The following is a 1122985-nucleotide window of genomic DNA, read 5'->3' as shown; positions in this document are numbered from 1 at the left end:
CCTGCAGTTCCCCAGGTCTTCCTTTTTTCCATTTTAAAAAATGGGGGTTATGTTTCCCTTCTTCCAGTCAGTGGAACTTCACTGGACTACCATGACTTCTCAAATATGATGGACAGTGGCTTAGCAACTACATCTGCCAGTTCCTTCAGGACCAATGGATATATCTCATCAGGTCCCATGGACTTCTTTGCCTTCAGGTTCATTAGTTGGTCTCAAACCTGATCTTCTCCTACATTGGGCATTATTCTTCCAGTCCCTGCTTTTGCCTTCTGGGGCATGGACTATGTGGCTGGAGCTCTTGCAGGTGAAGACTGAGGCCAAAAAAGTCATTGAGCACCTCAGCCTTCTTCACATTCCAGGTGACCGGGTCATCTGGGGGCGTTCAAGGAAAGGTTGGACCTGGTGCCTTTTCCATCCTTAATGGCTCTATGACCTGTTTCCTTTTGAAGAGGGCCCACAATTTCCATAGTCTTCCTTTTATCACCAATGTACCTATAGAACCCTTTCTTGTTGCCTTTGATGTCCCTGGACAAATATAAATCTAACAGGGCTTTGGCTTTCCTAACCTGATCTCTGTCTCCTCGGACAATGTCTCTGTATTCCTCCCAGGCTATCTTTCCTTGCTTCCACTCTCTGTAGTCCTTCCTTTTCTGTTTAAGTTTGGCCAGTTCATCCATGCAGACCTCCTGGCATTTTTCATGGAATCACAGAATGGCTTGGGTTGGAAGGGAGCTTAAAGATCGCCTAGTTCCAACCCCCCTGCCATGGGCAGTGAGGCCCATGACCTCACTGAGGAATGGGGCATCCACAACCTCTCTGGGCAAATTGTTCCAGTGCGTCATCACTTCGAGTGAAAAATTTCCTGCTAACGTCTAGTCTAAATCTCTTCTCTTGTATTTTAAACCATCCCCCCCTTGTCCTGTCATTATCTGACTGAGCAAAATGTTGCTCCCCATCTTTTTTATAAGCCCCAATTAAGTATTGAAAAGTTGCAGCGAGGTCTCCCCAGAGTCTTCTCCGGGCTGAACATCTGCACTCTCTCAGCCTTTTCCTCATAGGAGAGGTGCTCCAGCCCCCTGATAATGTTGTGGCCCTCCTCCAGACCCACCTCCTTCTTGTGCTGGGTGTCCCAGACCTGGACGCAGTACTCCAAGTGAGGCCTCACAAGGGCAGACTAGATGGGGACAATCACTTCCTTTGACCTGCTGGCCATTCCTCTGTTGATGCAGCCCAAGATGCAGTTGGCCTTTTGGGCTGTAAGCGCATGATGCTGGCTCATGTCAGGCTTTTTGTCCTTCAGAACCCCCAGTTTTTGGCCCAACTAATTCTCTGTTGGAATGCATCACTCCTGAGCTTTGAGGGGGTGATCCTTGAATATTAACCAGCTTTCTTGGGCCCTTCTTCCCTCCAGGGCCTTGTCACATGGTACCCTACCAAGCAGATTCCTGGAGAGGCCAAAATCTGCTCTCCTGAAGTCCAGGGTAGTGAGCTTGCTGTGCTCCCTCCTTACTACCTCTTAATCCAAAACTGCACCATTTCATGGTCATTGCATCTAAAGCTGCCCTTGAGCTTCATATTCCCCACCACTTCCTCCTTGTTGGTGAGAATGAGATCCAGCATAGCACCTCTGCCTATTGGCTCCTCTATCGCTTGGAGAAGGAAGTTATCACCAGTGCATTGCAGGAACCTGCTGGATTGCCTATGCCCTACTGTGTTGTCCCTCCAACAGATATCGAGGTGTTTAAAGACCCCCATGAGAACCAGGGCTTGTGAATGTGGGGCTGCTTCTATCTGTCTATAAAGGACCTCATCTGGCTTGGTCTTCTTGATCATGTGATCTGTAGCACACTCCCACTACAATGTCTTCCATTCCTGCTTGCCCTGTAATCCTTACCCATAAACTGTCAGCTCCTCATTTGCCCCCAGGTGGAGCTCCATACACTCCAGCTGCTGATTGACATAGAGGGCTGCACCTCCTCCTCACCTCCCCTGCCTGTCCTTCCTAAACAGTCTGTATCTTTCTATTCCAGCATTCCAGTCACAGGAGCCATCTCACCACTTCTCCATAATGCCAGTGAGATTATAGCTCTGCAGGCATGTATACATCTCTATTTTGTCATGCTTATTCCCCATGCTGCGTGTGTTAATGTAGAGATACTTAAGTTTACTCAGTAGCTGGCCTCTGCATCTTGGTCTTCTCAGTACATGAACACACCATTTCCTGAAGCCCACAGAGCCACTCCAGTTGCTGGTGTAGACCTCCTTACAGACAGGATCAGATTCTACTGTCTGCCAGTTGTCTGGGATTTCCCTCGTCCCTCTGGTAGCCTATTTCCACTGTGATCTTGCACTTCTGCCCTGCCACACACGCTCACAAACTCTCACCAACTCTCTCTCCAGTTGGTGCCACCACAGACACACTGGCCCCTGTGACCTGTGGTGTCACTTTAGTTGCTGCCATGTAGACCTCTCTGCAGACACTTAGGAACACATGCATACAGAATACAGAGTCCCTCAGAGTCTAGCACCCAGAAACTGCTCATTCACTGCAAGGCATGGACAGATTTATATGCTGACCAACCGCATGTTTACAAGCAGGTGCCCCTTTTTAACCTCTTATTCCTGTTTTCCCACATTATTCCCTCCCTTTCCCTGTCTTTGATAATGCCCCTAAACATCCTTCGATGTCATGTGTAATACTTACATGGTCTTCCTTTGCATTCCATGTGTCCCATAATCCTAGGCATTAAAACCACACTCACCACCACCCCAGTCTACCTCATCTTGGTAGTTTTCATACCTCAGCAGTGGGGCTGGTGGATCTCCTGGGATAAACCTGGGAGGAAGTTGTCTGTTTCTCTGAATCCCCAGTTTGGTTTCCCCTGCTTGCCATTGTGCTTTTGTACTTACCTGTGCTCAGGGAGAGATGTGGGACTCTGTATTCTGTGTGCATAGGGAGGTCTGAGTGACGCCAATGTTTCAGGTATTCGGTAGCCTAGGAAATAGTGAGGGTAGACAGGACATTATTCACATTTCCCCACTCACTATTGTCTCTCCGTTCACCTTTTTATAAGTGTAGTTAAGCTTTTTATGATATAACCTAGCACCTTCTGTTTCTCTCTTCCTGAGGAGTACAATTTCCCCAAACCATGCTATGGCACCATTTCTTCCATGTCCTCTGTATTGGAGGATTGCAGGTCATGCAGTACCTAACGTTCTTCAGTTGGAAGGCTATATCTAGCTCACTGATGTCCAAGTGCCTCACAAAAACTATTTTTTTCTTCAGAAGTATTGAATATGAGGAGAAACTAAGGCAACAGACAGACACAAAACTGTTATCCAGGCTGAGTCTTAATAAGACTGAAGCATTTCTATTCTTGCTTGTTAGCAGGAGAAGTACTTTTGAAAGGCAAGAGGAAATCTGAGCAAGGGGAAGGTGAAGATCTTAAAGACTCTCCTAAGAAGAAGCAGAAGATTTCTGGTAATATAAATAACTGTAATTCTTAGTAACAGACATTCAGGTACTTCAGACTACCTTTCTGCCCAAATGCTATCCTCTGATATCCTCCAACTCTATTTCTGGTTCTGTGTATATTGTAGGATACTGATGAGTAGTGTCTGTTTTACGATGGTTGATGATTATTCTGATTTCAGTCTCTTAAAGTCCATCAGAGGGTGGAAAAAAGTAGGAAGTAGGGGAAGAACAGTCTAGGGATGTTAATCAGTGGTTAATTGCAAAAGGAAGTGTACAAGAGGTGGAAGTAGGAGTATGTAACACAAGATAAGTATAGGGTTACTGTCTAATCTTTCAGGGATGATATTGTGAAAGCCAAGGCCAACCTTGAATGTGGGAAAGGATGTGAAAGGAAAAAAAATAGTTTCTACAAGTAAAGTAGGTAAAACGTGGGTGTGCTGCTGAATATATCTGGTTATATGTACAGAATGGGGGGTGAGAGTCTGGAGAGTAGCCCCATGGAAAGGGATCTGGGAGTTCTGATCAATGGCAAATTGTCAACAGTGTGCCCTGTAGCCAAAAGGGCCAACTGGATCCTGGGGTGCATCAAGCACAGCACTGCAAGCCAGTCAAGGGAAGTGATAGTCCCCCTCTAGTCTGTGCTGATGTAGTCTCACCTCGAGTACTGTCTGTAGTTTTTGGCACTATAATATAAAGATATCTAGCTATTAGAGCATGTCCAAATGAGGGCAACAGAGATGGTGAAAGGTCTAGAGAAGACACATGAGGAGCAGCTGAAATCACTTGATGTGTTCAGCCTACAGAAGAGACTGAGGAGAGAACTCAGCATGGTCTATAGCTTCCTCAAGGGTGGGGGGAGTAGTGGTGTAGGTGCTGGGCAGCAGCAATAGGACCCAAAGGAACAACACAAAGCTGTGTCAGGGGAGGTTCAGGTTGGTTATCAGGAAAAGATTCTTCACTGAGAGGGTGGTTGGGCTCTGGAACAGGCTCCCCAGGGAAGTGGTCGTAGCATCAAGGCTGATGGAATTCAAGAAGAATTTGAACAACACGCAAACATATGATTTGATTTTGAGGTGGTCCTTTCTGGAGCCGGAGTTGGACTTGATGGTCCTTCCAACTTGGGTATTATTTGAATAGAGCCATAGAACTGGTGGCAAATGACATGAAAGAGGCATAGGTACTCAGTGACTCCTCTGCTTCAGGCTTTATCTGTTAAACTATACTTCAGGAATCCCCGGCAACTGAGACCAGATGCAAAGTCTGGAGCTAGGAACCCTTGTCCTCATGGTGGAGGAAGATGAGGTTAGAACACTTAAACTGGATGTACCTAAGTCCCATGGGGCCTGATTGGTTGTGCTGAGAGATGGCTGATGTCATGCATAGAATTGTAAAGGTTGGAAAAGACCTCCAAGATCATCTGGTCCAACCATCACCCTACCACCAATATTACCCACTAAACCATGTCCCTAAACACCACGTCCAACCTTTCCTTAAACACCCCCAGGATGGTGACTCCACCACCTCCTTGTGCAACCTGTTCCAATGCCTAACTAGTCTTTCTGAGAAGAAATGTCTCCTATTTTCCATCCTAAACCTCCCCTGGCGCAACTTGAGGCCATTCCCTCTAGTTCTATCACTAGTTATCTGTGAGAAGAGATGCTGACACCCAGTTCCCCACAGCTTCCTTTCAGGAAGTTGGAGAGAGCAATAAGGTCTTCCCTGAGCCTCCTCCAGACTAAACAACCCCAGTTTCCTCAGCCACTCCTCATAGGACTTGGGTTCCAGGCCCTTCTCTGGACATGCTTCAGGGCCTTGATGTCCTTCTTAAAGTGAGGGGCCCAAAACTGAACACAGTATTCGAGGTATGGCCTCCCCTGAGCTGAGTGTAGGGGGACCTCCCTGGTCCTGCTGGCTACACTATTCCCAATACAAGGCAAGATGCTATAGGCCTTCTTGGCCACCTGGGCACACTGCAGGCTCATGTTCAGGCAAGCATTGACCAGCGTCCCCAGATCCTTTTCCTCTATGCAGCTTTGTGAGGCCACTCTTGATTGTCTTTGTAAAGTCATGGTGACTGTAAAAGGTTCCTCAAGACTGGAAGAGAGCAAGTATCATTCCTGTCATCAAGGTCAGAAAGAAGGAAGATCTGGAGAATTGCAGGCCAGTCAGGCTCATCTCAGTTACTGGGAATGTTAAGGAGAGAATCCTTTGGGAAAGCATTGCTAATTGCTTGAAGGATGAGATTGTGATTGGGAGTTATCAGCATGGATTTACAAATTGGAAATCACGATTGATCAATTTGGTAGCCTTCTGTGATGAGAGCACTAAATTAGTGGATGAAGGGAGAGCAGAGGATCTTGTTTACCTTGACTTTAGTAAGACTTTTGTTGCTGTTTCCTACAGCATTCTCATAGGCAAACTAACAAAGCACAGGTTAGGTAAGTGAATAGTGAAGTGGACAGAAAAACAGCTCAAAATCTGGGCCCAAAGAATTGTGATCAGTTACTACTGTTGTACCACAGGATAAATACTGGGGCCAGTGCTGTTTAACACTTCAGTTAATTAACTGGACAATGGCACATTTTGCACCCTCTGTGAGTTTGCCACTGATACAAAACTGGGAGGAGTGGCTCATATGCCATCATTCACAGTGACCTGGACATACCGGAGAATTAAGTAGAGGGGAATCTCATGAGGTTCCACAAGAGGAAGTGCATAGTCCTGCACCTGGGGCGGGAATAAGGTTGTGTATGAGCACGTGCCAGGGGCTAAGTGGCTGGAAAGCAGCTCTTTTGAGAGGCACCTTGACATCTTGGTGGACAGTAAACTTGTCTGTGAGCCAGCATATGAGGAGACGCTTAGAGAGCTGGGATTCTGGAGAAGAGAAGGGTCGGTGGTATCTTATCAGTGTGTATAAATACCTGATGGGAGGGAATGAAGAAAAGGGAACCAGACTCTTTTCAGTAGTGCTCACTGAGAGGGCAAGAGTTAATGGACACAAATTAAAACAAAATTTTATTTGAACACACTGAATGTACTTTTTTTACTATGAGGCTGTTCAAATCCTTGTACAGGTTGCCCATAGAGGTTGTAAGGACTTCACCTGTGAAGATACTGAAAATCTGACTGAACATAGTTTTGGGCAACCTATTCTAGCTGAGCCTGCTTGAACATGGGGGTTGGACTGGATGGTCTCATGAGGTCCCTTTCAACTTGAACAATCCTGTATTCTGTAAAATAGAAGAATTGAATGATGGGACACAATGTGTTCTAGGTTCAATTCTATTGATTTTGTCACCAGTATAAAGAATGTGAAATATGTAGACAACAAAAAACGGAGAGAAGATTAAAATTGAAAGTGGTCGTGACATTACAGAAACGTTTTAAAAGTGAATCAAATGTAGTGTGTAAAAGATACTATAGTTAGAAATATTAGCACAGATGACAGGCAAAGAAAAATCTAGATATTGGTTCTTCAGAAAAGAATTCGGGATTTATAAGAGATCAAAAAATGAATAGGGACCAACAGTGTCATACTTTTGAAAAATACAAGTGTTATATTGCAGTGTTTGAGCAGGAATTTTGACTTTCAGAAAAATGAAGTAATTCTTTTGCTGTACTGCAGGGTCTCACTTGGGGTGTACTGTTTCCAGCACTGGACACTTCAGTTCAGGAAATGTGTGGACCAAATGAAGAGAACATAGAAGAGAGCAAAAAAACATAACCTATGAAAAAATACAGAAACAATAAGTTATTTAGTTTAAAGAAAACAATGAATAGAGGAATGGGACTGTATGTTTTGTTGCCAACAACTCAGTAGATTGGCTTAGCCGTACTCCAGACAGAGGGTATGCTTCAGTCTGAAGAGTTCCCATCCTGTAAACTTTGGATATCAACAGCCACAGATCCCAAATATCTGGATTAGACTAATGCCTGCAGATGTAAATAGCTATGGGTTTTGTGAGGGAGAAGAGTTTATAATATTTAAATTCCTTTATGGATTTTCAAAAAAAAAAAAAAAGCATTGAACATGTCTGAGTTGTCTGAACATGTAAGTTTGAGACAGCAGACTGAATAGCAAACTCCTAGTCAAGCTCTCCTTTTTTGAAACATGGCTCATAGAATTTAAGTCTCTTGGTCTTGTTTGTTATAGCAGGAAAAAAACAGCAAGCTGGAGCACAACAAAACTCCAAGACAAAAGGCCACTGTGTTCAGAAAGAACCAGAAGCCTATGGCACAGGTAAGAAGGAGTGGTTGCTCGGAATTGTTTATAAAGTGGGTAAGAGATAAGTGTAATTCTATCAGTTGAGTCTGTGTAACATCTGTGTTTCTGATGTTTCCATTTTGGTGTTCAATGTGCTGTTGACATGAAAGAAGTTGCTGCTATCTTGCTGAAATATTGCACAGTGGTATTGGAGGGACTGCCTGCGGCCTGATAAAATAGTTTTATATGGCTTAACCCTTAAAAACATGGGATAATGGGATAGTAATGGAGGAATCATTTTTGAACTAAGAATTTTTTTTAAATAATTTCAGTGCAAAACTCATAAAAAATATTTGCACTTTTTTATTCAGCAGAATGTGTTTGCAGGAAAAACTTCAGCTGTTGCTGCCATATCACTTCTTCTGGTAGCCAGAGACAGAAGAAGTCTGTCCTAGAAAAATAACACTAACATTTACTCATCAAGTGTATGTGTAGCTCACAGCACTCATTAACTACGCAGTTTTCTGTCAAGTACTGTTTGACTTGCAGACTTTTCTGCTAACCACTGAGGAGAGACAAACCCTTCCTGTTTATTCCTGGGCAAACAGAAAAGCTTTTAGATATTTTTATGGTAAGAATTCAAGTAAGTGTCTTATAGGGCACTTTTTTCCCAGAACACATTTCAGTAATTTGTAATCCCTTTGGCTGAAATGAGTGCTTGACATTTCAAAAAGAGAGCAGGAACTGAAAGCCATATCTCACAGGGTACTTTCCCCTGGCCATTGAGTGTGGTGGTGCTTGGTGTGGTGGTGCAGCTCTGTTCACTTTTAGTGCCAAAACCATAATCTAATGCAAGTGAAGTTCTAAACATTTATTTAGTGGAATTGAACCATGGATTTTGTCCCAGAATGGTTCAGTCACATCTGTGCCTACTTTTGTCAAAAGCCTTTTGCCAAAGGAAGAGTTTACCATGCATGTGAAAGTAATTGTGTAATAAAAATAAATGAAGGAAAAATCTCTGCTGAACAAACAAGTCTCTTCATAAGTGGGTGATAGCATTAGGAGTTTTTATCAATTGATATTCCAAAAAGAGAGATGTATGCCTTGTCACATGACACGTTTAAAGCTGTAAATGAGCTAAAACTATTGAAGTGTAGGACGCAAGTTTGGTAGCATGTGATTCATTTCGTTCTAGGATACATTGTGCATACTGACGAAAAAGTGATTTTGCATTTGCTGTTTTATTGTAAATCCTTTGTTTTGACAGGTAGTATGGAAGAGCAGTGGTCCTTGGAAATTCAGGACAAAGGTCGAGTTACCTGTCCAACATGCCGGGCTGTGGTTAGAAAGACTGTAGAAGGACTGAAGAAGCATATGTTAAATTGCAGGCAGGTGAGGACAAGAGAAATGTTTTCTGTATTCTCTTCATATTACTGGTAGAAATGCCTGTGCATTGTTTTGTGTTGCATTTAAAACCAGTTTAATCCTAAGCAAGAGCCTTTTATACATCTCTAAGAAGCTGCAGGTGGTGCTTCTTGCTCACCATGTTGGAGTTTTATGGTAGTGAACAGAGGCATACCTATTTCGTTGTTCCCCTAAATTTTAGTTTCTGTAAAATCTGTTCTATTCATAATGGGCAATTACCAGGCCCGAATAAAATGTTCCGCTCTTGTGCGCCTTTCTCTCAGAGACTTTCCCACTGCTTTGGTTAATTTGCAGTTACACGTACCATGTCCTTGTTTATTTGTAGGAAATGTTCACGTGTCATCACTGTGGGAAGCAGCTGAAGTCTTTAGGAGGGATGAAATACCATGTCATGGCAGACCATAATAATCAGGTAACGCAACTGCTGTGCATATGAAGGTCTTACAGGCAAGATAGTCTTTTATTCCTTCCCTGCTGCACACAGAAATAGAATATTTTGTGTTTTTGCAAATGTTGTGGGTGCTCAATTCTCATTTACCTGTTACCATTCTTTTAAGATTGGAGATCTGGAAAAACTGTAGTGTTACCAGAAAAGATAAGATAGTAATGCTGCATCTTAGAAAGAAGAGATTAATTTCCGTCTAGGCTGGTTATATGTCACACACAAAAGGTATTCTAAATCAGAAAAAGTTCATTGCTCATTAGACTGCACTTTTCAGTCTTTTGCTAGAAAGTGACAGTTTTTCTGCATCCAGAGCAGACCAGACCAGATTTTAGTTCTTTTCCAAGTTCAAAGGTAAAAAAAGCAGAAAAAGCTACTTAGTTCTTGCCTATTTGCTGTGAAGTTACAAATGCTGCAGTCTGGTTTTCTTCTTTGCTCTTACTTTAAAGAAACATTGTAACTTTTGGAAAAGTTATTCAGAAGTTTGGGTAAGATTTAGAAAATTCATTACAGTTATATTTACATAGTTACGAGTACTGTGGTTTCTGAAGCTACAGCTGTACTAGTAAATGAAAGACGCCAAGTATCGTGTTCTGGTCCTGAGGAATAGGTCTGTCACCAGTTTTAACTTTTTTAGTTTTTAACTTTTTTAGTCAATCTAGATGTAATATTTAGTATAAGGTAAAATAGGAACTAATATGTAATAACCACTGAAGAAAGAATAGAGAAGAACTTTAGCTGTAGTTTATCATAGATGAATTACTATTACAGCAGGTAGTCTGCTTAGCTATAACCTAAGTGGAAATGGTAGAATGAGTAAACATTAAAGATGCAGGCTAGAGATGAGTAAATATTTTCCACAGGCAGAAGGGGAGAAAAGTAATTATAGAAATACAAGACCGTGTCCTTACCAGCAACTCTAGTTTGAGACCATGTCTTTTCAAGGCTTTGTTCATACATAGCTATCTGCAAAGTGGTTTTCAGACAGTTTACTCCTCTTAAAGATAATTCACACTTTCTGGGTTATAGACAGGGATCATGGTATTAAATACACTTTTGTAAAATCACAAGTTGCAGGGATTTAAGTATTTTAAAAGCTTTCCTTCAGTATAAATGCTGAGCATCCTGTATTTTTCGTTCATCCTTCTGCTGTGCTTTAGCCAGTTGTGAAGGAGGGAGGAGAACTGGATGAACAGCTTGAACGAGACCGTCTTCGGAAGGTTTTGAAGCGTATGGGAAAACTAAAGTGTACAAGGGAGGTAAGCTGCATTGTCAAAATATCTTAAGTTGGACAGCATCAGATGCGTGAACATACAATATTATGAAAGTTCTGCTGGATAAGATTTTGATGATGGTAAAAGATGTCTTTGTTTCAAGATCCTAGTTAATGTTTTTAAGACACAAGAGACTTTGGAGGGATGATGCATTACCAGGAAAGCAACAGGAAGGAATTTGCTCCATGTGTTTCTCCTTCTACGTTGACAGGGCTGCACAGGCAGCTTCACAAGCATAATGGGATACCTATATCATGTTAAAAAATGTGGGAAGGCTGCTTCTGAGCTGGAGAAAATGGCGATGAAGTGCCATCATTGTGGGAAAGCATACAAATCAAAGGCAGGTCTTGTCTACCATCTCCGATCTAAGCATGGGCCGGTAAGTACAAATTACCATAGCTATGAGGATAGCATTGTGGTAATTCTGACCATTCATACTTCAGACTCATGTAGGCTTCTGTCTGCTTCTTGGGTGGATAATTAGAGATAGCAAATCTACACATTTTCCTGCATCTCCGTAGTATTCTGTCCTTGTTCCCTTGTAACTGGGATGAAGTTTTTAATAGTAAGTCTCTATGTCAGCAGTAAACTTGGCAGCCTGACTTTTGCTCCATGGAAGAACGATGCTAACGTGTTGTTGTGGGTTAACCCATATAGCTGCTCACTCACCCACCCCTGCCGGGTTGGGGAAGAAAATCAGAACAGTAAAAGTGAGAAAACTCATGGATTGAGATAAAGACAATTTAATAGGTAATGTGCACATAGGTTATGTCATATAATGCGCACATATATATATTATATATATATAATGTCATATAATGTGCACATAGGTTATGTCAATGCCATAGCTCTAAACGTTCCCCCCACCCACCCTTTCTTCCTTCTCTCCCCAGCTTTTTTTGCTGAGCATGACATCACATGGTACAGAATATCTCTTTGTTCAGTTGGGGTCAGCTGCCCTGGCTGTTTCCCCCCCATGCTGCTTGTGTGCCCCCAGCCTACTCACTGGTGGGGTAGTGTGAGAAACAAAATATCTTAATGCTGTGTAAGTACAGTTTAGCAATATCTAAAACATTAGTGTGTTATCAACACACTAATGCTTTAGTCACAAATCCAAAATAGAGTACCATATAAGCTACTCTGAATATAATTATATCTATCCCAACCAAAACCAATGCACATGTAACTTTTGATAGCTTCCTATTATGCTGTTCTTTGCTCTTAGAAGACCCATTACTGAAGCAGAACAGGCAATACCATGCTTATCCATACAAATTTTACAGTGAAAGATGTGTTACCCTTTCAAGACCACTGGCTGCATGAAACTTTCTACTTCAACCTTACTGCTGTGTCCCTGTGTAGATCTTGGGGTCTGTCTTGGCAGTGGGATGCACTCCTGTCAATGAACCACAGCTGCTTCAGCATAGTTTTTGTTTTTTGTTTTTTGTTTTTTTTTTTTTTTTTTTTTTTTTTTGTTTTTTTTTTTTGTTTTTTGTTTTTTTTTGAGGGATTTGGCAGAGTAATTCACAATACTTACTGAAGTTGAAATAGGAACTGGTGAATGAGGCTCACCTTTTTTGGCCCTCATTGCAGGTCACTTTCTTCCATGAGGAGAGAAGAACAGAAAGCCTGAAGGAAATAAAACGGGAGCCAAATAATACAGGGAGAGTTCAGAGGAGATCTGCAAAGGTGGCGATCTACTATCTCCACGAGCTAGCTGGAGAAGAGCTGGCCAAAGAGTGGCCCAAGAGAAAAGTGCTGCAGGACTTGATTCCAGATGATCGGAAGGTACAGGGCCTTAAAAACACTGCAGCGTTTGAGTCTTTCTGCCTATCAGATGAGTCTTGCACTGGTATCTACCCAGAGTTGCCAGTGTTTAATGGCCCATAGAAATTAACATTGAAGAAGTAATTTCTTGTGGAAGAGGTCAGGTTTTGCCCTCTCTGATCTTAGGTTATGGTATTGCTACTTCAGCAATTGTGGTGTAGGTATTTTATCCAGGTAGGTTATAATGACTTTAAAGTTCTATTGCTATAGGAGCTGTAATTTGCAATGGGCACAAGCAGTGAAAGCAGTTGTAGGCAGCATGTTGCTCACAAATCAGAGGCTGCAAATTGCTGCCACCATGCAGTGGCATTTCATAGCTTGTCAGGCTTCACGCAGTCTCCAGGAGCAACCCTTAGGCTGTAAGGGGAAACCCAAGTGGAAAGGATGATTCATAATTTTAATGGGGTAAGTACATTTGGAGGAATTGTAGTCAAAGGTGTGGGAAGTTTTGCGTTCTGGTATCATAGGGGATTTCCAGATTCATTTATGCTTTTAGAAGCAGTAGGATGGGAAAAGATTGGTTATTGAGAACTTGTTAGAATAGGAAAAGAAATAGCACTCCTGTCGGAAAAACTGGGAGAAAAAGGAATGTGCTTGTCACAATGCGTAACAAGCGTTGCTTCCAGCTTTTGATTCCATTTCTTCATCTCAGCTGAAATATACTCGTCCTGGACTGCCCACATTTAGTCAAGATGTGCTGTGCAAATGGAAAACAGAGATAAAGATGTACCGAAGAGTCCACTGTCCAAATCAGGTAATCCTTAAGGCTTTCTGAAGTCTCAAAGAGGGCAGATGTCAGGTCTGTATGAGCCAGCAGCTTTCCACAGCAGTTTGTCTCTCTGTGGGAGACAACTTCTGCTTCATCTCAGTATGGTCAGTTAGTGTTTATACTATTGCCCTAGGGATGAACCCTTTGGGGATGTTTGTCCCCTTCAGACCTGGTACCTTTGTGTCAGACTGATGCAGCTTGCACATCCAGCTAGGTGCTGGTCCATTTGAAGGTGTGACTAAGCAGTGGAAAAATGACAAGCTCCTGCTGTCGAGTAGATGTGCTAAATCTTAATTATAAAGGAATGGATGGAGAAGTAGAGAGAAAAATTTGAGAATAAAGGAACTTTGGCACAGCACTTTAGTTTTACTTTAAAAGCTTGAAATGGGCTATGAAGGACTCATGCATGGCATCCTGGTCTAGGGTTGCTTATGCATGTGCACATAGTTTCTTACAATCCTGTGCAGCAGTCACCAGTCAGATTCAGTGAGAAGAAATGGCCACATTGGTAGAAACTAGTAGTGCACATGATGCATACTGCTAGATAGTCAAGGGTCAGTAATGGCTTTCATCTGGGTTTGATATAGAGACAAGGACTTATCCCGTCCTTATCCCACTCTCAGATCTCCCTCCCCAGTTTTCAGGCTTGTGCCATTTCCAAGTATAAGAATTGCAGCATGATGTTTTATATGGAGCTGACACCAGAAAGCAGCTGTTCTAGTTTACTGACCAGTAACCCAGAAGCATGTCTTGCACCTAACCTTCTGTTTCAGATTGTGTGCTGCTGGCTGCGCAAGTTCTAGTACCCTGAGACCGGTACCTAACCCACATGGGTTAGGCCCTTAAAGTTGCCCTTTAACTGGGACTATTGATGTTAGATACAGTACTTCTGTTTTATGCCACTAGATACAAGATCAGGGCAGGAGAGATTGTAGAGTCTTGCACTTGCCCCTGTACTTTGTTCAAATGAATCTTTGCTGCCTTTTAGGCAAAATGCAAACTCTATGATTTTACTCAGGCATTAGATAGAGAGTGATTTTAACTGGTACAGAAGTCAGTTTATTATGTCTGAACGTGCTCAAACTGGAAACATTTAACTTACTGAAATCTCAAGTCCCTTTTGAAGATCTTATTTACGAGAAGCTTTCTTCTCTTTACGACTTGTCTTCCTTCCTCAACTTCTCTCAGCTCTTTGGGAATTTTGTTCCAGAGAGTCTTTTTTTTTTTTTTTTTTTTTTTAAAACAGGAAAAAGTGATTTCTAAATAGAGTTTTGCTGATGCTGATACAGGCATCTAATTTTTTTTTTTTTTCCGTTTCAGGGTTGTGAATCTGTATACGGCAGTGTCTCAGGACTCAAATCTCATCTTGGCACATGTACCTTGGTTGGTAGCATTCCTGTACTTGTCTTTTTTTAACATCCTGACTGTCTCTGTCCATCAGATAATCTCCTTGTTCGAGCTGTTGTCCTGCCATCTAATCTGAATTCCTTACAATTTCAGTGCTTCCATATGTGCTAATAGGGTTGCCATTGCAAACACTGTTTGAAGGAAGGAGGGAGCATCTTAATGGCATGCATTTTAGTGAAGTTGCAGCCCTACCTGTGCTTTCATAGCTATAAGAGCATTTTTCCAAATACAGTGCTTGAGACCTTATAATATCTCACAGGGCAGTTCTATGTTTTGTGAGTATAACTGGTCAATAATGTCAGTACTCCTGTAGATAAAGCATAGTCTAGTACGAATAAGAGACTTTACTTCTTACTGCTGAGCAAAACTGAAGCACAATATATAGGTGTATCAGCCTCCTAAGCAGCAATTGGTGATGTATTCTTTTGTTGTTGTTTTGTTGCCAGGGAGATTTTGTGGCTGGCAAATACAAGTGTCTCCTGTGTGAGAAAGAATTCGTTTCAGAGAGTGGGGTCAAGTATCACATCAACTCTGTGCATGCTGAGGTAAGGCAGGCAGAATTGAAGTCCTCAAACCTGTTTGTTGAAGGTGAAGAGGGTGTCTTGGGAAGGAAATGCTAGGTGCCTGCTCTATTACATTCTTTCCTTGTTTACTGTTGGAAACAGGGTCTTGGGTTCAAGTGTCATTTAATATGCTTAAACATAGCTGTTATGCACTGGTCTGGGGAGCAAATGCGGTGTCATATCACAGGTCTCGTCCCAAGCTGCTGCTTTCAATTCAGCCTTTCAGCATTTTCCCTGCCTTTAGTCAGCCAATTGCTAAATCAAATCTGACACCTCAGGAAGAACTTAAAAGAACAGAGACTTGTCTTAGTTGTTTGCTTTTCCAGATCTCACATTTCAACAAACCCTTGTCCCACAGAGGCACCTTTATTACAAACTCTGATAGTCTTGGTATGTTGTTTCCACCATCAGTACCAACTTGTTGCCTTCTAACCCTCCAGGATTGGTTTGATGTGAACACAAGTACCACCAAAAGCTTTGAGAAGCTAATGAAAATCCGCCAAAGAGAAGAGCAGAGGAAGCAACGGAAAAAACATCCTTTGACCCGGGGCAAAAAGAAGAGAACTGGGTCCCTGGCTGCCAAGAAGCTCTCCAGCGCTGGAGCTGAGAAAACGAGGAGAAGTAAGAGAGGTCGTCCACAGCGGGTAGACAACGAGAGCGAGAGTAGCGAGGAGGGGGAGCCCCAAGTTGCACAGAGATCCAAATTTCCGAAATCCAGCCACAAGCGAGGCCGGAAATAAATCCCTGGAAGAAGGGAAGGAGTAATCCTAAAGCTTTTCAGTTACAAGCCCCACTTCTGTCAGTCTCATAACCCACAGCACTAATATAAGCAACTGAATGCCTTTGGAACTGTGATTTCATTCCACTCTGTGACCTAGATTTTGAAACTGTTGAATCTGGTCAGTTGTGAGAAACTATGAACCAAAGCTGTGGTACAGAGGCAACCTCTCCTGGTGTAGTTCCCGTAAACAGTGGGACTAGCAGTGTACCCAGTGTGGATTTTGCTCTGGTTGCAGTCTCAGTTTGGGTCACATTAGTTAATTGTTTAATGGTTTCCAGCACAGCAGCTCTGTTTTTTCTTCTTCCTGATTGGTGAGACCAGGGTTCTTTCTAAGCAATTCTCCCTATAAGAGTCTGACTAGCACAGTGTTTAGGTCCCTTTAAGGGAGGAACCTTTCTTGCACAGTATGCACAAAAAACTAAGCAGCACCATGCAGAACACAAAGGCTTCAGTTTGCCCTTTAGCTGTCCTATCTGTTGTCAGCAAGGATACCACAGAAGAGCAAATACCTTACTGCTCCAGTCTGTCGCGCACAGCACTGTCTGTAATTCATACACAGATGTCTAGGCTTGGCACCAAACAGTAGCATATGAGCTTTGATCTGCTTGGAAGTGATGGGACATCATTATCTCCCTTGTCAGGAACCTGATATTCCCCTGGTATCTGTCTTCTTTAGTACTGTACATTGAATGTATAAGGAAGGTCTTCCCACCCAGTGCAGAATAAATACTCTCCAGCCTTTTGGAGATTCACTGGCCTTCTGGAGACCACCTGACAGTGTAAAATGATGGCCTATGTGGGTCTTCTGAAGACAGCTTGTTTCAGGCTCAACTGGGAAACAAACTTGCTGCAAGATGGTGCATATCTACAGTTGCAGTGTCGGTAATGCTGCAGCCTGGAATCCACTTGAACTGCCTTGCCCCAGTGTGTTGTTCTTTGTCATGCCCACACTCCCATAGCATCCTTTTCTCTGCAAGTGAGCACTGTAGATGTCTTCTTTATCTTACATCACCTGTTTCTTTTCAATACTGCTTCCTTTATATGGATAAGGTATATTAGCAGTGTCTTTCCAGTGCGGAAAAGGTCAAAAGAGGGTTCATTTTTTGTAAAGTCACATGATGGTATGATCTCTGAGTCATAGGGAATATCTTCCTGTGCTCCAGAGATGAAACAGGTGTTACAGAAATAGTAAGAAGCAGCACAAGCAATGCTACTCCATCTTTTGACAGAATATGTTCTCCAGAATCTGTTATCCAAAGATCCACTATCCCAGAAAGCTGTAAAACCTTTTCCTTGTAGTTTTGCAGGCAAGAAAATAGGCTACATGTTGTCTCCCTTTGAATTTTTCCTGTTTACCAAAATCTGACACTGAAATTCACAGGGAAGCTGTTGCAGTGCCTGGTGAACAGGCAGGTTTATATGTATGTGTTATTACCAGAATCATATCAGCCCTGATGATGGGAAACACTGTAATGCCAGGGTGTTTTAAAGAGCTGCCTCTTCCATGTAATAAGCAAAGCGGTCAGGAAGTAGTAAGACAGCATGCAGTGCTCTACTGTGATTTACATACAGTAGTTACACACTGCCTTTTGGAAACAGTTATCAGTCACCATGTGTGCAGTGCTGCACTCAAAAGTATAAATATGTGGACTTCTGTACAGGGTGTACAAGGCTTGGAGCAAGAGGGGCAAGATCAGAAGATGACGAAATAAAACATTACCAGTGTGAGAAAGTGTTTTCTTGTTTGGTTTGTGGTGTTCTTGGCACCATCCCTACTTACACAACACACCCCAGCCTGCCCACTTGGTTGTCATGCATGCTCACTGGTGCTGTTCAGTTCTGTACCCCATTTCTCCTCTGTACTCCATTCTATAGAACTGTACTTTGGCCACAGGTTTACTACATTACTGCCCAATAAATGGGCAACAAGATATACCCATGAATTAAAGGAGGTTTTTCTTAGTGGCTGTCAGTCTAGAGTCCTGTTTACTGTCACTGATGAGTTACTAACCAGCCCTACTTTCTAGATGTGTATACTTCTCCACAAGCTTATGGATTTTGTAGAGTTGCCTCAACAATGCATTCCCTCACATAACATAGCATGTGGGGAAAAAAATAATTCTCCAACAGCCCATACATGATCTATCCATACTCAGCTCCATCAGTGCTACAGCCCTTCATTTGCTGGATTGGCTCAAGCTGGTAATAGTTGGTGGCTCTCTGCACCAGCATAATTCCCTATTTCTGAGGAGTGTGATATGTGTAGGAGCACTTGCTTCCTACTGCATGTGGACTAAAGCAGGCTACCCTATATGAGTACAACAGTGCCCTACAGCCTACTATGCTAACATTTACTGCTTAAGCACTCATGAATCTACTGTTCACTCCTTTGTTAACAGTTCAGTTAGCCTAGCTTTCTGCAAATCCAGGTCAAAAATTCTACACTAGCAAACTTGGCTTTCCTTTTACAAATTCTATTTGAGCAAGTACGTGTTTAGAAAGAGATCTAGTTTTAAAGGTACAAAAAAAGTGATAAAAGAGACCAGCTAGTCATTAGATAGTTGTTGCTGTGATTCATTACTCTAAAAATTGTGTGCCTTACTTTATTTGGAATTATTTTTAATTTCAGCCTCTGCATCTCACATTGCTTAATCGTTGTAACTCAAATAGCCTTGCAGTATTGGAATTACCTCCACAAAATTTTCTATATGAGCTGAAGAGATTTCTAGTTTCATTTAAAATAGGTTTTTTTCTCTTTTTTGTTGGTCTTGTCTGTTCTTTGCTGACATTTTATGTATTGAACAGTGTATTTTGGGCTTTTGAAGTTCACAAACAGGAAAGAGAAACCAAGAGATGTAAGTAGTCTGTTTTAAATAGAATACAATAACATTGCTCTGTTCTTAGCTACTTCCTCCCCCCCCCAACTTCTTCATTACACTGTTTACATTCAGTTGCAATCTGCTCTGCTAAGCATATTTTCAGTTCTAAAATTGGGTTTGATTGTTTGTAGAAATATAGGTTAGCAGGGTTTGTGTTCAAGCAGCACATGGTGAACTCATCTGTCTTCTGTAAAACACTGATGTGTCTCACTGAATTACTCTAACAGAGACTGTCTTTTTGGTTGAGCCACTCTTGCAGAAAACTTTGTTTTATAATTTATCTTTTCATTGCTTTCATTTGCGATCAGCTTTTTTAACCCGCATATTTTATTTGTAATTGTTTTATATTTTCACTAGCATTGTCAATAAAGCTACAACCCCATGCAGCACTACAGGCTTGGGGCAGAGTGGCTCGAAAGCTGTGCGGAGGAAAAGGATCTGGGGGTGTTGGTCATTGCTTGCCTGAACATAAACCAGCGGTGCGCCCAGGTGGCCAAGAAGGCCAATAGCGTTCTCTCTAACAGGATGGCTTGTATGAGGAATACTGCAGCCAGCAGGACAAGGGAGGTGATCATCCCCCTATACTCTGCTCTGGGGAGGCTGCACCTCAAGTACTGTGTTCAGTTTTGGGCCCCTCGCTTCAAGAAAGACATCCAAGCCCTGGAGTGTGTCCAGAGAAGGGCTATGAAGCTGGTGAAGGGCCTGGAACCCAAATCCTATGAGGAGTGGCTGAGGGAACTGTGGTTGTTTAGTCTGGAGAAGAGGAGGCTCAGGGGAGACCTTATTGCTCTCTCCAACTCCCTGAACAGAAGGTATGGGGAGCTGGGGGTCAGATTCTTCTCACAGGTAACTAGTGATAGGACAAGAAGGAGTGGCCTCAAGTTGTGCCAGGGAAGCTTTAGGTTGAAAATTAGTAGTCAGGCATTGGAATGGGTTGCCTGGGGGCTGGGGGGGGGGCGGGGGGTCACTGTCGCTGGGGATGTTTAAGGAAAGGTTGGAGGTGGTGCTTAGGGACATGGTTTACTGGGTGATATTGGTGGTAGGGTGATGGTTGGACCAGATGATCTTGGAGGTCTTGTCCAGCCTTTATGATGCTATGAAATAGCTGCAGACTCTGGCAATCAGTAGAACAAATCTATATTTACAATTATTTAGTAACTAACATTTAATATGCTCATCTGATACTTGTGGGGAATACGGGGCCAAAACAATGCCTTGCAGAAATTTAACATGTCAGTAGCTACTTTTACCAACCCAGACTTGTAATTTAATTTAAAAATAATGTTTACAGTAAGCTATCCTATGTGAAACTTTTATCAGTTGGTTTTACTTATGATCTCCTTTAATGTCAACTATTCTGTTGGTTTGCCTCAGAGATTTCAAACTGATAAGCTGTACTTACACCGACCCCTTGGCTTGCCATTTTTTAAATATTGGCATAATACTGGAATTCTGTTTCATTACTTTTCCAGAAAAGGGAGAGAATATCTTGTCGTGTGTTTTTGTGTGTTTTTTGTTTGTTTGTTTTGTGTGGTTTTTTTTTGTGTGTGTGTGTTATTTTTTGTTGTTGTTGTTTGATTGGTTTGGTTGTTGTTTTATTTCATTTGTTTTCCTTAATCCTAAAGTATTTCTTCAGTCTTCCCAGGATTATTAACAGCTATTAATAACAAATCAAAGAACTTTTCAGGAGATTTTTTTTATTATTCTCCTTCATCAGTTTTCTAATGCCATCTATTTAGACGTTTTTTAAGCTGTTTTAATGATGCCAGAATGTCCAAAAAACAAGGATGCACCATTCACAGAGATGACAGGAGCAATTTGTCATTCTTGTCTGCTTGGAACAGCCCAGCTTTGGTGTGTGGCAAATGAGAGTGAAATCACTGTAGCACATATTATACACTCAATTATATGGAACATCTTTAAGGAATAACTACAACTTGTGTGCTTTATTTTTACTCTCCAGTGGTGAGGACCAGTTGACCAGGTCAGCTCTTACACTGCTTCACATTCCTTGCAGTAGCATTGTGTCATAGAATCATAGAATGGCTTGGATTGGAAGGAACCTTAAAGATCATCTAGTTCCAAGCCCCCTACCATGGTCAGGGATGGCACCCACCTGATCAGGTTGCTCAGGGCCTCATCCAATCTGATCTTGAACACCTCCAGGGATGTGGCATCCACAGCTTTTCTGGGCAACCTGTCAGCGCCTCACCATCCTCCAAGTAAAAATTTCCTCCTAACCTCTAATCTAAATCTCCCCTCTTGTATTTTACACCATTCCCCCTTGTACCTGTCATCTGACTGAGCAAAAGCTTGCTCTCCATCTTTTTTATAAGCCCCCATTAAATATTAAAAGTTGCAGTGAGGTCTCCCCAGAATCTTCTCCAGATTGAACATCCCCAACTCTCTCAGCCTTTCTTCATAGGACAGGTGCTCCAGCTCTCTGATAACTTTGTGGCCCTCCTTCAGACCCACTCTAACAGACCCACCTCCTTCTTGTGCCGGGTGTCCCAGACCTGGACGCAGTACTCCAAGTGAGGCCTCACAAGGGCAGACTAGAGGGGGACAATCACTTCCTTTGACCTGCTGGCCATTCCTCTGTTGATGCAGCCCAAGATGCAGTTGGCCTTTTGGGCTGTAAGCGCATGATGCTGGCTCATGTCAAGCTTTTTGTCAACCAGAACCCCCAAGTCCCTCTCAACAGGGCTGCTCTCACTTAGTTCCCCTCAGTCTGTACTCATGTCTGGGATTGACCCAAACCCAGGTGCAGAACCTTCCACTTAGACTTGTTGAAGCTTAAGCTTCAGCCTACTTTTGCATACAGCCACTTAAGCCCACTTTTTTTAGCCTGTCCAGGTCCCTTTGGATGTCTAACCATACAGCTGCATTGTTGTTGGGAACAGAATCAGGGCCTGGGATCAGATCCTGAAGCAATTTGGACCGCAGTGATTGCAGTGACCTGCATAGTAATTATATGTCTCTAAGGCTGATGTCAGCCTAGGATAGTGCTTGGTTGTGATCATAGGAATGAAACTGGCACTAAGCGTGATACTGTCTATTTCTCAGTGTTGCTTGATCCTGAAGGCCAGCTTTCTTCAAAATTAAGTAGGTCAATTTCATAATTCAAATACAGCAGGATTAAGAGAGATTCCGGGTGGAGAGTATACTCAGCAGCTCTGCTTAGACATTAATTAGTACAGTGTCTCTTTTTTTGCATGTTGTATTAGTTCCAAGAACCCATCTGAATTATGCTCAAAAGTTTCCTTAGTCAGAGGCTTTTATTTTTAAAAAGTCATCACACCTCAGAAGCGAGCCCCTTTGCCTTTCTTCAGATGCAGATAAAAACCAGTTAGTTGTTCAGATAAAGGCTTTATTTAACAATGGACTAACCATAAACAGAAAGCCAAGCCTCCTGATTGAGGTGAGACAGGAACAAAAGATTGCAAAATTATGGGCAATGCTGTCAAGTGTCTTTCCAGCCCCTGCTTGTCATAACCAGGCAGGGCTTTTGGCCCCCTTACACCCCTTTTGGTTCCCCTAAGTACCAACATGTGATGGATTTTTAAGAGAGAGTTAAATTGTCTTTTTGTGACATTTTTCTGGACTGCAGGGGCTTCTGGCATGAAGTGACTGGGGGGGGGGGCGGGGGGGGGTAGATATGAACAAGCACTTTGCCAACATCCTGCACTGGCACTGTCTGGAGACATACAGCACTGGGAGGTGTCTAAGTGCCTAGGCATGGCCCTGCCTGCAGATCAGAGCAGGAGCAGATGTTGGGCAGTTCAGGGCAGAGACGACAGATGGTGCACCATGTCATGCAGCCAGCCCAATTCCTACAATTCCTGCATGCACTCCTCCAGTTTGTGTTTGGGCAACCTGCAGCACGTGTCCAGGAGCTGCCCCGATTCCTGCTGCAGTGCTGCATTCACCCCATGCACAAGGCCAAGATGCTCCTGTGTGCACTGTAGCTGCCACAGGGGCTTCTTCCATCAGGCATGCCTGATGCTCCCACACCTGCTGCATCAGGGCTGTGGCCTCCTGCCACATGTACCCCAACTGCTGGGCATGCTGTCCCTGGGTGGCCACCAGTGCCTGATGCAGTGTTCCAAAGCAGGCAGCCTATTCCTTCCACAGCACCAGCACCCCCACAGCCTCTATACTGCAGTGGTTGAGCTTGTCCTACCTGTGTGGGAGCTGTTCCCACAGGATGGCCTTTCCTGCATAAACCATACAAGTAGTTCCTGACACTATGCCTGCAGCCATGACAGTACCTCCTAGTTTGGTTACTGAGTCAGCCCAAGGTGGTTTTGGAAACAGCAGGATGAAGTAGCCCATGAAGGTTGGTCTGGCTCTTGGCCTGGAGGTGAAAGACCTCCTTAAAAAGGCAAGTGTTTTCCTCCTGCATTCAAGCCTGTGTGTCCTGCTTGCCTTTCAGCTCCAGGAAACAGTAGCCAAGCCCTCTAGGTAGTAATGCTTCTCTGCAACCTGCACAACACCTGCTGCCGTGCTGCCCTGTGACTGTTGTCTCATGGCATCTTCTGCCTGCCTTGTCCTACTCATTGGTCATGAGGGCCTCAGTTGCCCAGGTACAGGGGGAAGAGTCACCTTAGGGCTAGGCAGGGTTGCACCCACCTGCTGTGCTGTATTCCTAGCAGTGCAACACTAGGACTGCTGTGGCAAGTGGCAAATATCATTTCTGTGTCAGTCGGGCTGTGTCACCACAGAGCTGTCACACAGACTCCCTGTAGTGACCTGTGCTTAACACATTGCTAAGGTGCTAGGTCTGCCCTAGAGGCACTGTCTACTTCCCACAGCCACCACCTGTTGAACTTCTTCATCCTTTCTCTCCCCTTGCTGCCGTGTTGCTCACAATTTTTCTGTCTCTACTTGTCCTTCCTGTCCAGCTGGCCTTGGTGCACAACGCTTCCTGGGCCTGCCACAATCCCCCTCCTGACCTGAGGGCATCAGGGGGCATCTGAGAGCAGGGAACACACCCTGCAGCGGATGAACTCCAAGGCTGGCTACCACTGTGGGAGAGGCTCAAACCACCCCATGGCTGTATCACAGCAGTGGTGGGCCTTTTGATAGGGTCTGCAGCCCATGCAGGTCACTGGCCAGGCCCTGGGCTCTCTCTCAAATGCACAGGAAAGGAATGGTGCTTGGGCACAAGGTGCCCAGTTGTTATAGCAGCACCCAAGGCCAACATTAATGACTATCCCTTTCTGTGATTTCTGGGCTATCTCCCCACAAAACTGCTCCAGAGCTTCCTGCCACTGACTGAGCTGGCTCTGTTTAGATGGCACATGAATTGTTACAAAGATGGTGAAGGATCTAAAGGGGAAGATGTATAAGGAGCAGCTGAAGTAATTTGGCTTGTTCAGCCTAGAGAAGGGGAAAATGAGTGGGATAGATACACTGAGGAAGACAAGCTAAGTGGGATTGTAGGAACAGGACATCATGTGCTCCACCACAGCACAAATGTGAATGACATACTAATATCGTGCAGGGGGCAGAGAACATACCATCATTAAGCCACTTTTGTCCTCCATGAGAACCCAAGCCAAAATGGGCAGAGCAGCCACAAAGATATGGTACCTGGGACCAGAATCTCTTTCTGCCTCTCACTTCAAGGCAATGTCGATATAAAAGCATCTATCCAGACATGGTACTTGGGCAACATCCTCCAGCTGACCCTCCCTAAGCAGGGGATCTGGATTAGATGATCTCAAGAGGTCCCTTCCAACTTCAATGATTCTGTGATCTTGCACAACCCTCGCTCCAGCATAAGCTTTAGACAGCTCCCACCAAGGGGAAAAAAAAAAAAAACAAAAAACAACAGGTAGTTGCCATAGGACACTCCCTTCTGAAGGGAACATAAGACCCAATATGCAGACTGAACCCACTTCATAGGGAAGTCTGCTGCCTCCCTGGGGCCCAGGTTAGAGGTGTGAAGAGACAGCTTCCTTCCCTGGTGCAGCCCTCAGATTATCACCCATTATTGATTTTCAGGTAAGCAGCAAAGAAGTTTCAACAGGAAGTCTGAGGGCAATGAAGAGAGTCTTCGGGGTCTTTTGTGATTCCTTGTGTTGCTCTGGGGTACAAGGGATCATTCCTGATGATAGTGGGTCTGACTTCCTTGTGCATTAGCATTCCCACACAACATTTCCTTCCAAGTCTCTGCTTAGAAAGCCCACCACCCTTGTTAAAGCTAGTTGAGTCCAACCATGAAACACATTTACTGTGGCTACAATTTACCATTGGGATCACTGGTGGGGCATAGGGATGTTCTGTCTCTGGCTTTTTTTTTTTTTTTAATGGCAAGATTAAACAGACATTTTCTCTGAACTACAAGACTGTTCTTATGTTCTTAAGAACTCAGGGCAATGACCTCAGCTAATAGTCACAACTGCTGGACATGATAATGTCTTTGGGGCTGTGCCCTACGCATTGCTCAGACACTGAGACACAGGGAAGGCACATCCTGGCAATACCTGCAGCTGCTCAGAAGTGTCTGTCCTCCTGCAGCTCATTTTTCCCATTTGCCTCAGGTAGAAATGGAGCTTGAGGGTGGCAATGCCAGAAGAAGAGTAGCTGGCAAGTTCAGCTTGGTATGGAGCTGCAATAAATGGCAAAATTCACCTGGATGGTCCTGGCACCAGCTCCTGGCATTGCACATTCTGAGTATTGCTCCTGAGTACACCGGTAGGAAGGCGATATTTTGTACAAAGAAGGTGCGTGCTGTGGAGAAATGCCTTTGGCAAGGCCTATCACAGGGTTGGGCTGGAAAATGCAAATGAGAGCTGGTGGTTGGGGTACACCCCAAAGCTAGAGGTGCATCTTGTGTCATCGCACCCAGACTAGAACTCTGGAATTCAGATTAGAACTCTGGAGTTCTCCTAGCCTCTCTGTTACCCATCTCAGTGCCAGAAATCCTCAGTGAAGACAAACATAACAAATGGAAGAAATATGGCTACCTGCAGTTTTGCTTTGAGCGGTTTGGTATGATGCCGCAGTTCTCCTTGCATGGGCACAAGCCTTCCATGCGGGAATGAAAGTTCAGGGAGGGCTGCAACCATAAAAGAAAAGCATAAAGAAATAAAAGACAAACTCAAAATATATCCAAGCTTGAGCTCTTTGAGCTGCCATTAGATTTTTCCAGACAATTGTCATTCATGCCAGGAAAGGCCTAGGCACCAAGAGCTCTACTGCCAAAACTGTTCTGAAAACACAAAAGTGTTGAGAAAATTCATTCTAAGATACAGGGAGATCTAATGTTTTCATAAAAGCTTCCCCAGGCATGCACCCACACTGCATTTACTAATTTGGTATACATTATTCTTCATGCAGATAATTTGTATCCTTAACAGTTTTTGTCAGATTCATTTTTCCAGTGATATATATGATCTCTTATCAAGTGAATATTTTTTCTTCAGATCAGTTGCCTGAATCTGGATTTTTTTCTCTGCTTTGCCATTGTACTTTCAAATAAATATTGCAATAAAAGATATTTTTATTTATTCTCTGTTGCGGTTTTGCTTTTGATGAAGGCATTACATCATACATTTTGGTACATATGTGATTTTCTTTTTTTAAATTTTAAAATGCAATTATAAAAAAATTGCATATCTTAAAAGGGACTTGGTAGCCATTAAAAGCGTTTGGACATCTCCGTCTTTGTAGTTTTCAAGCACTTAAAAGTGCAGTGGAATAATCCTCCTATTTTATAAAATTACTTTCTAGTATCAGGGAAACACTTTAAAATGCATTTGACTGAAGATATAATTTGCATGTAAGCGCTTACATTTGCATTTGCAGGAGATGTCTTCTATAATTCTGAAACTTAGTAGATGTCAGAGATGAAGTCATGCACTTCACTCAGAGAAGCAGTACTATTTTACTGTTAAAATGTAGAGATGTAACAAAGCTTAATCATAAATAAGATAGTGACTTTACAAAAATTGATATGGCAAGGTACACTTAATTATTTACTGCATAGATGACAGGGTAAATCAGATGCATGAGGGAGATCCTCCCATTGAGTCACAAGGTTCAGAATGGACCCCCCTGCTTTCAAAACTCTTTGAACCAAAGAGGTAATGAGCCTAGTTGCAGCTAAATCCATTCCTAGTCCCAGACTCTGTGAATGGTTTATGTCTAAGGATTATATATGCACAATCAATCTAAGATATAACCTTAGTAAAATGTACAAAGTTTAGCAAGATATTAATCACTTACCAAGAATCTTCATGGCACAGAAGCTCACCTCACAAATATTAAGGGATCTCTGTAGCAGGCATGACCTTGAAATGGAGGGAAAGGGAGATTTTATCATACAGTCAGAGGAAACTCCAAAGGCTTTTGCCCTGATCTCTATTTATAGAAGATGGACCAATAGAATTTTTATTTATTTATTTATTTATTTATTTATTTGGTGCATGCTCAATTGGCCCTCAGCCACTGAGCAAGACATCTGTCTGTCAGTTTCTCCAGTACCCAATTTGAACCAATATAGTGGTCACTATCTGCATGAGCAAGGCCTTGGGTGTAACCAGCACACTGATCACTACCTGCCCAAGTAGGGCCTCAGGTGTAGCCAATAATGTAGTCACTATGCACCTGAGCAAGGCCTTAGGTGCAACAGCCAGTGTTTGAGCAAGGCAACTGGCCAGACTGAAGATGAGGAGAGAGGCCAGTACCAGGGGTTCCCAGCCTTCAGGCCCAGTCTTCTTGTACATGACACAATTGTGTTTTTTTTTAGTAAAAACATGGTGGTTTTTTGTTTTGTTTTGTTTTGTTTTCCCAAGGTTAATTTGAGTTAAAAATCCGACAAGAAGTAACAAGTAACATTCAATGACTTGACAGGAGGGGCTCTGGTACATGTCACCTGCAGGACATTATTCTGCATCCATGCCCAGGAGTAGGCACAAACCACATTCCTTGTGCAGTGCCACAATCCCAGCCTTGCTGCAACATCCATCCACAGTTTGGGGTGGGGATGCAGGTGTGTAGATGGTCTCAGCTGTGGCTTGAATCTGGCAATGTGCATCTCTGAGCACACCATGTCCCATGATGACCCCAGCCAGCACATCTCACACTGCTCTGAATGACTGTGGAGCAATGGGGAGAAGAGATACTAGCATGACCCTGCATTTGGCACTGTTTCCCAGGTCTTACTCTGGCTTGATGCAGGCTGGCTCTGATAGCTGCCCTGCAGTGGAGCAGTGTCTGGCCTTGTAAAAGCATTGCAAAGGGCAGACAGGGATGGTGGCTGAGATTGATGATCCTTATGGGTCCCTTCCAACTTGGGATATTCTATGATTCTGTGAGTAGGGAAAGGTGTGGCAGCCAGCCATGGTGCTCAATTCAAGCTAGCAAAGTCTGAGATGGGATGGAACACACCAGGAGGAGAAAGAGAATGACCCAGGCATGAAAATAGGTATTTCCTGCCCACCAAAACTGTGCCTGAGCATCACTGCCTCTAACATAGAGACTCACATAGAGACTGGGGGCTGAGAAGTAATGGTTGTCAAAGGCAATCAGATGATGCATTTTGTGGATGGAAAAGGTGGATGTGCAGGAATCCCCACGCCTTTGTTTCGGCTGACAAGGATATTCACACCGTGTGTCTGGGTCTAGTGCAATGCAACGGCTCTGTGCTGCTCCAAGGCATAGAATCATAGAATCATTAAGGTTGGAAAAGACCTCCAAGATCATCTGGTCCAACCATCACCCTACTATCAGTATTACCCACTAAACTATGTCCCTAAGCACCATATCCAACCTTTCCTTGAACACCTCCAGGGATGGTGATTCCACCACCTCCCTGGGCAACCCGTTCCAATGCCTGACTGCTCTTTCTGAGAAGAAATGTGTTCTCATTTCCAACATGAACCTCCCCTGGCAGAACTTGAGGCTACTCCCTCTAGTTCTATCACAGTTACCCACGAGAAGAGGCTGACCCCCAGCTCCCCATGCCTTCCTTTCAGGGAGTTGGAGAGAGCAATAAGGTCTCCCCTGAGCCTCCTCTTCTCCAGACTAAACAACCACAGTTCCCTCAGCTGCTCTTCATAGGACTTGGGTTCCAGACCCTTCACCAGCTTCGTAGCCCTTCTCTGGACACACTCCAGGGCCTCGATGTCCTTGAAGTGAAGGGCCCAAAACTGAACACAGTATTGGGGTGCAACCTCCCCAGAGCAGCATATAGGGGGATGATCACCTTCCTGGTCCTGCTGGCTACACTACTCCTGATACAAGGCAGGATACTGACCAGGATCCCCAGTCTCTGCTGTCACTGGCCACCCCGGTCCCAAGCCACTTCAGTGCAAGGGGTCATCCCAGGACAATCCCTGTGCAAGGAAGGGAGGTCCCACGCCACCATGCGACTGCCATTCCTGGTGCATGTAACTGGCCCAGTCACATGAAGCTCTCCTTTGCATGGGCTGTCCACTCAGTACTCTGTCTCTTTGTCCCATGTCCCTTACAGCTGCATGCCCCCATGCTAATGATGTGAAGACTTCGTGCAGGTTTGTCCTCCTTCACATGCCACCCTGCCTCTTCACCTGGCCTTGCAGAGCGCTGCTTATCTAGTGCAGGTTGATATACCACCTCAAAATGGAGGCATGTGGAGAAGCCAGGCTGGCTGGCAAGCACATTGTCTCTTCTTCATCTGTGCAATTTCAGCTTTGCTCCCAAATAATGAGAACAATTGCACAGTCAGCACAAGCAAACACAATGAGCAGATGCTAGTCAGTTTTGCAGATGACAAATTACTGTGGCCCTGCCAGAAGCAACATCACAGAGGAGGTACCAGAGGAAAGGCAGCAAGACAGCAGTCTTGTTGGGAGGGCTGGAACCAGATTGGCATCCCTCAGTCTCATGCTGAGAGAAGCAACTGGCACAAGTTCCTGTGCAGGCCAGACCATCATGGTTGAGTCCTACCTATACATAACAGGCCATTCCTATCTCTGTAGCAGTCTTGTATATACTTGGAAGCTACCAAGCTAAAGAGAAGCTGTTAGAACATCCCTCTCATTTTCATACCTTCTAGGCTAAACAACCCAGGCTAACTCAGGCTTTCACCATAAGCTGATTTGCCTAAACCTCGCTCTCAGCACTCTCCTGAAGATCAAATTCCTGACTGGACACCAAACCCCAGAAGAGGAACCAGCACTACCCAGCAGCAGATCAGGCATCTGAACTAGATCAGGCATCTTGAAGACTTTGTGCCCATTTACACATCAGTGCATGACACTTGCTTTTATATGGCAGCTGGTCACTGCAGAGCAGTGTTCTGTTTTGGATGCAGCATTTGCCCAGTGCTCCTCATACTGTTCTCACTAGGATTAGCTTTCCTGCCCCAGGTTCCACGCCTTGTACATTTTTCTTAAACAAAGAGGGTCAATAACTTCCAGCATTCATGGGCTTGATGCCCATTGTACTACTGGATTCTTTTGCTATCAATACACTTGTCAAATCCTTTTTTCACTTTACCAGGCTCTTAGCTTCAATGCCTTCACATGTTATACATGATCTAAAAAACAAAATAAAACCACAAAACCTATACACAGAAAGGTGTGAGCAGTAACTTTATTAATCAGGGATTGTCATACTGTATCAATACACAGGACACCCACATCTCAAACACCATATACTGGTTATTCCATCTTAAAGTAGTATAAAAAAACTGAGCAGCTGCAAAAGATAATAAGGATTTACAGTGACACAAATGATGCAGTGCATATGCATAGCAGCAAACAATTATTAACTGTCTCTTACAATAGAAAGTGGGAAGGACCAAAAGAAATAATTGGGCAGCTGGTCTAAAACCAACAGAATAAATTACTTTTCACATTGCACATAATTATATAACTAAACTCTTAACTTCACAATACCCTGTGATAATCAGAAGTATTAATGTCTTTTCTTGGACATCAGTGAACTACCCCCAGACCAATTATGGTAAAAAATACCATCACCAAATGAACAAAAAAGAAAAAGGAGGATCAGGAGTTATTAGTGACTAGCTTAGGAACTTTCCATATTTCATAAAGATTATAGTCTCAAAGAGTTAGCACCTACAACCTGGTGAAGAATCTAGGCCAATTCCTTGGCTGAAGACAAGGGGGGACATAGAGGGCTACACCTCTTCCTCGCCTCCCCTGCCTGTCCTTCCTAAACAGTCTGTATCCTTCCATTCCAACATTCCAGTCACAGGAGCCATCCCACCACTTCTCCATAACGCCAGTGAGGCCATAGCCCTGCAGGCATGCATATATCTCTAACTCTTGTTTGTTCCCCATGCTATGTGCATTAGCATTGAGACATGTTGGGCCCCTGATGAGGCTGACTTACTGGCTGGGCTGGTTTCAATTCCTTTGTGCTGATCTTCAGGTGCTCTCCTGCTGGCCCATGACCCTTCTTCAGGCTCTGGGCATCTGTGACTGACACTGGGATCAAACTGGTAGAAGTGGGATGGATTGAGGTTCCCCGCCTGCCCCAGCAACTTTAGTTTAAAGCCCTCTTCACCAGCTTGTCAAGTCTATGATCAAAGATGCTCTTCCCCTTCCTTCTCTAACAGGTGGACCCCATCAGACCCTCATCAGATAGGTCAGTGATTCAGAGTACGCAAGGAAGGACCTGACTTAAGTTTTTTGGGTTAGAGCTGCAGTATGACCTGAAGCGGTTTGATACCAATACATTGATTTGTGCTTGCTGCCTACTGGGCTGCCTGAACAGACTAACCTGTACCAAAGTACAGTCAGTGGTAAAGAGCCTAAATCCTTGGCTGGTGGCAAAGACAAGAAGTGGAGCAGTTAATATTAATGCCAACCATCAGGTTAACAGTCAGCTTTGCAATAACCAAGTGTGGATCAGACCTCAGTTACAGTGACCAAGAAGGAACGTGTCTTGCAAGATAAGAGACAACTAGGAATCTGTTTGTTCCTCTAAATCCTCTTGCATTCACATTCTGCAGTTGCCAGCTTTATCCTTTACTTTCCTTGTCAGTTCCCTCTCTAGCATGCAGATAGAGGGAGGGGTAGCTTTCCAGCATGACTCTTCTGGGAAAGCAAGATCAGACTCTCCATCCTTCTAACCACTGATGATTGCAGCTACAAGAAAGCTCAGCATAGGAAGGACATACTCCACGAATCCACCAAGAGCGTCTAAAAAGTAGCACTGAACAGCCTAGACAGGACCGAAAGACCATCATACCTGCCTTACACCTGCAAAGTTTTTTTTATCCTTCTCCTTTATCCTTTACTTCTCTGGGCAACCTGTTCCAGTGTCTCACCACCCTTTACTCAGAGAGTGGTGAGGCACTGGAACAGGTTTCCCAGAGAAGTTGTGGATGCCCCACCCCCAGAGGTGTTCAAGGCCAGGCTGGATGGGGTCCTGGCAAACCTGATCTAGTAGGTGGCATCCCTGCCTATGGCAGGAGGGTTGGAACTAGATGATCTTTAAGGTTCTGTAATAAATGGCTAAGTCCCAAATAAGATTACAATCAAAGTTTACAATTTATTAAACAAATAGAGGTAAGCAAACAGCGCTGGGTGCGCCGGGAGTCTCCGCTCCACGAAGACGCACACGAGTTACATCAGGTGGCTGGTTTTTATGCTCCTAGGCTAATACATATTTATCACCACTTTTGGAAAAGGCAGGGTTATTATAATTAGTTTCCCAGGACCCGAACCATCCCATGGACACACGTGTATCACTCTCCGGTGGTCCCTCTGGGGGTCGCTTGTACTGAAGGCTCGTAGTCTTCCTCCCAAGCTTTGTCCTTTGGTCATTCTTCAGCTTCCCCCCTCTCCTTATTTAGTAGTCTCTGGGCCACATGTCAGAAAGTTGTGTCTCGTGCAATAGTCAGCAGTTATCTCAAAAAACTCCCCCCTATTCTCTTATCTCCCAGACCTCTATCGACATGAACTGCTAGACCATTCTTTTGCAAGATACAAGAACTATATACACTAACCACTCTGTATCTCTTGGACTTGTGGTTATTTATACATCATATTTCACAGTTCTTTTCAACCCAAGCCATTCGGTGATTCTATGATTCTAAAATTCACCTAGGTTCTGTGAGACTTCCTTTTTCACCTGGCTGGAACTTGTCCCTTGCACAGACACTGCAGATTACATCCCTCCCATAGCAACAGCACTACCCTGGTCTTCCACAGCTCTCCTCCAAAGCACAAACCAGTTCTCCTGTAACTCAAAAAGGCCTCCTGAAGTGACCATAGGAGAATTTGAGGAGCCCTAGTGCACTGAACTATGCATGCATGTGTCCACACTTGCATGTGTGCACACACTAATGTATTGTTGCTGCAGCTCGACCACAACCAGGGCATGGTCTAGCCGCTATTTAGCTCTTGATGTGCTACATGGTCAGGACAACACAGGATGCAGAAAAGGACATCATCTAGACAGCCAGGAGCCTCAGGAGCCCCTGAGTCTGCCCTAAGTTGTAGGTAAGCTGAACCACTTCAGCAGTCCCTTAGAGCCAAAGGAACTCACAGGCTTCTGCTTGGTTTCACTCCTGCTTCCAGTTTCCCTGGCTCCACTCAGGTCTTTACAAAAATTCAGACTGAGAGTATAGTCCAAATGTTTCTTAAACTCCAATAGGCTTGGTGCCGTGACTATGTTGCTGGGGAGTCCGTTCCAGCATGTGACAACCCTCTCGGTGTAGAACCTTTTCTTGATATCCAGCCTGAACCTCCCCTGTCTCAGCTTGACACCATTCCCTGGGGTCCTATCACTGGTCACCAGAAAGAATAGATCAGCACCTACCCTTCCACTCCCCCTCATGAGGAAGCTGTAGGCTGTGATGAGGTCTCCCCTCTGCTTCCTCTTTTCCAGGCTGAACAGGCCAAGTAACCTCAGCCGCTCATATATGCACCTGAGGCCCTCTAGGCCCTTCACCATCTTTATAGCCCTTCTCTGGACACTTCAACAGTTTCATGTCCTTTTTTGCATTGAGGTACCCAAAACTGCACACAGTACTCAAGGTGAAGCCGCACCAGCGCAGAGTAGAGCGGGACAATCACTTTCCTCGACTGACTAGCAATGCCGTGCTTGATGCACCCCAGGATATGGTTGGCCCTCCTGGCTACCAGGGCACACTGCTGGCTCATATTCAACTTGCTATGAACCAAAACCCCCAGATCCCTCTCTGCAGGGCTGTTCTCCAGCATCTCACCCCCAAGTCTGTACATAAGACATATTAGACTGGTGCTGCCTCCCCTGGGGGTAGGACACAATCCATGGCCATTGCCATGCCCTCAAGCTCATGTGGAACAGCACCTCAGAGGGGCAAGAGCATTCCCAGCTCCAGAGGAGCCAGTGAGACTGTGCTGGGGGCACCAGCCTGGATGCCTGCAATCTGCCAGTGACCTAACAACTGTGACCCCAATGGGTGATGCTATGATGGTATTCACAAGTGTAGTGGCTCTGCAGCTGGGCATAGCCATGGCCTCACTACCCAGTATGCATGCCTATATGTGGAGCCTCTCTACACTGACCTCCACACACACACACACACACACACACCTTGGATGCAGGCCCCTCACAGCATCCGTATGCTCATGGATGAACCCTCCAGACCAGCTACAGCCAGTGCTCAGTAGCCGTAGAGGCTGTACCATTGTGGTACACAGGGCTGTGCCACTGGGGAATGGAAGCAATGGTAGTCACAGGGAAGAGGAGGACACAGCACCATGGGCCACAGCACATGGTAAGAGGGCAGCACGTATACCAGGAGATAGGCCTAGGCTGGGAGGCAGCCTGGAAAAGGGGATGCTAGCAATGGGTCCATGTGACAACACTTGAAAACAGTGGTGTGTAATAGGGGCAGCCACAGAGCACCCCTGCAAGAAAGGCATGTGTGTACCAGAGTGCCCATGCATTATGGGCACGTTAGAGGGTGGTGCAGACTGGTAACACATATGAATTTAGTATGTGCACATGTGTGAGAGCACCAGTGCAATGCAACACACATGCAAGACAGCCCAGGCCACACAGACATGCATGTGCTCACGGAAGAGGTGCCTGGTCTCTGGGGCACTGCCAGCAGTGCCAGGAGGGCAGGGTGAAGATGCTATGGAGAGGGTGCACCAGTGCCAGTTACCGGTGGGTGTCGTACTGGGGAGGGTTGGCACTGGGTATTACTGGGGGGACAGCACAGGGAGGGCTGGAAGTGGTGATTACTAGGGGTATGGCATGAGGGGCCGGCACTGGTGGCTGCCGGGGAACGACGCAGGCGGCGCCGCCGGTGGTTATGAGGGAGGCGGCACTGGCGGGTATGGGGACACAGCGCAGGGGCGCGCGGCCGTTTCGGGGGCGGTGCCGGCGGTTTCGGGGTACGGCTCGGGGCGGCGCCGGCGGTCGCTGCGGTGCCGCGCGGGGGCGGGGGCGCTGGGCGGAGCCGGGCCGGGGGAGGACCGGGCGGCCGTCCCGCCCCCCCGCGCTGCGGCCGGGGCTCGGCCCCGCTCGGTCCCCCGGCGCAGGGAGCCGGGCCGGTGCCAGGGCTGGTGCCCGGGCCAGGGCCGCAGACCCGGGTGCTCCTGCGTCGGCCCCGCCGCCATGGCCCATTTCTCGGCGTACCTGAACCCCGTCCTCGTGCTCTTTAGCTGCGACCTCTGCTTGGTGCGAGCCAGTAAGTGCCGCCGGGGCGCACGGACGGGCGGCGGGGGACGGGTCGGGCCGGGCCGCGCAGAACAGCGCTCGCTGCCGCGGTGCCCGGGCGGCGGGCGGGGGCTGGCGCTCGCCAGTGCCGGGCGCCGTCCCGTGTGTCCGCCCTGCCCCTCTCCCGGCCCCGGCCCGGGACGCCGGGCGCCAGCCCCCTCCCGCCGGCCTCCCCCCCTCGGGACTGGCGTTCCCTGTCCAGCCCGGCACGGGGCGCGCGTGGCGGGGCGGCCCCGCATGGCCTTGGCCGCGGCCCGAGGGGCCTGGCCCGGGCAGCCCGTGCTCCCCGGGACAGCCCCGCAGCGGCTGCGCCCTGCCCCGGGGTGTCGTGGTCTCTAAGCCATCCGTGCCTTCAGTCGTGTTGCATCCCCGTGGGACCGGGATGAGCTTGTGTGGCGGTGCTGCCCTCCCTTAATGTGACACTAGGCTCTGCCGTACCCCAGGCGCCTGGAGTTGCCGGCTGTGGCTTCGGCTTGTGAAGCCTGCCACTTCTGGGCTGGGCTGTCGGGGAACGCAGCCCCTCCTTGTTCCCCAGTAGAGGAGAGCGTCCATGTTTCCCATCTGTGCTGCTCACCAATGAGCTCTGGGTCCTGAGAGAATGAATGCACAAGGGCAGAGATGCTCCAGTACTGTAAAATGGTCCACAAGCTGGCCTCTGATTGACAGACATCCCGGTGTTTCACGTTGCAGCATGCCTTCATGCCTTGCTGACTTGCTTTCTCTAGGCTGGTGTTTGCTCAGAGGCCGAGGTATGTCTGTACCCCAGGTACCTCTGTCCTTTCTTCCCTTGACTCATCTGAATAACCTGTGCCAGTGGCAGCCTTCTGATATCTATTCACCTCTTGTCACATTAGTGATGCAGTAAATTGCCAGTATCAGGCGTGTTCTGATAACCTGCCATGGCAGAACTGGACTGCTTTATTATGTGCTTGGCCTTGTGTCCCTTGGCAGTCTCCTTGCACAATATGAACTACGTGGCCTGCTGGATTCAGGTAGAAATGCAGTCAGGGTTGTTTAGAAGGGAGCACTTATTTTTAGTTGTGCAGTCTGATGCTTACTTCCCTGCTGCACAGATAAGTTCGACAAACATCTGTGTGCCCTTGAGCAGCAGTCCCAAGGGCAGTGGCCCAGGTGCATGTGAGTTCCTCCTCTCTGGAGTCAGAGCAAGATGGGAAAATGCCAGTGGGCCTGTGCCCCATCCCTGTGCAGAGCCACATCTGTTAATGCCACTCTTACAGGGCATCTGTCCAACCCTTTCTCTGACCTACAGAGGCAAGCTGTGTGGCAGAGCTAGTTGAGTGCCCAGCTGTCTACAGGTCATCCCTCACTGCTTCCCAACCTCAGTCTTCAGTGCTGCCAACTCCAGTGCACAGGAGCAATTCTTCCCACCTCTTCAGCAGGCCTGAAAGGAATGCACTGCTGTACTGTCAGTAGAAAAGAGTGCACCAGGCCATAAGGTAGTGATTATTCTTTCTGTGGTGGTGCCCGATTCTGAATATGACTTTAATCAAAAGTGAAGCTGAATAACTTATAAATGATGCAGAATCATTAGCAATTAATGTATTGTTCAGGGTTTAACTGTGGCATGCTTGTTCCTAAAGAACCCAGCAGAGAGCTGGAGGATCATGGCTTTACAGAAATGTTTTTAATAGTTGGTATCAGAATATATATATTTTTAGAGCCCTTGTACTCGCAGATCTTTATGGCAGCAGCTCTGGTATGAGACTGCTCTAACCTCAGCTGTAGAGCAGACAGGAGAACATAGGCTTCATGTGGGGATCGCATGCAAACTTCTTGTGGTGCAGGCTGTCCTTTGGAGGTCTTGTCCTAATGACTGTCATTGAGTTATCTTGTATCTCCTTGGGGTTAATCATTGTCCTCTATTTCCAGGGTGACTTTCTGTAGTTTCAGCTTCTGAAACTTCTTGTCCTCTCTCTTTCTGCTAGATGTACAAATCCCACATGCTTATAATGTCTTCTCTGCAGTTTGCTGAACTGTGAAATGACTAAGTGACGTGGATTTTTCCAATGAAGAACTGAAGCCTGGATGCCTTCAGATCTCATTGTCACACAGGTTCTCAGGTCCACTTGCCTGGAGCCTGCACTAACTGTGTTTGCAATGCACGAGGTCTGAAGCACTGACTAGCCATGTGCACTGTGGCTCTTCCATGCCTGTATGTCCTCTTGCTATCCCCTCTCACCCTTTTGGCCATATGGGGACTGGTTCTGGGAATTACAGCAGGACGTTCTGGCTTCGGGTGTACTCCCTTTGTAGTTTGACACAAGGGTGGTATCCCCCCGGGACACTCTGCTGCTACCAGTAAGAGTCCCAACAAAGGGCCTGTTTAAGCTCTGTCTAGGTAGAACTTCATAGAATCATAGAATGTCCTGAGCTGGAAGGTACCCAGAAGGATCATTGAGTTCAACTCCTGGATCTACATAAGTCTGAGTAATAATTAAACCATATGTCTGAGAGCTTCCAAATGCTTCTTGAACTTCAACAGGTTTGGCTCCATGGCCACTTCCCTGGGGGATCTGTTCCAGTGCCCAACCACCCTGTCATTGAAGAACCATTTCCTGATCTGTACCTCCCTTGACACAGCTTCATGCTGTTCTGTCAGTGGTCACTAGAAAGAAGAGATTGGCACCTGTCCCTCCACTCCCCCTCATGAGCCTTGCTGGCTGACAGGGTGCTATCTGCAATTTAGCTGTTTGTTGTATGACACTTGCACAGTGGTCATGGCTGGACCAGAAAACAGAGCCCATCTGTGGTGAGCTCAGCCCTTGTGTGCACAGGATACACATTCCTCAGTCAGTGGGCTATGTATGTCTCAGGACTGCAGCTCTATTCAGCCTGTTTTGCTTTTGGCTTCTGGGAGATCAGAGTGTGCAGACAAAGACATGGCTCAGTGATTCCCTCTCACAGGGTGGAGTGATGAACAGGATCCCCACTGACAAAACTCTAAGGAGACACACTTTCATGGGATAAAGGATATTCAAGGGAGTCTTTAAAGCCTTTCCTGTTTGTCAGCCTTCTGTTCTGATGAGATGACACGGAATACTATGATGTCCTCATTTGCATTGTCTCCTGTGATTATACCTCCTGGTATAATGCAGCAGGCTTTTGCTAGGGAGGCACTTGCTCCCAGTGTCTCTCTGGGAAATTGTTTTCTGGGATCTGTGTGTGACTGTCCTGGCTGTCTTAGTTGTCCTTGACAGACCATAATCCTGCATGTTTCAGAGTGGTAATCGCAATTTTCCTGGTTTGATCTGCCCAGGAGCCAGATATATTCAAATGTGAATGAATGCATTTCAGTGGTTGAACTATAAAAAATGACCTTTCCTAGTCACTCCTACGTTTTTTTGTTGGTGTTGTTATGGTGGTCTTTTTCTCCTGTTTCCAAATCCCCCCTGCGGCTCTTTGTTTACCTGTGTAAGTCACAGCATTGAACCTGTACTACACAAGCAGCTTGTAGAAGGACACTGTCGTGTTTACAGGGAGAGAAGACACAGGAACAGCAACTTCACTGTCTTCCTTACACACTCATGTATTTAATTTCTAGACAGAATTTGTCTATGTGTGCAAGTCTGCCGACCTTTGAAGAATTCTGCCATGTTCTTCTTAGTGCTATGAAATCTCAAATTAGCAATGGTGCAGGCCATGGGTCAATCAGACCACCTTTCTGAAGAACAGCAATAGTTAAGTGTTGTTATCGGCTTTACAGCTGATGGCATTGCATTGCTGGGAAAGTTAGCTCTGCCCTCTATGCTGGGCTCTCCTCCCCAGCTTAGAGCAGGGGGTAATACCAGGCAGATGAGATGGCCAGATTGAGTTCCATAGTGTGTTTATTCCAAGCTGTCCCATTTTTCTGTCACAGTTGATATATAAATACTGTGTCTGTGCTGCTTCCTACGCAGTTCTGGATGGTGTGCCAGGCATTGGCGATGTGCACATCCACAGAGCAGCCCCAGAGCTTGGAGAAACCTCATTTCACTATTACAGTCTTGGTTCAGGAATTGCATTAATGTAAGATTTGTTTGAACTCTGAACCCTACAAAAACATGAGACTTAACTGCCAAGAAACTACTCTGTCTGGGCTGAGCAGCAGCATGTTGTGTCAGGCAGCCCTGCTGTTTGCTGCTGCTGAAGCTGAATGCAGTAAGCTTTCTAACAGATGAAAAATTGAGCAGCAGTGTCCTGCTCAGCCCTGAAGGTACCTCAGATCTGCAAGCAGCTGCCCTCATGAAAAGCTGATGTGAATGCCATTGTTCCCTCTGATGGCAGGATGTCTGCAGTGCTCTGCGACAGCCTACAGAGGCTTTTCCTTTCATTTAATTTTGAGCTGCGGGATCTGGTTAAATTGCAATAAGAGTCTCCTAACCTATTCTGTAATAATTTTTTGCTCAGGACAGGCCTTCATGCATTTCCCATCATGATGTCTGCAAGGTGGAAGGAGCCTACCAGAGTCCCTTCGTGTCCTGTGCTGAGTCTGGCAGCACAAGCATGTGGTCAGCACTGCTAATTTCTTTTACATGGAACATGTAATACAAGCAATGGGCTGTGTCTGCCACTGCAAGAAAGCCCTTTATAGAAGAGCCAGTCAAATGCCTCATGAGCTTGTCCTCTTTTCCCACTGTAGTGCAGTGCAGAGGGTGGGGTGAGCACATTTCTCACCAACAGCCAGGTAGAGAGGAGACCTGGACAGTGAGCAATGACTAACAAAGCCAGTAGGTGCCATACAGGGGTAGCTGCACAGGAGTGGCTCTGTGCTGCACCCGCTGCACAGCGGGCAGCTGCCCGCTAACCCAGGGAGCACTGTGCAGTGTGTGTGTTGTGGGACTCAGTCTTGTTGACCTGACATGACCCTCCTGTCCTGGGGAAAGATTCAAGGGAGGAACTGCTCCCTGTAGCCCCGGTCAGCATGCTGCAATGGGCAGCTGTTGAATAAGACCCCCATGATGGTGTGCGGGGGTAGGTGCCTTTTCTGAGAGATCTTCTTTTGCCTCTTTCATGTGCTTTGCCTCGGTCCCTCCCTGGCTCACCCAGACAGGCCACCGTCCCCTGTCAACGTGACTGTGACGCAGCTGAAGGCAAACTCTGCCACAGTCTCCTGGGATGTTCCAGAAGGAGATGTGGTCATCGGCTACGCCATCTTACAGCAGGTATCCAGGCTTTGTTCCCAGTAGTCTGGGGACTATTCTCACTGATTTACCAACATGCTCCTGTCAGCCCTTTTGCTGCAGCTTGGAGCTCCTTTGGCACATGCCTGAGGACACCTCCACTGTTGAGCAACCTTTGCTGGGGTTCCCTGTCTAAGCCATCTATGCTGAGGGTGGTGGGGAGGGGCGCAGCAGACTGTGGGCTGTATTGTGGAGTGGCTATCCCTCCAGTGGCTTCTCTGCGATTTCTTTGGATGAGGACAGTGCTCCAGCCACAAGATAACCCTTCCTTGCTTGCCTTGCTCCACCTCCACATCCCCAGGTAGTGGTGAGTTCTCCAGGGAGGCACTTGGCTCTTTGGCCATGCAGGGATGCTGTGTAGCAAGGTGCTAGCCAGTCTGGCCCATCCCAGGGGTGTATGATTGGAAGGAAGGAGCAAGAGCACTGTGCCCAGCACAGCCTTGCAGATGGGGGCCTGTGTGTGGTGCAGCTGGGAACAGCCTCCTGGGGATGACAGCTCTTCACTCTGGCAGCGGCAAGATGGACAGATGCAGCGCTTCATCCGGGAGGTGAACACCACCAACCGGGCCTGCGTGCTGTGGGACTTGGCAGAAGATGCTGATTACATCATCCAAGTGCAGAGTATCGGCCTGTATGGGGAAAGTCAGGCCAGTAAGCGTGTCCACTTCCGGACCCTGAAGGAGACCGACCGCCTCCCCTCCAACAGCTCCAACCAAGGTGAGGCAGCTCCTTCCAGTTTGCCCAAGTGCCACTGGTGGGGGCAGACCTGGAGGACTCCACAGCACACAGGCAGGGATTCAGCAACCAGTGAGCGAAGTTCTGACCTCGGTAGCCAGCTGCCTGGGATGCACAGGGTCATACGGGCTGCTGTTGTGTTTACCATGACCATGGTGAAAGCCCAAACAGTGCTTTATAGCCCTCCTGTCCTAGATCTTGGCAACCTGTTCAGCTGAGCAAGCTAGTACATCCAAACTGCTGCCCATAGGAAGTAAATATTGAATTGTCTCTCAGATCTACCAGCCTGCAAGCTACCAAAGGACAAATATGAGAACCCCATAGTCTTCTTTCCTCTTCATACCCATGTTGTGCCTTTTGCCTTGGGATTGCCTAAATGTTGGCCATTAATCCGAGAGAGATGACGCACAGGGTGGGTCCATCAGGCCTGGACTCTCTCCAGCGCTAGCAATGAGTGGATAACAGGGCAAGCAGATGAGATGCTTTCCTCAGGACTTTTTTTCAGCTCAGGGCCTTCCTAAGCAGCCCTGGTCCCTACATAGAGAGTAACCTTAGTGGGCTTCTCTCACATGCATTTTGTAGTCCCTGTTTGAACCCACACAAGCTTTTAGACTCCCTGACCGTATTTGGCAGCAAGAATGGTTTGTCTGACACAGGAAAACCACAGGTTGCATGTCTTCTCCCCAGTCAAGATATCATCCCATGCCTGTTTGTGAGGGGGATGTGGGCCTTTCTTTGTTGCTCCTTCTCAGATCCTTAACTGTTGATGGTCCTGAGATAGGGTCTGGTAGGAGGGTGACTGCTGCCTGCTGCCTGGGTGCTCTTCTCCACAGGTGACATCACCATGGAAGGGCTGGACAAAGACAGGCAACTGCAGACAGGCGAAATTATCATCATCGTGGCTGTGCTTCTCATGTGGGCAGGTGAGTGCTGCAAGCAATGTTCTGGCAGGCTGTAACAGAGGCATAGTCTAGGGTGTACAGAGAGGATGGGGATTGGAGAGTGCAGAGGAATAATGGCAATGTTTCAGGCATCCTCCTTCCTAACAAGTCCATTGAACCTCTGTAGGAGCTTGAGCCAATGAGGTGAAAGAAGGAACAACAGCCACTGCTGACCAGTGATGGCCTGAAGCATGTGTGCAGGCTAGCCTGCCTGCTGTCCTGCAAGAGCAGGAGACGATGTGGGATCCAAGCAATACATAATTATGGTGTAGGAGCATCACAGTTGACATTAACTATTGTGTAACTTGGGTCTTATCTATCTTGTTTGATATCGTGATAATATTGCTCCATTGGCTGGTAGTAGCTGTGCCTCAGTCTACTAAAACTGTAACATTTGTGAGCTATTTCTGTACAGCAACCAATTAAAGCCAGTGCCCCAGGAAAGAGCAGGCTGCCCTGGGAGCAAGGAAGCCTCAGATGAAACAGGAGGCTCCTGACACACTACATGGAGCTGTTGTGAATGGGAAATCATTTGTCCCCTACCTTCTTCCCAGTAAGTGAGGATTTTCAACTGGCATCTTGCAGAAATCTCTCCTCATCCTGGCCTTGAACACTCTTCTAGTGCACTGGAAGAAAATACAAGATGGCTGCTGCTAACTGCACACCTCATGCAGATTGTTGTATCAGAGCACCAACAGTGAGAAATCAGATCCAGGTGGCTGTGATAACACCCTGTAGTTTGAATGGGTCCAACACATTTAATGATTACAGTTTAAAGCATTGCTCCAAAGTCCTGTGCTGATGGTCATAAGATGTGAGGCATGCAGTGCATAAGGTGCTGTAGAATCCTGACAGAGTGATCCACAGTTTGCAGGACAAGAAAAAAACAAGGGTTGGCTTTTGTGAGGACTGCAAGCATCAGGCCAGTAACATCAGTGCCTTGCTGGAGGCACTCAGCACACTCAGCTGCTCACTGACCTAAGGGGCTGTCCCTCTCAGAGTGCCTCAACATCTGCTTTTGGCCACAGAGCACTGAGTCATGCTTATGGTTGAGCACTGAACACCTCACATACCTCATGTGTGCCCTGATAGCTTCAGCTGCATCTTTGCCTTGTCTGCCCAAGGAGATTGGCCTGGCCACACTTGCTGAGTTTTCTGGAATAGCAGTCCAAGCTGGAACAGGTGGAGGTTGTGGGTGACCAGCACCCTGGGTGCCTTGGTCCTGACTGCTCTCTAGCTGTAATGTCATGGGGAGGGGAGGCAGAGGGCAGCCAATGTGAGGGAGTCTTTCATCCCTCCTCTTTCTGCAGCGGTGATCGCCCTCTTCTGCAGACAGTATGACATCATCAAGGACAATGATTCCAACAACAACAAGGAGAAGACAAAGCCATCCTCAGAGCATAGCACGCCAGAGAGACCAACTGGAGGGCTGCTGCGGAGCAAGGTGAGTGGGGAGGGCTGGCATTTGACATCTGCTGTGTCTTAGTGCCTGGACAGGTTCTCACTCTCTCCAGGAATAGAAAGACCCCAACTTATGCTCTCACCCTAAAAACTGAGGACTGCATTGAGCCCTGGCCTCTCTGGGACAGTCTGTATGCCCCCTGGGTGACTGCAGGAGAAACACCAGTAGAGATGGCAGGATATATCCGTTGGGATGGCTCCCATATGGCAGAATGTTATCTGTCCTCTTGCTGTAACAGCCAATGCCTTGGCCCATCACCATGCCTCTCTGAAGCTACACCTCTTCTGCATCCCATAGAGAGGTCCAGGTCCTGCCTATTCAAGCAAAAGGCAGCTGAATTGATCAGCGTTCTTAAGATTCCAACATTAGTCTCTCTCTGCTAGCTTTCAGCCTTCTCCAGGGCCTGCTGCAGGCCATCACCACACAGGTCATTCATGAGAAAGACTCCAGAGCTCCTTCCTCACCCTGATGGAGGTACTGTGCCAGGCTGTGGATGGGGATGGACCAGTACTTTCATGTGGCTGTTCCCTTAGCACCTGACACTTCTTTGTTACTCAACGAAGACTGATTTATAACCCTGATACTTGTGTTCTAATGGGACCTTGCATTAGGTTTTTCCTATGGGTCTCATTTGCATTCTCTGTCCATGGTGTGAACTCCATTCAACATGGTGCCTACCGGCCCCTCTGCTTTTATATATCATTGGTTTCCAGGTGATGCCAGGGCAGAAACTTCCTGTTTGGATTTCAAGGGCCCAGTTTTCTCTCCTCCTTCAGGTTTACCAGCTTCCTGATTACTCCTTGCCAAAAATACCCTTCCTCTTGGATTCTCCTGCTCCAGACTCACCCTACTTCAAAAGTGGGTGCACAAGCCCATTCTTGTTTGCTAATTTCATCACCTATACAGGGCTGAAGCACCTCATGGTGTCTTTTTGAATTCACTAGATTCTTGGGATGCTTGCAAGTGATAACACTGCAAGTTTATCCTCACAATCCTTAATTACAAAGCTGGGAACAATACACAGGAAAGAAAAAGCAGTGACATCATTATGCTCTGCATTTGCTTCCACTCCTGGCTTCATGGTCAAGCTGCCGTAAAGTAGCAGACAGTCACAGAATTGTAGGGGTTAGAAGGGACCTCAAGAGATCATTGGGTCCAACCCCCCTGCCAAAGCAGGTTCCCTAGAGCGGATTGCCCAGGTAGGTATCCAGACGGACCTTGAATATCTCCAGAGAAGGAGACTCCACAACCTCCCTGGGCAGCCTGTCCCAGTGCTCCATCACCCTCACCGTGAAGAAGTTCCTTCGCATGTTGGTGTGGAACTGCCTGGGCTTCATTTTGTGGCCATTACCCCTTGTCCCGTCCCCGCAAGCCACTGAAAAGAGGTTGGCCACATCCCCCTGTCTCCCACACCTCACGTATTTATACACATTGATGAGATCCCCTCTCGGTCTTCTCTTCTCCAGGCTGAACAGACCCAGGTCTCTCAGCCTTTCCTCACAGGGAAGATGCTCCAGGCCCTGTATCATCTTTGTGGCCCTCTGCTGGACTCTTTCCAGGAGATCCCTGTCTGTTTTGTACCGGGGAGCCCAGAACTGGACACAGTACTCCAGGTGAGGCCTGACCAGGGCAGAATAGAGGGGGAGGATCACCTCCCTTGACCTGCTGGCCACACTCCTTTTTATGCATGCCAGGATCCCCTTGGCCTTCTTGGCCACCAGGACACACTGCTGGCTCATGGTCAACTTGTCATCCACCAGGACCCCCAGGTCTTTCCCACAGAGCTCCTCTCCAGCAGGTCATCCCCCAGCCTGTACCGGTACATGTGGTTGTTCCTTCCCAGTTGCAGGACTCTACACTTGCTCTTGTTAAACCTCATTTGGTTTCTTCCTGCCCAGGTCTCCGGCTTGTCCAGGTCTCGCTGAATGGCAGCACAGCCTTCTGGTGTGTCGGCCACTCCTTCCAGCTTTGTGTCATCGGCATACTTGCTGAGGGTTAACATTATTCCCTCATCAAGGTTGTCGATGAAGATGTTGAACAGGACTGGACCCAGCATCGACCCCTGGGGAACACTGCTAGTCACAGGTCTGCACAACAATGCAGTTCTTGATGTCCCTGTTACAAAGTATAGTGATGGGGACATTCACCTTCTTCCCCTTAATTCGGTGGGTAAGGGCTGCCCTACAAATCACATACAAGTATGACTCCATCCCTTCCCAGTGGTTTCTCTCAATGCACATATCTGCTGTGCTATTCAGTGAGCACGGTCCTTTCAGTGTAAAGAACTGTTCATGCTTGCAACAGTTTTTGAAAAAAATCCACCTCACTACAGGTAGCCTTTAGTTCCTTTGTCACTCTCCAGAGCTGTTGCAGGGCATAACAGTGAGACAGCTTGACATAAGCTGGCCGTATCTGTTCCTCCATTCATCATGCCATGCTTTGTGGATTCTCTGCCCATGGCAGGTGTCCTCCCACACCCTCATGTACCTTTTCTCCTCTGAGCCCTGTATCTACCTTCTCTCCAAGGGCCACAGTTGTAGCATGGGGTGGTGGTTCAACAGTGACCTGCTAAGAACCTTTACACCATATTGGATTGGATGTACTGAAATTTACATGGCAAGGTTTTGGTAGTGGGGGTGGCTTCTTGTGAGAAGTGTCCAGAGGCTGCCTCATGTTAGGTAAGAGCCAGTTCTAGTCAGCTCAAAATGGGACCTGCTGCTGGCCAAAGGTGAGACCAGGTAAATCTAATACACATGACTAGGAGCCAGACAGAAGTCACCAAATATCTGCAAGCCCTGGAGGCTGAGGAGTGTGAGGCTGGGTCCCTGGTTCTCCTAGGGGTACTAGGGCACAGCAGTGATCAGAAAGGCTTCCTGGGGAGGCAAGTGTGGTGTGGCTGATGAGACTTACTTGGAGTGAGGCAGCAGCTAATGCAGCTGAGCTACCTGATCCTTCTGTCAGGAGAGATTAATGCAAATAGGTGGGGCTTAAGGGTTAGTTCCATTGGTCTCCTTAGGGAGACACTGAAAGCAGGGCTTTGCTGCAGCACACCCACACCTCAGCCCACATCAGACAGCTCAGCTGCAGCTGGCACCCCTTTTGCAGAAGAGGTGTGCCTGCCGTGGGAGGGTGGGGGCTCTGCCATAGGGTCTGCATCTCAGGTTCTTAGCAAAGCATTTTTTTCTCCCATAGAAGTCTCCCTCTGTCAATATAATCGAGGTATAAGTGCAGCACCAGCTCTGCGTCGGGGGTCCTGGGCATCCTGCCAGAGCCGATACAGGCCTTGGAAGAAGAGGCAGCACCAGGCACCCAGCCTGGAACTCTGCATGCGAAGATCTGCGTATCCGAACTTACGCTTTCCCGAGGGCACCTGTCCAGGGACATGCATGGAGCTGGCTCCCAGCTGTGCATGCAGCACACGGCCCTGCCCGTCCCGCATGCCAGGCCCCACTTCCCTGCCACTGTGGAGTGCGGAGCTGAGCAATGGAGTGGGGGGGCACACCTTTACCCCAGGGGGGGCAAGCCTGGGAGAGTAGAGGGGCTGGTGTCCCCTCCTGCTTACAGCCCTGAGGAGAGGCAGCACCCCTGTACTTTGGCTTGGCCAATGGCCTGGGTGCAGCCAGGTGGCACCAGACTCCTGCTCAGGAGATATCCTGGGGCAGACCTTGCTCTCAGCCACTGTGTCAGCCTGGGGGTGGGGTGGGGGGGGTGCAGGAGCTACTCCCCCTTTGGCCCCAAGACAGGGGATGGGGCAGTGCAGGTGGCCCCAGTGCTGCCAGGGAAGTCATAGAGAGGTGGAAGCAGGGTTTGGGAAGTCATGGAGAGGTGGCGGGAGGGTCTGTCTGTGGGGCTGGGCACACCTAGTACAGCTGACGAGGGGATCCCTGATGGAAGACAGGCTTCACTGCACCCCATCGCTGCAGTGCAGGGGCTTCCTATGCCTCTCCCTGCTGCAGTGCATGAAAACTCAATTGAGAGCATGAGGAGCTAGTGCTGCCACAGTGTCCGATTGGGCTGCAGAATGTGCAGCCAGGGCAGTGCCAGTTGGAGCAATCCTGTGGGGTGCAGTGAGCCTCACAAACCTGTGGGAGCAGGCAGGGCCAGTGCACAGCTGTGGCTTTGCCATTTCCCTAGTAGGGCTCACTGTGAGCAATGCCGTGTGCACTCCATGGATAACGTGGAGAGCCCTAGCCTGGTCGCAGCTGTTTTGGCAGGCTGTGTGCTGCAGAGCTCATCACCACTCTGGGGACAACCTTAGCTTCAACAGTGTCATGTCCCGCTCCTGGCTTCTGTCCTGCAAGTGTGTGGTCACTGCTGATACTCCCTCTTCTGGAGCTAGCCCCATGGCCTGCACCAGACTGGCTGATGCCACACAGACCTGTTGGGAAGGTTTGGCCATGAATACCCACAGCTGTTAGATCTCTCATTCAACTGAAGATGGTGTGAGTTGTTAACCATCTTAGGGCTGGTTAACAGTATCTGGATTATTTGTTTCCTGGTGCCTGCAAGCAGAAGTCTGTTACTGGGTATCTATATTACTTTGTGTCCGAGGGTGAGGCCTGGCCCAGCTATGCCCTCTTGCCAGAAGCAGGGGAAACAGAGTGACACGATGAGCCACACTGCTACATGGGTAGCTGGTGCCCTGGCTGCTGCACTTCCCTCCATGCTCTGTTCTGTGGCTGGTCACTGAGCTGGGGTGCTGGCTCTGCAGCCCTGGACTCAAGCATCACAGGATCCAGCGTCTTCCAGGAATAAACCTTCCAACAAAGCACTTTCAGGACTCTTCCTTCCAGGTGCTGCTCAGCTCCTGCTGCAGGACTAGACTGGGAAGGGACAGGGTAAGCAACTTCCTGTGGCAGGGTCTTTTCAATAAAAGCATCCTGGCTCAAACGTTGCAGCATTGTCCCTGCAGCATTTCAGGTCTATGCATGTGTGTATGTGCATACATGTACCATTACTTGCACTTATGTATGTGGCCTTTAGGAGACCTGTTCTTGCCAGCTGCATAGAGGGGTTATCATATGTTCTGCAGCAGGTCCTCATCTTGCACTTCTCTCTGGCCTTTGAGGGAGTGCCAATGTTGTAGGCTGGCTCTTGTCATGCTTCTGGACAAGTTGCAGGTAGGTGCAGGGCAGTTACGCATTTTCTGACTGAGGATAGCACCACAGCTACTTCCTCTTCACAAAATGGGCTGCAGAATGCAGGCATCCTGGAAGAAGGGCCAGGAAAAGGAAGATGATGCCAGATCCCAGCAGGCTACTGGCAGGAGAGGACTGTGCTGTTCCCCAGGCAGGTGAGGAGAGGGATACCTGAAGAGCAAAAGCACCATAGTCGTGAGGGCCAAGTGCTGCTGTGCTGGACAAGCCATACTGCTTTGCCAACTACCTTTTCATTAGAGAAATACATTAAAAAAAAAAAAAAAGTACATTAGGAAAACACAAATGTTTTTTAAATCTCTGATGCACTGGAAAATGTTTATGCAATTCTGGAGGCTCAGAACGGACACACACCTACTAACTTGAGTTCTTTAAACAGATGAGGTGCACAGAAAGAAACAAAGCAGCATGACTGCAGCAGAGTCAAGGAGGTGGGGGGATCCTCTTCCCACTCCCCCCAAAAAAAAAAAAAAAATTACCTGACAGCAGGGTAGAGCCTGCTACCCCCCCCAGGTGGCAGGAGATGGTGAAGAAAAATTATTCACAGGGTGAGCAGAGGGTCACTGAAACAATCAGCATGTTCTAGCATTAGCTGCGGCACTCCAGTACAGGATTGTGTAGATGCCAAGCAAAGGTTCAGTACAGGGCAGGAAGCTACTTCAAGGGCTGTTAAATCCACAATACCAACAGGTCAGCCATCCCTCGGTGCAGAAAGGACCTGACAACAACTCACCCTAATGACCCCAATAATAGCTACAAATTGCCCTGTAGTCTCAGCTGTGGGAAGAAAGGCATGAGACTAGGACTCAAACATGCAAGACTAGAAGTGGGGAAAAAAAATGTGCATGGACTCAATCCTCCCCAGTGCACCACTATAAACCTTCCCCACAGCACCTGCTTAAAGCACATGCTGGGAAAACAGCTCTGCCACCTCAGGCTGCAGGCAGTAAGTCCCTGCTCAGTCTGCCAGTGTCACCAGCCTTAGAAGGGGACATGCACTGTGATGTGACAGTAGCCCAGCAGCAAAGTCCTCAGCTGGGAAGCAGCTGCAAACCTGGTGCTTGCCAGAGAAACCAGGCATCCTGCTGGCTGCAGCCTCCCCTACTCTATCTGGGGAAGGAAACAAGAGTGTGTGACTTGCCCATTTCTCCAGACCATAGACAAGTGTGCAGCAGGGCAAGAGCACCCCGAAACAGAGCAAGCACAGAGGTGGGAGAGGTTGAGACCTGCTAGCACACATGGAGCTTGTATCCTCCTTGGCCTCAGGCAGGATCAGCTGTGAACTCCTGTTGTGCAGATGACATTCACTGGTGTCCAAGATTCTCCAATCCAGCGCAGCCTGGACCAGATTCTTCCCAGATAGCAAGGTTAAGGCCGCCCCAGGCCCTTGAAGCCCTTGGCACAGGGGAGATAGCTCCCTCAGGGCAAGCAGCTAAGAAAATAGGAAACCCAGTGCAGCTGCAGGCTCCCAGACAGATAGCACAGGCCCTTGCCACCAGACAAGAAGCTTCGCTGTAGGTAGCATAGGGGACATGGTACTTCACGTGCTTGCACAAAGCCTCCATCCAGCACTCAAACCCAAATGACAACAGTTTAAAAACAAAAAACACCACACCTCAGTTTATTTCCCTACAAATGCAGAGCTTTCCTTTAAAAGCCAGCCAGTTTCACTTATGGGATGGTGTAGGGCTGAACTGCAGGGAAGAGCTCTTCTGGCCAAGAGCTATAGCTTCCTGAGGTTCATATACAAGTTCAATTTGCTGAGTAAGAACCCCCCCCTCCACAGACAGAGCAGGCTGCTCAGCCTCAACTGGTCCCCAGTTGTTACTATGAGGAGCAGTTGGATACACAGCTCTGGGTGCATTGGCTACATTCTACAGGCCCAGGGCAGGTGGGGAGTGGGCAGAGTGGGGAACACTGGTCCAACAGCCTTAAAGGGGAACAAGGAGCAACTGCAGTTCAAGGTGGTTCATGCAGGTGGACAGCACAACAAGGAGCGGGTGTTGCAGTCTGCGCACCACATGGCAGTTGTGTCAGTAGCCCCTGTGCCTGGGGACAGTGCAGGGAGCAGGGGCAGGCACTGGCTTGCCTGGGTGCAGGCACAGGGTGAATCCTGAGTGGCTGGTCCATTGCTGCAGAGACTTGGCTTAGCCCAGGGTAGCCTTGGGGCCATCAGTCCCAAGGCCAGCTGTGGGTGGGACTCCAACCCCTCCCAGCCCCTTCCAGCAGCCTGGGGGTTGCCCCAAACAGGGCCAGCTCAGCGGTAGCTGCACAGTAGGCAAGTTCGGTCTGGGCACAAGAGGTGTCAACTCTGAAAAGCAAGAAGGAGGGAGACCTGGTCCATGAGGTTTGCAGTTGGGAACCCAGCCAGGGAGGGGAAGCAGACTTACCCAGGTGAATTGTTATCCCCCTCCCTCTGCAGAGGACGTGCTGGGGAATGTGGCAAAGCAACACAGAGGGAAGGAGCTTACCTGCTGGGCTGTGGACTCCCCTCCCCAGCTCCTCCATGCAGCTTTGGAAGAGAACAGAACACCCATCACCGCCAAGCACCTGCTGAGAGACCCATGCTCATGACCTTCAGCAGAATAGGCATGGCATGGAACAGCAGTTACCAGGTACTCAGACTGCAGAAGGCCCTAGGCTCCTTGCTACCAAACCCTTTCTGCAGGCTAGCCCATCCTGAGACTGCACAGCTGTATCTCCTTCCTATCAAGAATCCCCCCCAGACAACAGGTGGCAATATCACAGGAACACATAAAGAGGTTCAGCCTGTGCACGTGCTGTTTCCAAGATGACACCTGCTCAGCACAGTTCCAGCCTGACAGTACTGCCAGACCTATCAGGCACTGGTTTGACAGCTGCGTGAGAACAGCCGTAACAGGAAAGGCTGATCAAACCCACCACCACAAGCACCTCTGCAAAAGACCACTGGGTTAATCCTCTGTTTATGTACCATCAGCTATTCTCAAGCTCAGTCACAGGCCCTAGTCCACGGAGTCCACATAACCAGGCCTCCATCTTGGTCCAAGCCCCAGGGAAATCAGTGGAAGGAGAGAGACAACTCTGAGTCCCACCTGAGAAGTATATCTGAATAGGATGGCCTTAGCAGAGTGGCAGAAACAGAACAGAAGACATGTCTGGGTACATCCTGAGGGTATGCATCTAACTCCCACTGCAAGAGCTGTACTGCCAGATCTGTCCCTTCACAGCTCAGCCCCCTGTACATTCAACATCTCAGCTGATAGAGGCAGAGAAAGCAGCAGATAACTCCCCCTTGCTCCCATGCAGATCTCCTCCAAGCTCCCACAGTGCTCATGGCTTCAGCAGCTCCCCTTGCATGGGACACAGAGAAGGAAATAAGACAGGGTTCATCAGTGTGCTCCCTGTGCAGTAGCAGCAGCTCACCACCTACCCAGATAAAGTTTCATCAAGGTTTTCATCTTCCTCCTCCTCTTCCTCCTCCTTGCAAACAAAGAAACAAACAGGTAGGTCTCTACCAGGAGCCAGGCTGGGCTGCCCACAGCCTGTTCCAGAGCAGCAGGACTTTCCCCATTACCTTCTTCATAAGACACAGTCACCCACCAGGCATGACATGGATAAGATGTGTCTATAAGCAGTAGGGGGGCGGAATGGTGCCTGCAGTGCTGGGCTGCTGCAATCTTTGGGGCTCATACACACAGCCACACAAAGGGGAGAGACAGACCAAGGTTCTTCTCATGTTCCCCCAGCCAACAGGGCACCAAACACAGGCTGTGAGTTGGGAATGAACCACCAAACTAAGACAGCTGCATCACACAGCTCGCCTTTACCCAGAGACAAGAGCAGGGTTAGCACATCTCCCAGCCGGAGGGCCAGGAGCAAGCCGCAAGCAAGGATGACCCCAACCACTACCAGGCTGTGCCAATGCTGGAAGCATGAGGTAAAGGAGCAAGCATCCAGAGGCTCCTGGACAAGGCCACAATGAGAGAGACTTACAACACTGGGAATGCTTTGGCTGGCTCTGGACATGTAGTGGGTGCTTTGCAGATCAGCAGGGCTGAGCCTTATCCCAGACTGGCAAGATAATGACCAGAAAAAGGCTCCTCATCTCCTTGAGAGAGGTTGTGTCACCCCAAGCTATAGCACCAAGAGTACAGAGCAGGTTACAGCTCCCTGTTTGACAGGGCCAGCAGAGCAGGGCTGAGGGTTGCTGCAAAGCTGGACCTGATAGGGGAGTTCCTGGAGCAAAGACCAGCCGAGGTTCCTGCCTTGTGAGCCAGACAGAGTACAGAGTGCCCCTTGTCATGTCAGGCCCCCATGTGCAAGGGAGGCTGTGCAAATAACAACAGGGTCCTGAAAGCCCAGGAGGAGCGAGTTGTGTAAGGGTTACTCTTTTTCTTGCCCTAATGCAAGACAGGCCTGGGCACAGGCCAGACTTGCACATACTGTACCCCGAATTGGTGTCTGAAGGGAGGGCTCCCCGGGGGGGCTGGCTCACTTGCTCTGCCGGGTTCACTGTGCTCCAAGACACATGGAAGGTGAAGGGGCTGTTCCTGCCTAGAGCCTGGGACAGGGCAAAAGCAGCAGTTAGTGCCTGGAACCTGAAGAGGGTCTAGCAGGGAATGCAAAGACAGGACTGTGGACAAGGGACAGATAACCCTGCTGTGCTTATGGGACGATGCAGAGAAAAGTGGGGGAACACCACTCAAGGCAATTCCCACAGGGCCCTAAGATGTGCTATAGCTCAGCAATGCAGAGTTCAGCATGGACAGCAAGGATATCCCCAGCCAGAGATAGGGCAGGCTCCCCACACAAGACAGTGGCAGAGAGCACAACAGCATGGATAATGATCTTCCTGGCTGGTGCATTTCACCAGCCAGGCAGCGAGCCATCTCTCCCCCACACAGCACAAGACAGGGTCCCACACTAAAGACCCCAATCCCAAGGCTAGGCCGAGGGAAGTGTCTGAGAAATTCCTTCCTACCTGCATTTGCTGCTTCCCAGAGATCCAGTGCCATCTGGAAGGCCTGGGCCACCGTCAGAGTCACAGCCTGGGCCTGTGTACAAGAAAGAAGGAAAACATCTACTTCCATCTCTGCCGTCAAACAAAGACAACACTGCTGCCCAAGATCTGAGAGCCTCAAGCTCTTCCTTGCTGCTTTTCCCTATGGAGCACGTATTTGGAAGGCCAGAGTTCAATGCTTTGTGGGCCAGCCATTCCCAAGAGGAACTGGGACTGAAGAACTTTCTATTGCTCACCACCCACTTCTGCAGAATGTGAGGAAACATGCATTCCCTGTCTATTTCCAGCTAAGATGCACAGAGATAAGGGTCTCCTCCCTCTGAAGGGGAAGAAGAAAGGGCCTTTTACCTCAAAGAACCAAGGGCAGAGGAGAAGTGCTTACAATCTTCTTCTTGGGTGAGAGGAAGGCATGGCACTCCAGTGCCCCACTCTCCTGGCTCTGTGCAACGTAAGCAAAGATTTTGTTCTGCAGCTTGTCTGTTGTGCAGTAGGAGATCCTGTGGACAGAGAGTAGCTGCTCAGAGTAACAGGGGAACACGGCACAAGTCTTCTGCTCTTCTCCCAGAACACAAACAAGCATTGCTGACAGCCTGAGACTTCCACCTGTCCTGGATAACAGGCAGCCCAGCACCCCAGCAAGGATCAAAGGCTGCCTGGCACCTAGAACTCATAAGAGATCACTGCATCCACAGGTATTCCTCTCTCGTGTTGCCCCAGTGTGCTCTTTGGTCCTCTGATGCCCAATTCAAGTTGAGGTGCAAACTCAAACACTAAGACAAAAAGAAAAACAGGTGATCACCTCCAAAAACACAACTGAAGGCCAGGCAGCATCTGCCTTAGCACATCAGCTCCTGTGCCGAGACCCAAATTTTGCACCAAGAATTTGTCCTGACCCTGCTTCACTTCTTGCCACCAGCCTTCAGACATCCTCTCCTCACACACAGCACCCACCAACACCCAGTCCAGCTAAAGCACAATAGGCAGCAGTTAAAAATAATAATAATAATAATAAAAACAACCAGCTCTCCCAGAAACTGCCTTTAGCCAACCCACGTGAGCTGCAGGCCAAGGCACCCTCATTCCACTGCAGCCAGAAGGGCAGTCCTCTGGTCCTGTGTCAACAAAAAAAGGTAGACATGCAGTCCTGCCCTTGTGGTGGTGGCTTCCCAGCCACCAGCCCTGATCTGACATCCTGTTGAATGCAGGATGCAGAAGAGACAAGCAGGGCCTGCAGAAAAGGCCAGACAGACTGACCCAGAACACAAAGCAATCCAGGCCCCTGCCTGCATTTAGACCCAAGCAGTGCTGTGGGGTGCAGCAGGGAGAGGGAGCTGGTCTCAGAGAGCCAAAAGAAGACCTAAGGCACACAGTATTACTAACAGAAGGCCCATCCCACCCTAGCTCCTCAGGATCCCATCAGTCTCCTTCTGGCTGCTAGGGAACATCCAGGCCCTCCTACACACTATGCCCACCTGTAGATGGAGATGTTTTCAACAATCTCCTTTGTGTCTGCGTCTTGCAGCGAGATGCCCCTCGGAGACACTGTCAGAATCACCTTCTGGAACTTGCGAGCTCCCACCTGTGCCTGGCAGTGGGGAAACACCAGACACCTCTGCAAACCCAGTGAGGGCCTTCACCCCACCTTGTTGAGTCCCCCAGACTCTGTACAGAAAGCCACCCACTTGGACCCTCACTATAAAAGCAGGATCCTGCCTTTGGGGTAAGAAAGGAAAAAAATGGAGAGCAGGCACAATCTTGTGTAGAACACCCCTGGAGTCCCTTCATGCTATTGCCATGCACATGGGATAGGACAGATCCCACCTCCCCCAGCCCTCATCCTCCTCTCCATGCAGAGAGGGGCACAGCCCTGCTCCCAGCTGTATTCCCAGTGTGGAAGGAGGTAACAGCAGCTGTCCTGCAGGAAGACAGCTTCCTTCGCAGCACAGAGATGGGGGACAGACAGCCTTGCACACCACCCTCCCTTGGGAACAGTGCAGTCCCTAGCTGGAGTTCAGTGCTGAGACATGGATGCTTTTTTTTTTTTTTTTTGGGGGGTGGGGGGGAGGGAAGGGCTGGGGGCTCCAAATGGGCTCTTCTCTACCCCAGCACAGCAGGGCCCAGGGCTGGCTCTCACCATGGCAATGATCCGGCGGATGGCAGCAGCTGCCATGTCTTCTCCTTTGGGTTTCTCTACCAGTGTCATGCCCAGATACTTCAGTGTGAAGCACATCCCCTCCAGCAGTGGCTCCTGCATATCAGCCCAGCTCTCAGGAAGCTCTGTAAAGAAAAAAATGACTCAGCAGTAGAAGCCATGTACCATCAGCCACATGGCTAGTCCCAGAAGAGCCACCCCACCTCACTGCAGCTTCAGTGCTCTGGGCAGCAGTGCTTCTACCTGCACTCACCAGGGTACTCTCCTCCTGGCTCTGTGACATTCTTGGAATAAGAACAGAATGAAAGGAGAGTTCACCCCTGAAGCTTTTAGTCCCCATTCCTGGAGGTACAAGCTCTGCCAGCAAAATAGTAAGCTCCTGCATATCTACATAGAGCCTCAGATGCTGCAGTGTTAAATGCTATCTGCCAAAACCTATCATTCACAGGTCTCTCTCGCTACAAGCAGCATGTGCTCTGTACTGTATTCATCTCATCATCTAGGCTTCATGCACACCTCAGAAACAGCAACATTTGCTGCCCTACTTAATCAGATCAAAATCCCCAAATAGTCCTAGTGTAACCAAAGCCAAACTTCTGGTAGCTATTATCTACAGCAGCAGGCTGTCAGGAGAGGAGTAGTTTGTCCAGCACTCACAGTTGAAGCAGAGCTGGTTGGGAAACAATCACCCTATAAAGGCTCTGTGTTAAGGAAGAACTTAGACTGGCATTTCAAGGGTGCAAACTAGCTTCCCAAAAACATGTTTTATGGATGAAGTCCAAGACACTGAGGGAAGAGATCTCCCACGTGCATTTCTGTGGAGGTCACAGAATGGAAGGGGCACTCGTCTCTGTTTTCTGTGCTCTTTGTTTTGAAATCTTATTGCTGCAGTCAGAAATAAATAAAATAAAAAATAATAATTTAAAAATACTCCGACAGGTCCATGTCTTTCTTATGCTAGGGGCCTCAGAGATGAACACAACATTCCAGGTGGGATCTCACGAGAGTGGAGTAGAGGGGGAGAATCGCCTCCCTCGACTTCCCTAGATTCCCTCTAGACAATCCTCAGCATGTCCAGTTTCCCTCAGAAACCAGTCTATTTCACAAGACAGGTAGTAGAAAGAGCCCTGACCTACAGTCAGTCCTGATAACACTATTACTGGTAGAAGACACACAAAATAAGTGCTGTTTTCAAGCTCTGAACCCATAAGACAAAGCCATTGTCTTCAACAGAAAGTTCACTCTCAAAGTAAGAGTCAAAGGCAAAAGCTGTATTTATCATGCTAGTACCATACACAAAGGAATGCTTCTCTCATACCGAGTACTTCCTTGTGATGCTTTCAAAGACAGCTGAAGCAGAAATCAGTTCATATTTACCTCCTCAAATCCTAAACAGCACAAGTATGGTAAGAGAAGAGACAAGAAGGACTAAGATGCAGGGAGCCATAGACTCCATCTTGTTCTCAGGGATTCATCCCACGAGGAGCAGGCAGCGAGCCTGGAACAGGACCAGAGAAGTTATGTGCACGTTAGAAAAACTGGATTTGAATGCTGCCCTGGGAATTGCCTAGGTATCTACTGTTCACGCTAAGATAATACTTTTCAGGTTATTTTTCACCTCTTTCTTGGGATTAGCTCCCAGAAGATTACTGACATGCTTGAAAAAGCTCTGACTCATAATTGGAATAACCTGAGCCCACAGGGAAATCACGAGACCTTATTTTTGCAGCACTCCTAAAATTACCAGGGAACCCACCTCGATACCATACAAGTGTCAGGGACCTCTCTCTCCCCTGGGTAAAAATCACTCTGTCTCACTGCAAGCTTTGAGAACAGCTCAAACATGCTGCCAGAGCAAGCACTGCTGCCCCACTAAAGTGGCTGGGTAGCCGTGAAGGAGGAAGCCCACGCACTGCCCTCCTGCTGGGCCTGTGGGGTCAGCCTACCCAGCGGGCAGTCACCCCATGGCGAGCTACGTACAGACCTGTCCCTCACTGGGCATTTCCACACCTGCACAGGACCAGATGCAGCGGTTCAGGAAGACCAAACCTCACCCAGGCAGGAAACGGTGCCTGCAGATGGGGCACACCATGCCCCGGCAGCACCGGTGCCACTGTCCGGGACAGCCACCCGGGGCCTTCCAACCCACCGGCACGCACGATCTCAATGACACCACGGGGCAGGAGCCTGCCCGACGGGGACAGCGCTGCCAGGTCACGCGAACAGCCCGGCCCGGCCCGGCTGCAGCCCCACAGCCCCCGCGAACCCCACAGCCTGGCTCCCGGCTCCCCGGCCTCCGCCCCGCCCGGCGGCCGCGTCCCGGGCCCGGCCGGACCGAGAACAGCGCTCAGCGCTCCCCGCCCGCGCACCGGCACCGAGGAGGGCCCGGACCCAGGCGCCGCAGCCCAGCCCGATGCCCGGACCCCGCCCGGACCCCGCCCGCTCCCGGCACCCGTGGCCCGCACTCACTGCGCCGCCGGCAGAGCCCCAGGCCGTGCCGGGCGAGGCGCGGACTCCGCAGCACGGCGCGCCCCGCCGCCCGCAGCGCCTCCATGGCGGTGCCGAGGCCGAGCCCTGCCGGTACCGAGACGGCGGGGGCCGGGCCGGGCGGGGCGGGGCGGGCCGGTAGCGGGGGGGCGCCGTCCGCCGCCGGGCTCGGCGCGTTGACGTCAGCAGCGGCGGAGGCCCTGGGGTTGCCGGGGCAACGGGGGCGAGTTCGGGGGGGCCCGGCGGCGGCGCGGTCCCGTCCCGGCCCGTCCCGGTCCCGCTCTCGGCGCGATGCAGCTGCGGCACGTGCGGACGCTGCTAGCCCCGCAGGTCGGGCCGGGCCGGGTTGGGCCGGGGGAGGCCAGGGGGGTCGGGGTGCGGCGGCGCCTGAGGCTGTGTGTGTCCCGCAGGACGGCTCTGCGCGGGTGACCTGCATGGCCTGGTCGGCCAACAGCGGCCGCTTCGCCGTGTGCACCGCAGACCGGGTGGTGCTGCTGTACGACGAGCACGGCGAGCGGCGTGACAAGTTCTCCACCAAGCCCGCCGACGCCAAGGTGAGGGCCCCGGGTCCGGGCTGCTGCCAGCAGGGCCTGCCGTAGCTGGGCTGCGGTCGTGGGCTGGGGGCTGGTTGGTGCACGTGCAGCCGGGGCGTGCCAGCCTTCCCCCGTGTCTCAAGCTGCCTTCCTCCACAGTATGGGAGGAAGAGCTACGTGGTCAAAGGCATGGCATTCTCCCCCGACTCCACCAAAATCGCCATTGGCCAAACGGACAACATTGTCTATGTCTACAGGATCGGAGAGGAGTGGTGAGTCTGGTGGCAGAGTGACCATTGCTGCGCCTGTGAGAAGGAAGCGGTGCTCTCCCTCCTTTCCACGTAGTACGCTTTCTGGGTGCTGGTGTGGGTGTGCATCCAGGCCTGGTCCTCAGTGTAGTATGTGCCATGGTGCATATCATCTAGCCTGCAATTAATCGCTCAGATAGCAACAGATAGGGTTTCCTTGAACAGTCTTTGTGGACCGAGGTGGGAGCATGTGCCAGCTTCTGTGGGGCTATGGCTGCAAAATGAAAGTGCTGTTTCACAGATGTGGATATGAGGCACATGGCTGCGTCACTTCAGCGTCATTTGCTTGTATATGTTGTTCTTAAGCTGCTCAGAAAGGTATGTCACCAAAATTTTGTAAGCTCAGATAATTCCCATATTTTCCAATATCGTTAGTCTTGGAAAATGTAGAACTTTTTTTTTTTTTTTTTTTTTTTAATATTCTGCCTAAAGTTGGCTTGTGGTAGACCACCAGCATATAAAACTTAACTCACTTGTGTTTGACAATATTAATATGAACCGAATACAAACAGTAGGGTATCTAGAATGGGCAGTTTTACCAGGTTCACCAATAGTCATTTTTGTCTGCTTTTGTCTGCCTTTTTCTGCAGGGGTGACAAGAAGGTGATATGCAACAAGTTCATCCAAATGGTGAGACTTAGACTCCTGTTTAACTCCATTTTCTGAAGTAGCTGTAGGATAAAAATAATTGTATGTCACTTTGCGCATACTCAGAGACATGCTCATAGGAGGGCCATCCACCATCTCTGGTGGATGGCCATCCACCATCTCAGTGCTGGCTGCAGAAGGGGAATGAATATAATTCTATTGCACTGACAGTAAGGGAAGAAAGCTGTTGGTCAGCCTTTGTTTCTCTGTGGTTGACCTGCTGCACTGAGTGATCATGACACTGGAAGAGTGTTAAGAATGAGGAAAACAGAGCAAGAAGGGCTTGGTATCCACTTGTCCCTTTCTTGAACATTACAGTTATACCAGATATTAGTAGTCTCACTGGAGAGTCCTTTCATTGTTCATTACTTGCTGCTTCAGTATGCTGGCAATGACTAGCGCTGCTTCCTGTCCCTCTGACTCTCCTTTGCTGCAGCACCTAGCTAGCAGCCTGATGGGAGGCTGCTTGTCTCTTGCAAGGCTTAGATGTTGCACACAGCATATGTACAGTTTTTGTATTTTAATTTAGTTGTTCATTTCTATTTTCTCTCTCTCTCTCATTTATCCTATGCCTTTTTTTACCATTTCTATCATAATGAATCTTTTATTTTTCTAGTGCTATCTGTGTGGTTTCTTATAATTCTTTCCTTGATGGGGGTAGATTTTCCACTGTAGATGAATTCTCCACTGTAGATTCTCCACTGTAGCTGAATATTTCTATTTACATTTTTTTGGTACATTCAGTCAATATGGGAGATCATCTATTTGGCCCTTTCCCTCACCTGCAATTTGCAAAACCTACTGGGCATTCTTGTGCATATTGTGAATACAGTGACACTGTTCTGCTTTGCTGACAAGCAAGGCATCCTGCTAGAGGGTCAGGATCTCAAGAGTACCTGCAAGTTTGACTTCCTTACACTAGTAGCTGAGCTTGTTACCACTTTGTAAGGCTTGTTTCTAAGTTTCAACTAGGCTGCTTGTGACTGTGTTAGACTGAAAATAATGGTTGGGAAATGATGAGGGAAATAAGTGGATGTCTGGGAAACAGGAAGAGTAAAAGATGCATCTTGTTGATTGGTTGGACATGTAAGCTATGAGCAGCTTGGGCATCCAGGGACATTTAGGTATCTGATAGTTGTTGTGTTTGCTGACATGAATGGTAAGAGTGGGGAAGAGTAAGTGAGATGAATAAGTGAGAGTGTATATATATATCTAAAGCAGGCTCGGATTCTTAAAATGGAACAGATACGCCTATGAAGCTGGTGCTAGTGGCACAATGCCAAACTTTGACTGAAATTTTTCAATTTAAATGTAAAATGGCTTCATTAACTCTTTTGGCTCTCTCTTACAGTTAGGTTTCATGCTGACCCCCATACCTCCGATTTTAAAATTCCCTTTGATATAGATTTAATGAATCTTTCTGCCTGACCTATGTGGTAGCATTGGATAGTCATCTTGCTTGTAAATGAAAAGATATACGTAAGCACTACTTGTGATTCAGCAAATGAAGGTCCAAAGTACAGATATTCTCATATCTGTTATGAAATTAGCAGAGTAAAATTATTTTTCTGATTTATATTTGTTGTTGCAAAAAAGTATTTTAAAATAGCTGTGATTTTATACATTCGAACATAACATCTGGAAAACCACACATAATCAAAGAGCAGTCCCCTCAGAAGAGCACTGATACTGAACAACATCAAGTATAAATTTGATGCCCTGTTTAAGCTCTTCTCAGCCTCTTACTCTACCCTAGCTCACTGTTACCTAGTTCAAGTTTCAGTATGGAGGGCCTTAATCCCACTTTAAAGTCCATCACAGTGCTCCCATCTCTTCTCTTTCTTGGACTTGAGAGGTCTCATTCCTGAGCTGTCTTATGTAGCAAGCAATGGGGCAAGAAGCTTTGTAAGTATAGTGGAGCTCTTATCTCTCTTTTTAATTTCTCCTTGGCAGAGTGCTGTGACCTGCTTATTGTGGCCAGCGGAGAATATCATTGTCTTTGGTCTTGCTGAAGGAAAGGTAGAGAAACTTATTTTCCTGATACTCTTTTCCATGTAGGGGCTATGAGAGCCTGCCTGCACCTAGGGTGCAGGGGAAGAAACATAATTCTGTGGTCTTAGGGCACCCCTAAGCAACAGGGGGATTACTCCAGAGGCTCAAATTTTCTGGTTTTGGTTCCCAGTTCTTGGAGGTTCTATTGGATCCTTTGGTCCTTTTCCTGAGCCTTCCTAAAAATGTGGAAGTCTGACACCTTCCACTCCCTTCTAGTTGAAGGTGTTCCTGCCAATGTCAGGGTGGTTGGAATTAGATGATCTTTAAGGTCCCTTTCAACCCAAACCATTCTATGATTCTATGACTGCAGCTCCAAGTTTCCCATTTGCTCTCCAACCTACCAGAAAGCAATGAGCTTTCTATTTCTGTTGCTGGTTATAGACTGGAAAACATACGGGGACATTACACTGCAGGATATCCGCGATTCTGTTTGGGAACAGAAGCAATATTGATCAGATTCTCTTTCTCAGGTTCGTTTAGCAAATACAAAGAACAACAAGTCTTCCACCATTTATGGGACAGATTCCTATGTGGTCTCTCTAACTTCCAAGTGAGTATGGCATTGCTTTAGGCTACACTGCTTTACCTCAGCCTCCTACCTAGCCATTGGCCCTGGCAGAACTTGTGGCAGTATGGGAGGTTGTTAGAATGTCTTTCTGCTGTCAGTTCTTGTCAAGATGATAACATTCAGTGCTTTCCAAAAGTAATTTCTTCCTAAAATCTGACACCTGGCCACTCCACACTAGCCCATCCAGTTTGACTGTCCCCAAACACATTTCAGGATGTAAGTGCCTGTAAGATACGTATGTTGATTTATTTGAATTCATGACTTGATAAAGATTAAAGTTGTCAACTTCATTAGCTAATTACTAATAGCAGTCAGGTTTAAGAACTAAAAAATAGAAAATGTTCTGTCAGATTAAATTGTGACAAGTCTATAATTAGAAAAATAATCATAAAGTACCGTTCTGAATTATTTTGATTAATTTTCATTTTAAGTACTGTAGTATCATTTACCTAAAATATTTAAGATATGTCATCATCCTAGCAGTAGGATTTTTGATAAATGGTGTTATTCTGTTTTCTGAGTGCTGAACAATAAAGCTAGTCTCTGACTTCCCACTGCTGACAGATCCTTCCAGAACCTGTCTTGCATCCATTTCAAAGGCTTTCTGTTTTTTTGTTCTCTCTCCTTTGCTCTCGTTTCTCCTCCCTTTCTTTCTTTACCCCTCTCCCCTTCCCTCACATCTCTTCCCCCTCTTTCCTCCTCCCCTTTTCTCGCTCTCCTCAGTCTCCCTCCACTATCTCTCTTTTCCTGTTATTTCTAAACACAGCACATGCTATTATTGATATGATGTTAATGACGAATCTGGGATTGCAATAGACAGAAGGCAGCATCATAGAAAATGTATTCTTTATATGAATTATCATTAAAAGTGTTCATTCTGTGTGCCTTACATTAAGCCTGCTTCTTCTTCCTTTCTCTCTTCTCCCTGCTTGTGTAGAGAAGTACACAAGATATTAATGCTACAGATAATGGACTTAGTCCCGGAGTGTTTGTCTAGATGTCTTATGTTTTTTTCTTCAACTTTTGTTGCTTTTATTGATTACTGGTGTCACAATATTCAGCCTCACTTCTGGAGGAGTTCAAAATGAAAGGATTGTTTGAAACACCTTGCTATAAGAAATTGTGTACATAGTCTTTATTCCAGTTCCTTATCCTCTCTGTGTTTTAGTAGTATAGTAAGTTGTTTATTGTGATTTTACATGATGAAAATATTTAAGTGGCTGCTCTTGTCTCTCCATACGTTTGTCTGCTGTAGCTTTTATGGACACTTATACAGGTACTCGATCCTCTTCTGTTCACCATCCAACTTATCTTTGGTGAAGGTTCCTTTGATGAGCAACATCAACAATGTCCCTGGAACTGGCTCTTCTGGTCAGGGATAGAAAAATAAAGGTACAAATCTTATTGCAACTTTGCTCTGTTTATTTGCAGTGTGTCGGGGAAAGGAATCCTGTCTGGCCATGCGGATGGAACCATAGTACGCTTCTTCTTTGATGATGAGGGCTCAGGTGAATCACAGGTATCAAAGATCTTTCTTCAGTGAGCGAAATTCCTGTTTGCACGGTGAACTTACTGGCTCAAGAGCTCTGTAAAGTGATGAGGTTGTGAAGAGAGTGCAGATCTGGAGAGGATCTGCAGTCTGTTCTTGCTAGCAGAGGTTTTATGAAATGTTGAAGACAATGGAGCAGTGACTGGATGCTTTGAATTACACTGAGTGTGGTAATAAGAAAGGACGTTACCGTTTTGTGTATGAGACATGAGGCTTTTCAGATGTCTGGAAAGATCTGATGTTAGAATGTCCAGGAGAATGATACTCAAATGGGTAGGGTTCCAGAGAACAAGTATTATCTTCTTCTCATTAAGCGAGGTATAGTTACTCCAGTTAACCCTGAATCCCAAGTTCACATTGTGTCTGTGGATAGGGCACCCAACATTTCTCTTGAGCCTCCTGCTGCTCCCCAAAAGGAGTAATCTCTGTGCTTTAAAATGTGATGAAGAAATGTTATTCCCACTCAGATCTGTTCTCTCTCACTGAAGCAATTTGAGCATGTCTGCCATCTAGCATAAGCTGAAGGCTGCATCTATACTTTGCTAGTTTAAGAATGCATTCTGGTCTAGTTAATGGTACTGGTACTGACATTCTCTCTTAACTAAATGAATGGAATAATTCTTACATCTTTCAGTTCTGGTTTCTGTCTGCCTTCCTACAGCCTAAGGCATGCAGACAAAGCAACACCCATGAAAAGGACTTTACAGAAAGGGCTTCATACTGGTCTCATTGTGGTAGAATACAGAGGCCAGTTGAGGGCTAAAGCCAATGATGTTTTCAAGATGTTCTCTCATGTCTAATGTAGGGTAAGTTGGTGACGCATCCCTGTCCTCCTTATGCCCTTGCCTGGGCTTTGAACAGCATTGTGGCTGCAGGATGTGATAAGAAGATTGTAGCTTATAGCAAGGAGGGAAATGTGATTCAAACCTTTGACTATAGTCGGGACTCCTCAGAGAAGGAATTCACCACAGCAGCTGCCAGTCCCGGTGGCCAGGCTGTTGTCATTGGAAGCTATGATAGGTATGGTGCCTGTTGGAAGTCTCCCTTTTATAGAGCTTTCTTCTTCAACCATGCACATTTCTTCATGTTTTTCATCTGTTCTCACAGGCTAAGGGTTTTGAACTGGACCCCACGCCGTGGTGTCTGGGAAGAAGCCAAACCCAAAGAAATAGCTCACCTCTACACCATCACAGCTCTAGCATGGAAGAGGGATGGTTCAAGGATCTGTGTGGTTTGTATAATCAGTTAGCAGCCCATGAGTCACACACCAGGCATAGTCTCATGCATTCTCCTGAGAATGAAATGATGTGGTACAGAGAGGGCACATGAGAGAAGGCGTACTGTCACCTAGGAATGTGATGCAAGATGCCTAGGCTGAGACGTTGTGCAAGGGACACTGCTGAATTCAGATGTGCAGTGTACCCAGTGCCAGGACAAGAGTCAGTGGGCACAAAACAAAACACAAAGAGTTTTCATCTGAACATCAGGAAACACTGAGCAATGGAATAGGTTGCCCAGAGGGGCTGTGGAATCTTCCTCCTTGGAGATCTTCAACAGCCATCTGGACATGATCCTGGGAAACCTGCTCTAGATGTTCCTTGCTTGAGCAGGGGGGTTGGACCAGATGACCTCAGAGGTTCCTTCCAGCCTTAACCATTCTGTGATTCTGATACGTACAGTACACCTGGAAAACATCATCAATGTTTGTGTAATGGCTCATTGGCTGCAACAGTCCCCGTTTTTTGACAGAAGCATAATAAGGTCAGCATAGCTTCTCTAGAGCAGTCTCATGAGCATCCTTTCCATCCAGAAAAACTGAACTGTTTCTTATACTTTATGTGCTACATTTTCTGTTTAGAGTTGTCTTTTTTTCTACTTCCAGCCTATGGACCTTGGTCTGTCTTTCTCTATTAAGTTAATTAAATCTTTAAAGCTCTTTAAATTAATCTTTCTTTAAATGTTTCTGTATTAAGCGAAATAGCTCCCTACATAATTTAAAGAGTTTTAAAGAGATTGCTATTTACAACTTTTTTTTGATAGTTTTTGCATCTTTTTATGTTCAACAAAATCAAGAATTCTTAAAATATTTTCAGAGAATTAATTGAACAGGAACAAATACTTGCAGAGAAGGGGAAGAGGGTAAGGGATAGATGAGTAGTGAAAGGAGTGTGGATGTTTTAAAGTGAGAAATTGAGAGGGATAATGGGGAAGATGAGGACAGAGGTGATTTTTAACCCCTCCTCTTCCTCTACCATGTATTTGCCAGGATTTGTTAAGCTCACTTTCTCTAAGAACTTTTAAGTTTTCCTAGTCTCTCAAGAAAGTCAAGATAGGGCTGGTCCTTATGTACCTGGGGGCTTGAACCACATTCTTCAGAGGGTCCAGGACCTGTGGGTTTCTGTCACACCTCTGATCCTGTTCATGTGAGTAGGGTCTGGAATACCTCTCCTTAAACGAATTCACTGACTGTGTACAGTGTGTTTGTTTCCCCAGGGTACTCTGTGTGGAGGAGTTGAACAATTTGACTGCTGTCTTCGCAGAAGCATTTACAAAAATAAATTTGAAATGACGTATGTGGGACCAAGCCAGGTAAGAGGATATACAATAAGGTTATGTCTTTTGGTGAAAATGAGATGTTCACTAAAACTAGACGTGTTTGGGGTTCTTGGTTCCATCATCTTCTTTCCTGTTCATAATCTGTGTCCAGTCCTTGTTCCAGCCATTCAGATTTTCTCAGCCAATCAGCTAAGAATATACACTGTATATTCTGTAGTAGTGAGCTTCAGCCTCGATACAACTTGATGTATTGTACTTGAGAGAGTTAAGAGCGATGGTGAATTTCTCTAAGTCTGTTTACCTCATTGCCTCCCTCCTTCAAAACAGTTATACACTTCCTTGAAAAATATGCACCAAAATCAGCACAGCAAGTTACAAAAGTATTTTATGTACACATTTGCACCTATGGTTTGTCTGTAGGAATTTGTTGGGAGGGTCTTAGGGACAGGGTCAAGGTCCAGGGACAGGGTCAAGTCTGGATGGTAATTTGATAGAATGAAAGACAATTGAGTTTATTTCCTAGTTTGTGAATTTGTGTGGGGTACAGTGTGAAATACAGACTCCCTAAGTGGTTTAATTTCAGTCAGCTTTACCTGGTTCAAGTCAGGTAGTAAGGGTGCACTAGTGGTCTGGGTGCCCCTCTGTAGTCAGTGGCAAGAGAGCAGAACTCCTAAATGATGAGTCATCCTTGGGAGCCTGAGGAGACCTATAGTTAGGCTAGAAACTTCTAAATGGTAGAAGTGAGTCCCACACTTCTACTACAGTGGTTGTCCACTACAAAAGTAACGGTAAGGTTTCTTTAAAAAACAGAGTGAAATGATGTGAAGGAATATCTAAATACCCAAATATCATCTGTTACATAATCTTTCATAGGACAATAAGTCTGTGTTCTTCCTCTGTGCGTGGAAAGAGGGCCTCATATTTTTCTCACATTCTGCAGGTCATTGTGAAGAACCTCTCAACAGGAACTCGTGTTGTGTTAAAATCCCACTATGGTTATGAGATTGATGAGGTGAAGATCTTAGGGAAAGACAGATATCTGGTGGCCCATACCTCAGACACATTACTGCTGGGTGACATCAGCTCCAACAAGCTCAGTGAGGTAATGGAAAATCTATGACATTTCAAGAGTATCAAATGCTTAGCTTTGCAACTCACAGAATATGTTTTCTGCATAGGAACAATACATTTTTTTTCAAAGAATCATAGAATAATTCAGATTGGAAGGGACCTTGGGATGTCTTTTATCAAAACCTCTTACCCAAAAGAGGGTCAACATTAAATTCAGGTGTGATGTCTCAGGCTTTATCCAGGCAGGTATTGAAAACCTTCAAGGATGGAGATACCACGGTTTCTCTGGTCAATGCTTTACTGTCCTTGGGGGGGAAAAGCTTTTTTTCCTTTTTATTTTTATTTTTTATTTATTCTATGTTATGCTGGAATCTCATCTGTTGTAATTTATGACCATTCTTCACCTTTCCATTGTGTATCTGCAAAAACAAACAAACAAACAAACAAAAATGTCTCCTAAGGTCTGCCTTCTCTAAGCTGAGGAAGCACAATTCCTTCAGCCTCAGAGTGCAAGTGCTCCAGCCCCCAACACCTCGATGGGCCTCCACTGAGTTTCCTCCAGTTTATCAACATCTTCAGTGTTTTGTACTGAGGATGGGGTGAGAGGAGGGTAGAGGGGTGGAGGACAAAACTGTATGATGTACACCTGCACATTTGCAAATTCCAGATGTGAATGTGTGGATTCACACAAGGATTCAAAAGAGAACGATTTCAGCCACATGTGGTGTGGAGATTCTATCCCCACAAATGGTAGCACTGATTCTGTGCAGAAGATTTACTGAGGCAAAGTTGTTTTGGGGATACTTTTTATATTAAAGTTAGTCTGGAGGAAGGTGAAGAGATGCTGTGAAAAAATAGGCTAGAGGTTCATGTACATTGGTCATACATATAGCTTTTGTTTAGAGGCCAAACAAATGCTACACAAAGAGAAGAGCACTCTGAAGTAGAGGTAGTCAAAAAAAGGAGAGATAAGTTGGGAACTTGCAGGCTGGTAATGATAGTGTTGATAGCTGGGCTGCTGGTATATGATCCCCTGTGCGGTGTAGTTCTTGCTATCTGTCCTGGGAGTTGAGAGCTGAACCACAGACCACAATGCCTACAACCTAGTCCCCTGCAAAAGCTGTCAACCTTGACTGCTCACTCCATGCTATTGCATCTTAGGTAGCCTGGCAAGGGTCTGGAGGGAATGAGAAGTTCTTCTTCGACAATGAAAATGTAAGTTGGATGGGATAGAATGCTACTCATGAATGGTGAGTAAAGCAGTGTGTGCACTGGCAGAAAAAGTATCAACCACATTTCTGGAAAGTCCTGTTTTTCATTTGTTTCCTGCACTTAACTTCTCAATATACATCCTGATTTGCTTCCTCCCCATACTTGCCTTTTCCATATGCCAAGGTAAAAAGCAAATCCAATGTGAGCACTGTGTAAGTCAAAACCATGCAGGGGAGAGGAGCAATAAAAGAGCAACAGCCAGAGAAGATGTTGGAGGTACAGAAAACAGGATGTGTTAACTACCTGGAATACTTCACTTTCTGGCAAGGCAGGGAGATTTGGAGAAGCCTATGTGTCGGCTATGAGAACTATATATGTCGGCAATGAGAACTATATAGCTCTCCAGGTGACAGCTTGGCTCTTCCTGCAAGATTGATACAGCCAGGACTAAAATTCCCAGTCATCAGGAAAAGCTGGCAGTCAAAACAGGAAGACAAGAACAGATCCTTGCTCATCCCATTAGGCTTAAATTTAGACTTGTGTGCAGTAGAGTCCTTTCTGCTCACCTCAGTGGTAGATATTCATGCTTTTCTGTAAGAGTGCGTTCCCCTTTCTCCTACAGGTCTGCATGATCTTTAATGCAGGGGAGTTGACACTGGTGGAATATGGAAATAATGACATCTTGGGGTCTGTCCGCACAGAGTTCATGAGCCCTCATCTTGTCAGGTGAGTGTCACACCCACATGGGTGGCCAGTACAGGCATTTTGTGGAACTGATCTCAGATACGTATACTTGGAAGCATACCACTCTGTAAAACACGGCTCCCAGACTCTTGGACCTGATGGCACATTGCTGAATGTTTCCTGAGTTATCTTATTCTGGCAGTAACCAATGATGGGGTTTAATTGATCAGTTATAATCGATGGTTCTAAAATTTTAGAAGCACAAGAGCCCATTTTCCTCTGATATGTGCTTATTGAAGCCTGACTTGACTATTGCCTGAAGAAGAACCTATTTATCTGCTCAGGCATCTCTGTATCCAGCTGATCCTATTCCAGCATTACTGGCAACTCCAGATGTGAGTGGGACCTCCTCTGTCTTTCTGAAAAACCATACTCCCTTTTCTAATTGAAGAGGAGAGAAGGGAAGATAATGGGCTGCTCAAGGGTGGAATTATCGTAACTAATTTGTTATTGGAAACCCTGATTCCAAAGGGGCAGCTTCTGGAATGAAGCCATGAATCAGAAGCTTTGTTCCCATCTGAAGCAGCCATAGGTATTGTGCAAGGGTCACAGGCCAGAAAACTACAAGAGGTTCCATGTGCTTAGGGAAATTGCACGTAAGTCTGGCAAGGGGAAGATGTTATTCAGTCCTGTGAATTTAGAGAGCATTAAAGGTAACAGTAATCATTCCTTTCAAATTACAGCGTCCGTATCAATGAGAGGCGGCAGAGGGGCGTGGAGGAGAACAAGAGACTGGCTTATTTGATAGACATCAAGACCATAGCAACAGGTGAATGTAAACACCCCTCCCCTGTATTTCGTAGCTTGACTGATCCCTTTGCACTTACTGTGCCAAGCACATCCATGAAGGCCTTCTTTGTATTCACTCTACTAGGTAGCAGATTGCTGGAGGCCCCCTTCACATTCATTCTGTCTGTCAGCAGATTACTAGACACCAGGCTGCCCTGCTTTTGGCAGGTTAGCTGCCTTGTGTGGGCACAGCTGTGGGGCAGCTTTGACTGCATCCCAAATCCAATGTTCTGTGCAGTTCAGCATGATGATATTGCTGCTTGCATTGTCTGTCATCTGTACATACTCACAGGAGGGTGGAGAGAGTTACTGCTGTTGATAAGGCACCAAGATAAAATTTCACTGCAGTCTGCTTTTCATGTCACAGTGTGTTTGCCTGTGGGTCCTGCTCTATTTAGGTCCCAAGTACCTGATCCCCATGGGAGAGCATTGAATGTTCAGCACCTTTAAGTACTGTTTCTTCTTTTTCCTTCCCAAGTGGACCTTGTAGGTAGCTACAATGCTGGCACTGTTAGCCATGACAGCAAGATTGATTGGCTGGAGCTGAATGAAACAGGCCACAAACTACTCTTCAGGGACAAGAAGATGAGGGTAAGGCCAGGCACATCTTGGGGGGGAGGGTGGCAATGTGGGAGAAGTAAAGACAAATATTTATGAGTGCAGGGATGGAGATGAGAAACACATGTGAATTACTCGTGATATTTTGACTATTCCTTTAAGAAAGACGGACCATGTACAAATTGCATGAGTTGGCAGCATTTCCTGCTTGGTTTTCAGTCATAGCTAACTCTGAAGTTACTTGACATCTTCCTCCTTGTCATGAATCCTTAAAATACAGGTCATAGTGTGCAAAAACACTTTCTATTGCAAAAACATAACTTTGTTTTTCACAATAGACTGTTAGACTATAAACTGTTATAGAATAGCATGTCAATTTAAAAAAGGTGTTCTCTGCAACAGCTTGGCTTATGTCTGTAAGATGAACTCTAATTCTCTAAAACAGTCTGGTCACAACCAAATGGCATGTCCAGTGTGGCCCTTGGCTTGTGATTGAATGTTGTCTGGGAGAGTATTAGTAAATCCAGGACAAAACTATGCCCAAAATCATAACAGTTTCACACTACAGATTCTAATGTGCAGATACTCACATAATGTTCTAGGTGTGTTTAGTTTAGTTGTACAGATACAGATGAAAAAGCTCACCACAGCAGGCAAGAAGATGTATTTATCAATTGTGTTACAGTTCTACCCAGCTCACAGTGAAGCCTTCTTCATTGTTACAAATGTAAGGCTTTCTGACTGCTTCACGTCATTTGTTCGTCTTGTAACAAGTGTCCTGAGAAGAACACATGACCTTATTGACAATTATGTAATTCATGTCTAGAATTTCTATGCAGATATCCCAGATGCTGTGGCAGGCCCCAGCCAGAGCACTGCAGCTCATCCCAAGATGATTTTGATTTCTTCAGAGTTCATGTTCACATCCCTGGAGACTGTCAGTCTGCAGTAGAATATTTCCAGGTTGGCTGTACCTCTCTCCTTAGTCCGAGGATGGATGAGGTACTATGTTCATACATGAATAGGTGTTGTAATCCTTCATCCCAGATGAAACTCTTGAATTCACCCCTCGTTTCAGACAGGAGCCCCTGGCTTCTTCACTGAGCTGCTCCTGCTTTGTTATTTTTGGCACCCTAAGACTGCATCATAGATTTTAGGGGGTGCAAATATACTTTCTTGCCTGGGAACCACAGATCTCCACTTAATTACCTGTCTGCTTGTTATCGCTCACATACAGTCTGATTCATTGCTGCCAAGCTTATCAGACCAGAGTGCTCAACTTTGTAGCCAAAGTTTCCAGTGCATACATCTGGCACTTCACAATCTGAAAGATCATCTAGTTTCAACCCCCCTGCTCTGGGCAGGGTTGCCAACCACTAGAGCAGGCTGCCCAGAGCCACATCCAGCCTTGCCTTGAACACCTCCAGGGATGGGGCCTCCCACAACCTCTCTGGGCTCTCTCAACAGGCTACATACTGCCACCAGCCTAAATCAGACAGTACCATGATTCTCCTAAACTATATCCCTGTATATCTCTCCAATCAGTTTAGTACAGACTGAAAAAGCTTCTTTCTTGTTCTCTTCTACTGGTATGTCATAAGGCTCAACACAATTCTCTTTTCTTTTTTGCATCTTTACCATGTGAAGCCAATTATGAGAAAGAGCAAACACAGCCCAAGACTTCTAAGTTACAAGGGCATTATACACCTTTGTTATGCCATGTGTCAGGTTATACCTTCCAAATTGCCAAGTTTGTTTCAGGGCAATATTCTTTCAGCTTATTGGCAACAGTTCTTAGAATAAGACTTCACCTAGGATGGACAGTTCAGCTCAGAGCTGCAGAGGAAGGCCCTTCTTGGTCCTTCGGTCTGGTTGCATGAAGGACTTAAGAGACCAATCTCCTATTGCAACTGTACAATCAAGAGGGTGCTGAAGTAGCACAGAACATATTCTGTTTTATATATCTATGAACTTAGCAATAAGGAGGTCAGGATCTGAGCATGCTGCCTAAAATATAGCAAGAGTTAAAAAAGATCTTAAGTCTTCGATAGTAACATATGTAAATAATAACAGTGTGGAAGTTTGAGCTACATATCTTGGAAAATGTTTGATTCGAGGTTGGTAATACCTGTTTACAAGATGCTTGCTCAAATGTTCCTACCATGCTCATATGAGCTAGTAGCCCAGACATGAGCCATGCTGAGCCTTTTTCTCCTCTTTCTTCATGTAGTTGCAGCTCTATGATGTTGAAAGCAGCACCAAGACTACCATTTTGAACTATTGCTCCTATGTGCAGTGGGTTCCAGGCAGTGATGTGGTGGTGGCACAGAGCAGAAACAATCTCTGCATTTGGTATAACATTGATGCTCCAGAGCGAGTCACCATGTTTCCTCTGAAGGTAAAACTCTGAAGACTTTGATTTCCTCCATGAATTTCTATACTAATTGTTCACATATGTGGGAATATGCAGAATGGCAGATTTCAGAAGAGGAAACAGAAGGGAACTGCCAGTTTCTCCTGGACAAAATATGAGCTCACCTGTTTCATATTGCACTGCTGGAAATGCTCTGTGGCAGGCATTTCTGGCAGAATCTGGAGATAGGAGGAGCTGCTCAGTGGCTTTTCCATTCTCTCTAGTGTGATAGTGACAGTGTCTGCTACGTGTGAGCTCATCCACCAGAACTTTAGTCATGCAGAGTTGCCACAGTGCTGTCTTCACATCTGTACTACCCCTACATACTGTAGAAGAACATGGGAGTGTTGATAACTGGTACTCTTTTTAGGGAGATATTGTAGACTTGGAACGGAACGATGGAAAGACTGAAGTGATCGTATCCGAAGGGGTGAACACTGTGTCCTACACCCTAGATGAAGGTCTCATAGAGTTTGGAACTGCCATTGATGATGGGGATTATCACAGGTAAGTGCTAGGTAAGCTATATGGTTATGGCAGGTGCCCCAGTTGACTTAGCATGCACCTGAGGGTCAGCAGTCTATGACTTAACACCAGCATGACTTTCTGTGCTGAGCTGAAGCTTAAGCACTGAGCATCAATGTTGGTGCCAGGTATTCAGGAATTAGTACTCCCCTTTGTCATCCTCACAGCTCTGCAGTTTCAGACTGCGTGGCAGAAAATGCTGGCCAGTCTGGTGCCATTGACACCCATGAATTCAGTGAATGGAGTTTGCATTTAACTGCAGTAAATGTCTTCCATAGGAGCCAGATGTGAAGTAGTAATTCAGAGCTCTTGCTGCTGCCCCTCCAGTGACAGTGACACTGTTTCATGGAAACTTTCAGGAGCTATGCGGAGTAAAAACTGACTGTCCAAAGCAGTCATGATGGCCACCTGGGCAGGGCTGATATTGTTACCTGTATTTAAAATTGACAAGGGAAGAAAATTTCACAAACTGATCCCACTTGAGAATTTTTCTCTGATATGTCAGGCCTTGTTTTTATACAGTCTTCAAAACTTGTCACAACTATGTGTTTTCAGTGCAACCCTTGGGAACTCTTAGGAAACTCTGGTCTCAGACTAGGATTTTCATCAGAGAGCTCTTCTGTTCTGTTACTGAAAGTCTGCATATCTCTTTGCCTCAAGGGCCACTGCATTTTTGGAGACACTAGAAATGTCAACAGAGACGGAAGCCATGTGGAAGACCCTAAGCAGACTGGCTTTGGAAGCCAGACAGCTGCACATTGCAGAGAGGTACAGAAAAAAGCTATAACGTCTTTCTGGCCTAAACACTCTCTTTGCTGGATCCCTCACAGAAACCAGAATTTAACTGAAGATGTGACTTTTTGTGTGGCCTGGAAAATTCACTGCATTGGAGAATGAAGTGTTCTCTATTCCAGGCAATGACTTTAGGGTAATAATAATCTTTAATGTTCCTTCCAAACTGAGCCATTCTATGGTTCTGTGTCTATCAGATCATAGAATTACAGAATGGCTCAGTTTGGAAGGGACCTTAAAGATCATCTAGTTCCAACCCCCCTACCATGGTCAGGGATGGCACCCACCAGATCAGGTTACTCAGGGCTTCATCCATCCTAGCCTTGAACACCTCCAGGGATGTGGTATCCACAGCCTCTCTGAGCAACCTGTTCCAGTGCCTCACCACAATCTGAGTGAAGAATTTCCTCCTAACATCTAATCTAAATCTCCCTTACTGTAGTTTAAAACCATTCCCCCTTGGCCTGTCATTCTCTGATTGAGCAAAAAGTTGCTCTCTTTTTTTATAAGCCCCCTTTAAGTACTGAAAAGCTGCAATGAGGTCAGCCCAGAGCCTTCCCTTTAGGCTGAACATCCCCAGCTCTCTCAGGCTTTCTTCATAGGAGAGGTGCTTAAGCCCTCTGATAATCTTTGTGGCCCTCCTCTGGACCTGTTCTAAAAGATCAACATCCATCTCGTGCTGGAAGCCCCAGACCTGGATGCAGTACTCCAAGTGGGGGCTCAGAAATGCAGAGTAGAGGGGGACAATCAGCTTCCTAGACCTGCTGCCCACTTCTCTGTTGATGCAGCCCCGGATGCAGTTGGCCTTCTGGGCTGCCAGCACACACTGCTGGCTTTTCATCCACCAGAACCCTGAAGACCTTCTCAACAAGGCTGATCTCAATGAGCTCTTCCCCCCTGGACTCATGTCCAGGATTGCTCTGACCCAGGTGGAGCACCTTGCACTTAGACTTATTGAACCTCATTAGGTTCACATGGGCCCACTTTTCTAGCCTGTCCAGGTCCCTTTGGATGGCATCCCTTCCTTCTATTGTATCAACTGCTCCACTCACCTTGGTGTTGTCTGCAAACTTGCTGAGGGTGCACTCAATCCCACTGTCTATGTCATTGATAAAGATATTAAACTTTACTGACAAACTCAGAGGATCTGTGAAGTGTAGGGAAGTGAAGCGTGGACTATGGTCATGCCTATGGCTTTTTCCATGGAGCTGGACTAGAGGGCACATCTGAACATGGGTCTTAACAAAATCCTTCTCTTGCAGCAGGGCTACCCACCTTTCCAGTTTGCACTGCGTGGTCTGCTGCCCAGGTTCTGATTTTATTGTCTTGAACCAAAGGTGCCAACAAACCCGTTAGTGACTAATTGCTTTGTTCTTCCCATCTTCCCAGGTGCTTTGCAGCTCTGGGCAATATGGCAAAGGCTCGATTTCTGCATGAAACCAATGCTATTGCTGACCAGGCAGCTCAAGAGCATGTGAGTTAAACCTTTTCTGCTGTTCAGGGCAGTCACTTCCCTGTAAACACTTGCATACACATTATCTTCTGTGTCCATGCCCCCCATTATGCTGCTACAGACTAGGACATGATCATGTAGAATCTGCTGACCTAATCCTTCATCCAGGCCTGTCAGATCCCTCTTCTGGCTAAACATTGTATACTGTACTACTCCCTTCTTCTCACTTCTGTCTTCTTAGTTTCTGTAACGACAAAGACCCCCACCTGCAATCACCTCCCTTATACCATATCCAGAGCCTGTTCTTTCACCCAAGAAACCAACTGAGCTAACTATGACTGTCTGCAGGGTGGGGATGGTACAGACCATTACCTGGTGCGTGCCCGCTTGGCCATGCTAGACAAGAACTACAAGCTGGCAGAGATGATCTTCCTGGAACAGGTGAGTACAGGAACCAGGAGCAGAAAAGGTTTCACTTATTTCTGAGCAGGGAGATTTGTGCCCTGGTATGAAAGAGAGTAGGAAGATATTTTTTTTCCTGGGAGAAAAGTTTTTACCCTGGAATAGAGGGAGATACTCCTCATTCCAAAGTGTAGGATTTATCAGGAAATATAGTGATAGGACAGGGAGTAATGCCTTTAAACAAAAAGAGGGTAGATTTAGATTAGATATAAGGACGAAATTCTTAATTCTGAGGGTGGTGAGGCACTGGAACAGGTAGCCCAGAAAAGCTGTGTATGCCTGTTGTGGTTTAACCCGGTCAGCAGCTAAACACCACACAGCCATTCGCTCACCCTCCCCTCTCCCTCTCTGGAATAGGAGAGAGAAATGGGAAAGTGAACCCTGTGAGTTGAGATAAAGACAGTTTATTAAGACAGGAAAATAATAATAACAATAATAATAATAATAATGATAATAGTACTACTACTAATAATGTGTACAAACAAGTGATGCACAATGCAGTTGCTCACCACCTGCTGACCGATGCCCAGCCTATCCCCGAGCAGCTGGCCCCCCACCCCAGCTAGCCACCCCTATATATTGTTTAGCGTGACGTCAGATGGGATGGAATACCCCTTTGGCCAGATTGGGTCAGCTGTCCTGGGTCTGTCCCCTTCCAGCTCCTGCTGCACCCCCAGCCTGCCCGCTGGCAGGACAGAGCAAGAAGCTGAAAAGTCCTTGGCTTGGTGTAAGCACTGCTCTGCAACAATTAAAACATCAGCACGTTATTAGCACTCTTCTCATCCTAATCCAAAACATAGCACCCTACCCCCTACTAGGAGGAAAATTAACTCTGTCCTAACTGAAACCAGGACAATGCCCCATCCCTGGAAGTGTACAAGGTCAGGTTAGATGGGGCTGTGAGCAAGCTGGTCTAGTAGAATGTGTTCCTGCCCATGGCAAGGGGGTTGGAATTAGATGATTTTTAAGGTCCCTTCCAACCCAAACCATTCTATGATTCTGTGATTGCCCTGAGGTGCAGAAAGAGGATGAGGGAAGTTCAATATTCCTGTAAAAGGGATGGTTCACTTGTGCACATGGTTTCTGCACATGGTTTCTGCATCTGTTGTGAGACCTCAATGGCAATATGTCTGCTAATAGACCCTTCAGGTTCACACTTTGCTCTTTAACACAGAATGCTACAGAGGAGGCCATGGACATGTACCAGGAGCTGCACATGTGGGATGAGTGCATTGTAGTCGCGGAGGCCAAGGTATAGAACATAGCTTCACCAAACTGTGGTTTGGGCTTGCTTGGTAAGTCTCCTGGTTTGGAATCCAATGATGATCTAGGTGCTCTTCACCTGGCTAATCAGGACTTAATATCTTCTTGGAGAGGCTCCCAAAGAGACTCTGAGCCTGCCCTGAAGGTCCACCATCTGATTCGTTTCACTAAAAAGGGGAAGGTGCATGCCATCAGAGAGTCTAGAGCACATCATAGAATCAGGAGGACAAGGCACAAGAATGGAGTTTTGGGTGTGGAGAGACTTAATTGCAGTGCTAAATAAGAAGGGATGCCCCTAAGAAATAGCAAGTTCAGAGATCACCAAGGCAGTTGTTAAAAATGGCAGAAAACATGGTTTGGGGGTAAGTAGATCTTTGGTCCAACACCAAATAGGTGCTTTTATTTTCTAGAGTACAGCGTAATACGGCTAGAGGACCAGTGTGCATCAGAGATGCAGTTCAGGAAGGATTATGGTAGCCCGACTTGCCCACAAGACAAGGCACAGGAATAAAACTAGTGTGTTCTTCATGATCATGCAACTGACAGTCAAGGAATAAAATAGCAGGGAATGTCTTAAGATGATAAAAGAGAAATGTAAAGGGAGGTTGCAGTGATGGAATTACAGACCTCAGTGAATAGTAAGGGAGAAAAGCTACTTCAGTTTAGGAACAGCCAGGGCTTCAGAAAAGAATGATTGATGCAGAGGTATACAGGACTCATATTGTGGTTCCTGCTAACTGCAGTTGCGTAGTATAACTGAGCAGGGAGAAGTCTGGTGTCATAAGCTGTTCAGAACCTACAGGAGGAATAGAACAATATTTTGCCTTCGCCCAGGTCAACCAGTGATCTCAACCAGTGATCAATTTCTCAACAGGGACACCCAATGCTGGATAAGCTACGTCGGGGTTACTATCAATGGCTGCTGGACACCCAGCAAGAAGAGAAGGCTGGGGAGGTCCAAGAGGGACAGGGAGACTACCTGGCAGCCATCAGCTTATACCTGCGGGCAGGGCTGCCAGCTAAGGCAGCACGGCTGGCCATGAGCAGGGATGAGCTCATGACCAATGGGGATGTCATCAATAGGATCTCAACAGCACTGATCAGAGGGGAACTGTATGAACAGGTGAGTGGTCCACCCCATCAGGCCTTCTTCCTTAGTAGCGTCAAAGCTCTTATCCTCTCCTTTGCTTCTCTGAGATACACGAGCATTGAGCAGGAATGTAGCAGGTATAATTCTTTGTCTCTATATCTAGTAACACAAGAAATTGGTAACTACTTACCATTAGGTGACTCTTTTAGAACAGTTTTCCATATAACACATAACTATACTAATACAAGAAAGCAATGCTGACTCTGAGATCAGTATACAGTATGGTATCATGGCCAACAGTCGCCCCTGCAGATGCTTGAGAAAGACGTATAAAGAACAAAGAAGGCAAATATAGGCTGATACTTCCCACAGTGTACTTTCATGGCTACTAGCAGTTTGCAGACTATACTTTACCTGAACTCAGATTTTTATTTTTATGTTTAATCGTGGTGGATTTTGCTTCCATGAGCTTGTCAAATTATTATTTTAACTATCTGTACTTTTGGATCTACAGTGTCGACTATGAGTTATCCAGTTCCACCTATGTGTTGTGTGAAAAAAGCACTTATTTTGATTGCCTATTTTATGTGCTTTGCTTCAATTACATTTCTTCAGTCTTATTTAACCTTGGGCGTTTTCTGACCGTTTCATTTTTACCCTAGAGAAATTTGTGCTTTTCCAAACCTGTTACCTTTTCTTAAGCCTTCAGGTGAAAACGTAACTGTGAAACTCAGCTGCAAGGTGTTTTTTGTTATTTTTTGTTTGTTTGTTTGTTTTACCAGAAGTACGAATGGTCCAAAAGTGATTAGACAATTGATGAAGGTAGAATCTGTAAAAAGCCATTAAATATGATGATATGGTGGCGTCATGACCTGAACTCAGGAAGCCTCTGAAATGCAAGTCTTCTTCAAGACTTGCTCCAATATGGGTCATAGAAAAAGCTGTTGTTGCATCAGCTGCCTTGCAGAGAGGAGAAGCTGTCTCAAAAATAGATCTTGTTAGTAGGTGGTACCCCAGATAAACCCTTAGAGTGTGGGGTTCAGCAGTGAGAACAATGATCTCAGCACATGCACTCTCCTGGATGTCCCCTTTATTCCCATGGTCTTGGTTAGTGGGGAGGGCATAGCTGATGTAGAAATCTGTGTGGCAAGGTCTGTTCTGGCAAGACTGATAGTTCTGTACATGGGAGTGGTAGAGAGGATGCTGTGGGGAGACAGTGGCTCTGGAAACTGGCAGCTTGTGTTTGTTGTTAGGCTGGAGACCTGTTCGAGAAGGTTGGGAACCCACGGAAGGCTCTGGAGTGCTACTGCAAGGGCAGTGCCTTTCTGAAAGGTACTGTGCTAAATATGTTTCCAACACACATACCTTTTTCCCAGCAAAAGCCTCGGTATTCTGGCCTGGTGGCAGAACAAGCTATTGCCCTGGAGCTCAGAGTTGCACATACCACCTCATTCAATGTATGTATTGTCACATAGTTGCATCTGCACACACAGCCCCACAACAGGATCCTCTTCCCCAAGGCATTGATCATGCATGGGTTCCCCAAGGCATTGTACCAGCATGGGTTTGATCCATATTGCTGGGTAGCCCATTGAAGCTGAAGCAGATTAGATGGGTCGCCACCCCCCTCCTCCACACATTCCCCCATCCAAGGCCCATGTTGAACACAGTTCTGCTTTCTTGATGGATGCAGCATAACAGCCATCATGTCCCCTTACAGCAGTGGAGTTGGCTCGCCTGGCATTTCCCGCAGAAGTTGTGAAGCTGGAGGAGGCATGGGGAGACCATCTGGTGCAGCAGAAACAGCTGGATGCTGCCATTAACCATTATATCGAAGCCAGGTGGGGGCATGTGGTGGCTGTATAACCAGCAGCAGTATAACCTGGCGGGCTATGAAGTTAATACTGTTTGCTTAAGTCATCAGGGTAAAAAGCCTGATTAAGCCCCTTTGACCCCATTTTGCCACTGCCCCTGGTGCTTATATGCAGTCTCTGCTGGCTCAGCCATGGATTTCTCACCATATTTCTCCCAGGGTCTGTCAGCCCTGATTACTCTTCCCCACTGTCCTAGTTCTTCACTCTTTCCCCTAGCTTTGCTGGTGTTCCAGACCTTTGCTCTCATGCATCCTGTGGGCTGCTTTTCTCTCTGCTGTGAAGCTATTCAGGTCCTTCTTGCTCTACCCTGGCAAGAAGAATCAAGCAGCAGACCACTTTGGTCTCCTTGGCTTAGCTCAGCTGGAGGAGATGACTGATGGCTGTCTGTAAAGAGTTATATTTCTGATGCTAGGTGCTCCATTAAGGCCATTGAGGCAGCCTTGGGAGCCCGTCAGTGGAAGAAGGCCATTTACATTTTGGACTTGCAGGACAAACAAACAGCAGCCAAATATTATCCCAAGATTGCCCAGCACTATGCAGCGCTACAGGAGTATCAGGTGAGGCCACATCGTGCAGTCATTGCTGCTCTATATCCCTTGGGACTGCTGACCATGGTCATCACTCCCACAGGTTGCAGAGGAATTGTACATCAAAGGAGACCAAACCAAGGATGCCATTGACATGTACACACAGGCTGGGCTCTGGGAACAAGCTCATAAGGTAAAGTCAGAAGCCAAAGCTTCTGGGGACCTCACCCTACTTTGTGAATTGTAATTTGTCAGGAAGTGGCCTTGTGTGCCAACACTTGATCAACAAGCACTCATCCTAAATGATCAGTGTAGGGGCACCTGGCAGCTATTAGGAAATGAGTCCCTGGTATTCACAACCTATGTGTGTGCCCCACTTTACATCAGCAGTCCTATATGATTCCATCTGTGACACAAATAGTACTCTCCAAAAGGCTTGGTCCTGTGTACTTTGATCACAGTGACAAATGACAACCAATTCTCTACAGAGTATATAGCATATACACCTGTTCATAGTGGGAATAAGGTTCATTTTCTCCTTATCTACTCTGTGTCAAGAAATTACTATGCAGTGTGCTGTAGGTCATCCAATGTGTGTTTCTTTTGGCAGCTGGCAATCAAGTGTATGAGCCAGGAAGATGTATCTGTTCTCTACATAACCCAGGCCCAAGAGATGGAGAAGCAGGGCAAGTTCAAAGAAGCAGAGAGGTGAGCATCAGCTCCCAGATCCCTTTCTATAGAGCTGCTCTCCAGCCTTTAGTTTCCCGTTTTGTACATATATCCAGGGTTGTCCTGTCCCAGGTGCAGAATCCAGCACTTGCTCTTGTTAAACTTCATGAAGTTGGTGATTGCTCAGCCCTCTAATTTGTCAAGATCTCTCTGCAAGGCCTCTCAACCCTCACAGGAGAAAACAGCTCCTCCCAATGTAGGGAAATATGCAAACATACTTAGTATACATTTGAGTCCTGCATCCAAGTCATTAAAAAGAACTGGCCTAAAATGGAGCTAGTGACAGGCTGCCAGCCTGATGTAACATTTGAGCCTGACCAGTCAGCCAATTGTTCACTCATCATATTATGTAGTTGTCTTGCTGTATGCTGGACATTTTGTCCAGAAGGAAACTGTGAGAGACAGTATCAAAATCTATGCTGAAATCCAGAAAGTTTACATCAGCTGGCTTCCCTTGGTCAACTAGGCGAATAACATTGTCATAAAAGGAAATTAAAGTTTTGTTGAATAGTACTTTCCACTCCTGAACCCATGTTGGCCATGACCAGTTACTGCATTTCATTTCAAGTGTTTTCAGTAACTCCCAGAATAATCTTCTCCAGAATTTCACAAGGCACTGAATTGAGACTGACAGACTTGTGATTACCAAGTTCTTCTTTCTTGCCCTTCTTGAAAACTGGGACATTTGCCGTCTTTCAAACAAATAGGACCTCTCAGATTCCCAAGACCATTGAAAAATAGTTATCTTGTGATGACATCAGCCAGCTCTTTGAGTAGCCTGGGCTGAATTCCATCAGGCCCCCCATAGTGCACAAGTTTAGAGTTGTCTGGGAGTTTATCATTCCCGCATTCACAGTCCTCCAATCATACCTTCTGATATTGTGCCTAGGATGTAGTCCTAACTGGGAAAGATGCAAAGAGAATGTAGACAGTGGTCATGCCATCAGCTGAGTCATTTGAATGTGCTTGCATTTCCAGGCTGTATATCACTGTGGATGAACCTGATTTGGCCATCACTATGTACAAGAAGTGTAAGATGTATGATGAGATGGTTTGCTTGGTAGCCAAGTACCACAAGGACTTACTCAGTGATACACACCTACATCTGGGCAAGGTGAGTGTATCTCATGGCAGAGGATCAGCTAGGCCAAGTAGAAACAAGAGCGTCACTAATTTATTTCCTCAATTTGCAGGAGCTGGAGGCGGAGGGACGTTTACAGGAGGCTGAGTACCATTACCTAGAAGCTAAGGACTGGAAGGCCACAGTAAACATGTACAGAGTGAATGACATGTGGGAGGAAGCCTACAGGGTAATAAACACTTCACAGCTATCCCACCACAAAGAGATCAGACTTTGCCCGCAGGGTCCCCGTAGGAACTGCCCTGTCTATATTCATCACAAAATGTGAAGAATTGGCATACACTATCTAGCTTCATAATGTAGCGCAATGCTGGATGCCCTTGTGCCACTGCTCTGCCTTTAACTGCTCTGCAGCATTGCACCCCAAAAGCAGGCCTTGACCAGAAGCCTCTTCTTCCTTTCTTACCACGTAAGCTTTTGTCTCACTCTCTCCAGTCCAGTGGGGCTACAAAAGGGAGGGAGCAATTGGTTTTGGTGCTCCCTCAAGAGAACAGGCTTCATGTAAAAGGGGAGTCCTGGCTCAGCCTGCTGAAACAGAAATGGATGCATTGGGTTTTTCCACTTTCTTTGCTTTTGATAGGTGGCCAAGGCACATGGTGGGACAAACTCCTATAAGCATGTGGCCTATATGTGGGCAAAGAGCCTGGGTGGAGAGGCAGCTGTGAAACTCCTCAGTAAATTTGGACTTCTGGAGATGGCCATTGACCATGCAGCGGACAGCGGGTAAGCAGGTCTATCAACCCAGTGTTTCTCTCCCACCTGCTTAAGCCAAGAAAGATGGAATGGCCCAAAATAAATAATGTTATGCATGTGATAGCTGCAGGTCCAGGATATGGCATGTCTTCCCCCTGCTCTCCTCCTTGCCCCTGCCCTGCAAGTCCTCACACTCTGTCCTTGGCACAGAAGAGTTAACAGAGAAGTCTTGTCCACCTGTTAGTCTCATGAATGTCAGGTCTGAGCAGGACAGGCAAAAGCAGTTTTCCTTTTAACTTGAGCAGAGATTTCTTGTTAGAGCTTCTGAACGCAGGTGGAGATATTCTTCATGTCACCATAACTAACTGCTTGTCAGAATTGATTTGGACCCACTCTGCATCTGCCCAGCCATCTGTCTGCACTGCCATTCATGCTGCTGCTCTCCCCCAGCTCTCCCACTTTACTGGGCTACTGGGAACCTCGTGACCACCCTTTAGAGTTGAACCAAAGGGCTCTGGCACTAGTAGCAAGTGTGAAGGAGCTGAATTTCCGTAATGGGGGATGTAAAAGCTCCTAGTCTCTGGTCAGGAACAGGAATAATGGGTAGTGCCTATTCACTTGGGACCCTCCATCTTCACCTTTCTGCTCTCCTGATGTCTTGTGCTCTACTTGATATCTTGCTCTTGATGAAGGCATGCCCTCATAGCACACAGTCCTGCTATCACTCCATTTTCTCTTTCATTTTAGCGTCTTTGATTTTGCTTTTGAACTGGCCCGTCTCTCCATGAAGCAGAAGATGCCAGAGATACACTTAAAGTATGCCATGTTCCTAGAAGATGAGGTAATTTTACCCCTTGGAATAGGTGGAAATTCCTTGGTCACTCAGATAATTGAACGGTTCTCCTTAAGGACTGCTGCAAAAGACACTTGTGGCTGCAGTCACTGCCTGCCTCCACAATTACAGCCCCAAGCTTCCACACATCTCTCTGTTTCATAAATTCACTCTGCCTCATGGTAAGTAGAGGAGCTCATGCGCTGGTATCAGGGGAGGCTAGCATGCAAGCAAACTCCTTTCTCTCTCCTAGGGCAAATTTGAGGAGGCTGAAGCAGAATTCATTAAAGCTGGAAAACCCAAAGAGGCAGTGCTGATGTATGTAGCCTTCTCCATTCTGGACTGCTGCATTTGCGCTCCCTATATGGTGCTAGTAAGGTTGCTTCTCTAGCACTAGTCTGCTCCTTGCTGTCTCTTATTACATCTCATGTTGATTCACCTAGGTTTGTGCATAACCAGAACTGGGATGCTGCACAACGTGTGGCTGAAGCTCATGACCCAGACAGTGTGGCTGATGTGCTTGTGGGACAGGCACGATTTGCCTTTGAGCAGAGAGAATTCCAGAAAGCAGAGGCCTTCCTCCTGCGAGCACAGAAACCTGAGCTGGCAATAAAGTACTACAAGGTGAGTGTTGACTGTGGTAATATCCCTGTCTTCCTCACTGGTTGAGAGCCCAATTTGTATGGAGGAGGAGTAAAATCCAGCTCCCAGTTCTCACTATCAGCTTAGTAGCCAAAGAGGAACATTTACTCAAGTAGTTACTAGTAAAAAATAAATCTGACCTGCTCTTATAAGACTAAACTGGTAAGAATTTCACAGCATAACTTAACTCTCAGAGGAAGTATCCTGCCAGAAGGCCATGAGCAGGCTTCAAGGATCATAGAATCATAGAATGGCTTGGGTTGGAAGGGATATTAAAGATCATCCAGTTCCAACCTTCCTTCCATAGGGAGTAATGCCACCCACCATATCAGGTTACTCAGGGCTTCATCCATCCTAGCCTTGAACACTTCCAGGAGTGGGACATCTGCAGTCACTACATCACATAAGGCCACCAGATTGGTTGGGCATAAATAATATAGCATGAGAGAGCATTTTTGGGAACTGTAAGTGTCCATTCCATAGAGGTAGCTAGAATGAATGCAAACTTTCCCCTGAGGTTGCCTGGGTGCATGAAAAGACATAGGTACCATTTTGGCTGAGAATTTGGCTGAGATGGTTCTGCTGTAGTTGTTTCCCCTAGTGGATCCTCTGGCAAGATGATGTGAGAGGCCAGATGTGTGGTGACGCTAGAAGTGTGATGTGAACTGGTGAAAGTTTCTTCTCTATGGCGTGCTTCTGCAGGAGGCTGACATGTGGAGTGAAGCCCTGCGGATCTGCAAGGAATATGTGCCTAGTCGACTAGAGGAGTTACAAGAAGAGTGTGGCAGGGAGGCTGCCAAGAAGGGCTCCGGGTAAGTAATGTTGTGCTCAGGCTGCACATAACAGATGGGTTGCTCTTTCGCTAAGCCATTGATTTGATGCCTTACAGAGATAGCCTGACTGCATCCCTGTCATACAGCTTTTACCTTCTTGAGGACCCTAGGCTTCTTCCTCCATTGGTTTGCTAACATCTTTCTTCCCTGTTCTGAGAGACTTCAGGGTTATTCTTATCATGCAAGGTCTCTTGGGTGTCTTCTTGCCATTTACAGATCTCACAGGTGTTCTGTGCTGCCAGTTCATCTCCCCATGATCCTTATTCAACTCTCTCCTCAGCATTAAGCTGTGTGCATTCCTTGGCACAGCCCCCTCTCCTCTCTGAGGTCTCTGACTCAGCTCTGCTCTGCAGCTTCCTGCCCATGCATTACACACTCTTTACAGGATGTGCATGGCAGTATCACAGTCTTGCTCACAGCCTGCATTCCTCCTTACAGAGGAACAGAAGGACTGCTGGAGCAAGCACGGGAGTGGGAGCAGGCTGGGGAATATGCCAGGGCAGTGGACTGCTACCTGAAAGTGCGGATTTCCAACAACAGCATCCTGATGGAGAAGTGTTTGCTGAAGGTATGGTTTCCTTCATCAGATCTACTATCTGGGAGGACTCCCACAACCTGCAGGGCTCAAGAGACGATCTGCATGCCCCAGTGACTGTAGGGACTGAAAGCATTTAATGACCATTCTCTTAAGCCTGTAATGGACTGTCCACTTTTCCTGTGCTGTGCTGACATCCTTGCTCTGGCACCACTTCCAGCAGCATGCCAATATCTTTATGCCCATATCTCCCTGCACTGAAAAACTAGACTTCATGACTTAGATATTGGCTAGACAAGTGCCCTATCTTCTCATGGACCATGTCCATCAACCTTTGAGTTGTGTTCTTGCTCATACTTTTCATTATTAACTTGTCCTTTTACCAACCTCAGTAATGATTATGTTCTTGTCTAATCATCTCCCATGTGTAAAAGTAGCTGGACTTTGCTTCTCCGAGTTGCTGAAGCAGACTGTCTTTTTTCCTTCTCTTCCCCACATAGTTCAAGTGTTCCTAACAGTCAGTCTTTTAGCTGGAAATGAGCTCTTTCCAGATCCATCCCTCTCTCAAATTGCTCTTATCATTCATGTTCTTGACAATTTCTCTTCACAGGCTGCTGAGTTGGCCATTAAGTTCTTGAGTCAGTCACAGAGCATGGAGGTCACACGGACTGTGGCTCCTCAGCTGGTGGCCATGAAGAAATACAGTTCGGTGAGAGCTGGCACTTGCTCCTAAGGAAGAAATAGGAAGGGAGAGCTGTATCCAAGGGGAGGAGGCCTAGTCACATCCTGGGGTGATGGGTGGGTGGCCTGATCCATCATTAGGCAGTGCTGAGTCCTCAGAGAATAGGAAGCAGGGGAAGGGATCAAGTCCTGGAATGGTGTGAGAGACCTGGGCCTTGGAAGGAGGCAGGAAAAAGAAGGGGAGTATCTTTTCACAGAATCACAGAATTGTGGGGTTGGAAGGGACCTCAGGAGATCATCGGGTCCAACCCCTCTGCCAAAGCAGGTTCCCTAGAGCAGGTTGCCTAGGTAGGCGTCCAGACAGACCTTGAATATCTCCAGAGAAGGAGACCCCACAATCTCCCTGGGCAGTCTGTTCAAAAAGGCTTTTGGGAAGAGACTTTCAGTTGCTGCTATGTGCTGAGAATTTCCAACAGCTACAGCTCCAGCCTGGGCTACAAGGTGCCTTTGGGGTTTTGTTCCACATGGGACTGTCTCTGGCCTTGCAGGCAGCCGAGCTCTACCTCAACTTGGACCTCATCCGAGAGGCTATTGATGCCTTCATTGAAGGAGAAGAATGGAGTAAAGCCAAGCGCGTGGCCAAGGAGTTGGACCCCAGGTATGCGCTGAACTCCTCGAATGAGACTCTTCCATCTCCCTCTCTCATCCCAAGATAATCCCTTGTCCTGTCTTGTCCTGCTTTCCCCAGGTTTTCTGGATTTTCCCCACAGTGATCTTCCCAGACTTGATAGGGGACATTCACCACAGCTGCCCTTCCCAATATCCCCCATCTGGTGTACCCATGACACTCTTCTATTGCCCCATTGCCATTCATCCCATGTATATCTTAATCCCCTTTTGTTGTACCCCTATCTCTCATTTCCTTGTTACATTCCTTTGCATACACTTCTTCATGAAAAGGCCTGTGATACCTTTCTCTCCTCACACGTATTTCTGCCCAGACTCTTTCTTCACCCTTCTACCTAAGCACCCAGCAGTAAGACATGAAAAATGTGGCACAGCTGTAAGTCCTCTTTAGCCCAAAGAAGACAAAGTTGAATCTGCACTTCTGCACTGATGCAGGGAACTATTAATCTGCTGTGTATTAAGATTATTTCTGCCCAGTAGGTCAGAGGAGTATGTGGACCAGCGTTACAAGGAGTATTTAAAGAACCAAGGAAAGGTAGATTCGGTATGTATTTGGGATGTTCCACAGGTTATGGAGTCATGTCAGGATGCTGGGACATAGGTCCTTGGGGCCTTCCTCATGGGGCTTTTACCTGAAAATGTCCATAGGTGAGGATTCTATATATGCCTGAGTCGAGGTTTCTGCATACCAGATGGGTCACATTGGATCTTTGAGAGTGGTGAGGCACTGGAACAGGTTGCCCACAGAAGCTGTGGATGCCCCATCCCTGGAAGTGTCTAAGACTGGGTTGGGTGGGGCTTTGAGCAACCTGGTCAAGATGAAGGTGTCCCTGCCCGGGGGGGGGGGGGGGGGGGGCGTTGAGGGGTTGGAATTAGATTATCTGTAAGATCCCTTCCAATCCAAACCATTCTATGATTTTATGATTCTGTGATTCTATGATCTTTGCTTCCAAAGAGAGGGAGGGACTGTGGGTATTTGAAGAAAAGATGTAGGTGGTTAGGAAGCCTTGCCTGCACAGTGAGTTTATAGTTGTTTCCATCCTCAGCTGGTGGGAATAGATGTCATGGCTGCTTTGGATATGTATGCAGAGCAGGAGCAATGGGAGAAGTGTCTGGAGGTTGCAGCTAAGCAGGTGAGTACCTGTGCAAGCCCTCAGTAGATGGACTTGGGGCCCTGGTTCTCTGAAGCAGGGTCATCAGGAATGGGTGAGCAGGGGCAAAGCAGCCTGTTTTGTGAGGACCATGGGGAGACACCGCAGCAGCTGAAAGAACACCTCTCTGCTGTCTCCATCATAGCCAAGCACACCTATTAATGAAGCATTAGAAATCAGAAGCACATTGTGTTTCAATTTTGTGATTGATAGAACATTGAAAAAAAGCTAAGCAAGTTGTTCAGGCTCAAAGTAATAGGTATTAAGGAAACAGAGATATGTAAAAGATAGCCTTTTTTCTACATATTCTTTAGAGGCCTGGCGTCAGTTGAAATTAAATTTATTTATCATGAAAGCAAATTTGACATTTTTGCATTTTTACTGACAGAAAGCCAAAAAATGACCCCAGCAGATTGATAAAAACAGAAAACCAAAATGAAGCTGTTCTACATTGCTATTTCAATACAGTACCAGGATCTAATTTGTCTGGCAAACACTGATAACTTGGGCAAGCACTGATAATGCATTGTGCTGTATTTTTATGTTCCTAATGCAATGAGCAGTAAGCTGAGTTTAGGTCCTTGATGAAATCAAGTTCATTCAACAATGAACTTGATTTATTTTTGACTCAGACTTCTCTGATGATGTGAATGTTTTTTGTTGTAGTTATTATCTATGATGTTCTAATTATTCGGGAGATACCAGTGTTGACCTTCAAACTCAGTTTTATAGTATAAGGCTTAATCAGCTTTATTGTCAACAAAGCACAACGAATACTAGTATACTTACTCCAGGAACATGTTAGCCTGTATGTGTCTTTAAGGAAGTGTTAGCACAACCTTGTTCCACAGCAAGTGCAAAACTTAATGACTTTTGACTCAGCTGTTATACAACAATTATATGCGGGGGGGAAAGTTAGGTTTATCAAAACAGGTTACATACCAGACTTAATATGCATCCCTAACACCTAGCGTTTCATGAGCATCCAGATCTGGGTGTTCAAGTTGTAGACATGTCATAGTGGCACTGTCCTCTCTTGTGTTTAATAAACTTGTTTCCATTGCTCATTTTTTTTACAAGATTGCACATCTTGTGCCATCTTCCTCATTAGTATATTTTAAGCCTGTGCAAAACAGGTACTATCTCACTTAAAGTTTCTGTAGGCCTACTACAGTCAGTCCTTAGCAAAGTAGGATCAGCATATGTATGAACAGTTCTCCAAGAAGGCCTATAGCCTCAGCAATCTGAGTAATTTGAGTAATGGACTAGAGCAGCCTTGCATATTACGAACGTCTTCAGTCCACAAAAGTGCTTGGATTCATTCTTTCATTAGACTAAGGACCAGTTTACAACTAGTATCTGTGGTGCCGCATTGTAGAGATACCGCTTCTGTTAGATATTTGGGAGAATTCATTTGGCAAGTGGTGGACAGCAGAAAGACAACTTTATTTTTCAGGTATGAAGGATCAGCACAGCATCAGCTAGCCAGGATTAGAGGCGTCACATGGGGCCCGAGTCAAAGACATGCAGTCTGTATCTGTCATTAGCTGCCCTTACCCTTTGGGACTCAGGTGCACGGATGTGTGCACACAAATCTGAAACTGTCACTACCAACTGACAAACATTCATCTCATGACTCTCATGCTACTGTTTTCTGTGTGCCTTCTCCAGAACTATAAGGTCTTGCACAAGTATGTAGCTCTCTTTGCAACCCACCTCATCCGGGAGGGCAGCTGGGACAAAGCCCTGAGCCTATATGTACACCATGGAGCACCTGCCAACCCACAGGTAATGAAGACAGCATTACATCCCAGAGTGAGCTTCCAGAGAGTGCTATGATCTGCTAAATGAGTCAGGCTTCCAGTCCAGAGCTGGGGCTGCCAGGTGTTGTCCAAGCCACGTCAACACCGTTGTAGATTCTTTAATAGGTTCCTAAGGCAGCCCCCTAGCATATCACACATAGGGACAGAGGAGAGGGGTGTTGAGTATTTATGTTGATTTTGAACACCTTAGCTACCAAGTCCAGAATAAAAGCAACCATGTTTGCCTCTTTGAGAGAGCTGGCTGGAGGAAACATTCTTTCCCATTTCCCTGTCTTGTCCTGTTGCATTCCTTGCAACCAGCATTCTGCAGTAGCACTGCTTTGTGAGCCTGTGAGCAGAGCTGCCATTCCCTTAAGCCTGTGCTAAACAGTAGAAGGACTCAAAACTTCTGACTCACCAGCTGTGTCCCTCAAGATTTCTCTCATTTTTGTTGCAGAACTTCAACATTTACAAGCGTCTCTTTGTGGAAATGGTGAATGCATCTGGCATGAACTGTGCTGAGGCCTACTCCAGCTGGGCTGACCTACGTGATGTTCTCTTCAGTCTGGTGAGTATGGGCCATGGCCACCATTGCCTGTTAAAGTCCAACATTCTGGTGGCTCCTAGCAGGGAAAAAGAACTAGGCTCTGGACAGATGACACAGGAAATAGAACACAAACCAAGGGGAGAGAGGTGACAGTGGAGACAGTAGAACAACAGGATCCTGTGAGGTGGACATGGCTGGGCAAGAGAAGTCAGGGAAAAAGATGACCCTGCACTTAAGACCAAATTCTAGAAGCACATCTGAATGTTGGCTCTTGCAGAGTTCCCCGTGTCACTGCTACATGGGAGCCTATCACAACAGTCCCACTTTTCATCTTATATTTGACAACATAAGTGGGGCAAGAACCTGGGAAAAGCAAAGGACTACTGAGACTGCAAAATAATAGGCCTCCCCATCTCCCCAGAGATTCTTACAGCCCTGTGCTCCTTTTTACCTGCCCCCAAATTCCTCAGCCCATGATTGCCTTTGCTCTGTTTCTGTTCCACAAATACCCACCTCTGACACAAACTATATCCAGAAATCCCCTTGTTGATCCAATCTCCACTGCTTCCAGTGTTGTCAGTTGCTGCAGTATTACTGGCTCTCCCCTTCTCTCACAAACTCCTCACTTCAGCACTTTGCAGGACCCAGAGCACTCAAGATACAGCCCTTTTCCAATCCCTCAAGGTGCCTGGGTATTTTAGATATTCGTCTTTCTCCCAGCTTCTTCCCAGACTCAAGTGGGTGAAGAGTGCCCCTCTGCTCACATGCTCCTTTATTATTTATTATTCTCTCTTTATCTTTTTTAGTGTGAAAATTTAGTAAAGTCAAGTGAGGCAAACACTCCAGCACATGAAGAGTTTGAGACTATGCTGCTGATATCTCACTACTATGCAACCCGCTCCGCTGCTCAGGGTGTGAAGCAACTGGTAAGGTTCTTGAAGTTCCTTTGTCAAATCAACACCATGAGTGCAGAGCCCTGCGGGATCATGCAGGTTTAGGGCTCTTCATAGTTCACTCTTCCACTTCATGGATCACTTTCACATCATGGATGGATGAGAATTAGACTATAGTGATCTGTAAGCCCACCACTAGTACGTGGAACTAGAGACAGTCTTCTCTGACTGACTCCTTATATTGGGAGCTGTCCCCAGCCACTGAGGCTGAGATATAAACCAGGGGAAAGGGGATCCATATGGTCAGAGTGACCTGTGAGAGCAGAGGCACCTATAGAAATACAGGAATCATACAAAAACCTGGTCTTCCCAGGAGAGACATTGCTTCCTCTTCAGTTGTCCTAGGCCATTACAGCCACTGGGTTTCACACATAGTCTTGAGAACAGATTGGCCTTGCACAAAGTTTTAGAAGCTCATGGGCCTGTGTACTGGGCCTCACAAGGTGCTGTATTGTTGAGTCTTTTGTGCACTGGGATTTGTTTTGGACCATGATATAAAGCAGAGTTCCTGCTGAAGTCTGGATCCACGTGGATTATGGATGGAACTGTGATAGAGACCTATATGAATGTGGGACTGGAGCTGTGACAGTACAGGCTGAACAAGAGAAAAGTTCCCAGAGTTAGGATTCTAGTGAAAATCATAGAGCAGACTGGTGGTTTCCCATAGCTGAGTGTGTTGGGGATCCAGACAGAGGTCTATCAGATAGAAAGAGATAAGCCTGACATCTTGAAGACCTATACAGACACACAATTGTGGAATGTTGAGGTGTTGGGTAGTCTAATTGGAACCATGAAGGAGGGGTGGCCTTCCCAGTTCTAGCAAGATGAGAACCTATCTAGCAAGCAGAAAAGTGAAATTCATCTTGTATTCCTTCTTACCCCTCACTGTCCCAAAAGTCTTATGTTATGAAGAAAAAGAATATTTACTGTGAGTGTAGCTGAGCACTGGAACCAGTTGCTTAGAGAGGCTGGAGAGTTTCCATTCCTTGCACTATTCAAAACCTGACTAGACATGGACTTGAACAACCTACTGTAGCTGAACCTGCTTTAAGCAGGATAGGGCGCTGTGCTGGTCTAGATGATCACCAGAGAGACCTTCCAACCTCAGCTATTCCATGATTCTATGACTTAGATGATGGGAGGGGAGTTTGGGCATGGCTTCTAGTAAAAATAAAAAGATTTATAAGGCAGAACATAAGACTGAAGGAAGAGATGATAACAGAAAATAACTACTGAAACAGGAAAGAAATAATCTGTTTTCAAGCTCTTTGTATGTCTTGGATAAGTAAGGAATCTAGTTACCACAAGGGAGATGAATGTTAAAAGAAAAAACTTTCTAGCAGGAGACCTCCAACCTGGAATGGCCATGAACAAAGTTTCTAAAAGCTCTTTCAGTGAAGTCTCTTAAGTTAGATAAACACATCAGGAATATGTGGCTGCAGGGTCTCTGCTCTAAGGTAGTGGTTTTATGATCTCGTGAGATCCCTTCCAACCTATTTTTTTCTGAGATGACTGTTATGGCTTTACTGTCCCCTTTGTCTGCAGGACACTGTGGCTGCTAAGCTGTCCATTTCCCTGCTGCGCCACACTGAACTCATCCCTGCAGACAAGGCTTTCTATGAAGCTGGTATAGCTGCCAAGGTGAGAACTATCTGCCACCAGAGCAGCTCAGGAGGTGGAGGACCTTGGGCTCAGGGCTTCTCAACTTTATCTTCCACAGTCTTCCCCGAGCTGCATTGGTACAACAGCAGCCAGACACTGTCTTACGGAGTTCTTTCCTCAAACATCTTGACAGCCTCTGTATTTTGTCACGGATTGGCAGTAGGTAGTGGGAGGGCAAATCTCAACTAGCAAAAGTACATGAACTGTGGACCTATGTGGTAGACCAGAGGCCACATTATATTGTATGGCTCTGTAGATGCAGGACTTCAACTGGTTCACCTTGCTCTGGGTCATCTGTTATCTACTGACAATCCTGATGCTACAGACTGACCACCTACCCAGACATAATGACATATGGCAAGCATAGCAGCTTGTTCTTACTGTCTGATGCTCGCTTTCTAGCCCATCACTAAAGTGGGAGAGTTGTGGCTGTGGAGATAAGCTATCAGCTGTGTGATCTCACTTGGGGTTTCTCTCTACACTAGGCAGTCAACTGGGAGAACATGGCATTCATCTTCCTGAACCGTTTCCTGGACCTCTCAGATGTGCGTATGGTCTGCTGGGGGAGAAGACTATCACACTTAAAAATGATAGTGGTCTGTAGGGCCCACACAGACCCTTAGCCTGGCCATGAGACTCCTGAGGTTTCAATGTGGCAGCACATTTGTGAGCTGGTATTGATGGAGAATGCAGGGGCCCTGCACTTTGCTCTCTCTGCATGTGTGCACCAAGTGCTGGGTACCCCAGCATTAGCTGTGGAAGGACTTGCCATGCAGAGCACTTGAACAACCCTGACCATGTCACCATGCATGTGCCAGAGTCACCATGCATGTGTGTTGCAGCAAAGAGCAAGTTGGCCTAACAGTTTAGGCCTGTAGTCTTCATGGCTGCAGGTGCTCTTGCAGCCTTCAGGATGATCTCACCTGAGCTGTTCAAACAGAAAGAAAATTATTGGGGGGGAGGGGGAGAGAAGGGGAATGGCAGTTGGCAGTGGAAGAAGACATGGCTTGATGCTGTAGCAACGGTGATGCAAGAATCAGGCACTGAGTCCCCATGCTCAATTCCTTCCTTGAATAGCCGGTTGGTTACCATAAAACACCAAAAATCCTTGGAAGCTGACAGACCCTACTATACCAGTCTTCCACATGCAGTCAGCAGCTGCTGGAAAAAAATGCTCCCTATTTCATCTTTCCTTCCTTTGAGGCTAACTGGCAAGCTTGAGTAGTACAGCGTTTAAGAAGCATACATCCTCTGGCACTGCTGAGGATGGCTATAAATTGCCACCTCCCAGGAGGGCCAAGTCATCACACTGATAGATAGGGGCATAGGTAATGCCACCATTAGAATACAGATTGTAATGCGAATGCCAAGGATAGTATTGCCTATTGTTCCATCACTTCTCCTTTCACAGGCCATTGAAGAAGGGAACCTGGATTCTCTGGACCACTCAGATTTCCAGAACACAGACATTCCCTTTGAAGTGCCTCTTCCAGCCCATCAACATGTGCCTGTGAGTATCATCTACCTTCTTCAGCTCCCTTGAACAGTGATTATACCTTAGGTCCCTTCTGAACAGGGACTGGAGCAAGGGTGACAGTACAGAAGATGGAAATGCAGTTAGCTCTCTCCCCCATCCTCCCCACCACAAACACACGTGCAGCACCAGTATACACACACACATGCTTTCTCATGCTCCCTCTGCAATATACACTTACTTCTGCACACATCCATGCACTCATTCCCCACCATCAACCCTCATACACACAAGAGTGTGTATGTGCATACACACATCCTGCATGCATGCTCATGTCCTGCTCTCCCCAGTGTGCTCCCTAGTGTTGAGGAGCAGCAGCTAGGCAGTGGCACAGCATGCAGTATCAGGAGTTGCCCAGGCCTCTGTCCTGCAGGAAGAGAACCGGGAGGAAGCCAGGGACTGGGTGCTTACCATGTCCATGGACCAGCGTCTGGAGCAGGCGCTGCCACTGGATGACCGTGACACATATGAAGCTTCATTGGTGGCAGCAAATACAGGGGTGCGCTCCCTGCCCTGTGTGCTTACAGGTATGTATGCTCCAGGCCACCTCACACATATGTAGGGAGTGGGGACCATCGTGCAGGTAGGTCTGAGAGAGAGTCAGGCAATGATGTAAAAGGAGTTGGGAGGTTGTGTGGCTATAGGGAACGGTTCAGCTGGATGAGATAGATTGGCCCGTTTTTTAACTGTGAGGATAACTGAGCACTGGAACAGGTTGCTCAGAAGTTGTGGCATTTCCATGCCTGGAGATTTTCAAAAGCCATTTGGATATCATACTGGGCAACCAGCTCTACGTGGCCCTGCTTGAGCAGGGAGGTTGGACCAGATGACTCTTTCAAACATAACTATTATTTTTCTATGACTGCTCAGCCTTGCACAGCACTGCCTAGGACATGCTGCCCAAGCTGGCCAGAGCGGGCACACACATGCACATGTAGCACCTGTCCCCATTTTGCTGCCTTCTACAAAAGCTATCTGCACTGGCAAGGACTGTCCCCCACACAGTGCACACCTCACAGTGGGGACAGTGTTGGAGGAGTGGGTTGGAGAAGGAGGTGGCACAGGGATGGGCCTTCAGGAACAGGGTTCTGGCTCCAAAGCTCAGGAGGGAAGGAGGGAGGTGCTGTCATTTTATATTCACTGGATTGCCTTGCTGAGAGCAGATCAGCCTTCATCTTCCTTTGATGCCACCATTGTGGGCACTTCGTTCCTTGTTCTAATCTGCCAGAGGCAGCATTATTCCTCTACAGTGCCTATTGGGAGTTGCCCTAGCCAGGTGGCCATAGCAAGGAAGGATGGAGTGCACAGGGGAGGGGTCCATTGTGGGTCTCACCTTGTTTGTGAGGTTGTTACTGTATGGCCAGGGTATCCTGTGCTAAGGAACAAGATAGAGTTCAAGCGTCCAGGCCGAGAAGCCAGCAAAGACACATGGAACAAGTTCCTGATGGCTGTCAAGGTGAGCCAGGCATTCCGTGGGGCAGGGAGACAAGCTGCAGGGTGTTTAATGCTGTCATTCTTGCTGATTATAAAACATTGTCCCACTTGGTGGAGCTACACCAAACCAGGGCCATTTTAGTGCACCACCCTCTCTGCATGCTGCTGGGCTGGAATGGTGCTGGGGCATACCTGTGCAGCTCTGTCAGTTCCCTGGGGTGCCCTTGGGCAGAGGGTGTCTGCAGTGCCACACTGCCAATACCAAGGACATCTCTTTTATTTTGCAGACATCTCACAACCCTGCATGCCAAGATGTGCTCAAGTTCCTCAGCCAGTGGTGTGGGGGACTCCCGAGCACCGGCTTCTCTTTCCAGTGAGTGGGACAGGGAGGAACAATTGCAGCTTTCTATCCTGTTTTTCAGCTCCCTCCACTTCTGTCCCCAATAAACATGTGTCTCAGCACTGCTGTGCTTCTCTTTGTCAGGGGCTGCAGAGTCCTGGAGCGCACACAGCTCTCAGGCTGTGCTTCCTTGGCCTCAACCTGATTACTAAACATGCAGACTCCACCATGATGGATGACTGTCACAATGAAGCCTTGTGTCAAGAGGGGAGTGCATACCAGGCAGGAAGATAGGCTAACACACCAGCTGCACTGTCCTTCGATCAGTGGACCCAGCTCCCAGCCACCCTGGGGAAACACTGCAGCCAATGTGAAAATTAAAACTTTATTTACTCAGAGAAACAACAGTTGTTCACAACAAAGAGGTTCTTCACCTGCTGCTTGGCCTGCTTCTGAGCAGAAGCACAGCAAGCTGGCCTTGCCTGCTCTGCAGATGGACCAGGCCAACCTTTACTGTTGCCAGGCCATAGCCCCCCCCCAACCCCTCTACTCTGGTTGAGCATGTGAGAGACTGACGGAGCTTTTAGTGCACCAGGAAGGGGCTCATGGCCTGGGGGGGCATGGAGAGCATGTTCAGGGAACATGGCACCTGCGAGGCAAAGGGTGCCTGATGGCTATGGGCACCTTGTGTTTGGGACCTTCAGGGTTTGTCCCAGTTGGAGGGGAGGGAGGGGGGCAGAAGGGACACAGGTGAGCATATCTCTCCACCCCCCCCCGCAGCCCACCCTATCCATGCCTACACCTGTGGCAGGTGCAGGGTACAGCTTCACCCCCACTGTATGAGAGCACTCATGCAGCACCACCTGCAGGGAAAGAGTGGGTATCAGTCCAGAGCTGTGCTGCAGGGCCAGGGACTATGCAGACACCTCTGGCCAATATTTGTAGTAGTGCTTGGAAAGAGAAGTCTTAGGAAGCTGATGAGAGAAGGCTCTTTTGACGGCACAGCCCTCCCCCGTGCCCCCCCCCGACCTCCCCAGCCCCTTTACAGCCCACACTGCAACACTGCACTCACCTCCCACTAGGCACAAGTCTCAGCCACCCCAAACAGGTGTTGCCCCTCCTTCAGCGTACCTGGCTTGACCAGCTATAAAAAAAGAGAGGTAGAGGTTTGCAGGGCCCTACAAAAGATGTGAGAAGGGTTGGGGAAGGAGAGTCCTCAGGCCAGCCAGGACAGAACAGGCTTGGCTATCAGCAGGACTGGTTCCACCTGCAGCAACCCAAGATGAAAGGGTAGCAGTCCATCACCAGTGTTGGCTAGTAGTCCAAATTTATTTCACACACTGTACTTATTGCCTGTTTGGATGAAAACAAAACCCAGCACTTTCAAAATGCAGGGACAGGCACAGAAACCTGTCTGTACTGATGGGGGGGGGGCATACCTGGTCTTTACGATAGGTGTGTCCACAGGGGCCAATGCCCTGTAGGATCAGGGCCACCAAACAGCACCTGCCAGATAGCACAGCTTCTGCAGCCACCAGCACCATGGAGGGGAACCAGAGCGCCAGAGCTGTGTCCTGCAGAAGGTCAGAGGTCTCTCAGGGACTGTGGATCCACTGCACCCAGCGTACTTGCATACAGCTGAGAGGAGAGCCCATGCAGGCAAAGGGGTTGGGAGGGGGAGGGGCAGGAAAGGGCTGGGAAAAAAAGGAAGCAGGAAAGAGAACCAGGAAAGAGAAATGAAACAAAAGGAAACCGCGGGGGGGTTGGGGGGGGAGGAGGGAACACAACAGACAGGTACAAGGGGCACTGGCCCCACATACTCACATAGATGCGCGTGGTGTTGAAGGGACAGTCGTTGGTCGCTATGGCTGCACGGGCATCAGCTGGCAGTGCAGAGCTGTTGCAGCCGGTAACAAGGCGCATGCCACGGCTGTGAACTGTGAGGGCGATGGCTAGCGCCAGGCCCACGCTGCATGCTGTGGACAGCAGGCAGTTCAACAGGGACACACTCAGTAAGGTCCAATGCTGCTGGCAGCAAGGAAAGCATGTGAGTGGTGCTGGCCAGAGCCAGGGGAAACACCAGGGCTAGACACTGCCACTGCATGGGCCAAGCACACACCTCTGTGTGGTTCCTGTGCAGGGTAATGAAGACACTGGTAACCCTGCAGAAGTTTGTGCCAAATACATACAATCCCTTGCTTCTTCTCATGTGGCTCAGTCCTCTACTTTGACAAAACTTTTGTACTGCTCACATCCTTCATCTTGCTCATGAACCAAGAGCCTGCTCCCACAGTCTCCTGCAGCCCGAAGCCCATTTTGCCCCATCTCCACAAACAGCTGAGGCTATCAGCAGCAGCCCTGCCTCATGCAGACCCACACTGTGTGAGCCCACAGTGAGATGCCTGACTCCAGCTGCAGCTTTTATGCTTTAGCTGAAACTTTTCTATCCCAAGATGATGCCTGGTGCCCAGCCTGCTGCCCATCCTCCCAGTGCTGCCAAGAAGGTGGAGGCAGCAGCACAGCAGGCAACACCTGCAACTCTGCAAGCTATCAAGGCACCCGCAGCAGAAGCGGAAGGAACTGCTGAGGACAAGGTCCAGAGGAGTGGCTGGTGGCAGGGCCCAGGCTGCATGGAGGCCCCCAACCTGCCCTTTCCCTGGGTGGCTTAGCTCTCGGTCTCGCAGCCCCACACTCACCAGGACTGCCCGGGACAGGTTGTGTGACACCAGGATGGCAACGATGCCCGCAGTGATGCTCTGCAGGGAGAGATCCTCATTCAGCAGGCGCCTCGGATGGGGCCAGGTTCCCCCCCCCCCCCCCGCCCCCGAGGCCCAACCTTCGTCCCAGCCCCACCGCTCTCACCAGCAACCCGGAGACCACGGACACGACGTTGGCCACCGCGTACTCAGGGGTGACAGCGCGGCTGGCGCGGGCCACGTGCCGCAGGACGGAGCCGTGCACGATGGCACCGAGCACCAGGCTGCCGTGGCCAAGCACGATGAGCCCCAGCCCCGCGCGCATCAGCCGCCGCGGCTCCGCCAGCGCCGCCAGCCCCCGCCGCGCCGCGCGCCCGCCCGCCATGGCCGCCGCTGCCCCGAGAGGCCGCCCCCAGGCGGGGCCGCCCCCGGGCCCAGCCCCGCCCCGCCCCGCCCCGCCCCAGCCCGGAAAGAGGCAGCACTCAGGTATTTACAAAACAGTTTATTAAAAATAGGAAATGATAGAAATGAGATGCGGGGGCAGCGCTGCGCCCAGCCCTGGAGAGGCATGTGGGACTATAGGTTCAGCCCCTTCAAGCACCCCGAGGCAGAAGGGGGGCCCTACGGGAGCCTAGGCAGAATTGCTGCCCCAGCAGCCCCCATGCCAGCACCACTGGGCTCCACGCTGCCTGCGGAGGTCCAAAGTGCACACAGGACCCGTGGCAGCATAGAGCAGGGCAGGTAGGGCTAAGCTAGGCTCCAGGATGCTGCTGTAGGGGACACAGCCCAGGTCAGCATACACCACAGCCTTGCACCTACGGTGCACGCTGAAGTGCAGGACAGAGGCTGTGCAAAACAAGTAAACAAAGTGCAGCCAAAGGGGAGCAGAAGAGGCAGGCAAAGCGCCAGGCTGGTGCTATGGGAACCTGGCCACCCCTGGCTCCCTCTGCCCAGGAAGGAGGGTAGTGACTATTGCCAGAGGCAGTTGCAGAGGGGTACAAAGTGGGAGCAGGACTTAAGGGCTCGCCCCTGCTTACCTTTAAATTAAAAAAAAAAAAAAAAAAAAAAAAAAGGAAAGAAAGAAAGAAGAAAAAACCGTTTCTGTGCTGTGCAAAAGACACTTTGTACAATTCAAACAGAACAAACTCCATGCACATGAATGGGGCTATAGAACACCCCAAGCCAGGACCCGGCTCCCCGGCACCACCTGGCAAAATCCCAACAAAATCAGGGCTGGAAATAATACTGATGCACAAAGTCCCCTTTAATAGGCGGGCAGGGAGGATTGTCACTGGGCCCAGCCACGGCACATGCAGGACGAGCTTCCAAGCACTGCAGCTGGGGTCTTGCTGATGCCCTACGGTGATGGACAGACACAGAAGGGGTCGGTCACAGGCAACAAAGCCGCACTGGCCGCCTGGGAGTCAAGGGGTGCTAAGATGACACAGTCACTGCCGTCAGGGCTCCGTTCCGGGTGTAGTAGAACTTGCTAAATGCCTCTTCAAGTAAACAGGTAAGTCTGCTCTGGTCAGCCTGGGAAGAACAAGCTACAGTGAAGCATGGGCCCAGGGGTGGACACAAACACAAAAGCTTGGCCAAAGACTGCCACAGAATGTGGGCAGGGACATATTCTTTTTCTCCTACCTCCCCAGGAAGACAAGGACATTTAAGTCTGAGAAAGGCAATGCAGAGCTACATCTCTGCCTGAAAGTCAAGCCTGCTCACCTCACTGATGAATCCAAGCTGGACCAGTTCGGCTGCCAGTTCCTGGATATTGTCATCTGCAAGACAGGGAAGGGCTTACATCCCAGGTCTAGACTACACTGTTGATCCCAGTGCACAGGAGTACAGGAAGAAAGGTACTTACTGGGCTGCAGGTCACAGCTCAAGTGTCGATTCAACTTGTCTTCCAGTTTCAGCAGCAGTGTTAACTGCATGGTAGAGAAGTTCTTATGAGGAGCTGCAGTTTTACAGGCTGTCACTGGCAGTAGTCACCAGAGCCAGGAATATCCCCCCAAAAAAACATTGAGATAGGAATCACCCCCCTGCAGAACCCCACAGGAGTCTAACAGAAAAAACACATCCAGTGCCATTCCCAAAACACTGATAGCAGCACCATCCTCTGGGGGAAGTGCCTCGAGGCTGCACCAGAAGGGTAACCTCTAAGTGTTAGCTGACTGGAATGTTGTCTACAAGCATATCTGATCTGACTTTGGGCTCCACAAACTGCAACTCTGGTAGCAGAAGGTCACACTAGGCACCAGCAGCAAATCAGCATACTTAGTACCAGATACTCTGCACAGTTGCCTCACTATACCCCCACACAGCATGGTCAGTGAGAAGATGGGAACGTACATGGTGTTTCACTCCCTCCTCTACTGACTCAATGTTGCACTGCATCAGCACCACCTGAAACAGAAGCAGAGATACACCATGACTTACTGCTTCTGCAGAGCACACCTGCCTGGGGAAGAACAGAGTTCCCATTTCTCACCTTGCGGGTTTCTACCTCAGCTGGCTCTGGAGTTGGAGTTTTCACTGATGGTGGAGCAATGGGAGACTTCACCACCACCTGCTGGGGCTGCTGGGGTCGTGGCATCCCAAAAGCTGTAAGTGGGTAGATACCATTCCTGCAAGAAAGGATCAGGGCCTGAGGTTATGGCTCTCCTAAATGACTCCAGTCTCTCACACAATTAAAGATGCACTTAAAAAAAAAAAAAAAACATAGAGAAAAAAAAAAAAAACACCTCTTACCTTACATCCTCCAGGAATTTGTCCAGCTCCAATGCTGGAGATTGTGAAAAGCTGGAGGGAAAGAAGTACTGAAGTGAGAAGTCATCTAACACTCAAGTCTCTTTAGATGCAGTTTCAAATCCCCATATCCTAGACTACACCTGTGTAAGGAGGCAGAATGAGTACAGCCAGTCAAAGGCAAGATGTACTCACCTCTGCCAGTACATCTTTCTGTGCCAGAAGCAACTGTTTACTTGATTAGGCGACCTGTAGTAGACCCAACCACAAGGTGACCTTTATTGGCCCCATCCTTAATTTTTACTCACAAGCTCTCAACTTGTCCATTGCTGTTCCTCAGCAGCATCTCTTCGCAATCAAAATGAGCTGCTCCGTTATGAAAACACTGAGGAACCATTTCTCCAACACATTGGACTCCATTCAACAAGTCTGTGAGGAGTCTGAGTCACTTCCCCAAACTATTCTGCCAGGTTTATCTGGTGGATAGTCGGCTGAATATGAGCCAGCAGTGTGCTCAGGTGGCCAAGAAGGCCAACGGCATCCTGGCTTGTATCAGGAACAGCGTGACCAGCAGGGCTAGGGAGGTGATCGTCCCCCTGTACTCAGCTCTGGTGAGGCCGCACCTCGAGTACTGTGTTCAGTTTTGGGCCCCTCGCTACAAGAAGGACATGGAGGTGCTTGAGCGGGTGCAGAGAAGGGCGACGAAGCTGGTGAGGGGCCTGGAGAACAAGTCCTACGAGGAGCGGCTGAGGGAGCTGGGCTTGTTCAGCCTGGAGAAGAGGAGGCTCAGGGGCGACCTTATCGCTCTCTACAGGTACCTCAAGGGAGGCTGTAGCGAGGTGGGGGTTGGTCTGTTCTCCCACGTGCCTGGTGACAGGACGAGGGGGAATGGGTTTAAGTTGAGCCAGGGGACTTTTAGGTTAGATGTTAGGAAGAACTTCTTCACTGAAAGGGTTGTGAGGCACTGGAACAGGCTGCCCAGGGAAGTGGTGGAGTCACCATCCCTGGAAGTCTTCAAAAGACGTTTAGATGTAGAGCTTAGGGATATGGTTTAGTGGGGACTGTTAGCGTTAGGTTGGAGGTTGGACTCGATGACCTTGAGGTCTCTTCCAACCTAGAAAATTCTGTGATTCTGTTTAGCTAAAGATTGCTTCAACTACAGTGTGCTAATTTCCTTCTCCTCAGTCTGGGGCACAAGTCACATCTCACACCAGTGTTGCATGAACATATTCTACACAGCTAAATTCTTCCACTCAGCAGCTACCCTCCACCACATGTTCATGTTTAGATAAAGTGCACACTTCATCAACAGCTCCCTTTTGTTTACCAGTTATTGATGAAATGACAATGCTAACTTGAAGGCAAGAGTCCCAGGCAGTTCATTCATTGCCCAGCCTAGTGCCATGGAGCATGTTCCACGTACACTTGAGCAGAACCCCTCCAAACACAGCAATGGGTACTCACATCATCTTGACTCCTTCCCTATCTGCATGATTAATTTCTGCCAACACTGCACTCATGTCAAGGTTTTTGGTCATTTCTTCTAAAGCATTTTCAGGAATCATATCTATTAAAAGAGAACAAAGTTAGACCTGAACAAGTGCAATTCCCTTCCACCCTAAGAACAACAATAAAAACAGGCTTTGTGATGAAAAACTCTTGTGCTACTCAGAGCAGGCAGAGCACCATATTTCTTCAGGCTCTGCAGCAACTACAGTTCTGTTTCACAAGGCCCTGGTCCCTGCCTGTTAAGATCAGCACAAAGGTCTTGCTTTCCAGAATATCAGCTGCAGTGACAACTTAGTAAAGCTTTTCATAACACAAGATGCAGCAGCCTGGGACTCCATACTCACGTTGATGCCCAACGATACAGTGAGCAGCTAGTAGCTTTAGTGATGGCACCTCAAACAATGCCTGATGAAAAAGGAGCTCCCGAGCAGTAGGACGCTTGCTAGGGTCCTGTTCTAGACACTTCTGAATGAACTCCTGAAAGACAAAAATTGCATGAGATGATGATGTGCAATGCCAAGAGGTCTACATGGGTGCTGAACCTCCTTCACTCACCCTCTGCAAGGGGTCCTCCAGCAGCTGGATGGCACTGTTAATGGCCTCCTGGGGCACATACGATGACTCTCCATTACCCTGTATTTCCAGTACTGCCATCTGCAAACACAAAGTAGCATATTAGACTTCACCAAGAAATGCTTACTATACATTGAACAGATCTCATGACCACCACTGCCAAGTGTGAGATCTTAACAGCCAAGGGTTTTTTTTTGTGCTATTTAAGGTCACAGTTTGTAGAGGCAGAGAGAGAATAACTGCTTCATTATGATAGCTTGTTTCTAGCACCTTAACAGATTGCCAGAGAGGCCTGAAAACTATGCCAGCATCACCTTAGACAACCAGTATTCTATTTTGAATCTCATGATCCATTGGCCTACACTTGTTTGATAATTACCAACCTCTAATGAAGCAGTAGCTGGATCACTGACAGAATCTGACAGTGTCCCTCTTAGCTGTATGAATTGCTCTATATTACAGGCAGAAAAGCAAGCACATGATGCCACCCAGAACCAGCTGCAACCAACACATACACAAGTTCCCAGCCAGGAAAGGCTGGCAGAAGATCCCAGAGAATGTCCGAAGATTCAGCTCCAGTTTACTTTCCTAAAAGTTGTGTGTTTTCACAGGTCTTTTCTTGCTTCACTTATGGGATGTACAGCATAGGTTCAGAATTGTGTGTGCTGGCTCTTGCTGACAATTGTCCCCAGATAACTTATAGTAACTTGTATTTGCTAGTCTTGGCCCTACTGATTGCAGGGACAGAAAGTTCTACAATTCTGTGAACCAATAAGCTGCTACGACCAGGTAAGTCAGACTCACACTTGACAATAACTAAAATCTGTATCAGGTGTGGCCACAAAGTAATGTCCTCTCCTCCAGATACTACAAGAGAACAAATACTCCAAAGAAGGGGAGTTTTCTTCCCCCCTCTGTACATATTAAGTACATTTTGTAGTAGTGACTGTTCCCACAGCAGGTGGGTCGGTCTCCAGAACTGTCCAGTTATTCACTACCCAGAGTAATAAATTACATGCCAGAAATTCCAGAAAGAACCACACATTACCAAGTTCTTTACTGCTTAGTAAAGCATTTGGGAGAACTTTGATAGACATCCCTACAAGGCAAACTGCGTTTGGCTCAGAGAACAAAATGCACCTGCTACGAAAACCACCCATGCCCACAGCAACTCCATAGAGTCATCTCCTTCCCTTGCTTTTATTTTCTGTCCCATAACCACAGTGTTCCACACTCACCTCCAGGGCACACATCCCAAAGGAATAAATGTCCACAGCAGTGGTAACATTGGCAACTTCTGTAACACAGAAACAATGCTCTGTTATCAGTCTCTCCCTGCACTCAGCAACAGGACCACCTCTGTATCAGGCTATGATAATCCTACAGCCTTCTCTCCCTCCTCTGTTATCAAAAGACAAAGGAGTTGAAGCAATAAAACAGGCAAATAAACAAAACTGATAATGTGACATCTCTCATGAGACTATAGCTGAAAACAATATGCACAATAGCGTGGAAGCGTTAGTGAGACAGGCCAACAAAACTCAGGCTTGAAGCTGTTGCCACAACATACCTCCATATTCTGGGGCAAAGAAGTGCAGGTTCTTCTGCTCCTCCCGACATGTCTTCACATGGTTATTAATTGTGTCTGGCGCCACTAGAAGAAAGTCATGAATGCTTAGTATACAGGAAACCTTAGCCCATCCCCAACTAGATCCTACAGAATACATGCAACTCCAGGGCCAATTGGCTGCCCAAATGGGCACCACAGTGCAGTTCAGTTGGCCCATCATCACTCCCTTCATCTCAGGTCACTTGCCCTAGAACATTTCACCATTGCTTCCTTGGCTGCATATTGACTGAGGCAACTTAGCATTAGCTCTCTAAGAAAACCCTGGAGTCCACACCTCACAGCTTCTTCTGAATGACAAGATGAATTGGAAAGAATTTCCCTGTTAAAGTGCAAGTCCTAAAAACACCACACTTAGATCAGATTTATAGCATTTGTCACAAGCAACCCGAATATAACAGAATCCCTAGGAACAGCTAGAAATGCCAAGATCACTGCAGTTACAGTCACCACCTTAGGGCTCCAGGAGAAGAACAAGTCTACCAGGTAATTTTCCCTAACAAGATTCTTCCACATGTCAACAGGACACTGGTGCCAAACTGACTCAATACAAAAGTCAAGCAAAGCTGCCAAATGAGACCTGACAGCACAGGCTTTCCAGCAGCCAGCACCTGCATGGTCCCAACTACAAACCAGTCAGAGCTGCTGGAAGAGAATGACTCCCAGCCACAAGCACAATGAGCAGGATACACAAGAATGGGTAAGTCCTAAAAGATAAGCCCCTCAAGACAACCACCTTTGAAAAGACTGCAAAAAGTATGACAGGGAGAAACACTGAGGTAGGCATGGAACACAGTCATCATCCCATCTGAAGTTCTACATCTACTTTAGAACATGCCTAGTCCCACAGACTCAGGACCATCTCCCACTTAGTCAACCTCCTTGACAATTGCAATTAGTTCTGGTCTGCACTGCTACAATGTGGACTTGCCCAGCACACGCCAAACAACAAAGACCCCATGCTGAATGAGACTGAACTTGCACCCAGCCTCAGAGACGAACTGAGACAAGAAGGATCCCCCTTAACTCCATCCAACCTTTGCTGTGTAGCACATACTGAATCACATCTCTTTCAAGCACTGGAAACAGAGCTTGCTCCAATGGCCAACTTCCCCAACAAACTGTTCATGGAGAGTTCATTGCTTTTTGTTCTTGTGCTATCTCTGTCTTGGAAGTCCAAGAAGACTACTTCATTCCTAGTGCTTATCTATTTACAGATACTACCAGGTCCTCTCAGCCTCACATCATTAAGGGGAGTAAGCTAAATTCTCTGTCTTCCTCTTAAAACCCCACTCAGCATTTTCCCAATGGCACTGACTGCTAAGATAAGCTCTGCCCAGGACCATGCAAAATCATACAAATTCTCTCTCTACTGGGGAATCTTCTCCAACATATTTTAACATTACTTGTCAGTGACATGACTGTAAGAAAAGGTAAGGGGGTCAAATTTCCCCCTTGAACAGCCAGGGGAGGCCAGATACTCTTCAATTCCCAAATGATGAGCTCTGGGCTTTTGTGAAGCTTTGTATTTTATACTACCAAATTACCTGCCACTGCAATTAGTCCAGTCATCCAATGTATTCTTGTGTTTCTGGAAGATGTCCTGACCTACCTCAACATCACACGTTCCCCTTATTTCTATTAACAGCCTCAACATTAATGAGATCAGTGACTGTGGAACACCAGCACCCCCCACACACACACCTCAGTGGGACACTCCTTTTTCAACTTCTACCCTGTCATCATGCCTCTCGAGCCTGTACCTTATGCTGCATATAGTGCACATCATCCAAGTTTTGTCTAGCATAACAGATTATTCTATCAGGCCTTCTAAACAGGTTCTCAAACATCCAAAATGGAAAAGACTTGTTAACTTGCTTTTGTCGATTCAGTTAAGGGCAGTATCTGTCTTAAGTAACCAATTGCTATACAGTAAGAGAAGTACAGCAACCAACACTAAGATCTTGCATGTTGCTGAGCTGCTGCCAGGGCAGCAGTAGTGTCTGGTTGAAGCCAGACCACCTAAGAAAGGACAGACATCAAGGCCTACCCTAAGAGCGACACGCTATGTCAACAGTGGCAATGTTGCTGGAATTCAGCACAGAGAATCACAGGATCATTTAGATGTTCTTGAGAGTCTTACCAACCAAGTCCAACCACCAACCTGATCTACTGAGTCCCCTCACTAAGCCACACCCCGCAGTGCCACATCCACATCTCTTACGTACCTCCAGGGATGAGGACTCCATCACTACCCTGGGCAGCCTGTGCCAATGCTTGACCACCCTTTCTGTGAAGAAATTCTTCCTGATAACCAATCTAAACCTCTCCTGGCACAAGCTGAGACTGTTTCCTCACATCTTATCACTTGTTGCCTGAGAAAAGAGACCAACACCACCCTCACCGTCACCTCCTTCAGGTAGCTGTAGAGAATGGTGAGGTGTCCCCTCAGCCCCCTCTTCTCCAAACTAAACCACCTCAGGTCCCTCAGCTGCTCCTCCTAAGTCCTGTTTTCCAGTCCCTTCACCAGCTTTATTGCTCTTCTCTGTGCTCAGCCAAGCACCTCAATGTGCTCAACTACCTTCTTGTAGTGAGGGGCCCAAAACTAAACACAGTATTTGAGGTGCAGTCTCACCAGTGCCAAGTACAGGGGACTTTCACTTCCTTAGTCCTGCTGGCCACACTATTTCTGATACAAGCAAGGATACCACTGGCCTTCTTGGCCACCTGCACATACTGCTGACTCTTGTTTAGCCAGCAGTCAACCACCACCCCAGATCCTTTTCTGCTGGGAAAACTTTCCAGCCACTCTTCCTCAAGCTTATACCACTGCATGGGGTTGTTATAGCACAAGTGCAGGACCCGGCATTTACCTTTGTTAAATGTCACGCAATTGGATATGGCCCGTTGAGCTAGCCTATAGAGGTCCCTTTGCAAAGCCTTCCCACCCTCAAGCAGATAAGCCATCAAGCGTTGGACCAAAGTTCTCAAAAAGGAAATCTGGGGCAATACGATCCCAGACAACAGTTTTCTGCCAAAAACAGAGCAGTATAAAGCCATTTATTGCAAAACATTGCAAACAATGTTTTGATTAAGTTCATTTTCCAATATGTCTTGCCTAGATGGAAAGAGCCAGTTCACTATCCAGCCATTCTGTCCTTTGCTCCTGGACCCTATTTAAGAACAAGGAAGAGGCAGGAATCAGTCACAAAAAGGCATTAGTAACAGAAACCTTAGCCAGTGATGTAACATAGGCACTCCCATACTACAAAAGCAAGTTTCAACAAAATCCTAGTACAACCTGCATTGATAATCATAGAATCACTTAGATTGGAAGAGACCTTCAAGATCATCAAGTCCAACCACCCACCTAACACTACAAGTCCACTGCTAAGACATGTCCCTAAGCACCACAATAGAAGAGGCATTCCTGGGAACCTGGTTCCACAGCCCAATATAGTAATGTTTGGAAATTAAGAAAAATACAATAAAAAATAATTGCTGTCTACACCTCATTTGATGACTGTCTGCATCAGGGACATATGGACATTCTGCAATGGCACCAGCGTTTCTGGAAAAAGCTGTGTCTACACTGTATGTGAGAACTTTTAACTTAGACACACAGAAAAGTAGCTCTAAATTTGCTGTTGGAGGTTATCCAGGTACCTTTCCCCTCTGATGTTTTATCCACTGTGCCTCCAAATTTGCAGAGCTGCACCAGAAGTCCTCAATATGTTTTTCTATCACTGTTGGAGAGACTTGCTCTGGAGCAGGGTTTGATTAGCCACACTGCCTTTTTCCTGTTGTAGCAGTTTATATCACAACTCTTGTGTGACTTGGCTGAAAGGCACATGCACCACCTTGCACTCTTATTGCAAAGCTGAAACAATGCAGTAGCAGAACAATGGCATAAGACTACCAGATTCTTCACAGCATGCCTTAAAATAAGCAGAGATGGGATTGTCACAATTGCATCTGTTCCATTCATCACTGTGACAGCAACAACCCACCAGGAAGTCAACCCGGAACAACTCACACAATCACGTTAAAGGACCAGCTGTTCTTTAAGTGCTGCTATGCACTGTGATTTGGGAAGCTGGACCAACAAACTTTGATTTGATCTAGTCTAGTTGTAATTGTATGTCTATCAGCTTGGTACATAAATCACTTAGCAAAGGTGCAGGCTTGAGAGGAGCTCCAGCTGAGCAGACAGTTTAAAACAAGATTCATAATTATAAAAGGTAAGAATATACACTTTAGGGTACCTTTGGTACAAGCTCTTCTGACTGATTTCCACATTTCTACCTGCCAGACATTACTATACACAGCAATGACTCTTTAATTCTGTGAAGAATCAGATACACGAAGGCTAGGGACAATTATGTTAAGGAAGACAAACAATAAAGTTCAAAAAGGAAAGTCAGATCATAACATTAACAACAAGCATGCCTTTCTCGGCCACAGAGAAGGGGAAGACAGCAAAGGGCAGAATACAAGTACCACACAAGTGATCAGTCTGGTAGGGAATTAGTGAAGCAAAAATGGATTTTAAGAGAAGGATTCAGCCAAATATGGTGTCTGTGCAGGGTAGATGATTAGAAGAGACATGAAGTGCAGTAGAAAGTAGGACAAGCAACTTGCCTTTGGCAAGCTGAGCTCAATTCAACAAGAATAAGCATAAAGAAGAAGAAACATTGCTATAGGAACACAGAGCTTGCTCGACTTCTCAAACCCTCAAGGACATGCTAATGCAAAGAGGTCACCAGGGTAAATAGACAACTCATCAGAAAGAGAGTCATTAGGAGTGTCAGCCAAGAACTCACTCGGTGCTACTATTTCCCAGCTGTCACCAACAGCAAGTTTTAGCAAAGATGCTCAATCTTACAGTGACTTGCCTTTGCAAACACTTCATACTGCAGAAGACATTTTCTTCTTGTCATGCATGCAATTCACTCACCTTTGTTTTGCATTCACCACTTCCTCCTTGCAAATAGGAAAGAATCTGCTCACTAGACTTTCCTTTCCTCTCAAAAAATTCAAGGGTTGAAGTAGCCACTGACCCACTCAACTGTCTCTTGGAAATGCCTAAGCATTCCTTGAAGCAGGAATATATTATTCCACTCTTACAGTAAAGTGCTCAACTACACTATATACTCCAGATTTTTCACAGGCTTAGACAGCAGAGGAAAACAAGTTGACGTCCAGAAGGGTCAACAACTAACCTTTAAGATTAGTCAGAGAAGCTTGCTATGCAATCCAACAACAGGGGATGATTAGCCACCTTACTTTTACTGCACTGCACCAGCATCACAGGGACCCAAAATGTTCAACTGAATGCAAGACCATCTGTTTGCAACTATATAGCAATAGCCAGAGGGCCAGGATAGGTATTACGAGACTGCACAATAACAGGATACTTCACAGTTCACTTCAGTGGAACAGCAAGATGACAAATGCACTTATTAGGGAGGGCACAACCTAGAAAATAAGCAACTGGGAAGATATTGAAAATAAAAAGCAGCATACAGCTATTGAATCTAATAAGAAAAGCAGTGACGAATTTAAGTTGATCACAGAATACAAGCACCTTATAGCCCTTGCAGATCTACATCAGGGATTGTAAGGAGTGTTTACAAACTTTTTTGCTACACTAAATCATCAACAGCAGGAGGGGTTTGTTTTTTAGAACAGCTGAATATCTATTGAGATGAAGGGGAGAAGATATTTAGTACATGAAAAGTTCACTACATATAGTTACCAGTACCACAGAACAGCCCCACAACTGCCCACATCTACATTCATTCTTATCATATCTATGGTTCTGAATAGAGTAACCATCTCTGCCTGAAAGATGTCCCGTACTATTACTTCAGAGAAATTACTGCTGAAGTAAAAACAGTGGTACACACAAGAAAGAGTCCCCACCATACAGAAGTGCACGTATTTTGAGAGAGGTATCCTTCTTCACAGAAATTAATATAAAATCATAGAATCATGGATTGTTTGAGGTTGGGAGGGACCTCTGAAGATCATTTGATCCAATCCCCTGCTCAAGCAGGGCCACACAGAGCAGGGTGTCCAGGACCTTGCCCAGGCAGAATACCTCCAAGAAGACTCCGCAACTTCTCTGGGCAGTCTGTGCCAGTGGCTCTGCCACCTGCACATCAAAGAAGTGCTTCCTGATGTTCAGAGGGAACATCCTGTGTTCTCTTTTGTGCCCAGTGCCTCTTCTGCCACTGAGTTCCACTCATGCTTTCTGCATCCTCCCTCCAGGTATTATACACATTGATGAGATCAATGTAAGACAAAGCCTTTAAAAAAATAATAATGTAAACCGCATACCACTCTGAACCTTCTGGGTAATAAAAAAATTAATTCAAAACTATTTATATCCCAGATCTCATCCCCAGAAGTACATGTAATCAGAGACAAACCTTTTCCCCTACTTATGAAAGTCCAGCTTAGTTTAGCTAAGTTTCTACGTAATTGGAAATGTTTGGCTTGGTAGAGGATGAGCTTGACCCTACACATAAAGCTGCATGGCTAGAAGCTAGCACTACATAAAGTCAAGTTAAATCTTCCTAAGAGGATGCAGTCATTGGTGAAAAAATTCCTGCTGATTCTTATTATAGATTTTCCTGTGTCTACTCTTCTTTAAATCATGCCTGCTTTAGTTCAAAAAAAAAAAAAGTCAGATCCAAGATATCCAACTAAACTCTATTTGATTTCTGCATAGCCTCTTAAGTACCTCAGGTATCTGTTAAGGATGTGAATAACAAGTCTTTAAACATCAGGTAACAAAATCCAAAAGATTAAAGTAATGGCTAAAATTATCTTATTTATGAAAACATATCACACTCAACCTCATTAATTCAATGCTCAAGAGAAACAGCAACCCTATACCCTATATTTAGGAGTGTTTTCAAACCCAAATCACTGTTCAAAATCCAAGGATTAAGCAATCTCCAGCTTTCATATGAACAGTACATAATGGTAGTATAATACAGTTAAAACTAAATCTTGAGAAACCAGACAAGAAAGCTCTGTAAGTTATCTGATGCTGTTTCAGCACAAATGAGATACCACACCATTCCCTTACACCTGAAGATCACTGACTGAGGCTCTTTCCTTACCTTGCTAGCATGAGGGTATTTTGCCCTGCTCATGGTGGTGACTTGTTTTAGAGAAACTGCTTGGCAGTTTTATGCCACGTTGCCATCTGCATGGTTGAACCCATGCTGAAGTTCTGGCTCAACCACATTCTCACTCTTTGGGTGTGTTCCAGAATCAGTCTACTGCTTGTGTGCCACCTCACCTCACCAAGGTGGCCTGCTGCATAGCATAAAACTGCCACAGACCGATTTGCCTAGCTGACAACGCTGGTAAGCAATTGATCCTCAAAGAAGTCTGCTCTCTGAAGGCTCCAGGCCCAGGTTACATGAACTTCCCCCTCAACTGTTTAAAATTGCAAATTTCATTTTCTGAGAGCATCTACTCTTCTGATAATGCAGAGCAACGCACCACATCTTCCTCCTGCAAACACTAAGAAGGCAGAAAGGCCATTTTTGACAGGTCCTTCCCTTTCAGCACTGCCAACTGACAGTTGGTAGGCACCCAAACCTTCAGTAGAAAAAAGCTCTAACTATTGAGAACAACCATAACGCCTTTTTTTTTTTTTAATTAAATGCAGAGTTGTATTTAACAGAATTAAAAATTGCAGTACTCAAATCCTTCTCTAGCCTCCACAGCCCAACAAAGATAAACCCAACACCCTCCTCATATGCCCAAGTTTCCCCCCAAAAAAGAGTTTTGTTTGGGGAGCCATAAGTAGTCAATCTCACATTGCAATCAGGGGCTCATTTGGGTGGGAGATCTCTCTGGCCATCAGAAGCCAGATGTATTTCACTGAAACATTCATCTTAAAAACAAATCATCTAAGAAGTTAAAACTACAAGCAAGCAATTAAATGTCCAAGCACAAAGCAAAGTCTAGTCCAGGTTTGGTGCTCAGCCAAGCCTAGCAAAGTTGTAGCAGGAAAGAGCCTAATGTTCATGACAAGTTCAACTGGGAAGAGATCAGAAGAAAGCATCTGATTGGCTTGACATGCAGGAGCCAGCATGCACTAGGGTCCATTGACTAGCACACTCTAAGAACAAGGAGAGGAAGAGAACTAACAACCAGGGGGCTTCACAAAGGGCAGTGCTCCCTCTCTGTAAGGCTTTGGATGAGAAGAATGGCTTTCATTCCAGCACAGAACAAAAGGTCTCAAAGCAGGATACACCTAGGCTGAACAGTTTTACATACCAGCCTTATAGCAAGGGAACACTGTAAAAATAAATTGTGTGTGTGTGTGTGTATGCACGCATGTGTATTACAAATATATATATATACATATATATACACACATACATATAAATATGTATATATATATATACACACACACACAAAAAAAATAATGTACATTACATATATAGTGGTAGTCACATCACAGGAGCGGAGAAGTTTGCTCACCATTAGCAAATATCCTATGAAAGACTGTTGGTAACAGAGCAGCCCGTAAGCGGGAAGTAAAACAAGATAGAAGTCAATGAGTTGATGAAACAGCAAGCACGTAACATTCATACAGACAGCTAGGTCAGAATCATTGCAAAACACAGACAAGACTGAGAATCTGGCCCAGCCACCAGCCATCTTTTAAAATAAATTTAACTAAGGAATGTTAGCGTTTCAAATTGAGACCCAGACCAGGCAAGGGAGAAGACACCTCTGATCAAGTAGAAAATTAGAGTTGAGTAAGGCAAAGAAATTGGAAGTTCTACTGTTTCTTTGAGTGATTCACAGTCCCTCAGAACCTCTTTCAGCAGACATCTACCTCTCTCTAACACTATCAGCTTCTCCTCTGCACAGATCTTTGCAGCTGAACCTATACTTACATACCTGACCACATAATTTAATAGCAGAGTTAATACCAAGTAAAACCCAGTCTCCTGGCACCTTGGACTGGAACTGAAGGGAGGCTGTGGAGTGACTGCAATTAAATATGTACATGTAGTGAATCCTAGAAGGTCAGGTAGGCTGAAGACAGGAAAGTATTTGCACCAGCCAAATACCTGGGGGCACTATTTGGAAATACACTAGCATAACACAAAACCACAAAACTTCCCCGTGTTCTACTGGAAATCTCATTCTGCACATGCTAACATGGCATGCACGTGCCTCATGTCCACGTCTCAGGGAAACAAGAAGCCATTACAAAACTCTCCAGTTTGCAGTCTCAGTTCTGTTGAAGTACTCCAAGAATTGCTTAAAAGGACTTTTAATTAAAACCCATCACACCTCTTTCCACCTGTTACTGATTCTTAAACTCCCAACAATAATTATAAGAAACATTGCCCAACATTGGCTAAACATAGCAAATAGCAGCAAACATCCCATCTAAACACATTGTTGTTCCTTTGCACTCAGAATGCCTTTGACCTGCCACAACAAATCATCTTGCAACATGCTCCTTTCACAAGTCTAACTGCTAGACAATGCGGATATGCACAGATGCAATATGGTCTTGCATGTAGATCTTGTGGAAGGGTACATAGAAAACAACACATCTCTCACATGGAATATTTTCATCTGATTGCAACTCCAGAAAGCATTCCTATCTCCAAGAACACCAGTGCAAGTCTAAGAGTTTTAAGTCTTCCCTATCCTCACCAGAAGTTCTCCAAGGCACCCTGCTCATTTGACACTTTCTCCTCAAATCTACTAGCCCTGCACTTCAGGCCACTAATAAATAAATAAATAATAATAATAATAATAAAAAAGTTAACAAACAAATGGATGGGCTTTTGTATTGTTAAGCAGTATGAGACATCCCTCCTCTTTCCCACTCCCTTTTTCTTCCACAGATGACCCCCACCATATAAAGATTTCAGTCCTGTCCCCAAAACTCAATGGAATAGCAACACCTTACTACTAAATTAATCGTTTTGCAACACACAAGTGGCCCTAGAAAAATGGCTAATACAGAATTGCATGCAGAACAAGAAACACATAGTGGTCAGTCCTGCTAGTACATGTGCTTCTGCAACCTAAAGTACCAGCAAGAAGTGGCAAGCAAAAGGGCTGCTCTAGCACCTAAAGAGGTGCTACAGGAACAAATAAGTACAAGCCATTTCTAATGCAACACAACTAACAGACACTACTCTTCTAGTACCTCTTCACCTAGCAGAAGGAAGAATATTTTGTGGGATACGCTACCAGCTTCCTTTCACCAGATTTCTGACCCAAATTCAGCAAGTATACTGTCTTGCTTAAAGCAGAGGGAAGGAAAGTTTTCGAAGAACACAGTGCTGAACAGTGCTAAGAAGGGAGACGGTATTAAAGTGAAGATCATGATATACTGAATCATTGTTACCCTTAAATCCATGAGAATGATTCCCCCACTTTTTAAATACACACAGGAAATTGTTCAAGTATCAGCCAGCTCTGAGAAGTAATTACATGAAGCAATAAATATGGGCCTAACGTTGTTACTGATCTCAAAGCAACTAAGACCTGAGCATGAAAACAGCCTGTCTGGCTACTGCACAGTCAGCAGTGCTAGAGAATTGCAAGAATCTGATGACACAGTTGAACAGTTTTGACTTGCCTAGCTGGGTGGGTAATACAGGAATAAGAATGCATTCCGCAATATTGGCAACTATAATTACAGCCTGTGCTGGAATCACAGATGTTATGTTTTGAGGATTCTTTTTCTGATCAAAAGTCCACTTGTGCTCGCTTCTTTTAAAAAAAAAAAAAAAAAAAATCAGAAAGGATAAGAATCTCCTAGATAAATCACTTCACTTCTGAACACAAGTAGTGCAAGGCAGTCCACAACTGTGGAGTTGTACCAGTTTGGGCTGGGACAGAGTTAATTTTCATCATAAAAATTTCTGCAGTGCTATGGTTTTGATTTGTGACCAAACCAGAGTTGATAACACACCAGTGTTCTAGCTATTGCTGAACAGCACTAACATAGTAAAAAGGCATTTTCTGTTCCTCACACACACTACCCCACCAGTGAGTAGGCTGGGGGTACATAAGAAGTTGGGGTGGGCACAGCTGGGACAGCTGACCCAGCTGACAAAAGGGATATTCCATATCCTATGACACCATTCTGAGCAATAAAAGCTAGGGGGAGAAAGAGGAGTAGCGGGATGTCCAGATCTACAGCATTTGTCTTCCCAAGCAACTGTTACGTGTGATGAAGCCTTGCTTTTCTGCAAACAGCTAAACATCTGCCTGCCAACAGATAGTAAGTAAATTCCTTATTTTGCTTTGCTGATGTGTGCAGCTTTTGCTTTATTTAAACTGTTTATCTCAACCAATGAGTTTTCTCAATTTCACCCTTCCAATTCTCTTCTGCATCCCACTTAGGGTGAGCAAGTGAACGGCTGCATGGGGCTCAGCTGCCCACAGGGTTTAACTCACAACAGGAGTAAAAGAGCAACTGGAATTGAGCACTGCTCCTGCACAGTCACACACATAGAATTTCCCTTCCTCAGGGCTACCAAATATTCTCGCTGAGGATACAGCTGTTAAAATGTACGGACACCTACTGCTCCTTGAAAGAGGCACATCAGTCCAATTGCCTCTGTTCCTTCCACCATGCCTACTAGAAGCAAAGATCTATGAGATCAGAGGGAGTAGGCAAACATGTAACTGCTGAGGCAACTATCTGTGATCCACACTCAGTGAACCACCTTTCTAGACAGTCTCTTAACGGCACCACTGAGAGTCTAAATGCTCATGAGAATGCCATGTTTGCTGATCTGCAGAACTACTCTCTGGTAAAAAGCCACAGCCCTAGATACCAGCTTGAAGTGGTTTACTTTTATAAAGCGTTGGCTATCAGTCAGAAAGATTCCAGCTGTATAATACTTTTAAACTCAACTAGAAAGGGAAGAATCTCTTACGTACTTCTTGAGTAAAGCCTACAACAGACTTCCCATAAACGACCTGAATTGGATGCCAGGGAGCCAGCTATGTTTACCAGCGGACAGGTATCAGATATGTGCAACTCCTGAACCCCCCCCCCCCACCTGGACAACTTCAGAAAAAAACTGATCAAGTGAACCCTGTGATATCATCAGCCTGCATGAAGAACAAGATGTCATCAAGTTTACAGGTGGATGATTAATCCTTCTGCCACGACCCACACTCCCTGGATACAAGCATATATCAGAAGGTTGTTATAGAGAACAAAGACCCCAAATCCGGAACAAGACAGAGTAAGCGTCCTTTGATTGAAAGAAAAACTACAGAGTTGTGCAGTTTATGAAGAGAAACTACTTTTAAATGACAGGTGAAGCAGAGCATTCTTTCCTGTACACTATCTACATTAAAACCAAGAATTCACACAGATGAAATCCTACAGGATGGCCAGTGCACACTCCTCAGCTTTGAGAATATTTGCAGTAGAGCTGGACAACTGGTAGCTGTCATTTGAAAGGGTACATCAAGGTACCAGAGAATGCATCCAGAACTGCAAACATTCCTAAAGATACAAGAGCAACAGATGAGGAAAAAGAAATAAAAACAGACTAAGCAAGGAGGCACTGCATCTCTAGAGAAAAATACTTCCTACTTCTGAAATAAAGCATTTCAGCATGAGCAGCTGCCCGAACAGGGCATGTCTTTGCTAAACAGGCACAACACAAGCTAGCATCCTGAAGTCCAAGCTAAAGTGAATGATGCTAGATGAAATGCCAAGACTAGAGTCTATAACCTTCATACACTTTTTGGTAAAAGAAACATTCATGTGACCTCAGTGGACACAGCTCTCCAGACAGCTCTCAAAGCTTCACAACACTGACAGGCAAACTCCATGTGTATTAACACTGGGGGGAGGGAGGGGAGGTAACAAAATAAAAAAGGGCAGAGCATATATGAATCCAAGGATAAGAAGGATAACGTGCATGCAAAATTTGGAAGTTCCTCTGAGATCAAAAAGGTATGGGTTGACATGGAAAACAGCATTCAGTAACAGTCTTTCGTGTGCCTAAAGGCGGTCCAGGAGTGTATTCTATTGCCAATCTCTGGCCCAAATGACGCAGAGGTGGAGGAGCATATGCATACATGCCTATTATGCCAGATAGCCTCAAATGGATTAGATGTCCTGTTCTAGTTTAGCAGTTTGCCTCAAAGAGGAAGGGACACCTCCAGTAAGCCTTACCTGACCCAATTTTGATCAATCCGTTGTGCTGAATAAAGATGGTATCGCAGGTCAGATTGCCATGGATGATTGGGGGATCACAGGAGTGGAGGTAGCTAGAGATTCAGAACAAAGCACTGGTCAGGGGACTACCCCAGGCTGAAGCAGGAATCCCTCCCTTCATCCCTTCCCTGAGATACATCAGAACATCATCATGAGAAGACAACAAGAGGGCAAAGGGTGCATGCTAGGGATTTACAATAGCAGGGAGGTACAAATTCAGTGACTGTACATCAACCTCTAGCCTAGTATAGAATAATTAAAATTAAGCAATTCTCTCTTACTAACAACCTCCAGAACTGGCAGAGGGAAAGTAAAGAAAGCTTCTTCTGACCATTCTGACCAGTTCTTACAAAACCCAGGGTACCAGATCTGCATCATACACCTCAATACTGCTAGATGGGAGTTAAACAGGTTAATAAATAAATTTAATAATAAAAAATAACTTTATTATAACAGGTATTAAAATACCAAAAGAACAGAACCTTATTCTGCCCCTAATCATAGGATATCAAAAACGGTGTTCAGTGGTGCACAAACACGATCGGTCATGTTTTCTAGCATGCACAATTAAAACTTCTCAGTGCTGGGGCCCCAGGTACAGTTTGAGGTTAGTTTTGCATTTCACTCTGCCTTGTTTTATTTTAGCAGCCAGCACAAATAAAGACCGTCAGCTCTCAAAAGCTTATTAGAACACCAGATATCCCTCAGCAGCTATACTTGGCTAAATGGCAACAGAATTTTCTCTATGGAGTGCAAGCCTTGCTCTGACATCTGGGTTATTGTTTTTCCAAGGCTGTTATTAGCCACACCATCTCTGGCTCAGGTAGGGAAGTGTCTTTAAGACAAAAACAAAAGAACTCCAGATTCTGTTCAACCAGATTGTGCTAGGAAGGCTGCAGATGATATGCATCATCAAGAAATGTACAGATTCATATATACTCCTATTAATATCACACCACAATGATTATGAATACATCACATGCTACACAGCTGCAGCCTACCAAGATTAAGAAACTTTTCCGTGCTCCAGTCATATGGAATTGATTTCTTTAAGACTTCTTTGCAACATTCTCTTGGCCATGGTTAGAGCCATGTTATAAAGCTGCATCTGCATACACGGGAAGGCTCCCTGATGCTTATCTTGTACAGTCACTATCATACCGGTCACAACCATTGGGATCCAAACCCTACTGCACCAGTTTCTTCATTGTAGAAGCTTCAGTATTATCTAACTGAAGAGTCTGGAATTGTTGTATAAAGTGCAGCTGACACTCTACAGACTACAACTGGGATAAGATTCAGGCTGGATGATTGAAAGTGCTCTCCAAGCTCTATTCCATGAAGTTTGCTAACATTTAGCAGCATGTATATAGACTACTTTTACTATTCTAGCACAAGAAATGCTATGCTTAAACAAATGGCTAGATCTCAAGATCAGTAACTTACGTACCTGAGAGCAGAGAGGATCTGGGTACACCATCGCTTCCAGGCCTATAAACACAGGCACAAAAAGGATAAAAATCATTCAAGGAAGGGGAACTAATCCATACTTATGTGATTCAAAGCTCATTCAAATGAAGGAATATACCCTCCAATCAGTGGTATCTTAGCTTATATCCAGTAAAGGTGTGCAAGAAGTAAAAACTTTATGAATCAGTATTCTTGTGCTCTGTTTAGCTTTTACATTTTTGACAGGAGTTACAAATCATGCCTCCTCCCTTCTAACTCCTCTCATGCATAGAACCCTTCCCTCTTTCCTGCATGCATACGCAGAACAGGAGAAGCTATCACAATATACATATGAAGCTGCAGAACTACAGGAAACAAAGAAAGCAATACAGATCAGGTATCTTAGAAAACCTGCAACTAAACTGGCTTACAGTAACAAGAAAAAATTTCAGACATTATCACCAGCTTTTCTTCTCATTAGGATCCTCTGCTGAGAGACCTTCCTAGAGGCCGAAGACACCAAGTGAAAATAGGCACATAGGAAAAAAGAGTTACCTTTTCATTCATAGTTTTGTGGTTTTTCTTTGTCTTCTTCAGGAACTGTTTCAAGCTCCCTGAGGACATATATTCAGTGATGAAGATCACCTGTGGGACAATAGGAAATATTACCTTCTGCCTCACTAATTACCCACAGGATATACAGCAAGAAAACCCAACAGACTGCTTGCTTTACTTACCCTGGCCTTATTCTCCTTCACATCAGCCCAGTATTTGTGAAACTTTACAATGTTCAGATGTTCCAGTTGAATTAAGTTGTCAAACACTGCTTTAACTTTCTCCTACAACATCAGAAAATCAAAGTCATGTTACATCAAAGACCACATCAGCCCACACCTTACTTGCTTCTCAGGTCTGGGTCCCCTTAAACAACACAATACACAAAACAACACATCAAGCTCCTATGCCAACAAGAATCAGCATCTGATTTCATCTTATACTGCATTGTTTGATCACCAAGACTCAACCAACACAAAAGCCTCTAGATGTAGTGCAGCAACAGTTTCAGTCATGTTTTCTTCAGAAATCAGGCTTCATTTTTGCTATGTTTAAGGAAGTAGAGAAGAGTTACAGACACAGCCAATAACCCACATGAATCAGTATCTATAATTACACCCTAATGCAAGGCCTGTCACCCTGGTGCAATGTGTTTTTACTGTAGAGGTGACAGAGCACTGCAATAGGTTGACAAGAAAGGTAGTTGAGTTTCCCTCCTTGGAAATCTTCAAAAGCCATATGGACATGGCCCTGGGCATCCTGCTCTAAGCACCCCTGTTTGAACAGGGGAGATTATACCAGATGAACTCCAGAGGTTGCTTCCAACCTTAACGATTCTGTGGTGTTTCACACATTTTGTTGGGAAACATGTCAACATACCTCCTGAAGCTTAAAGTTCTTCCGCTCAGAAAACTGAACCTCATTCCAAACCACTTCCACACCTTCCTCTGTATCCATGGCCAGGTAGGCACTATCAATCCCTGGGACATTGCGTTGATTCACCTGTATGGAAAGGATGGAAACAGGTATGAGATCTAAGCTAGCAAGACTAGATCATTACTATGCACCCTTCATTTCAGTATTACGAACGTTGTTCATCAGCTTTTAACTAAATGAGCATTCCAGGACAGGATTGTCCACAGGCACTTCAGGAACGGGACATACCCAAAGATAAGCACGATCTAGGCCTCATACGCAGCTGGTCTAGTGAAAGCCTCCTTTTGGCTATAATGCGTTAATTTATGTTTTATATCTGTATTTTATTTTACCACACACACAAAAAATCTTCAGTTCACCATCAGCTGGCCACATACCTAGAATAGCTTCACTTCCAACTGATCCAATTCTCCCGTTGAAGTAAAAGTCAATACAGAGATTTGCCTAGCATTCCAGACTCACCTTCTACATATATTACCTCCTTGAAGCTTTGGCCATCTCACAGCTTTTCCTATTAAAATTGTCTCACCTTTTCTTCCTTCACCCCATCAGCATCCCACATTCGCTGGGAAATTCTCAACATACACAAGGGCTTCCTCAAAAATTCTTTTCCTCTTGGCAGCTGCTTTTACGCAACCAAAGGTACTCAGTTTCAGCTACAGTATTACATTAATGATGCATTGATGCAAGTGTTCTGCCACCCACAAAACTTACATGAATAAAGCACTATACTATAGGAAATGACTACTGATAACACAACACTAATATAAAAAGGAAACAAATTTCCAATGAACAGTACTTTCAACTTCAGTAGACTGGGTACAGACTCAGTGCACCCAGCTGATCACACTGATACACAAAAATCTAAGGCTTTTTTTTTTTTTTTTAAATGAAGAAATTTTGATGGAGGACGGGGGTACCAAAGAACTTGTTGGTCATGCTAATAATAACCGAAACTTGAGCTCCGAAGACAAGTGTGATCAGAAGGACTAACACACCAACAAAACATGTACACTTAAGAATTGTGCATGAAAAAAAAAAAAAAAAAGAGTCCATTAAGGTATTAATTTCACTAGTGTACAACACCAACTTTAAAAGTTTGCATTACACACATCTGCTCACTGGATACTTCATCAGTAGCTTGATAATTTAGACAGACCGACAATCAATTTAGGTTGTTTTTTTTTGGAGATTTTTTGGAGATCTTCCAAAAGAATCATAACAGGCCTCCTGATATTTAATTTTCTCAAGCTGCAGATGACTTACTGTTGTGATAAATGACTACAATAACGGTGTAGTTGGAGTGACACAGATTGCTCAGTAAACTGAGCTGTAAATTATTGTGATAAAGACCAGATGCACTTGCATGACACAGATAGGAATAAAGAACACAGACCATAATTACATAAAGACAACCTGAGCTACAGAAAGTAACTGTTAAAAACAATCACAGGAGACAAGCAGCTTATGACCCTATTCCCCTCCTACCCTTTGCCTCCTGTATAACTGAGGGGTGAAAGTTCTAACATTTTATTCAAGGAGATACTCATGATATTTATCATAAGAAAGTGATTTTCCCTATATACACACTGATACTGACATCAGAATAGTAGGTCAGGCCTGTTATGTTCCATTGTTAAAGGCTGAAAGACTATTTAACGACAACATTCATTCCTTCAATTTTCAGTATGAGAAATCTCTCAGGCATGACATAGTACAAGAACTCCCAGTACAATTAATAAAGTTGAGTGATGAAAGGCTTTAACTTCAGAAAAGTTTAAATAAGACCCCAGCCAACAGAAAGCATTTAAGTGTTAGTATTGTAGGGACAAGATACAGCCATGACTACCCACACTCAATGCCCATGCATTCCTCTATATTCTCTTCTTTCATCATACTTGCTGTCTATTCAAAGAGCTTCTCACTTTACTGGGTTACTGAAGCCCTCAAGTATTGACAAGTACTTGAAATCTGCCTTGATAGTACAGCCAGCAGATACAGATTTATTATTTATCATAACTTCTTCTATTTCTGGGCAAGCTTACCAAATATGAATAATTTCCATGACTCATAGGCATATTCTAGAGTATCAAACATGACTCAAGACACCAAATCCATAGCACAACACTGAGCGTAATTCTCAATTCAAGAGGAGATTCAACGGTAGAGTAAGGAGGACAGAAGAGTAAGAGGGGAAAAAATGCAGACAGACAACTGGAAAGGCTAAAGCAAATTCATCCTTCACTCTGGTTGCCAAATCACTGCTACACATCCCTCTCCATGCTCAGCAAAATAGAATCTTAAGTCCTCACAAAGCATGTTCTGGCATTTGTCCTGTACTTTCCTGACAGTTACGGACAGCTATTGCCTCCAAGCAGCTATCAGTGATTGATGGAAAGCTACAAGCTTAACATGTCACAATTAGAAGCAATGTTACAGTTAGTCCTTGCTTTACCAAAACTTCCTGGATGACTTTTGAGTAACTTGGGACTATTTTAACTTGTTTAATTTTCAGTGATCTTCTGATCTATTATCTTTGAAAGGTCCTGGAGAACAGGAGAGGTGCCTGAGGACTGGAGGATAGCCAGTGTCACTCCGGTCTTCAAGAAGGATCTGGGCAACTACAGGCCAGTCAGTCTCACCTCCGTCCCTGGAAAGGTGTTGCAACAGCTTGTTCTGGAGGCCATCTCCAAGCATTTGGAAGAGAAGAAGGTTATGGGGAGTAGTCAGCATGGATTCACCAAGGGGAAGTCGTGCTCGACCAAACTCATTGCCTTCTATGATGGCATCACCAGCTGGGGAGATGGGGCGAGAGCGGTGGATATCATCTACCTTGACTTTAGCAAGGCTTTTGATGCTGTCTCCCATGATATCCTGCTGGCAAAGCTGAGAAAGTGTGGGGTGGATGAGTGGGCAGTAAGCTGGGTTGAGAATTGGCTGACTGTCTGAGCTCAGAGGGTGGTGCTTGGCGCAGAATCCGGCTGGAGGCCTGTGACTAGCTGTTTTCCCCAGGGGTCAGTGCTGTGTCTAATCTTGTTGAACATCTTCATCGACAACCTTGATGAGGGAATAGTGTCTGCCCTCAGCAAGTATGCTGATGACACAAAGCTGGAAGGAGTGGCCGACACACCAGAAGGCTGTGCTGCCATTCAGCGAAACCTGGACAAGCCGGAGACCTGGGCAGGAAGAAACCAAATGAGGTTTAACAAGAGCAAGTGTAGAGTCCTGCAACTGGGAAGGAACAACCACATGTACCGGTACAGGCTGGGGGATGACCTGCTGGAGAGGAGCTCTGTGGGAAAGACCTGGGGGTCCTGGTGGATGACAGGTTGGCCATGAGCCAGCTGGTGGCACACAGACAATACTACACCATGAGGTGCTGTTGACTCACAAGGGAAGAGAGGCCTTGCAGGGGGATCTAGGTAAATTGGAGCAACAGCATGAAATTAACAAGAACAAACACTGAATTCTGCACTTGGGATGGAATAACACTGGAGGTAAGTACAGACTGGGAGATGAGCAGCTGGAAAGCAGTGCTGGTTGATAGCAGGCTCAATATGAGCCAGGAGTGCACCCTGGCAGCCAAAAGGGGAAACCGTATTCTGGGGTGCACTAAGCACACAGCAGCCAGATGGTCCAAAGAGGTGATTCTCCCAGTGTATTCAGCATTAGTGAGGTCTCACCTTGAATACTGTGTGCAGCTCTGGGCACACAATGTAAAAAGGATATTAAGATACTTTAATGTGTCCAGAGGAGGGCTACAAAGCTGGTAAAAGGGCTGAAACGCGTGTCCTATAAGGAGAGCCTGAGAACACTCGGTTTGTTAGGCTTAGAGAAAGGGAGGTTGGTCTCTCATTGCTCTCTACAACTTCCTGAGGAGCAGGAGGTGCTCATCTTTTCTCCCTGGTATCTAATGACGGGACACATGGGAATGGCTCAAGGCTGCATCAGGGGAGGTTCAGAGCAGGCATTACAAACACTTCTTTACCAAGGGAGCAGTTAGACACCGGAACAAGCTTCCCAGAAAGGTGGTTGTGCCCCATGCCTGTCCATGTTTAAGGGGCATTTGGATATTCCTCTTAATGGTATGTTTTAACTTTGGGTCAGCCCTGAAGTAATCTGACAGTTGAACTTGATGATCTTTGTAAGCCCCTTCCAACTGAAACTATTTTAATTCTTACTTGCATAGTCCACTCTTCTGCAGCAGAACATCCAGTCTAAAAAGAAGGGACTGCTGCCTCACAGTTCACTGCTGTTTACGCGGCTGTACAACATCCAGTCAGCCCACACGACTGTACTCTAACCAAGGAAGGAGGGAAGGAAGGAAAGAAGGCATTCATGCTAATGATACAGGTACCAACACATATCTGGTCGCTCTAAGCCCTGAGCAGAATTCAGAACTACAACCACAGAGAACAGCGTTGTCAGACAAACTGTGTGATTTCACCCTAAGATTGTGCAACAGAGATGTAATTACAAGCTACAATTATCATTTTAAAAGCATAACAGAAGGGCCTATAGCAACACCCTGGAGAACACAACTTGGCAACTACAAATTCAAAATTTGGGAGGTATAAACTCCAAGTTTCAGCAAACTGCTTGGGAAAAGTATCTGGGTAAGGGCTATTCAAAGGAGAAGTAAGAACCACATCAATAATCTGAAGACCCACAACAAAGTGGGGAAATCAGGTAGCCTAATCAATGATGGATTGAACACTGAACCCAAGGACTCCCAAAGCCACAAAGGTGAGTGATTAAGTCGTCATCCCACTAAGGAAAATCCATCTAAGCAATTCAACAGGAGAAGCAGCTTCAGCAATATTATGTAAACCAAGTGGAGATGCTGTGTAGAGGAACGCAGTACTTGGAATGTCAGGGATGGGCAATTTGGGATCTAACAGGAGGAATTTGGTACAGTACTCAGGATACCATAGAATATCCGAGTTGGAGAGGACCCACAGGGATCATCAAGTCCAACTCCTGGGACCCCACAAAAATAAATAAATAAATAAAATAAATAGATAGATAGATAGATAGATAGATAGATAGATAGATAGATAAGGTCATGTGTCAGAGTGTTGTCCAAAGGTTTCTTTAACTCTGGCAGGCTCTGTGCTGTGACCACATCGCTGGGGAGCCTGTTCCAGTGCCTGATCACCCTCTTGGTGAAAAACCTTTTTCTGATATCCAGCTTGAACCTGAGATGTTGAGGGTAGGGCCAAAAATGTGGAGAGAGAGGGTTCAAGATTAATCACTAGCCAAGTCCTGTGCCTGATCACCACCACTTGTGTTCTTTTTATTAATCTTTTAATACTACTTTCTGTGCAAGCGTGCTCCTTTTTCTCTATGTGCCAGCACAAAGAATTGTCAACAGGAAAGCTTTGGTGCTGCCAGTAAACTACATGGAACACATTTTTTTTTCCTCTAAAGAACTGCTCTCTAAGAACGCAAAGCAAACCCTATACCTTAGTCACAGACAGCTGGACTGTAAATTGCACTTCTAACCACCCAGGAAAGTTAGAAAAGCAGACAGCTGCTGTAGCTGTGCCTGCTCTCCACTGAGGCAGCATAAAGACTGAGAAGTGATGCTGGCTGATGAGGCACTAAGAAAGCTACCAGCCGTCTGTTGCAGTTAGTAAGCAAGAACACAATGGGTCTGTAGACAACAGGCCCAAGACAAAGGCTCAATTCCCTCCACACTCTGCAGTGCCCCTCATCTCATTCAAGCACATATCAAGTGTTTGTTCCTCCCATGAAGTCCCAAATGAGCCAACAAAAAAGTTAAAAGGGTGCACATACTCCTGAGTATGTTCCCAACAGTGAAGTAAAATCCTAAGAACTATATCCTGGCATTAGTCTTCTCCATCAGCTAAAAATACAGAAACATTGCCAAAGCCTGTCAAGAAGTTGGCAGCCCTCCTCGTACTAGTTTAGTTTGCTTTAAGTCTCTGCTACCCTTCCACTCTCCAGTAGCAGAGCCCAAAGCTCAGAGCATCTAAAATGCTACCTTTCCAGAGAATGGCACTTCGTTTTCCCACATAAAGAAACTCAGAGGTATGATAGAAAAAGAAAGACTGATGCTTATATTTTACTACCTCAGTGAGCTTCTTTTCTGTCACAACAGCAGCTGAGAAATCAGACTCAAGCATCACAGAATACAAACACCCAGTCTGTCGGCATTTCCTCTCCAAGAATCCCACATTCTGGCTCCTTAAAGAAATGTAAATCCAAATGGAAAAGTCACCAACTGGCTCCATATTAAATATAGAAAAGTAGACTCCCACTAGGACTGAAAAGACAAAGGAGATAAAATAAAGATGTACTAGACTCAGCATCTCATTTCGTGTCTTGCTGGGTTCAACTCCTCACAGATCACCACTTCATTGTTCCATAGAGCTAGCACGGACCAGGAGAGCATGCTTGCAGAAGCATTACAATCCAGCTGTAACACTCAGCCACCAAACTGGGAACTCTCTGTCCAAACGCCAACGAGGACTGTAATTAGGAGAAGCACAGTAACAGCAGTGTAGTGAAGACACTGGTGCTACCTGTATTAACTCTGAGCTTTCAGCAACAGGATATAATGAACAGCAAGAACGAAGCACTAAACTCACATATACCCACGGGAACAACGTACGCTGCCTCAAATACTGGCACACAAGTTTTGCACATGACCTGATATCCAGGTCCACATTGAACTTCTTCATCCTACCTTAGCCTGCACACCACAGTAAAAGAAGTTATGAAGGACTGCACAGTTCATCTAGCTTACCTGACAGTAGGAAATACCAGAGACAGGAAAACAAGAACCAATCAACATAGCAACCAGTGCATGCACAGACACTTATATACAGGAGATTTTCCTCAGGGATGAGGCAAAAAAGAATCTATGGATCTCGGAAGTCACTGAAATGGTGGCATAATACAAAACGTGGTCCAGCAGCCGAGTTTGCAGAAAAGTCAGTAATACATCAAGCACAGGACAACAATTAGACAAGCACAAGGCCATTTCTTTCTCAATTGAGGTCACTGATGGTTAGCAGAGCTCAAACATCACCTTTCAGACACCCCAGAAATTATCACTGGATTTTAGAATCTGCAGGAAAGAAGTACAATCTTTGAGGAAAAGGGCACATGCAATATCCAAGCAGAGACCAGCCCCCTTTCTTCTGTTTTCTCTTTCTTCCTTTCAATACCAGGCATCACTCAAAGTCTTCTGTATGAAGAAATGAAGCAACATTCAGCAAAAGCTGTACCACAATTAAATATACCTCACAAGGGGCCTGCAGAAGTGGAAGACTGAGCAGATGTGGATACGCTAGACACCTTCTCTCATAACTATTACAGACACACTCGTATACATACCTTAAAAGGGAACCTGCTTGCTCCCACATTCAAAATATGATACAGATCCATTCAACAGCATTAAATAGGTTACTTACTGTTACAAGGAATTGCCTCATTACTATATGCATTTCTCATCACCTTGAAGCTGTACAGCAACAAGCACCCTTGTAAAATATCACATGGCTTTTAAATGCAACCATTTAAATGCTGAAGGGGAAATTAATGCAACTTGATTAATCCCTCTCAGTTTCACAATAACAGCCACAAGTTCTTAGCCTTAGCAGACAAGTCTGACAAAAGTGTCTTTTTTAGGAAAAAAAAAAAAAACACAAAAAAACTGACCTTTGATGTCAACAAAGTATTAAAATGTCTTGGCTTGTACCAAGACACAGTCAATCACATAGTGATTTCCTACCCAGAAAACAGATAGAAAGAAGCCTATCAATAGATCTGTCAAAATCTAAATCTTAAATCTATTTAAATCTATCAATCAATCTGTCAGTATATATCTATTAAGTGACAAACTGTAGAATCATTCACAGACTTGGATGGTCAAGTCCCTCCCCATAAGATGGGCTTGCCAAGTTCCACACCAACACCAAGCTGAAAATTCTGAAAAGTAAGATTCTGCTGCAGCAGAGCACAAGTCTTCCTGCAGGTATACCTGGGGAACTTTTCTGTTTGATCTGGGTAATTCTCAGGGATGGTAAGCACCAAGTCTAAGCTCCTACCAACGTCTCAAGTTTAATACCTACCAGTATCAGAAGTCTAAAAATGTACTTCAAGTACATTGCTACAATCCATCTCTATAATACTATTCCCAAGAGGCATAGTCTAAATGCAGCAGATAATTCTGAAAATACTTGGACAACCTAAGAGAAATAAATTATTTATGCATGCTGACTGAAAGAGAAAAATGTAGTGTCACACAGGGACAGCAGAAAAAGATGGCTTTGTCAGGCTGAAAAGGCAAAAGGAACCAAGGCAAGCACAAGCTTGGAGAGCCAGGGCCTGAAGAATCTCTCGGTCTCGGTCTCCCCCTCCTGTGATTCCACTAACTCCAAGTTGTGGGTACTTTGTCTCTCTTCCAGGAGACAGTAATCGCCTGTTAAAAGTTCATCTTCAATTACTTGCAAAGGCTAAAGCTTCACCTTTGGATGTGTTTGGAGAGCAACCACAAGCATGGTTACAATTGCAGAAAGGGATTCAACTCAGATAGGAGAGCAATTAAATTTGCAACACACCTGAAGACCAACATGTGCAATGTATACACACAGCAGCAGCATGAGAAAGCAGATTGTCATTTGTCCCTGCAGCACTTAAGGACAGTAGAAATACCTAAAAATGCTGAGATTGGTCATAGCTCTTCTCTTGTATCTTCCTGTATTTCCAACAGAAGAATAAGTACCCTATGGGAGGAGCCGTATCACCACACACTCCCTCCCCACCAACCATCTCTAACAGCAATTTCACCCTTCAGGTATGGGTGACGAACCGACTCAACAGTAGAGCTCAAAGGGCTGTAGTGAGCAGGGCTATGTCTGACTGGCAGCAGATGCTCACCAGCAGCACTCCCCCAGGCTCAGTTCCAGGGTTGGTTCTGTTCAACGTTTTTATCAATGGTCTGGATGCAGGAGTGGAGCACATCCTCAGCACGTTTGCTGATGACACTACACTGGGAGGTGCAGCTGACTCCCTGGAGGGACAAGAGGCCTTGCAAAGGGATCTAGACAAACTAGAGCATTGGGCAATCAGCAACCACATGAAGTTCAACAATGGTAAATGCCAGGTGCTGCAGCTGGGACGGAGTAATGCTGGACATAGGTACAGACTGGGGGACAAGTAGCTGGAGAGCAGCTCAGCAGAAAGGGATTTGGGGATGCTGGTGACAGCAGGCTAAACATGAGCTAGCAGTGCACCCTGGCAGCCAAGAGGACAAACACATTCTGGGGTGCATTAAACAAACCATAGCTAGCCAGTCCAAAGAGGTGATTCTCCCACTGTATTTAGTATCGGCACAGCCTCACCTCAAGTATTGTATGCAATTCTGGGCTCCACAATATAAAAAGTATGTTAAAGTACTGAGGGCAACAAAGCTGGTTTTACCAGCCAGGCTGGAAGGCATGTTCTAAAAGGAGAGGCTGAGGACACTTGGGTTGTCTGGTCTGAAGGAGAGAATGCTGAGAGGCAACCTCACTGCTCTCTGCAACTGCCTGAGGAGGGGAAGCACAGAGGGACGTGCCAGTCTCTGCTCCCTGAGAAGTGATGACAGGACAAGAGGGAATGGCACAAAGCTGGGCCATGTGAAGTTCAGAGTGGACATTAGGAAAGAATTCTTTACCACGAGGATGGTCAAACACTGGAACAGGCTTACAAGTGAGGAGGTCGATGCCCCACACCTGTTAGCGTTCAAGAGGCATTTGGATAATGTCCTTATTAATATGGTTTAACTTTTGGTTAGCCTTGAAGTGGTCAGGAAGTTGGACTGGATGACCTTTGAAGATCCCTTCCAATTGAACTAGTCTTTCTATTTTAAGGAATGACGAAGCTTAACCACATCACTATTCATTACATTTTCCTGAAGAAAGAGAACTTAGGGGAAGATAAGCATTCTCTATCTAGTTAAAATAGCATCTTAGATAATACACAGTGATGTTTAATTTTAAAAGACTACTCCAAACTTTCACATCTATTACACATTTCATGCTACAGAAGTTCCCTGTCTCTAGGAAAAATTACAATCAATTAACAGAACCACTTTCTACAATTGACATTTAAGCAGATTTGAAGTTATACTAGTTGACACAGTTCAGACTAGGTTACTGTACCTAAAATATGAGTGAACAACCACACGATCCTGCTAACCTGACTGCACCAACAACAAACACTTTCCTACACCACCGACTTGCTGATTTGCTCAGGACACGCAGTAAGCTTGGTGTGCCAGCTAAGACACAGAGTACTCGGAAACCTGGGCACGGGGTAAGGCTGCTGCCTCCCATGGGATTAGATCATTGTAGTGACACAAAGACACAATGAATAACGAGAGGCCTGGGAAGACGTCCAGTGCAGAAGAGGGAGTGCTCTGGTAACTTATGTTCCACTGCTCTGTCAGAGGGATGCTCCTGCCGGGACTGCACTCACCCAACCCTAACCCTGGCCCTAACCCTGACCCTGACCCCTGACCCTGACCCCTGACCCCGACCCCTGCTCGCCGCAGGGCGGCGCAGCCCCGAGGCAAACCCCCGGGAAGCCGCCAGGCAGCGGCGCTGCAGCCGGGGCCGGGAGCAGCCAATGGGAGCACGCGGCGGTGATGTAATGCCCTCTCTCCGCGCGCCATTGGCTGCGGGAGGTGTCAGTCCGGGCAGGGCCGCGCGGCTCCGGCAGGGCCCGGCCCGCCCGCTGCGCTCCCCTCAGGCCGCCGGGGCCGCCCGCGCCGCGGGAGCTGGTCCCGAAAGCCCCGGCTGGTGGAGGGACGGGGCTGCATGAGGAGAGCTCCCTCCGAGCGGAGAAACCTTCCTAAGGCAGTTTAGGAGCGTAACAGAAGTGAAACGAGAACAGAAATACTCGGCCACGAAGACCTGTTCTGTTGGCCTGCGACTAGATGGCGTTTGGAAGCCTCTCCGGGAGCACACACAAGGTGCAAAAGCGATCAGGAAAAAATTGATTCTACCGGAATCTGCTAACGTGAAATGAATAGCCTGAGCACTCACACCCTTACGTTCACACCAGACTCCAGTGACAGTCGGCTCCCTCAGACTCGCAGTGCTCCCGCCCATACAGCCCCTATACTCCGTGTCATCTGTGCTCCAGGAAGATGATCACAGAGCATGTGTTTATTAAAACAAAATAAACAAACAAGGTTAACATTTCCAAATATGCAACTCAAACTGAGGAGGAAAGAACTTAAAATCTGGAAAATACCAGACCACACGTTGTGCACAAAATCTGTCTCTGCAGTCACATGTGCTGTTTTCTCTCCCTATTACCACATTACGTTGCTTCAAAAGTGGCTGCTTAATTCAGCATCTAAAGAAGATACTGGCGATATACTGAATCAGGATTGCATCACTGGTGGGAGGGGAGGTGACAACATTCCTTTTTCATGGAGTAACTCCTCCTCACTGCCAAAGAGACGGTAAGAGCTTGTCTGCATGGGTACACTGACCGGAATAACCAGTGCTGACTGAGCGATCACGTTATCAGAGCTTTACAAGGACGCTACTTTGGTACACGAGATGTTTTACTCTGGTATACCAGGATGCTCAGAAAGCAAAGGTATTATTCCAGAATAAGTTTCATGCTGGAACATCTGCAGTCGAAGTTTACTCCAGGGCACGGCTCAGTCCAAAAGCTGAAGACAGCAGGGGGGATGTCATGCATTTAAAGTAAACAAATCACACTCTACAAGCTCAGATCTAATCAAGCCACAAATTTACATGTAAAATTAAGAGACAAAACATAACTTAATTGCATGATCACTAGCAGAATATGTTTTTCATGCACACATTTGAGACATAAGGCCCACCTGAAGGCAACCACAGAGTGCAACAAACACACTCATAAATGTTTAGCATTTCCTGCAGGAAGACAGTACACCCTGACAGATAAAAAGCTGAGAAGAGACCCTGAGTTTACCCCAGATCTGTCATCAATTCATTTTGTGGCCTTCAACAGTTAATCTGTTGCCCTTTCTTTATCCGTGAGGTGGAGCAAAGCTCATACATCTAACACAAGAATGGTCTGCATTCAAACCAACCAGTCACCTTCATTCCCAAGACAGAAGTCAGTAATTTACTCATGGCAAAATTTTAAGGAACTTCTTGAGTGTGAGCTTTTATTTGTCTGTAGATGGGAAAACTGAAATCCAAAGAAAATACTAAACCTACCAAAACTTTCTTTTTATGTAGGACAGTATGGAAAATACTAGAAGGAAACTAATCTTTCTACATCAATCTGTTTTAAAATATACTGAAAAGACCACATAAACTGAACATTAGCTTTATAAGAGCTAGGGTACCTCTCCTGTGAAGAGAAGCTGAGGGTGTAGGGGTTGTTCAGGCTACAGAAGAGAAGGCTCGAGAGAGACCTTATAATGACTTTCCAATACCTAAAGGGGACCTACAGGAAAAATGGGCAGGAACTCTTTGTCATGGAGTATAGCGATAAGAAAAGGGGTAATGGTTTTAAACTAAAACAGGGAAGATTTAGAGCAGAAAACAGAAAGAGGTTTTTTTACTACGGAGGTGGTGAGACACTGGAATAGGCTGCCCAGAGAAGCTGTGGATGCCCAATTCCTGGAAGCGTTCAAGTCCAGTGTGGACAGGGCTTTGGACAACCTGCTATAATGAAAGTTGTCCCTGGCCATGTCAGGTAGGATTGGAACTGGATGATCTTTAAGGTCCCTTCCAACCTAAACTATAATAGGATTCTGCAATTCATTCCCCAAGCCTTCCCTGTGCATTGATTCAGCACAGATTGTTAAAAAAAAAAAAAAAAATCTAGCCGTAGTTTCAGGTTATTGTAAGGAATATATTCCAGAGAACAGAATTAAAGCCTTACACAAACATCCCTCCCCCCATCCAAGTTTCACAGCTTCACCAAAAAACAGCACATTGTTATTACACCTTGCTAGCAATTAGCTTATGTTAACAAGACCAGAACAGCTTTTGAGAAAAAAAAAAAAAAAAAAAGTACAGAAATTGATGGAATACTTGACCTTATTTTGACCTCCAAATTTACATCAAAACAAATGACTCTTTCACCACCGCCAAAGTTCGTACTGCCCTGCATTTTTATCTGTTAACGTCGACACTTCTATACTCATCCTGACTTGTTTAAGACTACGTCAGCACTTGAATTAAGACTTTCTCAGCTACAGAGCTTGCTTCACTGAAGCAACACAAAGCAGAAACCAACTTCTGAAGACAGCCTTCAATAAGACAAACAGAACAGAGCAAGGAATGGGAAAAAAAAGACCAGGAAGATCCAATCTACTCATGTCATTGTACAGGACAATTCCAACACATGCACCAAGAAGTAAACGCAAATTGGACAAGCCAAGATACAAGTCTGCATGAACTGGTTGTGCTTTATCTTAACTGAAGACTCTAAAGCAAACCAAAGCTAACGTGTAACTCAAAAGCAGACGAGATCTTACAGCTAGAAGCACGTACCACTCACTTCATACTCCCTACTGAACGCCAAGTACTGTCCAGGCATTGGTCCTCATTATCCCCAGAACAAAAGATCTGGGAAACAAGACACATGTATAAACGCTAGAAATAACCCTCTCTCGACGCAGCAGCAACAGCTGGCCCCGACACCACCTGTTCAGAAGAGCTTTCAACGCTACAAACACACAGGGAGAAAAGCAGGCAGCGCTCAACGAGGGCCGTGACAGACCGTCGTCGCCCGGGCTCGGGCTAGCCCGGGAGCAGCCGGCAGGGCGGGCCCGGGCCCCGCGCTGATGCCGTGTCCGCAGCTCCCAGGCCTCCCCCCGCACACCCCGAGGCCCAGCCCCGAGAACCGGCCTCCGGCACTGACCTCCTCGCGTCGCTTCTGCCAGCGGCCGCACGGGGACTCCTCGAGGATCTCGGACTCGTCCTCGCTTTCCTCCTCCTCCTCCTCCTCCGGGGGCGCCGCGGAAGCCACCGGCGCAGACACCGAGGTCATTCCCGGGCCGGACGACGCGGGCTCCGGCTTTGAGTCGGAGCCGCCGCTCGGCACCTGCTTGGACTCGCCCTCCGACATGCCGCAGCCGCACACCCTGCGGGCAGGACGCGCCGTCAGCCGGGCCGGGTCGCGCTAGGCCGGGCCGGGCTGGGCCGGGTGAGTCGGACCGAGCCGCGCCCGCCGGCCCTGTCAGCCGGGGCCGCGCCCCGAGCCTGCCGGAAGCGCCGGGCCCGAGACGGCTGCGGCCCGAGGGGGGCGCGGCGCGGGCGGGCGGGCGCGGGGCGCTCACTTACCGGGCTCGCCCGGCGCCTCCCGGTCCCCAGGCGTCACTCCGCCGCCGACGGGCCGCCGCCAACCGCCGCGCTGCGTAACGCGCCGTCGGGGGCGGGGCCGCTTTCCCGCCGGCCAATGAGAACCCGGACGTGCGCCCCCCGCCTCCGCGGATTGGTCGGTGGGCGGGGCTCGGAGTACCACAGCGCGATAGGGGGCGCCCGCGCGCGCACCGCAGGAGAGGCCGGGAGCGAGCTGCGGTGCGCGGGGAGGGGGCGGTTCGGCCCGCCCCGCGGCCAATGAGAGCCCGGGAGCTGGCTGCCAGCCCGCGCGGATTGGCCGGTGGGCGGGGCTCCGGGCTATATAAGGGACGGGAGGGGCGGCCGAGCTCAGTGTATGGGGGCTGCTCCTGTCACGGTCCCCGTGGGCTCGCTCGGAGCCTGCCCGCGTCTCGGGCGGTGCCGGTGCCGTCCCGCCTCGGTGCCGTCGGTTTCCAGCGCCCTGCCCCTCGTTCCCTCACCGTGAAGAGCGCGCACGAGGCGCGGCGGGCAGGGGAGCGCTTCCCCTGTGACCACTCCCCGCGGCGCGGCCCGCGGCTGGGCCCAGGTCCCGGCGGGAGGTCCCGGGGACGGCTCCGCACGCCGGTGTCGAGCAGCGGCCGCGCGCCGGGGGGCGGGTCCTAAGGCCGCCGAGGCTCGACTCTATGGTGCGCGCTTCCGGCCGCCGTGGCTCGGCCGCGCGGGCTGAGCGCCGCTCCCCCCCCCCGCGGCGACTCTATCGCCCGCGCTTCCGGCCGCGCTACTTCCGCCCGGCGGCCCGTTGGGGGGAGGTTCTGCCGCCCGCGCTGCCTCGCCGCCCGCGCTGGGCCGCCCCCGCCGCCGCCCGGCCCGGCCCGCACCGCCCCGGCCGCCTCCGCGCCCCTCGCCGCAGCCCCTCCGCGCTCGGCCGCCGCGCCGGGGGCCGGGTCCGCTGGCGGAGGCCGCCGCGGCGCCATGGGCGCCTACCTGTCGCAGCCCAACACGGTGAAGAGCTCCGGGGACGGGGCCGGGCTCGGGCCGCGCCCGCTGCACTTCGGGTTCAGCGCCATGCAAGGCTGGCGCGTCTCCATGGAGGTGAGCGCGGGGGCCCGGGGCCGGGGCTGCTGCGGTGGGGCCGTGGCCGCCGCCTGCCCGAGTCCCCGCGGTTCGCTTGTGCCGCCTCGCGCGGGGATCGCTGCGGAAACCGCCCCGCTTTGTGGGAGCGTCTGCGAGTTGTTGCGGGGGCCTCCCCGCGCTGGGAGGTGGGACGTGGAGCCAGCCAAACCCCGGCAGGGAATAAGGAACTGGGGCTGGAAAGTGGAGGGAAAGGATGGCGGGATGCTTGGGATGAGTCAGGAAATGAAAGCAAACATCCTCAGGCAAAGATGTCTGCTCTTCTTCCCAAGCAGAAACAAAGTTTCATTCTCTCTGTTGTTTTTTTTTTTATTATTATTTTTAATTTTTTTATTATTATTATTTTATAGGCAAAGCGATTGAAGGAGTTCTCGTTGCTGCTGTAATTTAGCAGTAGCTGCTCCTGGCTTTGCCAGCCTATCACTGGTACTTGCTATAGGACAAATGAATTATCACAAGACAAACATCTGGCAGTAGGAGCCAGGTGCTTGTCCATAGTCCTCCCAACGATGGAGTCTATTGGAATTACTTAGTAAAGCTGCTTGTACAAGAGTAATGCAGATCTGTTGGGATTACTTCTCTGCCTCGCCTGCAGTGACTAGTTCTTTGAATTTGACACCCTCTGAATACCATTAACGTGCTGGTTTATTTTCCCTTCCAGGTAGCTAGCAAACAAGGGAAATAAGACAAGGACCAATACTGGTTCCTGCAGCCCTAAGGGTATATCTCCTCCAAATACAGTAAAGCAACCTTCTTGTTGAATACGTTTTAATGAGTCTTGCTTTCAGATAATTCACTGCTTGTGAAACGTTACAACAGTCTTACTTGTGCAAAATAATGACCATTTTTTTCTTCTTTTTGTGTGCAGCAGAGCTTTAAGAAAGTGAGCTATAGTTTCTAGGGTAGAAGAGGCAGGAAAATTGTTGTTCGTGCTTTTAAGATAAACTCAGAGGATATTTGTGCTCCATTAAATGTGACTAATAGTGTTGCAGTTGCTCCACTCTGGTGACCTCTGCATGGCTGACATGGTGGCACAGAGACATTATTGGAACACTGAGATGTGTGCAGTGTAATCTCCGCAAGGCGATTAGTTCATGGGTAAGAAGCTGAATGCAGGCAGCGTTCTGGCATGCCTGGTGCACAGAGGTTTGGATGAGGGGAACTCAGAGCTAATTACAGCACTGGTGGTAGGCTGCAGTGGTCCTTCCACAGGAGGGAAGTGGGCTCATAATCTCACTTATTTGAGGCCTGTTCTTGCTGTCACTGACCTTTATGGAAATTGGATGAGGCCCAGAGCTTGCAGCTGTGTTTTTTGTTTTTTTTTTTTGCACTAACCAACATCTTTGGCATATCTCCATGCTGACAAAAGCAATGCTGAGGACATTGGTGTAGACATGGTTTAGCTGCGTTTAAACAAGGGACGAGGAGATGATAGGAGTGCTTGTGTTACAAGCTGAACCTGCTGCAAACTGCTTCTGAGTCTGTGGTGGGATGAAAAACTCATTGTGTTTACATACAGCTGAGCAGAATTGGACAGTTCTTTTGTGTTTTCTTGTATTCCAGTACTGTGAGTTTTTTGTCTCTTGTCTTGGTTTGTGTTTTCTATTACTCTTTTTCCATGTTTAATTTTACTTTTACTCTTACAAAGCTCTGAGCAAATGTGTATTTTGTTGATTAACATTTAAGATTTTAGGTATAATTTTTGTTAGTGAAGCTAGATAGAGCATGCAGAAGTGGTAGGAGGAACCAGACATAGTGAAAAATGATGTAAACGTTGTCTGTTGCCTTTAACTTACATTTTAGGAGCCTCTAAGTGAGACAGGTAGACAGGGCTCTGACGAAATTTGTAGTAAGAATCCATTCTTAGCCCAGAGAGTTTGCTTTGTGAATAAGGAAATGGTTTTGGCTGGTGAGAAACACAAAGGATACTTTTTGCACTTTTTAGGCAGATGGACTGGGTTCCTCTAAGCTCTTTGGTGTTCTAACTCTTAAAGTTGGATAGCAGAAGGCTGATATTGAAGGGGTTGCTTGCACCTAGGCTTTGTGAGCTCTCTTGCTCATTCTGAAGAGTATGAGATCATAGTTACTTGGAGGACAGTCAGCTGCAGATAGCTTAACAGGCCTTGAAAGGGAGGTAGAGACTCAGCTGACAGCTGCTTCTTGTGCTGGCGGCACACAATGGTCTTTGTGGTCAATTGGATGCTCTCTGAACTGGTCTTAGTGTTGAAAATGCCAGAAACTTGTGTGCAGTCAGGCGTTCAGAGCCGTTAGCAGCTCATGGCAGTGTTCAACGTAGTGTAGAGACAGTTCCGTGTGCAGTATGGGAACTGAACTGTCTCCTGCTGACATGTGCTGGCCTTGTCTGCCTCCTTGCCAGTAGTGCCCTGGTTCAGGATTGGGACGTGTCTCAGTGAGTGTCATACAGATGGAGCAGGAAGACCATCTTTGCCAGTATTGGGTTTCCTCCCCAGCAGCACTTGTGCTTCTCGCTTTAATTAAGCTGTTTAGTCACTAGGGACTTATCCCAGTTAATTTGTTGTGGTTTTGCTATCTCTCTAGCTTCTGTAAATGCTGTGAAAAGTGAGCATAAAAATGCTGGGGTTTTATTATTTTCATTCACTGTGTCCAGTGAACTCTGGTTAAATTTCCTACATTATAATTCAGAGTCTTTTTGTTGTTGTTGTTTTGAACTGAGATTATAACTTGCCTGTTTCATTGCACCAAGTGCTGCATAAACTCTTTTTACATTTTTATTGCCACTTAGTAGAAACTGCAATGGAATGGAGTTCTCTTTCAAGACTGTGGGATCCTAGAGGCCAAAGACTTCATAGAACCCATTTATCTAAGAAGTCTATGATAAAGTAGATAAGTTCATCAGCTGCTTGACTGCAGCAATCGTGTGGCTGTGTGTGCATGTATAGAACTACTTGGTTATGGCTGACGGTGTGGACACACCCAAGCCTTAGAGCCAGCTGACTCAAAGTACAGTGTTTTGTTTTGGGGCAGCCTGCAGCACACTGAACTTTAAGGTGATGAACCACAGCAAGGAGACTAAATGGCATTGTTTAAACAATTGCATGATTGTTCTTGAACAAAAGCACTTGGTGTGCAGTCAGGCTGTAAGTTGATAGATTAGGGCTTGAACCTTAGAAAATTAGAAAGCATTAGGAAATCAGTTGGGAGGGCAAGTTTGAGAGAGGTTCAGTCCGTTCATCAGTTCTAGGCTTTGCACCGGAATTACCAATTTTGTTTTGCTTACTTGGGATGAAAGAGGCCAGGTGCCTAGCTGTAAAATCTGGGGCAGCACCTCCTTCGAAGTCCACTGTTCCTGGTGAGAGTTTGTGGGGAGAGAGGCCAGTCTCTGCATATACCTTGTGCACTGTTGTGCATCTTTGTAGTTTGGGAGCATGTACAGAGAAAGGCTGGTTAGAGTTTGGTATTTGTGCCTCCAGAACTCCTGGGACACACCTTTCTTTCAGTTTTCCCACAGACAGTCTCATGGTTTCTGGACAGCTGGCAGAACAGAGATGGCTGCCTTACTTTAGGGAGTGATACCTGGCTTGGTACTTTGGTTTGAGTGCTGTTGGTTGATCAGGTGTGCGTCGTTTGCTGCACTACTTGAAAGATGCTTGACAGAGTTCTGGCTCTTCATCTCACTCCTCAGGTAACTGTGCCTGAGGCCAGCAGTACCTTTCTGGAGCATCCCACATGACAAGAGCAATAGAAAGGATCCTTTGTCCCCAAGAGGAGGTTTTCTAGTCCAGTTGTTTGTTCTCGCTGGATGCAGTAATCCTATGCACAGCAAGGCTGCCTTTCGTTGCCCTGCTGGGATAGACAACTGTTACCAGTCGTGGCTGTATTCACCAGGACAAGCAAAGGCAAAGCTGATGGTTGTGTTGAAGACATGAGGTCAGGAGGTTCTGTATGTGACATTCTGGCTTCACCAATGTATCAGAGTGCCTTCCTAGTTTGCAAGGAACTTGTTTGGCAAAAGCAGGAGAAGACAAAATGTGGGAATGTTAGATGCTGTAGGTGACACAGAGTCAACATTTGCCTGCATGGGGGAAGTTGTCAAACTATAGGTACTAGTGTTAGTTATGCTACTAGACAGCCCTTGGTCTAGATACCAATTTATATAATGGAGCATACGTTCTTTAAGGACTGTGAGCTGCTACGTTAACGCAGGCCTTCCAGGTACCATAAGCAGAGGGATTTGATTCTGGCTTGAGCCTGGGAATATCTAGAGTTGTATCAAGGAACTAAAGCAGTTTATGGTACGATCTCATGGTGAAAAGGCTGGGCTACTGCTTTAGCACAGAGAGCAACGTGATATTAAAAATCTGTGCTCCTTTGAAGATAAGTGCTCACCAGGTAAGTCTTTGAGAATATGAGAGGAGGCTTTCTTCCTGTTCTTGTTCTCCCTCCAGTGCTCATAGCCTTCGTGCGCCTTTCTCCCACTTCTGTATGAGGGTCTATTGCAATCCTTGTCATTCCTGACTTTTGCTCTCTCTTTCAGGATGCACACAACTGCATACCTGAGCTGGACAGTGAAACAGCCATGTTCTCAGTCTACGATGGACACGGAGGTAACTGTTCCCTGTTCTCCCCAGAGTTCTTTGCCGTGCCTCTTCTAGGCTGTTCAGTAAAAGTGGCTGTCAGGACAGCTGGAGCAAGCATCTATTTATCATTAGAAATCCAGCTCCTTCTTGGAAAGCATTTTCTTTGGTAGATAGGTATCGTTGACTAACGGTCTGAAAGTTTCTTAGGATTTTCTAGACAGAAGGTCATGGGTTGGTACGAAATTGCAATGAGATTTGCATTCCATCTTCTAAAACTCTAGAATGCCTATTTATTTTCTTGATAGGTAAATTAGTATAATCACCGAAGAGTGGCCTTAAGAAAGACTATTTCAGAGTGGACCAGAGGTCTGACAATAGTCAGTATGCTCTGATGGCTGTCAGTACTGGCTGCTCAAGGAAAGAGAAAAAAACGGTAGGCAGATCCATTCCCTAGTATACGCAGTTTCTATTCCTCACTTAGGGGTTCCCTGAGCTAGGGATTGTAGCCATTATTACAAGTATTACAATTTTACAATGTATTTACAATTACAATTTTACAATGTATTATTACAAGTATTACAATTTCTGCTGTTTGCAGGGCTTGGATACCAGATGTGCTGGTCTGTAGTCTTGCAAACCCAGTTTTTTCCACTCACCGAAGCTTTTTAATTTATTTTTTGGTATCATATGTATGCCTTTCATTTCTCTGATAGTGGAGTAAAATTAAGCAAAAGGTTACCTACCCCAGTTCTTGACTTCTTACTTTCATATCCAATTTCCTTTAGAAACAAGTTATCTAATTATGCCAATTTGTAAATAAGAATTTAAGACTTATTTGTAGTACTAATCCTTATTAGAAAGATTGGTCTGAGTAGGTAGCTGACAAAACTAATAGTTCTTCAAAAGGTACAGTCTCACTCTGACGTATTTAGATTGAATGTTTTGAAATTATTTTCTTCTTGAACTTCATCTTAGAGTATGCAGAGAACTGTGTGGAGTACCTGCTAATGTCCCCAGGATTATCCTCCAGAGCATGTGAATGATGGATTGGTTCTGAAAGGCAGAGAAGGACGAAGGAGAGAGAATATAGGGACTTAGCAACTGTTAAATGTGTTATTTCTTACAGAAATTCAGAAATTGTTTGTAAGCATCTAACAGATAAGTAACAGCTAGCAAAAACTGGTGAAGAACAAATAATACCAAGCAATGTATTTTTGCGTAAGATCAGTGCGTTAGACCTTCCTGTTATCTTAGAAAATCTATTTCAGTTGTTGGGTATTAAAAAGACTTTTAATGCTCTTGTGACATTCCTGTTAGTGTACAATATGAAGTAATGTGTTCTCGTTTTTCTTAATACAATAGAAAATATTTGAGGTAGATGTTAGGGAAAGCCATTAATCAGGATGGCAAAGCACTGACATAGATTTCTAACTTGTTTTAGATTTCTGGTGATTGAATTTCTACATCTCTACATTTTTCCTAGGAAAAATGTGTCAGGAGGGATGCAGATATAGTATCCTATACTAAACTTGACTTCGAAGATCAATATTTGCCTGTTCCTACTTTTGTATGATTTGATTGATGCATTCTTTAGTTTGAAACCATTCCTCAGGTTTGCCCCACATAAAAGAAGGTTTTAGGGTGGAATAAATTTAATTTTGCTTTTATACCTTGTTTTCCTGTTATGGACAAGACTTAACACTGTTTGAAAGTTGAAAGGCTTTCACATTGTAATAGGCTGTTTCACTTTCCTTTTTAGTTACCTTGGCCTCTTCCCTCCCAAACCCTGGAAAATGATATATAGGTACTCTGCACCACAAGCATGGTGTTCATGATCAGTCTCTCTACCTACCTACACATGCTTTATCCTTTTAGCTGTTTAATTTCCTTTTAATAAGCATTTTCATTTACATGTAGCTCCCTACTTTGGAGCTCAACACTATCGTAGTGAGATTTCCTTATTTATTGCCCCAACAGGGTGTTTAAATAGAATACAGCAAGCCCCATTGTAAATGTCTTCAAGTTAGTATGCAGTGTGATGGAACCCTCTTACAGAATCACGGAATTGTAGGGATTGGAAGGGACCTTGTGAGATCATTGGGTCCAACCCTCCTGCCAAAGCAGGTTTCCTAGAGCAAGTTGCACAAGTAGGCATCCAGATGGGTCTTGAATATCTCCAGAGAAGGAGACTCCACAGCCTCCTTACCAATTTGTTCTTTTGTTTTGTTTTGTTTTTTGTCATCTTGCCTTCTGATCTAAGACAGAAGCATTCTCTATGCACTGTCATTGTCTCAGGATGGGAGTTAATACTCTGGTCTTACATTTTTCTTTTCCTGTTGTTGTGGTTTAACCCGGCTGGCAGCTAAACACCTCAGCCATTTGCTCACCCTCCCCCCTCCCTCTCTGGGATGGGGGAGAGAAACAGGAAAGTGAGGCCTGGGAGTTGAGATAAAGACAGTTTATTAAGACAGGAAAATAATAATGATGATAATAGTACTACTACTAATAATGTGTACAAACAAGTGATGCACAATGCAGTTGCTCACCACCCACTGACCGATGCCCAGCCTAACCCCGAGCAGCTGGCCCCCCACCCCAGCTAGCCACCCCTATATATTGTTTAGCGTGACGTCAGATGGTATGGAATACCCCTTTGGCCAGATTGGGTCACCTGTCCTGGGTCTGTCCCCCTCCAGCTCCTGTTGCACCCCCAGCCTGCCTGCTGGCAGGACAGAGCAAGAAGCTGAAAAGTCCTTGGCTTGGTGTAAGCGCTGCTCTGCAACAATTAAAACATCGGGGTGTTATCAGCACTCTTCTCATCCTAATCCAAAACATAGCACCCTACTACCTACTAGGAGGAAAATTAACTCTGTCCTAACTGAAACCAGGACACCTGTTTTGGCAGGGTATTCCAATTCATAGGGATTCCGTGGTATTTGTTGGTAGCTAGTTTACTTGTTATTTGACTCTAAGCTTTATTTTATATTCAAATTGATTGTATGCGCCTAAATACAGATCAGATCTTAGATGGAGATCTACTTTAAGCCTTGTGAGGGTGAGATAAGATGGGTTTATTCATGTACATGCACTGAGAAAGATTTCATCTAGGAACCTTTATCTCTGGAGGTCTTTGTCTTGCCTAGGTTTCTAGGTGTTGGCCTCAAGGTTGCTGCCTGTTTTTGTCTTTACGTGTCCTATTCAAGCCTGTGTTTCCAGGGGTGGAGAAATTATACTGCAGAAAGATTCCAGCTGGGTCTTAGGTACTCTGGAACCACCTTTTCCTGAAATGCCAAGATAAATGGATTTTGTTCCATACTTCATCTGAATGAGACTCCTGCTTTTAAAACTGCATCAGAAGTAGTTTTTGGCAGTGGCATCTATCTGTGCAGAAATATACTCTGAGACCTGAACTCTCTAATGTATGTGTTCACCTTTCTGCTTGATCTTTCAGACAGCCTGAAAACTCCATATGCTCTCTGGCAATCAAAAGCACTCTCTAATTCTTTACAAACATAAAAGTATGCTCTCTGGAGAGCCCTCTAAATATTTTGTTTTTGATTAATTTCAGTTCTACAGATTCTGTAGTTTACTTGATATTCCTGAAGACTTGCCTGCTGCATCTGTATCATATTAAGCAGGAAACGCAGCTGATGCTTTGGCATTACTTAGCTGGATGCTTCTCTGCTAGAAAACATTAATAACATGATTCATGGAGGCTTTAAGATTTTTACAGTGGGTTTAATACTGGAGACATGGAAGATGTGAACCTGAAATCATTGGTGGTTTATACATGAATAATATTCTCTAAGGATTCAGCCCCTGAAGGCTTTTGAAGTCCATGCCAGGTGAATGCACTCCACATGAGCGAACATCAAGCTGTGCTTTTGTACCTCTGCTTCTCCTCTGTTCTGTTTCTTGAAAATTATATTTGGTGAGATTTTCTTTTCCTTGCTATCTGAAAACCATTAGTGCCGGGACTCCTATGCAGTTTAAAATGCACCTTGGAGTATGTAGAATTTTTCCTGCAAGTTGCAAGCAATAGGTTCCATTCCCTCCTCTGGGCTGATAGCCCTGTGGTCTTGCCTAACATGGCAACCCAACACACCAACACAACCAATGAACTGAAAGGAGCCGTTATTATCCAGCAGGGTAATCATACTGACTGCACCTCAGCAAAACTGTAGAAAGGTTCCCCTTTTGCCACTGCTGGCCCTGGTACTTAGTGCCCACTCAGTGTGCCAGTTGGAATCAGGCTTCTCCCTTGTACTCTCACAAAGCCTTTTTCAGTGAGAAAAACCTGGTGGGTTTCTTGCTGAGACAGAATATTTTAGTACATCCGTCTGCATGTAGAAGATGAATTCCTTGAGCCAGTTCTGTTTCTCTGGCAATGCTGGCATCACTGTGTGTTGAGGTAGTTACTGATGCATCTTAAAAAAACCATCAGACCCCACTGGGACTGCTGTGCAAGCAAGTAGATCTCTGGTCTGTGTGCTTGGCTGGTAGCTGCCTCCTGTGCACCAGAGGGACACAGAGCTACTAGATTTGAGGACTCATTGTGATGAATCATCTTCTGTAGCCAGAGGACTCCAAAGGAGAATCTTGTTTTTTTAGAAACTTTGCTTAAAACAGTGTGAGCACTTTTGTGTCATTTGTATAAGGGAGATGGGTACCACCACGACCAGCTCTGCTCACAGCAGGTGGCCTGGTTTGTAGGCAAACTGCAATCAATGAAGAGAGAAGACATACTTGCAAAGGTTCCTGTGCAAAGCCTTATTAGTTTGCAGGAAAATGTTGTGACATCCTGTGCTGGAGCTAGAGGGGAAGCACCAAAAGTTTATAATTTTCAGTGGCATCTACAAGTTCTCCCAACGGTAACCTGTTTTTTGGTGGGCAGACATATTAGAGACTTTCAGATCGCTGTTTAGTCTGTGTCCCTATTTCAAATAAATGGCTTGCTTATATGTCAAAGCTTTTTTGTATTGGGACTGGATTCCTGCTTCTGTGGTGACAGAGCAAGATATTTCTCTATTATATTATTTTTATAGTGCTGCCAAGCTTGTGAAGACCATTTTCCTATAGGCTGTCCACCAGTCCATGCCTTACTTGCTTACAGAGACAGTGTGAAAGTACTAAATCCAAGACTGTAAAGCTGTTGATGTCTTTCTCAGATCAAGCTACCTGTTGCTGTGAAGAACATCCCTTGCCCCTTCCTTTGACATGAAGATTACAGTGCTCAGTCATCTTTTCCATCTGATGAGTGATCAGGTGTCTGTGCTTGTATTATTAGATCTATCAGCTGCTTCCAGTAGCACAGACTGCAGGGTGCAGTAGCCTCATCTGCAGACCCTACTGGGCAGAGACGGAGCTGCTTTTCAGTCACTCTCTTCTCTATTTCTCATCTAAGCAGGTGGCTTTGGCAATGCTTTTCTGTCAGAACAGTTGTCTGGTACAAGTAATGCAGGCTTTTACCCACACCGTTCCTGTTTAGCATTTGCATAATGCCATCAGGAAAACCTCTGAAGACCTTCAGAGAGTGGCATGGTGACTACATCAGCCAGTTCCCTCGGGACCCTGGGATGCATGTCATCAGGGCACGTAGACATGTTAAGTTATATCAGGAGGTCCTGGACCTGCTCTTTGCTTACAACAGGGGGGACTCTGTTCCCTCAGCCCCCACCTAGAGGTCTGGGGACTCAAGATATGTGGGAAGCTTGACCACTAGCAAAGACCGAGGCAAAGAAGTTAAGTACCTTTGCCTTCTCCTCATCTGTTGTTACCAGTTCTGTGTTCATTTTAAGGAGGGCATATTGCCTCTGACAGCTTTCTTCTGTGGTCAATGTACTTGTAGAATCCCTTGTTATTCTTTGCATCCATCGCCAAGTTTAGCTCTGTCAGTGCCTTGGCTTTCCTGATCCCATCCCTGCACATCCAGACAGCATTCCTGTACTCTTCCCAGGGCACATGGCCCTGTTCCCACTGTCTGTGTGTTTTCTTCTTTTGCCTAGGTTTGACTTTTTGACTTTGACTTTTGCCTAGGTCCTTGTTCACCCATGATGGTTTCCTACCTTTCCTGCTTGATTTATTATGTATGGGAATAGAGAGCTCTTGCATTACAAGGAAAATTTCCTTAAAGAGCTGCCAGCTCTGATCAGATCCTGTGTCCCTAAGGACCTTGTCCCATAGGATCTCATTCACTAATTCTTCGAATGGCTGGAAGTTGGCTCTTAGCCAGGCACGTATCCCTTGATATCACAAACTCAACCAGGGCATGGTTGCTGCAACCTGGGCTTCCTCTAATCTTAACTTTAATGAGTTCTTCCACATTGCTGATCAACAAGTCCAATAACACTTCTCCTCTGGTTGGTTTCTCTTATACCTGGACCAGGAAGTTGTCCTCAGTGGACTCCAGAAGTCTCCTGGATTGCTTACTGCTTGCCACGTGGCTTTCCCAGCAAACATCCAGGTTGAAATCCCCCTGGAGGATGAGAGCCTATGAGTGTGATGCTTCTTGTAGTTGGCCATCATGCAGATCAAGTTGGAAGTGAAACAAATCTTACAAGGAGTGGTTGAAGGAACTGGGGTTATTTAGCATAGAGAGGAGGCTCAGGGGAGGCCTTATTGCTCTCTACAACTACCTTAAAGGAGTTTGTAGCAGGATGGGGGTCTCTCCTCCCAAGCAGCAAGTGATAGGACAAGAGGAAATGGCCTGAAGTTGCAGCGGGGGATGTTTAGGTTGGATATTAAGGGGGGGGGGGGAAAAATTAAATTCATTGAAAGGTTTGTGAGGTGTTGGAGCAGACTGCCCAGGGAAATAGTTGAGTCACCATCCCTGGAGGTATTCAAAAGGTGTGTAGATGGGGTGCTTAGGTTCATAGGTTTAGTGGTAGACTTGGCAGTGCTAGGGGGACTTGATGATACTAGAAGTCTTTTCCAACCTAAATTGTTCTAAGATTCTATGGAGGAAATTGTAGCTGCCCCTTGTGATGACTGGCAATCGTGTCAGTAGCCCACTTGGCTGGAGCTTCTAATTTTTGACAAGTTATTCATGTAGTTTTCATGGGTTTTCTTCTCAGTCTGCTGAGGTATGCACAATGCCTCACCGTGCTTACTGGTCAAACCTCTTCACAGGATTGCATATGTATAATTTCTAGGTCTAGGCCAAGGTGCCAGCCAAGTCCTGGAACTCACTTGCCCATGGCACGAGCCCTGCATTCTCACAGCTGTCTTCAGGCCAGGCTTTTCAGCTCACTCCCTATAGTATGATGAAGAAGCTGTTGGTGTTCTCTGCAAGTGCTTTACAGAATGGTTGAGGCTGGAAGGGAGCTCTGGAGGTCATCTGGTTCAGTCCCCCCGATCAGGCTGGGCCCGGGGCCTCTGGGCCTGGCCCTGGGCAGCGTTGAGCAGAGCCCGGCTCCGGCCTCTCCGCACCTCCCTGCGGGTACTGACGGCCATGGGGGAGCTCCCCCGGAGCCTCCTCTGCTCTAGGCCCAGCAGCCCCAGCTCTCGCAGCCTCTCCTCACAGCACGGGGGCTCTGGGCCTGGCAGCACACCATGGCCTGGGCCTGGGCTCTCCCTTCTGGGCCCATGTCTCTCTGTGCTAAGGGGGCTCAGGACTGGGCGCAGTACTCAAAGCGCAGCCTCACCAATGCTGAGTAGAGGGGAAGGATCCCCTCTCTTGACCTACAGGCGATATTTTGCATAATGCAACCAAGAATGATGTTAGCCTTCTTAGCTGTGAGAACACATTGTCTCACAGTCAATTTAGGTATCCACCAGGACTCCTACCAAAGTCCTTTTCTGCAGAGTTGCTTTCCATCTGGGTGGCCCCCAGCATGTTCTGGTGCCTGAGGTTGATCCTTCCCAGGTGCAGGACTTTGCACTTCTCCATGTTGAACTTCATGATGTTTTTTGTCAGCCTAACTCTCCAGCCTGTCAGGGTCCCTCTGGATGGCAGCACAGCTCTCTGGTGATCCATCCATTCCCCTCACTTTTGTGTCATCTACAAATTTACTAAAGGTGCACTCTGCCCTGTGGTCCAGGTCGTTAATGAAGATGTTAAGCAGGACTGGACCCAGTGCTGACCTCTGGGATAGTCTGCTCATTACTGTCCTCCAAATTTGGGCCTACAGTTTTATGATCTGCTAGATGAGCTGGTTTACACTCTAAATAAAAGCAGCCTTAATATAAGGATGCATGGAGCATGTCCCTGACCTGTTGTTTCTGGACCATCTCATAGAGCATTCAGATCATCTGGGTGGCTGTCTGCCATTAACCAACACTATGCAAATGTTTTCCTCAATGGCCATATTACCTCTCTGGGAAGCCTCTGCTCAATCCCTGCAGCTTATCACATAATATGGAAGACTGTCACTGCAATTACTCATTACTGCCTCCATCACTCTGTCACAGAAACGGTTTCATTTTGTCTCTTAAATAAAAATGCTGTAGTATCATCTGTAGCAGTCATTCATGATTACATGTAAACATGGTACAGTGTGATTCTTTGTTCAGTTTGTCTCATGGCCAGTAGTTTTCAGTTTACCTATTGAGCATGTGGTGCATTGAAAGTTTAACTTTTTAAGCGAAGGGCTGTCTTATATACCTATACGCAAGTTATGTACCTTACCTAAGTCATGCTTAGTTCTATCAACCAAAATCATAGTATCTTTATGAGCAGATGTTGAGTTGGATTGATGACATCTGCTTTCAATAAGTCTGTGTCAGTGGACATTGGTTGGCAATGGACTGACAATCTTTATTTCTCTGCCAGATCTGTTGTCAGGTCACCTTGTTTTTTCCTTTTAAGTTCTTATTAAAAAGGTCTTATTAAAAGTGCTAGGGTCACTTGTATTTCTCTTACATCATTTATTTATCTGTGATCATCCAGGCTTTTTTGTCAAAAAAAAAAAAAAAAAAAAAGCTTCTTCCACGGCATTTTGGAGAGTATGGTCGGAATAGAGCTCTGTTTCTTTGTTGTGTAGATCCATAGCATTGAACTTTCTGCAGCGCTATTTAACCAGTAACAGTTTTACAAGGCTTCTGTTTGTTGTCAATGGCCACTTAATCCCTTCTCTGTGGGCACGTTTGAGAAGTCTGTGTCTGCTGTTCCTTTTTATTTTTCCTCAAACTCACCATCTCTTTACTTCCAACTATGTTCCCTTTCTATCTCCCTTCATTTCTTGTCTCTATCCTTTGCTGAGCTGATGGCTAGCTACTTGTCACTCCCTCAATTCCACGACTGCCCTTTGCTTCACAGAGCTTTCCTCTTCATGGCCAGCTGTCTGAACAGATGGTATTTGTCTGGAAGAAGGAGAGGACAGGGAAGGAAAAAGCAAAGAGTTTACTGGCTCTTAAAGTTATGTCATAAAAACCTTCCTTTTGTAGCCAGGAGGGAAAGAGCATGTGTGTCCTTTACCTATAGCTATAGGAAGGCCTGCAGTATACTTCCTCAGGCTGAACAGTCCCAGCTCTCTGTCTTCGTGGGAGAAGTGCTCCAGCCCTCTGATCAACTTCACATCCCTCCTCCAGACCCACCTCCTCCTTGTGCTGAGGGCCCTAGACCTGGATTCAGCCCTGCAGGTAGGGCCTCGTAAGGGCAGAGCAGAGATGGGACAGTCACCTCCCTTGCCCTCTGGCTGCTCCTCTGGTGGTGCAGCCCAGGATGCAGTCAGCCTTCTGGGATGCAAGTGTGCTGCTGGCCCATGCCAGGTTTTTCATCCACCAGAATCCCCAAGTCCTTCTCTGCAGGGCTGCTATTAAGGAGTTTTTCTCCAAGTCTGTACTCATGTCTGGGATTTCACCAAACCCAGCTGCAGCGTCTTGCACCTAAGAACTTGTTGAACCTCATTAGGTTCACAGGGCCCACTTTTTTCTCCTGTCCAGGTCCCTTTCGATGGCAACCCTTCTGTTCTATCAACTGCACTATTAAACTGTTGTATTAAACTTGCTGAGGGTGCATTCAATTGCATTGACTATGTCATTAATAAAGATATTAGACAGTACCAATCCCAGGACAGAACCCTGAGGAACACTGCTTGTCACCAGTTTCCACCTGGACATGGAGCCGATGGCCACCACTCTCTGGGTGCAGCCTTCAAGCCAATTCTTTATCCACTGAATGGACCACCCTTCAAATTCATCTCTGCTATTTAGAGATCAGGATGTTGTATGGCACTGTGTCAAAGGCCTTACAGAAGTCCAGTTAGATGGCATCCATTGGTCTGCCCTTGTCAGTTGATGCAGTTGTTCCATCATAGAAGTCCGGAAGATCGGTCAGGCACAATTTGCCCTTGGTGAGGCTGTGGTGGCTGCCTCAGATCACTTCCTTGTCTTGCATGTGCATTAACATTGCTTCCAGGAGGATCTGTTCCATGATCTTCCCAGGCAAAGAGGTGAGGCTCACCTGTAGTTCACTACATCTTCCTTTCAACCCTTTTAAAGAGACCGGAGTGTCACTGGCTATCCTCCAGTCCTCAGGCACCTCTCCTGTTCTCCAGGACCTTTCAAAGATGATAGAGAGTGGTTTGGCGATCACCTCTGCCAGCTCCCTCAGCACATGTGGATGCATCCCATCAGAACCCATGGACTTGTGTGCATTGAGCCCACTGAGACGCTCCCGAACCACCCCCTCATCAATGAGGGGGGAGATCTACACTTCCCAGACCCTTTCTCCTCCTTCCAGGGTCCAGGGGTCCCGGGGGGGAGTCTTTGAAGCAAAGACCATAGCAAAGAAGGCATTCAGCATCCCCTGTTACCAGGACACCCCCCCTCATTCAGCAAACAGAGGTGAGGCTCATCGGTCTCTAGTTCCCCAGGTCTTCCTTTCAACCCTTTTTAAAAGTGGGAGTGATGTTTCCTTTTTTCCAGTCACCAGGAACTTCACCTGACTGCCAGGACTTTTCAAACAGGCTAGAAAGAGGCTCGGCAACTCTAATCAGCCAGTTCCTTCAGGACCCTGGGACCCATGGCATCAGGCCCCATAGACTTGTACTCGTTCAGCTTCATCAGGTGGTCTCCAACCTGCTCTTTGCTTACAGTGGGAGGGACTCAGCTCCTCAAGCCCTCATCTTCAGGTTCAGGGAAACAGAGACGTGTGAGGCCTGACTGGTGGTGAAGGGGGAGGCAAAGAAGTTGAGTACCTCAGCCTTCTTCATGTCCCTTGTTACCAGTTCTCTCCTCTGCCGTTTATCAGCAGGGGGTATGTTCTCCTTGGCCATTCTTTGCTGGCCAATGTACCTAGAGGATCCCTTTTTTTTTTTTTTTGTGTGTGTGTGTGTGTCCGTCCCTTGCCACGCTCAGTTCCATCCATGCTTTGACCTTCCTGATTCCATCCCTGCGCATCTGGACAGCTTCCCTGTACTCATCCCTGGCCACATGTCCCTGCTTCCACTGCCTGTGCATTTCCTTCTCACATCTCAGTTTGACCAGGAGGTCCTTGCACAGCCATCCCAGTTTTCTGCCTTCGCCATGTAAGAAAGCGAGCAGGGGGATGGAGAGTTCTTGTGCTCTAAGAAAAGCATCGTTGAAAGAATTGCCAGCTGTGCTCAGCTCCTTTTTCCTTAAGGTCAGTGTTCCAGGGGATCCTGTCTGCTAGGTCTTAAATAGCCAGAAATTTGGTCTTCAAAAGTTCAGGTTCTTTGCATCTTACACGTATATTCAAGCCTAAATTACTAGGTTGTTCATTCACAACTTGCAGTATTCTTTTTGGTCCCCATTGCTGATCCAAACCACAGAAATTCAGGATCCCTTATGCCATTTAATGTTCTTCCTTATTAGCACCTTCATGATCACAAAAAATGTCTACTGTGCTCTGTTGCATACTTGGTAGTAAATGGCTTGAAGCTGCAACAGGGGTGGTTCAGGAAAAGGTTCTTCACCGAGAGCAGTCGGTTACTGGAAAAGGCTCCCCAGGAAAGTGGTCGTGACACCAAACCTGCTGGAATTCGTGAAGCTTTTGGACAATACTCTCAGACACGTGGTCTGATTTTTTTGGTGGTCCTTTGGAGAACCCAGGAGTTGGACTCAATGATCCTTGTGGGCCCCTTCCAACCTGGGATATTTTATGACAGCATTAATTACTAAGCTGCTGAAGTGTTTTCAGCTTCCAATTTTTTTTCAGCTGCTCTAGGAGTGAATGCTTGATTTATGTTGTTGACTTTTGATCTGAGTTATCCTCTGTGCTCTCAGCAACCTGGTGTTCTGGCCACCTTTTACTCAAGTCATGCATGCGCACGCCTTCCTGTACTAAGGTGACTGTTCTGCTGATCAGGACCCCCGTCTTTCTGAAAGGCTCATCTCAAGGCTGTGACATTGTTTTTTTGTTGGTCTAGAACATACACTAGAATACATAATGCTCACTTTTTGTGTGGCTCATCGTGTGTCAGTAATTCTCTGAGAGCTTGTTTATACTTGCGTTTTCATGCGAAAATTGAGCTTTCTAAGCAGAACGGGTCTAAACAGTTGGCCTAATGGCCAAAATTGGCCTTTCAGGAAGTTTATAGCATTGGCTAAACCTGATGGGTGAGAACTCATTGAGGTTTCCCAGGGGTCATCAGCAAATCCTGCTGTTCTGGAGGTGCAGCCTTCTGGGAAGCATGCGTGAGATCCACAGCAGTCTGCTGCTGCATGATTTCTCCATGTCTGGATTAGTCCTGGTTTGTGTCCCAAGATTTGCCTCAGGAATTCAGTTGCTTAAGAATACATGTTGCTTCTGGGAGGACCACCCTCTTTAAATGATTTGTGCTCTCTTTCAGGAGAAGAAGTTGCCCTGTACTGTGCCAAGTATCTCCCTGAGATAATCAAAGACCAGAAGGCCTATAAGGAAGGCAAACTGCAAAAGGTAAGAATACAGCGCTGCCCTGGAACCAATTGTAAGCACCAGTGCAGAAAAGAGCCCTTGTTAGGTACCTAGTACTTAAATACTTCCCTGTTCTTCCAAGATCTGTCTGTCCCACCTTCCAAGGGTACCTTCATTTATCTTTCCCTTCCTTGTTTCTAGTTTATACCAGCCGTGGATTGTATTTTCAAAGATAAACCTTCTGTTTTCCATCTTTCTCTTTTTCTTTCTAATTTGCAGATTCATTCCAGTCAAAGTTGTGAATTGTTTTTTTGAGTGTAGTTTTCTGCATGGTGGTGGTTGTTTGGGGACAGGGGTAGTTTTTGGCAGAGGTGGAAGGTTAGAACAAATTAGGGTGTTTGTGTCTTGCTTCTGCCAAATGATCTCTCTCTATATTGTTATTCTCCCTCATAGCAGTAACACCTAGTCTTACATCAGGTATCCCCAGAGTTGGTGCTGGATTGTCAGCAGTGTGGGTGAGGGGAAGGCAGTTGCTCTAGAACTTTCTTCTAAATCTAGTCTGAGGATAGCCTACAAAGCAAACTCAAATCAATTTGTGGCTTTTACTCTATGGCCAAGACATCTAAGCATCATGCTTTGCTGATTCCACGCTGGGTGTGTTCACTGACTGCAGTAAGCCTGTCTGCTAAGCAGGGGAGCCTGCTTGCTGAACCATTCCTTACAGTGGCATTGAAAGCTGTCCTGTCCTCAGGACTCCTGTAGACTTCAAGAAGGCCTTTAACACTGTCTCCCATATGATCCTTATAGACAAGCTGTTGATCTGTGGGCTGCATGTGCAGACATTAAGGTGGACTGAAAATTGGCTGAACAGCAAGAGCTGTGGTCCCTGGGCACTGGTTCTGAATTGGCCCTGATTGACTTGGGGGCGGGAGCGGGGGGTGGGGGGGAATGACATCAGATGGACTCCAGAGGTGCCACCAGCCTTGACAAATTTGGCCTCCAATTCTGTATGGTGAGTTTTAGAAGAGTCTTGATCACAGCAGGTGTAGAATCATAGAATATTCGAAGTTGAAAGGATCCAAAAAGAATCATCAAGTCTAACTACTGGTTCCATACAGGACCACCCAAAAATCAAACCATGTTTCTGAGAGGATTTTCCAAAAGCTTTCTGAACTCCAGTAGGCAGAAGATGAAATTATGCACGCTCTTATGTCTGTGTTCGTATCTAGGCCCTGGAAGATGCTTTCTTAGCCATAGATGCCAAGCTCACCACTGAGGAGGTGATTAAAGAGCTCTCCCAGATGGCTGGGCGACCCCAAGATGATGAAGATGAGAAGGAGAAAGTTGCTGATGAAGATGATGGTAAGTCAGATGCTACTGAATAGGTAAGACTGCAGCTCTAGGCCAGGGACTGACAGAAATTGGACCAGGTCTTTATTAACAGAAGGTTCGATTCTCCAAATTAGCCAGTTCAATTTCAGCTGGAGCTGCCACCTGTCAGTACTGTCTCTTGCTTTGAACCGTTGTTAGGGGTATTTTGATTCATTTAGTAGCTTAATCGTATGGATAGCAAAGCAGCCTGTCAGAGCTTTCCATAGGATGTATTTTATGGGGTGCAAGCTTCTAGATGTGTCAGAAATCCTTGAGCTGAGAAGTGGGCTAAGTTATAAAAATTAAATGGTATGTGTCTGATGCTAAGCTCTGTCAGACTGGTAGCAGACAAACTACAGACAGGATTGAATTAGATTATTGTATCTTTTCAGTACTTCTTTCTCGCAAAGAAGCAAATATGCTTTTTCCATGAGCAAGTAGTTGCCAGATCATGAAGCCACATAGAAAGTGAATCCCAGGGTAGGATCCTGTGCTGCTCTTGGCTGAATAGCTTGTGACTAATCTTGAAGGAGATATAAAGTTGTAAATCACTGTGAACAGTGTGTTGATCTGAAAATGCTGAGTTTGTTGGTTCTTGTTTCCCATCTGACAGGGGCAAAGGGTTTTTTTTGTTTGGTTGTGTTTTTTTCCCTTTTTGTCCTATACTTTAAGGACTGTCTGGGATATTTCTGTTTATTTTCCTTTTGACATTAATCAGCAAAGAAGAGGATAACCAGGGGGATGTCAACAACTAAATGATGGAAGTTACCTGATACCAGTGGAGTTTCTGGTCCTTGGCTCATAGTTTAGGGAGTCATCCGATTTTCTGTCTAGTGTACTGCATACCTAAAGCTATTTTATTATCTGATTGCAAGTGTCTAGATTGCAAAGGGATCGCAGGCAATGCATGAGGCCTGTGGAGCAAATGCTTTAATGAAAATTTCTTGTTCATGTTGCAGTGTTAATGAACAAATCTGCACATGAAAGTGGTCTGTCTGCTTCCCCAACAGCTTCACTTGAGCCTGCCTGGTGAAATAGGACTCTTTACCGTCCAACTTCACATCTAATTTAAATGCTTCTGTGCTGCCTACAAGTCAGCAAGATAGCATCAGTGGCCTGAGGCACTGGGGTAACTTGTAGGCTGCTTGCCTTGGCAGTGGATGGAAGACCTTCCTCTGCCATTTGCATATTGTTCATCTGCAGCGCCTGGGAGCTGTGGGACAGTGCAGGCCTGGCTATGTTTGTCCATGCCTGGTACTGAACAGCAGGTTGAGCATTGCTGAAACATGTCTGCAAATAGCAACCTCCAGTCAGGGCGACTCACCGCTGAACCCAGTGTGTGTTGCACAGCAGCTGCTATGGTGATGTGTCTTGCTTTCTGATCCTCTTTGTCCTCACCCCACTCCCCCTTTCCATTTTTAGTGGATAATGAGGAAGCTGCTCTTCTGCATGAAGAAGCCACAATGACCATTGAAGAGCTTCTCACACGTTATGGACAAAACTGCACCAAGAACCTCAAACAAAAGTCCTTAGCTCCAGCTGGGGAGAACGCTACAGAGGGGACAGGCAAGCAGCATGATGGGGAGTCAAATATGAATGGAGAGGCTGACCCAGGGGAGCTTATCGACCACAAGGAGAGGAAGAATGGAAAGCCAGATGAAGAAATCACGGGTATTTCCTCCACCTCAGACAAAGCCAACACTGGAGGCAACAGCCCTGCTCTGCAGAAGCCTGAAGTAGGCAAAGGTGACGAGGCCGTCACCTCTTCTACTGGGGAGGCCGGGCCCTCCTGCTCCTCTACGGGAAAGCCCCAGCGCACAACCAAATCCAAATTTTTTGAGGACAGTGAGGATGAGTCAGATGAGGTTGAGGAAGAGGAGGAAGACAGTGAGGTAGGAAACAGCACTGGGACAGAGTGGCCTTCTGGCTGGGCAGAATGCATTGCTTGCTGTGGTACTTAAGCTACAAGTCTCTGGCTCATCCTAGGTGTGTCCTAGGAGTAGGTTTTTCAGAATGATACTTTGAGACCATCTCATGGGAATATTGGGGATTGTTTAGACTTTTAAATTCTGAGGGAAACATACACTCATCTGTACAGCAGCCACAGTGGATACCCATTGGTCTTTCTGCATGCACCATCCCTCCATTCACTGTGGTAGTTGGAAACTAGCTGCTCTGTTCATAGACATCAGGACTGGGGAAAACTTACCAGGTCATTTCAGTCCTCTGGGGCAAACCAGTCTCATGTCATTACACTGGAGGGACCAGCTGGCTGGGGAGGGCTCTAAGAGTGTCCTGTGTGACTCCTGGTGGTATCTCTTGTTTCTTGTAGGAATGCAGTGAAGATGAGGATGGTTACAGTAGTGAAGAGGCAGAGAATGAAGATGATGAAGATGACACTGAAGAAGCAGAGGAGGATGAGGATGAAGAGGAGGAAATGTTGTTACCAGGCATGGAGGGGAAAGAGGAGGTGCACACCTTGTTCCTGTGTTCTGCAGCATAGTGTGGAGCCAAGGGCACATGGGGAGGGGGGAGGAGGGAGTGTGTAGCAGGGGGTTATTTCCATTCAGCTGGGGATAAACATCCTTTCTGTTTTCCTGAGGCCGAACACAGCTGCTGACAGACTGACTTTGTGAGAGACTGAGGGATAGGGCATGGATCTGGGCAGCAGGTTGAGATTAGAAGAGGCTGACCCCACTGCAGGGTTTGCTGTGCTTAGAAACTGCTGGGGATGGTTTAGCATGGAAGGGAGTGTATGACAGCAGGACTGCTACAGCTTCTAAGGTGCCAGCCTTCTCTAATTGAAGAGATGTCCTGGCTTGCAGTGAGGTGTCTACTTGAGCTGGTGGTGTGGTTTAACCTAGCTGGCAGCTAAGCACCACACAGCTGTTTGCTCACCCTCCTCCCCACCCCCACCCCTCCCGGTGCGACAAGGCAGAAAATAGGAAAAAAAAAAAAAAAAAAGTGAATGCTTGTGGATTGAGCTAAATACAGTTTATTGGGATAGAAAATAAATGGAAATAATAACGATAATAGTACTATTAATAATAATGTGCACAAAACAAGTGATGCACAATGCAATTGCTCACCACCCGCTGACCAATGCCCAGCCTGTCCGTGAGCAGCAGTACCCTCCCTGGCCAGCCACCCCATATTAATTGTTCAGCATGACATCAGGTGGTATGGAATACCCCTTTGGCCAGCTGGGGTCTGCTGTCCCCTCCCAGCTCCAGGACAACGTGAGAAACCAAAAAGTCCTTGGCTTAGTGTAAGCACTGCTCTGCAACAATTAAAACATCAGCATGTTATCAACATTATTTTCATCCTAAATTCAAAACACAGCGTCCTACCAGCTACTAGGAGGAAAATTAACTCTATCCTAGTTGAAACAAGGACAGTTGGGCTGGGGCTGGAACTGCTGCATTAGAGCTGAGGATATAGCAAGGTGTGTTGAACACTGGTGTATCCTGAGCCCTTTGATGCTTTGTGAGGCTCGAACAAAGGTATGGCTTGACCCTGTCTCTCAGTGAACATGCTACTGCTATGTTTCATGCTTCCCTCAGGCTTTTCTCCATTGTTCTGTGTGTGCTTATGGAAAGAAGGGTTGAAATGCAACACCTCAGGGTTTGGGACACTGCTGGGCATGTGGTGGGTAGTACTAATTCCTTTATGACCTCTGATAGAGCAATAGGAAGGAGTCTAAGCAAAAATGTTTTTCTTGCAGCCTGGCTCTGACAGTGGGACAACTGCTGTCGTGGCCCTTATCCGGGGCAAGCAGCTGATTGTGGCTAATGCGGGAGATTCTCGCTGCGTGGTGTCAGAAGGTGGCAAAGCTGTCGACATGTCCTATGACCACAAACCAGAGGATGAGATAGAATTGGCCAGGATAAAGAACGCTGGCGGCAAGGTCACCATGGATGGGAGAGTGAATGGTGGTCTCAACCTTTCCAGGGCAATTGGTGAGCAAGTCCAAGTGTGAATGCTGGCATGCCTGGCCTCAGGGTGCTGTGCTCAAGACATATGTGCTTCCAGCACTTGCCAGCCACTGAGTGTCATAGAGTCATAGAATGGGTTGGGTTGGAAGGGACCTTAAAGATCATCTAAATCCAACCCCCCTGCCATGGGCAGGGACACCTCCCACTAGATCAGGTTGCTCAAAGTCCCATCCAACCAGGCCTTGAAGACTTCTCAGGGCAACCTGTTCCAGTGCCTCACTACCCCCAGAGTAAAGAATGTCTTCCTTATATCTGCACTAATCTGTCTTGTTTTAGTTTAAAGCCATTACTCTTTGTCCTATCATTTACACTCCCTGAAAAAGTTTAAGGAACAATTTTCAATTCGTTGATGTCTAGAACGTATTCAGTATTGCACATGGTGACATTTCAGTCTAATTAGAGAAAATAGCCATGGAAATGGCAGATATCAGTAGAGAGAGACACCCAACACCTGCCAGGCTTCAGTACAGGATGTGGTCTCCAAGGCTGTTGTGCCCACAATTGGATTGTCAGAAGCCATGCCACATAAACTGTCACCAGAAAAACAACTTGACTTTCAAATAGAGAGAATGTTTTCCTCTCTCTACTTATATTGTTAGGAGCCTGGTGAAGGACCTTGGTGTGTTGCTTACCGAGTACCTAACTTCATACCAGTTTGAGCCCACTTGTTCTGGAGTCAGACTTGTCTTTTAATTGCACAAGTTCTATTCCCCTTGCTACAATGCTTCATGCAGCACCTAAGCACTGTTTGTACCCTGACATATTTGGCCCTGGACAGCCCAAGCTTCTTAAAAATGAGCATCTATCATTATTGTAGCAGAGCCAAGCATTCAGGTGAGCTCCAAATCCTGCTCTAGGTCATGGGTTAGCTCACATGAGTGCTGCTGCCAGTTTTCAGCTGGTTTTGTTAGACATCACGTGCTGTTGGTCTGATCTTGCCCCAGGAAGTGGGGAAGTGTCAACTGGTTTGGGGTGAGGAGATGCTGAACTGAGGAAGGATCCTGTTTGCCTTTGTATGGGAACAGTGTGGTGGGCTCACCTAAACTGATGCCTTGGATGTGCAGCAGATTTCTCTCAAGCAGGTCTCAATCACAGCCAGGTCTGCACTGTGCGAGCTCTGGTGCAAATTCTGTTAGGGCTGCCTTTCATCAGGGTACTGTTTCTCACTGTTTGGAGTAGGCAGCATTGCCTAAGCCCAGTAACAGCACAAAGTGATCCTCCTCTCCACTACAGGTGATCACTTCTACAAGCGGAACAGGAATCTGCCTCCAGAAGAACAGATGATCTCTGCCTTGCCCGACATCAAAGTGCTGACAATAAACGATGACCATGACTTCATGGTCATTGCCTGTGATGGAATCTGGTATGTAATGAGGGAGCGGTTGTGCCTCTTCGGCCATCACTACCCTGGTTGTTCTCTTGAGCTGGGTCTCAGGAAGTTCCAAGGGGCATGGCTTCAGCCCTTATTTTCTCAAAGAGTTAATTCTTTCTCTGAGGAGCTGTTCTCAGATGGAGGAACATCGCAGTGTGCTGAGCTTTGAAACCTCCTGTTCCTCAATATGCAGTCTTGTTACCATCAGCTCCTTGCTACAGTAAAGCTCTCTCAGGACAGTGTGGTATGACTGCTCCCTTTTCTAGCACTTCTGACTTTTCCGCTCTACAGGAATGTGATGAGCAGCCAGGAAGTGGTGGATTTCATCCAGTCCAAGATCACCCAAAAGGATGAGAATGGAGTCCTGAGGCCGCTCTCCTCCATTGTGGAAGAGGTAAGGTCCATAACACCCCTTCAGATGCTTCACCATCCCTTTCAGCATGCAGTGTTTCTGCATCCCAGCTTGGTGCCTGACTTCATTCCTGCTCCATCAGACTGGTTTGTTCAGTGCTTGGGGTATCTGGCAGCACTTGGGCCACAATACTGGCTGGTACAGGATCAGAGAACCACCTCTGAGTTAGAATTTGGTTCCTTTGTCACCCTGGCTAGTGTCTCTGACCTCTAGGTTATTGTCAAGCTGAAGGAGTTTGTCTGCTTTGGGAAAACAGAGTTGCTGAGGCTGGTTCTCTGTAAACGATGTAAACATCGTTTGAGCCCAGCCCTTGCCATTCTGTCCTGGCAGCCCCTAACTAAGCTGTTGTCAGTTGATAGAATGGATCCAATGGCATAGGTGTGTCTGTGCACTCTGCTAACCTGTCCTGTCCCTCCTCAGCTGCTGGATCAGTGTTTGGCTCCAGACACCTCAGGGGATGGCACTGGCTGCGATAACATGACCTGCATCATTATCAGTTTTAAACCCCGTAACACGCACCCACCGGCCGAAAGTGGGAAACGGAAACTGGAGGACATGGCAGCACCGGCAACACCAGCAGAGGAGAATGGCAGTGATAACAAGAAGAAGGCCAAGCTGGAATAGCAAGCCTCGCACAAGGACTTTGTTGTGCGCTCACCAGACTCTTGTTTCTTAAACATGCTGAACTCAAGACTCCAAAGTCTTGTCCTTTTTTTAGCCTTAGCAGAGGCCTTGTTTGTCAGTGTCCCGGTTGGGGGGTGGGGGGCGGGTCTGGTTAGCAAGGGCATGTCACACTGTTCATCTGTAACCATTCCAAAGAATGAGCCAAGGGCAGAACTGCACACAGGAGCAGCCACCAACCACGGCGCAGGAGCCCGCCATAGGTGGCAGCCGCTTAGCACAGAGCCCTGTGGTTAGAAGAAGGATGTTCCCTCCCCCCATCGTCTCCATGTGGTTGTTGCCATTTCTGTGCCTGTGACTTTCTGTTCAGAGGGAAGAACTTTTTCACTGTTGAGGTTTTTTAATCTGCACCCGATTATTTAAGGCCCTTTCTGTTTTTATTTGTGAAACAATCTGGCTGTGGTGCTGCTGCCACACCTCATTCTGTTGTACACTTTCAATCAATACTTTTTTCAAACTAAAAGCCCAGAAAACATAGTTGTACTTCTGGTCCTTGGTTCTTTCCTGGATGTGGGGAGGGGGTAAGGAAGATGCAGTGAGGAGGAGGACGTTTCTATTCCCTCGTGTCGCAGGGCACTGGGGGGGTCATGTTTGCAGCTCACAAGAAGAAGCTGGCTTCTACTGTGTGGTTGCAGAGCCCAAGCGCCTGCTGCCTATCCACTTAGCCTGAGATGGCTCAACTGAGGACAGTCTGTTGCGCACAGGACAGGAGACAAGTTTCTGGAGATGGTTTCTGTCTGCTGAATAGTGCCTACCAGTCACCTTCCTGAACTAACTAACCTACATGCAGAGTGCTGCACCCCATCTAGCTACATGTTCTCTTCAAGGTATGACAAGGCAACTCCTGCCTGCTGGTGTGCTGGGTGATACAAAGCTTGTATGGCTTGTGTCAGTACCACAACTGCTCCTGCAGAGGTGAAGTCCCTTGGCTGTAAACCACTGATGGAAAGGTCAGCTGTTGTTCCCTGCTGCTGTACCCTTCACCTTCCACCTGATATGGTGGGAGCACAGATGGAGTTTACAGGCTAGGTCACCTGCCATAACATCATCCAGATGCACCAGGGTTCCAGTGTCATAGGGACGTGCCCTTTGCAATGCCTTTGTAAGCCTTCCCTCTTGAAGGTGAACTTTACCCTCCTGGTCCTGGCCTGTTGTCTCAGACTTGTGTTCTACAATTCAGTCAGCCTATGCTTCACCAGCCCGTACAGGTATATCTTACACCATCTTTTGTGACAATGTGAGCCCCTTCCCAGGTGGTCCTGAGCTTAAGACCCTCTGTTAAGTATCTCTCCAGTCATGATGTGCCCAGAGCTGAACAGTTTTGGTCCCTATATCATCAAAGCTGGGCTCCTGCAGCCCTTCTCAGGATTGTGAATTCAGTGCCACAAGTGCACAGGCTCTGCAGTTAGACTTGCTGCTTAACCTCACTGTGCGCTCAGAAATAAACTTTCTGGATGAAGTGGTATGGTCCCCAAGAATGTTGCTGTGCAAGCAAAGCACCAAAGGAGAGGATATTCTTCCTGTGCAATGGTGGCTTCTTTTCAGGGCATCTTTCATTTGCTGCTAGATAGGATTTCTGTGGTTAAGGGGCAACCAGTACTTGGTGCTTCCTCTGTGCTATGAATGTGCAGCTTGCCAAGCTACCTCCAAATTTTGAATTGTCACAGGTTGAATAGTAACAGAAACAATTTCTACAGTCCCAACAGCATTTCTTGTTTTCTGATGTCCCTCTAGTTTCCACACATTCTTTTTAGGATGGTGACAGTAGTGATGCTGTAGAGCCTCATGCGGAAGGGTAAATACCTGCTGGGAGGCTGAGCCCAGAGGCGCAGGTTTGCTCAGTGGAGTAAAAACCACTTTGACTGGTTGGTGGTAGACTGTCTTGTTCTTGCTGAGAGGAATCTCTCTGGAGGGCTTGGTACTCAGTGTTCTCCCAGGTCATTAAAGAGTTTTTAATATAAGACATAGGGGACCCACAGAGACTGGTTCTAAAATGACTCTGATTAGCAATGATCTCACATTAGTAATTTGTACTGAGATGTAACTAGTTTTAGACCATTTGCTGTGTGCTCTGTTGATGTTTTGTCTTGCAAACTTTTAATCAAAATGCTTTGTGGTATGTCGTGCCATGTCAAAGGCCTTTGTATACACAGTTATTTTTATTAACCTGGTGACTCCGTTAAAAGGGTAAAATCAGGAGTTTTGCTAAGACTGACCATTATGTTATGTGGTAATAGCTCATCTCCATGAATGCAAACAAGACAAGAAGCAGTGCTGAGGGGTCCTGGTCACCTCAGCAGAGTCAAGGTCCACAGGGGTTGAGAGGCAGCTCTCCCCAGCATCAACAGGAGGGTTGCTGCCTACAGGGCATGGGATGCTGGAGATGGGGGTATGTGGGGCAGGCAGGACTGCTACAGCATGTTTGGGAGACGGAAGAGGGTTAGGGTGTAACAAGTGTGGGAAAAGGGCATAAAAGGGGACAGTTGTTGTTTACACACACAACACAAAGTGATCTTTTCTAGCTATTTTACTGAGTGGTCTCTTTCTTGTGGGTGGGTCTGAGTGCCAGCAAAAAGGGAGAGGTCAGAGCGCATGAATACTGAGCAGGGATGCGTGTGGCAATGTGTGATGGCTCATGAACATCAAGCTGCGTTTGCTGGTGGGCAGGCTAAGGGTTTTGAGAGCCAGGTTTTGATGTGGGCTGGGCCAGATCCTGGAAAGGTCTGACTCAATTACTGAAGAGACCGGGAAGCCTAGGATACTAGGTTAGGTAAGAAGCTCATCTGCGTGGACAAAGGCACACAGAAACGATGGCAGGAGTAACTTGATTAATAACCTAACCCACCTACCCCAGGTCTATCAGAAGAGAAATACCAGCCCATCAGAGGCCCATCTCCAAAAATCCAGGACATAGAAGTACAATAGCAGATGGGGGAAAACACAGCCCTTGCCCAGGCCCTTCCCAGGGCTGTCCCAGGAGAATCATCAGCCTGGTCCAGGCATGAAATCCATCACCATGAATTGTGAAGTGCTCTTGGGATCATCTTGAGAGCACAGGGGAGGGGTTGCCTTGTTGTAGGGGATACATGCAGGGAAAGAGAAGATGGGGAGTGCACAGGATTTATTATAGGATGTGTTGGGAAGTTGGTGCAGGACATGAAAAATCATAACTGTGCTGGGGACCAGAAAGGACCCTGAGCAGGAGCGTGGGGCTGTGTGGAGCTCTAGGATAGCATCATGAGAGTGGGACCCTGTATCCTATGCCACCAGCAATCAGAAAAAAAGCAGGAGCCCAGGTGTTGGGGTTGACCTCCCTGCTGGCACCTCCTGCAGCTGGGAGAAGCCACACCACTGGCAACACAGTTTTTTTTGCTTCTGCTTTGGAAAAGGTGCCTATCACAAGGATCTAGGTAGGTTCCCCATCCTGCAGCACTCCACATGATAAAGCACCACCCACTGCTAGCCTCACCTGCAGCCTTGGGACCACCCTACCCCTCACCCCACACACACAGACACAGGGCAGCATAGGGCAGGCAGGCAGGGATGCAACATGAATCATTGTAAGGAGCCTCAGCACCGTGCGTGGCCTTCCACTGTTTGGGCGGCTCTGGGCCCCAGCAGCAGCTGCCCTGCACCACACTCAAAGGCACTGAAGCCCCCGGGGTATGTTGCTGGGAGCACTCAGGACCTATGGTTGCTGTACATGATGTACTAGGGGTTGGCCCAGCTGGGGCAGGGCTCAGCCCCTACCTGTTATTCAGTTTGCTGTCACAGTGCTGGCTGAGGCTCTGCAACAACATCTGAGCTTCCAGCCCTGTCCTCTACTGGTCCAGCGCTTGCAAGATGCAGCTTGCTGAGGTGTCTGTACAAGGGACAAGCCACATTCTTGCCCTGCCCCCTGGCCTGCTACTTGTGCCCCATGCCTGGCTTGAAGCTTCCACTACCTGCACCTGTGCAGGGCCTGGTCTATCCTGAACCCCTACCTGGCCTCATGCAGTACCAGTCTGGACACAGACACAGCTCAGAGCCTATGATGTTTGGAGAGTAGTTTTATTTCAGCAGCGATGGTGCTTTAGCCTGCCTTCAGGGTAGAGGTGCAATGGGGTGGGTACAAGGAGCAGGCAGGGCTGAGTGCACGGTGAGTGCCTGCCCAGCCTGGGGATGGAGAGGACCCAGTTCATGGGGTTGGTGATGCAATGCAGAGGGCACAGAAGTCTGCCACAGGGTATGGGATCTTTGTGTCAATGGGAGCTGAGGTGGGTGCTCTGTCTTAAGAATCTTCCAGCTCACTGCTGCACGGTCACCTTCACTCTGCTGGGATGCCTGTGACACTGTACCTGTCGCTAGTTCCTCCCAGGGAGTCTCCAGAGAGACTCTGGCCTGACAGTGCACTGCACAGGCTCTGCTCTCGGGCAGGATGTGGCACCGTTTCAATCGCCACCTCTACCTCGATGTTGATGCCTTCCCTGCAGACAAACACAGATTAGGGTAGCAGCCCAGCGGGGGAACATTGCAGAGTCCCTGTCCAGTACAGTAAGAACGGGGAAGGCTGTTAGCAAAGGACTTGTCAGTATTCCCCCCCACACACACAGTCCCCTTCAGCATAGCAACTGCTCACCTGTAGGACACGTCCTGGCCCTCACTTAGCATGCTCCCTGCGAGGGCCACTGTGCTGGCTGACTGGCTGTCCTGCTCCTTCCATATGGCCCTGTGGTGTGGGCTATGTCTGCTGCTGGGAAAGGAGGTGGTTGTGTCTGGGACGCCATCCTCGACCCCCTTGGGGCTGGGCAGCACCGACCACAGCTCATTCACTAGCAGAGGGAGAGATGGGGCTAAACGCTGTGTCCACAAGGACCATTCACCATCAGGAGCAGGCTCCTGGCAGACAGGCACATGAACTGATCCCAAAATGCTTTGGACAGCACTCACTGTCCCCCACGAAACCAGTCTGCAGCCTCCCAGCCACTCAGGGCAGAACAGACACAAGTCCCCAGGGAGCCCTGGCCCTGGAGCTGTCACAGCTGCAGAGCCACAAGACAGGACTACGGCCTGTGTGCCACACCACCACCACCACCCCACGCACACACACACCCCACCATGGAGGGCACAGGCCAGGGGGACAGCTGGCAGTGCAGGACTCACACTTGGTCAGGTTCTCCAGTTCCACCACACCAAGGTCCCCAGGCTGGCCACGGCCACCCCCACACCCGCTGCGGCTCCGACACAGTGACAGCACCACCACCCCGTAGACGTAGGTGAGCATCAGGGGCACGCCAATGCCTGCGGGCAGACACGTAGCTACTGCCTAGCCCTCAGCAGCAGCCCTAGCTGTCCTTCCCCCCAAGGGAAGCCCAAGGAGCCCTGTGCATCAGACACCCCCCCGAGATGCTCCACTGCAATGGCCCTATGCACTGGCCCCAAGCTCTCCAGCACGTGGGCAGTGCTCCCAGCGCTGTCCTGGTACACTTACCCACTGTGACAGCTGTGATGATGGGGGACACAAACAGAGAGAGGAGGACACTGCTGGTGACAGAGAAGCACTGCTGGCACCCTGACAAGCTGCTCCTCCGGCTCTGGCCCAGCACCTTGAGGAGAAGCGAGGCAGCTGAAGGGGCTCTGCAGAGACACACAGTCCCCAGGCCCTGTCCCTGCTCTTCCTCACCCCAGCAGAGCTCCAGCCACCACTGCCCAGACCACCACTCCCTCTCCCCGGGGAGGGACAGCCATGACAGCACTGCCAGCACAGCTCAGGTGTCCTCGGACAACACCCTGGCCCACACAGACCCACTGCCTCTGTTCATGCCCCCACCTCCCCACGTAGAGAACACCCTCCCTCGCAAGGGGTGTTGGGGTGGACAGCAGATAGGTTCCCCACAGTGAGGGGCTGTGGGGAAAAAATGGTGGCATGGGGACACACAGTGCTGAGCACTGTGAATCTGTCCAGGCCTCTGGCCATGGGCTGCCAGGCTCAGCAGAGAGCAGGACCATGGGAACCCCAGGGCCAGTACCTTCCTACCCATGTAGATGGGGAGCCCGATGGTAATAACAGGCACAGCAATGCCCGCGACGATGGAGATCACCATCGGTGCCCCCAGCACCATGCCCAGCTGCCACAGGATCTTCCGGGTTCGTGACCACGGCCTTTTTCCCCAGAAGGTGCATCCAGAGGGGCTGTGAGGACAGAGTGGGATTGGGCCAATGGTTCCTGCACAGAGGCACAGACGCCAGCACTGCCCGGCCCTAGACCTGTGACCCTCCAGGGCAGCAGAAAGCCACGTTCCCACACCCTACTCCTGCTGCCACCAGGAACACCTGCCTGTGGGGTGCTGACAGCCAGCCCCCGGCCCACAGCTCTGCCAGACCCAGCAGCATGGACACATTGGACATGGACAGCATTGGGGATTGGACCCGATGATGTCTTGAGCTCCCTTCCAACCCCTACAATTCCGTGACACTGCTGCTCCCCCCATCAGTGCTACAACCCACCAGCCCCACACCCGGCAGCACATGGCCGTGGCTCTCTGCAGAACCTCACTGCCCCCCCATGCTCTCCAGCCCAGCCCCACAGCTCCTGGCAGGGCCCCCAGCCTGACATCATAGCACCCCCATGAGCCTGGCAGCAGACCCCCCAGCTCAGCCCACTGCCGTCTCCTCAGGCCACCCCTCAGCTCCTGGCAGCACCCTCACACCAGTCCCCCAGCACTTCCCACGGCTCCCAGTGCACCACAGCCCTGCACTGACCTCAAGAAGTGCACGTCAGAGATCTCCTGCAGGCAGAGCCAGCAGAAGAGGCAGCCACACACCGTGCAGTTCATGCGGTTGCAGCTCCCATCATTGATCTTCATGATGAAAGCACTGCAGCGGGGACAGACTTTGATGTCCTCAGCCTCAACTGGCAGGGGGAAGGGAGATGGGCTGGAATGCGGCGGGAGCAGGACAGTGCCGCTCTCCCCCACCCCCTGTCCTAGGACTGCAGCCCGTCCCATGGGTGTCTGGGGGAGCCAGGCACCGCCAGCATAGCTGGGTCTTTCCCATCCCCAGCTCCAGCAGCTGGCACAGAGGCTGCACACCTCCATGCAGAGGCAGCTGGTGGGAAACACTGGGTCACAGCTCCAGGATCCCCAGGGGCAGGAAGGCAGCAGAGCACCCAGTTACACTGCTCAGGTGTGCCATATCCCTGCACTGCCTGCTCCCATCCCAGACCAGGGTCTCACCGTTGGCCGACTCCTCTGGGTGAACAAGCTGTGCCGAGGGGCTGGCCAGGCTGGAGGTCAGCGGTGCTGGTGCACAGGGCCCATCAGGGTGCCAGGGCTGACGGCAGTGGTAGCAGAACTCGGTGCCACATCCCTCACGCCCACAGGTGAGGCGAGGACACTCGGCACAGCCATAGGCGATGACAGCGTAGCTGTAGGGAGAAGACAGTCAGCGTGGGGGGACCAGCAGTGCCCACAGGCCCCCTGCCACATCCCAGCACGGCACACGGTCATTCCCCTCCCCAGAACTGACAGGCTGTGCGCTGGCAGGTCCCAGATCTGCGTTGTGTCAGAGCAGCAGCCCGCATTCGAGAGCCATGTGCCACTCTCATCAGCAAAATGACCGCAGCAAAGCCTTCCCCGCCTCGCATCCACAGAATTCTCCTAGGGCCTCGCAGACAGGCCCAACATGGCCAAGCACTCCAGTCCTAACAAGCAGCTACACAGGCTACACGGCCACAGTCAGGACCAGAACATCTCTCAGAACAGGCCCAACACTGCACAGAATCATGTCACAACGGGACAGAGCCCGTGAAAGGTTCACAGAACACAGGCACAATGTGCTGCACGCCAACTCCCATCGCCTCCACCAGCGTGGGAACGGGGGATCCACACCGTGCCCTGCTCCCAGCTCCACGCGAGGGGCCAGCAGTCACCTGCAGTCTGGCGCAGGACACCAGCGGGTGCCAGGGTCGGCCACCAGCAGCCGCCGCAGGAGGAACTCCTCGTACTTGTCACGCAGGGCGGGCTCGGCCAGCAGGCGGTGGACATCGGCAGGCTGCAGTGCGGCGGGGCAGTGCGGGCAGGCCACCTGCACGCGGCTCTCACTGACAGCGATGCGCAGGTACTGCTCCAGGCACGCCTGGCACGAGCGGTGGGCACAGGAGGCGAGGGTGGGAAAGGCCTCAGGAGGCTGGGGCAGCAGGCAGAGGGGGCACTCCACCAGCTCCCCATCCTCGCCCAGGGGCAGCGCGACGTGCGTCTCCTCAGGGTCCCCTGATTCTTGCTCTGGGTCTGGTGACATCTCCCCGCTGACCTCCGGCTTCTGCCCACAGAAGTCCAGGACGTGGGGGGGCTGGGGCACCCACGCAGGTCGCTCCATGGTGGCACGTCAGGCTGCCGTCAGGCTAGCGGGGCGGTGGCAACCCCGGCACAGCCCCCATGGCAGGCCAAGCTGTGTCCTACCCAGGCCTTGGAGCCAGCATCCCCACAGGCAACGGCCTAACCATCTCCAGCTGCAGCCCGTGCCCATCAGCCTGCAAAGGAACTGCACGTGAGAGTGAACACAGGGTCCCTGGATGCAGGAATGAACCCTCAGCACCCAGCAGATCCCGATACCCTTCAGGCACAGAAACCAAGCTGTGGCTTCACCCTCCCCACTGTGCCAGCCCTAGGGCTGTCCACACGGCTGCACCATGTAAAAAAAAAAAAAAATAGCAACAGCTCCAGGAAAAGCTGAGGGATCTGCAGCATTTGTCAGGCTCCAGGCTGGCCCACAACCAGCCACTTGTCCCTCGTGGGCCCAGGGCATTGCCCTGGCACAAGCCCTGCAGCAGAGACCTCAGCCTCCCCTTCTGTTTGTAAAATGGGCAGCTGAGCCAAGGGACCCAAGAGCCAGTTCATTCAGTGACCAGCAAGGAGATGATGACAGGAGAAACGAGGTAAATCTGTCACAGTTTTCCCTTACTTAGAGTTCACATTAGTCTGGAGCCACAACATAACCCCTCTACACACCAGGACCAGTCAATCCACTGCTCTCCTTGCTCTCTACACTCCAGGAATTTGCACCCTATATTTTACAACCCCATGGCACTGCTGAATCCTTCCTCCTCGAGCAGCTTCTGCCTTTTTTTTTTTTTTTTTTCTTTTTTCCCTTTGAGCACAGCCAGATCAGCAAAAACACTGCCACTGGGAGAGGCAGGTGTCAGTGATGACCCAGGTAAGAGCAAGGAGTCTGTTTACCTCTGCTCTGCTGGGGACATGCATGGCACCGCACTGCGGCACCCCAAGTAACAAAGTGTTTTCTAGGCAGCTGTTAACTGGAGACCCAGTGGAAACTTGACTTCAGTTTGATTTTTAAAGTTGTTAGAGAGTGAGAGGTACTGCAGGAAGAGAGCAGGGAGGGATGTGCTCAGCCAGCAGGGAGGGCAGCATCTCGGACGACTGCTGCCATCACCACGGGCTTTGCCCATCAGAGCAGCCAGAGCTGGCACCAGAGCAGCAGCAGCTGCAGCCACCCGTGGCCTGACCACGAGGGGACAGCCCGTGCCTGCCGTTCCCACAACAGCACCTGAACATCCTGACTGAACCTCTGGGGCTGCACAAGACAAACAAAGCACCATCAGGGCTCTAACCAGCCCTGCCTCTGGCCCTGAGGTACCTGTCAGTGGGGACTCATCGCTGACATGGCACGACCACAGCTTCACTGAGACGACCACAAAGTCCAACACACGCAACTCCCTCCAGGACCTGCAGATAAATAAAAGTTGTCCGTGACCAGTCTCAGCTACTGTTGAGTACAGTCTACTACTGCTGGAGCTACTGCCGCAGCAGCAGCTTACACACCAAGGATCACTCAGATGTGTCACAGCTCTATTAACTGAACCATGGAGAAAGCAGAACAAGTCCTGCAACTGGGGACTGGGCCTGCTGCAGAGACCTGGACGTCAGAAGGACGAGTACGTAAGTACAGGTTCGTCCAAGTCCAGAGCAGGGACACCGTTCCCAACCACAGCAGAGAGAAATGTGACAGCATGAGAGGGGCTGAGCCCTGCTGGAGGCAGAGGTGCCACAGGGCTGCACAAAGAGCTGTGGCAGCAGGACCCAGCAGGCTCCCATGGCTCACTGGCCACGTCCTCAGCCAGCAGGCGCAGAGCACGTCCAAGCAGACCTTCAGTGGGATTTGAGCCACACAAACAGGAGTTTTTCTGGGAAGGGCGGCTGCGAACCAAGGGATGCGCCAGCAGGAATAGCGAGCTGTCAGAGGGAGCACCGCCCGCGGCCCCCCCCGGGCACAGCAGGCAAGGGGGCTCTGCTGCGGCCGTGGGGGTGAGACCGGGAGGGCAACGGCCACGGGGGAGCCACGGCACCGCCACGGTGCCCCACCGCCAGGGCCGCTCCGGGGCTCGCTACGAGCGGCAGCCGCGGGGCAACTCGGGGCAAGGCAGCCAAGGGGCCCCGGCACAGCTCCCACCCGCTCGACGGGCACCGAGGAGCTCCGGCCCCGGCCCTGTCCCGGCCGGGCGGGTCCCGGCGCCGGGAGCAGCGGGAGCCCCCCGGAGCCCCCCGGTCCCTGCGGTGCCCCCCCCCCAGCCCCCCCCCGGCTCTGGAGCTCCCGGCCCCGCCGCCCCCCGCTCCCCGGCCCCCGCCGGCCCCCACCTGGCTCCGCCGCCGCCCGGCCCGTGCCCGGCCGGGCCCCCCCCGCCTCATGCCGGAGGCGCGGCCCCCGCCCCCCCCCTCGTCCCCCCGCTCCCTCCCGGCGCCGGCAGCGGGGCGGCGGAGCAGCGGCGGACCGGGGGGGGGCGGCGGACCGGGCGCACGCTTCCGGGAGCGCCGCGCGCTTCCGGGGCACCGCGCCGCTTCCGGCGCCGGCCCTGCCCCGCGGCGGCCGGAAGCGGAAGTGGCCGGTCGAGGCGGGGCGGCGGCGGCCGCCCCGGGCTGGCGGGGGCGGCTGGCGGGCCGCGGGCGGGCGGGCGGCGGGGCCGGGCCGGGGCCGGGGCCGGCCACGATGCCCCGGCGCAAGCAGAGCCACCCGCAGCCGGTGAAGGGTGAGTGCGCGGCGGGGCCGGGGGGCGGCGGCGGCCGGGCCCCGGCGGTGACCCGCGGCGCTCGGTGTGTTGCAGCGGACGCCGAGGACGGCCCCGAGGAGACGGCGGGAGCGGCGCTGGTGCTGCCCGGCGACCTGCTGCTGGGCCGCGGCCTGGCCTGCGAGAAGGGACCGCCAGGTGCGTGCCGCCGCCCCGACCGGGCCCGCTGACGGCCGCCGCCGCCGCCGCCCCTCCCCCGCCGCCCCCGGTGCTCCCCCGCCGCGGCGCTGCCGGCGGCGTCCCCGGGGCGGGGCGGGGCGGGCGGCGCCGCGCCCCGGCCGCCGTCGCTCGTGGCAACGGCCCCCGACGGCGTCCCCCCGACGGCGGCCGCCATCCGGCGGCGGCGCTCCCCGGGCGCGCTCCCGAGCGGCCGCCGCTCCGCTCCCCGCGGCCCTCCGGGAACCTCCGGGAGCGCCGCCCGCGGCGCGGGGGGGCTGGGCCCCGCGGGGACGCTCCGTCCCGTTACCGCTCCCGGTCCCGCCCCACGGCTGGCTGTAGGGCCCTGGGGACGCCGGGCCCGGGCAGCTGCCCCACTGCGGCCGTGCTCTGCTGCCGCCGCCGGGGGTCCCCAGGGGCAGCGCCGCCCAGCCCCGGGAGCCCCGGTTCACCTCGGGGGCACACGTGGGGCCCGCGGCTGCTGCGTGAAGGGGGGAGGCTCCCCCTGACTGCTCCCCTGGGGCTCTGCTACCGGGGCTGTGGCGTCCCTGGGCTGGGGGCTGCTGCCTGCCTGGGTCCTGCCCGAGATGTGGCCGTGGGGCAACACCACCGCCCCCCACAGCTGCTCGGGGTGGGGAGCGGGGCGCGGGGCGCGGGCTGTCCTTCCTCCAGCTTCTGCTCCCCGCAGCGCCGCAGCCCTGCCGCTGCCCCCTGCTTTGCCCCTGTCTCCTTTGCAGCTGCTCAGCATCAGCCCAGCCTCTGCACCCAGGTCGGGGTCGGCTGCGATGCAGCTGGGCAGAGGAGGTGACACTGATCCAGCCCCGCTGTGGTGCCTCATGGGGAGCAGGGAGAGCAGCTCGCTGCCCTCGGATGATGAGCAGTGAATATTGTGGGGACACGCTCAGTGGAGAGCAGCATGACCTGCCTGCTTCCTGTACCCCTGCCTGCCTGCCTGTTCCCCTGAGGGCTGCGCTCTGGGTGTGGGACGCTGTGCTCTGCGCGCTGGGAGCTGTGCTGGGCCGCACCGGCAGCTCCGGCTCTCGTGCTGAGGCTTGGTCCCAGCTGCCTGGCAGATGGGTTCTGCTCCGAGGGCTGCACCTCCCCGCAGCGCATGCTCACGGCCCCATGCTGGGACAAAGCCGTCTCAGCGGTGCCGGACACTGCCTGTGCTGCTGGTTGTAAAGCTGCGGCAGTTTTGCAACCAGGAAAGCACCCCTCCTGCTCCAGCCCCGGCTGGGGAGCGGTGCCAGGCAGCCAGAGGCCTGCTGGGGGTGCCAGAAGAGCCATCGTTGGCCTTCCTCAGCCCTGTGGGTACGTTGTGGCAGCAGGGCAGCGCTGGCACAGCCTCGCCCGGGGAACGGTGCTCCAGGGACGGCGAGGCACAGCAGGGCTGCACGCACTGAGCTTGCAGGGAGCCCCTCAGCACGGAGCTGCAGGCCGGCCCATGGTATTCCCCTGACATTAGTAAGGCAGTTGCAGAACGCTCTGGTCTGGCATCAGCTCTTGCAGTGCTTGTGAAATGGGGACTGGGAAATACCGGGGAGCCTGCAGCGCACCCTTTCCTGTGGCCTGGGAGCAGCCTCACACCTTGCCTAGGGGCCCTGGGAGTTGGACCCTGATGGGTGGGTGGCAGAGGGCAGATGCTGGGTCCTGCAGTGTCTCACAGTGACCGTGGGTCAGGCACAGCACAGGGACAGCTGGAGATGGCTTGAGGTTGATGGTGGCAAGGCTTTGCCACGTATCCGTGCCCTTCTGCCTTGGGTACCAGCCTGTGGACACATCTGAGGGCCCCGTGTGTCCAGGCCAGATCTGGAGGGCTGTAGGGCAGTGGCTCCACTGCTGTCATCCCTTGCTGGGGCACAGGGGTTACCCGGTGAGCTGCGGGAGGACACATCCCTGTCCAGCTGGTAAGTGGAAATGCTCTCTGAGAGCCCACTACTGATCCATCCTCCCACCTCTGTGGGGCCGCAGCACTGAGTGGGGCCAGGGGAGATCCATTTTGCTGCCTGGTGCTGGCCATGGAGGTGGGACCAGCAACCCCCTGGGGCTTTGGCAGCACCACAGCTGAGGGGGAGCCCTGAGCGAGTGCTTTGGGTGCCAGCCCATCCTTCCTGGATGGTGCTGTGCCTGGCACCTTCTCACCACCACCTGGCCAGCCATGGTGTGGTGGTGGCAGGCTTTTCTGAGGGACTGGGACAGGCCCCGGGGCAGGACATTGGGGCAGGCTGTGGTTATGGGGCTACTTGCCCTGAGCGTTGGGGTTCTTATGGACTCCTGGGTGCCGCTAGGGTGTGCAGAGCCGCCTGGCACCCGCCTGGCTGCAGTCCCCTTCCTAGAAGCAGCCCTCTTGAGACCAGAGGCACCAGAACAGGGCTGTGCCTGGGCCAGCCGGGCCCCTGATCCTATCCCATCCCCGCCCTCTTCTCAGCAGAGGCCCTGGTGGGGAAGATCGCCATCCCGGCGTACACGCTGAGCGACGACGACTGCTCCTCTGGGTACCAGCAGCTGAGCGTGGAGAGCGACCCTGAGGAGGGCGGTGAGCCCGGCCCCGCGGCGCTGCCCTGCCGCCAGTGCGGGCTGCAGCTGGCCGCCAGCCTGGGGCAGAGCTGCATGCAGTGTGCCGGCACCGAGGGCAGCCGCAACCAGCGCATTGTCTACTCCTGCCAGCTCTGCCCCTTCGCCTCCCACTACTCCAGCCACCTCAAGCGCCACATGAAGACACACAACGGGGAGAAGCCGTTCGCATGCCCGCAGTGTGCCTACGCCTCGGCCCAGCTGGTGAACCTGACCCGCCACCTGCGCACACACACGGGGGAGAAGCCCTACCGCTGCACGGGCTGCAGCTTTGCCTGCAGCAGCCTGGGCAACCTCAAACGCCACGAGCGGGTCCACAGCCAGGACAAGCCCTTCCAGTGTGCCGCCTGCGACTACCGCTGCAACCAGAGCCGCAACCTGAAGCGGCACATGCTCAGCCACCGCCTGCCTGAAGGTGAAGGGCCACACCAGCAGGACAAGGAGCCAGGTAAAGCGGGGTCGGGGGGGAAACTGCTGGGGACGGGCAGGGAGCACGCCCTGCCCTCTTCCGTTATGCCAGTCCCAGCGCTCGCCCTCAGGTGCACAGAGCCTGTGCTGGGCCCGGGGCTGTGCCGCCAGCCCCATGCCAGGGCATCGTCACCCTTGGAGCTGGGGCTCCTTGCAGAGTTGAGCCCTGCCAGCACTGAGCCGCCTGCTGACAGCCCTGCTTGTGTTTGTCCTGCAGAGCCGCTGCTGCCGGAGCTGAACCTGCACATGGGTAGCGGCACCGGCCCCTTCCTGCCCGGCTGCGCTCGGCTGCGGGGCGAGGAGTCGGCCGCGCTGCCCGAGCTGCTCTTTCCCTTCACGTGCCGCATGTGCGGGCTGGTGCTGGATGATGGGTTCGCGCAGGACGAGGGCCTGGCCGAGCAGGTCTGTGGCCGCTGCAGCCTGGCGGTGCTGGGCACTGAACCGGGCTCCAGCCCCCGCAAAGGCACTGGGGACAAAGGCTTTGCCTGCAGCCTCTGCCCCTTTGTCACTCACTACCCCAACCACTTGGCACGGCACATGAAGACGCACAGCGGGGAGAAGCCGTTTGCCTGCCCGCTCTGCCCCTATGCCTCCGCCCACCTCGACAACCTGAAGCGGCACCAGCGCGTGCACACGGGCGAGAAGCCCTACAAGTGCCAGCTCTGCGACTACGCCTGCGGCAACCTGGCCAACCTCAAGCGCCATGGGCGCATCCACTCGGGTGACAAGCCCTTCCAGTGCAGCCTCTGCAGCTACAGCTGCAACCAGAGCATGAACCTGAAGCGACACATGCTGCGGCACACGGGTGAGAAGCCCTTCCAGTGCCGGGACTGCTCCTACACCACTGGCCACTGGGACAACTACAAGCGTCACCAGAAGATCCACGGCCACACGGCTGAGAGCTGGGTCAACCCGCGCAATGCCAAAGCCCTCCTGGCACCTCCTGCCGTGGGCACGGCCCTGCCCTGAGACAGCACTTAGCCCAGCTGCAGGGGCTTGGCCCCGCGCCGGGCCCTGGGGGTGCCTCGGTCACGGGGCATCCCAGCCCCTTGCTGTCTGTGGCCCCTACCCTCCCTGGGGGAGAGATGGGCAGCAAACTCTGCTGGGGCTCAGGGCGGCCTTAAGCAGGGCCAGCAGCCGTGCCAGGGTCTCCTGCAGCCCTAACCTTCCTGGGCAGGGCGAAGCCACGACCAGCGGTTCTGCTGGGCTTGGGTGCCTGCCCCAGCTGCGGCGGTGCCGTGCCCCCAGGCACTGCGCGGAGTGGCACCTGCCTGTTCCTGCCTGTCAGAGCCTTCCTCTGCCAGAGCCCGGGGAAAGGGGGGAGGGGGGAACAGGACTGGTTCTGTGGCTGTTGCCATGCCAGTCAGTGTAATTTATATTGTGTATAAAAGCATTAAACAGTCGGTTTTGTTATCTGGTATTCTCCATAGGGACCTTGTTCTGCTTGAGAAGAGAACAGACGGGGGGGCTGCCGAGGTGGGAGGGGAGGGCCAGCTGCCACCCCCACAACAGACAGCCCAATACCAATCAGGATCCATTTTAATCATCATTGCAGTATGTAAACATTGGTTACTGTCCATTAATGCTCTGGTCGGTCGGAGCAGCAAAAGATACGTGGTTACAAGCCTAGATTACACTGGAGCCTATGAGCGGGTTAGAGACAGGGCTCTGCGCAGAGCCCCACCGGAGACAGTTTACTGCAGTCTGTCTCAGAGCAGAAACCTAAATGCTAATTTGGCATTATGGAGCCTCACAAGGGCCGCTCGGTGCCACCGGGCTGCTGCCACCACCCCCCAGGGCAGCCACCCTCCCACGTAGCTGCTTGCTCCCACTGGTGCAGCCGGCCAGGCCTGGCACGGGCCCAGGTACTCCCAGGGTGGGAGAAGAGGGCGGCTCTGCCCCTCTGGAGCTGGGGCCAGGCTCCACGACACCCGCTCCAGGGCTCAGCCTGGGCGCGCTGCTCGGGTGAGGCTGGTGCCACTCTGGGAACGAGCCCTCGCCCAGCTGGGCACCAGCACAGGCTGCCCCTGCGGGAAGCCAGCAGCAGGAGGAGCTCAGCTGCCCCCAGCCTGAAGGCAATGGTGGGTTTGGGATGCAATCCCCAGCCCTTGGGGAGCGAGGGAAGGTGGATGGTAGCAGGTGAGAGGCACGTTGATTGCAACCTGTCTGCAGGTCGTACATTCCTCAGCGAAGGCCCTTGGGCCCTCAGGCCAGTGCTGTCCTAGGAAGGGGGAGCGGCTACAGATCTTCATCACCGATGCCCTCAAAGGCATAATTGCCGTGGAAGTCGTTAGCGCCCACATCGTTAGCAGAGCTGGAGTGGCTGATCCCTCGCAGGCTGACAGAGGTGAGCTTGCTCTGTGGAAAGGGCAAGATGTGTTAGGGAGGACCCCTACTCTCCCCTGGCTTGGTTTTGGGATGATGGCACCCGCTGCGCCCACGTACAACTCACCGAGAGTTTGGCCATTGGCTCGCGGGAGGCATCAGGTGAGTCCTGCAGGGACAGCATGGTCAGGCAACAATACCTGCCACCCCCGTCCCCACTGCTCTTCTGTCCCCCTGCCCCTCAGCCACTGTTAACCCTCCCAAGAGGAGGTCAGGGGCTGCCCAGCCCTGATCCCCTCCCTCCCCGGGGGCTCTGGCTCCTGGGGACGGGCCCAGGACCCCTTTCTTTTCCCAGGGCTACAGGAGCAAGGCAGCACAGCCCTGCTGGTGGCGCCTCTCTGGCTCTGGTACCCAGCTAAGCCTGTGTTTGCTTTTATCTTCCCTACTGCGGCAGCAGTCCCGCTCACCAGCAACGGGGGAGACTTCACGGCTTGCTGACTGTCCGAGCGTCGCAGGGCCCCATTTGCCCGCCGGCGAAACATCTGCAGGGGAGAAGCTCAACTTAGTGGCCAGGTCCCCATGGACAGCTCCAGAAGTTGTCCCCCCGGGGATCTTTCGGCTGGCCCCTGCCTGAGGAGGGCAAGCAGGGCCAAGCCTAAACCCCGTGGAGTAACAGGGACAACATGGGGAGCTGCAGAGACAAACATCCAGACCAAGCTCTTACCTTGCGGATGCTGCCGCCAGACTTTTTCACCATCAGCTCATCCACCATGGACTGCAGGCAGATGCTCAGCATGATGGCCTGTAAGGGAGAGGTGTCACGAGGCTGGCAGTGCCTGGCCTCATGCACCTCATGGCCCTCCCGACACCACACTGAGCCCAGTCCTGCCCTCTCCCTCGTAGCTGCCCCCTTGCTCCCATCCTTTTCCACTGCTGTACAGGCAGCCCTACCTGTGGACTGGTGATGGTGACCCACTGCAGCCGGTCCTTGCTCATGAGATACTCAAAAGCCAGCTCCAGCTTCACCTCTGACTTCCCTGGGCTGCTCCCTGAAGGACCGTTGCTCATCGGCACCTGCACAGACACATGCAGGGGCTGGGCGTTTCCAGAGGGAAACTGGCCAGCAACCAGCTGCAGGGGCTGGCCCTGGCCACCCTGCACAGCTCGTGCTGGTTTTTCACCACTGTCAGTTCCCGTCAGCAGTGGCTCCCCTCACACATCTTCATGCCATGAGGCCCTCAGCCCCAAACCACCACTGAGACGTTCCCCAGGCTTCCAGCCAGGAGAGCTGCTGGAGCAGCCCGGCACAGCGGGGTCCCGACAGACCCAAGCAGCCCTCCTGGCCGCCCAGAGCCCCAAGCAGCACTCACTGAGGATGTGACTCGCCAGCACCGCATGCGCGTGACCTTGAAGCTGCCTTCCTTTATCTGCTCATTTGGCAGCCGCACTTGGAAGTTGAGCTCATTGTTGCCAGCACTGACAACGACGTGACATCCCTTCTCAGGGAAGTCTGTGACGCAGGGATCAAACTTGAGATAGCCATAGTACTTCAGGGTCTGCGCCAGGCGGATAAACTGTGGGCAGAGCCAGGGAAAGTCAGCACTGACAGCCACCCTCCCACCACGCTTCTGCTGGTCGGGGAACAGGCACCAAACTCAGCATCACAGGTTCACAAGGGGGAGCAGAGCCAGTCCAGAGCCTGGAACTGCTCCAGCCACAGTATCGTGCCCTCCCCTACCTCCTTCTTGGAGACTTTTTCCTGCAGAGACTTGAGCTGCCGGTGCTGTTCCTTGTTGACAAGGATCCATCCGTGCTCGATGTCTGACACCGTCTACAAAGAAGCAGAGGCTGCTGAGCAGCTGGACCAAAGGCCACCTGAGACTCATGGAGCGGTAGCTGAGGGGTGCAAAGCCCCCCTCCTCACCCAGCTGGGCCACACTGACCCTCACCTGTGCATACAGCAAGTTGAGCCCCACACGATGCTCCATTACATCATCATCATAGGAGGAGTCCCAGTAGCTAAAAGGGAAGCGCATGAGTCAGCTTCTTCCCCAGCTCCGAACAGTGATGAGAACACCGCCCCACATGCAGGGACAAGGAGCTGGGCTGGCTCTCACTGCCAGCTCCCTCAGGCAGCCTTCAGCTGCCACGTTCCTCCTCTCCTCCTCCTCTGTATCAGCTGCCACAGGCAGGCAGGGCCACATCTGGGAAAAGCAGAAATGGGCCAAACCCAGCAGGGCACCCCCCTCCCCAGTGTCAATGGGGACACCCAGATATGTTCCCGGGGGTCAAAGCACCAGAGGGACAGCAGTGGCAAGAAGGGAGGGGGTCTCTCCACAGAGCAGGGAGTCCCTGGACACCACCCCACCACCCAGGGGCAGCTGCCCTGCCAGCCCTGCAGCTCACCTCTTGCGCAGGATGATCCTGAACTCAGAGTTGTGCAGGCTGGTGACAGACACATACGGCAGCTCGAACTCCTGCAGCTTCCGTACAACTGCAGGGAACAGCAGCTCAGCAGCAGCTCGGTGCTGGGGGAGCCCCCAGGGCCCCCATCACCCAGCACAGGGCCACCTGCTCCAGGCACAGGACTCTCGCTCTGGGGCAAGGTGCTGCTCTCCCCCCCCCCAAGGGCAGATGGCCCATGCAGCCCCTGTGGGGCTTCCCTCAACGTGCTCTACTCACAGGAGAAAGCTCCATCCTTTGTCTCTCTCACTAGGAAGAGGCTGAAGTAGCCGATCAGGTCGTCGGGCAGATCCAGCTTGGAGGCCACAGCCTGAGAGCAAGAGCAGGAGGTGACGACTTCCCACAAAGAGACGGCACCTCCACGTCCTCCCCCTGGAGCCCCATGGTGAGATCCAGCCCACGCAATTTAAGGGGAACTCCCTATGAAGGGAGCCAGGACCTCTGCTGAGCTGGGGACAGGGCAGGGAGAGCAAATGGACAGGTGGGGCCAGGGGATCACTACCACTGCAAAACAAACTGCGGGCCTCACAACACTGAGGTGGGCTCATGGAGGGACATAAGGACATCAGCACACAATTTTCAGCTCCGCTGCTCCTCAGCCCCCTGAGGACAACCCTGCTCTGGGGCAGGGACAAGGCAGGAAGGGCAAGGGAGCTTCCTCACGGCCTGCCGGGCTGAGGGGACTCCTCCTGCAAATGTGCAAAATCACGGGACTCAGCAGGATGGGCTGGTCCTGCCCGGCACAAGATCTCCCGCACCTCAAGGACATCCTCCGTCTGGTCCGAGGTGAGGATGGTGACCTTGACCTTTTGGCCATTGGAGAGCAGCACTTCCAGCACCACCTCCTCTGTCGGTATCTGCTGCGTCTCCTGCAGAGAGAGAGGATTGGCAGCCTGGCCCCATCCACCCCTGCCCCCGGTCCAAGGGCACTGCCATGAGCCACCCCAGCCAGGGCAGTCCACACACCCCACGTGGGCCGCCCGGCTCCCTCCTCACCTGCTGGGCCTTGCGCAGAAAGCTGTTGAAGGTCTCACTGACTCCCAGCGTCGGGTCCTGCCGCACTGGGGTGGAAGACAAGCAAGGAATCGGGCATTAGGTAGAAAGGGGCAGGGAGCCGTGCCAATTCCCATCTGTTCTACAGTCCCTCAGTGATGGCACCCAGACTAAGTGTGCGCTGGGGGCAGGGAGCACTCATGGACAGCCATGGATCCCCTGGAGACAGAGGCTCCAGCAGGTCTTCGCGTTTGCTAGTGCAGGGAAAGGGAAGGGGCTGGAGACGGAGAAGCAGCCCCAGTGGTACTGCTTCTTGCTTGCTGACATTCAGGGGACAATGCTGGCTATTATCATTGCACAGCTGCAAACACCAAGACAGGCAGCAGCATGCTCAGCACTGTGGGTTGGAAGAGGCCAAAGCCAGACCCAGGTGGCCACAGGGAGCGATCCAGGCAGTGCCACCATGCCCTGAGCTGCCGAGCCAGGGAAGCAGGTCCTGAGCCACCATACACATGGGGCAGACCCAGCTTACCAGCCTGCATGTATTTCTCCAGTTGTTCCCGTCGTTGCTCCACCTCTGCTGGGGTGAGCGTGAAGATCTTCTTTGGGGGAAAGGCTGGTACTACATTAGCGCCATACTCCTTCCTTAGCTGGGAAGAGAGCAGAGTGCTGTGAGAGCCTCCAGGGAGACGGTGACTGCCCCAGCTCCCAAACCTGGCTGATTTCCAGGGCTCTGACAAGGGGAGCAGGCAGCTCATCACCCATTCCTCATCTAGCGACTTGCAAGAGTCAAGGCAGACTGTCACAGTGTGAGCAGAAGCCTGTGCCAAGTGCCAGGGCACAGAAAGCGGTGTCTTGGCCAAACCCTGTGCCAACAGCAGGCGGCATGTGTGAACCCACAGCCAGCACAGAGCCCAGCACCCCTGCTCTGCAGCAGCGTGCGCTGCCTTCCTGCAGCACCCAGACATTCCTGTCCCCAACCCCGTGGGACCCGATACCCTGCCTGCAGGGACACAGGGCACCACGGAGCAGTCCCACAGGCAGCCCCACAGCAGCACCAAGGCTCCCTACCTGCTCGTGCAGCCCCAGGAGCTGGCTGTAGCGCACTCGGCAGTGCAACACCCCATTCACATGGATGTTGTAGGCCTGCGGGGAGAGGCACAGGTCAAAACCAAAGATTGCAATCTCATGGTAGGGATGGAAGGGCCCTGGGATCTGCCAAGCACACAGCCTCCTCCCTCCCCCCTTCCAAAAAGAGGAACCTGTACAGGAAGAGGCAACACTCCCAAGGACACCAAAAAAGGGGGGATTCCCCTCAGGGGTACCAGCATAAACGCCAGCCCCAGAGACCAAGTGGCTCCTTTCTGCTACCCTCAAGGATGTAGAAAGAGCCCAAGTGGCCATAGAGACAGGATACCACAGCGGGTTGGCATGGACATGCTGTCTGGAAGGGCTCAGCCATTCCTGGCTCAGAGTCAGTGCTGAAGGACTCACTGCAGAGGGGCCCAGAGAGCCTGCAGCCCCAGGGAGGCCAGGCACAGCCACGACGACTCCGCTTTGCAGACAGGCACCGTGAAGTTCTGCAGCCCAGCCTTGTGCTGCCCTGGACATGGTCCCAGCAGGCGCTCAGGAAATGGGTGGCAGGGACTTCCAGCCAGACCCAGCGGGGCAGCTCAGCCCTGATGCAAGAAGAGCCAGGCCCAGACATCCCCAGACACACCCCACGCCGGGCCCAGCACCGCTGTGAGGGACAAGTTAGTCTTGCAGGCCCTGACCTAGCCCAGGCACCAACGCTGACAGCCAGCCAGGCTCCCACACCACGCTGCCCAGCGCTCAACCTTCTCCAGCCACTGCCCAACAAGCACTTTTCTCTGCCTCTCAGGCATCTTTCCCCTGAAGGGCCCAGGACTTGCCCAGCTCTCACAGGCAGCCTGGACGGGGGTATGAGCAGCCCCGTGCACCCCTGAACCATGCTGATGCACACAATAAGCAGCCCCCGGGCACACTCTCTTACAGCATCTCCAACACATCCAGGACCAGGAGAGGCTGCTGCCAGAAGTTAAGGACTGCACATCAGCAAGGACAGGATCAGACAAGCTCCCAGAACTTGCACAGGTAAGTACAATAAGGGCACTGAAGGGCTCTTGTGTCACTGCTCCTCAAAAGATATGTCAGTGACAGCACAGACATGCAGTTTGGTAAATGTAGTCAAAACTAAAGGAGCGCAAGAGCATTCAAGGGATGTGTCTGCCTGACACCAGGAGTGTGCAACCCTACATCTGTCCAACCACAGGGAGAGCATGGAGCCACCAGGCAGCCCCACAGACATGGGTGTCCCCAGGCAGCAGGCCCTTCCCTCTCTCAGCAGCAAGAAGAGGCAGGAGGTTACTTCTGTTTTCCACGCTCCCACAAGCCATCCGAAGGAGGCGAGCTCAGCAACATGACAGCAGAAAGCAGATGCCACACGGCCAGGACACTGCCACCACCAGGGGCCGTTGGCCCAGGCTCACTGCACTGCTTCCTGGGGGTGCGTGGCCATGGCCAGCCCTCACCACGGGGCAGGGGGCTCCTTCCTTGTGTGCTGCCTGCCACAGCACTACGGGGGCACTGGCTGTTTGAAAACTGAAAGTTTGGTGTACAGCTGCCAGCAGGACATGCTGCTATAAATTCAGTAATTCCTGCTCATGGCACAAGAAAGGCTTGGACCTGTTGGAGTGGGTCCAGAGGAGGGTCATGAAGATGATCGGAGGGCTGGAGCCCCTCTCCTAGGAAGAAAGGCTGAGAGCGCTGGGAATGTTCAGTCTGGAGAAGAAAAGGCTCTGGGGAGACCTCATTGTGGCCTTTCAGTACTTAAAGGAGGCTTATAAAAAAGATGGAGAGTGACTTTTTACACAGGCAGATAGTGATTGGACAAGGGGTAACAGTTTTAAACTAGAAGAGGGAAGATTTAGGTTAAACATTAGAAGGAAATCCTTCCCTCTGAGGGCAGCGTGGCCCTGGCGCAGGCTGCCCCATCCCTGGCAGTGCCCAAGGCCAGGCTGGATGGGGCTGGGAGCAGGGGTCGTGCCCATGGCAGGGGGTGGCACTGGGTGAGGTCCCTTCCAACCCAAGCCACTCTCTGATTCTGTAACACCTCCAGCCCCTAGCCCAGGACAGAGGCTGGCACACCTCTGCAGCAGTTCCACCCCAGAGAGCACCAGCCCAGCGGAAAGCCAGGGCTGCCCAAGGTCAGTGGAGGCGCTTCTCCAGGACACACCAGCTCTGCACTTGCTGGAGCTCATGTTGGCTTCCTTATAACACCTTCTGACACGAATGCCACAGCCCTGTTCCTCAGGCCAGGTCTCTGCAGAGGGCTCGGAGACCGTGGCTGATGCTGGGTGGTATCAGCATCACCTGGTGGGACCTGTGCCAGCAGGGCTCTCTGGGGGTCCACCAGCTCCTGCCCAGACTCAACGATCAATCTGCTGATGCAGGAGATGAGGTCTTTGCCTGCCTAAGGAGTCATCGCAGCACCTGAGGGCAAAGTCCATGGGAGAGCACAGGGCCTAACACCCGTGCATCTTGCTCCTGCGACCTTTGTGCAGCCGCAGACGCCAGTGCTCACTCTTGTCCAGGTCCCCCCCAGCCCTTCCTGCAGCTCATGACTGCCCGCGTCCCCAGGCGACCGCCTCGTGTTGCTGGGACGCCTGCAGAGACCCCCCCGGAGCCAGACCTCTCGCCAAGGCGGAGCAGGAGCCGGGGGCTGTCTGCGGCACGGGGCTCCGGGCAGGGCCTGCGCTGGGGCAGGAAGGGACCCCGCGGCCCGAGGACAGCCAGGATGCGATCGGAGGGGGCAGCACCGGACACGGGGTCCTGCACTCGCTACTCTCCGCCAAGCCGCGGGGGGGGCTCCGGGCACCCGGGTGCTGCCGGGGGCGCTGCCACGGCCCCCGCCTGGGGGCGGCCCCCCCCGGGCCCCCCAGGGCCGCGCTCCCGGAGCAGCCGCGGGGCCGGGCGCGTTCACGGCGCACGGAGCAAAACAGGAAGCGGGGCCGGGGCCGGGCTGCGCCGCGGGCACGGGCACGGGCACGGGCAGCGCCTCCCCCCCCCCCCCGCCGCACCGAGCCCCCCGCAGGGCACGGGGCCAGCCGCCCGCACGGGCGACGGGGAAGGCCCGGGCACCGCCGGAGCGCCCCGGGGGCCCGGCCCGGCTCCCCCCGGGAAGGGGCCAAGCTCGGCCGGGGAGCGCCGGGCGGCACCGCCCCCCCCGCGGTTGGCAGCAGCGGCCCGGCCCGGCCGGCTCGGGAGGGGGCGGTTGGGGGGGAGCTGCGGCGGCCCCGGCCCCGGTCCCGGTCCCCAGCCGCCCGCCGTCCCCGCCGGGGCGCTGCCGGAACCGGGCGGGGGGCCCGCCCCGCGCCGCCCCGCGGCCCCGCTCACCACGTAGGCGGCGCCGCCGTCGCCGGCGCGGGTCTCGGTCTCGGGGATGGAGAAGTGCATGGCGGGGCCGGGCCGGGACCGGGACCGGGCGGGGTCGCGCGCCCGCCGCTACCGGCCGCGCGCCGCCATCTCGGGCCGGGCGCTCCGCGGCGCCGCCCCGCGGGGCCCGCGCGATGGCGCGGCCGAGAACCGCCCGCCGGGGCCGGCCCGCCCCGCCCCGCCCCGCCCCGCTACAGCGCCCGCGGGCCCGGGGGGGACGGAGGGGGGGGGGGCACCCGGCGGGGCCGGCGCGGCCCTCGCACGGCAGCTGCCACCCAGCGGTGCCTGGGCCGCCCCCGGGCCCCGCTGACTCCCCCGCCTCCGGGGCTCCCGGCGCCGCCCCCCCGGTCCCACCGCCCCTCGGCCGCCCCCGCGGGCCCGGCCCCGGAGTCCCCGCCGGGGGGGGGTGGGGGGGGGCGCGGCCCCGGGCTCGGGCCCCGCGTGGCGTCACCGCGCGTCACGCGTCGGGCCGTGACGTCACGGGCGGGCGAGGAGCGGCGGCGCCCTCCGGCCGGCGGGGGGCGCTGCGGGCGGGCGCCATGGCGGAGCGGGCGGCGCCGGGCGGTGAGCGCGGGGCTGCGGCGGGACCGGGCCCCCCGGCGGCGGCGGCTGCGGGACGGGCCCCGCGCCTCGCGGTCCCCCCGGCCTCTGCCCCGCCGCCGGGGCCCCTCTCACGCTCCTCTCGTTCCAGGTGCGGGCTCCGAGGCTGCCGCGCCGGGGCCGGGCGCAGCGCAGGTGAGCGGGGCCGGGGCCGGGGCTGGGGCTCGGTGCGGGGCCGGGGCTCGGTGCGGGGCCGGGCCCATCAGTGTGTGCCCGCAGGTCCCGGAGCTGTCCCGCGAGGAGAAGCTGCAGCTGCGCAAGGAGAAGAAGCAGCAGAAGAAGAAGAAGAGGAGCGAGAAGGGGCCGGCGGCGGAGCCCCCCGAGCAGGGAGCGGCGCCCGAGCCCGGGCAGCCCCGCGGTGAGTGCCCCCCCCCCCCCTCCCCGCGGGCCAGCCCCGGGCACCCCGAGCCCGGGCCGGGAGCGTCCCCGGGCAGGGGCGGCCATCGCGGCACCGCCGGCACCCACCGCGCTGCGGGCCGGAGCTGTCCTTGCTCGCTCCTACAGCAGTGTCCGCAGCCGTGCGGGGTCGGGGTTACGGAGGGGCCGCTGGCCTGGCAGCAGGGCTGGCCTGATGGTCCCCGTGTCTTTGTACGGGGACAGGGAGGTGCTGGAGAACACGGGGTTTATTCCCTCACACCCCCAAAGGCAGGCCCCTGCGCAGAGGAGTCTCCCCACCGCTGGCTGCCCCATGTGTGGGGCTGCATCCCCCAGTGACGGAGGCTGGGCGCAGACCTCCCCCTTCTGTCTCCTGCAGTCACTCCTCACCCCTCATCCTCACCAACCTTGGCTGATGGCCCCAACGATGGTGAGAAGCCCACGGGGGGCAAGAGCAAAGCAGAGCTGCGAGCGGAGCGCCGGGCCAAGCAGGAGGCTGAGCGCGCCCAGAAGCAGGCCAAGAAAGCAGAGCTGGGCCAGGCAGCCACACCAGCCAAGCCCAGGCTGACCCCCACTGAGCCCCCAACAGGTAAAGATGTCACGGCTGGGGTGCAGAGGGCAGGTGGGTGAGCAGGGAGGGAGTGGGCCAGGGTCCTGCAGGATGTGCCTGTCTGATCCTTGCGCCATTCCCATTGTCCCTTTCCTTGGAACCCTTCATTTCCTGAGTGTTGGGGCAGCACGGCTGAGCTGGGGGCTGCACCAGGGTGGTAGTGCTTCACACCACCCTCTTCATCGTTCTCACAGTGGTGAAGCGGCTGCCAGAGCACGTGCAGGTGGATGACCCTGCTGCCCTGAGGAAACTAGCCAAGAAGCTGGAGCGTCAGCAGGTAGGAGGAGGGCTGGATAACAGGCTGCATGCTACAGGGCAGTCGTGCCGCAGGTTTATGTGGTGCGGGTCAGGTTCATGCATGGTGGGGAGTAGGACTTGGTCTCTGCTGGGCAGGGGAAACCTCTGCTGTGCTGCCAATAAGCACTGGGTGTGATCGGTGGTTCTGGAGTGAGCAGGGCTGTATGGCAGCCTTGAACAAGTAAGTCATCATCAGCACTGTTTGGTGACAGGTACCTCTGAGGCAGGACTATGGCACCAAGGTCAACCTGTTCTCCCATTTGCACCAGTACAGCCGGAAGAAGCCGCTGACACAGCAGATGAGGTATGTGTCCTCCCCAGCCCAGGCCCCTGGCAACCACTTGGCTGTGCTTCATCCAGCTTGTCTGCAAAATGGCCCTGGGGAATGGGTGTCCTTGTTCTGCATGTGGCGTGGATGGGGGCGGCCCCTTCACCTGCTGTGAGGAGTGGCAGCAGGGGCAGCTGATGTCCTGCCTGTGAGAGGAAGAACGCTGTCCTCAGGGAGTGTGAGGCAGTGGAACAGGGGCAGTGGGGCTGGCCTGATGTCTCAGGTCACAGAGCAAGCAGGGCTGGGCTGACAGATCTCTTCTTGGGGCATCCCTTGGATTGCTTGGGGAGAGGTCTGGCCATGGGTTAGCCTTCCCTGGGCTGTAGAGTACCAGAGCTGACAGTTCTCACCTTTGTCCCTGCAGCATCCCCTCCACGGTAATTCACCCAGCTGTGGTGCGCCTTGGCCTCCAGTACTCCCAGGGTATCATCAATGGTTCCAATGCCCGTTGCATTGCCCTGCTGGAAGTCTTCAAACAGGTATGTCAGAGCCCCATGCCCACCAGGCAGCAGGGGCATTGCACCAGCTGCAGGCATCTCTTCCTGTTCCCCAGTTGTTGGGGCTATGACTGTGCTCAGTCCTCTTCAGACCTCTTCCTTTTGGCCTGGGGCATCCATGCTGCCAGGCTCCTGTTCTGGTGCTGCAGCTGTTGCAGATTTGAGTTCCTGGAGCATCCTTTGTCACCCCGTAAAAGTGTGCCAAGCTGCACAGTACACACTTTTGCCTGGTCTGCAGCCTCCTCAGAGAGGCTGGGCACATGCAGTGCCTGGCCAGAAGGGGCGGCTGCACTGAACTCAGATTCTTTCTTACTGTTTCAGCTGATTCGAGATTACTCCACTCCCCCTAACGAGGAGCTGTCACGGGACCTGGTGGCCAAGCTAAAGCCACACATCAGGTGAGCGGTCTCGGTGCCAGGGCAGAGGGACTGAAGCTCCACTGAGTGTGGTCCATCGGGCGTCTCTCCAGGTTGCTGTTCTACCCAAGCTTTGTTTGGCTTTCCTGGGGCTCTGGTTCTGCCTCTCTGGCTGCCATCCCCAGCCCAGCTGCATCCTCCCTCTCACCATCATTGTCCTCCAAGCTACCCTGAAGCTAAGTAAGCTAAGTACATTTCCTCTCTTGCAACCCAGAAGGCCAACTATGTCCTGGGCTGCATTAAAAAAGGGGTGGCCAGCAGGGAGAGGGAGGTGATTGTCCCCCTCTGCTCTGGTGAGACCCCAACTGGAATACTGCCTGCAGGCCTGGGGCCCCCAGCACAAGAAGGATGTGGAGCTCTTGGAACAGGTCCAGAGGAGGGCTACTAAGATGATCAGAGGGCTGGAGCACCTCCTACACAGAAAGGTTGAGGGAATTGGGCTTGTTTAGCTTGGAGAAGAGAAGGCTCCAGCTCCAGGGAGACCTCATTGCGGCCTTCCAGAAGTTCAAGGGAGCATATAAACAGGAGGGGGAATGCCTGTTTACGTGTGTTGGTAGTGATAGGACAAGGGGGAATGGTTTTAAACTAAGACAGGGGAAAATTTGGGTTGGAAATTAAGAGAACGTTTTTCATTCAGAGGGTGGTGAGGCACTGGAACAGGTAGTCCAGGGAGGTTTTGGACTGCTCTAGTGGTTGGCAACCCTTCCCAGAGCAGGGGGGTTGAAACTAGATGATCTTTAAGGTCCTTTTCAACGCAGGCCATTCTATGATTCTCTCTACAGCTTCCTGAACCAATGCCGGCCCCTCTCAGTCAGCATGGGCAATGCCATTAAGTTCCTCAAGAAGGAGATTTCGTGCCTCCCTGACACCCTGAGAGAGGAGGAGGTGAGTGACCACGCATAAGCAGCAGGGTCCAGCCCTCTGGCTGTGAGCCCAGGGCGGAGGCACAGCCCTGTCACAGTTCAAGCAGGGGGAGGTGACAGGATGCAAACAGTGCTGCAGAGAATCCAGAAGGCTACTGGCCATGAGTGTCACCAGCCACAGCCTGAGAAGGGACTGCAGCCAGACCTGCTCCCCCTCTGCCTGCAAGCACAGTCCAGCAGGTTCCAAAGGGGCTGGGGTGCACCACAGCGAACACCAAACATCTGTAGGCTGGTGGGACTGGAGCCCATCAGGACCAGGGATGTAAAACGGGAAGCTGCAGCAGGAGAAGCACGTGGTCACAGTGAGCACAGTGCTCCACCACAGGCCTGGCTGGCAACCAGCATTGCGCCTATTGCAACAAGGAATGACTCTTGGAGGGCTGGAGGCCTCCCAGACTGGTCCAGCTGGCGCTGTCCACCACAGGGAGGCCACAAAGGCTGCAGCACATGGGCACCATGAGCTGTCCTTGCCCACCAGCACAGTCTGAGCATTGTTTGGCAGCATCAGTAATGTCACGGATGAGGAAGAAAGTGTTTTTCAATGCTCAGCTCCACCCAGCACAAAAGGCTCTGCAGGAACCTCTTGGCTGTGGAGTAGGGGCAGGGTGGTGGCTGTACATGAGGAGCTGTCCACCTACGTGACAGTGTGGCCAACAGGCTGCAAGAAGTCAGGCTGGTGAGATCTGGACAGTAAAATCTCTGTGGGGTGGATGACCAGAGTGACTGACCTGGGAGATGCAGGGGAAGCAATGAGCGCAGCTGGGGAGGTCCTGATGTTGCAGTGAGGTACTGTGGTGTGCTAGTGAGCTCGCACTGGAGCAGGAGCAGGCCCCATGTGCCCCACAGAGCCCTTACTGCGGGAAGGTGCCATTCAGCAAACAGGCTGGGAGCAGGATGGGGCTCTCCGCTTGCAGACTGCTGAGCCCACTGTCCTCCCAGGTGGCAAAGGACAGCCGAGTGGCTGCAGCGTGGCCAGGCCATGCTGTATGTGATGGTACTGTCTCCCCAGGCAAAGGAGAAGCTGCAGAGCACTATTGACAACTATCTGCGGGAGAAAATTGTTTTGGCAGCTGAAGCCATTTCAAAATCTGCCTTTGAGAAGATAAATGACCACGATGTCATCCTGGTGTACGGATGGTAAGAAGGAGCAGCCAGGCCACGGGGTGGAAGATAGAGACAGAGCAGTGGAATGAACATAGGAAGCTCTTGCAATTTTTCAGTGGTGGGAGAATTTCAGCATTGTCCAAGAGGTAGGGAGGGTTTGTGGTTCTAGGTCTTCTTTTGCTGAGGGGAAAATAGGGGCAGCACCAAGAAATAAGCAGGGAGTGGGTAGTCAAGGGGTGTTGGTCAGAACTCAGCTGTGGTGGGGAGCACACACAAGGGAGAAGTTCATGACTGGTGGGATAGAACAAAGGATATGTGAGGGTGTTGGGTTGAAGTATAGCATGGCCCTGGGATCAGCCCTCACTAACTGGATGAGAGAATATTGCTGAGCGCTCTGCTTTTTCCAAAGCACTAGCTGGGACTTGTCCCATCCTGGAAGACGGGCAGGTTGATGAGCTGGCGTCACGAGGCAGTGCCGAAGCACTTGCTGCCTGGCGGCAGCTGGGGCAAACACCAGACCATGCCAGCAGAGCTCAGTGGGCAGTGTTGGCTGGTGAGGCTGCGAGCAGGCATCCCTGAAGGGCTCCGCTGGGGAGGGCGCTCTGCTGACCTTGTTCTGACTTCCCTGTGTGCTGGGAGGGAGGGAACTCTCGGACTCATTAGAGGGGCAAAGAGGAAGGTCTGATCACAGAGCCTAATCCCAGTCTGTACTGATGAACGTAGCTGTGCGAATGAATAAGAACTCAGCTTGTGAATGTTCAGGTTTGTGCTGCTTTCCATTTTGAGTAAACCAGACTCCCAGACCTCCAGACCTGTAGCAGTTGACAACACCTTACCTGGCAGCAGGCCTAAAACCGTTGCCATCAGCAAGGCCTATAGAAGGCTCGTTAATGAGCCTTTGCTGTTCTTGTTCAGGGCTCAGCACTGTCCTCTGCTTGCATACATGTATGTCTAGACTGAAATGTTTCAAGAAACCCAGATTTGCCATTTCTTAAATACAGAACATTTGCAGAGCAGCCTCGGCTGTTTACTGGCATTTTAAACAGACTGCAGCAAAGTCATGTGTCAGGAAGCAGAAATAAGGAAGCTTGTTCCTCCTTAGGGGGAGTATGTCCTGGAAAGTAAAAGAGGAAAAGGGAACTAGATGCTGCTGTGGCAAAAGAGTCTGTGCGCTTCCTGGGTGATTGGCAGATGAAGGAGCAGAGGGAGGCTCCAGCACAGGCCTGGTGCATAACGAGAAGGACATTTGGAGAGGGTTTGGAGGGGGAGCCGTTTGTTGTGGTTGTGGACAGGGGGAGGTCAGCACTGCTTCCAAAGAGCACTGAGACATGGGGGTGATTTTCTGTGCGAAGACAGGGAGGGGGCCCGAGGAGTGTAGTGAGGTGGTGCCTGGAAGGATGGGACTGATAATGGTGAGGGCAGGCTGCAGCTCTGCCCAGACTTATCTCTAGGCAGTGCCAGCCCATCAGGTACTTGGTGGGAATCCAACTCTTGCCCCAGGTAACACAGACGCCTCCTGGGATTCCTTTGGGCAGGATGTGCCTGGAGGCCTGTGTGGCAGCACCCACTCTGCTACAGCCTGCCCTGGGAGTCAGACACGTTTAGGTAGGGCTGTCCCCTGGGCAAGACCCCGTGCTAACGCAGAACTCCTGCCCAGCTGGCACCTGATGAGTGCCACACTGCAGCCAGTGCCAAGGGACATCTTGGGCCTCTTGGCTGCATTTTGGGGCGATGCCATCAGCAAGCAACCTCGGTGTGGGTGGGCTGGGGCAGCAACGCGGGTCGGGGAAAGCTCGGCCTGCCCAGAGCAGCCCCTTGACCAGTGTCTGCCAGCTCGTCCCTGGTGAACCGCACGCTGTGTGATGCCCACATGCAGAAGGGCCGCGCTTTCCGTGTGATCGTGGTGGACAGCCGGCCGCGGCTGGAGGGCCGGGAGACGCTGCGCCGGCTGGTGCGCAAGGGCATTCACTGCACCTATGTGATGATCAACGCCATTTCCTATGTGCTGCCTGAGGTGAGGAGTGAAGCGGGGCCGTGCTGAGGGTGGTGGCAGGCCAGGGATGAGACTGAAGCGTGACAGAAGATACTGACACATGCCTGCGCTTCTCCAACAGGTGTCCAAAGTGCTGCTAGGAGCCCATGCGCTGCTGGCCAACGGCTCAGTCATGTCCCGGGTGGGGACATCCCAGATAGCGCTGGTCTCCAAGGCTTACAACGTGCCCGTGCTGGTGTGCTGCGAGACCTACAAGTTCTGCGAGCGGGTGCAGACAGACTCCTTTGTCTCCAACGAGCTGGGTATGGTTTCTGTCCCCTTCTTCCCGCCCGGGATCTGCTCCCTGCTCCTGCTGCTGGCCAGGACAGGACTTGCTGAACCGTCCCCTCGTTCCTCTCCCTGAACGAGGGGGACCCCGGCCCGGGAGGGGCAGATGCGGGGGGCTGTGGGCGGCAGCGCGGCCCCTACCGCCGATCCCGCAGCGTCTCCTCTCCCCGCAGATGACCCCGACGACCTGATCGTGCTCCGCAAGGGGCAGGCCCAGCTGGGCGGCTGGTCAGAGAACAAGTCCTTGCGCCTCCTCAACCTGGTCTACGACGTGACACCGCCCGACCTGGTGGATCTGGTCATCACAGACCTGGGCATGATCCCCTGCACCTCGGTGCCCGTCGTCCTGCGCGTCAAGAACGTGGATCAGCAGTAGGGGCGGCAGCACGGACCCTAATAAAGCAGGCCCCGTGTTAACGCTGCGTCTGACCTCTGTGGTGCGGCAGAAGCCGCGTCGCCCCGCGTCATCCCGGGCTCGGCTCGGCACTGTCCTGGGGCATGCGGTCCTTCTGCCCAGCTCAGCCTTGCCCCTCTCCTCCTCCCGCGCCAGGCTGCGGCCGGGAAGGGCCTTCCCCGTCCCCGTTGTCCGACAAAAAGTTCAGATTTGTCACCCGGCGTGGGGTGAGCCGATCCACGCGCTGGGTCGAGATGCTGCTGCGAGTGCGAGACCCTCCGATTTCGGCGCGGGGAAGCAAGTGATCGACTCAATACGAGTGGTGACACAAGCTTCAACTTTATTGCGCAGATACCCGTATATTTATGGACACAGCTATAATTATGCCTACTGGCCACTATCCTACTGGCTAAGCCTAAAAGCGTCGCAAAAAAAATACTGTTTCTCCTACTTGCGGTTACAGCCCATAAGCTACTCCCTTACCTTCCCGGGCCTCAGATCCACCTGTTTCTCCCTCTCTCAGGGACAGACTGCTCCTTGCATATTTTCACAAGAATGCTTCTCATCCGGCCTACTCCGTGGCTATAAGCTCTGTATTTTCTTTGCCTCGCTTGTACAATTCCTCTAGGGACGCGTGCCCTTGCTCTTTGAGCCATTCTTCAACAATTCGCCCTTTTTGTACAAGTGCCGTGGTTTAACCCGGCCGGCAGCTAAACACCACGCAGCAGTTCGCTCACCCTCCCCCCTCCCTCTCTGGGACGGGGGAGAGAAATAAAAAGTGAAGCCCGTGAGTTGAGATAAAGACAGTTTAATAAGACAGGAAAATAACAATAACAATAATAACAATAACAACAATAACAATAATAGTACAATGATGATAATAGTACTACTACTAATAATATGTACAAACAAGTGATGCACAATGCAGTTGCTCGCCACCCGCTGACCGATGCCCAGCCTAACCCCGAGCAGTCCGGCCCCCTCCCCCTGGCTAGCCACCCCTAAGTATTGTTCAGCGTGACGTCAGATGCTATGGAATACCCCTTTGGCCAGATTGGGTCACCTGTCCTGGGTCTGTCCCCTCCCAGCTCCTGTTGCACCCCCAGCCTGCCCGCTGGCAGGACAGAGCAAGAAGCTGAGACATCCTTGGCTTGGTGTAAGCACTGCTCTGCGACAATTAAAACATCGGGGTGCTATCAGCACTCTTCTCATCCTAAGCCAAAACATAGCATTCTACCAGCTACTAGGAAGAAAATTCACTCTGTTCTAACTGAAACCAGGACAACGAGCAAGGCCCCATTCGTCGTTTTTGTTACCCCTTTCATAATACAACGACAAGCTATTTTGACGATTATCAGCAGTACAATAAGCAGCAATCTCAAACCCTCCTTAGTAAGGGATACAAGCCAAGGGGAACGGTCACCAAACGGATTTCAACCAGGTATCAAACGGGTTAGCATTCCCTCGTATTCCATGCACATGTTCTTTTAGCCAATCCAACCTTTTATGCATCGACTCGCTGTGATCTGACAAATTAAAAGAGCACGTTCCTTCAAAGTTCTCGCAACCGCGTCCTTGGGCCAGCAGCAAAAAGTCAGTGGCTGCCCGATTCTGCAACACCGAGTGTCGGAGACTGTCCTGTCCGTATCATCCACCATTGGAGAGAGGATGGCGGTAGTTGCGTTGAACCGTTTCACTGTCCAGCACGCCAACTTTTCTATTGTGTCAGCGCCCGCGCGGCTGCCAGCCCTGGTGTGAAGGAGGAGGCAAATATTCGCACGGTTGCTGACCGTAATTCATCATCATCTTTACGGGCAGGTGTCAGACCGTGCGTGTCTCTTTTCGCTCTGCTGGACATCGTCTTGGAGCTACTCAGCCAGTCCTGGTGGCGAGGTGCAAATAATCTGTTCTATCTCTAGGGACCCGTGCCCTCGCTCTTTGAGCCATTCTTCAGCAATGCTGCTTATTTCGGAACTGCACAAGCCCAGGTACCAGGGGCTTTCCCCCAGAGCCGGCACACGTAAGGATTTTCCGTGCCACTCGTCGTACAATCCCTTATCGGTACCGTTCCGTGTCCGCACCATCCCCTGGCCTCCGCTCGCTTCCATTAATAGCAGGCTGCTGACACGACAGAGTCGCTCTGCGCGTCCTCGGAGAGGCAGGGTCCCTCGTTGGGACGGGGTCTCCCAGCCTCGGGGTGCGATTTTTGCTGTTGGAGCGGGGCCGGCTCGCAGCCAGTCGCCTCAAAATACTCCGGACCTTTGGTTTTCAGCCCGCTGTTCACGCGGTGTCGATCTGTGAGGTACTCAAGGGAACAGCGGGACGTGTCCCTCAGGAACGTCCACAGACCGCGCTTCCCGCTCAGCAGTTCCTCGGTCAATCGTCCTTGAGCCATCTCCAAGGCCTGGCTCATCCTGCCCCGTCCTCAAAGGACGAGCTCTATCTCCTTGGCGCAAAACCAGAGCCAACTGCACGCCGGTGTCGGCCCGGGGCAACGGGGGCCGGGCCGCTCCCGGGCTGGGCTCCGCAAGCCCCAGCGCCAGGCTCCGGCGGGCCCGGGGAGCTCGGGCCCGGGGGCGGGGCCGCGGGGAGCAGGGAGGGGCGGGGCCTGGAGGCGAGGTGGGCGTGTCCGTGCAGCTCGGAGGAGGCGTGTCCATGTACCCCGGAGGGGGCGTGTCCATGCAGAGCGGCGCCGCGCCGCATGCCGGGACCAAGCCCACGCCACGCGGGGCGCCTCTTGAGCCCCCCGTGGGCGCGGAGCGGGCTCGGGGCGTGGGCGCGGGGCGGGGCGGGGAGGGTTGTTTGGGAGGGCCCGGGGTGGGCTCGCGGGGCTGGTGTCCGTGTGCTGGGGGTGCGTGCGCTGTGGTGGGTGCGGGTGGTCGGGGAGGCGGGGGCATACTTACCTGGCAGGGGAGACACCATGATCAGGCAGGTGGTTTTCCCAGGGCGAGGCTCATCCCCTGCACTCCGGGTGTGCTGACCCCTGCGATTTCCCCAAATGCGGGAAACTCGACTGCATAATTTGTGGTAGTGGGGGACTGCGTTCGCGCTCTCCCCTGGTTCTGCGGTGCAAAGACAGAGCGGGTGTCGGGGCGTTCCGTCTTCTTTCTTTCTTCTCCGCGGGCGGTTTTCTGGGACTGCGGTTCGGCTCCTGTCCCGCGTGGGCTGCCCGGAGCCCACGCGCTGCGGGAGCGCAGCGCCAGCTCCTGGCGAGCTCCCGGTTCACCTGGGGGGAAAGGAGCGGGCGTGGGTCTAGGGGAAGGTCCAACGGGAGCCCCCTCCCCTCGCTCTGGGCCTGGGCCCGCCGCCAGCTGCCCACGCACCCACACCCCCCCCCCGATGCTGTTGCGGGGCTGCCCCAACGCCGGCTGCCTGGGGAGACGAGGTCTGACCCGGCGCAGCTCCGTGGGGCAAGAACGTTCTGGAAGGGGCAGGAGCCAGAAGTTGTGCGCCGTGGTGTTCAGAAAGGGGCCCTAAAGAATCAGTCAGCAGCACCTACCTGTCAAGCTGCAGCAGAGAACTGACTTTTCCTTTTCTTGTTAGCTTTCTTTTTTCCCCTCGATGATTTCACTTCTCATTCCTGTAAGCTTGATTAATCCTGGGTCCCAGAAGAATCCAGAAGGATCCTGGCTGTTCTTCTGCTGGTGCATCGCAAAGCGGGGCGGGAGGCAGCCATGGACCCTGCCGTGACTCCCAGGAGCAGCAGAGGAAGCGTGGTTTAAGCGTGGGGTCCCTCCCGCGGGATGCCGTCCTTCCCGAACTGAGCCTGCGGGGGCTGCCCGCAGGCAGCAGCAGCTCTTCAAGTACTGCTCCCACGCGGCTCCGTCCCACGGGGTCCATCCCCCAGGAGCAAACTGCTCCAGGCTCCAGCACGGTTCCCCCGCGGGCGGCAGCTGCTCCTGCGTGGGCTCCTCTCTTCGTTCTGCAGCTCCGGCCCACCGGGGCCTCTCCATGGGACGCAGCGCGCTCCGAGCCCCACGCGTCCACGGCGATCGACTGTGACAGCGCATCGTCCACCGCGTCCACGGCGATCGACTGTGACAGTGCATCGTCCACCGCGTCCACGGCGATCGACTGTGACAGTGCATCGTCCACCGCGTCCACGGCGATCGACTGTGACAGTGCATCGTCCACCGCGTTCACGGCGATCGACTGTGACAGTGCATCGTCCACCGCGTTCACGGCGATCGACTGTGACAGTGCATCGTCCACCGCGTCCACGGCGATCGACTGTGGAAGTGCATCGTCCACCGCTACGCCAGGCACCAGCTCTGTCTTTGCACCGCAGAACCAGGGGAGAGCGCGAACGCAGTCCCCCACTACCACAAATTATGCAGTCGAGTTTCCCGCATTTGGGGAAATCGCAGGGGTCAGCACACCCGGAGTGCAGGGGATGAGCCTCGCCCTGGGAAAACCACCTGCCTGATCATGGTGTCTCCCCTGCCAGGTAAGTATGCCCCCGCCTCCCCGACCACCCGCACCCACCACAGCGCACGCACCCCCAGCACACGGACACCAGCCCCGCGAGCCCACCCCGGGCCCTCCCAAACAACCCTCCCCGCCCCGCCCCGCGCCCACGCCCCGAGCCCGCTCCGCGCCCACGGGGGGCTCAAGGGGCGCCCCGCGTGGCGTGGGCTTGGTCCCGGTCCCGGCATGCCGCGGTTTCCCTGATCTGCATGGACACGCCCTCCTGATCTGCATGGACACGCCCTCCTGATCTGCATGGGCACGCCCCTCCGGGCTGCATGGACACGGCCCCCCGATCTGCGTGGACACGCCCACCTCGCCTCCAGGCCCCGCCCCGCAGGGCGCCGCTGCAGGGGAAGCTCCGCGGGCCTTTTCCCGGCCGCAGCCAGCCCGGGAGGTGCCGCACAGCCGGGGTGCGGGGAGCACGGGGCCGTGCGGCGGGACGGGGACGGGGCCGGGGCCGGGGCCGGGGCCGGAATCGCCTTCTGCCTCTGCTCCCGCACGGCCTGGCCCGGCTTTTGCTCCTTTCCTTCGCCTGAACCGCCCCTGACGGGGAGCTCGGCAGCAGCGGCTCACAGAGTCACAGAGCTCTAGGGGGTGGCGGGGACCCCCAGAGACCATCGGCTCCAACCCCCCGCCAAAGCAGTTCCCCAGAGCAGGCTGCCCAGGGAGGCGTCCACACGGGCCTTGGATACCTCCAGAGATGGAGACCCCACAGCCTCCCTGGGCAGCCTGTCCCAGTGCTCCATCACCCTCACCGTGAAGAAGTTCCTTCGCGTGTTGGTGTGGAACTGCCTGGGCTTCATTTTGTGGCCATTGCCCCTTGTCCTGTCCCCGCAAACCACTGAAAAGAGGTTGGCCAAACCCCTCTGCCTCCCACACCTCACGTATTTATACACATTGATGAGATCCCCTCTCGGCCTTCTCTTCTTAAGGCTGACCAGCCCCAGGTCTCTCAGCCTTTCCTCACAGGGAAGATGCTCCAGGCCCTGTATCATCTTTGTGGCCCTCTGCTGGACTCTTTCCAGGAGATCCCTGTCTGTTTTGTACCGGGGAGCCCAGAACTGGACACAGTACTCCAGGTGAGGCCTGACCAGGGCAGAGTAGAGGGGGAGGATCACCTCCCTTGACCTGCTGGCCACGCTCCTTTTAATGCACGCCAGGATCCCATTAGCCCTCTTGGCCACCAGGGCACACTGCTGGCTCATGGCCAACCTGTTGCCCACCAGGACCCCCAGGTCCTTCTCCTCAGAGCTCCTCTCCAGCAGGTCATCCCCCAGCCAGTTCATGTCTGTAAGCAAACCATGCAGGCTTTGACCAAGGCCTCTCCGTGCTGCACAGGGCTGGGGGCAACCTGGGCTGCGGGGAGGTGTACTGCCCATGGCAGGGGGCTGGGGCTGGGTGGTCGCTGAGGTCCCTTCCAACCCCGTTCTGTGATCCTCTGATCCCCGGGTTCTCGCTCTGTTGCAGGAAGCACGGCCAAAAGCACGACAGACCCCAGTAGTGTCAGATCATGCTCCGTTTTATTGCCCGAATAGCCTAACTTTTATAGGGAACTTAACAGAGGCGGACAGTGTTTCACACAAGATTATTGGTCAAAAGCACTCAGACAAACAACTAGAAGAAAACAACCCCACCTGCAAGAAAACAACCCCCTTGTGATCAGCAGTCACATAGACCTTGTCCTTGAAGACAGCTACTGGTAACAATATTTTGTTACCCGAGAAGGAGACTAGAGCCCCAAAGCACGTCCTGCGAGCAGCGCCCCGCAGCAGGGCCCGCAGGCAGTGAGACGCAGAGCGGGGGCTGTGCAGGGGCAGCAGTTTGTGCGGGGGAAATCCTAGCTAAGGGAGACAGGAGGAGCACTGCGAGATCGGGAAAAACAAAAATCACGGGCCCTCTGGTCACGAGAGAAGACGGAAAAAAAAGGAAAAGGAGAAATTAGCGGTTGGCCAAATCAAATTGCACGTGTAGGGTACAGGAGGGCATCGAGCGGGCAGGGAAATTGCAGGACTCAGCTGGTCAGGAAATGGGAGAAATCAGGTGCCAGGTGTTATACGTGAAGCCTCAAATCAATCTGAATTTTGTAATATTTATAAAACAAATACTTATAAAAGGTATAAAAGGCAAGTAAACAGCGCTGGGTGTGCGGGGAGTCTACGCTCCACCAACACGCAGACACGAACATCAAGCATTCTAAATATACAGAACATGGCTTTACATACTAAACCCAAGTGTGCCTGTACATACGTACAATCAGGAAAGAACAATCCTTTAAGTTCCATGACTTACTAAACTCGAGTACACCTATACATATGTACGATCAGAAAAGGTAACAAACAATCCTTTAAGTTCCATGACCTAACAGTCTCCGTTTTCCATTCCTTTTGAACAAGATGTCTCGCTTTAAGTTGACAAGCAACTCGGTCTTCAGGCCTTATGTATCCCGTTCTTCCCAGATCGAAGAAAAGCATATCCATCTCCTTTTCAAGGCCAATAGGCCTGGGTCAAAAGGCACATCCAGGTCAGCAGGGGGTGTAACAGCAAAGGCCTTCGATGGCTGTAGCAGCAGAGGGGCCCATGGCGTAGCAGTCAGATCAGTAAATGAGCCCGCAGCTCCCTCACTGTCTGGCAAACCACACATTTCTGACTGTGGTCCCACATGGCTCTTTAAGTCCTCAGAGATTGCTCACCAGGTGCCGAGCAATCCCACTGCAACCTTGTCATTTCTAGTTGCAGAGTCCCACACCTTGACCTCAGTTTGGTCCCATATTTCAGGATCATAAACTGTCTGATTGTTAGTAAGGAGAATAAGCTGTAAGGTTACCAGGACAGTCTTTGTTCCTAAGGACATATGATTCCCCATAATGTGCAGCTGCTTACCAGCGAGAGGCAGTTGTGTGCACAGGTCCGCTTCTCTCAGCTCAAGCTTCTCTCCAGCTCCAGTGTGCCTATTTCCAGCAACTTTCTTTACGAGCTTCCCTGAGTGGTTTGCTGAGTCTGGCGCTTCTCTCCAGCTCCAGTGTGCCTATTTCCAGCAACTTTCTTTACGAGCTTCCCTGAGTGGTTTGCTGAGTCTGGCCGAACCTATCTTCACGAGGCAATCAAAGTGCCTGTTCCCGTCCTGGTCTCCATTCTGCCAGCCTGTTCCTCTTCACTTCTTTTTCCTGCTTCTTTATTGATGTAACTTCATCGTGTTGCCTTTTTTTTATCTTGAGGGCAGGCTCCCCTCTTATACCCTTGTCTCCACAGCAGTTCTTTTCAAAACAACTTTTCATTGGTCAAACAACTTTGAATATAACAACAACAGCAAACATCCAGAAACTTCCATGCCTTAATGGCTGGAGAACAAGAAACCAGAGACTGCATGGAGTCTCCTGAATCAGCCTTCTTTGTTCCCTCTAAACTCTTTTACATTCCTGATGGCCTCATCCTTAAGAGTCTAATGTTATCTCAACCACGGGGCTTTCAAACCCCCATGGCCACATTCCCAAATCTCCCCCTTCTTTACTAATATCAACCATTTTCTCGACTCGAATTACCACTCCATATATAACACAGGTAATAGGGGATATAAGGTTAGGATAAACTCCTACTGTGCGCTTCTGCTTGCAAGATGCCCACAATGCAATCACAAATGAGATAGCTTCACAGAAAGTCCTGTCTGAGGAAAATTATTGAGATTTTTCCCACAGCAGTCCCAGTCATTCAAGGTGTAGAAGCCCCTAGGAGCGGCTGGCCCAGCCCTCAGCCCAGCAGTGATGAGCCCACCACTAAACCAGTTCCACACCAACACGTTTCCTGCAGACCTCCAGGGATGGCGACTCGCCCCCTGCCCTGGGCAGCCCATTCCAGCACCACACAGCCCCCTCAGTAAAGCAATGTCTCCTAATTTCCATCCCAAACCTCTCCTGGTGCAACTTGAGGCCATTTCATCTCACTTGGTGCTTGGGAGAAGAGCCCGATCCCCACCTCACTACAGCCTCCTGTAAGGTAATTGTAAAGTGCAGTAAGGTTCCCCCTGAGCCTCTTCCTCTGCAACCCCAGCTCCCTCAGCCGCCCCTCACAGGCCTTGTGCTCCAGGCCCTTCCCCAGCTTCGGAGCCCTGCTCTGGACACACTCCAGGGCCTCGATGTCCTTCTGGGAGTGAGGGGCCCAAAGCTGAACCCAGCACTCGAGGTGTGGCCTCCCCAGAGCAGAGCCCAGGGGGACGATCTCCTCCCTGGCCCTGCTGGCTGCACTGCTCCTGGCACAGCCAGGATGCCCTTGGCCTTCTTGGCCCCCTGGGCACGCTGCCGGCTCGTGTTCAGCCATCTTCAACCAATACCACCAGTTCTCCTTCCACCGGCAACTCTCCGGTCGCTCTGTAGCGTTGCATGGGGTTGTTGTGCCCCATGTGCAGGGCCCGGCACTCGGCCTTGGTGAACTTCGTGCAGTTGGCCTCAGCCTCTCCAGATCCCTCTGCAGAGCTCTCCTCCCCTCGAACAGATCGGCATTTGTGCCTAACTTGGTGTCGTCTGCAAACTTACCGAGGGCGCACTCGATCCCCTCGTCCGGACCATTGCTGAAGATACCGAACTGCCCCCAGCACCGAGCCCTGGGGGGGCCACCAGTGACCGGCCTCCAGCTGGATTTACCTGCACTCACCACGACTCTTTGGGCCCGGCCCATTGTTTACCCAGAGGGGCGCACGCCCGAGCACACAAGGAGTCACCGGCACCCCCTGCACTACCTCCTGGGAGCGGGGCTGTGGCGTGCGGGAAGGACTCGTCACTGACGGCCCCATCACAAAGCCAGGGGCTGGGGTCTGCCTGGGCAAGCGCCTGCAGGGACGCTCTCGCAGAGGCTCACGCAGAGCAGCTCCCTTTGGGTGCACAGCGAGCTGCTTTGGGCGTCTCTGCCACAAACACGGGACGGGCGCAGGCGTGGCGCTTCCTTGCCGATGGCCAGCTGAATCCTGCCCGCCTGGTCCTCCTCCTCAGGAGAACAGGGGGAGAACACGATGGAAAAACTCTCGCAGGTCGAGTGATGTTGAGAGATTTATTGAAACAGCAAAAATCCCATGGCTTGCTGTAGCTGAGCAAACCAAGCTACCAGGGCAACTATGAGAAGTTCCCATGACAGTGTTCCCACATCGCCCAATTGAGGAATTCAGAAAAATATTGTTACCAGTAGCTGTCTTCAAGGACAAGGTCTATGTGACTGCTGATCACAAGGGGGTTGTTTTCTTGCAGGTGGGGTTGTTTTCTTCTAGTTGTTTGTCTGAGTGCTTTTGACCAATAATCTTGTGTGAAACACTGTCCGCCTCTGTTAAGTTCCCTATAAAAGTTAGGCTATTCGGGCAATAAAACGGAGCATGATCTGACACTACTGGGGTCTGTCGTGCTTTTGGCCGTGCTTCCTGCAACAGAGCGAGAACCCGGGGATCAGAGGATCACAGAACGGGGTTGGAAGGGACCTCAGCGACCACCCAGCCCCAGCCCCCTGCCATGGGCAGTACACCTCCCCGCAGCCCAGGTTGCCCCCAGCCCTGTGCAGCACGGAGAGGCCTTGGTCAAAGCCTGCATGGTTTGCTTACAGACATGAACTGGCTGGGGGATGACCTGCTGGAGAGGAGCTCTGAGGAGAAGGACCTGGGGGTCCTGGTGGGCAACAGGTTGGCCATGAGCCAGCAGTGTGCCCTGGTGGCCAAGAGGGCTAATGGGATCCTGGCGTGCATTAAAAGGAGCGTGGCCAGCAGGTCAAGGGAGGTGATCCTCCCCCTCTACTCTGCCCTGGTCAGGCCTCACCTGGAGTACTGTGTCCAGTTCTGGGCTCCCCGGTACAAAACAGACAGGGATCTCCTGGAAAGAGTCCAGCAGAGGGCCACAAAGATGATACAGGGCCTGGAGCATCTTCCCTGTGAGGAAAGGCTGAGAGACCTGGGGCTGGTCAGCCTTAAGAAGAGAAGGCCGAGAGGGGATCTCATCAATGTGTATAAATACGTGAGGTGTGGGAGGCAGAGGGGTTTGGCCAACCTCTTTTCAGTGGTTTGCGGGGACAGGACAAGGGGCAATGGCCACAAAATGAAGCCCAGGCAGTTCCACACCAACACGCGAAGGAACTTCTTCACGGTGAGGGTGATGGAGCACTGGGACAGGCTGCCCAGGGAGGCTGTGGGGTCTCCATCTCTGGAGGTATCCAAGGCCCGTGTGGACGCCTCCCTGGGCAGCCTGCTCTGGGGAACTGCTTTGGCGGGGGGTTGGAGCCGATGGTCTCTGGGGGTCCCCGCCACCCCCTAGAGCTCTGTGACTCTGTGAGCCGCTGCTGCCGAGCTCCCCGTCAGGGGCGGTTCAGGCGAAGGAAAGGAGCAAAAGCCGGGCCAGGCCGTGCGGGAGCAGAGGCAGAAGGCGATTCCGGCCCCGGCCCCGGCCCCGGCCCCGTCCCCGTCCCCGTCCCGCCGCACGGCCCCGTGCTCCCCGCACCCCGGCTGTGCGGCACCTCCCGGGCTGGCTGCGGCCGGGAAAAGGCCCGCGGAGCTTCCCCTGCAGCGGCGCCCTGCGGGGCGGGGCCTGGAGGCGAGGTGGGCGTGTCCACGCAGATCGGGGGGCCGCGTCCATGCAGCCCGGAGGGGCGTGCCCATGTAGATCAGGAGGGCGTGCCCATGCAGATAAAGGGGGCGTGTCCACGCAGAGCGGCGCCGCGCCGCATGCCGGGACCAAGCCCACGCCACGCGGGGCGCCCCTTGAGCCCCCCGTGGGCGCGGAGCGGGCTCGGGGCGTGGGCGCGGGGCGGGGCGGGGAGGGTTGTTTGGGAGGGCCCGGGGTGGGCTCGCGGGGCTGGTGTCCGTGTGCTGGGGGTGCGTGCGCTGTGGTGGGTGCGGGTGGTCGGGGAGGAGGGGGCATACTTACCTGGCAGGGGAGACACCATGATCAGGCAGGTGGTTTTCCCAGGGCGAGGCTCATCCCCTGCACTCCGGGTGTGCTGACCCCTGCGATTTCCCCAAATGCGGGAAACTCGACTGCATAATTTGTGGTAGTGGGGGACTGCGTTCGCGCTCTCCCCTGGTTCTGCGGTGCAAAGACAGAGCTGGTGCCTGGCGTAGCGGTGGACGATGCACTCCCACAGTCGATCGCCGTGGACGCGGTGGACGATGCACTGTCACAGTCGATCGCCGTGAACGCGGTGGACGATGCACTGTCACAGTCGATCGCCGTGAACGCGGTGGACGATGCACTGTCACAGTCGATCGCCGTGGACGCGGTGGACGATGCACTGTCACAGTCGATCGCAGTGGACGCGGTGGACGATGCACTGTCACAGTCGATCGCCGTGAACGCGGTGGACGATGCACTGTCACAGTCGATCGCCGTGGACGCGGTGGACGATGCACTGTCACAGTCGATCGCAGTGGACGCGGTGGACGATGCACTGTCACAGTCGATCGCAGTGGACGCGGTGGACGATGCACTGTCACAGTCGATCGCCGTGGACGCGTGGGGCTCGGAGCGCGCTGCGTCCCATGGAGAGGCCCCGGTGGGCCGGAGCTGCAGAACGAAGAGAGGAGCCCACGCAGGAGCAGCTGCCGCCCGCGGGGGAACCGTGCTGGAGCCTGGAGCAGTTTGCTCCTGGGGGATGGACCCCGTGGGACGGAGCCGCGTGGGAGCAGTACTTGAAGAGCTGCTGCTGCCTGCGGGCAGCCCCCGCAGGCTCAGTTCGGGAAGGACGGCATCCCGCGGGAGGGACCCCACGCTTAAACCACGCTTCCTCTGCTGCTCCTGGGAGTCACGGCAGGGTCCATGGCTGCCTCCCGCCCCGCTTTGCGATGCACCAGCAGAAGAACAGCCAGGATCCTTCTGGATTCTTCTGGGACCCAGGATTAATCAAGCTTACAGGAATGAGAAGTGAAATCATCGAGGGGAAAAAAGAAAGCTAACAAGAAAAGGAAAAGTCAGTTCTCTGCTGCAGCTTGACAGGTAGGTGCTGCTGACTGATTCTTTAGGGCCCCTTTCTGAACACCACGGCGCACAACTTCTGGCTCCTGCCCCTTCCAGAACGTTCTTGCCCCACGGAGCTGCGCCGGGTCAGACCTCGTCTCCCCAGGCAGCCGGCGTTGGGGCAGCCCCGCAACAGCATCGGGGGGGGGGTGTGGGTGCGTGGGCAGCTGGCGGCGGGCCCAGGCCCAGAGCGAGGGGAGGGGGCTCCCGTTGGACCTTCCCCTAGACCCACGCCCGCTCCTTTCCCCCCAGGTGAACCGGGAGCTCGCCAGGAGCTGGCGCTGCGCTCCCGCAGCGCGTGGGCTCCGGGCAGCCCACGCGGGACAGGAGCCGAACCGCAGTCCCAGAAAACAGCCCGCGGAGAAGAAAGAAAGAAGACGGAACGCCCCGACACCCGCTCTGTCTTTGCACCGCAGAACCAGGGGAGAGCGCGAACGCAGTCCCCCACTACCACAAATTATGCAGTCGAGTTTCCCGCATTTGGGGAAATCGCAGGGGTCAGCACACCCGGAGTGCAGGGGATGAGCCTCGCCCTGGGAAAACCACCTGCCTGATCATGGTGTCTCCCCTGCCAGGTAAGTATGCCCCCGCCTCCCCGACCACCCGCACCCACCACAGCGCACGCACCCCCAGCACACGGACACCAGCCCCGCGAGCCCACCCCGGGCCCTCCCAAACAACCCTCCCCGCCCCGCCCCGCGCCCACGCCCCGAGCCCGCTCCGCGCCCACGGGGGGCTCAAGGGGCGCCCCGCGTGGCGTGGGCTTGGTCCCGGCATGCGGCGCGGCGCCGCTCTGCGTGGACACGCCCCCTTTATCTGCATGGACACGCCCCCTCCGGGGTACATGGACACGCCTCCTCCGAGCTGCACGGACACGCCCACCTCGCCTCCAGGCCCCGCCCCTCCCTGCTCCCCGCGGCCCCGCCGGAGCCTGGCGCTGGGGCTTGCGGAGCCCAGCCCGGGAGCGGCCCGGCCCCCGTTGCCCCGGGCCGACACCGGCGTGCAGTTGGCTCTGGTTTTGCGCCAAGGAGATAGAGCTCGTCCTTTGAGGACGGGGCAGGATGAGCCAGGCCTTGGAGATGGCTCAAGGACGATTGACCGAGGAACTGCTGAACGGGAAGCGCGGTCTGTGGACGTTCCTGAGGGACACGTCCCGCTGTTCCCTTGAGTACCTCACAGATCGACACCGCGTGAACAGCGGGCTGAAAACCAAAGGTCCGGAGTATTTTGAGGCGACTGGCTGCGAGCCGGCCCCGCTCCAACAGCAAAAATCGCACCCCGAGGCTGGGAGACCCCGTCCCAACGAGGGACCCTGCCTCTCCGAGGACGCGCAGAGCGACTCTGTCGTGTCAGCAGCCTGCTATTAATGGAAGCGAGCGGAGGCCAGGGGATGGTGCGGACACGGAACGGTACCGATAAGGGATTGTACGACGAGTGGCACGGAAAATCCTTACGTGTGCCGGCTCTGGGGGAAAGCCCCTGGTACCTGGGCTTGTGCAGTTCCGAAATAAGCAGCATTGCTGAAGAATGGCTCAAAGAGCGAGGGCACGGGTCCCTAGAGATAGAACAGATTATTTGCACCTCGCCACCAGGACTGGCTGAGTAGCTCCAAGACGATGTCCAGCAGAGCGAAAAGAGACACGCACGGTCTGACACCTGCCCGTAAAGATGATGATGAATTACGGTCAGCAACCGCGCGAATATTTGCCTCCTCCTTCACACCAGGGCTGGCAGCCGCGCGGGCGCTGACACAATAGAAAGTTGGCGTGCTGGACAGTGAAACGGTTCAACGCAACTACCGCCATCCTCTCTCCAATGGTGGATGATACGGACAGGACAGTCTCCGACACTCGGTGTTGCAGAATCGGGCAGCCACTGACTTTTTGCTGCTGGCCCAAGGACGCGGTTGCGAGGACTTTGAAGGAACGTGCTCTTTCAATTTGTCAGATCACAGCGAGTCGATGCATAAAAGGTTGGATTGGCTAAAAGAACATGTGCATGGAATACGAGGGAATGCTAACCCGTTTGATACCTGGTTGAAATCCGTTTGGTGACCGTTCCCCTTGGCTTGTATCCCTTACTAAGGAGGGTTTGAGATTGCTGCTTATTGTACTGCTGCTAATCGTCAAAATAGCTTGTCGTTGTATTATGAAAGGGGTAACAAAAACGACGAATGGGGCCTTGCTCGTTGTCCTGGTTTCAGTTAGAACAGAGTGAATTTTCTTCCTAGTAGCTGGTAGAATGCTATGTTTTGGCTTAGGATGAGAAGAGTGCTGATAACACCCCGATGTTTTAATTGTTGCAGAGCAGTGCTTACACCAAGCCAAGGACTTTTCAGCTTCTTGCTCTGTCCTGCCAGCGGGCAGGCTGGGGGTGCAGTAAGAGCTGGGAGGGGACAGACCCAGGACAGCTGACCCAAAGTGGCCAAAGGGGTATTCCATAGCATCTGACGTCACGCTGAACAATACATAGGGGTGGCTAGAAGGGGGAGGGAGCCGGACTGCTCGGGGTTAAGCTGGGCATCGGTCAGCGGGTGGTGAGCAATTGCATTGTGCATCACTTGTTTGTACATATTATTAGTAGTGGTACTATTATCATCATTGTACTATTATTGTTATTGTTGTTATTGTTATTATTGTTATTGTTATTTTCCTGTCTTATTAAACTGTCTTTATCTCAACTCACGGGCTTCACTTTCCATTTCTCTCCCCCGTCCCAGAGAGGGAGGGGGGAGGGTGAGCGAACGGCTGCGTGGTGTTTAGCTGCCGGCCGGGTTAAACCACGGCACTTGTACAAAAAGAAAAAGGGGGAATTGTTGAAGAATGGCTCAAAGAGCAAGGGCACGCGTCCCTAGAGGAATTGTACAAGCGAGGCAAAGAAAATACAGAGCTTACAGCCACGGAGTAGGCCGGATGAGAAGCATTCTTGTGAAAATATGCAAGGAGCAGTCTGTCCCTGAGAGAGGGAGAAACAGGTGGATCTGAGGCCCGGGAAGGTAAGGGAGTAGCTTATGGGCTGTAACCGCAAGTAGGAGAAACAGTATTTTTTTTGCGACGCTTTTAGGCTTAGCCAGTAGGATAGTGGCCAGTAGGCATAATTATAGCTGTGTGCATAAATATACGGGTATCTGCACAATAAAGTTGAAGCTTGTGTCACCACTCGTATTGAGTCGATCACTTGCTTCCCCGCGCCGAAATCGGAGGGTCTCGCACTCGCAGCAGCATCTCGACCCAGCGCGTGGATCGGCTCACCCCACGCCGGGTGACAAATCCGAACTTTTTGTCGGACAACGGGGACGGGGAAGGCCCTTCCCGGCCGCAGCCTGGCGCGGGAGGAGGAGAGGGGCAAGGCTGAGCTGGGCAGAAGGACCGCATGCCCCAGGACAGTGCCGAGCCGAGCCCGGGATGACGCGGGGCGACGCGGCTTCTGCCGCACCACAGAGGTCAGACGCAGCGTTAACACGGGGCCTGCTTTATTAGGGTCCGTGCTGCCGCCCCTACTGCTGATCCACGTTCTTGACGCGCAGGACGACGGGCACCGAGGTGCAGGGGATCATGCCCAGGTCTGTGATGACCAGATCCACCAGGTCGGGCGGTGTCACGTCGTAGACCAGGTTGAGGAGGCGCAAGGACTTGTTCTCTGACCAGCCGCCCAGCTGGGCCTGCCCCTTGCGGAGCACGATCAGGTCGTCGGGGTCATCTGCGGGGAGAGGAGACGCTGCGGGATCGGCGGCAGGGGCCGCGCTGCCGCCCACAGCCCCCCGCATCTGCCCCTCCCGGGCCGGGGTCCCCCTCGTTCAGGGAGAGGAACGAGGGGACGGTTCAGCAAGTCCTGTCCGGGGCGCTAGGACCTGCGCTCGGGGCAGCTCCCCGCGCCCCGCCCCGCCCCGCCCCGCCCCGCCCCGCCCCGCCCCGCCCCGCCCCGCTCCCCGTCACGTGTCGGGGGCCGCACGTGTCCGGGCGGTGCCGCCGGCCCGGTGACGCCATCGCCGCGCGCCGCCCGCCGCCATGTTGCGGGTTCCGGGCCCGGCGCCGCGCGGGGCGGGTGGCGGCGGCGCGGCCCGGGCCGGGGCCATGCGGGAGGCGCCGGCCTGAGGCGCTCCCGGAGCTCGGCGCATGGCGTCCCGCGGGGCCGGGGCCGGGGCCGCGGGGCCGGGCGGGGCCGCCCGCGGGCCGCGCTGCCGGGACCGGAGCCGCCGGGGCCGGCCGGGACGGGGAGCGGCGGCCGCCGGGCGGAGCCGGGGCCGCGGCCGGGGCCGCGCGGGTGAGCTCGGGGCCCTCCGGGGGGCGGCGGCGCTGTCCCGCGGCCCGGTGCTGACCCGGCCGTGCCGTTCCGCAGGGGACCCGGCCTTGGAGCCGTCGCCAGGCGGCGGGGAGGGGGCGGCCGCGGCCGAGGCCCGGAGCGACGCCGGCCCCGACGGCAGCGGCGAGACCTCGAGGGGCGCGGGGAACGGGCCCGTGGCCGCCGCGCCCAGGAAGCGGGGCCGCAAGTCCAAGGCGGAGCTGCTGGTGCTGCAGCTGTCCCGGGACCTGCCGTGCCCGGCCCCGGAGCCGCTCTGCGTGCAGAAGGCGCTGGACGGCAGCGAGGCCGCCGAGGGCCTGGAGGCCGCCCCCGGCCGGCGCCCCAAGCGGAGGGCAGCCAGAGTGTGAGCGGGGCCGGGGCCGGGCGGGGAACGGGAAGGGGAACGGGAGGGGAGGGGAGGGGAGGCTCGGGGCTGCGGGCACAGGGCTCCGTGAGGCCCCTCCTCGTCTGAGGCACCTCAGTGCCGCTCCTGAAGCGTTTGTCCTACATCCTGCGACAAACTGGTTCCCTATGGAACAAACGGGTTTCAAACGGGTTTCCCACGGAACCAGCTCCTGCTGTAGGAGAAGGTCCCGGGGCTCAGCAGTGGGGTGTGGACAGCAGCCAGGGCTGCGGCTGAGTGCGCGTCGTTTGACAGCAGGGGGCCGCCTGTGGCGGCGCAGAGGTGGTTCCTGGCAGAGCCGGGGGGAGGCTCATCCGTGTGGCAGCCACACGCTGCTCCACGCGGCCTCTGAAGGCCGGTCGGGCAGCGCAGGCACCCCCTGAGCCGCCTGGGTCTGCGGGGCAGAGCCGGGAGCTGCGGTGCCTGACCCCTCACCCCGTGCTGAGGGGCGCCCAACACCTGCTGTGGCAGCGTGCCCCTGCAGGAGCTCCTCTGCTGAGCTCGCAGAAAGCTCTCCAGCTGCCTCACCTTCTGGCTGGCAGCAGGCCAGGCGCCACTCTGCATGCTGGATGCCTTCCCAGCTGCTCCCGGAGGGCCTGGGGAGGCTGGGGAGGGCCTGGGTGCTGGCCGTGCCATCCGGGCAGGTGCTGGTGCAGCCTGACTGGGCAGTGCTGGAGCACGCTGTGTGCCCAGACAGCGCTAGAGAGCTGGCAGGGCTGAGTGCAGCTCCCTGTGTTCACTGCTGGGCGATGCCTTCGCTGTTCCAGGGCATTGCTTTACCTCCAGGAGCTGGCGGAGGAGCTGACATCTGCGTACCAGCCCCCAGCTCCCAACGAGGGTGCCCAAGAGCCAGAGCCTGAGCGTGTCCAGAAGAAGCGTCGGAGGAAAAAGGAGGAGGAGACTGACAGCGATGATCCCGCACAAGACACTGACTTTGTGCCCTCAAAGGAGGTGTTGCTGCAGGCCGAGGAGGAGGAAGGCAGCGATGCTGCGCTCAGCGAGGTGTCAGAGTCAGAGCTGGAGCCGCATCGGCGGCACAGCACGAGGACGTCATCTGCAGGGGTAAGGGCAGGGTCTTTGCCTTGACTGATTCTTACCTTTGGCGTGCCATAAATGACACGGCATTTGAGCTGCTGCCTGGTGTGTGTCATGTGTGCACGTACCCCTGCCCACCCACCTTGTCTGTTTGAGGCAGGTCAGCCCCAAAGCAGGGTTCTGACAGGACTGGCACGGTTCCTGTACGGTGTGAGTCCAGGTGTGAGCTCCTTGGGCTTAACTGCAGGCAAAGGCAGCTGAGAGCCTGGGTGGGGACAGGGAGCTGTGCTCCTGGGGGAGTGTGCGGGATGCCGGGCTGCTGCTGAAGCTGATGGCAGGTTAAGGCAGGGTCCTGGAGGCTGCCCTGTAGGATTTTGTGCCTTTAGCACAGAGCGACACGGTGTTGGGTGACTGCTGCTGTGGAGACTGGGAGAAAGCCCTGTGCCTGTGCGCTGTGTCAGTGCCTTTTGGGCAGGCTCGGCCCCCAGGGGCTCGCGGGAAGGTTTGGGCAGGCTGGGGCGGCCCGGGTGGGGTCCTCTGGCCAGGTCCTGTGCTGAGTCTGCTCTTGTGCCCAGAGATCCAAGCCCCAGTGCCGAGGCCTTGCTCCCAACGGCTTCCCCAACTCCGTCATGGTCCCGGTGGAGAAGTGCTCCAGCATCACCTGCAGCCTGTGAGTGCAGGGCCGGGGGGCTGGGTGGGGGGCTGGGCTGGCTGCGGCGGGCAGTGGTGTCCGTAGTGGTCGCCGTAGGTGCGAGGACGGAGGGCTCCTATCAGGAGCACCAGTGTGCTGCTGGCACCTGCTGGGGACAGCATGGGAACCCGCTCACCTCAGCCTCATCTCATCCCCACCGCTGTGCAGCCCCTGCCTGGGGCCATGCGTGGGGCTGTGTGGGGTCTGGATGGAGCTGGGGGCCCTCAGCAGGGCAGGGGTGCGCCGTGGCCAGGACAGAGCAGGGCACGAGCCCCGCGGTGCTGCTGGGGAGCAGGGTGGTGATGCCCGTTACATCCACTGCAGGCGGGAGCAGAAGTACTCGCGGTGGGAGTTCCCTGACTGGATCCCTCTGGTGCACAAGTGGACGTGTCTCTCCGAAAGGTACCGTCAGCGGCGCAGGGAGGGCAAGGGGCAAGAAGGGACGCGTGGCACAGAAGGGACGCATGGCACAGGTGCTGCCTGCATCAGGCTGCATCCTGGGGTAGTCCTGGCATGGTGGGGAGCAGGCTGGGGTGGAGAGGGGAGGATCAGCCTTAAGGACTGTGCTCCCGCCTCCCCCTCTTAGGGCCAGGTCCTAGTAGAGCAGATGGCACCTTCTCACAGGCTCTGGGGGACTCGGCTTTGGCCAAGGAGTCCGAGTGCCCCAGGGAGGCCAGCAGCAGCGTGCTGTGCTGTGTGGGGGGTGGGATGGCTGCAGGCGTCCTCTCACACTCCTCTGCTTCCCCAGTGAAGCTGCCCCGTACCTGCCAGTGGAGGAGAAGTCTCCCCTCTTCACTATCCAGCGGGAGGGCATTGAAGACAACGGTGCCTTGTACAGGCTGAACAGGTTGGTGGAGGGGCTGCTCCGGGGTGCTGGGAGGCGTTACGGTGTCCCCCAGTCCCCGGGCTGCACGGCCGCTGCGTGCTCTGGGATCCTGCCGTGTCCAGCCCTGTGTCGGGGCTCTGCACTGGCTGGGTGCTGCCGTGCCTTGTCCCGTGGTGGTGCTGCTCCTGCCCAGCAGCCTGACCTGCCCTCCTGCCGGCAGGTTCAACTCCCTGCAGCCCCACGAGGAGCGCCGGGACGTGTCGTTCTTTGTGGGCGGCCCCGTGTGGGCGATGGAGTGGTGCCCGACCCCGGAGGGCTCGGCGGCCCCCCAGTACGTGTGCCTGTACTGTCACAAGAGCATGGATGAGACGCACAGCGTGGCGGGGCTCCACAGGGGCCCGGCGCTGCTGCAGCTCTGGAGCCTGGGCACGCTGCAGCAGGAGGGGTGAGTCCGGCCTGGGGATGGCCCCGGCAGGGAAGGGGGGTGGGCGTGGGCCCCTTGTACCCCGGTGGTGGGGCTGGTGGCAGCCTGCTGCTGTTGGCGGTTCGTCCTCTCCCAGAGGCTGAGCCTCGCAGGGCGGTGCTGGCAGCCAGCTTTCTTCTGCTGTGTGCTGGAGCTGCTGGGCACCAGCTCCGCTGTTTTTCACCGTTCAACCCATGCCTGCAGCTCTGCCGACAAAGCTGGGCTGGCCTACGCTGTCGCTACCGACCACGGCTGCGTCTGGGACATGAAGTTCTGCCCCAGCGGTGCCTGGGAGCCGCCCAGCACCTCCAGGAAGGTGGGTGTGCGGTGGGAGAGGCCGTGCCAGCCCTCGGGCTGACTTTGGCTTTGTCCTGGCGACTCTGAATTCCTCGTCCCTGCCAAAGCCTTGCCTTGGCCAGGCAGGATAGCACAGGGGGCCCTCGCCCCTTTGACAACAGCCAATGGGAGGCTGAGGGCCCGCGCGTGTTTCTGCAGCACCCTCAGATGAGCCGGCTGGGCCTCCTGGCTGTGGCCTTCTCGGACGGCAGCGTGGTGCTGTACGCCCTGCCGCACCCCGGCGCCCTGCAGAGCTGCCAGAGAACCCAGGTAAAAGGTAGGAAGAGCTGTGGCACCCTGCCCCTCGTCGCTGCGTGCCGGGGGGGCAGCGCGCGAGCCCGGGGCCTGCCCACCCCCGGCGCAGGGTGTGTGGGGTGTGTGTGTGCCGTGCTGGGGGGCGAGCGGGGCGCTGACACCGCGGGGAGCCATGCAGGCAGCAGGGTGGTGAGCGGGGTGGGGATTGGGGCAGCGCTGCGGGATGGGGCCTGGTGGGAGAGGGGAGGGGAGAGGAGAGGAGGGGGGGGGCGGCTGCCGTTGTCTGGGGGTCACAGCACACCCGGGTGCTGCAGACTGGGGGCTGTGGGGGCACTCAGCAGCATCACTGCAGGGCACGGCTGCACCCCTGTGTTCTGAGCCTTCCTGCCTGCCGCGGGGGGCGGTGGGGGGAGCACGTCCTGCTGGGGCAGAGCTGCGCCTTCCCACCCGGCCGTTTGTCGTGGCGGGGATCCGGGGCTCTGCGCTCCCGTCTGGCACTGCCTAATGGTGCTTGTAATAGCCTCATCTGCTGGGTGCTGAGCGAGATTGATGACCTGTGCGTGCTGCTCGTGGTCGCTCAGCCGTGGCTGACAGCCCATACGTTCGCTGCTGACAGTGGGAAATGGGCTCCCTGCACCGGCGCGTGCCTGCCAGCCCCCAGCAGCGTGCGGCGCCGCCGCCTGCGCCGTTTGCTGGTGCTGCCTCTCCCAGCCCCCTCCCAGGCCGCTGGTTCCGGACGGTTTGCGCTGGTTGCCGCAGCCCCTGCGTGGGGAGCTTGCAGCAGCAGGCGCGGATCCTTCCCCAGCCTGCACAGCTCCTGTGGACCAGCTGGGTCCTGTCGTGTCGCATCAGCCAGGCTGCGGCAGCACGGACTGTCCTTGCGCCGCGCGGTCGCGTCGGGGTGCTGGTGGGGATTTGCAGCTGCGGGATCGCTGCCAGGCTGCAGTGTGCTGTGGCTCCCGGCTCAGCACGGCTCTGCTGGGCCCCCCGTGTGCCTGCCCCAGTGCTTCCACTGCACACCCAGCCCGGGGCTCCTCTCTGCGCTGTGCCCTGGTGTGCTTGCAGTGCCAGAGAAGGCGCATGGCTCTCCTGTATCTGCACGGCACCACCTCTGCCTGTGGCTGCCTCGCTCTGAGATGCAGACGTGCCTGGTTCTCTGCTGCGTTCAGAGGGCAGCCCCCTCTGGAGGTGGGGCTCCTTGCCCAGCACTGTCAGGGATGCTCCTGCGGGCAGAACCAGCACCGGGGGTCCTGTGGGCATCTTGTTGTGCACGCACGTCGTCTGGGTGCAGGAGTGGGCAGGACAGGGACGGGAGCCCCGGCCAGGGACCTGGGAGCACCAGGCCAGATTTGAGGCTGCGAGCAGCTCCAGCCGGTGGCTGTCCTGACCTTCCTCTGCTCTCTTCTAGATGGGTCCCTCCCCAAGCACGTTATCTGCAAGGTCAGTGTCTGCTGCTGCTGTGCTCCCCTGTTGGGGCTGACACCCAGTGAGCCTCCTGCCTGGGGCTGGTGGGGAGCTGGGGAGGGCATCAGGAAGCCTGCGGAGCTTGCTGGCCCCAGTGCGTTTGGGGCAGCAGGCTTAGAGCTGTGCTCCCAAACCTGCGTGGCCCTGGCTCTTGGGACAGGTGGTGACAGCACAGGGCTGTGGCTTACACTTGTCTTTTTGCCTCCAGGTGCAGTGTACCACCACGCTCCAGGTGGGCTCTATCCAGGCGGGGAGCCCATCAGAAAGTGGCCAATGCTTCAGCCTCTCCTGGATGCCATCCAAGCCCCACCACCACCTTGCGGCTGGTTTTTATGATGGTGAGTTCCCCTCTTGCTCAGGGTAGGCTGTGTCCCACGGCAGAGCCTTCAAGGCGCAGCTCTTGCCCTGCAGCAGGCAGTCACACCGCAAGCTTCGTGCTCCTGCTCCGCACTGCCTCAGGTCCCCCAGTGTGGTGCTGTGCATCCTCTGCCCTGTGCCCAGTCGCTCCCCTGTGCTGGGGCAGAAGCGGGGCAGCTGTCCTGTGTGCGCCCTGCAGGCACCGTGGCCATCTGGAACCTGCTCACCAAGTCCCTGCTGCAGCGTGTGTGCCAGCCTGACGGCTCCCTCAAGCTCTACCCTTTCCAGAGCTTCCTAGCCCACGACCATGCTGTGCGGAGCATCGAGTGGTGCAAAGCCAACAGGTGAGGGCTGGGAAGCTGGTGCTGGGAGCGAGTGCTTCCTGACGGAGCAGGCTCTCTCCTGCCAATGAGTCTGCTGTGCCAAGATGGGTTCCAGCAGACTCAGCGCTGGTGGCACTTGGTCCTCCAAGGCACCGAGGCTGGACTGGGGTTTCTGGGCTGAGGTGTGGCTGCGCTGCTCCCGTGGGAGCTGTGCTGCAGGAGCGGGGACAAGGCAGAGCTCTGCTCTGGGGTCTCAGTGCTGCCTTTCTCCTGGTTCTCAGCAACTTCCTGGTCACGGCAGGGAATGACAGGAAGATCAAGTTCTGGGACCTGCGGCGGCTCTACGAGCCCATCAACAGCATCAAGCGGTTCCTCAGCACCGAGGTGGCCTGGCTGCTGCCCTACAACGGGGTTACCGTGGCCCAGGACAACTGCTATGCCTCGTGAGTGCTGGGGCCATCACGGTGCCTGCTCTGCAGCTGGGATCTGCTCTCACCTCTTTCTGTCCCCAGTGCGAGGTCCCCTCTGGTCCCTCCCTGCCTGGGAATGTGAGGGCGAGCTCTGCTCACGGAGCATTGCATCGCAGCCGTGGTGGTGGTGCAGCTGAGGGCATCTGTCTCTGGGCACAAGGCAGGCTAGCAAGGGGGGGACAATGCCCTTGGGCAGGGCTGGGAATAGCTCCCAGCCCTGGGGATGTGGCTTGCACCTGGGCTGCGGGGCTCCCGCTCCTTTGGGGTGGCAGCTCAGAGCTGTCCCCTCATCCCTTCCTTTCTGTTGCAGTTACGGTCTCTGTGGGATCCACTACATTGACGCCGGGTACCTGGGCTTCAAGGCTTATTTTGTGGCCCCTCGCAAGGGGACTGTGTGGGTAAGAGGCATCAGAGCCGTGTGGGGGTCAGGGGCCTGCCGCAGGTCCTGTGCCCTAGCCCCGTCTCCTCCTGCAGAGCATTTCTGGCTCGGACTGGCTGAACACAGTGGCTGCCGGAGACATCACCGGCGAGCTGGTGGCTGCGGTGCTGCCCGACCTGGCCATCAATCCCCTCAACGTCAAGCGCTCGTCGGACCGCAGATTTGTAAGCAGCCGTTGCGTTGTCTGAGCAGTGCCTGCGTGTGCACCGAGCTGGGCTGGGCGGTGCTGCTGGGCTGCTGGGTGGATGCTGACACCCGGCCCTTGCCAGGGGTCCTACGTCTGGGCACAGGCACCAGGACATTCGGGGACGGGCTTGTGCGTGGGGAAGGCCTGTCCTCTCTGTCCCCTCTCTGTCCCCTGTCCTTGTGGCAAGGTTCCTGCAGCCCTGGTGCTGTCCCTGGTGCTGTGGCCACCCAAGGGGTGCCTGTGGAGGGGCACGGACAGACCCACTGCATCTCCCCCACAGCCAGTCTACAAAGCTGATCTGCTGCCCTGCGGCCCCACAGGACCAGAGAATGGTGAGCAGGCACTGCCGAAGACCAGGCTCTACAGCGAGATGGTGGCGAAGGCCTACATTCGGTTTCGGGACACGGACCTGGTACGAGGGCAGAGGATGGAGTGCTCCCGACCAGGAGCAGGACTGGTGGTGGCCTCGGGGCATGGGGCAGGGGGAGAGCCCGGTCAGCTGGGTTGTGGCTGGGTGTGTGGGGACAGCAGTGCATGGGGAAGTGGCACAGACCGTGCGGCAGCCCTTCACCCAGCACAGCCTGACTTCAGCAGCTCCCCCAGAGAGCAAGGGGATGCTCTGCTCTGTGCCCAGGGAGCACGGGCCTCACAGCAGGGTCTGCCTGGCTGGGCAGCCCCAGCAGTGAGCCCTGTGCAGCCTCCTGTGCCTGGTCCTGAGCAGGGCTGAGGACACGAGCCCAGGGCAGGATGAAGCTCTGGGTGTGCTGGGTACAAGGCAGCAATTTGGGTCCCCCAGCACTGGGAAGGAGCCTGGGGCTTGCAGCCTGCCTGGGCCCGTACTTGCTGTGCCAGGCTGTCCTTGGAGCCCTTTGTGAGTGGTTTCAGGAAAAGGCTGCACGCCCAGGGCCCCAGGGATGGGGAGCATCCAAGCTGCCAGCCCTGGAGCAGGGCATGGCTGAGGGGGACCTCCCTGCTCCAGTCGCTCCCTGGGGGGGTGGCTTGTGCTGCCCCATGGCAGTGCTGCCCTTTGCAGCAGGCTCAGTCCCCTGGCCAAGCCCTGCCTGCAGCTCCTCGTGCTGTGCTGCCCCTCACCGTGCTGCCCTTTCACAGCGCAGCTTCAAGAACTTCTCGAGCCGGGAGCCCATGCGCAGGATGCACTCGCAGGAGGTGAAGGCAGAGCTGAGCCTCGACCGCCTGCAGCTGGAGTCCCTGCACAAGGTGAGGTGGCTGCTCCGAGCCATCAGCACTCCGGGAGAGCAGAGGCTGCCACGTGCTGCCCCTGGGGGCCGGGGTCCTGGTGCCTCGGCCCCGTCCCTTCTGACCCCCTTCTCCTCCCGCAGGTGCGCTTCAGCCCCAACCTGGACTCGCAGGGCTGGCTGCTGTCCGGCGGGCAGGCTGGCATCGTGCGGGCGCACTGCGTGGCGGGGCTGGCGGCTGGCACAGACCAGCAGCTGCTGCCGCAGTGCCGTGCCCGCTTCAGCTCGCTGTACGGGGCTGAGCCCTGCAGCCCCGGCCCCGCCGCAGCCTCCCCCCTGCCAGCCGAGTAGCGGGGGGCCCCTCGCTGCCACTGCCTGCGTTCGCCCGCAGCAGCAGCTCCGGCGTCTGCGCTGCTGGGTGCCAGGGGCTGTGTGCCCCTCCTGGTGCTTCTTACCCGGGGCCTGCCCTGGGGAGGGATGGTTGCTCCTGGCTGTCACCCAGGATGCTCAGGACGCTCGTCCTCGTGCTCTGGGCCCAGATGGGTCCTTTCTGCGCTCTTTGGTTTGAGCTGGTGCGGGGAGGGCAGTGGGACTGGGGTCGTGTCTATGGCTTGAGCTGCGGGTCTCAGGGTCTGATGCAGGGGAAGAGCTACGGAGACGCATGTGGGGCTGTGCTTGCGCTCGCCTGCCCCCCTCCCGTTGCTGGCAGACCCCACAGTGCGGGTCCTGGTGGGGGGGACCGGGCTGGCCTTGCCCTGCGTGGGGCAGATGTGGCTTGCAGCAGCGCCGGGAGCTCTGGAATCGCTCACATTGAGCCTGTGTTCTCAGCGGTGCAGTAAATGTGGTTTGTTTTGTACGGGGTGCTGGTGGTGCTAGCGTGGGGGGAGGCCTGGGGCGCGGCGCTGTCAGAGCCCTCCCCGCTCCCCTCCGTGCGGATGCCTCGGCTGCTCTGACACGTTTATTGGTGGCCACGAGCTGTGCAGCCACCCGCTGGAGTCCTTGCACAATGAGACACAGACACGCCACAGGTGCACCAGACAGACTCACAAAGGTGGGAATGGGTCAGGCCAAGGCACGGCAGCACCCAGCCCCTGCCTGGGCCTCACAGCTGGGAGCAAAACCAGGGCACCCAGAGCTCGGGGCGAGCTCCATCCCAGTGTGGATGCAGCAGGGAGGGAGGGGACAGGCAGAGCCCCCAGCACAGCAGCAAGCACAGACCACTGGGCCTGGGGCAGTGCTCCTGCCTGGCGCATGGTCCCCGTGCCCAGGGCTGTGCCAGGTTTGGCCTCTGGCATTGCAGAGCAGCACTGGAGGCTCCCAGGGGCACCACAGCGCTGTGCTGCAAGGGCTGGGTGCTGTGCCCCACGCTGAGCAGGACTGGGGCCCATGGGGTCTATGGAGGTGGACACGGTGCAGCACCGGGGCAGGACTCCAGGCACTGCACCCGCCCTACGGTGCCCCCATCCCACAGTGGGCAAAGGGCTCAGGCCCGGGGGTCCTGGCAGTGCGGGCAGCCCAACGCCTCCTCCTGGTACCGCTCCACCTGCACCGTACACGACACGAAGCCGAATTTGCTCTGCAGCTGGCTGGTGGCTTCCCGCAGCACCGTCTCGGGGTTGGCGCTGGCGTCTGGAGGTGGCAGGGACCCACGATCAGCCCCACGGCCCCCAGCCCAGCCCCTGGGGCTGCGCGAGCCAGCACAGGGCACTCACCCACGGCCACGTGCACGGACACCACGGGGTGGCTCAGCGTCAGCGCCCAGATGTGCAGGTCGTGGGTGCCCCTCACCCCGCTCACTGCCAGCAGCACCTCCTTCACTGCGTCGAACTTGATGCCCCGTGGTGCCCCTGCCAGCGGGGCCAGTCAGGGAGGGGCTGGCCCCAGCCCTATTCCCCAGCTGGGGTCAGGGTTACTGGGGCCTGGGGGGCAGCTGGGAGTGGGGACACCCCCAGTCTAGGACCAGGCTGCAACACGGTGCCTCTGGGGTGAGGCAGCTGCTCCCCATGTGGCAGAGAAAGGTCTGGGGGGGCTCAGAGGGGCCAGGAATGCTGGGGGTGGGCTGGGTAGGGAGCAGAGGTTGCTGTGGGGTGGGCTGCTCTGTGCTCCCCGAGCAGCCCCGGCAGCCCCTTCCCTGTCCCCCCCTCACCTTCCATGAGCACTCTGAAGACGTCTCTGAGGATAGTGAGGGTGGAGCCAAGGACGAAGACCGAGAAGAAGAGGGTACTGATGGGGTCTGCGATCTTGCACTGGGGCTGCAAAGAGCAGGGGCTGCGTGAGGCTGCGGGCAGGAAGCGCCAGCAAGCTGGGCTGGGACCCCCAGGGACCCAGTGCCCCCCAGTGCCCCCCAGTGCTCCCCAGTGGAGGACAGGAGCCCAGCCCACACGAGGACCACGCACCTTGAAGTAGATGATGGTGGCGGCCACCAGGACACCAATGCTCTGCAGCAGGTCACCCACCACGTGGACGAAGGCTGCACGGACGCTGGTGCTGCCAGGCAGGGGGGCATGGCCGGGCAGGCAGCCCCCCGCGCTCTCCAGCTGCTCGTAGCCCCCCGCACCGTGGCCGTGGATGGCGGGGGCCTGGTGCAGGATGTATGCCATGCTGCGGGGAGCAGAGCGGGCTCAGGGCTGGGCAGGGAGCGAGGCCCCGCTGACCCGACCGGGGTGGGGGAGAGAGCACAGCCAGGGCTCAGCAGGGACAGCGCAGCCACCGTGCGGGGGTTCAGGGCAGGATGGGGATTTGGGAGATTTGGGACTGGGGCACGAGGGCAGGGCTGAGGGGAAATGCTGCTGGGGGGAGCAGGGGATATATGTGGGGCGGGGAGTGGGGAGCGGGGTCAGGGAGTAGGAGGAGGCAGCACTGGGGGGAGGAAGGCTTGGGACAGAGGGACCGAAGGGGGGGCTGGGGGCTGGGGGCTTGGGCCACCAGGTGCACGCATGGGGCAGGGCTCAGGCCAGGGCTGTGTGGGGCCGGAGGAGGTAGGGATGAGGGTGCGTGGGACATACACCAGGTTGACACCCACGGCGCTGGCAGACGTGGCCAGCATGGCTCGTGCCTCGATCTCGTAGTCGTTGCTGATGATGCGTGCAGCCGCCAGGTAGACGAGAGCCCCGGTGACAACCCAGATGGAGAGGACGGAGGCCAGCGCACCCAGCGTCTCTGCGGGGTGGGGGCCATCAGTGCCTGCCCCAGCCACGGGGCTCCCCCGGTGCTGAGCCCCCCGCCTCACCTGAGCGGTGCCAGCCAAAACTCATGGTCTTGGTGGGCGGGCGGGTGGAGACCCAAAGCGAGAAGAGGCTCACGGACATGCTGCCCACGTCCGTCAGCAGGTGGGCTGCATCCGTCATGATGGCCAGGCTGTGCGCCAGGTACCCGCCTGTGGGATGGCACAGCTGGCGGCTGGGGCCCAGGGGGTGTCCTGGCCCCCAGCCCCATCCCGGCCCCGTCCCCCCGTTACCTATCACCTCTCCAACCATGAAGATGCAGCACACGGTGCAGGCGATGCTCAGCTGCCGCCGGGCCTGGAGCCTCTCCGGGCCGGGGTCGGGGCCGGGGGGGGCCGGGCTGCAGGGGCACTGCGGGGCCCCCCCCGGCTGCGGGGCCGCGTCCTGCCCGCCCTCCCCGGGGCGCAGCGGTGCCGGGGCGTCCCGGGAGCCTGCGAACAGCCTGGGGGGGAAGGGGGTCAGAGCCGTGCCCGGGAGGGGGCTCCCGGTACCCCCGTCTCCTGCGGGGCACGCGTCCCTCCGGTGCCCGGTCTCGGGGCCGGCCCCGCCGCAGCCGGTAGCGAAGCCGGCGGAGGCGGCCCCCGGGGGCTGCGCCCTCGCCCCGGGGCTCCGTTCACGAACGCGCCGAGAAACCGGGACGAAGGACGGGGGCTCCGGAAGGGCACGGGGCACTCGAGCGCCTCGGCGGAGGGCGGCGCGGGGCTGCCGGCGGGGCCGGGTGGTGCCCGGGGGCCGGTCCGCCCCCGCCCCGTCCCCGCACGGCCGGGGCTGCCCGCGTCGGGCCGGGGGAAGGCTGGATGGGGGCGGCGGGGGACGGCGGTTCCATCCCGGGGCCGGGGCCGGGGGGCTCGAGGTGTCGCTGCCGGTGCAGGGCCGTGACGGACGGGCCGGGCGGCCGTCGGTGCGGGGCGGGGGGTGCACGGGGTGCCGGGGACAGGGCTCAAAGCGCTGATGCGCGGGGCACCCGTGAGGGCAGAGGGGGGACGGGGCGCGGGTGCCGGTACGGGGGACGATGGACGGACGAGCATCGGTGCGGGGGTGGCAGCCGGGCGCCGGTGTCGGCTGGACACCCGCGGGGATGGCGCACAGGTGGGGGGGGATGGTTCCGGTTGGAAAGAGGCGACGGTACCGGGGAGGGGACGCGTGCAGGTCTGAGGGGCTGAGGATGCCGCCGCGGGCTGGGCGGCGATGCCGGTGCTGGCTGGGGGCCGGCCGGGGGCTGCGGAGGTGCCGGTGACAGCCGGATGGATGAGGGCGCGGGGGCGGGGGGCGCCGGACGGGCCGGGGGCTTGCGGATCCCGGGAGCGCGGGGGGTGGCAACGTCGGAGGGTGCCGGGGTTGGGGGCTACGGTGCCGAGGAAGCCGGGGGCTCGGGGGGCCGGGGGTGATGGAGATGCGGGGGATGACGGAGGTGACCGGGGTGAGGGGGGAGCGGGTGTCGGGGGATCGAGGGCTGCGGATGCGAAGGGTGATGCGGGGGGGGTGCGGGGGCGATGGAGCCGGGGGTGCCGGGGGCACTGGGAGGTGGCGCTAGCGGGGGGCGGAGGGGGCGGCTGTGCCGGGGGTGCCGGGGGCGCCGGTCGTGCCGGTGCCGGCGGCATTGCGGGCTGGGGTACCGGGGGTGCCGGAGGCGTCGGCAGCGGCGGGGGCGCCGGTGATGGGGGCACCGGTGATGGGGGTGCCGGTGCCGGGGGTGATGGGGTGGCGGGGGTGATGGAGGTGCCGGTGCCGGGGTGCCGGCGGTACCTCTTGAGGCGCAGGCTGCCGTCGGCGCGGCCGCCTCGCGGTCTGACCAGGCGGGCGCTCTCGCTGCCGGACGGGGCCGGGGGCTCCATGGCGGGGCGCGGGCAGCACCGCGGGCAGCGCGCCGGGACGGCACAGGCCCCGCCCCCTGACGAGGCCCCGCCTCCCCGACGAGGCCCCGCCCCCCGAGCGCGGCAGGGCAGAATGGAGCCGCCGGCCGGCCCCGCCCCCCGACCCGCCCCCGACCCGCCCCTCCCTCGGCGCGCGCTGAGCCGCCGGGGGGGCCCCGCGCTCGCTCCCGACCCGGAGCCGCGGAGCTGGGGACGGGGACGGGGCCGCAGGGCTCGCGTCGGGAGCGGCTGCTGGCGGGAGCCGTGTGCGCGGCGGTGCTCATCCCGCCGGGCCCATCCCGCCGCCGGGCGGGGCGGGGGTTCCCGCGGCACGGGGGCCGCCAGCCGGCCGTGAACGCGCGCTCCCCTTGGAGTTACCAAAGTCTCGGAACGCCCGGGGCACCGGGAGCTGCGGGGGGGGAGCGCCCACCCCGCTCCTCCCGCACAAACGCCGCCGGGCGGCAGGGACCGGGACACCGGCGGGGGCGGCGGGGAGCCCCGACCCTGCCTCCGCCCGCACCCGGCACCCCCGCGCCGCCCGGGGCTCGTCACCGGCAGCGCGGCACCGGCTGCCCGTGGGAGCGCGGGGAGCGCTGGTTCACTCGTACGGGGGCTGCTCGGGAACGGGGCTGGGGTGCGGGGAGCGCTCTGCACGGGGGGGCTGCTGGGTACGGGGGGGCTGCGTGGGGTGTGGGAGCCGGTCCTGTACGGGGGCTGCTTTTGAACGGGGGCTGTTTGGGTGCAGGGGGAGTAAGCCTCATCTCCATCCCTGGGAAAGGGAAGAAGCAGCTGATCCTGGGAGTTATTTCCAGGCAAGTAAAGGAGAAACTGATCGTCAGGAGCAGTCAGCATGGGTTCATCAAGGGGAAGTCACGCCTGGCCAACCTGGTGAGCTTCTATGGCAAAACGACCGGTCTGATGGATAGGGGAGGGAGCAGCAGGTGTTGTCCTCCTGGGTTTTGGTAAGGCCTTTGCTGCCATCTCCCATGAGATTCTCATAGAGAAGCTGTTAACGTATGGGCTGCATGTGCAGACGGTGAGGTGGGGTGAAAATTGCCTGAACAGCCTGGGCCAGAGGGTGGTGATCAGCGGCACAAAGTCCAGTTTGAGGCCAGTAACAAGATGGATAACCCGGGGCTCAGTACTAGGTCCAGTCTTGTTGAGCATCTTCATTAGCAATCCGGATGATGCAGCAGCATCCCCTTGGTCTGCAGATGACCAAACTCAGGAGTGGCTGATAAACCAGGGGTCGTGCTGCCACAGAGGGACCTGGACGTGTTGGAGAGCGGGGCTGATGGGGACCTGCTGCAGCTCCACAAGGAGAGCTGCAAGGCCTGGCCCCTGGGGAGGAACGAGCCCAGCACCAGGACAGGCCGGGGGCACCCAGCTTGGAAGCAGCCGGGCACAGAAGGACCTGGGGTCCCGGTGGGCACCGCAGTGAGGGGGAGCCAGCAAAGGGCAGAGAGGGCTGGAGGTGTCCTGGTGTGCTGGGACAGCTGAGGGGGGATCCTGCCCCTCTGCTGGGCGCTGGGGAGCCCTGGGGGTCCTGGGGGGTCCTGGGGGGTTCTGGGCCCCCAGCACAGAGAGCTGGGCCCAGCGGGGAGAGCCCAGGCCGTGTCCCCGGGGTGCTGCCAGGCCCAGAGCCCCCGTGCTGTGAGGAGAGGCTGCGAGAGCTGGGGCTGCTGGGCCTGGAGCAGAGGAGGCTCCGGGGGAGCTCCCCCATGGCCGTCAGTACCCGCAGGGAGGTGCGGAGAGGCCGGAGCCGGGCTCTGCTCAGCGCTGCCCAGGGCCAGGCCCAGAGGCCCCGAGCCCACGGGAGCCGCTCCCGCCGGCGGCCGGGCCGTGAGGGGAGGGACGGGGCGGGGCGGGGGGCGAGGCCGTGGCGCGGGTGCCGCCGGGAGCCGAGTGCCCGCCCCGCCCCGCCCCGTCCCGGCAGCCCCCGCGGCGGGCAGATGGCGGCGGCGGGCGCTGAGGAGCGGCGCGGGGCGTGGGGCGCGGCGGGGCCCGAGCGCGGCCCCGGCCCCGGCCCCGGCCCCGGCCCCGGCCCCGGCCCCGGCCCCGGCCCCGTGCCGCTGGGCTCGCTGCTCAGCCGCCTGCCGCTGTCGGCGCCCCCGCCGCGCCGCCGGACCGCCAGCCAGTGCAAGCCGGAGCCGCCGCTGCTGCGCACCAGCAAGCGGACCATCTACACCGCCGGGCGGCCGCCGTGGTACAGCGAGACCGGAGCGCCCGTGGACGAGGCCTTCGTCATCGGTGGGCCGCGGGGCCGGGCGGGAGGGAAGGGGGGTGGGGGCCGGGGCCGCGCTCACGGTGCCCGCTCGCCCCAGGGCTGTGCGGCGGCAGCGCCTCGGGCAAGACCACGGTGGCGACGCGGATCATCGAGGCGCTGGACGTGCCCTGGGTCGTGCTGCTCTCCATGGACTCCTTCTACAAGGTGAGCGCGGCACGGCATGGCACGGCACGGTGTGACACGGCACGGTGTGACATGGTACAACACGGCGCGGTGCTGAGCGGTGCCGGTGCCCGCAGGTGCTGGACGAGGGGCAGCAGGCGCTGGCGGCCCGCAGCGACTACAACTTCGACCACCCCGATGCCTTCGACTTCGAGCTGCTCGTCAGCGTCCTGCGCAAGCTCAAGAAGGGCAAGAGCGTGAAGGTGCCCGTGTACGACTTCACCACGCACAGCCGGCGCCGCGAGTGGGTGGGTGCCGTGGGCACAGCTGGGGGCACGGGGAGGGATCGGCTGGGGACAGCAGGCACTGGGGGGTGTTGCTCCATAGGGTGTGGATGGGGGCTGAGGAGGAGCGTGGAGATGCTGGGGTGGTCATGGGACCGGGGGGCACCGTGGGGAGAGCTGTCAGTGTGAGCACGGGCAGGGCAGGAGCTAGGAAAGGGATCAGGCAGAGGTTGGGGCTTCTGCAGCAGGGACTAGGGGTGATGATAACGGCCCTTAGGGGTTGGGGGGTGTAGGACAGCTCAGGCAGTGAGCACCCGGTGCGGGTCTGGGTTGATGTGCTGTCCATGCTGAGCATTGGCTGGTGCGATGTGTGAAGGTGCTGTAACGCCTGTCTCTCCCCAGAAAACCGTGTATGGGGCAAACGTCATCGTCTTCGAAGGCATACTGGCTTTTGCAAACAAGGAGCTGCTGAAGGTATTGCTGCCTGATGCGGCTGGCCACCCACTGCAGGGCGCAGCACAGGGGCAGGCATGCAGCAGGGTGCTGCACGGGGGGTGGGCACGGTGCTGGGCTCCGGGGGGCTCTTGAGAGCGGGGTCGCCCCCTGCTTGCTGGCACAGCAGCTCTGTGCTGGAGGCGCTGGGGAGGCGGCGCTGGGTGCTGCTGCTGCGAGGGGGGACACAGCTGGCCAGGCTGTGCCAGGGGGAGCACGTGGGGGGTGCCGAGGGGGTGTTCACTCCTCCCAGTTTTCCAGCTCCTGGACATGAAGGTGTTTGTGGACACGGACTCTGACATCCGGCTGGTGCGGCGCCTGCAGCGCGACATCATGGAGCGCGGGCGCGACATCGTGGGTGTCATCAAGCAATACAACAAGTTTGTGAAGCCGGCCTTCGAGCAGTACATCGAGCCGACCGTGCAGGTTGCGGACATCGTGGTGCCCAGGGGTGAGATGCGCCACGTTGGCTAGAGCTGGCCGCAGGGCTGGGCTGGTGTCCTGACCCGTCTTCTCCGTTCTCCTGCCAGGTGGGGAGAACTTTGTGGCCCTGGACCTCATTGTGCAGCACGTGCACAGCCAGCTGGAGAAGGTGAGGGGGAGACTGATCAAGTGCTGAGAGCTTGGGGGAGGAAAAGAGAGACTGCATACAGGAGGGAGGGTGGGGCTGCCACAGCCCTGTGCTCTCTGGGTCTCAAAGTCGCCTCTTTACACAGCTCAGGGCAGACTGAGCTGCAGTGCAGGGGCTGGGACATGGAGACAGGACAGCCACAGCACTCACGCTCTGGCCTCACTCTCCTGCCATACCCCTGGTCCCAACTAGCTGCTCCTGATTTCACCCATTGCCACCTCTCTTGTCCCTGGCATCACCCAACACTCCAGCCTTGTCTCCTGCATGTACCCAGTGGGGTTCTGCACCCAGCCCCAGGAGAAGGGGTGGGAGGTGGGCTGGGGCTGCTGGGGGCCGTGCCTGGCTGGCGCAGTGACCAGATGTCCTTTCTTTCCCCTTTTGCCGTGCTGAACCACTCTGCTGTGCCACCCAGCGTGAGATCACTGTCAGGTATGTCGGGGACCCTGCCATCGCCTGCTGTTCTGTGTCTGCTGCCTCTTCTCTGTCCCTCCTGGCTGAGGTTCTGCCGGGATGTCTGAGCGTAGCTGCTCTTCCTCAGCCTCAGAGGTGGCTGCCGTGCATGCAGCTCGTTTGGAGCTGGCTTGCTCTGGCTGCAGGCTCTTACACAGCCTGTCCCACAGCAGCTACACTTGGTTTGTGTGACTGGCTCCCTGTGCTGCTCCTGGCCCTCTCCGGAGCACGGCTCTTGCCCTGAATGTTGGAGGCTGCCCCATTCGATGGGAGCGGTGCCCTGGGCAGTCTCTAGGATGTGATGTGGGCAGCCACAGCAGCACAGTCCTCTCACTTCATTGATGTGACAGCCCTGTCCTAGGGAACCTGGCAAGGTTTTGCTTTTGCAGAGCTGCTTCTTCTACTGCCAGGGTGCTGGCAGAAGCTTGCGTGTACGGGAGCAAGCTGGCAGCTGGCTTTGTGGCTGGGGGAGGCTTTTTCCTCATTTTTACGCGGTGGTGCTGGTTTGGGATTGTGCATCTGGCACTAGACATGGGGCTCTCCGTGGGATCAGGACACAAAGACCAAGCCCTTCCTGGTGTCCAGGCAGTGTGGCTGGGAGGAGCTTTCCTTCATGGCAGCTCTGTGTGCGTGAGTTGCGCAGCTCTGATCGCTGCTTTCTTGTTCCAGGGCAACTCTGGCCTCTGCCCACCAAGGGCAGCCCCTGCCAAAGACATTAAGTGTCCTGGAGAACACGCCGCAGGTGCGGGGCATGCACACCATCATCAGGTAAGTCCTAGCCTCCTCTGGGGATTTCATTTGTGTTCCTCCCAGCAGGACCGTTCTTTAGGATCACGCTACAAAGCCTGGTCTGAGTCTTCCGATCCCCTGCCCTCAGATCTTCAGGTGCGGGTGTTTTCTTGGAGCAGAACTGCTGAACAGGGCTGCTTCCAGCTTACAGACGAGTTTTTGGTGACAGACTTTGTCTGCCCTGGTGTGACTTCCAAGCCACGGGCAGGTTTTTCTTGTGATGAGAGGACGGTTGGGCCGGGTGATCTTGGAGGCCTTTTCCAAGCTCTGTGATTGTATGAGAGGGGGCTGGGTAGCACTTTCCTACCTGCAGTACAGCCCTGGGAGCTCGGCGCGTGGGGCGAGCTGCCCTTGCTGCCTGTCTCTCAAGGCACTTGCTTTTATGGCCAGCTAATGGAAGGGGCCCAGGTGCTGCTTCTGTGACTTTGCCACTCAGTTGATCTTTTCGTTCCCTGCAGATGCTTTTGCTTTTTCTAGGTGACAGTAACATTATCGTAGAGCCAAGAGCAGAGCAGTGTGGGACCGTGTTACTGCTGTTGCAGGAGCTACAAGCTCCTGCATGTATTCCTGTCACCGTCTGAAGCCCAAGTGCCTCGTCCCTGGGCTGTGGACTTGAGTAGTTCTGCGTTCAGGCCCAGCTAAGGGAACTGTGGAGCAGGTTTGGCTTTGTCCCTCCAGCATCTCCTTCCTCCCGTGCTCCTCTTTGTGTCCTGAGCCGATTGCTCTAGCTCATCTGTCTGTGCTCTCAATGGTAGGTGAAGGTCACAGTGAGATCCTGGGGGAACAGCACCTCCAGAGGCAGAATGTTTGCTTGCAAACGAACAGTTTCCCTTTATGCTGGTGTTCTGCAGGAAGAGAATAATGCAGGTCTTTGTCTCTAGCCTTCCTGCGCACAGGCTTTGGCACAGATCTTTTACTTGCTCTTGTGCAAGAGCCGACAGCATTGCAGTGATGTGTGCTGCTCTCAGACGTGAGCCTGGCCAGCCCGTTAGCAGCGTGCAGGTGCCAGGCACTGAGCAGTCGGTGTTCAGATGGAACGCTGCCCTGGGCACGCCTCGAGTCCATCTGTAGCTGTTGCTGCCTCTTCCTTCCTGAGGCTGCCTTCCTTTGGCCTTGCTGGGAACGGGCTGTTGTCTGGGGTGGTTCTGCCTGTATGCCACAAGCATCTAATAACCGTAATCTGCTTAGACTTAGGAGTTTGTTCAGCTGCCCTGGGGAGGAAGGGATTGGCCCCTGCACGCGGCGGCTGGAGCGCAGCAGCACCGCTGAGCTCAAGTTGCCCTGACGGCGCCGGGCTTCCCGAGCTGCTGGGGTGATTGGCAGGGGAGGCGGACTTTGCCTCTTCCAGATGGTAAAATGAAAAATCCCACACTTGGGAGGGGTGTTGACTTGGCCTGTCAGCCACCCCCTCAAGTCCTGCTGCAGCCCACAAGAAAGCAAGGAGAACCGAAGCGGTGCTGCTGTTAAGAACTGTTTCACTTGAGGAATTCTGGTTACAAGTTCCCGTGGTCAGTGGTAGCTGTGCAGCTGGTATTGGTGCCGGTAAGCGATCACCTGGCAGCACGCTATTGCTGCTGCATAGCTCTGGTGTGACGTGGAGTTGTTAATGGCTGAGGGCTGTTGGCACTCCCTTGGGACCCCCGTGCTTTGCCCTGCCCCAGTGGCACTGCTCCCTGCCCGCTGGGGCTTGCTGGGCCTCTGCTGCATCGTGTGCTCACCAGGCAGTCTGCCCTCCTCCAGGGTGCTCACACCTCTCTGCGTGAGGTTCCTGTGCCTTGGCAAATCCGACTGCTCACCTTTGGTCTGGCTTCGGGGGCTGCGGTGCCACAGCACCAGCCCTTGGAGCGCCGGCGCTCCCACCAGCACCGCGTTTTGGAGCCTCTTGGCTCACTGGAGCTGGTGCCTGGGCACGCACCAGGGAGCTGTCAGCCAGCTCTTCCCTCCAGCCTCCCTTTTTCCATTCTGCCTTTCCCGGTGTAGTTCCCCTGCTGACAGCCTGTTGGGCTCAGCTTGCCAGGCTGCTGCCGGCCAACATCGTTTCCCTGTTGTTCAACACTGGGGGCTCCCCTGCACTTCAGCCTTCTGTCTCTGTGTGCCCTCCTGGAAGACTGCCCTGTGGCAGCAGCTGAGCATCTCGCTGAGTGCAGGCATGGCAAATTCAGGCTTGGCATCCTGGGGAGAAGGAGTTTCCAGGGCAATCATTGTGCAGGGGCGGAGACTGAGAAATTGTCCTATATGTAGCATAGCGGGGTAGTTTTATTTGTGTTCAGGCTGAGGGTGGACACTGTAATAAGGTCATCTTCCAGCTTACAAGATGCTTCTGTATCAGGGCCAGATCTCTGGAGGCAATGGGAGCATTTCATGCCGTGTGTCAGGACTCCTCGTGGCCTGAATGGGTCCCAGCAGCTGCGAGAGCCTCCACAAAACTGCTGTCGTTCACGTACTGCAGGAGGAAGAAGGGTGCGGAGATTCTTTCTGTTGAAACCAGTGGCTTCTGGGGGTGTTTCCTCACACATCCCTCACAGCGTTCCTGGTCAGTCTGCCCAGCCGTGTCCCGGGGTGTGTTGGCTGAGCAGATCTGTTCCCTGCAGCACAGCTCGGTCCCGGAGCCGTGGGGACGCCTGGGGCATCCTGCTGGTGCTGGGTGCCCGGCTGTTTGGGTCGTGGCTGTCGGCAGGCGGTGCCATGGGACCAGCAGTGTGCACGTCCCTCTGCCCCACGGCACCTCGGGCTCTCTCTGCCACAGACCTGAGTTCCCCTCCCCTTGTTTGCCTCTCGGTACCCACGTCACGCCTGGAGAGGCTCCAGGAGTGTGCTGGCAGTGCAGGCTCAGGGGCGTGGGTCAGCTGCTGCTCGCTGGAAGTTTGCTGCAGCTCCTGGACTTTGTGCCCTGGCAGGACGTGCTGTCCCGTGTCGGAGCTGCTCTGGGAACGTGTGGCTGCAGGCGCTGCAGTGCGGGGCAGAGCAAAGTGTGGCCCTGCCCCCAGGGCAGCTGCAGCGCTTCAGGCACCGCGCTGAAACCTGCCAGTGCTCTGGGTTCCTGGGGACCCGAGCGTGTGGCTTTGTGCTGCAGACACTCTGACCCTGAGCACAGCCAGGGCTTCCTGCGAGGTGCTGCTCCCCGCAGAGAGGCTGCTCTGCACCGTCCCCTGACAGCCCTGGTTAGCCTGATCTCGGGAGCTGGCCTGGTCTGGGGTGCCGGGCTTGGGGTGCGCTGCCTGCGGGCCAGCTCCTGCCTCTGCTGAGCACTGCCTGGGTGATGGCAGGAGGGGTCCCACCCCGTAACCTCACCCAGGTCTGGAGCAGGGCAGGCCGTGTCCCCTCCAGGAACGCTGTGCAGTGCCTCCAGGCAGAGCTGGAGGAACCAGAGCGCTGGTGGCACAGATGAGCTGCTTGCAGCATCTGTTCCCTGGCACTCCCGCAGGTCAGGGACCCCTTGGGGCTGCCTAAGGGGCGAATGGACGTGGTGTGGGGGGTCCCGGGGGCAGCTGGCCACGAGAGGCAGCCCCGCGGAGGCAGAGCTGTGCTGGGAGCCCGGGCGGTGCTCAGGCTCCAGGAACCCGGTGGGCGAGCGTGCGGTTGAAGCACACCCACGGGGGGGTGCGTGCAGACCGCCCCCTCTGAGGAGCTGCCAACAGCCACCGTCTTTCTCCAGATCAGCACCCGCTTTCTCCCTTCTCCTGGGACTCTCCTGTTGTCCCAGGGGCTGTTGGAAGCATCCCCGTTGGTGCCCTTTTCTGGTCCCTTTTCTGGTCAGTGCGAGCTCTCGGGTGCAAGGCACCCAGGGCTGACTGCAGAAATCTCCTGGTAGTAGCAGCTGCTCATCCTTGTGTGCAGCTCCCGTTGGTGGACTGTCTGTCATCCTTGCGGTGCGATGTGAGAAGTGGCAGATGATGTCCTAAAATACAGAATAAAAATACCCAATATCCTTCTGCCTTTTATGGGCCGTTGCCAATTCCACCCCTTCCATCTGGTAACTGGTAAATATCTCTTAAGACTCCTTTGTTCCTTATGTTATAAAGAAACACTGTGGGTATATGCAGGTTGTGTTGTTTTAGATGCAGGTCACGGAAGAGAAAACCGATTTCAGCAGCTCCTTACCCACAGTGCTTGCTGTCAGTCTCCCCTTTGATTGTTGTTGAGCCAGAAGCTTGTTCTTGATGATTCTCCGGTAAAATGACACTTGGGTTACAGCCCGTTATTGATGCTTTTGTCAAAGCAGCCACAGCCTGCACGGGATTTAAAGGACATCATAGGAATCTTTATGGTCACATTTCAAACTTGTAGTAAATCTTGTGTTCCTGCTAACTGGCCTCTTGGTGTACTTACTTTTCCTTTAGGCACTGGGCACTTAGGAAGGTCTCTGGACACTTCTGCCCAGGGAAGCTGTGGCTGCCCCATCCCTGGAGGTGTTTAAGGCCGAGGCCCTGGGCACCCTGATCTGGTGGGTGGCATCCTGCCCATGGCAGGGGGTTGGAACTGGGGGGGGCTTTGAGGTCCCTTCCAGCCCAAGCCGTTCTGTGACTGGAGGTGCTCTGGGAACAGCTTGTCTGACAGCCGCCCTCTGAGAAGTGGGGCGGGGGCAGCCCTGCCCCAGGGTTGCTGAGCAAAGTGCGCACACGCCTGTGTCATTGTGCTTTGTGTGCTGGAGGTGCTTATGTGCCACGTGAGGTAGGCTGTACTGCATCTGTGTGCTGACAGGCAAGGTGCTCTCGGTGAGAAAAGCCGTCCCTTTTCCCCTCTGGCACGGGGATTAGCGTGTGTACAACAGAGTTAGCTGGCTTTCCTCCTCCTGACGGAGAAGGGGAGATCTGTAAATGCGCAGCCCTCTTGTGTTTTTATTCTTTGTTTTGCTTTCTTTCTTCCTTTGTTTTACTTGATTTCTTGCACAACACTTCAGTGTGGTGATGTGGTGTTGCCACACGTTTCGGGGCTTGCCTGGTTCCGGGCAGTCGCTGCTCTCTGGGTGGGTAACCAGAGAAGCGTTGTGAGTGTGTCAGAAGCTGCTGCCCATTGATGGTGTCAGGTAGCTCAGCTGCTCCTGGCCGTGCTGAGTCCGGTCCCCTGCCCACACAGGTGCCTCAGGAGCTGGCACTTGCTGTGCCGTGGTCAGTGGCAGCAGTGCTCGTGTTACACCCTGAGCACTACCCGGCGGGACTGCTGCAAAACACTGCCTCTGCTCCTGTGCTCCTAATGCCCAGCAGCTGGTAGTGCTGCTGGTGTTGTGCTGCACCCTCCGTCCTCTCTGCTCCTCGTTATAGCTGCTGCCAGCACAGCAAGGTCCTCGGTCTCCAGCCTCGCAAGCCTTGCAGCAGGTAGAGGTGGTGCGCAGAGCAATTAATGCTGCACCTCCACGTGCACTTCTTGGGCACCTGCATCGTTCCTGCCTTGGGCCATGATGCAGGGCTGTTCCAGGCTGACTTTATGCTAAATAATCCCCTCTCTGTTGTTGCTGCTTTATTTCCTTCTCTAATCCAGCTAGCCCACCGTGCAACTACCTCCGAGCTGTCTCCCCTTGTCCCTGAGCAGACTGGGCAGCATCGTGCAGCACCTCGTGCTCTCTGCTTGGTCAGCTGCAGGCTTCGTGTCCACCCTCCAGGGGAACTGAACACCCCTGGACCGTGCAGTCCTTTATAGACCATACCCTGCGGCTTCGGCAAGCCCTGAAACGTGTTGCTGCCTCCGTCTGTGCTCTAGGCTGTGTTCTCAACCGAGACATTGTTTGACCTTCCTTCATCTTCCAGGGCTGACGCTCCCCTGCCCTGTGTGCCTGCTGCCCCGACACACCAAGGGCAGGGACTGGCGCAGTTCCAGCCCGCTGGAGGTGTGGTGCTGAGCACTTCTGGTGTTCTTCTCGCTGCCCCTCCTTACCGCTGGCAGTGTTGGTGCCAGCACCGGCTGCTTGGCACTGGCAGAGTCTGGTCTCTGACCTCCCGATCAAGCCCCTGGCACAGGGCTCTGGGCGCCGTAGTCCTGTTGACATCCGCCTGGAAGGGGAAGGTGCCCAAACCTCCGCAGCTCCCCTTTGGCTCCTGTCACCCTTGTCATTTCTAGATCATGGTGGATCTCTCAGAAACCGAGCTGGTTTGCTTGGAATTGTTTTTGAGGTTATCTGCTTGTTTCAGTAACAAGTCAACAGCTCTGAACGCTGTTTATAACTGGCTGAATCGAATTTCCCGTGGAGGTGATTGTCTGCTGCAATGGACGTGTTTCTCCTGGCAAGGGAAGAGCCCCAGGACTTGGCTCTCCCAGCCTTCCTCACCTGTGTGACAGCAAGGCCGCAGGCTCCTCGGTGCCCATTCGCTTTCTGTTTAGGGACTTGGAGTCATCCTTTTCTTATTTTCCCCTCTTCCTGCAGGGCTGCGATCTGCGGGTCTTTGACCTGCAGCCGACCCAAGCGGGTTTCCTTTCTGCAGCCAAGGCTTTTGGAGGTGTCTTCCCGTGTCCTTGGCCAGAACAGCATGGAGGCAGAGCTCCTGCTGCCGTCCTTCTGGGGCCCTTCTGGGGTCCCCCTGTCTTTTGGTGGTCCCGTCTGCCCTGACAGCTGCTGACGCCAGCCGGGCTGCAGCTGGGGGTGCAGTCTGTGCCCCCAGCACCTCGCCAGGGCTTGGGGTCCAGCTCTGCCCCTGCCGTGTGCCAGCAAACCTCCTGCTGTGCCACGGGTTGTGCCGAGACGCCTGCCTCATCCCGGCGGGCTGGGCAGCGCTCGCTTCCACCCGCTGTGTCCCAGCTCTCCTGGCAAGGCCGCTCCTGCGTGGCTGCTGGTCGCTGCCCAGAGCAGCACCTGGAGAAGCTGCTCCGTGCTGGGGGGTTAGGAGAGGGTGGGAACGGTGCCTGAGCGCTCTCCAACTTGAACAGTCCCTGGGGAGGTCTCCTCAGGGCATGGTCTAGGCTGGGGACTGGTGAGCCTCAAAGGCCGCTGGCTGCTCTGTCCTTGTCCCCTCCTTCCCTCGCTGGCTGCAGGGGGGAGCAGGGGCTCCGCTCAGTGCCTGCCTGTCCTCCTGCAGGAACAAGGACACAACCAGGGACGAGTTCATCTTCTACTCCAAGCGCCTGATGAGGCTGTTGATCGAGCACGCCCTCTCCTTCCTGCCGCTGAAGGTACGCCAGCACCCCTCGCCTGCAGCCCTGTCCCTGTTAGGTGCTGGGGGCCCCCAGGGGCCAGCTTTGCCCACGCTCTGCTCACCTCCCCTTTCTGCAGTCGGTTACAGTGGAGACGCCCCAGGGGACGACGTACGAAGGGAAGCGATTCCACAGGCAGAGGGTGAGATGTTGTCCTGGCCCTCTCCTCCCTGTGGGCACGCGGCTGCCCCGTGCCTGGTGGGGACTGACCGGGAAATCCCGCTGGCCCCAGCCTGGTGCCGTGCTGCAGGGCTGCCCGGGCGGCCTGTCCCCCATCCCATGGTGTGATCCCGAGCACCATCGGGCTCCACGGGAACTGCAGAGCCTCTGGAGAGCATCTGGGCCCTGAGCTGGGGCCACGGCGGCACGGCAGAGCTGGGCAAGGGCAGGCAGGACGGGTGTAGAGAACGTGGGTGTGAGCTGCTCTGTGGGGTCGGTGGGGTCTGCTGGGCGGAGAGGGGCCGAGTCCTGCCCCCCACCATGGGAAGGACGCGTGGGAGCAGCCAGAGCTGCTGCTCTCTGCACAACTGAAGGCAGCGTCCCCCTGCCTCGTCCCAGATCACCGGCGTGTCCATACTGAGAGCCGGGGAGACCATGGAGCAGGCCCTGACCGCCGTCTGCAAGGACATCCGCCTGGGCAAGATCCTCATCCAGACCAACCACGACACCGGGGAGCCCGAGGTGAGCAGCGCCGCAGCCCCGGCACCGAGCCCCGGCAGGGCCGCCCCGGGTGACCGCAGCTCTCTCCCCTCAGCTCCACTACCTGCGCCTGCCCAAGGAGATCAGCGAGGACTACGTCATCCTCATGGACAGCACCGTGTCCACGGGGGCCGCGGCCATGATGGCAGTGCGCGTCCTGCTGGTGAGGGGCCGGGCGGCGGGGCTGGGGGCACGCAGCCCACCCCTGGCCGGGCTCTCACGGCTCTGTGCCGCAGGACCACGACGTGCAGGAGGACAGGATCTTCCTGCTGTCGCTGCTGATGGCGGAGATGGGGGTGCACTCAGTGGCTTACGCCTTCCCTCGCGTCCGCATCATCACCACCGCTGTGGACAAGAGGATCAATGAGGAGTTCCACATCATCCCAGGCATCGGTGAGGGGGGGCTGGTGCCGGCCATGGGGGCAGCCCCCTACCCTGCAGCCCCTGGCAGCGCCCCGGGGCCCTGCCCTCACCTCGCTCTGTCCCCATCTCCTTTAGGTAACTTCGGGGACAGGTACTTTGGCACCGACGCCCCTCCTGCCTGCTGTGAGAGCGAAGCCATGGACTGCTGAGCTGGGCGGCCCCCGGGAGGGGCGCGGAGCCCCCAGCCCCTGCACCCCTGCAGCTGGGGCTCTCCTCTGCTGCCGGCCGGCCCCGGCCCCCAGCTGCCACGCCGGAGGCGGGGGTCGAGGGCCTGGTCCCGCTGTGGCCTCGCAGCGCGTGGGCAGGCTGCGCCGCTGGGATCTGTATTTATTTGTATTTATTGCGAGCAGCTGCCCGCCTGGCCCTCCCCGCGGGCAGCCCAGCTACTTGAAAACCATCAGGGATGGGGGGCTCCCGCCGAGCCCCCGGCTCCCCCCGCTCCCACACTCCGCTGCCGCCCGGGGCTGGGGGCAGGGGGGGTCCCAGCCCCTGGGGGGGGGATTTGGGACCCCACCGCTCCCCCTTCGCATTCCAGCCCCGCGGGCGGCGGGGGCCCCCCAGCCCCCCCGGGACCACGCAGCCCCGCCGCTGCCCCGCTCCTTGCTCAGGTTTTTCCCCCGGTGGCGGGGGGGGGGCGGGGGGGCTCCCCGGGGCCGGAGGCCTGGGCTCCCCCCCCCCCCGCTGCCGCCCCCCCGTGCCTGGCCGCCTTCGTTTTGTACCGAAATAAAGGAGCAGCGCGGCCGCCACCGCCCGTGCCTCGCGCCGCGGGCAGGGGATGGGGACGGGACCGGGACCGGGACCGGGGCGGGGGGGGGGGGGGGCACCGGGGGGGGGGGCGGGGCCACCGGGCGGCTCCCGGGGCCGGGCCGCGCCTGCGCAGGGCGGTGGCGGGGCGGAAGCGGCCGTTACCGGGCGGGCCGAGCCCCGCGGTCGGAGCCCCCCCCCGGGTCGGTGCCCGCCGGGCCCGGTGCGGAGCCGCGATGGCGGAGCCGGGGCGGGCTCAGCGGAAGCTGTCGCGGGCCGGGGAGAGCCTGTACCGGGTGCTGGGGCTGGAGAAGGGCAGCTCCCCCGAGGACATCAAGAAGGCCTACCGGTACGGTACGGGGCGGTACGGGGCGGGGGCGGGCGGGCGGACCGGCGGCGGGGCCGCTGCCGGCCGGGGGGGCTCGGGCCGGGCCGGGCCGGGGCCGGGAGTGAGAGGCCGGGGCCGGGGCCGGGGCCGCCCGTCCCAGCGCGGCCGCCCCGCAGGAGGCTGGCGCTGCGCTACCACCCCGACAAGAACCCCGACGACCCCGCGGCCGCCGAGCGCTTCAAGGAGATCAACAGCGCCCACGCCACGCTCAGCGACCAGGACAAGCGGCGGCTCTACGACCAGTACGGCTCCCTGGGGCTCTACGTGGCCGAGCAGTTCGGCGACGATGCGGTGCGGCACTACTTCCTCATGTCCAAGTGGTGGTTCCAGGTGAGCCCGGGGCCGTGCCGCACCCTCCAACGCCTCCCGGTCCCCCCCCCCCGGGTCTCACGGCCGCCCCGTGTCCCCCCCACTCAGGCCCTGGCCCTCTGCTGCGGCGCGCTCACCTGCTGCTGCTGCTGCTGCTGCTGCTTCTTCTGCTGCGGGGCGTGCTGCCCGCCCAAGGAGGACGACTCCTACAAGTACGTCGACCCCAAGGACCTGGAGGCACAGATGGGCGCGGAGGACAGCGGTGAGTCGGGTGGAGGGGGTCCTGTGTCGCCGGGGGCACGGAGCGCTGCCCCCAGGCTGGACCGGGCTCCGCAGCTCTGCCGTTAACGGCCATTTGTGGGGCTTCCCGTGCGGACCTGGGTGACGGTGGGCAGGGGCACCGCACGGCTCATGGGGCAGCTCCCTCCTTGCTTTCCTCTGGGTAAGGGCTCCCTGAGGCCCCTGCTGGCTCTGCAGGGCCCTTGCCCAGCTGGGCAGGGAGCTGGGGGCAGCAGCTGTGCCCCAGGCTGGCCTTGTTCTCGGGGCATTGGCTGTGCCGCTGCCAGCAGGGGCTGCCCTGGGTCACCCTGCAGGTTTCCATGGGGACTGCAGGAGCGGTTGTAGTTGTGCACTGCCTGGGGCTTTGTAAGCTTTGGTCTGTGGGAGACTTCTCGAGGGCACTGCGGTGTCCGGAGTACCTGTTCCCCAGCGCCATGGGACAGGGCTGTGCCACTGATCTGCAGCTCTCATCTTCCAGATCCGCAGATCCCGGTTGTGGCGCAGCCCCCGCCTGCTGGCGCGCAGCCCCTGCCGTCTGTCAGCACCAAGACCGAGGCATGAGGCTGGCCTCCATCCTGCCGGCTCCCCCAGGACTCCGGACAGGGATCCTACTTTGGGACTGTCACTTTCCAGGACCCCAGTCACGCCACCTAGGGCAGCTCTCCAGCCTCAAGGTGGCTAGAATCTCAGGTTAAATTGGCCAGCATCACTGCGGAGGTTCTTCTGCCCTTGCTTGATTGCCAGGGCAATGCCCCTGTCTCCCAGTACTGGTGACAGAGGCGACAGAGCCCTCGCTGCTGCACCCCATCCGCAGTGCCTCATCTGCTGCGGTGTTCCCAGCAGCCTGCCCAAGAAGTCACACATGGAGACCTCTTAGGGCCAGGCTCGACCCTGCAAGAAGTAGCTGTGTCTGAGACCGTTAGCACTGTAACCTCTGGGGCTGGGCTCAGCCCACTACCTGCCCTCACGGGGACCCTTCTGATGGGTGCTGGGTGCCAAATGCTGCTCGTGGGGTTGGGGTGCTGCCTGCTGTACCCCCTTCCTCTTTGCCCTGCCATGGCTCCGGGGCGCTGGCTGCACCCCACTCCTGCTGCTAGCAGGCTCCCTGCAGGGCTGGGCCCCGTACAGGCACTTTCCTTGGGTTTTAATAGATTTTATGGGCACTACTAAAGGACTTGAAAGGATGACATAATGTGAGCGTGTTTGTGTGGTGTTTCATTGGGGCAGCCTGAGCGCTGGCAGGGTGCACCTCTGCCCTGTGCTGGGGAGAGCACTGGGTCCCGGGGGGGCGGGCTGGGAGGGGCGTGGGGTAGCACGTCCTGTCCCAAGCGCTGCTGGAGCGCTGCTCTCGCCAGGGTGACTCAGTCTCTCCTGTCACCTGCCCGGGGCTGCCTGTGGCAGCTGGCTCCCGCGGAGCTGTGCTTTTCCTGCCCTGCAGCCCCGTGCCCCACGCGGGCAGGTGGCTGGGTGCCCGGCCACGCTCCTGCCCTGGCTCTGGGGACCGGTGGCTCTGCCAGGGGGGGAGAGGGACGGGGGGCCCGGGGAGCCCCCAGCCTCACAGCCTGCAGCCCGCAGCTGCGTGGGCCCTGCCTCACCCCCTAAATATAGCAGAGTGGCCGGGCTGCTCCTGGCACCAGCCTTGCTGGGCTCGCTGCCACCCTGGTTCTTGGGTCTGTGGGGCCCGGGCGACCCCAGCTCAGCTCCGCTTGCCCCCCCCCGGCGGGGCCTGGCGCCGGGCAGCATCGTGCTCCACAGCGCAGGCCCCAGCCCCCTTCCTGCGGGGGGTCCCGCGGGGCGGGGGGCTCCGGCAGCGGCTTCCCCGCCGCCCCGGTCCCGGGGGCACCGAGCCGCCGGGAGGGCGCAGCGCCGAGGCCCTGCACGGGGACGGCGGGACGGGGCCGGGGGCGCCCCGGGCGCGCCCCCCGCGGCGGAGCCCCGGTGTCGGGGCGGGGGGCGCAGGGCCCGGCGCCGGCCGTGACTCAGTGTCACCCGACGCCGCCGACAGCTGCGGCGGCCCCGGCGGGGCGGGGGCGGCTAAAATTAGCGCGGAGCTCAGCGGGGCCGCAGCGGCGGCGGGGCCGGGCCGGGGCAGAGCGGGCGGAGGGGCCGAGGGGCGCGGAGCCGAACCGAGCCGGGCCGGGCCGGGCCGGGCCGGGACCGCGGCGATGAACTTCGCGGTGGGGCTGAAGCCGCTGCTGGCGGAGGCGCGGAGCATGGAGAGCCTGGAGAAGCAGCTCATCTGCCCCATCTGCCTGGAGATGTTCACCAAGCCCGTGGTCATCCTGCCCTGCCAGCACAACCTCTGCCGCAAGTGCGCCAACGACGTCTTCCAGGTGCCGCCGGGGGCCGCGGGGTGCGGCGCGGCCGGGACCGGGCCGGGGGGGGGGCTCGGACGGGGCCGGGGTGGGGGGCCGGGGGGGGTCTGCCGGGGCCGGGGGGCGCCGTGCCCGGGCCGGGTCCTCCCCGCGGGGCTCCCGGCGTCCGGAGCGGGGCCGTGACCCCCCCGCCCGCAGGCCTCCAACCCGCTGTGGCAGTCGCGGGGCTCCAGCGCGGTGCCGTCGGGCGGCCGGTTCCGGTGCCCGTCGTGCCGCCACGAGGTGGTGCTGGACCGGCACGGGGTGTACGGGCTGCAGCGGAACCTGCTGGTGGAGAACATCATCGACATCTACAAGCAGGAGTCGGCCAGGTGCGGCACGGGGAACCCGCGGGGGGCGGGGCGGCCCCCGGGTGGGAGGGGGGACACCGGGAGGGCAGAGGGGCTGTGGGGGCAGCCCACGCGGGACACTGCGGAGCCACGGGGGGAGCGAGCCTCGTGGGTGAAAGGCAGCCGGGGGGGTGGTGGTTCTGCAGGCGGGCACGGGGCTGGGGGCAGGATGGTGCCGTGTGGGGCTGGGGGCAGTGGGGCAGAGGTGCCCGTGGGGGCCCGGTGGGCAGCGGCCCCTCCCGCAGGCCCCTGCACGCCAAGGCGGAGCAGCACCTGATGTGCGAGGAGCACGAGGACGAGCGGATCAACATCTACTGCCTGCGCTGCGAGGCGCCCACCTGCTCCCTCTGCAAGGTCTTCGGGGCGCACAAGGACTGCGAGGTTGCGCCGCTGCCCGCGGTCTACCAGCGCCAGAAGGTAGCTCTGGTGGCCGGGTGGCCCTGGCGGGGGTCCAGGTGCTGCCTCCCGCTCTGGCCCTCATGCCAATCTCACCCCAGAGCGAGCTCAGCGATGGCATTGCCATGCTGGTGGCGGGGAACGACCGCATCCAGGCCATCATCACCCAGATGGAGGAGATCTGCCGGACCATTGAGGTGGGGCCGGGGCTGGCACAGCCTGCGGGCTCTGCCCCTTGCATGTGCTCCCCCTACACACACACCAGCCCCGTGCTCTGGGCTCTGCCCAGCTCTGTCCCTTACCCCCAGCCCCACCAGGATGCCCCAGGGCAGCAGCATGCCTGTGCTGGAGGCGGTCTGGGGAGGGGAATTCCCTGATGAGCAGCAGCACATGCAAGTCACCCTGGGACTCCCCAAGGCAGAGGGCCCAAGGAACCAGGGGATGTTCCCGGGTTCCCCACACAGCCCTGGGGATGGGGACGAGGCAGGAGCAGGGCAGCCCCCTGAGCCTAGCAGTCCTGCAGGAGAACGGTCGGCGGCAGAAACAGCACCTGGGGCTGCGCTTCGACTCGCTGTACAGCATCCTGGAGGAGCGGAAGAAGGAGCTGCTGCAGAGCATCGCGCGGGAGCAGGAGGAGAAAGTGCAGCGTGTGCGGGGCCTCATCCGCCAGTACGGCGACCACCTGGAGGCTTCCTCCAAGCTGGTGGAGACAGCCATCCAGGCCATGGAGGAGCCCCAGATGGCAGTGTATCTGCAGGTCCGTGGGGGAAAGGGGCCCCTGGGGTGTTGGGCTGTGCCAGGGGGCCAGGTCCAGGACTCACTAGGGCGTTGGGGCTGCCCCTGGGCTGGGTGGTGGAGCCATGGGGCCAGGATCCTCTGTGGGGCTGGGGCTGCCTCTCACAGCTGTGCTGAGGGTGCTGCAGTCACGTGAAAGAACCCGGGGGCTGGAGGGGGTGGCACCTGCTTCCCGGGGTCCCTGGTGCCATTGCTGCAGTGACACTGATGGCCCCCTGCTTTCCTTCACAGCACTCCAAGGAGCTCCTGAAGAAGTGAGTGGGGCTGGGGGCACGGGGCTGGGGGCTGAGGGGATGGAGCAGTGGCCGGGCAGGGGGCTGTGGCTGCTGGAGCCTGGCAGCTCCCGAGGGCATCCGTCTGCCCTGCAGGATCACAGACATGTCCAAGGTGTCGATGAGCAGCCGCCCGGAGCCTGGCTACGAGAACATGGACCACTTCTCCATCAATGTGGACTATGTGGCAGAGATGCTGAGGACCATCGAGTTCCAGACAGGTGACAGCAGTGGGACAAGCACAGCCTGGGGGAGGCATGCACAGGACTCCTCCTGGGCAGAGCCCTGCTCCTCGGCACCTGGAGCCCTTTGTGGGGGTGCCCCCTCCTGTACATACATGGGGATGTGTGGCCCCTCAGGCACTGCCCTCTGCACCCCCCACATGTGTGGGCTGCTGCATCCTGCACGAGGGCCAGGCTGTCCCCGTTGCACCAGCGCGGTGTCCCGGTGCTGCTCACACCACGGGGAGGGAGGGTCCCAGGCTGAAGTGTGCCCCTGCCCCACAGAGCCACTGGGAGAGGATGAGGGGGACGGCCCCATGGAGGGCAGCGAGGCTGCAGCGGATGAGGACCGGCTGGACAGCCTGGAGGCACCCGAGGCTGCTGAAGGTGAGTTCTCTCTGTGCCATGCTGTGCCGGGCTGTGCTGTGCCAGGCTGTGCTTGGCCCTGGGGCTGCAGGGCAGTGAGGCCCGAGGGGGCTGCCCTGGCCATGCAGGGGTTCTGTGCCATGCTGAGGACACCGTGGTGCCCTTGTGGCTGAGACGTGGCCTGTGCATGGCTGAGCAGGTCCTGCGGGGTGCCAGGGTGTCCCTGCCTCCAGCTTGTCACCCGCTTTCCCTCTACAGATGTGGGGCCGAGGCAGAAGCCAGCAAGCTCTCCACATGGTGAGACCCTCCCCGGGACCAAGGCCAGTGTGGAGCAGGGGACAGGGACAAGCTGCGGGGTGCTGTGGGGTGGAGGGGGCACCTCCTGAGCACAGATGGGAGCAGGGACAGGGCTGGGAGGGTGGGGGGGTGTTGGGTGGTCCACACCTTTCCAGGTACAGTGCTGAGGCTGTTCTCCTGCACAGGTCAGCACTGAGCTGGTGCCACAGGGCAGCTCCAGCACCGAGCTCATCCCTGCCCCTGGCGCCACTTGGTGAGCCACAGCCCTACTGCTGCACGTCCCCACTACTGGAGCTGCCCCATCGATCATTAAACTGTGTACGAGGATCCTGTCTTCAGTGCCGTGTGGGGGGCTGCGGTGGGTGCAAGGGCTGTCAGCCCCACACAGCTCTGTGCCAGCCTCTCCACCCCGAGTGGTGCGTGGGACCCCCCCATGAAGGACTGTGCCCCCGGGAGCCCTGGTGCAGCACAACTGTGGCAGCGTGGGGCTGGGCTGCAGCCAGGGGTTTTGCCCCCACCCAGCCCCACTGCATGCAGGGCTTGGCTCTGCCTGCAGACCCATGCCTGGGGGCGAGGACCCCCCCCACTGAGCTGCCCACGCAGCCCCCCCCCACCCCGCTGGTGCGGACGCTGTCTCGCAGCACCGTCCCCTGGGTGCACTGAACAAACAGTGCTGGGATGAGCTGGCTGAACACACAGCCGGCCGGCAGCACCGCAATTAGCGCCGGGTCGGGGCCTGAGTCCCCCCCCCAGCTGCCAGGGGCTGCCCGGGGGGGCTGTGACAGCACTGGGCTGCGTCACCCAGCCCCACGTCACGGCTGGTGCAACAGATGATGCACAGGGACAGGGGCTCCTCGTGGGGCTGATCTGGTCCCTGGGGGTGGGATGCCACAGGGACACCTCCGGCCGTCACCCCCCCTGCACCTGCCCGGGGACAGCGCTGGACACACCGCAGTGGGAGCCCGGCTGGCCGGCGGTGCAGGCTGGGACCCCCAGTGCCAGCAGACATGGGCACCTGCACACAGCCCCAGGGACCACCGAGGTGGCTGGGGGCTGCAGTATGACTGACGGGGAAGGCTGAGGTTTGCACAGCTCGGAGAAGAGGAGGTAACATATGAGAAGAGGAGGTAACACAGGGTCTGACTGCCGTTCTCAACCAGCTAACAGGACTGGAGAGGGCAGAACCGTGGGGCACGCAGGGACAGGACACGAGGCAGCAGCACGTGTTGGGAGCTAGGAAATTCCCATTGGATATAAGGAAAAGTATTTTCCCTGTGAGCATGCTCAGGTACTGTCTCGGGGCCAGAGGGGCTGTGGGGTGTCCCCTGGTGAGTGCAGACCCTGGTGGGGTCCGGTCCCATTGGCGCTGCTCTGGCCCCAGGGCTGGTCTGGCCCCGCACCTCTGCCTCCCAGTGAGTGCCTCACGTGCACCAGGCCCAGGGGATGCAGCCCAGGGGATGCAGTGGCACATCCCCTGTGTGTCCCTGCGGGGTGAGCGGCCGATGGGCTACGGCAGGAGAGGGAACGGCCCCAGAGGAGCCAGCAACAAGTGCTGGGGAGGTGCCTGGGGCCGAGCCAGCAGGTGAGGGTGGGACCCCCAGGACCACCAGGCAGAGGGGAGGGGGATCGGGGCTTGTGCAGCTGTGGAGGGGTGGCCACGTCACTGCACAGACTGGGACACAGGAAATTCACTGAAATGTATGAAAAAGCTTTTCTGGTGAGGATGGCAAAACAGGTTGTCTAGAACAAGCTGCCCAGAGAGGGTTTGACACGGGGCTCAGGGGGTTGCAGTGAGTGGGGTTACGTCAGGCTGGCAGCCAGTCACCGGGGGTCTGCGGGGCTGCATTTCAGGGACGGTTCCTTTTAATGCTTTCATAAGTGACTTGGACTCAGGACTCAAATGCACACTAAGTTTTCAGATGACACTGAACTGGGATGAGCTGTTGACTCGCTGAGGGATGCAGCGAGAGCTTGGCAAACGGGAGGGCTCGGCAATCACCACCACCATGGGGCTTAACGGGAGCTAGAGCCGGATTCTGCACCCAGGAGGGGAAAACCATGGCCGCATGTACAGACGGGGGGATGAGAGGCTGCAGAGCAGCCCCACAGAGAGGGACCTGGGGGGTCTGGAGCTGCCCAAGCAGTGTGCCCGGCTGCCAGGAGACCGAGCAGCACCGCAGGGTGCCTCGGGCACGGCCCCGCTAGGAGGGACAGGAGCGTCCTGCTCCGCTCTGTGCTGGTGCAGCCTCACCTCGAGCGCTGTGTGCAGCTTGGGTCCCGCAGTATAAAAAGGGCATAACACCCTGAGAGTGTCCAAAGGAGGGTGCTGAAGGTGGTGAAGGGTCTAGAGGGCAAGACGTATGAGGAGCGGCTGGGGTCCCTGGGTTTGTTCAGCCCCGAGCAGAGCAGGCTGAGGGGAGGCCTCATGGCGGCCTGCAGCTCCCTCACGAGGGGAGCGGAGGGGCAGGCGCTGAGCTCTGCTCTCTGGGGACAGCGACAGGACCCGAGGGGACGGCATGGAGCTGGGACAGGGGAGGGTCAGGCTGGGGGTGAGGGAAAGGTTCTGCACCCAGAGGTGGTCGGGCACTGGGACAGGCTGCCCAGGGACATGGACATGGCACCGAGCTGCCAGAGGTCACAGAGCATTTGGAGAACGCTCTCGGATGTAAGGTCTGGTTTTTGGGTGGTCCTGGAGCCAGGGGTTGGATTTGATGATCCTCGTGGGTCCCTTCCAGCTTCGGATATTCTGTGATCCTACCTCATAGGGAGATAGTCGGTGATTCTGACACGGATCACTGGAGATCACCTGGGCCTCATCATCTCTGGATGATTGCTGCAGACCATCTGGAGACGGAGCCAGCTGAAGCAGCCTGACCAGGACTGCATTTGGGCTGGTTTGGAATGTCTGCAGGGGCTGAGACACCACAACATCTCTGGGAAACCTCATCCAATACAGTTTTCTTTCTCTCTTCCTCTCTTTTTCTCTTCTTCTCTTTTTCTCTTCCTCTCTCTCTCTCTCCCCTCCCCCCCCCCCCCCCCGGTACAGTTTTCTAGTTCTTGTTTTCTTATGTCCAGATGGAATTTCATGTTTCAAAGCCCTGATGGACATGGCCCTGAGCAACCTGCTCTGGCTGACTTTGTTCTGCACAGGCATTTGGAGCAGATGAGCTCCAGAGGCCCCTTCCCACCTCAGCCATCCAGTGATCACACTTCAGCTTCTCCTGAAAGGCTTTTCAGCTTTCCTTACCTCCTTCACCCTTATCCCCCGTCCCACCAGAGCCCACCTACCGGCTCATTAACCAGGCTGAAGCCCAGGGCTGTGCCTTGCTGTCAGCTTTCCTCCCCCCTCTGGGTGCTGACCTCCCCTGGTTCGCAGCAGCCCCAGCTGGTGCAGCCCCTCTCAGTTCTTCCCAAGGAACCACCCTGCTGGAGTCCTGCTGTGCTGCTCTTCTAGCAGCTCTCAGGGAATTTCGAGGCCCCTGTAAGGACCAGCATTGCCCCTGAGGACACCAAACCTTCTCCCAGTTGTCTCAGGAACATTTCATCCATGTCCTTATCACTGGGGCACCTGAGACACACTCCAGCAGGACACCTCCCTGTCCTCTGCTCCAGTCCCAGCCCGCCAGCTCCCACCAGCACCGTGTGTCCCACGGAGGAGTGAGCCCCTCACAGGGATGTTCCTGCACAGGGAAGCCGTGCTCCTCCTGACCAGCCCATGTCCATCGGTCACGGCCCCCAGCCCCGTGAGCTGTCCCACTGCGGAGCTCTGGCAGCTCAGGGGTGTTGCTGCCCACAGAGCTGGAGCCCCCGCCCTGCACACACCGCCAGCCGCCTGCATGTGGGTGCTGCACCCCCGTGCCCTGCTCGCTGGCTACAGGGCACCCCCTGCCCCCACGGCTCCCTCACATCTCAGGGTCTGTGAGCGCCCCGTCCCATCCCGTCCCGTCCCGTCCCGTCCCATCCCGTCCCGTCCCCCGTGGGCACGGCACATCCCCCTCCCCAGCAGGACACCGTGATGTGCAGCCCCTGTCTCGGTCCCTGTCTGCTCTGCTCTGCCCCGAGCCCCCCCACCCCCCCCAGTCCCGGCGAGCCCCGGGCAGAGCCCCCCCGTCCTGCACTCGCTCAGCCTCGGGTTTCCACCACGTTTTATTACAAAATCGGTGCCGGCCAAACAGCACATGCGGGCCTGGCCGGGGCCGTGCTGGGGCCGGCACCGCACCCACGCGCCCCGGAGCGGAGGCCGAGGCGGGCGCAGCGGGCTCGGTGCCGGTGCCAGTCCCGGTCGCGGTCCCGGTGCCGGTGCAGCGCTCAGCGGCCCACGGCGTCGAGGATGAGGCGGTTGCTGTCGGCCTGGGCGCGCTGGCTCTGGGCGCGGGCGAGCAGCAGGAGGTGCCGCAGGAGGTGGAAGGTGAGGTCGATGGAGAGCGGCGGCGGCTCGTCCCGCCGCGCCCGCCACGGCTCCGGGGGCGGCAGCGCCAGCGGCGGCCACACCGGGCGGCCCCGCGCCTCGGCCCCGGCCCCGGCCCCCGCGGCGGCCCCCGGGACGGTGCCGTCGGGGCGCGCGGGGCGGGCGGCGGCGGGCGGCGGGCGGGCGAGCAGCAGCAGGAGGGTGAGCAGCGCCCGCCGCATCCTCGGCTCCGTCCGCACCTGCGGGGCCGGGGGCTCAGCGCGGGCCGGGAGCCCCGGGGCGGCCCCGGGAGCCGGGGGACCCGACGGGAGCCTCGCAACCGGCAGTGCGGGGGCCGGCTCGCCGGGGTCCGTCCCCTGCCCGGTGCGTCCTGCCCGGCTCCTGCACCGCCCCGTGCCCCCCGCGCCCCGTCCCGAGCCCCGTGCGCTGCCCCGCACCCCCGCCCCGTCCCGTCCCCTCTGCGCCGTTCCTGTGCCGCGCTCCGTCCCCCGCCCCGTGCACCGTCCCGTACCCGGTGCGCTGTCCCCGGTCTCCTGCCGCTGCGCTGCCGGTGGAGCACGATCGGTCCCGCGGGGGCTGAGCCGGCGGCGCGGCCGGGGTTTATATAGGTCCCGGAGCTCGGGCTGACGTCAGCACCGGGCACGCACAGACCGGAGGGGGGGCGGGGGCGGGAGGGGCACCGGGCCCGTGGCGGGGAGCGGGGAGCCCGGCAGCGGTCAGGCCCAGCTCTCTCCGGTCCCTGGCCCGGGGTCCGTGACCCCGGAACCCCAACCCTAACCCTAACCCTAACCCTAACCCTGACCGGCACCCGTCGGGCGCGCCACGTCCCGGCCCCCGGTACGGCTCCCGGTCCCCCGTCCGCCTCCCGCCGCGCCCCCAGCCCGGTGCCGCTGTCCGCGGTGCTGAAGGACGGCGGCGGCGGGGACAGCGCGGGCTGGGCCGGGGCACCGGGACACCGGGACACCGGGACACCGGGACACCGGGGTGGGCGAGGAGCCCGGGGCCAGAGCGGGCCGACCCGCGTGGGGTTTCCGGGACGGCCGCACGGCGGCAGCTCCTGGGGGACACCGGGGGCATCGGGGGGGCGCGGGGCTGGGGGGGCAAATCCACGGCACCAGCACCCACCAGCGCCGGGCGGGCACGCGTGGCCGGGCTGTGGGCGGCGGCCGGTGGCACCGTGCCGCTGGCAGCGCTGACGGGTGCTGGGGTCCCGGCACGCTGCACGCCGCGGGCCAAGCGCTGCAGACAGCCCGAACCGGAGGACGAGCCGGTGGCCAAGTAGCTGTGACTCATAGCGCCCGAGCACCGCGAGCCCACGGCGCGGCTGCTGCGTGCAGGATGTTCCAGCTCCGGGCACTGCTCGAGCTGCCAAGCGGTGAGGTGGCTGCCGGTGCGCCACGCCACTGCCCGCAGGACCTCGCAGCAGGGCCAGGGCCCTGCACATCCCACACGGGGCTGCTGCACGGCCCCAGCGGGGCACAGCGTGTTCCACATGGGGCTGCTGTGCAGCCCTGTGCGTGGCGAGGCAGCACCAGCGATGGGCAGCTGGTGAGAGCGCTGGAACTTGGCGCTGCCTCCCCCGTGGCTCGAGGGCAGAACCCTCAGCAGGGGCTGAGCTGAGCCCCCCAAATCCCCAGCAGCCTCAGATCCTCGGGGTGGCTGCTCCCAGGCACAGCCACCCCCACTTGTGCCACGCTCACAGCTTGCCCCCTGCCAACACACCAAGTCCTTCCTGGGACCCCAGATGCAGCTGCGTAAGGCTCAGTCTGGGAGCAGCAGCCTCATCCAGCTGCTCTGGGCTGAGGCAGCGCTGCCGAGGGTTTGGGGCTGCAGCCAGGGGCGAGGTTCCCTGCCACATCCCCATCAGCTCTGCTCCCAGAGACCCCAGGTGGGATGTGCCCGGGGGAGGCCAGGCAGGGCAGCTGTCTCCGGGAGGCAGCAGCGCAGGCAGGTTGCAGCGCCGCGGGGCTCCTCGCTGCCCAGACAAGTGGGCTCATCTCAGACAAGCCGGGTGTGGATGTGGCCCCGTCATAGCCCCAGCTCCAGACCTCCCTCTAATCCTTCCTGCACCCTCCTGTTCGGCACGTGCCCTCCCCACACCTTTCAGTGCATGGTGCATCTGCAAAACCCACGAGGATCTTGGATGGTTGCACACACAAGGCTTGTGCCTCCTCCATGCAGCTCACCCTGTCCTGCAGCGCAGCAGGACCGGTGGCACCTCACAGAGGGGAGGGCGGCGTTGTCAGCGGCCCTGCAAGCACTGCAACGACCTGGTCTGAAACCACGTCTGCAAGGACAAAGCCTCACTTGGTGGGACGGAGGGATGAGGGGCCCACCAGGATCCACAAACCCAAACATCACAAGGATCAGCTGGGAACAGCGCCGTTTATTGGGTGCTCCGGCTGGCAGGAGCAGGGCTACACAGAAATCCTGTTCCCACTGGAGGTGTAACTGGAGCAGAGCGGCGGCTGCTGGAACAGACGGGCTGGGGTCGGGAGGCACGGAGCAGAGCCGAGCCCCAGCCGTGGTGCTGCACCCCGGGTCTGCACCAGGCTGGTGCTGCTCCAAGCCCTCATCCTTCCCCAGCAGCCCCTGGAAAAGGACAGAGCTGCCCCCGGGGGGAAACACCCCACACATGGGGCAGGGCCGGGCAGAGCAGGGAGCGCGGATGGGGGAACGCACCAACAGGCAGAGCCCCGCACGGTCCCTGGAGCAGCCCCCGGCCCTGGCCAGACCCGCTCCCCCCCCAGAGCAGCAGCAGGCAGGAGGGGTCCCACAAGGGGAGCGGGGACAGGGCCCTGCACGCCCCAGCCCCGTGCACAGCCCCCACGTCACAGCCTGGAGGTGGAGCGCTCAGGTGGCACACGGGGAGCAGGGGCAGCCCCGGGAGCCTCCCCTCACAGCCGGTTTGCCTTCCAGGAGAGGTAGCAGTTCCAGACGATGGCCACGCACTGGACAACTGCCAGCCTGTGGGCAGAAGGGACGGGATCAACAGCCACAGCCGCGGGGACCCGGAGCTGGGGCCGTGGCTGCGCTCCTACCTGTGGCTCAGGGGGACGAAGTAGAAGTTGGCAACCTGCACTGGTGGCCAGATCTGGGCAGAGGAGGAGGAGGAGCGGGGGTGAGCAGCCGTGGCCAGGAGCCCCCAGCCCCACGCCCACCTCCGCCAGCCTCTGCCCGTGCTCAGGGCATTCACCTGAGCCCAGGGCAGCCCCCAGGCAGGGCATGGGTTGGCCGCTGGGGACGCGGAGGAGCCCAGCCCTGTCCTGCTGGTGGGCAGAGCCAGCACGGCACCCAGGGCAGGGAGGCTCGGCGGTGGCCTTCACCTGACGCCAGCACTTACACAGTAGTTGGTGAGCAGGGCGTCCACGTAGTCCTGGGGAAGACAGGGAGGCCGTGAGCGGGCAGAGCGACCCCACGGCCACGGCAGCCCTGCCTGCAGGGCTCCATGCAGGGTTCCCTGCTCTGACCCCCACCTCCGTGCCTGCTCGAGGGGGGCACTGGGCAGGTCCCCAGTCCCCCTGTACTGTACCAAGGGACGTGCCTGCGTGGGGCCGAGTGGGGTGGCAGGAAGGGGTGGCCACAAGTGCTCTGTGCCCACCACGAGCCCATCCTGCAGCTGAGGACCACGGTGCCATGGCCAGGCTGCCACAAGCCAGTCTGCCCAGGAAGAGACGCGGGGCAGGTGTGAAGCAGGACGAGCATGAGGAGGGCAGGAGGGAACCAGGATGGCTGCAGCAGGCCCGGGGCACGGCTTCTTCCTCCCCTTTGCACAGGCCTGCCATGAGCCCTGGCCGAGCCCTGCGTCCCTTGAGCATCTTCCCAGGCACAGTGGGCAGGGACAGAGAGGGGCACGAGCTGGGAGGACTGGGCTGGGAGGACTGGGCTGGGAGGACCGGGCTGGCCACCCTGGGAGCGCAGCGTGCTGCTGTCCCCGCGGACGTGCCGCAGCCCTGCCCCACGGCAGCAGCAGCAGTCCCCTTGCCCAGCCTGGCTATGACTCAGCCGGGAGCCCGGCCTCCTCCCGGCACTGGCCGGCAGCCCAGAACGAGGAGAGCGGGCGCAGGGGTGATGGATGCTCTGGTGACGCTTCTTCTGTGTGGGGAGGGATGGATGCGCCCCAAGCTGGGGGTGAAGGTGGCTGCTAGCCACCGCTGCCTGTCCCCTAGCCCACAGCTCCCTCCTAGGATGGAGCACCAGCGGGGAGCCACAGCTTGCAGGGATTGCCCCGGCACAGGGCAGCACCTGGCCCTGCCCAGAGCCTGCAGATTAGGGGCCCCCATCCACCTGTGTGCCCCAGCACCGGCGCTGTGCCCCCGGCAGACGGGCGAGCACCCCCTCGTGCCGCGTCCCGCGGGGGGTGGTCACCGCGCGCTGGTGACTCACCCTCCGGACGCGCTGACTCAGCTCGTGCGCTGGTTTCCAGCAATCGCTGCTAATGGGAGCCATCTCCGTAATGGCTCTGCAGACACAGCCAGGACGGCGTGCAGGGAGCGCGTGGCACCCCGCAGCGTGCCCAGCCCCGGCACCCACACCCGGGGGATCGGGGGCACCCAGCACCCCTCGCCTCTGGGGCTCCGGCACCGTGCTGAGCCTGGCAGGACCAGCCCCACGCACCCCTGGTGGCCACTTTGGCCACCTCCCCATGCTGGCCGTGGGGCACCTGCAGGAGCCAGCTCCGGGCTGTGCCCAGGGGAACAAAGGGGCTGTGGCCCAGGCCATCAGGGCAGGGGCATGTGGCACTGGGAGGGAGCGGTGCGGGGGCACCACCGCAGGCAGAGCAGCCAGGAGGCGTCCCAGCCGCACACTGCTCAGGAAGCAGCACGTACCTGCTGGATCTTGGACCAGTTTTCCTCCACAGACAGACCGTTCACGGCCCCCGTGATGCCGAGGAAGCAGCCGAGGAAGCACGGTGCAAACCCGCCCTGTAAGAGAGGAGACGGAGCTCAGGGCTGACCCTGCAGGGACCAGAGCCCTGCCAGCAGCACTGGCACAGGGCAGCCCCCGGTGGGCACGGAGCCACCCGTGTGCCTCTCACGGGGCACTGCGCAGCAGGGAACAGCCCCAGCTCGCCCCGTTCCTGGGGGCTACCCCCTGCACTGAGCCGTAAAGGAGGGGATGGGACACCAGGCTTCTGGAGGCACCCAAAGCCAGGCTAAGGGTGGCCCCACTGCCAGCCTCGGCCCTTGCCAGGGTTGGTGCCAGCCCCAGGGGGAGGCAGGACCCGGCCCCCCCGGGCCCCTTCCCAGAGCTGGGCACAGCAGCGATGCCGGGGACAGCACGGCTCAGCCTCCTGTGCCTGGTTCAGGGTGTGGACAAGGTAGCTCTGGGCAGCCACAGGGGAAAGGGTAAAAGAGGGACCTGAGACACGCCTGGGGCTGCTGGGCTGAGCTGCCCCTGCCTGGGGTGTCCTGCACCGAGCTGGGGCTCCTGCTGCAGGGTGGAACCCCCGGCCACGCGGAGACACCGTCCTGCCGCAGCCCTGCGGCGCGGGTCCCTCCGGGCGAGGCACTGACCTGGTCCAGGACCATCTTCTTCACAGCCACAGCCTTCGTGGCCCCCGGGACGAGCCGGTCCAGCACCCTGTACCATCCGCCCACCACGGGGCCCTGCGGGAGGCGGGTGAGGGGCTGCGTCCCGCTGTCCGTGCCGTGGGACCCCATCCCTCTGTCCCCCCGTCCCGGCACTCACCACGAAGCAGCAGCCGATGGCCATCATCTTCAGGGTGCGTTTGCCGTGGTGCTCGCGCAGCCCCCGCCGCTCCACCAGCTGCTGGGCGATCACATCCCCGGCTCCCATGAGGGCCCCTGCGAGCAGCACGGCTCAGGGGCAGGGCCCCGGGGCGCTGGGTGCTGCCCCTGCCCCCGGAACGCTCCTTCCCTCGGGAGGCCGCTGCCCGGTGCCGGGCCCGGGGCCGGGTCCTCGCAGCTCCCCGGCCTTTGGCACGGCTCGGGGCCTTGTTTCCATATCGGTGTGAGGACTGCTGCCGTGTCCCCGCGCGCCCTGCGGGGTGCAGCCCAGCGGGGCTTTTGGCAGCTGCCGCCCCATCCCACACCCCTGACCTCTTCGACGCAACTCCCTTGGCTCCGCGCTCCTTCCCCCAGCCTTTGCGGGCTCCCCACTTGCTCCTAATGCTCCTGATGAGACAGTTCCCAGGCAGGTCTCCAGCCCCCTGCGTTTCTGCTCCCTTCTTGGAAACCCAGGGCACAGCGAGCTCGCGGCTCCAGGGCCAGCAGCCCCAGCATCCTTCCCCCACACCGCTGCCCCCAGACCAGCCCTACCTGGGACCGTCTGCACACGCAGCTCCTCGCCCCGGTGTGCTGAGGGCGCTGGGGACAGCAGAGCCCCAAGAAGTGTCCCCGGGAGTGCTGGGACCCCACAGCCTCCCCATGACAGCCCCAGCAGCCAGAGAGCAGGGCCCAGCCCAGGCACTGCAGGCAGCAGCACACCCATCACCTCCCAGCCCCACAAGCACTGCTCCCCCGGACCCCACGCACCCACCCCACACAGAGGGGCCAGGAGGGCAGCAGGGCCCAGGCACCGAGGGCTCACTGCCGCTGGGGCAGGGGCACATCCAGCACTGCCTGCAGGGCTGGGCACCCTAATAACCCCAAGGGAAGACTGGGGCCAGGCAGGGCACAGCAGCACGGGGCTGGACGCCCCCGCTGCACCCCTCCAGACCTGAGACCAGCCCCGGGCTGACCCCGCAGCTCCCCCCGGGAGGCAGCCGCGGTCCTGCCCGGTGCTGCGGGAGGCGGCTGTGGCTGGCGGCCAGGCCGAGCGCTGCCCCCGAGCGCTTGGAGCACGCCCAACCCTAATGAGGCCACGCCGCCGGTGGCCCCGATGGGCCTCGCTGCTGGCAGCCGGAGGCCGCATGGCCACGGCGGGGCGCGGGGCTGCTCCGCAGGCAGGGGCAGGCAGGGGCAGGCAGGGGCAGGCAGGGGCAGGCAGGTCACCCCCGCGGGCACGTGCTGCTGCTGCCGTGCCCGGGCTCTGCTGGCAGCCTGGCCCCCGGCCCGGGCTGCGGGAGGCGAAGCGCTGCCTGACCCCGCGGCTCCTGCCGCTGCAGGGTGTCCCGGCACAACCGGCTGCCAGAAAACCTCCCCGGCACGGCCCTGGCTCACGGCTCCGCTACGGGGAGGGAGCGGCAGCAGGGGGATGGAGGCTGCTCGGAGCAGGGAGCGCAGGGCGGCTGCACCACGGCACGGCCGGCAGCGAGGGCTGAGGGGCTGACTGCTCACCGAGGCTGCCAGGGGGCTGCAGGAGGCGAGGGGACTGCAGGAGGCGCCTCCGGTGGCACGGGGGGGCCCGGGCTGCCCACAGATGGGGACGAGCTTCGGCCCCAGGACAGAGCCCTCCTTGGCCGCCAGCCCCCCGAGCACTGGCTGAAGCCCCCCGCACTGCACGGCCCCGGAGCCGGGTCGGGGGCTGCCCGGGGGCTGCAGCGTAGCCCCAGGGGGAAGGCGCGGGGGCTGCGTGGGGGCTGCGTGGGGCCCGAGCCAGCCCCGGGCTGCTCCCGGGCAGCCCCCCCGTGGTGCTTGGCCCCCCTCCAGCCCTCAGCGGTGCCTCCCAGCACAGGGACACCAAGAACGGGGGGCGCACGGGGGGGGGCGCACGGGGGGGGGCAGGGGGCAGCGCCACCCCCGGGGAGCGGTGAGGAGGGACGGGGGGGGGGCGGCGGGGGCACCCCCAGGGCCACGGGGGGATTTGGGGGGGGTCGCAGGGCTTTTTGGGGGGGCTCACGGGGGGGTTTGGGGGGCTCAGAGAGGGCTTTTAGGGGGCTCGCGGAGGGTTGGGGGGGTATAGGGGGGTTGGGGGCTCACAGGGGGTTTTGGGGAGGGTGAAGGGGTTTTGGGGGGATTCACGGGGATTTTGGGGCTCAGAACCACGTGTGCGCGGTGCGGGGGGGGCGCGGAGCAGCGCGCAGGGAGCGGCCCCGGGGGCTCCCGGCCCCCCCCGCCGCCGGCAGCCATCCCGGCCCCTCCCCCCGCCCCCCGCCCGGTGCCGCCCCGGTCCCTGTGTCCCTCGGGGGGGGGGGGGCGGTGCGGGGGGGCCCCCCCGGCCCTTACCGGCGGTGAGCGCGGCCCCGGCCCAGCCCCGCGCCGCCAGGAGCCGCCCCCAGCGCCGCGCCATGGCGGCCACGTGACCGCCCCCCCCCCCCCCCGGAGAGATGGGCGGGGCCAGGCGATGGGGGCGGGGCCAGGAGATAGGGGCGGGGTCAGACGCTGTGGGCGGAGTCAGGAGATAGGGAGGTCAGGCGATGGAGGCGGAGTCAGACGCCGGGGGCGGGGCCAGGCGGGGGGCGTGGTTTATTGCCGTCAGTAGCGGCCCAGCACGGTGGCCAGCAGCGCCATGCGCACGTACATGCCCTGCTCCGCCTGCCGGAAGTACGCGGCGCGCGGGTCCGAGTCCACCTCCACGCTGCGGAAGTGACGTCACCACCGGGAGCCGGGCCGGGACACCGGCGGCGACCCCAACATCGGTCCCCCCAGAAACAACCCCCGGGGCTCAGAGCCCCCGGCCCGCCCCGGCACCCGGACACCCCAGAGACCCCCAGAGACCCCCGGAGACCCCCCCGGCCCCGAGAGCCCCCGGCCCCAGCCCTGAGAGCCCCCCAGACCCGGGCCCCAAGCCCACCCGACACCCCCGGGGCCGGGAGCCCCCCAGCCCCTCACAACCCCTCCGGCCCCCAGACCCTCCTGGCCCCAACGCTCCTCACTCCCCTGTCCCTGAGACCCCCCAGCCCCGGCCCCGGCCCCAAGAGCCCCCCAAGCCCCCCCCCGCCTGGCCCCACCCCAACACCAGCCCTGAGAACCCCCAGGTCCCGCCTGGCCCTCACCTCGAGACCCCCTGGCCCCAGCCCCAAGACCCCCCCGGCCCCGTTCCCATCCCCCCGGCCCCATTCCCACCCCCCTGGCTGCACCTGATCTCGTTGACGCGCGGCAGCGGGTGCATCACCACCATCTTCTCCTTGGCCCTGGTCATGCTGTGCGGCGTCAGGACGAACTGCCCGAAGCACTGCGGGGGCAGCCCTCAGCGCCAGCCCCGCGCCCCCGCACAGCCCGGCCCCCCCCAGGCCCCCCCACTCACGGCCTCGTACTCCTCGGCGGACTCGAAGCGCTCCTTCTGGATGCGGGTCATGTAGAGCACGTCGGTGTCCGGCAGCGCCTCCTCGATGCTCCCGAACTCCTCCTGGGGGCAGCGCTGTCAGGGGGGCCGGGAGGGGGCGCGCCCCCTTCCCCCCGCACCCCCTTCCTCACCTGCTTGATGCCCTTGGAGGCCACGAAGGCGGTGATGTCGGCCGGCATGCGGAGGCTGGGGGGCGTCACGTAGCGCAGGTTGACGCGGTACTGGGTGAGCAGCCGGGCCAGGGAGTGCACCGTGCGCCCGTGCTTCAGGTCGCCCACCATGGTGATCTGCGGGGAGTGGTCAGCACGACCCGGGGCGGTGCCTCAGGGCCCATGCCCGCAGCCCCTCACCCCGCGGCACCTCACCGTCATGCCGTTGACAGTGCCCAGCTCCTCGCGGATGGTGAAGATGTCCAGCAGCGCCTGCGTGGGGTGCTCCCCCACCCCGTCCCCGGCGTTGATCACGGGCTTGCGGCAGTGCTTGGCAGCCAGCTGGGGCACGGGCAAGGCTGAGCGTGGGCAGGACCTGCCCCTGCGCCCAGCAGGGAACAGAGCACAGCCCTGCCCCACAGCCCCGGCCATGGGCAGCACAGGGCCCCGCAGCCCCCTGGGCCCACTCACCTCGACAGCGCCCGGCTGGGGGTGCCGCAGCACCAGCACGTCGGCGTAGCAGCACATGGTCTGCACCGAGTCGGCCAGCGACTCGCCCTTCTGCACCGAGGACGTGGCCTCGGAGAAGGACACGACGGAGCCGCCCAGGCGGCACATGGCCGCGGCGAAGGAGCTGCTGGTCCGCGTGCTCGCCTCGTAGAACATCGACGCCATCACCTTGCCCTGCGGGGCCACGGCGTCAGCACGGGGAGCACGGTGGGGGGGGCACGGGGCGCCCACGGCCCCGCTCCCGGCTCACCTTGAGGATGTCCAGGCTCCGCTCCTTCTGCACCAGCATGCGCAGGGTGTGTGCCACGTTGAAGAGGTGCGACATCTGCGAGGAGGGGGGGCTCAGCGGGGCTCACTCCGTGGCACTGAGCCCCCCGCACGCCCGTGCAGGTGCCCACGGCCCCGCAGCACCAGCACCCGCCCCCAGCCTGGGCACCTGCTCCTTGGAGAACTGCCGGACGGAGAGGATGTGCTGCCCCACGAGGGGGTGCAGCAGCGGGGAGGTCTGGAAGTGGGGAGCACCCTGGGGGGACGCCTGGCGTGGGAAGGGTCCCGGCGGGTAGCCGTGGCTGTCCTGGATCGCAGCAGGGTCTGCAGCACCAAGAGCCAGCGGTCAGCCCATGTGGGCGGCCACGCTGCAGCCCCTGCAGCCCCCCACTGCCGGGTGTCCCCAGCCCCCCGGTTCTCCCCCAGCACCCACCTGCCTCTGCTGCCTTCCTGCCGGCCTTTTCTCGGGCATCCTCAGCTGGGGCGGGAGAGGGGAACAGCAGCGTTAGAGGGCAGCGGGCTGCGGCAGCCCTGCCCTGCTCTGCAGGGGTGCTTCCAGCACGGCACGGCACTCCTGGCTCCCTTGCTGCCGTCCTCAGCAGCACCGGGTGAAGGCGCCACGGGCCCAACCCCAGGGTGACGGCTGCCCTGAGACGTGAGGCCAAGCCCCAGCGCTGTGCCCCTCACACGCCCCCCACGGACCCCAATCGGACGCAGCCCCAATCACACTGGCAAGCGTGGGGTCCCCGAGGTGCCGCGCGGGCTGGGGCCGGGGCAGGAGGGGAGCAGGCGGGCGCCGCCGTGCCCCGTCCCAGGGACCCGGCCCCACACGGGGCGAGAGACGGGGCCGTGCCGGGGCGGCACAGGCAGCCCGGGGCCGGCGCGGCACCTGGGGGAGGGGATGCACTCATCGGCTGCGGTTAGTGCCATTAGCGCGGCCGCGTCTCATTGTCTGAGTGAGTCCCCCCCCAACATTACCGGTGCCTCGGGCGCCCGGGCGGTGCGTGGCTCCCAGCCTCCGGAACGCTGAACGGGACACAAGGGCAGGCATCAGCGGGGCACCTGGCCGCGGCCCCGGCCCCACCACGGCCGCTCGCTCGCTGCCCCGCCGCCCCCCTGCCCGCCGCGCCGCCCCCCTCACCTGGCAGCCCGGGGTCGGAGGCGCGGTGGATGCGGGGCGGGAGGTGGAAGCGCCCCTCGCCCACGGGGCCGGCCCGGCGGGGGCTGGAGGCTCGGCCGCGCAGCGTCTCGCCCACCCCTGCGTGCCTGGGCCGCTCGGGGGTCTGCGGGGAGAGGCCGAGCTGGAGCTGGGGCCGGGCCGGGCATGGCCACCCCTCCCGGCCGGCTGCACGCCGTACCTTCACGCTCTCCTTGGCGGGGGCCATGTGTGGCACGGGCACGGCTCCCATGGGCCATTTCCTCACGTCCTGCCCGTAGCCGGGGGGCACCAGCACCTGCAGGCACAGCGGGTGAGGGGCCGGTGCTCGGCGACCCCCCCAGGCGCAGGGGAGCAGCACCCAGGACCAGCGCAAGGGCCTCACCTGCCCGTCGATGTAGGCGACCTCCCCACGCAGCACCACCCTCCGCACCGTCCCCTTCACCTTCATGCCCTCGAAGGGCGTCCAGCGGGCCTTGGAGAAGGCCGTGTGTTTGGGGATGACCCACTCCTGCTCCAGGTCCACCTGCCGGGAGAACGCGTCAGAGGTGCTGGGGCCGGACCCGGGGCGGGCAGCGGGGCAGGGACCCACCTCCACGTAGGTGTCCTCCTGCGCCGGCAGCCCAAAGATCTTGCGGGGGTTCTCGTAGAGGCGCTGCACGATGTCCTCCACGGTGAGGCGCCCCTCGGACACGGCCGTCAGCAGCAGCGGCAGCATGGTCTCCAGGCCTGGGAAGCCAGGGGGTGGCTCCAGCCCCTGCTTCTCCTCCAGCGTGTGCGGGGCTGCGAGATGGGGCCGGTCAGCGCGGGACGGGGCCGCGATGCCTGGCCCCACGAGGACCCACTGCCGTCCCCACCCCACACCCACGGTCCCTCGGGGCTAACCGTGGTCGGTGGCGAAGCAGTCGATGGTGTCCATGTTCTCCCAGAGCGCCTCCACGTCCTGCTGGGTGCCCAGCGCCGGCCGCACGGACCCGCAGCCCGCCCCGAGGCGCCCCAGGTCGTCCCGGCACAGGAAGAGGTGGTGCGGGGCCACCTCGCACGTCACCGGGACCCCCTTCTGCTTGGCCGCCTTGATGAGGAGGATCTGGGGGGGCCACGGTGAGGGCAGCTCTGCAGCCCCCCATGCCACACGCCCCCGCACTGAGGGCTGCTCTGACGGGACCCCAGGACCCCCCGCTCACCTCCTCCCGGCGGGCCACGTGGCAGATGTGCACGGGGCGCTGGTGCAGCTGGGCCACCATCAGGACAGCGGCCACCGTCTGCCCCTCTGCGTGGGCCACGATGGGCAGGTGCCGCGGCCACTGCTCGAAGTGCTGGGGGAGATGGGGCTGGTGGGCACCGGGCGCCCTCGCCAAGACCCCCGCCAGCCCCCGCTGCGGCAGCTCACCTCCATCCACAGCGACACGTCGTCCATCCGCAGGCTGGAGAAGGTGTCGTTCAGGTACAGCTTGAGCCCAGCAGCCGCCCCGGCCAGGGGTCCCAGCGAGCTGGCGTTGTCCGAGGAAGCACCCAGGAAGAGGGCGAAGTCGCAGCGTGCCCCGGCCTCAGCCAGCTGCGGGCAGTGGGATGCAGTCGGTGCCGGGCAGGGGCTGCCCTCCCCGGCCAGCCCCAGCAGTGCACGACGAGGGGACGGCGGTGGGGGCTGCGGCAGTGCCATCTCCTTACCTTCTGCGCCAGGGCAAAGGAGGTGGCATCGGTGATGGCCGGGCTGGTGTTGGGCATGGCACACACCATAGTGACGCCCCCGGCCAAGGCAGCTGCTGTGCCCGAGGCAAAATCCTCCTTGTGGGTGCCGCCCGGCTCACGGAGGTGCACGTGGACGTCGATCAGCCCTGGGGAGTGGGGCAGCATCAGCAGCAGCGGCCCCAGGCAGGGGCCAGTGCACAGGGACGTGGCCGATGCAGGGGATGCCAGCGGCAGACAGGAACGCCCCCATCCCCAGGGCTGCCCTGGGTACTCCCCTGGCCCCGTGCTGCCCCCAGAGCCCCCAGCCCCACCTACCCGGCAGGCGGATGAGTTTCTGGGACGTCATGCAGTCCACGTGCATCTTGAGTGGGGGGGCGGCCCCGATCTGGCCCAGTGCCTGTGGGAGCAGCAGCTGCCAGGTTAGATGCGTCCTCCAGGGGTGTGCATGGACAAGGCTCCAACGGGGCCAGGATGAGGGCACCCACCCGAGCCCCAGCCCAGAAGCCGCCCTCCCACCCGTAGCAGAGCCCACGTACGTTGCCAACCCTGCAGCACCCCCGGCACCCCCCTGCCCTGCCCGTCCCCAGCTCGTGCCCAGTCCCACCTCCACGAAGAGCTTGGTGCACTTGATGTCGATGATCAGCGGCACCGAGTAGTCGACGGCCAGGCGCCGGGTGCGGTACCCCTTGGTGACGAAGGAGGAGAGACGCCGCCCCCCCGAGTTGCGCATGGAGAGGTTGATGACCATCTCGAAGTGGTTCTCGGCCAGGTAGTCCAGGATGCTGCGCTGCGTCTCGCGGGCGCCGGCCTCGCTGCCGTCGGCCTCCTCGAAGTGCCAGTCCACCGCCATCACCTGCCCGCAGCACCCCGTCACAGCCCTGCGCCGCCCCCGGCCCCTCCGCCGGGCCCCGAGCCCCCACCTTGATGCCGTGCTCCGTGTAGAAGTCGGCCGTGCCGAGGCTGGCGTACAGGTTGTAGCCGAGGCTCTCCAGGGTCCGCACCGTGGGCAGCAGCTCGCTCTTGTTCTGCAGCACCACCGCAGCTCGTCAGGGCACCGGGGGGGGACCAGACCCCCCCAGCCCCAGCCCCGCAGCCCCGGCCCCACGCACCTTGTAGCTGCCGATGGTCAGCAGGATGTTCTTCTTGGGGATCTTGAAGCCGGTGCTGAGCATGGCCTTCAGGTACGCCTCGCAGCGGTTCTCCCCGAAGCAGGCCACCTCGCCCGTGCTGGTCATCTCCACGCCCAGCACCACGTCGGCACCCGCCAGGCGTGAGAAGGAGAACTGGGGCACCTGGGGGGGGGAGCAGGGCTCAGGGACCGCCCGCACGCAGCCCCCAGCCCCGGCCCGGGCCCCGCTCACCTTGACGCCAACGATGCCCGTGCCTGTCATGAGCCCCACAGGCTCCACGTCCTCACCCATGATCACCTGGCTGGCCAGAGCCACCAGGTCCACCCCCAGGGTCTTGGAGACGAAGGGGAAGGAGCGGGACACGCGCACGTTGCACTCGATCACCTTCAGCTGGTCGTCCTGCGGAGAGGGGACGGGTGTGAGGGGTGTCCTGGGGCCACGGGGGTCCTCGTGGCATCCCTCCCTCCCCGTCGGAGGTACCTTGGCGATGAGCTGCAGGTTGAAGGGCCCGGTGACCTGCAGCTCCTGCCCGATGGCATGGACGATTGCCTTGATGCGCTCCAGCGTCTTGGGGGTGATGTCCTGAGGGGGTGTCACCAGGGTGGCATCGCCTGAATGCACCCCGGCGTTCTCCACGTGCTCCGAGATGGCGATGGCCACCACCACGCCGTCACAGGCCACCGCGTCCACGTCGATCTCCTGTGAGCAGGCACACGGTCACCGCCCGGCAAGGTGCTGAGGAAGGACCTGGCTCTCGAGGCACAACAGCCACCCCCGGGCTGCAGGAGCCCCGGCCAACCTTGGCCTCCTGGATGAACTTGGAGATGACAACGGGCTGCTCCTTGGACACGGCCACGGCGTTGCTCAGGAACTTCTCCAGGTCGCTGTCCGAGTAGGCCACGTTCATGGCCGCACCGCTCAGCACGTAGGAGGGCCGCACGACGCAGGGGTAGCCCACCTTGCCGCAGAAGTGCTTGGCCGACTGCGGGAGAGGCAGGGACCCTCAGCCGGCGTGCCCGGGGCCCGTCCCCTCGGGCAGCCCGTCACCCCCGCCGCCCCCACCTCCATGTCAGAGAGCTCCTTCCAGAGGGGCTGGCTGATGCCGATGGTGTCGAGCAGGCGGGAGAACTTGAAGCGGTTCTCGGCCGAGTCAATGGCCTCCGGGGAGGTGCCCAGGATGCGGCACTGCTGCCGGTGCAGGGCCATGGCGATGTTGTTGGGCAGCTGCCCCCCCATGGACAGGATCACGCCCTCGGGGTTCTCCAGCTCGTAGATGTCCATCACCACCTGCACGTGGGACAGGGGGCTGGCTGGGAAGGGGCCGCTGTGTCCCCATCCCTACCGGCCCCGCTGAGGACAGGGCCCGGGACGCCCCCACCCCAGCCCCACAGCGGGCAGGGCCCCAGCCCGCTCACCTCAAAGGAGATCTCGTCAAAGTAGAGGCGGTCGCACATGTCGTAGTCAGTGCTCACTGTCTCGGGGTTGTAGTTCACCATGATCGTCTTGAACCCCATCTGCAGGGGCAGACAGAACGGTGAAGCCGAGGGCACCCCCAGCCCCATCCTCTGGCCACGTTTCCCACCACCTGCCCGGCCGCCCGAGGGGCGCTGGGGCCCGCCCAACCTTGCGGAGCTCCTGGATGCAGCCCACGGCACACCAGTCGAACTCGACGCTGCTGCCGATGCGGTAGACGCCGGAGCCGATGACCATGACGTGGGGCTCGCGGAAGGCCAGGTCGTGCTCGGTGCCGTTGTAGGTCAGGTACAGGTAGTTGGTTTGGGCCGGCCACTCGGCCGCCACCGTATCGATCTGCTTCACCACCGGCAGGATCTTCAGGTCGTGCCGCATCTTCCGTACGGCCAGCTCGGTGCTGCAGGGGGCAGGGTGAGTGCCGGGCCCCACGCCGGCACCAGCAGCAGAGCCGGGGCCGCCCCCCCTCACCTGAGCACGGCCAAGGCCACCTGCTTGTCGGAGAAGCCCAGCTGCTTGGCGCGCTGCAGCACGGCGGGCGGCATGGTGCTCTGCTCCTCGCGGTACGCCTCCAGCAGCACCGCGTGGTCCGTGATGTTCTTCATCTTGTGCAGGAACCAGCGGTCAATCTTGGTCAGCTCGTAGAGGCGCTCAATGGAGTACCCGGCCCGCAGCGCCGCGGCCAGCACGAAGATCCGCTTGTCCGTGGGCGTCTCCAGCTCCTGGCAGCACCGAGGGGTGAGCGGGGCTGGGGGGGCCTGTCCGGCGGCGCAGCCCCCCCCGACCGACCCAGCGGCCGTTCCGCCCCGTTGACCCCAGCGCTCACCACATCCGAGGCTGGTTTCACGGTGTGGTCGAAGCCCACGCAGTTCTCGTCCACCATCCTCAGCGCCTTCTGGAAAGCCTCCTCGAAGTTCCTGCCGATGGCCATCACCTCCCCTGCGGAGGGAGCCGTGAGCAGCCTGGCCCCGTGCGCGCCGCCCCGCGCCGCCGGCCCCGCCGTGCTCACCCACGCTCTTCATGGAGCTGCCGATCTTGGTGCTGACACGCAGGAATTTGCTGAGGTCCCAGCGCGGGATCTTCACCACGCAGTAGTCCAAGCTGGGCTCGAAGTTGGCAGTGGTGGAGTTTGTGACCGAGTTCCTGGGGACGGGAGGGGAGGGGATGGCATCAGGGGCCTGCACGCAGGGCACTCGGGACGTCTGAGGTCTGCCCCCGACCCCCAGCGGCGACGCCGTTACCTGAGGACGGGCAGGGGGATGCCCAGGGCCAGCTTGGCAGCCACGTAAGCCAGGGGGTAGCCGGTGGCCTTGCTGGCCAGGGCAGAGCTGCGGGAGAGCCGGGCGTTCACCTCGATGATGTAGTACTGCAAGGAGCAGGCAGGGGGGCTGAGCGCGGGACGGGACCCTCGCAGCCCCCCACCCGCAGCTCAGCTGGGATGGGAGACGGGAGGGCAGCGACTGCCACGGGGCAGGGACTGCCCGAGGACCACACAGGCCTGCACGGCACCGGGAGAAGACCGGCGGGAGGCAGGCAAGTGGCCGACACAGGAGGGCCCCAGGGCAGCAAGGTGAGGCTCAGCCCTGTGGCACGGCACGGGCAGGACCCCGAGCCAGGCTCCCCCAGGGTCGTCTCGGTGGGCTCGGGGACGGGGCACGCAGGGGGCTGCGCTCACCTGCTCCGACTCGGGGTTCAGGGCAAACTGGATGTTGCACTCGCCCACGATGCCCAGGTGCTGCACCACCTTCACGGCCGTGCGCCGCAGCATGAAGTACTCGGTGTCGTTGAGGGTCTGGCTGGGCGCCACCACGATGGACTCGCCCGTGTGGATCCCCAGCGGGTCCAGGTTCTCCATGTTGCACACCTGGCAGCGGGGGGTCAGTGCGGGTGGCCCCAACGGCCCCATTTGTGCTCCCACCCCACTGCTCCGCCAAGCCCCAGAACGGTCCCACCTGCCCCCCCCATCCCCCGGGGACCGTCGGGGGCTCCCCACACAGCCAGGACTTGAACACCAGCCCCTGCCATGCCGCAGTGCTGCCGGCCCCAGAGCACAGCAGGGCACCCGTCCTGCCGGGCAGTGGCTGTGCCAGTGTCAGGAAAGGGGCTGGGAGCCCCCCCTGGGGTGGGGGCACAGCAGGGAGCCCCTGCCCCCCACGCCCTGCAGCAGCCCCCCCGGGGGGCAGGGGGCTCCCCAGCCCCATCTCATACCGTGACGCAGTTGTTGTAGGCGTCCCGCACCACCTCGTACTCGATCTCCTTCCAGCCCTTCAGGGACTTGTCCACCAGGACCTGGGAGGTGTGGGTGAAGGCCTGGCTCACCAGTGCCACCAGCTCCTCCCGGCTGTTGGCGAAGCCGGAGCCCAGGCCCCCGAGGGCATACGCAGAGCGCACCAGCACCGGGTACCCGAGCCGCTCGGCCGCTGCCTGCGCCTGGGGAGGGCAGAGAGACCAACACCGGGGGTCAGCACCCTGCCCGGGGGTCAGCACCCTGCCCGGGGGCTGACCCCCATCCTGCCCCCCATGACTGCCCTCAGCACGCCCCCAGACCTGCTCCAGGGAGGCAGCGGCCTCGCTGGGCGCCACGTGCTCCCCGATCTCCTCCATCTTCTCCACAAAGACTTTGCGATCCTCCGTCATCTCGATGGAGGCGACGGGGGTGCCCAGCACCCGCACGCGGTACCGCTCCAGCACCCCGGCCTTGGTGAGCTCCACGCCGCAGTTGAGGGCCGTCTGCCCCCCGAAAGTCAGCAGCACCCCGTCGGGGCGCTCATTGCGGATCACCTGGGGGGAGCAGTGCGCGTTCAGTGGGGCTGCACCTTCCAACCCCCTCCGTTGCCCCCCAGGCAGTGTTTCACCACCCAGAGACCCCCAGCCCCACGATGCTCACCTGGGTGACGTACTCGGGGGTGATGGGCAGGAAGTACACCTTGTCTGCCAGCCCCTTGGAGGTCTGCACCGTGGCGATGTTGGGGTTGATCAGCACCGTCTGGATGTTCTCCTCCTTCAGCGCTTTGATGGCCTGGGGGAGCAGCAGGCTCACAGCTCACAGCCTGGACCCCCCACCCTGTACCCACCCCATCCCCCGGCGGGGCACTCACCTGAGACCCTGAGTAGTCAAACTCTCCGGCCTGCCCGATGGAGAGGCCGCCGGAGCCCAGGATCAGCACCTTGCGGGGCCGGGCTGGCTCCTGCCCCGCGGCCGGCGCCTCGCTGTACGCCAGCCAGTCCTGCAGGCGCTGCCGCACTGCAGGGGACGGGACGGGGGACAGGGGGTGCCGTGAGCCCAGCGACGCTGCACCCCCAGGCACGGCCCCAGCCCCAGAGCCCCGCACACCACAACCACAGCCCGCAGCCCCTCTGCCCCTGGGCCCCAACCTCGGACCCCACACACAGCCCCACAGATGTGACCACAGCCCCGCAGACCCCACACTGAGCACAGACCCCACATGAGCACAGCACCCCTCGTGCAGCGTGGCCCCAGGCACGGGGGGCTCGGCAGCACCCTCGTGCCCCACGCCCACCTGTTTTGGCACTGCCATCCCCCCGCTGCAGGTCCCGCGCTGCCTCCACGAAGACATCGAAGAGCCCCTCCAGGTCCGTGGGGCCGGCGCGGTGCTCAGGGTGGAACTGGACGCTGCAGGGGGGCAGTCAGGCACCTGCACCCCAGCCCCATGCAGGGGCCATCCCCCGCTCCCACCCCGCGCCCACCTGAAGAAGGGTTTGTGCTCGTGCACGAGGCCCTCGTTGGAGCGGTCGTTGGCGTTGGTGAAGAGCGGGGCCCAGCCGGGGGGCAGGCTGCCCGCCTCCACCGCGAAGCCGTGGTTCTGCGCCGTGATGAAGCAGCGCCGCGTGTCCTCGTGCAGGCAGGGCTGGTTGTGCCCACGGTTCCCGTACCTGGAGCGGGGTCAGGGGGCGTCAGGCACCCCCAGGCGGCCGGGACCCTGCGCCGGCTGCCTGCCCTCCCCCAGACCCCTCTCACTTCATCTTGTAGGTGCGGGCGCCGATGGCCAAGGCGATCAGCTGGTGCCCCAGGCAGACCCCGAAGACGGGCTTGGGCTGGGGGGCCCCCAGCACGCTGCGCAGGCCGGCCACTGTCTGCTGGCAGAGCTGCGGGTCCCCGGGGCCGTTGCTGATGAAGAGCCCATCGAAATCTGTGCCCAGACAGAAGCAGAGTCACAGAGGGGACACCGGCCCATGCTCCCTGTGGGTCGCAGAGGGATCGCCCCAGGCCCTGCCCAGCAGCCCAACGGAGATGCAGCCCGAGTGCACAACCTCACCAGCTCCCAAGGAGGGTTGTGCAGAGGTATCCCGGACCCACTGACCACCAGCCCACTCACAATCATGATGGCCTAGCCCCACACCCCACCACGTCCCCTGCAGGATCTCATTGAGGCCCTCCCCCAGAACCACTGCCCCCATGACCTCAGGGTATGACGATACTGAGGCGCCCAAACTCCCTGTCACGGGGCAGGATGTGGTTCCCCAAGGCCCCCAGCACCAGCCCGGGATACAGCCCCTGCTCCAGATCCCATCCTCCCCTTTGCAGGGCCCTGGGAGCCCCTGGCCGGGCCCACCCCACCTGCGGTGTCCAGGGGATGGTCCCAGGGAACCACGGTGACGGCCGCCCCCCGCTCGCACAGGCACCGGACCTGGTTGTACTTGAGGCCGCAGTCGACTGCGGTGATCCGCAGGGATCCACCCGGGTTGAACACGCGGGGTGTCTGCGGGGAAGGTGAGTGTGGGGACCAGACGATCACCCCAGACCCCCTCCCAGCCTGGGGCTGGCCCTCTGCTGCAAGGAGCCCTGCAGCCCAGCTCAGCACCAGGCACCCAGATCCCCCTGACCATTCACACCCGTGCCCCCTGGCCATACCTTCAGTGACACCTCCTGCACAAGATGCCGCTTGTTGGGGTCCTCAAAGGGGAGGCTGTTCTCCAGGGTCTCATCTGGCACCAGCTTCCCCAGCAGCGTCCCCTTCTCACGGATCTTCTTTGTTAGGGCCCGAGTATCCACCCCTGCAGAAGGGCCGTGAGACACGGCCGTGCAGCCCCATCCCACCCCGAGCAGGTCCCCATGCTCCAGCATCTTCACCACCCCAACTCTGGGTGGAGCCCTGGGGAGCAAATCCCAACGCAGAGACAGGTCTGGTCCCAAACTCGCTGCCCCAGCACCCTAGGTGCCCCCCAGCTCCACCCCTACCCCTGCACCCGACCCCGCAGCCCCCAGCCCCACCTGCCAGACCAGGGATGTTCTGCTCCTTGAGCCACTGGTCGAGGGAACGGGACGCACTCCAGTGGCTAGGGGTCTCCGAGCACTCGCCCACCACCAAGGCAGCCACGTGGATCTTGCTGGACTCGAACCACTGCAGGAGCAGAGTGTGAGCACGGCCGGGATCGTGGCCACCAGCACCCCGTGGGTACCCAGCCTGGCCACTTTGTAGGGCACTGTGGGACAGCTACAGCCCAGGGCTGCGGAAGCCCTAAGAGACAGGGCCCCCCTCAGCCCTGGCCACATGGTCAGGACACGCTGGCAGGGCTGGCACCGTCCCTGTCTCACCCCACACCCAGACCAGTAAGGTCGAGGCTTGGTCTGGCTTGGGAGCCCTGGGATGGGGTGGGCAGACCCCAAGTGCAGCTGGGCCACAGCCCCGGGCCTGGAGGCCAGCACAGCCGTGGGACCCCTCAGCACAGGGCAGATGTGGTGTGGGATGGGGACTCTGGACCCCGGGAGCAGAGCCTAACAGAGCCACAGCAGAGATGGACCCACGCGTCCCCAGCACAGCAAGAACTGCCAGCAGCGTGAGGGAGGCTGGGGACGCCTGACCGGGAGGGGGCCCAGGGGCAGCACAGCGGGGGCTGAGGCTGACACGGAGCTGCTGCAGCGGGACCTGGACTCTGTCCTGGGGGCAGGGGTGGCCGAGTGGCTGGGAAGGGCCCGGGGGCCTTGAGCCGCTCTGCCCCCCGGCCCCAGGGGCAGGGACCCCCGCCCCGCACACGGAGCCACCCCAAGAGCAGCACCCGGCCCCGCAGCGCCTCGGTCCCGGAGCAGAGGGGTGCTCCCGCTCCCGCTCCCTGCCCGGTGCCCGCGGCATCGTGCCACAGCCTCCGCCCGCCGCGTGCCGTCACACCCTGCCGCGTGCCCGCGGGTGGCGAAATTTGGCAGCGGCACCGGCAGCGCCCCGGGAGGCGGCCGTGCCCTCACCCGGCTCAGCCCGAAGGGGTCGGCCTCGTCGCGGGGCACGCCGTAGTTGCCGACGAGCGGGTAGGTGAGCACCAGGATCTGGGCCCGGTACGAGGGGTCGGTCAGCGCCTCGGGGTAGCCCACCACGCCGGTCTGGAACACTGCGGGGACAGCAGAGCCCGAGCCGTGGCGGCGACCCCCGGCCGGTCCCGGCCCCCCCCCCGTGCCCGCACATCCCGCGAGCCCCGGCCCGGCCACGGCGCCCCTCGGCCGGGGGAGGGGGGAGCGGGGAGGGACGGGACGGGACGGGACGGGATGGGACGGGACGGGACGGGACGGGACGGCCCCGAGCGCCCACCGGCCCCGCTCCCGGGCTGGGCAGCCCCCTCCGGGAGGGGAGCGGAGCGCGGCCCCGGCCCGGCCGCACTCACCGACTTCCCCGGCGGCGGCGGCTGCGGCCCCGAAGGCGCGGCCGCGCAGCACGGCCCCGTCCTGCAGCACCAGGCAGCCCATGGCGGCTCCACGTGCGCTCCGGCGGCGGCGGCGGCCCCGAGCCAGGCGCGTGCAGCGAGGCAGCGGCGGCGGCGCGGAGGATCCGGGGCGGGGCCGGGCCGGGGCGGGAGGGTCCCGGCGGGGCGGGGCGGGGCGGGGCCGCTGCACCTGGAGCACCTGGCGGCCGGGGGCGCCCGCGGGGCACGGGGGGTGCCGAGGGCCCGGGGCCTGCGCGGAAACGCGGGGCTGGGAGCAGGGGAGGTGGCTCCGCGCGGCGCCTCCCCCGGCCGGGACCGCCCGCCCCGGGAGGGAGCGGTCATGAGTGGGGATGCGGCTCGGGGCCCGCCGGGGGGAGGCGGACACGGCCCCGGGACCGCGGGCGGAAACGGAGCGAGGACTCCAAAAGCACGGGCAAGCAGAAAAAGACAAAATACAAAAAACAACACATAAAAAGCGTAAAAACAAAACGTAACTTCACTGGAAAAAACAACACCATCTCTGTTTTTGCACCGCAGAACCAGGGGAGAGCGCGAACGCAGTCCCCCACTACCACAAATTATGCAGTCGAGTTTCCCGCATTTGGGGAAATCGCAGGGGTCAGCACACCCGGAGTGCAGGGGATGAGCCTCGCCCTGGGAAAACCACCTGCCTGATCATGGTGTCTCCCCTGCCAGGTAAGTATGCCCCCGCCTCCCCGACCACCCGCACCCACCACAGCGCACGCACCCCCAGCACACGGACACCAGCCCCGCGAGCCCACCCCGGGCCCTCCCAAACAACCCTCCCCGCCCCAACGAGCGCCCACGCCCCGAGCCCGCTCCGCGCCCACGGGGGGCTCAAGGGGCGCCCCGCGTGGCGTGGGCTTGGTCCCGGCATGCGGCGCGGCGCCGCTCTGCGTGGACACGCCCTCCTGATCTGCATGGGCACGCCCTCCTGATCTACATGGGCACGCCCCTCCGGGCTGCATGGACACGGCCCCCCGCTCTGCGTGGACACGCCCACCTCGCCTCCAGGCCCCGCCCCGCAGGGCGCCGCTGCAGGGGAAGCTCCGCGGGCCTTTTCCCGGCCGCAGCCAGCCCGGGAGGTGCCGCACAGCCGGGGTGCGGGGAGCACGGGGCCGTGCGGCGGGCCGGGGCCGGGGCCGGGGCCGGGGCCGGGGCCGGAATCGCCTTCTGCCTCTGCTCCCGCACGGCCTGGCCCGGCTTTTGCTCCTTTCCTTCGCCTGAACCGCCCCTGACGGGGAGCTCGGCAGCAGCGGCTCACAGAGTCACAGAGCTCTAGGGGGTGGCGGGGACCCCCAGAGACCATCGGCTCCAACCCCCCGCCAAAGCAGTTCCCCAGAGCAGGCTGCCCAGGGAGGCGTCCACACGGGCCTTGGATACCTCCAGAGAAGGAGACTAGAGCCCCAAAGCACGTCCTGCGAGCAGCGCCCCGCAGCAGGGCCCGCAGGTAGCGAGACGCAGAGCGGGGGCTGTGCAGGGGCAGCAGTTTGTGCGGGGGAAATCCTAGCTAAGGGAGACAGGAGGAGCACTGCGAGATCGGGAAAAACAAAAATCACGGGCCCTCTGGTCACGAGAGACGAAGGAAAAAAAAGGAAAAGGAGAAATTAGCGGTGGGCCAAATCAAATTGCACGTGTAGGGTACAGGAGGGCATCGAGCGGGCGGTGAACTTGCAGGACTCAAATGAGGAAATGGGAGAAATCAGGTGCCAGGTGTTATACGTGAAGTCTCAAATCAATCTGAATTTTGTAATATTTATAAAACAAATATTTATAAAAGGTATAAAAGGCAAGTAAACAGTGCTGGGTGTGCGGGGGGTCTACGCTCCACCAACACGCACACACGAACATCAAGCATTCTAAATATACAGAACATGGCTTTACATACTAAACCCAAGTGTGCCTGTACATACGTACAATCAGGAAAGAACAATCCTTTAAGTTCCATGACTTACTAAACTCGAGTACACCTATACATATGTACGATCAGAAAAGGTAACAAACAATCCTTTAAGTTCCGTGACTTAAAAGTCTCCATTTTCCATTCCGTTTGAACAAGATGTCTCGCTTTAAGTTGACAAGCAACTCGGTCTTCAGGCCTTATGTATCCCATTCTTCCCGGATCGAATAAAAGCATATCCATCTCCTTTTCAAGGCCAATCTCCAGATAAGGAGATCTCCAGAGGAGACCCCACAGCCTCCCTGGGCAGCCTGTCCCAGTGCTCCGGCACCCTCACCGTGAAGAAGTTCCTTTGCGTGTTGGTGTGGAACTGCCTGGGCTCCATTTTGTGGCCACTGCCCCTTGTCCTGTCCACGCAAACCACTGAAAAGAGGTTGGCCAAATCCCCCTGCCTCCCACACTTCAGTTATTTATAAGTATTACTAAGATCCCCTCTCAGTCTTCTCTTCTCCAGGCTGACCAGCCCCAGGTCTCTCAGCCTTTCCTCACAGGGAAGATGCTCCAGGCCCTGTATCATCTTTGGGGCCCTCTGCTGGACTCTTTCCAGGAGATCCCTGTCTGTTTTGTACCGGGGAGCCCAGAACTGGACACAGTACTCCAGGTGAGGCCTGACCAGGGCAGAGTAGAGGGGGAGGATCACCTCCCTTGACCTGCTGGCCTCGCTCCTTTTAATGCACGCCAGGATCCCCTTGGCCTTCTTGGCCACCAGGGCACACTGCTGGCTCATGGCCAACCTGTTGCCCACCAGGACCCCCAGGTCCTTCTCCTCAGAGCTCCTCTCCAGCAGGTCATCCCCCAGCCAGTTCATGTCTGTAAGCAAACCATGCAGGCTTTGACCAAGGCCTCTCCGTGCTGCACAGGGCTGGGGGCAACCTGGGCTGCGGGGAGGTGTACTGCCCATGGCAGGGGGCTGGGGCTGGGTGGTCGCTGAGGTGCTCGGGGCCTGCACGGGCGTGCGCCCCTCTGGGTAACCAACGGGCAGGGCCCAAAGAGTCATGGTGAGTGCAGGTAAATCCAGCTGGAGGCCGGTCACTGGTGGCCCCCCCAGGGCTCGGTGCTGGGGGCAGTTCGGTATCTTCAGCAATGGTCCGGACGAGGGGATCGAGTGCGCCCTCGGTAAGTTTGCAGACGACACCAAGTTAGGCACAAATGCCGATCTGTTCGAGGGGAGGAGAGCTCTGCAGAGGGATCTGAAGAGGCTGAGGCCAACTGCACGAAGTTCACCAAGGCCGAGTGCCGGGCCCTGCACATGGGGCACAACAACCCCATGCAACGCTACAGAGCGACCGGAGAGTTGCCGGTGGAAGGAGAACTGGTGGTATCGGTTGAAGATGGCTGAACACGAGCCGGCAGCGTGCCCAGGGGGCCAAGAAGGCCAAGGGCATCCTGGCTGTGTCAGGAGCAGTGCAGCCAGCAGGGCCAGGGAGGAGATCGTCCCCCTGGGCTCTGCTCTGGGGAGGCCACACCTCGAGTGCTGGGTTCAGCTTTGGGCCCCTCACTCCCAGGAGGACATCGAGGCCCTGGAGTGTGTCCAGAACAGGGCTCCGAAGCTGGTGAAGGGCCTGGAGCACAAGGCCTGTGAGGGGCGGCTGAGGGAGCTGGGGTTGCAGAGGAAGAGGCTCAGGGGGAACCTTACTGCACTTTACAATTACCTTACAGGAGGCTGTAGTGAGGTGGGGATCGGGCTCTTCTCCCAAGCACCAAGTGATGAGATGAAATGGCCTCAAGTTGCACCAGGAGAGGTTTAGGATGGAAATTAGGAGACATTGCTTTACTGAGGGGGCTGTGCGGTGCTGGAATGGGCTGCCCAGGGCAGGGGGCGAGTCGCCATCCCTGGAGGTCTGCAGGAAACGTGTTGGTGTGGAACTGGTTTAGTGGTGGGCTCATCACTGCTGGGCTGAGGGCTGGGCCAGCCGCTCCTAGGGGCTTCTACACCTTGAATGACTGGGACTGCTGTGGGAAAAATCTCAATAATTTTCCTCAGACAGGACCTTCTGTGAAGCTGTCTCATTTGTGATTGCATTGTGGGCATCTTGCACAGTGGGAGTTTATCCTAACCTCATCTCCCCATTGCCCGGCACCTGATTTCTCCCATTTCCTCACTTGAGTCCTGCAAGTTCACCGCCCGCTCGATGCCCTCCTGTACCCTACACGTGCAATTTGATTTGGCCCATCGCTAATTTCTCCTTTTCCTTCTTTTTCCTTCTTCTCTCGTGACCAGAGGGCCCGTGATTTTTGTTTTTCCCGATCTCGCAGTGCTCCTCCTGTCTCCCTTAGCTAGGATTTCCCCCGCACAAACTGCTGCCCCTGCACAGCCCCCGCTCTGCGTCTCGCTACGGCCAGAGCGGGAGAGGGGCGTGGCCGGTGAGCGTGGGGGCGTGTCCATGCAGATAAAGGGGGCGTGTCCATGCAGATCAGGAGGGCGTGTCCATGCAGATCAGGGAAACCGCGGCATGCCGGGACCGGGACCAAGCTCACGCCACGCGGCGCCTTGCGGGGCCCCCCGTGGGCGCGGAGCGGGCTCGGGGCGTGGGCGCTCGTTGGGGCGGGGAGGGTTGTTTGGGAGGGCCCGGGGTGGGCTCGCGGGGCTGGTGTCCGTGTGCTGGGGGTGCGTGCGCTGTGGTGGGTGCGGGTGGTCGGGGAGGCGGGGGCATACTTACCTGGCAGGGGAGACACCATGATCAGGCAGGTGGTTTTCCCAGGGCGAGGCTCATCCCCTGCACTCCGGGTGTGCTGACCCCTGCGATTTCCCCAAATGCGGGAAACTCGACTGCATAATTTGTGGTAGTGGGGGACTGCGTTCGCGCTCTCCCCTGGTTCTGCGGTGCAAAGACAGAGCTGGTGGTGATGCTTATTCCAGTACTTCCCTGAGTGTCCTCTCAGCGGCTCTGCCGGTCTCCTGGGGCTATAGAGGTACCGGGGGGGGTCGGTGCTGCAGCCGCCGCATACCTCAGGGCCCCGAGGACCCCCGGCGCCCCCGCCCCGCTGCCCCGTGCTCGCCGGGGGACGGAGCGCGATCGGGGGGTGCGGGAGGAGCCGAGCGGGCGTCTCGGAGGCTCTCGGGGTCTCTCGCTGGGTGCGGGGCAGCCCCGTGCCTCCCGTGCCGGGTTGGGGGGAGCAGGGGTGGCCTCTGGGAGAAGAACCAAGAAGCTGCCCCAAGGCAGATAAGGGCCAGTTCGAGCCAGCTCTGCACCCCCCACTGGCTGGAGCCAAGCCGATAAGTAACGTTGTTTGTTCTTCCGAGAGAGCAGAGTTAAGAAAGGGGGGAGGAAATAAAAAGGAAAAAAAGAAAAAAACCCTGCTGTGCAACAGGAGCTGGGAGAGAGGAGTGAGAAGCAGCCCTGCAGCCCCCAGGGGAGTGCAGCAGGAGGCAGGAGGTGCTCCAGGCAGGCAGCAGAAACTCCCCTGTGGCCTGTGGAGAGGCCCCTGGTGGAGCAGGCTGTCCCCCTGCACCCATGGGTCCCACACGGAGCAGATCTCCACGCTGCAGCCCCCCCATGGGTGGAGGAGCCCCCGGTGGCGCAGGTGGATGTGGCCTGGAGGAGGCTGCGGCCCATGGAGAGCCCCCGCAGGAGCAGGCCCTGGGCCAGAGCTGCAGCCCGTGGAGAGGAGCCCACGGGGAGCAGGGGCAGAGAGGAACCGAGAAGGAGCAGCAGGGACGAAGCGTCAGGGACTGACTGCAGCCCCCATTGCCCTGCGCTGCTCGAGGAGGGGAAGGTGTCTTCATTTGTTGTGGTTGTTTCTCACAGCTCCATCTGGTTAGTAAGAGGTGTTACATTTTATTAATCTCCCTCTGCGGGGTCTGTTTTACCCGTGATAACTGATGAGTGATCTCCCCATCCTTATCTCACCCCTTGAGCCCTTTGGATCGTATTTTCTCTGCTTTGAGGAGGGGGAGTGAGAGAGCGGCTGCCCAGCTGGGTAAAACCCCGTGTAAAACCCAGCAGAGTTAAACCACGCTTCCTCCACTGCTCCTGCCCTGCAGGGCCCAGCAGGGTCCACGGCTGCCTCCTGCCCCAGTTTGTGATGCACCAGCAGAGGAACACCCAAGATCCTTCTGGGACCCAGGATTAATCAAGCTGCCACTCACAGTAACTATAAAATAAGTGAAATTCTATGTGAGAGAGCAATTAGAATGTACCCAGCTCCACCTAGGGGAAGGCAAAGAACGAGTGGAGAGCTTAAGGGGCAGGCTGGTATGGGGGATGCTGCTGTGGGGGTGTACTGCAGCTCAGCAGATCAGGAGGAGGAGGTCGATGAAGCCTTCTACAAGCAGCTGGAAGTATCCTCACAATCCTGGACGCTGGTTCTCATGGGGGTTTTAATCATCTGGACATCTGTTGGGAAAGCAACTCAGCCAGGCACATGCAGTCCAAACGGACAAACAATGCATTGAAGATAATTTTCTGACGCAGGTGGTGGAGGAGCTGACAAGGCAGGGGGTGTTTCTGGACCTTGTTCTTATAAACAGATGGGTTTGTTAGGTCGGGGGCAGCTTGGGATGCAGCGACCATGAGATCATGGAGTTCAATATGGAACTTGGTGGAAGAATAAGGCAAAAAATAGGATTGCCACCCTGGAATTTCGGAGAGCCGACTTCGACCTCTTCTGGGACCTGCTTGGGAGTATCTCATGGGCTAGGCTGCTAGAAGGCAAGGGTGCATGTGAGAGCTGGGCTACATTTAAGCAGCACTTCTTCCAAGCTCAGGATTGGTGCATCCCTAAGAGTAGGAAACTGGGGAAGGGGGGCAGGAAACCTGCGTGGATAAGCAAGGAGCTCATCGATAAGACCAAAAGGAAGAGGAAGGTCTATGAAATGTAGAATAAGGGCCTGTCCTCTTGGGAGGAGTATAGGAGTGTTGTGAGGGCCTGCAGGGACACGACAAGGAAGGCTAAAGCCCACCTGGAGATGAGAGGCAAAGCAGATAAAGGATAATAAGAGGTATGGTTTTTTTCCGTCTTTTTTTTTTTTTTTTTTTTTTTTTAAGTATGTAAACAGTAAAAGGAAGACCAGAGACAATGTGGGTCCCTTGTAACGGGATGCTGAGAAGGCGGAGATACTGAATGCTTTCTGTGCTTCAAAGACTCCCCCCTGGGGACTCCTGGACCCTGGAGGGAGGAGAAAGGCTCTGGGAAGTGGAGATCTCCTCTCTGGTTGAGGAGGGAGTAGTTCAGGAGTGCCTGAGTGGGTCAATGCACACAAATCCATGGGTTCTGATGGGATGCATCCACGTGCGCTTAGGGAGCTGGCAGAGGTGATTGCCAAACCACTCTCTATCATCTTTGAAAGGTCCTGGAGAACAGGAGAGGTGCCTGAGGACTGGAGGATAGCCAGTCCCTGGAAAGGTGTTGGAACAGCTTGTTCTGGAGGCCATCTCCAAGCATTTGGAAGAGAAGAAGGTTATGGGGAGTAGTCAGCATGGATTCACCAAGGGGAAGTCGTGCTCGACCAAACTCATTGCCTTCTATGATGGCATCACCAGCTGGGGAGATGGGGGGAGAGCGGTGGATATCATCTACCTTGACTTTAGCAAGGCTTTTGATGCTGTCTCCCATGATATCCTGCTGGCAAAGCTGAGAAAGTGTGGGGTGGATGAGTGGGCAGTAAGGTGGGTTGAGAATTGGCTGAGCTCAGAGGGTGGCCAGCAGGTCAAGGGAGGTGATCCTCCCCCTCTACTCTGCCCTGGTCAGGCCTCACCTGGAGTACTGTGTCCAGTTCTGGGCTCCCCGGTACAAAACAGACAGGGATCTCCTGGAAAGAGTCCAGCAGAGGGCCACAAAGATGATACAGGGCCTGGAGCATCTTCCCTGTGAGGAAAGGCTGAGAGACCTGGGGCTGGTCAGCCTTAAGAAGAGAAGGCCGAGAGGGGATCTCATCAATGTGTATAAATACGTGAGGTGTGGGAGGCAGGGGGATGTGGCCGGCCTCAGAGGGATTTGGCCGAACTCCACTCGCGCTCGTTGCTGGCGCCGATCGGTGTCCTCTGTGCCCGGCTGGCTCCGGGCCGTGCGAGCGGTGCCACTGCCGGTACAGCGGGACCAGGCGGAGCGGGACCCCCACGGGCAGGGTCCGGGCAGCCCACGCGGGACAGGAGCCAAACCGCAGCCCCCAGAAACTGCCCCCGGAGAAGAAAGGAAGAAGAGGGAACGCCCCGACAGCAGCTCTGTCTTTGCACCGCAGAACCAGGGGAGAGCGCGAACGCAGTCCCCCACTACCACAAATTATGCAGTCGAGTTTCCCGCATTTGGGGAAATCGCAGGGGTCAGCACACCCAGAGTGCAGGGGATGAGCCTCGCCCTGGGAAAACCACCTGCCTGATCATGGTGTCTCCCCTGCCAGGTAAGTATGCCCCCGCCTCCCCGACCACCCGCACCCACCACAGCGCACGCACCCCCAGCACACGGACACCAGCCCCGCGAGCCCACCCCGGGCCCTCCCAAACAACCCTCCCCGCCCCAACGAGCGCCCACGCCCCGAGCCCGCTCCGCGCCCACGGGGGGCTCAAGGGGCGCCCCGCGTGGCGTGGGCTTGGTCCCGGTCCCGGCATGCCGCGGTTTCCCTGATCTGCATGGACACGCCCTCCTGATCTGCATGGACACGCCCACTGGTCTGCACGAACATGTACCTTTATCCCTATGGACACGCCCCCTGTATGCACGAAGACGCCCCCTTATTTGCATAGACACGCCCCCTCCTCCTGGCGCCCCGCCCCCGAGCAGCACAGCGGCTCTGGCCCAGGTACTTTCCCCCTGTGGCCCCTCCCTCAGCAGCACCATGATTTGCATATTCCCGCCCCTCCCCCCCCCTCTCTGCCCCCGCCCCGGTGCCCCCGCCCGTCCCGGTGCAGCCGCCGCTCGGCTCCGCTGCCCGCCCCGGCGGAGCCCCGTGGGGCTGCCCCGCTGTGGGGGTCTCCGCACGGCCCCCCCCGTCCCCGCGGTGCCGCAGGAAGGAGCCCCCAGGCGCGGTGCCGCACGCTTTATTGGGTCCCCCGGGGTGCTGCACGCAGGGGGTGTCCCCGTCACGGGGCCTTGGCTTTCCGGCGCTGGGTGCCCCACAGCAGGAGGGACAGGGCGGCCGTCACGGCCCCCAGGATGCTGCAGAAGGGCAGGACGGGGAAGGCGCCCTGCAAGGAGATACGGGGGTAAGTGGCTCTGCCCGCCCCACCGGGCCGTCCTGCGGGGGGTCCCGTCCCTCGGCCCCCCCGGGGCACCCACCTCGCGCAGGCACTTGTAGCCGTGGAAGGGGCTGGCGCAGAGGCACTGGGTGAAGCCGGGGCCATCCGGGGCACAGGCGGCGTTCTCGGGGCACAGCCAGGCTGGGGGGGCACAGCAGGAGGTGACGGGGCCGAGCCAGGGCTGCTCCCAGCACGGCCCCACCACACTGAGGGGACACCAGGGCCCAGCCGAGCAAGGGGAGGGGGGAGCCCCAGCAGGAGGGTGCTGGTTGTCCCCCACCCCACGGTGTGCAGTGCCTGGAGAGGTGACACAAGGACATGAGGTGCTCAAGGAGGCCCGTCCCTGTAACCCACGTACCAAGCTCCCCGGAGCTGTTGCAGGGGTTCCTCTGGCCGTGGCAGAGGCGGCTGCTCCCGTGCTCCGTCACCTCCTGCCAGGCGCTGCTCCCACCTGGGCACTCCAGCTCCAGTGGCACCGCGCTGGGAAGGAGAGCTCAGCACCAGGCACCGTGCCCAGCCCCCCCCCGAGCCCCCCGTACTCACAGGCTCAGCAGGTTCGTGAAGCCCAGGAAGGAGCTGTTGGGGAGGGCTGCCAGGGGGTTCTCCGTCAGGTCCCTGCAAACACACCGGGGGCTCCTTACCCTGCCCACGGGGCAGGTGCAGGCTGCGGGTCCTGCCTGGGGGCAGCACGGGCACCCCGGGGTGGTGCCACAGGGGACAGTGGGGATGGAAACCAGAGTGTGCATGGCCCAGCCCCGTCCCGCGGCTGCCCCCGGAGCCCTCTCCCTGCCCCGCCGGGACTCACAGGACGACGACAGCCACGGCCTCAGCAAACGCAGCGGGCAGGCTGTGCAGGGAGCAGTTGCTCAGGTCCAACCTGGGCGGAGGGAGGGACGTCAGACACCCGCACCCCACTGCACCCCCCGCATGCTGCAGCCCCCCACAGCCCCCAAAAAAACTCCCTGCAGCCCGCAGCCCCCCGCACACACCCCGCAGTCCCCATACACACCCCACATACACCCCGCAGCCCCCCACGCCCCTCCCGTACCCGAGCAGGCGCCGTGGGGGTCCCGGATCCAGGCAGCAGCGTCCCCGCGGCTCCGCGCCCGCCTTGGATGCGCAGTACCGGGCCACGATGGATCCGTTCCGCAGCGGCCCCGGGCAGCTCCCGCACACCTGCGGGGGGGGAAACGGTCACGGGGGGCGCGGGCACGGCCGGCACCGGGCCGGTACCGGTACCGGTACCCCCCCCCACCCCGCTCACCTCCCCGCCGGCATCCCCGGGCGGCAGCAGCAGCAGCAGCAGCAGGAGGGTGCCCGCGGCCCAGCTCCGCGCCCGCCGCTCGGCTCCGGCTCCGGTCCCGCCCGGCCGGGTCCGACCGTGCCCCGGGGCAGCGCCCAGCGGGGCGGAACGGCCGCGGGGGGGGGCCCGGCGGCTCCGCCATGGGCCGGGGGGCGGCGGGGCGCGGCGACCTGAGCCAGGCGGAGAGGCCGCGCCCCCGGGGCCGGGCGGAAGAGCGGGGCTGCGGGCACGGCCTCGCGCCGTCATCGGTGCGCGCCGCCGCCGCCGCCGCACGTGGGCAGAGCGGAGCCGCGCACCCGCTGCCGGCCCCGGTGAGTGTCCGAGAGGAGCGGCCCGGGGCTACCGGCACCGCCCCGGCACCGCCGGGCTCCGTGGGCTCCGTGGGCTCCGTGGGCAGGGGCCGGTGCGGGGCCGGCGGTTCTGGGGAGCGGGGGACCGTTGGGGGTCACGGCGGACACCGGCGCCGGGCACCGGGGGGGCGTGGCCGCGGTGCGGGGACACCGGGGGTGGGGGGGACGGGGGAGGCTCGGGCTGGGGACGGCGGGGCGGGGGGGGGGTCTCGGGAGGGAGACGGGGGGAGCGCGGCTTCAGGCGGGGGGCGCGGGGGCAGGGCGGCAGGGCCCGGGGTTACGGGGACACCGCGAGGCTGCGGGGACGCGGGGGGGGGGCGGACCCCCGAGGACGGGCGCAGCGCCCCGGGGGGGCCGCCGGGGCCTTGGGCCGGGGTCGGTGGCGGCACGGCCCCGGCGATGCGGCGGGGCTGGGGGGGGGGGGGCGGCCTTGGGCGGGGGGCGCCGGCCCCGTGTTGTGTCTGCGCGGCGCGGAGCGGTGACCTTGGACCCTGCCCGCGGAGCTGCGCCGCGCAGCCTGGGTTGGCGGCGGGCGGTGCTGCCCCCTCGCCTCCTTCCCGGCTCGGTCCCGAGCCAGCGCCGCCGCCCCCGGCCCCCAGCGGGCAGGCCCGGGCGCGGAGCAGGGCTGGAGCCGGTCCCGATCCCGGTGCTGATCCTGCCAAGCACGCCCGGGGCATTCCTGCGAGGATCAGGGGCCGGCGCCCCCCCGCCTTGTCCTCGCGTGCCCCCGCCGGGGCTCCGCGCTCCGCCCGTCCCGGGGCTGCCCTGCCCCGCTCAGGTGCTCGAGGTGCCCACGCGTGGTGTCTGTGCTGTCCGTCTGTCCGCCCGCCCTCGGTGCCTGTCCCGTTCCGGCTCGGGACCGGCCGTGCGGGTCCCGCCGGCTGCGGGGGCGCGGGGTGGGGGCGCGTTGGCGGCGGCGTCGGGGGCCGGGGCAGGGCCGGGGCTGGGCCGGTTCCGCCGGGCTCGGCGGGGGCTCTGCGCGCCGCGGGGGCTGGCGCCGGGCGGGCCGGGCGGTGCTGCCGTGCCCTCGGCGCTGCTTGGCAGGGGCCGTGTTTGCCTTGGCCGGGGGACGACCTCCCGGGGCCGGTGGGGGAAGCGGGGGGGGGGGGAGCGCGGAGCCGCGTGCCGGAGGGAGGGGGAGGGCTGAGGGGATGTCCTGGTGCTGTGCTCCCGCAGGTCCTTGAGGCGGGCTGAGATCAGGAGCGAAGGTCCCCGCGGAGCCTCCGGTGCGGCCGCCGGGGCTCGGCACGCCCATGAGGTGGGGCGGGCGCAGCGGGGGCGTGCGGCCGGGGGGCAGCGGGGCAGCGGCAGGAGCTCGCCATGGAGTTCACGGCGATCGACTACACCATCTTCACGCTGCTGCTGGTGCTGTCCTTGGCCATTGGGCTCTTCTACGCGCTGAGCGGGGGCCGGCAGCGCACGGTGCAGGAGTTCCTCCTGGCCAACCGCAGCATGGGCTTCCTGCCCGTCGCCCTCTCGCTGCTGGCCACCTTCCAGTCGGCCGTGGCCATCCTGGGTGTGCCGGCCGAGATCTACCGGTTCGGCACCGAGTACTGGTTCCTCGGCTGCTCCTACTTTCTGGGACTGCTCATCCCGGCACACGTCTTCATCCCCGTCTTCTACCGCCTGCAGATCACCAGCACCTACGAGGTGAGCAGGGTGCCGTGGGACGGAGGGGGCGTGGGGGCACCTCTCCTGCTCGCAGACCCCACGTCGGGATGGGGGCACTCCCCTGACCCTGTCTCCCCCCTGCCCCCAGTACCTGGAGCTGCGCTTCAACAAGACCGTGCGCATCTTTGGCACCATCACCTTCATCTTCCAGATGGTGAGCGGGCGGCCAGCACCTCCTGGCTGTCCTGGGGGGTCCTGGATGTGGGGGCGTGGGGAGGGGGCGCAGGTGGGCTGCAGCGCTGCTGTCCCCGCAGGTCATCTACATGGGGGTGGTGCTCTACGCGCCTGCACTGGCCCTCAATGCAGGTAAGGGAGCCGGGGGCTGCGAGGGGGCTGCGGGGCAGAGCCCAGCCTGGGGTCCTGCTGGGTCCCACGGCCACACCGGGCGCCGCCGCGGTCCTCGTTGTTCGTTAACGGCTCCGCTGCTTCCAGTGACGGGCTTTGACCTCTGGAGCGCGGTGCTCACCATAGGGCTGGTCTGCACGCTGTACACCACGCTGGTGAGTCGCTGCCGCCGTGCCCCCGCCGTGGGGCTGCCCCGTGCCCCCCCCGGGCCGCGGTAACGGGTGCCGTGCCTCCGCAGGGCGGGCTGAAGGCCGTCATCTGGACGGACGTCTTCCAGACGCTGGTGATGTTCGCGGGGCAGCTGGCCGTCATCGTGGTGGGCGCGCAGCGCGTGGGCGGCATGGCCCGCGTCTGGCGCGTGGCGGAGCAGGAGGGCAAGATTTCGGGCATCGAGTGAGCGCCGAGCCCCGGGATGAGCCCCGGTGGGGGGGTGTGGGAGGCGGTTGACCACCCGTGACCGCGTTCCCCTCCCCGCAGCCTCAACCCCGACCCCTATGTGCGACACACGTTCTGGACGCTGGCCTTCGGGGGCGTCTTCATGATGCTGTCGCTGTACGGCGTGAACCAGGCGCAGGTGCAGCGGTACCTGAGCTCCCGCAACGAGAGGCAGGCCGTGCTGTGAGTGGGGTGGGGGTGCAGGGGGGGGCCCCCTGCCGCCAGCCTCTGACGTCTCCGTGGCGCCCGCAGCTCCTGCTACGCCGTCTTCCCCTGCCAGCAGATCGTGCTCTGCCTCAGCTGCCTCACCGGCCTCGTCATGTTCGTCTACGACCGTGAGCACCCGCTGGTGACCAGCAAAGTCTCCTCCGACCAGGTGGATGCCCGTGCCCCCTCCTTCCCCCCCAGCCCACCGTGCGCCCCCCAGCACCGCGCTCACCCCGTGCCGGTCCCCAGCTGGTGCTGTACTTCGTGATGGACGTGCTGAAGGACCTGCCAGGGCTGCCCGGCCTCTTCGTCGCCTGCCTGTTCAGCGGCTCCCTGAGGTGGGTGCCGTGGCCGAGGGCTGGCGGGGGGGGGCGCGTGGCCGAGCCCCCCTCCCGCTCCCTCTCCTCCCCAGCACCATCTCCTCCGCCTTCAACTCGCTGGCGACGGTGACGATGGAGGACCTGGTGCGGCCGCACTGCCCCGGGCTGTCGGAGTCGCGGGCCACGCAGTTCTCCAAGCTGCTGGGTGAGCGGGGGCCGGGCGGGGGGCACCGGGGGGGGGGCTGCACTGCTGTGACACCCCCACCTCTCCCTCAGCTCTCGGCTACGGGCTGCTGTGCCTGGGGATGGCCTACCTGTCCTCCAAGCTGGGCCCCGTGCTGCAGGTAGGGGATAGGGGGCACCCTGCTGCCCCCCTGGGTATGGGTGGCCCCCCCCAGCCCCGCAGCCGCACAGCGGTGCCGTGTCCCTGCAGGCAGCCATCAGCATCTTCGGCATGGTGGGGGGGCCACTGCTGGGGCTCTTCTGCCTGGGCATGTTCTTCCCCTGCGCCAACCCCGTGGTGAGTCCCGCAGTGCTCCCCCAAAATGCATGGCCCCCCCCATCCCCGCCACAGCTCCCCCCCCGTGGGGTGCCGGCTGCGGGGCTCAGTGCTGCGACCCCCCCTCCCCACGCAGGGCGCCATCGTGGGGCTGCTGGCGGGGCTGGCCATGGCCTTCTGGGTGGGCATCGGCAGCCTGGTGAACAGCATGGGGGCGGCCGGGGGGGCCCCCGCAGCCAACAGCACCGCCCCCTCCCCTGACGCCAACCTCACCGCCACCCTCGCCGCCACCCTGCTCACCCCCACGGCGGCCCCACACAGGTGAGCGGGACGGGGCTGGCGTGGGGGGGGGCAGGAGGAGGGTCAGCCTCGGGGGGGGGGCTGCTCCACGCCCCCCTGTCCCTCTCTCCCCCAGCCCCACGGGCCTGCAGAAGTTCTACAGCCTGTCCTACATGTGGTACAGCGCCCACAACTCCACCACCGTCATCGTGGTGGGGCTCCTGGTCAGCCTGCTCACCGGTGAGCGCGGGGGCGTGCGGGGGGGGGGAGGGGGAGCCGGGTGCTGCCCCCCCCCCCCCCCCGGTCCCCGCTGACCCCTCCGCCCTCAGGCCCCACCAAGGGCACGGCCGTGGACCCCCGCACCATCTACCCGGTGCTGCCGCGCCTGCTGTGCTGCCTGCCCCCCAAGTGGCGGCGGTGGCTGGGCTGCGGGGTGCCCTTCCCCGCCCACCAGGTGAGGACCCCCGGCCCCTCGTCCCCTCGGCGTGCGGGGTGGGTGCCCGCGGTCCTGCTGCCCCCCGCCCTGTCCCCGCAGGACGCCGGCCGCCCGGAGCTGACGGTGCCGGAGAAGGGGCCGCGGGTGCCCAACGGCGTGGCCGCAGACGTGGTGCCGCGGGCCGAGGACGAGCAGGGCTACGTGCGCACGGCCGGGCCCCCCGCCTACGCCCTGCAGGAGACGTCCTTCTGAGCCCGGCACCGGCTCCGGCACCGGGGCCGCCGCGGGGCTGGGTCCCTGCAGGCGGTGCCGCCACCCCCGGGGGGCTCCGGGAGCGGTGCCCGTGCCGCGGCCTGGCCCCGTGCCCTGTGCCCTGTGCCTTACCGCCCTGCTCCGCGGGCCCCCCCCCCCAATAAACCGTTCTGGAGCACGGCGCTCCGTGTGCCCGGCCCCTCCCCACCGCGCACCGGGGCTCGCGGGCCCCCAACGGGACACCGGGCACCGGGGGGGTGGGGAGGAGAACGGGAGGCGGGGGGGGGGGGGGGCAGGGGATGGGCGGGGGGCGAGGCTCCGGGCCCCGGGGGCGGCAGCGCGGGGGGAGCCGAGCCCGGTGCCGCGCGGTGCGCGGCGAGCCCGATCTGCGCATGCGCGGCCGCGGGGAGGGCGGCGGGGGCGGGGCGTTAGGGCAGGGGGCGGGGGTTAAATAGAGGGGGCAGGGCGATGTGGGGCAGGGGGCGGGGTACAGCTATAGGGGGCGCGGCGTTGGTGTAGGGGGCGGGGTGTAATTGGAGGGGGCGGGGCGTCGGTGCAGAGGGCGGGGCGCTGTGGTGCAAGGGGCGGAGTTTAACCAGAAGGGGCGGGGCGTTGTTGTTCAGGGGTCGGGGTATTGGTGAAGGGAGGCGGGGTTTACTCAGAGGGGGCGTGGCGTGCGGGCAGGGGGCGGGGCTTACGGGCAGGGGGCGTGGCGCGGTGACGCGGCGCTCGGGGCGCTGCCGTTGGTCGCGGCCATGTCTCCGCGGCGGGCGGCCGAGCTGTACCGCGCGCCCTTCCCGCTCTACACCGTGCGCCTGCACCCGCGCCGCCCCCTCGCCATCACCGCCGGCGGCGGCGGCGCCGCCAAGACCGGGATCCGCAATGGAGTGGTGCGGGGGGGGCGGGGGGGGGGCTGGGGCCTGCGGGGGGGGGGCGGGGAGATGGGGGGGGGGGAGGGGAACGGGAGCGGGAGCGGGGTCCCAAGGACCCGGGCAGGGATGGGGGGACTGGGGTTGGAGTACCGGGACTGCAGGGCCAGGATGGGGGGTACCGGGATCGGGGTACTGGGGTACCGGGGTAGGGGTACCGGGGCACCTGGGTACCGAGCCGGGATGGGGGTATTGGGATCGAGGTACCGGGATCGGGGTACTGGGGTGGGGGGTACCACGGTCATGGGGCTGCGGGGCCGGGATGGGGGTCCCAGGGTATGGGGCCGGGATAGGGGCACTGGGATCAGGGCTCCGGAATACCAAGATGGGGGTACTGGGTACCAGGGTACCGGGCTGGGATGGGGGTGACAGGGTACCAGGCTGGGATGGGGACACCACGGTAATGGGACTGTGGGGCTGGGATGCAGGTACTGGGGTAACTGGGTACCAGGCTGGAATGGGGGAACAGGGATGGGGGCACTGGGAGCAGGGCTCCGGGATACCAAGATGGGGGTACTGGGTACCAGGGTACCGGGCTGGGATGGGGGTACAGGGATGGGGGTCCCACGGTTACGGGGCCGGAATGGGGGTGAAAGGGTACCAGGCTGGGATGGGGACACCACGGTAATGGGACTGTGGGGCTGGGATGGAGGTACTGGGGTAACTGGGTACCAGGCTGGAATGGGGGCACAGGGATGGGGGCACTGGGGTACCAGGGCCAGGAGGCAGGATGGGGATACCGGGGTACCTGGGTCCCGAGGCCAGGATGGGGTCACTGGGGCCGGGATGGGGATCCCAGGGCCGGGGGGCAGCCCGGCTGAGCATGGGGCAGTGCAGGGGCACCGGGCGGCAGCCCCCCCACAGCCCCCTGCCGGTGCAGGAACCTGAGGCCGTGCCCACCCCCCCCCGCAGCACTTCCTGCAGCTGGAGCAGGTGGGGGGGGCAGCTCAGCGCCTCGCTGCTGCACTCGCACGACACCGAGACCCGCGCCACCATGACCATGGCGCTGGCGGACGACTTCATCGCGGCGGGGCAGGACGCCGACTGCCACATCCTGCGCTTCAGCCTGCAGCCCCCCCCGGGGCGCGGGGCGGCCGGCCGGGACGGTGAGGGCCTGCACCCCCCCCCCCGGGGCGGGGGGGCGGCGGGGGGGACAGCGCGGGGCTGGGGGCTCCCCGCGGGGCTGCGGCAGGGTCAGCGTCGCCTTCCCCGCTGCAGCCGGTGGGGAGAAGGGGCCGCGGAAGAGGAAGGGCCCCAGCCCGGCGGCGCAGGGCGAGACGCAGAACCAGACGAGCGAGGTGACCGTGGAGAGCCTGCACAGCGTCCGCACGGATTTCAGCCCCGACGCCCTGCAGAAGGCCGTGCGCTTCAACGCCGACGGCTCCCTGCTCGTCACCGGGGGGGCCGACGGCTTCCTGCGCCTCTGGGAGGTGGGCACGGGGCGCGGGACCAGGGCCAGGCACTGCTGTGCTGCCGCACCGTGCGGCCGGCGGGGAAGCCTTCGCCCATGGGCTGCTCTGTTTCACAGTTCCCCAGCATGAAGAAGACGCTGGAGTTCAAAGCCCACGATGGGGAGATCGAGGATATCGCGCTGGGCCCTGACAACAAGGTGGGTGGTGGCTGGGAGGTGGTGGGCGGCAGCAGCCTGCCCCGGCCCCGCTGCTGGAGCGCTCCTCGCACCCCCTCTGTGCAGGTGGTGACGGCGGGACGGGACTTCCAGTGCTGCGTGTGGCAGCGGGACCAGCTGGTGACGGGGCTGTGCTGGAACGAGAACCTGCCCGGCATCCCCGACAAGGCGTACCGCTACCAGGCCTGCCGGTGAGCGCCCCGACACGTGCCAACAGGGGCTAGGTCCAGGGTTGGGGAGGGGACAGCCCTGGACCCCCACAGCACCCCAATCCTGCTGCTGGGCTCAGCGGTGGCGGTGCTGAACGTAGGGACGGCCCCGACGCTCCCCTTGCGGCTGCGAGGAGCGGCGGTGCCGGCACGAGGTCATCCTGCGCTGTCCCGCGGCAGGTTCGGGGCGGTGGAGGACAACGCCGGGGCGCTGCGGCTCTACACGGTGCAGGTGCCCCACAAGCGGGAGCGCCGCCCGCCGCCCTGCTACCTGACCAAGTGGGACGGGAGGAGCTTCCTGCCCCTGCTCACGCGGCCCTGCGGCAGCGAGGTGGTGTCCTGCCTCTCCGTCAGGTATGGCACAGGGCTGGGTGCGGGCACGGTGCCGCGCCGGCCCCGCTCACCGCCACCCCTCTCCGCAGCGACTCGGGCACGTTCCTGGGGCTGGGCACCGTCACGGGCTCCGTGGCCATCCACATCGCCTTCTCACTGCAGGTGAGCAGGGGCGCGGGGAGGGGGCGCGGGGGCCGCCCTGCCCCTTAGGGCTGAGGTGAGCGTGCCGCCCTCCCTGCTCCCCCTGCAGAGGCTGTACTACGTGAAGGAGGCGCATGGCATCGTCGTCACCGACGTCGCCTTCGTGCCTGAGAGCCAGCGCGGGCGGGAGCTGCTGGCAGGGAACGAGGCCGCCCTGCTCAGCGTGGCTGTCGACAGCCGCTGCAAGCTGCACCTGCTCCCCGGCAGACGTAGGTGGCTCAGCTCCTGCCCCCTCCGTGCGCAGCGGGGCCGCGCAGCCCGTCCTGCATGTGCAGGAGGCAGCGGGACCCCCGGGCACCCCCCTCAGGCCCTGCTCTCCCCTGCAGGCTCCCTCCCCGTCTGGCTGCTGCTGCTGCTCTGTGCCGGGCTGATCGTGGCCACCATCCTGCTGCTGCAGCTCGCCTTCCCCGGCTTCCTCTAGGCCCTGGGGCCAGGACTGCCCCCCGCGGCACCCCCCGGACTGTGGAGCAGATGGACCCAGACCCGGACCTGGACCCGGACCTGGCCGTCCTGCTGGTGTTGGGCTGTGGGGAGCGTGCTGGGCTGCCGTGCGGTGCGGGGCCGGCCCCGGGGCGCAGCGTGCCACCGGCTGGGCTGGGTCCAGCGCTCTGCCCACTGCCATTAAACCCGGAGCGTGAAGGCAGCGCCGGCCCCGTCTGTGCTGGGGGGTGGCGGGGGGCACAGGCAGCTCAGCCCACGCCGTGCTCGTGCTTTGTTGGCCCTGCCTGGCTCACGGCCACGCTGCTGCAGGGCGAGCGCGTTTATTGGGGGTGTGAGGCACCGTCCTGCTCCGCAGCCCCATCCCCATCCCCCTCCAGCTGCTGGAGCTCCTCGCCGTGCTCGAAGACGGCGGTGATGAACTGGGTGAAGACGCGGTCCATGTAGGTGCCGTGGCGGGGGAAGAGGCCCTCCAGGAAGCCGATGTGGCCGCCGTGGGCCGTCACCAGCAGCGCCACGTGGGGCAGGCGCCAGGCGGCCTCCACCGGGATGGCTGCGAGGTGCCAGCGGGCGGGGGTCAGCCGCTGACACCCCCCAACGGGGCCAGCTCCAGCCACCCCCCCAGCCCTGCTCACCGTGCAGGGGGGAGAAGGGGTCGTCGGAGGCGTTGAGGCAGAGCAGGGGCACGCGGACGCGGTGCAGCTGGCGCGCGGGGCTGGCGGCCTGGTAGTACTCGCTGCAGCTGCTGTAGCCGAAGGCAGGCGCCGTGTAGCGCTCGTCGAACTCCCGGATGGTGCGGGCCTGCAGCGGGGGGACAGCGGGCGCTCAGCCCCGGGCATGAGTGCGGACTGCTCCGAGAGCAGCCCTGCACGGGGCTGGGGGGTGCTGGAGGGCAAAAAGCTCAGCACGAGCCAGCAGCACGCTTGCAGCCCAGAAGGCCGACTGCGTCCTGGGCTGTGCCAACAGAGTGGCCAGAGGGCAGGGAGGTGGCTGTCCCCCTCTGCTCTGCCCCTGGGAGCCCCCACTTGGAGCACTGCGTCCAGGTCTGGGGCTCCCAGCACTAGAAGGAGGTTGATCTTTTAGAACAGGTCCAGAGGAGGGCCACAAAGCTGATCAGAGGGCTGGGGCACCTCTCCTGTGGAGAGAGGCTGAGAGAGCTGGGGCTGTTCAGCCTGGAGAGGAGAAGGCTCTGGGGAGACCTCACTGCAGCTTTTTGGTGCTTAAAAGGGGCTTAGAAGAAAGATGGAGAGCAACTTTTTGCTTGGGAGGGTAATCATAGGACAAGAGGGAATGGTTTTGAACAAGGCAGATTTAGGTTAGAGGTTAGGAGGAAATGCTTTAGAAGGTGGTGAGGCACTGGCACAGCCTGCCCAGAGAAGCTGTGGGTGCCCCATCCCTGGAGGTGTTTAAGGCCAGGTTGTACAAGGCCCTGGGCACCCTGATCTGGTGGGTGGCATCCTGCCCACGGCAGGGGGTTGGAGCTGGGGGGGCTTTGAGGTCCCTTCCAACCCAAGCCATCCCATGGCCAGGTGGCACTTGGGCCCCGGGGGTGGGCTCCACCTGCAGGATGTGCTCCACGTCCACCTTGTCCCCGATCACCGCCCGGTGCCTGCAACGAGCCTGGGTCAGTGCCAGGGGTGCCGCTGGTGCCCCCGGTCCCGGCGCGTAGCCCCGTGTAGCCCCCAGCCCCACCTTTGGATGAGCTGGCAGAGGCTGGCGGCCAGGCGGCGGTTGAAGAGCAGGGCGTTGAGCGGCTGCTCCAGCGACGCTGTCGTCTCCAGGGGGTCCCAGCAGGGGGACGCGGCCATGGCCGCCACCAGCCCTGCTGCACGGCCCCTCCGAGCCAGGTAGTTTCAGGAGCTGCATCCTGTGCCAGCACCGGGGTCAGGGGGGGTCGCGGCCACCTCCATCACCCTGGGGTGTCCATCCCGTCCCCTACCCGCCCAGGGAGACACCGGCAGCCAGCAGCGGGGCGTGCGGGTACCGGCCCCTGATGTGGGCGATGGCCGTCTCCAGGTCCTCCGTGTTGCTGGCGCAGAAGGTCCGGGGGGTCTGGGGCGGGGGGGGCACAGCTGGGTTTTGGCCCCGCAGCGCCCCGGCCCCGCAGACAGGGTGGCTTGGGGAGGGTCTCACCAGCAGCTCCTCGCCCCAGCAGCCCCGGTTGTTGAGCACGACGGCCCTGGGGGAGAGCGGCCATCAGGGGGGGTCTTTGCAGGGGCAGCGGGGCAGCCCCCCCCGGCACTCACCTGTACCCAGCGCGGGTGGCCCCGTGCACCATGTGCAGCACGTAGCTGGCCTGGCTGCTCCCCACCCAGCCCCGGCAGCAGCAGCACCGTGGGGCAGGCGGCGGGCAGGGGGCTGCCATCGGCCCAGTCCAGGATGAGCTGCCCGCCGTCGGGTGTGCGGATGGACTCGCTGTGGGGCAGGCAGCATCAGGCACGGCTCGGCCCAGTACAGGACCAGTACAGCCCGGTATGGCCCGGTATGGCCCGGCAGAGCCCGGTACAGCCCAGTACAGCCCAATATGTCCCAGTACAGCCCGGTATGTCCCAGTACGGTGTGGCACAGACCAGTACAGCCCGGTATGGCCCGGTACAGCCCAGTATGTCCCAGTACATCCCGGTACAGCCCGGTATGTCCAGGTACGGCCCGGTACAGCCCGGTATGTCCAGGTACGGCCCAGTACAGCCCGGTACAGCCCGGTACAGCCCGGTATGTCATGGTATGTCCCCAGTATGCCCCGCACAGCCCGGTACAGCCCGGTATGTCCCGGTACGGCCCGGTACAGTCCGGCCCGGCCCCGCTGCGGGCTCACCTGCGGTAGCAGACGGCCGGGCAGGACTGCAGCAGGGGCGCGGAGCACGGTCTGCAGGCGGCCCTCGGGGCACCAGGCCGTGGGGCGGAACGGGGCCCGTAGCGCCGGGCAGCGCCGCCGCAGGAAGGCCACGAGCCGCGGGCCGCCGGCCAGCACGGGGCGCTGCGGGGACGGCCGGGGGGGGTCAGGGGGAGGTCAAGGGGGGGGTCAGGGGGGGTCCCGCCGCCGCCGCCCCCTCCCCCGCCCGGCCCCGCGCCCACCTTCGGCGCCCCCCGCCCAGCAGAGCCCGAGCAGCGCCGCGGCGGCGGCCGCCAACAGCAGCGGGGGGAGGGCGGCGGCACCGGGCGGCTCCTCCGAGCACATCGCGAACAGCCCGAACCGCGGCCACGCCCACCCCTGCCCCGCCCACCGGTGCGGCCCCGCCCACTCGGCCCCGCCCACTCGGCCACGCCCACCACCACCATCCCGCCCACCACGGCTGAACTCCTCCAGCACGGCCCCGCCCTCTGGCCCCGCCCCTACCCTCCTTGGCCCCGCCCCGGGCCGGGCGTGTGCAGCGCCGGCGGCCATCTTTGTGGCGGGCACACGCGAGGGCAGCGATTAACCCCTGCGCTGCCGGCGCGGGAGGGACCCGGCGGGGCGGGGCGGCGACGTGGCCCCGGGCGGGGCGGGCTCCTCGAGCGGTCACCGGGAGGCTGAGCCCGGGGCTGGGGGAGCGGCACGGGGCGGAGGGGGGCTGCGGGGGGCTGCGGGGGGCTGCGGGGTGCGCCCGGTGCCCGCAGCCTGCGCTGTGCCGTGCGGGTGCCGCCGTCCCGCTGTGTCCCGGGGCCCGGCGGGTGCCACGCGCCGGTGCCGCCCCCGCCCCGCCCCGCCCCCCCCCCCCCCCCCGGGCGCACGATGGGGACCCCGCGGGCGGCCCCGCTGCTGCCGCTGCTGCTGCTGCTCCCCGCAGCCTGCGCGGCACCGAGGGACGGGGGGCACAGGTACGGGGGGGGGGCTGCGGGGGGGCACAGCCGGGCTGCGGGTGAGATGCGGGGGGGGTGTGCGGGGGGTGTGGGGGGTGTTGGGGGCACAGGGACGCAGCTCGGGGCTGCGGTGTGGGGTGTGCGGGGACAGAAGGGCCCTGCTGCTGCCCCCACCCTGCGGCACAGGTGACCCGGTGATGGACCCCCCCCCATTCCCCCCCCCCAGGTCAGAGGCCCCCCCAGCCACGAGGCCCGATCCTGGTCCTGACCCGCTGAGCCCGGAGCCCCCCGCGCTGCAGTGAGTGCCTGGGGGTGGGGGGGAGCTGCTGCCCTGGGGGGGGGACACCCAACGGGGGGGCTGCGGGGCACGGGCAGTGCCTGGCTGGCCGCGGGGCAGGGGAGTCCTGGGGCGGGCTGTGGGGCAGGGGCAGCGCACGCACCCCCAGCCCCAATGCCCCCCCCCAGGCTGTTGCGGAGCGCGGTGAGGAGCCTGGGGCAGCCGGAGCAGGACGCAGAGGCCATGACACGGGAGCAGGGTAAGGACAAGCAGCATCCGTGGGGCTGGGGTGCCCCAGGGGGCTGGGACAACACGTCCCCAGCCCCACAGAGCCTGGCCCCAATGCGCTCCGCACCCCACAGCCCTGCTGTACCTCTTTGCACTGTATGACCACGACCGGAGCGGGCGCCTGGACGGGCTGGAGCTGCTGCAGCTGCTGGGAGCGGTGCTGGCACAGGGGGGCACGGGGCAGCCCAGCCCTGAGGCGGTAGGTGCAGGGGGGTTTGCACCCCAGGGGGAGTTGGGGGAGCGGGACAGGCTCTCACCCTGTCCCCGTCCCTGCAGGTGGCTGTGCTGGTGGACCGTGCCCTGGAGAGGCAGGACCGCAGTGGGGACGGGCTGCTGGACCCCTCTGAGCTGCTGCTGCCTGGTTGGGAAAAGGGACCCCCAGGAGAGCCACTGGTGGGAGCGGGGGTTGGCCAGGAGGGGATGGTGGGGGGACACGTGGAGGGGCCCAGGGGAAGAGTGGAGACACCCACAGTGGATGAGGGGATGCCTGCAGTGGATCTGGGGGCAAGCAGCCCAGAGCCTGGCCCAGCAGAGGGGCAGGGGCTGCCAGACAACGCTGCCCACCCAGAGGGGCAGGGAGACCCTGGGGCTGGAGTCCCCCAGGGTGAAGTGATGGAGGTGGAGGGAGCCCCCGAGAATGGAGCCCCCGAGAATGAAGCCCCCACGGATGAAGTCCCCAGGGCAGAGGCAGCCCCTGCTTGGGAGGACCCTGGAGAGATGTAGGTGGTGGGGGGCTCCTGGCAGGGCTGTGACCCCGGGCCTGTCATGGGTCCCTGCCCCGTGCTGGCCCCAGTGATGCTGCCCCACAGGCTGTGGGGTGCAGTGCCCCAGCTGAGCAATGGTTTGGATGCCTGCTTGGGTCCCCTGCATGCTTTGGGCAGTGCCAGCTGCAGCGGGTCCTGGGGGGCCACGACACACGTGTTTTCTCCTGTACCACTGTGGGACGAGGAATACAGGAGCTGCCACCCACGCTGTGCTCCCTGCGGCGATGCTGGAGGGGTGGGGGCGTGGGGCTCCCCGGGGCCTGGCACCAGAGACGGCGGTGGGGCACCCAGGAACTTTATTGGGAGCGGGGTGAGGGGGGCCAGGCTGTGGGGTGGGGGGCAGCGGCAGCCACAGGTGTAGCTCAGACGATGCCGTCGTAGCCCTGGATCCCGCACTTCTTGCCCGCGATGCGGCAGCCGAAGTTGAGCGCGTCCTGAAGGCTCTGCCCTGGGGACGGGGGGAGGTGAGGGGAGGGGAGGGGGGGATGCCGGGGGGCGAGGGGGGGTGCTGGGGGACACTGCAGCCCCCCGGCTCTGCGGGGCCGTGCCCACCTCCCGAGAGCGCGAAGATGACGGCAGCGTTGAAGGTGTCCCCAGCCCCCAGCGTGTCCACCAGGGTCTCTGGGGGGCAGGCGTCCGCGTGCAGCAGCTCCCCGCCGGGCCCCATGGCATCGGCCCCCTCCTCGGCCCAGGCGCAGATCAGAGTGGCCCTGCGGGGAGGGGGCGCCGGGTGGGACCCCCCGGACCCCCAGAGCTGGTCCCCACCCCACACCTGCTCCTGTCCCCATGTCCCACCGCCAGCCTGTGCCCCCTGCCCCGTCCCGTGCCCCCCCCCCGCAGCCTGCCCCCCAACACCCCCAGCCCCCCATCCCAGCCCCTTACCCTGGCTGCACGCGGCCGCGCAGCCCCCGCAGCGCCTCCGGTGCCGAGCGGTACCCGAAGTGCTTGGCCAGGTCCTTGCTGATGAACACCTGCGGGGGGGTCAGCGCCCGGCCCCGGGCACGGCCCCCCCGCCACGGCCCCCCCCGTGCCCCGGCGGTGACCCCGACCCCCGCGGGGCAGCTCCAGGCCCCGCCCCCAGTCCACACCCAGGCTCCTGGCCCCGCCCCCCGCCCCATACTGACCACGCCCCGAGCCCCCGCCCCAATGTCAGCCCCGCCCCATAACCCCGCCCCCAGCCCCAGCGGACCAATCCGTGGCGGGGCGTGGCGGGCCGTACCACGTCGCCGTGCGCCAGCAGGGGGAGCAGCTCCTCCCGCGGCTTCTCCACCTCCACCGAGGTGCGGATGCGCCGTGCGGGCGGCAGGGCCCGGTTGTGCTCCTCCACGCGCTGGATCATGAGCAGCTGCTCCGCCGCGTTGCGGGCCTGCGGGCGGCACCGGGCACGTGACTGCCCGGCCCCGCCCCCTGGCAATGGCCCCGCCCCCTGTGAATAGCCCCGCCCCCCCCCTCGAGCCCGGCCCCGCCCCCTGTGAATGGCCCCGCCCCCCGGTTCCGCCGCACCTCCCAGTGGATCCAGCGGTACCGCTCCAGGTCAACGCGCTCGAAGTCGCGGGCGGTGACGTCGGGCAGGTTCCTGCGGGACCGGCCGTCAGGCGGGGCCGGGCGCGGCGGGCCCCCCGCGGACGAAGGGCAGCCCCGCGCCTCGACTCTGCCCCGGGCAGAGGTTCCCCCCGGGTGAATGATTAACGGCGCCGCCGTGCCCCGGGGCGACCCGGGGGGCAGCGCGGGGCCGTGCCGCCGTCCTGCGGCGCGAGACGCGGCCGGGTGCCAGGCTGCCGCCAATCACGGCGGCGGTGGGGGGGAGTGATTGGGGGCTGCGGAGCCCGGGGACGATTGGCAGCGATTGTGTGTGCGGAATCACGGGGAATCACCCAGTCGGGCTGCCCTGGCGGCTGTGCGGGGCGCGACACCCTTACGTGTCGTAGAGCACAATGGTCCGGGAGCCGCTGGCGGCGTTGACGACGCAGCAGGCGCATGGCACGTCCCCGCGGGGCTGCCAGGCCACGTGCGTCACGTCCACACCCCGGCGCTGGAAGTCGGCCACGATGAAACTTGGGGGACAGAGAGCAGGGTCAGGGCGGCCACGCACCCGCTGGCGTGCAGGATGGTGCGGGTGCCCCGGCTGGCGCTGGCGATGACGACGGAGGTGGGCATGTGGCCGCCGGGCTGCAGCACCGCGTGGCGCACGTCCACGCCGCGGCGCCGCAGGTCTGCCAGGACGAAGCTGCCGGGGCGAGACATGGGGGCCGCTGCAGTGTCATGGCGGCCCCAGCACCCCCCCCGGGCCATGGGGAGCCCCGACCCCGTCCCCGCACCCACTTACTCGGCAGCGTGCCCGGGGGCCAGCGAGCCCATGAAGGCGCAGGGGGCTCCCAGCAGCGCCAGCACCGTGCACGAGTTGGAGGCGTTCCCACCCCGCTGCCACCGCTGCGACAGGCACCTGCAACGGCACGGCACGGCATAGCACGGCATAGCACGGCACGGCACGGCTCGGCACGGCTCGGGCACGGCTCCGGGCGGCTCTGGCCCGGCCCGGCCCGGCCCGGCACAGCCGGTGCAGTCCCCGCGGTACCTGGTGTCGGTGTCCTCGGCCGGGTACGCCTCCACCACGCTGATGATGTCGAGGCACACGAGCCCCACGCACAGGATCCGCTTCTCGGCCCCGGGGCCGGGTGCGGGGTCCCGCAGCGCCGCCGCCCCCGCTGCCATGCTGCCGCCGGGCTCTGCGCTGCGCCCCGCTCCGGGACGGTTCCGGCACCGCCCCGCCCCCCGCCCCGCCCCCCGCCCAGCCCCGCCAATCAGGGCCCAGTCCTCCAGAGAGGGGCGTGGGCGATGCGAGGGCGTGGTCGTTCGGGACACGCCCCCAGGACGCGCCCCCGAGGGTGCCCGTGCCGGGAGCGCGCGGGAAGCTCCCTCCCCCCCCCCCTCCCCAGCGGGTGCGCGGGCACGCGCCGCTCGTGTGCCGGGCGGGCACACCTCGTGCACGCGCACACCTCGCACCGGCACTGCCCGCGTGCACAACGGGCACCCGCACCTGCACGGCCCCGCGGGGGCACGGGGGGCACGGGGTGGGTGCAGGGTGGGTGCAGGGTGGGTGCACGTCGGGTGTGGGCTGGGTGCAGGCTGGGTAAATCGTGGGTGCAAGCTGGGCGCATGGTGGGCGCAGGCCAGGTGCACGTCGGGTGCAGGGTGGGTGCAGGGTGGGTGCACGTCGGGTACGTGTCAGGTGCAGGTTGCTGGGTGCAGGCTGGGTGCATGGTGGTGCAGGGTGACACAGGCTGGGTGCAGGCTGGGTGCATGACAGGTGCCCGGTGGGTGTGTGCCGGGTGCTGGCCGGGTGCTGCGTGCGGGGCGCAGCTCGGCACGTGCCTCGGGGAGCGCCGTGGGCAGGTTAATGTGTCACGGGGCTGGGTGCAGCGGCCTCGCAGGTAGGGGCGGGTGCAGGAGGGTGCGTGGCACAGGTAGGGGCCGTGCGCGTGGCGGGGCACGGGGCCAGCCCCGGTCAGTGGCCACGTCCCGGGGCCGAGTGCGCGTGTGGGAGCAGTGGCCATGTGTGGGGGGGGGGGGGTGGAGGGGGGCGCCGAGCCCTGTCCCGGCCCCGTCCCAGCGGTGCAACCTTTGCTCGGGCAGGGCGTGCCGGGCGCAGCACCGTGCGGCTGCGGGGCCTGGCCAGGGTGCACGGGCTGCGGGTGGGGGTCCGGGTATGGTGGGGGGTGCTGTGGGCACCGGTGGTGCCAGGCGTCTGTGTTGAGCTGTCTCCACCTGGGCCGTGCGGTGTGCGGCCCTGCCCCGTGCTGAGGGAACCTTTTCCTTCTCCCCGTGGTCCTGGGCAGCCAGGCAGCCCCATGCCAACGCTGTGTCCCCCCCACTCCCAGGCACGGCAGCGGTGCGGGATGGAGCGGCAGCTGCGGGAGCTGCGGCTGCAGGAGGAGCGTGACTTCCTGCAGCGCGTGGCGCGGGGCACGGGCAATGCCAGGGCACTGCCGGACACGGAGCCACCCCTGGGCCGGCCGCACCGTCGGGGCACCGCCATCGTCCCCGAGCCCCTCGCCAGCGACGCCCTGCTCCAGCTGCCCAGTAGTCCCCTGTCACAGAGGTACCTCAGGAGGGGCAGAGGGGGTGCACGAGGGCCGGGGCTGCCCCACCGCTGTCCCCGTGTCCCCCTGTCCCCAGGGACCTCAGCCTGATCGCGGAGGCCATGGGACGCAGCGACTTCCTGCGGCGCCTGGGCGAGGGCTGCCCCGAGGCGCTGGCCCAGAGCTTCGTCCCCGTTCAGCACGGCCCCGGGGACACGGTGCTGGCCGAGGGCGACGAGGGCAATGCCATGTACATCGTGGCAGGTGGGAGCGGGCACGGGGCTCGGGCTGGGGTGTGCACGTGCCCGTTGGGGTGTGCATGCATGGGGGCACGCATCTGGGTGTGCTGCACCTGCCGTGGGCACCAGTGCCCTGTGCATGCACACGTGGGGCTGTGCTGCCCCTGAGGGGCCACACGTGCCTGTGCACACCAGCTGCACATGCACTCGATGCTGGGGCCATGACACGTGTAGGGTGCATGTGTGAGGCTGCCTGCGTGTGCGTGCACATGCCCACGCGTGTGTTCGTGCACGTGCGAGGCCGCCTGCTCTGTGCCACCTCCCTGCAGAGGGGCAGCTGAGCGTGACGCAGCGGGGCCGGCAGCTCCGCACGCTGGGGCCGGGTGATGTCTTCGGGGAGCTGGCCATCCTGTACCACTGCAAGCGCACCGCCACCGTGCAGGGTAAGGGCCGAGCCCCCCGTTCTGTCCCCCCCCCCCCGTCTCCGGTCCCCCCTGACACCCGTTGTGCCCCAGCGCTCAGCCCTGTGCGCCTCTGGGCCATCGACCGGCAGCGGTACCGCGCCATCACCACCAGCAGCGCCAAGCAGCGGCGGGCCAAGGTCCTGGACTCCCTGCGAACGTGAGTGGGGCACGTGCCCCCTGCCCCTCTGTGATACCCCCAGCCCCACGGCCAGCCCTGAGCCTCGAGGTGCCGTCCCCTCTCATCACCCCTGGCAGAGCCACTGCACAGCCCTGGTCTTGTCACTGCCACCAGGCCCACCCCCACCCCGTCTGATCCCCGTCCCATCTCCATTCCCACACCAGCCCAGTCCCAGTCCACATCCCCATCCTCGTCCCCAGCCTTGTCACTGTCCCTGTTCCTGTCATCATCCTCACACAGCCCCAGCCCTGTCCTGCCTGTGGCTGTGCTGGTCTCTGGAGCTCGGGGAGGACACAGGGCGCAGGATGCAGGGTGCAGGGCGCAGGGCGCAGGGTGCAGGGCGCAGGCAGGGCTGCAGCAGCCCCGGGCCCAGCCACCTCTCTTCGCAGGGTGCACTGGCTGCAGGACCTGTCCGACAGCCACCTCTCCAAGCTGCTCGACGCCATGGAGGAGGTGCGTGCACGGGGGGGGGCTGTGGGATGGGGTCCCCTGCCCAGTGCAGCCCCGAGCGCCCCGTCTGTACCCGCAGTGCTCCTTTGCACCCGGCCACATCATCATCCGCGAGGGGGACGAGGGGGAGAGCTTCTACATCATCCTGAAGGGGCAGGTGGGTGCAGTGCCGTGGGGCAGGGCCGTTCCCCCCATCCCGCTCAGCCTGGCCCCACATCCCCTCGCAGGTGCGGGTGAGCCAGCGGGTGGACGGGCAGGAGAAGCTGCTGCGTGTGCTGGGTGCCGGCGAGCACTTCGGGGAGCTCTCGCTGCTGGAGTAGGTGCCCTGGGGCTGCAGGCAGCTCCTCTGCGCCCTGTGCGTGTGCCCGCACACCTGCTCTTGTGCACATGGAGCTCACACACGCTCCTCTGCATACGCCCCTCTCCTCCTCCATGACCACCGGTCTCTCTGTGCAGGAACATCCGCCGGACAGCGTCGTGCCAGGCGCAGGGACACGTCACCTGCATCACGGTGGCCAAGGAGTGGGTGTCCCCCTGTCCTGCAGCCCGTCCCCGCGGGCACATGGCCGGGGCCTGCCTGCCCCACTGACACCCCCTCTGCCCCACAGGGACTTCCTGGAGATCATCCCCTTCTGCCCCAGGCACGACTCAGACGCGTGAGTGTCCGTGGCCCTGCGGGGTCCCCACGTGGGTGCCGGCTGGGAGGGTGCTGGGCGCCCGGCAGGGACGGCAGCGGTGACGTGGCGCCAGCAGCGGGTCCTGGACTCTGCCCCGGGAGCACTGCCAGGCCCAGGCACCGTCCTGCTCCTGCCGAGCCCCGTGGCACGGCCCCGGCGCGTGCTCACCATGGCACCACGTGTGGCTCCATGGGAGGTGTCCAGAGTCCCAGCCCCCCAGGCTGGGGGCACCCCTGGGTGTCCCTGTTTCCCCCCTCCCCTCCCAGCAGGGCCACCCCAGCAGGGTGCCCAGCCCCACAGCCAGGCAGCTTTGGGCAATCTGCTGGGGGGTGGGGAGGGTCCCCCCATGGACCCCCCACAGCCCCGTCCTGGCCTCATGCATGGCCCTGGGTCCCTGTGGGGTCCTGTCGCACCATGCCTGTCCCAGACAGGCTGTGGGGCTGCAGGCTGTGTGCTGAGCCGGGGCTGCTTCTCCCTGCAGAAACGCGGCTGCGACGGAGGTGCCGGCCCCAGCGGACCCCAGGCGGTCAGTGTGGGACGGGGATGGGGGTGGGCACAGGGATGGGGGTGCCTGTGGGAACGGGGACAGGGCTGGGCATGGCATTGGGACTGGGACAGGGACAGGGGTGGGCGGCCGCTGGTGCTGGCGCTGCAGGGCTGTGGTTCCCCCTGCAGGGGCTGGGGGTCCCCGAGCCTGCGGCAGCCGTCCCCGGCGGTGCGGCTGGAGGACCTGGTGGCCGTGCGCTACGAGGAGGGGCAGAAGCAGGGGCAGCGCGTCGTCCTGGGCACCGGCGGCTTCGGCAGGGTCGAGCTGGTGAGAGCCACGCCTGGCCTGCGGGCACCCCCTGCTGACCCCGTCCCCGTCCCGGCACCCACGGCCACCCCTGCCCCGCAGGTGCGGTGCCGCGAGCGGCTCTTCGCGCTGAAGCGGATCCGCAAGGACTGGGTGGTGCGCACGCAGCAGCAGGAGCACGTGCGCACGGAGCGGCGGGTGCTGGCCCAGAGCCGCTGCCCCTTCATCGTGGGGTGAGCGGGGCCGGCAGCGCGGGGCCGGGCTCAGCGCCACGCCGAGGCCCCGCTGACCCTTGCTGCCCGCAGGTTTTTTGGCACCTTCCGGGACAGGCAGCACGTCTACCTGCTGCTGGAGTTCTGCCAGGGCGGCGAGCTGTGGACCAAGCTGCGCGAGGTGTACGGGGCCGGGGGGCACGGGCTTGGGGTGGGCAGGGATGTGCCGTGCAGTGCCGTGATGTGCCGTGCTGTGCTGCACTATGCCGTGCTGGCTCGTGTGGTGCCACACTATGCCATGCCATGCTGTGCCATGCTGTGCCGTGAAGCACTGCATTGTGCCGTGCCGTGCCGTGCCGTGCTGTGCTGTGCCGTGCCGCACTGCGCTGTGCCGAGCACGGAACCCTGCCCCGCAGGCGCTACTTTGAGGAGCCGCTGGCCATGTTCTGCTCCGCCTGCGTGGTGGAGGGCCTGGAGTACCTGCACAGCCACGGCATCGTCTACCGCGACCTGAAGCCCGAGAACCTCATGCTGGACAAGCAGGGCTACGTCAAGCTGGTACCTGGGGGGAATGGGGGTGCCGGCACGGTGCCTGGTGCTGTGGGGGGCAGCAGGGAGGGCGCTGCCGGTCCCTGTGGGCGTGGGGCCGGCTGAGAGCTCCTGTACCGCAGGTGGACTTCGGCTTCGCCAAGGAGCTGGAGCGCGGGGAGAAGACCTACTCCTTCTGCGGGACGCCCGAGTACCTGGCGCCCGAGATGCTGCGCCACGAGGGCCACGACTTCGCGGTCGACTTCTGGATGCTGGGCATCCTCATCTTCGAGATGCTGGTGGGCAGGTGAGCACGCCCTGGGGCTGAGCCCACCCGCCCCCGCGGCCAGGCCTGACGCCCCCGCGCCCCGCAGGCCCCCCTTCCACAGCGCTGACCCCCAGAAGATTTACAGCCGCATCCTGGATGGCGTCTTCTCCTTCCCCGCTTTCCTCAGCGAGGCCGCATGCTCCCTCGTTGCAAAGCTCTGCAGGTCTGTGCGGGGGTCCCGGGGGGGGGGGCAGCCCTGTGGGTGGGGGTGCCCTGGGAGGCCCCAACCTGCGCCCCCTGCCCCATCCCCGGCCCTTTTGCAGGCGCCGTCCGGGGCAGCGCCTGGGGAACACGGCCACCGGCATCCGCGGCATCAAGAAGCACAGGTGAGGGGGGTGCGGGTGGGGGGGGGCCGTGCTGCAGCACCCCCTGCCCCTCCTGCAGCACCCCCCCCCCCCCCCAGGTGGTTTGGGACCCTCAAGTGGAAGAAGCTCGCCCTGCAGCAGCTGGAGGCGCCCACCCTGTGGCTCATCAAGCAGGTGCGGCCGGGCCTTGGGGTGGGGGGCGCGGGGCGGGGGGAGGAGGGCCCAGCACTGACCCCCGGCCCCCCCAGGGCCCTCCCTACACCAACTTCAAGCGGTTCTCGGTCGACCGGACGCCGGCAATGGATGAGCTCTCGGGGTGGGATGAGGATTTCTGATGGCAGCCGGACCCCCGGCCTGGGCACCCCCCACGCCCCCGCTGCGGCGCTGCCGGGACCAGGGCAGTGCCCGGGGGCTGCCCCCGGCCCACGGGGGGCAATAAAACGCGTGGGGGGCAGGAAGGAGGCGGGAGCCATGGGTACAAAACCCGGTGCCGCATCTTTATTGAGGAGGGGGCGCGGGGCGGCGTGGGGGGGGCAGGGCAGGTGGTGAGGGACGCGTGGCGGCGGGGGAGCGAGGGTGGGGGGGTGCTGATAAATAACGGGGAGTGGGGTGGGGTGGGCTGGGGGGGCCCCGCGTGGGTGCAGGGGGACGTGGGGGGGGTCCAGGAGCCATGGGGCGGCGAGGGGTGGGTGTGAGGGGGGGTGACTAGGGGCCCTCGGCGTCGTAGAGCAGGGCGCCGCTGAAGACGGTGAGGGGCTCGTCGGGGGCGTGTGCCAGGCGCCCCGCCACCAGGTCGACGCAGAGCGTCTCGCCCGCCTCCAGCGGCAGGATGAGGCTGAAGACCCCCAGCGAGCCGGGGCTGGGCTGGTGCTCGGCCACGGGCTGGTTCTCCAGCCCCTCGGGCTGGTACCCGGCCGAGTCCAGGCGCGCGATGCCCTGGTTGGAGCGCGACAGCACCGCCTCCAGCTTCTCGCCCTTGTGCCCCGTCAGCACCACGCTCACCAGGTAGCGGCCGCTCACGGGGGCCGTGAAGGTGCCTGCAGCAGCGGTGTCAGTGCACGGCGATCCCCAGGCCCCGCGGTGCCCCCAGCAGGAGCTCAGCCCCCCCCCCACTCCCCGTGGCCATCATCGTGTCCCCAAGGCACCCCGCCGTACCCCACACTCCCCGCAGCCCCTGGGTTGCCCAGCTTCACCCCAAAGCCATCGTTGTGCCCCTGAGGACACCCCCACCCTTCGTTGCACCCCAGGCCCACGTTTCACCCGTGCCCATGCAGCCGCCCCCCCAGTCCACAGCCCCCATCCCCACACACAGCCAGGCGCGGGGCCGGCACTCACCCGTCTCGGGGTCGTAGGCGCCGCCGTCGTTGAGCAGGACCTGGTCGAAGGGGACGGTGCCCGGCTCCGCGCGCTGCGTGCTCAGGGCGGCCGAGAAGGCGATGTGGGGCACGGAGCCCGGCTCCCCCACGGCACCTGGGGACGGTGTCAGGACGGTGCCCCCACGGCACCCCCAGGCCCCTGAACTCCCACCCCCGGCTGCACCCGTGCCCCACGTCCCCAGCCCCTCCACCTCCATCACCAGCTCCTCCTGCCCCACTGTGCCCCCCCGCCCTGCACCCCCCACCCCGCAGCCCCCTCATCCCAGCCCCTCGCACCCCCCCACACCCCCAGCCCTACCTCTTTCTCCTTGCAGACCTGAAGGGAAGGGACAGGGCGGTGCTGTGGGGTGGGGTGGGCAGGCGGCACGAGCCTGGCCAGCACCGGGCAGGCACGGCCCCACTGCTAGAGGCTGCCAGGGCACGGGGGCTGCTCCTTACCTGGGGGCCCACGGGGCCTTGTTCTCCGTCCTTGCCAGGAGGCCCAGAGGGGCCAGGGGGGCCCATCTTCCCCATGGGGCCTTCAGGTCCAGGGGGCCCAGGAGGGCCTGAGGGAAGGGGGGTGGGTTAGAGCCCCGTCCCTCACCCCAACGTCCCCGTGACTTGAGGCCCCCACGTCCCCATGCACCAAGCCTCATGCCCCCACGATTTGGGTCCCCATGTCCCCCATGCATCCCAGCCCCATACCCTGCAGCCTGGGGTCCTGCACCCCCTCACCCCCATACCCCACACCCCCAATGCTGAAAGCCCTGGGACCTGGCGTCCCCACACCCTCACACCTCATGGCACTGCGATTGTCCCCGTGCTCTGTCTTCAGACATTGCCCCTTGTTCCCCATCCCCACCTCCTGCAGCCCCCATCCTTTGCACACCCATGCCCCATTCCCACATGCCCTTTGGCCCCTCCCTGTGTCCCCTTCTCCCCCTGATGGTGCCCCCTTCTCCCCAACCCCATGCCCCCTTCTCCCCAACCCCATGCCCCCTTCTCCCCAACCCCATGCCCTCTCTCCCCATCCCCCTGCCCTCTCTCCCCATCCCCCTGCCCTCTCTCCCCGTCCCTGCTCCCCCAGTCGCCGCGCACCGGTCAGGTCCCTGCTCGTGAGGTTGAGCATCTCTGCGCGGTGCTGCTGGAAGCTGGCGTTGAGGGCGCCCAGGCGCGCCGGGAGCTGCATCGCCTTCTCCAGCAGGGCGCTGTGGGTTCGGGCCGTGCCGTTCAGCTCCCGCAGGGCGTTCCACAGCCCCGCCACGTGCCGGCCCAGCCCCTCGCGGACGCCGCGCAGCACCTCCCGACACAACCTCCAGCTGCTCGCAGACGCCCTCCAGCTTGGCCACCCTGGGCTCCAGGCCGGCCGGGCAGCCCGCGGGGCCCGCGCGCACCAGGTCCCGCACCAGCCCCTCCAGCCGCTCCTCGCTCTCGGCTGCGCGCTCGGCGACCTCCGCCTGCACCCGGTCGAGCTCCGCGGCCAGGCGGTCCTTCACGGCACCCAGCTCGCGCAGGCCGGCGTCGTGCTGGTCCACGGCATCCTGCAGATCCTGCACCGTGGTGTTGAGCAAGCCAAAGTACAGCAGCGCCTCCGACAGCTCGCCCTGCAGCGTCTGCAGCTCCCAAGGTGTCGTGCCTCCGAAGACGCTGAACCCCTCCAGCGGCTCCTCCTCCTCGGCTGCCGTGGGGTCGGGTGCGGGCGGGCTGCAGGCGTTGGTGCAGGCACCCACCTCCTCCCGCAGCCGCTCCAGCTCCTCCCGCAGCGGGGAGCAGGGCTGGGCGCAGGCACCGGTGGCGCTCAGCCCCCGCAGCTCAGCCTCCAGCTGCCCCAGCCGGGCGCCCGTCCGGTTGTGGAGCTGCTCCAGGTCCCTGCGGGTGTCCTCCAGCGTCTGCCCACCGGAGCTCCCCCCTGCCTCCAGCTGCCCCAGCCGCCCCGCCAGCCGCTCCAGCGCCTCGCCCTGCTCCCCCACCAGCTCCCGCAGCGCCTGCAGCGAGCTGCCCGGCCCGGCCCCGCCGGCCCCCAGCTGCCGAAGGCCGGAGCTGAGGGTGCGGAGCTGCGCCTCGTTGTCCTCCACGCGCCGCTCCAGCTGGCTGAGCGCGGAGCCGTCCCGGCCATCGGCAGTGGGCTCTGGGCAGGGCCACCCGCAGCGTGCCAGCACCCCCTCCAGCTCGGCCAGGCGGGCGCCGCGCTGCGCCCCGCTCTCCGCCAGCCCCTCCAGCGCCCGGCTCAGGTTGGCCATGTGGCCCCGCAGCCCCTCGGTGTCAGGGGGCCCGGGGCCAGCCCGCGTGGCGTTCAGCCGCCCCTCCAGCTCTGACAGCCGCCGGGCCAGCACCGGCCCCGGCCCCGGCCCAAGCACCGCGCCGCGCGACCCCTCCAGCCCGTCCATCCGCCGCTCCAGCTCGGCCACGCGCCGGCGCAGCTCGTCGGGCGGCGCGGCGGGGGCCAGGCGGGTGCTCAGGCTGCTTGACGTGCCGCTGCACAGTCTCCACCGCCTCCCGGTTGCGCTGGTCCACCGAGCCCACCAGCTTCTCCAGCGCCCTCATGCGCTCCCGGTCCTCCGCTGCTGCCGCCGCAGCCCCTCGGTGCCGGCCAGGCAGGCGCCGCAGGAATCCTGCACCCGCTGCTACCAGCTCGCGCAGCAGCGCGGCCCCCGCCAGGCCCCCCATCCGGGGCCGGGCTCCCCCCGAAGCCATCCCGCTCCCCGCTCCAGCTCCTGGCTGCGGATGCGGTCGTCCAGGCGCTCCAGGTGCTGCTGGATGTGGCTGAGCGTCTCCCGCACGTCGGGGGGCGCGGCGTCGGCGGGTTGGTGCTTGCCATTCGGGCTGCCCTCGGCCACCTTACGCAGGTCCTGCAGCAGCTTCTCCTGGCCCTCCTGCACCGAGGCCTGCAGCTCCTCCAGCTGCTTGCTCAGCCGCCGCACCTTCTCCTCCAGCTGCTGCACCTTCTCCGCCTCCCCACCGCCAGCGGGCTCCGGGCTCCGCGGGGCAGTGCTGCCCCGGCCCCCCCCGGCGCTGCCTTCCCCCCCCAGGCCGCTGAGCGTGTTGCCGAAGCCGGAGAGCGTGGGGCGGCCGGGCCGGGGCCGCGGGCGGGTGGTGGTGAGGGAGGGCCCCGCTGCCGGCCCCTCAGAGCAGTCTCGCCCGAGTAACCCTGGCAGCACCGCCACTCCAGGTCCGACACCGTCTTGTGGGCCACCTTGTAGCGGGGCCGCAGGAAGCTGCGGTACCTGTGGGCAGAGGGGACGCTGCTGACGGGGGGGGGGGGGTCCCTGGTCCCTGCCGCCCCTCCTCCCCCCCAGCCTCCGCGCCCGGTCCCTGCCCACGGAGGCGCTGCAGGAAGAGGCTCGGGGCTGGGAGGAAAACCAAACACAGGCTGCGGGCTGGCCCAGGCGGCGCGACCGCACCAGGCTCTTGCACAACCGGGCCGGCCGTGGCCGCGCTCGCTGCCCTCCAGGGGGCGGCCCCTGCACATCCTGCCTGCCCCCCAGGACGGGGCTGGCACCCAGCACCCACCGCCACGGCACCCAGCGCTCTGCTCCGTGGCTGCCCGAGTGCCGGACACGGGCCCTGGGCAGAGCCCCTGGTCCCCAAACCGGCCCCCAGGCGGCGCGGGGGTCCCTGGCCCCCGATGCTGAGGGGCAGTTGGCCGGGGGGGGACAGCGGCGCCGCTGTAAGAGCCGGGTCGGGGCAGGTCAGGCGCCGGCCACGAGCCGCCGAGACCGCGCTCTTGCAAAAAAGTAAACACGTCCGGGGAGGGGTAAACAGCGGCGCCGCTGGGGGCCCCGGGCGCTGCCCCCCGGCTCCCGGTCCCACGCCCCCCGCCCTGCCGGCCCCACTCACGTCAGGACGCGGGGGCACTGCAGCTGCCCCCAGCCGCAGGGCTGGTAGTCGGGCTTGACGAAGCTCTCGACGCCGTCCTCCACCACGCAGCTCACGCTGCGCGTCAACCACGTAGGCGCACCAGTTCCTGCGGAGAAGGCGTCAGGGCCCCGCACGGCACGCACCGGAGCCCCCGGCGCACCCTGGGCGTCCCCCCACGTGGACCAGGCACCGCCACGGGACCCCCCCCACAGGTGCCTGCCCTGCCGGTCCCACCGGTAGCAGCCGTCACGGCCCAGTGCTGTGGGGTTAATGGGCCGGATCCTGCCCCGCCGCAGCCCCTTCACCTCTGCCCAACCCACACAGCCCCGAGCGCTTTGAGGGGCCCTTTCAGGAGCCGTGGAAGGGGCCATTGGCACTGCGGGGAGTGACCGCAGCCCTCACGTGGCCACCCGCAAACCAGCGAGCCCTGCAGCGATGGGGATGGGGACGGGGACCCTGCTCATGGGTGCAAGGGGCGGCCAGGGATGCACGTGCGTCCTGCGAGGGCTTGCATGTTGCAGGGATGGGGGGGCTCTGGCCCCATGCTGCTGCTCTGCAGAGCCAGGCTGGTCTGTGCCCCCCGGCCACCCCCTGGCTGTCACTGATGTGCCCCCAAGCCTGGAGTTCACGAGCCGGGGATGAAGCCCTGGCGCCCGGCCAGACCTGATGGCGAGATCCTGCCTGGGGGGCACGCTTCTCCCAGGGTGTGGGGCGGGGCCCCCAGCCGGCCCCACGGGGGCTGCAGCCCCCAGAACTTGCTGCGGGGCCCCTCGGCTCCATACGGGGTGTGGTGGCCAGGCTGCAGGGCGGGACCCCGGCCCCCCAGCCCACCCCAGGGAGCGGGACCCCGGCCCGGCCCCACGCAGCGCGGATGCCCCAGCCCAGCCTTATATGGTCCGAGCCCAGAGCAGCCCCACACAGCGCGGCCCCCCCCGGGCAGCCCCCCACGGCGCGGACCCTCAGCAGCCCCGGCCCCGTGCTGTGTGGAGCTGTGTGGAGCTGTGAGGAGCCGTGTGGTGCTGTGCGGTGCCGTGCGGTGCCGTGCCGTGCCGTGGAGCTGAGCAGTGCGGGGGCCCCGCAGAGCCGCGGCCGGTTCCCGTCAGCCCGGCTGGTTCCCCTCAGGCCCCGGCTCCATTCCAGCTCCTCCCCGGGGGCCGCCGGGAATTCCTGCGCTGACGGCCCCCCCTCTTCCCCCTTCCCTTCCCTTCTCTTCCCTTCCCGGCCCCCCCCGCTCTCCCCCCCCCCCGTGCCCAATCATCCCTGGCTGATGGTGCCCGCGGGGCCCTGGCTCCCACTGCCCGCCCTGGGGCTGCATCGGGGCACATCCACGTCCTGGGGACAGGCTGGGAGCCCTCCTGAAACCACGGGGCATGGGGATGGGTCCCCGTGTCCCCCCGTCCATGGGGACTGCCTGCCGTGACCCCCGAAGCAGAGGCAGCAGCCCCGAAGCACAGAGATGGCTTCTACCTCCCCCAAGCCACGGGCACAGGGCGCTGTGCCCCAGCCCCTGGGGACGCCCTGCTACGTCCCCAAAACCACGGGCAAGAGCCCAGCCAAACCCAGGCAGTGCCACCGCGCTCCGTGAGCCGTGGGATGCCCAGCCCACGTGCGCCCTTCCCGGGCAGCCCCACGCCGGCAGCCGGGTCCCGCGTGGAGCAGGGTCCCTCCAGCCCCTACCCCAGGGCCCTGGGGCTGCCGTGGGGCTGCGGTGGGGCTGGGGGGACACATCCCGTGCTCCATCCCGCACGGCCACGATGTGGCTGCGGCGAGAGGGTGACCCCCAGCTCCGGTGCGGGACCGGCCCCGCAGCCCCAGCCCCGACCCGGGGGCAACCACGAGCCGAGCCCCCGCCGCCCGCGCCGCCGGGCACGGCACGGGCAGGGGCTGTCGGGGCCCCTCACCCGCCCCCCCGGCACGGGGACCCCGCAGCGGGGCACGCGGCTCGGGTGCGCGCCCGGGATCCCGGCACCGGCACCCGGCGCGCACGGCCGGGCCCCCGCCCGCCCCCGCCCCCGCTCCCCGCGCCCGTCGGGCCGCAGCCCCCGCCCCGCGCCCCCCCGGCTCATCCCCGTTATCCCCGTGCGTGCCCTGGGACGGGGCAGCCCCGCGGCGCATCCTCCCCGCACGGCTCCCGCCGCCCCGTCGACGCCCCCCCGGCCGGGCTCCCGTGCTGGACGTGCCGCCGTCCTGCCGCTGCCGGGGCCCCCCCGAGGGCTGCGGGGCGGGGGCCGCCGCCCCGGGGGCTCCCTCCCCGTCCCGCCCGGCGGTCCCGGCTCCTACCTGTGCCGGCTGGCGGCCCGGGCACCGCTGTGGGCCGCGGCGGGGCCCTGCGGGGCCGTGGCCTGGGCCGGGCTGAGCGGGGCGGCCCCCCCGGTGTAGAGGCTGTACCTGGGGGGGAAGTTGGCGGCCAGGGCCTGCGCGGCCAGGAGGCACGGCCAGAGCCAGGGGGCCATGCTGGGCGGGCGGGGGGCGCGGCGCGGCGGGGGGGGGGGGCCCGGCCCAGCTCAGGAGCGCATGGCGCGTCCCGTCGCGGCTCCGTCCCTCCCGGCTCTGCGGCTCGGCTCGGCACGGCGCGGCTCTGCCCTCCCCTCGGCCAGCCCCTCGCCGCCAGAGCCGCCCCGGCGCTGCCGCCCGACGGGGTCCCCGGGGCCCCCCGCTTCCTGCCCGCCTCGGCCTCCGCCGGGCACCGCCGCGCGCCGCCGCCGGCCCCCGCGCCTGCCCCCCGCCCCCCGCCGCCGCCCGCACATCTGCTTCTCGTTAGGCTGGGACAGCGGGGACGGGCAAGGAGGGACGGGGAGAGCCGGAGAGGCCGGGCAGGGGGCCAGGGCTGCAGGCAGCCGGCGGGGCCGGGGCTCCCGCACCGCCCCGCACCGCCCCGCACCGCCCCGCCGGCCCCTCGCGGCCGCGCTGCCCGGCGGGGGCTGTGCCCGCTCCCCACGGGGGTCGCGGCGGCTGCGGGGGCCCGGCCGGGGGCTCCCCGGGGCTCCCGCACCGCCCCGGCCCGGCCGCTGCCCGCGGGGGGCTCCCCGCAGCCCCGGGACGCGGCCCCCCCGGGGGCAGGCTGCCGGCACAGCGCCCTGCCCGCTGCCACGTCCCCGGGGCAGCGCCCGGCCCCACGCGGGCTCCCGGTGCCCCCCCGCGGCCCGGCCCCACGGGGCTCCGCGGGGTCCCCACGGACACGGCGGGCACCCGGAGGGGACCCCCCAGGGCCGCCCCCGCTGAGGTCACGGCCCTGGCCCCCGGCCCGCGCTGACACCGCGGCTTCCCCGGCCGGGCGGTGACGTCACGGCCCCGGCCGCTGCAAGCGGTGACGTCACGGCTTGGCCCCGGCCCCGGTGACGTCACAGCCTGGCGCGGCGGGCGGCGGCCGGGGGGGGGAGAAGAGGCGCGGGAGGGGGCGGGAGGGGAGGGGGCGGGACGGGGGCTGCCTGCACCGCCTGGCGGGGGGCGGCCGGGACGGGCCTGCCCCTGCCCCCTGCCCCTGCCCCCTCCCTGTGTCCCCTGCCCATATCCCCCATCCCCTGCCCCTATCACATACACCTATCCCTATCCCTGTCTCTGCCCCCTGCCCCCTGCCCTCTCCCTACGCCCCCTGCCCGTATCCCCCATCCCCATCCCCTGCCCCCTCCCTGTGCCCCCTGCCCCGTGTCCCCATCCCCTATCCTTATCCTGCCCATATCCCCTGCCCCGTGTCCCTATCCCCTACCCCCTATCCTTATCCCTGCCCCTGCCCCTTGCCCTCTCCCTATCCCCTATCCCCATCCCCTGCCCCGTGCTCCTATCCCTGCCCGTGTCCCCTGCCCCCAGGCCCTATCCCCCATCCTCTGCCCCTGCCCCCTGCCCTCTCCCTACGCCCCCTGCCCCTATCCCCCGTCCCCATCCCCTGCCCCCTTGCCCTTCCCCTGCCCTCTCCCTGTGCCCCCTGCCCATATCCCCTGCCCCGTGTCCCTATCCCCATCCCCTCCCCCCATTCCCTGCCCCCTCCCTGTGCCCCCTGCCCCTATTCCCCATCCCCTGCCCCTCTGCCCTTATCCTCTGCCCTGTGCCCCTATCCCTGCCCCTGTCCCCTGTCCCCTGCCCCCTGCCCCTATCCCCCATCCTCTACCCCCTTCCCCTATCCCTATCCCTGCCCGTGCCCCCTCCCTGCGCCCCCACCCCCTGCCCCCCGCCCCGTCCCTGCCCCCCTGGAGGCGCCGACTCCGCGCTGCCCGCGCCGGGCCGTGACGTCACGCGGGGGGCCGGGGGCCAGGCCGTGACGTCACCGCAGCGGGCCCGTGACGTCACGGCCGCAGCCACCACACCCCCCCTCGCCGGGCCCCGCCCCCCCGCCGTCCCACGGTGCCCCGCGGCCGGAAGTGGCGCGAGGAGCGGCGGAGACGTGGCCGGCGGCGGGAGCGGGCGGCGGAGAGTGAGCGGCGGGGGGGGAGGGGAGGGGGCGGGGGGGACCGGACCGGGGGGGGGAGCGGGGAGCGGGGAGCGGGGGTCCCGGGCCGGGTGGGGGCGGGGGGGCGGCCCGGTGCCGTTCCCGTTCCCGGTCCCGGTGCCGTTCCCGTTCCCGGTCCCGGTGCCGTTCCCGGTGCCGGTCCCGGTCCCGGTGCCGGTCCCAGCCGCCGCCCGCCGCAGGATGATCACGGACGTGCAGCTCGCCATCTTCGCCAACATGCTGGGCGTGTCGCTGTTCCTGCTGGTCGTGCTGTACCACTACGTGGCCGTCAACAACCCCAAGCGCCACGACTGAGCCCGGTGAGCGCCCGGCACCGCGCAGCCCCCCCCGGAGCCGCCCCCGGCACCGCCTCCGCCTCTCCCGGGCCGGCCCTGCCCCGTCCTGCCCCGGGCATCTCCGCAGCCCGGCGGGCAGCAAGGCCTGGCCCTGCCCCGGCCCCATCCCCGCCCCCGGCCCCGGCCCGTGTCCCCAGCCCCTGTCCCCTCCCCGCTCTTGTCCCTGCCCCAATCCCTGCCCCCATCCCATCCCTGTCCCTGTCCCTGCCCCCCTCCCTGTCCCCAACGTTGTCCCCTCCCCACTCTTGTCCCTGTCCCCATCCCATCCCCACCCCTAGCTCCATCCCTGCCCCTGTCCCTGTCCCGTGTCCCCAGCCCCCGACCCCTCCCCGCTCTTGTCCCTGTCCCCACCCCTGCCCTTACCCTATTCTTTTCCCTGCCCCAATCCCTGTCCCCATGCCCCCCCGTCCCTGTCCCCATCCCCGTCCCCACTCACTGTCTCTCCCCGCAGGACTGCACAGAGCGGAGCTGAGCAGAGCGGAGCCGACCCGAGCGCCCCGCACCATGGGGGCCATGGAGGCGCCCCGCGCCCACCCGCCGTGCCGTGTGGCACCGCGCACCGTGCTCGGTCCCGACGGGCGTTAACACAAACACGATACAAGATAAAACCGTGTTATGTAAAAATGCCTCCCGCCGGCCCGCGGGGCGAGCAGGGCGGCTCCCAGCACCGGGCACGGTGCCGAGCACGCCGGTGGCTGCTGTGGCCCTGCCGCGCCGTCGGTCCTGGGCTGGGTGCGGGCGCGCGGCCGTGGCGGGTGTGGGGCCGGCGCTGGCGGCCGCGGTCAGGCCTCGGCGCAGAAGGAGAGGAGCTGCCGGCAGGAGCGGAGCGAGGGGCAGCCGGACACGGGGCTGGGCGGGCGCTACAAGGCAGGAGAGCGGGTGGGGAGGGGCTGGGGGCCGAGCCCCCCGCCTGCGCGGCAGCCCCCCGCTGTGCCCGGGGCCGTACCTGGGGGCGCAGGCCCTCGCCCAGCAGCTGCTCCACGCTCTGTGACCCCGACATGGGGACCGGGGCCGCCTGGCAGGGCCCTGCGGGGACAGAGAGCGGGGTGAGGGGCCGGGGCCGGGTGGGCGAGGGCCCCGTGGGCTCTGGGGGTATGGGCCCTACCTGCGGGACTGTGTAGGGTGCGGGGCCCAGCACGGCCGTGCCTCTGGGCTGGGGGGGCTGCGGTGCTCCCGGGGCCGAGCGCGGGCAGGCTCTGGGTGGTCGCCGCCCCCTTCCTCCGCACCGGGATCCTGCTGGGGCGGGCAGGGAGCCCCCCCGGGCTGCGGGGAACCGCACGGGGCTCCTGAGGGCGCGGCGGGCACCTCCGGGCCCCCTGCGGCACCGGCCCTGCCTTCCCCCGGGGGTGCAGCCAGGGCTCCTGCGGGCTCGGCGGCAGCGCAGGCGGCACCACGGCGGCGCCAGCACCTACCCGGGCTGCTCCGGGGCTCTCCTGGCGTTCAGCTTCTTCGGGAGCACCTGCACGGGGAGAAGGGAGGAGAGGGGAGGGGAGGGGAGGTCAGCGTCAGGGTGCTGGGGCTGGGCTGTGTGGGGGCACCAACCCCTCCTGGCACAGCCAGGGCGCGGTGGCTGTGCCATTCCCCAGCCAGGTGTCCCTCGGTCCCCGGTGCTGCCCAGGCCCAGCCCTCGCCCGTGCTGGTGCCCGGCAGTACCTGCAGCAGCGTGGGGCCGTGCGTGGCCATCGGCTCCCCGCCGCCGTCGTGCCGCGCCTCCCATGGTCCGTGGCTGGTGCCCGTCACCGTCCCTGTCTGGCTGCTCGCCAGCAAGAACCCTGCGTGAGGAAGGAGAGAGCTCAGTGAGGGGCTGGCACCCGCAGCACCACGTCCACGTCCCCCTCTGCAGCACCAGGGGCCTCGGTGCTGGATCCCAGAGCCCTGTTTGGGGTGCAGTCAGTGGGGGCTGTGCGGGACCAGCCCCTGTGCCTGGCTGCTGCGTGGGGACACAGGGCTGGCACGCAGGGACAAGGTCTGTGCCTGCGTCCTGCCTGGTGGTTAGGGTGTCCTGCTGTCCCCAGGGCGTGCTGCTGTCCCTGGGGTTTTCCATCAGCCCTGCAGCAGGGCCAGAGCCCCCTGTCCCCGCAGCTCACCCCTTACCCTTGCCCAGCAGGAGCCCCCACGCTCAGCCTCAGCACCTCCGCGCCCCAGGGCCTGCTCTCAGAGCACACGGTGGCCTCCGGGGAAGCACAAAGGGCCCCCGGGAGGGGCAGGGAACGGGACCAGCCCCAGGCCCGCACAGCTCCTCGTGCAGGCCCGTGCCTCGGCAGCCCCCTGCACAGCGGGGACGGGCAGTCCCGGTCTGCTCCCCACCAGCACCGGGCACTCGAGTCCTGCTCAGCCTCTGCTGCTGGAGGTGATGACACCTTCCTCCATGTGGCTCGGCGGGGTGCTGGCCTGCACGCAGCCCTGCTGGGCGCTGTCCCCATCCTGCCGGGGTCGTGCCGGGGCTCTGTGGGGTGTGGAGCCGGGCGGCAGTCCCTGGCAGGCACCAGGCAGCACCAACCCTGCCGCACAGCCGCAGCCGAGCTGCTGGCTCTGTGCCGTGCTGGCTGCTCCTTGGGAGCCGAGCCAGGCTGGCGAGCTGCCCTCATGCCCAGCACGCCCGCAGGCTGCGAGCGCAGGAGGCGTGGGCCCGGGCCCGGCGTGCGGCGGGAGCTGCCCGAGCAGCTGCTGGAATGCCGGCGGGGGAAGGCGACGGGCGGCACCCAGCACAGCATGGGGACGGCGCTGCTAATGGGAAACAGCACGCTGGAGCGAGAAGAAAGCAGCGCAGACACGGCCCCGGAGCCGCAAGGACAGGGCTGCGGCCGCAGACAAAGCCCTTGGCCCGCGCTAGATGTCAGCGGCCGTGATGGAGGAGGGTTGGTAATGAGAGCGAGCGCGTGGCAGCGGCTGTGAGCGTGCAGCGGCGGCAGCAGAGCGCAGAGCCTCGGGCAGCGGCGTGGGGAGCTTGCTCTGAACCAGGTGCCTGCGAGCTGCCACGCTTCCCTCCTTCCCCCTCCTGGCCCCAAGGGCGTGACAAGCTCCGAAGCAAGCGGCTGAAGAAAGGGCGATGGAGAGCAGGGTGAGGGAAGGCGAAGGCATGGCGGGCAGCATGCCGTGCACGAGCTAATCCCGTGCGTGCAAAAAAAACCAACCCAACCCGACGGGAACGCGGCCAGCAGAGGTGGCAGGAGCAGCAGGCGAGCACAGGGAGCACGAGCACGAGCACGAGCACGAGCATGAGTATGAGCACGCTGTCTGTGAGATACCAGGAGAGCTGAGGGCTGCAGGAAGCAGCTGCACGTGCAGCCCCAGGAGATAAGGGCTGGGCCGTCCTTGGACTCCCCAGCCGAGCTGTCGGGAACCTGGGAAGAGGAAAGGGGCTTGCCCAGGGCATGGCGTGGGGCAATCGGGGGCACGCAGGGAATTGGGGCAAGCTGTGAACGAGCAGACCCTGCAGCAGGCAGGAGCCTGCAGGGTGAGCCACTGGCTCCGTGAGGCTGAGGGAGTTTGGGGAGCACAGAGACCCCTCCTGCATGGGGGCTCGGGCGGGCAGTGACAGCGCTTGGCCGTGAGCTCGGAGGAAGCAGCTGGGGAAGGGACGAGCCTGGTGCCGGTTGGGGCCAGCGGGGCAGGACGTCCTCCGTGTCCCCTGCGTGCTGACCCCACATCCCGTGCCGGGTGGCAGCGTCTGTCCCCTTCCGCACAGCAGCAGCAGCGTGAGCAGGAAGGGGCAGGAGGGGACGTGCCGGGGCAGCCTCCTGTCCTGTGCTGCCACAGCACATCACGGCACATCACGGCACACCACAGACCACCACCTGGCTGGATCCGAGCGTCCCCGTTTCCGTTTCCCGGCTGCCCAGGAAGGAAGAGCGGGTGGGAGCATCCCGGTGCTGCCAGGGGACAGGGCGGGGTGGTGATGTGGAGGGCAGGAGGCGAGGGGCTGGCACGGCAGAGCTGTGGGGCTGCACGTCAGCAGGTGGAGCTGCCCAGCAAACCCACACAAACACCAAAGCTCTGCTGGCACAACCGCGGGCAGCACCGTGTTAAGGGGTGCCCTGGTGCCACCAGGACGCAGCAGGGACACCCCCGGTCGAGCTGCCACTGGGGTCCCTGTCCCAAGAGCGGTGCAACCGGGGCCCCACCGGCTTCCCCTGCCATTGTGTTGGCGACCACAGCCCGTGCTGCCAGCTCCAGCTGTCTGGCTTCCCCTGCCGGGGAGCGTGGCCAGGGAGGCACAACAACGCCGCTCCCTCCCGTGCCCGCCCAGCCCCACGGCCTCAGCGAGCGGACGGCTCCCGCAGGCTCCGTGTGGACAGCGCGTGCCCGGCAGAAGGAACAGACGCTACAACGTGCCCAGGGGAACATGAACCTTTTATTTCCTCCCCGCCACGTTCTCACAGCAGGGGAGAAACGGTCGCTACAGAGCGCTGGGAAGCACACACAGAGGACGAAGCAACGCGCGCCGCGCAGGCGGAGCACGAGGAGCCGACGGGCAGAGCAGCACCACATCGGTGCCCCGCCACCACACCACACAGCCGCAGTCACGCCGCAGTCACACTGGCCGCCCCCTGCCCCGCGGCACCGAGGACGCCCGCTCGTGCCGGGGCCTTTGGGTGCACGGTGCCCTCCGGGGCCGGGAGCCCCGCGGCAGCCCGGGGCTCGCTGCCAAGCCCCGTCTGCCACACGCCGCCGCCTCGGCCAGCAGCTCGGGGCACCACAGCTTCGCCAGACACCACCCAGCACCCTGCCACGGCCCTGCCTGCAGCGAGGGGTGCTGTGATCGCACTGCTTTGCCACCCCAGAGCACGGTGCAGCCGGTGCAGGGCTGCATCTGTGCCTCCAAGCGGTGTGGGTGGCTCGGTGCTGCCAGGCAGCCCCTGGGGCAGGAGTCATCGCTCGCTCAGCGCCCAGCAAGCTGCCACAGCTCGGCCCCGTGACGCCCACAAGAGTTGTGCCGTGACAGAGCCACACACCACAACTGGCTGCGCCTCAGCAGGTGCCTGGGAAGGAGAAAGGCACTTTGGTGTCACCCCACGGGCCTAGGGAGCAATTTGGGTGCCGGAGGCCGCAGGTTTTCCGCGCTGGCCTCTCCAGAAAGCACCGTGCTCTGCGCCCTGCACAGCGAGCTGGTCAGCCCGGGGCTGCTGGCACTGCTGGCACAGAGCAGACCGTTGTGCCAGGCAGCCCATGGCGAGCACCGTCCCTCTGACCTGCTGCGGCAGAAGCAGGGGCTGCAGAGTGGGTGGGGGGGAGCTCGGCCGGGCCCCGCAGCCCCCCCAGCTGACGACATCAGGGGTCTCGCTGTGCCGCGTCTGTCCCGACCCAGGTGCGGCCGCTCCGCTGGGGCCGGAGCGCTGAGCTGCACCCTGCGTCCAGGGCCCTTCCGAGGGGACGGGGCGGCCGGTCACACGCACTTCTTCCACTCAAAACCACTTTTGTTACGTCAAAGCACACAGTTACGCCGGCGCCGAGCTCTCCTCAGGGCTGCGGCTTCGCACAGCAGCTCGACAGGCACTGGACCACGTGCGCGAGAGGCCCCCAGCCCAGCTTACCTCTGACCGGCGCCGGGGCTCTCGCGCCGCCCGTCTGCGGGCCCTGGCCGTCCGCGGCTGTGACGCAGGGCCGGCTGCAGCCGAAGGAGAAGCTGGGCGAGGCTTTGATCTGGGGTGAATCCTGCTGGCTGCTGCCGCTCCCGCTGGTGCCGTTGCTGAAGCTGCGTGCGCGGGACAGGGCGTTATCCGAGGCCGAGGTCGGGAGCCCTCTGCGAGGGGAGAAGCGGCAGCGTCAGCCCCCGGCCAGCGACGGCACAGGCACCGAGCGGGGGCCGATCCTGCTGCTTCGGATGCCCCATCTGGGGTGCTGAGGGCAGTGACACTGCCCCTGTCCCCGGGCAGAGCTGAGCACCGCACACACGTTGCAGCCTCGGGGCAGCAGCAGCACATTGCAGTCCCAAGTCCCTCACCCCGACCCCAAATCTGCCTGCACCACTGCCTGGCTGGGCTGGGGTGAGCACGGAGGAGAAGCAGAAGAGGCGCTGGCCCTCTGCGGGCTGGGATCGCTGCCCAGGTTACCGGGCTGGTAACCTCCTGTCCCCCCTGCCCACCGAGGGCACCGACCTCTCTGCAGGTCACACAACTCCACGGGGGCAAGCGCCAACCCCTGCCAAGTGGGGCAGCCAACAAGCTGCAGTCACTCGCTCTGTGCACACTCATCTTGCCTGACCGGGTCTCTCCCACAGCCCCGAACACCGCCAGGCCCTTACGTGGTGCTCCTGGGGGGGCTGCGGGCGCCTCTCCTCCGCGCGCAGCCGGCGGCGCCCCTGGTGCCACGCACGTGCTTCAGCATCCAGGCCCGCAGGTTGCTGAGGCAGCTGTGCTCCGACAGGACAATGCGTGGCCACGGGTTGCACTCTGCCATGTCCAGCGCTGCCACAGCCAGGGCTCTCCCCACCTGCCGGGGTGAGAGGCAGCCCGTGAAAAGCAGCCGAAGAACCCAGCCCCAACAGCCCCAGAGCTCGTTTCAGACCCCAGCAGGCTCCCCGCCAGGACGAGTGTTCCCACGGGTCCTTGGTGTGTGCGTGGGGCAAGGTGGGTGCCCATGGCCATAGGGACCTGCTGCCCACCACTGCTGCTCCCAGCAGTGCAGGGAGCCTTGGCGCTCGCAGCTAGGGCAGGCGGGTGCTGCGGGGTCTGCACCTTCCTCACGGAGGCAGGGAAGCACAAAGAGGGGGGGACGGGGACTTGGTGGTGCAGGTGGGCAGGACCACACCGCGCGGGGCTCGCTGTTACCTGCTCAAAGAGCTCCACGGTGTACTTGGAGGGGAAGGCGGGGGGCGGCGGGGGGCTGGCGCGCCCGTTGTCGTGGCAGGCCACCGGGATGCTGTTCACCGAGCGCCCCGTGTTGTAGTTGCACTCCAGCGTGTAGCTGTGGAGCAGAGGGGAGCCCGCCTCAGCCCACGCCTGCCCCGAGGGCAGCCGTGCAGCCGGTGCCTCCCAGCAGTGGGTGCAGGCACAGCACACACCCAGGCACCACGTCCCTGCCCAGCGCCCCAGCACCGAGGCTGCTGAGAGGGGCTCCAGGTGCCAGCCGGTGCACGTGCTGCAATTCCTCATCTATGGAGGTGGGAGCAAATAAAAAGCAGCTGGCCAGGCTGAGGACAGGGGGAGCCTGGTGTGCAGCACGGGACCAGGGCAGCGGGCTGAAACTGAAGGCAGAGAAAGGAGCCGTGAGGGGGCTGGGGCGGGCAGCGATCCCTGAGCAGAGCCCAAGGAGTGAAGGCAGCGGCTGCTCCCTGACACGCTGCAGCCAGCAGGGACAGCCCAAGCGCTGCCTTGCCGGGGTCAAGCAACCACCAGCAGGTTCCCTTCAGCTGTCCTGGGGTTTGCAGCCACTGCTGGTGAGCTCACACTGAGGATGGGACAGCAGGGGTCAGCAGGCAGCACATCGCCCAGAGGAGCCAGGCCCTGCGCTGCGCTGGCTTTGAGGGGCACAGGAGCAGGGCTGAGGCCATCGCCTGGTCCCAGGGCTGAGCCACGGGTGACCGAGGGGCTGTGCCTGTGGAGCGCTGGCAGCGGCGCTGAGCAGGGTGCTGAGGGCATGAGGCTGGTGGCAAAGGGGGGGGAGAGGGGACGGCCACAGACCATGCACGGAGCCAGTCACCTGCAGACACACGTGGGGCAAGGCGGCGTCTGGGCAGTTCGGAAACCAGCACCAGGAGCGGGGGCAACGAGCACGGGGAGGGGGGAATCCTCCGGGGAAAGCCCAGAACTGCAAAGCTGGAACCTGGTGGGAAGGGCGGCGGGACAGCGCTGCCTGCGGGGTGGGAGCCCTGCCACGGGCTGCTGCTGGCAGAAGGCTCGCCCCAATCCGGCCGTCTGCGTGGTCAAGGCACAGTGACCATCTCCAGGCCCTGCAGGGCGACCCGCAGCCCTGCTGGCTGGCCCAGGGCTACCAGGCTGGCTGCACACGGCCTGGGGGATGGAGCCGCAGCAGTGTCAGCCCTGCCCGATAATGACAACAAAAACCACCCGACCAGTGAGCAGCTCACGGCACACCACCCCCGGCTGGGTATGGGCAGAGCACACGGGCACCCAAGGCAGCAGCACGCCGTGCAGCCTCCTGCACAGTGCTGGCGTTGTAACGCGGGCAGGGAGAGCACCTCGGCTGTGCCCAGGTAACGGGACCTCTCTGAGGGCTTCTCACCTTGCCTTCCGAGCCATTCTGACCCCTTCAGGGGTCTGCTTGGGATGCAGCCCTGGGAGGAGGGGTGCAGGAGAGCAGATCCATTCCGAGCAGCCCCCAGATACAGGGGGCAAAGGTGGCAGGAGGGGGGGAAGGACAGGGAGCTGCTGGCGAAACTCAGACAGGAAGGGCACAAGAGGTGACAGAAGGGACCTGCAGAGGGGGCTTGGGAAGCCAAGACCCGCATGGAGATGAGTGTGGTGGGGGACGTGAAGGGCATGTGGGGTCTGCAGGGACAGGGCGAGGCCACAGGCTGGAGCAGGATGTCCCCGGGGCAGGCAGCACGGGTTCCAGTGGCAGGCTGCAGGCATGAGCGCGGCCCCACGGGGCTGGGGCTGGTGATGCCCAGCGGGTCCTGGCGGCCAGGGGAGGCTCTGGGGACCGCGAGGAATCGAGTGCAAGGCAAACGAGCCCTGGGCTCCAGCAAACGCCCCTGCGGCAGTTCTTCCTCCTTCCACCTGTTCCTCGGGGTCTGCATTGAAAACACGCAGTGATGGGGGCCCCCTCCTCCACAGCTCGTCCATTTGCTGTCCTGTTGTGCTCTTTGGTTGGAGCTTTGACTTCTCTCCCCTCTCAGCATTTGCAGGGTGTGAACAAAGACGATGCCTTCTGAGACAGATGATGAATGCCTGCAGGGGCTCTGGGCTGCTCTGTGCTCTGCTGCATGGTGCTACGGGTGCCAGAAATGTACCCGTACTGTGTGCTCAGAAGTGATGAGAAGAACCACGAGACGCCCACGGAACACCGCCACTATCCCCAGCAAATCACGGGCTCCTCCAGGTTTCGGAGGGTGCTGGGGAGAACCTGCAGGGCACAGGTATGTGCAGGTGGACGGGCCCCAGGGGGATGCCGCTGGGTCGCTACGAGGACTGGTTAGCTGGGGGGAGGGAGGGAGGGTCTGTCCCGACACTCGGACACAGCAGGAGAGCAGCTGGGCCCACGGGGAACCCATGACAGAGCGCTGCTGAATGAGCAGGGGGAGGGGGAATCTGCCTGGAGATGGGTGCAGGGCGGAAAACCACCCCAAAGGGAGGAGAATCCAGTGGGGATCCCCTCAGAACCCTCCATGTCCTGAGGTGCCACAGACACGGGTGCCACATCTTCTTAAACCCCCCAGGGCACCGCTGGAAGGGGCCAGGGGATCCCTGACAGGCAGAGAAAGGCAAACATTGGATCTGTCCTCAGGAAAGGCCGGGACAACCGGCACCTCGCTGCTGGGTGCTCGGACCCGGGGAGCTGCTGGGGGACGTCAGCAGCACCCCCTGCACGAGGTGATCCTCAGCATCAGCGCAGGTACTGCCGCAGGGCTCGTTTCGGCTGGAGCAGCGTGCTGCCCTGGCTCTGGAGCAGCGTGCTGCCCTGGCTCTGGTCAGCGTGCTGCCCTGGCTCTGGAGCAGCGTGCTGCCCTGGCTCTCCCTGCAGCCACACAGCTGCTGGGCCAGACACAGCAACAGCTGATGAGAGGGGGAGGAGCAGGGACGAGAACAGAACCGCGGCCCCTGCTGTCCCAGCGCAGCCCAAGCCAGCGATGAAACCGCTCTCAGAAAGCAGCTGCGCAGAGGGCAGCAACTCCCCGGGGAAGTCCAGGGCTGCCAGAGGCCCGGAGCTGCTTCCACACCTCCTCGACCCACAGATTCCTGGGGAATGGGGAATCTGCCGAGGACGTGTCGCACGCCTGCCTCCGTGGTGTCGTCCCTCAGCGTCTGCTACAAGCGCCTGCTGCGGACAGGGGCACGGCGGGCTCGCTCTGCTCCGGCCATCTCTGTGCTCCCAGCAACCACAACACAAACAGTCCAAAAATATCGCATTGAGGTCGAAAAGAGGCACTTGGCTGCCACAGATGAAAAGAATGTCCTCAGTTTGCATACCACAGCAGTCTTGTGTGTGAGAGCTGGGGAAGGTGAGCCCTTTACAACCACACCAGTTTTGCTGACAGCTAAACACACACACACACATCTGGGAAAGACAACTGCAAAAAGCAGCAAACGAGCAGCACCACCGCAGCCGAGCCAAGAACCAGAATGGCTCCGGGAGGGCCATGAAGGAAGGGGAGGCGCGAGAGAAAGAGGAGCGAGGCTGCGGGCAGGGCAGAGCCCACGGGTCAGGAGGGCGGCAGCACCTTGCAGGCCGCCCCCAGCGCCCTCCCGCACGGCGCCGAGCTCACGCTCCTCTCGGCCTGCACAGCCCCTGGTAGCCAAGCAGGGCACAGCCGGCACCACACACACAGCCCCAGCCCTCCCCGACACCCCACGGGGCCGGCTCCTCCCGGCACAGCCGGTACCGAGCGCGGCAGCGCCGCTCTGCCCACCTGTGGATGATGCCCAAGGCTTTGTAGATGGCCACTCGCCCGCTGCCCTCCTTCGACTGCCCGTCCCGCTTGTCTTTGGCATACATGTTCTTCTCGGAGAAGTTACAGCCCGTGAAGTCAAAGTGAGGTGAGTTCAAGGAGATGAGCTTAGGGAACAGCATGTTCTCCACCTGCGGCACAGGGGACAGGAGGTGATGCTGGGGGAGCCCCGGGCCGCTCACCCCTTACGGCAGAGGGGCAGCTCCCGTCCTCCCCACACCAAGGCCCCGTGCCAGGCTGGCAGCGGGGAGCAAACCCCGGCATGCCCCAGAGGCAGGGAGGGCAGCCAGGGGAGGAGGAACGGCGAGGGGGGCCCCGGGTCCCCGTCCTGCCCTCACCTGATCGTTTTCATCACTGAAGCTGTTGCCGTACATGAAGCAGCCGCGCTTGGAGGCGTGCCCGTGGAGGTCGACGTAGTATGCCAGCCCGCTGTGCTGGGGCAGGATGGTTTCGGGGAGAGGCGTTGTCCTCTTGGCTTCCTCCTCGGGGGGCTCGGCGGAGCAGCTGGCAGGGAGGATCAGCTCCAGCGCGGCGGGTGGGGGCTCCTGAGGCGGGCTGCGGCGCGTGCCGGCGCTCCAGGCGCTGGGCGAGTTGCGGAGGTTGTTGGCTTTCTCCAGCTCCGACAGGGCCGCCTCAGGGCACGGGGCGCTGCCGCGGACGGAATGGTTGGAAGATTTGGTGCTGAGCAAGCTGGTGCTGAGAGGCGAGACGTACGTCCTCCAGTCGGGGGAGCCCGGCAGGACGCGGCTGTGCACGTGGTGGTAGAGGAGGACGGCTTTGGCCCCGTACACGGCAGGGTGCAGCTCGGCATCGGGGTTGAGGTACTGGCGGTTCAGGTTTACCCCGCGCGAGTCGGTTCTGCGGAGAGCAGAGGGAACGTCAGGCTCTGGGTGCGGCCCCGGAGCTGCGCCCCGTTAGTTTTCTGCTGAATTAATGAGATGAGGCAGGGGAGAGGAGCCCGCACAGCCCCTGGCGATGCTGCAGCCGCATCCGGGCCGTGTCCCTGCCCGCTGCCAGCCGCGGGGCCAGGCCGCCCGCTGCACTCACCGGTAGTGGCCTCGCGCCACCCCGTCCGGGTTGAGCATGGGAATGAGCTTGAAGACAAACATCCGCCGCAGCATCTGGGCACGGGGGTCCTCCTCGCGCAGGATGAAGTCCAGGAAGCCGTTGAAGACAAAGCTGGACGGCGTCTCCCCGGGGTGCACCCGGCTGCTCAGGAAGAACACCTGGGGGAAGCAGAGGGGCTGAAGCCAAGGCGCCCTGCCAGGGCTCGGCTGAGGGGCCGGAGGTGGCCAGGCACCAGGCAGAGCCCGGGCTCTGCAGGGCACAGCTCCGCACCACGCGCTGCAACCCCACAGCTTTGGGTGGGTTCTGTGCCCAGTGCCTCTGCCACGTCCTGCCTGGAACGAGGTGGGGTACCCCTGCCTGGGACCGAAGGGGCAGAACCCCACGGACCCCATCAAGGGAAACCAGAACTCGTGCGGCAGAGAAGCAGAGCAGTGGCAGAGTGCCAGGGAGAAGCCCTGAGCTGTCCCGCAGCAGGGAACGAGCTAATTGCAAAGACAACACAGAACACGTCCTGACGAGCTCTTCCCCTGGAGGCAGCTTCCCATCGAGGGCTGCGGCTGTGTGAGCGCAGGGTGAGCTCCCCGCCCCTCCCTCGCAGGCAGGACTCGTGCCTAGCAGGGGCTGATGCTCCAGCACAGGGAGTGTTCCCCGTGGCCTCACAGCGCAGCAGTAATACCAGGAGGACAGAACAGAACTCCTGCAATGGGAGGCGCTCAGCTTCTGCCCACAGGAACACTCGTGTGGTGCTGCCAGCAGAGAGACTGCAGGGCTAAATGAAGGGAATGCACTGGGGGCTCCTGGAGGTGCCCTGCTCCCGTGCCCCCGCGCAGGATCTCGGGCTCTACCTGCTCCCTGCTCTCCCACCCGCAGGACGTGACGCCCCCCAGAGGGGCAGGGCAGCACCAGGAGCCAGCACCCCAACCCATCGGCACAGCCACTCACCCTCTTCCCCGCAAAGCGGCGCGGCCGCGGCGTGGCAGTGTCCGGGAAGAGCTTGTCCAGGCGGGGCTCCCGCTTCTCCTGCATGCCGTGGCAGGAGGTGACCGTCAGCAGGTCAACGCGCAGCTTGTCCAGGGAGTGGCACAGCAGCTCCCGGTGGTAATAGACGGAGTCCAGGGGGCTGCGGGGAGAGGAGACGCTCGGGGAGCCCTCGGGCAGGGGTAGGCTCCCAGCCCCACAGCAGCAGCCCCTCTGGAGCCGTGCCCCTTGGGGAGCTGCCTGCTGAGCTCGTTGCTGCCCGCTCCCCTCACCCCCGCCAGGACAAGGAGGGCACCCAGAGAGCCACCCGCTGGGACCCGGAGTCACCCAGGCCCTGGGGTCTCACTGCTGGGATGCCCCTGGCTGGGGGAGCCCCGGGGGAGCACCCCTGCGGTTGGACCCGCCGCAGACACAGCTCGGGCCAGCAGCACAGGGGTTGGTGGGGAGGCAGAAGGGGTCTGGGCGTCCTCGAGGGCCCTGCTTGGGGTCACTCTGTGTCCCCAGGCCATGGGGGGGGGCGCAGGCAAACAGCCAGAGCAGCGCAGTGTGCGCCGGGACTGGCAGGAAGGAGCCCCCAGGACACCGAGCACGATGGAACCACGCGGCGCAGTCACTGCTCACTGCCACCTCGCTGTGCTTGCGGTTCCGAGAGCTGCAGCAGCTCAGGGGCTTTGTGCCCATCGATGAGCGGGACTCGGGCTGCGGAATCACCGCCAAAGCCTTGCTGAGGGACCACCAGGTTGTGAAATTCTGACAGTTCTCCATCACGTGTCAGGTGAGAACCAGCACCTCCCACGCAGCCCTCAGTCTCTGTGCTCATTGTAACCCAGGCCCTGAGCCTCGGGGATTCCTCCAGAAGTGGCTGCGGGGCAGAACCACCTGCAGGCACCCGAAACCACCTCTGTCCTCCCCCCACCCGGGCTCTGCGTTCAGCCCTGGCTTGCAAGGAGAAGTTCTGGAGATCAGGGGAACCTCCCGGCACCCAAAGAGCCGGGTGCTAAGGCTGGCTCCTGGCAGCGAGGTCCCGTTTCTAGCAGGGTTGTAAAGGAAGGGAGCAGCGGACCCGAGACGCCCCGACAGAAAGGAAGCAAGGTCACAGCTACAGAGCGCTCGGGCCTCTGCGAGCCCCTTTCCTCCACACAAGGAAGCAGTTCTGCCACAGCCCCTCTTTGGCACAACAATCCGAGCTCAGCCACGCCAAGGGGATCCAGCCTCAAGCTGCCAGGCTGGCCGCAAGCCCCCTCCCCTCTCTGGAAGCGCATGCGGGGGGACCCTGCCGGGAGGGGCGAGCACCACACGGGTACCGGGAGAGCAGCGGGACCCCGGCGCCAGCCCGGGCAGCTGCTGCCCTGCAGGCTGGGCCACAGCCACCCCCACCCGGGGGGCAGAGGGGGCGGCCGCGGTGCGCACCTGCTGGGAGACATGTGCTGGCACTCCTCAAAGCGGCTGTCCAGCTGCGCCAGCATCTCCTGGCACTCTGTGTAGGAGAAGGGGTAGCAGAAGGCAAAGTAGGTGGTGGTGCCGCGGTGCTCCAGGAAGCGGTGCACGAAGGACAGCACAAACTGGGTCTCCACCATCTGGGAGAGACACAAAGCAGAGGCTGAGCGGCCAGCGCGAGCGGCAGGCGGGCAGAGGCCATGCAGAGCCAGTGGCAGGCACCCCGCAGCCCCCCGCATGCTGAGGGGGTCCGGCAGCACAGCCCCCCCCCGGGCCGAGGTCACAGCCATGATCTGGGCGGTCCCAGACCGTGTTTGTTTGCGTCCCTGAAAGGCCAAGCTGCTTCCTACAAAGTCTGGGATTTCCCTGCCCACCTGCCTCCTGCGCCACGTGCTCAGGTTCTCAGGGGAACATTCTGCCTTGCTGTGAGAGCCCTTTCCTTGGGAAAAGCTCTCCGGGGAACCCAGAGGGCTCGTTTTGGTGCTTGTGCTCACCTGCCAGTGCTCAAAGAGCAGAGAACTGCCCCGTTCTGGGCTGCGTGGCAAAGCCAATGAGTGCTACAGAGCTCAGCAGGACATCGTGCCTCTCCCTAGAGCTGGCACGGAGCACACCGAGCCTCCTCCTCTGTGTTAGGAGATGTGAGGCTCCCTCAGCACCCTGCGGGGCAGGGCTGTGCTGGTGAGGGTCACAGCGGTGTGCTTGGAGCAAAGACAGCCCAGAGCACCAGCAAGAGATTGTCCTGCCAGCACCCCCTGCCACGACTGGAGACAGAATGTACCGGGAAGAGCAAACTCCCTCCAGCAGCACGTTCGAGGCCCAAGCACCTCAGTGTGCTGTGCCAGCTGACCCGCTGCTGTCCCCGCTCCTACTGGGGTCAGCTCCAGGGCTTCCCAACCACCCCTGGGTGCCACACGGCTTCCCATCCCTCCTGGGGGGGCACCTCCACGCCTCCCGGCCCACAGAGCAGGGAAACGGCCGGGAACGGCCCGGGGAGCGCAGCACCGGCCTGTCCCAGCCCTGTCCCAGCCCTGTCCCGGGCACACACCAGCCCCGTCCCCGTCCCCGTCCCCGCGCACCTCGAAGCTGGGCCGCTGCCGGATGCGCTCCCAGCGGGGCCGGCCGGGCAGGGTGCGCACGAAGGGGGCCATGCCCTGCGAGTACAGCCGGCTCTGCTTGTTCATGTTGAGGATGTGCAGCTTGATCAGCTTCCCGGGGGCGCCGCCGCGCACGCTGAAGTAGAACCAGGACCTGGCGGGGCCGCGAGCACGGCGGGGCGGTGAGCACGGCGGGGCCTGCCGCCCAGCCCCCCCCCCCCACCCCCCCGGCCCCTCCCGGTACCTGTTGCCGTTCTCGTACTCGGTGCGGGCGCAGTCGGGCCGCGTCCAGACGTTGAACTCGTAGTCGGCGGGCGGCAGCGCGTCCCCCCGCGGCGGCTCCACCTGCTCCACGCGCGCCAGGTTGCCCGAGTCGAAGCGGGAGCTGAAGAGCAGCCCCCCGCACCGCACCTCCATGGCCGCCCGCCGCCCGCATCGCCCCGCGCGGCCGCCTCGCAACAGCAACGCGCCCGCCCATTGGCCCGCCGCCCCCCCAGCACCGCGGCCGCCCGTTGGACGGCGCCTCGGCAACGCGCCGCGCGTGGCCCCGCCCGCCCCGGGACGGACACGCCCCCTTGTGGCCACGCCCTTTGTTTGGACACGCCCTCGTTGCTGGCCACGCCCCCCGCTCCCCAGGTCCGGCGGCGGGCTGGGAACACGCGCGGGGGTGGGCACGTGGGGGGGGGGGGGCACGTGTGTGTGTGTGTGTGCATGTACAGCGGTGTGCACACGTACATACACATGTGCATGCACATACCACACGTGTACATCCCTGTGTGCATGTATACGCACATACCCTCACAGCTGCACGTGTGAGCACGCCCACGCAGCTCCCCACACACCCCCATACCCATGCACACACACACACACACACCAGCACACCCTGCACGTTGGTGCACACACACACACACAGAGGTATCACAGCTGCACCCACGTGCACACCCACACATACATGTACATGTACATGCACAGCCAGACGTGTGCAGGCACACCAGCCCACAGGCACAGCCACACACACACAGCACACACGGTTATCCCCGTGCACACTCATACACACACCCACACCCCCACAGGCACAGCCACACAGGGGCAGTGCCACAACCCCAGGATGTCAGCACCGATCCCACCGCCTGAGCCCCCCCAGGTCCCCTAGGGCTGCCCAGGGACCTGCGGGCTGAGGTGGGGGCAGTGGAGACCCCAGGGGGCAGGGGGACACCCAGGACCCCCCGGGGACCATGAGCCCCTTCCCAGCCCTGCTGGGGCAGCAGCAGGCAGCATCCACCTGTCTGTCCATCCATCCGTCTGTCTGCCCACCCCCCCATGCCCCCTGTGCAATAGAGGTGACAGGAGGCAGCAGGAGGACCCAGGCGCTTCATTGCCCCCCCGCAGGCAGCAGCCGAGCGCTGGCCCCGGTGAGACCCAGGACAGGGAAGTGGTCGGGGGGGTGAGGGGGGGGCAAAACTGATTCTGAGGGCGAGCACAGCCCCGCACCAAGGCCCCCCAGCGCCACGCAGCCCGAGGGCCCCAGGGCCCCGCGGTGGCTCCAGCACGGCCCCAGGCTCGGGCAGCAGCTCAGTGTCCGGAGATCATGGCCGAGGCCCAGTTTGTGACGGCCAGGGTCGTGTTCTGCAGGTACGCCCACGAGGAGTAGGTGAGGCTGCTCAGCTGTGCTCTCAGGCAGTCCCACGACACCTCGCCGCTGCAAAAGCGAGGGGCAGGGGTTAGGGGGGGGACACACGGGCACCAAAACCCCCCCCTCAGCTCCCCTGAGGGCAGCACCCACGTGCGGGGGGCACGGGGAGGTGCAGTTCCATGGGGGTGACGCTGACACGCAGCCAGCTGGGGGACCCCCGCGGCACCACCCCAGGGCTCTGGGCACCAGCACCCCCTCCCTCGGGGCCCAGCTCGCTGCAGGACCCCCACCAGCCCCCCCAGGGGGGAATTCTCCCCATAACACAGTCCCAGCGCCTCGCTGCCCCCCGTGCAGCCGCAGTCCCGGCCGTACTCACTGGCAGGCATCCAGGCAGTGCTCCCAGCCCCGCTGCAGGGCGGCGGCGCCGTGCTCCAGCAGGGGCAGCAGGCAGCTCCGCAGCAGGAAGAGCAGCAGCTCCCTGACGCACTCGGCGAAGTGCAGGACGGCCTCGGGCACCCGGGACTGGAGCTGTGGGGCCAGGAGCAGGATGGGGTTGGAGAGCTGCGGCGGGCACCTGGCAGCACTGGGCACGGAGATCACTCCTGACCCCCATGCGCCCTGCCAGGGGCTGCCCCCGGCCGCTGGGTGATGCCTGCGCTCTCTGGCATTGCCCTGCCCCACGCTCCCTGCATTGGGCCATGCACAACACGCCCAGGGACACGTCTGTGCTGCTGGCTCCATGCAGGGGCTGAGGCCACCTCCCTCCTACCCGGCTCCCAGGGCAATAACGAATGGCTCTGGGGCTTCTCCCCGCTCAGCCCCGATGCTGCTGGGCTGAGGACTGGGCTAACTGGGGAGATGTGGGACGTGGGCGTCTGCACCCGCTGCTCGCTTCCCACCCAGCACCTCGCAGGACCCCGTCCCCTCGCTGGGGACCCCGTCCCCGTGCCCTCCTCCCGCGGTGCTCCCCATCAGCTCCCGTCCTCACCCATTCCAGCAGCCAGGGCAGGTGGTCCCGGGCCCAGGAGAGGTGCGAGGAGCACAGCTCGGAGACGCGCAGCGCCAGCTCCGCCGTCTTCGCCCAGAGCAGCTGCAGAGCGGGCTGCAGGACGGCGGCCCCCCGGGAGCAGCAGGCGGGCAGGGTGCTCTCCAACCACCTGCGGGAGAGCGGAGGCTGAGGCAGCGCCGGCTGCGCCGGCACCAACAGCAAGGCCACGGGAGCACACGTGTACCTGGAGACTGCTGCCACAGCCAGGGGAACGGGAGAACTCAAGGGCTGAGCTGAAAAGCACTTCCAGGAGCACCTGGGGAACGCTTCCCAAGCAAAAAGGGCTCCCTACAGAAATCACCTGGTGCTGCATTAGCAACTTCTCACCCCCTCAGGCGCACGCGCTGCTGCTTGACCGAGTGCCACTGACCTGTACCCCTCCAGGGAGTAGTGGGACGCCTTGTGCCAGGCTTGCTGCGAGGCAGACAGGATGCCGGAGGAGCGGAGCACGCGAGCAGAAGTAGAGGCTGCAAGAGGAGGGAGCAGCCCCTGAGCAGCGTGTCGGCGGGGCTGCAGGCCTCAGGAAGCTGCCTGCAGGGCTCAAAAGCTGCCAGGGGGCTGCCCCCCATCAGCCCCCAGGAGGTTTCCCTGGGCCACACAGCTCAAACTTCCCCAGGAGGTGTTGGGACGTGCCCAGAGCTGACAAATGGGCCAGGAGCTCCCGGGCACAGAGGAGCCCAGGCTAAGGCAGCCCCGGGGAATACAGCCCGGGAGGCGGCGGGCAGGGCCGGGGACGTGTCGCCTGCACGGTGACGTGCCCCTGGGACACGGGCTGGCAGCTGAAGGCAGCGGCAGGGGCTCGGGACGCAGGGGAGGCCGTGGGGGCCTGGCTCAGAGCGGGGTGTGCAGGGTGATGGCAGCAGGGCGATCACTGCTTCGGGGCGTGGGTCACCTCCTGGGTCACCTCCTCCCCTGCAGAGCCCAGCGAGGGGCGGCGCGGGCCCTACCCTGCAGCGAGCCGTGCGTCCGGACGTCGTGCAGGAGGAAGCCGACGGCGAAGACCAGGCCGATGAGGAGCAGCCGGGACCAGGGGAAGCCGCCGCCCTTCATCTTCTGCAGCAGCACCTGGGGGACACCAGCAGGGACCCCGTCACCTCGCTGCTCCCGAGCCTGGCAGCTCCGGCAGCAAAGGACACCCTCCGTGGGGAAGCCCCGGCGGCCCCCAGGCTGTAGGGTGAGCTTTGGGCTCCTGCACTGCAGGACTTTGTCCCCGTGTGTTCCTCTGCCACCTCCTCACCCCACTTTGCGCCCACCCCCGGCACAGAGCTTTTCTTGGGGGTGCTTTTGCTGCCACAAAACCAGCACCACAGCAGCTGGCAGGGACCAGCACCGCCTGTCCCCGTGTGTCCCGTGGGTGCTCTGGGGACCACAGCTCAGCCCCGAGCACCGGCAGCAGGGAGCAGCCAGCCCCCGCCCGGCACCGGGAGCCGAGCCCCGCGCTCACCTTGCAGGCGGCATCGCACGCTGCCACGTCCTGCTCGCTGCCCGGCCCCCGCGCTGCCAGCTCCTCGTTTGTCACCTTGAAGGAGCGAACCGTCTCCTGCAGGGACTGCCGCACCTGGGGGCAGGAGCTGTGCTGCGGAGGGGCGGCGCGGCACCGAGCACCCGGTGCCCTCAGCCTGTCCCGGCAGGACCCCAGCAGGGGCACGGGACCACCCCCGGCCGCCCGCCCTTACCTTCCTGCTGCCGTTGTCCCAGGACTCCAGCAGGTGGTTCAGGAGCAAGCTGCAGGGTGGGGGAAACGTGGGCTCGGTCAGCACCCCGAGGAGCAGCGCGGTGCTGCCAGGGCAGGGCTGGATGGCCAGGGTGCAGCCAGCAGCGGGGCGCACAGCCCGCAGTGCCATGGCCCAGTGACCAGAGCCACCGGGGAGCCCAGCCTGCAGGGGCATGGTGGCCCCAGAGAGGGGCCAGTGGTCACAGTGGCCGTGCCTCACAGCCTGCGCTCCACTTGGCCCTGCACCTGGAGCAGGGCACTGCAGGAAACGCGCCCCAGCAGCCCCGGGTGGCTGTGCCGTGAGCCCCGCAGCTCCCACACAGCAGCCTTGGCAGGTTGGGCAGGGGGCAACCGGCTGCTGGCTGGGACTGCCCGGCTCGCCAACAGCTTCCCAAGGCAGGCTGGCATCGTGCAGCAGCATCCCTGCCCGCGGGAACCCGGCACCCTGCAGCCAGCCTGGCATGGGCGTGAGGAGGCTCCGACCCCGCTCAACGTGCAGGAGCACCACTGGCCGCAGGCACCCACCTGGACTGGGCGAGGTGCTTGGTGTAGAGCTGCCTCCAGACGCTGAAGCTCAGCGGGTCCACGCTCAGACACTGGCTCATGGAGGCGAGGAGCTGGAAGGAGCACGGCACCCAGCTGCCCTCGCGCTGCCGCGGGACGCGCCGTGCCCGAGCGCCCGCTCCCAGCCTGGGGGACCCCGGGGCAACACGGCCCCGGCAGCGCAGCCCCCGCGCCCCCCGCCCCGACCCCCGCTCACCTCCTTGCGCATGGCGGGCGGGCAGCTCGGCGTGGCACGGGACAGGAAGGAGGGGAAGTAGGTGTGCAGCGTCGCCTCCGGCCTCGCGCCCAGCGCCAGCACCTTCAGGCGCGGGTAGAGCCGCCGCAGCTGCTCCTGCAGGCTGGGGACAGGCACAGCCTGCGGACACCGCCCTGCCACGGGGACACCACCGTCCCCATCCCCACCACGGCCCTGCCACGTGTGCCCGGGAGGTAACCAGCCCGCGAGGCTCCGCAGCCCTCAGCAATCTGACAGCTGAGCACGTAAGGAGGCTGGGGAGCACGAGGGAGCACAGCACAGCACAGCACAGCACAGCGCAGCGTTCCCATCTCGCCCCTCCTGCTTTTGGTTCACTGAACAGCCCCGGGAGCACGCGAATTGCCTGCTGAGTGCTGCTGAGGCATGGAAGGTTGGGTGAGGGCAGCCTGCCTGAGCACTGCATCCCCCCCCGTGTGCAGCCTGCAGCCCCTCCTGTCCTCATCCCGCTGGCATTTCCCCACCACGCTTGCTCGGAGCGCTGCTGCCTGTGCCCCTGCCTCCCCCGGGGACGCCGTGTGCCCCCCACAGCCCCACAAAGCCCCCACAGATCAGCCAAGCAAAGGGCTGGGGGCGCTGCCCCACACTGCAGAGCCCCGCACACTGCCACATGCCCCCGGGGCGGCACAGCCCTACCTGGGCGACAGCGAGTTGTTGGGCATGAAGGCGAAGTCCAGGAGGGGGAAGAAGTCCTTGGGTCCGATCATACCGAAGCCTTTGGTCAGGTTTGGGTGCATCCTGCAAGGCGTTGGGGAGCGCTGTGGTGGGTGCCAGCCGTGCCGTGCCGGCAGCTCCGTCCGTCCCCCCCCCAGCCTCCCCCCACTGTGCTGGTTCACGTCTCACTGGGAGCGCAGCTCGAGCAGGCGGCGCTGCCCAGCTGCCAAAATTGCCTCCCCACGGCCCGCTGCAGCCACGGGGAGAGAAGGAGGCAGCTCCCTGGGATGGTGCAGGCGCAGCTGACGGAGCCCCTGCCCTGTCCCCGTGGCCGGGGGGGCTTTCAGCTTCCCGCAGCACCCTGCTAACAGCGGGGCTCCCCCAGCCATGGACTTGCTGGCAAAGTACACAGGGAAAATGGTTTTGGGGGCTTCACTTGCAGTGCCCAGAAGGCAGGGAGGTGTTTGTACTCGCTGCTGGTCTTAGACACAAAGGTCTTACGCACCCTGTTATTTCTCCCCTGAGACTATGGATAACTGGGCAGGGCTGCAGCAGGCACAGGAGGTAAATGCAGCTCGGTCAGAGAAGGGAACCGTGGTCGGGTTACAGCAAACTGCTGAAGCAGCGGTTCAGAAGGACCAGGAGGAGCTGCTGCACCTCCTGCCCTGCCCTGCAGGAGGCTCTGGCTGCGGCTCTGCTGCACCTCTGAGGCCGGAGACCTCGAGATGCCCACGCTGGACAAGGCTGCAGGGGCTCAGGACACCAGCCCCGGTCCTGGAACGGCCCCAGGCCCCTGACCCACGGCACGGCCACGCTGCCAGCACCACGGCACGGCACGGCACCACCCCGAGGGGACGGGCAGCTCACAGCCACCCGGTGCCGGGAGGTCCCTGGGGAGGACGGGCTCTGCTCTGTGCCCCTCACTGCTCCTCTCACTGCTCCTCTCACTGTGCTGCTTCTCACACACAGCACGTGCACACACATGAGCACAGCACACACACGAAGGCACCAGGGCCGCCTGGGCAGGCTCTGCCCTTGCCGAGACGAAGCCGAGGTTACTCACATCAGCAGCCGGTCCAGGTAGGCAACAGCGTACGGGGAGAGCGCCTTGATCCCGAGCACCGGGAGCATGACTCCGAGCCACACTGCGGAACAGAGAGGCCATCAGCACGCAGGGACGAGCCCCCCCGCAGCACCCCTGGGTGCTAGGCATGGGCAAGCTGCTCCCACCGGCACCCGGCTCCTCACTTGGCAGAGGAGGACTGCAGCCCCAGCACTGCAGCTGCATTAAAACCCAGGGCAGGGCTGCAGCCCCACACTGACTGCCCAGCTCCTGACTGCAGGACAGCCCCCGGGAGCAGCAGCACCTCGCAGGGGCACGGTCCTGATGGAGAGCGGGGCCCAGCGGCACCCCCTGCCCTGGCACCAGGGCCCAGCACGGGAGCCCAGCCCAATCCTCCGGGATAAATGGGCTGCTGGCCGAGCAGCAATAAGCCACTTCTCAGTGTTTGGAGCAGCGACATCGTATAGCTCCGTGTGTTTACTCGTCTATAAACACACTCCGGCACACAGCCCTCCCGCTGCTGCGGCGGCAGCTAATGTTTAACATATATGGTTACGAAACGGGGGCAGGCACAGGGCTTAACGAGCTTAATGGGAGCGATCCCAGACCCCAGACAGCAAACTGTGCAGTGCTGGGGACGCCGCGCGGCATCCCACCAGCACCACGTGCTGTCACTGCAGCAGCTGCCTGCAGCACGTCCCCACACCCTGACCTCGAGCCGTCGCCCACGCACCGCCTGCGGCTGCCCCGGGACCCTGCCCCTGTCCTGGTGCCCCCGTCACAGCACGCCACGGCTCTGGACACGCAGGCTCCCCGCACTCTCACCTCTCAGGCCTTCAGCGAGGTCAGTGAAGCCGGCTTGCCCCAGCGCCCAGAGGATGGTCAGGCACTTGGCCGGCCTGTTCTGGTGGGACCGCAGCAGCTCCAGGTACTGCGGGGAGCAAGGGGCAGCCGCTCAGTGGGACGTCCATCCGTCCGTCCGTCCATCCGTCCGTCTCACTGCAGCACCCAGCGGGTGGCTCTGAGCCACGGCTCCTCCATCGGGGTGCCAGAGGCCCCCACCAGATGAACACGGTGCCAGCAGGCTCGTGGCTGCCAGAGCCTGGGGACCCGCAGAAGTGGCACAGGCTACGGGTGGCAGAGCCTCCAGCACCCACCCGCTCGGAAGGAGGGGGCACCAAAACCTCTCGTTCTGGCCCCATAATGTCTGCACAGAGCCCAGCAGACGCAGCCCGCTCCCTGCCAGGGATGGCTACGTGTGGAGCATGGGCAGGGGTCGGAGCCTTGGAGGCCAGCGGGACGCCAGCACCCCGAGGGGCACCAGTGCTGCGGGGGGGCACAGGGTGGGCTCCTGCATGCGCTGAGTGTGCCAAGCACGGGAGCTCCACGCACAGGGCAATGCAGAGAGCTCCCAGGGCACCTGCAATGCGTGCCTGCTAATTACTCAGGCCCAGAAACACTGCGGGTGCGGGCAGGACCCTCTGTGAGGACAGAGGGGTCGGGCACTGCTCCGGCTGCAGCCCAGCACCAGCACACACCCACACACCCTGCTCACCTTGCCCAGGTTCGCGGTGGCGATTTTGGGCCGGTCCAGCAGCACCGCCTGGATGCAGATCCTGTACCCGTGCAGGGACTCCCCTGGAAGAGCAGAGAGGGACGCGCTCAGACACGGCCACGCACGGGCACCCGGCCCAGCACCTCCCTGAGGGCACGCGGGCAGGCTGCCCGTCTCGCCCCACGCAGGGGAACTCTGCTCCTGGCACAGGCAGCCAGCAGTGGAAGCGTTCTCACGGTCAGAAACCTCCCACCTGGGGTCTTGTCCAGCTCCTGCAGCATGGTGTAGATGCAGTGGTCAAAGAAGAGCTCCAGCACGCTGGAAGACTTTCCCAGCAGGGATTTGATGATGTTCCTCAGCTCTTTGTTCACAAGACAGTACGGGTAATCTGAAGGCAACACAGAGCAAGGAGCAAGTCAGCGAGCGCTGGCGCAGCCGCGGTGCAAACCCTGCCCAGCAGGCGCAGGGCAGCGCCTCCAGGCCCAGGAGTGCCTCTCGCAATTATCCCGCAGTGCTCAGCACCAAGTGCCCTCTGTTACACGTCGGTGCTGCAGGGTACAGGCAGCTTCTGAGAAGGGAACCCTGCTCTCCCTCCCGCTGTCCCCCCCAGCGATGCGTGCTCCCAAGCATGGGCAGAGCAGGAGGGGCTGCACGGAGGGAGACCCAACTGGAGCGGCTCCGTGAGAGGCGTGGGGGTACCCGCGAGCAGACGGCTCGGTGCCGTGCCACTGCACACAGCCTGGGGGGCCCTATGCTGAAGGGAGGCCCGGGGAAAGTTTCTAACTTGCCAGCTACACAGATGACTTCAGTGTTCTTGGCAGTCAGAGAAAAGTCAAATTAGAGGTATCACAAAAATCAGCCAAACACAAACCCTATAAAATATGTCAAATTAAGATCACAGTCCCGTGTTACCTAAGTATCTACTAAAGGCAGTTCTGGGAGGGAAGAAACAAGCAGCCCCAAGAAAGCCCCGAGCATCTCAACTGGCAGTGAACGAGCACAGACTTTGGGGCAGGCTCAGCCCCGTCCATCTCAGATGAAAACAGATTTTTCCTTTAGATTTCCAGTGACTGTTCCGCCCTGTCCACCCTGATGCTTCTAAAACCCATCTCTGATGCCAGCTGTCCTTTAACCTTTACTCTTTAAGAGCCCGTACACCACACAGGCTGCAAAGTGGGAGCCCCGGCGCTTCCTGCAGCACCAACAGAAGCACGGAGCAGGCAGTGCCCCCCGGCCACCCCCCCATGTCCCCGCGGTGCCACCAGGCGCAGCAGGTGGGTGCCACTAACCATGGGCGTGCTGGCTGAGCGTGGGGTCGCTCTTGGGCGCCTGCAGCTTGTAGTTGAGGTAGCCGGCCAGGTCCTTCACCCAGACGGAGGGGTTCTCGGGGAACATGCTCTGGCTCTTGTCCAGCTCCTTCTGCAGGTCCGCCACGTCGAGCTGCGGATGACAGAGGTCCCCTGAGACACGCAGACCCCCAGCAGGGGAAGAGAGGAGCTGGTTCTGGTGCACCAGGGAGCGTGGGGCCGAGGCGCTGCCCTCCCTGCCCTGAGACCACTGGCCTCGTTCCGTTTCTTAGTAGTAACAAAGGCTCCTGAGGAACAGAAACCATGTTGGAAGTTGTGCTCACTGCCTGTCCTCACAGCTGCACTGGGTTCCCCCTTTCTGCCCTTGGGCACCCACCGGCTCCACAGCTGCAGGGGCTGGGCTGCACCGAGCCCCACTCGGCCAGCAGCCCCCACAACAAGCCCTGGCCATGAGCAGCGCGCTCCTTGCCTTCCTCCTGCCATGTTACTGCCACAGAACGTGCCCATCGTCTGCTCCTGCCCTCAGCCAGCCAGCCCCCATCTACCTGAACCTCAAGGAGCTCAGGAGCTGCAGCAAGACTTCGACAGCTGCTCACCATTTTGCACCCAGCCTGACATTTGTCAGCTGCAGTCACAGGCACTATTAGATCTGAGCCGGAAAGCCTTTTGTTGTGTGCTTCTTTAAGCAACTACTTTGAAGAGAATAAAAAACAAAAAAATAGCTGCTGCTGTGTCAAAAAAAAAACAAACGTAACCAGCAGCAGAGCTGAGGGGGCAGCAGTCCCATGAGGGCCCAGCAGCACTGGGGGCCGCGAGGCTTCCAGCCCGGGGCTGCTCTGGTTGAGGAGCATCCTCCAGGGCCCGCAGCCCTGACACGTGTTGGGTGGCTCCGACGTGTGCCCGGGGCAGGGGCTGAACGGGGACCGGGGCTCGCGTTGGGCACAAGCAGGGCCCGGGCTCCAGGTTACGGCCGGGAGCTGGGAGCCCCGCAGCCGTGGGAGCGAGGATTTTGGGGGTTTCCCTGCGGAACCCGCCCGTGCCCGGCGCCACGAGGAGCGGCGGGACCGAGACGGAGACGGAGCCGGACGGGTTCTGCAGAGCCGCTGCCGCCAGACGGGGGGGGCGGGAGCGTCCCGGGGGCAGGGCAGGGGCCGGGGCCGGGGCTCCCGGCGGGCGGCAGACAGGGAGGGGGCGCGGGCACGAACCAGAAATTCCCCTCCGGCCGCCCCGACCGCGCGGCCCTCGGAGAGCGGCACCGGGGGCGGGGAGGCCCCGGGGCACCCCCGGCCCGCAGCGGGACCCCTCGGGGCCGCATCCCCCGGGGCGCCCCCACCCCCAGCACCTCCCAGCCGCCCGGTGCCTCCATCCCGGTACCGCCCCGGGGCTGTGCGGGGGTCCCGGGGGGGCACTCACCGCTCTCAGCGCTTCCTCCAGCGAGCGGAACCGGCCGGGCTTGGGGCCGCCGTCGGCCGCCGCCTTCCTGCCGCTCCTCCCGCCCTGCTGCCGCCGCGCCGCCTGCTCGGCCGCCGCCTCCCGGCCCGGCCTCTTCGCCGCCTTCTCCGGGCCCGGCTCGGGGCCGCCGCCAGCTGCGCCCCCGGGAGCTGCGGGGGGAGCGCGGGGACGGTGAGAGCGCGACGGGACCCCGGGACCCCGGCCCCGCGCCCCCCCGGCCCCGCGCCCCCCGCCGCAGCCCCGCACTCACGGGCCGGGGCCGGCACCCGCCCGGCGTTGGCCTCCCCCGCGGCGCGGCGGCCGCCGGAGCCCCCCGCGGGGCGGCGCCCCCTGCGCACCACCTCCCAGCGCCCGCCGCCCGCCGCCGCCATCGCCGGACCCGGACCCGGAGCCCAGGGGCGGGGCGGGGCGCGCTCAGTGGCTGCCCACAGGAACACGTGCACCGCCAGGCGGCTGCCACGTCTCCGCCCCGCCCCTCCGGCAACGTCACCGCCACGCCCCCCGCTGGGAACGCCCCCACGGGGACACGCCCACAGCTGGGAGGGGCGGGGAGCGAGCGGCCTGGAGGCGGGGCTCTGGTGTGGGAGGCGTGTCCATGCAGATCAGGGACCGCGCCGCATGCCGGGACCAAGCCCACGCCACGCGGGGCGCCCCTTGAGCCCCCCGTGGGCGCGGAGCGGGCTCGGGGCGTGGGCGCTGGTTGGGGCGGGGAGGGTTGTTTGGGAGGGCCCGGGGTGGGCTCGCGGGGCTGGTGTCCGTGTGCTGGGGGTGCGTGCGCTGTGGTGGGTGCGGGTGGTCGGGGAGGCGGGGGCATACTTACCTGGCAGGGGGAGACACCATGATCAGGCAGGTGGTTTTCCCAGGGCGAGGCTCATCCCCTGCACTCCGGGTGTGCTGACCCCTGCGATTTCCCCAAATGCGGGAAACTCGACTGCATAATTTGTGGTAGTGGGGGACTGCGTTCGCGCTCTCCCCTGGTTCTGCGGTGCAAAGACAGAGCTGCTGTCGGGGCGTTCCCTCTTCTTTCTTCCTTTCTTCTCCGCGGGCGGTTTTCTGGGACTGCGGTTCGGCTCCTGTCCCGAGTGGGCTGCCCGGAGCCCACGCGCTGCGGGAGCGCAGCGCCAGCTCCTGGCGAGCTCCCGGTTCACCTGGGGGGAAAGGAGCGGGCGTGGGTCTAGGGGAAGGTCCAACGGGAGCCCCCTCCCCTCGCTCTGGGCCTAGGCCCGCCGCCAGCTGCCCACGCACCCACACCCCCCCCCCCCGGTGCTGTTGCGGGGCTGCCCCAACGCCGGCTGCCTGGGGAGACGAGGTCTGACCCGGCGCAGCTCCGTGGGGCAAGAACGTTCTGGAAGGGGCAGGAGCCAGAGGTTGTGCGCCGTGGTGTTCAGAAAGGGGCCCTAAAGAATCAGTCAGCAGCACCTACCTGTCAAGCTGCAGCAGAGAACTGACTTTTCCTTTTCTTGTTAGCTTTCTTTTTTCCCCTCGATGATTTCACTTCTCATTCCTGTAAGCGACGGCTTGATTAATCCTGGGTCCCAGAAGGATCCTGGCTGTTCTTCTGCTGGTGCATCGCAAAGTGGGGCGGGAGGCAGCCGTGGACCCTGCCGTGACTCCCAGGAGCAGTGGAGTCAGCGTGGTTTAACTCTGCTGGGTTTTACACGGGGTTTTACCCAGCTGGGCAGCCGAGCTCCACCTCAGCCGCTCTCTCACTCCCCCTCCTCAAAGCAGAGAAAATACGATGCAAAGGGCTCAAGGGGTGAGATAAGGATGGGGAGATCACTCATCAGTTATCACGGGTAAAACAGACCCCGCAGAGGGAGATTAATAAAATGTAACACCTCTTACTAACCAGATGGAGCTGTGAGAAACAACCACAACAAATAAAGACACCTTCCCCTCCTCGAGCAGCGCAGGGCAATGGGGGCTGCAGTCAGTCCCTGACGCTTTGTTCCTGCCACTCCTTCTCGGTTCCTCTCTGTCCCTGCTCCCCGTGGGCTCCAGCTCCGGCCCGGGGCCTGCTCCTGCGGGGGCCCTCCATGGGCCGCAGCCTCCTCCAGGCCACATCCACCTGCTCCACCGGGGGCTCCTCCACCCATGGGGGGGCTGCAGCGTGGAGATCTGCTCCATGTGGGACCCATGGGTGCAGGGGGACAGCCTGCTCCACCAGGGGCCTCTCCAGAGGCCGCAGGGGAGTTTCTGCTGCCTGCCTGGAGCACCTCCTGCCTCCTGCTGCACTCCCCTGGGGGCTGAAGGGCTGCTTCTCACTCCTCTCTCCCAGCTCCTGTTGCACAGCAGAGTTTTTTTCTTTTTTTCCTTATTTCCTCCCCCCTTTCTTAACTCTGCTCTCTCGGAAGAACAAACAACATTACTTATCGGCTTGGTTCCAGCCAGTGGCGGGTCCAGAGCTGGCTCGAACTGGCCCTTATCTGCCTTGGGGCAGCTTCTTGGTTCTTCTCCCAGAGGCCACCCCTGCTCCCCCCAACCCGTCCCGGGAAGGCACGGGGCTGCCCCGCACCCAGCGAGAGACCCCGAGAGCCTCCGAGGGGCCCCCTCAGCTCCTCCCGCACCCCCTCTGCGCCCCGCGGCCCCCGATCGCGCTCCGTCCCCCGGCGAGGTGGCGGGCACGGGGCTGGGACGCCGGGGGTCCTCGGGGCCCTGCGGGATGGGGCGGCTGCAGCACCGTCCTCCCCCGGTACCTCCGCAGCACCATGAGACTGGCAGACCCGCTTAGAAGACACTCAGGGCACTACTGCAGTAAGGATCACCACCACCTCTGTCTTTGCACCGCAGAACCAGGGGAGAGCACGAACGCAGTCCCCCACTACCACAAATTATGCAGTCGAGTTTCCCGCATTTGGGGAAATCGCAGTGGTCAGCACACCCGGAGTGCAGGGGATGAGCCTCGCCCTGGGAAAACCACCTGCCTGATCATGGTGTCTCCCCTGCCAGGTAAGTATGCCCCCGCCTCCCCGACCACCCGCACCCACCACAGCGCACGCACCCCCAGCACACGGACACCAGCCCCGCGAGCCCACCCCGGGCCCTCCCAAACAACCCTCCCCGCCCCAACGAGCGCCCACGCCCCGAGCCCGCTTCGCGCCCACGGGGGGCTCAAGAGGGGCCCCGCGTGGCGTGGGTTTGGTCCCGGCATGCCGCGGTTTCCCTGATCTGCATGGACACGCCCCCACGCTCACAGGCCACGCCCCTCTCCCGCTCTGGCCGTAGCGAGACGCAGAGCGGGGGCTGTGCAGGGGCAGCAGTTTGTGCGGGGGAAATCCTAGCTAAGGGAGACAGGAGGAGCACTGCGAGATCGGGAAAAACAAAAATCACGGGCCCTCTGGTCACGAGAGAAGAAGGAAAAAGAAGGAAAAGGAGAAATTAGCGGTTGGCCAAATCAAATTGCACGTGTAGGGTACAGGAGGGCATCGAGCGGGCAGGGAAATTGCAGGACTCAAGTGAGAAAATGGGAGAAATCAGGTGCCGGGCAATGGGGAGATGAGGTTAGGATAAACTCCTACTGTGCAAGATGCCCACAATGCAATCACAAATGAGATAGCTTCACAGAAGGTCCTGTCTGAGGAAAATTATTGAGATTTTTCCCACAGCAGTCCCAGTCACTCAAGGTGTAGAAGCCCCTAGGAGCGGCTGGCCCAGCCCTCAGCCCAGCAGTGATGAGCCCACCACTAAAGCAGTTCCACACCAACACGTTTCCTGCAGACCTCCAGGGATGGCGACTCGCCCCCTGCCCTGGGCAGCCCATTCCAGCACTGCACAGCCCCCTCAGTAAAGCAATGTCTCCTAATTTCCATCTCTGGTGGTTTTACTCGAGTGGGCAGCCGAGCTCCACCACAGCCGCTCTCTCACTCCCCCTCCTCATAGAGGAACGGGGAGAAAATACAATGAAAAGGGCTCAGGGGCTGAGATAAGGACAGGGAGATCACGCAGCAATTATTTTAACGAGCAAAACAGGCTCAGCATGCGGGGAAAGTAAGATTTATTACCTAACAAGCTAGAGAAGTGAGAAACAAAGGAAAGAAACCAAAAGCACCTTCCCCCCCATCCACCCTCTTCCACCTCCTCCCCCCGAGCGGCGCAGGGGAACGGGGAATGGGGGTTATGGTCAGTCTACAGCACTTCTTCTCTGCCGCTCCTTCTCGGTCACTCTCGTCCCCTGTGCTGTGGGGTCCCACCCACGGGATGCAGTCCTTGATGAACTGATCCGGCGTGGGCTTCCCACAGGCAGCATCTCTTCCAGAACTGCTCCAGATATGGGTCCGTACCACGGGGTCCATCCCTCAGGAGCAAACTGCTCCAACCTGGCTCCCCTACGGGCAGCAGCTCCTGCCGGGTCACCTGTTCCTGCGTGGGCTCCTCTCCACGGGCTACAGGTCCGGCCCGGAATCTGCTCCGGCAGGGGTCTTCCACAGGCGGCAGCCTCCATCGGTGCAGGGCCACCTGCTCCACCGTGGTCTCCTCCACGGGCTGCAGCGTGGAACCCTGCTCCACCGTGGTACTCCATGGGCTGCAGGGGGACATCCTGCTTCGCCATGGTCCTCACCACAGGCCGCAGGGGACTTCTGCTCCGGCGCCTGGAGCACCTCTCCCCCTCCTTCTACACTGACCTTGGCACCTGCAAGGCTTTTACAGGGAAATGACTGGCTGAGGGGGTGGTGTCTGGACCAGGGATTTGGGTATTTTGATCTTGGGCCGTCCTTTGAGAGGCTGGGTATGTGGGCTACGGACAGACACCAAGTGGGGCGCAAGTGTGTTGGGGAGCAAGCTCTCTGGGCTGATTACCAGGGCTTTAAACTAGGTTTGATGGGGGAAGGGAGGGGAGCCAAAGGTGACAGAGAAGGGCTGGGTAAGTCATCACTGCTGTCACTGTTGAAGACAGGGAAAAACTTCTGAGCTCTCCCATAGGATTGTCTGAGGGCTCCTCAGAGAAGGTAGCCTTCCCGATCCCCCGGCCAGTATCTTCTTCTTGCATCCCCCCAGGAGTAACTGGACCTGCTGCTTCCCTAAAGTGCCTGTACACCAATGCACGGAGCATGGGAAACAAACAGGATGAGCTCGAGATCTGTGTTCGGTCGTGGGGCCACGATCTCGGTGCGATCACTGAGACGTGGTGGGACAGCTCGCATGACTGGAACGCAGTCATGGAGGGCTCTGTCCTCTTTAGGAAAGACAGGCTGGGGAAGCAAGGGGGTGGGGTTGCCCTTTATGTGAGGGAGCAATTAGAGCTGGGGGAGAGTGAGGGGCAAGTGGAGAGCGTGTGGGTGAGAATTAAGGGGTGGGCTGGTATGGGAGATACGGTGGTGGGGGTCTACTACAGGTCTCCAGATCAGGAGGAGGAGGTCGATGAGGCCTTCTATGAGCAGCTGCTAGTAGCCTCACGATCACGAGCACTGGTCCTCATGGGGGACTTCAATTACCCAGACATCTGCTGGGTAAGCAACTCGGCCAGGCACGAGCAGTCCAAAAGGTTCCTACAATGCGATGAGGACAATTTTCTGACGCAGGTGGTGGAGGAGCCGACGAGGCAGGGGGTGCTCCTGGACCTCGTTCTTACCAACAGGGATGGCCTTGTTAGGGATGTGAAGGTTGGGGGCAGCTTGGGATGCAGCGACCAGGAGATGGTGGAGAACCAGATGGAACGAGGCAAAGGAAGTAAGGCTAAAAGCAGGATTGCTACCCTGGACTTCCAAAGAGCCAACTTCAACCTCTTCCTTCTTCAACCTGCTTGGGGGTATCTCATGGGATAGGCTGCTAGAAGGCAAGGGTGCTTGTGAGAGCTGGGCTACATTTAAGCAGCACTTCTTCCACGCTCAGGGTCTGTGCATCCCCAAGAATAGGAAATTGGGGAAGGGGGGCAGGAAACCCGCGTGGATGAGCAAGGAGCTCATCGATAAGATCAAAAGGAAGAGGAAGGTCCATGACATGTGGAAAAGGGGCCTGGCCGAGCTGGGGCCGGGCGGGGAGGGGCGGGGCCGAGCAGAGCACGGGGCTGTGGGCGGGGAGAGGGCTGCGGGGGCGGGGCCTCAGCAACGGGCAGAGCGGGAGAGGGGCGTGGCCTGTGAGCGTGGGGGCGTGTCCATGCAGATCAGGGGCCGCGCTGCATGCCGGGACCAAGCCCACGCCACGCGGGGCGCCCCTTGAGCCCCCCGTGGGCGCGGAGCGGGCTCGGGGCGTGGGCGCTCGTTGGGGCGGGGAGGGTTGTTTGGGAGGGCCCGGGGTGGGCTCGCGGGGCTGGTGTCCGTGTGCTGGGGGTGCGTGCGCTGTGGTGGGTGCGGGTGGTCGGGGAGGCGGGGGCATACTTACCTGGCAGGGGAGACACCATGATCAGGCAGGTGGTTTTCCCAGGGCGAGGCTCATCCCCTGCACTCCGGGTGTGCTGACCCCTGCGATTTCCCCAAATGCGGGAAACTCGACTGCATAATTTGTGGTAGTGGGGGACTGCGTTCGCGCTCTCCCCTGGTTTCGCGGTGTAAAAACAGAGCTAAATATTATGGTGGTTTTCGGCTTCAGCTTTACCGTCCTGCTGACCGGAGATTTAATAAGAGGGGTCGTAAGGAGGACGTCGGGAACTACAGGTCTGTCAGCCTGCCCATAGTGCCAGGAAAGATGACAGAACGGATCATCTTGAATGCAATCCTACAGCATATGTGGGACAACTGGGGGATCAAGCCCAGTCAGCATGGGTTCATGAATGGCAAGTGCTGCCTGACCATCCTCATCTCCTTCTATGACTGGGTGACCCACCTGGTGAATGACAGAAAGGCTGTTGACATGGCCTGCCTAGATTTCGGCAAAGCTTTTGACACATTGTCCCACAGTATTCTCCCGGAGAAGCTGGCAGCCCATGGCTTGGACAGGTGCACTCTTTGGTAGGTTAAAAACTGGCCAGGCCCAGAGAGTAGCGGCGAACGGAGTGAAATCCATCTGGTGACCAGTCACCAGTGGTGTTCCCTGGGGGTCGGTGTTGGGGCTCATCCTCTTTAATATCTTTATCGATGACTTGGATGAGGGAATTGAGAGCACCCTCAGTAAGTTTGCAGATGACACCAAGGTGGGGGAAAGTGTCAAGCTGCTGGGTAGAAAGGCACTGCAGAGGGACCTGGACAGGATGGGGTGATGGGTAGAGGCCAATGGGATGAGGTTCAATATGGCTCAGTGCTGGGCCCTGCACTGCTGATCGATGCTCACCTGAACACGAGCCGGCAGCGTGCCCAGGGGGCCAAGAAGGCCAAGGGCATCCTGGCTGTGTCAGGAGCAGTGCAGCCAGCAGGGCCAGGGAGGAGATCGTCCCCCTGGGCTCTGCTCTGGGGAGGCCACACCTCGAGTGCTGGGTTCAGCTTTGGGCCCCTCACTCCCAGAAGGACATCGAGGCCCTGGAGCGTGGCCAGAGCAGGGCTCCGAAGCTGGGGAAGGGCCTGGAGCACAAGGCCTGTGAGGGGCGGCTGAGGGTGTTTGGTCTGGAGCAGAAGAGGCTCGGGGAGACCTCATTGCTCTCTGCAGCCCTCTGAAAGGAAGGGGTGGGGAGCTGGGGGTCAGCCTCTGCTCACAGGTAACCAGTGACAGGACTAGAGGGAATGGCCTCGAGTTGTGCCAGGGGAGGTTCAGGTTGGAAATGAGGAGACATTTCTGCTCAGAAAGAGCAGCCAGGCACTGGGACGGGTTGCCCAGGGAGGTGGTGGAGTCACCGTCCCTGGGGGTGCTTAAGGAGAGGTTGGACGTGGTGCCTGGGGAAAGGGTTTGGTGGTGACATTGGTGGTGGTGGGGGGGGTGGGACCAGATGATCATAGAGGGCTTTTCCAACCCTAATCATTCTGTGCTCCCCCCCAGGGCACAGCACGGTGCTGCTGCCGTGCACAGGCCCCAACCAGGGGCGCTGCCACCAGCTCCCCCCCCCCCACCTCCCACCGTGCGCAGGAACCAGGCCGGCCACGGGCAGAGCAACATTTTACCACACAAGTTTATTTTAAATAAAACTTAACACAGATGCAGGCTTTGCAACCGGAGTGATGGACCAGACAAGCGATGCAACGGGGAGATGGCCGGGGCAGGTGCTGCGTGCCGCTCTCGGCAAACCCACCCCGGCACCCTGCGGGGCGGGAGACCTGGCCCGGGGGGGTCCTCACCCTGGGCTGCCCCGGCCCCTGCTGCTCCCCGCTGCAGCCGCCTTGGGGCTCCTTCCTCCTGGGCTTCCTTCCTCCACCTCCCCAGGAATCCAAACCTCTTCCTCCTCCTCCTCTGAGCCGCTCCCTCCCAGCGGGCGGCAGGGCAGCGCTGACCCCGTGCGCAGCCCCCCAGGCTGCCCCAGTCCCTCTGCGGCCACAGGGCAGCGAGCTCAGCCCCGGGGAAGCCCCCCCGGACTCGCTCTCTCTCTCTCTAGCTATGGCACAGCGGGGCGGGCAGGGGCAGCGGGTGCCGGGGCGGCTGCAGCACTCGCACCGGAGAAGACAACCAAAATAAATATGGGGTGGAGGGGGCGAGGGCTGGGGCGCTGGGGCCGGAGCCCGTCCCCACCCGCCAGCCCCCGGCGTATTTACAGCCGTGCTCCTCTATGGATCGACATCTATTTATTATGGAGACAGTGGCTTCCCACCGGAGCTGCTGGACGCCGAGCGTGCCGGCTCGGCCGGAGGCTGTGATGGTGCGTGACGGTGCAGGGCGAGGCGCACAGGCTCAGACCTCGAATGTCTATGGAGGGGATCGGCGCAGGGTGGCGCGGGGCGCGGGAGCGTGCCGGGGCTAGTACTCATCCTGGTCCTCTGGCTGCTGCTCCTCCAGCTCGTCGTCCTCTGGCGGAGCGAAACCCTCCTGCCGGGGGGGCACGGCCACCGTCAGACCCTCGTCGGACCCTGCCCCAGCTGCACCCTTGCCCCGGGCCCGCTCTCTCCCCATGGCGCCTCCCAGCACGGCGCAAAGCCCTCGGCAAGCCCAAGCCCTGGGGCACCCCTGGGTGCAGGCGAGGCTGGACGCTGGGGAAGGGGGGTTTTGGCCCGGGGAAAGCCCAGAGAGCTCTGGGGCTGGGTGTGCCAGCAGCCGGGCAGGCAACGCGTGCTCCGTGCTCACCTCCGTGGCGTAGAGGACGCTGACGATGCCGGTGATGATGGGGCTGTTCTCGTTCTCGTGCTCCTGGCAGATCAGCTCGATGTCCCGCAGCTTGCTGAAGTAGAAATCCCGCTCCTTCTCCAGCCCGTCCACCGTCAGCTTCAGATCCATCAGCTGTGGGCAGACGACAGCGTTTGTGTGCCGAGGGGGCTGCGGCTCCCCGGGACCCCCCCCCCCCCCACGCCCCTTGCCGTGCCCGCAGCCCTGCCCACCTGCTGGTTGAGCTCCAGGATCTGCGCGTCGGCCTCGGGGCCCCCGTTGCGGGCGGCGGGGGAGTTTTTCCGGAGGATGCTGCTGGGGACGTTGCTGAGGCGGGCCGGGTTATGCGTGCTCTTGGGGCCTGTGGGGGAGGTCCTCTGGGGGACTTGGGGCAGCCAGAGAGGGGTGGGTTAATGCCGGCCGGGACCCCCCGCCGTGGCGCGCAGGGCCGGGGGAGCAGCAGGGAGCCACGGGAGCGGGGGCAGGCAGAGCGCCGGGGGGGCTGCGCCGCAGCTCCAGGCTGAGCCTCCCCCCTCCCCGATGCCTCAGTTTCCCCAGGCAGAGCCCACCCCCAGCCCCTCTCCAGGCGGTGCTCGTGGCCAGGATGGGCTTTGCCATGCACGGAGCCGGTGGGTGCTCGGGGGGCTCCTTGCGCATGTGCTGGGTGGGCAGCGAGACCCCCGCGGGGCGCAGCACGGGGTCTGGCCTCAGTGCCGTGCCCACTGGGACCCACACAGTGGCACCAAGCTTGGGGGCAGCAGCACGGCGGCACGACCCCCCCAGCATCCTCCCAACCCATGGCATCGGCTGCTGGGGAACAGCCCGGCTGCCCTGAGCACCACTGGGGGCCCTGGGGGCACGAAGTGGGCGAGCAGGAGGCAGAGCGGGGGTGCCAGGCTGCCCTGAGCCACCCGAGCCCCCCCAGCACAGCCTCCGGTCGGGGCAGCCGTCCCCGCTCACCCCACCCCGGGCGTCCTCGCAAACCTGCTCGGCGCTGACGGTCGCAGGCGTGCAGCAGAGCAGAGCGCAGGCAGGGGCAGGGCAGGGGTGCGGGGGGCGCCCGAGCAACGTGGGGCACAGGAGGCCGGGCGGGAGGGCGGGGGGGGGCAGCGCTCTCCAGAGGGACCCGGGCATTACCTGCAGTGCCAATGGGTTTCTTGGATTTGTTGAAGATCTGATCACCTGGGTTTGGGGGGGGCGTGACGTCCTGGCCCTGCCGTGCCAGCAGCGGGTTGTACTCCTTCCCGTCGTAGTTGGCGTCAAAGAACTTCTTGAACCACTGGATGAACTCGAAGTTGTCCTGGAACTTGCCTTTCACCAGCCTCTCCACCGCGATGATCTGCAGGGGGGGGACACACGTGCTGGGGGGGGGGCTGCCGGCCCCACGCAGGCGCCGGGGACCCCCCGGCCGCCCCCCCACGGGACCTACTTTGTCCACTCCCATCTTCTTGAAGGCGGCCTGCAGCACCTTGAAGTTGTGGATGTACTCGTGCTCCAGCTTGGCCTGGAACTTCACCTTCCGCAGGTGGACGCAGCCGGGGAACAGCATGTCCATGAACTGGCAGTAGGCGGCCCCTGGGGAGCAGGGGAGGGGGACACACGGCATCACCGGGGGGTCGTGGCAGGTGCCCGCGCCCCCCCACACCCCCCCGTCGGGGACCCACCTGAGCAGAGCTGCTCGATCTTGGTGTAGTTGAGCTGCAGGGAGTCGTTGACCCAGGCCAGCATGTCGTGGCGGCTCAGGTTCTCGCTGGTCACCGAGGTGGAGTACACATTGACGGCCATGCCCCAGCTGCGGGAGAGGCGGCCGTCACGCCGGGGGGCTGGGACCCCCCCCCGCCTGCTAGGGGGGCTGCGGGATGTGGCACTAAATGAGCCGCCCACCCCCAAACCCGCAACGTGGGCTTGTGGCCCTGGTGCCACCGCGACGCCCCGGCCACGGGGGGCTGAGCCTGGCCGTGCCGGGGGGCTCTGGGCGTGCTGAGGGGGGGTAAGCAGCTTATGGCCCCCCCAGCCCAGCCCGCCAGTGCCTCCTAATCTGCACGGGGTCTGTGAGAGCTTAGAGGGGCAAACATCTGCTGGCAAACCTGTGCCCAGACGGTGAGGGGTCGGGGGGCAGAGCCCCCAGCCCCACGGCACGGCAGGGGGCTGCGGAGCTGGGGGGGATACCGGGGGGGGGCACCCAGGCACTGCCCCACTGCCTCCAGCCAAAGGATTTGGAGAAGCGAGCGCCCCCGCTGCGAGGAGCCGGGTCCCAGCCCCTCCCCAGGTCTGGAGGGGGGGGGTCTGGGGATCCCCGCCCCCCCCTTTCCCCCCCCAGCAGCGTTAATCCGCTTTCACTCTGCTGCGCAGATCAGAGATCAGGGGCTTAGGGGCCAGCTGCGAGCGAGGGCTCCCGGGGGGGGGCCAAAGCCACCCCCACCCCATGCCCGGCACCCTGGGGTGCTGCCACCCCCCTTGGGTGCCCCCCCGTGGGGGCTGCAAGGTGCCGGCAGCCACAGCCCCCCCCCGCAGCAGGGCGGCAGCCACCGCTGTGACTCAGCACCGGCCGGTGGCACCGCTGCCACCGCTGCCACGGCCCCGGGGGGCGCAGAGCTGGCAGCTGGGGGGGCACCGTCCTGCTCCCCGGGAGCCGTGGGGCCGGGGGTCCCGTCCCCCCCCCCCCCCTCCCCGGCACAGCCACCCGGAGCTGAGTCATCGCGGTGCGGAGCCACGCGCACTGCGGCTCTGCCGGGACCCGCGGCTGCTGCCCGAGTGCGGGGGGGGGGGGATGGAGACGGGGAGAGGGGCTGCGGGGTGAGGGGGGGTCTGCGGCACGCGGCCCCCTGCCGACACGCTGCCGGGCCCTGCAGGGGCTGTGGGTGGCTGCTGGGGGCATCGCGGTGCCGAGAGGCCAAACCGGGGCTGGGAGCCCCTCGCCTGGACCCCCACCCCTGCACCCGGGCAGCAAGGACCTCTCCCAAAAGGGCAGGAGCCCCCCCACGGGGCAGAAGCCCCCCGGCACAGCGCCCTGCCCGGCGTGGGGCTGGCAGCGTGGCCGCGGCACCTCTCCGACCGGCTCGGCGCGTGCATCATCAGCGGGCAGCGGGGTAATTAGCGCAGCGCGTGGGGGAGCCGCCCGACGCCCCGCCGGCTGCAGCCAGCGGCCCCAGCCCTCAGCGCTCAGCCCACCGGGACCCCCCCCCCCCCCCCCCCCGAAACCCCCGCGGGAGCCCCCCCGGCCGAGGAGGAGCCCCGAGCGCACCCATGGGTGCGGTGAGCCCGGCGGTGCCAAGGACTTTGGTCGCAGCGCGCACACGCGGCGCAGGGGGCGAATTCGGAGGCAGGGACGAATCCAGGTCAACCCCGCGCCAGCGCCCGGCCGCTCCCCGCAGCCAACGCGACGCCGGGCGTGTGCCAGCACGGCCACCGGGCACCGTGGGCACCGCGCACGGGCACCACGGGCTGTGCCGGGGGCTGGCAGGGCCGTGCGAGCTGCTGCTGGGGCAGCTTCCAGCCTCAGGACCAGCACCCGGGGCCACGCAGCCCCTTGCGGAGAACCCAACCCCGGGGGGGTGCCGGGGCCGGGGGCGCTGCCCCGAGGGGTTTGCAGATCCGCGGGGAGCCCCTGGCCCGGTGCCCCGCCAGCCGTGTTACGGGGCAGAGCAGGGAGCTTACCGCTGCGCTTCCATCGTCCCGCAGCCCGGTGCTGCTGACCCCACACCCGGCCACAAAACCGCCCGGTGTGCCTCTGTCCCCGGAACCGGGGGCACCGGGATGGGTGCCAAGGCAGGGGGTGGCGGGACGGGGCTCTGCACCGGGCTCCCGGCAGCAGAACGGCAGCCGGGGCTTCCTGGGCCGCTCACCGGCTCCTCACCGTGCCCGTCCCCATCCCCACCGGAGCCGTGGCGGTGCCCGTGCCCGTCCCCGGGCCGCACCGAGGGCTGCAGGAGGAGCGGCGGTGGCGGCGGCGGCGCCCGCCCCGAGGAGACCGCGGCTGCTATTTCGGGAGCGCATCCCGGCGGGTCGAGTGACAAACAGGCGCGGGGGACGGCGCAGGCTCGGGGACGCTGCGGTGCCGCCAGCCCCGGGGCTGCCGCCGGGATCGGGCCCCCGGGACCCCCGCAGCGGGGTGGCCGCGGCACCGTGCGCACCGGGGCTGCCTTCCTGTGGCCACGGCACCGGCAGGGCTCCCGGTGCCCACATCCCGGTGCCCGCAGCCCGGTGCCAGCCCCGGTGCTGTGTCCGTGTCCCCCCGTGTGCCGGCAGCAGCCACCCCCGGTGTCCCCATGCACCCATGGGAACGGGCCTGGAGCCACCGTGGGGACGCTCGGTGACATCCCGGGGGGCACCGGGCTCGGCTGCAGCTCCCGGTAACACCGGGTGGGCTCCAGGGAGCCTCAAACCCCCCCCCAGGGACCCCACGGTGGGGAGCAGGGAGGCGCCGGGGACCTGCCGGGCCCCGTGTCCCCCCCCCGTGGTGTCCCCACCTCGGTCCCCCGGTGTCACCGTGTCACCACCAGGGCCACCGCCACCGGTCCCGGTCCCGGCAGGGCCCCGCTGTGCGGATCCGGGGCAGGGCCGTGCCCGGTGCTGGCCGCTTACCGTGGGGCTGCGCCGTGCCCCGGGACCTCCATAACGGGGGGGCCGGGCCGGGACGAGGCCGGACGGCGCTGCCCGGGGCTGGCACCTCCCGGGGCTGCCCCTCCGGTGCCGGTGTCCGGGCCAGGCCCTGCCGGAGGCGGCCGCCCCCCCGCTGAGTCAGGCCGAGCCCCCCCGGGGCCGTTCCATCACCGGGGACACCGGGCGGGCCGCGCCGCTGCCACAACCGGGCCCCCCCCGGTTCCCCTCCATCCCCGGCTCCCCGCTCCTCCCCCCCCCCGCCACCACCACCGGCAGAGGCCCCGCCGCGCCCCCCCCCCTCCCCGTCAGGGCCTCTCCATCACCGGAGGCCCGGCTCCTGCCCGCTCTCCCGGTACCGGGATGCGGCACCCCGGCCCCTCCGGGCCCCCTCCGGGCCCCCTCCGGGCCCCCCCCGGTGCCGGTAGCGGTGCCGGTGCCGCACTCACCGCGCTCGGGCCGGGGTCGCCCCGGCCTCCGCTCTGCCTCCGCCTGCGCCGCGCCGGGCTCTCGGGACCGGGCCGGCACCGGGCGCGCACCGCGCATGCGCCTCCGCCGCCGCCGCCGCCGCCGCCACCGCCTCCCAGCCCGGGGCGGGCCCGGCCCTGCCTCGCCCCGCCCCCCGTTGCTATGGCAACGCCGCGGGGGAGCCGCCTCCACCCCCCGCCCCTCGCCCCCCGCCCGTTGCCACGGCAACGCCGCGCGCCACAGCGCCCCCTGGCGGCCGGCGGCCGGAGGGGCCTGGGGCTGAGGGGCTGCCCCCTGTCCTCCTGTCCCCGTGTCCCCAAATCCCCATATCAGTGTACCCACATCCCCCCGTGCCCGTGGCCCCACGTCCCCACATCCCATAATTTCTGTCCCCATGTTTCCCTGTGTCCCAGCATCCCCATGTCCCTGTCCCCACGTTCCCACAGCCCCACAACCGTGTCCCCACATCCCTGTGTCCTCACGTCCCCAAAACTGTGTCCCCATGTCCCCAAATCCCAATATCAGTGTACCCACATCCCCCTGTCCCAGTGTCCCCATGTCCCACCATCCCCACGTCTGTCCCCATGTCCCTGTGACCCCATATCTGTGTCCCCAAGTCCCCGTGTCCTCACATCCCCACGTGTCCCCATGTCTCCCTGTGTCCCAGTATCCCCATTTCTGTGTCCCCATGTCCCTGTCCCCATGTCCCACCATCCCTGTGTCTGTGTCCCGTCTCTGTGTCCCCATGTCCCTGTGTCCTCATGTTCCTGCGTCCCCAAGTCCCAGTGTCCCAGCATCCCCACGTGTCCCCACATCCCTACATCTGTGTCCCCATGTCCCTGTCCCCATGTCCCACCATCCATGTGTCTGTGTCCCCACATCCCCATGTCCCCACATCCCTGTGTCCCCATGTCCTCACATCCCCACATCTGTGTCCCCACATCTCCATGTCCCCATGTCTCCCTGTGTCCCAGCATCCCCACATCTGTGTCCCCGTGTCCCTGTCCCTATGTCCCTCCATCCCTGTATCTGTGTCCCCGTGTCCCCACATCCCCATGTCTCCCTGTGTCCCAGCATCCCCACATCTCTGTCCCTGTGTCCCTGTCCCCATGTCCCACCATCCCTGTGTCTGTGTCCCCATGTCCTCATGTCCCTATGTGTCCCCATATCCCCATGTCCCCGTGTCCCCATGTCCCCACATCCAGGCGGTGCCGATGCGCTGGCTGGGGCTGCCCCAGGCCCGGTGGTGCTGTGCCCCCCTCTGGGGGTCCCGGTGCCCCCACGGGGGTGTCCGGCAGCGCTGTCACTGTGTGTGCCACCACACCTTGCACACCTGCGGCCACCATGGGCTCACTCCCAGGCCGTGCACGCAGGCCCCGTGCCCCGTTTGGGGCCTGCAGCCCTAGGGGTGGCCGTGCAGGGGGGTCCCACAGCCACACGCCCCCCTCCCAGCCCCGACCCCAAGCAGGCAGCGAGGCCGGGCGCGGTGAGAAGGGGCTTTAATGAGCAAACGGAGCGGCACCGCGCGGGGCGGACCCCGCACGCCTACAGGACCAACTACGGGGACAAAGTGCACGAGCCACATTTCACATTTCACACTACCCCGGGGGGACGGGGGCGCAGGGGGCGGCGGGGGGCGGCGGCCCCCCCGGTAGCACCATGGCGTGACGGGGATGCGGGCACCGGCGGCCCCGGGGGGACGCAGTGGGATCGGAGGGGGGCGAGGGGGGCGAGGGGCCCGCCGGCACCGGGCGCGCGGGGCAGGGTTTGCACGGCTGTGCACGCGCGTGTGTCGGCGGGGGGCACCGAGGGTGGGGTGGGGTGGGGGGGGACGGCTGGGGTCGGGCGGGGGGTCCCGGGGGGCCGGAGGGGTGTGTGTGTGGGGTAGGGTCCCTGCTTCTCCCGTGTCTCCCCTAGCTCTAGTGACACAAACCACTTCAGAGTTATCTCCACGTGATGCACAAACAAGTCAAAAAATCACTGATCCAAACCCAACGTGCAAACAGAAAAGGGACGGGGCGGGCACACCTCCTGCCCCCGGCCCCGGCCCACGGGCGGGGGGCTCGGCCCCCCCCCCCCCCCCGGACCCCCACCGGCTCGGCTCCAGGAGCCCGGCAGCGGGGGTCCCCCGGCACGGGGCTGGCGCTGCGGGCGCCCCCCGGCACGGCCCCCGCCGGGCAGGGCCCCCCCAAATCCGCCGGGGCGGTGGGCACGGGGGGAGCCCCAGCGGAGGGGCCGCGGCCCGGCCGGTGCCGAGCGGGGGGGGGGCGGCCCGGGGCCCGGCGCCCCCATCCTCATTTGGGGGCCAGGTCCCCGGCTTTACCAAATGCCGCTCGACCGGCCTCCGGGGGGAGCGAGAATCCGGGCCGAAGCTCGCTTTGGAACGTGGTCATCGATCTGCGAACCTGCGGGACGGACACACGGACGGGCGTCAGGGCTGCCGGACACACGGCAGGGCCCGACGGCGACCCCAGCCCCCCCCCAAGTGCCACCACCGGCCCCCCCGGCGCCCTGCACCCACCCACTGCGCCGGGGGTCCCAGGCTGCGCCCCAGCCGGCGTCGAGCCCCCCCTGCCTCCTGCAGTGCCAGGGCTGGGGGGCAGCGACCGCAGCCCCACCGTGCCTGGGGGATGCTCACGGCCCCCCCAGGAGCACGGCCAGCACCGAGCACGGGCGGCACGGGGAGCAGGATGTGACCCCGGGGAGCGGGGAGACGCTGCCCCCCCCTCCTGCCCGCTCCCCATGGCCACGGGGACACCAGCACCGCGCGTGTCACCGCCACGGAGCCATGGATGGACGGACGGTGGACAGACGGACGGACGGCGCGTGGAGAGGTGGTGGGGACGGGGAGGGGGTCGGGGTCCTACTCTGCCTGGGAGCTGCGTACTGGGGGAGTGGGATGTGTGGGGGGGCCCCGTGCACCAGAGAAGGGGACGCACCGGGATGGTGGTGGGGGAGGCACTGGGAGTGCGGTGGGGGCACTGGGATGGTGCTGGGGGAGGTACTGGGAGGTCTGGGGGTGCCTGGCGGTGCCGGGGAGCCCCTGTGGGAGGTGGGCAGGGGGGCAGGGGGCCTGGATGCCCCCCGCTCTTACCGGACAGGCTGAAGCTGGACTCGTGCAGGTCCCTCATGCCCCCGTGTCGCGTGGCAGGCCGGGTGGGCGTATCTGCAAGGGGCGTCCCCGTCTCTTTTTTCCCTGCGTGCACAACCACGGCCACGTCCCCCAGGTACGGGGTGCGATCCACGGCCCTGAGCTTTAAACTCTGCCGGAAGGGAAGCAAAAAGCAGAGAGAGCCGTGAGCTGGGGGCCGGGACGCGGCCGTGCCCGCCTGGAGGGGCCACGGGGCGCAGGGGGGGGCTGGCGCTGGGTGCCGGGGGTCGGGCAGGGCACGGGGTGCGGGGTGCTGGGAGGACCCCCAAATGGATGGTTTGGACACAAGGGGTGTCCCTTGGTGTGGGCACGTGGGGAGGGAGTGGGGCTGGGGCTGGGAGCACGGGGGGGCCGTGGTCTGCGGAGCAAAGCGAAGTGGGGAGGGGGCTGCGGTGGGCGCAGCCCGGGGAGGAGCGGTGCAGGGGGAGCCTGCACCGGGTGCACGAGGCCCCGGAGCCCCGTGACGGTGCACAGGGACGGGGAGGGGTGGTGGGCAGGGGGGGGTGGGTGAGCCCCTCGGCGCAGCCCCGTCCCCCCAGCAGCGAGGCGCAGGCAGGGGCTGGGAGCAGCCCGTGCAGGCACAGCAGCAGGACCCTGCCCCGTGCCCCTCGTGCAGCCCCAAGACCCCGCACGGCTCCCGCTGGGGCTTCCCTCGCACCACAAGCCCCCTGCGCACCCTCAGAAGCGCCTGGGGGTGCCAGCACCGCTGGTCCCAGTCCTGGGGGTCACACCAGGACAAGCGTGAGGGCAGAGCGGGGCGGTGAGGGGGTGCCCGAGGCTTGGTGGAGGGCAAAGAGCCAGAGACAAGAGGCACTGAGGGCCCCGAAGCTTTGCACGCACCTTGCACACGCGCTGGCACAACTGCTGGGTACAGCGGGTGGCCGTCCCCAAACCCTCTGCACCGGCACCGTGGGGGAAGAGGATGGGGAAGGGCAGGAGCTGGGGGGGGTTCCCGTGCCCCGCTCCCACCCGTGGGATGTCACCGCCACGCTCTGCCCGTCACCCCGAGCACGCCGCGCTCCCACCGGCACAGCACCGACCACGGCACCGGGGGCTCAGAGCCACCCCGCGGGCACCGCCACCGCCCCGCATCGCCCGTCCCCGTCCCCGTCCCCCCCCCCGTACCTTCTCCCGCTGCACCAGCTTCTTGTAGACGGAGTCCGGGAAGGAGCGGAGGGGGCAGAACTTGCCGGTGCCCTCGGCGCACATGAAGACGCCGTTCTCGTAGACCACGCGCCCGCGGCTGATGGTGACCAGGGGCACCCCGTGGCACCGCATGTTCTCGTACAGGTTGATCTCCCCGCCCTGCACCTGGGTGCTGGCCGAGATGGTCCTTGGGCAGGGGACGGGGCGGTGAGCGGCCACCCTCGTGCAGCCCCGTCCCCGTTGTCCCCGAGGGGGTGGGCACCTACTTGGTGGCCTCGGGGTCCCACACCACGACGTCGGCGTCGGCCCCGGGGATGATCCGGCCCTTGCGGGGGTACAGGTTGTGCAGCTTGGCGGCGTTCGAGCTGGTCACGGCCACGAAGCGGTTCTCATCCATCTTGCCCCCGACCTGCCACCAGAAGGGGGTGAGGGGTTCCCGTGCGCGCCCCCCACTCGCTGTGGCGGGTGCCAGGCTGCATCCTGCCCCGTGGGGCAGCTCTGCCCCTGCCCTATATGCACGTACCACACCCCGCTCCCAGATGATGTTCATGCGGTCCTGCACCCCGCTGACACCGTGCGGGATCTTGGTGAAGTCCTCCTTGCCCATGGCCTTCTGCTTGGTGCTGAAGGGCCGGTGGTCGGAGGCCACGACGTTCAGGGTGTCGCTGCGGGGGCACGGGGCAGGGCTGGGGCACAGCCAGCCTGCAGCGGGGCTGGAGACCGGCAGTGGGGTGCTCGGGGAGCAGGGCGTGCATGCAGTGGGGTGCTCAGGGAGCTGGGCACCCATGCAATGGGGTACTTAAGAGGGCACCCAAGCAATGGGGTGCCCAAGAACAGGGTGCCCAAGGAGTGGGGTGCTTAAGGAGAGGGGCATCTATGCAATGGGGTGCTTGAGGAGTAGGGCACCCACACAATGGGGTGCTTAAGAAACAGGGCACCCATGCAATGGGGTGCTTGGGGAGCAGGGCACCCACGCAATGAGGTGCTAAGGAGCAGGGTGCCCAAGGAGTGGGGTGCTTAAGGAGAGGGGCACCCATGCAGCAGGGTGCTCAGGGAGCAGGGCACTTTGTGCAGAGGGGTGCTCAAGGAATGGGGCACCCCGTGCAGCCCAGGTGCTTGGAAAGCAGGGAACCCGAGGGGGGAGGCACCGAGGGAGCAGGGCGTGAGGGAAGCGAGGCACCCAGACAGCACCGTGCCCATGAAGCGAGGCTCCCGGGAACCCACCCAAGGAGTGGGGTGCCCAAAAGAGGAGGGGGTGGCTCTAGGGAGCACTTGGCCTTGGCAGTGGGGTGCCCGGAGAGCGTGGCATGCGGGGAGGGGGCGCGGGGAGCAGCCGGGGGCTGCCGTACTTGGCGAGCAGGCTCATGAGGTAGGCGGAGGTGTTGGTGTCCAGGCGCAGGGGCGGCACCGTCACGTAGGCGGCGGCGTGGAACCAGTCCTGGTGGTAGTAGTGCAGCCCGGTGAGCGTGGCGTGCGCCGTGGTGGTCTCCGCGTACACCACCTTCCCTGCGGGGACAGGCACGGCTGTGGGACGGGGCTATGGGGTGTGGGGTGGGTGTGCAAGGGGGGGCTGTGCGTGAGTCCTGCCTGTGCCACCGGAGCGCACGTCTGTGCCTGTGTGCACACGTGTGCTCACACCCCGTGCCCCGTGTGGCCCCGTGGCCCTGTGGGTTTGCACGCCTGCTTGTGCACACACATGTGCCCACGACCCCACGTGTCCCTGCGTGCCCCTACCCATGGCCCTGCACCTCCTGCCTGTGTGTGACCGCGTCCCCAGGGCTCTGCTGTGTCCCTGCCCTGCACCTCCCTGTGCAGTGCGCCCACGTGTCCGTGTCCGTGTGTGCATCCCAGCCACACGTGTCCCTGTGCACAGGTCCCTGTGTCCTTGCACACCCATGTCCGTGCGTGTGCCCCCGTGGCCCCACAGCTCTGTGTGCACACCCACAGGGACCCCCTGGTGCCTGTGTCCCCACGTGCCCCCATGCATGTCCCCGCGTGTCCCCGTGTGTGTGCCCGTGTCCCCGCGTGTCCCCACGTGTGCCCGTGTCCCCACATGTCCCCAGGTGTGCCCGTGTCCCCCCGTGTCCCCACATGTCCCCCCGTGTCCCCGCGTGTCCCCGCGTGTGCCCGTCCCCCACGTGTGCCGCAGCGCCGTGGGCGGGGCCACCAGACAGAGGGGGCGTGGCCAGGCGCGCTAGGCGCAGGGGGCGGAGCTTCATGCAGGGGGCGGAGCTCCAAGCCCTTCCACCGCAAAGGGCGGGGCCACACCCAGGAGGCGGGGCCAGGGCTCCCACTGCAGCCCCACGGTGCGCGATAGGGGCGGGGCCACATGCAGGGTAGGAGGGGCCTAACAGGGCGTTACCCCACAAGTGGGCGGAGCCTCGCGCTGTGGCCCCGCCCCCCGGCCCCACCCGCGGCCGTACCTTGCATCTTGGCGCTGGCGATGACGTCCCCGGCCGACATGCTGGAGACGTTCACCAGGTACACGGGGCAGTGGGTCTGCGGACAGCGGGCACGGCTGATGGGGGGCCCTGCGCCCCCCGGGGACACGGGGACACCCCCTGGGGACATGGGGACACCCCCTGGGGATGTGGGGACACCCCACGGGGACACCCCTTGGGGACACCCCCTGGGGACACCCCCTGGGGACACAGGGACACCCCCTGGGGACACCCCGTGGGGACAACCCCTGGGGATGTGGGGACACACCCTGGGGACATGGGGACACCCCCTGGGGACATGGGGACACCCCCCGGGGACGGGGACACCCCCTGGGGATGTGGGGACACCCCCTGGGGACACAGGGACACCCCCTGGGGATGTGGGGACACCCCCTGGGGATGCGGGGACACCCCCTGGGGACATGGGGACACCCCCTGGGGATGTGGGATCACCCCCTGGGGACACCCTGTGAGGACACCCCCTGGGGACGCCCCCTGAGGACACCCCCTGGGGATGTGGGGACACCCCCTGGGGACACCCCTTGGGGATGTGGGGACACCCCCTGGGGACACAGGGACACCCCCTGGGGACGTGGGGACACCCCCTGGGGATGTGGGGACACCCCCTGGGGACACCCCCTGGGGACATCCCGGCCACCAGACCGGGGCCACGGGGTCCCCGCGCTATAGGGGGGGTCCCGGCCACGCGTGGCTCTTGGCGACTCACCCTGTTGGCGATGGTGATGACGCGGTGCGTGGCCTCGGCCTCCAGCTGCGGGGAGAGCGGCGGTGAGCGACCGCCCGGCACGGGGAGCTGGACCCAGGGGGGGTGGGCAGGGGGGGCTGCGCGGCGCTCGGGGCGGTGGGTGCAGGGATGGGGGCACGGGGAGGGCGTGGGGACCCCATGCATGGCGCAGGGGTGAGGACGGGGCGCGTGGGCGGTGAGCACGCGGGTGGATGGGGTGCGTGCGGGTGTGTGGGTGGCACAGACTCATGGGGTGCATGGGGTGGCCGCACGGACGGCTGCTGGCTGGGGGCGCCCCAAAACCGAGCCCCAGCCCGAGCACAGCCGTGCCCCAGGCCCCCGCCACGCAGCGGTGCCTTGGCCGGACTCACCTCTTCAGGCCGGCTGATCTCGATGCCCTCCGGCCCCGTGATGCCCAGCTCCAGCGCCTCCTTGGCTCCCTGCGGAAAGGTGCGGGGGGCGTGGGGTCCGGCTGGGGGCCACCAAGGGCTCTGCCTGCCCCATGCACGTGGCCCCCTCCCCGCACGGCGCTCACCTCGGCCACCAGCTCGCCGTTCTCGGCGTGCACCCGGGCGATGGCCCCGAAGTCGCGGCAGGCGCGGAAGACCTGGTAGAGCTCGCTGTCCCGCAGCATGTACAGGTCCTTGTAGGTCATGAACATCTGGAAGGAGTTCACCCCCTTCTCCCGCACCAGCGTCTCCATCTCTGCCTTCACCTGCACGGGGACAGGGGCTCAGCGCGGACGGCGGCGCCGCAGCCCCGGGGTGCACGGAGAGCTTTGGGGCTGTGCTCCCCCCGCTGTGGGGTGGGCACGGGGCGAGGTGTTCAGCGCCATGGGGCAGGGACCCACGCTTCACCCTTGGGGATGTCTCCGGCAGGATTTGTGCCCGTGCCCTGGGGAGCGACTGCTGCAACGGGGCCGGGAGTCCCTGGGGTTCGTTCCCAGCCTGATCCCACTGCGGCAGCTGCATGGGGTCCCCCCCCTCCGCGAGGGGCTCAGCCCGGCGGGGACCCGGGCTCAAGGCAGCTCAAAAGGCAGCCCGGGGTGGGCAAACCCACCCAAACAAGCGGCTAATGGGATCAGCGCACAGGAATTAGCCCCGGCCGCAGCAGCTGTTCCCGGGCAGGGCGGCCCCGCTGCCCTCCCGTGGTGCCAGGGGGGGGGGCCGCGGTGCCACGCTCACCTTGGGCGCCCACCAGGTGATGCCCATGTGCAGGGCGTAGTCGCAGCAGACCTTGGGGTCGGCCAGGCTGCGGCACTTCTCGTAGGCGTCCAGCAGCGAGGTCTCCTTGTCGGGCAGCACGTGGCCGATGATCATCGTCGTCCCTCCCACCAGGGCTGCCTGCGGGTGAGGTGGGGGCGCGCTGGGGGCAGGATGCGCCCCCGGGGGTGCCCGCGCTGTCCCCAAACAGCCAGGATGGTGGCTGCACCCCCAGGGGACAACGGGGGGGTCACTGCGCTCCTGGGCCAGCTCTGTTGCAGGCACCATCCCCCCCCAAGCCCTGTCTGGGGGGGGGGGCACCCCACCTTGTGCTTAAGGTGCACAGGGAGACCAGACACGGCCGGCCACCCCCCCAGTGCCAATGGGTTGATTTGGGGGGCCCTGCCTGGAATCTCCATGGGTCTGTGGATTGCAGCCCTCACAGCCCCGGCATGGGGCAGGCTGAGCCCTGCAGCACCACAGGGCCCTATCCAGGGGGGCTGCCCTCACCTGGCAGCACGGGGGCCGTGGGAGAGCCCCCCCCCAGCACACAGCCTGCACGGGCAGCGGGGTGGGCGCCGTCGCACCCGGCCATGTCCCCGGCTCACCCGGCCCGGCTAATCCCCAAAGCTCCTTTAGGCAATTGGCCCTGGGGGGGTGCTCGCTGTGCTGCCAGGCAGCCTGCCGGGGTGGGGAAGGCACGGCACGGGGTGCCTGCGGTCACCACACTGTCCCCTCGCCGTGCCGTGGCTCAGCACCACCCAGCACCCCCACCCCGGGGCCAGGCACGGCCGGCGCCAGCCCTGCACAATGCCCGCTGTGTGCGGGGCGCATGGACGGCGGCACCCGGTGCTCGGCACCGCCAGCCCCACGGCCCCCCGAGAGCTACACTGGGGGTGTTGAGGTCCCCGGGGATGCCCCGGCCCCGTGGAGCACTGCACCAGGTCCCTGCCATCCCTGCTGGGTGCTGGGCACAGCTGGGGGCAGGCAGCAGAAGCCTGAGCCCGGCTGCGGGCAGTGCCGTGCCCAGCCACGCAGCGTCCCTGCGGCAGCACGGCTGGCTGCCAGCGCAACCAAAGAGCCAAAACCTGATGATTTGCAGAATAAAAAGAATCACAAGTCAGCGTGATTTCTCTTGGCCGTGCTGGGGAAGAGCCGGGCTGGGGGCTGGTGCTGCCACGACACGGCTGAGACCTGCGGCACGACCGGAGCTGGCAGTGACCGCAGCCGGGCACGGCAGCCAAATGCCGTCTGCCTGGCCACGAGGCTGATCCAGCACCCAGGAACTGCTGCCCTGCACCAGCTGGGGGATCTGAGCCCCCCCAGGCACAGCCAGCAGGACCGGGGAGCCCTCCCCGTGCCGGCAGCACACCCACCGTGACCGTGACCGGGGCAGTGGGTGAGCGGAGCGCCGTGCCAGGCGGTACCTTGGTGCCGTGGTAGAAATCATCCACGCAGGTGGCGTTCATGAAGGTCTGGTGGAAGTGGGTGCTGGTGTCGATGCCACCGGGGATGACGAGCTTGCCGGTGGCGTCGATGACCTTGGCCCCGCCGGGGATCATGAGCTCGCGGCCCACTTGCTGGATGATGCCGTTCTCGATGTAGACGTCCGCCTCCAGCGTGCAGTCGTCGTTCACCACCTTCCCCCCCTTGATGAGGATCCGCATGGTGGCCGCGTTGGCGAGCATGGCTCTGCGGGCAGGGCAGGGGGTCAGCCCCGTGCCGCCCCCCCCATACCCGGGGGGGGGGCTCAGCCCCGCTGCCTGCTGCCTGCCCCCGGGGGTCCGGGCAGCCCCGCGGCTGCGCACCGGCCGTGCCGGGCCATGTCAACACCGGATTATCCCCGGGAAATCCATGGGGCGGGGGGGCCACCGGGCGCTGAGTCAGGGCCTGCCTGCCCCAACAGCCCCCCCCGCTCTGGGGACCTGCACCCCAGCACCTCCCCACCCGTGGCCCCATAACCCCAAGGGAGCCCCCAGCCTCCCCTCTCACCCCCCGGCACAGACCTCCATCCGGGGGTCTGCTCCAGCCCCCCTGGGTGCCCGCACAGCTTTCAGCCCCCCCCCAGCAATGAGCATCCCCAGACAATCCATAAATCGTGTGGTAGATGAAGGTCAAACGCCATCGACTCATCTGCGTGAGTCTGGGCAAGGGGGGGGGGGGCATGGGCCAGGACCCCCCCTGGGACCCATGGACCCCCCTGGGACCTGTGGCCCCCAAGCTGCCAGCGGGGCTCCTGCACCTGGGGGCTGGGGCAGCCCCACACTGGCACCCAGTCTGTGCTCACCCCATAACCACAGCCCCACATGCATTGGAGAGGGGCTTCAGCTCTCCCCAAAGACCCCCACCCCAGGGCCCCCCACCCCAGGGACACGGTTCCCATGTGTGGGGCCGTGCCCAGTGTGGTGCTGCCCCCCCTCTGCCAGAAAAAGGCCGTGGCAGCCCCCGTGCCAGGTGCCCCCTCCACCGCCCCCAGCAGGGGCTGGCACGAGGGGGGGGCTGCCCCCCGCCCTGCATCACTGACACACTCGTGCGTTACCCCTGGTGTGCTTTATGCAGCTTTTCCTCCTTTCTCCCCAGTCCAGCCCCAAAACGAGGGCTCCCCACCAGCCCCCAGCTGTCCCCAGGCTCCCCCGATGGGCACGGCCACACGCGGTCCCCGCGGCGCTGCCGGCGAGGAGGGGACACCCCACGAAGGGTGCTGCTGGTGGGGGCTCGGGGGGGGCCAAATCCATCGGAGGCTGCCCCGAAAACATGCCAGCGGCTCCCAGCTGCCCGGCGAGAGGCTGCAGCGGCAGCAAATGGCTTCCAGGGCGCTGGACCTGGCGGGGAGCCGCGGCGGCTGGGGGGGCCGAGCCGGCAGCTGAGCATTCCCGGTGCCTTCGCAGCTGCCCAGGGAGGGGCTGGGGAGGGGACAGGGGGCTGGGGGGCACCGGGCACCCTCCTGCTCCTGCCCTGGGCTCGGTGGGTGTCACCCCGTGCCCTGTGCTGCCAGGAATGCCTTTGCCCATGCAGCTGCTCCGGCTTGGCACGTGCCGGCTGCTGGCACCAACTGCAGCCCCCGGGGCCCCTCCCCAGCCAAGGCAGCGAAGGGACCGAAGGGAGCAGAGCCGTGGAAAGCACGGCCCCGAGGGGCTGCCAGCAGCCGCTAGACCCGGGGACGTCCCCGTGGAGCGTGGCGGACCCCCACAGCGTGCCAGGCACGAGCTGTGCTCGTAGGATGGGGCACAAGCCCCGGGTGGGCTGCACGGCCCCGGGGGGTGGGATGCTCCCAGCACAGGGTGGAGGCAGCGTGCTGGGGGTGCTGGGGGTGCTGGGGGTGCTGACCACGGCTGTCTGTGTCAAATCCTAAAAGCCATGGCCCCAGAGCACCCCGCTCAAACAGGGCTCAAAGGGGCGTCTGGGCGCGATGGGGACGAGGGGCGCAGGAGAGGAGCCTCACCCGAGACCACCCCTGGGGAGAGGTTTTGGGCAGAGACCAACGGCTGGGGAGAGCGGCCACGGGAGAACCGGTGCCCACTGCCCGAGAACCCCCTGGTGAGTGTGTGGGGACACACTGGGAGGACTGGGGCCGGGCAGGGCGGTGCTGGGCAGCCCACCAGGCGGGGTGGGGACTGCTGCATTGCACCCCGGCGATCAAAGAGGTGGTGATGGATGGATCTGGAGCAGGCAGGCAGCGAGGACAGGCTGCGAGCCACCGCACCTCCCTGCAGCATCCCGGCCGTGCCGAGCCCCCTAGCTTTGTGGGGCGCAGGAGGGGCAGCGGCACAGACCCGAGCCCATCATTTTAGGGTGACCGTGCTCCTGCTGGGTCCCCGCATGGCCGTGCCCTGTCCGTGGCCGGCACAGCCCCTGGGGCAGAGCGGCAGCAGGGATGGGGTGGCCGGCTGGGAGCGTGGCACGGCCTCGGCCACGTGCACCGCGTGCTGGCAGCGCCCCGAGCCCGTGGCACGCCCCGGCCGCCGTGCGTGGTGCTGCACAAACCGGGACGGACCCGAGCAGCGCGGGCTCTGGCACGGCTTCACCCATCAGGGGGTCGGGCGGGTGCTTGGGGGGGTGATCGGGGGGTGCCCCCACCCATGGATGGGGTGGGGGGAGATGGTGGCTGCAGCCCCGGGCGTGCCGGGAGTCAGGGGCAGGTGGGAGGGCGAGGGCTGGGTGGGGGGCACCGGGCATCACCGGGGCTGCGGGCGAGGGGCTGCGGGCGAGGGGCTGCGGTGCGGGCACAGCCCGGCCACGGCCTCCAGCCCCCCCCCTCGCCCCTCGGGGCTCGGCCGCCGCAGCCCCTGCGGGGGGGCTCCGGGATGCGGCACCGGGCACCGTCGGGCACCACCGGGCCCCCCATCACCCCCAGCCCCCGGTGCTGCCCCCCGGTGCCCCCCGGTGCGGCCGATCCGTTCCGCAGCATCAGCAGCGCCCCGGGGGCCGCGGCCGCTCCCGGCGCACACAAAGCCCGGGGCCGGGACCCGGGGGGGTGGGGGGGGGGGCGGACAAAGGCGGGCGGCGGGGCCCGGGGCTCGGCCACACCCGGGGGGCGCGGGGGCCGCTCCCGCAGACAAAGCCCCGCACAAAGGCGGCACCGGGCGGGGCGGGGCGGGGCCCCCCGGGAGCGCCCCGCGGAACAATGGGGCCGCCCCCGCCGCGCACCTGCCGCCGCTCCGGGCCCTGTCGCGACACGGCACCGACCGGGGGGGGGGGGGGGGCCGCGCTGCCCCCACTCTCAACCCCAGCCCCCCCCCCCCCCCCCGGCCGGCCCGGCGCTGGGCGCTGTCGCGACATCGCGGCCCCGTCGCGATCGGCGGCGCCACGCGGGGCGCCGCGCGCGGCCTCTCTGCCCGCCGAGCGCCGCGGGAAAGAGACCTGTCGCGACACTGCCGCCCCGTCGCGATACGCGCACCTGTCGCGATAGTCCCGCCCTGTCGCGATACGGCGGCGATAAGAGAGCCCCCAAAGGAACCGGAACGTCACATCCCAGCCGGTCCCGGCCCGGCCCATCCCGCCCCGCCCGGTGCCGCCCGGTACCTCCCGCTCCGCTCCGCTCCGGCCCCGGCTGCGCCCGGTGCGCTCCCCGTCCGCGATCGCCTCTCACACAAACCTGCACGGCGGGGGGCGGGCACCGGGCACGGCCTCGGCCAATCGCCGCCCGTCTGCCCCGCGGGGGGCGGGGCCAAGCAGCCAGCAGGGTAGGCTGCGCGCGGCCTGACTGACAGATGCAGGGGGCGGGGCCGGCGGCGCGGGCCCCGCCCAGCGGCCGCCACCTGCCCGCGGTTGCCGTGGTGACGGGACCCGGCACAAAGGCGGGGGCAGCGCGGCCAGGCCTCGGCGCCTCCCAGTGACCCCCAGTAACACCCAGCGCCTCCCAGTAACACCCAGTAACGCCCAGCAGCCCCCCAGTGTGTAACAGTGCAGCCCCGTGCACCCAGTACAACCCATTATAAGAGCCCAGCACAATCTGTTAGAGCCCAGTAAAGCCAAGTGGAGGCCAGTACAACCCAGTCTAGCCCAGCAAAGCCCAGTTTGGCCCAGTACAGCCCATTTGAGACGAGCACAGCCCAGAACAGCCCTCTTTAGCCCAGTGCAGCCCATATTAGCCAGTATAACAGGGCCAATGCTGCCCAGTGCAGCCCAGTTTTGCCCCAGTGGAAACCTGTTTAGCCCAGTGGAGCCCAGTTCAGCTAAATTTGGCCCAGCGCGGCACATTTTAGCCCAGCAGAGCCCAGTTTAACCCAGTTCAGGCCAGGTTAGCCCAGCTTAGCCCACTGCAGCCCAATTTGTCCCAGTGCAGCCCAGCTCAGCCCCGTTTTGCCTAGTTTAGCCCAGTAGAGCCCATTATAACAGAGCCAATTAAGCCCAATTTAGCCCAGTATGACAGGTCCCACTGACCCTAGTGGAGTCCAGTTTAGTCCACTGCAGCCCAATTTGGCCCAGTGCAGCCCAGCACAGCCCTGATTAGCGTAGTTTAGCCCAGTTTAGCCCAATAGAGCCCATAATAACAGAGCCAAATAAGCCCAGTTTGGCCTGGTGTAGCCCACTGCAGCCAGCCCAGTATAACAAATCCAACTGAGCCCACCGGAGCCCTGTTTCACCCAGTGCAGCCCAGTTTAGCCTAACAGAGCCCAGTTTAGTTCAGTATAGCCTACCACAACCCTCTTTTCCCAGTGCAGCCCAGCCCAGCCCTGATTAGCCTAGTTTAGTCCAGTAGAGCCCATTATAACAGAACCAAGTAAGCCCAATTTAGCCCAGTGCAGCCCACTACAGCCCAGTAGAACAGGTTCAGTTGAGTCCAGTGCATCCTCATTTAGCCCACTGCTGCCTGGTGGTGTTCAATTTTGCCCAGTTTAGTCTACTGAAGCCCAATTTAACCCAGTGCAGCCCAGCACACCCTTGATTTCGCCAAATTTAGCCCAGTACAGCATCCAATTGAGCCCAGTGCAGCCCAGCAGAGCTCAATTTGTCCCAGTTTATTCCACTGCAGCCCAATTTAGCCCAGTGCTGTCCATTTTATCCCAGTGGAGCCCAGTTTAGCCCACTGCAGCCCAGCACAACCCCGATTAGCATTTGGCCCAGTTCAGCCCAGTGCAGCCCAGTAGAGCCCATTATAACAGAGCAAAGCAAACCCAATATAGCCTGGTGCAGCCCAGTATAACAGGTCCAGTTGAGCCCAGTACGTCCCAGTGGAGCTATGTTTAGCCCAGTAAAACCCAGTGCTGCCCATTTTCAGCTGAGCAGAGCCCAGTTTAGCCCAGCAGAGCCCATCTCAGCCCAATTTGGCCCAGTACAGCCCTGATTTGTCTTGCTTATTCCAGTGTAACCAAGCGAAGTCCTTTATAACAGAGCCAAGTAAGCTCAGTTTAGCCACGTGCAGCCCACTGCAGCCCAGTATAACAGGTCCCACTGAGCCCAGTGGAGCCCTGTTTTACCCAGTGGAGCCCACTGCAGCCCTCTTTTCCCAGTGCAGCCCAGCCCAGCCCCAATTAGCCAGGTTTAGCCCAGTTTAGCCCAATAGAGCCCACTGTAACAGAGAAGAAATCCCAATTTAGCCTGGTGCAGCCCAATTCAGCCCAGTAGAACAGGTCCCAGTGAGCCCACTTGAGCCCAGTGCAGCCCTGTGGATCCCCATTTAGACCAGTGAGCCCAGTGCATCCTCATTTAGCCCAGTGCTGCCCATTTAAGCCAATTTTAGCCCGGTTTAGCCCAGTGCAGCCCAATTTAACCCAGTGCAGCCCAATTTAACCCAGTGCAGCCTAGCACAGCCCCGATTTGGTCCAATTTAGCCCAGTTTTGCCTAGTTTAGCCCATTATAACAGAGCCAGGTAAGCCCAATTTAGCCCGGTGCAGCCCAGTATAGCAGGTCCAACTGAGCCCAGTTTAGCCCAAATGGAGCCCAGTTTAGCCCACTGCACCCAGATTTGGCCCAGTGCTACCCAACTTACCCCAGTAGAGCCCAGTGCAGCCCGGCCCAGCCCCGATTAGCCTAGTTTAGCCAAGTGCAGCCCAGTAGTGCCCATTGTACCAGAGCCAAGGAAGCCCAATTTAACCGAGTGAAGCCCACTGCAGCCCAGTGTAAGGGATACAGTTGAGCCCAGATGAGCCTTGGTGAGTCCAGTAGAACCCAGTGGAGCCCAGCAGAGCCCAGTGCAGCCCACTGCAGCCCAATTTAGCATAGTGGAAGCCAGCCCAGCCTCAATAAGCCAAGTTTAGCCCAGTTCAGCCCAGTAAAACCCATCACAACATAGCCAAAAAAGCCCAGTTTGGCCCAGTGCAGCCCAGCACAACCCCAGTTAGCTTAGTTTGGTCCAGTTTAGCCCAGTGCAGCACACTGAAGCCCAGTATAAAAGATCCCATTGAGCCCAGGTGAGCCTGCTTTAGCCTAGCAGAGCTCAGTGCAGCCCAGTTTAGCCCAGTGTTGCCCATTTTAGCCCAGTTGAGCCCAGTTGAGCCCACTGCAGCCCTATTTGGCCCAGTGCAGCCCAGCATAGCCCCAATTACCCTAGTTCAGCCTGCTGCAGCCCAGCAGAGCCCATTATAACAGAGCCAAGTAAGCCCAAATTAGCCCAGTGCAGACCAATGCAGCCCAGTAAAACAGGTCCAGTTGAGCCCAGGTGAGCCCACTTTAGCCCAGTGGAGCCCAGTTTAGCCCACCAGAGCCCACTGAAGCCCAATTTAGCCCACCAGAGCCCACTGAAGCCCATTTTAGCCCAGTGTTGCCCAGTAGAGCCCAGTTTAGCCCACTGCAGCCCAGTTTGGCCCAGTACAGCCCAGCACAGCCCCGATTAGCCTAGTTTAGACCTGCTTGCCTGGTTGAGCCCCGTGGAGTGTAGTTTAGCCCAGTTTAGCCCACTGCAGACCTCTTTTCCCAGTGCAGCCCAGCCCAGCCCTGATTATCCAGGTTTAGCCCAGTTTAGCCCAATAGAGCCCACTGTAACAGAGAAGAAATCCCAATTTAGCCTGGTGCAGCCCAATTCAGCCCAGTATAACAGGTCCCAGTGAGCCCACTTGAGCCCAGTGCAGCCCTGTGGATCCCTGTTTAGACCAGTGAGCCCAGTGCATCCTCATTTAGCCCAGTGCTGCCCATTTAAGCCAATTTTAGCCCAGTTTAGCCCACTGCAGCCCAATTTAACCCAGTGCAGCCCAGCGCACCCCAATTTGGTCCAATTTAGCCCTGTTTTTCCCAGTTTAGCCCATTATAACAAAACCAAGTAAACCCAATTTAGCCTGGTGCAGCTCTGTGCAGCCCAGTATAACAGGTCCACTGGAGCCCAGTTTAACCCAATGGAGCCCAGATTTGGCCCAGTGCTACCCAACTTACCCCAGTAGAGCCCAGTGCAGCCCAGCCCAGCCCCAATTAGCCTAGTTTAGCCAAGTGCAGCCCAGTAGTGCCCATTGTACCAGAGCCAAGGAAGCCCAATTTAACCGAGTGAAGCCCACTGCAGCCCAGTATAAGGGGTCCAACTGAGCCCAGATGAGCCTTGGTGAGTCCAGTAGAACCCAGTGGAGCCAGCAGAGCCCACTGCAGCCCTGTTTAGTCCAGTGTTGCCCAATTTAGCTCAGTAGAGGCCCAGTGCAGCCCACTGCAGCCCAATTTAGCATAGTGGAAGCCAGCCCAGCCTCAATAAGCCAAGTTTAGCCCAGTTCAGCCCAGTAAAACCCATCACAACATAGCCAAAAAAGCTCAGTTTGGCCCAGTGTACTCCACTGCAGCCCAGTATAACAGATGTCACTGAGCCCAGTGCAGCCCAGTGGAGCCCTGTTTAGCCCAATTTAGCCCAGTGCTGCCTATTTTATCCCAGTGGAGCCCAGTTTGGCCCAGTGCAGCCCAGCACAATCCCAGTTAGCCTAGTTTGGTCCAGTTTAGCCCAGTGCAGCACACTGAAGCCCAGTATAAAAGATCCCATTGAGCCCAGGTGAGCCTACTTTAGCCTAGCAGAGCTCAGTGCAGCCCAGTTTAGCCCAGTGTTGCCCCATTTTAGCCTAGTTGAGCACAGTAGAGCCCAGTTGAGCCCACTGAAGCCCAATTTGTCCCAGTGCAGCCCAGCATAGCCCCGATTAGCCTAGTTTAGCCTGGTGCAGCCCAGTAGAGCCCGTTATAACAGAGCCAAGTAAGCCCAAATTAGCCCAGTGCAGACCAATGCAGCCCAGTAAAACAGGTCCAGTTGAGCCCAGGTGAGCCCACTTTAGCCCAGTGGAGCCCAGTTTAGCCCACCAGAGCCCACTGAAGCCCAATTTAGCCCAGCGTTGCCCATTTTAGCCCAGTGTTGCCCAGTAGAGCCCAGTTTAGCCCACTGCAGTCCCATTTGGCCCAATGTAGCCCAGCACAGCCCCGATTAGCCTAGTTTAGACCTGCTTGCCTGGTTGAGCCCCGTGGAGTGTAGTTTAGCCCAGTTTAGCCCACTGCAGCTCTCTTTTCCCAGTGCAGCCCAGCCCAGCCCCGATTATCCAGGTTTAGTCCAGTTTAGCCCAATAGAGCCCACTGTAACAGAGAAGAAATCCCAATTTAGCCTGGTGCAGCCCAATTCAGCCCAGTAGAACAGGTCCCAGTGAGCCCACTTGAGCCCAGTGCAGTCCTGTGGATCCCTGTTTAGACCAGTGAGCCCAGTACATCCTCATTTAGCCCAGTGCTGCCCATTTAAGCCAATTTTAGCCCAGTTTAGCCCACTGCAGCCCAATTTAACCCAGTGCAGCCCAGCGCAGCCCTGATTTGGTCCAATTTAGCCCTGTTTTTCCCAGTTTAGCCCATTATAACAGAACCAAGTAAGCCCAATTTAGCCTGTTGCAGCCCTGTGCAGCCCAGTATAACAGGTCCAATGGAGCTCACTGCAGCCCAATTTAGACCAGTGCAGCCCAACCCAGCCTCAATAATCCAAGTTTAGCCCAGTAAAACCCATCATAACAGAACCAAAAAAGCCCAGTTTGGCCCAGTGTACTCCACTGCAGCCCAGTATAACAGGTCCCATTGAGCCCAGTGCAGCCCTGTGGAGCCCTGTTTAGCCCAGTGCTGCCCATTTTATCCCAGTGGAGCCCAGTTTAGCCCAGTGCAGCCCAGTTTAGCCTGGTGAAGCCCAGCATAGCCCTGATTAGCCTAGTTTAGCCCAGTTTAGCACAGTGCAGCCCAGTAGAGCCCATTATAACAGAGCCAAGTAAGCCCAACTTAGCCTGGTGCAGCCCAGTATAACAGTTCCCACTGAGCCCAGTGGAGTCCAGTTTAGCCCTCTGTAACCTACTGCAGCCTAATTTTGCCCAGTGCAGCCCAGTTAAGTCCTCTGCAGCCCAGTTTAGCCCCGTGCAGCCCATTTTAGTCCAATGAAGTGTATTTTAGATCCGTGAAATGAATTTCACAGCCTCCCAGAACAGCTGGGGGGGCTCTGGCCGGGGGGCTCAGAGCCTGTCCCTGTCCCGGCAGCCTCCCCATGGGTGGCTGTGCCCCCCGACAAGCTCTGCCCTCGGGCTCCCCCTCTCCAGGCTGCCCGGCCCCCGGCCTCGTGCTGCGGCTGCTCCAGGCCCCTCAGCACCTCCGCAGCCCCCCTGGATGTGCCCCAGCAGCTCCGTGTCCCCCTGGGGCTGGGGAGCCCACAGCCGGGCACAATCACAGAACCACCCGGGTTGGGAGAGCCCTCCAAGCTCAACCAGTCCAACCTCTGACCTAACGCTAACCAGTCCTCCGCTAAACCACATCACCGAGCTCTACATCTAATGCTCCAGTGCAGCCCAGTTTAGCCCAGTGCTGCCATACCGGCACATCCCCTAACTTGGTTTCTTCTGCAGGCTTACTGAGCTTGCACTCAGCGATCCCATCCCATCCCGTCCCATCCCACCCATCCCATCCCATCCGTCCCATCTCCTTCCCTCCCATCCCATCCCATCCATCCCATCCCAAACCCACCCCATCCATCCCATCCCCATCCATTCCCCCAATCCCAATCCCACCCCATCCATCCTATCCCATCCCACCCATCCCATCTCCTTCCCTCCCATCCTATTCCATCCCATCCCATCCATTCCCCCAATCCCAATCCCACCCCATCCATCCCATCCCAAACCCACCCCATCCATTCCCCCAATCCCAATCCCACCCCATCAATCCCATCCCATCCCATCCCATCCCATCCCACCCCCATCCATTCCCCCATCCCAAACCCACCCGCTTAGGCAGGTGCCGTGGCACACCACGTACTGCCCCAGGGTGTGGGGCAGCCATGCAGGGCGCCCCTTGGCACCCCCCCGTCTCCATGCTAGGAGGCCAAAGCCCCCCTCGTGGCCTCCCCGTGGGAGCTGGGCTCAGCCCAGAGCCCCCAGCCCCGGGACCCCACCACCTTGAGACCCCCCCACCCATGGGACCCCCCTGTGGGGGCGCGCGCAGGTGGCGGCAGGACACAAAGCACAGGACCCGAGGGAGATTTTTTTTTTTCTCTTTTTTTTTTTTTCCTCTTTTTTTTTCCTCTTTTTTTTTGCACAAAAACAGTACATTTATTCAAGTGTTCTCCAGCACAAGTACATTAGAAAGGAGCTTGTCTTTATGATACTCTTCTGGGCACCAAAGAAAAAAAAAAAAGGAAGATGGGATGAAAGCGGAACGGACAGACTTTCTACATCTGCTGCACGCATTGACCTTTTAATTAGTTCATAACAGCTATGTCACGAGCAATACTTACACAGATACAACAGAGTGCCGGGCAAGCCCGCCGCGGGCCAGAACCATACGGTGAAATGTACAGTATTATCGTCAATAAATAGAGAAGCGACCCTAAAAAAAACAAAACAACAACAGAAAAAAAAAAAAAACAAAAACAAAAGGAACGAACCGAGAGAGAGAAAAGGAGAAAATGAAAAGGAGGAACAGCAGCTGGGGGCCGGGCGGCGCGGCCGGGAATGTGGCGTCGGGCGCGGGCTGAGCCAAATCATAGGAGAGGAGGGTTCCCAAACTCTACGCGTTTATTCCTCGGTATGAGTACATGATTCCCCACAAATAGTTAAGCATCAGCTACTTCAATGTCTAGGCTAAAACACATGAAATCTCTCATTTAGTTTTCAAGTACAAAGTTAAAATGCCTTTTTGTTTTTTCTTTTTTTTTTTTTAATAATAATATATAAGAGTAAAATAATAGTGCTCTTTGAAACTCCACTACAAGAAAACAAAACAAACAGTCATTGTCCAGACAGCAGACTTAATTTAACAATATATATTTTTAATAAAATGTTTTAGCACCGTGTTTGTCACCTACTCCCTCGGCAGATCTTAAGGAATTTAGGCTTTATTTTTTTTATTTTTTTTTATTTTTAACTGTTTAAATCTAGGGCTGTGCAACAAAATTTGTCTGTTTGTTTTAAAAAAAGACGTGAGTCGGGTACGTTAAAAACTGAACTCTTTCCCCACGCATCCCCCACGGCCCCACGGAGACCCGGCGGCCACCGCAGGGGTGCCGGTGCCCCGAGCAGCCCCGAGCAGCCCCGGCGCCTTCCAGTTGTGCCGCGGCAGGAACCCGCGTCCCGCCGGCACCGGCACCGGCCCCGGCCCCTCTGCCCAGCCCGGGCGGCCCAGGCACGGGCGCCCGGGGTGGGTGGAGGAGCCCCCGTGCTGCGGCGGGGCCGGGAGCTGCACGCGACTTGTGCTCGGTGCCGCGCCGGGGACCGGACCCACAGGAGGTGCCATGGGGTGAGCGGGTCCCAGGGAACGCACCGTGGGGTCCGGAGGGACCCCCGAGCGGCGCTGCTGGGGCACACGGGGCTCGTGCCCGGCACTGCAGGGTCGTGCAAGGCTTGCTGCCGGTGCCGCACAACCCGCGGGCACCGCCGCAGGGCCGTGCAGGAGCCGAGAGCAGCGCTGCGGGGCCGTGCGGGACCCGCAACCAGCGCTGCGGGGCCACGCAAGGCTCGCACCTCGTTCTGTAGCACGATGCAGGACGGGCAAACAGTGCTACGGGGCCGTGCAAGGTTTGCACCCCGTGCTGCAGGGCCGTGCAGGACCTGCAGGCAGTGCTGCAGGGCTGTGCAGCACTCGCACCCAGCACCGCAAGGCCGCGTAGCGCTGCCCCCCGCTGCCGTGCGCCCTGGGGGAGCAGCAGGCAGCACTGCAGGGCTGGTGCTGCGGGATGTGCACAGCACCACGGCACCGCACAGCACCTGCCCGTGGAGCCGCAGGGCACCGCAGGCACCCGCAGGCACCCGCACCCAGCGCTGCGGGGCCGTGCAGGGCTCACACCCAGCACCACGCAGGGCCTGCGGCGGTGCAGCAGACCCCTGCGAGACTCGCCCCGTGCTGCGGGGCCGCCTGGGACCCAGCCCTGGGGCCAAGCTGGAGCCCACGGCCCCAGCTCAGACCCCAGGGCTGGAGGGGGCCGCATCCTGCCTGCCCCCAGCCGCCAGCCGCGGTGCCCTGCAGAGCATCTCAGCCTGGTGCCACCCGCGCCTGCCACCACACACCGACAACAGGGGCCCAGGAGCCCCTCCTAGCACCATGTGGAGGGAGCCGGGGGGGGGGGGGGGGGCCGGGGCGCCCCCTCCACCTGCCCCCACCGCTGTCGGTCCTAGCACCTCTCCGAGCACCCCGCGGCACCCACGGGTGCCCGCTCGCCACCAGCGCGGCTCGCTGCGAATTAGCCAGCACCCCGCACCGAGCTGCCGGCGGCCCTCCAGCGGCGGCCGGGGGGGGGTCCCAGGGGATGGGCGGCCTGGCCCCCGCCCCCCCACGCACGGGTGTGTCCCCCTCCCCGGCGCCTTTCACAGTTACAGGAAGAGACGGCGACGGGGCCGGAGACCTCTCCGAGCCTCCCCGCGCCTTAGCACCAGTCCCTGCGCTCCCCCGGCGGAGCCCCCTCTCCCTCACAACACCGGCCCCGGCCCCCCGAGCCTGGGCTGGGCACGCACCCGCACCCCGCACCGGACCCCGCCGCCGTGCCGCAGCACCTACAGCTGCCAGACAAGTAGCACCATCCACAGCACCGCCAGCACCTGCCCGCGCCCTGCCCGCATGCACCACGGCTCCCTGCGGCCGCCTGCCCTCGCCATCGCCACCGCCACCACCGAGGGGCTCGCTCCGAAAACACGCTCTGAAAGAACGGCTCCCGGGGGCCGTGGCACAGGCTCCTGCCCCGTCCCGGCCCCGCCGCGCACACCCGCGGGCGTTAGCACCAGGGTCCGAGCCCCCCGCGGCCGCCCCGCCGCCGGCCCCCCGCTCCGCCTGCGTCCCTGCCTGCCTCCGCGCCGGCGCGTCCCGGACCTCAGCACCCTCAGGGCCACGTACGCAGAACAGCACCAGTACGTCGGGCCGGGCGGCCGCCGAGGGAGGCGCTTCCTTTTGGGACAGAAAAAGGTTATTGCATGACTCGGGGTGGGGGCTTCCCGCCCCGGCCCCGCCGGCCGCCCCGGCCCCCTCCCGCGCAGCTCCGGAAAGGCCTGGCACGTAAGGCAACATGGAAGCTGATGTCTTGACTCACCCCGCTGTTTAAAAGCACCATTATGAAGTCAGGTTGTACAGTAGTAACAGTACCTTTTATATATATATATATCTATATCTCATATCTATCATATATATATAAACTGTAAACAAGAGGTAACAGCGGCTTCTAGGGTTTGCTTTCTTCAAGGTTTCCTGTGTGGTAGGCACCCAAAATACTGTAGAAAAGGTGTGTGTTGTGGTGTGTGTGTTCTTGGCTTCCCTGCCAGTTGGTTTTGCTCCATATCACCAGTGCATGGTGCTGGTGGAAAAGAGTGAGGCTCAGTCGGTTGCGGAGCTGGCCGAGCGCCTCCCTGCGTTGTGCTCCCGAGCCGGGCCCGCGGCCCCGCGCGAGCCGGGAGCGCCGGGCGGACGGCGCGGTCCCGGTCCCGGTCCCGGTCCCGTCTCCCTCGCCTCCGCCTCTCCCGGCTGGGCTTTCCCGCGGCCGTTTCCCCTCCTCCGAGAGCAGGGCTGGCGACAGCGCCGCGTCTCGCCCGCTGCTCCGAGAAGCAGAAACCAAACTAACAGAAAAACCCAGCCAGAAAAGAGCGGAAAACTAAAAGGTTACCCAAAAAAAAATGGTTTTGGTTTTTTGTTTTTTCTTTTTCTTTTTTTGTTTTCTTTTTTTTTTTCCTTTCTTTTTGTCGTTTTTTGTTGTTTTTTTTTTTTTTTGTCGTTTTTTTTTTTTTTTTTTTTTTTAAATAGGCTAAAAGCTGAACATTGGAAATTCAGGAGAGGACACCGAACCCTTTCGCTCGGGGAGACGTGTGCCGGGTTCCCGTCGGGCTGCGAAATCCCGTCTCTCTTCTGGGTGCTGACTCTTCTCTCATTCCGTGTTTTCACTTCTCTTGGCGTGGATGGTTTTTGTTTCTGACGCGCTCTGTGTTACCAGTTCCTGTCCGTCTCTCTTAAACGCAGGCAAAGTATTCCTTCAGGGGAGCAAAGAGGTGGCGGATCACCGGCACGCTCCACGATCTGCCGAGCAGTCTCTGCCGGGCCAGGCGGCTCATGTTGGACACGTCCGTGTAATGCACCGGGAAGCCGAAGACCCTGCGGGGACACGGCGGGGGCTCAGCCAGGCGCGGACGGAGGGCGAGGGGCGGAGGTGGCCTCTGGCAAGGTCCCACGCGTGGCGGTGGCTCGGCACACGACGCTGCGCCACCGAGCATCCAGCCGAGCAGCCCGAGCGCCGCGAGGACCATCCGGGGAATCAGCAGCCCCCAGCCCCGCAGCTCCCCATCACGGTCCCCCCCCAAACCCTCCCCCCTCGGCCCCAATACCTCTCCATCTCCGTGCACCACAGGATGTCCTCCTTCTCGTTCATGAAGACGGGGAAATGCTGGTCTTTGCCCTGCTTGATGGAGTTGGAGCGAGTGGTGATGGTTCGCACCTTGCTGAACTGCAAGAGGCACAGGCTCGTCACGCTGCCGGAGCGCTCCCCGCGGAGACGCTGCTGAACCCCGGGTGGGCAACGCCACCCCTACCCCCCCCAGCACCCCTCCCTGCAACCCAGGACCCCCCCACAACCCCCCTGGGGCTGACCTTGGCTATCCTGCCGTGCTCCAGGCACTCCTGGAGTTCCAGCTTATCGTTGACTGTGGACGCCAGCGGCCTGGAGGGAGAGAGGGGGTCGGTGTGGGGTGGCAGCGCCGCATCCCCGTGTCCCCACGCGGCGGCTCCCCAGGAGGGGTTTGGGGGGGGGGGGCTGCAGCCATCTGGGGGCTGTTTGGGGGGGACAGCGAGACGCAGCGGATACACGCGCTGGAAGAGATGCCGGGGGCCAGCTCTGCGCCGTGCCACGAGCAGAGGGAGCAGCTCTGGGGTTTTGGGGCGTGCTGCTGCTCCTGCACAGCGAGCAGGGCACAGACACACCGGGGACGGTGCCAGGAGGGCTGCAACCGAGGGGCTACAGCCACGCAACCGCGGAGCCACGGCCACACCGGGGTCGGACCCAGGCCCTTTGGGCAGCCCCCGCCGCGCCGGGCACGCACGCAGCCGGGGCGCTCTCACCAACCTGTTCATACCGGGAAGGTTCCCCCAGAAGTACCGCGCCCTGTGTGCCGCAGACACTTCTTTGGCATCGATCATGACGGGGTTGGACTGCCAGAGCGAGGAGAGGCCGGGGGTCACCGGGGGGGGCTCTGCGGGGCCCCGGGGTGCCCCCGCAGGCCGGGTCCCCAGGGGACAGCGGCGGTGCCACGCGCCCGGCCCCGGCACTCACCTCGAGGAAGCGCGAGATGTCCCTTTTGTCGCTCACCCCCATGGCCACCACATTCTCAAAGAGCCAGAAGAAGGGCCGGTCGTCGCCCTCCTTGGGCCGGGCTTCGTGCAGGAGGCGGTAAAACTCGAAGAAGAGGCGGCCGGTGCCCTCTGGGCAGGAGAGAGAGAGAGAGAAGCACGGCATCAGCAGGGGGCCGGCGCTGGCGGCGGGGCAGCGGCAGCAGCGCGGGGACACCCACCGTACAGCCCCTTCCTGGCCGGGTTGACGATGGAGAGGTCGTTGCAGGGGCTCCCCCCTATCACCAGGTCGAACGGGCCCCACTCCTGTATCTGCGAGGGAAAAGCACACGGGGGGGGTGAGCCTGGGGTCTGCACCCACCTGCTCCGGGCACGGCAGCGGTGCCAGGGGAAGCCCCGGGATGAGGCAGCACGGGGTGCAGGGGATGTGTCGGAGGGGACAGGGATTTGGGGTGGGATGGGATTCCCCCATCCCCGGGGAGACCCGCAGGGAGGGGAAGCCACGGGGGGCAGCCGGCAGCACCTACGTGTTTCTGGGTGACATTTCGGACGTCCCCGACGTACATGATCTTGCCCTGGTGCCTCACCATGCCCACGGTGATGGAGTCCTCGCACACCTCGGAGGCGATGTAGCGGTCCACCTGGATGCCCAGGTCCTTCAGCACCAGTAGGCCTGCGGGCAGTGGGGCCGGGGTCAGCGGGGCGTAGGGGAGGGGGCTCATCCCACCTCTCCATCCCATCCCATCTCATCCCATCCCAATCCCCAAACCATCCCCATCCCACCTCTCCATCCCATCCCCAAACCATCCCCGTCACCCTCCCCAAGCCATCCCCATCCCCAAACCATCCCCATCCCCAAACCATCCCCATCCCCAAAACCATCCCCATCCCCAAAACCATCCCCATCCCCAAAACCATCCCCATCCCCAAAACCATCCCCATCCCCAAAACCATCCCCATCCCCAAAACCATCCCCATCCCCAAAACCATCCCCATCCCCAAAACCATCCCCATCCCCAAACCATCCCCATCCCCAAACCATCCCCATCCCCAAACCATCCCCATCCCCAAACCATCCCCATCCCCAAACCATCCCCATCCCCATCCCCATCCCCATCCCCATCCCCATCCCCATCCCCATCCCCAAACCCATCCCTGCAGCACCGCTCTGCACGTGCCAGCCCTGGGACCTCCCCGACCTCCCTCGGGGTGGGACCTGCGGAGGGGCTGCCAGGACAGGGACCCTCGTGCCCCCCACCCACCTGTGGCGATGCCGTCGAAGAGCGAGAGCACGCGGATGGGCTTCCTCTTCTCGGCTGGGACAGGCGGGTAAACCTTTGGTGGGTCCTGCAAGCAACGGGGGGGGCACATGAAGCGACCGGGGGGGGGGAGAAGCAGGGGTCCTGTGGCGGGGTGGGGGCGGGGGGCACTCACAAACTCCTGGTCGTGGTTGTTGGCGAAGAACATCTGCAGGCGGGAGGGCCAGTCCTCGCGCCGCCGCAGCAGCCCGTAGATGCCCTTGTGGCCGCACATGTAGCAGTTCCAGGGGTCCTCCTTGATGGCCGCCTGCGCCGCCCCCGGGCCCACCAGCAGGTCCACGCACTCCACGCAAAAGCACCTTGGGGGGGGGGTAAGAGAGGGGTGTGGGCTGGGGGCAGGGGGTCGGGGCCCCGGGACCCCCAGCACCACCCCCAGGTAGCCGCGGTGCGCCAGGGCTGTGCGCACACGTCGGTGTGCCGTGGTGGTGATGCCCCCCTGCACGGCCCCGTGCCCCAGGGGACCAACGGCAGCCCCCTCCCCTTGGCCTTTGGGGGACACCAGGGCCCCCCCAGCCCCACGGGACCCCCGTGGCACCGACCTGCAGCAGTTGTTGTTGCCGCACATGAGCACCTCGCGGCCGCCGCAGCAGATGGTGCAGTAGGACTGGTAGCCGTCGTCGTCGTACTGGTACGCGCACTCCAAGAAGCAGTTCTGAGGAGGGGGGGGGGGGAGAACGAGGGTGTCAGCGTGGTGTGCACCCCCCCAGACCCCGTGCTGGGCCACGGGGGGGGTGTGGGAAGAGGGCGTTTTGGGGTGGGGGTCCCCCCGCTGCCCCGTACCTTGCAGTTTTGGCACATCCCCCCGATGAACAGAGGGTGCTCCAGGGTGACGTTGAGGCTCCCGCAGGAGATGCAGATATCTGGAGGGCATGGGGGGGGGGGGCAGGTGACCCTAGGGGGGTCTGTGCCCCCCCCCAGCACCCCCAGAGCCAGATGGGGCCACCCTGCTCCTCACCCCTGCCCGTGCTGGTGATGCCAGACCCTGGTGCCACCCCCAAGGACCCCCCCCCCAATCTCCATGGGCTGGGGGCTGCTCGTGGCCCCCCTCAGCTCACCAGGCTGAGGCTCGCAGCCCCCCCCCAGCCTTCTCCCACCCCCCCCAGCCCCTCTGCCTCCACCGCCGGGGGGTGCAGGCTGGGGCCATGCTCACCTTCGATGTTCCTGCATTTCTGCCGGACCTCGTAGACGAGTCGCTCTGCGGAGGAGAGGGGTGCTCAGGGCAGGGGTGCACGGGGGGGGGAGCAGCTCAGCACCTCGGGGGGGGTCCTGCCCCAGCCCGGACCCCTGCACTCAGCACCAAACGGGGCGAAGGGACCCGGTCCCGAGGACACGGCGCGGTGCTCACCCCCATGCCACGGGGCAGGGGGTCCCGGGGGGGGGGTCTCCAGTACCTCGGGTGCGCTCGTCGATGATCTCCTTGACCTTGGGCTTCTCCGTTGTGCTTTTCCTGGGCTTTTTGGCGGGCGGGGGCGGTGCGTAGGCGGCGGCTTCGGGCTCGACCCACATCTCCGTGTACACTTCTTTGTAGGGGTTGCGCTCCTCTGCGGGAAGGGGGGGGAGCCCGTGAGCAGGGACGTAGCACCCCAATTCTGTGAGGGTCCCCAGGGGGCTGCAGCCACTGGTGCCACCACCACTCGTGGCTGAGGTTCCTGCTGGCCACGCAGCTGCCACCAAGGCTGCCGAGCGGCTCCGTGTCCCCTGGGGACACTGCTCCTGGTGTCCCCGTGCCCCCCACACCCTGCCCGGGGTCCCAGACCCGTCCCCGCTGCCGCTCACCCTCGGGGGGCTCCAGGCCCTTGGGGCCGGAGGGCTGGAAGCCTCCCAGCGCCCACTCGATCATCTGCTTGTTCTGGATCTCCACCACCTTGGAGGTGTCCGTCTCGTCATTCTCGGGGCATGCCGGGAAGATCTTCCCCGCTCTGCTGCTCGCCACCTGCACGGGGAGCACCAACATCACCCCCTGCCCCCACCGGGACCCCCCCCCAGCAGCCCTGTGCTACACCTACACCAGCAGACCCCCCCCCCCCTAAAACCCTGACACCTTGCGGAGCTGCCAGGAGACCCCAGAGGGACAGAACCTCCCCCAGTGCTGCCCTAGAGGTGCTGGTCCCTCAGCCTCCAGAGACCCCCGGCCAGGCCAAGCGACTCCCAGACACCCCCAACATCATCCTAGGGAGCCCCCCCGCTGCTCGCCCACCCCCCGAGCGATGCCCTGAGCTCCCTGGGATGCAGCTTTTGTGCCACGGGGGGACGGAGCAGGGCTGGATGCGCCCACACGGAGCCCCCAGGAGGGGCCGTGCCCAGCCCCGCTCCCCTCGGGTGCCCCGAGCGCCCCGTCCCCGCGGCCCCCCCCCCGGCGCTCACCTGCAGCACCTCGTAGATGGCTTTGCGGTACATGGGCTGCTTGTTGTAGGTGGCCTGGTGGAAGGCGCTGGAGAAGGAGCTGAGGGGCAGGAGCTTCTCCACGCAGACCTGCGGGGGGAGACGGGGACGCGGCCGTCACACGCCGGGGAGGGGGCGCAACAAAAAAATGGGGAGGGCGCGCAGGGGGCCGGGGGTGCCACTTACCACCGAGAACTTGCCGTCCCCAAACCACATCACCCAGCGGGTGCCCTCGGCCGCCCGGCTCCGTCCCGTCATCCACCAGGACACGATGCGCCCCGGCCACCAGGAGAAGCCGCGCAGCTTGCCCCACACCAGCTCGCCGATGCCGAAGCCGCGGCCGTCCTGCGCCGGGAGAGGGGACGGGGAAAAAGGGTGGGGGGGCGCAGCGTCAAGGGGGGGGGATGCTCACATGGGCTGGGGGGTGAGGAGGGAAAGGGTCCGGGGTGGGGGCACCGCGGGGCGCGCTCACCTCGTACTCGGGCTCGTCGTCGGCCGACTTGGACGTGTTCTTGTCGACGGCGTCGGCCACCACGGGCTCAGGCGTGGTGGCCACGTTGGGCGAGGCGGGGTCGGTGGGCTGCTGCGAGGCGGGGGGGCTGGCCTCCTCCTCCTTCTGGGGCTCGGCCCGCGGCGTCTCCTCCACCACGTTCATCACGGCGATCACCTTCGCCTTCTTCTCCGCCTGGTGTGTGTGGGGGGGAGAGGGGGCGTCAGGGCAGGGCAGGACCCCCCACATCCCATCCCATCGCATCCCAATCCCATCCCCATCCCATCCCCATATCCCCATCCCATTTCACGCCTGTTGCATTCCATCAGACCCTCACCCCACCCCATCCCCATCCCATCCCCATCCCTTTTCCTGTCCCACCCCATAGGGAAGGCTCCCACCAGGCCCCCCCCATAGCAGGGGGCTCCATCCCAACAGCTTGGAGCCCCCCAGCAGCACCCACTGCCCCAGCCCCCAGGCTGTGTGCCGTGGGGTGCTCCCCACTGTCCCCGTGCCTCAGTTTCCCCCTGCAGTCCTGGGGGGGGACGGCTGGAGGAGCTGGCAGCTGCCCCCCAGCCAGAGCCTGCTCTGCCCCCCGGGGGGCTGCCCCAGCCCCTGCCCCATCCTGGGCGTCCCCAAATCCAGCAGCAGCCCCCCAGCCCCTGCCCCAGTTGGTGGAGCCGTGGCCTCTACTGGAGGGACTGGAGCTGGGAGGGGGGGGCTCAGGAGCCCCCCAGCGACACCAGAAGGAGGGGGCCCAGCCCCGGGAGCCCCCCGCTTCCAACCCACGTCCCCCCCATCCCTGTCTCCATCCCACCCCTGCCTGTCCCGGGACAGCCGGCACCCCCCGGGCACCCCCCGGGCACCCCCCGGGCACCCCCCGGGACCCCCTGTCCCCGGTGCGGGGCCACCCCCGGGGGGAGCCGTGCGCCCGGCTCAGTTGTCACCAAGTTGGCCAAGCCGGGACGCACGGAGTTGAGCCGTGCCGAGCCGTGCCGAGCCGTGCCGAGCCAACTTCAGAGGCACCCAGCCAAGCCGTGCCAAACTCCGCCGGGACGGACCCAGCGGGGCCAAACCACGGCAAACTCAGACGGCCCGGTCCGGGATGGGCTGAGCTGGACCAAACCGTGCCAAACCGTGCCAAACCGTGCCGGGCCGGGCTGATCCGTGCCGGGCTGATCCGTGCCGATCCGGGGTACCCTCCGCGCCCATCCCGCGCAGCCCACCTACCCATGCGGGCCGCGGCGGGGCCGAACCGTGCCGAGCCGTGCTAATCCGAGCCGAGCCGTGCCGGGCCGGGCTGCCGGGGGCACGGCCGGCGGTTCTTTGTCTGGGAACCCCGGGTCACATGGTCCCCGCCGGCCCGGCTGGTTGGCTGCGGGGGAGGGGCGGCACGGCACGGCACGGCACGGCTCGGCACGGCACGGCACGGCTCGGGGCACCCGTCCCCGCCCCGCACGGCACGGACCGGCCCGGCTCGGCTCGGCTCGGCTCGGCTCGGATCGGCTCAATCAGCACGGTCCGGTGTTGCCCGGTCCCGCTCGGCTCGGCTCGGCTCGGCACGGTTCGGTCCCCTGTCCCCCGGGGCGCACAGCTCGGCTCGGCGCGGCTCGGCCCGGCACGGCTGGGCGCCTCCTTCCCTGGCCGGACCGGGCGGCCGCGGGGAAGCAGCGGGCTGTACCGGGCTGTACCGAGCCGTGCCGGGCCGTGCCGAGCCGTGCTGGGCTGTATTGAGCCGTGCCGGGCTGTGCCGAGCCGTGCCGGGCTGTACCGAGCCGTGCCGGGCCGTGCCGAGCCGGGCCAAGCAGCATCAAAGCCTCTGCGCATCCCCCGCTCCGCAGCCACTCTCGGGGCAGCCCCCGGAGCCGTGCCGAGCCGTGCCAGCCCCCCAGCAGGCCCCCGCGGTCACTCACCAGCAGCGTCCCCGTGCCCGGCGGTGGCAGTCCCGTCCCGTCCCGTCCCGTCCCGTCCCGTCCCGGCTCGGCTCGGCTCGGCTCGGGGCAGACTCCCCGCCCCGGCGCCGCTCGGCGCTGCCTTTTGTCCCGGCGGCCGCGGCCCCGCTCCCGGCCCCTTTGTGTTGCAGAGCGGCGGGACAAAGGGGGGAATGGCCCTGGCCCCCGGGCATGGGCTGCCCCGGGGGGGGCGGCCTGGCACGGCAGGAATCCGGCGGGGGGCGGGGGCGGGACCCCTTGGCCCCCTTTCGCCCCCCTTGGCCCGGTTCGGACCCCTCCGGGACCCCCTGTCCCGGTCCGTGCGCTGGCACGGCTCCTGGGGCACCGGCCTGGGTCGGGCTGCAGCGCCCCGGTGTATGTCCCCCAGTGTCCCCGAGGGGCCCCGAGGGGTCTGGGGGGTCCCATCAGGGCTGCACCACCATGGCACGGGTCCCCTGAGCGTCCCCAAGGAGCCCGGGGGTCCCCAAAGACATCCCCTTGAGCTGCACCCCAAAGCAGCTCCAGGCACCCCAGAGCGCACACCCATGGGGCCAAGTGTCCCGTGGGGTCCCGTGGGGTCCCCTGGGGTCACAGCCCCCTGGGGTCCCGGCTGTCCCATGGGGTCCCAGCCCCCCGGCTGTCCCCTGGGGTCTCGGGGTCCCCTGGGGTACCCTGTGGACCCCCTGGCCCCACACCTCGCTCTCGCCCCCGTCCCCCTTCCCGGGTGCCCCCAGCCCTGGCACGGCCCCAGCACCGTGGCCGGGACCCCCCGAGGCCGTGCCAGCACCCGGCCCCCCCACAGCATCACAGCACAGAGCCCCCCCCGCCACGCACCCACGGACCCGTGCCAGGGGTGGGAGGGGGCAGCATGGCCCCCGTGGGCTCCGGGGGGCTCCGGGGGGCTCCGGGCCCCGCTCTGTGTCCCGGGGGCTGAGCTGTCACCAGGCCACGAGAAAAAACGAGCGCAGAGACGGCGACGGCACCGGGCCCCCCACCCTAGGGTGCCCCCTGGCAGCACCCAGCCCGCTGCCCCCCCCCCCCCCACCCCGCTGTGCCCCCCTGCTGCAGCCCAGGGCCGTGCTCAGGGCCCCTTTGTGTTGCAGATGGAGGGGACAAAGGGGCAATGGCCGTGGCCCCGGGCACGGGACAGTTTGGGGGGATGAGGTGGGGGATGGCAGCAGAGCCCCCCCCACCCCCGCCTCGTCCCCAGCCCCAGCCCCTCTGCATGGCCCCTGCTACCCCCACCCTGCCCGGGGGACTGGGGGGTGAGGGTCCCCCAAGGGCAGAGCCCCCTGTGCAGGGTGGGGACACGCCGAGCACCTCGAACACCATCAACACGGCTGCACCCCAAAACCATCAGGGCAGCCCAGGGACACCCCGTCCCCCCCGTGCAGGAGGACCCAGGGCACCCCACAGCTCTGGGGACCTGGCACACGGCCCCTCTCAGCCCACCCCACAGCGTCCCCCTGTCCCAGCCCCATAAAGGATGCCATGCGCCCAGGGGAAACCTGCACGGAGCCACCAGAGGGGTCTGGGGTGGCAGGGGCCTTGGGTTGGGGTTCACCCCGCAGAATTGCCCCAGTGTGCCCCAAACCCGAGCTGAGACAGCCTCGTGCCTGGCAGCTGCAGAGGGGAGAGGGGGCAGCAGTGCCATGACCCCCCTGGGACGTGGGCCTTGAGGTGCAGGCCATGGGGTCCCCCATGGCACAGGGACCTCATGGCACAGGGACCCCATGGCACAGGACCCCCATGGCACAGGGACCTCTATGGCACAGGGACCCCAATGGCACAGCGACCCCAATGGCACAGGGACCCCCACAGCACAGGGACCCCATGGCACAGGGACCCCCATGGCACAGGGACCCCATGGCACAAGGACCTCCATGGCACAGGGACCCCATGGCACAAGGACCCCATAGCACAGGGACCCCATGGCACAGGGACCCCACTGGCATGGGGACCCCCCCTCAGGAACGAGTGCTTGGGTCCTGTACAACAGCCAGGAAATCCCAACAGCACTCGAGCAACCAAGGTGCTGCGGCACTGGGGGGACTGGGGGGACTGCAGCCCAGCTGGGGCCACATCCATGAGGTGCCCAGGGGCTGGGGGCAGCCGGGGGGGGGGGCACAGCCTGCTGGGCACCAGCAGTTTGGGCAGGAATGGCACCCTGTGCCCCGGGCACTGCAGAAAACAGCAAAAAGATCACCTACAAAAAAAAGATCAGCCTGGCCAGGGCTGAGAGGGGCCAGGGCGTGCTCGGAGCATTTTGGAGCAGGGGGAGCTGTGGGCAGGGAGAGGGGGGGTGCGAGGGGCTGCAGGGAGCGTGGGGAGCACCACCGGGAATGGGGTGACCCAGAGGGACAGGGAGGACACGAAAAGCACCGGAGAGAAGCTGTGGCCAAAGCTGTGGGCCCCTCCGGGTGGGGGCTGCTGCTGGGGGCTGTGTCCTGGGGAAGGAGCAGGCTGTGCCCAGAGCCAGGCAGGGGGAGGAAATCCCCCATCCACCGGCAATTAACGTGGAGATAAGCTGAGATGGGCACATCCATCCTGCTCCTGCCCTCGGGCCACAGCCGTCCCAGCCCCATCCCAACCCCAAACCAGCCCCATCCCCATCCCATCCCCATCCCGTCCCCATCTGAACCCCAAACCAGCCCCATTCCCATCCCCATCCCTGTTCCCATCCCCATTCACATCCCCATCCCATCTTTATCCCATCCCCATCCCCATCCCATCTCCATCCTGTCCCCATCCCCATCCCATCCCCATCCCATCCCCATCTCCATCCCGTCCCCATCCTGCTGTAGATGGGTGAGGGCCGGTGCCCAACCCCTCCCCGCACCCTTGGGTGCTGCTCTGGGGGTGCCGGGGAGGCAGCAACCTCCCCATGGGTCGAGGCAGCCCCATCGTGGGGACAGAGCCCCCAGAGCACCCCCGTGCCGGAGCAGTGCCCTCAGGCAGGGAGGCAGAAAGCCACCAACCTGCTCGGCCAGCCAAAAATATGTCCTGGGGAGGGTTTGATTGCAGGGATTGAGGCCCCCACAGACACAAAGCATCCGGCGCTGATACCAGGCAGGTTCCCAGCACGCGGCCGTGCCGCCCTCACCACTGCCACCGCTGTGCCACTGTCCCCGTCCCCCTGCCCTCCCGGCACCCCCGAATAAACCGAACCCTTGGGGTGCAGCCGGGGCCACGGCTGGCCTGGGGAGCTCCCCGGCAGGACACGCCGTCCCCTCTGCCACGGCCACACGTGGCTGTCCCCGTCCCCTGGCAGCGCACCGCGGCCACCGGCACCGAGTGACAAGCGGCGCAGGGCAGGCGGGCGGCGCGGTTTGTCAGCCCCGCTGCGAGATCAAGGGCGGGCGGGCGGACCCAGCTTGAACCCATTTCAGGCCTTCTCCCCGTAATGAAAAGAAAACACTTCGTCTTATTAGAAAAATAAAGGAATTCGGCGCGGCTAAGCCCAGCATTGTTTGAGAGCGAGGAACCACTGAAAAGGAGTATGTTGATTTTTTTTTTTTTTTTTTTTTTAGCGTTTTTTCCCCCAATTATTTTTGGCCGACGAGCGATTCTGGCTGACCTGAATCTGAAATGTTTTTGGCGAGCGAACCGTGCTGAGGAAAATGTGTGCTGCATCCCCCTGCCCTGTGCCGAGCCCTGCGCTGGGCTGTGCGGGGCGAGAAGGGGCAGCACCGGCACGGCGTCCCCGCGTCCCCGTGTCCCCATGTCCCCAGCCCCATTTTCCTGGGCCGGGTTTGGCGCAGAGCGAAGCAGCAGCAGCGAGGGGCTGTGTGCGTGGCCCTGGCCGTGGCCGTGGTGCCGCAGGCTGCAGTGCTGCTCGTGGCCAGCGTGCGGCTGCACCGGGGCTGTGCCGCGCCGCCCTGCGGCTGCGGGAACCGCCCGCGTCCCTGCGTCCCCTGCGTCCCCGTGTCCCTGCGTCCCCCTGCCCAGGAACAGGGCAGCAGACCCTGAACCAGGCCACGCATTTGGGTGGAAATCCCTGGGGTGCAGGTCCCAGCTGGGACCCCCCCCAAACACCCTCATGGCCCTCGGCTGTGCCGTGACCTTGCGGTGCCTGCGGGGACGCCCTGGCTGTGCCATGCACCCCATGGGGACACCGCAGCTGTGCCATGCACCCCATGGGGACATTGTGGCCACGACAGCCATGCCATGCACCCCATGGGGACACCGTGGCCGTGCCTTGCACCCCAAGGCAATGCCCTGGCCACGCCACCTGCGTCCTGCACCCCACGGGGACCTCACGGCCATGCCTTGGACCCCGTGGGGATGTCCTGGCTGTGCCAGCCACGTCCCACGCCCCTTGGGGACAAACCGGCTGCACCTTGCACCCCGTGGGGACATGGTGGCCCTGCCGGCCATGCCCTGAGCACGGTGCCCCACGGGGACAAGCCAGCCGTGCCGGCCACCCCAGTGCAGTGCCTGCTATGAATGGTGCCGCGGTGGCCGAGGGGACCTGTTGCCAGGGAGACCCGCTGGCAGCGAGGGACGGCGCAGAGGGGGGGCGACGGGGACATGGTGGGGACCAGCGCCATGGTGGGGGCTGGGGGCTGCACCCACCCAAGGGGGCTCTCGCTGCGGACACCAAAAAAACAGGGGACCCAGGGGCCGTGGGGGTGACGGAGCCCCCCTGCCCCACGCACAGCCATCGCGCAGAGCATCCCCGGTGCTGGCACGGGGACGGGCGGGGGTCTCCCACATCCAATGGTCCCCCCAAGACCCAGCCCAGGGACCCCAAAAGCCACAGAGCCGCCACCCGCTGCATGTGGAGCCTCGTCCTGCTCTTCGGGGTCCCCTCTCCCCGGGGCCGCAGCCCCGCAGCGGGGTGGCACCGCGGCTCCTGGCTCCCGTGCAGCCAGGGGCTCCCGCGCAGCCCCCTCGCAGCCCCCCCTGCGCCGCCCTCGGCTTTTATTATTTTAATTGCGTCACGGCTCTCGCTGGTTCCCCTGGAAACCGGGAGAAAAGGCCGGTCCCCGCGGGGAGGAGGAGGAGGAGGAGGAGAAGGGCCCCGCTCTGCACCCAGCGCGGGCGGCTGCGCACGCACGGCCCCGTCCCCATCCCCGGGACCACCGCGTTCCGCAGGGCCCTGCTGGGGGCGGTGGTCCCACGGGAGCCCCTCACACCAGGCCAGGTGCCCGGTGGCATCTACCAGCACCGGCAGCCTGCCCGGGGCTCTGCGCCACACCAGTGCTCCCAGTGAGCAACTGGGAAGTGCTCGTGGAAGACGCCGCGGCACCGGTGCCGGCGTCGCCCCAGCCGTGTCTCCTTACCTCCCGCTTCCAGCGGGCCAGCCACTCGTCCCGCTTCCTCTTGCTGATGTAGTAGGGGTCCCCGGCCTGGAAGGTGTGCCGCTGCATGGGCCGCTGCCGCAGGCTCGACTCCCAGCCCAGCCCGCCGCGCAGCCGCCCGCGGGAGCCCTGCGAGACAGCGGGGAGAGGGAGAGGAGGATGAAGGCTGCGGCTCCGTGGGGACACAGGGCGGGCGGCATCACGGGGGGCTGCGGGGGGCACTATGGGGGCTGCGGGGGATATTGCGGGGGGCTGCGGGGGAAAATTACGGGGGGATTTGGGGGTATTGTGCTGCGCCCACCAGCACTGGCTGGGGTGGTGGCGCTCCCCAACTGGGCGCATGCACAAACACACACAGGTCTGTGCACACACTCATATGTGCACACACACACGTGCACACAAACATGTGCACACACACACTCACATGTGCACCCGCACGTCCCTGTCCCGTGCCCGCACCCAGCAGTGGGTGCAGCAGTGCTGGCACCGCGCCTTGCCCCACGGTGGGCACCTCTGGCGCAGCCCCGGGGGTGTTTCAGGGCCCAGCCCGGGTGGAGCCCCCTGGGACACCGCGGGCACAGCCCCTGGACACTGCTCAGCACCACTCAGTGTGATCCAGTGCCCTGTGAGTTCGGGGTGCAGGGCCCCATCCAGCCCAGGGGGCTCCATCAGGGCTCTGCTGTGTCTCCTTCGGGTGTCTCGGTGCCCGGCCCATACTTGCCTCCATTTTCAGGGTGTCGAAGTTGTTTTCCTCCTTCTCTTCCTTGCCTGCACACAGAACAGAGAGCAGCCATCAGCTCGCTGCCACGGGGCAGGGACACTGGCCCCACAGCGGGGAGGGAAAAGGACCCCGATGGGGAGCAGCCCTGGCCACGGGGGGGGGACCCCATCGCGGCGAGCATCCCTGGGGGCTCCCACGCCCCCTCCCCACACCCGTGCCGGGGGCTGCGGCAGGACCCCGGGGGCAGCTGCGGGGCGGGCAGGGGAAGCGGAGCCCGGCCGGCTTCCTGTGCTATCAGCCCATCTCGCGCGCTGCAGGTACTCGCAAGCCGCTGCCGGGAAAGCAGCTAAAAATAACCCGGCCGTTTCTGGGGCTGCAAACCTTCGCTGAGCTCGAAGCCACCGAGTGACGAGGCTGCGGGGAAGGTGGAGAGAGGGGAGGGGGGGTGAGCAGGGCTCCAGTGTGTGTGTGTGCACGCCGGGGCACCCACCCACGCCGCGCCGTGCCGCGCCGTGCCGGCAGCTGCTGCGCGCACAAAGCCTCGTCCCCGGCTGCCGGCCACCCCACGGGACCCCCGTCCTGTGAACAGGGACCCCCTCGCCGGCCCCTCCATGGGGTGGTGACACCAGGCAGGCACGGTGACGCCTTGTGCACCCCGGGGTGCCCCCCGGCACCGCGTCCCTCCGGGTCCTTGGACGCAGCCCCTCCGGACGCCCACCCATGCCGGACGCCGGGAGAGGCAGGCGGATGCCGGGGCGGCGGTGGCTGCGAGCCAGGCGGCTCTGCCAAGGCACGTCCTCCCCTGCCCCAGAGGTGCTGGGAACCCGAAATCCGTGGGGCAGCCAGGCCCTGGCAGGAGCAGGAGGACAGCTGAGCCCTGCGCTGGGTGCGGGGGGCGGTGGTGGGGGGAGAAGGAGCTCCCTGGCTGCGTGCCGGGGGTGGCGGCGTGTGTGTGGGGGGAACGGGTCACTTGTCCTCCTGGTCCTGCCTGCAGGAAAAGGGGACTGCAGGTGGGGAAACTGAGGCACGGGTCAGGCCTCGGGCACTGGGACGGACTGATCGGGTGTCCCCCGGACTCCCTGCCCCGCTGCACGGGGGCAGTCTCAGCACCCCCTGCACAGGGGGACACGGCACGGGGGCACCTTTCCTCAGGGGAACCTTTCTTCTGCCAGGGGACTTGGGGAGGGCCCGGGGTGGGGTGGCACAGAGAGCACGGGGCAAGCAAGCAGGGTTGGAGGGGCCAAGAAGCAGAAGAGGACTTGGCAGGAGCTGAGTGTGTCACTGCAAGGTGGCGAGGCAGCCGCTAGCCACGGCACGGAGAGGTGCTGGGCACCTGCCTCAAGGTGAGACCCGCAGAGCCCGCGGCTGCTGGGGGCTCCCTGGACACTGGTAACCCCAGAGGAGACCCGAAAGCCCCGGGCAGGATTGGTGCCCGAGCCCTGAGCCTGAGGGAGGAGCTGGACCTGGCACCGGGCACGTTTAGCTGGGGGCAGTGGCAGGCTCTGGGGGGCTCAGGGAAGCCCCCCCGGGCGGTCTGAATGCGCCCACCCGGCAGAGCTGCAGCCGCTGCGCCTCTGGGTGCTCGCTGGGAAGGAGCAGAACGTGCAAGAAGTCGAGGGGCAGACCACGGCGGGTATGAAAGGGCTCTTTAATGCAGAGGGAGAGGTGCCGAACATGAGCCCTTGGCCGGGAGATGAAACCCGACCGCTGCCGCTGGCACCGCGGCGCGCCTCGCGCAGGGTGAGTCACGGGCTGGCCCTCGCCCCCGGTGCAGGGGGGTCTCCATCGCTCCCACGCCTCCCCACCATCCCGCAGGCCTGGCCAAAACGTTGTCCCAGCCCGGGACGTGCAGGGGGGGGTCCCCTGAGGGCTCTGCAGGTGGCGTGGAGCCGGGGCAGTGGCACAGGGCAGGACCGTGGGCTGTCCCCGTGCCGTGCCCGGGTGCCACGCTGGGGCTGCTGCCGGTGCGAGGTGGGTGCTGGCCCCAGGCGGCTCGGCACGGGGCCAGCCCCACGCCAGGAGTCTCCTTTTGCTCCACCAGCAGCCTGGCTGCTCCTCTCCCTCAGATGGCTGCTCTGGGCCTCGTGACTGCAGCATCATCTGCCTCGCTCAGCTCCATCCCCGGCCCTGCTGCGCTCATCCTCACCTATCAGCTCCGCGCCCCGGCGCTGCCACCCCCCTGGGACAGCAGTGCCCAACTCTAACCCTGTCCCTCCACACAGCGGCTGTGGGGTCGGTGCATCCAGTCCCACCTCTCCACCCCGTTATCAGACCCTTCCCCACAGGACGGATGGAGCCGGGCACAGCTCCGCTGCCGGGGCGAGCGGTGCCGCTCCCTCCTGTAACCAGACACGGAGAGGAGGGGAGAAGCCTCCCTGGGGCGAAGCAGCGCTGCCGGGGCCCGGAGCCAGCTCCAGAACCGGAGCAGCCCCGGGCAGGGCCGGTCCCCGTGGGGCCCCGCAGGCGGCGTGCCAGCTCGTGCCGGCGGCGCCGCATCCTGCCCGGGCAGCACACGGGCACGGCACGGCAGCGTGGGGCTGGACACGGCAGGCAGCGGGCACAGCGGGCAGGGAGGTGCTGAGGCAGGGCAGAGATTGAGGCTGGGGGCACCCCTGGGTGCTGCTGTCCCCCCCTTTCCCCAGCAGCGTGGCCCCCCAGCACACCACGCCGTGGCGCATGCAGGGCTGCCATGCAAAGCTGCACGAGCACCGGCGGCCGTGGCACGTGCCGGGCAGGCTCGCATGCAGGCGGGGGCACAGCGGCACCGGGGGACCCGCAGCAGGACACAGCTCCTGCCCTGCCCACCCTGCGCACCGAGGGGAGGAGGAGGAGGAGGGGAGGCAGCCCCCGGTCTGACCAGCAGCCCCCCACCCCACAGCCCACGTGGCACGGAGCCCTTCCTCCTCCTCCTCCTCCTCGTCCTCCTTCTGCTCCTTCTCCTCCTTCCTCTCTTCCTTCTCCTCCTTCTTCTCTTCCTCCTCCTCCTCCTTCTCCTCTACCTCTTCCTGCTCTTTCTCCTCCCTGCCTTCCTCCTCCTCATCCTCCTTCTCATCCTCCTCTTCCTCTGCTAACCTTCCTCCTCCTCCTCCTCTCCCCCTTCCCCTTGCTTGTCCTCCTCCCTCCTTCCTCTTCATCCTCCTCCTCTTCCTTTTCGTCATCCTCTTCCTCCTCCTCCTTTCTCCTCCTACTCTTCCTCTTTCTTTTTGTTTTCCTCCTCCTCCTCCTCTTCCTCCTCTTCCTCCTCCTTCTTTTCCTCTATCTGCTCCTCCTCCTCTGCCCCCTCCTCCTCCTCTTCCTCCTCCTCCTCTTCCTGTTCCTCCTCTTCCTCGTTTTCTTCCTCCTCCTCTTCCTCCTCTTCTCTTCCTCTTCATCCTCCCCCTTCCTCTTTCTCCTCTTCTTTCTCCTCCCTCTCTTCCTCCCCTTCCTTCTCTCCCTCATCCTTCTCTTCCTCCTCCTCCTCATCTTTCTCATCATCCTTCTCCTCCTCATCCTTCCTCTTCTTTCTCCTCCCTCTCCTCCTTCTTCTCTTCCTCCCCCTCCTCCTCATCTTCTTCCTCCTCCTCTTCCTCCTCCTCTTTATCCTTCCCCTTCCTCTTCCTCCTCTTCTTTCTTTCTCCTCCCTCTCTTCCTCCTCCTCCTCCCCCTCCTCATCTTTCTCCTCCTTCTCCTCCTCATCTTCCTCCTCCTTCTCCGCCCAGCCGTGGCGGCCGCTGTCCCCCCCCAGGACATGCCGGGCAGGGTCCGTGGGTCCATGTGGGCACAGCGGGACCCCGTGCGCCCACACCCCGCGGCGGCCGGCCCTGAACGCTCAGGTCTTACTTTTCTCTGCGGCCTCCAGGAGTTTCCTCCTCCCGCGTTTCTTCTGGGGGTCGGAAGGGGCCAGCTCACCCTCATCGGCCGGGGCGTCCAGGCCCTCCTTGGGGGTGCAGCGGCCGTTCTCCAGCGCCCGGCCCGTCTCGCCGTCCGGCAGGCTCTCCGTCTCGTCCTCCTCGGGGCGCCCGCCCTTGGGGCTCGTGCCGCCCTCCTCGGCGCCCTTCCACTGGGCTCCGTCCGCCTCCAGGTCCCCGTTGGGCAGCGGCTCGGCGGGGCTGGCCTCCGGGCAGGGCGGGGGGCACTTGGGGACGGCCGCGATGTCTTTGGGGGTGTCACTGCTTTCCACCTGCCAAGAAGGAGAGGAACACGATCTGTGACGGGCGCGGGGACGCGAGCACCGGGCTCCCCCTGGGGATGCTGGCCCCATCGCTCCCTGTCTCCCGAATCCTCCCCCTTGCCACAGGCAGCATGGCAGGTGGGGTGCTCGTGGGAGCATGGCCCACGACCCCAGAGACCTGGGGCCCGATGGCTGCTTGTGATGGGAAGACCAAGTTCCAGCTCCGGGAAATCGGGGCACGCGAGGCTGCAGGGGCTGACAGTGCACCCCAGGAGCGGGATGGGGATAAAACAGCACCGCAGGAGCAGGAGGTGCTGCTGCAGCCAGCCCGATGGCCAGGACGTGCAGCCACACTGCCATGGACCACCTCGGGACCACCACACAGACTGGACACTGTGAAGGCCAAGACACAAAGCTGTGACACCCTCAGGACCAGGACACGTGGACACGACACCCTCGGGACCATCACACTCTCAGGATCAGGACACAATGCCAGGAAACCCTCAAAAGCAAGAAAAAGGCACGTGGCACCACGAGGTCCTGGATACACTGCCGTGACACCCCAAGGACCATGCAGGACACGTGGGCTTGATGCAGTCAGGACCAGGACACGGGGACGTGGCACCCTGAGGACCAGGACATGCTGCTGTGACACTTCAGGACTAGGCCATGCTGCTACAACACCCTCAGGACACGAACAAGCTCCCATGGCAGCATCAGGACCACGACACAACACCGTGGCACCCTCAGGACCAGGACACGCTGCTGTGACACACTGAGGACCAGGAGACACTGACATGGCAACCTGAGGACAAGACACAAGGCCCAGGACAGGCACAGCACCCTCAGGACCAGGACAAGATGCCACTGCACCCTCAGGACCAGGACAATGCCTCGGCTCCTTCAGGCCCAGGACACAGCACCGTGACATCCTCAGGAGGAGGACACAGTGCTCTGGCTCCCTCAGCACCCAGACATGCTGTCACGACACCTTCAGGACATGGAGACATATCTGTGACATCCTTAAGACCAAGAAAAACTTCCATGGATCCCACAGCACCTGGACCCACAGACACGACACAGTCAGGATGAAGATACAGTGCCACGACACGCTCAGGGCCAGCAAACGGTGCCATGGCTCCCTCAGGACTGGGACAAAGTGCCACACAGACCTTAGGACCAGGACACAAGGCCACGATGCCCTCAGGATGAGGACACAGGGCTGTGGGACACTCAGGACCAGAGCACAGATCCGTAGCGCTGTCAGGACAAGGGAGCAATGTCATGGCAACCCCAGGACCAGGACACAGGCCATGACACAACTGGGACCAGGACAGGACAGCACTGCACCCTGAGGACAAGGCAACAATGCCTTGGCACCTCCAGGTACCTGACACACCACATCATGGTGCCGTGGCTCCATCAGGACCAGAACACGAGGCCACAGCACCCTCAGGACCAGGACACGCTGTCCTGATGCCCTCAGGACCAGCACAAGCCACCATGACACACGCAGGACGAGGACAAGGTGGCAGCATACGCTCAGGGCCATGACCAGGCCATGACACCCTGAGGATCAGGACACATGTCCCCAGCACCCTCATGACAAGGACACAACACCATGACACTCTCAGGACCACGACACAATGCCATGGCACACTCAGGACCAGGACTAAGTGCTGTGACACCCCTGGGACAAGGACACACAGCCCTGGCACTTGCAGGCCCAGAACCCAACGCCATGACACTGTCAGGACCCAGATGTGCTGCCATGGGACATTGCCAAAACACGGTGACACCCTCAGCACCAGGACACAGTGCCATGGCACCCTCAGCACTAGGACACACTTAGGACCAGGACACAAGGTGGTGGCACCCACAGGGCCAGGCCATGCCTCAGTGTCACTCTCAGGACCATGGCACAGCACCGTGACACCTGCAGGACTAGGACACGCTGCCGTGCCCTCAGGACAACGACACGCACGGCACCCTTGGAACCACAGCACGCTGCTGTGACATCCTCGTGAGCAGGGCACGAAGCCACAGCACTGTCAGGACCTGGACACGGAGATGTGACACCCCCAGACCCAGGACACACGAACATGACACACGCAGGACACGCTGCAATGGCACCCTCCAGACACCGGGACACTGACGGCACCCTCAGCACGCTGCCATGACACGCTCGGGAGCAGAATAAGAGGCAACGACAACCTCATGAGCATAACGCCATGACATGACAACCTCACGAACAGGACACAGCACCGTGACACCCACAGATCAGGACACGCTGCCACGGCACCCTCAGGACGACACGGTGCCATGGAACCATCGAGATAAGGACACGATATGATGACAGCCTCAGGGCAGTGACACACGGCCAGGGCACCCTGAGGGGAAAGGCACACCACCACGGCACCCCCAGAACCAGGACTCAGTGCCATGACACCATGCAGGACACCCAGCCATGGCACCTTCAGTAGCATGTCACCTTGCCGTGACACCGCCAGGGTCAGGACATGTGGCCATGACACGTGCAGCACCAGGACACACTTTGGTGGCACCATGAGGAGCAGGGGACACTGCTGTGGTGCCACCAGGACCAGGACCCACAGCTAGGGCAATGTGAGGACATCTGTCTCTGGCTGGGACGGAGTTAATTCTCTTCACAGCAGCTCACAAGGAGCCGTGTTTCGGATCTGTGCCCCTGGCGATGCTGGCAGCACACGGACTTTAGCCGGGGCTGACCAGCGCTGGCACAGCGCCGAGGCCGCCCCTGTTCCTCACACAGCAGCCCGGGGGGGCACCGCCAGGCAGACGACCCCAACTCCTTCGTTTATTAAACAATTTCTACCTGGCTCACAGGATTTCTTGCTTTTACTTTTCCTTTCCACTGGTGGCGGTGGTAGGGTGAGCAGGTGGTGGCACGGTGCTGAGCTGCCTGCAGGCATTAGCCCCAGCACCACGGCAGCCTCAGGACCAGGGCATGGTGCCACGGTACCCTCAGCACCAAGACAGACAGAAGGACGTGGCACCCCCAGCAGCAGGACACTCTGCAATGACACCAACAGGAGGAGGACACGCTGTCGTGGCACCATCAGGACCAGGGCACACCCTCAGCACAAACAGAAAAGGATGTGACAGGATGGGGACCTTAATACACTGCCAGGACACCCTGAGGACCAGGGCCCACTGCCACAGGAACATCAGGACCAGGAAACACTGCTATGGCACCCTCAGGACCAGAAAACAAAGACGTGTCACCGCGAGGACGATGACACGCTGCCGTGACACCATCAGGACCAGAAGACGTGGCCATGGCACCCTCAGGACTGGGACAGAACGCCAGGACACCGTGAGGACAAAGGCGAAAGCCTCTGACACCACGAGGACCTGGGTCTGATGCCCTGACAGGGAGAGGACACACCGATGTGACACCACCGAGGTCTGGGAACACTGCCACAACAACCCCATGGACAAGGACACGATGTCATGGCACAGTCAGGACAAGGACACGCTTTAGTGTCACCCTCTGGACCTGGACAGGTGGCCATGACCAAGAGAAAAGTCTGTGACACCGTCAGGACCCGGATACACTGCCCAGGCACCCTCAGGACCAGGACACAGCCATGGGCACCTCAGGACCCGGCCACACGGACACTGACACCTGCAGGGCTGTGACACAGGGACACGACACCCTCGGCACCAGGGCAGACAGCTGTGGCACCCTCAGAATCAGGACACAGCACCTTAACATGCTCAGGACCAGGACGCGCTGTCATGATACACTCAGGAGAAGGGGACCTGGGTGTGACACCCACAGGAATATGACGCAGCCATGACCCTTGCAGGACAGGGACACGCAGCCATGGCACCCTCAGGACGAGAACACGCTTCCAGGGGACCCTCAGGACGAGGACATGACCATGACACCCAGTACTAGGACACTGCGGTGGCATCGTGAGGCCAGAACACACTGCCACGAATCCCTTGGATGGAAGCCACTTTGCAGTGACAACCTTGGGACCAGGATGTGCTCCACAACACCCCCAGGGCCAGGCACAACAACACGGCAGATGCTTGGACCCGGGACCAGGACTGACTGCCAGGATGCCTCAGGACCAGGACACGAGGGCATGACCAGGACACACTGGGACGAGCACACAGGCTCAGGGCACGAGCCCATGGCTCCCTCCGACACTGGACATAACGCTATGGCTCCCTCGGGATGCAGACACACGGGTATGGCACCAGGTGGACAGGTCACAGAGCAACATGACCCTCGTGACAAGGACAACCTGCCACATCACCCCCAGGACCAGGTCGCACAGCCCTGAGGCCCTCGGGGCCACAACAGAAAGCCAAAACACCCTGAGGCCCGGGACGTAATGCCACCAAACCACCTGGATGAGGCCACGATGCTCCGACACCCTCAGGACCTGCACACATCGTGACAACACCCTCAGCACCACGACGTGCTGCCACAGTACCCTCAAGACCAAGACGGACGGACTGCCGTGCCACCATCAGGACAGGCCGTGTGGCTGGGACTCCCTTAGGGGCAGGTCACATTGCCTGGCACGCTCAGGCCCAGGACATGCTGCCACGGCACCGTGAGCACCAGGACACACAGCGGTGACATCTGCAGGGTCAGGAGATCCTGGAGGATCAAGGTGCCCTCAGGATGCAGACACACGACCGTGACGCCCCAGGGACCAGGACACTGTGGGATGGCACCCGGCTGTCCCGGTCCTCAAGGACCAAGGCTGGTGCAGGGCCTCGGCACGGGGCCAGCACCAGCCACCTCCCTCCTGCCCACCCTGTCGCAGCGGGGCTGGGGACAGTGCTAGGTGCACGTGCTTGTGCAAGGGACACGTGGAACCAGGGCCCACGGCACAAGTGTGCGTGCGTGCGCGCGCGCATGACAGGCGGAGCCGGGCACCGTGGTGTGCGTGTGTGCATGTGACAGGAAGAGACGGGGCGTGTGACAACTGCGTGTGTGTGTGCATGAGCCCGAAACCACCCGTGACGTGTGCGTGTGGGTGTCCGTACGTGTACGTGCCCCACAGGCAGAGCCGGAGACCGCGCCACGCGTGCGTGCGCTCCACGTGCAGGGACCACGCCGCGTTTTTGAGCGTGCCCGTGTGCCAGGCAGGGCCAGGCCCTGCCACAACCCTGTGTGCACATGCGTGTGCACATGTGACACGGGGACAAGGCCCACAGGGTGTGTGTGTGTGAGCAGGGAAGAGTGACAGGCACAGCCGGAGCCTGTGACACGCGCTGGTGTGTCAGCCTGACGGTGCCAACACCTCGGGGCGGGTGTGCGCGCGTGGCAGGCGGTGCCGGCGGCCGCAGGAAGTGTGCAGCCGGTCCCGGCTCGCGCGTGCAGCGACAGACCGGTGGGCGTGCGTGGGTGTGAGACTCGGGGGAGGACTGTCTGTGCCGGCACTCGTGGGGACGCTGCTCTTGCGTGTGAGCCCGAGCGGCAGATGGAGACGGCAGCGGCACGAGCGCGGGAGATGGTGGGGCCGAAGCCGGCCAGGACGCGCGTGCAAGCGGCGAGCGAGGCCGCGGGGTCAGAGGCAGCTGTGCTGGTCCCTGAGGGTCCGGGGGCGAAGCGGCCGCAGCGGCGAGGGCGTGTGGACAGAGGCAGTGGGAGCAGAGTCAGAGTGAAAGGACCCAGCCCGGCTCGGCGGTTTCCGTGGCAAAGGAGAGTGAAAGTGCTGCTGCGTCACGGCGACATCCAGCCGGGTGCGCGGCTCGGCTGCGGCACGGTGGGCTCAGCCCCCCCCCGGCTCACCGTGCTCACGGGCTCAGCCCTGTCCCGTGGGCGCAGCCTCGCTCCGTGCCACCGTGGGACTCGGCTCTGAGCAGCGGGGCCGGCGCAAGCCACAGCTGGGCCCTCGCGAGGGGCCTGGCACCGGCCTCCCCGTGCGCTGCCGGCGGTGCCAACCCCGGTGTCACCCCGGCTGTGCCAGCCCTGGGACAGAGGCGGCCGAACTCCCCGAGGGCTGACACCCGCGGGTGCTGCCGCTGCCTCCCCGCGCCGAGGCGGTGGCACCCGGCTGTTTCCTGTGCTCCACGCTCGCCTCCGTGAGCCCGTGCACCCCGCGCCCTCGCGCTCGCCTCCCTCACCGCAGCGCCAGCTCTGCAGGAGGCCCGGGGCCGCGGCGGTTTTGCTGCAGCCCTGGGACGGAGCAGGAGGCCCCAGGCCTGCTCATGGCCCAGCCCTACCGGGGCAGAGCCCCCCGCTTCTGTGGCGGGGACGCCAGGAAGTGCTGGGGGGCGGGCGGTGCGCCCACACCTTCCCCGCTCCGCTGCCAGCGCCCAGCTCAGGGTCCCCGCGGTGCCGGGGGGGGGGCGGCGTGCTCCGGGGCCCGTGTGGCGCAGCGGGGAGCTGGTGGCAGGCACCGTCCTCCCCCTGCCCCATGAACTACACGTCCCAGGATGCACCGTTCGGTGGCGAGGAGCCAGGCGGCGAGGAAGCAAATGCCGAGCTGCCAGCCAGGCTTGGCGTGAGCACGGTGCCCGGGCTGTGCCGTGCGCCCTTCCCCTGCCCCCCGGGGGGGGGGGAAGCGCCTCGGACGAGGTGCAGGGTGAGACCCCAATCCTGGAGGGGGCACGAGGGGGGCCGGCAGGTGACGGAGGGCCCTTTGCTCTCCCACACACCCCACGTTTGCACTGCTGCTGCCGCCCGCTCGCCCGCAGCGCAGCTCCGCGGCCCAGCCACCCCCAGGGCGCGGGAGCACCCCCCCCCCACCCTCCCCCCCGTCTTCCCCGGGCCTGCCGGTTTGGGGAGGGGGGTGGGGAGGTGGGCGAGGGGGTCCGCATGCCGCTTACCATCGTGCATCCCCTGCCGAGGGCCGTGCAGACCCCAGACCCCCGTCCGGCCGCCCGCGCGCAGGCGCCTCCTCGCCGCGCTGGCTGCTCGCTGCGGCGTCCCCACGGCGGGCGCTTCCTGCTCGCCCGGCCGCCGGCCCCGCTGCCGCAGTCACTTCCTCCGCTCGCTCAGCCGCTCGCCGCCAGCCCCGGCCCCGGTGCAGGCAGCAGGGCCGGAGAGGGCGGCGGGGAAGGACGGGGGCAGGCGGGGAGGCAGCTGCGCACAGCCTGCCAGCGGAGCCGGGAAGGAGGGGACGAGCCCGCGGCAACCCGCAGGGGGAGGAACGGGGCTGGAGAAGCAGGGGGGGGCGCAGCCGCAGGGTGCCGGGGGGACCCTGGTGGGGTCTCGCAGAGCCAGCAGTGCCAGCAATGGGCTGGGGGATGCAGGGCAGCCAGCGCTCCCCGGGGCCTCCCTGCTGTGCTGTGCTGCACGGCCCCCGGTGCAGTGATGGTGCCGGGGGGGGGGGAGCTGGGGCCAGGCTGGTCCCGCTCCCACCGCTCCCAGGGACGCGGCAAGCCCTGGAGCAACCACAGCACTTGTACTGGGGCACGAGGACACCGCGTGCCCGTGCACCAGGGACACACGAGCCACCGCTGCCAGCCCTGGGGACACCACGCAGCCTCTCCACGTGCCAAATGGCCACCGGCCCCGGCACAGCCCGGTCCCCAGGGTGGCCGAAAGCCCGTGCCACCGGCAGGGCGGAGGTGGCTGGCTGAGCTGTGCCGCAGGAGAGCCCGGACAAGAGCAAGGGCGAGCACAGCAGGACGAGGCTGAAGGACAAACCTCACCGAGCCACCGCGCAGGCTCCCTGGGACCCGCAGGACTGCAGTGACAGGGCTGTGGAGACGCCAAGGTGTGCCAGCAGCACGGTGCCGGGCCCCGGGCACCTCCACGGGGCTGGATGCGGCCACGTCCACGGAGAGACGCCGGGGAGCAGGGGGAGCCGCGAGGGGTCGGTGCCTGCACACGAGCCTCATGCAGGGTCTGGAAGTGATTGTGCGGCGCACGCTCACGCTCCCCCCCGCGTCCCCCTGCCACCCTCACACTGCTGGTGCCTGAACCACCACAGCTCGGAGCTGCTGGGGGGCTCGGAGCTGCTGGGGGGCAGAGAGGGTGCAGAAAAGGGATGGAGCGGGGTTCAGGGGAGAATCAAAGCAGGGTTTGGGAGCTGCACCGCGTCCCTGCGCCCCAGAGCTCGCTGTAAGGGGCTGAAGGCAGAGGGATGAGTGAGGGGGGGCACGGGAACGGGCTGAGGGCCCACGTCCTTGTGGCAGGCCCTGCGACAGGAGCCAAGGCAGCTGCTCCCTGCACGGCCGTGGTGGCTGCTGCCCTCCCCGGGGGTCCGCAGCCCCCCTGTCCCCGCCGCTCCGCGCGCCCCCAGCCCCGCTCTCGCCTCCCGCTCGGGGCCGCATCCTGGCTGCCGTGCCGAAAACAATGCGAGGGGCTGCGTGCGCTTCCCAGGGAGGAAACGGGAAGCGCCGACCCAATGTGGTTTGGATTAGGCGGCGGCACGGGCTGGCGGGAGGCACGGCCGCGGGGGGCTCGGCACGGCCCCGCTGCGCCCCGGACGGGATCCGGCCGCCCCCCCCTCCCCACGCGGCCACGGCCGCCCCGCTCCCCGCGCCTCCAGCGCCGCGCCGGAGCCCTGGCCCCGCTCCAGCTCCTCCCTTGGCAGCCCCTTCCCGGCCGTGCTGCAGCCCTTCCCGCAGCCCTTCCCGCGGGCACGGCCGCCCCCTGCCCGCCTCCGCCTCAGGAAGCTGGCGTCACCGCACGCCCGCCACCCCCGGCCCCCGCCAGCGCGGCACCCGCCACGGGCAGGGGCTCCGCGGGCCGTGCGGGGCTGCCGGACAATGCCAGGAAGGCAGGGAGGGCAGAAGGGCCCCGCCGTGTCACCGGGGGGTGCAGGGGGGCTTCACGCAGGGCGGGACAGGCGCCACGTCCCCCTGCACGACGGCCTCCCTTGCACGACGGCCTCCCTTTCATCATGGCCTCCCTTGCACGAGGGCCTGCCGGGACGTGACGGCACGGGCAGGGCTGGGTGTCGGGGCCATGCCCTCCCTCCCCGCACGACCTGACGCCCCCTCCTCCTGTCCCAGTGTGTGTGTGACACCGAGCCAGGCGCTGGCGAGGGTCCGGGGTCCCTCGGAGGGGTGCAGGGGGTGGGAGAGGCGGCACGGCCGGCACGCAGCCAGCACGCTGTGGCACGGCAGCGGCGCTCCGTGCCTGCAGGGGGGCTGTGCCTCGGGGTCAGCCCCGGCCCCAGCCCCGCTCCTGCAGCCCTACCTGGGTCAGGACGGGCCCCGTGGCTCTCCAAGCCCCCCGTGCCGCCGGCACGTCCCGGTGCTGCCGCTCGAGCATCGCTGCTGCCGTGCCGGGGAGGCGCAGGGGAAGGGGTCGGGGATCCACCCCGGCGCCCGTCCCCGTCCCCCGGGGAAGGTCTGGCCGGGCCGGCACTGCCTTCCTTCCCACCCACCCGCTTCCTCCACGCCGGCCGGCCCTGGGAACAAGCGCTGCCTTTCTCCGCGCTCCCCTCCCCTCCGTGCAGCCGCTGGGCCCCCGCCAAGGACGCTGCTCTGCCGGGAGCGGGGTGGCCCCGCTGCTGCCGGGGCACACGGGCTGTGCCGGGGCTGTGCCGGGGCCCTGTCCGGGCAGGGGGACAGGGGATGGCACCGCTCTGCCACCCCCACGCTGGGCACACTCAGATCCGCAGCGTGGCACCGCTCGGCACGGCACAGCTCAGGGTGGCTTCGCGGCCCCCAGGACGGCACGGCACAGCTCGGAAGGGCACGGCACAGCAGGGGATGGCACGGCACGGCCTGCCAGCTGCTGCCCACACCGATACCCCGTGGGTCTCGTCCCCGCAGGGCGTCACAGGGGCCCCAGCTGGGTCCCCGCAGGGTCCCCAGCCAGGCGGGGGGCCGCCCGCATGGTCCCGCTGGGAGCAGCGTGCTGGGGCAGAGCCTCCCTGCCCCGGGCCCTGCTCACCTGGCTGACAACGTCACCCCTCGGGAAAAATACCTCCGAACACCTGGAAAAACAAAAGGTCCGGTTACAGCTGCAGGAAGGGCTTCCCGCCCCCTCCCCGGACAGCCTCTGCCGGGTTCCCTGCTCTGCGCCCCACGTGTCCCCCCCCCCCTAAATCCTGTCCGGGCTGGGGAGCCGGGGCACAGCTCCCTGCCCCACCGACACACCGGGGTGAGCAAGGCAAAAAAGCACAAACCCTCAGCGCCTGGACCCCCACCAGGCCCCTTATTTGCTGCGTCCCGAAGCACTGCACCAGCCGTGGGGGTGCTCAGCACCCTTCTGCAAACCCTCTGCCCACCGTGAGCCCGGGGCTGGGACCCCTCGGCGAGCCCCCAGGGCTCAATCCCCGCTCCCAGCGCCCCCCAACACCGCGCGCTGGCTCCTCTCCACCCGGGTCCAGCTCCCCGGGTCACGGCCTGGCCTCGCCGGCTCCCAGCACCGTGGGGCTCTCCAGCTGGAGGATATTTATAGCAGCCCACACCCGGACGGGGCTTTCCCAAGCGCAGCGGCGCTCTCCTGGCACTGCCCGGGCAGCCACGGGGCCGCGGGGCTCTGCCAGCTCCACTCGCTGCAGAGCCGCCGGCTGCACGGAGCGGGCAGGGCGTGCGGGTGCCTGGGGTCCCCCCTCGGAGCCGCGGTGGCCGCAGGCTCGCGCCACCTCCAGCACCAAGCACCAGGAGGTGCCCGGTGTCGCGGCGCTGCCGCTGCCCCCCCGTGCGCCCCGGGCTGGGCGCGGGGACCCTCTCGTCCCGCGGCTCTCCGGGGGTCGCCCCCTGCGAGGGTCAGATCCCTGCCGGTTTCCAGGCTCGGCCTGTTCCTGGACGACTTCTCCCCGTTTGTCCCGGTGCCAGTATTGTTCTTCCACCGCAGCAGCTCCCCGCCCTCCCCGCGCTCACCTCCCACCCGCTGTATTTATAGCTGCCCCCCTCGCGCCGCGCCTGCCCCACACATGGTCCCACCCGGCGAGGCCAGCGCAGCCCCACGGAGACCCTGGACGTGTCCGAGCACAGAGCAAAAACTTTCCACAGCCGCAAACCTTTGCAAAAAAAACTTCTTTCAGCACCAAACGCTCCCCGGCCCTGCGCGTCTCCATGTGCTCCCCATAAGACTGCTGGTTTCCAGCCACGGGTGGCCCGACAGGGGCTCTGTCCCCCCCCCCCCAGCTCCTGTAGGGGTGTGGGGACAGGGTCGGGGCGCTGCCCACGCAGGCTGAGCACCCAGCCCTGCTGGTGCCCCGAGGCACGGACGGTGCCAACGCTCCCCACCGCAGCCATGCGTGCGCTCTGCGGTGGCTCCCCAGAGCCCCTCGCCACCAGCCCCACGCCCGGGGGTCCGTGTGCCTTCCCGGTGGGGTTGTGGCACCCCGGGGAGCGCCTGCCCCCACCCCAGGCACTGAACCAGAGTGGCAGGCACCTGGTGACTGGCACAGCTCTCCCAGTCCCTTCCCACCCCAGCACTGCGTCTGCCACCGTGCGCTCCCCAGCTGTGCCCTCCAGCACCGCACGTGCCCACGTGTCCCTGTGCCACCGCTCGTGGGGACAGAGCCACCACTTCCACGGGTCCTGCTGCACCAGGGGGCCCAAACCCGGCGCCCCACCAGGGCCTGCAGCTGCCTGGGCCCCTCCACCCCTGCAGCACCACCCCTGAGCCTTCCCCTGCGCGAGCAGCGCCGCGAGGCTGCTCCCATGGGGCAGGCATTTGGACTGCCTGCCTGGGCAGGAGCGCAGGGACGGCACCAGCAGGGACATGGGGACAGGCATGGCCGGGCGCAGCACGTCGGCACGCGGCACGGCGCGATCCCACCCGCCAGCACCGCTCAGCTTGGAGTGTGCTGAGCCACAAACCCGCGAGCCGCAGGCACCAGGACAGGGGCTGCAGCGGGGTTGGGACGTGCGGGGTGGTGGCAGGGGCATCGCCCACGCCGTGGGAGCCGGGGCAGCCAGCAGGGAGCTCGGCTCCGCGCGGCCACGTCCCCCTTGTTATTGCAGCTGCTGCAGCGAGCCCCAGGGGCCATCCCAGAGCTGCTCGGCACCGGGAGCTGGCGGGGGGTGAGCACGGGGACAAGTGCACCGCGGGGCCTCGACCGCAGCCGTGCCGGACCCCGAGCGCTGCCAGGGCAGGAGGAGCTGGCGGGGGCCGCGGGGAGGGGAAGGCACCGGGGGGGGGACACGCTTCCCTCCGGCCGCTGCGCCGCTCTCGGACTTTCCTCCCGGCTGCTGGCGCAGGGAGGCGGGCCAGGCCCGCGGCACGCCGGGAGCCGTAGTCCCAGGGCCAGCGCAGCTCGCCCACGGGGGGCTGCCCACGGGGGGGGCCGCCCGCTGCCCCCGCCTCGCCCCCGCGCGCTCACCTGGGCATGCTTGCGCTTCCGCCCGGGCCGCCCGGCTTTCCTCATGGGCGTCCCCGGATCCTGCTTCTCCTCCTTGCTTGGGTTCTCCTCGGGCTCCTCTTCCCCCTGCGAGCCGGAGACAGAGAGGACGGTTACGCCGCCGGCCCCGGGGCCGCGCAGACCGGGCGCCTGCTCACGGCTCCGCTCCTGCCTGCTGCTGGGCTCGCTGGCACCCATGGGTGCCATGGGCACGCGGGGCACCTTGCTCCAGCCTTGCTTCGCTTGAACGAACCCAGTTCCTCCTGGGGGGCCCGGCTGGGACCCGCCACGACTCCCCACGCCCTTGGGGGGCTCGAGGGGCGAGCGTGACCTCTGCCAGGGCTTGGGGCCAGCCCTCGCCATGGGGCTGGGAGCACCGCTGTGGGGCCGGGCACCTTTTCCTGGCAACGCAGCCCCGTGCGCCTTGCAGCACCAGCCCCCACAACCTGCCAGAGCCCTGCACGTGTGGGGCTGGGGGCTCCTGCACCCCCTGCACACCCCACTCAGGGCCGTGTGGCCCCCACAGCCCCCAAGGGACACAGGGCAGGGTGCACGAACCAGCACGCAGGCAGCCGCCTGCTCTTCCCCACCACCCGCAGCGCTTTGGGGGCCCCTCCCCTGGTCCCCCCCGGGCTCTGCCCTAGGAAAGGAACCGGCTCCCTGCGCCCAGCGCCGCGGCACGGCCGGGGACGTGCCCGTGCCCGGAGAGGCGGTGTCGGGGGCCAGGGCTGCGCGGGGCCCGGCGCGTCCCGCGGCGGTGGGGAGCGTTTCACCTGAGCCCCAGAAGATCTCGGCCGCGGCCAAGGCAGGAAGAGGCCGCGGAGGGGGGAGCGGGGAAGGCGGAGAGGCCGGCGGGGGGGCGGCGAGGGAGAGGCCGGGGAGGGGATGGGAGCTGGCAGCCAGACAGCTCCGACATCCAGCTGCACTCGCCCGGCCCCGGCCGCATTCCTGCCCAGGGGCTGCCCGTGGCAGGGGCGCTGCGTTTGGTGCCCGCGGCACCGCCGGTGGCACCCGGCATGGGCCAAATGGGGCTGCACAGCGGGGTCCAGCCTGTGGGGGGGCATGTGCCGTGCCCTAGGGTCAGTGTCCAGAAGCAGCTCCCTGCTCCGAGCCACCCCCCTGCAGGCCCACGTCCCCTGCATGGACCCAAACTGGGCATGGAGAGGGGGCTCGGGGCACCGTGGCCGGCTCCAGCACGGCGAGGCCGGGGAGCAGGAGGCTGTGAAACCTGCCCAGGACCCCTGGAGATCCCCAGCAGTCCCCACAGCACCTGGGGCGGGTGTGCACGGAGCCCCAGCCCTGCCCCACAGCCCGGAGGCCAGGGCAGAGCAGGCAGGGGCTGTGGCACTGCAGCACCCGGGGGGCTCCTGCCCGGGGCTCGGAGCTCCATGCGGCCCCGACCGGGAGGTTTTGGGACGGGTCCAAGGACGACGTCAGGAGCATGGTTTGAGCACAGTCCTGGCACAGGATCCCAACGGGGTCCGCAGAGGCGCCGCGAGCTCCCCACGGGTTTCAGCTCCCCCTGAAGCCCCTCTCCTTGCACCATGGCACCAGCACACTACGGCTGGTCACGGCTGCGCCATGCTGGCCCCAAACACCAAACGTGCCCTTGGGATCGCTCCCTGGTCTGTGCCAGCCCCACAATGATCGGGGTCAGTGTGGGACCTGGTGCTGGCACAAGGGCTCGCGGTGCTCCCAGCCGAGCCAGCTCCAGCTTCGGGGTCCCCAGGAGAGGTCGGGGCACTGGGGCGCACCAGCTCCTCGCAGGCTCCTTCTCCGTGTCTCCAGCCCCGTGCAACGCCTGCGCCAGGGAGGAGCGTGCCGGGGAGACCGTGGCGGGGGGGAGCGGAGCTCAGCCCCCCCCCCATGGCCGCAGCCGCGGGAGCGCGCCTTGCCAAACCACGCGGCGCTGCACTTTGTCCCAGCTGGAGCCGCCCCCGGGCACGCAGCTCCGTTCCTGGAGAGCGGGGCCGTGGCGGTGCCGTGCCGGGGCGGTGGGCGCCCGTCCCCGCAGCCAGCCCCCCCCCCCCCCCCCCCCCGGTGGGAAGGAGCAGCTCCCGGCACCGCGGGTGCTCGGGGTCCTGCGCTGCAGGCGTGGGGTCGCTCCCCACCCCGTTGGCTGGCACGTGGGGGCCCCTCGCCCAGCGCCGCACGTGCTCCCGGCAGCGGGAAGGCCGCGGGCACGGCGAGCCCCACGAAAACCCGTCCCCTCCGGGCAGCCTCCCCGCGCCCACGTGCTGGCTTTGGCCGGGCGCTGGGAGCTGGGAGCCGGGCCGTGGCTGTGTTTATGCTGGATGTGAGGGAAACGTACAGCGGGGTGTCAGGCGTGCTGCTGGCACAGGGGCCGTGCCGGCCGGCCAGCCCTGCTGCGGCACGGGGTCGGGGTGCACAGCGAGCTGCGGGAGGGTCCCCAAGATGCTGGGGGTGCGCGGCCCCCCCGGGAACAGCAGCGGTGCTGGAGCAGCAGCAGCGGTGCCGAGGCTTCGTTGCAATCCCCAAAGCGAGCCCCAGGCTGTGCCGGAGCCACGCGCAGGAGGGTGCAGGGAGGGTGCAGGTCACAGAGCCCCCAGGCTGTGCCCTGTCCCCCCCTGGGGGTGCTGCTGTGCCCTGTGGGGAGGGGGCTCTGCAGTGCCCCCAGCCCGGGCACCACGGAGCAGCCCTGTGGCTGCGGTGCCTGCCCAGCGAGGCGGTGCTGGGCGCTGAGACCTGCTGGGGAGGGCAGGGGCCAGATCCTGAGGCTGGAGGGGGGATGCACAGAGCCCCCCAGCACCACGGGGCAGCCCCCCCAGCCTCGGTGCTCAATGCAGGGCTCACCCCGCTCCCAGCACTGCTGCACGCCCGCTCAAGGGATGCTGCAGCAAGGGGTGGTGGGGATCCCCCCTCCATGGAGAGCCCCCATGTGCACCCCACAAGCCGGCCCCACTGCTCCCTGCCCGGCCCTATAAGTGTGGGGCAGCCCCGCCGTGGGGCTCAGCCCCATCCCTGCACTGCCGGGCTGGGGGCACGGGGTCTGGCACAGCACTGTGGGGCCGTGGGGACCCCCAGGGCAGCGCCCGCACCCCAAAAAACCCAGTCAGGGAAAGGAGGCGCAGGGAGGCAGCCCCAGAGCAAGGGAGGCTGGCAGAAAGAACCGGGGGCTGCGCGCCCCCCACCCCCCAACCCCACGCCTGCTGCTGCAGCCCCTCGCTGCCTCCAGCCTGCTCGGAGCTGAGTCATCTCCCCATAAATCCCCCCCGCTCCTCATCTCCCCGGGGCTCGCCGAGGAGCCTGGCGCGTCCCCGCAGCGCGGCGCAGCGCTCCTCCGCCGCTGCCAAGCAACAACCCGGAGGGAAACCACCTCCGAGGGGAGAGCTGCTGCATGACGCAGTGCTGCCGCTGCAGCGCCGCCGGGTCCCAGCTCCCGGCTGCAGCGGGGCTGGCAGAGGCAGGGAGGGGGGGCAGCAGCCCGGCGGGGTTGGGGGTACGGGGTGCGGGAAGCCCCTGGCTGAGCCCCGTTGGCGCGGTGCCGACGGCAGCGGCGTGGATCGGCCCCGCGGCACCGTGTGTCCCTCCTGCAGAGGTGACCTCCCCGCCTGTGGTGCCGCAGCCCGGCGGGGTCAGGCTGGGACAGCTCAGCCCAGCACGGTTGCAGCCAGCCCGGGGGGCTTGCAGGGACCCCGTTTGGCGAGGCAGAGCCCCCTCACACCGCTGTCACCCCCCCGGGGTCCCATGGGTGAGCTGCTGGCCTGAAGGATGGGGACAGCCGCGGGCACGCCAGCTGGCCCTGCCGTGGCACCGGTCTGAGCACCGTGCTACGACCCGGAGGGGATGGAGACCCCAAACCCGCCCCCGTGCCGCATGCAGCACCCCCAAATGTCAGCCCCATGCTCGCCTCTGCCCCAGCCCCACAGCTCCAGCTCCTGGTGCCGGTTTTTCTGCGTGGAACGCGCGGCCCCGCTCCGGCTTCACACCCCGCGCCCTCCCCGAGGAGCAGGAGGGGCTCCATCGCCCCCGTTATTCACCCCCCACCACCCAGCTGTGCCAATAACGCGCTGGATGCCTTCCAAGGGGACACACGGCTCTCCCTGTCCAGCAGTCAGGAACGATGGCTGCAGGGGGTGCACGGCGAGGGGACCGACACGGCGAGGGGGGCGGCGGGGTGGGGGCACCTCCCTGCCAGCGCCGGAGGCACCGCGTGGCCGCCACGGCCGAGGGAGCCCGGAGGAACTCGGCTGACCCCAACCCCGCACCGCCTGCGGCAGGCTGGTGTCCAGCTGGCCGGCTGCCCCAGTCCCCACGCCGTGACCGGGGCAGGCCGTGTCCCCAGCGCCCCGGGGACGCTGCTGCTTCCCAGGGGAAGCGCGGTGCCTCTCCCCTGGAGGGAGCAGCCACCCAGCTTCGGGCTGGCCCCGCTCGTCCTTGTGCTGCGGGGACACCGAGGCGCACCGAGGCCATGGCCAGAGCTGCCACAACGCCTGGGTCTGGCTGGGGACCGTCCCCGGGCACCCCCAAAACCCAGCACAACCCCTCCATCCGTGTGGCACCTGCAGCCCCCACCCTGCTCTGCCGGCCACTGCTCAGCCCCTCTCCGTCCCGGTGGTGGCACGGCACCGTGGCAAAGCACCGGGGGATTTGGGGTGGGCGCAGTGAATCCCTGGGGGCTGAGCCACCCCCCGGCCCGGGGCAGCAGCAGGGGCGCATGACCCCATCCTCTGCCCGCTGGCTGCTCTCCCCACCCCAGCGAGCCCTGAGCACACGTACGTTGTCCCCTCCTGTCCCTAAATGCCCCCATTTCCACCCCATCACGTGCCCTTCCCACTGCCCCACGCCCCGTGCCCCCTCCCACTCCACTGCCACGACCCCAAAGCAGGGGATGCGACCCCAAAGCAGGGGACACCCGCGCCCCAGCAGGGCGGGAGCAGCCTGCCTGTCGCCCCCCCTCCCCACTGCCAGAAATAGCTCAATCCCCACTAATCCCCGCTGCGGCTCAGCCTCGCGCCCCCCCCGTGCCGCCCAGCTCCGCGCTCCCCAGGCTGCTGCAGCACGGGGGGGGAGCGTGGCTGGAGGGGCCCCCCCCGGCAGCCTTGGCTCCTGCTTTGATGGGGTGACCGCGGTGCCAGGAGCCCCCCCCACCCGTGTCTCCGGTGTCCCCGTGTCCCCACGCGGTGCCGGGGCCCTACCTTGTGCGTGTCGAGCGCCTCGCGGTCCGGCACGGGGCTGCTGGCGTCGAGGGCGCCGCTGGACGGCATGGTGGGGAGCGGAGGGCGGGGGCCGGGTGGGCACCGGGGGGCTTCACAGCTTCAGCACCAGGAGAGGCCCCGCCGCTGCCACCGCCGCGCTCCGGCTCTGCGCCGCCGAGGGGTCCGGGGGCCGGCGCCCAGCCCCTGCGCCTGCCGGGATCCTCCTGCCCTGCGGGGAACAGAGGCACGGGGTGAGGGGGGGAGCGCCCGCCGGGCCCCAGCCCCCAGCAATTATTAACACGCCGCAACCTTGACTCAGCCGGGCTGGGCCGAGCCCCCCCTGGAGTCGCCCCCGGCAGGCGGTGGAGCTGCGGCCCCACCGGGGTGTGCGGGGTGCGGGGCCTGGGGTGCGCAGTGCATGGGGCAGGGAGCGTGGTGTGGGGCACGCGGCACGGGATCTGCATCGTGGGGCGCAGGGTGCGTGCTGCGGGGGGTGCTGTGCGGTGTGGGGTGGGTGTGGGGTGGGGTGGGGGCACGGTGTGGGGTGGGGGCATGGTGGAGGGTGGGTGCATGGTTGCATGGTGTGGGGTGGGTGCACACTGTGGGATATGGGGCACAGGGAGGGATGGGGGCACGGTGTGGGGTGGGTGCATGGTGTGGGGTGGGTGCACAGTGTGGGATGGGTGCACAGTGTGGGATGTGGGGTGCACAGGGTGGGATGGGTGCAGTGTGGGATGGGTGCACAGTGTGGGATGGGTGCAGTGTGGGATGGGTGCAGTGTAGGATGGGTGCACAGTGTGGGATGTGGGGTGCACAGGGTGGGATGGGTGCACAGTGTGGGATGGGGGCACGGTGTGGGATGGGGGCACGGTGTGGGATGGGGGCACGGTGTGGGATGTGGGGTGCACAGCGTGGGTTGCGGGGTGCACAGTGTGCAGCACAGGTCAGGGTGCACCACGAGTGGTGCAGGACACCCAGCGTGGGGTGCACGGTGCGTGGCACACAGCACAAGGTGCACAGTGCGGGGTGTGGGGTGCGCAGTGCGGGGTGTGGGGTGCACAGTGCGGGGTGTGGGGTGCACAGTGCGGGGTGTGGGGTGCACAGTGCGGGGCGCAGTGCAGGGGGCATGGCACAGGGTGCGCACAGGAGCTGCAGGGCACACGGAGCAGGGTGCACAATGCACAGTGCAGGGTGCCCAGCACGAGGTGCACGGTGTGGGGTGCAGGGTGCATGATGTGGGGTACATGATGTGGGGTGCAGGATGCAGGGTGCACAGCGCGGGGAGCAGGGCGCGCAGTGCCCGCTGCGGGGTGCAGGGTGCACGGTGCAGGGTGCGGGATGCACAGAGCGGGGCGCAGGGCGCGGGGTGCAGGGCGTGGGGCGCGCAGCCCGTGCTGTGGGGTGCAGGCAGCGGGGTGCAGGCGCAGGCAGGGCCCCGCGGGGCTGCGGCGGAGGCGTCAGCCCCCAGCACCTGTTGCTATGGAAAACGCTGCCTGCATTAGCCATGGCCGAGGCTGCTGTTGCCTTTGGCACCGGAGCTGCAATTTGTTTCTAGAGCTTTCCAGCCGCAGCTCGTTCCCAGCCGGCAGGGTGGGGGGCTGCCGGGCGGGCAGGGCCGCTGCTTCTAGGAACAGAAACTCAAACCCCGGCACGTTCCTCCCGTCCCCGCGGCTGCCTGCGGCGCGGGGCTGCCTGCGGGGGGGAGCGGGGGCCCCGCCGCTGCCGCAGCCTCCCCCGGGCCCGGCGGCGGCACCCCCGGGCGCGGGGAGCTGGGCTGGGGGCAGCGGGGCCGGTGGGGGGGCTGGGGGCAGCTGGGGCAGGGCTCGGCTGTCCCCGGCCCCCCCGTTTGCAGCCCCCCGGCCCCTCGTGCCTGGGGCTGGGACGCGGGTGGGGAGGGTGGGAGGCAGGCTGGGGGTGCGGGATGGGGCTGTGGGGCAGGGCTGCGGGGTGGGGGTGTGAGGTGGGGGTGCAGGATAAGGTGTGGGGTGCAGGAAGGGGTCTGGGGGCGCAGGATGGGGGCGCAGGATGGGGGTGCAGGATGGGGGTGCAGGATGGGGGTGCGTGCTGTGTCCCCCGCTGCCTGCACACATCCTGAAGGGCTTCCCCCGGCGCCTCCTTTGCCACCTGTCAGGGAGCCTCCATGGGGAAGCCCCGTCCCCGTGTCCCTGTCCCTGTCCCCATCCCTGGGGCAGTGTCCCCACGAGCCCCCTGCAGCACGGGCTCTGCCCACGCCTGCTCTCTGCCAAGCTCCTCAGAGCTGGCCCTGCGCTCGCAGCGCTGCTGCTCCCCTCCCTGCAGCTCGGGGGGACCCCGACCTTGGGGCTGGTGCCCCTCGGTGGGGCACCGGGGTGGCACCGGGGCAGCGCCGTGCACCCCACACGTCACCGCCTCAGGTGCCTGTCCTGGAGCTGCCACACCGCTGGCACCACGGCACGGCACGGCACGCTGCCCGGCATGGCACGGCACAGCACGGCACACGTTTCGGCATGGCACAGCACCTCGCATCCCTCCTCGCCATCCCACAGCTGGCGGTGCCCCCATCCCTGCCCATGCCCCCCGGTGCCCCCAGCCCCGCTCCCCCTGCACGGTGCCAGGGCGAAGCCACGTCCGCGGGCACGGGAGGCCACGTGCTGCCGGGGAACACCTGGGGACACCCGGCCGCGTCCCACGCAGCTCCGAAGCAGGGGCTACCCTCACCCCCCCGGGGCTGCACCCCCCGTGCCCACGGGGCCCGCAGGCACCGCAGGCTGCTGCTGTCCCCGATGTCCCCAGCGTCCCCCGCTCCCCGCGGGTCCCTGCCTGCAGCGCCGCTGCAGTCGCCGTCCCCACATCCCCCAAAACCATCTCAGTCCCCCCAGCCCCCCATCCCGTCCTCCCCCACCTCATCCCCCCCAACACCACACGGGGGGCCACCAGCCCCCCCCTAACCCCCTCCCCAGCCCCCCCAGCCCCCCAGCTCGGGCACCCCCATGCCCGCAGCCCGCGCTGTGCGCAGCCTCGCGCTGAAAAATCTCCAGCTCGCAGGCTTTGATTCGCTTCCAGCAAACATGGTCTCCGAGCGCACTAAAAATAGTTGGGCTGCGTACAAAACCCTCGGCACCCGCAGGGCGGGGGGACGCGGAACAAAGCCGGGGAGAAGCCGGCGGCACCGGGTCCCCCCCCCCCCCCCCTTTCCCATTCTCCAACCTCCCCCCACCCTCTCCCCAAGTCCCCCCCACGCCGGGTCCCCGCTCTTACCCGCGGGCCGGGGCCGCGTCGTCCCCGCGCTAGGCCACGGCCACCGCCGCCGTCACCGCGCTCCCGCACCGCTGCCGGCTGCGGGGGGGACCCCGCGGGGCATCCCCTCGGCGGGGCGGCTGGTGGGGGGGCCGGGGGTGGCGGTGGTGGTGGCGGTGCGGGGGGACAGGGGGCCGCAGCCCCGCAGCTCGCCGCCGGCCGGGGCTGCCCGCGCTCGCCGCCGAGGCGCGGGGAGGGACTCGCCGCCCTCCCTCCTGCCTCCCTCCCTATTTATCGCCGGGGCTGACCTTATCCCGGTGACGGCGGCGAGCGGGGGAATCGCTCGCCCCAGCCCGCACGGAGGAGTCACGCTCGCCGGCGGCAGAGGCGGATGGAAGTAGGTTACCTGCGGTGATGCGCGCCGCCGGCACCCGCACCCGCAACCCGCACCCGCACCCGCCTCTATTTGGGGACGCCGCAGCTCCCTCCGCCAGCCCGCAGGAGCCCAACAGCCATTTTAGGCGACGGCGGCCGGCCCCGCTCGGCTCTCGCCAGCCCCAGATGCTGCGAACCGGAGGCGCCTCCCCGGCTCCCCCCGCCCCGAGACGCGCGCCCCCCCCCCCCCCCCGCCACCCCCTCTCCGCCCCGCCGGGACGCGCCCCGGTGCGCCCTGTCCTAACGTGACCCGGCCCGGCCGCTCGCCGCAGCGGCACCCACCGGGCTCCGACGGGGGGGACCCCGCGCGTCCCCATCGCCGGCAGCGCCGGGGACGCGCTGGGAGGGGGGGGGGGTCCCCGTCCGAGCCCCTTCCCCGTGACAAGTGCCGCAGCGCCTTATTATTATTGTTGTTGTCGCCTTTGAGTCACCGCTCCTCCTCCCCCTCCCCGGCAGCGGGGAAGAAGAAGGAGAAGAAGAAGTTCGGGGCTGACTCAGAGGGATGGGAGCCGTGGCCGTGAGTCACCCACGCCCCCCCCTCTCTCCCCTCCGCCGCCCCCCTCGCTGCTCGGCACCCCTGACTCACGCCGGGGGGCTCCCGCAGCCCCCCGCGCTGGGGGGAACCGGGGACAGACCCCGGCCGGCGGCGCCCGGCACTGCGGAGAGCTGAGGGGCGAGCGGCGACGGCGCCTCCCGTGCCATCGGCTCCGACAGATGGCTGCAGCAAAACCACCGGCGTGGGCACGGCGCTGACCTCATCCGCGCCCCCCCCCCCCTAATTACAACTTGCAAGCTAAATATCTGACCGCGGGGCACGCGTCGGCCAGAGGAGCCGGCCGCGGCTGCGATGTGTGGGGCAGCCCCCCGGGAGCTGCCCGCGGGGGCTTCCATGGCACGGGGTGGCTGCCCCTCTGCTCCCAAAAACGCAGCGGGGGTGGAGGGTGGCACCCGAAAACCAGCCCCACGCTGCGCCCCGGGGAGCAACACGGTGCCCCACGCTGCGCTGCACCCCGGGAGCGATGCTCTGCCCTGAGCTGCACCCCGGGGAGCGATGCACTGCTCCACGCTGCAACACGCTGCACTGCACCCCCGGGGGAAATGCGCTGTCCTGAGCTGCACCCCAGGGAGCACTGCACTGCTCCACGCTGCAACACGCTGTGCTGCATCCCAGGGAGCGCTGCACTGTCCTGAGCTGCACTCCAGAAGCGCTGCACTGCCCTGAGCTGCACCCCAGGAGTGATGCCCTGCACCCTGGGGCGCGCTGCCCTGCCCTGCCCTGTGCCATATCACACCCTGAGGGGTGAGGCAGTGCGCCCTGGGGAGCGCTGCACTGTCCTGAGCTGCACCCCAGCGAGTGAAGTGCTCTGCTGCTCTGTGCTGCACCCTGGGGAGCAATCCAGCACCCCAGGGAGCACAGCACTGCACTGCACACCTGGTAGTGATGCACTGCACAGCACTGCACTGCATGCCTGGCAGTGATGCCCAGCACTGCACTGTGCTGCAGCACACCACACCGTGCCCCGGGGAGCGATGCGGTGCCCAGCACTACACTGCGCTGCTCCCTGGGGAGCTGCCGTGCATGGCAAAGCCACACTGCAAGCAAACTAAAACACAAGTTGCAGGCCTAAACACAGCCAGATCCTGCAAAGCATCAATGCCAGCAAAGGCTGGATTTAGACAAAATTGCTCGTGGGATGGTCACTGCCAGGGACACCAGCACCAGGACACGGCTCCGGTCCCACTCCCCCTCCTGCAGACGGGACGGTGAAAGCCTGGAGGGGGCCAGAACAGGGCCACGGCCAGGCTCACGAGCTAAGAAAATGCCTCACGGCCGGAGAGCTCGATGGGTTTGGCTTATCGGGAAAAAATGGCTGAGAGATGATTCGATTACAGTGAGCAAGTGCCTTTGTGGGCAGCAAGCGGCGGGCAGCGCCGAACGCCTCCACTGGGCAGAGGGACACAGAGCAGACACCAGAGCAGGGGCTGGGAGCTGGAGCTGGGTGATGGGAACTGGGGATGGGGCATGAATCTGTAACTGGGAAGGGTGGCGAGACGCAGAATGAGCCCAGCAGGAGTGGCACTTCCCATGCCCTGAGGTGCAGGAGCTGGCCTGGTGCACCCCGAGGTCCCCTGTCCCCGCGCTGTGCAGGTGGCACTGGCAAAGAGCAGCCCCTGGCATGAACAGCAGGTCCACACACCGAACCAGAGGGGATGGCATCTCTGTACCTGCAGGGCTGCTGCAGGGCAGGGCAGGTGGGCACCTGGCACACGCGTGTGCACCGGGTGCGTGCCCACCCTGCCCCCCAGCTCCGGCTCCTGCTCCTAGTGCCAGCGGGCCCGGCCTCCCGGGGCACCACGGGCAGCAGGGCGCAGGCAGAGTGCGTGGGGGCCGGCACGGGCGGGGGTGCAGATGCACATCCTAAAAATACCCGCACGAAACCCAGCACCTGGAGGCCCCCGAGTGGCTGCACCGCACCCGGGGCAGGCGGGGGCGAAGGGGTGGCTGCGGAGACTTCTCAGAGCCCCGGCACCGTGGTGGCTCCTCCGGACGGCGAGATGGGGGCCACCCCGTGCCCACCGACCCGGGGGGCTCTCCCGAACGCCCCCACGCTCTCAGCGCATTCAGGCAGCCGGGGAAGCGCCCGGGCATCCCTCATTTCCTCGAGATGTCTGCGGGCACTTCATTTTGCGAAAAGAGGCTCCTGCTAGGAAGTTTCGAGCTGACTCAGCACGAAAAGGCCACTGCACGCGCGGGAGCTGCCGGGAGCCGCCGCCTGGTGTCACACCGGCCGCTCTCCTGCCCGCCCAAAGCCCGGGGATGGGTGCCGGGGGGGGGTCCGGCCCAGGCCCCCCCGCTGCTCGCCCCCACGGGGGGCCGGGCGGTCGCGGCACCGCTGGCTCCTGGCGCCCCGCACGCCGTGCAGCCCTGGCAGCACCGAGAACCAATCCCGTGGTGACACCGTCTACGTCACTCACACAAAGGGAAGAAATAAAAAAAAAAAAAAAAAAAAAAGAGGAACTGAGCGAAGAGGAAAATTTCATTTGCCCACAGGTTCGCACGCACGAACACCCAAAAAGAGAGGAAAAAGAGAGAGAGAGAGAGGAGGGGAAAGGGAGCGCGGCGCTGAGCCGTGCCCGCGGAGGGGCCGGGCACCTGGGCGCCTGCTGGGCCCTGGCCCGGCTGCTCCCGGCCCCCTCCTGCTTGCAGCCCCGGGGCGCTCTGCGGTTGCTTTTTTAGTTCGCGTGGGTTTGGTTTTTGGGTTTATTTTTGTGTTTTTTTTTTTTTTTTTTTTTTTTTTTTCCCTCTAAGAGAAACTTTCCGCGGGCACCAAGCACCCGGCTGAACTTCAGCGGGCCTGGGGGCTGCGGGGCCGCACGGGGGGGGGCAGACAGGGGGTGGGTGGGCAGTGGGGGGGTTTGGGGGGCAGGCAGGGACTGGGGGGGCAGGCAGGGGGCAGGCAGGGCACGCAGGGCACAGGCAGGGCACAGGCAGGGTGCAGGCAGGGCACACAGGGTGCAGGCAGGGTGCAGGCAGGACGCACGGCGTGCACAGGGCGCAGGCAGCAGCAGCAGCCCCAGCTCCTGGCCTGCACGCAGCCCGGGCATCCCCTGTCCCCCTTCCCCATCCCCTGTCCCCTTCCCCCTACCCCTACCCCCATCCCCTGTCCCCCTTCCCCATCCCCTGTCCCCCATCCCCTACCCCTAACTCCATTCCCTACCCCTATCCCCTATCCCTATCCCCTGTCCCCCATCCCCACCCCGTACCCCCATCCTGTACCCCCTGTCCCCATCCTAGACCCCTATCCCCATCCCCATCCCCTATCCCCTGTCCCCTACCCCTTACCCCTATCCCCTACCCCTACCCCCATCCCGGACCCCCATCCCTTATCCCTATCCCCATCCTGTACCCCCTGTCCCCATCCCGGACCCCTACCCCCACCCCCTGTCCCCTACCCCCATTCCCTACCCCGACCCCTACCCCCATCCCGGACCCCTACCCCCATCCCCTATCCCTATCCTGTACCCCCTGTCCCCCACCCGGACCCCTACCCCTTACCCCCACCCCCTACCCCCGTCCCTACCCCCCACCCCCCTCCCCATCCCCATCCCCTCCGCGCCGTGCGCCCCCCCTCGGGGCGATGCTCCCGGGACGGGGAGAACCGAGCCGGAGCGGGGCGGGGGGGGTGGGAGGAAGAGGAGGAAGAGGAAGAGAGGAGGAGGAGGAGGAGGAGGAGGAGGGAAGAAGAAAAAAAAAAAAACAAAAACAAACCAAAACACACAACACCGACACGGGGGGGGCCCGGGGGGGGGCCGAGCCGTGCCCGGGGGCGGCCGGCGCTGCCCTTCAGCCGCCCGCACGGGCGCTCAAGGACGCGGCGGGGCGGGGACGGGCCCGGGGTGGGTGGGGGGGACACGGGGGGCACCGGAGGAGGTGTGGGGGGGTCCCGGGGGGGGCCGTGCGGCCGCTGCCATCTTTTCCTGCTTTTCCTCCGCGCCCGGCAGCGGGAGGTTGGGGACGGGGAAGGGGGGGCGCACGGGCCGAGCCGTGCCAAGGGGACGGGGAAAAACCCGGAGGGGGGGAAAAAACGGGGGGGTGCCCGTCCTGGGGGGGTCGTGGGGGATGCGGGAGGGGGGTCGGGGATGCCGGTACCTGGGGCCGTGCGGGCCCGGCGCGCCGTGCCGAGCCGTGCCGAGCCGTGCCGAGCCGCCCCGAGCCGCGCTGCGCTGCCCGGCGAGGCCTCCTCCCGCAGCGCCGCCGCCTCCACTGCAGCACCGAGCAGCCCAACGCGCGGTCCTAGCGCCCTCCGCCGCCGGCACGGCTCGGCACGGCTCGGCACGGCTCGGCACGGCACGGCTCGGCACGGGCTGGGATGGAGAGGCAGGGTACCGGAGGCACGGCGCGCGGCTGAGCGGTGCCGGAGCGCGATTGCGCCCGTGCGGTGCCGTGCCAAAGGGGGTGCCGAGCCAAGCCGTGCTGAGCCAGACCGTGCTGGGCCAAGCCAAGCTGAGTCAAGTGTTCGGAGGGTGGTGCGGTGCCAAGACAGGACGAGCCGTGCCGGGATGGCCCGGAGTGGGTCAAGGCATTGCGTGGGGTGCGGTGCCAAGCCAGGGCAGGACGAGGCGAGCCAAGCCGTGCTGGACCAGGACAAGCCAAGCTGAGCCAAACCGAGCCATGCCATGCCCTGCAAGATGGGCCAGGCCAAGATGAGCCAAGGCCAGCGGTCCCGTGTGGGGCTGGGGCAGAGCCAGGCTGAGCCCAGCAGTGCTGACCCGTGCCGAGCCGTGCTGGGTGCAGCTGAGCGGTGCCAGCCCGTGCAGCACTGCCCTGAGCAGCACCAGGCTGTGCCATGCCGAGCCGAGCCGTGCCATGCAATGCCGAGCTACAAGGGCTGCTGCCAAGGCAAGGGGCTTCACGCCGTGCCGGGCTGTGCGGTGCTGGTGGGAGCAGGGCCAAGCCAAGCAGGGCCAGGGGTGCTGTGCACGGCTGGGGTGCTGAGCCGTGCCACGCAGGGCCAAACTGTGTTGAGCAGTGCTGAACAGAGCCAAACTGTGCCATGCGGTGCCATGCAGTGTGGTGTGGAGCTGTGCCGTGCCCTGTGATGACCTGTGCCAAACCATGCATGTGGTGCCAAACCATGCATGGCTGTGCAGTGCTGGGCGATGCGGTGCTGGGCGATGGTGCTGTGCAGTGCCGTGCCATGCCATGCAATTCCGGGGCACTGTGTGCCCCTGGTCCCCCAGTGCCACCGAGCCCTGACCCCCTGGGGACACCTCTGGGTGCCTCTGCTCTGGGGCAGTCACGCCGGGCACCCTTACCCCATGCCCCACACCCCACGTTGGCCCTGTTCTGTCCTGGCCAGAGGTGCCCAGAGGGGGTCCTGGGGCCATGTGGGGACCTGAGCACCCCCTGGGTGTGTGCTGGAGGCCAGATAACGGGCACAGACACACCACGGGGGCTCTAAACCAGAAGATGCCCCAAACGAGTCAGCAATTAGGCTGCCTTGAGGTGTGCAAACACCCATGAGGTGTCCTGGAGGTTGTTGCTGGTGATGCCCCGGGTGCCGGGTAGGGGCTGGAGAGCCAAGATCAACCCACCAGGAGCACCAGCATGGGCACGGAGGGGCCCGGCCGTGCCACGCAGGCTGCAGCCCAGACAAACCCTTTTAGGCAGGGACCCAGGCTCGCCTTCAGTGCTGGAAGGCGCCTAGCGCACATGGGGGCACTGTAAAATAAGACATTAATTAATAATAATAATTAATGTTACATTCCCCTGACTTAATACGACCGTCTTGCTCACTGCTGCAGGGGAAAGCTGCTCCCTCTCTCCCTCGCGCTCTAATGGCTTTCTTGAACGCGTGCCCGTGCCTGGGGCTGGGCAGGGACACGAGCACGGTGTGGCCCCTCCGCCGCCCCCCGTCCCATGCAGGAGGGCAGAGCTGCCCCCCTGCTGCCCCCTGCTCCCCATCCCAGAGGATGCTGCAGGTTGGGGGCTGGTGCCACCGACACCTCCTTGCACACAGCCCACGGTGCTGCTCTGCACCAGTGCCCGTGGCCCTGGCGCTGGCCATGCCCCACGCATGGTGTGGGCAGCTCACTGGGGGCCAGCAGCAGCACCGATGGCCATGGGGCAGCTGCAGCCACGGTTCCCGGGACCCAGTGCAGCTCTGGGCATCGCCCTGCAATGATTCCAGGTACGAGGAGGAGCGATGGCTGCCCTGAGCAGTGGTGTGTCATCTCTGAAGTATTTGAGATAAGGGATCTGCCTCGTCTCCCCTGTCGTGCTGCCTCTCGGGGCCCCTTGGCAGCGCAGCGTGCCAGCTCGCAGCCTGGGACCCCAGGGTAAGCGTCCTCTGCCTCGCTGGCTCGGCGCGCCCAGGCGGCTAAGCCCCTGCTCTGGAGGTGTGCCAGGGAGCTATTATCAGCCGAATAAATCCCCACAACCGCGCTCGCCCCGTTCCCGAGACACTCGGCAGCCTGGTGAGGCAGGTGAAGGCCTCGCTGCGCTCTCCCTGTGCCCTCTCCGCACACAATGCTCCAGCTCGTCCCCGGCAGGAGGTATTTTTCCAGATGCTCAGCGTGCCCCAGGCTGCCCTCTTATCCAGTGACGATCTTGCAACACAAGCATGTGCCCTGGTAACCGGCGGCCGCCGTCACTGCCTCTCTGCAGGTCTCCTTGGCGGCTGGCAGCTCGCTTGCTCCTTCCAGGTCCCCGCTCCTGCTGCTGGAGCCCCGAGCTCGGTGTGAGCCCTGGCTCCCCGGCCGTGCTGGTGCTGTGTTTCTGCTATTTCGGGACACTGGCACCGGCGTGGGCTGCGGTAGCCGCCTGCAGACACGCTGACCCCATTGAGCTCCCCGGTGTCCCCGCAGGCCCTCCTGGGCCACCTCCGTCCCTGCTCCAGGCTTCAGCATTTTGTTTCTGCCTCGGGCTGCCCATCTTTCTCCCCAGGCTCCCACCGCTGCGGCGAGGTGCGTGGGGAGCGCCAGCTTTAGCGCCCTGCCGGGCTCTGCTGCGGCTGGCGCACGTGCGCTCCCTCTCCCATTCCCCGTCTGAGTCTGCCGCGCTGCAGGAATTTTTTAACATATCCCGAAGCCATACCCTAATTGCTCTGCTGCTTGGCACACCCTTCCTCTCCTTTCTGCGGCCCCTGCGGCTTCCCTCTCATTGTGTTGCAAAACTGCAGGTGACTGGACCCGGCGTGGCTGGCCGGCGGCCAGCAGCGAGCAGCAGCCCGGGCATGCACGAGGCCGCCTGCGCCGCGCCAGCAGGGAGTGCGCCAAGCAGTGCGCAGCGAGCGGGGCCGTGCACGGGGCCCGGGGTGGTCCCGGCACCACCAGCAGCTCCTGCATGCACGCGGGTACGGCTGCACCGAGCTGCATCTGTGGGCAGTGCCTCTGCGTGGAGGTGTAGCTGCGTGGTGCTTCCTTTGGGTACATGGAGGTGCGTCATGAAGGTGCATCTGCGTGGAGTTACATCGTGGAGGTGCCTCTTGTGGGTACATCTGCATGGAGGAGCGCCATGGAGGTGCCTCTGCATGGAGATATATCTGTGTGTAGTACACCTGCATGGAGTTGTGTCTGCACGGAGGCACCTCCTTCGGGTACATCTGCATGGAGGTGTACCCATGTGTAGGATATCTTCATGGAGCTTCATCTGCATGGAGTTATCTGCATGGAGGTGCCTCTTGTGGGCACATCTGCATGGAGGTGCACCATGGAGGTGCCTCTGCATTGAGGTGTATCTGTGTGTAGTACACCTGCATGGAGTTACCTGCATGGAGGTGCCTCCTTCGGGGACATCTGCATGGAGGTGCACCATGGAGGTACCTCTGCATTGAGGTTTTTCTGCACAGAGGTGCCTCCTGAAGGTACCTCTGCACGGAGGCACACCGTGGAGGTACCTCTGCACATAAGGCCAGCCCGATGCAGGTACATCATCACGTATGTAACTACAGGCCTGGCTCCACGCAGGACTGCATGCAGACATAGCCGGGTGCACACAGGTCGGTGCGGGCGCAGCAGGCGTACCCACGGGTGGCAACGGGGACCTGGCAGGGACAAAGCCAGCCCGGTGCCCCACTGCGCCGTCGGCAGGGCAGCTTCACAGGGACGGTCAGCGAGCGGCTTTGTGGTTTTTGCTGTGTTGTTGAGGCGTGGCTGAGCCTTTCAAACCCGCCGGGAAGTCAGCCTTTGTACCGAGCCCGCCGCGCGGCTCGCCGGGGACGTGGTGCCTCCCCGCCTCGGCGTTAATCATTGCCTAGAAACACGCGCCTTCGCGGCCTTACTTTTGACTTTGCTGAAGCAGAGAAAAGGGAAGCGGAGGGTTTTTCCCCTCCACATGGTGACTGATATTTTCACCGGTGACTTCTGCCGGGGCCGCGTGCGGGCGGGCGGGCAGGCTGGTGCCCAGGCAGAGCGCCCCGGGGCAGCACCGTGAGGCGTTACCTGCCTGCCCCGCCACACGTGGGCTCCAGGTTGGGGGCTCGGTGTGCAGGGAAAAAAGTCGGTGTTCAGGTGTTTTGCACTCCGGTTTGCTAGGAGAAAGGAAGTGCTGCCTGCCACGCGGGTGGGACGGCGCCGGCTGCGCACGGGGGCGAGCGAAATGGCACCGCTCCTCCTCCCGCGCCCGCGTCGCCGCTGCTCTCGTGTGGGTCACGTGCCCAGGACAGTAAATAAAGGCGGCATTTCGGTGCTGCCCAAATCACAGACGTCGTGTTCCAGACCCAAGGCTTGTGCCTGCTCCTCCGGCACGGCCGGCGGCGAGCGGGGCCGGGAGCGGGGCCGGGAGCAGGGCCGCGGTGCTGGGGTGGCGCCTGGGGGGCATCTGGGCTGCAGATGAGGCACAGCTGGCGCGGGGTTACTCATCTCTGCCTGTCTGCCTCTGTCTGGCAGAGGTGGTAGGATGCTTTTCATCAAAACACTTCCTGATTCTCTCTCTTCACTCATCAGAAGGTTTCACCCCTTGTTTCTGCTTTTGCTGACAGTTTTTGGGGATGGAAAACATGACTCTCTTGAAAAACAGAGCCTTCTTTCCTTCTTGTTTTGAATCCCCCCTTTTGAAAGGAAAAGTCGATGTGAGGAACATTTGCTGTTTTTTTTTTTTTTTTCCCCCACTTCCCGTTGACCACAGCGGGCCCAGGGGCCGGGCAGGATCCTGCACGGGGCCCCCCAGCCGTGCCCAAGACTCCGCACCCGCAGCTCCCACCCTCACACCTCCTGCCCTGCCCAGCAGGGAAGCAGCAGGACAAGAGAGGTGGCTTTAAGCTAAAAGAGGGCAGATTTGGGTTAAATGTTATGATGAAACCCTTCCCTGCTGCAGGCTGCCCCAGGAGCTGGGGGTGCCCCATCCCTGGGGGTGCCCAAGGCCAGGCTGGATGGGGCTGGGGGCAGCCTGGGCTGGGGGCAGGGGTCATGCCCATGGCAGGGGTGGCACTGGGGGGGCTCTGAGGCTAAAACCACTCCGGGATTCTGCGATTCTATTTTCCCCCATTGCACCTGGCAGGATCCCTGTTGCTCCCAGAGTCACCCATGGCATCACCCCCTGCTCATGGCATTATCCCCATGGCTCCCAGGCCGACTCCCCACATTATTCCCCTGGGGATCACGGTGCTGGGGACCAGCTCTGCACCTCAGAGCCCTGCACACCGGCTATGGGACGGGACCGTACCCCACGTGCCAGCATCGTGCTGGCAGCTCCCTGGCACCGGCTCCGCCACCACCTCGGTGCGTGCCAGGCTCGAAGCGCTGCCGGGGCGCATCGGAGCGTGCCGGGCGCCTCTCGAGGCACGGCGGGGGCCGCATCCTGTTGTCGCCGCGCCCGGCAGGAGGAAGCTGCTGCTGGCCCACGGGGAGGAGGAAACGGCTGGGGCCGGCCGGGGTGCGGGCACCGGGGGACGGGGGCTGAGGACGGGGGACGGGGCCCCATGCGCCCGGGGACGGGTGGATCTCGGTCACCCTCGCTGAGCGAGCCGGGGACACCTTTCCATATTGTGTGTGTGTTTCTGCACGTGTTTTTATGTGTTTTTATGTGTTTTTATGTGTGTGTGTGTGCCAGCAGCCCCCCAGCCAGGCTGGGTGGAAGGGGGGGTGGCGTTTGCTGGTGGGAAAGGGGAAGGCGCTGACGGTGCCGGGGAGCGTTCAGGTTCCACGGGGAGCTATGGAAGCTGTGCAGAACCACAGTCGGGGAGTCACCGAGGCTGGAAGAGGCCTTCAGGGCCACCACATCCCCCATCAGCCCGACCTGCTGAGTCCCATCGCTGAGCCACATCCCTCAGAGCCACATCCCCGCGGCTCTCCAGGGATGGGGCCTCCACCGCTGCCCTCAGCAGCTCATTCCTGTGCCTCACAACCCCTTACTTGAAGAAATTCCTCCTGATATCCACTCTCAGCCTCCCCTGGCACAAGCTGAGACTGTTTCCTCACATCTTATCACTTGTTGCCTGAGAAAAGAGACCAACACCACCCTCACCGTCACCTCCTCCAGGTAGCTGTAGAGAATGGTGAGGTGTCCCCTCGGCACCCTCTTCTCCAAACTAAACCACCTCGGGTCCCTCCTAAGTCCTGTTTTCCAGTCCCTTCACCAGCTTTATTGCTCTTCTCTGTGCTCAGCCAAGCACCTCAATGTCCTTCTTGTAGTGAGGGGCCCAAATCTGACCACAATATTTGAGGTGCAGCCTCACCGGTGCCAAGTACAGGGGACACTCACTTCCCTGGTCCTGCTGGCCATGTTATTTCTGTGGGCTCGTGTTCAGCAGGCTGTAAACCATCATCCCCAATTCCTTTTCCACCAGGCACCTTTCCAACCCCTCATCCCCGAGCCCGTATCACTGCGAGGGGTTGTTGTGCCCCATGGGCAGCCCCTGGCACCTTGCTGAATGTCATGGGACTGGACTCAGCACATGGAAAATTGATAAGGGATACTAAAAGCGTCGAGGAAGAGCCTCTGGGCAGCACGAGGAGGACAATAAAGGGAACTGAAGCACACCGGGAACAAACAAACCCTGGCGGTGATGTGGAACCAACCCTGGGTAATGATGGAGCACGGTGCAAGGCTGGCGGGGGTTCTGCTGGAAACCCAGGGGAGGAGGAGGAGGAGGAGGAGGAAGGCCAGGGGTCATCATTGTCCCACGCTGGGTCTTGGTGCTCCATCACAGCCACCCCACACTTCCCTGGCAGCAGCAGGACGGGGCCAGGCGTGGGGCCGTGGGCCAGGGGCGCACACCTCGGCCTGGCAGAGACCCTGCTGGGGGGCACCAGGCTCTTGGAACCCATTGCATTGACCCCACAGACCATGGAAGGAGCAGCTCTTGTCCCTTCCATGCCTTGCCCTGGGCTGTGCCTTGCACCACCGAGGGCCTTTTTGCAGCCCCCGAGCCCCCTTGGGGTGCCCGGTGGCTCTGATGTGCCACGTGGAGACATCTCCATGCCCCTGCCCGGTCCCAGCGGTGTCCCACAGCTCTCCCATCACCAGCAGCAGGGCTGGGCCAGGCGTGCTCCCAGCTCACCCCATCCCTGCTGGGGGCTCAGGGCTCAGCCCAGCCCCGGGGGGGGTGCATCTGGTGCCGTGCATCCCACCCGCACCACGCCGCCGGCCCCGCGGGGCTCCGTCAGCAGCCACCGCTGCTCCCAGACCAGCAGCTTCGTTTAGGCTAATAGGTGCAATTATCCCGGGCTTAAATCTCGGTGTGACAGGAGAGGTCAGAGCCGGCTGGAGGAGGGCAGCAGACTCCTGGCAAGAAGTTTCCTCTGGGCCATAAATCTCCCGTCCCGCAGGATGGAGCAGCAGCGGGGACGGGACGGGCCCGACCCAGCGGTGCCGCTGCCTGCTCCTCCGCCTGCCGCGGGCTTCTTTGGGCTCTAAGAGGCTCCTGGTGGGCCTGGGGCACGGCTCTGTCCTCCCATGGCCCTAGCAGGGGTGCGGTGCCCACTCCCGTCCCCATCCCCATCCCCATCCCCATCCCCATCCCCATCCCCATCCCCACCCCAGCAGCGCAGCCTCGTCACCGAGCGGAGCGGTGGCACGACGTCCCCGTGACAGGTGCCAATTTCAGAGGCAGCTCCCTCCGGGGGCTCAGGCGCGGGGATTGGATTAATGGATCTCGCCGAGAGGGCGGGTGCCAAATTAAGCCAGTGACACACGGTCAGCCCGTTTAGTCAGCGCTGCCTGCGCCGAGGGGGCAGCGGCTGAGGCAGCCTCTGCGCGGGGAGCGTCACGCGCCGCTGCAGCTGCCAGGCGTGCCGGGCTGGTGCGGGAGCAGCGGGCGTCCCCCGCCGGCCTCTGTCAGCCCAGAGACCTCGCAGGCTCTGGGAAGCGCTCGCCCTGGGCTGAGCATCCCTGGAGAGCATCTGCAGCAGTGCTGGAGGGAGGGGAAGCCCCCGGGAAGGGGCAGAGCTGAGCCCCCGCGGTGCGCCCTGCTCCCCGATGGATGCAGCAGGCAGGAAGGGTGCCCCCAGGCACCACCTCGCCCCTGGGGGGGTTTTGTTGCTGCCTGTTCTGGCTGCTGCTGTAGGAACGGGGGCAGCGGATGGAGGATGTGCCATGGCTGGAGGGGGAATCAGGGTGCTGGTGGAGCTGGGATCCCGACTGTGCCAGCCCCGGTGAGCATCGCCCTCAGAGCGAGCCTGTGCCAGCCGTGGTGCAGGGGGATGGAGCCGGTGCCCCCATTCTCAAACCTGACCCCCCCTGGGAGCCACATCTGTGTCAGAATTTAGCATCGCAGCGCTGCTTCTGCCGTGGCATGGCTGTGCCATGATGTGCTGTGCTGTGCCACATCCTGGTGCCATGCCAGGTCCTGGTGCTGTGCCACGTCCCGGTGCTGTGCCATGTCCCGGTGCTGTGCCACGTCCCGGTGCCGTGCTGGGCTGGCTGCAGCAGCCTCCCCGTGCCCCGAGCCCCCTCTGCAGCAGCCCCGGGCCCTGCAGCCCTCGCTCCTGACCTTGTTTCCGCGACCGCTGGCTCCTCGTTACGTAACCGCTGCCGAATTTCTGCGCACATGTTTTGGGGGGGGCTCTGCTGAGATGCTCCTGCTGGAGCTGCGGTGGCGCTGACGCTGCTTCTGCACCGCTGCTCCTGGCCCCCTGAACCCCCCCTGCACCCCCTGCACCCCGCGAGGAGGGTCCCAGTGTCCCAGAGTGTGTCGGGGGGCGGCCAGGATGGACCCCACACATCCCAGCCCCTCGCCTGGATGCCCCCCGTCGGGCGTTGTGTCTGCAGAAGGATGCTGGAAAGAGCTTGGAGACACCCCCAGCGGGGCCGTGTCACCCCGAGCCACATCCCAAAGTGCCACCGGGGCTTGTGCCACCTTGCAGCACCCCCCGGGGGCTCACCCAGGCCGAGCTGTGCTGAGCCAGCCCCAAATTTCCCCGGCCGTGTGTAGCTGCACAGCCTGCACGGAGGCACCGGGCACCCCAGACCCCTCTCAGGGCACCCAAATGTCACCTCTGCCAGCAGGATGAGGACAGGGACGTGAGCACCTTCAGAGAGGGGGGCACGGTGGCCGTGACCCCCCCGGGGACCAGCTCGGTCCCCATTTGCCCACTGGGGTGACGCCGTCTCCCAGCCCGGGTCCCTGCAGCCCTGCGGTGGGGGGCAGGGGAAGGGGACCCCCCCCCCAGCACCAGCACCGTGCCCGGCGCCCCTGCAGCCGCCCCCACCCCCTTTGGGTGTTTGCCCTGCGCTCACCCACCGATAACCCCGGCGGGCGCTCCCCATTCCTGCCCCAGCAATCATTAATTTGGCTGCCCAGGGTGCGGGGCAGAGGAGGAGGAGGAGGAGGAGGAGGAGGAGGAGGGGTGGGGAGGAAGCACAGGGGAAGGGCCCCGGCTCACATTAGCAGCCTGTGGCGGTGAGCGGTGAGTGGCAGAGGAATTAATTTTACGGTGATGGATGGGAGCCCCAGCCCTAACGCAGCCCAGGGTGGCCATTAAACGGTGCAAATGAGGAGAAATCCCAGCCCCGGAGCCCCGGGGTCAGAGCGCTTACATGGAGGTCGCCCGACCCCGTGGCGGGGGGAGCCCGGACCCCCCCTGCCCTGCTGCTGTGCTTGGGGGGGGGCGAGCTGTGGGGCTGCCCCATAGTGGGGAGGGGGCGGCGGTGGCACAAGTGTCCCCCCCAGGGACCCCCTGGTGCTTCCAGGAGGATGGAGACCACAGCAGGGCCCAGAGGGGGTGTGGGGTGGGAGCAGGGACCCCATTCCCAGCCCTTTGTGGTGTTGGGTGCCCCTGAGGCCAACAGGAGGGATGCGGGGTCACTGTGGGGTGCAGGACCCCGTGCAGTGTGGGGGCACGGCAGTGGGGTGGGCTCCACGGGCAGGGGTTTGGGGTCTTTCCCAGTGCTAGGCAGGGGGGTTCTGGCACAGGGTCCCCAATCCTGAGCCCATTTGTGGGGTGCATGGTGCCCCAAAAGCCCTCAGGGTCCCCACGGGGCTCAGCCCTTGTGCTGTGCCTGCAGAGCAGGAGCCCACCCCCTCCTCCGGGCTGGGGGTAATTGGGTTTAATACAGCGCTAACGAGGCATGAAGATATTATCACCGAGAGAATAAACAGGGGGGGGCAGGGAGGGGGCAGGGGACGAGGCCAGCGGATGGGGACCCCGGCTGCAGCCTGCAGAGGGGTCCTGAGCCCCCGCACAGCACCCACGTCCCCTTGGCACAGCACCCGCAGCCCCCTCGGGAAGCGGTCAGGGTGCGGGGGACCCTCCCCAAGGGGTCAGGGTGGGGACAGGGTGGGGGGGACCCTCCCCATCCCCTCCCCAGCCGGTCCCTGGGTGCTGGTGGCTGTGTTGGGAGCGGCCGAGGCTTCTGCTGGGGGCTGCTCAAACCAATTTCTGCACCCGTGGCGATTTGTGCTCCTGTGTGCGTGTGGCTATGCGCACGCGGTGGTGCCCGGGTGTGCACAGAGGCACAACTGCACCTTGCACGAGTGTGCAAGGCAGCGTGCACGCGTGTGTGAGCACGAAAGCGTGGCTGAGCGTGCTCCAGGCGCAGAGCACCGTGCCCCTGCGCTGCGAGGACAGGCACAGGTCCCCTTCTGGGCACCCCGTGGGAGCCCCGGTGTCACCCCAAAGCCCCGTCACGGCGCTCCCGGTGGCTGTGGGAGATGCACCAGGGCGAGCCGGTGACCCCCAGCTGCAGGCACCACCACCTCGTGTTAATCACCTCGTGTTAATCACATGTGCTGATTGATGCTGGTGCCAGTGCCGGAGCAGCGGAGCGGGGCCTGCAGCACTCGCCCTGCGCCCCTGCAGAGCCCGGGGGCTCTTCTGGGTTTTTCCAATTTATTTCCTTGGAAGGACTTGGCGATAAGAGGGTCCCTTGTGCTGCAATTAGGAAGCAGGAAGGGCTGCTGCAGGGTGTGATTAGAGAAGCTGGAGCTCCAGCACGGCCGGGGAGGGAGTGGAGGATGAATATTCAGGCCGGGGCTGCAGGAGGGGATGCTCTGTGCTTGCAGCCCCCCCCAGGACCCCCTGCTTGGCGTTTCCCTGCGCCGGGCACCAGCTGCCCTTGCTCACAGGGGGCTGCGAGCAGCACGAAGCCCCCTGAGCCCAGCAGCAGCCCCCCCTGGCAGGGGAGGGGGTGGCATCTTTCCCACTAATCCCTAAAGCAAACCGAGTGCCTGGAGCTGTGCCAGGCCGGGGCCAGGGAGCGGAGGGGGTGCACCTGTGCCCGTAAAGCCACGGATTCCTGGGGCTAAGGTTTCCTCTGGCCGCGGGCCGGCGGCGGAGCCACGGCCATGGCAGCAGGGCTGGGGCACGGCATCGCCTCTGGGGACGGCCGCAGGAGAGCACAGGGGAAATCCTACATGCAGGGACACATCGGGGTGGGATGGGGAATGAGCCCCCGCCCCGGGGGCAGCGGGTACCGGCACCACTTTGGGGGGAACCATGGGGACAACAGCCCCGTGTGCGTGGCAGCCCGGAGCCCTCTCTGCTGGGTTTTTGTCCCCGCTACCCAAAAGGCGCAGCTCAAGACAGAAATTTTTGGCGCCGCATCAGGAGGAGACGGAGGCTCGAGGTGTGAGCACTTGCCCCGATTCTTCTTCTTCGTTCCGTCCTCCAAAACCTGCCCTTGCTCCTGCGGCCAGATGTGCTGAGAATTGGTGCAGAATTTGTCTCGGGAGGAACATCTGGCAGGGCTGCGCCGCCGGCGCCGGACCCATGGCACAGATGCGGCGGGCGCCGCGGCCCCGAACACAGGCAGCTCTGTCTGCTTGCAGTGACCTGCACCCATGACAAATGTGGATAATCCCCGGCTCTGCTATTTCGTATAAATACACAGCTAAGTGTTGGCAGCTGCTCTCATACCATGCCGTGGTTTGGAGCAGCAATTTCCTACTAAAATCTCTTCTTTTTTTTTTTTTTTTTTTGGCTTTTCCAGGAACGTTTCCACTTTTTCTCGCATGGTGAAGGGACAAGACACCCCTTAGGGATGAGATGAATTTATTAAATATTTGGCAGACGACAGAACATGGCTTCCAGTTTACAGGTTCCTACCAGAGACATTCCCATCACTTACAGCATCTTCTCCAACACGTGCTTGTGAAACGCTCCCGCTCCAGCCACGCACGTGGACGCGCTGGGTGCCAGGGCTGGGTCCCGGGGAATCCGCGTGCAGCAGCGGCCCCGACCCCATTGGGGAGGTGGGGGGCAGCGCTGGCCACGTCCCAGAACCACAGCCGTGTCCCCAAGGCAGCAAGGACTCAGCACAGCTGGAGATGCTCCGAACCCACACATGTGGAGGGGCTGCAGAAATGGCCAGCGCCAGCTTCTTCCTTCTGCAGCCCCCGACAGGACTCGTGGCACGAGGGACGTGGCACAAGGGAAGGGCTCCATGGCACAGGAACGGGGGCTGCGCTCTGCTGGCACCCCCCGCCGGCACCCGAGCTCTGGCCTCTTTTGCAGACACGGAGAATGGCACCGTGCGGGTCACTTTCCCATGAGAAAACATTTGGTAATGGCTTCCTGCTTCTCTTTTTTTTTTTTTTCCACTCAGAAAAGCTGCAAAGCTTGCTTTAAACCTGGAGCTGTGAGGATTCCCACCTGGTGGTCTCTGGGGGTTTCTCCGTCCGTGTGCACGCCGCGGTGGCAGCCGGCGATGCCGGGGGGCTGCCAGCGTCCCCCACGGGGGAGCCGCGCACCCTGCAGGGCAGGTGCCACCCGGTGCCACCCCCTGCACGTCCCCACGGGACACAAGTGCGCCCGCCGAGCTGCCAAACCCAGCGGCTCGCAGAGCACGTGCTCGGGGTGGCCGCTCCCCCTGGACCCGGAGTAATCCCCGAGGAAAAAGAGGGCGATGCGGAGAAGGAAGTGGTTTCCAAACCACACGTTTTGTACGCTGCTCGGGCGAAAAGAGGCATTGTGGGCAGTGTTAGTGAGGAAATTAAAGCACAAAAAGGGGCAGAAATCACCTGAGAGCAATCTGCAAATATCAGCACACCATCCCCAGGGTTTGGCTGCAGCAGACCCCAGCTCCCCCCAGGGCTCCCTGGCCGCGCCGCATCCAGCCCTGGCTTCGCTCATGACCCTCACTGCTGCGTCCAGGCAAAAAAATGACCATCCAGCTGTAAAAACAACCCCCTGGTTTGAAAGGAAAGGCTCTGGGCTGGCCGTACAGGGCCAGCACAGGACCGAGGCAGCACGTCCAGAGGCAGCAGAGCTCACCAGGTGCGGTGCTGGCACCGCTGGGTGCATGGCCGCAGCTCCGCGGGGCTGATCCCAAAACACCACGTCCTGGGTACCCCACCAGGGCCACCTCAAGCAGCTCAGGAGCAAACTTTTCCTCCAGCAAGATGAAAATGTCCTCAGCAGGGGAATGGGCACGCCCTGAAGCTGTAACACCAGAGGATACAGCCTGGGGGAATACATTAAAGCCTGGCCTGAACCGTTCCTCCCGTGGGGTTTAAGGCGATTATTCCGAAGGCAAGCAATAGTTCGCACACAGATTTCAGAGTTGACCACAAGCCAGCTAGGGTGGTTTGGTTTCCCTACACGAAGCCCCAGAATGTCACCGGGGGAAGCGCCTGGCATCGGTGGAGTGCCAAACTCTCACGGGCGTCCTGCTGCCTTGCACGGGACCTCCCTCACCAGGTCGTGGTCCTGCTCACGGCCAGCAGCAGCGTGTGCCCTGGTGCCCTACGGGATCAGATGGCACTCCCCATCCCAGTGCAAGACCAGTGCCCGCTGCCAGGCTTCTCAGACAGGGTCCGAGTGGGTGACACCAGCAGTGGCCTCCTGCAGTGTCACAGTGGTGACAAGCCCCGAGCCCGCGGCACTCCTCCTCCTCAGGGTCACCGCTGGTGCTTGGCAGCACGCACCGTGGGGTGGGATGCCCACGGCATCGTTTCCATCACCCGTGAGCAGGCAGCACAGCAAAGCTGTCAGCAGCAGGCTGCTGAGGGCGAGTGCAATGAAGCCTCTGTGCCGTGACGCACGCAGGCAGCGCTGCAGTCGCTCCCGACAGCCCCGGTGCCCGTTTGCTGCTGCTGGCTGTGCTGTGGCAGCGGGGTGCCTGCAGCCTGGTGGCACACGGGTCCCTTCTACCCCGCTGGTGGCCTCCTGAAGCAGCGACATCCTCCCTGTAACAGCCCCGGTGCAGGGGCTGACAGCAACCTGCACGCACTGGCGTTGTGATTACATCGAGCATCTGCTAAAACGCTTTACTGGCTGAAATAAATGGCACTGTGGGTGAGGTAATGCAGGGCCGTGGCACAGGGGGTCATGTTTAACACACACACAGACACACACACACCCCCCGTGTCCTGGCTGTGCCTGCTAACACCATGGAGCTGTCAGGTTTCCAAACAAAGACCAGGCACCGCGGCGCACGCAGCGCTCAGCCCACGGGCGCAAAAAGCCCCGTCCTCCGGTGTCCAGCCCCTCACTCCTGGACAGCACCTTGTGGGGTGCAGGTCCCGGAGGGGATCATGTTGGGGCTGGGGGAGCTGGGCTGCCTGCTGCAGCGCTGCTGGAGGAATTGTTCCTTTAGGAGGCAGCAAGCAACAAACCCAGCGCCAAGCGGTGCTGCGTGGGCAGAGCCGTGGGAGCGTCTCTCAGGAGGTTCCTTGATGCTCCACAGAGGTGGAGACCCACAGGGAGACACCGAAGCGCCTGTGCAAGTGCTGGATGTTCAAAACCCTCCTAGAAAGCCCTGGGTAGCTGGACGGGGTCTGGAGCAGACCCACAGCTGCCTCCCACCCGTGTCCCCCACGCGCCTGTGACACTGTGGGGTGTGGGCAGGCCACCCATGGGTGTCGCAGCCAGCAGGGGTGGGTGCATTGGTGGCCAGCGTGTCCCAGGGGAGCCAGACCTCAGGCTCAGAGATGTGCCTCGTGTGTGGCTGTGCCCCAAAATCAGCTCGTAGCGAGGGCAGCGTTAGGTGACATTAGGCGACAGCTGCAGCAAGAGTTTGGCCTCACTTGGGGTGAACTGTGGTGACAGAAGCGAGAAGGGAAAGTCACAGGGTGAGTAATAACAGGAAAAAAAAAGCAGCAAATACGATGGTCCCCGGTGAATCTAGGTTTCACGTTTAATGTGTGGCCTTGATGGCTGCAGAAGGCGGGCGTCCATCCCTTCCTTCCAGCTCCGAGCTGCGTGCCGGGCACCCCCAAGGTCCTCCTGCCCTTCCCCTTTGGTGGCACAGGGGACAGGGCACAGGGAAGGGGTCCCATGGTGGCGGCGCGAGGAGGAGCCCGGTGCACGCAGCTGTGATGGTGACTGCTGGAGGCACCACCACACCATCGGGTCCCTGAGCACGGCCACAAGCAAAACCCTCATATTTTGGGCACTCTGAAATGTGCATCCCTGTGAGTCTGCACAGCTGCATCCAGACGACTTGTGGCAGTAACTGCGCTCACTCAGCCCAGAGCGCACAAAGGCGACCACGAAACCTTCCAAGTCCTTCCAAGTGTACTGTGTTTGGCAGGCTGGAGCTCACACGCTGAACCAGGTTATCATCACTTTTCTTTCCTTCTTGACAGCTCGTTCACAATATTTATACTCAACTAAATCTGTGGCCACCATGTATGTTTATTTTTTCTCTCCCAAAGGGCTGTAGGTACCTAACGAGCACTTTCCGCCAAGAACCGATGCAGCGTATCGGTTCAGACAGGAAGAGAAGCTGAGGGTTGGCTTCAGGGTTTATCACTCCTTTCCATTCATCACCCTTGATAAATATTTATAGATGCATTAGGGCACTCAGCTCCTTCCACTAAAAATAACATTCCTAAGCACCAAGAAAAAAAAATAATAAAATCACTAGTGATTGGAACTGATTACGATGTTTTCTAAGCAGCTATAAAAGAAAAGCCTAGCGAGGATCCAGACAGTGGTGAGCCTGCAGCCTCAGACTACACAACTCTGTCATTCCTCTTAATTTTAAACAAACCTGAACTCGGCTCTCAAAAATTAATGCGCAGATGCTAATGTCAACCTCGCAGTGCTCGTCCCTGAATTCCCCGCTTGTGAAGGGAAATTTTGTAACAGTCTACAGAAAAGTATGGAGTCAGGAATCCCCGCGAGGCACTCATCCAGGGTTTATGGCCCATAATTACAGTTGCTCCTCCTCTTGTTACGCATTCCTCTCCCCTTGACATGCCCTGTCATTTACTCGGAGAACGACACGCAACATCAAACACTATGGCAACCAAACAGCGATAGACGGAGTGGTATTTTTAGAAGGCGGGTTTTTTTAGAGGGTCTGCGCTCAGAATCCCCTTTGTGTTACACACGAGGAGACTCAAAAGGCGCAATGCCCGTGTTTTCATGCATACCGAGGGTCAGAAGTCAAGAGGAAACAACCAGCGTGTGATGCGATTATGACACCGTTTGGTAGGAAATCCAAAAAGATCAGGACACTGAGCAGGAGCAGGGAGAATTATCTTTCCCCCCCCCTTTTTTTTTTTTTTTTTTAACCTCCCATAAATTGCTGGGTTCGATGGGGCACTGTCTGATTATCGCTAGTAAAGACATTTAGGAAAATAGTACATGCAGTAACCTAAGAGGCAAATGCCCGCAGGGAAAGCCCTCCAGCTGGTTACGAGAAAGCCGCTGCCGTCAGCAGGTGGTTGGGATCGCTCACAGTTGCACGATGGTGGATGCATCAGCTGAAACGTGCCTCTTCCGAAGGATGTGGGGACGTCTTCCGAAGAGGAGCTCGCCGTGGTACCCTCTGTGCCTGTGCCAACAGAAACACAACGCTGGGTGAGAATCGCTGGGAGCAGAGCTTGGACTTTGCAAGCCAAGGTGAGGTTGGTGCCGGGCGCTTTTCCCCCCAAAAAAAGAGCAGCCAAGATCTGCAGAAAGAGCCCCTGGAGGTGCTGGGCCATCCCAGGCCCCTCTGTCGCTGGAGGCTCGGGAGGACCCACCACCGAGCCCAGCACCACGAAGGAGAGGCCAAAGAACCTGGAGAAGCAGCAGGGTTTAATGGTGACTGGAGGGGGTTTTGTTCTTTCGCAGACATGTTCTTCCCTGGTTTCTTCTGGAGGATAAAGGAACCCTGAAAGAAGTTTCTTATTTTTTTTCATTTGCCTCCAATTCAGCTCTCATCAGCCCTTGGTGGACCTGTGAGAGCAGCGAGCTCCTCGTCCCCAGGCTGGTGGCTCAGGGGTGGGCATTGTCCAAGCCACCCCCTTCTCCAAAATGCTATTCAGCAATCAGGGTCAAAGGGACCCTAAATTTAGGAGAAAGTTACGAGAAAGCCACCCGGTACAAGCAGCTCCCCATAGCTGACTTCCTCCCTGGTGGCACAGTTTTGCTCCTTCTTGAGTTACCAGATTGTTTCCCAGCCGAGGCAGGACTTGAATTTCTAATGTAAAAACTATCAGAGACACTCGGAGCCGCTTTCAGGTTATCTCTGTACGTTACCAAAACGGCAGGGAGGCAGAAAGGGCAAAAGCCCCGTTTTTCTCCTTTGCAAATTACCTTTGGAGGAGCAGTGTGCTGGTTTTGTCATGTAAAACTGTTGCACATTGGTCACGTCTAATTCATCTGGCCCGCCACCAACACGGGCCGAATCTGAGATGGCAATTTAAAGATAAAAGTCTCTTTCTCCTGCCCAGGTTCCACAACTAACCAACCTACAGCCTTCCAGTGCAAGATGAAAAGCCCCAGACAGACGGGCTGCCTCTTCTCCCATCCCCAAGCCCCGGCTAATTACGTTTGTGTCCATACCACATTATTTTGGCCACAGGGACCTCCTCCTTCCCACTGCAAACGGTGAAAGATCAGCATTGTGGCTAAGGCAAATATCATGCGAGTGTAGAAACCCAAGCCGGTGCCCTCCTACGAGCTTTTCACGGGGGCAAGATAGGGATCTTATTCAGGTACTTCAGAGGCATTGTCAGCGCAGGACTCGCTCTTTCTCCGCTGACACTGTCTCATGCTCTCCAGCACCTGTTTGTCTATCCATCTGTTGTGCCTTATTATAACGTAAAGTGCAGGCTCTTTGAGGGTAGAGATTGTATTTTTAGTACATCTGGATAGTGTCCATCACAATAGGGTCCTATTTCCTGGCCGAGGCCTCTGAGTATAGAAGTAATACCAATAAAATAAGAGGTAATACTGGTAATTCTGCTCTCACCGAAGTTAATGATGTCCTCCCACTGTCTGCAGCAGGAGCAAAATTGGGTCATAACAAGAAAAACTCAGCATCCTTTCGAATGGTTGTGGAGCAACAGGCAGGGAACGCTCCTCGTCTTACACAGAAATAGAAAATAAAGGAAAAAACGGCAGCGGGTTACCGGGGGCTCGGTCGTGTGCGCTGCAGCAGCACGCGCAGAGACTGCTACTGGAAATGGCAAAGAAAAACGATAGCCACGCTCACCTGAATTACTGTACAGTCTGTGGTCATCCGTCTAACCTGCAACAGAGGGGAAAAGACACATTTATAAAGCAGGTAATTGTATTTCCTTTAAAATGAAAAATCTAACCTCCCCATCTCGTACTGCTCCAGTGGGTGACTCTTGTCTGGGCTGCAGAGAGCTTTATGGGCATCTGGATAAATCTCCAGTCCTCTGAAGCACAAGGAAGGAAGAAAAGTGCTCCTTGTCTCAGAGAACTGCAGAAACCCAGAATCGTGGTGGGAAGGGGCTGCAGAAGGTCACCACCAGCCCCCCTGAGCCAGAGCAGGGTGCTCAGGGCCCGGTCCCACCAGGGTTTGTGCACGTCCAGGGCAGGGACCCCACGGCCACTCTGGGAACCTCTTCCAGTTTGACCAGCCTCACAGCTATTATGTTTAAACAAAAAATTCTGTATTTTGTTGTGTGCCCGTTGCCTCTTGTCCTGTTACTGGGCACCACTGAAAAGACTGGCTCAATTTTCTTGACCTTGACCTGCAACACTTTGCCCAGTGCAGCCCAACAGAGCAGCCCCCTTCGTGGCGAGGGCCCTTTGCTGGCTCCTGTTCGGCTCTGCAGGAGGCTCTTGCTGACCCGTTTCATGGTTTGGGGCACCTGCAGGCTTGCTGAAGGCACACTCTGCCCCGACATCCAGGATCTCGTTAGAGGAGCTGTTTCTGTGTGACAGATGACTTCATGGACTCCGGTTTTCCTCAGTGCATTTTCAGTTGGATATTTTTGGCTAACAAATTTCATGAGGTTGCAAACCATGCCTTTCCTTCCAGCAGTTTGACAGAGCCATCTCATCAGTCCCTTTTCTAGCATTCTGAGGCTTACACAATCCAGAAGGCCAATCCATTAAGAGACCATCTCATGCAGGGTCTTATTTCAGGTGATGCTGTCATGGATTCAGCTCTTGGTCACCAATAAAAGTCTTGGAGTGAGGCGTCGGAGCCATGACAAACAGTGACTGTGGGACAGCACCACCGAGTGGGTATCCAACCTGAAGAACCCTCTCTGAGGAGCAGTGTCTGGCATACATGGAAGGCACAGCACGTGTAGCACCAGGTTTCAGGAGGGGCCAACCCAAGCAGGCAGCTGTGGCTGAGCTGCATGATGATGTGATGCTAACGTGACCGGACAGATGGGGATTGCCAGCTCCAGCCGTGCTCTTCTGCGCCTGAAAATCCATGTAGACATCTCTCGAGAGGTTGCCTAATCTGTAACCATAAGCATAGAAGCAGCAGCCAACTTGGAGTCTTCTCAAATGACTTCACCCTAAGGCAGCCCAGCGCCACTGCTGTACCAAGCGGGTGAACGTAAACCTCTCCAGCAGGGAAGCGAGTTCAGGGGAAGAGCCCCTGAGGTTGACTAATTGGGACACGGAGAACTCCAAAATAACCTGGTGAAGAAACTCGTGAGGAAGCCCAAGGGCACTGCTGTCCCTAAGAAACACATCACGGCAGAGTCCCGCAAGGACTCCGCGGCTCCCTTGTTTACGCTCACGCAGAGGTTTGGAAATACCCGAGCTCCGAAAAGCAATGGTATGAAACCAGGCTGGGCTGTGGTCCGAGCTGTAATGCCAGTCCCCAGCACAGCTCCAAGAAAACCCAGGCCCGGAGTTCCCATCACCACGTGCACTTTGCTTTCTGGAGGTGCTCTCAGCACTTCCACAGCCCTCTCAAGAGTACACACTAGAGGAGGGCTGTAATTTATATATTGATCATTCCCTGATTTCTCTGCCAGATTTTTATCTCACTAACTCTGTGACATTAAAAAATCACTTAATCTCTGGCAGAGATAATATTTACATTCCACACAAATGCTTTGGGCCAAGTTCTGCTTTTGGTATGTCTCCGTTCTCCTGATTCCAATGCTGCTGCAATGACTATCAGAGAGAATTTGTCTTACTACATCTCTGCTACCATACATCACATTTCAACTCTCCAAAATCCCCCTTTCCCTATTTCCCATGCAAGATACAATGCACATTTGGAAAAAAAGCAGAAGGGTCATCTGCTAAGCATCTCAAATATTTAACTTAGGAGGAATGTTCTAGGGCAAAGAGAGTCCTGTGATTTAGAGCCAACACAGTTCTGCTTTGAAAACTGTCGTTTTAGCTAAAATTAAACTTATCTTCATGCAAACTTGTAATGCCTAATACTGATGGACAAGCCACCAGGAAGCAGAGCATTCCCAAACACCTGAATGCTTCGCTCCCTGGGCAGGAAAACCCAGGAAAACAAGCTCTTTGAGAGTGAAATATGAGCCCCTTCGCTTCATCTTAGCCAGAAGGAAAATATGCACAGAACAAAAAAGGATAAAAAGTTCAAGTTTGTCTATGCTGAAATCAGGCTTGGCTCAAGTGAGACACAAATGCCTGGGCCGATGCGTCCCTGTCCAAGGCCCTTGCTCAGAGAAGCAAGTCCCAGCAACGCGTTTTGGGGTCCGGAGAGCATTTTCTCCCAGATTCTTTTGGCAGAGGCTGCTGAGGATTTTGTTCTTCCCTCTAGTTTGGGCAAGGCCTCTTCCCAAGGAGGGCTCTGCGAAGTGCTTTTGTGTTTGCTTGTGGAGTGTGACATGAGGAACAGATCTCCTCCAGACCCTTCCAACTCAAGCATACACTGCACGGTTGTTTGCAACTCGCAGGGCTGTGTTCCACGCCTGCGATGATCACTTCCAGTCCTGTGAATAACTCTGCTGGCACATGGTATGTATTCATTCACACCAAAGAAAGCGTGGTCTGGGGAGGATTAGTTTCTAGACCTGAAATCCAGGGATAGCAGAGATGAAAGAGACCTCCTGTGAAACCCCATTTAGCCAGTTGCACTGCCTACACAGGATTATCATCAACGGAGTAATTCTGAATATTTGTCCAGCCAAGGTCACACGAGGCAGTGGTTCAGCAGATGACAGTCCCACAGCTTAGTAACTCCACTGGTAACCAGCCCACACGTTGTTTTATTTTTCCCTAATATATTCATCCGAACTGGATTTCTTCGCAGCACTCGAAGCAACTCCTCCTCCTCCTCTTACACGTTTCAAATATCTGTGCATGACCTTTGCTAAAGAAAAACATTCTCTGGAGCTGAATACACACTGCAGAGACGCTGGCAGTGACGTCACCTCGAGCCATGGCAGATGTGGAGGGAGCAATGGTGCAGAACGGCGGGGACGGCGCAGGAAGGCAAACCTGCTGCATGTCTGCAGGTGGCGTAACAGCAGCGGCAGCAGTGCGGCGGCGTCTGCACCCAAAATCCTCTCCTGGGACCCTACGTGGAGGCAGCAAACTGGTCTCCTAGAGGTGAAGAAATCAGAAAGCGCAGTACGGCTTGGAACCCGTAATCCATCCTCTTACCTCGATCCTTTCCGTTCTGCATTTTTTCCATTTCTTCTTCATCTTCTTCCTCTGCTTCAAAAAGAATAAAAAGGCACACGTGAGACAAGTAGGTGAGAGAACAGACACTCGGGGAACTCCTCCATGGCAAGGAGGATCTGGCCTTTCCGGCAGCTGATACTGGTGGGGATGGAGGATGGGGTCTGGGCTCCCCAAAAGGACCTGGAGGGAAGCAGCAGCATCCTTTCTGCAGCACTCCTGGTGACCAGCCAGGCCCCACTTACCCTGATCTGACGACCAGAGGTTGTAGGGTGCTGGCTGGAGGCAGTGCCTGCATTTCCCAGGCACTACAGGACCGAAGTCCCTTGAGCACTCTTATTTTAGCACTGCAAGAAACAAAGGGCTGCACCATATGGACAGAGGGAAGGAAGTCACAATTTATAGGCTAAAGTCAAATCTAAAGAAAAAAGGAAGTTCTGTGGTGATCGGAGGTGAAAACCCTGGAGGTTTCCCCCTTGGAATCACAGAATTTGCCCACGCAAGGTGCTCAGTGAGCCCCTGGGGCAAAGCCTCACAGGCTGTGCCCCGAGAGATGGGCTTTCTTTTCATGCCTGGGAGCTGGCGGTTCGTTATATCGAATTCCAGTTAACTTGAAGAGAATTTATGGCGAGGCTCATATTTATATAGCAGAGTGCGGGAGCAGAAGGTCACATTCTTCTGTAGATGGTGGCTCATATCTCCGTGTGCAACATTTCAGTGAGACCTGGGTAAACAGGTAACCGTTGTTATGAGCGGTGCTATCGCTTCTGCCTACTTCACATGCTGCTGAGAGCAAAGAAAAGGGAGAAAACCCTGCAATAAAAGGCGCAATTTGAAAACATGAAGTATTCTGAATTGCTCTGATCAAAGTGGATCTTGACGAGGGAGGCATACAAACATTTGCTCTCTTTGCTGCTTTGATAACAGGACCAGTGATCCCCGTGGAGTCACACCACCTCTGCCTACCCGGGGACGGCTGCCGATGAGTCCTCACTGCGAGCGCAGGAGAGAGCACTGACAAAACCAAACTCATTTTTCATAAGGAGACGTGACCTAGAGGAGCTGAGCAATCGCTTCGGTTCGGGTCCTGAACTTGCCTCCTGCTCGGCAGCTCTGCAGGGCAGGGGCTGAGCCTCCTCCAGAAGCATTACACTCAGCCTCGGGGGATCAGAGGCGTGTGTTTTTGAGCTCACTCTGAGTAAAAATGGCATCATTGTTTCCTAGTCAGCACCTAGTCAGCAGCGGCAGTACCGGGACTATCAGCACAGGAGAGAAAGGCTGGGGATGATCAAAGCACCTCTGAAGCCCACACAGAAACGCGCACCCCGAAGCAGTGTTCCCTTTCCGAAGCACTGGTTTCGGGGTTCATACGGAGCTATGGGGAGGCAAACAGAGGTGTGGGCAGTGCTGGCACCAGCGTCTCACAAACTGTTCGTGCACAATGCCTGCAGCCGTATCGGCGAGCCCCGGGCTGGAGGAGGTGTCTCTGCTCACAGCTTCGCTCCTGGACAATATGTGTTAAATCCCACTGACTCTCATCAGCTGAGGATAACTCATGCTTTTCCTAATTTACACAAACGAAGTGATTCCAGCTACTTTCAAGGGAGCCTTCCTTATTATCTGCCTATCAGCAAGAAAGAGGCTGTAATTAATTTTATTTTCACTCCCTTGTGACCCGTAACTGCATCGCACGACACCTGACGAGACCAAAACAGTTTCTGATAGCGTAAAGCCGCTCTGCTGGCGTTTGCCCAGCTCTCGTGGATTTCAGAGGAGGGCAGGAAGGTCTAGCTGACGTTCCACCTCCACCACAAGCACCACGGACCAGACACTGATCTCAGCCATACCCCTGTAAATGTGCGCTTCTATTAAAAGCAAAAAATAAATTACTGCAGACATCTGTTTTGGGCAGCGAGTTTGTTCACCGCATTTCAGCCTGGAGGGAACAGAGCTGTGCGTCTCGGAGCATGGTGATTTATTGAAGAAACACAAGGCCCTTTCACTGCAGTGGCACTGGTGATTCCTGCTGTAATACATGAAAGACTTTATTAACTCGCAGCTGCCTTTGCAGCCAAGACACAGGATTTAGGCTGGGTGAATTTACTGCTCAGCAGTAAAATATCAACCCGGTTTATAACTATGACTTCTCCATTAAGTGTAGTGGGAACAAAAGCTCTAACTAGCTTTAATATGGAGCTTGATAAGTTTATGGAGGGGATTATGTGATGCAACTACCGGATACGGAAAGGGGCTGGGGAGGCACCTTCCAGGTGTGTGTGGAACAGAAACCCCGATTTCGGTCTGAATGCAGATGCTTTCTGTCTTTCTCACAGCACGTGAACAGGCTGCTGGAATACCAAATAATCTCATACTCCATCACTGACAAAGCTCAAGAGTCACGGGATGTGCTCTTGGACTACAGCAAAAGCTCCTACAGTCCAATCAGCATGTTTACTTGCACTGAAAAGGCACGAAGGGAATAATTATCTTTTTTTTCCACAGTGCCATTTAATCCTTTGTTGAAATTGGACTCACATACACTTACTATATGTTTGTGATTAGAGCGTCTAGTGGGGATTCATTTGAGAGCAGTCTCACCTGCTGGTAGAGTAGCACAGCCACCAAGCAACAGTTTGTGTAGACTCACGCAAAGATCAGCCCTGACTGCTAACTTGTGAGCTTCTGCTGTTAAGGAGCTCTGACTTTCACAAGTATGACTGCAGAAGTGACACTTCTGACCAGTGAGTGGTCCCAGACATGACTGCACGGCACTGCAGAAAGCTCCCGCTGTTATACATGCACAGATCGATATGAGCAGGAGTGCATGAGCTAAATTTTACTCTGCTTCATGAATCATCAACGCTGCTATCAGCCAGGCTTCTATGTGCAGAATATTGCCTTAACTATCAGCGATAAAATCAATGGAAATCCTATTCAGATGGCATTTGGAGCTCTCGGTAATGTTAGCTATAAAAATGATTTTTCATTTTTACCATTGAAAAAATGAACACATAATCTTGCATTATGCCTTAAATAGAGTTTTTATAAAAAATAAATCTGAGGACAAATCTGCAGCTCGTGGCGCCAAGCTCTCCCTTCCCTGCTGCAGCTACGCGTCGTGAGGGTGGCGCTTACCCGAGTGCAGCTCCTTCACCAGCGATGACATTGTGTTCGTGATGGAGTCGGCGGCCACCAGCAGGTCGTTGCGGAGGTTCCTCCTCGTACCTGGGAGCAGAGCAGACACAAACAGCAGGTACAGCAGCCGCCAACCCCCCCGCACCGCGGTGCCACCCTGCCCAGCCCCACCAGCGACCGCCTGCAGCAGAGCCCAGCTCCAGCACCCAGCTCTGCTGCTCTGAAATGATCCCGTTCTGCTCGGCTGCCTGATTGCCTGTTTGTTTGGCTAATTAGTGCTGCTCTTCTCCTCGCTCAAGGACAGATATTCCTCTTTTCAAGCTGGGAGTTGCTGGGCTGATTGCAGCTGATCCATGCTCGTCCGTTCGTTCATCATCATTACCACCGCTGGCTTCTCTGCTGCAGCGACGTCGCGTTGCTGAGGTTTGAGAGGAGCAGCGAGTAACAGGAGCCTCCTGTGCAGAGCTCTCCTCTCGCACTGCTGGAGGAAGTACTCCTCTTCCTCCACGTGCCACGAGCCCAGCTCCAGCAGCGCTGTCCAGGCACTTGTGCTGCTGGAGGGACCCGCTCACGTATCAGCAACCTGAACATCTGGGCAAGCACGACTGGGAACTGTGAGTGGCCCAAATCTGCAAAGGAAGTGTGAAACCGCCCAAAAAAGCTATAAGCAAGAGCAGCAGGCACGGCCACACGTTGGGGCCTTCTTGCCTCTTGCCAAGAAGATCTTTCACTCGCCACTTGCTCCTGGCAGACCACTGCTGTGCTGGTCTCCCTTTTCCAGAGGTGCTTTCTCCACTGACTGCCGCCCAGTTTCACCGCACCCAGAGGCTGCAGCTGCTGCAGCCACTGACTGCCCATCCTGGCTGAGCCCTCTGGCACCTTTTCACACTGTTAAGATTTTATTTGCAGGCTTTGATGGCACGGGTTCCTATTTTCTGCCCTGGCAGGTGGTCTTTAGCATCCGTTTCTCAGGCCGAGGCGCTGGTGGCCCCGAGCTGGAGCTTTGCCACGAGCACATCCGTGCGCTGTTTCATTGGGTTACCTCTCAGCCATTCCCATACTTCAAGTCCTTGTAGAAAATGGCTCTAGGCAGTCTGTTACCCAGCACACGCACCAGATGTCCAAGTCGGCGTAGCCTCCAGGAGGACGGCTTTGATGCTGATATCTGACAGTGCTCTAAGATCTCAGTGGCCGGTATCCTGTCCTGTCATTTGCTCCGGCGAGGGCATGGAGACAACACATGTGGAATCAGCGGAGCCATTTGATGTGACATTCTGCAGCTGTACTCAACTGCAGTAACGACAACTGTACATTACACGTTTGCTTTTGTTTGAAGTTCGGTGCCTCTCTCATTCCAGACATGCTGCTTTCATCTCCCAAATGCTGCGCTGGCTTTGCCTCTCCTCTGCACAGTTTTGTTGTTAGCTGCGGTGCTCTGAGGCCTCCGGCTGCTGCGGATTTTAGCACTGCCAGCACATGCTCCAGAGCAGATGTGCTTTCCATAGGGACATCCCTGCCCTTCAGGTTGGGGTGCCAAGGGGCCAGCATCATGCCTGAGGCAGCGAGGCACTGTGCGCGCTTGTACGTGCACAAACAGCACTTTTTTTCCTGGGAAAAAGTGCAGATTTTGGGCCAGCAGGCTGGGAGCTTTGGCTTAGAGGACCAAGTTGTTACCTGCCCAAAAGAAGGCTCCTTCATCCCAGCCTCCAGCTGTCCCAAGGACTGTCACTGCATGCTCAGGTGAGGCACGGCCACCTCCCTGCTTGGTGTTACTCTCAGAGGGAAAGGTTGTAAAACTCCAGCCAGTGCCTCCCGTGAAACAAATGAATAAAGTTAACGAGCTTGTCTGGACATCTACGTGCAGAAGCCACTGGAAGCCCTCCTGGCTTGTGGCATTAAATTATTTTATTATGTGAAAATATAGAAATTTTATCCTGTTTCCTGTGTTCTTTACTTGCCTTGAATTTGCTTGATTTTTCATGATTAATATGAAATAGCACTAATTGTACAGATTGCCCTTCCGGAAGGATCATTCCTGGAAACTTATTACAAAGTCTGTTGACCATTTTTTCTTGAAAGTTTTTTCTAGTTGTTGAGAGGAATAAGTCATCACCGTGGTTATCACAAGAGGAATTTTCACCTCTCTGTTTGCAGGGGTGGACTGTATTTGCATCTGAGCACTTTGGAGGGACTGTTTTCTTTTCTTTCAGGATGATAAACAGCAGCATTAGTTTCCTAATTAGATGGTGGCTTCTACTTCAAGATTTCAATGGAAATACCACTAGGGCATTTGAACGTAACACTGCATTACTGTGTTTTCCCTGTGGCCAAGGGGAAGATCAAGAGATCACCTATGGAAGAAACATGTCTCATCTTAAGACCATATGATCAGGATCACTAAGAATCAATTCTGTAAAGATTTCCTTCTCTAGACCTGCTGATTTCCCCTCCAGCACTGACAGGGAGGCTCACAGAAGACTCATGGTCTGGAGTGAAGACAAGATGTAGTCTTGCAAAAGCAGCTGGCAGTCCATGCCATTTGTAGGTCACAGCCACGAGAAGTGAATAGAACTGAGATCTTCACTCCCTTTTCCTCTTCTCTCCCATTTGATAAGAATATGATAGATAGGCAAGAGGTAATCAAAGGTAATTTAAATGTTTTTGTTAGAAAACATAAAATAATTGTCACTCTTCTGCAAGAATTTTGTATTGCAGGCATTGCCTATGTGTTTTTGCTCCTGGTGAGCCATCACCACTGCTGACACCAAGCTGCTGAGTCCTTAGCCCTGCCGTAAACTGTTCTATACACTACCTGTAATACACTGCTACATATATTTGAGATTCTGTCAGGTGTTAGAAACCTAGAAAAAACAAGTTTTCACTTTGGGCAACATCAACAGGTCCTGACGAAGATTATTCCCCTACGAACCAGTCACTCAGGTAAAAGGCATGAATGATCCCTTGATTCATTACGTGAGCTTGTACCGGAGCCAGGAGTTTGAGGAAGACAGCTCTGACTGCAAACCATGCAGAGGGAAGTTTGCTTTGTCATGGCTTTTGCCTGTATCTCCAAAGAAAAAAGCAGATGGATAGAAAGCACATTTTGATGCCAAAGCAATACTGTTAAATAAAAAGAATCAAGTAGGGCAGTTAGTCTACTACTATAATCATGTGTTCATTACTCCTAGCTGCAGAAAGGAGATCATTTCATCTCTTTGTGCTTTCCTCATTAAAAAACCAAAGGGGAAAATGATGAACCAGATAGAGCAGATTTTCCCAGTGACTGGTAGGACTCATTGCACTGCTGTTCCACTTCACGCAGCCTGGAAAAAGAAAGCCAATCTGCAAAGGGGGAAGGAAAGGCAGCTGCCAAAGAAATCAGTTGAGAGCTCTCGGCTGTACCATCAAACTTGTTGTAGAGATGAAGAGGAGGCGACTGGACCACCCACAGCAACAGATGGAGTGTTGTGCCTCTGGTATTTGGCATCATGCCTCCCTGGAAATGCCTGCTTCTGCTGTCGTTTCTGGAAGTGTTTAGAGAGATGAGGAGCTTGTTCCTACTGATGGGATCGGAAAAAGGCACATCCTTCTCATAGATGAGTTGTGGATAGTCAGGGCTTTCATACTGGACTTCCTCCGCCATCTGACCTGCTCACTGGCTGAAATTTTGGAGAACAATTAACAGAGGCTTTCATTTTACCAAGTACGCTGGGGCTGAAGGCTTGCAGTCCTTGCTGTAGCACTCCAGGGATTAAACACCAATTAAAAGGATTTGCTGCTACTTCCTGCTCCTCCTTGCCTTCTTCCGGCAGCAGCTCATTTAGGCAAGGAAGAAGACTGTTACAGAAGGTTATTTCCAATCAGCAACCATAAATGCAAATTGTTCTTTACAATCTGTTTGGTTCTGAGGTATACCATCAGTTCTGGGAAGTTTATTTTCATGGGTTCTTTATTTCAAAAAGGAGAACATCTGACAAAAGTATTTGACATTAATATTCACCACCTTCCCTATCCAGCAAGAAATATTCTCATGAATGAGAAAACACCACCTCCAGTTTGTGATAGCATGTGATCCATGTTGTCATCTTTTATGAAAATAAGCAGCTCGGCCTCTGGAAGATGTAGAGCACTCTTGCTTAATGCAGAGAACCACGACATTACAAAGTCTACAGCACCCTGGCACTATTGGCCCTAAGATGTCAAATATCTATGGGGTTTCTCATGGAGTACCAAGAGGTCCATGGGAAGAGTTGCTGCCCTCTGGGTGTCTCTGCCCACAAACTTCTGAAGTCCTTTCCAGCACATTAGAGAGACGTGGATTTTCTGTCCTTTGATAGTCAACAAGTGAATTATAAAATAGATATGGGGGTGTCAGTCTCCAGGAACGTGGTTGGGGCAGGTCTACTTCAAAATAACTCTTCTCAGGACTTAGGTGTTCAATCAATAGAGAGGCCAGGCTACAGCATGAGAAGTCCGTAGAGTTAAGTGCAGAGCTTGCTACTCATAAAGGTAAAATAAAACATATCTTCTGCATGCATCCAGATGGATATTCTTTCCCATGACAAAACTCTACCAGAGTTTCTCAGGGCCCAGTGATTCAGAAGCAAACCCCGTGTCTGTCAAAGGTACCCGGGGAAATCAGGTCCTGGACCTCCTTCTCAGAGCTCTACGTTCCAGGCTGCTTCTGGATTGTTACAGGTAAAGAGTCCTGGACCAAAACGGGCAAAAGAAAGGAAGAGAGCACACGAAACCTAAGTGACTCCACTCCCGAGAAATACAAAATACAGGCACCCATTCCTACTGGGAATGACTTCTTTTGCTACGAGCAGAGTTGAAGAAGGTAGGACTGAAAAACAACTAATTTACTCCTTTGCAGAGATGGCTCCCTGAAGGTAAAAATCTCTTATTTGCCAAATTTCTTGACATCAGACTGACAGTCATGTCTTTGCTTGCCTTCTTCCAACATTCCCCGAGGATGGAGCTTCCGTTCTTCCTCCTCTCCAGTAGGTGAGGAAGAGGCAGAGATCTGGATTGAGTGGAACATTTCTGTTTCATCTAGTTGTCTTCAAATTCCAAAGAACTTCTTGAACTGACAATGGCTTTGACATGTAAAAGTTTAACTTTTGAAATGCGTGACTGCAGAAGGTTTTTTTTTTTATTTTTTTTTGTAAAAAGCAACAGCAGCTAAGTATAAACTCACACTACCTACAGAAGTTGGGGAATAAAAATATGTATGTTAACTGCTGCCCTGGTTTTCTTCAAAGCACTATAAACTGTATTATTTGCAAATGGACATTTGATCCAACCACATTGCTTTTACCAAAGAAATGGAAGAGACCTTACAAGGAGGGGAATAGAGCTGAAACAGCCTGATAATCCAGCATTTCTTATATCTATGTACAGAGCAGTTGCCAACAATGAGTTTAGGCCTAATAGTGGCATTTTTTTTCAAATGCATGGGGCATAACGTCTAGAGAAGGTGCAAAGGAACAAGGAACTCTGATCCTTGGCAAGAACTGGGGAACGGGAGCAAGAGAAAGCACAGTCACAGAAATACAGAATCTACTAGGTTGGAAAAGACCTTCAGGATCATCAAGTCCAACCATTATTTTTGCAAGGCATCTGTGTCCTTCTGCTTCTTCATTATGCGTCCCCCCACACTTCCTTTCTCTGTTCCGTTTCCCCATACTCAGCAGTTTTTCCCTTTTCCCCCCAGGGCTGCTGCACTCCTGTGCCTGTGGCAGGCAGCGTGCCGGATGGCAGATGTGCACAGCAGCCGACTGCTCTGCCAGGAACAGTCCTCACCCAACGCTGCTGCAGAACGGCAGCTTCCTTTGTGCTTCATAATGAGCAGCCAGGTGAGAAACTCTGAGCTGAACCCTCTGGGAGGAGGGCTGCTTGCTTTCTCTGCTTTTAGTCATTTAACTGCCTTTTCCCTCCAACTTTTCTCACAAATCCTAGAGCAGTTCAACCAGCGGATGTGCAAATCTGATCAGTTTTTGATGTCTACCCATTAAATTACTTGTGGGCATAACTTTCTGGGATGGAAGAGCCCTTCCCTGGAGGGCAGATCACGCTCACAGAAATAACTTCATTAAGTTGTAAAGATTAGAAACTTGCCCCCAGTATATTTGGCCTAAAGCAGAGGAAAGGGACTCGTGACTACTGCCTCAGGACTGGCAAGTTAGGTTTGCGTCACATGTGGTGACAACAGGACTGCCCCCCGGTGTGGCTGTGCTCTGAGTGATGCTCACCTTGCGTGAAAGCTTCCTGCACGTCCCCTCCGACACCTGCCAGCGAGTCCTGGGGGACGTGCGTTGGGGTAGAGCCGGCGGAGGTGGATCTGACGGGCATGGGCATGGGGCGGCTGGCTCCGTGGGTGGGTGACGAGTGTGCCGAGCCTGCTGCTTGTGCCTGCATGGGAAACACCAGACACAGTTTCCAAATTTTAAACTTTTTTTTCGGTCAATGTCTAAAAATAACCCTGTAAAAATACAAGAAAAAGCATGCATCAGGGAAGACGCTTCACCAAAACACCTTCGGGTTGAGTGATGTGAGGCATGACTGTCAGGTGCTGGATCCCTCTCCATGCAGCTGGGGGACCCAAGGCGGTGGCACGATGCGCCAGGCTGCCTACCCTGGGTTGTTCTGCACCTGCTCTCCTGCAGGCAGCAGTGAGAACTCTCTGTGGTGGCAGCAAGGTGCTGCTGAAGGACCATCCCTGTCCTGCTGCGGGGTCAGGAACCAACATTTGCTATGGACAAGCCCCCAGATGTCCACTGTTACACGAAACAAAGACAAGTTGGGCAACCTATTGAAAGAACGGCTTTGCAAGGTGCAGATAACGTTCAGAAAGCAAACAGCAAATGTGTGACGAGTGGCTGACCAAACCCACAAGTGCCATGCAAGTGATTTATTAATATTTGCACAGGAAGTTCACCTATGTGCCTAAAGTCATTAAAAAAAAATCAAAAATTACATCTTTCTCTGGTCAGACTTTAACAGCCAGACTGGCCAAAGCTACTTTGGACCCTGCAGTGCTGCTGGGAGCCTCGCGAGTGGCTCTGCAACACAGATGGCAGTGATGGTCCCAAGGGGCTTTCCCAGCCCCATGGGATGACTGGGGCTGGGAAAGCCCCTGGGTTCCCTGTCCCCCCCTGCCCCAGCAGGGTGCCCAGCCCCTTGTCCTGGGCTCGGGGAGCTCTCCCAGGAGCAGCCCCCGGCCCCTCTCGGGGCACCCCTGGGCCCAGCAGTGCTGCCTGAGGGGCAGGGGGAGCCTCTGGGCCTGGCCCTGGGCAGCGCTGAGCAGAGCCCGGCTCCGGCCTCTCCGCACCTCCCTGCGGGTACTGACGGCCATGGGAGAGCTCCCCCGGAGCCTCCTCTGCTCCAGGCCCAGCAGCCCCAGCTCTCGCAGCCTCTCCTCACAGCACAGGGGCTCTGGGCCTGGCAGCACCCCAGGGGCATGGCCTGGGCTCTCCCTGCTGGGCCCAGGTCTGTCTGTGCTGAGGGGGGCCCAGAACTTAGTGTGCACTCACAGAATGTACAATTTCATAGCAAATATCAAACAAATATAGTTTTTTTTTTCCCCATGAAAAAGGTTTGAAGGCTCATAGAAAGTTGCTATAATGTTCACTTGGGCAAAAGTCCCTGGCTTCGGGATTAATGCTGCCCCAGCAAAGCCTCCAGAGCAGAGCCTGGAGTCAGCCACTGTGGTGATGAGCAAGGAGGGGCTGAAGGACTCGTGAGGAGAAGGTAAATACAAAGGGCACACACTTGTTGGCTCTGTGCTTACAAAACAGTAACCTCCCTGATGCACTTGTGTCATGCCAGCGCCCCAGAGACATTTGTTAAGCAGAGCAGCAACTTGGGTGCTCCATGGCACCTCCAGGGAGCTCCTCAGTGCCAACCCCACCGCCCGGCAGAGCCGGACATTGCCCTTCCACAGAGCATGTACCAGTTAATAACCTGTTATATGCTGTACGTGACCTGTTACATGTTGTTAATGGCTGAAAGAGGGCAGGTTTAGGTTAAATGTGAGGAAATCCTTCCCTCTGAGGGTGGCGAGGCCCTGGCGCAGGCTGCCCCAGGAGCCGGGGGTGCCCCATCCCTGGCAGTGCCCAAGGCCAGGCTGGATGGGGCTGGGGGCAGCCTGGGTTGGGGGCAGGGGTTGTGCCCATGACAGGGGTGGCATCGGGGGGCTCTGAGGGCCCTGCCAGCCCAAACCATTCCATGGTTCTGTATCGTGGTCATTCTCTGCAGCAATTTCTGTCTTTCAGCAGTCTCTACTCCCTCCTGCTCTATTGCGACACTATTAGCGATCAGGTCTGCCATGCTTTGCTAGCCATGATTTACAACCTGTGACTGTATTTATATGAAAGCCGTGCTGCCTTTGATTAGGGCAAAGCTGCCCATAAAAAAAAAATCACATGTTAAGGACACTAAAACCGTACAGCCCCTGATTAAATCCCTGTTTGGCTTGTGCCGTTCTGTTTGTCTCCTATTCTCTGTCCCGTGCATCGTTTGCTCCCGTTGACGTGCACCAGTTACCGGGGCAACCCGGCAGCCGGTGGTGCGTGCCGGTGGCACCGCCGCACCCGCGCAGCCGCCCCGGCGCCCGGCTTCCCACAGCAGCACCGGGACGGCCAGGGCCTGAAGCTGGCATTCTCGTAAAGCACAACACGGAAATCCACCCGTGCATGAAGCTGTTGCTTTGAAACTGCATTAATAACGCGGGGAGTTAAAGAAGTGAGCGAAATATTCTTCTGACGCTGGTGCCTGCAGGGGAGATGGCTGCAGGGGGGAGATTGTCTTTGCAAGATGAAATTGTTAGCAGATAAAGGAAATGCATGCGCAACACCGTCAGCTTCACTCCCCTGCACCAAAATCTGAAATAAAATCCATAAAAAAAGACCTGCACGTGTACAGAAACACCGAGTCTGCACGGAATGGTGGCAGCTGTGTGCGTGGCTCTGCTGGTGGCAGTGGCTGCTCGGCCCCATGGCTCCTGCCCTCGGTGCTGCTCAGTGCCCACCTGGGCGGATGCTCAGATGAGGCACAAAGACCACGCACCCACTGAGAGCAAGGAGCAGGATGCAGCCCAGCATCAGCACAGCAGCCAGTGAGCTGGAACTCACCTTTCCCTGGCAGGAGGCTGGTGGAGGAGGTAGGAGGAATTGCACTGTGTGGAAATTTGGTCCCCAGGTCCCACCTTGCCATTATGGAACCTCAGCACACATCCATATTAAACCCCAGAGGCCAACTTAATGTTGGCAGGTGAGAGGGATTAAAAATGAAAAGCCTGCTAGAGATGTTGTTATTTGGAAAAACAAGAGTGAGATTAATAGAGTAAGACTCTACCACTGCCCAAGCCTGAAGGCAAATTCCAGCCTGCATGGCCAGCTCCACACTTCTCCACATCTGGCCCAGGGCATCTGAATAGATGTGCTCTTGCCTTGGACCAAAAGGAGCCCTTGAGCCCCAGGAGCTCCCACGCTGATGGGCTGGCAGCAAAGGCCAAGGCGCAACACCCAGGCATCTCCACGTACATCAAGCCTCTGGGGGAGTCAGGGAAATCTTTTTTCCACTGCCACTCATCTTTGAGACACGTCACCTATATTTTGTATTCTTAGAATAAGTACCCAAGCACTTTAATTATTTTTTTTTTTCAACCGCTGGGCATGCAGATGGACCGTGCCTATTTGCATACTGCAACCACTAGAGCAGAGAGGCTGGGAATGTCCCTCATCCTCGCAATGACACAGTTCCTGGAAATCTTAGTGATTTCAAGAAAAGCTCGTGACTGCGTGCACAGAAAATACAGCTGAAGGGACAGCAGCTTCGGGGCAGTGCTGTGCCTCCCTGCTGTCACTGCTTCATGCATGGCCACACCACCATGTCCAGAGACCCCAGGCAACACACCCTACAGCACCCAATAGCTGAAAGAGGATCTGAAAGTTTTCGGTTGCAAAGACTACAGAATCACCTTCACGGGAAGCAAAACACATGTGGGCTGTCCGTGCCTGTCTGCTGGGAGTGTGACTGCAGGGCTGCAGCCCGCAGATGCCAAAGCTGCCCTGGTTCTGTGAGCAGCGCAGCCTCTCTGCTGGCCCACCACCAGTTGGGAGAAACAGCAGCCCCAGTTCGAGGCTTATGGCAGGAAATTGTCAAGTCTCAAGAGCGAACTTAATAGGAAAAGAAATGCAGAAATTCTTCTGGAAGACATTTCTTCACTCCTTCTGACTATCAATATAAAGCACCTGTTTTCACTGAAAGATGGAGAGGAGGACACAGGTCTCCATCAAGGACGGGAGCATTCACACCCCAAGCAGAAAAGTCTTGAACAATGTGAAAGAGCTGGGAGGAGAAAAACAAACTGAAAAACACATCTGTTGTGGTTGTACCTCATTAAAATTACAAATGACAGGACTCTAGTGTGTCTGGAAGACAATCCTGAGTCACAGGTAGCAAGGACTGAAACCGGACACTGTCCCCAGCAGCACAGGCTGAAGAGCAGCTTAGCTGGCCCACCGACACTTGCCAAAGCACACGAAGCACTACACCTTTTTCATTAACGCAGCATCTACCAAAACACAGGTGGAAGATCAAGAGGTGTAAGCTGTACTTGCATGCACACTGCACATGTAGTCTTGCAGGGGCTGGCACAAAACCCTCAAAGTTTGTGTCCCAACGAGGAAAGAAAGAATCAGACTTCCTTCTGGATGATTGCTTGGGAGATTGCTGAGGCCACGATGCCCATCAGGTGGCCATTTTTTTCATGCATGGAAACGATGCCTTCATGGGTCTCGAGCAGGACCTGGAGAACTGCACAAGTCTCTGGTTGCCTGGGCTGAATGAAGAGCCGAGTACTTTGGGGGATGATGATTCCTTTCTGCTCAGGGCTGGACTCTTGATACAGACCGAGCACGGAGGGAGCTATTCCCAGGCCAATCCAGAAACCAGGCATCAAATACATGAAGAAAAGTGGCAACTATCAGCACAGAATTTGAAACACAGAAGTAGCACTGACTTTATGGACAAAATGAGCAGAAGCTTTGGGAAAGAAAGGAAGAAAGTCCACTGGACGATGGACAATGCTCTCAGACACATGGTCTGATTTTTTGGGCGGTCCTATGGGGACCCAAGAGTTGGACTCAATGATCCTTGTGGGTCCCTTACAATTCAGGATATTCCATGATTCTATGATTCAAGACTGAGTCCAAAGGAAATCTGTAATTTTGTGATGCACTCACAAAAAGACAGGACGAGAAATATTGATTCAACCTCAGCAACAGTCTCATGGTGTGCACATGGGGTGTGCACTGCTGCACACATCTGAGGAAGGCTTTACAAACATATTATTCTGGTACTGCTGTAGCAAAAATTCCTGTTGTCTCCAGTGGCTGTATGTACTCCCACAAGAGTGTGCACACATGAATACCTGAAGGAGAGGGTCTGGGTGCTTTCCTGGCTCAGGTCTGCATGTGGTTCTTTAGCAACTGGTAATATCTGTTTTTCTCTAATTCCAGATAAAGCAAATCTATTTTACATGTTGACCTCATTTTTCTTGTGTTTTATATAGTGAATGTAGTCTCAAACATGCTTGATTGTTTTCACTCTGCACTGAGTGATGAGTCCTGTGGAAAAACGATGCATGTGGAAAAATGGTATATGACCTTTAGACAACATTTGTGACACATATACATCCAGCAATCAGAAGTAAGAATGTGTGAGCTAGCTGTAAGCTGGCATTTCCTAACCATTAACATTATTTAGGTCAGCCTGGGCAATAACCCTCAGCCCACGGCTCTCAGGTACCATTGCCTGTGGAAACCCCAGAACAGCCACAGGAAACCCAGCAATGGAACCAGAGGATGCTGAGGACACAAGCAGGAGCCAAGGATGCTCATGGTGACAACGAGCCTCACGCACAGCCTGAGCTCACGCTGTACGGCATGAAAACAGCCCTGTCCTAGAAAGCACATTATCTACCGAGAAAGCAAGAAAGACATCTGGTACACGCAGACAAGCGCGGAAGCAGAAAGGAAGAGCAGAGGAGCCCTTGCCAAAAGGCGGTCACAACGCCAACCACAGGTGCTGCAGCGCTGGGGCTTGGCCCCGAGAAGAGGAAGCCGTGGGAGGAGGTGGCAGGTTTAACTGTGCCTCTGCACACGTGGGGAGGGAATGAGGACAGCCTGGAGGGAGCATGCGACAGTTAATGGATATGCTCAGGAATTGTTCCCAAGGCTGAATGGGAAGGCAGCATTGAGGGCAATTCAATAAATCACTCTCACTGCCTTCCCTCTCCAGAGGCTGAAGGCAAAGAGAGGGGAGGAAGGAATGGGCCAAGGTCATAAATACTGGAGCTGAGGCTATTCCTGTGCTTTCTAAAGCCGTTGAAGTGAGCCTGACGTGGGGCTTTTGTTTCAGCGCCTCTGCTCCCCAGCACATCCAACTGCTTCTGCAGCTTTGCCTGACGGAGAGTGGTCTGCCAGGGAGCGTGCGCAGCGCAGCCCCTCCGAGAAAGCTCTGGTGTTTGTAAACAGAGCAGAGGCAGATTCGTGAGCAGGTTCTGACTTCACTAGGCCACAAAGAGAAGACCACGCTCTGCAGAATGGCAGCCTTAAAAACCCTGGGAATGGGTTTCTTGCATCTTCTTCCCAGCAACTGCACCAAGGAGGATATAGAAGATGGATTTCAATTTAGAAAAACAACCAAAGAAACCTCTGACCCAGCTCCTGAAATGTTTGGGAGCTGACTTAGATTTATTGGCTCCAGTTTATCAAGTCTTATATACAATAGTTCTGAGGTTTAACCTAAAAACCCCTTAATATTTCCTGAAAAAACATGAAGAGACAGAGCACTGGGCTGTGCATCAAAACCAGTTCAATAGAGGTACAGGAAGCAGTGGCAGTAACAGCTTCTAGCATGCATACAGAATAATAGTTGCACCACCGCCTGCCTTGTTCTGACAGTTTAACCAGAGCACCCCGCTACTCTGGTCACCTGCCATCGGATTTTCCACAACCATTATGCCAGAGGAGAGTTTTAAAAGAGAATGGGATCACAGAGTAACTGAAAAACTCGCGTTGGAAGGGACCTCAGGTGTCCAGCCCAACAGCCTGTATCAATGGGGTCAACCTGAAGGCACTGCTCAGGAGGTGCTGATCAACTAGCTGATCTTTGGAATTCTCCCTGAAGGAAGATGCCACCTCTCTGGACAGCCTGCCCCAGATTTTAACCACTCTCATGGGAATTTCCTTCCCACATCCAGCCAGAATCCACCCAGGCAATGTGTTTCTATCGCCTCTTGCTCTGAACATCTGGGAGATTCTGGCCATGCTTTCCCCTCAGTCACCCATCAGAGATGGACGATCACTGCTGGATTTCCCTCACTTCTCTTCTCTAGGCTGAGCACAACCAGCTCGTACACCACCCCGAGCAGAGGTTTTGTAGAAGCTGGATATTAGGAAAAAATTCTTCATGGGAAGGATGCTGAAGCTCTGGGAGAGGTCACCAGAGAGGTAGGGGACCTCTGTCCTTGGGGGTTTTCAAAATTTGCCTACCTGAAGCCAGAACTGACTTGATCTAGTTCCAGCAGCAGTCCTGCTTCGAGTGGAAGCTTGGGCTAAATACCCACAACAAGCATCACATTTGTACAACGTTGAGATCCTACAGATGCTTTCTGAGAAATTTATAAAATTTGCGTTGCAAGAAATATACATTGATTTTAATGTATTTTATTATCTAGCCTACTCCTATGAATATATTAAAATAAACAGGATTGTGTATGCATAAAGAGAGCTAACAGTTTTTAGATAAATGATTTAGACAAGTAAATACCTCATCATGCCCCAAATAACTAACTCCAGACAATACTGCAGAAATGGAACAAAAATGAGAATATGAACACATGGCCTACAAGTCTCATTTTTTGTTCTGCATATTTGCTGTAGGAAATTAAGGAAATCAGACAACGTCAAACAGCATCCAAGAAAAAGCGGGGATCTTCATTAGAGAGTGAAATGGGAATGGGCTTTTCATCTGCATATCATGCACAGTTTCTAATTCGCATTTACCATGCTCTCCTTTGTCTTTATTTAAGAATCAGGCAGTGTCTGGCTTCCTCACGTCGAGTACCATGAGGCTCACGCTGAAGAGCTTTTATCACATCCACTGACAGTGAACGAGGTGCCTCAGCCCATACTGCACTTCCTTGCCACTCTGCCCATCGCCTGCTCCTGTCCCCCAGGCCCTTTCCCCCCTTTTTAAGTACTGCTGACACCACCGTGCTCGAATGCGCAGGGTGACCCCCGCGAACACCATCGCATGTACTGTGACCACAGAACATCTTGCAGCAGGGAAGAAAAATCTTGCTTTCTGCATATTTCACCAAAAAGCTGGCAAGTAGGAAATCAAGTTATTCTTTCCATGGATGTATAGGTCATCCGTCTAGCCTACATCATCTGTGTTTAAAATTTCACACATATACAATCCAAAAGCCGCAGCGCCCTTGCATTCCTTTGCTCATTTTGGGGCTGAGCCAACTCAATAAATAGCATCGAGGAGCCTGAAAACAACGAGCTGAGATGCTCCTTGTGCTGAGGTTAATTTTGTTTAGAAACGCCTTGAAATATTGGGGAAATTTATGAGTGCTGAAAAGTACAAATATTTTACTAAGCGGAATATTATGGACTACCACAGGCAGGTTAGCCAGACAGCAGTATAGACAGCAATCCTCAGCAAAACAATCCAACAAACTAGGAAAACCAAGAAGTTTTTAGCCTATGAGGAATAAACAACAGAGGTGTAGTGGGTGTGAGACAACACAGTCTTGCTGCAAAGAGGCCTTGTCACGTGAGACTTTTATAGACTCCTAGAATATCCCGAGTTGGAAGCGACCCACAAGGATCATCGAGTCCAACTCCTGGCACCACACTACCCCAAAATTCAGACCATATGACTGAGAGCAGAGTCCAAACGCTTCTTAAACTCCAACAGGCTCTGCGCTGTGACTGTGTCCCTGGGGAGCCTGTTCCAGTGCACGACAACCCTCTCGGTGGAGAACCTTTTCCCAATACCCAGCCTGAACCTCCCCTGCCGCAGCCTGACACCACACAGACTCTGCACAGACAAAGGGAAAGACAATTGAGAGGCCTGGCAGAAATGCCACCAGCAGGCACTTCAAATCCTCGAGAGGCCCACCAGCACAGGGGGCTCCGAGGAGCCAAGCTGAGCTCTTCACCATCACTGTAAACTCCGTAAAAAGCTTTCTGCTGGCCCAGAGCTGCCTTTAGTTCCTTCATAGCGGCGTGCGGCCCGAGGCCTGCCTGATGCCCTGCAGCTGCGTGCCGGCTCCTTCACCCGAGCTCTTGCTCACACCATTTCCCCATTGTTTGGTGTTTTTTTTGGTGTGTGTGTGCACTGTGGTGTCCTGCCTGTCTGTCCCCACCGCTGGGGCAGGAGCAGCCCCTCTGCAAACATTCCTGGTCTGTGCACACAGACACATCCAGAGTGGGCCTGGAGCATCTCCTGAGGAAGCCTGTCACAGCATCAGCGTGCTGAAAAGCTGCAGAAAACTTTGCAGCTATTACCACTGTGTAATAACTTGTTAAGTGTAATTTCAGGTGTTTTTTTCTGCAGTCAAGAATTACAAAAGCTGCTGTTTACAAAGGATGTTACTCGCTCACACAGGCTGCTCTGATTGGCCTGAAATGAACAGAAACACAGAAAAACAGAGCTGTAGGAAAACATCCAGTACACCCCTTCCACCACAGCTGGACCCACTCTTCATAATCCCTTCCTGACAAATGTTTATCCAAAATGCTCTTACAAACCTCTTCATTCAGATTTTCCTAAAGTCTAAATGAAATTCCTAAATGAAATTTTCAGCAACTGCTGCACGGCCCAGCCCCGCTGGACGAGGACATCAGCACTTCCCTTCTCCTTGCTGTTATCTTCTACATATTCAAAGACTTCTAAAACTTGCTCTCAGCCTTTCTCTTCTCTGGAGTAAACAGCATGGGTCCTTTAGCCTTTGATGAATCAGAGCCGGCAAGCTTCCTCTTGATCTTCTCTGGACTTGCTGCATCTGTTTGGAAAGCTGGTGCCCAGAACCAGACCTCCTGTTTCAGGTCAGACCACAGTGAAGGTCCACGGAAGGAGAGGCTGCTCGTTGTGCCTAGGGAACCCCAAAGTAATCTCTTTTTTTTTTATTATTTTATTTTTAATATCATGACATTGACTTATATTCATGCTGTGACCCCCAGGTGCAGAATGGTTCTCATTCTAGTTGCTCAGTTTTTTATACTTACTTAGTACTTCCTTAGCTGACTTCACTGCACAAATACTTTGTATATACTGAAATCCAGTTTCTTTTTTCTCTTCCCTCCAAGTAGTCCTGCAATTTTTCAGGATAATTTCGAATTCTTACCCCGTTCTCTAAAACCCCTGCAATCTTCTCCTGCTAGATGTTATGAGCAAACCCAAGTCCCTTGCAGGAAGACTGAATAGTAATTAATTCAGGACAGAAATAATGAACTACAGAGGAATTTCAATTTACACGTCTTTCTATTCTAACAGGAAAACCTTGACAACTGACCTTGGAGATAACTTCTCCAACCAAATTTATAGCTGCTTTGCATTAAGCTCATCAAGCCCATGCTGCTTCGGCACTACAGAACAGAAAGAAAGCAAGAGTTTGTTTGTTCCAGAGCCACCTGTGGCATCGTAGAGGAGAACTACGACAGCTATGCTTACACTTGCCTGCTTTTTTCTAGTACAGACAGATTTGGATTGCTTTAACCTGTGATGCAAACTGGAACCCCATTAAGGCAGTTTGGCACAAGGTCTTGTCCTTACATCTTTCACAGAGAAACCAGGCAGAGGTGAAGAGCATGGCCACACAAGCAGGCACTGCTGCAGCTTGCTGGTACTGAATCTTGTTTCAGTACCACCCTTCCCTGTCCCGTTCTGCAGTCTCTGGACATAGCAGACAGCACACTTGCAACCAAAGTGCACAGTCCTGCTATTTGATGGCAGTGTCAGGGTTGTGTGAGCTGAAACTCTGTGCAGGACCTGCAGGGGCACTGCTCTGCTCAGCGCCATGGCTGCATTCAAGCTATAGGTTCCCTTTAAGGTATTTCACCAGAATTTAGGTCTGCATTGCCATTTGTGGTTTTCCTTTTTACTAGCGCTTTAAAAATTGTTTATGTTAACCCGAAGTGGAGAAAAAAATTCCTTTGAGTGCTACAGGTGAAGCTGTTGCTGCCTCCGCTTGAATAACTCCAACCAGGTTGAAGCATGTGCCAAAAATAATTCAACGCCCTCTCCGCAAATATACTTTCAGGAAAATATTTAAAACAGAAAATAAAGTCACTGAACTCAGATCCCCTACCAATCAGTCCTGTTAACCTTATTCGTGTAGGAAAATTAAATTTTATCGTCCTCTGTGGCACATTAGCCAGGGCTATCTGCTCACACAGGCCTTACGCTTCCTGCCTCGCTTTAACGCATTACAGTAAAATCGACAAGAACAATCACGTAAAGGCACACATAAAAAGCTTATTAGCGCGGCCGGCTAATAACCTTTCTGAAGCGTTGCTAAAATCCCCCATCTAAACCCCAGAGCAGGGCTGTTATCATGGCAACGAGCAAGCGCCGCGCCGGTGCCCGGTGCGTGGCCGGCGGCCAGGGAGCAGATGGCTCGCACGGCCGATTCCTGTCCGGCTGCAGCGCCTCCAAACGCAGCACGCCCCAACCCCACCGCTGCTGAGTTTGGGAAATGCTGCTGATGTGCTGCCCCGAGACCCCGTGAGAGAAAAGTGCTGTGACCGGAGAGGAGAGGGCACTGCAGAACGGGGATCAGGCACCCTGCAGCACCAGCGTGTGCGTGGACCTACCCGCATAAGACATGCAGACAGAGATGCACGCACGTAGAGAGGGCTCACGTGGGGGAATGCATTGCAAATCCTCACCAGCAGCACTGCTCCCTTTTGGATCTCCATCAGGGCTGGGCGTTTCGGCAATGCACAGCTGCCTGATCGAACGGCGCGGCAGAAAGGCCAGGCGGTGCAGGGATGACTGCAGCACGCCATTTGCATTTAATTGTTTAAAACCCATGTAATTAGACTAAATACACCAAACCACACAGCAATACAGTGTGGGCCGCGAGGCAGGCAATCCGGCAACGAGGTCACGCAGGGAAGAGGGGCCATAACTGCGCAGCGCAGCAGCCTTTGCTGCTAAATCCTTGTGTTAATTAACAACGGCTAGATTGCTCTCGAAGAAGGTAGCTCTCCCCTCCTCACTGCAGTGCCAGCCCTCGCAGAGGCTGCAGCACAGCTGCAGTCTCGGGTGCCAAACCCAAATGGCATTGTGGGAGCCCCCATCTCCCATCCCAGGGGCAAGGCCCCCCTCCTTGAAACGCCCCGGAGCTGGTGGGGCCGCCGTGCAGGGAGCCGCTAATCCTGCAGCAGCAGGGCACGACTCATCGCATCCTGCTGCCAAATTGGTAGATATCTAGCCTCAGCGTTATTTCCACTGCTGTTCTGGCAACGTTACTATATTACTCAGCTCTTTTTCCAATTTGCTTTTTCAGCTTTAATTCTAATGCACAGATAACCCATTGCTTCAGGACAAGTGTTTTTATGCGTCTTCACCGCCACTGCTCCGGGACACGAATCCTTCCAGCCGCCCTCTGTCTGGGGTGGGGGAGCCGTGCCCCTGTGTGCAGCCAGCCTGCACCCTGCCTTGCTCCTGGCACGCAGGGCAGGGCGCACTGCTCAGCAGAGCCACGCGTGCTTCTTGCAGCGTTAGCACCGTGCCTCAGGAAGCTGAAGGGCAGCGAGGGTGATTCTCACTCAATTACAGAAGTGGAAAGCGCGGGGAGGAAGAAGAGGAAGCTCCGCTGGACTTTTCCATTGGTCAGAGCTAGAAAAATAAACAAGCGTGTCCTCCAGCGGTTACCACTAAACACCCAAATCCTTATATACCAGTAAAACACAGCAGAAGGTGTGATGGCTGCTAGTGAGTCCTGCCCTCCTGGTGGCAGCTTTGTGCCGAGGCTGCCTTCTTCTGCTGCTGGCCTCCCTGCTCGCCTCCAGCTGCCGCCCGGGCTCCCCGGAGCAGGTCCGCTCCCAGCCCCAGCGCGAGATAGCCGTTTGAACTCCTTCATTCATGAAACGTTGTTTGTTTTCATTCCTCTCGATCCCCCCAGCTGTGGGATATAGAGCAGGGATCAGGAAACAATAAAATCTTGGTTACCACACAGAATGCCTTCTTTTTCCTAGCTTCTTTCAAAGCCTGACATTTTTGCTTTCATCCACCATTTCCACAGTTATGGGGCATGTGCTGTCTCCCCTTCCAGCAGGGCCTCATGCAGGGATTCAGTCACTGCACTCAATATGTACCAGATTGTTCCCTTCACCAGCATCGAGTATTTCCTCCAGTCCCGCCCGGTCTGCTCGCTCGCTGCAGTGGTTCCCAGGACTCTTACAGTTTCAATTCCCATACGATTTCCCTGGCGGACTTGTGTTACGAAGACTAAAAGCAAGTGTTATCTTTCAAAATTACCCGAGTTTTATTTTCAGGCATCTCAGCTGGCACTTTTATCCCTTTAACTCGTCGGCAATCTAATGTGGTTGGAAAGTTTTCCACCTTGGCTCCCGAGGTGATCAAAGCAGCTCTGCCCCAGGAGCCTCCTAGGGCTTCAGCACACAGCACCGGCTGTGGTGAGGGTCTGCCGGGGGCGAGACTCTCGTGTTTTGGTTCTGGATGCACAGGGACAGCTCTGAGCAACTGATCACTGTCTTGTGGTGGATCAGGAATTTCTCTGTTCTTGCCAAAACAGGAGACAGCCATTACCAGGGTACACACTGAGAGCCGCAGGTCCGGGTTCCCAACTGTTGCACAAAATGCAAGAAATGTTCACCCAAGCTGAGCAGGCAGCCCTGCACGACCAGAAGGACAAAAGCAGTCTGCTTGACTTTCAGCACAGTTATTCCATGGCAGCAGCACGAGAGTTGTACTGATTACTGCAGGTCTCCGTGATTTGAGGCCACCAAGGGGCCCTGCCCAGCTGCCCAATACCTGCGGCACCACCGACCACCAGGAGGGAAACAAATCCAGAGGCTACAGTAACCAGCACATCACAGCACATCTAAACATGCCATTCATCCCTGAAATTTTGCTCACGGAGATCCGTTTCTTTCTCCCTGAGCACGAGCAGGGTGGCTCTGCCTAAAGCTGGAGAAAAGAGAAGTGTTATTTTTGGTAGTTCTTGGACAGGATATAAGGACTATGATGATGGATGCCACCCAATTAAAGAGCTTATGGGATAACTACCAGGACTAATGGGTCCCTGAGCAGATCCAGCTTTTAAAGCCATCGATGAAATTCTTGGTAATAAGAATATAAAGCTAAGAAGACGGTACATAAAACAAGTTTGCACATGAACTTCTAAGCAGGCAAGGGCATGTGACTTGCAAGAAAGTTGGACACAAACCATAGTTCCGCCTAAATATACGACAGATATTGACAACAAAGAAGTACCTTTGTAATCCTGCATGAGCTATGTTCTCTTTTTTCAGACCAGGAAAAAAGGCTTCTGAAGCCTGCAACTCCCAAGGCTGCGTTAGACAAAAAGACACACATACTGGAGCGCAAACTTCAACACTGCACCCATAGAACAAAGTCATTTTGGTCAGCCTGATGTGATAACCATTGCCAAAGATATAACAGGCAAACAAGCATGTGAGAAGCTGAAAAGATGGTCTGTTCATTTGTGACCATGAGACGGCCGTGCCGAATCTTCAAGGCAGAGCACAGGGTTGTTACACGATGCTCAGAAAATGAACCAGCAAGGAATCTGCCTGGGGCATCATGCAATAACAGGTTACAGGAGATAAACCCGGTATTTGGTTTTGCTCTCTGAAACAGTTGTCAACACAGGTCAACCAGCGAGGCAGAGTTGTGATTTGTGGTTCTCTATCGCCACAAAAGAGAGAAGAAAATGGGTTCTGCTGAAAGACAACCTGCAGGCTGGAGGATACAAGTGGAATTCCTCAAGGATTCATCTATTTAATACTCTAATTATGTGCACAAAAATAACTGCACTCTAATGAAACTTCCTGATGACATAAAGGTTAGGATGAATCATTAATACAGAGGAAGATCAGAATATTACAGATGAAGAATGGGGCGAACCTGAGGCTCAGAACAATAGCAACAGCATGGTGCACGGCGCACGGCGTATGGCCATGCCCGATGGCAGCAAGCAAGGCTGGCAGACAGGACGGGCAGAAGCCCTGGAACACAGATGGTCACAGGAGAGGAACTGGTGACTGGCTACCATCACAAGCTACTAATTACCAGGTAAGTGCTAATTACGAGGACACTGTAGCCAGGCAGGCCGCTCCTGGTTGCACTCCTAAGGTATTAGCAGTAAGACGCCCTCGCCTCTATTCTAATGTATAAAACATGGGTGAGACACCCTGCAGAACACCGTGTACAGCTCTGGTTCTTCCCGTGTCAGAAAGAGGAACTCAAAATGGAGAAGGAGGAAACTGGGGGAGACATGCATTTTGTCTTCCAGCTTAGAAAGAGTAAAAAATATAATTGCTGCCTAAGAACAATGGTGTTGTGAAGACATGGATATAAAAATATCAAAAGGTATTTGGGTATCCAAAAGAAGGAGTCCAAAGAAGAAGCAAAAGAAATAGAAACTGTGGTTACAAGACAGTAGAACCTGGTAGCACTGACACTCTGACTGCAAAACATTTGCGTGCTTGGAATCTTAAAATCCAACATTTTCCCGTTTAGGAAAGGTGAAGAATGTAAAGACAAAAAGATGTGCGTGGGTGGTAGCACATCTTCTTAAATGTTTTTCATTTAGTTACAGAACTCCGGGATCTTGAACACAATGGATCAGAGAGAGAACTGATACAGACGAAGAGTGCTAATGCAAAAACCAAGTATCACAGCAAATGGCAGCGGGACGAGCTGTTCTTTAGGCAACTACTTGCGAAGCACACAAGTGAAGTTTCATGGTTTTGGAAGATTTAAATTTGAGATGGGTCTACAAGTGTTCCTTTAGAAACACCGGTAGTGTTTAGGAAGGTTAGAAATTACAATTTTCTTCTACAAAGTGCACCATACTTCATGGTGGTGAACCAAGACAAAATGACTGATGCTGGGGAAATTGGTTGTTGTTCTGGGACCAGATTTTATGACTTGATTACTGTACAGTGTTTCAGTATTCAGCGTGCTGTTCTCTGGAGAAACTTATCTTTAAAGGCAGCAGGATGAATAACTTGAAACTAAGAGTCCCTGAAGAGTTGCTTGAAGAGGTTTTTGGCCTACTGATACCAATTTTAATAAATCTTGAAGTAACAGGGAAATTCCAAATGGTATATTAGCATTTACCTTGGTAATATTAAAGAGGAAAATCAGAACGATTGGGTAGCTAAGACCAGATAGCCTAACATCAAAAACAGGAAAAATAATAGAACAGCTGATAAGAGAAAATAAAAACAAAAATTAAAGGATTATAACTAATGGTCATTAGGAGGACATTTCAGTGGGCTGCTGTGGCAAAAGAGAAGTGGAGTCAGTAAGTAATTAATGCTAATGTTAATGGCGATGATATTGAAGTATCTGAGGAAAATACTTCTGGATACTACATTGTAAAACAAAGAGTGAGAAGGAGAAGGTGCTGAGAAGAAAAAAAGCCAAGTGGAGGCATTATTTAAAGATTTGTAAAGATGACTGATAGTGGCGGGTTAGGATACCTCTACCTTCTTAACTTATCCAAAAAGTAATTAAGAGCTGATTTTATCTAAATAGGTCGGTACATTCACCACATGAAAATACAGAATACCAGAGGTGTTTAATCTAGCCAGGAAAGGTAAAATCAAACCCAGCTGGAAGCTGAAGCCACATTCTGGAATGGAGACAACATGTTTTTCAACGATGCGTGACGTACCGTGGGGATAACTTGCAATGCACACCAATGGATCTTTTGTATCACCGTGTTTTCACACTAACACTTCTGCCTAAACAAACTATTACAGAGGAGGGTTTTACTGGATTCAAAACCTGGAGTAACCAGGTGAAATGCCATATGATATAAGGGATGCCAGACTAGCTGCTCTAATGGCCTTCAGAGCCTGGGAATCCATGGCCTGCTCAGAGCAGTGTCTGAGATGGATGTCTGGCCCTCCAGGCATGAGGCTGAACACAAGCACGGGTGCCTGTGAGCCCCATGCCGGACCTGGATCGTGCCCATGTCACCTGGTTAGTGCCACCAGCCCTGCCTGGTCCATCTCGCCCCAGTCCTGTGAAAGTGCATCCTCGTCCTGGCCCCGAGCTGGTGCCCTTGCACGCCTGCTGCTCCCTGGCACGGATTCAGCAGGCGTGGAGAAAGGAGACCCTCTCCAGGTGCCAGTGCGGGTCACCCTCCTCGGTGAGCATATGCTTGGAAATGGGCGAGCTCAACGTGCTGGCCAGCTCCGATCTCACACATTTTGTATGTCACACTTCTGTCTAGGAAACAGCCTACCACCTAATCCTGGGGAACAGGTGTAGTGCATTAACGTACCAGCGCCGTGAAATTTGTACGTGCAACGTTTCTGAATATTTGAGAACCTTTTGCTATGCAAATGTGAGTGTCTTCTGAACATAAAAGGATTGACTGAAAAGTGAATTTCCAAGTCTTGGGGATTTTTTTTTTTTTAACACAAATAATTTGCTACATTTAGGCAACACAAACTTGGAGTGTATAAATAACAGTTGTAGGGGAACAGTAGCCTTCCCAAGGAACTAAAATGCCTCAGTCATTTAAAATGGGTTGCTTTGAGGAAAAAACACCTGCTTCAAGGAAAAGATAAATGCCTGACAAACACATTAACAGAATATTGTTACTTTCAGAAAAGAAAACTGTTTCTTGCAGTACCATGCAATTACTGAAAAATCTGATTTCTCTGTGCTTGCAACACTTGTGTTATTCAATAACGTTTGTGGGAAGCCATCCAGAGAGAAGAACTCTCAAGTCAAAAACCTTCTCTCAGACCCAACAAAAACCTAAATTTGCTTCTTGGCTTGGACCAGACTTTATCTGAGCAGTTCTGACAACAGCAGGAGATACCCGACACCCAAGAGCAGTGCCCCTTTTTTTAAGGAAGACGTGCTGCTCTTGATGGCCAGAGCGCTGTCCCAGCCGCATCGCACGCATTTGCAGCGATATCTGTACAGCACGGCCCTGTCTGCCCAGGGGCCTTTTTTGAAGAGTTATACCTTCTACAGACCTCCCCTGTAGAAGGTGTAACTGGAAATGAGCTTACATGCCATGATGAGGAGCAGTCTGGCTTTACGACATCTCTTAAAATGTTCCAGTGCTTAGAGGTATCGCTTTTTATGAGAGGAATTCAAATTCATGGTTCGCAGAATGATACTTTTCTCCGTGCCTAATCCAAAAAGGTGTTTGTCCAAGGCACACAGTACTACCCAGTAATGCCATTCAGTCAATTTGATTTTCAGTACTTGAAAGTTTTTCCACCGTGCCACAGCAGAGCTCCAAAGCTGGGCTCCCAACCTCCCCGGCCCGTTCCTCCTGCCCATCCTCACTGCAGCAGTTGCAAGCCGAGCCCCGTGGAAGAGAAGCCAGCAGTGTGTCTTCATAGCAAAGGCCAACCACATCCTGGGGTGTGACAGCACAGGGGCAGCCCGTGGCACCAGGGATGGGACCGTTCCTCCCAGCTGGGCCATGAGGAGCAGGAGCTTGGGCTGGGACCCCCAAGAGCCCTCCCGCCTACGGGGCCATGAGCCAGCGGCTGTGCTCAGCGCACGAATCATCCCGAGCAGATCCTTGGAGCCAATTCAGGAGGACGGACTGTGAGCTGTTCACAACAGGGATCGTCGCTTGCCAGGAGGACTGTGTAGCTGTGGCTAGTCATGGCACATAAATGCTCGTAAAGGGACCCACAGTGGCAATCGGGTGAAGGAGGAGAGCGGTAATTCTGGTTCCAAATTGAGCCCTTGGGATTTTACTGACGTATGCGGAGAAAAAAAGGTGTAGAGTAGTCCCAAGGGGAGACTGATGTCAGGGTGGTGATGGAAACAATTACTAACTGGATGTGAGAGTTAATCATTAATTAATGATACAGCTTCAGACCCTGAAAAGGGAGAAAACACCGGATGGATTTACAAGGTCGCTCATCTGTTGTTTAAATCCGTGACTGTCGTGTCAGAAAGGAAGCGTAAAAAACACCCAACGTTTTTGCAGGACCTTAAAAAATGTGACTCGAGTTTTGAATCTGTTGGCAAAAAGAGGAGGAAGCCAATGAAGACAGAATGTGGGCGAGAACAGAAAACTCGGGAAAATATTTAAATTCTTCATGGCTTCCATCATTTCCTGGAACACTCTCCCAATATTTTATACAATCCTCAAGGACATTAGAGATTATACTTGGGAAGTTCTGTGTTGGTGATGAACGTTGTCAACACAGGTGCTGCTGTAGCCTGCCCTGCTGCCAAAATAGCCCAGTCCCGTGTTGTGCCATGTAAATGGCTGAAGTAGACACGGTTAATTCAGAAAGGCAGCCTGCAGCCCCACATATATGTTCCAGTGCTGGCCCTGGGACAGAGGCACTCAGGCCAGCACAGGCACAGAGCACATGAAAGCTAGCGCAATATGCTGCTTGCAGTGTAGAAACTGGGAGCTGCCTGGAATGTGAAAAAATAATGCATTATTCACGAGAGAGATCAGCATTCAGCCTGGAACCAGCGGTGCTGACAAACTGCAGAGACTTTCCAGGAGCTGAATTAAGAAGGTTACTGCCTACTTGTGCTCCAAAAAGTCAAGACGTGAAAATAGCGAAATGTGAACCCTCTCTGGCTCGCTGTCCCTCACTGAATCCCTAACAGTCCTCAGATCTTACCTTTTTGGGCTTTGCAGGAAGCTTTTGGCAATCATAGCAGCAAGAAGTTCACACTGGTGGAGTAGCCACAGAGCTTGCACGCTGCTCTGCGTAACTGCAGCGCAGCCGCAGGCGTCACGGCCAGGGGGACTTCCACAGAGTCCTCTGATGGTGACTAAGAGAAACCGCGTGCTCCTTCAGTGTTCCCGAGAACTGTGTGCAAAGGTTTGGCTTTTTCACCCACTCTGCCTTTGAAAGACTGCCATGTGCCAAAAATCAAGAGAGAGATGAAAACTACTCGTCAATGGACTAAGAATAGAAACGCTGCTGGGAGCCAGGGGAGGCAGGGCTTTTTGTCAAGTCTGGTTTCGCTGAGTGGGGCCAACCTCCTGAGGTCATGCCGAAGTCAACAGTGGGAGGGACAGCGTCCTCCAGAAAGTGATTCAGAGCAGGAGGCTAATTCAGCTGCTCCGACTTGCTCTTCGGAGGACCACTGCCTGCAGTCATGAACACCAGCCTCGCCAGCTAAACTTAGCTGCTGTGCATACAGATCGTGCTCTTGGAGACGTGCTGGCATCACTGCTGTGAGAAATGTGGAGATTCCCAAATCCCACAGCCCGTGATGGTTTCAGGGTTTGTGCTGGACTTGCATGCTGAACTTCCTCGGCACCCTTTCACCTCAGCTTCTCTCAGTCCAAAGACCTAAATCCTCTGTCACACTCTGGGTCCATTTTTCAGCTTGGCAAACTGGTATAGAAGGCAAAATATTATTCCCCTCTTCCAGTTAAAATTAATTAGTCATGCTCACAGGTGCTCTTATTCCTGGCTAACGTGAATATGGCAAGGACCAACCTGCTTTTCCCCACGATGTGGACAGGGAACGGGCAGAGCTGAGACCCAACTACAAATTGACATGAAAGAGTAAGAGGCCTAGAAATGGCCGTATGCTGAGTGTCTGCCCTGAGCACAATGATTCTGGTGGCTCAACCATCTGGGAAGACCTGCAGCTCGTGAAGTGATGCCCCCACGGCCCGAGGAGGAAGATCTGCCCTTCTCTGTCCTCGCAGGACACTGCCATTTCCTAGCACAGCCTCAGTTGCTGCCTCCTGAAAGCCAAGTGTCAAATGTGGACCTTAAATGCCACAAAAATATAGGGAAACCTCTCTGGCCATGAACTCTCTCAGAAAATACTACCTTTATGTAGAGAGTGACTGTAAGAAAAATTGAATTTCATGTTATCTGTAGCTTCCTAGCCTGAAAAGCCTCCCTCTCTTTTCCTGGGATGAGAAACCGTCTCTTGAGAGGACAATTTGCTCTTATGCTGCTCTGCAATTTCCTCCTTACCAGAAAGCTAAAGCCTGTCAGTCACTCAAATCCACATAAACCAAATGCCGAGCAATTTTCGGGGATGTTTGTGGAAGGGAACACCATGAATAGGATGGACACGCAGGCGATACGATGGGAGCAGCGGCGGCCTGGTGCTGCCAGGCCTGCTCGACGCCAGGACCCCGAGCGTCCACCCTGAGCAGAGCCATGGCCACCACTGATGGCCTCGCTCGAGTCCCCATCCTCCTTCTTCAAACCCTTGCTAACTGGTGGGGATGTACACAAACAGCTGGCACACAGAGCCAAAGCCTTAAAAAGAAAGGTGATGCATCTTTCGCTGCTCATAGGCCAGCATAGCGAATACTTCCTTAGCAGGGGTACACAAATGGGTATTTTATTCTTAGCTTGACAAATTTAAATCTAACTGCTGAATAAAAGAGAATACAGTTGGATTTCTGTATCTAAATATTTTCTCTGGATAACTGTGAAGTGACTAAAACTAAATAAAAACACAAATGAAATGTTTAATGGGAACAATACAACACCATGAGGAATACAGCTTAAGGAAAGCATACCTCACTGGTAACACCATGAATATAAATTTCTGCAGAAACTCATCAATATATACTTTTTAAACCCATTTCAGGAAGACTGTGAACATGAACGAATATTTATATTGGGTCTGAGAAGCACTGCTGTACTATGATGAAAGTTGGATTTCTTCGGATAAATACATCTATGCTTTATGCAGAATACAGAAGACTTACAGTGCCCTTCACTAGTCATTTCCACACTCTTTGAAGCCATGCTTTTATAAATTTTCATAGGTAAGTAGCAACTGGTTACTTAGCAACTTTCACTACTTCTCTGAAGTGTGCTACCTATAAAGTACTCAAGGATTTGTCATCCTTTTTTAACATACTTGGCTCTTAAAAAAGCAATAACAAATGCAGATGAGTTGTCTGCAAGGCTGGTAGTCCAAGGATTCTGCAGACACTTTGCAGATCAATAACCCCATCCATCTGAGTAATGACACTATCTGCATGCGAGGTTACTCCTCGGTGCACGCCTCACGGGCTACGGCCTACACGCAGAGCAGAAAGGAGCACGGAGGCGACATAAGAAAGAGCACAACAGAAAGCAGCCCCATCACCCCGAGCCTGTGGGGTGAACCCAACGTCCCCACCTCCCCTCTGCCCAGCAGCATCAGTGATGCTCGCTGGCTTGGTGCGTGCAGAGATGCTGGCTGTGTCCCAAAAGAAAGAAGAGGTGGTAGTTACTTACCTACAGCAAGAGGCACTTTTGGCAGATGGATCTCAGAGCAGTTGTGGGGCCCTCTCCTGCACTCCCAGGGATCTTCTCACTGCTGCCCAGGAGCCTTGGCCACCTCCTGCTCCTCAGCACAGGCACTGTGGCAAGGCCAAGCCACTGCTGCCAGCACGGGTAGGTGCCTGCGTTAGCTGTGGGCTTGGAAAATGAGCAATGGAAGGCACGTTCATGGGGTTCTCGCTGGCTCAGTAAGCCCTACTACGGCCAGGTAAGCTTTGGATCCTTTCTTTGGAGCAGGTGGCAATGTGAATCCCCTGCACTGGGCTGGCAAAAAGTAAACTGGACGCACACCTTTAGTAAAAGGTGAAAGATTACTAGAGGAAGCGGGATCCACTCTAGACAGACAGGAGAAGCATCAGCTGCTACATGGATTTGAGATTGAAGGACTGCTCTCCCCACGTTTGCCCGAGACCTAAGCCAAGGATCGCATGTTCGGCAAAAGGCAGGAGGTTGCTTCATCGTGCAGCCACTGCCGAGCAGCTGCTGCAGGCATGTTTTAAAAGCAAGCTCCTTGTGTCCTGGTGAAGCGCCTTTGATCTTTGGAAGGAGTGGCTCGTGAGCTAATTAAGAACATACAGACACAGGGTATGACGCATTGCGAGCGCCTCTCTGATGTGATGCTGTGGTCTTTCAATGAGCTGCGAATAGCCACAAAGAGGAAGGGAGATAATCTGAAAGACTTAGTCCTGTCACTGTCAGATCACAAAGACTGAGGAACAGCCACTGTAGCTTCTTTCCTCTCACCACCAGCCATGCCTTCTGATGCAAAACTCACAGGCTGATTATTCAGCTGATCATGGTAAGCGCTATGTGCATGCTGATGTATGACTTTACATCCCAAGCACACAATATATACTGACCACTGGGGTCAAACCAAAGTGTGCTTCTGATGGAAAACAAAATCTGCAGGGACTTGTCTGTTCTCAGCCAGCAAGAAGTTCCCTATGATGTTAATACGATCTGTTCCTTCCATTTTGCAAGAGCTTACATAGGAAAGTAAGAATAGGGCATTCTCTGGGGGGATCACTTCTGAGCTGGAGGACAAGAAGAAAAGCAAACCTATCTCCCAGATCTAAGACATGCACTTCTTTTTCTTTTTTTTTTTGTAGTATCTTCTTGGGTCTAGCATTGGAAAAAAAAAAACACAAACAAACCTTTTTTTCAATGAAAAAAAAACAACAACACTGGCAATAAAAAATGTGACCTCCTACCTACAGCGACAAGCATACGCTGTTCTGTAGCAAGTTCATGCAAGAAGCGTCACTTGGGAGGAGTAAGGACCACAAGAAGCACAGACTGGCTACAGGTGGGTACAGGCAGCACAGGCAATGACTTCTGCCCCTTGTATCTGATGCCACTGGCAGAGCAGTGAGGCTTCTTGAATTTCGTGTTCCTTCATCCTCAGATGCTTCACAACAGCAGTGCCAAATTTACTGACCTGTCTGCTGAGTAGCATGCACTGTTGTGGGTGACACAGCAATGCTCTCCGCTGTCCTTTGTGGTTCTCCCCGTGGGCAGAACGAAGCTGTGCCAGCACTGCAGCCTTGGTTGAGCTGGTGGCCAGCATAGTGGCCAGCAGGGAGCTGAGATGTTGGGCAGACAACACACGACACACAGCAGCACACGCTGCACGGGATGTGTTCAGAAGTGCAGAGAATGTGACCGGTTTACCTGATAAACACCAGCTCCTTAAAGATGAAAGCTTTTTCCTTATCCCCTTTTCTAGGGAATCCCAGTGCTTGCAGCCTTGATTGCAGAAATGTCTTTTCAGAAATGTCTCTTGCTGTCTGACCCAGCTGCTTTGACAGTTCCCATGTTCCCCATTACCACCTCAGAGCATCCACAGGAAGAAAACTGCCCTGCTCCAGGCAAAATAAAAGCTGTGCTTGGCTATGGTGCTCTGGCAGCTCGCAGGTGGAGATGCGGAAGAGCCTGGGCCTCTGCACTCAGCAGCCTCCAGAGGAACACATCAATAAGTGGGGTTCCCAATGGCACTGCCCCAAGCAGGTGGAAAAGGGATGGAAGTAAGCAGAACAAATCCTGGCTCCGTTCTCCAGCCATGTGAGCATGGGTGGTTTGAAGGCCACTGCTAGAGCAGTGTGGTTGGACTGAGCAGTCTCTGATTTAGAGTCCAGTGCTGGCATTTATCAACTTACCAAATCTCCTGTGAGGATTCACTGGTGATGACCAAGGTCACTATCAACAGCCTCTAAACAGCGATCACCAGCTGATTTTAGGTATGAAGTAGTACAGAACTGTGAGAGATATTCTGGACAGTCAAGACTGATCTCTTATCACTCCTCTAGTCAAAGGAGAGGACAATATCATGAGGAACCTCCTAATGTCACAGGTGATGTGTTGTCTGCTACCATTACTGACAATGGAAGTAAGACTTTGGATCTGAAATTGATGCCAAAGAGTTTTCCGTCAGGCTGTAGGTTTGTCCTTGGTATCAGCAGCAGGAGATTTGGAGATCAGAGGTTTCTGTTCCTCTGCACTGAGGAGAAGGAATGCATGAAGGGATGTCCAAAGATACAGGTGGGACTGCGGTGAGCCTGACCATCAGCATCCAGCTCAGAGAGGTCAATGACAACTAGTGAGGCTGTTCATCGGTGGGTGAAAGAGACTGTAAAAATCTCTGAGAGCAATAACCGGAGCTAAGAAATCGATGACTTGATCTCACCAAGAGAGGCAGTAAGGACCACGGCTGCCGTGCCCACCGTGACTGCGACGAGGCAGAGCGCACCCGACATCTGGATGCGCAGCGCTGCTCTGCAGAGCCCTGCTTGTACACGCATCAGTGCCAAGAGCATTCATAATGGCAGAACCCAACTAACACGATTTAGCTCTCCTGGAATTCTGTAGTTTATTTAATCTGATGAACTCATTAATGTTGTCAGAAACACAGAATTAAATCGTCAATGATCTGGAGAACTGCAGCCCCTAGAAGCAAACACGTAGTGTTTTCCAATAAGTACAGATGAACAGGGTTTGACTGCACCAAGAGTACACATCTGCTTTTTTTTTCAGCCCCGGGAGGCTACTGGAATTCAGATCTTTCTTAAAACATGCACCTCCCCCCCCCCTCTTACTGGTGAATTTACTTCAACAGAGAAAGGTTCAGGGAAAAGAAAATTAATTTTCACATTAGCAGACTTTTTCTTAAAATGCATTAGTCAAAATACTGAGATTTTATCTTTCTCTGCTATTTTAATTCTTTGTGGATTTAAGCACATCTGCTCTGGGCTTTCAAAATTGTAGGGATATTTACAGTAGTCAAACTAAATCACAAATACAATGCAAGCATTTCTCTCTAAACCCAATTTGGATTACATGATGATTTTAATAGTTAGAACAACTTTCACTTCACTTTGATAAATAAAACCCCCAAGAGGTTTCAGTTTGAAAGCATCATGAAAGACACAGTGTACAGCTGGAACAGATATTTCAGACTATCAGACTCTTAGGTAAAACTATTTTGATCTAGCACTAAGGATAAATTGATTCCAGGTATGTTTTTTTTTTTTTTTTTCATTTCTGCACTGTGGTGTAATATTTACACCAATGTTTGACTACGTAGAAGTATTTTGATTTTTTTGATAGTTACGTTGTAAATACATGTTGTTGCAGCGCAGAAGCCATTGCTGTACAAGAGGAAGCTATCACCATAATGGCTAACATAACATCTGAGTAAGCAAATATCGAACCTCATCATTTCCAAGGTCTTGAATTCATAATATTTCTATAATACTAAACAGCACTACATCTGTATTTTTGAGGTTTCTTTATCTTACTACTAGCATGCTTCGAATCAGCTATAACTACCAAAAAAAAAAAAAAAAAAAGGTAGAACAGAACACTCAGATCAAAGATTTTACCCTCTTGGGATGCTGCTGAGCATCACAGATAGTTCTGCCTGACAGCTAGCTCCATGGCCAGCAGGGAAGGCATCCAACCACCGCCCAGCCAAGCTGCAGATAAGCTTCAGCAAGCTCTGCAAAGATCTCCTCACAGCTGCTTGACCAGGGATGCTCTTCGAGGATAATTGAGTCCACACCAATATGACAACAGTGAAGTAGACACTGAAAGGAAATCCTTTCTCTAGATGCTTCATACTCTTCAACACCAGGCTCACTGGCACGCAACTCATTGGGGTACGTTATTAAATCAGACTTCAGTGACAAACTTCTGGTTTGAGATAGTGTTTTGTGTTGACAATTATGGGGTTGTGTCTTCTCAAATCTCTTTAATTTGCTTAAAGTCAGAGTGCAAAAGTGTATTTGTGGGCTGGGGAAATAGGGAACAAATTGGAGAGAGGCCAATAACCCAGAAGAAACTACCAACTTCAAAAAGATAGAAGTTTACAACACAGTTACTAAAAGAGTGATTTATGCTCAAAGGGATTATTCTGTTGTATCAGACCATACCTAAACTCTTGTGCTGCATATAACATGCTTTAACAAGATGTTTCAGGACTCCCTTTGAAAAAGACAGCCCTTATAAAGAGAGGAGGTGGAAAAAGGGATAGCTCCTTACAAAGGAAAGGGCCAAAATGAAGCAATAAAGTCTGTGTAACAGATGATGAAATGAGCCCCAAATTGCTGCCATCTGTTAGCAACCTTTGCCCAGTGAAATGAATTTCATGTGAGGTCAAGAAATCCCAAACTGCTATTTCCTCATTACTATTAATAAGGGCCAGGTGCCATATAAACCAATGCTGGATCCAGATGTCCTTCATGTGGCTTTGATTACCCTTCTATGCTTCCATAATGATAAGAGGGAAAGTATTACAAATGCTCACACAGAAACACATTTAATATTAATTTCTCTGCAATTGAATTACTGGGGATTAACAGTATTATACACCTTCCACTCTAACAAATGTTTAGAGTTCAGCTATGTGGATGTAACTCCTGCAAGGTGTAGAGCAGGCAGCCCTCAAGAACCAAGTTACAGTATGTGCTGTTGCAACGGGGCCTCTTCCATATTTTTCATGATTGTGTATGAGAACCAGTTCTTTCTACAAGTGACAGCCAAGATACAAGCAACAGCTCTCATTTGAATTTCATCAACAGCTTGTTGGATAGTCTTGAATGTCTAAAAAAGTATCAGTTTTCCCCGTCTCTGAAATGGACACACTCAATTTGATCCAGAGGGATGTGAAGATGTACAGTTTTGTAGTTTGGTTAAGATTAAGATGCTACAGATATGCATATACACTATTTATGGCATCAGTCAGTTGTATTTGGGTGCCAATCCAGTGCTACAGCACAGCAGAAGGAATTAGTGATTGCAGAGAATTAAGCATACACTGAGGCATATCCTGAAGGAGTATGCACGCACTGTCTGCACTTAAGCTTATTTACATACTAGATCAGGTCCTTGATTATAAAGTCAAGAAAAATTTGCTTTAGAACAGTCAGCATTTAGAACAGTCAGGGTACAAAATTCAGCTGGGAAGCAAACAAGCATTTCACATTCTGGACTCTCCAAGGATCATCATATAACCAGTTGCAATCTACACTCAAAGAAACTATGGCAAAATAAATTATTCCTGAATACTGTCTTCTAACTTTCAGTCTTGCCAAACTCATCATCGGCATCACATTTCCTACGGACTAAACAAACATCAAGTGAAATTCAACCTTGCCAAGCACATGCAAATCCTTGCAGTATATCTCTCCAGTCATCTTAATGATATCTCCACAACAAAAACACAAAATCTATATGCTCATGAATATCTACCCCAAAATGTGGCAACAAATGTTTTGGTGGAAACGTGCATGTGGAATGAAAAATACCACTAACACACCGCAATGAATTCTCATGAAGAAAAAACAAAGGATAGAAACACCCACTTTGTGGGAAAATATATGCCACAAAAAAAATAAAAAAAATTACAAACACATTCTGACCTTGCATATGAGATCTTCAATGGAGACCTATGAAATTTTCCTGCAGAATAAGCCTAAGCACTGAATTCACAGTTCTAAATGATCATTGATTCTGGTGGGACACTGCTTATTGTCCCTTATAACCTTCTCTCTGATCTGCTGTTACAGGAACCATCCTCGTCTGTACTGCTGCAAAGGGGCACGCAGCTGACTGCTGGTGCACCCTCTCTGATCCAGAGGTGCTTGCTGGCTGCTTTCTGCCACGTAGTTTCAGTGGCTGACCTGAAAGGCTCATGCTAAGGAACCACATCTAGCCTCTTCCAGTCTGGATTTGTACTTCTTGAAGATCTGATACAAGGTCAATGAAGGTGTAGTTACAAGAATTTCTGGCTTCATCTTTTTCTAGGAACGCTGTCTTTAATTAGGACAGTTCAGTGCTCTGATTTGGAGCATGGCCCCTCAGAAACCGTAAGAACATAATTGCTGGAGCAGTGAATATTGGCACAGGAAAAGGAATGTTTCAAGCTGGCTTTGCTGTTGAAGTCAGCTTATTGTAAAGCTGACTTAACCCTCAGTCTGACTTAACCCTGGACTGACTTAACCCTTGGTCCACAACTCTGCTTTCTCCATCTACATCAAATGTTCCTGTAAAGCAGTACGGCCTCCCCCTTTGGTTCCTCATCAAAATATAAACCTTAAAATCAAAATGTTGGTTTTATTGCAAGAAAATCTGGGTATTTGAAAAACATTTCTAAATTGCTAAAAGCAAAATTTCTCATATAGTGACTTGTAGAAAAAAAAGCTGCTGTTAATACACCCCAAACTGCCAGTCCATGCTCACACACCTCCCAGACACTGTTCTGACTCTGCAGTCCCTCGGGCACTGTCAGAACCACAGAGACAGCTCGGATCTGGTGGTGGTGATTAGCTCCAGCCCTGCTGCCGTGCACCCCTGCACCCAAGGTGTGTGTAGGCCTGGAGACACGATGTTATGCATGCAGGCCGCTGCTTTGGTGGTGGCCCCGTTACAGACACTGTTGGGGTTCTGGGTGCCCTAATGCTGGGTGCCTGAAGGGGTGGGAGTGTTGTGTGATGGCACTGGTGGTCCTGCAGAGCAGCTGAGGTCTGACGGGATGATCGGGCCCAGCAGGCCAGCCCCCAGCTGACCTCCAGGTCCCTTCCAGCCTCTGGGACTCTGTGCTAACTCCAGGCAACACCATGGAGCTGCTTCCCCAGTCTCCAGTTATTTCCCAGGGCAAGCCACGACGCCTGAGCAGGCTCCATACTCCTGTGCTTGGTGCCGAAAGACCCTCTGAGACCTCGGGCCTCCCAGGGAGTGCAGGAGCATCCCCTAGGTCTGCTGAAGGTCTCCTGGGCCTGCAAGGTGCTTAACCTCAGCTAGGGGTGCTGGCAAGGTGCTAAGGCATGAGGCTGTCTGCACTGCCTTCCCCTTGTATGACCCAGGTTCTTCAGTGCCTGGGGCATCGCGGGGTCTGCTGCAGAAATGGTGGAGATGTGGCTGTATGAAATTTCCTGAAGGATTGTACCAGACAGGTGCCTCCTCGCCATCAGCTCTCACACGCTTTAGTACACACAACCTCCCTGCAGAGCCCTGTCCTCACTCCCCAGGGCATGGGGCTGGTCTCGGGACCGTCTGTATGGGATGACCCGCTGGCAAAGTGCTGCACAGACCAGAGCCTCAGTCAGTCCACGTGCATGAAATGCATCTCAACACCCTTCATTCCACTGCAGCCCACAAGCCAACGGCGGTGCCACGACTTCCAGCAGTGCTTTCCTGAAGCACCAAGGCTGCTCCTGCTGCCAACCTTCCAAATTATCAACATCAAAATGGGACTGAAGGAGGGGAAATGCCCTGCATACAGGCACAACCTCCTGGGGCTCCTGGAGCCTCTCTGACCACATATGATGTGACCAAGCCTTGATTTTTCCTTATAACTGCCCATGATACACCTATAGTAACCGCTTTGTATGAGCACTGTGCACTCCGGTGCAAGCACCGTAGGACAGTTTCCTTTCTAATTCTCTTTTTGCAAATAATGTGTATTAAAACAAACAAGCAAGCAAACAATCGGAAACCTCCAGAAGATCAAAAATGAAAATGTTCACGCTGGGCAGCCTCTTGACAGAGGATCTGTTTAGAAAATAAAAAACCCTTCAGCAGTTTCTGAAGTGCATAAGAATGAATAAGCATATTTTTCCCCCAAGTCAAAAGCAAGTGTAGCCACAACGCTTTTGTGCAGAGCTTTGTTAAAAATGGTAGCAGCTTAAAAGTTCAAACTTGGCATACGTGTCTTTCTCAGCGAAGGCAAGACTTGGAAAACATAAAACTGAACAAACTCCTGCCTGTTTCTGGCTGTGCAATCCAAAATGTGATTAAGTACAGAGGAATGCGATTCAGGGAAGACATGAATGGAGTGGGTACTCCGGGATAAATGGTTCTACGTTATGGCTGTTACCTCCTAATGGGACAGCAGGAACATATGAAAAATCACACTTTTCCGTGACAATTTTCTCAACTGCTATTTTTGAAAATATCTCCGGTTACTACACATCAGAAATAAAAACATCTCAGTGCTCTCTACTATTTTAGTTTGCCTTGCGTGTTTGACAGCACTTAATCACGCTGCTTGTGTGCCTGCCGAAATGGGGCAGCGTGGTTAAACCCCTCCTGGGCTGTTCCCAGATGAGCATCAGGAGAGGACCTTGCGCCCCTTCACCGCCCGCCTCGAGCAGGGCACTGCTCTCAGAAGGCTCTGGCAGACCCGTGCCGTGTCTGGCCTCCACCATCCGCTACACACAGCACGAGAAAGAAAAGCAGCAACCCACTTTCATCTGCTGCCGCCTGAGCCGTGCTCAATCCTCTTAGCTCTGCCCTCCAAGCTCCACACAGATGGAGAGCGCAGCAGGGGAGGGCTGAGTGGGCCCAGGGAGACTTGCTAAAGCCTTGCTGCTCGGGGTGGGGAGCGGCATTTTCCTTCTCCTCAGACAGAAACCAGGTCTTCTGTAGATGTTGGCTTCACACCTTGGTCTACATTTCAGCGCACTCACACAATTGCCATGGGAAGTGCCATCGTGTCACTGGGAGATGTAGCTCTTACCTGACATTCAACCACCACAGGGCAGTGTGAGCCATGAGGGCAATCAGACTTCCAGGAACGCAATCCTGATGCACATCCATGGCTACTCTCTGCCAAGCCCTCCTCCTCGTAGCCAAGGCAGTGCTGGAAGTCAGCGAGAAGGGGAAAGTCTTCTCCTCTTCAGTACCAGGTGTCAGCACAGACCTAGCCCACCTTGCTGAGATGTGACTGACACATAAACCCCCTGGGTACAGACACCCCACTCCCGATACGACTTCAAAAACTTAACATCTAAATGACTCCTTCAGGAGCCTTTCTAGGTTTGGTGTCTTTCAGGAGACCCATAAACATGGCTCCTCATGTGGAGGCACAAACTCAAAGCTTACTCTAAAGCTGTCTGTCTGTATTAGTGAACTGAACCATGCCCAGGAGTGTTTCTGGCACTGGAACAAAGTAATTTACAGTATTAAAGTGTAAGAACGCTCCCTGGCACAGCTTTAACACATCTCAGCTACCACATTCCCCAGCAATTCCCAGGCACACTGCAGGAATCATTCCCAATACCGCATGCAGCCACCAGGTCTTGGAGCCTAAGAAAATCTGCTAGCAGAGGCAGGCATTTTCATGCCAGTTGGCCTCGGTGTCAGAGAACTTTTCCATGCACGCTCACTAGTACAGGCCTAGCCTGCAAGTCTCAGGAACTGCTACCACTTCTTTCAGCTCAACCAGAGAAGGCATTTAAGGCTGCCAGCGTGGTAGGCAACTAGATTTCATCTTTTTCCTAAGTTTATCCTGAACAGCATTATGTTACACAGAACAGGATTATTCTATGTTAAGCTACTTGAGCTGTTCACTCCTAGAGGTTGATCTTCCACTTATTTCAGAGAGGCTCTTCAGTTATGAATACGAATGATTATCTTTCGAGCAAGTTGGGTCACGTTAGCCATATAGCTGGCAGACATGATCCATCAATGCTGAGAGCTTGGAATCATCCACAGAGACCAAAGGCACACCCTGGAAACGAAGGGGGCCACGCAGTACAAGAAGGCAGAGGACTTGCAGTGTTCAGGCATCAGGAGGAATTCTTCGTATTTTTGTTAAAACGCACCAGTGCATGGTGGTGGGGGTCACCCAGCCATGCATCAGTGACCCACTCTGGAGAGGTGAATTAAGACCTCTGGATGCAGCAAAGACAGACACAGAATTGAACAGCAGTCTCATATTCAGACATCAACATGATGAGACTTCTTCAGCAGTTACACGTTCCCCAAGGTTAGGAATTCCCCTCTCCCAGGTTTCGGCAGCTCTTGGGAAGGAACACAGGTATCACCCTAGCTTGTTGTCTGGGATCAGTTTTGCTCTAGCTGTTGGTTATGAAGGTTCACCACAGAAAAGGGATGTGCACTGCAAATGAGGTGAAGAGGTACTGCTGCCCCTGCACCGCTCATGTGGAGTGGAAGGCATCATCTCCACCTAGTGAAGGCAGGAAAACTGGGACTCCAAACAGCCCATCCACCGGGTTAAGGAGCAACCCTCCCACGATTTCCACAACTTCACGAGGACTGTTTGGTGTCAGCGTGTCCACTTCTTCTGATTGGTAATATAACCTCAAAATTCACGAGCCTCATCTGCTCTGCAATGCCGCACGGTTCCCACCATCTTCAGAAAGGAAAAGATTTCCATTCCAGTGCTTAAGCACTCCCATGTGAGCTCCTTTGCTGTGAAGCCATTTCTGTGCCTGTTCGGCGTTAGAGCACTTCTCTTGTGTTGGATTACGAGTGCTTGATGCTCCTCTGGGTTTGTTGTATGTATTATTGTACTACATGCCAAAGACATGATACATGTGATGTACATCTTTGTGAATTCCTTTAACGTTCTTCTGAATAGTGAACAGTACAGCTCCAATGGCTGTTCATTTGACTATAAAACAAAGGTTTTAATATTTAGCAGATTATTTAAGTCTCTCACCAGCTGTGACATGAAAACGGTCCTGTTGTAAATTAAGATCTATGCTGGAAATGATCTTTATTAGCTGGGACACAACAATCTTAGCAGTAATAGAGAATGGTGTGATGGACTATGAATACCTTGTGTCTTAATACCCCTTTACTGCAATATCTCTACACCAGGCATTTTTCCGCGAGGGTGTAACCAGAACTGGCCCAAGTGATTTGAAGGAGCAGTCCTGTGAAGGGAAAGACAGTAAAGAAACTTTCAAAATCTTGATGGAAAATCAACTCTGAACCAGGATCAGAAATAGTGGACCTCTCATGATACAAATTCCCTATAGCTTGCCATGATATTCGAGCCAGACTGGCCAAGAGAGACACAGCTTTTGGCCTTCTGAGGACTGGAGTTTGTGTCTGGAGTTTGCTGTCTCAGATGTCACTGTGCTCACCTAGCCTTCTGCTGGAAATGGAAGTCAGTTCCCACACAGTTTTCGGTAGGTACTTGGCAGTAACCTCAGCAGCCAAGTAACTTTTTATTGCCCTGCCACTGGCAGCAAAGATCTCTCCTCAGTGCTTAGATGTGCAATCACTCTGGGTGCAAATATATGAGCAAACCCTTACTTGCTCCTCTTGGCTAGGCGTCTTGTTGCACTGGATGCAATGCTGGCTCATGATGTCAGTCAAGCCATTCAAAATGTCCGTGCTAGCCTGGGTATGTTCAGCCCTTGGAATGTGTACGTTTCCTTAAATGCAGAATGAACAAGGTGACTTCTTCAGGAAGTCTTTTTTGCTGGCCAAGAAACTTGCTTGAATACAGCCAAGACAACCGATCCTCTCTGACCCATCTCTACCTGTTGCTAGCAATATGGAGAAGGCAGCATGGGACTTGCAGCTTTAGCAGCGATGGGAAATCAGAAATTCCTGAAGTGGGTGCTGATGCTACTGCTTTTGATGTGCAGCCAGTACTGAATCGGTGACTGTTCTGTTGATTTGTCTCTTATTTACCTTAATCCTTCACGTAAATTCAGGCTACCACCACATAACCTAGCCATCTCATCAAGGGGTGAGAGATCATCCCTCTAGATCACTAGGGCACTTGGGTCTTCTCTTCCACAGGACCCAGACAGTGTTCCCCATTACCCCTCATATGTGGGCCAGCTGTTTGTGGGCTAAATTGTAGGCCTTTGTGAAGTACTAATCAGACAAGCCTCTTTGTCCAAGCCTGATGTTGTGGACACAGGATGGGGCTGGCTGAGCTCACACTGCACTGGTACCCTTCCCAAGCTACTCTAGGGTTTTATATGCTTATGTAGAGGGAAGATGCAACTCTACAACCACCAAAACTGGCAGAGGGTCTTAAGGACAGCGTCATGTTTGATAATATTCTTAAAGCTCTTCAGTTGGCTGTGTTTCTTTAAGCTGAGATCTCACACCCAGCCAGCCCTGTGTTCAAGTATGCCTGTTATTGGAGAAAACAGATGACATGAAGTCCTGAAGACATTTAGAAGTGAGAGTATGGTCCAATGAATTCTTTTGGACTTCAGACTGGAGATGTGCCATTACCTCCTTTCCAAAATAGTGCAGACACCAACTCACAGAGGGGTGAGTAGGGTTGTTATCAATGCAAAGTCCAGCTGGAGGCCAGTCACCAGTGGTGTGCTTCAAGATTTGATACTGGGGCCAGAATGTTTAAGAGCTTCAGAAATGACCTAGATGATAGGGCAACGCACATCCTCAACCAGTTGGCAGACACTACAAAACTAAGAGGAGTGGCTGATAGACCAGATGGTTGGACTGGCATTCAGAGAGATCTCTGAATCCCTCTGGAGAAACGGGCAGATAGGGACCTCACCAAGTTCAACACAGAGAGCAAAGTCCTGCTCCTGGGAAGGAATAACCCCGTGCATCAGTGTGCTCTGGGGGCTGGAAACCAGCTTGGCAGAAAAAGAGCTGGGGTCCTGCCGACAACAAGTTGAACAGCAATGTTCCAGCAAAAAATATCAACAGCATCCTGAGCCGTGTTGGAAACAGTGCTGGCAGCAGGGTGAAGGAGGCGATCCTTCCCCTCTCCCCAGAAATAGTGAGGCTCCATCCAGGGTGCTGTGGCCAGTTCTGGACAACCCAGTACAAGAAAGATACAAAGCATGTCTGGAGCAAGTCCGAGGAATAGCCAAAAACTATGATGAGGAACAAGTGCATCTGCCATATGAAGAGAGGCTGAAAGAGTTGGGACTGTCAAAAACAGAAGGATTGAGGGGACCTTAACAACGAGTACTAACCCCCAATGGAAGAGAGTAAGAAAACAGCGCCGGACCCTTCTTGGTGTTATCCGGTGAAAGGACCAGAGGTAATGGGACACATGGAAATACAGGAATTCCCCATTAAACATAAAGAAAAAAAAACTTTCTTATGGCGAGGCTGGTGCAGCACTAGCACCAGTTGCCCAGAGAGGTTGTGGAGTCTCCAGTTTTGGAGATACTCAAAACCCCATCAGACAAGATCCTGAGCTGCCTGCTCTAGCTGACCCTGCTTTGAGCATGAGGTAGATGAGATGGTCTCCAGAGGTCTCTTCCCACCTCAGTTATTCTGTGATTCCTATGACTGTCTGTTTCTTAGCCAAGAGGAACACTGCGCCCTGAGACTTTCATCTTTTCCAGGCTGCACCTTTACAGTTAGGAGCAGAGCAACTCCAGTCTATTTCAGCCCATGATAGGTAAGGATGAAAAGTTTCAGTTCCTACATACAGATCAGTTACGTGCTCTTTGGCTGGTCAAAATCTGCTTTCTTGAGCTTCAAATCCTTTCTGGCTTGTTTATCACTGCTTCCAACAGAATGGGACTGGGAAGTGTAACAATGTGTGGACATTATTTTAGCAGTCCGTTTTGGCTCTCTTATCGTCTCACTAACATAGCGCTCCAGGGAGAGAAGGGAAGAAAAATTGGGCAAGTTCTTCCTTTGATCTCATATTTACCCTTTTTCTATATCCATAATCAGGATGAAAAATCACAGCATGGGAAAAACAAGCTAATAAAATTCTGCATCTCCATGCAGATGATTATTCCTAGCAGTGATGCTGGGTAAGAGAATGACATGCGATACAACATTCCACTTGCACAGTATGAAGTGGGAGGACAGGGACTGTGGTGTGTTGGTTGCTTTCCCTTCTCCAGGAAATTCCTTGAAGATCACTGCCACATGCTGCAATCTGGTCCCTTCATTAAGCCAAAGAATTTCTGCAAGGTGCCTTAGCAAACCCAGGGATAAATCTTCACTGGCAGCATCAACTAAAGAAGAACTAGGCTCCAACAGAAGATGCACACTTACCACCATCTTCTTTTTAAGTTGATGACAGTATTTTAATAAATGGCCATCCAGGAGTCACCAAAAGCCAATTTCAGCACATGTAGTATTGAAGTGTTTTCAGCAATTGAAATTAACCAGAAGTATATATGTCATTACAAAAAAAAAAAAAAAAAAAGTCACGAGTATTTCCAATGCATGTCATATATCTGACAACATTTAACAACAACAAAATAAAGCCAATGGGAAACACAGGACTAATTTTCATTAATGCTTTGTGTACAAAGAAAAACATGCTCAAAAATGCTGAAAAAATGTTTTGTTGGAGAGAAGACACTGAACATCTGGTTATTTCTGAGAAAAGCAAAAGGGCTCCCTCTGGAGTGGATTCGGAAATTAACACAGGATTCAGATTTTAATAGGTGGGCAGAGAAAATGAGCATCAGTAAAAAGTAAATGCATTCTTGTCTCTTGTTAGTTTACTCATCCTGTTTACAATGAGCATACTGGGACTAATTCAAGGAGACTATATCATGATTGAATGATATGGATCCATGCCTAGAATATTAAGTCATTAATTAGTTTTCATGCATGGACTTGCATGTGGCAAAGAGGCAAATTAAGGATACCTGAAGAGACAAGAAAGCTTTCTTAGTATGGAAAGCACTCTAAAGAATCTCTGAGATAATAAATTTTGAAGCCAGCTGAGAACCCACATTTCAACCCTGGATGGTCATGCACAATTCCATAAAAAACTAATGAATACAGTCACCGCTTGTGTACCCATGGCAATCAGCTCAATGTGAAAGTGATAGCGGAATAACTTTAAGGACATACACAAAAACATGCTCTACTGGATAATCATGAAGGCTGCTTTCAAATTCAGATGTGAGAAAGACATCCCGTGGTTTATATACATACAAGCCAATTAACAGAAAATTGTATTTTCATGCAGTAAGAAAAAAAGTTAGATCACCTACAAACTGAAGTCAACTTACTGCCTGTTTTTGCTCTTCTTCCTATAATCGTTGGCAAAAGAAAAAGGTGAAGAGAGAAACAGGGTAGATTAATTATTGTACTATAAGGAAACATACATACACAAAATCTATAACAGATCCAATGAAAGAACAGAACATGGCAAATCGTAGAAACATCTGTAGACACAAACGGAAACACAGAAGTTAGATGTAACTGTTGTGGTGGGAAAGCAAAGATGTAATTTGTTCCATTCTCAAAAGAAGATTCATCTAAAATGGCCACCAGTATTTGGGAAAGTTGAAAACGTGGAATGGATGTTACTGTGATCTTTGCTTGAAGCAGAACCTGTACTGGTTTCTCTTCCTATCCTAGACTCAGAAATGACTCTCTAGTTGTCCTCAAGACAATTTTACTTTCAGTCTAGAAATACCAGACTACCACCCTCAAAAGTCTGGAAACACCCTTTGAAGTGTGCAATCAATGCACTGCATTTGGTTTCCTGCATGCACAAATCTGCCATCACAAAGACCAAAACCGTCATAACGTGAGAGCTAAAATATCACCTTTTTGATCACAGAGTGACCACTAGCACCGGACCTGCAGTGACCTCTGCAGATCAGATTTCAAAAGGGCAAATTAAAGAGTGGCAGGCAATCAGATCTAGAACGGGAGGAGAGAAACTGGGAGACAGAAACACCGAAGATACGGAGTAGGCAAAAAGAGAGAACAATTCCATTGTTGCAATGCAACTACTATCAGTATGGACCACCGCTAATTTGAAAGACCAAAAATAGTGAAACATGGATGAATTTATCAGCTTTTGAGTCAGAGAAATGTATGCTATGATCCTCCTGGGCCAGCAGAATCACACTAACTTCAACTATACATGCCTTTTTGGGTATGAGCAAAATATCATATATTGAGAGTTTCTTTCACAATTCAAATGTTTTCGTAAATGTTGTCCTCAGCAGTATAACAATGGGAACACCATTTTGAGCTCTACAGGCTGTTCTGTCATGTGGGCTTGGTTGTGTGGAGGAGCATGGCAGCTGTGGTGGGGTAGCAACAGTGTGCATTAGAAGGATAGGTAGGCAGCATATTTTTTGAGTACTCTTGTGTTTGCAGAATTAGTAATTACAGCTTTTTCAGGGTAACAGTGTGTGTTCCCTCCAACAGTGGCTTTGCATGGAGTGCCAGTGCAGTGAGCAGCAGGACCACTCCCCAGCACATCTCCCCAGAAATTCAGTTCATGGAACCAAAATTCATGGAATAGAAGTTGCTGACTTTGAATGGAATAGAAGTTCTGACCTTGAGATCTATGAACCCATTCATCCACCTTCCCTCATTTATTTCCTGTCTGAGTAGGACTAACCAGACTCTGTCCCCTAATCTGGAGTAGTTTCTTTTCACTGACCACTACACCAAAAGATAAAGATGTGTTCCTGACTGTGCATTGAGGGCACTACAGAGATACACTGGAAGTGACTGCAGAGATGTACAGTAACATAACCACATTGTTCCACATTTCTGAGCAGATATATTTATATTTATTTTTATTTTTTCTCCCAAGATGTGGGGTGGTTCGGGTGCACATTTAGGCACTGATGTAGCAGATGTAGGGCATGGTGTCATTGAACCATGAATCAACATCGGCTGCAGAGGCCACTGCTGCCCTCCCTCCCCATTCCCACATGTTTCCAGTTGTTCCTTCTACAAGCACGGGGACTCACAGGACCAGATGGTGAGCCAGGTCAGGGAAAAGATCTTAAATGATCTCCACTCTACAAAAAAGTTGTTAGCTTGAAAAATGAGGCTTTAGCATTAACTACAGATGTGAAAAAAAAATCTCAAGAGACGTGGAGCTTTGCTAGGAAGAACTGAGCAGTTATTAGATAAATCATCAAATCAGCTAGTGAGGAAATTACCATTGAGGAAATGGAAAAAAGTGATATGGGATATGTCTGCTGAATATCCTTGTAGCTTAAGGCAAAAACCCTGCAAGAAGACAGACAATCATCACAGCTGACTACTTATTAGAAGAGTGCCAGCTAATGGCACTAGGTGATTAAAGAAGTCTTCAGAAGAAAAGACAGAAAGGTAAGCCCGCAGCCTGGATGAGGAGAAGATAACAAGCATTGAAGGGGGGCACTGGTGACACCGCTGGCAGATAACTGGCCACTGTGCAGTTGGGGCAGATAAGAGGCCTCTCATGTGCAAGGGTCTGATCCACTTCTGCGTAACTGGAGCTGCCAGGGGACATGAGAGCCGTGGGCAGCACCATGGTGGCCGCTGCAGGAGCCCTTCAGGCGCAAGGCCCTGGTCTTCACCTCAGCTGCACGTGGGCCTGCTCTCTGGTGTAATCTGCACGTTCATGCTGTTGTCACCTCTCATCACCCAGACTGGGATGGCCTTATCCAAGATGGTGCTTGCTAAGTCTGTATGGTGCTTGGAGGCCGCCTGGGCAGCGCTGTGGGTGCCATCCGAGGAACGCTGCCCAGCGCTAACAGACTGGCCCGGAGTTCAAAGGCTCAAAGGGTTTCAGAGAGCATTGGACAGTGCAGCCAAAACACCACTGATGACACTGTGAAGAGCTGAAGGACCTGAACTCCTTCAGGACAAACCACCCACAGGTGCCTACACCCCAGTACCTGCGGCCTCCTGAGTGCCACAGCACGAAGCGCACCCCGAGGCCAACAACAAATAAATGGTTCAGAAGCAAACACTGTGCAAAGAGCAACCCGGGTGCATGTTGCAGCAGTGTGGGCAGATGGCTGTGCTGGCTAACAAACATCAGAGCGGGACACAAATCGTGGGGGTTCGATTGCCCCCACACACAGCCGAGCCAGCCGAGGGCCCCTCTGTGGCTCCGAGGCCGCCGTCACAGCACGGGTCAGCCCTCACAGCTGGAGGCCCTGCCCCAGCACCATGGGATGAGAACTTGCCTGGACCAAGCTTTAAACTGAATATTTTTTTCAGAATGTAGTGAAGTTATAAATGAAAATGAAGGAAAATGCAGAGATAAAAATATGTAACAAAGATGTAAAGGAAGTCTGTTAAAAATAGTGTTAGATAAATCACCAGAGTAGATTAGAGTGATAACTCCTCTTGCTTTGATCAGGGTTCATCTTACCTAACGTACCCATTGAAAACAAAGGCATCCAATATCAATTAATCATCTGGGCTCCTTCTATATTTAATGGAAAAAATAAACGAACCTCCAGAGAACAACTGTGTCCTTCCAAATGCATGCTTTCCTCTCTCTCCTGTTTACAGAGGGAGCTGAGATACCAGACTTTCACATCACCAAAGTTAGGTAAGATGAATCCAGCTCTAAATACTGAAATGACGGTGGCATTAAAAATGCAGAAAATATTGTATAAGAAAATGGAAAAAACATAAAAGCTTAACAGCTGATCTAAATTATAAATGAAAACTTTTAAGAGCACCAAATTAGAAGAGTAGCTAAAACTTGAACTAAAAATTCATGTCTGACAGGGCTAAAGCCGCCAGAAAGAAGTCTTTGAAATGAACACAAATATCAGAAACAAAACAAAGCCTCGAGGCGGTGTATATTGGCTCTTGATAGTGATGGTAAAATTCTTAATAGGGGAATAGGAATTAGTATTTCTTTTCTGTGTCTGAGTAATAGGAGGACGCTGTACTTTCCCCTTGTAGTTTCCGTCAGCAAAGAGTGAAACACTTTCCACCAATAATGGGAAAACGTGTTAAAAGAGTATCTACTAGAAATACTATTTTTAGATCAATAGGCCTGGGCAGCTTGCAGCCAAAACTCTTACAGTAATTGCATGAGGAGTTATCTGGTCCAGTTAAAGCAATTTTTAACAGATCCTAGAAGGGACCAAGGACTGGGTTGTGCTGTCTTGCACTGATATTCAAAAAGGGAGATAAGACAACACAATTAAGTATAAACATCTTGCCGTATCATTAATTGATTCAAACAGAAATGCTGATACAAGACTCAACTAATAAGTAATGTATGAAGCTTTATAGCTTCATGGAAAATAGGTCTTGCCAAATAAATCTGATTTTCTTATTTGAATGTATTACAAGTTTGGCTTCTACAGGAACTGCACAGATGTAATATATTTTCATATGAAGAAATTTAATTGTGACATTCTCGTTAACCAGTTAGCACTATACAAAACAAACAAAGCACATTTCATGGAGTAAGAACAGGATAACTGACAGAATTCAAAAAGCTGTCACTGGTGCAGAAAGGCACAAAAAAGAAAATAGCAATGAAGAATAATAAAACTACTCTTGTAACTCCCTGTATAGTGTTGCTTAGAGTCAGAGAAGAAATCAACACACAGTTTGCTTTTGCCCAATTTAAAAAATACTATTAAATATCAGCAGAAGGCAAATAAAATCATAAAAAAAAGACTGAAGTGCAGTATTATGAAAAACTCAGCAGAACTCTACCTGTCCAACTGCTTTAAAAAAGAAGATTGAGGAGTGCTGTCAGTGTGAGGAGTAAGTATCTGCACAGGGTGAAAAACAGGGACACTAAGAACTCCTTGATTTAACGGAGGAAGAACCACATGTACCAGAGCCCATGTGTGCAAACTGAAGCTAAATACATTAAAACTCAAAATAAGGTATACATTTTTAACTGTGCAAGCAAATTTGCATTGGCAGTGGATTTTCCATTTTTGATTTCATCAGTTCAGGAACAGATGTCTTTCTGGAAGATGCTTTCATCAAAGACAAGCTGGCAGGCTCCATATAGAGCTAATAAGGGGGAAATTCAAAGAACCATATTATGCAACATGTAAAACCAAATAATTGTAACAGTCACAGGCTTATAGGATAACTCAGGTTGGAAGGGACCTCAGGAGGTCTCTAGTCCAACCTCCTACTCAGGACAGTAATCTCAGACCAGGTTGCTCTGAGCTCTGTCCCCTTGGGCCTTGAAAACCTCCAAGGATGGAGATGGCACAGCCCCTCTAGGCACCTGCTGTACTGCCTCATCATTGCCCTTAGTTTTTTAGCAATTTTGGAAACTGGGGAAGTTAATGAAAAGACAATAGATTTATAAATGAAAAGTCTAGTAAGAGACGGCTTCTAAACTAACCTTCTGTGTAATACCGCCTAGCAATGTCATTAAAATTTTCTAACAAGCTTGTAATTTCTGGTAGAAGTGGACTGCATGTTCAAAGTTAACAAATGGGTCCTAAAAACACGGGTTTATCAGATGGGGGTCAGTTATGGTTCCCTTCCCCCTCCTGCAATGCCCTTTCCTCCCTCCTCCATCTCCCCAGTTGCAATGCTGCCACTGGTGCCCACGTGCTCCCTTTGCTCTGCAGTATCCTGCTGTAGCCTCTGCTCTCCTCACCAGTGAGTTACTGATATCAGCATCTGCTGCTGCTCCACACAACGCCATGCTCCCTTGTCCAAGCAGCTGAGCAAGAGGCTGCACACACCATTCGGGCAGTCAGGAGTTGGGAACATGATGGCCAGGAGAGTACGGCCATCAGTTCACCCGTGGCTAGGGGGCAGATGAAATTTTGCAGGCTGCTTGTAGAGGTTCCAAGTAGTGCACCTCTCTTAGTCTGCCTGGCCTTCAAGGCTTTCAAGGTGGAAGAGCAGAAAGTCAGGCCGGATGACAGAACAGCCACTCAACCCAATGGAGATGACAGCATTCACACCAGGTAGTGTTTGGGAGGATTCATGTCTGAAGGCTCATGAGTGCTTTGAAAACAGTAGGGGCTACAGAAAAACGTGCACCAGAGCTTGTCACCATCTTAAAGCAAAATATCTGTGCTGATTGTGTGTGCAAGATAACGGCTAAAATGCTAAGGCTGTGGTCATCTCAACCACAAAGAACCAAACCAGTTCTGATGCAACAACTTTTTGTACTTTTTGAAATTCATAATTCAGTTTTGGATGCCCATCTTCAGAAACTCACACTTGAACTCACAAGGGATTAGGGTCTGCAGAAGTCAAGCTGAATTTAGCAAATTATTATCTTCAATATTTTTAGAAGACGGATGTTAACTGTCTGAGCGGAAAAAAATTACGGTGTGCAGAACCACTGGCATAAAAAAATACCTCCCAAATATTAATTCTAGCCATGTGCTCGTCTGCACGGGGAAGCTAAAAAAAACAACAGCAACAACAAAAAAACAGCTACCTCTAAAGAGTATTTGATCATAGCCTTTCTTATTCCAGAATACAAGTGAATTGTATTATGTATTGAGTGTTTTGAAGAAAAGAGTGACTGAACTTCAGGTTTATATACTATGTGAATTAACTATCATTTTCAAGTGCAGACAAGCTCTACGTTTTTCTAGAACTATCAAGAGGTGCCTATAGCTAAACCATAAAACCCTGTGCTTTTCCTGTCACTGTAACTGCTGTGATCCCTCTCCCATTTCTTCCACTGTGTATTGTATCTTTGTTGCATCTTAGATCAAAAACTCTTTGAATAAGGACAACGTTTTCCCATTCATTTTATGGAATGAGGCTCTTGTCCAGTTTAAAGAATTGAAAGAAAAAACACACAGTAATATTTCAAACTTTGGTAATTAACTATGAGCTCAATCCTGGCAGTACGCTATGAAAAGAATAATGGACCCTCAACAGAAATCCAAACAATATCATGCAATACAAATCAGAACTAACACCATCATAACACAAATCATCTACAATCATCGAAGGTTACTGTAGTAGTGCTTGGTGAAACACTGCCATGCCACTGGGGAGTCATATTCTGTACTACAGGAACTATAGTTTCCTGTTTATTTTCCAGTTAAATTCAGAAGAACTGAATTGTTACCCAGAACAGCATGTAGATTATTACCAAATCTAATTCTTCTCCAAAACCTTCCTATTCTTACATGTTCTTGATATTTTAACGAAAAGAGCAGCATACGAACCTGAAATCTCATTAACCATCTGCACCAATATGCAGAGCCAGTAAGGAAATGACTTTTTGCAAATTCCTTGTATTCTATATGAAGTATTTATAATGGTAAAAACAGCAAAGCAGGAATCTCAGAACGGCAATAGTGAATTCCAGACCTGTGGGAGAGAAGGATGCACTGCATTTCTGACATGAAATGGCTTACTTTGAGCAGTTTCATCAGCCCTTCAAGCTGCACCATCAGTTCTCTTCTGCTTTCTTGGAGTGCAGACATCCTCTGTTCCAGTTCATCCTTTCTCTGCCTGTTCAAGTTATATGAAAGAAAAATTCAGAAAATAAACTTTGGGTATTTCAAAACCACGTCAGGAAATTCAGATATAACTGCTTTTTGTCACTCCCCCCTATTTCCAATTTATAAAAATATTGCAAAATACCGTACAATGACCATGAAACCTAAATACAAAAATCATGCTTTTCACTTAAAATCCAGAAATCTACAGTTAACATCTTGGTAGTAGGAAGCTTTTTTCAAAAGCACTGTATTTTGAGAAAAAAAGCCAGCTTCCTTTTAAGAACACTCTTAACGTCAGAGCCAGGCATCCTGCAGAGCTTTCAGACAAGTAAGAATGAACTATGGGAGGGAAGAAAGAAAAAAAAAAAAAAGAGGAGAAAAGGCTGCAGATGTTTGGAAAGGAAAAGCACTGGGCTATCACCTATCTGGATGGAGACTCGGCAGAGCTATTTCTGTCCAGCAGAGTGACGTATGATCTTTGACACCTTTGTTCTATTCTACCAGAACCCATGTAACAAGAATAGGAGGCAATAAGTGTCTTTCCCTCTCCTTGGCATCAAAAAACCACTGCATTTCTACAGATGCCTATCTGCGGGAGATCTAAGGAAATATGACCGTATGGTTCGTTTTTATATTTAAAAAAAACACAGAGAAGTAACTAATACAAAGACAAATTCAAAGACGAACTGTCAACACGTCAGAAGTTCAGTATCTTATATGATTTAAAAAATGCTGGACCCCACAAATCACAAACTTGGGAATAATAAATAACTGTAAGAAAAAGCAGATGAGAAAGGCTTATCTAGTCTTTGACAGTTATTTTTGTGGACATAATAATGTCTTCCTCCAAAGTTAAAGGCACCACATATTGAAGACTGAATTTTTAAATGCCTTAGATCTTATCTATACTCTTACATGATGTACAACGGATAAATCATTCTAGGAATTTTAATAACCAACAGGTTTTAGAAGCACCAATTGGACTTCAGAATCTGGAACTGAAACAGGCCTCTTAATCAGACGAATTGTATCTGTTGAGTATGGCTTGCTTTTATTGTAGTGACTGTGGATACGGAATACAGCAAGCATTCACCCCAACCAGGAAACTGTTAAGGCTGCATTACAGAATTAACCAGTTTCTATACAGATTCTTAAAAGAACAGAACATTATGAGCACTATAGTATGATTAGCTATTCATGGTATCTTTAAACTCTTTTTGTATTTTGATTAATGTGGTTATTAAATGCCCCCCCCCCCCCAATATATATAGATAAAAATCCACCGAGGCACTGAAGAGATGATTATATACGCGTGGTCACCTGGAATCACAGAACCACAGCATCATCGAGGTTGGAAGAGATCTCCAAGATCACCCAGTCCAACCTCTGACCTAACACTAACCAGTCCTCCACTAAACCATATCACTAAGCTCTACATCTAAACGTCTTTTAAAGACCCCCAGGGATGGTGACTCCACCACTTCCCTGGGCAGCCCATCCCAATGCCTAACAACCCTTTTGGTAAAGAAGTTCTTCCTAATATCCAACCTAAACCTTCCCCGGCGCAACTTTAGCCCATTCCCCCTTGTCCTGTCACCAGGCACGTGGGAGAACAGACCAACCCCCACCTCGCTACAGCCTCCTACGCTAAAAAAGCATGAAAAACACAGCTCTATACGTTTATATTGTCCCTTTTCTGTAGATCAGTTCAAATTCTGTAGCTTTTTATTCTATAGTTATTTAATAGAACATTCTGGTAAACAATTACAAATAATGTAAAAATCAACATATTGAATATGTGCAGCTCTCCAAATGTAATTGTTAATTAAGAATCAACATCATTGTGTGTATCAGATTTTGGCTGATGTTCTTTTTTTTCTTTTTTTTTCATTTCAGGGAAGAAAAAAAGAGGAACTGTTTGTCAATGACAAAAGGTGTTAAATGTTATAGGATAAAAATGACAGGTCAGTCTCTAGAGACAGAAATGGAGAGATGCAGTTTGAGTCATATGCCTGGAACAAACTGATCCATGGCACCTGTGTATAAATGAGCATCCTGAGCACATGCAAGCAGAAGAAACTAAGAACAACAGGACAGAAATGTGTAAGATGACAGATGCAGCCTTACTTCATCCAAGGTTACCTTTGCCAACAATGTGGTAGAGCTGACTCATCCTTATGGGCTGTGTTGTCTGCAAATTTTTAAACCTGTGACAAGCTGATTTTCCACGGATTAACTTTTTCTTGCCTTCACACATGCAATTGAGATGATTTGGTAATGTGTGCTTAAATGTTATTGAAAGCAAGGTCATCAGGCACCGCTCACACAGGCTTGGGGAAGGGCTCCTGGGTGGCTGTGACTTGGTGAGTACGTTGCCATCCCAGCTAACCCAATTGTGAACTTCCAGTGTGATGCTATGCAGTCAAGAAAATTAATGTGTGCTTTGAATTTATTAATGAGAGTGATGTGTGGTGCTAAGAAAGCTAACATTAGTTCTATCTATAGCACCAGTGACTACTTAGGAGACACTGCAGCCAGCCCTGCAGCTTATATATAGAAGAGATGCAGAGGACTTGAGAAGAACTTGACAGCAAGCTGGAGATCTGGCAAACCTGCTGTATGGAGAGACTGAAGAAGTTCACAGAATCACAGAATCCTAGAATGAGGTTGAAAGAGACCTCTGGTTCCAAGCAGTAGACCTCCTCTGAGGTCTCCCCTCAGTCTTCTCTTTTCCAGGATAAACAGGCCCAGCTCTCTCAGCCTGTCCTTGTGTGACAGGTGCTCCAGGCCCCTCTGCATCTTCATAGCCCTCCTCAAACTTGCTCCAGTAGTTCTATGTCCCTCCAGTACTGGGGAGCCCAGAACTGGGCACAACACTCCAGGTAAGGCCTCAGCAGGGCTGAGCAGAGGGGCAGGATCACCTCCCTTGACCTGCTGGCAACGCTCTTCTGAATGTACCCCAGGTTACTGTGGCCTTCTTGGCCACAAGGGCACATTGCTGACCATGGCCAGCCTGCTGTCCACCAGGACCCCCAGGTCCCTCTCTGCAGAGCTGCTCTCCAGCAGGTCATTCCTAGTCTGTACTGGTGCTTGGGGTTATTCCTCCCTAGGTGCAGGGCCCTGCACTTGCCCTTGTTGAGCTTCATGAGGTTCCTCTCAGCCCATCCCTCCTGCCTGTCGAAGTCATTCAAGTCATTGATGCAGGAAGAGAGGAAGAAGGGAAGGAGTCAAAATCTCTAAGAACTTGCATTCAGACAGGAATTTTGAAAAAGATCGCTTTGGCTCAGCAGACAAAAGCACAGAGAAAGGCAAGGTTTGGAAAATGGCACTAGGCATACGAAGGTTAGAAATAACATGCACAATCCTAGCCCACTGAGCACAGACACAGCACAGAAGCTAACTGACGAGCACACTAACAGTATGAGGGGATGTGGTATTCTCTCCATCTCTAAAACGAAAGCTCAAATGTCTGTCTGAAATGGGTGGATGCCCTTAGTCCATTGGTAAGAGAATTTAGGGAGAAATTTCCTAGCCTGGGTGATATAGAAGGACACATTGGAAATCATGATAATTTTTGACTGTTTGTACGTGCTTGTGGTGGTTTTACCTTGCTAGGCAGCTGAACTCCACCACAACTGCTCTCTCACTCCCCTCCAAGTACAACGCTGTAATTCAACCTTTTTTACATTAATGAATCTCCTGAGGGAGAGACTGTGACAGGGACTCTGTGTCAGGGGTGTGGTGATGGGACAAGAGGGAATGGGGTTTAGCTTTAAACAAAAAGAGGGCAGGTTTAGATTAGATATAAGGAGGAAATTATTTACTCTAACCACTAAGGGCAGTGAGGCCCTGGTGCAGGCTGCCCCAGGAGCTGGGGGTGCCCCATCCCTGGCAGTGCCCAAGGCCAGGCTGGATGGGGCTGGGGGCAACCTGGGCTGGTAGGAGGTGTCCCTGCCGTGGCAGGGGATGGAACTGGATGATCTTTAAGGTCCCTTTGAACTCAAACCATTCTGTGATTCTATGAAAGACATCAAGAAACTGGAAGCTCTTACTGCTCTTGAGATTATTGCCTCACTTCAAAAAACATGTGCTTTATCTGTGGTCTGAATGTGCCTTGTTTCCAATTTAAGCTCTTGGTGCCTATTACATCTTTCTCTGTTGGATCAAACAGCATATCAAGTTGCCTCGCAATATCCTTTTTTCCAGCTCTTGCATAACATTTGTTGATATCTTCTGCTTCCTCCCCAGTTTTTAAACATTTAAAGAATACATACATAGCTATGTAAAGCACATAGCTAGAAAAACTCTGCACTGTTATCATTAGATAAAAGAATGAAAATACCAGTGAGATATGAAATGTACCATAATGTAGCACATTCTGTATGAAAAAGTAATGACAGAATTTGAAAGCTTTAAGTTTCACCGTATGGGACAGAATTGTACTCTGCAGACACCACCTTCAGTTGCAGCAGCTCCGTTACAATAACACTGCACTTTATGGAAAACCTTTAAGCATTAATGGGAAGCACAACAACTTTGCTATTTCCTAAGTGGACAGAAAAAAAGTTTACCCCAGCAAATAAAATACAATGTAGTTTTCAAAGAGCTGTTGCTGCCAAGAGCTCAAATTTTAAAATGTACTTTAGATTACAAACACCACTTTTGAAAGTTAAGCTATGAAATTAACTAGCAATGGAAGATGAAATAAAATACAGCCAGAGAATACACTTGTGACTATCCAAACTCTGAAACATTTTATTCTGTAAATACTGACAATTTCTCTATTACTTAAAAATGTAAACTTGAAGAGGCTTTCAAGATCTTTCTCCAGCTGTGGCTGCGTGTCTTAATATTTGTAGGTATGAATTTTCATAGTTTCAGTGATTAATCAAATAACTAACACTTATCTTCAACTCCACCCTTTTGTACAATACATAAAAAGCAGTTAAACTATTTTTCTTCTCTGCAAACAGTTTTCTGAACTATACAAAGAATTCATTTTCAGAGACTTTTATTTACATCTAAATCCACTTATAAAAGAACAAATTCTAATATGCTGTCAGTCGTCAGAATTCAGCAGTTCAAAGTAAAACATTAGGGTTATTGAAGATACACTGCTGTTATGCCATCCAGGATAACATTTAGCATTGTCTGTGCTACAGAGCAGACCACATGGGCTGATCAGCCACGGTACCAAATGCAGACAAGCTTTTAGATATTTCTTTTACCGTAGAAGCCTGAGTTCAGCCAGTAAAGTTGGGTTCTGCTGGGCTTTCTCGGGTGTGGGCTGCGAGGCTTGTTCATGCTCCAGTCTCAGACGCTGAATTTCTTGGAGTATCTCTCTATATCAGCGATAGGAAAGATTAAAGAGGAATAGGGTCAACCTTTACACTGCTCTTAAAATACTGTTATAACCCTTCAAGCACTCTTTCTGTCAGACTCCAGCCTAAGTACTCAGTTTTGTTCATGTATGACTGGCACAGACTCAAATCTGAGACAGGTAAGTTAGCGCAGTCCTACAAATTGCTGTAATACACACAGAATGCTTATTACTTAAGTAATAAGAAGCATGAAATTGCTCGCATGCCATATGCTGGCAAGGTCTCTTCAAAACCTCTTGTGTGCAGTGGGCTAATGGACTGCTCTAAGAGGAAGAAGCTCCATTTTCAGCACCACCCGCTCTTGCACATATTCCATCGGAAGGGCTCTGAAGCAGAGGCACCGGCAGCAGGGCTGGAGCTGGTTGGCCTCCCACTCAGCCTCGCGAGGCTCCTGGCAGGCAGCAGGAGTAAGCCAAGCACCAGCTCCTGGCCATATCAGCTCACAGGAACAGAGACGAGCTGCCCCGAGGCCTCACAAAGGGAAGGCAAGCAGCTAGCAGCCGCAGCGTCGCACGTGCTCCCAGCTGCTGCGGGTAGGAGATGCATCCCTTGCGGCTCAGGACTCATTTATTAACAGAGAAATAAAATCTTTCTGATCTGAGAGTGAAGATTACAATCTCTAAATCTCTCCCCCTTGCTCTTTCTTTAAGCTGCTCTCCTTATGAAGTTTCATAACAGCACTGATTTAGATCTCCCTTATCTGTGATCTTAATGAATAATTTCAAATACCTGCAGGCTCTCTCGGTAGCGTACTAGAACTATGACACTCACATGGTACAAGGATCAAGGTACACAAACTCTCCAGGAACTGGGACTCCTCCAAATGAACCTTACTAAATCTATTTACCTGGTCTGCTGAGGCTGCCTTGGCAATTCTCAAGGCCCAAGGGCCATGCAAGCCCACGCACCCAGCACAGGGAGACCCGGGTGTAGCTGTGAGGCCAGCACAGCACCAGGACCCCGAGGTGACCTGCTGGCTGGCTGGGCAATACAGTGTTGCTTTTGCAACTGCTCAACAGCCTGCTTTTCAGAACAGCACCCCCTTACTTTCTTTTAGGCAGAGGGACATGAACTTGGCGTGTGGGTGGCGAAGAAGGTAAGTGCAAATGCAGTATTACAACAGTTATCTCTTAACAGCCCCTCTGGAACCAGAGGAGGAAATCAGCTCCTACAGTCCATCTCCTATTTTTTTTCAGGCCTCCTAATTTCCTCAGACTCTTTTGTCTTCCAGCAAAAGGAAAAAAATCCTCCTTTTTCCCAACTTATATTTATCCACCCCAGCCTTTCAACCTGCCTGCTCTACTACATAGCTGATTTATTTTCCTGCTGCCACCTGAATGGCTTACCCAGCTGTGATGTTTGCTGGGTTTGAGGGCAGCAATGCTGATACTTGGTATTGGTTAAGATGATTTCAAGAAGATCAGTTAAAAAGATCAACCTGCTCCCTGAGGAATAAATAATAGCACTGCAGCTGCATCAGCATGGTGCTAATTGGTTAATGAGGGAGCTACACCCTTCAACAAAAGATCTAGGAAAACAATCTGGTTAATATAATACAAACAGTTAAAAACAACAAAGCATAGGATTAAAGGCTTTTCTCTCCTCAAATGTTGCTCCTTAAACAATACTGATCAAAGCTTGGTTTTTACCTGTTTTTGTTTTCCAGCTCTGCTATCAGCTGTCTTTGTTGTTTATTGGCATCAAAGTTGAAACCCAGGTCTGTTGGTGGGCGAGGCTGGTGGATGGAGAACAGAGAAAAATTAAACACAGTATTCATTACCTGTTAACCACATATGACACTGTTTGGATCCAGTCCCATGTTTCCTGACTGCCACAGTACAATATTAACAGCCCAGATTGCAAAGCTATTAAAAAAGCTGTGCTGAGCTGGACTGCTGGGGCACATCTGATCTCAGAAATACTGCTTTAGGACTCATGAAATCATAGGACTCTGGCTATGGGTACCTCTGCCTACGCTATGAATCATCTGTTAACACCATCAGTCTGAGGAATTTTATTTGCCATTTTTTAAAAGACCTTCAGAAAAAAATACAGCATACCTACCTGTTCTTAAAGCACAGACAGGCTTCCCTGGGAAGAGATGCAGTTACACCTTCTATCACAAAGTCTTTTAGTGAAACATTGACCTTCCATTATGTCAGTGAGTGAAGAAAAGTTAAAATAACTTACAGCTAGGGTCAGGATACCTATACCATTGTCGAACATCAGAACACACTGCTGACGGCGTGACTAACTCCTGTTCTCCATTTTTTTCTTATAATACATTGGCACAATGTAGTGTCATTAATGCTTAGAAATAGTTTGACAGAAATATCTTTACAGCAAGGTCTTCAAACAGCTTCTGCAGCAAGCTGATACCAATTTCTCGTGCTTTCTCTAGGTCCAGTTTCTCCCCTTCTTCCAATTCATCAACTCAGCAGTGACGCTGGGGTTAAATGAAGTCTTTCAGTGCTGTTAGCTTTTGTGGATTCAACGATAACTAAATGGGAATCAAGGTTCACTGCCTCTTTGTGTTCGGCACACTTTTCACCAGCAGCCATCACTTGAGAAAAGCACTGTGCAATTAAACAAGGATTTGTACTTTGTGGGAGAACCTGTTAGCAGCAGGGCTGCGGGATGAAGAAGCTGGTTACAAGGACCAAGAATGGTTGGTCCTGGTTGTCCTGGTTCAGTGCATTTCTCCAGTGGAATCCTAAGATGCTGCTTAGGAGGTCCCATGCAACTCAAAACCATCCTGGCCATTAGACACAAGAAGTTCTCCTTGGGAGAACTTGGAGCTGGGGAGACATCTTTTGCTGAGGACAAGTGTCCATGGCTGAGGAACAAGGCAGAACATAGGGTCTGCTTCTGGAACCAGGGCATTACTGCCTCTGATTTCCTTACTCTGGCTGTCTTTGGCTCCAGCATAGATAGGGTTCACTCATTTTGGCAGTGCAGACGACTAAGGCCATAGTGCTGTACTTCTTACCGCATTTTTGGGAAATGGGGTGTCAGTATCCCCAGAAGTGTGCTACTGGAGGAGATGCTGCGAGTGCTGCCAACCCACCCAACACTGGGTGTGCGCTGGGACCGGAGCGGGGAGAAGGACCTCGCAGTTCAACTCTGAGCTCGTCACGTTGATGACATTACCACAAGGATGCCTTGGATGTGGCCGAACAGTCCAGAAGTGGGTAAAGGGCACCTGGCAGTCACCGCGCCGCTGGTGCCAGAAGGATGAAGGCGCCGCGCAGCAGCTGTGCTGAGCCGCAGATCTCCGGGGCTTTGTCAAGAGCCCTGAGTTTCGGCACTCTGTTTTTGCCTTTTCATTCTCATTTGATCTCAAGATTTCAGAGATTTTTACCACAGCGTTTTCAGAAAGACCTCAGGTTGGGTTCCTGGTTTGAGAAAACACTTTCACAACCACTTCCGGAAAGTATTTGGTAAAAAATACAGCAGATGGATGAAGGGCTCGGCATCCACCGCTGCTTCCACAAGGTGGGCAGTGGCAGCCCCAGGACAGAGGGGGCACACACTGCTACGCTTTGGGCTGTTTCACCGTGCATACCTGGACACAACCACGACCAGACTTTGGCTGAAGCATGGAGAGCTCTCTCCTTGGGCAACACGACACCCACGTGGTGGGGAGGTCTGTGTGTGGTAAGTGAGCCTTGCTCGAGTGACACGACTGCAAGCTGGTCTTCTGCGCTTTCCTGAGCGATCTGATGGCTAATTCGGGAGTTTCCTAATGACGTGGAAATTGTCAGTGTGAAAGCTGCTGGGTAAGGCAGGGCCCGGGCAAGAAGAACCAAAACAGCTTGAGAGTTAAAACAAACAGCGTGAGAAAATAAAACATGACTACCAGAGAAAACAGTGCAGAAGCACCGTCCCCTTGGTGGCAGGGTCAGAAAGGGCCCTCTCCATCGGCAGCTGGGGGCACAGGGTGCACGCTGCTCCCAGACCGGGCCGGGGGGCCAAGGAGCCAGAACAGGGCCGCGATGTTCAGGCAGTGCTGGGGCCTCCAGTGTCGGCAGCAGCACTGCCACCACGCTGTCCTTTCTGAGGTGACCTCTCTGTGAGACCTCTGTCCTGTGCTGATGCCACCTGCTATAACTGGCTGGTTCCCCCAAAATGGTGAGTCACAGCGCTGATATCCTGTGGTGTCCCCGTGTCCTGCTGCCGGCAGCTAGGAGGACAAATGCAGGCGACATGCTTTGCCTGTAGCCTCCTCTGGGGCTCCTGGGGCTCCTTCTGAGGCACGGAAACCTTGTTCTGCCACGAAGCAGCACTGTGCCTATGAAAACAGCCTCGTCCTTCATCCCTTTCTTCAGAAACGCCGTCCAAAGCCTGAAATCACCCTCATGACCTGAAGTTCTCAAGCCCTCAGGAGCAAAGACAAGACTGCACAGGAACCTGAGCCTATGTTTGATGTCACTGTCCCATTTCACCTGCATGGTCTCTGAGAGGAGGTGCATCCCACATGCTGCTCACTCAAATGTCACAAGCCGAGAGGTCATTTGGAAACTGTGCAGTGTACATTTTGTATGACAGTTCAGTATTTTCTTATTTGTTCTATTGCTTCCAAGAGTCTAGTTATGTTTTAAATATAACTCCAAGTCACCAAATTGTTGGGGTTTGAAAAGACCTTTTGAGATGTCTAATACAACACCCCTGCTCAAAGCAGTCAAGTAGAGCATGGTACTCAGGACATCATAGAATGACAGAATCACAGAATGGTTTGGGCTGGACCATTCCAGCCCTTAAAGCTCACCCAGTTCCAACCCCTGCCATGGGCAGGGATGGCACCCACCAGACCAGGTTGCTCAAAGCCCCATCCAGCCTGGCCTTGAACACCTCCAGGGATGGGGCATCCACAGCTTCTCTGGGCAACTGGTGACAGGGCCTCACCACCTTCATAGTAAAGAATTTCTTCCTCACGCCTAATCTAAACCTACCCTAATTAGTTTAAAGCCATTCCCCCTTGTTCCATCACCCCACTCCCTGATAGAGTCCCTCCCCAGCTCTCCTGCAGCCCCCTTTAGGTACTGACAAGCCGCTATAAGGTCTCCCCAGAGCCTTCTCTTCTCCATGCTGAACAACCCCAACTCCCTCAGCCTGTCTGTAGGAGAGGTGCTCCAGCCCCTCGATCATCTCTGTGGCCTCCTCTGGACTCCTGTGTCCTTGTGCTGGGGACCCCAGAGCTGAACGCAGTAAGTGTACATCATCCAGCTGCGTGTGAATACCTCCATGGAAAGAGACTCCACAACCTGTAGGGGCGACCTGTTCCAGTGTTTTAGCACCCTTGCCATTTGGAACCGTTTTCTCCTGTTTAAATGAAATCAATCTCATGTCCATTGCCCTTCAGAGGGCACCACCCAAAAAAGTCTGGCTCTGTCAGCTGACTTGCCACCATCATGCAGAAATAGATAATACGACTCATACGAGTCTTCTCAAGGCTAAAGAAACCCAGAAAAAAATCTGGCTGCCAATTGTTCACCAACATCTAAACCTCCCAAGTCCTCGAATGGCATCTGATGCTCAGCCTGAACATTTGCAAAGGGGATTCCTGTGCTGGTGACTTAAAAAGCACCAGGCAGAGGCACTGGAATTTGATCACCCACATTAGCAGATATTTAGTATGGCCCCTGACATATTTTTAGCCCAGCCTAACTATCTCTCTGAGAAATTCTCAGCATGGTTTGGGATTTACCTTAAGCTGAGAACCATCTGCAACAGGTGGTTTGTAGCAGCTGCACTGTTCGGGTGGGTGAGAGAGCTCAGTATTACAGATGCGGGCACTAGAAGTGTGATAAGTATGCTATACACAAAGCCTAAGTGTCTATTGTACGCTCAGGAGTGCTCGATCTTGAGAAATCACACTTATCTCTCACCTAATCTGTGCTACATCGTGAACTCAGGAGAAGAAGAGTCTACATTTTTGCATACCCAGAAAGTAAGAGTATCAGAGTGCCACGGACAGCACCGAGCCTGTTAGAAAAAACAACAGAGACACAGGTCTAATTGCTAGTACGCTTGTCCAGAAAATGTCTGACAATTCTAAATATATCTGACCTTGACTGGGTAATAAGACACAGCTCCGGTGCCAGCCTCCCTAATGAACAGGCATCCTGGGAGGCCGCACGCTCCATCCTTCCTGCCAGCAGGAGTGCAAGGTGCAGCCTCGCGCCTGAGAGCACCCCTGGGATTTCTATTTGTGCTCTCTGGGTTAGGCTTTATATAAAACAACAACAACAAAAAAACAAACACGATGGTCTAATATTAAAAAAAATTTAACTGTCCAGGACATGCAATTTACAAGCTTGGGATAAAAACTCTGCTTACAAAACTGAATGCAGACAACTTAGACGTTTCAAGTAGCTGGGGTGTGAAGAAATTCATCAGGGCACTTAGTTTTTGGTACTTACATAAACCTAAAGCAGCCTCAGAGCTTTTGTGTTCACCTCCAAAAGCACTAAGTTTCTTAAGGCGATGCTCTGGAGGCCAGAACAGGGTATCCATAAAGCTCACATCTGCAAACAATGTAAGAAGGAACTAACAACTACAGACCACTTGGCTTAACCTTAGTTCCTGGAAAGAAAACACAAAATAGAACTGCAAGGAACTACTTGGAAGATAGGCTAAGTAACAGTCTACATGGAGTTTTAAGAAGAAATCATGTTAAAGCAAACTACGTGCCTTCCATTGTAAAAATATAATCCTACATATAGGAGAAAAACTATTAACGATACACTTTCACTTCAGCCGTGCTTCTGACATCCCCTTATGGGTTTTACAGCTTTTCTCTTAGATCTGGTAACATTAAATATTTTCATTAATATCATGGAAGATGTTATAAAGTATTTGCTTCACATCTGCAGACTGTATCACACTGTGACAAGCTCATAGGACTTTAGAGGACACAAAATATAAAATTATGTGAGAATTTCTAGAAATTGAAGAAATAGGTTGCATTCTATCAAGACAAGTGCAAACTCTCATATTTACTTTTAACCTGTCAATTGTATAAACACCTGCATAAAGGCATCAGCTCTGCAAAAAAGGATCTGCAAATGAGGGTGGTTTGCAAACCAAACGTGGTCAATAACATCGTGCTTTTGCAGAGTCCTGGAATGGGTTGTTTGAAACAGGGGATGCTGTGTGCTATCATGTGTGACTTACCCCGTTCTCTAACCCAGATGAACTACTGTTCCCAGCCTGAGTGTAACTCAAAAAAAGCTAAGAGTCAACTGGAGAGACAGGGTGAACAAGGAGAATGACCAGAGGTCTATAAATAATGACAATGAGGAAAGTCTGAAAGACTGAAGAGAGTAAAAGAGGGAGAGGAGACAACATACGAACTTTTAAATATACAATGCTTATTGCAAAGAGGGAAGTGATATATTATTCTTCATGTCCCCTGAGGTAGGAGCATGCTTAGTGGGCTCAAACCAAGCAAGGAATAATTACGTTAAGATTCAGGAAAATCTTTTTATCGGTAGATGAATTTACAGATTGGAACAAATTGCCTCAATGGACTCCATCTGGAGTGGACTCCATCCACTATTTGTTTTTTTTAAATGACTTGGCTGAGCATCTGCCCAAGAAGGCTCATGCAAAGCTGAAGTGGCCCACAGTGGGCACTGCCTGCAGCCAGCCCTCCGAGCAGCCACCGAGCCGAAGGGCTCCGGTTCTCATCAACGCGAGTGCTGACAGCATGTGAAGCATCTACATCCATGGCATCCAACTATTACTTGCATAGAGATAAGGGGTACGATCGGATTTTAAAAAGCCACGTTCAGCTTTAATTTTCATACTTCAGAGCAAGGCTGTTTGTTTTGCCATTTCCACCCTCTACAGATTCCTCACAGGTCACTGTTCTCTTAGAAAGGGTGTAAGAAAAATACTTCCTTTAATCAATAAACAAAGCTAGGTAGCTTTGTTCTCTCTATTAAAATCCAATTTGGAAACACATCACCTGCTGGTTCCAGAGCTGCAACTTTTTTCTGAGTATTTTTTCCTGCAGGATTGTAAACAGGAATGTCTCAGAACATTTTTCCCCATACATATGATAAATAATAATCCTATCTTAAAAAGTAAAGCCATATTTCTTCTAAGATACCCTCAGAATGTCCTATAACTCATATTTCTATCAAATCTAAAGATATTAGAGTTCTCTATTTTCAGCCTTGTGCACTAGATCATAGAATGGTTTGGGTTGGAAGGGACCTTAAAGATCATCTAATTCCAACCCGCCGTCATAGGCAGGGACACCTCCCACTAGACCTGGTTGTTCAAAGATAGATAAATTACAGTTGTTTGAATAAACAACTTCCACTCTCTGCTGCTTTGATTCAAGTCATTTTTAACTTTCTCTTTAAAGCCAGAAAATCTGACTCCCAGGCACCTTTCTGCTCCCACCACCTCTACAGCCCTTTGATTAGGTTTTCTCTTTCAGTCTTCCTTTTTTCTCTGTTATCATTCTGGTTACTGGTCTCCTTTCAGACTGATTTATAAACCGCTAAAGACCTGAGAGGAAAACCACATTATTTCACAGAAACTAATAAAATACATGACCATCACATTGGCAGTAACAAAGATTGGCTGCTTTTAACCACAAACTATTTATTTATTTATTTATTTATTTATTTATTTATTTATTTATTCAGTTCTTTCTATGATGGGAAGAAGTCTTTGTGTTTAGGTTGCAATTTTGGGTGCCTTTTCTAGTAGCTCAAGAATGGCATTTATTTCATTTATTTCCTCTAGCTGCCTAGAGCCTGGTGGTCCTAAAGCAGACAAACTTTGCAGTACCTGTGCAATATCTGACATTCTACCCACAAACACACCTGAGATCCAAACACACAGCATGCTGGGCACCTGTGTTCACTTTCTTGCACAGATGAGAAGTCATTTAAGTAACTGAGAACCTCCTATCAGTCACTTTGTTCAAAATCAGTAGTCTCAATCTTTCCTTGAGTCATTGCTGATCTATAATCCCCCGGATTGTTTTACAACCTACCCAGGAGATGCCACTATTTTCTCTGTGACAGCCAAGTAGCTCCCTGCAGCCCATAAGGAAAAATGCAGCATCGCAACGAAAGAATTTACCAGGGACATGGAGACCTGACAATGTTTGTCACTACTTTTCTCAAGCCTAGATGACTGCAGATTGCTTTGCAGAGTGAGGAGCTTAATGAGCCTTTGCAGCTATCTCTGGAAGTCACTGCTCTTCTGAAAAGCGGATTTCATGGGCGAGGGTTGTAAGGGTTGTAAGGGTTGTTTCATGGGTTGTAAGGCCTTCAAAGTTACTACAACAAAATCCCAAACCCTATTTTTAACATTTGCATGAGAAAATGAACAGTTTAGATATTTTGTCCTCTGCAGCTTTCCTTCTTTGTGAGGAGTAAATATCTCAGAAAGAGAATAATCCTTACTGTTTTGGCATGGAAGCAATGCGGAGATCTTTTCTTGGCCCTCTTGGACACAGCCCACAGTTTTCTAACATGGGTTCCTGAAGCCCTAATACAGCATAACCAAACCCTAAAATGTTATAGATTTGTGCAGAAACAATCTACAAAGTTTATTCAGAGCAAAAGCATTCTGAAGTATGGCAGAGTGTGAAAAGAAAAAAGACTTTTTGATACAGTGACTCCAGTTCTACATCATACAGCAGCAAGACTAAAGCCACAGCTTTTTGAGCTGAAGACTAACATTTTATAAGGTAAAATGTTTTTTTTTTTTTTAAAAAAAAAGTTTCATAGCTAAGACAACTCTTCAACATGGCTGAAAGTATGATCACCATCATCTTCTGCTTTCCTGGAGCTTAGCATGAACACTGAATTCTTAAAAGTTCTGAGGATCATCAAAATGGCAAGCCCCATCCTCTCCCAGCAGTAAAATTCATAAGATTGTAAATTCTACTTAAAATCCTTAATATCACATAGGAACAGTACAACCATCTAGCACTGTACTTAAGTTTTCCTATGAATAGGGAACTAAATGTGAGAGAGTGCCGTGCTGGACTTTCAAGCTGGACTGGTATTTGCCACAAGGAGCCTTCAGACCTCAGCTACAGAACACTTTTTTGGGTGAAAGCAGAGGATTTAATGAGACTTTTAAATCAAGCCACCAAAAGCCAGTTTGGCAAGCAGCTGCACTCCTCCATCACCTGGATTTGGAAGAAACTTCCAAAAACCTCTAAAGCTTGCTTCCTGTGGGCATTGTCTTCCCAGTTCCTTGGTGCAAGGACTAAACTGTGTCACGGAAAGCCTGCACCAGTATTTTACCTGCCCATCGTTGTAGTGTCACAGTGTTCTTTATGATCAAGACAGAAATAGAAACAAATAACAAAATGGTTCATATAACTACTGTACCCAGAAGAAAAGAAGATCCAAGAATGAGGCTGTGGATTTATCCTGGAAAGATGTACAACACAAAATCTGATTTACTTGTTCTTTCTTTCTTTAAAAAACATGTATGAAATATTGCCTAATGACTAAAAGAAGAAAAATTAGATGAAGAGAATATTACAAATATTATTTAGGTTGTAGGTACAGTAGATTTAATGAGATGAGATGAGATGATGATAGGCTTTTAGTATTGCTTGATGCTGAGGGAAGAAGAGCAACCACATACTGTTTGCAAAAAAGAGCAATATGCGCAAGAACCTAATTATCGTAACTCATCCACATAACTCAACCTAATTACCCACTCATCCATAATTGAGTATTTTCTCATATTTATTAGGTGCTCATGCTTTTCTTAGCAAGGCTGCACAGGTCAGCAGAGCCCTGCCAGGAGCACGGTGTCCCTGCGTCCCCCTGCTCCTGTCGAGTGCCACGGGGTGCCATGGGGCTCTTGCCATCAGGCAGTGGGAAGCAGCAGGCACTTTGGTTCATAGTCCAGACACCGACCTCTGCTTGTAGGAATCAGCCCGCCCAGGTACATCAGCAGAACCCCAGGAGGACCTGGGAGCATGCTAACAGAGAAAAGGGGGAACAAGAGCTGAGACAGAGCAGGTGGCGCGAGGTAGGAGAGGAGACGAAGGAGACATTGGCTTGGCAAGAGGGAGGCAGTGTAGGACATCAGTAACAGAGGGCCTTGGGTTGCCTTGTGAAGTTTTCATGTAATATGGCAACACTGAGGTAGGACCTGATATGTATGTAGAAGGAATTTTAGAAGAGAGGGTAGGTGAGCGGGCTGGGGACACTGCAGGTCATTTCAATCCCCTGCCTTTATCAAAAAGATAGTGCTCAACAAGAAATACCAAACTTTTTCTTACCTCAGACTGACCACCTGAGCAGATCAGCAGAGGGAGACAAACAGTTCTGCTCTTAGAAGCAGTGATTTAAATGAAGTTTAGCATTTTTTCTCTTAATTTTTTTCACTTTATTCATCTAGTCACCTTCTGCTTTTCTCTTTTGCTTTCCATCTAATTGGTCTAGTGTAGCCAGCCAACACTTATTTTAATCCACAGCACTCTGCTGTGACCAAACTGGCAAGCCAAGCATAGCCCTGAGCAAGTTAAATTCAATAAAAAGGATTCTGTCCTCTGAAGACTGTTTTGAAGAGAACAGGAGTAACCCAGTCAAAGCTTCTTCTGAGTGAACGCAGACTAAACTGCTGTCTACCAGTGTATAATTGCACTGGTTGCATGCCATAAGCCTCTGCTGCACCACTAAGTAAATTACATGTATCGAGTGACAGATGATGCATTCTCCTTTCTTCTCCTCTCTCCCCATTCATTTTTCTTCTTTAAGAAGAAACAGACTTGGACTTTAAGAATTAACTCTGAGATCCGGCTCAAAATTATTTTGGCCCAGTAAGACTTCAAGCAAAGACTTTTCCCCTAAAAATGTTAATAGAATGTATTTGTATTCATATTACAAGTGACATTTATTACAGTAACGAGCCTGCAGAAGGCAGTTTTAACATTTTATCTAATTTGAGAAAATGCAGAAACTGATGGACTGAGTCAGTTCCATCACCACAAAGTCCACTGTACAATTTCCAGCAGTGATCATTGTCAGCCACTTCAAAGAAAAGAATAAACAACTTTGCATTAGGCTGTTGTATGAACAGCTTCTGCATCTGGAATTCTCTTAATTTCTAGCAGTTAGAGCATGTTAAAAGAAAAAAAAAAAAAAAAAAGCATATTAAGTCAGAGAAATAGGGCTGGAGAGGACATCAAGAAATAATTTTGTTCACATCAGCATGTCTCCAATATTCCCAACAGACACTGGTCTATCTTGGTTTTAAAGTCTCCAAATACTCCATAGCTCTTTTACGGCAGTTCGTTCCCATCCTCTACTTTTATTAAGGTCTAGATTAATAGAAAAATATAGGTGAGAAGGGACCTCTGGAGGTTTCCAGTCCTTGTACTGCTCAGAGTAGGGCCAATTCACAGCAGGTTGCTCAAGACCTCTTCCAGCTGAGCTCTGACTATCTCCAAGGACAAAGATTCCACTTCCTCTCCGGACACCCTTTTCCAGTATTTGGCCATCATCATGGTGAAATGTTATTCTTAATATATAGTTGGAATTTCCTTCTTGTAACTACTGTCTGTTGCTTCTTGTCCTTTCGCTGTGCACCTCTGCTATGTCTGGCTCATCAGCTATCAGCAAACAGCCGTAAGATCCCCCTTTGCTTTCTTTTCTCCATGCTGAACATTCCCAGTGCTCAGCACCTCCTCCTACATCTTGTAGGACAGCCACTAAGCATCTTACTGGCCTCTGGGTGTGCTCCACTATGTCCATGTCTCAAACTGTGTAGCACAGCACCAGACACAGTAGATCTGATGGGGCCTCATCAGTGCTGAATGGAGGGGAAAAATCATTCTTGGCCAGAGACCCTTACTCTCCTGGCTGCACTCTTGCCAATAAAGTCCTGCACGTGCTTGACTGCTGTGCTGCAAGGACACACTCCTGGCTCCTTTTGCCCACCAATGCTTCCAGGTCCTCTTCTGCAAAGCCACTTCCAGCCCGTGGATGCTCAGCCTGCAGCACTGCAGGGGGTTACCCTGTCCTGGGTGCAGGACTGGCACGTAGCTCTGTTGGACTGCATGAAGGTGTTCAGAAGACGTGCAGATGTGGTGCTCAGGGACATGGTTTATTTGTAGACCTGGCAGTGCTAGGTTAGTGGTTGGACTTGGTGATGTTTGAGGTCTTTTCCAACCTAAATGGCTCTGAGATTTTATGGTTGAAAGCTCATTCCTCCAGACTGTCAAGGACTCTTAAGTTAGTATCACACAATGACGTCCTGACATCTGTGTTACCTGTTTTAATAGTTGCTGTGCTATTTCAAAGCCACCTGACTACTCTGCTGTACTTACCTGCCACAAAGAGTATGTTACACGTGTTACAACACGTTTACCTTCAGCAGTAAAGACTGGTGCAAACAACTCATTGGGCATCTTTGCTTTGTTCTTATCACTCCTGACTGATCTTCAACATCTTGGTCTTCAGAGAGCCCTACTGATTCCCTCCTGATTATCCTACTTTTGATGGTATTGAAAATCTTTTTACTATAGACTGCAGCATCCTTTGAGAAGTGCTCTTTATATTCTCTCCGTCTCTGAATTTCCTGTTAACATTTAACCAGACATGTTTATGGGCTTTCTTGTGCTTTTCATTCAGTCAAGCTCTCCATTTCTTGAATGCCATCCTTTCCTAAGGACACCCTCCTTAGCTTTCTTATTGACCCATAAAAGAGTTTTTTGTATGGTTTGTTTTCTTTTTGAATTTTGACGCAAAGCTTTCCTGGACTTCTAATACAGCATTTTTAACAGTCTCCAGGCAGCTTACAGGTTTTCTGTTTGTTTTTTTTTTTTGACTGATCCTTTTAGGATTTTTTCTAATTGTTTCATTTTGATGTAGCTCCCTTTCTTGAAACTGAGTATCTGCATATTGGATTTATTTGGCAAGCTCCCTCCTGCTGTTAAATCTGTGTGAGTGATGGTTACTGGTACAGATCAGCCAGCACAGCTAACCCCACGTGAACTCGTGCTGGTGCACCATGCAGGACTAAATTCAGGAGAGGTTCTTTTTGTGGACTGTAAAACTACTGTTCAAGGAAACATCCTTTATTGCACTCAAACGAGTTTTTGCATCCCCCTCTGAAAAGACATTGACTTTGTCTCTATGTGGGTAGCTGAAATCTCCCACTGCTTCTTACCTGTCCCAAATGTTGCAGCTTGTCTTTTCTCACTTAACATTTCTTGATCACTACCATCATCTAATCAGGGGGCGGTATTTCTACTCTGTTATTAAAAATTTGGAATTTCAACTGACAAGGATTCTGCAGTTCTCCTCTTTTTCTGTGATATTTTTATATTGCTACCCTGTGTATTTCCTTTACGTTCAATATCATTCCCTTGCCTGCATGTCCTGCTGGCCTGTAAAGCTGGCCACCATCTACTCAATGATTATCTTTCTTTTACTGGCTCTCTGAGATGGCTGTTGTGTAGGGGATGTCATTTGATCTTCCACATTTCAATTCCATATGGGTAGAAAAAATGATTCCCTTTTTTTGCTTTTGAATTTCCCAGCCTCTGAATCGCTCCTCTCTTTGTTTGCTATTATAAGAAGAGTATTAAAAAAAAAAGGAGCGTGGCTGGAAAATCTCAGATATTCCACATTGCACAGGCAATGAACCCTCCCAAGCGAGCCCTGCAGCTGTGGCATGCAGTCCCAGGAGTGCAGGTTGTTCCTCCCCGAGCCGTGATGGCCAGCTTGGACACCAGTTACGCAGGGGCTGGCTGAGGAAGGGTGATCTCCTGCTGGCAAGTAATAATTAGAAGCTGCCACGAAGCAGAGCATTTGGAAGAGTGCCTAAAACTCTGATTCCTTCAGAATATGAAAAGTATGTCTATTTTGGCTGCTATTTTTTGACTGTGAATAAACACTGGGTCTAGTAAATAACCTTAGGTTCTGTGCTGTTGAGCTTTGGACACGACGGAAGCAACACCACTGTTACTCTCAGGTCCTTCTTTCTTCCTTACACTTCTGCCCCTGATGCCTCCCTGCAGGGTAACTTACTTGGACAAGAAGAGAGCAGTGCTTTGTCAAAGGACTTTGCAAAGTCTTAATAAGCTCTAAATGCTGCTTCCTTTACATCCAAAACAGTTGCTTCATTTTTTACCTCCTTCAGAGCTACACACAAACAAGTTGAGGTGATTTACAGCTTTTTAAATGATTAGGATCTTTCAGAACCCGTATTATGACACATTAGTTATTGTTACTGGAAAAAGTCAAGTCATGAGTAAGAATTCTTCCACCATCTGCCAGACAGAAACTGATTCAGCACTTACTATCTCAATAGTTTTACGTGAAGACTACGTAAAATCCTCTTTTTTCATCTAAAACGGAAAATTTACACTGTCTTGCTTTAATATTCAACATGAACATAGTTTTAGTGAACTGAATGACTTCAGAAATGCAAATATACTACTTGATTGAGATACTGTGAATTGATAGTTAAAAACATTCTAAAAGTGCAATTCTTTTCTAATTAAAGAGAAATATCTGGTCCCATCTGCACCATGGAGTCAGATCACTGGCTGATCACACGCTGAAGAAAATTATGGGATGGCATGAGCTGACCTTGCTGGAAAGGACTTGAAAGTATTTTTACAGGAAGATGTAATGAAAAGATGAATGAAGACACTGATGTTAAAATACTGCTCTCGTGACACTAATGGGTGGCAGGAAACATAAATTCTGCCACAGCGGTAAGGCGGTTAGGAGAGGTCATTCCTGCTGCCAGAGGCTGTTGAAGGCGAAGCCTGTATGTGACACGCTATCCAGATAATAGCAGGTTTTGCCACAGCAACTGCCTAGAGCAGCAGCGAGGGAGCCTTTGGTGCATTTTGCTCGTAGCTGGCAGAGCAGCCAGGTGCTGGAGCACATGTTAAGCAGCACACGGTGTGGCGATGTGAAAGGGCAGCTGTAAGCTGAGGGATCTCCACTGCTGCTCCATCCACCTGGAGGAACGACCCTCTTGTCACTGCTCTGCTTCTGTGAGGATAAAGCAACACAAGGACAGATGCCTCCCCTTCCATTTAGACTATTCTACTGAATTTCAGTAAACCCTTAATTGCCGTGATGGTCTGTGGCAAGTTTCTGTTAAAGCAGTATTTATTTTTACCAATTTAAAGCTGGTTGGGTGTTTCACAGAATTTCTAGGTTGGAAGAGACCTCAGGATCATCGAGTCCAACCTCTGACCTAACGCTAACAGTCCCCACTAAACCATATCCCTAAGCTAATTTGTTTGTTCTAATTTATTCTATAGTAAGTGACTGCAACCATAAAAATACCTCTCTTTCTGCTTTTCAGGCTCTTTCTCTCTGGAATAAATATATTCCATAACATTTGTTCCATGATTTGTTTTCCTCAGGTATCTACTTATTCATCTCTCCTCCAGACTAAGTAGGACTGATCTGCTTATTCTCTCGTCTCCCCTGACCTCGTTTCTCATCATTTGTACTGTCATTTCCTCTTCCCCAGCCGTCTGAGACAGCAGTTTTGTGCTAGGAGAGGAGAACGAGGCAGGCGTGCTGCTCTTGGCATCAGGTGCGTGAAGAAAAGATGACAGTTTCAGGGAGCCTACCAACTTTAAGCTCCTAATTAAACGCTGAAAAACACCTTCCACATATTCCGCATGCAGCAACAACAGATGAATAATAAGAACTGGAGCCGGTTCATTTACTTACTGCATTCCCAGCCTCTGCAGCCAGCCGGGCGGCGTATCTGGCGATCAGCCGGTGCTCCTCGTCCAGCCTGCCGGGGCTGTCCAGGGCGCTGCGGGGAGAAGCCACAACAGCCGTCAGCACCCACGCCGGGGTGACACAGGAACGGGCAGGGGTGTTGCAGGGACACGGCTACCCGAAACAGGAGTCACACTGGAAGCAACCTCGCTCATTCCCTTTTTCATTCCTCTCCCAAAGTGGGGGCTGCTCTGGAGACCTTACATCTCGCAGCATTTCCTCCAGGACGCATACACTCCGCTTTTAAATGACTAAAATAAGTAATCTTTAATAATTAATAAACTAATATAATTAGTTTTCAACAACTCATAAATACATATAATTGGGAAAAAAAAATCAGTTTGTCTCCGAGGAGGTGCTCTGAAAACCCTTTCGGCTTACTCTGGATGAAGAGGGTGCCTATAGGAATGAAGAAGGAGCAAAGCTTCGTCCTCGGGGGATCTGGGGTGACAAGTGTCAGAGCAGAACTGTCTGCAGGAGGAGGAACGGAGGGATGCATCCTGGCCCAAGCAGAACATCCTCTGTCACTGAACAACATGAACTAAAATGCAGCCGTCACTTTGTAAGGCAGCCTGACAAAGCCCGGCCATGCAGAACACGGTAATTTCAGACTGGGTCCTTCACACCTCAGCTAGCAGAGGATGAAACAACTGAGCTGCCCTGCATCGCCCCACGCAGACAGCCTGTAGCTGTCTTGGAAATGGTGCTGAAAGGGATGCTAAAAATATTTCCCATCAGCAGCAGCAACCGTGACAGCACCATCGAGTGACAGACGAAACCACACGAATGCTGAGAAAGGACAAGTGGGGTAGAGACGGGAGGTGCCAGGTCCCCGAGTCAGGAGGTGGATGGAGAGCAGCACCCAGACCTTTCTCACCTCTAACATCAGCATCATCCCGTCTGCATGAGGGATGTGATCAGTCTGGGAATCAATTAGTGCCGGGAGCACTGACCTGGTCGCTAGCACTCACAAATAACTGCCTTCAACTACAAACACACGGGACAAATGGTAACTTTCAAGCTGCATTAACTGAAATCCGCCCGTGTTAAGATCCAGCAGCAATGCAGTTGTGTGGCATAGTGGCTTTGCCACCAAAAAACACCAGTGGAGAGCCATGGGGAAGAGCAGCTTCCTAAGACAACGTCAGGCTGAACTATTCGGTAGCTGCTTGTTGTCTTACTGCTGCACCAAAGATTTCCATCACAGTCTCCCTTTAATAGGGAGCCAGTGAATTAGTTATACAAACCAAAACATCGTTAGCTGAAAATCAACATTAACGTGGAAATGAGCAATGTGTTTCATGATCATAGCTTTCCAAATGCTATCCTTGATGTTTCATGTGGGATTCATAAATACCTTGTTGGCAGCCTTAAATTACAGTGCCGTACCTGTATGCATTTGCAATGAAATTCAGGATCAGAATCACACCGCAAAAAGCAGCAGGGAAAAAAGAGATACATATCTAACACACAATAAAAGCTACTTTCAGTCCCCATTACCAGTTTACAAGATAATTTACATTTCTTTAAGCTTAATTTCACAGATGTATGCTGACATTATTCAAAGAACCAAACCTATGTTGCATAAATTATGTTTATATAAAAACACAGATATACCTTTGTAAAGCCAAATTTAACAAATTGAGCTCTTTTGAGACTCAAAGTCAGCCTGTGCTTGAGATGGCACAGAAACAATGCACTGAATTTGACAGATGTACCACAATTTACACAGATGGGGTCCAGATTATTATAAATTACAGCACTATGCCTCCGTGTTTGGCCTGCTGGGGATCAGTGTGAAGGCACTCGGCTCTCAGCAAGCACCAAATGCAACAGAGGCAACTGGTGAAAGGTGAGATAAAACGGTGGGAAAAGAGAAATAAAAGAACAAAAATGGAGTCTTTACACCAGGCTTGGTGATCTTCTCACCTCATGCTAATTTGTGTTTTTTTTTTTTTTTTTTTTTTTTAATGAGAACAGTTTTTCCCATCCCACTTGCTGCGTTTGATGCTGGTTTTGGTCAGATCACCTCTAATTTAGTCTGCTCAAGTTTGCCTGCTGTTACAGGAATACAGACCATCCCACCCCACCCCACCCCACCCCACCCCACCCCACCCCATCCCATCCCATCCCATCCCATCCCATCCCATCCCATCCCATCCCATCCCATCCCATTCACCTTCCCATAATCTATCTCCTAATACCTCTCTCAGTTCCTGGACTGACTGCCTCTTCTTACCTGAGTGACGATATTAGACAATATTTACTGACAATTTCTTACTTTCTCAAGGAAAAGCTGATTTTCCTTTTTTTTTTTTAATTTTATTTTTTAATTATTATTATTTTTAATAGATATATATTTTGATTTTAGAAATATTTTCTGTCCAGAAGGGAAGTGGAGTTCAGGAAGACCTCCTGAACCTCCTGCGTGCTCACTGACACACAACACAGGTTTGAAGTGGGAGGCTCAAGGCTCCCCTGCAATGCACCTTGCTGTAGGACTAACAGGGCAGTAAAAACAACCTGAGAAACATTTTGGGGTTCTTTACATTGCTTTGTGAGGGAAAACTCACCTCCTTGTAGTTCTCAGGGGGACAGGAAAGGGAGAAAACAGAGAGAATAACCCTGGCTGCAGCCCAGGGCTCAGAAGGGAGGAGGGCACAAGGAAGAGTTTGGAGATTTGCCAGGCGACAGAATTTTGGAAAGGTAATGCCATAGATTTCCCTGTCCTAAAAATACTGTCTGGTCTATTTTGATAACTTTGTGCTACTTACAGAGCACTGATTAGTCAAACCGAGAGGTCTCCTGCTTCTCCCTTTGGGGCAGGCAGTGCAGACACCCTGTGAAAGGATCTGAGGGGCTGGGGCATCGCGCGTCTGGCGCGCTCCAGCCTCGGGACAACCATGGGTGGATATGGAGCAACTGGGGCCATTGGGGCAGCAGGGAGGGCAAAGGGGGGCTGGCAGGACAAAGCAGCTCTTTTCTGCTAGGGCTGTCCCCTGATCCAGCTGGGCAGGTGGATGCATAAATGCTGGAATTAACACAAAGAGTGGGGACACTGGCAGGAGGACCGGGGCAGGGGAACGGGACACGCAGAAGCCTGCACTTCTTGGGCTTAAAGCTCACGTGAAGCCATACACATGAAAAAAGAAAGAAAAAAAGAAACATCTACTCAGGGGGCAGATGTAGTCTGCAAAGGGAAAGCCGAGATGGCAGTGCCCTGCTGTCAAACACTAACACAGAAACGAGCTTGGGCAGCCCAACTACTGGCTAGGGCTGGGGGACTGGTAAAGGGTGCAGGAGCTGCTCAGACACGGTGGGAGTTCTGAGATCTTCGGCTCCTTGCAAAAGTGCTTTGGAATTCATTGGAATTCATGATGCAGAGAAGGGGCAGAGGGCAGCCAACAGAAGGCTTGCTTTATTCTTCCAGCACTGAGTTGAAGGTCCACATGTCCCAGGTGCCAACCACGGTGTGAGGAACCGGTCTCAAATTGTGCCAGGGGAGGTTTAGATGAAATATTAGGCAGAATTTCTTCATGGAGAGGGTGGAGAGGTGTTGGAACAGGCTGCCCAGGGCAGCGGTGGAGTCCCCATCCCTGGAGGCATTTACGAGACGTGCGGACATGGCTCTGAGGGAGGTGGCTCAGTGATGGGACTCGGTAGGTCGGGCTGATGTTGGACGTGGTGACCTTGAAGGTCTTTTCCAACCTAGGTGACTCTGTGATTCTCAGATTCTAATGGTGACCGAAGAGTAAGCATACTGGGGACAGAATAGCTTCAAGGAAAGTGATTTTCTCTTTTCACTCTGCTTTAAAGTCAGTGGTGCTGCAGACAACTGTGATTTCAGAGAACTGGGATTTTAAAGGAAACCAAATCAAAGCAGCCATGCATCTAACCAGCCATCTGTCCATGTATCAACTGACCAAAAGTAAAACACACAAATCTGGTGGCCAGCTATTCTGCAGGAAATGCAGAATACAGAATACATAAAAATAGTGACACTCCCAGTAGGGCTACTTAACGTTTTTTGGGTGAAAAGCAGAGCTGCCATAGAGGCTCCACGCGGATTGTGGAAAGGGGCAGGGATGCTGAATGATGGGGAATGAAGGTTTTGAATGCCCAGATTAAGAAATCTGTAACTGTTCAACTGTTCAAGTAATAACGTAAAGCTCATCAGCTTTGTAAGCTTTCTCGCTGCGTGCTGCACCACTTGCTGCGCTCTGCAGCTGTCTTTGCCTGTGGCACATCCTTTAGGGTGGGGTTTTCTGTTAATTCTTTGAAAAGCACTTAGCCAATTTGGCCTGCTACCATAATAATACAGTCGGTAGAAAAAAGAAGAATATATTATTGTCAAATAAATGAAATCCACTGAGCTCTGTTTGCTATAAGCCTTATGTAGCTTGGATGGACTTTTTGGTTGGAGGACATCAGTGAATTAAATAATCCTTAATACAATGAAAAATCTCAGGGATGGAGCTGGCCATGGCTTAAAGGCTCTCAAGGGCTGGCTGAAGGACGTGAAAAGATACTCGACGATAAAGAGCAAATGTAAGTATACACAACATCAGTGACTCTAAGTGGAAGAAAAATAAGTACAAATTTGCAGAAGGGCTCTTTTTTAAGCATAATTAGTCACTGGGACAGACTGTCAGTGTGATGAGCAGCTCCTCCACCACAGGGCTCTCTGAAAGCCACGTCTTTACAGGGACGGGGTATTAGGCTCTGTACCAGAGTATCTGGTGTGAAACATCTGAGGAGGTGCTCTGGTGGTCTCTTCTGGTCCCAAAGCCCTGGCAGGAGAAGGGCCACGATGACTGTAAGAACAGCAGCAGGGCCAGAAGAGCAGCCCAGAGCCGCTGCAAACAGGAGAGCACAGGAGGGGAAGCCAGGGATGGGTGCTGCAGCAGGCGCTGTGTGACGTGGGACCTACTGGTGTCCCCTGGTCAGAAATGGGCACAGTCTGCAACGGCTGGCTGGGGTGCCCTGAGAATCTCCATACAGCCTGCCAAAGGCAGAAAGATATAGGAGATTTTTTTTGCGTTCCCCCTGCCACTAAAATAAAAAAAAAAAAAATCAAAAGAAGATCAAAAGCAGTGACAAAGGAGTACAGATTTCATCGGGAATGTGCAGAGGCATTCCCTCGTACTGGCTTGGCAGACACTCCCATCCACAAAGAGAGCAGGATTAAAATTATTTTCTTTATGTTTGGCTCCTTCAAGGAGTATACTGTTACTCTGGTAACAAGTGATTTTTTTTAATTCAAAGACCTCAATGACTGAAAACCTCTACTCCAGCTGGTTGCAACATGGCCACTATGGGCTACCCCCAGTATTTCACTCTGTCCTATACTCTGCAAGATGCAGAAACTTCTTTCTATCTCAAAATCTGACGATTTCAGTAATTGGCTTAAGGTGAGAGTCCAAAATTCCTGGGGTTCATCATCTTGTGAACAATATTGTGGACTTGCAGTACACAGCTGGTGATAGCAGACAACAGTGACTCACTGACAAGAAAAAAACTGACTTTCTCTCTGGAAAGCCAGAAAGCACTTCATCAAAACGGCAGCAGAATACAAATTTCTACATGACAGAGTGCTGAAATAGGACTAAAAACATTATCCAGAGGAGGACAACGTGGATAGAGCAAGGCCCTTACATATAGCCCCCAGATCACTAAACCTCTGGCTCTGTGAAGGTATAATTTAATTAGGTCCAGAAGTGGAATACAGAAAAGCCCCTGGCGATGTCCTGTGATGAAATGGGAGAGCTACATTTTGGGGCTTTAGGGCAAAAGTTCTCTACACAGACACAGATATGAAATATAAATGTGCACAAATACTAAAGCTGAGTGAAAAGAATTTTTCAAAGCATTAGCATTCTTTGAAAGGCACAGAAAGAGACTGCCACATTATGCAGGTCACACTGATGGCACTGAAAGAGCTTGCCTGGTTAGCTCAGGTAGGCAAAACTAGTGGTGGGGTGGGACATGTGCCTATGACTGCACTGGAGGTGGAGAGGTATAACCAACGAGGAGGAGGAAGAACAGTTTGAGTTGCAGAATAATATGGGCAAAAAAATTAAGGGTTTTGAGCTGGCCGTGAAAAAACTTACAGTGGAAATTAGATGGTTTCCTATGGGTGAAAAACGAGATTCCAGAATGGTCAGGAAAGAACATTTACCTTACCCCCCTGGGATGATGTTACCCAGTTTGTGCTCGGGGCTCTCAGCACAGCGAATGCAGCAGGGTGGGACTGGGCACAGCGACCACTTCCCAGCTGCTGTCATCCCCTCTGCATGCTTGTGTGTGCATGCACACGTACTTGTGTGGTTCCAGAAGGTTTCAGAGAACACTGAGTGTATTTCCATCTATTTGCTGGCCGAGGCCAAACACCTTTGACTGGAACGTGACTCCCAGAGGAAACAGCGTTATTGCACCCCCCCGCTCCAGCAGCACCTTCCTAACACTGACCGTGCACCGCTCTGCAGCCGGTTCACAAAGGTTGCAATCAGTGCATGCTCATCAGCTAATCGGCTGGCAGCATCCGGGTTGCACTGTAACCTAGTAGTGATGAAGGCAAAAGAAGAGAGCAAACAGAACATAAATACATAAATACGTAAATCAAACATACATATGTGAATACAAAGCAAATAACTAATGAATGTTAACGAAATAAATGGTTAAAAATTAAAACAAGTAGATGAGCAATTAAAAGTGTAAACATGGTTCAGCAAGTCACACGAACAAAACAGCTTCTGAAGCTAAAGGTTAAAACACAGATTAGGAGAACATTCGGGTACCTAAATGTGCAACGAGTACAGCCGTGGAACTTCCCTGAGCCTGCTGCAGGTTTGGGAAGGCAGCACCACCCGTACCCATCCGACCCAAGGCACGGGGCAGTCCCTGATGGCAGCAGGGACATTTCTACCAGCACCCGTGGTCTGCAGCGAGCCTCTTCTGGAACAGAAAGCTAAACACAGCCACGGCCACTGAGGGGGGTGACCTCCTGCCGCCTCCGAGCCGAGCAGAACTTACCGCTGCCTTTCTGCTGTCAGACAGCTCCGAATATAGGCCAAACCACCAGGGTTGCAGTTTTATTACTACGTCTAAAATTAGAACTGGAAGCACCCAGTTTCTTCTCTTTCTCTCATGAAACAGGCCACCAAACAAAAACACGAGGAAAGCGATACCAAACAAAATAATTAGTGGTTTGTAGCAACAGAACCACCGTCAGGAAGGGATTCCTTAAATGACATAGCATTGTTGTTTGGTTGGTTTGAGCACTTATAAAAATAAAGCTGTTTCGCTTTTAAATATTTTCATGAATAGAGACTGAACGCAAGAACTATTTGTCAGACGTAACCCCACAGAAATAATTATCTGTCTGTATGGTCCAATTAATACAGGCTGGTTTCTATCACACTTGAAATAGCAGCATCTCAATAACCCTGGCAGGACACAACAAAATGATTTTTTTTTTTTTGTAATCCCAGGCAGTGCACAAAAAGGCAGGAACAATTTGTTCACAAACCCAAAGAGCAATACACCAGTTCTGCTGTGCTAGATCTCTTCCACATCCACGTCAAGTTCTGCCTACAGGCCCCAGTACGACGTGCTGCCACGTGAAATGGTGCACGCCTACAGAGAGCACTGCTCTGTAGCAGGGGGTGAGCAGTCCTGTGCAGATACAAGATCGGGTTGTTACCTTAAAGTCATTTGTGAATGTGCCATTATTTTAACATATGATGTATTTCTTCTTGAAATACGAGAAATTCCATTTTTCATGTCTACGTCAGGTATTCAAGCTGCTCTTTCAACTTACAAACTGCAGTTAATTCCACACATGTCCAGGAACTATTTGTTTCAGCAGCTTTTATAAATATGGCATTTATTGCTTTCAGCATCGATAGGCAGATACTATGAAAGCAGAATTCACATTTTTTAGGCACACAAACTCTTTTTTTCTCTGCTATGTGCAGCAACATGTCAGAGAAGTCTGCCAGAAGCAGAGTAAGACCTTATGAAAAGGAGGCAAAGCAGAATTACCCACATCAACCCCTCTGGGCAAGGAGCAACCTTAGTAATAATGGCTTTGTAATAAGAAAGAGACTTAACATTAACCACTGCACAGAAGAATTTTAAGCAATCTACACTCTGTGAAGGCTGACTGCTGGCAAGTCCTGAAAAGCTTTACTTTAGATAAGCATTCTAGCTGGCACATTGCTGCAACCACAAGAATTAGGATTCTGAGACCTTTTTCATTACAACTCATCTCGCACACACTCTTGTGAAAAGAAAAAGCCCAGCAGAAATGACCACACGGTAAGTTCAAAATGGCTATGGCTTGATGATGGCTATTATGATGATGATTAGCATTCCTGGTTTTGAAAGGAAAAAAAAGAGTTAAATTAACACGAGTCTGAGCACTGTTCTTAGCACTTATCAGATTTTTCATTCACATTTCTGAACACAAGGAAGCTTGCTGGTGGTTCTCCATCCCCCTCCAGAACATTGCTCAGCAGCCTCCAAACGTCAGAAAATCATGGAGTGCCAAACTATGGCACATGCTGCCAGCCTCCTCTCTGCCTTCGCCCTAAGATCTCAGATCTTACAGAAGGTTTGGAGAAAGAGGATCCCCAGGGAGGAAGCCCACTGCCCTGCTGAACACATCACCAGAGGAATAGGGGCACCTGGGGAGAACTCACCGCTGTGTTCGCAGGCTGTGTCCCTGTGGCCTGGGATGAGCACAGGGATGGTCGGGTGTGGAGCAGGAAAGCCAAAGCACAGATGGAATGAGCTTGGCAAGGGACACAAAACAACAAGAAGGGATTCTCTAGGTACATTGGCCAGCAGAGAAGGGCCAAGGAGAACGTACCCCCTGCTGATATATGGCAGAGGAGAGAACTTGTAATGAGGGACATAGAGAAGGCTGAGGTACTCAACAATTTCTTTGCCTCAGCCTTCACCGTCAGTCAGGCCTCACACATCTCTGTTTCCCTGAACCTGAAGATGAGGGCTGGGGGAGCCGAGTCCCTCCCACTGTAAGCCAAGAGCAGGTTGGAGACCACCTGATGAAGCTGAACGAGTACAAGTCTATGGGGCCTGATGCCATGGGTCCCAGGGTCCTGAAGGAACTGGCTGATGGAGGTGCCGAGCCTCTCTCTAGCCCGTTTGAAAAGTCCTGGCAGTCAGGTGAAGTTCCTGGTGACTGGAAAAAAGGAAACATCACTCCCACTTTTAAAAAGGGTTGAAAGGAAGACCTGGGGAACTAGAGACCGGTGAGCCTCACCCCTGTGCCTGGGAAGATCATGGAACAGATCCTCCCAGAAGCAACGTCAAGGCACATGCAAGACAAGGAGGTGACGTGGGACAGCCACCACGGCTTCAACGAGGGCAAATCGTGCCTGACCAGTCTGTATTATATATATTATTTTCTATAGCAGTCAGTATTTCTGTGATGGAGCAACTGCATGGGAACAGAGGGTGACCTCATTGTGGCTTTTCAATACTTAAAGGGGGCTTATAAAAAGACAGAGAGCAACTTTTTGCTCAATGAGATAATGACAGGGCAAGGGGGAATGGTTTTAAACTACAAGAGGGGAGATTTAGATTAGAGGTTAGGAGGAAATTCCTCACTCAGAGGGTGGTGAGGCACTGGCACAGGTTGCCCAGAGGAGCTGTGGGTGCCCCATCCCTGGAGGTGTTCAAGGCCAGGTTGGATGAGGCCCTGAGCAACCTGATCTGGTGGGTGGTGTCCTGCCCATGGCAGGGGGTTGGAACTGGGGGGCTTTGAGGTCCCTTCCAACCAAAGTCATTCTGTGACTTGTTTACACAGACAGATAGTGATTGGACAAGGGGAAACGGTTTTAAATTAAAAGCAGGAAGATTTAGATTAGAAGTTAGGAGTAAATCCTTCCCTCTGAGGGCAGTGAGGCCTGGTGCAGGCTGCCCTAGGAGCTGTGGGTGCCCCATCCCTGGCAGTGCCCAAGGCCAGGCTGGATGGTGCTGGGGGCAGGGGTCGTGCCCATGGCAGGGGTGGCACTGTGGGGGCTCTGAGAGCCCTGCCAGCCCAAACCATTCCATGGCTCTATGAATATCTAAGTGCAGTGGGCAGGAGAAAGCGGAGGGCTTAATGGCACCTTGTGAGTTGCACGAGGTATCATACAAATTTTCTAGGTATGCGTGTTGCTTTCATAGAACAAAAGTACTGAAATATAAATCTAGTGCAGGCAGTCCTGCTCTGCAAAACTCACAAACAGACCTGTGGTTCAAAGAAAAAGCATGACACCTTTATCCACTTGTCCTAGCATCCCAGTAGCTGAATTTTCTGCCCTGTTTGCAGAGGGCAGCCTGCACCAGTCCCCTGAGCAAAGACATCATGGAAATGGTGGCTGATTATTCGAGGAAAGCAGAATTTAGGTTATGCTGACACACATCTTCAGCTCTTGTTTCCAGAGGGCTCGCCTTTTACTGAATTCAGATCCTCTGGGAAAGCCTGAGATAACTACAGACAAGCTTAACTCTTTGCAAACTTCACCAGTATATTACCTCTGGAATGCCTGTAAAGCAATTAGTGCTCATCCGAAGCAGCTGCAGCGTGGTGATTTACAGCTGGGCAGCGGGGCAGAGAGCAAAAAGTGGAAGTTATAAGTGTCAGAGCAACTGACAGGACATCACGTATATGTCCATTGTTAGGATATAGGCATGTATGCTTTCATGCTGGCCTCAGTAAGGTACACAATTATTTGGTATGCCCCTTGGCTCCTCCATCCCACCCAAGTGGGATTAAGTGTACATAATCCTCAGCCTCTACATTTCTGGTGTTTTGAGGTTTAAGTCACAGAATCATAGAATCAGAGGATCATTTAGGTTGGAAAAGACCCTTAAGTTCATGTCCAGCCATCAGCCTAGCACTACCAAGGCCACCAAGTCCCTCGGAAGGTGCTAGGTACCCCAATGAACTAGCCCTGTGCTTCAAGCTCATGACCTGAGGCATTTCGTTGCTCTGGTTGACAAAAAGCAGCATTGTGGCTCTGCTCATCCCAGAATGGCTCCTGTCCCTCCCCACCACCTTGGGCTCTCTCTGCAGGCCGCAGGGCCAGGCCCCACAGCACGGCACCACCACAGCGCAGCTCCTGCTCACCAGCCGCCGGGACACCCCAGGGGTGCTCCCACAGCTGCTGATTAGGGTCGTGGCAAATTAGGGTGATTAGGGTCTTGTCAAGGTCTCTGGCCTTGCCAAATGCAGTTCTGCTCCTGGCTTCTCTAGGCTTTGTTTTCAATGCGTCCGATGCCAAAGGGCAGCTCTGGAGTAGCCCAAGCCAATTGTGAATTGTGAACAGGATTTGCTGAGTTACTCGAAGCAAAATGAGAGTAACAAAGCGTTAGGAAATTAATGTTGTTTATTCTGACATTTATGAAGTGTTTTACTGTCATGCATCAACAGTAAAAGCTACAGAAACAACAAGATAACCACAGAACTGACAACAGCAGTGCCCAGAAGAGCACTGCATCCCTGCCCTTCCCTACGACTCGCCCACACCACGGCAGCCACAGTTTAGAAGTTTCTCTTCTGCCAGCAGGGACCTGGAGTCACATCTCCTATGTCCTGAGGTCTCCAGCCCTACAAGGCCAGGCTGGATGGGGCTGGGGGCAGGGGTCATGCCCATGGCAGGGGGTGGCACTGGGGGGGACCTGGCAGCCCGAACCACTCCGGGATCCTGGGATCCCATTGGTAATGAACACAAGGTGGATGTTTGGTCTCCCGGTGAAGCTATTCCACACAAAACACCGAGGCAGTGACTACATTGAAGAAAATCAGAATGGCTCTGCAGCTTGGTAATTAATTTACAAATTAATTGGGAATTAAATCAAATGGGAAGGACACCTGGGGGTTTCCAGTCCACCCCTCTCCTCAACAGGGATTATGAAATGGATGAGACAGCAGATGCTTGCCTGAAGTGTTCCTAAAGGGTACTGCTGTCCCCCATAACCTGGTCTAAATGTATCAGCAGAACTTAACACATCTCTGGGCCTGCAGCTTCCACCTCATCCTGGAATCTCCATTCCCAAGAACCAAACCCGGTGCCTGTGCCCTCCCCATGCAGGCACAGCCCTCCCGCCAGCCCCTCGCCCCCCAGGGCTGCCCCAGGGGACATTTCTCCAGGCACTGCTGTCAGTCATTCCAGGACATGCAGTGTGTCTGCAGCCTCCTTAGCATACACTGCCCTAAAGCACATCGGGTGCCAAGCCCCTGCTACCCAAGAACCAACCGAGTAATTGTCTCAGGAGTGCTAGATACGGCTCTCCTTTTACAGCACCCCCCAGTCACACTATTTGCTCTTTTTGCGGTAATTTTGTTCATTTGCATTCAGCTTCTAATCCATTATAATTCCCCAGATACTGTTCAACAATAGGCCTGTCTAGTCTGCCATTCTCTGCTTCTTATTCATGCTTTTTATTTTATTTTCTGTCGCTTGAAGCTGTCTTTACTCATTTCATCTTATTGATTTACAGGACCGTTCTGAATTAGAAGCTTGCCCTCTGAAGAATTTCCATAGCGTCGGTACAGAATTTATGTACATGTGTCCCTATTTCATCATGCAAACTGTCAAGAAATAAACTGAGTAAGGCTGAACTCGGCACAGACCCCTGTGGGATCCTACCTGACACGTGCTCCCTCTTTGGTAGGAAAATATTGATATTTTCTTTCTCCGACTGTGATTTTTCAACTGCTGTTGCACCCACTTAACAGTAGTTTCAACCAGTCCACATTTAACTAGTTTATTTATGAAAATACCATATGGGAGAGTGTCAAAAGCTTCATGAGTCAACGCATTTTAAATTAATGCTTCCCCCTCCTTCCTGAGGCCACCCACCCACCCGGTACCATCCAATTTCCATTCTTTGACACGATTTGTTCTCAACATAGACGTGTCAACTATTTTTATCCCCTGTCTACGTGAGTACGGAGTGATTGTTTTATAACATATTCAGGAACCTGAAGGTATTCCTTCCACCTTCAGACACGTATTTCAGCAAAAATACTTACACGCTTACGCAGCCCAAACACAGGGAAGCAGCAATGCCACCTCTTGACACCACCACGCCACCCTCCCTCCTTTTCCCCTTTTTTCCATGAACAAAACAATCCCAGACCAGCTCCGTGACTGCACAGGGAATGGTCCTGGCTAGCGGTGCTGGTACAACCACAGGCACAGCCGGCTGTCACGGGAGCAAGCAGTCAGGGGAGAGGAGCACTTGGGGAACTCTGTCACCAGCACAGCCATGGTTGTGTCTCTCCACAAATTTCTTTAAAGCCTTAAGTCTGGGGAAGTTCACTGTCGAAAAATCTCCTTTACAAACCAGCTTTCTATCTACCCTACTCTTTGATTCATATCTACAGCTTCCAAGACAATTTTTAGACACCCTCCAGAATTACACCTGGCCTTAACTTGGTCGGCCAGCAGTCAGACACACCAAGGGCTCCTCTTGTTCTACTTTTTAAAAAAATGATACGTCTGGTAGCAGAAACTCAGAATTATGCTATAAACATAGAATCCTTTAGTTTTCAGAAGATGGTATTCAGGATAAAGTAACACCTATTCATCCCCACGTTAGCCACAAGCTGTGACTGAATTCTTTAATGCAGCATGGAAATGGAACTTGCAGCACGTTTCTCACACTTTCCGTATAGCGACAGCCACCATACACAAAAACAGACACCATGCAAAGCAACAGTCAAAAGGCAGCAAGAAATAAAGCCAACGTGCTCCTTCTGGGGGAGAAAGGGAAGCGAGATTAAGTGGGAAGGCAGAACGAGGTCGGAGGAATGGGCACAAAGCTGCTCTGAGCAGCAGGACGCTTCCTCTGGTCCTGCTGTAAAGGTTTTGGCCGGGTACCTTGTGGCTGCGGCACGTACCCGTGCCTCGAGGAGCACGGGGCTTGCAGGGCTGGCTGGCTCCTCTACAGCTGGAGAGGAACTCTGGCAGGCTGAGGAAAAGAGCCGGAGAACAACCTCCACTCCCAGGTTATTAGAAAAACGTGTGACCCTTTTTATGAGTAATCATTCCTCCAAGCCATGTAGAGCCTGATGTCTGAAGTGCTGCTTGTCAAGCTTTATGCAGTAACTCTTGGCTCTGCAGCTTTATAAGGAGCTCAATAAATTAATGAAGTATTTAAGTGATGCTTTTGGTGTCTTAAATTAATCTCTCTTCTGAAAACTTACCAGGGAAGCCAAGTAAAGTAGACAATCTATTAAAAAATCCTGAAATTTACAGCAAGAAATCCCTGCAAGTTTCCAATGTCATGGCTCACAACTTTGCAAATCCTTATGAAATTGCACGCTGCTGCTCTGGCCACTCCGTAAGGAAAGAGCTTTCAGGAAGAGCTGCCAGCACATAATCTAGATGGATCTCCTGTTTTCTGCCACGTTATTTTCTCCCGTGATTGATTTAAATAGATGTTAAGGTCAAAAAGGATAATTACCACCACTCTCTGCATAAAACAGAAATGAAATTTAGCACAGTAATTTCTGAATCAAAGCCATATTTCTGACTGACCTACAGCACGCTGTTCAGACAGTGATGTAATCTGTCTTCAAGATTTAAAGTCACTGGGAAACCACCGCACTACTTGAAAACTGCAAACAGCCTTTTAATTTCTTCAGACCCCTACCCTCCAGCTATCATATGCAGGAAGGATGATGGGACCTGTATCTAAGATGAAAATCACACGATTATGCAGGGAAACGTAACAGGAAACCAGTCCAACACCAGCTGCCTGCTGGATGCTCATCATTAAGGCAGAGAATACAGGGATAAAAAAAAGCATTATCTGGTAAAACTTGAATTTAAAGCAGATACAGGAAGGGAGGAATGAACTGCCAGAAAAGTGGAGTCAGAAATACAGCAGTGATAAAAGCTGTCTGAATATGTATGCTGCTGCTAAGTTACTTGGGGAAAAAAAAATAAATCAAAATCTTACCAGGCCCAGGGAAGAGAGGGCTCAGCAAGACCAGTCTGAATGGTCAGCCAGTCTGAAGAGGTTCTGAATGAGGAGAGTGTGTCTGTCATGTGTCTGTCCACACATCACCAAACACGTGTAAGTGTGAAAACCAAAGACTTGAACAAAAATGAAAGCATCAGTATCGCAGAGCTGCCAGCAGGGCAGGGAGGGGACCCTGCCCCTCTGCTGGGTGCTGGTGAGGCTGCCCCTGGAGCACTGGGACCAGTCCTGGGCCCCCAGCACAGAGACCTGGGCCCAGTGGGGAGAGCCCAGGCCGTGAGGAGAGGCTGCGAGAGCTGGGGCTGCTGGGCCTGGAGCAGAGGAGGCTCAAAATTTAAAATTCAATCTGAATAAAAACAAAAAAGTACCTTTTTTTTTTTTTTAATTTTTTAACTGTGAGGTTGGTAAAAACACTGGCACAGGTTGCCTAATGAGGCTGGAGACTCTCCATCTGTAGTGAGCTTCAACATGCAACTGGACATGGTGCTGGGCACCCTGCAGGTGTGGGACCAGACAGACCAAAGGTCCCAGCCTCAGCCAGTCCGTTGTGTCTAGAAAAAAATAAGTGTAGGCAAAATGGAGTAAAAAAAAAGAACTGAGGAAGAAATGAAGGATTTGAACGTGATGAGAAAGGCGACAGAACAAGTCCTTAGCTGGAGTGCCATACTCTGGACCTGCTCGGCCTGCTGGGTGCTGCTGATGGGGCCTTCTCGTTCCCCGTTCCCTTTCCTTGCACAGTGTTTGTACCAATGCCGCTCTGTTGAACCCAACAACCCTGTGACAGCAGCTAGACTGCAATAATGTTACTGGAAAATCCATTGTGAACTGGAGGGAGGAAGAACTGGACAGGGAAATATTACTCCAGAGGCAGCACACGATAACCTGAAGAAGCACTGCTTGAGAAAGGAAAAAGCTACAGAAAGGATGAAAGCAGCGGAGGTGAGAGGCAGTTTAAAGGTAGACCAAACATTTCACAGCAGAGGTAGGTTAGAAGACACCATTAAAGCAGCATCAGGATTACACACAGCTATCTTGCCCGCAGGCCCTGTGTCTCCATGCCTGTTCCAACACAGCAGCACCACGAGGCACTCGCTGGCTGCCAGGATGAGACTGCAGGGCATGGTATCTGCAAACTCTCTGCAATAGCCCCAGACCACCTCTATGCCAACAGTGAGAGAAGCATCTTCTCTGATGAGGCCCCAAAACAAAGATGTCTTTTATATTTTATTCACACACTTCCCTGTTACCTGGAATTTTAAATTATACTCACTTAAGAGTAGCGAATCTATCTCCCGACTATTTCCCTTGCTGATGCCTTCAACTGTTTCTTCCACCCCATCAAGCTCCCCACACTCTCACCTAATGCATCTTCCTCAAAACCCACATCCCACAGACTCACAACTGAACCCCAAGGATTTAAAACCACAGGTTAAAAATAAATGCCTATAGACATCTAGATACCAGTTTAAGCAGTAAGTACTGAAACACATGACTCCTTGCTTGAAACTGTTAGACTAATTCATTGCGCTGACTCTTGTCCTCATCCTTCCTTCCTCTTTGCTGTCCCTTTCTCTTGTGACTGGTTTCGGGGTGTTGCCAAATCTTCCTTGGGCAAGAGCACCTGTGGCTGCCCACAGGCTGCCAGCTTTCCATGGCCTAGGCTCTACGGCTAGAAAGGCGCTAGGGTCTCTAGATGTCACACACCTCTAGAAGCAGAAAATAAAAAAAAAAAGAACGTACTACACCTGTCCAAGACAAATGGCAGAACGGGCAGTAACAGTAGTTTCAGTCACTTTCAGGTGGAATTGCTGACTGGACAGCTAGAAGGAAATGTTGGAGAGATATATGTGGACATGGGAACAAAGGAGAAAAAAGGTTCATTGGAAACTGTCAGAAGATAAATTAAGCTAGCCAAGCAAATAAAAATCACTCTGGGCTACAGAACTAAACAAAGAACGACATCAATGACATAGATATCAATGCTGAGCTGATGGCAGGAAGGTTTGTGGAGGTCTGATCAAAAATCTGGAAACTGCTCAGTCATGCACCATCTGCAAACCCACAGCAGGACAGAACTCAGGATGCTAATCAACGGCACTGGAGACAGCAGAGGGAAATAATGACAAACAAAAATAAAGGTAGAAAGAGGGCGAAGGACTACAAAGAGCAGATAATCAGGGACCTTAGCAGAAGAAGACTGAAAAAAAAAAATCCAACTTGGAGTTAGTGGAAATACAATCTCTTTGGAAGAAAGACTGGTTCTGAATATTGTATAGGTATCATATCCCTCTCCACTTTAGTTTTAAAGCTGCAAATAGTTTTGTTTTTAGATGGTAAGAACATGATTCTCCTATCCAAATGTAGATGTCTATAGTCTCTGAGCTCCTTAGCTGTAGAAATCAGAAAAAGCAGATGCAGTATTTTGTTATTATAGGTAGCAAACCTAGTGACTTTAATAAGCTAGGTTGTTTAAAAGCACTTATATTTTAAAGGCCTTTCGCAGTCCAAAGGAGAAACGTTTGCCTCCCTGAACACTCATTACGGGAGGCCTATGAGCATGAGCTAGCAGAATGCACTCCCTTTACAGGCAGCAGGGAAGGAACAGGCACTGCTGGAGTGCTCTCATCTTAACAGGGACGGCAGCATTGGGGCTGCTCGGCCACACTCCAGCAGAGTTTCTTTGTGCACATGAGCTGTGCAGGGAGCCTTCTGCAAGCAGCTCAGGAGGAAACGCCTCTGCTGCAGGCAGCCAAGCAGTTGAGGTGATTGTCGCTCTTACACATTTATAGGGCTTACAGGGACAACAGGCACACGCACGAGCCTTTTTAGGAAAAGGCAGAGAATGATCCATCCATATTTCACATGCTACATACATCAACGAGAGTAAAATACGACGCATTTAAATTCTAACCTAGATCTGCAAGGTAAAAGATGCTGCGTAACCTGCAGAGAGATGGCTGCTGAGAAAACAGCAGAGGCTGAGGGGTATTAAAGAGGGGAATTAACCTACCTGAGGGACTGGCTGACTGGGAACAGAATGACTGAGGGAAGAATAGTGCACACTGACCACAACAGAAAGAAAAAAATCTATCCCTGAATCATATAAAATAAATTAGCTAAAGGACAAAACATATTTAACAGGTTTGGCCTAGTCTAACAGAAGAGACACAACCCTCTCATTCTATTTAGAAAGGTTCATTGGCTGTAAAGATCAGAGAAATACTGTTTTGTTGTATCATACGCAACAAATATAGACAAGATTGCTTTCAGATTTTCCGTTTGTAAATGTTTCACCTGATAAACACACCAAACAATCGCCTCCCACATCTGATACAATGCCATCAAATGTAAACATGCCATTAAATCAGTGGTTTTTTTTTCTTTCTTTTTTTTTTTTTTAATTTGGAAACTTACATTCTGAAAGATGAAAAATAACAAAATTGTAGTATTACATACCTAAACGTGAAAATAATCCAAAGCCACGAGTGACCATAGCTACATTCCTGCTGCCAGAACTTCCTGCTTAACAGGAAAAACTTTCTCTGACCTCATTCTGTCTGCAGCATTTTATAGACCACAGAAAGCTCCTTGCCTCTTGCAAAATTTAGCTACAGAAGTCCTGGGATCTGCAGAGTTCACTGCCCCTCTGGATATTTTCCCACTGAAAGCAGAGGATGAGGAGGCTGGGAACGAGGAAGGCTTCCCTCGGAGATGTGCCCGGACTGAAGAGCAGCGCTTGATGAGAGCTCCTTTGGTTTGCTTGTTTTTCAGTTTTTAGCTTATGAAAAAGTGAGCTCAGGCATTAAAATGCTGCTCTTTCAGCTCAGTCTGAGTCCCAACAAAGCAGTTGTCAAACGTTGGTTATTTTCATGTCTCTGGCAGACGGGGATGACAAAACAGCAGCGATCGCAGCGCCCTGGGGGAGCTGAGGGCTGGCAGGGCAGGCACCCTGCCCGCCACAAGAGTGTCACACCAGAAGCCTGAGATGTGAATCAACACAAGCTTCAGGTCACCAGTGTGATGTGGGACTGCCCACAGCCCATAGGGCCACGTCAGTACCCACCTTGCTTATTAAAAATATTACTAGGAAGCACAGGTTCTGCGTTGGTTATATCTACCAGAAGCTCTATGAGCAGCAGTGTCCTAACGGGTATCATTAGGGGTGTGGATGTGATTAAAAATTCCAGAAGTTTTCTTTTTTAAATAAAATCATGTATAGCTATCCAGTTATTGGTCCTTTCAGCTGTCCCTTGAAATAAATTCATCCACATTTGCTCCATCTTTTGGGGAAAGAAAGCAAAGTGAACCCAAAACCCTTACTGTTGGATAAGCCTGCTGTCGGAAGCCAGAATGTATTAGCTGGAAAGAAGAAAGTTTGATGAAGATGTAAACATCTGCCAAAAAGGTGTAAACATCCGCTCCTCCTAATGGAAAGGACTTAGGTAGGATACTGCATTTGCTGCTACTTTGCTATTTCCTCTTTTCAGGACAATTTTGTCTCCACAGACAGGCAAACAGTACGCTAGAAGCTACTTCTAACATTTATACCCAAAATTTACTCCAGGTGCATAAACTGTTAAGATAGGACATAGGAACAAATAGGTTAACATTAGGAATAAGTTTTTTTGGTTTTCCAAAAGAAGCCAGCTCTCTGAAATGTGACCATTTTGACCAGCTTCAGCACATGAAGATGCAGCTAAGAACGCCACTCGGCTTGCACAAGGAAATCTGTGACCCTGCCAAATTTGTTTCACGCTGCCAAGATGTGGCCGTGCCTCCAGCCAGGGAAAAGAGACCCTTCCTTTTACATCAGGGATTAACCTAAGCAAAAGTAACTGATAAATCTTGGGGGAAAATACTGTAACCAGACACGTGTGAACTGACAAAATAGAAATACAAGAAATTTTCAAAGGGGAAAAAATGTTTCTCCTGCCTTAACTCACTCTATTACTAACTGCAGGCACCTGTAAATTTTCCAGGTTGAAAGGAATGCAGAATACAAAGACGACACAGACATGTGCTTGAAGTGTCTGACAAACTAGAGGATAAATGAATCAGCAATGCTTCAATGTATTCAGTGGCTCAGTGAGTGTGCTAAAAGTCTCAGATGCTCAGAAATACGGTACCGTGCGTGGATGGGCATATGCTGAGACAAGTGGAGTCCTTTTCAAGCTGAAGCAAGAGCCAAGTGTTTTAGCTGTCATGCCTACGACTAAGCCCACAAATTCTGCAGCCATATATTTAACTGGCTGCGTGCAGAGGTTATGCAGAAGTTAGTGGATCTTGAAAGGCCCTTCTGTGCAAGGCTAGAAAGAAACCTGGCTACTGGACACATTTCCATGCATAAACATTTGTAACCTAGTGATCAAATCACATCTCTGACTTCCCTAATAATGCTCTTCTAGCATTGCATTTCCAGCTTGTAGGTTTTCTATAGCTCTCTTCTAATTCATTTTGCAGTGTTTCCATATTCTTTCCAAAATGTGTATACCTGACCTGAGCCAAAGTTTTGGCAGTACCAAGTAAAACCTGGCATGCAGCATTTCTTTAGTGTGAGTGGACACAGGCCCAATTAAGATAATCCATGCTACTTTAGAAGCACTTTTCAGTGTAGTACAACTCAGTAACACTAGCAGGCTAGCCTTGCAGAGATGGAAATGGCTTGGACCATACAAATGATACAGTCTGAAACAGCTTTCACTGATCACTCCTTCCAAATCCTCAGCTGAACAACCTGAGAAGCTCTGATGAAGATTTTTACTTCTCATTACGATGTAATTAAAAACAAATACACCCTGATTAGGCTTGACAGCTCTACACAGCCACCACAGCTGGGTGTTTTGCAAAGAACAAAGGCACTAAGCAGAGTCTGAATGACAATACCTGTTAGATGTGTTTGGGTCCCACTGCGAGCCTCAGGTACATCCCCATGGGCTTGTGGAGTGGTTATGGAGAAGTGTGCGTTCTGCAAGCTGAGAGCCTGAAGAGCTGGAATGATGGAGGCAAACATTACTACCTGAACCTGAGGCAGCGTTTCCTTTCCCCCCAGGTCCAGGAAAAGATAAATACCCCGTTCCTTCTCCGGAATAAGCAAGCACAGAGAGAAGAAGCCTGTTCCCATGAACTCCTGCAGAATCTGCTAGATGAAGTAACCTTTCATAATTTTGGAAGAGGGATCCTAGAAGAGGAAAGAGCCACAGGATCTTGGTAAAAGGCAGGTACTAAAATGGGTATGGAGATCACAGATGATGACACCTGCCACAGATTTGCTGCTTGTGAGTTCTTGTGATGCCTGACAGAAGAAGATGCTTGAAAGTAAGATGATTTATGGTTTCCTAAAGACTGGTTCTGGAACACATCTTGCTCCTTTATAAAAAAAAAAAAATAAAAAAAAAAATGCTCAAAGCCAAAGTGTATCAAAGCCCTGTGTTGCTGATTCTATCATGCCCTCATTAGTCAAAATATTAGTCTTGGTAGTACTGTTGAAAAGCTATTTATGCTTTGCTTGTTCACTGCAGTTTCTATAATTGGTATTTTTGGGATTCCTGTGACCAAATCCAGATCTATGCATATCTATGACCACATCAGAGAAGAGGAAGATTTCGGTAGTTGTGTGCCTTTGTGTGCCTCTGTCCACAAGAGCTATGCGGATCCCTGCAACTCACACAAGCAAAAGATTATGGGTCTAGGACAGCAAAGTGGGCTCAGGCTTGGTTAGTAGGTGCAGTTTGGTGCAGTTTTGGTCATCCCACATCAAAAAGAAACACTGAAAGAAGATGAGAAGGATAACAAGCACGACTGAATTTGGACGGAAAAATTAAGTTGACTTTTAACTAGGATTCTTAGACTAGAAGCAGGTGGCTTCAATAGCATGAAGAAGGAGAATTTTAAAACATAAGAGTTTTCTTAAACAGCTCATAATTGAATTGTAGAACTCATTAGTGGGTGCTGGATTTTTGAAGTAGTGGTCTCTATAAATGCTACAACTCAGGCAGTGAACCAATGAGTGCTGCAAGATGGGAGTAAAAGCAAAAGCCTTGAGCAAAATTTGACTTACTAACTTGACTTAATGACTTACTGCTTATAATCTTACTGAAGCATCTGCTATCTGTCATCATGGTTGACAGGAGCATGAAATTCTTGTACCCTGAGAATACCTGACAACGTAGAGGTCTTGTCATAAGCCAATTAGTATTTATATTAAATATCACTTTACTTACTAATACCTACTTACCCTGAGCTGTCACTTTTCTTTCCCTTCATTATCCCCCACAGAAGTGATATTGCACTACTTCTTATCTCAGCAGTGTATTGTAAGGTCTATGTGGCCAACAGTTGAAAGCCAGGTGGTAATAGCTGGCCCTCTTCTTATTCTGGATGAAAGCCGGGTATGGTATCTTCCTAGCATTTTCTCTGGCACCTTCTTTCTCAGATTAAGGGAAGGGGTAGGCCAGGCCCTGTCCACAGGGGCTGGGAAGAGAACAGGAGAACAGCAGCATAGCTGGCAGATGAGGGTGATGTGAAAGACTGAGTTTCTGGATGTTAGGAAAAAGATGTGTTTCTTTAGGTGAAGTGTACTTTGGGATCAGTATTGGTACTTGGCAGCAAAGCTAATACTGGTTTCATCTTCTCGTTTGCTTTTTCAGTAATAAAATATTTGTTCACATGTGTTCGAACTGAAGAGGCAACTGAAAAACTCATCTGTGGAGGACTGCTCCATGTCCTCCATCAGAGGCCACCCTGCAGATATTTTGCACCAGTCTGTCTCCTGGCATTCCCAGAGAAAGAAACCCGGGTACTTGCTGTGGGTCATCTTGGCTCAAGCTTCACTCTGTCCTCTTCTTCCAGATCAGATTTGATTTTTAAATATAATGCAGACGAACTAATGGTTACTAGGACTACAGGGCTCCGTGAGACAAAAAGGCACCTACTGTTCCCACATACCAGCACAGAAACTAATCTTGTACTGGGAAGAGTGAAACACTGGTAAGTCAGAACACAGCCTACCATACAGGAGAGAAAGTCTCAGTGACTGTGGAATTAGAGACTTTTAAAATGTGAATTGCCCAATTTGGATTAAGAAAATGGGAAAAGTTGGTTGGACAAAGAAGTAGAAACTAAGGAACTAGGTGATCACTGCCCAAACTAACTGCTGCCCCTGGGTCCCAACTGGCACAGGGCTCGACCGTTTTGTTCTGTAGCACCTTATAAAGAGGATGAAGAGGGTGCAGAACCTGGCAGGCTCTGTTGCTCAGGAAATGTTTCGAGCTTGTGTGTATGCATGTGCTAAGGCAGGACATGCGTGCCTAAAGCAGGATCTTCTCTGACAGAGATTGAAGACAATCGTCTGCACCACAGCGACCAGACTCAGACCTCAGGCAGAGGCTAAAAGCAAAGACAGAATGGAAGAGACCTTGCCCTCAAGTTGCCTGCAACCCAATAAATGAGAAAACGCCACGGGTCGTGTTGCTAAAGGACTGTCTACACAAACACTCCGTGAAGCAGACTCTGGGAATTGCTCACCCTCAGCCTCCTCACTTCTAATTCAGCACAAAGGGAATTTGAATCGTACACTGCACTGCACGTTGTATACAGGTTGTACATACTGAATTGTGTGATTTAGAAACAGATTTTTAAATTCCATCGTAGCCAGTTCAAAACTGCACATACAACTCACTTTTTTGTCTCGCAAAACAGAAGGAAAGTACGTGGACCTTTGCTTAACCCTGTTGCTGAAAATGAGGGATTTGTCTTACTCTTTAGTACTAGCTTGTCATTAAAGTTTAGGAACATTTTTTCAGTTCAGTTTCTCTTTCCCTGCAGGGAACACTTACTCATTCACAGCTTTGGGCAAGTTAAGTCTTCAGTGAAGCACCTTGCTATTCTCCCTAGCGTAACTTACCAAGAAAGAAAAGTGCAAATTGATTCAACAGTGTATTTCGTATTTACATACGTACACTTATACTATAATTTCCATACAATAATTTCCATATATGAAAATAAGTAAACGTAAACACAAATTCAACTGTAACATCTACTAGCCTCTACTAGACGTGGGCAACTAAAGAACTTTGGCAGCGAAACAGTTTGGTGTGGAGAACAAGCATTAATAAAGCCAACAAAGTAAACTCATTATGTGAAATGTCTCAAGCAGAAACAGAATTACTCTGCTTTGTAAGCACTGGAGCCTATGATACAACAAGAGCAGCCTTTCTCAGAACAGCTTTGAAAGTAATGCTCTATTTAATAAGAACAACAAAAATCTCTTTAGTTCTGTTTAGATATTTCTTCAGTCACACTCATAACATCTATTGCAATAAAAGCAAATCACTATTTGGAGAGACCACAAAAAGAGACACTGCAAACAATTCCTGCTTTAATGGATGCTGTATACATTCTTTGAACTAGCAGTGTTACTTGAAACACGTTAGAAAAGTCCTAGTGATACAAAATCCATCAAAATCCATATATATATGCATATATATATATATATATATAAAACCTCTCACAGAAACAAACAATAACCATCGCAAAGCACACGTACCTTTTTGTTGGTGTAGGTGCTCCAGAGGACATGTGGGTCACCATGGTATCGTTCATATTAGTCAGAGGTCGAGGAGGACTAAAATAAAAGTATTTATTCCAGTTAGTGATTTAAAGAACAAAAAGATAAGAAAAGAAAAAAAAAAAAAAAAAAAAAGAAAAGAAAAGGACACCACTGTTTTCTGTGACAATATCAGGTCAAAGAGCAGCAGAAAGGCACTGAACTGCTCTATTCTAACTAGCTTTCACAATTCATGTGTATCTTTAAAATGAAGGTAAAACTAACATTTGTGATCAAATAGCTGACCTTTGGTATTGTCTAATACTTCAAGCAGATGTAGGAACCATTCAAATTAGGGGAATTATTTGAAACGTTTAAAGAAACGAGGCAATGACTCATTACAATAAGCCATCAATTATACAACCACCACAGCACCTGCTTGACTTTGATTTCTAATGAGAAAATTTCACGTTAGTTGGAAGAATCCAACAGAGCACCTCGTGTTCCTTACCACCCTAACCACAAAACCATGGGATGATGTTCCCATATTTGCTGTTTTACAGCCCTGGAAGTTTTCTGAAGGCCGTGCTGATGGGCAGGAGGGTGTGGGATGGGAGTGATGTGCCCGGGGCACCCCCTGGCAGCTCTGCTGGCGAGCTCGAGTCGGGGGGGACGACCTGCAGGAGCTGCCACCGCAGAGTCAGTGTTTGCTGGCATTTAGCCTCCAAGCACACCTACCATCCTTTAGAAGGAGACTTCCAAAGACACGCAGAGCTGCCCATGCGCAGACAGCAGCTCAATTTGCACGTTAGACAAAATGTCTTGTACAGGTTGTAACGGAGAAAAACGCCACATTTCTCTGTGTATTTTTTTTGAAAATGCAGCCCTAAAATCTTCAGTTTTCTATTTGCCATCATCTTCCTGTTCACTGACACTTAGATTTACAGTTGAGATTAATTCTTGCAAACTTTGTATACGATCCAGCAGCAAAGAACACATTTGTCCTAACAGAGCTTTTCAGTTTTTGGATTCCCTGACGTTCCTGGTGCCTGCTGCAGTGACCCTGCTTCTGTTCGGGATTTCTAAATACCAGGAACTGGCTTAGGACTCATTAGCTTATTTCATTCAGTAGCTTTCAGAGCCCACCAATCTGGAGAACCAAACACGTTTAAGAATCACCTGCTGCCAAAGAGGTGAAATCACAAAGATCATATTCCTTGCAGGTCTTACTGCATTCTTTCTTCATCTTGGGTTAGACACAAAAGCACTTCAGGTCTCAATCCCCACTCCAGACAGATTAGCCCAGAAATAATTATGCTGTATGTTTCAACGTTCAGGTTATTCTAAAATACGATATTATCCTGAGAAATGCCCTGGTCATAAGATATTTACTGAATCTGCTGCTTTGGAAAAAGAACTTTGTACTGTACAAAAAAGCAGAAATGCAATTATAACACACTGGAAACTTGGTAACCTGATGGCTGTGACATGCTGTGGTACATCTGGAATCTATTAATGCTGTGAGTGAACATGCAAATGCATCCTCTGCTAATAAGCAGGTAATTAACAGCATCTCCCTCTTTGTCCCTTTATCCCCTTATTTACCTCTTGACTGAGCATCAGAAACGTTCAGCCCACAGCTACAGTTCAAAGTTCCTCTTTTTCCCTAAGGATTCACTTACCGACTTTGCATTCTCCTGCTAGGCAAATCTGAAAACAATATGGGCTGCTGTCAGACAAACACCTAGCTTTTGTGACAAAAACTGCATTTTTCAGCAACAACTATTGGCTCATGGCTTTTGTGCGCATTAGCAATGAAGCAGGCTGTTGGGTTTCGCTTTGTTTGCTTTGGGAGGGAAAATCAGACCCACAATAAATGCCACCTCGTTACTGATAATCATTTTGGGGTATGTGAAATTAACCCCAGGGCATCACATTTCGGCAGAGGGGTTCTGCAAGCTCACAGCAGCCGTTCCCGAGACGCCCAGGACGTGAGCGCGGTGCTGCCAGCGGGGCACAGCGTGCTCGTGGCCACGAGATGCATAAAGGGATCGCTGTGTTTTCGCACGATCCATTTTACTTTAAGTAACAAATTTCACACGAGGGCACATCTTCTGTCATCCCACAGAAGTTCACCTACGTGGACCTATTATTCTGAGTCAGGATAGTTCTTTATTTTATTACAACATTGCTTTTAAATGGCTCTTTTAGAAGGAAAGTGGATGTAATTCACCACTCGCAATCTGTTTTTGGTATCATTATGAGACATTTCCACATGCTCATTCCAGTTCTGCAAATACCAGTGTCCTCGTTTTTCCAGCTAAATCCCTGCTCACAGTGATAAAGACCAGGAAAAAAATTAAACAGTGACATCTGGTTAGAAGATACCTAACTGCACAACTCCGTATTATTTACTGCTTACAATAAAGCCTGTCCCAGTCCAGACGATTTCTTGAGGCCATTTATACATTTTTAGGGAGTATCTGCTCAGAAAATAGGAACTCTGTTAAGGTGGCACTGTATTTTCTTGTATAACCGTGACAGAAAAATCATACTGGTTGTGACACCAGGAGCAGGCTGTAACCATACCAATGGAGTAGCAAAAGAGCTTTTATGAAACTGGGATTGGTTTTATTTTACCAATTTCTGATTCAAATGGAATATAACCAAATGTCCCCTCTGAGATGCTTATGAGAGTTACCCTATCACCATAAACAAGACAAAGCAGCTACTGAGGAGAGGTTTTTCTGCCTCACCAGAAAATGCAACTATCCAAGCACCTGAGACATGAGAAAATCCCAAATCAGAACTGGTACGGAGATTCAGAAGTTGCACTAAATGGGAACGGTGACTTTTTACTGATGTATGTAGCTTTTACAAAGATTTCAAAATGAACTGAGCACCGACTCTCATCAGAAGGCACAGTAACCACTTGATAAGTAACAGTATTTTGAAAATGGATTAAATACATCCATGGGTTTCATACGTTCAATATATAAGCTTTAGCCTGGAGAAGAGGAGGCTCAGGGGCGACCTTATCGCTCTCTATAGGTACCTTAAAGGAGGCTGTAGTGAGATGGGGTTGGTCTGTTCTCCCACGTGCCTGGTGACAGGACAAGAGGAAATGGGTTAAAGTTGTGCCAGGGGAGGTTTAGGTTGGATGTTAGGAAGAACTTCTTTACTGAAAGGGTTGTGAGGCTTTGGAATGGGCTGCCCAGGGAAGTGGTGGAGTCACCATCCCTGGGGGTCTTTAAAAGACGTTTAGATGTAGAGCTTAGGGATATGGTTTAGTGGGGACTGTTAGTGTTAGGTCAGAGGTTGGACCAGGTGATCTTGAGGTCTCTTCCAACCTAGACAATTCTGTGATTCTGTGAAGCTAAAACACCTTAAATCACCTTAAAGAAGGCAGCAGAAGTTTGAGTTTTCCAGCCCTAGCAGTTTTTTTGTCTTTTTATATTTTTTCCAAACCATGTTTAAGCATGAACATTCCCTGTCTCTTCTGCTGTGACCAGCTCCCTCTCTATGCATCCACTTCTGGCTACTACTGGACACAAGATACTGGACTAAACTCTTTGGTCTAATCCAGGCTGGATGATATCCTGTTCTTAGATCTTCCCATCATCTTCCTAAACATGTCACCAAACTCCTATGAGTTATTGCCAGAACTCTAATTAAATCAAAGATCTTGACTTCTATCATTAATATTTACCCTTTAATTACCTGCTCCTACCTGTAAAAACCTACGAGATTCAGATGTAACTGAAGTTGCTGTCACATCTGTTCTCGGTAATCTTGTCTAAAAATGAGAAATAAGAAACGTGTCAACAGTTTTCCTAAGTAGGGAAATCATTGCACATTCTGAAGAAAAGCCCAATTAAGCCTAGGGCTAAGTCTTCATTTAGACTTGGCTGGTGAAGGTCCAGAACAAACCCAGGACAGCTCTCAGGCCCCAGAAGTCTAGAAGCTCAGTAAATAGATGCAACCAAGTCCAGAGACTTTTTGCTGTGCTGGACAATCACCTTGCAAAGGGACCTCTAAAAAAAGCAACAATAAACAAAATTTACCAAACCCTAAACACTTCTATCTGAGCTTGCTGATGCAATCAGCACAGTGACATGATATATTTGATCCCATCAGTCTACAGAGACTTGGAAAATGCAAAGCTCAGGAAAAGCAATCTATACTCGAGGGGTAAGGGCTGCCACTGCATCCAATTAAAAAAATATAAAAAAGCTGTCTTTCAGACCTGGAACTGATGAGACTGAAGCCAGTGATGGACACCTAGATTTCTGGAAGCAGACATATTTCACTGTCCCTCAGAAAGGACAATTAAATAGGGTCTGAAGGGTCCCAATGATGTCAAGCAGCAGGAGTTCAAAGCATTATCAGCTAAGCTTCTGGCATGGACATATATTTCCTCCCTTTACTCAATGTTTGTGTGCCAGAACCAGACAGTATATTGCATATAAGAAAAAAAGAGTCATTTTCAGGTGCACTGATAAGCAGTGTAGTAAACACTAGCATTTGCTTAATTATCTACTAATGCCTAGAATTAAGTTATTCTTTAAATATGGATGGAAGCAGGGATAACTGCATGACATCTGCCAGTCTTTTCTGTTACTTCTTTTAAATTGCACTTACTGTGTTTACATACATATGAACTGAACAGACATGAACTCTTGAATATATTTGCTAACTTTACAGGTGAGTTTTGCTCTATAACCTGGGAGGTCCTACACTATAAAGATAATAACAGATATTATGAGCCTCCTTGGTACTGCTCAGGAGCCCCACTCGCAGTCCATCCAGGTTGCATTGCTTTGTGCAAAGAGAACTACAAAGAATTACAGCAAAGACCTGACCGACACCAGAAGGCAGGCACAAGTCAAAGATATAAGTTACACGCATAAGAATGAAAAATCATACTTACATTAAATCCCACTACACTACAGAGAGTGGCTGACCATACCCTCTGCCTGTTATTATTCCATTTACAGCCATGCTGACAGAAATTTAAGGAGAGATCTAACAGAAAACTGTCAGTTTTGTGGATATTTACCTATGTGTATTTACGTAGGCAGAGGTATGGAGGCATTTAGCACTTCTAGGTGCGAGGCAGGCTGGCACCACAGCTAGCAGACACTAGTCAAGATCTTTATATTAAAGATTTGCATTAACTTAAAGCTTGTTACAAAAGAAGCGTACTCAAATCCATATTGAATCCTAGTTCAGTTTATTAATTGGAAAAAAACAACACAACAACAACACAACAAAACACCATAAATAACAGTTGATGAAATACAATGGCACGAAACTGTAAAAACAACACCCCAACTGCCATGACAGTCCTTTTGCTTCCCTCTGACAAGGTGTCAGCTGGAAAAAGCAACACAGTGAGGTTCGTTATTTTCCTGGGTGATTCATTATTTCTCATACTGAAGGTTGGGAAAGATGAACTTAAACTCATTAGAGCTGTTTGTTTCTAACAACACATGCAGTATTAACTTTTTTTTCCTTAATGTTTCCTATGCTACTTCATACTTCCAGGTAAGAAAGACACAGACTGTAAAGTCCAATGCGATTCGATGTAAATCTTAGTCTCTCTTGCATGGCATTTCCACGGGAATAAAGAAATGGCATTTCTTTGCTTAACAACCATGAGAAGTCCTTGGGGAGATTTCCACAAACAACCCTGTGAAAACTAATCTCTTTCTCCTGTAACCTATCAGGAAGGATTCAAAGCAGCATAAATGTGACCTGCTTTTCTCACACCTTATTGCTGGGAGGACTATGTCAACACATTTAGGTAATAGTGCAATAACACACCTCCTCTGTCTTACCTTTGTTCCTCAGGAGAGACCAAAGGGAATTTCCCCAAAGAACAGTCATGACTGAGGTTACCCGAGGTAAAGCACAGTCCCCGTCTGCCAGCAGTGCCACCTGGTTTCGCCCATAAAAACAAATGCTGCGATGCTTTTAAAGTGACACAGTCAAGGTTATGCCCCCAGATACACATTTCTTCTTTCCCCAAACAGCAGCCTTTGCTTTCCTTACACGCTTTAGCAATCTGCATCACTGCAGTCCAGCCGCTTGTCCTGACATTTGCTCCAGGATTGCTGTTGGGTTTTGCATGGGAGCACACACCAAACTTTCCAGTCTGAGGCTGCATTGCTGAGGATGCTGAGCCCACTCATCATGCTAACAAGAGGGCAGGCCCAATTTCAGTAATTTCCAGTTTCCTTACCTGCTACTATCACCATCTCCTTCCTTCACAACAGCCTATAAGCTATGGGGCTGAGCACAGTGCAGTATTCTCCGTCCAGGATTGTGTGCACGTGAAATCATTATTTTCCCACTAAAAACACTCGGTGATGCAATGATCAGCACTGCAGCAGCAATAGTTGGTCATGGGTAGGCTGAGATGGCTCCCAAACTGAGGTTCAGAGGGTAGAAGAGTGGAGGGGGGGGGATCAGGTTAGAGGGAGCATGAGAATGGTTATCTTCCCCCCTCCCTGGGAGAGGATAAAGCCATTTTACTGTATGCAAAATGCTCTATAAGGATGACGTCAGTAATACAATTGAAATCTTCCCCCTCACATTGCAAATCCTCCAAAAATTGTAATAAAAATTTTGAGATGTCATTTGCTGACTTGAGGTTGAAGAGCTCCAGCACATCTCATTTTCAAACTGTTCCTACTGTTTATATCTGACAAGTCTTCAGAGTGTGGTTTGATGGCCTGATCCGGAGCCAGTTTGGCCCCACTTATATTTAGTAAGCAAAACCGTGCCAGGGAGTCTTCCAAAATCCAGGAACGTGATCATCTACATGTGTAAATTGTTAGCAGACCCTAGCACAGTTCTGGTCTGAGTCAAGCAGCAATTCCCAACAATTCCTGGGAGAAGACGGAGCCAGGAACTACTCCCAGGAAGCCGTTCAGATGTGGCTCAGCTCTTCTGGAAGGTAAGGAAGATTAATAGCACGGACAGAACAGTTCTGAGCCAGCTGGCTTCACTGGTGAAAATCTGTCCCAAGTAGACTCAATTAACAGTATATGCAGGACTAGGACTTGATCTCGAGCTTATTCCTTTGACTTTGCATCTTTGTTTTTTCTCTGATGTAACAGCCACCAGCGTTTCATTGGGAATCTGCCCGAGGACAGCGCGTGGCCAGCAGCAAGGACCCAGGCAAAGCCCGGGCGCTGGTGGGAGCAGATGGGAAGGGGCAGGCTCCATCCTGGCAGAGCACCTCCAGCTAACGGAGGGTTTTTGGCACTGCCAACAGCCTGCTCGGTCACCCCTGGTGTCCCAGAGGTGCTTCTTGCAGCTGGCTGGTCCAGGTCATAGACCTGCTGAGGTTGGAGGGGGCCTCTCGACACCACCCAGTCCCAGCTCCCTGCCCAAGCTGGACCAGCCGCAGCAGGCTGCCCAGTCATATTTTTAATAACCCCAAAGGCAGAGATTCCACAGCCTCTTCGAGCAACCCCTGCCCATGATCACACTGCATCCCAAATCAGGCTGCCTTTTGGTCTTACACCGTGGGCTCTCCTCAGTCTGAGGGGCAGATCGGAGCAGCCTGCCCCGCGTGCACCACGAGCAGCAAGTCACCACAAACCCACACATGCTCAGGGGCCAAGCGGTGAGCAGGCAGCTGGGAAGAGCAGAATACTCAGGCTTCGTGTACTTCCTGATGGCTTTCAGGCTGCCTTTACACAAGCAGTGGCTATTCTCTTCCTTAAGTGTATACGTCAAGACTATCTAAAAGCAAGACACAAGCTTTAACCTGTAACTCACAGGCTAGGCAAGAGAATGGAGTTTCAAGGAACACACCGGCAGCTATTTTGAAGCTTCACAAGCAAATGGCAAGGACTCTGCAGAGGACAATGTAGATAATGTGTGCTAAACATGTGATACAGGCACACATTAAATTAAAAGAGGAGGGCTGGTGTCAGCAGGCAGGGATATTGTGGAATGCTGCAGACACCGAAGCTTCAGATAGCTGCAGCAGAAGCAGTCTGCAGAGCTACTTTTAAGTAAGATTACGTGAAAATGGTTTCAGACTTCTTCCTAAACATTGTCTTTACTATTCCACTCTGCCTGAAGAATTCAAAAACTGCTCAGAATCATAGAATTAGAATCATTAGGGTTGGAAAAGCCCTCCAAGATCATCTGGTCCAACCATCCCCCTACCACCAATGTCACCCACCAAACCACGTCCCCAAGCTCCACATCCAGACTCTCCTTGAACACCCCCAGGGATGGTGACGCCACCACCTCCCTGGGCAACCCGTCCCAACGCCTGACCACTCCTTCTGAGTACTTGAGACACTTCTGGGACCTGTGTCAGATATATACATGTTCTGAAATTCATCAGCCAGGACTTCAGTAGGTCACACCATGCATCTCCTAACAGTGAGCACAAGATGGGTGAATTTTCTCTCCAGAGTCCTCTCTACTGAGCAAATTTGTTCTACTACTTAAGAGGCCAATTCCTTTACTATTATTTGCTGTATAAACTCTTCTCCTCTAATTACTCGGTGTCTATCACCAAGTAGGAAGAAATGAATTACTTCTTTTGTACTATGCATTATATATAACTAAGACCATAAAAAGCCCCATTATTTATTATTCAAATCTAAATAATGATCTCCTGCTGCCTTCTCCCTCTGACTACATGCTTGAGTAAGTAAAATATAAGATCAATACATCTGTTCAATAGGAGGCACTGAAGGCAGGCAAACGAAGTGAAGGAAAACCTATTTAAAAATGCAATAGCTCATAACGACAACTTAAACTTCACAACAGAAAGCAAAGGGGTGTTAGAATTGCCCTTTTCAACTAACAGATTGGGGATGCAAACAGACTTCGTCTTGGGAAAATAGCTGTAAAGGGCACAAGGGTTCGTGGCAGTCAGCTAAGCAAGCATCCCCGGTGTGCCGCTGGAGCAGAACAGCCAGATGCAATAACCACGCGCAGAAGGAGGAGTAATTTCTGGGAACTGAGGGGGGCTCTGCTGCACTTGGCACTGTAAGAACACAAATGGAACTGCATTCAATTTTTGGAACTGCAATTCAGGAGGGAGGTTGAAAATCAGGGATGGTTCACTGAAGAAACACAGGAACAACTGAAAGCTGGAAAACATGCAATTCACAGAGATAATCCTAACTCCAAACCTCCTACTTAGCAGACAAAATAAGTGGTGGTTTGATGGCAACCTACACGTACATTTAGCTTATTTGTAATAAAAACACACAGCAGTACACAGCACGGATATAACAAACTCCAAGAAACAGAAACTAAAATGAACAAATTCTACTTAGAAATATCCTTGCAGATTTTGAATAACGAGGGCAATAAAGCACATGAACTTTCATGACTGTGGCAAATTCCATCTGTTAAAAATGTTAATTATTTTTATAAAATACCTATTTTTTTTAATATATTTTCTGCTTTGCACAGGGAATAATTCAAGGAAATCTCCCAGTCTCTGTTGCATTTTTGGTTCTAGTTAAATAATTGGGATGACTCATTTAGACTCCATGAACTCCATGAAGGAAATAACTGTAGTAGCATCTCTGTCTGTGTTTTGAGCTCTTTTGCTCAAAAATGTAAGGGAAAAACTTCACAGCAGGACAAGTTTTGGAAACTTCTGTCTGTCATATATATACACAATGACTGAAGGTAAATCTATGATACAAAACCCATCAGACTCAGAAGTTGGAATTACCAGCCAGATTCAGGAGGTGAAAGATGCAAATTCAGAGCTACACTTTGGCAGGCAACCAAGGCCAACGTTCTCCAGCAGTTAACAAGCAGCCACGAGAAGCTGCAAGGTAGCAGCTTCTGTCAGAATGACTTATCAATGCAACACGCATTTCCTGCTTTTCCTGCTGCGTGTATTTTGAAAAACTATCCTATAAAAGTAGGAATACATGTATACTACACTAAACCAAGAATACATTACATCTTACCATAGAGGGTGATTTCTTCTTTTGCTTGTTTTTCTAATCTGGGGTAGGAACTGGGATTAGGAAACAAGAAACTAACCCCCCTCTCCATAATAAAAAGTTTTAAAGTGTCACTCTGCTTTAAACCCGGAAACCACAATATTTAAAATATGCTGTTACAATGAGAAAATTTTGAAAAGAGTTGAATTGTTGACATTCTATTTCTATTCTGCAACTATTTAGACTTCTTCAGTTTCAAATAAAAAGGGCTTTCTGTCACACAGGCAGATATTGCTTGGAACTGAATATCTCAAATTTGTCTGATTTGCGCTTTTGCACAAAGTCACTGAAGACCAATTCTACTTTCAGTGTAGCGTGAGTGACCTTCATGCAAATGTGAAAAGCAAAAAGTGGGAAAACATTACCTACTATTTCTATTGTTAAATAGAAAATAAAGTTTATTGTAAAAATGCACATTACCTTCAGTAAAGGAGACAGATCTAAGTTTCTGCTACTTGTGTAATTTTTCTTTGTTTTTGCACATGCAACAAAAGAAAACAGATGAAACCTGTACCTGTGGGACAAACCAGTTCAATGCACAGCTGAAACAAACCTGAGAATGGAAATGTACTTACAGTTATCCCTAGGTGGCAAAGAACCAGACACAAAATTCTCTGTAATCCTTTACCAGTCCCCTAAAACATCCAGATCACAGTATTGTTTAAATATTTCTGAAGAATTATGATATCTTAATTCAAATAATGGATATGACTGCAGTTGCAGGAAGGCACTGAACACTGACTTTGCAGACTTCTGTAAAATTCCAAGTGCCAGATGACTGTCAGCAGTTCCTCACTGTAATGTACTACTTTTTGACACTGTATTTGTAAGAAAAAATTAGGAATTGTTTAAAAATAGCTGCTAACACTCCTCCAATGAGAGCACCAAGGGCAAATACATCCACGGATATGCTGAGCCAACATTTTCCTCCTATAGAAAGGGAACATAACTGTAGTAGTAAATTGGATCTCACCACTCCATTCCGGTGCAAATCACGTGAGCAACTTCCCAACAAAAATTACATGTATATATTACAGATCGATTACTGGTTTGTTCTCTTTGTTATTTTAATCAGCAGAAAATGGCCAATTTCTGTTCTTATGCTACTCAAAAGTGTTGGTTTTATGTTTGTGATTAGGAGTGAGAAATGTGATCTCTACTTCCCTGGAATATTTTGAGTTAAGTTTTCTACAAGCCCTTATGGAGCTTTTACATCTGTTTAACTATGACTAATTTTCCTACTAGCACTGAGTAGTAATCCTGCCAAAAGCTATCTTGATGTGAAGAAAGGCATAAAACATAACCCAACTAAGTGTAATCCGACAACAATTTCAGTCAAAAAACTATAATTCAAAAATAGCAGGCTAAATATTTGCCAAAAGGAAACATTTCAAACGCGTTTGGATACAATAATGGTGCAGACCTGACTGGGTACCAAAGACGAGATTAGCAGCTCCTGTCAGCCAGCCTGGCTTTGCCTGGGCGAGGGGACCAAAGGTTTCAACTTTTTGCTCCATCCTCTGGAGATTTACATTATTTGAGCTGCCAAAACGATGCACAGACTATTTTAATTTTTTGTTGTAATTTACAAAACAGTTTACAGCGTATGCTTCTGTTAAGATGATCAGGATGAAATGAAACAGACACGATAAAAAGTTGAGAACTAACCACAAATCTGAGATCATACACAAATACCCAAGATCTGACAAAAAGCTGTGTACTGCAGGGAGCAAATCCCCGAGCTCTGTGACGAGAGCCGATGGCAGCAGGGACAGCGTGTTGTTTGCAGCCACTAACGCCCAGCCATGGCCGGGTTTCTGCTGGTTTGGCTGCCTCACACCTCAGGTGGCTGCTCAGGGTTGGCACCCAGCTCCACCATCAACACTGCTCCACTCCCAGTAACTGGGAACACGTAAATTACTCACCAGGACGAAATGTCACGGTAAGTTCTGCTGCGTCTTTATGAAATGCCCATTAATACTGGCTCGTGTTGTGAACGTGGCATTCAGTGTGGTATCACTGGTATTGGGTTTAGGTTGGATGTTCGGAAGAACTTCTTCACTGAAAGGGTTGTTAGGCATTGGAACAGGCTGCCCAGGGAAGCGGTGGAGTCACCATCCCTGGAGGTCTTGAAAAGACGTTTAGATGTAGAGCTTGGTGATATGGTTTAGTGGAGGACTGGTTAGTGTTAGGTCAGAGGTTGAACTCAGTGATCTTGGAGGTCTCTTCCAACCTAGATGATTCTGTGGTTCTGTATCACAGCCTGGAGGGGCCTGCACCCACCCCGCTCCATGCCCACACAGCCATGCCCCAGCACCACAGGGAGCCTGGGGGGCTCCTGGGGGACAGCACCGAGCATGGGCACAGGCAGCAGGCTTGGTTTTAAAAAATAACAATAATGAAACCACCAACATCCAAACAAACAACCAGCCTTACATTTCACTCCTTCCCCCCTTGAATTAAAGGGCAAAGCACAGTGCTCACTCAGGGAAGCCTGGGCCTGGCAGCAGGGCCACCCCAGGCCCTGCAGATCCCATGCCCGGCCACCCGCAGCATGGCCCTGGGGAGCCTCTGAGCCCTGCTGGGCCTGACCCGGCCCTCTCCTGTCATGGCATGGTGCCGAGCTCCAGCAAGGGCAGCAGATGTGCCACTGGTGTGCCATGCCACACCAGAAAGCATCTCCTGCTGACCGGAGGGGAGAAGGGGACCCGCCGGCTGCCCCCTCGAAGCCGCGTGAGGGAAGGGAGCAAGAAAGCTGCGTGCAGGAGACCAGAAAGAAAGGCAGTGGCTGAAATACAAGCATAGGCACCCAATTCACACAAGTAAAATGCAAACACCTGGGCGTTTTGAACTAAAAGAGAACATTAATATGCAATTCATAAATTTTAAGTATCAAAGATGGATGAGTGCATCACAGAGCCTGACCCGAATACAGAAATCTTACATTCCACCCGCTTACTCCAGCACTGGGACGAGGGCTTTAGGTTTGCCTAAAGCAGAACTCCAGCAGGTCTGGATCTAGGGCACCAAAGAGAAAAGGTCACCGCTGCTTCCCTTGGCTGTTACATTACTACCTTGGCCATAATGTGCTAACCTGGCAATGCCACAGTGCTGAGCCACAGGCAAAAGCAAACACTTCTGTACTAACACTGTGCAGTGATCACTGTAAGACTGATATGCTGTATGAATAAACAAGAAGTGTATGTGTATATAAATATATATATATGCATAATTATAATTAAATTACTTGGAAGTTCCTACTTCTTTTGCTGGATTAACAACCTTCTTAACAACCATTAACAACCTTCTACCAGCCTGAAACCAAGCAGAGATTTATCTCAAGTAGTAACAAATGTGTGTACTCACAGAACGGCACATAAAAAAATTAAAAATAAACTCATAAACACATAAAATTTAACAAACTATGACTCTTCACAAAAACCCTTCTAGATCAGGAATAATTCAATACATCATCACAGGGGCTGTGAGGCAATGGATCACTAACACCAGCTGCATCACCATGGAGGGATACCTCAAGCCTCCAGCAGCACTTATAAGCTGCTCTGCGAGGCTCTTCCTTCCCCACGCAGTGCAAAGAGGATTTTGGGTAGTTAAATATATTAACATTTAAAGGACGAGTTAAAGCTAGTGTAAGGCGCAAATTTTTGCCATTGCTTGTAAAGAATGTTCAGCATTTTAATAAATGCTGTTCATCACCAAACAAACTTGGGAAAGTAAAATTCACTTGCCGGAAGTTAATTGAAAGTCATTAACACAGTAACAACCCTTCATCACGAAACTAGTCTTAGTGATAGGACTCAGACCTGGACCACATTAATGAAAACAGAGGTTAGCTGTGTGAAACGCCTACTGGGAGAGGATTTTTAAGTTTTCTCATGTCCATCCAGAGAAGCAGCCACAGCACAGCTTCCTAGGGCGAATATCAGCCCACTGCATTACTTGGGGAGGCCAAGTCCTGCACCTCGGACAAGATAACCCTGTGCAACCATACAGGGTGAGAATCTGCTGGCTAGGAAACAGATTTGCACAGGAGGACATGGGGGTCCTGAGGAGCACAAACTCACCAGCTACAGCAGCAAGGCTGACCATGTGCTGGGCTTTGCCAGCTGGAGCAGAGCCAGCAGGTGAAGGGAAGGGATTCTTCCTCTCTGGCCCTGTGAGACAGGGCCTGGAGCACCGTGTCCTCCTCTAAGCTCTTCAGGACATGGAATAGCGAGTGCAGCAGAGGCCACCAAGATGGTCAAGGTCTGAAGCGAGCAGTGTACGAGGAGAGGCTGACGGAGCTGGTTAGTTCAGCAAGCAGCAGGTTCAGGAGGGCCTCGTGGCTGCCTGCGACCACCCGCCCAGTGGGTACGAAGAGGAGCACACGCAGAGGATAACATGCAGTGGAGGTACAAGGGATGTTCTGTTTAGATATTAGGATACATTTGCTCAGAGCGGTGGTGGTCAGGCATTGGCATTTTTGTCCAGGGAGGTCATGGAACCTCCGTGCTTGAAGGTAACCTACCTGAGGTGACCCTGAGCAACGTAATCGAACCTCAGAGGTGGACTGAACTTCAGCAAGCTCTCCCAAGTAAATTATTCCAGAATTTTAGAAAATCAGCTTGGCAGAGCAGATATCTCAGGCAATTTATACAATGTAAATACCAGCCTACCATGGAAACAAACAGAAAAGATTTCGAAATACAGAAAAACTTTGCTCTGTCTTCGAGAATAAGGACAGCCACAATCAGGACATGCATAGCATCCAAACTTTCCTACCCTGAATGAATTAGAATTAATTAGAAGTCTGGCCAAAAGGTGTCAGGACGAAAAAATAAAATCCCATTTACAGGCCCATCAGGCTGAGACAGATGCCAGCCCCACAGATTAAAGGCTGTTACCAAGTCTGGTGAAGAGCTGCTATGTGTTAATCCAGACAAACACTTAGCCTGGGCAAAGCAGCAAAATGATGTAGAATCAAACATTAGAAAATTGTCCCATCCTCCAAGAACAGCTCAAGAAAGGCATGTAAATCTAGTAAGAATCATCCTCCCAGCGTGGGATAAAGATCTCTCACACATCAGTTCCTCAGTAGTCTGGAGCCCAATCTGCTACACACACAGGGAATTAATTTCAGTCTAAGGCAATTAAGGAAATGAGCATGGGGTATCCACCAAATAAAACCACCACTGTGGAGATACCTAAAAACATTTATGTTCTGAATAAACAGCGATCACAACCACTGTAGGAAATACAGAAACATGCCTCCTTCACTGGGAATTGAAGGAAAATTCAGTGTGCCAGGTGTTGTATTCAAAGAATATGAAAGTCTGGGAAAATCTCTGTCTTAAACATGTTCAACTGCATAACCTTTTTTACAATGCAATGTCATCTGTCTTCTGTTAAAAATCTTTACATGTTTTTAAATGCATATTTATGCAATTTTGGTTAAAAATGCCTATCCCATTCCTCAGCAGTGACAGAATGAGCATGAAAATCAAAAATAAGCGATCATATTCCCAAAAAATAAATTCATACCAAATGCTTATGCATCTTAGGATAACACAGCAAGTTTCAAAAACCGCAAAAAGATAAAAATGACAGGTTGCCAACATTTCACAACTGTGTGCAAGCACCTAACCAACGACGATAATTAAGACATGCTCGTCAAAGTTTCACATCACCTTCTGAAACTTCAACTGCCTTCAAATCAGCTTGGCACCTGCGTGCCTACAGAAAGCGCACACAAAGCAGTGGTGCTGTGCCCATGTTCATGGTGCTGGATTCAGGAGGGTGCTTGCCCACGACAGGGGACTGCTGAGCTCTGCAGCCGATGGGCAAAAACTTTCAACATTGTGCTTTGTGGGAGACGGGCTGGCCAGCACTATTAATTATGCATGCCTATAAAAACCACTGCCATAAAGGATGGGAACTTCAATATCCATGGGAATCGCTTCCAGTACAGAAGTTCAGACAAACAGATGCTTGTAAATCTTTAAACACCCCACAGACTCACCTGTGCATGTGTGCAGGCCCCCATGGACACAGGGGTGCGAGGAGAAACCTCGGAGCTCCCAATGCAGAAAGCAAGTTTCTCTTGGCTGCTTTTGGCTGTGACCCGTACCAGTGGAGGAGGCACTCACACAGAGAGGTCGTGTGCTCTCCTTTCCCACCACTCCCAACTCAGATAAGAGCAATTCTCTTAATCATCTCCTTTATCTTTTCCTCCCCCTTAAGCCTGGAAGGACACCGGGCTGCTCTCCCTCCTGTTCCCGGCAGCCAAAGGGAGGCACCAGGCAGTGATGCAAGGAATGCAGGCTGAGGGCACCGGCTCCCTGCTGCCTGGGATGGAGCTGAAGCCCGAGCCCGAGCCCTCCCACCCTGCTGCTGGCCCCGTCCCTGCTGGGCTCCCATGGGAGCCCCCCGGCCGCTCCGGCACAGCACGGACCCACCTGTGCCTCCTGCGGCTGGCGTGGAGCAGCGTCACCGCGACCTCACCGGGGCTCTGGCATTACAGGCACGCTTTTGGCTTCCTTTTCTATGGAAAAACGTCCTGAACTCGGAAAAGGCGCTGATGGATTATCCTATAGCAGCGGCAGTTCCCACGGCAGCAGCGGACGCAGGCGCGGGCTGGCAGCGGGGACGCGAGGCGCGCAGAGGCGGCTCTCGGGCGGCTGCTGGAAATCAGAGCAAGCCCCAGCGGCTTCGCTCAGCGCTGCAGGCTTCGGCAGCTCCTCCGGGCAACTTCAGCCCTCGGATGCTACAACAATGGCTCAAGCTACTCGGCTCCTACCCCGCGCCTCCTGCTCCTTAATCGCATTTCATCCCCGCTCCGCTGCCCGTCCGAGGAGCCGCACAGCGCGCGGCGGTGCCGGGGATCGCTGCGCACGGGTGCGGGAATTTGGTGTAAAGTTTGTGAAAGGGTCTGATTGAAAACGAGCTATGTGATATAAAGAAGGTCCGTCTGAATGCAATACGGTCTGCCAGATGTCAAAACCGTCAGTTCTTAATCTCTGAAATCAAATCATCTTGGTGGATTTTTACAGCTACTGCACAAGATTTGAGACTTTTGACTACGGATTTGAAGTACACGGAAAATTAGCCCTGATAAACTTTGGAGATGGGATAGGTTCAAAAAGTAGTAAATAATGATGAAATGGCAATCGCAAAGACTAATCCACATCACTTGCTAAGTTAGGCTTCTTAAAATGAACTATTTTAATAAGGCCAAATATTAGGTTATACATCTGTGGCATAAACACGCAGACTTTGATTCAGAGAATAGAGCTGCGTCTCTGAAAGCAGTGACTACAAAAAGCATCACGGACCATAACTGACAGGTAAGGCAATCTGCTGGCAGCACAGCTGATCTGCTCCTGGAGCACACATACAGAGACGTACGACTGTGTAGATCAGCAGAGAAAGAAAAACAGAGCAACGGCTGGGAATGGAACATAGTTTAAGTGAAAATTTTGAAATATTTAATGTTAAAATAATTTAACAGGAAGGATGACTACTCAATCAAACAAGCTACTATTCAAGAAATGTTGCCTTTATAACCTCCCAAAATTGGGTTTTTATGTTAGATTGCCTTTCCCAAACACAAATTACTTGGCTCGGTACAGAAGGAAGGTGGTGACATTTAATGATCAATGAGATACAGGCAGTAAGAGCGGCTGATTTAATGTTACCTGACCTTAACTTCTATAAAAAGTCATCTTTGATGTATGTTTGCAATAAATACTGGCAACCTAAGCATATTTCTTGTTCCTTTGTGTTCACTGAAATTTTATTTAATATATTTAGATGATTTGGATCAGCAACCCTGGCTTCTAGGAGAAAGGACCTATATTTTTGTGGAGTTTTTGGAGGCCACAAAGCTCTTAGAGGAAGGTTTTTCTGAAAACTTCCCGAAGTGTGAGGAAACCTGGGATTTGTTTGCAGTTTTCACTGCCATCCAGCAGCCTGACAGACAAGCCTCAGAGCAAGGATGAAGGAGCACCAAGATGCTGCTAAGCAGATCTGCTGCTGCTCCCATCCAGAGCAAGGCAGGTTCAGCAGCAAAGTGTTCTGTAACACTTCACAAAAATGTTCTCGAGAACATCACTGCTGTGCCAACAGTAGAGGGGCCAGCCCTGCCTAGTCCCGTGAAGATCTGCTTATGGACCCCACCACCAACTCTCCTCCACCCTAAAAAACATCCACTGACCCCCACCTTTTGCTTCCCTAACCTTTAGCACTTTTCAGTACATCAAAAGACCTTTATCCCAATCGCACAGTAACTTACCTTCTTTAATAGGCTCTGACAAATTATCCTTCAAAAGGCTTTTTGAAAATCCAAATACCCCAAATCCACTGGAATTCCTTTATCCTTCTCTAACCCTCAGAGCTTTCTGGCAACTGCAAGATGAAGAAAAGATTTCCAAAGATTTCCACCTAAAGCAGACTCACTAAATTGGCTGAGGATGTTTTAGCCCCACTGTTTGCGCTGCAGAGGGGGTCAGGGCCAAGAAACAGTTTTGTAAGCACATGAGTTTTTGGCTTCCACTTCTTTTTCAAGTTTTTCAGTAGAGCTGCTCACAGCAGTAGCAACAAGTAAAGGAATATGGCTTTTGAGGGATCATCGCTGCTCCTGGGGTTTTGGGTTGAAGCAATGAAAGAGCCCCAGGTCGTTGCTGCCTGAGGTGTCCTGGGGAAAATGAGGGAACAGTCAATGAACAGTTTTTGGATTGTCACACTCCTGGCAACACACATCCGATGGTCTAAAGCATCTGCAACCCACAGACTGCTATTCTTACCGTAACTCTTCACCAAGATCTTACAAAGGTTATGTTAATGTCCAAAGTTAAGCCCTTCATACGTTATCATTGCAGAACTTCAATATATCCAGTGTCAAACCTACCCTGGTTTTACCACTACTGAAAGAGCCACAGGGTCGTTCTGATTTCTTACAGTAAGCAGGCTATGCAGAACCACGCTCTGTTCTGAATTCACTCATTTCTTCCTTTTTCAAAGAGTTAAACCTATGCTCTTGGTCTTGTTTTGAACTCAGGTAAACCTATGAAACCTATTTTGCTAGAAACAGAATCCAATTAAAATTCAAACTTTATATGACATGGAAATAAATAAAGTAGCATAACAGGAGGAATTAGAAGTTAGTCTGCAGGCAGCTGTCCCATTTTAGATAGCACTTCTGCAGCACTCTTCCACTGTAAGAAGTGAGAGGTGGCATTTCCTTAACAGCCAGGGCTATGCCGCATGTCCTGGGGGGCAGGTGCCAGCCACAGCATCTCCCACACAGCCGAATATCCCCTAACTGCCCCGCTGTATCGAAGGTAAATGTTAGCAATATGAGTAAGTATTACCAACACATGTTCCCCTCTTCCAGGCAGGCTCTGAAAGGCCAAGGCCAGACCTGATTGCAGCGTGCAGGCCAGGAGGAGCCCCAGCACCCCGAGGAGAGCAGCACCCTGCCCTGACAGCCACGGGTCTGTGAGGACTGGAATAGCATCAGTGCGTCAGCTGCGGGTGCTGAAGGCTTACACGGAGGAAGGAGCAAGCTGTGGACCAACAGCCTCAGCCCGAGGTTTGCAGCAGATCACAGTGGACGCCAACTTTCGGTAGACCTGCCAGCAATAGCACATATTCTCCCTGAACACCCTGTGGCACCCTGCAAATGCTTTCTCATCACTTTTTTACTTAGTTGCTGAAAGCTTAAGCAGCACCCCCAGTCTTCCACCATAAGAAATGTGAAGGAATCCTTTGTCCCTTACCTCTCCATGGTTTATACACTTGTCACCTGGAGGAAGCCATGGGGACAGCCGTCAGGGTGGGACATTTCCTCTCCAGCTGTCACAGCCCGTGCCATTATGCCTTAGCACAGAGCCACCTTCACCAGCGGCTGAGGAGGTGACACGCCACCTCTCTGGTGAAAACGCTGATTTTTGGAAGAAAGGGAGGAGGAGCAGCTCAGGGCAGCTGCATCTGACACAGCCCATCTGTCACCAGAGCAGCATCCACGCTCCAGAGCATCACCACACTCAGCAATGGCACCGGGACACCTCTGCTCTGCAGGACACACAGGAGGACTAATGGTGGTGGCAGCTTTTGCTGGGACAGCTATTTCAGCTAAGAATGGGCCACACACTCATCCTAGGTGATGGAGTTGTGTCACATCAATGGCTAAGGTTGGCAGGGACCTCTGGAGATCATCTGGTCCAACCTCCTGCCGAGCAGGGTCACCCCGAGCACATTGCACACCTTGTGCCACCTCAGACAACGTCCTGAAATACAGGCTTTAATGCAGAGGTTTTACACGCTGATGGGTCCAGAGCCAGGGGAAGTGCTCCAGCTGTAACCTGAAATAACACCATGGTGAAGGAAAACTTTAACGGATTTCTCCCATGAAAACTGATTCATGTCGCATACAATCTCTGCTTTATCAAGTGTAAACTGACAAGGGGTTTTTCAATGCCTATTATTATTTTTTTTCTGTCATCTAGATGGGGGAGAGACTTCGGAGCCTGCGGATTCCAGCAACCATAATCAGAAAACCAAGTATGCCAAAAGCCAAAAAAGAAGATGATTCAAGCAGAATCACTCTACAGCAGCCTGACACCTCACACCTAGGCACAGCTCACAACCTGGAGGAGGAGGCAGGCAGAGAGATAAGGGCACAGAAAGCACTGACCTAGCAGGAGGAACAAATTTCCATTGTAACAGTGCTGACCCAGCACAGCTGCAGGAATGCAGGTAAAGAGCAGGAGAGGTACTTTGAGAAACATTCACTTATTTTGGGAAATATACGTAAAGCAAATCCATGACTGCCTGCTGGAGCATGCGTATGGTGCTCTTTCAGAGGATTCTGTAAAGCTCCTGACTGGCTACATTAAAATTGTTGTGTACATTTTTCATAGATCATAAAACGATAGAGAAATACCGTAGAAGGGGGTGTCTGTCAAACACAGAAGGTAAAAGAGACCGGCATTCTTACAGAACTAAAATTGCTCTCCTTTTGGCTTTTAAATTTTCAGTGGCAGGCAATTCTGCCACTTTTCAGTTTGCTAGTCTATTCTAATGATTAATTACTTACATTCACTATTAAAAACACACTTATTTTTATTCTGAATTTGTCTAGCTTCAACTTCTGGTCAGTGTCTTTTGGATAAGCTTATCTGCTAAAGCTCCCTGGGATTATTTTTCATTTCCCTAGGATGGGTATTTTTAGAAATACCAAATAATTCCTCCATGTGTTATACTACCATTACTTGAGCTACCTGAGTGTTTGAACATAAGGCTATGCATCCTCCAATATCCACTCCCAGTCCTTTTATCATTTTCATTGACCTTTTTCACCCCCTCGGCCTCCCAGCACCCACCCTGACCATGGGTACTGTCACTGCCAAGTTTTCTGACACAGATCATGCCACCACCGAACAGCAAGGGTGAAGTCTCCTCCTCGCACTCATATCATAGTAGCCTCCTTGGCTATAAAATTGCCCCGAAAGTGCACATTCAGGCAACTACATGCCACAATCTCCAAAATTCTGGGAGTCATTCTTCCCTGTATACCATCCTTTTAATCCTCATCATTCCTCCAAGGGTTTTCTAATTTACCTACCCAGCCTACCAGCAGTGATTTTGCATTTTTCCTCCTGGCCATTCAAACAACCCTTACCAGCACAGAGGCCAGGTCCCTGCAGAACTCCACGTGAAAGCCCGCCCTGTGCAGCGGTTTCTTTTTCAGTTATATTGAGGACACCTAGCCAAACATTGCTTTCAATCTGCTGTATGCCTGCTACATTGAGGATTCCTTTCTAAATTATGCAGCGCTCATAGTAAATGCATTATTTCAACAGTATCACTTTATTAATCAAAATTAATCTAATCAAAAACTAGAAGCTGAGTCTGACTACACCGAATTGACAAAAGCCTGTGTGTGCTGATGGGCATGAGTTACCTTCTTATTTACTGATCAACAAAACAGCTTATCTGCTGCTCAATGATTGTATTCACCATCAAAGTCAAGCTGGTAAACCGAACATGTCAGAGATTGCCCTGATTGACTTCACTCAAGAAGTAACACGTGTTTTCCTCCAGCGCTCTGGGAACTTTCCAACTGCTCCAAGACATGGCAACAACCAGCAGCAAGCAGCCAAATTAAGAAATTTTCCACCTCTTTCGGAATGCAGTTTGGGCTGAAAATGTAGAAGGTGCAATTCCACATCCTTTTGAATTACCTCTGACAGATGGCTGAGACCATCAGCATATTGCACAATTGCTGCCTTCTCACCAGCCAAACCACCATCTGAAAACTATTTTCTGTAACTTCAACCATTACGACTGAACAATTTATCATTTATTATTTAAATGCAACAGCAGGCCAATATCATTCTTAACGGCTTTTATTGTTTATACTAATAATGTATGGCCATTTCTCTTTCCCCTTTGTAATCCTTTTTTTCAAACCCACCTTCTACACAGCAGAACTCCCAGTTTCCATTCTTTGCTCGCAATCTTTGCCTTTTCTCATCCCCTTCAGCTGTATAAATGGTTTTTGCTCCCCTTCCAAGTCTTTTTTGCCTGGGGTCACTTGGCCAAGTATTCTTAAACAGCTCCTAGTTATTAATATTTTTATGTTCACATTATTTACTCAGCTGACATTGATTTCAGCTTTGCAAGACAGACTCTCCTAAAGCACTGCTAGATGCTGCTGTGTACCTCATTTACATGCAACAAATGTAATCAGGTCACGATCACTTACACCTAAATAATGACTCATTGTAGCCCTGAGCAATTCCTCTTTTGAAGTTGAATTCTCTAGGACAGAATCTCCACCAGATATGTCCTTTTTCATGCTTAAAAAGTGTTACCTCTATTTTCAAGAAATTCCAGCTTATATAGAAAACCTCAAAGGTGGTACTCTTAAAAAAATATATATATATTTTATTTTTATGTTCATTTTAAGCAGAGAATCATTTTGTTTTCCTGTGATTTAGCAGTTGACACAAATACCACATGCCATCTACTTGCACTGCTCTTACATCAGACCATTACTGTGCTCTCGCCGTGCCTGAATCAGGCAGCGGTCCCCAGTGCTTGGTCCCTCGGGCACCCCTCCTGTGTTAAAGCTGGCAGCGGGCAGCAGATGTCCCCGAGCTGGGACACGGTCCCAGCCCCTGCAGAAGGTGTCACGCACTGTGCCCACCCAGCTGCAAGCCCCACACACCCTCCAAGCCCCTGCTGCACCCCCCAGCAGCTTTCTCCATCACCTTTATATATACTAAAAAATTGTGAAAGTATTGCATTGTACACTCCCTATTGTCTCTTGTGAATGCCAATCATCATCAGCTTGGAAGCAGCACAGAAAACCCACACAGAAAAACGTGAATGGATTCATGATGCTTCATGATTTGAGAAAATTTTAAGCACAAAATGATTTTCCTATAAGGCTGAGCAGCACCTCACTACAGAAAATCCAGATTTAAAGCTAAGCGGCTCGAACTCCACAACACCTCCCAACCAAGGCATGGAGCTCGCTCTGGTACAGCCTTGTCCCCAGGGATCCACTGAGCCCTGCATTTAGGAGAACACAGCACTGCAGCTTGGAACTGGACAGCTGCAAAATGGACCTTTTTTTTTTAAAAAATATATGATTGCAAGCTCACAGAGAAAATCAGAACAGCAATATTCTGTTACGTCAAATCCAGCTCCACTCACTGCAAAGGACTAAATAAAGTATAAAAGTTGGGAAGAATTCAGTGATGCAAGAATGGGAGAAAGCAATCACACAGCTAAGCAGAAACTGGTAAATGCTGCTTTTTAAGGAGCTTAGCATTGCAACAACTTGTTCACATCATGTTATGGGTCTTCTACGCTTGTTACAGAAGAAAGCCACACGAAAGTTTTACCACACTACGATAAGCTTTACTACTCTCACCTTTCCAGTATTTTTGGCAAGCTAGCCTCCACTGTTTTCTTGCTGACAGTCTCAGCTGTTAAAAGGAGTGTCTGAAACAGCCAAAATCATACGGCATTAAGAAAGGTCGAAGGAGCACATCCTAATACTGAACTTTCAGTGGTTATAAGACATTCAGACTTGAGCACTTTGGTTTTCCATTCAGATATTGTGACAACAGGGAAACCACTCAAGAACAATCTAATATTTATGAGAACTAAAAGAGCATTGGCTCCACTTACTCTCAGAACTGCAAATTACTGAACACTCACGAAAATGCAAGTCCTCCATTTTACATAAATTATTTCCTGGGCAGCACCAGCAGCAGCGTGGGCAGCAGGACGAGGGAGAGGATTGTCCCCCTCTGCTCTGCTCTCATGAGACCCCACCTGGAGCCCTGCGCTCAGCTCTGGGGCCTCCAGCACCAGAAGGACACAGAAGTATTAGAAGGACTCCAGAGGAGGCCACAGAGATGATCGAGGGGCTGGAGCACCTCTCCTGCAGACAGGCTGAGGGAGTTGGGGTTGTTCAGCCTGGAGAAGAGAAGGCTCTGGGGAGACCTCACAGCAGCCTGTCAGTGCCTAAAGGGGGCTGCAGGAGAGCTGGGAAGGGACTCAGTGTCAGGGAGTGCGGTCATGGAACAAGGGCGAATGGCTTTAAACTAATTAGGGTAGGTTTAGATTATATATAAGGAGGAAATTCTTTATTGTGAGTGTGGTGAGGCCCTGGCACAAGCTGCCCCGAGGAGCTGGGGGTGCCCCATCCCTGGAGGTGCCCAAGGCCAGGCTGGATGGGGCTGGGGGCAGGGGACATGCCCATGGCAGGGGGTTGGAACTGGGTGGGTTTTGAGGTCCCTTCCAACCCAAACCATTCTGGGATTCTATCCCTTCCTTTTGCTACTCTTTCCCCGCTCTTCTCTGTAGCACGTGCTTATACTTAGCTAGATGAGAAGACAGACTTTTTTTCAAGACTGTAGGACATTAAAATAGATCTATCTGGATGCTTACTTTACTAAAAATAAAAAGTGCCAGAATTTGATGATTTTCTCCAGTTTTACTTTTCAGGAGAAAACTGGCAAACGAGGGAAGCAGACTGATTTCAAGTTGGTTCAAACCAACACCAGTACAACGCTGTTTTGTTAAGATCTTTCCATCTGTTTGGCAATAAGGTTAGAATGAAAGGCTAGCACCAATACCACTGAGCATAAAAACATAGCAAGCCTCTCGGTGAGATAAATAAAGTCAATGGTCCCACAGTAAGAAGTTAAAACCCCCTAATATTAACCATAATTAAATATGGCCTCTACCTAACATTGTTTTTTTATATACCTTTTTAACCTACAACAAATGGATCGGACTACTTTATCAATGGGGAGATGTGTAAAAGGTAAAGTCATTTAGTACTTTGCAAATACTAATAAATGTGAGTGGAATATACAGAATACACAGTCAGGCTTTAGTCTAAATATACATAAACTTATTCTGTATCAATTTTTAGTTAACAAGATACTCTTAACAAAACAGTATGTTTGAAATATATTTTTTTTCAGACAAACATGTAAACATTTATGGCATTGCAACTTTATAACACTGAATTAAGGCCTCTTTCCTGCTAGCCAGTTCCAAAGTCAAACACAACCACAGAGACCTTGTTTCATATCGCTGATGAAGTGAAAGGTAGATTAAAGTGGATACTCACACTATATGTGCAAGATCAAGTGGCTTTTCTGGCTGCTCGGGAAATATAGGACGAGGCGGTTCTCTGCTTGGTACGCAACCAAGCGATTTACTAATTGCATGGCTCAGCTTCTTTGCAGGCGATTTCTGTTTTTGAAAAGAATGACAAAAGTGAGTTGACTATTACAAAGAGCAGTGTAATATGTGCAATCAGATGACAAAAATGTAAAAAAAAAAAAAAAAAAGCATAGAGTTCAAAACAATTTACATTATAACGTACTAAGAAATTAGTAAAGAAACTACACAGATAAGCAAGTTGGTTTTCTTAGTTGGTGTTTTTTTTGGTGTTGTAATACTGGAAAATGAAAGTAGTTTAACAAAAGTATGTAACTTTGAGAAATAAACCAATTGTCTGGTGTTTCTGTCAGGAACTGACATCCAGCGAAGCAATTTCTTACACTCTCTGATAAGGTCTTCTGAACACAGGTGTTGTATTTTGAGGGGAGGGCAAGGGAAGAAAAAAGGTGGTACAGAAGCAGGTAAATGACCTGGATGCACAGCCTTACTGATTGTCAGCACCGTGTTTCATTTCCAATCTACTAGAATCAATTGAAATTTGGAGCTATGCCTTCTCCTTCCTGTCCTTTGCTAAAGTAATTGTTTTTGAAAGACACCTTCCAATTTTTTGTTCATTATAGGCAAAGCCAAGGTGAAACGCAAAGAGATGAACAACCAGTTTATTTTCTTTTGCAGTTCACTTGATGTGTTAACTCACGTCACAAGAGGACCAACTACTCTGGGACCAGCTGAGGAAGACACAGACTGGCAGCAAGTGTTGCCAAACACACAGAAAAATGGCTTGGGTCATGCATTTAAAATGGTAAGTCCAATGTTGACTTAAAAAATTATGTCGTAAAATGTTATTACTTCCAACAAGCTCACCACGATGTGGGAGGCCAGGAGATGCTTTTATCAGAGCTCAGAAGTAACCTGGCAGTACCGTGCTTCAGACCAGGCTCAGGAACAGCCCATGTACATGCAACAGGGTGGCTGACTGCTCCTCCCTGTCACTGCCTGCTGTTCCAAAGTGGAATTTGGACCAGTTCTGAATGCACATGTAAATTACAATTCAATTTAACATTCATTTAAATAGGAGGCAAGGCTACCCAGAACGAGAGTAACACGTTCTCTTGCAGTTATTATAAGAGAGTAACTAACAATCCCTAACAATGAATTAAACGATCAATAATTACCAACCAGTGAGCCTCTTCAACTCCGGGCCTCCTGGCTTTAGCAATACAAAACAGGCAATAAAGGCTTGTTTGAGCAGAGAACCTATGCGTGAGGAAGTTGTGGATTTACACTTCGTAGTTGATTGGGATGTGTTTTAAGTAAAATAGTAATATCAATCAAAAAACAATGAAAAAGGATAAAAAACTCCTTTCAAATTAGAAGACAAGAGCTGGATGCCTCTGAGATTAGGATATTATATATTATACTATATCCTAATACATTAGGATACCTGGTTGTTTATTGAAGGTTTATTACCTCCATCAATTATCTTACAATTCACAGGCAATGCTAACCGAGAACTCCAACTCCAAGCTGCCTCTTGGAATTCATGATGGATGCTTTCTTGGAAAAAAAAAAAAAATCACTCATGATAACATTGTTCCTTGGAGTACATGTCAGTGAAGACTCGATTGGTAGCTGCAGTGGGCTTCCAGTGCATCTCTCTGCTCACACTGCTTCACAACACATACTCCGGCCTGCTTCTCATACTAAGGGGTTAATTCAGAAATTTACCCAATTATTCCATCTTTTGCAGCCTAATTCTTTTCAGATTCTGGAATTTTTATTCACCAGCCCACAGACCCGACCCGAGAAGCAGCAGGATGCACGCTGAAGGCCACGGAGTGCAAGCCACCCCACAACCTTCAGACACCAGGGGACAGGGGTAATTCAATTGTCCTGATCCATCTCGCTGCCTCTTGCAGGCAGGCTCTCCCTGTCCAGGCAGTGCCGCACAAATCTCCCAATGTGCACCCAAATTCTTATTGCCTCTCATCAGGAAGGGCTTCAGCAAGAAGGATGCCGAGATAATTAACTGCTCCAGGTGAAAGTCTCCTGGAGGGAGCTCTGTAAAGCTGCGTTCAGAAGCACTTCAGCTTGCTAATTCACTAAGTAGACAGTGCTAAAAAAGACTTGCTAATAGGGTTTCATGTGTTGAGGAAACCTGGTAGATAGCAATCAACAGATTGCAAATACAGTTGAAGTGCACGGTGCTCTCACCATGGAAGGTACAGATGATCATCAGCCTTTAATTACTTTGAAAGCCGACAAAAAAAAATCACAATCCGATCTTTCTATTATTTCCTACTAAACCCACAGCAAAAATTCAAATTATGCACTATTAATTTTGTTATCAAATAAATGTGATGATACCAAAAGTAAAGTTCTGTTTTTTTCCTAAATGTCAACATTCTTCATGTTCAAATTTTCCACGTACATTTATGTCCAAATTTGTTCCCCACTTCTCGTCCATTTCCTACTTCACTCGTTACTGTGTTTATCTTTTGGTTTCTGCACAGACCATCCATTATCACAGTGCCTTTTCTGTGACCTCTTCTTCGCAGTATTTCAGGCTATTTTAAAAGCGTTTTTCCATTGTGGTAACAAACACCATACCCTACTGTGCTAGCCCACCATTTATATTGTCAAACAAACACAATGCTGTCTAGAATGCAGTCATATCGAGCCACTGCCGCAGCTTCACTTTCTGAAAATTACAGAGGGAAGATAATTTCTATTGATCCCAACTTCTGGATAATGCTTCTCAGTGCAGCTGAGAGTGAAAAGAGCACGGCAGGCTGAATGAGCTGAATGAGCACACTGTTGCCTGGGCAAGTATGCCTCTCATGGGTACTTGGCTGCCCTGAAAAATCACACACACACGCCTCAACTAGCTGACTTCTACTTCAGAAATATCTAATAAAAACTACCTCCCGCATCGCTGTCACCGGTCCTAACCTTCTGTCTGATGTCTTGTCTGATGTCTCCCACAGGCATCTTGCACCCTGCAGGGGGGATGCCCTACCCTTCCAACAGCCCTGCAGTAACAGAACCCTCAGCCACCACTAACACCACCAGAGAAAACTTCCCCAAATAACACCACCCACTTGCCCATCACTATGACCACCATTTATTTATCTATTTATTTATGTTTACCAACTTCCTCCCCAGCTGTTTACCTTGTTTCTTCTTGGCTTTAATCTCTATTTGTAAATAGCTGAGGGCAAACTATGTTTTATGAATTTTTTGTAACTTCCCAACGCATCAGGATCGCAGTCAGCCGGGAACCTGGACCTGCTACTACGAAATCACCAGTGATATCTGGGTTTCACACGTTCTAGAATCCAATTTACCATCTTAATTTATCTTCAGAGTTAGATGGAAAAACAGTCTGGTGCCTTTAGTTTCTAACACTTTCAACCACTTAACATTTCCTTCTAGTAGAGAAGTATCCGCAGTCAGCAGCCAACGTCCTGCTCCACGCTCAGCTCCATCCACACCTCTCCTGGGAGCTGCCAGCACCGCAATCCGTTTTGTTTTGCTTTCTAAATGGGCACGGTGCATGACTCACCAGGATTTGCACTGCTGTGGGCATTGTCTGTCTGATGGTAAGTGCAGCTGATGATCCAAAAAAAGGCAGGCACGTCAATGAAATAAGTGCTCTTCATCTGGACGGAACATCTCAGTGGATGAGTCACCTCAGCAACCTTCCTGGCCCCCTGTATTCATGGTTTTGGTTTTCTTCCAAGCTGTTAAGTCATACAGCAACTTTCCTTCCCTTCTCACTGATCACCTAATTGCTGAGGCATCCAAGACATGCTCCTTCTCTGCATTATTCCACAAGGTTTATGAGAGAAGCTATTGGTTTGATCCCACCAATCTGCCAGAAGTGCTTTGCTGCTTTCAGTACATCTGCACAGAGTAACTGCAACACTTCCTCATGCAGAATTCCCGCTTTCCCGCACAACAAATCTTCTTAAAATTTATTTTTTTTTTTCAAAATTCCTTCCTTAGTAAACCCTCAACCTTTTACATCTGTAGACTTATCAGCGGAGGATACTTACCTTGTTCCCCAAGTCTACCAGTAAATATTTTAAACATTTTTTTCTGCTTCATCATGCACAGAATAATTAATTTTGTTTTAAAAAATAATAATAATTACCAACAGTTACCATAAATATTTAAGGAATCTACGAAGCTTTTAAACAGTTATAATTCAGTGTCTGGTTAAATGACATCCCAGTGGATCCTCTTTTTGAAATGGTTAAGATTTACATTTTGGGGTTTCCTGCCCTTTGAACACCTATAGAATTCGCTGTCAGAGGTGGACTACTGAACTATGTACAAATCAGTTACCAGTTCCAGAATTGTTCCTGTAACACTGCTTCTACCACAACTTTCTAGATAATAGATGTTAATAAATTTGAATAAATCAACTCAAGAAGAAAGCAAGAGCTGGATAGATCAGGTGAATATTACAGAAGTCTTCTTTCTCTAGGCACAGCACTAGCTGGTATGCATGTTTTCTGCACTTACTACAGTGGTAAGTCCAAAACTGCATTCCTCAGCGGTGCTAAATTTATAATTATCAGTCATTAAATACAGTTTGCATGATCAAAATAGCATTTACCTACCAGCAAGCATACCTGGATTCTCCAGCTTCCAGAGAAAGCTCAAAAAAAAAGTTTTAAAACAAAACAAACAAAAAAAAACCTACAACTTCCTCAGAGGCTGGAATGCTTGCTCTCTTTTGTAACATACAAGGTTGAAGGAAACTCTGCTCTGTGCTGTACACTCTTTAAAAAATTTAAAAAGTTAAAATGCTTTTCCTCTTACCCACTGAACCACTCTGCCCCTGGCACTCACCCTCAGTTAGAACCAAATGCCCAAACACCCAAGGTTTGGCTATTTGTATCTGGTACATCAGTTGAGGACTGTCCCAGATCCTACATTTTTATTTAATAAGCAGACATCTTCCCGTCCAACTGAGTTATAAATTAAAAAAATGTATGAACAAAACCTAACATACGCAGCAATGCCTGCATAAGTATGCACAAGCCTGTAAGTACGAGTTATTCTCAGCACTAGAAGTCAGCTACCTGCTCCCTGGGATGCAGAAGGCAGTGTCAGCACATTGCTGCTCTGCGCAGGCTCGGGCACAGCTCTGCAGCAGCTTGCTGCTGCCGGGGATTCAGCTCCATGCCCTGGGAGGTTGCGGAAATGCTGGGAAGGGACCTCCTGTGAAAGCACAGCAAGTGCTGAGCATCGGTGTTCTTACTCAGGCTTAGCCACAACTGGCCTGCGTCCTCTGGGTCACCTCGAACGAGACAAGCAGGTTTGAGGCACGCACATCAAATGCAAATGGACTGGCCACTTTCTGCTGGGAAAACTGTTAGTGATGATAACACTGAAAAAATGTGTTAAATGTTCCAAAGATAGCAAAGTTACCAGTAGATGCAACTGCACATTTTAAATGTTTAAACCCACTGCATCTCTCCTGTGCATTGCCAGATCATTTTCATTCCGCCACGGGCTGCAGATCCTGTCTTTGTCCACCTGCCTGCTAAAGGCTACACCCATTAAAAAATAACACTTCCGTCATAAAATCAAAAAGCTGGGAAGTATAAAATACACCACCAAAAGTTGTCTTTCTACCGTGTTCTCATTACCTATGTGCCCTTTCTTTATAAATCATGTCCACCTCTACCACAAGGGTCTAGTAAATGACTGTTACAAAGGCCTCAGGAATTTATTTCAGGCAATAAACACTGAATTTGAAACATGGTTAGCAAGATCTCTTGCTTGAAGACAAAGATTCCAAAGGTATGTTTTGGGGTTTTTGCTCTCTCCTCCTCTGCCCCCCAGCACAGGCTGGGCAACCCAATTCCCCCCTGACCCTGCAAGTCCAGCACCGTGTCCCTGCTCGGCTCGTGTCTAGGGGAACGAATAAAAACGTGCTTGAGATGTTTTATGACTTTAAGATAGTCTAAGTGGGAAATTAAATGAATCAGAAATGTAAGAGAGCAATTCTGAGAACAAAATCTTATTAACAGCTACTTACAGTATTGCTCGCCTGTAGCTTGGCAGATAAAAGGGCCTGTCTTTTGTTCTACATTCGATTAGTGCCCACTGTAATGCCTTCCCAACGGAAGTCAGATGTTATCACTATAGAAACATCTGAACCTTTGCTTGCTTTATTGATAGCTCTTCCAAAACCACTCAGTGAAGGGTGTTTATAACTAAGAAATACACCATTATTTATAGGAAGAAGACTGCTTTACTTCAACTGTCGTTGAAACTACAGCCACCAAACCTTACACCCTGCTGTAACTTGGCCATTTCAACATTCACCTGGAATTTAGGGATGTCAGATGACTACTTATATTTAGCAGCCTAAACAAGATGCAAACAGAATGAACAATGGCCAACCGAACAACTTGATTGCCAGATCTGCTGCACATATATAACTTTCAGTGATCAGTGTTTTGGAAAGTGTTGGAAGTATTCCTCCTCCTCAAAAATGGCCCCAACTAACAGTGTGTTCATTCAGCAAAACACTTTCATTAAACAAATGGTTTCTACCAGAATTTCTGTTTATATGCTACGTAATTTAGCATATCCAAAAATTAAAGTCATTTTAGAGTTTCAGGAAAAAGGACCTCATGAAAATACTTGTTATTAACGCTTATTCTTGATTTCAGGGCTCCAAAGCTCTGAAAATGTACCACAGAAGTCTGAACTAGATCTTGCTGGACTGAGAACCTACAAAAAATATGTAAATATGTATGTACGTACTTATATGTATTACTGTATCAGCAAACCAGGTAATTCCTTCTGATCTGGTCAGCAGGTCACTCAAAATATTGTTGTTGAGCAAATGCATATATAGGTATGTATTAAAAAAAAAAAAAAAAAAAGACTGGATTTATATTCTTCAGGCAATGACAGTCTACTAGCAGTTCAACTAGCAGTTCAGATAAGATGTTTCAGAAGATATAAAGTTCTGGAACCTACACAACTTTTAAAAAGGACAATATTTAAGTATGAATTTTCCTGTCTTCTCCTTCCAATTACTGACCAGTACTTAGCCTCCTTTTCTAAATTAAACAGTCATGTTATAATGATTCTTGCTCATGGAGATAATTACTAATTATAATCCAACCATCATTTGAACTTCTCTTTGAATAAGTAAAAAACCCTGGACTGTTACAACAAAATTAATATATATATATATTAATCTAGAATTGTCATTTATTTCTTCAGATGTGATTAACAAATAGTCTTCTATCTAAATGTTATTTCTCATATGATTTTCTTAAGATTTTTTAGTTAAGAGTTTTTAATGTGTATATTTACAATTATCAGGAGAGTGACAACAACAGACATCTCTTTTAAAGAAATACTGTGTTTAAAGATGACACTTGGGTAAAGGTCCTTCCTCAGCACATTTGTGCTAATTATTTAGCCTTTCTGGGGAAGAAAAGTATTGCAACCTCTATGTATCATTAAGCTAGAAAAGAGGAAAATGTAATGAAAGTAGGACTGTGATGAAGAGGGGAAGAAAACAATGTGTTAGGACCTTGAAAAGGACTTGTATGCTTTAAACACCACTGAATACAATGACCACCATCTATAAATGAGTAACATTATTTATAACAGAAATAATGCAGTTTACTTACTTATACCCTTTGACTATTTGAAAACCTTGAAACTATTTGAAAAAAGTCCAGTTGTGCAGTTCTATTATAAGAACAACTTTAACTTCCAGAATATATTAGTACAGCAGTGGTTATGTCAGCATGACAAATAAACGTGAATTACCCAAGAGGAATGCTCCTTCATCTGATGCTGGTTGCTGTGAGGACCATTGGCATGGCCACGCCAAAAACAGTTTTGACAGAGCTGGTAGTTGTGGCACTGCTGGCATCGGTACCGGAAACCCATCATGCTCTCACACCGGCAATATGAACATTCCACGGGATGGAAGACTTGGTGGAGATGAGGAAGGAAGAAGAAAAAGAAAAAGAAGTAAACCTTAAGAAAATTTCAACCATCAGATTTCACTGGAACTCAGAAAAAAAGAACCAACACAACACCAAGGTTTTTATTCACTAAACCAATTTCTTATGCTAATCAGGTCATGGATTCTGAGACTAGAGGAGATTATTTTGGCACAATTAACCATAAATCTAAGTTAATGATAATATATCAGTACCATCTTGTACATTCAGTATTTCTTCTACAGCTTTCTCCCTCTTTGGATATGCTTAGACCTGGAAAATTCCATGCAAGTTCAACAACATAAAAGAACATGAGTAGAAAGGGAAAGCAAAAAAGTCATATTCACAAAGGTTTATTTCTGTCTAAGGGATCACTTTGCCCTCGAGTCAGCTGAGAGCATTTCCCACACAAAAGGCAAATTCAGGCCACCACAAGCTTCTGCTCTGAATCCCCTCTCACTGAGGAAATTCCCTCGCTCTGCACTGGCTGTGAGCTCCACCTCCTGTACCACCATAGCCTAAGCTGAAGAAATCCCCAACAAACCTCTAAATCGGGACACCTCAAGAACACAAAAGTTAAATTAGGTATGATATACAGAGTCACCAACACTATCAGACTGAACAAAAAAAGAGAAGAGATGGCTTCTTCCTCCCTGCCCCCTTTTTTTTAATCCACAAACCAATGATCACAGGCTTCCTCCATTTACTAGAGAAGTCTTAGGTCAGAATAAACAAAAGAGGAATATAAGAATGACGTAAGGGAGATAACTTAATATGTCAAGCACAACTTCAAAGCTGAGGCACAGAAAACAGAACGGCAGAATGAAGGTGAAGGTGAATCACAGAAGCAAGTAGTTCAGCATCGCCATGGGGCAAGAGCCTAAGTAGTTACAGGTGGGTAGAAATAACTGCTATGGAGATGACGACAGAAAAAAAGAGCAGCCTGCTAGCCAGTCAGCTGAAATTCTTGGATGAGTCTCTTGAAAGCTACTTCAAGATGTAAGAGGGATAACTGAGAAGAGCCTGAAAGTTTGATCTACGATAACAGCTACGACTAGCTGATCCAGCTGAGACTTGGTGTGATACTGCACAGGGCAATCAAGTTAATGGACAGAGGTACAGCTCCTGCAGAAACCACAGAATCAGAGAATGGTTTGCATTGGGAGGGAGCTTTAAAAATTGTCTGCTTCCAGTCCCCTGCCATGAGCAGGGACTGCTTCTGCTACATCAGGAAAGTCTGGGCATCAAGAGTGGATGCGTGTGCCCTAATTGCTGAAAACCATTGGGTAACAATTAAAGGAAAGGCAACTTCAGCATTAACTTGGTCAGCAATGGCACAAGCCAACACGATCAGGTGGATGATGCTTTATTGTAGCACACAGAAACACTGTGAAAAGAAAACGATGGGATCATGATAGGCAATTTCAATGATACAAACGTCCCTTGGGAATGGAAGTTCAGGTAGAAGAACTGATGACCATGTTTTTAATCCAAAGGTAGAGCTGTAGATTTATTTCAAACAGTAGAAACAGAGCAATTTCCTGAATTTTAGCAAGTGGAGAAGAGAGACCATGACTTCAGCACAATAGGTTTCAGTAAATTCATATGAGAATTAGTAGGCACACTACAAGATGAAGAAATTCAATGGGAAAAGTGAGTTAGACTTGTCAGTTCCTGAAAGAAATGATGCTAAAGAAACAAGCATAAATTATCTTTGGACACAGGAAAGAGTAGACTGTAATAAAAGAACAACTTCACTAAAATATGATCTCCTCAATAACCTAAAATTCAAAAGGAAGCCTACAGAAGTGGTAACAGGGACAAATTGTTAACGAGGGTTAAAAGAATAATACAAATATTCAGAGACAAAACCAGGAAAAAAAGAATGAGGAAAAATCTAACAAAGGGATTTTAAATGGACATAACAAGAATTGCAATTATCATCCTTAAAAGGAACTGAAATTATACATATGTAACTGCTGACCTCCCGTGTTATCTTAACTTGTAGAATACATACTGGAACAAACACTAAAGCAAATTACTGGAAGCACCTGAAGAACAACAGAGAAATGAGCCATGAACACTTACCACATCAACTTAGTGTCCTTCTATGACAGAGTAATTGACCTTGAAAATAGGAAACAAGCACCAAACGTCATCAACTTCTTATTTTGTTTGAATAATTTACTTACAACATTGGTCTCCCTATTTGCATAACAGAAGGAAATAGATGAAAGGACTTTAACTGGGATGTGAATCTCACTGGAAAAGACCAGAAAGCAGTTAATTGCCAAAATGGTAAGATCTAATGAGCAGGATTCTAAAGGGCTTTATTCCAGGTCAAGTACTGGTCAATTTTCATAAACATACTGAATGATTGTCAGAAGTGCTCAGTTTGGGCCATCACATTTCAATGAAGATGTGGGTTAACTAGATGTACAAGAGAAGGCAATAAAATGGCCTGAACAAGATCTAGGAGACAGCTCAGCTAGGAGCAGGCTGTGAGGTACAAGCATGCAAGAGGTACTTACAAAATAGCAATACATTCTCCAGAGCCAGTGGCCAAAACCCAGGTAGTTAAGGGTTTAAACTGCAATCAGAAAAAAATCATGCGAGAATATCAGGAAAAACTTTCTCACCCTAAGACTCTTCAACACTGATCTCAAACCAGCTTCTGGTCCACACAGGTGGCGAAACTTTGAAGATTTTAAGAAGCAAAAAGGTAAATCTCTCTAGAATGTTTGCATACTTTGGAAAGGGAAATGGATAACATTCCCAAAGCTGTTTCTGTACTCACTCTGTGCCCATGCCCCAAACCCCTCTGCCTGTGGCAGGGTTTCTGCCTCCTGCGAGGCGAGAGCTGCCTGAACAAAGGCCGATACACTGGCACCAGCCGACTGCAGCAAGTTCTGCCACCTCTCTGTGTCACTTCATCTCATCTTCCTGTTCAAAAAGGCTTGCCTTACCTTCTCTGACACCATGCATGTAGAAGAAATTGCTATTGATGAAGAAGGGACAGAAGTACTACGGAGTCCCGAACCAAAGAATCAAAAACCTGAAACCGGTGTGCCTAAGGAAAGCAGTAATAGCAATCTGGTGAAGTAAACACGAGGCAAAGTAACAGCAGTGACAGCAATTATGTGTACTGCGAGAAGCAAGCCCCCAAAAACCATGAGTAAAGAGAAAATTGGAACAGTCGGCATCAGATTATTGGATCATGGACAAGGTGCCTGGCCACAGGGATAGAAAGTAAAGAAGTGCACTTTCTGTGTTTGTTTTTTTCCTCCTGAAAGTGCCATGCTGTAGCCATGGATAGGAACTAAATAAATGAGGTGGAACTGGATGCTTCTTCCCAGCTGTCCTCCTGCTGCCCTCCCTTCCTAGGCTACTGCCAGATGGCATGGCATGACCAGATGTGGATGCTGCTCTCCTTTCCTATCTTTTGCTCATTTCTGAACGCCAATAAAACATGATGTTGCAAACATTATTCCCCTTCTCTCCTGTTCAGATCGCTGCCCATGCTTCCATCCACATAAATCCACCTGCACTGAGGTCGCCGTGCAGAGGTGCACTGACGGCGTTGCTCACACCACTGACCTGCCTAACTCCAGGTCGTACTTGAACCACCATGAGCCCCCTGCCTATGGACTGCAAGACCTCATGTCCAAACCCATTTTTCCTCTCTCCTTCCTGCCTCTGAAATGCTTGTTCTCATCATAACTGCTTGTGCTTTCTTTTCTCTGTCTCAGTGAACATTTTTGCTGTTGACACCTTCTCTTATGAAGGTGCCTCCACTCCAAGCTCCCTGCCACATATGGGAGTGGGAGTTGTAAGCTTCTTTCCACTCTTTGCTGCTTCCAAGACTTCAGTCATTCCCTTTCCTGGTTGCCAGTACTCCAGATTCAAACTTCCTACTGGGTCTTTCATGACAGAGACAACCTGCTCCTTCCCTCCTCCTCCAGCAGACCAGTTCCCCATGGAAAGGGCAGGAAGGACGGGGGAGGCCAGGAGCTTGAGGCAGGACCATGAAACCCAGTTCTTCCCTGTGGCTTTTCCTCCCTTTCCTGATGCCTGATCATGTCTGTGTTCTGCAAGTTTTTGGTTTCCCTCATTTTTCTTAGCTGGTACGGTCGGTGGCTGGCCTCTGCCTGCAGGACACGTCCTGGGACCTCCTGTGTCCCCTGACCCACCCCAGCACCAGCTCTGCTCAGGCTCCTCCACTGCCCCGAAAGAAAGCTCGGCACCAAACTCACCCACCACAGCTGGGTCCTCTCCTCCTTCCAACTCTGCCAGCCTCCAAAATTCTTCTCCTGTAAGCAATCTCTAACTCTCAGCTGCAGCCTATTTTTGCCATCAATATTCAGTCCTGCAATCATCAATCCTCAAGTCGGTATTCAAATCTCTTTTCATTCCCATTTCTTCTCTGATCAGGACATATTAAATTCTTCCAAATTTAATATGGAAGAACCCGATGTGACCTTTCTTCTCCTCTTCTTCCCTCCTGTATCTCAGATATTTCTCATTTGCTCTCTTCTACAGATCTCTAATTTATTTGAGATTCTTCTTGTGCTTTCTTGTGAGTTACCTGACACTCTTTGGAGACGTGCCTTTTTTTTTCCTTTTTTCCTTCCTTCTCTTTCTGTGGTCTGTTCCCCTGACACTCCAACATCAAAATATATGCAATATTTAGGTTTCCAGATTCTAAGGACACAAAAATTTGTCCCTATTTCCTTCTCTACCTCCAGGTTCCTTTCATCACTAAGCTTGCTGCATGCACTCACTGTGATGTCCTCCCCCTGCCTCTCTCATTTCCACAGAGGCCACTCCAGGCAAAATCCCTCTTATTACTTCCCACCCAAAATGGGAGCTGCTACTCCACCACCAATCTTTGAGCTGCAAACCCCAAATCCTTGTCTTGAAATCTCCGTGTATTCACTCCCACCTCTGTGTATTCATCTTTCTTCTTCTGTTTTCATTGCTTACCCCAAAACCAGTCTTTGCTCTTTCTGAACAGTGCCTTTCCCATAGGGACATACAATAAGGCCTTCCAAAATACAATAGTCATGTACATGTTAGATTACTAAAATGAAATAACAAAGAAGTTTCAGAGAGAAAAAGGGGATCCATATTTTGGATATGTTATTTCAAATCACCATAATTTTAAAGACACATGAAACAAGTCCGATAGATGCAGGACTGAAGACTGGTCTGGAACTGGGAAGCACAGCAAAGTTGTCTGCGTACACGAGAGTATTTCCACAGCAAGAAGGGTATCAGGAACAAAATGTAGATAGAAATAAGGAGGAGAAAAGAACAGAGCCTTTATTAAACTGCGTAGGAGTAATTTCCAAAGACTAGCAGTTAAAGGAAAATGAAAATATGACAATTGTAAAATACGAGAAAAAAATCAAAGAGGAGATAATAAAAGTAGAAAGCTAAAGCAGGATGCAGATGAAATAATTCAATATTTTTATATTAAAATGTTTCAGAGAAGACCTGGAAAAACGCGTTGTTCAAAAACTCTGGCTAAGACAGAATTAATGTTGAAGGAGAAATGCTTTGAAGAACTTGCCATGACTATAAATACAAACTTTTATTTAAACATCTGTCTTTATACTACTCTTTTTCATGTGGTACTAATAGCTACATCTGTAAACAAGACATACTGCTACAAGATTTTGCCTTGTCCTAGTGGACACAGGCCAGGAATATTGATGTGTGCATCCAAACTTCTAATAGCTATTGCTCCCATGTAAAGCACTTACCAACGACACTGTTAGCCACGTGATAAAAATGCACCTACTGAATTGAGCCATATCTACCCCAAAAGGCCCATGACTCCAAACTCTGCACTTCCGATAAAACTGTATGTAGTATCAGCACGAAAATCGTGTCTAATATGTAATGTAGAAGCCAAGCTCCAAGTTCCAACTCTGAGTTTTATATTTTTCCATGGAAATGATTAAGATGAGTGGGAAGAGAAGTCTTCCAGCAGATTAACATCCTGGTCTACCTCAATGGAGAGAGGCCTGCTCAGGGGGCAGTTTAGAGCAGGAATCCTTACCTTGCTGAACAAGGAACCTGACCTCCTTGGTCTAAATCAAGGATTGTGAATACACCCAAACTCCTTGGCCCCGCACTCTGCTGCTGTGGATCAATTTTCCTGTGCAATGACGAATTCCCACGATACAGTAGGTGCATAAACAACATCAAAATCAAATGCAAAGCACCTGCCAAGACACTTTCTGACAAGTAACCAGGTACGCACAAACGTATCCTCCACGGAATGGATGCAAGAGGGGGAAAGGCATGTAAAGAGAGGACAAGGCACTCTAAGGTTTTGGGAGGACGGGGAGGCTGTTTGGTTGTGTGTTTTTTTTTTTTTTTTTTGGTTTGTTTGTTCTCCTCCCCTCCTGAGCCTTATAAAACTAGCAAAATTAGCTGGGAAATTCTAGTCTGAATGTGAGTTATAAGAGGAATCATAAAAAAAATCTCAAGCTTTGCCAAGTCTTTAAATAAAACCTAATCTCTGGGCCTAAACACATCCTGCTCCACTCACTGCTGCAGAGCCTCACTTTTCATCCCGGGACCTACAGACCCTGCAGATCGAAGAGGCTCCTTGCCTGGGCTCAGCAGCTCACGATGAACCGCAGCAGTTTAGCACGTGCCATGCAGCAGCCTAGGTCAGAGAACATTTTGAAGCAATCTACATCCCATGGGAAAGACTAGGGACCAGCAAAAGACAAGAGACTGAAAAGCATTACGGAATTTTTATCCAGGAAAGAAATGATGGGCTTTCAAATCCCAGCCTGCTCCCAGCGGGACACAATCCAGGCGTGCAGTGAGATGTGAGCCCTGACCAGGGCACGGGCACACGCTGCCAGGCTACTCTCTACAAAGGCTGCTGAGCACCTTCCTCTGCTCTGCAGAAATGCTACACAGAACGACTGACTTACACTACCGAGCTACCACAGGCATGAGTTAACACAGCAGGGCAGCATGGATTGAAGCATCCTTGCAGGAGCTCCTTCTGGAAGCGTGCTCCCCACGTTCCTCACTAGTACGTGCAGCAACGCTGTGCCTCTCCAAGGAGGATCGGTCTTAATTATAACGAAGCCGATGGCAGCTTGCAGCTTCCTTTTCCTTTCTTTAAAGCAGCCATCTGGAGAACTGAAATAGTTCACAACGGGTCTTTAAGGAACAGGGTTCGCAGTCGGAATAGTTCCTCAATGACGGCTTACAGCTCGGGCAGTGCAGGAAATCACCTGTCACTGCTGCAGGAGATAGCAGTGCTGTGTTTCCCTTCCTAAGCCTCTTGTTCACCTGCTGACAAACCCGTGGCAATGCAGGCTTCTGCAAAAACGTCCAGATCCTCTGAAGCACAAACAGAAAACATTTCGGCTCCAAAATAATCAGAAAAACATTGTCGCGTAATCACAATAAGGAAATAAGGGAGGGGAGGTTCTCTGCGGGTGACAAGACAACAGAGCAGCAAATGAGACTAAAATGAAAGCATGAAATCCTCATTGGAATTCCTTTACTACTGCTAGGATGTTTCTGAGGGGTTGAGTGGGACATCTGTAAACTTATATTACTTTTCTTAAATTCACAGCAGGCTGGGGAAGCATAGAAAGAAAAAAAAAATTAAAGGTGCAAAAGATTGAGGCAGTTCTGCTGCGGGAAAGGAGTCACAGAACCATGGAAGCTGCTGCTGTGCTTGACCAAAAGCAGAGGAATGGAAAGGCAGCACACAGAAACACTGGCCTCCCATCTGGAAGTGTGGAGGGAAAGAAAGGGAGAGGAGCCACACATCAGACACAACACCAGGAGGTGGCAGAGCTCTGCAAGAACCAAGTGGGACCTCGGTCACCCTGCGCTCACCCTCCTCAGGGAAAATAATACTGTTACAGGGAAGTTTCGGGATGATTCGTATACTTCAACATCGCTGTCAAAACATGACCATATCTGGCATATTTTCCTAGGAAATCACCTTGCTCCCTTCAGAAGATGTGAAAAAAAAGGGAAAAAAATGGCATAATCACTGCAATTTTTATGGATTTTCTAGCTTTTTTGTTGTTTTTTTCTCTTCCTAAAAGGAAGCTGAAAATTGATTCCACTGCTAGACTCTATCTTTCCTTGTGAAAAGTAAGACTAAATGATCTACCCAAGGTAAGGCTGCTTAGCGACTGCTAAACACAAACTGTGTCAAGCACACAGAAGAGCAGCAATTCTCAATCCCATTCAGAAATCATTTTCAGCTTCTGGGAAGGCCAAACTTTTATCTGTCAGAGAAGGCAGCCAGAACTTGAGTTATAATACCTGACTGAAGAACAACCTGATGAAGTAAAAAAATAAAAAATGAAAAAAGTTATGGAACATTCTCAAATTTGGAAGTCCTAAACAGGAACTGTGTTCTCCGCGCGCACACGTACATTTGTTTTTCTGAACTGCTGTACTTCAGGTAAGATCCAGTCCTCACCCTGGAGAGACTACGAGATAGCAAAGTATATCTACAAATGTTAATATACGCTTAAGATTCCACAAACGGCAAATTTAAAAGCTGAATATTCTTTTCAGTATTTTCCTCTTTAGGAATGGAAGAGGAAAAAGAACATAGCCTGAAGACTTCTTCCACTCGCATTTACAAAGGATCCTTTTTCTACAAGAGCAAAACTAAACGGATTAGAAGGCCTGCACGAAAGCATGCTGTTATTATGATGCATTAGCATGCAAATTGAGATGATGGCTCTCCAAAATAATGCACTGGCCTATTTATTTAGAACAGTTTCAAAGCAGTCAAAGGAATTCGTCTGATGCATTGAGAGAGAAGTTTTTTTCCCCTTACCTGTAGATGTTATTTCTCCAGTAAAACAAGCTCACCTCACAGCTTAATTGCCTTTTACTTATAGCAGAGCTGAAAAGACCACGAAGGAAATTGCAGAATATTTTCTTAAGGCTGTCAACTGAGGTGTTCAGGTGCTTCTGAAGGAACTCGGCAGTGATTGCCACGGTAATTAATGAGAATGTTTACAAACTGTGAAGGAGACAGACGTCGGGCTAGGAAGCAGCAGCACTGACAAGGTGTAATCGTGAGAAAACTAACTTGTAGTGGAAATCAACAATTCTAGAACAAGACTACTGATCAGGTCATATGAGGAAACACGTTCAAGGCTGCAGTAGTAAAGAGACGAACTTAAAGGATGGATGTTTAAGTATGAGTCCATTTTATCAGAGACACATCACTTAAGGATCGGAGATGGAAGATGAGAAGGCTACTACCTAAACGAAGGACTTCAGGGAAGTATTTAACAGGATTTTCTTTGTAATCATACCTAGAATCACAAAATTAACAAATAGCTGGGGCCAGAAGGCACCTGTGGAAATCTGCTCGAAGAGGGGTCAGCTGGAGCAGGCTTCTCAGGCCATCGTCCATGGGTCTCCATGGATGGAGTCTCCACAGCCTGGGCAACCTGATGCGGTATTTTAACACACTTATGTCAAATTTTTTTATTTTTACTTATTTTTAAGTTTAAACAGAATTTCCTGTATTTCAGTTTGTGCTCATTGCCTCCTGTCCTGCCACTGGATACCACTGAGAAGAGCACAGCTGTCGTTACTGTTCCTCACCAGTTCTTTACACATGCTGATAAGATCCCTCTGAGCTTTCTCAGAGGGCAGGACCAGGAGGTGTCAGAGAACAGAGGAATACAGACACTAATCTCCAAGGATGACACCGTTCTTCCCAGTTATTCCTTCCAGGTACTTTCAAGAAAAAAGATCGGACTACTGGATTATCTCCAGATCTTTCCACCATTTCACCTGTGTCCAGACACTGCAGTTGGACTAGCTGATCTTTGAAGGTCCCTTCCAGGTGAACTATTCTATTGTTTTTAAACATTTTATCCTTTCCTAAGCTCGGTGCAATTCTACCCTGACCTGTTTTCATATCAGCTTGTTTAATGCCTGTTTCCTTACCATATTTATTCCACTCTGTGTGCTTCACTTGAAGTACAAATTTGTAAGGATAAGAGGATAAAGAAAAAAAAGCAAACAGTGGCTGCTGCCCTTCTGTTAATGCAGTACCACAGACTACCTAAAATTTTATCAAAATAAACCATCTCAACTCTTCCAAAAGTTTTCTCATAAGATCTATTTCCATGAAATTACTCCCCTCAAAATCTTTTAAAGATCGCCCTTTTTTTTTTTTTTTAATTAGGCCCACAATTGTCAGAAAATGTTTGTAAATATACAGAGCAACTGGGAAATTCAACTTCTCTTCTGACATAATAAAGAAATAAAAAGCCCATTGAGCATCACAGCTCTGTTCTTATCCAGTGCTGTACAAATGTAGAATAAAACCACAACCAGATATGCTTTGCAAGCGGATCAAGAAAAGACAAGAAAACAAATGCCAAAAGAGAGAGTATCAAAATCAGAGCAATACTGAACCACATCACAGAAATAAATGTCAAGAAACAGAGAACTGAATATAAATCCTGAAGATTTGGCCAGAGAAAGACTACCCAAGTTTTAAAGCTGTGCTTGTTAACAGCTGGGCAAAACCAAGAGTGTATTTATCTACCTGTGTCTTAAAAGGAGGAAATCTGCACACCTGGAGATGCCTATAAAAGAATACTGCTAAAGAAGAGGTAACAACTAGTAGGACAGAGCTGTTAAGGGATGACAACATGATTTTGCTGTGGGGAAGGAAACAAAAGACGTTTAGTTTATGGGTGAAAAAAAATGTGTTTTCCTAGAATTCACATATCAAACACCATATGCTCTGTACAAACATACAATAAATGCAGTGTATCACCTTTCTGGCCACTAAAAAAAAAAAAAAAAGGATTTGATAGCTTGCACAGAAGAACAAACTTTGGCAGGGAGCTTTTTAGCTTCCATGAGCTCCACAAAGCCCTCCTAAACCACCACTCTTTCGCACTGTTGATTTCAGTTTTCCATACCTTACCGTTCCTTAAATGCATTCCATAGGCAATAAAACCAGGATTTTTTAGCTACAAAAAATCTGTAACTGAGCAGAACTGAACATTCACCTCCCATAGTAAAAAAAAATAAAATAAAATAAAATACTGAAGTGACTCATGTCCTCAAATGCTACTCAAGACAGACATTTGAATGGGTACCAAAATCTTTGGAAGTTAGCACTTGAAAGCATCTGTTGAAGCGTAGCCCAAGTGAAGGTATTTTGTTTTGCTTTTTAAGTTTCAGAATAGATGCGAGCATTGAGAGAATATTGTTTTTCTGTTTCTTTTTTTCATCTTTCACTACTAATGATGCTAGAACCCTAACTTAAACAATACCAATAACCAATCTTGTTCTGTATTCCTATTGACTTCATAAATAATCAGTCCTCCTCCTGGAAGCGTGAAACTCTTGTCACTCCAAGAAAAGTCTGAGCCTAAATGCTCTGGGACTAGGACAGTTACAGTGGGAACGATGAAAGCTTTAGGTGCTTCTCACTGCGGAAGGACAGCATATTTACACACTTTGAACAGAACCTCTGCTCTGACCAGATGTTTGGAACAAAACGTTCTATTTACCATTTTCAACATGGGCAAGTCTGTGCATGAGAGGCAGCCACACAAGGCACTGAGGAGGCGGATCAGCCATCAATGTGTCTAAAAACATGTTTAGCATGATCTTTTTCTGCAAAGAAAAAAGAAAGACAACTTAAGAAAAAATTCAATTTCAATTAAAAATTACAATACCAAAAGCTCTTTCAGCCTTAAAATCTCTCTACTGTTCAGCTTCTGTATCCCAGTAATCTATCCTACACTATAAAGATAAAAATCACAACTTTTTTCTCAGTGAGTTTCAATCTACATTAGGCAAACGGTAACACCACAAAGAAAGTATTGGTACAGACACAATATAATCACACAAAAATAAAAGATAAGCAGACAAACAGAGAATTCCAAGAAACGGAGGACCAGCCAGTCGGGATTAGTTCCAGACGTGCAGTTAAAGAATCCTCTTTTGAAGAGAGATACAATAAATGTGAGAGGAGGTTATTTAACAATGTAGAAAATGGCACTTCAAACATACAGGCAGCACTGAAAAAAGCAGACACTTAAAAAAAAAAAAAAAGAAGCAACTACAACTAATATTCACACATTATCCACATAGTAAATGATTTTTTTTTAAAAAGACAAAATACGAAAAAGAGGCAAGGGGAGAATTGGGCTAAGATTTAAAAAATATAACTTAAAATAAAAATAAATCATATGGAGAGGAAAATCACGTGTTTTAAGAGTAGTATTTTCTAAACTCAAGTGAGCAAGAGCAAATTTCTGCTGCAAATATAAACAGATGGAGATAACGTGTTAAAAAAAAAACAGCTAAGAATATTATGGATACAAAGAAAGACTGCATTGGCTTTCACAAGCAGGAAGGCAGAGGATTAAGAATTTCTCATAGGCAGCAGACCAGCTGGTCAGATCACGCTTTCTTCTCACCTTAGCATATGGCAGTGCTACTTCAAAAAGGATCCGTACCAGGGAGGGTAAAGCAGAGCTGGAGGAAAAGCCAGGTTGGTTTTCCAGGAGCTCTGAAACTAACTGCAGCTATCACTTGCAGCTTTCATGCCAAAAATTACAGGGGTAAAGAGGCAATTTATATTTAAGGAGAAAAGTTATATTTAATATATATGTATTTACATATATTTTATTTTGGTAAAGATAAGTTTTATATTTAAGTGTCAATATTTTTGCGATTAGTGGCAAATACACAGATCTTCTGTTCCTGAAGCTAACTCCTTTGGGAGGCGAAGAAACCCAACCTGTTTCAATAAATGTACGTCTCAGCAAGACCAGGATGTGCTCTACGTGTGCTGAAAGCCTTCTGGTGGGAGAGCCACAGTGTTTAACTGGAACTAACTGCGGTGTGAGGGTCAGATCATGAAGTTCTGCTCACCCAACGAGGAGCCACTGATGATGATACGTGGTCTGGGACTGATGTGAGATGGCACATTTCCAGTCCTAACACACTCACCTGGCTGCTTATTTACATAGGTGCTGTACAACATTGCAATACTCCTCCAAGGCTCCTGATTCTGCTTTCACCTCTCATGTTTCATGTATGACAGCATATGAAACATTTTCTGGCTGCAACCTTTTGCCAGAGCTCTCAAAAGGAATGCTGCAGCACCTGGCCCTACCAACACGGGCTGTGATCCCTTTGGGTTTGACACACTGCTTACAGCAAGTATGGAGAATGCAGGCAGAAGTTCTGGATCATCACATCTGAACTAAATCAAAGTTGAAAGACGCGTTTGGGGTTTACTGCACTAGCAGGAGAATGGCAGAGAATGTCTTTCCTAACATCTAGTCTGAACCTCCCTGGGCACAGCTTTGAGCCATTCCCACGTGTACCGTCACTAAATATCACAGAGAAATCAGGTTATTTACCAGAAATCACAGTTCGAGACACACATTATGCATCTGTCCACTCACACCACGTGCTAGCACTTCTGTCCCGAGACGACTTTGTTTTAACACGACCTGCAGGGACCACACTGCTATGTGGCATTTGCAGGCTACATAAATGCCACAGTTGCCCCCTTGTCAACAAGAGAATTCATCGTGGCTACAAGGGTTATGACGAGGAAAGACCAGGCAGGATAGGAATGCTCACGCATAGTACTATAATTTCAAAAGAATGCTACTTTTTGGTTAAAGTAAAAAAAAAAAAATAATGTTTGCATCCCAGAAGAGGAGCAGGTTCTTCTCCCTGCTGTGGGTCACTCCAAGTAACACACATTTTCTGGAGGCAAGACTCAGGATCCTTTGGGCAGACGTAGGATATGCACTGCCACGTTAGAACCCAAAGCCAGCAGGAGAGCTTCGTTGTGCTGTAAAGGGCTCCCTGGGGCAAAAACGGCTGTGAAACCTCGTGGGTTGTTAGCCTGAGATGCCACTGCCACGTCGTTCACAAGAGGGCAGCAGGGACACAGGCTTTGGGTTTGTACAGCGATAACAGGACGTGTTGCAACCCGAAAAGAAGCACGCAGCATTACCACCACTGCATTACCCTGCCTGGGTGCAGGCATTCTTGGTAAGGACACAGCTGACAGCAAAGCAAGCAGCACTCTCCTCCTCCCGAAAATTAGGAATGCAGAGAAGGAGCCTAAATAACAGCTTTTCTCGGAGCTAGTCTAACATTTCCCGCTGGGTTCAGAACCTAACCAGAGTGCAAACACAAAAACATCACTCAGACACCATTTGTGATTCAAAAACTGTCAAATAATCTGCCAACAGGTTCCCAGCTCCAAGAACACAAACTGAAAATTAGCAAATGTGAAAGCAGTCGTGAGGGTCAAATGCCTCCCAGCAGAACGAACACATTTCCACACTGCTATTTTCTGTAATCACCTGCTGATGCTCCAAACTATTGTAATAATTTTTCTCTCCTTTTTTTTTTTCTTTTTTTTTCTTTCTTTTTAAATCTTGCTGTTAGCACCTACTTGTCTTAACGGCTCTGCTGTCTCAAATCTCCTTGCAGGTGGGAGCAGTGACAAGTTATACCAATGCTACTCTTGTATTTAGAACCCCTGAGCCAACACAAAGATATGTGATTTTTTAACTCTGCAGTGAACAAAACAAGTCCACAGAATCACAAAATGGTTTGAGTTGGAAGGGACCTCAAAGTCCCCCAGTTCCAACCCCCTGCCATGGGCAGGATGCCACCCACCAGATCAGGTTGCTCAGGGCCTCACCCAGCCTGGCCTTGAACACCTCCAGGGATGGGGCACCCACAGCTTCTCTGGGCAACCTGTGAAGTTCCACCAGTGCAAGCAAGCAGCTGTGTTAGACCCCACCTGTACCTTTGACTGTCCTGCATCTTGTGCTCCCTCTGCAACTCCATCAGGCTGTGCTTATACCATCCCTATACACAAGACCTATGTTTAACAGATAAAAATAGGATATATCTATCCTGCAGTCTGGTTAAAGTGAGTAATAAGATCTTCTGACCCTGTTGGTGCTGTTAGGCAGCCAGTTTGGCTATCAGCCACACCAGCCACACTGCCCAAGTCAGTCAATGCTTCAGCAAAGCCACTACGTGAGCAAGGTACCTACAGATGAGTGCCTGCTCATCCGGCCTCCTTGTTTGCTTCGTGCTGCTGTGTTTCAACAGAATAACCTGCAACTTGACCTCTACAGAAGCCAAGCTTGGGGCTCCCAGGTCTCTGAAGGGAACTTGACAGCTCTGTAGAAACGCTGCAATTAAACTGCTTTGTAAATGAGACATGAAGTAGATAACTGCAATAGCGGGATAGGCTGTGCCATAAATACAGACGGATTCTGACTAAGCCAGGGAATGTCATGGTGATACAGCATCTCTATGACAAATAGATGGACTGTAGCCAGGTGAACAGAAGTTTTAAGAAAAGTATGACATGATCTCATATCTGTGGAAGCATCCATTTGACCTTGAATAGTAAATTATGACTGGAAGCTCTATATACATCTGGAAACCATCATAAAGAATGCAGCTCTTGCCAAAAGCATCCCAATAAACCCCATTTTGCATGGGCAACAAGTTTGAATTATTCCATCTGTGACCCAAGAAACGAAATAGAGTTGTGCAGTGTATACCATCACTGACACTTCGCTTGTCTGCCCTTTTGCCACTCAGGCAGCAGTAAATCATTAGCCTTCTGCACCTCCAAGAAGCATCTCCTGAAGGAACCATTGCTGGTCAGGAAGTATTCGTCTCTCGGTAGTTTAAGCAACACCAGGGAATGTTCCTGGCCCTAAAACTCAATTATGCATGGTTTTGTATTAGTGTAACCATGCCTGATTTAACTACTCAGCCTCCCAAATCATTCCAGCATCCCGATCTGGTGTTAATATCAGCTAGAAATCATTTTCAATAAAGTTTCCATGTAACCACCTTTCTTGAGGGAATAAGAGATGATTAGCATGGATGTGGTCAGACCATTCCAGTTGATCTTTGGACCATGGAACAGCTCCTGGCACTGTTTAGTTAACTAGTACGGATGTAGCTTACATGTCCATCATGTAAATGCCAAAGTCTGAAACCCAGCGGCTTTATTGATGCCATCTGGAAATAATTCAAGCAAAATGACATGCTGTAACAGAACAGTATCAGAGAAGCACCTCTGGGAAGCTTAATTTCAAACCTGGGAGGCATGAGAAAATGGATTCAAATCTGAGACAGATTATCCATGCACTTCCCAGGACCACTTCATTTCACTGCTTTCAAAGAAATGAGAGAGGTGTTTTGGGGCACTCTCTATAGCAGAACTAACAAAAAAATCACCACTCTTTACCAACCTTGCCTTATGGTAGAGATTTTGCTTTGCTGAATAAGATTAGAACAAAAGAATTTCTGAAAGTGACTCAATTTGAAGAAATACCTTTCTTGTTCATGGGTATCAATGTTCTATGACACGCTGCAGGCAAGCAGCACAAATGTGCAAGTGGGCAGTTACTGCACCTCACCTGGAACACGATGAGCTTGCCATCAATCAGACAAATCTCAGGCAGCTCTCACAGCCTGGCTGGCTAAACCAGCTTCTCTAGGGCTAACAGAGAAATGGTAACCTCCAGAGGGCGAGCAGGCATCTCATCCTAGGGTAGCCTTCAGAACAAATTAGGAAAAAACAACTCCCATTTAGCTTCCCTTTGCAGACAATGGACACAGCATGTATAGCTTAGAATCTGCTGTTTGACCTTGATAGCTCTAAAGCAAGGCCACAGCTTGACATTCGACAGTGGTGTCCCTTAAACGAAATTTGATTTGATCAGCTTGATATCCCTACATGCAGAAATGGCTTGCACTGACTTGACAGAAAGGGTGGCAGGTTGGTGGGAACAAGTGATGGCCCACAAATGACTCAGCCAGTACTGAAACAGGAAAAAAAAAAAAACATTTCTTAATTACACCATCAGTATGAAAATGCTCTGCCCTCAGTAACTTACAGATGAGCTGGAGCCCTCATCACTTCCTACATCAAAGGCTCTTTCCTAGTGTGCTGTACTTCAAATATATGAATTGCTAGTTAACTTAAATTTAACAAAAAAATCTTCAAGCAATGCTTCCAAGAATATAGTCATAACCAGAGTCTAAACATTAAAGTTTAGGCCTAAAATTATCTAGGCTTGTGTTTACAGTAGATTTAAGGTTTAATTATATTATTTTATATATCAAATTAGAAACAAATCCTTGGAACAAGCAAATTACGACAAAAGCGTATAAAGAGAAAAAAGATCAGTACTGCAACATGTACGCCAAAAATTATATTAAATGGAACTATTTTGGAAAAAACAGCTATACCCATAAGGACAACAGTTAAAGTGGTTTAAAAAACAGGCTACGTGTACAAATGTATTTATTTTGTGCAGACTAAACCAACTAACAATTGATTTTCTGAAACTAATACTCTCAACAAGCTGATAAGATTAAAAAATTCGAGGGAAAGGTTATCCTTGCTGTTTTTCTGATGGGTAGAAATGGTCACAGAAAGGAAACAAACTAAAACTGTGTGAAATCCTTTAATTGCCTAATACGTAGATGCACTATTTTGAATTATTCAGACTTTCTTAAAATTGCTTAGATAACACACTGCGTATTACCAATCCCCCTCCCTCCAAACCCCATACAAGTTACATCCAAAGAAGACAGTGGACTTTAGAGGAAAGCACTGTATCAACAAGCAATATAAAAATCCTGTTTCATTGACTCTTACTTGTTGTGGGAAACACGTCCGTACGGAATGCTCTGTGTATCCAAAAGAAGGCCCTTCAAACACAGCTGTTGGAAGTTTTAGAACTTCTTTCAAAAACTGATCAAACTTTGTAAATATCATTAGTCCATTTGAATCTGATATTTGAGAGAAAATATCTGTAAGAAAATATAATAAAACCCTAGAGTAAATACATGCTTGCTGCAGAAAAGAAAAAAATAATTTCAACTCATATATACCCCAAGACATTTCTATTTATTTTTTTGTTGTTGTTGTTAAAAAAATCTGAAGACTATTTCTTATTTTACTTGCTGTCAAGGTAAAATTTACGAATGAACATGTTTGAACATGCCATGATGATATAAATCTTCCTGTTTCCTCCATCCCATCTCAACCAGAGAAAAGACTCTCGTAGTTCACTAACTGTAACTGCAAGAAAGCAGAGGCCGGGATGCCTTGTAAGACTGTAGTTACAGGACACTGCATCTTCATGCTTATGCCTTCAAAATAAAACTACGTAGAATCCTTTCAGAAACCTCCTAAAATTGAAAAAAAAAAAAAAAAAAAGTTGTAGGATCACAAAGTCAAAGCTGTTAAAACTCCTGGTACCTCTAGTGCACTTCAGCAGCGTGTTGGATTTAAGTCACCCAGTGCTGGAAAAGAGCATCAGGAGCACGCAGAGTGGCCGAACTGGGGTGTGATGACTGCTGCTGCCCAGGCTAAAACCTGCAAATCATGGGCTGGGTGAGTGGGGAAGATGAAATCTGATCTCACTTTGTTTCTGTGCACACTGAAGAACTGAAATAAGAACTTCTATTTGACACCAAAAAAAAGATTTGTTTTTTAATGAGCAAAGGGATGCTTTTTAGATTAGCTACGTGGGCCTAAATGCATTTCTGAATCCAAAAAGAGAATCAGGCAAGATGTTCTGCAGCCTTGTGTGTGCATGGAAAGAGAAAGGGAGGGAGGGTCACAGCAGCTGGCAGGGAGGGGGGCAATTCTGCAGGCATTTCTAGCCCCACGCCACGCTCCGAGCTGCAGGCACACCATGGAAAGACGTGTCCTCAGCATGCTGCTCTGGCATCCCTCTACCCCCTTACTTCACAAGGCTCAAACCTTCCAACCGTTCCACGCTACTAACCCAGGGCTCCCAACTCTTACATCTCAGGAAAAGTAAAAATATAGGAAGAGATGGATAGATAGCAATGGAGGAAAATGATGTCATTTAAGGTATTAGGGCTGCTGCATACAGAGATAAGCCAGAACTGTCCTGGGATCAAAAATCTCTTTGGAAAACACAAATCTCTTGAACAGTAAAGCTTGGCTTCTGATCTAACTGCAGTCGGGTTAGTCTATAAAGGAAGATTTCTCTAAGAAAAGCAGCAATATCAGTAAGACCTAAAATTTTCCAAGATGTGACAGATACCAGAATTCTTCACCACACAGCCCCTGAATCATCTACGAGGTTATTTAAGACACCATAAGAAATTAATCATCAAAAAGGATGTGTTGACAGAAAATAAGCTTCATTTAAGTGATCAAAGCCAGGTCTGTAAAAAAGACTATTTCAGAGAGGCATTTTTCCAGTAAACTGGAGAAATGACTTCAGACTCCTGAATGAATGAGCCCTTGAAGAAGTCTACAGGTGATGCAACTACCTGGAGTTTTTATCACAGGCTAAATGGACAAGCTTGAAGTGAAGGTCTGAAGTCCTTGCTGAATAATCTTATGAAGCATACTAGGAATAGGACAAAAAAAGGAGGGGGAGAAGAGGAATTTGAGGACAAGGGGAAGGCAGATTATTAAAGAATACTATATTTTTAAAGAATTAAGCCAAGCAGAAAAGTTAAGTTTCACCTGAAAATTGAATGATGAAAAAAAAAAATCAGGGTGAGTAATGTACACAAAAGGAAACTATGGAAATAACTGAAATTAATTAACTAATTAGAGCAAACCCTTCAGAATCCTAAGCCATTCAAGATCAGACTCACTCCAGACTGGCACATTCCCAAAAACTGAAGGTCTAATAATAGATCCGCTAAGGTGGGACTGGCAGAACACGACCGCAATGTGACGGTACTTGTATTTAAAAAGTACAAAAATCATCTGGGTAAATACAGTCTATTAATCTAATTTCAACAGCATGCAAGATTTAAGTGATTTTAAGGAGAAAGTAATTAAAGCTATGGAAAGAAGTGAAATATGAGATAAAATAGAACAGGCTACATCAAGGGTAAATTAAAAGAAACCCACTAACCTATATCTTGCTGTCACGAAAACGTGGTTTTATAGTCAAAGTGAAGTCTACAAGGGGAAACCTCCACATGGGAAATTACTGGGTGAAATTGGAAAAGATAAAGATTAGTTGGATATAATTAAATAGTCATCTCCCCTTTTGAAGGGCAGTAAATTACCTTAAAAGAGAAAGCCCCAAGCTAAACAGGGGCTAACAGTGGAATTTTTCAAGATCCCACCTTAATGTTACAACAGGTATGTTAATAAAGTTTCCCAATGACAAGGAATTAAGCTTTAATTCTCATATAAACTTTCAATTCAAAGCTACTATGAACTTTTTTTAACTAGAGAGAATATAAAAAAGTTAGAACTGTACCAAAAGGCTGCTCAGTTCCAAAAAGACCAACATAAAAGTGCTCGTTCCACTCAAGATTTCCTTTTTCAAATATTTGTAGAACTTTACGAACATTACGAACAGAGCTCGTACCGTCTGATAAACCTGCCCAGTATTTCCCTCGAGAGTCTCTTCAGTTGCTCATAATTTTGCCAAAACTGACTGCTGCTTTCTCTGCTAGGCGTTTGCCTGATGCATTACACAGTTATAGCTGAAAACCCCACCATTTCTCTGAACAAGTTAAAAATAAAGAAAAACAAAAGCAACAATCAGCACCCTCACTTTCTAGGGTCTTGCCTCTGAGGCTATCCTGTCTCAATTCCTACAATGTTGTCAAATTTTATTGTACAACTTCAAGAAATAGTTGTTAAATACTATGTTTAATAGCAGTAAAAGCTACAAAAATCACTTTAAAAGAATCAATTTGTGCTTTTTAAATGGTTGCCGTTTTTCCCCGTCTTAATTCAACACACAAACCAAGGTCAGAAGGACAATGCAAGGAAGTACAGGCCAGTCAGCCCCACCTTGGCTCCTGGGAAAATCATGGAGCAAACCCTCTGATTTGGCCTTCTATGAGAAAGCAATGCTTTCACCAACCTGAGCAAGGCTTTTTGCTTTGGTTTCCCTCAGAACTCAGCTCTGCCAGGGGGATGTCGCAGCCTGGGTGGGTGAAGCACCAAAGGGGATGTGGCTGCTTGGATGTTCAGGCTCAGAAGGTTGGGGAAAAGGGATCATACCCTGTGTGGAAACCAGTGACAAGTGGCCTAATGCTGGATCTGCCCTGTTTAACGTGGCTATTGGTGATCTGGGAGAGGCGCCAGAGTGCACTCTTGTCAGGTTTACAGACACAAAACTGGGGAGGACCAGTTAATTAGGAAGAAATCCTTCCCTCTGAGGGCAGTGAGGCCTGGTGCAGGCTGCCCCAGGAGCTGGGGGTGCCCAAGGCCAGGCTGGATGGGGCTGGGGGCAGGGGTCATTCCCATGGCCAGGGTGGCACTGGGGGGCTCTGAGGACCCTGCCAGCCCAAACTGGTGCATGGCTCTAGGATACCTGCAGAGCAAGGGCTGCCATCCAGCAGGACCCAGACAGGCTGGAGGAACGGGCCAGCAGGAATTGTATGAAATCCAAAGGCCAAATGTGAAGTCCTGCCCTCGAGCAGAAAGAGAGCCTGGCAGCGATACAGCAGCTGTGCTGGAAAGTCCTTGGGGGCTCTGGGTCCCAAAACGAAGATAAGCCAGCAGCACACCAGGGCAGCAAAGAAGGCCAGCAGTGTGCTGAGCGGCACGAGCAGGAACCCACCCAGTAGATCAAAGAAGCAATTATCCTCCTCCACTCTGCATTTGTTAGACCCCCTCCCCTAGATACTGTGCCCAGTCTGGGGACCACCAGAATCACCGAATATTTGAGAACCACAGAATATGGAAGATGTTCTGAAGTGAGCTCTGAGGACACGGTTTACAAGGTACAATCTACAAGGATTGTCAGCAGGCTGGAGTGCTAATCCCATGACAGGCTGAGAAAATGGCACTTGTTCAGCCTGGAAAAGGTTAAGACAATGGGAAGACCTAATAACAGCACCCCAGCACCTACAAAGAGGTTATGAAGGACACAGAAAAAGATGCTTTTGGAGGAAGATTTAGTGATGAGGGTTGGTATTGGAGAGGCCCTACATCCAGTGGAGACACCAGAGGACCCAAGGACAGCCACCAGATAGACTGAGCGTCTATGGGCATTCACTGGAGGCATCTCTAAGGCGCAGGCATGTCTGTATACACATGTATTTTTGCCACTAACAGGCTTTCATCCTGGTCACCTATAGATTGAACAGATTTGTCAACTCCAACATTTGGTATAAACAAATGAGATATAAGAAGGCCTGTATAAAGCCATACACTGGGCTCGTGCTGTTTGAGAAGATGGGATATCACAAGAAACCACATATTATTACCACTGCTGCTACTTTGATCCACTGATTAGGACCAAAACAAACTTCTCCGAAAAACAAAATGCCCCCTCCCCCAAATCAAAAGTCCACCAAAAGGTTAATTCACCTACAGCAGATTGATTTTGGGGGCTGCCAGTATATGAAACCTAGTATTTTGTATAGAGTGTTGTGTGAATCTTTAGGGTGAACTTCAGCAAGCACTAACGGCTTATCAGCCAGATGGTGGGAGGAAAGAAGGAGCTACTGAGGCAATGCAGCCAAGGAGCACCATACGGGTGGAAATAATGATTACAAAAGTTGGACAGCCCTAAAGATGAGCAGGGTGGAGTTTTAAATTACTCAAAGTCAAGTTTTGTTCGCAATTCCCCTGCAGAAAGGACATGGAAGGAAACACTATTTACTTCACTGTGCTTGAATGCTAAAATGGAGCCACCCAAATCCACAAACTTCAACATTTTAATACAGTATTGCTTTGGTTTAAAAAAAAAATCTATGCTAAAAAAATAAACTCCATAGCAATAGGCTGTTTATTACTCCTTCCTTGCACACCATGTAAAGCAACTCCTTCCCGAGGAGCATCATGTCACAGGAAATAATCTTTCCCAGTGAGAGCAAAGCAGTATCATGGAACAACTCCATTTTATATGTACTGTCAGACACTGTATGGTCTGCAAACACACACCATTTGTCCACATTTTCAGAATTTAGAAAGAAAGCCTGTACATATGCAAGTACAGAAACCAAATTACTATCACTCATATAAATTATGAGATGAGAAAAAAAAAATTTACAACTTCCTGGTTTCCAGAAAGCCTCATGATCCAGCTGAGCCTGAGCTGACAGCCTGCTTAGGAAAGGGAGTGGAGGCGGTCGTGTCGGGGGAAGGAGTAAACTGGAAACAGAAGTCGTCCAGTGATGAAATGGGTCAGTAATCAGAGAGACAGGTGGGAAAGACAGGAAAGGGAAAAAACAAGACAGCATATTCATAACGAACAGAAGAAATAAAGAATGTAAGAACAGCTGAGGCAGATCAGATCAAAAGTCTGTTTGTCCCAAAAGCAGATGGCTAAGGCAAGCACATTCCCCGGAATATCCTTCCACTCACTCTTAGTAGTTTTGCATTCAGCAACTCTTGATGTATTTGCTGTCAGTGAAATTGGTTCAAGGAGTGACCAGGTGATGTGAGTCTGATACGGACAACATCCTTTGGCAAAGTTTAAAGATACTTCTTTTTTGTTGTTTTAACCTGTCACTGCTAATTTCACTTAATGCCTTTCAGTTCTTGTACTGAGGGGGAAAGGAGCAGCTGTTTTCTATTCACCACTAACATGTTGCCATGATTTTATAGAACACTATCCTTTCACCACCATTTTTCTTTCCAGGTTGAAGAATCCTGCTCTACAGCCAGTTGTTCCTGATACAGAAGGCTTCCCCTACCTTTGGTGACCTTGCTGTTCTTCTCAGAAAAGATAAAGCAGATCTGGAAAAGGTACAGTGACAGGTACAAGAGCAGGACTCATTTAAAGTATAAACACACTACTAATCAATACTAACCTTCCTATTTTGTTCTTTATGTCCTTTCTCCCTGTTCATAACATTTTATTTTTTTAACCACTACTAAACAGTGTCAACCTTTTCTTAGAAGTGTAACTCCAGGATCTCCCAGCTGAGCAATAACTCCCTTAGCTCACCTTTCTGTGCATGACGTTAGGATTGCGCTTCACTCCTCCAGCACGTGCCACTTTACATAATTCACATAAATTAACACTGAAATTCAGCTCCCATTTTATTTCAGTTACTCAGCTTTGTCAGATGATATTACAACGCTTCACAGACTATCTTAGCTTTACTACACTCATTCGCTTTGTACCAAACTGTGTCCTTCCACTGTGTTTTTCCAGATTTATGACACGTTTCAAACAGTTTAAGTCCAGCACTATCCACCAATTTCAATATACAAAAGGATCCTCATTGCTCTTTTTTAGGTTCCTTTTAGCTCGTCTTTTACACATGCAAAGACCTCATCTTTCATCCCTTTAAAACTTTAATGTCTTGGAGTGTTTGATAAGTGACATTCCTGAATACCTTTCAAAAACTCAAGAAGCCTGTATCAGCCAGAACTCCTTTGCCCATCTTTTCTTTTTTTTTTCCCCTTACTTTAAAAAACTCCTACAATTTCATAAGACAGTCCTCCCTAAAAGCCATTCCTTCCCCATCCCCATGAGAATTTATTTATCCATGAGTCAACTAATTCTATTATTTGTTACCGACTGCTTGCCCAGAAGCGTGGCAGGTATGCAGACCTACAGTTCCCCACGTAACTCTTTCCAAATATGACATTACTTTTATTTTTCCTCATCTCTTGGTCTTTAGAAATTTTCCAGAAAGACAGGTGAAAAGCTGTTAATAGTTCAGCTGTTTTATTACTCTTCTTGACTCCTAGTGATACTCAATAACTTTTTCTGCTAACAATAAGACACTTTTCTTTTTCTCTGCCCTCAGAAGATTTACAAGTGCCTACTATCCTGTATCACACTTTTAATTTTCTCTCATCTTCCACAAAAAATATCCTATTGTCTTTTCTGAAAAGCCAACAGCTTGATTCTAGGGAACAGCCTGGTTTAAAGAAAGCTATTCCCTCCTGCATAGGTTTCCTCTGTTCCTATATCTCAACCTCTTATTAGTTGAAATCTCCATTTCTTGGATCACTTCGTCAGTCATGCAGTCATAGAATCATTAAGGTTGGATAAGCCCTCCACGCTCATCGGGTCCAACCATCCCCTACCACTAAAGTCACTCACTGAACCACGTCCCTAAGCACCAAGCATTGATACTCCACCTCTGTGTCTAACCTTGCTATGGCACTGTGAACTTTTCAGACATTAACAGCGAGGAGCTTCCAGTCCTTCAGTTTCTCTTCAACTAAGCAGAGACAACAACAGGGGCATGAGGGGGCCTGGGACTGTCCAGAAGTGGCACAGGAATGGCCACAGCCAAAGGTGCACATGAAGGAACTGCCATGACTTTATAAAGCAGTGGCAAGTCAGCATTATGGTTACAGGCACAAATAAAGAAATTTACTTTTGATTCGTAAAATATTATACCTGACAGAACAACGAAACAGATTGCAAAGAGGTGTGGTCAACGGGTAGTGTTCTGTCATAAAACAGACAACACCAAGTGGTGAAGTCAATGTGAGTGACATACTGAAAACACCAAGGAGAAGAACTGAGCTTTAACACTGAATTCAAAAAAGACAGAAGCTGGTTTCCAAACGAGATGTCCAAAATTCAGGAGCCATGTGCTCTTTTGAAAACAATGCTCCACATTCAGATAAAAGTGCACTAGGAAAATAGGGAGAGCAGATACTGGAGGACAGATCCCAGGAGTACAACGCAAATTAAAGGTCAGCTGATAAGATATGAGCAGAATATAACAAAGCTACAGGAAATAGCAGTATTCAGTGAAAGCATTCAAAAGCCTTTCCTCTGATTGGTATGTATTTCAGTTAAGAATTTTTACAAAGAAAGTTACTGTAGCAAAGGAAACAGGATTCAACATAATTAGCAAAAAGAAAGAGAGTTTCAAATAGTATGAAGAAAAGCAGGAAAGCAGGCAGGGGGGAGGGACAGAATGGGACATCAAAATGTTAAGTTTTCAGGCTACACACATCTGTGAAATAAAGCTATTAAATGAGATGTCCTTCAGCTGAAAGCATCTTACCTAGCCACCTTTTCAATCAGTAACTTGCAGCTTAGCCTAACCTCCAGAATGGTAGCTGGGCTTTGTTTGAAAACATCAAAAGTTTATTGATTCTTGTAACATTTAATTCCACTGGTTAATTGACTTTTCCATTAACAGATCACTCATTACCATTTGCTTGATGTTTCAGTATTGTCCTGCTTACACGTAAAAACAATGCTCCTTTAATGGCCCAAGCTTATGCTGAACTGTTTATCTACTGTAACCTCCTCAAACCTTAACCTAATTGGATCCAAAAATGTAACTTTTTACTCAACAAGTAGTCTCTATGTTTTTCCCAGTGTTTGATCTTGCATACTTAATATATTTTACATTTGTTAAAAATGCTTAAAGAAGCTTTAAATATCCTCTGTAACATACGCCCGTCCTCTCCTCTTTATTTAACTTTAGTCACCTACAGCTTTGCTTTTAGATAGTTTTGTATTTACTACCAGATGCAAAAATAGCTCTTTCTGATACTGAAACTCTTGCAACCCTACTATTAACGTGTTGATGTGATACCTTCGCACTATTTATTTTTCAGATTTTGTCAAGTAGTTTAATTTATTACACTAGTATTTTGTATAATTTAAAAAAAATAAGGAAGTTTAATGCTGTAAAAAAAAGTCTAAAGAATTACTTAGAGTGAATAACAACGATGGAGATCAGAAGGAATGATTTATTATAAAATAACTTTCATAAAGGAAATTTAGAGTGAGATGAAAAATGACAAACATTTGAACAGTAAAATCTGGCACTGACAGTAAGACTAACTTCCCAGCTTTTCAGGATGGAAAAGGGAAAAAAAAAATCCATCAAACAACAGTATGCCTTGCCACTGAGAAGGACACAAGATGAGAATTACAAGACAAACCCAATGTTTCTGGGTAGCATTGATTCTCTGTAGATAGAGCAGAGGGCTCACAGAAACAAGGTAAAAGAAGTAAAGACTGATGAAAAGAGAATAAAAAGGAGTTCAAAAACAAGAACAAAGAAGCTGGAATTAACATAACGAGACAATGCTGAGAGTGTCTCAGCTGAAGCAGAGGATGTACAGAACCCTCCTCCCCCCGCAACATGACCTCAAAACAGAGGAAATGGCACCAAGTTTTGACATTACTATCATAAAAATCAGGCCTGAATTTTTACATGTAAAGAAGTGTCAAAGCACTTTAAAATAAGTAAGTGCACTTGTAAGGCCTACTCAGTAACAAACTCAATATATTGCATGGCCAGCAGATGGCATGTGCTACACAAAAAACAGCAATTTTCACTTCAGGATAAAGAATGCTGAATATACAGAAAAAGTTAGCTTTCATCACATGTGACCCATAACAGAAAAAAACATTTCATAAAACAGTTTGATTTTGCTTTCAAATACTTACATCTTAGTTTGTCCAGGATTTTGCCACCACACATTGTTGCTAACATGGATTTCACTGAAAATACCGTCAACTTCCCATGGCCCTCGCTGTGAAAAAAAAATTACATGATAAGTAATTACTACATAGAGTGAGAAGTAACAAAAATACTAGAAGACCTAGGAAGGAAATGCATAACCATTAATTACTAAGGTCTATCAATACTATTTAACATTAAAACAGTATTACTTACATAAGCATTTTTAATAAAGCAGAATTCTTAACAGGTGTCTTATCAGAAATTAAGTTTTCTTGCAGAATTACGAAAAGTGCACAGAAAAAGAGACTAGAATTTGTCTTGTTCATCCCATGTCTCCTGAAAAAAAAGTGTTAATCTCTTCCATTAAAACACATTTGTTCATTGTAATACATCTCTGTTCCTCTGCTATGCTTTGTTGGTTGCTTTAAATGTTTACTTCTCAGTTTAAACTTTGATGTTGAAATAAACATTTATACTAAAAATGGTACGGTAACTGACAGCACACTAGAAGGGTATGATATCCTCAATATACCACATGAAACAGGAATAACGTGAACAATGTTTTATTCTAATCTCAGCTAACAAAGCTGCTGTGCTATCAGAACAGGTGGCATATTTGGGGCATCATTTTATAATATCAGCAATTGTCTCTACGGAAGGCACGAAAAAGCCCATTCAGCACCACACAGCATGCAGAAACAGCCACGCCTGTTATTCCTGCTACCGAAGAGCAAGAGGAGGATGAAGGTAGGAGGGAAGCAAGTCACAGCCCTGAGGCTGGCCGGTGTAAGGCTCACACAGCTAACACCCGCTGCAGCCCCTGCCAGCTCACTGCTGGCCAGAGGAACGCGTCCAGCCTCCCTGCATTTCTGTAAACCCCTTCACAGCAACACAGGCAGGGTAGAGCACCTCCAGTAAATGATATTAGATGGCCACAGCGTGGCGATCTTGGTGTAAATCCACCGTCACTGTGAAGCTGGCAGAAAGCGAGCTTAGTGGCTCAGAGGGGCAAAGGAAGGTGCATGGAGGGGGTAACGGCTGCTTGAATTCTGAGCAACGTGTTCCCAAGCAGAAATCCAAGTCTTTATCCCCAGCTATAAACAGCAACAGAGAACAGAGTGAAAAACTACTAAGAAAGCTAAAACTTCATGTAAAGGGAGAAAAAGAATATTTAAAAAGTTCAATTAACTGCAATTAAATGTACAGGACTGATCATCTATACTGCTATGGTAAATACAACAAAGGGGAAAATACATCATTAGATTTAGAGGAGATCTAAGAAAACCCTCTAGAATACTTCTTGGTGTAAATGAGATGCTTCTTTAACACTCACACATGGAAGACTAGCACTTGGAAAGTGTGAGGAGTGAAATCACTGGAAGTAAATATTGCCTCATGGCACTGAAGTGGTGACGCGGCCTACTGCCACCGACAGACACGCAACCAGATGGAGACGCCATGAAGTAAACAAGTGACTTCTCTTCCCCCTTCACCCTAAGTTAATATGCAAACGGTGCCGTTGCACGCTCCATGGTGAGGTTAAAGGCTCTCGACCTTTCTGAGGCTGAGAAGCATCAGAAATGCAGTATGCTATTTTTCTAACGTGAACTCAGAACGTGCTTTAAACACTCCCTCTATGGAAGTGAGGCAATCTCTCCAGAACTATACTTGCAGGAAGATCTATGAAGATCCCGGTACCTTTTAACTTCTGTTTCAAGAAACTAAACAAAGAGAAAAAATACATTCTTTTGTTATTTTGAGCTATATAAAGGTTATAAAGTTAGTGACAAGGTAAAGGACTCAGCTATCCCACTTCATTTCTGTCTTTTCTCTTAGGTAGTTTCCTCAAAGGAGTAAGTCAGCTCTATGCCAAATAAAAGAAAACAAGACTTTACTACACCTATATCAGAAGTCTGAAAAGATCCATTATTTCATTATTTTCAAGCCTTGACCATCACTCTTGTCCAAGCAAATCTTGGTACCTAACTCAAATTTCTTTCATGTCTCAACCCCTCCCTCCCTTTTCTTTTCAATAGACATTCCTCCTCTCACAACAGAGTTCAGTTTTGAATTAATTTTCAGGAAAAAAAAAAGTGAGTAAAGGCATCAATATGTCCTCACAGGACAAAATTTTATCCTTGAAAAAATATCACACGGTGCCTTCAGTGAGATATTTCAGGTATTAGGCCTGCTTCTGCTGACATTCTGTTTATTAATTGAGAACAAAAAATTCCTCCCCCTGCAACGTGGTAGAGAGACGTAGTTATTAACTCATTGCCAATGCCTAAATGGATTTTTGGAACAATGCTACTCGACCTGCTGAATTTCCTATCAAATGGAAAAAGGACAGAACTTCCAGTGTAATTTTGGAACTCCTGCAACATCCAGGAGTTCTCAGGATAGCGAACAGGACCGGGGAACTTGTTCAAAAAAGACTGGGCCTGTGTAGGAGGCCTCTTCCAGCCTCCTGAAGAAATCCTCCCACCCCACTTCTTCCTAACTGGAGGGGGTGCAACTGGAGCAGCGATGCCCTTCATGCTGGCCTACCCCAGCTGGCTCCTGGCCCACCACTGGCAGGGCTCCACACATACGGGGGGCATCTCCTGGTGGGCCCGTACCACCCCTCACAGTGCTCCACTCACGTTGGCTCTCCCAATGCATCCTCAGGAGAGGACTCAGACTTGCAACCCCTTCTCTCTGCTCCCCACGCCACATGCCGTAGCACGCAGCCATTTCAGAGGCACCCGGAGGTGGCGATGTCCCAGAAGAGGCATCAGAGCTGTGCTCACAGAGCTGATCTGCAGGCGCTTCCCGATGCACATGAGGGAGCCCCCTCCAGCTCTGCTGTGCTGCGAGGTCTCTCCTGATCACATCGCTTTGCACGCTCTGCTTGACAGCTCAACTCCTCACCTGACTGTTGGCCAGCCTCTCCCTCCCCCTTCCTGCACACTGCTTCATTACCCGCACACGGTGTTGTTTGTTAGCTACAAAATAAAGAGAAAAACAGAAGTTGGAGTGACTAAGCCTGCTGTTAAATCCAATGCGATTTCTAGGACTGGTGACATGAGACGCTGAAGCCACCAAATGGAGTCAGGGAATGAGCCACTACTCTGGGGTCGGGGACTTTGGAAAGCTGCAGAATGCTATTAAGAAAAACAAGACTGGAATAAGCTACCAGCACCATCAAACACCCGTATGTAAAGCTCTGTGGGAGAAACCAGCAAAGAACATCATAGCAAAGTTATTCCTCTGCCCAACTCACCATCGTAGGCAGTATGAACCATCAGCTCTGCGCCATGATCAGTGTTGTTCTGGGGGTCAGTGAATAGTTCATTATACAGATTTTTCATACTTACCTAACATCAGCTCTAACTTAAATAGCTCCATGGGAAAGACACGCATCGTATCTTTGATTCACATCCCTGTTTGGTGGAGTGCTAATACTACCCTGTGATGTTACCACCAGTACTGTGTTGTAAGAAACTACTGGGCTACATGGATTCAAACTTCCACGCAGCTACCCCAACGATGCAATTCCAGTGCAGATGTGTACGTTTTTATAAAATACGTGTCTGCCACGATGGCTGCTGCAGAGAGGCCTCAGCCTGCCTCTCATCTTATTCTTCGCTCTGCCATAGCACAATGCAGTGCAGCATCACAGCTTCTCTCAGCCCCACACGCCAGACAGAGGAAGCTCAACAGAAGCTGTTGTAGTGTGCTGGGAACAAGGGCACTGCTTGGGCTGCAGACAAGGTCAAACTTGCAAGGTTAGGGGCAGGGCCAGGACAAAGCTCTCACTAAAGCCTCAATCTTCTGGGTGTGTCCCCCAAAACATAACCATTGCTATTTTAAATTCTACATTTCCACTGTGATCAGTCTCAGAATCACAACTCATCAGTTATAACACCTCTTGCAATTAACATGAAATGAGACAACAGAGAAAAACACAGGTTTGATTCTGCTGTCACAGCAGTACTCCTGCTCTGAGCTGTGTTGTTTTTAACTGTCCTTAGTGAGGTAGCAATTGTTCTGAAGTCTCAGACTTCTTTTGTGGTGGAAACCTACCTTCTCTTCAGTGACCTTAAGAAGAGGTCATATCAATGGATCAAAGCCTGGACATTATGAACAGAACAACTATTTGGCATATTCAGTGGTCCAGGTTGTTTCGGGTAGAACTCCTTAGTCTCTGTGTCAACTTCCTAGCCACAAGTACTTCTCTACTGCTTGGAGGGAGTGCAAAAGCAAAAGAAAGACAAGACAGAAATAATAGCTGACTGTGAGAAAGATCAGAAAATAAGCATAGGAAGTGCTAAACAACAGTGAAAGATTTGCAGTTGCTATTCAAAGTACCCACAGAAATAACTTATAGTCAAGAAGATTAGCAAACCAACCCCTGAAGAAAAGAGGCTGCAGAAGAAACTCATACAATTGGACACAACGAAGTGCCTAGGCAGCACTCTGAACAGGAAACCAAGCTTCTTCCAGCCAACAAATGAGAATTAGTCTGTATGGGGTCAAATAATGTATAATAGGATCCAAGCTGACTGTCAAAACAAGGCAGCGTTATTAAATGGTCTTGTTGATCCAGGTTCTACAAAACAAGTTCACTTTTTAAAACATTGCTACACCACCACGAAGTTCACATCAAGTTCATCACAGTCCACAGAACACAGTTGCATTGCAGTTCAGATACCTGGCTCACAGCACCCTGCAAGTTCCAGAAAGCACTAACTCATCTTTCTCAAGAAAGCACATTTTAAGACAAAGCATTGCTGCTGTGGCAATGAAAATCTCTGCAGGCACTACTATGATATTAAGTGTGAACGCGCAACACACATTTTCATGAAATAAAGAAATAGCATGCAGACAGTTTGTCAGAGACTCATGCAGTTGCTGGCTGCATTCACCTAACTAAAAGAGAAAATTAGTTTAAGAGTACAACTAGAGGAGTTACTAGCCTGTCATATGCTGCTATCATGAAGTTGAGGAGAAGGCTGATGGATTGCTCTACACTGATTTGGTGAGTAGAAGGAAGGCGTTTGTTTAGCTGGTAGTAGATGGATGAAATGATTGTTTCTAGTCGAGACACGTTGATCTCTGTGTTATGATCCAAAGTGTTAAGGCCATTATCTCGGAAGGCTTCAATCATATTCCAGATATCAACAAGATGAACTAAAAATAAAGGAAAAAAAATTAACTTCTGTTCTGTAATGCATACAAGCTTACTTTTATGGTACTGTTTCTGAATACTGTGTTAGCTTCTGTTTTGGAATTAACCATTACGTTTTCATATTCAAAGTGAGAGACACTCTCAATACTCAGAGTTAGCGTCAGCTAGTGTTAAGCAACAGAGCAGTGCCCAAAGTCCTTGTGGCCATTTTCATTTCAGAAAGACATCAGCCATATTCAAAATCCACTATAAACTGGTTCCAATAATTTTCAACATCCCCATGTTAACTAGCAGTTCAGTGCTGAAGGAGGAACTTGATGTTCCAGTTAAACTACAACTGTTCCCAGATTATCTGGGTGCCAAGTCTAGAGCATAACACTTTGTAAACATACATCTGGAACTCCGAAGTGTGTCCCTAAATTATCCCGCTGTATCTTAGCGCATCTAAATGTTAACTTTGTAGTCAAATAGTTTTACAAAACCACACTAAGCGATCTGCAGAACCACATTAAAAATGTTTTAAAATAGTTCACAGATTAAAAGGTATGCATGATAGTGGGATAAGATGTCTAAGGATCAGCAGTAATCCATCAGTTCACACTGAGCGTGATCCAACAGTTACAAAGGACAGATTTATCTGCTAACTTCATATTTTCTTTGTTACCTTTATTACCTTGTAAAAAGGGTTTAAAGTAAGCCTCACCTTTAACATTTCTTAGGTAAAAACACTCTTTATATTTCTCACATAAAAATCCACAGCAATAAAAATCAAACTAAGTATTCACACCAAACATATGCCTGTGGATCACTGCACAGTCCAGACAAATAACATAAATGCACGGTCTCGTCTGTACGTACGTGTGGATCAAAGGTTACTCAAGGCATACGTGTGGCATCAGTGAATTGGGCACTAAATGTGTAATGCACTATAACTACCTTATCTTAATACCTTACTACCAATTAAGAGGTATTTTGAATTCAAAAGCATTCATTATAGACAAGAACTAACACTTTTCCAAAGGAATGAAGAAGTTGCAACCCATCAAACTAAAGGCACTGCAGTTACTGCCACAACAGCCCTAACAGAGACATATCCCTGGCTCAGCTGCGCTACGAGGGATCTTCACTCTACAGCTGCACACATCCTCCACTGGACTCCCCAGCCGTTCTCCTGCCCTCTGCCACACCAATTCCACGTCGTGGCCGTGGGGAGGAAGGAGCTACTCCTGAGTCCATTAGTCTGTCAAGATTTTTGCTTGGTCTGGTTCAACAAAGGAATAGAGCACAAAGTAGTGTCACCTACTGACCCTCAGATTAATCTTCACTTTGGTGACCTGTTTAAGGTAGAAGGACTACAGAAGAGAATAAGAAAACATACAGTGACTAGTGTGGTGTGAACTTAATTCTTTAAGGCTGCTACACTGCCTGCCACCATGGTCAAATCTGGGACACTTTCATGCTAGTGACCATCTTATACATCACCAAACTCATACCTGCATCTAGCTGTCTGCTGGCTTGTGCTACACCACGGTGGAACAGGAGCTAAAACAGCTTGAGACTGTCTGCAGACAACACTTAGGGCAACTGAAATATGTCAATCTGGCCCATAATTATAGTTTTGTTTTTTAAACATTAGAGACTAAAGCTGAAGAAACCAGAGTATCAGTCAAAAATCACTGCCTCTTTTTAATTGTACATTTAATCTCTATTTATTTTTAAGTTAACAACTACCATTGATGATTATTCTTGCTATACTTGAATTTCATATGGGTAGAATATTCAAAACCATCATGCATGAAAAATTTATGAAGATAAAGAGTAATTATAACTTACGATTACATCTTTTTTGTACAAACCGCAGTTTACAGGCTGTTCGATACGTTGAAAGTCTGATGACATCAAAATTCTGTGCCCCTAAGGATAAAAAAAAGTTTGTGTTTTTTCTTTCCTCTATGACATTCAGCTTATTTGATTACTTCAAAAATGGCATGACTGTTTCTTCACATACATCATCTTTGTCACGTACCCATGACAAAGATTTTCACGAGGTATTTCAGGAAGAAGTCATTTTCAACAGCGTATTAGAACTGAGGTAAGTGTGAGACTGATATGAGAACTCTAAAGTCCCTAAATGGAAGCAATAAATCCATCAAGTTGCAAGCGTGTAAGGAAGAGGACTGCACTGATGTTGGAAGGCATGTATACAAAAGAGAGAAGAGAAAGAAAAGGGGGGTGGATACTCCTACCACCATCTGCATTGCAGCCCCACCAGGAGAATGCTTTTCTTCTCTCAAATAGATCCAAATAAGGTAAGAAGCAGAAGAAAAAGCATAGAAGAGAGGATTCTTTCCTCACCACCAACCTCCCACTTCGAGACATTTAAAAGCACGATTATACCTTCAAACAATACCACATCACGAAAGATTTGAACGCTATAACCTATCACCAGCCTGTACCACAACTACCAGTTCCAGCCAGCACTGCAGTTACTCTGAATGTCACAAACTTGAGCAATTCCAGAAAGTTTTACATGTACTAACCCTCTGCCAAAGACCGAGCAGATCTGCTCATCTCCTGTCCTCATCAGAGGAGCTGGGGGTGCCCCAGCCCTGGCAGTGCCCAAGGCCAAGCTGGATGGGGCTGGGGGGCAGCCTGGGCTGGGGGCAGGGGTCCCTGCCCACGGTAGGGGGGTTGGAAGTTGATGATCTTTGAGGTCCCTTCCATCCCAAACCATTCTAGGGTTCTACAATCAAATAAGATGATAAATGATGCGGGGATGATAAATGATACTGGTCTAAAGTCTGGTATTGATCATTTTTAATTTGGAAGCAGCCAACAGTCTAAGGCTTGAAAATCCCATTAATCATAAACAGAAATGCCTTTAAATGGGCTCACATTTCAACAGCATTTGTGGCTATGCCCTATAATCAATGGAGTTCTAAGGTGAAGTGAAACAATCCAGTTGCACGTGGGCAGGGGTTTGGATGCACATTGATCCTGCACCTCTTGTTTTCTCACGGGAGCACATGAAAGAAAGATCTGCTGTAGTCTTTCAGGCTTCTCTCAGAAGTCACAACCTAGATGAGTACAGAACTGAGAAATGGAGAAAACTGTGACTCATACAATCTAGGCTTCTAAAAGACACTTAAAAACAACAACAACAACAAACCCACATCCTGATGAAGTAGGTATCTGGCTGCTGTATCAGGGGCGGTGCTCAAAGGTGATAACTTATTCACTCCTACAGCACTCTGAATTCAGAAACCAACTTGCAAGCACCTCATTTGAATTACCTTTGTTTGCACCCACTGACTCACAGTTGCAAATTTCAAAAATACAGTCTTCTTGCCTTTCCGGTATTTCATGACAAATTTGCAAATACAGTGTCAAAGCATCTGCTTGGCCTCGCACAGACCTGTCCTCTGTCTTGAAGCCGCCGTGAAAGGATTGTTTCTTTTTCATCACCAAGGAACGAGGTGAGAAGACTTGTAAAATCAGTGAGGACAATGACCAAGATCCCAATCCAAGGCTCCCCATGGCAGCTTGCCCAAGAGTGGCACTGGACCAGCCAGCACCTGAGGAGCATCTGCATGACAGTGAGGTGCAACAAACATTCCTGGATGATTTCACTGTACGGTCTACAGAATCTAACATCTGCTACATTTCAGGAAAGTATCTGGCCAAATAACTTAAAGTGAAGTATTCTGATTCAAGACTAGAACAAAGTAACTGATTTTGTGCTTCTTAAGCAATATCCTTACAAAACTCTCAAGTAGGGTGCCTGCGTCTACCTTTCAACAGACAGAAAGCACTGGAACAGACTAGGAGCCTTCAAAACACGCTTAGTCTAGCAGAAATATTTATTTGTCCAGTCCTTGGCTAGCCTTGAACCCTGTATCACAGGTACATGTGCAGTACAGCTTGATCAGCTTTCAGCCTCACTTCCAGCCCTTACAGCTTTGATGGCTGTTGGGACTTGGAGGCTCACCACTCCCTCTCAAGACAAATACATAAATTAAAAGGTTATTTAACAGCTATATGCAAAAACAAAAAAAAAAAGTCCATTTTCTGTCCCTCTCTTCCTGCGTCACAAGCTTCAACAAGGTCACTCTTCTAAACAACCCGAAGATAGACTAGGATGTGTTTTCGAGACAATTAAGCTCAGAATCCCAGAACAGTTGTGGCTGGAAGGGACAACTGGAGATCATTTGGTCCAACCTTCCCCCTCAAGTAGTGTCAGCTACAGAAATCTGCCCCAGACACCGTTCAGCTGTGTTCCAACCATCTGCAGGGTGGACGCTGCAGACCTCCCTGAGCAGCCTCTTCCAGGGCTCAACCACACCCAGAGTAAAACTGTTTTTCTCCTCGGATTCAGAAGGAACCTGCTGTTTTTCAGTTTGTGCCCCCTGCCTTGTATCCTGCCACAGGTCTGGATCTGTCTTCTTTACACCCTCCCGTGTGTATTCTGCAGGTGAGAAAAATGAGAACAGCCTGCACAGAGTTGTGGCCCGTTACACAGCTCCGCAAGTACTACAAAACAAGCACATCCTGGGGCAGCATGTCCAGCGTGGGTGAATGCCATCAGATCTACTTTTGTCTCCCATGAGCAGCCACCTACACACTTGCATGTTGACCTACAACAAACGATCACTGAAAGCATCGATTTTGCACATCGCAATATGAAAAGCTCATCCAGAGAGGAAAACATTTATGCATTCGCCTTCACAGAGAAATATTCCATCAAGGGACAGACAAAGCTCGAAGACCTTAGATTTCTCATCTGACATGTTAAAGATCTTTACAGAGAAAGGCTGTTCAACGTGCCCATACACCAGCACTTTCACTGATAAAAGCCAGCAAGAACCAGAGCTGCAAAAAAACAAAAAAAACGCCTTAGAACAGATCATTCTTCTGATTATTTATATATCTAGTACACAATCAGAAGAAGTCTGAATATTTTTGTTAACAATTTAGCCAAAGCTAAGAACTAGCAGGTCAGTTTCTGTTGAATAACAGCCACAAATAAGGCTGCCAGGAGAAGTCTTTGAAGACAGCACTCTAGCCAGACATTATGGGTGCTTCAGAAGAAATCTTTTGCTAAAGTAGCTATAAAGGTATCAATTTGCAAGGTCATTAGAATATCAAAGTAAGAATCAGATGACTGAGGACTGGATTAACAGGCTCTTCATCAAATTAGTGTCGAAGAAAAAACCGTATGGCCATGGGTGGTTACTAACAAGACGCCACTATCTGTAGAAACACACCTAGCTAGAAACACACTATTCCTAAGTGATGGCAAGCCGACAACACTCTGAAGATGAAAGATAAATGTGATACTCCAGAGTATCAGCCAAAGCTTTTCCACTGGCGAAGTGCTATTATCAGTTTACAAGATCCTAGTGAGATTTCACCTGGGATATCGCGTACAATTGCAGTCATCTTTGCTGAAGTAGAACTGAGCAGAGGCAGAGAAGGAGATGAGGTGTAGAGCAGGGAGACTGAAGCTTGTGCCCTCTGCTGAACAAGCCACAGAGGGATACGACTACAAACCCAAACCCAGCTGGGAAGGTGGGGAGAAACAGTGTCTGAGACAGCTCTCACATGAAAGGAAGCAGATATAAATTAGCCAATAATTAAATTGCTCTTGAAATTATAAGACACTTACAACCACGGTAAGAACGATGCTCTGGAAATCCTCCAAAAAAAATAGTAGCACTAACATACAACTTGTTTTAAGACAGACACTCATCAGCCTATATTTGGGATTACAGGATGTGCTTGCCTAACCTAGGAGTTTCATTCAGTCCCGTGTTTCAGCAGGAAAGTAAAATAATATGACGACATGCAAACATACAACCTTTTACGTCTAACTGCTCATACCTACAAAGGCTATGTCTCATTCCTTGAATCTAGATTATCTCTAGACAGGCACTTGATTTGTAGCAACAATCACAGCCTATCTTTCAGAGAATGGTCCCAAACAAAAAAACAACCCCCTGAAACCTTCAAACCGTTTCACTTCCAAGTCACACCAATGTTGTGGTGCAATTTAAGGTAAAAGATGACCTTTTTGTCATTATTTATTTTAGTAGCCGGCCACAAACCAGATTCAGAAATCACCATATACAGGAAACATGAATGTTCCCAAAAAAGAGCTCTGCATAACCTAGGAATGTGTGACTCTTTAGGCAGCTGTGACCCACCTCTTGTGCTCTCCTCCTCACCAGCACCCAGAATGATTTTCACTGGATGAGGCAGTGGTCTTGTGGAAACAAGATGTAAATGACCTGGTAAAATTCTAAAAATGAAGCTCTCGGTAAAGAATAAATGATATTATCTTCAAATTTCATACTTACTCATTTCCATGAACAGCTGTCTCTTCTCCGCCATTGTCCTCCTCCTCTTCCCACTCTCCTCAATCATTCTGAAGACAAAAATCGCAAACACTGTTTGTGCTAGAATTTGTTACAAGAGCAACTTACTGCAAACAGTATTATTTCATTCCTCAACTGAAATAGTTTGGGTATATTTGGTAAGTGAGACCAGTAGAAAGAAACAGTCATCTGTCCGTAACTACAGCATTCCACAGCAGAGAAAACTGCTTCGTGCTTTTTAACACCGTGCATACAAATACATAGCAATATTATGCAAAGTCCTAGAAAGTTCAGAGATCTTGTCTGCAAAACCCAAAGCAAGACAGACTTCTCTACAAGCAGCTGAGCCAACGACGTGCAGAGCCCTACAGATCCGCAGCTTAGGCTCTGGTTTCATCAGGAGAAGGCACGCTGCATTCCTCTCCCTTGAACTTGTAAGGATTCATTTAACTTTGACACCTCCAGCCCAAAACAAAGTCCTCACAGTCTTAGGAAAACAGGTTAAAGACACAACATCAGAATAGTGCAACTTACACCACAAGGTAAGGAGGCACAGGACAATTTAGGACCTCCTACAGCTTACTTTGTTCTATAGCCCTAAAAGACAAATACTGAACTTCAATCAACTGCGGCATGAAAATAAGTGACTAAATTAAGCATTGGTGCAAATTTTCACTCAAAATTACTACATTATTCTTTCGTTACCCGATTCACCAACTATTTAAATGTTTTTAAAATGAATATATATACGCATATATGCATCTATATATATGAATAAATAAATACAAGAAAACACCAATCATTCTACAATCACACCAGAATCCAGCTCTTAGGGAGATCGCCAGCTCATCCTCGTGCAGCATGGCAGGACAGATTTCATTAGGCTTAAATGTCAACCGAGGAACAGAAAGTCGCATCTTGGCACTTAATACACACTCCCTGATTAACAGCTTCCCTCAGTAGTCCTCCAATGCCTGTTAATTATTTTCCAATAAAGATCTCAGCATATATTCGCCTTGGAAGCCACCAAAACCTTTACCCTTACCAGTTCATAAAATGAAAATAGCTGCTTGGTTGTGTAATGTAACCTGCAATACACTACTTTGTTATGTTTCTGACTTGAGAAAAATCACAGGCTCAACCTATGTGTTCCTGGTTTTTTGTTTGCTTTCAAGGAAAAAAAAACAACAAAACACAATGGCCTTTTTTCGTACATGTAAGAGTTCCATTTTCAGACTCCTCTCAATAAATTCATGTCATTAAGTTAAACAGGCATCTGCAAAATCAGCGTCTTGTCTTCTCAACCAAGGCTCTTCGCCACGCGTTCCAAAAGCCAAACTCCAGGAAACGGTGCCTATGGGATTCATTGTGTTCACCCACATATTCCTGCTACCCTCACACGCTGCCCCAAGCCTAAGAGCAGTTTTTCAGTACTAATATCCCTTTACTTCCTCGTCCCATGAAATACGCGCATCATCTTGAAGGCCAGCGACTGCACCAGTAAGCAGCTCTCTCTCAAGCGCTAGCACCTCTCTAAATTCCACAACAGATGGACTCCGAGGGGTGGATTAATTACTTGGGCTTTTAAACTGTTTTTAGTGAAGACTATTTTATGAAGACATAAGGCACAATACCACTTGAATCTTCTGCAAGAGCAAAAAACCATCACGATACCGTTAACATCTGCCAGTCCTTGGGCTAAGGCTGCACGTTGCATTGAGTGCTGCAATTAATTGTGGTGCTGTTTGGTAGCGTGTACACATGAAGCCATGACATTTCCGTAATACCAACCCTGCAGAGGCTGCATTGCTTTGCACTTATCAGGATATGTTTGTTTTTTTTTATTTTTTTACGAGGTCATTCAGGCTGCATCAACCACGGCTACGGAACAGTGCCCTACGTAATTCACACCCAGATTAGTGATGCTGACCAGGACGCACGCTTTTAAAGGAGCTAGCACTATCCCTTATTCTCTCTGCAAAGCAAAAGTGTCTCATCTGCCCAGTGATGCCCTTGAAATGGGACGTGAACAAGCAAACTGGCCTCTCCACGCTCAGAATGTGCTCAAATAAACATTAACTATGATTAACACAGCCCGACTGACCACAGCTCAGGAACTAATCATGTGCAGATTTTTCAGATGTGGTCGAAACGTGGTCAATGCAACTTGACCACGTAATTCTGTAATAATTCTAAACATCTGGTCCATGGAACCGTTCTCATTCTGTCACAGAACTTTGGCTTTTGACCCGAAGCCTTCCGGAACAGTAACCCTGATCAACTTGTTGGACGGCAGTAACAGAAAATCCAGATAAAATGATTAAAGGGGCTTGGATGAAGAAACATACTTGGTCACACTTAAAAGCGTTAATCATATTATTACTGTTCTAATGAGAAAATAAAAGCTTCCAATAGGGCCAAAGCCAGCTTGCCAAAGCAGTGTCGTGTCTCCAAGAGGAGCCCAAAGCAGATGCCCAGAGAAGAACACGAGAAGAACCAGGGGTGCTTCCAACTCCAACTGCTCTGTGATGGAACTGGAAAAGCCTAGGGCAGGAAAGCACAGAGGAACAAGAAGTAAAGACAAAGCTGAGGGTTGCAGCTCTGCACAGGACTAGTTGGAACGGCCGGGAGCAGCAAGGCATTACACGTGCGGTAGTGTTTGATGTGAACCAGCTGAAAGATGAGGGGTGAGGATCACAACTGCTACAGGCAGCAGAAAAAAACAGCTCTTCCAAAATACACTTAACTCAGAATTTAAGTTTTACTGTAACAATGGAATATAACAAAAGGCATGTGACCTGTTGCTGTTCACACGTCTGCTGATGCTTCCTGAAGGTGTCAACTGCTACAAAAGTTGGAAGTTCCAGATGAAAAGCCATGCAGGAATCAACACTGATTCGGAAAATTAAATCAGGAAGGAATTTCATATTAAAACTACCCTGCACGTTAATCAGACCTTTATAAGAACAATGCTGAATATATCATAGCACATGTGTCAAAGGAGAAAGACCACTCTCCGCGTAATTTTACATGCCTCTATACTGGACAATAAAATAGCAAACAAAATCCAACTACTAACGGAGTCCTCCTAAACTTCCCAATCATCAGCCTGCATTCTTCATGATTTCCTTCAGCAGACACCTCGTTCACCCTCTGGTCATTATCATTTGTGATGTTTAGGACTGTGAGAGAACAGAGTTAACCTGGGAACAGTGAGACCCCAAGGAACATACCTCTGACTCTTCAGCTGGATTTCTCTTCTGGGCAAGAACGTAACCTTGCTCTTACAGAAGAGAGGGGTCCTTCTCACCTCCACTTCATACTGACACATTCTTAACAGTAAGACAATGCATCAGTCTGGTTTTGTTTTGCTATCCCTTTCCTCACCCCAGTGTTTTCCAAGTTAAACATCTGTATTCTGCGAGATGAAACCAACCTGTGGGTCTTTTCCTGCTTGCTGCTAATGAGACCCAGAAGACATGGTCACATTATTGCTATTCTCACAAAATGCCCCGTTTGTCCTTTAACTAAAAAGCAGTCTGGGCAGATAACCTGCTCTGCTTCTGGTCACGGTGATGTGACAGTGAGTCTCCACGATCTGTCCTGGATAATTTCCGTAGGTATTTCTTCCTCAGAAGCTGCTCTGTAACCTTGAGCAATCTGGAGAGGACACGTGCATTATGACAGCCCTCATTTCAGGTAAGGACTAAGAGGATGTTCAACCACTGCCTTTTTTCCTTAGAGGCTGCTAAGACCAACTTCAGTTGAATTTGCATGCCAGAGCCAATCCTTCTGGCTGGATGTGTCCCAAAGTTTCAAGGATTCTGAGAAGCATGGAGAGCTGGAAGTAAAAGCATGTTCTACAGGTTCTGGTCTTCACATCAGTCCTGGCTCTGATAGCACGGGCTAAATTTACACTATCTACCAAAGGTGGAGGACTTGAAAGGCAGAACTTCCAAGAGAGCGCACAGATGCTCTGTTGAAGTCTGACTCAGAGTTTTCTCCCTGCAATAGCAGCACAGTGCTTGAATTTCAAGTGAGTGTGGTGCTGCTTCCACAGCATACAGCTCTGCTTTACGTCAGGAGGCAGAAACCTTGTTAAAGGAAACACAAAATCAGTAAGACGAACCCATTACTGGCAAAGAGCTTATCTTTTATCTGCCAGATAAGTTGGCAGAGGTGCTAATACTGAGGTCTAAAAGTCTTAACAGGCATGTATGCGGGAGTTGAAACCAGAAAGGAAGGTGTTGAAGTTCCTGCTGAAGCCAGCATCTGACGCTGTGGGTCGCATTTACTGATTTAACTTCAGAGATAGTGAGAGCAAACCGCAACCTGCTCCAGTTTCAGCTCGTGCTGTCATCAGGCATGTGCTCAGCTGACGTCTCCAGGCATTCAGAGTAGAGGCAGAGGCTGTCAGAAATTACTGAGGCGTAGTATTATAATATTTATTATTTTTTTTTATTACAACAGAAAGAGTTGTACTAAGACCTATGGAAGGATTAGTTCAAGTTGCCTATTATTTACATTTATAATGTTGAGAATTAGCGGGAAGTATGTGCACTAAAGTACAATATTCACTAATGAAACCACTTATGTTTATACATGATTCTTCTTGAATATTCTAAAAAACAAACAAACAAACAAACAAAAAAAACATTCAATGCAATCACTTATTTGTATATACTCATTGCAAAAAAAAAAAAAAAAAGTAAGAACAAAACAAGTACCTTACTAAAATATCGTGTAGGATGTTTTGTGCAGACCTTCAAAAAGAGTTCTCTTTTATCCATTCATCTCTTCCCTCTTTCAATAATACTGATTGCCTCATGAATTACCTCTATGACAAAGTTAGTATGAAAGATAACAAATTCCATACTGATAAAGCTGGGAACTGCTACTGTTACTGCCACTATCTGATCAATCTTCAGTAGAAAAGTAAATCCAAACATTTCTGTTATTCTTTTTTTTCCCCCTTTTCTTGTTTATATTCCATTCTTCTATTCCGCAGTTCTCCCTTTTCTTTACCTTTAAAAATTCTCTCCCACTCCTACAATGCACGCGTGCATTACGTTTTTATATCTGGCTGGATAAAAACTAATGATATAAATAAAAAAGTGAAACCTAACAACAGTTTTTCTCCTCTATTTGCCTTCACAGGTCCAGCCTCTGATGACACTAGTGTACGTTTCTGTGGTTCTGGATCACGCTCACAGCTTCAGCACAACACCGAGTGCCAGCAAGCCCCATCAGGAGGGCGTTAGGCCAATACTACAGGACCTGTTTTAAGAGGTTTCGCTCTTCTTGGAGCTCATCAGCTGTAGGTAACGGCCTAAACAACATTTTTTTTCTTTCCAGATCAGTGGGAGGAAGACTGCATAGTTGATTCAGCTAAGGCAGCAGCCCTGGCTCTTGCGCTAGCTACAGCCACATGTTGTTCCCCCCAGCCCCTCTCACACACATCTCCCACCCCGTTATGACTGCAGACTGCAAGCTGCCATCCTGGTTCCACATCCCCACCTTCAGTGTCTCCTCGCTGCTTCTTGATTACTCTAATTTACTGACTAAATCAATCAGTGTCTTAGCTAGAGAGGTCTGGTGGCTATTTTCTTGTTGTTTGTTGCTTTCTTTTTTTTTTTTTTTTGGTGGGGGAAGAGTCTTCAAATACTTGATTTTTTTTTTTTTTTTTAATCTTGTATTTCCACCTGTAAGACAACCTCTCCTAAAGAAAATTTTATGATTTGGTAACTGTTTTTTTCCAGGCATTGTTTATAATGAAATGCATCCTCATCAGCTAAGCAGGAGAACAGAGAAATACAAGTTTATTTATGAATTATTAAATTTGAGTTTGTTCACATTCCTGATGTTACCTTTTACTAGCAGAAATAATATTTGATATCACTGCTAGGAAGACTGCAGTCGCTATGAGAGGATAAAATCATATTTATCCTTATTTATGTTCAGTAAAATTTGTAATTAAGAAAATCAGAATACCACACTGGGATGTATGTTGATCTAAATGTGCTAGATACACAGTGAAACAAGTTTAATAATTTTCTGTCAATTTTCTAATTAGAAGGAATCCACCTTCACTGGTGCTATAAAGAAGAGTTTACATCCCCTGTCAGTTCCTTTAGTTTTGAAGATTTTAACAAACCTGTCACTGAGCTGAAGATATTGAATAAAAAACTAGGGCATATCTGTGCTTGCAGAAAGAAGTTATTGCTGTCACATCTGCTTTAGGACTTCATTCGTTTTGGGCTTCTAAATTTCGACGGCTTCAATCTTCATTTGATTTGAATAATTTTAAATAGTTTGGTTTTGTTAAAGTCTAAAAATGAATTTATTTATAATACAGAGGAGCCTGTATTTACTTACCCTAGGCTGACCTCAGTAAAACAATACTGAAGTATTTTTTCCTCTTTGCTTTACTAAGACTTTGAACCAGAAACCAAAGATTGATCATTCCTTCACCTCTTGCTGTCCATCTGCACACCTGCTGTTGTCCTACTTTTTTGCTCATTTCTTCATTTTTCATTCAGACTGGTTTTATAGTCTGACCTCACTTTAATCAGCAAGCATGAATATATGCAATGATCAGAAGTATTCTTTCATTCCACTACGCCTGTCATGAGGAAAATGGAAGAGATGTAGAAGTTATTTCAAGGGGGTATATTTAACACATTTGGATCAAAACCCAGGGAGGAAAAAAAAAGACAAATTGCTTATGCCAACAGACCAAAACCATCAGCTTTTTAAAGTGTATTTTAAACTTTCTGATAATTATTCTACTTTAACTGAGATTTCAAATGCTGCTCCCATCACTGAACAGAGTTCATTAAAACCATCAATAATTGCGCACAAAACTATTAAAAATACTTTAAATGTTGCTTCAGTTTCTACAGGAACATGAGTAACAGAACATCTTTGAAAAATGGTACGTAACTTCTCGTCCCTAGTTTCCTAACAGAAAGCTCAAATGCTTGCCAAAGATCTTCACAAGTCAGAGCTGGCTCCAGTCTAGGAGGGTGTAAGTAAAAAAAAAGAAAAACAAATAAAAAACCACTGGATTAAGACCAAACTCATATTGCATTTCATTGCAAACAAACTTACAGATCAATGGGGTTGTTTGTTTGTTTAAAAAAATAAAATAAATAAATAATAATAAAAAAATGCAGCAGATCAAAACCCATGCACATACCATACAGTGCATTTCCTTTAAATTAATGGGCAATCAAGTTTGGAGGAAAAATCAGTGCTAAGAAATAAACACCTCCCTACTCCATGTCTTGCCACTTCTGTTTAAGCTGTTAAGATTTTTGAGGCATAAAATGCCATCTGCTTTGTTTGTACAGCACATAGCGTGCAGCAACACGCTCAGCTGCTCCTCAGGGCTTTAATTCACGACCACAGCACCGGTCTGAGTCCCGGCCTGAGACCAGCAAGCTCATCTTCCCAATTAGGAAGAAATTCATAAACAGAGATTCTACTAGATCCAAGTTAAAGATGGAACACAAAAATGTTTAATCGTGGATTTCCTTCCAAAGTTGGATACTATTTTAAAAAGCATCTCTGGATTACCTTAAGACAAAATACAAAAAACTCCCATCCGGGTAGAGTTCCAGTCCATCTGAGTCACCGCAGCATTTAAGCAGTACAACACTTCAGCTTAAGTGTGTAACTGCTGTTCCAGGCATTGCACAAATAGAGCAATCCTGCCCCAAAGACCTCACAGGGCCAGTGCAAGGCCAGAGACTGGCTGATGAGGCGAGCAGTAAGCGTGGAACATCAGTTGCCTACACACTGCACAGTTTTTGAGTTAAAGTTTTTGAAGCTGCAAAAGCAAAGAAAGCTTTAAGAGAACATGAGGCAGATTACAGGCATGTATCCATACACGTGCAGTTCTAGTAAAAGGGCATCCTTAAGCACAAGGAACAGGAAAACCACAGGCTGTTAAGGACAACACTGCATGTTGAAGCATGCATTGTACAGTCAAATCCGTTTTCCAGCAAGTTAAAGGAAGTGTACACGGATGTTGGGCTCAAGGAGCCCAGAATACAAAAATGCTCTTCTTTAACCACCAGAGATCACGCGTATTCTTCTTTATTGCCAGAAAGCCTGAGGAACAAAAATGATTTCTACAACTCGCCCTGTTATTTTGAGGGTTGAGTTCAAAGTGACACCTATATAGACTTACTGTGAGCCCACAAACAAAAATGAATTGAGCAGCTAAAATGGTTTCCTCAGAATAAAGCACTGCTAACGCTGGGTAAGATAAATTAAATATTACCCCATGATTTTCAAGCAGTAGGAAGTTAGAAGTACCCTAATCAATAGTTTAACTCTCTCTCAGGAAGGGAAGATGTCTTCTTTGTACCACTGGAGGGGATTTGTGCAGCCTGTGCTTCCTGGCTTTCCCAGCCTGACCCCTACAAGCCCCTGCTAACCTGCACGGCTTCCCAGAACTGCTTACTAGAGCATGAGAGAAGCCTGAAATTGCCTCTTCATGAAAATGAAATATTTATTAGGAAATGTTTTCAGTTACATTTTGCCCTTTTCTCCCCACCTAGAGAAGTGGAACGAGCACGAGGAGTAACGAATGCAGCACCAGCAGGATAACACACACAGGAGGCACTGACCGAAGGCAAACTAACCCTGTTCTCCAGCTCGCTGGGTGAGACCACGAACGCCGCTCTCCTCCCAGCCCATCCCCATCAGAAGGTAACACCACTTGCAGTACGTCACCACCTCCACTCTCCTATTGCCTGCTCTCACCTTCACCAGTCAGCGCAGTAACTCGTCAGAGACCTTCCTGCCCCGTGCTCCAGATTAAAAGTTTCAGCCCATAAGGAGAAGGTCCCAAACTGCTCCTTCGGTGCACCTGTAGAGATGGTCGATTCCAGTCAACAGGCAGTGACAAACACCTGGAAACGGGCTATTTTTGGTACCACAACTGGATTATGGAAAAAAAGCTTATCCAAGGTTTCACTCTTTACATAATGATTGTTTTATCTCCTGCATTAATTTAGCCTGCAAAGATATCCTTGTTAACCCCATGAAGCTACAAAGTTGTCTTTATCTGTTAAACAAGTGTTACAGGTCATTAAGAAATTATCAGAGATGAATGTAAATTTCTGGTACCACACTGACTATAAAGGAGTATCTGCCATTTGTCACGGTCAACAGGAAAATGAACATATTTATAGTACCACATATAAGAAAACCTGTTTTTTTTCTTAAGTGTCAGAAGCGCCTGGCACCTACTTTGGTCTAAAAATATTGGCTGTCCCCAAACTAGTTGTCAAAACCATCAGTGCCTCCCTACTGCCTCATTATGTCTTTGATGTGATCGTTCTACTGAAAAAAAAAAACTGTAATTAAAAGACAAGATTCTATAAGCACTGCAAAGTGTTACACAAACAAACAAACTCAAGGACTGCTGTTGTGCCTGTTACATGGCACTCTGCCTGCCCCAGAAACACCCACCTCCTGCACTCAACCCCACCACAACCTTCACACCCCGGCAGCTCCATTCAGCACTCCCTGTTGGGCCTCTCAAGATATGCAGGCTTGCTCAAATTCCACGTTATTTTAAAAATAAATAGTTTTTTAGCCACATACATTAGGTGACCAGGACGAGAAACATTTTAATGTGCATACTTCACAGCACATCTGCTTCCACATACTTTGCTGTCCGCTCTGCTACACACCTGCAGGTTCACAGTATGTTAACTGCTGTTGCTGCCCAGCCAAGTTTTAACATTTACTGCTGCCTGAGGTTTCTCCTCATAGTCTATTCAGGTGTTAAAAGTTGACCCCCATGCATTAAGCCAGAATACACTGGAGCAGAACTGGAGACTTCCCTTGCTTCCCTGCCTCCATCCAACTCCTCACGTAGACTATATTCAAGAATTTCCTTCTAGAATTTTTGGTCCTTAATATTCAGCACTATGTGCTCTTCTATTTCTGCTCTGACGTACGTGTCTGTAACATGCAAAAGAACTGTTAGATCCTGTTTCAATCACCTATGATTCAACATCCCCAGAATCTGACCAACTTTGAACAGAAATGAAGATTCTTCTTTAAGAAAGGAGGAATAAAATAAGGCAAGTAAAACTCTACGTCACCAACATTTCTTACCCCTCACTTCTAAAAAACTAAGAGCTTTTATCTCTCAGCTATGTCACTGTTTCTGTTTTGGAAAATATAAGATAGGGACTAAGCTTCCCCCCGTTCGCTTTATGACAAACCTCCTTCATCCCTCCACCTCATAAATGAAATAAAAAGCAGCACTTGAAAGCAGCAAGACAGATAAAGACTTAAAAAAAATGTTGCATTCACAGTCAATGCTTACAGTATAGCTGGTATAACTTCAAGTGTTTCATAACTACAGCACACATTGCATATGTATATCTCAATTTCAAAAAGTTTAAGTATCTGCTATTGTAATTCCACTCGTTTTCAAACAGATAAAATTGGCCAAATAAAATTCCACAACTGATACTGCATTCTAAAGTCTCTTACTATGCCTTCCATATTTAGGTCACCTAAAATCTTCCTTGGTGTAAGTATTCTTTTATAGATCTGTATTACTTCAGCACAGCTGAGAAGTTAGAATACTTTTGTTCTTTCTGGTAAGCCTTGAAAGTCCACGGGACTGGAAAATATCCATGAAACTATTTAAGTTTAGCCACAGTTTATCAGTAGAAACCTGTTTAAACACTACATCAAACACGCTGTACAATCATGGTTTCTTTTCCTTAGCGCTCCAGGAAAAAAAAATGAAATATTAACTTAATACAAATGTTACGAACTCAAATCCTTATCACCAAATAGCATAATCCTGAAACCACAGAGATGATAAAAAAATTAGCAGCGATAATAGCAGGAGAACCAGGCTGTGCTCAGAGTGGAAGTCTGAGAACCAGCCCTCCGTGCCTACAGGGAAGTAGCCCCCGTTTCTATTCGGTGATCACAATGGCACAGACACGGCAGCCTGTAGTAAGAGAACTACAGAATCACAGAACCATTCTGGATGGAAAAGACCCCTAGAAAAGATCATTTAGTCCAACCTGTAACCTAATACTCAAGTCCATTCTACTTTGTTCTATATCTACACGTTTCTTGAAGACCTCCAGGGACGGTGACTCAACCACTTCCCTGGGCGACTTGTTCCCGTGCTGCACAACCTCTGCAGTGAAGGAACTTCCCCTAATACCCAACCTAAATTAGTTACCTTTCCTTTTAAAAGTTATAGGGAATTATATGCAAGGAGCTTTACTAGAAAAGCATCATTTAGGTCCCAGAAAAGCTTGTAAATGACCAGCTGCATGAAGGCAGACTCTCTGAGGTACACAGACTGAACGTACTGCGCCCACGTGCACCGTGGTTCATGTGTAATGATGCCAACTGCTCCTCAAGCCATTGGTTTACACTTCAAGACTTGACACTCTCTCCCTTTCCAAAAGCTGTCAATATACTTCCACAACATGCAGCACGTAACGGAAGACCATAGTTAGCAGAAATTCTAAGTTGGTACTCGTAATGCCACCCTGAGGTCCTAAGTGGGTAATATAATTAAAAAGCATAATTTTTCAATGTTTATCAACTCTTCATGATACTGCAAAAGCCCTTCTTTTTGCATCACGGCTTCTTCATAAGTTTTCTATACCATTCAGCACTTAACGTTAATTTCTATCATTATTGAAATGTTTACACTCTGTGATAAATGAGAAGTCTGAACACACTGGCTGCAGCACAGACAATATACAAGGAGTTCACCGTTCTAACACCCTACAGCCTAAGGCAGGAGACAGCCCGCTGCAAATGAACAGTTTGAGATGATGCTGACCTGCCCACAGCAGCCTAGATGCAATCGTGGCTTCTGTATTCCCTGCAAAGAACTTTAATGGACATCGGTAAATGGGGGCCACACGGTTCTTACACAGAGACCTGCTGGGTCTGTCCTCCTGACTGTGAGATCACAACAAGCAGGTGACAAAACCTGGCAAAAAAAGTCCCAAGCACCTGGAAAGGAAGTTCCCTTCCTGGTCATGAAGGAGAGCTCAGCTGCAGACTGGGAGTATATCATCGAGCAGCCACACAACGAAGACAAAAGTCCTGCGTATGACAAGAAGCAGACACCCAAGGAAGATTTAAATGGGGCAACACAGCCAAAGCAACGACCCAACCACCTGGGAAAGCTGGCTCTGGAGCAGCACCCTGGACAGGTGAAAGTACAGCAAGACTTCAAGGGTCACAGAAAGGATTTTGCTCATGACATGAGCCGAACAGTCTGGAAAATAACTTCGGGCAGACTGCAGCACAGACCATGGATTGCCTCTGCAAAATACTCGTTCTGATGAGAGGTCACTGCTTGAACTGCGCTACCCTGCCTATAGTGATTAGCTCTCCTCTTTCCAGCTTCCCTTAAAAGGAAGGCTTGTCAGTAACATTTCGCCCTTTTATCCAAATTCTCTGCTCATCTAAAATATCCTTTCGAAAAGAGGAAACAGAAAACAGTTGTCTTAAACTGCTGCTTTTAGGTTACCTCCATTTCTTCAAGTGCACTTTATAATATCATTTAGCAATATAGGACCACATACACTTCCCAAGAAAATAAAAGAGTAAAATAAAACACAATTATTCAGGCCAATTTCTCAAATTTTGCAACCTGTATTGAGGATTTGATCTTTTTGAACCAGGCACATAGAATGCTTTGCCTGAGCAGCCGCAACAGACGGCGCCTCAGAACGTGGAAGCTCACACAGTACAGTGTCAATTTCAGGAACCTGAATAAGAAACGAAAACTGAAAGTTCAAAATACTTTTAAAGGGCAGCAACGCACAGCTATTGAGCAAACTCTTAACAGCTCAGATGCTATCAGACGTGCCTCCTCCAGCAGCACAGACACAGCTCTCAAAGTACACTTGTGCCACCCAGACCATCCTGGGCAGCTCACCAGTCCCCTCTGAAAGGCGAAGGCACTGCTACGCTGGTGTTCTCCATACTACAGAGATTCTCCTAGGTCTTCACAGAACATTTATTAAGTTTCATCTTCCCCAGCTATGGGATCCGTTGCACAAGCAACGTAACTGCCTTTTTGTTTAAACCACAGCATAGCATCTCATATGGAAACATTCACGCATGTCAGTGACCCCTCAGAAACCCCTCATTCACACCAGAAGCCTGTCATAAGTGAAAAACTTTGGTATTTTTGAGTGTGAATGAGCAGGCACCACAGCTACCTCACATCAGGTTCTGTGCTCGATGCCGTAGGTCAGCCCCGACCCGTCACACACCTGAGTTACGTGGAGAAGTCTCTCAGGGCAACTCTCGCTTTCCTGGGCTCAGCTCCTTCTTCGAACATTTACGGACAACCTAAAAAAAAAAAAAAAAAAAAAAAAAAAAAAAAAAAAAAAAGAAAGTTCTGTGAAAAAGTCAGGCTTTTTTTCAACACTCAACTTCTTCACAAAGCCAGGAGTCACCAACCCAGCCGCTGACGGTCCGGACCCCCCTGAGGTGAAGCCGTTGGCGGCCCAAACGCACCCGCGGAGCCTCCGCACCCCCCCGACCCCCAGCAGGACCCACACGGACCCCCCAGCTCCAGCCCTGAGCAGGAAAAACCGAGCTCCCCTGCACCGCCGGGCCTGAGGCGAGGGTCCCGGGGGGCTCCGGGGGCTGCGGCCGGCCCCGGGCAGGGCTCGGGCCCCGCTCCCCGCCCCCCCCCCGGCCCCTCACGCACCTCCCGGGGCCGCCCGCCCGCCTCAGCCTCCCCGCTCCAGCGCTCCCCGGCCGCCGCGCGGCGCCCAGCCAATCGCGGCACGCCTCCGCAGGGCCGCGCGCGCCGCCGCCAATCGCAGCCCGCGCCCTCCTCCCCCTCCGCCAATCGGAGGGCAGGTCCGCAAGCCCCGCCCCACTCCCTCTACCGCGAAACGCCGGCCGGGAGCCAATCAGGAGGCGGGACGCCGCGCCGGCGGCGGACGTGCGTGCGCTCGCCCCGCGCGTCCCCCACCTGCCCCTCAGCCAATCAGGTGCCGGGGCTGCGCGCGCCCGCCGCGGGCTCGCGGAGCGGCTGCTTTGAGCGGCCCCGCGGGGCGCAGCGACCCCGCGCATGCGCAGTGTGTGTGTGGGGGGGGGGCGGTCAGTGCAGTCAGTCAGGCGGGTGGGCGGTGACGGGGCGGCAGGGCCCCGGCCGCTCTTGTCACGGAGCCACCGAGCGCCGGGGCTGGCGGGGGGCTCTGGGGGTCTCTGGTTCCCCTCGGGATCCCCTCTCCAGGCTGCCCGGCCCCCGGCCTCGTGCTGCGGCTGCTCCAGGCCCCTCAGCACCTCCGCAGCCCCCCTGGATGAGCCCCAGCAGCTCCGTGTGCCCCTGGGGCTGGGGAGCCCACAGCTGGGCACAGTGCTCCAGTGCTGCCCAGTTTAGCCCAGTACAGCCCACTGCAGCCCCACTTAGGCCTGTGCAGCCCAACCCAGTATAACAGGTCCAATTTAGCCCAGTGCAGCCCAATTTAGCCCCATGCAGTCCAGTTTAACCCAGTTTAGCCTAGTTTACCCCATTGGAACCCAGTTTAGCTCAACTTAGCCCAGTGCAGCCCAGCACAGTGCCAATTAGCCCAGTTTAGCCCCGTGTTGCCCGTTTGAACCAGCAGAGCCCAGTTTAGCACATTTTTTGCTCAGTACAGCCCACTGCAGCCCAATTTAGGGCTGAGCAGCCCAGCCCAGTATAACAGGTCCAATTTAGCCCAGTGCAGCCCAGTTTAACCCAGTGAAGCATATTTAGAATCATCTAGGTTGGAAGAGCCCTCCAAGATCAACCAGACCAATCTCTGAGCTAACACTACCAACTCCTCCACTAAACCATATCACTAAGCTCTGTTGCCAGGGTTGGCAGGGAGCTCTGGAGATCCCTAGCCCACCCCTGCCCAGCAGGGTCACCCCGAGATCCCAGGGGTTTGGGTATCCCCAGAGGAGGCTGCACAGCCTTTGGGGCAGCCTGGCCCAGCTCTGTCACCTCACAGCACACAGCAGCCCCCTCACATTCACGGCAGCGCGTGCAGCCTCCCTCCCGCTGCTCAGCCTCCCAGCGTGGAAATGCCACGGCGCCTTCTGCAAAATGTTCTTTCTCTGTGCCTGCGGGAAAGGAACAGGAGTCTTGGTGCGCGGCGAGGAGGGACCGCTAACATTGCATGCGTGGGAGGGAAATACTCGGTCACGACGGGATAAAAAGATGAGAGAAAACAGCACCGCGTAGACATTCTAGCTGGTGCTGCGTTAATGTTTATTGTGAGCTATATATGTGCACGATAGTACATGTGTTTTTTTCCTGAATCCTGGAGTTAGGCCCGCTGGCAGCAGTGGAACCAGATCGGGCAGAGGAGATACGAAGGGTTGTTTCTGCTGGCTGCATCTACGCTGGTAAATTAGGTAGCAGCAGGATATAGGCATTGGCACTGGAATGTGATTGTACTGTTAACTGCTGGAACAGTTACGGGACCAATATATTTTGGCGTACATCTAAGCTTCAGACCAATCAGTACTGTCCCAAACAACTTCCAGGCAATTCTGGCAATCCTGCAAGGGGTAGGGGCCATTCCAGGTAGGCATTTGGGATAGAATCACCTTTTTGCAGCCTGCAGGCTTTCAGTTCTGTGCCGTGTGCTCTCACACCAGTGAACAACCTTTGGGTGTTGGTGTAGAAGCAGCTGCTGAATTCATTTGATACAGAAAGGCTTACCTGAGGCTTTTTGCAGGGTGTGCAGTGCAGCGATTGTAATCTTCCCTTGCATCACAGGTGTTCCAGTGCCTTCATTTGTCTTTGTGGCTTTTCACTGGACTGACTCCAGTAAGTCTCTCTTGTACTGGGGAACCCAGAGCTGAACACAGTATGCCAGCAGTGATCTCACTGGTGCAGACAAGAGGGAAAGGATTGCCTCCCCGAGGCTGCTGGTGACACTGCTTAATGAATCCCAGGATGGTGCTGACCTTCTTTGCCTTGAGAGCACGTTGCTGGCCACCAGTCCTTTGCCAGCTTGTTTTCTAGCCAGTTGTCCACCAGTTTGTACTGGTATGTGGAGTTGTTCACAGTGCAGGACTTGGCATTCCCCTTGAACTTGAAGAGGTTCTGCCCTGCCCATCTCCAGCCTTTTGAGGCCCCTCTAAACTGCATCACAACCATCTGAGGATCAACCACTCCTTCCAGCTTTGTATCCACTGCAAACTTGCTGAGGGATTTCACTGTCCTATCATCTAGATGGTTAATGAAGGTGATAAACATCTGGACCCTGTCTAAGCCCCTGGGAACACCCCTAGTGACTGGTCCCCAGCCAGACTTGGGGCACTGACCATTACCCGTTGAGCCAGCACTCAGTCCACCTCACTGTGTACACTTTGTATTTGGAGTATGTCATGGGAGACACTTTGAGGAGCTGTGCTAAAGTCAAAGTAAACATCCGCTGGCCTTTTCTTATCTCAGATGGCTATCAGCTTGGTCATTTCACCGTAGAAGGCTGCAAGGTTGGTCATGCTTGATTTTTTCTTCACTGACCACTCCTAATCACCTTTTTGCCTTTCCTGTGTTTAAGAATGGCTTCCAGATACCACTTTCCCAGGGACTGAGGTGAAGCTGAATCTCTCTTGCCTTTCTTGATAATAGAAGTGAGGTTTGCTTTTGCCCAGTCCTCAGGAACATGCCCTGGTCACCGTGGCATAGCTGGGAATGGGCTCCTCCTGACACAGGCAGGCTCCCTCAGGCCTCCTGAGCGGGCAGCAGCTCCTGGTGGAGGTGTAAGACATCGCTCTCTTCCCTCCTGAAGCATTGCTCAGTGTAGACAGGGCAATACAGTCACACTAGTGTGTAGTTAGTCCCTTGGCCTAAAACTTCGCCTCAACAGAAGGGAAACCAAGCCTGGGCTGTGGCCCAAACCAGCCTCACTGTCTGTGAGGGAAGATTAATGGCTGGGCTTTGCACAAGACTCCTTGCATTCCCTGGTGGCCTTGCAGTATGATTTCCTCTGAGATGCTGACGTCCATCTGGCAGTGTTGCTCCATTGTAGGCCGCAGCCTCTCCAAGCCATGCCAGGAAAAAGAAAAGGATGAACCACTGCAGTCGTACACGGGACACTTGGGCAGCTCAAGAAAAACAGCAGCAGAAGGTGCACAGTGACAGTATTTCCCTGTGATGTTCACACTGCTGTAGGCTCGAGAAAATGAGCTGAGAGCATTAATGGTGTACACAAGAGAGGCTTATGTTAGGGAGGTACAAAGGCTAAAGCAACAGCTGTCGTGCTCCCAGCTGGTTTGCTGATGGTGTGGGATCCTAGGCGTAGGAAAATATGGACAGAAAGCATTTTCCTCTGCTTGGCCTGGGGCCCAGGAGCCACTTTCTAACTTGGATTAGAAAGACAAGAGAATTACTCCATTATATAAGATAGAAATTTAACCACCTGCAGGGTTAGATAGAGGTTTTATGAGTGTTAATAGTGTCCCCATGTTGTACTTTTGTGAATAAAGAGACATTTAAACAGCTGTATCTTTGTGAATCTAGCCCCTGAGCAGAGTTCTTGTCATCTAATCTGAGAAATCTAAAAATGAGATAAATTAGTCTGATCTGGGCACCATGAGACCATTGTACCTATTCACTTAATTAGCTTTCAGATGGCAGTTATGTGACCTGCAGTAAACACCTGTCTTATGGTGGCAGGAATTGCCCTCTGAATTCCCTTTGTCTGCATTGCCTGTAAGGGAAATCATAACTTGCTCAGATCTAGACATCTAATTGTGAAATGGCAACAGTGAGATAAAGTAATCTTATCTTGTGTTTCTGGCATAGAATCAGCAGTGAGTGAATTCCACGGCCTCACCCTTATGGGTAACAATTGCTAAAGGAGTGCAGCAGGTATAGTGATGGCTTCCTGAGTTAAGGTAACCCAAATCAGTAGATACATATATATATATATATATATATATATATATATATATATATATATTATTTGCTGTGTTGAGTTTCAACATCATCTGTGTGCATTGATTGGAGTGCTCTGTAAAACTGCATTGTGCGGTGCTACATTCAGTCCCCTGAAGCATTTAAGAAGAAATACTGGGCACCAACAGGGACCTGACATGAAGGGACAAAAGCTACACTAAAAGTGTGCAGAAAACAGTACAATAGCTGAGCTTGGTGCTTCAGCTTGAGGTTTGTTTGTTGCTTCCACAGCGCTGTGTATTATGTAGAATTTAGACTTTGTTGTCCAAGAAACACTCTGTGTGGCTATGAAAGAAACCACTGAATGAGAACAGGCCATAAAGAAATGAGAAAGTAATACAGGATTGTTATCAGGTTTTTTCAATTGCAAAAAATCATGTTAAAATAAATTTGTAACATTTTGATCATCAGCAGCTGAAAATCTACATTTTACAGTAAATTGCTTTATTGTCTTGCTGCTGCTTAGTTGTTAAGGGATAACGAGTATTTGGAGATCCTGTTCATCTCACCTCTGCGTACTAACTTCCTTGTCAGAATTTGTGAGAGACAGCGAATGCCACATTCGAGAGAGAAACATGAAGAAACCCCACACTGTCATTTTCTGCTGCTTCCCACTGTCACAGCTTTAAAATGCCTGCGTACAGAGGAATGGATTCTCCCTTCAGTTTGCATACACACAAATTCTCCCTGTATTTATGGGCAATAGATGTGTGCATCGAGAGAATAAAATATTATAAATACCTCTTATTTCAAAATATCATTTTCTTTAAATGATGAACAAGTGGATTGGAGCTGGTAATATCAAACAGCTTTTACAAGCCCACGGTGTTCCTCTTTTGGATGCAGAAATGGCTCCACAAAAAAGCAGAAGAGACATTCTTCTGTAGGCGTCTGCTTTGATGACACAATTCTGACAGAAGTTTCTGTCAGAAGAATGTACTTAGCATTCCAGAGCAGTGGTACCGGTTTAAAAATAACAGGAAATTTGGCATAGGAAATACTTTCCTTCTTGTTGAGATCCTCAGCTTCAGTGTCATCATATGTCATTTCATCCAGTTGTGAACAAAACACGAAAATAAAAGGAAACCTCAGACGATGTCACCTCAGATATGAGCACAAGAGTGAATTTACATTTTGGGGCTGTCACAAAGATGTTAAGAGGAACAAAAGCAAACCCTAAGTGAGATGACTGTAGATGTAGAAGGTTTATAACATTCTTTGTTATTGTTCTATTTTAGAAAAACATCATGCTTGTGTGGAATGTAGTGTTCTTGGTGCACAGAAATTGAGTCTTGAATGGGCCTCTTTCCTAACACGTGCTTGTTTAACCTGGCTGCAAAAACTTCTGGTGATGGAAAATTCGCAATCTTCCTTGGTAATATGTTTCAGCATGAAATTATCCTTACCACTAGCAAGTTAGATCTGTGCTATTCTCTGTCCTTCCTCCACAGGGTATTGAGCAACGACTCCCTTCCTCTTCACAGTTATTTCTGGATGGCTGTGATATTCCTCAGGCTTTCTCTTCCTGCAGTCAAACAGCAGCCCTGCTCACAGGGCATGTTTTCTGTGCAGAAGCATTCAGCTGCTCTTCTCTGGACTCCTGCCCAGTTGGCCCACTCATCCTTCAGCTTCAGTTCCCAAAACAAGATGCAATACTCCAACTCAGTGCCATCCTGGTACTGTATACGGTAAATAACACCTTCGCATGACTTACAAATAGTATTTCTCTTTAGGCATCCTGGTATTATATTTTCCTTTTTCGCAAGTGTGATGTTTGTCTGAAATAACTCCTCCATCACCTTACACAGCACCACCACCTGCCTGTCCCCCTTTGTGCTGTGCACTGTACATACACGTGCTGCCTGTGCTGCCTCTGCTGCCTGCTGCTACCGTCGTTTTCCCAGTATTTGTGTAAAAAACTGCTGGGCACAGCTCTGAGGGGGAATGGGAATATCACGTACCTCAGCACCGCATTGCTTGCATTCAGCGCCCGGCACGGTGTGGAACGTAGCCATAACATCAGTTTACAAGTCTCCACATTCCGGACCTTCAGCAGAGATTCAGCCTTTTGGTTTAGTTTTTATCACTAACCAAGCAGAACTGAACGGAATTTAAAAAAAAAAAAAAAAAAAAAAATACCTGCTAGGCCTACTCCACTCAGTTTCTACACATGTAAAAAGCTGTGTTTTGGACCAACTTCAGGCAAGATAGCAGATTTTCAGTAAGTTTGATGGGAAAGGGCTAAACCAAATTTAGTAGCAGTGAAGAAGAAATGAAAGCAGAAAAAACAACATTGGAGTTGGTTAAGCTTTGTATGGAGAAGTGAAGGATTTGCAACATCGGTCGTAAAGTTGCATATCAATGTAAATGACATGTTTTCCATTTTTCTAAAGTAAAAAGAAATATTTTCAACAGGCTGTATTTGTCTCCTTTGTGGTTTTTCTCAACAACACAAGAGTATTAAGGATTCTGTCTAAAAGAACCACAAAGAATCAAGAAGAGGGGGCGGCACAGAGCCTGGCCTGCCCGCGCCAGCACTGAGTCATCAGCAGTGAAATCTCCCCCAGTGCTGAGGCAGCAAACTCAAACCAGAGTCATCCCAAGGGCAAATGTTTTCTCAAAGATAAATTGTGCAAAATATGGCAAAAATTGGAGTGGGGGTGGGGAAAGGCATGATCTTTTATGTTCTTTGCCTTTTACAACTGTTGCTTTCTTAGCAAAGTGGCAAAATTCATAGAATTCAGAGTGCAGAGCAGTTCGGCACCGCCCAGCCACTTGCTCCCCCCCACCACCACCCCAGGTGGGCTGGGGGACAGAACAGGGAAGGTAAAAGGGCAAGAACTCGTGGGCTGAGATAAGGACAGCTCGCCTGGCCAACAACAGCCCTGTGCAAGAAGAGCAAACCAAGGAGCTCGTTCTTTTCAGCTCATGGTAGAGACAATGGTGAAATCATGTGAAAAAAAAAATCTCAGTTCAGGTCTCACAAGGAGAGACTTTCATTTTTCAGAAACTGCTGCTACAATTGGAGCTCTTGGTGGCATATCAAAGAGAAGAAGCATTAAATTAATCTCGGACATTGCTTGCCTGAGTTCACTGCTTGTTTCCTCTGGGTATGAAGGATGTTGGTACGGGGAGATTCGACAGCAGCACATTGCATCACTGGATGAGTTGGACCCTCCTTCATGTGCCATCACCAAATCTGACATACTGCACAGCTTTCATTTGGTGATTAGAAACGTCAAACTGGAAATAATCTCTTGGATCAGCAAGAACAGCTCCTTCATATCACTGACACCATGCCTGTAATCCACTTTGTAAGTTTTCAAGGTTTAAAAACTGTTAAATTTTGCACCTGCCCATCTATCAGAAGATGGTTCAAAAATCCTGTTTTTTTGTAGCTGTAAAGCATTTCCTGGCTTTCATTCTAATTCCCTTTTCAGACCACACCAATCCTATGCTAATATTGCTCTTTAGTTCCAGTAGCAATTTTCTGCTTGTTTGTTTTAATGTGTTTATGAAGAGCAAGAAACCTGCCTCCATTTTGTGTCAGTTCTCTCAGTGGCAGATCCTCTGTCCCCGTGGTCAGACTGAGAAGCTTTCCTGGAGCCTGTGCCAGGACGAATTCCCTGTCCATGGTCATGGCTGATCAGGGCTGTGCATGGTGTTCTGCACAGAAATGTTTAAATGTACTAGTTAACGTTTATTTATATTATTTATATTAAAAATTCTAAATTTTAAACTTGCCAAAGAGTAATTTTTAGCTCATGCTGTAGGTTTTTATTGTCTCTACAGTTACTGAGCTTTAAATAATTTTTTTCAGTCACCCAGAGAGTTGACCGTGCAGAGTTTTGTCTTCTTCCAGATGGCTCGCACCAACCCGTTCTCAGATTTCTTTGCTTCATTCTTTACCAAAAAATAGAATCCCAGAGCAATATCAGCGGGCACTGCCAGTTTGCTGCGCGTGCCAGGCAGTGGCTTTGTGGCTGAACACGGTGAGTGCCAGGTCTAAGGGCTTTGACACCAGCCCGGAGCTCTGAAACGCTTTGAAATGTTTTCCTCAGCCTGGCCTCAATGTGATGTTCTTCCTGGCTGTTTGTCTTATGACATCCTTTAGTAATTTTTAACCTCATTTCTCCAGATGAAACCTGAGGTACCTCCTTGAAGAGAGGCTCGCTCTTAACGTTGTACCCCACTGTCATCAGACTTCATTGTCTATGATCAGGTCTAGGTAAAGAAAAGGGAACTTTCTGTATATATTTGTAATTTAAAATTTTCTTGACACTGTTTTTGTAGGTGCCAGCCCACCTTGTAGTCTGCAGTCCTTTGCTGGATTCCTGAGTAATACGGAAGGTAAAGACAAGACTGTCTGGCCTGGTGCTCCTGGTTAACGTTGTTTGAAACACAAAGCAGAACCCATCCGCTCTGCCAGCTCCTCGCTGTCTGCAGGACTCCAGGCGTCCATTTTCCACCTCTTCATACCTCTGCACTCATGTGAGAGTTAGAAGCTAATTCTTTTCTAACGCTGAAGGATGCATTTGCACATGGCTTTCCATCTTGTATGTGTTACTGATATCTTGATTTTAATTTCCTCTATAGCACGCTTTTTTGCTCTTTCACCATTATAGTTTTACACATTTGTAGATTTACACATTTATAGATTTAAACATTTATACATCAGAATTCACCCAACCTCAGTGTCCTATTTGTCTTTGCATTGTTGATATTTCATCTGCAGGGGGTGGATAGCTCTTGTTACATGCTGTAACAGCTCATGTGAGACTGGTATACACTTCGTAATGCTACCATCATTTTCACATCTTCTATTTCCCCTCTTTTTTGGTATCAGTATTAATCCTTCTCCCTTCATTTGCCCATTTTTCCTTTTTTTTTTTTTCTTTTTTTTTCCCCCATGTGCTTGTGCTGCTGTTTATGCATGATCTCTCGGTGTGCCGTACCATCAGAAGTGTTCAGAGGCTAGATGGCTCTAAGTTTAAATCATCTGTCAGATTTTCTTACCCTTTACTTGACGTTGTGCTGTACATGGTTGTAAAGAGATCCAAGGCCAGTCTAAAATGTGTGTAAGTAAAAGGGTAAGGTTGAGAATGGGCTATCTGAGAAACCGGAATAACAATTTTGGAATCCTTTTTTTTTTTTTTTTGGTAATGATTTAATTTTTTAAAATTATGAACGCACATTTTTAGTCATTAGCAGCCATCCTAGTACCAAAAAAAGTCCTTACAGCCCCTGTATATTTGTATCTCCAGCTGTGGGCTTAACAAGCAGCGTTTGTTGCTTGCAGTTTCCTGTGCCTCAAGCTGCTCTCCACCTCACAGGTATTCCCTTCTGACAGCCAGCACGGCAACTGAGATAAAGCAGGAGCTGAGTTCATGAGAAAAGCAATCTCTTTTTTGTTCCTGTTTAATGTGACAAGATAATTCCCTTGCTTGAGCCACGAGTGTGCTTCTTATCTATATTTAGAAATCGATTCTGCAGTTTTTCTTTCACTTACGAGGTGCTTTTATTTTTTTTTTCTTAATTGCAAGTTGGCAGCGAACAAAACAAACCAGATGATGATTATTAAATTGAAAGCAGAGTCTGTTAAAATACAGATGAAATGTCTGTTTAATAAGATACGCTTTGTATGGCTCTCTTGCAGGGCACTTATCACAGCTGACTCGCTGCTCTGAAGAGGCGCATGGAGAGCTGAAACAGAACAGGCATGGGAAGGTACAGCAGCCTTAGAATATGAGCACCCATTTGTTACAACCAGTTAGGAGCAATTAAAGGTTGGACTAGATGATCTTAGAGGTCTTTTCCAACCTAAATTATCCTGTGAATAGCTGGGATGTTTTTCCTGAGGCAGGGTTTTCCACTGCATAACAACAGGATTCTGTCTACTTCTGCAAGTATTTGTTGTGTGTTGTAGGGACGATAATGTTGGAGCCTCACCGCACCACCAGATGGACCTTTGGAAAACTTCATGTTCTCCATGTAAAATGGAGGAAATGAGACAGCAAGGTAAGGAAAGGATTTTTACTTCCATGTCTTTCCATAGTGGGAACAGAGGTAGGAAGTGAATTTTTCACTTTGTGTCGTATTCCTTTTGTACTTTATTCTCTGGTCTTTTTTGATATTGATAAAATATTTTTCTTCCTTATTTCCAGGGATGATTTTTTTTTTTTTTTCCTGACCCATAATTCTTTCTTTTTCATGAGCTCCTCCTTGCACTGCTGCGTTACTGCTGACTGGCTAAAGCCCATCATCCGGGCAGTCATCCTCTAGTGGTTTAAGGACAGCAGGAGATGGAGAACCCTGCACTTTGTGTCGAGGTTGTTTCAGTGTGATCACCCTTGCAGCTGAAGTAATAGGTTGTGGTGCTGTTCTAACTGTTCAACATTTTAATTAATTAACAATTTAACTTTAATTTAATTTTAATTGTTAATAAATTAACAATTCATCACTTCCTAGGAAGATGCAGACTCCACATTAGATGTGCTGGAGGGCATGCATCCTTCATACCACCCCACTAGCGGTGTTCCTAGCATACATACACAAAAGCATTTGGAAAAACAGTTTGCCCTGTGGTCAGTAGGGAGAGGCTTTGAAACCTAGAGCAGCAGATGGTGACCTGGCTTTATTTATGCCTTTGATGCTTGGATTTCAGGCTTTGCTGCTTTCTAACTGTGGGCTGTGCCCATCCTCTCTCCTCCCGGGTGTCACAGCGGAGTTCAGTGGGGCTAACAAAAGCTTAGAGTTTTATTCATTCATTTAGCAAAAAGGCACAGCAACTGATTAGTTACATGAATTCAAAAAGAGAAAAAGAAGCTCGAGAAGAAGTCCCATGACTTCTTCTTGCTGATAGCAGCTCAGCTCCTGCGGGGTGGGAAGCGAGGAGCAGGTTCTGGTAGGTGACAGGCTGCCTGCCTGCTCAGTTCCTCCAGGATGGGCAATACTTGCTGCCACAGGGAATGACAGGTAATTTTCGTTAGATGCCCATGAGGAACCAGTGTTGCCAGAAATTAAAAAGAGTTGTTTGTGAGCTGGTCGGGGAGGGCTGCTGCTTTGCAGGGTGCACAGCCACGGGTAATACAGCAGGAGCTTGTGATTGCAGGGCTTCAGAGACTTTGTGCTGTTTCAGCCATGCACTGCGGGGTGTTTAGGAGCCCTTAAGATGAGAAATAGAGCATGAGTGCATGAGAAATTATTCACATTTATGACACATTACTGTGGGACTGAGATGGTACAGTACTAATCTGATATAATAACCTTTAAAGAGTAGAACAAAATAGCCGAAGCGGTGCCAAGGACATGGCATCACTGTTAACACAGACACGACAATGAAAGGAATAATTCAAATTGCTCATAAAAAATTACTGGGCTCTAAAATTTCTCATTCAGGAAAACAAGCCTATTAAAGCCTTCCTAGAGCACAAAGCCCAATACTTCGGTGGAGTCATACCATCCCCGTAACTCGCTTCATTGTGTCTTACATTTTGCCAACTGAGTAGCAACTTTCTTTTATTTCTAAACTAAGTTTATCCACAGCAAATTTATATCCATTTGTTCTTGTACCAGTGCTGAGCAGCTGGTTTTGCCCATTAATGTTTAGCCTGCTGCTAGCTCGCCCTGCCAAACCTTTCAGCTTTTGTTTTAACTTGAACTTCTTGACTTCTTTCTTACCTGTCAGAGCTTTTTCCTTTCCTGATTATTTGGAAGTTTTTCAGTAAATTTGTTCCAGCTTTAAGTAGTCTTTCCTGAATGCAAGTGAGCAGAACCACACAAAATACCTCATTACCTTGTGCAAGTCACTGATTTTATCTCTCCTGGCAATACATGGGCTGGACTTTCAGAGTTGTTTTTCCTTTCCCGTGGCTGTATCACACTGACAGCTTATAATTACAGGGTATGATTAATGAGTATATCAAGGTCCTTCTCATCCCTGTTACTTCCAGTTACTGTACACCCACTCCTGAAGCAGAAGCTTGTTATTTGTTCCCAAATGCCTTGTGACACCAGCGTGTTTGATTGGTTTTCACATCACTTGGGTTGTGGATTACCTGTTTTATCCGTGTGTGCATTGCTGATACTTCCCAAGTTTGTGTCGTTGGTTAATTTTCTTGGGCTACTCCTGACTTCTGGTGCTAATGTCACAGATGAAAATCTGAGTAATTTCAGTAGGATCCCCCATTCAAACCGATTTCCCACTTCTGGGCCCATTTGTATTAAGACCCCTTAAACCAGTTCTTTATGTTTACGTCATCTTCTCAAGTTTTATTACCAATTTCCCACATACCAGTTTCCTGTATCATGTGTATGACTGAAGATATTCCTTATGTGACCGGAAAACAATTTACACTGAATTAGTCTGTGGTGAGATGATCTTTGGTGAGATTGTGTTGCTTTCTATCCCATTTTTCAGCATGGCTTCAAGTAGTTTTTACTTCAAAACTTCTAGAACCTTGCATATGAATTTTGTAATTTTCTTTTACTCTTAAATATAGAATATTTTCTGTATTTGAAAGTGTGCAATCCTATATTATGGAATACTTTGTATCAACCCTGTGCTCCACAGGTCACCGCAGTTCACTTGATAAACAAAACCGTGCATTGCCTGAGCTGCAGCGTTGTGTCAGTTCTTTAAGGAAACCCTTGTCATCTGGTTGAAGTGGAACATGAAACAATGTCCTCACTGAAAACAGGGAAGTAGCATTACTTTTGGTTTGGGTCATGCCTGTGGACCATCTTTAATCACCACCTTTTTGCTTTTTTTTTTTTTTTTCTCTGCATGAGGTGATTTTTTTTAAATTTTTTTTTATTTTTTGGCCACTGGTTGCAAACTCCAACTCAGCTGGCCTTGTATTCTCGCTTTGTACTGCAAGACACACATTTCTTTACTGAGCCTTCCTTCTCCATTTAATGTTAAGTCTTAATGCTCTTGTTGTGATCATTCACTCAGTAGGTTCACAGCCCCTTCGCGTTACCTTTCTATGCTTGAAATACAGATTGTTGGTGCTTATAACAGATTCAGTGAAAAGAAATCCCAGTCCTGGTGATTTTATTAATTTTTAATTGTATCCAAAGTTTACCTGACAAATCAGGAAAGTTGTTTTCAGATTTACCTCTCTGAACTCTTCCCTTTATAATAAATGACTTTGCTATCATGTGATACGGGTTTTTTCCTGTTCCTTCCTTTCCCCAAATTTACAGCTCAAAGCCCTTAAAGTGTTTCAGCACCCCAAGAAGTGAGGCTTGAGGGAACTGCAAAGTGTTTATTAAACCAGAGTTTTCCCCATGAAATGTATGGAAAAGACTTTACAGATATCGAAGCCAGAAAAATGTAGTGCAGTATTGTTTATCGGGGTCCATTAAGAAGACAGAAGGTAATCACTGAAAAATCAACATTAGCAGCACTAACACCCATAAAATCATATGCTTTTTATTTAACATAAAATGAAACATTAAGATAAAATACACATTTGTCCATGTGCTGAAGAACTACGGTATTTTACATTCATTTATAAAGCAGGTAGTTTTACATGACAAAAATAAGTGAGAGGAAGAGGAACAGAATCTGCAATAAGACAGAAGCCACGGGGCAGGCTTTGTTTGTCCAAGTGCTACCTCCTATGGGCACACAGAGCCTCGAGTGACAGGTTAGGAATAGGCCGCTCTCAGCACTCCTCAGATTCCTCTTAATGCTGGTGAGAAGCTAAGGTGGAATCTTACACAGCAAAATGGGTGAAGACCGGGTGACAAAACAACCTTTGCCAAAATGCATAGCTGCAGCACGACGGACCACGTTGTCCCTGATGTATTGCTCCTGCTAGAACTGGCCCACGTAGCTCTTACACGCCCAGGCGTTACCTCACTCAACTACAATTATTTTCTTTTTCCCATGAAAACTTTGCCGGATTTCTTGCCTAAATTTGACTTCGCAAACAGGGCACAAGCTCACGGGGGCACAGAGGATGGACGGGAAGGGAATCACGGTGCTGGCCCCGGGCTCTGCCGCGAGGTCGCCGGAGCCCACGGGAGACCGACCGGGCTTAAGTTCTAAGGGGGTAGGAGGGGACGGGAGATGCAGCAGTACCAGGGGAATAAGGAATGTTTCTTAAAAAGTGCAGCAGATCAAAAGACATCCGTACTATCATATATCTCATCTAACCCATACATCTTAAATAGGAAAACGAATACAAAAGCTGTAATTCCGTCTCAGGCCTGCAGTAACTTCCCAAGGGGTAATGTCACCAGGAGACTGAGATGAAGCTGCTCTCGCTGTGCACGCTCAGCTGCACCCCTGTGCAGCCCCCCGCATCCAGACCCGACCTGTACGCACCCCACACCCTTACAGTGCAACTCTGGGGAGCGACAGCCCTTCCCAGGGTAGGTAGCAACTTTTGGCAGTCACTGGGTGCCTCGTTTATTGTCTTTTCTTTTTTTCTTTTTATTTATTTATTTATTTATTTCCCCCAAGAGATTCCAATAATAATTGAAGCAGTATATACAAACACCCGTTGCCTGCCTTTTCAGTTTTTAAATTTGTATTTTAAAACCTAACTTGTTAATACTTTTTTTTTTTTTTCTTTTTTTCCCCCAGTTTCCTTCCCCCTAAGTCCCAGCAACAGAGTTGCTCTGAACACCTCCAATTTATACGAGTCCTGCAATTGCTTGCAGGAATAAGGGGAATATAAATGCGATTTGAGATTCACCTAAGCCAAAATGGGCATCATAGAAAAGGGGACGAGGCAGGTACTGTGCCTTGCACGCCGTGGAGCCATTTCCACCCTCCTCTCCATGGGAGATTTGTGTTGCAGAACCAGCAATTGCAGGGGCTGCAGATCTCAGTCTGGTGGGGAGCATCTCCAGCAGCCCAGGTGAACGCAATTCACTCAGTCCCTAAGAGCTGCAGATGGAGCATCTCTGCAGTCAAAGTTTCACCATAATTCCCACAAAACAAAACAAATCCACTTTGATAGTGCTTCCTTGAAATCATTGGACTTTTGGTATTGTTTGAATTAAGCACCGTAAGATGCTCACACAAGAAATTAACCTATTTGTGGAAATTCCAGTGGCACAGCACAACCGAGTAGCTTCTGGTTCTGTTTTGGTTGAGTAGCTTCTGTACCAGCACGTCTCTTTGGCTATAAAGGTAGCGTTGCTTGTATAAAAGATCCACCTCTTTGTCTTCTCACCAAGGATGATTCTGGGTGGTTATGAGGCAAAATGAACGGATCCAAATGGAGACAAAGACAGGACACAGGACTGGGAAATGTTCTGTATGCTCTACCTGAAACTGCTAAACTTCCAAAATCCCTTCGCTGCCGCACTTCTGGGTGCTCTGCAGCCACTGCAGCCTGCAGGACCCACACCCTCTCTCCCTCTTTTCTTCTTTTCCTCTTTTTTTTTTTTTTTTTTAACATTATTACATGCTCAAATCCAAACAGCTCAAATACTTTTTAATACATTGAAAATGTAAAATAAAGAATATATGAAGTACATACAGTATATATATACATATTTCAAATACTTAAAATTCTTACGTAAAATATGATTTTTCTATATTATTTGTGTAAAAATACATTTTAAAATGGTGTCAACTTGATTTTTCTGTACATACCCTCTATTCCAATTTAAGTCCCTTTTAAAAAGGCGAAAGACAGACAAAGGTTTAGTATCTTCTAAACTGTGTTTACAGGCCTGTTGTCAAAACAAGAAAAGCATGTGGTAAACAGTATTGGATTTCTTCTTTTTAAGAACTCCCATTTTTATTGCATTAATGGAAAAAACTGAATCTTTTCAGTTCTCCTGCTAGTAAAACTATTCCTGGCCTTGCCGAGAAACTGCATACTCCCAATACCCTGTTCATCTAGTTCATAAATCATCCTTTGTCAATTTTTATTTTTTTTTTAGATACTAAAATATATATTACTTAAAATATATTACTGTAAGCTCTTAAAGTTGATCTTCAGTTATATCAAACGTATAGCATTAAAAAACAAAAACAAACAAAACTTAGTTAATCAAGACAATTCTGGCTATCACGACCGCAGCGCGTGTCCTCCCTGCAGGTAGCACGGACCCGACACCCCCGGGACCCCCACTGCAGCCCCGTCCCCGTCTGTCCCCTCCCTCCCTCCCATCCCAGCAGTGTCCCCGTTCTAGTGCAGGTGCCCCAGGGACCTCGGTGTGCTCTCCCCACCACCCTGCTCCCCACCACTGTTGCTGCTCGGCCGCTGGAGCTGAGCACAGCGCTGCTGGGCTGGCCCGGGGCGAGCAGAGCCCCCGTGGCCGTTTGCTAGCGGCCAGCGGTGGCTTTGGGACAACGCTCCCAAGGGAAACAAAGCAGCTTCCCCAGGGCTCCACGCGTCCCAGGTGAGGCTCTTCCAGCACAGAACACGCTGCTCTTTCAGGCACTTCCCCCTGCAAAACCAAAGTCTTTTTCCAAGCTGCTTTCAGCGACCCGAGCGCCGTCCACCTCAGCTGAGGTGCAAGCTCCTGCCCCAGCCCAGGCACCTGCTCCTGCCCCAGGGTCCCCCAGGTTCAAACCTTGTGGCCTGGGGGGTGACCTGGCCAAGTGGTGACCTCCCGGCCATCAGGGCCCTGGCCAGCACTGCCTTCCCCATCAGCCCCACGACTGCCTGACAAAGCACAGCTTGCTGCCTTTCCATTTGATTTGAGACATGAACATCTCAAATTCCCTTCCCCGCGCTGCCCATCTGCACCTCAAAACCTCAACCCGTCCCTAGTTGCCTTCACTCCTCCATTCCAATCACCTGCACGAGGTGGGAGGTTAAATGCCACGGGTCTCTTTGCATTCCTCGTTCTCACGCTGCCGGGCTTGGATTTACTGGAGAATGCCGTTACTTTAATACCTGCCCACCGAAGCCCAATGTTTTATGCTGTGTCACGATCCGAATTACAGACCCAAAGCGAAGCAGGCTCGTTGTGGGCTGGGAGGAGGAGCAGAGGGAAAGGCAGGCGATGGAAGAGCGGAGACAAACGGGGGGAGCCTCAGCAGGAGGGCAGCAGGCCAACGCCACGCAGGGAGCGCTCCTAAAGGGGCGGCAGGATTTTCCCTTTCTAAAACACATTATTCAATAACCAGCACTGGAAAACATGCAAAGCTCTCAAGGTTTCATATAGACCTGTACTTGTATCGATCATTACACTGAGCCCCATTATTTCTAACAGTTTCCTAACCGCTTAATGCCCTCTTGCAAACCCGTGGCTATTATTCCTCAAGTTCCGCCTAGTAGCTCGTAGCGTCTGCTAAAATCAAAGACATGCAATTAAAAGGATTTATTATCTGAGACAGGAACAGAATAAAAGTAGCCCAATAAAAGTGCTCAGCTGTTAAAGAATAACTAAGGCACTGAACAGAGTTGTAAACTTCCAAGTCGTCGCGTGGGATGCCCACAGGGCCCAGCAAAGCCTGGCAGCCGCTGACACTCGGTGGTCGCCCTCAGCTCGGTTCCTGCGGTCCTGCTCGTGAACAGCAGCTCCTGGCTCTCAGGAATGGGCCCGGAGACAACCCAACCCGCAGGCTGCAGGGGAGCTTGTGCAATTTAAAGGCAGTGACCCGTCGGAACCGCAGCTGGGGCTGCTGACTGTTATACAAGTCGCTGAGTACCCCGAAGCCTTTCCAACGCGACAGCGGCGACAGATCGAGCAGCCTGGGAACGCCAACAGCAGGCAGCAGATGGGTGCTGCTCCCTCAGCATCCTCCCCTTTCCCCTCTGAAGCAGCCTTGTATTCAGCAGAATTCACCTTGATGGACGTCAAGGTGTGAACAGCATTGAGCCAATTACGCCAGCAAAGCCTCTTTGCTTTTATTTGAGGCTAAAATGACTTTTTCAGTCTGGTTTGTAACCCCAAACAACCTTTAAATTGGATTATACTGAGGGAACGAACGTGTCTCGCTGAGGATTATGTTGCCGTAACTTTGCTTTCATGTCTAGACAAGGCTGGAGCTAATAAGGGAAGGGAAGATCCTGCTCTCCCCGGGGTACACCACGTGAAGCCGTTTTACGCCGCGTCCTACGATTTAAAAGAATGGCAGAAATTCCTGGTGCAGCAGCAAAGAGGGAAGCAGGCAGCGATGGGTCGCTGTCCAAATGAGCACTTACATACAAACTGACCCAGGGAACAAATCATCCCTGCTACAGAAGCTGGGGCTGCAGCAGGAGAAGCAAACCTGCCTCTGCTGGGCTCCCCGGGCACGCACGGAGCCAGCTGTGGGACGGTGCAGACCTGGCGAGGGGCTGCACAGTACGACAGAACTGGGAGTACGTCTGTCATTCTCTTCTTTTTTTTTGAGATGTAAGTGTAAAGTCTGCATTTCTAATACTTAAATCCCGTCCACCACTGGATGTCTACAAGGAGCGATGCAAAATCGGAAAGCAGGAGTCACTGCTCCCCGGTGAATTTATTACGGGCAAAACTAAGAGCACGATGCACACGCGGCCGCTCTCGTTAGCTCACGCACACTAACCCTGCTTTGGAGGACACCACGCTCTGCTGGACAGGGAAGGAAACACTTTTATTGTGAAGCGATTGAGTCTGCAACTCTCTTTACCATTAACAAACAAACCAACACCCGCTCCTCGCAAAACCACACGGCGCCTCCCGGGCAGAGCTCCTGAGCTTACCGCCAGCGCGAGGGAGAGGGAAGCAGGGAAAGCAGTAGTATAGTCAAACGGGAAGAAGGAAAAAAGGCTTTAGGACCCCAGCTCGTAAAACAGCTGTCACCTATTTTGTTAATATTGCTTCATCTTAAAAAGGCCTTTGGATTCAAAGTGAATTCAGTGCTTTTCCATCAAAAAGATACATAGATCTGTTACCTGACCAAGCTCCAGGATGGCCCCCCTCCCACCCCGCACAGTGACAAGATGGGACTGGACGTGACTATCGAACCTGACGCTGTTCTGGAAGAGAAGTGACCCACACATCCTCCGTGTGGCACGGACACGCGGCGATCCGTCACCATGCAGATCGGCGAATGCTTTATTAGCCAGCCTGTCGTCAATCCGTGTCGTCGAGCACCAAGTACCGTTCTGCATCAGTTAATTCCCACCACCTGGAGCACACGGAGGCGTGAGCACCGGCTCCTGGGGGTGAGGAACGTGTCCCACCAGCTGCACCCCTCCCGAGCTCGCCCCGACACACCGGCTCGGCGTCCTCCGACGGACACGCGAGGCCCAGCGAGGTCCTCGCTTTCTTTCCCTACGCTCAGCTAAATAGAAAATCTTCTATAGAAATCGGAGAAGTCTGACTATCTGGAGTTTTTAATGAGCCACAGAAAGCTTCCTAGAAAACAGTAGGACAGAGGGTGACGTTTAGTGCACTTCACTTGCATAATGTGCTGCAACAACTGGCGGTGCTCAGCTCCGGGGGCCGCACTCTCCAGCTCCCTTGAAATAATGCCTAACAAAGCAGGTTTCTGCCGAGTCCTGACAGTCCAGAAATGAAATGCAGTTCAGCACATATTTGCGATCTCTGCTTTAAATGGTTCCTGGAATTACCAATAATCACAGTTACTGAGTTGTTTTAGTGATTTAAATCCTTGAATCCTACGGTTAGTACAGTTGCCTTTTTCGGTATTTGCCAGTAGCAAATCAAGATACCTCCGTCCCTAAAAGAAGGTTACTGCAACTGCCTCCTTGGAGAGGAGAGGATATGCGAATCAAAAACACCAGCCAATATTGCACAACCCAGTATGCCTTCTGGAGACAGCCGTGTCACAAGTGAGAGGCAAGGACTTGAAAGGCCTGCGTGATGTTAACGCCTTCCAATTCGGAAAAATTGAACTAAAATTTAGAGCAACACAGGAAGCCCGTTCAGGGTTTCCTGCTCCAGTGCTCTGTCATCAGTCAGAACAAGCGTTTAGTTTCGTATTATCCGGCTCTTCTCTTTCCAAGAGAAGCCCAACAGGCTGATGTTTTGCCGGGGGTTCATTCCCCCATCTAGAGCAGAGCTCAGCAAACATGCTGGATAGCAGGCTGGGGTTAATGAAACTGCAGTACAAGTCAAACACTATCTCCTAAAAGATTGAAAAAATATTTTTAAACAAAATAATGTGACATATTTACATAATTCCTTAAGTGCAAACTCTTGTCACAATTCACGTAGTTGAGCTCAATTTAGACTCACTGTACAAGAAGGTGCTCTTTCTTTAATGAAAGAAGAACTCTACTCTGTATTCCTGATTCAGTAACGTGTCTCTTGTGCAAGGCAGTAAATTTCCTGTTTCTTCCCAACGTACTTCCGAAAGCAAAACCAACGTCCAGCCATCCTCTTCCCCGCTTCACGTCCCGGTTACCGCACGACAAGGCAGGAGACACAGAGCTTAGAGGGGCCAATGCAATCGTCATGGCAGAAGGCGCCGCAGCCCTTGCACATGATCATGGCTTTCAACCTGCAGTAACATTTGGAAGGGGAGTCCTCCATGCTGTGGTCTTCAGCGAAGGCTTGAACCGGGATGGTCTGACTGTGGGTGCCAGAGTTCATAGCTTGGCTGGTGGGGATGGTGGTTACAGTCACCGAAAAGGACATGACGTTCCCCATGCTGCTGGACAGCTGATTGCATTCCGACAGCCCGGTCATGAGAGACCCTTGGTTGACGTCCGGGGAGGTGGAGACGTTTATTGTGCCGCTGTAACTGGGCCCGAGGAGCTGTGCTGCAGCATCTCCGCCCAGCTTCGGAGGGTGTGGATGAGGGAGCTGGGGAGGCTGCTGCTGCGCAGAGTCCGAGGACGGCACAGAAGGACTGAAAAGCTCGGGGCTGCCGTGCATCTTTCCCCTCATTGCATGTGCCATTTGCTCTTGAGCGGCTTGGATAAAATCTCGCGCTAGCGTCGTTCCGTCAAACCCCTGAACGCTCTCCCTGCTCCCTGCTGCTTGCTGAGACGTGGCTGATTCCGTCTTTACGCCCTTCTTAGCAGGGATGCCGTAATCTGAAGGGTTTGTGTTATGTGACCCCTGTTCTTTTTCACACTGGCCAGACACCTGCGAAGCCTGGGGCTCCTCTTTCACGCTGACATGTTCGCGTTCATCACCAGTACTCTCGTCATCTGCATCTCCTTCCTCGCTGCTGCTGCTGCCCTGGCCGGCCATCTCCTCACATTCCCCAAATTCTGTTTTCGGAGCGTCAGCAGGACTGTTCAGACACAAGCGGTTTTCCGGGTTCAAGGAGAAGCCTCTCCTCAAACTCTCTGAGCCGCGGCCGTAGGTGGAAATGTTGAGCAGATAATGACCAGACATAGCAGGCTTGGAGGTCCTTCTGCCCATGAAACCCAGCACAAACCTCTGGCTGGTGGAGCTGTTTTCTAACTGGAAACCTGAGTGAGAGAGGTTCAGTTGTGAAGGCTGAAGGACTGGGAACAAATTCTGCCTCTGGACCCTCTTGATGAGAGTCTGAAGGATCTGCTCTTGGGTTGTTTTACTGAGCGGCTCCGGGCACTGGTGCTGGTCAGCGCCGGGGTCCTTTCCCGAGGGGACTGGAAAGGTCCTTGGAATGTGAGGCAGGGGCCTGTTCTGGCAAAAGATCTTCCCAAGCTGCTGTGTGGGTAAACCCGATTGTCTTTCACCACCCTCGGCTCCAGTGCTGTTCCCTGCTACACTCGCGGCACTGGGTGCTGCTGCCCCTTTTTCTTCGTTAGAAGCCAACGGGACAGTTTTCATTTCTGCTTTGGTGAGAGGCTTCGGCAGGATTTGTTCCAGAGGGACATTCTTGCCCTGCAGCAGTTGGGTGACCAAAGGGTTGTTAGCAGGAATACTGGAGCTTGTTTTGGGGAGGGCCCCGCTTGAGTTTAGGTGAGTTTTAAGGCTAGGTGCTGCTGACAAAGTGTTGGAGGAAGGGGCAGAGGGAGCAGATGTTACCGTGCCTCCAGCCGGGGCTTCTGAGCCTGTGGGTGTCAGTGAAGACGAAGACATCAGAGGGGAAGGATTTGTGCCTTTGGAGACATCTGAGCTGGTCCCTCCTAAGGCCGCAGGTGCTACCTTAGTGACATTTGTGTTGGTACCCGCTGTGGACGCAGTGACACCGCCTGTTCCATCCCTGACAGCTGATGCCCCGCTGGCCTGGCTCGGACCTGCTGGAGCAAAAGGTGCTTTCTCTTGTTTGTCACTGCTGCCAGCGTATGGGGAGCCTGGAACCTGGGTTACAGTCACGTTTGGGGGGCTCTGCTTTATTCTGTCGCTTTTCTCTAATGCTGATGCCGCTGATGAGGAGCAGGTGGTGCCTGTATTGCTGCCTGGAGTTCTGGGTTCCAATGTGGAAGTTTGCTGTAGTTGTGCTCTAGAGAGATTGTGAGCTGGTGGCTGGTCCGTGGCCTGGGTCTCCATTTGGGAATGGGGCCCTGGACAATGGGGAAGAAACCTTCTCGAACTTCCCCCGCTTCCAGTTCCTGCCAGTTCCAGTGCATTTCCTCCAGTTCCAGTTTCGTTGGTTCCGCTTGGTGCTGCGTTACTCTTCTCTCCTCCACCACCCGGAGGGCCCCCGCCACCGCCGGGCCCGGGCCCTGGCACTGCTCCCCCCGAAGACGCGGCGGCGGCGGCGGCGGCGGCTGCGGCGGCGGCCGCTGCCCTCTGGGCCCTGACTTGCTGGGCTTTGGCCTTGATATCTGCCAGAGTTCTGGCCCCTGTTCTTCCCGGACTGGTAACTGAGGTTGGGAAACGTGCCCCGGGAGAGACCTGGCCCGCAGGAAATGGCATTGGGGAGATTCTGGAAACAGGAATCTGAAAGAGAGGAGAAAAGTAGAATTGAGATATGGGGAACGTTTGACCCGCATATTTAAGAACAGAAACATTTACATGTGTAGTCCTAGATAAATCCCTTTGGTGTTCTCACTTGAGAGATAGGCATAGAAGGACACAGATGATCTTTTGCTGTCTGGCACACTTACTTTGGGTCTATTACAATCTTAGACTGGAAGCTCCTCCCTTATTCTAAATTTCACCCTCTGTGCATACGCAGTTTATATCCATTCAAATGTCTGCGGCAATGTCCTGCTTTATTCTGAATTACACTTCTACCCCCTCTGTGTCTTTCTGTAAACTGGTAATATTCCCTATTTACCGTGTCTTCAAATACAATGCCAAATTTTAGTCCTTTCTTCTAAAATACGTTCTCCACTCCCCATACCATTAAAGTTTACTTTATTTGTGTAAGTTCCTTCTTTCTAAAGTGTAAATGATGAGAATGGGGCACTAATGTTGGTGTTTTTCTGTCTCCATTGTAGGGACTTGAACTAGTATCTTATAAGGTTAATGTTTCTCTTCACAGATCTGCAACCCCTTGTGGACTCCCAGTCATCTTCTGATTAACCAGCTCACTACTTCCTTCTTTCCTGAGGACTGACATGTCTCTGCCTTACAGAGGAAACTATTTTCAATCACCCATAAATTCACTCTGTATTATTAAATTAAATCCCATGTTTATTACATAACACTGGAAGGTCAATCGCTCACCCTGTATATTTGTTTTTCCCCAATTTTGTGTTATTAACAAATTTTATAAATACTTGCCTACCTTTGTGCCGTACTTATTAATAAACTTATTAATGAACTTAGTTTGAACAATGAACCGCTTTTAAAATTTTGTTTTTGTGTTTGTACATTTCTGAGTAAGAACAATCTTAATAGGAGATTACAATTCTTAGAACATGCAGGAACACAGCAGTTCTGCAGTTTTCCACTTCCAGCTTCTGCCTAAGGCCCCAAATGAGGCCCTGTTCTACAAAAACCAAACTTGTATTCCTGCACACAACTATAAAAAAAAAATCTGTGCTGGCTCATCCATTTACTATTTCCTATTGAGCATAACAGCACTGAAGAAAGTGTTAGTGTTATCTGTACATGTGTAATCTTGTAATCCTTTTCTGAAAGAGTATCAAATGTGTGAAATGGGAGTGTTTGTTACTTACCAGCGGGAATTTCATAGAATCATAGAATAGCTTGGGTTGGAAGGGACCTTAAAGACCACCCAGTTCCAACCCCTTGCCACGGGCAGGATGCCACCCACCAGATCAGGTTGCTCAGGGCCTCGTCCAGCCTGACCCTGAACACCTCCAGGGATGGGGCATCCACAGCTTCTCTGGGCAACCTGTGCCAGTGCCTCACTGCCCTCTGAGTGAAGAATTTCCTCCTAACCTCCGATCCAAATCTCCCCTCTTGTAGTTTAAAACCATTCCCCCTTGCCCTATGATTATCTACACAAGTCCCTCTCCATCCTTTTTGTAAGACCCCTTTAAGTACTGAATGGCCTCGGAGCCTTCTCTTCTCCAGGCTGAACATCCCCAGCTCTCTCAGCCTCACAGGAGAGGTTCTCCAGCCCCTTGATCATCTTTGTGGCCCTCCTCTGGACCCACTCTAATGTCTCCACATCCTTCTTGTGCTGGGGGCTCCAGACCTGGACGCAGTGCTCCAAGTGGGGCCTCACAAGGGGAGAGCAGAGGGGGTCAGTCACCTCCCTAAATTCCCTGGAAGTTTAGCAGCAGTTGTCATCCATCCGATGAGCTAGATCTCAAGTGCAAGAGAACTGCATTGTCCAGACCAAAGTGTGGGACCTTTCATGCTTCCTTCCTGTTTTCTCTGTCTTTTCAGTGATTTATTGCCAATTTCCTTTCATTCTCGCTAAGACTCAGCACTAAATGACTTTTGGAATTGAAGTTTTCCCTAAAATAGCCTTTCCCTGCTACCTAGTCTGACACTCCCCTGCATTCAGATGGTATAAATGACAACCGTATCATTTCTAGATGGTCTTTCTAAGCACGGGCAAATAATTTACTTTTTGGACTTGATAAAATCTAGCGAGCTGCTGATAGCATTCTCTCTAGACCTGTTATTGTACCGAGGGGGATACTCACACATCTACAAAGTTGTGCGCTCTCGGGCTACAAGTTCCTTTGTAATTACAGTCCTGTAATTCCTCTGCAGCTCTCCCCAGCTCCCACCATGACCTGCAGTGCCCCTTATTATTTTCAGTCTTGGGCTTGCATGCAATTGCTAGAGCTTCTGATCCAGCAGACCCTTTAACAGATGCATGGCTTAGCTGAACTCGATTAGCCAGCCAGCTGATTCCCTTTATCAAACAGCCAAGCTTTTGTGGGTTTGGACCAATTATTTCTATCACTGTAATAAGGAGGTAACAATTCACATTCGTAGCCAGAACTGAAGCTCCCACCTGAGCTGATGGATACAAAGCCCCTCGGTGGCTCTGCCCTTGTTTCTCCTTACCTTGAGTGGGGGTACCCGTGGCACCGGGGTCCCAGCTGCAGGAAAGGACTGTGGCTGGGTCCGAAACGACTGGTGGTGCTGGCAGTTCTCCATGATGCGGGGCTTCTTCTCAGGAGTGGTTACACCTTCCTCACGGCTCTCCGACTTCCTCTTATGGCCTTCAACACTGACCTCCATTTCTTCATTTGCAGGGGACTTCTTTTCTGGTGTTTGTGGAGTAATCACCGGACTTGCCATGTTTGCTACTACTTCACCTGCTTCAGGGCTCTTTGGTTTGCTCAGGGCCAAAACTGAGGTACTCACAGTCTCTTTCACTGGCACTTCCTTTGATGCAGCATGCTTCCTCTCTTCCTCTGGCTTTTGACTGACAGCAGATTGTGGTTTCTCTTGAGTGGATTCTCCTTGTGTTTTCTCTTTTAAAGAGAGAGGGTGGTCGCTAGGCTTTGCTGCACAGCCATCTGGGGAAACTGAGGCCTCTGCAGGTTTGGCTGGTTTTGGCTGCGTGTCCTCTCTTCTTTCCTCTCCTCCTTTTTTTGTTGCGGGTGTTGCCTGGGCTGCTTGTGCTTTAGACTCTACTGGAGGAGTAATCTCCTCTTTGAGTGGTGCCAGAGAGGCTGGCATGCATTTTGGCTGTTCAGCTGCTGGATTTTCAACCTCTGTCTCGGCAGGGCTGGTGTTTGCTGTCAGTCTCTTGGACTCTTCAGGACTTAGTCCAGAACTAGCAAGAAAAACAGAATTTTTGTTTTGTGAAACGTTCTTGCAAAAAGTATGAGAACAGAGAGGATTCTCTAGTTATGATACCCAAAATACATTTAACACCTAATTTTATGCCATGATCTCTGAAATCCTTCACTACTGTTAGTACTTCCAAATGAAACAGAATTTAATAACAATGTTTAAAACTAACTAAATGAGATATATGGAACATACATTAGATCTAGTCCTCTATCCAGATACTAATTTTCCAAGCTGAAAACCAAAAGAATTTGTCCAACAGTAAACATTTCCTTTACCAGCCACCACAGCCAGATCTCTACCACTTGCAAACAACCCCACACAGCTTGCATCTGACTTAAGCTCATACAGTGACATTGGCTGGAAGGGAGCTCCTGAAAAGTGTCCCACCATTTCTTCCAGAAGAACGTGGCTAGTGCCAGAACTGCTGAAGTACCTTGAGGTTAGAACCAACATTGCTGCCTTTCGCCATCATCAAAAGTCTGGGAGTATTTCCCTGTACTGCTCATCCATCTTTATTTGTAAAATGCCACCAGATCACTTGCATTCTCAACCTGGTTATTTTAAAAATACTCATTCCTTTACTCAGTACTCCATAGGTACAAGCATACACACCAGGCTCCTTGTCACTCATGGAACCCCAAACTATCAACCCATGGAATGATAAAAGTAGGGCTTACAATAACCTGAATGCTCTAGAGGGTTAAAACACCACAGACAAATGGAAGAGAAACTAGCTGGCAGTCCAAGGAGAAGCATAAAAGCTAACTGTAAAGATGCAGGATGAGAAATTCAGCATCAGCTATTTATGTGCAGCTTGTAATTTCCAACTTTCTTAGCACAGTTATTCACACAGAAACCTGAGATCCTTTCCAAAGCCTCAAAAAAGGGAAAATCTTGAAGCAAAAAGAAACAGAATGAAATACATGTATTTACAGACCTGGGAATTTAATCAAATGTAGGTCTGATTGAAGATGTGGGGAAAACACAAGATTCTAAATAGAAGGTGACTCACAGTACGCTCAAACACCACACACCTGTGGATCCTCCAGAATACTGACACTAGAAGAACCACAGGAGGGGAAACATCTCAAAATATCACAGTAAGGAGGGGGAAAGGTTAATATGTAAGGATCTAAGGGACAGCTCACATAAAGAAAACAATGCTACACTAGTTAAACCATTAGAAATCTTACGATGGCGAACACATCAGTTCTGACCTACACACCTCAAGATACTTCCTCAGTTCTGTGACAGATGGATGAAGCTAAACCTTGTTCAGGTTTCAGGACTGATGAAGAGCAATGTGTACTGGTGGGCAGCACACTAACAGCACAGGAGCAGGCACGTCTGGACAGGCAACGAGGGGGATAAAATGGACAGCTGAAGGTCTTACCTCTGGCCATAGTAGCTCTCAAAAAAATGTTCCTTCCACAGCTCAACCTTCTTTTCTTTTTCTATCTCTTGACGTATTCTTAGCTGCATTTCTGGTGTAAACTCACCTGCAAAATGCAATAAGGGATATCTGCATAAAATGAACCAGGATAACCACAGAAGCTTTCACACTTCCAGATGAGAGTGATATCTCACAGAAGTCCCACAGCTTGTGACACTATCCCTGCCTGTGACACCTCAGCATTTCTCCAGAGCTGCAAGGTGTTTCCTTGCTGCCTCCTCCTTGCAGTGTGTGGGCAACAGCTTTCTGCCAGACAGTCCCAACTGCTTTGGCTGTCAGTGTCAGCTCTGGCTGCCAATAGATGCTTTGTGTGAAACGGTGCATATTAAATAAATACGAATATATACACAAAAATATGTTGTATGTATGCATGCACTACATGACTGCCACTTTCTGAAGGCTCAGAAGAGATTGCCAGGCAGACAGCAAAGCAATATGGCACTGTGAAATGACAGCCATGGGTGGCTGTGGTTCAGTGTGCATGCGAGAACATCAAAAGCTTCTTGCTCAGCGTGCAACTGTAAATGGACAGTTTGTGGTGCACAGCACTTAAGTCTCCTCAATCTCGGGGAAAAAAAGGAGGAATTCTAAAAAAAGATGTGTCAGCATGGGTGCCAAACGTAAACATGGCAAGTAACCCCCGTTTGTCATCCAGGACACGTGCATGTGTTATATTAAACTGTGGCTGACTCCAAACAGCCTTCTTATGAATCATCAGCAACTTGAAGAGTAGCTGAAGAAAGCCAACAGGACTGCTCTGCCCACAGTGCCACCGAGCTTTGATGCTTGGGCAGTGACGTGCTGCTCAGTGAGAACGTCAGTGGAGATCTCCAGCTTTCACCCTGATCACTGCAAGCTTCATCACCACAGCGAGTTCTACAGCAGTTTTGTTTTTAATCTGGTGAGAAGATCTTTGTGTAAACATTGTTGTACCCTCCGGATGTGTACTCATGAATGGACGAAAGGTCTTCTTTATAGAAGACATCAAAGGAAAACCACTAAATGATGGGAGCCAAACCAGGGGCAGTTTCAACAATTAAGCAGTACAGACAGCTGAGGTCTATGCCCGGTCTGTTTACTGGCACAGATACATCCAGAATCCACAAAATATAAAGGGTGACCCAGAAGCGGATACATTTTCTATGGAAAAGCCTCTTAAAAATCAATTGCCTGTGATGAGTAAATGGCATTCCCTTCTTGAAACGAGTCTTGATTGATGCTGCTGTCTTTATAAAAACTCAGCTTCGTGGCTGAATTCTGTAGAGGAAATGGTCCCTTGCCAATGAATGAGCGCGGTTCTGATCTGATCTGATCAAATCATGGAATTAGCACCTCTAAGTTCAAGATGCAAACGATCACTGAAGGTGCAGGTGTCCTACATATTAGTAAAGGGCTGTCTTTACGGTATACAAAAATTATGGCTCAAAGGATTGGCTGTACCAACTAGATGACTACACTGATGATGAAGTGCATTACTCTGGGAATATAATTTACCTTCCCTACTGAGCTTAGCAGTGGGCTATGTTTAGCTACTACAACTTAAGAATAACACATCTTTGCTATCATTTGACCAACATTTTAAAAGCATTTTTCTTTTGTCATTTCTTCCAAAGACTTGCCTATTTTTCCACATCAGTTCAAAAGGTAATTCCCTCCTCCAGCCCCTCCTATGAGTTGTAGTTTACAAAGATGTAGGCTTCTATTTGGTCTCATGAGCTATACTGACTACAGTCTTTGCCTAGTAAGTTACTCCAGTGTTTCAACTCCTCCATCAAATATCTTTTACAAATTCCCCCAAACATTTGTTAGCCGAAAGCCTTCTAGCATTTTACTTCCTTGTCAGGGGAAGTTTTACCTTCTGACAACCTCTCCTTCCAGCCTTGGGCAGCTGACGTGAAGAACTCGTTGTTCAATGCAGAGCCACTCAGCTTCATCAAACCATCTGCCCCAACCTGGAATACGGAACAAAGCAAATAGCATTAATTAACTGAAAAGGCAAATGTCATGTTATGTCGTCTGAAAAGAGAGCAGGAGTTGCAACTTTGCCACAAATCCTGCTAGAATTGGTCTTCATCTCATTTGGAAGAAAATAAAAAGGCTTTTTAAGGCTGTGCCAAGTTTGGGATCCAGGAGATTCTGATAAATTTTCCTCTTCCTTGCTTCAGCCCAGTTGTTTCCAACCTGGTTGCTGCACAAACATACGTGAGCAGCACACGATACAGGTGGCAAGGAGAATTGCAAGGAAACAGAGCAGCATGAAAAGCTGAAAAGCTTCTTCAGACCCACTTTGCCCTGCAAAATCAATGCAGGAGATTGCCTTAAGTACCATCCAGAGCAACAGCTCTGCTGCTTTCTGGGAAAAGTAAGGACATAAAAGGTACCCTCTTAAAGCAAATCTGAAACATATATAATCATTTCCCTAAAAGCTTCAGGAAAAAAAAAAAAAAAAGAGACAAATGAAGCTCAAAACCAATTCAGTCTTCAAAATATGGTTAAACAAATAGGACAGTCAAGCTATAGCATAGGACATAAATGAGAATGAAATAAATAATAAATGAATATAAATAAATATTAAATGAAATAAGGCTAAGACTGGAACATAGCACGGTGGGACATTATCATCACAAAAGTGGAATTTTCTCTGTTAGAAACACAAAAATACACGTATCAGTCAGGAAGTCACAAAAACCTGCTGTGGGCAAAACAGATGTGATTCCATTTCTTGTATAAGTCACACAGTAATAAGTAATAAATCAGAGCAAACAAGCAAAATCTTACTGTCCAAATTTGGGATATATCTGATTACAACGGAAGATCTGTGGAAGAACTTGCAATGGTGCAGGATTTGGTAAAGAGAAACCCTGCTTTTACTGAGGCATCATTTGTAATTAAAATGCCAGACAGGACATAACAGGAGGTTTCATAGTTAAGATTGAGTTGGACACTTAAGTTAGGAGCTGCTGCACAGCCAACCACTATCGAGATGTACAAAAGCAGAAGCTTATTTTCTGATCCAAACCCTCATTATTCAGCTACAGGGAACAGAATTCACCAGATTATCCTCTCCAGCAGACACGGTGCTGCCTGTGCCTTATTTTGGAGCACAGGCAGCTGTGGCAGGGCTGACTGGGTTGTGTCTCAGAAAGTGCCCCCTTTCTGTTTCACAGAGGCACCCACTGGAATAACTTGGAGGGAGGCACTACCACACAGAACACAAGTTGTGTGCCCTTTTGCATTTCACCTCTTCTCCTGTTTACTACAGCAAAGTCTGACTTTTTTTGGAACTCATCATAATTTGATGTGGTCAGCTGCTCTCAGACATTTACCACAGTGAAATGTAGAATTTGTCCTCTCAGGAGCCAAGCATATTATTTATAAAGTTGTTCTCAGTCAAATTCTAATTGAATTTAAGGATAATTAAACTTAAAAGTCAGGACAGCAATGTCTTGCCATCTGCTGTGAGCATCTTGCCAGTAAACTCCAGCTGCAAACTCCACCATATCGTATTTTGACGCATACCTAATTATTGCAACGGGAACTGGACTTAGAGAACAATTCCTTCAAGTATTTATTGGACTAACAAGTCCCCAATGAATGCTGATTGAAGATAAGAATTTGTGAGACAGCAAAAAATGTTACAACTCTTCCTAACTCCAACTGAACAGCATCTGTTCAGGAGAGCATCCTCCGCAAAGCAGGTCAGACGGCAGCTGCGTGACCCAGATGGATTAGTAACACCCTGTGAGCCCCCACAGAGCAGCACAGCCACAACCATGGAGAGAACTTCACTAAACACGCGTGTCTGTGCTCCAAGTGTCTACTTCTGGGTCGGCATCCCTTCACAGTTCATAGTGACCACGCCGTCTGTGGATGTAGGTCAGGACCAAGCTCTCACCCCGAAGCAGACACCTGGATGCTGGCACATGCAGCTGATTGTACTGACTGCATCTCCACGGGCTGTAAAAGCAGCCTGCAATAACGAGCTGAGATGTCAACTCATGGGGCATGACTAAGGTGTGTAAACGCAGGCAGCTGGTACTGGTTTGAACAGCGCACAGTAAAACATCTTCAAGGGACTCTCAGATCTGATACAGAAGGCATCCCCCTGGAGTGGCATCTTGAAGCCAGCCTTGATATCTAAAGGACATTCAGAATGGTTCTAGGCACATACTTTAATGCATCTGAATTAACAACCCTACGATTGCAGTGGAAGCACAGTGCAGAAGCCCATTTTGCTCTAAAGATCCCAGGCCAGTTGAGGCAGGAATGATGATGATAAACATAACACACAATTAAGGTAAAAGGAAGGAAGTATTCTTGGTTTAGCTATAACTTCTCTGGCATTCCACGTGAACAGATTTAACTTCACTTCCTGAACTCACTGGTTTTTCTTCCTTTTACATGCAAGTGCAACATTTGTTCTTTTCTCCTCTCTTGGTATCATCCCTGTCTTCCACAAGCTGCTGAAGAAAACTGCTGTGATGTTGAGACTGCTTCAGCCAGATTTTATTTATCCCTTAGGATGAAATTCATCAGATCCATCTGAGATGAAAATAACTTACCAGTAGGTTCTCTCAGCAGTTCTTTCAATGCTGAAGGATGAGTCCTTACCCCCTTGTCACTAATGGTAATTGTTCCAGTTAACATAATTTGTTTAGTGAAGAGTTGGGTGAAAACCTTCATTGTTTCTTCTGTGCCACTGCCAGAAAATATTCACCCATTCCTCCCCACTGAGTACTTTTCTACTTTTTCAAATCCATCTGTTCCTGCACAAAGAAGTTTCAAGCAGACAATCCACAAAATATAAAGGGCCTCCAAAGCTGACTCACTTTTCATGCTTGGTACCTTTACTCTAGTGTGTTTCAGATCAGGACACAAGCTCTTTGCAGTCTACTCTGCAATCTGGACAATATTAAAATGCAATAGAGAACTCACTCAGTTTTCATTCTACCAAATCCAGAATTTGACAGCAGTAACACAACATAATGGGAAACAGAAGAGGATGGAACTAAAATCCTCCATCTGTTTAGGCATCCTGTGGGAAGGCACCTGTACAGAGGGCTGCAGGGTTAATCCTGTATTGATGAGTCTGGGGGAGGACAGGAGAGGAAGATGCTGAAACCATTGCTCCAGGCCTTCATCAAGTCCAATGTAACAGAAACATTTTTCTCACCATAGCTGAAAATGTGCAGTTGACTGAATGGAATCAAGCCACTGGTTTATCAAATTTGAATTATTTTATCTGGTAGCAACAAATATGCAAACAAATCACTGAAGAATTTTCCAGTATTTTGCACTGTACCCAGAGAAAAAAGTCTATCTCAATAGATGTTGACATAGTATTTGGATGTCTTGTCTGAATTACTTCTGGAGATGCTCCCAACTGCCCCCTTCTCATCACACCAGAACACATAACTTACCTGCCTGTCCACCTCTGGCAGCAGCAGCAGCAGGCGCTGCTGGCATTCCGTAGGCAGAACAGAGAACGTATGCTTGTTGATCAGTGCCCGCAGGTTTGTGTTCACGAGGATGGAGTCAGGAGTTTCCACATCAATTTCAGCACACTTTGTTCTCTTCAGCTGCCCTGCAAAGAATGAAAAAGACCCGAGTAACATCTTACCTGAGTGGGGATTAAATGCTCCTTTAGAGTTCACTCTAAAGCAGCATTTCAAACCTTAACTTGAAATCTTACAAGGTTTACCTTTGTAAAAGGTTATATATAGCTAACAACAAAATGTGGGAGGTCCTTTCTGGCACAGAAAATTTCCATACCTAGTACATCATACTCTGTGTCAGTTAATCAAGCTTTTCTATGAATCCTGGTATCTATCTGGGGACTATCAAGGATTCTTTTTCAAGGGGGTTTCTAGAACTGCTTTTAGCCACATCAGTTTTCTATTTTAAGCCTCTAGTTGAGGTCAGTTTGTTCTTCTGGATTTCTTCTTGGACTTTACTACCTTATTCTCAGCAAGAGCATTTCAGAAAAAATCATCAGCTCATTCTGCTCGTGTTGAAAGCACAACACTAGACAAAGCAGTAAAAATGCAATAATTCTCCTCTTTCCTTTTCTGTGTCTGAAAGCCAGGAAATCCAGCCTTAACCCTTACACTACTGCCAGCTTCGTGTACGTACTGCAAATTCAGAAGCTATTACTGAAGAAAGCATTTGTACCATGTACACAATTTCCTTTGGGTTCATCTACTGTCTATTACGGGCAAAATACCACATGCTTGGAGGCCTAGATTAAAAGTGCATTAATAGAAAAATGGCTAATGTTAAGACAGACCCTGTGCCACCTGAGCTCAGGGATCACAGCAATTATTTTAAGGTAACATACCTAACAAAATAAATTCATGAGGACTTGTTCCCTTTGGAAGACTGCTCTCTCAGAAGTTGTTCAGGAAATGGCTCTGCAGGTTTATAACTTATCAAGACTGGCAGAATTTCCTATTCGCAGTGAGAGCTGAAGCTAGACTGTCGAGCAGGCATCTCAAGCTAGCTGCACTGTTCCCATCTGACTGAGAGTTCACTGATGCAAGTGCCCTAAGTGGCACCTGAGCATTCCTTTGCCTTACATTTTTCTCCCAATATTTCATTTGTATGAACATAGAACCTGGAAATTGTTTTACCTCAATGGGTCACAATCCTTTTATTTTTTTATGGCCAAGATAAGAATTGCAAAAGCAACCTTATCTCACATGGCACTGTAAATGTGTCTGAGCCTTGAGGTAGTGGAGGGAGAGAAGGAATTCAGAACTGAGGAGACAAAAAATTTGACAAATCAGCCAAATGTGATACTAATAAGTGTAATAGAAACAACAGAACTAGAAGCAAGGCCACATCCTCCTCATTGATAAAATTACTAAAAAATAATCAGTAGCTCTTCATTAAATTATGGTTATCTATTGTAAAAGAATGAGTTGCCCAAAACAGCAAATCAGATGGGGTATTAGAGGAAACCCCAGTGGACTCATGGTTGAGTGAAACTTTTGAACTGATGGGATTTGGGGATGGTATGCAATGAGGAGTTATGGGCTGAGAACATACTCTCTTCCTTTTCCTGTGACTTCCAGAGGCAGGGCAAGGTGCCATTTAAATAACAATATCCTATTTTATTCCACCAAATGTATACAGATGTCTAAAATGCAGGCATTGGCACATGAGCTAGCTGTGTGGAGGACAAATGAAACATCCCTCAAAATGCCTTTTTTCACCAGTGATAAAGGAAATCTTGAATGATTAGCATAGATGGAGACCTCAGTATGGCCTTACGTTCACTGAGGTTAATTTCATCATTGGTATATGCAAAAGAAACCACAAAAGGTCATGAAAGCTGAGAAAGATCTAACTCAAATGAACTGAAAGGAAGCCGAATAACATTGGGGTCTGAGCTATAAAGATCTGGGAAGGAATTTTTTATTTCATTTTTATTTTTTAATGTTTCCAAAGTATCTTAAGCACATGAAAAATGTCTGATAAATAATGCAAATCCTTCTTTGCTTCTCAAACTGTAAGCTGCAAATTCAAAGGTAGAAACCCCTGATGATAAGAAGTAAGCCAAGGCTTATTTGTATATGGCAAGTTTGAATTATTTATCCTAGTTCATACAGAAGGTATTAGAAGCGCCTTCCAGGATTGTCAAGAAATCACTTTAGCAATGGAATTAAATGAACATTTTAGTCAATTTTGCTATTTAGGCTTTTGTTCTGTCATTAGAATAACTAAATCTCTGTAAGCAGAAAAATAAATATCTTACTTGCATGGAGCCTGTCAGATCTCTGGAATGGCTTCTTCCCCAGCCCTGGCAAGGAGTTATCGAGCTTAACAGAGGGAGAGGAACTGGAGGTGGAGTTCTGCGGGCTGCTTGACTGTCCATCTGACTGCTTTCCTTCCCAAGCTGCACAGGAAATTGAAACATTTAAACACGGGGATGTACAAAGAAATATTACGAGACATCTGTTTGGACTGAAATAAAGATTCTTTAACACACGTCCCCTAATCCCAGCAGCTCTGGGACAAGCACTTCTGTGATACTTACATGCCTTTATTCTTGTAGCACTCACTCACTTCCCAACAGGCTGAAAGCAGAAAAGCCTTTTGTAGCTATCAGACTGTCACAAAACAAAGAGACACCCATTCCACCTCTGGTTTGAGTCTACTTCCCGTTTCGTCCCATCTGATTTCCCATCCATACCCAATCCAGTGATGATCTTGTTAAAATGTCCTTTTAGAAGCAGCTTTAGTTCCTACTAGACTTCGGTGTCACAAAAAACTTCATACCTTATGTGCTTTCTAAATTTTTACCCATTTTTCTCAATTTTATTATTTTTCAGTAATTCCTCCTCCTCTTTCAAACAGATATTTTCATGTCGTCATCCCAAGTCACCACTTATCTGTACCAGTGATTTTACCACCACGGTTTTTCCTTACAAAGCAGAGCCACCCACATCCTTTTTTCTGTAGCAGTGTTTTTTACTGCTGGTGGGAAGAGCTTCTTCCCTAGATTCTCCCTGCCTTCCTTTCATCTTTCTAGGTAACAAGTTAAGAAAACGAGGTCTTCTGTGCTCTCTTCAGGTGTACATGCAATAGCAGGTATCCACTCAGGTATGGAATGGCACCGAATCCCATGTCCTTACAAGGCTTCTCTACCATTTTTGAAAAGAAATGGAGACTGGGGCAGATTCCCCACAATAATGCAAACGTTGCACCCACGTTCAAAAGGGCATAAAGAAGATCTGAGAAAATACAGGATAGTCACATTCATCCCTGGGAAAACAATGGAGTGTGTGCACGAAGGAGATGATAGTGACTGGAGGCAGTCAGCATGGACTTACCAAGGGTAAATCATGCCTCAGTAGCTTGATTACCTTCTGTGATCAAATGACTGGATTTGTGGATGAGGGAAGACAGCTGGATGCCAATTACCTCAACTTTAGCAAGACGTGACATTGTGTCCTGCAATACTGAACACACTCAGACATTGGGGTCTGGGTGGTTGGACAAAGGGACGGGACAATGGCTGGATGGTCAGACTTGGTGATGGTCTGCCTGCAGGGTGGCAACAAGTGAGTGCTTCTGGGCACCTGGCCTGCTTCCCATTTTTATTCAGGGGACACAGGACTTGCTGAAGTCTGCAAGTGCCATCAAACTGTGGGGAGCACTCCCTGAGCCCAAGGACAGAGCAGCCACCCACTGGGGCCAAGCCAGGCTGGAGGCAGGGGACAGCAGGAACCTCATGAGGACAAACACAAAGTCCTGCCCAAAGGGAAGAAGGGCCAACAGGGCAGACTGGGGCAGCTTTGCTGCAAGGAACCAGGGAATCTTGGTGGACAGCAGCTGAACTTGAGGCAGCAGTGTGCCCTGGCACCCAAGGCCTCCTGGGCTGCATGAGCAGGGCCACAGGATCCAGCAAGGAGGTTATCCCCTCTACTCAGCACTCATTACACCTCACCTCCATTCTGCATCCTGGCCCATGTTCTCAAGTACAATGAGGACATGAAGAAACAGGGATGAGATCTGCCGAGGGCCACCAAGATGCTCAGGGGAGGTAGCACTTGCCCTGTGAGGTGAGGCAGAGGGACCAGGGCTTGCTCAGGCTAGAGAAGAAAGGGCTGAGGGTGGCCACCTTGTTCCTACAGGGGGCCATCAGGAAGATGGAGCCAGGGTTGTCACAGGGGTGCAGAGCAGGAGGCTGAGAGAAAGAGGGGTATAAGGAAAAGCTTTTTCCCCATGAGGACAGTCCAGCAGGGGAGAGAGGGCCCAGAGAGGCTGTGCCATCTCCATCCTTGGAGGTTTTCAAGACCTGACTGGACAGAGCTCTGAGCAACCCAGTAGAGGCCAAGCTTCCCCTGCTTGGAGCAGGAGGTTGGGCTACAGGCCTCCCTGAGCTCCCCACACACATGAAATATTCAGAGTTATTGATCTATTCTACAGTTCTAATGTTTTCACAGTAGTGCCAGAAAGGCTGCATAGGGTGACAGGCAGAATGTACCACACCTTATAAACTGCAAGGTAGCAGCAAAATATGGCAAGTCAGAGAGAGAAGGAAAAAGAAAACAACAAAAAATAGAAATGCTGGAGGAAAATAGTTAAGTTCACCCATGATGAAAGTGGATGTGGCAATATCGTGGGACGTGTGAAACCAAAATAAGGAGAGAAATTGATGTGCTGTGACCTCCTGTCCCAGAGGCCTGGTGTGCTGCCTGTGCAGGGCAGCAGGATCTCCTGGCCATATGCAGGAATGGCAAAAGCCTTCCCAGGACCACAAAGAATTAAGACAGCAAACACCTTAAGCACTCTATGTAATACGAATTTAGATTACTTACTCTATTAGTCTATTTTAATAATTACTCCATGTTAGCTAACAATGTTATGGGAGTATCCTAGCTGCTCTGGGCCCCTTTGCTTCTCCCCTGTTCCTACTTCCCTAGGAGAAAATGCAATTCCTCCTGGGGCGGGGAGCTCAGTTGGTGTGCTCCTCCAGGAACAGCGCTGAGAGTTGTGCTAATGAAGCATTCAGGTTTAATCCTAATAAGCAGAGAAACTGCAAAAGGCTTTTAAATTATCATTTTCTACCAAAGGCTTTATACACCTGGCACTACATTTTCTTCACACAGTCACTGGAAATGTGTCATTTTCTAATAGATTGATTTTGACTTCCTTTTCACACCACACCAGCTGAGGTGTGAGGGGCACAAGCACAGCTCAGGACTGATTTTCAAACAAGCACAGTGAGATTAACTGCTTTCCCCTGGGCTTTTCTGAAAGGATCAGAACTACAAAGCTGCCTGGGAACAACAGGCAACAGCATCAGCTGCTCAGTCCCCACCTCCCTTACTCTGCTTTGAAATGATGCATGAAGTACTGTCGATAAGCACGCCTGCTTCTTTCAAATGGATGGATGGATCATAGCTGCAACCTTCATATGTCTGAACAGATGTTACAAGAAACATTCCAGCAGTACACAACCAGCAAGCCAGGACAGATTGGTCTAGTTTGGGTTTGGATTTGTTTAGGGCTATTTGGAAAGGGAGAATAAACAAACACACTAAAACACAGAAAGAATTTTATACTAAAGAAAATCAGGAAGAGATGAGGAAACATCTCCAATTATGCAAAAGGCTGTAGAGAGAAGAAATCAAATAATCTGCATGTCCATGGTGGATAGGACAGGAAACCTTGGTTTTAAACCAAAACAAGAAAAGATTCTGATTGGCGGCCGATAAAAACAATTTAAGGATAAAGTTAACAAAGCAGGAAGGGTGAGACTTGCTGGGAGTTTTTGGCCTTTGCATCAGTGGGGTTTCTGAGAACAGGCTGAAGAAAACATCTGTCAGGAATGCACACGAGATCCTGCGCCGAGGAGAGGATGTGGACTAGATGAGCTCTCGAGGGGCTAGTTTCCAATGACTACAAAGTTTTTAACCTAGCCAGTGAATTTCAGCTAAACGTGTAATTCATATAATCACACCGAGAAGGTCCAACAACAAAGTGTTGTTCATGCTGCTATTATCTTATCGCTGTGTAATCCTCTCTGGCTGCTTCTATGCCAGTAAACTAAATGGTGTCACTGGGCATTCCCCCGGCCCTTGGAACGACTGGCACACACTGGCCACATTCTGGCACACACTGGCCATGTTTGCAGCTTTAAGCTTTCTGTCTCCCCAGGCAGGGTGGCTGCACTGATTGCTTTTTGGGAGTGATGCTTAGCCTGTGCTAACCACCAAACCATGCAGGGACTAGGAGACTGCTAGCTCGTCTTGACTGCTAGCCAAGGCTGCACCAGGCAGGGGATGTAGCAGACTGGAGGGACTGAGATCCAGCTCTTGTGCCCAGTACTTTGGCAATGATTAGCAGAGATGCAGAGATGCAGTTTCTTTCTCCACAGGCAGTTGCTTCTTGTTCTAAGCACAGGCTTGTTGGCTGAAGGACCGACTGTTTGGAACTGGAATCAGGATAACAGATGCTATAATAATAATAAAGCCACAGCCTCCTTCTTTTGAAAATGGTTTGGTATTACCCTGGTTATCAGGCTTTGCCAAAAAGACATTTTTAAGAAGACTAAAAATAGCTTAGGATTTGAGATTGGAGATACAATTTTGTTGTGATCTTTTGTGTAACGTTTTCTCTCCCATTTTGGGGTAAGCTTCACGGCTGCCAGGCTCAGCCACGTCATCTGTGCAGGGACACCTGGCAGGAACCCTTTACAGTGAGCACTCTTGCTGCATTTTTCTCAGTGGAATCATTTTTATGGTCATCTTCTTTCTGAGACGAATCAAGATGAGTCAAGAAGATCAAGGGTGAAGGATGGAAAAAATGAGGTAATCATCGAGGGGGAGGGAACTGCCATCTCACAGAAGGGCCTGAGTCTGACAGACAGCACAGCATTTTACCCATGACAATTAGTGTAAAAGTGCAGGGACTTCAGATGAGGACAGTATGTGTTGCAGAGGCCAGTGAGGTAGGATGAGAATCAGCAGGACTGGGAACTAGAGGAGGAGATCCTTGCTTTTTGGTAGAGATCCCAGCCTCGATGGAGCTGTTGATCCTGCTCCTGCCTCTCCCTGCTCCACACGACATTCACCAACCCTTGTGTACCAAAACGGTGCTCCTGACTTAGGTCCCCACACACATCGCTCCCTGTTAGAACTGCAGAAATCCTTCATGCCAGTGAATAAACGAGCGATAGGACAGACGTGATTCACTGCACAGAAACATGAACTGATGTACAAAAAGAACAACTCTTCTAACCATACATACGCAGTGCCGGGCCCTAAAATAGAAAATAACATTTCGGGAAAGAGTCTCAGAATTTCAGCAGTTCTAGAAAAATGCCTGCTTTTGGTTGAGGCTAAAAAAGTAAATGGAACGCGAGGAATTATTAGAAAAAGAACAAAATTTAGAATACCAAAATGCTATACAAATTCACAATGCATCTGCACCCTGATTACCGTGTAGTTTTCATTCTCGGCCTCCATAAGCATAGAGCTTTCCTTATGAGCAATGAAAAAAAACAGTAGGGTTATTCCAATTGAAAGAGATGTCTACTAAAGTCACGATTGGCAAGAAGTTGCTGGAAAAACAATAGTTGTTCACTGCCTCTTTCAAATTAAATGGAATCAATTAAAGTTCTAAGGAGCCTGGCTCAAAAAAATATATATATATTTTACACTGTAATATTTGCCATGAGGCATTTACAGAGTCAATGTACTCATCCTCCAGATTAGGCAATGCAGTGAAGAAAATGCCATTGAGTCCATGAAATACAAAGGCATCTCCTCCTGCTTGGAAGGTGTCTGAGGCACAAACCTGTGGAGTTCTCCAAGGGCACTGCCACGTGCCTACCCTGTTCGTACTCTGTGCTGAACAGAGGCCAAATGCCTCTGATTTGATATGCCCATTGTTCTGGGTTCTGCCCTAAGTATGAACAACAGCAAATTAGCAATGGGAGATGGTACAGAGGCACTACTGGTAATGTTTACAGATGACTCAACAAACTGTGGATTGATAAAATAATTATGGACTTGGTCTACAACGTAATTTAATTGTACAATATGTAAATCACAGAATCCCAGCCCCCCAGGCTGGATGGGGGCACCCCTGGGTTCCCTGTCCCCCCCCTGCCCCAGCAGGGTGCCCAGCCCCTTGTCCTGGGCTCGGGGAGCTCTCCCAGGAGCAGCCCCCGGCCCCTGTCGGGGCACCCCTGGGCCCAGCAGTGCTGTCCCAGGGGCTCCAGGCCCTTCAGCATTTGGTTTTGGTATTAATCAGTCAATACAAACACAGAAGCATTTGCTGCATCTAAGAGAAAACAACTTAAGTCATGTTTACAGAACCAGGAGCTCATCCTGGAAAGAGCAGTTACGCTGAGAAGAGTTTGGAGGCAACTGTCTAGAAATAACTACAAAGAATTTATGGTAACTAGTGAAAACCTTCTGCTGGTAAGGAAGCAAATATGTTGTTGAATGAGCAAGAGAAAAGCGGTGATCTCTGTAATTTCTAATGTAGCATAAATGCAGGAAGGCGCCTGAGGATCTTTCAGACAAGAACGTACATCTTTGGAACAAGACATGAAAGCCACATTATAGAATGAAAAAGTTTGAAGAGAAATAAATACAAAAAAGGAACACCATCTAATTTGCCTAGCCATGAGAAGGACCTGACTACAGCGTATAGACAGCTATGGGGGAAGACATTTGTCACAGAAAGAAGCTTTTTAACTAGACAATGGCACAGCCAGACCTATTCAAGATCTGTTCCTAACAGAATGCATTCCTAATAAAATCAAAGCCAGGAAACAAGAAGCTGGAATATTTCAGAAACAAAAAGAATACCATATGGAAAGGGGACTTTCTCCTCTCCTCCCCTAAGAACAAGAAAAAGCAAGTTGCAGAGAAAATGACCGTAAAAGAAAAGACAGGAATGTCACTGCCACGTACCAGATTTTGTAGGTGCGGGGTCACTGGCTGCCTTGACAGCCTTCAGGAGGACATGCTGGTTAGACGACACGGGCATGCCTGCTCTGCATTGCTGCTGCTGTTGCTTCTGCTGCTGCTGTTTCAAGGCCTGGGGAAGAGGACAGAAGAACGTGAGCAAATAGATCTTAAAAATATATTCTTAGCAATTATTAACACACAGTTTAAACATCTTGTTTTACAGCAAACAATAGCTGGATTCTAACTGTAAGTCCATCAAAAGCTTAAAATGACTTCTGAAATACATTCAGTTTGCAGGGGACACTGATAATGTCTATTTAAATACAGTTCTACAAGTGGAGACATTTCCTACCTTTGCATTTAAAGCAAAAAGCTAATGGTTGCAGAACTTCTTAAGTTGTGTGTTTCGTGAAAAAATGATCTCTAGAGAAGGCAAAGAGAAAGTATTCCAAATCTGGAGTTGGTTCAAGAAGTAATTATATAAATAACTTCAAAGTAAAAGTTCCACAAAGTAATTCATTTCCATCTCCTGGAGAAGCAAGTAGCAACTTACTAAAAACATTCAGCAGAGACGATACCTAGTAAGAAAGACTTTTTTAATTAGGAAAGTAATAAAGAATAGAACACTGACATCCTTTGTTTCAGAAAAGACTGTTAAGGCAACTATAGTTCTGCCTAAAAAACACAAATGACTAAGACAAGGAAGTAAGAAGGCAATTTGGTTAAACTGCAGCTTTTACCCAAACCAAACTGTCTGCTTTCCAAAAATGAACTCAAAACCCAAATAAATTTTGACAGAATAAATTACAACAGATAAAGGATACACCTGAATTTCAAAATAGGAAGTAACAGAAAGTAATATGCTGTTATATATACAAATGAGTGGGACTCAAATAATAATAAAATACAGTTTGAACTAGGAGTCAGAATAAAAATATGCAGGAGTCTGGAGAAGCTGCCCTATGACAAAAACAGAAGGCAGACCTTCAGACACAACTTGAGAAAGACGAACAACAGGATACAAGTTACAAATGTTAGATTTCTGTTTTCCTATCTGTTAAATAGCTCCTATTTATCTGCTTGTACTGTGGGCAAAAAATATTCACTGAATGTTAATAAAATATTAATATAATAACTGAAAATAATAATATAATAACTGAAGAGAAAAAAAATGAAAGTTGCTAAGAGGAAATATCCTCTGCTATCACAACTAATCTCCTGTTACCGAGGTCAAAAGATCTCAAAAAAAAAAAAAGAAAACAAGAGAGAGAGAGACCTGGTATTTGAGAGACCTGGTATTCCTACAAGTAACACAAAAATCTATAAACAAGTTCAAGAAAGCTTTTACAAAATCTTCTCCAATTCGGAGACAAACTATTTTCTCATTTGAAGATGAACTGCAGGCAACAGTGACTGTCAGGAAAATATTAAGAGTATGAAGACCGCTAGTATGCTTCGGTGTTTGTGTGAATCCCATACTTCTACTACACAAATCACTTCGAATATTTAAGATTTCGTATGTTCAGTTCGCCTCCTATTCTGTACGCCATTTGACTGCTGCCTTTTCCTTAGCTTAGGTAAAACAATTCTGCTTCTGTTCATTGTCACCCCACAGCTCTCGCTTGTGCAGTGTCTCAGGTGCCCACGCCAGTGGTGGAAGAGAAGGAAACAATTATCCATTAGACATCTCTTTTTAAACTCCACATCAACTTCACACTTATGTTCTGTTAGAATCATCTCTGTTTCTTTATAAATCTTTACATATTGAGTCCTGCCCTAATCACAGAATAATTCAGGGCTTGTTGTGACAAGGCTGGCTCCATCAATAACCTCCTCAGAAGTACTTGGAGGGGGCAGATGGAGCCTGCTGTCTGGTTTTCCCCTCAGCCTCCTCTTCTCTGGGCTGAAGGAGCCCCATTGCCACAGCCTCCCTCACAGGGCAAGTGCTCCAGCACTATCCCATGGCATCCCCTAAACGTGCTCCAGTTCAATGTTGGCTTCTGTTGGCCCCAAAACAGGTCACAGCATTTTAGAAGAGGTCGAACAATGAGTGATAATAATACTAATAATACTAATAATAATTATCAGCAGAGAGATATCATCACTCCCCTCCACCTCCTGTTTGTAATAGCCCAAAAAGCTGCCAGGGCACGCTGCAAGCTTCACCTACAGCTTGTGTCTACCAAGACCGTGAGCTCTTTTTCGGCGGAGCTGCTCTTGGTGCTATGGCAAGGAGTTAGCCTGCCCCTTACTAGTCTGAGTCCTCGCTAAATTTCATGAAGTTCCTTTCAGCCCGTTCCTCCAGCTTGTCCGGGCCCTGCAGAACAGCAGCCATGCCCCTGAGCGCATCACCAGTGTCCTCTGCATCCCGTCTCCTGCAGGACACTGAGTAAAGATATTTAACAGGAAAGGTGCCAGGATAAAACCACGATGAGTTCCAACTTGTAGCCAGCCTCAAAGCTGAGTATAAACATACACCATCACCCTCTGAACCTGCAGATCCTGCATGCTTTAAACCAAGTAGTAGTCTTGCCATTTAGGCTGTAGCATCTAATTTGGACATATGGATGGTGTGGGACAGCCCAAGAGAAGGCTTGATACAGGCAAGATATACAAAATCTACAGCTCTCCCCAGCCCCAACCTGCACCACACAAATACTCCCCCTGTGCCCATGCACAGGGGCTTGTTACTGTTTTGTTTGCCTTTAAGTTGCCCTTCTGGCTGTGGTCCCAAGAAGTCTGTGCTGTGCTGCTCCCTTCCTCACGCAAAAGGCAACAAAGACTTCACCTACCGAGAGCTTTTGTAGGGTACAGCCCACCCTGGTCCCTGACCTTACTCCTTCTGTGGGTGCATGGCAACAAAAGATAAAAAAAAATGGATAAAGACAACAGCCAACAGTATAAACCTCATCAGAACAGAGGTTGTGACTCCTAGTCTCCAAAACCCCGATGATACCTGAATTCTGATGCCTTTGGGACAGCTGCTCAAGCTAGGTAAGGAGAGGAGATGGGGTCAGTGGATTGGAGAGGACCAGAGGAAAGAATTAGGGTAGATCCTGCATTTTCCATCAAAGGGTCAGAAATCACCAGTCTTTCTGGATCCAGACTCTACATTTCAGAATCTCAGTGACTTTTTTCCCGTATCAGCAAACTATCCCTGTAACCAAGGAGCTTTTCCCCATGCCCGTTTCATCATTCTAGCAGGAGGAGCACTGACATGCCTCTGTCACTTTGGATTCAGATCCTGCAAACCTCTAACTCCGGATTCTTCACAAAGACTGGAAGGAACACGTGGCGTGTGCTGAACACAGCCATCTGCTCGCTTACTGTGCTGCGTGGTGTTGGCACACCACTGTACGCCATGCTATTTACATGTATTTTACAGTTTTATCTCTGATTTGCTTATGAACTAATTCCTGTTTCTTCTTTCTTAAAGGACCTTATCGTCAGCATAGCAGCAGCATGGTGCTCAAGGGTTAAATGTCCTCACTTGCAAATCTGCTCTCTTCCCTCCAGTGATAATTACTTAGTGCTTAAGACAGGAGCGCTGAATCCAGCCAGCTGTCTCCTCCAGTGCACACTAGCAAATAAGCCGGGTGTAATTAAAAATGAGAAAGCTTTCCTTAAGATACTGAGTGAAACAAGAATTATGTTTTTCCTACTACTCTACTCATAACACTTCTGTCTCCTTCCTGCTATCAACATTTACTCATTCTGTTGTTTTTTAGGACTTTTCCTGCCCACAGGAGCAATCCAGTTTAGGAAGAGGTGGAGGGTGTGATATTTGGTCAAAATGGCAGAATTCCACTGGAACCAAAATTGAGCAATGGATCGGGCATGCAATGATCTTCATTTGACCCAAAGCCAGAGCAAACTTTAGGCAGTTAAGTTAGAATGTCTGAATGGTTACAGCATTCTTCAGCAACACCTCTGTGCCCAGAAGATAAGTTACCTGTGTGCCCAGCAGATAAGTTACCATGATGCTACAACTTGATGCTGTACTCTGGGACAGAAGAGTTGAGGGAGAAGAGCTGCTGTGATGTTAGATGATAACCATCAGAAACTGCTTTTGGACCTACAGACAGCTGCAGAACTGTGAAGTATAATCAGGTATGCTATGCTATGCAGACACAATTTGTTTCCCCATTTCTCTTTCTGGGTTTCTGATTTTTTTTTTCCCCAGGCCAATGAGATTCTGAACAGCGAAACGGAGAACACTGTCTGAAGATTGGAACTCACAGGTTCTGACATATTTTGCTACATACAGAGACAGAGGTGGAACAAGGATGCTCAGGATGTACACATCTTGGAATATGAAAGCTGGGGAGTGGAGAAGGGAGAGAGCAGAGGCAGAGAGGAGCAAATGTAAAGGTGAGGAAGGCTGGTGGTAACAGGGGCAGAAGGAATTCGGACACAGAAAGTGGAAAACTCTGAGTCACGTAATGACAGGCTGGGAGGAGAGGAGAAAAGTAGATGGAGTAGATGGAGTTTGGAAATAGGGGCCCACAGAACAGGGAAAATGAAGAGGAACTGCTGAACACAACAGTGGAAAAAGGACTGTTTATAACAAAACCTAAATGTGTTTGATCACTCTCTTAAAAGAGAAAGGACTTTGTGGATGTTGGAGACAAATGACAGCCAGCCAGGCTTAAAGAGGGATGAGGAAGGGATGGCCAAGAGTATAGCTGATATCATGCTGAATCAGTGAGAAGCAACATTCTGAGGATTCAAATGAAAGTAGAAGCCTGACTCTTCAGAAGAAAATCTGCCTGAAGTGACAACACAATCTCACGCCTTTAATTCACCTACCAGCAGCAAGCGATGCCATAGTAACATTGCTGCCTCTGCTGAGAAAGAGCAAAGTGGAAAATGAAAGAGAAAAGATTCCCTTAAGCAGGCATCTCATTTTGACATCAGCCTAACTCGCTGGAAACAAAGCTCCAGTTTATTCAGTTTCCTTATCTTGTCATGTAATATCCTCCTCAACAATATGCCCTAATTAGATCCTTCTCTCTCACTGCAAATCCTTTTCCAAACACCGCAGGCATCTCTGACAGCTGAATACCACTCTGAGCGTTGTTTCCCAGCTGGCAAATTCAAGAAAGCAGGCTGGGCTGGTAGAGGTAAATCCTCTCCGGAACACATCCTGATTTCATCAGGCTGTGACAAGCTTCCGTAATCCCTCGACTAGCACCTCCTCTGCAACTTGATTCATAACTCCTTACAGATTTTACTCGACTAAGGAGTGAATCTAACCCTGTTAAAGCATTTCCTTTCTAAGGCTCATGGAAAACTAAACCATGCAGCTGGGGAAACACCTGCAAATAAGAAACTCAGGGGACTAATTCATCTTGCATTTTTCATTAAAAGAAAACAGATCATTTGAGGTACAAACACTTACCCATTCCATCCTGAGTGCCTGCAATAAACACTACCTACAGAACAGTCATTCCCCAAGCGTGGAAAATAACCAGTCCTCCTCTTTCTCTCCTAATGCCCAGCAGAAGTGCAGTGCAAAGTCAGAGTGCAATCCTTCCCCTTCATCCCTCAATGAATACACACTTTGCCCACAGAATTCCTTGGAAGGGGAAGTACGCCCCTAATTAGGGGATGAAGTCAGAGGACTTAATTCTTTTCTCAAAAAGATGTTCCATTTTCTAAAACAGGCTGTCGAAAGCTAAGGACACTCAACAAAAGGTTGGGTGAAAATAAACAACGTCTTCTATCCATTATTTAAAACAACAATGACAAAATTTCCAGCTGTTTTTTTAGGGAAAAGGCAAAGCACTAAATAGCACAGTATTTTCAATCTCCTTTAGGAGAGAGGGATGTTTTAACAAAGCCCTGTTTACTACAAGACAGGCAGGAAATCCTGACTTACTTCCTCGCAGAGCGCAGTTCCACTCAGATGATTTACCAGAGAAATAAAATTACTGCAACAATCCCTAAACTAGGTTCCAGACCGTGCTGCTTACCTGTTTGAGTGCCTTCTTGCTGTGCTTCTGGGACGAGGAGATGACTTTGCCTGTTTGGATGGAAGGTGACGGGCAGCTGGACTGGGGGGAGGACGTCTGTGACAGCCTAGATGACACTGCAAGAAAAAAGTACGTATGAGCACACCGGACAGCCCAACCTTTATACGTTTGCCTGCAGCACATTAGCCAGTCCTCACCATTTCAGACCATCTCACGAGGCTCATGAAAATTGCACCTCTAGCAAGTGTGCCTTGTGTAACAGAAGAATCATTTCTGTTTCCTAGTCCTGTATCCACAAGGCAGCTGTTTTCCTCGGAAAGCCAACAGCAATTCCTACGGCTGACTTCAGACCTTTCGCCTCTCGTCCATTTCTTTTTCATGATTTTAATCATGCAAATAGCTGCTATCAAACAACATTGCAGCCTGAAAAGGCTTCAGCTTCACACAGGTTTAGCTACCTGAAGTCCAAATAAAAATACAGACACAGGTAATGGTTATCTTCATCCGGAATGACCCGTGGTCAGGTACCTGCCTGCCTGGTGGCATTTCTGACCAGATTAACTCTGCACCGCATGTAAGAGTGGGAAGATAAATGACATGGAAACGAAGTGGAACGTGACTATCACTCGCTTCTTCTTAAGAAAGAAATATGGGAATATACTGGATATGCCAGCACATGAACAAATATGCTCACTGAACGAGCCTAGAGAGAGTGCAAATAAATCTACTCCTCGCCATGTGGAGTCCTAAAGCAAGGCTGCGAGTTTCCCATGATTTGGGTTTCCGTATCATCCCTTACAACCAAGAAACCAGGGATAGGAATCAGATCACAGCTGGTTACGTGGCTATGTTATACCTCTTTGGCACAGGATACTGAAAATACTCTGCTCTGGCAGCTACCCTGATGGGTACGTGTCCAGCCAGGGAAGCCCTTTGGTGTCAGGAGGAATCCTTCCCTCTGAGGGCAGTGAGGCCCTGAACAGGCTGCCCCGAGGAGCTGGGGGTGCCCCATCCCTGGCAGTACCCAAGGCCAGAATCATGGTGTTCCCTCTCTTGTCTTGCCAAACTTGTGCTGTAGTGGCCAGCAGCCAGGTTAACCTCCCACGTGTGTGTACATAACAAGGCAGGCACCCAGCGCGCTATGGCCAGTGAACAATTTCGCTGCTGAGGCTGAAAAGAGTGCAATAAAAAAGACCAAAAAAGCAAAATGGCCTGAGTTGGAATGCCTCACATTGCATGACGGCCGTAACAAAGCAGACACCACCCATGTCAGCAAGAATATCAGTGAGATAACGGCTGCACCTGCAATGAACCCCAAAGCCATGAGACTGACGGGGTGTGGGAGCACCAGGTTAAAAAAGCAGCGTAAGTTAGCAAATTCGGGGTCTGTGTATGTATCTACACATAAATTAGTACAGATCATCATGCCAGCTGGAAGATCAAGGAAAAAAAACTAAGTGCAAAAGAATGTCTGATCCTAGAGACAAGCGTGACCCCAATCATAAGGGATAATAAATAGCTCCCCGTTAACTGCTTGACCTACTGCTTCCTGAAGCAATTAGATGCAGCCTGCATAGGCTAAACTAGGATCCTTTCCTAGCAGAAGGGAGGTGAGAGATAATAGCAACAGCTCTTCGTTAACGAAAGGTGCACTGTGATTCTGTTCAGTATCCACAGGAAAGGGAAGGTGCTGAATGGTGCACTGACAGCAAGCACCAGAGAGCAATTTCAATAAAAGGCACAAAATTAGTAACAGCAAATTATACAAAGCAAAATTCGCATGTGTGGCATAGGAATGAAATGTCAACAGCAAGCTGGAAGTGCCTTCCTAGAAGGCACATGCAATGGAGATGAGGCTGTATCAGGCTGAAATGCCATTAAAAACAACTCCTAGGCTATTGCACATAGTAAGAAACCAGTAATTTAAGTCACTGATGAGATTGCCATATCCAGGTGGATAGGTGTATATAATAAAGGTGACACAGCTGAACAGCAAGCATAATTACCACTTAAATAGGGGAAAGAAAAAAAAAACTGTCGTAGCAAGCCCTGGAAAGCGAAGGTTATATCTCTACTTTAAAACAGCAGAAAGAAAGTTCCAGAGACGCGCTGCCTCTACTGCCTTTGTGAACTCGCATTTGTCTCTCAGTCTGGTTGAAATCAGAGTTCAAGAAGAAAAAAAAAAGGTGTTGGAAAGACCACAGCCTGGTAACACCTGGAGAGAGTTCATGAGAACATAAACTCGCAGGAATTCTTTTAATGCATCAATAAGGAGTAATGGGGAAAAAAGCGAGGTTGTTGCCGAGAGTCTCTCAGACTTCCAGAGATGTTCAACACGCCCCCTGAAAAAGGTTTCTAAAAATTGTTTGGCACTTGTTTAAAAAACACAGAATTGGCCTTACTCTGATGCTGGATAGAAGGAAAGAACGGAGTCCAACGTTAATCAGGCGAGGAATTAACAAATGTTCTGCAAGGTCATGTGCTGAGTAGGGCGCGTTTCAGTGCTTAGGGGTAGACTGCAAGGAAGTACATTTTCGGAGGAAAACAAACAAGCTACACAAAGAACTTGTAGTAATCCAAATGAACCCTGTCAGCTCAGGAGAGATGGCTGACAGGTATTTGAAAATGACCTGCAAGGTGATGCAACGAGTAAGGATGGAGAGATGAAGCGTCTGCAGTTCTCACAGCTGTTTATGCTGGCTGTCTCACCTGCATGCTGTATTGCTGATCACATAACATCAAAAAAAATATTACACAGTCTGACAGGCTTCAGGAAAGTAAAGAAAATGGTTAAGGACATGAAAAAAACCTAGGAACACTGAGATTTGCTGTTACTCTGCAGGAAGGGCCGGGACTGGAGCATGCAGAACCAAGTGACGCAGCTTCACGTCCACGGGCAGCTCCCAGCTCCCAACTCCTGGCTCCCAGTTCCCATTTCCAGCTCCCAGTTCCCAAATCCCAGCTCCCATTTCCCAGTTCCTAGACCACCGGCGTTTGTTGCTGTTACACACGAGGAAAACCCAAGTGCCGCTCAACATTTGCACCCCGTGCACCGAAACAGACTGGCTGCTGCTGGTTCTGAGACACGTGAACAGAACAGAAACCACATCCTCTTTGAAGCCTGGCCCTGCAGAAACCTGAGGTTCTGCGCGGAGCAGACGCATGAAGCCAAGCGGGCTACTTTTCCCCGGTCTCGTGTCCTGTTCACGTTTTAATTTTCACGCTGCCTTGTAACCACGAAAGCAACCTTCCGAAGCCAGCAGTGGTGGCGCGGGCTGCGATCCCCGCCTGGGAGGAGGACTCACCCCTGGAGCTGACCCAAAAAGCTGTGCTCTGAGGTTCTGCGCATCCTCTGAACGCCCCGGGTGCTACCATGGGCGCGGAGCTCCGGCCGACAGCTGCGACCACGGCAGATTCGGGGGAACAAAGAGGAGAACTCGGCAAAGCCGAGCGAGTCACAGCTGCCTGAGCTCAGCTGCGGGCCCCAAAGCGAAGGGGGGTGGACGAGGGGATAAACCCGGCAGAATACACCCCTGGGCCCGAAGCTCTCAGAAAGTTTACAGCCTCTTAAGAACTCAGCATGCAGCCAAGTGGAGGTGTAACGCAAGGACGTGCACGTACAGAGAAATGCTCTGACTCCCCCCAAGGACAGGGCTCGACAAGCTGAGCTTGTTTCCTTTAGATTTAAAAAGGACTTAAGTGAAGTGCGCTCTCTCTTCACTTCAAGCTTTCTTAATTGGAAAAATATGCGGAGCTGAGCTGATGCCTCTTGATGCCCTTAAATCCTAAGAGCACTTCTGGGGGGGAAGCTGCAGAACTAATTGCAGAACGGAAAGCAGCACCTGGGAAAGCACTGAACCCTGCAAGGCACCCATTTAAAACACTCGCTGAGTTGCTTTGCACAGCTTTTCCTTCATCAGCTGAAGATTAGGGAAGACTGTGGGACAGCACCTGGCAGAAAAGAGTTTTAGTCGATTTTGTACATTAGAAACAGTGAACACAACCTTCTTGTCCCAAAGAGGCGTGACAGAAGGGATGGAGATGTCACTCGAATAACAGGAGACAAGGACAGAAACACGGCTGCAGGGCAGTGCCAAAAAACCCTCAAGTATCCCAGAGTGCTGGCCCGGAGAAGCAGTTAAACCTAAGCATGCATAGCCAGGACAGCTCCAACACTAATAGCTCCGCACGCTCAGCCCCGGGTTCTTAGCCAGCTGCTTCATTCACAAGGGTTTATTGCTTCCCGCTGGTGGTTTGGCTGGGAGAGGGGAGTGCCAGGTGAAATTTTAACAGCTCTCTTAGATTAAAGTAGATGAGACGAAGTGGAACATGTGTCAGCCAAAGCTCACGAAAGCCAATTTTAGATAAACTAAGAATGGACCCAGTGTAGTCCCGTGTCCCAGCTGCTAGAAAAAATGCTGCAGAAGGTACATCTGCAGTCAATTACAGCTGCAAAACGTGGGACAGAGGCTCCTTTACACTTCAGTCTTCTTAATGTAGTTGACACAAAAGTATTTCTTCTGAGAAACTACATTGCAATAGAAATTTAATTGTGTTAAGGGACAAATTTTCACTCTGGCAAAATCCGATGACATTTTACAAGGTGTCAGGTTCCTTTAAGGTTTGCAAACCCTAAGTAGTGGTCAGTCTATTCTCTTACGGATGTTTACAAACTGTGCTAACAGCAATGGGGAGATACAGTAAGATTTATTTAACAGCAATTTATTGAGGAAGAAAACAAATAACTAATCCTCTTGGAAAAACTGCAGTAAAATACTGCCAATTTGGGGATGTAACCAAAGGCCAGTCCCTCCTAAAAAAACAGCAGGACAGGTATGGATTCATCAAGATGCTGCCTCGTGTCGTTGCTTTGTAGAGTCCTGTTCAGACACCACTAAGGCCCTGTGCTTGAGCCCCCGTGCTGAAGGAAGGCACTGGCTCACTACAGCTCAGATGAAGCAAACGGGGGATTTTCCAGCACTCACAAAGGCAATGGGGAGCACCACCATCCTTCTGACCCTCTAGGACTTTGACCACGCTGTGCACGCTCTGCTGTCCCTGCCCAAACCTGCTCTTTGCTCAGTACCTGACACCAAACACCATGCAGCCGGACTCGTAACTCGCATCTGGTGCTGGGTATTTACCACGTAAGACTGAAAAATAGGGAAAGGTGGAGATGCCTGAATTATTTTTACCTTTTTTTTCTTTTCCTTTTTCTTGGACATCTCATCTTAGTCTGGTTACTCTAGGGTGTGGAGTTAGAGGGATATTTGCCTGTTTGAAATAACAGGATCACAGAACCACGGAATGGTTTGGGATGGAAATCCTACCGGCCCCTAGTATGCATCTGCTCACTGGCTTAAAGGAACACTTAACAGTAATACTGCAGCTAATGTTTGTCCTTCACAAACAGCACCAGATAAACAATGAGAAAACACATGGATGTGGCTGATCCCACTCTGTGCGAGCTAGATGAACAGCCTGACCACAATGTGCCTTAAAGCTCAGTATTTCTGGAACTCAGCTATACGGACCTTAGCTCGTTCAGCCACTAATTTACTGTTTGATTTATTGCCTCACCCTCCCCTGTCGCTGCAGAACTGGGCTGTTGAGAGCACGGCGGCTTAACCAATGCAGGAAACCACCTGGAGGAGCACTGAGCTGGAGAGCAGGGACCAGGAATGCAGAGGGAGAGCTTGCAGGGTCACAGTGGGGTGATGGCAAAAGTCACGCTTTTTTGGCAGGCACTCGGGTAATTCCAAAATCAGGATCAAGAGTAAGATTTTCTTAAACTGATGTTGCAGAAATGACCGGCTGCCTGCCTCAGAAGAGAGCAGTGGGAACTGCTGAAGAAAGCGAGCCTGAAGAATGACCTTGCATCATACAGCCGTCTTATTTCAGTGACTCCAGAAGAAAATTACTCTTAGAGCAGTCAGCTCAAGGTCAGCCTCGGGCGTTCACTTTACCAAATATTGGCACATGGATACCTTAAGTGCAAACCATTTAACAGCACAAAAGGAAGCAAAACTACTACAAATGCACTGGAAATAAAGGAAAAACTGCAGTTGCTGGAAGAGTTTGAGAGGTAAAATTCTCTCAGTTCAGAAGAAAGAAAGATATAACAGATTGATAAACTTTGATCCCGACCAAGAGTTTTTTACATGAGCTAGGAAGACAACGAAAACAAATCCAGCCAAGTATTACTAGTGCAAAATGAGTGCAAGGACCCTGGATCTTGATACCACAACGGGCTCCGTGATGAAAGCAGGGGTGCAGCCTCCTGACCCATGCTCATCACTGTGGGGTTTCACTGGGTGTCTCATCCTCCAGCTTTTAAAGATCAGAGCTAATTATCATTTCAAATATACCATGCCGTAAAAGAAACTCTCATCTTTGGTAAGTGGGATCAAACTATTTTGGAGCAGTGAAACCGTTCTGCTAAATTTAAACTCAGAGCATTGGATAAAAACTCTGGATAAAGAACAGAGAGCCTTCTGCTGGATAACTGCTCTGCCTACCTGCACCACAGAAACCAATGCCTTAGGAATGGGTCACACAGCCCGGTAACCCATTCAGAGCACCACAGAATGGCTTGGGTTGGAAGGGACCTTAAAGATCAACTCCAACCCCATTCCACCCACCAGGAACCTGAAATCTGTAACCTGCTGCCACGGTAAATTTGGTTTACTGCTTGGCACAGAAGAAGAACTCTTCTGGATGGTCTGCAGGCATGAGACACTTACCCTACCTTTAACAGGACCCAAGTGCAGCGTGGTCCAGGCTCAGTAGGAGAAGCAGCCCTACCCAGGCAGCAGCACCAGCCCTACGCCTGCTCTCCTTGCTGCAGGACTCGGGGAGCGCCACGTGGGCGCACGGACGAGGGACTCACCTCTGCTTCCCGGCTGCAGCTCGGACGCAGGGACTCTACTGGGGCTTTGTCTCTGCTTTTGTTTGGGCTTGGGAGAGTATAACGTGAAAAGAATTAAAATAGTAGATCCAGAGTTCCTGCTCAAGGGGCTGCGTGCATTTGCACGGGGTTTTCTGCCTTGAAAGCTACACATTCAGAAAGAAAAGGCTGAACTTTACTCATTTGGAAAGAAAGTACAGTCAGGCTGAACTAAAAATACAATACTCCCCCCCTTTCAACTATGTGCAGTCACAAGCTTAAAATAACCCAATTTTAAACAGCTAATGGGATCCAGATGTATTACATGAAAAACTCCCAGTGAAAGTCATTGAAACACGTTTTGAGAAGCACAGAAACGTCTCCTGTTCGCCCAACGCCGCCTTTATTTTACAGGTATGCAGTTTGTCAGAGCAAGAACGGGAACTCCAGCTTGAGTTCATAACAAAACAAGACCAACCCTACAAGTGAGACGACATTTTAGAAAAGCTCTCCACCACACAACTGCTCCTTGCTAAAATTAAAGAGGGAGAAATGACCAAAAATATCACCCAACTGCAACTTTCTGAAACTCCCGCTCCTGCACCGTGTCCTGGGTGAAGTTAAAACTTCGAGTGCTGTGACACGGATTGCACATTCCTATTCCCACATCAAACACTCGAGGCCTCATGTCCGTGATGCCTGGTGGTCAGAGGGACGGGTCTCTGCTGTGCTCTTCGGGGCCCCGGTGGGCAGCGGTGCTCTCCGGGACAGAACATCACCCATCAGCACTATCGAAGTGCCAGATAACATCACTGTCACAAAGCCTTATCAACTATGGAGATCTCCCAGCTAAGCAAACCCCAGGCTTGCCTAAATGACACAGAAGTAGTTCTGGTTTCAGCCTCGGGGCACAGGGAGGGCACGGGACCACCTTCATTATTCAGAGCACGCAGCGCATCTAGGAACACCAGCCCCAGACCGGGGCCCTGCTGCAGACGGCATGTACAAGAGAATGAGAAGCCCCCTCCCCAATATAAAACAAGTTAAATTAAAAGAAACAGTTAAAAAAAAAAAAAAGGCAATCTCTATTCCTATCAATTCTGAAAGTTAAGCGTTACCACGTTTCCTGGAGGATGCACGGTGATGACAGAGGCAGACAATGTCACTCCCTGCGTGTTTGTAAAATAAAATCATGATCACCAAAATGCTCTGAATTTAGAGATATTTTGCTGATCCAAACAGCATTTTTTCATCTGTTGGAGTGTAAGGTAGTTGTTTTACATACATGTTAAAAAATGACACTCAGCAGACACCAGCCAACACCAGCAAGTTGTTCCGAATTGGTTTTTTAGTATTATAGCACGTGTGTGTCTTTAGGAAAAAGTGAGGACTTGTAAGGGTGACTGCTAAATGGGAGTTATTCACGCCATGCACTTTGGCAGCCCAGGTATTCGACAGGGGCTGTCACTGCCACGGCTGACAAATATCCAGCGCTCACTGGGAGCCACTTGGCAGCTGAGCTGGGCTGCTGCTGCTCTCCGATCTCACCAAGCAGACAGGGTTGTGCTTTGCCAGCACTACAGTTCTGTCCAGCTGCATTTTTCCTGCAGTCTGAACACGCTACACTTTCAAGGAGCATGTGGTACATCAGTGGAAAGATTTCAGCGTTTTCTTCTTACTCGTTTCCATGCCACAAACACTGCCCTCTTCCTAAAAAAACACCTCTAGAGCTCAAAGAACTCAGCAGTTCCCCTTAGCTCCTCTCCTTCTGGAGCCTGGAAAGCAGAAATGGAATCATTCAGGTCAAGGCCAGTATGTGTAAAACCAAGACCTGACTGTAGCAGCCCATCCTGCCCAGGCTTCCTGATGCAGAAAATCCAGGTGCTGCAGCTTTGTACTTTCTGCTGACAGCGCACAGGCACCTGCAGGTTGCCCCAAGGAGAGAAGAGCCATCCAAAATTTATAAAAGACACCTGCAATGCTCCACGTTAAGACCAGCAGAGCCTGAGAAGAGGAGCAGTGCTGACGAGGAGTCACCAGGAAGGCCGGCGGGCGCCTTCACAGTGCCGTGAGGCCCGACTCCACACACGGCGGCGATGTCTGCACGTGAACACAGCCAGCACCGGTGGCTATTGATGGCCTTGAAACGAAGAGCGAGCAGGGAGCATGGAAGAAATCCTGTTACTTCATGTGATAACCTAAGAGGGAGGAGGAAGCACGAGGCCTAGCGCGGCTCGGCGCCTCCTAAGGCCAGTTCCAGGGCCTCAGCGGGCACGGGGCTGGCACGGGGCTGCCAGAACCCAGCCGGCCCCTTCTCGATCCCACACAGCAGCAGAAAGGCAGGGCAGCCTGTTTGGGAACGGCACGCTGCTGAGGCAGGCCTTGGTGCTGCTGGCCCCATTTCTGGCTGGCAGGGGCACGCCACTCAGCCGTGAGCGCAGCCCAGCGGGGCAGCCAGCCCTGCACCTTCACCAGCCCCAGAGCAAATAGGGCTTGGCAAACCAACATCTGCACGGTCCTTCAGTGCTATGGCCTTCCTCTCGGTGTCACACGGTTTTGTGGTTTCAGTAAGCACAGGAACTACTGCAGGCTGGAACCCACCCGGCAGGGAATTTCACCTGCAGGTTTGGTGTTCTCACTAAACGTCGGGTAGGGACATTGAGACACGAACACACGAGGCTCATAAAACTAAAACAACGGAAGACAGGAAAATTGTCACCTAAGCATGTCAGCAGAATTATTTTGAAAAAGGCCATTATGTTACTCTCTCACAGCAGAAAAGCTTCTAGCACTGACATTCAACTCCTAAAGCGGACAGTTGTGATGTGGCTGACCCCAAACAACTGTTCTCTTTCCCAGTATCCTTCTGTTGCTCAATGTGAACGCAGGGCCTGCCTCGAGGACCCTCTGAAATGGCCCTTTTTGTTCTCTGCAGGTATTCTCATTCTCTGGATCTTGGTCAAGGTGCAGCAATCAAGGAGCAAGCGTCATTCGGATAGGTTATTCCTCAACTTCTGAGTCCTTTACGAGGAATATTCAGAGGAGCGGGACAGCACTGGCAAGGCACTGTGGAAGCAGAAACCGACGCAGACCTGCTGGGAAACACGAAGGAGCGCACACACAGCACCTTCCTGCCCTGAAATATTTATTCACCTTGCCACACAGCTCACCAGTTCAGCTCAGTGACAGCTGACTAACATCATGGGAAAACAGAGAAACCCACTTGCCTATATTAAACCACGTACCTGTGCACGGCAGTCACCCGATGCCCAGGAATGGGCAGCTTTAAACAAATACAGCAGAAACTGCAGCACGCACAGGGCACTGGTGGCACTCGCTGCCAGGCAGGTTTGGGGCAGTACCACGGCCCCGAACAGCTTACCAGAAGCCAGAGCTTTCCCGCATGGCTTCCAGGGGGAGCTGAAAAAGGAACTTGTGTCGGCTGCCATCACTGGTATGGTTATGTTTTTAATAACAGTCTGCTTTTAAGAGAATCCACTTGCTACATAGCTCAATAGGTCTGCGAGGAGTCTCTGAAGAAGCCGACACCCACACACACGAGGTCTGATGCCTCCACCAGGCCCCTCCGTGAGCCGCTCAGGCACAGGGCTCCAGCCTTCTGGTTGCTGCTTTGTTGCTGGAGGGCTACCGAGGCGTGCTGGCTCCCAGTGGGGTCCCCACGAGTGCCCACCCCTACCCAGGGCCAGGGAAGAGAGCACAGGGCCCAGAGGCAGGGGAGGAAGTCTTCCGAGAGCTCTGCTGGCCCTGAGCATCTCTGCAGCAGCTGCTTGGAGGCCGATGTAATGGGACGGTGAGCTTCAGGTGCTGTGTTATGGGACACCAGAGCACGTTTCTAGGTTGCTGACTCAAACGCAGCGCAGATCAGAGGTGGCCAAACGTGAGCCGTGTAGGAAGCAGATGTAGGCGTCTGAAGAAGGGAAGATGTGGTCGCGTTTCTTTGAACTCCCCTCCGGCTTCGTGCACTGCACATCGCCGCCGTGTGAGTGCAGAGGGGGGCCAGCACGGCTACCCTCTTCCTCAGGAACATCGTACACAATTAATTCATTAGCTCTCAGGTCTCTTTGATCATTTCTACTGCAGCCTGTCTCTGTCAAGACGCATTCCAAGAGCAGAAAATAAGCAGCTTTAAAATCCCATACCCTGCTCAGGGAGGTACTGCCTAACCCGCTGAACCGCAGGGAGCTCTGAAGACACACAAGCCTGAGAACGAGCCTCTAAGGATGGTGCAAGGGCCAGGAAGAGATCGTTTCATTTCTGTGTGTTTCATGGACACACCAGAGCAACAAGCAGCCGTGCCTGCGCTGTGACAGTGGCGCTGCTGAGGTGGCACTACCACAAGCATCCAACGCTTTGAAGAACCATAAATTACTCACTGCACTGAAGCTTCCTCATTTTCACCCTGTGAAGTACCTTTTTTCTCGGTCGGTGAAACCCCACACGGCTGATTTGGGCGATTCAGGAATTCTCCAAGTAACTTTTATGTGGGGAAACTGGAGAAGGGTGATGACCCCTGCGATCGCCTTGGGTAACACCAGTGCAGGCTATGGGGTGAGCACAGCTGGCTGGCAGACCTGTGGCTTGGAATCCCAAATGAGGGGTCAAAGTGTAGCTGTATAGATGAACGTAACCTGTATCCATGTATTCCCTTACCTGTTTTTACCTACTGTCACTTGTCCTAAGTGACTTGAATGTGAGGTCCCGCGGGGCAGGAGTCCCACTTGTAGCCTCCAGCACGGCGCAGATCCAGTCGGGTTTGCAACGTGTCCAGCTTGGGGCTTTCTACCGGAGAGCAGGAAATTTAGCTAAGATTAAATTTAGTTTCTTCTCTGCTATTTAGGGACCATTTTCTACAGACCACTGTCAAAAACGTCAAAATAAAGCTATTTCGGCTCTTCCTCATGCGGTTGTTCATGATTAACTCCTCTTCCTGATTCACTCCAGATGCGAACAATCGCTCAGGAACAGAAAGGTCCACATGTAGAAAGAATTGTGAACATCAGTTCCAGCTCACACCCAAACTAATTTCTCCTGGAGAGCAAACAGCGTGTAAGAACCAGTCTCACTGCTGTGACCCGTGCCCTTGCCCAACTCTGCAGATCAGCTAAGCTGAGTGTCTTGGAGGCTTGGAAAAGCAGGCGTAATGTCATGGAAACAAAAAACTGTCCTTTTTTTTACAGCAAGAAACTGCACAGTCGAATTTCAAGCCCTGGGCTGAGGCGCTGCCATGGCAATGCATTACACTTGCAAAAAGAGGCCTTTAAGTGGACAGAAAATCAATTTTCCTACGCTTTATTCTCAGCTGCAGCTGAAGATATCTTGCTGCTATAAAAAAAACATTCCCATTTCCCCAGACACTGAAAATAGAGAAACCAAACCCCAAATTGAAGTTTGGCAAGTGAAAAGATGGGCGGGCAGACTGAACTCCTGCTGCTGCCACTTCATGGCCCACCTGCGGCACGCGGCAGAGATGGGGAAGTGTCCCCAGCTCCATCACTGCTACGAGCACTGGTACGACAACAGCAAGGAGAGGATGGGCACGAGAGGCAGGGACAGCATCCGCAGCACATCCACATGGACAATCACTCGCTGTGCACTTGTTGAGGTGTTTGTGGTCTGAGCCACCGGCTGCTTCGGAAGCAGGAAACTCCTTATGCATCTGTCTGCATGGTATGGAAAGGAACTGGGAAGTCTTGAAGACATCGGCTCATGCAGCCCTATGTGGCTACCAGTAAAAGCTTTAACAGCTCTGAAAATCAGGAAATTACCGTGGGGTGTGTGTTGAGAGGAACAGAATTCATTCCTGGGCTAAAAGATGTCATCAGCTGAGAGCAGGGAGCACGACCGTACCGCTCTCACTAAGAACAGAGACGGTCTGAGGCACTGGTTTGTGTATTTCACTTTTAAAAGGTTTAACTTCCCACAAGTGATGAAAACATTAGCAGATCTGGCTGGGAAGCACAGTGACAAGAATGAAAACTGCGGATTGTTACAGAGACACCAATAAGCCATCTGCAACCACACTGCACGTGGGACAAACAGAACAGGGAGGAGAAGCGAAGGAAAGTTAAAAATAAAAAATGTACTATATATTGCTATGACACCTTCACAGCTGAAGATGATGACCAAGAGTTTCCTAAAAGCTAGATTTTAGTAAGGCTGAAATGTTTGTATCCTCTGTTGGTGAAGCAAGATGTTGGCAGTCACTCAGGGCAAACGCTGCACAGCATCCAACACCTACAAAGACTCCTCGCAGCCCTACAGGTCTGTAGTGCAGGCATATTCAGCCCAAACGCAGCTCTCCTACTTTAAATAAGGGCTGAACAGGAAATTCAACAGATTCAGTGTGCTTATGACAACCACCACGGCATGGCCAAGTCCCACAAGAGACGTGATTTGCATGGAGCTGTGCCAGCTGCAGACCCGACTGAGCACGCGGCGCTCGGCGTCAGAGCAGCACTGCCTTGGCACCAGGACAAACGCTCCTCGGAAAGCCTCCGGTCAACAGGGGTCAGAGCAAGCAGAATGACAGGAAACTAAACCTTGTACCTGATCTTGAAAACTCTGTGCTGTTTCCATCCCAGGTCTAAAAATAAGCCGGTGAGCCAGAAAAGCACAGCAAGGACCGAGCGGCCCTTGAATGAGCAGTGAGGGTCATGCGGGCTGGCAGAGCTGAGCAGCGGGAGGACAGTCTGAAAACCCTGAGAGGCACAGCAGAGCCAACAGGACGGCTGCTCAGGCTCAAATGCGAGAGAGGAAAGCACAAAATGGACGTAGAAGATGCCAGGATTAAAACCAAAACAAGCGAAGGGAGATGCTCCTTCACCGGCACGCTGAGCTGAGCAAATAAATCCTTACTGCGGGGCAGGGCGAGGGCCAGAACTGAGCAGGGGTTCAGCAGGGGATGGGACCAGGCCACGGATGGCATCAAGCACAAGGACAGCCTCTTTGCTCCGAGTCCCTGAGCCTCAGGCTGCCAGGCACTGCCAAATCCACGCCTGTCACGCTCCTGCATGATGCAGCTGCTGCCCTGAAGCCTGCCAGGCTTCCCTGAGCACCTCTGAGCTCAGGCTGGGGTTTTCCTGTCTAGGGGCACCACTGATGCCACTGCGGAGGGTTTCTGCCTGCAGAAGGAACCCTACCCGAGCAAGGTTTCACTGGCATGCAGACGTGGAAAACACAGAGCCTCAGTATCGCAGCACACAGCGTTCAAAAAAACCCAGTGCTGATTCACCGCGGAACAGCCAGTTCAGGTTAAAAGCACAAGGGAAAAAATAGATGGAGAGAGAATAAAGGAGGATCCCATCGTGCTGACAGAAGGAGAAAATCAGGTGAAGGAGAAATGCCTTCATACACGGAGATCTCAGACACCTCCTGGGGGTGAGCTTTGTTCCCAGCTCCTGGGGAGCCCTGGCAGTCCCGTGCCCCCAGTGCGCAGCCGCCTCGCTCCCCGGCTGCTTTCCAGCTTGTATTGCCCTCCTCCTAGGGCAGAGCTCGAAGGAACAGCAGGCTGCAGAGCAGCTTCAAACACGCCTCTCCTCCAGAGAGGAAAGGCACCTGGCACGTCTGTCCGCACGGAAAAACCTAACGTGACACAGGACACGGAGCTGAAATTAAAGCCACCGAGATTTTGTTTGAAATCCTGTGTTCCGTGCGCTCCTGTGACACGGAATGAGAAAGTGATTGCAAACATCTCCCAGGCAAGCCAGAGAAGTCGAAGCAGCAAGGAGCACGAAAAGCAGCTGTGCAAGCAGTCCTTGTCCCCAGGCAGTGCTGCACAGGCTCGTTTGTGCCCCTCTGCTGCAGGTACCGCTGGCAAAACCCCTCCTGCTCGGCCTGGGTGCTCACACCAGCACCCCCAGCACGTGCTGCCAGACTGCCAAAAGGAGAGATTTCAGAAAGAAATCAGAAAGAGCACTTCCATTGGTTTTAGTGCCGACAGCAGCCTGGCTCCTGGGGTTTTGAATGGGCTGCCCCTCATAGCCCGCATTCATCTCATCAGCTGGAGCAAGGGGCACTGACACCGCCCTGCCCAGCCCCTTACTGCAACGCAGTGCAGCTGGAAGTCCGAATGAAACGGGTCAGTATATCAATATATCAGCACTCAGTGACTCTCAACTAACACCAATGCGACAGATTTCCTCTGATCTCTAGCTAAGAGAAGCACCAGAGACGCCGGCTGCGTGCAGTCGGAGCCCAGTAGGACAGCAACGCTCCGCGCTCAGACAGAAGTGGTTTCGGGGCTCTGCTGATGGCCCCGAGCAGCTGCAGCCACAGGCAGCAGCTTTCAGTTCCTCCCCGCTCCCCCCGGCAGCTCTGAACCCCTCCATTCATCACAACCGGCAGCTTTTGGGGTCAGACCTCGCCTCCCTGCAGCCATGGGACGCCCTGCCCAAACAGGCTCTTTTCCTAAAAAGTGCTTGCTGTAGTAAGTGGCTGCCCACTCTCAGTTTTCTGAAGAACAGGTTAGGGACTTACAAATCACGTTTCCCTGCGTTTCAGTGGAAACATCTTGGGGCCAAGAGGCACCTTAGAAATATCACACCTATGGGAATATTTAAGGGCACCCCGAAACAGTAAGCTTCAGTAAGCCTTGGGACTTTCAGTCAGGGAAGAAAAGGTGTCAGCAGCGATTTTACATGAGTTTCTACACACTGCCCTCAAAGCACGTACAGCGAGGGCTGGATTGTTCAGCCCAGAGGGTACAAAGAAAAGCCAGCAGGGCCAGGTTTGAAAGGTTGGGGCGAGCACCTCCAACCCCTTCGCTCCCTGCAGCAGCATCTGCCCCAGGAAATGGCAGCACAGAAGCTGCTGGTGCAGATTTTGCATCCATAACCCACCCCCGGGCACACCTGAATGCCCCCAAACCTGCAGGCAGGTGGAAGAGCCACGACCACAGCCTGGCTGCTCACACAGCGTGTAGCGGGGGGCAATCAGCCTCGGGTGGCTCAAAGCCCATTACGAAAATCCACAGGTCACCCCAAATCTGGTACTGCGGGACAGCCCGAGCGGAGGATACGCCAACCAAAATAAAGAAAAAGGAACTTTTTTGGCTTTGCATTTGCAGACTGCTTGCTAAACTGTATGTGACACTCAGCTACTGCTTCCTTGTGAGTCACGAGCACCAGCAGGAACTGGCTGAATTCACAAACGCTGCTATTTCAACCGAATCTTTGACAGGAAGAAACAGAATGACATAACCCAAACAAAGATCTTTCTTGCATTTTTTTTTTTTTTGCAAGTGCTAAAGGCTTGCGGCAGCAAAGCCCTTTCTGAAGCCAGCACCCTGAGCAGCCCGCGAGTGTTAATTACGGCAGCCGAGAGCCACGGCCAGAGCACAGCTCCTGCTGCACAAGCCGGTGATGCCCTCCAACTGTGAGCTGGCCTTCTGTGTGTCAGGACACGTGAGACTTTCCTCTGTACTAAAAGCTCATACACTGCATTTCAGGTATGGAACAGAGTTGTGTTTCTATTTCCCCAAGTACTGACCATCGGCAGTGACCACAACAAGTGCAGGGGTTTAATTACGGCAGGTATTCTTGGTCACTGTCCTATTTAAGGAGTTTCTGGTGAAACCCTATTTTAACCTCACTAAAATATTCTATGAAAGTTAGACAAACTTGGTACTAAACGGTAATCTGGTTGAAAAAAAATTGGAGCCACGAGGGCTCCACCAGAGCGTGTGTGTTGCACACCAACACCCACCAAGCTGGTAACCAGCTAACGGAGCGGGGCCATCTGGAATTGTGCCGTTTGCTCCCTCCTTTTCCCTTAACATTCATTTTAACATCTGATCTTTTTTTCCTTTTTAACACAGCAACCACAGGTAGTGCTTTGCTGCAGAGCCCTGTGATCCCCCCAGGAGGTGTCAGCTGCAGAAGCCACACAAGATCCTTCTCCAGGATGCCTCTGATTAGAAAGCGTACACCAGGAACATCCAACACGTCAGGAATTACAGGAAAATCCCATTTTGGCAGCTGTTTCTGTTGTCAGAAGACATGAAAGTCTGAGCAGATCTATACTGGAACAAAGTGGATTTTATTTATTTGTACCAGCTCGCAAAGCCAAGTTTGTGCACTGCTCCTGTTGCACTCAAGCCCGCTGAAGTTTTGCAGCCGGCCATAGAAACCAGACTAAGTCACACACATTTATTTCCAGGCACCGTGAGCACAGACTATGTCAGTAAATTTGAGCTTAACAACCCCAGACGTACAAATGAGGTGCGCCCAGAGACCGAACACTGCGTTACTGTACTCCTTGTTCATGCAGCGCCTTACAACAAAGTACTTGCAAGTTGCCCTCGGTGAAAAGGTGATAAAAGCATCTGGAATCGAGGCATTTACACTTCAAGTTTCAAGATGATTTGAAAGAACACGACACCAAAGAGTCTTGGCAGTAGCCTTTACGATTACTGTACTGTGTCCAAAAAGGCTTTGCTTTTATTGTCAGACTCAGAAGACGGCAGCTGAGGAGCTGTTTCGCTTCAAGGCCAAAGAAAAGATATCTCTGTCTCACTGCTGCTCGAGGAATCCGAGCCAAAAAGCACCCACTTCTTCCCCTAAAGTGCAAATCTGCAGCAGCTGCCTGCTGAAGCAGCTTCGTCTTACCTTCGAGTGGAATGGCATAAAGCTGCTCCATGAGCATTATTTCTTCTTCTTGAAATCTGCAATCAATGCTCCTGGCTTCCTCCAGCCTTCCGCTTATGCACAGATGCACAGACAATAATGCATGAGGGTTGTTTCAAATTTTTTCCTCTGTGCTCCTGATTGGCTCAGCGCAATGCCCATGTGGGTCGACAATGCAAGGTTTCTATCCTTTTTAAAATCAAAGTGTCAGTTTTGCTGCTGTCAGAGCACTTTATTTTTGTACATATAAGGAAGTGGCTGTTGATGTTATCTGAACGTGCTTCCTGTTTTATATGTATATGAGCAAAAATAATGTCACGTTAAGCTAAGCTGCAGTTTCGGAGAGCTCAAGCCAAAGCCTCCGAGCAAAACACGGTAATGGGAGCACATCTCATCTGGTCGCTGTCTACCCCAGTTTGCATCCACTTCGCTGCCTCTCCTCAGCAATCTGCATTCTCCCACCGAGAGCTCTCCTCGGGAGCTGGCCACGGAGCTGCACGCTGGTTCGGATCACAAAGGCTCGCCTGAGTTGACATCTGTACCTCAAATACTGCACAGGTGAAAAAGGAGCCAGCACCCGGGCAGCGCCACGAGAAACTCTGCCTGAATTTGGGCCATCCTTAAAGCAGGGTGATCATTTTTTTAACCAGGAAGGAGTCTTCTGAGTGTCTTGTGTACGCGCTCAGTGCAGGAAGTGGCGCTGTAGGAGTGCTGCGTTCCAGAGCTGATGCTGCAGAGCACACCACCAAAGGAATCCTTCTAACGGGAATTTCATGTCTTTCTGCTTATTTTAAGGCAGAGCAAATCAATGTGCAACTGCAAGCTCGGTTCCATCCAGAAATCCTTCTACTCCCGTGGAAGAGAAGAGCAGCAAAGCACATGGAGGCACCGCCAAGGACCGCTGCCAGCGCCACCGCAGCTTACCCCTGTCGCTGCCAGGAGGCACTGCCACTTGCACACTCCTTCACTTCCACTTTCGCACAGTGCTGGCTGCAGAACACCCACCAGAGACAAAAAACTATAGCTGGGAGCAAGCTGAGGCTGTTTGCACTTTCTACTTTCATTATACTTTTCACAGCAACTTCTGGGATATTAAATGCAAGCTACTTTTGTAGGTAACAGTACAACGAAACTGTGGGTTTTGCTGAAGGAAACCAAAAGAATCCTTCCAGAGGCATGCAGTAAGTAAATGAAGCGCTAAAACTTGAAGCAGGTGTCTTACACAGGGACAGAAGACTGAAAGCTATCACACCAAAATGAAGTAATAAGACCCAGACCTAGCAAAGTCCCACGTGCTGCACATTTATGCCTTGGCATTGATTGATTTGAATGTCTGAAACCAAGCCAGCTTCACGAGTTTCTCCCGCAGCTGGGGCAGTCGCATCACCCTGCCGGGCACTCTCACATGCCTGAGGGTGTCCTGCTACAGCTTTTTGCACCCCTTGCAGCAGGTGCAGTGCCTCTTCTCTCCACCCAGCCACTGGTTGGAAACGCAGGAACGTGATTATCTTTGTAACCCCATGAGCTGACAGCTGGGGCTTAAAAGAGAGCAACCCCACGAGCACAAGCCTTGTTTCCAAGCCCCCCAAAAAACAAATATCAAACGTGAATCCAGGTGAATCTGGGCACCCTGGTCACCCAGCTGAGCTGCATGATGTTCAGCTCAGTGCGGCAGATAAGGGAGCTGCGATTCTGCCCCTGCCTCCCATTCCCGAGTCACAGCTTGGAAGGGAAAACACCACTAGAAGCCCAGGAGGTGGAAGCTTAGTGCATTTTCTGTGTTTTTCTTTTACAGACATTTTACTTGAAGAAATATCTTTTGCTTTTGACCTTCCTTAAATGTTTCCAAACCCCCTCATGAAACACGGGCTGACACAGACCTGTAACGTCTACCAGGGGGCTCACGGCTGAGCTGTCAGATACAACTTATTTAAAGAGAACTTATTTAAAGAGAACGTTTCATGCCAGTGATTTATTCAAATGCACCACATGTGCTTCACTCTCTCAGCTTTAGTGCTTCCATTTTATATCTCCAAAGAAAACCGATGGTATGGGGGGAAGAGGAAGCAGGAGCGAGCAAGCAGATGTTCCTGCTGCCTGTCCTAAGTTTTCCTGGATACCAAAAGGATAAGCTCAGCGGTGAGAAGTGCTGCGGGGTCCCCAGGGACCCCACAGGGGCTCAGAGCCTCCAAGTGAGCAGGGCCGGCAGGTTCCTGGGGCTCCTCGACGAGGGGCTGCAGTGGACGGCAGCGAGACGAAGAGGAGGAGGAAAGGGAGAATAACAGAGAAAGGAAACAGGCACTGCAAAACAAAAACTCAAGAAATCACCAGCAAAGCAAAAAGCACTCAGGGGAAGCCCCTGGTGTGGTTGCTCACTTCCTACGGCTTATCACTGACACAGCAGCATGAAAAGTCACCGAAAACGGCAAATTTGTCAGTGTGGGTGAACTGGAGCCTGTGCAGAGGATAACGCGTGGCCACACAACACGCGTCCACTTTCTCGTTTTGCCAAAAGAGGGAGCTTATCGGGAGCAACAGCACCAACGCATGCGTTTCTTCAGCCAGCCCAGCCTCCACCCTGCACAAGCCCCGGTGCCACGGAGCAAAACCTCTGCGGTCCCACCAGCACCCACCAGCACGGCTTTTAGGGCATCAGATCCTCATTTTCCTGCATCACTCCATAAAAAGAAAAGGTTGTTCATTCCCTCTCATAATGTAATAGTGAAATGTATTTCCAACTTCAGTGTTACTCTGAACGACTAAAAAAACCCAAACCCTTCTAAAAGCCTTTTAAAGAGTAAAGAACTTATTTCTGACTTTGAATGTTCTCTTGTGCAACACAGGCCAGGAAATCTTATTCTTGCAAGAAGTTTCTGACTTCCTGGTGAGTACAGGTTTTTTATTTTTACATCTAGAGGGAAATCTCTAAAAATATTTCATATGGCATGTCACGGTAATACTAAGCACTTCATAAAAAGAAGAACCGCACTGAAACACAGAAACAAGTTAAAAGGAAATTAAATAGCCCGTCTATAAGGGCAAAACTCATGCCAGGGGCAAAGACATCACTTAAATTAACCACTGTAGCCTTCTAAAGAAAATGTTTATCAGACATCAAACATGATTCAAGATTTAGAAATAAATTTGCCTGGTTTAGCAACAGGGTAAAGGAGACGGCCAGCAGGGTGCCCACAGAAGCACGCTCCACCGATGCCATTCACCGTACGTGGTATCAAGCAGGCAGACACAGCTTGATGGCATGGGAAATTCTTCTGCAGGACAGAAGGGTAAACGTGATTGCAAAGAATTGCAAACGGACCTCAGGGTACCAGGGGAAGGGGAACTGAAACAACAGGGATAACTCAGAGGGCAACACAGGGAGCAAAGGGAAGAAGAGCGGAGCCGTACAGCCCGCGTGATGAACTCTGAAACAGCTGCTGGTGCTCAGGAAAAGGGTCCCACTTGCCAGATGTAACCCCAGCTCTGCTCATCACCAGGTAAAAAAGCAATGACTGTTGCAAAATATGATGGAAAGGAATAAGCATAAAACATTAAATTAGAAAATAAGAGAGAAGACATCGCTTTGTGTGTTCACAGAACGCGAACATTTTGAACCGTTTGTGCGTTTTGGACCTCAGAAAGGATACGGTGAAACTGAGAAAGATTCAGCAAATGAAAGAAGGATGGTTGGAGGGGTCGCAGAAGGAGTAAGTGAAAAAACAGCAACAAAAAGAGAATGGCAAAGGCCAAAAGGATCATGGCACACTTCGCTGTGCCTGTGGGGATGCACGGGGACCTGCTGGAAGACCCTGGCGTGCTGGCACTGCCTTGGCAAGTGGCTGTGCTGCTCAACACAGAAATACTCTGTGATAGTCCTAAGGAGCTGAGATGCTCAGGAAAAACCTGAAAAATGCCTCAAAATGAGACGCAGGTCGATGGAACATCCAGCAACCTCCAACTTCTCCAAAGGAAGCAAAGGCTCCGGGCAGGACGGCCTGCGGTCCGGCACACCCAGACCTGGCTGTGGCTATCCATCAGAAATCATCCACGCCAGGCATAGGTTGAAATCAGGAAACAGATTTTCCAGAGATATTCCTTCAGAGGAGTAAGCAGAGACTGTTCAACAGGGTCAGCTCAGAGCTGAAATCCACTCCTTGGTGGGCCATTCCACTTTTATTTTTTATTTTTTCCTAATAGCTGAATTTTGCCGGTATTGCTGAAGTCCCAAACCAGACACAGTTTCAGCTAAGGCATCGTCAGTGCTCGCTGCACAGCAGAGCAGTTCCAGCCCTACCAGCTGTTCTCCTGGCCGTGTATTCCCATCCCACATCAGCCTCCCCCTTCCTGCAGTGCTGCCACGGACTGACTCGGTCGTGGTCTGTGCTATTGCAGCACTCTTGCCAGAGCTCCTTCCAGTTTTGTGCTTGTGCCTTTATCTTGTCCTTCCGAAATGTAGTAAATACGCGCTTGTATGAGCTGTAATCTTAATTTGGACTTCATCAATTTAGTGAAGATGACCACTGCGTCCTGGCTCTGCCTTCCATTCACTCTCCTGCCTGGCTTCCAGGTGCTGCGGGTGCTGCTGGCAGATGCACCAAGGTTGTCTTGCTCTGGAATAAGCCTCCACACGTTGTTTCCTTTACAAAACTATCCAGATTTTTGGCCCAGTCACAACTGCAGCTTTTAAAAGCAATTCATGCAGGTTAAGCAAGAGAAATGCAGTGGCTTGTAATGATGTTGGGTTTGCTCTAAGATGTGCGGCACATCCTGCTCTGCTGAAAACAGGGAGAAGTAGAAATCCCAGAATCACAGAATGAAGTAGTACCAGCTCGTATCACAGCAGCGAGATGTAACAGAAAGCACCCGTCAGAGCCCTCAAATTCTGAGCTGCTGCAGGAGCCCTACCAGCCAGAACACTTATTTTATCCTGTCATCTTCTGGATAGAAGTCCCTGGTGGCTCCCAAGAAAATAAAAAAAGAAAAATCAATTTAATGCTCAAAAGAAAACTAACGTGGTGTATGGTACTAAACAAACATGTCTTGCTGTCCATCATGTTCTTCATGTTCAGTGGCTTCTGTTATTCAGCACTTGAAAGAAAGCACTTCCTTTTAATACAGCCAAGTGAGCAAAGCTGACTGCAAAGAAAAGCTGTTTCAGGTCAGCTTTGTTAACATCAGCAGTCAGATAAATCCAGGATTCTTTCCCTCTCGGTCAGCTTAACTCCTTGCTTGTAGCAGGAAGGCACAGTGCATCATTCAAGTTAAGTCCAGAAGAAGTCGTCATACACCTGGGCTTTCCAAACGGCACAAAACACGGCAGAGATGGGTCTTTTCTGGAGCAGAAGGCAGCACAAGGAATGTGCAATTGCAGCTGTTTCCAGCAGAGCAGAAGGGATCCCCCAGAGCTATCCCTCCAGCCCCACAGCCAGTCCCCAGGGGTTTCAGCTTGGTGTCATGAGGAAATGTGCTGAATCTGTAAGTCAGTATGTTGAGAGAAATTTTAATTTTGCCGGGGAAGCCTCTCGATGCAAAGGGACTCACGGCTGATTTACATCCTGAAGCATGAAATTTATCTTTGGCAAGTGGCCTCTGAGACCTAAGTATTTCCAGAAACATCGCTTTCTTTTCCCAATGCATCATGCAGAATTCTAAGTAGCCATTTCTTCAACTTATTATGAACCAAGAAGACGATGGAGGAGGCCGAGCTTCTGTCCAGGGCAAGACCTCAGACAAAGCTTCACGTCTGTCTGCCCGCCGGTAACACCGCCACAGCAAGCCTCAACACAACCACTGGGTTCATTTGTCAGAGGTGCATTCTGACTTCCAGATCCACAAACCACCAGACAAGGTGCTCTGACACACCGCCTGTCGCTGCTTTCCAACCCATTCCCCTGCACAGAGGAGCCTCACTTTTTGGGGGAACTCACTCCTATTTGTGCACAGCGTTTCAGTATTTCAAACCAAATATGAGTGGCTCTACATGTCCTAGGGGAGACTTCCCTTTACGACTCATCCTGATGGCCAAAACGTGGTGCTCAGCAGGCAGTGAGATGCCTCTGCTTGTGAGCAGCCAGGCTGCTCAGAGCTGTGCTCTCAGCTCACTGCAGGCTCAGCTCCACCTGCAGCAGCCAAGGTGAGAGCTGCAGAGAAGAGCAGAGCGTAGATGGAACAAACGCCCCCCAGTAGGGCATCTGTGTGTCCCACAAAGGTTGGGCAGCTTCCACCACTGCTGCTCACCCCCATGTAAGACCTGAAACCCAGAGGTAAGAGAAGCAGCCAGCCGAGGTGGGGCACCTCCATCTGCATCCATCGCAGACCCATAACGGCTGAAATACGGGGTGCACTTGTGGGCAGGAGGCAGGATGCACGGACTCGGAAAGGTTTGGCTACAGATACTGCCAGCCAGCTTATGGGATTTAAACTGGGCTGTATGTACAGGATGACTGTGCTTCAGTTTTCACTCCTGCAGTACCGGGTTAGCACAGGTGAAATCCAGGCTCCACGGAGCTCCCCTGGGTCTGGAAGAGGCTCAGTACACCACAGCCCTAATAATTCATGCACAGAAACGCCACCCCTGCTTCAGCAAACACACACGTTGTTGTTCACAAGTCTCTTGAAGGGAAGCTTAAGGATAAAGCCATCTCCCCTCAAAGCCTGGTCATTGCGTGACACTATGTAGCAAGTTGATTAATAATTAAGAGTTACTCAGACAAAGGAACGCAATCCTCAGAGGAACAGAAGGAAAACACCCAGTACCACCACTGGCCAGAATTACACCTCTAATACTGGAGTTCTTGACCTCCAGTGCACTGCAGCACATGAAAACATGATCTTTTTGCTGGAAGTCAAAATGCCATTTCTAAAAAAAAAATCGGTATCAGACAACAAAGAAGTTCAAAATTGCATTTTTGTATTTGTCCTGGAACTGTTATTTTCAAATTCTCTGCTTTGAGTTGTGGGTAACTTTTGCTGCACATTTCAGGCTACAAAATTCCCTTCCTTCTTCCTCTGGTTCCCAAGGCACACAGGGTCCTGGCTGTTCAGCCATTCTGTAACAGGGTATGAAACTTTTATACAGATGTATACAAATATAGCTACACAAGCACTGCGATCTCACTGTAAGATACATTTTCTCTTGCAAGTTCACGTTCCTCTTTCAAATTTTTACATAATATCATGATGTTGGAGGTGTAGACAATGTACCCAAGAAAGCCCTTACTATATTTTGAGAGGCTTTGTTAGAAATGCAAATATTTCAGCCAGACTACCTATAGCTTTCCTTTAAAAGGATGAATTTGTAGTCAAGTTTTACTTCTAAGTTTTTTAATGCGCACTTTCCTGGTGTTTTAAATGCTCAAATCCTATCTAACAATTTCCTTTCTTGTTGTTGCTTGCACTGTGACTATATGGGAAGCCCCACACAAGGTCTGGTCCCCACAGGCCTTGCACACATCCCATGGACAGAAGGGTTTGGTGGACCCCACTGCTCTATCGTAAGGCTTCAGTGGCTTTAGGAAATCACTTACACTAGACTATCGTACTGTACTGGAAATACATTTTTGATTTTGTTTCATTTCAGCCAGGAAATTCTGTGCATGACTGAGTAGAAAAGGAAAAAGGAAAGGATCAGATTTAAGGGAAAGCTGTAACATCGGCAGCTGCACCAAGAGCTCTGCAGGAACACCCAGATGGGAGAGGTGCAGCCAGGGAAAGAGAGAACAAAGAATTTCTGACAAATGTAAGTTGCATCCTCATATTTTGAGGGTTTTTTTTTTTTTTTTTTTTAATTAATTCAGCATGTGACATCTAAACAGATAAGCAGATTTATGAGCAGAATTTTGAAGGAAGAATGAAAATTCATACAATACTTGTCAAATGAACAGGCATGGGAACTAGAGGAAGGCAAAAGGGGGAAGTTCAAGTTTATTACTAATACATGATGTAATTATTGTAATGCATTGGCTGAGAGCTGTTCGTTTCTGCTGGTCCTGATATCCAACAAGATACACTGCCTCTTCAGAGTGGCAAAGATATCAGGATGAAGAAGAAATGCATTCATTACCTTCACTTGGTACTCCCCTGCAATACCAAATACATCATTGCATGTAAAATCCAGAATCTGGATAGCCTCAAAACATCGCTGAAATTTACTGTATAATTTAAGGTTGTAAATCATTTAATATTTAATTGAATTGAATACCTAAACATCGTTTATTTTATGAGGGAAGAGAGTCCAAAGCACAGGAGCGCTGAAGCCCAGACCCTATGGGACTCCTCGGTTCCCACAACAGGCCGTAACCTCAGAGCTGCTGTGCTCACTCCTAACCAGTGCTGCATCCAAACATCACCAAGAGAGGCCAGAATCAAAAGGTGCAGTCATCTCAGGAAAGGAGGGGGATGGCAGAGAAAACCTGAAAGAAAACAATTCCGCTGTTCCTAGGTCTGAAGCACAGCAGGCTGGTTGCTGACCTGCACCAAGCAGTAAGTACAGGCACCTAATTAAAGATGCCTTTGGGTCCCTCGACAGTGAAGCTGTTCTTGTGACATGAGTTTCACCAGGAGCACAAGCAGTAAAAACAGGCCTCAGGCTACTGTAACGGCCTGTCTGGACAAGGATTGGCAAAAACCTCAACGTCCTTCACCAGAGACGGCTCCTGAAAGGGAAAATTACCTTTCCTTTTCCATCTGCTTTTCTTCCCGTCCTTGTTAGTGCACCCATTGCTGCTGCTGCTGGTGCTGCTGCTGCTGTTCTCGGAGCTCTGCGAGTCGGACTGCGCGTCGCTGCTCTCCTCTGAGCCATCAGAGAGCTCCTTCAGCCCGTCCGGAACGTCCTTCTGCAAACCAAGCACGCAGGCAGGTTACCCACTGCACGACAAACTCTCCAATTAACACAACTCTTAAAAGGAGCATTTTGCTTTATTTACCAAGCACTTATTGTTGATTTTTATGCTTGAGAGCTATGTCAGAACTGCTTAGCTGCCGGCCCCTGAAGCACGCTGCCTTTTGCCAGTCCACATAAAACCCATACCCGCTGCCGTGGCTACTCCACCTCCCTCATCACCACCTCACAGGCACACCCTTCCTTGCACACCCCTTTAGTTGTCTTCTCTGTCCTCAATCACCAACTCTAACACACTTCACACAGGATTTGAGGCTGCAGAAAGCACCAGCAGCTGCTCACCCGGCCACACCTGAGCCCAGGCTGCCCTCTAGTGATCAGCACCATTCAAATTTTAACCTATTTAGGGCTAATTAGTGACAGCACCTTGAAATTTGCTAACAGGGACCTCAGCTGTAGCTGTTACCCTTTCCCAACTGCCCGAAGCCCTGCGGTGCGCCCCTTGCCGATGGGCCGTGCAGACACAGAATTAATGGACATAAAGAACTCCCTATAAACCACAGTCCTAGAGAAGACATCACCAGAAGCAGAGAAAAACCTTTCTATTTGTACCAAGTGTCACCAAAGCTGATAAAAATTAAGCTTGCCTACTCCTAATGCTCACACTCCTTTCTGCGAACCTTTTTTATGTCGTAACTTTTGGAAAGATGATTTTAGTAAGCTGGGATATTTACCCATTTTCTCATTTTTTCAAGATGTCTCTTTTAAAGTTTTCCACCTGGTCGTCTAGCTACCAGTCCTATAGATGCGTCTGGTAAGGCGGAGTGCTCTGTCTTTATCATGTGTGGTAACAGTTGAACTGGCCAGACTTCTCCAAATATTGCGTTAGAAATATTCCTGCAGACTGGAATTTCCCAGGCTACCAGTGAACAGAAAATCCAGTCATGGGCCTTTCTGATGCAATGGGGTAATAATCAAAGGGGAAGCAATAAATAACAATGTAAGGGGTACCAACCAGATGCACAGAGGGTTCCTGGGATGATGCCGACCACCGAAAGGCTCCAGCTGCTATCTGAAGGACCATTAAAACACTCCAATCTTGTGGAGAGTCAGCTTGAACTTTTAAAGTAATAAGATGGGGAAATTGAGGAAAATGAGGGTTCTGCTTGTTTGCCTTGGTCTGGATTTCCAAGGATGGCAGCTGTTTTTCCCAAGAACTTTGACTTTTAATTAACAACATGACCTTCAGTTTCTCTATCGACATCAATATGTGAATTGCTCACTTAAAATGTGAATCCTCCCAGGCAAGATTAAACCTTGGTGTACACCTCTACAGCCTGAAACAAAATCAGCCCCTGAAAGCTCATCCTGCGCACACATCCCTTGCAAACACTGGAAAATATTACAAGGAATTGAAATACCAGGAGTTACTAGAAATTCAGCACTTTTGCTACAAGTATTTAAAGGTCATGTAACTTGGTTTATTCTTTAGTATTTGAGAGTGCTTGGAGTTGATTTTCCCCACGGGACCAACCAGAGTGTTCAGACTGTAGGAGAAGCACCCAAAGTATCCTTACCAGCACGTGCATCTTGTAGCTTTAAGAGGAGCGCTGCTGGCTGACCTGTGCCACTATGTGCCACCCCATGGCATCTCAGCATTTCTAATCAGATTAAACATTATCAGCGCTTCCACCTCTCCATGCACAGCTTGGCTGTTGTGTCTAAAGGACAGTAAAACACTGGAACAGCCCTCCCCTGTCAAGCACAGATGTGCCTGAAGCTGCCCCCACATCCACCCTGCTTGTTACTGGCAAAACCACACTGCTGTGTAAGACCTGGCCTCGTGGCCTTAAGCAAACCTCTGCAGCTTAGTCAAGAAAGTAGCAACATTTTTGAGAGCTATAAACCACGTCTGATGGGCTCTGTCTTGAAAGGGCTCCTGTTCACCACCGTGAACAGACTCGGCACTCCCAGGCATGGAGTGCTTGGTGTGCTTTGGATCGCAGCTGGCTGCTAGAATTATGCAATATTTGGGTAAAGTAGAAGATCAGGTATTCGATAACAGAACTAGAAGCAAAGGGACAAAAAAGAGCAACAACAAAATCTTATTAACAAATATTAATGAAAAATTTGGTTTGATTTCTTGCTGCCCTTCGGAATTCTCCTTCAAAGCACCTCCTGGCAGCCACCACCAGAAACAGCAGATCCTTTAAACATCATTTCACAGAACTGACACACTCCTTTGTTATGGTTCTCTAATCGGTTTTACAGATCTTTACAATCAAATAAAAAAAAAAAAAAAAAAAAAACCCTAAAGGGAGATCCTGGCAGCCTACCAGTCTCCTTCCTACTTGGATCCATGACACAGTAATCCGGTCCAGGGAGCCAGCAAAAATGCAAGTGCAACTTTGCTTTACTCGCCAGGGCTTTTATCAGAAGCTTTCTCTCTTAAGAAGTGCGATTTACCCGACACCTGGCTCTCCTTCTCTCTGCTGGAATGGCCACCCCTGCTCCTCAAAGCTTTCTAATGGATAAGCCAGCACCTTGCATTGATCATGGATCCCCCAAAGGATTTCTCTTGGAACCCATCGTCTTCACAACTCCTCCTCCTGGCATTACACTGGGACCAAAGAACGGGGACTCGAGGATGGTGCGATGTGGCTGGCTGTCACGGCGGCTTTCTTGACACTCCACTGACATTACCACCTCTGGGTCACAGAGCCCCAAAGAGGGAAAAACAACAACAAGGCTGCTGTGTCCTTAGACATGCAGGAAACAACAGGGTTCTGGAGTAACTCAACCTGCTGGTCGAGCCTCCTGCCTAACGCAGTTCATTACATTTAATGAACTTATTCCTATGCTGAGTTAAGTAACATTGGAGCTTTGCTGAAGCTTAAAATTAAGAAAAATAACCAGTTTTAACTTACAGTTCTCATGAGGATGACAAATGGAGCTACCACAGCAGCTCTGATGGGTTTTGTTGTTCAAATGCCTGCTCACTTCCAATCCGACTTTGCTTAGATTTAAGCTCCTGGCGCTGGACCTGCCTGTGACTTCTCCCATCAAAAACACGCTCGCAATCTTTCAAAAGAGATCTTTTTTTCCTATCTAGAATTACTTTGTTCTTTGAAACTTTTCAGCATGGCTTGGCCACATCCTGACACAGAATTCACAGACAATTACTCAACCACTTGTCTTCTACAATATCACAATCTTTTCCTGAGTCATAGTGTTCTGACAAAACACCTTCTTCCTGCTCTCGACTTAAGGTCGGCATTCCTTATGCCTAAACCAGAAAACTTTACCCGTTTTCATAATGAAACAAATTGTGTAAGAATGAGACCCCAAAAGACAACTACCTTCCCTCCATTGTTGGCTGTCTCTGATAGTCCTTACCTTAAACATATATCCTCCTATCAACATGATGTTTTATACTTTCACTTCAATGCCAGCCTCTGTTTGGTACAATAATGTTCAAAAAAGTTTGTGGGATGTCTTGCAAAGGAAATTTTGGAAGCTCTGAAGATTTTCTACTCTGATGGCACACCGGCACCAGCACACAGCTCCAGGTGACAACCTTTGGTGTCACCTTATGTGCAAGTACTCAGGGAATTGTGCCTTTCCAGTTCACAGGGTGGAGGCAGAAGACAGTGAGAACAGGATTCAACATAGCTACATTTTTGATGATGATCACAAGGACATCTTTTTCTGGGTGGTTCTTAGTCCATTCCCTTGGTAATTGAACGGGCACTTCTAAAACATTTCTATTCCATTTTAAATATTTTAGAAGATGAATCTCATCTTAGAAGTTACTGCTGCTGTCTATGGAGCATGGGGTGAGATGAGGAAAGCAGCTCCAACAGAGAGACGTACACTGAGGGGGTTTGTGTTTAGTGAGAGGAACCCTAACTTATCTGACAGTCATCAGTTTCAAATATACAGAGAACTGAGAACAGTGTCAGCAGGCTTCATTCTAGGAGTTTAATTGGGGAAAAAAGTTTCAAATAAAGATTATTCTTTAAAAACCCAATCAGCTAAATCAAGGACTCCTCACTTTTTCCTGTGAAGTATTTTCTGCCTACTGTTAACTGAATAAGGATAAAGGACTTTTGAATTTCTAGATATAAATTGAGGTTAGTGAAGGTAATGTTACCTTTATGTGGCTAAAATTGTATTACAAATTTAATTACTCTTTCATTTCTGGGTTAATGATTAATATCAGCAAATTGATAGTTTTATTCATGGTACTGCAAATAAAAGGAGCGCTTTGGTTGTATTTTCGGCACACAGGTGCTTGCTGGCAAGCATGAGAGACCATGCTTGCATTTGGAGGGACAGTTGGCACTACAATTCATGCTACTGAGGAACAGTTCCCTCTTCAGGATTATCCTAATACAACATATTTTAAACAAATAAAAGTCACCTTAGCATTCAAACAAGACGGCCCAGCTGAGGCACTTACCTTCAGAGTGTACACTCCCATCCGCCCTGGGACCTTATAGAAAATGCCCTCTTCCCCTCGGGAGTTTGTATGTAACATAGCATTCAGGCATGCAAGAGGAGAAGTCCCACTGAAAATAAAAACACAGGATTAATTTTTGTATTTCTCTGGTCATTGTTGATCTTCTGCTGGGAGACGATCACGGTCCCTCACCTGACCACCAAGCATGCAGCGGCAGAAGAGCCCAGATCCAACCTGTATTCCCCAGAATACAAGTTGGAGCTGCCACAAGAAGCAACAGTGAAACCAGTCCAACGAACCCACGCTCCAGCTCCAGAAAATAGGCAAACAACCAAAAAAACCCCCAAGTTCAGGCTCTCCAATACCTCTTTGCAGAACGTCAAGATGGTCACTCATTCTTAGAGCTCTAAGTGCTCAAAGGTGCTCAGCTGAAACTCTGAGCACATCTCTTGCAAGCTCACTACTGGCTGCAGAGATATTTACTTTTCTGGAAAAAAAACCTGCAGCATGGTGAAATGGGGGTTGTGGGATAGAGAATGGAAACCAATTTGGCAATTTTAGCAACTCCCTGAAAAGAGCCGAGATCTTCAATCCCAGCCTAAGAGCTCGAACAGGAGCTCCATCCTTTTCCCTGTGCTGGTGGGGGTTTCTTTGCTTGTTTTTTAAGCTCTCCCACTGCAGACAGAAGCAGAATCAGTGGGCACAGAAGACAAGTAACTTTTGTTCCCGTTGCTGGGTCAGGCAGATCACACAGACTATTGAAGAGCTGCCAATGCTTGTGCAGCACGCTGGCATCTTGCACCACCCCTGCACAGGAGATGCAAGATTCAGTGCAAAGTTTTCACGTCCCAATACCTTGTCACAAAGGATCAGACTGGAACCATGAGATTGACTAAAATCCTAAATTTGTGACTGAACGGCCAAAATTCCTGGGTGGGAGCTACAGCGAGATTGCTACTCATTTGCAGTATGCTTTGCTATAAACATTCAAACGAATCTGCATTGAGAGCAGGGAAATGAGCCCTGGGAGGAAATTGAGGTGGAGGTGAGGCAGAGCCCAGACCTCTGGCGGCTCAGGCAGCTCACGCTCACTCCAGGTTAGACAGAACAGCAGCAAAAAGCTTAGCTCAGTCACTGAAATCTAACATGAGTGGAGGCTGATATCCTGGAACAGATTCCAGGGCTCCTCTGCACAGGGGTATAAACCTGCAGTTGGAGGCACACAGGGAATGCTGCATCCACAACCCCAGGCTGGATGGGGGCACCCCTGGGTGCTGCTGTCCCCCCCCTGCCCCAGCAGGGTGCCCAGCCCCTTGTCCTGGGCTCGGGGAGCTCTCCCAGGAGCAGCCCCCGGCCCCTCTCGGGGCACCCCTGGGCCCAGCAGTGCTGCCTGAGGGGCAGGGGGAGCCTCTGGGCCTGGCCCTGGGCAGCGCTGAGCAGAGCCTGGCTCCGGCCTCTCCGCACCTCCCTGCGGGTACTGACGGCCATGGGGGAGCTCCCCCGGAGCCTCCTCTGCTCCAGGCCCAGCAGCCCCAGCTCTCGCAGCCTCTCCTCACAGCACGGGGGATCTGGGCCTGGCAGCACCCCAGGGACACGGCCTGGGCTCTCCCTGCTGGGCCCAGGTCTCTGTGCTGGGCGCCCAGGGCTGAAATAAAGCAGCTCACAAACCACAGGACAATCACCATCCCCGGAGCACACCTAATATTTACGTTACTAGACCCAATCCCACCCGTACTGACTGCAGGGCTCTGAGAATTCAGGCCCTGATGGGGGAGCACAGCTCCAGCCAGTGGGACACGCAGGGAGGGGGCACCGCGTGCTGGTGGCAGGGGCGAGGATTCAGAGCCATGGACACGAGCCGTGCATTATCAGGTGGTTTGTGGGACCAGATGGCCACCTCCTAACCTAAATTATTCCACACATAAGGTCCCCCACGGCGTTAAGGCAGAGGCAGTGCTGCCCTGCTCTCTGGCTCCCCGGAGCAGTGCCTCAGCACACAGCAGCCCTGCTGCCTGCGTGACACAGCTGTGTGCAAGCCGCGCTTGGCCCAGCTCTACGTGGCAATACAAACACCATTCCCATCCTTCTCCCACCACTGCTCATCAGCTTTCTCCCCGCTGCTGCATCTAGAAAACAACCAGAGTTTCATATTTCTGGATCCCTGATGGCACACTGAATAGCACCGAGCGCGCCGACGTGTGCCCGCACTCAGGAAAGGCCTCAGACGGTGACGAGAGGCCTGCCACGTACCTGACCTTTCGTTCATCTGAGTACATTCTTCTTAAAAACTGGATCAAGGCAGAAAATCAACGCTAAGCCAAGCATTTTACAAAAGTCTAGGCAAAGCTGTGCTCTGGAAGCTCACCAAGGAATGAAGTCTTGGCAGGACCTATCTTTACAAAAGCTATACTTGTCTGGCATCTATACTGCTCCTGCTCGATTCCATTGTTTAACAGCTTACCCATCACTTCTGCTTTCATTTCTTCTCGCATTCACCTGTCTACAGGCACTTGCCTTCCTCAAACGCTCTTTAGAGATCTGGCACAAAGCTAACATTATTCGAGCCTTTCATGCACCTTACTGGGAAAATTTTAAGATCAGTCAACAAATCCCACGTAACTTTCAGAAGTTTGGGTTCAGTTTGGGTATAAGATACGTGGCCCTCGTGTCATATTGTATCCTCCCTGCCTCTGTGACGAGCCCTTAGGAATCAGCTGATATTACGCTGTTATTTCTGGGGCTTGCCTTTTTTTTAAACGAAGGCCATCCCTTCCTTTTGCAGGAACACACGCCAGATCATCAGCCACTTCTGAAGGTTCCCTTGACTTCAAAAGTAGTGGTTAGAGAAGCATCTCAATGGGAAGATGCTGCTCCAGAGGCATCACTATCCACTATTTCACTTCAGTCCCTCCCATTGTCCCCATACTGCTGCACATATGGAGCTGTAGTCAGTCAGGTACTGCTGCCCATGAGGTGCTGTTAACGTGCAAGGCATTTCAGAGGTCTCAGAACAGGACTCAGCCTTCAGAAGACCTCAGCTCTACTACATGACTAGGTCCCTACTAATGTATTCTTTCTCTTCTGGACAGCAAGCCCCTAACTCAATTTCTGCATCTTCTGACCTGAAGCAGTCTCCAGCTTTGCTCGCTCCCATCGGTCACCTTGGACTCTAACCAAGCTCAAGCTGTGGTTGTGGCATAAAGATCAGGGCTTTGAGGTGCTGTTGCTCAAATGTTCCTTGCTCACAAAGGACTTACATGACTGCTTTGAGGACAGGCTCATTGCAAGCTCTTGTTCTACCCGTTAGCTACAGAAAATTGGCTTGACACGGTGTATTGCCTCATGGACAACATGTGTAGGGTTACCAGGAAAGGACAAAATAAGGTACATCCACACTGAATACCGAAGTTCCAGTTACATGCTGTCCTTCCAACAGCATTCCCCTCCACCACCTGCTGATGAGCTGATGATCAGGAAACACAGAAGCTTGCTTCTCCCCTCCTACCTGCCCTCTTTACCGGGTTTTTAAGTTTCTACACAAAGAATCTTCCAAAATGAGCTAAGACTAATTTTTGCTTTTCTCATGTGTTAAGTTTCCGTATTTCCCCATACCCACAGACCCCTCTGCATTCACTTAACAGCAACAGCACCCCAAGGAGCTGGTGGGCAGCACAGCCCAGCCCAGCCTTTTGGTAACAAAGGGATGCTGCTGTCAGCTAAATGCAATGGGGAAGTATTTGTCCAGATGCTGCAATCTGGTGCAAGTGAACTATTAAAAGCACACAGCCACTCTCACACGAGGCGTTTTGCACACTAGCAGTTTAAGAACACACTCTGAATGTGAGTGCAAGTAGCATGAGGCCCTGTAACCCCTCTGCTGCTCCAATGTGTAGGGTATGGCTTTTGGGGGTTTGTTTGTTTCTTTGTTTCTGGAAATGGGAATGTTTATGAACCCAAGTGACAGTCTCTGTTCGTTCCATCTGCAGCATCCTTAGCTGGTGTGTGATATGTGCTGTTTAACAACCAAGTCAGTACAATGCCAAATTCACTTTCATGCCATTGACCTAGAAGGACCTAGAAGGGAGGTTTTTTTTTTTTTTTTTTTTTTTTTTAAATGAGGTGTTTGGGTTTTTTTAAATGTAAATCCATGAACATGGATTAAGATACTTCATGTAGACAGGGCACACTTAGTATTTTACTGAACTGGAAAACTAAGTTGTAGAATTTCCCCCAAGAAGTAGTTACTATATGAGAATGAGAAGTTACAAAAGGATGTTTTTATTAAAACATTAAGCAGCCTACATATATGTACTTTTTTTTTTTTTTTTTTTTTACAGCTAAATAAGCATTTCCAGTATTTGTTCCAGCAGGTTTTTCACTCCATAAAGATTTTTACATCACATGTACTACTCAGGTAGCATGAAAAAAAACATAACATTTCACATTAGGCTTCCACATAGCTGAGAGGCTGCACGACAGTGATCCAGCTGGCAGGTTTTGTGGAGAGCAGGTAGAGGATCACGGCTGGGCTCTGCCTACAGCCAGCTCCAGCCTGAGCTGGGGCATGCCTCTGTTGCTCCTGGCACTCAGCAACTGCAGTGGCTGCCTTCAGTCCTTGCTTTACTTCTTAATTCAAGGGAGGGGAAGAGCACGACTTCAGTTCGCCAGTCCCTGCCTCTCTGATCACCTAGCTGCAAAGACAGACTGGCAGCAAACTCATGGTGTCAGAGCAGGGACCGTAAGCCATGCTTACACCTCAGAGCTTTATCATAAAACAGCAACACCGACTTGTTTGCTGCTGGAAGCCTTAAACCACTGTACTTTTCCACAGCCTATGTGTTATCCTTCCTTGCAGCATATTTCAGCTTGGGAAAAACTAGGGAGTAACATGTCCACCCAGGCAAAGACACCTTCATGAGAAGCAGGAGACACGGTTTCAGCACACGCATAGGCACTGAAGTACAGCACCAAAAACACTGGCACTTACAGATGCTGTAATAAAGCAAGTACTCACCGATACTTACCAGGTGACCACCCAGCACAGTGAACAGGCTGAGCAAATACATGTTCTTAAACTCTGTATAATTTATTATTATCTGTGTTATTTATTATTATCAGAGCAGGCACAGATCTTTTAGCTATACAGCTACATACAACATTTATTGTCAGCCCAAGAAGCAGTACTCCATGAGCCTCTCTAGAACCATTTCATTCCTCTGTGTTGGGACAAATATCAGTGCCTGTAAAGTGTCTACTCTGTTACCTTGTTCCCAGCTGTTCTCCTCCTATTGCTGTTCTCAGCAGCAATTTCCACTGAAAATCATATTTTAGGAATTATTCTCATCTAACACTAACTTCCCTGTTAGAAACATAAAATTTAACAGATTTATTGGAACTTACGAATTTATTTATAAAGTGTTCATATTTATAAACCTGTGGCTGCTACATGAACTGCAGCTACAAACAAGGGTTTCTGGTAACTTCTAAATATTTATTGTACTTTGAATATTAACATTTTCCATATGTGCACTTTCATCTCAGTAACGAATCAAAATTTCACCTTAATTAATCATCCAGCAGAAGTGACAGGTGCTCTGCCTGCAGAGCAGGCACATGCTTCTCTTACTTGATTGGACTGCTGAAAGGGCTAAAACAGGTTAATAACAATCTTTATAGCTAAAAGGTAGTTTATGAGGCCAATGGCATACGAAATAGACATTCCGAGCTGTCACCCCTCCGAGCATTTCTCTAAGCTACTTCGCTTTTCCAGCGGCCGCGTACATACCAGGTCCTCCTTCTGAGAATTGCCAAACTTAAGCCTTCATTAAATCATGGCATTTTACATTCCACATTACATTCAAAGCTTCTTCAGACTGAGCAGGGAAAAAGGGGGTTGAAAATGGTAAATGCACACAAGGTTAAGACGAGACATCCCTACTGCGAGCAGCTGCCTGTTCAATGGGAGAAGGAGGTGAGAGCGTTTTTTCTTTCCCTGCTTCCAATTCCACTACGTAATCCTTTCCAATCAGCCTTACCCCTGCAACCTCGGGAAGCAAGGGGATTTGTTCTGATTTGAAAACAAAATGTGACTGAATCATTTTGTCCAGTCATCTATGGATGGGATACTGGATTGAAACACTGCAAAATTTTCATCCGTGCAGTATTTGACCTCACGCTTGCACTCAGAACATCATGCAAGGTGTATTTATCTGTTAATAGGCTACTTTATATTAAAGCTCCATTTTTCAGGTGTCATTTACACTGTTCCTCTGTGTGCACACCCAGCAGCTTCCACCCCAGGACCACCTCTGGCTCCAGAGCATCCTGCAGAGCTGGTGCCTGCTGCCACGGCTCGTGCAGGAACACTGCACGGAGTCGGTGCTGTTACACCAAGTCAGCGTGGTAGCACTCAGCAACCCGGACACCACAGAAGAGTTAATTATCCTCTGCTGTAAATGGAAGCTTAATATAAAGTGCATCTGACAGGGAGCATCTCCATTTCACATTGTCACTGCAAGTGCACGGAACTCGATAAAAGGCCCGGGCTCGGCTGTGTTTAAGGGTGAGGGTTTTCCCCCGTTTTGTTCTTTTGAGCATCCCTTCTTCCCCACGTTCCATTTGAATCAGACATTCACACAAATTAGCTTTTGGCTTATTAGTAAATTAAAATATGATTTTTTAAAAACAATAGGTTTAGATCTACTGAAGTGTCACAGGAGAGAGAGGTTGTAAGCAGATACCACAGTACCGACTTGAAGCGTGTTAACACACATTTATGATTTAGAAAAGCAGTTTTATTCTATGCATTAGATTGTTTCAGCCCATATACTCTGCCAAATGACCCCGGGACAAAGATGCACAAAAACATCATGCAAATCAAGCACCCCCTCCCCACAAATTCCGGACAGCGATGTTAATTTATGAGACATTAAGCATTCACATGCTATTAGCCTGGTATTTTCCACAGACTTGCAAGCAGATTAAGATTTCACGTTTGCATTACACTCAAATGCTAATGCAAACTGCATGCAGGAAAGGTAGATTAAGGTAAGAGAAGCATTAACACTAGTTTTACTACTATTTCTTGGTTTCTAAGTCTGTGTGAAACAAGCAGTTGCTCTTTAATTAAGGCTTTTGCAGCTTGCGTTAATACAGAACAGTAGCTTTAGAACAATCAGCAGTGGTTCTTACCTTCTGGAGTTGGAGTGCAACCCAAAAAAAGGAGAGAAACACCCCTTTAAAAACTTTAGCAAAACAATCATCTAACCATTAATACGAACCCTCCTCCCCATCCACCAGAACCAAATTAAGAAAGCTTTGGGCAGATCTGCAGCAATACTACAAGCTAGGCTCTATCATACACATAAGTATGGAAGATGTGCACCCGTCAGGCTTTTTTTAGCTTACTTTCTAAGAAACTGGCATAGATGCACCAACCCCAGGTAACTTCCAAACCCTCCGGTTAGTGAACTTCTATTAGAAGTCACGCTGACCCTTTAGAGGTCCCATATGTGGCCAGGCACCTTACAGAAGTTGACAGAAGTTCACTTTTCTTTCCCAAATTAGGCCCACAGCTGTGGGTACAGCAGCAGCCCTACAACCCAGAGGAGCAAGACAGTCTGTGAGCAATTCATTGGTTGTGCCACATGTACAGCATCATCTCAGCAGCGTTCCCAAGGGTAAATCCATGGGCTGGCCAAGTCATTAATAATGCAGACTAACACACTGCTTGCTCCATTTTAGTATTCCCACTGATGGGGGATGGAGGAGAGCAGAGGAAAGGAGAGAGGGGCTGGTTTTGGTGGTGGTTTTTCTTTTTTTTTTTTTTTTGGTGGGGATAGAATTGGCTACAAGATTTTTTTGTGATAAAGCCAATTATTAAACACCAACACTCAAAGTTCCTGAGAATTTGTGCAAGATCAAAACATGGTGCCCTGAAAACCTGGGTGGTGCCAGTGAGCTGGGATGGAGCTGCATTTGTATCCGGGTGTAGCAGAGGGCACTGGAGACCCTTGGATCAGGAGCAGCCTGCAGAATGCTGCAGTGCTCTTCAGCACTCGCTCAAGTTGAATTTCTTTATAAGCTTTAATTACTGGTCTGCTAAGACCGATATGACAACTGGATCTGACCTACAGGAACATTACTAGATTGACATCATACACTGAGTCCTGGATGAGGTCAAAAAGCCCTTAGATATTGTTTACATGTGTAAGCAAAAGCTTCAGGTTTACAGCACTTTATCAGCTTCACTTTAGCAGTGTCCATAGGTAAGATACTTATCTGTGTGCCCCTTGAGGGCCTATGCAAAAATGATTAGCGCTTTCTGGTTTTAAAGGACAAATTCATGTACAGGAACCTTCCTCTAAGGCTTTTGGGGCACAGAATTAAGACTTCAAAATTTCTGGTGTCCCCCCACTCTTTGTCTGCTACAGGGCTGTGGGCTGGTTCAAACTGAAGGGAAGTCCTACATCTAGCTGCTTGCTGAGATCTCAGCCCCAGTGTTTTCCAGAAGACAATGCCAACTTGTTAGATTCCTGTAGCGCTCATCATTGGAGTGTTACACCCCACATTTCTCCCTGCAATGGCTGTTACGCTCTCACGTGATAAAAATGAATGTATAATTTTATTTTGAGGAGCCAGCAAAACCTGCTACTATTCTAGTCTCCGGATAAGAGAAGTGGAAGATGTGGTTGGTCAGGGATTTGATACCTTTACGTAAGTGACTGCTATGGAAAGTCACCTAGCTGGACTTTCTCCTAACATAATTAAGGCGTTTCCTGCTAATGGTAACATGATCTTTCTATATAACCATCCTCTTCACCTCTTCCTATTCTTCTTCCTTCATCCTCTTCAACTTCTTTCTATATAGCCATCCTCCTGAATTCCAATCTTATGGTTGGATTTAGATGATCTCTGAGGTCCCTTCTAACTGAAGCCATTCTATGATTCTGTAAGTCTTCAAACTACTCTTTTTCAAACCAGCGTTTTTCCCTACATGCATTATTTACGTCATCTACCAACTCATCTCTATCCTTCTGCAGATACTGAATGGTGCAGAGCTGATGACTTCAACGTTTAAACACTAATGAGGCCAAGTCCTGTGGGGTTTGCTGGACCCAAGGCATCCCTCAGGATCAACAACTTTTCACTCTGCGGCCTACAAGCCACCAAGGCAGGCTCCAGGTGAAGTACGGGCACTGCCTGCGAAGATTCACAAAACACACCTGAAAGACGTGATAGCCTGCAGGCTGCCATTCCCACTGCCCTGCAGATGAACAGAAACGAGCTACGGGGGTTTCTAGCACTAAGAAAGCTTTTTATAAGCACCCTGAGGTCACCTGGGGCTGGTAGAGGCCGAGCACTCAGCTGGGCCTCAAGGGGAACCCCAGTAGCAGAACCCCAAACGACAGGAGGCACAGAAGGCCACAAGGCCCCTTGCCACACGTGCTGCTAGCCCTAGAGAAAAACTACCTGAAAACACAGCCCAGAACACCCTCCCTCCACCAAACACCACCTGCGGCCCTCAGACACAATGAATGCTGACAGCCACTTGACCCAGAACGGCTTTAGCCTGTACTTTACACCAGAGGTTTCACGCACAAATTCCACTTCACTAGAAAAGGTATCACGAGTACCTCAAAGAGTGTGATGTTCTGGTGAACTTCAGCTGAAAATAAGCTGAGAGTTGGTAATTTCCTTCAGAAAAAGCCAAATCCAGCTTTGTAACTGACTAAAAAAAAAAAAAAATGCAAGACCTTACTGTCCCAGCAATTATTGCCCTCTGCTCCAGCCCTCCTCTTGAGCACTTACAGCAATTAACAAAAGCACGCTGATGAAGGGGCTTGCAATTAAAGCCAGCCTGCCAGTAAGGCTGGGGCTAATGCACCTGCTTCCAAATGCCCATTTCCCATCGGGAAAGGCTCCCACAGTTCAGATGTAGAGAGGTCAGCAATACCTTTATGGACATTTATAATAGTTATCTTCCAGCTGAATGAAAGCAACCTGACCAGAAACAGCAGAGAGGTGGAGATGACCCAACCCTGGTGGTTCTCAGGAATGAAGCGTGAAAGGCCCTGCCACACACTCAGTATTACTAAATACTACTAAACCTATACAACTTGAACCCCGATTGTTCCAGCTCATTTGAAGATTAAATTCAAAGAAACTGTGGATTAAAGATTTTGTAAAGTAACTTAAATGTTTGTCAGCTGACAGCTTCAGCTAGCTACAGGGCCTTCCACGCCAGCCCAAAACTTGTAACTTCGCACACTGAAAGGGAGGAAAAGTAAAGGGAGGAAAAGCAAAACTGCTTTGTACTAACCCAGCACCACCTATTTGCAGTATCATACCTCCGGTCACCCATGAGAAACAGCACTTTTAACTGCACTCTTTCCACAAAGAAGCCCGTAAAGGCCTTGAGGTATTGCAGTGACTCAGCCTTATAAGAAGCACTGAGGCCAAAAGGCCATCTCTCCCCCAGAGCTCGAGGCTGGGAACCAGGAACTGGAGCAATTCAGACTGGGAGGAACCTCTGGAGGTTGGGAGGAACCTCTGGAGGTCACAGGCCCAACCTCCAGCTCAAAGCAGGAGCACGCCAAGTGTCTCAGGGCTTTGTCCAGCCCAGCTCTGAATACCTCCCGTGCAGGGAGAAGCCTTCCCTGGCCCTGCTCTAGTGGTTTACCACCCCATAGTGAAGATTTTTTCCTATCTAGTCCGAGTCTCCCACCCTGTGGTTTGTGCTCATCGCCTCTGTCTAGCACTGGGCTTCTCCACGAAGTCTGGCTCCTCCACATGTGAGCTATCAGCAGAAACGAACACAGCAGAATGCAAACCACCAGATTCTGAGAAGCAGCTCTGGATAAAATAGCTTTGAAACGTGCTGTGGTGCAAGCAGAGTGAGCTCCAGAAGCTTCCTGGTGTGGTTACCAACAGCAAGTGGTTTCAAAGACTTCAGAGCAGTCTACAGAGAAAAGTTTGGGGTTTTTTTGCAAGCTTTATATTACCTGGCCCTCACGTTGAGAGATGCTGCAGCAATCACCAGGCAAATTTAGATCTAAATCTGATTTTATGGAGTTGTGTAAAGCTTTATTTGGATAAATTGCTACAGCAAACAAACCAAGTGTGCCACATCTGCTGCCTCCCGTGAGCAGGTCCGGAAGGTCCTCCCAGGCACACACCATTCCCACCTCATTTACCCCATTCCAGCCAAGCCCATGACAGAGCAGAGGCAGGAAAGTACACTTTAAATAAGCTTCCTGGCTTCAGCACGTCACTTTCCAGTTTTCCAGCTTCCTGCTGCCACAAGGAACTGAGGCAAGAAACAAGAGCAGAAGATGCAAGCCTCCTGGTCCTTGCTTCCCCTCTCAGGTACTTCTCAGCCCTCTGATCAGATCAGAGGACAAAAAACAAAACTAGATATGAGTTCACCAACATATCAAACAGCCTGGAGCTGTTTTAAGAACAACAATTTTAGGAGCACCACAGCAAAGGCTGTTCTGACCTATGCAGATTTCCTCTGTCAGAAGCTGAGCTCTCCGTAACAGCTCATCAGTACAAATAGCTCTTCAAAATATTGACAGCTTTAAGCTGTCAGTGTGCAGACCTTCATTAAAGAGAGGTAGCAAGCAGACAGCGTAGCAATTTCTTTCCTTGGTGTTTTGACTATGGACACGTACATCCAGTGAGGCACCGGACATCAAGGATGAAGACACTCATCCCAAAGTCTCTTTTGCACATGCTTATAACCAAAAGCTACTTCCCACCTCTCGAGAGAACTTAATTAGTTGGTTATATCATGTACTCTGCAGGCCACACTCTGTGCTTAGGGCTGTGAATCTAACTTACTGCTTAACTTGAAATAACAACTGGATTTCTCTCTGGGCATGCTTGCTCCAAGAAATCACCACACGGACTATCAGAAGTTCTACCAAGATAATCCTGCACGAGCCAGGCATGTCTAAAAGGTGGGTGATTACATATAAATGTTTCTCAACTAAAGTTCTGACAAGAACCAGACTGAGCTGATGGAAACACTTCATTTCTTGAAAGCAAGAAGTGTCCAAAGCCATTACGGAGTGTTTTGCAGGATTCCACCTACACTGACCACCCTCTGGACTTGTGACAACGCTGGAGGAGTTCAGAACCTACAGAGGAAATGGGTTGTAAGATCTGCTTTTTGGGAGGTAAAATGATCAATGTAATCATATCCAAGACTTACACCCTCACAGTGGCTGTGCAGAGCAGCCCAGCCCTGTGCAGCTCCCTCTCCAGAAGGGTCAGGCACCAGCTCGAACAAGAGGCCGTCACGCTATCTGCCAGACACAGGATGCACGTCTCTTCCGCTGTTGGATAGTTTCAGTTTTACTTTTTTTTTTTAATGATTTTTTCCCCCCCCAATATATTTTCTCCATAGGAGACTTTCTGCCTAGACTTCTACTCCAGGCTCACAATGGCTTAAAAGAGCAGCTTTCACAAAGAGGTAAATCCAGCAGTTTGGACAGAAGCAGCTCTTACAGAGACCCCCTTTCCCTGTTGAGATAATTTGTCCTCACACCCAGAGTCAGTGGGATCCAACAGGAACTTCATCCTTTCCAAAACTTAAAAGCCTTTAAAAACCCTGCATCCTTCAAAATCCCCCTCCCGGGGTGGGTATTTGCCTGTGTACCTGGGTTCAGTTCTCGGAGAAGGGTTATGCTGGAGGAAGACTCTACCAGAACCAAGCCCCAAGAACCACGGAGCTCAGCTCCCCCAGCCCTGGATTCTCTCCTAGCTCTGCAGCAGAAGATAAGGACATCAACAAAGCACTGGAGAACAGCTGTAAAGTATTTTAGTGGCAAAGTGTTCTGCCAAGAAGGAGGAGAGTCACTTCACTGCTCCTTAGCTGACGAGACTGAGACAAGAATATTCTGCAGCAAACAGCTTCCCTCCTCCTGCCACCAGCACGTTTCTGAGACCGGTCAATGAGAGAGCTGATCACCGGCATCAAGTTCATCCTCTTCAGTTCTCCTCTTGCAAGAGAGTGAGCAAGTAGAGGATCTTCCCCCAGTCAGGGGGATGCTCACTTTGTAGTACACAAGCTACTGCAGAAATAAGCCTGACACCTCTCTGAGCTACCCATAAACTAAAAGCCCATGTTTGCTTTGGATGAGGGTAATCAATATTGTCTTCCTCACTGGTTAGGAAGAAACACTGCTCACATTACCAGCTCACAGAGGACAGACTAACCACAGAAGTACAGCAGGCTTCTGATTTGCAGATAGCAAAATAGGAGAGAAATAGGGGAAACCAGTTAAGAACCCTTATGGAAGTCTGAAGCTACAGAGCTGGCAGCTCACTCAGAGCCCTGCTCACAGAGCTTCCACCTTCTCAGGATGGAAGTCACCTCCCCAGGGATGCCTTGAGCTGGATGTGCAGAGCATCTTGCAGGGCATTTGGAAGGAGCCATGTCAATGAGAGGCACACACTGAGCACCACCTGGAGGGCAGGAGAAACTTGAAACCACTCCAGTTACAGCACATTTATCTCTAGTCCAAACAGGACCACTGAAAAGGGGAATTTGGCTTCTATGTTTTTTTCCAAAATTGATTCAGGAGTTTGTTCGGGTTTCTTCATGTAACAAACTCAGAAGAATATTCAAAAGCAGCAGAGTACCAGAGCCCCATGCTTTTAATTTCACTGAGATTAGATGTGCTTCCCTGTTCAAACACCAACTCATTCGCATTTAGGCAAAGCATGGACTGAGGCTCACACTGGTATTTTTTTTTTTTTTCTTACACAGCCTCCTCTGTAAACTCCCCCAAAAACAGAACATTCACAGCTATTAAGAGAAAAAGTCTAAGGAAGATAGCCTCCAAAGATGCCAAGTCTTTGGGCACTCACACCAACAAACCCAAGGAGATTAAAGAAACTCAGTGACAAGCTAACAGTTTTTTAAACAACAGCTACTTATCTTCAAACAAACATGATTCTGTCGTTGCCTCTTGCTGCCCTCCTATCCTACGCACTCAGGTTTAGGGAACTTATACAGCTGGTGTTGCTGGGTCAGCACCACAATCCTGTGCATCTTCAAAGCCTTGTGTGAAAGCACGTCCCAGCAAGCTCAGGCTCGTCCAAGCTACGTTGCCAGCACAGAGATAAGGCAACATAGGATGCTGGAAACCAAAGCCAGATGTGGTTACACTGCCAATTCATTGAGTATTTTTTTTTTTAAATGAGTTCTATTTTTGCAGTTTACAAGCAATGACCTGTAGGAAAGGACCTCAAACGATTAAGACAGCCTGCCAAAATAGGCAAATAAAGAAAATCAGGATAACAGATCACACAAGAAAGATAGGTCTCTGGCTTCAGGATGCCTAAGGTCTCCAAAAGAGACACAGAGTACTGGTCCTGGGCTGGCCTTTAAAATCACGATTTAAATTGCTTACTCAAGTACTAGGATAAAATTACAAAAAAAGGCAAGATCAGCAGCCAGTATCACTCAAGGTATCTGTGTTGATCCAGAAAAACATCTTATAAAATACCTAACCTCTTCCCAAAAAAACAGCCTCGTCCTGCAGTAACAGAAGTCACTCTTCCCAGTTTCTCCACACTCAGTTCAACTCCCATCCTTCGTCCTGCAGTTCCAAATCCCCTACAAGAGGGCCAGCACTTCCAGTCCTCTGAACTTTGCCAACCTGCCCTCAAGCTTCTACCAAGCAGCAGCACAACAGGAATGAAAGCAAGAGAGACCTGACCTGTGGCCAAACAAATGACTGCTGGGCACTAGTGGGCTCCCCATTCTCTGCCTCATTTCAGAAAACCCACAGGAAAGTAACTTGTCTCTTCTAAAACTAATTTCCTATCTGGAATTTGAGATTAAAAGACAGATGTATCTACAGATATACAAAATAGACTGTGAAATAAAAAAGCATTGCAGTCAAAACTGACATGGTTTAAGAGGTTCTGGTGTGCATAGCTTGCTACCAAAAATCTGTTTTTCTTTAAATTAAAAGCAAATAGCACCGAGAAAATTTAAAAATCGGATGCCTTGGTACACACGAACAGGAAAGCTTATGTCCTGCCTGCAAACTCACACACCATTTCCACCAACCTGGGAGTCTCGCAGCTGCTTGCTATCTCAAGACAACAGCACAGGGAAATTGCTGTAATCTGCTCTTGAAGGCTTTGCCATGGTTTCCTGCCAGAACTTCCACATGAAAGACTGAAGATCTGGTGAGCTACACACGCTCATCTGACAACTTTTACATCTTATCTAACATGCCTTTTCCTTTAAAAAAATGCTGATTTGTGCTAAGTCTGTCTGTCACAGGCTTTGACTTATCAGAAGCTCAGCGCAGCCACCAATGGACAAACATTACTGTTAGGAACTGAAGCTGAACTGCTTAAAAACTGTTAAGTCTTAACCTAAATGAAGCTTTACTATATCACGCTAATATTTAAGAGGAAAGATCACTGCATGGCATCCAAACGTGGATGGATCAGAAGATGAGTAGCTGAACTAGAGAAATCAAGTTTAGCATCTGACAGCTCCCACCAACACCTTTTGGTATTTGAGGTACTGTGGAGTTTGCAGTCTCCTGATGCTCAGCAGCAGCTTTTAGAAAAGGAAAGAACTTACTGGCAGCTCAGGCGAAACCCCAAATCAACTGCCAGTGCATGGCAGGGCATTTCTGCCCTTCCTTTTTTTTGGGGGGACCTTTCACTCCCAAATCTAATCTTGCGAGCTAGACTGGATCTTCTGCACCACATCAGAGCTCCTGCCTAGGGCTCTGCCCAAAAGCAGAGTTCTGAATTGCTCCAAGGGTTTGTGACTTGTAAGTGCCTACTGCTTGCTGGACTCCGTGACCACCAATACAGACCACTGCATTCCTGTCTCTGGCAGGGTGGTAGCCATGCTGGGCAGCTCCTCCTGCTCGTGGAGGTGCCTTTGACAGATTAACAGCATTTGGTTTGTTTGATATTGAAGCTGTCCTAAGGCTGGTGAGCCTCTGATACCACCAGATGTGGTACTGCCCCATGATGATGTGCACTGTCAGGACAGGAATTACACCCTGCTTTTGTCACATCCTTTAGAGCTAAATAAGGACAATTGGGATTCCTTACTTTAAAATAAGCTGACAAATTTCCAGAGGGGACAATACTATTATGTTGTCCATAACTGGTGTGGAAGATCTTGTTATCTACACTTGGGCCCTTCTGTACTTCCTGAAAAGCATCTGTATTGCTGTATTAATCTGGCAAAGGGGAATGGGGAAGATAATTAAGTCTAATTCAGGATGGTTGTGTCATTCCAAAATAGATGAGCTGGCATCCAATCCTCTTTTCTTTTTTTTTCCCCCTCTCAGAAAATAAGTATTTTCTGCTTCATAGTAGCTCTGCATATCAACAACTAAACCTGTCCGGCTCATCAGGGAGATGTCTATGAGCAAGGACTCACGAGTTAAGCTCTGGTAACAGCAGTTCCAGATTTGTCATCTGAATTACTTTTACAGCAGGTCAGATCAGGAACACCTGAGTTGTGTACTGGGAAAAAGGGGCACTCAAATGCACAATACACTCCTTGTGCAGGACAGTAAGATCTCTAAAACAGAAAAGCACGATCCTGCAGATGAATACTAGAAATAGCATAAGAGTTTTCAAATAAATTGTAACTGAGGCTGCTTTTTTTTTTTTTTCCCTTCCTAAATAGTTTTAAGTCTTGTTTTGGGTTATTTCCATTAGCTATCTATTCACTTGTTTGCTTTTTTTCAAAGATCAAATAAAAAATAACTAAAATTACCTATATAACTGGAATTTGAACCTGATCAGACCCTGTTCATGTCATACAAAAGCTGCAGACCAGAGGCATGCAGCATGTATTTGGAAATGAATGACCATTATCTAGCTTCCTCAGTGAGAAGTATCAGTGACTTTGGGGATTATCTTTTTTTGGCACCTGAGATCTGGACACCAATTCTAAAGACATTTAACATTTTAGTCCCAAAGATACACGAGTTAGGGGTTAACAGTAAACTAAGTGGGGATCAAAGTGTTATCCTGTTTTACTGCTATGGGTGCTTAACTTACCTGATTTCTTTAAGTCCTTCTTTCTGGATAACTTGAAGAATCTCTTTATGGCTCATAGGTGTATTAGGATACTTCTCCAGGACCTGGCAAAGTAAATTGAAAGTACATCACTCATTTGCATTTTCGTGTTAGCGTTCTATTGCCCAGAAAGCTACATTTAATGATCTAAACATCTCCTAGGATACAACCAAAGAACCACTGACACTCCTGACTATCTCACAGCTCATAACCAGTCCTCTCATCTGAAAAACAGAGAGCAAAGAGACTCTAGGAGACTTGCATTAGTGCAATTCCCAAATTTTATTTGAAATGCACAGCCCCTAGATAACACTTCCTAAAGAGAAGGAAAGCCATGCTTTACAGTAACAGAGGAGCTTTATCACCACCCCCTTCATTTGGGAGCTCTTCAGCAACCACTGAAGTACTGCAGATACAGAACTTGCGAAAAAACAGATCCTTAAAGCTTGCAAATTTCTGAGGTACCAAAATAAAACCAGACACAGCTGAGGCAGTGGATAGCTACTGCATACAGCCACCCACCCCAGCACTGCTTTAATCAACCATCATGGTCTGAACCGGCACAGCTCCTGCTCACGGCCACAGAGATTTATCAAACGCACCAAGGACAAAATCTGTTCTTTAAAATATAATTGCATAATATCAATTGCAGCTTAAGTCCCTAACAAGAGTCAGATTCTTAATGATTTTTTTTCCACTTTGGGCATTTTTTTCAGTAGCAATCTCTCATCTTAGCATGAATGAAGGCACAAATGGGGCATCTGCAGAACTTCGACCCATTAAGTCCGTGTAAGACAGGAGGAGCCTGAACTACACCAGTTAACATCAAAAAACAAACAAACAAACAAAAAAACAGATCAAGTTGAGACAGCTGTAATACTATTGATTGGTTGATTTTAAGAAGTTTAAGGAAGTTTGATGTCTAATACTGTTAGGGTTCTTCACAGACAATTCACACTTAAATTTCAGAAGTATGGGCAAAGAAAATATCTCCTGACAAGCATACCTGGCCCCTCCTTCCCCAGCCCTCATTAAGCACACCCTAGTGCCTCTGTCTCTCATTCCACTTTCAAGAGGAGCAAGAGGCAAGTGTAATTCACACCAGGAGACAGACGGATGCTTAAGACTGCCAAAGAAAGATGCCTTACTTCCACTTTTCACTAAGCATGAATGCAAGTTAATGCTATGATTGACCAGAAAATTACACTAAAAACAAAAATGAAAGAAGTTTTCCCAATTATAACCTCGTATGTCCATGGAAAGCTCAGAATACAACAGCTTTGCTGGACGAGTCCTTCAAAGATTGAGTCCAGCTGCTGACCACCTCAGTGCCTCTACATATTTACTGCAGGTAGCTTGGCCCCATGTCTTCCATCCACAGGGCTTTTGGCTTCTTGTTGTTGAGCTCAGCAGGGTGATCAGCCTGGAGCCTGCCATGCCTGCCTGTGAACCACGATGTCCTCAAGGCACCACCTGCACTTTGAGAAGCTGCTGGTCATCAACCAGCTGTCAGGAGGGTTCCTGTAGGATCCCACACACCAGTTCCCTGCACAAGCCAGGGCCAGGCATTTTTATCCTTCTCCTCACTTCCTTCAGTTCCCATAGGATCCTAAAACCTCCTCTGCTCCAGGCCCAGCAGCCCCAGCTCTCGCAGCCTCTCCTCACAGCACGGGGGCTCTGGGCCTGGCAGCACCCCGGGGGCACGGCCTGGGCTCTCCCTGCTAGGTGGGAGTATCCGCATGTGGTATTTGGGTTCAGTGATGCTAAAAGGTCCTGGTGTCAAGGTGAGCTTTTTGTGTATTACCCCAAAGCACAGCAGAGAGCTCAGGAAGACAGATTAGGAGTAAAACTTTAATGAGAAGAGCCTGAGCAGGAAGGAGGGCCACTTTTGTCTCCTTCTTGCCCCTAGTTCTCCACCTCCAAGAAGCAGCAGCAGGATCTGAGCAGCCACCTTCCCCTCCCCAGCATCCTAATCCTGAGCAGAAAGCCCAGGAGAGCAGGGAGCACAGCAGCAGAACCAATACATGGCAGTGAGGGTCACACACTGCTGATCTCGTGCAGTTCAATATCTCTGCGTGGGTAACTGCACAGGTTTCATTGACTTAAATCATCTGGGATTCTGCTCAGAGATTCCACAGAAGTCTTATCCGGCATTATACTTGAAAGACAGTTTTATCTGCCAGCTCACAGTGCAAATTCCAGTGGAAAATGACTCGGGAGGATGCACGAGAGCATTCTGCATCTGAGGACACGCCGCGGGTGGCTGAGCACGCACCCGGGGCACCGGGCTGGAGCCACCGGTGGGGTACTGCAAAAACCACTCAATACAATAGGGCCTGGGCCCAAACCCACGAGAAGAGTGCATTAAGCCCCAGTTAAGCATTAATGTTGACTTCAAAATAATGCCGGCCTCCCCACACCGACGCAGGACCGCACAAGGAGCCTTGAAGCCAGGCCACTCATTGACCTGACGCAGGATGCTCAACAGAAGGATGAGAATCTTCACTTTGTGTCTCTCCCCTCCCCACATACACCCATGAAGACATTAAATGGCATGAAATTGAGCTAGCTTGCTAGTTGCTGTAAGTCCCAAGATGCCTTTTTAGTTGCTAAAAAAAATAAACCACAGAAGCTAGGCCTCCTCTGCTGAGAAAAAGCCTTCAGAAATCGGAATGTTTCTGGACAACCATGTCTAAGGAGAAAAAGAAGAATTCAATGCATTAGGAAAGGAGGAGACACCAAAAATTATTATGGTGCTGCTCAGGGAAAGGAACCGCTCTCCAGAGGCTGTTGCGAGCACTGACCAACACGTGCCAAAGAGTGGCAAACACACAGATGGCAATGCCAAGTCAATGCTTCCAGGAGCTTCACTCAGAAGCAGCTGGGAGAATACTTTGGGGGAAAAAATATCACAATTGCCTTTCTTTGTTGTTTAAGAATGTTATAAGGCCTTTTTTTTTAATGCCAAGCCAGTCTTGAATGACTTCTTTCTGCAGGCAGTTCCTATAGAAGTTGGGGTCCCATGGACCAACTTCACAGCAAGAATCAGATCTCAGACTTATACTTAAGCTACGTGGGGAAAAATAAATGGAAACACAGGGAGGATGAAGACAAGGATGCAGGAGCAAGTCAGAGGAGAGAAGCATTCAAAAGGCTTTGCACTCTCATGTTGCCTCTGCTATGACAACATAAAGCAAGTTCCAGTCAGAAGAGAAGCACAAAGTGGAAGTTTGAGGGATTTTAGTCTCTCTCAGCAGTTACCTGTAACCAACACACAAGGCACAACACAGGAGGAGGCTCCTCAGAAGCACTGCTCCTGTACCACAGAACCAGCACTGAAAGCCCTTTCAGCATCTGAAGTTCACAAAGGCATCGTCTAACAGGGGGAAGAAAACGCTGCCCTGTTGCAAAAGCTTGAGCAGGAGCACAATTCATTGTCCAAAGGCTTTTGGGTCACTGAAAACACTTTATCCGTGAATGCTACGCAATTAGGTACGGTTTAAAGAGAACAAAGTCCCAGGAAGGGTCCAGCTTTGGGAAACACGCCCAGTGCCTAAGCTCGGTCTAGACGAGCTCATCTGGAAAAACAACGTTCCAGCCCAGCAGCAGAGAGTTTACAGGACAATCCAGAGCTTGTTTACAGCGCTCAGATGTTCCCCAGCAGCCTCCAAACACACAGCTCTGAGCTCTGCCCAGCCCAAGGACACGGCAGGAGCGAGCAGCTCCGGGAGGCTCCCCAGGGCACGCAGCTTTAGGCAGCACGCCCACCTCCACGGGTATCCCAAAGGTGAGGAAGGAGCATGCAAATCCCCACGTTTTGCTCCATGGAGCCATCTTGTGCTCTTTAAGAGACGTGTTTAAGTCTCTGCTTGATAAGCAGAGCAGTGCACACCTCCAGAGGCAGAGCCGCGTGCTGCTCTACAGGCTGAGCCAGAAGAACCAGGTACGAGGACATTAAAGAGGCTTCAGAAGACAGAAGCACCTCATGTAGCTTCTTCTCTCCTCTGCCCATTTAATGCCATGTTGGATCTTTCACTCAAGGCCTTTTTTTTTTTTTTAATTGCCATGTGCAATAAAAAATATAGCCGCTGTTATCTGCCACAGAACCGAGGCAGTGGCATTTTGAAAATGAGAGTCAGGATTTATAGGAGGGTTTACAAGCTCCTTTCCTACTATGCTCAGCATCAGCTGAGCCAATCTGAAGCACAAACCAGCAGGCGCCAACAACGAGGTATCAGGAAGCCACCTCGCTGTGCAAACCCAGCTATTAATACTGGAAACGATGTGCAGCACAGGTGAAGCTGTACACCTGAGTGTTGTCGATGCTCAAATGATGCTGCCTTAGGTGCCAAAATGCTCATTTGGCTCATTGTTAGCAAAACTGTTAAAAAAGTTCTTTATTGCAGTATATTCTGCTTTGTACCCCAAAGCTGTCCTGGTTTCTGCAGAGTTTTCAAAGCAAACAGGACCATCAAAAGCCATTCCTTAATTTTACACCTTGGAAGAAAGGCAACTTTCTTCCTCCTCGAGTAGCTTTGTGAAAAATGCCTTCGTGCTACCTGCAATTAAATTCAAAGGAGCAAATTTCAGAGGGTAATTTCAGAGGGTTAGCAGCTATACCAGGCAGACCTGGAAGAGAGATGCCCCTAAAGCACCAGCCTGGCACACAAAACCTCCCACAGAAACACCCCCAGTGTCTCTGCTCGTCAAAGCAGCTCACTGTCCCCAAGCTCCCCAGATTTACGAGCACTGGCAGGACGACTCCACCTCACCCCAAGCCATTTCCTCGGCTACGGGAAGCAAACCTCCAGGCTGCTGGGGGTACCTGAGGCAGGACAGGCAGTGGGATCCCTGCCATCGCAGCACCCCGTGAAATGGGGTGAAATGGGGCTGGCTCGGCAGCGAGAAGAACACGGAAGCACCTCGGCGGGAGATGCTCTGAGAGATGCTATAAAAGGAAAAGCAAATTTGTCGCTGTAAATTATTTCAGCACTTCTCTTATTGCAGCCCTGCTCAGCTCAGGCTCGAAGTCCACGCTGTTCTCCTCCCATGCCGAGCTCTTGCTGTCCGACCCGGAGCAATGCTCCTGCACCAGCCCTGCTGCCCGCGGGTGTTCCCAGCTCTGAGGGCAAACTGGGAAGCTGTCTGCCCCCAACAAGGGCTTGCCATAGCTACTTAGCCTCTGGAGCTCCCAGGAAAGCATCTGCAGCCTGAATCTGATGGTCCCGAGGACCACGGGGCTGGCAGAAGCGGGTCCCAGCAGCAAGGAGCAGTGAGCAGGACGGGGCTGGAAGCACCAGGGACGCACCGGGCTCTGGAAAGCACCCTCAGGAAGATCTCACAGCAGGAGCTGGCAGGCAGCCGGGTGATGCTCAGCAGGCAGGGCAGGCAGGAGGGATTTTAGAGCTGAAAAGCAAAGCAGAACTCCAAATACAATCGTTCAGGGCTTGCTGCTTTGGGAGCAGCACGGCACGCATTTGCCACCCCACAAGCAGAACAATCACCTTCCCCTCAAAGCTTTCATCTCGTTTCCACCTTCAGATGAAATCACACTTCTCGCCCCACACCCAGCACAAAGCAGCCTGTTCTCAACAGGGCCTCGAAAGCAGCGTCCCGAAGGCACACCAAACACCACTGAAGCAAACTGGGCTCCCCAGTACAAAAAAAGACAGGGATCTCCTGGAAGGAGTCCAGCAGAGGGCCACAAAGATGATCCAGGGCCTGGAGCATCTTCCCTGTGAGGAAAGGCTGAGAGACCTGGGGCTGGTCAGCCTGGGGAAGAGAAGACTGAGAGGGGATCTCATCAATGTGTATAAATACCTGAGGGGTGGGAGGCAGAGGGGTTTGGCCAACCTCTTTTCAGTGTTTGTGGGGACAGGACCAGGGGTAATGGGCACAAAATGGAGCCCAGGGAGGCTGTGGGGTCTCCATCTCTGGAGATATCCAAGGCCTGTCTGGACGCCTCCCTGGGCAGCCTGCTCTGGGGAACTGCTTTGGCAGGGGGTTGGAGCTGATGGTCTCTGGGGGTCCCTGCCAACCCCTACAAATTGGGGGTTTCTGTGATTCTGTGAAGCCAGCCACTGCTAGAGAAATGAGCACACAAATCTAAGCGCAGCGTGCAACGGTCTGCAGGGCATTTAGCTGCCTCCCAAGTCTCCCAGTGAGCAGAAATCCTGCTTACAGGCAAGTCACCCATCTCCCCGCACATCCCCAGGCAGGGCAGGTAACCTCCCCGTTTCAGATTTTATTCCTTTCCTCAGTTATTTGACGGAAGAGGAGGAGGGGAACCACAGGAAGGGAATCCTTGAACGAGGCTCAGGAGCACGGCGAGGCTGGTATTACACTGACTTAGCAGGAAGCAGCTCTGCAGGGAAGTAACAAGAACCTCAGTGCCACAGCTCTGCGCTTAGCCAAACGTTATCAGGAGCAGTAAGAGCAAAGGTGCTCAGCTCGGAGAGGTTACAAGTTGAAGATCCAGTCCTAGCTTTGGAGGCATCTCCACAGATGTAATTTCACCTAGAAACTTTCTAGGAAAACGCAGTCTAGACTCACGTTTCCTTACATTCTTCATTTTCCTGCAGCTTTTTACTACAGAACGTAAAGTTACCCTCCTCCAGAGCTTGGAGAGGCTGCAGTGAAGCCCCCCAAACACTGACACGACACAGGATTAACTCAACACACCACTTCTCATCTTCCTCCACCCGTTTCCAGCTCCGACTGCTCACCTCAGAGGTTTCCAGCCAGGAGAGCCGGAGCATCACACAGCCACCACAGCTCTCATCTCCTGACTTCACTGCACCACCCAGCAACCCGAGCAGCACCGGGCTGTTGGGAATCACGTAATTCTTTCCTGTGAAATGCTGGAATGGGGCACTCGACCACACAGCCCAGTGCAGTAACTGCTACTGGATGCTTCACAAACATTTATGTTTAGGTCTGACTGTCCAAACAGCAAAAACAAACCGAGTGAACATCTGCTTTCAAGAACAAACAAGCATCCTTAGGGGAATAACGCACTCGCAGAACTTCACGGAAGATCTCACGTGCCATAGGAAGCCTCACAAGTGAAACCCCACCAGAGGCCAACGCTGTTCCTGGGGCTGAAGTGCAGGTCTTTGGTTTGGGGCACAAACTGAGGAGCTGATCAGCAGGCTGCTCTAGTGCTGCACCACGCCAGCTCATCAGCCACCCATGAATGCAGGCACAGGCAATGCAGCACTGCTGGGTTTCCATCCCTCTGGTGGGCTTGTTTGGGGACGAGGGGCAGAAAACAGCTTCTGGGGTGCACCCCACACACGTTCGTGTCCTCTCTTACCTGCTTAAGGGAAAGCTCACCGCAGTCAGGGGTTACCTTAGGGATGCCCCTGGGGGAGGTCTTGCACCTCACAGCACACCAGCCAGCATTTAGGCACATCGATGTGGTGTACCAAGTGCAGCTGCACTGCCATGGTGATATTCTTTCAATAGTATTTCCAACAGTAAAACTTCCTAAACATTTCCACTCAAATCCACGTAGATCATCAACACTGCAGCGAAGTGCCATAGCTCCACTGCTTCGTTGCCAAAGCACAAGGAACTTGCTGGAGATTAAGCTTTCCTGATGCCCACACTCTTCTCTAAAGCCACCAGATTGCAATTTGGCTAAGCCAAAGCAGAAGCAGTCCACAACTCCTTAACTACCTCCCTGCTACCTGCTTCACACTGCAACCCCCAAATTCCATGGGAGTAAAAATGCATCAGCTGGGCAGCTGACCCTCATCTGCTGGCACTGACAGCAGAGCAGAAGAGTTCTGGCAAAGCAATTTCAGTTTCACCCATCAGCAAGTTTCCCCCTTGTCTTTCAATATCCTCACTGCCTTGCCTGGCTGTTTGTGCTTCTGGGAAGTTAGGATACGATGTTCCTGATCCGGCTCAGCTTTCAGCCCTGCGTACAAGGAATTTCTTCTGTTCTCATTATGGTCTGGCATCTCACTGACAAAACAAACACTAGGTTTCAGAAGCACTAATAGCATCCACATTGAGCTCTGTTGAAACAGCACGCATCCATTTCTCCCCCCCTCAAAGTGCCACGCCACCAAGCTATCTGTCTCGGCATTTCTAAGCACCAACACAAACAGCAAGGGCAGCAGACTAAGCTGTGCTGCTAGAAACTACAGCCTGGGAAGGGAGCTTCTGAACACTTCCACTGCTGTGTCTTTTCCAGCAGCTTACATCAGGAACAAGCTCCTTCCAGTCAGCTTCAGCTCGAGGTCTTCAGGAAATTCAGCAACTGTTGAACTAAAACGGCACTGAGTGCTGACTGCAGGATGAGGAGAGGTGGACATCAGTCCAGGAAAGCTGCTCTGAAGCGAATCCACAGCCAGGTAGCAGGCTTCCAGGCTAGGAATGGCTCCGAGTACCCTCAGCATGCCGAATTAGCATGCACCGCACCGAAACGCGCTTACACCACGGGCAGGCGGCGTCCTTCCAGGGCCGCAGTGAATCATTCATGAATAAAGGAGCTAAAACCCTCATTAAGGGAATAAAAAAAGACATCCCCTCCCCCAGACCGGCCCAGCAGTGCCTTACTGGGTCACGCTGCGGGGTTTTCTTTTAGGGCTCTCCCTTTGCCAGGAGGGAGATTTGGCCCTAACTGCCCGTGGAAATGAGCTCTGTGTGACCAGAGGAGGCTCTGGGACCGAGTCTGGGACTTGATTTTTGGTTTTAAACACTCTCCAAGATCAGAATATGAAAAAAAGCACCCTAATCCAGTAGTGTTTTAATCAAAATTTGCTGAAAAACACAAGTTTGCATTCCTGCTATTGGCTGTCTTCTACACGGAAGGAAGAGAACTGCCCCAGCTAACCCTGTAAACGCCATCACCACTTGAACTTGGGCTCCTTCCTGGTACTTGCTGGAAGCAGAATTTAAGAATTAAAACCTCGGGAAAGCCGTGGAAACCACAGCAACTTGAAAGCTGTCCCACCCCACGCCGAGGGCCCTGCGGTGACAGCCGCTGACTCGGCCTCAGCCCGGGGTGAGGAGAGGGCCCCTCGCCTCCCCGCCACATGGGGGGGAGGTGGAAAATGCCCTCACACGGCCCTTCAGAAAGGGGGGATCTCCACACAATGAAGCATTTCACACAGAAATGGGTCTGCTACAGACAACCAGGCACTTATGACATGAAGCCCCCATGCCATGGTCACTCCAGAGCACTCCCAGCAGCAGCGAGGGGGGCGCAGGGCCAGGCCAAGAGGCCTGACCTACATTGCAGAGCCTTCCCCGCTCAGCCAATTAGCCAAACACCACCCAAGGCTTTAACCAGAAATGAGGTCAAGAAGGAATGGGCGATTCTGTGCCATCAGAAACCTGGTGCTGTTAGACAAACCAGCGCTCACCGCCGTTTTTCACAGCGTTTAGGCCCGTAGCGCGTCACCCCACTTCCAAACGTGTCTGAGGAAACAGCAGCAAGAAGAGGCAAGATTCAGACGTTGTGTTTCACCCCGAGGACCTGGTGAGGCACATGCAGAGCATCAAGTCAAGAGAACACAGGGCCAAGCAGCTCCAAGAGGTGCAGGCCTTCCTTCTGTGGAGTCCCCAGTGGGGTGGTGAGGCAGAAGGTGAGCACTGACCCAAGAAATGGCATGGTGCTGCTCCACAGAGACAGGACCTGGCTCCAAAGTTGTCTGTGAGCAGTTCAAGGACACAGCGGAGCAGGAACTGAAGTACTGCTGTGAGTAAACCACTTCTGGATTCAGAAGACGCCCATCAGCAAGACAGCTGCAGCCTGATGCTGCCAGACCTCCACATGGATGCCCGCTAAGCTCAGCTCTACGTGAGGAAAGAGCACCAACAGGATTATATAGACCTCAAATGCTGGGAGAAGCCTGGGTCTGTGACAGACAACATGAGAAACAACTCTCTCTACCAAAAAAAAAAAAAAAAGAAAAACTTAAAGCTTTTGGACCTAGCACTTACATGCCTTAATTTAGAAACAGGGGACAGGAATAGCACCTCTGAGGTGTGGGCTTGAATGCAACCTGCCGCCAGCAGCAATGTGTATAAAGGAGGGGAAGGGACAGAAGTTATAGGGGACTAACAAGGAATGCTTTCAGAAGTTCCCTGTGTAACCTCTCAAGGTTCGGGAAGGCCGAGGAGCTGCACAGCAGTGACACAAGGAGGTCGCAGTGGTTAACCAGACCCTTGCTGACCTACCTGCACCTGGCTGTGTTCTGGCTCTGCCACAGCACAGAAATTCAAGTTTGGATGCAGAACACCACAAAGCTGTGATCTGTGCAGACACACACTTCAAATAAATGTGGCCCTAAGCTCCCAGTAAGTATTTGTGCAAGGTATTTGAGCTTAGGCCCTGTACCTGTGAGCTGTGGAAGGAGCGCGGGGCAGCCAGCGAGGCTCTCCCAGCGCAGGTCAATGGTTCCCAACAAGAAGCAAACCACAAAGCAAGAGGAGAGTAAACACCAAGCGGGTCAGAGTCCCGGCACCCTGTGTGCAAGCAGCCCAACGAGGAAGTCTCAAAAACAAACAGCCACGGGGGGCAAAGAGCAGCTTGCAGGCAGCTCCTGCGGCAGCCGGGAGGCTCAGCGGGATGACCGGGGGCACACAGGGGAGCAGGGGGCTGCTAAACCCGACGTGACCTGCTGCTAAACTCAGGAGGTTTTACCAAAACTACTGCCAAGAAACTGCATTTGTCTCAAGCCACTGAGCCACTAGCACAAACTCCTGCGAGCTGAGGGTCCTGATGCTGGAGTCCTGCACCCCAGGTGACATCTCCCTTCCTCCTGGCTGCACGAACACGTGTGCGGGCAAAGTGGTAAACAGGATTGGGGCCCTAATCCAAGCTAAAAATACCTTTTCTATTTATTTATTTATTAAGGGACCAGATCCGTTTTAGGATTCAGTTTGCCAGGCAGCCTCAAACACACACGTGGCCCTGCTAGAACAGAAAGGGGTCAGCACCAAGGCAGGCGCAGTCCCGCACCTCCCCTGCCCCAAACACACCACGAGGACCCTCAGGGAGCAGCCAGCCACCTTCCCGTACCCACTCCCACCCCGCTGTAGGGTTTGTGCCACGTGGAGCCATCGCAGGCCCTTCACCCATCACCTGGGACCACATCCTCTGCTGGCAGCCTCCAAGCAGCATCACTGACAGCAGGCAGAGTGCTGCTACCTGCAGAGCCTCCAGCTGAGAAATCATCTTCAGGCCCCAAGGTCACTGCACGAGCAGTGCTTAAGGTGGTTCAGCTTACCTGAAACACCGAATATTTATTGCCAGCAATGAGAAAAGTCTTCTTTTTTCAAGCACCACGTCACAACTCCACCTTGCCCTAGCTAAAACTGTTAGCAACCAGAAGAACCTCAGCACTGCTTAACTCCTAAAATTTGTCCTCAAGTAACCAGAACCAGGGTAGGATTACCAACCATCTTCCTGTAGTAGAGTTACTGTCTTTGTGCTCTTTTATCCTTGCTGGAAAATGAGTGTTCTCTTCCCCACCAGTCAGAGAGCTGCAGAAGAGACCTCGGGAAATTCAGTGCCACTGCCCTGAGAGGCAAGCAAGCACCAAAAGCCTCCACGTGAACATGAAGAGCTGACCATGAGGCTATGTGCCTGGCTACCCTGAACAGAAACATCCCAGAACAAACTCCTACAGCTCCTCACAGCCTCATTCAAACCCAGCTGGACAGACCTCAGGCTGCAGAAGCCTCCTGTGGCTGGGTGCTGGCACCGTGCTCCTGCTGCCTGCCAGCACCCCCCGAGCTGCTCGCAGTGCTCAGACCCGCCTGTCCTACCCCAAACCATGGCTGTGCGCCTTCCAGCTGGAGGTTTCTGAGTTCCAGTGTGCATGTTTTGCTTTAAACACAGCAACCAAGGCTTCACAAGGCATTATTTGGGCTGTAGGGCCCTGTGATACCCCTTCAGCTACGCAGGAAAGAAGTGACCAAAAAGTCAGATGCAGAGAAAACATCTGACTTTTGCAGAGAAAGGACGACCAGGCTTCACGCAGGACACCCACATCTCACAAGATTTCTCTCTAAGACCACAGAAACCCCTCAGGAGGGCAGGAAGTGCACAGGACACTTCTCACCTCTGCACAGATCCAGCAGAAGACAGGAAGGTCTCTGCAGCTGCTGAGGTACCCACGAGATGCAAGGACGGAGACGTGACCCTGAGAGCCCGTGCACAGGGATTTCCACATTCAAATAACCAGGGAAGACACAGGTAAGTGACCCGAACCAAGGCAGCTCTCCTGCAGGATATTGTTTTTCCACATTCCTTCCCCTACAGCGAAGGGGAAACCTGAACACTCATTCTTTCCTTCTAAGACTGGAAAACATTCAGCAGCGCACAGCTCGAGAGCAGACGTTAGCTCAAGGAGACAGGAAGCCTCAGCAGCCTGGAACATCCAATGGAAGGCATCTGAGGCACATCAGCTGCTTGGTTAAGGAACGGGAAATATGCACAGAGAACAAGGTAAATCAATCCAATTAATTAATGGGGTTAAGAGCTCACCCACAGCTCCAAACCTTTGTCAGCAGAGAGCTGAGAGCCCCCTCCAGCAGGCACACGGTCAGGTACTACCCAGCTAAGGAAAAGAATGGAAAAGGCATTTTGTGAGCCTGTTTCAGGGGGTACTCAAGGACTGGAGACACTGATAAACTGGGGTTGCGTGGGTGCCTTGCCCCTGGCTTTCAGGTTAGTTACCTACACATCCTGAAGCAAGCAAGGAGGCCCAAAAGTAGAGGTCCAGGTGCTCAATCAGGAGGCTTTCTAAGACATGCTTGTTTATTTAGTGAAAGGAAACAAGAGTTTGGGCAAGAATGAAGTCTTCCTGATTAAGGATAAACTCGTTACTGCCATTCCAACTGGACTTCTGACACAAGAACTCTGTTAGCAGCCCTGGGAGCAGCTTTAAGAAGAGGTTTGCAGGCTGAGCTGGAGACAACTGCAGGGAGGTGAGCAGGGGGACTCGGCAGGCAATGCAAACTTTAAGGTCCTTCAAACCCAAACCTCTCCAGGATTCTCAAGATCTTACGTGGAAGAGAAAGAGGCTTTGAAGTGATGCTTCACACCAACACCTCAAAACCAAGATAAGCAGCTTGTGAGACTTGAATCTCGGCTGAAACCTTCAAACCTGGCTGTTCAGGGACAGTCAGCCACAGCCTGCACCAAAAGCTGGGCTTTTCCTGCACCCTACCTGCTGTGGGCTCCTGACATGACAGCGACAGGCCACCTCCAGCCCCTCACCCTGCTCTGCAAGCTACTTCTGCAGAAGTCACCCAAAGCACGAGGTGTTGAGAGATCTGTGGCACCCCCCAGCTCCAACCCTTCTCGTTACAGCCGCAGATGGAGAAGCAGAGCTCAACGAAGCGACTGCCATCGTTCAGCAGGCTGCTGAGGAGCCCACTGCCTGTCATGTGGGAGCAGGAACATGGAAAAGAGGCAGTGAGATGCAAGCATGGCTTTCCTGTTACTTGCTGAGGTCTGCTCACATTGCAGAAGCCACAAGTGGCAGGAACACCAGCCTGCTGCAGCTCCCCAGCAGCCACAAATCCCTCAAAGTGCTCAGTTCGTACGTCACGTGCCAGAAGGAAAGAGGGGAAAAAAGGAGTAAGTGGGCTCTGGTGATCTCAGGGGATGACATATTGGGGCAGGGAACGGATGGGGCTCAGAAAAAAGGTTCTGAACAGCAAAACCGTAAAGCCATAAGAGGGAATGTTTATTGCTGCCTCTAAGAGGTTTAAGAGCCAGTTCGGATTTCCCCACATGGAAAGGGAGAGAGAAGAATTTGCCCTAGCAGAACTTGGGTTGCACCACTCGTCTGATAAAGAGCAGGGCGATTTTTGAGCAGCAGGGTGGTGATCAGCAGGCCAGCCTCACCTCCATCCCTGCAAAGGTGATGGCTTCGACACTGCCTCCCACAACACCCCTGAGAAGAGGATCCTGGGGTGCATTGGAAAAAACATGGCCAGGAGGTGATCCTGCCCTGCTGAGGCAGCATCTGGAATAGTGTGCCCAGTCCCAGGCTCCCCAGCTCAGAGAAAATGGTCAAAAAAGACTTTACAGAGTCCAGGGAAGGGCCTCAGAGACGATTAAGGGCCTGGAGCATCTCCCATAGGAGGTCAGGCTGGGTGACCTGGGTCTGTTCAGCCCGGGGAAGAGAAGACAGATGATCTGATAAATGTTTGTAAATATCTGAAGTGCGGGAGGCAAACGGACAGGGCCAGGCTCTTTTCAGTGCTGTGCAGCGACGGCACAAGGGGCAACGGCCAAAAACTGGAGCACGGCAAGTCCCACACAGACACGGGTAAGAATTTCTTCACAGCGAGGGTCACAGAGCTGGGACAGGCTGCCCAGAGGTCGGGGAGGCTCCTGCTCTGCAGGTCTCCTTCTCTGGAGGTAGCTGAGACCCACCGGGCTCAACCTGCTGTAGGGAACCTGCTTTTACCAGAGGGGCAGGACTTGATCTCCAGGGGTTCCCCACAACCCCGTGAATCTTACCAAACTTCTATCCAGAATCCAACAGGTCGGTGCATTCAGACCCTAGCAGGGCCAGCGCAGTTGTGTGGAAGGAAGACGGCGTTTGATGTACAAAGGCACTGAAAGGAGCTGCAGCAGAGCAGTGACGATGAATTATTTCGTGCTCCAGACAATGAAGTTTCGATCTGGAAGTTCAGCTCCCACCCCACAGGAGCTGCATCAGTGAGGTGACGTCCGCAGGACTTCCTGCCTGGAAGCAGCAGCTCCTAAAACCAGAGGGCACCGAGCAAGGGCTGCTCGGATGTTTGCACATGGGCCTGCTACGGAGCCACACGATATCCAAGGATTGTCCACACGCACGGCAGAGTTTGGGCTGGCTTCAGAGCACCACAAGCAGGAGGCGGGTACAGCTCTCACACCCAGGTTCTTCCAGTCGAGCTTATCTGAAGATAAAAGCAGGCTGAACCTACCTGAGAGCTGGCACTGAGATCGTAATCTCCTTCCAACTACACTTTGACATAAAAAACAGAAGTCTTTGGGTTTTAAACACAACAAAAGCCAGGTAGGCACGTAACCCAGCTGGCTGAATAGCTCCATCCACGCTTTCTAAAGCTGCAGCGTTGACAGGCATACAGCCAGTTCTGAGCAGAGAAAGAAAAGCTTCACACGGATCTGAGAAGGATAAGGAGCTTTAATGAGGAGCCTTATCGTGCACATTTATCATCATCACACCGTGTCTGTCTTAGGAAGAGCCAAACACCCCATTGATTGCAGCATCAACACACCGAGCTCCTACACATCTCCTGGAGGGCACTCAGTACGAGCACCTGACCACATCGGACCCCAGGACTTCTGCACGAGAAGAGCAGCCTGAGCCTCTGCCCCTAATTTCATCCCAGACCCTTGTGCCTGGCTCTCCGGTCAGTTTTGCACTGACCTTGTGGCCTGCCTGCGTCTCACCAGCTTGGTTATGGAGAAATCACACCAAAATCCTCGTTACAGGCGAGGTGAGGAACACGCAGTGCCCCAGCCTTCCCCAGAGACAGCCACCCCCTCACGCTGCTCAGTAACAGCCCACCTTCTGCTCCAGCACCCCAGCACCCAGAGGCAGCTCCCCTGGCTCCACACACAGCTCGGGACCTCCGGAGCAGGAGGGGATTTCCAGGTTATTTATCACCCTGCGAGTTCCACAAGCCCGTGCAAGCCTTCAGCATCCACAGCTCCCTGCAAAGGCAAGTCCCACAGCTCACATCTCCTCCCGTGCCCCGAACGAGGAGCTGGTGGGTGGCATCTGACGCCCCTGGACTCCTGCCCTGGAACAGGAGGGTTCCCCTCAGCCTCTTTTTCCTCCTCCTCTAGAGGAATTCAGGTAATCTCACTGCCACAGCTGTCGAGCCGTCAGCTCACGTGGTTGTCCTCCAAGTTTTCTTCTCCACCGGGCTCCACCCAGAGCAGCAGTCACACCTCACCACTCCCGTGCAGCGCGGCGCCCTTGGAGGAGCAGCAGAAGGGAAGCAGCAGGCACAGCTCCTTATCTCACTCCTCACATTTCATTCGAAGACTATCAATAACCAGGACGGCGTTTCCAGCACGCCCCAATAACCAGGGCAGCATTTCCAGTACGCCCCACTGAAGCTGCCCCATTTGGGAGATGAATTCGGATCAGGCTCTGCGAAGATCCCACAACAGCGGTGTTTAAGGGAGAGAAGGAAAATAGGACCACGTGTGCTGGCTCTGTGCATTTATTCCTCCAAAGTAACCACATCCACACCGAGCTGGGTGCTACCCAAGGGGGAGGTCTGTCCTCCTGCAGGAGCAGCACCTCACATCTGGAAACCGAACTGCCTTCTGTTCCCAAACACCCCCGTGGAGAAGCCTCACACTCGAGGTGCACAGGACGGGCTCTCACACCTACCCCCAGCTGGTTGGAGACCCCCAGGTGTTGCAGAGGTCCTGGTGCTCTGGCAGCCTCAGATACGAGCTCCCTGAAGGAAGCCTGCAGAGCTGTAAGCCTGGATGAAGTTAGAGGAGAGAGACCAAGCAAAGTACATCCAGGCTGCACATTGAAAGCAGTATCTCAGCTGCGTTTATGGCTTTAAATAAGAACACAAAGAAAACGTGTTTGAGATCCTGAGGCATCCCTTGGTCCTTTACCTTCGGGCCATTTACCTGAAGGACCATTACCCTGAACGGTCCTTTACCTGAGGACCATTCAGAAGATACCTTTTTCTGTTAGCAAAGGCAGCTAACTGGATGCAGTTATACCCCAAAAGGCTCAGAAAGCCTCACCAGCAATGAGCCCAGAAAGCACTTTTCTTCTCAAAGCCAGCAGAAAGACTTGTGCTGGCACAAAGCAAGCGCGCAGAAGTTTACGCCAGCTTCAATCCTGTTGATTTCTCTCCGGACAAGGTTTGAGGTCCTCCCACAGCACTGCCTGAACCCATTTGGTGCAGAGGACACAGGAAGGCCGAGCAGGCAGGCGCCTGCCCAGCTGTGACCAGCGGGGATTCCCCCAGGGTTTTCACACCACAAGCCAGGCACTCGTGTCCCTACTGCCACCCGGGGGGACCCCGGGGTCTCATGGCATTACAGTGCTTTGGGGACAAAGAGGGGACCCCCAAAGACCACCGGGTCCAGCCCCTCTACCAAAGCAGTTCCCCAGAGCAGGCTGCCCAGGGAGGCGTCCAGACGGGCCTTGGATATCTCCAGAGGAGGAGACCCCACAGCCTCCCTGGGCAACCTGTCCCAGCGCTCCGGCACCCTCCCCAGGAAGATATTTCGCAGGTAAACTGGGCCAAAACCCGGCTCTGATTCACAGGGCAACAGCTGACTTCACGGGAAGGTCTTAAAAAAACATTTCAAGATGCAGGAAGAACACATCTGAGTGCCATGGTCCGTAGGAGAGGGTTTTTGTGGGACAGAGCAGCCGAAGCCACAGCTTCTCATCCCTGGTGAGGCTGGTGTCAGCCCTGGACGTTGGTCGAGGGCTGGCAGACAAGCAGTGACATTACCTGGGGGATTAAAAGCCCACCCGCCGTGCCACGGGGAGCTCCACCCAAAATAACCAGGGCAAACCTCGCCAGCCGTGGCTATCAGCTCACCTCACGAGCTCTGATTAATCATTGAGCTCTCCGCAGAGCCACCACCTCTCTTAAATCCGGCTCTGCGATTCCACGGGAAGGGCCTGCTGGGCTGCCAGCCCTCCTCCTCGCTTTCCTTCCCTAATTAATTCATTTCACCAGTCCTCCAGGGGCCTGAGCACTCAGCCACCACCTGCATTTTGTTCCCAGGTGGAGCAGGGGCAGGCCCCTGACGTGAGCTGTACCCAAAAAACCTCAGTGCTGTCTGCGAGGCCATCAGCTCCTTCCAGGCCGTCTCCAATTAATGTTTCACAGACTGCTCTGAACTGCTGCATATTTCTGCAGCAGTCTTTGAACCTTTGTGGACTCTCAAGTTTCTGAATACGAGGGAGCAAATGGACTTGCAGCCAGCTCCTGTGCTCAGACCCTCCTAATTCCTCTCCCCGGAGCATCACACCCTCATGGGCCCAGTTTCCCTGAAGCCCCCCATTTGTCCCCCCAGCTTCCCGCTTGATTTTACCCTGCTGCCTTTTTGACTGGATCTCCAGACGCTGCAGGAGCTGCTGTGAGCTGCAGCACAACCACCAGCACCACGACAGAGCTGACGGCTGTGCCTGAAGCATCCTCCACAGCACGGCTCTGCTCCTCCCGCCTCACCAAGCGCCTTCTCTCACCAGGTTCTCACCCTCCGAAGCCAACAGAAGGCAGTCTGACTGCACAGGAAGCCAGCACGCAACAAAAAAACACAGTTATAGCAGCTCAAGCTCCCAACAGGTAGCACGAAACGTGGCATTTTGCACTCCTAGACGGGCAGATGATGAGCGGGGTGGGAGCTTTTACAGGAGACAGCGTTTGGCACCGCGCTCCTGCTGCCCCCAGCTCCGCGCGGCAGAGCCGTTCATTCCGTCCGCTCCCACCACGACGGGGACTTCCCACGAAAAACAAACACCCGATTTCTTCACGCCTGGCACGTGACGCCTTCCCCTGCGCAAACAAAGCGCGGAGAGGGCCCGCTCGTGGCTCCCGGCCAGCTGCAGGATCGCTCGCCCGGGTTTGGCCGGGCCCCCGGCACGCCACCGCGCCCTCGCTGACCGCACGCCGTCGCCTCCACAGCAGCAGCAGCCCCGGGAGGATGCACGCAGCACGCAGGGAGCTCCCCGTGGCTCTCAGCTCCTCGGCTCTCCTGGCAAGTTGTGGCACAGGAACCGTGCAGAGCCCAGCCCCGAGGAGCAGCGACTTGTGGCAGGGGGGCAGCGCGGCGCTGAGCTGCCCACATTAACACTGCGACTCCTGCAGTCAGCCCCTTCGACCCCAGCACAGGAACACGCATCCAACTGAGCCCAAAGCAAAGCTGCTGCAGATTTGCTCTGATGTCTGCACCTGCTCAGCCAGCCCCCGTTACGGCTGTCTGAGCCCCGCAGCTGCAGCCGCCCGTTTGAGCTCAGCCATCCCCAAGCACCACGAGGTGAGGAGCGGGGTTCAAGCCTCAGATCCATCTGAGGGACTATGAATTGAGCCCAGGCACCGACTTCCAGGGCAGTTTAAGAACATCCCAAATGGTCACCCAGCTCTGAAGGGCTGAGGTGTAACCCTACAGACACACACCGGTTCTGAGGGGCATCCCTAAAACCATTTGGTGTACCAACACCTTCCAGCAGCACACCGCAGGAAACACCTGATTTTTGGTAAATCAGCTCTGTGCCACCGGTGTGTCCCTGCAGCTCCGTTTGCCTGTACCTGCAGGGTTTGCTCCAGCTCGGAGACACCCGCTGCAGTTATCTTAAACTCAGGCACCGCAGAGCACCCGCTGCTTCCCTCCACAAAGCTTTCTGCTTTAAGTGCAGGGCCACGCAGCCGCTGTCCCAAGAAAAGTGGCAAGCGAACAGTCAACTGCAGCTGCACGTCTGCTGAATGAGCCAGGAAATAAGGAGGAGGTTGTTTATCAACAGTGACTTCCTCCCTGAGCGCACTGCCCTCGTGGGGCACGCTTCCCTTACCTCCCGCTGCAGTCCTGCTCCAATTCATGGATGTAGACAGAAAATTAGGCAGAGATTAAGCCCCACAGAACCAATCCTATCCGCACGCGTACCCGCTGCCTGCCCATCACACAGAAAGGCCACGCGTCTGTCTCCAAGCACCATTTTTCAAGCAAACCCTGAAATATTAGGGCAGATTGAGGAGATTTGGCACCCCCCAGCACGCTGCCATCCCCTGCGTCCTGCCCGGGGGGGGAGGCTCCTGTCTCCAGGTAGCTCCTGGGGAGCCCGGGCTGGCAGCAGGCCCCTCCAGCAGCACGGCAGCGGTGGTTTCCGCCTGGTTTAGCTCCCCGAGCTACCCGTGGTGATGCAAGAGAGAGCAGGGCTGGCCCCAGAGGAGCATCAGAGCTCAGCAAACCCCTGAGTGGGGTGACACAGCTCGCCAGGACAGCTGCCACCAAACCCCCACAGCCCCCAGCCCTCCCCCAGCAGCTGCCACGCTCCTTCCACCCCCCATGAGTGGAGCTGCGAGGAACTTCGCTCCTTGAACAAGCACAGAGGCACAAACCACTACAAGAAAGACCCACAAGGTGTTATTTCAAGCTGGAGACACGGGGAAACTTTTCAAAGGCTGAAATTGGAGCTGGACCAGAATATTTTAACATTCCTGCCGAAGACACAAGGAGAAATATTTGCCAAAAGGGAGGCTTGGGCAAGCATTTGCTCAACTTTTCCTCGTTTCAGCACTCTCTGCCATGAAACCAGATACACAACCCGTGGTAACACATCACCTCCAGACTGATAACTTTCAGTGCAGCTTTTTAAAGTATGTAAGTTAGCCTTTGATTGGCTTTTTGGAACAGAGCAGTGGATGGAGTGTGAGCAGCAAGCCACAGTGGTGGAAAGAGATTCGGTTACAACCAAAAAGTTGTAGAAAAGAACAGAAAAAAGTTCCACACTTGCGTTTGCTCTGTGCATTGGCGATTCTGCCATTCTTTATGAAAAAAAAGAAAAATAGATATATTACAGTAAAGACATATTAATGGGTATATATGTAAATATAAACAGAGACGTGCAAAGGAGCTGGTGCCCACCTGCGGGCCACACCTCACACTCCTAAAATCATTCCCTGCACGGCACCTCCTGCTCAGAGAGCCCCCAGCTCGGTGCCCTGCACCCTGCACGGCCAAATAAATCCCTATTTATGCAGATTTTATGCTCGCAGGCCGCACCCGCAGGTGCCCGTCCCCCTGCACCTCCCCAGGCCCAGCTTTAACCCCCCCCCCCTCGGGGACGCGCCTGGTTTAACCCCAACCCCCCCACACCCCCCCAACCCCCCCCCCAGGCCCCGTCCCCGCGCCTCACCCAGGCCCCAACGCCCCCCCCACCCCCCCCGTACCGTGCGGGCGGCCTCGGCCCAGGTCCTGCCCTTCTTGCGGCGGCCCTTCTCCCTCATGTCTGACGCGGCGGCGGGCTGCGGGCGGGCTGCGGGGGGTGGCTGGGGCTGCGGGTGCCGGGAGCGGTGCCGGGGGCGGCCGGCGGGGCGCGGAGGCCGCCCTAGGGCTGAGCGCTGCCGGCCCCTGCGCCCGCCGCCGCTGCCATGTTGGGCCCGGCTCCCAGGGGCCGCGGTCATGTGACCCGCCCGCCGCGGGGCTCCGCCCCCTTCTGCGCCGCCGCGCGGCGGGGGGCGGGGTCTAAGGGAGGTGGGCGGGGCTTAGGGAGGGGCGGAGCTTAGGGAGGGGCGGGGCTTAGGGAGGGGGAGGGCGAGGCGGGGCTGGGAGGGGCGGGGTGTGGAGGGGGCGGGGCTTTCTTTGGGGGAGTGGCTTCCGAGAAAGGCTGGTGGGCGCTTTTGTGAGGGGGCGTGGCTTATAGGTAAAGGGGCGTGGCTTCTGGTGACGTTTTAGGTAGGGGTGGAGCTTCTCCGTGGGTGGGCGTGGCTTCTTCTGGGGTGTGTTCACCCTGGAGGCGTGGCTTCCGTTGGTAGGGGTGGGGCTTGCGGAGGGGCGGGGACTCGCGCTGCGCATGCGCGCTGCCCGCCCTGCCCCGCCCCTCCCCGCCTCCAGCCAAGGGCCGCGGCCCCAACCGCCCCCCCCGCCCCTCCCCCACTGCCACCCACAGCCCCCCCCCGGGTCCCCTCCCCCACCGCCACCAACGGCTTCCGGCTCCCCTCCCCCCCCCCCGGCCACCAACTGTCATCAGCTCCCCTCCCCCACCGCCACCACTGACCCCCCCAGCTCCCCTCCCCCCCCACCATTGACCCCCCCGTTCCCCTCCCCCATTGTCACCCAGTGCCACCACCTCCCCTCCTCCACCACCATTGACCCCCCCCAGCTCCCCTCCCCCACCGCAAAGTGCCATCAAATCCCCTCCCCCCACACCACTGACCCCCCCCCTCCAGGTCCCCTCCCCCACTGCCACCAAGTGCCACCACCTCCCCTCCCCCCCCACCACAATCAGCCCATCCCCCCCTTGGCCACCAGCTCCCCACTCCTGGTGGCCACCACCACATCCCCATTGCCACCACCATGTCCCCAGTGCCACTACCATGTCCCCACCGCCACCACCATGTCCTCACAGCTACCACCATGTCCCTACAGTCACCACCACCACCATTTCCCTACAGCCACCGCCACCACCATGTCCCTAGAGCCACTGGCACCACCATGTCCCCACCACCACCACCACCACCACATCCCCACCGCCACCACCATGTCCCCACAGCCACCGCCACCACCATGTCCCTAGAGCCAATGGCACCACCATGTCTCCCCCACCACCACCATGTCCCCACAGCCACCACTGCCCGTGTCCCTTCACCATGCCAACTTCCCCACGCAGCCCCTGCTGCCCCCCAAGCCCACCGAGCACCAACCTTCCCCAGCCTCTAGCGGCCACCACAGCCCCGTGTCCAAGGCCCTCAGCCACCACGTCCCCACCACCCAGGTTCTCCCCCTGGCACCAGCAGTGCCCTCAGAGCTGCCCCCATCTCTGCAGCCCACCTCCCTCTGCCCAGGGTGGCCGCCACCATCCCAGGCTCCCCAAATCTCTGCCGGTGCCTCCCAGCCACCCTGCCCTCTCTGCCACCATCACCCACACCCTCCTGCAGGCTCTCATGGCCCTTGTCCATTCCCTTCCCTCTCCATGTGCCCGCAGTGCCCCCATCCCACCCCTTCCTCCAGCGCAGCAACCCGCCACCATCTTCTCTCAACCCACACAAAGCACTTCTGCCCTTGGAAACCCCATGTGGCATTCCCAACACACGCTGTCTTCCACATTTATTTCCACCTTAATGTGAATCTCAGCGACATGGATGGAAAATCTTTATATACATCTTTATATAACTATATAATCATGCTGTTTGAAAGCCAGCCCTTGTCACACACCTGCGCAGGACACGCGTCTGCGCAGCACCTCAAAATGGCTGCCCGGCCAGCCCCATGGCTTCACAGGAAAACGAGCGGCTTTGCCCAGTGGGCAGCACCGTGTGTCCCTGTCTCTGTGGGAAGGGAAGGTGGGAAGCCATGGTGTGTGTCCGTGTGGGAAAGACGCCGTGATAGTGAACACTGCCAGAGATGAAAGTCAAGGCCCGCATCCCTGACGGTGCCCGCACACCTTCACGTTCAGTGAGCCACAAGCTTGTAGGCAGCAGTTGTGTAAGGAAGCCAAAACACAGCAATGGGCACAAATGTGAAGGCACCAGTGGTCCTACAATCAGCCTCGAGTGAAATGAGCGAGTTTACATTATGAACTGGTTGAAGAAAATCTCTTACAGAGGCTGTGAAAGGGCTGAGCCAAACCAGGCCTTTCCACCTGGAAAAGGTGGAATCTAAAAACTGACTGAAAAATTACAGCTTGTTTATTTTTCTGAAATGTAATATGGCTTCTGTACCAACTTGTGATGTTATAGAGGCCCTCAGGATTTATGTAGTGAGTTACAAATTCCCTGAGCTGCACTTTCTGGAAGAGTTTTTCCTGATGTCCAGCCTGAACCTCCAAACAGTCCAGCCACTGCCCCAGTTCCACACCTCCCAAGACCACAAACAGCTTCACCCCGTCCCTTTACACCCCTTCAAGAAGTGTTTGGACAACGCTCTCAGACACATGGTCTGATTTTTGGTTGACCTCTGGGGACCCAGGGCTTGGACTTGATGATCCTTGTGAGTCCCTTCCAAGTCGGGATATTCTATGAACTATGTTCATATGAATTTGAACTTGATACTCCTGATACTTGAACTTGATATTCCTGATACTTGAACTTGATATTCTATGAACTATTGATATTCTATGAATTCTTGAATTGATACTCTATTTCATATGAATGTGTAGGCTGCTGCCACGTGCCCCTTTTCCCCAGCGAAACCAGCCCTGCTGCCCCAGCCTCCCCTCATGGGCCATCTGCCCCAGGGCCTGCAACATCTCAGTAGCTCCATGATGGCTCTCTCCAGTTTCTCCACATTTCTCTTGAACCGGGGGGGACACCAAATTAAAACTTTATTCCACATGATGTCCCAACAGTGCTAAGTGTAGGGAGATCAGTCGTTTCCCTGTCTGCTGGCAGTGCTCCTCCTACCATGGGCAGCATGCCACTTGTCTGGTCGGTAACAAGATCGCAGTGTCAGCTCATACCCAACCGTCTGCCCTTTTTATCTGGGCTCCTCGTGTCCCCATGAACTGTGTGAGCTGCCTTTGTCATCTCTCATGGCTCAGTGTTATCTGTAACTGTGCAATGGCCCGGAGGCAGTTAGGAGATGGACCGTGCCAATGCAGCACCTTTCTGCATGCTGCTGTCTGTTCTTCACTCTCACTTATTTAATAACAGCTTCCAGGGTCTTAAAGAAGGAAAAGCTTAAATTTTGGGTAAAATAAAAATAGGTCGTTCATCCAGTGAGCTAAGGACATATGTCTTTGTGCAGTACCGTAACCATCCATCAATTGTTTCAATTTAGGATGTGATCCATCATGTTATTTCGCTCAGCGTTTATATAAAGCCTGGAGTTCTGAATCTTAACTTACCAGATGAAGGACTTTTCATTTCCAAACTGGAAGTCAGGCAACCCAGAAGTTATTAATCACTGTCTCTTTTGACTGACAAATGACAACAGCGGCAGCAAGCAGCCCTAACAGCACCTGCGTGCAGGAAAGGACAGAGCAGCAGCAAAAATGTTTTCTGCAAAAATTTACACAAAACCTGAAGTTTTTAAGAGGATGGTTGAGCACTTATCCCCAGATATGTAAACTGAATTTTAAAATCTTTATCTAAAAGATTTTACCCTATGACCATTATACTCTTTTCATGGTCCAGTATCTGGGAGCTGCCAGCAAGAAGCAGAGGTACCCTTGTCATGCACACAGCAGCTGCAAAGCATCCGGCAATTAAAGATACGAGCGAGGTTCAGGTACCAAATGTCTCCCAAAAAGTGAGAGCTAAATCACAGGCCCACTTAGGGCTTTCTCTACCCTGAAAAAGAGGTCAGATTCAGTGAACAGATTAAAGAATAAGTTAGCGCCAGTCTCACTGCCACATTGCCTCATCTTTGACAACATCTTTAAGTGTAGGGCAGTCTGGTCCAACGTCTGCTACAAGTCAGCCTGCTGTCACAAAGATCTTCCAGCCCTGAGGAGAAGGGCCTGGGGGTGCTAGATGACGAGAAGTCTAGCAACAAGATGTCCTTTGGAACTTACTGTGTCACTGAATTCCCTATTTCCTGGAGCTGACACCCCCACACTATCAAATTGTTCACATAGGTTGCATCAGTCAGTACAGCCAGCCTCTGTGTGGGATGAATCTATATGCACACTGGAGCATGGAGCCTTGGCCTGAGTTCCCCTCTCCTCATTTGAACTTCCTCAGGGAAAAAGAAAATAAAGGTGACCATGCAGAAGGTCAAAAATGACTTCTGCTAGAGGAGAGTTTAATTTGTGCCTTTGATGTAAGGACCTGCTGATGCAGAGACCTTAGATCAGCAGATTTCAGGAACTTATCGCCTTCCTCGGGGAGGATGGTGGGGTGTGTGGCTGTGCTGCCTGCCGGCGTGGCAGTGGCAGTTTGCTCTCCATGGCTGGATTTCTGTGCTGACTGCCTTTTGCTGAAGTCCAGCTCCTTAGGCATCACAGACGTGCAGACACTGATGTAAATCTGGTCCTAACTCAGGCCTCGCTCCAGGTCTTGCATCTCCTCATGGGTAAGAAGTCAACAACCAGGCCCAATGCAACTGAAACACACCCTCAGGCCCTCTCTCCCGCCGTCTGTTTTGGTCACCATGGATATCACCGGTGTCTTGACCATAAATTCAGGGAAGTCTTCAATCAGGCTGTTTACTTGGGTCTGCACAGCAAGGCTACATCTAAAGCCTGTAGATTTTGACTGTGTGAAATACCCAATGTAGCATCATTCCTCTCAGTCAAACATAAATCTCACCCAGGCTGTCACATACCCAACCTCAGGTACTGCAAAATCTCTCTCTGCAGCCGTGAACGATGCAGTCATGCCCTGATTATATCCATCCGTTCTCTTTCCATCACTTTCTAATCCAAAATTGATCTTCCCCGTGTAGCTCCTCATAGGCACTTATGTAAAAAAGAGATCCCACTCTTCATTTTCAGCAGCTTTCACATCCTACCACACTTATCATCTAACACGCAAATATATCCCCAAATGCACTCAACCAGTACGATCAGCCTCCACTGATCAGCCTCCACTGTCCATTTGATTGATTTTTCACATAAACTTATTTCTAGGACTTAAAATGTTACCTTTGTCACCCATACTTATCTGTTGTCTCTTCTTCTGTGCTTGGATAATCTTTGCTCCCCAAGCATGTGCTGTATCTCCGAGGTCACAGGGCAATTTTGCTCTTTTGCTAAGAGATCTGAATTCTGCCATACAGGTAGAAAGTTCTTGGTATTTGACACTGGCTGTTAGGAAGGCAGCCCTTAGTTATGTTTCTCAGTGGCCATATCCAGGGCATTCATCTCCCTGCAGTCAGCCAGCTGCACTCCCAGCTCCAGCCCAAGTCCGTGCCATTCTCATGTCCTTCCTTCGTCCCAGCCAATTTCTGGGATGGAACAAATGGATGGAACACCAGGATTGATCTGAGGAGGCATCAAAATTCCTTTCAGAAGACTCTTTCTGCTCATGTCACCAAAGCACGATTCCTACAGCTGTTGTCTACCACATTCCCACACTATTCTAAGTCTAAAATCAAAGATAGGTTTGTATACTGCTCTCCGTACCATCCCCCCTGCACTGGCACCCAGCGATGCATATGAAATGAAGCAAAGCTGGGCCGGGATGTGTTTCTTCAGCCTTACATCTGGCTTGCTTTTGGCAAACTCAGTTTTGGCACCTCTGGGTGGAGAAGCCCCTGTACAAGTCAGTAGCCACGGTCTGGTTTGCACTCTGGAGCCTGAAAGCTCATCTTCCAGAGGAAAAACAAACATAAACAGGCGTGAGTCACCACAGCATGTATTTTGTTCTTATTATTACTGTAGCATGGTTTCCTCGTCCAGATGACCATGGAAAGCACACAGAGCCAAGGTGCATAAAGCTAATTTTAGAACTGCAGCCAGTAGATAAACTTTTAAAAATAAAAATTAAAATTAAAAATAAAAATAAATTAAAATCTCCTGGTTATCAGCAGCCACAGTGAGAGCTGCTGCCCAGGGAGCGGCGGTGCCACTGTCGCAGCAGAGCCACTGCTTTGTGGCTGGCACCAAGCCCTGACGGCAGCAAAACTCATCTCCAGCCTCTGCAAATGTTTCCACTGAACTACCTGCGCCTTGCCTGCAAAACCTGGCGAAACCCTTGTCCTAGTGATAGGACCAGGAGTAATGACTTTAAACTAAAAGAGATTAGAGTTAGATGAAAGGAAGAAATTCTTTACTCAGAGGGTGGTGAGGCACTGGCACAGGTTGCCCAGAGATGCTGTGGATGCCCCATCCCTGGAAATATTCAAGGTCAGGCTGGCTGGGGCTTTGGGCAACCTGATCAAGTGGGAGGTGTCCCTGCCCATCGCAGGGGGGTTGGAATTAGATGATCTCTGAGGTCCTTTCCAATCCAAACCATTCTAGAATTCTGTGATTCTATGAAAATCATGTGCTCCATGTGCTTTGTTAACAGGCAAGACTTCTCTCTCGCTTTCCCAAACAGGAGAAATTAAGACAAGGATTTATAGAAAAAACAACTAGCCAGAAGAAATGATGCATTGATCCATCTTGGGACCTATTAGATAAATTCTGTCCCCCCGAAGTATCTCGGATGGGGCTGCTGCCTCCCAGCTGCAGCTGGAGCTGGACGCTGCCTGTGCTCTGTGCTGACCCAAAACATGCTCAGACACCCCAGATCTGCCAGCCTGACAAATCCTGTTCCAAATAATTTTGTTTCTCTTTGTTTCTACCCGAAGATCAGAATCTCATTTCCCTGACAGCTCACTGTGGCATTAGGCACGCATCTATAGCCTGGCAGGAGGCCTCACCTGATGCTGCACTTCAGAGAACCAGTATAAGTGATCCTGGTGTTTTTTTTTGGTGGTACCTTCAGTTCTACCTGCCTTCTGACAGTGTTCATCAGTAACTGTGCACGATGCTCTCAGCTGAAAGCTCGACTTGTCCTGGATTTGCACTTGTGCCCAGCTAAGTGCAAAATGCCGCCAGCGCAGGGGTTTGCCTATACAGAGACAAAGGTTTTACCAGCAGGGTTATCTGCAAAAACAAACAAACACACAAAAAACAACAGCTACAGATAAAGAACCAAACAAAAAATCAGCAAAAAATGAAACGTGGCTAGTTCATTCTTTGTGGAGTTTTAGGACACACTTTGGGCATTTTTCAACCTTGATTTCAGGGGTTATTTTATATGGAACTTATTTACATGTGCAAAATTAAAATATTGAAGCTCAAATTCTTATCTAGTCATATTCTTCATCGTCATGGGCTTTAAAGGTACAGCGGCATGTTGTAAGACTTGAAATCGGGTTGTGGGACTAGCAAGTTAACATTAATTTTGTAAAGTCTCTTTTTCTCAGCTGTTAGTAAAACTGGACAGTAGAAATAAAGATTTATTTATTTATTTTTTTAATCCATTTTTCCTTCCTTCAGCCTGCTTAGCAGAGAGCATATAGAGCCCCTGATTGGCACATACACTGCCCTGCTCTCCCTGCCACGATTGTGCCTGCTGAGCAATTACAAGGTGGTGATCTCAAAGTTCAGAAGACATTATGTTCTTGAAGATTTTTGCTTATTTTCCTCGGCAGAAAAATAAATAAATAAATAAATAAATAATAATAAAAATAAAAATAAAAATAAAAATAAAAATAAAAATAAAAATAAAAATAAAAATCAGTTTGGCAATAAAGACGCCCTGCAAAGGACAGCCCCATCCTGCAGCCCCGTTCTCCTGGTCAGCAGGAGTTGGACCCAAGCTCAGGGCAGCCTCGTGGGCAGTGTCAGGAGCTCAGGGCAACACTTTTGTCAGCTCCGCACCACATCTCTGCACACAGCAGGCATAGCTGAGAGCCTCTGGGACACCCACCGAGGTCCTTACCAGGGATAAGCAGTTTTTTTTGTGCTGTTCCCAATGTTATTGCCTGTATTTTCCTTCCTGCACAGGCAGAGCCCTACAGCGAGAAGTCCCTGCATGGCAGAGTGCCGAATCCCCCACCCAAGAAGCTTGTCTGACAGTGCAAGGACTCTTCTGTGGTCCTGGTGTGTCAGGAAAAGCAGCAAAGCCCTGGAAGCCAAGCAGGAGCTGCACTGCACTGGGTGCTTCTCCAAGGACCCGTGCTCTCGGCACGTCCGTCCTTCAAAAGCAGCTGCACAAGGCACAGAACTGAGCTGTTGGTGTTTTTTAAAAATCTACATATTCCTCTGTCTTCTTTTAATTGATTATTTATCTCAGTGTGGCAGAACGTGTCACAGCTGAAGCACAAATTACAGCTTATTAGAGACGCTTCCGAGCAAGTAGCTTGGTTGGCCAGCTGCTCTCAGAGGTCATTCTCCTCGGGTCTAATTTTATCTCTCGAAGCTGTACATGAGGAAGTGAGGCACAGTTCATTGTAAGTCCATCCTGGTGCTGCGTGGACCCAGCACTATCCCACGTCGTAAAAATCAGGAACAAGGCTATTGCGATCATTTAGCTTTAAGCTTAAATAATTTGTACGTATTAAACAGGAATTAATATTAAAGCGGAATTGATGAGACAGTTTAAATACTATTTCTAAACTCGGATTCAAAGCAGGCAGTGAGCTGATTGCAGGTAGATCCTTCCAGCCAGGAAAAAGAACATGCAAATGTCAGGCTGCTCAGTGAAAACACCCAGCAGATGGCTTTTTGTCGTGGGGGATGGTTATGTGGCTAGGGCTTTGCAATGGTTATTTTAAGTTCTGAAAGTGATACAAAAACCAGGAACCCAAATCTTTGTGCAAAGCAGTGACTGCAACCTTGAATGAACACCAGAAAGATGACCTGGACACTTCACAAGAGTGGTGTTTTGTCTTCTTGACTCTTGTTATCCATCGGCAGGATGGCTGTGTTGCCAGGAATGCAAATGCCTGAGCTGTGGTTGTACAGAACCAGCTCAGGTCCGCTAGGACTTTCCTGGTTAGGCAAAGCATTACCCAGGGGGATCCGGGCAGGCTTTTTGCAGAATCAGCTCAAAAATCTCCCCACGCTCCTCAACGGTTTTCAGCAAAGCTCATTAAACCTGATGTGACATTATATGGACCACGTTGCTTCAAACCATGTGCTGCTTCTGGACTTGGGTTGACACTTGGTATGTGATTTGTATTTTCTGGAATTTCACAGAATGAATCACCAAGAACTGCAGACTGAAGGTGGTGGGGAGACAAAGTCCTCCGTCCTTCCAGTGGCCCTGGCCCCAGGCATGTCCACAAACCCCTTCAAGAGAGGCTCCTCAGAGCTCTGAGATATGCTGTGGGTATATTACAGCCCATATGCCACCTGCACAAGGGTAGAGCAAAAGACGAGCTGCTGAAGCCTGGACCTTCACCCCACATTTGCTCTGCTCGGTGAATCCCAGCCTGTTGTCTCTGTTGTCTTTTTTCCTGGTAGATTCCCCTCCTTTTCTGTGGGGTGAGACTTTGGGAAAGCTCTGGTGTCCTTGGTGCACGACGCACTCCTGAAGCTTGCAGTACTGCAGAGAATTCAGGACAAAGACACACAAAACCTGCAGTGGTTTTCCACCAGTTCTTCTGCCTCAGCAGCTGCTCAGGCAGCTACTTTCTGTCTCCCCTGAGGAGTGCCTACAGCGGGATCTTAGCACCATACGTTGCCTCATGAGGCTGTCAGCGGCTTTTTTTGGCTTCAGTCCTCATGTTTTCCTGGAGATAGGTGCAGAGAAAAGGAGAACATTCCCTTTGAAGGAAGGACTTGATGTTTAGTACAGACAAGGGAGGGTTTGTTAACTCAGCTTTGAACTCTCCAGCTGCCTTACGATCCCTTGGGATCCTCCCTTTACCTTGAAGATATCTGGCCATGCAGTGATTTTGGTTCGTTGCTGCATCACTCTACTTAGTTAAAAGCCCATGCAATAAGGATTATCTTCCGATAAGTAAATTTGGCATTAAACATCAAAAACCAAAATGTGAGACCCTGTTCAGAGAGTGCTGGTGTCTGGCAGGCTCTAAGTGACAAAGGCTGCTTGGAAGTGCAGAGTCATTGAATTGGCTGTGGCCGTATGACTCCTCATGAGAGGCTTTACCTGAAATCTCCGTGTTTCACTCTGTTTAGTAAAATAGCCTGAATACCACGTTCCTCTCAGCAATCACAGCAGTCTTTGCTGAGCACAAGCCCAGAGCAAGATAAGCACTGAGACGACTTTCAGTGTACTTCTGCTATCCAAAAGGACAGAGAAGGGCGCCCTGGGTGTGAGTTCATTTCCAAGGTAAAGCTCAGAGCGGCGATCCCACCTGTACCACGACTTGCACCAGCACCCTAGAAATCAGGGAGCGACGAGAGCAGCTCTGGCTTTTCGCTCATGCATACGAGATTGCCGTGCACGATAACGGCGAACAATAAGACCGCTTTGTTCTGTTTCCACAGAAAGGATGCGAACTCCATTTCCCTTTCCTTGGGACGTGATGCACGAAGCGCCAGGTGCGAGTTTCTGCAGCCGATGGGTCCGGATCCCAGACCACGAGAGCAATGAGCCTTTCTGTGCAGCTGCACCACGGGGCTGCTCTCCAGCAGCTGCAGTTCTCCTCCCGTGCCCTCGCTGTGCACAGAAAGAGGAAGGGCAGCCTGCAGAGCCCCCAGGCCTCCCAGGTATTGTTTCTCCCTTTTTAGGGGAAGTAGCCGCAGTGCTTTTTCTCTTCTGTCCCGAACGTAGCTGAAGGATAAGGCTGTGAGCAACGTGAGCCATCCTTTTGGGCCCTGTTGGTCTGAAGCCCTTGCTGGCCCTGACACGCCGCTGAGCTTTGTGGCAGAGCTCCAGCCCCGTGCCCAGCTCAGCCCATCACACCCAGCAATGCCTTCCGACAGCTCGCAGCGGGGCAGAAAACATTCGGGTGGACATGCAGCCAAGGGGCTGGGTTTATTTCCCGATGAACAGCCCCCCCAGTGGTCTCCATTCGTTGTATCCCACATAATGTTTTATATTAATTACTGCTAATTAGCTCTTTCTTCCATGCCTACACGTTTGATGTGCCTTCCAAGGTTTCCCCTCTGCAGACATAAAACTCCTGGGTGGTGGCTGAGTCCAGCCTCACCTCCTCGTGGAGCTGTCACCCAAACCTTTGGCTCTCCACCCACCGTCTCCATCTCCCAGTAAGGACAGACGAAGGGGGCAATCCAAAGCTATTTGTTGCTATACTTATCACACTATTACTAATATTATTACTATTATTACTAATGAAATTCAGCCTACGTTTTAAACCAAAATTTTGCCTCAATTTTCCCCAAACTGAGCACTCCTAGGTCTGGTGTTTTCCCCATAAACCTTGCAGGTGTTGTCACCGTTCTGTAGCACGGCCACCCCAAACTCCATCCACATGCTAACCAACCTAATGCCATTCAGGAGGTCTCCAGGAATATTGCTGCTGCTGGCAGAAAGCTCCTGATACTTTGCCACTGAAACCTCCAGGGCTGTCATCGAGCTGTTTTGGGGTGGCTCTGCTTGCATTCAGTGTGAAACCAAATGGAGGAAAGCACCCAGAGCGCTCAGAGGAGAAAGAATTATTTTTTTCCTGCTTCTTTCCTGCTCCTAACATTTCTTTGGAGACTGCTACGAGGGGAAGCACGTCCCAGCTCCAGATGAGTGTGGAATGGCGTAGGAGGCCAGTGGCTGGGGCTGGCCCCCGCCTACGCCGCTCTGCAAGAATCGGCGCTTGGTTGCGGATGTACCCACAAAGCAAACGAGCAAACAGGCGACGCATTTTGAGGCAGAACAGTCATAAATAATTTATATATCCTTCTGCTGGCACAGAAGTTGGGACTGAAGGGATGAGGGAGAAGCATATCCTGCCAGACGGAGCGGAGAGTTGGGGAAATGTCACTGTGGAGGAGGTCACAAAGCACCACGGTCCCCGGGGACAGCTCATGTGGCACATCTGAAGGCCACAGCTCCGTGTCAGGATGGGCACACTGGCTCATGGAGAGGTCCAAGTCACTGCTCCATCTATTTCCAAACCAACCAATGTCAGCAAGAGAGCGATGCATAGAACAGCACGTGCCAAATAATATAATAATAATAATAATTAGTGACACGGCTTCCTTGCTAAAAGCCATTAACGAGTGAGTTAGCAGCCTGAAGAAAAGGAGGTCACTAGAGAAAGGTGTAGGGAAAGATTGGGAAAGCCATCGGGGAGAAAAAGGAAGTTTTTGGGTCTTTGCGCAGCTACCGTAGTGCAGGGAACAGTCCACAGGGTGTCATCAGAGCATCAAGGAACAGGAAAGAAGAAACAAAACCAAACCCTCCCAAACCTCTCCGATATCCAGGTTTTGTGCACAGCTTTTGTCCTGGGAAGGCCACGCTCGGTCTTCACAGCAACTGCAGCCACCTTTGTGCTGAAATGCTTCAACATGAACCAAGCAGTAAAAACCTTTTAGCTCTTGCAGTCCCTTATGAAAAGCAGATCTCGAGGTACTTCCCAACGATGACAACAAGCCTCGGTGCTATTTTAGCAACGGGCAAGCTGGGACGGAGAGCAGCTTGCTCATGGTGACTCAGGACACAGAGCAGCCAGCTCATGGTGACTCAGGGACGGCACCAGAGGAGCTCTGTGCCCTCCGTGCCCTCTGAGTGCTCCTGGGGCCCCCACGAGAGCAGCAGCAGCTCCACCACCTCCTGCCAAAGCAGTTCCCCAGAGCAGGCTGCCCTGGGAGGCGTCCAGACGGGCCTTGGATATCTCCAGAGATGGAGACCCCACAGCCTCCCTGGGCTCCATTTTGTGCCCATTACCCCTGGTCCTGTCCCCACAAACACTGAAAAGAGGTTGGCCAAACCCCTCTGCCTCCCACCCCTCAGGTATTTATACACATTGATGAGATCCCCTCTCAAGGCTCTCTTCTCCAGGCTGAAACTGCCCCGTCACTGTCATCTCACAGACATCTCACCGCCTCCTGCACCGCAGGCATTAGCCACGGCTCTGTGAGCAATTATCCCTGCCCGGGGGCTGATGCTCTTGTGCCTGGTCAGGGGCCTGGGCCGTGGACACTAAAAGCAGCTTGTAAGAGCCTGAGAGCAGCGCCGGAGGCTCCCCAGGGAGGGGCGGTTGTTGCAGGGGAGAATCTGAGAGAATCTGAGGCAGGATTTAATGAGAGCTGACTGCGCAAAGGCACACACATGGCCTACACATGGGTGGCCGCTTGTGGTGGTGAAGGTCACGGACCCACAGCAGCGCAGAAGTGCCTCTAATGCCTGTAAATCCCAGCCCCCCCGGCTGGCTGGGGGCACCCCTGGGTGCTCTGTCCCCTCCTATACCCCAGCAGGGTGCCCAAACCCACGGCCCTGGGCTCAGGGAGCTCTCCCAAGAGCAGCCTCTGCCCGGAGAGGTGCTGGTGGTGGGGCTGCACCCCCAGAGGCCCCATCCAACCTTCACCATTCTGGGGTTTTATTTTGAGTTACACGCAGCCACCGCACTTCTGTGGTATTTGAAATTTTCATCGGTGTATGGCCACGGCAGTCACAGAGACCTGCGGGCGTTTGTCCTCACAGGTGGGCTGCAGATGTTTGGCCCCTTCGAAAAATTTTCCTTTATAGGAAATTCTACTTGTTGTTGGAAATGTAAGTGCCTGAGCATAGAGCCCTGCAAACCCTAGGAATCAATTTTAGGTTTATGACAGGAAAAGGCCTACAAAATGTAATAAGAAAGAAACCAAAATTGTTATATTGAATTTGCCCTAAACTGTATAGACTTGTGAACAAATAAAATTTCTTTTGGACTGTCAGTGGAAGGGATTTAGGTCTTTAAAACGATGTCTCTATAACCTGGTCGTTATTTGTGTAAATGCTGCATGGGGCTGTGTGACCCTGTAGGGCTATAGGGGATGGTTCCAGGGAAGGGAAGAGACCTTGAATCCGAAAGAAGATTTTCTTTGCTGCTAAATCCACTGTGCGTTGTCAAATAAATGGCAGTAGGCATTTGTAAAAATAAAAAATAAAAATAAAATAAAAATAATAATAATAATAATAAAAAACAAGCAGCAAACAAATCCCCAGACAGAATCAGCTAAGCCAGAGAACACAGCAGACACTCCTGGGTGTTTCCTGCATTGCAAATGGTGCGGACTGGAAGCATCAATATTTATGAAGCGCGATAGCTGAGGGCATCCCCGTGCTGCACAAAACCTCGCTGAGCTCTCCACGTCCCGCTGCCATCGCGTGTGTGGAAGGGGTGGGACAGGGAAGGGAAACAAAGGCTCAGGAAGCGTTCGTCTCCGTTAAGCCAAAGCAGCAGCTGCTCCTCTGGCCTGCGCTCTGCTGCAGGGAAAATCAAACTTCCCTGGGACTTTGTTTTAATCAGGCAGTGCAGAATTTGCAAGGGAAGAATGCTCTTGGTGACTGGAGCACTTTTTTCCTGCCTCAAGTCACAGTTGTTTTTTCTTGTCCCGTGGGATACATGGCTGTGCGTTGCCAAACCTGACATTTCAGGGTATTTTTGGCAGTTATGCTTGGTATGGAAAACTCCTTTGACCTTCTCTGCACCTTTTTCACACATGATTTCCGAAACCGTTTGGAGCAAATGAAGCATGGCAATGCCTACAGTTGATCATTTTCCCCTTTTTATTTTCTCCAGGCACTCTGCCCTCCTGGTCTGCTCACGGGCAGCAGTGCAGAGAAAAACGGAGCCCGGTGAGCCCGGACCCTGCCTCTTCCTCATCTTCCTCATCTTCCCTCCCAGGGCTCAGGCTCTGGCACTGCAGGAATTTCAGCCCACAGGATGACAGCAAACAGCTCGGGAAGAGGTGGTCAGGGGCTCCTCTCTGCGTGATTAACCGCTCGTAAACTGCTCTGGGCAGATGTTGCGCTCATCTGTTCTCAGAGATCTCCGGCGGAAGCAATTCTGTATCATACACACATAAATCATCCTAGTGCCTTATTGTCCTCGAGGTCTTACAATGGCTTTCCCAAGTTCTAATCTAAATCTTTATTGTTGTTTTAGGACCAGAAATTCTCGTCCTCCCTCCTTTTGCTGTATAAAACAGGCCAGTCCCCTCCCTTTGCAGCAGTCCTTCAATATCTGAAGATCACTATTACCTCTCCCCACAGCCCTGGATGGAACCCACACTTTTTCTTTCAACCTTTCCTGTTTCCACACCGTTCCCATTGATTTTCTGCAAAATCTCTCCAAAGAGTCCTGTCCGTGCTTGGAAATCGACGCCCAGCATCGCCCACGCAGGAAGCAAAGGCTCTGTGATTTCTGGGAGGGCTGCAGATCACATTTCTGTCTCTGTATCCCCGTGATAGAAAAACCTTTTCTTTTGGTAAAAACCTGCCCCTGCTCCCCCTGAGCGGGGGCTGAGCCGTGCTCACCTCCCGACAGCGTGGTGCTTTGTGCCACCCGGGGCTGGTGCTGGGACCACTGCAGCTCACCCACGAGTCCCTAACCTTGCTGCAATCTTTCTGAACCTTATTTTGATCTTTTCATGGGGTGTTTTCTGCAAACACAGTAAGCATCCTTTCTGTTCTCGCACTCAAATTGCCAGTGAAAACACGGAGTTGTACCAAATCTGCAGAAAACTCAATCGTTTGACAACTGCTGGCAGAGGACATGTTTCTCTTCTCACTTTTCAACGTGCCACATTGGCCAGTCTCAGAAGTTTTACTGAAGTCTCTAAGCAGAAGAAAACTAAGCTGGTTCGGTGTGATTTGCACCAAGCCATGTTGGCTGTTACTTTGCACCTTGTGGATGCCTCCAAGCGGACTTTGTTTACCTCTTCAATAATTTTTCAGGAGTTCAAGTTGGTTGGGAATGTAACTCCCTGAGTTGTCCCATCCCCCATTTAAAAGATATTCTTGATGTTTGTCCTGCCCCTGGTTGGACACCTTCCCTGTTCTTTACAAGGTCTCTAAAATCCTCACTGGCAGCTCAGAGGTTTCCTTACCAGCTCCCCCTCATACCTCAGCCTGACTTTACCCATCCCCAGCTGACTGGGAAGCACCCAGCCTCCGTAAGTTGTCTTTAACCCCCCGTTTCCTTGATTCAGCCCGAGTCCTCAGCCCTTCTTCACTGACATTTCTTTTGAGCCACCTGATCGCAGCTGACCTTTGAAAGAAGAGCGAAGCGATAAATAAATAAATTAATAAAAGTCATCACATGCTTTTTTTTTTTTTTTTTTTTTTTTTTTCCTCTGATGTTGTAATTTGTTCCCTGGTGTACAGCGAGCCATCTTTCTTTCATCTTTCCCTTACTCCTCATGCACCGACGGACTGCCTCCTTGCTCCCCTTTCTTTCCCATCTCAGTGTGTGTCTCGTCCTTGATTTTGCCCCATCCCTGTCCCGGACAGCCCTGGGGAGAGCTCCCAGCAGCAGCTTGTGAGGAAGGGCTCAGACCTGCTCAAGTCATCATCGCAGAGCTGGAAGGAACTGGGCATGTAGAATGAAATCCCTCAAAATCAATGTTCTGACTTACATGCACTTCTCTTTACCCTTAGAGCTTGTGCTTAGCTTTTTACAGAGGGCTCGTAGGTAGCAAAACCGTAGCTTTGCTGCTTAGATCGCAGCACATCTCCCCTCGGAAGGAACCCACACGGCTCACCGAGGCCAGCTCCCAGCTCTTGTCCTGCTGAGGCTTCCTGCAAAACAGCTGTTTTGGTGCAAATGCTGTCTTAAACAGGAAAAATATGTGGAGAAATGAAGGGCAGCAAGTAACAAAGCCCCAGCTCGTGCAGCAGCAGCAGCAGCCCCGACCCCAAACCCCTGCGGGGAGCCCCGGCACCGCGTTGAAGGAGGCGAGGGACGCTCTGCGCGATGATGCTCATTCCTTTATTGGTGTCATTGCCAGTTTTTGAGGAGTGCCGGCGCCTTCTGAGCACGTCCAGCACTGAGTCAAAGCTACATTACAGAATATTGAAGAGGTGTCCATCCAAAGCCAGAGGGGGTGTGAGATCTGTGACCTCTCTCCATACAGTATGTATAATATATATATATTTATAATATGTCCCGTATATTCATTATGTATAGAGTGACAAGGATGGGCCACCGTACAGTAAACTTTTGATTTCTAAATAGGTCACCATAGCAACAGGCACAAAAATTTGGTCCTAATCAAGGCCCTCACCTTGTCAATCAATCCGAAACAGACCCCAGCCCACCCCTTGCAAAAAAATAAAGTCCAAACCTGAAACCAAAAATAACTAAATAACCAATTAAAATAAAAAAAAAAAAAAAAAGGCCCCACCCCAGCCCACTGCCCCCCTCTGGAACTTGCCCCTGTACTCACACGCACATCGAAGGTGAAGAGATCCCTTGGCTACACACGCGCGCACCCACACACGCCTACACACATCCCTATGTAAATACACACGCACCGACGTACAAAGAACAAGGAACGGTACAAATATACACCCCAGCTTGTTGCAGCGATGCAGGGAGGCTGCGAGCGGCCCGGCCCGGCCTTGCAAGGCAGGGGCAGCGGCGTCCCCGGCCCACGGCCCGCGGCCTGGAGGCGTTTTGGCGACCAGCCATGGGGCCGGCAGCTCTGGATGGGGACATGGGGACTGTCCCATGACAGATACGCTCCAGAAGCCATGCCAGGAGCCAAGCCAGGCCAGGTGATGGAGCCCGTGGGTGGCAGCACGTTGCTGGCCCCTGCCACCAGCTCGCCGGGATGCTGGGGGTCTCCGGGCAGAGCCCATGGTGAGCCCCATCCCACTGGACCCATCCTGCCGAGGCCCAGTGGGTGCCGTGGGGGGCCCTGGGGTGCAGGGGGAGCCCACGGGTCAGCCCCCCAAGGAAGATGTTCCTCAGGCTTCCCACCGGCCTCACGATGTGCCATGGTTGGGGTCAGCAATGAGCTGGCAGCCCCCAACCTCGCCTGCTGCGCCCTGGTTCCCCACCTCGGGTCTCAAGGAGCCACCGACCTGGCTGAAAATGAACTTGGGGCAGCTGGAAGGCAAGGAAGAAGGGAAGAGAAAACATCCCCGCAGGATGCCGTGCAGACAGCTTCTTCCTTTCTTGGGTCTCTGCTTCCCGACCTTTGTGCTCCCCGAGGCCATCCTGGAAATGGAAGGTGGAGCTGGGGCTCCATCCACTGCTTCTCCACCCCGCCACGGTGCTGTCAGCGGGCTGAAGAACTCGCCACCAGCCACGGGAGAGACCCAGGGACCCATCTTCCACCACCAAAGCCCCTTCCTTGTGCGTCCTGCCCTGTGCTCAGCAGCACCACGCGCTCGCTCCCCTCCCTGGGATTTTTTTCCCTACCCAATGGTGCAGCCTTCGCTGCTCAATTCCTATTCAAACTTCCAGGGCAAGTTTGTATTCAGGCAGAAAGCAGGCATTTCACCCTGCCCCAGGCAGCATCGTGTGGCTCTTCTGAATACCACGGGCACCTGCAGGAGCCAGGACTCGCCTCAGCTTCCCCAAAAATAACCCTGCGGGCTGGCAGAGAGGGACGAAAACTCCTGAGGGGCTCCATGGGACACAGGTGGAGAAGGGAAGATGGCAGCAGAAGCACAGAGCAGTTAACACAAAGCAGGACAGTGCCACGGGGGAACGGGAGAAGGCCCCACAGCAGAGGACGGGTCAGGGGAAGAGCACGAAGGTTCGTGCACCCCAGCCTGGCCGAGCAGCTGTGGGGCCTCTCCCGAGAGGTGGCACTTGGTCCCAAGCAGCTGTAGCTCAGGGTTCCCCTCCACACCAAGCTGAACCATTTGGGGACACCGAGTGACATCCTGGCAATGCCATGTGCTGCTGCCTGGGATGGGTTTCTGATTGCTGTGCCGGGCAGAGGAGCCCTGCTGCTTGCTGCTCACACCCATTACCCGTCTCACATCCATCAGCTCTCCCTCCACCACCCACAGGGCGACCAGAAGCGTTCCCCAGCCCCCAGCGCAGCGTTTCCAGCCCAGAGGAGAGCTGTGCTGAGGTCACTCCTCCAGGCATCACCATTTTGTGCCGCGTTGCCTTTCGTTGTCAGAAAAGATGGAAATTGTAGTGTGGGTTTCACTCAGGCAATAACTGCTCCTCAGACTACGTGGCTCTTTGGGTCAAAGGGGACGGAGCTCCCCACCTCCTGTCCTTGCTCTGCAGCTACACACGTGCACGGTCAGGGCCTGGAGCAAGCCGGGTGTCAGACGGCCACGCAGAACCGGGGCGGTCACCTCCAGAGGCCCTTTGGGCAGCTCGCAGGCCCTCGTGGTGGATGGAGCTGGCAGCGTGGAGGGACAGCCACGTGCAGAAGTCAGCGAGACATCACCACTGCCACCGGTGAGCCCCCCGTGGTCTCCAGCAAGCCCAGGGTAAGGGTTTGCCACCGGGATGTCTCCAAAACCTTGCAGACGTTGCCACGAGCAGCAGCACAGACCGTAGGGCAAGCTCCGTGGGATCTGGTGAGCGCAGCAGGGAGGGTCCGGAGCTGCCTTGCCCCGTGCCAAAGCCTTCAGGGGCTGTGGGGTGGGGGGCTCAGGGGGCTCAGGGGGCTCGGGGCCACACGTCCCAGCGAAGGGACCCGCGCGGTGCCAGCCTCGGGCGTCCCGCGGCACCACCGCGCCTCCTGACTCTGCTCACCAACCACTCCATAAATAAATACGTTAAATAAATAAAGTGACAGATCCAGACTAGGGAAGGCGGGGGGGTAAGGGAGAGGAAGGAAAAAAGGAAGGGGGCAGCTCCCATCGCCCCGGGGGGGGCTGCTCACGAGCGTCTCACACAAACACAGGCGCACACCGAAGTAGCTGAAGACAAAAGACGAACGGGGAGCGGTGGAGGTGCTGCCGGCGGTGGAGGTGCTGCCGGCGGGGCCGTTCCTTGGCCCCGGTGCTGGAGGCAGCCGCCGACGGGCTCAGTCCTCGCGGGGCAGGGGCTCGGGGCGGTCACTCCTGCGCCGGCGTCGTGGAGGCGCGCGGGGACCCGGCGGCGAGGGCGACGTGCGTGGTGGAGGACGGCAGCGACCGCGGCGTCTGGCACCTGGAGGGGGTGGCACGAGCTGAAAACCATCTCCCTTCTGCTTCCTATTCCCCCGTCTCCTCCCCCAGACCCTGCTGTTTTCTCTGCGATTTCCCATGTGGGCAGCGCCCGAGGACACCCAGCGCTGGACAGCACTGTGGTCATCCTGGGGGTGTGTGCGTGATGATGTGTTGCTGTCATCATCCCATTTTTTTCATAGATTCACAGAGTCCTGGAATAGTTCGGGCTGGCAGGGCCCTCAGAGCCCCCCCAGTGCCACCCCGGCCATGGGCACGACCCCTGCCCCCAGCCCAAGCTGCCCCCAGCCCCATCCAGCCTGGCCTTGGGCACCCCCAGGGATGGGGCACCCCACACCAGGGCCTCACTGCCCTCAGAGGGAAGGATTTCCTCCTAATGTCTAACCTAACCCTGCCCTCTTTGAGTTTAAAGCCCATTCCCCCTTGTCCTGTCCCTACACCCCTTACAGAGTCCCTCCCTGTCTCTCCTGCAGCCCCCCTCAGGCACGGGCAGGCCGCTGTGAGGTCTCCCAGAGCCTTCCCATTTAACACCCATTACAAAAACAACATTATCCATGTTTTTAAATATTATTACACACTACCAATTCACAGCTAGTTTTAAGCCCCAAAGCAACAGGGAGCGTAGGAAGCCCCGCGGGGCAGCAGGGTGGAAGTGGATTGGGTGTTGGGCTCCCCTTGGACCCCCCAAAACCTGCCTCCAACAGGAGACAGGAAACATTTCCAGGCTGCCCCGTGCCCTCGGCTTTGCAGCTCCCTCTCAGCCTGTGCTGCCCCACTCGGCGCATCCCCTGCACTCACCAGGAGCGGGATTTCCTCACGCGGGAGGCCGCCGGCCGCTCCAGGAGGCTGTCGAGGTGCATCAGCCTCTCCAGGTGCAGAGCCCTCGGGTCCTGCTCGGCCGGGTCCCTGCTCCGCTCAAACTCGAACACGGCCGGAGGGGAGACGTCCAGCTCCAAGAACATGATGTTCTCAGCCTGCAGCAGGACAGGGAGGAGGGAGAGACAACGCAGGGAGTCACCGCGTGGCAAAGCAGCGAGGCAGCACCTCGGGCAGGTCCGAATTGCTCAGCAAACTTGAATGCCCACGGGGAACAGGGACCCTCTCCTGGCTGCTGCTGTGCCCTAGTGGCAGGAGCCAGCAGAGGCAGTGAGCCACGAGCTCAAGGACTGGCTGACAGGCACGGCCACCGACCCAGAAAATTGGGGCCAAGGCTCTCAAAGCTGGGAGCTTTATCTCAAGTACCTCAAGTCATCAAGTCTTATTTACTCCATCCTCTCTCCAGGTGTCTGGAGTTGTCAGCCAGCCATCCGTCTGTCCGTCCATCCATCCATCCACTCCAATACAGTTCTTACTAGCCACCACCTCATCCTAATGTTATTTTCTCCACCTGTCCATTGATCCATCTCACTAAAACCCATCCATCTCATTGAACGTCTTTCCATTCATCTGTCAGTGCAATTCTTTCCATTCATCCCTCCGTCCGTCCACTTCTACATAGGTCTGTCTCTGTCCATCTATCCCAGTGCCATTCCATCCATCCTTCCTTCCTTCCATCCCTTCATCCATCCATCCATCCATCCATCTCTCCATCCATCTCTCCTTTCCTCCCTCCTCCTATCCATCCATTCCTCCATTGCTCCATCCATCCACCCACCCACCCACCCACCCATCCATCCATCCCCCCACCCACCCAGGGACGCCCTCTCCCCCCTGTGCCCCCCGTTTCCCCCCTTACCCGGTAGCGCGGATGCGAGCCCATGGCCATGGCCACGCGGGCGTACTGGCTGATGGGCCTCTTGTACCCCACGGCAGACGTGGGCCTCTTCTTCATCTGGCTGCTGCTTCTGAAAGGGAAACCAGGCGAGGAGGGTCCCTCACACAGCACAAACGCTGCCAGAACCGCGCCGGGCACGGCCCCGAGCGCAGGACGGACCCCAGCGGGCGGAGGGGAGGCTCCCACCCGCGGCGCCTCCGTCGTGTCCCCGTGTCCCCGACCCACAGCGGTGGCACCGCCGGGCCCAGCTCACCCCCGCTCCTCGCCCCAGCTGGCGGGGAGCCGCACGCACCCGCCGGCCGGCACCAGCGGCTGGAACTTCCACTGGTCCTCCTCGCAGTCGAAGTAGAGGCGGTTGACGATCTTGTTCTTCTCCTCCGGAGGGATGAAGTTCTCGATGATCAGGTACCTGCACGAGGCACAGGGCAGGAGGAGAAGGAGAGGAAGGGGTTACGGGGACAGGAGGGAGAGCAGAGATGGGGAGCAAGGGGAGCAGGGCAGGGGAGGACACGGGGGGCACAGGGGGGCAGAGAGGGTCCGCCAGGGTTGGATCCAGCAGGGGTGGGCGAGGCAGGAGAGAAAGGGCAGAGGAAGACTGTCATTCAGAGAGGAGTGGAGGAAACATCGTCAGCTCTGAGCGCTGCCTCGGGGCCAAAACCCCACCGCCTGCTCCCCTGCGGGTCCCCAGGCACGGTCTGCAATGCACAGTCTGCAACGTGCAGTTTGCAACGTGCAATTTGCAACGCACCATTTACAAGGAAGCCTGCAATGTGCAGTTTGCAACGCACGGTCTGCAACGTGCAGTTGGCAGCACAGGATTTTGCAAGGCAGCCTGCAACGTGCAGGTTGCAACGCACAATTTGCAATGCCCATGTTGAGTGCAGTCTGCAAGGTTCAACTTGCAACACACAGTTTGCAACATGCAGTTTGCAACGCACAGACTGCAAAGCAGCCTGCAACGTGCAATTTGCACCGTGTGGTTTGCACCGTGCAGCTTGCAGTGCACAACGTGCAAAGCAGCCTGCACCGTGCAGTTTGCAACACGCAGTCTGCAGCGCAGCCCCCACTGCCGAGCCCCTGCAGCTCATGGATGCACCAGGAGCCCCCCGGGGGCTCCCCAAACCCAGCCAGGAGCCAGCTGCTCCCCCTCCAACCCCTCTGCCCCCCCCTCAGGCCCTCTCGCAGCACTCGCTGCCCCCTGCACCCCCCCCGGCCGTGGGGCAGGTCGGGATTACAGCCCCCTGCCAGCGTCCCGCCAGCCCCGCTAAGAGCATTTCCTCTCAGCCCCGGATTATTCTTGTCGCTTTTTTTTCCCCTTTTTTTTTTTTTAAAGCCTTAATTCATTTTGAAAATCCCTTCGGAGGATGGGAAGCCGAAGCGGCCACGCTGTCACAGCAGCGAAGCTTCCCCAGGCGAGATGCAGGCCGAAACTGCATCCAATTGACCCCAGAGGGAATTTTTGTTTTCCCACGTTGGTTTTGGGGTAAATCGGGAAGCTGCAACAAGGCCGTTCCGAGTAGATGAATTGCCGACGCGAGTCTGCAGGCTCTTAAAATGTTTTAATCACCTTCAAAAGGCCGGGTGGTAAAACTGAAATGAGATTCTGCTCGGAGTAAAACCCTGAATATTTCATCATGAAAACGCTAAAATATTTATACGTGTCTGGGCTGTTATTTTAAGATATTGAATCAAATAATTGCTTGCAGTGAAAACAGACCCACCAGGGGTGCTGGGGGCTGGACCTGTGCTTCCGAGGTGCTCTGGAGGGAACCGGGGGCCCCTGCACCTCGTTGCACCCACCCGGGGGCACGAGTGGAGCGCAGGGGGGTGGCACCCAGGGGTGCCCGTGACACCCAGTCCTGTCACCGTGCACACCCAAACTGCTGCTGCTTATGGGGGGGGCCGTGCTCTGTGCCCCCCATGGGCTTGGGGCCACCTACTTGAGCTTCAGCTCCCGCGTCTGCTCGTTCTGCGCCTCCTCCAGGTCCTGCCGCACGCGGATGTACTCGTCGTGCTGGTCCTGGATCTCCGCCTTCACCGCCTGCAGCTTGGCGTACAGCTGGGTTGGGGGGGGGACACCGTCAGCCCCCAGCCCCTGGCACAGTGATTCCCCCCCAGGGACCATGCTCGGAGCCTCCTCCAGGCCAGCAGGTCCCAGTGGGGGGGACACAGACAGGGCAGGGTGGCTATAGGACGTACCCCCCTTGAGATAAGGACCGAGGGCACGTCTGGGTGTCCCCCCCCCCAAATGTTTCTCACCTTCTTCAGCTTCTTGGTTTTGATCTCCACCTCCTGCTGCAGCGACGTGTACGTCTCCCGCAGCTCCATGGTCTCCTCGTCCCGCAGCACCATCTCCTGCTGCATCTCCCTCTCGCGGCGTTTCTGTGGCCGGGGGGAGGGGGGAAAAAGACTGAGGGCTGGCTCGGGCACGGCCCCAAACCCCCACCCCATAGGCATGCTGCCCCCCCAGCCCCAGGGACGGTCCCCACACGGGTCCTGAGGTACCTGCTCGGCGATCTCCTGCCTCTTCAGCTCCAGCATCTTCTGCTGCTCGTTGGTGTGGTCCATGATGGTCCTGCCGCCGATCAGCAGCTTGCTCTCCATGGCCTGGGGGGGCACAAAATGGGGTGGGGGTCAGTGGATCTCCGGGAGGGGCAGGCACTGAGCTCTGGGGACAGCACCAGGACCCGAGGGGACGGCACGGAGCTGGGACAGGGGAGGGTCGGGGGGGTTGGGGAGAGGTTCTGCACCCAGGGGTGGGCTCCCCAGGGACGTGGGCATGGCACCGAGTGGTCGGGGTTCAAGCAGTGCTGGGACAACGCTCTCAGATTTAGGGTCTGGTTTTGGGGTGCTGCTGTGCGGACTCCTCCAACCCATGGCATTTCGTGGCTCCGTGAGCCTGCCCTGCCACGCGCTGCTAATTGGGCTGACCCTCGTTAAACAAAGCTGGGCCAGCTGCAGCCCGGGCACCCTGGGGAAGGAGCTCGGCACCCCCGGCACCCATCCCCAGGGTGCCCAGCTGCAGCGGTGCCCGTCCACGGGATGCAGGGACACGGGGAGGGGACGGTCACGAGGCCAGGGCTGCTTCAGTCCCGCTTCCTTCTGCCCAGCTGCGAGCCCTGGGGTGCTGTGGATGTGCTGGCCGGGCTGAGCCGAGCACCACGAGCACAGTTTGGGCCCTGCAGTGCTCAGAGCAGCTGGAAACATGGGGGTGCTGCGGGTCCTGGGGCAGGATCTGAGCTCCCCGCTCCAGGCACAGAGCTGGACATCCAGCTCTGCTATCGTTTCCCCTGAGATGGTCTCATCCTGACCCCCAAACCCCATTCATCCCATCCACTCCATCCCGTCTTATCCCTCACATCCTATCCTCCTCCATCCCACATACCCCATCCCATCCCTCCCACCACACCCCAGCCCTCCAGACCCACCCATCCCATCCCATCCTATTCTGTCCATCCCATCCCATCCTATTCTGTCCATCCCATCCCATCCTAACCCTCCAAACCCACCCCACCCCATCCATGCCATCCTATTCCATCCATCCCATCCCACCTCACCTCACCCCATCCCATATCCCCATCCCATCCCATCCCATCCCTTCAACCCCACCCCATCCCCTTCCATCCCATCTATCCCATCCCATCCCATCCCAGTTGTGCTTCCCATCACCTCCCCAGGGCCAGGGGCTCCCCATCACCACGCTGTGCACACTCACACACATTGAGCACACACACACCCTTTGCACACTCTCCTACACACACCCACGTGTGCCGGCGCTTGTGCACGCGTGCCCTCCCATTTACCCCCCGCACAACATTTGCACACTCGTGTGAGCGGCCGTGACAAAGGCTGCGCCCCCCCGGCCCCCCCTCGCCGCCGTCTCCAAGCAACTGCGAGGCACGAGGGCGGTGACGCCACGCGAAGGGGACCGGCATCTCCCCGGGCACGCAGGTTTCTGGGGCAGGACCGCTCAATCCCTGTTTTTTTTCCCCTATTTTTTTCATTTCCCAGCATTGCACGGGCTCCTGCGGCACCCGACACCGCGCCACGGGGACGCTGGGGAGCCCCCGGGGTGGAGAGACTGGGACCCAACATGACACATCGCAGGTCCTCGCTGCCAGGGGTGCTCCTGTCCCCCCTGCCAGGGTTTATTCCCTGCTGCTGCTGCACAAAAGGGTGTTTCAGTCCCGGTGCTGTGTCCCCAAAGTGTTTATTTACTGCAGCAGGGAGGACTCGCAGCCTCCCTTAATACGGCTGAACTCTAAGCCTCTCGCTGCAGCCTGCTCCTGCCCCCGGATAACTCCATGCCCTGAGTGGGATGGCAGCGCTGACCCCACTGCCCCGTGGCTGCAGGATGCACCTGGTGGATGTGCCCCACTTTATATGTGGGAATTTGCCTGTTATTGCTCAAATTTGCAGCACCTGAGCTCCCCACGGGGCACCCGCACCTCCCCACGTGCTGCGTGGCTCTGACACCCCCCCTGTGGCTCGAGCCCTTGGCTCATCCGTGCTGGCAACTGCTTCCCTGACCCCACAACCTGGGGAGGGGAGAGGCTGGCTGCGTCGCCCACGGGTGGGCAGGGTGCCCTGCGTGCCCCGTGCTCGCTCCCACGCGTGCCAGTGTGTCCCCCCCCCCAAACCACAGGGGCTGCCTTTGTGCCAACCCCGCTGCAGCTGCAGGGACAAAGCGCCCACGAGGGGCTGTGCCGTGCTGCCCACTGCATCTTTCCACACCACTGAAACCAGGAAAACCCCCCCGAGCCCACCGGGGAGGGCACCGCAGGAGGCTCTGCCCCTCCGCTGCCAGCCAGGGACGGTTTTTCCCCCGCGGGGTGATGCTGAATTGGGTCCCCCCCCCCCCCTGGCTGGAGGCTACGGAAGCCACCGAAGGGGCTGCAGCATCATCCTGGCCTCCGGCCCTGCCTCGTTACTCAGCAATTACAGGGCACGCTGTGGCCCCGAGCCAGACCCCACTGCACCACGCTGGACAAGGAGACACCACGGGGAGGCTGCCAGAGGGAGCCTGCGGCACGGCACCGCTGCAGGACGCAGCCCCCGTGCCCAGCACCCAGCCCCGTGAGCCCCCGGCCCCAAGAGGGCCACGGCCAGCGCCAGGATGGCCCTAAAAGCTCTGACCCCCCCTGTGTGAGCCCGTGGGTCCCCGTGCCTTGCGGGTGACCGGGCAGTGCTGGCCATGTCACACACCCGTGCGCAAGGCCGTGTGCCCCCAGTGACACCGGGGTGCCTGTCCCTGCATGGCGGGGACCCCTCCGGTACCGGGGCGTAACGGGGAGCCCAGCACCTGCCCGGAGCTCTGCCCCAGCAGGGAACAAGGGAAGGGGCTCCCCCCGGCTCCTGTGAGCCCCCCGGCACACCCGTGTCCCACAGGTCGTGGAGGAGCAGACATCAAAGCCACCCTGGGAACCTGTCACAAGCAGCCCCGGGGGCTCAGCACCGAGCGCTGGGGCTGCAGCAGGCGCTGAGCTGGGCACAGGGGTGGCACGGGGACAACGGGGACAGCCCCTCCCCAAATCCCCCGGATCCCCAGCCAGGCGTGACGCTGTTGACACAGGGCGGTGGTGCCGTGGCTCAGCACCCAGGCTCCTTCCCAACCTCGGCACCTGCATCCAGGGGCTGCCTTCATCCCATCCCTGCGCCCAGGCGGGGCCCGCAGCAGCCCCGAGAGGCTGAGACAGGGCCGGTGGTGCCGGCATCACCACGGCAGGGCCGGGAGCAGGAGCAGGAGGGGGACCCAGGGGTGCTGCCGGCGCTGCAGCACGGCCACGGGGCTGGGCTGGGGCTGCTGCCACCCCTTTCACGCTCAGCCCCAAATCCCCGAGCATCCCTGAGCCGGCAGAGCCCCAGCCCCAGCCCTGGGCATGTTTCTGGGGCCACCTCAGGGTGGTGGGAATGGATCTGCAGCATCTCCCCCACCCGCCGTGAGCTGCTTTGTTGTGCCGAGGGTCGGCGCAGAGCACGGCACGCTCGTGCCACCAGCGGGCCCGGACGGGTGGCCCCACGCCCCCAGCAGCACCCACAAAATGGTCCCATGGGGGTCCGTGCCTGAGGGCAACCCCTGCCCACCACCGCCCCAGGGGCATCGGGGTCCCCTTGGGCACCCAGTTTGGGCACCCAGTTTGGGCACATTGCTGGGGAACCCAATTTGGACACCCAGCATGGACACCCAACTTGGGATACGCAACTTGGGACACCCAATTTGGACACCCAGAATGAACACACAGCTTGGGACACCCAATTTGGACACCAAACTTGGGACATCCAACTTGGACACCCAACTTGGGACACCCAACTCAGGACACCCAACTCGGGACACCCAACTTGGACACCCCAGAAGCGCCCACAAGCAACGCCGGCCGCAGCCCAGCACCGCTCACACGTGCCCCCCACGTGGCGACCCCGTACCTTGTACTTGGTGGCCAGCAGCTCCGTGGCCTCCTGCTCCTTCCGCAGGTCCTCTATCATCTTCTCCTTCTCCTCCAGCAGCTTCTGCTTCTCCTCGCTCACCAGGCTGTGGTCGTCCTGGATGGCGGCCTTCTCCTCCTCCAGCCTCTCCTTCTGCTCCTTCAGGTAGTTCTCCATGTTCTTCTCCAGGCCGTCCTCGTTCTCGTCCTCCCCTTCGTTCTCCGTGGCGCTTTCTCCGTCCACCGCCTTCTTCCTCCGGCTGCTCCTTCTCCTTTTCTTGCCCAACATGCCGCGCTTCTCCAGCTGGGCCTTCAGCCGGACGATCTCCTCCTGAAACTCCCGCAGCAACGTGTCCTTGGGGTCCTCGTTCACCCGGGGCTTGTTCTTGATGTTCTTGGCCCTGTTGGCGAACCTGAGGGTGGAGAGGCTCTCGTCGTAGCTGTGCGAGGCCGGGCCCAGGGTGGCCACCATGATGGTCTTGGCGTTGCCCCCCAGGGAGTCCTGCAGCAGGCGGGTGAGCTTGGAGTCCCTGTAGGGGATGTGCGTGCTGCGGCCGTCCACGAGGGCGGAGATGACGTTGCCCAGGGCGGAGAGGGAGAGGTTGATCTTGGAGGCCTCCTTGGGGCGCTCGCCGTGGGCTCCCATTTTGCCCTGGCGCTCGCTGCCGGCCAGGTCCACCAGGTTGAGCTTGCCCACGCGGATGTGCTCCTCGCCGTCCGGCCCCGTCTCGCTGCACTCCACGGTGATGAGGAAGATGGCGTGGGAGCGCGAGCTGTACTCGTTCATGTTGGTGCTGCCCACGGCGCGCGCCTGGCTGCCCAGGTTCATCACGTGCTCGATCTCCTTGACGTTCTTGGTGACGAAGGAGGAGAGGTCCTTGATGTACACCCCCGTCTCGGGGCTCTCCTTCAGCTCCAGCTTCTTGCCGGGGTCCTTGGCCAGCAGGTCGCGGATCTCCTCCTGGTAGATCTCCAGGTAGGAGGCGCGCACCAGGTACTGCTGGTTCTGCGAGCGCGAGATGTGCGTGAAGATGTGCTCGAAGGCGCTGGGGATGACGCCGCGCTTCTCCGGCTCGGCCCACGAGCCCTGCATGGTGTAGGTCTTACCGGTGCCCGTCTGCCCGTAGGCCAGCACGGTGCCGTTGAAGCCCCGCAGCACCGCGTCCACCAGCGGCCGCACGCTCTCGTCGTACAGCTCGGCCTGCCGCGCCCCGGCGTCGTAGACGGCGTCGAACGTGAAGGTCTTGGGCGGCTCGCCGGGCGCCGCACGCGGGTTGCGGATGCTCACGCGGCCCAAGCCGGGCTCCAGCTCCACGATGCGCTCGCAGCCCGCAGCCTCCTCCCGGCGGCTCAGCGGACGGCACCGCGCCACCACCCGCAGCGCCTCACCGCCACCACCGCCACCACCGCCGCCACCGCCACCACCGCGGGTCCTGCCGGCCATGGCGCCCCGTTCGGCCCCGTTCAGCCCCGTTCGGCCGCGTTCAGCCCCGTTCGGCCGCGTTCAGCCCCGTTCGGCCCCGTTCAGCCCCGTTTGGTGACGTTTGGCCCCGTTTGGCTGCGTTCAGCCCCGTTCGGTGCCGTTCGGTCCCGTTCAGCTCCGTTCAGCCCCCGTTCGGCCCCGTTTGTCCGCGTTCAGCCCCGTTCGGCCCCGTTGGGCCCCGTTTGGTCGCGTTCAGCCCCGTTTGGCCCCGTTTGGCCCCGTTCAGCCCCGCCGCTGCCCGCCCCAGCCGCTGCCAGCCGCGGCCCCGGGGCCGGGGGCGGGCGAGGGGCGGCGGCGGCGGCGGCGGCGGCGGCGGCGCGGGGCCGGGCGGGGCCGGGAGGTGGGGAAGGGAAGGGAAAAAAGGGGGAGGGGATGGGGAGGGGAAGGGGGAGGGGATGGGGGGGGAAGGGGGAGGGCGCGCGGCTCATTGGCGGAGCGGGAGCGGGGGCGCGCAGGTGCGGGGGCGCGCTGGGGGGGGACGCCCTGCGGGGAGGGGAGGGGGGGGGATGGGGGGGAAAAGGGGGATTTGGGGGATTTGGGGGATTTGGGGGGTGGGGGGGGGTGGGAGGGGGGATGGGGGAGGGGAGGGGATGGGATGGGGGGGTGGGATTTGGGGTCGGGATGCGGGGCGTGACTCAGGAGTGGGGTGCAGGATGGGATGCGGGATGGAATTTGGGATCGGGATGCAGGACGGGATTTAGGATGGGGACGTGGGGCATGACTCAGGATTGGGTGCGGGATGGGATGCGGGATCGGGATGCAGGACGTGACTCAGGGTTGGATGCAGGAGTGGGATGCAGGATGGGATTTGGGATTGGGATGTGGGGCATAAATCAGGATTGGGATGTGGGACATAAATCAGGATTGGGATGCAGAATTGGGATGCAGGACAGAATTTGGGATTGGGATGTGGGACATAACTCAGGACTGGGATGCAGGATTGGGATGTGGGATGAAATTTGGGATCAGGATGTGAGGTATGACTCAGGATTGGGATGCAGGAGTGGGATGTGGGGCAAGATTTGGGATTGGGATGCAGGACAGGATTCAGGACTGGGATGTGAGGCATGACTCAGGATTGGGATGCAGGATGGGATTTGGGATTGGGATGCAGGACAGGATTCAGGATTGGGATGAGGGGCATGACTCAGGATTGGATGCAGAATTGGGATGTGGGATGGGATTCAGGACTGGGATGTGGGATTGGGATGCAGGATGGGATTTGGGATCGCAATGTGGGATGTGACTCAGGATTCCAATGCAGGAGTGGGATGTAGGATGGGATTTGGGACTGGGATGCAGGATTGTGATGTGGGACAGAATTTGGGATTGGGATGCAGGACATGATTTAGGATGGGGACATGGGGCATGACTCAGGATTTGGATGCAGGAGTGGGATGCAGGACAGAATTTGGGTCTGGGATGTGGGACATGACTCAGGATTGGGATGCAGGATAAGATTCAGGATTGGGATACGGGGCATGACTCAGGATTGGGATGCAGGAGTGGGATGTAGGGTGGGATTCAGGACTGGGATGCAGGATTGGGATGTGGGATGAAATTTGGGATCAGGATGTGGGGTATGACTCAGGATTGGGATGCAGGAGTGGGATGTGGGACAAGATTTGGGACTGGGATGCAGGACAGGATTCGGGATTGGGATGTGGGACATAAATCAGGATTGGGATGCAGGATGGGATTTGGGATTGGGATGCAGAATTGGGATGCTGGACAGAATTTGGGACTGGGATGTGGGACATGACTCAGGACTGGGATGCAGGTTAAGATTCAGGATTGGGATACGGGGCATGACTCAGGATTGGGATGCAGGAGTGGGATGTGGGACAAGATTTGGGATTGGGATGCAGGACAGGATTCGGGATTGGGATGTGGGACATGACTCAGGATTGGGATGCAGGATAAGATTCAGGATTGGGATACGGGGCATGACTCAGGATTGGGATGTAGACGTGGGATGTAGGATGGGATTCAGGACTGGGATGCAGGATTGGGACCTGGGATGAAATCCAGGATTGGGATGTGGGGCATGACTCAGGATTGGGGTGCAGGGCAGGGTTCAAGATTGGGATGCAGGATTGGGATGTGGGACATGAATTGGGAGTGGGATGCGGGATTGGGATGCAGGGCTCAGTGTGCCTGATGTGGGGTGCAGGATTCAGGGTATAGGATGCAGGCATGGTGTTAGATTGGGATGCAGGGTGCTGGGAATGTGATGCGGGGTGCAGGGTACGGGATGTGGGTTGTGGGGTGCAGGGCATGATGCAGGATTTGGGGTATGGGATGCAGGATTGGGATGTGATGTGGGGTGCAGGGTTCCTGGTGTGAGATGCAAGAAGTAGGACTGGGATGCAAGGTGCAGGATTTGGGATATGGGGTGCAGGCTTTGGGATGCAGGTTGCTGGGTACCCGATGTGGGATGCAGAATGTAGGACTGGGATGCAGGATGCCAGGTGCAGGATTTGGGTTACGGGATGCAGGTCGTGGGATGCAGGACTAGGATCCAAGGTGTAGGGGGTGTGGGACGTGATTCGGGATATGGGATGCAGGTTGCAGGACGCGTCATGTAGGACATGGGATGCAGGACGTGGCGCAGGATTGGGATGAGGTGCTGGGTATGGGGTGCAGGGTATGGGACTGGGATGTGGGATGCAGGGCGTGGGACACAAGGAGCAGGATTAGGGACAGGAGATGCAGGACGGGGCTGTGGGAGGCCCCCCAGCCCCTGCAGGGACCCTCACCCTCTACCCGGGGTCACTGCGCTCCCCCCAGACCCCACAGCGACCCCCTTGGTCCCGGCCCCCCCAGGTCAGCGGCTGGGTGGGGGCTGAACGGTGCTGGAGGTTAATGGGGCCGGAAGCAGAGCTTATCCCCTAATTAGCTAATGAGGGCATTTGCTGCCCTGTAGGGCTGCCCGGTGCCACCCCAATCCCTGGGGAGGGGGACGGTCCCCTGGGGGGGGGGGGCTTGGAGGTGGGGGAGAGGGGAAGGAGCAGGGATGGGGGGGGACTGGAGGGGCTGGGGGGGCAGTGGAGGGGGGTGGAGGGAGGGATGGGATGGCAGCAGCCAGGTGGGGTCAGCCCTATGGGGTGCCATGGGGCAGGGAGCCTGGTCCCCGGTGTCCCCAAGGTGTCCCCAAGGCTGTGGGGACGTGTGGGAGGGCGGCACACGGGAGGGAGCGGTGTTTAGGAAGGGGACACGGGGACAGGGTGACACAGAGGGGCAGGGTGACACACAGGGACAGGGTGACATGTAGGGACAGGGTGACACACAGGGACGGGGTGACATTAAGGGACGGGGTGACATTAAGGGGCAGGGTGACATTAAGGGGCAGGGTGACATGCAGGGACACTCGCTCACCCGCAGGTGTCAGCAGGAGGCCGGCTGGTGGCCGTGCTCAGGGTTGTCCCCAAGGCAGTGGGGACAGGGCCCTCCTGGGGTGATTTCACCCTGAGCTCCACCACAGCCGCTCTCAGTCCCCCTCCTCAAACTAAAAATGGGGAAAAAATCCCATGGAAAGGGCTCGGGGCTTGGGGTGAGGACGGGGAGATCACTCAAATGCCTCCAGGGACGGGGACTTCACTGCTGCCCTGGGCCTCGCCACCCTCTCCATGAAGAAAATCTGCTGGATGTCCCCCCTAGACCTGTCCTGGTGCTCCTTGAGACCATTCCCTTGTGTCATAAAAGTGTCCCCAATGTGTCACGGCCACTCTGGGACACCGCAGCCACCCACGGGGCATCATTGCTGCTGCTGGGGTGTTCCCAGCCCTGAGAAATCTGGCTGGGTTTGGGTACCACGGCCAGCCCCAGGACACCTCTGTCATCCCTAGGACACCACGGTCACATTTGGGATGTCACGGTCACCCCAGGGACACCACAGCCACCTCGGCACCCCCAGGACACTGTGGGCACCCCCGGACACCGCGCTCACCCCCGCCTGTCCCCACTCTGCCCCGTCCTGGCCAGGCTCTAGGGACGGTTTCCCTTTGGTTCCCTCCCACCCCGGTGCTTTTATGGCCCCTGAGGCCCCCCAGTGCCCCGCAGAGCCCCACCAGGGACGTGGCCGGAAAATAATCTGGAGAAATAAGTGGGAAAATCGGAGAATTTTCCCGCTGCCCCGGCAGCGCTCCCAGGCACCAAGAGCACCCTCTGCAGCCAGCGAGGTCCCTGGGGTGGCCTCAGCCCTCTGCGGGGGCAGCTGGGGGGGATCCTGGGATCCCAAATCTCATGTGGGCAGCAGCCCAGCCCCGCCTGCTGTCCTTGTCCCGCAGAGGACAGGGGGCAGCTCCCGGCCGGGTGTCAGATGCTGTCTGTCCACGCCGTTTCTGCACAAGGTACCTGGGGCATGAGTCTCGGGTTACTGCCAAGTCCTTCTGACTGTGCCATAAACGCCCCTCGCCCTGCGGGCAAGGTGCAGAAGCTGCTGAAAGAGCAACCCCAAGACCTCCCCATGCTCCTGGCAGCCCGAGGGCATCCCACCGAGCTCCCAGGCTGAGCTCCCATGAATTTCTGCCCCTGGATCTCCTCCGCCAGCCTCTGGGGCTGTGGGGTGGGCTCCTGGTGCACGTCCCCACCCCGTTGGGCTGAGATCACTTCTTTTGGGGGATTTTTCCCACTGCAGCAGGGCACCAGCAGGCAGCGAGGCCGGGCAGGGAGAGCAGGGCTCCCGCAGCCCACCCCGGGGGGCAAGGAGGGGATTGTTGGGGTAGATTTACCCCATATCCCAAGGGATGGGGGCAGTCGGAGGGGCAAGTGAGGCTTAACCGGAGCCTGGATTTAGGCCGGATCAGTTTGCTGGCAGCTGACTCTGCTATAATTAGACGGCGGCTTCGGTGAGGGAGCCAACTTGGAGCGCCGAGCTCCAGCCCCTTCCAGCCCGCAGGCGCATTAAAGGCAAGCGCCCGGTCCCAGCGTGACCCCAGATGCTCACGGCAGCGGGGTGAGGAGCTGAGGAAGGGGAGATGAGCTGCAAAACCCCTGCAAAACAGGGCTTCTTGGCCTTGGGTGTGCTCAGAGGAGAAAGCCCTCGGGGGTGGCCCTGTTGGGCTCCATCAGGACCCCACAGATGGAAAATCACCGGGACACGGGGTAAAAAGGGTCTCAGCTCTGCCCCAACTCGCTCTGAAACCACTCTCAGTGGCCTTGTCCCGGTGGGATTCCTGCAGGAAAAGCAAGCAAAGAGCCCGGGCTGTGCCCCACGTCCCTCTTCCCATCTCTGCTGTCACCCAGGGGGAGCGGAGAGAGGGGCCGAGGGAGTGCTGGCAGCCAGGTGGGAGGCGCTGGGCGTTTATCTGGGAACGGGGTTTCAACAGATGTGGTGTGAGCAATGTCTGTAAGGCAACCAGATCAGCGTCGATGCTCAGAGATTAAAGGATTTAATGATCTGCTGGCAAGATGTAATTTAAGGAGGCAGAGCTCTGGTTTGACAGCGCTGAATATGCAGCGAGGAGTTCCCACCCTTCCCCAAACCCACCCAAACGTCCCTTCAAACAGAACAAACCTCCAGCTGCAGGGCTGGGGGGCTTCTCTACACTGCCCCGGGGGCTAACATCCTCCTTTTAACTATCCTCCTGTTTGGGTGAGCGATGATTAAATGTTTTAAAATGTTACCGTGCTCCCGCAGAGCCTTTTGCTCACGAGCTGCCCCTCATGGCACCGACCCCAGCGCCGCACAGCCCCTTGTTCCCCTCGCTGCTTCCCTCCCCGGTGAAAAGCCCCGAAAACAAGGCGGTGACTGGCTCTGCAAAGCACTGCTGACAACAATGCCGGCCTTTCTCCTCCGCTCGCGGGCAGCGCGGGATCGTGACCCAGCACCACCGCAGGCGAGCGGTGCTGCGAGGAGAGGGCAGGAGCTTGGGCAGCAGAAAGGGGGAGAATGCCTGGAGCAGGTCGGGGCGCTGAGAAACAAGACCCTGAAGCCTTCAGTTTGGGGAAGGGCTCCTCGTACGTGTGCCCCAAGAGGGCAGAAAGCTCCTCGCTGCCTGCCGCGGGGCTGAGCCTGGCCGAGCCTCCCATGCCGAGCACCGGCGGCCGAGCTGCGAGCACGCGGGGCTAAATACGTCCCTGGCACGCCGAGCCCCTCTGCTGAAGGCTGGCCGGGCTCTGCGTGACCTTCCTGCCGCCTTCAAGTGCTGATGAAGTATTTCTGTACTTCTGCTCTCGATGCCAGGGTGGCGGCAAGGACAGGATCTGGGAAGAGACGGGCCCTGCTTCCGAGGCGTGGAGCTGCCTTTCTTGTTCCTCTTAGTCCCTGGCTTTGCGCTCCAGCTGGGCTGGGGGACAGATGTAGGAAGAGGCAGGGAAGCACAAACCGAGCTGGAGAACCCACAGCCCTGCCAGAAGCTGTGGTAGGAGCCTCTCCAGATGCTGACCCATCCTCCAGGCTGTGCTTTTAGGAGGCTTGCTCATGTCTTGCTGCTCAGAGCCCCTGAAGGCTGAAGGGTGGCTGGGAAGGCCACTGAAACCTCATGCAACGCCTGCAAGTGCTTGCAAAAGAAAAGCAGTGTGGGGACCCTCCTGGACTTTGTATCACTTTTACTTTCTCTTCCCAGGAATTCATCTTGCTGATAAAGCTCACTCCTTTCATTTCTTACATTTTGCAACACAAGGGTGTCTCAAAAAATTCGACCAGCTCCTAGGTATAGTTCAACACTGATTTATTTTGAGACCCTCGACCAGCTCCCATAGTTTGATATTTATTATATCATAGTTTGATATTTATTGCCAGGGGTTCCTGGCGCCCACAGGCTGGAGTTTGGTGCTCAGGGCCCGGGGTGCTCAGCAGCACGGCCGTGCTGCAGTGACCTCTGAGAAGAGCAGCATGCAGAGTCCTTTCAGCTCCTCTCCTGTCCCTCCCAGACAACGTGCTGAACATCTAGGGCCGTACCACCAGCCCCATAAGGGACCCCGTCCTTGCCGAGGTTTCGGGTCCCAGCAGTTCACGAAATGGTGGGAGCTGCAGGCGACTGCGGGGCTGTGGAGCCTGTCCCAGAGGGCTCCCAGAGCTCGTCCCTCGGGGCGAGGAGCGGGGCCAGGAGCCAGCTCCCCCCTCTGCCAGCCCAACCCATGCCTGGGGCAGAGCAGCGCGGGTCCAGGTCACGTCCCTGCCCTGCCTGCCAAAAAACAAAGCTGTTTGCTGAGGCCGTGGGGCTGGGGATGCCTCCCAGATGACAAAAACCTTTCCCAGCCCTGCGTACACCCAGGGCCGGGCCCTGCTTTGTGAGAGGCTTTGAGTAACCAGCAAACCCAGCGCGTTGCAGCTCTCCTGGAGCAAACCTCCCCAAACTCAAACACTGTTGCACAACGGGCTCGTGATTCACTTTTTCCCTCCCCGCTGCAAGATCTGAAGGGCATGCATCTTCAGCCTGGTGTTGCAACCCCAGCAGTTCAGCCGAGGAGGGGCCCGCGGGTCCTCGCTGCCTCTGTTCCTCCTAATTCAGTCCTAAGTAGCCCTCGGCACAGGGGATCGGTGCCCTCCTGACACCAGGAAGGAAGATCCTTGGGAAGACGTGGTGGGGAGGGCTGTGAGAACTGCTGGGCGCCTCACTGGACGTCCCAAATGTGCAGCTATGTGGGGACGGCCTCTGGAGCAGGACCACAGGGCATGGCTGTGTCCTTGGCCTCGGCAGGGCATCTTCTGTGGGACTCAGGGCAAAAACCAGGCAGAAAATCCTCCTGGTTTGCAGAGCAGTATGCAAGATTTCCTGTTACTTCCTCTCCAGGAGCCTAAAATATAAGTTTCTTTGGACTTCATTGCAAATGAAGCTCTCTAGGACCAACATTTATATAAAAATCTTTGAAAACCTCTAGCGATGTGCCTGTGCTGATGAATCTTTTGGGGACTGCAGACCCCGTTGGCAACCTGTGGTGGTCTCTGCACGGTGGAGCTGTCCATTGGCACCGGCATTTCCCCCCCAAACATTTCAGTTTCAGACAAATATTTTACAGAGGGTGAGGCAGTTACATTTATTCCATGACCTAAATATTTACCTGCCAAGGTTTAAATACTCATTTTTTTCATTTATAAGAAAATATTTTCATTCATACCTAGGAGACATTTTCAATAAAGACTTACGAGGTGGGCTTGTACATAGGGGAGAGGTAAAATTGTTTTGTAATTATTCCACTTAGCCTCTCTGACAGTGAAGAGGGGCTACTTTTGAGGCACAATTCACGTTTTTTTTCCTACTGAATCTTTGGAATTGGGTGAATTATGCGGTGATGGGTGGCAGGAGAGGAGGGAAGGGCTTAAAGCTGAGTCAGGGGAAGCTCGGGCAGGGGTTTGTCACTGAGGGGAGGCTCATGGAGAGATGGGATGAGCTCCTTGGGGAGGTGGGCACGGCCCAGAAGCTGTTCGGGATTCATAAAATGTCCGGAAAATGTCCTAAAATTGAGGGACAAAAAAATATGTGGTGTAACGGCTGGGGGTGGGTGTGCTGTTAGACCTACGGGTTACCCCCCGTGTGGAGGAGGCGGCCTCAAGGACGGCCCCTCCCACGGCGGGACACCCAGCAAAGCACCGAAAAGCAACCTTTATTGGTTAATTTTTATTAAAAAGAGGCACAAACTGCGCGGGAGGGGGGGGCTGTGAGGGGGCTGAGCCCCGCGATCACCTCACGGCCGCAGCCCCTCCCCCTCCCTAGGGGCTCCCCGCGCGACGTCACCCCCCCGGAGACAAACAGACAGCGGCCGCACCCAATCAGCGCGGCGGAACGGAGCGAGGGGGCGGGACTTCAGCGTTTAACCCCTCCGCGCGACGTCACCGCGGCCCCGCCTGTGCGTGATGACGTCACCGCGTGCGCGCCGCCTCCTCCCCTCAGTGCCACCGCCTCCCCCCCCCCCCTCCCCCTCCTCCTGGCGGCCTCCGCCGTTACCGAGCCGGGAGCGCCGGGGCACGGCCGGGCCGGGCCCAAACCGAGCCCAAGCCGGAGCCCAACCGGGGCTGAAGCGAGCGGGGCCGGGGTTATGAGGCCGGGCTCCGCCGCTGCGTCCCGCTGAGGAGCAGCCGAGGCCCGCGGCGGCGCGGGGAGCGCGGCGGGGCAGCCATTTTGTGGGCCTCCTCCTCCCCCCCTCCCTCCTCCTCCTTCCTCCTCCTCTTCGGCCTCCTCCTTCCTCCTCCTCCTCCTCCTCCTTCTCTTCATCCTCCTCGTCCGGGCCCGGTGCTGAGGGCGGCGAGGGGCCTGCAGCGGGCGGTGGTGGTGGTGGTGGTGGTGGCGGTGGGGGCGGCGGGGGCCGCCTGCGCCTCCCCATGGCGAAGAAAACGTACGACCTGCTCTTCAAGCTGCTGCTCATCGGCGACTCGGGCGTCGGCAAGACCTGCGTGCTCTTCCGCTTCTCCGACGATGCCTTCAACACCACCTTCATCTCCACCATCGGTCAGTGCCCGCCGGACACCCCCCACAAAATGTCCCCATGTCCCCGTGGCCTCCTGGCCCTATATCCCCGGTCGCCATATCCCTGTGTCCCCCTGACCCCAAAATATCCTCGTGGCCCCAGTCTCCACATCCCCAGGTCCCCCTGGCCCCGTATCGCCAGGTCCACCTGGCCCCAAAATATCCCATGTCCCCCTGTCCCTATATCCCCAGGTCCCCAGTCTCCATATCCCCAGGTCCCCCTGGCCCCAAAATGTCCCCGTGTCCCCCTGTCCCTGTATCCCCAGGTCCCCAGTCTCCACATCCCCATGCCCCCCTGACCCCAAAATATCCCTGTGTCCCTCTGACCCCAAAATCTCCCCAGTCTCCACATCCCCAGGTCCCCATGTCCCCCAGTCTCCACATCTATGTGTCCCTCTGTCCCCATATCCCCAGGTCCCTCTCACCCCAAAATCTCCCCAGTCTCCACATCCCCATGTCCCCCTGTCACCCCCCTTCCACCCCCAGCCGTGTCCCCAGGTGCTGGATCTCCCCCCCATGTCCCCTCCCCAGTTCCAGCCCCAGTCCCTGCTGCCTCACCCCCCCCCCACCCTCTCTCTGTGTCTCCCCACATTTTATTTATTTATTTTTTCCCCCTCCCCGCCGCCGCCTTGTTCTGCAGCTCGGGTGCCGAGCCTCAAACCCTCTCTGCGACGGGCTTTGGTGGCGATTTAAGGGAATTAAGGCTTCCGCCGTGCCTTGTGGTGTAACTAACGTGTGCGGGCACCAGCTGCACGTCAAGGGGGGAAAAAAATGGGTTGGATCTCGGCTTTTTGTGGCTGATGGAAATCCCTGAAACGCCTGGCCGTGCAGGTGTTGACCAAGGGTGGGAGAACGCTGTGCCAGTGAGCACACGCCTTGTGCTTCCTCCTCAGTGCCCCAGCGTCACCCTAAAAATCATAGCTCAGAGCTTGAGACGTAAAGCAGGGGCTCGCAAGCAAGGACCTTGGTAACCTGAAGCCAAAGGAAATCTGTTCGGGCTCGGAGGGCAGCGAAGTGCCAGGGGGGGCAGTGCCCTGAGAGCTGCTGGGGCTTCGGCTCGTGGTTCTGCGGAGGAGTTGTTGGGCTGGGGGGGATGGGGGCAGTGAAGGTTGCTTAATGCCAGCTTTTACCATCCCGTGCCTGGGCTCCTGGCGGCTGTGTTTGTTTTTGCTGCCGTGGTTCTGTGCTGCTGGGCGAGCCGTGCCGTGGGGCACGCGGCGTTGGTCGCTGTCGGAGGGTGCTCGAAGGCTCCTGGCTGCTCGCAGGGTTACAAACAGCCAACGTCTGGCTTCAGGAGGCAGCAGGTGGATATATATATATATATCTAGGTGGTTCTTGCTCCAGAGGGCTGGTGTTTTGGGGACCAGTGATTTTAATAATGAGCTCCCGGGGCTCATCGCTCGGCAGGTTTTGAGGTTTCCGGCAGAGCATCGCCAGGTTTAGCAGCAAATGTGCACGAGGCTGAGAGCGTCTCTGAGTGCTCGGACCGAGCTGGAGCAGTGGGTATTTCTGGAGTGGATAAACTGTAGTGCTTATACACTAAAAGGCAAGTTTTCTTTCCCAAATTTTGAGCCGGATGTCGAGGTGTGGCAGCAGCAGGCACCGCTCGAGGTGGGTGGCTGGGTCAGAGGGTGTCAGGCTTCCGTCTTCACAGGGGAATTTGGCAGGTTTGGGGGCACAAGTGGGTTTTCCACGTGGTGCTGTTGTTTCACCTTACACTGAAGCCACCTTCATGTGGTTATTTGTCTGCAACGGCTTAGTGAGGAGACGAGGTGGGAAGGTGTGTGTGTGGGCAAGCGGTGCCAAGAGAAATGGAGACTGGACATAAACACCTTCAAATGCAGCCACGAGGGAAAAATCCTCGGCTTTTGCAGAGAGCTCAAACACCTGCCCAGTCGTCGTCGGCACCCTTACAACAATCCAGCAATCTGCCTGAAATTGGGTTTTCTCAAACGCTCTCAGGTTTTCCCTGCGGCAGTAGCAGGAATACCGGCGGCCCAGGAGGGCCACGCAGCCCGTGGAGGTGACTGCTGCGATAACCTGGCCCCTGCTGCAGCAGCTGGGTGGGTTTCACAGCCCAAGAGGAGACATTCAGGAAAGAACCTGGATGAGTCTTTGACCCGGAGCAACGAGGAAACGCCGTTTCCAAATCGCTTGTGTACACAGCAGGTGACATTGAAGGCGCCTGGCTCATTGGCTGAACCTCTCTTTATATCAAAAAGAAAAAAAAAAAAGGAGAGAAACCACCTTAGGAGCTGGTTAGCTCTGATTCATGCTTCTGTGTTTACCCAGAGCTCCACCAAGAGCCGGAGATAGCGCAGCACGTCAGAGGTGCTGCAGCACGGGTGGCTGCGGGCAGGGCCGGGGCCGGCTCTCGGGGACTATTGGAGCCCGTCCGTGTGCGTAAAGGGTGTGTGGTGGGGGGAGGCGTCTGGTTCTGTAAAGCAAAGGCTTGTCTGTGTGTGTAAACGCAGATGTGATGTGTGTTCCTACTCCACGTTAGCAACCTGCGTGCCTTTATTTCATCTTCACACCTTTCAGGAGCGGGTTGAGCACGCTGCGCGGTGACGGTTCGGGTGCTTGCTGGGGGGCTCTGCTTAACATTTGACTTCGAGTCGCTTCGATGCCGTATTTCCTGCCAAAACAGCAGCTAAGCTTCTGGTGCGACGGGGTGCGTGTGTGAATGGTTTCGTTACCCCATCCAGAGGTGCTATAAATACTCCCCGTGGCTCCTCGGCGAGAATCCCTAAGTCATCGCAGCCTCCCCGCGGGGAGCAGGGCCCTTGCCTCCAGCGCCGCCGCTCGCAGGTGGAGAGCGACCGAAGGAGAGAGAGAGAGGGCTGGGCCTGGCTGAGCCACTTCTGGCCCTGGCAAAAAAAGCAGCGATTTTGGGGTGCAAAAATGGCTTTGATCTTTCTTTTTAAGCAGTCGTGGTGACGGTGCAGTTCCGCTTCAGGGCGCGGGTCGGGTCTGTCGCTGGAAGCCGCTCCTGCGATGTAGGGGCGCCCCCGCTGCCTGCCCCTGTCCCCAGGACCTCCTGAGGTCCTTTACTCTAGGACCAGCAGTGTGAGTAGCTTCCAATCGATATTTCCTTAATTTCCTGCTGTCGATTTGTTTTGGCACCCGGCGTGACAAGGCTGGAAGCGAGCGGTTGAGGAGGGTCCGCGCGGCGAGGCCGTGCGGGGTCAGCAGGTAAAGCAGCGCCTGGGCCGCTGGGTGGGGAGGGCTGGCGGCCTCAGGATTTGAATGGCAGAACGAGCTCAAGCACATAATTGCTATTGTTTGACGAAGTAAAATGCAAATGAAGGTGAGTCACAAGCAATGTTTTCCCATGGAACCTGAATGCTTCCAGTAACGTGCTCCGGAGAACAAAGAGCGTGCAGTCCTCCTGAGAGCCCCGCTGAAACCATCGGCTTTGGTGGAACTTCCATGGGTCGTAACCCACGCTGAGATCCAGGTGCTCTCCGGGCCCGTTCTTTACTTGCAACCGCCTCAACTCCATGCTTAGGCGATTCTGCAAATAGAGGGATGGAGAAAAAGCAGCAAGGTTTTGAGGTTTGGTCACTGAGTGTTTTATCCTGAACGCGGGAAGGGCTCGGTGCTGGAGCTGTGCTAGCAGCGTGCAGCACGGCCTTCTTTTAAGGGCAAAGGTATATGCAAACTGCTTGCTGATGAAATCATTTTTTTCTCACTTGTTTTTATTTTTTTTAAATTTCTTTGGCCTTTGTTAGAAGTGATTTTGAGTGTTTGCTTTGGGATCGTTGTATAATGGTGTGTTTAGATAGTCACACTTAAAGCAAGTCCTGGGATATCAGACATACAACTAACGAGTTTCTGTATGTACCCTGGGAGGTTTGTTTGCCCGTTGTTGTAACAAATGAATATTTGGAAGGAGACACAGATAGCAGACGGGGGAAGAACGTGGTAGGAAAACAAACGGGTCAGAAATTGTTTTGGATTGTCAAAGCGCTTGTAGCTCCGTGGTGGCTGTGATGAACCCACCTGTGTTCCAAACTTCTAGGGTCCAAAAAAAGGTCATGGTATTTCTACAGCCATCAGAAACGCTGGCTGCTTCTGCCCTGTGTCCCTTTCTGCCTGCTCTCTGTAGCTGCTGGCAGCGACCAGCCTCGGGTTCTGTGCATACGGGGCCGAGGCTGTGCTCAGGCTGTACCCGACTCCCCGCATGCCGCGGGTGACTCAAGAAAAAAACCCTCAAAGCAAAAAAAAAAAAAAACAAAACCCAAAGGGCACTGAAAGCAAACAGCAGCCCCAAAGCAAGCACCCCTGCGCCCCAAACTCCTCTCTGGTCACTTCCATGGCCTGGGGTGGAGCAGTCAGCACCCAGCGAGAGAGGCAGGCGTCACTTCTGCAGGTGGAGCTGGACGCTGGAGCTCGCTGCCACGGCAGCCCGTGGAGGGCAGGAGGTGGATGGGTGCAGAAGGTGGCAGTGGATGTTTTGGGGTGCTGGCTGCCATGCACCTACTGTGGGGCTGCTCCTCCTGGGGGGGCTCCGGGTGGGATACGGGGTGGCTGGCTCCTCACCTGGGGCCAGGAATAACAAGCAGCAGCTCTGCTGGTGGTGCCTTGTCCCTGATCAGGGACATGGGGACATCTCTGTGGGGAGGAGCCGAGGGACGGAGCTGGCTGGCAGCTTTGTGCCCTCGCTGTTCTGCTGGGCTGCAGCCGTCCCCTGAGGTGTGCTGGGGGCGTGGGGACACCGGGGTGGGAGTCACACCGAGAAGTTATTTGTGCAAATTGATTTTATAGCAGCTGGTGCGTGATTGATGGCCTCTGGTGGCAGTGCCAGCACGTTCCCTGCGCCCTTCCCCTCCCAGCCCCTGGTATGAAACAGGACGAAGCCCTCGGCTGTGCCTGCTGCTTTCCTGTGCTGCTGCTGTCCCTGTCTCAGGGCAAAGGGTGAGACTGCTGCTCAGCTCCTCGGTCACACACACGCAGCCCTGCTGCTCCTCTTCTGGCCGTCCTTGCGCCCACAGCTGCTTGTGCTGGCCTGCAGGAGGCTGGTTCCTGGCTGTGCGGAGTGCCAGGAGACGGGGGCAGGATTGGGAAGGGGGCTGTGAGCGTGTCCAGGCCCAACGGTGACTTTGGCACCGAGGTATAGCTGAAGAGTGAGCGGAGTCAGTGATGTTTTCTAGGGGAAAAGCGTGTTTCAAATTCAGAGAGCGGGCTGAGTTTGACAGGCTGCATTCACAGTCCGTAGTCTGCTTTTGGGTTTTACAAGACCAAGTGCAGTGCCTGATGAAATTGGAAGGAAACTTGCTCAGGAACAGGTAGGTGGGGATGTTGGTGCTTCTGTTTGGGCTGGGTGATCTCCAGTGTCCCTTCTGTGACCTCCAAACCAGGGGCTGTTTTTTAGCTCCTTGCTTGGTAATGGGCACAACCTGGGGGTTCAGGGGAGTGCTTCCCTCGTGGCTTCCCGACCTGCCTCTCCTCCAAAGAAAGCAGTAGTTATCCCGCATCCTTTTCCGTCCTCGAAGTTAGTATTGGTATTTAATTAGAGCACTAATTGAGAGTCCATTGCTAAATACGTAACCAGGGGAGAGGAAAAAAGAAATCCTGCCTTGGAGGATCTCTGCTTTAGCCCCTGCTGCCCTGAGCCCCGAGGCAGCAGCATGGGGGCTTCGCCCTGGCAGCAGCTCCTGCTTGGCCTCCTCCCTGGGGGTCTGGGGGAGCCTCATCCTGCCCGGGGGGGGACCCGATGGCACGTGGCAGTGTCAGGTCTGTGTAACTCAGGGTGCTGGAGCCCACCAGCCCCCAGCATCGGGGGAGTTCCCTGTGGTGGTGCAGGGGCTGCAGTGGGGCCGGAGCTGCTGCACCCAGAGCTCTGCTCACTCACCCCCAGTGCTCCAGGACCGTGTAACCCTGTGGGGTTTGCTGCTCCGCGTGGGCGGAACCAGAAGTCTTGCGTGGGTTGCAGTTGAAGTCTCTGCGTGTTTTTTGTTCCTTTCTGGAGTTCAAACAACTCCAGGCTTTTTCCCAGCGGGACCGGGGCTGCTGTTGTGTGGAGAAATGCCCGTTGGTGCCTTGTGTTTCCTCAGTGCGACTCCTCGCTGCCCGAGAGAGGGCTGCCTGCCTGCTGCTGCGGGCAGAATGCCTGCGCCAACCTCTACTGTGATCACCCAGCCTACCAGTGACCCCCCAAATGGGCGACCCTGTTCCTCTACTCGAGGTCAGGGCGAGCTCCTTGCCCACCCTTGGTTTCTACAATAAAGGTCTGAACTTCCACATTTAAGGAAGAAGCTGCCCGTGGTGGCAGCAGTACTGAGGCACTACCAGTTCCTGGGGTAGCAGTCTTAATTTTCGGTGTCCCCAAAGCCTGCTGCAGCCTGCACCTTACCCTCTTCAGTTTCTGAGATGGGTTTCTTACAGCGTGGTGGCTCGTTTAGGCTGAGCTGTCAGCACGGGCTGGCTGTCGGGGCGAGGCAAGCTCAGAAATCCCATTGCTGTGACCGTGGCAGCACACACACCTCTCCATCACGTTATGGGGAGCTCAGAAGCGTGCTGCCAACCCAGCTGATTGCTGGCACACTGAATCCCAGCACCACCGCTGTTCCGTTCGGCGTGCCGTGAGCTGCTTTCATCTCCGTCTCACTTTTTGATCTTGCCAGTAAACAACAAAACATTTTTAATTTTTTTTTAACTGCTCAAGTTTTTGGCAACAACAGAGGTGGTGCTGCTGGCTCCTCGGGTCTGTGCTTACTGCTGATGTACCCTGGGTGTGAGCTCTGGAACATCTGCACTTCTCTTCCCGTTCCTGGTTTGGTGACCGGGGCTGGTGGACAGAAACGCTGGTGGCTCGCACAGAGGCGTCTCAGGAACTTCCCTGAAGATCTCTCCAGAGGGGATGTTCAGCATGGAGTTAACGTGTCCCTGCTTGAGGCTGTGCATCAGAAGCTCTTGCTTTGTGCTCCACGCCTGTAGCCATCAGTCCTGGCTGCCAGGACCCTGCTGGGGGCTGAACTCAGTGTTCGAGGTGCTGCAGGCTGCCACCAGGAGTGCTGCGGGCTGGAGAGGTTCCCCTTGGAGGTCTGAAGAGCTCCCTCTGGTCTTCAGGGATTAGGTGATGGCCCCAGCTTTGTGAAGAGCTCCTGACAAAGTTTAAGAGGTGGAAGAGCCGACAGATGAAGAAGGCAGCGACGTCTTGCTCAGAGCCCCTTCGGGTGCTCCTCACCCAGCTTTCGGGGCAGTTCCAGCGTTCCCTGTGTGTCCAGCGCTGTCGTCACCCTCAATTTCAGCCCCTGGGACTTGTGGTGCTGCCGGTCCAGCTGTCAGTATAATTCCCCTTTAACCTGAATTCTTCGGGTCTGTCCTGGCGTCGATTCCCAACGCAGCCCCACTCGGTGTTGCAGTGGGACGCTGAGCTGCAGGGTGGGTGCTGCCGGGAGCTGATTTTGGGGTAACCTGTGATTCGAGGCAGTGCTGGTGGCGTTCTTCCAGGTCTTTCCACCCTCAGAGGTACGGGATCCCCGTTCCTCGGGCTCTTTCCGTGAGTTCAATTTGAGGGTAGCAGGATCAGTAACAATCACTGACGGCGATAAAAACCTCCTGACAAACGTGGTGCTTCTGGGCAATATTGCGGCAGTGGACGTTTTTTTTTTTCCTTCCTTGCTTCAGGTTTCCTGCTAAATAGCCTGGGAGCGTTGCTGCTCACTGGAGAACTTCGGGAGGTTGGGTGGAGACGTCTGCTGGTGTAGAACTTGGTCTCTGTGGGGTGAGCGAGGTGGCGGCACCAGCTGCTCGCAGCGTGGAAATGATCTTAGATTCCTGGGAATTGGTTTAAACCAGAGGTAAATAACTGCAGTGCTTCGCCTCTGTGAAGGCTTCTGGTTCTTGGTGCTGAAATGTCCATAAATTGAAGGTTTTTTTGAAACCTGGACATCGGAGTAAATACCTGCTGGTGTTCAGTGACGGAGAGCATCCTCAGTCACACGGCGGCTGCTTCAGGTCGGTACAAACCCAACTGTGCCCACGTCGTAGAGCAGCAAAGCTCGGGTCTGCACACGCTATATTTAACAGCGAGCACGATGCCATTCTCTGCACTCAGGGTGGGAAATCACAGGCGTGTCCTTCACCAGCAGCTCTGTGCTGAGAGCCTCTGGCAGAAAGGCCGGGGTCACGTCGCCAGCCCTGGGGGACGGGGCCGCCGCTCCTGGCAGCAGTGAGACCCCGCGGCGTGCTCCAGGCAGCTGCACTCAGGGTGAGTTCGTGAATAGTGGCAGCAGGCACTGCTTCTGGGGAAAGAAACCTGTTTTTCCAGCAATATGTCGCTTACAAGTACATGTGCTCCTCCTAGTGAGCTGGAAAAGGCAGCTTCCCAGACTGTTTGACCAGAGAAAATTATATAAAATTTCAAATGCAGTGCAGTAATGGCCTGGTGCTCAAAAAAATGCACTTCTGAAAACTTGAGCCATCCCGTGAAGCATCGTGGATTCAGGTCTCAGATACTGGTGATGACTGTGGCACGCAGACAGGCTCCTAAACCCGTTTGGAAATGATGAAGGAGTTTCTGACCCTTGAGTTGTGCTGCTGGAGGTGGTCGCTCAGTCCCGTTCTTGGGCTTGGTGCTCGGTGCCTTCAGCTGCTGGCACGGCTGAGCTGATGAAACGCGGGTGGAGGCGCGTCCCAGCACCCTGCCTGGGCTGGAAGCAGCAGCGATGGCCTCTCCTCCGTGAGGTTAGCCCTACGGAGCCTTAATTCCCCAAAAAAGTAACCGGTCTTAGCTTGGGCACGGCCATGAGTGGTGGCTGCAGGAGCTGCAGAGAGCTTCGAGGTGTTTGCCTCTCATCCAGGGGCTGAATCCACTGCCCTGGCGCTGCTCGAGCAGACAGCACGGACCCGGCGCCGCCTTTCTGTGCTCGCCTTCTCCTCAGGCTGGTGAGCAGAAAGCAGCCAGGGTAGGTGTCGACTTGAGGGTTCTTTTTTTTTATGTAACTTGAGGCCAGAATCGCTGTTCCAGCGAGTAGTGACAAATTTTCTGCTTCACAAATAGCAGTGGCGTGCGTGAGAGCGGCTCCGTGTGCCGTGGTTATTTTCGGGCTGACGAAGAAAGCGTAAGTGGGCTGAGGCGCCCAGGAGAAGTGGTTTAAGCAGATGCAATCGGACTTGAGCATCCCTCACACACGTGCCTGGTGGTTTAGGACAAAATTCCCCATGGTTTCCACGTCCTGTGGGGGCAATCAGCCCCGAAACCTGGAATTTAGGGACACGCAGCAGAGGTTACTGCTGCAGGGGAGCAGCTCTGCAGTTGTATTTCTTGCTGGAGCTTTGCCTTTTTTTTCCTTACTACCTTGCGAATAAAAACCTTATTGTCTCCCTTGTCTCTTGGTATGCATAAAAGATGACTGAAATAGCTCCTTTGTTCATTTTCTTTTGTTTTGGTTGTGGGAGCCCTGTGTAAGGTTCAGCCTCTGGAATAACAAAATGAGAAAGTTCCTTTCTTCTGGAAGAAGTCACGGCTTGTGCTGAAACCGAAACTCTTCGGGGTTTCACGGACCTAAGCGGCAGTGTAGGTGGTGTCAACAGGAAGCTTCAGTTTTCTTTCTGAGCAGAGATTTTTTTTTTTTTTTCCACGGGCATTGGAGCTGTACTTCCACGTGACTTCTTGGAACTCCGTCCCCAGGAGGAAAACGCTGCAGCGAATGCTGGCCTCTGGGACCCTCGCTGCTGAGCCGCCTGCCTCCTGTGCCCCCCTCCAGTCCTCCTCCACCGTGTGCCCCACCAAGGGCCAGCCCCGAGAGTTAGAGGCTGTGTATGGTTGGTCTCTGATAGGCAAAAATTGAATTAATGCTTATAAATGGGGGGGAGGAGAGGTTCTCAGAGGCTTCCTAACCCGTCCTGCCTTGAAAATGGCTTCTGTCCCATCTGCTCTGGCAGGTGACTGGCACCAAGGTGGGACTGAACAGTTTTCTGGGATCTCAGTGTGCTGGGTGTGAGAGTAAGAGGGACTTGCTGCACCCGAAATTCATGGGGGTCGTGCTTACAAGTTAAATGGGCCGAGTTTCAAGTGCTGCCACTTCTTAGTGATATGGGTTAGGGCAGGACTTGGTTCAGTCACCACCCCTGGAGGTCTTCACAAGACGTTTTGATGTAGAGCTCAGTGATATGGCTTAGAGTTAGGTCAGGGGTTGGGCTGGGTTTATCTCGGAGCTCTCTTCCAACCTCGTTGATTCTGGGATTGATGCCCGGGGCCTGGCGTCTGCATCTGTTTCAGGAAAGCCCCTTGCCCCGGTTATCTTCTGAACCTTGCCCAGGCTCTGAGATCAGAACTGTGCCACCACCACCCAGCTGCTTGCGGTTGTGGCCCCGTGAACTTTGCCATCCCCCAGCTGGCTGCTTCGTGCTCTGGAGGCGCTGGTGGGTACGGCTGCAGCAGCCGAGAGCTCCCCCAGGTTGCTTTGCCCAGGAGCTGCTGCTTCCACACCTCAGCTGTCTCTGTCAGCTTCACGCACACCTCCCACCTCCCGGCGCTGCGATCGGGCTGGTTTGGAGCTCCTGTGGATGGAGCCTGGCTTCATTCAGGTACCTTCCCTACAGACCTGCACCTCTCATTGATATTTTTAGGCTCATCCATCTTCCTTCCTCGCTTGGAGGTGTCATTATCCAGATTTCCCAGGAATGATGTGTTTTGGAGTGCTCTTTGCTTCATTATTAGCTTCTGTTTGCAGGTCAGTGCTTGGGTGTGTGCAGTGAACGCAGTACAGGAGCTGAGGTGCGTGGAGTTCCTAGGAGTCGCCGGCCCTTTTGCTGCTGAGCGTGGTGGTGATGCTTTAAAACAAGCAGATGCACGGGATGGGACTTCAACTACAGCTGTGAGCCGAGCATAACGCTCCTGTCTGACCTGCTGCTTGCTTGGGTTGGCTGCTTTAACCCCAGGTACGGGGCAGAGCAGCACGTCCCTTGTTGGGCTGGTTAAACATCCCAACAGTGCTGCTTCAGGAGAGGCAGCCTCGTGGAATTCCAGATTTCTCAGCACCGTTTGCTTCCTTGGAGCCTTCTGAGCCCCAAACGTGTGGACAAGTGCCAATTTTTGAATACAATCTGTATTTTAAAAAAGGCTGGTATATAGGGAATAACCTATAAGTTCACAGCACCTCTGCCTCTGTCCCTATTTGATGTTTCTCACTTGAATGTTGCCCTCAGGTGCTCTTACGGAGTTCCTGGTGGGGATGCTGACTTTGGTGGTGGGTTACTCCAGAATTCAAACCACTGGTTAACACCTACATCTTCATACAAGTCTTCGAGGAGGCTTCAAGAGAGGCTAGGAGGAGGGAGGAGAGCTTTTGGTGCACTGGAAGGCTGTCGTCTTGACCTAGATTTAATACTCAGCCTTGAACTGAGTGCTGCACAAAGGAAGCTCGCATGCTTACAGCTTGTCTGCTGCTCTGAGGGGAAGTGGGAGCACTTCAAAAACCCTGTCAGGGTAGGGAAGTGTCGTTGTGGCTCCTGGAAACCTGAACTTTGCTGCTTCTCTCTGGGCTGTGGCCGCAGCGTGGGGCAGCCTGCGTGGAAAGCTCTGGGGAAGCCTCAGCAGAGCGAAGATCCCCGTCCTGAGAGCATCCAAAGAATGCGGCCGGCCTCAGATAAGAGGTTTTGGGGGTGATAAAAAAGCCGTTTGGGCAAGTTTGTCACCCAAATGAATATTCAGCCGGGTCCTTCTTATCAGCAGGTCGAGAGGATTTGCATAAATCCAGCATCCCGGCAACGCCGGTCCTATTTCAGTCACTTCTTTGCTTGTAATGTGAGCCAGCATCTGAGAGCACAGCGAGTGCAGGCATCTGGACTGGAAGAATGTAGGTCACGCTGGAGTTGCTGCCTCACAGGATTGTCATCTGCTTCGTTAAGAATTAATAATTGGGAGGGGATGATCTGGCAGCAGCGCTGCTGCTGCTGCTGGTCTGCGGCCTCCCTTACGGGTACATTCCAGAGCTGGGAATGGGTTGATGCAGGAATGGTGGAAATCGGGCTGCAAAGAGCTCTAGAAAGATGGTACAGAATCATACTGAAAAAAGGAAAGTTCAGGAAAGAGCCATGAATGATTTAGAGGGACTGAAAATCTGCTGCAAGGGAGATCTACAGAAACCTGACATCCAGCCCAACTCCTGCCTGAGTTTCAGGTCCTCTTGGACTTCATCAGCCTACAGAGAAAGGCAGCAAGCTTTGACTTTTTCTGCTTTTTTTTAAGGATCTCTGGTTTAGCAGATCTAGTTTTAAACATTAAAGGTAAGTCGATTGTTTGGATTTTGACAATCCTACTGCATTCCTCGAAGGAGTAAGTATATAATGAGTGAGGGAGTGAGTGGTTTAAGACGCGCAGCAGGAGAAGTGTCTGGTCGTGATGACTCTTCTTGATCGCTGCTCTACCGAAATACTGGTTTGGGGGATACTTTGAGACAAACCCAAGGCTCTCCTGTGGGTCCTCAGCAGTTGGAGGTACAGCTGCTCTCCTCCAAACTTCTGTGCTTCTTCCAAATAGCAAAGGGGTGAATGCTCCCTGACGAGGGAACCAAGGCAGGGCGCTTGCTGGTTATGCAAATAAGGTCTTGCTTAATGAGCGGGTGGTTTGAGGAGCTCGTAGGGGAGGCCCTTCCTGAAAGGAGAAGCCTCAGAGGTCCAGATCCCACCCGAGGACAGGAGGACTGACAGCAGCAACTGGATGTATGGGCAAGGAGGAGCGAAGAAGGGTGAAACTAATCTCGTCATCGGTGGAATTAAACTGATTGAGTCATGGTTTGAGCCACCCGGCTGCTTCCTCTTGGTGCTGTTCTCACGTGTCCCTCAAGAACACATCCCTCAAGCAGAAGGCTGCTGCTGGGCCCCGTTGGTGTGGGGCTTTCTGAGACTCCTGGAGTTAACCAGCTGTACCTCTCCGGGGATTTCGTACAGGAGAGGTGTTGCTGTGTTCAGCTGGGACTCCTGGTTAAGTGTGAAGTTGTCATGACTCGAAAGCTGGCAGAGCAGGCCCAGGCAGTCCTTGCTGCTCTGCTGCTTTGTGCTCTGCACTGCAAAGCCTCGGTGCAGGGCGGGTGAAACTGCTGAATTCCCCGATCTGCTGTGGGGCTGCACAGAAACTGCCCCCAGGAGCTGGGGGTGCCCCAGCCCTGGCAGTGCCCAGGGCCAGGCTGGATGGGGCTGGGGGCTGAAATGAGGTGGCTTGGAAGTGACCTTGAAGCCCGAACCTTTCCGGGATTTTATGAAACAGTCTGCTTGTATCTTAAGTCCTATCCTTAAGTCCTCATCTGTGGTCACCGAATATCAAAAATCTTGGGATTAAAGATTTAGGGAAGGGCAGCAAAGACAGCCGAGGGGTACAAGGACCCTTCTCAGCCCACAAGAGGTGGCTCCTGGTGGTTTTCCGAGCTTGCGAAGGCCGAGGTGACAGGGCAGTCATGCTTCACCATCCGAATTGTCATCTGTGCTGAACCAGCTGGATCCCTGGGTGCGAGGAGAGCTGGGAGGCTGCAGCGTGAGCTCCGTCCCGTGGGCCCTGTGAGCCCTGCTGACAGCTCCCCGGGGTGAATTCGGGACGGGCGCTCGTGGTGCTGGCACAGGGAGCGGGGCTGGCAGTGGGTAAAGTTCAGTTATCGAGTGCTGTGCTGCTGTGCTAACAGGGTGTGCGGTGGGTACACCAGGTTATTTATAGCAGATTTGGCTTTGCAGCGGTTTTTTGGGAGTTGTCACAGGCTAACAGCAGAACTCAGCCCGCTGGACCCCAGGTATTCAGCTGGTGAGATCCGTGCTGGCCTGCTCTGCGCTCCATCCACCTCCGGCTGCGTTGCTCTGATTGCACAGTAAGCTGCTTGCTGTGTTAAGGCTTAAAAGTCTTTTTTTTTTTTTTTTTCAGAGAAACTAAAATTATCTGGTGAGCAGAACAAGTCCCTTGGGGTCAGCTGTCCTGGCTCTGTCCCCTCCCAGCTCCTTGTGCCCCCCGGGCTCCTCGCTTGGCTCCCTGCAGCAACCAATCCATCCGTGTGTTATCACACAGAATCACAGAATATCACAGTATCACCACTATTTTCATCAAAAACCCAGAGCACAGCTTCGTATGAACCCCTGCAACAAAAATTAACTACCCCAGGGAAACCCATGGCATTCAGGCACTGCCTGGCTGCTGCTTGCTGTGGTTCCCTTCTCCTTTTCCCTTTTTTCATCCCAACCTGCTCCGTCCCCTAACCAGAGCAGGCAAGTTCAGAAATCCTTGATTTCTTTAGAAAGTTCAGAACTATGCCATGGAATAGCTATTGATTATGAAATGTATTGCTGCCTTTCTTTTACATAGGTGCCTCATTTTTGCTTCCTCCTTTTGGAGGTGCCGCAGTGCTTGGTGCGCTTGCAGGGTTTTAGTGGGAGGCCAAGAGAAATCTTGCCAGGGATCGTGGCTTCATACATGCGTTAGTCTCGGTGCTGTAGCTGTTTATATTGAAATTAAGATGTCAGAGTTGATTTGAGATGTAACTTGCACCGATCTTTTCAAGGAGGGGAGCTGGGATTGTGCTTGTAACTGTACTAACCAGAGCTTTTGTCTGCGTGGAGCTTTTCTTCTGTGCAGCTCCTTCCTTTGATCCTTCCCCGGCTCCCCCAGCTGCAGGCAGGGAGCGCAGCCCGGGCCAGCACCACGTGAAACCAGAGGTGCCTCGTTCCTCTTCCTCCTTCTGAAGCCAGCCACATCAAGACAGCCCTGTCCCGAGGCCTCCAGCCCACGAGGGCTGCCTGATTTATTTGTGTCCTGCGGCAGGGGATCCATGAGGACCTGCAGCGCTCCTTGAGACTCACAGCAGTGCTTGGTAGGGCCGTGGCACTAAGGGCCAGTATTTTTTGCAACACGTGCATTCAGTGATCGGTTTTCACCTTTCCAAATCAAGGTTCGTGCTGCTGGTGGGTTTGTGTTAAGCAATACCAGGGCTTCTGCTGCTTCAAAGGCTTCATTGCCATGTTTGAGCATAGAAAAGTGTATACATACGTACCTGGGAGCTGCCCGTGCTGTCGGTAGGTACACACGTGCACAAAATAAAACCAGCAGGGGTGAGAACCACCCAGTACGGAGCGAGCTCTCCCTTGGAAGAGGCAGCCAGCCTTCTGTCATGGCCACGCTGCCCCTTCCCCATGTGGCTGAACGTGTTCGGTGTGATCAGGGCAAAGAGAAGCAGCTCAAATTCAAGAGAGGTCTCGATTCCTGCTGAATAAATGTCTCACCAGACAAACTTGATGTGACCTAAAGCCCAAGCTCCTTACGTGGACCTGCAGTTTCCCAATACTGCCCAAAAGCAACCGAGTCATCCTGAAAGTCATCCTGAAAGTCATCCTGAAAGTCATCCTGAAAGTCATCCTGACGCTCAGGTTTCTGCATTGTCTCCGGTGATCTCATTCAGACTCGGAGCGAGCAGGAGCTCGAGACTTCGTGTAGTGAAGCCTCTCATTGTGCCGTTCCCACCATCTCCTGGGAGAGAAGACTTCACGGAGAATTGAGAGCTGAGGAGATTTACCTGCTGGAGAGTGAAGTCCACGCAAGCTGTGAGCAGGAGGGGAGGAGGACGTGGGTTCCAGCTCTGCTTAGAGACTGGTTACGAGAGCTTTCTCTCCTCTCCCCTGCAGCCAAGCGCCGTGCTTTCTGCCAGAGGTGGCAGATCCGTGCTCCACAAAGACTTGCTGTGAGGCTTGTCCCAGCTGGCCTAGAGCTGCCTCTTGCTTACCTCGTCAGCTGAATTTTGCTCTCGATGATAAAACTGTGCTTTCGCTCAAGCTTTTGCCAAGGGATGAGGCTGAAAGCTGTGTGTGTACCCGGGCACGCAGCGACCATCGGTGTGCTGTGAGCTCTTGTCCCTCTCAGCTAGTTTTTTATCTCAATCCTGTGCCCAGAACACCCGTTTCTGCACCAAACATGAAGCGCTGTTGCAGCACGGTCCCGGTGTGCTCATCCTGTGTAGGCAGAGTGCTCTGCCCTGTAGAGGAAAGCTTTTCAAAGACCTGAGCAGTACCTGAGACCCCCAAGAGTTCGACTAAAACCAGAGCTCCTGCGTCTTGTCCAACATGCCTGTGTTGGGCTTTCTTTGGGAGGAGGAGGCCTATCTGCATCTGAAGCTTTCTTATGAGGTATTTGATTTTAAGTATGATAACAAACTGATAACAAACACCAATGTCTGCGTATTCTTAATAAAATAGCATTCTGCAGTGTTAAGGCTCGTACGCAAGGCTTAGATTGACCTTGGAGTTTATAGTTCTCAACTCTACTCAGGAGGTTTCTTGCTGGGATGTTGGAGGAGCCACTTCTTATTTGTGTTATGCTGTAGAGGTTAATGAATTCAGAGTAGTGTCTGGCTCTGGAGATTGTTCCAGAAGTCATCTGCTTACAACCACCTTATATCAAGCCGGCCTTGAGGATCCCGGGCTCTCAGAACCAAAAACTTCTGCGTAAAAGAGCCAGGCCAAGCTCTGCAAAGGTCTCTGCCCAGAGCTAATTTCCTGAGTTAAAAAACTTGCAGGCTTCGTCACTGCTGTATCTTCCTGCTGCTGCTGAGCCATCTTTTACTGCTTGTTTTTGTATTTAAATAAGAATATTTTAGTGCTGCAGGGCCACGCTTCCTCCTTCCTTCGTGCATTCAGAAGTGTCCCAAGGAGGCGTAGCGGGTAGGTAGGTGCCTTTCTGCGTGGCCACCCCGGCTTTGCTCATGCTGGGAAGCCTGAAACCTCAGCAGTGAAGGTGAGCTTTACGTCCTCCTGCAGCTGTGAAGGCGTTTGGAGGAGCTCTCCGTGCTCTGGCTGTTTGAGGTGGGTTTTGGTGCACCCCTGAGCCTCCGGGGAAGGTGCTGTGGCTCGGGCTGGGGGCTGCAGTGTTGCTGCCAGCTGGAAAAGGATCCAAGCACAAGAGGCCACACGGTCTTTTTTGGAAAATTTGAGAGTGGCTGGAGTTCAAGTAAGAAAAACCCTTGGTGCCAGAGCCTGCGGGCACAGCGGTGGGTGGCGTGGACACACCGGGGCACCAAGTGGCACACACTTGCTTTTCTTCTTCCCGTTGCGATTACACGATAGCGTTAAAGCATAGCCATGAGCTAAATACAGAAATAAAATAACAAAATAAGGGTGCTGGTGATGGGAAGCTGACGGTGCTCGCCCTGCAGGTTCACCAGCAGCATCCTGGTGCCGCAGCATCCCCGCGCTGCGCTTGCTGCTGCCCGGCCTCCGGCTCAATGCTGGCTTTGTTGGCAGGGGATGGCCGCACAGCCCCTGCTGCCTGCAGAGGGCCAGCTCGTCGGCTGCTGCTCTGGGCTGCAAAATAACTTTCCCTTTCCCTTTTCAAGAACAGTTGGATTGTGATTTAGCGAGGGGAGAGCGATCTTTGCGTCCCGCGAGGTCCTGGCGGTGGTGCTCAGGCCGTGGTGCTGCAGGGCCAGGAATAAGAAGAATCCAGGTACAGCTTCTGTCTTCTTAAACCTGGCTGTGTACGTCCAGGTTTCTCTGTGGGCTCCGGCTTGCCCCGGTGAATCTGATGAATATCTTACCAGCAGTTGATGAGGAGCTAATTTCAGGCTCATCTTTAATTCAGTAGGTCTGGCATTACCCTCCTGTGCTAGCAACACGCCATTCAATTTTTATGCCTGTTACCATCTCGAACTCTCTCCTGAACTTGGCTGTTCCTGGAAGCTCTGTGCCTGTGAGGAGCTTTCTCCGAAGCCTCCGTTCCTGCAGCACCCGGGCGCTTTGCTGGGGGGGCGAGCACTACAGCCACACCAACAGCCAGTTCTTCCAGTCTGCCAGAGCCACTGGGAAACTGGGAAGGCAGCTGGAGGCGGGCAGCCCTCTGGTAGCATCTTCTCTGCTTCGGGGGCTGAGCTGGTATCACCTTGGGATCGCAGTGGGAGCTGCGTCTGACGTGGAACGAGGGGTTTGTTTTATCCCCGGGTGTTAGAGCTAGCGAAATCCCTCAGTGAGGAGGAGAATCGGCATGTTTGGGTAGGTCAGCAGCTCGCCTTATCTCAACGCACTCACCCAGTGGCTGCCAAACATCCTGCTTTATCTGGGCAGGACCTGAGAGCAGGTGTCGCTGCCTAAAATCCCTTCGTTTCAGGGCTTTTGGCAAATGCCCTGGGCGTTGGTTCGCTACTGCCGATGGCGTTGCTGCGGAGCGCTGCGCGGCACCACGTGGCACCGTGTGGGGATGGCAAAACTCGGGCTAAACGGTGCTCCTGGTCATCCAGAGGGTTTGTTCCCCAAGCCAGCCGTGTTTAATAGCAGCTGTGCTGCTTCGGAGTTGGGGCTTAGTGTGAGTAACGCCGTGCTGCCTGGCTGACGGGGAAGGAAATGGCACACGTACCCAGAAGTGAGGTGTGGGGGCCCCTGGCTGATGTCCTAGGGCTGGTGATCAGCTCCTGCTGTTAATCACCATGCAGCCCTATATCCCTGGAGCGGGGAGCTGTGCCCTCCTGCTGTGCAGGAGCTGCCGGGGTCCTAGGCCCAGATGGGGACCCTCTGGTCCCTCACCCGTTCGTTAGGAAGTACTCAAAAAAAAAAAAAAATGTACTCCAAAAACTTGCAGAAAATCAACTTTTTTTTTTTATTGCAAAAAAAAGCAAGAAATGTAAAAGCTTTTGCAAACCACATTGCCTTAGAAGCGTTCCCTGGTGGTGTCCCTTGGGGCTGGGGCCGTTGGAGGGCACCTGCCTGTGTCCAGCTTCGCGGGCACCCTGCGTTCACCAGGAGGGCCAGCAGGAGAACAAAGCTCTTCTTGTGTCTGGAGCCGTTCTGAGCTGATGTGCGATTGCTTTTTTTGTAAATAAATACTAACTTTTTTCTTTCTTTGTTTGTTTTAGGGATAGACTTCAAGATTAAAACCGTTGAATTACAAGGAAAGAAGATCAAGCTGCAGATCTGGTGAGTAACAGGCCCAAGAAGCCGCGTGGTGGCGTCCTGCTGGGCGGCCTCCTTCAGCAGGTTTTTGGGAGAAGGGTTTGCTTTTTTGGGGATTACATTCGGGACTGTAACGGTGTTGGTGCTGAGTATTTTCAGAAGTGGTCAAGCTCTGTTTTATTCAAGAGGTGGGGAAGAGATCTGTGTGTTGCACTTACAGCCACTGCTACGGGCTGCTCTGCTGGGCAGGCTGTTGGCAAGTCAGGATCCTCCTAGTCTGTGATTTAGTGGGACGTGTTTAAAACTGGAAATCTTAAATTAGGAGTCGCCTCAAATCTTGGACTTTAAATTGACTGGTAGCCTTCCTCTGCGTCGGCAGGAAAGTGCAGTCACTCAGCATTTGCTTCATATTTTTCCATAGTAAACCAGAGAGCCTCTCAGCTGGCTGAAAATGTGACTGCTGTCCTGTAGGAACATCTAACACGAAGCGAGACTCGCACTGCTTCCCTTCTTGTCGTGCCTGTCCAACTGGTGATTTTCTTTTGTCCCATTTTAATAGCCCTGTGACAAGTCAGGTCAGGAAGCTAATGGCTGCTCCCAGCCTGCGTGTTTTATTGAAACTCCCTCTTCAGCCGAGTATGTGTATTGCTGGTGTGTTCTCCTGCTGCACTGAGTCCAGAACTTGCTCCTTTTGTCCCCCACTAATAAAAAATCCTGTCCTGCCTGACGGTGTGGCTGTCTGTAGGTGCAGAGATCCTGGTGCTCTGGCTCTGTCCTTCCTCTGGCTGAGCACCCAAGGACAGCTCCTCGGGAAGGATGATTGTTCAGCGACCTGGGATCTATCTCATAGCACCTTCTCTGAGTTGTTTCTTGTATCCCAGTCCTGCAAGAAATCAGACAACTTAGTTATTTTGCTTTGTATCCTGCAAGGAGGAGTTCCCCAAGTTGATTTTGCTGCAGGAACTGCCCAGCGGGTCGATGAAGAAGCAGTGGATGGTGAAGCAGCTCTGCATCAGGGAGCCCCAAAGGGTCACCAGCTCCAGCAGGGCAGTGTTTCAGAGGGAGATGTCTGCAGGAAGATGGGTATAGATCAACTGGGAACTGAAAGCAGAGCAGCGAGAAGGAAGGGGCTGAGAGCATTAGCTAAAGAGGCGTTCAGGTGTAATAGAGCTGCATCGATCGACTCGCTGGGCATCTCGGTCTGATAGCAGCTCATTAGGCTGCATTCAGATCTCCAGCCCAGATCAAAGCCCAGCTTCTAACAATTACCGTGCCTTCCTTTTTCCCACAGCAGCCTAGGTGCTGCGAATTCCACGGCTTTGCTGTGGGTAGAGCCAAACGTTGGAATGACTTGAAAGGAAGCCTCAAACTCAGCGTTGGACGGGGTTGTTACGAAACGGAGAAACAGAAAATACAGAACGCTGGGGATGTGGAAGGTGTGGACAGACAGAAGCAAAACTGTAATGCAGCTGTGAGCACTGTGGGCTTCAGGGGCTTAGGGAAAGGAAAAGAGGGCTTTGGTTGAGCCAAGTTGTAGGAAATTGCCACCTTTCCACGTTGCAAAGACGGGAGGGTGTCGTCTGAGCCTCCAGAGGCAAGCTTCTCGCTCCTGCTGGTTTAAAATCTCATGTTGGAAATAAAGCTTGGAAAGCAGGAAATAAAACTCCTGTAGCATGCATTTAACGATCCCAAACCGACATAAACAACCAGCAGCAGGGCATCTGGGCTCTGCCCGAGACACCGCAGCCCAGCCTTGCCTCTCTGAGTTCTGCCCGCTGCTCATTTGGCTGGAGCAGCCGCAAGCTCTGGCGAGGAGGCTTTTTTGTGCAGCGCATCTATATTTAACCACGGCTTCCTGTCCTCAAACTCGCCCTGTGCTTGTAGGAGTGCTGTAACGTTTGCAGAACTACACCTCGCTCCCGCTGCCGTAGTTTGCGGGGGATGCAAACGTTGCCCACGTGAGCTTGAGGCTGTACCCGGAGCTTTTCTTCTGCCCAGAGTACGGCCGTGCTTTTGTGCCTGAAGTAAGGGCACAGGGATGTAGCTGAATGAAAACAAAACAAAACTTGTCTTTGAGCCATAGCTGGAACTTCTGCTGGGATCTGTGCTTCGATAAGCTCATCAGAAGATCAGGAACTGACCATGAAAAGGAAAGCAGTCGGCTTCAGTTAGGGGCAAGAGAAACGATGCTCAGCACCTGGAGGCTTTCAGGTTATGTTGCAGATGTGCTTCTGCATCAGGCACGATTAATGCAGCGTGCCCATCCTCAGAGGAGGAACAACCACTGTCATTTGTGACTTCTCCCCCTCCCTGCAAACTGCTGTCCCGTTGTGTGGCTGCCCCCTTTCCCTTGTTTCTCATCTGCAGGGAGCTGCTGCGTTTGGTGCCGTTGGCCTGGCCATGGCTCTCCAAGGCGCCACCAGCTCTGCTTGCTGACTGCTTGTTTTATTCTTAAACATTTTGGGTAGCAAAGGCAGCTTTGGCTGCTCTTTATATTTATTACTCCTATTTTCATCACGGTTATTACTCATGGTGCTTGTTCAGACCGGCACCTAGTGCGAGGTTTGTCTCAGGACGGTGATGCTGAGCTGCTTGCAGAATGACGACGGTGACAGCATCTTGTTCCTTAGAGGGCTTAGGATATGCCAGCTGCTTCCCAGGTTTGGGGGACTGCGTTTTCCCATGCAGAAAACACCAGAAATAGGCTGTTCCTCAGTTCAGAATCACCGTTATCAACCTGTCTCTCAGTGATGCCCGTAATCCTTCATCACCCATGTACTAAATCTTCCTTGTGCTGTTCTCTGCCTGCCTGCAGCGCGGGGCCGTTGTGTTTTACTGCCCTGCAGTGTCTTCAGAGCCCTTGCCACTTCGGAGTACCGGTGACTAATGCTGGCTTTTGTACTCCTTGGGGTAGAGGTGCAGTCCCAATGGGCAATTAGTTTTACAGCACACAGATAAAAATGGCATTTTTCTAAAACAACTCGGGGCCTTTTCCTACGAGGCAGGCTGGCTGCCTTCATCGCCTCGGGGATGGAAAACGAGCAGACATGGCAGTATCTCAGCCATGCCTTGACCTCTAAAATACGCATACAGGAGGAAAGCAGGAATAGCAAGGTCAAGCTGAGCTAAACCTTGCCAGAGGTGATAAGTAACGTGATAGCTCGCTGCTATTAAAAGGGAGGCTGCTGTTTGGTAAGGATCAAGCTAGGATTAAAGTGTATCCACGTTGCTCCAAATGAAAATGTCTTTGTTGCAAAACAGCGTTGAAAGGGGGAGGTTGGGACAAGGGGAGGCAGGAGATGGTGGGCCTGGGGAGGGATATCTCTGTGTGCTGGGAGCCTCTGGGAAGGCCTGGAGGAGAGCTTGGGCTGCGAGCAAGGAGGGTGGGACAGGGCTCTTGGGACTGAGAAAGGTGGAAAAGAAAAAGGAAAAGAAAAAGTTGCAGAGGAGATAAAAATGCTTTTGAGGAACAGAGCAGCAGAGCTAAAAAGTTCAGCTTTTAAGAATGCAATGTCCTGCTCTCCTGGACGCAGGTAGAATCGCTTTGAAATGGAAAGTGCAAGGCTGAGGTGTGCTGTAATTAACTACACTTATTAGCAGGGCGTAGCAATTGAAAAATTAAATGTGGTTTTCCTGCTCCAATGGGTGAGGTGGTTCCCAGTGGGCAGGGAAGGAGGCGTCACAGCGTAACGCAAGGTATGGTTTTGATCAGCGTGCCTTAGAGAGAGGCAAGTAGGATGACAGGGGGGTGTTACAGGTGTTTTAAGAACTGGGAAAAATTGGGATTCTTTGGGCTGTAAGAGGAGCGACCAAAGCACAATTTTAAAATTTTAGGTATGCTGGAAGAGGTAGGTTGAGACTGCGCTAACTCAGCGCCTTTGCCAATAGAGAAGTTTTACTGCTAGCATAAGGCTGGAAGGTGGCACGGGCAAACCATCAGAAGGGAAGGTAAGCTCATCACAAGGTGTTGTGGTAGCTGCAGATGTGCACGAGCTCACAAGGGAATTCACAAAGGAACAGCTCGTTTTCAACTGTTACGTGCACAAATGTGATCTCTGGCTCCGGAATTCCTTGATCTACAGAGGACTGGATGCTGGCAGAGCTCTGGCTTGGCCAGGGGTGGCACCTGTAAGGACACACACAGGCAAGATCTGCGTCTTTCATCCTGGTGAAATGAAGGAAGCAAAGGCTGAAAGGAAATACTGGTGTCATCCAAAAATACTGAGTGATAGACACTGAAGAGAAGGAAGGACTCTTTAAGGTCAAGGGCGCTGGAAATCAAAGTTGCTGGAAATTCACCAGCAGGAGCGAGAGACTTGGAGAAGAGCCTGTTCAGCATAGCAGGGAGGAGGTAGAGAAAGGAGAACATGGAAGGGAAAAAAACCCAGAGCCACCAGGTATTTCAGAACAGAACTCGATAAATAAGCGGATCGCGATGTACCCTGTTCTGCTGTGGCAGAAGAACTTTGCCCAGGAGCCCTCTTTCCAGTTATTCAAGAATATTCTGAGAAAACTGCTTGCAGAAAATACAACCACTTTCTGGTCTTTCTCTTCAGACTCCAGAGTCTGGGAAAACAACCGTGCGTTGTAAGAGCTGATCCTAAGTGTGGATTTACAGGATGGTGACATCGGGAGAGTGAACTCAAAAAGCAGCGACCGAACACCCTGATGCTGACGGCGTGGGGTGCTGGAGGGATGGGGTTCAAGACAACACAGTATTTAGGTAGAGGCTCCTCAGACCCCTCCAGTCTTGACCTAAAACTTGCCCACCACTGGGCTTTCCTACAGGATTTTGTCCCATTCCCTATTTTAGAAGTAGCCTTATTTTCTTAACGTGCAGTTCTTAATTGTTTAGAGCATAAAATATTTTTTTTCCATCCGTGCATCTTCACTGGGAACACGTTTACGGCGAGGGAAGTTTCTGCAGGGTTTTGTTTTGTTCAGGAATGAGCTCGTTGCAAAAATAACCGCCCAGCTTGGAACACCTCTCAAGTGAAGGAAATGTGCACCAGCAGGGCTAACCGAAATAGCCCCATGTGGAAATTCCCTATTAAACACAGGAATTTGCATCTAACGGGGACGGGGGTGGCCGGCTGAAGCTGCAGACGGCTCCACTAGCTGGTGCACGATCAGTCTCATTAATTCTTGCAATTACCCGGGGAACATCTAAAGGTTAACTCTGGCTGCTGACAGCTTTTGAGGCCGTTCACCATGTGCAGAGCTCAAGGTGGAAGAGCGTATTTTGGCATTTGTCTGACTCCCTGTAAAACAACCTGATACTTCATTAGCTACATTTTTTTCCTGGCTGAATACTACTTCAGAAACCCCAAAATTTCCAGTAAGGGGGTGTCTTTCAGATGTTCCCTCGTGAAGGAAAGCCTTTGACCCAGTTGCTGAGGCTGATAGCAGCGGTACGGTTTGTTCGGTGCAGTACTCTGCTGCATAGCTTCCCCCTTCTCTTCTTGCAGTATTTTGTACAGTAATAAAATTTTTAGGATTATCCTGTGGGAAATCGGAACGTCGAAGACCAGGCTTTCAAGCTGTGCCGATGAGAGGGATCTTCACAGATCATCAGATCCAATCTCTCGTCGCTGCATCCGCGTAAACAAATCATAGTGCATTTTAAGGCTCCCTTAGTCTCTGCTAGGTCAGCTGGAAAGCTGGCCCAGAAATTCCTTTCTCCGTTGGTTAGGCTTCCAATACGATCCAGTTTCTGCATACTTTCACGTTGGCATGAGACTAATTTCAATAGATTTTTCCCTTTCCTCATGCTTCTCCTCTCCCAGCTCCCCCAGGACAGCCTCTTTGTCTTCCTTTTGCAGCTCAACAACCCCGGTTCTCCGTCCCCTCTTGCGCAGTAGGGCCTCATTTTCTTTGGCCGTCTCCATAATCCTTGTCTGCATTTGTTTTAGCTCGGAGAGCTAGCTGGCTTCCACAAATATTTTACCTCCACCCAGGATTTAATGCACCCCCAGCGTTTCGGAGCATGTTCTTACGTCCTGGAGGTATGAGCAACAGAATGGAAACCAGGGCAGCGAGCGAGGCGCGCGGTCAGATTGCTTCGTGCCATTTACTCAGGGTGGATTCATCAGGCCGAGACGGGTCTGAAAACCATCACTCACTTCCTCTGTTTGCCTCAGTCAGGTCTCTAATCTCACATCCATTAAGAGTTATCTTTGAATAATGAATGGAGAGATCCATTAAGGAGGGGAAAGGGCAAAGATAGTACTTAAATATAATAATGATAATAATAAAAAAGCCAGGTTCTTTGCATTTTCCCTCCCCAGCTCGCTTTTCACCCATTAGCTTAGCTTCAATTGCCAGAAAAAATCCTGTAGGAGGTAGCGAAGTGAGTGAGTTGTAGGTGTGTGGGACTTGACAAGCAGTGAGTAACAGCCGAGCACTGCCAAAGCCAAGCTGTGTAAAAATCAATCGGCGTTCTTCGTGGGGTGCCTACCGGCCTCGTCAGCCGGGGAGAAACTGCAGATGCCATAAATCCTGGTAGTTTGGGTACGGCTCTGCTGAGGCTGCCCTGCCTGGTAAAAGCAAGCTGCAGAGGACTGGACTGGGGGAAGGCGAGGAGAGAAAATAAACTGCGTGTAAGCGAGAATTCTCTTGAGATGTTTTGCAGGAGGCTGTCCCGAGTCCCGTGCTAGGCAGTGTTTTCTTTAGTGGGCTCGATGAGGGAAGGAGAGCATGGATATTGTCTTAAAGCTAGGCAGGACGAGATGAAAGTGTAAATAGGAGAGAGGGCTGGCTTACAACTCGTGTTGCTCCTGACCGGTTGGAGAAATGTCATGGGGAAAAAGCCCCGTGAAGTTCGGGAGAGACAGAAGCAAAGCTCTGAAGTTCAGTGTGTGTGACCAGTGACCCAGATGTTAGAAAAACCTGCTTAATGACAAGGAAATGCAGTGAGGTGCAGGACCAGGCACGCTGAAGTCTCCTAGAAACTCTTCCTGTGTGGTGCTGGCCTGGCTTCTGCACCCCGGTTACGTGTAGGTAAATTGGGGTAGTTCAGGGGAGTAGGTGAGGCTGGGTGGTTTAGACCTTTGGCCAGCAAATAAAGTCTGGAGAGCTTGGAGTGGCCTCAGGATGGCATCAGGAGGAACTTCAAAATGGGACAGAAAGGAACTGAGAGGGATTCAGCACCGCTACAGCCAGCCGTGAAGCACCAGGTATCTCTGTGTGGGACCCCCGAGGTTCTGCAGCACCGGGGCTCCTGTGGGGCTGTGAAATGCTCCTGAGCAAAGCTGCTCGGCGCAGGGCCTGCCCCTCGGCCTTCTGCTCTGCTCTTTGCCCTTGTCCTGCTGCTGTCACCTGCCAGGAGGGGACAGGAGCTCACAGCAGCCATCTCAGGGACTGCTGGACCTGGGGCCGGGGCTCCGAGCCCAACGGGGCCGATGAGACTCAGGAGGAACTTGGCAGGCCCTGCAGCTCGGGAGCTTTTCTTCACTGGTTTTGTGCGATGTGGGGGCTTCTGGTTGCCTCCCTGTCCGTCAGCTGACACGTGGAAATGAGAGAAATCAGAGAAATCTGACGTGTCCTTAAACAAACAAGCTGAGGGCAGCCACAGCCAGCGCCTGGGTCTTCACCAGGCTTGGGGCTGGTAGCACCCACCTCCCACCAAGGCAATCACGAATAGTGTTGCTCAAAATGTCTGCAAACACGTCATCTGCCAGGTTGGTGTCCTCTGGAAGACACTTGCAGAACGTGCAGTTACGTCCTAATTCGCGCTTTAATGGTGTGCAAGTTTGTTTAGCCAAATCTCGTGCATCCCATTGAAGATTTCACACGTAGCTGGGAAAGTAGATGCCTTCAGTGAGCTTTCACCATCCATTTTCAGCATCTTCCGTACAGAAACAGACAACTTAATGTTATGGTACATCTCAGATACTTAATCTTATAGTACATCTCAGATTTATTTCTCGATCACTTATAGTCCTGAATCGTTACATCAAAGTCTGCAAGATCAAGTTAAAACTTCATAAAACTGATCAGAAAACAAAGTCATTCTCAGTTCTGAGTTCCAGAAACTGGCTTTGAAGTACAAGAGAGGAGATCTACGTTAAATAAAGGAGGAAATCCTTCCCTCTGAGGGCAGTGAGGCCTGGTGCAGGCTGCCCCAGGAGCTGGGGGTGCCCAAGGCCAGGCTGGATGGGGCTGGGGGCAGCCTGGGCTGGGGGCAGGGGTCGTGCCCATGGCAGGGGTGGCACTGGGAGAGCTTTGGGGTCCCTTTTCACCCAAGCCACTCTATGATTCTGGAAAAAAAAAGTTGTGTGATTGTCTTCGTGGCTGCTCAGCAGCTGCTGAAACAGGAGGGGATTTTCTCCAGGAGCACCGCCCCAGAAGCCAGTTCTGTTAGTGCTGCTCCCAGCTCCACCAGCCAGCTGGTGGGAACCTCGCACAAACTGGAGGACTGAGCTATATTTTTGTTTATTTTGGAAGAATTCAGTAAAAGGAGCGAGTGCTTGGGACCCGGTGTTGTTGGGGCACTGCTGCTGTCGCTCACGGTCCCAGCGAGGTGCTGTGGGAACGTTTCTTGCTCCCAGTCGCTGCACACCACTGGGGCTCAGAAGTCTTTGGGATGCTGCCCTGAGACGAGAGACTTGGAAAAAAAAGCCTCTTTTGGACAAAAGTTTGGAGTTGTCAGTAAAAATACAAAGTTTAAAATGAACAAATTCCTACCGTGGTTTGATACCGGGTTTATTTATTGGGGTAAGATACCAGGCTGCTGTGACGTACTGCTTTGCTGTTTGACAGCTGAGAAAGAAGGCAGAAAGCAAAGCTATGTAAGCCCCGTTAAGCAGTCCAATGTCTTTCCTCTGTCATATTTTTTTTCTGAAAAAGTGCTTCTGTAGATCTTGCCTCTGACACGCGCTCTCTTTGCAGGGACACAGCAGGGCAGGAGCGATTTCACACCATCACCACCTCCTACTACAGAGGTGCCATGGGAATCATGCTGGTGTACGACATCACCAACGCCAAGAGCTTTGAAAACATCAGCAAGTGGCTCAGAAACATAGACGAGGTGAGTGGCATCTGTATGATCCCGGCCCCGAGCTGTTTGTGGTGACCTGCAGAGCATCTCGTGAGTCCCCCAGAGCGTACCTTATGCTTCTGTACTGGCACGAGGTGTGGTGCACCACTTAACGTGGGGTTTGGGTGCTGTCCTGAACCTGGCCCATCAACTGAATAACATTTCAGGCTGTCCTGAACCTGGCCATCTCCTGCCTTCCCCCCCTCAGCTCTCCCCGCAGCAGCAGGGAGGGTTGCAGCACTACCCGGGGGGCTGGCAGTGTCCAGATGTGTTAAATCCATGCACGAACAAACTTTGTGCCTGTGCTGGAGAACACTTGGAGGTAGGGACCACAGCTTTTGGCAGCTGGGCAGGGCTGTTTCCACGAGGAGCTGCCACCACAAGGTGGTGTGCGAAGGAGCTGCGCTAAGCCATGAGCTGGAGAGCAGCTGTGGAATGGTTTGCCACCTCTGATACAGACTCATTTTATTCGTGTGGCTGTGTAGTCCTCCAAAATGATTAAATCTGATCACCTCCACTCTGTTGTCTCCACCAAAACCGATGTCCTGATGCCTTTGCAGGTTTGTCATTGCTGTTACAGGTAGTATTGCAAACTGCTCTTGTTGAATTCCAGCAAATTACTCAAACGTGTGTAGCCAGTTGTTTGTTTTTTAGGGGAGTACCGAACAAGGCAAAGTGGTTTTATCTTGTTTCACCACGCAAAGTTGGTAAAATTTCAAGAGAGGTCAAGTGAACGAGAAAAAAACTGGTGTGGAAGCGTTCAGTGCCTGGACCCCTAAGAGTTTGCTCTCAGGGAATGCCAAAATGTTAGAGAGCAGCACGACTGTTGGGTTTTACTTCTGCTATGGTGTCTTCTAATGGAATAAAAATTGGGGCTTCCAGCTTTGTTACTTTTTAGAAAGCACAAAGATGGCCCCGCACAACTGAGTGTCGGCAGGTGGGTGCTGTCAGGCACTGCTGCTTGAAGCACTGAGGCTGGTGAAAGGCTCTTAGGGCAAAAATGTTACGTTGGGGCTGTAGTTTTCCTAGCAGAGACATGGGAAATTACACGGATACGGAAAGGCAAAGATTGAGGTGGGCGTGGAAGCAAGAAGAAGGGAAGGAGTGGGGTAGGGCAGGAAGAGACTCAGCAAGGAGCAGAATGTGAGCTGGAAGCCAAGGCCTTTAGACTTGTTGCTTTGTTTAATAAAAAGTCAGTGTCCAGGCTGCTGAGTAAGGCTGTCATTTGTGCCACTGTGCTCTCAGAGCCGGGTAGCACAAGCCCTGTGGCTGACTTCAGGTGTGTCCGAACCCCGAGGTTCAGCTCCAGCACTCAGGCTGCTCCCTGAAACTGCCGGGTGCTGTCCCCTCGTGTGCAGGATTACTGCTGGTGACAGCAGCAAAGGAAGCAGTCAAGTGCTTCTGTCTGACAAGGACCTAATGCTGTCAAAGATATTCTCTCAATAATGAGAAGTTTGGATCAGAAAGCTGCCGTTCGGAGTTGCAGTTCAGCACAGAGAGGCGCTTCTACAGGATACGTAAGCCCTGATTCTGAAATAATTGGGAAAGCTAGAGACGTGTAACTGTCACACCTTCATCCTTGCTGAATATTAAGTATTTAAAGGCTGCCAGCTCTGCAGAGGTGCACCACGCTGAGCACTTCTGCTGCAGGCCAGCGGGAGTTCATTGAGGTGTTCAAGCGCTCAGTTTTATGCACGGGGGCTGGCTGTATTTGAGAGGTCTGCCGCTGTGTGAGCAGTTCTCGGGGCACGAAAAATCAACATTTCTGGTGTCTTAATCTGCACGGTGTCTTTGCCATCTGGTTGTTCTTACTCCTTATGACCTGGAGGGAAAAAACTGGGGGCGATTCTCCTGAGGAACATGAAATGGGTCATTACTGTGAGCAGGAGTGCTGGATGCATGAGGCTCTTGCCTGTGTCGTTGTGTTAGTAATTCTGCTGTAAAATGGCATTAAGGCTGCTGGAGTGAAAGTAACTTCAGATTAGACTTTCCAAGAAGCTTCTCATGTCAGGCTGCAAAGTACCTCAGTTATCCACTTAAGTGACGCTTCGTGCTGGAGCTCCTCTGCTGGTCTGATGGGTATCCCTGGCGTGTTCGTGCCTCGTTATGGTGGATATTGGCGTTAATTGAGGTGTTCCCGTTCATACAGCACTCCTGGAGAAACCCCTTGGTATTGGTTTTGCCTTAGGAGGCTCATTCCCTGTGTATGGGGTCCTGCTTTTTGTTGGATCTCGAGTGTTATCCCAGTGCTCACTTCAGTTTTCCCGTTGTGATGTACAAGTTTATGTGCACTCAGTGTAGAGTCAGTGCCCTTTCTCTACAAGAGTTTGCCAGCTTCTGGGTGAAACACTTAGCAGGTAGAGCTAAAGCACAAAGCTGACGTGCAGTCGTGCTCCGATGATAGCACGATGCTGGAGAGCTTCAATTTGCCTTTGTTATTTAACCCAGGAACTCCTCAAAAACAAACAAACAACAAAAAAGTGGTTTTTTTTTTTTTTTTTTGTAACTTAGAAACAACTTTTCTGTTGTTTAGCTTTGTGGTGGTTGAAAACACTGCTGTGACTTACCTGTCTGGAGCAAAACTATGCAGACAATCCCTTAAATCCCAAAAGAGTAATAGTGTCAGCTGGAGCCACTGCAGTGCGTGGAGCGTGATTGTTGGCAGCTGTAGTTTTGGGATTCATTTTGTCCTCCAATGTTTTGGCCTCTGTAGCATTGTTTCTGTAAGTGTGTGTGTCTAGAGCACGAAAAACCTCAGGCTTCTAAGCGCCAGGCAGGAAGCTGCTTCGTTTCCCATGTCACTGAATGCAGCCCAACCAGGGTTTGCTCGGCGAATGCTGGGAGCTGGGAGAATCTGTGTCGCAAAACAGCACTTAATCCTTTTCAGAAAGGAAGACTTCACACTTAGACTACACAAATAAAAAGGAAGGGGAAGAATAACTGACGTTGGGATGGTGGCAGTCCTGTCTCCGTGCCGTTGTCTAATTCCACTTCCTGGATACACGAGCTCTTTATTTTCAGGGTAGGGTCTGAAGAATGATTTCTGCCAGTCTTTGTTAGGACTCAGGAAAGAGCTGGTCAGCTAGGCGTGTAAGTGAGCCTGGACTTTGAGCAGTGTGGAGATCCAAAAGTAGAGCAGCTGCTTGCTGCGTGCTGGGGGAGATGTGTAATCCTGTCTGTTATCTCGTTGTAGCATGCCAATGAAGATGTGGAGAGGATGCTGTTAGGAAACAAGTGTGACATGGAAGATAAAAGAGTTGTTCCTAAAGCAAAAGGTGAACAGGTAGGTGTGGACGAAAACTTATTTATCCAAGTAAGCAAATCAGTGCCAAGACTTCCTGCCATTGTCGGGTGGTTTAAGTGCCACGCGGGGCATGCCAGGGAACAAACAAGGGTTTGCTGCCTTGTGAGCGTAAGGAATGTTTCCTGGAAGTTGCGTTGTGAACAACTGCCCTGAACGGAGTGAGTTCAGCTGCAATTCCTTCTTTTTTGGAGAGCTAAAATCCTGCAAGCAACCTTTGTTAAGCTGCTTGTCGTGTGACTGATTTGAGCGGTATCTGTCCTCGTGTTCAGGCATCAGCGTGTAACTTAATACACTTTGACTGCTGTTTCTGGTTTAAATTCTGAATCTTTTGTGACATTTTGCTTAGCTAGTACTTCTGATGCCTGCCACACTGAAAGTATTACATGCTCTTAAATGTTACTAATCCCAAAGTTACAGCAGCATCAGTTGAATAACACCACAATAACTCTAACCTTCTTTTTTCTTTTTTTGGTTTAGATTGCTAGGGAGCATGGTATTAGGTTTTTCGAAACTAGTGCAAAAGCAAATATAAACATTGAGAAGGCATTCCTCACATTAGCAGAAGACATTCTTCGAAAGGTAGGTGATCACAGGATTTGTTTGGGAAAAAAAAATCCTAAAATGTCAACGTCTGTTTCTTTTGATGTTCACCTGAATTGTTGTGGCTTTTTACTTTGGTATGCTAAGACAAACAAGTCCCTGAAGGAAGACTATTGTACATCTAAAGCTTCTGAAGCTTGTTTGATGTGTCATTATTGTACTGGTGCTATCTAGGGGGAGTAGCATACATCAAAGCACCAAGGAACTCCTGGTTGCTTGGTCCTTAAACTCGGTGGTATCACACGCGTGCTTGCAGTTAAAACATTTGAATTAATTTGGAGGAGAATTGTCCTTTCCCTGCCACCCTCATTCTTTGCTGCTTTGTGGAGAAGGAACATGAATGTTCATCACTTCCTCTCTGATGCTTGGAGTTATTTTAATCCTGAGGAGACTGAAGTCACTGGAACTCAGGGATGAGCCCTGGTGTTGCTTTTCTGTTCTGTCTTTCCAGTCTGTGTGGGGTGGGCCACACGGTGTCCTCAGATTTCTCTTCTAAATAGCCAGCGTTGTCCCTCTGTAAAACTAGAGCCAAAAGATTTGACAAGTCACAGCAACAGAGAATCCATCAGAACCTCAGTAGGCTCTTCTGGTGGCCGTACTTCAAAACTTCCTGCTTTAAACATGGGCTTTATTTCAGAATGCAGTTCTCAGTATAGTTGTTGACTCCTGTGAGGGCCTTTTCCCTCAAATAAAGGAATCCTGTCTTTTCCCCTCTCCTGCCCTGCCATATTAGCATTTGCCTTTTTTTTTGCCAGTTTTGCCTTTAGCCATTTCTGTCAGTACCCAGAGTTGTCTAAAAAGTCTGAAGTTTCTGCCAGGCCACTGAATGCCTAGACCCATCGCTTCTACCTCGTCTCAGTGATTGCCCCTCCAAGCCTCTGTGTTTCATTGGAAGCCTTGACGGGCAGGTTAAATTGCAGCTGAGAGAAGAACGTGGATCACCAGGGCTTCCTGGTGGCTGCTTCTCTCTCCTGAAATACACCGTGAAGGGGGCTGTCATTGCTGAGTCATGTACCCAAAGCTTTGTGTGCCCAGAGCTACGAGATATCGCTGTCCTTGGATCCCTGGTGTCTGTCAAAAGTGGGAAAAGCATCGCCTTCCAACAGCTGCCACTGTTTTGTTGCTGAATCGAGCTGAGCAGACGTGCAGGTGGCTCCAGGGCTGATTTTCAGTTAGTTTGTGTTCTCCTCTACCAAGGACTTGATTAAACCCCGTGCTGGCGTGTCCCTGCGTGCCATCAGCTCACGTCTCTGGCACTGAAACTCTGCGAGCTCGAGAGGCGTGGGTTGGCCAACTCCAGCACGTGTGCTTTGTTCCGAAATGTTTACATATTTTTGCTGTGCTCCAGGTTAGCAGTAGGGACGGGATCATCTTCCCCCACGTGAATGCTATCAGTAACATTGTCTGGGTTAATTGGTTGGAAATTCAGTGCAAGGTCACTGCTGAATCTTTCCTCAGCCCTTCTGAATACGGCTCTGCTCAACGTGCCCTGGGCACAGCCGGAGTTTGGAGTTGTTTCTTCATCAGTTTTTGACAAGCTGTATGTGAGGAAGCGACTGAAAATCGTTGGCCTCTGGTGAACAGGAGGGTTCCTAGCCTTAATGGGTCCTGCTGCACCTCCTGACCTTTACATTTTCACTCGGGGCATTTGTCTGAAGAAGGGGCAGGGTGGGCGATGGCTTGCAGTTGGTTGCAAGGCTGCGGAGTAGAGAATAAGAGAAGGAATGCAGGGACTGAAGCGCTGTATTCGTATTCTCATGGATGTTTAGATTAGTTTCTAAACAGCTGAAAGTAGACGCTAGCGTCTGATCAAAACCAGGGGACTTCAAGTTTTGTTTTGGTCAGACCGAGTTTACATCCCATGGTGCAGATGAGATGTTTTGTGCGCTGCCTTGGAATCTGGTGTCCTGACTAACTGGAAGGCAGATGCTTTTGCTTTGCATTTTTTTTTTTCTTTACCCATAAATAAAATTGCTCTGTCATTTTTAAGGTCATTAGTGCACATGATTTAACTTCAGCTCGTGTAAGTCGCACGCTGTGATTTACTCCCCCAAAGTCCGAGCGTCAGTTCTAAAAGCGGGATCTGGAAATAATTCGTGTTTACTTTGGAGCAGTCCGAGTTTGAAAGCTTTTCCCAGATTTCTGCTCGCTGTTGATTTAAAACAACAGCCACAAAAAAAAAAAATCCTGAGGCTGGTTCTGCACGCTTCTGCTGGCGAGGGAAGGAGGATTCCCTACATTTCTGTCGAGCTCTCTGTCTGTGGTTTATTCGGGATGTTATTTGGTGGTGTCAGTCCTTCTGTAAGCCTCTGCCTCTCCGGCTCTGAATGCTCTTTTTCAGAATGTCTCGGGACTTCTCTAACCTTCTTGCTTGTTTCGTTGCAGACCCCTGTAAAAGAGCCCAACAGTGAAAATGTAGATATCAGCAGTGGAGGTGGGGTGACAGGCTGGAAGAGCAAGTGTTGCTGAACGTTCTCCTATATCACCAATCGCCATCCACCGCTCCTTTTTTCTCGCTGCAAAACAAACCACTCTGCCCGTTTTTAACCTTAAACCGATGTTTTGTTCCTCATCTTAACAAGCTCCTGTCTCCCTTTGTTTTTCTGTTTAGGACAGCTTGCGTACTATAATTTCCTCGACATGTATAGGAAAATCATCTCCGTGACTTCATTTTTTTAATGTACCTGCTCAACTTACCACTACGTTTTGGTTGTATTATAGTCCCGTTCCTCCTGACATTAAAACATATAGCAATCATATTCAACTCTACTCTGCAAATTGTATAAGAATAAAAGTTAGAATTAACAATTTATTTTGTACAACAGTGGAATTTTCTGTCATGGATAATGTGCTTTGAGTCACCATGTTCTCTAGAAGCATCAGCAAAAGAGCCAGGAAAACACTCATTTTCGCCTTGAGTATGTGAATGGGGTTTATTTTGTCCTGTGCCTTATGTGGAAAGGAACTTTTATTTTCACTTTTTGTTTCTCTTCTGGTGGAAGCATGTGCAGGAGACATACCATCCATTCCCGATCGTTTTAAAATACTGAACTCTTTTGTGGTTGCTTTCTGTAATTGTTGGTGTAATGCATCGAGGACAAAGGGTGGTGCAAAAAATACTGCATTTAATCTGCTCTGTCTCCTTTTTGGTGATCTCCCCATTCGGAACTGTTCCTGCTGCCATTTTTTTTCCTCACTCGCAGCTCTTTCCTTTTGCCTGCATGCTGCTTTTATTTGCTTTCCTTCATGGTGTGATGTGTTAATTAAAAGGATGGCAACGTGGTATGTTTGCCAAAAATTTAATACAAAGCACTGATTTAGCTTTCAAGGTAAAATGTTGACGATACCTACTAATTTCCCTCTAGCCAATGTCAGTTCACTAGTATATCTTCTCTCCTCCTGCATAGCCATTGGGTTTTATGATATGGAAGAGTTATTTGCATGCACTAGTTTTCTATGGAGGGTGATGTGGTTGTCTACTTTATGTGTATGAATATAACATGCGATTCCCAAACTGACAGCAGTTAACATGAACTTTTCAGTTCTGTCTCTCACTGTTAGCCGCTCCAACGAGATGTTCGGTAGCCTAGCAAGAGGCTGAGTACAACTAGATTTAAAAAAAAAAAAAAAGGAAAAAAAAAAAAAAAAAAGGAAGAAAAAAAAGTCGGCAGTTTAATTTATTACCTCCCTGAAAACTTTTCCACTTTCCAGTGTTAGAAGCTCCGAGTCCTTCGTGCTGCGGTCAGTCTTGGCTCGCTCCCGGGGCACGGGCAGGCGGGCTGCGCCGCCGCGTCCCCCCCCCAGGCACTCGTGCCCTGCGGTGGCTTCGGGTGTGAAGTGAAAGGAAGGGGGTTAACGACTGCCAGCCCCAATTCTTGGGCTGCTCCCGCTGAGCTGGGTGTCCGGGCTGCAGGAGCAGTCGTGCGTTCACTTGCCTTGCCTTTAGATCACGGCGCAGGAGAGCTGCTCCAGCCAAGGACACAGAGATGCTCCAAACAGCCGCCTCCCCCCGGCCCCGCGGTCCCTGAAGCTGGACAAGCCTCGCGCCTCCCTCTTGCCCGCTTGGGTTTTGGACTTTCTCCAGTCAATAAAGCAGTAACTAACGCTGATTTAATTTTCATGAAATGACAGTGTTTTAACACGGAAATTCTAGTTTTTAAAACCGCTTCCCGTGTAGTAACTCGGCCGGCGTGTCTCCCTTTTCCCCGTGTGTTGGCATTTTGTCTCTGTGTCAGCCCTTCCCAGCCGTGTGGCTGGTGTGGCCAGGCGGGCCCGGGACCCCCGTGGGCAGACGGCACAGGTCGGTCCCCCCCGCGCTGTGCCCGCGGTGGCCAGCACTGTAAATAGCGTCCGGCTACCTTCTGGTGAAACCTGCACTTTTCAACATGATCAAAAAGGGAAAATGGAGAATAGACATCAATTTTTTTTTTTTTTGTATAATCTTTGTTTTAAACATGAGCTTTTTATTTGCTTCCGGGGGGCTTGGCTCCTTCTGTGTAAATCTGTCGGGGTCATCCCTAGGCGCTGCGCTCGTGGTGCCCGGGCCAGGGGAGCGCAGCCCCCTCCTTACCCCCGCAGCACACGCAGACAGGTCTAGGTGGTCCTCTTCTATAAAAACATGAATTTTAACCATGTGGCTTGGTTTTGTTTTGTTTTGGGAGTGCAAAGGCCCAGCTGAGGAGGAGTGAGCACCAAGAGTCAATTCTGATGCTAAAAAAAAAAAAAAAAAAAAAGTAATAATAATGGTGTTGGAGGAATTCGCAGTAACTTTATTTCTGCCGGTATCTAAATTTACCGCTCGCTAGCCAACTAACTGCTTCTGGCACCTGCGTGTGGAAACCCCCCCGACCCCGGGTGGGGATTGAAGCCGAAATCTGCCCGGACCCCCCCGGAGCCCCTTGAGCCCCCCGGGCGCCGCCGCCGCGCTGGATCCGGCCGTGCCAGCAGCCGCGGGCTCTCGCGTCCCCAGCCGGCAGCGGAACAACCCCAGTGCTACCTTTTTGTCATGGCAAAAATGTAACTTAATTAAATTGGTAATGATGAACTAAACCCCGAGGTTGGGTCTATTGTATGAGCGCGTTCCCTGCTCTGGACGTGGCGTGGCCGGGGCGGCGCGGGGCGAGGTGAGGTGAGAGCCGCGCTTCGTCCGGCCGGACTTGGATGGTGGAAAAACAAAAACAGCATCGACTTCAGGTCTAGGATTAATTCCCATGCCTACAATTTTTTTACTTAATCTTTTAATATTTTTGCTACTCCACTCTGGCTTTTTATTTAAAACACATTCTTTTGTACCACTTACTGTATCAAATTGTATAAAAGATCACTGTCCCATTCTTGGTCATACCAAGAGCAAATAAAAGCTTTTATAAACTTGCACTGGTTACTTCCTGGGCCCCTGACCGGCGCCTTCCCCCGTCCCCTGTGCTGGCTGCAGCCCCCCCGGCTGCGTTACCCAACCCTTCAGAGCTGCTCCCTGCTGTCAGGAACCCAATTTTGGCACAGCCATTTCTTGGTTTTGCACCGAGAAAGTGGCAGCCGCTTCTCAGGGCTGGGGACGGGCTGCGGGGACTGTCCTTGGGGGTGAGCGAGTGCCCTGAACTCCTCCTCGAGGCTGGGGGGGGGGGGAAATTTTGGAAACCCCTGGAACGGGGGCAGCCTCCTGGGTGGGTTTCCACCTTGGGGGAGCCACGCGTGCTCCTCCGTGCTCCATGTCACCACCGCCACCAACCCACGGCCCCTGTCCTGCTGGAGGCACCCCGGGGCCCGCTGGCCGTGCTCGTGGTCTAAAATTTTGGGTAGACCCAAAATGTGGTGTGACGCCAAGAGTTGGACTCGATGATCCTCAGGGGTCCCTTCCAACATGGGATATTCTGTGATTTTATGATTCTGCGTGCTCAACAGCACGGATCAGCTCCGTGTCCCCCGAGCAGTGGGGAGCGGGTTCCCCGAACCCCCTGCATGCGCTTTGGGCCATGCCCAGCTTGGGGACATCATTGCCTGTCCCTGTCCCCATCCCCCTGCCACGGGGGGGGGGTCTTGTTGCTTCCCACTGCCGTGGTGTTGGTACCCGGAGGGGTTTTGTGCTGCTGCTGGGGTCACAGCCTCGGGTGCCCATCGGTGCCACCACCACGGTGCCACCCACGGGAGGTGGCAGCTCCCAGCCTGGCCCCAGCACCGGGCTCCCTCTGCTCCTTTGGGTTCCCCATCCCAAATCCCCACGGGTAAGGGCTGGGGGGGGCACTGAGGTGCTGCAGGAGCCCCCCCCTGCCCCACAGTGACCACGAGCATGTCCCCAACACCCGGGGACCTTCCCCCAGTGCCCCCCAGCTGGGGTGGCCTCGAGCCACCGCTCGGTGTCGGTGCCGTCCATGCGTGTCCAAGGGAGAGGGGCCCAGTGTGGGGGGGGCACAGGACCAGGGGGGTGCTCCTGTGGCTTTTTGGGGTGACATCCCCAAAAAGCCCATTTTTGGGCTTTCTGGGACATCCCCAGCGGGACGCAGCACCCCAAGGAGCTGGGGGTGCCCCATCCTGGGGGGTGCCCAAGGCCAGGCTGGATGGGGCTGGGGGGGGCTGGGGGGGGGGCAGGGGTCGTGCCCATGGCAGGGGGTGGCACTGGTAAAGGGGGGGGGGGATCTGAGGAGGACCCCACCAGCCCAAACCCCTCTGTGAACCCCCCCTCCTGCAGCTGCGGGGGCACCGGGAGGGGGCTGACCTGACCCCCCCCCCAGTAAATAAATAAATAAATAATAAATAAAATAAATAAATAAATAAGTAAAATAAATTAAAATAAAATAAATTAAAATAAAATAAATAAATAAATAAATAAATAAATAAATAAAATAAATGAATAAATAAAATAAAATAAATGAATAAATAAAATAAAGTAAAATAAAGTAAAATAAAGTAAAATAAAATAAAATAAAATAAAATAAAATAAAATAAAATAAAATAAAATAAAATAAATGAATAAATAAATGAATGAATAAAAAAATGAATGAATGAATAAATAAATGAATGATTAAATAAATACATAAATGAATATCCGAGCCTGGAGCTCCCCCCGTTCCTCCCACACCCCCTCACCCAGCTTCGGGGGGTGTGTGTGTGTGTGTGGGGGGGGGGGCTTCACCCCTTCACATCCCCCAAAAACCCATCCTTCACGTACCCCAAATCCGAGGGGCGAGCAGCCTGTCCGTATATAGGGGGGGGGGTGGAAAATTACAGGGGGGGGGGCTCCGCAGCCCCCCGGGGGAGCCCTCAGGGGCCGGCCAAAGGCTGAGAGCCCCGCCGCGGGGGCGGCTCCCGGCTTCTTCTCCCCCCCCCTTTTCTCTCTCTCTTTTTTTTTTTTTTTCCTTTTTTTCTTTTTTTTTCCCCGCTCTTGGTGGCGATGGAGCCCGGCGCTGCCTCTGCCCCCCCCCCGGGTCCCCCCCATCGTGTCCCGGGGGCTCGGTGAGGGGGGGGGCGATGCGGGGGCCATGGAGCAGCTGGCGGCGGGGCTGGCCCGGCTCCGCTGGAGCCCCGCGGCGCTGCCCCTCGACGCCATCGTCAGCAAGTGCCGCCTGCCCACGCTCGTCTGCCTGGGGCAGGGTGAGGGCTGGGGGGGTTATTGGGGGGGTGGGGGGGTGGTTGGGGGAGTGGGGGGGTTATTGGAGGGGTGGGGGGTGTGGGGGAGCAGGGGATGGGGGATGAGGGGTGGGGGAAGAGGGATGGGGGCAGAGGGATGGGGAGAGGGGCCGGGGGGGGTGCAGGGGATGGGGATGGGGATGGGGGATGAGGGGTGGGGGGGGAGCAGGGGATGGGGATGGGGATGAAGGGACAGGGATGGGGACAGAGAGAGGGGCTGGGGGGAGCAGGGGATGGGGGCAGAGGGACAGGGACGGAGGGATGGGGCTGGGGACAGAGGGATGGGGACAGGGGACAGGGGGAGCAGGGTATGGGGGCAGAGGGATGGAGAGGGGGACAGGGGGATGGGGGCAGAGGGACAGGGACAGGGGCCGGGGGGGTGCAGGGGATGGGGGGAGAGGGATGGGGGATGAGGGATGTGGGGGGGGGGAGCAGGGGATGGGGATGGGGATGGGGATGAAGGGACAGGGATGGGGACAGGGGCCGGGGGGGAACAGGGGATGGGAGCAGAGGGACAGGGACAGGGGCTGGGGGGGTACAGGGGATGGGGACAGGGATGGGGACGGAGGGACAGGGACGGAGGGATGGGGACAGAGGGATGGGGACAGGGGACAGGGGGAGCAGGGTATGGGGGCAGAGGGATGGAGAGGGGGACAGGGGATGGGGGCAGAGGGATGGGGACAGGGATGGGGACGGAGGGACAGGGACGGAGGGATGGGGACAGAGGGACAGGGACAGGGGATGGGGGCAGAGGGACAGGGACAGGGGCCGTGGGGGGCAGGGAATGGGGACAGGGATGGGGACAGAAGGACAGGGACAGAGGGATGGGGGCAGAGGGATGGGGACAGGGGACAGGGGGAGCAGGGGATGGGGGCAGAGGGATGGAGGAAGAGGGACAGGGACAGGAGCCGGAGGGGTACAGGGGATGGGAGCAGAGGGATGGGGGATGAGGGGCTGGGGGGAGCAGGGGATGGGGACAGGGATGGGGACATAAGGACAGGGACAGAGGGATGGGGACAGGGATGAGAAATGTGGGGGGATGAGGAGGGCAGGGACGGGGACAGAGGGGATGGGGAGTAGGGGGTGCAGGGGACAGGGACAGGGGGATGGGGACAGGGACGGGGTCAGGGAGCAGTGGGGGGCTGGGGGGTCGGGGGGGGGACTGAGGGGCAGGGAGAGAGGGATGGGGAATTGGGGGGGCTGGAAAAAGAGGGGCTGGGAGGGGGGAGGACTGCAGCGGATGGGGACGGGCAGAGGGACGGGGATGGAGCTGGAGGGGCTGGGGAGCCACGCAGGGGGCTGGGGGGGGGGTCCCTGTAGTGCTCCCCCCCCCCAAGGCACAGGCTGAGGGTGGGGGGGGCACAAAGGGGCCGCCTGTGCGGGGCTGTGGGGGCCAGCACCAGCCTTTGCCCATTGCCCTGGTAACTGTTGCTGAGATTTCGGGACGGAGGCGCCCGGCACGGCCGCGGACCCCCCCCCCTCCTGCACCCCAAATGCTCAGGGATGGAGGCGCAGAGCCCCTCAGCCCCCCCCCCCCCCCCAAACCCATCCCTGGTGGTCCCCAGCCATGGAGCGGGCTCAGCCCCGGGTCCCCCCCATTTTGCCCTGGGGTGGCCCCAGCTCCTGCTCACATTTTTGGCTGCTTTCCTCACCCCCCCAGCCTGGCCCCATTATCCTGCAAGCTGGGGGGGGGGGGCTATAAGGGGTGAGGGTGCCCGGGGGGTCTTTGGGGGTCTTTGGGGGGGCTCAGGGGGGGCAGCTTCAGGTCAGTGCCTGGGGATGTGCGGGTGCAAGGAGCTGAAAATGAGCTGTGTGTGTGTGGGGGGGGGCTGGTTGTGCTGACCCCAACCAGGGACAGGGACAGGGATGGGGACAGGGATGGGGACAGGGACGGGGCACATCCAGGAGCACCCAACCCTATTGCACGGTGTCGGGGCCAAGCAGGGTGTTTGGGGTCAGGCTGAGCCCCCCGGGAGCAGGACGCATCCCCCCTGGATCCGGCTGCAGCCTGGGGGTGCCGGGACCCCCCCATCCCCATCCCCATCCCCATCCCCTTCCCCTTCCCCTTCCCCGAGCTGCCTCGCCCCGGCCCGCAGCCCGGACCCCGTGTCAATAAACTTGTTGTTCGGCCGCTGCTGCAGCCTTTCAAGAGGGACAAAGAAAATTGTTTCCAGGGCAACTGGCGGCTCTTGGCAGCGGGCACCTGCTCACCCATCGCCCGCACCCCCCCCCCCCCCCCATGGGCTCCCCCCGTGGCCGTCCCCATGGCCACGCTGTCCCCTCCATCCCCCAAAAGCAAAATTGGGGGTGCCCTGGGTGTGTTTTAGCCCTTGGCATCGCCGCTTTGTATTTTTGGGGCTGTTTCTTGCCTAGGAAAGTGTTTGGGGGGGGGGGTTGAGAGCGGCTTGTGGGGTCGGGGGTTCAGCCCCTAGTTTTGGGGTAGGCGCTCCCCAGGCTCTGGCAATTGGGATGCTGCTGTCCTGGAGGGGGGGCTGGCACCCATGGGTGGGCTCCCCAGGGGTCAGCTTGTCCCTGTCCGTCCCCCCCCCCACCCAGGGGAGTCGGTGGAGGGGGTGAGCGCCCAGGACGTGCTCCTGATCCACTCCTGCCGCCAGTGGACGACGGTGACGGCCCACAGCCTGGAGGAAGGGCACTACGTCATCGGCCCCAAAATCGACATCCCCCTGCAGTACCCAGGTGGGGACGGGGCCGCGAGGGAGGGGGCAGGGTGGGCTCGGTCCCCCCCCGTCAGGAGGAATTGGGGCTGGGGGGGCTCCACGGTGGGGTGAGCTGAGCGAGGAGCTGGGGGCTGCTGGTGGTGTGGGTGGCATCCAGCCTGGAACGGGGGCGAGGAGGGACTGGGGGGACTGGGATGGGATGGGGGGGACTGGGATGGAGACTGGGACATGGATGGGGATGGGATGGGATGCAGAAGGGAATGGAGACAGGGATGGGATGGGGATATGGGATGGGGATGGGATGGGATGGGGATATGGGATGGGGATGGGATGGGATGGGATGGGATGGGATGGGATGGGATGGGATGGGATGGGATGGGATGGGATGGGATGGGATGGGGATGGAGACAGGGATGGGATGGGGACAGGGCTGCAGATGACGATGAGGATGGGGATGGAGACAGGGACGGATTGGGATGGGGACAGGGACAGGGGTGAGATGGGGACTGGTAAGGATCGGGGATGGGACGGGGACAGGGACAGGGACGAGCCGGGGCTGCTGCAGCAGCTGAAGGTGCTGAGCTCACCGCGGCCGCCGTAGCCAGAGCCTTAATGACCTCTCTAAGTGCTCGCCATGGCGGCAACGAGTCCTGCTAATAAATAAATCATGGGAAAGGCAGCGGGGGAGGGGCAGATCGCCCATCCCAAGGGGGTCAGGGCATTTGGGGGGGGGCACACAGTGTGTTAACCACCTCGCTGGGGCACAGGGCAGCTCCTGCCCCGGTCCCCGTCCCTTTGCTCGGGCTCCGTGTCCCCGTCCTCCCCCAGCTTTTTGTGTCCCCTCCGAGCTGGCCCGAGCGGAGCAGCCCCGCGCGGCGGCGCCGAGTTAATATTCCCATCAGGTCCCGTCCCCGCCACGCTGGTGCTAATGAAGGCAGAGCTCCTGAATGCAGCCCTCCGGCTCCCAGGCTGTGCCTGAACCCCATACACCGCTGTCTGTAGGGTTTGGGGGGGGCAGGAAGCCTTCAGTAGCCATCCTTGGGGCATTTTTTGGGGTTGTTTTGGGGCGTTCTCTGCCCCTCTGGGGGTGCTGCAGGGAATTGGGGAACTTGGTGCCCCCGGGGGTTTGTGCTTTGGGAGGGGAGAGCTTGGGATGAACCCAAATGGGACGGGGACTCCAGGCTGGGCTCATCAGCAGCCACCCCAATGAATTGTGCCAGGGCTGGGGGGGGGGTCTCCCCGTGGTCCCCTCTGACCGCCCCGGGGCTGGGTGTCCCCTGCAGGGAAGTTCAAGCTGCTGGACCAGGACCGGGCGCGAGCCCGTGCAATATTTCAACAGCGTGGAGGAGGTGGCCAGCATCTTCCCCGACCGCGTCTTCGTCATGGAGGCCATCACCTTCAGCGTGAAGGTTGGCGTGGGGGCGGTGGGGTGGTGGTGGGGGGACAGCAGGGAGTGGTAGGGGGGGACTGGGGGCACTGGGGGACTGTGGTGGGGCAGCAGACAAATATCAGGGAATGGTGGTGGAACATCAGGAGATAGTGGTAGGACACAAGGAGGTGACAGTGGGACACCAGGAGATGGTAATGGGACATCAGGAGGTGGTGACTGGACATGAGGAGGTGGTGGTGGGACATTGGGGGGTGATGGTGGCACATCAGGAAATGGTGGTGGGACATCAGGAGGTGGTGATGGGACATTAGGAGGTGGCAGTGGGACACCAGGAGGTGGTGGTGGAACATTGGGAGGAGGTGATGAGACATCAGGAGATGGTGATGGAACATCAGGAGATGGTGGTGAGACACCAGGATATGGTGATGGGACGCCAGGAGGTGGCAGTGGGACAGCAGGAGGTGGTGGTGGGACATCACAGAGTGACGGTGGGACACCAGGAGATGGTGATGGGACATGAGGAGGTGATGGTGGGACATTAGGAGGTGGCAGTGGGACACCGGGAGATGGTGATGGGACATCAGGAGGTGATGGTGGGACATTGGGAGATGGTGATGGGACATCAGAAGGTGGCAGTGGGACACTCAGGACCTCAGTGTTGGTGGTGGGAGGTACGGGGAAGGCAGCAGGACACCAGGGGACGGTGACGGGGCACGGGGCGCCTGCTCAGCCGGCGGCTGTCCCCTGTGCAGGTGGTGTCGGGGGAGTTCAGCGAGGACAGCGAGGTGTACAACTTCACGCTGCACGCCGGGGACGAGCTGACGCTGATGGGCCAGGCCGAGATCCTCTGCGCCAAGACGGTGAAGGAGAAGTCGCGCTTCAACACCCTGCTGCGGAAGCTGGGCAAGGCGGCGGCGCCGGCGGCGGCGGCGGCGGGGGCCAAGCAGGTGAAGGGCAAGATGCCCTGCCTGATCTGCATGAACCACCGCACCAACGAGAGCCTCAGCCTGCCCTTCCAGTGCAAGGGCCGCTTCAGCACCCGCAGCCCCCTCGAGCTGCGGCTGCAGGAGGGCGAGCACACCATCCGCAGCATCATCGAGAAGGTGCGGCTGCCCGTCAACGTGGCCGTGCCCAGCCGCCCGGCCCGCAACCCCTACGACCTGCACGCCATCCGCGAGGGGCACTGCTACAAGCTGGTCAGCATCATCTCCAAGACGGTGGTGCTGTGCTGCATCCTCCGCCGGGACCAGCTGGTGCCTTTCCATTTCCTCCTGCTGGCCGACATGCCGCGCTTCCAGCTGCCCGAGGGGCTGCTCGGGGGGGACCCCCAGCTGGAGAAGCTGCTGCGGGACAGCGCCGCGTACTGCCACGAGCGCTTCAACCCCGACGAGTACTCGCGGGCGGTGCGCGAGGCCAAGCCCGATTTTTCGGAGGAGTGCGCCAGCCCCCGGCGCCTGCGGCTCTGCCTGCCGAGCTGCGCCCGCGAGGAGCTCAGCCAGCCCCTGCAGCGCCTCTCGCTCTGCTTCTACGGCGGGGGGCTGCCCCGCGCCCCCCAGGACGTGGCCGCACGCTGCCAGGACCCGCCGGGGGCCGGGACAGGGACGCCGCGCCAGCAGCCCGACTTCGCCGACCCCGAGAGGGAGTACATGACGCCCGACTGGGCCGAGCCAGAGTTCAGGACTCAGGAGCCGCTGGAGATCCCCTACGAGGAGCTCTGGAGCAACCAGGGCTTGGAGAGCTTCCCCTCGGCCGGTGGCACGGGGCGCCCCGACCTCGTCGCCTTCGGGGCCGCGTCCCCGCTGGGGTCCCCGCGCCGCCCCGGCGTGCCCAGGGAAGAGCCCCTGGGGGACGCGCCACCCCCGGTGCCACCCAAATCGGAGGCGGTAAGAGCTGTGGGATGCCCCCGGGACTGGGGGGACCCAGCGGTGTCCCCACGCTGGGAGCATGGGGGGGCACCCACCGTGACCTGCTGCGCCACAGGGTGTGGGGCTCCTTGCCACCCAGCTCCGTTTGGTTGCCCAAATCCTCTGCGCCCCCGCCCCGTGCCGTGGGGAACCCCGCTCCCGGCATCTCCCCAGCCCCGTTGCTCACCGGAGCCTCGTGGCTTGGTCGGGACCAGCTGGAAAACTGGGAGCCACTGGGGCCGGGCCCCCATTTCTGCTCCTCTCCCCCCCTGCACCCCTGGTTGGGGGGTCCCGGGGCAGCGTCGGCCCCACAATGATGTGGCCCTGACGGTGCTCTCCCCATTGCAGGTGAAGGAGGAGTGCCGGCTGCTGAACGCGCCCCCCGTGCCGCCCCGGGGCGGCCGCCCCCCAGCCCCCCGCAGCCCCCCAGCCCCCCTGCGCTTCCCGAAGCTGGCTCCTGCTCCCTCGCCCAGCCCCAGCCTCTCCTACTACTCCTCGGGGCTCCACGATGGGTGAGTGGCTCGGGGTCCTGGGATAACCCCCCCCGGGGCGGGATGTCCCCCACACCACGATTTTTTTTTGGGGGAGGGGGACACGGCACGGCCCTGGGGTGACGCTCACCTTCCTCCATCAGGTCGATCCCGCGGAGTGGCAGCGGTTCACCCTCACCTGACGCCTACTCCCTGTACTGCTACCCCTGTGCCTGGGGCGACTGCAAAGCCGGGGACCCCCCCGGCCGCCCGCTGCCCCCCGCCACCCAGCCTGGCCCCAGCGCCTGGTCGGACCCCTGGGCCTACGCCGAGGCAGGGGCCGGGGGGGGCAGCGGCCGCTCCACCCCGCTGCCAGCGGCCGAGCCCCCCCTGAAACCCTTCCGCAGCTGCCCCCGCCTCAAGCCCCCGCATCCCCAAAAACGCTTCGCCCCCTTCGGGGCTCTCAACCCCTTCGCCGCCCCGGCCGAGTGGCCGGAGAGCCCGGAGTGGCCCAAGCCGCCTTCGGCCCCGGCTGCTCCCTCTTCCTCCTCCTCCCCCGAACCCTTCGCCCCCTTCGAGGGGCTGGATCCGGCGGCCCCCCCCCGGCCCCCAAAAGGTTTCGAGGGGGACAGCATCGTCATCCGCGGGGCGGCCCCGCTGTCACCCGCTGTCCTGCGTGGGGCCGAAGGCGGCGTCGCCCGCCTCTACCTGGCGCAGGGCGTCATCGAGGTGCCGCCGGCGGCGCGGGGCGAAGGGGGGGCCCCGCCGGCTGCCCCCCGTCCCAGCGGGGACGGCTCGCCCTGGCTGCCCCCCGCTGACCTCTCGGCCCTGTCGGTGGAGGAGGTGTCCAAGTGCCTGCGCTTCATCGGCCTCTCCGAGGACGTCGTCAGCTTCTTCGCCCGGGAGCGCATCGACGGCAGCATCTTCGTGCAGCTGAGCGAGGAGATCCTGGCCGACGATTTCCGCCTCACCAAGCTCCAGGTGAAGAAAATCATGCAGTTCATCAAGGGCTGGCGCCCCAAGATTTAGCCGGGTGCTGGGGGGCACCCCAAAGCCCCAGCCACGCAGTGCCTCTCCCCGCTTACGGCTGCGGGGTTCCCTCCTCCCCGGGAGCTCGGCCCCGCTGCCGGGGGCTCCCCCCCCCTCCTCCCCCTTTCTGTTTTAACACTGGACAGTAATTTTGGCCTCACCGGGCTGGAAAATGTCGGAGTTTGCATTGACTGCTTTAACTTAATCCTTGTGGATTAGTGTAATAAACAGACGGGAGAGAACAAGCTGCCGGAGAAGCCCCTTGCTTGGGGAGGAGGGGGACAGGGGCTTGAGGGGGGGCGCACGGAGGTGCAGGGAGCAAGGGGAAGCTCCCTCCACAGCCCCTGGGCCGTGCAGGGAAAGCAGAGCTGGTCCAGGCAAGGCTCAGAGCCCAGGAGCACAGCTCAGAGCAGGGCTCAGGTCCTGGGGGCCGCTGCCTCCCCCCCTGGGAAGGGCTGAAGGCCGCTCGCCAGCCCTGCGAGCAGGCAGCCGCCTCCCCCAGGGCAGCAGAGGCAGGCTGAGAGGACGCCTCGGCCAAGTTTCGCGCTGCTGGCTTTGAGAAACGAGCACAAACCCAACGTGGAAAGAGCAGCATCGCCCTGCGAGCACCCTGCTGGTGGTTGGGGCCGGGCAGGGCAGCACAGCGAGGCAGGGGGGTTCGGGGCTGGGGTTGGCTCTGAAATTAGCGACAGGTGCGCGGAGATTTAAAGCCTTTTAGTTTAAATTGAGCTCTCCCCACGGGGGGAACCCTTCTGGCCTTTGGCTGCTTGATTTGCAATTACAGGCGGGTCCATCTGCCAGGATAACCCCGGCGGCAGCGCTCGGGGCCAGACAAAAGAGCCGGAGGCTCCTCGCAGGCACTGATTGATGGCGGAGGTGACAGAGCAGGGCTTTGTTCTGCTCTGCCGCCCTCCCCTGCCTCTCCCCACCAGCGCGTCCCCCCTCCCCGCCTTTTGTCAAGTCTCACAGCTCAGCAGGCTGCCAGCCAAGCGTGGGCGGCCCCCCGACACACCGAGAGGACCCTGGAGGATTGCCTGAACGCTTTATTTCCACCCCGAGCGGTTCCGTCCCTCGGTGCCAAGCGGCTGCGCCCCAGCGAGACAGGATGAGAAGCAGGCATGGAGTCCGAACCCGGGAGACGGGGATTTATTGGTGCTGTACGGAAAAGGCGAGGCCGCAGGGCCAGCCGTGTGGGTGCTGCTGCCTGCCAGGCCCCAGGAGCACTGGTGGGTGCGATACCAAAGCCGACACAGCAGCAGTGCTCTCTGTCGTGTCAGCAAGCAGCCCCCAGGCCCACGCCGGCCCAGGACGGATGTGCCCGACACACGGTAGCTGATTAAGGCACTTGAAATGACTGCAAGCCACAAGGCCATCATCTGCTGCCACCCTCCTTCCTCTTCCCTGCCTCCCCCCCGGGTGCTTTGCAGATTAACCTATAGAGAATGGGGTGTTGCTGGGGCGCCGCTGCCCCCTGCTCAGGCTGTCGGTGCGTCCGGGGCCACGCTCACTGGTGGAATTTCTTGCCCGGGCTGTTGGCGTAGTCCAGCAGCAGCTGGCAGGGTGTGAACTGGCTGCCGTAGACGGCCTCGTACTTCCGCAGCTTGTCCACCAGCTGCTTGGCTCCGTAGGAGTCTGCGTACCTGAAGGGACCTGCAGGGGACAGGGGGAAACGGGGAGGGGTGGTAAAGAAGGGAAAAACACCACATCAAGGCTCCCAGAAGGGTGACAGCACCGGGTAGGGCAGATTTGTCCTCCAGAAGAGAGCCCTGGCTGCTGACACGTGCAGCCAGCATCCCGACCTTCCCACGTGTGAGCCCAGCTCAGAGAGGAGGAGAAAGATGCTGCCAGCTTTGTGCCTTGTGTCAGCCCTCGCTGGTGCTTTTGCTTGGGCTGAAATGGCCATCCTAAAACTGGCAGCAAAGCTGTGAGGGTCCCTGCATGCCACAGAATACGCTGGGAGTACTGCAGGCTGGGACCAATTATTTTCATTCCTCTCCCAGTTTGAGCTTGCTGCAAGGAGGGAATCACCAGGGACCCAGCAGAAGCACTGCCACGTGGCTGAGAGCCCTCGCTAGCTTTGAGTTGTGACCCAAGCCTCAGCTCATGCCTTGCCCAGTGCAATGCCCATGGCCACGACGTTTCCAGAAGTGCTGCAAGAAGCCTGCCTGCCTGCCCAGGCCAGTCATGGTGGCAAGAGAGGAGAGCCGTGGTTGGATCAGATGATCCTGAAGGTATTTAGCAACCTTAACCATTCTAGGATTCTGTACCAGAGCCTCATTTTTCACTGAAGGCCATACAGCTGCACAAAAGCCAGGGACTTAAAAATGTAGGACCTTTGCAAATCTCCCAGTTGACTGCCCCCATGACTATCGGGCAGAAAAGCTTTCTTTTGAGTGATGGAAAATGCTGATGAGGATGGGGCCAGCATGGCTCTGCCTTCTTACTCAAACCTGAAGACAGCAAGCGGCCTGGTTCCTGTCCCCTGACCCTCACCACCTCTGTGAAACAGCTGTACCAGCAAAGGAACTCCCCAAGGCCCTGGAAGAAATGCCCTGCACTCCTTTAAGCAGCCCTCAGGCCCTTTGCAAGCTCTCGGGTGGGAATGCTGAAGCAACTTTCCTGGCTCAGGCTTCACATGGGAGAGGAACACTCAAGCAGCAGCTCAGACTTGGCCTCAGAGCCCACCAGAAAAGCCCACGATGGAGTTTTCGAGTCAGATCAGGCAGGCCTCACCCCTGCAGCTCCCACACTCACCTCCCAGGCACGGCGGGAAGCCCAGGCCAAACACAGCACCAATGTCTCCCTCCACGGGGTTGCTGAGGATCCCTTCCTGCAGGCACATGGCTGCCTCGTTGACAAACCTCGTCACCAGGCGCATCTGGATGTCCTCCTCGGTGCAGCTACCAGGAAAAAAGAGTCTGTAAGGGCTGTGTGGTTTACCCAGCAGCTGGATGAAGGGGTATGTGAGACCAGCAGAGGTGGAGGGCAGGGATCAGGCCTTGAGGGGGGTGAGGAACTCATTGGAAAGGTCCCCAGCCTTGTGAGGCCAAGGGCTGCCAAGTTCTGTGCTGTGACTCCGGGCAGGCACGTAGGGGTGGCAAGGAGTCCATCTGGGAACTGCTCCAGGAGATATTTCAGCATCAGGCTGTGCAACAGCTCTGCCCCGTGAAGGTCAGGGCAGCTGCTCAAACCCAACCCTCCCGCTGTGTCAGAGCCCACCTTGGGAAAGCTTCCTGCAAGAGGTGCTAAAGCAAGGTGCTAAATCCACAGGTGTGCCACTCCTGCTAGCACGGGCTCCCCAGAGCCACCAGCCTGCCCCCTGCACGCTGCCTGGGGACCCAAATGCCACCCAGGGTGACTCCACGCTCAACGGTGTCCTGCTGGGCTCCTGGAGCTGGGAGGAGCTGGACAGGGGCTGAGCCACCACAGGTACTTACACTTCAGGCTTGGCTGGCACCTTGAACCGTGCCAAGATCTCATCCATGCCAGAATTCACGCTCCTGTTCTTCACCCCCTCCTGGTAAACATAGAAGCCCTTCCCTGCCTTGCGGCCTGCCAGGGGAAAAAAAAACAAACAAAAACAGAGTCACATCCTGCCACGTGTCTCCTACATTGGTGACACCTTTGCCTCTGATCTCGTGGCTGCCCCTTCTGTTAGCCTGAGCCATCCTCCCAGCACAGGCAGCTTCCCTGCACTTCATTTCCTGCCTCGTGAAGCAGGGAGGGAAGGGCCCACGTCCAGCTGGCTCCTCGGCAAAATGCTGCTGCCTGTGCCAGGCCCCAGCGCCTTCGCTGTGTCTGGAGGACAGTCAATGTCACAACCTGTGGCTACAGCAGCAAAAAGACACAGCCTTCGGCCGTGGGGGCAAGGGAGAGAGATGACAACATCCAAGTAACCCTCGCTGCCAGCTTCTGGTCACAGCAAGTGGTGTTTGGGGGGTGAACTGACCAAGTGCAGGGCCCACTGGGGCTCACTGCTCCGTCCTGGTACGCTCAGAGGCAACATCCTCCCTCACGTGGAGCTTCTAAACCTCAGTTCGGGGCTTGCTTCACTTCAGCACGTTCGTTTCCAGCTCCCTACCTCCCAGAGTGCACATGCAGGTTTAATGGAAGGGCTAGAGAGAACTTCATGGCCTGCTGCCTTTGCTCTGCACAGCACCCCCTGCTGCAGCCTGGACCTGCAAAGGAAGGTCCAGCTGCATCCAAAGGTTCATCCTCTGACTGGGGGCTGCTGGCTGCTATTACCTGCCCTCAAACAAAGGGTAAACGTCGGCTTAAAACATCCTGGTGCCTCACCTAAGAAGCCTTTCTCCACCATGAGTTTGAACAACTCAATGCTGCCGCCTCCAAAGCGCTCGCCGAAGGCCTTGCCGAGGTCCTCGGCCACGTGCGTGGCCACGTCCACACCCACCTCGTCGATCAGCGTGGCAGCGCCCACCGGGAAGCCGAAGGCCGTGGAGATGGCATCTATCTTCTTTGGGTCAACTCCCTCCTGCAGGAACAGAAGGAGGAGCAGTGAGATCTCTGGGTCCTGGGAACCCAGCACGGGGGCAGAAAGGTTCATCGGGGGCCGCAGGAGGCGACCAGCCCCACTGGCTGCTTGAGAACAGGCAGGAGCAGCGTAGCTGTGCTTGCAGCACTCCTGACTCTCCCCTGGCACTATGCAAAGAGGGCAAACCCACTTGCTCGTGGTCCACCTGCCACTGCGTGCTGTGCCAAGCCCTGATGAGGACAGCCTGACTCCTAGCCCAGAGAGGCTCTCTCAGGCCTGCTCTGCTCAGCTGCAGAGCCAAGGGAAACGTGTCTGCACCCCTGCCTTGCTCCCAGCCTCTGTTTTGAACGTGGTACAGGTAACACTGCCTTCTGCTCTGCAGCCCTGGGCGGCTGATCCAGGGGGAGCAGGTCACTGCTTTGGGAGAGCTGCCTTGCAGGCGATGCAGGAATCTCCACGTGGCTTGTCACAGCACAGAGCAGAGCACGGTGCTGATAAAAGGGCATCTGCCATGCACGCCCTGCCTCACACGTACCTTACATGTTTTGGAATCTAGATCCTGTACAACAGTGAGAAGCAGAGAGAAGACAGCCGCTCTGCAGGTGTAACTTACACCAGCATTTCCACGAGCTGCCTCAGCTGCACCCTCAGGCTGCTTCCTTACCCACTTCCCTCCTTGGCCAGGGCTTGGGGCCAGCCTGGCTCGGGGCGAGGAAGCAGCAGAGCTGGGGGACACTCAGTAGCCCACGGGATACACACCTGGAGAACTCGGACCACTTCCGCCAGCATCGGCCCCAGGCACCTGGTGGTGTAGAAACCAGGTCCGTCCTAGGGGAGAAGAGCGAGACAGGAGGCAGGTGAGAACAAGCTGCAGGAACACGGCCCCTGTCAGCAGCACAAGAAGCGAATTTCACAGTCCAGGCTGCAGTTCAGACACATTCAACTCCATTTTTAATGGTGCGCAGTCAACTCCTAGAACAGCTTTTACCTGTAGGGCTCAGCAGTGTTTGAAGACTTCAGAATTTACTGCCTGGAAATCCCCACGAGAGTGCTTTTATTTCAAATAGTGCCTGGAGGACCCAAGCAGGCGGCAGAAGACCCCTGGCTTCACCAAGCCCAACAGGCTGACAGGGTGAAAGTGTGCTTGGAGATCACAGCTGTTTGTTCTCAGCCCCTGCCTCTCTTCTCCCTCTGCTTTGCACAACTCTTCCTCTACATTTGCACACATATTTGTACCCTCCCCCTTGCACAAGATTTAAATCCAGAAAGGGGATAGTTACTGCTCCCAGGCCCCTCTGTCCTTGCTTTTCCCCTGGAAGAAGAGCCGGTGGGAGTCCTGCCAAGGCTGTTCCATCTTGGATGCCACTACAGACTGCAGCCTCCTGAAAGCTGCTTAGAGCAGGGACACCAGCACCTGTGCCTTCTGACCCTTCATGGTTGCTCCAGGGGACACCTGAAGGATCACCTGGGCACCTGCCCTCTTCTAATCTCCATTTCTACTTCTCAGCATTTAGTAGAAACATTAATTCTCAGCTAATTCCATCTCATCCACAGCCAAGTTTCAGCCTCCTCTCAGCACACAAGCCCACCCTTTTATTCATTATCCCAGCCTGCATTTTGTGCAGCCTTTCTCTCACCTTTACCACGATGACGACCTTGCCCTGTTTGAGGCCAACAGCAACAGCAGAGGCAGCCGTGTCCTGGGACGTTTTGTCCGTGGTGATGATTTCCAGCAGCTGCATTTTGTCAACGGGGGAGAAGTAGTGCATCCCGATCACCTGGGCAGAAGAGCTCAGGGTTAAAACAGATTCTGGCTCCCCCAGTAAACTACTGGGAAAACCAAATCCCAGCTGCAGAAGGAAGCAGGCCAGCACGGGCTGCAAGACCCACCACCATACTGCACTGACTTCAGGCCACGTACTCCACTGCATCCCTCTCCAACTTCTCCTTTCTCTCCTTGGCTTTCCCAAGGAAGCAGCCCCTGTCCCACAGCTCTTGTTGAGCAGAATCCCTGTGCTCTGCTTGGATTTTTTTTTTCTGGGGGGGTGATGAAGTGAATCTAAGGACAAGAAGGCATGTTTCCATGTTTCCAGAACCTAATAACAGAGGGAAGCACAGCCTCCCTCTGGGAGCAACATTTAAGAGGAGATTATTTGTCTGTGTGCCTCATCCTGCCACCACGGCCGTGTAATCAGGATGTCACCTTCGTGCCTCCTGGAAGCTACACCTGGCACTAAGTTCTGCATAAGTCAGAAGCACCTTGAAGGGCATCTACAGTCTGCAAAACTAATTAAAGAAAATACATTAATTAGTTAACCGATTTCCTATTAGTTTCCCCATAAAGAGTCATTACACAGGCAATTTATTCAGCAAGAGGATGTTATTTGCAAGCACGAACAAGTAAGACACAATTTGCATTTCTGATGCAACTGAGGCCTGAAGAGCAACGCAGGAAGAAGCTCTCCAGGGTCACAGGAACCTCCAGCAGCAGGGAGGCACAGCGGTACACGACTCGTGCTGTAAGACAAGCAGCAGGGGCAAGGCACTGCCCTGGGCAGCTCTGAGACCCTCGTAGGAGTTTAGGAAACCATCCACAGGCACTTCTGTCTTTGTATTTGTGTAATCATCCTTCCCAGATGAGCTCTAGAGCTTCCCTTTCCTTGGGGGTTACTGCCTCCACATTCCACCTATCTGAGAGAACCTGGCTCTTGCCATGGCGTTATGACCCTGCAGGGGAACTGCTTGCTCCACCCTGTGTTTTCTGCAGCCCCACGTGGGCAGAGCAAATGCCTCAAGTAAGGGGAAAACACTTCTCCCTTTTGATATCAACGCCGCCCTGGACTGAGGCTGAGCCCACAGGAGGTGACTCCAGCTGGTTACAGGTTCCTCACGCTCCTTCAGATGCTGCTGTGTCACTGCCACGTCTGCTCTCCTGCTGCTGCTCCTCCCTGCATTCACACACCTCAGAGCCTGGCTTTCCAGAGATGAGGCATCCACAGCTTCTGTGGGCAGCCTGTTCAGTGCCTCGCCACTCTCATAGTAAAGAATTTCCTCCTTAGACTGACTCTAAATCTCCCCTCTTTTAGTTAAAAGCCATTCCCCCTTGTCCCAGCCCTACACTCCCTGATAAAGGGCCCCTCCCCAGCTCCTACCTGGCTGCACTTGCCTGGGCTAAAGGATGAGGATGCAGCTGTTGCATGGATAAAGCTGTTTAGACTTGAAGCAAACAGACGAAGTCCTGTTCCAAACGCTCTGCTACAAGCTGTACTGCTGCACTCAGAGCCCTGTTCACATGGACAACTTGGAGCCAGACAGAAAACCCCCCACGCCCCTCAGGAGTTTGATTCTATGGCTGACCGTGGCTTCAGTTTCAGCACTTTTGAGTTCAGCTTCCAGCCACCAGCTCTTCCTCCCTTTTTGCTGCTGACTGGTGCCTTCTCCCTGAGAAGACGTTCCCATTGTGGCAAGTCACTCCTGTGTCTAATGACCTTACCAAAATGACTGAAGTCTCCCTGGCTGGAATTTTCTCAGCTCGAGTCCTCCCATAGCTTCTCTGCCCCATGTGCATCAATGTTTCCTGACGCACGCTGACCTCCCTAACGCACACTGCCTCGCCAATGCCACACTTGATGGGAATCCACCTTCATCCCCTTCCTACCTGCCCAAAGATCACAAGCTCTTTGTTCAAAGCTGGCTCTGGGGGCAGAGGCTGAGCTGTTTCCTGTTCTGAGGAAGAAGCAGAAGATCCCGATGGTCACCTACAGCAAACCATTTTGCCACTAACAGGCAGCTCGGCACACTCCCAAGCTCTCTGTCACTGGGTACTCACCTTCTCTGGCCTCTTGCTAACAGCAGCAATTTGGTTGATCGGGAGGGCGGACGTGTTACTGGCGAAGATACAGTGAGGAGGGATCACCTGTGGTAGGGGGTGGAAGAGGCAGTTTAGAGGCACAGGCTCCAGTCGGAGGTGATGTACAGAACCTGAGAGCAGTGCTAGCACAGGGCATTCCCAGCAGATCTCTGTCAGAGCAGTGTTAGAAACTGATCCTAAAGCAGCAGCCCAAGTCAGCCAGGCCCAACTTCTATTGACATCCCCCTCTAGGTCTGTGGGATCAGTCTCAGAGCCCTCACGATTCTGCCAGCCCACTGCAGCCACGTTAGGTGCTACATCAGAAAGAAGCCCAGGCCAGCTGCTTTACCAGTTATTTCCTCAAGTGTGCTCCTGAACAGAGAAGAGCAGAGGCAGCAAGCCAGGGACAGCAGGTACAGGATATGTTGTGGAGATACATTTTTGTCATATCAATATGCTCAGAAATGGATTTTTTTCTGGGTGGCTCCCAGGAGTCAGGGAGTGTTGGAAGTGCCTCTGTTCAGCTAAGAACTAGCGACTCCTTAATCACAGGACAGGAAAGCTGCCCTGGATGCTCACCCATGTACTGAAATTAATAATTTGCACCAAGCATCAAACTACTGCATAAGGAAATGTGAGAAACCCATTGTACAGCGATCCTGTCTAGCATAGCTGACCAGAACTGATACTCACGGCCTCCACTTCCTTCAGCACTTTGTGCTTGATGTTAATGTCCTCGAACACAGCCTCGATCACCATGTCTGCTTTATCAAAGCCCTTGTAGTCCAGCTGGCTCGTCATGTTGCTGAGAATAGAGTCCCTCTCAAACGATGTCAGACTCTTCTTCTTCACCTTGCCATTCAGCCTAGGGAAGAGATCTCTGTCAGAGGCCAGCCCAGGCTGCTGGAGGAGCACCACGACACCAGGGCTATCCCTCCCTCCTGGAACAGGGACCCAAAACACCACCTGCAATTCAGCAGGACTATCACTGGCCCACCCTGCCATCTGGAAAAATGAGAGCCCTGTTCACACAACTCCGTTGGTGCATCAGTCTAAAGATCAATCACACGTGAGCACTGTTACCGCTGAGCCAAGGAGGCAGAGGAAAGAAGTCCAACTTTTCAGAAGTCTGACCCAACGCTTCCCCTGACATGGGCCTCTAGGCAGCGACAATTACTCCCTCCCCTTTGCTCTAAAAGCTACTGCTGAATCTAAAGATGAAGCAATCTGTGATGGTCTACCTACCTAAGGAGCTAGGGCTGAATACACTGAGCCTATTCCAGAGCAATAGCCTGGCACACTGCACAGGGCAACCTTAAAGAATACTCCAGAGAAACTATGGTGTCACGAGTTCCTGACTGCCTGCAAGCAAAAGATTATTTTGATGAAAGCTCCATCCCATCCCAAGTGAATTCCTGCAAACTCACGTACCCCTTGAAGACCTGCTGCTGTCCTCTGTCCAAGCCTTGCTGCGTCGTGTCCTTCAGAATGGTCTTCAGCCCCTTATCCACGGAAACCTGTGCAATCCCAGCTCCCATGAGCCCTGCTCCCAGCACTGCCAGGGTCCTGCACAGAAATGGTGAGGGGGGGAGGACAGTCAGGGCTCGAAATAGCTGAATTGCCATTGTTGTCGTCAGACTCACACAGACCCTGTCCATCCAGGCACTATTTTTAGCGAGGTCATGCAAAAAGCGTCCATTTGTGGGTGGGACCTCCAAACTGCAGAGGATTAGCATTCCCAAGGCAGGAAATCTCTCTGCTCTGCTACACTGCAGGACTCTAGGCCACAAAGTGCCAGGAATCTGTCAGCAGAGGTCCTCCAACTGCTCCTCCAGACACCTCACACTCGTACTTACTTGACCTCTCGCTGAGGTGTTCCAAACTTGTTCTTCTTGCAGCGCACCTGCCCGTGGTAAAGTCCTATCAGTGCCTTGGATTCTTTCGTCATTGCGAGGTGGCCGAAGCTCTGAAAAAAGGGAAGGGGGAGGGAGACAGGTTGGCCTTTAACAGCTGTCACAGCCCCAGCACACACAGATCAAAGATATGGCACAGGGACAGCACGGCCACCCGTGCAACTGCACAGACCAGGCATTTGGGTAGAAATGGAAGAAAAGTCAGGGGTGTGTGTGTCCTCTCTGCACAGGGGGCACCCTCTGTGCTAGGCACAGCCTGCTTTGCACTGTTACCTCCCGGATGGGCAGCCAGAAGCAGTGAAGAATTGTTCAACATCCTTTCCCATAAAAAAAATATAATTTAAAGCATCCAAAAGAGCATATACCTCTAACACACTGCAGTGTCTGCAGGGGTAGAGGTCTGCCAGGGAACAAGAGTAGCCCTTGTATTTGTGTCCACCTCCTTCCCTCCCACTAACACACCCTTTGCTCATTTCCACTCGTCCTGGGACCCCCCAGCACAGCCCTGGGGAGGAGCACTCAGCAGCAGCTCCCTGCTGTGCTTGTCACCCAGAGGGGACCCTGCTGCCCCAGTCAACCAGCAGCTGTGGGGTCCTGCAGACCGAAGCAGGAGCCACTTCTGCTTCCCAGTGACAGGACCGCAGCTCACCGACATGGGACTAGAGCGAGGAGTGACCCTTCTCTCCCACGAGCATCCTGCACTAACCACGGCCATCGCCCCACCTACTTCCAAGCAAAAGAACCCTGTACCCAAACTTTGTGAAAAGCTTTAAAATGGGACAATTTTCACCGATAGCTCTGGAAATAGCTCTGATGCTATTTTCAGAGGATCACGGAGAGGCTACGGAATTAAAGGCCTGCAAAACCTCTCAGCATTAGGCACGAAATGGGAAAGAAGACAGGGAGATAAAAGACAGCATAGGGCGACAGCAAACTAATGATGCTGTCTGAGCCAAATCAGCTAGGAAAAGCCACTAATATAATGTAGTGTAGAGCAGGCAGTATCTTCCTTCACTGCTGTCCTGTGAGTTAGAGGCTTGTTAAAATATCAGAAACATGAAGACCAGAAGAGAATCTGCAAGTCTCCTATCCTAGGGGAAGAAAGGAGGCATTAGAAAAGGCATGACACGGGCACTTATTCTTTAGAGGGTCCTGGTAAGATCTCCATCGTGCTGCTATTCTCAGGAAAAAAAATAAAAATCATTCTTTTGTGCAAGGAACAGAGCATCCTGAGCCTCCCATTCAGCATCAGATCAAATGGGGGTGGAATGAAGAACTAGAACAGGCAGGGTATATCCAGGTCATCGTTAAGGTAAGGGGCAGACAGCCGGATCATCACTGGATCTCCTAGACACAGCAAGAGAAACTGCTGGACCTGGCAGTGTGAGAAGCTGGTGAAGGCTGCAGACAGTGCTGAGAGATGGCTGGATTTCACTGGTGGCACAGGGGCAGAGATGGGACAGATGTCCCAAACAGACGAACAGATGGGAGTGTTGTGGATAACATGGGGATTCGGGTCGTGCAAAGCCAGCAGTGCTCAGGTAAGCACGTATCTCCTCTATCAGAAATACTGTGGCTGAGTACTGATACAGCAAAATTGAGATCAAGAGGAAAAACTAATTAAGGACAAGTTGTTTATACAGAGGAGACAAGGATAGAGAAAGGAAGGGATCAAGATGCCTGGGGGAAGAACAAACACTGAAAAATGAAGGGAATTAAAGGGTCACACATAAACAAGCCACTGGCCAGTATGCTCATCTGCTTAAGCTCTGCACCTATGTCCTACCTCCATATAAAACTCGATTCCTATTTTTCTGCATGTCTCTCTAGTACCCCGAAAACTTCAAATAAGACTGGACAATGTTTAGGACATGAGGTCTAGGTGCCCGCAACTGGAGACAGGGGGCCTGAGGGGCCAGCCACTTGGTAGAACAAACACCTTTGGGCCAGCTACTGAAGCTGTGTGTGTGAGCACACACTTAGGACCACAACTGAAGCTCAACCTGGCCCAGCCAAACAGGAGGAACAGCCCTGACTGTCCCAGCTGCTCACGTCAGTGTGAACGGTTTGTGTGTCCATGGGTGTCATCAGTAAAGGCACTGTGCTGTCCACACACCAGCCGTGTGCATGCAACATGTTTGTGTGTGCACATCATCGATATCTCTGCAACATCTGCCCAGTTAGACCCATGAACAGAAAAATATCAGCAGAAAAAAAGCACCTCACCAAGAGGTGAAACCTCCCAGGGCTTAAACAGCTAAAGATTTAACTTCCCTTAACAGTCCTTACTGGTCTTAAACTCAACCTATGTACCAGGGAACTACAGAACTGAGGGCAAAGGAAGAGCTACACCGAGGTTTATTTCACAGAATCAAAGGAACACAGAATGGCTCAGGTCAGAAGAGACCTGTGGAGATTGTTTTGTCCAACCCCACTGCTCAAAGCAGGGTCACCTGGAGCAGGCTGCTGAGTCCAGCTGGGTTTTGAATATTGCCACAGAGGGAGACTCCACAGCCTCCTTTGCCAACTTGTGCCAGTGTTGAGTCACTTTTACAAGTAACAAAGTTTTTTCTCATGTATAAGTTTAATGTCTCAGGTTTCAGGTTGTGTCCTTCACCTCCTATCCTGCCACTGGATACCACCAAGCAGAATGCAGCTCTGCCTTCCTTACTGCTTCCCTTCGGGTATTTATATACCCCAAAAAGATCCCCCTCGGCCCTCTCTTCTCCAGGCTGAAGAGTTCCAGCTCGCTCAGCCTCTCCTCACGTGTCAGATGCTCTAGGCCTTCAATCATTTTTGTGGCCCTGTGCTGGACTCAGTCCAGGCAGCTGCCCCTCTGCCTGTTCTGGTGCCTGGAGTTGTTCCTCCCATGGGGCAGGATTTGGCATTTCCTTTACATTTCCCTTCACGAGGTTCCTGTCTGCCCCATTCTCCAGCCTGTCGAGGGGTCCCCCCTGAATGGCCAGCACTAGAGCAAGTACTCTGACTGCAGTGGTTACCAAATGGGTCAGTTTCACTGAGGGATAAGGAGAGAGAAGTCCTGTTCTGGGTAAAAAAAAACACTGAAAAAAATAAACAAAAAAAACAAAACCATCACCACCACAAAAACATGTAATTTTCATGAGTACTGAAAGTTACCTATTGGCAAAAAAGGGCCAGCGCAAACTAGAAAACTGGACAAATGGCAAAATGAGTAATGGGCAATCAACACCCTTGACAAAAAAGATGGCAAAAAAGGTGCCAGAGTAAACTGAAATTAAAGTTTGTTCATGGAAGGAATTACTTGTTTGCACCAAACCACCTGGAAATACTCATGTGACCGACAACACTATACCTCCACCTCCAGGTTACCTGTCCCACGTGACAATCAGACAAAAACAAACAGAGCTCAGGCACACAGAGAAATCAAATACAAAGTCCTGTTATGTGAAACCCCGAGCGCTGAACTCGGTCTGGTCATTCCCAACTCAAAAAGCCTAAATAGACAGGAATGAGAAAAGGCACGAACTGTTTTCACAGATGAAGAACCTCAAAAAAAAAACAACAAAAAAACACAATAGTTCTATTGCTCAAGACGGGCCTCTTCTACAGCCCCATTCCCAAAAGAGCAGGCAAGGATCCAGGCAGTGTTCTGAGCAGCCTGTGAAGAACATTATCCTTTGTGCATGGTTGAACTCATTTAGCACACACCTATACAGCTTATTTATTGCTACCAGGGATCTAATCTGCTTACCTGGGATTCGGTGAGGTATCCAGTATCACGTCCCTGATCGAGACCAGCCTTTACAACCTAGTCAAAGAACAGCAATAAAGATACCCCACTGTTAAAGGCATGTCCATCAACAGCCGTGCTTTAAAGAGATTGCTTGTTTAGCTGCGCCTCCTGTTTGCACCAGTGACCCCTCCCCAAAATTCAAGGGAGACTTCAGACTCGCTGGGTCCTGTCCATGCTGCTCAAAGCAGAGCCATGAATCTCCTTGTCCTTCTGACACAGAGCAGCTGCCAGGACAGTGAGCTTTCTGTCAGGTTAATTTTTACACCTACCTTGTGGTTTCAGGGATTGTTTCAGTAGGACTGTGCTCCTGTAATGCCACTGCTCTCAGAGTCAGAGGGGGGCACTCACAGGTTTTAGAGAAGTCTTGACAACAACTTGACAACAACTTGAATAGTTGTTGTCTTAAAAAACTTAAATTTGAAAAAATCCAACCACGGACAATGGCTGAAAGTAATACAATGCCCGAGCTACTTACAGAGCGAAGTTTTAAAGTTTTGTGGGGTTAGTGCTACGAGCACAGCAATTGATATTTTCCTGGCTTCAAACAGGTTAACCTGGCTCATTAGAAACCTTACAGGGAACTGAAGACTGAAAATTTTATGACCAAGTATTCCAGCTAAACCTTCCCTCAGTTGGGATTCTCCATCTCCCCCTCACTGGTGCCAGTACACCATAAATTGGTGTTCAAGCTCTGGGAATTCTGCATTTTAACATGCTTGACAGACCACATGGCTAGCCTCATCAAGACTGATTTTCTGTAAAGATCATTACATGTGGCTTGACTCAGGGGAAGAAAACAGCATCCCCTGTCTGTCGCCCTGTTATCCCACATCTCCTCCTCCTCTGCAGTTTCTGATGCCTCACAGCAGGCATTACCTCAATGATTTTCAGCGGAGCAGGGTACAGTCCTTTGGTTTGCTTCTGAACTTTGCTCTCCACTGTCTTGTAGACTTGCTTCCTCACAAATGGAAGAGCCATAGCGTAGTCTGTTATCTCTGTAAGAGGTGACAAAACATGTCTCAGTGCAGTGCTACATGCACAACCAGCTTTTAAATAACTAAGCCAATAGTTAAAGAGTATAGCTGTGAACGTTACATATCTGCAATAGTTTTAACTACCAGCCCACCCGGCTCAAGAGACAATTGCACCATCAAATAACTTTGTTTTGATGATGGAGTTAAGTAGGAGCGTGACCACATCCCCGAGAAGCAAAGCTGGATTCTACCCACTACGGTCCCCTGGGATTTGGCTGTGGTGCCCTCAGACTTACTCTGTACCAGCCCTTTTGATCTTTTGGCAGACACAGTCCTGTTGGCTAGTCCTCTGGCAAAGCCAATGGCTACCTCCTCCAAGTACTCGATTGTTCGTGCTTCTGGGGTCTTCACACCTGGCCCTGTGAACAGAAGAAGAGTCTTGAGGAAACACAGAAGCTATCGCTGATGGATACAGCTCATGTGGGGAAGCAAGGGTGAGTCAGCAACAGGGCACTCCTTTGAATTGCTCCCACTCCCCCTCACCCCCCCTTTGACTTTTCTTGGCTCTGGTGAACAAGACATTTAATATCCGTGATGTTATCCAGAAATACCAAAATGCCAAATGCGTAACTGCCAACACCACTTCTACCTTAACAGAACTGAAGTGCTCAGCCACCTCTCCCTCTTGTTGCACCTCTACGTCCCTGCATAGTATAAAAGCCTGCACAACTGAGATGTGACAACGCTGTTGCTATTAAACATACAGGCACAGTTACCCAACACCACGTCCTTGAAAATTACCTGTTCTGTAGATAATGGTCAATAAAACCTCAACCTCTGACCTCAGGTACAAGAAATCTCTCACTTGCTTTACCTGCTAACACCTAGCCAGACTCAGCACCGTAACTGTTGTAGAAACCTTACCAGGGGAGCTTCCAGCTGCCTACTAATACCTGGCATAAAATAAAGCAGAACCAGATTTGGGCACACCATTAAGCGAAACAAGACAATGTTGTGGATACCCTTACTGAAAGAGAACCGCTTGCACCTCATGGAACTGCCTCCTGATTAATGCTGTCTCTTTCCTTCAAAGCTTTCCCTAATGAGCTAAATTACCACCTCAATTAAAGCTGCTTTCACCCAGACTTTGAGAATGAACATGAGAATACTCAGCAGAAAGCCTTCTGGCACTGGGTGCTGTCTGAATGAACGAGAGATGCCTCTAATGCTTGCATATCACTTTTGTGCTCCTCCTATGTCCTCATCTGGTTTGAGTCAGGATTTGTAACACATCGACCACATCCGGTTTCTTTTAGGCAAGCCAAAGTGATCACTGATATAAAAAGTCAAATTTGCGGGCTCTTAAAATATAATTCAGGCCCTGGAGAGGGATCTGGAGGGGTTGGATCGATGGCCAGAGGCCAAGGGGATGAGGTTTAACATGGCTCAGTGCCAGGTCCCGCACTTTGGCCACAACCACCCCATGCAACACCACAGGCTTGGGGCAGAGTGGCTGGAAAGCTGTGTGGAGGAAAAGGATCTGGGGGTGTTGGTCGATGCTCACTTGAACACGAGCCAGCAGTGTGCCCAGGGGGCCAAGAAGGCCAAGGGCATCCTGGTTGTGTCAGGAGCAGTGCAGCCAGCAGGAACAGGGCGGTGATCGTCCCCCTGGGCTCCGCTCTGGTGAGGCCAAACCTCGAGTGCTGGGTTCAGCTTTGGGCCCCTCAATACCAGAAGGACATCGAGGCCCTGCAGCGTGGCCAGAGCAGGGCTACGAAGCTGGGGAAGGACCTCACAGGTAACCATTGACAGGACCAGAGGGAATGGCCTCAAGTTGTGCCAGGGGAGGTTGAAGTGGGCAATGACGAGACATTTCTGTTCAGGAAGAGCAATCAGGTGTTAGGACGGGTTGCAGTCCCTGGGGGTGTTTAAGGAGAGGTTGGACATGGTGCTTGGGGACATGGGTTAGTGGTGACATTGGTGGTAGGGGATGGATGGATGATAAGATCTTGGAGGGCTTTTCCAACCTTCATGGTTCTGTGAATTCACAATTAAGCAAGTATACAGCAGTAAAGTTTAGTTTACTCAGCAGATTTTAACTCAAGCCTGGGTACGATGGAACCATCTTATAAGCAAGAATGGAGCTTGCCTTGCATTTCTCAGGGTAGACAGCAGCACTTACTTTTAAAATTTATTTTCTCCAAATTCAAAAGCGCTGGGAAGTGTGATTTGGTTTGCAACCCGCAAGGAATTGCTCCATCCAACTGAAAGGCAGTTATAGCAATTCAGACAGCCTAAAGCTGTGGGGGTTGGCTTCTTTTCAAGATCTTGTCACTGAGATTAACATCTGCAGGCTGCGTAATTGTAGGCATTGGTCATCTATTCTTTCATTACGGGTCGCAATCTGTCCCTCTGACATGATAAACGAGGAATGCAGGTTCTAATCTGTATAATTAGCTTATGCAAGGGAGCCAACAGGCCCGTCGCCTCTGCTCTAACCTTTCCCTGTTCGATTTAGCTTCAGCCTGACTTCTCAAGGTCCCTGCACACATGCTTCTGAGGTGGGAAGGGAGGTTACAACCCTGAAGAGCACGGCAAGGACTTCACAAGGACTTCACAGCTCGTACGCCCTGCCTTGACTGCAGGTGGCATCAATGGCTTCTCCACCCACCAAGGCGGAAAGGTTAACCAACAGGCAGTAGATCAGCTTCCTAACAACTGAGGGGCATCACGTCTGACCTAGCGGGTCCACCAGCTGGTCAACCAGGCCCATCTTCTTCGCTCTGTCGGCACGGATGTTCCTCCCCGTCAGCATCATGTCAAAGGCAGCAGGAAGTCCCACCTGGAAGGGCAGAAAGGGGATTTTAAACAAACAAGTACGCCATGAGCAGAAAGGACTACTGAGGAAGTTTTTTCTCCCACTTACCATCTTTGGCAGCCGCTGAGTACCCCCTGCTCCTGGCAGGAGTCCCAGTAAGACTTCAGGTGTTCCCAAGATCGTTTTCTTGTCCTTTGTTGCTATTCTGTAGTGGCAGGCAATGGCAACCTTAAAAAAGGGAGGGAAAACTAAAGGTTTCCCCATGAAAGAACTGGGCTTCCATCACAAAGGTCTCTTGTACGCACTGCTTCAGCTTTCCTCCTAATCCTACCCCAGGTCTCCAATTCAGCTGCCCAAATTCCCTCTGTGCTCATTCTCAGCTTCTTCTAGCAAGAGGCACGCACCCAGGGCCAACAGCAACAAGCAGCTACTGATGTGAATGTGAAAGTAGCAATCTGAGCCAAGCTATTTTCAAACCTTATCTAGGTTTAATTTGAATTTTTAATTAATTAATTTGAATCTCATCTAGACTACTAAGGGCTAGAGTCATCTGCTGCACTGAAGGCATGGTCCCATTTACAGCTGTGATACTGCTTTATCACTGGATCACCGAGTCCAGATCAATCACCACTGTGATTTTATAAAAGGCTGCGAGTGATTGAGAAATAAGAATGGAGCTGAAGAGACTCCATTCCCATAAAGTTATTCCATTTTAACAACAACTTTGCTCCAGGGATTACCACAGAGCCTTCCAGTTTACAAAACACTGAGTGGAGATTACGAAGCAGACGCTGCCCTCAGCTGAAGTGGCAAGTGATGGGGCAGGGTATGCAGGCAAGGGTGGAGCCTGGCCAGGTTCCCCACACTCATCCCTCTCACAAGAACTTTTAAAAGAACAGGAACTGCTGGGATATGAGACTCTTTTCACTCAAAAAGAAATCATTTCCAGCACATACTCTGCCAGCAGCATCAATGCCGATTCAATGCCTGCTGGAAACAGCCTGCCTGCCCTGGGATGCTCTCACCTAAATATTAGCCTGGCCCACACGGATTCGTACGTGACTAGCTCTTTCAACAGAAGTAGAAAAATTAGCATCGCAGAGCTCTGAGGCACAACCAACCCATTAACTTGCCACAAACTCATTTGAATGGATGTAACGAATCCACGTCAGGTCTCAAATCCCTCTCAGAGAAGTCCTCTGGGCATCACGTGGATAGTTTAGAGAACCAGCGCTACCAACTCTCACTGCTGCCTGGCAGACCCAGAATTGCTCAATACCTCCAGTCCTCCTCCCAGGCAGGAGCCACTGATGGCAGCAACCACGGGCTTTGGAGACTGCTCAATTTTTTCTAGCATCTTCTGTCCGTCCTGAGAGAGCTGAGTCACTTCCTGAGAAGTCTTGCAGGCTTCAATCATGCTGCAGTGAGGCAGAAAGGCTGATCAGAACTGGAAAAGCACTGAGAAAACAGCAGTGAAACGGAGAGTGCTGTAAGGAGTTTGCTCCCCTGTTCCCACAAAGCTCCAGCGACTGACAGACAGGCGGGAGCTATTCAGTCCCACAGCCTCACATTAATGAACGACACAGGAAGACTACTAAATTCGGTGGGTTAAGTCACTGCAGGCTGACACTGCTCTGTGCCTGCAGGCAGTGAATGAGCTTCCTTGTGTCAGAGCTCTGAAAGCCTTGGGGGGAGAGGAGGAAGGGTCATAGGAAGCCTCAAAGCATTTGCCAGGAAGGGTGGAGGGGGAACCCGGGATCACTTTTTAGAGAAGCAGATGGCCGAGGCTCTGATGCTGCTCTCTGCCAATTAGATACTCCCTCTGCCAATTATTCCCATGGATGCTGACGGTGTTTGCCAGGCAGGCCCAATTCAGCAGGCTTGTAGCACTGAGGCTGCCCAGCACCTCTTACACGCTGCCTGTCCTTTTGCTCTGCTATTGCTACCGCCTCCTTCCCACCTGCATCAAGTGTCTGGCCTTTTTCACGGCAGAGGAAGAGGTAAAGTTTTTAAAAAGCTGATTTGTAATTTACTTTGCTGAGAGCTTTCTGGCTTTTTATGTCTTTAAACGACTTTTCTGCCCTGTCCGTGGTCAGGACTAGCAGCCAGTGGCACTCCAGGTCCCAGGGAGAGCACCCACACGGGTCCCCAACACCCTGTGGGAGTTACCCACGCTGAACAGCCCCGGAGGCCGCTCAGATACTCGGCGTGGCAGAAAGCCAAATCCTGCCTAATGAAGGGGCCGTGCCGGCAGGCTGCCAGCCGCTCAGCCCCAGATTAAATGCAGTTCTGCATGTAAATTATCTGCTCTTGCTGCGTCCCAGACCGAAGCACAATGCTAACCCTGGAGCCAGGAAGGGAACTTTCCTTGGCTGCACCCCAGCACGCAGGAAGGAGCGACCCAAGTGCTACAACCCAACCGAGTTCCTGACCAGCCATACTCTGCTTTGTCAAGGCCCTAAGCTCATTTGAGCGAGCTGCACACGCTGTGCGCATGGATCTCACGCTCAGCCTCACCCCGGGGAGGTGGCCGTGACAAACTGCTCGGTGTGCGCAGCTCGCCAGGCCACGGCCCCCAGGTTTTGGGCTTCTGAGGGAGCTCCATGGGAATAACCTGTAACGCCCAGAAACTTACTCGATATCTGCTCCAGCAATGAAGGAGCCTGGCTTTGAAGAGATGAGGACAGCGCTTTTGACGGCTTCATTGGCCCAGATCTCGTTCATTACTTCGGTAAACTCCGCGCTCAGTTGCTTGGACAGAGTGTTCACCTGGAGGCAGCAAACACACGCTGTAAATAAGGAGCCCGTGGTGGAGTTCAACCTCTGATTAAGCACTGGCATGAAGCAACTTATCAGAAAGCTTGCCAGGAAGACAGACCAACAACAAAAAGCCAAAGCCAATTGCAAGTCTGAATGCATATTCCCGTCTGTCTGAAGCTAGGAGGAACAGTAGCTCTGCAGCTTTTTCTTTTTGCTTTCTGCAGACAAAAGGAACAGCCCACCCAGGAGTTCACCCAACACCAGAGCACTGCTTGGCACAACTCTGCCGGGGCACGCACGTGGAGCCCAGATCTGATGGAGAAGAAGTTAGTTCATCCTGTGTCAAAATAAGGGCAGGAAAACCTCCAAGATGAGACCCTGAAGCAGGTCCTCAATTAAGAATTTCCTCCTTAACCTCACCAGCAGCGGGTTTGTGACCTCAAACATAGGTTCTGTAAACTTCTGCTCCTTTATTTTTTTTCCGTATAACTAGCAATCTCCTTAACCACCGTGAGTCCAAGAACTTAATTAGATTCAGGGCTATCTTTTGCTGCTAGAACGAATTATCTTGGTACATACAAAATCCTTCCACCAGGTATTTTTCAGGTGCCTCTTTAAACACCCACACGCTCATGCTCCCATTTCTTTGTTCACAACTTCAACGGCTGCAGGTTAGGAATGTCTTTAATCTGAACATGGCATTTTCAGTGCCCCCTCCACCCTACCACAACTCCTGCCGTTCCTCCAGCCAATTCAAGCAGTACCTTGGAATTTGGGGTGTTGAAGCGTACAACGGCCACATCTCCCTTGATGTCGTAGTTCACGTGGGTTCTAGCTGGAAACAAAGGGGAAGGTGTTATCAGCTGGTGGCCAGCGGCTTCCAGGGAGGGGATGGACTCGCACAGAGAAACTTTGTGCTTACCCTGAAGAGCGGTGGAGGTGGAGATGTTGCGGCAAGCATAACCTGAAGAAGAGACGTTGCAGATGTTAAAGGAATCCTCAGCCATGTCAGCGTTCGTGTCCTTTGGTAACGTCCCCTCTGAACTCCCCTGGGCTGCCAAGGAACGTGCTACAGGAAGCCCTGAGCAGCAGCCAGCTCCCTCTGACGGCTCGACCCGTGCCCGCCACCAGAGCTCAGCAGACTCCATGCTATTGAGGTGACCTTCAGGGCTTCCACGCCGCAGTTTCCAGCAGCAGGAATGCCAAACCGAGGTCAGAAAGCAAAGCTTGCTCCCCAAAGAGCTGACGGCACACGGGGGTGTTCTGCCACCAGTGCACGCAGTCCAACACAACAAAGCAACAGCCCCGCTGCACTTGGGGGAGTTTCATGGCTACAAGTTAAGGTCACAGCAGATCCAACACGGTTGCTGTGCCATGTCTGTGCAAAAACACGCTCCTGTGCCAGCAAACGGCGCCACCCCAGGCACTGACACCCCAGGGAGGAGCTGGTGAGCAACAAAGAAGGGGCACACAAAATATTTACCCTCTCCTCTGGTGCTGTCAGCTGGACACTAAACCCACCTCCACTGACCACAGATGGAAGCACCCAGAGAAACCCGTCCTGTTTCAGAGCACTCAGACCATAGGACGAGTGTGATCCCACTGTCCTGCCCCATAAATCCCAAAGCTCCTTGCTCTGCTGAGGAGCTGTTTCGCCCGGTGACCTCCCACTACACAAACGGATCAGCCCTGTTCAAGTGACCTTGATCCTGCCCGAGAGGATCCTCTGACACCGACCCAGGCTGAAGCACTGCCAAAAGCTGCATGGAACACGAAATGTGGCAGGAATGCTACTTCACCAGCACACAGCTCCTCTGCCAACTGGAACCCAGAACCCAGCTCGCTGCTCGGTGCTGATAACGCTCAGGAATAAACCCACCCTGTCCCAGCAAGGAGGCAGAAAGTCCAGCAGGGGGAAAAAAAAACCCTAAAACGCCTCACCAGCAGGCACCTTCCCTCCCTACAACCCCGGGGCCGGCTCCTCTGCACTTTGACCCTCCTTCCACTCGCCTCCAGCGCTGGCAGCGGGGAGCGACCTTTGTGCTCCATTCCCCCAGCCCAGCAGACGCGGTGCCACGCCGTGGGGACTGGAAACTCTGTGTTGGTCCCAGCAGGTGGGTCGGGGTGTCATGTGCCCTGCATAAACACAGAGAGAGCTGGGTTCTGCTCCCAAGCTGCAGCCCCTGTGCTCAGCGTGCACCTCCCTGAGCTCTGGGTGCGCTCAAGTCACGCGTTTCTGAACCCAGGCGCTGCTTTTCCCAGAGCTGAGCGTGGTCTGACAGCGGGTCCCCTGCTGAGAGATGCTCCCCAGCAGAATAAAATGCTCCTTTAACCCAAGGGCAGTGTTTTAGCCCAATAAAAGCCCCACGGCTCCACCGCTTTGGGGAGAACACAAGCACTTGGCCTCTTCTGAGCTGTCTCGCTTTAATCCTGTGTTGCTGCACAGCACGGGTAGGAGGAGATCAGCCAAAGCTCGGTTGCAGAGAGCTGATCACGTTCTCCTTCCACACCCAGGATCTGGCAAAGCTGGGACGAGGAAGGGAAGCAGTGACAGCTTTCCCCAGCTCCCACCTAGAGCAGGGTGCTTACTGGGACATTTTATACAAAACAACCCCAGCTCAAAACAAAAAAGTGAATGGATGAATTGAACTTCTCCTTCTGTGCCCTACCACGCTTCCCTTTTTCAAGTCACTTCTGCCCAGGCTGCTTCCACAAAAGCCTTAGGCCTGGAATTTCACTTTGCTTTCAGGTTTAGCAAAACAGATACAAAGCAGGAAAGAGAAAATCAAGGGCGAGACAGAAAAATCTCGCTACCTTCTGGATAGAAGCTCCTCGGGGAGCAGCAGTGGCGTTCGGGTAGCAGCTGCTCAATATCCGAGTGACAAAGTTTTGTTTTAGGTCCCAGAACACTTGGGGAAAACACCTTCCACACTCCAAACTGGCATCCTCCCTATCCCAAACCACGAGCCAGGAAACCCTCCCTGGTAATCGTGAGGCGAATGGCACAGCAGCGAGCCGGATGCACGATTCTGCCCTTTCACTGGCATCTGCTTTAGGACTAAAACCTGTGAATAAAGGAATAAAGGCCTGATTTTTGCTGCTTCATTCACTCCACGCCTAGAGCAGGGGACACCCAACGCTCCAGAAAACCCCTCCTGGCATCAGCAGAGACCTTCAGATGCGGCACAGACCTAAAAACCAACCTTTTTCCAGCAGCCAGGTCTGCACCCCGCCTGGCAGAACAAGGCGCAAGAAAAACACCATTAATTACGGCGAGCGATGTTAATTAGCTCTGCAGACACGAGCAGCCTGCACGCACACATCTCCCAGACAAGCTTCAGGTTCCCTGCACCACTGCTGGGTCTGGATTTCAGCCCCACGCCCACACAGGGCCGCCGGGGGCCCTGCAGAGCACAGAAAGGCAGAAATCACTCAGCTGTTTGCAACCAGCCCCAGCTTTTCCCTGCAGGAATCGTGTCCCAGCTCCCAGAGTGAATCCAAGACAGCGCCAAAGGGTGGGGGAGCGTCGGTGACCAGCAGAGATGCTCGCACACCAAAATTGGGGCAGATCCTGGGGGCCCTGCAGGCACAGCACTCCTGGGGGGGCCACGCAGGGACCCCCTGCCCTCAGGCGCACACAAACGGGCCCCCGAGGATGAAGTTTTCCCCAGGGGGGCAGCCGCACGGCCCCCTCCCCTGGCTACGCCTGGAGAGCAGCACCAGGAGCCCAAGGACACGGGGACACCCCCATGGGGACGGGGAAGGACATGGGGACGGCCTCCCCCCCCCCCCCGTGGATCAGCTCGGGGGCTGGGGACAGCCCTACCCGCAGCCCTCCCCCCTCAGTGGGGTCGGGACTGGATGATCCTACAGTTTTGTGACTGCTCCCAAGCACAGAAACCCCCCAAAACCATACAAAGATCCCCAAAACACGCAGGGGAGCAGCCCCTGCCCCGTGGAGACACCACAGCCCCCCCAGGACAAACTGGGGGAGGGTGGGGACGCGTGAAAGACCCTCCCTGGGGGGAACACGGAGACCACACCCCAGCGTGGGACACAACCGCGGGTGGGGACGCAGCCACAGGTGAGGGGACACAGAACCATGGGGGGGGGGGGACACACAACCACGGGGTGCCCACCAGCTCCCCAGGCGCCCCCTGTCCCACCTTCCTCAGAGCCTTGCAGCCCCCCCGGACATGTATACGAGGAGCGTGTTCCCCCCCCCTTCAAGCAACCCCCTGGCGTCCCTCCCCTCTCCCATGGGGGCACCTCCCCACATCCCCCCTTGCACTCCCCATGGCCGCACAGCCCCACGCCCCCCTCCCCATATCTCCCCCGTGCCCACCACTCCCCGTTTCCCCTCGCAGCTCCTCTGGGACCCCCCCCCCCCGCACATCTAAGCCCCCCAACTCCCTTCCCAAATCCCCCCCAACCCCTCACGACCCCCCCCACCCCCCCCCCCACCCCCCTCAACTCCTCACGACGTCCCCCGGCTCCTCCAACCCCTCACGACCCCCCCTCACGACCCCCCCTCAGCCCCTCATGGCCCCCCCACGCGCCCTCCAACCCCTCACAACTCCCTTACAGCCACCCCCAGCACCTCACGACCCCCCCCACACCCGTTCAACCCCCTCACGGCTCCCCTACACTCCCCCCAACCCCTCACAACTCCCCCACGACCCCCCCAGCCTCTCACGACCCCCTCCCAACCCCCCCCAGCCCCTCACGACACCCCCCAACCCCTCACGATCCCTTCACGGCCCCCCCCAGCCCCTCATGACCCCCTCAACCCCCCACGATCCCCTCACAGCCCCCCCCCCAGAGCCTCACGACCCCCTCACGGCCGCCCCGCAGCCCCTCACGGCGCCCCCCCCCACGCCCCTCACGCTCACGCCCCCCCCACCCCCTCACATCTCCCCCACGGGCCCCCCCCCCCAAGCCCTTCCCAAGCCACCCCCGTCCCCCCGCGGGTCCCCCCCTGACCGTCGGGGGGCGGTCTGGGTGCCGGGCAGTGCTTGGCGGCGGCCACGAAGCGCCCGAGGCTGCCGATGGCGCGCACCGCCGCCGCCATCTTCCTGCGCGCGAGGTCGAATGAGGGAGAGGCCGCGCGGGGGCCTCGCGCCCGCCGCCCCGCCCTGCCCCTCCTTTGAGGCTGCCCCTCGCTGCCGCCTGTCCCCGGAGCCGCAGAAACCGCCGCCTCCCGCCGCTTTCTCTCCGCCTCCGAGCCCCGCCGCGTCCCGATCGTTGTCGGAGCTACCGAGAGCAGCGGTAGGAAGGGAGGGGGCGCGGCGGGAGAGGGGGGGGTGGGGCGCGGTGATCAGGCGCGCGGTGGGGCAGTCCCGAAGGCGGGGCGGGAGCGGGGGCCTGCGTGAGGGGAGGTGGTGGCGGCGCTGGGGTGAGGGGGCTCAGGTGGGGGCGGTGGGGCCGGGGTGGGGAGGGGCTGCGGGGCTGCTGTGGGGAGGGGGCGGCTCTGTGAGGGGGTTTGGGGTACGTGGGGGGGGCTCCGGGGTCTGTGAGGGGGTCTGTGAGGGGATATTGGGGGCTTTGGTGGTGGGTAGGGGCGGGGCAGAGCGTGGGGGGGTTCTTTAGGGGGTGCCCTGGGGGTTGTGGGGGGCTTGGGGGGGTCTGAGGGGGCTGTGGGGGCTGAGGGAGGGGGCGTTATGGGGAGGGGGAGTGCAGAGTGCGGGAGGGAATGGGGCAGTAGGGGTGGGGGGCTGGGGGTTTGCCTCTCTTCACAGATAAATAGTGATAGGAGCAGAGGGAATGGCCTCGAGTTGCCCCAGGGGAGGTTCAGGTGGGAAATGAGGAGACATTTCTGTCAGAAAGAGCAGTCAGGCACCGGGACGGGTTGCCCAGGGAGGTGGGGGAGTCCCCGTCCCTGGGGGTGTTCAAGGAGAGGATGGACGTGGTGCCTGGGGACATGGTTTGGTGGTGACATTGGTGGTAGGGGATGGATGGATGATATGAGCTTGGAGGGCTCTTCCAACCCTCATTTTCCGAGGTTTCACCCAGTTACTGGGTTAGCCCTGGTGGTTAAAATTAGGGGCAGCGGCGAGAAATGGTGCCAAGGGGAGGGCATCAGGAGAGTCACGCTGACACTGATCCGGGCTGGGCGCCGGGACAATTTTCCAGGGGGAAGCAGTGGAACAGTTATCGAGGGGGGAGCCGAAAGCTGCCCTGGCTGCTGATAGTGCTGGGCTGGGTCATCGGGGAGAGCGGGGTTTATTTGCCTTGTAGCAGGCCACAGTTACAAGCCAGTCTCCTCGTCTCTTAGATGCTGCTCGGAAAGTAACAGCAAGTGGTTCTCCCTGCCGCTGCTCTCAGCTGCCCTTGGATCACCTTCCCTTTCTTGGCTTTTTTGGCTGCGTGGAGCAGGCAGACTGCTTCTTCTGGAGTCGTTCTGAAGAGGTCAGGTTGGACTAACAGCGGTCTCTGCCACCTCTAGATATCAAAATGACTTCCATGCTGACCCATGCCATCCGAAACCTCCCTGCTTCCTCCGCATGGGCTGCCAGGGTCTGTAAGTATCTTTGCATTTATTAAAAGCTTGAACTGGGAGGTCACAAAGTTCCTTTTTCCATTTTAGAGTTGGAGTGGATGCTTGTAGCTGAATCTTTGTTCCGCTGTCATCTGCTTTTTAAACAGCCGATCCCATTGCTGACATGTTTGTCCTGCCCACGTCTTGCAGTGTGGGAGGAATCTTGTGTTACCCTGGCAGTATGAACTATGCCTCTGTTATGAACAGAGTGAAATAAAAAATATCTCACAGACGTGTAGGTGCATGCCGTTGTCTTACTGTGACGTTATCTTTTTAACTTTTAATATTTCTTAGAGAAGCTGGAAATGTTTTTAACACCTAAGATTTGACAGATTCTCCTGATTCTCCTTTTCCTTTCCTTGTTTTTCAGTCGCTCGGTCGCTCAGCTGCTCCCCACAGCTGCAGGCTGCAGGTAAGGTGATGGCACCAGGCATCGCAGTGGGGCTGTGCTAACAGGCAAGTCGGGAAGCTGCCTCCCTGTTCCAGACCTGTCTCATCCTGCACAGATCTCAGAAGCAGATCTCAGTAGATCACAGATCTCAGTGCAGCCAGCGGTAGAACAAGAGTGCCCCCCAGAAGGTGCCACCAAGTAAAACTTCAGGCAGAGCACTGCAGTGGAGCCCCCCGAACACCTGAATGCCCCTCGCCCCCAGCAGCTGTGCCCATTGCAGAGCTCCCAGCGTGTCCTCACCTGATAGATTACGATTTCTGGTGTCTAAACCAAAAATCTAAGCCAGGAGGTTACAGGCTGTTGAGGTTTAACCAGACCTCTTGCCCAGGATGGGGTGGGGTTGTCCCTGAGTAGGGGAAGCTTGTGAGATTAGCTCTGAAGTCCAGCGAGACCAGTAAGAGGCTCGGGTCTCAGTGGAGCTGCTGATTGCACCGTTACACGGGTTATTAGCTCTGTGTCTCTGAGCTGCCTGCATTTTGGAAATGAACCTAGACAGTAGCTCCCCCTTATCTCCTTGGCTTTGTACAGAGAGCCTTGTAAAACCCACGAACAGTGCTGGGGTTTCATACTTGTGCTTTCGTTGAGCATGGTGTTTAGCTGGATTTAATTGCTTTTTTTTAATGTGTCTTTGTGTTTTAATGGATTAAATGGAGCTGCCACATGTTGCTGTAAATGCTTGCTAAGATTTGCAGGCCTGATTGTGTTAGGAAATTCTCGCTGAACTCTCTTAATCTTTGCTTTGGAAGAGCTCTGGCAGTGGCCTGTCAAATAGTAGTGCATCGGGACACCGCTTTATCTTGACCCCAAAATCCCAGGAGGCCTGAAAGAAAAGCAGCAAGTTACCTGCAGTGACTGTACTTCCCAGGGAAGTGCAAGCTGGTTATTTCCTGAGCTGTGCTGACTGGTCACGAAATATCTCCCTGTCACTGTGCAGTAAGAGCACATCTGCAAGTAGCTGTGGGTTGTTTGTGCTCACTGCACCCCAGCGAGAGGCTGTGCGAGGCCTTATTCTGGCTGCAGGGCTTTGAATGTGGTCTGCCTTGCTCGTTTTCAAAGCCATGCAGCGTTTTCGGAGGTGTCTGTTCTTGCACTGCTCTTGCTGGTCGTAACAGAGACCACGAGTTTGTGCCTCGATTCTCAGCTGTGCTGTTGCCTCGGTGTAGCTGTAGATGAATCCCTCGACTGACGAGGGAAATACTGAGTTGTTAAAGCACTTTTACAGACCATGTAATTAACCAGACAGAGACAAGATCACAGCCCAGGTGTCCTACCTACAATGCTTTAAATATGCACTAAAAGACAACATTTTTCCATAGTTTTCTGTCAATTTTAACAGCTTTAAGCTTGATGGTGTTCTCGTTAACAGCTAGGTATGCTTCTCTTTTAGCTGTCCAGCCTAAGAGTAAGAAGACCTTAGCCAAAAGTGGTGTGAAGAATATTGTTGTGGTGGAGGGCGTCCGTATTCCGTTTTTGCAGTCTGGCACCTCGTAAGTACAAAATAAGGAAACGCCCGCTCCCTTGGTTAACAGTAGAATCATTTTTTTTTGAAAAAAGTTGCCTTACTTGTCATCTTAACGGAATTATTTTTTATGCCTACAAGCCCAGAAATGAGAGAGTGCTGACGTTTATCCCGTCTTTATGGAAAAAGTACGGTTTGAAGAAGATTGCCCTTAATTTTCTGCCTTTCTTCTTTATCTTCCAGATACGCAGATCTCATGCCCCATGACCTAGCCAGAGCAGCACTGCAGTAAGTAAAAGGAATGCTAAAAGAGCCCAGAAAGCTCTCGTAGAACTGCTGGGGTCCTGGTGCTGGCACAGTGGCACACGCAGAGCTGTCTGGTCTTGTCTCTTAGCAATACTTAATCTTTCTTGCTCAGCTGCTGCCGTTGTAGGTGGCTGGAGCAGCAGGGCTTGCAATGGGCATGAGTAAAAGTTTCAGGGAGTTTCATTGTTGTCTCGTTTGAACAACTGGTTAATTTGAATTCTGCCTGCACAGTTCTCTAAATACAGGGGCTGCTCCTGAGGTGTGCTTAAAATTCAAGGGAAAAACCGTCTGCAATTGAGAGAGAACTGGCAAGAAGAGCAGCCAGCTCATTCCGCCACCTTCCTGTCCCTTGCATTCTGCAGCGATTTGACAAGAGCTGCGTGTCCTTAGCACTGGGATTTTTGTTGTTCAGGCGCAGGGCAAAGTGCTGTTGAGAAGAAAGAAGGCATTACCGGGGAGGAAAGGAGATTTCAAGGCCTGAGGAAGGATTGGGAGGCTGGGTGCAGTCACGTCGTGGCACATTTGGCCAGGGCAGGCTGCTGTGGTTGGCAGGCAGAGTGCTAATGCTGCCTGGGGGCTGTGTCCTGGGCTTTGGGGTGGGGGGAGGCTACAGTGCTGCTGGAGAGAATTTTTTGATGGAAGTGACTGTGTTTTCATTTTTATTTGGTGGTTTGCAGTGCACGAAGCTGTCTGAATCCCGCTGTCCTTAATCACTACAGTGGAATTTCCTGTCTTGCCATATTTGCCAGGATGTTGTAGCAAATTATGCAACGTGTTTCCCAATGAGCTGGGAAAACGCAGTGCTCGTTTTCTGCATCTCCGTGGAAGCTTCACGTGTTCCTGCACCTGTGTAATGGGCTCTGTTTTCTCTGGGGCCTTCTTCCTACAATTTGGGTGCCACAATTCTCCAAACCGGGGAGGGTACTGACAGCTGCACCTGGAGGGAGACAGTGACTGGTTTCATGAAATCAGGGAATAAAGCATCGTGATACCACTACGATTATTTGCAGTCTGTGGTCAGTGGCACTTGTCATTAAATATCCATGCACACAACATTTCCTCTGGACCTCTGGCAGCTACAGCCCCGTCGTTGCCGTGTTCTCCAGCCAAGCTGGTGGCAGATAGATCTTTGAGGGCTTGTGGCAAGGCTGTTGCTTGCATGGTACAAATTCTCCTTGCTTCTGTCTTCTCCCTAGGGGCCTGCTGAACCGGACCAATGTCCCAAAGGATGTTGTCGATTACATTGTGTACGGCACGGTGATCCAGGAAGTGAAAACGAGCAATGTTGCCAGAGAGGTGGGTTGCGTGCACTGTTCCTTCTCATTCTTCATTTTTCTAGAATGGAGACTACAAGCCCTTGAGAAAAAAGCCCAGTGTAACTTAGTTTTAGGAATATAAACTAGTTGGGTCAATATTGGCAGACAAATAACCGTATGGGGCTCTGCCCCTTGTTGAAATCTGCCCAATATCAAGCATTTTTTAATGCTGTGAGGCCTCTGCTTGATTCTTGCCTGAAAGGGAAGCTTTTCTTGATGATTGCTGATCACTCAGCTCTAATTACCGATTGGACTCAAAGACTGGTAGGTTCAAAGTAGGTGAGAGGCCCGGAGCATGCTGTGATGGATTGCTTTGTACCTATTTATTTCAGTTCCCTGCTCAGAGGCAGCCTTTGAACGATTTGCAGCAGCTTAGTTGCCCTTTCTTCTGGCAGGCAGAAAACCCAACTCACGCGTTGTACGCGGAAGGAGGTCGGTCTGCTACAGGAATGTGATGTGGCATGTGATTTTCTGTTATTCTCTGCAAGCCGGCAAAACGATTACGTAAAGAGCTGGAAGGGCTGAGGAGATGATGAGGCTCCCCAGCTCCATCGGCGGTTTGAGCCTTGTGTATGCAAATACTTGCTTTGGTCACCTGCCAGTCAGATGAGGCTGCGGTTTAATTTTAACTTGGGAACAAGTGGTGAACTTTAAACCAGTTGGCCACGTCTCAACTAGGGAAGGTCTCGCTGCGAGCAGTTTTCCTGTGCTGGGTCAAACGAGACTGCTGGCTGAACTGCAGATGTTTTTCTGTCCTGTTGGAAGGAACTCGCGGCGCCTTGTACCGAGGGCTCGAAATAACTCTTCACGTGCCACCTTTTGCAAATAATGTGAAGCAAAGACAACGTTAGGTGCTTGAAAGCTCTCTCGAAGTGATGAGGTGTGTGATTAGTTTGTCCCTGGTGACTGCACAGCCTGAGAGCCCTGAGAGGGGGGCAGCTGCCTTCTCTGGTTCCCAGAGTCCAGGGAGGGGAATTGCTGCTGCAGTAGTTGGCTGAGTGGGAACTCAGAATCCCAGAATCATCTAGGTTGGAAGAGACCTCCAAGTTCACCTAGTCCAGCCTCTGACCTAACACTAACAAGTCCTCGAGGTGCTTGTTTTCAGCTTAGTCTGCAAAGGGGTGTTGCTGGGCAGGAGGCAGATCTGGCCCCGTGGAGCAAAAGGTGCAGGTTTTAACAGACGTTCTTTCTTGCTCGTAGGCTGCCTTAGGAGCTGGTTTCTCTGACAAAACTCCAGCCCATACAGTCACCATGGCTTGCATTTCTTCAAACCAGGCTATGACCACAGGTATGTTGACTAGAAGAGCAAGCTGTGGTTTGAAACCAGACTTGGTAACTCCTCTCTGTCCCTCAGCTAGCTCGTGCTGCTTAGTGAATATCACTAAGCAGGCAAAGAAATCCTGGAACAGAAGGAGGACTTTGAACTAACAAAATACACTACAAATTGAGCACCTGCAATAGCTTGGCTCTGTTTGCATTCTGCCACAGCCTCTGCTCAGTATCCGTGTTAGCTTGGGAGGTAAAGACTAAATCTCAATGAGGAATTCGCTGCCTTTCAGGCTGCTGTCATCTTTGATTAAGCCTGGACAGAGGAGAAAAACACATTGGTCTCCTGCATCACTGGGAGTGCTCTTCTCCCATGCTGTGTGTGGCAAAGAGGAAGCAAAATTACAAAACTAGTGTGCTTCATAAAATGTCTGTTCGTCCTGCTCTGTCTCAGTTAAGCACATGCTGTCTCACTTGGCCAAAGCCAGAGGCTGCAGAAGGACATAAAATATAGTGTCCTAGGCACTAATGAGGTAAGCATTGCTTCTCCCTGCAGCCCTCACGGCAAACTCTGTCTCCTTCTGCAGGTGTGGGTTTGATCGCAGCTGGACAGTGCGACGTGGTCGTAGCTGGGGGTGTGGAGCTCATGTCGGATGTTCCCATTCGTCACAGCAGGAAGATGAGGAAGACTATGCTCACTCTGAACCGAGCCAAGACCTTGGGCCAAAAGCTCGCTCTGATTTCCAAAATTCGCCCTGACTACTTTGCTCCTGAGGTATTTTTTGCAGGCATTTAGACACTATTAGAAACTCTTAAAACTTACTCATCTAAAACTATTTTATAAGGAGGTGTGAATCAAGTTGGCTCAGGTAAGTTTTTAGCTTCCCTGGAGAACATACATGGATTTAAAAAAGGCAAAGGTGGCTTCCCATGGCTCTCTTTTATTTATTTTATCTCTTTTATCTCTATCTCCTCTTTATCTCCTTTATTTATCCTCTCTGTGATTTACACTAAAGCTACAGTTGCCTGCTGCAGCTTGTAGCATTTGTGACTCTCCTCTTTGTTTTCACTTTGTCCTCTTACACGTTGGTCTTCAGGAAACCTAATTTACTTCAACATTTCAAACCTCCTCCTCCTTTCTGCGGCTCCTAGCCAAACTGTGTGCTGGAGACTGGAAAATGGAAGCTTTTTTCCATCAATGCAAAGCTCATGGCATTGTCATAAAGCATCGGAGGAATTCTTGTTTCCTAAATAATGAGGTGACATGCTCAGGAAAGGCGCATCCTTAGGACAATAACGTAGTTACCATTTGATTAATGCCTCTTAAATATTGCTTTATGAGTGCTGTTCCCAGCCACGTCCTGCCAGGTGCTGAATGTCTTCAGTTCCCACGTTTGGGCCCCGATGAGAACGGGGAGCCTGCCGTAGAGGGGGCCACTCTTGCCTTTCCCTGAGGTCGTGAGGGAGGTGAATTACGGCATGATGGAGGTTGGAAGGAAGAGCACTTCTCTCCAACGCCACCAAACTCTTCACAAGAAAGCTGTGCGTGTCTCTCCTGCTGGTCTCCTTTAGCTGGAGTGCAGGGAAGCTCAGTGTGCACCTAGCAGAGATGAGATCCAAAGTCTAAATAATTTATTAAAATTGCAGACTTAGAGGCACGCAGGGATTTCCTGGGTGCTGCTGGAAGAACAAAAGCTGAGCTGCACTCACGTGCTGTCTCTGGCTTTGCTTGTGGAGGTGTTTAACAGAAACCTTTAAGGGCCCAGGTTGGGGTGTTTAACCTTAGCCCAAAAGGTCCGGTCACCCCTCCTGGGGAGCTCTTACGACATTCACAGAGCACCATGGGCACATCCAGCGTGGTTCCTGAACCCCTGGATTTAGCAGCAGCCTGGATCTCACTTTATCTGTGTTTTTTTTTTTTTTTTTTCTTTTCTGAAATCATACTTTGAAAGTGATGATTCTTCTCGAGCTCTGATATTGACAGCTCTGCTGAAGGAGTGGAAGAACCTCATTCACTGACTCTGCGGGCCTTAACCAGCTTCTGAACTCAGTGGTCTTTCATAGACTGCCTTTAACTGCTACAGGCAGAGGCGTTTCTGTGTGCTGACTTTATTTTTATTTGATTTTTGTAGCTCCCAGCTGTGGCAGAGTTCTCCACCAGCGAGACCATGGGGCACTCTGCTGATCGCTTGGCTGCTGCCTTCGCCGTGTCCCGTGTGGAGCAAGACGAGTACGCCCTCCGCTCGCACACGCTAGCCAAGAAAGCCCAGGACGGAGGCTTGCTGCTCGACGTGGTACCCTTCAAAGTGCCAGGTAAAAGCACACGCATTTCACTGCTAGTATGCACCAGTTAAATAAGGAAGGGCTTTATTTAGAAGAGGAGAAAAAGCACTGGGGACCAATTCATAACATTCTGTGTGTGTTACGGATTTTAACTCCTTGGTACGCCCTCTCTGGCTCCCTGGAAGGCTACTAAAAGAGCGTGTTTCTAGAGATGCTTATCTGAATATATAAACATCTCCTTGCATATCTCACTTTTGTAGTACCCATCTTGTATCCTTGCTAATGTGACGACAGAACAAGGAAAATCGGAACTGATTTTTATACCCCAAGCTGTCAACAACAAGTAGAAATAAGCAACAAATTCATCCTGGTCTGATGAATCAGGTGCTGGGTAGGAACACCACAAATATGATCCACTTACCCGGACCCCAGTTCACCAGGCCTCACAGTCATTGCTCGGATGTGACATGGTCTGGGTGCTTTAATTTGGGGCACTTCCACTCTGTACTTCGTTTCCGAATGAGTTTCGTGTTGTCTTTGTACTAGAATTGGTGTTTTTTGTTAGCTGGTGTGTTTAAGCAGTCAGTTTAGCTGAAGATGCATGTATTTGGTTCTTGCCAGCGCTCTCACTTCCTCAGAACTTGGCACATAAACATATACAGATTTAGATCCAGCTCTCCAATTTAGGCTTTATAATCTCTATTTAAAGTCTTTTTATCAGCTGGGCTTTCTGTGTGGTATTTTTTCCTTATTGTAAATAGACTGCAGCACTTCATGTTTTTTTTGGTCTTTAGAGAGAAAGTAAAGCAGCTTCAATTTTTAAGTGATATTTTTAGCCATGTTAACTATATTGATACCACAAATGGATTTTCCCTTTTTCTTCCTCCAATGTGTCATAAAAAGCAGAATTTTCTGATTATTTTTTTTTCTGAGGTCCTGACACACAAATTCTTGTTCGCTGAACTTTATTTTTAAACATCAACAGGCAGAGATACGGTTACCAAGGATAATGGGATCCGCCCTTCCTCGATGGAGCAGATGGGCAAGCTGAAGCCAGCTTTTGTCAAACCATATGGAACTGTCACAGCTGCCAACTCATCCTTCCTGGTAAGTTGTTCGTGAGCCAGCCGGGAAAACTCTGCTTTGCCCTTTGCCTCCACAGACACGTGGACTCAGCTGGTGTAATCTGTGGGAATGAGCTGTCTCCTTTGTGCTATCACCTGATGCTTTAAGATTTTTTTTGTAGTGAACTTGGGGACTGGATTGTTTTTGTTTTCAAGTCAAGAATTAAGCCCCTGAATTTATTTATTTATTTATTATTCTTTTTTTTTTACACGTTTGCCTTTCTGTAGCTGTCTCTTGGAAAAGCAACCTGGGGTTGATTTTGTAGCAATTCTGTTCCAGGATGAGATCAATCACGTTGTAAGTCTAGAATTTAGTAGTTCTTAGTAGTTAGCTCATCACGTTACGGCTTACCCTGTAATGCACAGAGTGGAAAAGGAGATTCCTCTAGAACATCTATGATGGAGCCCTCTTTCACAGATGCTCCTTTTCTTCTCTCTAAGGCTTTTAAGCTAAGTTTTTTTTTTTCATAGAATCATTGAGGTTGGAAAAGACCTTCAAGATGACATCAAGTCCAACCATCAGCCATGCTGAAATCTAAAGTGTTTAAAAGGCTGCCCCACAGTTTGTGATGAGCACAACTGATTCCGGGGCTCCTAAAGCAGCAGTGATACCTTCTCCTTAAGGCTCCCGGGGACTTGCAGAGGCCTGATAATGCCATAGCCTTGGCTTTGGGAACAGTTGGAGCACTGCTGGTGTGCTGCATGCAGCAGAACTGTATGCCAGGCTGGACTATTTATCCCAGAAAGCAGTGATCGTGTTGCCAAGGCCATGATGTTCCTTTTTGCAATGTGTTAAGCCTGTGGCTTTTGGCATCCCAGAATTATACCCCAGTTTTGGGATGGGGCTGAATGAGCAGGTGTGTTTGGGATAACCAGTTTGTACTAAGGACTGGTAGTGCAGCTGGGCACCTCTGTCCTGCTTGAAACCAGAAGGAGTGGTGGACTGTAAGGAGGTGCTCCAGCAGGGTGTGCCTGCATCATTCACAGGTTGTCTGTCCATCTGCTCAGTCGGGCATACCTGTCCTGTGCCACAGGGCTCCTGCACGTGCTGGAAGGTAAATAATTCCTCATAAAATCCTCGTCCTGCTTGAGGCCTGTGCGTGTAGCTCGGGCAAATGAGTGCAAGCTGGGGATTCAGTTAGGCAAGGCGAGCAATGGGGACGCAGTGGCCTGGATGTTTTCCTGCTCTAACAATTGTAGGGAACCTGCTGTTAGCAGGGGTTTGGACTTGATGATCTCCAGAGGTCCCTTCCAGCCCCCACAGCTCTGTGATTCTGTAACAGCAAAGCCAGCGTTGCACACCTTGGAGTGCTGTGGCAGAGCCTGGTGGCCCTGGTTATGTTTGGGTGTCTCTTAGGGGCTGCTCCCCAGGGTTGTCAGGCTCCTTTTGTGCCCGGTGTGTGCCCGCTCATCGGGCAGAAGCCTTACTGGGCTCTTCTGCCTGTTGCAGACAGACGGCGCCTCGGCGATGCTGATCATGTCTGAAGAGAAGGCTCTGGCGATGGGCTACAAGCCGAAGGCCTACCTAAGGTAACAGAGGGGCTGCTGTGTGTGGGGCCTGAAGCCTGTTCTCGTTTCCTTCTCCTCCTTCCGTTGCTAACAGCATTTCTCCTCTGCAGGGACTTCGTGTACGTGTCCCAGGATCCAAAGGACCAACTGCTGCTGGGGTAGGTGGCAGTGAGGAACGGCCTCCCCTAACAGCCCGTACTTGTACAACAGCCTTGACTTGCCATTCCGTGTTTGGTTTTGTTTTGTTTTTTCTCTTCGTGCCTTCTCATGAAGGTGTGAGAGCTGGCGTGGTAGGTGTGACTTGGCAGGGGATGTGGCTAACGCGGGAGAGCAGCTGTGGCACAAATATCCGCCCTGGTTAGCTGGGGGGTGTCGCAGCTCCTTGGTGCTGGGGGTGGCTCCTGGGGCTGTGTTTCAGAGTGGGAAAGGCAGAGAGCCATATTGTGCACCCTAGGGAGACGGAGTGTAATGTGGCTTCCTGTGGAAAAACGGGAATGATAATGGGAGGAAATGTATTCGTGTGTGACTCCTGGTTCTTAACTCTTCTTCTCTTTTTCAGTCCAACGTACGCTACGCCCAAAGTGCTGGAGAAAGCTGGCCTAACCATGGCTGATATCGATGTGTTCGAATTCCACGAAGCTTTTGCTGTAAGTATCTCTGAACACCAAGGCTCCCTCTAGCTGTATGATGCCATTCTGCAGACAGACTTCTGGTTTTTCACTTCTGTGTTGGTGAAAGCACTTGTTAAGATCTCCCCTGAATGTAGATCTGCAAGTGGTGTGTATACACAGTTAATAACCAACATTTTATGCACTGACACAACCCATTGGAAGGATGGCTTATGTTGCTTGAGGTCACCAAGGGGGAGTACAGGTTCTTCAAGAAACCATATTAAAAAAATCTTAAGTCACCAAGAGCCTTGTATGAAGGAAACCACTTCTGCAGGTCATCTACTACATGGGTTAGGATGTGTTAATTTGGTGACGTGGGTTGTTAATTGGGCAGTGTCTCTTTCTAGCTAAATGACACCGAGCTGTGTGGTGCAGCCCACACGCTGGAGGGAGGGGATGCCATGCAGAGGGACCTGGACAGGCCGAGAGGTGGGGCTGTGTGAACCTCACGAGGGTCAACAAGGCCAAGTGCAAGGTCCTGCACCAGGGCTGGGGCAATCCCAAGCACAAATCCAGGCTGAGGATTACCTTGGGCTGCACCAACAGCAGCGTGGGCAGCAGGGCGAGGGAGGGGATTGTCCCTGTCCCCCTCTGCTCTGCTCTTATGGGACCCCACCTGGAGCCCTGCGCTCAGCTCTGGGGCCCCCAGCACCAGAAGGACACAGAAGTATTAGAAGGAGTCCAGAGGAGGCCACAGAGATGATCCAGGGGCTGGAGCACCTCTCCTACAGATAGGCTGAGGGAGTTGGGGTTGTTCAGCCTGGAGAAGAGAAGGCTCTGGGGAGACCACACAGCGGCCTGTCAGTACCTAAAGGGGGCTGCAGGAGAGCTGGGGAGGGACTCAGTGCAGTCATGGAACAAGGGGGAATGGCTTTAAACTAATTAGGGTAGGTTTAGATTATGTACAAGGAGGAAATTCTTCCCTCCGAGGGCTGCAAGGCCCTGTTGCAGGCTGCCCCAGGAGCTGGGGGTGCCCAAGCCCTGGCAGTGCCCAAGGCCAGGCTGGATGGGGCTGGGGGCAGCCTGGGCTGGTGGGAGGTGCCCCTGCAGGGGGCTGGGACTGGGTGATCTTTAAGGTCTGTGATCTTTAAGGTCTGTGATTGTAAGGTTGAGTTAATGCTGGTTAACAGAGTTGCTCCTGTAAAATGCTTTCTTCAGTTGACTGTGTTAGTTTTATGGCTGGAGCTGATCTTGGGGCACCTCCTGTTTATCTGTGGATTTTCCTCAAATTCTGCCTTCCCTTCCCTTTCAGGGGCAGATACTGGCTAACTTGAAAGCTATGGATTCGGACTGGTTTGCACAAAACTACATGGGCAGGAAGTCAAAGGTAAGCACACAGCCAGGCTGTCTGTATTTCGTTTACACTCAGCACCGTTGGATTCCACGCTGTGGCTAGAGCTGCTGCTGTGCTCTGTGAGGGGCTGAAATGTTTCCTGAGCTCTGGGTCAGTGAATCAGAAGTTTCTGTGGGAGTGGAGGCGTTCCCAGTGCCAGCAGGTGGAGACCTAGAGCTGTAGCAGCTGGTGAGACAGGAATCAAAGCAGCTGGGGCTCAGAGCTCCTCTATTCCTTCTGACAGCACGGGCTGGACCTGCCCGGCTGGGAGTGAAGCAGGAAAACTTTTGGTGTGGTTTTGTGCCATCATCAGGCCCACGCACGTGCTAAGGAACGCTTCCCAGCAGCCCAGGCTGGCTCTGGGGGTTCGGTATCATCGCAGCTTCCTTCCAGACAGGTGATTATTACGCGTGTCCCTCTGTGTCCCTGTAGGTTGGAGCCCCTCCTCTGGAGAAATTCAACACCTGGGGTGGTTCCCTCTCGCTGGGACATCCTTTCGGTGCCACTGGCTGCCGCCTTGCGATTACTGCTGCCCACAGGCTGAAGAAGGAGGGAGGGCAGTACGGCCTGATTGCTGCCTGTGCTGCAGGAGGGCAGGTAACGATGCCGTGTGGTCTGCCACTGTTCCCCTAAAAGCTCCCTCCTCCCTGATTGCTTGCTCGTCCCTCCAGCCCAGCAGGAGAATCGTCCCTGGGCAGTGGGGACGCAGCGTGTTGCTGCCTGTGGGATACACAGGGGAAGGAGAGGTTTCTGCCATGCCCTCAGGGGTTTGTGTGCTGGCTCTCAAAACCTTCCCAGATTTTAGCTTGTGAGGCTCATCCTTGCAGTCTTGGGAAGAAAGATGTCTACAAGAAAAATGGGTGGGAGATGGAATGTTCCTGATTTCCATCAGGCTGGGGATGGGAGCTCTGGTTGAGCGTTGTGCTGCCTGGGGGTAGTTCTGTGGGTAACCCGAGGGGCCTGGCCCTGGCTCGCCCCTCGCTGAGTGCTTTAGGGGCTGCCTGGGGAGCAGCGTGGTGTGCTGGTCTGCCTCGGCACCTGGAGCAGCCCTGTGCTGGCACGGAGCTGCCAGAGCAAATCTGATCATGAATCAGCTCTGGGCGCCCACCTCACCTTTATTTTAGTATGGGCGGGAGGTGGGCATCTCCTGTTGACTGCTGCCTGTAATACCCAGTCCTTTCTGTGCCTGTTCTCTTTTTCTCTCCATTTCTAGGGGCACGCGATGCTAGTGGAGCTCTACCCTCAGTAATGGGACAAGGGACTGCTGAACGAGTATTCATCAACGAGTATTCTGTGCCTGGCAATGCCATTTCAATGCACTAATAAAAAGATACAAATAATCCTTCTTGGGAAGGATTTTTGGTGGCCTTTGTAAATACCTTTTAGCTACACTGCTGGTAATTTTCAGCTAATAAACGCACTCTAAGACGTATTCCAGGTCGAGGAAAATAAAAGTTAATGTGGCTCTTAGTGTCTCCGAGGTCCTTGTAACCAGTCTGATTTCTACTGTAATTCTTCAGGAAGCAAGATTTATTATTTTCTTTTTCCCTGGGAAAGAAAAAAAGAATGATTCCCAAGTGCTGCACAAAGAATGAAGCTCAGAGGTGAGGAGATCCACAAAGTGCTGAATGTCGGCAGGCTGAGATGTGGGGTAACGTGCCGTTGTAGGGAGTAACAACTTCAGAAGCAGGCTTAAACTCAAGTGGCTGACCTGGTTCAAAGGGGGAAGATTGCACGATGTCTGAACAGCATGGAACTAGCAAATTGCCTCAGAATTGAGTGTCGCTGATGTTTGCCACAATAAACCAGGAGAGAAAAAAAAGTTTGGCTGGTGTTTGTTTTTTTTTCCCCACTCTCCCTTGCTTCTCTGTGCACCCTAAATCCACATTTTTGGTGTTATCCTGTCCATGTTTCTGAATTTTAAAAACACTTGGGCAGAAACAAGCTGGTGACAAACAAACATCGGTTCTGCAGACTCGTTCTCCCAGGATTTTGGGAACATGAGATTGTTGTTCCTGCCCTTTTGGTTAATGTTCTGAGTTATTTTCCTCCCTCATCTTTTCACGTTTTTGTTACGATGAGGGTGGCTTGGGCTATGCCAGGCACTACAGAAATCTTCCAAAACACCCTGCAAAAATCTTCGGCTCTCTTGTACGGAAGGAACCTTGCCTCTGCAAGCCACCTGCTGCCGAGCAGCCCTGCAATTGTGGAGGCAAAGCTGAGATAAGAGCTGGGTGGGACGGCGGGTGCTGCCTGCTTGGTGCTGGCTGGAAATCTTGTGCAATGCTGCTGCTCTGTGCTGAGCTGCCTGTGGGTGGGAGGGAAGCTGAGGAGCAGGGGCAGCACTTTGGTTTTCTATAAACACCTCGTGTGCTTCGTGGACCTGGTGTCCCAGCGGTCGGAGCATGCTGGGCAGCCAGAGTGGCTGAAAATCCATCCCTCTGCCCACATTTGGGTAGCTGGGGGCGTCCACGTCACCAAGAGCTTCAAGGGGCAGAGGTCCCTTTGGGGTCTGGGGATGGGGAGAGGTGCTATGGAGACCAGGCACTGATCCCCACCCTCCTTTCCATGCCTCCCAACCCATTGGGGTAGGACGGTGTGAAGCGGACCACTGAAATCCCCGGCGTTCCCACACACGTAGGAGCACGTTCCCAGGGCTCCGTCAACGTCCTGCCAGCTCTGCATCTACCTGGATGCACAAGACTTTTTTTTTTTTTTTTTTCTTTTTTCTCCCCACCTCTGGAAGTTGCTTAATAGCTTGGCGCACTCCTACTTCGCGGGATGTGTTGGGTTCAGCAGCCTTTAAAGATATTTTGCCACCCGACAGCGATGTCTGGGTGCTCGCTTTGCTACCGAGCCTGGTGCTGCCTGCGTGGGCACTGAGCTGGCCCCAGGACCCCCCCGGGGCTGCGTGGAAGTGGGGCACAGGCAGCGGGGGCTGTTGCAGGTAAGGGCAGGGCTGCAGCCCTTCGGGATGTGACTCATCCTCGGGGCTCGCCCTGTTCTGGCGCTCGCGCTGGAGGTGAGGCTGCTGCGGTGCGCCCCGCGTCGATCTGCGTGGGGGCTTTTACCCCGTGGGACGGGCTGCGATGGGCCCCTTCTGCACCTAACAGGGACGGGAGAGGGGGGAGCCTTTGCAGAGCTCCTGCACCTGGTTGTGGTAAGGATGCTGCCCCGCTCTGCCCTCCTCCAACCCCTGGAAAACCTCGTGTCTGGCTCTGGCCGGGGTCTCGCCAACCCCTTGAGTTGTGTGGGGAGGGTGAGGCCAGGGCTGGGGTAGGGCAAAGAGGAAGGGGGAGCACGATTGGAGCTCGCAGAGCAGCCGCCGCGCCCCTGGCAGCCCTGGGTGCTGTTGGGGTGCCTGCAGAGGGAGCGCCCGGGCAAAGGTTCCTTTTGCTCTCCTGCTTCCCGTGCGGTGGGTTCCTGCTCGACCCAGGGCAGAGCTGTGAGCTGCAGGGTGGTGGGGAGGAGGACGTTGGGCTGGGGAAGGGGTCTGGGCTGGCTTGGGGGTGCCAGGGCACGCCGGAGCCCCCCGGGGCTTGCGGAGGTGGTGGGGAGCTGGGGCTGGTCTCGCTTCCCGGGTGTGCCCGGCTCCGTGCGCCCACGCGGCAGGATGGGTGCTGGGGCCTTGTCCCAGTTCCAACTGGGGGGACGGGAATTGGGTGGGCAGGAAGGGGCTGCACTGGCGGAGGGCAGCCACCACACCCCAGGGGATGGTGCGGAATAGGGGTGCAGGGGGCTGTGCTCACCCCAGCTTTTGCAGCCCCCTCTGTAGGGAGCCCCAGCTGCCCCCGCGCCCTGCCAGACCCCCACATGGACACTGAGGTGCAGGATGGTGCCGAGGTGCAGGATGGTGCTGAGGCTCTGTCAGAGGGATGTTCGCTGGCCGAGGTGAGTGAGGGCAGGGGCTGGGGGCTGGGGGAATGTCCCCACGGGCGAACGGGAGACCCCAAGGGGATGTGAGCACCGGCACCAGCATGGGCACGGGGATGGCAGAAGGGTCCCATTTCGGGGAGGGGTGGAATTTGGGCATGGAGCAGCCAGCCTGACCCCGTATCCCCCACGGGGCTGGAGGGACGGGCTGGGCGTGCGAGGGGGCACCCCATCTCACCCCTCTCTTCCCGGTGCAGGTCTCGGAGGGGCCCCCAGCACAGTGGTCGGTGCCGGAGGTGTGCGCCTGGCTGGATGCGCGGTGCGGGGACGGGGACCTGGTGCAGCTGGCGGCCGAGCACGGGGTCAGCGGCCGGGCCCTGCTGCGAATGACCGAGGGGACCCTGCGGCGCATGGGGGTCGCCCCCCGCAGCCGGCGCCGGGAGCTGCTGCGGGAGCTGCTGGGGCTGAGGCTGCAGCAGGAGCTGGAGGAGCTGCTGAGCATCGCCGGGGGTGAGCATCCCCCTTAGCGCATCCACGGGGGGCACCGGCCGTGAGGACGCCGGGGGTGCCTCCAGATGGACTGTGGTCACCTCTGTCCTCAGAGTGACGTGGACAGGAGCTTGCGGGCAGGGAGGCGATGCCATGTGATGACAAAGCGGCGGCTGGAATTAAGCACACGACATGGAAGCGGTGCTGGAAGGAGTCCCGAGGCCACCGTGTCCCCCAGAAAAAAAAACAAACCTGGCTGGAGAGGCAGGGCTGCGCGAGGAGAAGGAGCCTGCCCTCACCCCTTGCCCCCTGAGCCACCTGCTGCCAGGTGACACCGGGTCCCACAAGGTGCCACTGCGCCCTGCAGGGTGTGGGGAGCCCTGTGGCAATAACCCAGCCACCAGATCCCGCTGCAAGCCCAGGGTGTGAGGGATACAGAGAAGGGACACGGAGGTGCAACACCTTCCTTGGCTGTGCCCAGGAGCAGTGCATCGATGGGGGGGAACCCACGAAGGAGGTGCCGGGGCATTCTCTGCCTCCGACCCCGGGGCTGGCAGGGTGCGCAGAGCAGCAGGGCAGGGCTGAGGGCCTCAATAAACGTGGCTGGAGCCGTGAAACCACCGGAGTGGCTGTGCTTGAGGGACCTGCTGCCTCCCAGACAGCGAGGAGAGGCAGCCTTGGCTGTGGGCATGAGGTAGAAGGCTCCCCACTCCTTGTTGGGAGCCTGTTGTACCCACGCACGGCAGCCCAGCTATGTATGGGGTCCTGGCACCCCTCATGTGCCCAGATCACCCAGGGGTCTGGGGCACACCCAGGGCAGCCTGAGGGTGCCAGCGTGGTGGGTGACAGGGGAGTTACTGGGTGATGGGGGCTCACTCCCAATTTCACAGAATCACACAGAATTTCTAGGTTGGAAGAGACCTCAAGATCATCGAGTCCAACCTCTGACCTAACGCTAACAGTCCCCACTAAACCATTTCCCTAAGCTCTACATCTAAATGTCTTTTGAAGACTTCCAGGGATGGTGACTCCACCACTTCCCTGGGCAGCCTGTTCCAATGCCTCACAACCCTTTCGGTAAAGAAGTTCTTCCTAACATCTAACCTAAAACTCCCCTGGCTCAACTTAAGCCCATTCCCCCTCGTCCTGTCACCAGGCACATGGGAGAACAGGCCAACCCCCACCTCGCTACAGCCTCCCTTGAAGTACCCATAGAGAGTGATAAGGTCGCCCCTGAGCCTCCTCTTCTCCAGGCTGAACAAGCCCAGCTCCCTCAGCCGCTCCTCGTAGGACTTGTTCTCCAGGCCCCTCACCAGCTTTGTCGCCCTTCTCTGGACCCGCTCAAGCACCTCGATGTCCTTCTTGTAGCGAGGGGCCCAAAACTGAACACAGTACTCGAGGTGCGGCCTCACCAGAGCTGAGTACAGGGGGACAATCACCTCCCTAGCCCTGCTGGTCACACTGTTCCTGATACAAGCCAGGATGCCGTTGGCCTTCTTGGCCACCTGAGCACACTGCTGGCTCATATTCAGCTGACTATCCACCATCACTCCCAGGTCCTTCTCTGCCTGGCAGCTCTCCAACCATTCCTCTCCCAGTCTGTAGCTCTGCTTGGGGTTATTGCGCCCCAGGTGCAGGACCCGGCACTTGGCCTTGTTGAACTTCATGCAGTTGACCTCAGCCCATCGGTGCAGCCTATCCAGATCCTCCTGCAGAGCTTTCCTACCCTCAAGCAGATCGACACACGCACCTAACTTGGTGTCATCTGCGAACTTACTGAGGGTGCACTCGATGCCCTCGTCCAGATCATCGATGAAGATATTAAAGAGGACCGGCCCCAGCACCAAGCCCTGGGGGACGCCACTAGTGACTGGCCTCCAACTGGACTTGGCTCCATTCACCACGACTCTTTGGGCCCTGCTATCCAGCCAGTTTCTAACCCAACGAAGCGTGCGCCAGTCCAAGCCAAGAGCAGCCAGTTTCTTGAGGAGAATGCTGTGGGAGACAGTGTCAAAAGCCTTGCTGAAGTCAAGGTAGACCACATCCACAGCCTTTCCCTTGTCCACCCAGCGCGTCACTTTGTCATAGAAGGAGATCAGGTTCGTCAAGCAGGATCTGCCTTTCATAAACCCATGCTGACTGGGCCTGATCACCTGCTTCCCCTGCAAGTGCTGCGTGATGACTCTCAGGAGGATCTGCTCCATGAGCTTCCCTGGCACTGAGGTCAAACTGACAGGCCTGTAGTTTCCCGGGTCTGCCCTCCGGCCCTTCTTGTAGATGGGCGTCACATTTGCTAGCCGCCAGTCAACTGGGACCTCCCCCGATCACCAGGACTGCTGATAAATGATGGATAGTGGCTTGGCCAGCTCCTCTGCCAGTTCCCTCAGTACCCTTGGGTGGATCCCATCCGGCCCCATAGACTTGTGCACATCTAAGTGCCGTAGCAGGTCACCAAACAGTTCTTCATGGATAATGAGGGCCACATCCTGCTCCCCATCCCCTTCCACCAGCTCAGGGTACTGAGTATCCAGAGAACATCCGGTATTGCCGCTAAAGACTGAGGCAAAGAAGGCATTGAGCACCTCCGCCTTTTCCTCATCTCTTGTAACTAAGTTTCCCCCCGCATCCAGTAAAGGATGGAGATTCTCCTTAGTCCTCCTTTTTGTGTTGATGTATTTATAGAAACGTTTTTTGTTATCTTTAACGGCAGTAGCCAGATCGAGCTCCAGATGAGCTTTGGCCTTCCTAATTTTGTCCCTGCACAGCCTCGCTACATCCTTAAAGTCCTCCCTAGTGGCCTGCCCACTTTTCCAAAGATTATAAACCCTCTTTTTCCTCCTAAGATCAAGCCACAATTCTCTGTTGAGCCAGGCTGGTCTTCTTCCCCGCCAGCTCGTCTTTGGGCACGTGGGGACAGACCGTTCCTGCGCCATTAAGATTTCCCTCTTGAAGAGCGCCCAGCCTTCCTGGACCCCTCTGCCCTTCAGAACCGCCTCCCAAGGGACTCCACCAACCAGTGTCCTGAGCAGCTCAAAGTCAGCCCTCCGAAAGTCCAATACAGCGGTTTTACTGGTCCCCTTCCTGGCCTCACCAAGAATAGTGAACTCCACCATTGCGTGGTCACTCTGCCCAAGACAGCTCCCGACGATCACATCCTCCACCAGTCCTTCTCTGTTTGTGAAGAGAAGGTCTAGCGGGGCACCACCCCTGGTAGGCTCACTAACCAGCTGCGTCAGGAAGCTATCTTCCACGCTCTCCAGAAACCTCCTAGACTGCTTTCTCAGGGCTGTGTTGTGCTTCCAGGATATGTCAGGGAAGTTGAAGTCCCCCACGAGTACAAGAGCTGATGATTTCGCAACTTCTGTCAGCTGCCTGTAGAATTCCTCATCCGTCTCCTCATCCTGGTTTGGCGGTCTATAGCAGACCCCGACCAGGACACTAGCCTTGTTGTCCCTGCCGATCCTAACCCAAAGGGACTCGACCTTGTCATTCCCAACCTTGAGTTCTACAACCTCGAAAGACTCTCTAATACAGAGAGCCCTACCACCACCCCTTCTATGCTGCCTGTCCCTTCTATAGAGCTTATAGCCAGGCATTGCAGCACTCCAGTCATGAGACTGGTCCCACCACGTCTCCGTGATGGCAACCAAGTCGTAGCCTGCCTGCCGCACGATGGCTTCCAGCTCCTCCTGTTTGTTACCCATGCTGCGTGCATTGGTGTAGATGCACTTCAGCTGGGCCATTGCCTTATCCTCTGGCCTTGCCATTGTTCCCCCTGGCACAGCCCCAACAATCCTAGCCTCAGCCCCATCCCCCTTCCTACCTAGTTTAAAGCCCTCTCAATGAGCCCTGCCAGCTCCTGGCCCAGGATCCTTTTTCCCCTAAAAGATAGGGACCCGTCTGCGGCCATCAGGCCAGGTGCTGAGTAAAGTGCCCCATGATCAAAAAAACCAAGATTTCTGTGTTGGCACCAGTCCCGGAGCCACGTGTTTAACAGGTGGGCTTTCCGTGTCCTCTCTGAACCCCTCCCTGCCACCGTAGGGATGGACGAAAACACCACCTGCACTCCCGCTCCATCCACTAACCGACCCAGTCCCCTAAAGTCCCTTTTGATAGCCTTGAGGCTTCTCTCTTTGATGTTATCACTGCCCGCCTGGACTATCAAAAGGGGGTAATAGTCAGAGGGGCGTACCAGGTTAGGAAGCTTCCTGGCAACGTCCCTGACCCTGGCCCCAGGGAGACAGCAGACTTCCCTACAGGTAGGGTCAGGCCGACAAATAGGGCCCTCTCTTCCCCTAAGAATCGAGTCTCCAACAACAATAACACTTCTGTCTTTCTTGGTGGAGGCAGTCCTGAGGCGTGGAGTCGACCTCCTCGCCCTAGGCATCCTCCTGGGAACACTTGCTACCTCTTCCTCAGCTACTGGTCTGTCAAGCTCCAGGGCCTCGAACCTGTTGTGTAAGGGCACCTGGGAATGCGGGGCCGGAAGGGGAGGGCGTCGCCTGCGATGTCGAGCAGGGACCTGTTTCCATTCCTCCTGAACTCCCAGATCCCCTCCCTCTGCCCGACGGGGACAGGGCAGGGGGTCCACCCCCATTTGAGGAGTCTCACCTCGATACCTCCCCTTGAGGCCCTGCAGGGAGTTACTCCACAAGTCTATCTCTCGCTCACACTCCCTGATGGCCCTCAACCTCTCCACCTCCTCCTTGACCTCCTTGAAATATATATGTAATATAAAATTATATACTATATATATAATATAAAATATAATTATATACATATATCATATCATATCATATCATATCATATTACATTACATTACATTACATTATATTATAATATACAATAATAATATATAATGATATATATGATAATATATATATGATAAATATATATGATAAATAAATAAATAAATAAATAAATAAATAAATAAATATGATGTGTAATTATAATTTAAATATAAATATATATATTGATATATATAAGAGCAGGACCAAGGAGAATCTCCATCTTTTACTGGAAAATGACTACGGAGGATAAGGAAAAGGCTGAGATTCTCAATGCCTTCTTTACATCTGTCTTCAGCAGTCAGACCAGTTATCCTCAGGGGCTCAGGCTCCTGACCTGGAAGTCTGGGACGGGGAGCAGAATAACCCCTCCACAGTTCAGGTGGAAAGAGTAAGAGACCTGCTGCTCCACCTGGACTGTCACAAGTCCATGGGGCCAGATGGGATTCACCTGAGGGTGCTGAGGGAACTAGCAGATGTGATTGTTGAGCCACTTTCCATCATCTATCAGCGGTCTTAGTCAACTGGGGATGTCGCAGATGTCTGGAGACTTGCAAATGTGACACCCATCGATAAGAAGGGAATGGGCCCAGGTTGTGCCAGGAGAGGTTCAGGCTGGAAATGAGGAGACATTTCTGCTCAGAAAGAGCAGCCAGGCATTGGGATGGGTTTCCCAGGGAGGCAGTGGTATCACCATCCCTGGGGGTGTTCAAGGAGAGGTTGGACGTGGTGCTTGGGGACATGGTTTGGAGGGTGACATTGGTGATCGGGTGATAGTTGGACCAGATGATCTTGGAGGGCTTTTCCAACCTTCATGATTCTAGGATTCTACAGGAAAGCTGGGGTGGGACTCTTTATCAGGATGCGTAACAATAGGACAAGGGGGAATGGCTTTAAACTAAAAGAGGGGAGATTTAGCTTAGAAACAAGGAAGAATATCCTTAATATGACAGCAGTGAGGCACTGGCACAGGTTTCCTAGAGATGCTGTGGATGCCCCATTCCTGGAGGTGTTCAAGGCCAGGCTGGATGGGGCTTTGAGCAACCTTGATCTAGTGGGAGGTGGCCCTGCCCATAGCAGGGGGATTGGAACTAGATGATCTTCAAAGTCCTTTCCAACCCAAACCATTCTGATTTTATGATTCTAGGAGAATTGTGGCTCACCTTGAAATGAAGCACGCAGAGACCAGTCCAGTCCAACTCAGTTTATTAGCAAAGACTACAAAGCATTATAATGAATCACCACTCTTGACAGCTCTTCAGGAGACTCTGGTCATTGGGTTTGCAGCAGGATTGCAGGAAAAGGTGCAGAGTAAACACCCCCTCCCACTGCACTGGTGCAGGCAGAGACACTTCCATGTTCTCCAGACCATTTTTGTTCAGTTGCCACCTGCCTGTCTTGACAGCACAAACGCTAAGCTCACGCACTGCTGACAGCTGCTGAGGAAGCTGCAAAAGTGTCTAATTCTCCACATTGGTTATAAAGGGCTTTTACCCAACACAGAAGTGCTTGGCAAAAACAATTGGGGTGTCTAGGAGCTGGAGGGAACTTTGCCAGGCCCAGGCTCATGAATAGGAATGGCTCATGGAAGTGGGGGCACATCTTAACCTAGGACATATACCTAATAACCACACAGTTAAAAATCACTGTCTAAATCCGCATAGGCTGCTGCGTTAATTGCTTTAATGGCATCAGAAAAAGAACAGAACCTTAGTACTGAGTTTATGAATGCAAATAAGAATCCCAAAAACCAAAACAGCCAAGTTCCCCACAAATGTTCACCTGCTCGCAGACCCCTCTGTCCTTTCTGCAAGTGTGACAAGTATTGCTGCAGGGAAACTGTTCTTTTGCCAGTGTCATTTCTTTTCCCATAGCAGCTGATAAAACTGGTCCTTTCTAATGCTGCCTTCGCTCTTCATCTGACACTTGGTCTTGATCTTGGCGGTATGACTGCTTCCTGCAGGAATATTTTTCTAGTTTGCTTTAAGACAAAGCTGATGTAAATATTTATGGCAAGAAAGGAAGAGGACTTTGACTTTATCACACACCAAGGGAATTGCTGAGCAGCGGCATAAGAAGCACTCCTTAGTTCACCCAATGTTGCAGCAATTACATTTAGTTTTATTGACATGGTTTATATCATAAGCATTACAACAAGATTTTGTGGTTATCCTCGTATTACGTTCTTCTAAAATGCAAAGCACTTGCAGTTTTTCCTTCATACCATCTTAGCCTAACATTTCTCCAGTTCAGCGAGTGCATTCTGCTTTGTAACTGTTAGCCACGAAGCAGGGATTTTTCCTCTGCCATGAAATTTCCCATTGTAGTGATGTTCTAGCTGTGTCCTGAAAGAAGACACAAACCATTTCCAGTATGCTTGCATGGATGGGTCAGGAGGAATGCTCCAAGTGGAAAAGGGAGGTCCTGCATCCCGGTATTTCTTGTAGGGGATCCATGTGTCTTCACCAACCAGAAATAGGCAGTCACTTGAAACAAGACTAGAACAAATATCAATGACTAGGTTGTCTGTTTTATGTCTTTTAGATCCTATCATTTCATACCATATGCGTCCTCTTAAAAATTGTGGACGATGGAAGACAACCCGGTGGTCTCCATCATGGTTTGGCATAGTGTTAGTGCAAACAGCCCCACAAAATGGACACTGCTCCGGGCACCCTGCAAACTGCTCAGCCAGTATTGTGTGAGGCTGCCTTTCAAAGGAATTCGTACGAGCTTCTTCAAACTCTTTCCTGAGATCATCAATAACAGGAGATAGTGCTTCTGTCATTGCATTATTCAGGAACTCTATGTCTGTTATCTCCTGATGTTCAATGCCCTTCAGGTCGCTCCTGGGCAAGTTTAGCACGTCTCCAAGTGCTCTGCAGAATTCATCCAGCCAAAGAGAGATTTTATCCTTTCTGTCTTTTCTGTCTTTGACAATTGTGGTTGATGCAAAAACAGCTGACTGAATGTTTTCAGAGTAACGAGAGAGGGAGTCTCTTAAAAACGTCTCTAGCCTTCTGTTCTTATCTAAACAGTATGTCTCAACTTTTGTCTTAATGTAATTATTTAAAAAGTCTCCTGGGGCATTAAGGTAATGCTTGAAATTTTCAATTTTTTCTTCTTCTGCTAGGTATTTCAGCATGTAATTTTCCAGAGTGGATCTATTGCCTCTGAAATCTGGTATTTTATCCTTCACGTCTCGAGCTATGTCAAGAGCTGTCTTCTCATAGACGGCGTGTCGAAGACCTGGGGCAATCTTGCTGCACAGGAAATCAGCAAATGTTGTGATGCAAGAGGCTCCTTGGCAGGAAATCTGGAAACATTTGAAGAAGTCTTCTCTCTTGCTCTCCAGGTAGACGACTGGATCGTTTGCTTTCCTGAATGCTTCATGCATGTCTTTAAACCTTTCTGCTGCCATTCTGCACAGGTACAGTAATAAATCTATTTTGTAATCTTTATTGAAACTGTAATTTGCAGTGGTAGGGACAGACTTCATACCTTTCTCCACTTCATTTAGTATTTCATGAATAAAAGTTCGACTGTAATCCATTTTGTCCTTTTCCTTCTTCTCAATGTTTGCCTTCACACGCATTATGATGCTCTCTGTAATGCGTTGCATGCTGTTCTCATCTGCATCGTCCAAACTCTTAGAAAAGATGACGTAACTTTTCTTCTTAGACACGTGTTTCTCTATGTCAACACAAAAGACAGTCATTTGGGAAAACTTTCTGATTCGTTTATCTACCTTAGGCTCCCTAAAGTGATCTAGAAGGACGTTTTCTATATCCACATCGATGTTCACCTGTTCCAGAGGGGGAGTAGCAGAGGACACTTCAGCAACCCACTGCTTCCAGATAGAATTGAACCAGATTCTCAGTTCACTTTCACCTAATTTCTGGCCTTTTAGAGACAGGGCCAACTCTCTGCTCTTTCTCAGGAGCTCAGTTTCGTATTCAGACTTCCTCTCATCCAGTTTACTCTGGCTCTTCTTTACTTCTATAAGTTTCTCACACTTCCTTCGCGTTTCAACAAGAAGGGACTCTCTCAGTTCTTTCAGCTTCAGTTCTGTGCTGCATTTCCACTGGATCAGTATTTCACGGTCTTTGTCTTCACTGAAGAACGTTTCCATGTTCTTGGTGATGGCATCACTTCTCTCTTGCACCACTTTTTCAAGGTGTTCTGTGGTGACCTTGTCGAACTCCCCGTTCCGCACCTTGTTTTCCAGTTTCATTTGCAAGTCTAAGATGTGACTTCTCAGCTGCCAGGTCCACTGACTAAATGCAGTTTCCAGTTTCTTGTAGGCAGCAATCTCCACTGAATTCTTGAAGCTGAAAACAAAGTTTTCATTCAGCAGGGCATTCCACAGGTCACTAATACGAACTTTCAAGCTGGAGAGCCTCAAAACGCTGCTGTGCGATTCCTTCTTGGCAGCTTGGAGAATTTTGCTCTTTAATTCCTGGACGTTCTGGCTGTAGGTGGGGTTGGGCGGTGCCATCGGTGGGTTTCCTTCCCACAGGTGAGCAAAGTAATGAATGTGGGTGTTCACGTCAAAGCGGATGACATCGCTGAAGCAGGTGATGTCACAGAATTCCTGCTGGGCCGCAATCACAGTCATTTCATCCAGCTTTTCCTGCAGACGTCTTTGTCCCTCCATGTTCTGTTCCTTTGCGGTTATTTCGCCCACGTTTTGGTGCACAAAGAGGCAGCCTGGGGAAATATTAACTTGCTTCATCCTCAGGAAAGCCTGCACAGCAATCTGAAGGACGTCTTGCATTTCCGAAGGATTTTCTCCAAAGATGTTGATCAGAGTCATGTTGCCGATGCCAATGACAAAGGTGGCCAGCTCATTGTCATGGTTAAGTGACTGCTTATTGGCCATCTCTATGGCACGAAGTCCTTCTGTGTCAACAACGAGCAGGTAATCAAAGCTCAAATCCTGTTGGAGCTTCTCATCCACTTTAATGAGCTGCATAAACGCTCCCCGGGTGCACCTCCCTGCGCTGACGTTAAACTGCAGACCAAACATGGCATTCAGCAGGGTTGACTTCCCTGTGCTCTGGATGCCAAGCACGGAAAGCACAAATACTCGCTTGTCCCCTAGCTTCTCAATTAACCTGTCAAAGACGGCTCCAATCCATTGCAGTGGTACGTAAGAAGCATCACCATCCATCAGCTCAATGGGATACCCTAAAAGCATCAGATTGGCAGCAATTTCAGGTAGTTTGACATACCATTTTTCTTTGGAGGTTGTTGATTCCAGTGCCTCATAAATCTGCCCCACCTCTCTCAAAATATGCTCAAGGCCAATGGATGAATCATTGATTTCATCAGAAAGGGCATCTAATTTCTTCATCAATTGAGTTTTCAGGTTGTTATTTTCATTGTTTTTCTTTAATGCCAGGATTTGAGACCATAACTGATGATACTCTCTCTTCAGCTCATCAAGGTGATCAGAGGAGATGTCGTTCATGAAGATCTTCATCCACTGCAGAAAGAATTTCTTGGTATTGTCTGGCTGTGACTGGAGAAAGCCAAGGACTGTTTTCATCAGCTGATTGAGGGGAAATGCTTTACCTAGTTGCTTTCTTCGTATTGCAGACTTCTCCAATTCAATTTGGCTCCGATGATGCTCTATGCTCTTGTTCCTCTTTTCCTGCAAGCGAGTGAGTTCTTTGTCCTTTTTACACCACAGGTACCACAGTTTTCCCTGAAGAGGCAGTAGCTGTGATTTGATCTCAGACAACTTCTCTTTCTTCAACAGATTCACCAGTTTGATTGCCATTTCTTTGGCTGTCACGCACGCTTCTGCATCTTCATCGACTAGGAAGCCGTGCTCGCGAGCTGTGCTCAGGCATGCATTGAGGCTAACAAGCGTGCTCGACCCTTCCACTAGGTCTCGGATGGTTTTTTTCAGCTCACCCACTAATTCTGCTTCATTTCTGTTCTTGATCCCTATTCTTACATTTTGGCCAGATCGGCCAGCTGCAATGCTCTCTTTCTCAGTGAAAAGGCAAACCAAAGGCCTCTGAGACTGCCACAGATCATGTAAAATTTTCCTGTTTTTCTTGTTGCTCTGATCCAACTCAGAAACAAGAACCACATTCACGGCAGAGATCTCCTGTAAAAACTGCAGCTGGGGTTCGTAATCTCTCGCATCTCCATGCAGGTTACAGAAAGCAACAGGGCCGTTAAAGCTGTCGTCGTCGCTACCACGGGGAATGTACCAGGAGATCTCCACAACACCTTTCATCAGGAAGCAGTCTTTGGTGCTGCCTTCGCAATGGCGATGGAAAAAAGTGTCGTGTTTCTTCCTGCTCAGCAGGGCATTCAGGAGCTGAGACTTGGAAGAGGAAGGAGAGCTGCCGATGCGGAGGAAGGACACGATGGGCATCTCTGCCTGATAAATGAGTTTGCTTTTGTGACTGCTAATCCTCATCTGCTCTCCCGATCTCACCGTCCCTTTCCAGCTCTTCTTGATTTGGCTGAGGGACCAGAGAGGGAACTCTATCTGTGAAGTGCCCGGGTTTGGTACCAGGAGGGGTAGTGCAAACTGGCAGAAAGCGAGCTTGGATGAAAGGTACTGTCTCATGAAATCATCAGCACAATGAAAAATTGCCATCTGGAGGTCCATGGGGTGCACATGACTCTCCCTGCTTGCAGATTCAGGGGCTCCTTTGTCCAAGTCACTGAAAAAGTCATCAAAGGAATCAGAGGGCTCGTGCTCCTCCCCTGAGGTGTTTGGTGTGGGAACAACTTCTGGCTTACTCGTCTCCTTGCAAGTCAGGTACCTCACCCGATAATCCACGGTCAGGAGCCTTTGCAGGAAGTAAAATGGTAGCTCGCTGTCCTTGCTGGGCTGGCTGTCGTGTACAGATGTCTGGTGTATGATGTGGAAATCTTCTGTGCCCATTTTTCTTGGATAGTACCTTTCCAGCCCGAGGCACTTAAGTAAGTTGACGAACTCTGGGTTTGCAGCAGCTTGACTTGCTTTGGATTTGCTGCTGTCTGATTTGGGTTTGCACTGACTGGGAGGCTGCATGCCTTGAAAAGCATCTTCCAGGTCTTTCATTATATCGTCTTTGTTCAGGTTGCCAGATGTGTCCTCCACTTGACCATCGATGAAGGATTGCAAATCTCTTTCCAGCATCTCCCAGTCTTTGAATGCATTGTGTTTTTCGAGGAGAGCTTTCATCTCTGTGGACCATGTGTTTCTTATCTTTTCTTTCATGAAAACTAAGCGGTCATTCTTTTGCTCAGGGGTCATCTTCTTGTTTTCGGATGTTATGGTGAGTCCCATCAGCAGCAGGAAGGCCTGAGCTCTGCAAACATCCTGTTCCTTCAGGCTCTGATACTCGTTATGTGCCACGCGCATTTCCTGTATCATGAAATTAATTTCTGAACACCCAAGGAGGTACTGAAAAGTGCCGCTTTCTACTTGGTATCCCGTGCTGGTTGTAACTAAGAGCACCAAGAGTTCTATGTCTTCCTGTGCCCTTTGCTGCAGAGACTGGAGCAAGGAAGAAACAGACTGGCTTACAGTGAAGGTGGCTTTGATCTTTGCCTCATGAATGGCAGATGCAGAAGTTGCTGGTTCATAGGTGACTTCCTGGATGTACTCCTTCATCTGCTTCAGTGTCGTATTCAGATCTTCAAGACTGGAAATACTGTGAGCTTGGGGAAGTGTGTGCTCCTTGTGGAAGACCCACTGCATAATGAAGGAAGTCTTGGGGAAGTCCTTGACAGAATAGATGTGAGGATCCAGCAGGCACTGCAGCAGAGATTTGATGTAGGTGGTGTTTTCTGGAGAAGACTTCTGGCAAAAAGAAACAGTGTTCACCAGGAACTCCTGCAATGCTTTGTCTGACAGGCATATGTTGATCCAGACACTGTGATTTTTTGTTCTTTTATTCAGGCCCTGTTTAAAATCTAGCAACATGAGCAGTTTCTTTTCATCCACTGTCCCCTCCCAGGTCTTCACTTGCTCCAGGAAAGCTCTGGCCTCTTCTACGGCACTGGCCAGTTCCTCTCCAAAGATCACACTGGGGCTTTGATTTGTTAGCGCTTCGTAGACAGCCCTGAGGCTGCTGCCCATTTGATGGGAGGATTTAAAATCGCTGCTGTGGTTGGACAGGATTATGTCCCACACTGGGATCAGCTGAAAGCCCCGGTCGATCACACACCAGGTTGTGTTATTGGCCACAAGCCCGCATTTCCACTCGGGAAGGGAATCTGTCTCTGCTGGGCCCCCTGTTTTGGTCACATAGAGCTGAACTGCTCTGTGGGTGCTGCTTCTGTCTCTTCCCTGAAATGATGCCTGTGAGCTGGAGTTTGAAGCATCCCCCTTCACTCCCCACTTGGTACCGAAGCCGCTGAAGCTAGCGCCGACGTAGCTGTTCAGTGCTTCAGATGTTTGTTGCTTCATCTCATCCCATTGCTCTGCTCTGAAACCTTCGGCAGATGCTTTCCACCAGAATATTCCCCCAAAGTGGAGGGGTCCCTGGTTCACGTGGGACCCAAACCTGCTGAAGAAGCTGGCGCACCTGCTCTTCAGTACGTGGAACCTGTCTGCCTCCTGGGTGATGCTCAGAAGCTGTTCGATGTCTTGCAGCTCTCGCAGGGCTGCGTCTGAGAGGCGAAGCTGGTCCTTTTGGAAGTAGTAGGAGGCCAGAGGGATGTATTGGTACTTGGTGGTGCAAATGTACGCCTGCTCCGAGCGTGACCGATGGGAGTCCTCTGACTGTGAGGACTTGCCATAATCTACACCTGTTTCAACACTGAACCCCCAGAACCCAGCTTTGACAGAAGCATTGATGCTGAACCCCAGCTGCTCCATGGACTTGGTGAAAGTGGCTTCTGCTGCAGAGGAGGAGAACTCCTTCCTCTCAAGCAGCGACCCTTGCACTGGACCAGTGAGCATGAAGCCATCAGGGACCCTGATGAGTTGCTCTCGCTTTGCCAGCACATCCTCCAGGCTCTTGGTTTGGTAAATCCCCTGCAGAGCCAGGCCTCCCGATGCCCGTCTCAGGACCTCCTCGTCAGAGATGTTCTCCCTCTCCCCCATGGACTTCTCCTGCTGCTCCAGTTGCTTCCGGATGCTCACCAGCTCATCCAGCAATGCCTTCTCTGGAGGTGCCCAGTACTCCTTGGGAATGTCCATGGCTTGCTGTAGGGCCTCCTCTTTCTGTCTTATCATTTCCTTGCTGTGGCTGCGGCTCTTCTGTATTTCTTCCAGCTCCTGTAGGATTGACTTGGCTGCTTCTTGTCTCTGCTTCATCCTCTCCAAGCACTGCTTCTGTACTTCATCAACAGCTCTTTTGTTGTCTGTGATTCCTAGGAGCCTTTGGAGTGCCTTGGTCTCCCAGGGGGACCGTACTTCACACTCCAGTTTAAGGCAGTCTTCATATTGCAGATGTTTCAAAGCATTTATTGACTTAACACCCAGTATCTCTGACAGTTTGGGGAGCCAGTATTCTTCATCAAGTCCTTCCTTCTCAAATGCTTCTGCCAGCAATTGCTTAGCAATTCGTGCCTTTTCCCCAGCAGCTGCTCTCTCCTCCTGTGACTCCATGGCTGTGGAAGGGGAAAAGAGACTTTTGTTACATCAGGTTAGAGGAGGCCACCACCCCTTAGAAGAGGCCTCCCCATACTTCCTGGCTCAGGGATTTCTTCTGCCCTGCTGCTGGAACCCATCCTCGGGCACCCCTGAGATAGGCAGACACAGCCAGACATACACACGCAACCACTGGCACGGCTACACAAATAGCCATGGACAAGGCGCTGCCTTCAACAGCACCCATGTATAAGCTGCTGTGGTGGTTCCGCTCGAGTGGGCAGCCAAGCTCCACCACAGCCGCTTTCTCACTCCCCCTCCTCAAAGAGGAACGGGGAGAAAATACGATGAAAATGGCTCAAAGGCTGAGAGAAGGACAAGAATATCACGCAGTAATTATTGTTACGGACAAAACAGACTCGGCATAGGGAGACAGTAAGGTTTATTGCTCATTACTAACAAGCTAGAGAAGTGAGAAACAAAGGAAAGAAACCAAAAGCACCTTCCCCCCCATCCACCCTCTTCCACCTCCTCCCCCCGAGCGGCGTAGGGGAATGGGGGAATGGGGGTTATGGTCAGTCTACAGCACTTCTTCTCTGCCGCTCCTTCTCGGTCACTCTCGTCCCCTGTGCTGTGGGGTCCCTCCCATGGGATGCAGTCCTTGATGAACTGATCCAGCGTGGGCTGCCCACAGGCAGCAGCTCTTCCAGAACTGCTCCAGATATGGGTCTGTACCACGGGGTCCATCCCTCAGGAGCAAACTGCTCCAACCTGGCTCCCCCACGGGCAGCAGCTCCTGCCAGGTCACCTGCTCCTGCGTGGGCTCCTCTCCACGGGCTACAGGTCCAGCCCGGAATCTGCTCCGGCAGGGGTCTTCCAAAGGCGGCAGCCTCTGTCGGTGCAGGGCCACCTGCTCCACCGTGGTCTCCTCCACGGGCTGCAGCGTGGAACCCTGCTCCACCGTGGTACTCCATGGGCTGCAGGGGGACATCCTGCTTCACCATGGTCCTCACCACAGGCCGCAGGGGACTTCTGCTCCGGTGCCTGGAGCACCTCTCCCCCTCCTTCTACACTGACCTTGGCACCTGCAAGGCTTTTCCTCACCCCTCTCACTCTTTCAGCTGCTGTGCGGTGCAGCGTTTTTTTCCCTGTCTTAAATATGCTCTCACAGAGGCGCAAAACAACATCGCTTACTGGCTCGGCTCTGGTCAGCAGTGGGGCCCTTACCAAACTTGGGGCAGCTTCTAGATCCTTCTCACAGAAACCACTGCTATTGCCCCCTGCTACCAAAACCTTGCCACGTAAACCCACTACATCTGCCAGGACTGGTCTCACCCGTCACTGGCTCCTCATCCTTACAGCACTCACTCACATGAGGTAGAGAAAGGGATTGCCTGGAGAGAGGCAACCTCTGGACCATCATGTAGCGACTGGAGACCGGATAACCTTAATGAAGCCAACACTCTTGCTCTCCACATATCCTTACACTTTTTTCATGCAAAACTACTAACTAAGTGAACAGCGACAGTAAATTTTCTAGAGGGGAAGACCTATGAGGAGTGGCTGAAGTCACTTGGATTGTTCAGCCTGGAGAAGAGAAGACTGAGGGGAGAAATTGTGGTGGCCTCTAGCTTCCTCATGAGGGGAGCGGAGGGGCAGGTGCTGCTCTCTGCTCTCTGGTGACCAGCAATAGGAACGGCATGGAGCTGGGATAGGGGAGGTTCAGGCTGGATATCAGGAAAAGGTTCTTCACCGAGAGGGTGGTTGGGCACCGGAACAGACTCCCCAGGGAAGTCACCGAACCTGCCAGAGTTCAAGAAGTGTTTGTACAATGCTCTCAGGCACATGGTCTGATTTTTATTTATTTTTTTGGGTGTTTCTCTGGTGGCACAGGAGTTGGATTCAATGAGCCTTGTGGGTTCCCTCTAACTTGCATATTTTATGATTGTATGTATCTAATGGATAGAAGGACATCGAGGTGCTTGAGCAGGTCCAGAGAAGGGCGACGAAGCTGGTGAGGGGCCTGGAGAACAAGTCCTACGAGGAGTGGCTGAGGGAGCTGGGCGTGTTCAGCCTGGAGAAAAGGAGGCTCAGGGGCGACCTTATCGCTCTCTACAGATACCTTAAAGGAGGCTGTAGTGAGGTGGGGGTTGGTCTGTTCTCCCACGTGCCTGGTGACAGGACGAGGGGGAATGGGCTTAAGTTGCGCCAGGGGAGTTTTAGGTTAGATGTTAGGAAAAACTACTTTACCGAAAGGGTTGTTAGAGACTGGAACAGGCTGCCCAGGGAAGTGGTGGAGTCACCATCCCTGGAAGTCTTTAAAAGACGTTTAGATGTAGAGCTTAGGGATATGGTTTAGTGGGGACTGTTAGTGTTAGGTCAGAGGTTGGACTCGATGATCTTGAGGTCTCTACCAACCTAGAAATTCTGTGATTCTGTAATGGGAGGTGTCCCTGCCCAGGGCAGCTAATTGGAATTGGATGATTGTAGTGGGTTTACGTGGCAAGGTTTTGGTAGCAGGGGGCAATAGCAGTGGTTTCTGTGAGAAGGATCTAGAAGCTGCTCCAAGTTTGTAAAGGCCCCACTGCTGACCAGAGCTGAGCCAATAAGCGATGTTGTTTTGCACCTCTGTGAGAGCATATTTAAGACAGGGAAAAAAACGGTGCGCCATAAAGCAGCTGGGAGAGTGAGAGGCGTGAGGAAAATCACAGAATCCCAGAACTGTAGGGGTTGGAAGGGACCTCGAAAGATCATCGGGTCCAACCCCCCTGCCAAAGCAGATTCCTCAGAGCAGACTGCCCAGTTAGGCGTCCAGACAGGCCTTGAATATCTCCAGAGAAGGAGACTCCACAACCTCCCTAGGCAACCTGTTCCAATGCTCCGTCACCGCCACCGTGAAGAAGTTCTTTCGCATGTCAGTGCAGAACTGCCTGGGCTCTAACTTGCAGCCATTGCCCCTTGTCTGATCCCCACAAACCACTGAGAAGAGGTTGGCTACATCCTACTGTCCCCCACCCCTCAGATATATACACTGAGGAGATCACGTCTCAGTCTTCTCTTCTCCAGGGTGAACAGAGCCAGGTCTCTCAGCCTTTCTTCATAGGGAAGATGCTCCGTATCATCTTTGTGGCCCTCTGCTGGACTCTTTCCAGGAGATCCCTGTCTTTCTTGTACCAGGGAGCCCAGAACTGGACACAGTACTCCAGGTGAGGCCTGACCAGGGCAGAGTAGAGGGGGAGGATCACCTCCCTTGACCTGCTGGCCACGCTCCTTTTAATGCACGCCAGGATCCCATTAGCCCTCTTGGTCACAAGGGCACACTGCTGGCTCATGGCCAACCTGTCATCTACCAGGACCCCCAGGTCCTTCTCTTCAGAGCTCATCTCCATCAGGTAGTCCCCCAGCCTGTACTGATTCTTCGGGTTGTTCCTTCCCAGGTGGAGGCCCCAAAACTCGCTCTTATTAAATCTCATTTGTCTTCTTCCTGCCCATCTCTCCAGCCAGTCCAGGTCTTGCTCCAGGGGGGAGCCCTCCATTTCCCAGACCCTTTGTCGTATTGTCAGGGGCGAGGAGTCCCGGGGCAGTGTCCTTGGAGCAAAGACTGAAGCAAAGAAAGCATTCAGTATCTCTCTGCCTTCTCAGCGTCTCCTGTGACCAGGACACCCCCCTCATTCAGCAAGGGACCCACATTATCCCTAGTCTTCCTCTTGCTGTTTACATACTTGAAAAAACCCTTCTTATTATCCTTTATCTCTTTCGCAAGCCTCATCTCTAGGTGGACTTTAGCCTTCCTCATTGTGTCCCTGCAGGCCCTGACAACACATCTATACTCCTCCCAAGAGGACAGGCCCTTTTTCCACATTTCATAGACCATTCTCTTCCTTTTGATCTTATTGATGAGCTCCTTGCTCATCCACGCGGGTTTCCTGCCCCCCTTCCCCGATTTCCTATTCTTCGGGATGCACAGACCCTGAGCATGGAAGTGCTGCTTAAATGTAGCCCAGCTCTCACAAGCACCCTTGCCTTCTAGCAACCTATCCCATGAGATACTCCCAAGCAGGTCGAAGAAGGAAGAGGTTGAAGTTGGCTCTTTGGAAGTCCAGGGTAGCAATCCTGCTTTTAGCCTTACTTCCTTTGCCTAGTTCCATCTGGTTCTCCACCATCTCCTGGTCACTGCATCCCAAGCTGCCCCCAACCTTCACATCCCTAACAAGGCCATCCCTGTTGGTAAGAACGAGGTCCAGGAGCACCCCCTGCCTCGTCGGCTCCTCCACCACCTGCATCAGAAAATTGTCTTCAACACATTGTAGGAACCCTTTGGACTGCTTGTGCCTGGCCGAGTTGCTTACCCAGCAGATGTCTGGGTAATTGAAGTCCCCCATGAGGACCAGTGCTCGTGATCGTGAGGCTACTAGCAGCTGCTCGTAGAAGGCCTCATCGACCTCCTCCTCCTGATCTGGAGACCTGTAGTAGACCCCCACCACCGTATCTCCCATACCAGCCCACCCCTTAATTCTCACCCACAAGCTCTCCACTTGCCCCTCACTCTCCCCCAGCTCTAATTGCTCCCTCACATAAAGGGCAACCCCACCCCCTTGCTTCCCCAGCCTGTCTTTCCTAAAGAGGACATAGCCCTCCATGACTGCGTTCCAGTCATGCGAGCTGTCCCACCACGTCTCAGTGATCGCACCGAGATCGTGGCCCCGCGACCGAACACAGATCTCGAGCTCATCCTGTTTGTTTCCCATGCTCCGTGCATTGGTGTACAGGCACTTTAGGGAAGCAGCAGGTCCAGTTACTCCTGGGGGGATGCAAGAAGAAGATACTGGACGGGGGATCGGGAACACTACCTTCTCTGAGGAGTCCTCAGACAATCCTATGGGAGAGCTCAGAAGTTTTTCCCTGTCTTCAACAGTGACAGCAGTGATGACTTACCCAGCCCTTCTCTGTCACATTTAGCTCCGCTCCCTTCCCCCATCAAACCTAGTTTAAAGCCCTGGTAATCAGCCCAGAGAGCTTGCTCCCCAACACACTTGCGTCCCACTTGGTGTCTGTCCGTAGCCCACATACCCAGCCTCTCAAAGGACGGCCCAAGATCAAAATACCCAAATCCCTAGTCCAGACACCACCCCCTCAGCCAGTCATTTACCTGTAAAAGCCTTGCAGGTGCCAAGGTCAGTGAAGAAGGAGGGGGAGAGGTGCTCCAGGCACCAGAGCAGAAGTCCCCTGCGGCCTGTGGTGAGGACCATGGTGAAGCAGGATGTCCCCCTGCAGCCCATGGAGTACCACGGTGCAGCAGGGTTCCACGCTGCAGCCCGTGGAGGAGACCACGGTGGAGCAGGTGGCCCTGCACTGATGGAGGCTGCCGCCTGTGGAAGACCCCTGCCGGAACAGATTCCGGGCTGGACCTGTAGCCCGTGGAGAGGAGCCCACGCAGGAGCAGGTGACCTGGCAGGAGCTGCTGCCCGTGGGGGAGCCAGGTTGGAGCAGTTTGCTCCTGAGGGATGGACCCCGTGGTACGGACCCATATCTGGAGCAGCTCTGGAAGAGCTGCTGCCTGTGGGCAGCCCACGCCGGATCAGTTCATCAAGGACTGCATCCCATGGGAGGGACCCCACAGCACAGGGGACGAGAGTGACCGAGAAGGAGCGGCAGAGAAGCGCTATAGACTGACCATAACCCCCATTCCTCCCCTTCCTCTGAACTGCTTGGGGGGAGGAAGTGGAAGAGGGTGGATGGGGGGGGGAAGGTGCTTTTGGTTTCTTTCCTTTGTTTCTCGCTTCTCTAGCTTGTTAGTAATACGCAATAAATCTTACTGTCTCCCTATGCTGAGTCTGTTTTCCCCTCACAAATAATTACTGCTTGATCTTCTTGTCCTTATCTCAACCTTTGAGCCCTTTTCATCGTATTTTCTTCCCATTCCTGTTTGAGGAGGGGGAGTGAGAGAGCGGCTGTGTTGGAGCTTGGCTGCCCACTCGAGCAAAACCACCACAATGATCTATAATATGTCTTCCATCTCAAACCATTTTAGGATTCTTTAGGATTTAGAGCCTTGGTTTCTCATGGTTGGGTAGATGACCTGGCAATGTACAGAATATGCCTCTGGGGCTGTTTTCAGAGCATGATGCAGGGAGAAGCCAACGCCTGCCCGGGGCCATGGTGGAAGGGTCCTGGGGGAGCTGCCAGAGGAGCATGAAGCCCACAGGGGTGATGTTGGAGGATGTTGTGGTTTAACCAGGCAGGCAGCAAAGCACCACACAGCCGTTCACTGGCTCCCCCCACCCCCACAGCAGGATGGGGGAGGGAACTGAAGAAAAAAAAAGTTAAAGGGAAAAAAAAAATCCAGATCCTCTTAGAAGCTCATCTAAGCGCACTTGTTGAGTGATCTCCCTGTCCTTATCTCAACCCATGAGCCCTTTTCATTGCATTTTCTTCCACTTTTCCTATGAGGACGGGGAGAGAGAGAGCAGTTGTGGTGGAGCTCAGCTGCCCAGCAGAACAATACCACCACAGTCCCTTCCAATCCAAACCATCTTAGGATACCATGAAGTGCTAAATACCTGCGTGTTGAGAAGAAGACAGTTTAATAGGACAGAAAAGGAAGGGATAATGATGATGGTGATAATAATAAACCAACAAATATCCAAAGCAAGTGATACACAGTGCAACTGGTCACCGACCACTGACTGAAGCCTAACCCTCCCTTTACAGCTGCCACCCCACCCCACCCCAGCCAACTCCCCTAGATTTTATTGCTGAGCAGTACGCCCTCTGGGATGGGACATCCCTTTGGTTCCTTGGGGTCAGCTGTACTGCTTCTCTGTCCCCTACCCCCGAGCAGAGCCCATTTCCCCTGTGTGAAAAGCCCTGCTGCCCTCCTGGCATCTCACAGCCCAGTAGGAGATGGGTGAAACAGCAAGCAGGAGGCCAAGGGGTCTCCACATGTGGCCCCTTCCCTGCCCAGTGCATGTCAGCAGGGACCTACCTGCCCTCCCTGGTGCTCTGCAGCTCCAGTAGCGTCTCAGCCCAGCTCCCGCACCATCTCAGCGCGGCTCCTGCACAGCCTAAGCCCACCCCTGACCCCACTCTTCACAGAGCCCCAAGCCCCTGCACTGGCCACAGTTTATTGGTTGCACAGCAGGGAGATATTTTTTACTTTCCTGGAAGTCAGACTGTTATCTTTCAGGCAGTGCCAGAAAGTGAAACTTGACAGTTGCTGGCTGTGCTGGGGCTGAGTCAGGCTGCTGGGGTAGCCACTTCCCCAGGCACTCCTCCAAGGAAGGCAAGGGGAAGTGGAAGAAGCAGGCAGCTCTAAAGCAGAGCCATCACAGTAATGGGAGGGAGAAGAGACAGAAATCGTAGCAGAGTCAGAATCCACCTGAACCCTATCCCTGAAAGAGGTGCGAGGTAGCAAAAGAATTTCAGCTGTCACCTACGTGAGCACATTCTCACCTGGCTGCTCTGATGCTGGGATACTGGGGCTGGTAGCTAGGAATCAGAAGGCAAGGAAGCCAAGCAGCTGCAATCCCTCTCTAGGAAAAGGGTCCTTGCAAAGTGATTGGGAAAGGGCACAAGTCCTCAGCATCTGGAGATGTCCCACGTCAGGTGTGAAGGAAAGGTATCCATCCCCTCAAGGAAGGTACTGTACATCAGCCAGGCAAGTCGACCACCATGGAGAAAGGTCTCCAGTACCTGAGGGAATCAGCTGTGCTCGAGACGGTTTATGGTGATCTGAACGATGACCAGGCACCCAAAGATCCAGATGAAATTTGTTCCACATGGTGGAAGTTTATACAGAGCACCACCGTCGTGTGCCAGCATGCTGGCAGTGATGAACTGGATTGATGGGATGGGACCAACAGTGTTTAGTGTCCGGCTAACTCCAGAATTATGAAGACAGTGGACTAATGGCATGCAGGCCCCAGTTTGCTTTCCCTTGCAGGGGCGTCCAGTCCACCTGGAATCGACTGCCCCAGGGGTGGAAACGCAGCCCCACTGTTTGCCTGGGACTGATCCAGGCTGCACTGGAACTGGGGGAAGCTCCTGGGCACCTGCAATACCTGAATGCCACCACTGTGTGGGGTAACACAGCAGAGGAAGTGTTTGAGAAAGGGAGGAAAATAATCCAAATTCTTCTGTAAACTGGTTCTGCTATAAAGCAAAGCAAAGTCAAAGGACTCACACACGAGATCCAGTTCTTGTGAGTAAAATGGCAGGGTGGATGTGATCAATTAGATAACTGCTATGTCCCCACCAACTAACAAGAGAGAAACACAAGCTTTCCTAGGCCTTGCGGGATTCTGGAGAATGCATGCTCAGTCAGTTTGTGACTCTATGTTAAGAGACTCGCAAGAGGGACTGTGATGAGTGTGCAGCCCTGAGCATCAACAAGCCTTTTTGAATGGACCAAAGAGGAAACTGCTCGTGCAGCAGCTCTTGGGGCTGTCTGTACGAGGCCAGTGTCGTGGTTCTGCTCGAGTGGGCAGCCGAGCTCCACCACAGCCGCTCTCTCACTCCCCCTCCTCAAAGAGGAATGGGGAGAAAATATGTGAAAAGGGCTCAAGGATTGAGATAAGGACGAGAAAATCACGCAATAATTATTGTAACGGGCAAAACAGACTCGGCATAAGGAGATAGTAAGATTTATTGCCTACAACTAACAAGCGAGAGAAGTGAGAAAACAAAGGGAAAAAAAAAAAACAAAAGCACCTTCCCCCCATCCACCCTCTTCCATCTCCTCCCCCTGAGCGGCGCAGGGGAACGGGGGAATGGGAGTTATGGTCAGTCTACAGCACTTCTCTGCCGCTCCTTCTCAGTCACTCTCGTCCCCTGTGCTGTGGGGTCCCACCCACGGGATGCAGTCCTTGATGAACTGATCCGGCGTGGGCTTCCCACAGGCAGCAGCTCTTCCAGAACTGCTCCAGATATGGGTCCGTACCACGGGGTCCATCCCTCAGGAGCAAAATGCTCCAACCTGGCTCCCCTACGGGCTGCAGCTCCTGCCAGATCACCTGTTCCTGCGTGGGCTCCTCTCCACAGGCTACAGGTCCGGCCCAGAATCTGCTCCGGCAGGGGTCTTCCACAGGCGGCAGCCTCCATCGGTGCAGGGCCACCTGCTCCACCGTGGTCTCCTCCACGGGCTGCAGCGTGGAACCCTGCTGCACCGTGGTACTCCATGGGCTGCAGGGGGACATCCTGCTTCACCATGGTCCTCACCACAGGCCGCAGGGGACTTCTGCTCCGGCACCTGGAGCACCTCTCCCCCTCCTTCTACACTGACCTTGGTGGAAGGCTGTTCTCTCACTCCACTGACTCTCCCGGCTGCTGTGTGGCACAGCGTTTTTTCCCTGTCTTAAATATGCTCTCACAGAGGCGCAAAACAACATCGCTTATTGGCTCGGATCTGGAAAACAATGGGACCCTTCCCAAACATGGGGCAGCTTCTAGATCTTTCTCACAGAAACCACCCCTATGGCTCCCTGCTACCAAAACCTTGCCACATAAACCCACTACAGCCAGCTATGCAAAACCTGCTTTACACTGCACCTAGGGAGCACGGTGTGGTGGTTCTACCCTGCAGGGCTGCTGAGCTCCACCACAGTCGCTCTCTCACTCCCTCTCTTCAAAGGAAAAAGGGGCAAAAATATGATGGAAAGGACTCAAAGGTTGAGATAAGGACAGGGAGATCAGTCAATAATTATTGTCACGGGCAAAACAATCTCAGCACAAGGAGATAAATACAATTTATTGACCTAGCAGACTGCAGCGCTTAGAAACTAAAAGGAAACTACGGACACCTTCCTCCCACCCACCCTCTTCTGTCTTCTCCTCCCAAGTGGTGCAGGGGACATGGGAATGGGGGCTGCAGTCGGTCCCTGATGTTTTGTCCCCGCCGCTGCTTCACGGTCCCCCTCTGCCCCTTTCCTCAAATTTCCTCCTTTCCTGCTTTTCCCCCTTTCCTCAACCTGTTCTCACAGCGTTGCTCACTGGATTGGCTCTGGACAGCAGCGGGTTCCTTTGGAGCCATCTGGAGCTCACATAAAACATAATACAGTGAGTATTAACAGAACAATAACAGGGTGAAGCATCTTGTTGAAGCATCTGTGACAGCTGGTGACCATCCAAACAAAATGTCCCACCAACGGTGTCTCTCATCTCTCTTTACTCTTTCCATCACTCGATGTATTTCTTGTCTTTTGTCCATTTTCTCGAACTTGTGTCATCAGCCGCTTCAGGTCCTCATGTACCAGCAATTTCTTCACCAAGGTGAGGTTCATTCCAATAGGAGTAGGCAGCAGTTCATGAAGCAGAATATAAGAAGCAGAATTTTAGGTTGGATCTTAGGAAGAACTTCTTTACCGAAAGGGTTGTTAGACATTGGAACAGGCTGCCCAGGGAAGTGGTGGAGTCACCATCACTGGAAGTCTTTAAAAGACGTTTAGATGTAGAGCGTAGGGATATGGTTTAGTGGGGACTGTTAGTGTTAGGTCAGAGGTTGGACTCGATGATCTTGAGGTCTCTTCCAACCTAGACATTCTGAGAAATTCTGTGATAATTAGATGCAATAAGTTGATAAGAAGTGGCAGGAGCTGAGTATTTAAAATCACATCCTAGAATTTTGGTAAAATTGCAAACACAAACATTAGAGTGATTACTGGTATCTACCATTGTATTATCTATGACTATAGAATCACAATGAGTTCTCATGCAAACACAACCTTTCCCAATATATACAAGTACAGTTTCAAGGCTTTCATTAGGATGTATCTCAAAGTGGCAAATATTTTGCTCAGTGTCAAGACAAATGTCTTGGGCACAGATGAAACCTTTTTGCTCACGCACAATACATGCATTTACATCAATTGTTTGCCACTTTCCTCCCTTTTGATGGGCCCATACTTTACGCTTTATCCTAAGGAGCATGGTTCCGTCATGACTGAGTCCTAATGCAATGATCGGATATACATTGTATACGGTGGCATTACTTATGGTAAGTATAAAGGCATAATGGGTAAAGTTGACTAATTGCCACCATGCTTGAAACTCTTTTTCAAATTCTGAAGCATTATCCCAAATCAATTTTCGAATTTCAGTGGGCAAAGTTTTTCCTTCTCCCTCTCTACTAATAGCTGCTGCTACAGATGGTATCCATAACTGAGCTTGGATGCAGCTCAAGGCAAGGGAGGTATTGCCTTGGGTTTTTCCAAGAGCATTTACAATTAATTGATGATAATTTTCCTCAATTTGTTCCCAATGGGGCAAAACATCTGGTAGAAGCCATTGATTTGCTCCTAAAGCCAATAAGGATGATTTTATTGGTGGTTCCAGTTTCCTTAGGTCATCTGTAGTAGCAGTTATTCTGTTCATGAGGACCTCAGCATCAATGCTATTTAATATACCTAATCCTTTTCCCAATAACCCAGTTGCATCCCATGGCACGCACTGAGATTGTTTCAGAGAACGCCCATGTAACCATGCTAACCAGCCGGTGTAGACAGTTCTCAGAAAGGTGGTACATTTTGAGTTGATTTCAGAAATATTAATGTGCAGCGCTAGCTCTACCCATTTTAGGGACCAACTAGGGTTAAAGAGAATTTGTTGTTGCCCCACATTTTTAATTACGTAAGGACCTGTGTTGAAGATGGAAGGAGTTAGACCAATGGGAGGCTGAGTTTGTTCGTTTTCAAGTATCTGCGGAGGCAGAGGCTTCTTACCCTTTGTAGTCAATGATGTTTCTGTATTAACCATGAATTCAAATAGTAATTCTGTGCCTCTGTAACCCCAAAGACAGTACACAATTATAGGTTTGGTGAAAGTACCAGCAATCAAAATTTGCTTCAGTTATTTTGGAATTTCAGTCGGCCGATTATAAGTGGATCCATTAGTTATTCGGCAACCAATTTGTATTGTCTGGCCAGACGTGGCTTAAAGTTCAGCCATTCTTAGAGAACCGTTCCAACTCCTTTCATCTTTTGAAAATATTTTGTTTCCATGTAGAACTAAAGTAGAGAGATTTGTGTCCTTTCTGTTTTGAGATGTTCCAGTGACTGTGCTATACTGTGACAATACATGGTTAGATGCCATGGTGAAACACCTCAGCTCCATGCACAAACACAGTAGCTAAGTTTCTTTTAAGGCCTGTAATTGCATCAAGGTCAGGGTAAAGCATAGCATTATTAATCCAAACTGTTGATTCGTCATCCTCCAGCTGTCCATATGCAGTTCGCCCAGGGTTCCTGTGAACACAAAAGAAAGTAAAATATGCTCGGTTGTATTCAACTGGCAGGGTTAGAAAGAGGGTGAAATAGCAATCTTTGTTTTCCCATGCATAGAGATATTTGGGAGTAGTTAGCACTATTACTACTGTTAGAGATAATCCACTGTAAAATGCCATTGCCTGGTTGGTTTCTTTACCGGCCACACCAGTGAATTGTAAGGTGAATAAGTGCTTTTAATAATGCCTCTTTCTTCCAATTCTGCTACCACCCCGTCAATCCCCATAAGTGCTGCTGCTGACAACAGATATTGCTGAACATTGATGATTTTAGTGGGGGATAAGGATATGGATGTTTGTAACAAGCTCAATCTCACAGTGCCTGAATCCCTTTGATGTGTCACGAAACTCCACACAGTTCCATCAGGGAGTTTCCACATACGACCATGCAGTATGTCAAATCCTAAAATATTAGTGTATGCAACACCAACTAATACTTCTACCCTGGTTAATTTTTGTTCCTCTGGCAATCAGAGTGAAATTTTTGCGGTGGGGCATTGTTTTTCCACACCATTGATTCCCGTGAATTTAACCCTGTGTTGACCAGGTGTTATGCTCAGGGTTTGTGCCGTCTCATGTGTAATTACTGACATTTGGGTCCTGGTATCAATAAGAAAATTTACCAATATTTTGGGGGGTTCAACAGGAATGGCAATGATAGGGTCAGAGTGTTCATTAGAGAGCCATTGAATTGCAAATACCCGGCGAGCAGGGTGGCTCACTGCCCTCCCCGGGCATAGGATTTTTTTTGCTGACACCACAACTCACTCCGTTCCCTATTAGGTTTGAACCTCTCTTTGAATTTGGGGTATCTGGGATTTTGAGTGTGGATTTGGTGGACTCGCCGAGAGTGGTCTTGGGATTTAATACTGGCTGAACTTATCCAGCCCTTTCGGACAAATTCACTACAGGCGGGAATGGGGGAGTTCAGATTTCGCCCACAACCACTATCATCATCCCTACGAGCAGCTTGTATGCGATCTTGGGTGTTTGCTACAAACATCTTAAGACAATCAGGGAGTCCACAGATGCGAGGCGTTAATTGAACTGGGTCAATAGGAGCTAACATCGGGGATTTCGTTAATTCATCTCTTTCATATATCACCTGAATGCAGGCTGCTTTCTGTACTGCTACAGTCAGGTCAGCTCCTGGTGTGGTGGTTAAAAATACTCCAGGTCTCCAAAAGCCTCCTACCTCTTCCTCACTCAACATCATTCGATCTCCTCCTTTAAGAGAAACTCGACACACATACTCAACTTCCGATTCCCCTGACCGCCTTGAGAACTTCTCTTCTATTTTAACCAACTGTGCTGATGACCACGGAATCGTTCGCACAGTAGTGTGGATTTCATCATTATCATCAACAGCAGTCTCAGTCTTAACCAAAGGTCTCAAGGAAATCAGTTGAGGTTCAGAATCAGAAATCTCTTCAACACCATCATCACTGTCAGACCAGAAATCACTATCCCAGCTTTCAGGCTATGCACTATGCAGCAATCTACGAATCTGCTTGACCGTAGTGCAAGGCTGTACTTTATTTAACAGATGACTAACCCTCTCCAGCAATTGTTTAAGATGATTATTCTCATGCACAAGTTTATCACTTTCAGTCACAAGTTTGTCATCCTCAGTCGAAAGTTTATCCACTCTGATTCCTAATGTTTTTCCCGTTTCCTTTTCAAAGGCCAATGATGACTTCAATACCTCATTCTCTGATTTCAAAGCTGTATGTTCTGCATCAGAGATCAGTTTGGGAGCAGGAGTTTCCTTAGCTTCTTGCTGAGCACAAGACAAACAGGCTCCTAACACAGCACAAATTGCACCTTTACCCTTTCTTTGACCAATCTTTCGTGAAGCCTGACACTGCTCAATGCGCTCTACCACTTTCTCCTCATCTTTCCAAAACTTTTGGAAAAACTCCTTCCCTGCCTGGGAAGGGGCACATTTGTATTTTTGCAGCAGTTTATCCATAGCAATCCTGCCGACTACGCCAATTTTACTGTCGCGTTAAGGGGTGTAGCTGACTAACCGTTATGGGCCCGGTCGAATTCAGGGTACTGAACCAGTCGGATCTGGGGGTCCGGTCGGACATTCACCAATAACGCGTTAACTGTCTGGGGCTCCAGTTGGATTCAGAATACTGAACTATCACAGTCACGGATAACCACCCTTACCCTAGTTGCACTTAATGAGAGCTATCACAATTCAATCAAGTATGGTTTATTACAGCAACAGATAACCATGTTCTTTTGGATTGCTGGCGATAGTGACTGCCTGCAAAAGCAAGCTAGCATGCATGAAATATTCAGGTGTTACAGGTGTTACAGGTGTTACAGGTGTTACAGGTGCATGGCCTAGGAATAAACGCGTTAAAAGGATCAAAGACTCTAGAGAGATTTATAAGCAAGTATTCAGATCTCACCCAAAGGTGTCCCAATGGGGGGGGGGGGGAAGAGAGGCTTAGCCCGTCGACTGATCCCAGGAGTCAGAAGGTCCTAAGGATGTTGTATTTCCTCAGGATGGTATCTCCCCTGACCATGGTATCTTCCCTAACATCCCCTCTCTCTTAGGCCAATTTATATTACTTTCTATCTTTTAGGTGGAGCTTGAGTGACTCCTGGCTATTGGGGGAGTTCCCAATTGACTGGAGGCAAGCAAACGTGACGCCCATCTAGAAGAAGGGCCGGAGGGCAGACCCGGGGAATTACAGGCCTGTCAGTTTGACCTCAGTGCCAGGGTAGCTCATGAAGCAGATTCTCTTGAGAGTCATCACGCAGCACTTGCAGGGCAAGCAGGTGATCAGGCCCAGTCAGCATGGGTTTATGAAAGGCCTGCTTGACGAACCTGATCTCCTTCTATGACAAAGTGACACGCTGGGTGGATGAGGGAAAGGCTGTGGATGTGGTCTACCTTGACTTCAGCAAGGCATTTGACACCGTCTCCTACAGCATTCTCCTCAAGAAACTGGCTGCTCTTGGCTTGGACTGGCGCACGCTTCGTTGGGTTAGAAACTGTCTGGATAGCCGGGCCCAAAGAGTCGTGGTGAATGGAGCCAAGTCCAGTTGGAGGCCAGTCACTAGTGGCGTCCCCCAGGGCTCGGTGCTGGGGCCGGTCCTCTTTAATATCTTCATCGATGACCTGGACGAGGGCATCGAGTGCACCCTCAGTAAGTTTGCAGATGACACCAAGTTAGGTGCGTGTGTCGATCTGTTCGAGGGAAGGAAAGCTCTGCAGGAGGATCTGGATAGGCTGCACCGATGGGCTGAGGTCAACTGCATGAAGTTCAACAAGGCCAAGTGCCGGGTCCTGCACCTGGGGCGCAATAACCCCAAGCAGAGCTACAGGCTGGGAGATGAGTGGTTGGAGAGCTACCAGGCAGAGAAGGACCTGGGAGTGATGGTGGATAGTCGGCTGAATATGAGCCAGCAGTGTGCTCAGGTGGCCAAGACGGCCAACGGCATCCTGGCTTCTATCAGAAACAGTGTGACCAGCAGGGCTAGGGAGGTGATCGTCCCCCTGTACTCAGCTCTGGTGAGGCCGCACCTCGAGTACTGTGTTCAGTTTTGGGCCCCTCGCTACAAGAAGGACATCGAGGTGCTTGAGCGAGTCCAGAGAAGGGCGATGAAGCTGGTGAGGGGCCTGGAGAACAAGTCCTACAAGGAGCGGCTGAGGGAGCTGGGCTTGTTCAGCCTGGAGAAGAGGAGGCTCAGGGGTGACCTTATTGCTCTTTACAGATACCTTAAAGGAGGCTGTAGTGAGGTGGGGGTTGGTCTGTTCTCCCACGTGCCTGGTGACAGGACAAGGGGGAATGGGCTTAAGTTGCACCAGGGGAGTTTTAGGTTGGATGTTAGGAAGGACTTCTTTACCGAAAGGGTTGTTAGACATTGGAACAGGCTGCCCAGGGAAGTGGTGGAGTCACCATCCCTGGAGGTCTTTAAAAGACGTTTAGATGTAGAGCTTAGGGATATGGTTTAGTGGAGGACTGGTTAGTGTTAGGTCAGAGGTTGGACTCGATGATCTTGAGGTCTCTTCCAACCTAGAAATTCTGTGATTCTGTGACTCTGAGTGCCTGGGGATGTGGCTGCTCCAGCACAGTCAGCAACTGCTAAGTTTCACTTTCTAGCACTGCCTGAAAGATAACAGCCTGACTTCCAGGAAAGCAAAAAATATCTCCCTGCCATGCAACCAATAAACTGCGGCCAGTGCAGGGGCTTGGGGCTCTGCGAAGAGTGGGGTCAGGGGTGGGCTGAGGCTGTGCAGGGGCTGCGCTGAGATGGTGCAGGAGCTGGGCTGAGACGCTACTGGAGCTGCAGAACACCAGGGAGGGCAGGTAGGTCCCAGCTGACATGCACTGGGCAGGGTAGCGGCCACATGTGGAGACCCCTTGGCCTCCTCCTGCTCGCTGTTTCACCCATCTCCTACTGGGCTGCGAGATGCCAGGAGGGCAGCAGGGCTTTTCGCTCAGGGGAAATGGGCTCTGCTCGGGGGTAGGGGACGGAGAAGCAGGACAGCTGACCCCAAGGAACCAAAGGGATGTCCCATCCCAGAGGGCATACTGCTCAACAATAAAATCTAGGGGAGCTGGCCTGTGTGGGGGGCTGCCACTGCTAAAGCAAGGGTTAGGCTTCAGTCAGTGGTTGGTGACCAATTTCACTGTGTATCACTTGCTTTGGATATTTGTTGGTTTATTATTATCACCATCATCATAATTATCCCTTCCTTTTCTGTCCTATTAAACTGTCTTCTTCTCAACACGCAAGTTGAGAAGATTGGCTCAGCAATCACATCTGCTAGCTCCCTCAGCACCCTCAGGTGGATCCCATCTGGCCCCATGGACTTGTGGTGTTGCCTGGATCAGTCCAAGGCAAACAGTGGGGCTGCGTTTCCACCCCTGGGGCAGTCGATTCCAGGTGGACTGGACGTCCTTGCAAGGGAAAGCAAACTGGGGCCTGCATGCCATTAGTCCACTGTCTTCATAATTCTGGAGTTAGCCGGACACTAAACACTGTTGGTCCCATCCCATCAATCCAGTTCATCACTGCCAGCATGCTGGCACACGACGGTGGTGCTCTGTATAAACTTCCACCATGTGGAACAAATTTCATCTGGATCTTTGGGTGCCTGGTCATCGTTCAGATCACCATAAACCGTCTCGAGCACAACTGATTCCCTCAGGTACTGGAGACCTTTCTCCACGGTGGTCGACTTGCCTGGCTGATGTACAGTACCTTCCTTGAGGGGATGGATACCTTTCCTTCACACCTGACATGGTGTGGAGGAATGGTTAAGTGAAGTAGGTCATGTGAATGTTGAGCAACTAGGAGGTCGCGAGCTAAAAAAGTATCGAACGCAGCTCATATGAGTCTGAGAAAGTACGTAACGTCTGGAAGCTAATCAGGCACAAGGACATGATATCTGTTGGTGGTTTGGGAAAGTACTAACTGTGTTATTTCGGTCAATGGGAGTAAGAAACTAGCTGATAAAATAGAGAAATGCACTAACCAATCATGAGCTTAGCTTTTGCAATATGTATGAGCTAATTATATTGAATTAGATAAAAGACGACTGAGCTATCCAATAAATCGAAGTTCACTGATCACTCATATTGAGCGTCTGTGTCTTCCTTCCGTCGACAACAAACGTCCTTGCAACAAATGGCACCCGAACAGGGACTGATCTGAATGGGAACAGGGACTCCGCTGGAGTTGAACCTTCGAGCCATGGTTGGACGGAATACGGGAACCGGTCCTGCAACGCAGCTCAGGAGGTGAAAAGGATGAAAAATTGCTGAATCCCCGCACCCGAGGTCTGAAAGGTGAAAGGGATGAAAACTTGGAACCCCGCACCCGCAGCTCGGAAAGGGAGTCCTTGCACCCGGGATGAGCCTATAGAGAGTCCCGCCAGAAAGCGCCGCCGAGGTCTTTGCAAAGGCTGCAACGGTACCGACGTATATAAAGGTATGGAGAGACAAGCGGCGTATGATTTGCTCAAATGCTTTTTAGAAAAGCGGAGCATGCAGTTTATAGACTGCAAAAAGGATTTACCAGGATTATTAGCACATGGAGTAGCGCAGGGTTGTTTTATCAATCCTGATACAGTTTTTGAACAAACAGAGTGGCATAAATTTGGGGACAAATTGTTTGATGAAGTTATTGATGAAAATAAGGCTGATAAAAAATTATTGAAGCCTTGGAGAACAGTCACTAACGCCTTAGTTATACATCAGGCTGAGCAGAGAGTTGCTGCTGCCGCTACAGAGCGACTGGGATTACCGGGAAGTGCTGGAGCTGGGGATTGCCCACTGCCGCCTTCAGTGAGAACGATAACGCTGTCTCAGGGGGCTACGGGGCAATGGGAGCCTCCCCCCCCCTCAGTCACCGCCACGAGCAGCGCTGCGCTTGGAGTTTCGCGGAATCGAACAGCAGCCGACCCTCACCGTGTGGCGAGTCGGCACAGAGCAGAGGGACGGACATCAGGACCCTGCAGCCTGTCTGACGTAACCATGGAAGTAGCGCCGGCTGTGCTGCTTCTCTCTGGCATTCTTTTTATAAGAGGTTTACCTTGCAATGAAAAAGGGATACTAACTGGAGTGTTAATAATTGTATGTGTTATTCTTAAATGTCCAGGTATTTTGTGTTGAAAGTATTTGTGTAAGGGTAAGGTTTTAAAACAAAGTGTTGCAAGTCACTTCACGAGGAACACAATGAGAGACAATACTTGTTTGTTTGCTTATCATTCTAAATTATATTCTTGTGGTATGATTGAGAGTGAGATGTGCCAGAGGCCTCTGGGTTTACGATTGTGCTCTGGGTGTGCAAGTGTGCCGTGTACTGTGTGAGTGAGAGCGCATTTATTGCCATAGTGCAGGCTGAAATCATAGGAAATTAGTACTGGTCAAGCAAAATCATGTTTCACAAGTATGGGGTCATTGTGTGAAGTAGCCACTTGGAGAAACTTAAGGGAACGTACTGTTTAAAACTTTTTGATCATAATGAGTCAATTCACAAATCCATTACTTTCTTGAAAGAGCACATGAGAAAGAGTCAATATGGTATCAATCCTTTCAATCAATGGTTCACTGATTTGTTTGAAACAATGCATAGATGGTTACTGGGATTAGTCAAAGGGGGATTAAAGATTCTGTTCACTGTGGTGTCAATCATCATTGCATGTAGTATTGTGATAAATGTGGTTAAAGGGTTACTTGCAAAAATGTTATAGAGATTTTGAAGTGGTGCTGGAAACAGGTACCCAGTGGATCACTGCAAAGTGGACTGAAGCAGCTTTAGAATTTGCACACACCGAAGACAACCATGAAGAGGTTCCTGATAATTATTCTGACAATGACGCGGGTTGTGACACCTCAAGGACTGTCAAGAACAGCCTTTGATCACCATCAAGTGATTAGGTTTAAGTGTGTTACTATTAAGTTGTGTTACTTACTATTAATTGTGTTACCATTAAGTGCTTACAGTAATTGTAGTGTAATTAGGTTTAAGTTGTATAGTTGTGTTATGTTATGTACCCTTTCAGAACATGCTTGTTTGGGGTCCCAATAGGGGATCCAAAGGAACTGAGTGAAATGTTAGCACCATATTCTGCCAGTATTACTCTGCTTAATGGATCTTTTTCTGACTGTAGGAACTGCACATGCTTTGACTAGCATTAATAAGCTTGCTTGTTGGGCTATTAAACAATCAAATGTAACAACTGAGATTATTACCGAAATGGCACAAGACATGGATAGTCTTAGGCATGCTGTATTACAAAATAGAGCCGCAATTGATTTTTTGTTACTAGCTCAAGGACATGGGTGTGAAGATGTAGAAGGAATGTGTTGCTTTAATCTCTCTGATCATGGTCAATCAATTCACAATCAATTGAAATGGTTAAGGGATCATACACAAAAAAATACGATACAGAATGATTGGTTTGATGATTGACTTAAATCTATCTTTGGAAATGTGGGAGGATGGGTTTTTACTTAATCAAAGAAGGACTTCGCCTTTTGCTTATAATTATATTGATTATAATTGCTGCGCGAGTAGTCTTTAACTGCTTAACTGAGAAGCTTGAACAACTCACTGAAAAGGCATTTGTAGCCCAAAATAAAAACGGGGGAATTGTGGAGGAATGGTTAAGTGAAGTAGGTCATGTGAATGTTGAGCAACTAGGAGGTCGCGAGCTAAAAAAGTATCGAACGCAGCTCATATGAGTCTGAGAAAGTACGTAACGTCTGGAAGCTAATCAGGCACAAGGACATGATATCTGTTGGTGGTTTGGGAAAGTACTAACTGTGTTATTTCGGTCAATGGGAGTAAGAAACTAGCTGATAAAATAGAGAAATGCACTAACCAATCATGAGCTTAGCTTTTGCAATATGTATGAGCTAATTATATTGAATTAGATAAAAGACGACTGAGCTATCCAATAAATCGAAGTTCACTGATCACTCATATTGAGCGTCTGTGTCTTCCTTCTGTCGACAACAAATGTCCTCGCAACAACGTGGGCCATCTCCAGATGCTGAGGACTTGTACCCTTTCCCAATCACTTTGCAAGGACCCTTTTCCTAGAGAGGGATTGCAGCTGCTTGGCTTCTTTGCCTTCTGATTCCCAGCTACCAGCCCCAGTATCCCAGCATCAGAGCAGCCAGGTGAAAATGTGCTCACATAGGTGACAGCTGAAATCCTTTTGCTACCTCGCACCTCTCTCAGGGATAGGGTTCATGTGGATTCTGACTCTGCTACGATTTCTGTCTCTTCTCCCTCCCATTTCTGTGATGGCTCTGCTTTAGAGCTGCCTGCTTCTTCCACTTCCCCTTCTGTTGCGGGATTTTTTGAAACAGCAAAGATCCCATGGCTTGCTGTAGCTGAGCAAACCAAGCTACCAGGGCAACTATGAGAAGTTCCCATGACAGTGTTCCCACATCGCCCAATTGAGGAATTCAGAAAAATATTGTTACCAGTAGCTGGCTTCAAGGACAAGGTCTACGTGACTGCTAATCACAAGGGGGTTGTTTTCTTGCAGGTGGGGTTGTTTTCTTGTAGTTGTTTGTCTGAGTGCTTTTGACCAATAATCTTGTGTGAAACACTGTCCGCCCCTGTTAAGTTCACTCTAAAAGTTAGGCTATTCGGGCAATAAAATGGAGCATGATCTGACTCTCCTGGTGTCTGTCGTGCTTTTGGCCGTGCTTCCTGCAACACCCTTTCCTTCCTTGGAGGAGTGCTTGGGGATGTGGCTGCTCCAGCACAGCCAGCAACTGCCAAGTTTCACTTTCTGGCACTGCCTGAAAGGTAATAGCCTGACTTCCAGGAAAGCAAAAAATATCTCCCCGCCATGCAACCAATAAACTGTGGCTAGTGTAGGGGCTTGGGGCTCTATAAAGAGTGGGGTCAGGGGTGGGCTGAGGCTATGCAGGGGCTGCACTGAGATGGTGCGGGAGCTGGGCTGAGACGCTACTGGAGCTGCAGAACACCAGGGAGGGCAGGTAGGTCCCTGCTGACATGCACTGGGCAGGGTAGGGGCCACATGCCCATGCACTCCTTGGCCTCCTCCTGCTCGCTGTTTCACCCATCTCCTACTGGGCTGCGAGATGCCAGGAGGGCAGCAGGGCTTTTCGCTCAGGGGAAATGGGCTCTGCTCGGGGGTAGGGGACGGAGAAGCAGGACAGCTGACCCCAAGGAACCAAAGGGATGTCCCATCCCAGAGGGCATACTGCTCAACAATAAAATCTAGGGGAGCTGGCCTGTGTGGGGGGCTGCCACTGCTAAAGCAAGGGTTAGGCTTCAGTCAGTGGTTGGTGACCAATTTCACTGTGTATCACTTGCTTTGGATATTTGTTGGTTTATTATTATCACCATCATCATAATTATCCCTTCCTTTTCTGTCCTATTAAACTGTCTTCTTCTCAACACGCAAGTTGAGAAGATTGGCTCAGCAATCACATCTGCTAGCTCCCTCAGCACCCTCAGGTGGATCCCATCTGGCCCCATGGACTTGTGGTGTTGCCTGGATCAGTCCAAGGCAAACAGTGGGGCTGCGTTTCCACCCCTGGGGCAGTCGATTCCAGGTGGACTGGACGTCCTTGCAAGGGAAAGCAAACTGGGGCCTGCATGCCATTAGTCCACTGTCTTCATAATTCTGGAGTTAGCCGGACACTAAACACTGTTGGTCCCATCCCATCAATCCAGTTCATCACTGCCAGCATGCTGGCACACGACGGTGGTGCTCTGTATAAACTTCCACCATGTGGAACAAATTTCATCTGGATCTTTGGGTGCCTGGTCATCGTTCAGATCACCATAAACCATCTCGAGCACAACTGATTCCCTCAGGTACTGGAGACCTTTCTCCACGGTGGTCGACTTGCCTGGCTGATGTACAGTACCTTCCTTGAGGGGATGGATACCTTTCCTTCACACCTGACATGGTGTGGAGGAATGGTTAAGTGAAGTAGGTCATGTGAATGTTGAGCAACTAGGAGGTCGCGAGCTAAAAAAGTATCGAACGCAGCTCATATGAGTCTGAGAAAGTACGTAACGTCTGGAAGCTAATCAGGCACAAGGACATGATATCTGTTGGTGGTTTGGGAAAGTACTAACTGTGTTATTTCGGTCAATGGGAGTAAGAAACTAGCTGATAAAATAGAGAAATGCACTAACCAATCATGAGCTTAGCTTTTGCAATATGTATGAGCTAATTATATTGAATTAGATAAAAGACGACTGAGCTATCCAATAAATCGAAGTTCACTGATCACTCATATTGAGCGTCTGTGTCTTCCTTCTGTCGACAACAAATGTCCTCGCAACAACGTGGGCCATCTCCAGATGCTGAGGACTTGTACCCTTTCCCAATCACTTTGCAAGGACCCTTTTCCTAGAGAGGGATTGCAGCTGCTTGGCTTCTTTGCCTTCTGATTCCCAGCTACCAGCCCCAGTATCCCAGCATCAGAGCAGCCAGGTGAAAATGTGCTCACGTAGGTGACAGCTGAAATCCTTTTGCTACCTCGCACCTCTCTCAGGGATAGGGTTCATGTGGATTCTGACTCTGCTATGATTTCTGTCTCTTCTCCCTCCCATTTCTGTGATGGCTCTGCTTTAGAGCTGCCTGCTTCTTCCACTTCCCCTTCTGTTGCGGGATTTTTTGAAACAGCAAAGATCCCATGGCTTGCTGTAGCTGAGCAAACCAAGCTACCAGGGCAACTATGAGAAGTTCCCATGACAGTGTTCCCACATCGCCCAATTGAGGAATTCAGAAAAATATTGTTACCAGTAGCTGGCTTCAAGGACAAGGTCTACGTGACTGCTAATCACAAGGGGGTTGTTTTCTTGCAGGTGGGGTTGTTTTCTTGTAGTTGTTTGTCTGAGTGCTTTTGACCAATAATCTTGTGTGAAACACTGTCCGCCCCTGTTAAGTTCACTCTAAAAGTTAGGCTATTCGGGCAATAAAATGGAGCATGATCTGACCCTCCTGGTGTCTGTCGTGCTTTTGGCCGTGCTTCCTGCAACACCCTTTCCTTCCTTGGAGGAGTGCTTGGGGATGTGGCTGCTCCAGCACAGCCAGCAACTGCCAAGTTTCACTTTCTGGCACTGCCTGAAAGGTAATAGCCTGACTTCCAGGAAAGCAAAAAATATCTCCCTGCCTTGTAACCAATAAACTGCAGCCAGTGCAGGGGCTTGGGGCTCTATAAAGAGTGGGGTCAGGGGTGGGCTGAGGCTTTGCAAGGGCTGCGCTGAGATGGTGCGGGAGCTGGGCTGAGACGCTACTGGAGCTGCAGAGCACCAGGGAGGGCAGGTAGGTCCCTGCTGACATGCACTGGGCAGGGTAGGGGCATACATGTGGAGACCCCTTGGCCTCCTCCTGCTCGCTGTTTCACCCATCTCCTACTGGGCTGCGAGATGCCAGGAGGGCAGCAGCGCTTTTCGCTCAGGGGAAATGGGCTCTGCTCAGGGATAGGGGACGGAGGAGCAGCCCCCTCCGGTGTTGCCTTCAGGGGGCAGTGGCGACCTGGTTCAGGAACGGCACGGCGACCAACCCCAGGCCACTCAGTCCATCAGCTCACAGACACCAATGTGGTGGATGGCAAATGGCATTCGTTTATTGTCGAGTTACATGGTGTTATATAGCCGAGGCCCATAGCGTCACTTCTGCTTGCTTATGCCACAGACCACGCGCTACTGCCCATCAAGGGAGGGGCTCCACCTTTCCGTACAGCGCGACATATTCCCGCCGCCAGACCCTAACTACCCACATTTCCCCCCTCCCTATGCACAACCAAATTAGCTAAAATATAACAATCTAAAAAACAATTCTGCTCCCGTCTCAGTTTTATACTTTATAACAATCTTAAGAGGTAGACATCATAACTTTAACAAAAAACATAAGGCACAATAACCAGGAGAAAACTAGGAGGTAACCGGTAATAATGGGGTGTAATATGGATAACTAGGGATAACTGGGGATAACCCTGAGTAAATACACTCTTAAAGTAGTTGTTAGTGTTCTACCAACACAATGCCAACTTTCTCTAACTGGCTTCCAACAAACGACACAAGCTTATTTAGTATACAAGGTCCAAAGATAAGAGCAGAAAAAGGCATCCCCCCCCCCCCCCCCCCCCCCACGGAGGCCACTTCACTGTTTTCTGGATTCTGCCAGTGTGGAACTCTCAGGCTTAGACAGGACACTTGCCGACTTATTGGCTTCTCTTGTCATGGGGGTATACAGATTGCAGGGGCATCCGATGATCCATTCCTGTGAACAGAAACTCACAGTTTTCATCAGTTTTATTCTGAAGGTTTGATGGACTTAAGCGGACACCATTTGACCCTGCCATCTTTTTTTGACTGCAGCATACCCTCGCCCTGTCAGAACTAATTTCCACCCTTGTTCCCATTCTCCCAGCTCATTTCTAACTATAACTGACGGGCCTTCATCTAGTGCTCGAGTGGCCCAATGTTTTTGGATGGGGCTATTCACCTCCTCTCCCCTGGGGAATTGATTTAGTGCTAACAAAGTGGTTGCTAGCAAGTGTGCTTGGTCTCCTGAGGGAACGGTGGTGGTAAAACCTTCTGCTTTTGCTAATACCTCTAACTTAGATTTCAGAGTTTGATTCGCTTGTTTGACTATGGCTTGTCCTGTACTATTATAAGGGATGCCATATATTACAGTAATACCCCATTTCTGAGCGAATGCCTGGGCTGATTTGGACACAAAATTCGAACCATTGTCCATTTTGATCTGATTAGGGATGCCAAGCCATGCCATGGCTGTCAGCCAATGTTGGATGGTTGCTTTGGAGTCGGTCTTAAGGTGTTGTGTGGCTACGATCACCCCGCTATATGCGTCTATGGTTACCACTAGCCACACTCGAGGTCTCAGTGACTGACAGAGTGTAAAATCCATCTGCCACACCTCAGAGGCTTTAAGACCTCTGGGATTGACTCCACTGGACCATAGTGGTGCTTTTGGACAGTGGGGACACGTAGCTACTATGTGTTTCGCGTCGGTGGTCGAAATCCCACATCTCTTAGCTAGCGCTTTAGCTCCAGTGTGGAGGGACTCATGTAGCTGGCGGGCATCTTTTAGTGTCCATAATCCTTTTGCAGCGGCATCTGCTTTGTCGTTACTGATTTGGTAAAACCCTTTGATTGGGTTGTGGCTGTTGACGTGGGTGACCGATATGGTGCCTTTTCAGGAGAAAAGTGCTTCTTCTAGCATTAGAACGACCGTGGATGTTGACACGCCGGGCCCCGACATGGCCAAGCAAAGTTTGGCTACGAACATTGAATCAGTCACTATGTTGAGGTGTTCCATTGGGAACAGTCCACAGGCTAGTACTACAGCCGTCGCTTCTAATTGCTGGACTGAAAGCGCACGATCGTTCATTTTAATGCTGTCATTCTCCTCCCGATTGCCATACCACTGCCGCGGTTGAGGTTGCTGAGGATGCATGTGTGAAGACCGTTGGTCCCCATTGGGGCTGGTCCATGGTCTTCTGTTGGAGGTCGATGTTGACAATTTTCAGCATTTGAGCCCAAGGGGGCTTAATAGCGCATTGAACTTCTCTGCAAAATCCGGCAAGGGCTATGGCTAGAGATTCTGACATCACTACTGGTTGAGGTAGCAGCTGTTTACAAAAGGGTAGATATATCGTGGCGGGTTCGATACCTAGGTGTCTTTGGGCGAGTTTTCGGCCTTTCATGTTGAGGTTACCAAGGCACTCAGCTCCTGGAGAGAATGCGCGTGACGGTTTTCCTAGGACTATCCACTGTATTGGTTGAACTTTTTGAGGGGGGCCCTGGGCTAGTGCCCCTACTCCCCCCCTTTCCGTGAAATATACATACAGATCAAGTGGTTCATTCGGGTTTCACCTGGCGAGCATGCTTGATGATACTTTTTGCTCAATAAAATCGAGGGAGTTCATTGCTTCTGTTGTCAGAGTCTTTTGCTCCCATGGGTTTTTTCCTTTTAAAAGATCATTTTAAAAAGGCCATTTGCCGAGGCGATCGGCTCCGGGGCAGACGCGTTCTGCAGCGGAGTGGGGGATCAGGCCAGGCAGGGCTAATTTTTCCAGCATCGAACCTACTTGAGGGAGCTGCCAGGATCCGGCAGCCCTCATGAGGGAGGCTGACAAGGCAAAGGCGGAGCCAGCAGCACCCCCTCCCCAGCCGTTCAAAAGCTGCCCCTAGGGAGCGCGGCGACCAGGATGGGCAAACAGGACGTGGCGCGTCAGAAGGGAGTGGCGTGGCGGTTAGCGCGGCAGTTCGCGCAGGCAGGGCGCACAGGAAGGGCAGAGCGCTCCCCCTGCCCATAGGAACACCTCCTTAACGACAGCCGTTAGCTAGGTGATAATGGTCTCCACCAGGCACGGTGTGCTCTCCAGGAAGTCAGTACACACCCAGACCGACTACCCGTTAAAAAATGCAGCAGTTCAGGTCACCGGATGCAAGGAGTGTCTGAGCCTGTTGCTGCCATCGGCGGGAGGCAGAGAAACTGCGTGTGTGAGGTGTGTGAGCAGGTGGATGACCTGGTCCTCATGGTGGCGGAGCTCAAGGAGGAGGTGGAGAGGTTGAGGGATATCAGGGAGTGTGAGCGGGAGATAGACTGCTGGAGTAACTCCCTGCAGGGCCTCAAGGAGAGGTACTGAGGTGAGACGCCCCAGATGGGGGTGGACCCCCTGCCCTGTTGCCGTCAGGCAGAGGGAGGGAATCTGGGAGTTGAGGAGGAAGGGAAACAGGTCCCTGCTCGACATCGCAGGTGATGCCCTCCCCTTCCGGCCCCACCTTCCCAGGTTCCCTTATGCAACAGGTTTGAGGCCCTGGAGCTGATGAAGAGGTAGCAAGTGTTCCCAGGAGGATGCCTAGGGCGAGGAGGTCGACTCCACGCCTCAGGACTGCCTCCACCAAGAAAGACAGGAGGGTTATTGTTGTTGGAGACTATTCTTAGGGGAACAGAGGGCCCTATTTGTCGGCCTGACCCTACCCGTAGGGAAGTCTGCTGTCTCCCTGGGGCCAGGGTCAGGGACATTGCCAGGAAGCTTCCTAACCTGGTACGCCCCTCTGACTATTACCCTCTTTTGATAGTCCAGGCGGGCAGTGACAACATCGAAGAGAGAAGCCTCAAGGCTATCAAAAGGGACTTTAGGGGACTGGGTCGGTTAGTGGATGGAGCGGGAGTGCAGGTGGTGTTTTCGTCCATCCCTACGGTGGCAGGGAGGGGTTCAGAGAGGACACGGAAAGCCCACCTGTTAAACACGTGGCTCCGGGGCTGGTGCCAACACAGAAATCTTGGGTTTTTTGATCATGGGGCACTTTACTCAGCACCTGGCCTGATGGCTGCAGACGGGTCCCTATCTTTTAGGGGAAAAAGGATCCTGGGCCAGGAGCTGGCAGGGCTCATTGAGAGGGCTTTAAACTAGGCAGGAAGGGGGATGGGGCTGAAGCTAGGATTGTTGGGGCTGTGCCAGGGGGAATGATGGCAAGGCTGGGAGAGAAGGCAATGGCCCAACTGAAGTGCATCTACACTAATGCACGCAGCATGGGTAACAAACAGGAGGAGCTGGAAGCCATCGTGCAGCAGGCAGGCTATGACTTGGTTGCCATCACGGAGACGTGGTGGGACCAGTCTCATGACTGGAGTGCTGCAATGTCTGGCTATAGGCTCTTTAGAAGGGACAGGCAGCACAGAAGGGGTGGTGGTGTGGCTCTCTATATTAGAGAGTCTTTCGAGGTTGTAGAACTCGAGGCTGGGAATGACAAGGTCGAGTCCCTGTGGGTTAGGATCGGCAGGGACAACAAGGCTAGCGTCCTGGTTGGGGTCTGCTATAGACCGCCGAACCAGGATGAGGAGACGGATGAGGAATTCTACAGGCAGCTGACAGAAGTTGTGAAATCGTCAGCTCTTGTACTCGTGGGGGACTTCAACTTCCCTGACATATCCTGGAAGCACAACACAGCCCTGAGAAAGCAGTCTAGGAGGTTTCTGGAGAGCGTGGAAGATAGCTTTCTGACGCAGCTGGTTAGTGAACCTACCAGGGGTGGTGCCCCGCTAGACCTTCTCTTCACAAACAGAGAAGGACTGGTGGAGGATGTGATTGTCGGGAGCTGTCTTGGTCAGAGTGACCATGAAATGGTGGAGTTCTCTATTCTTGGCGAGGCCAGGAAGGGGACCAGTAAAACCGCTGTATTGGACTTTCGGAGGGCTGACTTTGAGCTGCTCAGGACACTGGTTGGTGGAGTCCCTTGGGAGGTGGTTCTGAAGGGCAGAGGGGTCCAGGAAGGCTGGGCACTCTTCAAGAGGGAAATCTTAATGGTGCAGGAACGGTCTGTCCCCACGTGCCCAAAGACGAGCTGGCGGGGAAGAAGACCAGCCTGGCTCAACAGAGAATTGTGGCTTGATCTTAGGAGAAAAAAGAGGGTTTATAATCTTTGGAAAAGTGGGCAGGCCACTAGGGAGGACTTTAAGGATGTAGCGAGGCTGTGCAGGGACAAAATTAGGAAGGCCAAAGCTCATCTGGAGCTCAATCTGGCTACTGCCGTTAAAGATAACAAAAAACGTTTCTATAAATACATCAACACAAAAAGGAGGACTAAGGAGAATCTCCATCCTTTACTGGATGCGGGGGGAAACTTAGTTACAAGAGATGAGGAAAAGGCGGAGGTGCTCAATGCCTTCTTTGCCTTAGTCTTTAGCGGCAATACCGGTTGTTCTCTGGATAGTCAGTACCCTGAGCTGGTGGAAGGGGATGGGAAGCAGGATGTGGCCCTCACCATCCATGAAGAACTGGTTGGTGACCTGCTACGGCACTTAGATGTGCACAAGTCGATGGGGCCGGATGGGATCCACCCAAGGGTACTGAGAGAACTGGCAGAGGAGCTGGCCAAGCCACTGTCCATCATTTATCAGCAGTCCTGGTTATCGGGGGAGGTCCCAGTTGACTGGCGGCTAGCAAACGTGATGCCCATCTACAAGAAGGGCCAGGGGGCAGACTCGGGAAACTACAGGCCTGTCAGTTTGACCTCAGTGCCAGGGAAGCTCATGGAGCAGATCCTCCTGAGAGTCATCACGCAACACTTGCAGGGGAAGCAGGCGATCAGGCACAGTCAGCATGGGTTTATGAAAGGCAGGTCCTGCTTGATGAACCGGATCTCCTTCTATGACAAAGTGACGCGCTGTGTGGACGAGGGAAAGGCTGTGGATGTGGTCTACCTTGACTTCAGCAAGGCTTTTGACACCGTCTCCCACAGCATTGTCCTCAAGAAACTGGCTGCTCATGGATTGGACTGGTGCACGCTTCGTTGGGTTAGAAACTGGCTGGATAGCCGGGCCCAAAGAGTCGTGGTGAATGGAGCCAAGTCCAGTTGGAGGCCAGTCACTAGTGGCGTCCCCCAGGGCTCGGTGCTGGGGCCGGTCCTCTTTAATATCTTCATTGATGATCTGGATGAGGGCATCGAGTGCACCCTCAGTAAGTTTGCAGATGACACCAAGTTAGGTGCGTGTGTCGATCTGCTTGAGGGTAGGAAAGCTCTGCAGGAGGATCTGGATAGGCTGCACCAATGGGCTGAGGTCAACTGCATGAAGTTCAACAAGGCCAGCCAAGTGCTGGGTCCTGCACCTGGGGCGCAACAACCCCAAGCAGAGCTACAGGCTGGGAGATGAGTGGTTGGAGAGCTGCCAGGCAGAGAAGGACATGGGAGTGATGGTGGATAGTCGGCTGAATATGAGCCAGCAGTGTGCTCAGGTGGCCAAGAAGGCCAACAGCATCCTGGCTTGTATCAGGAACAGTGTGGCCAGCAGGGTTAGGGAAGTGATTGTCCCCCTGTACTCGGCTCTGGTGAGGCCGCACCTCGAGTACTGTGTTCAGTTTTGGGCCCCTCGCTACAAGAAGGACATGGAGGTGCTTGAGCGGGTGCAGAGAAGGGCGACGAAGCTGGTGAGGGGCCTGGAGAACAAGTCCTACGAGGAGCGGCTGAGGGAGCTGGGCTTGTTCAGCCTGGAGAAGAGGAGGCTCAGGGGCGACCTTATCACTCTTTATAGGTACCTCAAGGGAGGCTGTAGCGAGGTGGGGGTTGGCCTGTTCTCCCACGTGCCTGGTGACAGGACGAGGGGGAATGGGCTTAAGTTGCACCAGGGGAGTTTTACGTTGGATGTTAGGAAGAACTTCTTTACTGAAAGGGTTGTGAGGCATTGGAACAGGCTGCCCAGGGAAGTGGTGGAGTCACCATCCCTGGAAGTCTTCAAAAGATGTTTAGATGTAGAGCTTAGCGATATGGTTTAGTGGGGACTGCTAGTGTTAGGTCAGAGGTTGAACTCGATGATCTTGAGGTCTCTTCCAACCTAGTAATTCTGTGATTCTGTGATTGTTAGGAATAGAAGACCGGAATAACAAAAGCAAACAGGTTCATAAATTTGAGGAGTATTTTCGGAAGACTTGATAAATTGACTAGAATGAGGGGGAGACTGGGACACACTGCATCTGTGGTTCAAGAGTTAAATTGCCAGTGCAGGGCCCAGAGGCAGACAGGACTGTTCTTTATTGACACGAATTGTTAAAACATTCCTCACGTATGGGAGAGCTCAGAAGTTTTTCCCTGTCTTCAACAGTGACAGCAGTGATGAGTTACCCAGCCCTTCTCTGTCACATTTAGCTCCCCTCCCTTCCCCCATCAAACCTAGTTTAAAGCCCTGGTAATCAGCCCAGAGAGCTTGCTCCCCAAGACACTTGCACCCCACTTGCTCAGTTGGTGTCTGTCCGTAGCCCACATACCCAGCCTCTCAAAGGACGGCCCAAGATCAAAATACCCAAATCCCTAGTCCAGACACCACCCCCTCAGCCAGTCATTTACCTGTAAAAGCCTTGCAGGTGCCAAGGTCAGTGAAGAAGGAGGGGGAGAGGTGCTCCAGGCACCAGAGCAGAAGTCCCCTGCGGCCTGTGGTGAGGACCATGGTGAAGCAGGCTGTCCCCCTGCAGCCCATGGAGTACCATGGTGGAGCAGGGTTCCACGCTGCAGCCCGTGGAGGAGACCACGGTGGAGCAGGTGGCCCTGCACCGATGGAGGCTGCTGCCTGTGGAAGACCCCTGCCCAGCAGATTCCGGGCCGGACCTGTAGCCCGTGGAGAGGAGCCCACGCAGGAGCAGGTGACCTGGCAGGAGCTGCAGCCCGTGGGGGAGCCAGGTTGGAGCAGTTTGCTACTGAGGGAAGGACCCTGTGGTACGGACCCATACCTGGAGCAGTTCTGGAAGAGCTGCTGCCTGTGGGAAGCCCACGCCGGATCAGGTCATCAAGGACTGTATCCCGTGGGTGGGACCCCACAGCACAGGGGACGAGAGTGACCGAGAAGGAGAGGCAGAGAAGAAGCGCTGTAGACTGACCATAACCCCCATTCCCCCGTTCCCCTGCGCCCCTCGGGGGAAGGAGGTGGAAGAGGGTGGATGGGGGGGGGAAGGTGCTTTTGGTTTCTTTCCTTTGTTTCTCACTTCTCTAGCTTGTTAGTAACGAGCAATAAATCTTACTATCTTCTTATGCTGAGTCTGTTTGCCCGTTACAATAATTACTGCGTGATATTCTTCTCCTTATCTCAACCCTTGAGCCGTTTTCACATATTTTCTCCCCATTCCTCTTTGAGGAGGGGGAGTGAGAGAGCATCTGTGGTGGAGCTCGGCTGCTCACTCGAGCAGAACCACCACAATGATCTATAATATGTCTTCCATCTCAAACCATTCTAGGATTCTTTAGGCTTTTGGGCCTTGTTTTCTCATGGTCGGGAAGATGACCTGGCAATGCACAGACAATGTCTCTGGGGCTGTTTTCAGAGCATGATGCAGGGAGCAGCCAATGTTTGCCAGGACAAAGTGTCTGGGAAATGGAGCTGGCTGGAGAGATGGGCAGGAAGAAGCCCAATGAGATTTAATAAGAGCGAGTTTTGGGGCCTGCACCTGGGAAGAACAACCGCATGTATCAGTACAGGATGGGGGATGACCTGCTGAAGAGGAGCTCTGACGAGAAGGACCTGGGGGTCCTGGTGGACGACAGGTTGACCATGAGCCAGCAGTATGCCCTTGTGGACAAGAGAGCCAATGGGATCCTGGCGTGCATTAAAAGGAGCGTGGCCAGCAGGTCAAGGGAGGTGATCCTCCCCCTCTACTCTGCCCTGGTCAGGCCTCACCTGGAGTACCGTGTCCAGTTCTGGGCTCCCAGGTACAAGAAAGACAGGGATCTTCTGGAAAGAGTCCGGCGGAGGGCCACAGAGATGATACGGGGCCTGGTACATCTTCCCTATGAGGAAAGGCTGAGAGACCTGGGTCTGTTCAGCCTGGAGAAGAGAAGACTGAGAGGGGATCTCCTCAGTGTATATATCTGAGGGGTGGGGGACAGTAGGATGTAGCCAACCTCTTCTCAGTGGTTTGTGGGGATCGGACAAGGGGCAATGGCTGCAAGTTAGAGCCCAGGCAGTTCCACACTGACATGCAAAAGAACTTCTTCACGGTGGCAGTGACGGAGCATTGGAACAGGCTGCCTAGGGAGGTTGTGGAGTCTCCTTCTCTGGAGATATTCAAGGCCTGTCTGGACACCTACCTGGGCAGTCTGCTCTGAGGAACCTGCTTTGGCAGGGGGGTTGGACCCGATGGTCTTTCGAGGTCCCTTCCAACCCCTACAGTTGTGTGATTCTGTGATTTTCCTCACTCCTCTCACTCTTCCAGTTGCTTTATGGCGCAGCGTTTTTTTCCCTGTCTTAAATATGCTCTCACAGAGGCGCAAAACAACATCACTTATTGGCTCAGCTCTGGTCAGCAGTGGGGCCTTTACCAAACTTGGGGCAGCTTCTAGATCCTTCTCACAGAAACCACCGCTATGGCCCCCTGCTACCAAAACCTTGCCACGTAAACCCACTACAATCATCCAATTCCAATCAGCTGCCCTGGGCAGGGACACCTCCCATTATCATAGAATCATAGAATCATAGAATATCCTGAGTTGGAAGGGACCCTTAAGGATCATCAAGTCCAACTCTTGACACCGCACAGGTCTACCCAAAAGTTCAGACCATGTGCCTAAGTTCACAGTCCAATCTCTTCTTAAATTCAGACAGGCTCGGTGCAGTGACCACTTCCCTGGGGAGCCTGTTCCAGTGTGCAACCACCCTCTCTGTGAAGAACCCCCTCCTGACGTCCAGCCTAAATTTCCCCTGCCTCAGCTTAACCCCGTTCCCGCGGGTTCCCGCATACATTGTATGTATTAGATACATACAATCATAAAATATGCAAGTTGGAGGGAACCCACAAGGCTCATTGAATCCAACTCCTGTGCCACCAGAGAAACACCCAAAAAGATAAATAAAAATAAGACCATGTGCCTGAAAGCATTCTACTCTCATTGAACACTTCTTGAACTCTGGCAGGCTCGGTGACATGACCACTTCCCTGGGGAACCTGTTCTGGTGCCCAACCACCCTCTCGGTGAAGAACCTTTTCCTGATATCCAGCCTGAACCTCCCCTATCCCAGCTCCATGCCGTTCCCTTGGGTCCTATCGTTGGTCACCAGAGAGCAGAGAGCAGCGCCTGCCCCTCCGCTCCCCTCATGAGGAAGCTAGAGGCCACCACGATTTCTCCCCTCAGTCTTCTCTTCTCCAGGCTGAACAATCCAAGTGACTTCAGCCGATCCTCATAGGTCTTCCCCTGTAGAAAAGTTATAATCTTTGTTTTCCCAGTTAGTAGCTTTGCATGACAGAAGTGTAAGGGTATGTGGAGAGTGATGGCTTCATTAAGGTTATTCAGTCTTCAGTTGCTACTTGATGGGCCAGAGATTGCCTCTCTCCACGCAATCCCTTTCTCTACCTTGTGTGCGCGAGTGTTGTAAGGACAAGGAGCCAGTGACGTAATTTGTGCAGCCATGCCAGTGGTTGCGTGTGTCTGTCTGTCTCTGTCTGCCTGTCTCAGGGGTGCCCGAGGCTGGGTTCCAGCAGCAGGGCAGAAGAAATCCGTGGGCTGGGAACTATGGAGAGGCCTCTTCGAAGGGGTGGTGGCCTCCTCTAACCTGATGTAACAAAAGTCTCTTTTCCCCTTCCACAGCCATGGAGTCACAGGAGGAGAGAGCAGATGCTGGGGAAAAGGCACGAATTGCTAAGCAATTGCTGGCAGAAGCATTTGAGAAGGAAGGACTTGATGAAGAATACTGGCTCCCCAAACTGTCAGAGATACTGGGTGTTAAGTCAATAAACGCTTTGAAACATCTACAATATGAAGACTACCTTAAACTGGCACGTGAAGGACGGCATAACTGGGAGACCAAAGCACTCAAAAGGCTCCTGGGAATCACAGGCAACGAAACAGGTGTTGATGAGCTGCAGAAACAGCACTTGGAGAGGATGAAGCAGAGACAAGAAGAAGCCAAGTCAATCCTACGGGAGCTGGAAGAAATGCAGAAGAGCCGCAGCCACAGCAAGGAAATGATAAGACAGAAAGAGGAGGCCCTACAGCAAGCCATGGACATTCCCAAGGAGTACTGGGCACCTCCAGAGAAGGCATTGCTGGATGAGCTGGTGAGCATCCGGAAGCAACTGGAGCAGCAGGAGAAGTCCATGGGGGAGAGGGAGAACGTCTCTGACGAGGAGGTCCTGAGGCGGGCATCGGGAGGCCTGGCTCTGCAGGGGATTTACCAAACCAAGAGCCTGGAGGATGTGCTGGCAAAGCGAGAGCAACTCATCAGGGTCCCTGATGGCTTCATGCTCACTGGTCCAGTGCAAGGGTCGCTGCTTGAGAGGAAGGAGTTCTCCTCCTCTGCAGCAGAAGCCTCTTTCACCAAGTCCATGGAGCAGCTGGGGTTCAGCATCAGTGCTTCTGCCAGTGACAGGTTCTCAGGGCTCATTGTTGAAACAGTTGTAGATTCCAGCAAGTCCTCACAGTCAGAGGACTCCCGTCGGTCACGCTCGGAGCAGGCGTACATTTGCACCACCATGTACCAGTACATCCCTCTGGCCTCCTACTACTTCCAAAAGGACCAGCTTCGCCTCTCAGACGCAGCCCTGCGAGAGCTGCAAGACATCGAACAGCTTCTGAGCATCACCCAGGAGGCAGACAGGTTCCACCTACTGAAGAGCAGGTGCGCCAGCTTCTTCAGCAGGTTTGGGTCCCACGTAAACCAGGGACCCCTCCACTTTGGGGGAATATTCTGGTGGAAAGCATCTGCCAAAGGTTTCAGGGCAGAGCAATGGGATGAGATGAAGCAACAAACATCTGAAGCACTGAACAGCTACGTCGGGGCTAGCTTCAGCGGCTTCGGTACCAAGTGGGGAGTGAAGGGGGATGCTTCAAACTCCAGCTCACAGGCATCATTTCAGGGAAGAGACAGAAGCAGCACCCACAGAGCAGTTCAGCTCCATGTGACCAAAACAGGGGGCCCAGCAGAGACGGATTCCCTTCCTGAGTGGAAATGCGGGCTTGTGGCCAATAACACAACCTGGTGTGTGATCGACCGGGGCTCAAAGCTGATCCCAGTGTGGGACATAATCCTGTCCAACTACAGCAGCGATTTTAAAGCCTCCCATCAAATGAGCAGCAGCCTCAGGGCTGTCTATGAAGAGCTAACGAATCAAAGCACCGGTGTGATCTTTGGAGAGGAACTGGCCAGTGCCATAGAAGAGTCCAGAGCTTTCCTGGAGCAAGTGAAGACCTGGGAGGGGACGGTGGATGAAAAGAAACTGCTCATGTTGATAGATTTTAAACAGGGTCTGAATAACAGAACAAAGAATCACAGTGTCTGGATCAACATATGTCTGTCAGACAAAGCATTGCAGGAGTTCCTGGTGAACACTGTTTCTTTTTGCCAGAAGTCTTCTCCAGAAAACACCACCTACATCAAATCTCTGCTGCAGTGCCTGCTGGATCCTCACATCTATTCTGTCAAGGACTTCCCCAGGGCTTCCTTCATTATGCAATGGGTCTTCCACGAGGAGCACACGCTTCCCCAAACTCCCAGTATTTCCAGTCTTGAAGATCTCAATACGACACTGCTGCAAATGAAGGAGTACATCATGGAAGTCACCTACGCACCGGCAACTTCTGCATCTGCCATTCATGAGGCAAAGATCAAAGCCACCTTCACTGTAAGCCTGGCTGTTTCTTCCTTGCTCCAGTCTCTGCAGCAAAGGGCACAGGAAGACATAGAACTCTTAGTGCTCTTAGTTACAACCAGCACGGGATACCAAGTAGAAAGCGGCGCTTTTCAGTACCTCCTTGGGTGTCGAGAAATTAATTTCATGATACAGGAAATGCGCGTGGCACATAACAAGTATCAGAGCCTGAAGGAACAGGATGTTTGCAGAGCTCAGGCCTTCCTGCTGCTGATGGGGCTCACCATAACATCTGAAAACAAGAAGGTGACCCCTGAGCAGAAGAATGACCGCCTAGTTTTCATGAAAGAAAAGATGAAAAACACATGGTCCACAGAGATGAAAGCTCTCCTCGAAAAGCACAATGCATTCAAAGACTGGGAGATGCTGGAAAGAGATTTGCAATCCTTCATCGATGGGCAAGTAGAGGACACATCTGGCAACCTGAACAAAGACAGTATAATCAGAGACCTGGAAGATGCTTTTCAAGGCATGCAGCCTCCCAGTCAGTGCAAACCCAAATCAGACAGCAGCAAATCCAAAGCAAGTCAAGCCACTGCAAACCCAGACTTCCTCAACTTACTTCAGCGCCTCGGGCTGGAAAGGTACTATCCAAGAAAAATGGGCACAGAAGATTTCCACATCATACACCAGACATCTGTACATGACAGCCAGCCCAGCAAGGACAGCGAGCTACCATTTTACTTCCTGCAAAGGCTCCTGACCGTGGATTACAGGGTGAGGTACCTGACTTGCAAGGAGACGAGTAAGCCAGGAGTTGCACCCACACCAAACACCTCAGCGGAGGAGCACGAGCCCTTGGATTCCTTTGATGACTTTCTCAGTGACTTGGACAAAGGAGCCCCTGAATCTGCAAGCAGGGAGAGTCATGTGCACCCCATGGACCTCCAGATGGCAATTTTTCATTGTGCTGATGATTTCATGAGACAGTGCCTTTCATCCAAGCTCGCTTTCTGCCAGTTTGCACTACCCCTCCTGGTACCAAACCCGGGCGCTTCACAGATAGAGTTCCCTCTCTGGTCCCTCAGCCAAATCAAGAAGAGCTGGAAAGGGACGGAGGGATCGGGAGAGCAGACGAGGATTAGCAGTCACAACAACAAACTCATTTATCAGGTAGAGATGCCCATCGTGTCCTTCCTCCGCATCGGCAGCTCTCCTTCCTCTTCCAAGTCTCAGCTCCTGAATGCCCTGCTGAGCAGGAAGAAACATGACACTTTTTTCCACCGCCATTGCGAAGGCAGCACCAAAGACTGCTTCCTGATGAAAGGTGTTGTGGAGATCTCCTGGTACTTTCCCCGTGGTAGTGATGACGACAGCTTTAACGGCCCTGTTGCCTTCTGTAACCTGCACGGAGATGCGAGAGATTACGAACCCCAGCTGCAGTTTTTACAGGAGATCTCTGCCGTGAACGTGGTTCTTGTTTCTGAGTCTGATCAGAGCAACGAGAAAGGCAGGAAAATTTTACATGACCTGTGGCAGTCTCAGAGGCCTTTGGTTTGCCTTTTCACTGAGAAAGAGAGCATTGCAGCTGGCCGATCTGGCCAAAACATAAGAATAGGGATCAAGAACAGAAATGAAGCAGAATTAGTGGGTGAGCTGACAAAAACCATCCGAGACCTAGTGGAAGGGTCGAGCACGCTTGTTAGCCTCAATGCATGCCTGAGCACAGCTCGCCAGCACGGCTTCTTAGTTGATGAAGATGCAGAAGCGTGCGTGACAGCCAAAGAAACAGCAATCATGCTGTTGAATCTGTTGAAGAAGGAGAAGTTGTCTGAGATCAAATCACAGCTACTGCCTCTTCAGGGAAAACTGTGGTACCTGTGGTGTAAAAAGGACAAAGAACTCACTCGCTTGCAGGAAAAGAGGAACAAGAGCATAGAGCATCATCGGAGCCAAATTGAATCGGAGAAGTCTGCAATACGAAGAGAGCAACTAGGCAAAGCATTTCCTCTCAATCAGCTGATGAAAACAGTCCTTGACTTTCTCCAGTCACAGCCAGACAATAGCAAGAAATTCTTTCTGCAGTGGATGAAGATCTTCATGGACGACATCTCCTCTGATCACCTTGATGAGCTGAAGAGAGAGTATCATCGCTTATGGTATCAAATCCTGGCATTAAAGAAAAACAATGAAAACAACAACCTGAAAACTCAATTGATGAAGAAATTAGATGCCCTTTCCAATGAAATCAATGATTCGTCCATTGGCCTTGAGCATATTTTGAGAGAGGTGGGGCAGATTTATGAGGCACTGGAATCAACAACCTCTAAAGAAAAATGGTATGACAAACTACCTGAAATTGCTGCTGATCTGATGGTTTTAGGGTATCCCATTGAGCTGATGGATGGTGATGCTTCTTACATACCACTGCAATGGATTGGAGCCATCTTTGACAGGTTAATTGAGAAGCTAGGGGACAAGCGAGTATTTGTGCTTTCCGTGCTTGGCATCCAGAGCACAGGGAAGTCAACCCTGCTGAATGCCATGTTTGGTCTCCAGTTTAACGTCAGCGCAGGGAGGTGCACCCGGGGAGCGTTTATGCAGCTCATTAAAGTGGACGAGAAGCTCCAACAGGATTTGAACTTTGATTACATGCTCGTTGTTGACACAGAAGGACTTCGTGCCATAGAGATGGCCAATAAGCAGTCACTTAACCATGACAATGAGCTGGCCACCTTTGTCATTGGCATCGGCAACATGACTCTGATCAACATCTTTGGAGAAAATCCTTCGGAAATGCAAGACGTCCTTCAGATTGCTGTGCAGGCTTTCCTGAGAATGAAGCAAGTTAATCTTTCCCCAGGCTGCCTCTTTGTGCACCAAAACGTGGGCGAAATAACCGCAAAGGAACAGAACATGGAGGGACAAAGACGTCTGCAGGAAAAGCTGGATGAAATGACCGTGACCGCGGCCCAGCAGGAATTCTGTGACATCACCTGCTTCAGCGATGTCATCCGCTTTGACGTGAACACCCACATTCACTACTTTGCTCACCTGTGGGAAGGAAACCCACCGATGGCACCGCCCAACCCCACCTACAGCCAGAACGTCCAGGAATTAAAGAGCAAAATTCTCCAAGCTGCCAAGAAGGAATCGCACAGCAGCGTTTTGAGGCTCTCCAGCTTGAAAGTTCGTATTAGTGACCTGTGGAATGCCCTGCTGAATGAAAACTTTGTTTTCAGCTTCAAGAATTCAGTGGAGATTGCTGCCTACAAGAAACTGGAAACTGCATTTAGTCAGTGGACCTGGCAGCTGAGAAGTCACATCTTAGACTTGCAAATGAAACTGGAAAACAAGGTGCGGAATGGGGAGTTGGGCAAGGTCACCACGGAACACCTTGAAAAACTGGTGGAAGAGAGAAGTGATGCCATCACCAAGAACATGGAAACGTTCTTCAGTGAAGACAAAGACCGTGAAATACTGATCCAGTGGAAATGCAGCACAGAACTGAAGCTGAAAGAACTGAGAGAGTCCCTTCTTGTTGAAACGCGAAGGAAGTGTGAGAAACTTCTAGAAGTAAAGAAGAGCCAGAGTAAACTGGATGAGAGGAAGTCTGAATATGGAAATGAGCTCCTGAGAAAGAGCAGAGAGTTGGCCCTGTCTCTAAAAGGCCAGAAATTAAGTGAAAGTGAACTGAGAAACTGGTTTAATTCACTCTGGATGCAGTGGGTTACTGAAGTGTCCTCTGCTACTCTCCCTCTGGAACAGGTGGACGTCGATGTGGACATAGAAAATGTCCTTCTAGATCACTTTAAGGAGCCTAATGTAGTTAAACAAATATTGAATTTCTACCAAAATAATACATTTTCTCTTGACATGGAGAAACATGTGTCTAAGAAAAAAGGCTTCCGCATCTTTTCTAAGAGTTTCGATGAAGCCTATATGAACAACATGCACTGCATTACAGAGAGCATCATAAGGCGTGTGAAGGCAAACATTGAGAAGAAGGAAAAGGACAAAATGGATTACAGTCGAACTTTTATTCATGAAATACTAAATGAAGTGGAGAAAGGTGTGGACTCTGTTCCTAACACAGCAAAATATAGTTTTAATAAAGATTACAAAATGGAATTATCACTGTACCTGTGTAGAATGGCAGCAGAAAAGTTTAAAGACATGCATGAAGCATTCAGGAAAGCAAATGATCCAGTCGTCTACCTGGAGAGCAAGAGAGAAGACTTCTTCAAATGTTTCCAGATTTCCTGCCAAGGAGCCTCTTGTATCACAACATTTGCTGATTTCCTGTGCAGCAAGATTGCCCCAGCTCTTCGACACGCCATCTATGAGAAGACAGCTCTTGACATAGCTCGAGACGTGAAGGATAAATTTCCAGATTTCAGAGGCAATAGATCCACTCTGGAATATTACATGCTGAAATACCTAGCAGAAGAAGAAAAATTTGAAAATTTCATTTATTATCTTGATTCCCCAGGAGACTTTTTAAATAGTTACATTAAGACAAAAGTTGAGACGTACTGTTTAGATAAGAACAAAAGGCTAGAGATGTTTTTAAGAGAATCCCTCTCTCGTTACTATGAAAACATTCAGTCAGCTGTTTTTGCATCAACCACAACTGTCAAAGACAGAAAAGACAGAAAGGATAAAATCTCTCTTTGGCTGGATGAATTCTGCAGAGCACTCGGAGATGTGCTAAGCTTGTCCAGGAGTGACCTGAAGGGCATTGAACATCAGGAGATAACAGACGTAGAGTTCCTGAATAATGCCATGACAGAAGCACTGTCTCCCGTTATTGATGATCTCAGGAAAGAGTTTAAAAAAGCTCGTATGATCTCCTTTGAAAGGCAGCCTCACACAATACTGGCTGAGCAGTTTGCAGGGTGCCAGGAGCGATGTCCATTTTGTGGGGCTGTTTGCACTAACACTATGCCAAACCATGACGGAGACCACCAGGTTGTCTTCCATCGTCCACAAGTTTTGTCAGGACGCAAATGGTATAAAAAGAGAGAATCTAAATGCCATAAACCAGACAACCTAGTCATTGATATTTGTTCTAGCCTTGTTTCAAGTGACTGCTTATTCAGGATTGGTGAAGACACACGTATCCCCTACAAGAGATACCGGGATGCAGGACCTCCCTTTTCCACTTGGAGCATTCTTCCTGATCCATCCATGCAAGCATACTGGAAATGGTTTGTGTCTTCTTTCAGGACAAAGCTAGAACAATGTTACAATGGGAAATTTCATGGCAGAGGAGAAATCCCTGCTTCATGGCACACTGTTACAAAGCAGAATGCACTCGCTGAACTGGAGAAATGTTAGGCTAAGTTGGTATGAAGGAAAAACTGCAAGTGCTTTGCATTTTAGAAGAACATAATACGAGGATAACCACAAAATCTTCTTGTAATGATTATGATTTAACCATGTCAATAAAACTAAATGTAATTGCTACAGCGTTAGGTGAACTAAGGAGTGCTTCTCATGCCGCTGCTCAGCAATTCCCTTGCTGTGTGATAAAGTCAAAGTCCTCTTCCTTTCTTGCCATAAATATTTACATCAGCTTTGTCTTAAAGCAAACTAGAAAAATATTCCTGCAAGAAGTAGTCATACCGCCAAGATCAAGACCAAGTGCCAGATGAAGAGCAAAGGCAGCATTAGAAAGGACCAGTTTTATCAGCTGCTATGGGAAAAGAAATGACACTGGCAAAAGAACAGTTTCCCTGCAGCAATACTTGTCACACTTGCAGAAAGGCCAGTGGGGTCTGCGAGCAGGTGAGCATTTGTGGGGAACTTGGCTTTTTTTGGGGGGGGGGATTATTGTTTGCATTCATAAACTTAGTACTCAGGTGCTGTTCTCTTTCTGATGCCATTAAAGCAATTAACGCAGCAGCCTATGCGGATTTAGACAGTGATCTTAACTCTGTGGTTATTATGTATATGTCCTAGGTTAAGATGTGCCTACGCTTCCATGAGCCATTCCTATTCATGAGCCTGGCAAAGATCTCTGCAGCTCCTAGCTACCCCAACTGCTTTTGCCAATGTGTTGAGTCTGTCTGAGCTGGAGTCACCTTTTCCCTGCAGCAGCCCACACAGTGCTGTGCTCTGCACTCGTAGCTGGAATAGCACTGGTATCACTCCAGTGTTGTGTCTATTGCTGCGTAGTGCTGGCACAGCATCAGGACTCCTTCCAAGCCCTCAGGAACCAGCAGGCTGCGGGTGGGCAAGTGATGGGGAGGGGACATTGCCAGGGCAGCTGACCTAAACCAACCAAAGGGATATTCCATAACACCTGATGTCACACTCAGCAATAAAAGGGGGGGCTCTCATGGGGGAGGGGGCTGTTCCTCCTGAATAACCACTACGCGTTTTGAGGCCCTGCTTCCCAGGACGTGGCTGAACACCACTTGTTGATGGGAAGTAGAGAATAATTTTTTTCTTCCCTCTCTCTGTGCTTGCGCGCGGACTGACTGTTTCTTTTGTTTCTTTTTTTTCCTCCCCATCCCCTTTCCCTTTAATTAAACCTTTCTCATCTCAAACCTTGAGTTCTCTGTTATATTTTCTCCCCCTTCCTCTTTGAGGAGAGGGGGAGTGAGAGAGCGGTTGTGGTGGAGCTCGGCTGCCCATCTGAGTAAAACCACCACAGTCCTTTTTGGTGCCCAACGTGGGGCTCGAGGGTTGAGATAACAATAGCATTGGTTGAAGTATTTACAACTAACATATTGGTAGTCATAATGCTCGGTTTTCTGGTAATACTTTTCTGTGTGGCTATGTTGTATGTAGTCCACTCTCTGTTTTCTTTTTTCCTTTACGTCCGATTGGAGAAAGTGTTGAAGTCTGTGCTTGGGTTTTTTATCATGTTGTGCTGTAACATACTGGCCTTCAGTTTTGTTTGGTATTCAGGCCCGGCATTGTTATCTTCCTGGTCTCATGGAGATTATCTTATTGAAAATATTAAGAATTACAGCGCCTTCTTTTTTGCCCTTAACAGTCAATCAGTGAATAATATTGGGGGTGATGCCTTCTACTTTTCTCCTTGTGGGCTAATTACAGCAGCCTTTCAGTATCTGGGATACCCTTGGTCAGATATTATCCTCCTATTACTAGGTCTAGTGTTTATCTTCTTCACCAAGGTAAAGCAATTTATTAAGAATATTATCCAAGGACCTGTCCCCAGACAAAGTAGTTGTGGGTGGCAAGGTGTGTGGGGGGATTTGGGCAGGTACCTATCACGGTTTTCTCCTCCAATGGTTCTAAATTTCACCCCTGAACAAGTACAAAACCCAAGAAAACTGGTAGAATGTTTGAAAGATGTATGCCCTGACCCTTGCAATACTAGAGAACTCCACCAGCTTGCTGCACTCTGCTGGGGTCTGGCTTACACCTATCAGATGTCAATTAAAATTGCCCAGCACCCTCAAGGGGATAGGGAGGTTCCTGAATTTGATGATGAGACAGCACACACTTTGACCACCCCAGAGGACTGACCATCTATGGTATCGGTCACCCCTATAGTAAAGACAAAACAGTGGAAACGGAGATCAGGTCGTTTAGTAAGGGAAGAAGCTCCTCCTACGGATGTGGGAGAAGAGGAAAAGGCAGGCAGCTCTAAAGCAGCGTCATCACGGCAACATCACGGAGAAGAGACTGAAATCATAGATGAATCAGAAACTACTCGGTCTCTATCCTTGAGTGAGCTGCAAGAAATACGAAAAGACTTCAGTCGTCATCCAGGTGAGCACATCCTCACTTGGCTGCTTCGACGCTGGGATAGTGGGGCCAATACCCAACAGCTAGAAGGCAATGAAGCCAAGCAGCTGGCACCCCTCTCTAGAGAAAGGCTCATTGATAGAGTAATTGGGAGAGAGGCACAAGTTATCAGCCTCTGGAGGTGAATCCTAACAGCTGTGAAAGAAAGGTATCCCCATAAAGAGGATATTGTATACCAAGTAAGCAAATGGACCACTATGGATAAGGGCCTCCAGCAGCTGCGGGAATTAGCTGTGCTGGAGATGCTTTATAGTGATTTAAACAATGCCCAGGCACCTAAAGACCTTGATGAAGTCCAATGCACAACGTCCATGTGGCGGAAGTTTGTACGGGCTGCACCCTGAACACATGCCAGCACAATGGCAGCAATGGGTTGGGAGGAGGGGATGGGGCCAACTGTGGACAACGTGTCCAATCAACTTCATAAATATGAAGAAAATCTCTCTGCCCCAGAACGGGACTGCATTTCAGCTGTGGAGAGACTGTCCCAACGGTTAGATGAACACATAGCTTCAACCTCACCTAGACGGAAAAATCTTTCTGCCATCAAGCACCAGCAGTCTCCGGCTCAAACAAGGGAGAATCCAGGACGCACACCGCGAGGTACCTTGTGGTTTTATTTACGTGATCATGGAGAAGATATGAGGACGTGGGACGGTGAACCGACCTCAGCCCTAGCTGCTCGGGTACGTGAGCTACGGAAAGATACAACAGCAACAAAGAGGGCCCCTAGGAGGATTGCTGCCCCAGTTTCGGTTGGGCAGTCCCCCAGAGGCAGTAGAAGGGATAGTATTACTCCTGACCCTGACGAAGAGACTTCTGCTTCACATTTGGAAGAATTAATTGATAACTGACCAGGACTAGTGGGGCCCTGCCTCTGGCCAGGTAGAGGAGAGGGACAACCGGATTTACTGGACTGTGTGGATTCGATGGCCTGGCACACCGGAACTGCAGAAATATAAAACTTTAGTGGACACAGGTGCACAGTGTACCCTAATGCCGTCAGGCCACCAAGGGGCAGAACCCACCTCTATCTCCAGAGTGACGGGGGGATCCCAAGAGCTAACTGTATTGGAAGCTAAAGTGAGTCTAACTGGGAATGAGTGACAACAGCACCCCATCGTGACTGGCCCAGAGGCTCCGTGCATCCTCGGCATAGACTACCTCAAGAAAGGGTGCTTCAAGGATCCAAAAGGGTACCGGTGGGCTTTTGGCATACCTGTCTTGAGCACAGAGAAGATTAAGCAGCTGTCTACCCTGCCTGGTCTCTCATAAGACCCTTCTGCTGTAGGATTGCTGAGGATTGAAGAACAGCAAGTGCCAATTGCGACTACAACTGTGCACCGGCGGCAATATCGCACCAACCGAGACTCCCTGATTCCTATCCATGAGTTAGTTCACCATCTGGAGAGCCAAGGAGTGATCAGCAAGACTCATTCACCTTTTAACAGTCCTATATGGCCAGTGCAAAAGTCCAATGGCGAGTGGAGGCTAACAGTGGACTATCGAGGCCTGAATGAAGTCACGCCACCACTAAGTGCAGCAGTGCCACACATGCTAGAACTCCAGTACAAACTAGAGTCAAAGGCAGCCAAGTGGTATGCTACAATCGATATTGTTAATGCATTTTTCTCTATTCCTCTAGCAGCAGCATGCAGGCCACAATTTGCTTTCACTTGGAGGGGCATTCAGTATACTTGGAATCGACTGCCCCAGGGGTGGAAACACAGCCCTACCATTTGCCATGGACTGATCCCGATGACACTGGAACAGGGGAATACTCCTGAACACCTGCAGTATATCGATGATATCATCGTATGGGCAAACACAGCAGAAGAAGTTTTTGAGAAAGGGAAGAAAATAATCCAAATTCTCCTGAAAGCTAGCTTTGCCATTAAACAGAATAAGGTCAAGGGACCTGCACAGGAAATCCAGTTCTTGGGGGTAAAATGGCAGGATGGACATCACCACATTCCAATGGATGTGATCAACAAAATAACAGTTATGTCTCCACCAACTAGCAAAAAAGAAACACAAGCTTTCCTAGGCCTTGTGGGATTTTGGAGAATGCATGTGCCAGGCTATAGTCAGCTTGTGAGTCCTCTATATCGAGTGACTCCAAAGAAGAACTCTTTTGAGTGGGGCCCCGAGCAACAACAGGCCTTTGAACAACTCAAACAAGAAATAGCTCATGCAGTAGCCCTTGGGCCTGTCCGTACTGGACCAGCTGTGCAAAACATACTGTACACTGCAGCTGGGGAGCATGGGCTCACCTGGAGCCCCTGGCAGAAGACCCCAGGAGAAACTCGAGGCTGACCTCTGGGCTTCTGGAGCCGAGGCTATTGAGGATCAGAAGCCAATTACACCCCTACTGAAAAGGAAATATTAACATCACATGAGGGGATTTGAGCCGCTTCAGAAGTTGTTGGTACAGAAGCACAACTCCTCTTGGCCCCACAGCTACCTGTGTTACATTGGATGTTCAAAGGGAAAAAACCCACTACACACCATGCAACCGTGGAGTAAATGGGTAGCGTTAATTACACAGCGGGCTCGAATGGGGAAACCCAACCGCCCAGGAATCCTGGAAGAGATTATGGACTGGCCAGAGGGCAGGGATTTCGGAGTACCGACAGAAGAAGTAACTTGTGCGGAAGAAGCACCACCATACAATGAGTTGCCAGAAGACAGCAGTATGTGTTGTTCACTGACGGATCCTGCCATGTGGTAGGAAATGGAAAGCTGCTGTGTGGAGTCCCACACGACAAGTTGTGGAGGCCATGGAAGACGAAGGTGAGTCGAGTCAGGATGCAGAAGTGAAAGCTATACAACTGGTCCTAGAAATTGCTGAAAGAGAAAAATGGCTGGTACTGTATCTCTACACTGATGCATGGATGCAAATGCTCTGTAGGGGTGGCTGCTACAATGGAAACAGAACAACTGGCAGCGCAGAGGTAAACCTATCTGGGCTGCTACCCTGTGGCAAGATATTGCTGCCCGGGTAGAAAACCTGGAAGTTAAAGTATGTCATGTAGATGCCCACATGCCCAAGAGTTGCGCTACTGAAGAACATCAGAACAACGAAGAAGTGGATCGAGTTTCCAAAATTGAAGTGGCTCAGGTGGACCTAGACTGGGAACGTAAGGGTGAGCTGTTTGTAGCTTGATGGGCCCATGAAACATCAGGACATCTGGGGAGGGATGCCATTTACAGATGGGCTCGTGATTGAGGGGTGGACTTGACCATTGAGGCCATCACACAGGTTACCCAGGAGTGTGAGACCTGTGCTGCAATCAAGAAAGCCATGAAGGTAAAATCTCCCTGGAACAGGGGGAGATGGCTAGGGTTTCAATATGGTGAGGCCTGGCAAATTGACTATATCAGACCACTCCCAAAAATCTCGCCAAGGCAAACGGTACATACTCACCATGGTAGAAGCAACTACTGGGTGGCTGGAAACACCCTGTAAACCATGCCACGGCCCGAAACACTATCTTGGGCCTGGAAAGACAAGTATTGTGGCGTCATGGTACACCAGAGAGAATTGAGTCTGAAAATGGGAGTCATTTCCAAAACAATCTTGTTACCTCCTGGGCAAAGAGGCATGGTATTGAGTGGGTGTACCACACCCCTTATCACCCACAAGCCTCTGGGAAGGTTGAGAAGTACAATGGACTGTTAAAGACTATGTTACGAGGATTAGGTGCTGGGACGTGGAAACAATGGGACACAAATCTACCAGAAGCCACTTGGCTAGTTAACAATAGGGGGTCTGACAGCCATGCTGGTCCTGCCGAAACAAAACCCCTACACACTGTGAAAGGAGCTAAAGTTCCTGTAGTGCATATAGGAAGGTGGATGGGGAAGGCAGTGTGGGTTGCTCCTGCCTCGGGAAAAGGCAAACCCACTCATGGGATTGTCTTCCCCCAAGGACCAGGGTATACCTGGTGGGTCATGCAAAAGAATGGGGATATCAAGTGTGTGCCTCAAGGAGATTTGACATTGAGAGAAAACTAATCTGTAATCTAAGTTATATGTTGTAGGAAGATGCTGTAGGATCAACGACAGGTCAACTTTGCAAGGAGCAGGGCAGTGCAACAAGGACTTGAGCTAAGCTGGTGCTGGTGTCCAGACATCCGACTCCGCCTGCCTTGAGTGGCCACTTTGGCAGATGAAGACCTAATCGTCAACAGTTCTTATGAACATTTTCCAAGAAAGACCTATGGAATGAAAAGATACACCTGTCTATTAATCCTGTCCTGTTAAATCCTTGTCCTGTTAAAGGACAAGGAATAATGATGAGAATGCTTGTATGCTAAAGTATGGGGATCTGAGTGTGACACAAATGTTATGGAATAAGGGGTGGAGGTTGTATTGGGTCTGGCTGGAATGTTAATTTTCCCGGCAGCAGCCCATACAGTGCCGTACTTTGTACTTGTAGCTGGAACAGCAGTGTTATCACACCAGTGTTGTGTCTACTGCTGAGCAGCAGTGGCACAGCATTGGGCCTTTCGCTAACCCTCCTAGGGGGTGGGCAAAAAGTGAGGAGAGAAACATCACTAGGGCAGCTGACCTAAACCAATCAAAGGGATATTCCATACCATGTGATGTCACACTCAGCAATAAAAGGTGGAAACAGGAAGAAGAGGGGAGGGGTGGGCTCTCGTTGAGAAGACGTCGGTCCTCCTCTCGAACACCGGCTGCGTGCGTTGAGGCCTTGCTTCAAGGACGTGGTCAATCATCGCTCATTTGTGGGAAGTAGAGAGTAATTTCTTTCCTCTGCACTTCCATATAGCCTTCATTTATTTTGTTTGTTTGCTTTCCTCCCTTCTTTTTATTTTTCCTTTTCCCCTCCCTTTTCCCCTTTCCCTTTCCCTTTTTATTTCCCCTTAGTTAAATTGTTTAGTTCATGGTAGCCTTTATTTAATTATTATAATTATTTCCCTTTAATTAAATTATCCTTATCTCAACCCGTGAGTTGTTCTTTGCTTTACTTCTCTCCCTCCTCATCTAAAGGAGGGGGAGTGAGAGAGCGGTTGTGGGGTTTAGCTGCCCAGCACGGTAAAACCACCACACCTCCTCTTTCGAGGCTGAACAGGCCAAGTGCCCTCAGCCGCTCCTCATACGTCTTCCCCTCTAGGCCCTTGAACATCTTCGTCGCCCTCCCCTGGACACTCTCCAACAGTTTATTGTCCTTCTTGTACTGTGGTGCCCAGAACTGCACCCAGTACTCGAGGAGAGGCCACACCAGCGCAGAGCAGAGCAGGACAATCACTTCCCTCGACCAACTAGCGATGCCGTGCTTGATGCACCCCAGGGTACGGTTGGCCCTCCTGGCTGCCAGGGCACACTGCTGGCTCATATTCAACTTGCTGTCAACCACAACCCCCAGACCCCTCTCTGTGGGGCTGCTCTCCAGTGTTTCGTCCCGCAGTCTGTACGTATAGCCAGGGTTGCCCCATCCCAGGAGCAGGACCTGGCACTTGCGCTTCTTAAACTTCATGTGGTTGGTGATCGCCCAGCTCTCCAATCTGTCCAGGTCTCTCTGCAAGGCCTTTCCACCCTCAACAAAGTCCACAACTCCTCCAAGCTTGGTGTCATCAGCAAATTTGCTCCAAACACCTTCTACTGCTACATCGAAATCGTTTATAAAAAGATTGAAGAGGACTGACTCCCTAAAGTGGAGCCTTGAAGGACCCCACTAGCGACCATCTGCCAGCCAGAAGTGGCCCCATTTACCACAACCCTTTGAGCCCTGCTCATCAGCCAATTGCTCACCCATCGTATGATTTATTTATTTATTTTTGGCTCTATGCTGGACATTTTGTCCAGTAGGATCCTATGGGAAACTGTGTCAAAAGCTTTGCTAAAGTCCAAGAAGATCACATCAGGTCGTTTACCTTGGTTATGCAGGGGCACAACCCATAAAAAGAGCAAGTTGCTCTGTGTCGGGAGTGGGGGGGGGGCACGAACATCAACCGAGGTTAATGTTACCTCCACAGGGAAACCTGCAAGACATTGATGCCTACCGCACCAACGGGATGCCGACCACGACCTGGCTAAGTATCTATGACACCAATGACTGGGAAAAGCATTGTGCACATCAGTACCCTTGTCATCACCCTGGGGTCGGTATGTTAACAAGCTAACTCATTAATAAATTCTTTGTGTTCCCCTGACAGACCCCCACTGGGACACTAATCACCCCAGAACTTATGGACAATTATGTAACTGGACAGCACCCACAGCTGTTTATCCTTTGTACTACATGGTGGACCCAAATAAACAAGCAACTGATTAGGGCGTTAGTGGACGCTGGGGCGGAGGTCAGTATTATACATGGCAACCCAGGAAAACATAACGGAACTTTAAGCCCAGTGCGGGGTCTAGGGGAGCAACCAGTCATGGGGAAACTCATGAAACTCAAGTTGCAAATGCAAGCAGTCCGGGTAGGAAAAATAGCAGAGGAGGCTCACATTCTAGTTGCTACTGAGGTAGTTATGTGTGGTGGTTTTACTCGAATGGGCAGCCGAGCTCCACCTCAGCCACTCTCACTCCTCCTCCTCAAAGGAAAAAGGGGAGAAAATACGATACAAAGGGCTCAAGGCTTCAGATAAGGATGAGGAGATTGCTCAACAATTACTGTGATGGGCAAAACAGATTCAGAGTAGGGAGATAATATTTTTTTTTTTTTTTTGCCTATTACAGGCAAAAGAAAAGGCTAGAGAAGTGAGAAATAAAGGAAAGACACCAAAAACGCCTTCTCCCCATCCAACCTCCTCCACCTCCTTCCCCCATGACATGCAGGTGTTATAAATTGCTCAGTCCCAAAATAGGATTATAATCAAAGTTTACAATTTACTAAAAGAATAGAGGTAAGCAAACAGCGCTGGGTGCGTCAGGAGACTCTGCCCTACCTAGACGCACACCAGTTACATCAAGTAGCTGATTTTTATGCTCCTAGGCTGATACATATTCATTACTACTTCTAAAAAAAACAGGTTATTATAATTAGCTTCCGGGATCCAAACCCTCCTACTGGAGCATGCGTATCAGTCTCCGGTGGTCCCCCTGGGTGTCTCTGGGGGTCTTTCATGCTGAAGACTCGTAGTCTTCCTCTCCAAGTTTTTTTCTTGTCCTTCCCCTTTGTATTCCTTGGCAGCATGTCAAAAGCTTACACAGCGTTCCCTGCAAGTTTTGTCTTCTAGCCGTCCTTCAGCTTCTTACTTCTCCTTAATCTCCTGGCCACCTGGCCAGATATCAGGGGCTTGCATAGCGTCCCATTCAGAAGCCATAACAGTCACTAGTTGTTAGCGGTTGTTCTGAAACCCCCAGACATCAGAGACTTCAAAGAAAGGACATACAAATACAAATAGCTCTCTATTGACACTTCACATGTTGTTAAAACATTCCTCACAGGCCATTCACAGGGACACTCCAGTCACATCTATAGCAGTGCTAAATCAACCACAAAGAAGGCAAAAAGGCTGTAACTGTTAGGAATAAGAGTTCGGAATAACAAAAGCAAATAGGCTCATGGATTTGAGGGATATTTCTGAAGATTTGATAAATTGACTATAATGAGGGGGAGACTGGGACACTGGGAGGAAAGGGAAGAAACCACATCTGTGGAAGAATTAAATTGCCAGTGCAGGACCCAGAGACAGACAGAACTGCTCTCTATTGACACGAATTGTTAAAATATTCTTTTGCAAGGTACAAGAACTATATACATTAACCATTCTGTTTTTCTTAGACTTGCAGTTATACAAGGGTATATAAGACAGAAGGTCACATTCATCATACCACACGGCCCCAGCACTGTTCCATACTGACACGAATCAGATGAACAGATCTCACACAGGGGAATGGGGGAATGGGAGTTGTGGTCGGTCTATGGCACTTCTTCTCCGCCGCTCCTTCTTGGTCACTCTTTGTCCCTGCTCCACGTGGGGTCCCTCCCACAGGATGCCGTCCTTCCTGAACTGATCCTGTGTGGGCTTCTCACAGGCAGCAGCTCTTCCAGAACTGCTCCAGATATGGGTCCGTACCATGGGGTCCATCCCTCAGGAGAAAACTGCTCCAACCTGGCTCCCCCACGGGCAGCAGCTCCTGTCGGGTCACCTGCTCCTGCCTGGGCTCCTCTCCACGGGCTACGGGTCCGGCCTGGAATCTGCTCCAGTGGAGATCCTCCACAGGTTGCAGTCTCGTTCTGTGGAGGTCCACCTGCTCCTGCGTGGTCTCCTCCACAGACTGCAGCGTGGAACCCTGCTGCACCGTGGTACTCCATGGGCTGCAGGGGGACAGCCTGCTTCACCATGGTCCTCACCACAGACCACAGGGGCACTTCAGCTCTGACACCTGGAACACTTCCTCCCCCTCCATCTTCACTGACCTTAGTGTCTGTAAGGGTGTTTATCACTTCTGTTTCTCTCCCAGCTGCTGTCTTTCACCCCTGATCCCCCCCGGCTGTTTTTCAGGTTGGCCTGGGTCATTGCATTCCCTCAACAGAACATATGGTAACCATTTGCCGAGGCAATCGGCTCCGGGGCAGACGCGTTCTGCAGCAGAGCGGGGGATCGGGCCAGGCAGGGCTAATTTTTTCCAGCATCGAGCCTACTTGAGGGAGCCGCCAGGACCCGGCAGCCCTCGTGAGGGAGGCTGACGAGGCGAAGGCGGAGCCAACAGCGCCACCTCCCCAGCCATTCAAAAGCAGCCCCTAGGGAGCGCGAGCGACCAAGAGCGCGGCGAACAGGGCGGGCAAACAGGGCGTGGCGCGTCAGAAGGGAGTGGCGCGGCAGTTTGCGCGGCAGTTCGCGCAGGCAGGGCGCGCAGGAAGGGCAGAGCGCTCCCCCTACACACAAACAACACCTCGTTAACAACAGCCGTAACTAGGCGATAATGGTCGCCACCAGGCACGGCGCGCTCTCCAGAAAGTCGGTACACATGCAGACCGACTACCCGTTAAAAAATGCCGCAGTTCAGGTCACCGGATGCAGGGAGTGTCTGAGCCTGTTGCTGCCATCGGCGGGAGGCAGAGAAACTGCGTGTGTGAGGTGCGAGCAGGTGGATGACCTGGTCCGCATGGTGGCGGAGCTCAAGGAGGAGGTGGAGAGGTTGAGGGCCATCAGGGAGTGTGAGAGGGAGATAGACTTCTGGAGTAACTCCCTGCAGGGCCTCAAGGGGAGGTGCCGAGGTGAGACTCCTCAAATGGGGGCGGACCCCCCGCCCTGTCCCTGTCGGGCAGAGGGAGGGGATCTGGGAGCTGAGGAGGAATGGAAACAGGTCCCTGCTCGACATCGCAGGCGATGCCCTCCCCTTCCGGCCCCACCTTCCCAGGTGCCCTTACACAACAGGTTTGAGGCCCTAGAGATTGAGAGGCCGGTGTGTGAGGAAGAGGTAGCAAATGTTCCCAGGAGGATGCCTAGGGCGAGGAGGTCGACTCCGCGCCTCAGGACTGCCTCCACCAAGAAAGACAGGAGGGTTATTGTTGTTGGTGACTCGATTCTTAGGGGAACAGAGGGCCCTATTTGTCGGCCTGACCCTACCCGTAGGGAAGTCTGCTGCCTCCCTGGGGCCAGGGTCAGGGACGTTGCCAGGAAGCTTCCTAACCTGGTACGCCCCTCTGACTATTACCCCCTTTTGATAGTCCAGGCGGGCAGTGATAACATCGAAGAGAGAAGCCTCAAGGCTATCAAAAGGGACTTTAGGGGACTGGGTCGGTTAGTGGATGGAGCAGGAGTGCAGGTGGTGTTTTCGTCCATCCCTATGGTGGCAGGGAGGGGTTCAGAGAGGACACGGAAAGCCCACCTGTTAAACACGTGGCTCCGGGGCTGGTGCCAACGCAGAAATCTTGGGTTTTTTGATCATGGGGCACTTTACTCAGCACCTGGCCTGATGGCTGCAGACGGGTCCCTATCTTTTAGGGGAAAAAGGATCCTGGGCCAGGAACTGGCAGGGCTCATTGAGAGGGCTTTAAACTAGGTAGGAAGGGGGATGGGGCTGAGGCTAGGATTGTTAGGGCTGTGCCAGGGGGAACAATGGCAAGGCCGGAGGATAAGGCAATGGCCCAGCTGAAGTGCATCTACACCAATGCACGCAGCATGGGTAACAAACAGGAGGAGCTGGAAGCCATCGTGCGGCAGGCAGGCTACGACTTGGTTGCCATCACGGAGACGTGGTGGGACCAGTCTCATGACTGGAGTGCTGCAATGCCTGGCTATAAGCTCTATAGAAGGGACAGGCAGCATAGAAGGGGTGGTGGTGTGGCTCTCTATATTAGAGAGTCTTTCGAGGTTGTAGAACTCGAGGTTGGGAATGACAAGGTCGAGTCCCTTTGGGTTAGGATCGGCAGGGACAACAAGGCTATTGTCCTGGTCGGGGTCTGCTATAGACCGCCGAACCAGGATGAGGAGACGGATGAGGAATTCTACAGGCAGCTGACAGAAGTTGCGAAATCATCAGCTCTTGTACTCGTGGGGGACTTCAACTTCCCTGACATATCCTGGAAGCACAACACAGCCCTGAGAAAGCAGTCTAGGAGGTTTCTGGAGAGCGTGGAAGATAGCTTCCTGACGCAGCTGGTTAGTGAACCTACCAGGGGTGGTGCCCCGCTAGACCTTCTCTTCACAAACAGAGAAGGACTGGTGGAGGGCGTGATCGTCGGGAGCTGTCTTGGGCAGAGTGACCACGCAATGGTGGAGTTCACTATTCTTGGCGAGGCCAGGAAGGGGACCAGTAAAACCGCTGTATTGGACTTTCGGAGGGCTGACTTTGAGCTGCTCAGGACACTGGTTGGTGGAGTCCCTTGGGAGGTGGTTCTGAAGGGCAGAGGGGTCCAGGAAGGCTGGGCACTCTTCAAGAGGGAAATCTTAATGGCGCAGGAACGGTCTGTCCCCACGTGCCCAAAGACGAGCTGGCGGGGAAAAGACCGGCCTGGCTCAACAGAGAATTGTGGCTTGATCTTAGGAGGAAAAAGAGGGTTTATAAGCTTTGGAAAAGTGGGCAGGCCACTAAGGAGGACTTTAAAGAAGTAGCGAGGCTGTGCAGGGACAAAATTAGGAAGGCCAAAGCTCATCTGGAGCTCAATCTGGCTACTGCCGTTAAAGATAACAAAAAACGTTTCTATAAATACATCAACACAAAAAGGAGGACTAAGGAGAATCTCCAGCCTTTACTGGATGCGGGGGGAAACTTAGTTACAAGAGATGAGGAAAAGGCGGAGGTGCTCAATGCCTTCTTTGCCTCAGTCTTTAGCGGCACTACCGGATGTTCTCTGGATACTCAGTACCCTGAGCTGGTGGAAGGGGATGGGGAACAGGATGTGGCCCTCATTATCCATGAAGAACTGGTTGGTGACCTACTACGGCACTTAGATGTGCACAAGTCGATGGGGCCGGATGGGATCCACCCAAGGGTACTGAGGGAACTGGCAGAGGAGCTGGCCAAGCCACTGTCCATCATTTATCAACAGTCCTGGCTATCGGGGGAGGTCCCAATAGACTGGCGGCTAGCAAACGTGACGCCCATCTACAAGAAGGGCCGGAGGGCAGACCCGGGAAACTACAGGCCTGTCAGTTTGACCTCAGTGCCAGGGAAGCTCATGGAGCAGATCCTCCTGAGAGTCATCACGCAACACTTGCAGGGGAAGCAGGCGATCAGGCACAGTCAGCATGGGTTTATGAAAGGCAGGTCATGCCTGACGAACCTGATCTCCTTCTATGATAGAGTGACGCGCTGTGTGGATGAGGGAAAGGCTGTGGATGTGGTCTACCTTGACTTCAGCAAGGCTTTTGACACCGTCTCCCACAGCATTCTCCTCAAGAAACTGGCTGCTCTTGGCTTGGACTGGCGCACGCTTCGTTGGGTTAGAAACTGGCTGGATAGTCGGGCCCAAAGAGTCGTGGTGAATGGAGCCAAGTCCAGTTGGAGGCCAGTCACTAGTGGCGTCCCCCAGGGCTCAGTGCTGGGTCCGGTCCTCTTTAATATCTTCATCGATGATCTGGATGAGGGCATCGAGTGCACCCTCAGTAAGTTCGCAGATGACACCAAGTTAGGTGCGTGTGTCGATCTGCTTGAGGGTAGGAAAGCTCTGCAGGAGGATCTGGATAGGCTGCACTGATGGGCTGAGGTCAACTGCATGAAGTTCAACAAGGCCAAGTGCCGGGTCCTGCACCTGGGGCGCAATAACCCCAAGCAGAGCTACAGGCTGGGAGAGGAATGGTTGGAAAGCTGCCAGGCAGAGAAGGACATGGGAGTGATGGTTGATAGTCAGCTGAATATGAGCCAGCAGTGTGCTCAGGTGGCCAAGAAGGCCAACGGCATCCTGGCTTGTATCAGGAACAGCGTGACCAGCAGGGCTAGGGAGGTGATCGTCCCCCTGTACTCAGCTCTGGTGAGGCCGCACCTCGAGTACTGTGTTCAGTTTTGGGCCCCTCGCTACAAGAAGGACATGGAGGTGCTTGAGCGGGTGCAGAGAAGGGCGACGAAGCTGGTGAGGGGCCTGGAGAACAAGTCCTACGAGGAGCGGCTGAGGGAGCTGGGCTTGTTCAGCCTGGAGAAGAGGAGGCTCAGGGGCGACCTTATCGCTCTTTTTAGGTACCTCAAGGGAGGCTGTAGCGAGGTGGGGGTTGGCCTGTTCTCCCACGTGCCTGGTGACAGGACGAGGGGGAATGGGCTTAAGTTGAGCCAGGGGAGTTTTAGGTTAGATGTTAGGAAGAACTTCTTCACTGAAAGGGTTGTGAGGCACTGGAACAGGCTGCCCAGGGAAGTGGTGTAGTCACCATCCCTGGAAGTCTTCAAAAGACGTTTAGATGTAGAGCTTAGGGATATGGTTTAGTGGAGGGCTGTTAGTGTTAGGTTGGAGGTTGGACTCGATGACCTTGAGGTCTCTTCCAACCTAGAAAATTCTGTGATTCTGTGATATGGTAACCCGGACTAATGCCCCAAGCCAAGATACTACGTGCCTGCGTCTTGCTACACCTCAGAACCTTTTTTCACCTGTCTGGTTGGAGCCCCATAGGGAAAGCAATGGGTAGCCACTTTTGTGGCCAATACGTGTCCTGAGCGTCAATCTGCGAGACCTGGAGTGACTCCTGGAATGGTTGGTTATCCAGAGCTGGGGAGACACCAAGCCTCCTGTCCCAAGGATTGAGCTTCCTGGGCTCGTCGGTCACCTATTGCACATTTTTCATCTATGCACACAGACTCACAGAATTTCTAGGTTGGAAGAGACCTCAAGATCATCGAGTCCAACCTCTGACCTAACACTAACAGTCCCCACTAAACCATATCCCTAAGCTCTACATCTAAGCGTCTTTTGAAGACTTCCAGGGATGGTGACTCCACCACTTCCCTGGGCAGCCTGTTCCAATGCCTCACAACCCTTTCGGTAAAGAAGTTCTTCCTAAGATCCAACCTAAAACTCCCCTGGCGCAACTTAAGCCCATTCCCCCTCGTCCTATCACCAGGCACATGGGAGAACAGACCAACGCCCACCTCACTACAGCCTCCTTTGAGGTATCTGTAGAGAGCAATAAGGTCACCCCTGAGCCTCCTCTTCTCCAGGCTGAACAAGCCCAGCTCCCTCAGCCACTCCTCGTAGGACTTGTTCTCCAGGCCCCTCACCAGCTTCGTCGCCCTTCTCTGCACCCGCTCAAGCACCTCCATGTCCTTCTTGTAGCGAGGGGCCCAAAACTGAACACAGTACTCGAGGTGCGGCCTCACCAGAGCCCAGTACAGGGGGATGATCACCTCCCTAGCCCTGCTGGTCACACTGTTTCTTATGCAAGCCAGGATGCTGTTAGCCTTCTTGGCCACCTGAGCACACTGCTGGCTCATATTCAGCTGACTATCAACCATCACTCCCATGTCCTTCTCTGCCTGGCAGCTCTCCAACCACTCATCTCCCAGCCTGTAGCTCTGCTTGGGGTTATTGCGCCCCAGGTGCAGGACCCGGCACTTGGCCTTGTTGAACTTCATGCAGTTGACCTCAGCCCATCGGTGCAGCCTATCCAGATCCTCCTGCAGAGCCTTCCTACCCTCAAGCAGATCGACACACACACCTAGCTTGGTGTCATCTGCAATATGCATGGAAAATGACTTAGTTTCATGGTGGATGAATTGTATGAAACCTGGCGTGGCTAGTGCTTGGGTGTCAACCACCCTGAATCACCTAAGGTGCTGGCTAAGGAAATTTAGCAATGCCACTAGGGCTGCGCTATCTGGCTTGCTGCTTGACCTAAATTTAATAAGGCATGCTATGCTACAAAATAGAACTGCGATTGATTTTTGTTACTTGCCCATGGTCACAGTTGCGAGGACTCTGGGGGTATGTGTTGTACGATCATTCCCAGTTGGTACCAGTGAAGGAATGAGAAGAATTAAGCAAACAACTGAAGATGAATGATAGCAGGAACCCATTTGGAGACTGTATGGGGCAGAGGCTTGTGTGTGCGGGGAGGTGGCATGGCTACAAAACTACTGTGTAATTCTCCTATGAATTGCATTCTGTGTTCCATGTCTATTGCCCTGGCTGATATCAGTAATAGACTCCCTGTTTCAACAGCGTGTAGTACGGATTGTGGAATATCGATCTCTTCCAACAGTGGACCATGCGGTGGCATGTGTAAGTTGTTTGGTCTGTTGCGGAACAGCTTGTCCTGGCGTTGGGGGTGGTCTTGGTTACAAAAATGGTCACTCTACACTTTGTTAGTTCTCACTGCATCTGCCTGTACTGCATGTTGTAGCCCATGCTTGCTATCCTTTTTACGCAGTTTCATGGCATCTCTATTTTGACACCATGCTGTATCGAAACCATGTACCATGTGTAGGTGAGTACCAGCGTGTTCCACCCTCAGACCATGCGGTGGCATGTGTTAGGACTAAAAACTGTTAGGTTGGTCTGATTTGAAACAGGCATTGTTGGTATGTTAACAAGCTAACTCATAAATTCTTTGTTGTTCTATCGCTCAAGTGTGTGTGTGAGTGTATTTGACATCCCCAAACAGCTCACTTGTTTTATATACATATGTATATAAATGAAGCTGGAATTGGCTCAATACCGTGAAGTAGCTGCCTTCGCTCAGTTTGGGTCTGATCTGGATGCTGCCACACAGCAGTTGCTGAATCGTGGTGTGCGTCTGACAGAGCTCCTCAAACAAGGACAGTACGTTCCCATGGCTATTGAGGAACAGGTTGCAGTTATCTATGCTGGTGTAAGAGGTCACTTGGACAAGCTGGAGCCCAGCAAAATCACTAAATTTGAGAGTGCTTTCCTAGCTCACGTACTGAGTCAGCACCAGACCCTCCTCTCCACGATCAGGACCGAAGGGAAGATCTCTGACCAGACAGAAGTGAAGTTGAAGGAAATAGTCACAAATTTCCTGGCTACTTTTGAGGCATAAACCCTTAACCATTCAAACAGATAAGGTGTTTTTTGTGCTCACGTGCTCCAGCTCCATTGAAGGCTTAAAAGTATTTAAATAATAATTAAAAAAAAAAAAAAAAAAAAAAAAAAACTCTGCAGGAGGATCTGGATAGGCTGCACCGATGGGCTGAGGTCAACTGCATGAAGTTCAACAAGGCCAAGTGCCGGGTCCTGCACCTGGGGCGCAATAACCCCAAGCAGAGCTACAGGCTGGGAGAGGAATGGTTGGAAAGCTGCCAGGCAGAGAAGGACCTGGGAGTGATGGTGGATAGTCGGCTGAATATGAGCCAGCAGTGTGCTCAGGTGGCCAAGAAGGCCAACGGCATCCTGGCTTGTATCAGGAACAGCGTGACCAGCAGGGCTAGGGAGGTGATCGTCCCCCTGTACTGGGCTCTGGTGAGGCTGCACCTCAAGTACTGTGTTCAGTTTTGGGCCCCTCGCTACAAGAAGGACATGGAGGTGCTTGAGCGGGTGCAGAGAAGGGCGACGAAGCTGGTGAGGGGCCTGGAGAACAAGTCCTACGAGGAGCGGCTGAGGGAGCTGGGCTTGTTCAGCCTGGAGAAGAGGAGGCTCAGGGGCGACCTTATCGCTCTTTTTAGGTACCTCAAAGGAGGCTGTAGCGAGGTGGGGGTTGGCCTGTTCTCCCATGTGCCTGGTGACAGGACGAGGGGGAATGGGCTTAAGTTGCGCCAGGGGAGTTTTAGGTTAGATGTTAGGAAGAACTTCTTCACTGAAAGGGTTGTGAGGCACTGGAACAGGCTGCCCAGGGAAGTGGTGGAGTCACCATCCCTGGAAGTCTTCAAAAGACGTTTAGATGTAGAGCTTAGGGATATGGTTTAGTGGGGACTGTTAGCGTTAGGTTGGAGGTTGGACTCGATGACCTTGAGGTCTCTTCCAACCTAGAAAATTCTGTGATTCTGTGATTCTGTGTATATAGCTGTTGTCTGATCATTGCTGGGCTGAACCAATCAGCTTCTGCCCCGAAATCTAACTAGAAGAGGGTAAGGGAGGAAAATTGTGGGGAACTTAAGATAGCTCCTTTAAAACAACTGTTCAAGAAGGGAGTGGAATAGTGAAACAATGGCAGTAGCCTCTGCCTTTTAAGGAAAAATGGGCCTGAATCTTGTATTGCAAACTTTAATTAGGGATGGTCTTTTGGAGCCTTGTATGTCACCTTATAACACTCCAGTTTTACCAGTATGAAAGCCAGACGATTTGTACTGATTGGTGCAAGACCTGAGAAAGGTTGATGAGATAGTATGAAAACGCCACCCTGTAGTTCCTAACCCTTACACCCTGATGGGTCAAATTCCTTATGAGCACGAATGGTTCACTGTTACATATTTCAAGGATGCTTTTTGGGCTTGCCCATTGCATCCTGAAAGTCAGGATATTTTTGTATTTGAGTGGGAAGACCCAGAAACAGGCCGTGAACAACAATATTTTGTTGTTTGTTGGACTGTTTTGCCTCAAGGATTCACTGAATCCCCCAGTTTGTTTGGACGACTATTGGGAAAGATTTTAGAAACATTTCAGATCCCAGAAGGGGTGACATTGTTACAATATGTAGATGATTTGTTGATATCTAGGGGTAGAAAAATCAAAGGTAAAAGAAGCCACAAATGAACTCTTGAGTTTTTTTAAGAGAACATTGGCCAAATATATCTAAGGTTAAATTACAATATGTGGAAAAAGAAGTCAGATATTTGGACCAGTTAGTCTCTGAGGGCAGACGGAGAATAAACCCTGAAAGGATTCAGGGAATTGTGCAACTTCCTCTACCTCGAACAAAGAAAGAATTAAGAAAAGTTTTAGGTTTAAATGGATATAGCAGATTTTGGATAGAGGCATATGCGCAGACAACAAAGAAGTTATATCTCAAATTATTGGAGGAAAACCTCAATGCATTGAATTGGACAGAAGAAGAAAAAGAAATAGAGGAACAGTTAAAACAAGATCTGATTACAGCACCAGTCTTAGCTCTTCCTGCCCTAAAGAAATCATTTCATCCTTTCATAACTGCAAGTGAGGGTGCTGCTTTGGGGGTCTTAACCGAAGAATGGGATGAGAAAAGAAAACCGGTAGCATATCTGTCTACATTATTAGATGCTGTATACCGGGACTGGCGAGTGTATTCAGGCAGTGGCAACAACTGCCTTACTGGTAGAAGACAGCAGGAAAGAATTAACCACTGGGGGGCAATGGAGTGTTGTTACGCCTCACCAAGTGAAGACCATCCTTACTCAGAAAGCAGGAAGGTGGCTGATAGACTCTAAAATACTGAAATATGAAGCTGTCCTGACTGAAAAGGATGATTTAACTGTAACTCCTGAATCTGTTTTGAATCCTGCCTCCTTCTTGTCAGAGGGAAGTGTAGATCCAATGGATGTGGAACATAACTGCTTAAGTCTAAGAAATGAGCAAAGAAAGATCAGATTAAATTTACAAGATGTACCCTTGGATGAAGGGGAAATATTGTTCACAGATGGATCTTCTAGGATGATACAAGGAAGGCTATGCAATGGTTATGCCATTATTAAAGGAATAGATGGGAAAGCTGAGGAAGTGGGAAGACTGCCTATTAATCGGCCAGCTCAAACTTGTGAATTATATGCATTAAATCAAGCATTTAAGTTGTTACAAGGGAAACAGGGAACTATATATACAGATTGTTGATATACATATGGGGTGGTAAATACATTTGGAAATAATTTGGGAAGAAAGGGGTTTAGTAAACAGTAAGGGAAAAGAATTGGTCCATGAAGAATCAATTAGACAGATTCTGGAAAATCTGAAAAAGAGATTGCTATGGTGCATGTGAGAGGACATCAAAGGGAAACTCCCTAATCGAATGGGGAAACAGAATTGCAGATGAAAAGGCTGAAGAATTGTCCTTGCAAATAGGAGTAGAAATGAATCTGTTTCTTGTACCTGAAATAAAGCTAAGCAGGTGTATAACAGTTGCATAACACGCCAATGGGTGAATAAGAAGGCTGTGTGGAAACAGCCTCTGGGTGGATGGGAGCCAGGACTTTGACCTTTTCAGAGCTTCCAGGTAGCTTTTACTGAATAACGTAAAGTAGGCCGATTTAAGTTGCTAGCTTAACTGACCGTTTGTCAGGATGGGTAGAAGCTTTTCCTTCAATATCAGTGAAAGCTAATATTCAGGTGACAAAGGTAATTCCAGAACAAATAATCCCTAGATATGGGATTGTTGAAAATATAAACTCAGATCAAGGGAGTCATTTTCCTCCATATATTTTACAAGGATTAATGAGAACTTCAGGAATAAAATGGTAGTTTCATACCCCATGGCATCCTTCCTCCTCTGGGAAAGTAGAACAAATGAATCGGACATTAAAGAAACACCTGTCAAAACTGGTTTTAGAGACTAAACTTGTATAATTGTAAACTATAATTGTAAATCAACCTTTTATTTTCAGAGGTAACTACTGAATGTGACTTGTGACTGGGAGAAAGGACTGGCTTATACAGGATTGGAGTGCCCGCAAGGTTGTTTTTATTCTTGTAGAAGCATGCATCTTATTCTTGATATTCATAATTATTTGGAAACCTAAGATTTATAAATAATGACAGGCAGAGGCCAACTGTTAGTTTTGATCCTGGTGAGTGTACACCTCAGAGAAGGCCTTGGTCAGTTGACAGCTTGGAAAAGGGATGACCAGAGAAGGGGAGCAACAGAAGGAAGGGATGCTGTCCAAAGAGAGCTGGATAAGTTTGAGAAGTATTCCCCCGTGAACCGAATGAGGTTCAACAAGTCCAAGTGCAGGGTGCTGCACCTGGGACGGGGCAATCCCAGACATGAGTACAGGCTGGGAGAAGAACTCATTGATAGCAGCCCTGCGCAGAAGGATTTGGGGGTTTTGGTGGATGAGAAGCTCGACGTGAGCCGTCAGTGTGTACTTGCAACCCAGAAGGCCAACTGCATCCTGGGCTGCACCAGCAGAGGCGTGGGTGGCTGGTGGAGGGAGGTGATTGTCCCCCTCTATTCTGCCCATGTGAGGCCCCCCTTGGAGTGCTGCGTCCAGGTCCTGGGCCCCCAGCACAAGAAAGATATGGGGCTATTAGAGTGGGTCCAGAGGAGGGCCACAAAGATGATCAGAGGGCTGGAGCACCTCTCCTAGGAAGAAAGGCTGAGAGAGCTGAGGATGTTCAGCCTGGTGAAGCGAATGCTCTGGGGGGACCTCATCGCAGCCTTTCAATACTTCAAGAGTTCTTATAAAAAGGGTGAAGAGGGACTTTTTACTTGTGTAGATAATGATAGGACAATGGGGGATGGTTTTAAACTGAAAGAGGGAAGATTTAGATTGGATGTTAGGAAGAAATTCTTCACGCAGAGGGTGGAGAAGCACTGGCACAGGTTGCCCAGAGAGGCTGTGGATGCCCCATCCCTGGAGGTGTTCAGGGTCAGTCTGGATGAGGCCCTGGCAAACCTGATCTAGTGGGTGGCATCCCTGCCTATGGCAGGGGGGTTGCAACTAGATGGTCTTTAAGCTCCCTTCCAACCCACGCCATTCTATGATTCCATGATTCTAAGAGGCATTCTACAAGTAGCTGGCAGAAGTCATGCAATCGTCAGTGCTTGCTCTCGTAGGGGACTTCAACTTGCAGGAGCAGGCTGTCCCCATGGGCCTTAAGAAGAGCTGTTGTGGAGGAAGACTGACATGGCTGAACAGGGAATGTTTGCTGAGTCTTATTTGGGAAAAAGTGTTAGCCTCCTGTGGAAGAAGGAACAGGGAACTCAGGGAGAGTACAAGGAGTTTACTAGCATATGCAGAGAGAAAATCTGAAAGGCTAAAGGCCAGCATGAACTCAATCTGGCAGCTGTGGTGAAAGACAATAAAAAACATTTTCACAACTATATTAACAGTAAGAGCAGGACCAAGGAGAGTCTCCATCTTTTACTGGAACATGACTACGGAGGATAAGGAAAAGGCTGAGATTCTCAATGCCTTCTTTACATTTGTCTTCAGCAGTCAGACCAGTTATCCTCAGGGGCTCAGCCTCAGGGTCTCATGATCCTGACCTGGAAGTCTGGGACGGGGAGCAGAATAACCCCTCCACAGTTCAGTTGGAAACAGTAAGAGAACTACTGCTCCACCTGGACTGTCACAAGTCCATGGGGCCAGATGGGATCCACCTGAGGGTGCTGAGGGAACTAGCAGATGTGATTGCTGAGCCAATTTCCATCAGGTATCAGCAGGCCTAGTCAACTGGAGATGTTGCAGATGTCTGGAGACTTGCAAATGTGACACCCATTGATAAGAAGGGAATGGGCCCAGGTTGTGCCAGGGGAGTTTCAGGCTGAAAATGAGGAGACATTTCTGCTCAGAAAGAGCAGCCAGGCATTGGGATGGGTTTCCCAGGGAGGCAGTGGTATCACCATCCCTGGGGGTGTTCAAGGAGAGGTTGGACATGGTGCTTGGGGACATGGTTTGGTGGGTGACATTGGTGATCGGGTGATGGTTGGACCAGATGATCTTGGAGGGCTTTTCCAACCTTCTTGATTCTAGGATTCTACAGGAAAGCTGTGGTGGGACTCTTTATCAGGACGTGTAACAATTGGACAAGGGGTAATGGCTTTAAACTAAAAGAGGGGAGATTTAGATTATAAATTAGGAAGAAAATCTTTAATATGACAGCAGTGAGGCACTGGCACAGGTTTCCTAGAGATGCTGTGGATGCCCCATCCCTGGAGGTGTTCAAGGCCAGGCTGGATGGGGCTTTGAGCAACCTTGATCTAGTGGGAAGTGGCCCTGCCCATAGCAGGGGGATTGGAACTAGATGATCTTCAAAGTCCTTTCCAACCCAAACCATTCTGATTTTATGATTCTAGGAGAATCGTGGCTCACCTTGAAATGAAGCACAGAGAAACCAGTCCAGTCCAACTCAGTTTCTTAGCAAAGACTACAAAGCATTATAATGAATCACCACTCTTGACAGCTCTTCAGGAGACTCTGGTCATTGGGTTTGCAGCAGGATTGCAGGAAAAGTGCACAGTAAACACCCCCTCCCACTGCACTGGTGCAGGCAGAGACACTTCCATGTTCTCCAGACCCTTTTTGTTCGGTTGCCACCTGCCTGTCTTGACAGCACAAACGCTAAGCTCACGCACTGCTGACAGCTGCTGAGGAAGCTGCAAAGCTGTCTAATTCTCTACATTGGTTATAAAGGGCTTTTACCCAACACAGAAGTGCTTGGCAAAAGCAGTTGGGGTGGCTAGGAGCTGGAGGGAACTTTGCCAGGCACAGGCTCATGAATAGGAATGGCTCATGGAAGTGGGGGCACATCTTAACCTAGGACATATACCTAATAACCACACAGTTAAAAATCACTGTCTAAATCTGCATAGGCTGTTGCGTTAATTGCTTTAATGGCATCAGAAAAAGAACAGAACCTTAGTACTGAGTTTATGAATGCAAATAAGAATCCCAAAAACCAAAACAGCCAAATTCCCCACAAATGTTCACCTGCTCGCAGACCCCTCTGTCCTTTCTGCAAGTGTGACAAGTATTGCTGCAGGGAAACTGTTCTTTTGCCAGTGTCATTTCTGTTCCCATAGCAGCTGATAAAACTGGTCCTTTCTAATGCTGCCTTCGCTCTTCATCTGACACTTGGTCTTGATCTTGGTGGTATGACTGCTTCCTGCAGGAATATTTTTCTAGTTTGCTTTAAGACAAAGCTGATGTAAATATTTATTGCAAGAAAGGAAGAGGACTTTGACTTTATCACACAACAAGGGAATTGCTGAGCAGCGGCATAAGAAGCACTCCTTAGTTCATCCAATGTTGTAGCAATTACATTTAGTTTTATTGACATGGTTTACGTCATAATCATTACAAGAAGATTTTGTGGTTATCCTCGTATTACGTTCTTCTAAAATGCAAAGCACTTGCAGTTTTTCCTTCATACCATCTTAGCCTAACATTTCTCCAGTTCAGCGAGTGCATTCTGCTTTGTAACTGTTAGCCACGAAGCAGGGATTTTTCCTCTGCCATGAAATTTCCCATTGTAGTGATGTTCTAGCTGTGTCCTGAAAGAAGACACAAACCATTTCCAGTATGCTTGCATGGATGGGTCAGGAGGAATGCTCCAAGTGGAATATGGAGGTCCTGCATCCCGGTATTTCTTGTAGGGGATCCATGTGTCTTCACCAATCCTGAATAAGCAGTCACTTGAAACACTGCTAGAACAAATATCAATGACTAGGTTGTCTGTTTTATGCCATCTGTATCCTGACAAAACTTGTGGTCGATGGAAGACAACCCAGTGGTCTCCGTCATGGTTTGGCATAGTGTTAGTGCAAACAGCCCCACAAAATGGACACTGCTCCTGGCACCCTGCAAACTGCTCAGCCAGTATTGTGTGAGGCTGCCATTCAAAGGAGCTCATATGAGCTTCTTCAAACTCTTTCCTGAGATCATCAATAACAGGAGACAGTGCTTCTGTCATGGCATTATTCAGGAACTCTATGTCTGTTATCTCCTGATGTTCAATGCCCTTCAGGTCGCTCCTGGGCAAGCTTAGCACATCTCCGAGTGCTCTGCAGAATTCATCCAGCCAAAGAGAGATTTTATCCTTTCTGTCTTTTCTGTCTTTGACAACTGTGGTTGATGCAAAAACGGCAGACTGAATGTTTTCATAGTAACGAGAGAGGGAGTCTCTTAAAAATATTTCCAGGCTTCTGTTCTTATCTAAACAGTATGTCTCAACTTTTGTCTTAATGTAATTATTTAAAAAGTCTCCTGGGGCATTAAGGTAATGCTTGAAATTTTCAAATTTTTCTTCTTCTGCTAGGTATTTCAGCATGTAATATTCCAGAGTCGATCTATTGCCTCTGAAATCTGGTATTTTATCCTTCACGTCTCGAGCTATGTCAAGAGCTGTCTTCTCATAGATGGCGTGTCGAAGAGCTGTGGCAATCTTGCTGCACAGGAAATCAGCAAATGTTGTGATACAAGAGGCTCCTTGGCAGGAAATCTGGAAACATTTGAAGAAGTCTTCTCTCTTGCTCTCCAGGTAGACGACTGGATCATTTGCTTTCCTGAATGCTGCGTGCATGTCTTTAAACCTTTCTGCTGCCATTCTGCACAGGTACAGTAATAAATCTATTTTGTAATCTTTATTAAAACTGTAATTTGCAGTGGTAGGAACAGAATTCATACCTTTCTCCACTTCATTTAGTATTTCATGAATAAAAGTTCGACTGTAATCCATTTTGTCCTTTTCCTTCTTCTCAATGTTTGCCTTCACACGCATTATGATGCTCTCTGTAATGCGTTGCATGCTGTTCTCATCTGCATCGTCCAAACTCTTAGAAAAGATGATGTAACTTTTCTTCTTAGACACGTGTTTCTCTATGTCAACACAAAAGACAGTCATTTGGGAAAACTTTCTGATTCGTTTATCTACCTTAGGCTCCCTAAATTGCTCTAGAAGGACATTTTCTATGTCCACATCGATGTCCACCTGTTCTAGAGGGGGAGCAGCAGAGGACACTTCAGCAACCCACTGCTTCCAGATAGAATTGAACCAGATTCTCAGTTCACTTTCACCTAATTTCTGGCCTTTTAGAGACAGGGCCAACTCTCTGCTCTTTCTCAGGAGCTCAGTTTCGTATTCAGACTTCCTCTCATCCAGTTTACTCTGGCTCTTCTTTAGTTCTGTAAGTTTCTCACACTTCCTTTGTGTTTCAACAAGAAGGGACTCTCTCAGTTCTTTCAGCTTCAGTTCTGTGCTGCTTTTCCACTGGATCAGTATTTCACGGTCTCTGTCTTCACTGAAGAACGTTTCCATGTTCTTGGTGATGGCATCACTTCTCTCTTGCACCACTTTTTCGACGTGTTCTGTGGTGACCTTACCCAACTCCCCGTTCCGCACCTTGTTTTCCAGTTTCATTTGCAAGTCTAAGATGTGACTTCTCAGCTGCCAGGTCCACTGACTAAATGCAGTTTCCAGTTTCTTGTAGGCAGCAATCTCCACTGAATTCTTGAAGCTGAAAACAAAGTTTTCATTCAGCAAGGCATTCCACAGGTCACTAATATGAACTTTCAAGCTGGAGAGCCTCAAAACGCTGCTGTGCGATTCCTTCTTGGCAGCTTGGAGAATTTTGCTCTTTAATTCCTGGACGTTCTGGCTGTAGGTGGGGTTGGGCGGTGCCATCGGTGGGTTTCCTTCCCACAGGTGAGCAAAGTAATGAATGTGGGTGTTCACGTCAAAGCGGATGACATCGCTGAAGCAGGTGATGTCACAGAATTCCTGCTGGGCCGCGGTCACGGTCATTTCATCCAGCTTTTCCTGCAGACGTCTTTGTCCTTCCATGTTCTGTTCCTTTGCGGTTATTTCGCCCACGTTTTGGTGCACAAAGAGGCAGCCTGGGGAAATATTAACTTGCTTCATCCTCAGGAAAGCCTGCACAGCAATCTGAAGGACGTCTTGCATTTCCGAAGGATTTTCTCCAAAGATGTTGATCAGAGTCATGTTGCCGATGCCAATGACAAAGGTGGCCAGCTCATTGTCATGGTTAAGTGACTGCTTATTGGCCATCTCTATGGCACGAAGTCCTTCTGTGTCAACAACGAGCATGTAATCAAAGTTCAAATCCTGTTGGAGCTTCTCGTCCACTTTAATGAGCTGCATAAACGCTCCCCGGGTGCACCTCCCTGCGCTGACGTTAAACTGCAGACCAAACATGGCATTCAGCAGGGTTGACTTCCCTGTGCTCTGGATGCCAAGCACGGAAAGCACAAATACTCGCTTGTCCCCTAGCTTCTCAATTAACCTGTCAAAGACGGCTCCAATCCATTGCAGTGGTACGTAAGAAGCATCACCATCCATCAGCTCAATGGGATACCCTAAAATCATCAGATCGGCAGCAATTTCAGGTAGTTTGACATACCATTTTTCTTTGGAGGTTGTTGATTCCAGTGCCTCATAAATCTGCCCCACCTCTCTCAAAATATGCTCAAGACCAATGGACGAATCATTGATTTCATCAGAAAGGGCATCTAATTTCTTCATCAATTGAGTTTTCAGGTTGTTATTTTCATTGTTTTTCTTTAGTGCCAGGATTTGAGACCATAACTGATGATACTCTCTCTTCAGCTCATCCAGGCGATCAGAGGAGATGTCGTTCATGAAGATCTTCATCCACTGCAGAAAGAATTTCTTGCTATTGTCTGGCTGTGACTGGAGAAAGCCAAGGACTGTTTTCATCAGCTGATTGAGGGGAAACGCTTTACCTAGTTGCTTTCTTCGTATTGCAGACTTCTCCAATTCAATTTCGCTCCGATGATGCTCTATGCTCTTGTTCCTCTTTTCCTGCAAGCGAGTGAGTTCTTTGTCCTTTTTACACCACAGGTACCACAGTTTTCCCTGAAGAGGCAGTAGCTGTGATTTGATCTCAGACAACTTCTCCTTCTTCAACAGATTCACCAGCATGATTGCCGTTTCTTTGGCTGTCACACACGCTTCTACATCTTCGTTGACTAAGAAGCCGTGCTCGCGAGCTGTGCTCAGGCATGCATTGAGGCTAACAAGCGTGCTCGACCCTTCCACTAGGTCTCGGATGGTTTTTGTCAGCTCACCCACTAATTCTGCTTCATTTCTGTTCTTGATCCCTATTCTTATGTTTTGGCTAGATCGGCCAGCTGCAATGCTCTCTTTCTCAGTGAAAAGGCAAACCAAAGGCCTCTGAGACTCCCACAGATCATGTAAAATTTTCCTGCCTTTCTTCTTGTTGCTCTGATCCAACTCAGAAACAAGAACCACGTTCACCGCAGAGATCTCCTGTAAAAACTGCAGCTGGGGTTCGTAATCTCTCGCATCTCCGTGCAGGTTACAGAAAGCAACAGGGCCGTTAAAGCTGTCGTCGTCGCTACCACGGGGAAGGTACCAGGAGATCTCCACAACACCTTTCATCAGGAAGCAGTCTTTGGTGCTGCCTTTGCAATGGCGGTGGAAAAAAGTGTCGTGTTTCTTCCTGCTCAGCAGGGCATTCAGGAGCTGAGACTTGGAAGAGGAAGGAGAGCTGCCGATGCGGAGGAAGGACACGATGGGCATCTCTGCCTGATAAATGAGTTTGTTTTTGTGACTGCTAATCCTCATCTGCTCTCCCGATCTCACTGTCCCTTTCCAGCTCTTCTTGATTTGGCTGAGGGACCAGAGAGGGAACTCTATCTGTGAAGCGCCCGGGTTTGGTACCAGGAGGGGTAGTGCAAACTGGCAGAAAGCGAGCTTGGATGAAAGGTACTGTCTCATGAAATCATCAGCACAATGAAAAATTGCCATCTGGAGGTCCATGGGGTGCACATGACTCTCCCTGCTTGCAGATTCAGGGGCTCCTTTGTCCAAGTCACTGAGAAAGTCATCAAAGGAATCAGAGGGCTCGTGCTCCTCCCCTGAGGTGTTTGGTGTGGGCGCGACTCCCGGCTTACTCGTCTCCTTGCAAGTCAGGTACCTCACCCGATAATCCACGGTCAGGAGCCTTTACAGGAAGTAAAATGGTAGCTCGCTGTCCTTGCTGGGCTGGCTGTCGTATACAGATGTCTGGTGTATTATGTGGAAATCTTCTGTGCCCATTTTTCTTGGATAGTACCTTTCCAGCCCGAGGCGCTTAAGTAAGTTGAGGAACTCTGGGTTTGCAGCAGCTTGACTTGCTTTGGATTTGCTGCTGTCTGATTTGGGTTTGCACTGACTGGGAGGCTGCATGCCTTGAAAAGCATCTTCCAGGTCTTTCATTATATCGTCTTTGTTCAGGTTGCCAGATGTGTCCTCCACTTGCCCATCGATGAAGGATTGCAAATCTCTTTCCAGCATCTCCCAGTCTTTGAATGCATTGTGCTTTTCGAGGAGAGCTTTCGTCTCTGTGGACCATGTGTTTTTCATCTTTTCTTTCATGAAAACTAAGCGGTCATTCTTCTGCTCAGGGGTCATCTTCTTGTTTTCGGATGTTATGGTGAGCCCCATCAGCAGCAGGAAGGCCTGAGCTCTGCAAACATCCTGTTCCTTCAGGCTCTGATACTCGTTATGTGCCACGCGCATTTCCTGTATCATGAAATTAATTTCTGGACACCCAAGGAGGCACTGAAAAGTGCTGCTTTCCACTTGGTATCCCGTGCTGGTTGTAACTAAGAGCACCAAGAGTTCTATGTCTTCCTGTGCCCTTTGCTGCAGAGACTGGAGCAAGGAAGAAACAGACTGGCTTATAGTGAAGGTGGCTTTGATCTTTGCCTCATGAATGGCAGATGCAGAAGTTGCCGGTGCGTAGGTGACTTCCATGATGTCCTCCTTCATCTGCTTCAGTGTCGTATTCAGATCTTCAAGACTGGAAATACTGTGAGTTTGAGGAAGTGTGTGCTCCTTGTGGAAGACCCACTGCATAATGAAGGAAGTCTTGGGGAAGTCCTTGACAGAATAGATGTGAGGAGCCAGCAGGCACTGCAGCAGAGATTTGATGTAGATGGTGTTTTCCGGAGAAGACTTCTGGCAAAAAGAAACAGTGTTCACCAGGAACTCCTGCAATGCTTTGTCTGACAGACATATGTTGATCCAGACACTGTGATTTTTTGTTCTTTTATTCAGGCCCTGTTTAAAATCTAGCAACATGAGCAGTTTATTTTCATCCACTGTCCCCTCCCAGGTCTTTACTTGCTCCAGGAAAGCTCTGGCCTCTTCTACGGCACTGGCCAGTTCCTCTCCAAAGATCACACCGGTGCTGTGATTTGTTAGCGCTTCATAGACAGCCCTGAGGCTGCTGCACATTTGATGGGAGGATTTAAAATCGCTGCTGTGGTTGGACAGGATTATGTCCCACACTGGGATCAGCTGAAAGCCCCGGTCGATCACACACCAGGTTGTGTTATTGGCCACAAGCCCGCATTTCCACTCAGGAAGGGAATCCGTCTCTGCTGGGCCCCCTGTTTTGGTCACATAGAGCTGAACTGCTGTGTGGCTGCTGCTTCTGTCTCTTCCCTGAAATGATGCCTGTGAGCTGGACTTTGAAGCATCCCCCTTCACTCCCCACTTGGTACCGAAGCCGCTGAAGCTAGCCCCGACGTAGCTGTTCAGTGCTTCAGATGTTTGTTGTTTCATCTCATCCCATTGCTCTGCCCTGAAACCTTCGGCACATGCTTTCCACCAGAATATTCCCCCAAAGTGGAGGGGTCCCTGGTTCACGTGGGACCCAAACCTGCTGAAGAAGCTGGAGCACCTGCTCTTCAGTAGGTGGAACCTGTCTGCCTCCTGAGTGATGCTCAGAAGCTGTTCGATGTCTTGCAGCTCTCGCAGGGCTGCGTCTGAGAGGCGAAGCTGGTCCTTTTGGAAGTAGCAGGAGGCCAGAGGGATGTATTGGTACTTGGTGGTGCAAACGTATGCCTGCTCCGAGCGTGACCGATGGGAGTCCTCTGACTGTGAGGACTTGCCATAATCTACACCTGTTTCAACACTGAACCCCCAGAACCCAGCTTTGACAGAAGCATTGATGCTGAACCCCAGCTGCTCCATGGACTTGGTGAAAGCAGCTTCTGCTGCAGAGGAGGAGAACTCCTTCCTCTCAAGCAGCGACCCTTGCACTGGACCAGTGAGCACGAAGCCATCAGGGACCCTGATGAGTTGCTCTCGCTTTGCCAGCACATCCTCCAGGCTCTTGGTTTGGTAAATCCCCTGCAGAGCCAGGCCTCCCGATGCCCGCCTCAGGACCTCCTCGTCAGAGACGTTCTCCCTCTTCCCCATGGACTTCTCCTGCTGCTCCAGTTGCTTCCGGATGCTCACCAGCTCATCCAGCAATGCCTTCTCTGGAGGTGCCCAGTACTCCTTGGGAATGTCCATGGCTTGCTGTAGGGCCTCCTCTTTCTGTCTTATCATTTCCTTGCTGTGGCTGCAGCTGTTCTGCATTTCCTCCAGCTCCTGTAGGATTGACTTGGCTTCTTCTTGTCTCTGCTTCATCATCTCCAAGTGCTGCTTCTGTACTTCATCAACACCTGTTTCCTTGCCTGTGATTCCCAGGAGCCTTTGGAGTGCCTTGGTCTCCCAGGGGTACCGTACTTCACACTCCAGTTTAAGGCAGTCTTCATATTGCAGATGTTTCAAAGCATCTCTTGACTTAACACCCAATATCTCTGACAGTTTGGGGAGCCAGTATTCTTCATCAAGTCCTTCCTTCTCAAATGCTTCTGCCAGCAATTGCTTAGCAATTCGTGCCTTTTCCCCAGCATCTGCTCTCTCCTCCTGTGACTCCATGGCTGTAGAAGGGGAAAACAGACTTTTGTTACATCAGGTTAGAGGAGGCCACCACCCCTTAGAAGAGGCCTCCCCATAGTTTCTGGCTCAGGGATTTCTTCCAACCTGCTGCTGGAACCCAGCCTCGGGCACCCCTGAGATAGGCAGACACAGACAGACATACACATGCAACCACTGGCACGGCTGAACAAATAGCCATGGACAAGGCGCTGCCTTCAACAGCACCCATGTATAAGCTGCTGTGGTGGTTCCGCTCGAGTGGGCAGCCAAGCTCCAACACAGCCGCTTTCTCACTCTCCCTCCTCAAAGAGGAATGGGGAGAAAATACGATGAAAAGGGCTCAAAGGCTGAGATAAGGACAAGAAGATCACGCAGTAATTATTGTTACGGACAAAACAGACTCGGCATAGGGAGATAGTAAGATTTATTGCTCATTACTAACAAGCTAGAGAAGTGAGAAACAAAGGAAAGAAACCAAAAGCACCTTCCCCCCCATCCACCCTCTTCCACCTCCTCCCCCCGAGGGGCGCAGAGGAAAGGGGGAATGGGTGTTATGGTCAGTCTACAGCGCTTCTTCTCTGCCGCTCCTTCTTGGTCACTCTCGTCCCCTGTGCTGTGGGGTCCCTCCAACGGGATGCAGTCCTTGATGAACTGATCCAGCGTGGGCTGCCCACAGGCAGCTCTTCCAGAACTGCTCCAGATATGGGTCTGTACCACGGGGTCCATCCCTCAGTAGCAAACTGCTCCAACCTGGCTCCCCCACGGGCAGCAGCTCCTGCCAGGTCACCTGCTCCTGCGTGGTCTCCTCTCCACAGGCTACAGGTCCGGCCCGGAATCTGTTCCGGCAGGGGTCTTCCACAGGCGGCAGCCTCCATCAGTGCAGGGCCACCTGCTCCACCGTGGTCTCCTCCACGGGCTGCAGCGTGGAACCCTGCTCCACCGTGGTACTCCATGGGCTGCAGGGGGACAGCCTGCTTCACCATGGTCCTCACCACAGGCCGCAGGGGACTTCTGCTTCGGCGCCTGGAGCACCTCTCCCCCTCCTTCTTCACTGACCTTGGCACCTGCAAGGCTGTTTCTTACTCCCTTCACACTCCCGGCTGCTGTGTGGCGCAGCGTTTTTTTCCCTGTCTTAAATATGCTCTCACAGAGGCGCAAAACAACATCGCTTACTGGCTCGGCTCTGGTCAGCAGTGGGGCCCTTCCCAAACTTGGGGCAGCTTCTAGATCCTTCTCACAGAAACCACCCCTATGGCCCCCTGCTACCAAAACCTTGCCACGTAAACCCACTACATCTGCCAGGACTGGTCTCACCCGTCACTGGCTCCTCGTCCTTACAGCACTCACTCACATGAGGTAGAGAAAGGGATTGCCTGGAAAGAGGCAACCTCTGGACCATCACGTAGCAACTGGAGACTGGATAACCTTAATGAAGCCAACACTCTCGCTCTCCACATATCGTTACACTTTTTTCAGGCAAAACTACTAACTAAGTGAACAGCGACAGTACATTTTCTAGAGGGGAAGACCTATGAGGAGTGGCTGAAGTCACTTGGATTGTTCAGCCTGGAGAAGAGAAGACTGAGGGGAGAAATTGTGGTGGCCTCTAGCTTCCTCATGAGGGGAACGGAGGGGCAGGTGCTGCTCTCTGCTCTCTGGTGACCAGCAATAGGACCCGAGGGAACGGCATGGAGCTGGGGTAGGGGAGGTTCAGGCTGGATATCAGGAAAAGGTTCTTCACCAAGAGGGTGGTTGGGCACCGGAACAGGTTCCCCAGGGAAGTCACCGAACCTGCCAGAGTTCAAGAAGTGTTTGTACAATGCTCTCAGGCACATGGTCTGATTTTTATTTATTTTTTTGGGTGTTTCTCTGGTGGCACAGGAGTTGGATTCAATGAGCCTTGTGGGTTCCCTCTAACTTGCGTATTTTATGATTGTATGTATCTAATGGATAGAAGGACATCGAGGTGCTTGAGCAGGTCCAGAGAAGGGCGACGAAGCTGGTGAGGGGCCTGGAGAACAAGTCCTACGAGGAGCGGCTGAGGGAGCTGGGCTTGTTCAGCCTGGAGAAGAGGAGGCTCAGGGGCGACCTTATTGCTCTCTACAGGTACCTTAAAGGAGGCTGTAGTGAGGTGGGGGTTGGCCTGTTCTCCCACGTGCCTGGTGACAGGACGAGGGGGAATGGGCTTAAGTTGCGCCAGGGGAGTTTTAGGTTAGATGTTAGGAAAAACTACTTTACCGAAAGAGTTGTTAGAGACTGGAACAGGCTGCCCAGGGAAGTGGTGGAGTCACCATCCCTGGAAGTCTTTAAAAGACGTTTAGATGTAGAGCTTAGAGATATGGTTTAGTGGGGACTGTTAGTGTTAGGTCAGAGGTTGGACTCCATGATCTTGAGGTCTCTTCCAACCTAGAAATTCTGTGATTCTGTAATGGGAGGTGTCCCTGCCCAAAGCAGCTAATTGGAATTGGATGATTGTAGTGGGTTTACGTGGCAAGGTTTTGGTAGCAGGGGGCAATAGCAGTGGTTTCTGTGAGAAGGATCTAGAAGCTGCTCCAAGTTTGTAAAGGCCCCACTGCTGACCAGAGCTGAGCCAATAAGCGATGTTGTTTTGTGCCTCTGTGAGAGCATATTTAAGACAGGGAAAAAAACGGTGCACCATAAAGCAGCTGGGAGAGTGAGAGGCATGAGGAAAATCACAGAATCCCAGAACTGTAGGGGTTGGAAAGGACCTCGAAAGATCATCGGGTCCAACCCCCCTGCCAAAGCAGGTTCCTGAGAGCAGACTGCCCAGTTAGGCGTCCAGACAGGCCTTGAATATCTCCAGAGAAGGAGACTCCACAACCTCCCTAGGCAACCTGTTCCAATGCTCCGTCACCGCCACCGTGAAGAAGTTCTTTCGCATGTCAGTGCAGAACTGCCTGGGCTCTAACTTGCAGCCATTGCCCCTTGGCCTATCCCCACAAACCACTGAGAAGAGGTTGGCTACATCCTACTGTCCCCCACCCCTCAGATATATACACTGAGGAGATCACGTCTCAGTCTTCTCTTCTCCAGGGTGAACAGAGCCAGGTCTCTCAGCCTTTCTTCATAGGGAAGATGCTCCGTATCATCTTTGTGGCCCTCTGCTGGACTCTTTCCAGGAGATCCCTGTCTTTCTTGTACCAGGGAGCCCAGAACTGGACACAGTACTCCAGGTGAGGCCTGACCAGGGCAGAGTAGAGGGGGAGGATCACCTCCCTTGACCTGCTGGCCACGCTCCTTTTAATGCACGCCAGGATCCCATTAGCCCTCTTGGTCACAAGGGCACACTGCTGGCTCATGGCCAACCTGTCGTCTACCAGGACCCCCAGGTCCTTCTCTTCAGAGCTCGTCTCCATCAGGTAGTCCCCCAGCCTGTACTGATTCTTCGGGTTGTTCCTTCCTGGGTGGAGGCCCCAAAACTCGCTCTTATTAAATCTCATTGGGCTTCTTCCTGCCCATCTCTCCAGCCAGTCCAGGTCTTGCTCCAGGGGGGAGCCCTCCATTTCCCAGACCCCTTGTCGTATTGTCAGGGGCGAGGAGTCCCGGGGCAGTGTCCTTGGAGCAAAGACTGAAGCAAAGAAAGCATTCAGTATCTCTCTGCCTTCTCAGCATCTCCTGTGACCAGGACACCCCCCTCATTCAGCAAGGGACCCACATTATCCCTAGTCTTCCTCTTGCTGTTTACATACTTGAAAAAACCCTTCTTATTATCCTTTATCTCTTTCGCAAGCCTCATCTCTAGGTGGACTTTAGCCTTCCTCGTTGTGTCCCTGCAGGCCCTGACAACACATCTATACTCCTCCCAAGAGGACAGGCCCTTTTTCCACATTTCATAGACCATTCTCTTCCTTTTGATCTTATTGATGAGCTCCTTGCTCATCCACGCGGGTTTCCTGCCCCCCTTCCCCGATTTCCTATTCTTTGGGATGCACAGACCCTGAGCATGGAAGTGCTGCTTAAATGTAGCCCAGCTCTCACAAGCACCCTTGCCTTCGAGCAACCTATCCCAAGAGATACTCCCAAGCAGGTTGAAGAAGGAAGAGGTTGAAGTTGGCTCTTTGGAAGTCCAGGGTAGCAATCCTGCTTTTAGCCTTACTTCCTTTGCCTAGTTCCATCTGGTTCTCCACCATCTCCTGGTCACTGCATCCCAAGCTGCCCCCAACCTTCACATCCCTAACAAGGCCATCCCTGTTGGTAAGAACGAGGTCCAGGAGCACCCCCTGCCTCGTCGGCTCCTCCACCACCTGCATCAGAAAATTGTCTTCAACACATTGTAGGAACCCTTTGGACTGCTTGTGCCTGGCCGAGTTGCTTACCCAGCAGATGTCTGGGTAATTGAAGTCCCCCATGAGGACCAGCGCTCGTGATCGTGAGGCTACTAGCAGCTGCTCGTAGAAGGCCTCATCGACCTCCTCCTCCTGATCTGGAGACCTGTAGTAGACCCCCACCACCGTATCTCCCATACCAGCCCACCCCTTAATTCTCACCCACAAGCTCTCCACTTGCCCCTCACTCTCCCCCAGCTCTAATTGCTCCCTCACATAAAGGGCAACCCCACCCCCTTGCTTCCCCAGCCTGTCTTTCCTAAAGAGGACATAGCCCTCCATGACTGCGTTCCAGTCATGCGAGCTGTCCCACCACGTCTCAGTGATCGCACCGAGATCGTGGCCCCGCGACCGAACACAGATCTCGAGCTCATCCTGTTTGTTTCCCATGCTCCGTGCATTGGTGTACAGGCACTTTAGGGAAGCAGCAGGTCCAGTTACTCCTGGGGGGATGCAAGAAGAAGATACTGGACGGGGGATCGGGAACACTACCTTCTCTGAGGAGTCCTCAGACAATCCTATGGGAGAGCTCAGAAGTTTTTCCCTGTCTTCAACAGTGACAGCAGTGATGACTTACCCAGCCCTTCTCTGTCACATTTAGCTCCGCTCCCTTCCCCCATCAAACCTAGTTTAAAGCCCTGGTAATCAGCCCAGAGAGCTTGCTCCCCAACACACTTGCGTCCCACTTGGTGTCTGTCCGTAGCCCACATACCCAGCCTCTCAAAGGACGGCCCAAGATCAAAATACCCAAATCCCTAGTCCAGACACCACCCCGTCAGCCAGTCATTTACCTGTAAAAGCCTTGCAGGCGCCAAGGTCAGTGAAGAAGGAGGGGGAGAGGTGCTCCAGGCACCAGAGCAGAAGTCCCCTGCGGCCTGTGGTGAGGCCCATGGTGAAGCAGGCTGTCCCCCTGCAGCCCATGGAGTACCACGGTGCAGCAGGGTTCCACGCTGCAGCCCGTGGAGGAGACCACGGTGGAGCAGGTGGCCCTGCACTGATGGAGGCTGCCGCCTGTGGAAGACCCCTGCCGGAACAGATTCCGGGCTGGACCTGTAGCCCGTGGAGAGGAGCCCACGCAGGAGCAGGTGACCTGGCAGGAGCTGCTGCCCGTGGGGGAGCCAGGTTGGAGCAGTTTGCTCCTGAGGGATGGACCCCGTGGTACGGACCCATATCTGGAGCAGCTCTGGAAGAGCTGCTGCCTGTGGGCAGCCCACGCCGGATCAGTTCATCAAGGACTGCATCCCATGGGAGGGACCCCACAGCACAGGGGACGAGAGTGACCGAGAAGGAGCGGCAGAGAAGCGCTATAGACTGACCATAACCCCCATTCCTCCCCTTCCTCTGAACTGCTTGGGGGGAGGAAGTGGAAGAGGGTGGATGGGGGGGGAGGTGCTTTTGGTTTCTTTCCTTTGTTTCTCGCTTCTCTAGCTTGTTAGTAATACGCAATAAATCTTACTGTCTCCCTATGCTGAGTCTGTTTTCCCCTCACAAATAATTACTGCTTGATCTTCTTGTCCTTATCTCAACCTTTGAGCCCTTTTCATCGTATTTTCTTCCCATTCCTGTTTGAGGAGGGGGAGTGAGAGAGCGGCTGTGTTGGAGCTTGGCTGCCCACTCGAGCAAAACCACCACAATGATCTATAATATGTCTTCCATCTCAAACCATTTTAGGATTCTTTAGGATTTAGAGCCTTGGTTTCTCATGGTTGGGTAGATGACCTGGCAATGTACAGAATATGCCTCTGGGGCTGTTTTCAGAGCATGATGCAGGGAGAAGCCAACGCCTGCCCGGGGCCATGGTGGAAGGGTCCTGGGGGAGCTGCCAGAGGAGCATGAAGCCCACAGGGGTGATGTTGGAGGATGTTGTGGTTTAACCAGGCAGGCAGCAAAGCACCACACAGCCGTTCACTGGCTCCCCCCACCCCCACAGCAGGATGGGGGAGGGAACTGAAGAAAAAAAAAGTTAAAGGGAAAAAAAAAATCCAGATCCTCTTAGAAGCTCATCTAAGCGCACTTGTTGAGTGATCTCCCTGTCCTTATCTCAACCCATGAGCCCTTTTCATTGCATTTTCTTCCACTTTTCCTATGAGGACGGGGAGAGAGAGAGCAGTTGTGGTGGAGCTCAGCTGCCCAGCAGAACAATACCACCACAGTCCCTTCCAATCCAAACCATCTTAGGATACCATGAAGTGCTAAATACCTGCGTGTTGAGAAGAAGACAGTTTAATAGGACAGAAAAGGAAGGGATAATGATGATGGTGATAATAATAAACCAACAAATATCCAAAGCAAGTGATACACAGTGCAACTGGTCACCGACCACTGACTGAAGCCTAACCCTCCCTTTACAGCGGCCACCCCACCCCACCCCACCCCAGCCAACTCCCCTAGATTTTATTGCTGAGCAGTATGCCCTCTGGGATGGGACATCCCTTTGGTTCCTTGGGGTCAGCTGTACTGCTTCTCTGTCCCCTACCCCCGAGCAGAGCCCATTTCCCCTGTGTGAAAAGCCCTGCTGCCCTCCTGGCATCTCACAGCCCAGTAGGAGATGGGTGAAACAGCAAGCAGGAGGCCAAGGGGTCTCCGCATGTGGCCCCTTCCCTGCCCAGTGCATGTCAGCAGGGACCTACCTGCCCTCCCTGGTGCTCTGCAGCTCCAGTAGCGTCTCAGCCCAGCTCCCGCACCATCTCAGCGCGGCTCCTGCACAGCCTAAGCCCACCCCTGACCCCACTCTTCACAGAGCCCCAAGCCCCTGCACTGGCCACAGTTTATTGGTTGCACAGCAGGGAGATATTTTTTACTTTCCTGGAAGTCAGACTGTTATCTTTCAGGCAGTGCCAGAAAGTGAAACTTGACAGTTGCTGGCTGTGCTGGGGCTGAGTCAGGCTGCTGGGGTAGCCACTTCCCCAGGCACTCCTCCAAGGAAGGCAAGGGGAAGTGGAAGAAGCAGGCAGCTCTAAAGCAGAGCCATCACAGTAATGGGAGGGAGAAGAGACAGAAATCGTAGCAGAGTCAGAATCCACCTGAACCCTATCCCTGAAAGAGGTGCGAGGTAGCAAAAGAATTTCAGCTGTCACCTACGTGAGCACATTCTCACCTGGCTGCTCTGATGCTGGGATACTGGGGCTGGTAGCTAGGAATCAGAAGGCAAGGAAGCCAAGCAGCTGCAATCCCTCTCTAGGAAAAGGGTCCTTGCAAAGTGATTGGGAAAGGGCACAAGTCCTCAGCATCTGGAGATGTCCCACGTCAGGTGTGAAGGAAAGGTATCCATCCCCTCAAGGAAGGTACTGTACATCAGCCAGGCAAGTCGACCACCATGGAGAAAGGTCTCCAGTACCTGAGGGAATCAGCTGTGCTCGAGACGGTTTATGGTGATCTGAACGATGACCAGGCACCCAAAGATCCAGATGAAATTTGTTCCACATGGTGGAAGTTTATACAGAGCACCACCGTCGTGTGCCAGCATGCTGGCAGTGATGAACTGGATTGATGGGATGGGACCAACAGTGTTTAGTGTCCGGCTAACTCCAGAATTATGAAGACAGTGGACTAATGGCATGCAGGCCCCAGTTTGCTTTCCCTTGCAGGGGCGTCCAGTCCACCTGGAATCGACTGCCCCAGGGGTGGAAACGCAGCCCCACTGTTTGCCTGGGACTGATCCAGGCTGCACTGGAACTGGGGGAAGCTCCTGGGCACCTGCAATACCTGAATGCCACCACTGTGTGGGGTAACACAGCAGAGGAAGTGTTTGAGAAAGGGAGGAAAATAATCCAAATTCTTCTGTAAACTGGTTCTGCTATAAAGCAAAGCAAAGTCAAAGGACTCACACACGAGATCCAGTTCTTGTGAGTAAAATGGCAGGGTGGATGTGATCAATTAGATAACTGCTATGTCCCCACCAACTAACAAGAGAGAAACACAAGCTTTCCTAGGCCTTGCGGGATTCTGGAGAATGCATGCTCAGTCAGTTTGTGACTCTATGTTAAGAGACTCGCAAGAGGGACTGTGATGAGTGTGCAGCCCTGAGCATCAACAAGCCTTTTTGAATGGACTAAAGAGGAAACTGCTCGTGCAGCAGCTCTTGGGGCTGTCTGTACGAGGCCAGTGTCGTGGTTCTGCTCGAGTGGGCAGCCGAGCTCCACCACAGCCGCTCTCTCACTCCCCCTCCTCAAAGAGGAATGGGGAGAAAATATGTGAAAAGGGCTCAAGGATTGAGATAAGGACGAGAAAATCACGCAATAATTATTGTAACGGGCAAAACAGACTCGGCATAAGGAGATAGTAAGATTTATTGCCTACAACTAACAAGCGAGAGAAGTGAGAAAACAAAGGGAAAAAAAAAAAACAAAAGCACCTTCCCCCCATCCACCCTCTTCCATCTCCTCCCCCTGAGCGGCGCAGGGGAACGGGGGAATGGGAGTTATGGTCAGTCTACAGCACTTCTCTGCCGCTCCTTCTCAGTCACTCTCGTCCCCTGTGCTGTGGGGTCCCACCCACGGGATGCAGCCCTTGATGAACTGATCCGGCGTGGGCTTCCCACAGGCAGCAGCTCTTCCAGAACTGCTCCAGATATGGGTCCGTACCACGGGGTCCATCCCTCAGGAGCAAAATGCTCCAACCTGGCTCCCCTACGGGCTGCAGCTCCTGCCAGATCACCTGTTCCTGCGTGGGCTCCTCTCCACAGGCTACAGGTCCGGCCCAGAATCTGCTCCGGCAGGGGTCTTCCACAGGCGGCAGCCTCCATCGGTGCAGGGCCACCTGCTCCACCGTGGTCTCCTCCACGGGCTGCAGCGTGGAACCCTGCTGCACCGTGGTACTCCATGGGCTGCAGGGGGACATCCTGCTTCACCATGGTCCTCACCACAGGCCGCAGGGGACTTCTGCTCCGGCACCTGGAGCACCTCTCCCCCTCCTTCTACACTGACCTTGGTGGAAGGCTGTTCTCTCACTCCACTGACTCTCCCGGCTGCTGTGTGGCGCAGCGTTTTTTCCCTGTCTTAAATATGCTCTCACAGAGGCGCAAAACAACATCGCTTATTGGCTCGGATCTGGAAAACAATGGGACCCTTCCCAAACATGGGGCAGCTTCTAGATCTTTCTCACAGAAACCACCCCTATGGCTCCCTGCTACCAAAACCTTGCCACATAAACCCACTACAGCCAGCTATGCAAAACCTGCTTTACACTGCACCTAGGGAGCACGGTGTGGTGGTTCTACCCTGCAGGGCTGCTGAGCTCCACCACAGTCGCTCTCTCACTCCCTCTCTTCAAAGGAAAAAGGGGCAAAAATATGATGGAAAGGACTCAAAGGTTGAGATAAGGACAGGGAGATCAGTCAATAATTATTGTCACGGGCAAAACAATCTCAGCACAAGGAGATAAATACAATTTATTGACCTAGCAGACTGCAGCGCTTAGAAACTAAAAGGAAACTACGGACACCTTCCTCCCACCCACCCTCTTCTGTCTTCTCCTCCCAAGTGGTGCAGGGGACATGGGAATGGGGGCTGCAGTCGGTCCCTGATGTTTTGTCCCCGCCGCTGCTTCACGGTCCCCCTCTGCCCCTTTCCTCAAATTTCCTCCTTTCCTGCTTTTCCCCCTTTCCTCAACCTGTTCTCACAGCGTTGCTCACTGGATTGGCTCTGGACAGCAGCGGGTTCCTTTGGAGCCATCTGGAGCTCACATAAAACATAATACAGTGAGTATTAACAGAACAATAACAGGGTGAAGCATCTTGTTGAAGCATCTGTGACAGCTGGTGACCATCCAAACAAAATGTCCCACCAACGGTGTCTCTCATCTCTCTTTACTCTTTCCATCACTCGATGTATTTCTTGTCTTTTGTCCATTTTCTCGAACTTGTGTCATCAGCCGCTTCAGGTCCTCATGTACCAGCAATTTCTTCACCAAGGTGAGGTTCATTCCAATAGGAGTAGGCAGCAGTTCATGAAGCAGAATATAAGAAGCAGAATTTTAGGTTGGATCTTAGGAAGAACTTCTTTACCGAAAGGGTTGTTAGACATTGGAACAGGCTGCCTAGGGAAGTGGTGGAGTCACCATCACTGGAAGTCTTCAAAAGACGTTTAGATGTAGAGCTTAGGGATATGGTTTAGTGGGGACTGTTAGTGTTAGGTCAGAGGTTGGACTCGATGATCTTGAGGTCTCTTCCAACCTAGACATTCTGAGAAATTCTGTGATAATTAGATGCAATAAGTTGATAAGAAGTGGCAGGAGCTGAGTATTTAAAATCACATCCTAGAATTTTGGTAAAATTGCAAACACAAACATTAGAGTGATTACTGGTATCTACCATTGTATTATCTATGACTATAGAATCACAATGAGTTCTCATGCAAACACAACCTTTCCCAATATATACAAGTACAGTTTCAAGGCTTTCATTAGGATGTATCTCAAAGTGGCAAATATTTTGCTCAGTGTCAAGACAAATGTCTTGGGCACAGATGAAACCTTTTTGCTCACGCACAATACATGCATTTACATCAATTGTATGCCACTTTCCTCCCTTTTGATGGGCCCATACTTTATGCTTTATCCTAAGGAGCATGGTTCCGTCATGACTGAGTCCTAATGCAATGATCGGATATACATTGTATACGGTGGCATTACTTATGGTAAGTATAAAGGCATAATGGGTAAAGTTGACTAATTGCCACCATGCTTGAAACTCTTTTTCAAATTCTGAAGCATTATCCCAAATCAATTTTCGAATTTCAGTGGGCAAAGTTTTTCCTTCTCCCTCTCTACTAATAGCTGCTGCTACAGATGGTATCCATAACTGAGCTTGGATGCAGCTCAAGGCAAGGGAGGTATTGCCTTGGGTTTTTCCAAGAGCATTTACAATTAATTGATGATAATTTTCCTCAATTTGTTCCCAATGGGGCAAAACATCTGGTAGAAGCCATTGATTTGCTCCTAAAGCCAATAAGGATGATTTTATTGGTGGTTCCAGTTTCCTTAGGTCATCTGTAGTAGCAGTTATTCTGTTCATGAGGACCTCAGCATCAATGCTATTTAATATACCTAATCCTTTTCCCAATAACCCAGTTGCATCCCATGGCACGCACTGAGATTCTTTCAGAGAACGCCCATGTAACCATGCTAACCAGCCGGTGTAGACAGTTCTCAGAAAGGTGGTACATTTTGAGTTGATTTCAGAAATATTAATGTGCAGCGCTAGCTCTACCCATTTTAGGGACCAACTAGGGTTAAAGAGAATTTGTTGTTGCCCCACATTTTTAATTACGTAAGGACCTGTGTTGAAGATGGAAGGAGTTAGACCAATGGGAGGCGGAGTTTGTTCATTTTCAAGTATCTGCGGAGGCAGAGGCTTCTTACCCTTTGTAGTCAATGATGTTTCTGTATTAACCATGAATTCAAATAGTAATTCTGTGCCTCTGTAACCCCAAAGACAGTACACAATTATAGGTTTGGTGAAAGTACCAGCAATCAAAATTTGGTTCAGTTATTTTGGAATTTCAGTCGGCCGATTATAAGTGGATCCATTAGTTATTCGGCAACCAATTTGTATTGTCTGGCCAGACGTGGCTTAAAGTTCAGCCATTCTTAGAGAACCGTTCCAACTCCATTCATCTTTTGAAAATATTTTGTTTCCATGTAGAACTAAAGTAGAGAGATTTGTGTCCTTTCTGTTTTGAGATGTTCCAGTGACTGTGCTATACTGTGACAATACATGGTTAGATGCCACGGTGAAACACCTCAGCTCCATGCACAAACACAGTAGCTAAGTTTCCTTTAAGGCCTGTAATTGCATCAAGGTCAGGGTAAAGCATAGCATTATTAATCCAAACTGTTGATTCGTCATCCTCCAGCTGTCCATATACAGTTCGCCCAGGGTTCCTGTGAACACAAAAGAAAGTAAAATATGCTCGGTTGTATTCAACTGGCAGGGTTAGAAAGAGGGTGAAATAGCAATCTTTGTTTTCCCATGCATAGAGATATTTGGGAGTAGTTAGCACTATTACTACTGTTAGAGATAATCCACTGTAAAATGCCATTGCCTGGTTGGTTTCTTTACCGGCCACACCAGTGAATTGTAAGGTGAATAAGTGCTTTTAATAATGCCTCTTTCTTCCAATTCTGCTACCACCCCGTCAATCCCCATAAGTGCTGCTGCTGACAACAGATATTGCTGAACATTGATGATTTTAGTGGGGGATAAGGATATGGATGTTTGTAACAAGCTCAATCTCACAGTGCCTGAATCCCTTTGATGTGTCACGAAACTCCACACAGTTCCATCAGGGAGTTTCCACATATGACCATGCAGTATGTCAAATCCTAAAATATTAGTGTATGCAACACCAACTAATACTTCTACCCTGGTTAATTTTTGTTCCTCTGGCAACCAGAGTGAAATTTTTGCGGTGGGGCATTGTTTTTCCACACCATTGATTCCCGTGAATTTAACCCTGTGTTGACCAGGTGTTATGCTCAGGGTTTGTGCCGTCTCATGTGTAATTACTGACATTTGGGTCCTGGTATCAATAAGAAAATTTACCAATATTTTGGGGGGTTCAACAGGAATGGCAATGATAGGGTCAGAGTGTTCATTAGAGAGCCATTGAATTGCAAATACCCGGCGAGCAGGGTGGCTCACTGCCCTCCCCGGGCATAGGATTTTTTTTGCTGACACCACAACTCACTCCGTTCCCTATTAGGTTTGAACCTCTCTTTGAATTTGGGGTATCTGGGATTTTGAGTGTGGATTTGGTGGACTCGCCGAGAGTGGTCTTGGGATTTAATACTGGCTGAACTTATCCAGCCCTTTCGGACAAATTCACTACAGGCGGGAATGGGGGAGTTCAGATTTCGCCTACAACCACTATCATCATCCCTACGAGCAGCTTGTATGCGATCTTGGGTGTTTGCTACAAACATCTTAAGACAATCAGGGAGTCCACAGATGCGAGGCGTTAATTGAACTGGGTCAATAGGAGCTAACATCGGGGATTTCGTTAATTCATCTCTTTCATATATCACCTGAATGCAGGCTGCTTTCTGTACTGCTACAGTCAGGTCAGCTCCTGGTGTGGTGGTTAAAAATACTCCAGGTCTCCAAAAGCCTCCTACCTCTTCCTCACTCAACATCATTCGATCTCCTCCTTTAAGAGAAACTCGACACACATACTCAACTTCCGATTCCCCTGACCGCCTTGAGAACTTCTCTTCTATTTTAACCAACTGTGCTGATGACCACGGAATCGTTCGCACAGTAGTGTGGATTTCATCATTATCATCAACAGCAGTCTCAGTCTTAACCAAAGGTCTCAAGGAAATCAGTTGAGGTTCAGAATCAGAAATCTCTTCAACACCATCATCACTGTCAGACCAGAAATCACTATCCCAGCTTTCAGGCTATGCACTATGCAGCAATCTACGAATCTGCTTGACCGTAGTGCAAGGCTGTACTTTATTTAACAGATGACTAACCCTCTCCAGCAATTGTTTAAGATGATTATTCTCATGCACAAGTTTATCACTTTCAGTCACAAGTTTGTCATCCTCAGTCGAAAGTTTATCCACTCTGATTCCTAATGTTTTTCCCGTTTCCTTTTCAAAGGCCAATGATGACTTCAATACCTCATTCTCTGATTTCAAAGCTGTATGTTCTGCATCAGAGATCAGTTTGGGAGCAGGAGTTTCCTTAGCTTCTTGCTGAGCACAAGACAAACAGGCTCCTAACACAGCACAAATTGCACCTTTACCCTTTCTTTGACCAATCTTTCGTGAAGCCTGACACTGCTCAATGCGCTCTACCACTTTCTCCTCATCTTTCCAAAACTTTTGGAAAAACTCCTTCCCTGCCTGGGAAGGGGCACATTTGTATTTTTGCAGCAGTTTATCCATAGCAATCCTGCCGACTACGCCAATTTTACTGTCGCGTTAAGGGGTGTAGCTGACTAACCGTTATGGGCCCGGTCGAATTCAGGGTACTGAACCAGTCGGATCTGGGGGTCCGGTCGGACATTCACCAATAACGCGTTAACTGTCTGGGGCTCCAGTTGGATTCAGAATACTGAACTATCACAGTCACGGATAACCACCCTTACCCTAGTTGCACTTAATGAGAGCTATCACAATTCAATCAAGTATGGTTTATTACAGCAACAGATAACCATGTTCTTTTGGATTGCTGGCGATAGTGACTGTCTGCAAAAGCAAGCTAGCATGCATGAAATATTCAGGTGTTACAGGTGTTACAGGTGTTACAGGTGTTACAGGTGCATGGCCTAGGAATAAACGCGTTAAAAGGATCAAAGACTCTAGAGAGATTTATAAGCAAGTATTCAGATCTCACCCAAAGGTGTCCCAATGGGGGGGGGAGGGAAGAGAGGCTTAGCCCGTCGACTGATCCCAGGAGTCAGAAGGTCCTAAGGATGTTGTATTTCCTCAGGATGGTATCTCCCCTGACCATGGTATCTTCCCTAACATCCCCTCTCTCTTAGGCCAATTTATATTACTTTCTATCTTTTAGGTGGAGCTTGAGTGACTCCTGGCTATTGGGGGAGTTCCCAATTGACTGGAGGCAAGCAAACGTGACGCCCATCTAGAAGAAGGGCCGGAGGGCAGACCCGGGGAATTACAGGCCTGTCAGTTTGACCTCAGTGCCAGGGTAGCTCATGAAGCAGATTCTCTTGAGAGTCATCACGCAGCACTTGCAGGGCAAGCAGGTGATCAGGCCCAGTCAGCATGGGTTTATGAAAGGCCTGCTTGACGAACCTGATCTCCTTCTATGACAAAGTGACACGCTGGGTGGATGAGGGAAAGGCTGTGGATGTGGTCTACCTTGACTTCAGCAAGGCATTTGACACCGTCTCCCACAGCATTCTCCTCAAGAAACTGGCTGCTCTTGGCTTGGACTGGCGCACGCTTCGTTGGGTTAGAAACTGTCTGGATAGCCGGGCCCAAAGAGTCGTGGTGAATGGAGCCAAGTCCAGTTGGAGGCCAGTCACTAGTGGCGTCCCCCAGGGCTCGGTGCTGGGGCCGGTCCTCTTTAATATCTTCATCGATGACCTGGACGAGGGCATCGAGTGCACCCTCAGTAAGTTTGCAGATGACACCAAGTTAGGTGCGTGTGTCGATCTGTTCGAGGGAAGGAAAGCTCTGCAGGAGGATCTGGATAGGCTGCACCGATGGGCTGAGGTCAACTGCATGAAGTTCAACAAGGCCAAGTGCCGGGTCCTGCACCTGGGGCGCAATAACCCCAAGCAGAGCTACAGGCTGGGAGATGAGTGGTTGGAGAGCTACCAGGCAGAGAAGGACCTGGGAGTGATGGTGGATAGTCGGCTGAATATGAGCCAGCAGTGTGCTCAGGTGGCCAAGACGGCCAACGGCATCCTGGCTTCTATCAGAAACAGTGTGACCAGCAGGGCTAGGGAGGTGATCGTCCCCCTGTACTCAGCTCTGGTGAGGCCGCACCTCGAGTACTGTGTTCAGTTTTGGGCCCCTCGCTACAAGAAGGACATCGAGGTGCTTGAGCGAGTCCAGAGAAGGGCGATGAAGCTGGTGAGGGGCCTGGAGAACAAGTCCTACAAGGAGCGGCTGAGGGAGCTGGGCTTGTTCAGCCTGGAGAAGAGGAGGCTCAGGGGTGACCTTATTGCTCTTTACAGATACCTTAAAGGAGGCTGTAGTGAGGTGGGGGTTGGTCTGTTCTCCCACGTGCCTGGTGACAGGACAAGGGGGAATGGGCTTAAGTTGCACCAGGGGAGTTTTAGGTTGGATGTTAGGAAGGACTTCTTTACCGAAAGGGTTGTTAGACATTGGAACAGGCTGCCCAGGGAAGTGGTGGAGTCACCATCCCTGGAGGTCTTTAAAAGACGTTTAGATGTAGAGCTTAGGGATATGGTTTAGTGGAGGACTGGTTAGTGTTAGGTCAGAGGTTGGACTCGATGATCTTGAGGTCTCTTCCAACCTAGAAATTCTGTGATTCTGTGACTCTGAGTGCCTGGGGATGTGGCTGCTCCAGCACAGTCAGCAACTGCTAAGTTTCACTTTCTAGCACCGCCTGAAAGATAACAGCCTGACTTCCAGGAAAGCAAAAAATATCTCCCTGCCATGCAACCAATAAACTGCGGCCAGTGCAGGGGCTTGGGGCTCTGCGAAGAGTGGGGTCAGGGGTGGGCTGAGGCTGTGCAGGGGCTGCGCTGAGATGGTGCGGGAGCTGGGCTGAGACGCTACTGGAGCTGCAGAGCACCAGGGAGGGCAGGTAGGTCCCTGCTGACATGCACTGGGCAGGGTAGGGACTACATGCGGAGACCCCTTGGCCTCCTGCTTGCTATTTCACCCATCTCCTGCTGGGCTGCGAGATGCCAGGAGGGCAGCAGGGCTTTTCACACAGGGAAAATGGGCTCTGCTCTGGTGTCGGGGACGGAGGAGCAGCTCCCTCCAGTCAGGCTGCTGCAGGAGGTGGGGGGGCATGCTGCAAGGGCTGTCCTGGAGGGCAGGGAGGATCTGTGGGTCGGGGCAGCAGCAGGCAGGTAAGCAGGAGGCCCCCTGGGACAGCCCAATGCCCTGCAGAGTTGTGAAGCCCAGCGGTGGGGCTAGATAGGGCAGTGATTGCTAAACTCTCCTTACCTTGACCCACGAGCTTGTCTTGCTTTTGTGTCTCCACTTTTCTCCCAGTCCTGTTGGTGGGGAGCGGGGAAGCAGCTGCTGGGTGCTCCTTGTTGGCCGGGGCCAACACAGCACAGGGGTCCTCTCCCTGCCTTGGGGGCTGCCGCATCACCCACAGCAGGCAGAGGCACAGTCAGGATGGAGTAATTTTTTTCCTTGTAGCTGCTATGGGCTGTGGGTTTGATTTAGGATGAGAAGGATGCTGACAGCACCAATGTGTTAGTTGTTGCGGAGCAGTGCTTGCACAGAGCCAAGGACTTTCCTGCTCCTCATGCTGCCCTGGCAGCGAGGAGTCCAGGGTGCACAGGAGGGGACAGAGAAGCAGTACAGCTGACCCCAAGGAACCAAAGGGATGTCCCATCCCAGAGGGCGTACTGCTCAGCAATAAAATCTAGGGGAGCTGGCTGGGGTGGGAGGCAGCCACTGCTAAAGCGAGGGTTAGGCTTCAGTCAGTGGTTGGTGACCAATTGCACTGTGTATCACTTGCTTTGGATATTTGTTGGTTTATTATTATCACCATCATCATCATTATCCCTTCCTTTTCTGTCCTATTAAACTGTCTTCTTCTCAACACGCAGGTTTTTAGCACTTCATAGAATCCTAAACTGGTTTGGATTGGAAGGGACTGTGGTGGTACTGTTCTAAGCATTTGAGCTCTACCATAACTGCTCTCTCTCTCCCCGTCCTCATAGGAAAAGTGGGAGAAAATGCAATGAAAAGGGCTCATGGATTGAGATAAGGACAGGGAGATCACTCAACAAGTGTGCTTAGATAAGTTTCTAAGAGGATCTGGATTTTTTTTTTCCCTTTAACTTTTTCTTTCTTCAGTTCCCTCCCCCATCCTGCTGTGGGGGTGGGGGGAGCCAGTGAATAGCTGTGTGGTGCTTTGCTGCCTGCCTGGTTAAACCACAACATCCTCCAACATCTCCCCTGTGGGCTTCATGCTCCTCTGGCAGCTCCCCCAGGGCCCTTCCACCATGGCCCTGGGCAGGCATTGACTGCTCCCTGCATCATGCTCTGAGAACAGCCCCAGAGGCATAGTCTGTACATTGCCAGGTCATCTACTCGACCATGAGAAACCAAGGCTCCAAATCCTAAAGAATCCTAGAATGGTTTGAGATGGAAGACATATTATAGATCATTGTGGTGGTTCTGCTCGAGTGGGCAGCCGAGCTCCACCACAGCCACTCTCTCACTCCCCCTTGTCAAAGAGGAATGGGGAGAAAATACGATGAAAAGGGCTCAAAAGTTGAGATAAGGACAAGAAGACCACGCAGTAAATATTTGTGAGGGGAAAACAGAAACAGCAAAGGGAGACAGCAAGATTTATTGCTTATTACTAACAAGCTAGAGAAGTGAGAAACAAAGGAAAGAAACCAAAAGCACCTTCCCCCCCATCCACCCTCTTCCACTTCCTCCCCCCGAGCGGTTCAGAGGAACGGGGGGAATGGGGGTTATGGTCAGTCTACAGCACTTCTTCCCTGCCGCTCCTTCTCGGTCACTCTCATCCCCTGTGCTGTGGGGTCCCTCCCATGGGATGCAGTCCTTGATGAACTGATCCAGTGTGGGCTACCCACAGGCAGCAGCTCTTCCAGAGTACCATGGGGTCCATCCCTCAGGAGCAAACTGCTCCAACCTGGCTCCCCCACGGGCAGCAGCTCCTGCCAGGTCACCTGCTCCTGCATGGGCTCCTCTCCACGGGCTACACGTCCGGCCTGGAATCTGCTCCGGCAGGGGTCTTCCACAGGCAGCAGCCTCCGTTGGTGCAGGGCCACCTGCTCCACCGTGGTCTCCTCCACGGGCTGCAGCGTGGAACCCTGCTCCACTGTGGAACTCCATGGGCTGCAGGGGGACAGCCTGCTTCACCATGGGCCTCACCACAGGCCGCAGGGGACTTCTGCTCTGGTGCCTGGAGCACCTCTCCCCCTCCTTCTTCACTGACCTTGGCGCCTGCAAGGCTTTTACAGGTAAATGACTGGCTGACGGGGTGGTGTCTGGACCAGGGATTTGGGTATTTTGATCTTGGGCCGTCCTTTGAGAGGCTGGGTATGTGGGCTACGGACAGACACCAAGTGGGACGCAAGTGTGTTGGGGAGCAAGATCTCTGGGCTGATTACCAGGGCTTTAAACTAGGTTTGATGGGGGAAGGGAGGGGAGCCAAAGGTGACAGAGAAGGGCTGGGGGAAGTCATCACTGCTGTCACTGTTGAAGACAGGGAAAAATTTCTGAGCACTCCCATAGGATTGTCTGAGGACTCCTCAGAGAAGGTAGCGTTCCCGATCCCCCGTCCAGTATCTTCTTCTTGCATCCCCCCAGGAGTAACTGGACCTGCTGCTTCCCTAAAGTGCCTGTACACCAATGCACGGAGCATGGGAAACAAACAGGATGAGCTTGAGATCTGTGTTCGGTCGCGGAGCCACGATCTCGGTGCGATCACTGAGACGTGGTGGGACAGCTCGCATGACTGGAACGCAGTCATGGAGGGCTATGTCCTCTTTAGGAAAGACAGGCTGGGGAAGCGAGGGGGTGGGGTTGCCCTTTATGTGAGGGAGCAATTAGAGCTGGGGGAGAGTGAGGGGCAAGTGGAGAGCTTGTGGGTGAGAATTAAGGGGTGGGCTGGTATGGGAGATACGGTGGTGGGGGTCTACTACAGGTCTCCAGATCAGGAGGAGGAGGTCGATGAGGCCTTCTACGAGCAGCTGCTAGTAGCCTCACGATCACGAGCGCTGGTCCTCATGGGGGACTTCAATTATCCAGACATCTGCTGGGTAAGCAACTCGGCCAGGCACAAGCAGTCCAAAGGGTTCCTACAATGTGTTGAAGACAATTTTCTGATGCAGGTGGTGGAGGAGCCGACGAGGCAGGGGGTGCTCCTGGACCTCGTTCTTACCAACAGGGATGGCCTTGTTAGGGATGTGAAGGTTGGGGGCAGCTTGGGATGCAGTGACCAGGAGATGGTGGAGAACCAGATGGAACTAGGCAAAGGAAGTAAGGCTAAAAGCAGGATTGCTACCCTGGACTTCCAAAGAGCCAACTTCAACCTCTTCCTTCTTCAACCTGCTTGGGAGTATCTCATGGGATAGGTTGCTCGAAGGCAAGGGTGCTTGTGAGAGCTGGGCTACATTTAAGCAGCACTTCCATGCTCAGGGTCTGTGCATCCCAAAGAATAGGAAATCGGGGAAGGGGGGCAGGAAACCCGCGTGGATGAGCAAGGAGCTCATCAATAAGATCAAAAGGAAGAGAATGGTCTATGAAATGTGGAAAAAGGGCCTGTCCTCTTGGGAGGAGTATAGATGTGTTGTCAGGGCCTGCAGGGACACAACGAGGAAGGCTAAAGTCCACCTAGAGATGAGGCTTGCGAAAGAGATAAAGGATAATAAGAAGGGTTTTTTCAAGTATGTAAACAGCAAGAGGAAGACTAGGGATAATGTGGGTCCCTTGCTGAATGAGGGGGGTGTCCTGGTCACAGGAGACGCTGAGAAGGCAGAGAGATACTGAATGCTTTCTTTGCTTCAGTCTTTGCTCCAAGGACACTGCCCCAGGACTCCTCACCCCTGACAATACGACAAAGGGTCTGGGAAATGGAGGGCTCCCTCCGGAGCAAGACCTGGACTGGCTGGAGAGATGGGCAGGAAGAAGCCCAATGAGATTTAATAAGAGCGAGTTTTGGGGCCTCCACCCAGGAAGGAACAACCCGAAGAATCAGTACAGGCTGGGGGACTACCTGATGGAGATGAGCTCTGAAGAGAAGGACCTGGGGGTCCTGGTAGACGACAGGTTGGCCATGAGCCAGCAGTGTGCCCTTGTGATCAAGAGGGCTAATGGGATCATGGCGTGCATTAAAAGGAGCATGGCCAGCAGGTCAAGGGAGGTGATCCTCCCCCTCTACTCTGCCCTGGTCAGGCCTCACCTGGAGTACTGTGTCTAGTTCTGGGCTCCCCGGTACAAGAAAGACAGGGATCTCCTGGAAAGTGTCCAGTGGAGGACCACAGAGATGATCCGGGGCCTGGAGCATCTTCCCTGTGAGGAAAGGCTGAGAGACCTGGCTCTGTTCACCCTGGAGAAGAGAAGACTGAGACGTGATCTCCTCAGTGTATATATCTGAGGGGTGGGGGACAGTAGGATGTAGCCAACCTCTTCTCAGTGGTTTGTGGGGATAGGCCAAGGGGCAATGGCTGCAAGTTAGAGCCCAGGCAGTTCTGCACTGACATGCGAAAGAACTTCTTCACGGTGGCGGTGACGGAGCATTGGAACAGGTTGCCTAGGGAGGTTGTGGAGTCTCCTTCTCTGGAGATATTCAAGGCCTGTCTGGACGCCTAACTGGGCAGTCTGCTCTGAGGAACCTGCTTTGGCAGGGGGGTTGGACCCGATGATCTTACGAGGTCCCTTCCAACCCCTACAGTTCTGCGATTCTGTGATTTTCCTCACTCCTCTCACTTTCCCAGCTGCTTTACGGCACAGCGTTTTTTTCCCTGTCTTAAATATGCTCTCACAGAGGTGCAAAACAACATTGCTTATTGGCTCAGCTCTGGTCAGCAGTGGGGCCTTTACCAAACTTGGAGCAGCTTCTAGATCCTTCTCACAGAAACCACCGTTATGGCCCCCTGCAATCAAAACCTTGCCACGTAAACCCACTACAATCATCCAGTTCCAATTAGCTGCCCTGGGCAGGGACACCTCCCATTAGATACATACAATCATAAAATATGCAAGTTAGGGAACCCACAAGGCTCATTGAATCCAACTCCTGTGCCACCAGAGAAACACCCAAAAAAATAAATAAAAATCAGACCATGCATCTGAGAGCATTGTACAAACACTTGAACTCTGGCAGGCTCGGTGAAGTGACCACTTCCCCGGGGGAACCTGTTCCAGTGCCCGACCACCCTCTCGGTGAAGAATGTTTTCTTATATCCAGCCTGAACCTCCCCTATCCCAGCTCCATGCTGTTCCCTCGGGTCCTATTGCTGGTCAACAGAGAGCAGAGAGCGGCACCTGCCCCACCGCTCCCCTCATGAGGAAGCTAGAGGCCACCACGAGGTCTCCCCTCAGTCTTTTCTTCTCCAGGCTGAACAATCCAAGTGACTTCAGCCACTCCTCATATGTCTTCCCCTCTAGAAAATTTACCATTGTTGTTCCCTTAGTTAGTAGTTTTGCATGACAAAAGTGTAAGGCTATGTGGATGGCTGTACTGGGTCTGGCTGGAATGTTAACTTTCCCGGCAGCAGCCCATACAGTGCCATACTCTGTACTTGTAGCTAGAACAGCAGTGTTATCACACCAGTGTTGTGTCTACTGCTGAGCAGCAGTGGCACAGCATTGGGCCTTTCTCTAACCCTCCTAGGGGGTGGGCAAAAAGTGAGGAGAGAAACATCACTAGGGCAGCTGACCTAAACCAATCAAAGGGATATTCCATACCATGTGGTGTCACACTCAGCAATAAAAGGTGGAAACAGGAAGAAGAGGGGAGGGGTGGGCTCTCGTTGAGAAAACGTCGGTCCTCCTCTCGAACACCGGCTGCGTGCGTTGAGGCCTTGCTTCAAGGACGTGGTCAATCATCGCTCATTTGTGGGAAGTAGAGAGTAATTTCTTTCCTCTGCGCTTCCATATAGCCTTCATTTATGTTGTTTGTTTGTTTTCCTCCCTTCTGTTTATTTTTCCTTTTCCCCTCCCTTTTCCCTTTTCCCTTTTTATTTCCCCTTAGTTAAATTGTTTAGTTCATGGTAGTCTTTATTTAATTATTATAATTATTTCCCTTTAATTAAATTATCCTTATCTCAATCCGTGAGTAGTTCTTTGCTTTACTTCTCCCCCTCCTCATCTAAAGGAGGGGGAGTGAGAGAGCGGTTGTGGGGTTTAGCTGCCCAGCACGGTAAAACCACCACAGTCCTTTTTGGCGCCCAACGTGGGGCTCGAAGGGTTGAGATAACAATAGAATTGATTAAACGCATACAACTAACACACTTGCTTGCTAGTAACCATGTCCATTGTCCTGTTAATAATAATAGCTTTGTTCATATGTCATGCAATCCGTGTCATATTCTCCTTTCTCCTGTGTATCCAATCCAACAAAGTGCTACAATCTGTGTTCACTTTTTTTAATTCTCTGTGCTGCCAAGCACTGACCTTGGGTTTAATCTGGAATTCAGGCTCTGCGCTGTTATCATTTGGGTCCCATGGAAACTATCTTTCAGAGAATATTCAGAACTACACTGCCTTCCTTTTCTCGTCTGGATACCAGTTTATTAATAATATTCGGAATGGTACCTTTCCCTTCTTCCACAGTGGGCTAATTACAACAGTTTGGGAGTATTTTGAAGATCCATCTGTAACCCATGTATTGCTATTTCTAATTCTGAATAACAGGTTTCATTTTATCTCTAAGATTAGTCGATTGTTTAGAAAACTTATTTGGGAACCTGTCCCGAAACAGTCTTGTGGTGAGTGGCAAGGTGTGTGGGAGGATGTTGGCAGATACCTGTCACGAGTGTCTCCTCCAATAGTTTTGAACTTCACCCCTGAGCAAGTGCTAAATCTTAAAAACTTGGTAGAATGTTTGAGAGTTGTATGTCCTGACCCTGGTAATGCTGGAGAATGACAGCTTGCAGCATTGTGCTGGGTCCTGGCTTATTCCTATCAAACACTGTTTAACATCATCCAGCAACTTGAAGAGAGGGAGGAAGTCTCTGAATCTGATGACCAAGTAACACATGCTGTGGCTGACCCAGAGGACCAACCAACTATGGTATCAGTCGCCCCCATAGTCAAGTCAAAACAATGGAAACGGAGGTCAGCTCGTTTAGTAAGGGAAGAAGGCTCTCCTAAGAAGGAGGGAGAAGGGGAAATGGCAGGCACCTCTAAAGCAGAGCCATCACAAAAACAGCAGGAAGACGAGACGGAAATCATAAAGGAATCAGAAATCACTCGATCCTTATCCCTGAGTGAGATGCGAGAAATACGAAAGGATTATGGTCGACGCCCAGGTGAACACATCCTCACCTGGCTGCTTCGATGCTGGGATGCTGGGGCCAATAGCCTACAATTAGAAGGCAATGAAGCCAAGCAGCTGGGATCCCTCTCTAGAGAAAAGGTAATCAACAAAGTAATCGGGAGAGGAGCACAGGCCCTCAGCCTCTGGAGACGACTCCTGGCAGCTATGAGAGAAAGATATCCCCAAAAGGAAGATATTGTATATCACATAGGCAAGTGGACCACTATGGATAAAGGTCTCCAGCATCTGCGGGAATTAGCTGTGTGGGAGATGATTTATAGTGATTTGGACAATGCCCAGACACCTCAAGACCCCGATGAAGTCCAGTGCACAACATCCATGTGGCGTAAATTTGTGCGGAGTGTACCATCAGCACATGCCAGTACCCTGGCAGCAATTTTCTGGGAGGAGGGGATGGGACCAACAATGTATGATGTGTCCTGCCAGCTTCAACAATATGAAGACAATGTCTCTGCTCCGCTACAGTCCTGTGTCTCAGCTGTGGAGAAACTGTCTAAAGGACTTGACAAGCTCGTGGAACAAGTATATTCCCCCTCATTTAGACAGAGTGATACTTCAGCCACTAAGAATCAGCATTCACCTGCTCAAGAGAGAGAGTACCCAAGATGTACACCAGGTGGCACCTTGTGGTTTTATCTGTGTGACCATGGGGAAGATATGAGGAAATGGGATGGTGTACCTACTTCAACCCTAGCTGCTTGGGTACGTGAACTGAAAGGAAATACAGCAGCAAGAAGAGGGGCTCCTAAGGGAAATGCTGCTCCAGTTTCTATTGGGCAGTACCCCAGAGGCAGTAGAAGAGCTGATGTTATTCTTGACCCTGATGAAGGGACCTCTACCTCTCATTTGCAAGAATTAAGTGGCAGACGCTCCAGCCAGGACTAGAGGGGCCCTGCCTCTGGCCAGGTAGAGGAGAGGGATAACCGGATTTATTGGACTGTGTGGATCCGATGGTCTGGCACATCAGAACCACAAGAATACAAAGCTTTAGTGGACACTGGCGCACAATGTACCTTAATGCCATCAGGCTACCAAGGGACAGAACTCACCTGTATCTCTGGAGTGACAGGGGGATCCCAACAACTATCTGTACTGGAAGCTGAAGTGAGTCTAACTGGGAATGAGTGGCAAAAGCATCCCATTGTGACTGGCCCAGAGGCTCCGTGTATCCTTGGCATAGACTATCTCAAGAGAGGGTACTTCAAGGATCCAAAAGGATACCGGTGGGCTTTTGGCATAGCTGCTTTGAGCACAGAGAAGATTAGGCAGCTGTCTACCCTGCCTGGCCTTTCAGAAGACCCTTCTGTTGTAGGATTGTTGAAGGTTGAAGAACAACAGGTACCAATTGCTACTACAACGGTGCACCGACGGCAATATCGCACCAACCGAGACTCCCTGATTCCCATCCATGAGTTGGTTCACCGACTGGAGAGTCAGGGAGTAATCAGCAAGACTCGCTCACCCTTTAATAGTCCTATATGGCCAGTACGAAAGTCTAATGGCGAGTGGAGGCTAACAGTGGACTATCGAGGCCTGAATGAAGTCACGCCACCACTGAGTGCTGCAGTGCCGGACATGCTAGAACTTCAGTACGAACTAGAGTCAAAGGCAGCCAAGTGGTACGCCACAATTGATATTGCTAATGCATTTTTCTCCATCCCTTTGGCAGAAGCATGCAGGCCGCAGTTTGCTTTCACTTGGAGGGGCATCCAATACACCTGGAATCGGCTGCCCCAGGGGTGGAAACACAGCCCTACCATTTGCCATGGACTGATCCAGTCTGCACTGGAGCAAGGGGGAGCTCCTGAGCACCTTCATTACATTGACGACATCCTCGTGTGGGGCAACACAGCAGAAGAAGTTTTTGAGAAAGGGAAGAAAATAATCCAAATTCTCCTGAAAGCTGGTTTTGCCATTAAACAGAGCAAGGTCAAGGGGCCTGCACAGGAAATCCAGTTCTTGGGGGTAAAATGGCAGGATGGACATCGCCATATTCCAATGGATGTGATCAATAAAATAACAGCAATGTCTCCGCCAACTAGCAAAAAGGAAACACAAGCTTTCCTAGGCCTCGTGGGATTCTGGAGAATGCATGTGCCAGGCTATAGTCAGCTTGTGAGTCCTCTATATCGAGTGACTCGAAAGAGAAACTATTTTGAGTGGGGCCCTGAGCAACAACAGGCATTTGAACAAATCAAACAAGAAATAGCTCATGCAGTAGCCCTTGGGCCTGTCCGTACTGGACCAGCTGTGCAAAATATACTGTACACTGCAGCTGGGGAGCATGGCCTCACCTGGAGCCTTTGGCAGAAAACCCCAGAAGAAACTCGAGGTCGACCTCTGGGCTTCTGGAGTCGGGGCTATCGAGGATCAGAAGCCAATTACACCCCAACTGAAAAAGAAATACAGCATATGAGGGTGTTCGAGCTGCTTCAGAAGTTGTGGGTACAGAGGCACAGCTCCTCTTGGCACCGCGGCTACCTGTGTTACATTGGATGTTCAAAGAGAAAATTCCCACTACACACCATGCAACTGATGCTACATGGAGTAAGTGGATAGCGTTAATTACACAGCGGGCTCGAATGGGAAAACCCAATCGCCCAGGAATCCTGGAAGAGATTATGGACTGGCCAGAAGGCAGAGGTTTCGGAGTGCCAACAGAAGAGGTAACCCGTGCTGAAGAGGCACCACCATACAATGAGTTGCCAGAAGACAGAAAGCAGTATGCGTTGTTTACTGATGGATCCTGCCGTGTGATAGGGAGCCATCGGAAATGGAAAGCTGCTGTGTGGAATCCCATACGACGAGTTGTGGAAGCCATGGAAGGGGAAGGTGAGTCGAGTCAGTATGCAGAAGTAAAAGCCATACAACTAGCCCTAGATATCACCGAAAGAGAAAATTGGCCAGTATTGTATCTTTATACTGACTCATGGATGGTGGCAAATGCTCTGTGGGGGTGGCTGCAGCAATGGAAACAGAACAACTGGCAGCGCAGAGGTAAACCTATCTGGGCTGCTACCCTGTGGCAAGATACTGCTGCCCGGGTAGAAAACCTGGATGTTAAAGTACGTCATGTAGATGCCCACATGCCCAAGAGTCGCACTACTGAAGAACATCAGAACAACAAAGAAGTAGATCGAGCTTCGAAAATTGAAGTGGCTCAGGTGGACCTAGACTGGGAACGTAAGGGTGAGCTGTTTGTAGCTCGATGGGCCCATGAAACATCAGGACATCTGGGGAGGAATGCCACTTACAGATGGGCTCGTGATCGAGGGGTGGACTTGACCATTGAGGCCATCACACAGGTTACCCATGAGTGTGAGACCTGTGCTGCAATCAAGAAAGCCATGAAGGTAAAATCTCCCTGGAACAGGGGGAGATGGCTAGGGTTTCAATATGGTGAGGCCTGGCAAATTGACTATATCAGACCACTTCCAAAAACCCGCCAAGGCAAACGGTATATACTCACCATGGTAGAAGCAACTACTGGGTGGCTGGAAACATACCCTGTAAACCATGCCACGACCCGAAACACTATCTTGGGCCTGGAAAGACAAGTATTGTGGCGTCATGGTACACCAGAGAGAATTGAGTCTGACAATGGGAGTCATTTCCGAAACAATCTTGTTACCTCCTGGGCAAAGAGACATGGTATTGAGTGGGTGTACCACATCCCTTATCACCCACAAGCCTCTGGGAAGGTTGAGAGGTACAATGGACTGTTAAAGACTATGTTACGAGCATTAGGTGCTGGGACGTGGAAACAATGGGACACAAATCTACCAGAAGCCACTTGGCTAGTTAACAATAGGGGGTCTGACAGCCGTGCTGGTCCTGCCGAAACAAAACCCCTACACACTGTGAAAGGAGCTAAAGTTCCCGTAGTGCATATAGGAAGGTGGATGGGGAAGGCAGTGTGGGTTGCTCCTGCCTCGGGAAAAGGCAAACCCACTCATGGGATTGTCTTTGCCCAAGGACCAGGGTATACCTGGTGGGTCATGCAGAAGAATGGGGATATCAAGTGTGTGCCTCAAGGAGATTTGACATTGAGAGAAAACTAATCTATAATCTAAGTTATATGTTGTAGGAAGATGCTGTAGGATCAACGACAGGTCAACTTTGCAAGGAGCAGGGCAGTGCAACAAGGACTTGAGCTAAGCTGGTGCTGGTGTCCAGACATCCGACTCCGCCTGCCTTGAGTGGCCACTTTGGCAGATGAAGACCTAATCACCAACAGTTCTTATGAACATTTTCCAAGAAAGACCTATGGAATGAAAAGATACACCTGCCTATTAATCCTGTCCTGTTAAATCCTTTTCCTGTTGAAGGACAAGGAATAATGATGAGAATGCATGTATGCAAAAGTATGGGGATCTGAGTGTGACATAAATGTTATGGAATAAGGGGTGGAGGTTGTATTGGGTCTGGCTGGAATGTTAACTTTCCTGGCAGCAGCCCATACAGTGCCATACTCTGTACTTGTAGCTGGAACAGCAGTGTTATCACACCAGTGTTGTGTCTACTGCTGAGCAGCAGTGGCACAGCATTGGGCCTTTCTCTAACCCTCCTAGGGGGTGGGCAAAAAGTGAGGAGAGAAACATCACTAGGGCAGCTGACCTAAACCAATCAAAGGGATATTCCATACCATGTGGTGTCACACTCAGCAATAAAAGGTGGAAACAGGAAGAAGAGGGGAGGGGTGGGCTCTCGTTGAGAAAACGTCGGTCCTCCTCTCGAACACCGGCTGCGTGCGTTGAGGCCTTGCTTCAAGGACGTGGTCAATCATCGCTCATTTGTGGGAAGTAGAGAGTAATTTCTTTCCTCTGCGCTTCCATATAGCCTTCATTTATGTTGTTTGTTTGTTTTCCTCCCTTCTGTTTATTTTTCCTTTTCCCCTCCCTTTTCCCTTTTCCCTTTTTATTTCCCCTTAGTTAAATTGTTTAGTTCATGGTAGTCTTTATTTAATTATTATAATTATTTCCCTTTAATTAAATTATCCTTATCTCAACCCGTGAGTAGTTCTTTGCTTTACTTCTCCCCCTCCTCATCTAAAGGAGGAGGAGTGAGAGAGCGGTTGTGGGGTTTAGCTGCCCAGCACGGTAAAACCACCACAATTGCGAGAGTGTTGGCTTCATTAAGATTATCCAGTCTCGAGTCGCTACTTGATAGGCCAGAGATTGCCTCTCTCCAGGCAGTCCCTTTCTCTACCTCACGTGGGCGAGTGCTTTAAGGACGAGGAGCCAGTGACGGGTGAGACCATTCCTGCTAGGTTATACATGGGTGCTGTTGAAGGCAGCGCCTTGTCCATGGCATTTGTGCAGCCGTGCCAGTGGTTGCGTATGTCTGTCTGTCTGTGTCTGCCTGTCTCAGGGGTGCCTGAGGCTGGGTTCCAGCAGCAGGGCAGAAGAAATCCCTGAGCTGGGAACTATGGAGAGGCCTCTTTGAAGGGGTGGTGGCCTCCTCTAACCTGATGTAACAAAAGTCTCTTTTCCCCTTCCACAGCCATGGAGTCACAGGAGGAGAGAGCAGATGCTGGGGAAAAGGCACGAATTGCTAAGCAATTGCTGGCAGAAGCATTTGAGAAGGAAGGACTTGATGAAGAATACTGGCTCCCCAAACTGTCAGAGATATTGGGTGTTAAGTCAATAAATGCTTTGAAACATCTACAATATGAAGACTACCTTAAATTGGCAGGTGAAGGACGGCATAACTGGGAGACCAAAGCACTCAAAAGGCTTCTGGGAATCACAGGCAACGAAACAGGTGTTGATGAGCTGCAGAAACAGCACTTGGAGAGGATGAAGCAGAGACAAGAAGAAGCCAAGTCAATCCTACGGGAGCTGGAAGAAATGCAGAAGAGCCACAGCCACAGCAAGGAAATGATAAGACAGAAAGAGGAGGCCCTACAGCAAGCCATGGACATTCCCAAGGAGTACTGGGCACCTCCAGAGAAGGGATTGCTGGATGAGCTGGTGAACATCCAGAAGCAACTGGAGCAGCAGGAGAAGTCCATGGGGAAGAGGGAGAATGTCTCTGACGAGGAGGTCCTGAGGTGGGCATCGGGAGGCCTGGCTCTGCAGGGGATTTACCAAACCAAGAGCCTGGAGGATGTGCTGGCAAAGCGAGAGCAACTCATCAGGGTCCCTGATGGCTTCGTGCTCACTGGTCCAGTGCAAGGGTCGCTGCTTGAGAGGAAGGAGTTCTCCTCCTCTGCAGCAGAAGCCTCTTTCACCAAGTCCATGGAGCAGCTGGGGTTCAGCATCAATGCTTCTGTCAAAGCTGGGTTCAGGGGATTCAGTGTTGAAACAGATGCAGATTACGGCAAGTCCTCACAGTCAGAGGACTCCCATCGGTCACGCTCGGAGCAGGCGTACATTTGCACCACCATGTACCAGTACATCCCTCTGGCCTCCTACTACTTCCAAAAGGACCAGCTTCGCCTCTCAGACGCAGCCCTGCGAGATCTGCAAGACATGGAACAGCTTCTGAGCATCACCCAGGAGGCAGACAGGTTCCACCTACTGAAGAGCAGGTGCACCAGCTTCTTCAGCAGGTTTGGGTCCCACGTGAACCAGGGACCCCTCCACTTTGGGGGAATATTCTGGTGGAAAGCATCTGCCGAAGGTTTCAGGGCAGAGCAATGGGATGAGATGAAGCAACAAACATCTGAAGCACTGAACAGCTACGTCGGGGCTAGCTTCAGCGGCTTCAGTACCAAGTGGGGAGTGAAGGGGGATGCTTCAAAGTCCAGCTCACAGGCATCATTTCAGGGAAGAGACAGAAGCAGCACCCACAGAGCAGTTCAGCTCTATGTGACCAAAACAGGGGGCCCAGCAGAGACAGATTCCCTTCCTGAGTGGAAATGCGGGCTTGTGGCCAATAACACAACCTGGTGTGTGATCGACCGGGGCTTTCAGCTGATCCCAGTGTGGGACATAATCCTGTCCAACCACAGCAGCGATTTTAAATCCTCCCATCAAATGGGCAGCAGCCTCAGGACTGTCTATGAAGCGCTAACAGACCACAGCACCGGTGTGATCTTTGGAGAGGAACTGGCCAGTGCTGTAGAAGAGGCCAGAGCTTTCCTGGAGCAAGTGAAGACCTGGGAGGGGACAGTGGATGAAAAGAAACTGCTCATGTTGCTAGATTTTAAACAGGGCCTGAATAAAAGAACAAAAAATCACAGTGTCTGGATCAACTTGTGTCTGTCAGACAAAGCATTGCAGGAGTTCCTCGTGAACACTGTTTCTTTTTGCCAGAAGTCTTCTCCAGAAAACACCATCTACATCAAATCTCTGCTGCAGTGCCTGCTGGATCCTCACATCTATTCTGTAAGGGATTTCCCCAAGACTTCCTTCATTATGCAATGGGTCTTCCAGAAGGAGCACACGCTTCCACAAACTCCCAATATTTCCAGTCCTGAAGATCTCATTAAGACACTGGTGGATGGGAAGGTGTACATCATGGAAGTCACCTACGCACCGGCAACTTCTGCATCTGCCATTCATGAGGCAAAGATCAAAGCCACCTTCACTGTAAGCCAGTCTGTTTCTTCCTTGCTCCAGTCTCTGCAGCAAAGGGCACAGGAAGACATAGAACTCTTAGTGCTCTTAGTTACAACCAGCATGGGATACCAAGTAGAAAGCGGCACTTTTCAGTGCCTCCTTGGGTGTCCAGAAATTAATTTCATGATAAAGGAAATGCACATGGCACATAACGAGTATCAGAGCCTGAAGGAACAGGATGTTTGCAGAGCTCAGGCCTTCCTGCTGCTGAGGGGGCTCACCATAACATTCGAAAACAAGAAGGTGACCCCTGAGCAGAAGAATGATCGCTTACTTTTCATGAAAGAAAAGATGAAAAACACATGGTCCACAGAGATGAAAGCTCTCCTCAAAGAGCACAATGCATTCAAAGACTGGGAGATGCTGGAAAGAGATTTACAATCCTTCATCGATGGGCAAGTAGAGGACACATCTGACAACCTGAAGAAAGACAATAGAATCAAAGACATGAAAGATGCTTTTCAAGGCATGCAGCCTCCCAGTCAGTGCAAACCCAAATCAGACAGCAGCAAATCCAAAGCAAGTCAAGCCACTGCAAACCCGGAGTTCGTCAACTTACTTAAGCGCCTCGGGCTGGAAAGGTACTATCCAAGAAAAATGGGCACAGAAGATTTCCACATAATACACCAGACATCTGTATACGACAGCCAGCCCAGCAAGGACAGCGAGCTACCATTTTACTTCCTGCAAAGGCTCCTGACCGTGGATTATCGGGTGAGGTACCTGACTTGCAAGGAGACGAGTAAGCCGGGAGTCGCGCCCACACCAAACACCTCAGGGGAGGAGCACGAGCCCTCTGATTCCTTTGATGACTTTCTCAGTGACTTGGACAAAGGAGCCTCTGAATCTGCAAGCAGGGAGAGTCATGTGCACCCCATGGACCTCCAGATGGCAATTTTTCATTGTGCTGATGATTTCATGAGACAGTACCTTTCATCCAAGCTCGCTTTCTGCCAGTTTGCACTACCCCTCCTGGTACCAAACCCGGGCACTTCACAGATAGAGTTCCCTCTCTGGTCCCTCAGCCAGATCAAGAAGAGCTGGAAAGGGATGGTGAGATCGGGAGAGCAGACAAGGAATAGCAGTCACAAAAGCAAACTCATTTATCAGGCAGAGATGCCCATCGTGTCCTTCCTCCGCATCGGCAGCTCTCCTTCCTCTTCCAAGTCTCAGCTCCTGAATGCCCTGCTGAGCATGAAAAAACACGACACTTTTTTCCACCGCCATTGCAAAGGCAGCACCAAAGACTGCTTCCTGATGAAAGGTGTTGTGGAGATCTCCTGGTACCTTCCCCGTGGTAGCGACGATGACAGCTTTAACGGCCCTGTTGCTTTCTGTAACCTGCACGGAGATGCAAGGGATCACGAACCCCAGCTGCAGTTTTTACAGGAGATCTCTGCCGTGAACGTGGTTCTTGTTTCTGAGTATGATCAGAGCAACGAGAAGAAAGGCAGGAAAATTTTACATGATCTGTGGGAGTCTCAGAGGCCTTTGGTTTGCCTTTTCACTGAGAAAGACAGCATTGCAGCTGGGCGATCTAGCCAAAACGTAAGAATAGGGATCAAGAACAGAAATGAAGCAGAATTAGTGGGTGAGCTGACAAAAACAATCCGAGACCTAGTGGAAGGGTCGAGCACGCTTGTTAGCCTCAATGCATGCCTGAGCACAGCTCGCCAGTACGGCTTCTTAGTCAATGAAGATGCAGAAGCATGTGTGACAGCCAAAGAAATGGCAATCAAACTGGTGAATCTGTTGAAGAAAGAGAAGTTGACTGAGATCAAGTCACAGCTACTGCCTCTTCAGGGAAAACTGTGGTACCTGTGGTGTAAAAAGGACAAAGAACTCACTCGCTTGCAGGAAAAGGGGAACAAGAGCATAGAGCATCATCGGAGCCAAATTGAATTGGAGAAGTCGGCAATACGAAGAAAGCAACTAGACAAAGCGTTTCCCCTCAATCAGCTGATGAAAACAGTCCTTGACTTTCTCCAGTCACAGCCAGACAATACCAAGAAATTCTTTCTGCAGTGGATGAAGATCTTCATGGATGACATCTCCTCTGATCGCCTTGATGAGCTGAAGAGAGAGTATCATCGCTTATGGTATCAAATCCTGGCATTAAAGAAAAACAATGAAAATAACAACCTGAAAACTCAATTGATGAAGAAATTAGATGCCCTTTCTGATGAAATCAATGATTCGTCCATTGGCCTTGAGCATATTTTGAGAGAGGTGGGGCAGATTTATGAGGCACTGGAATCAACAACCTCCAAAGAAAATTGGTATGTCAAACTACCTGAAATTGCTGCCAATCTGATGGTTTTAGGGTATCCCATTGAGCTGATGGATGGTGATGCTTCTTACATACCACTGCAATGGATTGGAGCCGTCTTTGACAGGTTAATTGAGAAGCTAGGGGACAAGCGAGTATTTGTGCTTTCCGTGCTTGGCATCCAGAGCACAGGGAAGTCAACCCTGCTGAATGCCATGTTTGGTCTGCAGTTTAACGTCAGCGCAGGGAGGTGCACCCGGGGAGCGTTTATGCAGCTCATTAAAGTGGACGAGAAGCTCCAACAGGATTTGAACTTTGATTACATGCTCGTTGTTGACACAGAAGGACTTCGTGCCATAGAGATGGCCAATAAGCAGTCACTTAACCACGACAATGAGCTGGCCACCTTTGTCATTGGCATCGGCAACATGACTCTGATCAACATCTTTGGAGAAAATCCTTCAGAAATGCAAGACGTCCTTCAGATTGCTGTGCAGGCTTTCCTGAGGATGAAGCAAGTTAATATTTCCCCAGGCTGCCTCTTTGTGCACCAAAACGTGGGCGAAATAACCGCAAAGGAACAGAACATGGAAGGACAAAGACGTCTGCAGGAAAAGCTGGATGAAATGACCGTGATTGCGGCCCAGCAGGAATTCTGTGACATCACCTGCTTCAGCGACGTCATCCGCTTTGACGTGAACACCCACATTCATTACTTTGCTCACCTGTGGGAAGGAAACCCACCGATGGCACCGCCCAACCCCACCTACAGCCAGAACGTCCAGGAATTAAAGAGCAAAATTCTCCAAGCTGCCAAGAAGGAATCGCACAGCAGCATTTTGAGGCTCTCCAGCTTGAAAGTTCGTATCAGTGACCTGTGGAATGCCTTGCTGAATGAAAACTTCGTTTTCAGCTTCAAGAATTCAGTGGAGATTGCTGCCTACAAGAAACTGGAAACTGCATTTAGTCAGTGGACCTGGCAGCTGAGAAGTCACATCTTAGACTTGCAAATGAAACTGGAAAACAAGGTGCGGAATGGGGAGTTGGACAAGGTCACCACGGAACACCTTGAAAAACTGGTGCAAGAGAGAAGTGATGACATCACCAAGAACATGGAAACATTCTTCAGTGAAGACAAAGACCATGAAATACTGATCCAGTGGAAAAGCAGCACAGAACTGAAGCTGAAAGAACTGAGAGAGTCCCTTCTTGTTGAAACACGAAGGAAGTGTGAGAAACTTACAGAACTAAAGAAAAGCCAGAGTAAACTGGATGAGAGGAAGTCGACATATGAAAATGAGCTCCTGAGAAAGAGCAGAGAGTTGGCCCTGTCTCTAAAAGGCCAGAAATTAGGTGAAAGTGAACTGAGAAACCGCTTCAATTCTATCTGGATGGAGAGGCTTTATGAAGTCTCCTCTGCTGCTCCCCCTCAGGAAGAGGTGGACATCGATGTGGACATAGAAGATGTCCTTCTAGAGCACTTTAGGGAGCCTAATGTAGTTAAACAAATATTGAATTTATACCAAAATACTATATTTTCTGTTGACATAGATAAACATGTGTCTAAGAAAAAAATGTTCCACACCATTCCTAGGAGTTTGGACGACGCCGATGTGAACAGCATGCACCGCATTACAGATAGCATTATAATGCGTGTGAAGGCAAACATTGAGAAGAAGCAAAAGGACAAAATGGATTACAGTCGAACTTTTATTCATGAAATACTAAATGAAGTGGAGAAAGGTATGGACTCTGTTCCTACCACTGCAAATTACAGTTTTAATAAAGTTTACAAAATGGAATTATCACTGTACCTGTGCAGAATGGCAGCAGAAAGGTTTAAAGACATGCATGCAGCATTCAGGAAAGCAAATGATCCAGTCGTCTACCTGGTGAGCAAGAGAGAAGACTTCTTCAAATGTTTCCAGATTTCCTGCCAAGGAGCCTCTTGTATCACAACATTTGCTGATTTCCTGTGCAGCAAGATTGCCCCAGCTCTTCGACACGCCATCTATGAGAAGACAGCTCTTGACATAGCTCGAGACGTGAAGGATAAAATTCCAGATTTCAGAGGCAATAGATCCACTCTGGAAAATTACATGCTGAAATACCTAGCAGAAGAAGAAAAATTTGAAAATTTCAAGCATTACCTTAATGCCCCAGGAGACTTTTTAAATAATTACATTAAGACAAAAGTTGAGACGTACTGTTTAGATAAGAACAGAAGGCTAGAGACGTTTTTAAGAGACTCCCTCTCTTGTTACTATGAAAACATTCAGTCAGCTGTTTTTGCATCAACCACGGTTGTCAAAGACAGAAACGACAGAAAGGATAAAATCTCTCTTTGGCTGGATGAATTCTGCAAAGCACTTGGAGACGTGCTAAGCTTGCCCAGGAGCGACCTGAAGGGCATTGAACATCAGGAGATAACAGACATAGAGTTCCTGAATAATGCCATGACAGAAGCACTGTCTCCTGTTATTGATGATCTCAGGAAAGAGTTTGAAGAAGCTTGTATGAATTCCTTTGAAAGGCAGCCTCACACAATACTAGCTGAGCAGTTTGCAGGGTGCCAGGAGCAGTGTCCATTTTGTGGGGCTGTTTGCACTAACACTATGCCAAACCATGACGGAGACCACCGGGTTGTCTTCCATCGTCCACGAGTTTTGACAGGACGCAGATGGCATAAAACAGACCACCTAGTCATTGATATTTGTTCTAGTGATGTTTCAAGTGACTGCTCATTCAGGATTGGTGAAGACACATGGATCCCCTACAAGAAATACCGCGATGCAGGACCTCCATATTCCACTTGGAGCATTCCTCCTGACCTGTCCATGCAAGCATACTGGAAATGGTTTGTGTCTTCTTTCAGGACACAGCTAGAACAATGCTACAATGGGAAATTTCATGGCAGTGGAGAAATCCCTGCTTCGTGGCACACAGTTACAAAGCAGAATGCACTCGCTGAACTGGAGAAATGTTAGGCTAAGTTGGTATGAAGGAAAAACTGCAAGTGCTTTGCATTTTAGAAGAACATAATACAAGGATAACCACAAAATCTTCTTGTAATGATTATGATTTAACCATGTCAATAAAACTAAATGTAATTGCTGCAACGTTGGGTGAACTAAGGAGTGCTTCTCATGCCGCTGCTCAGCGATTCCCTTGCTGCATGATAAAGTCAAAGTCCTCTCCCTTTCTTGCCATAAATATTTACATCAGCTTTGTCTTAAAGCAAACTAGAATAATATTCCTGCAGGAAGCAGTCATACCGCCAAGATCAAGACCAAGTGCCAGATGAAGAGCAAAGGCAGCATTAGAAAGGACCGGTTTTATCAGCTGCTATGGGAACAGAAATGACACTGGCAAAAGAACAGTTTCCCTGCAGCAATACTTGTCACACTTGCAGAAAGGACAGCGGGGTCTGCAAGCAGGTGGACATTTGTGGGGAACTTGTCTGTTTTGTTTTTTGGGGTTATTGTTTGCATTCATAAACTCAGTACTCAGGTTCTGTTCTTTTTCTGATGCCATTAAAGTAATTAACACAGCAGCCTATGCAGATTTAGACAGTGACTTTTAACTCTGTGGTTATTAGGTATATGTCCTAGGTTAAGATGTGCCCCCACTTCCATGAGCCATTTCTACTCATGAGCCTGGCAAAGTTCCGTCCAGCTCCTAGCCACCCCAATTGTTTTTGCCAAGCACTTCTGTGTTGGGTAAAAGCCCTTTATAACCAATGTAGAGAATTAGACAGCTTTGCAGCTTCCTCAGCAGCTGTCAGCAGTGCGTGAGCTTAGTGTTTGTGCTGTCAAGACAGGCAGGTGGCAACTGAACAAACAGGGTCTGGAGAACATGGAAGTGGCTCTGCCTGCACCAGTGCAGTGGGAGGGGGTGTTTACTCTGCACTTTTCCTGCAATCCTGCTGCAAACCCAATGACCAGAGTCTCCTGAAGAGCTGTCAAGAGTGGTGATCCATTATAATGCTTTGTAGTCTTTGCTAATAAACTGCGTTGGACTGGACTGGTCTCTGCATGCTTCATTTCAAGGTGAGCCACAATTCTCCTAGAATCATAAAATCAGAATGGTTTGGGTTGGAAAGGACTTTGAAGATCATCTAGTTCCAATCCCCCTGCTATGGGCAGGGCCACCTCCCACTAGATCAAGGTAGCTCAAAGCCCCATCCAGCCTGGCCTTGAACACCTCCAGGGATGGGGCATCCACAGCATCTCTAGGAAACCTGTGCCAGTGCCTCACTGCTGTCATATTAAAGATTTTCTTCCTAATTTCTAATCTAAATCTCCCCTCTTAGTTTAAAGCCATTACCCCTTGTCCACCACTCCCCAGGGATGGTGATGCCACTGCCTCCCTGGGCAACCATCCCAATGCCTGACTGCTCTTTCTGAGCAGAAATGTCTCCTCATTTCCAACCTGAACCTCCCCTGGTACAACTTGGGCCCATTCCCTTCTTATCGATGGGTGTCACATTTGCAAGTCTCCAGTCATCTGCAACATCTCCAGTTGACTAGGCGCACTGATACATGATGGAAATTGGCTCAGCAATCACATCTGCTAATTCCCTCAGCACCCTCAGGTGGATCCCATCTGGCCCCATGGACTTGTGACAGTCCAGGTGGAGCAGCAGTTCTCTTACTCTTTCCACCTGAACTGTCGGGGGGTTATTCTGCTCCCCTAATTAATCTCATGTGAGGCATTAATCTCTCCCTAATTAATTCTGCTCCCCTATTAATCTCAGCCTTTTCCTTATCCTCCGTAGTCATGTTCCAGTAAAAGAAGGAGACTCTCCTTGGTCCTGCTCTTTCTGTTAATATAGTTGTGAAAATGTTTTTTATTGTCTTTCACCACAGCTGCCAGATTGAGTTCATGCTGGCCTTTAGCCTTTCAGATTTTCTCTCTGCATATGCTAGCAAACTCCTTGTACTCTCCCTGAGTTCCCTGTTCCTTCTTCCACAGGAGGCTAACGCTTTTTCCCTCAAAGACTTAGCAAAAGTTCCCTGTTCAGCCATGTCAGTCTTCCTCCACAACAGCTCCTCTTAAGGCCCGTGGAGACAGCCTGATCCTGCAAGTTGAAGTCCCCTACGAGAGCAAGCACTGACAATTGCATGACTTCTGCCAGCTACTTGTAGAATGCCTCTTAGAATCATGGAATCATAGAATTGCATGGGTTGGAAGGGAGCTTAAAGACCATCTAGTTGCAACCCCCCTGCCATAGGCAGGGATGCCACCCACTAGATCAGGTTTGCCAGGGCCTCATCCAGACTGACCCTGAACACCTCCAGGGATGGGGCATCCACAGCCTCTCTGGGCAACCTGTGCCAGTGCTTCTCCACCCTCTGCATGAAGAATTTCTTCCTAACATCCAATCTAAATCTTCCCTCTTTCAGTTTAAAACCATCCCCCATTGTCCTACCATTATCTACCCAAGTAAAAAGTGCCTCTTCACCCTTTTTATAAGAACTCTTGAAGCATTGAAAGGCTGCGATGAGGTCCCCCCAGAGCATTCGCTTCACCAGGCTGAACATCCCCAGCTCTCTCAGCCTTTCTTCCTAGGAGAGGTGCTCCAGCCCTCTGATCATCTCTGTGGCCCTCCTCTGGACCCACTCTAATAGCCCCATATCTTTCTTGTGCTGGGGGAGCAGGACCTGGACGCAGCACTCCAAGGGGGGCCTCACAAGGGCAGAATAGAGGGGGACAATCACCTCCCTCCACCAGCCACCCACGCCTCTGCTGGTGCAGCCCAGGATGCAGTTGGCCTTCTGGGTTGCAAGTACACACTTGACGGCTCACGTCGAGCTTCTCATCCACCAAAACCCCCAAATCCTTCTGCGCAGGGCTGCTCTCAATGAGTTCTTCTCCCAGCCTGTACTCATGTCTGGGATTGCCCTGTCCCAGGTGCAGCACCGTGCACTTGGACTTGTTGAACCTCATTCGGTTCACGGGGGAACACTGCTCAAACTTATCCAGGTCTCTTTGGACAGCATCCCTTCCTTCTGTCGCTCCCCTTCTCTAGTCATCCCTTTTCCAAGCTGTCAACTGACCAAGGCCTTCTCTGAGGTGTGCACTCACCAGGATCAAAACTAATAGTTGGCCTCTGCCTGTCATTATTTATAAATCTTAGGTTTCCAAATAATTATGAATATCAAGAATAAGATGCATGCTTCTACAAGAATAAAAACCCCTTGCGGGCACTCCAATCCTGTATAAGCCAGTCCTTTCTCCCAGTCACAAGTCACATTCAGTAGTTACCTCTGAAAATAAAAAGTTGATTTACAATTATAGTTTACAATTATACAAGTTTGGTCTCTAAAACCAGCTTTGACAGGTGTTTCTTTAATGTCTGATTCCTTTGTTCCACTTTCCCAGAGGAGGAAGGATGCCATGGGGTATGAAACTACCATTTTATTCCTGAAGTTCTCATTAATCCTTGTAAAATATATGGAGGAAAATGACTCCCTTGATCTGAGTTTATATTTTCAACAATCCCATATCTAGGGATTATTTGATCTGGAATTACCTTTGTCACCTGAATATTAGCTGTCACTGATATTGAAGGAAAAGCTTCTACCCATCCTGACAAACGGCCAGTTAAGCTAGCAACTTAAATCTGCCTACTTTACGTTATTCAATAAAAGCTATCTGGAAGCTCTGAAAAGGTCAAAGTCCTGGCTCCCATCCACCCAGAGGCTGTTTCCACACAGCCTTCTTATTCACCCGTTGGCATGTTATACAACTATTATACCCCTGCTTAGCTTTATTTCAGGTACAAGAAACAGATTCATTTCTACTCCTATTTGCAAGGACAATTCTTCAGCCTTTTCATCTGCAATTCTGTTTCCCCATTTGACTAGGGAGTTTCCCTTTGATGTCCTCTCACATGCACCATAGCAATCTCTTTTTCAGATTTTCCAGAATCTGTCTAATTGATTCTTCATGGACCAATTCTTTTCCCTTACTGTTTACTAAACCCCTTTCTTCCCAAATGATTTCCAAATGTATTTACCACCCCATATGTATATCAACAATCTGTATATATAGTTCCCTGTTTCCCTTGTAACAACTTAAACGCTTGATTTAATGCATATAATTCACAAGTTTGAGCTGGCCGATTAATAGGCAGTCTTCCCACTTCCTCAGCTTTCCCATTTATCCCTTTGACAATGGCATAACAATTGCATAGCCTTCCTTGTATCATCCTAGAAGATCCGTCTGTGAACAATATTTCCCCTTCATCCAAGGGTACATCTTGTAAATCTAATCTGATCTTTGTTTGCTCATTTCTTAGACCTAAGCAGTTATGTTCCACATCCTTTGGATCTTCACTTCCCTTTGACAAGAAGGAGGCAGGATTCAAAACAGATTCAGGAGTTACAGTTAAATCATCCTTTTCAGTCAGTACAGCTTCATATTTCAGTATTTTAGAGTCTATCAGCCACCTTCCTGCTTTCTGAGTAAGGATGGTCTTCACTTGGTGAGGAGTAACAACACTCCATTGCCCCCCAGTGGTTAATTATTTCCTGCTCTCTTCCACCAGTTTTTGCCACTGCCTAAACACACACACACGAGCGATAGAATGACAAAGAATTTATTAATGAGTTAGCTTGTTAACATACCAACAATGCCTGTTTCAAATCAGACCAACCCAACGATTTTTAGTCCTAACACATGCCACCGCATGGTCTGAGAGTGGAACACGCTGGTACTCAGCTACACATGGTACATGGTTTTGATACAGCATGGTGTCAAAATAGAGATGCCATGAAACTGCATAAAAATGTTAAAAATATTTGCATAAAAAGGATAGCAAGCATGGGCTACAACATGCAGTACAGGCAGAAGCAGTGAGAACTAACAAAGTGTAGAGTGATCACTTTTGTAACCAAGGCCACCCCCAACGCCAGGACAAGCTGTTCCACAACACACCAAACAATTTACACATGCCACCGCGTGGTCCACTGTTGGAAGAGATCGATATTCCACAATCCGTACTACACGCTGTTGAAACAGGGAGTCTATTACTGATATCAGCCGGGGCAATAGACATGGAACACAGAATGCAATTCATAGGAGAATTACACAGTAGTTTTGTAGCCATGCCATCCCCCCCCTCCCCCCCCCCCCACACACACACCCCATACAGTCTCCAAAGGGGTTTCCTGCTATCATTCATCTTCAGTTGTTTGCTTAATTCTTCTCATTCCTTCACTGGTACCAACTGGGAATGATCGTACAACACATATCCCCAGAGTCCTCGCAACTGTGACCATGGGCAAGTCACAAAAATCAATTGTAGTTCTATTTTGTAGCATAGCATGCCTTATTAAATTTAAGGTCAAGCAGCAAGCCAGATAGCGCAGCCCTAGTGGCATTGCTAAATTTCCTTAGCGAGCACCTTAGGTGATTCAGGGTGGTTAATGCTCAAGCACTAGCCACGCCAGGTTTCATACTGTTCATTCACAATGAAACTAAGTCATTTTCCATGCATACATGAAAAATGTGCAATAAGTGACCGAGAACGAGCCCAGGAAGCTCAATCCTTGGGACAGGAGGCTTGGTGTCTCCCCAGCTCTGGATAACCAACCATTCCAGGAGTCACTCCAGGTCTCGCAGATTGACACGTATTGGCCACAAAAGTGGCTACCCATTGCTTTCCCAATGGGGCTCCAACCAGACAGGTGGAAAAAGGTTCTGCAGTGTAGCAAGACCCAGGCACGTAGTATCTCGGCCTGGGGCATTAGTCCGGGTTACCATATGTTCTGTTGAGGGAATGCGACAACCATGGCTGACCTGAAAAACAGCCGGGGGGATCAGGGGTGAAAGACAGCAGCTGGGAGAGAAACAGAAGCGATAAACACCCTTACAGACACTAAGGTCAGTGAAGAAGGAGGGGAAGGAAGTGTTCCAGGTGTCGGAGCTGAAGTTCCCCTGCGGCCTGTGGTGAGGACCATGGTGAAGCAGGCTGTCCCCCTGCAGCCCATGGAGTACCACGGTGGAGCAGGGTTCCACGCTGCAGCCTGTGGAGGAGACCACGCAGGAGCAGGTGGACCTCCACAAAACGAGACTGCCGCCTGTGGAGGATCCCCACTGGAGCAGATTCCAGGCCGGACCTGTAGCCCGTGGAGAGGAGCCCACGCAGGAGCAGGTGACCTGGCAGGAGCTGCTGCCTGTGGGGGACCCATGCTGGAGCAGTTCGCTCCTGAGGGATGGACCCCGTGGTACGGACCCATATCTGGAGCAGCTCTGGAAGAGCTGCTGCCTGTGGGCAGCCCACACAGGATCAGTTCAGGAAGGACGGCATCCTGTGGGAGGGACCCTGCGTGGAGCGGGGACAGAGAGTGACCAAGAAGGAGCGGCAGAGACCAAGTGCCATAGACTGACCACAACTCCCATTCCCCCATTCCCCTGCATCTCGTGGGAAAGAAGGAGGTGGAGGAGGGTGGACGGGGAGAAGGCATTTTTGGTTCCTTTCCTTTGTTTCTCACTTCTCTAGCCTGTTAATAAGAGGCAAGAAATTTTATTATCTCCCTACTCTGACTCTGTTTTGCCCATCACAGCAATTGTTGAGCAATCTCCTCATCCTTATCTCAAGCCTTGAGCCCTTTGCATCGTATTTTTCCTTTCAGGCCATGGCATGGTTTACTGGATATGTTTCCAGCCACCCAGTAGTTGCTTCTACCATGGTGAGTATGTAACGTTTACCTTGGCAGGTTTGTGGAAGTGGTCCAATGTAGTCAATCTGCCAGGCCTCACCATTTCGAAATCCAAGCCATCTCCTGCTATTCCAGGGAGACTTTACCCTCATGACTTGCTTGATTGCAGCACAGATCTCACACTGATGGGTAACCTGTGTGATAGCCTCAATGGTCAGGTCCACCCCTCGATCACGAGCCCATCTATAAGTGGCATCCCTCCCTAGATGTCCTGATGTTTCATGGGCCCATCGAGCTACAAACAGCTCACCCTTACGCCCCCAGTCTAGGTCCACCTGAGCTACTTCAATTTTGGAAGCTCGATCTACTTCTTCGTTGTTCAGATGTTCTTCGGTGGCACGATTCTTAGGCATGTGAGCATCTACATGACCTACCTTTACAGCCAGGTTTTCTACCCGGGCAGCAATATCTTGCCACAGGGTAGCAGCTCAGATAGGTTTACCTCTGCACTGCCAGTTGTTCTGTTTCCATTGTAGCAGCCACCCCCAGAGAGCATTTGCCACCACACTAGGGTGATATCAGTGCTGTTACAGCTACAAGTGCAGAGCACAGCACTGTGTGGGCTGCTGCAGGAAAAAGGTGACTCCAGCTCAGACAGACCCAACACACCTTTGCATCGTATTTTCCTCCCCTTTCCCTTTGAGGAGGAGGAGTGAGAGTGGCTGAGGTGGAGCTTGGCTGCCCATCCGAGTAAAACCACCACACATAACTACCTCAGTAGCAACTGGAACGTGAGCCTCCTCCGCTATATTCCCTACCCGGACTGCTTGCATATGCAGCCACTGTGTGGTGCCGAATGCCCCTAGGGAGCCTCCTATTTCTAGTGCACCTCCTCAGACTATATCCATGCCAGTCATAAACTCTTCAACTTCAGCAATCATGACCTGATAGTCATGAGGTAGCCAATCGCCTATTTGTAACTTGCGTTTCATGAATTTCCCCGTGACTGGTTGCTCCCCTAGGCCCCGCATTGGGGTTAAAGTTCTGTTATGTTTTCCTGGGTTGCCATGTATAATACTGACCTCTGCCCCAGCATCCGCTAACGCCCTAATCAGTTGCTTGTTTATTTGGGTCCACCATGTAGTACAAAGGATAAACAGCTGTGGGTGCTGTCCAGTTACATAATTGTCCATAAGTTGTGGGGTCATTAGGGTCCCAGTGGGGTTCTGTCAGGGGAACACAAAGAATTTATTAATGAGTTAGCTTGTTAACATACCGACCCCAGGGTGATGACAAGGGTACTGATGTGCACAATGCTTTTCCCAGTCATTGGTGTCATAGATACTTAGCCAGGTCGTGGTCGGCATCCCGTTGGTACAGTAGGCATCAATGTCTTGCAGGTTTCCCTGCAGAGGTAACATTAACCTGGGTTGATGTTCCTGCCCCCCCCCCACTCCCAACACAGAGCAACTTGCTCTTTTTATAGGTTGTGCCCCTGCATAACCAAGGCAAACGACCTGATGTGATCTTCTTGGACTTTAGCAAAGCTTTTGACACAGTTTCCCATAGGATCCTACTGGACAAAATGTCCAGCATAGAGCTAAAAAAAAATAAATAAATCATACGATGGGTGAGCAATTGGCTGATGAGCAGGGCTCAAAGGGTTGTGGTAAATGGGGCCACATCTGGCTGGTGGATGGTCGCTAGTGGGGTCCCCCAAGGCTCCTCTTTAGGGAGTCAGTCCTCTTCAATCTTATTATAAACAATTTGGATGTAGGATTAGAAGGTGTTTGGAGCAAATTTGCCAACGACACCAAACTTGGAGTAGTTGTAGACTCGGATGAGGGTGGAAAGGCCTTGCAGAGAGACCTGGACAGACTGGAGAGCTGGGCGATCACCAACCACGTGAAGTTTAACAAGAGCAAGTGCCAGGTCCTGCACCTGGGACGGGACAACCCTGGCTATACGTACAGACTGGAGGACAAAATGCTGGAGAGCAGCCCCACAGAGAGGGGTCTGGGGGTTGTGGTTGACAGCAAGTTGAATATGAGCCAGCAGTGTGCCCTGGCAGCCAGGAGGGCCAACCGTACCCCGGGGTGCATCAAGCACGACATCGCTAGTTGGTCGAGGGAAGTGATCGTCCTGCTCTGCTCTGCGCTGGTGCGGCCTCACCTTGAGTACTGCGTGCAGTTCTGGGCACCACAGTGCAAGAAGGACATTAAACTGTTGGAGAGTGTCCAGGGGAGGGCGACGAAGATGGTGAAAGGCCTAGAGGGGAAGACGTATGAGGAGCGGCTGAGGGCACTTGGCCTGTTCAGCCTTGAAAGAGGAGGCTGAGGGGGAACCTCATCGTAGAACAACTTCCTCACTAGGGGAGTGGAGGAGCAGGTGCCAATCTGTTCTCCTTAATCACCAGTGATAGCACCTGTGGGAATTTTGTCAAGCTGAGGCAGGGGAGGTTTAGGCTAGACATCAGGAAGAGGTTCCTTACTGAGAGGGTAGTCGCACACTGGAACAGGCTCCCCAGGGAAGTAGTCAGTGCACCAAGCCTGTCGGAATTTAAGAAGCGTTTGGACTGTGCGCTTAGTCGCATGGTCTAAAATTTTGGGTAGACCTCTGTGGTGCCAGGAGTTGGAATCGATGTTCCTTACCCTTACGGGTCCCTTCCAACTCAGGATATTCTATGATTCTATGATTCTGTGCATAATCCCAAAGTCAGGCAGCGCACAATTGGTGGCCCTGGCCTCACAGAGCACTTAGCAGTCCTTGACAGGCTACTGCGATAACGCACAGCCACGTGCCCAGGGCGTGCTGTGCTGATGGCAGTATTTTTTCAATCCAGGTGACTTGCAGCCTGGTGCCATATTGCTGGACAAGCAATATGTACTATCACAAGGTTAGAGTTCTGCCCTGCTACTTTCACAACAATCCTTGTTTCACATTGGACCAACCTAACTGTTTAGTTCTAACACATACCCGTCCATTGGGATTTATTTCTTTTTCTTCATTCTCTGTGAATAAACTGTTATTCTTTTTTCACAGGTCTTCAACTGCAATCCTAATTCGACTATTCAATCTCCCCCTAATTGATTTGTTCCTGCTTCGGGTACATGTAACAATTGCCAGGTGACCCTTTTAGTCTCCCAGTTTAATTCAGTAGACACAAAAAGTGACACCAACATTCCAGACCTGTCTACCCCTGTTACTCTTAAGCTATTACTAGTCAAATTAAGTCCTGGTATCTTATAAGCTAAGAATGATTTGGCTGCCCCAAATTCCATCTGCTAAGAATACAGACTCCTTATTAGGCCCCACCTCCAAATTTATCAAGGGGTCTTGGTGGGACGACTCTTCAGAGAACCTCTGACTGCCCTATTCTTAGTTTTTGATACTCTGCTGGTTACTGGCCTCCAACTAAACCAGGCCGTGGCCTTGCAGCCAGTTTTTGATCCACCTCATGCTGCCCATCCAGCCCAAACGCCGTCTGCTTGTCTATGAGGATCTGAGGGGAGGCAGGGTCAAAGTGCTCTCTGATAAAGTGTTTGCATTTCTTATGCAGTGTGCAATACTCCAGATACACACAATAGGTTGTGGTATTGGTTTTTACAGCATTTCACAAATCTGAGTGCCAAGTTGCTTTTCCACAAAGCTGGCGCGACTCTGGACTTTCCCTGTTGATTTTTATAAAATTCTACACAGTAGAATTTTAAACTTCTAAACTCCCTTTTACCCAGGGAGTTTGTTGAGTCTACTTCTGTCGTGGTTTTACTTGGGTGGGCGGCCGAGCTCCACCACAGCCACTCTCTCACTTCCCCTCCTCAGAGGGGAGCAGGGAGAAAACACGATGAAAAGGGCTCAAAGGCCGAGATAAGGACAAGGTTATCACACAGTAATTATTGTGACGGGCTAAACAGACTCAGCATAGGGAGATAATAAGATTTATTGCTAATTACTAACAAGCTAGAGAAGTGAGAAACAAAGGAAAGAACCCAAAAGCACCTTCCCCCCATCCACCCTCTTCCAACTTCTTCCCCCAGGCAGCACAGGGTAATGGAGGAATGGGAGTTGTAGTCAGTCTATGGCACTATTGTCCCCTCCATGGGCTGCAGCGTGGAACCCTGCTGCACCGTGGTACTCCAGGGGCTGCAGGGGGACATCCTGCTTCACCATGGTCTTCACCACAGGCCGCAGGGGACTTCTGCTCCAGCGCCTGGAGCACCTCTCCCCCTCCTTCTTCACTGACCTTGGCGTGCTCAGGAGAAGGGTCTTTACCTGGGCTAGGGTCATCCCAAGCTGTGGGTGTGTTTTTGAGCATTACAATGACATTACAATGAGCAAAGCATACCTTCAAACAATACCATTCCTCTCCTTTTGCCAACTTGGCCCTATTCCTCTTGGCATGTCGATTACCACATCCATTCTTCCTTATACTCCATACCATATGACGTCACACAGTAATAAAAAAAAAAAAAAAGGAGAATAAAATAGGGAATAAAAAAGGAAAAATAAAAAAGGGAAAAGAGGGGAAGGAGAGGGGGGCTCTCATTATGAACACTTCTGTCCTCCCAAACAACCGCTATATGCATTGAGGCCCTGCATCCTGGGATTTAGCTGAACGTCATTCATTGATGGGAAGTAGACAGGAATTTCTTTTCTCTCTCCCCGTGCTTCTGCGCAGCCTTCACTTGTGCTTATTTTTTCTGCTTGTTTTATTTTTTCCTTCTTTTCTTTTTCCTCTTCCTTTCCCCATTAATTAAATTAGATTAAATTAAATTAGGTTAAATTAGATTAAATTAGATTCAATTAAATTTACTATCTCAGTCCATGAGTTTTTTGGTTTTTGTTTTATTTAAGCATACTTTCGTCTCCACATCTTCTTCAAAGGAGGGGGAGTGAGAACACATTGTGGTGGAGTTCAGTTGCCCAGCAAAGTAAAACCACCATACCCCCCTGGCTGGGGCTTGGGATGCAGATGCCCCAGCAGCCTGGTTCAGCCCCAGCACAACCAGCAGCTGCCAAATTTCACTTTCAGGTGCTGTATCATCTAATGGCCTGACTTCCAAGAAAGAAGAAAGCCTCTCCCTGCTGTGTAAACAGGAAGCTTCAACCACTGCAGAGGCCTGGGGCTCTGTAAGGGGTGGGGTAAGAGCTGGACTTTGGCAGTGCAAGAGCTGGGCTGAGGCGGTGCAGCAGCTGGGCTGAGAGGCTGCCGGAGCTGGGCTGAGGAGGTGCAGAAGCTGCAGAGCACCAGGGTGGGCAGGTAGGTCCCCGCTGACTTGCTCTGGGCAGGGCAGGGGCCACACAGGGAGCCCCCTTTTCCCCCCTTGGCCTCTGGTGCCCAACCACCCTCTTGGTGAAGAACTTATCCTGATATCCAGCCTGACTGTCCCCTGTCCCAGCTCCATGCCGTTCCCTCAAATCCTATTGCTGGTCACCAGAGAGCGACGCCTGCCCCTCCGCTCCCCTCGTGAGGAAGTTGGAGGCCACCATGAGGTCTCCTCCCAGTCTCCTCTTCTTCAGGCTGAACAATCCAAGTGACTTCAGCCACTCCTCATATGCCTTCCCCTCTAGAAAATTTACCATCGTTGTTCCCTTAGTTAGTAGTTTTGCATGACAAGAGTGTAAGGGTATGTGGATGGCGAGAGTGTTGGCTTCCTTAAGGTTATCCAGTCTCCAGTCGCTACTTGATGGGCCAGAGATTGCCTCTCTCCAGGCAATCCCTTTCTCTACCTCATGTGGGCAAGTGCTGTAAGGACGAGGAGCCAGTGACGGGTGAGACCAGTCCTGGCAGCTTATATATGGGTGCTTTTGAAGGCAGCGCCTTGTCCATGGCTATGTGTGCAGCCGTGCCAGTGGTTGCGTGTGTCTGTCTGTCTGTGTCTACCTATCTCGGGGGTGCCCGAGGCTGGGTTCCAGCAGCAGGGCAGAAGAAATCCATGGGCCGGGAACTATGGAGAGGCCTCTTTGAAGGAGTGGTGGCCTCCTCTAACCTAACGTAACAAAAGTCTCTTTTCCCCTTCCACAGCCATGGAGTCACAGGAGGAGAGAGCAGCTGCTGGGGAAAAGGCACGAATTGCTAAGCAATTGCTGGCAGAAGCATTTGAGAAGGAAGGACTTGATGAAGAATACTGGCTCCCCAAACTGTCAGAGATATTGGGTGTTAAGTCAATAAATGCTTTGAAACATCTGCAATATGAAGACTGCCTTAAACTGGCACGTGAAGGACGGTATAACTGGGAGACCAAGGCACTCCAAAGGCTCCTAGGAATCACAGGCAAGGAAACAGGTGTTGATGAAGTACAAAAGCAGCACTTGGAGAGGATGAAGCAGAGACAAGAAGAAGCAAAGTCAATCCTACGGGAGCTGGAAGAAATGCAGAAGAGCCGCAGCCACAGCAAAGAAATGATAAGACAGAAAGAGGAGGCCCTACAGCAAGCCATGGACATTCCCAAGGAGTACTGGGCACCTCCAGGGAAGGCATTGCTGGATGAGCTGGTTAGCATCCGGAAGCAACTGGAGCAGCAGGAGAAGTCCATGGAGAAGAGGGAGAACGTCTCTGACAAGGAGGTCCTGAGGTGGGCATCGGGAGGCCTGGCTCTGCAGGGGATTTACCAAACCAAGAGCCTGGAAGATGTGCTGGCAAAGCGAGAGCAACTCATCAGGGTCCCTGATGGCTTCGTGCTCACTGGTCCAGTGCAAGGGTCGCTGCTTGAGAGGAAGGAGTTCTCCTCCTCTGCAGCAGAAGCCTCTTTCACCAAGTCCATGGAGCAGCTGGGGTTCAGCATCAATGCTTCTGTCAAAGCTGGGTTCTGGGGGTTCAGTGTTGAAACAGGTGTAGATTATGGCAAGTCCTCACAGTCAGAGGACTCCCATCGGTCACGCTCGGAGCAGGCGTACATTTGCACCACCAAGTACCAATACATCCCTCTGGCCTCCTACTACTTCCAAAAGGACCAGCTTCGCCTCTCAGACGCAGCCCTGCGAGAGCTGCAAGACATCGAACAGCTTCTGAGCATCACCCAGGAGGCAGACAGGTTCCACCTACTGAAGAGCAGGTGCTCCAGCTTCTTCAGCAGGTTTGGGTCCCACGTGAACCAGGGACCCCTCCACTTTGGGGGAATATTCTGGTGGAAAGCATCTGCCGAAGGTTTCAGAGCAGAGCAATGGGATGAGATGAAGCAACAAACATCTGAAGCACTGAACAGCTACGTTGGGGCTAGCTTCAGCGGCTTTGGTACCAAGTGGGGAGTGAAGGGGGGTGCTTCAAACTCCAGCTCACAGGCATCATTTCAGGGAAGAGACAGAAGCAGCACCCACACAGCAGTTCAGCTCTATGTGACCAAAACAGGGGGCCCAGCAGAGACGGATTCCCTTCCCGAGTGGAAATGCGGGCTTGTGGCCAATAACACAACCTGGTGTGTGATCGACCGGGGCTTTCAGCTGATCCCAGTGTGGGACATAATCCTGTCCAACCACAGCAGCGATTTTAAATCCTCCTATCAAATGAGCAGCAGCCTCAGGGCTGTCTATGAAGAGCTAACGAATCAAAGCACCGGTGTGACCTTTGGAGAGGAACTGGCCGGTGCCGTAGAAGAGGCCAGAGCTTTCCTGGAGCAAGTAAAGACCTGGGAGGGGACAGTGGATGAAAAGAAACTGCTCATGTTGATAGATTTTAAACAGGGTCTGGGTAACAGAACAAAGAATCACAGTGTCTGGATCAACATATGTCTGTCAGACAAAGCATTGCAGGAGTTCCTGGTGAACACTGTTTCTTTTTGCCAGAAGTCTTCTCCAGAAAACACCACCTACATCAAATCTCTGCTGCAGTGCCTGCTGGATCCTCACATCTATTTTGTCAAGGACTTCCCCAGAGCTTCCTTCATTATGCAGTGGGTCTTCCACAAGGATCAGACACTTCCCCAAACTCCCAGTATTTCCAGTCTTGAAGATCTCATTAAGACACTGCTGCAAATGAAGGAGTATATCATGGAAGTCACCTACGCACCGGCAACTTCTGCATCTGCCATTCATGAGGCAAAGATCAAAGCCACCTTCACTGTAAGCCAGTCTGTTTCTTCCTTGCTCCAGTCTCTGCAGCAAAGGGCACAGGAAGACATAGAACTCTTAGTGCTCTTAGTTACAACCAGCATGGGATACCAAGTAGAAAGCGGCACTTTTCAGTACCTCCTTGGGTGTCCAGAAATTAATTTCATGATACAGGAAATGCGCGTGGCACATAACGAGTATCAGAGCCTGAAGGAACAGGATGTTTGCAGAGCTCAGGCCTTCCTGCTGCTGATGGGGCTCACCATAACATCCGAAAACAAGAAGATGACCCCTGAGCAAAAGAATGACCGCTTAGTTTTCATGAAAGAAAAGATAAGAAACACATGGTCCACAGAGATGAAAGCTCTCCTCGAAAAGCACAATGCATTCAAAGACTGGGAGATGCTGGAAAGAGATTTGCAATCCTTCATCGATGGTCAAGTGGAGGACACATCTGGCAACCTGAACAAAGACGGTATAATAACAGACTTGGAAGATGCTTTTCAAGGCATGCAGCCTCCCAGTCAGTGCAAACCCAAATCAGACAGCAGCAAATCCAAAGCAAGTCAAGCCACTGCAAGCCCAGAGTTCCTCAACTTACTTAAGCGCCTCGGGCTGGAAAGGTACTATCCAAGAAAAATGGGCACAGAAGATTTCCACATAATACACCAGACATCTGTACACAAGCGCCAGCCCAGCAAGGACAGCGAGCTACCATTTTACTTCCTGCAAAGGCTCCTGACCGTGGATTATCGGGTGAGGTACCTGACTTGCAAGGAGACGAGTAAGCCAGAAGTTGTTCCCACACCAAACACCTCAGGGGAGGAGCACAAGCCCTCTGATTCCTTTGATGACTTTCTCAGTGACTTGGACAAAGGAGCCCCTGAATCTGCAAGCAGGGAGAGTCATGTGCACCCCATGGACCTCCAGATGGCAATTTTTCATTGTGCTGATGATTTCATGAGACAGTACCTTTCATCCAAGCTCGCTTTCTGCCAGTTTGCACTACCCCTCCTGGTACCAAACCCGGGCACTTCACAGATAGAGTTCCCTCTCTGGTCCCTCAGCCAAATCAAGAAGAGCTGGAAAGAGACGATGAAATTGGGAGAGCAGACGAGGATTAGCAATCACAACAACAAACTCATTTATCAGGCAGAGATGCCCATCGTGTCCTTCCTCCGCATCGGCAGCTCTCCTTCCTCTTCCAAGTCTCAGCTCCTGAATGCCCTGCTGAGCACGAAAAAACATGACACTTTTTTCCACCGCCATTGCAAAGGCAGCACCAAAGACTGCTTCCTGATGAAAGGTGTTGTGGAGATCTCCTGGTACCTTCCCCGTGGTAGCGACGACGACAGCTTTAACGGCCCTGTTGCTTTCTGTAACCTGCATGGAGATGCGAGAGATCACGAACCCCAGCTGCAGTTTTTACAGGAGATCTCTGCCGTGAACGTGGTTCTTGTTTCTGAGTTTGATCAGGGCAACGAGAAAGGCAGAAGGATTTTACATGATCTGTGGGAGTCTCGGAGGCCTTTGGTTTGCCTTTTCACTGAGAAAGAGAGCATTGCAGCTGGCCAATCTAGCCAAAACATAAGAATAGGGATCAAGAACAGAAATGAAGCAGAATTAGTGGGTGAGCTGACAAAAACCATCCGAGACCTAGTGGAAGGGTCGAGCACGCTTGTTAGCCTCAATGCATGCCTGAGCACAGCTCGCCAGCACGGCTTCTTAGTCGATGAAGATGCAGAAGCATGCGTGACAGCCAAAGAAATGGCAATCAAACTGGTGAATCTGTTGAAGAAAGAGAAGTTGTCTGAGATCAAATCACAGCTACTGCCTCTTCAGGGAAAACTGTGGTACCTGTGGTGTAAACAGGACAAAGAACTCACTCGCTTGCAGGAAAAGGGGAACAAGAGCATAGAGCATCATTGGAGCCAAATTGAATTGGATAAGTCAGCAATACGACAAGAGCAACTACGCAAAGCGTTTCCCCTCAATCAGCTGATGAAAACAGTCCTTGGCTTTCTCCAGTCACAGCCAGACAATACCAAGAAATTCTTTCTGCAGTGGATGAAGATCTTCATGGATGACATCTCCTCTGATCACCTTTGTGAGCTGAAGAGAGAGTACCATCAGAAATGGTATCGAAGTGTATCAAGAAAGAAAAACAATGAAAGCAACAACCACAAAACTGAATTGATGAAGAAATTAGATGCCCTTTCTGATGAAATCAATGATTCGTCCATTGGCCTTGAGCATATTTTGAGAGAGGTGGGGCAGATTTATGAGGCACTGGAATCAACACACTCCAAAGAAAAATGCTTTATCAAATTACCTGAAATTGCTGCTGATCTGATGGTTTTAGGGTATCCCATTGAGCTGATGGATGGTGATGCTTCTTACATACCACTGCAATGGATTGGAGCCGTCTTTGACAGGTTAATTGAGAAGCTAGGGGACAAGCGAGTATTTGTGCTTTCTGTGCTTGGCATCCAGAGCACAGGGAAGTCAACCCTTCTGAATGCCATGTTTGGTCTGCAGTTTAACGTCAGCGCAGGGAGGTGCACCCGGGGAGCGTTTATGCAGCTCATTAAAGTGGACGAGAAGCTCCAACAGAATTTGAACTTTGATTACCTGCTCGTTGTTGACACAGAAGGACTTCGTGCCATAGAGATGGCCAATAAGCAGTCACTTAACCATGACAATGAGCTGGCCACCTTTGTCATTGGCATCGGCAACATGACTCTGATCAACATCTTTGGAGAAAATCCTTCGGAAATGCAAGACGTCCTTCAGATTGCTGTGCAGGCTTTCCTGAGGATGAAGCAAGTTAATATTTCCCCAGGCTGCCTCTTTGTGCACCAAAACGTGGGCGAAATAACCGCAAAGGAACAGAACATGGAAGGACAAAGACGTCTGCAGGAAAAGCTGGATGAAATGACCGTGACCGCGGCCCAGCAGGAATTCTGTGACATCACCTGCTTCAGCGATGTCATCCGCTTTGACGTGAACACCCACATTCATTACTTTGCTCACCTGTGGGAAGGAAACCCACCGATGGCACCGCCCAACCCCACCTACAGCCAGAACGTCCAGGAATTAAAGAGCAAAATTCTCCAAGCTGCCAAGAAGGAATCGCACAGCAGCGTTTTGAGGCTCTCCAGCTTGAAAGTTCGTATTAGTGACCTGTGGAATGCCTTGCTGAATGAAAACTTCGTTTTCAGCTTCAAGAATTCAGTGGAGATTGCTGCCTACAAGAACCTGGAAACTGCATTTAGTCAGTGGACCTGGCAGCTGAGAAGTCACATCTTAGACTTGCAAATGAAACTGGAAAACAAGGTTCGGAATGGGGAGTTGGGGAAGGTCACCACAGAACACCTTGAAAAACTGGTGCAAGAGAGAAGTGATGCCATCACCAAGAACATGAAGATGTTTTTCGGTAAAGGCAGAGACCGTGAAATTATGATCCAGTGGAAAAGCAGCACAGAACTGAAGCTGAAAGAACTGAGAGAATCCCTTCTTGTTGAAACACGAAGGAAGTGTGAGAGACTTATAGAAGTAAAGAAGAGCCAGAGTAAACTGGATGAGAGGAAGTCTGAATATGAAAATGAGCTCCTGAGAAAGAGCAGAGAGGTGGCCCTGTCTCTAAAAGGCCAGAAATTAGGTGAAAGTGAACTGAGAAACCGCTTCAATTCTATCTGGATGGAGAGGCTTTATGAAGTCTCCTCTGCTGCTCCCCCTCAGGAAGAGGTGGACATCGACGTGGACATAGAAGATGTCCTTCTAGAGCACTTTAAGGAGCCTAAGGTAGATAAAAGAATCAGTAAGTTTTCCCAGAAGACTGTCTTTTCTCTTGACAGAAAGAAACACGTGTCTATGAAGAAAGGTTTCATCAGATTTTCTAAGGATTTGGACAATGCAGATGAGAACAGCATACAACACGTTACAGAGAGTATCAAAATGCGTGTGAAGGCAAACATTGAGAAGAAGGAAAAGGACAAAATGGATTACAGTCGAACTTTTATTCATGAAATACTAAATGAAGTGGAGGAAGGTATAAACTCTGTCCCTACCACTGCAAATTACAGTTTCAATAAAGATTACAAAATAGATCTATCACTGTACCTGTGCAGAATGGCAGCAGAAAGGTTTAAAGACATGCATGCAGCATTCAGGAAAGCAAATGATCCAGTCATCTACCTGGAGAGCAAGAGAGAAGACTTCTTTAAATATTTCCAGATTTCCTGCCAAGGAGCCTCTTGCATCACAACATTTGCTGTTTTCCTGTGCAGCAAGATTGCCCCAGCTCTTCGACACGCCATCTATGAGAAGACAGCTCTTGACATAGCTCGAGACGTGAAGGATAAAATTCCAGATTTTGGAGGCAATAGATCCACTCTGGAAAATTACATGCTGAAATACCTAGCAGAAGAAGAAAATTTTGAAAATTTTAAGCGTTACCTTAGTGCCCCAGGAGACTTTTTAAATAATTACATTAAGACAAAAGTTGAGACGTACTGTTTAGATAAGAACAGAAGGCTAGAGACGTTTTTAAGAGACTCCCTCTCTCGTTACTATGAAAACATTCAGTCAGCTGTTTTTGCATCAACCACGGTCGTCAAAGACAGAAAAGACAGAAAGGATAAAATCTCTCTTTGGCTGGATGAATTCTGCAGAGCACTTGGAGACGTGCTAAACTTGCCCAGGAGCGACCTGAAGGGCATTGAACATCAGGAGATAACAGACATAGAGTTCCTGAATAATGCAATGACAGAAGCACTATCTCCTGTTATTGATGATCTCAGGAAAGAGTTTGAAGAAGCTCGTATGAGCTCCTTTGAAAGGCAGCCTCACACAATACTGGCTGTGCAGTTTGCAGGGTGCCAGGAGCGATGTCCATTTTGTGGGGCTGTTTGCACTAACACTATGCCAAACCATCACGGAGACCACCGGGTTGTCTTCCATCGTCCACAAGTTTTGAGAGGATACAGATGGTATGAAAAGAGAGGATCTAAATGGCATAAAACAGACAACCTTAAAATTGATGTTTGTTCTAGCAGTGTTTCAAGTGACTGCTTATTCAGGATTGGTGAAGACACATGGATCCCCTACAAGAAATACCGGGATGCAGGACATCCCTATTCCACTTGGAGCATTCCTCCTGACACATCCATGCAAGCATACTGGGAATGGTTTGTGTCTTCTTTCAGGACACAGCTAGAACAACACTACAAAGGGAAATTTCATGGCAAAGGAGAAATCCCTACTTCGTGGCAGGAAGTTACAAAGCAGAATGCACTCGCTGAACTGGAGAAATGGTAGGCTAAGTTGGTATGAAGGAAAAACTGCAAGTGCTTTGCATTTTAGAAGAATGTAATACGAGGATAACCACAAAATCTTCTTGTAATGATTATGACTTTTACCATGTCAATAAAACTAAATGTAATTGCTGCAACATTGGGTGAACTAAGGTGTGCTTCTCATGCTGCTGCTCAGCGATTCCCTTGCTGTGTGAAAAAGTCAAAGTCCTCTTCCTTACTTGCCATAAATATTTACCTCAGCTTTGTCTTAAAGCAAACTAGAAAAATATTCCGGTAGCAAGCAGTCATACCGCCAAGATCAAGACCAAGTGCCAGATGAAGAGTGAAGGCAGCATTAGAAAGGACCAGTTTTATCAGCTGCTATGGGAAAAGAAATGACACTGGCAAAAGAACAGTTTCCCTGCAGCAATACTTGTTACACTTTTCCTGCAATCCTGCTGCAAACCCAATGACCAGAGTCTCCTGAAGAGCTGTCAAGAGTGGTGATTCATTATAATGCTTTGTAGTCTTTGCTAATAAACTGCGTTGGACTGGACTGGTCTCTGCGTGCTTCATTTCAAGGTGAGCCACAATTCTCCTAGAATCATAAAATCAGAATGGTTTGGGTTGGAAAGGACTTTGAAGATCATCTAGTTCCAATCCCCCTGCTATGGGCAGGGCCACCTCCCTCTAGTCCAGGTTGCTCAAAGCCCCATCCAGCCTGGCCTTGAACACCTCCAGGGATGGGGCATCCACAGCATCTCTAGGAAACCTGTGCCAGTGCCTCACTGCTGTCATATTAAGGATATTCTTCCTTGTTTCTAATCTAAATCTCCCCTCTTTTAGTTTAAAGCCATCCCCCCTTTGTCCTATTGCTACACATCCTGATAAAGAGTCCCACCCCAGCTTTCCTGTAGAATCCTAGAATCATGAAGGTTGGAAAAGCCCTCCAAGATCATCTGGTCCAACCATCACCCGATCACCAATGTCACCCACCAAACCATGTCCCCAAGCACCACGTCCAACCTCTCCTTGAACACCCCCAGGGATGGTGATACCACTGCCTCCCTGGGAAACCCATCCCAATGCCTGACTGCTCTTTCTGAGCAGAAATGTCTCCTCATTTCCAGCCTGAACCTCCCCTGGCACAACCTGGGCCAATTCCCTTCTTATTGATGGGTGTCACATTTGCAAGTCTCCAGTCATCTGCGACATCTCCAGTTGACCAGGACCACTGATACATGATGGAAATTGGCTCAGCAATCACATCTGCTAGCTCCCTCAGCACCCTCAGGTGGATCCCATCTAGCCCCATGGACTTGTGACAGTCCAGGTGGAGCAGCAGGTCTCTTACTGTTTCCAACTGAACTGTGGGGGGGTTATTCTGCTCTCCATCCCAGACTTCCAGGTCAGGATCCTGAGCCCCTGAGGATAACTGGCCTGACTGCTGAAGACAGATGTATAGGGTGCATAGAGAATCTCAGCCTTTTCCTTATTCTCCATAGTCATGTTCCAGTTGTCGTGTTAAGGGGTGTAGCTGATTAACCGTTATGGGCCCGGTTGGATTCAGAGTACTGAACCAGTCGGACATTCACCAAAAACACATTAACCGTCTGGGGGTCCATTCAGACATACACCAAAAACGCATTAACCGTCTGGGGGTCTGGTTAGATTCAGAACACTGAACTATCACGGATAACCACCCTTACCCTAGTTGCACTTAATGAGAGCTATCACAATGCAGTCAAGTATGGTTTATTACAGCAACAAATAATCAGGTTCTTTTGGATTGCCAGCGATAGTGACTGTCTGCAAAAGCAAGCCAGTATGCATGAAATACACAGGTGTTACAGGTGTTTCAGGTGTTATAGGTGTGCAGCCTAGAAATAAATGCGTTAAAGGGATTACAGACTCTAGAGAGATTTATAAGCAAGTATTCAGATCTCACCCAAAGGCGTCCCAATGGGGGGGGAAGAGAGGCTCAGCCCATCAACTGATCCCAGGAGTCAGGAGGTCCTAAGGATGTTGTATTTCCTCGGGATTGTATCTCCCCTGACGGTGGTATCTTCCCTAACATCCCCTCTCTCTTGGGCCAATTTATATTATTTTCTATGTTTTAGGTGGAGCTTGAGTGGCTCTAGTCAAGCATATCTTAGTTATGATTATAAGATTAACATTATAATGCCGTTATGCCCTAACCTGAAGGCCTCTTCAATGCTGTACCTTTTCCTTAATAATGTGAATGTTACTTTTATTTTCCTAGTTACATCAGGCAATTACACCACACCAGTAAAAGATGGAGACTCTCCTTGGTCCTGCTCTTTCTGTTAATATAGTTGTGAAAATGTTTTTTATTGTCTTTCACCACAGCTGCCAGATTGAGTTCATGCTGGCCTTTAGCCTTTCAGATTTTCTCTCTGCATATGCTAGCAAACTCCTTGTACTCTCCCTGAGTTCCCTGTTCCTTCTTCCACAGGAGGCTAACGCTTTTTCCCTCAAAGACTTAGCAAAAGTTCCCTGTTCAGCCATGTCAGTCTTCCTCCACAACAGCTCCTCTTAAGGCCCATGGAGACAGCCTGATCCTGCAAGTTGAAGTCCCCTACGAGAGCAAGCACTGACAATTGCATGACTTCTGCCAGCTACTTGTAGAATGCCTCTTAGAATCATGGAATCATAGAATTGCATGGGTTGGAAGGGAGCTTAAAGACCATCTAGTTGCAACCCCCCTGCCATAGGCAGGGATGCCACCCACTAGATCAGGTTTGCCAGGGCCTCATCCAGACTGACCCTGAACACCTCCAGGGATGGGGCATCCACAGCCTCTCTGGGCAACCTGTGCCAGTGCTTCTCCACCCTCTGCATGAAGAATTTCTTCCTAACATCCAATCTAAATCTTCCCTCTTTCAGTTTAAAACCATCCCCCATTGTCCTACCATTATCTACCCAAGTAAAAAGTGCCTCTTCACCCTTTTTATAAGAACTCTTGAAGCATTGAAAGGCTGCGATGAGGTCCCCCCAGAGCATTCGCTTCACCAGGCTGAACATCCCCAGCTCTCTCAGCCTTTCTTCCTAGGAGAGGTGCTCCAGCCCTCTGATCATCTCTGTGGCCCTCCTCTGGACCCACTCTAATAGCCCCATATCTTTCTTGTGCTGGGGGAGCAGGACCTGGACGCAGCACTCCAAGGGGGGCCTCACAAGGGCAGAATAGAGGGGGACAATCACCTCCCTCCACCAGCCACCCACGCCTCTGCTGGTGCAGCCCAGGATGCAGTTGGCCTTCTGGGTTGCAAGTACACACTTGACGGCTCACGTCGAGCTTCTCATCCACCAAAACCCCCAAATCCTTCTGCGCAGGGCTGCTCTCAATGAGTTCTTCTCCCAGCCTGTACTCATGTCTGGGATTGCCCTGTCCCAGGTGCAGCACCGTGCACTTGGACTTGTTGAACCTCATTCGGTTCACGGGGGAACACTGCTCAAACTTATCCAGGTCTTTTTGGACAGCATCCCTTCCTTCTGTTGCTCCCCTTCTCTAGTCATCCCTTTTCCAAGCTGTCAACTGACCAAGGCCTTCTCTGAGGTGTGCACTCACCAGGATCAAAACTAATAGTTGGCCTCTGCCTGTCATTATTTATAAATCTTAGGTTTCCAAATAATTATGAATATCAAGAATAAGATGCATGCTTCTACAAGAATAAAAACAACCTTGCGGGCACTCCAATCCTGTATAAGCCAGTCCTTTCTCCCAGTCACAAGTCACATTCAGTAGTTACCTCTGAAAATAAAAAGTTGATTTACAATTATAGTTTACAATTATACAAGTTTGGTCTCTAAAACCAGCTTTGACAGGTGTTTCTTTAATGTCTGATTCCTTTGTTCCACTTTCCCAGAGGAGGAAGGATGCCATGGGGTATGAAACTACCATTTTATTCCTGAAGTTCTCATTAATCCTTGTAAAATATATGGAGGAAAATGACTCCCTTGATCTGAGTTTATATTTTCAACAATCCCATATCTAGGGATTATTTGATCTGGAATTACCTTTGTCACCTGAATATTAGCTGTCACTGATATTGAAGGAAAAGCTTCTACCCATCCTGACAAACGGCCAGTTAAGCTAGCAACTTAAATCTGCCTACTTTACGTTATTCAATAAAAGCTATCTGGAAGCTCTGAAAAGGTCAAAGTCCTGGCTCCCATCCACCCAGAGGCTGTTTCCACACAGCCTTCTTATTCACCCGTTGGCATGTTATACAACTATTATACCCCTGCTTAGCTTTATTTCAGGTACAAGAAACAGATTCATTTCTACTCCTATTTGCAAGGACAATTCTTCAGCCTTTTCATCTGCAATTCTGTTTCCCCATTTGACTAGGGAGTTTCCCTTTGATGTCCTCTCACATGCACCATAGCAATCTCTTTTTCAGATTTTCCAGAATCTGTCTAATTGATTCTTCATGGACCAATTCTTTTCCCTTACTGTTTACTAAACCCCTTTCTTCCCAAATGATTTCCAAATGTATTTACCACCCCATATGTATATCAACAATCTGTATATATAGTTCCCTGTTTCCCTTGTAACAACTTAAATGCTTGATTTAATGCATATAATTCACAAGTTTGAGCTGGCCGATTAATAGGCAGTCTTCCCACTTCCTCAGCTTTCCCATTTATCCCTTTGACAATGGCATAACAATTGCATAGCCTTCCTTGTATCATCCTAGAAGATCCATCTGTGAACAATATTTCCCCTTCATCCAAGGGTACATCTTGTAAATCTAATCTGATCTTTGTTTGCTCATTTCTTAGACCTAAGCGGTTATGTTCCACATCCTTTGGATCTTCACTTCCCTTTAACAAGAAGGAGGCAGGATTCAAAACAGATTCAGGAGTTACAGTTAAATCATCCTTTTCAGTCAGTACAGCTTCATCTTTCAGTATTTTAGAGTCTATCAGCCACCTTCCTGCTTTCTGAGTAAGGATGGTCTTCACTTGGTGAGGAGTAACAACACTCCATTGCCCCCCAGTGGTTAATTATTTCCTGCTCTCTTCCACCAGTTTTTGCCACTGCCTAAACACAGACACACGAGCGATAGAATGACAAAGAATTTATTAATGAGTTAGCTTGTTAACATACCAACAATGCCTGTTTCAAATCAGACCAACCCAACGATTTTTAGTCCTAACACATGCCACCGCATGGTCTGAGAGTGGAACACGCTGGTACTCAGCTACACATGGTACATGGTTTCGATACAGCATGGTGTCAAAATAGAGATGCCATGAAACTGCATAAAAATGTTAAAAATATTTGCATAAAAAGGATAGCAAGCATGGGCTACAACATGCAGTACAGGCAGAAGCAGTGAGAACTAACAAAGTGTAGAGTGATCACTTTTGTAACCAAGGCCACCCCCAACGCCAGGACAAGCTGTTCCACAACAGACCAAACAACTTACACATAGAATCATAGAATCATAGAATATCCTGAGTTGGAAGGGACCCTTAAGGATCACCAAGTCCAACTCTTGACACCGCACAGGTCTACCCAAAAGTTCAGACCATGTGCCTAAGTTCACAGTCCAATCTCTTCTTAAATTCAGACAGGCTCGGTGCAGTGACCACTTCCCTGGGGAGCCTGTTCCAGTGTGCAACCACCCTCTCTGTGAAGAACCCCCTCCTGACGTCCAGCCTAAATTTCCCCTGCCTCAGCTTAACCCCGTTCCCGCATGCCACTGCGTGGTCCACTGTTGGAAGAGATCGATATTCCACAATCCATACTACACGCTGTTGAAACAGGGAGTCTATTACTGATATCAGCAGGGGCAATAGACATGGAACACAGAATGCAATTCATAGGAGAATTACACAGTAGTTTTGTAGCCATGCCATCCCCCCCCCCACACACACACACCCCATACAGTCTCCAAACGGGTTCCTGCTATCATTCCTCTTCTGTTGTTTGCTTAATTCTTCTCATTCCTTCACTGGTACCAACTGGGAATGATCGTACAACACATATCCCCAGAGTCCTCGCAACTGTGACCATGGGCAAGTAACAAAAATCAATCGTAGTTCTATTTTGTAGCATAGCATGCCTTATTAAATTTAGGTCAAGCAGCAAGCCAGATAGCGCAGCCCTAGTGGTATTGCTAAATTTCCTTAGCCAGCACCTTAGGTGATTCAGGGTGGTTAATGCTCAAGCACTAGCCACGCCAGGTTTCATACTGTTCATTCACAATGAAACTAAGTCATTTTCCATGCGTACATGAAAAATGTGCAATAGGTGTCCGAGAACGAGCCCAGGAAGCTCAATCCTTGGGACAGGAGGCTTGGTGTCTCCCCAGCTCTGGATAACCAACCATTCCAGGAGTCACTCCAGGTCTCACAGATTGACGCTCAGGACACGTATTGGCCACAAAAGTGGCTACCCATTGCTTTCCCAATGGGGCTCCAACCAGACAGGTGGAAAAAGGTTCTGCAGTGTAGTAAGAGCCAGGCACGTAGTATCTCGGCCTGGGGCATTAGTCCGGGTTACCATATGTTCTGTTCACAGAATCACAGAATCACAGAATTTTCTAGGTTGGAAGAGACCTCAAGGTCATCGAGTCCAACCTCCAACCTAACGCTAACAGCCCTCCACTAAACCATATCCCTAAGCTCTACAAAGCTTAGGGATATGGTTTAGTGGAGGGAATGCGACAACCATGTTGTGTTTTGTTGAGGGAATGCGACAACCATGGCTGATCTGAAAAACAGCCAGGGGGGATCAGGGGTGAAAGATCAGGGGTGAAAGACAGCAGCTGGGAGAGAAACAGAAGTGATAAACACCCTTACAGACACTAAGGTCAGTGAAGAAGGAGGGGAAGGAAGTGTTTCAGGTGTCGGAGCTGAAGTTCCCCTGCGGCCTGTGGTGAGGACCATGGTGAAGCAGGCTGTCCCCCTGCAGCCCGTGGAGTACCATGGTGCAGCAGGGTTCCACGCTACAGCCTGTGGAGGAGACCACGCAGGAGCAGGTGGACCTCCACAAAACGAGACTGCCGCCTGTGGAGGATCCCCACTGGAGCAGATTCCAGGCCGGACCTGTAGCCCGTGGAGAGGAGACCACGCAGGAGCAGGTGACCTGGCAGGAGCTGCTGCCTGTGGGGGACCCATGCTGGAGCAGTTTTCTCCTGAGGGATGGACCCCGTGGTTCGGACCCATATCTGGAGCAGTTCTGGAAGAGCTGCTGCCTGTGGGCAGCCCACACAGGATCAGTTCAGGAAGGACGGCATCCTGTGGGAGGGACCCTGCGTGGAGCGGGGACAGAGAGTGACCAAGAAGGAGCGGCAGAGACCAAGTGCCATAGACTGACCACAACTCCCATTCCCCCATTCCCCTGCATCTCGTGGGAAAGAAGGAGGTGGAGGAGGGTGGACAGGGAGAAGGCATTTTTGGTTCCTTTCCTTTGTTTCTCACTTCTCTAGCCTGTTAATAAGAGGCAAGAAATTTTATTATCTCCCTACTCTGACTCTGTTTTGCCCATCACAGCAATTGTTGAGCAATCTCCTCATCCTTATCTCAAGCCTTGAGCCCTTTGCATCGTATTTTTCCTTTCAGGCCGTGGCATGGTTTACTGGATATGTTTCCAGCCACCCAGTAGTTGCTTCTACCATGGTGAGTATGTAACGTTTACCTTGGCAGGTTTGTGGAAGTGGTCCAATGTAGTCAATCTGCCAGGCCCCACCATTTCGAAATCCAAGCCATCTCCTGCTATTCCAGGGAGACTTTACCCTCATGACTTGCTTGATTGCAGCACAGATCTCACACTGATGGGTAACCTGTGTGATAGCCTCAATGGTCAAGTCCACCCCTCGATCACGAGCCCATCTATAAGTGGCATCCCTCCCTAGATGTCCTGATGTTTCATGGGCCCATCGAGCTACAAACAGCTCACCCTTACGCCCCCAGTCTAGGTCCACCTGAGCTACTTCAATTTTGGAAGCTCGATCTACTTCTTCGTTGTTCAGATGTTCTTCGGTGGCACGATTCTTAGGCATGCGAGCATCTACATGACATACCTTTACAGCCAGGTTTTCTACCCGGGCAGCAATATCTTGCCACAGGGTAGCAGCCCAGATAGGTTTACCTCTGCACTGCCAGTTGTTCTGTTTCCATTGTAGCAGCCACCCCCAGAGAGCATTTGCCACCACACTAGGGTGATATCAGTGCTGTTACAGCTACGAGTGCAGAGCACAGCACTGTGGGGGCTGCTGCAGGAAAAAGGTGACTCCAGCTCAGACAGACCCAACACACCTTTGCATCGTATTTTCCTCCCCTTTCCCTTTGAGGAGGAGGAGTGAGAGTGGCTGAGGTGGAGCTTGGCTGCCCATCCGAGTAAAACCACCACACATAACTACCTCAGTCGCAACTGGAACGTGAGCCTCCTCCGCTATATTCCCTACCCGGACTGCTTGCATATGCAGCCACTGTGTGGTGCTGAATGCCCCTAGGGAGCCTCCTATTTCTAGTGCACCTCCTCAGACTATATCCATGCCAGTCATAAACTCTTCAACTTCAGCAATCATGACCTGATAGTCATGAGGTAGCCAATCGCCTATTTGTAACTTGCGTTTCATGAATTTCCCCGTGACTGGTTGCTCCCCTAGGCCCCGCACTGGGGTTAAAGTTCTGTTATGTTTTCCTGGGTTGCCATGTATAATACTGACCTCTGCCCCAGCATCCGCTAACGCCCTAATCAGTTGCTTGTTTATTTGGGTCCACCATGTAGTACAAAGGATAAACAGCTGTGGGTGCTGTCCAGTTACATAATTGTCCATAAGTTGTGGGGTCATTAGGGTCCCAGTGGGGTTCTGTCAGGGGAACACAAAGAATTTATTAATGAGTTAGCTTGTTAACATACCGACCCCAGGGTGATGACAAGGGTACTGATGTGCACAATGCTTTTCCCAGTCATTGGTGTCATAGATACTTAGCCAGGTCGTGGTCGGCATCCCGTTGGTACAGTAGGCATCAATGTCTTGCAGGTTTCCCTGCGGAGGTAACATTAACCTCAGTTGATGTTCCTGCCCCCCCCCACTCCCAACACAGAGCAACTTGCTCTTTTTATGGGTTGTGCCCCTGCATAACCAAGGTAAACGACCTGATGTGATCTTCTTGGACTTTAGCAAAGCTTTTGACACAGTTTCCCATAGGATCCTACTGGACAAAATGTCCAGCATAGAGCTAAAAAAAAAATAAATAAATCATACGATGGGTGAGCAATTGGCTGATGAGCAGGGCTCAAAGGGTTGTGGTAAATGGGGCCACTTCTGGCTGGCAGATGGTCGCTAGTGGGGTCCCCCAAGGCTCCTCTTTAGGGAGTCAGTCCTCTTCAATCTTATTATAAACAATTTGGATGTAGGATTAGAAGGTGTTTGGAGCAAATTTGCCAACGACACCAAACTTGAAGGAGTTGTGGACTTTGTTGAAGGTGGAAAGGCCTTGCAGAGAGACCTGGACAGACTGGAGAGCTGGGCGATCACCAACCACATGAAGTTTAAGAAGCGCAAGTGCCAGGTCCTGCTCCTGGGACGGGGCAACCCTGGCTATACGTACAGACTGGGGGACGAAACGCTGGAGAGCAGCCCCACAGAGAGGGGTCTGGGGGTCGTGGTTGACAGCAAGCTGAATATGAGCCAGCAGTGTGCCCTGGCAGCCAGGAGGGCCAACCGTACCCTGGGGTGCATCAAGCACGGCATCACTAGTTGGTCGAGGGAAGTGATTGTCCTGCTCTGCTCTGCGCTGGTGTGGCCTCTCCTCGAGTACTGTGTGCAGTTCTGGGCACCACAGTACAAGAAGGACATTAAACTGCTGGAGAGTGTCCAGGGGAGGGCGACGAAGATGGTGAAGGGCCTAGAGGGGAAGACGTATGAGGAGCGGCTGAGGGCACTGGGCCTGTTCAGCCTGGAGAAGAGGAGGCTGAGGGGGGACTTCATTGCCATTTACAACTTCCTCACGAGGGGGAGTGGAGAGGCAGGTGAACATCTGTAAACATCAGTGATAGGACCCGCAGGAATGGTGTTAAGCTGAGGCAGGGGAAGTTTAGTCTGGACATCTGGAAGAGGTTCTTCACCGAGAGGGTGGTCGCACACTGGAACAGGCTCCCCAGGGACATAGTCACTGCACCAAGCCTATCGAAATTTAAAATGCGTTTGGACTGTGCACTTAGGCACATGGTCTAAACTTTTGGGCAGACCTGTACGGTGCCAGGAGTTGGACTCCATGATCCTTATGGGTCTCTTCCAACTCGGTATATTCTATGATTCTATGATTCTGTGTTTAAAGGGAGAATCCCTGCTACGCATCACACAACTGATGCTACAAGACACTGGAACTCATGATAAGGAAGCGGCAGACAGACAGAGAAACAAATGTAAGGACTATAAAACTCGAAACTGTACATTGGAATTCATTATAAAGATACAACAAACGGAAGAATTAGCAACAACCAGCTCTTGCAATTAAGAAACATGCCAACTCAGCAGATTCCTGGCCAAAGGTGAAAAGTACACTGTGAGGAAGACTCGGGGTCTTCCTCCCAAAGACCCCCGCCCACGTCCCAAAGACCCCCGCCCACAATTCTTGGGAGGCTCTACGCAGGTGCAAGGTGCCAAAAGGCTAATTAGCATGAGAAGCGAGGGAAGGCAGGGATAGGTAATGAATATATATAGGCGCTTGTGGAATATTGATAGATTGATTGTATAAATTCAAGATTGCTTTCCGCTTTGGGTATGCACGATAGGTGGAGAGATCCCCCGTGCATCCAGCACTGCAATAAAGAATATACCACTTAAGGAAATTTCGGCTTCGATCTTTGAAGCAGTTCCATAACACAGTTTATATATTTATTTATTTATTTATTTATTTATTTTTATTTATTTTTATTTATTTTTTTCTTGAGGACCGGGACCCTCCTGTTTCCCCCTTGACTGGGTAATAATCCAGGTTCACAGCCTATCCGGTTGGCTTCACAGCCAATACATGGCTTTCAGCTGCCGTCCCGTTATAAGTCAGATTTCTTTTGCCTTTGATACTCTTTGCGGCGGCAATGTTTCTTACACCGCGGTTTCCGCCTGACTGCTCTGAGGACTCAGCTTGCCTGCATTTTACAAGGTCGCCTGCTGCGCTTTCTGATCGCTGCGAGCGTGCCCCAACACCACCTTCCTTCCTTCCCTCTCAACCACGTTAATTGTGCCAAAACAAGGTTTTTATGCCCAAAACACCAAACACCCCCGGCTCCCGTGAAGGCGAGGAAATGAAAGAGGGCACGTTTGGGACAGGTGCAAGGACGAAATCCTTTATTCTGAGGGTGGTGAGGCCCTGGTGGAGGCTGCCCCATCCCTGGGGGTGCCCAATGCCAGGCTGGATGGGGCTGGGGGGGGGGGGGGGCAGCCATGTTCCTGCCCCCCCCCCCACACTCAGGGTCCTCCAGGCCGCTAGGGGGCGCTGTGGGAGAGGGGGGGGGGGGTGGCGGTGACGTCACGGGCACGCCCGGTGGGCCGAGGCGGCGGCGGGAGGCGCCGTGAGGCGGCGGGCGCGGTGCTGGGGGGGGGGGGACGCCATGGGGTACGTGACGGGAGAGCAGCTGGCCGGCTTCGGCAAGTACAAGGTGAGGGGGTGAGGGGCTCACGGGGGGGTCTGCTGGGTGTGGGAGGGGGTCGTGGTGCCGGGGGGGTCGGCCCGGTGCTTGGGGGGGGAGGCCCGGTGCTTGGGGGGGGGGTCCCGGTGCTTGGGAGGGGGTCTCGGTTCTTGGGAGTGGGTCAGGTCTTGATGCTGGGGGTCCCGGTGCTGGGGGGGGGGGGGGGGGTCGGGTCCTGGTGCTGGGGAGGGGTCGTGGTGCCAGGGAGGGTGTCCCGCTGTAGTAGGGGGGGTCCCGGTGCTTGGGGGGGGGTCTCGGTTCTTGGGGGGGGGGGGGTCAGGTCTTGATGCCGGGGGCGCTGGTGCTGGGGAGGGGTCGTGGTGCTTTGTGGGGGGGGGCAGGTCCTGGTGCCGAGGGCCCTGGTGCAGTGGGGGGGGGGGGGGAAGACGGCGTTTGGGGAGGGGGTCCCGGTGCTTTGAGAGGGGGTCTCAGTGCTTGAGAGGGGGTCTCGGTTCTTGGGGGGGGGCTCCCGGTGTGTGGGGAGGGGGTTTCGTTTTTTTTGGGGGGGGAGCCCCATGTGCTGGGAGGGGGATCAGGTCTTGATGCCGGGGGTCGTGGTGCAGTAGGAGGGGGTCGTGGTGCTTTGTGGGGGGGTCAGGTCCTGGTGCTGGGGGTCGTGGTGCTGGGGTGAGGGGTCCCTGTGCTTGGGGAGGGGGTCTCGGTTCTTGGGGGGGGTCAGGTCTTGATGCCAGGGGTCCTGGTCCGGGGGGGGGGGGTCAGGTCCTGGTGCTCGGGGTCCCGGTGCTGGGGGGAGGGGTCCTCGTCCTTATGGGGGGGTCCCGGTGCTTGGGAGGGGGTCTTGGTTATTGGTCTTGATGGTGGGGGTCCTGGTGCTGTGGGGGGGGGGGGGGGTCGTGGTGCTGTAAAGGGGTCCTTGTCCTTAGTGGGGGGGTCTTGGTCATTGCGGGGGGGTCAGGTCTTAGTGCCGGGGGTCCTGGTGCTTGGGGGGGCCTCGTGGTGCCAGAGGGGGGTCAGGTCCTGGTGCTCTGGGGGGGGGTCGTGGTGCTGTGGAGGAGTCCTGGTGCTTCAGGGGGTGTCTTGGTGCTGGGGGGGGGCTCTGGTCCTTGGGGGGGGACTCTTGGTCTTTGTGGGGGAGGCGTCCAGACGGGCCTTGAGCATCTCCAGAGAAGGAGACCCCACAACCTCCCTGGGCAGCCTGTCCCAGCGCTCCATCACCCTCACCGTGAAGAATTTCCTTCGTGTGTTGGTGCAGAACTGCCTGGGCTCCGTTTCGTGCCCATTACCCCTGGTCCTGTCCCCAAAAAACACTGAAAAGAGGCTGGCCAAACCCCTCTGCCTCCCACCCCTCAGGTATTTATGCACATTGCTGAGATCCCCTCTCGGTCTCTTTTCCCCAGGTCTCTCCTCCTCTCCTCGCAGGGAGGCTGCTCCAGGCCCCTCTCAGCTTTCTATCCACGCTTCGTGCAGCTGGAGCTTGGGTCCTGCCCAGTTCTTCCAGCGCTGGCCGCGTCCTGGCAGCACCAGTTGCTCTTACTGGCCTTACTGGGAGGCAGCGTGGGGCCGGCAGGAGCCCAGCCAGCCGCGCGTGCCCCCGGGGCAGGCCTGCGGTCGTGCTGGCAGCAGTAGCTGCGCTCAGGAGGCTGTGGTTTCCCCGAATCAATAGGGGCTGTGACAGAGCACGTTTCTGGAGCATCTCCACTGATGCTGAGCCTGCAAGGAGCTGCTGGGGCCCGGGAAACTCCATCAGGGCACAGCGTGGCCCTAAAAGATGGAGCGAGGAGGGTGCTGCTTGGGGTGTGGGTCGGTGACGGTGCAAAATAGCAGGTTTCTTTCAGCTTTTGCTGTGCTGCTTCCTCTGCCTCATCCCCTCAGCCTGCGTTCAGCCCTGGAGGAGGTGTTTTGTGCCCGGAGCACGTCCCCAAAGCCATCGGAGCCCAAAGCAGGCGCTCTGTTGGGTGTTGTTGGGCGCTGAGCACCCCGTGCCGGGAGGGATGCAGCGTGGCTCCGCTGTTCAGGAGCGCAGACCTTGCGGCTGGCTGCCAGAAGGCACGAGCTGCTGCTTAAAAACCCATCTCCAAATCTATTTCTGGCAGGCTCCCGGGCAACCTCCTCCTAGAAAACCGTGGCCAGGGGAGAAAACGGGTGCGGGACGCTCACGGAGGCGCCTGCTCCTCCTCTTCCTTTCTCCTCTCTCGCCCTCGTGCGAGTTCTGTGCCTCTGCTGCGCGGTGCCCAGGGCGCAGCTCTCATCCAGCTGCTCCAGGAGGAGCAGAGGAAACTCTGAGGTGATAAAAGAGCACGAGGCTCTTGCCACGGGGCTACCTGGCGTCGTCCTCACCTGGCGAACCGCTGCTGGACCTTGGCTCCCCGCGCAGGGAGGCGATGCCCCGGGGGCAACGGTCTGGGGGGAGCGCCGGCGGAGCAGGGCGCTGGCACCGAGCTGCGGCAGCGCCACGTGGCCTGCTCGGGTCCAAAGGTGGGGCAGGACGCTGTCTCACCTCACAAACTCGGCGAGGGGAGAGGGAATTGGGGTTTGGGAAGTGCTTTTTGGAGCTTCCACACCCCGAAATCCTTCTGGGGCCGTGTCTAGCGGCAGCGGTGCGGGGGCGGCGGGCAGCAGCGCGCTCGGTGGCGGCTCTTGTGAGAGGCTCTTTGTCTCCTTACCTGTGTGGGCGCTGAAACGAAGCCCTCGTGGTTCTCCTCACGTGTCTGCAGGGCTAGAAGGGACCACCAGTCCCGTGCGGTGTCCTCTGCCCCCGAAAAAGAGGGTGCCCCCTCTCCCAGGAGGAAATCCTTTTCCCCTCAGCCTCCAAACGCCGCGGGGAGCAGGGCTGCAGATGTGGCGCTGCGGGAAGCAGCTGGCTGGCGGCTGTCCTGGCAGCCTCGCAGAGGCTCGTCTGGAAATACGAGCCCTAAAAAGATCTCCGCGGGGCTTGCTCTGGCGAGCAGGCTCTGCAGAACAACACCGCAGCCGGCAGGGAGATTTTTGATGGGAGCGACCTGGATGGGAGGCTTGAGGCTACAAAAAGGCCGGTCCCTTGTCTTCTCCTGCAGGGCCCTTCCTGGGAAGGGTGCGGAGGAGGAGAAGCCTTTGAGCCCTGTTCCTGAATCACTTAACTCCTTCCCCAAGGGCTCCCTAATTGCTCTGAGGCTCCCGCGTGCGCCTGCCTTTAAACATCTCCTTCCCAAGGCGCCGCTTGCACAGGGAGCCGTGAGCTCGGCGTCCTCCCGGCCTTCACCACTTCCAGGTGAGCAGCTGTGAGGTGGAGCTGCTTCCTTCTTTTTCTCCAATTCTGCAGGGAAATTCAGGGGCTGAAACCTCAGCCCAGCTCAGAGCATCCCTTGATGATCCCTTGCCTGTCTGAAAGCCCCCTCTTGGGTGAAAACCACCCGGCTGCCGTGGCGGCAGTGGCATCGCCGTTCCCAGCCACACACGAAGCCTTCTGTGCTCAGGGACCACTGTTCAAGGTGTGAACTGGGTGCGAGGGGTGCAGGTAGCAGGCTCCTTGCCTCGTCCTGCAGCAGGAGCCCTCCCAGCTTTGTTCAGCCGCCTGCCACCCGCATCCCCCTGCGTCCTTCGTCCCGACAGAGAGGGACGGGATGGCTGCTGGAGCCGGGTGCCTTCCTCCTGGATGCGTGTAACAGAGGGGTGGGAAAGCAGAGCCGCTTCTTGGCGGCGTTTTGCTCTTCAGGTTGCCTTTAAAGCAAACGAAACCAAAAGCTCTGTCTTTTGCTTTGTGTTTTTGCTCCAAATATCTGAGATATCCGCGTGCGCCTTCCTCCAGAGCCTGCTGGGATGGCCGGGTGCATCTCGTCCCGAGTTGCGGCTGCGGGGACACAGAGGGAAGTGATGGCAGGGCAGAGGGCTTGCAGCATCCCAGGGAGGCCCAAACTCTGCCGTGAGAAGCTTTCCCTTCTGCTGTGGGGTAGGAGAAACCCAAGGGAGGGTCAGACCCTCTCGGGTCTTCTTCGTGGCACTGAAATCCTGCTGCTTTGTTCGTTGCTGCGTGTCGGATCGTGGCTGCGAGGAGCTCCATCCAAAAAGTCACTGCCTGGTTCTCTTAGTTGTGAACCTCCTCTAGCCCTCGTTCCTCCTCTCTGCAAACAGAGCCTGAGGGTTATGGGTTTTTTTGGGGGAAAAAAAAAAAAAAAAAGTTTTGTCTCTTTCAGGTCACATCTTGAAACTCGGCACCAGGAGCGGGCTCGCAGAGCTGCCTGCTTGGGGCCGATCCCCCTCTGGGCCCTGCAGCCCTCCCCTCCGGATCCCTGGTGGGCTATAGATGAGCGTAAAAGCTTTGTTCAGCTGTCACAAGGCTGTTCTGTCGGGTTCCTGTTCGTGCACTTCCATTTCTGCCTTTTTTCCCTCCCCTATCCCTGCTCTGATCCTGCGATTCCCACTCTGGAGGAGCAAGGAGCCTCGGCTTTGGGGTTTGGGGAGCCGGACGAGGCTTCTGCTCGCCGCAGCAGCTCCTCTCACAGCAGAGGGGCTTCAGCCCTGCTCGCGGACATCAGCAATGTGTGAAAACGGGTGAGAAGAGGGAAATGGGGCAGGCAGCGAGGCTGGGGGGCACCTCGAGCACCTCCTCCACAGCATCCTGCTGCCCCGTGCGTCCTCCCTGCCGCCGGCCACCCCTCGCACCCTTCCCTGCACGCTCCTCGCTGCCCCCGTGCTCCCTCCTGGTGCCAGCAGAGAAGTGACCTCGGGGAAAACAAACAGGTCGGTGGCACTGAACGCCCTTAAAGCGTGGCGGCAGAGCACGGGCATAGTGCAGGGGGGGTTTGTTTGCCCTGGCACGGCTTGGCTGTGGGTCCTGGAGCCTGCCGGGCTCGCTGCCTCCTCTCAGCCCCGTGGGATGAGCTGCTGGGCCTCGTGCCCACCTCATACCGAAGAGGGGTTGTAGGAAACGGCCTCCTGGATGTTCTGGGGCCGCTGTGCCGAGCCCACGCTGCCTTGCTCCTGCCTCGGGGCTCCCCCAGCCCCCTCCGGGTGTTTGAGGCCGGGGCGCCTGCACAGCAGGGTGCTGTCTGCTGCCGCCTCCCGCTAATGGGATTACTGAAAAGCCGCCGTGTTTTTCTGCCCGGGAAAGCTATTAGTGGAATCTGGGCTGTAAATCTGCGTTTTCTTCCTCGCGCACGTAATTGGATCCTGCGGAAACGGCCTGGTTTGGTGCTCAACGTTGGGTGTAAGCTCTGCGAGCCACTCCTGTCTCTAAACCCCATAACGATGGCAGGCAGCTCAGTGCCGTGGTGGCATCAAGTTGTCCCTTGCAGGCTGTGCTGGTCCTGAGTACTCCTCAGAAACCCCCAGCTGGCTTCTTTGTGCGAGGAGGGAGGCTGAAGGCTGCCGTGGGTGCCCTCGGTGCACGCAGCGTGACCCCACTGATGGGCTCCCTGCATTGGGCTCCCTGCTGCCCTTATCGGTGCCGTGTTAGGTACGGGGTGTGCCCGTGCTGCCCCTTCCCCAGGACCGTGCTCATCAGCTGTGCCAAGAGCCTGCGCGAGCTCACACATCCAGGTAAAGAGTTTCCGAGTGTAAATTACACTGAAATCCATCAAATTGCCTTTTTATGGCTTTTTTTTGTGCGTAGGAGCAGCTGCTTTTGGAAACGTCACCCAGCAGGGGCTGGAGATGGGGGGCGGTGGAGCTGGACAGAGGGCCCCTCATCCTGGTAGGGGTTTTTTAAGGAGATTGTGGCCCTCTGCTTGGAAGAAGCCTCCCTGGGGGTGAATCTTTGAGCTGAGGGGATGTGTCCCATCCGTGTGGCCGGAGGGACGTGGCTGGGAGCTGCAGGATGGCTCTGTGGGGGCTACAGGGTGCAGGGAGGCTGCATTCTGGCCATGGGATCGCTGAGGTGGGGAAATGGGGAGAGGGGAAAGAGCTGGGACCTTCCCCAGGGCACAGCCCCGGCAGACAAACTGCAGGGGGCTTCCCCTGCCTCGCTCCTGGTGTGGCGTTTGTTCCCTCGTTGGAGGCCGTGACGGGGATAATGAGATTTAATGGGCCTGCAGCCCTCCTCCTCCCCTATCTGGTGGTTACTCCAAAGCCTATTATCTCGTAAGGCGTTCGGCGTTCTGTCCTCCGCCGCTGAACTAAGCTGGGATGGAAATTCCTCGGGGCTGAGGCCTCGTCTCGCACGGCCTCCAGCTCGGGGTTTTGGTGCTGCGCTGCAGCTCCCACAGGGTTACTGAGGTAAGGATATCGGGGTATCCTCAGCCACCTCTGAGGATTAGAAAGCTTTGGGGTGAGGGGTAAGACCTCCTGCTTCCCCCTTCCCTCTGCAGGAATCTTGGCTTTGTGGTGGAGAGGAGCCTTCTGCCGGGAGCCCCACGTCTCCGTCCAGAGCTGGGGTCTGCGCCCCTCTGCTCCTCGCTGCTGAGTAAATCATCCTCTGCTGCTTGACCTGCAGCAGGGCGTGTGGGATTCGGGGATGCTCATGGATGTGGGGTGGTGTCTGTGGCATTTCGGGGTATCTGCAGGACGAGGGAGGGGGCTGAAGGTCTTGCTCAGAAACAAATTACATCCTTCTGGAAGGGGAAGGTCTCTTCCAAGCGACAGGAGGTGAGTGGTACAGAGCTGCCATCCCAGTGGGTTATTCCGAACCACACCAGCACCCTGCCCCTTGGTGACCTGTCTCCTGTTTTAGGGGGGCCCAGGAGGTCCCTGGTCCTGCTCCTCTGGGAGAGCCGCGTGGCTCTGAGAGCTGGGGCAGGACTCGGCAGGGGGCAGGCAGGCAGGGCAGGGCACATCAAGGTGTCCACGGTGCGGCTGCAATTCCTCTGGCTGGCCAAGAATGCTCCCTGTGCTGCCCGTGGAGGTCTCCTCTGCCTGTCCCGTGAAGGAAGCCTTCCAAAAATCTCCGTGGTGAGCCCAGGAGCTGTTTGTGGGCTGGTGCCTGGCGTTGCTGGAGCTGGCAGGCACTTTTGGGATTGCTCAGCACCGTCCCTGGTGTGAGCCCGTTCCTGGCTCGAGTGTTCGTGCGATGCAAAGATTGGTGGCAGGTGCCCGCAGGGAAAGCTTGATGTTGAGGATCTCCGGCTTCCTGCACGAGGTCCTGGAGCCCTGGCTGTTGTGTTTTGACTTCTGTTTCCCCTCTTGTTCACAGTACAGCGCGGTGGACAGCAACCCCCTGTCCCTGTACGTCATGCATCCCTTCTGGAACACGATAGTGAAGGTGAGACCTCGTCCTGCCCCGAGCAGGACAGCGAAACGCCGCTCACCGCCACGTCTTCTGCTCAGAAGTGTCAGCTGCAGGGCCCTGCTTGGCTGAACAGACCCGCTTCGTTTGTGGTGTGACTAATTACAAAGGGCACAGCCTTCCAGCTGGCGGCTGCCCCGAGCTCACTGCATCACAACCCAAAGCTTCGCACAGCCCCACGGTGTTGGGTGCGCCCGGGCAGTGCTGTCCAGCACCCAGACGACTGTAACCAGCTATCTGCTGCGGCCGGGAGCAGCGCGTGGTCCTCGTTAAATATTCTAATGAGTTCATGTCTTCTTTTGCTGCTCTCCCATAGATCTTCCCTACCTGGCTGGCCCCAAATCTGATAACGTTTTCTGGCTTCCTGCTGCTTGTCTTCAACTTCTTCCTCATGGCATACTTCGACCCTGACTTTTATGCTTCTGGTAAGGCTGCCTTCTTCTGTTTGGATGTGTCACCTCCTCTCCTGTGCCTTCTGGTGCTCGGAGGTGAGCCCGTGCAGTCGGGGCCCTGCCGGGCAGCTGGCTGCACCACAGGAGGGATGGAGCTGAGGGCCTGAAGTCGCCGGGCTTCTCGATGAGGATTTGGCCAGGTGATGCCTTCCCTCCAGCTGCTGGGTGCATTTGCTCCTGGCTGGCTGCGTGCAGGCAAAGGACAAAACAGCCAAATTTGTGTGGGATTCAGCTCTGCCTTGGCAGAGGACAAGAGCGAGTGCCCTCCTTTTGAAACAGAACATGTGGGAAAAGGGTAACGTGGGGAACTCTGCTTTCTGAAGGCAGCAAGCGGAGCCTCTTTATTTGCATCCCAGCTAATTGCCCTCTTGCAGAAACATGCTGGCACCACGTTCAAGCTAACAAAAGCGAAGTCCTCATTCTCCATTTCACCATTTTGCATAACGCGAGGATGTGCACAGCTTTACACTTTTTAAACAGTTCCCGTGTCCGCCTGTTACTGAATCAGTTTAGGTGTCTCCTTGCTTGTGGGAGTGTCCTAAAAAAACCCTTAACGCAGCATGGTAACTCTCAGTCACTTACCAATAGCTTCCTTTCTGTATTTTTCTCTCCCTCTCCCCCTGCCAGGTTTGGTTTAGGCTGCTCAGAACAGTTCATCTAGTTCTCCTAAAACCCGGCCAATCATCAAAGTACACTTAAGTGGAAAGTACAGTTAAGTGAGAAAAATATTTTAATTTTTTTTTGGTGTAGCCTTCATTGATAGGCAGACGAGCACCGTTACCAGAATGAAAAGCTTTCAAAAGCTTGGGTGATGTGAGCACAGCTAAGATTTGGGCTGTGCTTTGCTCTGTGAGCCCTAGGAAGAAAAGCTGACAGCTCACAGGAGCCCAAAAATCCCCAGGACAGGATGTCAGATGTTCAAAAAGTTGTGCTCTGCCAAAGGGATGGCAAAGCTTAAGCTCTGGGACCCTTTTACGTTTGTGTTACGGGTCTTCTGCTTGGAAAGAGATCGTTTCATTTTGCTGGTGAAGCCTCCAGAAGCTTGTGCCTTCATGGCTGGTTGGTTTGGTGACCTGCTGCTGGAAGGCACCATCCCGCTGCTCAAAGGACACAAGAAGGTGACGTTTTGGGGTGTTGTTGCTCCCTGTAGGAGACCTCTGTGCATCCTCATGCGAGGCTGCCACCAAGAAGCAGCTCCCTGCTCTTTTTGAGATGCAGCTTTGGGCTCCCTGAGTTGTGGCAGCTAAGCTGGCTGGCTGCCGAGACAGCACCAGCGGAGGAGGAGAGGTTATTAAGGAGGAACTCGGTTTCAATTGGCAGGGACGAGGTCTGGAGACTGGGAGGGAATTCCCCACGTGCCTGCAGCAGAGGCAGGGCGCAGCCTCTTCTCCAAGAGGCTCTGGTGATGCTCTGAGCAGTGCAGGAGGAGTGCCTGATCCGCACACACTTCCATGCCCTGCTTTTGGGCTGCAGTTGCTAGCTGCCATCACCAGCTCTTAGCTCCTGTGGCTTGGGAGCTGGGGACAGAGGACAAATATGTCCTGGTTTGCAAAGTCCTAGGATTCCTGTCTCTGTGACCTGATTCCATGGGGAGCTGTGGGACAAACAGCTCTGCCACCTCTCCCTGGAGAGCTAGCATCTGTTTCACTGTTTGAGTTGTGGGGGTGCTTTGTCTCGGTGAGCCACTGGGCCTCTTGTGCCAAAATAAACCCGCCGAGAGCGTGTACTGAGCTGTCCTCCCCTGGGTCTTTCTGATCTCTGCAGCTCCTGACCACCAGCACGTTCCAAACGGAGTGTGGGTCATTGTGGGTCTCCTCAACTTCATTGCCTACACGTTAGGTAAGAGTTTATCTGCCTGCGGGGGGGGATTTGTCTCGGTCATCTGTTCATGCTGCAGCCGCGTGCCATCTTATCTCCGAGCCTGCTGAAAAATCTTTGATTCTGGGCCTCAGCCACGGCCCGCTCCGATTGCTGCTCGTGCTGCTAGAGCAGTTCCAGGAACCGCTTGGCAAAGCGCATGGGAGGAAGGTGGCCCGGAGCGGCTGACGTGGAAGGAGGATGCTGGAGCTGGCTTTGAGGTGCTGTGTGAAATCCTGTCCCTGCTCTGCTTCAAATAAACTCTTGCCAGACTTTCCCTCTGTTGCATTTTTCAGTCTCAGGTGGAGGTGGGGAGCGGGACGTGCTCGCTGTTGGAGGATGAGGGCAGGGGGAGCTGATTACACGTCTTGTCAGCTGCAGGCTGGCCTGTTGCTCTGCGTAGGGGTGCCCAGCAAAGCTTCTTATTTTGGTGGATGTCTGTCAAAACTCCCTGTTTCTCCTTGCTTTCTTCCCAGACGGCGTTGATGGGAAACAGGCCCGCCGGACCAACTCCAGCACGCCCCTGGGGGAGCTCTTTGATCACGGCCTGGACAGCTGGGCCTGCGTGTACTTCGTCGTGACAGTTTACTCCACCTTTGGACGGGGCTCCACGGGTGTCAGTGTCTTCGTTCTCTACCTCCTCTTGTGGGTGGTGTTGTTTTCATTCATCCTCTCCCACTGGGAGAAGTACAACACGGGGATTCTCTTCCTGCCCTGGGGATATGACATCAGCCAGGTGGTAAGTACGCGCCGCAGCGGCTTCAGCAGGAGCTCGATAAAGGGCTGGCGTGCCCGGGGTGCAGCTCTGGTGGCTGTGCAGCCCCCTGTAAATCACACCCTCTCCAGGGTGGCTGTCCCCAGCCTGCCCCAGCAGCGTGGAGCAGGGCAGGGCTCGGAGCCGTGTGCTGAGAGATGAGATGTGTTGGTAGGGTTCAGTTTCGCACAAATGTTAAATCCAAGGAAGTTTATGTGGGTTTTTCTGTTCATAGTAGCTTTTGCAGATGGATTTCCTACGAGAAACAAGGCTTGAGGAACAGATATCTCCTTGTTTCCTCTCCATGTGTCCTGGTGACCTCCTGGGTACCTAAATGCTTGCACTAATTAGTTTCCTGCGTTACACCCCACGGGTACATTCAAGCCTAGAAGTTCGGGGTGCCTTTATGCACGAGCAGGATGCGTGCCAAAGTTCAGCTGTGGGACTAGTTTGCATGTTAATCACCGTGCCTGGAGCAAAGGTTCCCAGGGAGGTGCCCCCCTGTGGCTGGGTAATGAGGCAGTTGATGCTGAGGTTAACAGTGATGGACCGGTTGGGATGTTGGCACTTCCTTTTCTCGTTAAGGACTTCCCTGCAGGAAACACCTTCTGAAGAGCCCATCAGAACCGAGAGCAAGCTCTGGATGAGTAAAATTCAGCTTTAGTGCTCGCAGCTGCCTGTCCTAGCCAGGGTGCAGTCTCACAGCAACGAGCAGCGCACCGTACTCGTGTCACATCCTGGGTGGGAAATGCAACAAGCTGGAAGGGGAATGATTAATTGCAATAATTATCTCTTCTGGTAAAATGAGGCTGGAGCTGGTCCCGTCTGACTATACTCTGAGCTCCTCCCCCAGAAGCATTTTCTTGACCTGAGTGCTTTTGGACCTCTGCCTAGCACAGAAATCATAGAATTGTAGAATATCCCGAGTTGGAAGGGACCCTTAAGGATCATCGAGTCCAACTCCTGGCACCACACAGGTCTGCCCAGAAATTCAGACGATGGAAAAAGAAAGTCGGGCTGGAGGGCTCAGCTACCCCACAGCGCGCTCCGTGCACCATCAGGGCTTCCACCACAATTCAGGTGTTCCCTGTTAGCTTTTTCCCTATGATAACTTCAGCAGATGGCTGATAGGAGACCCTGGACAAACCTCCAGAGCCCGACTGCTGTTCCCTGAAGCTCCCGGGCGTGCGTTGTGCTGCCAGGCTGCGGCCGTGCTGCTGACACCCGCTTCTCTTCTGCTTTCTTTCAGACCATTTCCATCGTCTACATAGTGACGGCCATTGTGGGAGTTGAGGCCTGGTATGCACCTTTCCTGTTTAATTTCTTATATAGAGACCTATTCACTACAATGATTATTGGTAAGAAACTCCATGTTGAAGCCTGTCTTTTAAACACAAACCTCTTTTCCCAACACCCAATGTCCTAATTACTCTGTGCTGCTGTTCTGTTTGCTGTAATGAAGGCTCTTGTGGGCTCTCACCCAGCTGACTAACGCAGGGTGTTCGTGCAGCCTGCCCTTTGCCAGGTCTCCCAGGGCAGTTAATTTGGAGAGGCTGACTTGCTGCAGCATGCCTGGGTCAGTGGTGACCAGAAGGGTGAGGAGGCAGCACGCTGAGCTCGTGCCTTCGGGCTTATTCAGGCTGATCCCAAGGGGCTGGAGCATGGTGGCTGGGGCCAGCCCTGGTGCTGCCCTTGGGTCTGTGCAGACAGACCCAAAATCCTTCCTCGCCTGGAGCTGGGCTGCAGCCCGGGTAGAGGAGAGCTGCTGAGGGAGCAGGAGCTGGAGCCAGAATGCTGTGTCAGCAGCCTTGGGCTGCTGCAGGGAGCGATGTTAGGTGGGGAAAGCACCTTTGTGGGTCCTGCCCTCCATGCACTTGTCCAAAAATTAAATAAAAGGATGTACAGCCTTCCTCCAGAAAAGCTGACTCTTCTCTCCAGCAGAATAAGTCCCTGCAAAGGCGGGAGTAACGCAGGAAGAGCTGCGTGGCTTGATGTGATTTGGCTTATTCAGAACTTCTTCCTCAACTGTATTTTCTTAACCTATGCCCTTTTCTTTAGGGGTTAATCATAAGTGCTTAATTTCAAGTCAGTGTGTCTTGAATTGTTACATTAAGAGAGGTGCAAGCATCAGATTTACCCAGGTGGATATTTTGAGCTTTCTTTTGGCAGCCACAGAATTTAAGATATGAATAATAAATGCACTTTGCCTTCGTGGAAAGTAGAGCACGACGCGTACACTCAGTGTATTTGTGCATTCGAATGGGAGTCAGGTTATTAAAAGCAGGAATACTTACGTGTCTGTTAAAATACTTACTGCTACATAAACATGGAAGGAGTTGTGATGGACTTCCATAGGTTTGGGTGTAGCAAATGATGTTTCCCATTTAGGTCTAGATTTTCAGGTTTTTTATATCATTTGTCAAGCTGAATCACAAGAGTTTTGCACAATGGGAACGGGAAATGCTTGCACGTGGTGGGAGAAACAGCAGATTGCCTTTACTGTGAGGACTGAAACCTCTGCTGTGTACATCCATGTCGCTTGTGGGGTTTGAACTCCCATTAAAAGCAGGATTGTAATTAAACTTAGTAACTGTTTAAAGCGTAATACCAGGCTCGTGAATGAAACTTTTTAAAGTTGAAATGTCCTTAATTAATAGCAGACCTTAACTTGTAATTACAAACTCTTGAACCAGAATCTTGAGCACCTCCTTTTAAACCTGCTGAGCTGTTCTTGGTGCACCTCTGAGCTATTTGAGTTGCAAGCAGCTTAAACTGGAGCCCAACCATCTGCCCCTCCGTGGGGTGCACGCGATGGCCTCCCTCTGCGTGGGGCAGTAACGTAGCTCTTTCTCTTCCAGCTTGTGCCCTCACCGTGACGCTGCCGATGAGCCTGTACAACTTCTACAAGTAAGTTTTGCTGTTTTTAACTCTCCCTACCTGCATTAGCACCTTTGCAGGAACCCCCAGAGCCTCTTATGACCTGGTTGCCCTAGTCGCTTTCAGGTGGGTGTTTTTAGGGTGACAAAGCAGCTTCTGAATATCCGAAGGTCGCAGTTGTGGGGTGCAGCCTGCTGAGCAGGGGCTTGCTGAAGGGCTCCTGGCTTATGCAGGCTTGTCCAGTTGTTCACAACCCAGGAGTGCAGGTGCCTTTGTCATTCAGGGCTTTCTTGGGTTTTAGGTTAACAATTAAGGTGTGCATCATCCTCGTGTGAGTGTGCTTATGACTGGCGTTGGCAGTTTTGGGAGGCAGAATGGCCAGTGAGATTTTATGGGGCACATCTGGAGGCAGGGACCAGGTGTTTCTCAGCTGTGGTTCCAGGAGTTTTCATTTCTCTGTCTGCTTGCCTTGCAGGGCCTATAAAAATAACACCTTGAAGCACCACTCTGTGTACGAAATCATGCTGCCCCTGGTGTCCCCGGTGTTGCTCTTTGTGCTTTGCACCACGTGGATCTTCGTGTCACCCATGGACATCCTGGAGGTCCATCCCAGGCTCTTCTATTTCATGGTTGGAACAGCCTTTGCGAACATTTCTGTGAGTGGCTTTTGCATTATGCTTCCGTGTAGCCCCTGGGAAGTGTGCAGCCTCCCAGGGTGAAGAAAAATGCCAGCTCAAATGGGAGGAAGGAGGGGAGGTGTGAAAGTATAACTTGAGACAGCTCTGATATTTTGCTGTGACTGAAAAGAACGAGCAGGAAAGCAGACAGGGTTTGTGGTCTGCAAATGTCACAGGCGTCTGTGCTGCAGCTCTCAGCTCTTGAGAAACAAGAGACATAGTTAACGTGAGTGTGTTTACACCCGTGCATCCTCTGTGATGTCAGTAGCAAACTGTTAATATCAAGGAAGTTCTTGTTTCTTTTGGGGGAATAAACTTAAAAACTGGAGGGCCAGCAGCTGTTGTCCAAACCTAATTTAGCTGCATATTGCATCTGTGCCTGCTTGAGACCTTACCAAAGGTACCTGTGCCTATTGTATCAGATCTGTGTCCGTGCTCTGCCAGCAGCCCGTGCTGCTGATCGTGCAGAATGCTGCTGGCAAGGCTCGGTCAGCTCAGAGGGAAAACTCCTTTTCCCTTTGAACATGCCCTTGATGGCTATGACCTGCACCACAGGGCTCTGCTCTGTGTGTCTCACAGGAATTATAATGCAAAGGCAGATCCCAAACAAGAAGCTCAGAGAAACTGATGGTAGTTGTAAGCGCAGGCAATCGGTTTGTGTACCTGTGTGACTGTGCTCCACGCTGTGAACAGCTCTGGGCTTGCAGAGCCCGTGCTGGCTGCAAGCTCTGACAGCTTTCTCTCCCCGCAGTGCCAGCTGATCGTTTGTCAGATGAGCAGCACACGCTGCCAGCCTCTGAACTGGATGCTGCTCCCCATAGCGCTGGTGCTCTCCGTGGTGGTGTCCGGCTTCGCCCCCAACAGTGAAACTCTTCTCCTCTACCTGCTAACTGCTTTCCTCACCCTGGCACACATCCACTACGGCGTGGTCGTGGTAGGTGAACTGGGCACGTGGGCGTTGGGCTCGGCTGCAGGCTCTGCTGGGGAGCTGCTGCTTAAAAACGGGAATGTCAGCGGAACAGCTTAGGGCTGCGAGCTCTGTGGGGCTGGCCGTGACCATGGGAAAGGTGGGAGGCTCTGGAAGGCTGCTTGGGTTTGAAACGAGCCTTGCACAATGTTCTCCGGGGCTCTTGTGCCAGAGATGGGTTTGAAACAAGTCCTCGTGTCTCTGCTGCTGTGTTTTTAACTCGTGGCTGTGGCTGCAGCTTAGAGAGCATGCTGTAGGTCAGCCAGTTGGTGTGACTCGCACCCCTGGGCAACGGGAGGCACTCCCGGAGATGCTCACAGCAGTGGCTGTGGTGTCTGCACGTTGGGAAGGAGAGCCTGGTTTGGGAGTCCTAGTGTAAAACAATCTGCTGGCAGTGGTTAATCTGCGACCCTGCTGACGTGCCCTGTGCTGGGGATGTGTCCCTTGCGCTGCAGCTGCCTGCCTCCTCCTTCTCCTGGGGCAGGGAGCTGGGTTTGCTCCCCTCACTCTCTGCAAACTCTGCCTGAGTTTTGATTAAGAGAGAAAACAAACTCAGAGGAGACCAAGTCCAGTTAGAAATGCCCTGGGAAGCTGCTGCGGAAGAAGTAGGGCAAGGGCCCAGATGTTCCCTGCAGAGCTGGCTGCTGCCACGTGTGTAAACCCTCCTTGGGAAGCCCTGTCCCCCGGGAGCCCCGGCGCTAATGTGGAGCCTCCAGAGTCAAGTTTGAGCTGTAATTACAGCGAGGAAGTAATACCCAGGTTGTCTTGTCTTTCCAATTAGTGTAATGAGGCTTCTATGCGAGAAGGATTTGAATAGCTAAGAAGCTTAAATAAATTTGGTCTTGGAGTCATAGCTGGAGATGGGAGACCGAGAGGATGGTGTAATCCTCTCTGCCCAGGCCTGCCCATCAGTCAGGGAGTTTTGTGCTCTGCTCCCCTGAATTTGTGTTGCCCCCACTTCCAGCTTTCCCAGGGCCCATCTGCAGCTTCCCCTCCCAGGACAGAAACGCCTTTACTGATACTGAGGTGCAGAACTTTTAGGGCAGTGACTGGGACCCCAATATTCAGAACTTGGGAACGCCGGCGTGGACTAGATGCTGTGCCATGGCTTGCTGCCCAGCTCAGCACCTGGTGCTGCTCAGCACTGCTCAGCACTGCTCGCTGGTGGATCTGCAGTGCCCCACCATCCGTTTTATCCTCTGTTGCTCTGTGCCTCTGCTGGCTGCCAGGCACGTAGAAGTGGTGCTTCCCAGGCTAACGGGGATCTGTGAGCACCTGAAAGAGCCTTTGCTGGTGTAGCTCTCGGTCCTTTGTGGTTTTCTCATTGCTTCACATGAGGTGGTGAAAGCTGGCTTCCTCATTCTGCTGTAAAAAGGACCCGATTACCCAAACCTGGCATTGGGCACGCTCCTCACCGCTGCCTTCCTGTGCCAGTGCAAAGTACTTGACCCCCAGTTTTAATTGGAAACGGACTCAGGGAACAACTTTTCCTGTGCTTATCCGAGATTATCAAATTAATTGAAGGTAAGTATTAATCATATTGCTCTGAAGGGCCAAGAAGAAGTGCTGCAGAGTAAAAACACGAGTGCCTGTGCTCGGGCCAGGGTGTTTCTGACTCCCGTGTATATGAGGGTAGGATGGAGGCAAGCCTGCTCCTGGACAGGCTGGGCTGTTGCTTCTGCTCTAATTCAGCTGCTGTAAAGCATAAAACCATCCAGGGAGGGGGGAGGAGAAATCTGCCCTCCCCAGTGCAGTGGGAGAAGTTGGGCAATGCTGGGCAGATGCTGCAGTCCAGCTCTGCTGTGCCGGAGGGAGCAACTGGCTGGGACAGTAATGGGGAAAGTGGGTGCTTGGAGGTGGCAGGGCTCTGTCAGCCGTGCAGGGAACAGGTTGGGCTCTCTGCCTGCTTTTTTCCTCGTCCCCCTGCACCTTGCTGACCCTCTCCTGTTGCCTGCCTTGTCCCCAGGTGAGCCAGCTGAGCAGGCACTTCAATATACGACCCTTCTCGCTAAAGAAGCCCACGCCGGATTGACTAGGAGTGGAGGAAGAGAAAATCAGCTTGCAGTCTGCAGAAGTACTGTAAATAACTGCTGCAAATACCTGTAAATACTTCAACCATCACCACAGATCTAAACCTATCCTCTGGACAGACATCAGGGCAACGTATGCGCGGTATCTGGTGCAGCCAGGTTGGGACTGGTACGGGACAGCCTCTGCTGCTGTTCAGCGAACACAAGCCTACGGTTTTGGGTGAAACTGGACGAGGAGGGTAGCTTTTCAGGTCACTATTACTGTATTTTAGACCAGCTGAATGTTCCCAGTAAAACCTCAAACCCCAGCGCTTGCTCAGATAAAGCTGGTTGGGGATGCAGATGGCTTTACCTGAGCAAAGCACCTTGACCCGTCACCAGAACCAACGTAGCAGCTGATTTCTGCGAGGTCAAGGGAACATCCTGGTGGTCAAGCGTTCCTGTCTGTCCCTAATCCTGTTAGCCCTTCTCCCGGGCCGGTACTTAAGGAGCAAACGGTGACAGTTCTCCCACATTCTGTCCTGCCTTCCTGCACTCATTCATTTGGGCAAATACTTGCACCTTTTTTTAAAGCAGAAGTAAACACACAACACTTGCAGTAATATTCTACTTAGGTGGGGGGCTTAGGAATCAGCTTCCCCAGCCCCTGCCTGAGCGGTGGGCACCTGGGACCACATCTCAACGTTCCCTGCAGGCTGGTGCGTGGGCCCTGACCGGCAGTGAGACGTGGCTCACACCAGCCTCTGTAACACGGAGCCGAAATCCCAATTCCTGCTGGTATGAACTGGTTGCTCCAGGTCGGCTCTGCTGGCTCGCTGCGTGCTCCCTGAGCCTTGTCTTCTGTGGCAGTGCAGCTGGGCTCAGCCTGCCCTTCCCACCAGCCCACCGGCAGCAGCAAATCCACAGCTCGGAGAAGCACCTTAATAATGTCGTGTTGGTTGCGTGTGCACTTTCAGAAAACTCGCGTGTGTGTGGTGGGGTCCTTCCCAAATACCACTTGGTTTTCCAAACCGCTGTCCCCGGCGGCTGCGTGTCTCATCCAGGGATGTACTTGTTTACTGTCCATTTGTAGAAGATGTTTGCATTGATTTTTTTTTTTTAAAACATTTCTATAATTGAGTTAATTGAGTGGGGTGGTGAAGACTGAATGCTGATTTTCTTTTCTGTTCACTTTTATTTAATGAAGACCTGTGCTTGAATGAAGAGTGTAGCTTAAACCCAGGTTCTGGAAAGGCTGCATCCGGAAGTGGACAAGCACAGCAGATTGTGCATATGTAATTACCATGGGAACAAAGTCTCTTACACACTGATTATTGTGGGTCTTGGAAGCTTGGTCACGGCATTTTCCTTCTGCAGGTGAAGACTCCTCCTCCTGCTTTAGGAAACCTTCAAGCTGTAACTACTATTTAATGATTTGGGATTTTTTTTTGTTTGCTTTTTTTTTTTTTTTTTTTTTTTTTTTGTAAATTTGAATCATTGTCATGCAGACTGAGACTTGAAATCCTGAGGCAGCTCGCAGTGTCCACTGCTCTGCGCGGTGCCGTGGGTGGAATTGGGGTTTCTCAGTCACGGTACGTCCTGCGTGGGGTCGGCTGCAGCGTTCGGGCTGGCACCACCGGAGGGCTCAGCTGCTCGTCTGTCTGTCCGTGTGTCTGTACAGCCACGTGTCTGCGAGCGGTGTCTGATCCGGGAGAGGGGGCAAATGGTCTTCAGAATTTATTTAATAAAGTAGTTTACTCTATATATTTTACTGATATTGTACAGAAAAAAAAAAATTAAGTGTGCAAAGGAGTTGGGCTGTGCTTGAATCTTTGACTCTGGCTGTTTAATGAAATTCATTTGTGAAGGGAGATAAATTACAGGGACTCTCTGAAATGGAACACAACGCTTACCTGGGGGGCCCGTTCAGGTAGCAAAACTCGGCTAGCAGCACTGGCAAAAGTGGCAATTAAATGATTTGTTTTTTAGTTAGATGTCTGCAGGACTAGGGAAAAACTGAGCTGTTCCCTCAGCCCTTCAGCTGAGCTCTGGGGTCCTGAGCCCAGAGCTTGTGTTGTCCTGGCTCTTCCCATAGCTGGACCCGAGGACTGGGCTCACCAGTGCTGCCAGAGGATGTCTGATCTTAAACCTTGTGGTGTCACTTTTTCTCCTTTCTACACGGTTTGTCTCTTGTCTTGCTTGGCTGTGAGCTGGTGGATTTTTGCAGCCTGTAAGAGTATGCCCTGAAAAAAAGCCTTTGTAAAGCTACAAACATGTGGAAGCAGGACTTCCTCTCTACGATCCTGCAAATACTTGTGCTGTAGGAAAAAAAAAGACGTCTCTTAAAAACTGGAACCACTTCCTATCTGCACAGGCTTTATCTGTGAAGAGTCCTGGATTTTTGGTGCCTTAATTTATTGCACCTTGAAGCTAGAAAAATACCTGCTTAAATCTGTTAAATCAGTGCTGGAAAGTAGGCTTGCTCCTCTCTAGTGCTGCCAGGCTCGTGGCAAAGCGAGGGGAGAGCAGACCTGGTCTCGGTGGGCACCCGACTCCGGTTCTGACTCGTGCTGCTGTGAAGCTGGGTGGGTTTCTGTCTGGGCTGTTGTAACGTGGGTGATTTCTGACCCCAGCTCCTGGGGGAACGGAAACACTTGAGCAGAAAGACCAAACCGACTCACCGTGGTGGAGTAGGGCATGCTGAGAAACAAATTATTTATTAATAATAATGGTTTGAAGTCTTAAAAATAAATTTATTCCTTGCTAACTGCATCTGAGGGTGTGTTATGGTGCTGGTTGCTCCCCTTGCTGGCTGGGCTGTGTCCTCAGGCCTGCCCGGGGCCAGTCCTCGTGGTTTGTGCTGTCGCTTCTTGCAGGGATAGAGTTGATCATAGTTTCTTAATTACTGGTGGACCTGCTGAGTTGATAACAGGACTGGTAGGTGCTTCCCTAAATCTATTTTGCACACTTCATCTCAATCCAGAGTATTACTGGGGGTGAAAAAACACATTCAGGGAGGGTGCAGTCCTTCAGGACCCACAGAACCGTCCGGATCCAGGCAGGTCCCAGTGCTGCTCCTGCTCCTTGCTGTGGTCGGTCACTGTTCGTGGTGAAGTGGGGAGCTGGGACATGTTAGCAGGCTGGTGCCAGGCTCACCTGGCTGGGAGAGCCTGGCAGACTGGGTTAACGCAGGCTTTTTGTCTCAGTTGTGTGGCTTCGTGTCCCAGCTCCTGCCTCTGCACCATCCCAGGGACCTAGCGCAGGAATTCCTCGTCTGGGGCTGGCGTGCGGGTGTTGTGGCCTCCTGGAGTTTGCATTGAAGCAGTATTCACACTAAGAAATGTTTTATAGCTGCAATCACTGCCTGGAAATCATGGACGTGGGTGCTGTGGTTTTAGCTCATTCCTTCCCCACAGGGTCTGTGCCGCAGTTGGCTCTGGCTGTCCCGTGGGGGTCATTGCATGGCTCAGCAGCAGCCTCTCCTTGCAAACATCAGGCACCCGATATAGCCAGGGCCAGGGGTGCAGGATGCTGTAAGTGTGAGCTTCTAATGCCCTGAAAACATACTTTAGAGCTGGCCTGGTGTTACTCTGGGTGCGGGGAGTACATGCAGCTTGTAATCTGAGAGCAGCTTTGATCTGTGCCTCTGAAGAGCCAGTCAGTTCTAGCAAGACCCCTAAAATCCCCTCCTCTGGGAGCATCCGTGCTTGCATGGGATAGACCTGGGAAGCCTCTGGGAAGGTAGCAGAGATTTGTGTGTGTACACAGACCCGAGAGCACAGCTGCTTTGTGTGCACGCGGGAGCTGTAGCTGAAGCTCTGCTCCCCTTAGTTTATGGCACAACCGGGCACAGGGCTTTTGTACCCCAAAACGTGTAGGAAATTCCCCAAAACGGTCTCGTTTCCAGCTGTCCCTTTTTGCTTAGCGTGCAGCACTTGCTTGAGGCGCAGGAGGAGTTCCCCCCACGGATCAAAATCTTCCTCTCCCCCTCGTGCAGGGAGCCTGGCCTGCTTCTGTCCCTCGAGCTTGTAGTTGAAGTGGGTGCTGGTTTTGGTGGGGGTCCCTCAGCCCAACCTGCTTGCCCATGAGCAGCCCTGGCATGGCTGTGGGCCCCGGGACCCCGATTCCTTCCCTGGAGCCGTCCTCAGGCTGGGAGTTTAGGTACTGAAGTGAGTTTGAATTCGTCTCTTAAATGCTATTACTGAAGTATTTATTGTGTTGAAAATGAACGAAAAACTATTACAGTTCAATAAAGAATAAAATTTTCCAAGCCTTTTAAGGGTGTTTGTCTTTTTTTTTTTTTTTTTTTTTTTTCTTCTCCTTTCTGCAGCTCAGTACAGGGATGTGAAAGGTGATGGGGCAGGGGAGCAGCACATCCTACCAGGCTCTCCATCACTCCGCAGCCTCCCCAGGGCAGGCAGGGCTCCTCAGAGGACAGCAGCGCCTGCTCAGGGCTTTGTGCCATGCTCCTGCCACTCCAGCAGCTCGTTGACAAGGCGCAGCCTTTGCAATGAAGCCGCTCCCTGCAGCAGCATCTATCTCTCGGCCATCAGGCTCTGCTCCTGGCCTTTCTCCAAGCTGCCTGCCCTGCTCTGCTCAGCCCTACAGCACGTGCCAGGGTCAGCACTAAGCCCTGTGCAAGCAATTAAATCTCTTAACAAGCCTTTAACAGTTGATGCTGAGTTTCCAGGAACAACTTGGGGAGATCTGGGGTTGCGTGGGGATGTGGCCATGCGGCTCCAAGGTGCAGGGAGCAAACAGGCATCGCTTCACTGGGCAGCCCTTCCCTCCACGCATCACAGCCTGCTTCCACCACACCTCATCCCATGTGGTGCTCACAAAAGTGCCCTGGGTGGAGGAGGAGGGTGCTGGGTGGTGGTGGAAAAGGAGTTTTCCCAGTGCCACGCGGCCAGCCCCGATCCTCTTAGCAAAGCAGACAAGTCGGAACACGGCACTGCCCCAACTGAGCTGTCTGAGCTCGCAGCGAGCTCTCAGCTGCTGGCTGCAGCGCGAATCGGGGCGATCCCCACCTCAGCCCTGCACCAGCGCAACCGGAGCCACACATGGGACAGTAAGCAGTAAGATTTTTTGTGTGGGCGGTGCCCAACACTTACTGTTTTCAGTGAAATAGCAGCACTTTTTTACAGTAACTGGATCGATACTAATCCATCACCACGACAAGTCAGTGATTAGTCTACTGTGTAGCCAAGTTGCTAGATCTTGCCATAAATATGGTGCCTTCAGGGGTTGAAGGTTCACACGCCAACAAGTGCACAAGCATGTAAGGATCTCAAATTTGAGGAATAACCCTGAGAGGCATTCCAGCCCCAATGGGCATCACATCTGCTGCTTTCACAAGGAGAGCTCGTCAGGCCTTCTCTGACTGCTTTATTAATGAGATAAAGCGCTTGGCTCGTAGTCAGTCCTCTACCACATTGGTTTTGGTCTCTCCGTGTAAATTGCTACTTCTCCATGAGTAATTCCAATAGATCACCTGTTCTAGGGCTGTACCCCCTGTTTTGTGGTCACGGCTGTGAGTAACCGCCCAGTGCTGTTAATTAAGGAGCTGCCCAGTTCAGGGAACACTCACACTGAGGTCTCCTGTGGTTTGTAACCTGAGCAAGACTGATGCTGAGAACAGGAGCTGGGTGTATCCGCCACAGGAGGACACCTTGTTTTGTGGCCACCAAATGGCACTGAAGATGAGCTGGGCGTTGAATCACAGAATCACAGAATTTCTAGGTTGGTCTGAATCACTGCTCTGCGATTCCCCCAGCACGCCCACTTAGGCTAAACAGAGAGGAATGGGCTCAGGGGCTGGAGCCCTCCTGGCTGCAGGCTGGGGGCAGAGCCTTGAGCAGAGCCCCGGAGCCCTGTGACCTCTCCCTGCGCCCTGGGCCGTGCTCTTTCCATCCGGGCTAAAGCCTAGGTGTACGTAAGTGACACCTTGTTCTTTATCATCTGTCTTGATGGCTTCCTCTAAGAGGATTGTTGCGGTAGGTGTAATATACTTAAGGGATTGTTAATAACAGAAGCATTTTGCAGTGCTCTGTGTGCTGGTGGTGCAGGCTGCGAGCTGTGGGAAGTCTGGTTTGGCCACAGGAGCTGGCCATCTGGCACATCCACGTGACTTCGGACTCACTGGGATGGGTCCAGGCCAGCGGGGCCAAGTGCTTGTATGCCTGGGGGTCATTTATCACCTCCAGGAACACAGCAGGCAGTGCTGAGCGATTCCCACCATGGGGGATCGACATACGAGGACGGGAGAGATCAGAGCATTGATCTGTGCTGTGCAGAGCTGTTTGCAGCTCTGGGGAGGCAGAAAGAAAAGCCCGCAGCCCCCCATCTGGTGAAGGAGGACAGACTTCTCTGCTAGCTGATGGACACTGTGCCAATAATCAAGACCAAGGGTTCACCCCAGAGCCCTGTGCCTCCTCTGTCATGTCCCGGGGGATGCAGGTGATGTGCGTGTGCCAGAGATTCACTGATCTGCAGTGAACTGCTGACCTTGCCCATCCATCACTGTGTTTGTCGCTGCCCTTTTTGTCCCTGCTGCCCCCTTGCTAACATCCCCTCGCTGCTTAAAGCAGAGCCTGGTCTGCGGCATGAGTCTGGGAAGGGCCAGGCAGGGCATCTGCAGGCTCGAGGCATGTACAGTGCCAGCGCCCATTAGAGTTTGACTCAGGCAGCACCTGCTCTGGCTGCAAGGAAATCCTCCTGCAGGAGCCATTCGCTGTGCAGGTGACTCAGGAACAGCCTCCGAGGGTGGGAGCAGGGCTGGGATCCTCATGCTCAGCAGGGTCACGCTCCATGTCCTCGGTGCAGGACCCCAGTGGTCGTGCCAGGAGGGGCTGCATGCCTGTGGATGCTGCTTTCCTCAAGGTTTGAGCGTGGCTGAGCAATTGTCCTGAAAAAAAAATCATTCCTCTACTGCAGTTTTCCTGTTCCGGGCTAACCCCGGTGGGCAGCTGAACCCCACCCAGCTTCTCACTCACCCCCTCCAGCAGGATGGGGGAGAGAATCAGAAGGGCAAAAGTGAGAAAAGCTCATGGGTTGAAGGGCAAAGTGTTTAATTTGGGTACAAGGGAAAAGAGAAAATAACCAAAAAAAAAAAAAAAAGACGTGATGCAAAAAGCAATCCTCACCGCTAGCTGACTATTAAACCTGTACAATCTCCATCCCTTATTCCATACCCTCAGCATTAGGCTCACATCCCACACTATCCAACACATCCTCGTTAGCCACCAACACCCTTCCCGTTCTTTGATTTATACACAGGTATCATTCCTTCAGTCTTTGAGCCACCCCACAAAAACAAGTAGAAGTCACGTCCAAAGTGTAGCTGCCTCAGCAAGACATCTGCCACAGGAGAAATCAGCTGGCCATCAAGGAAGAACTTTAGGCGCCACAAGCACAGAATTCAACAGGATCCAGCCCCACATGCAAAAGATCTCCACTGCTGTGCGTGGAGCAGGACAGGGGAAGTCTCTCCACACCCCAGATCCCATGTGGCCTCTGCCCCCATGGGCACAGCCACCTTCCCCAAATGCCCTTGACCAGCTTCAGAGAGCTGGGATGGAGCCACTGCCACAGGTGGCTTTCATGGGCCTAGGTCAGGGTGGCTTGATGCAGTGTCTGCGACACTCCTGGGGACGGATGAAGAGCAGAGTGTTGAGAAACATTAGAAGAAAGGCTGCCTGGATTCCGAAACGCACAATGTGTCTGCAACACATTTGCCATGGGAGACATCAGATGGCCATCAAGGAAGAACTTTAGGGGCCACAAACTCAGAATTCACCAGGATCCAGCCCTCCATCATGAACATGCAAGAGATCTCCAGATCCCTGATGGCGTCCCTGGACACCACTGAAATCTGCCTGGACCTGCTGACCAACAGAACGAGATTAATGAGCCCTTGACCGGCTGCAGAGAGCTGCAATGGAGCCACTGCCACAGGTGATATTCGTGGGCCTAGGTCATGGTGGCTTGGTGAAGTGTCTCCAGCACTCGTGGGGACGGATTAAGAGCAGAGTGTGGAGAAGCACTCGAAGAACAACCGTCCGGCTTTGGAAAGAAAGAAATTTGGGATGTGGTGGCCCCATGGCAGGGGACCAGCAGACGTCACTTGAGATGACTGCGCTCTCCCACATCATGTCCATCATGGTGTAGGAAAAGGCAGCAAGAAAAGACACAGCAACAACCTATTCGTGTGGTGGGGAGTTTTATTTGAGAAGCCCTTGACACAAGTTGTCCTGACTTGCTCCCTCTCCTTTCTCTCAGGTTTCATGGTAAGCGTATTTAAGAAAAGAGAAATGCACCAGACAGGCACTCAGGAGTGAGAGAAAAAGTGGGGAATGGCAAAGGCTGAAGACAGGGGAGGAGGTGGCTTAGGACCGGGGGGGGACGCTGGCCAGAGTGATCCCCTGAGCACCCTGTCTGCACTCTGGGCACTGCCCAGTGCCGACGGAAAGCCCCGGGTCAGGCAGAAGAGAGCTCAGCCCCAGAGGAGGAGCAGCCATGGCAGCACCCACAGCAGAGCCCCCTTCCAGCTGCAGCCATGCTGACTGTCCTCCCCTCAGCCAGGACAAGATGGCCACCAAGGCACCCATAAAATGCCTGCCTGGGTGGCTCCTCTACCCCACAAAGTGGCTGTGGGAGCTGGCCTCGTTTTTGCCCAAATGGCCGCCAGGGGCGGTGCTCTCAGACCCCCTGATGAGGGCTTGGTCTGGCCCAGTTTGGGGCTGGAGCTGCGGAGGAGGTGGTGGAGGCAGCAGGACCAGAGGCCCTGGGTTAGTGAGGGGAAGGGCTGCAGGGGGCAGGGGCCCGTTGGCAGGAGCTGAAGAGAGGGGAGAAGAGAGGGGCTGGCATGGCCTGGCCCCAGAGGGGCAGCAGCTGGCATGGCCTGGTGACAGAGGGGCAGGAAGAGGGATTGAGCCTGCAGAAGGGACATCTGAAGAGACCGAGCTGGAAGGAGCAGCAGGGACACACTCCACAGTCGCTAGCTCTGTGGCTGTGCGTGGAGCAGGACAGGGGGACTCTCTCCACGCCCCAGTCCCCATGCGGCCTCTGCCCCCATGGGCACAGCCACCTGCCCCAGATGCCTTTGCCGGGTTGCAGAGAGCTGGGAAGGAGCCACTGCTGCGGGTGGCATCCAGGGACCTAGGTCAGGGTGGCTTGGTGCAGTGTCTTCTCTAGTAAAGCTTCTAGCACTTCACAGTTTTGCAAGGTGGTTTTTACCTTGGTTAGGGGTGAGTGAATTAGGAATAGCTATTTTAAATCTCTCTTTTATAATTGAACTAGAAAGTAACACTCTGGATGCAAGAAAAGGGAGATAAGTTAGCAGAAATAATATTGCTGAATTGAATGGCATTTCTTTTATTACTAAGCTCACAATTGTGAGAAACTAAGTTGTGTTTTTGTAGGAGAGAACTAATTTCCTGTATTCGAAGGTAGTTTTGTAGTCATAATAAGGAGAAATGTTAAGTACGTGTGTGGACAGTAGAAGGCCAAAATAAGGTGGATGCTTGAGAAAAACGGGATGAGCAGTATGGTAACAGTAAAACAAAGTTTACAGGTTCTCAAAACATCAGGAAGGGGGAAAAAAAAAAAGGGGGGGGAGAAATTAAAGGGTTGAAAAGAAAGAAAAATTGGACAATGTGGCATAGAGGAGCATTGAGTAGCTTGTGAACCTGTAGTACTCAGCAATGAGGAAATGGGAGGTGATCAGGCATCGGATAATAGGGAATAAAAGGTTACGGTTTGTTTACTATAATGCACTCTTGATTGGCAGGACGCCCACCATTGGAATCATGAGTAAAATAGATTGACAGAAGATCCTTCCTGAAGAAAATTATTTGAGATTTTTCTTAGACAAGGAGGAGCTTGCACTGTAATTAATGCTAGTTGCTGGATCTGTGTAGATGAAATGGGCCGAATTTCACTATCTCAAAAATATTTGGGGAAAAAACAAACAAACAAAAAACACCACACACACAAAGAAAACCAAGATCCTACATAGAATGGCTCAAGATGTCACTTCCCAGGGATGTAGAAACATCTGGGAGAAAGTAACATCGTGGTTACCTGGGTGGAATTGGCTCAATAACTTGGTATTATAATAATAATGGCATTGTATATCTGTCATCCCCCGTGACATCCGAATAAAAATATTGTGCCTGAATGTTGGAAAAACTCCGGAGTGGGGTATGTGAAGAGGTGCAAAAATAACAATAGGAGTAAGAAAAGAGGGAATTGTGAGAAAGAAAGTTGTGGTTTTGCAATAGCAGGTGTTTTTGCAGTGGAAAATTCCACTAACCTTGCATATTCAAAAGTGGTTGTGCAGCACAGCAGTGGGGAGTGTGTTAAGCAGGTAAGGGGAAAGCCCCCCTGTCCCAAAATAAGGAGGGTAGCTAAGAAAAACAGGATGAGCAGTATGAAATCAGGAAAAACAAAAATCACGGGCCCTCTACTCATGAAAGAAGAAGGAGGGGAAAAAAAAAAGGAAATTTAACAGTTGGTCAAATAAAATTGTACATGCATGGTATAGAAGGGCATTGAGTACGTTGTGAACCCACAGTACTCAGCCAATGAGGAAATGGGAGAAATCAGGGCTCCAGGTGGGGTCTCACGAGAGCAGAGCAGAGGGGGCAATCCCCTCCTTCGCCCTGCTGGCCACGCTGCTTTTGGTGCATCCTGAAAGAGTTGCCAGCTCTGTTCAGCTCCTTTGTCCCTAAGGACACTGCTCCAGGATCTTGATCACTAGGTCTTTAAATAGCTGGAATTTCGATCTTTGGAAGTTAACACCCCAGCTCCAGTGCCACAAGCACAGTGGCTGCCATGATGGCCCCTAGGGACCCTCCCTCACACTCTGGGCTGTGTCCTGGGGTGTGCTGCCCCACAAACCCTCAATGGAGGTCTTGGGGCCACTTCCTCAACGGCTTCATAGCTTTCTGCACCACCCTGGGTGTATATGTCCAGGTTTTAGGTTCAGCGAGGCTTAGGCTTGTCAATGCTGCCCTGACAAAGGTCCCTGCTTGGGGACAGCAAGTGCAGCTCCACCCAGGGGTGCCATGGCAACCATTATGTGGTCAAAGTGATGTCATCATTGCATCACAAACGTGGCCCTATCTATATAAGTGCGGTTTGGGGGCTTGGCTGTCACTTTGCCTGAGCGTCAGCGAGGAATAAGCTGATCGAGCAGCTGACGAAGGCAAAGTGTGTTGAGGTGGCCACAGTCAGCGTCAGCTGAGTGTGGTAGCGGAGCTGTGCGGAGAAGCACGGTGGTGGGTAGGAGCAGGGTGCTCGCTGGGTTTTTCAGGTGCCTAAAGCCCAGACCCCAGGCATCCTTTTGGCTGGGAGTGTTGGGGCTGCTCTCCCAGGGCCACTGCTATGAGCTGGGTGCTGTGTTTTAGGTTACATCTGTGAGCAAGGACCCGGAGTGAGAGCAGTGTTTGGGTTTCAGGCTCAGGATGAAAACTGTGTTCAAGCTGAAAATATGGAGGCTGGAGGTGCTGCTGGCCTTCTGGGGCCTGAGCACTGTGGGCCTCTATCTCCTTGGGGTGCCATGCACCCCTTACTTTCTGGCCCTACCAGTTCTGGCCAGCCTCACAGCTAGGATACGGAACAACAAGGCCAAGGTAGGAGCCAGGTTTGGTATCACCCCAAACTCTCCCCAGGCACAGCAGGGATGAGCAGAGAGCTGGGCCCAGGCCTGGGGCACTCTGCAGAGGGTCTATTCAGGAGGCAGTAGTGAAGGGAGGCCATTGTTCAGGCAGCAAGGGCCCTTCTCCACAGCCTCAAAGTCACCTCCACCCAGCACTGGGCTGGGCCCTGTCCCTGTGACCCCATTACCCTTCCCAGGTCCCTGCCTCCTGAGCAGGGGCCATCCTGGCCACGAGGGGACACTCCCCACTGAGTACGGATTGCTTTCTGGTATAGGGCTCTTCTGGGAAGAAAGTGAGCTGGAAGAGCAAGAGGAAGGCACAGAAAGGTGAGCAGCCCCATCCCAGAGCTGTGCCAGGCTCTGCAGTGGCCTCTGGCCATGAGATGCCATTGCCGCCTGGGTCCCCACAGTGGCAGCCCTGGCTCATTCTCAGTCATATTTCTACCCCAACAGTTTTGTCAAGATCCTGGCACGATGTGGAGGTACCTGCAAACAATCTGCTAGCAGGGTAAGCGGAGCTCGCTCCTGTGTGGAGCATTCCCCTCTGGGAGCTCCTGGATGGGGAGCCCCACACCTACATCCCCCTGCCCGAGCAGCTGCCCCTTAGCAGTAGAGCAGGCGCTCTCTGCTGACATCCACAGAATCTATCACAGAAAATCTTGGGTTGGAATGGACCCACAAGCATTATCAAGTCCAACACCTGGCTCCACACATGCCCCTTCCCCCAATCAAACCGTATTTCTGCAAGCGTTGTCTGAACGCTTCTTGAACTCTGGCAGGTTTGGGCCCATGGCCACTTTCCTGGGGAGCCTGTTTCAATGCCAAGCCACCCTCTTGGTGAAGAACCCTCTCGTAATAGCGAACCTGAATCTATCTGCCCTGATGCAGCTTCATGCTTTTCCCATGGGGCCTACCACTGCTCACCAGACAGAAAACATCAGTGCCTGCCCCTCCGCTGCCTGCCATGAGGAAGCTGGAGGCCAGAACGAGATCTCCCCTCAGTCCGCTGAGTACCACTGTAGCCCTTCCCACACAGCGCACTGGCTGGCCCCATTCCTAGCACCCCTCTCTGTCCCCCGCCCCAGGACCAGGACGGCCCTTTCCTCGTAGGGCAGGAAGAGGCCCAGCCCCAAGCTGTGCACAGAGCTTGCCCCATGTCCCCAAGAGTTTACGTCTCCCAGAGCATCCCAGAGCTGGCAGGGCTGTCTGCAGGATGCTGGGAGATCACCCGGTTGTTCTGTAAGGAGAAGCCTAACGGATGGTGTTGGCTCTTTCCTGTCCAACAGCTCCCCCCACAACCAGCTGAAACCACAAAGAAAAGGACAAAGCGAAAGCAACATCCAAAGCGCAGCAACACACAATGTGTCTGCAACGCATTTGCCATGGGAGACATCAGATGGCCATCGAAGAAGAACTTTAGGGGCCACAAGATCAGAATTCAACAGGATCCAGCCCTCCATCATGAACACACAAGAGATCTCCAGATCCCTGACGGCGTCCCTGGACACCACAGAAATCTGCCAGGAGCTGCTGAGTGAACTGAACAAAATTGATGAGGGTGATACTCAAGAGTTGCACAGAGCATTGAATAAGGTATTCCCCGTCTGCCTGAAGTGCCGTCGGTGCCTCACGAGCAGCTGTCCACACCACAGCAAGAGTGCAGCAGCAACCCATGCCATGCCCATTCTGACCATCTTCATCCACTCCCTGGACATCCTGGTGTACGAGGAAGAGGTGAAAATTAAGGTGGAGCTAGGCTTTGAACTGGCTGTCGGTGGGAAGATGGTACATGAATGGAAACAAATGGTAGAGCTACCCAAAAATGCGGGTAATGAAGAATGCTCTGAGGATTCCTCTGAGGATTCCTCTGAGGAATGCTGCGAGGAATGCTGTGCAGAATGCCGTGAGGAATGCTCTGAGCCTCTGCCTAGGGACGCACAAGAGGGATTGAGCCTGCAGAAGAGACCAAGCAGGAAGGAGGGAAGGGATCCTAAAGTAAATCAGCGTGAGACACACTCCACAGTCACTAGCACTGTGGCTGTGCGTGGAGCAGGACAGGGGAACTCTCTCCACGCCTCAGATCCCATGTGGCCTCTGCCCCCATGGGCACAGCCACCTGTCCCGGATGCCCTAGACCGGCTGCAGAGAGCTGGGTTGGAGCCACTGCCACAGGTGATATTCGTGGGCCTAGGTCACCGTGGCTTGGTGAAGTGTCTCCGGCACTTGTGGGGGCGGATTAAGAACAGAGTGTGGAGAAGCACTCGAAGAACAACCATCCAGCTTGGGAAAGAAAGAAATTTGGTATGTGCTGGCCCCATGACAGGGGACCAGCAGACGTCACCTGAGATGACTGCGCTCTCCCACACCATGTCAATCATGGTGTAGGGAGAGGCAGCAATAAAAGATAAAAGAACGTTTTGGTTAGGCTGGGAGTTTTATTTGAGAAACCCTTTTAATGCTGGTGCTCCCTGCACCATAGTTGTGATGGGGAAGAGCTCATTGATCTCAAACTGCACATATACATAATGCACACCAGATACAACATGAGAATCCTGTAACCGAATGGCCTGTCCCAAATGGCAAGTGGCAGTACTGGCTATGTGGCCATAAAGCCAGGAAGGTGTTGACCCTAGGGTGGAAGGGAGCTTGCACCCTGGGGGCAATAATTTCACATGTAACTATTATTGAAAACCCACAAAGCCAAAGCCCCTTGAGACCACATGCAGAATTGAGAGGACTCCAGAGAAACTTCTAGGAAAAAGAAACAGGGCATTTCACAGTTTTGCAAGGTGGTTTTTACCTTGGTTAGGGGTGAATGAATTGGTAAAAGGTATTGTAAATATCTCACCTATAATTGAAGAACTAGAAAAGAACATGCTGGATGAAGACCAGGCACTACAAAAGGAGGTAACAAGTTTGTAATAATAGTACTCCGGAATCAAATGATATTAGATTTACTAATAACCTCACAAGGAGAAGCATGTGCTGTAGTTAATGCTAGTTGCTGTATACATGTACATCAAACGGGACGAATTTGACTGATCTCAAAAATATTTGGAAAAAAAAAACACAGCAAGATCCTACATAGAGTGGCTCAAGATGACACTTCCTGGGGATGTAAAAACATTTGGGAGAAACTAACTTTGTGGTTACCTGAATGGAATTGGCTCAAATAACTACTTGTTGGTATAATAATAATAATAATAATAATAATAATAATAATAATAATAATAATAATGATGATGATGATGATAATGGCATTGTATATCTGTCATTGCATATAATAGTAATAATGTATTTGTACATTGTATATGATAATATAATAATAATATTGTATATAATAATAATGGCATTGTATATCTGTCACCCCCCGTGACATCTGAACAAATATATTGTGCCTTAATGTTGGAAAAACTCAAGAGTGGGGTATGTGAGGAGGTGCAAAAATAACAATAGGAGTAAGAAAAGAGGAAATTGTGAGAAAGAAAGTTGTGTTTTTGCAAAAGAAGGTGTTTTTGCAGTGGAAAATTCCACTAACCTTGCATATTCAAAAGTGGTTGTGCAGCACAGCAGTGGGGAGTGTGTTAAGCAGGTAAGGGGAAAGTCCCCCTGTCCCAGAATAAGGAGGATAGCTAAGAAAAACAGGATGAGCAGTATGAAATCAGGAAAAACAAAAATCACGGGCCCTCTACTGATGAAAGAAGAAGGGGGGGGGGGGGGGGGAAGGAAAAATTAACAGTTGGTCAAATAAAATTGTACATGCATGGTATAGAAGGGCATTGAGTACGTTGTGAACCCGCAGTACTCAGCCAATGAGGAAATGGGAGAAATCAGGGCTCCAGGTGGGGTCTCACGAGAGCAGAGCAGAGGGGGCAATCCCCTCCTACACCCTGCTGGCCACGCTGCTTGTGGTGCATCCTGAAAGAGTTGCCAGCTCTGTTCAGCTCCTTTGTCCCTAAGGACACTGCTCCAGGATTTCGATCACTAGGTCTTTAAATAGCTGGAATTTCGATCTTTGGAAGTTAAGACCCCTGACTTTGCTCTTCACCAGGCCCATATTCCTTGAGATCACCAGTTCAACCAGGGCTTGGTCACTGCAGCCCAGACACCCTCCAATCTTTATCTCCTTAATGAGTTTGTCTGCATTGGTGAACGTCAGGTCCAGTAACACTTCTCTGGTTGGTTTGTCTAGTACCTGGACGTTATCCTCAATGCACTCCAGGAATTTACGCCTGTGAGCAAGGAGCCGGAGTGAGAACAGCGTGTGAGCTTCAGGCTTCAGGATGAGAACCGTGTTCAAGATGAACACATGGAGGCTGGAGGTGCTACTGGCCTTTTGGGACCTGAGTATTTTGGGCCTTTATCTCCTTGGGATGGCATGTACCCCTTACTTTCTGGCCCTACCAGTTCTGACCAGCCTCGTGGCCAGGATACGCAACACCAAGTGAGTATATTGTGAGTAATCTTAAATATGCTTTTAACAGAGGCGAGGGGTGGAATGGCGCCCAACGTGGGGCACAAACCCACGACCTTGAGATTAAGAGTCTAATGCTCTACAGGCTGAGCTAGCCGGGAAGCTGACTGAGCTGGAAGAGCAGGAGGAAAGCACGGAAAGGTGAGCAGCCCCATCCCAGAGCTGTGCCAGGCTCTGCAGCGGCCTCTGGCCATGAGATGCCACTGCCGCCTGGGTCCCCACAGTGGCAGCCCTGGCTCATTCTCAGTCATATTTCTACCCCAACAGTTTCTTCACGATCCTGGCATGATATGGAGGTACCTGCAAACTATCTGCTAGCAGGGTAAGCAGAGCTTGCTCCTGTGTGGTGCATTCCCCTCTGGGAGCTCCTGGATGGGAAGCCCCACACCTACATCCCCCTGCCCGAGCAGCTGCCCCTTAGCAGTAGAGCAGGCGCTCTCTGCTGACATCCACAGAATCTATCACAGAAAATCTTGAGTTGGAATGGACCCACAAGCATTATCAAGTCCAACACCTGGCTCCACACAGCCCCCCGCCCCCAATCAAACCGTATTTCTGCAAGCGTTGTCTAAACGCTTCTTGAACTCTGGCAGGTTTGGGCCCATGGCCACTTTCCTGAGGAGCCTGTTTCAATGCCGAGCCACCCTCTTGGTGAAGAACCCTCTCGTAATAGCAAACCTCAATCTCCCCTGATGCAGCTTCATGCTTTTCCCATGGGGCCTATCACTGCTCACCAGACAGAAAACATCAGTGCCTGCCCCTCCGCTGCCTGCCATGAGGAAGCTGAAGGCCAGAACGAGATCTCCCCTCAGTCCGCTGAGTACCACTGTAGCCCTTCCCACACAGCGCACTGGCTGGCCCCATTCCTAGCACCCCTCTCTGTCCCCCGCCCCAGGACCAGGACGGCCCTTTCCTCCTAGGTAAGGAAGAGGCCCAGCACCACGCTGTGCACAGAGCTTGCCCCATGTCCCCAAGAGTTTACGTCTCCCAGAGCATCCCAGAGCTGGCAGGACTGGCTGCAGGATGCTGGGAGATCACCCGGTTGTTCTGGAGCTAGGCTTTGAACTGGCTGTCGGTGGGAAGATGGTACACGAATGGAAACAAATGGTAGAGCTACCGAAAAATGCGGGTAATGAAGAATGCTCTGAGGATTCCTCTGAGGATTACTCTGAGGAATGCTCTGAGCCTCTGCCTAGGGATGCACAAGAGGGATCGAGCCTGCAGAAGAGACCAGGCAGGAAGGAGGGAAGGGATCCTAAAGTAAATCAGCGTGAGACACACTCCACAGTCACTAGCACTGTGGCTGTGCGTGGAGCAGGACAGGGGAACTCTCTCCACGCCCCAGATCCCATGTGGCCTCTGCCCCCATGGGCACAGCCACCCTCCCCAAATGCCCTTGACCGTCTGCAGAGAGCTGCAATGGAGCCACTGCCACAGGTGATATTCGTGGGCCTAGGTCACCGTGGCTTGGTGAAGTGTCTCTGGCACTTGTGGGGACAGATTAAGAGTAGAGTGTGGAGAAGCACTCGAAGAACAACCGTCCGGCTTTGGAAAGAAAGAAATTTGGGATGTGGTGGCCCCATGGCAGGGGACCAGGAGACATCACTTGAGATGACTGCGCTCTCCCACACCATGTCCATCATGGTGTAGGAAAAGGCAGCAAGAAAAGACACAGCAACAACCTATTCGTGTGGTGGGGAGTTTTATTTGAGAAGCCCTTGACACAAGTTGTCCTGACTTGCTCCCTCTCCTTTCTCTCAGGTTTCATGGTGAGCGTATTTAAGAAAAGGCAACCCCTCCAGACAGGAATTGAAAAGTGAGGTGAAAAGTGGGGAAGGGCAAAGCCTGGGTGCAGGGGAGGAGGTGGGTTAAGAGTATGTGGGGGACACTTTCTGGGTAGACCCTCCCAGCATCCCGTCTGTGCTCTGGGCACTGCCCAGTGCCGAGGGAAAGCCCCGGGTCAGGCAGAAGAGAGCTCAGCCCCAGAGGAGGAGCAGCCATGGCAGCACCCACAGCAGAGCCCCCTTCCAGCTGCAGCCATGCTGGCTCTCCTCCCCTCAGACAGGACATGGTGGCCACCAAGGCACCCATAAAATGCCCGCCAGGGTGGCTCCTCTACCCCACAAAATGGCTGCGGGAGCTGGCCTCGTTTTTGCCCAAATGGCCGCCAGGGGCGGTGCTCTCAGACCCCATGATGAGGGCTTGGTCTGGTCCCTTTTTCAGCGAGGAATAATCTGATCGAGCAGCTGACGAAGGCAAAGTGTGTTGAGGTGGCCACAGTCAGCGTCAGCTGAGTGCGGTAGCGGAGCTGTGCGGAGGAGCACTTTTTTATTATTTTTTTTTTTAAATAAAAAAAAAGGACAAGGAAAAATTAGCAATTGGTCAAATAAAGTTTTACATGTATGTTATAGAAGCGCATTGAGTATGTTGTGAACCTGTAGTACTCAGCCAGTGAGGAAATGGGAGAAATCAGGTCTCCAGGTGGGGGTCTCACGAGAACAGAGCAGAGGGGGACAATCCCCTCCTACACCCTGCTGGCTACGCTGCTTGTGGTGCATCCTGAAAGAGTTGCCAGCTCTGTTCAGCTCCTTTGTCCCTAAGGACACTGCTCCAGGATTTCGATCACTAGGCCTTTAAATAGCTGGAATTTCGATCTTTGGAAGTTAAGACCCCTGACTTTGCTCTTCACCAGGCCCATATTCCTTGAGATCACCAGTTCAACCAGGGCTTGGTCACTACAGCCCAGACACCCTCCAATCTTTATCTCCTTAATGAGTTTGTCTGCGTTGGTGAACGTCAGGTCCAGTAACACTTCTCTGGTTGGTTTGTCTAGTACCTGGACGTTATCCTCAATGCACTCCAGGAATTTACGCCTGTGAGCAAGGAGCCGGAGTGAGAACAGCGTGTGAGCTTCAGGCTTCAGGATGAGAACCGTGTTCAAGATGAACACATGGAGGCTGGAGGTGCTACTGACCTTTTGGGACCTGAGTATTTTGGGCCTTTATCTCCTTGGGATGCCATGTACCCCTTACTTTCTGGCCCTACCAGTTCTGACCAGCCTCGTGGCCAGGATACACAACACCAAGGCCAAGATAGGAGCCAGATTTGGTATCACCCCGAACTCTCCCTGGGCACAGCAGGGATGAGCCGAGAGCTGGGCCCATGCCTGGGGCACTCTGCAGAGGGTCTATTCAGGAGGCAGTAGTGAAGGGAGGCCATTGCTCAGGCAGCAAGCGCCCTTCTCCACAGCCTCAAAGTAACCTCCACCCAGCACTGGGCTGGGCCCTGTCCCTGTGACCCCATTACCCTTCCCAGGTCCCTGCCTCCTGAGCAGGGGCCATCCTGGCCACGAGGGGACACTCCCCACTGAGCCAGGCATGCTTTCTGGTATAGGGCTCTTCTGGGAAGAAAGTGTAGTGGGTTTACATGGCAAGGTTTTGGTAGCAGGGAGCCATAGGGGTGGTTTCTGTGAGAAAGATCTAGAAGCTGCCCCATGTTTGGGAAGGGCCCCATTGTTTTCCAGAGCTGAGCCAATAAGCAATGTTGTTTTGCGCCTCTGTGAGAGCATATTTAAGACAGGGAAAAAAACGCTGCGCCACACAGCAGCCGGGAGTGTGAAGGGAGTAAGAAACATCCTTGCAGGTGCCAAGGTCAGTGTAGAAGGAGGGGGAGAGGTGCTCCAGGCGCCGGAGCAGAAGTCCCCTGCGGCCTGTGGTGAGGACCATGGTGAAGCAGGCTGTCCCCCTGCAGCCCATGGAGTACCATGGTGGAGCAGGGTTCCACGCTGCAGCCCGTGGAGGAGACCACGGTGGAGCAGGTGGCCCTGCACCGACGGAGGCTGCCACCTTTGGAAGACCCCTGCCACAGCAGACTCCGGGCCGGACCTGTAGCCCGTGGAGAGGAGCCCATGCAGGAACAGGTGGCCTGGCAGGAGCTGCTGCCCGTAGGGGAGCCAGGTTGGAGCAGTTTGCTCCTGAGGGATGGACCCCGTGGTACGGACCCATATCTGGAGCAGTTCTGGAAGAGCTGCTGCCTGTGAGAAGCCCACACAGGATCAGTTCAGGAAGGACTGCATCCTGTGGGAGGGACCCCGCGTGGAGCAGGGACAGAGAGTGACCGAGAAGGAGCGGCAGAGAAGAAGCTCTGTAGACTGACCATAACCCCCATTCCCCCATTCCCCTGCGCCGCTCGGGGGGAGGAGGTGGAAGAGGGTAGATGGGGGGGGAAGGTGCTTTTGGTTTCTTTCCTTTGTTTCTCACTTCTCTAGCTTGTTAGTAACGAGCAATAAAGCTTACTATCTATCTTCTTATGCTGAGTCTGTTTTGCCCATTACAATAATTATTGCGTGATTTTCTCATCCTTATCTCAATCCTTGAGTCCTTTTCACATACTTTCTCCCCCTTCCTTTTGAGGAGGTGGAGTGAGAGAGCTGCTGTGGTGGAGCTTGGCTGCCCACTCGAGCAGAACCACGACAACAATTGGTCAAATAAAATTGTACATATTCGGTATAGAAGGGCATCAAGTAGATTGTGAACCTGCAGTACTCAGTCATTGAGGAAACGGGAGAAATCAGGTGTCGGGTAATAGGGAAAATAAGGTTAGGATAAACTTTTACTGTGCGCTCCTGCTTGCAGGACGCCTGCCATTGCAATTGCGAATAAGATAGCTTCACAGAAGATCCCCTCTGAGAAAATTATTGATATTTTTCTCACAGGACCCTTTTGCCCACTGAGGCAGGGACCGGCACCCTTGGGGAGCTCAGCACCCTGCTGCAGCAGTGGGAAGGGGAGCAAGAGCTGGGGCTGCATTGCGGGAGGCTCCCCAAATGCTCTTTGAGGGACATTGAGAAACGGAGCCCTAGGCTGTGCAAAGGACCAGACCTGCCCAGCTGTGCCCTTTCTGGGGCGCTGGCAGAGGCAGAGAAGCGTCCAGCAGCACAAACCTCTTCCCAGGGCCACCAACCCAGCACGGGTGCTGGCTGGACACCCCTGGGGCTCACAGCCAGCTCAGACAGACAGGCCGGAGGAAAGGGCTGATAGGAGCCTCAAGAAGTTCCTTAAGAAGCGCAGGGTCCTGCCCCTGGGGTGGAGCAAGCCCAGCACCACCACCTGCTGGGGGCAGCCGGCTGGAAGCAGCCTGGCAGAGAAGGGCCAGGGGTCCTGGTGGGCACCAAGCTGAACAGGAGCCAGCAAAGGGCCCTGGCCACAAAGAGGGCTGCTGCTCTGTTGGGCTGCACTGGGCAAAGTGCTGCCAGCAGGGCAAGGGAGGACAGGTATTGAGGAGTGAGGGAAACAATGGGGAATGGCAAAGGCCACCAGGGCAGCCATGGCACCTCACAAAATGGCTGCCAGGGTGGCCATTCCTCACCACAGAATGGCCCCCGGGCAGCCCTCATTGTCACCAAATGGCTGCCGGGGGTGCTCCTCTCAGCTCTTGGCCAGGCTACCCAAGAAGAAGGGCCAGGCACAGTTGGGGGCTGGAGCTGGTGGAGGAGGGGGTGGCAGAAGCAGGGATGGAGGCCCTGGGTGAGTGAGGCCAGGTGGGGAAGCACCAAGAGTATGAAACTCCGGCAAAGCACAGCTCTCCAAGAGAAACTGATTGTTGCTGGCACTGCTCCCTGTCTCCCTTCATTCCTGCTCAGGGCAAAGCTTCTTCCCTGCAAGAGCTGCAGAAATACCAGGGCAGAGTGGCAGCTCCTTTGCTGATGTATACAGGTCCTGCTTACAAACGTGGGAGCCAAAAGCTCTTGCTCGTTTCTGAGAGCATGTGGAAGAGGGCACAAGGGGTGAGAGGTGGTGTAGTGTGCCCTCATGGGATGTGCCTGATGATGCCTGGAGGAGCAACGAGTTCTCCGACTTAGCTCCACTGCTGGAGGGTACCAAGCTCTCTGGTGTCCCCATCTGGCCCCACTTTCTCTCCTCATCCCCCTTTTCTGTAGGCTAAATAACCCCAGTTCCCACAACAGATACTGGCAGGAATTTTTTTTTCAAATTCACCAGGATCTGGCCCTCCATCCCAAAGATGTAAAGATCTCCAGATCCCTGATGGAGTCCCTGGCTACCACAAAAATCTGCCTGGACATGCAGGGCAAAATGAACAAAACTACTGAGACTGATGCTCAAGATTTGCACAGAGCACTGAATAAGGTGTCCCCTGTCTGCTAGTGAAACATGCTGTGAAGAATGCGGTGATCCTCTGCTTGGGGACACACACAAGAGGGATTTTTCTGTAAAAAGCAGACTTTGACCTGCTGTTGGACAGTATTTAGAAGTTTTTTGTTTCCCTTTGCCTTGTTTCCTGCCAACGAGTTCTTCCTTCTTTCCTAACGAGATGTTCATTCTTCCCTCATCCGTTGGCCTTGAGCGATATCTTCTTTTTACATCTGCTTCTCAGAAGGTTCTCATCTACATCCCTATAGTTAGGATATTTTTAAGTTTCCATCCACATCCCCGATAATTAGGCTATTTTACCATATGTGTAGCTAAAGACTAATTTGGATAAGTTTTAGCATCTTCCCCATCTCAGTCCCTGCTGCCCTGACAAAGGTCTGGGCTTGGGGACACCAAGTGCAGCTCTGCCCAGGGCTACCATGGCAACCACTGCGTGTCAAAGTGATGTCACCATTGCACCACAAACGTGGCCCTATATAAGTGGGGTTTGGGGGCTTGGCTGTCACTTTGCCTGCGCGTCAGCGAGGAATAAGCTGATCGAGCAGCTGACGAAGGCCAAGTGTGTTGAGGTGGCCACAGTCAGCGTCAGCTGAGTACGGTAGCGGAGCTGTGCGGAGGAGCACGGTGGTGGGTAGAAGCAGGGTGCTTGCTGGGATTTTCGGGTGCCTAAAGCCCAGAGCCCAGGCATCCTTTTGGCTGGGAGGGTTGGGGCTGCTCTCCCGGGGCCACTGCTAAGAGCTGGGTGCTGTGTTTTAGGTTACACCTGTGAGCAAGGAGCCGGAGTGAGAGCAGTGTTTGGGCTTCAGGCTCAGGATGAAAACCGTGTTCAAGCTGAAGATATGGAGGCTGGAGGTGCTGCTGGCCTTTTGGGGCCTGAGCATGTTGGGCCTCTATCTCCTTGGGGTGCCATGCACCCCTTACTTTCTGGCCCTACCAGTTCTGACCAGCCTCATAGCTAGGATACGCAACACCAACACTCTGCTTTGGAAGATACTCCAGGGAGCGAGCCTGCAGTAGGGATATCTGAATAGACCGAGCTGGAAGGAGCAGCAGGGACACACTCCACGGTCACTAGACCTGTGGCTGTGCATTGAGTAAGACAGGCAGGCTTTCTTAATGCCCCAGTCCCCATGAGGCCTCTGCCCACATGGGCACAGACCCCATCCCCAAATGCCCTTGACCGGCTGCAGAGAACTGGGATGGAGCCACTGCTTTGGGTGGCATCCAGGGGCCTAGTTCAGGGTGGCTTGGTGCAGTCTCTGCGGCACTCTTGGGGACGGATGAAGAGCAGAGTGTGGAGAAACACTCAGAAAATGACTGGCTAGCTTTGGCAGGAGAATTTGGGACGTGCTGGCCCCATGGCAGGGGAGCCACAGATGCCATTTGACATCAGAGCGCTATCCCACACCATGTCCATCATGGTGTAGAAATAGGCAGCAAGAAAAGATACCACCACAGCCTATTCGTGAGGCTGGGAGTTTTATTTGGGAAACCCTTGTTTCAAGTTGTCCTGACTTGCTCCCTCTCCTTTCTCTCACGTTTCACGATCCCCCATTCTCCTCCTCACAGCCACAAACACCCTGGTGGGGTGTCCAGTGGCCTGGCTGGGGTCCCTGGTGCAGTAGGGAGAAAAAACTGAGTAATAGTAGAATCATAGAATATCCTGACTTGGAAGGGACCCATAAGGATCATGGAGTCCAACTCCTGGCACCACACAGGTCTACCCAAAAAAGCCTACATTGACTACTGCTGCTGATTTTCTTGTGCTTTGTGTGACTGGAAATGCTCTCCAGGTATAACTGCTCTGTCAGCTTCCCAGGGATCATGGTGACAATGGAGCCTGTTGATCCCTGGGGACTTCACAGCCTAATTCATGGCTGTATTGGCTGTAAATGTCCTGGTGTGGATATCAGGGGTATTTAAGAAAAGGCAACTCCTGTGACTAGTACTGAGGAGTGAGGGGAAAAGTGGGGAATGGCAAAGGATGAGGGCAGGGAAGGTGGTGGGTAAGGAGTGGGGGGGAGACTCTGGCCGGGATGACCCCCCCAGCACCTCTCTGTGCTCTGGGCATTGCCCAGTGCTGACGGAAAGCCCTGGGTCAGGCAGAAGAAAGCTTAGCCCCAGAGGAAGAGCAGCCATGGCAGCACCCAAGCAGAGAAAAACTTTAAGGGCCACAAGCTCAGAATTCAACAGGATCCGGCCCTCCGTCATGAACATGCAAGAGATCTCCAGATCCCTTATGGCGTCCCTGGACACCACGGAAATGTGCATGGACCCGCTGAGCCAACTGAACGAAATTAATAAGGGTGATACTCAAGACTTGGACAGAGCATTGAATATGGTATTCCCTGTCTGCTTGAAGTGCCGTCGGTACGTCACGAGCAGCTGTCCACACCACAGCAAGTCTGCAGCGACTCATGTCGTGCCCATGCTGACCATCTTCATCCACACCCTGGACATCCTGCTGCTTGCGGAGGAGATCAAACTGAAGGTGGAGCTAGGCTTTGAACTGCCTGTCTTTGGGAAGGTGGTACACAAATGGAAGAAAACTCTGGAGCTACCTGACCCTGCTGGTAATGAAGAATGCTTTGAGGAACGCTGTGAGGTATGCGGTGAGCCTCTCGCTAGGGACACACAAGAGGGATCGAGCCTGCCGAATGGACATCTGAAGAGACCAAGCAGGAAGGAGCAGTGTGGGACACACTCCACAGTGGCCAGCCCTGTAGATGCGCATGGAGTAGGACAGGGGAAGTCTCTCTACACCCCAGATCCCATGTGGCCTCTGCCCCCATGGGCACAGCCTCCTACCCCAGATGCGCTTCAACTGTCTGCAGAAAGCTGGGATGGAGCCATTGCTGCAGGTGGCTTTCATGGGCCTAGGTCAGGGTGGCTTGGTGCAGTGTCTGTGACACTCCTGGGGACGGATGAAGAGCAGAGTGTTGAGAAACATTAGAAGAAAGACTGCCTGGATTCAGAAACAAAAGAGTTTCTGGCCCCAGGGCAGGTGATCCACAAATGCCATTTGACATTAGTGCGCTCTCCCACACCATGTCGATCATGGCGTAGGGAGAGGCAGCAATAAAAAAGATAATGAGAACCCGTTGGTGTGGCCAGGTGTTTTATTTGAGAAACCCTTGACACAAGTTGTCCTGACTTGCTCCCTCTCCTTCCCCTTGGGTTTCATGATGCCCATACTCCTCCCCACAGCCACAAACACCCCAGTGGGGTGTCCAGGGGCCTGGCTGGGCTCCGTGGTACAGCAGGGAGGAAGTCCACGTTGACTACTGCCGATGATTTTCTTGTCCTTCATGGGACTGGAAATGCTCTCCAGGTATAACTGCTTCATCAGTTTCCCAAGGATCATGGTGACAATGACCAGCCTGTTGATCCCTGGGGACTTCACAGCCTAATTCATTGCTGTATTGGGTGTAAATGTCCAGGTTTGGGTATCAGGGGTGTGTGGAGGATCTGCAAGGTGAGGCCAGGGCTGCCCCATGCCACACACAGCCCGTTGCAGACAGGTCCATTGGCTCCTCCACAGGACACTGCAGAACCTGTCTGTGACACTGGTGGCACTTGGCAAGATTATTTAGGAAAGGGCAAACCCACCAGACAGGTATTGAGGAGTGAGGGAAAAAGTGGGGAATGGCGAAGGCCAAGGGCAGGGGAGGAGGTGGGCTAGGACTGGTGGGGGAGGACACTTTCCAGGGTGACCCCCCCAGAACCCCTCTGCGCTCTGGACAGTGTCCAGTGCTCAGAAGCCCTGATGGCGTCCCTGGACACCACAGAAATCTGCCTGGACCTGCTGAGCCAACTGAACGAAATTAATGAGAGTGATGCTCAAGACTTGCACAGAGCATTGAATAAGGTATTCCCCATGTGCCTGAAGTGCCGTCGGTGCCTCACTAGCCGCTGTCCACACCACAGCAAGACTGCAGGAACCCATGCTGACCATCTTCATACAATCCCTGGACATCGTGCTGTATGAGGAAGAGATGGAACTGAAGATGGGGCTCAGCTTTCAACTGGCTGTTGCTGTGAAGATGGCACACAGACAGAAGAAAATCTTGGAGCTACCCGAAACTACTGGTACTGAAGAATGCTTTGAGGAATGCTGTGAGAAATGCAGTCAGCCTCTTCCTAGGGACACACAAAAGGCATTGAGCCTGCAGAAGGGACATCTAAAGAGATCGATCAGGAAGGAATGAATAGATGCTAAAGGAAATCAGCATGGGACACACTCCACAGTTGCTAGCTCTGTGGCTGTGAGTGGAGCAGGACAGGGGGACTCTCCCCACACCGCAGTCCCTATGTGGTCTCTGCCCCTATGGGCACAGCCGCCCTCCCCAAATGCCCTTGACCAGCTGCAGAGAGCTGGGATGGAGCCACTGCTGCAGGAGGCATCCAGGGGCCTACGTCAGGGTGGCTTGCTGCAGTGTCCCCAGCTCTCCTGGGGACAAATTCAGAGCAGAGTGTGGAGAAACACTCAAAAAATGACTGGCTAGCTTTGGAAATGGAATTTGGGAGCTGCTGGCCCCATGGCAGGGGAGCCACAGATTCCATTTGACATCAGAGCGCTCTCCAACACCATGTCCATCATGATGTACAGAGAGGCAGCAAGAAAAGATACCATGACAGCCTCTTAGTGTGGCTAGGAGGTTTATTTGAGAAGCCCTTGATTCAAGTTGTCCTGACTTGCTCCCACTCCTTTCTCTCAGGTTTTAAGATCACCAATTTTACTCCCCACAGCCATAATCAACCCGGTGAGGTATCCAGGGGCCTGGCTGGGGTCCGTGGTGCAGTGGGGAGGACAAACTTAGGAATCGTAGAATCAGAATATCCTGACTTGGAAGGGACCCATAAGAATCATGGAGTCCAACTCCTGGCACCACACAGGTCCACCCAAAAAAGTCCACAACGACTACTGCTGATGATTTATTTTTATTTTTATTTTTATTTTTTATTTTTATTTTTATTTTTACTTGTTTTTTTTTTTTTTTGTGACTGGAAATGCTCTCCAGGTATAACTGCTATGTCAGCTTCCCACGGATCATGGTGATGATGACCAGCCTGTTGATCCCTGGGGACTTCACAGCCTAATTCATGGCTGTATTGGCTGCAAATGTCCAGCTGTGGATATCAGGGGTGTGTGGAGCATCTTCAAGGAGACACCGGGGCTGCCTGGTGCCACACACAGCCTGTTCCAGACAGGTCCATTGGCTCCTCCACAGGACACTGCAGAACCTGTCTGTCACACTGGTGGCACTTCTTGGTGAGCGTATTTAAGAAAAGACAACTCCTGTGACTGGTACTGAAGAGTGAGAGAAAAAGTGGGGAATGGCGAAGGATGAGGGCAGGGAAGGTGGTGGGTAAGGAGTTGGGGGAGACTCTGGCCGGAATGACCCCCCCAGCACCCTTCTGTGCTCTGGGCACTGCCCAGTGCTGAGGGAAAGCCCCGGGTCAGGCAGAAGAGAGCTCAGCCCCAGAGGAGCAGCCACGGCAGCACCCACAGCAGAGCCCCCTTCCAGCTGCAGCCATGCTGGCTGTCCTCCCCTCAGCCAGGACAAGATGGCCGCTAGGGCAGCCATGACACCTCACAAAATGGCTGCCAGGGTGGCCATTCCAAGCCACAGAACGACCCCCGGGATGCCCTCATTTTCACAAAATTGCTGCCAGGGATGCTCCTCTCAGAGCTCTTGGCCAGTGAACAGAACTACTGAGGCTGATGCTCAGGGCTTGCGCAGAGCACTGAATATGGCATACCCCATCTGCTGGTGAAAAATGCTGTGAGGAATCTGACACAGAAAATCTTGAGTTGGAAGGGACCCAGAAGGATTATCAAGTCCAACACCTGGCTCCACACAGCCCCCAGCCCCCAATCAAAGTCTATTCCTTCAAGCTTCATGCTTTTCCCATGGGGCCTATCACTGCTCACCAGACAGAAAACATCAGTGCCTGCCCCTCCGCTGCCTGCCATGAGGAAGCTGAAGACCTGAACGAGACCTCCCCTCAGTCCGCTGTGTACCACTGTAGCCCTTCCCAAAGAGCGCACTGGCTGCCCCCATTCCTAGCACTGTCTCTGTTCCCAGCTCCAGGACCAGGACGGCCCTTTTCATCTCCCAGAGCATCCCAGAGCTGGCAGGGCTGGCTGCAGGGTGCTGCGAGATCACCCGGTTGTTCTGTAAGGAGAAGCCAAACGGATGGCACTGGCTCTTTCCTGTCCAACAGCTCCCCCTCCTAAACTGTTGGGACCACAAGGAAAAGGGCAGAGTAGAAGCAACATGCAAAGTGTAGCTGCATCAGCAAGACATCTGCCACAGGAGAAAGCAGCTGGCCATCAAGGAAGAACTGTTAGGGCTACAAGCTCAGGATTCACCAGGATCCAGCTCTCCATCCCAAATATGCAAGAGATCTCCAGATCCCTGATGGAATCCCTGAATCTCAAAGAAATCTGCCGGGACCTGCTGAGCAAACTGAACAAAATTAATGAGGGTGATACTCAAGACTCGCACGGAGCATTGAATAAGGTATTCCCCGTCTGCCTGAAGTGCCGTCGGTACATCACGAGCAGCTGTCCACACCACAGCAAGTCTGCAGCGACTCATGTCGTGCCCATGCTGACCATCTTCATCCACACCCTGGACATCCTGCTGCTTGCGGAGGAGATCAAACTGAAGGTGGAGCTAGGCTTTGAACTGTCTGTCTTTGGGAAGGTGGTACACAAATGGAAGAAAACTCTGGAGCTACCTGACCCTGCTGGTAATGAAGAATGCTTTGAGGAACGCTGTGAGGTATGCGGTGAGCCTCTCGCTAGGGACACACAAGAGGGATCGAGCCTGCCAAATGGAAATCTGAAGAGACCAAGCAGGAAGGAGCAGTGTGGGACACGCTTCACAGTCTCCAGTCCTGTGGCTGCGCATGGAGTAGGACAGGGAAACTGTCTCCACACCCCAGATCCCATGTGGCCTCTGCCCCCATGGGCACAGCCACCTGCCCCAGATGCCCTTGACCAGCTTCAGAGAGCTGGGATGGAGCCACTGCCAGGCTGGGGGTGTCAGACCCATCTGCCCACTGAGGCAGGGACCGGCACCCTCGGGGGAGCTCAGCACCCTGCTGCAGCAGTGGGAAGGGGAGCAAGAGCTGGGGCTGCATTGCGGGAGCTGTGGGAGAGCTCCCCAAATGATCCTTGAAGGGACATTGAGAAACAGAGCCCTAGGCTGTGCAAGGGGCAAGCCCTGCCCTTTCTGGGGTGCTAGCAGAGGCAGGGAAGCGTCCAGCAGCACAAGCCTCTTCCCAGGGCCACCAACCCAGCACGGGTGCTGGCTGGACACCCCTGGGGCTCACAGCCAGCTCAGACAGACAGGCCGGAGGAAAGGGCTGATAGGAGCCTCAAGAAGTTCCTTAAGAAGCGCAGGGTCCTGCCCCTGGGGTGGAGCAAGCCCAGCACCACCACCTGCTGGGGGCAGCCGGCTGGAAGCAGCCTGGCAGAGAAGGGCCAGGGGTCCTGGTGGGCACCGAGCTGAACAGGAGCCAGCAAAGGGCCCTCGCCACAAAGAGGGCTGCTGCTCTGTTGGGCTGCACTGGGCAAAGTGCTGCCAGCAGGGCAGGGGAAGACAGGTATTGAGGAGTGAGGGAAAAAGTGGGGAATGGCAAAGGCCGAGGGCAGTGGAGGAGGTGGGTTAGGACTGGGGGGGAGACTTTGGCCGGAATGACCCCCCAGCACCCTCTCTGTGCTCTGGGCACTGCCCAGTGCCGAAGGAAAGCCCCGGGTCAGGCAGAAGAGAGCTCAGCCCCAGAGGAGGAGCAGCCACGGCAGCACCCGCAGGAGAGCCGCCTTCCAGCTGCAGCCATGCTGACTGTCCTCCCCTCAGCCAGGACAAGATGGCCGCCAGGGCAGCCATGGCACCTCACAAAATGGCTGCCAGGGTGGCCATTCCTCACCACAGAATGGCCCCCGGGCAGCCCTCATTGTCACCAAATGGCTGCCGGGGGTGCTCCTCTCAGCTCTTGGCCAGGCTACCCAAGAAGAAGGGCCAGGCACAGTTGGGGGCTGGAGCTGGTGGAGGAGGGGGTGGCAGAAGCAGGGATGGAGGCCCTGGGTGAGTGAGGCCAGGTGGGGAAGCACCAAGAGTATGAAACTCCGGCAAAGCACAGCTCTCCAAGAGAAACTGATTGTTGCCGGCACTGCTCCCTGTCTCCCTTCATTCCTGCTCAGGGCAAAGCTTCTTCCCTGCAAGAGCTGCAGAAATACCAGGGCAGAGTGGCAGCTCCTTTGCTGATGTATACAGGTCCTGCTTACAAACGTGGGAGCCAAAAGCTCTTGCTCATTTCTGAGAGCATGTGGAAGAGGGCACAAGGGGTGAGAGGTGGTGTAGTGTGCCCTCATGGGATGTGCCTGATGATGCCTGGAGGAGCAACGAGTTCTCTGACTTAGCTCCACTGCTGGAGGGTACCAAGCTCTCTGGTGTCCCCATCTGGCCCCACTTTCTCTCCTCATCCCCCTTTTCTGGAGGCTAAATAACCCCAGTTCCCACAACAGATACTGGCAGGAATTTTTTTTTCAAATTCACCAGGATCTGGCCCTCCATCCCAAAGATGTAAAGATCTCCAGATCCCTGATGGAGTCCCTGGCTACCACAAAAATCTGCCTGGACATGCAGGGCAAAATGAACAAAACTACTGAGACTGATGCTCAAGATTTGCACAGAGCACTGAATAAGGTGTCCCCTGTCTGCTAGTGAAACATGCTGTGAAGAATGCGGTGATCCTCTGCTTGGGGACACACACAAGAGGGATTTTTCTGTAAAAAGCAGACTTTGACCTGCTGTTGGACAGTATTTAGAAGTTTTTTGTTTCCCTTTGCCTTGTTTCCTGCCAACGAGTTGTTCCTTCTTTCCTAACGAGATGTTCATTCTTCCCTCATCCGTTGGCCTTGAGCGATATCTTCTTTTTACATCTGCTTCTCAGAAGGTTCTCATCTACATCCCTATAGTTAGGATATTTTTAAGTTTCCATCCACATCCCCGATAATTAGGCTATTTTACCATATGTGTAGCTAAAGACTAATTTGGATAAGTTTTAGCATCTTCCCCATCTCAGTCCCTGCTGCCCTGACAAAGGTCTGGGCTTGGGGACACCAAGTGCAGCTCTGCCCAGGGCTACCATGGCAACCACTGCGTGTCAAAGTGATGTCACCATTGCACCACAAACGTGGCCCTATATAAGTGGGGTTTGGGGGCTTGGCTGTCACTTTGCCTGCGCTTCAGCGAGGAATAAGCTGATCGAGCAGCTGACGAAGGCAAAGGGTGTTGAGGTGGCCACAGTCAGCGTCAGCTGAGTACGGTAGCGGAGCTGTGCGGAGGAGCACGGTGGTGGGTAGGAGCAGGGTGCTCGCTGGGTTTTTCGGGTGCCTAAAGCCCAGAGCCCAGGCATCCTTTTGGCTGGGAGGGTTGGGGCTGCTCTCCCGGGGCCACTGCTAAGAGCTGGGTGCTGTGTTTTAGGTTACACCTGTGAGCAAGGAGCCGGAGTGAGAGCAGTGTTTGGGCTTCAGGCTCAGGATGAAAACCGTGTTCAAGCTGAAGATATGGAGGCTGGAGGTGCTGCTGGCCTTTTGGGGCCTGAGCATGTTGGGCCTCTATCTCCTTGGGGTGCCATGCACCCCTTACTTTCTGGCCCTACCAGTTCTGACCAGCCTCATAGCTAGGATACGCAACACCAACACTCTGCTTTGGAAGATACTATAGGGATCGAGCCTGCAGTAGGGATATCTGAATAGACCGAGCTGGAAGGAGCAGCAGGGACACACTCCACGGTCACTAGACCTGTGGCTGTGCATTGAGTAAGACAGGCAGGCTTTCTTAGTGCCCCAGTCCCCATGAGGCCTCTGCCCACATGGGCACAGACCCCATCCCCAAATGCCCTTGACCGGCTGCAGAGAACTGGGATGGAGCCACTGCTTTGGGTGGCATCCAGGGGCCTAGTTCAGGGTGGCTTGGTGCAGTCTCTGCGGCACTCTTGGGGACGGATGAAGAGCAGAGTGTGGAGAAACACTCAGAAAATGACTGGCTAGCTTTGGGAGGAGAATTTGGGACGTGCTGGCCCCATGGCAGGGGAGCCACAGATGCCATTTGACATCAGAGCGCTATCCCACACCATGTCCATCATGGTGTAGAAATAGGCAGCAAGAAAAGATACCACCACAGCCTATTCGTGAGGCTGGGAGTTTTATTTGGGAAACCCTTGTTTCAAGTTGTCCTGACTTGCTCCCTCTCCTTTCTCTCACGTTTCACGATCCCCCATTCTCCTCCTCACAGCCACAAACACCCTGGTGGGGTGTCCAGTGGCCTGGCTGGGGTCCCTGGTGCAGTAGGGAGAAAAAACTGAGTAATAGTAGAATCATAGAATATCCTGACTTGGAAGGGACCCATAAGGATCATGGAGTCCAACTCCTGCCACCACCACATAGGTCTACCCAAAAAAGCCTACATTGACTACTGCTGCTGATTTTCTTGTGCTTTGTGTGACTGGAAATGCTCTCCAGGTATAACTGCTCTGTCAGCTTCCCAGGGATCATGGTGACAATGACCAGCCTGTTGATCCCTGGGGACTTCACAGCCTAATTCATGGCTGTATTGGCTGTAAATGTCCTGGTGTGGATATCAGGGGTATTTAAGAAAAGGCAACTCCTGTGACTAGTACTGAGGAGTGAGGGGAAAAGTGGGGAATGGCAAAGGATGAGGGCAGGGAAGGTGGTGGGTAAGGAGTGGGGGGGAGACTCTGGCCGGGATGACCCTCCTAGCACCTCTCTGTGCTCTGGGCATTGCCCAGTGCTGACGGAAAGCCCTGGGTCAGGCAGAAGAAAGCTTAGCCCCAGAGGAAGAGCAGCCATGGCAGCACCCAAGCAGAGAAAAACTTTAAGGGCCACAAGCTCAGAATTCAACAGAATCCGGCCCTCCGTCATGAACATGCAAGAGATCTCCAGATCCCTTATGGCGTCCCTGGACACCACGGAAATGTGCATGGACCAGCTGAGCAAACTGAACAAAATTAATGAGGGTGATACTCAAGACTCGCACAGAGCATTGAATAAGGTATTCCCCGTCTGCCTGAAGTGCCGTCGGTACGTCACGAGCAGCTGTCCACACCACAGCAAGTCTGCAGCGACTCATGTCGTGCCCATGCTGACCATCTTCATCCACACCCTGGACATCCTGCTGCTTGCAGAGGAGATCAAACTGAAGGTGGAGCTAGGCTTTGAACTGTCTGTCTTTGGGAAGGTGGTACACAAATGGAAGAAAACTCTGGAGCTACCTGACCCTGCTGGTAATGAAGAATGCTTTGAGGAACGCTGTGAGGTATGCGGTGAGCCTCTCGCTAGGGACACACAAGAGGGATCGAGCCTGCCAAATGGACATCTGAAGAGACCAAGCAGGAAGGAGCAGTGTGGGACACACTCCACAGTCGCTAGCTCTGTGGCTGTGCGTGGAGCAGGACAGGGAAACTCTCCACAGCCCAGATCCCATATGGCCTCTGCCCCCATGGGCACAGCCACCTGCCCCAGATGCCCTTGACCAGCTTCAGAGAGCTGGGATGGAGCCACTGCCAGGCTGGGGGTGTCAGACCCATCTGCCCACTGAGGCAGGGACCGGCACCCTCGGGGGAGCTCAGCACCCTGCTGCAGCAGTGGGAAGGGGAGCAAGAGCTGGGGCTGCATTGCGGGAGCTGTGGGAGAGCTCCCCAAATGATCCTTGAAGGGACATTGAGAAACAGAGCCCTAGGCTGTGCAAGGGGCAAGCCCTGCCCTTTCTGGGGTGCTAGCAGAGGCAGGGAAGCGTCCAGCAGCACAAGCCTCTTCCCAGGGCCACCAACCCAGCACGGGTGCTGGCTGGACACCCCTGGGGCTCACAGCCAGCTCAGACAGACAGGCCGGAGGAAAGGGCTGATAGGAGCCTCAAGAAGTTCCTTAAGAAGCGCAGAGGTCCTGCCCCTGGGGTGGAGCAAGCCCAGCACCACCACCTGCTGGGGGCAGCCGGCTGGAAGCAGCCTGGCAGAGAAGGGCCTGGGGTCCTGGTGGGCACCGAGCTGAACAGGAGCCAGCAAAGGGCCCTGGCCACAAAGAGGGCTGCTGCTCTGTTGGGCTGCACTGGGCAAAGTGCTGCCAGCAGGGCAAGGGAGGACAGGTATTGAGGAGTGAGGGAAAAAGTGGGGAATGGCGAAGGCCGAGGGCAGTGGAGGAGGTGGGTTAGGACTGGGGGGGAGACTTTGGCCGGAATGACCCCCCAGCACCCTCTCTGTGCTCTGGGCACTGCCCAGTGCCGAAGGAAAGCCCCGGGTCAGGCAGAAGAGAGCTCAGCCCCAGAGGAGCGCAGCCACAGCAGCACCCACAGCAGAGCCCCCTTCCAGCTGCAGCCATGCTGACTGTCGTCCCCTCAGCCAGGACAAGATGGCCGCCAGGGCAGCCATGGCACCTCACAAAATGGCTGCCAGGGTGGCCATTCCACGCCACAGCACGGCCCCCGGGCAGCCCTCATTGTCACCAAATGGCTGCCGGGGGTGCTCCTCTCAGCTCTTGGCCAGGCTACCCAAGAAGAAGGGCCAGGCACAGTTGGGGGCTGGAGCTGGTGGAGGAGGAGGTGGCAGCAGTAGGGATGGAGGCCTTGGGTGACTGAGGCCAGGTAGGGAAGCACTGAATGAGTACGAAACTCCGGCAAAGCACAGCTCTCCAAGAGAAACTGATTGTTGCTGGCACTGCTCCCTGCCTCCCTTCATTCCTGCTCAGGGCAAAGCTTCTTCCCTGCAAGAGCTGCAGAAATACCAGTGCAGAGTGGCAGCTCCTTTGCTGATGTATACAGGTCCTGCTTACAAACCTAGGAGCCAAAAGCTCTTGCTCGTTTCTGAGAGCATGTGGAAAAGGGCACAAGGGGTGAGAGGTGGTGTAGTGTGCCCTCATAGGATGTGCCTGATGATGCCTGGAGGAGCAACGAGTTCTCTGACTTAGCTCCACTGCTGGAGGGTACCAAGCTCTCTGGTGTCCCCATCTGGCCCCACTTTCTCTCCTCATCCCCATTTTCTGTAGGCTAAATAACCTCAGTTCCCACAACAGATACTGGCAGGAATTTTTTTTTCAAATTCACCAGGATCTGGCCCTCCATCCCAAAGATGTAAAGATCTCCAGATCCCCGATGGAGTCCCTGGGTACCACAAAAATCTGACTGGACATGCTGGGCAAAATGAACAAAACTACTGAGACTGTAGCTCAAGATTTGCACAGAGCACTGAATAAGGTGTCCCCTGTCTGCTAGTGAAACATGCTGTGAAGAATGCGGTGATCCTCTGCTTGGGGACACACACAAGAGGGATTTTTCTGTAAAAAGCAGACTTTGACCTGCTGTTGGACAGTATTTAGAAGTTTTTTGTTTCCCTTTGCCTTGTTTCCTGCCAACGAGTTGTTCCTTCTTTCCTAACGAGATGTTCATTCTTCCCTCATCCGTTGGCCTTGAGCGATATCTTCTTTTTACATCTGCTTCTCAGAAGGTTCTCATCTACATCCCTATAGTTAGGATATTTTTAAGTTTCCATCCACATCCCCGATAATTAGGCTATTTTACCATATGTGTAGCTAAAGACTAATTTGGATAAGTTTTAGCATCTTCCCCATCTCAGTCCCTGCTGCCCTGACAAAGGTCTGGGCTTGGGGACACCAAGTGCAGCTCTGCCCAGGGCTACCATGGCAACCACTGCGTGTCAAAGTGATGTCACCATTGCACCACAAACGTGGCCCTATATAAGTGGGGTTTGGGGGCTTGGCTGTCACTTTGCCTGCGCGTCAGCGAGGAATAAGCTGATCGAGCAGCTGACGAAGGCAAAGGGTGTTGAGGTGGCCACAGTCAGCGTCAGCTGAGTACGGTAGCGGAGCTGCGCGGAGGAGCACGGTGGTGGGTAGAAGCAGGGTGCTCGCTGGGATTTTCGGGTGCCTAAAGCCCAGAGCCCAGGCATCCTTTTGGCTGGGAGGGTTGGGGCTGCTCTCCCGGGGCCACTGCTAAGAGCTGGGTGCTGTGTTTTAGGTTACACCTGTGAGCAAGGAGCCGGAGTGAGAGCAGTGTTTGGGCTTCAGGCTCAGGATGAAAACCGTGTTCAAGCTGAAGATATGGAGGCTGGAGGTGCTGCTGGCCTTTTGGGGCCTGAGCATGTTGGGCCTCTATCTCCTTGGGGTGCCATGCACCCCTTACTTTCTGGCCCTACCAGTTCTGACCAGCCTCATAGCTAGGATACACAACACCAAAGTGTGTGAAGTGGTGCAAAAATGACAATAGGAGTAAGAAAAGAAAAGGGGATATTGTGAGAAAGAAAGTTGTGTTTCTGCAATAGGAGGTGTTTTTGCAGTGGGAAATTCCACTAACTTTGTATATTCAAAAGTGATTGTGCAGCATAGCAGTGGGGAGTATGTTAAGCAGGTAAGGGGAAAGTGGAAAGTCCCCCTGTCCCAAAATAAGGAACATAGCTAAGAAAAACAGGATTAGCAGTATGAAATCAGGAAAAACAAAGATCAGCGTCCCTCTAGTCACAAGAGGAGAAGAAGGAAAAAAAAAAAAGAAAAGGAAAAAAGGAGAAAGACAAATTAACGATTGGTCAAATAAAATTGTACATATTCGGTATAGAAGGGCATCAAGTAGATTGAGAAGTGAACCTGCAGTACTCAGTCATTGAGGAAACGGGAGAAATCAGGTGTCGGGTAATAGGGAAAATAAGGTTAGGATAAACTTTGACTGTGCGCTCCTGCTTGCAGGACGCCTGCCATTGCAATTGCGAATAAGATAGCTTCACAGAAGATCCCCTCTGAGAAAATTATTGATATTTTTCTCACAGGACCCTTTTGCCCACTGAGGCAGGGACCGGCACCCTCGGGGGAGCTCAGCACCCTGCTGCAGCAGTGGGAAGGGGAGCAAGAGCTGGGGCTGCATTGCGGGAGGCTCCCCAAATGCTCTTTGAGGGACATTGAGAAACGGAGCCCTAGGCTGTGCAAAGGACCACACCTGCCCTGCTGTGCCCTTTCTGGGGCGCTGGCAGAGGCAGGGAAGCGTCCAGCAGCACAAGCCTCTTCCCAGGGCCACCAACCCAGCACAGGTGCTGGCTGGACACCCCTGGGGCTCACAGCCAGCTCAGACAGACAGGCCGGAGGAAAGGGCTGATAGGAGCCTCAAGAAGTTCCTTAAGAAGCGCAGGGTCCTGCCCCTGGGGTGGAGCAAGCCCAGCACCACCACCTGCTGGGGGCAGCCGGCTGGAAGCAGCCTGGCAGAGAAGGGCCTGGGGTCCTGGTGGGCACCGAGCTGAACAGGAGCCAGCAAAGGGCCCTGGCCACAAAGAGGGCTGCTGCTCTGTTGGGCTGCACTGGGCAAAGTGCTGCCAGCAGGGCAGGGGAAGACAGGTATTGAGGAGTGAGGGAAAAAGTGGGGAATGGCGAAGGCCGAGGGCAGTGGAGGAGGTGGGTTAGGACTGGGGGGGAGACTTTGGCCGGAATGACCCCCCAGCACCCTCTCTGTGCTCTGGGCACTGCCCAGTGCCGAAGGAAAGCCCCGGGTCAGGCAGAAGAGAGCTCAGCCCCAGAGGAGGAGCAGCCACGGCAGCACCCGCAGGAGAGCCGCCTTCCAGCTGCAGCCATGCTGACTGTCCTCCCCTCAGCCAGGACAAGATGGCCGCCAGGGCAGCCATGGCACCTCACAAAATGGCTGCCAGGGTGGCCATTCCTCACCACAGAATGGCCCCCGGGCAGCCCTCATTGTCACCAAATGGCTGCCGGGGGTGCTCCTCTCAGCTCTTGGCCAGGCTACCCAAGAAGAAGGGCCAGGCACAGTTGGGGGCTGGAGCTGGTGGAGGAGGGGGTGGCAGAATCAGGGATGGAGGCCCTGGGTGAGTGAGGCCAGGTGGGGAAGCACCAAGAGTATGAAACTCCGGCAAAGCACAGCTCTCCAAGAGAAACTGATTGTTGCTGGCACTGCTCCCTGCCTCCCTTCATTCCTGCTCAGGGCAAAGCTTCTTCCCTGCAAGAGCTGCAGAAATACCAGGGCAGAGTGGCAGCTCCTTTGCTGATGTATACAGGTCCTGCTTACAAACGTGGGAGCCAAAAGCTCTTGCTCATTTCTGAGAGCATGTGGAAGAGGGCACAAGGGGTGAGAGGTGGTGTAGTGTGCCCTCATGGGATGTGCCTGATGATGCCTGGAGGAGCAACGAGTTCTCTGACTTAGCTCCACTGCTGGAGGGTACCAAGCTCTCTGGTGTCCCCATCTGGCCCCACTTTCTCTCCTCATCCCCCTTTTCTGTAGGCTAAATAACCCCAGTTCCCACAACAGATACTGGCAGGAATTTTTTTTTCAAATTCACCAGGATCTGGCCCTCCATCCCAAAGATGTAAAGATCTCCAGATCCCTGATGGAGTCCCTGGCTACCACAAAAATCTGCCTGGACATGCAGGGCAAAATGAACAAAACTACTGAGACTGATGCTCAAGATTTGCACAGAGCACTGAATAAGGTGTCCCCTGTCTGCTAGTGAAACATGCTGTGAAGAATGCGGTGATCCTCTGCTTGGGGACACACACAAGAGGGATTTTTCTGTAAAAAGCAGACTTTGACCTGCTGTTGGACAGTATTTAGAAGTTTTTTGTTTCCCTTTGCCTTGTTTCCTGCCAACGAGTTGTTCCTTCTTTCCTAACGAGATGTTCATTCTTCCCTCATCCGTTGGCCTTGAGCGATATCTTCTTTTTACATCTGCTTCTCAGAAGGTTCTCATCTACATCCCTATAGTTAGGATATTTTTAAGTTTCCATCCACATCCCCGATAATTAGGCTATTTTACCATATGTGTAGCTAAAGACTAATTTGGATAAGTTTTAGCATCTTCCCCATCTCAGTCCCTGCTGCCCTGACAAAGGTCTGGGCTTGGGGACACCAAGTGCAGCTCTGCCCAGGGCTACCATGGCAACCACTGCGTGTCAAAGTGATGTCACCATTGCACCACAAACGTGGCCCTATATAAGTGGGGTTTGGGGGCTTGGCTGTCACTTTGCCTGCGCGTCAGCGAGGAATAAGCTGATCGAGCAGCTGACGAAGGCAAAGGGTGTTGAGGTGGCCACAGTCAGCGTCAGCTGAGTACGGTAGCGGAGCTGTGCGGAGGAGCACGGTGGTGGGTAGGAGCAGGGTGCTCGCTGGGTTTTTCGGGTGCCTAAAGCCCAGAGCCCAGGCATCCTTTTGGCTGGGAGGGTTGGGGCTGCTCTCCCGGGGCCACTGCTAAGAGCTGGGTGCTGTGTTTTAGGTTACACCTGTGAGCAAGGAGCCGGAGTGAGAGCAGTGTTTGGGCTTCAGGCTCAGGATGAAAACCGTGTTCAAGCTGAAGATATGGAGGCTGGAGGTGCTGCTGGCCTTTTGGGGCCTGAGCATTTTGGGCCTCTATCTCCTTGGGGTGCCATGCACCCCTTACTTTCTGGCCCTACCAGTTCTGACCAGCCTCATAGCTAGGATACGCAACACCAACACTCTGCTTTGGAAGATACTCCAGGGATCGAGCCTGCAGTAGGGATATCTGAATAGACCGAGCTGGAAGGAGCAGCAGGGACACACTCCACGGTCACTAGACCTGTGGCTGTGCATTGAGTAAGACAGGCAGGCTTTCTTAATGCCCCAGTCCCCATGAGGCCTCTGCCCACATGGGCACAGACCCCATCCCCAAATGCCCTTGACCGGCTGCAGAGAACTGGGATGGAGCCACTGCTTTGGGTGGCATCCAGGGGCCTAGTTCAGGGTGGCTTGGTGCAGTCTCTGCGGCACTCTTGGGGACGGATGAAGAGCAGAGTGTGGAGAAACACTCAGAAAATGACTGGCTAGCTTTGGCAGGAGAATTTGGGACGTGCTGGCCCCATGGCAGGGGAGCCACAGATGCCATTTGACATCAGAGCGCTATCCCACACCATGTCCATCATGGTGTAGAAATAGGCAGCAAGAAAAGATACCACCACAGCCTATTCGTGAGGCTGGGAGTTTTATTTGGGAAACCCTTGTTTCAAGTTGTCCTGACTTGCTCCCTCTCCTTTCTCTCACGTTTCACAATCCCCCATTCTCCTCCTCACAGCCACAAACACCCTGGTGGGGTGTCCAGTGGCCTGGCTGGGGTCCCTGGTGTGCAGTAGGGAGAAAAAACTGAGTAATAGTAGAATCATAGAATATCCTGACTTGGAAGGGACCCATAAGGATCATGGAGTCCAACTCCTGGCACCACCACATAGGTCTACCCAAAAAAGCCTACATTGACTACTGCTGCTGATTCTCTTGTGCTTTGTGTGACTGGAAATGCTCTCCAGGTATAACTGCTCTGTCAGCTTCCCAGGGATCATGGTGACAATGACCAGCCTGTTGATCCCTGGGGACTTCACAGCCTAATTCATGGCTGTATTGGCTGTAAATGTCCTGGTGTGGATATCAGGGGTATTTAAGAAAAGGCAACTCCTGTGACTAGTACTGAGGAGTGAGGGGAAAAGTGGGGAATGGCAAAGGATGAGGGCAGGGAAGGTGGTGGGTAAGGAGTGGGGGGGAGACTCTGGCCGGGATGACCCTCCTAGCACCTCTCTGTGCTCTGGGCATTGCCCAGTGCTGACGGAAAGCCCTGGGTCAGGCAGAAGAAAGCTTAGCCCCAGAGGAAGAGCAGCCATGGCAGCACCCAAGCAGAGAAAAACTTTAAGGGCCACAAGCTCAGAATTCAACAGAATCCGGCCTTCCGTCATGAACATGCAAGAGATCTCCAGATCCCTTATGGCGTCCCTGGACACCACGGAAATGTGCATGGACCAGCTGAGCAAACTGAACAAAATTAATGAGGGTGATACTCAAGACTCGCACAGAGCATTGAATAAGGTATTCCCCGTCTGCCTGAAGTGCCGTCGGTACGTCATGAGCAGCTGTCCACACCACAGCAAGTCTGCAGCGACTCATGTCGTGCCCATGCTGACCATCTTCATCCACACCCTGGACATCCTGCTGCTTGCGGAGGAGATCAAACTGAAGGTGGAGCTAGGCTTTGAACTGTCTGTCTTTGGGAAGGTGGTACACAAATGGAAGAAAACTCTGGAGCTACCTGACCCTGCTGGTAATGAAGAATGCTTTGAGGAACGCTGTGAGGTATGCGGTGAGCCTCTCGCTAGGGACACACAAGAGGGATCGAGCCTGCCAAATGGACATCTGAAGAGACCAAGCAGGAAGGAGCAGTGTGGGACACACTCCACAGTCGCTAGCTCTGTGGCTGTGCGTGGAGCAGGACAGGGAAACTCTCCACAGCCCAGATCCCATATGGCCTCTGCCCCCATGGGCACAGCCACCTGCCCCAGATGCCCTTGACCAGCTTCAGAGAGCTGGGATGGAGCCACTGCCAGGCTGGGGGTGTCAGACCCATCTGCCCACTGAGGCAGGGACCGGCACCCTCGGGGGAGCTCAGCACCCTGCTGCAGCAGTGGGAAGGGGAGCAAGAGCTGGGGCTGCATTGCGGGAGCTGTGGGAGAGCTCCCCAAATGATCCTTGAAGGGACATTGAGAAACAGAGCCCTAGGCTGTGCAAGGGGCAAGCCCTGCCCTTTCTGGGGTGCTAGCAGAGGCAGGGAAGCGTCCAGCAGCACAAGCCTCTTCCCAGGGCCACCAACCCAGCACGGGTGCTGGCTGGACACCCCTGGGGCTCACAGCCAGCTCAGACAGACAGGCCGGAGGAAAGGGCTGATAGGAGCCTCAAGAAGTTCCTTAAGAAGCGCAGGGTCCTGCCCCTGGGGTGGAGCAAGCCCAGCACCACCACCTGCTGGGGGCAGCCGGCTGGAAGCAGCCTGGCAGAGAAGGGCCTGGGGTCCTGGTGGGCACCGAGCTGAACAGGAACCAGCAAAGGGCCCTCGCCACAAAGAGGGCTGCTGCTCTGTTGGGCTGCACTGGGCAAAGTGCTGCCAGCAGGGCAGGGGAAGACAGGTATTGAGGAGTGAGGGAAAAAGTGGGGAATGGCGAAGGCCGAGGGCAGTGGAGGAGGTGGGTTAGGACTGGGGGGGAGACTTTGGCCGGAATGACCCCCCAGCACCCTCTCTGTGCTCTGGGCACTGCCCAGTGCCGAAGGAAAGCCCCGGGTCAGGCAGAAGAGAGCTCAGCCCCAGAGGAGGAGCAGCCACGGCAGCACCCGCAGGAGAGCCCCCTTCCAGCTGCAGCCATGCTGACTGTCCTCCCCTCAGCCAGGACAAGATGGCCGCCAGGGCAGCCATGGCACCTCACAAAATGGCTGCCAGGGTGGCCATTCCTCACCACAGAATGGCCCCCGGGCAGCCCTCATTGTCACCAAATGGCTGCCGGGGGTGCTCCTCTCAGCTCTTGGCCAGGCTACCCAAGAAGAAGGGCCAGGCACAGTTGGGGGCTGGAGCTGGTGGAGGAGGGGGTGGCAGAAGCAGGGATGGAGGCCCTGGGTGAGTGAGGCCAGGTGGGGAAGCACCAAGAGTATGAAACTCCGGCAAAGCACAGCTCTCCAAGAGAAACTGATTGTTGCTGGCACTGCTCCCTGCCTCCCTTCATTCCTGCTCAGGGCAAAGCTTCTTCCCTGCAAGAGCTGCAGAAATACCAGGGCAGAGTGGCAGCTCCTTTGCTGATGTATACAGGTCCTGCTTACAAACGTGGGAGCCAAAAGCTCTTGCTCATTTCTGAGAGCATGTGGAAGAGGGCACAAGGGGTGAGAGGTGGTGTAGTGTGCCCTCATGGGATGTGCCTGATGATGCCTGGAGGAGCAACGAGTTCTCTGACTTAGCTCCACTGCTGGAGGGTACCAAGCTCTCTGGTGTCCCCATCTGGCCCCACTTTCTCTCCTCATCCCCCTTTTCTGTAGGCTAAATAACCCCAGTTCCCACAACAGATACTGGCAGGAATTTTTTTTTCAAATTCACCAGGATCTGGCCCTCCATCCCAAAGATGTAAAGATCTCCAGATCCCTGATGGAGTCCCTGGCTACCACAAAAATCTGCCTGGACATGCAGGGCAAAATGAACAAAACTACTGAGACTGATGCTCAAGATTTGCACAGAGCACTGAATAAGGTGTCCCCTGTCTGCTAGTGAAACATGCTGTGAAGAATGCGGTGATCCTCTGCTTGGGGACACACACAAGAGGGATTTTTCTGTAAAAAGCAGACTTTGACCTGCTGTTGGACAGTATTTAGAAGTTTGTTGTTTCCCTTTGCCTTGTTTCCTGCCAACGAGTTGTTCCTTCTTTCCTAACGAGATGTTCATTCTTCCCTCATCCGTTGGCCTTGAGCGATATCTTCTTTTTACATCTGCTTCTCAGAAGGTTCTCATCTACATCCCTATAGTTAGGATATTTTTAAGTTTCCATCCACATCCCCGATAATTAGGCTATTTTACCATATGTGTAGCTAAAGACTAATTTGGATAAGTTTTAGCATCTTCCCCATCTCAGTCCCTGCTGCCCTGACAAAGGTCTGGGCTTGGGGACACCAAGTGCAGCTCTGCCCAGGGCTACCATGGCAACCACTGCGTGTCAAAGTGATGTCACCATTGCACCACAAACGTGGCCCTATATAAGTGGGGTTTGGGGGCTTGGCTGTCACTTTGCCTGCGCGTCAGCGAGGAATAAGCTGATCGAGCAGCTGACGAAGGCAAAGGGTGTTGAGGTGGCCACAGTCAGCGTCAGCTGAGTACGGTAGCGGAGCTGTGCGGAGGAGCACGGTGGTGGGTAGGAGCAGGGTGCTCGCTGGGTTTTTCGGGTGCCTAAAGCCCAGAGCCCAGGCATCCTTTTGGCTGGGAGGGTTGGGGCTGCTCTCCCGGGGCCACTGCTAAGAGCTGGGTGCTGTGTTTTAGGTTACACCTGTGAGCAAGGAGCCGGAGTGAGAGCAGTGTTTGGGCTTCAGGCTCAGGATGAAAACCGTGTTCAAGCTGAAGATATGGAGGCTGGAGGTGCTGCTGGCCTTTTGGGGCCTGAGCATTTTGGGCCTCTATCTCCTTGGGGTGCCATGCACCCCTTACTTTCTGGCCCTACCAGTTCTGACCAGCCTCATAGCTAGGATACGCAACACCAACACTCTGCTTTGGAAGATACTCCAGGGATCGAGCCTGCAGTAGGGATATCTGAATAGACCGAGCTGGAAGGAGCAGCAGGGACACACTCCACGGTCACTAGACCTGTGGCTGTGCATTGAGTAAGACAGGCAGGCTTTCTTAATGCCCCAGTCCCCATGAGGCCTCTGCCCACATGGGCACAGACCCCATCCCCAAATGCCCTTGACCGGCTGCAGAGAACTGGGATGGAGCCACTGCTTTGGGTGGCATCCAGGGGCCTAGTTCAGGGTGGCTTGGTGCAGTCTCTGCGGCACTCTTGGGGACGGATGAAGAGCAGAGTGTGGAGAAACACTCAGAAAATGACTGGCTAGCTTTGGCAGGAGAATTTGGGACGTGCTGGCCCCATGGCAGGGGAGCCACAGATGCCATTTGACATCAGAGCGCTATCCCACACCATGTCCATCATGGTGTAGAAATAGGCAGCAAGAAAAGATACCACCACAGCCTATTCGTGAGGCTGGGAGTTTTATTTGGGAAACCCTTGTTTCAAGTTGTCCTGACTTGCTCCCTCTCCTTTCTCTCACGTTTCACGATCCCCCATTCTCCTCCTCACAGCCACAAACACCCTGGTGGGGTGTCCAGTGGCCTGGCTGGGGTCCCTGGTGTGCAGTAGGGAGAAAAAACTGAGTAATAGTAGAATCATAGAATATCCTGACTTGGAAGGGACCCATAAGGATCATGGAGTCCAACTCCTGCCACCACCACATAGGTCTACCCAAAAAAGCCTACATTGACTACTGCTGCTGATTCTCTTGTGCTTTGTGTGACTGGAAATGCTCTCCAGGTATAACTGCTCTGTCAGCTTCCCAGGGATCATGGTGACAATGACCAGCCTGTTGATCCCTGGGGACTTCACAGCCTAATTCATGGCTGTATTGGCTGTAAATGTCCTGGTGTGGATATCAGGGGTATTTAAGAAAAGGCAACTCCTGTGACTAGTACTGAGGAGTGAGGGGAAAAGTGGGGAATGGCAAAGGATGAGGGCAGGGAAGGTGGTGGGTAAGGAGTGGGGGGGAGACTCTGGCCGGGATGACCCTCCTAGCACCTCTCTGTGCTCTGGGCATTGCCCAGTGCTGACGGAAAGCCCTGGGTCAGGCAGAAGAAAGCTTAGCCCCAGAGGAAGAGCAGCCATGGCAGCACCCAAGCAGAGAAAAACTTTAAGGGCCACAAGCTCAGAATTCAACAGAATCCGGCCTTCCGTCATGAACATGCAAGAGATCTCCAGATCCCTTATGGCGTCCCTGGACACCACGGAAATGTGCATGGACCAGCTGAGCAAACTGAACAAAATTAATGAGGGTGATACTCAAGACTCGCACAGAGCATTGAATAAGGTATTCCCCGTCTGCCTGAAGTGCCGTCGGTACGTCATGAGCAGCTGTCCACACCACAGCAAGTCTGCAGCGACTCATGTCGTGCCCATGCTGACCATCTTCATCCACACCCTGGACATCCTGCTGCTTGCGGAGGAGATCAAACTGAAGGTGGAGCTAGGCTTTGAACTGTCTGTCTTTGGGAAGGTGGTACACAAATGGAAGAAAACTCTGGAGCTACCTGACCCTGCTGGTAATGAAGAATGCTTTGAGGAACGCTGTGAGGTATGCGGTGAGCCTCTCGCTAGGGACACACAAGAGGGATCGAGCCTGCCAAATGGACATCTGAAGAGACCAAGCAGGAAGGAGCAGTGTGGGACACACTCCACAGTCGCTAGCTCTGTGGCTGTGCGTGGAGCAGGACAGGGAAACTCTCCACAGCCCAGATCCCATATGGCCTCTGCCCCCATGGGCACAGCCACCTGCCCCAGATGCCCTTGACCAGCTTCAGAGAGCTGGGATGGAGCCACTGCCAGGCTGGGGGTGTCAGACCCATCTGCCCACTGAGGCAGGGACCGGCACCCTCGGGGGAGCTCAGCACCCTGCTGCAGCAGTGGGAAGGGGAGCAAGAGCTGGGGCTGCATTGCGGGAGCTGTGGGAGAGCTCCCCAAATGATCCTTGAAGGGACATTGAGAAACAGAGCCCTAGGCTGTGCAAGGGGCAAGCCCTGCCCTTTCTGGGGTGCTAGCAGAGGCAGGGAAGCGTCCAGCAGCACAAGCCTCTTCCCAGGGCCACCAACCCAGCACGGGTGCTGGCTGGACACCCCTGGGGCTCACAGCCAGCTCAGACAGACAGGCCGGAGGAAAGGGCTGATAGGAGCCTCAAGAAGTTCCTTAAGAAGCGCAGGGTCCTGCCCCTGGGGTGGAGCAAGCCCAGCACCACCACCTGCTGGGGGCAGCCGGCTGGAAGCAGCCTGGCAGAGAAGGGCCTGGGGTCCTGGTGGGCACCGAGCTGAACAGGAACCAGCAAAGGGCCCTCGCCACAAAGAGGGCTGCTGCTCTGTTGGGCTGCACTGGGCAAAGTGCTGCCAGCAGGGCAGGGGAAGACAGGTATTGAGGAGTGAGGGAAAAAGTGGGGAATGGCGAAGGCCGAGGGCAGTGGAGGAGGTGGGTTAGGACTGGGGGGGAGACTTTGGCCGGAATGACCCCCCAGCACCCTCTCTGTGCTCTGGGCACTGCCCAGTGCCGAAGGAAAGCCCCGGGTCAGGCAGAAGAGAGCTCAGCCCCAGAGGAGGAGCAGCCACGGCAGCACCCGCAGGAGAGCCCCCTTCCAGCTGCAGCCATGCTGACTGTCCTCCCCTCAGCCAGGACAAGATGGCCGCCAGGGCAGCCATGGCACCTCACAAAATGGCTGCCAGGGTGGCCATTCCTCACCACAGAATGGCCCCCGGGCAGCCCTCATTGTCACCAAATGGCTGCCGGGGGTGCTCCTCTCAGCTCTTGGCCAGGCTACCCAAGAAGAAGGGCCAGGCACAGTTGGGGGCTGGAGCTGGTGGAGGAGGGGGTGGCAGAAGCAGGGATGGAGGCCCTGGGTGAGTGAGGCCAGGTGGGGAAGCACCAAGAGTATGAAACTCCGGCAAAGCACAGCTCTCCAAGAGAAACTGATTGTTGCTGGCACTGCTCCCTGTCTCCCTTCATTCCTGCTCAGGGCAAAGCTTCTTCCCTGCAAGAGCTGCAGAAATACCAGGGCAGAGTGGCAGCTCCTTTGCTGATGTATACAGGTCCTGCTTACAAACGTGGGAGCCAAAAGCTCTTGCTCGTTTCTGAGAGCATGTGGAAGAGGGCACAAGGGGTGAGAGGTGGTGTAGTGTGCCCTCATGGGATGTGCCTGATGATGCCTGGAGGAGCAACGAGTTCTCTGACTTAGCTCCACTGCTGGAGGGTACCAAGTTTATCTGGTGTCCCTGTCTGGCCCCACTTTCTCTCCTCATCCCCCTTTTCTGTAGGCTAAATAACCCCAGTTCCCACAACAGATCCTGGCAGGATTTTTTTTTCAAATTCACCAGGATCTGGCCCTCCATCCCAAAGATGTAAAGATCTCCAGATCCCTGATGGAGTCCCTGGACACCACAAAAATCTGCCTGGACATGCTGGGCAAAATGAACAAAACTACTGAGACTGATGCTCAAGATTTGCACAGAGCACTGAATAAGGTGTCCCCTGTCTGCTAGTGAAACATGCTGTGAGGAATGCGGTGATCCTCTGCTTGGGGACACACACAAGAGGGATTTTTCTGTAAAAAGCAGACTTTGCCCTGCTGTTGGACAGTATTTAGAAGTTTTTTGTTTCCCTTTGCCTTGTTTCCTGCCAACGAGTTGTTCCTTCTTTCCTAACGAGATGTTCATTCTTCCCTCATCCGTTGGCCTTGAGCGATATCTTCTTTTTACATCTGCTTCTCATAAGGTTCTCATTTACATCCCTATAGTTAGGATATTTTTAAGTTCCCATCCACATCCCCGATAATTAGGCTATTTTACCATATGTGTAGCTAAAGACTAATTTGGATAAGTTCTAGCATCTTCCCCATCTCAGTCCCTGCTGCCCTGACAAAGGTCTGGGCTTGGGGACACCAAGTGCAGCTCTGCCCAGGGCTACCATGGCAACCACTGCGTGTCAAAGTGATGTCACCATTGCACCACAAACGTGGCCCTATATAAGTGGGGTTTGGGGGCTTGGCTGTCACTTTGCCTGCGCGTCAGCGAGGAATAAGCTGATCGAGCAGCTGACGAAGGCCAAGTGTGTTGAGGTGGCCACAGTCAGCGTCAGCTGAGTACGGTAGCGGAGCTGTGTGGAGGAGCACGGTGGTGGGTAGAAGCAGGGTGCTCGCTGGGTTTTTCGGGTGCCTAAAGCCCAGAGCCCAGGCATCCTTTTGGCTGGGAGGGTTGGGGCTGCTCTCCCGGGGCCACTGCTAAGAGCTGGGTGCTGTGTTTTAGGTTACACCTGTGAGCAAGGAGCCGGAGTGAGAGCAGTGTTTGGGCTTCAGGCTCAGGATGAAAACCGTGTTCAAGCTGAAGATATGGAGGCTGGAGGTGCTGCTGGCCTTTTGGGGCCTGAGCATGTTGGGCCTCTATCTCCTTGGGGTGCCATGCACCCCTTACTTTCTGGCCCTACCAGTTCTGACCAGCCTCATAGCTAGGATACGCAACACCAACACTCTGCTTTGGAAGATACTCCAGGGAGCGAGCCTGCAGTAGGGATATCTGAATAGACCGAGCTGGAAGGAGCAGCAGGGACACACTCCACGGTCACTAGACCTGTGGCTGTGCATTGAGTAAGACAGGCAGGCTTTCTTAATGCCCCAGTCCCCATGAGGCCTCTGCCCACATGGGCACAGACCCCATCCCCAAATGCCCTTGACCGGCTGCAGAGAACTGGGATGGAGCCACTGCTTTGGGTGGCATCCAGGGGCCTAGTTCAGGGTGGCTTGGTGCAGTCTCTGCGGCACTCTTGGGGACGGATGAAGAGCAGAGTGTAGAGAAACACTCAGAAAATGACTGGCTAGCTTTGGCAGGAGAATTTGGGACGTGCTGGCCCCATGGCAGGGGAGCCACAGATGCCATTTGACATCAGAGCGCTATCCCACACCATGTCCATCATGGTGTAGAAATAGGCAGCAAGAAAAGATACCACCACAGCCTATTCGTGAGGCTGGGAGTTTTATTTGGGAAACCCTTGTTTCAAGTTGTCCTGACTTGCTCCCTCTCCTTTCTCTCACGTTTCACGATCCCCCATTCTCCTCCTCACAGCCACAAACACCCTGGTGGGGTGTCCAGTGGCCTGGCTGGGGTCCCTGGTGCAGTAGGGAGAAAAAACTGAGTAATAGTAGAATCATAGAATATCCTGACTTGGAAGGGACCCATAAGGATCATGGAGTCCAACTCCTGCCACCACCACATAGGTCTACCCAAAAAAGCCTACATTGACTACTGCTGCTGATTTTCTTGTGCTTTGTGTGACTAGAAATGCTCTCCAGGTATAACTGCTCTGTCAGCTTCCCAGGGATCATGGTGACAATGACCAGCCTGTTGATCCCTGGGGACTTCACAGCCTAATTCATGGCTGTATTGGCTGTAAATGTCCTGGTGTGGATATCAGGGGTATTTAAGAAAAGGCAACTCCTGTGACTAGTACTGAGGAGTGAGGGGAAAAGTGGGGAATGGCAAAGGATGAGGGCAGGGAAGGTGGTGGGTAAGGAGTGGGGGGGAGACTCTGGCCGGGATGACCCTCCTAGCACCTCTCTGTGCTCTGGGCATTGCCCAGTGCTGACGGAAAGCCCTGGGTCAGGCAGAAGAAAGCTTAGCCCCAGAGGAAGAGCAGCCATGGCAGCACCCAAGCAGAGAAAAACTTTAAGGGCCACAAGCTCAGAATTCAACAGGATCCGGCCCTCCGTCATGAACATGCAAGAGATCTCCAGATCCCTTATGGCGTCCCTGGACACCACGGAAATGTGCATGGACCCGCTGAGCCAACTGAACGAAATTAATAAGGGTGATACTCAAGACTCGCACAGAGCATTGAATATGGTATTCCCTGTCTGCTTGAAGTGCCGTCGGTACGTCACGAGCAGCTGTCCACACCACAGCAAGTCTGCAGCGACTCATGTCGTGCCCATGCTGACCATCTTCATCCACACCCTGGACATCCTGCTGCTTGCGGAGGAGATCAAACTGAAGGTGGAGCTAGGCTTTGAACTGCCTGTCTTTGGGAAGGTAGTACACAAATGGAAGAAAACTCTGGAGCTACCCGACCCTGCTGGTAATGAAGAATGCTTTGAGGAACGCTGTGAGGTATGCGGTGAGCCTCTCGCTAGGGACACACAAGAGGGATCGAGCCTGCCGAATGGAAATCTGAAGAGACCAAGCAGGAAGGAGCAGTGTGGGACACACTCCACAGTCGCTAGCTCTGTGGCTGTGCGTGGAGCAGGACAGGGAAACTGTCTCCACAGCCCAGATCCCATATGGCCTCTGCCCCCATGGGCACAGCCACCTGCCCCAGATGCCCTTGACCAGCTTCAGAGAGCTGGGATGGAGCCACTGCCAGGCTGGGGGTGTCAGACCCATCTGCCCACTGAGGCAGGGACCGGCACCCTCGGGGGAGCTCTTCCCACTGCTGCAGCAGTGGGAAGGGGAGCAAGAGCTGGGGCTGCATTGCGGGAGCTGTGGGAGAGCTCCCCAAATGATCCTTGAAGGGACATTGAGAAACAGAGCCCTAGGCTGTGCAAGGGGCAAGCCCTGCCCTTTCTGGGGTGCTAGCAGAGGCAGGGAAGCGTCCAGCAGCACAAGCCTCTTCCCAGGGCCACCAACCCAGCACGGGTGCTGGCTGGACACCCCTGGGGCTCACAGCCAGCTCAGACAGACAGGCCGGAGGAAAGGGCTGATAGGAGTCTCAAGAAGTTCCTTAAGAAGCGCAGGGTCCTGCCCCTGGGGTGGAGCAAGCCCAGCACCACCACCTGCTGGGGGCAGCCGGCTGGAAGCAGCCTGGCAGAGAAGGGCCTGGGGTCCTGGTGGGCACCGAGCTGAACAGGAACCAGCAAAGGGCCCTCGCCACAAAGAGGGCTGCTGCTCTGTTGGGCTGCACTGGGCAAAGTGCTGCCAGCAGGGCAGGGGAAGACAGGTATTGAGGAGTGAGGGAAAAAGTGGGGAATGGCGAAGGCCGAGGGCAGTGGAGGAGGTGGGTTAGGACTGGGGGGGAGACTTTGGCCGGAATGACCCCCCAGCACCCTCTCTGTGCTCTGGGCACTGCCCAGTGCCGAAGGAAAGCCCCGGGTCAGGCAGAAGAGAGCTCAGCCCCAGAGGAGGAGCAGCCACGGCAGCACCCGCAGGAGAGCCGCCTTCCAGCTGCAGCCATGCTGACTGTCCTCCCCTCAGCCAGGACAAGATGGCCGCCAGGGCAGCCATGGCACCTCACAAAATGGCTGCCAGGGTGGCCATTCCTCACCACAGAATGGCCCCCGGGCAGCCCTCATTGTCACCAAATGGCTGCCGGGGGTGCTCCTCTCAGCTCTTGGCCAGGCTACCCAAGAAGAAGGGCCGGGCACAGTTGGGGGCTGGAGCTGGTGGAGGAGGTGGTGGCAGAAGCAGGGATGGAGGCCCTGGGTGAGTGAGGCCAGGTGGGGAAGCACCAAGAGTATGAAACTCCGGCAAAGCACAGCTCTCCAAGAGAAACTGATTGTTGCTGGCACTTCTCCCTGCCTCCCTTCATTCCTGCTCAGGGCAAAGCTTCTTCCCTGCAAGAGCTGCAGAAATACCAGTGCAGAGTGGCAGCTCCTTTGCTGATGTATACAGGTCCTGCTTACAAACCTAGGAGCCAAAAGCTCTTGCTCGTTTCTGAGAGCATGTGGAAAAGGGCACAAGGGGTGAGAGGTGGTGTAGTGTGCCCTCATAGGATGTGCCTGATGATGCCTGGAGGAGCAACGAGTTCTCTGACTTAGCTCCACTGCTGGAGGGTACCAAGCTCTCTGGTGTCCCCATCTGGCCCCACTTTCTCTCCTCATCCCCCTTTTCTGTAGGCTAAATAACCTCAGTTCCCACAACAGATCCTGGCAGAATTTTTTTTTCAAATTCACCAGGATCTGGCCCTCCATCCCAAAGATGTAAAGATCTCCAGATCCCCGATGGAGTCCCTGGGTACCACAAAAATCTGACTGGACATGCTGGGCAAAATGAACAAAACTACTGAGACTGATGCTCAAGATTTGCACAGAGCACTGAATAAGGTGTCCCCTGTCTGCTAGTGAGACATGCTGTGAGGAATGCGGTGATCCTCTGCTTGGGGACACACACAAGAGGGATTTTTCTGTAAAAAGCAGACTTTGACCTGCTGTTGGACAGTATTTAGAAGTTTTTTGTTTCCCTTTGCCTTGTTTCCTGCCAACGAGTTGTTCCTTCTTTCCTAACAAGATATTCATTCTTCCCTCATCTGTTGGCCTTGAGCGATATCTTCTTTTTACATCTGCTTCTCAGAAGGTTCTCATCTACATCCCTATAGTTAGGATATTTTTAAGTTTCCATCCACATCCCCGATAATTAGGATACTTTACCATATGTGTAGCTAAAGACTAATTTGGATAAGTTCTAGCATCTTCCCCATCTCAGTCCCTGCTGCCCTGACAAAGGTCTGGGCTTGGGGACACCAAGTGCAGCTCTGCCCAGGGCTACCATGGCAACCACTGCGTGTCAAAGTGATGTCACCATTGCACCACAAACGTGGCCCTATATAAGTGGGGTTTGGGGGCTTGGCTGTCACTTTGCCTGCGCGTCAGCGAGGAATAAGCTGATCGAAGGAATAAGCTGACGAAGGCCAAGTGTGTTGAGGTGGCCACAGTCAGCGTCAGCTGAGTGCGGTAGCGGAGCTGTGTGGAGGAGCACGGTGGTGGGTAGGAGCAGGGTGCTCGCTGGGTTTTTCAGGTGCCTAAAGCCCAGAGCCCAGGCATCCTTTTGGCTGGGAGGGTTGGGGCTGCTCTCCCGGGGCCACTGCTAAGAGCTGGGTGCTGTGTTTTAGGTTACACCTGTGAGCAAGGAGCCGGAGTGAGAGCAGTGTTTGGGCTTCAGGCTCAGGATGAAAACCGTGTTCAAGCTGAAGATATGGAGGCTGGAGGTGCTGCTGGCCTTTTGGGGCCTGAGCATTTTGGGCCTCTATCTCCGTGGGGTGCCATGCACCCCTTACTTTCTGGCCCTACCAGTTCTGACCAGCCTCATAGCTAGGATACACAACACCAAAGTGTGTGAAGTGGTGCAAAAATGACAATAGGAGTAAGAAAAGAAAAGGGGATATTGTGAGAAAGAAAGTTGTGTTTCTGCAATAGGAGGTGTTTTTGCAGTGGGAAATTCCACTAACTTTGTATATTCAAAAGTGATTGTGCAGCATAGCAGTGGGGAGTATGTTAAGCAGGTAAGGGGAAAGTGGAAAGTCCCCCTGTCCCAAAATAAGGAACATAGCTAAGAAAAACAGGATTAGCAGTATGAAATCAGGAAAAACAAAGATCAGCGTCCCTCTAGTCACAAGAGGAGAAGAAGGAAAAAAAAAAAAAGAAAAGGAAAAAAGGAGAAAGACAAATTAACGATTGGTCAAATAAAATTGTACATATTCGGTATAGAAGGGCATCAAGTAGATTGAGAAGTGAACCTGCAGTACTCAGTCATTGAGGAAACGGGAGAAATCAGGTGTCGGGTAATAGGGAAAATAAGGTTAGGATAAACTTTTACTGTGCGCTCCTGCTTGCAGGACGCCTGCCATTGCAATTGCGAATAAGATAGCTTCACAGAAGATCCCCTCTGAGAAAATTATTGATATTTTTCTCACAGGACCCTTTTGCCCACTGAGGCAGGGACCGGCACCCTCGGGGGAGCTCAGCACCCTGCTGCAGCAGTGGGAAGGGGAGCAAGAGCTGGGGCTGCATTGCGGGAGGCTCCCCAAATGCTCTTTGAGGGACATTGAGAAACGGAGCCCTAGGCTGTGCAAAGGACCACACCTGCCCTGCTGTGCCCTTTCTGGGGCGCTGGCAGAGGCAGGGAAGCGTCCAGCAGCACAAGCCTCTTCCCAGGGCCACCAACCCAGCACGGGTGCTGGCTGGACACCCCTGGGGCTCACAGCCAGCTCAGACAGACAGGCCGGAGGAAAGGGCTGATAGGAGCCTCAAGAAGTTCCTTAAGAAGCGCAGGGTCCTGCCCCTGGGGTGGAGCAAGCCCAGCACCACCACCTGCTGGGGGCAGCCGGCTGGAAGCAGCCTGGCAGAGAAGGGCCTGGGGTCCTGGTGGGCACCGAGCTGAACAGGAACCAGCAAAGGGCCCTCGCCACAAAGAGGGCTGCTGCTCTGTTGGGCTGCACTGGGCAAAGTGCTGCCAGCAGGGCAGGGGAAGACAGGTATTGAGGAGTGAGGGAAAAAGTGGGGAATGGCGAAGGCCGAGGGCAGTGGAGGAGGTGGGTTAGGACTGGGGGGGAGACTTTGGCCGGAATGACCCCCCAGCACCCTCTCTGTGCTCTGGGCACTGCCCAGTGCCGAAGGAAAGCCCCGGGTCAGGCAGAAGAGAGCTCAGCCCCAGAGGAGGAGCAGCCACGGCAGCACCCGCAGGAGAGCCCCCTTCCAGCTGCAGCCATGCTGACTGTCCTCCCCTCAGCCAGGACAAGATGGCCGCCAGGGCAGCCATGGCACCTCACAAAATGGCTGCCAGGGTGGCCATTCCTCACCACAGAATGGCCCCCGGGCAGCCCTCATTGTCACCAAATGGCTGCCGGGGGTGCTCCTCTCAGCTCTTGGCCAGGCTACCCAAGAAGAAGGGCCGGGCACAGTTGGGGGCTGGAGCTGGTGGAGGAGGGGGTGGCAGAAGCAGGGATGGAGGCCCTGGGTGAGTGAGGCCAGGTGGGGAAGCACCAAGAGTATGAAACTCCGGCAAAGCACAGCTCTCCAAGAGAAACTGATTGTTGCTGGCACTGCTCCCTGCCTCCCTTCATTCCTGCTCAGGGCAAAGCTTCTTCCCTGCAAGAGCTGCAGAAATACCAGTGCAGAGTGGCAGCTCCTTTGCTGATGTATACAGGTCCTGCTTACAAACGTGGGAGCCAAAAGCTCTTGCTCATTTCTGAGAGCATGTGGAAGAGGGCACAAGGGGTGAGAGGTGGTGTAGTGTGCCCTCATGGGATGTGCCTGATGATGCCTGGAGGAGCAACGAGTTCTCTGACTTAGCTCCACTGCTGGAGGGTACCAAGCTCTCTGGTGTCCCCATCTGGCCCCACTTTCTCTCCTCATCCCCCTTTTCTGTAGGCTAAATAACCCCAGTTCCCACAACAGATACTGGCAGGAATTTTTTTTTCAAATTCACCAGGATCTGGCCCTCCATCCCAAAGATGTAAAGATCTCCAGATCCCTGATGGAGTCCCTGGCTACCACAAAAATCTGCCTGGACATGCAGGGCAAAATGAACAAAACTACTGAGACTGATGCTCAAGATTTGCACAGAGCACTGAATAAGGTGTCCCCTGTCTGCTAGTGAAACATGCTGTGAAGAATGCGGTGATCCTCTGCTTGGGGACACACACAAGAGGGATTTTTCTGTAAAAAGCAGACTTTGACCTGCTGTTGGACAGTATTTAGAAGTTTGTTGTTTCCCTTTGCCTTGTTTCCTGCCAACGAGTTGTTCCTTCTTTCCTAATGAGATGTTCATTCTTCCCTCATCCGTTGGCCTTGAGCGATATCTTCTTTTTACATCTGCTTCTCAGAAGGTTCTCATCTACATCCCTATAGTTAGGATATTTTTAAGTTTCCATCCACATCCCCGATAATTAGGCTATTTTACCATATGTGTAGCTAAAGACTAATTTGGATAAGTTTTAGCATCTTCCCCATCTCAGTCCCTGCTGCCCTGACAAAGGTCTGGGCTTGGGGACACCAAGTGCAGCTCTGCCCAGGGCTACCATGGCAACCACTGCGTGTCAAAGTGATGTCACCATTGCACCACAAAAGTGGCCCTATATAAGTGGGGTTTGGGGGCTTGGCTGTCACTTTGCCTGCGCGTCAGCGAGGAATAAGCTGATCGAGCAGCTGACGAAGGCAAAGGGTGTTGAGGTGGCCACAGTCAGCGTCAGCTGAGTACGGTAGCGGAGCTGTGCGGAGGAGCACGGTGGTGGGTAGAAGCAGGGTGCTCGCTGGGTTTTTCGGGTGCCTAAAGCCCAGAGCCCAGGCATCCTTTTGGCTGGGAGGGTTGGGGCTGCTCTCCCGGGGCCACTGCTAAGAGCTGGGTGCTGTGTTTTAGGTTACACCTGTGAGCAAGGAGCCGGAGTGAGAGCAGTGTTTGGGCTTCAGGCTCAGGATGAAAACCGTGTTCAAGCTGAAGATATGGAGGCTGGAGGTGCTGCTGGCCTTTTGGGGCCTGAGCATTTTGGGCCTCTATCTCCTTGGGGTGCCATGCACCCCTTACTTTCTGGCCCTACCAGTTCTGACCAGCCTCATAGCTAGGATACGCAACACCAACACTCTGCTTTGGAAGATACTATAGGGATCGAGCCTGCAGTAGGGATATCTGAATAGACCGAGCTGGAAGGAGCAGCAGGGACACACTCCACGGTCACTAGACCTGTGGCTGTGCATTGAGTAAGACAGGCAGGCTTTCTTAATGCCCCAGTCCCCATGAGGCCTCTGCCCACATGGGCACAGACCCCATCCCCAAATGCCCTTGACCGGTGTCGTGGTTCCGCTCGAGTGGGCAGCCGAGCTCCACCACAGCCGCTCTCTCACTCCCCCTCCTCAAAGAGGAATGGGGAGAAAATATGTGAAAAGGGCTCAAGGATTAAGATAAGGACTAGAAAATCACGCAATAATTATTTTAACGGGCAAAACAGACTCGGCGTAAGGAGATAGTAAGATTTATTGCCTACAACTAAGAAGCGAGAGTAGTGAGAAAACAAAGAAAAAAAACCAAAAGCACCTTCCCCCCCCATCCACCCTCTTCCACCTCCTCCCCCCGAGCGGCGCAGGGGAACGGGGAATGGGGGTTACGGTCAGTCTACAGCACTTCTTCTCTGCCGCTCCTTCTCGGTCACTCTCGTCCCCTGTGCTGTGGGGTCCCACCCACGGGATGCAGTCCTTGATGAACTGATCCGGCGTGGGCTTCCCACAGGCAGCAGCTCTTCCAGAACTGCTCCAGATATGGGTCAGTATCACGGGGTCCATCCCTCAAGAGAAAACTGCTCCAACCTGGCTCCCCTACGGGCAGCAGCTCCTGCCGGGTCACCTGTTCCTGCGTGGGCTCCTCTCCACGGGCTACAGGTCCGGCCCGGAATCTGCTCCGGCAGGGGTCTTCCACAGGCGGCAGCCTCCGTCGGTGCAGGGCCACCTGCTCCACCGTGGTCTCCTCCACGGGCTGCAGCGTGGAACCCTGCTCCACCGTGGTACTCCATGGGCTGCAGGGGGACATCCTGCTTCACCATGGTCCTCACCACAGGCCACAGGGGACTTCTGCTCCGGCGCCTGGAGCACCTCTCCCCCTCCTTCTACACTGACCTTGGTGCAAGGCTGTTCTCTCACTCCGTTGACTCTCTGTAGTGGGTTTACGTGGCAAGGTTTTGGTAGCAGGGAGCCATAGGGGTGGTTTCTGTGAGAAAGATCTAGAAGCTGCCCCATGTTTGGGAAGGGCCCCATTGTTTTCCAGATCCGAGCCAATAAGCGATGTTGTTTTGCGCCTCTGTGAGAGCATATTTAAGACAGGGAAAAAACGCTGCGCCACACAGCAGCCGGGAGAGTCAGTGGAGCGAGAGAACAGCCTTGCACCAAGGTCAGTGTAGAAGGAGGGGGAGAGGTGCTCCAGGCGCCGGAGCAGAAGTCCCCTGCGGCCTGTGGTGAGGACCATGGTGAAGCAGGCTGTCCCCCTGCAGCCCATGGAGTACCATGGTGGAGCAGGGTTCCACGCTGCAGCCCGTGGAGGAGACCACGGTGGAGCAGGTGGCCCTGCACCGACGGAGGCTGCCACCTTTGGAAGACCCCTGCCACAGCAGACTCCGGGCCGGACCTGTAGCCCGTGGAGAGGAGCCCACGCAGGAGCAGGTGACCCGGCAGGAGCTGCTGCCCGTAGGGGAGCCAGGTTGGAGCAGTTTTCTCCTGAGGGATGGACCCCGTGGTACGGACCCATATCTGGAGCAGTTCTGAAAGAGCTGCTGCCTGTGGGAAGCCCACGCCGGATCAGTTCATCAAGGACTGCATCCCGTGGGTGGGACCCCACAGCACAGGGGACGAGAGTGACCGAGAAGGAGCGGCAGAGAAGAAGTGCTGTAGACTGACCATAACCCCCATTCCCCCGTTCCCCTGCGCCGCTCGGGGGGAGGAGGTGGAAGAGGGTGGATGGGGGGAAGGTGCTTTTGTTTTTTTTTTCCCTTTGTTTTCTCACTTCTCTCGCTTGTTAGTTGTAGGCAATAAATCTTACTATCTCCTTATGCCGAGTCTGTTTTGCCCGTTACAATAATTATTGCGTGATTTTCTTGTCCTTATCTCAATCCTTGAGCCCTTTTCACATATTTTCTCCCCATTCCTCTTTGAGGAGGGGGAGTGAGAGAGCGGCTGTGGTGGAGCTCGGCTGCCCACTCGAGCGGAACCACGACACTCTCCCGGCTGCTGTGTGGCGCAGCGTTTTTTCCCTGTCTTAAATATGCTCTCACAGAGGCGCAAAACAACATCGCTTATTGGCTCGGATCTGGAAAACAATGGGGCCCTTCCCAAACATGGGGCAGCTTCTAGATCTTTCTCACAGAAACCACCCCTATGGCTCCCTGCTACCAAAACCTTGCCACGTAAACCCACTACAACCGGCTGCAGAGAACTGCAATGAAACCACTGCTCTGGGTGGCATCCAGGGGCCTAGTTCAGGGTGGCTTGGTGCAGTCTCTGCGGCACTCTTGGGGACGGATGAAGAGCAGAGTGTGGAGAAACACTCAGAAAATGACTGGCTAGCCTTGGGAGGAGAATTTGGGACGTGCTGGCCCCATGGCAGGGGAGCCACAGATGCCATTTGACATCAGAGCGCTATCCCACACCATGTCCATCATGGTGCAGAAATAGGCAGCAAGAAAAGATACCACCACAGCCTATTCGTGAGGCTGGGAGTTTTATTTGGGAAACCCTTGTTTCAAGTTGTCCTGACTTGCTCCCTCTCCTTTCTCTCACGTTTCACGATCCCCCATTCTCCTCCTCACAGCCACAAACACCCTGGTGGGGTGTCCAGTGGCCTGGCTGGGGTCCCTGGTGCAGTAGGGAGAAAAAACTGAGTAATAGTAGAATCATAGAATATCCTGACTTGGAAGGGACCCATAAGGATCATGGAGTCCAACTCCTGCCACCACCACATAGGTCTACCCAAAAAAGCCTACATTGACTACTGCTGCTGATTCTCTTGTGCTTTGTGTGACTGGAAATGCTCTCCAGGTATAACTGCTCTGTCAGCTTCCCAGGGATCATGGTGACAATGACCAGCCTGTTGATCCCTGGGGACTTCACAGCCTAATTCATGGCTGTATTGGCTGTAAATGTCCTGGTGTGGATATCAGGGGTATTTAAGAAAAGGCAACTCCTGTGACTAGTACTGAGGAGTGAGGGGAAAAGTGGGGAATGGCAAAGGATGAGGGCAGGGAAGGTGGTGGGTAAGGAGTGGGGGGGAGACTCTGGCCGGGATGACCCTCCTAGCACCTCTCTGTGCTCTGGGCATTGCCCAGTGCTGACGGAAAGCCCTGGGTCAGGCAGAAGAAAGCTTAGCCCCAGAGGAAGAGCAGCCATGGCAGCACCCAAGCAGAGAAAAACTTTAAGGGCCACAAGCTCAGAATTCAACAGAATCCGGCCTTCCGTCATGAACATGCAAGAGATCTCCAGATCCCTTATGGCGTCCCTGGACACCACGGAAATGTGCATGGACCAGCTGAGCAAACTGAACAAAATTAATGAGGGTGATACTCAAGACTCGCACAGAGCATTGAATAAGGTATTCCCCGTCTGCCTGAAGTGCCGTCGGTACGTCATGAGCAGCTGTCCACACCACAGCAAGTCTGCAGCGACTCATGTCGTGCCCATGCTGACCATCTTCATCCACACCCTGGACATCCTGCTGCTTGCGGAGGAGATCAAACTGAAGGTGGAGCTAGGCTTTGAACTGCCTGTCTTTGGGAAGGTGGTACACAAATGGAAGAAAACTCTGGAGCTACCTGACCCTGCTGGTAATGAAGAATGCTTTGAGGAACGCTGTGAGGTATGCGGTGAGCCTCTCGCTAGGGACACACAAGAGGGATCGAGCCTGCCAAATGGACATCTGAAGAGACCAAGCAGGAAGGAGCAGTGTGGGACACACTCCACAGTCGCTAGCTCTGTGGCTGTGCGTGGAGCAGGACAGGGAAACTCTCCACAGCCCAGATCCCATATGGCCTCTGCCCCCATGGGCACAGCCACCTGCCCCAGATGCCCTTGACCAGCTTCAGAGAGCTGGGATGGAGCCACTGCCAGGCTGGGGGTGTCAGACCCATCTGCCCACTGAGGCAGGGACCGGCACCCTCGGGGGAGCTCAGCACCCTGCTGCAGCAGTGGGAAGGGGAGCAAGAGCTGGGGCTGCATTGCGGGAGCTGTGGGAGAGCTCCCCAAATGATCCTTGAAGGGACATTGAGAAACAGAGCCCTAGGCTGTGCAAGGGGCAAGCCCTGCCCTTTCTGGGGTGCTAGCAGAGGCAGGGAAGCATCCAGCAGCACAAGCCTCTTCCCAGGGCCACCAACCCAGCACGGGTGCTGGCTGGACACCCCTGGGGCTCACAGCCAGCTCAGACAGACAGGCCGGAGGAAAGGGCTGATAGGAGCCTCAAGAAGTTCCTTAAGAAGCGCAGGGTCCTGCCCCTGGGGTGGAGCAAGCCCAGCACCACCACCTGCTGGGGGCAGCTGGCTGGAAGCAGCCTGGCAGAGAAGGGCCTGGGGTCCTGGTGGGCACCAAGCTGAACAGGAGCCAGCAAAGGGCCCTCGCCACAAAGAGGGCTGCTGCTCTGTTGGGCTGCACTGGGCAAAGTGCTGCCAGCAGGGCAAGGGGAAGACAGGTATTGAGGAGTGAGGGAAAAAGTGGGGAATGGCGAAGGCCGAGGGCAGTGGAGGAGGTGGGTTAGGACTGGGGGGGAGACTTTGGCCGGAATGACCCCCCAGCACCCTCTCTGTGCTCTGGGCACTGCCCAGTGCCGAAGGAAAGCCCCGGGTCAGGCAGAAGAGAGCTCAGCCCCAGAGGAGGAGCAGCCACGGCAGCACCCGCAGGAGAGCCGCCTTCCAGCTGCAGCCATGCTGACTGTCGTCCCCTCAGCCAGGACAAGATGGCCGCCAGGGCAGCCATGGCACCTCACAAAATGGCTGCCAGGGTGGCCATTCCTCACCACAGAATGGCCCCCGGGCAGCCCTCATTGTCACCAAATGGCTGCCGGGGGTGCTCCTCTCAGCTCTTGGCCAGGCTACCCAAGAAGAAGGGCCGGGCACAGTTGGGGGCTGGAGCTGGTGAAGGAGGGGGTGGCAGAAGCAGGGATGGAGGCCCTGGGTGAGTGAGGCCAGGTAGGGAAGCACTGAATGAGTACGAAACTCCGGCAAAGCACAGCTCTCCAAGAGAAACTGATTGTTGCTGGCACTGCTCCCTGTCTCCCTTCATTCCTGCTCAGGGCAAAGCTTCTTCCCTGCAAGAGCTGCAGAAATACCAGGGCAGAGTGGCAGCTCCTTTGCTGATGTATACAGGTCCTGCTTACAAACGTGGGAGCCAAAAGCTCTTGCTCATTTCTGAGAGCATGTGGAAAAGGGCACAAGGGGTGAGAGGTGGTGTAGTGTGCCCTCATGGGATGTGCCTGATGATGCCTGGAGGAGCAACGAGTTCTCTGACTTAGCTCCACTGCTGGAGGGTACCAAGCTCTCTGGTGTCCCCATCTGGCCCCACTTTCTCTCCTCATCCCCATTTTCTGTAGGCTAAATAACCTCAGTTCCCACAACAGATCCTGGCAGAATTTTTTTTTCAAATTCACCAGGATCTGGCCCTCCATCCCAAAGATGTAAAGATCTCCAGATCCCCGATGGAGTCCCTGGGTACCACAAAAATCTGACTGGACATGCTGGGCAAAATGAACAAAACTACTGAGACTGTAGCTCAAGATTTGCACAGAGCACTGAATAAGGTGTCCCCTGTCTGCTAGTGAAACATGCTGTGAGGAATGCGGTGATCCTCTGCTTGGGGACACACACAAGAGGGATTTTTCTGTAAAAAGCAGACTTTGACCTGCTGTTGGACAGTATTTAGAAGTTTTTTGTTTCCCTTTGCCTTGTTTCCTGCCAACGAGTTGTTCCTTCTTTCCTAACAAGATATTCATTCTTCCCTCATCTGTTGGCCTTGAGCGATATCTTCTTTTTACATCTGCTTCTCAGAAGGTTCTCATCTACATCCCTATAGTTAGGATATTTTTAAGTTTCCATCCACATCCCCGATAATTAGGATACTTTACCATATGTGTAGCTAAAGACTAATTTGGATAAGTTCTAGCATCTTCCCCATCTCAGTCCCTGCTGCCCTGACAAAGGTCTGGGCTTGGGGACACCAAGTGCAGCTCTGCCCAGGGCTACCATGGCAACCACTGCGTGTCAAAGTGATGTCACCATTGCACCACAAACGTGGCCCTATATAAGTGGGGTTTGGGGGCTTGGCTGTCACTTTGCCTGCGCGTCAGCGAGGAATAAGCTGATCGAAGGAATAAGCTGACGAAGGCCAAGTGTGTTGAGGTGGCCACAGTCAGCGTCAGCTGAGTGCGGTAGCGGAGCTGTGCGGAGGAGCACGGTGGTGGGTAGGAGCAGGGTGCTCGCTGGGTTTTTCAGGTGCCTAAAGCCCAGAGCCCAGGCATCCTTTTGGCTGGGAGGGTTGGGGCTGCTCTCCCGGGGCCACTGCTAAGAGCTGGGTGCTGTGTTTTAGGTTACACCTGTGAGCAAGGAGCCGGAGTGAGAGCAGTGTTTGGGCTTCAGGCTCAGGATGAAAACCGTGTTCAAGCTGAAGATATGGAGGCTGGAGGTGCTGCTGGCCTTTTGGGGCCTGGGCATGTTGGGCCTCTATCTCCTTGGGGTGCCATGCACCCCTTACTTTCTGGCCCTACCAGTTCTGACCAGCCTCATAGCTAGGATACACAACACCAAAGTGTGTGAAGTGGTGCAAAAATGACAATAGGAGTAAGAAAAGAAAAGGGGATATTGTGAGAAAGAAAGTTGTGTTTCTGCAATAGGAGGTGTTTTTGCAGTGGGAAATTCCACTAACTTTGTATATTCAAAAGTGATTGTGCAGCATAGCAGTGGGGAGTATGTTAAGCAGGTAAGGGGAAAGTGGAAAGTCCCCCTGTCCCAAAATAAGGAACATAGCTAAGAAAAACAGGATTAGCAGTATGAAATCAGGAAAAACAAAGATCAGCGTCCCTCTAGTCACAAGAGGAGAAGAAGGAAAAAAAAAAAAAAGAAAAGGAAAAAAGGAGAAAGACAAATTAACGATTGGTCAAATAAAATTGTACATATTCGGTATAGAAGGGCATCAAGTAGATTGAGAAGTGAACCTGCAGTACTCAGTCATTGAGGAAACGGGAGAAATCAGGTGTCGGGTAATAGGGAAAATAAGGTTAGGATAAACTTTGACTGTGCGCTCCTGCTTGCAGGACGCCTGCCATTGCAATTGCGAATAAGATAGCTTCACAGAAGATCCCCTCTGAGAAAATTATTGATATTTTTCTCACAGGACCCTTTTGCCCACTGAGGCAGGGACCGGCACCCTCGGGGGAGCTCAGCACCCTGCTGCAGCAGTGGGAAGGGGAGCAAGAGCTGGGGCTGCATTGCGGGAGGCTCCCCAAATGCTCTTTGAGGGACATTGAGAAACGGAGCCCTAGGCTGTGCAAAGGACCACACCTGCCCTGCTGTGCCCTTTCTGGGGCGCTGGCAGAGGCAGGGAAGCGTCCAGCAGCACAAGCCTCTTCCCAGGGCCACCAACACAGCACAGGTGCTGGCTGGACACCCCTGGGGCTCACAGCCAGCTCAGACAGACAGGCCGGAGGAAAGGGCTGATAGGAGCCTCAAGAAGTTCCTTAAGAAGCGCAGGGTCCTGCCCCTGGGGTGGAGCAAGCCCAGCACCACCACCTGCTGGGGGCAGCCGGCTGGAAGCAGCCTGGCAGAGAAGGGCCTGGGGTCCTGGTGGGCACCGAGCTGAACAGGAGCCAGCAAAGGGCCCTCGCCACAAAGAGGGCTGCCGCTCTGTTGGGCTGCACTGGGCAAAGTGCTGCCAGCAGGGCAGGGGAAGACAGGTATTGAGGAGTGAGGGAAAAAGTGGGGAATGGCGAAGGCCGAGGGCAGTGGAGGAGGTGGGTTAGGACTGGGGGGGAGACTTTGGCCGGAATGACCCCCCAGCACCCTCTCTGTGCTCTGGGCACTGTCCAGTGCCGAAGGAAAGCCCCGGGTCAGGCAGAAGAGAGCTCAGCCCCAGAGGAGGAGCAGCCACGGCAGCACCCGCAGGAGAGCCGCCTTCCAGCTGCAGCCATGCTGACTGTCGTCCCCTCAGCCAGGACAAGATGGCCGCCAGGGCAGCCATGGCACCTCACAAAATGGCTGCCAGGGTGGCCATTCCTCACCACAGAATGGCCCCCGGGCAGCCCTCATTGTCACCAAATGGCTGCCGGGGGTGCTCCTCTCAGCTCTTGGCCAGGCTACCCAAGAAGAAGGGCCGGGCACAGTTGGGGGCTGGAGCTGGTGGAGGAGGGGGTGGCAGAAGCAGGGATGGAGGCCTTGGGTGAGTGAGGCCAGGTAGGGAAGCACTGAATGAGTACGAAACTCTGACAAAGCACAGCTCTCCAAGAGAAACTGATTGTTGCTGGCACTTCTCCCTGCCTCCCTTCATTCCTGCTCAGGGCAAAGCTTCTTCCCTGCAAGAGCTGCAGAAATACCAGTGCAGAGTGGCAGCTCCTTTGCTGATGTATATAGGTCCTGCTTACAAACCTAGGAGCCAAAAGCTCTTGCTCATTTCTGAGAGCATGTGGAAAAGGGCACAAGGGGTGAGAGGTGGTGTAGTGTGCCCTCATGGGATGTGCCTGATGATGCCTGGAGGAGCAACGAGTTCTCTGACTTAGCTCCACTGCTGGAGGGTACCAAGCTCTCTGGTGTCCTCATCTGGCCCCACTTTCTCTCCTCATCCCCCTTTTCTGTAGGCTAAATAACCTCAGTTCCCACAACAGATCCTGGCAGGATTTTTTTTTCAAATTCACCAGGATCTGGCCCTCCATCCCAAAGATGTAAAGATCTCCAGATCCCCGATGGAGTCCCTGGGTACCACAAAAATCTGACTGGACATGCTGGGCAAAATGAACAAAACTACTGAGACTGTAGCTCAAGATTTGCACAGAGCACTGAATAAGGTGTCCCCTGTCTGCTAGTGAAACATGCTGTGAGGAATGCGGTGATCCTCTGCTTGGGGACACACACAAGAGGGATTTTTCTGTAAAAAGCAGACTTTGACCTGCTGTTGGACAGTATTTAGAAGTTTTTTGTTTCCCTTTGCCTTGTTTCCTGCCAACGAGTTGTTCCTTCTTTCCTAACAAGATATTCATTCTTCCCTCATCTGTTGGCCTTGAGCGATATCTTCTTTTTACATCTGCTTCTCAGAAGGTTCTCATCTACATCCCTATAGTTAGGATATTTTTAAGTTTCCATCCACATCCCCGATAATTAGGATACTTTACCATATGTGTAGCTAAAGACTAATTTGGATAAGTTCTAGCATCTTCCCCATCTCAGTCCCTGCTGCCCTGACAAAGGTCTGGGCTTGGGGACACCAAGTGCAGCTCTGCCCAGGGCTACCATGGCAACCACTGCGTGTCAAAGTGATGTCACCATTGCACCACAAACGTGGCCCTATATAAGTGGGGTTTGGGGGCTTGGCTGTCACTTTGCCTGCGCGTCAGCGAGGAATAAGCTGATCGAAGGAATAAGCTGACGAAGGCCAAGTGTGTTGAGGTGGCCACAGTCAGCGTCAGCTGAGTGCGGTAGCGGAGCTGTGCGGAGGAGCACGGTGGTGGGTAGGAGCAGGGTGCTCGCTGGGTTTTTCAGGTGCCTAAAGCCCAGAGCCCAGGCATCCTTTTGGCTGGGAGGGTTGGGGCTGCTCTCCCGGGGCCACTGCTAAGAGCTGGGTGCTGTGTTTTAGGTTACACCTGTGAGCAAGGAGCCGGAGTGAGAGCAGTGTTTGGGCTTCAGGCTCAGGATGAAAACCGTGTTCAAGCTGAAGATATGGAGGCTGGAGGTGCTGCTGGCCTTTTGGGGCCTGGGCATGTTGGGCCTCTATCTCCTTGGGGTGCCATGCACCCCTTACTTTCTGGCCCTACCAGTTCTGACCAGCCTCATAGCTAGGATACACAACACCAAAGTGTGTGAAGTGGTGCAAAAATGACAATAGGAGTAAGAAAAGAAAAGGGGATATTGTGAGAAAGAAAGTTGTGTTTCTGCAATAGGAGGTGTTTTTGCAGTGGGAAATTCCACTAACTTTGTATATTCAAAAGTGATTGTGCAGCATAGCAGTGGGGAGTATGTTAAGCAGGTAAGGGGAAAGTGGAAAGTCCCCCTGTCCCAAAATAAGGAACATAGCTAAGAAAAACAGGATTAGCAGTATGAAATCAGGAAAAACAAAGATCAGCGTCCCTCTAGTCACAAGAGGAGAAGAAGGAAAAAAAAAAAAAAAGAAAAGGAAAAAAGGAGAAAGACAAATTAACGATTGGTCAAATAAAATTGTACATATTCGGTATAGAAGGGCATCAAGTAGATTGAGAAGTGAACCTGCAGTACTCAGTCATTGAGGAAACGGGAGAAATCAGGTGTCGGGTAATAGGGAAAATAAGGTTAGGATAAACTTTGACTGTGCGCTCCTGCTTGCAGGACGCCTGCCATTGCAATTGCGAATAAGATAGCTTCACAGAAGATCCCCTCTGAGAAAATTATTGATATTTTTCTCACAGGACCCTTTTGCCCACTGAGGCAGGGACCGGCACCCTCGGGGGAGCTCAGCACCCTGCTGCAGCAGTGGGAAGGGGAGCAAGAGCTGGGGCTGCATTGCGGGAGGCTCCCCAAATGCTCTTTGAGGGACATTGAGAAACGGAGCCCTAGGCTGTGCAAAGGACCACACCTGCCCTGCTGTGCCCTTTCTGGGGCGCTGGCAGAGGCAGGGAAGCGTCCAGCAGCACAAGCCTCTTCCCAGGGCCACCAACACAGCACAGGTGCTGGCTGGACACCCCTGGGGCTCACAGCCAGCTCAGACAGACAGGCCGGAGGAAAGGGCTGATAGGAGCCTCAAGAAGTTCCTTAAGAAGCGCAGGGTCCTGCCCCTGGGGTGGAGCAAGCCCAGCACCACCACCTGCTGGGGGCAGCCGGCTGGAAGCAGCCTGGCAGAGAAGGGCCTGGGGTCCTGGTGGGCACCGAGCTGAACAGGAGCCAGCAAAGGGCCCTCGCCACAAAGAGGGCTGCCGCTCTGTTGGGCTGCACTGGGCAAAGTGCTGCCAGCAGGGCAGGGGAAGACAGGTATTGAGGAGTGAGGGAAAAAGTGGGGAATGGCGAAGGCCGAGGGCAGTGGAGGAGGTGGGTTAGGACTGGGGGGGAGACTTTGGCCGGAATGACCCCCCAGCACCCTCTCTGTGCTCTGGGCACTGTCCAGTGCCGAAGGAAAGCCCCGGGTCAGGCAGAAGAGAGCTCAGCCCCAGAGGAGGAGCAGCCACGGCAGCACCCGCAGGAGAGCCGCCTTCCAGCTGCAGCCATGCTGACTGTCGTCCCCTCAGCCAGGACAAGATGGCCGCCAGGGCAGCCATGGCACCTCACAAAATGGCTGCCAGGGTGGCCATTCCTCACCACAGAATGGCCCCCGGGCAGCCCTCATTGTCACCAAATGGCTGCCGGGGGTGCTCCTCTCAGCTCTTGGCCAGGCTACCCAAGAAGAAGGGCCGGGCACAGTTGGGGGCTGGAGCTGGTGGAGGAGGGGGTGGCAGAAGCAGGGATGGAGGCCTTGGGTGAGTGAGGCCAGGTAGGGAAGCACTGAATGAGTACGAAACTCTGACAAAGCACAGCTCTCCAAGAGAAACTGATTGTTGCTGGCACTTCTCCCTGCCTCCCTTCATTCCTGCTCAGGGCAAAGCTTCTTCCCTGCAAGAGCTGCAGAAATACCAGTGCAGAGTGGCAGCTCCTTTGCTGATGTATATAGGTCCTGCTTACAAACCTAGGAGCCAAAAGCTCTTGCTCATTTCTGAGAGCATGTGGAAAAGGGCACAAGGGGTGAGAGGTGGTGTAGTGTGCCCTCATGGGATGTGCCTGATGATGCCTGGAGGAGCAACGAGTTCTCTGACTTAGCTCCACTGCTGGAGGGTACCAAGCTCTCTGGTGTCCTCATCTGGCCCCACTTTCTCTCCTCATCCCCCTTTTCTGTAGGCTAAATAACCTCAGTTCCCACAACAGATCCTGGCAGGATTTTTTTTTCAAATTCACCAGGATCTGGCCCTCCATCCCAAAGATGTAAAGATCTCCAGATCCCCGATGGAGTCCCTGGACACCACAAAAATCTGCCTGGACATGCAGGGCAAAATGAACAAAACTACTGAGACTGTAGCTCAAGATTTGCACAGAGCACTAAATAAGGTGTCCCCTGTCTGCTAGTGAAACATGCTGTGAGGAATGCGGTGATCCTCTGCTTGGGGACACACACAAGAGGGATTTTTCTGTAAAAAGCAGACTTTGACCTGCTGTTGGACAGTATTTAGAAGTTTTTTGTTTCCCTTTGCCTTGTTTCCTGCCAACGAGTTGTTCCTTCTTTCCTAACGAGATGTTCATTCTTCCCTCATCCGTTGGCCTTGAGCGATATCTTCTTTTTACATCTGCTTCTCAGAAGGTTCTCATCTACATCCCTATAGTTAGGATATTTTTAAGTTTCCATCCACATCCCCGATAATTAGGATACTTTACCATATGTGTAGCTAAAGACTAATTTGGATAAGTTCTAGCATCTTCCCCATCTCAGTCCCTGCTGCCCTGACAAAGGTCTGGGCTTGGGGACACCAAGTGCAGCTCTGCCCAGGGCTACCATGGCAACCACTGCGTGTCAAAGTGATGTCACCATTGCACCACAAACGTGGCCCTATATAAGTGGGGTTTGGGGGCTTGGC

The 1122985-nt window shown here is 53.3% G+C and overlaps 48 protein-coding genes across 74 annotated transcripts in view; 23 read left to right on the top strand and 25 right to left on the bottom strand.

The window, feature by feature from the left end:
- ZNF512 (zinc finger protein 512) overlaps positions 1-19485 on the top strand; it is a 24149-nt gene extending 4664 nt beyond the window's left edge. The window contains 12 exon segments of the mRNA XM_084285357.1: positions 3392-3481; positions 7629-7715; positions 8947-9071; positions 9430-9516; positions 10707-10805; positions 11032-11199; positions 12414-12608; positions 13300-13401; positions 14737-14799; positions 15270-15368; positions 15827-16072; positions 16074-19485. Of these exon segments, the coding sequence (XP_084141483.1) occupies positions 3392-3481; positions 7629-7715; positions 8947-9071; positions 9430-9516; positions 10707-10805; positions 11032-11199; positions 12414-12608; positions 13300-13401; positions 14737-14799; positions 15270-15368; positions 15827-16072; positions 16074-16151 (1439 nt within the window). The 3' untranslated portion in view covers positions 16152-19485.
- A 16031-nt stretch (positions 19486-35516) lies between these two features.
- On the top strand, positions 35517-48893 carry FNDC4 (fibronectin type III domain containing 4). 5 transcript variants are annotated; one of them, XM_084285051.1, is made up of 8 exons: positions 35568-35697; positions 40134-40234; positions 40773-40888; positions 41419-41623; positions 42475-42564; positions 43893-44026; positions 45943-46129; positions 47237-48893. In XM_084285051.1, exons 2-7 carry the CDS (start codon positions 40159-40161, stop codon positions 45967-45969), a joined length of 648 nt encoding a protein of 215 aa, XP_084141177.1. In that variant the 5' UTR covers positions 35568-35697; positions 40134-40158; the 3' UTR covers positions 45970-46129; positions 47237-48893. The 5 variants fall into 5 exon arrangements, with proteins under 5 accessions (XP_084141174.1, XP_084141176.1, XP_084141177.1 ...); XM_084285047.1 differs by having other exon boundaries at positions 45511-46129; XM_084285048.1 differs by lacking the exon at positions 40134-40234 and having other exon boundaries at positions 35517-35697; positions 45511-46129.
- Positions 48894-53565: 4672 nt separating this feature from the next.
- Positions 53566-58908, bottom strand: LOC311208103 (low density lipoprotein receptor adapter protein 1-like; the record flags this gene model as incomplete). Its single annotated transcript, XM_084284524.1, has 7 exons — positions 53566-53582; positions 53678-53743; positions 54164-54236; positions 54585-54699; positions 55675-55787; positions 56337-56479; positions 58824-58908. 7 exons carry the CDS (start codon positions 58906-58908, stop codon positions 53566-53568), a joined length of 612 nt encoding a protein of 203 aa, XP_084140650.1.
- Positions 58909-59131: 223 nt separating this feature from the next.
- On the top strand, positions 59132-98061 carry IFT172 (intraflagellar transport 172; the record flags this gene model as incomplete). Its single annotated transcript, XM_084285046.1, has 48 exons — positions 59132-59171; positions 59252-59395; positions 59534-59646; positions 60273-60312; positions 62284-62349; positions 62853-62932; positions 64382-64469; positions 65305-65519; positions 65607-65730; positions 66993-67088; positions 67996-68157; positions 69288-69341; positions 69961-70064; positions 70766-70851; positions 71350-71462; positions 73660-73827; positions 74213-74349; positions 75028-75135; positions 76549-76633; positions 76961-77053; positions 78249-78326; positions 79212-79460; positions 80681-80759; positions 81148-81268; positions 81714-81858; positions 81932-82021; positions 82439-82536; positions 83536-83671; positions 83751-83867; positions 84279-84421; positions 85139-85232; positions 85477-85541; positions 85667-85847; positions 86568-86677; positions 87137-87266; positions 87844-87942; positions 88463-88572; positions 89082-89145; positions 89648-89734; positions 91424-91540; positions 92012-92122; positions 92908-93027; positions 94600-94695; positions 95202-95261; positions 96128-96226; positions 96624-96777; positions 97615-97706; positions 97972-98061. Exons 1-48 carry the CDS (start codon positions 59133-59135, stop codon positions 98059-98061), a joined length of 5250 nt encoding a protein of 1749 aa, XP_084141172.1. The 5' UTR covers position 59132.
- A 1041-nt stretch (positions 98062-99102) lies between these two features.
- On the bottom strand, positions 99103-101105 carry KRTCAP3 (keratinocyte associated protein 3; the record flags this gene model as incomplete). Its single annotated transcript, XM_084284523.1, has 5 exons — positions 99103-99168; positions 99464-99598; positions 99849-100049; positions 100721-100780; positions 100887-101105. 5 exons carry the CDS (start codon positions 101103-101105, stop codon positions 99103-99105), a joined length of 681 nt encoding a protein of 226 aa, XP_084140649.1.
- A 119-nt stretch (positions 101106-101224) lies between these two features.
- On the bottom strand, positions 101225-137783 carry NRBP1 (nuclear receptor binding protein 1). Its single transcript, XM_084283433.1, has 18 exons — positions 137691-137783; positions 137269-137491; positions 123319-123441; positions 122622-122723; positions 122440-122529; positions 121886-121926; positions 120394-120488; positions 107124-107207; positions 106792-106850; positions 105536-105634; positions 105325-105457; positions 104936-105038; positions 103475-103525; positions 103215-103350; positions 103076-103129; positions 102588-102651; positions 102446-102501; positions 101225-102253 (listed from the first exon to the last, which is right to left on the bottom strand). The coding sequence occupies exons 2-18, from the start codon at positions 137473-137475 to the stop codon at positions 102155-102157; spliced, it is 1596 nt and encodes a 531-aa protein (XP_084139559.1). The 5' UTR covers positions 137476-137491; positions 137691-137783; the 3' UTR covers positions 101225-102154.
- A 770-nt stretch (positions 137784-138553) lies between these two features.
- On the top strand, positions 138554-164481 carry PPM1G (protein phosphatase, Mg2+/Mn2+ dependent 1G). The gene is made up of 10 exons (XM_084284026.1): positions 138554-138779; positions 143335-143404; positions 156130-156215; positions 157403-157535; positions 158967-159436; positions 159877-160014; positions 161269-161503; positions 162773-162902; positions 163203-163305; positions 163744-164481. Exons 1-10 carry the CDS (start codon positions 138660-138662, stop codon positions 163945-163947), a joined length of 1689 nt encoding a protein of 562 aa, XP_084140152.1. The 5' UTR covers positions 138554-138659; the 3' UTR covers positions 163948-164481.
- A 3568-nt stretch (positions 164482-168049) lies between these two features.
- LOC311208409 (E3 ubiquitin-protein ligase RNF19B-like) lies at positions 168050-174783 on the bottom strand. 5 transcript variants are annotated; one of them, XM_084285130.1, is made up of 10 exons: positions 174636-174783; positions 173638-173726; positions 171914-172524; positions 171219-171409; positions 170746-170896; positions 170013-170175; positions 169475-169589; positions 169147-169284; positions 168623-168815; positions 168050-168470 (listed from the first exon to the last, which is right to left on the bottom strand). In XM_084285130.1, the coding sequence occupies exons 3-10, from the start codon at positions 172357-172359 to the stop codon at positions 168311-168313; spliced, it is 1557 nt and encodes a 518-aa protein (XP_084141256.1). In that variant the 5' UTR covers positions 172360-172524; positions 173638-173726; positions 174636-174783; the 3' UTR covers positions 168050-168310. The 5 variants fall into 5 exon arrangements, with proteins under 5 accessions (XP_084141256.1, XP_084141255.1, XP_084141258.1 ...); XM_084285129.1 differs by having other exon boundaries at positions 171914-172513; XM_084285132.1 differs by lacking the exon at positions 174636-174783 and adding an exon at positions 174148-174164 and having other exon boundaries at positions 171914-172513.
- A 129-nt stretch (positions 174784-174912) lies between these two features.
- On the top strand, positions 174913-179656 carry ZNF513 (zinc finger protein 513). Of its 5 annotated transcripts, none has more exons than XM_084283339.1 (4): positions 174913-175024; positions 175100-175201; positions 177651-178241; positions 178479-179656. In XM_084283339.1, exons 1-4 carry the CDS (start codon positions 174985-174987, stop codon positions 179228-179230), a joined length of 1485 nt encoding a protein of 494 aa, XP_084139465.1. In that variant the 5' UTR covers positions 174913-174984; the 3' UTR covers positions 179231-179656. The 5 variants fall into 5 exon arrangements, with proteins under 5 accessions (XP_084139465.1, XP_084139464.1, XP_084139466.1 ...); XM_084283338.1 differs by having other exon boundaries at positions 177648-178241; XM_084283340.1 differs by having other exon boundaries at positions 174936-175201; positions 177648-178241; positions 178479-178663; positions 178805-179656.
- A 123-nt stretch (positions 179657-179779) lies between these two features.
- SNX17 (sorting nexin 17) lies at positions 179780-188667 on the bottom strand. The gene is made up of 15 exons (XM_084284106.1): positions 188459-188667; positions 185114-185188; positions 184575-184692; positions 184046-184110; positions 183808-183918; positions 183269-183359; positions 182993-183080; positions 182536-182605; positions 182325-182417; positions 181957-182160; positions 181538-181660; positions 181311-181388; positions 181054-181128; positions 180714-180755; positions 179780-180619 (listed from the first exon to the last, which is right to left on the bottom strand). The coding sequence occupies exons 1-15, from the start codon at positions 188516-188518 to the stop codon at positions 180500-180502; spliced, it is 1413 nt and encodes a 470-aa protein (XP_084140232.1). The 5' UTR covers positions 188519-188667; the 3' UTR covers positions 179780-180499.
- A 312-nt stretch (positions 188668-188979) lies between these two features.
- EIF2B4 (eukaryotic translation initiation factor 2B subunit delta) lies at positions 188980-196849 on the top strand. Its single transcript, XM_084285204.1, has 13 exons — positions 188980-189061; positions 189189-189232; positions 189317-189455; positions 189852-190061; positions 190277-190359; positions 190592-190683; positions 191072-191186; positions 191526-191602; positions 192403-192505; positions 193553-193680; positions 195481-195661; positions 195762-195942; positions 196141-196849. Exons 1-13 carry the CDS (start codon positions 189037-189039, stop codon positions 196341-196343), a joined length of 1581 nt encoding a protein of 526 aa, XP_084141330.1. The 5' UTR covers positions 188980-189036; the 3' UTR covers positions 196344-196849.
- A 10044-nt stretch (positions 196850-206893) lies between these two features.
- On the top strand, positions 206894-209246 carry LOC311208101 (uncharacterized protein; the record flags this gene model as incomplete). Its single annotated transcript, XM_084284522.1, has 4 exons — positions 206894-206941; positions 207143-207299; positions 207847-208783; positions 209057-209246. The coding sequence occupies 3 exons, from the start codon at positions 206894-206896 to the stop codon at positions 208713-208715; spliced, it is 1074 nt and encodes a 357-aa protein (XP_084140648.1). The 3' UTR covers positions 208716-208783; positions 209057-209246.
- A 3673-nt stretch (positions 209247-212919) lies between these two features.
- Positions 212920-222386, top strand: GTF3C2 (general transcription factor IIIC subunit 2; the record flags this gene model as incomplete). Its single annotated transcript, XM_084284521.1, has 18 exons — positions 212920-213067; positions 213143-213449; positions 214256-214550; positions 215099-215193; positions 215539-215616; positions 215963-216061; positions 216261-216485; positions 216708-216819; positions 216999-217116; positions 218503-218534; positions 218767-218896; positions 219115-219259; positions 219520-219681; positions 220019-220106; positions 220183-220311; positions 220615-220746; positions 221445-221552; positions 221675-222386. 18 exons carry the CDS (start codon positions 212920-212922, stop codon positions 221879-221881), a joined length of 2610 nt encoding a protein of 869 aa, XP_084140647.1. The 3' UTR covers positions 221882-222386.
- Positions 222387-223013: 627 nt separating this feature from the next.
- On the bottom strand, positions 223014-226589 carry SLC30A3 (solute carrier family 30 member 3; the record flags this gene model as incomplete). Its single annotated transcript, XM_084283650.1, has 8 exons — positions 223014-223159; positions 223243-223377; positions 223677-223782; positions 223927-224131; positions 224536-224689; positions 224760-224906; positions 224988-225196; positions 226501-226589. 8 exons carry the CDS (start codon positions 226587-226589, stop codon positions 223014-223016), a joined length of 1191 nt encoding a protein of 396 aa, XP_084139776.1.
- Positions 226590-228559: 1970 nt separating this feature from the next.
- LOC311208171 (uridine-cytidine kinase-like 1) lies at positions 228560-240632 on the top strand (the record flags this gene model as incomplete). The annotated part of the gene is made up of 14 exons (XM_084284674.1): positions 228560-228857; positions 228932-229038; positions 229134-229304; positions 229683-229754; positions 230034-230223; positions 230303-230364; positions 230816-230832; positions 231523-231621; positions 238650-238743; positions 238844-238906; positions 239323-239445; positions 239519-239626; positions 239700-239856; positions 239962-240632. The coding sequence occupies 14 exons, from the start codon at positions 228560-228562 to the stop codon at positions 240033-240035; spliced, it is 1635 nt and encodes a 544-aa protein (XP_084140800.1). The 3' UTR covers positions 240036-240632.
- Positions 240633-240766: 134 nt separating this feature from the next.
- Positions 240767-242789, top strand: DNAJC5G (DnaJ heat shock protein family (Hsp40) member C5 gamma). Its single transcript, XM_084283921.1, has 4 exons — positions 240767-240979; positions 241135-241348; positions 241436-241589; positions 242085-242789. The coding sequence occupies exons 1-4, from the start codon at positions 240867-240869 to the stop codon at positions 242165-242167; spliced, it is 564 nt and encodes a 187-aa protein (XP_084140047.1). The 5' UTR covers positions 240767-240866; the 3' UTR covers positions 242168-242789.
- Positions 242790-243643: 854 nt separating this feature from the next.
- Positions 243644-246984, top strand: TRIM54 (tripartite motif containing 54). 2 transcript variants are annotated; one of them, XM_084285067.1, is made up of 10 exons: positions 243644-243939; positions 244120-244292; positions 244541-244727; positions 244808-244903; positions 245230-245463; positions 245733-245755; positions 245870-245994; positions 246280-246381; positions 246619-246657; positions 246843-246984. In XM_084285067.1, exons 1-10 carry the CDS (start codon positions 243772-243774, stop codon positions 246851-246853), a joined length of 1158 nt encoding a protein of 385 aa, XP_084141193.1. In that variant the 5' UTR covers positions 243644-243771; the 3' UTR covers positions 246854-246984. The 2 variants fall into 2 exon arrangements, with proteins under 2 accessions (XP_084141193.1, XP_084141194.1); XM_084285068.1 differs by having other exon boundaries at positions 243646-243939; positions 244556-244727.
- Positions 246985-250965: 3981 nt separating this feature from the next.
- UCN (urocortin) lies at positions 250966-251286 on the bottom strand (the record flags this gene model as incomplete). The annotated part of the gene is made up of 1 exon (XM_084284058.1): positions 250966-251286. One exon carries the CDS (start codon positions 251284-251286, stop codon positions 250966-250968), a length of 321 nt encoding a protein of 106 aa, XP_084140184.1.
- Positions 251287-253442: 2156 nt separating this feature from the next.
- Positions 253443-259209, bottom strand: MPV17 (mitochondrial inner membrane protein MPV17). 2 transcript variants are annotated; one of them, XM_084283750.1, is made up of 8 exons: positions 259135-259209; positions 256757-256872; positions 256582-256674; positions 255895-255990; positions 255452-255748; positions 254409-254441; positions 254107-254159; positions 253443-254032 (listed from the first exon to the last, which is right to left on the bottom strand). In XM_084283750.1, the coding sequence occupies exons 1-8, from the start codon at positions 259196-259198 to the stop codon at positions 253963-253965; spliced, it is 822 nt and encodes a 273-aa protein (XP_084139876.1). In that variant the 5' UTR covers positions 259199-259209; the 3' UTR covers positions 253443-253962. The 2 variants fall into 2 exon arrangements, with proteins under 2 accessions (XP_084139876.1, XP_084139877.1); XM_084283751.1 differs by lacking the exon at positions 255452-255748.
- A 150-nt stretch (positions 259210-259359) lies between these two features.
- Positions 259360-273259, bottom strand: CAD (carbamoyl-phosphate synthetase 2, aspartate transcarbamylase, and dihydroorotase; the record flags this gene model as incomplete). 2 transcript variants are annotated; one of them, XM_084283559.1, is made up of 45 exons in its annotated part: positions 259360-259486; positions 259989-260083; positions 260156-260257; positions 260326-260481; positions 260560-260685; positions 260815-261027; positions 261104-261178; positions 261290-261444; positions 261554-261598; positions 262099-262146; positions 262262-262403; positions 262479-262574; positions 262662-262802; positions 262869-263059; positions 263162-263363; positions 263461-263592; positions 263667-263831; positions 263945-264111; positions 264281-264362; positions 264570-264818; positions 264886-264990; positions 265075-265257; positions 265327-265494; positions 265576-265794; positions 265895-266077; positions 266158-266382; positions 266511-266609; positions 266719-266965; positions 267037-267287; positions 267392-267504; positions 267575-267708; positions 267807-267931; positions 268241-268429; positions 268774-268995; positions 269113-269346; positions 269453-269584; positions 269664-269809; positions 270087-270199; positions 270274-270459; positions 270545-270716; positions 271145-271286; positions 271439-271581; positions 271799-271928; positions 272768-272907; positions 273178-273259. In XM_084283559.1, the coding sequence occupies 45 exons, from the start codon at positions 273257-273259 to the stop codon at positions 259384-259386; spliced, it is 6768 nt and encodes a 2255-aa protein (XP_084139685.1). In that variant the 3' UTR covers positions 259360-259383. The 2 variants fall into 2 exon arrangements, with proteins under 2 accessions (XP_084139685.1, XP_084139686.1); XM_084283560.1 differs by lacking the exon at positions 262099-262146.
- An 8898-nt stretch (positions 273260-282157) lies between these two features.
- On the bottom strand, positions 282158-283921 carry ATRAID (all-trans retinoic acid induced differentiation factor; the record flags this gene model as incomplete). Its single annotated transcript, XM_084284520.1, has 7 exons — positions 282158-282321; positions 282413-282513; positions 282731-282852; positions 282916-282987; positions 283178-283249; positions 283421-283548; positions 283637-283921. The coding sequence occupies 7 exons, from the start codon at positions 283919-283921 to the stop codon at positions 282217-282219; spliced, it is 885 nt and encodes a 294-aa protein (XP_084140646.1). The 3' UTR covers positions 282158-282216.
- SLC5A6 (solute carrier family 5 member 6) lies at positions 283919-288645 on the top strand. Its single transcript, XM_084283551.1, has 16 exons — positions 283919-283986; positions 285202-285675; positions 285785-285850; positions 285951-286002; positions 286129-286196; positions 286280-286434; positions 286519-286659; positions 286729-286852; positions 286933-287021; positions 287096-287208; positions 287280-287347; positions 287437-287523; positions 287639-287823; positions 287918-288021; positions 288111-288235; positions 288317-288645. Exons 2-16 carry the CDS (start codon positions 285346-285348, stop codon positions 288467-288469), a joined length of 1860 nt encoding a protein of 619 aa, XP_084139677.1. The 5' UTR covers positions 283919-283986; positions 285202-285345; the 3' UTR covers positions 288470-288645.
- Positions 288646-289196: 551 nt separating this feature from the next.
- PREB (prolactin regulatory element binding) lies at positions 289197-292393 on the top strand. Its single transcript, XM_084284226.1, is given in 10 exon segments — positions 289197-289359; positions 290311-290334; positions 290336-290504; positions 290617-290828; positions 290927-291007; positions 291092-291216; positions 291415-291588; positions 291657-291729; positions 291818-291977; positions 292095-292393. Coding segments are annotated over 10 exon segments (1248 nt in total). The 5' UTR covers positions 289197-289224; the 3' UTR covers positions 292190-292393.
- A 136-nt stretch (positions 292394-292529) lies between these two features.
- Positions 292530-295591, bottom strand: ABHD1 (abhydrolase domain containing 1; the record flags this gene model as incomplete). The annotated part of the gene is given in 12 exon segments (XM_084284519.1): positions 292530-292759; positions 292842-293007; positions 293767-293815; positions 293899-294059; positions 294061-294073; positions 294146-294258; positions 294340-294385; positions 294453-294517; positions 294519-294621; positions 295022-295056; positions 295058-295194; positions 295282-295591. Coding segments are annotated over 12 exon segments (1428 nt in total).
- Positions 295592-295918: 327 nt separating this feature from the next.
- On the top strand, positions 295919-297274 carry CGREF1 (cell growth regulator with EF-hand domain 1; the record flags this gene model as incomplete). The annotated part of the gene is made up of 5 exons (XM_084284518.1): positions 295919-296004; positions 296213-296284; positions 296452-296522; positions 296626-296750; positions 296828-297274. 5 exons carry the CDS (start codon positions 295919-295921, stop codon positions 297272-297274), a joined length of 801 nt encoding a protein of 266 aa, XP_084140644.1.
- A 354-nt stretch (positions 297275-297628) lies between these two features.
- KHK (ketohexokinase) lies at positions 297629-300027 on the bottom strand (the record flags this gene model as incomplete). The annotated part of the gene is made up of 8 exons (XM_084285165.1): positions 297629-297763; positions 297868-298025; positions 298198-298286; positions 298535-298681; positions 298819-298891; positions 299235-299369; positions 299642-299758; positions 299891-300027. The coding sequence occupies 8 exons, from the start codon at positions 300025-300027 to the stop codon at positions 297678-297680; spliced, it is 942 nt and encodes a 313-aa protein (XP_084141291.1). The 3' UTR covers positions 297629-297677.
- Positions 300028-301211: 1184 nt separating this feature from the next.
- LOC311207780 (cGMP-dependent protein kinase 1-like) lies at positions 301212-305903 on the top strand (the record flags this gene model as incomplete). Its single annotated transcript, XM_084284045.1, has 19 exons — positions 301212-301414; positions 301492-301658; positions 301963-302076; positions 302149-302254; positions 302665-302728; positions 302805-302882; positions 302953-303041; positions 303182-303247; positions 303334-303381; positions 303884-303928; positions 304078-304216; positions 304298-304428; positions 304501-304590; positions 304824-304965; positions 305079-305242; positions 305310-305426; positions 305527-305589; positions 305667-305742; positions 305817-305903. 19 exons carry the CDS (start codon positions 301212-301214, stop codon positions 305901-305903), a joined length of 1989 nt encoding a protein of 662 aa, XP_084140171.1.
- Positions 305904-306111: 208 nt separating this feature from the next.
- Positions 306112-313234, bottom strand: EMILIN1 (elastin microfibril interfacer 1; the record flags this gene model as incomplete). The annotated part of the gene is given in 14 exon segments (XM_084284135.1): positions 306112-306605; positions 306904-307038; positions 307346-307489; positions 308022-308220; positions 308222-308596; positions 309083-309388; positions 309390-309484; positions 309487-309547; positions 309550-309654; positions 309656-310059; positions 310062-310147; positions 310761-310864; positions 310866-310887; positions 313062-313234. Coding segments are annotated over 14 exon segments (2541 nt in total). The 3' UTR covers positions 306112-306273.
- A 1890-nt stretch (positions 313235-315124) lies between these two features.
- On the top strand, positions 315125-316168 carry OST4 (oligosaccharyltransferase complex subunit 4, non-catalytic). The gene is made up of 3 exons (XM_084284162.1): positions 315125-315189; positions 315405-315524; positions 316012-316168. Exon 2 carries the CDS (start codon positions 315406-315408, stop codon positions 315517-315519), a length of 114 nt encoding a protein of 37 aa, XP_084140288.1. The 5' UTR covers positions 315125-315189; position 315405; the 3' UTR covers positions 315520-315524; positions 316012-316168.
- A 5-nt stretch (positions 316169-316173) lies between these two features.
- LOC311208096 (uncharacterized protein) lies at positions 316174-318148 on the bottom strand (the record flags this gene model as incomplete). Its single annotated transcript, XM_084284517.1, is given in 5 exon segments — positions 316174-316608; positions 316610-316823; positions 316973-317019; positions 317214-317332; positions 318061-318148. Coding segments are annotated over 5 exon segments (903 nt in total).
- Positions 318149-320775: 2627 nt separating this feature from the next.
- AGBL5 (AGBL carboxypeptidase 5) lies at positions 320776-331124 on the bottom strand (the record flags this gene model as incomplete). The annotated part of the gene is made up of 10 exons (XM_084285128.1): positions 320776-321303; positions 321805-321992; positions 322331-322466; positions 326092-326261; positions 326469-326988; positions 327178-327356; positions 328141-328318; positions 329587-329753; positions 330690-330861; positions 330952-331124. The coding sequence occupies 10 exons, from the start codon at positions 331122-331124 to the stop codon at positions 321021-321023; spliced, it is 2166 nt and encodes a 721-aa protein (XP_084141254.1). The 3' UTR covers positions 320776-321020.
- A 940-nt stretch (positions 331125-332064) lies between these two features.
- On the bottom strand, positions 332065-342327 carry TMEM214 (transmembrane protein 214). Of its 2 annotated transcripts, XM_084284009.1 has the most exons (17): positions 342201-342327; positions 341912-342099; positions 340481-340631; positions 339445-339579; positions 339192-339274; positions 338462-338567; positions 337637-337718; positions 336556-336657; positions 335863-336004; positions 335628-335719; positions 335065-335113; positions 334833-334946; positions 334336-334453; positions 333759-333855; positions 333329-333497; positions 332717-332868; positions 332065-332406 (listed from the first exon to the last, which is right to left on the bottom strand). In XM_084284009.1, the coding sequence occupies exons 1-17, from the start codon at positions 342319-342321 to the stop codon at positions 332280-332282; spliced, it is 2028 nt and encodes a 675-aa protein (XP_084140135.1). In that variant the 5' UTR covers positions 342322-342327; the 3' UTR covers positions 332065-332279. The 2 variants fall into 2 exon arrangements, with proteins under 2 accessions (XP_084140135.1, XP_084140136.1); XM_084284010.1 differs by lacking the exons at positions 332065-332406; positions 332717-332868; positions 333329-333497 and adding an exon at positions 333508-333676.
- A 7577-nt stretch (positions 342328-349904) lies between these two features.
- MAPRE3 (microtubule associated protein RP/EB family member 3) lies at positions 349905-356249 on the bottom strand. 4 transcript variants are annotated; one of them, XM_084283570.1, is made up of 7 exons: positions 356092-356249; positions 352708-352835; positions 352473-352618; positions 352181-352382; positions 351277-351428; positions 351026-351178; positions 349905-350770 (listed from the first exon to the last, which is right to left on the bottom strand). In XM_084283570.1, the coding sequence occupies exons 2-7, from the start codon at positions 352826-352828 to the stop codon at positions 350702-350704; spliced, it is 843 nt and encodes a 280-aa protein (XP_084139696.1). In that variant the 5' UTR covers positions 352829-352835; positions 356092-356249; the 3' UTR covers positions 349905-350701. The 4 variants fall into 4 exon arrangements, with proteins under 4 accessions (XP_084139696.1, XP_084139695.1, XP_084139694.1 ...); XM_084283569.1 differs by lacking the exon at positions 356092-356249 and adding an exon at positions 354701-355014 and having other exon boundaries at positions 352226-352382; XM_084283568.1 differs by lacking the exon at positions 356092-356249 and adding an exon at positions 354701-355013 and having other exon boundaries at positions 351277-351404.
- A 2180-nt stretch (positions 356250-358429) lies between these two features.
- On the bottom strand, positions 358430-366483 carry DPYSL5 (dihydropyrimidinase like 5; the record flags this gene model as incomplete). Its single annotated transcript, XM_084283925.1, has 12 exons — positions 358430-358515; positions 359205-359373; positions 360387-360594; positions 360674-360816; positions 360931-361072; positions 361757-361913; positions 362831-362906; positions 363576-363620; positions 363965-364033; positions 364129-364308; positions 364778-364936; positions 366223-366483. 12 exons carry the CDS (start codon positions 366481-366483, stop codon positions 358430-358432), a joined length of 1695 nt encoding a protein of 564 aa, XP_084140051.1.
- A 12180-nt stretch (positions 366484-378663) lies between these two features.
- DNMT3A (DNA methyltransferase 3 alpha) lies at positions 378664-424083 on the bottom strand. Of its 2 annotated transcripts, none has more exons than XM_084283857.1 (23): positions 423989-424083; positions 415687-415915; positions 410510-410614; positions 397928-398267; positions 394109-394155; positions 393370-393516; positions 386136-386348; positions 385850-386008; positions 385646-385753; positions 385058-385214; positions 384673-384822; positions 384432-384476; positions 384062-384141; positions 383821-383933; positions 383397-383580; positions 383225-383309; positions 382490-382635; positions 382184-382274; positions 381946-382094; positions 381739-381824; positions 381267-381336; positions 381005-381123; positions 378664-380774 (listed from the first exon to the last, which is right to left on the bottom strand). In XM_084283857.1, exons 2-23 carry the CDS (start codon positions 415753-415755, stop codon positions 380633-380635), a joined length of 2805 nt encoding a protein of 934 aa, XP_084139983.1. In that variant the 5' UTR covers positions 415756-415915; positions 423989-424083; the 3' UTR covers positions 378664-380632. The 2 variants fall into 2 exon arrangements, with proteins under 2 accessions (XP_084139983.1, XP_084139982.1); XM_084283856.1 differs by having other exon boundaries at positions 381005-381118.
- Positions 424084-440687: 16604 nt separating this feature from the next.
- Positions 440688-633313, bottom strand: DTNB (dystrobrevin beta). Of its 3 annotated transcripts, XM_084285383.1 has the most exons (22): positions 633264-633313; positions 632821-632899; positions 619505-619572; positions 614982-615062; positions 612937-613150; positions 607963-608048; positions 598266-598420; positions 592096-592201; positions 580356-580522; positions 572485-572609; positions 546823-546900; positions 528744-528833; positions 522222-522309; positions 507165-507250; positions 505363-505476; positions 500048-500144; positions 492977-492997; positions 455427-455586; positions 449173-449262; positions 446020-446073; positions 442649-442684; positions 440688-441001 (listed from the first exon to the last, which is right to left on the bottom strand). In XM_084285383.1, exons 3-21 carry the CDS (start codon positions 619569-619571, stop codon positions 442680-442682), a joined length of 1884 nt encoding a protein of 627 aa, XP_084141509.1. In that variant the 5' UTR covers position 619572; positions 632821-632899; positions 633264-633313; the 3' UTR covers positions 440688-441001; positions 442649-442679. The 3 variants fall into 3 exon arrangements, with proteins under 3 accessions (XP_084141509.1, XP_084141507.1, XP_084141508.1); XM_084285381.1 differs by lacking the exons at positions 492977-492997; positions 612937-613150; positions 614982-615062; ... (1 more) ...; positions 632821-632899; positions 633264-633313 and having other exon boundaries at positions 607963-608010; XM_084285382.1 differs by lacking the exons at positions 528744-528833; positions 612937-613150; positions 614982-615062; ... (1 more) ...; positions 632821-632899; positions 633264-633313 and having other exon boundaries at positions 607963-608010.
- Positions 633314-649649: 16336 nt separating this feature from the next.
- On the bottom strand, positions 649650-750403 carry ASXL2 (ASXL transcriptional regulator 2). 2 transcript variants are annotated; one of them, XM_084284545.1, is made up of 13 exons: positions 750178-750209; positions 729229-729311; positions 719356-719399; positions 712165-712273; positions 707535-707697; positions 681335-681450; positions 675363-675489; positions 668684-668824; positions 666348-666511; positions 662783-662879; positions 660868-660973; positions 658737-659454; positions 649650-656237 (listed from the first exon to the last, which is right to left on the bottom strand). In XM_084284545.1, exons 4-13 carry the CDS (start codon positions 712240-712242, stop codon positions 653817-653819), a joined length of 4131 nt encoding a protein of 1376 aa, XP_084140671.1. In that variant the 5' UTR covers positions 712243-712273; positions 719356-719399; positions 729229-729311; positions 750178-750209; the 3' UTR covers positions 649650-653816. The 2 variants fall into 2 exon arrangements, with proteins under 2 accessions (XP_084140671.1, XP_084140670.1); XM_084284544.1 differs by lacking the exon at positions 719356-719399 and having other exon boundaries at positions 750178-750403.
- A 17207-nt stretch (positions 750404-767610) lies between these two features.
- KIF3C (kinesin family member 3C) lies at positions 767611-780361 on the bottom strand. Of its 2 annotated transcripts, none has more exons than XM_084284254.1 (8): positions 778574-780361; positions 774656-774757; positions 774410-774532; positions 774091-774209; positions 772404-772559; positions 772112-772220; positions 771175-771350; positions 767611-770359 (listed from the first exon to the last, which is right to left on the bottom strand). In XM_084284254.1, the coding sequence occupies exons 1-8, from the start codon at positions 780014-780016 to the stop codon at positions 770266-770268; spliced, it is 2322 nt and encodes a 773-aa protein (XP_084140380.1). In that variant the 5' UTR covers positions 780017-780361; the 3' UTR covers positions 767611-770265. The 2 variants fall into 2 exon arrangements, with proteins under 2 accessions (XP_084140380.1, XP_084140381.1); XM_084284255.1 differs by having other exon boundaries at positions 772443-772559.
- An 8545-nt stretch (positions 780362-788906) lies between these two features.
- On the top strand, positions 788907-826637 carry RAB10 (RAB10, member RAS oncogene family). The gene is made up of 6 exons (XM_084284937.1): positions 788907-789447; positions 808284-808344; positions 817210-817348; positions 820551-820640; positions 821139-821240; positions 823647-826637. The coding sequence occupies exons 1-6, from the start codon at positions 789321-789323 to the stop codon at positions 823728-823730; spliced, it is 603 nt and encodes a 200-aa protein (XP_084141063.1). The 5' UTR covers positions 788907-789320; the 3' UTR covers positions 823731-826637.
- Positions 826638-828736: 2099 nt separating this feature from the next.
- GAREM2 (GRB2 associated regulator of MAPK1 subtype 2) lies at positions 828737-836355 on the top strand (the record flags this gene model as incomplete). The annotated part of the gene is given in 7 exon segments (XM_084284119.1): positions 828737-828848; positions 831441-831581; positions 832846-832873; positions 832875-832971; positions 833705-834835; positions 835205-835368; positions 835491-836355. Coding segments are annotated over 7 exon segments (2538 nt in total).
- A 1027-nt stretch (positions 836356-837382) lies between these two features.
- On the bottom strand, positions 837383-862039 carry HADHA (hydroxyacyl-CoA dehydrogenase trifunctional multienzyme complex subunit alpha). Its single transcript, XM_084284228.1, has 20 exons — positions 861921-862039; positions 857860-857901; positions 857702-857772; positions 856813-856946; positions 855457-855595; positions 854286-854405; positions 854099-854201; positions 851656-851778; positions 851262-851380; positions 850344-850400; positions 846554-846663; positions 846129-846263; positions 845391-845562; positions 844677-844763; positions 842485-842625; positions 841607-841675; positions 840652-840847; positions 839793-839907; positions 839110-839255; positions 837383-838005 (listed from the first exon to the last, which is right to left on the bottom strand). Exons 1-20 carry the CDS (start codon positions 862006-862008, stop codon positions 837860-837862), a joined length of 2313 nt encoding a protein of 770 aa, XP_084140354.1. The 5' UTR covers positions 862009-862039; the 3' UTR covers positions 837383-837859.
- A 243-nt stretch (positions 862040-862282) lies between these two features.
- Positions 862283-876660, top strand: HADHB (hydroxyacyl-CoA dehydrogenase trifunctional multienzyme complex subunit beta). 3 transcript variants are annotated; one of them, XM_084284230.1, is made up of 16 exons: positions 862283-862332; positions 863212-863457; positions 863846-863887; positions 865314-865413; positions 865629-865673; positions 866888-866987; positions 868208-868295; positions 868861-869048; positions 870406-870586; positions 871542-871663; positions 873131-873210; positions 873300-873347; positions 873749-873836; positions 875113-875187; positions 875626-875790; positions 876407-876660. In XM_084284230.1, the coding sequence occupies exons 2-16, from the start codon at positions 863391-863393 to the stop codon at positions 876440-876442; spliced, it is 1425 nt and encodes a 474-aa protein (XP_084140356.1). In that variant the 5' UTR covers positions 862283-862332; positions 863212-863390; the 3' UTR covers positions 876443-876660. The 3 variants fall into 3 exon arrangements, with proteins under 3 accessions (XP_084140356.1, XP_084140357.1, XP_084140355.1); XM_084284231.1 differs by having other exon boundaries at positions 862318-862346; XM_084284229.1 differs by lacking the exon at positions 862283-862332 and having other exon boundaries at positions 863046-863457.
- Positions 876661-886575: 9915 nt separating this feature from the next.
- On the bottom strand, positions 886576-893913 carry LOC311208095 (interferon-induced very large GTPase 1-like; the record flags this gene model as incomplete). Its single annotated transcript, XM_084284516.1, has 1 exon — positions 886576-893913. The coding sequence occupies one exon, from the start codon at positions 893911-893913 to the stop codon at positions 886576-886578; it is 7338 nt and encodes a 2445-aa protein (XP_084140642.1).
- A 34836-nt stretch (positions 893914-928749) lies between these two features.
- LOC311207907 (interferon-induced very large GTPase 1-like) lies at positions 928750-936526 on the top strand (the record flags this gene model as incomplete). The annotated part of the gene is made up of 1 exon (XM_084284261.1): positions 928750-936526. The coding sequence occupies one exon, from the start codon at positions 928750-928752 to the stop codon at positions 936085-936087; it is 7338 nt and encodes a 2445-aa protein (XP_084140387.1). The 3' UTR covers positions 936088-936526.
- Positions 936527-960901: 24375 nt separating this feature from the next.
- LOC311208094 (interferon-induced very large GTPase 1-like) lies at positions 960902-968218 on the bottom strand (the record flags this gene model as incomplete). Its single annotated transcript, XM_084284515.1, is given in 2 exon segments — positions 960902-965467; positions 965471-968218. Coding segments are annotated over 2 exon segments (7314 nt in total).
- Positions 968219-997737: 29519 nt separating this feature from the next.
- On the top strand, positions 997738-1005054 carry LOC311208093 (interferon-induced very large GTPase 1-like; the record flags this gene model as incomplete). The annotated part of the gene is made up of 1 exon (XM_084284514.1): positions 997738-1005054. The coding sequence occupies one exon, from the start codon at positions 997738-997740 to the stop codon at positions 1005052-1005054; it is 7317 nt and encodes a 2438-aa protein (XP_084140640.1).
- A 12708-nt stretch (positions 1005055-1017762) lies between these two features.
- Positions 1017763-1025100, top strand: LOC311208092 (interferon-induced very large GTPase 1-like; the record flags this gene model as incomplete). Its single annotated transcript, XM_084284513.1, has 1 exon — positions 1017763-1025100. The coding sequence occupies one exon, from the start codon at positions 1017763-1017765 to the stop codon at positions 1025098-1025100; it is 7338 nt and encodes a 2445-aa protein (XP_084140639.1).
- Positions 1025101-1036626: 11526 nt separating this feature from the next.
- Positions 1036627-1057766, top strand: SELENOI (selenoprotein I). The gene is made up of 10 exons (XM_084285206.1): positions 1036627-1036725; positions 1043819-1043887; positions 1044228-1044336; positions 1046128-1046202; positions 1046697-1046959; positions 1048224-1048332; positions 1049833-1049881; positions 1050327-1050507; positions 1051280-1051462; positions 1053462-1057766. Exons 1-10 carry the CDS (start codon positions 1036678-1036680, stop codon positions 1053576-1053578), a joined length of 1203 nt encoding a protein of 400 aa, XP_084141332.1. The 5' UTR covers positions 1036627-1036677; the 3' UTR covers positions 1053579-1057766.
- Positions 1057767-1122985: the final 65219 nt, after the last annotated feature.

Source organism: Netta rufina (genome assembly GCF_964035555.1).
Source record: "Netta rufina genome assembly, chromosome: 3".
Classification (NCBI taxonomy): Eukaryota; Metazoa; Chordata; class Aves; order Anseriformes; family Anatidae; genus Netta; species Netta rufina.
The sequence above is the reverse complement of the archived record's forward strand: the minus strand, read 5'-3'. Positions and strand labels throughout refer to the sequence as shown.

Excerpts from the sequence above, each read along its gene's own strand:
- ZNF513 (XM_084283336.1), top strand. The coding sequence starts at position 174,985 with ATGCCCCGGCGCAAGCAGAGCCACCCGCAGCCGGTGAAGGGTGAGTGC. Across the intron at positions 175,202-177,647 it reads CTGCGAGAAGGGACCGCCAG|CAGAGGCCCTGGTGGGGAAG; the intron begins GTGCGTGCCGCC and ends CCCTCTTCTCAG. Across the intron at positions 178,242-178,478 it reads CCAGCAGGACAAGGAGCCAG|AGCCGCTGCTGCCGGAGCTG; the intron begins GTAAAGCGGGGT and ends TTTGTCCTGCAG.
- SLC5A6 (XM_084283551.1), top strand. The coding sequence starts at position 285,346 with ATGGAGTTCACGGCGATCGACTACACCATCTTCACGCTGCTGCTGGTG. Across the intron at positions 286,435-286,518 it reads GGCAAGATTTCGGGCATCGA|CCTCAACCCCGACCCCTATG; the intron begins GTGAGCGCCGAG and ends CCCTCCCCGCAG. Across the intron at positions 287,209-287,279 it reads GCAGTTCTCCAAGCTGCTGG|CTCTCGGCTACGGGCTGCTG; the intron begins GTGAGCGGGGGC and ends CCTCTCCCTCAG.
- NRBP1 (XM_084283433.1), bottom strand. The coding sequence starts at position 137,475 with ATGTCGGAGGGCGAGTCCAAGCAGGTGCCGAGCGGCGGCTCCGACTCA. Across the intron at positions 105,458-105,535 it reads TGGAGGACCCCTTGCAGAGG|GAGTTCATTCAGAAGTGTCT; the intron begins GTGAGTGAAGGA and ends TTTGTCTTTCAG. Across the intron at positions 103,130-103,214 it reads CTGAGGTAGAAACCCGCAAG|GTGGTGCTGATGCAGTGCAA; the intron begins GTGAGAAATGGG and ends CTTCTGTTTCAG.
- LOC311208409 (XM_084285130.1), bottom strand. The coding sequence starts at position 172,359 with ATGGAGCGACCTGCGTGGGTGCCCCAGCCCCCCCACGTCCTGGACTTC. Across the intron at positions 171,410-171,913 it reads TGTCCTGCGCCAGACTGCAG|CTACGCTGTCATCGCCTATG; the intron begins GTGACTGCTGGC and ends TTCTCCCTACAG. Across the intron at positions 168,816-169,146 it reads ACTGGAGAACCTGACCAAGT|TGAATGAGCTGTGGTCGGTG; the intron begins GTGAGTCCTGCA and ends TCCCTCTGCTAG.
- KIF3C (XM_084284254.1), bottom strand. The coding sequence starts at position 780,016 with ATGGCCGGCAGGACCCGCGGTGGTGGCGGTGGCGGCGGTGGTGGCGGT. Across the intron at positions 772,560-774,090 it reads ACGCGGGAGCTGAAGCTCAA|GTACCTGATCATCGAGAACT; the intron begins GTAGGTGGCCCC and ends TGCCTCGTGCAG. Across the intron at positions 772,221-772,403 it reads AGCTGGGGCGAGGAGCGGGG|AAGCAGCAGCCAGATGAAGA; the intron begins GTGAGCTGGGCC and ends TTTCCCTTTCAG.
- OST4 (XM_084284162.1), top strand. The coding sequence starts at position 315,406 with ATGATCACGGACGTGCAGCTCGCCATCTTCGCCAACATGCTGGGCGTG.
- EIF2B4 (XM_084285204.1), top strand. The coding sequence starts at position 189,037 with ATGGCGGAGCGGGCGGCGCCGGGCG. Across the intron at positions 189,062-189,188 it reads GGAGCGGGCGGCGCCGGGCG|GTGCGGGCTCCGAGGCTGCC; the intron begins GTGAGCGCGGGG and ends CTCTCGTTCCAG. Across the intron at positions 195,662-195,761 it reads TTTCCTATGTGCTGCCTGAG|GTGTCCAAAGTGCTGCTAGG; the intron begins GTGAGGAGTGAA and ends CTTCTCCAACAG.
- FNDC4 (XM_084285047.1), top strand. The coding sequence starts at position 40,159 with ATGATGTCTGCAAGGTGGAAGGAGCCTACCAGAGTCCCTTCGTGTCCT. Across the intron at positions 40,889-41,418 it reads GCTACGCCATCTTACAGCAG|CGGCAAGATGGACAGATGCA; the intron begins GTATCCAGGCTT and ends TCACTCTGGCAG. Across the intron at positions 41,624-42,474 it reads CTCCAACAGCTCCAACCAAG|GTGACATCACCATGGAAGGG; the intron begins GTGAGGCAGCTC and ends TCTTCTCCACAG.
- RAB10 (XM_084284937.1), top strand. The coding sequence starts at position 789,321 with ATGGCGAAGAAAACGTACGACCTGCTCTTCAAGCTGCTGCTCATCGGC. Across the intron at positions 789,448-808,283 it reads CACCTTCATCTCCACCATCG|GGATAGACTTCAAGATTAAA; the intron begins GTCAGTGCCCGC and ends TGTTTGTTTTAG. Across the intron at positions 817,349-820,550 it reads GGCTCAGAAACATAGACGAG|CATGCCAATGAAGATGTGGA; the intron begins GTGAGTGGCATC and ends ATCTCGTTGTAG.
- TRIM54 (XM_084285067.1), top strand. The coding sequence starts at position 243,772 with ATGAACTTCGCGGTGGGGCTGAAGCCGCTGCTGGCGGAGGCGCGGAGC. Across the intron at positions 244,728-244,807 it reads CGGTCTACCAGCGCCAGAAG|AGCGAGCTCAGCGATGGCAT; the intron begins GTAGCTCTGGTG and ends ATCTCACCCCAG. Across the intron at positions 246,382-246,618 it reads GGCACCCGAGGCTGCTGAAG|ATGTGGGGCCGAGGCAGAAG; the intron begins GTGAGTTCTCTC and ends TTCCCTCTACAG.
- DNAJC5G (XM_084283921.1), top strand. The coding sequence starts at position 240,867 with ATGGCGGAGCCGGGGCGGGCTCAGCGGAAGCTGTCGCGGGCCGGGGAG. Across the intron at positions 241,349-241,435 it reads TGTCCAAGTGGTGGTTCCAG|GCCCTGGCCCTCTGCTGCGG; the intron begins GTGAGCCCGGGG and ends CCCCCCACTCAG. Across the intron at positions 241,590-242,084 it reads GATGGGCGCGGAGGACAGCG|ATCCGCAGATCCCGGTTGTG; the intron begins GTGAGTCGGGTG and ends CTCATCTTCCAG.
- MAPRE3 (XM_084283567.1), bottom strand. Across the intron at positions 352,383-352,472 it reads AGAAGATGGGAGTGGACAAA|ATCATCGCGGTGGAGAGGCT; the intron begins GTAGGTCCCGTG and ends CCCCCCCTGCAG. Across the intron at positions 351,429-352,180 it reads GAAACCCATTGGCACTGCAG|TCCCCCAGAGGACCTCCCCC; the intron begins GTAATGCCCGGG and ends GGCTGCCCCAAG.
- TMEM214 (XM_084284009.1), bottom strand. The coding sequence starts at position 342,321 with ATGGCGGCGGCGGGCGGCGGGCGCTGGGAGGTGGTGCGCAGGGGGCGC. Across the intron at positions 334,947-335,064 it reads GGGACAACGGCAGCAGGAAG|GTGCGGCAGTCCCTGCAGGA; the intron begins GTAAGGGCGGGC and ends TCCTGCCCCCAG. Across the intron at positions 334,454-334,832 it reads CGTGCGATGCCGCCTGCAAG|GTGCTGCTGCAGAAGATGAA; the intron begins GTGAGCGCGGGG and ends GGTGTCCCCCAG.
- DNMT3A (XM_084283856.1), bottom strand. The coding sequence starts at position 415,755 with ATGCCGTCCAGCGGCGCCCTCGACGCCAGCAGCCCCGTGCCGGACCGC. Across the intron at positions 383,581-383,820 it reads GGCAACAACAACTGCTGCAG|GTGCTTTTGCGTGGAGTGCG; the intron begins GTCGGTGCCACG and ends CCCCCCCCCAAG. Across the intron at positions 382,095-382,183 it reads GGCCAGGAAGGGGCTGTACG|AGGGCACCGGCCGCCTCTTC; the intron begins GTGGGTGTCCCC and ends TCTCCTGCCCAG.
- MPV17 (XM_084283750.1), bottom strand. The coding sequence starts at position 259,198 with ATGGCGCGGCGCTGGGGGCGGCTCCTGGCGGCGCGGGGCTGGGCCGGG. Across the intron at positions 256,675-256,756 it reads CCATCGGCTGCTGCTTCGTG|GGCCCCGTGGTGGGCGGATG; the intron begins GTGAGTGCCGGG and ends CGCCTCCCGCAG. Across the intron at positions 254,160-254,408 it reads CCCTGCTCACCAACTACTGT|ATCTGGCCACCAGTGCAGGT; the intron begins GTAAGTGCTGGC and ends TCCTCTGCCCAG.
- SNX17 (XM_084284106.1), bottom strand. The coding sequence starts at position 188,518 with ATGCACTTCTCCATCCCCGAGACCGAGACCCGCGCCGGCGACGGCGGC. Across the intron at positions 183,360-183,807 it reads AGACGGAGGATGTCCTTGAG|GCTGTGGCCTCCAAGCTGGA; the intron begins GTGCGGGAGATC and ends TCTTGCTCTCAG. Across the intron at positions 180,620-180,713 it reads AGCCAATGGCCAAACTCTCG|AGCAAGCTCACCTCTGTCAG; the intron begins GTGAGTTGTACG and ends CCCTTTCCACAG.
- HADHA (XM_084284228.1), bottom strand. The coding sequence starts at position 862,008 with ATGGCGGCGGCGGTGCGCGCCATCGGCAGCCTCGGGCGCTTCGTGGCC. Across the intron at positions 857,773-857,859 it reads CACCTCCACCGCTCTTCAGG|CTAGAACCCACGTGAACTAC; the intron begins GTAAGCACAAAG and ends CTTTGTTTCCAG. Across the intron at positions 838,006-839,109 it reads CTTCCCGCCGTGCCTGGGAG|GTCCCTTCAGGTACGCAGAC; the intron begins GTGAGTGTGGGA and ends TGTCCCCTGCAG.
- DTNB (XM_084285383.1), bottom strand. The coding sequence starts at position 619,571 with ATGATTGAGGAGAGTGGGAAGAGGAGGAGGACAATGGCGGAGAAGAGA. Across the intron at positions 455,587-492,976 it reads AAGAAGAGCAAAAACAGGCA|GCACAAGCAGCAGGCTCGGC; the intron begins GTAAGTTGACTT and ends TTTCCCATGCAG. Across the intron at positions 449,263-455,426 it reads GCAGGAAGCTTTCACGCAAG|GTACGAGGAGGAACCTCCGC; the intron begins GTGAGCATCACT and ends CTCTGCTCCCAG.
- HADHB (XM_084284230.1), top strand. The coding sequence starts at position 863,391 with ATGACTTCCATGCTGACCCATGCCATCCGAAACCTCCCTGCTTCCTCC. Across the intron at positions 865,674-866,887 it reads CTAGCCAGAGCAGCACTGCA|GGGCCTGCTGAACCGGACCA; the intron begins GTAAGTAAAAGG and ends TCTTCTCCCTAG. Across the intron at positions 875,791-876,406 it reads CCTGTGCTGCAGGAGGGCAG|GGGCACGCGATGCTAGTGGA; the intron begins GTAACGATGCCG and ends CTCCATTTCTAG.
- PPM1G (XM_084284026.1), top strand. The coding sequence starts at position 138,660 with ATGGGCGCCTACCTGTCGCAGCCCAACACGGTGAAGAGCTCCGGGGAC. Across the intron at positions 160,015-161,268 it reads GCATGGAGGGGAAAGAGGAG|CCTGGCTCTGACAGTGGGAC; the intron begins GTGCACACCTTG and ends TTTTTCTTGCAG. Across the intron at positions 163,306-163,743 it reads TCTCCTCCATTGTGGAAGAG|CTGCTGGATCAGTGTTTGGC; the intron begins GTAAGGTCCATA and ends GTCCCTCCTCAG.
- ASXL2 (XM_084284544.1), bottom strand. The coding sequence starts at position 750,234 with ATGAGGGAGAAGGGCCGCCGCAAGAAGGGCAGGACCTGGGCCGAGGCC. Across the intron at positions 712,274-729,228 it reads GAAGGACTTAAAGAAATCAG|TGGGACTTCTCCTCTTGCAT; the intron begins GTAAGTTAAGCA and ends TTTTATTTTCAG. Across the intron at positions 666,512-668,683 it reads ATCTGACAGGCTCCATGCAA|GGCAGCTGAAGAGAACAAAG; the intron begins GTAAGATATTTA and ends CATTCTTTGCAG.